General features: G+C 42.3%; 2 protein-coding genes across 5 annotated transcripts; one reads left to right on the top strand and one right to left on the bottom strand.

The window, feature by feature from the left end:
* The first annotated feature begins 306501 nt into the window (after positions 1–306501).
* Positions 306502–942948, top strand: LOC137377319 (serine/threonine-protein kinase BRSK2). Of its 4 annotated transcripts, none has more exons than XM_068046888.1 (19): positions 306502–306568; positions 511339–511424; positions 573451–573591; positions 738098–738214; positions 755035–755068; positions 776686–776754; positions 796071–796217; positions 822511–822542; positions 824407–824571; positions 833284–833381; positions 835249–835399; positions 836103–836168; positions 837607–837667; positions 838104–838713; positions 849213–849261; positions 866168–866291; positions 882342–882522; positions 887623–887712; positions 941636–942948. In XM_068046888.1, the coding sequence occupies exons 1-19, from the start codon at positions 306563–306565 to the stop codon at positions 941656–941658; spliced, it is 2250 nt and encodes a 749-aa protein (XP_067902989.1). In that variant the 5' UTR covers positions 306502–306562; the 3' UTR covers positions 941659–942948. The 4 variants fall into 4 exon arrangements, with proteins under 4 accessions (XP_067902989.1, XP_067902988.1, XP_067902991.1 ...); XM_068046887.1 differs by lacking the exon at positions 306502–306568 and adding an exon at positions 468577–468642; XM_068046890.1 differs by lacking the exon at positions 306502–306568 and adding an exon at positions 468577–468642 and having other exon boundaries at positions 838506–838713.
* Positions 942949–997624: 54676 nt separating this feature from the next.
* On the bottom strand, positions 997625–1076135 carry LOC137377106 (MOB kinase activator 2-like). Its single transcript, XM_068046419.1, is given in 7 exon segments — positions 997625–999150; positions 1006604–1006728; positions 1024978–1025071; positions 1026060–1026220; positions 1075107–1075152; positions 1075155–1075226; positions 1075526–1076135. Coding segments are annotated over 7 exon segments (786 nt in total). The 5' UTR covers positions 1075548–1076135; the 3' UTR covers positions 997625–998884.
* Between the last annotated feature and the right edge of the window lie 77298 nt (positions 1076136–1153433).

Here is a 1153433-nt window from a genome sequence, read left to right on the forward strand (position 1 = left end):
TGTACCATTTTATCAAAACTGGCAATAGATGTAACTTCATCAAAAAAAGAATTGATTTAGTTAATTGTGAATCTTTAAGTCTAGGTCAATTAAAGAATGTGAAGGTATTCAGGCAGTGCAGTAGGTGGAGTTACAAGTGCTGTCTTCCTCACTAGATTTACATTTTGCTGCATGTGTTTTGTGCAAGACATAACTTGAGGTGGAACAGAGTCTCACATCTTGTACTTTTGCTTTTGTGCCAATTTTCTCTCTCTCCTCATTTCCTTCCCCCCATGCTTTCTGATGGTATTCGCCCCTGCTAGGGCATGGTTGCATGGGCAACAGGCTGTTCCCAGGTGCTATCCTTCATATGTTGGCTTAGAAAGCAAGTGCTGGCTGAACATTTGAAGATGTGAAACCTGATGTCCTCACTCAATATTCATGTATCGTATCACTGCATAGAAACTAAGAGTGGGAACCATTGATTTTATTTTTTGCCTTTTGTAGTCTGGAGCCTTGAGGCCAGTTGTAGTTTTTTCTGATTCTGGTCATAATCTGTTGGTTCAGTGCCAAACAAGAATTGAACCGAAGACCTTCTGGTCTGGATACCTAACTTGCTTTGTGCTCCTATCAACCAGGCTATCAGTGCAGTCCACCAAATCTTTCAAAGCTTAATGCTAGTTTGTATATTTCAAATGGGATCAAATTTATTGAAATGGGATGTAAGGTTGACACAAATTCAAAGGAACCTGGATAGTAGATTAGATTAGAGATACAGCACTGAAACAGGCCCTTCGGCCCACCGAGTCTGTGCCGAACATCAACCACCCATTTATACCATTTATACTAATCCTACACTAATCCCATATTTCTACCAAACATCCCCACCTGTCCCTATATTTCCCTACCACCTACCTATACTAGTGACAATTTATAATGGCCAATTTACCTGTCAACCTGCAAGTCTTTTGGCTTGGTATGGGTGACTTTCCTTGACTTTCTTTAAAATCTTATATTCTCAGGTGTGGTGTGTTTGGTTACAGAATATTTGTAGGTTAGATTTAAGCCAAAACACTTTAAAATGTAAAAGTTAGAATTTCTCTGGCTTATCTCCACTATCTGATGTGTAAGAATCTTCACTATCTGATGTATAAGATATGAGCATGCTTCACCTGAAATTCATATCTTTTTTCCTTTCTCGCTTTGAAAGCCTGACAGTTCTGTCAAACGCATAATAGTGAGGGTAATTATTTTAATTGCATAGCTTCATAGTCTGATTTCCACATGTAAATTGTGCTGAGCTAATTTAAACTAAAATCGAGTAGTGCTATTTTTTGTGCCCCAGCCTATATATCTCTCTTTAGTATATAGTCTGGTTAAATGCACACAAAATAGCAATTTACTTATGTATTGATCAGAAGTATATGGTTAAAGATAGATGTGCACCGAAAGGATCAAGTCATGGCCAACAGTGAAAAACAATAAGTATCTCCAGTAGTGAATGGATAATTTGCTTGTGAAAATATTTTGACAATTCACTAGTGCCAGTTTTCCTGCTTCCCGAGACTGAATGTGTGGCAATGGTATTATATTCCATATCATAGCTTGCTAAACTTCCTCCTCAGCAGTTGCAAAGCAAGAAGGTCAAATGAAAGGCAACCATGGAACTTGAGTAGTTTTGATTGGAGACCAGCATTCCTAATATCTATGGCAAGAGTTGCACTACTTGAGCAAAAATTGCAAAGTTTTAATTTTACATTTTTACCTTTGCTTGGTCTCAGTGCATCACGGAGCATTTGTGCTGTATGCAGCTATGTAGATCACATCTAAGAGGTACACAACAATGATTCAGTGATTGTCCCTTCATTTTTAATTACATAACAAATAGGAGCAGGAGTAGGCCATCTGGCCCCTCGAGCCTGCTCTGCCATTCAATAAGATCATGGCTGATCTTCGACCTCCGCCTTAAGAGTCCAAAAATCTATTGATCTCTCAAATATACTCAATGATGGAGCATCCACAGTCCTCTGGAGTAGAGAATTCCAAAAATTTACAAGCCTCTGAGTGAAGACATTTCTCCTTCTCAGTCATGAATCACTGACCCCTTATCCTGCCCCTAGTTCTATACTCTACAGCCAAGGGAAACGGCCTCTCAGCATCTACTTTGTCAATCCCTCTCAAATCCTGTGTTTTAATGAGATCACTCTCATTCTTTTAAACTGCAGAGTGTGTAGGCCCATTCTATTCGATCTCCGTCCATAGGACAACCCTTTCCTCCCAGGAATCAAAGCAGTGAACATTTGTTGCACCCTCTCTAAGGCAAGTATATCCGCCTTTAGGTACGGCGACCAAATATGTGTATAGTACTCCAGGTGTGCTCTCACCAAAGCCCTATATAATTGCAGCAAGCCATACTTAATCTTATACTCCAACCTCTTTGTAATAAAAGCCAATATACCATTTGCCTTCCGAACTGCTTGTTGTACCTGCATGCTAACTTTCTGTGTGTCTTGTACAAGGACACCCAAATCCCTCTTGACCATCAACATTTAATAGTTTCTCACCATTTAAAAAAAAATTCTGATTTTCTATTCTTCCCACCAAAGTTAATAACTTCACATTTCCCCACATATACTCCGCCTGCCACCTCTGTCCTCCTCACAGCTTAATTTCCCATTTAACTTTGTATCATCAGCAAACTTGGATATATTAAACTCAGTATCTTCATCTAAATCATTAATATAGATTGTAAATAGTTGAGGCCCTAGCACTGATCTTTGTGGTGCCACCCGCACCCCCACCCCCCCAGTAACCGCCTCCAAGCTGAAAATTACCAGTTTATTTCTGCTCTGTTTTCTTTCCTATAACGAATCCTCTATCCATGCTAATACATTTCCCTCAACATCTTATCCTGTGCAGCAGTCTTCTTTGTGACATCTGATCGAATGCCTTTTGGAAAATCCAAATATACCTGATTCCCCTTTACCCTGCAAGTTACATCCTCATAAAGCTGTAATAGATTAGTCAAGCACGATTTCCCTTTCATAAAATCATGTTAACTCTGCCTAATCGTATTATTTTCTAAGTGTCCTGTTACCACATCATGAGTAATTGATTCCAGCGTTTTGCCAATGACTGTTAGACTAATTGACCTGTATTTCCCCATTTTCTCTCTCCCTCCTTTCCCAAAGATCATAGTTACCAATCCACTGAGACTGTTCGAGAAGCTAGGGAATTTTAGAAGATCACAGCCTGTGCACCACCGTCTTTGCAGCAACTTTTTTTAAGAACCCTAGGATGTAGACCATCAGGTCTAGGGGATTTGTTGGCTTTCAGTGTCATTAATTTCTCTGGAACTCTTTACTAATAATTACTTTTAAGTTCCCCACTCACATTAGACCCTTACTTTTCCACTATTTGTGTTTTATTTTGTCCTCTACAATGAAGACAGATGCAAAGTATTTGTTTAACATTTCCTTATTCCCCATTATAACTTCTCCTGTTTCAGCTTCTAAGGGACTCGCATTTACTTTCACTATTCCCTTCCTTCTTGTATACTTGCAGAAACTCTGACAATCTGTTTTTATATTTCTTGCCAGTTTACTCTCACTTTATTTTCTCCCCTTATCAGCTTTATGGTCATCCTTTGCTGGTTTCTAAAACTCTCCCGATCCTCAGGCTTACTACTACTCTTGGCAATATTATAAACTTTTTTTAAAATCTAATACTATACTTAACACCTTTAGTTAACCATAGATGGATCACTTTTCCAGTCGAGTTTTTACTTCTCAATGGAATGTATATGCATTGAGAATTGTCAAACATTTCTTATCTACTGTCGTGCCTTTTATCTACAGTCATATCTTTGAATCTAATTTCCAATCCACCTTAGCCAACTCACCCACTCATACCTATGTATTTGGCTTTATTTAGCTTTAATATTCTAGTTTCAGACTTTTGTATGTCAATCTTGAACTCTGAAATTCATTGTATTATGATCACTTTTGCCCAGAGGATTCCTTACTAGGAGATTACTAATTAATCTTGTCTCATTATGCAAGACTACATCCAAAATAGCCCTGCAGGTCAGGCTGCATCTGTGCAGAGAGAGAAACCGAGATAACGGCTGTAATTTTATGCTCCCCCCCCCCCCCCCCCTCACCACCCCCCCCCCACCCCCCAAAACAGGAGTGGGCTGCTGGTGGGGGGGTCGAAAAATTGAGTGGGAGGTGGGAGATGCTGTTCCTGATGCCTTCCTGCCTCCACTGCATATTTATGAGGGGTGGCAGCAAGAAACGGCTGTCTGTCCCAGGCCAATCAAGATCCTTAAGTGGCCAATTAACTGCCACTTCAGAGCTTCCTCCCGCCGCCAAGGGTGAGTGGGTGAGGCTGAAGTCCCTAGGAGGCTGCCAAGTAAAACCTGGTGGCCTCCTTGTAGGCAGTGCCCCACGGAGGGCCCCAACCCCCGAAGACCAACCGTCCCCACTGCATTTGGTCTCCCCAGTGTAGAGCTGCCTGCATTGTGAGCAGTGAATACAGTATACTAAATTGCTGTTTCATCTGGATGGAGTGTTTGGAGCCTTGGGCAGTGAGGAGAGAGGAGGTAAAAGGGCAGGTGTTGCATCTCCTGCACTTGCATGGAAAGGTGCTACGGGAAGTGGGGGGGGGGGAATGGAGGTGGTGGTGGTGGTTATTGGGGTTGACAGAGGAGTGGACCAGGATATCACAGAGGAAATGGTCCCTTTGTCCTTTGGAATGTTAAAAGGGGAGGGGAAGATGTGTTTTGGTGGTCTCATCATGCTGCAGGTGGTAGACATGGCGGAGGATGATCCAGTGGATATGGAGGCTGGTGGGGTGGAAGGTGAGGACAAAGAGAACCCCATCATAATTCTGGGAGGGAGGGGAAGGGGTGAGAGCGGAAATGCGGGAAATGGGACGGACAAGATTGAGGGCCTCGTCAACCATCGTGGGGGTGGGGTGGGGGGTGGTGGTGGCATCCTCAGTTGAAGAAAAAAGACCTATCGGAAGTGCTAGTATGGAAGGTTGAATTGTCAGAATAGATGTGACGGGTATAGAGAAACTGGGAGAATGGAATAGAGTCCTTACAGGAATCGGGGTGTGAGGAAATGTAGTCAAGGTAGCTGTGGGAATCAGTGGGCTTATAGTGAATATTCATTGATAGCCTATCCCGAGAAATGGAGACCGAGATTTCTAGTCAAGCAACGGAATTTTTGGAGATGAACCATGGAATTTGGAAGCACAGTTGAGTGTTTCCAGTTCAGGGTGAGAGCAGGAAATGGCGTCAATACATCCAACAATGTAATGGGAAAAAGAGGTGAGGGAAGGGGCCCGAATAAGACTGGAACAAGAAACGTTCCACAAATCCTGCAAAATGGCAGGCAGAATTAGGACCGATGAGGGTACCCAAAGCAGCATCTTTTATTTGGTAAGTGAGTGGCGTTAAAGGAGAAGTTGTTCAGTGTGATTGCAAGTTCAGCCAGGCGGAGGGGGTGGTGGTGGATGGCGACTGTTTCGGCCTCCGTTCAAGGAAGAAGAGGAAAGGTCTCAATCTGTCCTGATGGGGAATGGAGGTGTAGAAAGATTGGACATTCATGATGAAGATGAAGGGTCATCGACCCAAGATGTTAATTATCTTTCTCTTTCCACAGATGCTGCCAGATCTGCTGAGTATCTTGAGCATTTTCTGCTTTTATTTCACGTTTTCAGCATCCACAGTATTTCGCTTTTGATCTAAAATAGTCTCTTCCCTGGTTGATTTCATGACACGTATTGTTCTAGGAAACGGCCTCGAATGTATTCCATGAATTTGTCCTGCAAACTGCTTTTGTCGATTTTGATTTGTTCATTCTAAAGGAAGATTCACACTCGTTTTTCATCCCCCCCTCTCCCCACCAATGATTATTGCATTGCCTTTGTTACAAGCTCCTCATTTCATGATTAATAATCTGCCCAACCGTATAGCTACTCTTAGGGGCCTATAAAACTACTCCCATGATGTTTTCTGCCCCTTTTGTCTTCTCTCTTCCCATACTGATTCTACTTCCTGCTCTTCCAAGCCAAGACTCTTTGTCACTACTGTCTTTATGTCTTCATTGATTTATCAGGCACCCCCGGCAACGCTACCCCCCCGCCCCCCCCCCACCACCACCAAACCACCCTTTTCCTTTTGTTGGTCTTTTCGAAATGTCAAGATTAAGTTTCCAATCTTGATCACCATGCAAACATATCTGTGTAATGGCTATTAGATCAAACCCATTTATCTTTATTTGTGCCATTAATTTATCTGTCTGCCTGTCTTTTTATCTATTTTGAATTTATTTTCTCTTTGCTCCATCTACTTCAGTTTTTAGGTTAGCTGAGATCTCTTTGGGGAACTGTATCCTGATTGGTGCCACTATTTGCATGCGACCCACTCAAGCTGATGCTAAACCTGGGTAGGATTGATCAAACTGGTTCTATTCTTGGGTATTAGCTTCTATTACTGATTCTATATTTTCCATAATGCTAATTAAAATTCTATTAATGTTTGTATTGTGCTACTTCATAAATGAATTGAAGGGTTTTGAAGCTGAGTACAAGTGGTTTACACTGTTGATGAACCCAGTAATTTTGTTGCATCTTATAAAATAATCCAAACTGCTGCTAGTTATTTCTAATCCATACAGCCTACTTTGTATGTAGGTGTGCAAATTCAAAAGTATAATTTACTTGCAGAAAGTCATTACGGGCAGTGCCATCATTAATTAATAAAATTCTGGAATTGGAAGCTCGTCTCAGTAGTGGTGTTATGAAACTATCATCCACTGTCATTAAAAACCCATCTGGTTCACGAATGTCCTTTAGGGAAGGAAATTTGCTGTCCTTGCCTCGTCTGGCCTACATGAGACTCCAGACCCACAGCAATGTGGTTGACTCTTAGCTGCCCTCTGAAACAGCCTGGCAAGCCACTCAGTTGTCAAGGGCAATTAGGGATGGGCAACAAATGCTGGCCTTGCTAGCGACACCCGCATCCCATGAAAGAATAAAAAAGACAAGAATGACAATGGAACAGCTTTTAGAACAAGATGCTGATGGAATAATGTTATTTGAAAGTAAGAGGAGATGAAAGGAGATATGTATCTGCCCGTGTACCGCAGGGATCGGTGCTGGGACCCTTGCTGTTTGTAGCGTACATTAATGATTCAGACTTGAATATAGGAGGTATGATCAGTAAGTTTGTAGATGACACGAAAATTGGTGGTGTCGTAAATAGTGAAGAAGAAAGCCTTAGATTACAGGACGATATAGATGGACTGGTAAGATGGGTGGAGCTATGGCAAATGGAATTTAATCCTGAAGTGCGAGGTGATGCATTTTGGGAGGACTAACAAGGCAAGGGAATATACATTGGATGGTAGGACCCTAGGAAGTACAGAGGGACCTTGGTGTACTTGTCCATAGATCACTAAAGGCAGCAGCCCAGGTAGATAAGGTGGTTAGGAAGGCATATGGGATACTTGCCTTCATTAGCTGAGGCAGAGAATATAAGAGTAGGGAGGTTATGATGGAGCTGTATAAAACGCTAGTTAGACTACAGCTGGAGTACTGTGTATAGTTCTGGTCACCGCACTATAGGAAGGATGTGATTGCACTGGAGTGGGTGCAGAGGAGATTCACCAGGATGTTGCCTAGGCTGGAGCATTTTAGCTATGAAGAGAAACTGGATAGACTGGGGTTGTTTTCCTTAGAGCAGAGAAGACTGAGGGGGTGGACCTGATAGAGGTATACAAAATTCTGAGGGGCATTGATTGGGTAGATAGGAAGAAACTTTTTCCCTTAGCGGAGGTGTCAATAATCAGGGGACATAGATTTAAAGTAAGGGGCAGGAAGTTTAGAGGGGATTTTACGAAAAAAAATTTCACCCAGATGATTGTTGGAATCTGAAACACACTTCCTGAAGGGATGGTAGAAGCAGGAACCCTCACAACATTTAAGATGTATTTAGATGAGCACTTGAAACACCATAGCATACAAGGCTATGGGCCAAGTGCTGAAAAGTGGGATTAGAATAGATATGTGCTTGATGGCCGGCACGGACACAAAGGGCCAAAGGGCCTGTTTCTGTGCTGTGTAACTGAGACTCTATGTGTATTACAAGAAATTTGTTTGTCATACAGTAAAGCTAAATGCTTCAACTGGTCTTTTGTATGTTGAGGAGAATAAACTAACCTTAAGGAATTGGTCAGGAAAAAAATGTATTCTGGCTGTGCCATTGAAAACATTGAAATTGTGAGATAGTTTCCTTGGGCAAAAGGACTGTGACACGGTGGAGGACAGACCTCTGTTTTGTACAATTACGTAAGGTCACAGATAAAAATAATCATATATTTTAATTATCACAACTACTTGTGGTTAGCCTTGTGCTGAATCATCATAAACTGCACTGAATTACATAAGCCATTGTTTATGCATTATTTCTACGTTGGGTTACTGATTGTGGCTATAAACAGAAATGTTCAGAGAGGGGAATCAAGCATCATTGTTTTTAAAATGTTGATGAAAGGCAGTGGCAATTTTGTTTTTATTGTGATTTTTAGCCCACATTTTAAAATTGTCTTTTTCCCCCACCCTGGGTCACACTCAACTCAAAACTAGCACACTGGTGGCATTTGACTTATGCAGGTTCAAAACTCAGGCTGTCCTCTGCCTCAAACTTGCATCCTACTTGTTGGGATCTGGGCTCCATTTAGAAAGCAGCAAGTTGAAAAGTGAAAAGCTGGTTACATGAAAGAACTGAGAGATTATATTTTGCACTATTTCAAATGCAATTCTTTTCACATTTCTAAATAGTTATTTTGCTCACTGTATACTGTTTAAAAAAAAACTGGCCCTGTGCAAAAATTAATTAAACTGATTTAGGGATACATATTCTGATTGCAGATTTGGAGAGTCTAAAATTTGAGTCCTCCAAATCCAGGTTTAAAATCTGAAAGCTGCACTGGCAAAAATAATTCCTATTCAGCAGCTTAACCAGAACATTTTTGAAGCTCCATTTGATTGTTTGCAGCTCTCCTGAAGGACACTTGTAGCAGAAACGAACTCCACCCGAGACCAGGTGGATGTAAATGTATTTGCCCCAAGATTGCATGCCTGCTCCCACCAAGGACTGGATGGAAACTTGTTAATTTTAAAACATACCTGCCATAACATATGGGGAAAATTGCCAGGTAAAAGCCAATCATCCCTAAAATATTAAAAGGTCAATTTCTGTTTGTTAATGCATTTCAAGATGTGTGCGTTATCTGTTAACTGGTTATAATGTATGTTCCAGTTAATTAGCCACTTGACTGTACTTGGGTACACCCAGTGTTTGAATCACTTTGTGGAATATATCATTATCTTAAATATTTTTGACAATACATCAGAACTATCTGTTTTTAACATTTATTTGATGTTGGCGACGCTACCTTAGCCATCATTTGCTCTTACAGGAGGTAATAGATTTGCATTTGCCAGTCTGAAATGCTTAGTATAATAATGTAAACCTTGATCCTCTATGTGTCGTTGCTAAATTTAGATTGATGCACATATAAGCTACAGAAAACAGGCACATTTCTGACTGTTTTTGAAAAGTAGCTGGTGAAAGCCCCCTGATGACTTACTGGGTGCATGCAGTACTTAGTGTGACACTGTGTCTTGCAGACCAGACCTGTGCTGAGTTAGCTGATCTCAGCTGGCAGCAGCAGTAAGAATGCTGCAGTTGGTCTCTCAATTCCTGGAATAGACAGTTAAAAATCATCCTGGGTTGTTGCTCGGAGCTGTGTGCGCATATCTGGTAAGGACAAGATTATCCTGGGCTGCCACTTTGAAATTTTCTGTAGGAAATCGTTGTCTAGGCCCATGCATGGGCACTACATTTGTACTTAATGGAGAGCTACTCACATCTATGGAACTGTGAGTTAACATAAATTAGCACCTTCAAGAATGAGGGGAGAAAATTGAAAGGGGGAACATGAAAAGCAACCAGTAAACCCTTTACAGCCATGGTAATAGCAAATAAATTGAATTGGTCTATTAGAATTCAAGTTTAAAAAAAAATAATAACAGAAATTGCTGGAAATACTCCGGTCTGGCAGCATCTGTGGAGAGAGAAACAGAATTAACGTGACCTTTAACTCTGTTTCTCTCTCCACAGATGCTGCCAGACCTGCTGTGTATTTCCAGTACTTTGATTTATTTCAGATTTCCAGCATCTGCAGTACTTTGCTTTTCTTTTTTTTTAAAAGTCCCCCCCCCCAACCCCCAGTTAGCTATCTTTCCTGGATGCATTAGGAAATTTAAGGTCTGTATTATGTTTGGAAGCACACATGTAATTGTCCTGTTGGGTAGTTGCAGAAATAATTAGATTTAAATTTGAGGGGCGAAAGCAGTCCTGAGAGAGATCCATATGAAGCTACAGCAGTTTTGACCTTTTGGAATGGTGCAACCATGTGCAAATAACTAATGATCCTTAATGGCAGATTTGCTTCGTCATTGGAGCAAGGTACTTTCTGAATCCATGATATCTTTTCTAGCAGGAACATATTTCACTTCTTAATTCTTCAATCATAAAATTGTATAACTAGTCAAGGCAACGTGTTTGAATTGGAATTGTTCAAAGTATAAATCAGTAATATGGCCGTGAAAGTTGGCAGATGTGGTTCCAAGTGCAGCAGCTACTAAGTGAAAAAGTGCCACTTACATCTCTGCAATGACTTAAATGCAATACTGTTTGTTTTTCCTATACAAACTGATAGGGAGCCAAGTAGTGACATTCATTCTCGTAGAAACTAATTCCTTTTACCTTGTTTGTGGGAGTCCTTGAAGTGATGAAGTTTTATTTGGAGATTGGTACAGTCAATTGTTCTAATTTTAAGGAGCAATATTGGGGAATCTGCATAATTAGAGGGTTTTAGAAGCTTGAATTGATGCCCGTAGACAACATATAATTTTGACCTGTATTCCAATCACAGTGTTGCAGATTTATAATCCTAAGCGCTTAGTTCACAGTGCGACATGGTTGACTCTTAACTGCCCTCTGCAATTGTCCAGCAAGTCTGGTCAGTTGTCCTTAAGGTGGTGGCTCACCGCCCCTCCTTGAGAGCAATTAGGGTTGGAAAATATATGCTGGCCTTACCCGGAAACATGCATATCCTTTGAATGAATTTAAAAATAAAAAATTATCAAGAAAAATCCAACAGAAGCAACAGGCAAGTCTGGTAAATAAGATAAAACATTTTCATGTAAAAGCCTGTTTGTGTACCCTGACATTCACTTATACTGAGGAAAGTTGATTTTCTGTAAAGCCTTAATTACAGAAGAATATTTTGCTCTTTCCACTTACTTTGCTGTTTCGTTGACCAATATGTAGTATTTGATATGGTTGAAAAATATGTTGTGCCGTTGGGACTCGTGCAAATTGCACTTTTATATGTGAAGAGTGATGGGGAATATGAAATTCAGGTTATGAATTAGAATTTGACACCATAAATTCATTTTGTTAGAGATCACCTGTTACCAATAGCTCAAGAAGCTGCATAATGGATTTAAACTATGTCTTAGTTCCTACTCCCAAAACATGTTTCTGTAAAATGTTGTTGGTTTGGTTTTGAACTCGGTATCTTTGGTTAGAACAGTGGTTATCAAAGTGTGGTCTGCGGACCACGAGGGTCCTCCAGATGGTCTGCGGGGTGGTCCAAAATACAAGTCACTGATGCACAATGGCGCAGCCAAGGCCATATGAGAAAACATACCAGAACTCTCATCCCTACCACTCATGTGACATCATGCAACCAGACTGGCTCTTGCATGTGTGGCATGAGTCTCCATAAGCACGAGCAACAACAATATAGTTTCATAAGCAACATTTATGTTACTGTTGAAACATACAGCTGTGAGATCGGATTTTCAGCACTTGTGGGACTGAAAACAAAGAGGGAGGAATAGGTTGCATTTGGAGTACTATGTGATACTGAAGTTCTCCAGCTTAAAACCAGACATCACCTCATTTGGTATCTCATCAAAAGCAGTGCCATTCTTTCCATTAATTCTGATAAGTTTTTTTGCAGTGGCAAGCAAAAGGACCATTAGGAGGTCAGCGGGATCTTTTGCCCCGCCTAAGTGGTCCACTGACGAAAAGGTTTAAGAAACGGTAACTCTGCTTCTCTCTCCACAGATGCTGCCAGACCTGCTGAGTATTTCCAGCATTTCTTGTTTTTATTTCAGATTTCGAGCATCTGCAGTATTTTGCTTTTAATAAGGTTTAAGAACCATTGGGTTAGCACCCTAAAACTACAGGTCCAACAGCTGCATAAACTGTTATGATTGATGCTGCAGCATCCTTCATATATGTCTGTATAACCTTAAAATGATTTACTTGAGAGAATTGACAAGCTTTAACTATTAAAGACATAGCACATACAGTGCAGATTCATCAGGATGAGGATTTTAGTTTTCAGAAGATACTTGAGATACAAAGACTATTTCCACTGAAGCAGAGGAGGCAAACCGATTTCTTGAGAGTTTTTTGAAATTGAAGTTTTGATAGATTGAATAGAAAGGGATTATTTCCTCAACTAGGGCAGCCAATAACTTGGTCATCAATTTCAAAGGGTTATTGAGACCGAGGAGGGAAGTTAGGAGGATTGTTGGAACATGGAATGCTTTTACTCAGTGTAGGTAAGTCAGACACCATTGTATTTTTTTGGGGGGGGGGGGGGGGTGGGGGGTGGTGGTGAATTAGATAAATAGTTAAAGCAGAGATATGGGATTAATTTTGGATTGCTTTAGATTGGAGCTTTTACGGGAAAGATTGGATAAATGTCCCCCATCTTTGGCAACTTCTGTGGTTCTACCAAGACTGAGTGACAGGTGAAATTGATATTCAACAACAGCAAAAAATGGGCATGAGCATGTCAGCAACCTGTTTTACACCCTGCACCATTTCTTTTTATTCCATTGAAATCTGTAGTGTACTTGGGCATCTTCCCTTCTCTCCACTCCATCCCCCGCCCCAGCCAAAAAAAGATGCATTTGAACTCTTAACTAGAGTAACTAGAATTGGGTTGGTGCAACAGCAGAATTTTTCACCCACTATGTTTAAGCAAATTTAGTGTACAGTGTATCAGTGCATTCTTCTTGGTGGAACCTCTCCAATTTATTATTTGGGTCAATGGTTAACATTTTGTTGTAGATTTGCCTCTTTCTCTTTGTCAATTTCTTGCCAGTTGTACATTAAATTTATAAGATGCCTCTTGAGCACTAATGACTGATTTGAGTAATGATTTATTGACTTCGCTATACTGACCAGAATTAAAGCAGGCAGTGAAGGCTTTTTAATCCCTAGACAGTAGCCTGGCCTTCAGTAATCAATCTCAGAAAGACAGCTTTAGGTCTACAGCAATTAGCAAACCTATTGCATGGTGAATGACTGGGGAAGAAGCCAATTCTAAGGCGAAAGTGATATTTTTTGCCATTGAACCTTTGCAAACTAACATATCCTTACTTGGTAAAGCACTTTTTCACAGTGGTCTGATCTGCACAGTCACTTCCATCTGTACAGAGTCAGTTCCATCTGTTATGATCCTTTGTCCTTTTATGTTGTAAATTCTATTTCACCTATCTATCATTTAATGTATAATCTGTTTTACTAGAGTACAAATATATGAATATACTTCCATGCTTGATGCAAAAGATGTTGGGCTATATTTTCCTATGGGCTGCAGTTCAAGAAAATTATTTTACTAAATTGCAGTTAGTAGGGAAAAACCTTATACACAGAGCACAATATAGCCATTAGATTAGTCAGAACTTGAATGAGAATTTAGGAATAGTGACGTTTTGCTGCTAAAAGGGAACTGCTGTGTATTCCTGATGAAGGAAGGATACATTGCATTAAAATGAAGTATATTTATTGAATTGAGTATGAGAATTCCCCAAACTGTCTAACTATCGCCTCACTTCTCAAATTCATGTTAGGATTCTTTGTGAAATCCTGACTGGTTTATATTGCAAATAAACCACAAACTCAGCTCCATTTACAGTAAAACTGCAGTCCATCCAAATCAAGATCAGTTCGTACTCCAGTGCATAGCTGTTGCTTGAACCAGTGTTGTACTGCCAGTCAAATTTCTTGGAATTTTTCAGCAATTCCAGAGGTCATTCTCAGCCTGAGAATAGACATTGATATGATAATGCACATAAAGTCTTTGGATTGTGTGTCCTGCCGAAAGCAAGGATTGAATGTAAAAATGAATGAACTCCAGACCATAAGAATGCCAATACTCCCTGCAAACCATAAAACTGGGTTGAAATCCCAAAGTGTCACTTTTATCGCCTACTTTAACGCATGATGGTCAAACTGGCTATTTGCCTCTGGCATTTCTACTGCTATTTGTGCATCATGGTAAAGCAGAAACTATTTCATAGTGATGTGAAAAATGGCAGTGTAAATGCAGCCAGAATTCATTGAAGGATCATAAACACATGTATGCATGCTGAAGTAATACAATAATATTGTACAGCACAATCTTGTTATATAAAAGCAAAATACTGCAGCTGCTGGAAATCTGAAATAAAAACAATAAGTGCTGGAAATACTCAGCAGGTCTGGCGGCATCTGTGGAGAGAGAAGTAGACTTCACATTTCAGGTCAGTGACCCTTCATCAGAACTATAACAATCTTGTTTTAGTTCCATTTAAAAGTAAATATTACCAGACTGAATTTTCATGTCAGTGGTAATTTTTCATGCAGTATTTGCAATGCGTCATCTACCCTATAACAAATAAAATGATTTCCTCCCTCCTGCTGCAGTGGCTTTTCTTTCGCTTAATATTTTAAAACATCTGAATATTGTCAACAAAAGTTTCACAGATGGCTGTTCACTGGTCACAAAACCATTTTTTGGCATGAGAATGCCCATCACTGGCAGTAAAAACTACCACCGAGCCCCATATAAACACACAAAGAACACTTTGAACACATACACAGTACTTTCTGCATTTGGGAATTTCACACTGCTATTTTTAAATAAAACATATTTCATTGTGGTTGGCCTGCTTTGATACTTGAAGTAAGAAATGGTAATTCTTTGTCTTCAATTAAAAACTACAGCTTCAGAAAAAAATGGCTAATTTTTGAAAAATTTACATTATAGCATTCTTGCAAATAAATATAGATAGTAAAGTGCATATAATTAGCTAAGGGCTGTGAGAAGTTTGGGAGCTTTGGTTTACTGAGCTGAATTCATTGACACCTTAAACTAGATCGGATTTAGGATACATGGGATAGTTTTCCATGAATTGTCAATAGTCAATGGTTGTGCCAAGGCCACCAGTCATAAAGACACAGTGTTATACAGCAGCTGTGTAATGTGTTTTGCAATTTCCTGAGATTTCTATTCAATTAAAGGTTAGAAGAAGTAATTAATGTCACTGTGAACATGTGTAATTGGGTCACAATGGAGACAGCTGACTGCATTTTTTTTAAGCATGAATGAAAAGCAACACCAGTTTTTAAAAAAAATCATTGAAATGTATCCCTCTGTTCCAGATTGCAATAACGATGCTCAATGTTAAAGCAGTGCTAGAATATTGAAATAAAAATTTAAGTTTGGGAGAATTGAATTAAATTTGATTATATTGGGCTAGAAATAACCTATTGCAAAAACTGCAGATACCTAAAGGTTACTCAGTAGCTGTTGTATATAATATGGCAGAAATGATCTATATGTAGATGTTTAAAAAATCAAGTTTAACTGTGACTGCATAAGAGACAAAAGAGACCTGTAGATTGTAAGAGTGCTACAGCATCAAAATGCTTTTCCTTTCTAAAAGTGTTATGCACAGTTGACTTGGGAATCTGTGCAATAAATGTCACAAAGGATTTATTTCAAACTGAACCTCAAATTTAGTTACACCTGTGCTTATCTAATCTAGCACGAAGCCTTAAAGTGATTCTTCCAAAGACGACAATTTCCTGAAGCGCTCTAAGCCACAGGACATAGTTGATGTCTTGTTGATTTTCCAATTTTACAGCAGTTTTCAGTGCACTGTTAAGGGCTAAGGCAAAGAAAGAAGCTTCAGATTATGTGTTAGACCACAAGATTTAAAATGTCAAAAAAAAGTAAAGCTGGGGATAGTGGAATATATATAATTTCCACAAAATAGTTTTAAGATTCTCAGCCTTGAATCATTTGAACTTGATCCATAAGTTTTTAAAAAAATACACATTTTCAATGGAGTACAAGTTTGTATTTTTGGTACAAACAGCGGAGTTGTCATCAGCGAGACTTACTATTTTTTGATTTAGAATTGCCATGTGTTTGATGCATTTTGCGCTGAAAAATAACATTTCAATGAGTTACACTGCCTTTGAACCTATTCTTTCTATCCTTGTCTCCTTATCACCAACTTTGCTTTGCATCATCATCACTTTGTCTTTTAATCACTACTGCCCTCTACCCCATCACAGCAGTCGTCTTTTGTTATTTTCCTGCCTGCTTTTCCCCGGCTTTGTACTTGCTTAAAAGCTGTTCATCTTTAAAATCTTGCACTTTTAATGAAAGGTCATTGACCTCTTTTTCTATCGATGCTGCCTGACCTGTTGAGTGTTTTTAGTATTTTCTGTTTTCATTTGTATAGGATTCTGATTTGCCTTGTTTTCGATCATGGATTACTTGGCTTGCATGCTTCTGCTGTTCATAGCTCTGAGACATAGATGTTGAATTCATTTCTGTGTCTCTAACTTTCTAGCAAAGCAAAAACTTGCATATATGTATTGGCTTTTACAGCAATGAAGTACTTTGGAACTGTAGTCACTCTCTAAAGGTTGATAACCAATTAACTTTATATTTTCCAATGTCTACACAAATGTTTTGTCAGACAAAATTGTTACACTTATACAACGCTACAGGCCAAGTGCTGGAAAATGGGATTAGAATAGATAGGTGCTTGATGGCCATCACAGACACGATGAGCTGAAGGGCCTGTTTTACGAAGAACTCTATGACTTGACCATAACATCATCGAGGCATATTCCATTTGCCTGTCACTTTAATCAACATCAATTTTCCTTTTGACTCCTCAGTAATGTGCCCACAGTGGTGATTATTGGTTTTGTAAAGCTAGCAAAACTAACTGGTGTGAATATAGAGTAGATTCTTCTGCTTTATGCTTATGCTAACTTTTTTGATAACATTGCTGAATAGCGGAAATCTACCAGATTGTGCTACTTTCTCATAACTAACCTTATTACTTCTCTCTGTTATTCTATGCCCATTAGCCACTCTGTCCTTATCCTTTCCCAGCTAATTTTCCAACATAGTCTATAGCATGTATCTCAAACGTCTCAAGTCTGTAACTTATGTTCGCATAGAGTATCCAGTTTTCACATCTATATGATACTACTGACCACATATAACATTCGCTGCTGAATTCGCTGCCCTGCTATCCTCTTTCAACCTCACCCTTCATATAAACTTCCCTATCCATTTCCCTTACCATCCCCCACAACCTAGTTATCTGTTGGCTCCTATCTAATCGGTGATCATGCTACCTCCAACCAGTGCATCATCTCCTTTGCCACCCACATCTCCTAATCCTTCTGCAACCCATGGTTGTTTTCACCCATGTTTGTGGGGGTGGGGTTGTGGTGGTGGAGGGGGAGAGTCCCTTGCAGCTGCATTCTGAAATTCCTCATCTTTTTGTCTTCCTACTTGTCACCTCTGCAGTTGTCAACTTGCTTAACTGCCCCTTCAGCTCTATTTTCAAAGACTGTCTTAAGACCTTGTCATTCCCTAACTTTTCAAGTCTGAGGGGTGCAAATTTGAGAGTACTGGCCTACTTGAATATCGCCTGAACTGACTTGAGCATATTGAGCACTGCGTGCTTCACTCTCTAACAAAAATTCCCTACTACTACTAGATCCTCCTGGGTGGGGTGGGGTGGGGGGGGGGGAGCGGGGGAGGATAATGCCAGGTGTTTTTGTGACCTATGGCTAACCACTTCCTTAAGCCCTTCTTCCTCCTACCTCACCTCAAACACCCAATGCAAGTAACTCATAGATTTTTTCTTCAAGATTGAGTCCATCTGTGCAGCTTCCTCAGCTGTGTCTTGCCTTTCCTTTTCCCCTCTGCCTCTCCTTGTCCACTAACCACTCTAGCCATGAAACCCATCACTCTGCAGTTTATAACCCCACCTTTATTAAATGTAAGTTTAGGGGCTTGCTCTCTCCCTGTCTCATCTCAGCTTGTTCGTGACATCCAATTCCCCTTCCTGGTCCCTATCTTAACTAACATTGTCAATGTCCCTTTCAAGATAACTGATATTCCTTATAATGCCTCTCTTGCATTGCCCAGCTCCTTGGTTCAGTTCTTCTCTTCAAATGTAGCTAGAGGATTAAGCCAATGAAATCTCTTCCCATCTCTGTACTATTACCTCTGTCGTCTATAAAGGATCTACCTTTGCACCCTTCTCATGTCTTCAAGTTTTACCTCTGTGGTGTGATAGCCACAGATTCTAGGACGTAAACCTTCTATGATCCTATTAGAAGGATTAGAGGGGTGATGAAACATTTTTTCACCCAGACGGTGGTGGGGGGTCTGGAACTCGCTGCCTGAAAGCACAGTAGAGGCAGAAAACCTCTTCTCATTTAAAAGGTGCCTGGATGTGCACATCGAGTCCCATAGCCTGCAGGGCTGCAGACCAAATGCTGGAACGTGGGATTAGGCTGGATGGCTTTTTTTATTGGCCGGCAGAGACACGGTGGGCCAACTGATCCACCATGGAAGTGTCCACATAAAGAACAAATTAAAGGCCGAGCTTAACGCTGTGGAATGACGAGGGATTATTCACCAGGTTCAGCATCACACTGATTGGTGTAGGTCTATAACTATTGTAATTAAGAAAGATGGTACCATTAGAATATTCTTGGATCCCAGAAGGTTAAATCGAGCACTCAAAGGGTGTCCTCATAAGATTCCTACTTTAGTGGAGCTCAACCCAAGGTTTTCTAGAGCCAAGTTCTTCTCAAAGTTGGATGTGAAACATGGATCTTGGTCCATGCATCTTTCCGAGGAGTCACAGGAACTAACGACATTCAGCACACTATTTGGGAGGTAAAATAAAAGCAAAATACTGTGGATGCTGGAAATCTGAAGTAAAAACAGAAAATGCTGGAAATACTCAGCAGGTCTGGCAGCATCTGTTGTGAGAGAGCAGAGTTAATGTTTCAGGTCAGTGACCTTTCATCAGAACTGATGAAACAGAACACCATTTGGGAGATATTGCTTTCTGCAGTTAGCATTTAGTCTGTCAGCAAGTCAAGACCTGTTCCAACAGCATATGGATTGCATTACTGAGTGTCCCTGGCTGTGTTTGCATTGTGGATGACATGGCAGTTATGCCAAGTACCAGGGAAGAGCATGTCAAGAATCTTCACATTCTAATGGAGCAGGCTACAAGAGAAGTTCTTGTGTTTAATAGCAAAAATGAGCTACGAATGTGAGCCATCTTAGTTTCTTCGGTTCAATGTAATCTGACACTGGAATACGATCAGATCCCAGTAAAGTTGAGGATGCCTACTCAAGATAAGGAAGATTTACAGAATTTCCCTGAGGAAGCATCATCACTGCGTAAACTTCTCAAGAAAGATACGCCATTCTTGTGGCATGAAGATAATCATGCATTCAAATTCGTTAAAAGCCACTTTCTGTGGAAGCATGCTGAATACTACGACCCAAGGAAAGAAACTACACTCAAAGCTTCATAAAAGGGTCTCTGAGCATATCTGTCGTAGGAAGGTAAACCAATTGCGTTCGGTTCTAAAAGTTTGTCACCCACTCAGGCAAATTATTTGAACATCGAATGAGAAACACTGGCATTAGTGTTTGCTATCACCAGATTCCATACATACCTATTTGGCAAACACTTTTTATTGAGACAAGCCGCTAGCAATGATTTGGCAAAAACCACTCACCAGCACGCCACCTCGTCTCCAAAGGTTATTAATCAAGGTACAGGGGTATGATTGTGAATCTTATTTAAACCAAACTTCATGGTTACATCTAACACATTGGACAGGCTACTCATCCCCTAGAGGACAGAAGATATACTGTTAGCTGTCCAAGTGGATGAAGTGGATGTGGAGCTAGTGGACATGTACAACATTGATCTGAAGCGATTTGAACAGGACAAACACAAAGAGCCAATGAGAGACTTCCATAGATCCTGTCCTATTATGCCAGCTCATCATCACTGGATGGCCAGGTACAATGCAAGAGGTTCCCACAGACGTTAGAAACTTTTAGCCATATCATGACAAATTGGGGATATCACGTTGAGTCATTTTCAAGAGCAGTCAAGCGTTGATACCAAAAACACTTCAAGGCATCCTTACCCAATTACATCAAGGTCACATGGGCATTGAAAGATCAAGACATCTTGTGAGTTTATTGGCCAGGGATCAATAACGACAAAGCATGAGCAGTGAGGATGTGCGATGCATGTCAAGAGCATCAGCCAAGTCAACACAGAGAGCGACTCCATCCTCATGATGTTCCATCACATCCATGGTCAAGAATAGCTACTGTCAGAGCTAGTGACTTCTTACTTATTACCGACTACTTCTCCAAATTTCCTATCATTCGCCAACTGAGGGATACATCAAGTGCATCGGTAGCAAACTTGATGAGCGCAGTTTTCAGTCGTTTTGGTTCCCCGGAGGAGATATTATCAGATAATGGCCAACAGTACACCGGTAAGCCATTTTAAGACGTGCAAAGTGGGCTAGAAATTATGTTACGTCTTCTCCAAGCTATCCAAGGTTAAATGGGCCCATTAGAAAGGATGGTGCAGATGGTAAAGTCACTAATCTTGAAGTGTCAAGAGACCAATCAAGGCATTGAAATAGAAATGTTGCACCTATGAACAACACCACTAGACACAGGATTACCATTCCCAGCAGAGATCAAGTTCAGAAAGCAAATCAGGACAACTCTTCTGAGTCATCATCTGATCAAATCGTCATCAGTCCAAGATAGATTATTGGTAAGATGAGAATGAAAATCACATGACAAACATGGAGTTACCTCCTCTGCAGATCGAACAGAAAGTCAGAGTGATCCACCTGCAAGACAAGACATGGTTCCCTGCAGAAATGTCAAAGATCTGTGATGAGCCACGGTCATACGAGGTAACCACACTGAATGGAGAAATGTTGAGGAGAAACAGATGTCAGCTGAGAGTGTTATCCAACAGTATCATGCCTAACACTCCTCTAGCGTCAAGAACATGTTCACATTCAAGTGCTGAGAGTGGAGTGAAGGAAGATGACGCATACAACACTCAAGTTCAAGATAACTGCCAGTCTAAAGTTACAAGTCAGGAGAAAAGAATTGACAATTCCAGATCTCAGCAAAGTTTCATTGTTACCAGATCAGGTTGAATCAGCTGACCACCTGTACGTTTCAGAGCAATTTGAATAATTAATGTGAGAGTCCATACATGTCTAAATATTGTTCAAAATTATCCTATTTAATTATGCACATGGCTTATAACTTATGTAATCTTTCTATTTAAGAAAAGGGAGATGTTGTGACTGCTTTAATACTAGGTGGAATTTTACGCCCCCCCCCCCCCCCACAACCCCCCCTCCGTAACCTACCCACCCCAATGCTATTTTACCAGTGGTGGGGGAGGTAACAAATGGCCTGCCCATCCCCAGACCAGCTGAGGCCACCCAGTAAAACCTGGCAGCCCCCTTGCAGGTTGGGGGGCCCCTCCTGATCGGACACGCTGTGCCCCATGGAGGGACCACCATGCAGCTTGTGCCACTCCCGCAAAATCAACCACCCACCCCCATGCCCCCCTCCCCTGCCCTTGACTCCGTTCCCCCACTCCCCTCGCCAGGGCTCAGCTGATTGTCACTGGCAAGGCCCAAACCCAACTTAACTTCCTGAAGGGTGACGTCCATTGTCCTCTTCTGGCTGGGTGCAGTCCCAGCAGTGGCTACTGCTCCTGGTGGCACTGCTGGGACTGAAGAGCTGCTGGCCCTCTTGTCACCAGCTCTTGAAGGCGGGCCTTCCTGCCTCCGAGGGGCAGTCGGCCTGACCGAGGCTAATTAAGGGCCTGGGCCACGTAAAATTGCAACGTGGCTTCCAGGCCCGGCGGAGGCAGGCTCGCGCCTGACCTTTCAGCGGCTGGGTGGGGCCACCACTTCAACATAAAATTCCAGCCACTGATTAACATACTACTGTTATATAAATAGTTTAATGTACATCACAGGAAATTATACAAGTTAAAATGTGATACAGTATTTGGAGTGGTGTTAGTTAGCAGTTGGCACGTGTATGGAAGAACTCTCCTAGAATCCTGTAATTCTTTAATAAAGAACCTTTAGTTTGGCTTACCAATCATTGTCATAGTGTTTGGTACATTTGTATTAAGAGTCAAAAATATAACATCTGTGTCCACATGCAGCAAGACCTGAAAACATTCAAGTTTGGGCTGATAAGTGACCAGTAACATTCGCCTCACACAAGTGCTAGGCAATGACCTTCTCCAATATGGGAGAATCTAACTATCCCCCCTTGATATTTATCAGCATTTCCATTGTAGAATCCCACACCTTCAATGTTCTGGGGATTACCATTGACCAGAAACCTAACTGGACCAGCTGTATAAACACTGGCAAAACAGCAGGTCAGAGGCTGGGAATTCTGTGGCACGTAACTCACCACCTGACTCCCCAATGCCTGTCCACCATCTACAAGGCACAAGTCAGGAGTGTGATGGAATACTCTCCACTTGCCTGGATGAGTGCAGCTCCAACAACATTCGAAACTCAATGCCATCCAGGACAAAGTAATCTGCTTGGTCAAACCCCATGCACCACCTTAACCATGCACTCCCTCCACCACTGGCACACAACAGCAGTGTGTACCATATACAAGATGCACTGCAGTAACTCACCAATCCTTATTTGACGGCACCTTCCATACCCCTGACTTCTACCATTTAGAAAGACAAGGGCAGCAGGTGCATAGGAGCACCACTACCGGCAAGTTCCTCTCCCAAATCATACACCATCCTGACTTGGAAATATATCGCTGCTCCTTCACTGTCGCTGGGTCAAACTCCTGGAGCTCCCTCCCTAACAGCACTGTGGACGTACTTCCACTACGTGTACTGAAACAGTTCGAGAAGGCAGCTCACTGCAACCTTCTCAAGGGGAATTAGGTATGGACAAGAAATGCTGGCTTTGCCAGCGACTCACATCCAAGAATAAATTTTAAAAAAGCCTTTCCACTGTACAGCTCTTGCTAAATATGTAAATATGTGCTCTAAATCTCCGCCTTCCTTTCATCTCCTGTTCTGCCTCTGTCCACGTCATGCAGTGATCAATTTTCAGGGAGTGCAATTGCAAAGGCAAGCACTAACCTGCAATCCTTTTCTCGATGAAATGCAATCCTTAGAGCTGGGCGGCACAGTGGCGCAGTGGTTAGCACCGCAGCCTCACAGCTCCAGGGACCCGGGTTCGATTCTGGGTACTGCCTGTGCGGAGTTTGCAAGTTCTCCCTGTGTCTGCGTGGGTTTCCTCCGGGTGCTCCAGTTTCCTCCCACATGCCAAAGACTTGCAGGTTGATAGGTTAATTGGCCATTATAAATTGCCCCTAGTATAGGTAGGTGGTAGGGAAATATAAAGGGACAGGTGGGGATGTGATAGGAATATGGGATTAGTGTAGGATTAGTATAAATGGGTGGTTGATGGTCGGCACAGACTCGGTGGGCCGAAGGGCCTGTTTCAGTGCTGTATCTCTAAACTAAACTAAACTAAGCTGTATGTGTTTCCACTCAGTAACCCAGGTGAAGAACCAATGCTAAAGATCTCTCAAGTTTCAGTTTTGTGGTTAGAGACTCAACCTGCTTGCCTACTAAGTTAACCATACCAGGACATAATGCAAAATGTGTGACAGAACAGTCCTCACCCTTTGAGTTTCTTGTTGAATATATTAATTTGAAGCAGTGCCTGATGGTGCGATCTGCACAATCCACTGACTGTTTAGGCTTGAAGAAGAAATGGTTTCATTATCAAACTACATGTAAAGTGGTTGTTAACAATGTAAGTATAGAACTGATGAAATACCACTTAGCATAATTTTTGTTAAAGCCCTCCAGGTTGTTTCCTCGGACACAAATTAACCCTGATTCAACATTTTCCCCACTGCCACTTATTTCAGCATTCCTTGTGAATTCAAATTGCTATTGAATCTGGCATTTGAGTCGGTCTTTCCTGCGTAGGAACATAGGAGCAAGGGAGGCCATTCAGCCCAGTGAGCCTGTTGTGCCATTCTGGTCCCTTTGTACATTTACACTTTCTAATCTCTGCTTGTAATGGAGCCACATTTGTCTTAGCCAAACATTTCCTTTTGACATACCTGTAGAAGCTTTTACTGTCTGTTTTATGTTTTTTGCCAGTTTAGATTCATATTCCATTCTCCCTTACTTTATCAGTTTCTTGGTCCTCCTTTGCTGTATTCTAAAATCTTCCCAATCCTCAGGTTTACTACTATTTCTGGCAACCTTTGTAGGCCTTTTCTTTTAATCTTATGCAATCTTTAACTTCCTTTGTTAGTCACGATTCACTGACTTTAGGGGTTTTTGTGCCTTGAAGGAATGTATGGTTGCTGTAAACTATGTAATAATTCTTTGAAGACTATCCATTGTCTATGTACTGTCATACCTTTTCATGTATTTTCCCAATCCACCTCAGTCAATTTTCCCTCATACCTTCCTTTGTTCAAATTTAACACCCTGGCTTCAGATTCAACTACCTCACTTTCAAACAGAATGTAAAATTTTATCGAATAATGGTCACTCATCCCTAAAGGTTCTTTTACAACAAGATTATTAATGAGCCCTTTCTCATTACATAATACAAGATCTAAAATAGCCTGTTCTCCAGTCAGTTCCTCAACTGCTGTAGAAAACCATCCCTACCACACTCCAGAAACTCATCCTCCACAGCATTAGTGCTCATTAGGTTTACCCAGTCTATATGCAGATTGAGGTCACCCATGATTACTATACTACCCATGCTACATGCTTCTCTAATCTCCTGTTTAGTACCATGCCCCACACTACCACTACTGTTTGGCCTATAAACAACTCTACCAATGTTTGCTGCCCCTTGCTGTTTCTTAGCTCCACCCAAACAGATTCCACATTTTGTTCTTCCATCTGAGATCCTCTCTTACTAATGTACTGATCCCATCCCTTATTATCAGCGTAATACCACCTCCTTTTCCTTTTTTCCTGTCCTTCCTAAATGTTGAATATTTTTGAATATTCAGTTCCCAGGCCTGGTCACCCTGTAGCCACGCTTATGTAATGGCAAGTAGATTATACCTGCTTAACTCTATTTGTACCTTTTAAATCATCTACCTTGTTGTGCATGCTACGTGCATTCAGAGTGCCATTAACTTTGTCGTCTTGACATTATTCTGCGTTCTAAATCTAGTTGATACGTGCTTTTGTTTCGCCTGCCTTCTAATTTTTCTTGCTACTTTTCTACTTCCTGTTACCAGTTTTACAACTTACTTCTTCAGCTACCCCTCAGGTTCCCATCCCCCTGACAAGCTAGTTTAAACCCTCCCCAACAGCACTTGCAAATCTCCATGTGAGGATATTAGTCCTGTTCCTGTTAAGGTGTAGCCCATCCATCTTGTATAGATTCCACTTGCCCCAGAACCGGTCGCAGTGCCTCAGAAATCTGGCGCCCTCCCTTCTACACCAATTCTCCGGCCACATGTTCAATCGGTCAATCCTCCTGTTCCTGTGCTCACTAGCACGTGGCACTGGGAGTAATCCTGAGATTACTGCTTTTGAGGTCCTGCTTTTTAATTTCCTTCCTCACTCCCTAAAATCTGCTTTCAAGACCTCATCCCTCTTCCTACCTATGTCATTCGTACCAATGTGGGCCACAACCCATGGCTGTTTACCCTCCGACAGAAAGATGTCCTGCAGCTGCTCTGTGACATCCTTGACTCTAGCACCAGGGAGGCAACACACCATTCTGGAGTCGTGTGTACTGCTGCAGAAACATCTGTCTGATCCCCTATCGAGTCCCCTATCACTATTGCTCTTCCACTCTTCTTCCTCCCCTCCTGTGCAGCTGAGCCACCCATGGGTGCCACGGATTTTGCACTGGCTGCACTCCCCTGAGGAACCATCGCCCTCACCAGTATCCAAAATAGAAAACCTATTAGCTAGTAAGATAGACTCCTGCACTGCCTGCCTGCCTGATTCTCTTAGACTGCTTGGCGGACACCCCTTCCCTCTCTGCCCGCATGCTCCTAAGCTGCGGTGTGACCACCTCCCTAAACGTGCTATACACATAGTCCTCTGTCTCTTGGATGCACAACAATGACTCCAGCCGCCGCCGCTCGAGTTCAGAAACCCGGAGCCCAAGCTTTTGCAGCCAGTGACACTTCCTACAGATGTGTTCATCTGTGACTCATGGTGCGTCCGTGACTTCCCACATACTGCAGGATGTGCATTCTACTTGGCCGAGCTGACTTGCCATACTGTAACTTTAAAAACTATTTATTACAATTAGAATAAGTTGGATAACTTACCAGTTACTCACCAATCAGCTTCTTCCCTTGTACTGGAGGCTGAAAAAGGTAGTAAAAGAAAGAAAGGAGCACTAGGTGGTTATCTGTAGTCACTGCCTGCACTTGTTTTGTTGCACTAAGAATGCTATATGTCATGTGATCCTTGACCAAAATGGTGGTTGTGGTATAGGAGTTAAAAGAAGAGTTAATGGAGGTGGGTTGGGAGTCTTTTTGAGGTTTTTTGAAGCTGAGGGGAGACATAGCAAAGCTCAAATGTTTGAGAAGAGAATACTAGAGTACAGGGGTGTGAGGCTTAATCTCATCTATAAATCAGTAACTCTAAATATGGAAGTTATTCCTTCTAAGTTTAGGGTTTAATCATGTTCCCTGTAATTTTGGTCTGATTTTTACAACATAATTCTCATCTTATTGATTGCCTTGATTATTTAAAAAACCTGACATCCCGACTCTTTCCTGCCACCTTTTTCCATTCTTCATAATTCAGTAATCCAAAACCTGGAATCACCTTTGAGATAGACCATAAAACATCACTTTTGTGGCTTTGATTTGCAGGGATCTGTTTACATTTATTTTATTTGCCTTTCCAACTGCTGCCCTATACCCATATTGTGAAGGTTTATATTACTATTTCATTTATATTTCATTTTTAATTTCAATTATATTTACTGTTTGTTTTAGTATAGTAAACAATGCCTCATATTTCTTGATTTTAAATAGCATTAATTTCATTTGTTCAGTTGCTAAGTCTCTGTATTGTAGTTCTGCTTCAAACATTCTATGTTACTTGGTATCCTCTGCAATCTTAGATGTTCTACTTTTTTTAATGCCTTCATCAACATCATTTATAAATACTGTGAACAGCAGAGTGATCCCTGGGCGCTTTGGCCACAGCTGTCCAATTAGAACCACGACCATTGATCAGAGCCCTTTTATTTCCTATCATTTAGCCAATTTATTACCCAGTTTACAACTATTAATTTCATCCCCAAGAGCTTTCATTTCAACCATAGTCTTTTGTGAGACACCTTTTGAAATCGCTGTACAAGTCAAGATCCATAACATCAATTACTTCTGTTACTTCCTCAAAGATTTCAATGAATTTGTTTGACATGACCTACATAATTTCCTAAAGCTCTGAGGCCAGTCTGAAGTTGTTGAAGTCTCTCTCCCCTCCCTGGCCATTGTCTATTAATACGCTGTAAGATGCAAGGGAGAAATCCACTGGAGTGGCCTAGGAGCCTGACCTCGAGGCGCTCTATACCAGCAGCAAAATTGATATTTTTACTAAAGTGCCAATGGAACTTGTGGTATGTATATTATTTTCTTCTATAAAAAGGGTGAGTTCTCTGACCAAAAATTATTTCCTCCAAGTTTTCTTTCTCCAAGTTAAGAACAACTTTGTTCTCTACAGCCAGTTGTGTGAATGAATTAAAACACTGTTCTGGAGTGTTTTAGCCTATGTTGATAACATTCTGCCTTATTTTCTGAAGTAATAGGGATCTGATGCATACAGTAGTGCTGCAGTTTTGAGTGATTATTTTATTGCCTATTTCCTATTTCCTTCATGAGCTCAGATTCATTTCCTGCAACTCCAGCTTTTGGAAAAAGGCTAGTCTTTTGGCTTGGAAAAAAATTGCTACTTATAGATATATGGTGTAAAATTAGTAACTTCGCTACATTATGACAATAATCAAGCAAATATGCTGTTTAAAAGAAACTGAAGATCCAAGAAATAAGCAACAGGTCTCTCAATATTTGGATAGAAGAAAGATTGGTTAACATTACCAATCTCTAGTTTGGCTGTAAATATATATGAAAGGTTGCCAATACAAGTTACTTTGAAGTATTTTAGAGAGTCAGCTGCAAAGAAAATTGCTGGACATACAGCTTCTGGCAATTAGTATAAGGAGGGCTCTCTTTTAATTTCTAAGTAAATTACTCAAAAATAGTCTCATTCAGATTAATTATCAGGGTATAGTAGTGCAGTGGTTATATTGCTGACCTGATCATCCAGAGACCTATGTGAATAATCCAGTGATTTGGCGTGGCGTGGCAGTTTGAGAATGTGAGTTCAGTTCTTTTTTTAAAACAAAATTATCTGGAAATAAAAAGCTAGTATCTGTAAAAGCCACCATGGAGCTGTTAGGCTGGTGTAAAAATCCAACTAGTTCCCTAATGCTCTTTAGAGAAGGAAATCTGCAATCCTTTTCCAGTCCGGCCAAGATGTGACTCCAGCTGAACGCCAATGTAGTTCATTCTTAACTATCTTCTGAAGTGGTCTAGCAAGCCAGTCCATTGCATCAAATCACTAGATGAAGGCTCACCACCAGCTTTTGTGGGCAACTAGGGATGAGTAGTAAATGCCACCTTGCCAGCGACGCGCACATCCTAAGTATGACTCAAATGCATTGACAAGCTTATTTAGCAGAGGGGTTTCAAAACTCAGAACTCGGGTGAATATCTTTGTTTTTCCCAAAAACTGTTGACTGCATCTTCTGGTACAAATTACCTTAATCAATTGAGCAGCCCTTTCAACAAAGAAATGCAGCTCTAAATATGTGCAATTAGCCAACTATAATATATAGCTTTTAACTTGTCATCACAACTTAACTCTGTTTTCACTTTCTTTATTCTGCTGAATATGTACAGGTTCTGTTTTTTAGCCCAGCAAACATTGTGAGCATTTAAGAGCTAAGGTTTCTAGCCGACTGCCCTGTACTCATGTTCAACAAGAGATGATTCAGTTCGTCCACTCCCTTGTGCTTTCCCCATAGCCCAGTTAAGAGTTGCCTTTTCAAGTATTTATCTAATTCCCTTTTGATAGGTATTGATGAATTGGCTGCTGCCACCCTTTCAGGCAGAGAATTCCAGATCATCATCATTTACTGCGTAAAAGTTTTTCCCTATCTCTGGTTCTTTTCCAATTATTTTTTAAATCTGTTTTTTAAAAATTCGTTCCTGGGATGTGGGCGTCGCTGGCTGGGCCAGCATTTATTGCCTGTCCTTAATTGCCCTTGAGAAGGTAGTGATGAGCCACCTTCTTGAACCGCTGCAGTTCATGTGGAGTAGGTACAGCTACAGTGCTGTTAGGAAGGGAGTTCCAGGATTTTGACCCAGCTACAGTGAAGGAACGACGATTTAGTTCCAAATCAGGATGGTGGGGAACTTGCAGGTGGCAGTGTTCCCATTTATCTGCTGCCCCTTTCCTTCTAGGTGGTAGAGGTCACGTGTTTGGAAGGTGCTGTTGAAGAAGCCTTGGTGCGTTGCTGCACTGCATCTTGTAGATGGTACATATTGCTGCCACTTCTGATGAAGGGTCACTGACCTGAAACGTTAACTCTGCTTCTCTCTCCACAGTGCTGCCAGACCTGCTGAGTATTTTCGGCATTTCTTGTTTTGATTTCAGATTTCCAGCATCTGCAGTATTTTGCTTTTATCCCATTGACTCTGGTTTTGCTTGGGCTCCTCGATGCCATATTCGATCAAAGCCATCTTGATGTCAAGGGCAGTCACTCTTGCCTCACCTTTTGAGTTCAGCTCTTTAGTCCATGTTTGAACCAAGGTTATAATGAGGTCAGGAGCTGAGTGGCTCTGGCGGAACCCAAACTGAGTGTCACTGAGCAGGTTATTGCTAAGCAAGTGCTGCTTGATAGCACTGTTGACGACAGCTTCCATCACTTTACTGATGATTGTGAGTAGGCTGATTGGGTGGTAATTGGCCGGGTTGGACAGTTGCCAGTGTTGTAGCTGTACTGGAACAGCTTGGCTAGAGGTGCAGAAAGTTTTGGAGCACAGGTCTTCAGTACTATTGCTGGAATGTTGTCAGGGCCCATAGCCATTGCAGTATCCAGCGCCTTCAGTTGTTTCTTGATACCACGTAGAGTGAATCGAATTGGCTGAAGACTGGCATCTGTGATGCTGGGTACCTCAGGAGGAGACCGAGATGGATCATCAACTCGGCACATCCAGCTGAAGATAGCTGCAAATGCTTCTGCCTTATCTTTTGCAATGATGTGCTGGGCTCCTCCATCATTGAGGATGGGGATATTTGTGGAGCCACCTCCTCCAGTTAGTTGTGTAATTGTCCACCACCATTCACGACTGGATGTGGCAGGATTGCAGAACTTAGATCTGATCCGTTGGTTATGGGATTGCTTGGCTCTGTCTATCGCATGCTGCTTATGCTGTTTGGCACGCAAGTAGTCCTGTGTTGTAGCTTCACCAGGTTGACACCTCATTTTGAGGTATGCCTGGTGCTGCTCCTGGCATGCCCTCCTGCACTCTTCATTGAAACAGGGTTGGTCCCCTGGCTTGATGGTAATGGTAGAGTGGGCCAGGAGGTCACAGATTGCGGTTGAGTACAATTCTGCTGCTGCTGATGGCCCACAGCGCCTCATGGATGCCCAGTTTTGCATTGCTAGATCTGATTGAAATCTATTCCATTTAGCACGGTGATAGTGCCACACAACACGATGGACGGTATCCTCAATGTGAAGGCGGGACTTCATCTCCCCAAGGACTGTGTAGTGGTCACTCATACCAATACTGTTATGGACAGATGCGTCTGTGGTAGGTAGATTGGTGAGGACAAGGTCAAGTATGTTTTTCCCTTTTGTTGGTTCCCTCACCACCTGCTGCAGACCCAGTCTAGCAGCTAAGTCCTTTGAGACTCGGCCAGCTCAGTCAGTAGTGGTGCTACTGAGCCACTCTTGGTGATGGACATTGAAGTTCCCCACCCAGAGTATATTCTGCGCCCTTGCCACCCTCAGTGCTTCCTCCAAGTGCTGTTCAACATGGAGGAGTACTGATTCATCAGCTGAGGGAGGGTGGTAATCAGCAGGAGTTTTCCTTGCCCATGTTTGACCTGATGCCATGAGACTACTTGGGTTCTGGAGTCGATGTTGAGGACTCCCAGGGCAACTCCTTCCCGACTGTATACCACTGTGCCGCCACCTCGCTTGGTCTGTCTTGACGGTTGCGCAGGACATACCCGGGTATGGTGATGGTGGTGTCTGGGACATTGTAAGGTATGTTTTTGTGAGTATGACTATGTCCAGCTGTTGCTTGACTAATCTGTGGGACAGCTCTCCCAACTTTGGCACAAGCCCCCAGATGTTAGTAAGGAGGACTTTGCAGGGTTGACAGGGCTGGGTTTGCCGTTGTCGTTCCCGCTGCCTAGGTCGATGCCGGCTGGTCTGTCCGGTTTCATTTCTTATTGATGTCGTAGCAGTTAGATACAACTGAATGGCTTGCTAGGCCATTTCAGAGGGCATGTAAGAGTCAACCACATTGCTGTGGGTCTGGAGTCACATGTAGACCAGACCAGGTAAGGACAGCAGATTATAAAAGCAAAATACTGCAGATGCTGGAAATCTGAAATAAAAACAAAGTGCTGGAAATACTCAGCAGGTCTGGCAGCATCTGTGGAGAGAGAAGCAGAGTTAACGTTTCCGGTCAGTGACCTTTCATCAGAACTCTGGTTATGCAGACATTAGTGAACCAGATGGATTTTTACAACAATCGACAGTGAGTATGACTATTCCATGTCCTTCCATCCTTCCATGACGGTGCTTCTGATATGACCTCCTCCTTTTTCCTCAACCGAGGATTTCCCCCCACTGTGGTTGACAGGGCCCTCAACCGTGTCCGACCCATTCCCCGCACCTCTACCCTCACCCCTTCCCCTCCCTCCCAGAACCATGACAGGGTTCCCCTTGTCCTCACTTTTCATCCCACCAGCCTCCATATCCAAAGGATCATCCTCCGCCATTTTCGCCACCTCCAGCGTGATGCCACTACCAGTCGCATCTTCCCCTCCCTTCCCCTGTCAGCATTCCGAAGGGATCGTTCCCTCCGCGACACCCTTGTCCACTCCTCCATTACCCCCACCACCTCGTCCCCGTCCCAGGGCACCTTCCCTTGCAATCGCAGGAGGTGTAATACCTGCCCATTTACCTCCTCTCTCCTCACTATCCCAGGCCCCAAACACTCCTTTCAGGTGAAGCAGCGATTTACTTGTACTTCTTTCAATGTAGTATACTGTATTCGCTGCTCACAGTGTGGTCTCCTCTACATTGGGGAGACCAAGCGCAGACTGGGTGACTGCTTTGCGGAACATCTCCGCTCAGTCCGCAAGCAGGACCCTGAGCTTCCGGTTGCTTGCCATTTCAACACTCCCCCTTGCTCTCATGCTCACATCTCTGTCCTGGGATTGCTGCAGTGTTCCAGTGAACATCAACGCAAGCTCGAGGAACAGCATCTCATCTACCGATTAGGCACACTACAGCCTGCCGGACTGAACATTGAGTTCAATAATTTCAGAGCATGACAGCCCCCCACTTTACTTTCATTTTTAGTCATTTTTAGTTATTTTTTCTTCCTTTTTTTTACATTCCTTTTTACATTTTTTACAATCTTTTTTTGCATTTATTTCATTTCATCTTAGTTTGTTCAGTTTGCTTACCCACTGTTTTTTTCAGGTTGTTTTTCTTCAGGTTTGCACTTGCTGCTGTTCAATATTCAGTATATTCACACCTAATCTGTACTAATGCTTTGTCTTTCAACACACCATTAACATATTGTTTTCCTTTGCTCCATGACCTTTTGGTCAGCTATGTGGCCTGGTCCAATCTGCACCTTCTCCTTTGTTATCTCTTGCCCAACCCCCACCTCACTTGTTTATAATCTGTGACTTTTCTAATATTGGTCAGTTCCGAAGAAGGGTCGCTGACCCGAAACGTTAACTCTGCTTCTCTTTCCACAGATGCTGCCAGACCTGCTGAGTGATTCCAGCATTTCTTGTTTTTGTTTCAGATTTCCAGCATCCGCAGTATTTTGCTTTTATTTTAGTGAGTATGACTATGTCTGGCTATCATTAGACCAGCTTTTTAATTGCAGATTTTTATTCATTGGAATAAATTGGAATTCAAATTCCACTTTCTGTTGTGGTGGGATTCGGACCCATGTCCCCAATGCAATACCCTGGGTTTCTGGGTTACTGGTCCATTGACAATACCACTATGCCACTGCCTCCCTCTGTGTCCTCTGGTTACTGACCCATCTGCCACTCAAAACAGTTTCTCCTTATTTAGCCTATTTAAAACCCTTCAAGGTTTTGAACACCTTTGTCAAATCTCCCCTTAACCTTCTCTGCTTTGAGGAGAACAACGCCAGTTTCTCTAGTCCCTTCATGTAACTTAAGTCTTCCGTTCCTGGTGCTATTCCAATAAATATCCTCTGCACCTGCTCTAAGACCTTGATAGTCTTCCTAAAGTGTGGTGCCCAGAATAGGCCACACTATTCCAGCTGGGGGCATAAGCAGTGTTTTATAAAGGTTTGGCATATCTCCCTTGCTGAAAGAAATTATAAGACTTGAATGAAAATTAAAATAACATTTTCCACTCTTTGGAATCAAAATATTGCTTCTGTTTTCCTCAACCAAGGGCTAACTCAAGGCATCTTTGAATTCTGTGGTTGTTGTGGGTCGTGGGTTTGCAATTCCAGCAGAATCCAATGCACTTAAGTTCGCGCTGAATCTTTCTTTCAGTTTTGATAAGGATGCTTGATCTATTGTTCAGGGACCTGAGGAGTAGAGTAGCAACTTAGAAACATCAGAAATAAAGACACAAGAAATAAAAACACAAGGAATTGGAAGCAATGGAGGCATTGTTGAAAAAGGCTATGAGAATTGATGCATATTCCTGCATTGACTTTAAGAGGCTGAAAAGAGACTATTTATTCCCACTGGTACAGAGCCATGGATCACTGTGCATCTATACTTGCTCTTTTTTTCAAAGAATAATTAATAAATCGGTAAAATGCCAAGGAAAAATCAGCGTTCTGCCTGTGCTTGAACAGATGCAGATATTGCATAAATTTAACTTCACTCAAGTCCTTATTTGTATGAATTTATGATGCGCAATTTAAAAGCTGTCAGTAATCACCTGTACCCACAAGGCAGCACCATGTCAGCTGGCATTCCTGCTAGATCTTCAACTTAGTTCCGCAAAGATCAAACTAAGCAAATTTCCGACATTACATCAGTGATTTCACTTCAAAAGTACTTCATTGGCTGTGAAGCACTTTGAGATGTTCAGTGGTGGTGAAAAGTGTTATATAAATGCCAATCTTTTTCTTTACTCATATTGCAAGTTTGATACTGTTACATGAGCTTTCAGGACATGAGGATTCCCACCAGGATGACTTTTTATGTGGTGTTACCCTTTTTGAGAGGGTTATAAAAGACTTGCATTTAGATCATGCCTTTCACTACCTCAGGATGTCCCAAAGCATTCATTTGCAATGCATAATAACTCAGCCTTTGTTCAGTTTGTAGCACTCGTGCCTGAGTCAGAAGATTGTAGGTTCAAGTTCCTCTCCTGGACTTCTCCTGCACAGTGGTGCAGTGGTTAGCACCACAGCCTCACAGCTCCAGCGACCCGGGTTCAATTCTGGGTACTGCCTGTGTGGAGTTTGCAAGTTCTCCCTGTGTCTGCGTGGGTTTTCTCCGGGTGCTCCGGTTTCCTCCCACAAGCCAAAGGACTTGCAGGTTGGTAGGTAAATTGGCCATTATAAATTGACCCTAGTATAGGTAGGTGGTAGGGAAATATAGGGACAGGTGGGGATGTGGTAGGAACATGGGATTAGTGTAGGATTAATATAAATGGGTGGTTGATGGTCGGCACAGACTCGGTGGGCCGAAGGGCCTGTTTCAGTGCTGTATCTAAACTAAACTAATGAAGTACTTTTGAAGCGTAGTCACTGTTGTAATGTAGGAAATAGGTGGCTGCTAATTTGCACACAGCAAAATCCCACAAACAGCAATGTGATAATGACCAGATAATCTGTTTATCGTGATGTTAATTGAGAAATAAATATTGGCCAGGACACTGGGGATAACCCCCTGCTCTCCTTATAAATAGTACTGTGGGATCTTTTACTTCTACCTGAGAGGGCAGATGCAGTTTTACATCTCAGAACTCCTTCAGTACTGCAAGGGAGTGTCAGCCTCGAATGTTGTGCTGAAGTCCAGGAGAGGAACTTGAACCTACGATCTTCTGACTCAGGCACGAGTGCTACAAACTGAACAAAGGCTGAGTTATTATGCATTGCAAATGAATGTGATTTGAGGTAATATGAATCTCAGTTGTTATATCCAAAACTTTGTTGCTCCTGTCTTAACTCACACCAAGTCCTGTTCCCTGATCACACCTGTGTTCGCTGACCTACATTGGCTGCCAGTCAAGCACCAGTTTGATTTTAAAATCTTCAGCCTTGTTTTCAAATCCCTCTGTGGCCTTTCCCCTCCCTATCTCTGTAATAGCCGCCAGCCAAATAGTTCTCTGAGATATCTGCACTCCCCTAATTCTGGCCTCTTGAGCGTCCCCGACTTTAATAGTTTCATGTTGGCCGTGCCTTCAGCTGCCTAGGCCCCAAGCTCTGGAATACCCTCCCTACCACCTCTCTGCCTCTCTATGTTGCTTTCCTTCTTTTAAGACACTCCTTAAAACCCATCTCCTTTGACCAAGCTTTTCGTCATCTGACCTAATATCTCTGTGGCTCAGTGTCATATTTTGTTTCATACTGTTCCTGTGAAATGCCTTGGGCCATTTTATTGCATTAAAGGCACTAAACAAATGTAAGGTTGTGAGTGACAAATCCTTCCCAAAAATGGTGAGACTGATGAACTGTGATGCAAGTTTAAGAACTCGCCTGGTTGGGTGAGGGAATAGTTCACAACTTTTGGGATTTTTATTCATCCTTGGGTGTAGGCGCCACTGACAAGGTCAGCATTTATTGCCAGTCTCTAGCTACCCTGAGAAGATGGTCTTGTACCTTCTAACGCTGTGGTACAACTGAATGACTTGCTAGACTACTGCAGAGGGTAGTGCTTGAGAATCAATCACATTATTGCAGCACTGGAATCTCATACAGGCCAGACCAACTAACGGCAGCAGGTTTCTTTCCATAAAGGACATTATTGAACCAGTTGGGTTTTTAATGATCATTCAAAAGTTTCATGGTCACCTATTTTGTTACTGATATGTTTTAAACTGAGATTAAATTCTCAAACTGCTATTGTCTAATTTGAGCTCTGGTTCTTTGAATTCTTCTTTCTTTTGGGCCTCCTTATCTCGCGAGACAATGGATACGCGCCTGGAGGTGGTCAGTGGTTTGTGAAGCAGTGCCTGGAGTGGCTATAAAGGCCAATTCTAGAGTGACAGGCTCTTCCACAGGTGCTGCAGAGAAATTTGTTTGTCGGGGCTGTTGCACAGTTGGCTCTCCCCTTGCGCCTCTGTCTTTTTTCCTGCCAACTACTAAGTCTCTTCGACTCGCCACATTATTAGTCCAATAACATAATTGCTACACTATTGTACCCTTGATGGGAAGGGAGAACACAGACAAGGGCCCGTAGTGCAAATTTGTGTTTCTTAGAATTCCAATATACTCTTAGTAGAAATCATTTCTAGTTGCAGAATGTTCAGGCGCACTGTAGAAATGCTGAAGCTTCTGAGCCTGTATGTATGTTAATACTAGTTTGATAGAAATTACAACAAAAAACACGCCTTTCGACCCAACTGGGCTTTGCTGGTGCTTATGCTCCACATGAATCTCCTCCTACCCTATTTTATCTAATCCCATCAACATATCCTTCTATTCCTGTCTCCTTCATGTTCATCTAGCTTTGCTTTATGCTGTTCCACTTCATGTAGTAGCAAGTTCCACCTTCTGACCACTTTTGAGTAAAGAAATTTATCCTGAATTCCTTATTGGATTTATTAATGACTATCTTATATTTATGCCCTAATGTTGGACTCCCCAACAAGTGGAAACATCTTCTCTATGATACTCTGTCAAATCCTTCATAATTTTAAAGACTTCTATTAGGTTACCCATGAGCCTTCTCTTTTCTAGAGAAAAGAACCCCAACCTGTTCAGTCTTTCAGCGGTTGGTGATACAAGATGAGTGTTAGCATGAAGTATTCTAACCCATTCATTAACTCCAGCTTCTGCGATGACATCTCATCCAAACATTTCACACTGATGATCTATAAAGAGAATGGAAGAGAGCCTGTGGAGTTTCTCTCTGCAGCCCCTTCATATGATTATTATATAACTGGCACACACAGACCAACCAGAATAAAACAAATCACCCACTCAGTGTTGTGCATCACAGAACTAGCAACTGGCTAAGCCCTCGCTCAGTGGAATAACTGGGACTTTCGTATTGATATTGGTGCACTATTAGAAAATCACACTTTAATGATACTTGATAATCTTAAGACATCTCAAACAGCTCTCAGCAGTGACAAAGACTTTATCTTCCTAGCCCCATCCCACGAAACACAAAATTTTTACAATTATAGTAGGGAAAAGAGGTCAGGAGCAATGTGGGCCACTTAAAACTGATAACTGATATTGTCAGTGAAAGTAAGGGAATGGTGGATATGTTGAATAATTAATTTGCTTCAGTATTTACAGTAAAAGAGGTCAGCATGCCAAACATCCCAAGGGGACTAATACTGAATCAGGAACAGGGACTCACCAAAATTAATGTAAGCAAAATAACAGTAATGAAGAAAATAATTACACTAAAGAGTCAAATCTCCAGGCCCAGATGGTTTCCATTCCAGAGTTTTAAAAGAAGTAGGTGAGAACATTGTAGGTGCTCTAACTATAATTTTACAACGTTCTCTCAATTCAGGTACTGTCCCTTTTAGATTAGAAAATTGCACATGTCATTCTACTGTTTAAGAAAGATGAGACAGGAAAACCTGGGAATTATAGACTGGTTAGCATAACATCTGTTGGGAAATTACTGGAGTCTATAAATAAAGATAGAGTGGCTCAACACCTTCAAAATTTTCAGCTGATTGGAGAGGGCCAGCATGGATTTGTAAAGGATAGGTCATGCCTGACGAATGGGATTGAATTTTTTGAAGAGGTGACTGAGGTAGTGGACAGAGGAATGTCTATGCATGTTATTTATATGGACTTCCAGAAGGCATTTGATGAAGTTCCTCATAAGAGATGGTTGGCTAAAGTTGAAGCTCACGGAATTAAAGGCAAATTATTGACTTGGTTAGGAAATTGGCTGAATGACAGGAGACAGTGAGTAGGAATAATGGGTAGGTACTCTAATTGAAAGGATATGGCTGGTTGTGTCCTGCAATGCTCTGTGTTGGGGCTTCAACTATTTCCCATACTTATGAATGACTTAGAGAGGGTAGAAAGTCACATATCCAAGTTTGCCGATGACACAAAGATAGATGGCATTGTAAGCAGTGTCAATGGAAGCATAAAATTGCAAAGAGATTTATGATTATTTGGAAAAGCATGGTTTGATTAGAGACAGTCAGCATGGCTTTGTGAGGGGCAGGTCATGCCTCACAAGCCTTATTGAATTCTTTGAAGATGTGACAAAACACATTGATGAAGGAAGAGCAGTGGATGTGGTGTATATGGATTTTAGCAAGGCGTTTGATAAGGTTCCCCATGGTAGGCTCATTCAGAAAGTAAGGAGGCATGGGATTCAGGGAAAGTTGGCTGTCTGGATACAAAATTGGCTGGCCCATAGAAGTCAGAGGGTGGTAGTAGATGGAAAGTATTCAGCATGGAGCTCGGTGACCAGTGGTGTTCCACAAGGATCTGTTCTGGGACCTCTGCTCTTTGTGATTTTTATAAATGACTTGGATGAGGAAGTGGAAAGCTGGGTTAGCAAGTTTGCCAATGACACGAAGGTTGCTGGAGTTGTGGATAGTGTGGAAGGCTGTTGTAGGTTGCCACGGGACATTGACAGGATGCAGAGCTGGGCTGAGAAGTGGCAGATGGTGTTCAACCTGGAAAAGTGTGAAGTGATTCATTTTGGAAGGTCAAATTTGAATGCGGAATACAGGCTTAAAGACAGGATTCTTGGTAGTGTGGAGGAACAGAGGGATCTTGGGGTCCATGTCCATAGATCGCTCAAAGTTGCCACCCAAGTTGATAGGGTTGTTAAGAAAGCGTATGGTGTGTTGGCTTTCATTAACAGGGGGATTGAGTTTAAGAGTCGCGAGGTTATGCTGCAGCTCTATAAGGCCCTGGTTTGACCACACTTGGAATATTGTGTTCAGTTCTGGTCGCCTCAATATAGGAAGGATGTGGAAGCTTTAGAGAGGGTGCAGAGGAGATTTACCAGGATGCTGCCTGGATTGGAGGGCATGTCCTATGAAGAAAGATTGAGGGAGCTAGGGCTTTTCTCATTGGAGCGAAGAAGGATGAGAGGTGACTTGATAGAGGGGTACAAGATGATGAGAGGCATAGATAGAGTGGATAGCCAGAGACTTTTTCCCAGGGTGGAAAGGGCTATCACCAGGGGGCATAATTTTAAGGTGATTGGAGGAAGGTTTCGGGGAGATGTCAGAGGTAGGTTCTTTACACAGGGAGTGGTGGGTGCGTGGAATGCGCTGCCAGCGGTGGTAGTAGAAGCAGATACATTAGGGGCATTTAAGCGACTCTTAGATAGGTACATGGATGATAGTAGAATGAAGGGTAGGTAGTTAGTATGATCTTAGAGTAGGTTAAAGGTTCGGCACAACATCGTGGGCCGAAGGGCCTGTACTGTGCTCTACTGTTCTATGTTCTAGATATTGATAGACAAAGTGGGCAAATATGTGGCAAATGGATTTCAATGTAGGGAAATGCGAAGTCATCCATTTTGGACCTGAAAAGGATAGAACAGAGTACTTTCTGAATGGTGAAAAGCTAGAAACAGTTAGATAATTAAAATGTCATGAACAGGTATGGAAAATAATCAATAAGGCTAATAGAATTCTGATCTATATATCTAGAGGACTAGAATGCAAGTGGGTAGAAGTCATGCTACAGCTATATAAAGCCCTGGTTAGAGCACACCTGGAGTATAGAGTCATTATGGCACAGAAGGAGGCCATTCAGCCCATCGAGTCCATGCCAGCTCTCTGCAGAGCAATCCAATTAGTTACATTTCCGCACTCTATCCTTGTGGCCCTGCAAGTTTATTTCCCTCACATGCCCATCTAATTTTCCTTTGAAGTTATTGATCATCTCTGCTTCCACCACTCTCATAGGCAGCGAGTTCCAGGTCATTATCACTCACTGCATAAAAATATTCTTCTCTCATTCTCCCTGCATCTCTTGCCCAAAACCTTCAATCTGTGTCCCCTTGTCCTTGTACCATCAGTTAATTGGAACACTTTTTTCTCTCTCTACCTTATCTAAACCTGTCATAATCTTGTACACCTCTATCAAATCTTTCCTCAATCTCCTTTGCTTCTCCAACCATCCTTGTGGCTAAAATCTCTCATCCCTGGAACCATTCTAGCAAATCTCTTCATCCTCTCAATGGCCCTCATGTCCTCCTAAAGTGATGACTAGAACTTGATGCAATATTCTAATTGTGGCCTAACCAGAAGTTTATAAAAGTTCAGTATAATGTAACTGCTTTTGTATTCAATACCTTGATTTATGAAGCCCAAGATCCCAAATGCTTTGCTAATTACTCTCTTAATAAGTCCTGCCACCTTCACGGATTTATGCATATGAACTCCCAGGTCCCTCTGTCACTGCACTCTCTTCAGAACTGTGCCATTAATCCTATGTTGCCTCTCCCTATTCCTTGTGCTGAAATGCATCACTTGTATTAAACTACATCTGCCTCTTCTCTGCCCATTCTGCTAGCCTATGTCCTGTTGCAGTCTATTGGTATCATCCTCACTGTTTGCTGCACGTCTAAGTTTGGTGTCATAGGCATATTTTGAAATTTTACTCTATTCCAATATCCAAATCATTTTATATAAGTCAAAAAAAGCAGTGGTCCTAGCACTGACTCTTGGGAAACATCACTGTCTACCATTCTCCAGCCTGACAAGCTACCATTTACCACAACTTGCTGTTTTCTATCCTTAAATCAGTTTTTTTTTATCCAAGTGGACACTGGCGCTCCTGTTCCATGATCCTCAATTTTTTTAAACAGCCTTTTATGTGGTACTTTGTCAAACACTTTCTTGAAATCCATATAGACAACATCCATTACACTCTTCCTTCAACCTTCTTTGTTACTTCATCAAAATTCAGTTCTATTAGTCGAGCATGATCTGCCTTTCACAAATCTGTGCTGGCTATCCTTAATCAACTTGTTGATTTTTTTTTTCCTTTGATTATTGTTTCGAAAAACTTACTCACCATTGATATTAAACTGACCAGCCTATAGTTATTAGGAATGTCCTTACATCCTTTCTTGAATAAGGGTATCACATTTGCCACACTCCAATCGTCTGGCATCTCCTTCCCATCCATCCCCCCCCCCCCCCCCCCCACTCCCCTGCCCCCCACTCCTATCTAGGGAAGATTGGAAGATTACAGCAAACCCTTCCGCTATCTCCCCCCCCCCCCCCCCCCCCCCCCACTTCCTTTAGCAACCTGGGATGCAAGTCATCCGGACCAGGCAACTTATTCTAAGCAAAGCCAGCCTTTCCAGTATATCCTGCCTGTCAATTTTCACCCAATCCATTACCTCTGCTATCTCCACTTCTACTGATGTTTTATCACAATACAAAAGTACTCATTAAGTATTCTAGCCTTGCCTTGTGCTTCTAGGCATACATCACTCTTTTTGTCCCTAATAGGACCTACCCTGCCTCTTTATTGTCTGCTTACTATTTTCATACTGGTAGAAGATTTGTGGATTCCTTTTTATGTCAACTGCCATTCTATTCTCATATTCTCTCATTGCCAGTCTTATTTACCTCTTCACCTCCCCTCTTGCTTAAAGAATTCACCTGACATGCGTCATACACTTTTTTTTTTTGCTTTGTATTCTCTCTTTTTCTCTCTCTCTCTCCCTCGTCATCCAAGGAGCCCTGACTTTAGTTTCCCTACCTTTTGCCCTTGTTGGAATGTACCTAGCCTGTACCTGAAACTTTTACTCCTTAAAGATCACCCTTTGTTCCATTATAATTTTTCCTGTCAGTCTTTAGTCCCATTTTATCCTTGCTCGATCCCTTCTCATTGCATTGAAATTAGCCTTCTTCTAATTTAGAAGTTCTACTTTGGATTGTTCCTTGCTCTTCCCCATCACTAATCTAAAGTTTATGTTACATTGATCATTCTTACCCAAGTGTTCACCCACAGACCCTTTATCCACTTGGCCCACCTCATTCCCCAGCACCGTATCCAGCAATGTCTCCTTCCTAGTTGGACCTCACCCTCCATAGTCTTCAACAATAACACTATCCAAATTGATATTTGGGTAATAAAAGTCTGTTAACAGATTAAAAGTGACTAAAAATAAAAAATCAGGTGCTGACAAAAACAATTCTAATCCCTCGTGTGATCCAGTTTACGACGGAGGCAGGAGGAGTGCACTGTCTTTCTCTAGTTCCACTTGTCCATTGGTCACAACATATGTTTAAATGTTTATCCAGTTCCTGATATGGCCAATTATATACTCTTTTTATTTCAAATAAAATCGCCACTCTATAGATCTTGCACATCTGTGATTTCTCTGCAGATTTGCTCCTCTACTTCTCTCTCTCTATTTGGAAGCCTCAAGACAAACCCTAGAAATGTGATCATACCTTTCTTCTCAACTATAACCAAGTGGTTCTATCCTTGCCCTCTCGAGGACATAGAAACGTAGAAATATAGGAGCAGGAGTAGGCCCTTCGGGCCTGCTCCACTATTCAAGAAGATCATGGCTGATCGTCTAATTCAGTACCCTGTTCCCGCTTTCTCCCCATATCCCTTGGTCCCTTTGGCATTAAGAAATATATCCATCTCCTTCTTGAATATATTTAATGACTTGGCGTCCACTGCCTTCTGCGGTGGAGAATTCCACAGGTTCACCACCCTCTGAATGAAGAAATTTCTCCTCATCTTGGTTCTAAATAGCATACAGCGTATCCTGAGATTGTGACCCCTGGTTCTGGACTCCCCAGCCATTGGAAACATCCTCCCTGCAGCTAGCCTGTCTAGTCCTGTTAGAATTTTATAGGTTTCTATGAATTCCCTTCGCATTCTTCTAAACTCTCTAGTGAATATAGGCCTATTTGACCCAATCTCTCCCCATCCCAGGAATCAGCCTAGTAAATCTTCTTTTTACTCCCTCCATGGCAAGAACATCCTTCTTCAGATAAGGAGACCAAAACTGCACACAGTACTCCAGATGTAGTCTTACCAAGGCCCTGTATAACTGCAGTAAGACATCCTTGCTCCTGTACTCAAATCCTCTTGCAATGAAGGCCAACATACCATCGCCTTCCTAACTGCTTGCTGCACCTGAATGCGTGCTTTCAGTGACTGGTGTACAAGGACACCCAGGTCTCGTTGCACCTCCCCCTTTCCCAATCTATCATCATTCAGATAATCTGCCTTCTGTTTTCATAACCAAAGTGGATAACCTCTCTTTCCAAAGCTATAATGTCTTTCCTAATCAGTACTGCCATTGCACCTCCCTTTTCTCCTTCCCTATCTTCTCTGAACACTTTGTATCCTTGAATATTATGCGTCCAGTGCTCACCATTTTAAAACCAGGTTTCTGTTATTGCTACCACATTGTATTTGCACACAGCTATTTGTGCTTGTAGGTCACCAATCTTATTCACCACACTTTCTGCATTTACATACATGCATTCTAAACCTGTTTTTGTATTCCTCATAGTCCTTATTAGTCTGCTTGTATCTAATACGGTACTACTTCCTTCTTTAGTACAGTCCACACTCTCACTTTATGCGCCTTATTTCTCTTTTCTACTTCTACAAGCTGGTGCCCATCCCTTGCTAATTTAGTTTAAATACTCCCCAACCACACTAGTGAACCTCCCCTTGAGGACATTGGTCCCAGTCCTGTTGAGGTGCAAACAGTCCCTTTTTGACTAGGTGCCTCCTGCCCCAAAACTTGTCCCAATGTCCCAAGAATCTGAAGCCCTCCCTCTTGCACCATGCCTCAAGCTATACATTGATCCTTCTTATCTGCCTATTTCTACTCCCACTATTGTTGGCACTGGAAGTAATCCAGATATAGCTATCTTTGAGATCCTACTTTTTAGCTTCCTCCCTAACTCCTGAAAATCTGACCTAAGGACCTCAATACCTGCCCCCTCTCTATCATTGGTACCAAAATGTACAACAATTTCTGGTTCACTCCGTTCAGTCTGTAAAATGTTCCGCACCCTCTCCGTGATGTCCTTTACCCTGGCACCAGGGAAATAACACACCATGCGAGATTCCCAATGACAGAAATGTCTATCCCCATAACTATGGAATCACATAAAACAGCTGCATTTCTACTCCTTGATGTTCCCTCCTGTGCAGTCCCTTGCCCATTGGTGACGAGGTCTGGACTTCAATTATTCAAGGTGCCAGCACTCCTAGCAGTCTCCAGTGCTGCGTACCAGTGTGAGAATGGCACACACCCCAAAGACTCCTGCATTTCCTGTATCTTCTGGATGGCCACCCATCTACTATCCTGAACTCTTACTATCTGTGGGGTGGTTACCTCCTGGAACATACAATCCAAGAAACTGTCATCCTCCCTGATGCTCCGCAGTGACTCCAGCTGCTCCTCAAACAGGAAATTCTGAGCACGAGATCAAGCAGCTGGAGATACTTCCCACGCATGTGGTTCACCCAAGACACATTAAGTGTCCTGAAGTTCCCACATGGCCCTGGAATTGCGAGCGACAAGTCTCAGCTGCTCATCCAAAATCTTAAAAAAAAAACTCTTCCCTCTTTTAGAATCTAGTTAACCCCTTAATTAATTTTAATTAATGCCTCTAGACCTGCTCTGTGCTAATACTCTTAATAATTTACTTACTGTTAGACATAACTCGTTTGACAGAACGGAGCAGTTCTGAGCACCACACCTTAGGAAGGATAGATTAGTCTTTGTAGAAGTACAGCATAGATTTACCAGAATGGTACATAGACTCCAAAAAAAGGGTTAAATTACGAGTAGAGATTGCGCTATTTATGCTTGCATTCCTCCTTGAAATTTTGGAGGTTAAGGGGTGATTCAATCCAAATTTTCAAGATATTAATGGGAACAGATAGAGAGAAACTATTTCCATTGGTTGGAGAGTGTAGGACTTGGGGGCACAGTCCCCGAGTCTTTCAGGAGTGAAATTTGAGAACACCTTTACATGCAAAGGGTGATAGATGTTTGGAATTCTCTTCCACAAATGGCAGTTGATGCCAGATCAATTGTTAATTTTAAATCTGCGAATGATAAAAACATTTGTGAACCAAAGATATTAAGGGGTATGGGACAAAGGACAACTTTGCAATTTCCATTTACACCTCCGCTACATCCATCTTTTGGTTTCTTGATTTGTCCCATTACTTTCTCCTTTTGCCTTACACTTCTGTCATTTAATCACTCCTGCCTTCCACCCTATCACAGACCTTCTCTCCCCCACTTTCTTGGCCCCTGTACTTGCCTAAAACCCTTGCCGAAAACGTGCTGTATCTCGAATCTTTTCCAGTTCTGGTGATAGGTCATCGACCTGAAACGTTAGCTCTCTTTCTCTCTACACAGATGGTGAATGACCTCCTGATTATTTCCAGCATTTTCTCTTTCTATCCATTCTGTTCTAACACTTCGTGGTTTTAATTGTTTGTATCAAATTACCTTTTACCTTCCTGTGTTCGAACAAAAACAGCCTAGCTTTTTTCTGTCAGCTGGATACTTGACAATATTTGATTTCAAGCTGGCAAGCATCTGCACCTAGTTGGAAGGCCTCTGTTTGCCCTATATGTAGGGCCCTACCAAATTCACAGTTAAGTTTTACATATTTCACAGTCACAGTATTTTAAGAATCGTGAATTTTACAGCGTCACAAAAACTATGAAAATTATCTATTTAAAACAAAAAAAAAGCCCAGGGAGGTTTCTGGTTTTAAATGGCATTTATTGTACACTCAAAAACTATTGTAAAAAGCTGACAATAAGCATGTCACATTTTTTACTCACTGAAATTAGTGGTTGAATGTGAGCATGGAGACTCACATGCATTAATCTGAGACTACATTTCCTCACAATGTGTAGCAAAAGCCTTCAGTAGGTAGTTCTGTTGTAGTTTATTTGCACTTGGCAAGCAACTGCCATTTTACACATTAAGTTGAATGAATAGCCGCAGCTTTGTGTGGTCAAGTTTTTCCAATGGTATTTTGGCACTTGCAGAAGAATTCACAAGTTCCATTGTGACCAACTGACGATTTTCTGAGCTCTCTGTCGACTTCTTAAAGAGATGAAATTGTTGTTTTTTTTTGCGTGTTTGTTTTCCAGCAGTGTAGTGTCGGATGCTCCCTTTTTGCTGCAGTAGCTTTCAGACTCTAAGTGGTGCTGAACCGTTATCTGCCATGTGTGATCCAATGAAACACTGCAGCTTATGCAAATCAGTATTCCACCATCAGCATGCAGCATTTGGCTTCCAAATTTTTTCATTCGATGTGCTGCAGTAATGGTTGTGGCCATTTTGATTTGCTCGTTTTGGGATTCTTACTTGTCTGCTAATACTTGAGATTGCTTCTCTCAAAACTGCACCAGAAGCCCTCCCTCGTCTACCAATCAACGAGTTGAACCTTGTGTCAATCACTAAAACACACGAAGTTAGCAAAATAACCAATTTCACGGAGGACCTGAGATTTCATGGTCCATTATACATTTTTCACAGTCGTGAATTTGGTATGGCCCTACCTATATGATATGCATACCCTCTTTGTATACCTCTTTTGAACAACCAATAAAATTAAAGGGGACTAGTTATCCCTAATGAAGGGGCACCAGTGCCTTACGGTAACAAAAAAGAAATTATAAAGGAAACTTAACTAAATCAAACTAAACTATCATTCTCGGTAGTGATGATGCATTGCAAACCCACTGGTGCCCAAGGGTCGTGAAAAGCCTCCAGGGATGTCTGGGTGCGGACATAGCTGTGGTATCCCTCTTTGTACAGGGATACCTCCCATTTACCCAAGTTCAGAAAGCTTGAGTGCATTAAGGACCTTGCACTGCGAACTTATACTACTGAAGTTTAATCCGCTAAAAGCACAAAGCTTAGCAGAGCTGATCACTAGTTAGTTTTCTGATGCTTGAGCAGCTAGGACAGACCTAACCAGTAGAGGTTTGGTCTACATGGTTATGTGGAGCTGAGTGAGAAGAGTCTAGATCTAATCATTTAGCTTCCATTAACAGTAACTGCACCCTGGAGTGCCGCAAACCTGCTTGGACCAATATGGGATTATCAAGCCTGACCTAGCGGATTGATTGGCTCCAATCTCCCACCGCCAGGCATGTCGTCCTGGAGTCAGCCTTAATCCCAAGGAAACCATGCTTACCTCTCCCATATAGTCTTGAGGCTAAGACACTGAGCAAATTCCCTGCTGTTCTTTGAATAATGCCAAGCGACCTGTTATCACCTCAGAACAGACAAATGGGGTCTCAATTTAACATTCAACCTGAAAAGCCACATCTCCAATGTCTCCACATCTCAGTACCGAACAAGAATGTCAACATAGATTATGCACTCTTATCCTGCATTGGGGCTTGATTGCAGAAAGGTCTGACTTGGACGCGAGTGCTACCACTGAGGCTAGCTAATCTGGACTTCCGCACTATGCCATACTGTATTGTTAGTTCACTTAGGTTTCTGTGTGGCGTGTGTAAAAGGAAACCAATCTAGTGCCTGTAATTCAAACATACCAACACTCCACAATGCTTCCAAATTCTGAGGAAGTAGAAGCAAGCATTTAAAAAGTGATTGCAATCACGTTAAAAGAAAGTTCTGTTTGTATATGTTGGTGGACATGTATTGGTGGAGCCAAAAAAACAAATACAACTTCCGATAATATTCCAGGTCACATTGTACTATGTTGCCATGGTGAACTGCCTTATAGACACTCTACCATGCTTACACAAAGGGGAGAGTGCAGTGATGCAATAGTCGTTAATTGTACCTGACAGAATAAAAGAAAACTTTTGTACTATTTATGGAAATTGGATTGAGAAAGTTCACAATCTAGCAGGTATAATATCTTCTGCAGCAGGAGCTTGACAAGGCGTCCAACCCATCAGCTGTTGACAATGTTTTTGGAACTGCATCTATTTGAAGAGTTCCTAATATGCTCAGTAGCATCCTCCCTTTAAATTGTCAAGCTACTCCAAGCGTAGGTTTTGCAGCATTTCAAATGCTCCCAGTTGTAGCAGGAGTGATGTGAAAGAAAAGCTCATGTGTTGTTTTCATCCCTTGCATAACATTGCTGAGGTGGCCAACTATGCCATTTTTGAGATCAGCACAAAAATGGGCTTGAGTCGCACAAATAGCACAAAAAACTCTGGCTTTCCCGAGTGTTAGGGAGCATTGTATGCTTTTGGTGGAAAAGGTGATCGTATCAATTGGTTTCTTTTGTATTAATTCTGAGCCTATCGAACAGTCCATGCGTTATGAATGCGCTGAATTGCAGCTTTGTAGTAGCATAGATTTAATCTTTCTAGAAATTTCCAGATACTTCAGAATGGGGATTGCAGAGCTTTGTTATGCAGCAGTTTTGTAAGGAAGACATGATTTGACAAATTTTTCACAGATGTAATTTCACTGTAATGAGATTGTGGGTTGTTGCCTTTTGTTAATCCTTGGATTCTGGAGTATTCTTTTATGGCAGCATATATTGATTTTCTGGGAGATAAAGATCTAGGTGATGCCATTATTCTTGTCCGAACAGCTCATGGTTCTCTGATATTTTTAACTCTGTGCAGGCAGTCACTTATACTATAGTGCAATATGCAAGGGGTTTCAGCCTCCTTTCTAGTGACCAGGTAGCTCTGCTGTGTATTTTCTTTGTGTGAAATTAAATAGTAGCCCCAATTTTAACCCTTCGTGCCTGACAGGTAGATGGATGGGGATTTTTGTCGTCTCATTTGAGTACTTATTGCTAAGTTCCTGAATTGTTCCTGGCTGTTGCTGTTTTAACTAGGGAGTTTTATTGATTCAGGACAGGGAGCCTTATGAATATATTTAAATCATGGTCCAATGACATAATTAGGAGTCTGACACTCTTTTAATTTGAAATCGTGGTATTGCCGCCCAGTGTCTGACCTACAAGTAAAGCCTCTTGGGATTGGTGTCTCAGAAGTGCTGAAGCAGTATTTAAAAGGACACTGAGCTGCTTGTCCTGGATCATAAGATCACTTTGCTGCCTGATTTGCCAGGAGAATTTCCAGCTTCCAGATGCTTCTTTGTCACACTTAATTTTTGCCTCATCACCCTCGGTAAGCTGTTCGTGCTCATCTTGGGAGCTATTATTCCTCATTTGGATGGCGGACCACCTGAAGGAGCAGCGGCAACTGCCTCAGCACCAGTAGTAGTTGGGGTGGGGGAGGGTGTCCAAGCCAAAGGTCACTTTCTTGAATCTTATCTGAGTGGCAGTGTAGGGAGGAGGCTGTGCTTCTTCAAATGCCCTTTTCAGACCCCTGCAGCCCCTCCAACTGGACCTGCTGGATATTCCTTATCATTGTCTCCCAAAATCACCACCAATTAACTTCTTCACCACTGTCTTTTTCTAGTCTGTTATAGGGGTCATGAGCCACATCACAGTCTGCAATGTAGCCAGCATTAAGCAGGCCAGTGATGTCCTGTTCACCAAGGCCAAGCAGTACATCACCTCCCCCATTGACCTCAACAGTCAACATGAGAGAATTTGTCAACAGCATAGTCTGGCTTTCTCTGCAACCAGAGCATGGCCTTGGCACTTCTGCTGCTTTGGGGGAACAGTAGCTGTCTGCTTGCCCTCACTTCCTTCATTGGGACCTCTAGGATAGAATCGGCAAAGCGGGGGGCGGCCTTTCTACTCATCTGTGTTGCTGCAGTCCTTTCCACGCTGACCGGTTTCTAAGGCAATGAGACAGGAAGCCCATTAGTTAAATGCTCACTAGTTAAAATTGCCCAGGCCTCATACTGAGGTTATCATGCCGGCTTTCCGCCTGCCTATTTGGGTCCCGGGTTAAAGTTGGGGCTATTTTTCATCAGTTACCAATGTGCAGTGCTTCAAAAGCCGTATCATATAAGTATCGGTCTATTTTAATCAGTTTTTAATATGAAGACAGGAAAGTCCATTTCTAGTTGTACTCTTCCAACATAGACAAGCTGCCCTGTGTATATTTTTACCTTTACTCATTTCCACAATGACAAGCTACAGCAGGTCAACAATTCAAAGCTGAGGAGCTGAAAAAACATAACCCCTCACAACAGATATCCACAAGTTTTAAACACGTGCATCTATCTATGGTATGCTCACTGTATTTACACTGTGGCACACAATATACACAATGCAAGTCATATTGAATTCTGGCCCATTGATAATTTTGCTGACAACTATATACTTGCAATCTGGATTTTGCCCTCATTTGTTTTCCTTCCTTTTTCCCCCTTGTCTTATTTCACTCTCCCTCTCTTTGTCTTCCTCTGATTCCTCTGGGCTCTTACATACTGAATAGAAAGAAATGGAGTGATATTCCCTTGAATTTATCAAGGTATAACTTACTCTTTTTATGAATGCATCATTCTTCAGTGCAGTACAACAGGAACTAATCAGGGGATCTCATGATGCTCTGCTATCTCTTGATAAACTTTAATGGCTGTGACTTCCATGTTAGCACAAATGGTTGTGTGGTAAATTGGCAGTCGTTGCTGCACTCCATCTGGCTTGTATTTTGCTGAAGGTTTGCAGATTATAATGCACTGGAAGGTTTGGACTTGTGACAATAGCAGTAGCATTGCTTCCAGCTTGCTCCTTTCCCAGGCAGCTTGTGAGAGTAGTTGTAGCTGAACAAGGAGCTATATTTAAGCTATAAAAGAGTCGTAAGTGGCTCATAACACCAGTTGGTGACCCCTGACTGAGATCATCCTCTTTTTAATGTAAGGTACTCTACGAAGCATGCATTTTATCACCTGTGCCTTTGTCTGTGATATGATTTTAAAATTGGCTATTTAGAAGATACAGTTCATTACATAAAATTTTAAGTAATTTTGATCAACTTTATTCTTTTAAGTTTTGGAAAAATAAACTGCATTATAGTCGATCCATATGTCTGTCTTTGTTCTCTCAACACTTGGATTTGCAATACGATATCAGTTGAAGAACATAGTTAAGTTCCTCAAGATCAGCCCCTTCAAATCAGACCAACAAATTGTTGCAGCCTCCACTTACTTTATGGCTAGGTACTGCTTTGTCCTAAAATTCTCGTTTATACTGACTGGTCATCTCTTCCAGGGTTTACTTTTAACCATGCTTTTGGTTTCCTCTCCAAAGTTATCTTTGTAAGGCAGTTTGTATATTCCCATTTCTTCAAATCTAGAGAAAACTGACAAAGAGCTACATGGCCTCAGAATTTATATGTGAACTTGAGAACATAAGCTATCTTTCAGCCCCATTTCTTGCAACCATTTGCATTGTTGTAGATTTTTACCAATTTACAAAGTTTCTGAGAGAGATTTCTAAGATAAGTGTCAATGAATGGAAAAGTGTATATTTCTGTACCTAAAAGTTAACCAAATTCAGAAATGTGCAAATTAGCTACCAGGTGTTGGGCCAGTGTGACCATGACGCGGAACCATGAAAACTTTTCATTTCATTCTTCCCATTCACAGAAGTGAACTTTGTTGTCATGCAAAACATGGTGTTGATGTGTATTTTGGGGTGTTGGCTATTATTTGAGCACTTGTGTGTGTTTTAGCTGGAAAATTAGATGAATTGGTGGAATAATTGTTTAACAAATCCCTATTTGTGCTTGACTCTAATCTACATCCCAACATTCATTATACTTGCAAAATAACAACTTACTTCAATTTTAATCATTTCCAGTGTAATTATGTAAATATCTCTTGGAGAAAAAGATAGACCAAATACCCGCATTTTCGTATTAATTCTAAGCTCTTTATGCCCAAGGTGGTGTGCTGGAGACACAAAGTGGAGGGATGCAGATTTCTCTCCTTAGTTTGAGTTCTAGATTTTGACATTGTTATCATTGTAAAGCGCCAAGTTTGAAGGGATTTGCTGGCAGATCATTCGGAGTGGCATTAGTAAAATCCTGGGAGCAAGTTAGCCAACTGGGCCCTTGAAAGGTTGAAATGTAAAGTGAAAAAATACTCTCTGCATACAATACAGCATCATCTTTGAAGCAAAATGTGTTTATGCTTTTGAGAGTGGCATATGGCAGCAAATCCTGAACAACATTCTGTGGAACATAAAATATATGGAACATTAAAACTCAAGCTATGATCCAATCATTTATTGCAGAACTCTTTCAATTTAAATAAGTAGATGAAAGTGTAAATAAAAACTACAATAACTGTTTGCAGTTTGCTTGTCACAATGCCTCCATCCATCTGCCAGCATATAAATTGGTTGGTGAACAGAGATTTGTGAACTGGGATACTCATACACTAGAGTTTTCTTACTAATTATGTAAATTAAGTACTCAACTATTAATATTATAGTATGTGGAACATTTAAGAGTAAACTATTGTTAGAAATTAAGTAGTAGAAATGGATGGTCGATATTATACATGTCGATGTAATTTGAAATCTTTAATAACTTTTATAACAGTATCACATTTATAAATTCTGGTATACGACAATAAAGAATGAAAATATGACAATCTGAAGCTGCACTTCTTGAACCAAACAGACTTTTTCTTACAGCGTTCTTTATTAGTTCTGACCTCTCAGTCACCCTTAGTGAAGCATGCAGTAATTTATCAGATACCCTGTCGAGCTCTTTATATTACTGGAGCTGATTTTTTTATTGATTTTTTTGAAGCATTGCTTAGTTTTTCAGAACAATAAAATATTACAGTAATTAGTTTCTCAGCGCTGTGTGTATACCATGTCAGATGTGCATTATAGGCTAACTTTTCTAGATATTGCCTTTCTTATTGTGTGGCAAGCTAGTTAGGATTTTGTTCATGAGAAAGCTTAAGTTAAAAGAATGAAACTCTGACGTGCTGAAGATCTGAGGACTAATTGTGGATGTAATGGATACTGTAAGCAGTTCTGGTCACCTAAGAGCAAATTTATTAACAGGTACAGACACGAGCAATTACGGATTCTGGATATCAGCAATGTATGTTCTGAGAAAATGTGAATGGAGTTAATCTTGTTTACCAAGGAAAATGTGACTGTGGGTGATTCAGTAAAAGTTTTCAAGAATATGAAGCAAACTGACCAGGAAAATTATTTATGTTTAAGGGTTCAAATACTGGATTGACACATGCAAAAATTAGATTGGATGAAAATTCTACCTGGCTTCTCTTTCTTAAGAAAGTAAGGTGTACAGTAAATCACCAAGGAAGACCATTGAAGCAGACAGTGCAAGTAGATTCGAAGCCAATTAAATGTGTTTGTGCTGGGAGAAGGTATTGAGCGATAAATATTGTGAACAATTACTTCTCTACGTATTCACATGGGAAGATGTGAACAATATGCTCTGCCCCAAAAAAGAGCATCAAGAAAAAAATCAGTACTTCAATATGAATCTTAAACAAACTAAAAGGGCTTCATACAAATAAATCCCTCAGGAATGGATAGTATTTGAGAGATACTAGCAAGGAGATGAGAGAAGCATTGACGATCATTGAGGGAATTGTGGATATTGAGATGGTGTCAGTAGAATGGAAGCAGATTAATGTGGGAGCCACATTCATAAAGAGTTTCAAAGTAGACAAAGACCCATTAGTGTTACTTCAGTTTGATAGAGTGGTAGACAAGAAACATGGCATCATTTGAGAAAGCAATAGGTGCAACAATGGAGTGGTTAGGAATCTATGAATGAATTAAGATGGGCTGAATGGCCTTCCTCATACATATCTTGTGAAACAGTGATAATGGGTTTAGACTTGGAAAAAAGGGATGGATTGTTGGACCTACTGGTCTCTTCCTGTAATTTTAAATGACTTCAATGAAAGCCCAAAATAGTACATTTTTCATGGTGCTTGTGCATCGGTAAAGTTATCTGGTTCTTAAAATGAAGATCTCTCAACTCAAACAACAATATACTCGCAGCATGACTCATATTGTCCGTTTTGAAATTCCTGTTTAATATGCAGCACGATCTGAAAAGCTTGTCAGTGAATGAAAAACAGTGGGATCCAAATACAATTGACTGTAATGCTGCTTATTGGAGCTACAGTAAAGCATTGAGTCTATTTTAGAGAGAAGTATTTTCATGTGGTTTTTTTATTATTCATTCAGGGATGTGGGCGTTGCTGGCTAGGCCAGCATTTATTGCCCATCCATAATTGCCCTTGAGAAGGTGGGGGTGAGCTGCTTTCTTGAACTGCTGCAGTCCATTTGGGGTAGATATACCCACAGTGCTGTTAGGAAGGGAGTTCCAGGATTTTGACCCAGCGACAGTGAAGGAATGGCGATATAGTTCCAAGTCAGGATGGTGTGTGACTTGCAGGTGGTGGTGTTCCCTGCATTAGAGAGTCATAAATGATTATTACTGGAGGTCAGTCATATTATGGAATCATAGTTCATTTAAAAATGAAAATCTATTTTGTCTTGGAACCCATGGAATGTGATTGTATTCCAGACTTGAGCCTTTCAAATCCTATGTAGTGAAAACTGCATATATATTCTGGTTTAAAATATAAGCATCTCTAAAAGTTAAGGAAAGCCACAAGCTGATGCCATGCTTTTCAAACTCTGACTGCTCATGGTGTCACTTATTAAAACCAACATTCAGAATCTCAGAGTCTTTAATCTATATGTCTAAATGCTGTTGCAATATATTGCTCAACCTTTCATTTCATGTCTAAATTGAAGAGATAATATGAGCTGTATAGCTGAGATTCTTCTTAGACACCCTCAAGAGAAAAGTCTGTTGCGAGCACAGAAAGCAACATAAGACTTGCAGCAAGATTTAAATGTACCTTCAGCAATTTAAATATTTTATCCTTGATTTCAGTGAATTGAAGTACTTAGTTTTGTATTCCACAACTTTCATCTTCATGTTAAACCACATTAGCAGCAATGAAGGAAAATTCTGGCAAAATTGGTGTAATACCATTAATAGCAGAATATGCACAAAATACTCAGCAAGTCTGGCAGCATCTGTGGAAAGAGAAATTGAGTTAATGTTTCAGTTCGATGCCCTTTTGTCAGAACATGATGTAATGGAACGTTTCTTGTTGAGTGCTGCATATAATCAATCAAAATCACTATGTCGCACTTAATTCAATTGTAGTGTGGCCATACGAATTAGGAGCAGAAGTCTCGAGCCTGCTTTGCCATTCAACAAGATTGTGGCTGATCTATTTGTGTTTCGAATTCCACACTCCCATCTACCTCCAAATAACCTTTGATTCCCTTGCCTAACCAGAATCTATCTACCTCCGCTTAAAAATATTCAATGACCCCGCCTCCACCACCTTCTGAGGCAGAGAGTTCCAAAGTCGCACAATCTTCAGAGAAACGATTTCTCCTCCTCTCTGCCCTAAAAGAGTGACCCCTAATTTTAGAACAGTACCCCCCTAGTTCTGGACTCCCCCACAAGAGGAAACCTCCTTTCCACATCCACCTTGTTAAGACCATTCAGGATCTTATATACTTCAATCAAGTCTTCCCCCTCACTCTTCTAAACTCCAGTGAAAACAAGCCCAGTCTGTCCAACCTTTCCTCATAAGACAACCCGCTCATTCCAGGTATCAATGTAGTAAACCTCCTCTAAACCGCCTCCAACTCATTTACATCCTTCCTTAAATAAGGAGACCAAAACTGCACACAGTATTCGAGATGTGGTTCATCTATGCCCTGTATAACTGAAGCATAACATTCTTACTTTTATTTTCAATTTCTCTATTTTTGTGACTCATGCACTAGAACACATAGATCCCTCTGCACCCTGGAATTCTGCGGTCGTTATTTATTTATTTAGAGATACAGCACTGAAACAGGCCCTTCGGCCCACCGAGTCTGTGCTGACCATCAACCACCCATTTATACTAATCCTACATTAATCCCATATTCCTACCACATCCCCACCTTCCCTCAATTCTCCTACCACCTACCTACACTAGGGGCAATTTACAATGGCCAATTTACCTATCAACCTGCAAGTCTTTGGCTGTGGGAGGAAACCGGAGCACCCAGCGAAAACCCACGCGGTCACAGGGAGAACTTGCAAACTCCGCACAGGCAGTACCCAGAATCGAACCCAGGTCGCTGGAGCTGTGAGGCTGCGGTGCTAACCACTACGCCACTGTGCCGTTCTCCGTTTAAGTAATATTCTGCTTTTTTATTCTTCCTGCCAAAGTGAACAACTTCACATTTTCCCACATTATACTCCATCTGCCAGATTTTTGCCCACTCACTCAACCTATCTATATTGGTCTGCAACTTCCTATGTCCTCTTCACAACATTCTTTCTTGCCTATCTTGGTGTCATCTGCAAATTTAGCTGCCATGCCATTGCTCACCTCATCTAAGTCATTGATATAAATTGTAACAAGTTGGAGTGAGGCCCCAGCACAGACCCCTGCGGGACTCCACTCGTCACATCCTGCCACTCAGAAAAGGACCAATTTATGCATACTTTCTGTTTTCTGCCAGCCAGCCAGCCAATCTTCTATCCATGTTAATACATTACCCCTTACACCATGAGCTCCTACTTTGCGCAATAACCTTTTATATGGCACCAGGGCGGCACAGTGGCGCAGTTAGCACTGCAGCCTCACAGCTCCAGCGACCCGGGTTCAATTCTGGGTACTGCCTGTGTCTGCGTGGGTTTCCTCTGGGTGCTCCGGTTTCCTCCCACATGCCAAAGACTTGCTGGTTGATAGGTTAATTGGCCATTATAAATTGCCCCTAGTATAGGTAGGTGGTAGGGAAATATAGGGGACAGGTGGGGATGTGGTAGGAATATGGAATTAGTGTAGGATTAGTATAAATGGGTGGTTGATGGTCAGCGCAGACTCGGTGGGCCGAAGGGCCTGTTTCAGTGCTGTATCTCTATATACTATACCGTGTCAAATGTCTTCTGGAAATCCAAGTACAGTACGTCAACCAGCTCCCGTTTATCCACAGCGCATGTTACTCCTTCAAAGAACGTCAATAAATTGGTTAAACATGATTTCCCTTTCCCAAAACCATGCTGACTATTCCCGATTACCTTGAGTTATTCTAAGTGCCCAGCTATAACCTCCTTAATGATCGATTCTAACACCTTCCCGATGACAGATGTCAAGCTAACTGGCCTATAGTTACCTGTTTTATGTTCTATAGTTGTTGAGTCAGAAACTTTAGGGACTTTCAAAAGGCTTTTGGATAGGTATATGGATAAAGGAGAATGATGGGGTATAGATTAAATTGTCCTTGACAGAGGACAAAGGATCGGCACAACATTGTGGGCCGAAGGGCCTGTTCTGTGCTGTATGTTCTATGTTCTATGTTCTATGTTCTATGTTTTCTGCCTCCCACCCTTCTTGAATAGAGGGTTTATATTTGCTACTTTCCAGTCTGATGGAACCTTTCCAGAATATAGCGAATTTTGAAAAATTAACACCAATGCATCTACTAACTCATTAGCTACCTCTTTTTGGACCCTAGGATGAAGTCCATCAGAACCCGGGGACCTGTCAATCCGCAGCTCCATCAGTTTGATCAGTACTGCTTCCGTGGTGATTGTAATTTCACCAAGTTCTCTCTTCCTTCCACCTCCTGGTTTACAGCTATTACTAGAATGTTTTTTGTATCCTCTATAGTGAAGACAGAGGCAAAATATTTGTTCATTTCATCTGCCATTTCCTTCTTATCTACTATTAACTCCCCATTCTCACTCTCTAGAGGACCAACACTCATTTTACTTACTCTTTTCCTTTTTAAATATCTGTAGAAACTCTTGCTATCCATTTCTAGCTAGCTTCCTCTCATGCTCTAAATTCTTACTCCTGATTAACATTTTAGTCATTCTCTGCCATACTTTATATTCTGACCAATCATCTGACCTGCCACTCATCTTTCCGCAGTTAATAGCGCAATAAATAGTGTATCATGCTCATCTGATAATTAGTTATAATGCCTGTTCGTTTTCAAAGTAAGATTATTCCTTGATACCAGCTCAGATTCCAGGGATCATTGTGTGCTCCCAGGCAGAGGATTGCCTTCAGCAAAATGAAGTATTTCAAATTAATATATTTCTTTTGTACAGAATGCGTTGTGGGTGTTCAGGTTCACTCCTCGTTTACTATGTTATCTAAACAAGGCATTCTTCACACATCTGGAGTGTGCATATGTGAAAACATTCATGTTTTATAGGTTTTTGTATGTTCATAGACTACACACCATTCTCTGATGTTCATTATGTTGCAGTTCATCCTCTTTAGTAGTAAAGCAAGAAGTCATTTCTAAACTTTCACAAGTACAGTACTTTGAGACTTTAGAATTTTTTTTTTAAATTCTTATGACATGCACTTGTGTAGTACCAATTTAAAAGATGTGAAGACTGAAATTGTGATTGTAAAGATAAGTTTCGGGTGGAATGAGAGATAGCGAGGTTGATGGAGGGAGTTCAGAGAATTGGGCTAGGACAGCCAAAGGTGGAATAACAGCAACTTATATTTATATAGGTAGGCTCAACTATCACCAGTAACCTGTCTCTCGATGCAGAAATCAACAAGCGCATGGGAAAGGCGTCCGCTGCTATGTCCAGACTGGCCAAGAGAGTGTGGGAAAATGGCACACTGACACGGAACACAAAAGTCCGAGTGTATCAAGCCTGTGTCCTCATTACCTTGCTCTACAGCAGTGAGGGCCGGACAATGTATGTCAGCCAAGAGCGACGTCACAATTCATTCCATCTTCGCTGCCACTGAAGAATCCTTGGCATCAGGTGGCAGGACCGTATTGCCAACGCAGAAGTCCTCGCAGCAGCCAACATCCCCAGCATATACACCCTACTGAGCCAGCGGCGATTGAGATGGCTTGGACGTGTGCGCCGCATGGAAGATGGCAGGATCCCCAAGGACACATTGTACAGCGAGCTTGCTACTGACCCACCAGCCGTCCATGTCTCCACTTTAAAGACATCTGCAAACGCGACATGAAGTCCTGTGATATTGATCACAAGTCATGTGAGTCCATTGCCAGTGATCGTCAGTAATATAAAAGCAAAATACTGCGGATGCTGGAAATCTGAAACAAAAACAAGAAATGCTGGAATCACTCAGCAGGTCTGGCAGCATCTGTGGAAAGAGAAGCAGAGTTAATGTTTCGGGTCAGTGACCCTTCTTCGGAACATTGCCAGTGATCGTCAGAGCTGGCGGACAGCCATAAAGGCGGGGTTAAAGAGTGGCGAGTCGAAGAGTCTTAGCAGTTGGCAGGAAAAAAGACAGAAGCACAAGGGGAGAGCCGAAGTGTAACAGCCCCAACAACCAATTTTATCTGCTGCACCTGTGGAAGAATCTGTCAGTCTAGAATTGGCCTTTATAGCCACTCCAGGTGCTGCTTCACAAACCACTGACCTCCTCCAGGTGCTTACCCATTCTGTCTCGCGGCACAGTGGTTAGCACCGCAGCCTCACAGCTCCAGCGACCCGGGTTCAATTCTGGGTACTGCCTGTGTGGAGTTTGCAAGTTCTCCCTGTGTCTGCGTGGGTTTTCTCCGGGTGCTCCGGTTTCCTTCCACAAGCCAAAAGACTAGCAGGTTGGTAGGTAAATTGGCCATTATAAATTGCCCCTAGTATAGGTAGGTGGTAGGAAAATATAGGGACAGGTGGGGATGTGGTAGGAATATGGGATTAGTGTAGGATTAGTATAAATGGGTGGTTGATAGTCGGCACAGACTCGGTGGGCTGAGGGGCCTGTTTCAGTGCTGTATCTCTAAACTAAACTAAACTAAACAAGGAGGCCAAAGAAGAAGAAGAAGATATTTATATAGAGCCTCTGATAGAACTTCTCAAAGTGCTTCATTGGAGTATTAGAAAACAAAACATGACACTGAGCCACATGAGATATTAGGTCAGATGACCAAAAGTTTGATCAAAGATGTAGGTTCAAAAGAGTGTGTTAAAGGAGGAAAACGAGGTGGAGATGAGTAGAGAGGGAATTCCAAAGCTTGGGGCTGAGGCAACTAAAGGCACAGCCACCAATGGTGGAGTGATTAAAATTGGGGATGCTTAAGAGGCTAGAATTAGGTGAATGCAGATATCTCAGCGGGTTGTGGGGCTGGAGGGGATAACAGAGATAGGGCTGGGTGAAGACCTGGAGGGATATGAAAACAAGGATGAGAATTTTAAAATTCGGATGTTGCTTGACTGGGAGCCAATGGAGGTCAGCGAGCGCAGGGGTAAAGGGGACTTGCTGTGAGTTAAGACACACGCAGCAGAGTTTTGGATGACCAAGTTTGTGTAGGGTGAAATGTGGAAGACCAGCCAGGTTTGTAATGGAATAGTCAAGCCTAGATGTGTATCAAAGGCATGAATGAGGGTTTCAGCAGCAGATGAGCTGAGGTAGGAGAAAAGTCGGACAATGTTACAGAGGTGGAAATAGTGATGTTGCAAATATGAGGTTGGAAACTCACCTTTGGATGAAATGTGACACCAAGGTTGCGAACAGACTGGTTCAATCACACACTGTTACCAGGGAGAGGGATGGAGTCGCTAACCAGGAACAGAGTTTGGAGCATGACTGAAAACAATGGCTTTAGTCTTCCCAATATTTAATAGGAGGAAATTTCTGCTCATCCGGTATTGTATGTCGGATAAGCAGTCTGATAGTTTAGCAACAGTGGAGTAGTTGAGAGAGGTGGTGGTGAGGTACAGCTGGGTGTTATCAGTGTATATGTGAAAACTAACACTGTGCTTTCAGATGTTGTAGCTGAGGGGCAGCATATATATCAGAAATAGGAGAGGGCCAAGGATAGATCCTTGGGGGAAACTAGAGGCCACGGTGTGGGAACAAAACGAGAAGCTATTGCAAGTGATTCTCTAGCTACAATTAATTAGATAAGAATGGATTCAGGTGAGAGCAGTCCCACCCAACTAGATGACAATGGAGAGGTGTTGGAATTGTCAGCTGTGTCAAAGGTCACAGACAGGTAGAGAAGGACGAGGAGGGAACATTTACCTTTGTCACAGTCACATAAAATGTCATTTGTGACTTTGATGAGAGCTGTTTCAGTACTGTGGCAGGGGTGCAAACCTGATTGAAGGGATTCAAATATGGAGTACCAAGAACGATGGGAAAGGATTTCGGATGTGACAATATGTTCAAGGGCTTTGAAAATGAAAGGGAGTTTGGAGATGGGACGGTAATTTACAAGGACAGTGAGGTCAATGGGTTTTTTTGAGGAGAGGGATGATGATGGCAGATTTAAAGGAGAGTGGGACAACACCTGAAGAGAAAGAACTGTTAGCTGATGTTAACATGGGAAACAGGAGGGGAAGTTGGGTGTTCAGTTTAGTGGAAATAGGATCGAGGTAGCAGGAGATGGGTCTTATGGGCAAGATGAGTTCAGGGGGCATGAGGGGAGATAGGAGAGAAACTAGAGAAAGATGCAAGTTCAGGGCTAGGGTAGGGGGAGCATTAGAGGAAGTTTACTCATGTGGGCTAGTGGAAAAGAGAGATGCAGAAGAGGCAGCTGATCAAATCGTCTCGATTTTAGTGATGAAGTCCATGAGCTCCTTGCACTTATGTTGGAGGTGAGGGTAGAGGGGACAGGGGAGAGGAGTTTAAGAGGATGGTTTGCAGTTCCATAATGGAGGGAATTGGCATGCACAAAAATCAGTTAGAAGGTTGGAGGGCATGGGGTGGGACATGAGGCTGGAGGAGGTTGCAGAGACGAGGAAGGGCAAGGCTGTTGAACTTGTAGGTGAGCGTAAACATTTGTAATTTGGTGCAATTTGAGTCAACAGAGAGCAGAAAGGACTGGGCTGATGAGTGAATGAAACTGAGAATACTGGCCACAAAGTTTTAGCTGAATTGGAGTTTATGAAGGGTGGAGATTGGAATGGCAGCAAGGAGGGTATTGGAGAATTCAAGTCAAGTCTATAGGTAACAAGTGGGTTTTGCTGCAATGTAACGGTAATGGCAGATAATGTCACCATAGGTGATCTAGGCGATAGATAGGATGCTCAATACTGGATCATTCAGGATACTGAAATTGTGTATCATCTGTTTCAGTGTGCACGTGCAACAAAGTAGTGGGTTGAGTTGGTAGTAAGGCTCCAGAAGTTTGGTGAGGGCTGAATAAAATGCCTTCAACCTTTCAGTTTTCAATTGGAGGAAATTCTAGCTCATCCAGTCTTGATGTCAGATAATCAGAGTTGAGGGAGCTGGTAGAGAAGCCTGCTTGGGTGTTGTCCACATACATACAAACTCCAATCTCAAGCTTATGCATGATGTTGCTGAGAGACATGTAGATGAAGAAAGAGTGGAAGCCAATGAAGAAAACCATATCGGGAGACAAACACATTGCTGATAGGCACTTGCAGTGGAGCAGGTAGGAGAGAAACCACAGAAGGCCAGTCGCACTGACATGGCCCACTGAAGAGAGGTGTTGCAAGAGGTTAGAGCAATTGACAGTATCGAATGCTATCGAGATGTCAATGAGACATACTGCATCACCACCATTCAGGAATGTCTTTGCTGATCTTGACTACTGTAGTCTCTGTGCGATGACTAGCAACTAGATGGAAGGGATTCAAACATGGAGTTGTGGGACAAGTGAATATGGAACTGAGACACAATATATTTGAGTGCCTTTAGAAAGAAAAGGGAAGTTAGATACAGTCATGGGAGATGACAAAGCTCCAAAGCACACTTTTAAAAGATAGGGTTGATGGCAGTTCAGGAAGGGAAAAAGTAGTGCCTGCACAAAGTGGGTGATGTCAGTTAGCATTAGAGCAAGGAAAGGAACAGAGTGGTCAGGAATTGGTTGGGCAAGGGAATGAGAATGCAACAATGGTTCTTGTGGAAAAGATGAGCAGATGCAGTGAACTGGTAATGTGAGAAGCTAGTGTGAGAATGCAGGGGTACGGAAGCGACAATGGGTGAGACAGCTGTACAGAGTCTGAATCTGAGACAAAACAGTCCATAAACATCATGCATTTGGTGTTAGAGATGAGGGTAGAGGGGACAAGGGACAAGGGCTGTTTTTTGTCTTGGATTTGTCTTTGTGAAGTGGAATCTGGGAATGTCCTAACATTCCAGGATTTATCAAGAGGTAGGTGCAGCATTCCTTGTGATGGTTGTGAGATCTGCCAGTCAAAAAGAAAGCCAGACCTGTGACTGGTGTGCTTGAGTCTCTGACTTGAGGATGCATAGGTGAGAATTGTACCAGAGGAAAATAATACCTGCATTGTATCAAATGGAGATTAAAGAAGAGGAAAACATAGTCATTCTTGTCAATAGTCTTCAAAAATTTGCTCCTTCCCTCCCTGAAAATGTTTATGCCATGTTGAGGTACTGTTCCAGATTGCAGGCCCCCTCCAAACATTCATCCATGTGATATTCTTGATGGCCAGTATTGGTGACTTGTTCAATCACTGTTCAAATCACAGCTGAACCTGGCCCTGTTCCCCTATGTGCACTTCTAGGTTTGGCTGTCTCTGATTGCAGCTCTGAATGCTCCAAGTCAACCCCATCTTCCCCAGTACCAGATCTGAATGCTGTAGGTACTCCAAGTTTGGCCAGAACAATGCTTTGAAAAAATAATTACAGGAGAGCAATGGAGAATGTCATTGGAGAAGAAGGAACAAAGCCAGTGGAAATGGAGAGTTCAGAACCAAAGAAAACTGCAAAAGCATGTTAATTTGTCAGGTATTTTAAACCCCTTTTTTAGTTCATGAAAACAATATTTAAGATGAACGTGTAAAGCTAAAGGATTTCAGTTCAGTAAAGCCATTAAGCTTCATGATTGACTTGACCTATATTTCTAAATCCAAATATCTGCTAAGTCTCTACTATTTTGCCTGTTGGTTAATGCTCCTGTTTCCTACCTTAGGTGTTCTTGGAACTACTGCTGTTTCTCCCTATAAAGGGACCTGATTTATTGTTCATTTCTGGGGAAGGGTTTTATACCTGAAAACAGTCCTTTCTCTTTACAGATGCTGAGTGATTCATTGTGTCTATCCAGCATCTCGAGTTCTTATTTCAGAATAAATCCAGAGTTGGAGCCAGATTTACATCCAGAGAAAAGAGAAAATCATTGGAGTGGGTACAGTCTTGCACTGCAAGGCTTTCGGCACTAATAAGAATTAACTGCAGTGAAATCTGTAACCAAATTTAATAAGTTGCCAAGGGGTCCCTTGATCAATTGGACACGTTCTAAACCTATCTGCAGTTAATTTAAATATTTGAACTGCTGCCTGTGCTCTCTAAACATTTACATTTTAACTGCTGGGAGTGTAGTGCTGGGCACGTATAGAGTCACATACGCACTGAGCTGTGTCCTGGACAAGAGAAGTGGAGTTCAACTAGATACTGCTACCAATCTGAGACCAGTAGCTTCAGTAGAGATGAAGCCTTTGAGCACTTTATAAGAGAAGGAAGAGTATGGGATAGGAAATCAAGGGAGAGAACCTAAAGAAAATGAGGCTTTTGAACAAAGGGATTAAATTACAACAGAAAGTGATATTTGGGAAAATTCCAAATAGCAGGGATGTCCTCTCTGGTAGATCAGCCTACACTGGTGGAGAAGAGAAAGCAGACCATGAGAAGTAATATGGAGTTTGAAGAGAAGAGGTTGCAGAGTAGGATATATAAAGATGTTATACTTGTTCCTGATTTTACAGGACTTGTCCAGAAACATTAGAATGAGTTTGTAGCAAAAAATACGTTGAGTAAATTAAGATAAACACTTGAATTTAAGTCAAAAATCAATCCCTTTGAAAAGTACATGGTGGCTTAATTTAGACAGCATTGTTTTCCATTGCAGCTGAAAATATTTTTTATTTTCTGTATATGATCCTTTTGCATCTGAAAAGCGCTTGTATGATTACAGAAGTACTTAAGTTTGTTCAGAGGAGTCAGCTATGCTCTGCCATCCGACCGCAGCTAATTGATTTGCTTTTTCATGTGTATCTTCAACATGATACCTGTAATAAAATATGAAAAATGTTTCCTATTTGCGATCGATTATTTCAGATTTGAAATGATGCTTAATATAAAGTCATCTGATCATAAGTCTAATGTCTTTGATTTTAATAAGCTGAAACCTCACTGCCCATTTTGAATCATCAAACTGGAAAAATGTTTGCATGCAATGACAAATATTCAGAACAAATTCAATTAGGGAGATGTTAAGCAGGAGATGAAAGGTCAGGTATGAGTAATCAAATTGGTCTGATCTCATTTAACAGTGAAGGGCAAGTGATACTACTTTATTATTGGACTTGTCCTACTAAAGCTTTTTTTCTTCTGGCCCACTATTTTCATTTTTTGCTCATCTTACTCTTGTAACAGGATAGAGAGTAATTAATAAAAGAGCTGTAGGTACAATGCACTTTTACAAAATGTTGCATCTAACAAGGATTCTCCATATAATGCTCCAGCAGACCGATCGGTCAGACATTTTATTATGCTTGCTGATCATTTAACTTGCTTTGTAAGACAGATACTGAACTTCATTGAGCTTAGTCTTGCTGCTGGAAGAAAATGTTTATGTTGTGCTGAAAGAACTGCAGAAAAGTGGGAACTTGTTGCATATCTAATAGAATGGCCCTAGTGGTCTGAACATTCTGCACCATAATACTAAAGAAATAGTAGGAGTTACCCCCAAAAAGTGAAATCTGATGACCCATTCTGTTTTCAGAGGCTCCAAGCTTAGAGTTTCAGTTGGCCATCTCTCCAGTTTTTTTTTTAATTTTTAGATGCTTTACTATTAACTGCAGGTATACTCCTCCCCAATTAAGTCCCCCCACCCCCCTCATTTCATAGAACATGGCTACCGCTATTATGAAAAGTTTCTGTTTATGGAACATAAAATAGGACAGCAATGCAAATAAGGGCACATGCCAGAGAGATAGACAATGGGTCACTTGAGTATAAAGACCTTTTATTTCTAGTTCTCAGAAGAATGCACAGATCAGCAATAACCTCAGTGCCATTTAATAAGAATGTAGTCCCATTGTCCAAGATATGCCACAAACATTGTTGTGAAGGACCATATCCTCTGATTTACTGTGAGCAATGTCATGGGAATTCCATCAATGTAAATAATTGAAAGTAAGGGGTTTTGGGGAGCAAAGGACAAATAGAAGTTGCATTTCAGCACATTTTACAGTGATATATTTGTGATGTTATTTACCTGTGATGCTTTTATCTTCAGTATTAATAACATGTATTTTTTATCTGGTATTATTGAAGTGATATATACAAAATTCATTTTGTTAGTGAGGGGCACATTGCAGTCATGTTGAAGCTGCCTTGTGACTGCAGTAACCATCAAACTGTGTCCTAACTCCCTGCTGTGTCGTGAGCAAGGCCATGGGAGATCTTCTGGTATTTTCAAAACTGAAAACAAATTATTACATTTTGCAAACATCATATTTAGATGAAAACTTCAAACATTTATATGAAGGAGCAACAGACGATTTCTCCCATTACCTGCAGTAATGGCACCACAGCTGTTAGATATATTGCAGAGAAGGCCTTCTTAAATCATGTTTGTGAGGCTTAACCAAATGTCTTCCAGTTTCTCATGGGGGAAAATACTGAAGATTTTTACAGTAACTATGTAAGATAATTTAACTTTACAGAATAATACAGCATTTTGAAGTGATGCAGTGTAACTGGGGATTGCTGGATGCGCAGTGCACAACACTTGAGCTGAGTGCTTGACTAGAGTCAAATTTTATTACAACAGTACACTGCCCTCCCAGCAGGCCGTCCCCTTACACTTTTCATCTCCTGAGGAGCCAGCCTTGGTAAACTCAAGTAGGATTCGTAGAGTTGACCCTTGGGTATTGCTTTAACTTCTCCTGTCTGAATGACATAACGCATCAAAGGCAGGAAAGCTACTGATAGTTGGAATCTGCAAGTGAATATAAATAAGAATTAAACCCTGCATTAAAGTTAAATGATTTATGTAATATCAGATTGTTTTCGAAGCTGCTATGTAATCATAAAGTTGAGGTGATTTGTGACAGTGATGTCATCTGATCACCTCTAGTTTGGTTACTATTTTTGTAATCGCTGCTAGGTATTAGCAATTTATTTTTCTCCCCTTTAATCACATTTGCCATTAGAAACAACAAAGAACATGGAATTACAGATGTTATTTGTAACAGTAGGTTTTGATTTTGTAGTAGTACCAGAGAGATTCTGCATCCTCCTTCAGAGATTTATTTTATTATCTGGTCATATAAACATACATTTTTAATGAAAAAAAATTGGTTGATCTGTCACGCTGTAGGACACAATATGTTGCGTCCAGTTCTGATCACCATACTTTAGAAAGGATGTGAGGGTGCAGAGGTGATTTACCAGAATGGTTCCAGGGATGAGGGATTTTAGCTACAAAGTTAAGTTGAAGAAGCTGGGGTTGTTCCCCTTGGAGCAAAGGTTATTGAGGAGAGATTGAATAAAGATGTACAAGGTGTATTAGCTGTGGCTCAGTTTGTAGCACTCTTGCCTCTGAGTTACAAGGCTCCAAGTTCAAGCCCAACTTAAAGCACAAAAATCAAGGCTGATACTCCAGTGCAGTACTGATGGTGTGCTGCATTGTTGGAGTGGCTAGTTTTTACGGCTGGCATGGACACGACAGGCTGAATGGCCTCCTTCTGTGCCGTAATTTTTCTATGGTTCTAGGTGCTGCCTTGGGTGTGCTGCATTGTTGGAGGTGCCGCATTGTTGGAGGTGCCATCTTTCAGATGAGACATTAAACCAAGCCCCCATCTGCTTGCTCTGGTGGATATAAAGGAACCCATGGCACTGTTTCGAAGAAGAGCAAGGTAGCTGTGTCCTGGCCAATATTTAATTCTCACTCAACAACACAAAAACAGGTCATATCTTACAGACAATATCCCAGTCACTGCCAGCACTATCCCCGAGTATGTCCTGTCCCACCGGAAGGACAGACCCAGCAGAAGTGGCGGCACAGTGGTATAGAGTAGGGAGGGAGTTTTCCTGGGATTCCTCATCATCGACTCTGGACCCCATGAAGTCTTATGGCATCAGGTCAAACATGGGCAAGGAAACCTTCTGCTGATTACTACCTACCGCCTTCCCTCAGCTGATGAGTTAGTACTCCTCTTGGAGGAAGCACTGAGGGTGGCAAGGGCGCAGAATGTATTCTGGGTGGGGGACTTCAATGTCCATCACCAAGAGTGGCTCAGTAGCACCACTACTGACCGAGCAGGCCGAGTCCTAAAGGACATAGCTGCTAGGCTGCGTCTGCGGCAGGTGGTGAGGGAACCAACAAGAGGGAAAAACATACTTGACCTCGTCCTCACCAATCTGCCTGCCGCAGATGCATCTGTCCATGACAGTATTGGTAGGAGTCACCACCGCACACTCCTTGTGGAGATAAAGTCCCACCTTCACATTGAGAATACCGTCCATCGTGTTGTGTGGCACTATCACCGTGCTAAATGGGATAGATTTCGAACAGATCGAGCAATGCAAAACTGGGCATCCATGAGGCGCTGTGGGCCATCAGCAGCAGCAGAATTGTACTCAACCACAATCTGTGACCTCATGGCCTGGCATGTCCCCCACTCTACCATTACCATCAAGCCAGGAGACTAACCCTGGTTCAATGAAGAGTGCAGCAGGGCATGCCAGGAGCAGCACCAGGCATAGCTCAAAATGAGGTGTCAACCTGGGGAAGCTACAGCAGAGGACTATCTGCGTGCCAAACTATGTAAGCAGCATACGATAGACAGAGCTAAGTGATCCCATAACCAACGGATCCGATCTAAGCTCTGCAGTCCTGCCACGTCCAGCCGTGAATGGTGGTGGACAATTAAACAACTAACTTGAGGAGGTGTCTCCACAAATATCCCCATCCTCAATGATGGGGGAGCCCAGCACATCAGTGCAAAAGATAAGGCAGAAGCATTTGCAATAATCTTCAGCCAGAAGTGCCGAGTTGATGATCCATCTCGGCCTCCTCCTGAAGTCCCCAGCATCACAGATGCCAGACTTCAGCCCCTTCGATTCACTCTGCGTGATATCATGAAATGGCTGAAGGCAATGGATACTGCAAAGGCTATGGGCCCTGACAATATTCCGGAAATAGTACTGAAGTCCTGTGCTCCAGAACTTGCCGCGCCCGTGGCCAAGCTGTTCCAGTACAGCTACAACACTGGCATCTACCCAGCAATGTGGAACATTGCCCAGGCATGTCCTGTACACAAAAAGCAGGAGAAGACCAACCTGGACAATCACCACCCCATCAGTGTACTCACAATCATCAGTAAAGTGATGGAAGGTGTCATCAAGCAGCACTTGCTGAGCAATAACCTGCTCAGTGGCGCTCAGTTTGGGTTCCGCCAGGGCCACTCAACTCCTGACCTCATTGCAGACATGGCTCAAAAATGGACAAAAGAGCTGAACTCGAGGTGAGGTGAGACTGACTGTCCTTGACATCAAGGCAGCATTTGACCGAGTATGGCATCAAGGAGCCCTAGCAAAATTGAAGTCAATGGGAATCGGGGAAAACTCTCCACTGGTTGGAGTCATACTTAACGCAAAGGAAGATGGTTGTGGTTGTTGTAGGTCAGTCATCTGGGCTCCAGGACATCACTGCAGGAGTTCCTCAGGGTAGTGTCCTAGGCCCAACCATCTTCAGCTGCATCATCAATGACCTTCCCTCAATAATTAGGCCAGAAGTGGGGATGTTCGCTGATAGCACAATATTCAGCACCATTCGCGACTCCTCAGATACTGAAGCTGTCCGTGTAGAAGTGCAGCAAGACCTGGACAATATCCAGGCTTGGGCTGATAAGTGGCAAGTAACATTGGTTTCACACAAGTGCCAGGCAATGTCCATCTCCAACAAGAGAGAATCTAACCATCTCCCCTTGACATTCAATGGCATTACCATCGCTGAATCCCCAACTATCAACATCCTAGGGGCTACCATTGACCAGAAACTGAACTGGAGTAGCCATACAAATACCGTGGCTACAAGAGCAGGTCAGAGGCTAGGAATCCTGCAGCGAGTAACTCCTCTCCTGACTCCCCAAAGCCTGTCCACCATCTACAAGGCACAAGTCAGGAGTGTGATGGAATACTCTCCACTTGCCTGGATGGATGCAGCTCCAACAACACTCAAGAAGCTCGATACCATCCAGGACAAAGCAGCCCGCTTGATTGACACCCCATCTACAAACATTCACTCCCTCGACCACCGACGCACAGTGGTAGCAGTGTGTACCATCTACAAGATGCACTGCAGCAACGCACCAAGGCTGCTTCAACAGCACCTTCCAAACCTGCGACCTCTACCAACTCGAAGGACAAGGGCAGTCAATGCATGGGAACACCACCACCTGCAAGTTCCCCTCCAAGCCACGCACCATCCTGACTTGGAACTATATCGCCGTTCCTTCACTGTTGCTGGGTCAAAATCCTGGAACTCCCTTCCTAACAGCACTGTGTGTGTACCTACCTCACACGGACTGCAGCGGTTCAAGAAGTCAGCTCACCACCTCCTTCTCCAGGGCAATTAGGGGTGGGTAATAAATGCTGGCCTAGCCAGCGATGCCCACATCCCATGAATGAATAAAAAAAAAGTCATCTGGTCAATATCACATCGCTGTATGTGGAAGCTTGCTGTGCGCTAAATTGGCTGTTGCATTTTCTGGATTACAACAATGAAAACTGTTACAGTCAGGTGAGGAGGGGTCGAAGGGCTTCCATCTCCTTGTTTGACCACAACAGGTTCAAATCTTAAAGTGGATGTACTGGCCAATTTAGTAGGTGCTTGGTGGTTCTTGTGATCATAGCAAGGAAATAATCGGACAGGTTTTGTTGAGTTTAACAAAGAAAGAGGTTAACTCTATTGTACTTAAACCAAACTAAGTAAAATAATAAACTGCGCTCCAACTTTCTCACACACCCATTAGAGGTTCACACATACACAAATAGGTTACAGAGTGGGGAAGGGTCGAGTTAGAGTCCATAGGAAAAAAAAGGAGTATATAGTCTGTGGAGTTTGGTGATTCGGCTGGCTTCTAGCTGAATTTGATGGTCCTGAAGCTTCTGGTTTGAAGAGATAGATGACTGATTATGTGGTCTCTTGGAGACAGCGATGCATATGATTTCCTCCAAGGGGTTTCTGGTTGTAGCCGGAATATGCAGAGGTGGTCAGTCAGCAGGCAGGATTTGAAGCTTGCAAGCTGGAATGGAGAGAGAGAGGAGGGAGCCCCACTTGGGTGTGCACGTCAGAGTCAACATGCTTCTTAGCCTACTGCAGAGAATTAGAATTAGAACATTACAGCTCAGTACAGGCCCTTCGGCCCTCGATGTTGCGCCGACCTGTGAAACCATCTGACCTACACTATTCCATTTTCATCCATATGTCTATCCAATGACCACTTAAATGCCCTTAAAGTTGGCGAGTCTACTACGGCTGCAGGCAGGGCGTTCCACGCCCTTACTACTCTCTGAGTAAAGAAACTACCTCTCACATCTGTCCTATATCTATCACCCCTCAACTTGAAGCTATGTCCCCTCGTGTTTGCCATCACCATCCGAGGAAAAAGACGTTCACTATCCACCCTATCTAACCCTCTGATTATCTTATATGTCTCTATTAAGTCACCTCTCCTCCTCCTTCTCTCCAACGAAAACAACCTCAAGTCCCTCAGCCTTTCCTCGTAAGACCTTCCCTCCATACCAGGCAACATCCTAGTAAATCTCCTCTGCACCCTTTCCATAGCTTCCACATCCTTCCTATAATGCAGTGACCAGAACTGCACGCAATACTCCAGGTGCGGTCTCACCAGAGTTTTGTACAGCTGCAGCATGACCTCGTGGCTCTGAAACTCGATCCCCCTACTAATAAAAGCTAACACACCATATGCCTTCTTAACAGCCCTATTAACCTGGGTAGCAACCTTCAGGGATTTATGCACCTGGACACCAAGATCTCTCTGTTCATCTACACTACCAAGAATCTTCCCATTAGCCCAGTACTCTGCATTCCTGTTACTCCTTCCAAAGTGAATCACCTCACACTTTTCCGCATTAAACTCCATTTGCCATCTCTCAGCCCAGCTCTGCAGCCTATCTATGTCCCTATGTACCCTACAACATCCTTTGGCACTATCCACAACTCCACCGACCTTAGTGTCATCTGCAAATTTACTAACCCACCCTTCTACACCCTCTTCCAGGTCATTTATAAAAATAACAAACAGCAGTGGCCCCAAAACAGATCCTTGCGGTACACCACTAGTAACTAAACTCCAGGATGAACATTTGCCATCAACCACCACCCTCTGTCTTCTTTTAGCTAGCCAATTTCTGATCCAAAGCTCTAAATCACCTTCAACCCCATACTTCCGTATTTTCTGCAATAGCCTACCGTGGGGAACCTTATCAAACGCCTTACTGAAATCCATATACACCACAACCACTGCTTTACCCTCATCCACCTGTTTGGTCACCTTCTCGAAAAACTCTATGGTTTGTGAGGCACGACCTACCCATCACAAAACCGTGCTGACTATCTCTAATGAACTTATTCTTTTCAAGATGATTATAAATCCTGTCTCTTATAACCTTTTCCAACATTTTACCCACAACCGAAGTAAGGCTCACAGGTCTATAATTACCAGGGCTGTCTCTACTCCCCTTCTTGAACAAGGGGACAACATTTGCTATCCTCCAGTCTTCCGGCACTATTCCTGTCGACAATGACGACATAAAGATCAAGGACAAAGGCTCTGCAATCTCCTCCCCGGCTTCCCAGAGAATCCTAGGATAAATCCCATCTGGCCCAGGGGACTTATCTATTTTCACACTTTCCAAAATTGATAACACCTCCTCCTTGTGAACCTCAATCCCATCTAGCCTAGTAGCCTGAATCTCAGTATTCTCCTCAACAACATTTTCTTTCTCTACTGTAAATACTGACGCAAAGTATTCATTTAACACTTCCCCTATCTCCTCTGATTCCACACACAACTTCCCACTACTATCCTTGATTGGCCCTAATCTAACTCTAGTCATTCTTTTATTCCTGATATACCTATAGAAAGCCTTAGGGTTTTCCCTGATCCTATCCGCCAATGACTTCTCGTGTCCTCTCCTTGCTCTTCTTAGCTCCCCCTTTAGATCCTTCCTGGCTAGCTTGTAGCTCTCAAGCACCCTAACTGAGCCTTCACGTCTCATCCTAACATAAGCCTTCTTCTTCCTCTTGACAAGCGCTTCGACTTCTTTAGTAAACCACGGCTCCCTCGCTCGACAACTTCCTCCCTGCCTCACAGGTACATACTTATCAAGGACACACAGTAGCTGCTCCTTGAATAAGCTCCACATTTCGATTGTTCCCATCCCCTGCAGTTTCCTTCCCCATCCTACGCATCCTAAATCTTGCCTAATCGCATCATAATTTCCTTTCCCCCAGCTATAATTTTTGCCCTGCGGTATATACCTGTCCCTGCCCATCGCTAAGGTAAACCTAACCGAATTGTGATCACGATCACCAAAGTGCTCACCTACATCTAAATCTAACACCTGGCCGGGTTCATTTCCCAGTACCAAATCCAATGTGGCATTGCCCCTGGTTGGCCTGTCTACATACTGTGTCAGAAAACCCTCCTGCACACACTGGACAAAAACTGACCCATCTAAAGTACTCGAACTATGGTATTTCCAGTCGATATTTGGAAAGTTAAAGTCCCCCATAACAACTACCCTGTTACTCTCGCCCCTTTTGAGAATCATCTTCGCTATCCTTTCCTCTACATCTCTGGAACTATTCGGAGGTCTATAAAAGAATCCCAACAGGGTAACCTCACCTCTCCTGTTTCTAACCTCTGCCCATACTACCTCAGTAGACGAGTCCTCAAACGTCCTTTCTGTCGCTGTAATACTCTCCTTGATTAACAATGCCACACCCCCCCCCTCTTTTACCATCTTCTCTGTTCTTACTGAAACATCTAAATCCCGGAATCTGCAACATCCATTCCTGCCCCTGCTCTACCCATGTCTCCGAAATGGCCACTACATCGAGATCCCAGGTACCAACCCATGCTGCAAGCTCACCCACCTTATTCCGGATGCTCCTGGCGTTGAAGTAGACACACTTTAAACCAGGTTCTTGCTTGCCAGTGCCCTCTTGCGTCCTTGTAACCATATCCCTGACCTCACTACTCTCAACATCCTGTACACTGGCACTACAATTTAGGTTCCCATTCCCCTGCTGAATTAGTTTAAACCCCCCCGAAGAGCACTAGCAAATCTCCCCCCCGAAGAGCACTAGCAAATCTCCCCCCCAGGATATTGGTACCCCTCTGGTTCAGGTGAAGACCATCCTGTTTGTAGAGGTCCCACCTACCCCAGAAAGAGCCCCAATTATCCAGGAAACCAAAACCCTCCCTCCTGCACCATCCCTGCAGCCACGTGTTCAACAGCTTAAAACACACAGGTTGGTGGGGGTGCGGGGGGAGCTTGTCACATGACAGTCACTCAGTGATTCAAGCATGTGCATGTTTGTAAAACACCCAGTGTGTTTCTTCTGGCAACTAAAACAGCCCATGCCCGGGGATTACTTTCTCACAATCAGGTTCCCATTGTTTAATTAATAGTCTTGATGCCTTGCTAATGGGAACAGGCAGTCCCTTTAAATTTTCCAGGTCTTGGTTTTTGCTGGGGCGGGGCAAACCCTTTATCTCCAACCACACAGACCTTGCAATGTAGGATACTGTGTTGCAAATTAGGTGGCCATCTTAAGCTGCTCGCAAAGTCACTTTTTATCTGGTCCTTTTTAATTTCTTTTAAAAAAAAAGTATATATATAAATTCAGGTCTCCAGCTGGTGGATTAAAAGAAAATTATCATTCAACCTAACATGTTGGTGTGACACAACACTTTAAAAGTGCTTCATTGGCTGTAAAGTGCTTTGAAATGTCCGATGGTGGTGAAAGGCACTATATAAATGCAAATCTTTCTTTTTATGACCGGTTTAGATAAGGTAGACAAAAAACTGTACCCATTAGCTGATGGTACAAGGACTAGGTGACATAGATTTAAGGTTTGGGGCAACAGATTTAGGGGGGATGTGAGGAAGAATATTTTTATACAGCAAGTGGTAATAACCTAGAGCTCGCTGCCTAGGAGGGTGGTGGAAGTGGAAATAGTAAATGATTTCAAAAGGAAATTGGATGGGCACTTGAGGGAAATAAATTTGTAGTGCTACGGGGATAGAACGGGGGAATGGGACTGATTGGATTGCTCGACAGAGAGCCAGTATGGACATGATGGGCCAAATGGCCTCCTTCTGTACCATAATGACTCTGACAACCAGGACCAAATATGGCACAGTGGAGTTAGAGGCCAAGGGATAATTGGACCTGTGAGGCACTTGTAATTCATCTCTGCTTCAAAGACGTTCATTGTGCTCTTATATATGTTACAAATGATGATGTAAACAACTTATACAGAAAACTGCCTATGTAAATTTGTCATGCTGAAATGAAATTCTGCTGTAGGTATTTAGGAAAGAGTAACTCATTAAAGACTCACTACTTGATTTCTTTCCACCTCTCCCCCCAAAAAAGTGCCTATCACATGCAGTGCACCTCCTGGTGTAGCATAATTGGGAATTTAAAAGAGTGAAGAACTGAATCTGGATCCTGCCATTCTGTGATCTGGAGTACTGGTGCTCCATTGCACGAGCCCATCTTTCAAGTGATGAGTGGACAATTTCCTGCCTTGTGTGGGAATATTAATCAGTGTTTAGCAAACCTTGCATGTGCATTTTAATGAAAATTTTGGTGGCAAGAGATTGATGGGTGGGACAGCATATAAATTTGTTTGGCATTGCAGATTAATTTTTCTTTCCCTTTTATGTTTGTTTTTGACTGGGCTGGTTTTTTGACAGCAGTTAAAGTAAAAGAATGAACTTTTCATCTGTCTCCGTTCCTCCGTATAGTAAGTTTACTTGCAATTTTGAAAGAAGCAGGAACAATTTTATGAAATACCAACTTCCAGTCATTTCTTTGGTTAAAGTATTGGCGCGTAAGCAATTCAGATGCATTTGTTGATTTGAGTTGGAAATAATTACCTGTAAAGTTTTTCATTGGCAACGTATTGTCTGCTAATTCAAATTTTTTATTAAACTATTTATGTTTCATGTGTTACCTAGCCTATGCTGACTTATTTTTAAAAATATGCAAACTGTTGTAACTAGTTTGGGTACCTACTAATTCCAAGTACTGTAACTTGGATATGTTGGAAGCCATAACTTTGTTCCTTTTTTGTTTCTCCCCCTTATTTCCTAAAGGCATCAATTCAACCTGGAGTATAGTTGTGCACAGTGACTCCCTGCTTCATCACCCAAGTTGTTGCTCTGTGTGACCACTTGAATGATGAACATCAAAGGATGACAAGACATTGGGTGTCATAACAGCTTATGTATCCATAAAAAAGGATATTAATGTTGAGATTTTTGGTGAAAAGGGATTGAACAGTTACTGACAGCATGTGCAACTTGATTGACTTTACAGACTTGGAAAGGTAGTAAGTAAGTAAGTACAACCAAGGTGGGAGGAGTGCACTGTCTTTCCTTGTCACTTCTCCACAGGTCACAACATATATTTTTAAAAATGTTTACCCAGTTACCATATACTCTACTCTTTATCTCAGAATAAAATACACCAACCAGGTTTCTTTAATAAACAACAAAATTATCAGTTTAATATAAAACAAGACTTAACCAGTAACAAAGCAAAGCGTTAACACACAGATTGAAATATGAAAGTTCCCCCTTTTAAATTCCCCACACACAAACTGACACACACACTGAAACAAACTACAGAAATTCTCTCTGCAGAGGTCTGTTACAAAAAAAAAGACGAAAAAAGAATACTTTGGCCAAATATTTGCTAATTCTTAGAAAAAAATGAGAAGATATGGAAAGATGTCAGTTGCTCCTTTTTGGTCTGGCGTCCCAAATATGCATAGACAGCTGTCACTGGGATCTTTCTAGAGCAGTTATTTTCAGGTGACATTGAGGATCCGTTTGGCAGGCTTATCAGGAGAAATGGAGCATTAGTTTCTCTCTTTCTTACGCTTGTTTCTTAGAAAGTTTTCAAAGAGAAAGAAGAGGGTGAGCTGTTGGTGGCAACTCTCTTGGCTGGTTTTCTCTAACTGTCTTCAAAAACAGTTCACACCCCAACACACTGCCCAAAGTGAAACCAAAAACAATATCTCGAGAGTCAAGCCTCCTGACCCTTATAAATTTTGACCTGTCACTTCTCTGTAAACATCTCCCCCAGGTCACCAAGTTTCTGTTGTTAATTGCTTCAAGCACATGACTTCCAGAAAGGTTGTTTTTGAACAACATTTCAGTGTCATTCCAATAAACTGTCAACAACAAAGCAAACCCCAGCTTCTATGAAATCTTCAGCCTTCCAATGAATCCATCTTCATAATTTAAATATAAAGCCTCAAAACATATACATAACGAAAAATATAGAAGCATTTCTGTAACAATGATGAGTAAGCAAATAATGGCAAATAAAAACAACAAATACTCGAGGCATTCAACAGTCAGGCAGCATCTGTAGAGAGAGAAAGAGAGTTAATGCTTCAGATTGATGACCTTTCATCAGAGGCACATTCATTTGTAGGAATGATGACCTAAATACTGTATCTTCATGGTTGATGGGGAACTTACAAATTTTAGTATACATGTATTCTCATACAAAAAAATTCCTACTTATATTTTTATAGTCTTACTCCAGAGTTAGGGCCTACAGTGGCTTAATCTTTTAACTGCTCCAAGTACTTAGCATAACATTATTTCATGAGAATTATATATATTTCATGAGAATTGTATCTGATCACAAAATACTTTCCTAAACTCGCTATCAATAGGGAGTAGTTCAAAAGGGGTGATGCCAAGCATGGAAATATTATGTACCAACTTAGTCTCAACTTTCAGCAAATTATTGCTTTCATTGTAGCCACAGGGACATTGGAAAACAAATCTGAATGCTTCTTCAAAATTAGAGAACACAAAAGGCTACCTGATGAATAATAAAATAGAATTACAAAATTTTCCTTATCTTTTTCTATCTGTTCTTGGGATTTGGGTGAGACTGGCAAGGCAGCATTTATTGTTCATCCCAAGTTGGCTCCCAGGAACCATTAAGAGTCAGCCATGTAGTGTCGAACTGGAATTAGAAGTAAGCCAGACCATGCAGACTCCTTTCCTGATGAACTCTAGTGGACTGGTTAGGTTTTTGCAACAATAAGGCAGATTTCCTGGTCATTTTAATTGGTGTCAGCTCAGAAATTTATTGAAATGAATTCCACAACTTGCCAGGGTGGAATTTGAGCTCATGATCTTTGGATTACCTGTCCAGTACCATAACCACTAGCTACTATAGCCAGTATATTAATACATGACCAGTTTTACCCAAATCACTATGAACCTTGTGCAAAGACATTTACAAATTATCATCCTAAACAAGCACCGGTACTTAATATAATTAAAACAAGATGGTATCACCAGTGATTTACTGTGCACATTTATCTAATGTATCAAAGCTATAGAAAAACATTCCAGCTTTACACCACCAAATTGGCAGCAAACTTAATGATTACAACATTCAGACTGTCTTTGGTCTAATGTAATATGTTGAAAGCAAACTAATTTTGGCTTATTTGAGATCTAACAACTCGAAAGGTAGCCAATTAACCCCCGAGTCACAAGCGGCTTTGTAATGTAACAAATTGTTAATAAAGATTTCAATGTGTTGAACTCATCATTGGATTCAGACTCTTTGAAGTGGTGCTTGCTATTACAATCTTTATCAAGATTTTCCTTGATGTATAATGAGAGTTGGGACTTGAGAGTCAATGCAGAACCTATTGAATTATTGACAACAAAGGATGCCTACTTATTGAATCTCAAACATTTTAATTAAAGTTTGTTTTAACTCCTGCCAATTGGCATATAGGTTCAATGGTTTATGGAGTTTGTTACTGGGTTTTCTTATTGGGGAGCAGTGTTTCAGTGAATTTTACACGATCCTGATGGTTTTCTAGTTCTTTCCAACCTGACGGTGACCTCCTGGCTTCTGACTATGAAGCTATGAAATATCATTCAGATAACATACCAATATTTTCCTGCACTGTACTTCAATAATGTTTTTCTAAAGGAGAACTGTGCTAAGAAGATGCATCTGATGTTTGCTGTAAAAATTGGTAGAGGATGTGTGAATGCTGAAGACATTTAAATGGTAAGATCGAGAATGAGGTCTGTGTGCATATATAACAAGTTCCAGCTCTTAGTTTGAGTGGGAAATATTGACAAGATATTAGATGTGATGAGCCAGCTTTTAACTTTCAATAAAGTATTAAATTTAGTCCATTTAATAGTTCAACTCTTTAATGTAGAGACTGACTATCTTATTGAAAGATTAGTATTATGGATACAAACCCCATTATCATGACATGGTTATTTTTCAACCCATGCATAATCACAAGCATTTCTACCCACAAAGGAGTTTCATCTCCAGACTAGCAAGAGGTAGATATTCTTTTGCAGATACTGACCTCAAAATGTTGACTATCCATGTGAGTTGTAGTGGTTGGCACTCCCATTCTTTCATAGGACCTGTAAGTACATAGTTTCAAAACAATATTTTACAATATAAAGCTCAGCAGGCAGCAAACAAGCCCCCTCTGCCATGGAGAAGTTAGATGTGGATCCATGTCTGCAATTCCACAGAACTTCCAACTGGAAGGGGCACACTGAGCAGCAGTTGTATTTCTGTCCACTTGGTCATGGGATGTTGCAGAGTGCAAAGGAACTAACTGGGTGAAAAAAGGAATATGTATTCTTTAAATTTGGTATGTAAGTAAATTATAAAGCTTACTGAATTCATTTCTGCTGCTCATGCAGACTGAGACTTGATCCTCTCCGCATTCTATTGAACCATGTAAGTATTGCAGTAATAGACAGGGTTGAGTTAAAAGAACTTGCATAAATTATTGATCTGTTCTTGCCGCTTATTAGAAGAAAGGGCAGGCAGGGAACTGTTAGGCACTATATGTATCATACACAAGTCATTGAAACTGTGGGATTAAGTGGTTCAGTTTTCCTCAACAAAATGTCACTGTTAAATTTCTTCAATACAGTATCGTTACGACTGAGGTAGGAGGAGTAAACTGTCGTTTTTAGTCCCCCTTCTCCGCAGGTCACAATATATATTTTTTAAATGTTTACCCAGTTACCGATATAGTCAATCATATACTCTACTCTTTATCCCAGAATAAAATACTCCAACCAGGTTTCTTTAATAAACAACAAAATTATCAGTTTATTATCGAACAAGACTTATCCAGTAACGAAGCAAAGCATTAATGCACAGATTGAAATATGTAAGTTCCTCTTTTAAATCCCCCACAGACAAGCTCACACACTGAAAAGAATAAAAAAAATTCTCTCTGCAGAGCTCTGTTACAAAAAAAAATCCCCAAAAATACTTTGGCCAATTACTTGCTAATTCTTGAAGAGAAAAAAAGAGAGGGAAAGATGTCAGTTGTCCTTTTTGGTCTGGCATCCGAGTACATGCAGACGGGTTACTGGGATCTTTTCTGGAGCAGTTCTTTTCAGGCAGCGTCGAGAATTAATCTGGCAGGTTTTTTCCCAGCTTCTCAGGAGAAATGTGGCATTGAGGGTTTTGGTAATCACATTGAATATGCAGCGTTTATCAGCGACAGGAAGAGATGAGTGTTTTTTTCCTTGGCAGGCTGATCTTCAACTGTCTTCAAAATAGTTCATACCCCAACTGAACTAAAAACAATATCCAAACCCAAAACAGAAAGTCCACCTCCTGACCTGCATAAACCTTGACATGTGGCTTCTCAGAAAACATCTCCCCACAGTCCAAGGTTTCTGCTGTTTATTTATCTTAAGGCAAGTGATCTCCAATAAAGGTTGTTTTTAGCACTCCTTGATTCTTCCAGTAATTGTTTGCACAGTGCCCTTTCAGTGAGCCCAGTGAAAAAAACAAAGTCCAGCATTTCTTCAGACTTCCAAATGAATCCATTCCCACAATTTATATGAGTCCTTAAAACATATTTTTAATAAAATAGAAGCATTCTTATAACAGTATAAAGAACAGCAAATTGAGAAGGTTTAATCTGACTTATAGCAATCCTGCAAGAGAAAGAAAATCTACCTGCAGTTAATTTTAACCCTGCAGGATAAAAGTGTAGCAAAGACATCAACTGGCATGTTGAAGCTTGTTACAGTTTTATTCTGTCTGACCAGGCAGAATAATTGTTAATTGTTGTCATTGTTCTGTGGCAGTAACTATAAAACATGATTCGCTTTGAGATTGTGGAAACCCGCCCTTTATAAGTGAAATTTTTTGTGGTTTTTTTTGCTTTCAAAATGCCATTAATTATGAAGTACTGCAGGGAGGCATCTTCATTTGTTCCAACATGTAACTTGAGGGAAAGTAGAATTCTTGAATAATTCATTATCCAAGAGGTCTGACTCCAGCTGCTGGATGTCATTGTCCTTTACCACTTCAGAGCAACTGCTTTGGGACCTTCTGATATACAACAGCTCATGTGGGTTTGGGGCTAGGCATTGCTGGGGTATTAGATCAGTCATTGATCTGTCTTGCTTAGTGTATCCCAGAGCAGTTGAAAAGATGTTATTGATCACTTTTGTAAAAGAAAGACATTTGGAAGTTTTATCAGTGTTCATCTGTTCTGTTAGCAAGCAAGACCACAGAGATACAAAGCTGAAAAGTTAGCTTTGGTCATGGGTTCTTCCAGTGTTTTCTACTTTGAAAACGTTATTGGTTCCTTGATTGTAAATCAACACAGCAGAAACTGTAACAATTGTATATCTGTTTTTAGCCCAGATTTTCTGATGAATGCAGTATAAACCCAAATGGTTAGAAGCGAGTTTTAGACCGATGCTGATAGAAGTTTGCACCTAATTTCCTGACATTGGGTGATTTGCATAGCTAAAGGTATAAATTTGGATCGGTCCAGGCAATACACTAGTCATAACAGTGGAAAATTACAAAGGCCGGAATTTTACATTGGTCGGGAGGCCCTGTCCACCGGCTAAAAAGTCGGTGGGGGGGGAGCCCTTCTCTACCAGGCCTGGGAGCCACTTTATGATTTTACGTGGTCTAGGCGGGACTTCCACCCCTCTGAGACAGGAAGTCCCACCTCCAAAAGCTGCCGGCCAAATAGTGGGCCAGCAGCTCTCAGTCCCAGCAGTGCCACCGGGAGAGGTGGCCACTGCTGGGACTGTAACCAGGGAGTGGAGCACGAGGGACGCCAGTCCCGGAAAAAAGATAAGTTTGACCCCAGCGAGGCCCCACAATTGGTTGGGCCCCAGCAAGGCAAAGGGAATCAGTTGGTGGTGGGGTTATGGGGGGGAGGGGGATGTATTTCAGTGAGGACGGTTGGGCCGCAGGGGCCCTCCGTGTGCCCCCTCCAGTCCGCAAGGAGGTTGCTCGGTTTCGCTGGGCAGTCTCCTGGGGAGCCTGAGCCGCCCACCAGCCACCGGGAAAATACCAGTGGCAGCAGGAGGAGGCCCTTAAGTGGTAATTAATTGGCTACTTAAGGGCTTTAATTGGCCTGAGGCGGGCAGACCTTTTCTCGCCTCCGCCCCTCGTAAAACTGCAACAGGGGCGGGGAGGCGACGGGAACGGAACGCCCCACCGCACATTCAATTTTACAACCCTTGCCCCCCTCCAGCCCATGTAAATTTCTGGCTGTAGTAGTTGAATTTAAAGGATGGGGATAATTAACTGGTAAAAAAAATTCTGGAAGACCCTACCAAGGCTCAAAAGGCATCTCAAATTATCAACAGTCTTTGCCAAGGCTCAAAGAGGAGACGACTAAAACAAATTGACATGGAAACACGAAGGGGAAGGAAATCTGAAGTGCAGGTATGGGTTTTCAAGCAAGCAACAAGACAGCCCAGCAGCTGATTGTTTCTTTGATTGCTGAGCGGCACAGTGGTTAGCATCGCAGCCTCACAGCTCCAGCGACCCGGGTTCAGTTCTGGGTACTGCCTGTGCGGAGTTTGCAAGTTCTCCCTGTGTCTGTGTGGGTTTTGCCGGGTGCTCCGGTTTCCTCCCACAGCCAAAGACCTGCAGGTTGATAGGTAAATTGGCCATTGTAAATTGCCCCCAGTGTAGGTGGGTGGTAGGAGAATGGTGGGGATGTGGTAGAGAATATGGGGTTAATGTAGGATTAGTATAAATGGGTGGTTGTTGGTTGGCACAAGACTCGGTGGCCCGAAGGGCCTGTTTCAGTGCTGTATCTCTAAATAAATTTTTTTTAAAATTAAATAAATAAAGTAAAGTGGTTGCATGACATGGTTTGCCCACAACATCCCAATAAATCATTGTTGCAGTATGCCTGCAAGGCTGAAGCTGACTGGCACTGATGTTGACTGCAGATTGTCCAGCTGTACAGCTGGTTCTGCTGAGTTGAAACCTCTGTAGACAATTCCCCACTGTCATTCACAGATTGGTGTAACAATGCCGGCAGGTATGGTGGTTGATATCTTAGTGACTGTGGCTAATCAAGCTGTGCTAGCTGTTGATCTCCCTGGTATGACTTCTTTCATGCACAGCTGACACAGAGGGCTTTTGAAGAAGCATCGAGTTTTTGGGTTAGTCATGCCTTTGTATAGCTTATGGGTTCATCCAAACTACAACCTTGTGGTGTATTCCACTGGACCAGCCAGTATTACTCAAAGCTCTCTGGAAAATGGCTCAATCTGAAAAAAGATGTGCTCTTTGCTGAATCAGCGAACATTCAACATTTGGGGCTTGATTTTAACTTAGCCTAAGTGGATGGATTTTGAGTGAGTTCAAATCTCATCCTTGATCTCCATTTCTGATCTTCTGCCATTAACAACCAGTGTTCACCAGTATGTCTACTCCCCTTGCATCAATACTAAGATGAAACTGGAAAGGCACATCAAAAGAAAACTCCTGAAGGTTAGGAAAAGAAGGATTAGGCCAATTTTCTGTCATTTTTACAAAGGAAAAACCTCCCTCCAATGCAAATATTCGCAAAAACTGCCAAGGTCACCCACAGTCACCTGTTGTATGTAGGCCATTCATCACACCACAAATTGTATACCAATGATGGAACATGAGTTTTTAAAAACATTTTTATTCTTTCATGGGATGTTGGCATCGCTGGTTAGCCCAGCAGTTATTGCCCACCCCTAATTGCCCTTGAGAAGGTGGTGGTGAGTTGCTTGAATCGCTGCAGACCTTGGGGTTTAGGTACACCAACAGTGCTGTTAGGAAGGGAGTTCCAGGATTTTGACCCAGCAACAGTGAAGGAACAGCGATATAGTTCCAAGTCAGGATGGTGTGTGACTTGGAGGGGGACTTGCAGATGGTGGTGTTCCCATCCTGTCCTTCTAGGTAGTAGAGGTCTGGGGGTTTGGAAGGTGTTGTCGAAGGATCCTCGGTGCGTTGCTGCAGTGCATCTTGTAGATGGTACACACTGCTGCCTCTGTGCATGGTGGTGGAGGGAGTGAATGTTGAAGATGGTGGATGGGGTGCCAATCAAGCGGGCTGCTTTGTCTTGGATGGTGTAGAGCTTCTTGAGTGTTGTTGGAGCTGCATTCATCCAGGCAAGTGGAGAGTATTCCATGACACTCCTGACTTGTGCCTTGCAGATGGTGGACAGGCTTTTGAGAGTCAGGAGGTAAGTTACTCGCTGCAGAATTCCCAGCCTCTGACCTGCCCTTGCAGCCACAGTACTTATATGGCTGGTCCAGTTCAATTTTTGGTGAATGGTGACCCCCCCAGGATGTTGATAGTCGGGTATACGGCGATGGTAATGCCATTGAATGTCAAGGGGAGATGGTTGTTGAACCATCTTCTCTCTTGTTGAACATGGCCATTACCTGGTACTTGTGTGCCACGAATGTAACTTGCCACTTATCAGCCCAAACCTGAATGTTGTCCAGGTTTTGTTGCATATGGACATGGACTGTTTCAGTATCTGAGGAGTCGCAAATGGTGCTGAACATTGTGTAATCATTAGCGAACATCCCCACGTCTGATCTTCTAATGGAGCAAAGGTCATTGATGAAGCAGCTGAAGATGCTTGGGCCTGGGACAGTACCCTGAGGAACTCCTGCAGTGATATCCTGGGACTGAGATGATTGACCTCCAACAACCACAACATCTTCCTTTGTGCTAGAAATGACTCCATACCAGAGTTTTCCCTGATTCCCATTGACTCCAGTTTTGCAAGGGCTCCTTGATGCCATACTCGGTGAAATGCTGCCTTGATGTCAAGGGCAGTCATTCTCATCTCACCTCTTGAGTTCAGCTTTTTTGTCCATGTTTGGACCAAGGCTGGAATGAGGTCAAGAGCCAAGTGGCCCTGGCGGAACCCAAACTGAACGTCAGCGAGCAGGTTATTACTGCGTGAGTGCTACTTGATAGCACTGTTGTCGGCACCTTCCATCACTTTGCTGATAGAGTAGACTGATGGGGTGGTAATTGGCCGGATTGGATTTGACCTCCTTTTTGCATGCAGGACACACTTGGGCAATTTTCCACATTGTCGGGTAGATGCCAGTGTTGTAGCTATACTGGAACAACTTGGCTAGGGGGGTGGCAAGTTCTGGAGCACGGGCCTTCAGTACTATTGCAGAATGTTTTCAGGGCCCATAGCCTTTTCAGTATCCAGTGCCTTCAGCCGTTTCTTGAAATCACATGGAGTGAATTGAATTGGCTGAAGACTGGCATCTGTGATGCTGGGGACATCAGGAAGAGGATGAGATGGATCATCCCCTTGGCACGTCTGGCTGAAGATGGTTGCAAATGCTTCAGCCTTGTCTTTTGCGCTGATGTGCTGGGCTCCCCCATTATTGAGGATGGGAATATTTGTTGAACCTCCTTCTCTCTTTAGTTGTTTAATTGTCCACCACCATTCACGACTGGATGTTGCAGGACTGCACAACTTGGATCTGATCCATTGGTTGTGGGATTGCTTAGCTCTGTCTGTTGCATGCTGCTTCCCCTGTTTGACGTGCATGTTGTCCTGGGTTGTAGCCTCACCAGGTTGACGCTTCATCTTGAGGTACGCCTGGTGCTGCTCCTGGCATGCCCTCCTACACACTTCATTGCACCAGGGTGATCCCCTGGCTTGATGGTAATGGTAGAGTAGAGGATATGTCAGGCTATGAGAAAGATTGTGGTTGAATACAATTCTTCTGCTGCTGATGGTCCACAGTGCCTCATGGATGCCCAATTTTGAGTTGTTAGACCTGTTCAAAATCTATTCATCCCATTTCGCATGGTGGTAGTGCCAGACAAGACAATGGCGTGTTATCCTCAATGTGAAGATGGGACTTCGTCTCCACAAAGACTGTGTAGTGGTCACTCCATGTAGTATCATGGACAGATGCATCTGTAACAGGTAGATTGGCGAGGTTTTTCCCTCTTGTTGGCTCCCTCTCTGCTTGCTGCAGATCCAGTCTAGCAGCTATGTCCTTTAGGACTCAGCCAGCTCCATCAGTAGTGGTGCTGCTTAGCCACTCTTGATGGACATTGAAGTCCCCCACCCAGTGTACATTCTGTGCCCTTGCCACCTTCAGTGCTTCTTCCAAGTGGTGTTCAACATGGAGGAGTACTGATTCATCAGCTGAGGGAGAGCAGTAGGTGGTAATCGGCAGGAGGTTTCCATGCCTATGTTTGATCTGATGCCATGAGACCTCATGGGGAGCGGATGCAACGTTGAGGACTCCCAAGGCAATTCATTCCCGACTGTGTACCTCCATGCTGCCACCTCTGGTGGGTTTGTCTGTCGGTGGGACAGGATATACCCAGGGATGGTGGTGATGGTGTCTGGGACATGGTCTGTCAGGTGTAATTCGTGAATATGACTCTCAGGCTGTTGCATGACAAGCCCGTGGGGCAGATCTCCCAATGTAATGTATGTAATATATAACAGATCATAGCACAGCGTACAGGTCTATCTGGCAGCCATGACTTCTAAGAGTACAGTTAGAGATTCCAGTTTGTCTAACTCCAGTTCAGGCCATTGTTCTGGATTTATACTACAACTTTGTAAATTGGAGAAAAATGCACTTCTTTGCATTCGTACTACAATTGTAGTGTAAATGGAGCCTGAAGTTGCACACTGTAGGTCACTAGCCACAAAGTTGAGGAAGCTGCTCTTGTATTGTTGCAGAAACTAATTCAATAATGGTGTAGACCTTTAATACTTCGATATTGGCATCAAATGTGGATGGTACCGAAGAACAAATTAAAAACAAAAATCTAGCATTGACACTCAGTAATGTGTCTCTGACTCCTTTATTAATACTCGGTTATTTTCTTTTAATCCTCCTTTTACTGCTGTAGTCATTCTGTGCTTGTGGGGGAAGAGTATGCTTCAGCATAACAGTATTTCGTGCCCCTGCTGTTGAATTCCAAGGAATAATTTCAGAGTCTGGGTGAATTTGGTATATCTATCCAGCTTCATCAATGATGGTCAAGAGCATGTTGCTGTACAAGAGAGCTTCCGAAACCACTTTTGCTTTTATGGCTTGCAAAACATAACAACTAAAAGCATACAAATAATGTATGGAGCAAAATGTTTTGATTTGCATTGCAGCAGAAATTAGGCATTGGCGCTGCATTTTATGAATCATGTAAGTTTTGTTGCAGTGCGAGTATTCTTCTTGCGCTCACTGTTCTCCATTTTACCATTTAATACAGTGTAGTACAAGAAAATCAAATTCAAGTGTTACCATGGAATCCATTGATGCATGGAATTTTAATTGGTAAGATGCTTAAGATATTGCACCATTTTTCTTTGCCTAAAAGATTTGGCATACATATCTGTTCTAGACTTGTTTAAATGTTACTGTTGTTTCTCTTATGTCGGATTTTAATGTTTGTGATTGCATGTCTCCCATGCACTGTTATCACACCACTTTCAGTATGTTATATCTTTCAATTGGCATTGTAGAAAATACATCTAAACGAGTTTCTGTCTGTCCTTTTTTTAATTTGAAGAGGTTTGATGATTGTGTCTCATATCAGTTGCCTCCTCCTATTGGTAGCTTTTGCAATTTATTTTAATACACAAAATAATCTAAGGATGAGAATAGGCCTTTCGCCCATCAAAGCCTATCCACCAGGACACCATTCCTCCATTGGTAGTGTTTAATTGTGTTTTGAATGTGCCAACATTTTGCCAGTACTTTGCTTTGTAGAATGTTACAAGAATGTTATCACTTTTTGAGCAAATCCTTTCCCTGCTACTTGTTTTAACCTTATATTTTCTGTATTTTCATTTTTGCCTTATGGTCCTATTTTTATGCGTTAATTTGTAGCAAACTGTGTTTACTTTATCTATACTATTTAATATTTTATATCCTTCATTGCTGCTATGTTGCAAGACTGTCTAGCTTAAGCTTCTCTAATCTTTCCTCATAGCTCATCATCTTTATATTTGATCAATATAGTTGCTTTTTCAGTAGCCTTTCCAGTGTAACTACAACTGAAAATATTCCATGTATGGTCTGACCAGTGTATTATGAAGTCTTAGCCTAACTATAAACGTCTATCCCACTGTTCTATTTATCCAAGTATTCCATTGGCAATTTTAATTACTTCACCAACTATGTCTGAACATTGAAAGAGAGATGAATACCATCCCTCCCAGCTCCCTTTTTAAACCTCCCTGAGCTAGTTAAAATCGATTCATTGTATACTTCTGCCTCTCATTTCATTGATCTGCCTTTAATGCTTTTTCAGTGTTAAGTTGTATTTGCCATGCGTCTCTCTAATTGCACAACTAATTGAAATTCTTTAGCTATGTTTTTACTTCTCTCATTTTTAATCCAAGCTTTGACCAGCTGACAGTTGGTTTCAGTATCTAGGTCATGAATGTTGATTAGAAAGAATGGAGGTCCAAATATTAATTCCTAAAGCTCAACATCTCACCCAAGTCTGGTATACCTCTTTGAAGTATTTCTTGCTCATTATTTTTGTGATCCATTTTCATGTTCTACCCTGGTTTTATGTGGCTTTTAGTTTAATAGTCTTTGGTATAGAACTTGGTCAAAAACCTTTAGGCAGTTTGAATACACTATAGATTTTTTTCTGCCCACTGCAGATGTGTATAGAGATGATCCAGCCTTATAGCATAGGGAGTGCCGTTGTCTACTTCATGTGTAACACCATCTTCAAAGAAATCTAGCTGTTTCATCAGACACAAAATTTTCTTCTTGAACTTTATAGCTAAAACAGTAGAATTTTGATGGTCGTTCATTACATTAAAAAAAAATTCAAATATTTTGCAAATATTGTTTTTTCAACTGAAATTTTAAGTACTAACTATTAGTTGATCCACTGTGATGTGGATCATGACCAAGTGTAATCTGCAGGTGATGCAGGGTTGGAGGACAGACAAGAATTAGACTAAGGCATGCAGGTATAATTTAGTTGAAATTTTAAAGTCATATATGCTATCCATATTTTTATTTAAAAGTTGCATTTTTTATTACTATTTACAATTAATAGCAGAACAGGGCAGTTGAGGAATTTGGTAGGCTTGGTTGGAGTATAGGAGTTTGTCTGCAGTACAGACTGAAAAGGTGGAAGATGCAAAACTGAGGCACTATCATGTCAACACTGGTAGGAAGGTATAAAGTAAGAACTTGCATTTATATAGCATCTCTCAGGCTGTCCTAAAGTGTTTTACAGCCAGTGAAGTACTTTTAAAGTGTAGTCACTATTGTAATGGAGGGAATACGACACCGCACAGCCTCACAAACAACTAAGTGATAATGACCAGATAATCAGTTTTAGTGATATTGTTTCGGGGATAAATATTTGCGAGGACACTTGGGAGAACTTCTTTGCTTTTCTTTGAAATAGTGCATGGGATCTTTTATGCCCACTTGAGAAGACAGACGTCCTTCGTTTAACATCTTGTCTGAAAGGCAATGTAAATATAATGATTACAGTATGACGAGTCTGCATGAGCAGTTTACATTATAAATATGGACAAAGAGTGTTATAATGGCCAAAGTTGCAAGAAAGTGCACACCGCCATAAAGTTTTTAATATATAGTAGACTGATGCCAGCCAGCTTTGCTAACGATGCTGCTTTAACATCTCACACTGAAGAGTACCTGCAGAGTCTCATCGACAGGTTTGCGGCTGCCTGCAATGAATTTGGCCTAACCATCAGCCTCAAGAAAACGAACATCATGGGGCAGGATGTCAGAAATGCTCCATCCATCAATATTGGCGACCACGCTCTGGAAGTGGTTCAAGAGTTCACCTACCTAGGCTCAACTATCACCAGTAACCTGTCTCTAGATGCAGAAATCAACAAGCGCATGGGTAAGGCTTCCACTGCTATGTCCAGACTGGCCAAGAGAGTGTGGGAAAATGGCACACTGACACGGAACACAAAAGTCCGAGTGTATCAGGCCTGTGTCCTCAGTACCTTGCTTTATGGCAGCGAGGCCTGGACAACGTATGCCAGCCAAGAGCGACATCTCAATTCATTCCATCTTCGCTGCCTCCGGAGAATACTTGGCATCAGGTGGCAGGACCGTATCTCCAACACAGAAGTCCTCGAAGCGGCCAACATCCCCAGCTTGTACACACTACTGAGTCAGCGGCGCTTGAGATGGCTTGGCCATGTGAGCCGCATGGATGATGGCAGGATCCCCAAAGACACATTGTACAGCGAGCTCGCCACTGGTATCAGACTCACCAGCCGTCCATGTCTCCGCTTTAAAGACGTCTGCAAACGTGACATGAAATCCTGTGACATTGATCACAAGTCGTGGGAGTCAGTTGCCAGCATTCGCCAGAGCTGGCGGGCAGCCATAAAGACAGGGCTAAAATGTGGCGAGTCGAAGAGACTTAGTAGTTGGCAGGAAAAAAGACAGAGGCGCAAGGGGAGAGCCAACTGTGCAACAGCCCCGACAAACAAATTTCTCTGCAGCACCTGTGGAAGAGCCTGTCACTCTAGAATTGGCCTTTATAGCCACTCCAGGTGCTGCTCCACAAACCACTGACCACCTCTAGGCGCGTCTCTCGAGATAAGGAGGCCCAAAAGAAAAAGAAAGATGCCAGCCAATATTAATGAAGGACAGTAAATCAATTCAGAATGAGACCAGATGCCAAATTCTGCCTTGCCCATGATTCTTAGCATAGCAGATATATCTAAGGATCTGTTTTGCATAATTTGGTGCAATCTCAACCCAATGGCCATTAAATGTTTGTTTCACTTAAAAGGATAAATAATATGGTTAGTGTGGCAAATAGAAAATGACTCCAATAGCAATGGGTTGCCTTCAGTGACATTCAACCATTCAGCACTGCTATTTTCAGATGCTGTGATTAAATGTAGAACATTTGATAGGGAGTGATTTTCTTAATAGGATTATATTGTAAGGAATGGTGTCATATCAACTCAAGCAGCTTTGTATATATCTGTATAATATTTGTATATCTCTGGAAATTTCTTGGTTCATTAAAGATTATGCATGGTACATTGGAATTCTGTCCTATGTTTGACTTCAGTGCAACGAAGAACCAAGGCAGAAACAATTTATGCATAATCCTCAGTGCACAGAGAAACATTCATGGATAATGTACAACGGTGTCAGTGCGATTATGGTGTGATCTATTGGTTGCTTAGACATGATTCATGCTCGCAGTAAATCCAGAGTAGAAAACCAGTATTATAATGCAAACATATTGCTAGAATTAAAACAAAATACTGCAGATGCTGGAAATCTGAAATAAAAAGAAAAGGCTGAAAATATTCAGGTCAGGCAGCATCTGTGGGGAGAGAAACAGAGCTAACGTTTCAGGTTGATCACCTTTTCGTCAGAACTGGAAAAAATTAAAGCTGTCAAAGTTTTTTTTTTAAGCAAGTACAGAGACAGAGAAAGAAGGGAGCAGAGAGGAGGAAAGAACAAAAGGCGTCTGATATAGGGTGGAATGCCTCATTGATTAAATGCAAGAGGGATGATGGAGCAAGGTAAGAGGGGCTGGTAATGGGACAAATAAAGAAACTAAAGTGGATCTAGAGCAGCTTTAAATAGCAATTGCTGGAACTTCTGTCAATTTTTTTTTTGGGGATGTGGGCATTGCTGGCAAGGCTGGTGCTTGTTGGAACAACTTAGCTAAGGGTGCATCAGCAGTAGAAGCAAAGCCCAGGGGCCAGAAAAGCAACCCCGCGGGTTACAAATAGATGATCGTCATTATGGAATTCAGGAGAAAATATTTTACATAGAAAGTGGTTAGGATGGGGAATCTGCTCCCACAAGGACTGGTTAAGGTGGCGAGCATAGATGCATTTAAGGGGTAAGAAAGAAAGACTTACCTTTCATGATATCAAATGTCCAAAGTGCTTTCCAGCCAATGAAGTACTTTTGAAGTGTAGTCACTGTTGTAATGTAAGATGCTAGATCAACACATAATGGGGAAAGGAATAGGTTATGTTAATAGAGTTAGATGAAAAGAAGTGAGAGAAGGCTCATGTGGAGCTCAGACACCACAAGTTGAGTCAAACGACCTTTTTCTGTGCTATACATGCTGTGTTTCTATTAAACTAGTGGATGAGCTTAAATTTTTTTTCATACATTTAGGATAGGAGGAAGAAAATAATTTGACAAACTATGAAAACTTAGGCTGGAATTTTACACGCTCTGGAGGAGCAGGCTGGAGGTGGTGTGGCGGGGTGGGGGTACCGTTCCTGTTGCCTTCCTGCCCCTGCTGCAATTTTATCAGCAGCAAGTGAGGTGACAAATGGCCTGCCCCCCCCAGGCCAATTAAGGCCATAAAATGGTCAATTAATTGCCACTTAAGGGCCTTTCCCCGCTGCCGCTGGTATAACCAGTGGCGGGTGGGTGGTTCAGTAGCTCAGAAGGACGCCCAGTAAAATCTGTCTGCCCACCTTGCGGGTAGTCGGGGGGTGGGGGGGGGTGTCCCTCCTGATTGGGCACTTTGTCCCCGGTGAGGGCCCCACACACTTATCTGTATTCCAGGGTCTCGTCCATGTTGCTGGTCCTGGCTGGGTGCTGTCCCAGCAGTGGCCACTGCTCCCAATCGTGCTGCTGGGACTGAAGATCTGTCGGCCTGCTGATTGGCTGGCAGCTCTTGTAGGCGGGACCTCCTGCCACAGAGGTGCAGAAGTCCCGCCCAAAGCCAATTGAGGGCCTGGACCACATAAAATTATGGTGTGGTTTCCAGGCCTGGCGGAGCCAACGACTTTTTCTGCTGGTGGGCGGGGCCTATGGTCCAATGTAAAATACCAGTCTTCGAGACTAAAACCACAGGTTTGGATGATATGCACATGTGCATAATCAAGGAAACTAGGGAGGAGATAGCAGTCAGTGGACTGGTGGCCAGCTAATGTTCCTACATAAAAAAGACAACATAGGTTCCAAAATGCTAAGTCATACTCAGCTAACCTGATAGAATTCTTTGAAGAGGTAATGGAAAGAGAAGGAGACAGTAATGTAGTAGATGTCATTTCCTTGGATTATAAAAAGCCTTTGATTAAGATACCACATGGTAGGCTCATAACAATGGTTAGGGCTTGTGGAGTTGGGGGACAAACAGCTGAATGGATAACAAATTAGCTAAAAAGTAGAGTGTAGGGGTAAAGGGCAGGTATTAGGATCTGAGAAAGATAGAAAGTGTTTTGTAAGGATCAGAGCTGGGACCAGTTACTCACAATTTACATTAATTTGCATTTAGGAATAAATGACTCTTATCATAATTGCCAATGATACCAAATTAGGGGGGGAGTGGATATAGCTAATACTGAGGAAGAATTTCGAGGGATATGGGGATAGGGTGGGAAAGTGGAGTTAAGGTAGATGATCAGCCATGATCTTATTGAATGGTGGAGCAGGCTCAAGGGACCAAATAGCCTATGCCTGCTCCTATTTCTTATGTTCTTATTTAAAGCAACTTATTTCAAGAAGACATTAGAAAACTTGCAGACTGGGCAATTAAGTGACAAATGCACTTTAACATAAATAAATGTGAAGTGATGTACTTTGGTAGGAAAATAGAAACATCACCTACAAGACAGAAAATTAAAAAAAATGGGGCAGAAGAGCAAAGGAATCTGGAGATGTAGGTGAATAAATTAAAAGCAGCATTGCAGATCAAAAAAGCAATTAAAAATGCTAACCAAGCATTTCATATATTTCAAATATATATCAAATTTAAAAGTAGTGAAGTAGTGAAATTTAAAAGTAGGCAGCCATAAAGGCGGGGCTAAAGTGTGGCGAGTCGAAGAGACTTAGCAGTTGGCAGGAAAAAAGACAGAAGCGCAAGGGGAGAGCCCCGACAAACATATTTTTCTGCAGCACCTGTGGAAGAGCCTGTCACTCTAGAATTGGCCTTTATAGCCACTCCAGGCGCTGCTCCACACACCGCTAACCACCTCCAGACGCTTACCCATTGTCTCTTGAGATAAGGAAGCCAAAGAAGAAGAAGAAGTTATATTAAACTTGTATTGGAACCTGGTCAAGCCACACTTACAAACAATTATGCAGAGCTCTGGTCTCCTTACTGTAAAAAAAGGATGTAGAAGCATTGGAGATGGTGCAAAGATTATTTACAAGGATGGTATCAGAAGACGGAAGATTTGAGAGATTACAGATCTTGCCAATGATTGAGCAGTTTGATAATTTTCTCTTCAGAAGAGATTAAAGGAGATCTGATAAAGGTCTTTAAAATTATATATGGGTTGGACAGGATAGGTGCGGAGAGAATGGGCTGCATTTTATTCTGGCGACAGTCATCCTGGTGGCAGGCTGGAAGATGGGGCAAGACCCTGCCTCAGCCCTCCGTCAGACCCCCAAAGCCACTTGACAGTGGGCAGCCATTAACTGCCTGCCATCAGGAATGCCACCCCATTTAAGGGACGAGCTCCCACCTCCAGAGCTGCTTGCCAAGGTCGGCAGCTGTGCAGTACTGGTGATCACCCTGAATTGCCCCTAAAGGAGGGGCCCTCTCAATCCCGCTAGGAGGCTTTACCTGGCAGCATCTCCCCCATGGCAGTGGGTCCCTCTGCCTTCCACAAAATTGAAGTAGAGGCGGGAAGAGGCTGTCAAATGGCCATTAATTGGCCACTTCAAGGGCCTCAATAGGCCTGGGGTGGGAAGGCCGTCCTTGGCCTTTCCCGTCCTGGACAAAATGGCAAGGGCCCGGGTGACATCAGGAACGGCGCACCCTATCCCTGCCTCCAAGCCCGCCTCCATTCTGCCCAACATTTCCACTTGTTGGGGAATCCAAAACTAGTGGCCAAAATTACAAGATACTGCTAATAAATTCAATAGTCATTTGGTAGTACAGAATGTGAGTATTGCTGAAAACAGAGACATTTTGTTGAAGCTTTTCATCTTGCACTCATTCACGACAAATCGCAAGAATACCAATGTTAGGGGAAGCAACAAATTTATACTATATGAGAAGAGAGTGGTGATTGGCTGGCAAGTGGACTCTGATTGGTGGAGGTGTTGCCATGGAAAATGCACCAGTTCATGGTAATTCTCTCCCCCACCCCCCCCCCCCCAATTGCCACTGCTCCTGACTCTGACCACCTCTCCTGATCCCAATGACGACTCCCCAGTCTTTACTACTCCTAACACCTGAGCCTGCTCCGTTCCGACACCTGGATCCACTTATCCTAGAGCTGCTGCTTCATTTGCACTTTCCTGCCCGCTGCCTCTTGGCTCCATTATCACGAGGCTCAATAATAGGGGCGCCTCAGGCCTAACCATTCAGGTACAGAATATACACCCTGTGCCCTCCACACCTGTCCCCACAGGGCCAGAAATTGGCACACCTGAGGTCAGGTCTTTTACCAATTTAACTGGATTCAAACCCAATAGTCAATAGTTCTAACGCGCTGCGTCATCTAATGTCCTCTATAGTTCAGTTGTACTGTAACGCAGATTGCTGCCATCATGAAACTGTACCAATGTATTGAAATGGGGTATCCTTTCTGTCTTTTAATTGTATTGTTAAGAAGCTATGGAACATACTGGCAAGAGATTAGCAAACTCCATTATTGCAGGACTGGGTAAACAAAAAGATGTATAGTTACAATATGATGGTTCTTTCCAAGCTTATGGTAGCTTGCTTTTTTTGAACTATTCCTATTTGAAACATCAGATGAAGTAGTGCTTTAAATTTTGAAATAAAAGGCTCCTACTGATAGTTTTTACCAGACATAATTTTGGTTATATAAGTGAATTTTGAAATTGTGGGATGAGGACATTTTAATGGCTTTATTGATTACCTCTGCAGAGACTTGACTTTTTTGTATCCAGGACGATATGGTTTTATTGCACCTCTGTGTAATATTGCAGGGTTGCATTAATTTTGACTATAATGTCAGCTAGGATAATGGCTGGGCTGAGAGTGCCATATCTGTGTCAGCTTATGATGGTAATTGTATCATTAGTGCTTCTTGTGTTATTTCCATTTCTCATTTTTTTAAATGAAGCTACCTTGTGCTTTTTAAGTCAAATAAATGCTTTTTCCAGCATTTAAAGTCCAGAGTAGCTATGGGCCTGATTTTTGACTCTAAGTGAGTGGGTTTTGAATGGGTTAAAATTAGGCCCTATGTGTCTGGTCATTGGGGTATTGAAGTACCCCTTTATATTACAGAACTGCTTCAGTAAAAACTGTTTTGCAAAATCTGGCACTTCTGTTGTAGAAATTGTTCCATTTATAATGTAAGGGATTCCATAGAACGGCAAGCAACCGGTAAGAGGCAATATTTATACAATAACAAAGTTGCGTTTATATAGTGCTTTTAACCTAAACGAAAGTATTCCATGGTGCTTATTATAGTGGAGGTGTTGAGCGGTAATGATCTGCACTGGCTCTGCACTTTAAATGTAATTTGAAGTGGAGTAAGATTGACTGGAAAGACAGAGTCACACTGCTTTGTTTCCGAGTAGGTTCAAGCCTCTACAACCTATTCATACTTCAAGCTTGGTATTAGTGTAGTTTTGGGTTTGTAGCCAACATTCAACCTGTGGAGTGTGGACGACACCATAAAAGTCTTCAATTGTAACTTCATTTCTGGCTGGCAAAATTTAACGGGGCAGATCCATATTGGCAGCCCATTCAGAATGCAACATTGGACTGTAAGCATTGCTGTAGAAATTTGCTTTGCTTTTGTGTTGCTGTGGAACTTAGCCCACCTGTTGGCTGGGCACCATCTAACTTATTTTAAAACACAGCTGCCAAAGTTAGTGTTACCATCAGTGTAATGGTGTGGCTATTAAAAAGAGGAATGATGGACAATGTGTGTTTTTTTAAAAAGTTATATTTTTTTTACTGTGCTCTAATAGATGTTAACTTCATTTTTGTCCTTGGAAGGAGAAGGGTTGTGCATCATTTTCATCACAAGGTCATTACAGATATGAGTTGCAGTGATGCATTTCACCATGATTTTATGTCCTTGATTTTGTGCATTTGCAAACAAATGGAAAGAGGTTTATCAATTTTTTTTAACGAAAACAACAACCCTTTTAAATTGGAGCTTTGTATGTTTTTATTGTATTACAATCTAGGAGTCATAAGTATGCTTACACGTGGTAAATCTTAGTAAATGTACGTTAGTAAATTCTTGAAGTAAAACTAAAATATGTGCTTTTTTTTCTTGAATCTATGTTTAGAGTCAACAAGTTCCTATTATTGAGGATGACAGATGATTGTGCCTCTCCATGCAATGTTTAAATATTAACGCTGTGTACTCCGAGAAAGAATGGTCAGGATTGGGGGAAGACAGACATTGCTTTGTCTCAATAAGTAGCATTCTTGTCTGCTGAGTCAGAAGGTTGAGGGTTTAATTGATACTCTAGTGCAGTACAACAGAGCTGCTGTCCTTCACATAGGGTGTTACATCAGGGTCCTGTATGCCTTTTGCTGTTCAGGTGGACATTGAAGATCACATGGTGTGATTCGAGACGAGCAGGGAGTTTTCTTGGCCTAAATTCAAATAACATTACAGAAACAGAATTACTGGTCATTCATTCACTTGCTATTTGAAGGATCTTATTAGTTAGTTAGTGATTAGATTTGAAGGAATGAAGGAAAGGGAATTGCTTCCTAAAATGCATGCAGGACTCCTTCCTCAAGCAATTTGTTTACCTGCAATCAGAGAGGCATTGCTTGATCTAGTTATAAGTGATGAAATAGATCAGACAAATGAGTTAAGTATTTGGTGAATGTCTTGGGGTTAGAGACTATAACATGATAACATTTGCAGTTTGGATATAAAGATAAGTTAGGATGAAAGCAAGGGCATCAACTTGGAATAGGGCAAATTGAAGAAAGACGAGACAGCTGGCTGAGGTGAGGTGGAAAAACAATTGATAAGCAGGACTGTAAATCAACAATGCCTTTTTAGGGGAAAAAAACACTAACTAGATACCAATTTAAAAAAAAGAGACTACTTTAAGTTCCAAAATGCCATCAATAAATTGATCAGGAAGAATTTAAAATTGGAAGTGGGCATATGGGATCTATAGGTACGATGAAAAATGAAAGATTATAATTCTGTATTGAAGACTTTGTTTATTGTAACATTGCCTATAAGGGAACTCTTTCCAATCATACTATTTTTAATCTGTAGTAAGTAAATATTTCTGGAAGAAACTCATGCATTCTGTATTTTGTTGATCCGATAATCTCTAAGAAATGAATTGGTCTGACAAAATATTTACTTATATTGTTTGAGCCTTGCTGGATAGAACATTGATGTAGCTGAACATTGCTGCAATAACATAGAATGTACATTAGTCAAACGACAAGCACGTTGTAGTCCTCTAAGCATGTTCTTGACTATTTAGCCGATAAGATTATGTTTCATCATTTTAAAATAATCTGCATTTAAATGCCACCTTTAATGTAATTATGTCCCAAAATATTTTTCAAATATAAATGGACAAAGAAACAGATGCCAAAGCATAGTGGGGAGAGATTAGAAGGAATGGAGCAGAGAGCAATCGATAGTTCAAGGAGTATAGGGAGTAGTAGGGCTGTGGTAGATGAATGTTGGGGTGAAGGAAGCAACGAAGAAATCTACAATAGGGCAGAGCCAGAAGCCCAAAGCCTGTGGGCAGGTGGGCATATAAGACAAGAGGGTGTTGAGATGTATGGGGCAAGGTTGTGAAGGGGTTTGCAGTTGAAGGATGAGGAGTTCATGTCTAAAATACTGGGCACTGTATAGGTCAGAGGAGATAGGGTGATGGACAAGTTGGCATTTATGGACTATGGCAAGTCAGAAAGGAGGGCATTGTTAATAATTGAGTTGAGAGGTGCCAAAAGAATGGATAATGGTGTTCAAGGCAGAAGGCCTCAGCTGGAGTGGCGATAGGCAATGTTGCACAGTACAAATATTGGTCTTAGTGATGGATATGACATGGGTTTTAAAGATCAGTTCGTGGTCCATTAGCTGCCAAGGTTTATGTAGGCCTGATTTACTGTAGGTAAATGGCAAGGGATATGTCATCAGTAATGAAGGAGTGGATTTATTGGGGAGGGGGGAAGGTGGCGGGGGGGGTGGAATATTGGTTTTAGTTTTCAAGATGTTCAATTGGAGAATGTTAGACAGACTGTCTGTCTGTAACATGGTGATGACACAATGACAGCATGTTTGTTGTCATGCCGTCATGAAAGGTGGTAGAACTGGACGTCATTAGTATACATATGAAAGTGCAGGGTGATGGTGCGGGGCAGCATGTAGATGTGGAAGAAGTGGGTACTAGAGCTCACAATACAGCGGTGATAAAGCCATTTCTGGAGATTCGTTGTCTGCATTTGGATAAATCTGAGTGGAACTATGTGAGGGCAGAACTGAATGATGTGGAGAATGGAACAGTCCACCATAATGTACACTGCGGAGAGGATGGCTGGAATTTTACACCCCACCCCCAAAGAGCGGGTTGGTGGCGGGTAAAATGGAGTGGGAGGCTCGGGGGGCGGGTGGGGTCATTCATGACCGGCTCCCGTTTCTTCCGCCATTTAATGTGGGGTGGCGGTGGCGAAAACTGGCCCGCCCACCCCAGGCCAATCAAGGCCCTTAAGTGGCCAGTTAACGGCCACTAAAGGGCCTCCGCCCGCCGCCACAGGGATTTTACCCTTGGCCGGTCGGGTGGCCCAGTCTTGAGAAAAGCTGCCTGACAGCTGCAGGCAGCTTTCTGACGGCCTGGCGGGGTCCTCAAGATCAGGCACCCTGTGCCTGATGGTGGGCCGTGCCCGATACCCCAACCACCCCAACACGCCCCCTTTCCCCCGGTCGACCACTTTTGCCTCACTGGGGCCCGACCGATCATCCCGGCGAGGCCTCAAAAACTTAACTTTTCCCGGGCCATCCTTCCTCCTCTTCTTGAAGCTGGGTTGCATCCCAGCAGTGGCTACCGCTCCTGGTGGCGCTGCTGGGATTAAGAGCTGCTGGCCCAATGATTGGCCGGCAACTCCATTAGGCGGGACTTCCTGCCTCAATGAGGTGGAAGTGCCACCTCAGATCAATGAAAGGCCTGGGGACTGTAAAACGAGGTCCAGATCCTCAGGCCAGGTAGAGGCGGGTTCGCCACCTATTTTTCAGTCGGTGGACGGCTCCCGTCCATCGAGGGTAAAATTCATCCCGATAACTTTAATTTAGCCTACAAGTTAAATTAAGAGCTTTAATGAAAGTGCTTGGTCTTTTAAACTGTAGACTGACTCATCATGTGTTCAAGTACCTGTCCCTCAAAAATTTGCTCATTAGAGTTGAACATCTTTCTTCAGTTTGCAGGGGTTCTGCAAGAGACATGATTCAGTCCTGAAATGGTACTGATGATGGCTGTGGAGAGGTGTCCCACATACTGGGCTGAAACAGTTTTTGAGATAAATTGAGCAATATAGCCATCCAATGTAGCAGCCCTCCTATAGGAGTCCAGTACAACAATGGGGTACTTGAATCAAAGCATTTGAAAGATTCTGCTGCATTACTTCAAGCTGTAAATACCAAATGTTGATGCCGCTGATAGTTAATTATATTTGACTTGCAAACCAAAAGGGCAGAAACCAATGATGCTTATTTCTCATTTTTCCAGTTTTAAACTTGTTTGTGGTCAGCATATCTTTTTAATACTGTAAATTATTTTATAACATTTTTAATCCCTCCATTTATATTCCAATAACCCTTGGTAATCTATGGAAAGTTTACTGTATTGATTTCAGTTATTAAAGTTTCAGAACATCAATAATCCTCTTGATCTTCACTTCCTTTTTTCTTGAAAAGTACCTTCCCAACAATTTTTTTCAATTTAACTTACTGACTAAATGTAAATACTTTCAGAAGTTTTCAAGTGAATAACCTGTTGACCAGCAAATACATTTTATGTAGTACAGGTTTTGTCAGTTTGAATAAATGTGAAATTAAGCTTTGGCTAGTTTACTGTGGTATATTACAAGACAGAATTGTTACAGGGCAGGAGGAGGCCATTTGGCCCATCATGTGTGTACTGGTGTTCTGAATGAGCAATTCACCTAGTGCCATTCCCCCGCTTTCTCCCCGTAACCTTGCACATATTTCCTTTCCAGATAACCGTCTAATTCCCCTTTGAATGCCTTGATTGAACCTGCCTCCACCACACTCTCAGGAAGTGCATTCCAGTAGCAGATCCCACTGGAGCTGCACAAAAATGTAGAATTTTGCATTCCCATTGGCTAGTTGGCCATATTATTGCCTCAAACATAGTCTATTGCTATTTGAAAGCTATAAGTTGACCAGGTCACCTACCAGGTCAAATATTTTTCAATAATTATCTTAAAAATAGAAGAAAATATTGATAAATGCATTATATATTAGAGCAGAGAGGCACATGCTGATATGCACAATCATAGAATTATAGCACAGAAGGAGGCCATTGGCCCATCGCGCCTTGTTGGCTGTTTCGTAGAGATATCCAATTAATCTCACTTCCCTGCACATTCCCCATAGCCCTGTAAGTTTGTACCCATCAAGTGTTTATTCAATTCTGTTTGAAAGTTACTATTGAATCTGCTTCCACCACTTTCTGGCAGTGCATTCCAGATAACTAACTTTTTTTTTTCAAACATTTCCTCATGTCGCCTCTGGTTCTTTTGCCAATCACCTTAAATCTGTATCTGCTGGTTACCAACTCTTCTGCCACTGGAAACAGTTTCTCCTTATTTCCTCTATCAAAACCGTTCATGATTTTGAACACTGCTATCAAATCTCCTCTTAACCTTCTCTGCTCTAAGGAGAACAACGTTAGCTTCTCCAGTCTCTCCATATAACTGAAGTCCCTTACCCCATTCTTGTAAATCTCTTCTGGACCTTCTCCAAGGTCTCGACATCTTTGTGATGCCCAGAATTGAACACAATACACCAGCTGAGGCCTAACCAGTGTTTAATAAAGATTTAGCATAACTTACTTGTTTTGTGCTCTATTCCTCTTTTAATAAAGCCAAGGATCTCATATGCATTTTTTTTTAAACGGCCTTCTCAACTTGTCCTCCCATCTTCAAAGATTTATGTACAGCCACCTCCAGGTGTCTCTGTTTTTGCATCCCTTTTACAATTGTACCCATTGTATCATTGCCTCTTCCTATTCTATCTACCAAAATGTTTCACTTCACATTACTCTGCATTAAATTTCATCTGCCACATCTGCCTATTTCACCAATATATCCAGATCCTCCTGAAGATTCATAATATATTCCTCATTATTTAATACATTTGAATTTTGTGTCATCTGCAAACTTTGAAATTATACCCTGTTTACATATTTCCCCTGTCTGATCCCTTCTATTTCTGAACTAGTCGTTAGTGCTATTTGCCACTCCATGCACCTTGTTTTTACTCTCATGTTTTCATGCCCAACTGTGCCAAATTAGTTTAAACCCTCCCCCACAGTACCAACGAATGCATTGGTTCCTGCTCAGTTGAGGTGTATCCAGTCCACCTTGAACAGATCCCTCCTGCCCCAGAACTGGTCCCAATGCCCCAGGAATCTGAAGCCCTCCATCCTGCACAATTTTTCAGCCAAGTGTTAACCTGTTTTATCCTACTATTCTTGTACTTACAAGCATGTGGCACTGGAAGTAATTGAGAGAAAATTACCTTTTTGAGGTCCTGCTTTTTCAGCTTCCCCTCTCCCTCCTGAAAATTTGACTGCAGTACGTCAACATTTGTCCTTCCTATGTCATTGGTTCCTACATGGACCATGGCATCTGACTGTTCTCCTTCTTCACCCCCTCCCGCCAACCAAATGTTGTACACCCTCTCTGGGAGGTAACACCCCATGTGGAACTCATGTCCCCGATTTTAGGCCAATTGTGATGAAGGGGTGGAATATCAGGAGAGTTGGAAGTTGACAATAGGATGTGACAAAAAACATTGTTGATGCTTAACTCAGAGTGTGATAGGAGGTGTGGATCTCTTTCTGAAGCTACTGAAAGCAATGCTGTGACTTGGTAATTCTTGGGTTATCTGTTAGTCATAAAGAGACTGGTCCTGTTTGGTGGGGTGGGGGGGGGCGGGGTGCGGTTAAGTGGGAAAATAACTTACCAAAGTTTGTTTTAAGATCTCCCTTTCATGCCACTCTGACAGCTGGAAATAAATCTGTCTTTTCACATTTTGGATGTCTCTTGGTGTTTGTGCTTGATGTCAATTACAGTGTAATGTATCAGTGCTTTGCAACTAGTTTTTTTCTTTGTGTGCTATTGATGCTGATTGGTCTTTGATCAATTGATGTTCCCTAATAAAACTAGTGTAATTTTGCATGAGACATTGGGAAGAGGAACCCTTCTTAATAATGAAATTAACACCTCATCTAGTGCGCATAGCTGGAAGACATACTTGTAAAAATGTGATGGGAAATTTCCCAGGAATTGCAGTTAAAGATTTTTTTTTAATAATATCTGCTTACATAATTCTTTAGAGAAGTAAATTTCAAAAGATTGCAGAAGGAGGTGAAAGCAACATTCAGTAGATTTTTTTCCTCATTCTGTCAGGTATGGTTTATAATTTTGCCATGTGGTGTTAACAGTATTATTCTATAGTTATATTGTGTATGTGAAGGATAACCAATCTGGCTTTAGTGCATGATTCAGCAATTTTCACGTTGCAGTAGGGTGTTGTGTGTGGTTGTTGTATTTGTGTGTTGCTAGGGAATTCAACAACTGTATTATTTACGTATACTGTATACACTCTCCACAAGCCTCCTAAGCTAGTATCCTCTGTGCTGCTATCTCTTCTCCTCAAGCCTATACCATGTGACTGTTACATCATCACACTTAGTGGAAGAAGTTGCTCACTGTCTTCAGTATTAACACCTTACATCCTTATACTACATCTCCCCCCAAGTCTTCATCCAACATTTTCTCAAACATATGTACATTCATGACTTATCTACTACCCGCTCTCTTTTCCACCCCCCCCCCCCCCCCCCCAGCCCTAAAGTCTCTGTCTTCACAGATTTAGTCTAAGAGTTTTGACAACTCTCCCTGATCTGGTTGTAGTCTGTCTGGGATCGTAAGTAGTCGTTTTTGTAAGTCTGGATTGCTGACTTGGTTGAACTTTACTACAGAATGTGGCATTCTGTTCATTTTGGGTATGTTCCTCCTTCTCTGGGTCTTCCAAATGAATTATTCGCTGTTACTTTTGGGGATTAGAAATGATATTCCAATTTTTTTCGTATGTTTCCTTCAGTCATGTATCACTTATGATTGCTGATAGTGTCTGAGGTGTACAAAATTATGAGGAACCTAGATAGAGAAGACAGGAAGGACCTGTTTCCTCTAGCGGAGAGGTCAATTACCAGGGGGTACAGATTTAAGGTGATTGGTAGAAGGATTAGAGGGGACATGAGGAAAATCTTTTTCACCCAGAGGGTGGTGGGCGTCTGGAATTCACTGCCAGGAATGGTGGTGGAGGCAGAAACCCTCAATTCTTTTAAAAGGTACCTGGACATGTACCTGAAGTGCTGTAACCTGCAAGGCTATGGACCAGGTGCTAGAAGGTGGGATTAGATTGGGCGGCTAGTTTTTTCAGCCGGCGCCAACACGATGGGCTGAATGGCCTCCTTTTGTGCCATAATTGTTCTATGGTAGTATTTGTGTTTATAGATTACTGTACCTTCCCTTTCCAGGCCACGTATCCATACTCTTTGACTATTGTTTAATTTGAGTAAGCTTCTCGTTCTAAATCTTCTATTATAATTTTGGATTTGTTTCCTTCTATAGGAATTTTCCCTATCTCATACTTTCTCATAGACTTGAGCCTTCAATCCAGGAATCAATTTCCGAGGCAACACTGGAAACTGTGTTCTTAACTTCCTGCCCATCAGTAATTCTGCTGTTGATAATCCACACGTTAACCGTGTTGAATGATAAATTAGGAGTGAGTTTGGAAGATCTTCATTTTTCTTTAGTAGAGACTTGATGGTTCTCACACCTCTTTCTGCCTCACCATTGGACTGTGGATACCTTGGTGAGCTTGTGAGCTGCTGAAAACCCATCTTCACAGCAAACCAAGTAAAACATTCATTCGCGAACTGTGGTCCATTGTCTGATAATATTTCATCTGGAACCCCATGTGTCACAAAGATGTCTTGAAGAATCGTGTTAACTACTTCAGTGATCGTAGAATGTAATCTTCAGACTTCTATCCACCTTGAAAAGTAATCGAAGATGATTATATATGTCTTCCCACTCAACATGAATAAATCTATATGTAGTCATTGCCAAGATCTAGTTGAAAATTGGGTAGTTAACTGAGGTGCGTGCAGTTCTGGCCTCTGTATCGCGCATAGTTCTGGATCGTGGTCTCAATGGCCTTGCTCCCTGTGTGGATCAGGAAAAGGACTGTAGGGAGGATGAGCAAACTGACCACTGCACCGTGGTACAGGAGGCCATTCAAGTGGGGGGAGCAAAAAGAAAAGTGGGAGGGGATTTCATAATTAGGGGTACTGATAGCATCTTTTGTAAGCAGGACCAAGAGTCCTGCTTGGTATGTTACCTACCAGGGTGAGGGACATCTCTAACCGGCTTGAAAGGATATTGGAGATGGAGGGGGAAGATCCAGTTGTTGTGGTCCACGTTGGGACAAACAATATAGGCAAGACTAGGCAAGAGGACCTATTTGGGGATTATCCGGAACTAGGAACAAAATTAAAAAACATGTCCTCAAGGGTTATCTTTCTTTCTTTTCTTTTTCTTTTGGGCCTCCTTATCTCGAGAGACAATGGATACGCGCCTGGAGGTGGTCAGTGGTTTGTGAAGCAGCGCCTGGAGTGGCTATAAAGGCCAATTCTGGAGTGACAGGCTCTTCCACAGGTGCTGCAGAGAAATTTGTTTGTTGGGGCTGTTGCACAGTTGGCTCTCCCCTTGCGCCTCTGTCTTTTTTCCTTCCAACTACTAAGTCTCTTCGACTCGCCACAATTTAGCCCTGTCTTTATGGCTGCCCGCCAGCTCTGGCGAATGCTGGCAACTGACTCCCACGACTTGTGATCAATGTCACACGATTTCATGTCGCGTTTGCAGACGTCTTTATAACGGAGACATGGACGGCCGGTGGGTCTGATACCAGTGGCGAGCTCGCTGTACAATGTGTCTTTGGGGATCCTGCCATCTTCCATGCGGCTCACATGGCCAAGCCATCTCAAGCGCCGCTGACTCAGTAGTGTGTATAAGCTGGGGATGTTGGCCGCTTCAAGGACTTCTGTGTTGGAGATATAGTCCTGCCACCTGATGCCAAGTATTCTCCGAAGGCAGCGAAGATGGAATGAATTGAGACGTCGCTCTTGGCTGGCATACGTTGTCCAGGCCTCGCTGCCGTAGAGCAAGGTACTGAGGACACAGGCCTGATACACTCGGACTTTTGTGTTCTTTTTGCAAGGGTTATAATCTCTGGATTATTACCCGAACTACGTGCAAATTGGCAGAGGGATAAGAAAATTAGGGAAGTAAAGACGTGGCTAAAGGAGTGGTGTGGGAAAGAGGGGTTCCATTTCATGCGGCACTGGCATCAGTACTGGGACAGGAGGGAACTGTACCATTGGGACGGGCTCCACCTGAACCTATCTGGGACCAGTGTCCTAGTGGAAAGGATAAATAGGGTGGTCACAAGGACTTTAAACTAGTAAATGGGGGGGGGGGGGGAGGGGGAGGCCTCGGGGGAAGTCAATACAGTTTCAAAAACAAGTAACAGGACATAGAGTAAAGAAACAGTCAGGAACCCTACTTCAGGAATTGCAGGTAATGGCAAAACTGCAAGAATTATACTGGCTAAACCAGAAGAGAGAAATAATAAACAGGCGAATAAAGCATCAGTGCTCAGGGACAGGTTAGGGGGTATAGCCCAAATAAGAGTTCTATATACAAATGCACGGAGTGTAAGGAATAAACTAGATGACTGCAGGTGCAAATTCAAATGAAAGATTATGATGTGGTGGCCATTGTGGAGATGGGGCTGCAGGATGGTTGGGACTGGGAGCTAAATATAACGAGTTATAAAGTTTACAGGAGGGTCAGGGAAAATGGCAGAGGGGGTGGAGTAGCCTTACTGATTAGAAATAATATCATCTCATTGGTGAGGGAGGATATAATGAGGGGAAAGCATCCAGTGGAGACCTTATGGGTAGAACTGAGGAACAGAAAAGGATCTAAAACTGTAATAGGCATTGTGTATAGACCTCCTGGTAGCAGTTCTGAGGTGTTAGATTGTATAAATGCACAAATTAGGCAAGTGTGAAACAAAGGCAGAGTAATAATGGGGGATTTTAACTTGCGCATAGATTGGGAGAGGCAGACTAGCACCTGTCAGAAAGGTAGTGAATTTCTGGAATGTGTCCGGGATAGTTTCCTACAGCAATATGTCCTAGATGTAACAAGGGGACAGGCAATATTAGATTTAGTTATGAGTAATGAGCCAAATTTAATTAGTAGCCTAACTGTGCGTGAACATTTATCAAATAGTGATCACATGATCGAATTCAAGGTAGCGTTTGAAAGTGAAAAGCACGAATCAGCTACTAGAATTTTAGACTTGGGTAAGGCTGACTTTACCGGGATGAGACAGAGACTGTCCATGGTAAACTGGGTAGATCTGTTAATGGGTCAAACGTCTGAAGAACAGTGGAGAATATTTAAAGAAACATTTTACGAAATACAGAGCGAGTATATACCCCTGAGAAGAAAAAGCTCCACTTCGTAGAAAAAACAGCCATGGACAGCTAAAGAGATTAGGGATAGCATAAAACTGAAAGAAAGGGCTTCCAAAAATGCAAAACGCAGCACAGATCCAGCTGAATGGGATCGATACAAAGACCAGCAAGGGGCCACAAAGCAGCTTATAAGAGCTACTAAAAGAGATTATGAAAGGAAACTTGCAAGGGACATCAAAATCAATAAGAAGAAATGTTATAGTTACATAAAGGGAAAGCGGGTGTTCAAGAGCAATGTAGGCCCACTAAAAGCTGAAAATGGAGATATTATCATTGATAATGGGGAAATGGCAGACATGTTGAACAATTACTTTGCCTCAGTATTTACAGTTGAAAAGGAGGATAACTGGCCGGAAGTCCCCAAAAAATTAATAGCCGATAAGGGCCAGGGACTTAATACAATTAACGTAAGTAAAACATCAGTAACAAGGAAATTAATGGAACTAAAGAGTGAGAAATCCCCAGGACCTGACGGTTTCCATCCGAGGGTGTTAAAGGAAGTAGGGGAGCACATTGTAGATGCCCTAACTATAGTCTTTCAGAGTTCCCTAGATTCAGGAGTGGTCCCTCTGGATTGGAAAGTTGCACATGTCACTCCGCTTACAAGAAGGGTGAAAGGGGGAACCAAGGATATTACAGACCAGTTAGCCTGACATCTGTGGTGGGCAAGTTGCTGGAGTCTATAATCAAGGATAGGGTGACTGAACACCTAGAAAAATTTCAGTTAATCAGGGTCAGCCAGCATAGATTCATGATGGGAAGGTCATGCCTGACAAATCTCATTGAATGATTTGAAGAGGTGACTAAGGTCGTGGACAGGGGAATGTCTATGGACGTTATTTATATGGACTTCCAGAAGGCATTTGATAAAGTCCCACATAAGAGACTGTTAACTAAGGTAGAAGCCCATGGAGTTGAGGGCAAATTATTGACGTGGTTAGGAAGTTGGTTGAGTGGTAGGCGACAGGGAGTGGGGATAATAGGTAAGTACTCTGATTGGCAGGATGTGACTAGTGGTGTCCCACAGGGATCTGTGTTGGGGCCTCAATTATTCACATTATTCATTAATGAATTGGATGATAGCATAGTAAGTCATATATCCAAATTTGCTGATGATACAAAGTTAGGCAGCATTGTAGACAGTCTAGATGATAGCATAAAATTGCAAAGAGATATTGACAGACTAGGTGAATGGGCAAAGCTGTGGCAGATGGATTTCAATATGGGCAAGTGTGAGGTTATCCATTTTGGACCAAAAAAGGATAGAGCAGGGTACTTTCTAAATGGGAAGAGGTTGAGTACAGTGGATGTCCAAAGAGACTTGGGGGTTCAGGTGCATAGATCTTTAAAATGCCAAAAGCAAGTGCAGAAATTAATCAAAAAGGCTAATGGAATGCTAGCCTTTATATTTAGAGGATTAGAGTATAAAGACACAGAGGTTATGCTGCAGCTGTACAAAACCCTGGTTAGACCCCACATGGAATACTGTGAGCAGTTCTGGGCACCACACCTTAGGAAGAAGATATTGGCCTTGGAGGGAGTACAACATAGGTTTACAAGAATAATACCTGGACTACAGGGGTTAAGTTACAAGGAGAGATTACTCAAATTAGGCCTGTTTTCGCTAGAATTTAAAAGGTTAAGGGGTGATCTGATCGAAGTCTTCAAGGTATTGACAGGAAAAGACAGGCTAGATAAAGATAAACGATTTCCACTGGTTGGAGATTCTAAAACTAGGGGGCATAGTCTAAAAATTAGGGCCAGACCGTTCAAGAAAAGAATACCCTGCTGTTTGTAGGAGAGAGTTCCAAACCTCTACCACGCAAAGGGTGGTATAGGTTTGGAACTCTCTCCTACAAACAGCAGTTGAAGCTAGAACAGTTGTTAATTTTAAATCTGAGATAGACAGATTTTTGTTAAGCAAAGATATTAAGGGATATGGGCCAAAGGCAGGTATATGGAGTCAGGCTGCGGATCAGCCATGATCTCATTGAATGGCAGGACAGGCTCGAGGGGCTGAATGGCCTACTCCTGTTCCTATCTTCCGATGTTCCTATATTCCAGACCACCATACTGAAGATTGTGGCCTCACTCTGCACATGGTTATACCCAAATTACCTTGGTGTAGATAATCTAAGATATCGGATCTCATTGAATTAGAAATAACAATTCTGTGATTGTAAACTAATAAGTCATCGATTATGGTAAAGTATTTCCTATACTCATTGTTCTCCCTCCTGGACTTTTTTGTAGCCACCTTGTGTACAGTACTCTCTAATATGAATGCATTCTTCATCGCTTTTTTGTTCCTGTCATTTTTCACAACTTCTTTGTGCTTGCTGGTCAATTTTGTGCTTTATGTTGCGAATATGATTCTGTGACGCATACAAAATTCACATCTTCCTGTGTGGGATCGTCTACCATCACCCTTGACAGTGTATCGACTGATGATTGCAACTTCCCTTGGATGTACACTGTCTCATATGTATACCTCATCAATCTTAGACAAAATCTTTGTATGCGTGGAGGTATTTTTGCAATTTCCTTTTCGTCTAACAAGGATACCAAAGGTTTATGGTCTGTCTCAATGACAACATGTAATCCAGTGATGTAGTTTGAAAATTTTTCACATGCCCATGTGACAGCTAGAGCTTCTTTTTCTATAACTGCATAACGCGTCTCTGTTTCTGACAAAGCTCTTGATGTGTAGAATATTGGTCTACGGGAACTATCAGGTTGCTCCTGAAAAAGAACTGTTCCCAATCCAGCTAAGGAGGTATTTGCCGCTATCAGTGTAGGTAGTGTAGGGTTGTTGTGTGCCAAGATGTCCGGAGAAATAAACGTCTCTTTAATTTTCTGGAATGCTTGTTCTTGGTAGGAATTCTATCACCACACTTGCTGTTTTCTGAGGAGCTGCCTCAGTGGATTAGTTATCTGTGCTAAGTGAGGTAGAAACTTTGCTAATTGATTTACCATTCTCTGGAATCTCTGGAGCTGTTGAATAGTCGTAGGAGGAGGAAATTCTGTAATGGCCCTTGTCTTCTGTGGATCTGCCATTATCCCTTCACTGTTCATTATGTGTCCCAAGAAATGAATCGAAGCCTTGGAAAATTCGCACTTCTCGTTTAGAGTTAGTCCTGTATCTTGAAGTCTCTGTAGAACCTGTTGAACTCGTTGGTCATGTTCCTCTGTTGACTGTCCATGTATCAGGATGTCATCCATGTGACAAATAACTCTTTAGAGCCCTTCTAAGATGTTGGACATAGACCGTTGACAGATCTCTGGTGCAGATGTTATTCCAAATGGTAACATATTGAAACAAAACTGTCCAAAAGGTCTTATAAATGTGGTCAGTAATCTTGAGGTCTTATCTAGGGGTACCTGCCAAAACCTACAATTGGCATCGAGTTTTGTAAACATGGTGCTCTGGGAGAGTTTTGCTAAACTGTCATCAACTGTGGACATTGGGTGAATCTCACACGCTACTGCTTTGCTGAGCTGCATTAGATCCCCTCAAATATACAGAGTTCCATTTTGCTTTGGGGCAGGAACCATGGTCAAACACCACTCCATTGGTTGTGTTACCGGAGAGATAATGCCCATTCTTGTCATCTCTTCCAATTGTTCTTGGACTTTGGTCAACAATGGATGAAGTATCCTTCTTGGTGTGAAGATACACACTGGCCTGGCCCGTTCCTTCATTGTGATCCTGTACTCCATCTTGAGTCTTCAGATCCCTGTAAAAAGCTTTGGATATTCTGCTTGAAAGCAAGTTGTTTATCTTTGTTACTTTACTTTGTCTATTTTCTTAATCAACTGCGGTTCTAAACATGCATTGCTGCTCAGTAAGTAAAATTCTTGTTATGCAAGACATATAAGGTCATATAAATTGTCTCCCTCTATGCTGAAGAGTCGCTTGGAGTTTGCCTTTTACTCTCAGTTGTGTTCCACTTGGACCATGCAACTATATATCTGTCGGTTGTAGGCAATGTCTCATCACCTATGGTTCTTGGTCAGACAGTATTGTGACATTAGCCCCTTTGTCAAGTTTAAAATTCGTGAGGTGGCCATTCACGTAGATGTCCGTCGTCCAGAAACCTTGATCTGGGTTATTATTTTCTCCCAGGAAATCTCCTGGTTCTTTCTCGCCTGGATATTGATGTACTTGATTTACTGCTCTTTGCATGATGGTCTTCTACTTTGTACTGTTAAGCGAAGAAATATTGCTCTGGCACATTTTCCCATAATGTCCAGTTTTTGTTTACAGTTAAAACACTTGGCTTTACTTGCTGGGCACTGCTCCTGTCTGTGGGTCTTCCAGGCTCCACAACGTTGGCATGGTTTCCCTATGTCATGCACCTTCTCACCTGTACGTGTTTTCTTTTCGACAAAGTGTTTCTCTGACTTTGGCCTCACAACCTGTACCGGCATTGCACTTCTTCTCATCCACGGCTTGTCTTCAGCTCGTAGAATGGCCCTATTCTGTTTGCGAACTTCAGCCTGTCTTACAATCTGAATGGCCTTTTCCAGTGAAAGGTTTTCTGTGGAAGGCAAAAGGTCTGATAAGGATTCATCAGCTATGCCGATGACTGTCCGGTCTCTAATTAGTTCTGCCTTTAATTCGTCATATTTGCATCCTTCTGCCAATCTGTACAGATCATTAATATAGGAATCTACGGACTCACCAAGCTTCTGTGCCCCCTTATTAAATTTGGCATTTTCCAAGATTTTATTGCTGCCAAGATTGAAATATTTATCAAAGGCTTGAAGTATCTCTTCAAATTTCAAATAGTGGTAATGTCACTGAAATAGTAATCCAGATGCCCAAGCTAATACCCTGGGTGTGTGGGTTTAGATCCCACCACGGCAGCTGGTGGAATTTAAATTCAATTAATTAATTAATTCAATTAATTTAACAAATTCAATTAATTAATAGAAATCTGGAATTGAAAGCTATTCTTGGCAATTGTGCCATGAAACCATCATCTATTGTTGTAAAAACCCATTTGGTTCACTAATGTCCTTTTAGGGAAGGAAATCTGCCGTCCTTACCTGGTCTGGCCTACATGTGACTCCAGACCCACAGCAATGTGGTTGACTCTTATTTGCCTTCTGAAATGGCCCAGTAAGCCAATCAGTTTTCAAAGGCAATTAGGGATGGGCAACAAATGCTGGCCTTGCCAGCAATTTCCACATCCCATGAATTTTAAAAAAAATTATTGGAAACCGCATTGATCCCTTGTCAGGCAGTTATGTCGTCCGCAATCTCTCATACTGAATGTAAAAGGGTGTTCACTTGTTCCACTTCTGATTTGGTATGGAGTTGAGAAGCAATCCTGAACGTTAGGAATCTTTTCCTTCATAAGGTCCAATTTTGTACCTGATTGGGTCCTTCTTGATCGTGGAAGCTCTCAGACATTCCAAATTTTGAAGCCATATTGCTTTCTTTAACAGACTTTTTAGGGTGTTCCCCTTTCAGTTTTTTTTCAGGCTTGGTTGCTTTAATGGAGGTGTCCTTGCTGTTTTCAGGGGTTTCCCGCACTTTTCCAAGTTCCCGTGCATTTCAGGGGTTTCCCACTCTTCGCCTGCGTGTTCAGCCCGAGTGAAGGATTGGTTTCCCCCCTTTTCATTCACTTCAGAGCACGATGCTTTTAGGGAATTAGTTCAAGCTTTTCAAAGGGCTTTTAACCCGATCCAAGACCGTTGGACAGACTCACCCGACTGCTGGATTCTACTTGCAGACCCCCACGCTTCTGTGGTGCAGCCTGTATTTCTGTGCTCTGACTCACCACAGCTCTGGAGCTCTTCACAGCCTCTTCTGCAGGTAAGTAGTTTTCTTACTGTACCAGGCCAGCATTTATCTTTAAATTTCTGTGTTGTTCACCGTGGTTTTACTGCTTTTTTTTTTTATTTTTATTTTTTATTCAGAGATACAGCACTGAAACAGGCTCTTCAGCCCACCGAGTCTGTGCTGACCAACAACCACCCATTTTATACTAATCCTACATTAACCCCATATTCTCTACCACATCCCCACCATTCTCCTCCCACCACCTACACTAGGGGCAATTTACAATGGCCAATTTACCTATCAACCTGCAAGTCTTTGGCTGTGGGAGGAAACCGGAGCACCTGGCGGAAACCCACGCGGTCACAGGGAAAACTTGCAAACTCCACACAGGCAGTACCCAGAAATGAATCCGGGTCGCTGGAGCTGTGAGGCTGCGGTGCTAATCACGGTGCCGCCCCTGTTTTACTGCTGTTTCACTTTTATCATCATATTATGTGCTGTTGTCTTTGTAGCGTTGCTAGGGCATTCTGGAAAAAGTCTTAGACTCTTGGTAAAATCAACAAACAACTGTTAATGACATTTGCTCTATACACTCTCCTCAGGCCCCCTAAGCTAGCAGCCTCTGTGCTGCTATCTTTTCTCCTCAAGCCAATACCATGTGACTGTTACATCATCATTCTTACAGTGGGAGGGGTCACTATCACTGGCTTCAGGATTAACCCTTTACATCCTTATACTACAGGTACAAATCTGAAGCAGAAGGAATGTGTCTTCTGCCATAGTCAATGATAGCATTCAAATATGCAACTTGTTAAATTGTTTCAGTTATTCATTGGGGGCACAAATTTATTTTATTCTCAAAGGGACCTATTCCATGGAGCATTATGATGCCACTTGTAAACACAATTCTTGGAATAAAGGGCCTCATTAAGGATCAGTACCTATTCAACATCCAATCAGATTGTGTACTTTTAATAATCTACTAATAGTTGGTTTATTTTGGATGTTAGATAGCCAAACTCTGATATTTGAAACCTTCATTTTATTTCATTTCAAAATACTTTTGGAAAAAATAGGCACGTTATTTATTCCTCCAAATGAACTGGAGAGTTCATTAAAATTAGACCACAAATGACAGCTGCAGTTACTGGAGGTTTATTTTCATACACCTTACATTATTATCACAGTCATAGAGTTATAGAGTGATACAGCACAGAAACAGGCCCTTCGGCCCATCGTGTCCATGCCAGCCATCAAGCACCTATCTATTCTAATCCCATTTTGCAGCACTTGGCCCGTAACCTTGTATGCTATGGTGTTTCGAGTGCTCATCTAAATACTTCTGAAATGTTGTGAGGGTTCCCATCTCAACCCCCTTCAGGCAGTGTGTTCCAGATTCCAACCACCCTCTGGGTGAAAAAGTTTTTCCTCAAATCCCCTGTAAACCTCCTGCCCCTTACCTTAAATCTTTGGCCTCTGGTTATTGACCCCTCCGCTAAGGAAAAAAAGTTTCTTATCTACCCTATCTATGCCCCTCATATTTATGTATATCTCAATCAGGTCCCCACTCAGCCTTCTCTGCTCTAAGGAAAATAACCCTATCCAGTCTCTCTTCATAGCTGAAATGTTCCAGCCCAGGCAACATCCTGGTGAATCTCCTCTGCACCCTCTCCAGTGCAATCACATCCTTCCTATAGTGTGGCAACCAGAACTGTACGCAGTACTCCAGCTGTAGCCTAACTAGCATTTTGTACAGCTCCATCATGACCTCCCTGCTTTTATATTCTATGCCTCGGCTAATAAAGGCAAGTATCCCATATGCCTTCCTAACTACCTTATCTATCTGTTCTGCTGCCTTCAGTGATCTATGGACAAGTACACCAAGGTCCCTCTGACCTTCAGTACTTCCAAGGGTCCTACCATCCATTGTATATTCCCTTGCCTTGTTAGTCCTCCCAAAATGCATCATCTCACACTTCTCAGGATTAAATTCCATTTGCCACTGCTCTGCCCCTCTATATCATCCTGTAATCTAAGGCTTTCCTCCTCACTACTTACGAGACCACCAATTTTTGTGTCATCTGTGAACTTACTGATCATACTTCCTATATTCACGTTTAAATCATTAATGTACACTGCACACAGCAAGGGTCCCAGCACCGATCCCTCAATATATTGATTGGGCCTGAACTGCATAGGTTTTTGCTTCTACTTCAATGCAACACTTACACTCTGGTTATTTTTTTAGTGCCGATTTGTTCTCAGTACATTTTAATTCTGATTTGAAATGTTTCTGTGGAATTTCTAAAGTTGTTATTGAGCAGATTGTGGAATGCCAAACGAACAGACGAGAGTTGCCAAAAGTTTATATTTACCGTCTAGATGTCCTATTTGGGGAATGAGACATTTTACCATATCACATTCTAAAAATTACTAGTGGCAATGCTTACAGTTCATCAGTGGATATGTTCCGGGGCTGGGGAGGGTATGGGGGGAAGGTAGTGTTCTGGAGAAATATGGCCATGTAAGTTGATAAGGCATTCATACAGATTTCTTGGTTTTGTATCTAGATGCAGAGAATAGAAAAGCAATATTGTCATTGCACAAGATCTTATTTAAGTTGCACATGCTGTATAGTGTACAATTTCGAGTACACCATTAAGGAAAGAATGTGAAATCAATGGAAAAGGCACAGTGGAGATTCAGCAGACTATTACCAGTCATAATGGTTTAATAGTTACATTGACAGGCTTCAGAAATTAAAACAAATGCAAAATATTTTGGATGCTGGAAATTGGAAATAAAAACGAAAATGCTGGAAATACCTAGCAGGTCAGACAGCATCTTTGGAGAAAATTAGAGTTAGCAGAATGCTTAAGGTCTCTAAATTGAATAGTGACAGATTATTTCCATGAGTCAATGAGGGCAGTAACGAGGGCATAAATTATAACTAGTTACAAAAGGAATTAAAGGGGAAGTTATAATTTGTTTCAGTACAAAGGGTGGTTCAGTTCTGAAGTTGCCTGCATCAAGCCACTATTGAAGCAGAGTCCATAAATTCTTTTGAAAGGCAATTAAATTGTTGCTTAAAAGGAGACATATTAAATGGTATGGAAGCTTGCAGAAGAGTCAGGTTAGATAAGGCAGCTTGTGAAGAAAAATAATGGCACAGTCTGAATAGTCTCTCTCTGCTGTAACATTCTTTAATTTCAGTCTCTTCAGTTGACAGAGAAATTTTGGAGTCCACATGAACTTGAGGGTCATAGTCTCACATAGGCACAGCCTTCCAAAAGATAACACTCTCTCTATTCTAATGTGCCTGGTGTGTCAAAGTTACAGAGCATAACCTGGCACTATAGGCTCGCCCACACACAAGCCAATGCACGCATCACACATCAATTGTATAACCCTCAATATGAACATGTCAATTTAATTTTCTAAATAAAGTACCACTCTATCCTCTTTGCCTGTTGTAATTCCAAATTCTGGCAATTTCACAAGTACATTGCCAGAAATGCTCAAAAATGACAGTTCATGCATTCACCGTAGGAATCATCATCCTTATCTCAAAAAGCAGCTGTAACTAAATAACTTTCACGTAATATGGTCTCCATATTACAAAAAAGATAGAAAGGCACTGGAGAAGGTGCAAAAAAGATTTACAAACATGATACCAGAATTGAGAGGTTATAACTATCAGGATAGACTAAACAGGCTAAAAATGAGGAGTCTGAGGGCTGACTTAATAGAGGTCTTAAAAATTATGGAGTTTAATAAGGTAGCTGCAGAGAAGACTTCTGGGGAAGTCCAAAACTGGTTGTCATAAAGATTAAGATGGCCACTAGTAAATCCAATGAAGCATTCAGGAGAAACTTCTTTACCCAGAGTGGTTAGAATGTGGAACTTGCTGCCACATGGAGTAGTTTGGGGGTGGGGGTGATGGAGGGGGGGAAGCATAAATGCATTTAAGGGGAATCTAGGTAAATGCATAAGAGAAAGGAGTAGAAGCATTTGCTGTTATAAAGGGCATAGACCTAAAATGTTAACTCTGTTTCTCTCTCCACAGATGCTGCCTGACCTGCTGAGTATTTCCAGCACTTGCTGTTTTTATTTCCGATTTCCAGAATCTGCCATATTTTGCTTTTATTATCGAAGAATTTGCTGATGGGGCTGGCTGAATTAGGGTGGGAGGAGGTTCAGTGTGTAGCGTAAACAAGAGTACAGACCATTTGGGTGGAATGGTCTATTTCTGTGCTGTACATTCTATGTAAGACAATAGCTGGACATGCTCAAATTGGTCCATTTGAGAAAGGTTTTTACAAGCTATACCTTAGCTAATTTGTTGTATGCTGTTTCTTTGGGAACAAACACTAAGTAAATACAACAGTAACTCATCATGAAACATTTCTGCCTCAAGTTCATGCTCAAAAAGAAAGTCATGGCTGATCCAGTGGGTCTGGAAGCCTCCAATTTCCATTTCTAATTGATCCAAGTGGTAAATATTGATGACCTCCAACCTTGGTCGCATTTCACAAAGAAAACACTTTTATTAAGTTGACATGGGTTAACCCTTGATTGCGAGCCTAAAACATTTATTGACCTGTGTCTTTCTGGGTAGAAATTAGGAACAACAAAAGAAACCCTCTACACTTCAAAGTATTCTTTCCTTGTAGTTCAACTGGAAGGCAGTGAAACTAGTCTATTGGCAATTACTTAAAGATATGCAAGGAAGACTTGCATTTATATAGCACCTTTCAAGATATCTCAAAGCACTTTACAGCCAATGAAGCTCTTTTTGAAGTGTTGACTCTCTTTATTTTGTTCTCCTATTACTGTCCCAGCTGATAGCAGTTAACTCAGTACAGAGGAAGATCAAATCTGGGTTTTCTGGACGATGTGTAAGGTACTGCACCAGGCAGTGCATTACCATGGATGCCTTTTCTAAATTAAAGCATTAAGAAGACACTGGGTTGGCCCAGTGTCATTAAACAAAAACAAACAAAAAATGCACTACTGATAGAAGACTAAATAAAGGAAACTTATCAAATTAAATAATAATGCTATTGCTGTATCTACTATATGCTCCAGTCCCTGTGGTGCCCATGGGCTGTGGAAGACCTTAAAGTTACACTGCACATACTCCTTCTCTAGGATCACCTGTACCTTTGTACGCCCTTGGGTGTTTGGTGGTGGGGGGGAGAGACACCTTACAGTACTTGTGTCTGCTGAACTACTGCAGTTGGTTATTAGAATTAACTTAGTTTAAATAAGTTTTCATTTGCATTAACACAAACAGACAGAGTGGTAAGTTCAAATAGAACAGCTTTAGCAAAGCTTTCTTCTGCCATTAACCCTCAAGTATCTAGGGATTTGAGATCTTGCTTTGTTAGATCCATTAGTTGCCTTGGAGACCTGAGCTGGGCCTCGGGCAGCTCCACATCTGCTGTTAGAACAGTACCAACTGATTAAAATAAATGGCATTGATATATCTTCTCACTGCAGGGCTACCCAGAGACCTGTGCTGTGCCTTTGATTCACAGTAGCAAAGCCTAGTAGTTGATTGTAAACCACAGTTTCTTTTGTAGCTTAGGCAGAAGATTTGAAGCTGATATGTAGGAACGTCGGGGCTGATAATAGGGCCTGCATCTCACTGTCCCAGTAGAAACCCATCCCCTAGTCTCATGTCTTCATGCATCTGTTTCAGTCCCAGATTCCCAAGCTTGTCAAAAATTTATAATTGTCAGGGCAATAGTACACAGTAAGTGGGTTAGGAATGTTCCAGAAAGTTTATAATGTGTGCGCGTCTGTGTGTGTGCGCGTCTGTGTGTGTGCGCGTCTGTCTCTCTGTGTCTGTCTCTCTGTGTCTGTGCGCGTCTGTCTCTCTGTGTCTGTCTCTCTGTGTCTGTCTCTCTGTGTCTGTCTCTCTGTGTCTGTCTCTCTGTGTCTGTCACTCTCTGTCTGTCACTCTCTGTCTGTCACTCTCTGTCTGTCACTCTCTGTCTCACTCTCTGTCTGTGTCCATCTCGTACTCTCTCTGGTCGGAATTTTACGTTGGGCGGGAGGGCCTGCTCATAGCCCAAAAAGTCAGGGGTGAGTCCACCTCCATTGCGCCTGGGGTCCCACGCCAGGATTTTACGCTCTCCAGGCCCTTAATTGGCCTTGGGCGTGAGTTCTGCCCCTCTGAGCTAGGGAGTCACGCCTAATGGGGCTGTCGGCCAATGGGCCGGCAGCTCTCAGTCCCAGCAGCGCCACCGGGTGCAGTGGCCACTGCTGGGACTGCGTCCAGCCACAGCAGGATCGTGGATGCTGGCCTGGAAAAAAGTTAAGTCTCTGGGGCCTCACCGGGGACAAACAGCCAGGCCCCGGCGAGGCAAGGCACGGGGTGCCCGATCGAGAGGGCCCCCGCTAGCCCGCGAGGAGGCTGCAGATTTTACTTGGCAGCCTTCTGGAGGGCCTGAGCCACCTGCCCACAAGTGGCAAAACACCAGTGGCAGCAGGAGGAGGTTCTTAAGTGGCAGTTAATTGGCCACTTAAGGGCCTTGATTGGGCTTGGGTGGACAAGGCATTTCTTTTTTTCTATTCATTCATGGGATGTGGGCATTGCTGGCTAGACCAGCATTTATTGCCCATCCCTAATTGCCCTTGAGAAGGTGGTGGTGAGCTGCCTTCTTGAACGTCTGCAATCCATGTGAGGTAGGTACACCCACAGTGCTGTTAGGAAGGGAGTTCGAGGATTTTGACCCAGCAACAGTGAAGGAATGGCGATATAGTTCCAAGTCAGGATGGGGTGTGGCTTTGAGGGAACTTACAGGTGGTGACGTTCCCATGCATTTGCTGCCATTATCCTTCTAGTTGGTAGATGTTGTGGTTTGGAAGGTGCTGTCTAAGGAGCCTTGCTGCAGTGCACCTTGTAGATGGTACACACTGCTGCTACTGTGCGTCGGTGGTGGAGGGAGTGAATGTTTCTCGATGGGGTTCCTATCAAGCGGGCTGCTTTGTCCTGGATGGTGTCGAGCTTCTTGAGTGTTGTTGGAGCTGCACCCATCCAGGCAAGTGGAGAGTATTCCATCACACTCCTGACTTGTGCCTTGTAGATGGTGGACAGGCTTTGGGGAGTTAGGAGGTGAGTTACTCGCCGCAGGATTCCTAGCGTCTGACCTGCTCTTGTAGCCACGATATTTATATGGCTACTCCAGTTCAGTTTCTGGTCAATGGTAGCCCCTAGGATGTTGATAATGGGGGATACAGAGTTGGTAATGCCATTGAATGTCAAGGAGAGATGGTTAGATTCCCTCTTGTTGGAGATGGTCATTGCCTGGCACTTGTGTGGCGTGAATGTTACTGCCACTTATCAGCCCAAGCCTGGATATTGTCCAGGTCTTGCTGCATTTCTACACAGACTGCTTCAGTATCTGAGGAGTCGCGAATGGTGCTGAATATTGTGCAATCACCAGCGAGCATCCCCACTTCTGACCTTATGATTGATAGTAGGTCATTGATGAAGCAGCTGAAGATAGTTGGGCCGAGGATACTATCCTGAGGAACTCCTGCAGTGATGTCCTGGGGCTGAGATGATTGACCTCCAACAACCACAATCATCTTTCTTTGTGTTAGGTATGACTCAAACCAGCAGAGAGTTTTCCCCCTGATTCCCACTGACTTCAGTTTTTCCACGGCTCCTTGATGCCATACTCTGTCAAATGCTGCCTTGATGTCAAGGGCAGTCACTCTCACCTCACCTCTTGAGTTCAGTTCTTTTGTACATGTTTGAACCAAGGCTATAATGAGGTCAGGAGCTGAGTGGCCCTGCAGGTCCCAAACTGAACGTCACTGAGCAGGTTATTGCTAAGCCAGTGCTGCTTGATGGCACTGTTGATGACACTTTCCATCACTTTACTGATGATTGAGAGTCGACTGATGGGGCGGTAATTGGCCGGGTTGGTCTTGTCCTACTTTTTGTGTACAGGACATACTTGGGCAATTTTCCACATTGCCGGGTAGATGCCAGTGTTGTAGCTGTGCTGGAACAGCTTGGCTAGGGGCGAGGCAAGTTCTGGAGCACAGGTCTTCAGGACTATTGCCAGAATATTGTCAGGGCCCATAGCCTTTTCAGTATCCAGTGCTTTCAGTCGTTTCTTGAAATCACGCGGAGTGAATCGAATTGGCTGAAGTCTGGCATCTGTGATGCTGGGGACTTCAGAAGGAGGCCGAGATGGATCGTCAACTCGGCACTTCTGGCTGAAGATGGTTGCAAACGCTTCTGCCTTATCTTTCGCACTGATGTGCTGGGCTCCACCATCATTGAGGATGGGGATATTTGTGGAGCCACCTCCTCCAGTTCGTTGTTTAATTGTCCACCACGATTCACGACTGGATGTGGCAGGACTGCAGAGCTTAGATCTGATCCGTTGATTATGGGATCGCTTAGCTCTGTTTATCGCATGCTGCTTATGCAGTTTGGCATGCAAGTAGTCCTCTGTTGTAGCTTCACCAGGTTGAGACATCATTTTGAGGTATGCCTGGTGCTGCTCCTGGCATGCCCTCCTGCACTCTTCATTGAACCAGGGTTGGTCTCCTGGCTTGATAGTAATGGTAGAGTGGGTATATGCTGGGCCATGAGGTTATAGGTTGTGGTTGAATACAATTCTGCTGCTGCTGATGGCCCACAGCGCCTCATGGATGCCCTGTTTTGCATTGCTAGATCTGTTTGAAATCTATCCCATTTAGCACGGTCGTCATGCCACACATCACGATGGACGGTATCGTCAATGTGAAGGCGGGACTTCATCTCCACAAGGATTGTGCGGTGGTCACTCCTACCAAAACTGTCATGGATAGATGCAGCTGCGGCAGGCAGATTGGTGAGGATGAGGTCAAGTATGTTTTTCCCTCTTGTTGGGTCCCTCACCACCTGCCACAGACCCAGCCTAGCAGCTATGTCCTTTAGGACTCGGCCAGCCCTTGCCACCCTCAGTGCTTCCTCCAAGTGGTGCTCAACATGGAGTACTGACTCATCAGCTGAGGGAGGGCGGCAGGTAGTAATCAGCAGGAGGTTTCCTTGCCCATGTTTGACCTGATGCCATCTTGCTGCCGCCACCCCTCATAAAATTGTAGCGGGGGCGGGAAGGCTTTGGAAATGGTCCCCCCGCCTCCCACTCAATTTTACGACCCTACCCCCACCACAAAGTCCGCTGCTGTGGGATGGGAGGTGGGGGGGGGAAACCATAAAATTTTGCCTCGCTCGCTCTCTGTCTCTGTCGCTCGCTCGCTCTCTGTCTCTGTTGCTCGCTTGCTCTGTCTCTCCATCTGTCTCTCCATCTGTCTCTCCATCTGTCTCTCCATCTGTCTCTCCATCTGTCTCTCCATCTGTCTGTCTCTTTCTGCTCTGTGTATGTGAGTGTGTGTGTGTCTCTCTCTCTCTGTGTCTCTGTCATTGGTGGTATCACTACAAAGAGTGCTGAGAAATTTTCCAACCAACATTACCAGACCAGGCCAGGATCTTACAATATCGAGTTCATTTTAAAATTTGCTGATTTTTCTCTTTGCTGCATTGATTTAACTCGGGTCTGGTTTTGTCAGGTGCTTCTGGTGTTTTTTCTGTGGTTAGTTATTGAGGGAAAATGTGAAGAAGTAAATGAGTGACAGAGGGAAGGAGAGATCGGAAGCAACACGAAAGTGTTATGATGAGACGATGGGGAGAAATAGAACTAGATATTAGGGGATATCGTAAAAGGCACCTCAAACGGAGAGAGGTGATCTCCCCATATGTTCCTACCTTCAACTACAAGCCTTGAATTTTCAGGGCTGTTTTTGAGCAGTCAGCTTTTCTGAAGTGTTGGAATGTTGTGCACACTTGCAGCTTAAGTTATGATAAGCCCATATCCTAATGCACACTCCGTCTAACTCAGCCTCCACGTGAAAACCTCATAACATGAGAGACCCGAAATAACTGTTGGTGAGAGAATGGTTGAACACGTTGCTCGCTCATATGACATTCCTCTGGTTTCAGTTTTAATGGAGAGTTCCTGTTAGAATAATGGACATAGGGATATTATGCAAACCTGTTGATTTTTCACCTATTAACACAAACTGTAATTTCTGGCCTGTGTTGCTGTTTTGACACTGTGAAAAAATATTACCATGTTGAAAATAATCATTACAAACTGCAATCATTCAAAATACCTATAAGTGCAACAGTGCTTTGAAGAAGCTGGCATAGGGAGTTGATATTACTGAAAGATTACCTCCAGTCTATGGTTTGCAATTTATTATACTTATTAATGTCACCTTCCCTTTTTTGCTATGGATTTTGATTAATGCAGATGGTGGGTGTTAACAAAGCTGACCATAATAATGTAAACAAGCTGAAAACAGCTTTCAGGGGTACAGTATCCAACTGGGCATGACAGTCAATCCATAAACCAGCCAGTGTTTGCATTATTCATTGCAGGGATATTGCAATGGAATGCTAAATATGTTTTTCCACAGAATAACAGGAAGACTCGAGTCAAGTACATTCATACCAGGGAACATCTTCCAATTTCAAAAACGTGGCTCTGATATGTTTTAAAATAATGCTTCAATTAAGATGGTTGGGTATGCCCCAGAAAATCACCCTGAGGAAAGTTAAAATGCTTATAAAAGTTGCATTTTATATTTTTGGGGATAAATGCTAAATTACCACACCTTAACTGAGCCTTTTAGAAACCATCAGCTCTTCTTAAAAAGTTTCTGCCTTAGGTTTATATTTAACTGATAGTGGGGAGGAGGGAAGTAAAGTTCTGCCAACTTTCAGTCTTGCCCTCCAACCAATTTGATTGATCAAAAAGCTGACACTCAGCATATATATCAAAGCAAAATACATAAATTTGCTCTAATGCTTTGGACAGTGAAGGACTCGTCATATAGGAGATGACTGAGTGAGTGGGAAAGGGTGATTGAGTAGTTGTAGGTCAGGGGGTCAGGCAGTGATGCGTTTAGCCCCTCATTCAAGTTCAAACCACAGATGCAGGGTAATGAATGAGCACCTTCCTCTCCTCCTTGCGATCTCCAATACAAAATAGAACAAAAGGGAACCACTGTCAGATACTAGCCTATTTTAAAAGGATAGATGGACACTGGGGGATGTAACTTGGGAATGTTGTGGTGGCTGGTGATAAGGCAACTACACTAGGCATTTATTGCTTGAAGATTAGACACCATTTGAGAAACCTCAAGCCAATTGTCTGGCAGTTGATGCCAGTGGTTTTTGATTGTGTAGGAAATGAACACTGAATAAAACATTTCATCAAGGAAAAAAACATCTAGGAAATCCCCTATAAGCATTAAATTGGCAATTTTAGAAAGAAGACCTTTTTTTTTCCCTTTTCAGCCTTCCTTGAGCACTAAACCAAAATTTCTACATTGGTGGGGGTAAGTGGGGAAAAGCCTTTGATCTGGCAACACAGCCACAGAAAGGGAAAGGCACAAATTATAATCCAATGATTGAGATAAACTCCAGAGGTGTATTTCTCAAAATTTAGAGAATGGAGATGCTTGGTAGTACAAAGATGCTTTTGTTTGTAATTATTTGGATGAGCAATGCGAACTGCTTTCAACCTTTTGTAGCTGTGATAATTAATATAAAATGTTACATATTTGTTTGTGCTGTGACATTTATCTACTTTTGGTTCTTGGTCATTCGGTAATATTTACTAAGGGGTTAATATTTTGTACTCAAAAGTTTTGCAGTTGTGTACATTGTATTTTTGTTTGCCTGACCGCATCTAAAATGTTTTGAACAGTAAATAAATAATTAGGCTGACTCAAGTCGTTAGCCACTGACATATTCAGTGACCATGCAGCAACAGATTTTCAACAAAATATCTTTGCCCAGTTTATTCTTCAAATCTGGCTATGCACTGCACTTGCAAAACATTCATGTAAAAAGATCTTGTACACAGATTATCATACTGATTATCTGGAGAGTAATTAAGTTCATGGAAACTTAAATAGGTGTGAGTTTTTGTTGATTTTGTTGATGGTTGCTTCCATGTTCTCTGTCACATTCCTGAGTCTGCATTTCAAAATATAGCACAGTAGCATAGTGGTTATATTACTGGACTAGTAATCCAGAGGCCTGGACTAATACTCCAGAGACAAGAGTTCAAATCCCACCACAGCAGCTTGGGAATCTAAATGTAATTAATTCATTAAAAGCTGGAATTTTTAAAAAGCTGGTATCAGTAATGGTGACCATGAAACTACTGGATTTTCATAAAAAGCAATCTGGTTCATTAATGTTGTTCAGGGAAAGAAACCTGCCATCCTTAGTCAGTCTAGCCTATACGTGACTCCAAACCCTCAGTAATATGGTTGGCTCTTAACTGCCCTCTGAAATGGCTGAGTCATTCAGTTGTATTCAAGGAGGCAGCTCATTGCTACCTTCTCAAGGAAAATTAGCAATAACTGCTGGCTTTGCCAGTGATGCTCCCAATTCAGGAATAAATTTTACAAAAAAATCTAAATTTGACCAAAGAATGACCATGGCATTCATTGCCTCCGTTGTGCAGTTTGAAATGACTAACAAATATATAGTTTCAATTATAATAAACAGTTATTTTTGAACAAGATTTATTTGCCATTTTATTTTTTTTTCCAGATTTTTGGTTATATATCTCTTGCCTGCTCTTTTTTAGCCTAGCCTCTTCTCAGTTCTTTTCTGACATTTGCATTGTCTTTTCTCCTCTCTGTTCATCTCTCCTATTTTCAATGCCTCTTGTTTCCTTTGATAGGCTCTCTTCTGCTCTCTTGATTGCTGTACTTTGTCCTGAAACTAATTTCAGTTTCTCTCGCTTTCACCTTTATTTCATTCCTTTTTTTGAAATGCCTGTTCATCTTAATTGACTCATGTTTTTTTCTATAAGTGCTTACTTTCACTTTTAAAACCATCATGACAATGGCAATTTCCAAACTGCCACCAGTTTTCTTTCATGTACGGATCAGTTACTAACAATGATCATCTATCTGATATATGTCGGTAGTAATTTCACCTCCTTAAAAAGTTGTGGATTCAAGCCCCACTCCAGGACTTGAGGACAGAACCTAGACTGATACTTCAGTGCAGTACTGAGTACTGCAGCGTCAGAGCTGCTATTTTTTTTTTGACTGAGATGTTAAAACCGAGGTCTTGTCCACCTGTTACAGTGAATGCAAAAGATCCATTGTACTTTTTGAATAAGAGCTGCAAGTTCGATATAAGAGAGGGGGAGCAATATCTAGACAGTTTGCTCCAGATGTCGGTCACACCTTGTAGAGAGGGCACATTCAGAACGGGTTGATATGACCGATAGTGTGGCACTTTGCAGCAGGCAGATGTCCAAAGATGGGATGAGGAGGAGGGGAAGCATAATGTGGTAGTTGCAGGGGATTCAATAATTAGAGGGATGGATAGCATCCTTTGAAGCAGCAGGATCGAGAGTCCCACATGGTATGTCCCTTACCTGCTGCAGAATGAGGGACATCTCGAACCAACTTGAAAGAACATTGAAGGAGGAGGATAAAGTCATTGTGATCCATGTTGGGACCAACAACATAGGGAAGAGTAGGCAAGAGGTCCTGTCTGGAGAGTACCAGGAACTAAGAACATAAGAACTAGGAGCAGGAGTAGGCAATTCAGCCCCTCGAACCTGTTCCGCCATTCAATATGATCATGGCTGATCTCATCTTGGCCTCAACTCCACTTTCCTGCCCATAACCCTTCAACCCATTACTAATTAAAAGTCTGTCTTTCTCCTCTTTAAATTTACTCAATGTCCCGGCATCCTGGAATTCCACAGACTCACAACCCTTTGAGAGAAGTAATTTTTCCTCATCTCTGTTTTAAATCTGCTACCCCTTATCCTAAAACTATGACCTCTTGTTCTAGATTGCCCCACCAGAGGAAACATCCTCTCTACTTCTACTTTCTCAATCCCCTTAATCATCATATATACCTCAATTAGATCTCCTCTCATTCTTCTAAACTCTAGACAGTAAAGGCCTAAACTTCTCAATCTCTCTTCATTAGACAAACCCCGCATCTCTGGAATCAATCTAGTGAACCTCCTCTGAACTGCCTCCAATGCAACTACATCCCTCCTCATGTAAGGAGACCAAAACTGTACGCAATACTCCAGGTGCAGTCTCACTAATGCCTTGTACAGTTGCCGCAACACTTCTCTACTTTTATACACTATTCCTTTAACAATAAATGCCAAAATTCCATTGGCTTTCCTTATTATCTGCTGCACCTGCATACTAGTTTTCTGCGATTCATGAACGAGGACACCCAGATCCCTCTGCACCAAAGCACTCTGACGTTTTTCTCCATTTAGATAATTTGCCTTTCTAATCTTCCGACCAAAATGGATAACCTCACACTTATCCACGTTAAACTCCATCTGCCAAATTTTGGCACATTCACCTAACCTATCCATATCCATTTGTAAATTTCTTATTTCTTTATTGCAACTTACTGCCCCACCTATTTTAGTGTCATCTGCAAATTTGGCTTTAGTACCTTCTATCCCTGCGTCCAAGTCATTTATATAGATTGTAAATAGTTGGGGCCCGAGGACCGAACCCTTTGGCACCCCACTGGTTACATCTTGCCAATCAGAAAAGGACCCATTTATCCTGACTCTCTGTTTTCTGTTGGTTAGCCAATCCTCTGTCCAAGCTAATAAATTGCCCCTAACCCCATGTGATCTTAACTTGTGTATTAACCTTTTGTGCGGCACCTTATCAAATGCCTTCTGGAAGTCCAGATATACTACATCTACAGGATCCCCATTATCCACTTTACTTGTTACATCTTCGAAGAACTCTAGCAAATTAGCCAAACATGATTTACCCTTCATAAAACCATGCTGACTCTGATGGATTGCGTTTTGACTTTCTAAATGTCCTGTTATTACTTCCTTTGATAATGGATTCTAATAATTTCCCAACGACAGATGTTAAACTAACTGGTCTATAGTTTCCTACTGTCTGCCTCCCTCCCTTTTTGAATATTAGCATTTTTCCAATCCACTGGAACCTTCCCTCCATCCAGGGAATTTTAGAATATTATAACCAATGGATTCAGTAGAAGCTAAATTAAAGAACAAGACCTCAAATGGTGTAATCTCTGGATGATTACTCCAGTCACGTGCAGTTGGTGTAGGGATAAGCAGAATTGTGGCACAAACATGTGGCTGAAGGAGCAATGTTGGAAAGAGGCGTTCTATTTCATGGGTCACCTACACCAATACTGGGACAGAAAGAAACTGTACAATTGGGACGTGTTGCATCTGAATTGGGCTAAAACCCGTGTCTTGGCAGAAAGGGCAGTTGCAAGGACTTTAATGTATGGGGAGGAGGGTTTCGGTGGCAAAGGTAGTATAAATAATTCAAAAACGGACAAAAAGGAAGAGTCAGAAATTGTGCTTTAGGTACTGCAGGTAATGGGAAGAGTAAAAGATCTAAAGTAATTAAACCAGGAGAGAGAAGTGAGAGACATGTGAGCAAAACATTTCGAGCAGAAGCACAGGTTAGGTTGTGTGGCTCAAATAAGTGGTATATAAATGCATGATGTATAAGGAACAAATAGAATAAACTGCAGGCACAAATTCAACTTGGAGAGGATGACATGGCAGCTATTACTGAGACATGGGTGTAAGACAGTCAGGACTGGGCACTAAATGTATTATAAGCTGTGTAAATGGAAGCATAAAATCACAAAGCGATATTGACAGATTAAGTGAATGGGCAAAACTGTGGTAAATGTGAGGTCATCCACATTTGACCTAAAAAGAATGGAAAGGGTATTTTCTAAATGATGAAAAGTTAGAAATAGTTGAGATCCAAAAAGACTTTGGGTCCAGGTGCATAGATCATTAAAATGTCATGAACAGGTGTGGAAAATAATCAAACATGCTAATGGAATGCTAGATTTTATATTTAGAGGAAAAGAATACAAGGGGTAGAAGTCATGCTTCAGTATACAAAGCCCTGGATAGACCACACCTGGGAGTACTGTGAGCAGTTCTGGGCACCACACCTTAGGAAGGCTGTATTGGTCTTGGAGGGAGTACAGCCATGGACTCCAAGGGTTAAAATAGATGAGAGATTACACAAACCAGGTTTTATTCCCTGGAATTCAGAAGGTTAAGGGGTGATTTGATTGAATTTTTCAAGATATTAAGGGAATAGATGGGGTCGATAGAGAGAAACTATTTCCATGGGTTGGGGAGTCTAGGACTAGGGAGCATAGTCTAAAAGTTAGACTATTTCAACAAAGAAATTAGGAAAGGCTTCTAAACATGAAGGATGACAGAAATTTGGAGCTTCCTTCTGCAAAAAAGCTATGGGCCCTGACAACAAACCGGCTGCAGTACTGAAGACGGGCTTCAGAGTTAGCCGTGCTCCTAGCCAGCTGTTGCAGTACAGCTGCAACATTTGCATCTACTCCACAATGTGGAAAATTGCCCAGTTATGTCCTGTACACAAAAAGCAGAACAAATCCAATCTGGCTGATTACTACCCCATCAGTCTATTGTCAATCATCAGCAAAGGTGTCATCGACAGCGCTATCAAGCGCCACTTAAGCAGCAACAATCTTCTCACTGGTGCTCAGTTTGGGTACTCAGCTCCAGCCCTCGTTACAGCCTTTGGTCCAAACATGGACAAAAAGCTGAACTCAAGAGTTGAGGGGAGAGTGATTGCCCTTGATATCAAGGCAGCATTTGACCGAGAGTGGCGTTAAGGAGCCCTAGCCAAATTCAAGTCAGTCGGAATCGGGCAAAACTCTTCACTGGTTGAAGTCATACCTGGCACATCTAGTGGTTATTAGAGACCAATTATCTCGGCCCCAGGGCATTGCTGCAGGACTTCCTCAGGATAGTGCCTTAGGCTCAACCATTTTCAGCTGCTTCATCAATGACCTTCCCTCCATTATGAAGGTCAGAAGTGGGGATGTTCGCTGATGATTGCACAATGTTCAGCACCATTCACAACTCCTCAGGTACTGAAGCAGCCCATGTCCATATGCAGCAAGAACTGGCATGGGCTGATAGATGGCAAGTTACATTCATGCCACACAAGTGCCAGGCAATGACAATCTCCAATATGAGAGAATCTAACCATCTCCCCATGACATTCAACGGCATTATCATCACTGAATCCCCCACTGTCAACATCTTGGAGTTACCATTGACCAGAAAATGAACTGGATCAGCCACGTAAATACTGTGGTTACAAAAGCAGGTCAGAGGCTGGGAATTCTGCAGTGATTAACCCACCTCCTGGCACCCTAAAGCCTGTCCACCATCTACAAGGCACAAGTCAGGAGTGTGATGGAATACTCTCCACTTGCCTGGAAGAGTACAGCTCCAACAACACTGAGGAAGCTCGACACCATCCAGGACAAAGCAGCATCCATCACCTTAAACATTCACTCCCTCCCCCACCAACACACAGTGGCAGCAGTGTGTATCATATACAAGATGCACTGCAGCAACTCACCACGCCTCCTTAGCACCTTCTAAACCCACAACTTCTTCCCCCTAGAAGGGCAAAGGCAGCAGTCACATGGGAACACCACCATCTGCAAGTTTCCCTCCAAGCAATATACCATCTTGACTTGGAAATATATCAGCATTCTTTCACTGTTGCTGGGTCAAAATCCTGGAACTTGCTCCCTAACGGCACTGTGGGTGTACCCTCATCAGATGGACTGCAGCAGGTCAAGAAGGCAGCTCACCACTACCTTCTCGAGGGCAATTGGGGTTGGGTAACAAATGCTGGTCTGAGATTTAAAATTGACAAAAGGTAGATGGGATATGCGGCAAAGGAGGCTAGATGGAGTTAAGTGACAATCAGCCATGATCTCTTTGAATGACAGAACAGGCATGAGGGGTTAAATGGCCTACTCCTGTTCCAATGTTCCTAGCTACTGCTACTAAAAACTGGTTAACTGATAACAGCAGAGGCTGAATGACAACTCTGTCATCTTGTCCTGCTCCCTCAGATCCTGATCCCCATCACCGAACATCAAGATATCTTTTCCCAGACTGCCACTGACCTCATCTCCTCTGCAGATGTTTCCCCCCCCCCCACCACTTCACCCATGGCCTCAATTCATAGTCTGCCAACCCCAGACAGCCCAGTCTTTCCTTTTTCTCAGGATACACAAACAGGACCGTCCTGATAGACCCATTTTTTTCAGCTTGTTCTTGCCCCAGAGAATTGATTTCTCTTTTATTTTTCTCTCCCCTTGTCCAGTTTCTTCTTACATCTGGGACTCTTCTGATGGTCTCTGCAAGTTTCTAGTTTCCCGGCCCTAACCATTCCCTTTTCACCATGGACATCTAGTCCCTCTACTCCTTCATCCCCCACTAGAATGCCCAGAGGGCTCTCCACTTTTTCTTTGAATGGCGATCCAACCAGTCCCCATGCACCACCACCACTGTCTGCCTGGCTGAACTTGCTATATCGACCAATTTCTCCTTTGACGCCACTCATTTCCTCAGTGGCGCAGTGGTTAGCACCGCAGCCTCACAGCTCCAGCGACCCGGGTTCAATTCTGGGTACTGCCTGTGTGGAGTTTGCAAGTTCTCCCTGTGTCTGCGTGGGTTTTCTCCGGGTGCTCCAGTTTCCTCCCACAAGCCAAAAGACTTGCAGGTTGGTAGGTAAATTGGCCATTATAAATTGCCACTAGTATAGGTAGGTGGTAGGGAAATATAGGGACAGGTGGGGATGTGGTAGGAATATGGGATTAGTGTAGGATTAGTATAAATGGGTGGTTGATGGTCGGCACAGACTCGGTGGGCCGAAGGGCCTGTTTCAGTGCTGTATCTCTAAACACAAAAACAAAAGGTGTTTATATGGGAACCCATATGGGTCCGAGCTATGTCTACCTTTTCATGGGATAAATAGAACATTCTTTGATCCAGTCCTACACAGGTCTCCTCCCTCGGTACTCTTTCCGGACTATTGATTGTATTGGTGCCACTTCCAGCTCCCACCTCTAACTGGAAAATTTCGTCAACCTTGTGTCCAATTTCCACCCCTTCTTTGCCTTCACATGGTCCATCTTTGACTTCCCTTCCCTTCCTCAGCTCCTCTATCTCCATTTTTGGGGATAGGCTGTCAACAAAGTTCTATTATAAGTCCACTGACTCCCACAAGAACCTAAATTACACTTTTTGTCCACCTAATTTCCTGTAATCACTCTCTTACATTCTCCCAGTTTCTCCTTCTTCATTGCATCTGTTCTGACTATACCACTGTCCACACCAGTGCTTCAGATATATCTTCCTTTTTCCCCTCTACCATTGTTGACTCGACCCTCAACCTTGTCCATCCCATTTCCTGCATTTCTGATCTCCCACCTTTCCTTCCTCCCAAAGCCAGGATAGGGTTTCTGTTGTCCTCACCTTTCCACCAGCTTCCACATTGTCCTTCACTTCCAGTATCATGCCACCACAAAACACATTTTGCCCTCCCACTTCATTACCTTTTAACATTCCCAAGGGACCGTTCCCTCCTTGACACCCTAACCCACTCTTCCATCGCCACCAAAACCCACTCCCCTTCCCACAGCACCTTCCCATGGAAGCACAAGAGATGCGACAGCTGCCATTTCAGCTCCTCCCTTCTCACTACCCAGGCCCTCAAACACTCCTTCCAGGTGAAACAGTAATTTATTTATATAACTTCCAATTTAGTATACTGTATTCGCTGCTGACAATGCATTTGCCACTACATTGGGGAGGCCAAATACAAGTTGGGTGATTGCTTTGCTGAACACCACCATTCAGTCTGCAAGTGTGATCCTGAGCTTCCAGTTGCTTCAAATTTTAAATCTCCATCCCATTCCCACTCTGACCTTCCTGTCCTTGACCACCTACACAGTTCTAATGGGGCTCAATGGAAGCTCGGAACAACACCTCATCTTTCAACTAGGCATTTTAGAGGTTTGCAGATTCAACATTGAGTACAGCAATTTCAGATTGTAACCATTCTTTTTTTTTTTCTCCAGGCAGAAAGCGCTGATAATGATTCTGTTACCTCCTCTGGACCCATATTTTGTTTCTTTACTTGTCTCATTGCCATCTTATTTTGCCTTGCACCATCATCCCTTTTGCCATTTATTCTCTCCTGCCTTCCACCCTATAACAGACCTTTTTCCCTTCTGTTCTTCCCCCTCTCCCCTTTCCCTGCCTGTTGCTTAAACTCTGTTATAACTCTAACTTTTGCCAGTTCTGATGAAAAGTCAGTGACTTGAAATGTTAACTGTTTCTCTGTCACCGATACTGCTTGACTTGCTGACTGTTGCTAACATTTTCTGTTTTTATAACTGGTTGTTTCGCATTTGCTGGTTGTTGGATTTTTTTATTCAAAGTGGCTGCTACAACCTTTTATAACAATGACTGTATTTCAAAAGAAATTAATTGACTGCAAAGCACTCTGAGATTTCCAGCGGGTATGAAAGCAGGGCCAAACTTGCCATATGGAAATTGGGAGATTTCCTTGGTAATCCAATGAATGGTTCCTTAGTGAAGTCTTATTGACATACCCGCTCTTTTCCATCAGAATTCTGCACTCTTTGGGGAGCTAGTTCATCTCTGTATAAAATACATGATATAAGTGTAACTTTAATAAAACCACACCATGATGTTTGACACTTGATCATCCCACTGTTGACAGCAAATCATCCACATGCTATGGTCAACTGACAATAGAATTATAAGAAAGTATTGAAAGAAAATCCATTTTCTTGTGCTACATAACTCAATTATTGTTGAAGCCATAGGCTGGTTGAGTGACGCATGCTGAATCTGGAATATATTAAGCTTCAAAAGCTGAAAGCTTTGTTGCTTAAAACCAAAATGTGATTTTATTCAACAGAAAGGATTCCTTCAAATTGCTGTTAAATTTTGAAAATCTTCAATGATCTTTCCCAATCACTGGGTGGGATAACTGTTATTAGCAATGTTGCATATCATTTTTATGTGTCCCAAGTCTTTGCAGTTGGTACTGTGGTACGTGGTAGTTGCCTTTGTTGAGCTTCCCAGTAGTTCAGCTGGTTTTAAGACTATGATTGCTGAGCCCTGCAGACTAGGAAGGCCTGAGGTTAGATTATCAGTCTATCCACATTTGTTGATCTCAGCTGGAGAAAAAACAATTTGCTCGAGTGTCCCTGGTTTAGGAGAGGGAAAATTGGTCAAGATTCCCGTTCCTGGCCAATAATCCTGCTGGAAGTGCCTGTGTGTGAATGTTGGATGAGGACTGGATTGGATTTGGTTTTGATCCCATTGCAGTCAGATAATCTGCTGAAACCTGGGGTCTTAGCTAACATTTGGGCAGGATAGTTGAGAACAGCCAATGGAACCACACCCCAGCAAAGAGTTGATGCCTTGAGGGCAGAAAATAGAAACAAATTGGCGGAAAAAGAAGGGAAAAAAGAAAAGAAAAATCACTTCATTTGCTTTCTTTAATTTCTACCTCCCTCTAGTACAGTTCATTTCCCTGTAAAACATTGTAAGCATTGCTTCCAACCATTCACAACCATAACTGCATAAATGGCTACTAGGTGATGCACAAAGATAGGCTGGAGTGATTGACCTCAGGATTGTCTCTCTCTCGCCCTCTGTTTAGCTTCTGCTTGTTCGCACGTGTGGTGGTATTGCTGACGTTGTGAATTCGTTATGTTGGGAGTAGTGAGTGTAAACCCACTCCTACTCCTTTCTCTATGCATTACAGGGGATTGCAGCTCTAGCTCAAAGCATTACTAGTGCCAATCTGAAGGTAGCAATCTGAGTATTCTACTTTTTAAAAAAAAATTGCATTTAAACAAAGTTGACAGCAGACATATGATGCACTTTTAACATTTTAATTGCTTGAATGCTGAGTGTTCTTACCTTGTCAGATTTTCTATTGTCTACCAAATCGAAAAAAAAACCTTTGATTTCTGGTGCTAAGTTGTCAAGCCACAACAATGAAGCCTCATGCTTGTTCAAGTCCCACTCCAAGACTTTGAGCGCTGAGGGAGCGCTGCCTTTTGGATGAGATGTTAAACCAAGGTCCCATCTGTCCTCTCAGGTGGACACACTATTTCGATGAAGAGCAAGGGTGTTCTCTCCGGTGTCCGGGCTGATATTTATCTCTCAATCAACATCAAAAAAGAATTATCTGGTCATTATCACATTGTTGGTTGTGGGAGCTTGCTGTGTGCAAATTGGCTGCTGCATTTCCTAACATTACAATAGTGACGACACTTCAAAAGTGCTTCTTTGGCTGTAAAGCACTGTGGTCGAGAAAGGTACTGTATAAATGCAAGTATTACCTTCTTTCCTTTCGCTGTCCTGACTAAATTGGTTCTACAGTTGAATGGTAACTCCCTTGGCCCACGTTTTGAGATGGTAATGATGATGAAAGTGTCAGCATTCACTGTCATTACTCCAATGAAACTGACAGCAATTTAATGTGTACGCACATGCGCAGAATTACACGGAAATCCAGAAGTTGCTGTCAGTGATTCTGTGCTTCTCTAGAGGGTGTGCTGTTGAGGATCCTCCAGAGTGCAGTCCCTAAGCAATCAGTGAATTCATGGAAACTTCTACTTTTAGGCTGTTAATCTCACTGTAAAAAAAAATCATTTGTAGTTACATAGAAACAAGAAATGCTGGAATTACTCAGCAGGTCTGGTAGCATCTGTGGAGAGAGAAGCTGAGTTAACGTTTCAGGTCAGTGACCCTTCATCAGAACTGGCAAAGGTTAGAAATGTAATAGGTTTTAAGCAAATAAAGCAGGGGTGGGGGCAAGAGATAACAAAAGCGAAGGTGTTGATAGGACAGGGGTCACAGAGAATAACTGACCAGAAGGTCATGGAGCAAAGGTAAACGGTATGTTAATGGTGTGTTGAAAGACAAAACGTTAGTGCAGAGAGGGTGTTAATGCCCAGAAAAATGAACAGCCCTAGCCCAAAGCACAAACAGGAAAAAAACAGTGGGCAGGCACGTGGTAAGAAAAATGAATGATGAAACAAACTAAAATAAAATAAAAATAAAAACATTTTAAAAAGTAAAAAAGAAAAAAATGCAGGAAATAAAAAGGGGAGGCCCATCATGCTCTGAAATTATTGAACTCAATGTTCAGTCCTGCAGGCTGTAGCATGCCTAATCGGTAAATGAGATACTGTTCCTCAAGCTTGCATTGATGTTCACTGGAACACTGCAGCAAGCCCAGGACAGATATATGGGCATGAGAGCAGGGGCGTGTGTTGAAATAGCCAGCAACCAGAAGCTCGGGGTCATGCTTTCAGACTGAGCGGAGGTGTTCCGCAAAGCGGTCACCCAATCTGCGTTTGGTCTCCCCACTGTAGAGGAGACCACATTGTGAGCAGCAAATACAGAACACTAAATTGAAAGAAGTACAAGTAAATCACTGCTTCACCTGAAAGGAGTGTTTGGGGCCTTGGATAGTGAGGAGAGAGGAGGTAAAAGTACAGGTATTACACATCCTGCGATTACATGGGAAGCGGACGAGGTGTTGGGGGTGATGGAGGAGTGAAACAATCCCTGACATAGGAGAGGAGAAGAAGGTGCATTAGGTAGTGGCATCACACTGGATGTGGTGGAAATGGCGAAGGGTGATCCTTTGGATGTGGAGGCTGGTGAGGTGGAAAGTGAGGACAAGGGGAACCCTGATGTGGTTCTGAGAGGGAGGGGAAGGGGTGAGGGTAAAGGTGCGGGAAATGGGCCAGACACGGTTGAGGGCTCTGTCAACCACATTGGGGGGGCAGGGGGGGGGGAATCCTCAGTTGAGGAAAAAGGAAGACCTATCAGAAGCGCTGTCATGAAAGGTTGCATCATCGGAGCAGATGCTTCGGACACGCAGTTGCACCTCGTTGAATGAGTTGTAATTGGGTTCTTAATGGTGTACTGACGTCATAATTACTACTAAATACCCTCACTGGCCTTGGAAAGCTAATTTTATATTTATGGAATGTCAAATTTTTCTAATGATAAAAATTCCACATTATTAGAGTAACTTTTTAAAGTTAGTTTGTATTGATATTTTAGCTTCTTCTTAAATCCAAACATAATCATTTATTTCACTAATTGAAAATTTTAAATAACATTGCGGGATAAAGTACTTTTAACTTCCTGGTTTGCTGTCTGTGAGAATACTTTAATGTGATTGACTGCTTACCCTGCTTGCTGACATCACTGTTGCGGCACACCTGGAGATCTGCTTGACTTGGTGCCAGATTTAAGCTGCCACCAGTAAAGGGGAAATCCACACCGCAGAGGTTCCTAGATTTTTGTGGGCAGCATTCTTCAATTCAAGGTCAGCGGCTAGCACCATTGCTTTGCTGTTGACTGCAAAATCTAGCCCCTTATTTTTTTTATATACCTCATTTGCAATTTCATGTTCCTTTACCACTTCTAAAACCAAACTGTTCCTCACTGAACTCCTAATACAGTTTTGATTATTCTTCCACTTTGTGTCTCCTGAAACTGATGGTTTCTTGCTCTATGCATTCCGTGCCCTTTGTTTTCTTGTAGAGTGCTATGAATATACAGCTGGTAAGGTCTGGAGGATTCTTGAGCTATACATCATATCACAAAGTTAAAAGATTATACATTGTCCAAATCTTGCCCTTATCTAATGTCCAGTTAGTCCTGCAATCCACATTTATCACCTCACAAGCCCTCTCAGCCGTGTCAACCCACAATAATTAGTGCTAACGGATACATTTGTAAGTACAATGCAATGTAAACTGCAATCTGTCATAGCGCAAGAAAACCTGAAACAAAGCTGAATTCACAAAAACAGGATATTGAGCTCACTTTAATTTCAAATGCATTCCATGCTTCTTTTAAAAAAGGACTTGCATTTATATAGCACCTTTCATAATCTCAGGACATCCCAAAAGCTTTTTACAGCCAATGTTTACTTTTTAACTGTAGTCACTTTTGTAATGTAGGAAACTTGGCAATCAATTTGTGCACAGCAAGCTCCCACCAGCAGCATTGAAATAAATGACCAGATCATCTGTTTTGGGTGTTTGTTGAGGGATGAATGTTTGCTAGGACACTAGGAGAATTCCCCTGCTCTCCTTTTGAATAGTGATGTGAGATCTTATACCAAACAGAGTTTTGGATGACATTGAGTTTACAGAGGGTAGAACATGGGAAGTTGGCCAGGAGAGCATTGGAATAGGCACCTCTAAAGGTATCAAAGGCCTGGACAAGGGTTTCAGCAGCAGATAAGAAGTGTGGTCCGGTCCATGGCACCAAATGGGCAAGGGACTGCACAGGAGGGAACAGCAAAAATGCAATCATTATAGGAGATTCCATAGTTAGGGGTCAGACAGGCATTTCTGAGTCATGAATCCCACATGGTGTGTTGCCTTCCTGGTACTAGGGTAAAGGACATCATGGAGACGGTGCAGAATACTCTGCAGGGGGAAGGGAATGAGCCAGGAGTTGTAGTACAAGTTGGTACCAATGACATAGAGAGGGCAGGATTGTGGTCCTACAGTTAGATTTGCAGGATTCTGGAATGGTCCCAGCAGATTGTAAGTTAGCAAATGTAACACTGCTATTCAAGAAAGGAGGGAGAGAGAAAACGGGGAAGTATAGGCCTGTTAGCCTGACATCAGTCGTCAGGAAAGTGCTGGAATCTATTATGAAGGAAGTCTTAACAATACACTTAGAAAACCACAGTATGATTAGAACAAGTCAACATAGTTTTATAAAAGGGAAATCCTGTTTGACAAATTTATAAAGAGTATTTTTGAGGATGTAACAAGTAGGGTATAAAGGGGAACCCATAGATGTAGTACACTTGGATTTCCAAGAGGCATTTGATAAGGTGCCACGCAAAACGTTAATGCACAAGATAAGGACTCATGGAGTTGGGGGTGATATATTCGCACGGATAGATGATTGGTTAATGGACAGGAAGCAGAGAGTAAGGATAAATGGGGCATTTTCAAGTTGGCAGGCTGAGACTAGTGGAGTACTGCAAGGGTCAATGCTGGGGCCTCAGCTATTTAAAATCTATATGAATGACTTAGATGAAGAGACAGAGAGTCATATATCTAAGTTTACTGACAATACAAAGCTAGGTGGAAATGCAAGCTGTGAGGAGGACACGAGCTGCAAAGAGATATAGGCAGGTTAAGTGAGTGGGCAACAAGGCGGAAGATGGAGTATAATGTGGGGAAGTGTGAGGTTATTCACTTTGGTTGCAAGAATAGAAAATCAGTATATTTTTTAAATGGCATGAAACTTGTAAATGTTGATGTTCAGAAAGACTGGGGGGTGTACTCGTACAAGGAATACAACAAAGTTAACATGCAGGTACATCAAGCAATTAGGAAAGCAAATGGCATGTTGGACTGTATTGCAAGGGGATTGAAGTATAAGAACAAAGAAGTCTTAATACAATTAAATGGGGCTTTTGGTGATGCCACACCTGGAATACTGTGTACAATATTATTCTCCATATTTAAGAAAGGATATACTTGCCTTGGAGGCAGTACAGCGAAGGTTCACTAGATTGGTCCCTGGGATGAGACGTTTGTCCGATGATATACTGAATAAATAGGGTCTGTACTCCATGGAGTTAAGAAGAATGAGAGGTGATCTCATTGCAACATACAAGATTATGAAGGGGCTTATCAGGGTAGATACTGAGACATTGTTTCTCCTGGCTGGGGAATCTAGAACAAGGGGGCACAGTTTCAGGATAAGGGACTGATCATTTAGGACTGAGATGAGAAATTTTTTCAATCAAGTGGTTGTGAATCTTTGCAGTTCTCTACCCCAGAGAGTTGTGGATGCACCATCATTGACTATATTTAAGGCTGAGGTAGATAGATTTTTTGGTGTCTCAGGGATTCAAGGGATATGGGAAGTGGCAGGATAAGTAGAGTTGAAGCCCAAGATCAGCTACTCCTGCTCCTATTTCTTATATCCTTCGGGAGGAAGTTAAAAAGTGCGATCTCGAAGATAGTAATCTCTCGATTGCTGCCAGTGCCATGCACTAGAGAGAGGGGAAATAAAAAGATAGGGAGGATGAATGTATGGCTCGAGCCATGGTGCAGGAGAGAGAGCTTCGGGTTCTTAGGGCAGGAGGCACCTATTCAAAAGGGATGGGTTGCACCTCAACAAGACTGAGATCAATGTCCTTGTGGGGAGGTTCACTAGTGTGGTTAGGGAGAGTTTAAACTAAATTGACTGGGTTTAGGCACCAGCATATAGAAGTAGAAAAGAGGAATAAGGTGACTAATGTGAGAATATTGGACAGTACTAGAGAAGGAAGTAGCACCATATTAGATAGGAGCAGGCTAAGAAGGATTTTAAGAAAGCATTTGATGAAATACCACATAAAAGTCTTGTTAACAAAATTGAGTGTCATGGAATAGGAGGATCAGTGTCAGCTTGGATAAAAAATTGGTTTAAAGACAGAAAACAGCCAGTCATGGATTAATGGTTGTTTTTCAGACTGGAGGATGGTAGACAGTGGTGTTCCTCAAGGGTCAGTGCGAGGACCAGTACTTTTTTGAGATATAGAAATGACTTGGATATCAAAATACAGAGTAAAATTTCAAAATTTGCGGATGATAGACAGTGAGGATGATTCCAGTCGACTGCAACAGCACATAAATAGGCTAGCAGAATGGGAAGACAAGTGGCAGATGGCATTTAATACAAAGTGTGAGGTGGTGATGCATTTTGGTAGAAGGGGTAGGGAGAGGCAATATAGACTTAATGGCACAGTTCTAAAAAGTATGCAGGAATAGAGGGATCTTGGGTCCAGTTGCACAGATCCTTGAAGGTGGCAGGATAAATTGAACATAGTTCACAAAACGTATGGGATCTCGGGCTTCATAAATAGAGGTATTGGGTATAAAAGCAGGGTAGTTATGCTGAAGTTTTATAAAGCTCTGGTTAGCCCCAACTGGAGTATATCGTCCAGTTCTGGTCACCACACTATAGGAAGGTGTGAGGGTCCTTCAGAGAGTGCAGAGGAGATTTACCAGAATAGTTCCAGGGATGGGGGATTTTAGCTACAAGGTTAGGTTGGAGAAGCTGGGGTTATTCTCCATGGAGCAAAATAGATTGAGGGGAGATTTGATAGAGATGTCCAAGACGATGACAGGTTTAGATAAGGTAGGCAAGGAAAAACTGTTCCCATTAACTGATGTTACAAGGACTAGGTGACACAGATTGAAGGTTTTGGGCAAGAGATGCACAGGGGATGTGAGGAAGAGCTTTTTTATGCAGCAAGTGGTAATGATCTGGAACTCACTGCTTATGAGGGTGGTGGAAGTGGAGATGATTAATGATTTGAAAAGGAAATTGGATAGACACAAGGGAAATAAACTTGTAGGGCTAAGGGGACAGGGCGGGGGAACGGAACTGACCAGATTGCTGCACACAGTCTGCATGGACTCAATGGGCCGAATCTCCGCCTCCTGTGCCATAATATAGTAATAAGCTGAGGCAGAAGTGGAGTCAGGCGATGTAACAAAAGTCTTAAATGGTCTTAGTGATGGCGCAGCTATGTGATCAGAAGCTCATCTCGGCCAAATATGACACCTTGGTTCCAAGCAATCTGGTTCAGCCTCAGATAATTTCCAGGGAGAGGGGTGAAGTTCAATGCTCTGCTGTCCATGCCCTAACTCACAGCAGGTCCCATTCACCCAACTCCCCTGTGCTCACTGACCTACATTGGGCACTACATCAAGCAGTGTCTTTTAAAATTTTCATCCTTGTTTTCAAATCTTTTCAGGGCTTCGCCCCTCCCTCTCTATATAGTTTCTTCAGCTCTACAACCCTCCGATATCAGCACTCCTCCAATTCTGGCTTCTTGCTCATATCCCCAGTTTAATCGCTCCATCATTGGCAGCTGTGCCTTCAGCTGCCTGGACCCTAAGGTCTGGATTCCCTCCCTAATCCTTTCAGCCTCTCTACTGTGGGCACTTATTTTTATTCGTTCATGGGATGTGGGCGTCACTGGCTAGGACAGCATTTTTGCCCATCCCAAATTGCCCTTGAGAAGGTGGTGGTGAGCAGCCTTCTTGAACCGCTGCAGTCCATGTGGGGTAGGTACACCAACAGCGCTGTTAGGAAGGGAGTTCCAGGATTTTGACCCAGTGACAGTGGAGGAACAGTGATATAGTTCCAAATCAGGATGGTGTGTGACTTGGAGGGGAACTTGCAGGTGATGGTGTTCCCATGCATCTGCTGCCCTCGTCCTTGTAGCTGATAGAGGTCGCGGGTTTGGAAGGTGCTGTCTGAGGAGCCTTGGTGAGTTGCTGCAGTGCATCTTGTAGATGGTAACATAGAAATGTAGAAAATAGGAGCAGGAGTAGGCCATTCAGCCCTTCGAGCCTGCTCCGCCATTCATTATGATCATGGCTGATCATCCAACTCAATAACCTGTTCCCGCTTTCGCCCCATACCCTTTGATCCCTTTAGACCCAAGAGCTGTATCTAACTCCTTCGTGTAAACATAGTGTTTTGTCCTCAACTGCTTTCTGTGGTAGTGAATTCCACAGGCTCACCACTCTCTGGGTGAAGAAATTTCTCCTCATCTCAGTCCTGAAAGGCTTACCCCGTATCCTTAGTCTATGACCCCTGGTTCTGGACTCATCCAAAATTGGAAACATCCTTCCTGCATCTACCCTGTCAAGTCCTGTTAGAATTTTATAGGTTTCTATGACGTCCCCCCTCACTCTTCTGAACTCCAGCGAATATAATCCTAACCGACTCAATCTCACCTCATACGTCAGTCCCGCCATCCCAGGAATCAGTCTGGTAAACCTTCGCTGCACTCCCTCTATAGCAAGAACATCCTTTCTCAGATAAGGAGACCAAAACTGCACACAATATTCCAGGTGTGGCCTCACCAAGGCCCTGTATAATTGCAGCAAGACATTCCTGCTCCTGTACTCAAATCCTCTCGCTATAAAGGCCAAAATACCATGCTTACCTTCAGTAACAGGTGTACGTGAACACCCAGATCTCGCTGCAAATGCCCCTCTCAGTTTATAGCCATTCAGATAGTAATCTGCCGCCTTGTTTTTGCTACCAAAATGGATATTCTCACATTTATCCACATTATACTGCATCTGCCATGTATTTGCCCACTCACCAAATCACCCTGAAGCCTCTCTGCATCCTCCTCACAACTCGCCCTCCCACCCAGTTTTGTGTCATCTGCAAATTTGGAGATATTACATTTAGTTCCCTCATCTAAATCATGAATATATATTGTGAATAGCTGGGGTCCTCGCACCAATCCCTGTGGTACCCCACTAGTCACTGCCTGCCATTTCGAAAAAGATCCATTTATCCCTACTCTTTGTTTCCTATCTGCCAACCAATTTTCTATCCATCGCAGTACACAATTCCCAATCCCATGCACTTTAATATTACACGCTGATCTCTTATGTGGGTCTTTGCCGAAAGCCTTCTGAAAGTCCAAATGAACCACATCCACTGGCTCCCCCTCATCAACTCTACTAGTTACATCCTCGAAGAATTCTAGTAGATTTGCCAAGCATGATTTCCCTTTCATAAATCCATGCTGACTCTGCCTGATTCTACCACTGTTCTCCAAGTGCTCTGCTATAAAATCTTTGATAATGGACTCTAGAATTTTCCCCACTCCCGACATCAGGCTGACTGGTCTATAATTCCCTGCTTTCTCTCTACCTCCCTTTTTAAATAGTGGGTTACATTAGCTACCCTCCAATCTGTAGGAACTGTTCCAAAGTCTATAGAATCTTGGAAGTGGTTAGCACCGCAGCCTCACAGCTCCAGCGACCCGGGTTCAATTCTGCGTACTGCCTGTGCGGAGTTTGCAAGTTCTCCCTGTGACCGCGTGGGTTTCCGCCGGATGCTCCGGTTTCCTCCCACAGCCAAAGACTTGCAGGTTGATCGGTAAATTGGCCATTTTAAATTGCCCCTAGTGTAGGTAGGTGGTAGGAGAATGGTGGGGATGTGGTAGGGAATATGGGATTAATGTAGGATTAGTATAAATGGGTGGCTGTTGGTCGGCACAGACTCGGTGGGCCGAAGGGCCTGTTTCAATGCTGTATCTCTAAATAAATAAATAAAGATGACCACCAATGCATCCACTATTTCTAGGGCCATTTCCTTAAGTACTCTGGGATGCATACAATCAGGCCCTGGGGATTTATCGGCCTTCAATCCCATCAATTTCCCCAACACCATTTCTCTGCTAATACTAATTTCCTTCAGTTCTTCTCTCTCACTAAACCCTGTGTTCCCCAACATTTCTGGTATGATATTTGTGTCCTCCTTTGTGAAGACAGAACCAAAGTATGCATTTAGTTGGTCAGCCATTTCTTTGTTCCCCATAATAAATACCCCTGTTTCTGACTGTAAGAGACCTCTATTTGTCTTCACCAATCTTTTTCTGTTCATATATCTATCGAAGCTTATACAGTCAGTTTTTATGTTCCACGCAAGCTTGCTCTCGTACTCTGTTTTCCCCTTCTTAATCAATCCCTTGGGCCTCCTTTGCTGAATTCTAAACTGCTCCCAATCCTCAGGTCTGTTGTTTTTTCTGGCGAATTTATATGCATCTTCCTTGGATCTAATGCTATCTCTAATTTCCCTTGTAAGCCATGGTTTGGCTACCTTTCCCATTTTACTTTTGCGCCAGACAGGGATAAACAATTGTAGCAGTTCATCCATGCGCACCTTGAATGTTTGCCATTGCCTATCCATCGTCATCCCTTTAAGTAACATTTCCCAATCTGTCATGGCCAACTTGCGCCTCATACCTTCGTAGTTTCCTTTACTAAGATTCAGGACCCTCGTCTCAGAATCAACTATGTCACTCTCCATCTTGATGAAGAATTCTATCATCTTATGGTCGCTCATCCCCAAGGGGTCTCGCAACACTGGATTGTCAATTATTCCTATCTCATTACAATACCCAGTCTAGGATGGCCTGTTCTGTAGTTGGTTCCTCAACGTATTGGTCCAGAAAACCATCCCGTATACACTCCAAGAATTCCTCCTCTACAGTATTGTGACTAATTTGATTTGCCCCATCTATATGCTGATTAAAATTACCCATAATTACAGATGTTCCTTTATTGCATGCATCTCTAATTTCCTGTTTAGTACCATTCCCAACATCACCACTACAGTTTGGGGGTCTATATACAACCCCCATTAACATTTTTTGCCCCTTATTGTTTCTCAGCTCTACCCATACAGATTCCACATCGTCAGAGCTAGTATCTTTCCTCACTATTGCGTTAATTTCCTCTTTAACCAGCAATGCAACTCCACACCTTTTGCTGTTTATCTGTCCTTCCTAAATACTAAATACCCCTGGATGTTCATTTCCCATTCCTGGTCACCCTGCAGCCATGTCTCCATAATCCCGACTATATCATACCCATTTATATTTATTTGCGCGATTAATTCATCCACTTTATTGCGAATGCTCCGTGCGTTAAGGCACAAAGCCTTAAGGTTTGTCCCCTTCATGCTATTTTTCACTGTGGTCCTGTTTGATTCTGGCCCTTGATTTCTCTGCCTATCACTTTTCTTATTCCCCTTACTGTCTTTTGTTCTTGTCTTTGATCCCCTTCCTCTGACTCCTCGCAAAGGTTCCCATCCCCCTGCCATTTTAGTTTAAACCCTCCCCAACCACTCTAGCAAATACTCCGCCTAGGACATCAGTCCCGGTCCTGCCTAGGTGTAACCCGTCCAGTTTGTACTGGTCCCACCTCCCCCAGAACCGGTCCCAATGTCCCAGGAATCTAAAACCCACGCCTTCACACCATCTCTTCAGCCATGTACTCATCCAATATATCCTGCTATTTCTTCTCTGACTAGCACGTGGCACTGGTAGTAATCCTGAGATCACTACCTTTGAGGTCCTACTTTTTAACTTACTTCCTAACTCCCTATATTCTGCTTTTCGGACCTCATCCTTTTTTTTTTACCTACATCGTTTGTCCCAATGTGTACCACGACCACTGGCTGTTCACCCTCCCCCTTCAGAATGTCCTCTAACTGCTCTCAGACATCCTTGACCCTCGCACCAGGGAGGCAACATAGCATCCTGGAGTCTCATTTGCGGCCACAGAAATGCCTATCTATTACCCTTACAATTGAATCCCCTATAACTATTGCATTCCCACACTTTTTACTTCTCCCCTGTGCAGCAGAGCCAGCTATGGTGCAATGAATTGGGCTGTTGCTGCTTTCCCCTGAGAGGCCATTCCCCCCAACAGTATCCAAAGCAGTATATCTGTTTTGCAGGGAAATAGCCACAGGTGGTTGCTGAACTGCCTGCCTAGTCCTCTTGCTCTGCCTGGTGGTCACCCATTCCCCACCTGCCTATGGAGTCTGAGTCTGTGGTGTAATCACCTCTCGATACGGGCTATCCACGATACCCTCTGCCTCGTGGATGCTCCACAGTATCCCAGCTGCCGCTCCAGCTCTGAAACCCAGGCTTCCAGGAGCTGCAGCTGGAGACACGTCCTGCACACATGCTGGTCCTGGGCACGGGAAATGTTCCCGGCTTCCGACATGGAGCACGAGGAGCATACCACGGCTTTGAGCTCTCGTGTCATGATTTAACCCTTTAAAGTAAACCTTTTGGAAGATGCTTAAGATCAAATAATATCAATTACTGTTGACCTTCTTCCCTGGTCCTCGTTACTACAGAACTCCCTAAAAAACAGTACTTACTATATACGAAAAAAAACTGTAATCTTTTCTTACCTTTGATACTTACCCAGCTATTTAGAGCTATTCCCTCACAGCAGTGACTCACCAAGCAATCACCTTGCAGCTTTCCTGTGACGTCACTGTTGGCTTTTTTTTTTTCAAAACTCCGGCGCACTTGAAGAGATCCAACTGCTATCTGCTGCTGAAGGTAAGTGAAGGCCCCGGGCCTCGCGCTGGATTTATCTGCTCCCAGTTCTGGTTGTTTCCACATGGGTCCGACTGCTCTCTGCTCCTGAAGGTAAGTACACACTGCTGTGACTGTGCGATGATGGAGGGAATAAATGTTTGTGGATGGGCTGCCAATCAACTGGGCTGCTTTGTTCTGGATGGTGTCGAGATTCTTGAGTGTTGTTGGAGCTGCATCCATCCAGGCAAGTGGAGAGCATTCCATCACACTCCTGACTTGTATATGGTGGACAGACATTGGGGAGTCAGGAGGTGAGTTACTAGTCACGGGATTCCTAGCCTTTGACCTGCTCTTGTAGCCACGGCATTTATATAGCTACTCCAGTTCAGTTTCTGTTCAATGGTAACCCCCCAGGATGTTGATAGTGGAGGATTGAATGTCAAGGGGAGATGGTTAGATTCTCTCTTGTTTGAGATGGTCATTGCCTGGCATTTGTGTGGCACGAATGTTACTTGCCACCTATCAGCCCAAGCCTGGATATTGTCCAGGTCTTGCTGCATTTCTACACGGACTGCTTCAGTATCTGAGGAGTTGCGAATGGTGCTGAACATTGTGCAATCATCAGCGAACATCCCCACTTCTGACCTTTTGATTGAAGGAAGGTCATTGATGAAGCAGCTGAAGATAATTGGGCCTAGGACACTGCCCTGAGGAACTCCTGCAGTGATGTCCTGGTGCTGAGATGATTGACCTCCATCAGCTACAACCATCTTCCTTTGCTCTGGGTATGACTCCAACTCGTGGAGAGTTTCCCCCCTGATTCCCATTGACTCCAGTTTTTCTAGGGCTCCTTGATGTCATACTCAGTCAAATGCTGCCTTGATGTTAAGGGCAGTCACTCTCACCTCACCTCTTGTTCAGCTCTTTTGTCCATGTTTGAACCAAGGCTGTAGTGAGGTCAGGAGCTGTGTTGCCCTGGTGGAACCCAAACTGAGCATCAGTGAGCAGGTTATTGCTAAGCAAGTGCCGCTTGAAAGCACTGTTGGCGACACCTTCCATCACTTTACTGATGATTGGGAGGAGACTGATGGGGCGGTAATTGGCCGGGTTATACTTGTCCTGCTTTTTATGTAAAGGGCATACCTGGGCAATTGCCGGGTAGATTCCAGTGTTGTAGCTGTACTGGAACAGCTTGTCTCGGGGCTGTTTGATCCTTTTTAAGTACACTTCCATCAGCGTGCTGCACATTCTAGTTGGATAATTTTCAAAATGCCTGTCTTGTGACATAAAAAGAAACAAAATAAAAACCTGAGGGTTCTTATGATTTTGAAATACTTTATATTTTTATGTCCTCCTTTTGATGTCTTCATGTTTTTTGAATAAAGGTCATAAAATCAGTGACAGATTGTCTGATATGCATGATGGTAATTTGAAATGACCTGGTGGCAGAATTTGTAGGTGTGCACGTTGTTCGGCCAATCAGGAGTGTGTGCACGTCCTCCTCCTCCCCCGCACTGTGTATAAGTGTATAGGATTCGTGACTTGGTAAAGACACTGCAGCTGCATTATCAGGGGGAATGTTATCATGTCAGACAATGCAGTACCTTCATACATTTGGGAATACTTGAGCATCCTGTCAGCTTGACTGTAGAATCACAGTCAATTATTGGTTTCGCTTCTGTTCATTGTGATTACATTTTCAGAGGTCTTGATAATTTTTAATGTTTTTCTTCAGGAACTTTCTCCTTCTCTGTGACTTTTTCATGTTTCACCTTACTGTTTAAATACCAAAATGATTGTTTCAAGTTCTTTTACTAGTTTATCTAAGCATTCTGAAAAGAGGCCTTGTCTTTATGATGGCTTGTTTGGCATACCTTTCTCTGTTTGGGGAGGAAAAAGAGCCAGAGGACTACTTTTACACTGGGTGCTTTCTTGGTTGATACTGATGTCTATGACCTGGTTTTCTGAGACCAGCATCATGACTCACTGAAATTACACTAATGATCTTAATCTCAGCAACAGAATTGATGAAGGAAAAAGGTTACCCATGTTAGTCCCAGGAAGAGAAACAGGTCTTTTAGGGAAAAACATTGTCAGGCACAAATGCACCAGCCTTGAAGAAGAACACTATTTACTGTTCAGACTGAGCTGAATTAAAAGATAGAGTTTAGCTATTTTAGCTTTCAAAAATTCCTGATTTTGTGCCTTTTCAGGGTTGAAAGCTACCTGTCCCTACTAAAGTAAAAGATATGTGTAATCCTATTTGTATTCTTTTTGTCCCCAGCCTTATTCATACAGAGGACAAACATGTCTTACAGAATACATGCAATTCTTTTTCTTAAACCATATTTTTTTTTATTAGTTCGTGGGATGTGGGTATCACTGGCTGGGCTGACATTTAGTGTCCATCCTTAATTGCCCTTTAGAAGGTGGTGGTGAGCTGCCTTCTTGAACTGCTGCAGTCCATGTGGGGTATGCACACCCAAAGTGCTGTTAGGAAGGGAGTTCCAGGATTTTGACCCAGCAAGAGTGAAGGAATGGCGATATAGTTCCTAGTCAGAATGGTGTGTGACTTGGAGGGGAACTTGCAGGTGGTGGTGTTCCCATGCAAATACTGCCCTTGTCCTTCTAGGTGGTGGAGGTCATGGGTTTGGAAGGTGCTGTCTAAGGAGCCTTGGTGCATTGCTGCAGTGCATCTTGTAGATGGTACACACTGCTGCCACTGTGTTGGTGGTGCAGGGAGTGAATGTTTATGGACGGGGTGCAAATCAAGCGGGCTACTTTGTTCTGGATGGTGTTGAGCTTCTTGAGTGTTGTTGGAGCTGCACCCATCCAGGCAAGTGGAGAGTATTGCATCACACTCCTGACTTGTGCCTTGTTGATGGTGGACAGGCTTTGGGGAGTCAGGAGGTGAGTTACTCGCCGCAGGATTCCCAGCCCCTGACCTGCTCTTGTAGTCACGGTATTTATATGACTACTCCAGTTCAGTTTCTGGTCAATGGTAACGCCCAGGATGTTGATAGTGGGGGATTCATTGATCATAATGCCATTGAATGTCAAGATCAACTTCCTTCACATAGAATTGATAGACATTACAAAACAGAAACAGGTCATTCAGCCCAATCAGTCCATGTTGGGCTTTATCCTGAGCAGTAGTTCTAATCCCATGTGCCTACTCTATTACGACATCTCCTTTTTCCCTTCCCTTCAACCAATATCTAACATAGTCTTAAAAGTTGACATGGTTTCTGATTCAATTGCTACCTCAGGTTCACAAGCATCATAGTTAAAAAAAAAAGTTGCTCCTGCTGATTGTCCTAAAATCCTTACATTTTATCTTCATTTTTTTTCATGGGTTGTGGGTGTCGCTGGCAAGACCAGCATTTGTTGCCTTTGAGAAGGTATTGGTGAGCTGCCTTCTTAAACTGTTGTCTCTTCATTCACGACTCTACCGTTGCTGACACTCTTTCCACTGTGTCCCATTCAATCATAATTTTAAACACCTGTATCAGATCACCCCATAAATGCCACTGTTCTAACGAAAAGAATGCCAATTTTTCAAGTCCTTCTTTGAATCTATATTTTTTGATACCAGGCAACTTCCTAGTAAATCTGCACTGTTCCCTGCCGCAACATCCTTACTATATTGTGGAGCCCAAACCTGTGCATTCTTTTGCAGAATGCTTAGGGAATTTGGGAGTGAGTGGGTGAAGCTGTATGTCTCATCTCATAGTCTTGTAGTGTATGTTTATTCATATTTAAAGAATAAGATGGGGGAGGAAGAGGGCAGATTTTCATCCATCCATGACAATCTAGTCTGGAGGGGATATAAGTAGGTTGAAGTAAAGTATATCTTAATACTGCAGCAGATTATGCTTTACATTAGAGTTTAAATGTTTTTGAGTGGGGCACATTTTAGATGTGTTTTGTCTAATTACTGGAACAGCATTTACACACTCTGTTAAACTGTTTTGCAATTTAGTTGTGAGTGAAGAGAAAGTGAAATGATTTGGGTATTTCTGTCCTCTAGCTTTTCACTGATTTAAAATCATAATCACTATTAGTTTCTCATTTTGCATGTCTTTTTCAAAAGTGTTACAAGAAGCTCCTGTATTCTTACTGCTATTAGATCTTCTCTGGCATTGCTGACAGCCATTTGGAGGATACACTGTCTATTAAGGATAGGAACGTTATGGCACGTTACATAATGTGTTCTGCTGTTAAGGATGTACAATCTAATTATTTCTAATTTCTTTAAGCCCTTTCAAGGTTAATTGCTTTTGAAGACATTTATCATGATTTCAATAAGGTAACTTCTGCAGGTGGGATAATTTGTTCGCAGTTGAGAAATAATTGGCTTGCTTTCTCCCATTTTTGAAAAAAACTGTAACTCAAAAATCAGTGAGAAGGTTTCCTGTCGGGGCTGCTTGTATGTTGGGAAAATTGGCTTTATTTGTGTATCTTTTTTTTAAGAAGTGCGACAACTTTATATAGCCGACAGAATGTGACATCTGAAGTGTGATGGGCATGTCTTCAAACTTCAGGAGAGTTGAACAGATTGTTCATGGTGAACAGGCACAAAAGAAGACAGTATAGCATTCCAGCTATTATAGTCATTTCTATAATTTAACTTAATGACTCTAACATCACTTGCACAGAAGCTCAAATCAAGTAAACCACCAGAATCAGGCATTATTATAACCAAGAGTATCAAGTGAGCTGGAGTGAAATTCACAAAGTGCTGACAGGCAACTATGAGGTAATCGATGAAACATAGATACATAGAAATTAGGAGAAGGAGTAGGCCATACGGCCCTTCAAGCCTGCTCCACCATTCATTATGATCATGGCTGATCATCCAACTCAGTAACCTGTTCCCGCTATCCACCCATATCCTTTGATCCCTTTTGCCCCAAAAGCTATATCTAACTCCTTCTTGATAACATACAATGCTTTGGCTTCAACTGCTTTCTGTGGTAGCGAATTCCACAGGCTCACCACTCTCCGGGTGAAGAAATTTCTCTTCATCTCAGTCCTGAAAGGTTTACCCTGTATCCTTAGACTATGACCCCTGGTTCTGGACTCCCCCACCATTGGGAACATCCTTCCTGCATCTACCCTGTCAGGTCCTGTTAGAATTTTATAGGTTTCTGTGAGATCCCCCCTCACTCTTCTGAACTCCAGCGAATATAAGCGTAACCGACTCAATCTCTCCTCATACGTCAGTCCCGCCATCCCAGGAATCAGTCTGGTAAACCTTCGCTGCACTCCCTCTATAACAAGAAGATTCTTCCTCAGATAAGGAGACCAAAACTGCACACAATATTCCAGGTGTGGCCTCACCGAGGCCCTGTATAATTGCAGCAAGACATCCCTGCTCCTGTACTCGAATCCTCTCGCTATGAAGGCCAACATACCATTTGCCTTTTTTACCACCTGTTGGACCTGCATGCTTGCCTTCAGCGACTGGTGTTCGAAAACACCCAGGTCTCGCTGCATATTCCTCTGTCTCAGTTTATAGCCGTTCAGATAATCTACCTTCCTGTTTTTGCCACCAAAGTGGATAACCACACATTTATCCACATTATACTGCATCTGCCATGCATTTGCCCACTCACTCAACTTGTCAAATCACCCTGAAGCCTCTCTGCATCCTCCTCACAACTCGCCCTCCCACCCAGTTTTGTGTCATCTGCAAATTTGGAGATATTACATTTAGTTCCCTCATCTAAATCATGAATTTATATTGTGAATAGCTGGGGCCCTAACACTGATCCCTGCAATACCCCACGAGTCACCACCTGCCATTTGGAAAAAGACCCATTTATCCCTACTCTTTGTTTCCTATCTGCCAACCAATTTTCTATCCATCGCAATACACTACTCCCAATCCCATGCGCTTTAATCTTACACGCTGATCTCTTATGTGGGACTTTGTCGAAAGCCTTCTGAAAGTCCAAATAAACCACATCCACTGGCTCCCCATCATCAACTCTACTAGTTACATCCTCGAAGAATTCTAGTAGATTTGCCAAGCATGATTTCCCTTTCGTAAATCCATGCTGACTCTGTCCGATTCTACCACTGTTCTCCAAGTGCTCTGCTATAAAATCTTTGATAATGGATTCTAGAATTTTCCCCACTACCGACATCAGGCTGACTGGTCTATAATTCTCTGTTTTCTCTCTACCTCCCTTTTTAAATAGTGGGGTTACATTAGCTACCCTCCAATTCATCGGAACTGTTCCAGATTCTGTAGAATCTTGCAAGATGACCACCAATGCATCCACTATTTCTAGGGCCACTTCCTTAAATACTCTGGGATGTAGATTATCAGGCCCTGGGGATTTATCGGCCTTCAATCCCATCAATTTCCCCAACACCATTTCTCTACTAATACTGGTTTCCTTCAGTTCCTCCCTCTCACTAAACCCTGTGTTCCCCAACATTTCTGGTATGATATTTGTGTCCTCCTTTGTGAAGATAGAACCAAAGTATGCATTTAGTTAGTCAGCCATTTCTTTGTTCCCCCTAATAGATTCCCCTGTTTCTGACTGTAAGGGACCTACATTTGTCTTCACCAATCTTTTTCTCTTCACATACATATCGAAGCTTATACAGTCAGTTTTTATGTTCCACGCAAGCTTGCTCTCGTACTCTATTTTCCCCTTCTTAATCAATCCGTTGGTCCTCCTTTGCTGAATTCTAAACTGCTCCCAATCCTCAGGTCTGTTGTTTTTTCTGGCAAATTTGTATGCCTCTTCCTTGGATCTAATGCTATCTCTAATTTCCCTTGTAAGCCATGGTTTGGCTACCGTGCCCATTTTACTTTTGCGCCAGACAGGAATAAACAATTGTTGCAGTTCATCCATGCGCTCTTTGAATGTTTGCCATTGCCTATCCACCGTCATCCCTTTAAGTAACATTTCCCAATCCATCATAGCCAGCTCGTGCCTCATACCTTCGTAGTTTCCTTTATTCAGATTCAGGAGCCTAGTCTTAGAATCAACTACGTCACTCTACAACTCGATGAAGAATTCAATCATATTATGGTCGTTCATCCCCAAGGAGTCTCGCACAACTAAATTGACAATTATTCCTCTCTCATTACACAATACTTAGTCTAAGATGGCCAGTTCTCTCGTTGGTTCCTCAACGTATTGGTCCAGAAAACCATCCCGTATACACTCCATGAATTCCTCCTCTATGGTATTGTGACTAACTTGATTTGCCCAATCTATATGCAGATTAAACTCACCCATAATTACAGATGTTCTTTTATTGCATGCATCTCTAATTTCCTGTTTAATGCCATTCCCAACATCACCACTACAGTTTGGGGGTCTATATACAACCCCCATTAATGTTTTTTGCCCCTTTAGTGTTTCTCAGCTCTACCCATACAGATTCCACATCGTCAGAGTTAATATCCTTCCTCACTATTGCATTAATTTCCTCTTTAACCAGCAATGCAAATCCACCGCCTTTTGCTTTTTGTCTGTCCTTCCTAAATACTAAATACTGGATGTTCATTTCCCATTCCTGGTCACCCTGCAGCCATGTCTCCGTAATCCCGACTATATCATACTCGTTTACATCTATTTGTGCGATTAATTCATCCACTTTATTGCGAATGCTCCACGCTTTAATGCTTGTCTTTTTAACATTGTCCCCTTCCCGCTATTTTTCACTATGGCCCTGTTTGATTCTGGCCCTTGTTTTCTCTGCCTATCACTTTTCTTATTCCCCTTACTGTATTTTGTTCTTGTCTTTGATTCCCCCCCTCCTCTGACAACTCGCAAAGGTTCCCACCCCCCTGCCATTTTAGTTTAAACCCTCCCCAACCACTCTGGCAAATACTCCCCCTAGGACATCAGTCCCAGTCCTGTCCAGGTGTAACCCGTCCAGTTTGTGCTGGTCCCACCTCCCCCAGAACCGGTCCCAATATCCCAGGAATCTAAAACTTTTCCCTCCCCCACACCATCTATTCAGCCACATATTCACATATTCATCCGATATATCCTGCTATTTCTACTCTGACTAGCACATGGCACTGGTAGTAATCCTGAAATCACTACCTTTGAGGTCCTACTTTTTAACTTACTTCCTAACTCCCTATATTCTGTTTTTAGGACCTCATCCTTTTTTTTGTTACCTATTTCGTTTGTACCAATGTGTACCACGACCACTGGCTGTTCACCCTCCCCCTTCAGAATGTCGTCTAACCGCTCTGAGACATCCTTGACCCTCGCACCAGGGATGCAACATAGCATCCTGGAGTCTCATTTGCGGCCACAGAAACGCCTATCTATTCCCCTTACAATTGAATCCCCTATAACTATTGCATTCCCACACTTTTTACTCCTCCCTTGTGCAGCAGAGCCAACCATGGTGCAATGATTTGGGCTGTTGCTGCTTTCCTCTGAGAGGCCATTCCCTCCAACAGTATCCAAAGCAGTATATCTGTTTTGCAGGGGAATGGCCACAGGAGATTCCTGAACTGCCTGCCTAGTCCTCTTACTCTGCCTGGTGGTCACCCATTCCCTTCCTGCCTGTGGAGTCAGAGCCTGTGGTGTGACCACCTCTCTATGCGTGCTGTTCACGATACTATCCGCCTCGTGGATGCTCCACAGTTTCCCCATCCGCTGCTCCAGCTCTGAAACCAGGGCTTCCAGGAGCTGCAGCTGGAGATACTTCCTGCACACATGCTGGTCCCAGGCAGTGGAATTGTTCCCGGATTCCCACATAGAGCACGAGGAGCATAGCATGACTTTGAGTTCTCCTGCCATGACTTAACCCTTTAAATTAAACCTTTTGGAAGATGCTTAATATCAAATAATATCAATTACTGTTGGCCCTTCTTCCCTGGCCCTCGTTACTACAGAGCTCCCTAAAAAACACTACTTACTGTGTATGAAAATAAACTGTAGACCTTTTTTACCTCAGTTACTTACCCAGCTATTTAGAGCTATTCCCTAACAGCAGTTACTCACCAACCAATCCCCTTGTAGCTTTCCTGTGAGGTCACTGTTGATGTTTTTTTTCCAAAACACTCCGGCGCGCCTGGACTGTGTCTGTGTTCATCCTCTCCTCGTTCGGTGATTCTCCCCGCAGGTCCGCTCCACTCCGCTTGGCTCCTGGAAGGTAAGTAACCCAGGCCGCGATCCTCAGCCTCTATTTATCCTCTCCTCGGTTGGTGATTCTCCCCACAGGTCCGCTCCACTCTGCTCGGCTCCCAGAAGGTAAGTCAGGGGAATACAGGGGAGGCCTCTGTGACAGAAATGGAGTATTGCACGCAAATAAAAAATGGTGAACATACTTGTTAAGTGGTGTAGGACCAGCTACACTGAAGGCTCAAACAGACTTGCGACTGATGGACTTGACACTCAACCATGTCCAATCATTGCATAGCAACCATCAAGAAAATAAACAGAATGCTGAACAATTTTGCCAGATCAGTAGAGTATAAAGATTAAGCCATCATGCTGAAAATTGTTGGTGCTCTATTGAAGCTTATCTTTGAACCTGTGTTCATTTCTGATCATTAAAGTACAAAAAAAATCCAAGCCATAGAAACAGAGGACCATAAGACTGATCCATGTAACCAGAGGACTGACTTATGAAGAAAGATTAGAAAGACTCGGACTCTTTAGCTTTGAAAGGGAGCAGATGAGGGGGGATCTTGCAGAGATGCATAGGAGTGCAATTATGCTGCCCGTAGTGACCTGACAGCAATCACTCATGCTCTCTCGAATTTGCTGAGGTTGCAAGAATTCATTTGCATTGGCTGTTCCAAGCCCATTCTCACTTCCTTTTTTTTTCAACTTGAATGTGAAGCCCTGTCATATTTTGACATCATTGATGTTACTAGACTGCCCATTATAAGAAAGAAATGTTGGAACCCCTAGTTGCTGAAGAACACTTCTACAGTGCAGTCAGGGATTTGCATTTCAGCTTTGAAACCTCAAGCTGCTTCGAAGTGTGATTAGGAAATTTGAATTATCCAGTAATTTGAATTAAGAGGAGTAGACCATATTGATTTTAAATAAAAACAGAAAATGCTGGAAATACTCAGCAGGTCTGGCAGCATCTGTGGAGAGAGAAGCAGAGTTACCATTTCAGGTCAGTGACTTTTTTTGATGAAGGTGGGATTAGATTGGGTGGCTAGTTTTTGTTAGCCAGCACAGACATGATGGGCTGAATGGCCTCCTTCTTTGCCATAACTTTTCTGTGGTTCTAAGTGCTCGTCCCAGAGGAAACTCCATGTTTCAAAGGACAGATCTATAATTGTACTGCTGGGTGATTTTTGTAGTTTAAGTGGGCGGTTTTACAATTTCTTAAATCCACCATTAGAATTTTCTCAGAAGCCCTACGACAACCCTAAAATATCGTACCTTTCACTCTATGGTTGCCTTAGTTCCACATGGAGATTATTTTTCACCAGTATCGAGTGTTTTGCTTGAAAAGATGTGGGCACTATGTCTTTTATTGAATCTGTTCTCTGTTTTGTGTATATCTGAAAAATAAAAGTATTGTTACAAATCGTGCTTTACTGTGCACACAGTCACCAGCAGCCATTTTTGAGTTTGCAAGATCCCACAAACCGCAAACAAGATAAATAACCAGTGAATCATTTTTAGTAGTATTTTTTGAGGAATGAGTGTTGGTTATGATTTTGTTCCGATTACCTGGCTCATGGTTTGGATTAATGTTTTAGAGGTCATATTTAGTTTTCGGGAATTAAATGTGTTGCTATAAGAATTTCAACAGGTTGCAGACCACCCAAGATTTAAGGTTCAAATATCTCTCCATAAGTTCTTACAGAGACCGAGTTAGAGAGGTGTGAAGACCTTAAACAATGAGAACCTCTCTGAACTTCAGGGTTTAAAATATTCATGATTTCCCAGTACAAAGGTAAGATTTGGAGTTGGAAATCGCTTAAATTGCTATCTGGGACATTCCGCATGTACCACTATGCAATGGAGTTAGACATTGCCAGGGAGATGCCTTTTAGGTCAGGATTTTTTTGGGTGTGTTTGTGGACACAGTTAGCTTTTGGAAAGCTGCTGGCTTCAGATAGGCTGTTGGTCACAGAGAAAGTAGTTGGCTTTTAGAAGTCAGTTGGACTCTGGAACAAAGAGGCCATCAGAAACCAGGGGTATTTCTGTTTTGAGGCAGGCCTGTGCTCACGCTGTGATGTCCAGATTCAGGTGGTGACCTTATACCTCGGAAAAACGAAGGAATCAAAGTGAATTCCTAAGAGCTATGGTACACTTTGGATTAGTCCCAGGAGAATTGAACAAACCAGCAAGACCCTTTAATGTATAGGGGAACTCTTGGGTGGAAGGAACAATCAAACAGGAGTATTCTGTTGAGATTTAGAGTTTCAAGTATATGTTTTCATGTCCTGTTAAGATTTTAACTTGAAAGTATATGTTTCCAAATTGTAGTGTTATATTAGTCGTGTTTGGCTTTGTTTAACTCGTACAGTCAGGTGAAGTTTTTTGTTTAAAATGTGAAATCTTGTGTAATTCTTTCAATAATAACTGGGAATTTGACTTCCTCTTTTTAAAAGTTAATGGTTCCTAATGGGATCATAACAATATTGCAAGAACTTTGAATTATTCCATGTCTGAACTGGCAGACAAGGCTTTGTTTTTGCATCTCATCTGAAAGTCAGCACTTCCCAGCTATTGCGATGATAACTGGCCTGTTAAGCAGTCTTTACGATTGCACTCCTGCATATTTGCATTGTTATGCACTTGTACAATAGTGCTGTACACTTTTACTTTGATATTGTTTGACCATAATGTATCAATTATGGGTTCATTTCCTAATGCAAATACTCTTTTTTTTAAAAATCTCTTACAGTATTTTGAATATAAATGAACTGGATTACTTCTGTTAGTCAAGATATGGTATTAACTGATGAAGTGACTTGTGGACTGAATATCTGCTGCTCTAAGCAAGATTTTCATGTAAATTTCACTGGTCACTGCTCAAAAAAAATTATATTTATAGTACAGTGCTGTGTCCCAGGGATAAATATTATTTAGAGGAGGGAAAGCACAATTGAATAAACAGTAAATGTTGGTTTCTTGTGAAGCCTCAGTCAAGACTTTCCTAAGGACAATTGTGTTGATTTTTTTCTCCCTTCTGGCTGCTGAGCTGGTTAAAAGATGAGCTAAAAGTGCTTGCTGTACTCTGCTGTAAAATCTGGTTATGATGTGCAGTGAAATTAAAGTCTAAGAATTGAATCTGTCTTCCTAGCATCGTCAGACAAGCTTTCCTTAGTACCAGGATTAGAAAAGCAGAATAGATCTTCTGTAGTTTACGTCACCAACTGTAGTCACGAATTATGCTCAGCTCATGCTGCAGATTTCCGGAGAGCACATGCAGGTGAATGCAGTATGTTGGCTGGCTGTTGGGAATAAATTCTTGGCAAAGTATTTTGAGGAAGACAGTTGACAACCTTGTGTGATTTTAATTGATTACATGAACCCCAATAACTTGCTTGTATTTAGTTTTGACCTTATTTGTGATTTATATGGTTAAAATGTAACCTTTGCAAACATTAAAATTTGCCATACATTATGACTTTCTGGGTATGCTTTGGTGGAAACCATCCCTAGCTTCTAAACAAATTGGCAGAATTTAAACATTTTTTTCTTTTAAGTGGGTAGATATTACACACTAGTTCAGTTGTCAGTACTGTATTATACTATTAGGGGGCACTAACTGATGAAGTGGGTTGGACTTGAGCCTTTCATTTCTGAGAGTTCAGTTCATAATCAACCCAGAATGATGCAGCAAAGGTTTAATGTGTCTGCTGGCTAGAAAGATCCAAAAGTGAATGGGCTTGGGCAGTTCCTAGCGAGCATGAGCTCAAAGCAGAAAAAACTGTTCATAAAATTTGCATCGAATATGCAGTCTCACGTAGGATGGCTGGTGTGGAAAATGGTAAAAGGACAGACTGATGCAGTGGGTGGTGCTTGTTTGAAGTTAGTGAAGACATGTTGGGATTAGAGAGAATATTATTTAACATCTAGCCTCGTTTTTCTATCATGTCGGAGTGCTTTACAGGACAGTAGGATTGCTTGACACTAACACAGGGCACCCAAAATGAACCATAGAAAAGCTGCGGCCCAGAAAGAGGCCGTTCAGCCCATCTTGTCTGCGTTGGCTGAAAATACTAGCCACCCATTCTAATCCCACCTTCCAGCACATGGTCCATAGCCTTGCAGATTACAGCACTTCAGGTGCACATCCAGGTACCTTTTCAATGAGTTGAGGGTTTCTGCCTCCACCACTGATTCGGGCAGGAAATTCCAGACACCCACCACTTTCTGGGTGAAAATGTTTTTCCTCTTGACCCCTCAGTCACCTTAAATCTGTGCCACCTGGTAATTGACCTCCACACTAGGGGAAACAGGTCCTTCCTGTCTGCTCTATCTCTGCCCCTCATAATTTTGTACACCTCTATTAAGTCACCCCTCAGCCTCCTCTGTTCGAAGGAAACCAACCCTAACCTATCCAATCTTTCCTCATAGCTGCAATTTTCAAGCCCTGGCAACATTCTTGTAAATCTCCTCTGTACACTCTCCAGAGCAATTAGCTTCTTCCTGTAATGAGGTGAGCAGAACAGTACGCAACACTCCAACTGTGGCCTAATCAGCATTTTATACAGTTCCAGCATTGCATCCATGCTTTTGTATTCTATACCTCGGCCAATAAAGAAAGCATTCCATATGCCTTCTTCACCACTTTATCTACCTGTCCCGTCACCTTCAGGGAACTGTGGACATGCACTCCAAGGTCTCTCACTTGCTCTACCCCTCTCAATATCCTCCCGTTTATTGTGTATTCCCTTGATTTGTTTGCCCTCCCCAAATGCAATCCCTCACAATTGTCCGGATTGAATTCCATTTGCCATTTTTCCGCCCACTCAATCAAACCATTGATATCATTCTGGAGTCTACAGCTATCCTCTTTATTATCAACTCTGTTGCCAATTTTTGGATCATCTGCAAATTTCCCAATCATGTCTCCCACATTTCAGTCCAAATCATTAATATATACCACAAACAGCAAGGGACCCAACACTGAACCTTGTGGAATGCTACTGAAAACGACTTTCCATTTGCAAAAACATCCATCGACTATTAACCTTTGTTTCCTGTCATTGAGCCAATTTTGGATCCAACTTGCCACATTCCCCTGTATCCCATGGGCTTTTTCTTTTCTTACCAGTCTGCCATGTGGGACCTTGTCAAATGCCTTACTAAAATCCATGTAGACAACATCTACTGTACTACCCTCATCAATCCTCCTTGTTATTTCCTCAGAAAATTCAATTAAGTTGGTAAGACTTGACCTTCACTTAACAAACCCATGCTGACTATCCCTGACTAATCCGTGCCTTTTTAGGTGGCAGTTTATCCTATCTCAGAATTGATTTTAATAGTTTTCCCACCACCGACGTCAGACTGATTGGCCTATAATTATTTGGCCTATCCCTCGCACCCTTTTAAAATGTACAACGTTTGCAGACCTTTTATCCTCCGGTACCTTGCCTGTATCTAGTGAGGGTTTGAGAATGATCCTCAGAGTATCCTCTGTTTCCTCCCTGGCTTCCTTTAATAGCCTGGGATACAATTCTTCCGGCCCTGGTGATCTTTTCACTTTCAAGGATGTCAGACCCTCTAATACTTCCTCTCATGCTTATCGTATCTAAAATTTCACACTCCCCCTCTTTAACTACATCCTGTCTGCATTATGCCTCTCCTTTGTGAAGACAGAGACAAAGTACTCATTAAGAACCCTGCCCACATCTTCTGTATCCACACATAATTTACTTTGTGCACCTCTGATAGGCCCTACCCTCTCCTTAGTTATCCTCTTGCTTTTAATGTACTGATTTTTTGGGTTTTCCTTGATTTTATCAGCCAATATTTTTTCATGTCCTCTCTTTGCTTTCCTGACTTCCTTTTTTTACTTCACCCCTGCACTTTCTATACTCGTCTAGGCTTTCTAAAGTAATAACTTTTTTGTGACTGTCATAGCTTTCTTTTTATGCTTTATCTTATCCTGTATGCTTCTGGATAACCAGGGGGCTCTAGACTTGGCAGTACCATCCTTTTTTCTTCCTGTGCCCATCGAATCTCACTTTTGAATGCCTCCCACTGGTTTGCCACTGATTTTCCTTCAAGTAGCTGTATCCAATCCACTTTCGCCAGATCACCTCTCAGTTTCATAAAATTTGCCTTCCACCAATTTAGAACTTTTACTCCTGTTCTGTCTTTGTACTTTCCCATATTAATGCTAAATCTAACTGTATTCTGGTCACTATCTCCAAAATGGTCACCCACTGCGGCGGCACAGTGGCGCAGTGGTTAGCACCGCAGCCTCACAGCTCCAGCGACCTGGGTTCAATTCTGGGTACTGCCTGTGTGGAGTTTGCAAGTTCTCCCTGTGTCTGTGTGGGTTTCCTCCGGGTGCTCCGGTTTCCTCCCACATGCCAAAGACTTGCTGGTTGATAGGTTAATTGGCCATTATAAATTGCCCCTAATATAGGTAGGTAGGTGGTAGGGAAATATAGGGACAGGTGGGGATGTGGTAGGAATATGGAATTGGTGTAGGATTAGTATAAGTGGGTGGTTGATGGTCGGCACAGACTCGGTGGGCCAAAGGGCCTGTTTCAGTGCTGTATCTCTAAACTAAACTGCTACTTCATCTACTTGCCTAGCTTCATTCCCTAAGACAAAATCTAGAATTTTACCCCCTCTCGTTGGGCTTGTTACATGATGGTTAAAAAAGTTCTTTTGAATGCAGTTCAATAATTTTGTACCCTCTGTGCCCTTCACACTGTTTGTATCCCAATTGATATTAGGGTAGTTGAAATCCCTAACTATTACTGTCCTATTGTTTTTGCACTCAGAAATTTGCCTACATATTTGTTCTTCTATCTCCCTCTCGCTATTTGCGGGGTCTATAGTCAGAGTTTTAGAGTTATACAGTACAGAAACAGGCCCTTCGGCCCATCGTGTCTGTGCCGGCCATCCAGCACCCAACTATTCTAATCCCATATTCCTGCACTTAACCCGTAGCCTTGCATGCTATGGCGTTTCAAGTGCTCATCTAAATACTTCTTAAATGTTGTGAGGGTTCCTGCCTCCACTACCTCTTCAGATAGTGTGTTCCAGATTCCAACCACCCTCTGGGTGAAATTTTTTTTCCTCAAATCCCCCCCTAAACTTCCTGCCCCTTACCTTAAATCTATGCCCCCTGGTTGTTGACCCCTCCACTAAGGGAAAAAGTTTCTTCCTATCTAACTTATCAATGCCCCTCATAATCTTTTACACCTCAATCATGTCCCCCCTCAGCCTTCTCTGCTCCAAGGAAAACAACCCTAGCCTTTTCAGTCTCTCTTCATTGCTGAAATTCTCCAGCCCAGGCAACATCCTGGTGAATCTCCTCTGCACCCTCTCCAGTGCAATCACATCCTTCCTATTGTGTGGTGCCCAGAACTGTACACAGTACTCCAGCTGTGGCCTAACTAGTGTTTTATACAGCTCCATCATACCCTCCCTGCTCTTATATTCTATGCCTTGGCTAATAAAGGCAAGTATCCCATATGCCTTCCTAACCACCTTATCTACCTGTGCTGTTGCTTTCAGTGAAAGTGGAAAGGTTTGAGGAAATATCCAAAGAGTTTTTGATACAGGTCTTCGACCTCACTGTAGAGTCCTTGATTGTAGGTAGATCTTGCTTTTCATTGGGGCCCAGTATTCTTCTTAAACCTTTTTCGCTGTAGGAGACATTTCTCTCTGGGGTTCATGTGTCTTCAGTGGATTCAGTTCCGTGAGAAAGAGATGGGATCAGACAGGCAGACTGGAGGTCTTCTTCAGTCCAGGAACATTCAGCTTTCTGCTGGCTCTCAGTTCAAAACTGTACAATTCAGAAAACAAACCCAGACTGACAAACAGGTTAGTCATGTGACTAGCTGGTTTGACAACATCTGTTTGTGGATTGTATTGGAGCAGGGGATAGCTCCTTTGTTCCCAAACACTGTCTGTTAATATGCAAAAATGTCTTTCCAGCTAGGGGCTGGGAAACCCCTTGTCACAGGCCTTCTCTTCTTCCCAGCAACAATTTGAAATGTAATATCCATGTGGCGAAATTAATGTGCCTCATTCTTGGCAGGTGGGTCTTGCATGACAAGTAGTCTACGGTGACAAGATATTCAGTTCCTGCGAGAGTGAAGAGGCCTACTCCCAGCTTCATCCAAGGCCTGTCTGGGATGTCATGTTTCATCAACAGCTCTTTAGCTTGGATAGCTTGGTACTCGTTACACGCACTGGACTGGCTGATGTGGTCCTTGATTTCCTCAGACTCAACTCAATTCCTTGGTGGTTTGCATGGTTGTGCTTTAGCATCTCTCCTCTCAACTCCTTAGGGAAAATGACTCTATTTCCTTTGTACATGATGCCATCTTGGGCTGTCTATTCATCACTGTATAGCCAATATAGTCATGTGACCACAAGAGTGTCCTTGATGCTTTCAGACCATCCTTTCATCATTACTTCTCGAAACACTTGGGAGAGTTGTATCTTGTTGGGTAATTCGCTTGATTTGAGCAAGGCGCTTGTCAGTCAGATTCAATGAATTTGCTGGGCTGATGACTTCCAGAGCATGTCGAGCTGCAGCTTCATGTTGGATCTGGAAGATTTCACACTCTGTCCTCTACTTTTTTCATAGGGAGTGCTGTTCCCAGCAGCATGTCAGCAATGTACATTTGTTTCCCTTGTATGTCATGTCCAGATGATATCTCTGTAACCGGAGTAACATTATTTAGCGACGCTTTGGAGCAGATAGTAGCGGCTTGAGGAAAATGGTTTAGACTCCTAGTAGTGTGGCTGCCCCCTTTTATTTCAGAGCTCAACCCATATGGCCTCATTTGATGGTTCATTTAGCATATCATCCCTCCTCACAGCAGTAATTGATTCTTTAACCAATAATGCTGACCTCCTCCTTTTGTATCCCCCTCTCTATCCTGCTTGAAAACTCTACATCCAGTGATGTTGAGCTGCCATTTTTGCCTTTCTTTAAGCCAAGTTTCTGTTATAGCAATGATATCATGCTGCCATGTGTCTATCTGTGCCCTCTGCACATCAGCTTTATTTGCTATACTCCTTGCATTTAAATAAATACCTTTTAACACTGCCAAATTCCTGTGCTGCACACTTTTTAACCTTTGCTTCTTCTGTCTTTCAGAGTCACTTGCTAATTTTTTGCTTCCTGTTCCCTGCTCTGAATTTGTCCTATCTGAAACTTCTCTCAGGTTTCTGTGCCCCTGGCAATCTAGTTTAAACCATCCCCAACAGGACTAGCAAACCTTCCTGTAAGGATATTCGTCCCGGTCCTCTTCAGGTGTAGACCATCCGGCTTGTACAGGCCCACCTTCCCCACAACTGATCCCAATGCTCTAGAAATCTGACGCTGTCCCTCCTGCACCATCTCTCCAGCCACCCATGCATCTGGAATATTCTCCTATTTCCCTATCACTAGCACGTAGCCTTGGGAGTAATCTGGAGATTACTACCTTTGAGGTCTGCTTGCTAATCTCTTTCCTAACTTCCTAAACTCAGTCTGCAGGACCTCATCCCTTTTTCTACCTATATCGTCAGTACCAATATGGACTGTGACCTCTGACTGTGCACGCTCATCCTCCAGAATGCTCTGTAGCTGCTCAGTTGTATCCATGACCCTTGCATCAGGGAGGCAACGTACCATCCTGGAATCACGTCTGCGACCACAGAAATGCCTGTCTGTTGCCCTAACTATAGAATCCCCTACCACTATTGCTGTTGTGTCTTTTCTCCTTCCCTGCACAGCTGAGTCACCCATGGTGCTGGTCATGACTGTCACTGCACTCTCCAGAGGAACCCTCTCTCCCATCAGTACTCTGAACTGAATACCAGTTAGAAAGTGGGATGGTCTCTGGGGACGTCTGCACTAAATGTTTTGTCCTCCTTGTGTGTCTGGCAGCCACCCAATCCCTCTCTACCTGCCCTCTCTTAAGCTGTGGAGTGACCACCTCCTGAAACGTGCTATCTGTGTATCTCTTATCCTTGCGAATGCACCTCGATAACACTAGTTTCAAGAGTTTCAAAATTTGGCGCTCGAGGTTTTTGCATTTGTTGGCACTTTCTGCACATGTAGTTGTCCAAGACATGGGTAGGGTCCTGGAGGCCCCACATGGCACAGGATTTGCTTTCAACAGGTGTGAGCAGCCCTGCCATGCCTCAAATTATTTATTTACTGCACTAAAATTGGAAGTTAAATAAACACAAAATGGTTATAAATAGAACGAACAAACGAGTAACCACTTACCGATTACTGGTATCTACTTAGTAGATAGACTTAAATGTTAGAGAAAATATAAAAATCAGCTGAAAAAAGAAAATAAGAAAGTAAGAACATACCCACCGACTAGCTCCCTATGCTTTGCTGAGCTCCCTTACCCCAAGCGCTGTGTGTAGCTCCGAAGTCTCACCCAGCCAAGCACCTACCTACTTTCCTGTGATGTCACACCTCGATTTTTCTTTCCAGTCACATGCTGTGCTGTTGCAGATGTGGAGATGTTCTCTGCTGCTGTGTCTCTGCTGGTGGCTCCCGCATTCTTTTTAAATTCCTCTCTCCCGATGTGCTCTGCTGCTGTGTCTGTTCCAGGTGGTTCCCGCGCATTCTCCCCTTCAAGAGCGCACACATTCTTGAAACAATTTCTCACAGAAACCGAGTAGTGCAAGTACTCTGGAAGGTCATCAACTTGAAACGTAACTCTGTTTCTCCACAAATGTTGCCGGAGCTGCTGAGTATTTCAAGCATTTTCTGTTTTTAATCCATTTTTAGTCACTAGTTTCCTGCTTGAACTGATGCCCCACCCCGCTTCCAGTGCCTCACATGTTTTTCTAGCTGAGAAGTTGTGTCTATGCAGCCACTCAGTCTTGATTCATTCAAATGAAAATTAGATTGATTTCTTTAGGAGAATAATAGTTTGGGATACAGTTTGTAAGGACTTTTAAGATGTGACTCATGGTAAATGTAACATGCTTGGGAGGAAGATGAGACTTTTGACCTGCAGTTCCCAAAGCTTTCCACCAGTAGGGGTTTTCCTTGTTTTATTTCTGGGTCTGTTGTAGACTAATTGATCGAGATTGATTGCCTTGATTAGTCAACCTCCATTATTATTGCATCATGCGACTTAACAGGATGATATTTAGCAGTTCCTGTGTTCCAATACCTCCATGCATAGGAGGAATAAATTTGCTGATATCAAGAAGAAGGCAAAGGTATAAATGTGTAGCTGTTCTCCCTCATCTAAATCCTGTGGTGCATTTGGATTCCCAGAGGAATATTCCACTTCACTACTTTAGCGTGATTTAAGTGATGGAAGAATAATGAAGAAAAGTATGGGCAGAATAAAAATGCAGTAGAACATAATGTGAAACTCAAAACTCCAAACCCTTTTATTAGCAGCTAAATCTCCCTTCTAGGAAGCCTACAAGAGCAGTTCGGGTCCCAGGACTCCTTATATGAGCTGGGCCAGGCTGCAGATTTCTTAATGACTATAAACACAGCGCTGCTCTGTTAATCGCTGTCAAGAGATGTGCTCAGTGAGACAACCAAGTTTTTTTTTTCTTTCTCCTGTTTCATTTCCACCAGACACTCAGCCTAGCAGCCTGGTTTAAAATTATGACATTAATTTCAGCAGAGAACTTGAACTGTCTGTAAGTAATCATCTGACAGGCTGGAATGCCACTCACAACTAGGCCGCAAAGAATAGTTCAGTTGGGTCACAGTCTGTGATTTCGCTATTGACAATGGTGTTAGCTGAGGAACTCATCCTCTAGATTTTGAAAGATTAAAAATTCCTTTCCCTTTAAAGAGTAGATCACTAATTCTAAATACAGCCATGGTTGAACACAATGCTTTGCAACATAATGGGCAAGTGACAAAATGAGAGTTTGTAGAATCTGAAAATTGGACCTTGGTCAGGGAAATCATTTAGTCTTGCTTTCACTGAACTTTTTTTGAATAGGTAGATAATGAATTATCATCAGCTTACAGTTGGCCATATAATTATTCCTTCATAAAGGGAGAGATTGCTCTGCTAACTCTTGAGAAACTTTTCAAAATAATTGTGCACTTGCTATACAAGCAAGGATTTTTAATTTAGTGCCTGCACAGTGTTGCTTTTTAGTAGCATGGCACGGGCACAATAGGCTGAATGGACTCCTCTTGTGCTGAATGATCTAAGAATGACAAATTATATTTGTTAGTGTAATCCATCTGGATTCAGGTTCACTTCTTTAGTTCCAGGCATGGTGAGATCCTGATATTGTAGGCCACCTAAGGGAGGCTGTATACCAAGCAACAAGAGGAGAAATCAGAGGTCAGAACATCTTAGGCAACTCTTTCATGACTTCTCGTAGTTGATTAGGCAGTGCGAACACTGGTTTATGAAAGGGAAATCATGTTCGACAAATCTTAGAGATTTGTGAGGGTGAAACTAGCAGGGTAGATAAGGGGGAACCAATGGATGGCAATGGAGTTTCAGACAGCATTTGATAAGGTGCCACATTTGAGGCTTTTACAGAAGATTAGGGTTTATGGGATTGTGGTAATATATTATGGATTGGGGATTGGTTAACGGACAGAAAGCAGAATAGGAATTTTTGGGATAGTAGGGTGTAACTAGTGGAGTGCTGCAAGGGCCTCAGCTACTTACAATCAATATCAGTGACTTAGCTGAGGGGACCAAGTGTAATGTATCCAGGTTTGCTGACGATGCATGGTGTATGCAAAGAGGCTACAGAGAGATAATAGACCGTTTCAGTGATTTGGGATAAAGGGTGGCAAATGGAGCATAATGTGGGGAGTGTGAAATTATCCACTTTTCTAGAAAGAAAGGAAAAGCAGGATATTTTTAAAAGGTGAGACTAGTAAATGTTTATATGCAGAGGGTTTTGAGGGTCCTTGTACATGAATCACAGAAAATTAACATGAAGGCTCAATAAGGAATTACAAAGGCAAATTGTAAGTTTGTCTTTATTGCAAGGGGGTTAGAGTATAAGAGTAAGGAAGTCTTGTTGCAATTATATATAGGGCTTTGATCTGACCACACCTAGGGTACTATATACAGTTTTGGTCTCCTCGCCCAAGGAAGGATATACTTGCCTGGGGGTGGGTTGGGGGATGCAACGAAGGTTCAATAGATTGATTCTTGGGATGAGAGTACTGTCCTATGAGGAGGGATTGAGTAGAATGGGCCTACATTCTCTGGAGTATAGAAGAATAAGAGGCGATCTCATTGAAATGTATGAAATTCTGAGGGGGCTTGACAGGTTAGATGCTGAGAAGTTGTTTCCCCTGGCTGGAGAGTCTTGAACTAGGGGTCATAGTCTTAGGATAAGGGGATGGCCATTTAGGACTGAGATGAGGGGAAATTTCCTCACCGAGAGCTGTGAATCTCTAGATTTCTCTATCCAAGAGGACTGTAGATGCTCAGTTGATGAGTATATTCAATACTGAGATAGATAGATTGGTTGATTTATTTTTTGGGCACTAAGGGAATCAAGAGATTTGGGGATAAGGCAGGAAAGTGGAGTTGATGTAGAAGTTCAGCCATGATCTTATTGAATGGTGAAGCAAACTCGAGGGACCATATGGCCTCCTCCTGCTCCTGTTATTATAGAGAATTATTTTTCAGAGGACCATTTACACTTGTGGAATTGGAGAACAGTGTGCAGCAATGAATGATGCAAAGAAAGGGTTAATAAATTCCAGTCGGTGTTCAATATCCCATGTACTGATCCATACATGCTCTACATGGGTAGAGTTATGACCGCCAGCATTTTATAAATCAAAGCTGCACTTGTCAAATGCTTTATAGCACACCCAATTCATTTTTTATTGAAAGCAATGAAGAGCAATCAGGGTGGAAAAACTTGTATTGATTGGTCACATTGGGTCTCAAAAACCCAGAAGGCAAAAGCCCACATAGTTTTCAATAAGACAGAGATACAAAGATGGCCAACCTCTTGAAAGAATTAATCTTGCAGGAACTTGACCATAAATTGAAAAATAAAACATTCTTTTGAAGACTCTTATGTTAAGAATTCTTAAATAAATTTAGAAGTGTGAGTGTTTACAATAGCATTATGATTTTAGGAATGCAAACAATCACAGAAGGACCGTGGTTTACACAGTACATAAGTCAGTCCTGTTCCTTTGGTCTACAATTAGAACACAAATTCAGAAATTATCTAATCTCATTCCTTTCCCTCTATGCCATCATTTCTCTAGGGTTATGGTGCCAATACTGATGACTTTTCTCCAAAGTGGAGAAAGAACTTCATTAAAATTATAGGTTAATGCACAGATGCTGTACTCAACGGAAGCACAAGTTGGAGAATCAGTGCCTCTGAGTGTTTTAGCCTTGCCTCCAGTTCGTGTTCGCTTTATATGTTGCTCCCTGCTAAAACCATCAGATCAGTGAACTTACCCATGTATTCAGATTGTAGCAAAAATATTTATAAAACTATGCTTGAAAAAAACTATACTTTCCCCAAGTTCTGCCCTTTGTCTGTTGCATCTACCCTTCCCCACCATCAAAAGGGAATAGGTCCTTCCAATAAAATTTCTTGTAGATTAATAGTTACCTGGCAGTGATTATAACTTGCAGATCTCTTTGAGGGATTCAAATGTAAAATATATTGGATATCTAGAATTGCTTACAAGGCTGTCATCTCTCAGAGGTTCAGGCGATTTTGTCCTTGCTCTTATTTATCCGAATCATTTAATGAGATTAATGGCCTCATTAGTCCAGATATATATTTTCATAAGAGCGAGTCATAATTTATGGGGATGCTGTGACTCTTTTTTTTCTGCTTTTTTTCCTGACTGAGCTCCCCCATAGAATTCAGCCACCCATATGTAATGACTTCCACAATGACTTGCACCTTAATTGCCAAATCATTATGATGTAGATAAAGCAAGTTTATCAAGTTTTAGTGAACTGCTCATCACAGGAATTAGTGCAATCTTATTAAATGTAATCGAGTTAAGAGGGTCAGATGATAGCATCATGAATATCAGCTGTACCCAAGATTGCATTACTGGCACAAGTGGGTATGTGATCATTTTTGATGTACAAAATGATCATCTTCAGTTTTAAATTGGTTTTGTGGATAGAAGGCATTCTTGTTAGATGTGCAGCTTCACAATGCTATTTGAAGATTAAATAGTCCTTCGTCTCAAAGGGCAAAGGGTATCATCAGCTCAATCATGTTGAATCTGAAGGTGTACGATCATGTGACAGGAACTATAATAATGCTCGGTTATTTTAACAGTAAATCAGTAGAATGATCGCAATCTTGTGGAACAGAAAATCACTACCTTTCTCAAGGCTCCTAAATAGTCAGTCGTAGTTTCTCTATATTATCCAGATGCAACTATAGAAAATGCAATTTCTTCTCACCCTTACCTTTTCTGACATTCCTGTGTGTGTGTGCTGTAACAGTAGGCATTAAAGTCTGCTCGAGGATTTTGAAGGAAAAGCAAAGATTAGCAGTATGAACTAAATGGAGAGATGCTGAAAGGTGTGCATGAGCAGAGAGATCAAAGCATGCAAGTACATAATTCCTTGGAAGTGAGAATGCAGGCAGATAAAGCCATAAAGAGAACAATATTAGTTTTAGAGATAGAGCTATAGAGTTTAGGAGCAAAGTGGTGGTGAAGAATTTGTGCAATACAAAAGGTAGCCTACAGTGTGCAGTTTTGGACAAAAGGAATATTTAAGCCTTGGATTTACCAGGATGATGCCTTGGATCGGAAACTATAGTTTTGTGAATAAACTTACGATTCTGAGACTATTTCCACTGGAAAACAAAAGACTAAGAGGCCGTTTAACATATGTTTTCTTAAAATGGTACAGGAGTTTGCTAAAGTGAATAGGAAAGATTGTTCCTCAGGCTTGGCAGTTATTCAAGTAGAGTCATCGATTTCAAATTGTCACTGACTGAGAGGAGATTTAGAAGAATTATTTTGCATAGATTTGTTGGAGAATGGAAAGCTTTGCTATAGAGAATAGTTGAGGCAGAGACCATGGTATTTTTTAAGCAAAGTGCAGATAAACCCTTAAAGTAGGACAAGATACAAGCCTTCGTTAAGAAAGCAGGGTTCTGGGATTATTTTTGGATTATTCTAGCAAAGAGCCGACACATATGAAGGCCTAAGTGGCCTCTTGGTGATTAAACTGCCTGAGGTGAGCTTCTGCCCAGATATTCATGCCATCACTAAGAGCATCTATTTCCACCTCCATAACATTGCTCAACTTTGCTGCTGTCTCAGCTCATCTGCTCCTGAAACCCTCATTCATTCCTTTGTTACCTCTAGACTTGACTATTCCAATGCACTTCGGACTGGTCTCCGAGCAACTACCCTCCATAAACTTGAAGTCATCCAAAATTCTGCTGCCCATGTGTTGACTTGTACCAAGTTCCATTCACCTATGACACCTATGCTTGCTGACCTACAGTGGCTCCTGGTTAAGCAACGTCTTGATTTTAAAATTCCCATCCTTGTTTACAAATTCCTCCGTGGCCTTTCCCTTCCCTATCTCTGTAATCTACTCAAGACCCACAACCCTGAGATAGCTGCGCTCATCTAATTTTGGCCTCTTGAGCATCCCCTATTTTAATCGCTCCACCATTGGTGGCCACACCTTCAGTTGCCTAGGCCCCAATTCTGGAATTCCCTCCCTACACCACTCCTCCTCTCAATGCTGCTTTCCTCCTTAAGACACTTCTTAAAACCTGCCTCGTTGACCAAGATTTTGTAGCTCCATATCATATTTTGTTTTGCAATGCTATTGTGAAATGCCTTGGGACGTTTTGTTACCTTAAAGGCGTTGTATAAATATAAGTTGTTGTAAACTTCTAACAGAAAAGATTGAAGTTTGTCTCGATCGGTCAGTGGGTGATTGCTGAATGTGGCGTGCAGCAGAGGCCTAAAATCCTATGCCAGAATTTCACAACGAGGGAGTGGCCCACCCACCGGCTAAAAAATTGTTGGGTAGAGCTCACCTCCACTGGGCCTGGAAGCCACGTGGCAATTTTACGTGGCCCAAGCCCTTATTTGGCCTCAGTTGGGACTTCTGCTTTTCTGAGACAGGAGGTCCCACCTTCAAGAGCTGCCAGCCAGAGAGCTGGCAGCTCTTCAGCCCTAGCAGCGCCCTAGGAACAGTGGCCACTGCTGGAACTACACCCAGCATGAAGAGGAACGATGGACGTCGCCCTACAGGAAGGTAAGTGGAGTTCGGGCGTCGCTGGGGACAATTGGTTGGGCCCCAGTGAGCGGGGTGGGAGTTGGGGAGCAGTGCACGGGATAATTTTAGTGGAGGCAGCCCGTGCTGCTTGGGCGGCCCTCTGGGGAAGAGGGTGCCTGATCAGAAGGGCGCCCCCCAGCCAGCAAGGAGGCCGCTGGGTATTACTGGGCAGCCTCCTCATGTGCTGAAGTGCCTATCCGCCACTAGAAAGATACCAGCGGTGGAGGGAGGAGGCCTTTAAGTGGCAATTGATTGGCCTTAAGGGCCTCAATTGACCTGGGGTGGGCATGCCATTTGCCACCTTCTGCGCCACTGGTAAAATAGCAGCGTCGGCAGGTAGGCAATGGGGATGGCACCTCCCACTCAATTTCTTGCCACCCCCCCACCCCCACCTCTCAACCTGCTTCTGGGGGTGGTGGGAGGTGGAGAGGGAGGTTTAGTTCCACATTTGTGCTCAGTTAGCTGGTCTCGAGGAGGCAGCTAAAATTAATCTTAGCATTTCTAGACTAAAAGTGAGAAAAGGCAGCTTGGATTCCCATTCCTTTATTACTTTCCATTGCCCCTTGCTGGAAAGTGAGCACCAATGGCTATCAAACGAGAGCAGGATAGCTTTATTTGTGATTCATTCCTGCTAAAATTAGCTGCTGGTGAGGCAGATGTGTATAATGGCCACCTGTTCAGGTACTAAAAAGTGGCCAACATCAGTGGAAATATACATCTGAATGAGCCATCATTTTCAGGAGAAGTGGGGAGGAAATGGCAGGGTGAGTATGCCAGGAATGGGGAGGGGGAAAAGGAGATCAAAACTGTCGGAATGAAGTATTTCAGTAAAATTTTAACTGTTTAACATTTAGTGAGTGAGCTTATTTCCTCTTGCAGATCCTACACACACTGCATGCATCTGATTAATGTAAAGGTACTTGAGATTAAGGTATAGGTAGATATCTTGCAATGTGTGGAGAACAAGTTACAATCTGGATACATTTTTCAGAAAAGCTGATGGAATTGGAGAGATAAATACGAAGCTGCTGTCATGTTGGAAACAGCAGTCATTGCTGCTCAGAAGCAGCATTAAGAGGTTCTGTCAGTAATGGATGTTTTTTTCCATGTGATGATGGTGATGCAGTAATGAAGATATTCCTGCTGACAAAATGCTCAATAGAAAATATAGGAAATGAGAAAAATCACAACTCTGCTGTATCAATTTAAACATGGAAACCAGGCTGAACAGGGTTGGTTGGTGAAGTGATGGTGCTGAAAATTAGAGCTGGAATGTAGTTTGTGCCTTTTTCCTCATGGTAAGCAATATCTTTGTGGAATTGTACATCTCAGAAATCAACAACAACTTGCATTATTGTAGCACTCATTGCATAAATAATTTTCTCGCAATTGAACCTGGGACCTTCAGGATGGACCCTACAGCAATTACCTGCTGACTGAAGAAGACAGACTTAATAGCACAGCAGTAGAGAAAATGGGAAGGGATGCTGGGCGAGGGAGGGGTTGCACATTCAAAGCAAAATGTTTCAAGGAAATTTTTGGCAGGGAGGAAGGTGACGAGGTAAAATGATCTTGGGAGGAAATTTCAGAGGGTAGGTGCATCATGTCTAAAGAAATGGACACCCATGGAAAGGGAACAAGGAATTGGAAGTAAACTGGTGGTGGAGCAGCAGAAGAGGCATATGCGACATACAACTTCAGAACATCACAGTGTGAATTTAGCCTGCAGTTAAAGCGCATAAAAAAGATACTAACTGCACATTATGTAAGGATTGCTATGAGTTGGGGGGGTGGGGTGGGGGGGTGGGTAGCTGTCAGAATGTGATTGGCCACATTGTTGAGGTGTTGGGAAATCAACAGTCCAACTGCCCTTTCCTTATAATAGACATTTCCCTATTGTCCCGAGCTGTTGCAGTGGTGAGGTTTGGTTTAACTTCCAATTAAGGCAGTTCTATATCTCAGGTGAATTCAGAGGAACATCCTGAGCAGAGGTGAAGCACTTGACTCACTTGGTCTAAACTATCACTTTGCTGCACATGGTAGGGTCATTTACTGTGTGCCTGAAGTCTTAACTTGTTGTTGGTGTAATTTTTATAATGTTGAATTTCATTATTTAAAATTCCACCACAAGCTTTAGTGACGTGCATATGAATGAGTTAAATTTTGCTTGGAACTATATATAAAAGTAAATATAGTCACTGCTACATAATGTAATAGACAAGGTTTTCTGAAACCTCTATGTTGATTTTTGTTCTTGTACAGCAATATATAATGTCTGAACTACCACAGCTGTCCTAAACTTACTAGGAATCACAAATGATATCTACTCAGCTTTTTCAGCATTTAATTTTTGAATGTATTATCACTATTGAATTGTTGTGTTTTGACCATGTCTACGTAGATGCATAAAGTAAAAATTGTTCATAAATGAAAGCATAACATTCTCAAATATTAAATCACTGAATATATGTACATGAACTCAGATCTTTATAGATTTTCTCCTGTTAATTGCAAGACCATCTCTAAGAATATTTGATATTTATTTTGTGTGCTACTGTAACTGATAAGTGTGTTAGGTTTTGAGCTCTCATAAGGTTAACACTGCATAGCAGTGAAGATAAAGATATCTGTCACCTATGTTCAAAGAGTTAGTATCATTCAGCTGCGGTTCATTGTTCATGTTGTGATGGTACCATGCAAACAAGGGAATACTTCATTGACTCTCATGGTCCTTATGATATATGGATTGGGCAGCATACTACCCCTAAAATAATTGTGTAATGCCCTAGGGTCATATAATTCAATGGTCAGGCATTTTGAATGTAAGACCTGACCCTTTGTGCAGACCCCTGCTTGGGCCAAATATCCAGTCGTCATTGTTAAGGCCTACTCGGAGGATTTGCTTCAGTACAAATGCTGAAAATTGACTGAGATAAGTTAAGCAAGTAATGAGAATTTGAGATGTTCCCTGAAGGTTTCGCCTGCATAGTATCTCTTGATTGACTTCTTGTAACTAATTGAAGCAAGCTCTTATTGAATATTCAAACACTTGTGGAAACTGTTTGAATTTTTATATATATCAATAGATTTTGGCACAAGCAAAGTTATTGTTGAATAAACAAACTTCATAAACACTGATTATCTTTTTTTAAAAATAAAAATCTTTGTCTGGTATTCCACTATATCTTCTCACCATTTTGCCTTCTGTTATTGAAACAGGAAGACTTGTTTATGGATATTTCATTATCTAATGAAGCATTGTGTTATTTAGACATTGTAATCTGGGAATAAAACAAAAAGGCAAAATACTGCAGATACTGGAAATCTGAAATAAAAACAGAAAATGCTGGAAACACTCAGCAAGTCAGGCAGCATCTGTGGAGAAAGATACAGTTAACGTTTCAGGTCAATGATCTTTCTTCAGGTTTCTGACCTTTCTCCACAGATGCTGCCTGATGGGCTGACTGTGTTTGCAGCATTTATTATTAGGGTTTGGCATAGGATGCAAGGAGTCTTTCCTCAGCTTTGCATTGATTGGAATATAACTGCATCCTCTGCTAAGCCAATTTCTTAAACTTCTAAATTCAAGTATTAAGAGTCTTGGCATCCAGCCCCATCAAACATTTGCGCTTCCAGTGTTAGAAAACAAACAGGGCAAGACATTTTATAATATAAATTAATAGATATTTCAGAGGCTGGTAACCAGAACTCTGAGCATAAGTTTAAGTATGTATGCATGGATCCCTGCCCTTCTATAACTAGAGAGCAGGGTGATTGGGGCAATATAACTCTGCGCCTTCTATTGGCACCATTCTAAATACTGGTGCCTGAAGACTTTAAATGGATCATACACGCCTAAGAAAATAAAAATAAAGTCCAGATTGATGCATGCATACAGATGTTTTCAAAAAGATTCATTGATTTGATACACAATTTGTTTAAAAAATAATTTAATAGACACTTTTAAACCACATCAAAAACTGAAGAAATTACAAACTTAACTATTGTTAAACAAGGCTGTTGTGGAGTGGTTATTTTCTGGTGATTTTAAATTGAAAAGCACAATCTGCTGGTAGTGCTACTTGTGTTCTGCTTTTGTGAACAAGCAAGGAGGCATGACATTGACTTTTCTAAAAACACTGCAAAATACACCAGCTACAACAGGGGGAGTTAAATGGTTTTAATCCTTTTTGGATGTACCTGACCCATTCTGTACATCTATTTGATATAATTATCGAACTGATTTTTGTTAAATTTTTCCTAAAATGCGGATGATTACTTTTATTTAGATCCTTTTATTTTAACCCCTTTTTACTTAAGAAAGCACATTATTTCTGAAAGCTTCTTTGCCAAATTTTTTCCCCGGCAAATGCACAGTGCAATGATGTAAATCATGTCAAAGCCCATCAGTGCATCAATTATGTGCGACATAATTGGGATAGAAGTGCTAGCTGTTCCGGCTCCCCAGGCAAAGAAAGGTGAAGGTGGTGCCTCCCGAGAACTGCACCCAAAGTATGATGGCACATTAATCTGTCCAATTCACCAGCCAAGTGCATGATAAGTGAATATGTCACTCTGCAATTGACTAATAGACATAACACTTTGATCTATTTTTGTCTTTTGGTAATTAATGTAGAAAAGATGACTGGTGTACTGCAACATAATGCCTTCATATAATTATTAAAACAGTTAATCATACCAACAATTAAGCAATGCTAACAATCTCATGCTTGAAAATGGACATTCATATTTACCAATGGGTGGCTTATTTTAATACCACCTGCACTGTCTGCTTTCAGGTACATTTTGATCTTTACAAATATAGCATTTTAAAATAATCAGGATCTTTTTGTATTAAAACTTTTTTCTGTAAAGATTATTAAGATCTTAATAGACTCCCATGTCAGCAACAGTTCGGATAAACATTACCTTTAAAGGTAAACAGCTCAAGTTGCTTAGAGCCTTAAAGGTGTCCTTTTTATCACCTTGCTTGACAGCAACAATCAGCTTCTAAACCTAGGTTAATTGTGACACACTGAGATGCTTTGTCCTGTTTTTAGAAGGATCCCATTATAAATGAGCTTTCGAGGTTAGCTAATATCTCCAATAGAAATATCTTTAATAAATGACATTGAAACAGGCCTATTTTGACATTAATGAGGATAGATTATGTAGAAATTAATTAGAAATAGTTTGATGTCTTGAAATTCTATGAACAGATTATGGTGCAGTAAGGCAAGATCATAATTGAGCTCTCGTTTACTTGAGGTTTTAGGAAAGACTGATAAGCGGAAATGAGTATTGTTTTCTTTAGGGATGATTTTAATAATAGTTATTACCATTAACCTAATCAGTGTAGAATAAGACAGATAGCTCTGTAGCAATGTAGGCTGATCATTTGCATAGAGTTTGCAATAAGTAATCAAAACAGAATATAAAAAGCGTTCCTCCATGTATTTGATCTTTCAGGCTTAAAAAGTTTTCTGCTATTAGTGAATATCTTATTAGTGGTGTTTTTAAATTGAGTATTAATGAGAATGTATAAAGCAATCTTGGCTCCAACCTCTTTCAGTTTGGTTCCCCAGTTCCCTCCAATGCACACTTCTCCTTCCAGCCCCTTTCCCCCATGAAAATAAAAAGTGTAACATAAACTTCTGAAATTTTGCAACTTTGCTTTAAATAAATTGTACATAGGCCCACTGGATAAATGCACCTCCAAATGTACTGTACCATACAAACTAGAAGGTCCTGACTTTGATCTGCAGGTGATGATATTTATCTGGGCTGGTGAGAATAGCTTCATTGTCCAGGGGTTTGGGAGGGAAAATCATCCAGGATTTCTGCTGCTGATTGCTATTCAGTAACCTTTGCTAGAAAGTGCCCATGTGAGAATACTGGAATTAGGCATTGCTCTTAAGGATCAGACTTGACCATGATGCTTCCTCTGTTCAGCGTCCCCATGCCACCAGGCCAAACTGTTGTCTAAGTTCACAGATGAAGAATAGTAATTTGGGTGAGCTGGAGTAGAGTGACCATGGAATCACACCAAACAGGAGTCTTCGGAAGGTGGGGGTGCGGGTGGAGAAAATTGGGAGTAAGAAGTGTGCACAAAGAGCAATTGCCCTTTCTCTCTGCATGCACGTTTATATTGTTGTGCAAAAAATCATTAAAGATCTAGTAAACAGTTTATGACCGAATAGTGTGTTATCATGCTAGGCCCCCACCTGCTAAGAATGAAGCACATTAATTTTGTCATGAACATTGATTTTAAACTGTTACTGGAGTGAGGGGAGGACTTGTTGAACAGATCAGCCGTGGCTGGAAAAGACATTTGCATATTAACAGACAGTGTTTGGAAGGACAAAGCAGCCATTCCCTAACATTCAACCCACAATGGAATTCTGATCACCAAACGTTGAAGGTGGGGGAACTCGCATTCCAGGTTGACTGCTAAGATGGCTGAATACACAAATGGACATGGTCAAACCAGCACCAGCACCGGCACAGTGGCGCAGTGGTTAGCACCGCAGCCTCACAGCTCCAGGGACCTGGGTTCGATTCCGGGTACTGCCTGTGTGGAGTTTGCAAGTTCTCCCTGTGTCTGCGTGGGTTTTCTCCGGGTGCTCCGGTTTCCTCCCACAAGCCAAAAGACTTGCAGGTTGATAGGTAAATTGGCCATTATAAATTGTCACCAGTATAGGTAGGTGGTAGGGAAATATAGGGACAGGTGGGGATGTTTGTTGGGAATATGGGATTAGTGTAGGATTAGTATAAATGGGTGGTTGATGTTCGGCACAGACTCGGTGGGCCGAAGGGCCTGTTTCAGTGCTGTATCTCTAATACTAAAAAAAAAATACAGCTAGTCACATGACTAACTTGCTGGGCAATCTGAGTTTTTTGAATCTGTATAAACCGTTTGGGCAGAAAGCTCTTTGCTCCTGGACTGAGACGAACTCTCCTGGCTGGCTCGCCACAGCCTCTCCTGCCTGTTAGTCTGTTCCCATCTCTTTCTCACGGAACTCAAAAAGCCCACCGAAGACACATAAACCCCAAGAGAGAAAAGTCTCCTACAGTGAACAAGGTTAAAGAAGAATGCTGGGCCCCAATGGATCTAACTACAAGCGAGAACTCTGCAGTGAGCCCGAAGACCCATAATAAAAACTCTTCAGATATTGTCTCAAACTTTTCCACTTTATTTCTTCTCTTTTCTGCCCTATTGGCATGTGTATATCGCGTACGCATGCTAGCGTGGGCGTGTCATGTATCCGTAGGCGTTAACCGAATTGAAGTTTAATAAATTTCACATTTCTTCTTTAAACCTAAGAAAACCTGTGTATGTGCCGGTTTCTTTGCCTTATAATTGGAAAGCGGTGAACAAGGATTCACCAAGGGGGAGCTAAAAACAGTGTGTTTAAAAATTAAACGCTGTTACAGTAAGACCGGGTGAAGGCTGACAGGGAACCCTAGACCTCTTTCTCATCGTAACAGTGTGCATAATGAAATAGTCTGAGGAAGTTAGGGATTATATATATTGTATCTTAACATTTTAAAGTTTAAGCACTATATTGGAATGCTTTGCAAAACAATACAGGTTACCTAATAAGTGGTGAGAATGGTTAATAAAGGCATTCTTTTTGTAGATAGTACTTTATTGATTCCTAATCTATTTAAATCTATGCCAGTGAATGTGGCAGTTGAAGGCAACAGTTCTATTAAATTTAATTTTAAAAAGTGTCCATTGAATTGACCATAAATAATAAAAGGTTAATGACTAATTCTGACGTGGACAAAAATAAATTCCAATGCAGCTGGTTTCCACCATTCAGAATATGCACCTCGGAACTAAATGACTAAACTGGGGTTTTTTTCCAATAACGTATGAATTGAGGTTCTGCAAGCAGTTTTGACAGCACTGAGACATGAGTAGCAGCAGTGAGGCTCCAGTATTGCCCAGCAGAGTCTGTCGTGGATGCAGTTTTAGACTTGTCATACATGTTAAAGGGGATATTTAGACTATTCTTGCAGAGACTTTACATTACCAGCTAATGAGTTCAAGAAAGCTAATTTCTGCTTTCTTCAAATGTGAAATGCATTTTGAAATATTTGGTTCAGCCATTGAGAGCACACAGTTCCGAAGATACTTCTACCTTATGAATAATGCAATTAAATATAATGCATCTATGATAGTAATTTTTTCTTATGTAACTGAGCAAATTTGTAGGTTATCCAAAATTTTAGGGATACATCTGGATTTTTTGTAAGCTATGCTGAGGCTGTCGTGTCTCTCTTGAAAGCTGTGTATTTAAACTACAGATCTTAGTGTTTTCAATAAAACAATAACCTTTGGAAATTGGAAATGTATGGTTGCAAAACAATTTTCTGTATTCCCCAGGAAATTGTATGGAAGTACCTCCTGTCCTGCTCACAGTTTTAAAGAACCCAGGAATGATTCACGTGCAATGTGAACAGTGCTGATCGACAAAAACTAATTGAAATTCCTTTGTGACTTAAATTAGGTGTTAGGCTTTGAGAATTATTTGAATTTTTTTTTCCAGCCCCAAAAGTTATCAACTTCAACTTTTATTTAGATATGTATGTGTATCATTCAGTGAGCTGGGATGGTGTAGGATGTCAACTTCTCCATGACTGCCAACAGACCCCTGCCCCTTTCCCAATTTGTGTATGGTTGACAGGAGGTTTACTTCCACAAGGCTGGACTAATCCTGTCAATTCCTCCTCCCATCCCCAACAGAACAGAGCTCTCTGATCCTATGGAATACTTCATACACTGGCCTTGCCGACACTTGGCAAAGTTTTCTGAATGACAGCTGGTGAATACTAATCAAGGCTGGAATGTGATTTTCTCATTCTCTGGGCTGATAGTCCCACCACAAGAGATGTAAGACTACCTTTAATATTTTATGAACTTGCAGCATTTTGATATCTTGTATTTATAGTACAGGATATCAACTGGTTCTTAACTCTGTTCAGATGCCCAAGGTGGTCATTGCGCAAATAATTTATTTTGTCACTGAGGAGAGGTGTTATAACACTGTTGTCCAATGTTATGCAATCATTTGAAGCTATTGTCAGCTACAATAGCTGCGGTTTCAAAAGATTTTCGGTAGTCAATACACACAGCATTTGCAGTTGTCAATTCTGTAATCTTTTTTCGTGTCAGTGAATGAGAAATTGTGGACTTGAAGTAAGGGTGTACGACTTTGCGAAAACACTGACTTTAAGTCAAAAATAATTATGACAAAATGTTCAATGCTTGTACTTGGTTTACAATGAATTTCACTTCGATGTATGAGTGGGGAATAGGGACCTAATTCAAAGTCTTTCCTCAAATTGGGCACATTCCTCAATGATGGCAGAGCCCAACTCAGGAGTGCAAAAGACAAGGCTGAAGCAGTTGCAGTCACCTTCAACCAGAAGAACCCATCATGACGGAAGCTACTCTTCAGCCAAGTCGACTCACTTCACATGTTATCAAGAAACAGCTGAGCATACAGCAAAGGCTATGGATCCTGAAAACATCATGGCTGCAATGCTGAATACTTGTTCTCCAGAGTTAAGTATACCTCTAGCCAAGCTGCTCCAGTACAGCTACAGTACTGGCATCTACCCAACAGTATGGAAAATTCCCCAGGTATGTCCTGTCCACAAAAAGCATGACAAATCCAATTGGGCCAATAAATGCTCCATCAACCGACTCTCAATCATTAGCAAAGTGATGGAAGTGCTATCGAGCAACACACAAATGCTCTGTTTGGTTTTGCCAGGACCACTCGGCTGCATATCTCATTACAGATTTAGTCCAAACCTGGACAAAAAAGCTGAATTCCAGAGGTGTGAGGGAAGAATGATTTCCCTTGATATCAAGGCAGTATTTGAATGTGTGGCATCAAGGAGTCCTATTAAAATTAATGGGAAGTGGGGGGGGGGGGGGGGGATTTCTCCACTGGTTGAAGTTATACCTGGCACAAAAGAAGATGGTTGTGATTGTTGGAGGTCAATCATCTCAGCCCCAGGATATCACTGCAGGAGTTCCTCAGGGTAGTGACCGAGGCCCAACCATCTTCAGCTGCTTCATCAATAACCTTTCCTCCATTATAAGGTCAGAAGTGGGAATGTTCACTGATGATTGCACAATGTTTGTTTCCATTCACAACTCCTCAGATAATGAAGTGGTCCTTGCCCGCATGCAGCAAGACCTGGACAACATTCAGGCTTGGGCTGAGAAGTGGCAAGTAACATTTTTTGCCACACGAGAGCCCCGCAATAACTATCTCCAACAAGGGAGAGTCTAACCACCTCTATTTGACATTCAATAGCATTCCCAATGTTGCATGCCCACCCCCCCCCCCACCCCCACCACATGAACATCCGGGGATTCACCAATGACCAGAAACTTAACTGGACCAACCACACAAATACTGTGGCTACAAGAGCAGGTCAGGAGCTGGGTATTCTGTGACAAGTGACTCAGCTCCTGACTCCCCCAAACTTTCCCACCATCTACAAGGCATATGTCAGGAGTGTGATGGAATGTCCCTGGATGAGTGCAGTTTCAACAACTCTTAAGAAGTTTGTCACCATCCAGGACAAATTGATGCTTGATTGGCACCCAATCCACCACCTTCCATCACTGGCACACAGTGTCTGCAGTGTGTACCATCGACAAGATGCACTGCAGCAACTTGCCAAGACCTCTTTGACAGCATGTCCCAAACCCATGACCTCTTCTACCTAGAAGCCAAGGGCAACAGTGTGTGCGAACAACGCTACCTGTAAATTCCCCTCCAAGTCACACACCATCCTGACTTGGAAATATATCACCATTCCTTCATTATTACTGGGTCAAAATCCTGTCACTGCCTCCCTAAAAGCACTGTGGGGGTACTTTCATCCCTCGGACTGCAGTGGTTCAAGAAGGCGGCTCGCCACCACCTTCTGAAGGACATTTGGGGTTGGTATTAAAGGTAGCCTTGCCAGCTACACCCACATCCCATGAATGCAGAAAAAATCATGTCTCATGGTGAAGTTGCAAATGGCATTTCATGGAATATGGGTTTTGGAGTGAAATAGATCATGTAGTATAACACAGGTCACTTCTGTAGTGACATTCCCTACTATACACTATATATATTGTTATCATGGGAACTCCGGACTGAGATAGGGATCATTTAATGAGGAGGCTTTTTTTCTTGCCACATCTTTTGTTTTCCTCCTTATCCATCTCTCAAAAATATTGACTCCTTGCTATGATGATTCCACAGGTGCCTCAGGAACCTTGCCCACTCATTCATCATCTGTCAGCAAGCTTTTATTCTGTGGGTGGCACCATAGTTAAGTCTTATTCTGTCATCACCTGGCGTCTGCATATGCTACCATGAGTGTGAATGCAGCTTTATTTTCCCTCTTAATCATGGGTTACTAAACCTAATTATAGCACCCATAATATTAATCCTGATTAATTTATTAGACACACATCAGGGATCTGATCTGGGTTTTTCTCCTCTGTTTGACTCAGCCGCTCAATGACTAAACCCACAGAACTATCCAGGCAGCTACTGAGTTTTTTGTTGGAATCTTCTATTTCAGCGTGGATTGACTGAAGCTACAAGTAGAAGGACTCTTAAAACTATTAGAGTGGATCTCGTCAATGGTTTAGACCTCAATATGGTAGGCATCTTCAGAGGAGGAAATTTAAATTTTAGAAAGAAAGTTGGTGTCTGAAACCAAGAATGAAAGTTTTATTCAAGATAAAAGTTGGATTTTATTTTTTAAATTGCAGTAAGATGAATGCAAATTAGCTCATCTAGTTTCTTCCATTGAAACCTACAATCCCTCATCAGAATTTTTGACTTCACTATCTTACCCAGAGGACCATTCAGGTATATTAATGACTTTCTGTGAAGAAAGTGTCTCCTGACATCTGCCCTGAATTTGCCTTTTACCAACTTGTATCTATGACCCTTTTTCCTGCAGTGATGATTAAACTTGAAATTATGCACAAATTCGACTTTTAATAGCGTCAAAAAAACTTCTGATGTTGGAATCTCCTGATTTGAAGTTTTCTGATATCAGCAGGTATAGTATTTTAATTTAGAGTCATAGAGAGATACAGCGCTGAAACAGGCCCTTCGGCCCACCGAGTCTGTGCCGACCAACAACCACCCATTTATACTAATCCTACATTAATCCCAAATTCCCTACCACGTCCCCACCATTCTCCTACCACCTACCTACACTAGGGGCAATTTACAATGGCCAATTTACCTATCAACCTGCAAGTCTTTGGCTGTGGGAGGAAACCGGAGCACCCGGCGGAAACCCACGGGGTCACAGGGAGAACTTGCAAACTCCGCACAGGCAGTACATAGAACTGAACCTGGGTCGCTGGATCTGTGAGGCTGTGGTGCTGACCACTGTGCCGCCCATTTGTTCCAGCATCTATTGATTGACTCACAGTAGGTCTAATATATGCGAATCATACGTTGCTACCATTTCACTTATTTAGATTGCATTATACCCTTGTATTACAAGGTGGCTTCTAGGCTGACGCTCCCTACTGAAAATCTCTCCATTTTGCAGCTCTGTCCATAGCTAACCTTTACGCTTAGCCCACCTTCAGCAATCTCCTTTCCTGGACATCTTAAGACTCTTGCTCTGAATAGTGGGTATATTTTAATTCAATCTGCAAGTTTAAGATACAAACTAAAGCTACAATACAAAGCACATTGATCATCCCATGACCTCACGTTTTTACCTGGTTGCTCGTTCTAACTGCTGTTGTCCTCCTCATATTGGATTTCCAGTGTGTCTCTGCCATCAGGGCTGCAGTGGTCTGCTGGGCTGTGCTCGACCACTTGAATCTTTCAGTCTGTTCTAATTTAAGATAACCTGTTTCATGCTTACCTCCCACATGCTGCTGCGAGTCATTGGGCTTCTAGACTGCACTGAAGGGCACACTTGACTTTTCAGCTTTAAGCTGCTGCATTGGATCCTGGGCAGCAGTTTGTTTACTCCTGGGCCAAATCCTATTTGGAGTGAAAAAATCACTTGGTTTCCTTTCCTGATGGATAGCCAATGACTCCTGCTGGAAATATGCATGTTGGGTCAGCAGTGTTGTACCCCAAAGTTGAATTATTTGCCTACGTTACTGGCTGGTTTTATGTATGAAGAGTGGCCATGTGACTGAGGTACCAGAGCACTGCTGACAACTCAACTCATGTTGAAGCTTTTAGGAGAGGAAGAGAAACAGCAGTTTGTAAGTTAAGGAAATCTGTTCAATAATTTTAGGAGTAGCAGTGAACCATTCAGCCCCTCAAGCCATTTCTGCTATTCAGTTAGGTCATGGCTGAGCTGTACCTCAACTCCATTTACCCACCTTTTGCTCCATATCCCTTGATACCCTTTTAGGTTGTGAAATGTTGACCTATTTTTCAAAATAAAAAGCAGCTCATTTAGCCAGAAACTGGACTGTCATCTATTTGGTGGAGTTACTAATTGCCTTCTGAGCTCTCATCATAAGCTTACGTTATTCTCCGTTTGATAGGAGAGAAGCAAAGTCTTTTTGCTGTTTTATATCTATCAGATGGTTCTGCTCGGCTGAGCTTTAGCCTAAGCTTTACCGATGTGGAACAGATCTGTGGAAAGTAGCTTGGCAGGCAGCTTGACATTTCTGAATCCTCCGCATGATGGATGCACTCAAAACCGCTTCTTTAGAACTCTGTTCATCTCTAATTTTAGAGCTGCGGTCAATTTTAGAATATGTGCTTTGATCAATTCTAATCATTTACTGGGGTGCTTTTTTAAAGCATTCACCTTCATTAAAATCAGAGGGCTGACAGCTCAAACTGGTGATGCATGCACAATTTTTAAAAAAAGACAGAATTCAGCAACTGTATTTGTTTTAAGTTGTACTGAAACAAACAAGATGATCAAAAAACCCCAAAATAATGCACGTGATAGAAGCAGTATTTGACTGCTTATGTTCGGAATTAGTTAAAGGTAATTTGAAGCGGCAGCTTTTTTGACTATAATCTTTTCCAGTGAGTTTAACCAGTGAAACAGAGAGATCTTCTTTTTCCAGGCATGGTACTTGTTATCAAATGCAATCAGTGGTATTCCAAAGGGAGGAAGAAGCCCCTGTCTGACAATCTATTTTTGTGTAATGTTACGTAGTTATAAGTTCAGATTTTTCAATGTATCTTGAAATATTTTTAACAAACTTACAGTCTCTAAAATCAGGGGTATAATTTTCACCTTCACCTTATAACCTGCCTGATTTTCATTTTCATTTGCACCAGTGAAGGTGAAAATCACCTCTGTGCAATTATGTGTCGAGCAGGTTTTTCAGTTAAGGTTCATGTCATGGTCCTTTTCCTCCCGTTTTTCTGTGAGGGTTACTGGGGATGCCGGGAAGCAGAGACTCTAACATTTCATATCATTTAATGCCAGCTCTATTTGCCATCAACTGTCTGGAAGCAAGTGCAGCTAAATTTTGTTATAGATTTCAGTCTGCAGTTATAGTCTGCAGAAAAGCTTAAAAAGGTAACAGGAACTTGCAATGAGACAATGGGTCACCGAGCATTTTTGCAGTAATTTCACCAGTATGGACCACCTTTTAATTTTTAATACAGTTGTCTTCCTTTGCCTCTACATCTCTTCTGCACTCACTGATTCATACTGAGGAACAGTACCATGGGCATCTTTAGCTCACCATAATGCAAAGAACAAACCAGGCACGATGCTAGTTTAAATGTTTCAGTGCTACACCACGGGGCATTTATTCACTGAGTCACAGGGGAACACTCTTTTATTTTGGTTTTTTTTTAAACACTGTTCGAAGAATGTTAACCAACTCCTGTATCCTTTTGTCGCCTTTGGTTTCTATCTTTTTGATTTGAATATTTTATTTTTAAATACTGAGTGCTGTTCATATTGTTGGGAGATATGGCTTGAATTATAACAACAACTTGTATTTATATAGCACTCATAACATAATAAAACATCCCAAGCCACTCCCCAGGAAAATTAAAAAACAAAATATGACACCGAGCCACATAAGATATTAGGTCAGATGATGAAAAGTTTGGTTAAAGATTTAGGTTTTATGGAGTGTCTTAAAGGAGGAAGGAGAGGTTTAGGGAGGGAATTCCAGATTTTTGGGGCCTCAGCAGGTGCAGGCACGGCTGGCAACAATGGAGTGATTAAAATCGAGGATGCTCAAGAGGCCAGAATTAGAGTAGTGCAGATATCTGAGGGTTGTGGGGCTGGAGGACAGAGATAGGGAGAGGCAAGGCCATTGGGGGACTTGAAAACAAAGACGAGAATTTTAAAATCGAGGCATTGCTTAACTTGGAGCCAAATATACATCAGCAAGCAGGGGTGATGGGTAAATGGGACTTAGTGAGACTTAGCACACCGGCAGTAGAGTTTTGAATGACCTCAAGTTTATGGAGAGTAGAATGTGGGAGACCAGCCAGGAGAACGTTTGAATAGTCAAGTCTGGAGGTAACAAAGTCATGAATGAGGGTTTCAGCAGCAGATGAGCTGAGGCGGGTTGGAGTCGGGCAATGTTAGAGTTGGAACTAGGCGGTCTTCGTGATGGGGTAGATATATATGGTCAGAAGCTCATGTCTGGGTCAAATGACAGCAAGGCTGTGAACAGTCTCAGTTTTAGCCTCAGACAGTTGCCAGGGAGAGGGATGGAGTCAGTAGCTAGTGGCTGGACTTTGTGGTGGGGACTGAAGACCAGGGCTGGATTTTTTCGTTGGCCGGGAGGGCCGCCCACTCGCCGAAAAGTCGGAGGCAAGCCCGCCTTCACCAGGCCTGGGGAGCCAGGCCGGATGTTTCGCTCCCCAGGCCCTTAATTGGTCTTGGGCGGGACTTCCACCATCTTGAGGCAGGAAGTTCCATCTATTGGAGCTGCCAGCCAATCAGCGGGCCTGCGTTGTGCGTTGGGGGCAGTTGGGGTTTCGGGTTCTCCCCAGCTGGCAAGAAAGCAAACCAGGTGGGTTTCTTGAGGCTTTTGTTGTCCAGCCACTGAGGGTAAAATACCCACGGTGGTGGAAGGAGGCCCTTAAGTGCCAGTTATTTGGCCACTTAAGGGCCTCGATTGGCCTGGGGCAGGCGGGCCGTTTCTCGCCGCAGCCGCCCCGCATAAAATTGCAGCGGGGGCGGAAGGGGGTCGGGAATGGCCCCCCTGCCTCCCACTCAATTTTACTCATTCGTCCCCATTCCCGCCACGAGCCCACTCGTTTGGGGGCTGTAAAATTCCAGCCAAAGGCTTTGGTCTTCCCAATATATAGCTGGAACAAATTTCTGCTCATGTAGTACTGGATGTTGGACAAGCAGTGTGACAATTCAGAGACAGTGGAGGGGTCAAGAGAGGTGGTGGTGAGATAAAGCTGGGTATTGTCAGCGTACATGTGGAAACTGACACGTTTTTAATGATGTCACCAAGGGGCAACATGAGGATGTGAAACTGGAATGTGCCAAAGATAGGTTCTGGAGGACACCAGAGGTAACTATGCGGGAACAAGAAGAGAAGCTATTGCAGGTGATTCTTTGGTTATGGTTAGATGCATAAGGACAAAAGGTGAGTGCCGTCCGACTGGATGTCAGCGGATAGACGTTGGAGGAGGATGGTGTGGTGAATCAAGTCAAAGGCTGCAGATAAGGTTGAGGGAATAGGAGATGGGTCTCATGCACAAGATGAGCTCGGAGAGGACATGCGAGGAGGTAGGAGAGAAACTAGAGAAAGACGCAATGCACGGCTAGGGCAGGGAGGGAACCTTAAAGTTTGGCCCAGCAGGCTTAGGGGAAGAGGAGGAAGTGGCAGAGGTAGCTATTCAGGTGGTCTCTATCTTTGTGAGAAAGAAATCCATGAGCTCCTCCCACTTGTTAGCGTGAGGGCGGAGGAGACAGGGGAGAAGGGTGTAAGACAGTTTGCAGTAAAGAAGCCTGGGGTTATCTTTATATTCCAGCATGATCCTGATCAGTGAGTAGTTTGTGTAGATGGGAACAGAACCTGATGGTGCTTTACATGGTCCAGCCAGATCTGGCGATAAATGGCTAAACCAGGTCTGCGTCCCTTGGACTTAAGGGAGCGGAAATGAGGACCATACAAGGGAGGTAGGCTAGGATGAGTGAGAATAATGGTTTTAATGGGTACTAGAGCATCGAAGGTGGAAGTGAGGATGTGGTTGAGCAGATTGGTAGGTGCAAAAATGTCATGGTGAACAGATGACCAAAGGCTAGACAGTTGGGATTTTAAAAGTGCAGTTGCAATGAATTGGAAAAGTTTTTTTTTCTAGGGACAGTCACAGAAGGAATCAAATTTAGGAGGGGGGGGAAGGTGGATGTGGGTGAAGAGCGATACAAAGAAATGAGCATAGATGAGCTTACCTGAGACTGATCCAATGGGAATAGCAAGGCTCCTTGAAAGGGCAAGGTCAAGGGGGTGACCGTGTATAATGGTGAGTATACATGGAGGGAGAGATTAAGGGAGGATAGGAAGGCAGTGAACTTGAGAGAGCATGATGAGTTGAGATGCAGGTTGAAATCATCGAGGCTCAGAATTTGTTTGGTGCAGAGGCTGAGGGAAGAAAGGTCAGTGAGAAAACTGGCATAGTACTAGGGTGGGCAGTGCAGTGTGCAAATTTTAAATGAGAGCTGAGGGGGGTGGAACAAGGTGAGTTGCTCAAAGGAAGAGTACGTGCTAGAGGAGTAAGGGGACAGTTCAAGGTGAGGTTTGGTGATTTGAACTGTGCTGCCACTGCAACAGTCATTGAACATGATACAAGATTGAAGTACTTTGTATCTGCGTGATGATGCAACTGTTCTTAAATGGTCTGAGGTGGATGGAAACTTGCAAATCTTTTTTTCTGAATGGTTTGATGAAGATGGGCCAAATGGCCTTCCTCCAATTAAATATTGGAAAGACTGAAGCCATTGTCTTTGCTCCCTGCCACAAACTCCACTCCCTCACCACAAATTCCGTCCCTCTCCCACACTGTTCACAACCTTGGTGGTCAAATTTGATCCCGAGATAAGCTTTCAACCACATGTTGGCGCTGTCTCCAAGACAGCCTGTTTCCACCTCTGCAACACCACCTGTTTCCTGCCCTGCTTCAGCTCTTCTGTGGCTGAAACCCTCATGATTATTCTAACGCATTCTTGGCCGCCTGCCATATTCTACACCCCGTAAACTTGATGTCATCCAAAACCCTGCTGCCTCAATCCTAATTCTCACCAAATCCCGTTCACCCATCACCTCTGTGCTCGCTGGCCTACACTGGCTCCTGGTTAAGCAACACCTTGATTTTAACATTTTCCATCCCTCCATGGCCTGGTCCCTGTACAACTCTGTAATCTCCTCCTGCCCTACAAGAAATTTGTGCTCTTCTAATTCTGACCTGTTGAGCATTCCTGATTTTAATCGCTCCACCATTGGTGGCTGTGCCTTCAGATGCTTAAGTCCTAAACCCTGGAATTCCCTCCCTAAACTTTTCCACCTGTCTACCTTGCTTTCCTCCTCTAAGACACTCCTTAAAACCCACTTGTTTGACCAAGCTTTTGGTCATCTATCCTATTTTTTTTAAAATAATGCCTCTGAAGAAATTGGGACGTTTTATTAAGTTAAAAATGCTATATAAATACAAGTTGTCATTGTTTTGTCTTGTGACTGGTTTCATGCTAGACAAAAAGGCTAAAAGAAAGATGTACTTACATCTTTACATGTGCAGTAAAACTGGTTTAAAATACACTTAAGGGACTGAGTGATCTGAGTTTACAGTGCTCATTAATTCTGCTCTGCTAAAATGCAATTTCCTGCAATTCAGCCTAACCTTTTTCAAAAGTATTTTTATTAAGTTCAACTTTTGCCAATGCTTTGATTGGCTGAGGTCCAACTATTTACTGTACATCAGCGCCACCACACTGTGTGCCTAATTTAACTGATCTCGAGAGAGGATACAGCCTCCATAACTTGGGCAAATCAAATCTCTCGATCATCCCTAATGGATTGTTTCCACTTTCTGAAATACCTAACTGAGGGCGATATATCTGTGAGGAGATTTACAGTATTAAGATGTTGGGCCTGTGTGATTCAATCGCCAAACTGTAGCTTATGGATACAGCGCCTGATTGGATGTTGACTGTACAACTTAGAATTACTGGAATATAAACCAGATTATGGTCAATCTTACCCATTATATTGATATTTGACCACCATCACTCGTATCCAATCTGATCATTTATTATGTTTCCTGGTTGTGAAGCAAGGACAGCTTTGTGGCCTCGCTGAGTTTTAGCAAATATTCGTCATTCCATAACTTTTACCAACAGAGTTGAACTTCATCTAAAGATAACAGCAAATCCAGAAATGATAATGTCCAAATGGAGCAGACAGTCAATCTGAATGAACTATTTGAGTCTGTGCATCAAAAAAGATCATTCATTGATAAGTTAACAGGAAAATATATCTCAGCATATGCTTAAGGTCCATTCTCCAAATTATTTTTTTGTGGGCGTCGCTGGCCAGGCCAGCATTTATTGCCCATCCCTAATTGCCCTTGAGAAGGTGGTGGTGAGCTGCCTTCTTGAACCGCTGCAGTCCATTTCGGGTAGGTACACCAACAGTGCTGTTAGGAAGGGAGTTCTAGGATTTTGACCCAGCGACAGTGAAGGAACGGCGATATAGTTCCAAGTCAGGATGGTGTGTGATTTGGAAGGAAACTTGCAGGTGGTGATGTTCCCATGGATTTGCTGCCCTTGTCCTTCTAGTTGATAGAGGTCGCGGGTTTGGAAGGTGCTGTCTGAGGAGCCTTGGTGCGTTGCTGCAGTGCATCTTGTAGATGGTACACACTGCTGCCACTGTGCATCGGTGGTGGAGGGAATGAATGTTTGTAGATGGGGTGCCAATCAAGCGGGCTGCTTTGTCCTGGATGGTGTCGAGCTTCTTGAGTGTTGTTGGAGCTGTACTCATCCAGGCAAGTGGAGAATATTCCATCACACTCCTGACTTGTACCTTGTAGATGGTGGACAGGCTTTGGGGAGTCAGGAGGTGAGTTACTCGCCTTAGGATTCCTAGCCTCTGACCTGCTCTTGTAGCCACGGTATTTATATGGCTACTCCAGTTCAGTTTCTGGAGCTTAGTCTGTCCTATGGAACAATGGTACTTCCATCTTCCCAGATCACAATTTACCCCTCAGTCCAAAGGATGACATTGCCTACACCCTCCTCCCCCATTCCTAAATACAGAGCAGTGGTGCTTTAGAGAGGGAAAAGTAGTTCCACTGCTAGACCTGAACATAACTCCTCTTTCTTCCCACACTTTTGTCCTCTTTGATATAAAATATCTAAATGCCTAACTAAACTTCATTTGTCCTGAAATATTTCTCAATAAATGCAACCTCTGTCTGAAAATGACTGTAATTTAACACTTACCACTAAGATGGATTTAATTGTATTGTGCAGCTCATACATGGTATTTCAGCTGATGTGTTGCAACTGAAGCTCAAATGATGGAATTCATATTTTCAAGTAGAAGGGTTTTAGCTACCTACCCTGCTGTAATTACATCCACTACCCTTTCTCTCCCCTTTGCCCCCATTCCACCTTGAGAAAGAAAATAAATCAGAGGACCAGAGCCACAGAAAAGACAGGGAAAAAAACTGTGTAGTACAAGCTCAAACAATACTTACAAGTTCAATTCTGAAGGAGCCATATTGCCCAGCATTGGACTCCAGAAAATGTACTTAATGTAAAAGCAAACTACTGCAGATGCTGGAAATCTGAAACACCAAACAAGAAATGCTGGAAATAGGACCTGAAACGTTAACTCTGCTTCTCTCTCCACAGATGCTGCCAAACCTGCTGAGTATTTCCAGCATTTCGCATGTGTACTTAATGTACCTGTGTGCAAAAAATAGATGTTCAGCATGTGAGAAGAAATACACCAATTGGGCAGCTTGTTATTTTTGTTGGATGAGATGAGCTTGAACACAACATTTTCTCCCCTTTTCTTCCAGGGCTCCTCTGTTGAGAAGAATTTGAAGCTATTTGTGTTAGGCATATCAAACTGCTCCATTTCTACTGGCTCCTTATACCTGCTGAGAATACTAATCCATCAGTCTTTAAAGCAGCATTTCTGCAGATGAAACTTGTACAGAAGGATTGTAGCACAAGCCAGTTTCATGGTCCAGACACACTCTGTTCAGTTTCTCCTTTGGACTCACCAGCGCTCTTCAAACCAGTGGTACCGCAGTGCTGGCACAGATCCACAGTAGCCAGCACAGGACTTTTTCAGTACTGCACCAGCATTGAAATACTTCCTGCCTGCTGATTGAAAGCCATGTTCTTGGATTAACTCCATGTGGTAACTGTAAGCCATCTCTATACTTGTACAGTAGCAGACGTCTGAACAGCTTATTGAAAGCAAAAGGTTCAATTAAATATCCTCAGCAACCAAAAGTCAGAAAAATGTATGATGCCAAAAACTGAAGGTGCATTTGTAGCCAGAGGTGATGCCTTCTTCCCATATAAATTAAAATGTTCCTTTTTCTTTTAGCTTAAGCCATGGTCTGGTGAGATTGTTTGTTGTATCATCCTCCAAAGTACAGGAGATTATAAGGAACTAATGATGTGTGTAGTAAACTACATAGAGCAACAAGAGTTACTGTTGAACTCCTAGGCTTGCTATATTATCAGATGCTGTGTGTAAATTAGCATTAACAGAAAGATTTAAAGTATTTAATTGCACTGTAGATCAGCTCTGAAAATATTTTTAAAAGGTGATTCTTCTACTTGATAAACCAATGAAAAGTAATTCCAACTCCATTTCAGTTTTTGTATGTTGGAACTCAGTTGTGACTTACTGTGATGCAAGCATATTAACCCCAGCATTTGCCAATTTACCTATTCACATTTTCAGATTGATTCAAAGCCCTGTTTCCTGAAGCTCACGTCTACAGCTGTGGCTTTTGTACTTCAGGTCCTGGCACAGTGGAAATAGAGGCACAGGGAGACAGTAGGGACATCCACTTACTGCCACTATATTGGTTCCTGTCCAGCACGTTGTTATAGCTGCAAATCTTGGGTACAAGGTCTGCCATATCAATCTGATGATCAATACTTGGAATAAACTGTCTTGTGCTGAGTCATCTTGTGCTGGAGAACACTAATAAAAACAGAAAATGCTGGAATTACTCAGCAAGTCTGGCAGCATCTGTGGAGAAATAAGCAGTAAACATTTCAGGTCTATGGCCTTTCGTCAGAACTGAAAAATGTTAGAGAGGTAACAGGTTTTAAGCAAGAACAGAGGTAGGAAGGTGGGAGGGTGTAAATAAAATAGAATGGAAGACGGGAGAAATTAAATGATAAAAGGGATGATGATGCAAGGCAAAAAGAGCTGGTAATGAGACAAGTAAAGAAACAAAATCTAGCGGAGCTGTAAATGGGAACAGTAAAATCATAAAAGCAAAATACTGCTGATGCTGGAAATCTGAAATAAAAACAAGAAATGCTGGAAATACTCAGCAGGTCTGGCAGCATCTGTGGAGCGAGAAGCAGAGTTAATGTTTCAAGTCAGTGACTCTTCTTCAGAACAGTAAAATCATCTTCAACAGATGCTATTTGGAAAAAATGGGAGCAAAGGTAATGATCGGAAATTGTTGAACTCAGTGTTGAGGCTGGAAGGCTGTAACATGCCTAATCATTTGCACAGTGTAGGAGGCCAAGGTAAGAATAGGAGTAGAGCAGAGAAATAAAATGACAAGTGACCGGAAGCCTTCTCTGTCTCAGGCACATCTGTTCTGACAATGCCACCTTCCTCACCAGTGCTTCTGGTGTGTCCCCCATTTGTTCAACTGAGGGTTTCTCCCCCCCCCCCCCACCTCCCCCCCAACCCCCACAGTGATTGACAATGGCCTTGACCACGCCCATTTCATTTCCTGTACTTCTGCTCTCATGGCCACCTTCCCATAACTATGATGGGGTTCTCCTTGTTCTCATCTTCCGCCTACTCGCGTCTCCATCTCAGTTAGATCTGTTCTGAAAATGCAACCTTCCACACCAGTGCTTCTGATATGCCTTCCTTTTGTTCAACTTTAAAGCCGCACAGATTCAACATTGAGTTGAACAATTTCAGATCATAACCTCTGTGCCCATCTTTTTTCCAGACAGAAGCTGTTGGTGATAATCCTGCTGCACCTCCTCAAGACCCTTTTTGATTCCTTTACTTGTCCCGTTACCATCTCATTTGCCTTGCACTATTGTCCTGTGACATTGATCACAAGTCGTGGGAGTCAGTTGCCAGCATTCGCCAGAGCTGGCGGGCAGCCATAAAGGCGGGGCTAAAGTGTGGCGAGTCGAAGAGACTTAGCAGTTGGCAGGAAAAAAGACAAAAGCGCAAGGGGAGAGCCAACTGTGTAACAGCCCCGACAAACAAATTTTTCTGCAGCACCTGTGGAAGAGCCTGTCACTCTAGAATTGGCCTTAAGAGCCACTCCAGGCGCTGCTCCACACACCACTGACCACCTCCAGGCGCTTACCCATTGTCTCTCGAGATAAGGAGGCCAAAGAAGTATTATCCTTTTTGTCACTTAATCTCTCCTGCCCATTACAGACCTTCCCTCTACTTCTCCACACCCCCCCCCCCCCCTTTTCCTGTCTCTCTACTTGTTTAAAAGCTGTTGCATCTAACTTTTTCCAGTTCTGATGAAAGATCATCGACTTGAAACGTTAACTCTGTTCCTCTGTCCACAGATGTCCCCTGACCTGCTGAGCATTTCCAGCATTTTCTGTTTTTATTTGTTTTCCAGCATCTGCAGTATTTTGCTTTTATACTGGAGAACTGTGCTACTGATCATGTTATCTCATCAATATTCACAAGGTAACAGGTTTTATAGGAAGGGCATCCAGGCCAGCTCATCCATCCAAAAAAAAAACAGCTCTTCACCATCACAGCCTCCAGCTGTTTTTTTGAATAATCCTTGAGTTTTTTCTCCCTATAAATCTCCTTCAGTTGTTGATTTCCCCTTATGTGAAGAACAACTTCCTGACATCTGTCCCAAATGTGATTTTTGCTCATTTCCACCAGCATCTGATAATGTAGCAAGAATAGGAATTCAACAGAAACCCTTGTTGGTCGAAGTAGTTTGCTGGATACATCATGAGCCTCCTCATGATCTATGCTATGGCAAACAGTAGAATAAACACACAATTAGTCCATAGCTTCCTAAGCTATAAAGCATGAAAGATTTTTGTTTGCTTGGGAAGAATGCTCTGTCTATTCAATTGAATACTAAAGCCATAGATTATGGCTGCAGTGGCTTGAAGTCTTTCAAGCTGAATGCTAACTGGTCAAGATTTTATGGCCCCCACCCAAGTTGGGGAAGGAGGCGGTGGGGTGTGGGGGGGTAGGGGGTACAGAGTATCACGACAGGTGGTGAGGAGTGCAGCAGGGGGTGGAGGGCCCATCGCCTCCCGGTTGCCAAGTGATCTTCCTGGGGCAGGATAAGCCGATGATGGCATTCCTGCCCAGAGGTCAATTGAGGCCCTTAAGTGGCCTATTCTTCTTTGGCCTCCTTGTCTCGAGAGACAATGTGTAAGCGCCTAGAGGCGGTCAGTGGTTTGTGGAGCAGCGCTTGGAGTGGCTATAAAGGCCAATTCTAGAGTAACAGACTCTTCCACAGGCGCTGCAGATAAAATTGGTTGTCAGGGCTGTTACGCAGTTGACTCTCTCCTTGCGCTTCTGTCTTTTTTCTTGCCAACTGCTAAGTCTCTTCGACTCGCCACTCTGTAGCCCTGCCTTTATGTCCGCCAGCTCTGGCGATCACTGGCAACTGACTCCCACGACTTGTGGTCAATGTCACAGGACTTCATGTCGCGTTTGCAGACGTCTTTAAAGCGGAGACATGGACGGCCGGTGGGTCTGATACCAGTGACGAGCTTGCTGTACAATGCGTCCTTGGGGATCCTGCCATCTTCCATGCGGCTCACATGGCGAAGCCATCTCAAGCGCTGCTGGCTCAGTAGGGTGTATAAGCTGGGGATGTTGGCCACCTCAAGGACTTCTGCGTTGGAGACACGGTCCTGCCACCTGATGCTCAGGATTCTCCGGAGGCAGCGAAGAGGGAATGAGTTGAGACGTCGCTCTTGGCTGACATACGTTGTCCAGGCCTTGCTGCCATAGAGCAAGGTACTGAGGACACAGGCTTGAAACACTCGGACTTTTGTGTTCTGTGTCAGTGTGCCATATTCCCACACCCTCTTGGCCAGTCTGGACATAGCAGTGGGCGCCTTTCCCATGCGCTTGTTAATTTCTGCATCGATAGACAGGTTACTGGTGATAGTTGATTCTAGGTAGGTGAACTCTTGAACCACTTCCAGAACATGGTCACTGATGTTGATGGATGGAGCATTTCTGACGTCCTGTCCCCATGATGTTCGTTTTCTTGAGGCTGATGGTTCGGCCAAATTCATTGCAGGCAGCCGCAATCCTGTCGATGAGTCTCTGCAGACACTCTTCTGTGTGGGATGTTAATGCAACATCTTCAGCAAAGAGGAGTTCCCTGATGAAGACCTTCCATACTTTGGTCTTCGCTCTAAGATGGGCAAGGTTGAACAACCTGCCATCAGATCTTGTGTGGAGGAAAATTCCTTCTTAAGACTTGAACGCATGTGAAAGCAGCAGTGAGAAGATCTCAAACAGTGTAGGTGCGAGAACACAGCCCTGTTTCACGCCACTCAGGATAGGAAAGGGGTCTGATGAGGTACTGCTGTGCTGAATTGTGCCTTTCATATTGTCATGGAATGAGGTGATGATACTTAGTAACTTTGGTGGCCATCCGATCTTTGCTAGTAGTCTGAAGAGGCCACGTCTGCTGATGAGGTCAAAGGCTTTGATGAGATCTATGAAAGCAACGTAGAAGGGCATCTGTTGTTCGCAGCATTTCTCCTGTAGCTGAAGAAGGGAGAACAGCATGTCAATAGTGGTTCTCTATGCTCGAAAGCCGCACTGTGCCTCAGGGTAGACATGCTCAGCCAGCATCTGGAGTCCGTTTAAAACGACTCGAGCGAAGACTTTCCCCACCATGCTGAGCAGGGAGATTCCACGGTAGTTGTTGCAGTCACCGGGGTCACCCTTGTTCTTATAGAGGGTGATGATATTGGCTTCACGCATGTCCTGTGATACTGCTCACTGATCCTAGCACAGGCAAAGCAGTTCATGGAGTGCTGAGAGTATAGCAGGCTTGGCGCTCTTGATTATTTCAGAGATAATGCAGTCCTTCCCAGGGGCTTTTCCATTGGCTAGAGAATCAATGGCATCACTGAGTTCCGATTTTGTTGGCTGTTCGTCCTGCTCATCCATGACTGGCAGAGACTGGGCTGCATTGAAGTCGGTATCAGTGACAACATTCTCCCTGGAGTACAGTTCTAGGCAGTGCTTCACCCAGCGGTCCATTTGCTTGCGTTGGTCAGTGATCGTGTCCCCTGATTTAGACTTGAGGGGGGCAATCTTCTTGATGGTTGGCCCAAAAGCTCTCTTAATGCCATCATGCATTCCTCTGGTGTTTCCGGTGTCGGAGGCCAACTGAATACAACTGCATAGGTGTTGCCAGTAGTCATTTGCACAGCGCCTGGCTGTTCTTTGTGCAGCGCTTCTGGCTACTTTAAGTGCTACGGATGTTAACTTGCTGGGGGCTTTCTTGTAGTTCAACAGTGCAATGCACTTAGCAGCTGTGACAGGTTCCAGCTCTTCAAAGTGAGATTGAAACCAGTCTGCATTCTGCTTCTCACATTTGCCAAAGGTGGTCATTGCTGACTCATAGATGGCGTCTCTGATGTGGGCTCACTTCGTCTCTGCATCCCCTGCAGGCATGTTTAGAAGGGCTTTTTCAAGTGAATTTAGAAACTTATATAACAGCTGTGGATAAGAAATTCTGTCAGTGTTGATGCGCAGGTGGCCCTTCTGCTTGGAGTGATGTAGCTTCTTTGGTTTGAGTCTAACTTTGCTGCACACCAGGGAGTGGTCGGTGTCGCAGTCCGCACTGTGGAAACTGCGTGTGATTTGGACACTGTTTATCGAGGCTCGCCTTGTGACGATGAGGTCCAGCCGGTGCCAACGACGTGATCTTGGGTGCCTCCATGAAACCTGGTGACAGGGTTTAGTGTGAAAGAATGAGTTGGTGATGCAGAGGTTGTGATAGATACACAACTCCAGCAGTCTCTGTCCGTTCTCATTCATCCTTCCAATGCGATAGCGCCCAAGGCAGGAGGGTCATGAGTTATGGTAGGCCCCAACCCTGGCGTTAAAGTCCCCCAGCAGGAACAGATGTTCGGTATTAGGAATGCTACTAATGATATTATGGAGTTCCTTGTAGAACTGGTCTTTAACTTCAGGTGGGGAGCAGAGTGTTGGAGCATAGATGCTGAGTAGGTGTACTGGACCAGAGGTGGTGAGCAGTCGGATGGACAGTATGCGTTCCGAGCCATTTGAAGGTGGCTCTATCATGTTGAGCAAAGAGTTTCGGATGGCGAAGCCCACTCATGCTGTCTTTGTTCTTCAGGATCCCTATCCTGCCAATTAAGGGCCTTGTCCCACTGCTGCTGGGATCTTACCAGCGACAGTGGGGAAGGGGCATCTTCCATGTGGGAAGGACGCCTTGCAACGGAAGGCGCCTCCCTGCGGGCTTGGGAGGGGGCCCTCCTCCATGTGCAATTTCTTGCCTACGGAGGACCCCCACCAGGAACATCTTTACCCCCCTTCCCCTGGACCTCATGACCAAACCCCACCACCACACCCTCGCTGGGGCCCTCCAGAGTCGCCCCGGCGACCCTGCATCACCTACCTCTTGTCCAAAGTTCTAGCGCTGGGCCTGTGTCCGAGGCCTCTGCAGTACCGGCAGTGGCCCCCGCTCCCGGTAGCTCTGCTGATACTGCTGAGTGGTTGGCCCTCTGATTGGCCAGCAGCTCATGGAGGCAGGATCTCCATCTTTAAAGGGACTGGGATCCCAGCTCGTGAATCTTTAGTTGAAAAACACTGGAGGATCGCTCCGGGGGTTGGGGGGGTGGTGGGGCAGGGGCTGCGAAAATGCTCAGGCAGGGTTCTCCCTGCCTTTTTCGTCCACGCTGGGAGCCCCACCTCCACAACAAAATCTAGCCCACTGTGTGGGAGTAACCAACATTTAACTTTACCAACTTCCTATACAACAATATATAAATAAATGTAAGTTCTGTGACAAAACATCATCGACCTGAAACTTTCCCTCTGTTTCTCTCTCCACAGATGCTGCCTGACCTGCTGAGTATTCCCAGCACTTTCTGTTTTTATATAAACAAATGATTAAAATTGAGACCAAAGCATCTGACTGTTATTGTTGGTATGACCAGTGCATTGTATAGACTAAGCATGACTTTGTATGACTTGTACTGTTTTGGTGACATAGTTAAAAATTCAATTTAGTTTGTTTATTTCTGCTTGGCTGTGAGCAATAAGTGCACTCGTACGTCTGGGTCTCTTAACTTCAGCTTTAGCTATTCAGTTCCTGCAGCAGGCACAACATTCATTTTCCTTTGTAAGTACAGTACTTTGTATCTGTCAATATTACATTTAATCTGGCACTGTTTAGCAATTTACATGTTTTATCTAATTCATAAGTTCATGGCTACCTCCTCACATTCAACTGTCTTCTCTACTTGCACCCCCCCCCCCCCCCCACCCCCACCTCCAAATTGATGAATTTGCTTTGAACTTTTGAGTTCATTTTGTGTCTGTAAATTAGATGATGCTATTTTCCGAACACTGGTCCCTGATATATTCCAATCAACTGCCCGCTCCCCGGCCTGCTGATTGGCTGGCAGCTTCATCTCTGAGGCAGGAAGTCCCGCCTAAGACCAATTAAGGGCCTGGGGACCAGAAAATCCAGACTGGATCCCCAGGCCCGGCGGAGGCGGGATCGCCACTGACTTTTCAGTCAGTGGACGGCTCCTGTCCACCATGTGAAAAATTCCAGCCCTCATCCCAGTTCTAAATGATCGACCCCTTATCCTGAGACGGTGCCTCTGTGGTCTAGATTCTCCAGCCAGGGGAAATAACCTCTCAGTATCTATTCTGTCAAGCCCCTTCAGAATCTTGTATGTTTCAATGAGATCACCTCATTCTTCCAACTGCAGAGAGTATAGACCCAGTTTACTCAGCCTGTCATTGTTGGATAACCCTCTCATCCCAGGAACCTATCTTGTGAACCTTGGCTGTACTGCCTCCAAGGCAAGTATATCATTCCTTAGATATGGAGACCTAAATAGCATACACTACTCCAGGTGTGGTCTCACCAAACCTGTACAATTCTACTGTGTGCAAGGTCAGATAATTTAAAAATACAGGTTGTGAAAATATAGCGTGTAGAATCTGAGATAGGCTGGAGGGGAGTCGAAAACTCCAGTAAAATTGGAAGTTAGGCCCAAAATAGCCATGAATATCTGGTGGAGTGGGCTGGAAAAAAGTCAAGAGATGGGGCCAGAAAATACATGAGGGGGCTGGGTGTTGGGAAATACCTAGGGTGGAGGGAAGAGGATTGCAAAATAGCTTGAATAGAGGCAGGAAACTACCTGAAGGAGGGACAGAAACCTGTTGCAGCAGCAGGATATAAAACCTGTTGCTTTAAAGGATGAATAGCAGCAGTTGGAAGCAGGCATCCTGGGCAATGAAGATCGCTGAAGGGTTGATCGCAGAATATTTTCCTGCCTGAAGCTGCTGATAGGCAATTTGTAGAATCCTTTCTTAATTGCACAGCAGAAAAAAAATAGATTTCTAATTGCTTCTGTCAAGGCTGATGTTTCAGACAAAGTTTGCCTGTTTACCTCTTAAGGTAATTGGCAAAAGAAGCAATGGAGACATAAGGAAAAACTTTTTCACACAGCAAGTGGTTAGGATCTGGAATGCACTGCCAGAGAGAGTGGTGGAGGCAGGTTCAGTTGAGGCATTCAAAAGGGAATTAGGTGGTTATCTGAACAGGAAGAATGTGCAGGGTTATGGGGAAAAGGTGGGGAAAATTGCACTAAGTGAATTGCTCATTCTGTGATTCTCTGATATTAAAAGCTTGTGAACTTAACCACTTGCTGGTTTGACAAGTCATGCAGTTAACTTTTCCCTCTTTTCTGTGGGATTAACTTGACAGATGCAATTCTGGTGTAAATAGTGGAATTTCTGGGAGAGCACCATTTGCCCTTGTTATCCTGTCATGTGCCTAATGCAGGGCTTTGAAGGTTGGTACATCTTCTGCTAGCAGGTACTTGTACTGGAATTTAATGTGCATTTCAGAAGGTATGTCACTCTGGTTTATCCAACTTGCACCTTAAATTCGATCCCCTCTGCCGGTGCCACCCAATTTTGCCTCTTAAAAATCTTAGATTTTCCAGTCCTTTCTTTGTATTCCTTGGTGTATAAGTAGCTGTCTAGTGAGTGACCAACTTAATTTGATTACTCATGGTTGGAAAGACACTGGGCTGAGTATTTGCCACAGAGGCAGGAAATGGAAGCTAGGTTTGCTTTTGGGTCAGAAATCTACCTCTGGTGGGAAACAGATTAAAGTTGGGATTTTCACATGAATAAGCTCTTAATTGATTATGGAGATAGGTTTCCTATCCACTTTGAGACAGTGAGGGCAGGGACAGAGGTGACTAAGGTGAAGTGTGGAACTGATTCAGACTCCTCACGGCAGCCATCACTGAGGCTACTGGTTGTCCTAAGGGAGAAATCTGATTGTGGCAAAGCCTTCCACAGCAACAGAGGGAATTGAGATGTCACAGGAAAGCTGGAGGCCTGGCACCCAGGGCAGGGCTGCCCCTCACTTCATTGATGCCAACCTGGATCTAATGCTGGAAGCCGTGAGGGAAAGGAGGGAGGTCCTCTTCCCGAAGGGTGGCAGGAGGATGCCATGATGCAGCAAGGGCATCACCCTCCACCTCCTCTTGCTTCTCCCCTCTTATCTCCTGCTCCTCCCCTGATGAGCTGTCTCCTACCAGGGCCATCCTCAAGGTCCACGCATCTCTGGAGGGCAATGTTATGAAAAGCACAGCAGACCACCACAATGATCGAGACCCTTGCACAAGGGTATTGGAGGGCACCACCAGGGACCAGAATTGCATCTTCAGAAACTTGATGGCCTGCTCAATGGTTGTCCTAGTGAGCAGATGGCATTAGCTGTATAGCCTCTGTGCCTCTGTCTAGGGCCCTCTTAAGAGTGGTGAGTAGCCATGTCTTCATGGGATATCTTTTGTCCCCTAGGATCCATCCATGCGCTTTGGGGTTTGGAGTAAAGGTTTGAGGCAGCATTGAATGGCAGAGGATGAAGGAGTCATAGCAGCTGCTCGGGAAGTGAGTGTACGCATGGAGGAAGCTGTTGTTGTGGTCGCAGACCAGCTGAATGTTGAGGGAGTGGAGGCCCTTCCTCTTGATGAATCTTAAGTGGGCAGTCGCTGGGTGTCTTGATGGTCACATCAGTGCAATCGATGATGCCCTACACCTAGGGCAATCCAGTGATGGCAGCAATACCCAATGCTCTCTATGCCTGTGAGGCCGCATCTGTCATGAAATGAATGTACTGTCCAGCTCTGGCAAAGAGGGGTTCAGTGATCTGTGAGATGCAGTGGCGTGCAGCCACTTTCAAAATGCCACTAAGGTCTGCAGCTTGGAAGAAGCCAGGAGTGAAGAAGTTCAAGGCCACAGTAACTTTGATGGCTACTAGCAGGGCATGGTGACCAGTGCTGTGAGGTCTTCAGCAATGAGGGCACAGATGACTGTGGCCATAGTGTCCTGCGGCATTGGGTCTAGATCATCTCCAGGTTGATCCGTCTTTGGCAGTAGATTCTATGTTGAGGGTATGGCCTCTGTTGCCTTCCTGCCTCTCATTCCTCTCCCATGCTCTCTTGCTACTCGGGGCTCCGCTTTTCTAGTGGAGGGTGTTACCCCTCATTTCCACTGGGCCCAAAATTTGACAGTGGTGCCTCCATTACCAGCTGCAGCCTTCCTTATGGACAGGTGGCTGCCCTGTTGACCTTGGCAGCCTTGCCCCCTGCTCTTCCGCCCCTGCATTGCGGGGGGTGGGAGGGGAGTGATGACCCCATTCAATGCCAGAGCGCTGAGTGCCCACTCTCCCCGCCACCTACGCAGCGCCAAGGGATTCTCCTGACCAAATGTCAATTCTCCCTTTGCCGTGTTGATCCTCATGGGGCCAGGGTGATGCCATGGGGAGCCATGACTGGCTTGCCACTCTGTGCCTGCATCTCTTCAGATCTGCAACAGACACCTCCTGAAACCTGTATGCCAGCTTTAAAATTCCACCTTTCAAAGTTGACAAATCTTAATGAGTTTATAAACAACTTTAATTGGCCTCAATATGGAGAAGATTGGGATTCCTGCCCTGCCCGCCCTGGTGAACATTGCCAGGGCCAGGAATGTTGTCTCACAGCCGGCTCTGCTAGTCTCGGTGCCACCCCCCCCCCATGCCTCCAATCCCACCCTCGGTGGGGTGGGGCTGAAAATCCAGCCCACTGCGTCTGCCTAATGGGCATAATTTTTTTCTGCTGCTAAAACCACTTCAATAGAGCAGATAGGCCACGTCTGTCCAGATGAACTGCTGGATAAGTTTTAGTTGCAAGGTGAGACAGAGGTGTTAAAAACAGTTAATATTGTCCTCAAGCGGCTACCACTCTCGGGGCAGCTGAAACTGGCTGTTTGATCTGACACTTAGTTGGTTAAGATTTATTAACCTACTTTGTGACTTCTTCGTGTAGGAAAACGTAACAAAGCAAGTTCAAGGTCTCTGTGCCGAAAAACACTCGGGGGCGGGGTGGGGGGTGGGGTTGGTTGTGGAGGTGGGAGGGAATAGTTTCAGTATTTACCTGGACTGTAGCAAGCCCTTCCACCTTCCCTCCAACACCAAACATTAAAGAATTTGCTTGCTTGACGCAAGTAGGTGGTCAAGCTTAGTTGATTGGGATTTCTGACTCACTGGGGGGGGGGTGGCGGGGGAAACTGTCTCGCAAGAGTTGCTTTGTTTCATTGGTAGAAGCATTAGAAAAATTGTCAGGCAGATGGTAAGGAATCTGGGATACATTTCTGGCCACTAGCATTAGGGTCTTTTGTCTGCTGCTGATGCCTTCTATGCCTGTGAGACCAACGCACCAGTCTGTAGATGTCCTGGCACAAGCTCAAAAAGCAGCTTCTTGGGTATCCAAGAGCAATCTCAGAGGGAAATAAGGTGTGAGGACCAGCAATGGCCCCTCCCAAAGTCTCGGCCTGTGACAACTGAAAGTGTTAGCTCAACATTCCCCATGCGCAGCAAAGAAAAAAATCCACTCGATATAATCTATCAAACTGTCTTCCCTGTCCATTGGAGAGACCAAGAGAGTGCAGGAGGTTGGTACCGTTTCCTGCAGGCTTATCAGTAACACGAGTTTATCATTCACGTTGGGTACACTGCGCGATCAGAAACTTTAGGGATGATTTTAACCCTGGCTGTCTGACATCGACCAGGCTGTTAAAGTGGCCGCAGTGACTTGTCACTAACGATCCAGCTTCCTTCCTGTGACTTGCAATTTTTACCTGCTATTCTGAACAGGCAGGAGGGATCCTGTTGGAAGGCAGCAGTTAATCTGCAGATGAGCCTTAATAGTGTCACCAGGTCCTGACTACCTGCATGAGGGTGCTCTTGTGGCTTGCTTGCCAGGTCAACTTGGTAGCAAGAGGGGTTAGGGCCAAAAGAGGCCCAGAAAGGTGATTTAAGTTTAATTTTTTTCCCCTTCTGGTCCAGGATGTACAGAAGTGCTCCTACTGGGCCCCACAAGTAAACTTTCAGCCTTCCCTGCCTGGGGCACTCGCCTGTAGCCCTGAACTTGATACCCTACCCACCCTCCCCCAACCCCCAATCATTTACGTGGCTACCGGCAACAGTTCCTTTGGGTCTCTGGCAGTGGCCAGCTGCTGTCCAAAATTCCTCTCCCGTCCATCAGCCAGCTACTGCTTCTCAACAGAATTGGGCGGGAGATTGACAACAGCGGAGGATCAGGCATTAAATCTCCCAGGCCTCGTGTTCAGGAGGGCTTGTCCGTCTTCCATGGGCCCTGGCCACAGAACCCCTGTCATGGGGATTTACCTAAGGTCACATTTCAGTTCATGAGAAATGAGGGACGGCTCATAGAAACGGCCATTTGTGCTAAACATGAGAAACCTATCTTATTCCAGGCCAGACCACAATGGCTATGTCCTGCACTTTTTTTTGAAAGATTGCGAGTCACAATTCTCAAATGGCAATGACATTGAAATAGCCGAAAATGTTTGTAGAAAAAAGGGTGTATTCATTTGTTGTAAAATTATGGGAAAGCAGTTTGGGTGGCCAGCTTCCTGATTCTCCCTCTAGAGAGTGACCTAGTTGCACCTTGGCATCATTCTGAGGTGGCATGGATGAGTGCAGGTGTTCACTGAGCATTGTTGCAGAAACCTAAATCCTATCACTGTGGCACAGCCCGACACTGGAGCTCCAATGTGCTGAGCAGCTTCCATTTGGTGCAGAAGGGGAGGGTGGAATGATATGTTGCAGCCCAGGTAAATGTGAAAAGCTATCTCCTCCCCCCTCCACTGCCATCCCATGCAACCCAATGCTTAAAATTTTCATTTTTTTTTTAAAAGAAAGAAAATCTCAATTTCTTTCTTCATCTTTTCAACTGCCATTGCCTTATGCACACAATTTTATACTGAATAGCTGACCTGAAATAAGGGGTATTTTACATGTACAATGTATGCAGCATTTTTACCCAAATAGAGATCCAAATCATTTTGCCATATTTCAACCATTGTTTGCTACGTTGAAAAATGGGCACAAAGCGAGCAGCATGTTACATGTAAATGCAAATTTCATGCGGTGGTAATGCGGCCAATTCTCAAATACTGGTTCATCTCCACAAATCCACTCCCCTGTGATTTGCTCTGCCACCCTGGTGGTAATTTAGTAGCTTTATTCACACTACTACACAATTCACATTGTAATTTACAGAAGGTATACTTTAGCAAAGAAAAGAGCATTTCAAAGCGATGAGGACAGTGTTCAGAATTGTTTCGCTGCGGAACAAGCTATGAAAGATCTCTTGATGTTTCACTTGCTGTGACACAGATTGGAAATTAGATGAGTTCTATTGAAATTGCAATGTTAAAAACAGAGAAACAGACGACTTGCCAGTCCTAATAAATGGATCTGTAGAAATGGAGAAATAAAGAAACAGGACTTGGGTTTATATAATGCCTTCATCATTTCTTTTAGGACTGTCTCAAAACACATTGTATACAATGAATTACTTTGAAGTCCAGTGAATGCTGTGCTGGCAAACATAATGGAAAGGCAGTTCTTCCATAAACTATCTACAGCAGCAGTTTGTTAAATGACTCATTCTATTTTAACATTTTTGAAGACTGTAGGAAAACTTGTAATTGGTGGCTCCTTCAATTGCTTAATGTGTAAGGTGAGGTAGGTTTAATAGTCTATCAGAAAAGGTACTAAGCTATACATACTAAGGAAGCGTGAGCTTCCATCCTTACTTTGTGCTGAGCTTTATGACTTTGGTGGAGTATCAATATCAATGAAACAATTGCCTTTGGGGAAAAATCAGCCAGACTTCGTGTTCCGGATTTGCTAATTACCGAAAGTCACTGGAAGGCGTGTGTGTGAAAATTGTGAGAGCGAGATTGGGCCCAGTTGTGATACCACCCACTATTATGTGCAAATACTCAAGTCTGTTTCACATGGAGAATGGTGATGAAGGCTAACCTTCCAGTCTTCAGGAGAGTTTGAGTGAAAAGGGTGTTGGGAGAGGTGGAAATTAAAATATCACTATATTTGTTTTATTCAAATATAGTAAAAAGAAAAATAACAGGCCTTCCACTTCCTCTAGCTTTGGTGATAGAAAAGGGTTAGAAATTAGATATGGAGATATGCGGGAGTCCTATCTAAATGTTGGAGCCTCCAGGATGGCCTTTTGGTGGATTAACCTCTGACTGTCCTAAATAAGCCCATTAGCATTAGCTGGGGGAAAGGATTCAGAATGCCACGGGTTCCTGTGTCCTCTGAGGAACTCTGAATAAGTCTCATTACTGACTGCCGGCAGAAGTCTAATCCACCAGGCTTTCCAGATTGACATCATGGCCTACAGAGCTGAAGAGAAACTACTTAAAAAAAAAAATTCAATGTGGCCTTACTGCAAAGGGGACCCCTGGCAACCTTATAAAATTATTTTGGTGCCAGATTGTACCTCTCCACAAGAATGTTCAGGCTTAATTCATAAATTAGGAAATGGTTTTAAAATTCAATAATTTCTCATTCTATTTAGCATTAGGATTTCTCTGCAATTTCCAAGTAGCTGCAAAGACAATTTGATCCTCGGTGGATTAGTTGAGGGGAATGCTTTCCCGTGTTCTGTACACTACTGCTGTAAACTAGCAACGATCCTAAAGTAAAAGAAATCCAGATCTATTGAATTGAGGCCTAAAGAGACTTGAAGCTCAGCTTTCCCCTATTAGTCTGTACATCTTTGGGCCTGGTCTGATGTTGTATAATACATCATCTTAAGTAAAGAATTAGCTTCAAAATTTCTCTGTGTGTGCGATAGAGAATTAAAGCCTACAATTGTACAATGTTTATTTTGACAATATAATCCTTTCTAATCTATTTCAGGTGAAAAAGACTAGTTTTAGTTGCTTGCATTAGATTTTGTTTAATATTCATTCTGGCAAAATTATTTTTGATCCATGTTTTGGCACAATGCAGAGTTTGGGTCCTTTTCTCTTCTCTTCCTCTCCTCCTTCCTCCATTTGTTTATAGCGTAGTCCTAAGGAAGGAATAGAGGCACTACCAGTGTGAGTGCTGTTATTTGCTTCAGTTTAAATGGCAAACCTGCTATGGTGACTACAATCCACGTACTTAACATATATCGTGTGCGTGCGTGTGACTATTCAGTCACCTAAGGACCCACAAGCTTGAAGTGGAAGAAAGTCATCCTCGTTCCCAAGGGACTACTTAAGAGAGAGGGAATGTGTTTATATGTATATATGGCAATAAAAGCAATGTTAAAGGATTTGGATTAAGTCCTGTGCATCATAATTTAACTCTTAATCTTTTTTGGAATAACCTCCATACTTCTCTAGCTGTATCTTGCAGCCATATTCCTCCTGGTATTCGAACAGGACCCATACCCCAACACAAAACAAGATAGACCTGCATTTATATAGTACTTTTCATGACCTTTGACTTTATAGTCAAAGTACTTTTTTTGAGTGTGGTCACTGTTGTAATGCAGAGAATGTTAAGGAGCCACATGACATCATTTGCTATTTGTCTATTTCCCATTGTGGGGCAACAAATAAAATAGGTTAACTATTGTTGTGCACAATGCTGATCAAACATTAATACGAAAGATAACATTCAGCCAGTATAAGTAACACTGCAGGGAATTACAAGAAGTGTAATGGCTGTTGCAATGGCATAATGGTGGCAGCATCACCACCACTATAGAATGTAAGCCATGGATTTTTGAACCGTAGAATCATAATGGACGGAATAGAAATGAAGTCACGTGCTCAATGAAGCAAGTACAGAATTGAGGAGAGTGACCACAAGTAAGTGAGATGCACTAAAGGACTGATCTAACTATTCACCATGAGTCCACCTTAGTCCATTTTATGGTTTTCAGTATTTTGATTACTAATCAAAGTTTTCCACAGAGGCTTAACATACAGGAGGCAGAGGTAGGGCTGAGGGGTTTTTTTGCATTTGGACGTTACAGTAAAATGCATTTATGAAACTACCTTGTTGGGTTGGGGGTAGGTGAACAGACTGAAGTTATTGTAACAACTGTACCATGAATGGAATCCTGTTTCTCTTTCCTCTCCCATCCCTCCCCTGTCCATATTGTACAATGTTATTGGTCTTTGAAATAAAAAGAAACAAGAGTAAGGTAGTAATTACAATGGTGTGCTTTTGGTTTATAAACCACTTTACAAGAAGTGAAATCAGACTTTATCAAAGTCTTAGTTTGGGAAAAGTGCGGGGGTGGAGGAGCAGCTGCTGAGAGCAAGATCGTGTGTTGTCACCATTAATTTATGAATGAATAAAAATACAGATTGTTCATTTTGAGGCATGATGTCATCAGCCGCCTGTCACTTCTTGTGTTCTTTTCTTAGTTCTAGCACTGAGAGTCCAAGCTGTCAGAATGAATGATGTTGGCTTGTCGGGTTTGATGGAGTGACACAGTTAACCTCCTTGATGCTGCTGCAGGTGAAATGAGTTATGGGAGTGAGTCAGCTTAATCAGGCAGGCCCAGGGCTCACTGCAGCTGCAAGCCCTTGCTCACACCTTCTGCTGTGTACAAATAATGTTCATTTCTCTGCCTTGAGACTTGAGGCTACTTTGAACATAAAATGAAAACATCTCTGGGGAAGGTACATGGCTGAATCGCAGATGCGATCTACATGAGGATTTTATTCTTCTGTGTTAAGGGAGCACGCAGAGACTTGTACTTTTATACTGAGAATAGGGCTGAGGCCTTTGGACAGTTTAGCTTGGAAGTGACATATACCACCTGCTTATTATATGTGCAATACACTGATAACCTGTTAAGAATAATGAAGTTAATCAGCCAAGTGTCAAATATTGCTTGGAACCTGATTTTTGTGATTTCATATGCAATCTGGACATTTTATTGTCTGCTTAGAACATATTGGCCCAGATTTTGCGGCTATAATAATGGCGAGGCTATCGGTGCTATCTCTTAGGTTAAATCGAACAGCAACTTCTGACATTCATACATGCGCAGTTAAACGTGGAAATCCAGAGACTGCTGTCAAAGATACCCCACTCTTCCACAGGGTACACTGTTGCAGTCCTCACTGATAGACTTGACATTGAAATGAACCCAACAGCGTGCACCTGCCCACTGGTTCACCATGAAAAGTAGTTGAAAAGGTAAGGGCTGGTACATTTAGGAGTAAGTGAGTTGTTGAACAACATGATAAGTGATAATTAATGCTGAAAAACCTCTCTGGCCCTTAAAAAGTAACTTTACAAGTATGGAACCTCATTCCTTCAGAAGAAAATTAGTGTTTTAAAATTTTAAAAAAACTTTTTCTGTATAAAAGCAAAATTCTGCAGATGCTGGAAATCTGAAATAAAAATAGAAAGTGCTTGAAATACTCAGCAGGTCAGGCAGCATCTGTGGAGAGAGAGAGGCAGAGTTAATGTTTCAGGTCTGTGACCTTCTGATGAAAGATGTATAAATAAACCTATAACAGTAAAAGAAATGGATTGTCCGGAGTAAAACTGGTGAGTTGCAACCTGGATTTTGAGGCACCATGCCTTGCTGTTCCTTGAATGACCATGTTTATTTTTCATCTTGCTTTTGCAGTTTAGATTGTTTTGTATATTAATCACATTATATCAACAGTAATTGGTATCACCTTTGGAATACTGTAGTATTCCTATGACTCTTATTCCCACTATCTTAGTCATTAATGGTCTGCTGCTCATCAAGGTCTGTTGAATTGAGAGAAAATGTTCCGACAGTATCCTATTTATGTATAAGGTTAGATTTGATTTGTGTGATCAATTTCCTACAAAATTGTATTTCTGATGCCTGATTGCTGCTGAAAATAAAGAACCACAGTGCATTAAAAACAATTTGCACTGTGGCCTGGTAGGTTGTCCTGATGATCAACAGACTGCTCCTATTCCAAGTGTTCCAGTCAGATCACCACTATGACTGATGTTCAACTCATTGAGCTGGATTCTGTTGTCCTGCGGCCAGGAGTGGTGGCGGGTGCAGAAAATGGCAGCGGCCCCGCATGGGACCTGCGCCACCACAATTATGCGGTGGGTGGCCACTTAACATATTGACGGCAGTTGCACCACCCCCCCCCCCACCCCCCGCCAATCACGTGGCAATGACAGCATTGGCGATGCCATTCAATGGCGTGATCTGAAGCTGGAGCAAGTGCTGGCACCATTTTTAAAAGGCTGCCAACCTTGCAAATAGTTCAACATAATGTGGAGTTGACCCTCACCCCGCCCCCCACCCCCATATAAATCATGCAGAGTTGACCCCTTCCCCCCTTCCCCATCTCGGTGGCGCCAGCTTCTCCTGGACGGAAAGTGAAGGCCCGTGAGTGCCGCATGACGAGCTCAAGATTGGGAACTGAAGGTAAGATCGTGGTGAATTAAATTAAAATTTATGCAGAGGTATTTTAAATATTTAAAATAGGGTCCTGTCACAGAGTGGCGGAAGTGCTGCCAATGGGAAGATCGGGCTGGTGGAAGGAATATATAACACCAGCTAGCAGTACAGGATCAACTGGGGAAGAAAAAGATTCCATCTTGATTGTAACTGGACTTCACATATTCTGATGCCTTTTTGGTGGACTTTCTTGCACAGACTTCAAAATGGAATCTAATTATATTTGGACACAATTCTTGATTTTTGAATGTGTAGGGGTTGACAATTTTCAGTTGATCATTTGTAACACATTGAAGAGTCTATTTTCCTTCCCAACGCACAACAATCTAATATGCAGATTGGGGCAGCTTGCAATGGTTGTATGTATTTTATTAATGGTACTAGTAAATTAAATGAAAATATAATGGTAAAGCTTTAGGGGATATTAAGTAAATTTTACTTCAAACTGTTACCTCAAACATCACCATAGCTTTGAGGAAAAATCCCTGAAAGCTTTCAACATTTCTTTCATGCACAGTTTGTTTTGATTGCGATTATATAGCTTGCTGTCATTGCAGATAGTAAATGGATTAAAGGTCTAGGCCGGCAGCCTTACTCTTTAATCAAGCTGCCTTTCTTCAGTTCCTGTTTGCCCAATGTGGCTTAAGTAAAAGATTCAACTCTAGAGACAACCCGGAATGAATTGTATTGGTTTGTAAAATTGTTTGTGTAATACTGTACATCAAACAATAGTCATAAGATAGGAAAGTACAAAACATTCTTTACTCACAATGATATCAAAGGATGAATGATAGTCACATGATATTTTGTGCTCCATTATCTTTATTTTGAATATTATCTCTTATTCATAGGTCATTCTATGAACATTCCAGTCAGCAATTTTTGTGAATTATCAGCAAGTGAGAGGATATATAGCCAATTAAAATTTGGGTGACAACTTGATGAATATCATGCAGATGTACAGTAAGGTCAAGAATATTTTCAGATTAAGACTTTGCTAAATCATTTAAATGTGTTCCCTAGTTGCAATCCAGTACAGTTCTCTCTAGATAGCCATCACAGCTGTTTTAGTTTCGGCCATATTTAATTGTTGTTAGCTGAGGCAAGGTTTTGGGATGTCTCAAGTGAGCCAGCGCTTAGATCAAATTTTTAGGTCTACCAGTTGCTCAAGTGTTGGGTAAGTTCTGTTGGTTATGATATGTGATGCACAACAGAAGCAATGTAGAAATACTATATCGAGATTAACTGCAGATAATCTGGAAGTATTTTTGGCTCCGACTGTACATATTTTAAATTAAAATTTCTGGATGCTCCAGCTACAGCATGCTTAAAATTTGTGGTGACTAATTATTCTAGCAATTCAATTATTTTATCCTATGCTCATAGTCATAAAGGGCTGGATTTTGTGCTGGAGATGGGGCCTTCGGCACCGGGCCGAAAAGGTGGGGGGAGCCCCGCCTCTGCCTTTTTGTGCCCCCCGCACAACCCGGTCTTTTTGAATCAAAGTTTTAGGAGGTGGGATCCCAGTCACTTTAAAGACTTTAAAGGGATGGGGATCCTGCCTCTGAGAGTTGCTGGCCAATCAAAGGGCCGGCAGATCAGCAGTATTGGCAGAGGTAGGTGATGTGGGGTTGTCAGGGTCAGTCCGGAAGCACCCGGTGAGAGGGCATGGGGTGGGGGGGTGGTTGTGCAGTCCAGGCCAAGAGGGGTGGGGGGTAATGTTGTACCTGGTGGGGGTCCTCCGTGAGCCACAAATTGCCCACAAATGAAGGACTGAACTCCAAGCCCACAGGGAGGGTACTTAATTTTACAAGGTCCCGCCAGCACCCCCGCACCCCCGCACCCCCGCCCCGCCCAGCAGTGGCGGGAAGAGGTCCTTAATTGACTGTTACGCCAGTATGGTTTGTGGAATGATAATTTTCTTTAATCTACTGACTGGAGATCTGAATATATATTTTTTTTAAAAAGACATTTAAAAAGAAAAATTACAAGGATTACTTTGCTGGCAGCTTAGGATGGTCACCTAATTTGCAACACTATATCCTACATTGCAAAGGACTATGAGGAGGAAATCGAAGGCTGTATTTCCCAGCAAGAATCTAGGCCCAGGAAGTTCAAGGGAACTGCTTGTTCTTTTGCTTTTTAGCAAGCGAAAAATCCTGCTAACTGCTATGTTTCGAATCACTGAGTTACTGTCATGTGACAAGCCCCTCCCCATCTGTGGTTTTAAGCTTGTGTCTTTCTGCAGCAGAGAGAGGAGAAGCAACTGGACTCTGACATGTGCTGACCCAAGTGGGGGTAGGGTACCCCCCTCCCCCCTCCCCTCCGTCGTGTCTCTTCTCCATTCCAGCTTGGAAGCTTTCAAATCCTGCCTGTTGACTGACCACCTTTGCATAATCTGGCTACAATCAGAAACCCCCTCGGAGGAAATCATCTGCATCGCTGTCTCCAAGAGACCCATCAAACCAGTCATCTACCTCTTCAAACTAAAAGCTTCAGGATCACCGAATTCAGTTAGAAGCCAGCCGAATCACCAAATCCCACAGACCCGACTCTAACGCAACCAATCTACCTTTCCCCACTCTGTAACCTATTTGTGTGTGTGTAAGCCTTGAGTGTGTGTGTGAGAGTAAAAGTTGGTGCATATTTATTTATTTCATTAGTTCAGTTTAGGTACAATAAAGTTAACCTCTTTCTTTCTTAAACTCAAGAAAACCTGTCCGATTGGTTCTTGTTATCATTGCAAGTAAGTAATCAACCACTACTGAATTGGCCAGTACATCCACTTTAAGAAAGAATTAAACCTGTTGTGGTCAAACAAGGAGAGGGAAAAGAAGGAAGCCCTTTGACCCCTCCTCACTTGACCGTAACAGAAATCTGGGGGCTCATGTCTGGGATCAAACCCAAAGACAAATGGGAAATTGGAAGCTGGAAGCCAGATTGATCCCTAGCAATAACTTAAGAACTTCAATACAGGTTTTCTTGTGGTTTCCAGTGCTAGAGTACTAAAATGTGCACATTTAACGCCAGTACCTTCCTGGAACAGATCCCTACAGCCCTGCAAGTTTATTTTGTTCAAGTGCCCATCCAGTTTCCTTTTGAAATTATTGATTTGCTGTAGAACCCCGATGGTACAAGCCATCCCCACTGGAGCACATTCCCCATTCCTCCCCCGCCTCCCACAGGGGCAGAGCCGATTGTCCCTGGAAAGGTCCCAACACTTACCTCAATAATTCCAGGGCCTCCTCCATTGCTGCTGCTCTCACTGGGTGCAGTGCAGTAATGGTCACCGCCCCCAGAGGTGCTGCTGGGACTGAAGAGCTGCCAGCCTGCTGATTGGCTGGCAGCTCTTGTAGGCGGATCCTACGAACATATGAATTAGCAGCAGAAGTAGGCCATTCGGCCCCTCGAGCCTGCTCCACCATTCAATAAGATCATGGCTGATCTGTTTGTATCTCGAATTCCACACTCCCATCTACCCCGATAACCCTTGATTCCCTTGCCTATCAAGAATCTATTTACCTCCACCTTAAAAATATTCAATGGCCCCCCCCTCCCCCACCACCACCTTCTGAGATCGAGCATTCCAAAGTTGCACAACCATCCAAAAGAAAAAAATTCTCCTCATCTCTGTCCTAAAAGGGCGACCTCTAATTTTAAAACAGTGCCCCCTAGTTCTGGACTCGCCCACATCCACCTTGTCAAGACTGTTAGGATCTTATAAACTTCAGGTAAGTCTCCCCTCACTCTTATAAACTCCAGTGAAAATTATACCAGTCTGTCCAACCTTTCCTCATAAGACAACACACTCATTCCAGGTATCAATGTAGTAAACCTCTTCTGAATCGCCTCCAATGCATTTATATCCTTCCTTAAATAAAGAGACCAAAACTGCACACAGTAATCGAGATGTCTCACCAATGCCCTGTATAACTGAAGCATAGCATCCTTTTATTTTCAATTCCTCTCGTAATAAAGGATAGCATTCCATTAGCCTTCTTTATTACTTGCTGTACCTGCATTCTAACTTTTTGTGACTCCTGCACTAGAACACCTAGATCCCTCAGCACCTCCGAATTTTGCAGTTGTTCTCCGTTTAAGTAATACTCTGCTTTTTTTATTCGTCCTGCCAAAGTGAACAACTTCACATTTTCCCACATTTTACTCCATCTGCCAGATTTTTGCCCACTCACTCAACCTATCAATATCGGTCGGCAACCTCCTTATGTCCTCTTCACAACATACATTCTTAGCTATCTTTGTGTCATCTGCAAATTTAGCTACCATGCCATCCCTCCCCTCATCTAAGTCATTGATATAAATTGGAAGAAGTTGAAGCCCTAGCACAGACTCCTGTGCAACTCCACTCGTCGCATCCTGACAATCAGAAAAGGACCCATTTATGCACACTTTCTGTTTTCTGCCAGCCAGCCAATCTTCTATCCATGCTAATATATTACCCCCTAATGCAGCCCAGTCTCTGCCAGTCATGGATGAGCTGGACGAACAGCTAACAAAATCAGAACTCAGAGATGCCATTGATTCTCTAGCCAGTGGAAAAGCCCCTGGAAAGGACGGCATTACCCCTGAAATAATCAAGAGTGCCAAGCCTGCTATACTGTCAGCACTCCATGAACTGCTTTGCCTGTGCTGGGATGAGGGAGCAGTACCACAGAACATGCGTGATGCCAATATCATCACCCTCTATAAGAACAAGGGTGACCCCGGTGACTGCAACAACTTACCATGGAATCTCCCTGCTCAGCATAGTGGGGAAATGCTTCACTCGAGTCATTTTAAACAGACTCCAGAAGGTGTCTGAGCGTGTCTACCCTGAGGCACAGTGTGGCTTTCGTGCAGAGATCCACCATTGACATGCTGTTCCCCCTTCGCCATCTACAGGAGAAATGCCACGAACAGATGCCCCTCTACGTTGCTTTCATTGTTCTCACCAAAGCCTTTGACCTCGTCGGCAGACGTGGTCTCTTCAGACTACTAGCAAAGATCGGATGTCCACCAAAGCTACTAAGTATCATCACCTCATTCCATGACAATATGAAAGGCACAATTCAGCACCCCTTTCCTATCCTGAGTGGCGTGAAACAGGGCTGTGTTCTCGCACCTACACTGTTTGAGATCTTCTCACTGCTGCTTTCACATGCGTTCAAGTCTTAAGAAGGAATTTTCCTCCACACAAGATCTGATGGCAGGTTGTTCAACCTTGCCCATCTTAGAGCTAAGACCAAAGTACGGAAAGTCCTCATCAGGGAACTCCTCTTTGCTGACGATGCTGCATTAACATCCCACGCAGAAGAGTGTCAGCAGAGTCTCATCGACAGGACTGTGGCTGCCTGCAACGAATTTGGCCTAACCATCAGCCTGAAGAAAACGAACATCATGGGACAGGACGTCAGAAATGCTCCATCCATCAATATCGGCGACCACGCTCTGGAAGTGGTTCAAGAGTTTACCTACCTATCACCAGTAACCTGTCTCTTGATGCAGAAATCAACAAGCGCATGGGAAAGGCGACCAAGGCCAATTAAGGGCCTGGGCCACGCGAAATCACAGCGTGGCTTCCAGGCCTGGCAGAGGCAGGCTCAACCCGACCTTTTGGCCGGTGGTCGGGACCTCTGGCTTGACGTAAAATTCCGACCATTGACTCTTAACTGTGATGTGCTGCATAATCTTTTAAATATCTTGCTTTCTATCTTTCTGATGTTGAAAGGAACTGAAACTCCATATGCACTTGTCATTCCTTCGCCAATTTTTATTCTTGTGGTAAAATACCGAGAGGCAGACATGCCGTAACAGGTAGGTGCTTGGTGAGACAGAGCATTGAGTCCTCATATATATGAGTGACAGGATTATGAGAGCCAGAGGATTTTTTTTTTAAATTTCATTGTTAACATATTAACTGAATTTATTGAGGCCCATATAAAGGGAAAACAATTCCTCTGTTCATGCCAAAGTAAAACCTGTTTTTTAAGCATATTTGCAATTTTGTTTATAAGAACATCTATGGTCCTAGCTTGCGGAGATGGCGATGAATGAAGCCCGAAACCATTTTTCAAAGTGCATTGTCCTCTTTATGGATTTGTGCATTGCAAGCTGTAAATTGCTGTAACATTTCCGTAGTAAGCAAAGTGGTAACTGTTGCATTTCCACTACAATCGTCTACATATTGTTGAAGTGACTTCAGGAACTTTTGTGTGAAAATAACACTCTTTTGGAAGTCCAGAATGGGTATTGAAAGATCCACGATCCCTCGCCACTTTAAACGATGTCAAACAAGTGGTTTGTTTTGATATATGAGCTTCTATCTTGCGAGCCAGCTTATCTTGGCTCCACCAACTTTATGCATCTATAAGAAATGAGTCACTATACAAATAACAAAATGATGAACTGTAAGATATGATTTATATCAGCCAATTAGTATTCCATTAAATCTTGCATATTCTGTTTATATCCCATTAGTTAAAACCTCAGATGTAATTTTAAACTCATGTGACTTGATGCACTGTGGAGTGTTGTCTTTTAAACTCACATAGTCCACTCTTTAGCAATATACACCCCTTTGTGAAATCTGGATTAAAAAATCATGGCGATGGCATCATGATGTGTGCTATTGTCAGTTCTTATCATTCTTTAAGGTATCTGCAAGGGCAAGGAGAGGCATTGAAAAGGGGAGCACCGAAAGCACAATAGTATGGTGAAAGGTGGAAATCTGCCTTCCTGACTCCACCATTCCCATGATTGTTGAACTAATACATTCTGAAAACGGTTCTGCAAGTTGCAGAGTACAGCACTCCTGACTTGAGTTGCATAAAAAATCAATGAAATACAATTTAATGCACCTAGCCAGAGAGTTCCTCTCCAGCAGCTCTGAAAACACATCAGTGTGCATTAGTAAATAGGAATGCATGAATTTCAGTTGAAGTGCTTTTTAAAGTAAGAGGAAGCATGGAAAAGTAATTTCCCAATGTATGAGCAATCTTGTCTCTACACATTCTATTTGAATGCAGTAACTGTAACTATGCAGATGTAAAAGGGTAGCATTATTTTAATGATCGATGGATATACAGAACCTTAGTTAGGCCACACTTAGAATATTGCATGCAATTCTGGTCGCCACACTACCAGAAGGACGTGGAGGCTTTGGAGAGGGTACAGAGGAGGTTTACCAGGATGTTGCCTGGTCTGGAGGGCATTAGCTATGAGGAAAGGTTGGAAAAACTCGGATTGTTTTCACTGGAACGACGGAGGTGGAGGGGTGACATGATAGAGGTTTACAAAGTTATGAGCGGCATGGACAGAGTGGATAGTCAGAATCTTTTTCCCAGGGTGGAAGAGTCAGTTACTAGGGGACATAGGTTTAAGGTGCGAGGGGCAAAGTTTAGAGGGGATGTGCGAGGCAAATGTTTTACACAGAGGGTGGTGAGTGCCTGGAACTTGCTGCTAGGGGAGGTGCTGGAAGCAGATACGATAGCGACGTTTAAGAGACATCTTGACAAATACATGAAAAGGAAGGGAATAGAGGGATATGGGCCCTGGAAGTGCAGAAGGTGTTAGTTTAGGCAGGCATCAAGATTGGCGCAGGCTTGGAGGGCCGAATGGCCTGTTCCTGTGCTGTACTGTTCTTTGTTCTTTATATATTGAAAGTGTTGTTAATCTGACCTTCTGTATCCTTAGGAGTGCTAACACATGAAGAAAGATGTGAAAATAGTCGTTCTCTTGATGTGCCTTGAGTATTTTTAACAAAACTGAGTAAAATGGTGGAGTGGAGAGGAGGAAGAGCTGGTGATCTGAAAACCCATCCTCTTCACCCTCCAATCTATCTCATCTTATCTCTCCACAACTCCAAACTGTGGCTCAATGCTCTTCCACCTCCATGGCTGGAATTTTATGCCCCCTCCAGAAGCGGACTGTAGGCTGGGGGACGTAAAATCAAGTGGGAGGTGGGGGGGGGGGGGGGGGCGCTGTTCCCGTCACCTACCCGCCCCTGCTGCCATTTTACCAGTGGCGCAGGAGTTGGAAAACGGCCGGCCGGCCCGCCGCAGGCCAGTTGAGGCCCTTAAGTGGTCAATTAATTGCCATTTAAGGTCCTCCTCCTGCCGCCACTGGTCTATTACCAGTGGTGGCTGGGCACTTCGCCAGCTTAGGAGGCCACCAGATAATATCTGGCGACGTCCTTGCGGGCCCAGGAGAGGCCCTCATGATCAGGCACCCTGTGCTCCACAGAGGGCCTCCCAGTGGTACAAGGCTTGGGCGCTGGACCATCTCTCCCTGCCCTCTCAATCGAACATCCCCCCACATTCCGCCCCCCACCCCTGCCTCTGGCTGACTGCTCTTGGAGGCATGACATCTTGCTTCAGAGGGGCAGAAGTCCTGACTGAGACCAATTAAGCGCCTGGGCCATGCAAAATCGCTGTGTGGCTTCCAGGCTATGCGGTGGAGGTGGGCTCACCCCTGACTTTTCAGCCAGTGGGCAGGGCCACCACCTTAACGTAAAATTCCGGCCCATGTGTTAAAATCAGGACTTACTGCACTGTCCTTTGCTCTAGGCTATTTTCCAATACTTCTAAAACATTGAAGCACTTTACCTCCTGTGATCTTCTCATCATCCGACAGTCATTTAAAACCCTACTTTAGCATCATCATCTTGAGTGAACTTGTGTTCTCTCTTACTTTCAACTTGGGTGGCATACTGCACGATGAGCATTGGCCCTTCACTCAGGTTTCTCATTTTAATGGGGGGTCGGGGGGTTGAGCCTGATCAGATTTAGGACATTATCCAAACACTAGGTGAAAAGAATTCTACACGTTTGCTGTCTGTTGTTCCTGCCACAGGTAACTCCACATACAGGGCTGGATTTTGTGTTTCCCCATGAGGCGGGATCAGAGGCAGGGGGGCATGGATTATGGCCCGGGGCGGAGGGCCCGTCATCCAGCGATGTTCCCAGGGGCCGTTGCAGAGTGATACTGGCTCCGAGTCACATAACTGCATTCTGGTACTTTGGCTCATTAGCATACTAAGATCTTAACGGGACATCACTCTTAAAGGCAATCATATAACAGACTCCACCTGAACTGGAAATCCTTCGCCTTAATTGTTGGACTCCTGCGCAGAGGCCAATTGAGGTCCTTAAGTGGCCTATTAATGGCCAATTAAGGGCCTCTTCCCACTGCCGCTGGGATCTTACCAGCGACAGGGGAGGGGGCCTCCTCTGCCACGCGGGGAGGACACCTTGTAAAATGAGGTACCCTCCCTGCAGGCTAGGGGCGAGGGTTTCCTTCATCGTGGGCAATTTGTGGTCCATCAAGAACCCCCACCAGGAACCAATTCACCCACAAAGGACCCACTCCCCCTGTACTGCAAGACCACCCCCAGCCGCACCCCCCCTCCCCCCCTGCTGTGGCCTTCCAGACTGGTCCAACAACCCCGCCTTCCCTACCTTTGATCTGGGTTCCAGTTCTGGGCCTGGGTCAGAAGCCTCTGCAGTACCAGCGGTGGCCACCGCTCCCGTGGCGCTGCAGAAACTGCTGAGCCGCCAGCTCTCTGGTCGGCAAATCATGGAGGCGGGATCCCTGTGTTTAAAGGGACGGGGATCCCACCTCCTGAAACTTTGATTTTAAAAACACTGGATGATCGCTCCGGCGGTGGGGAGGGGGTTGCACAAAAAGACAGAGGCGGGGTTCCTCCCGCCTTTTCAGCCTGGTGCCAGGAGCACAAAATCCAGCCCACAGTGTTGTAAGATGATGCAGCTATGAAGCAGGATTGCAAGTTCCCCTATGAGGTCAGAAGGGATCTTTGTCTCACATTCTTTCTTGTTGACTGTTAAAGCTAGACTCTATAGAGACCTGGTTATAAAATCAACATGAAAAGTAGTCACAGGTGAAGTGAGTGGAGAGTCCAACAATTAAGGCCAAGTCTGGATTTCCAGTTCAGGTGGAGTCTGTTGTATGATTCCTTTTAAGAGGGATGTCCTTTTAAGATCTTAGTATGCTAATGAGCCATGTACCAGGATGCAGTCATGTGACTTGGAGCTCGAGTCACTCTGCAACTGTAACACCCAGAGTAAGGTTCTGTAAATAGTTTGCTCTGTAGTGTACATAATAGGTTAGCTGTAATAAACCTGTTCGAGATTTTCAACCAACTGGATTCCATGCATCTCATTTATGTTGCATCAGACAACATATAGAACTTATTACAGAGCCCTGCGTTCCAGCCCCAGTTCTACAACAGCAGTAATCAGTCAGGCTGCCTCTCGGGCACATAAGTAAAGACCAAGAGGACAAAATAGGATGATGGACAGGGAATACCTTAGGCTGATTTATTTTGAAATCATGAAAAAAAAGTTTGTTCTTTTATTAGACTGGATGTAGAGAAGAGCGCTTAACAGACAAGGGATGAACTTTTTTAAGAAACGTAAAGAGTGAGACCGATTACTTCGAAGCTATATTTAAAATTTAATTCCAAAATGAGTGATCCATTTTCATAAAATAACATTAAAAATCTTATTTAAAAAATGTTCAGTTAAAATAAATTTGGCAGGCCTGTTACAGTACATTTTAGTTATGTCTACCCTGAAGTTTATACAGTTAAAATAAAAGCTTCATATGCAGTGGTTACTAACCCAGAGCTTTTTAATATATAGTGCCCCCTGATAAATTGCATCGCAAAGCACACTGGTGTCATTAGTTTTGTAGTGGCATCATCAAATTCATTGCATTTAGTCGAAGATATTTTTAACATTTAAGTGAAAACAATTGAGAATCCCAATTTATTCAAATATCTGCTCATGCTTTTAGTGTGATGTCTTTCCAATGGACAATGGTTGACAATTAGCGTAAGCTGTCCCTTAAAAATTAGTGTAGCCTTACAGAGGTTATTAAGCCAACTGCCTGCCTGCCCTCTCATTCTTTAGTCTTCCTGACCCAGAATGTTTTTCCCTACTTTGTTTAAAAGGATTAAACTATTGCTGATGCATTATAAACCTTTCAGAATGGATAGAAGAAAACTTCACCTGGTTAGAAAGGCTACAGTTATAGTAAATCATTTACTGCAGTGTAATTATATTCAGATTTCCTTAATGTCAATCTTAAAAAAAAAGGTGCCCACTTTCCCAACCTTTTTGCTTGTTTAGGCCTGTTCAATTCATTTTTGCCTGAATTTTAGTTGGAGCCAAATGTGGAGCAGGGATAGGATGGGTGGGTGGTGGTAGGGAGGAAAAGTAAAGAATTGCATCTCCTGCCAGATGATCATAAAGCAGCATCGACAGCAACTGTGGAGAAGTCTGAAAGTGTCCTACTGTGCTGCATTATGATGTGCAGTGCCGAGTAGTGTTGCTGAAAAAAAAATAATTGCTAAGTATCAGAATAGTTTTTGAGTTATAAAAAAGGCTTTGAAAGGCTCCAAGACATTTGTGTTTTGCACAATGTTTCTGCAGATTCATAATGATATGAGATTTTGGATTAAGCTAGTTTTATATTTGCTAGTAACTGTGCACTTCAGTAATAAGACTGACAACAGCTCTATCCTTTTATTATCCCTCATCATCCAACCATGACTTCCCTTACCATTTTTTTAATAAAAGGAATCTTTTGAAACTTTAGTTTTCAGTGGAAGAATGTATATGTGAAATGTTTGTTTTGTGATGCCTGTTCTTCTAATTGGAGCCCACTCTATTTCACATTGCTTGAAACCAGCTGCTGAAATGATTTGTTTCAGGCCTATCCTTAGCCTCCTGGCTTCCTCTGCTATTCGGTGATATTAATGGAGCATGTCCCAGTTCTTAAGCTGGACCAATACAGCTTTTATAGCTGTTCTAATGTACTTAAATTGGTTTCTAGCAGCAAGACCTGTACAGCATTCAGGCTTGGGCTGATAAGTGGCAGGTAATATTTGCAACACACAACTGCCAGGCAATGACCACCTCCAACAAGAGAGAGTCTAACCACCTCCCTGTGATATTCAACAACATTTCCATCACTGAATCCCACATCATCAACAACCTGGGTGTCACCATTTACCAGAAATTTAACTGGACCAGCCATATAAATACAGAGGCTACAAGAGCAGGCCAGAGGCTATTTTGCAGCAAGTGGCTCGCATCTTGATTCCCCAAAGACTTTCCACCATCTACAAGGCATAAGTCAGGAGTGTGATGGAATGCTGTCCACTTGCCTGGATCAGTGTAGCTCCAAAAACACTCCAAATTCAACACCATCCAGGACAAAGCCGCATATGATCGGCACCCCATCAACCATCTTAAACATTCACTCCCTTCACCACCAGCGCACCAGTGTGTACCATTTACAAGATGCACTGCAGCAACTTGCTAAGGCTTCTTCAAAGCACCTCCCACACCTGTGACCTCTCATCGCCTAGAAGGACAAGGGCAGGAGCACATGGGAATACCACCAACTGCAGGTTCCCATCCAAGTCACACACCATCCTGACTTGGAACTATATTGCCATTCATTCACTGTGGCTGGGTCAAAATCTTGAAACGCCCTCCCGAACAGCACTGTGGGAGCCTATATCACTTGGACTGCAGCAGTTCAAGAAGGCAAAGCACCACCACCTTCTCAAGGGCTATAAATGCTGGCCTTTCCAGAAATGCCCGCTTCCCATGAGTAAATAAATAAAACAAACAGGTTTTTTGTAACTACAAGAAACCTCTGAGGTAAAAATTTCCATTAATAATTTAAAGATGTAAAAGTTTTTAAAGGATTACTTGAGAATAAATCTATTACAGGGGTTCCTTTAAGTGTAGCAATGGGCAAATTACCTAATTTTATTGCATTTTTGAAGATCCCTCTTTTCTCTCCTAAGGATGCTGGGACAAGAGCGTAACATGTGGCCAGCCATCTCCAATGTTGTTCTGTTAATCACCTGGTAGCAGTCAAACTAACGTCATAAGGAAAGTCAACTACTTCTGATCTAGTTGCACCCATCACTAAGTATATCCTTATAAAATTACAACTAAAATAGGGAACTTACCCAGTGGAGTTGGAAATTTTCACTGACATGAATCTGAATCTTATTACTGTGGTGTGCTGGAGTACAGATACACTGTTTTGTGCCACCACTCATATTCTCCCTTTGCCTTTAGTCGAGGATCTTAGGTGTAAATGTTAGAGTTTTCACTTGATGTACAAGAGAAAAAAAAAGACAGCCTATATGTATTGCCCATGGAGACCAATTGCTACTCAGTTGGAGCCAAATACAATGAGATAGTCTTTGTACAGCTCTTTCACTTGGAAGAATGTAGACATAATGTGTGCAGCTCTAAATAGGGAATAATTTAAGTTTAAGAAATTGAAAAACATTGAAAAAAGCATGCCAAGGCAAAAACTGGGTGTTTATAAGTAAGCTGAAATGATGTTTTCTTGTAACATGCATTGTATGATCAATCTCTGTGAAAAAGTGCAATTGTTACAAATAAAACGATGGCTTTGATCATTTCAAATTGTTTCTGCTCTGGTAGTTCTCCATTGTTTCTTTCAAGGCAGAACTTTTTAATTTTGGTTTATGGACATTTGGACCAATTGTATTTGCTGGGCTGTGAAACAGGTTCTGATGTGCTATTAAATAACTCCCCCTCCCCTTTCCCATCCCTTTCCCCAGTTTTAAGCATTTATTTCCAATCTGTACTATCAACAGGATCAGTGATCTGTAAATTGTCCTTGTACAAAGTGTGTAATGTAGCATAAAATAAGAAATTCTGGGTAAAATGTGGTTGAAATTTCATAATTTGCAGTGTTAAGACACTATTACAAAAATTGAACTAGATTGCTTTTAAAAATATATGTTTGTGCTTTCAGACGTGTAAGTGTCTAGGACCTGTAACCCAAACTCTATGAATACCTACCACATACTGAAAGGCAATTCAAAATGAATATTTTTGTTAGATATTTGTAGAGTTGCATTAGGCACTGATATTCGTAAAATGTTCCTGGCGAGTGTGGAGGGGTCTGTTATAACCAATCTCACCTAGCCTGTGACCTGAGCATACTTGATCCTTCAAGTCTCCCTGGGCCTGCATTCATGGCTTGCCCAGATGAGGCATGTTGGTTTAGCTAGGCTTCAGTGCTGTTCCCTTTTCTTAGTATTTCCTTCTCTTCCTTTGTGATCAGAAGGCATGGCTAGTCCAGATACTCTACAACAAGTGAAAAAGGCTCCATTAGAACTGAGCTATCTAGTAGAACTATTGATCCCTCAGTTTTATTTAGTCTTTTTCTTCCTGTGAGAGGTGCCCATTCCATAGTACAACATGATGCCGTATTCTGGAGAGTGGCCCTGAAGCAAGGCATTAGTTGTGATTGTGGCCTCTTAAGAATACTTAGACTATTCTGACATGATTTTTGGAAAATAAATTTCAATTACTTCAGTAATACGTGTTGTATGATTGCCTTTAAGAGTAATGGCCCTTTAAGATCTTAGTATGCTAATGAGCTGAGTACCAGGATGCAGTCATGTGACTACAAGCCATTCTCTAACTCTGCAACTGTAACACCCAGAGTAAGGTTCTGTAAATAGCTCTGTACTGTATAATAGTTTAGCTGTAATAAACCTGTTTTAAGATCTTCAACCAACTGGACTCCACGCATCTCATTTATGTTGCATCAGACAACATAAAAGAACTCATTACAATATGCAAGCTGTTTGATTTTTGAAGTATATGAGTGTGAAGCATACAAAATCAGATACATTTAAGTATTAATAAATAAATATAACATTAAAAAGAAAAAAGAGTACAGGGGCTCGGATGGTATGATACGACAGATGTTTACACCAGACTGTTACCAACTTGATTATGTACTAAAATCTTTTAAAGTGAACCACAATTGTTAATTGTTCCTAGCAGTTCTGCCATTTGTATTAGTTGTGTGGGATATAATCAATATATATATTGACATGTTGTATGGATTCTACCTGTTTAACTGAACTGGCTCCCACATCAGCTCACCTCAGTGACAAGGTACTAAACCAGTGCTGGAACTCAGAAAATGGGACTGATCAAAAATTTAAAAAGAGTAAAATACAAATGCTGGGAGTTGGCAATAAAAAGACAGAAAACAGTAGAAATACATAGCAGTCTGTCAGCATCTGTTAAGAAAAAAGACCGATTAATGTTTCAGCTATTTATTACCTCTATCAAAATCTTAGTCTGGTACATTTTGAGCTTCGGCCTGATCTGTACCTGCAGGATACAGTTCATTCCCACTGCTACTGTTGACATTTGAACTTGATGTACAGCAGCATTGGGCGGTAAGCAACAAGAAGCATGCCAGCTTTTCCATTCAGTAGAAGGTCAAATACCACTTGAGCCGGCAGTTGATGGGTTCGAAGGTCATCTCTACCGACAGACTGCACCTGCTCTGCCGGAAAGCCTCCTTCAACAGGGTCCAAATCTTGTGATTTTTGTTTCCAAAAAAAAAAGGTTTGTGGCTCAGTGTGATTTAAGTTCATCAATATTCTTTCATTGCTATAAACATTTCTTATACACCTGATTGCAATCCCTTATTTGCTTCTGCAAATAGCACACATTATTCACTTATTGAGCTCACAAGCAATCTTTGCCAACCCATCAATACACATTGTCATCTCAGTGGTGAGAGGATATATTGAATAGTTTTCTGTTGTTGGCTTGTGTCTTGTGGAGAACAGACTGAAATTAAACTAATTTCATACGTGAGCATGTTTCAGATGTTTTAAATCATCTCTCTCCTCTATCCTGGTATAAATTTAAATTTAAAAATATTTTGCAATAAACACAAATATTAATTGTCCTTCAGTTCATTCTTGCTGACTTTAACATTTTATGGCAGCTTTTATTCTCTTGCTTGCATCTTTATATGTCTTAATACCGCATTTATTCACTGATCTTTACGCATGTTCTTGTTTGGCTCCACTTTAGTGGAATTGTATTGTGATAATGCAGCCCCCACCCCCCGCTCATTCCTGGACAAAGTACAAGAAAAAAACTCACCATTTGATGTGAATCTTAACTTCTCTCCCATCTCTAGCCACCAACTGTTTTCAACAACAACAACATATGTTAAATAGCCCCTGTAACATAATAAAATGTCCCAAGGTGCTTCGCACGAGTATGATATAGCAAAATATGACACCGTGCCACAATTAGGGCAGATGCTTAGTAGCTTGGTCAAAGAGGTAGGTTTTGAAGAGCATCTTAAAGGAAGGTAGAGAGGTTTAGTGAGGGAGTTCCAGAGCTTAGGGCATAGGCAACTGGAGACACGGCCACCAATGGTAGAGCAATTGACATCGAGGATGCTCAAGGCCAGGATTAGAAGAGTGCAGATATCACAGAGGGCTGTGGGGCTAGAGGATGTCATAGAGATAAAGGGTGGGGGGTGGTGAGGTCTTGGAGGTATTGGAAAAAACAGATGAGAATTTTAAAATTGAGATGTTGCTTAACCGTGAGCTAATGAGCGTAGGGGTGATAAGTGAATAGGTGCAAGTTAGGATGTGGGCAGCAGCATTTTGGATGACATCTGGCATAACCTTTCACATGTCGGGCCAGACCAGGTAAGCATGGCTGATTTCCTTCCCTAAAGGACATAAGTGAACCAGTTGGGTTTTTACAACAATTGACAATGGTTGCCACCATTAGACTAGCTTTTTAAAAAAATACCAGATTTTATTAATTGAATTCAAATTGCACCATCTGCCGTGGTGGGATTCAAACCCATGTCTGCAGAGCATTAGCCTGGGCTCTGGATTACTAATCCAGTTACATTACCACTACACCACCGCCTCCCCATTGCCCTCTTGTTTCTTACTAAGCTCCAAATCTGTCATCTTACATGCTCTCTTCTCTGTGTATGCTACATATATTAACAATAGTTAATGTTCTAGCACAAACTTTCCCAGGATCTCAAAGCCATTAAACTCCTTTCATCATCTTTTTATCCTACAATTGACAGGATTCTAAGACCCTATTGGGGTTGGTCCACAGCTATGCATGTACTAGGAGGGAGTTTTCAGGGAAGCCCATTGACCTTTTTAAGAGTGTTCTATTCAATGATTGTCTGTGTTTGAAAGAATTGTGAGAAAGAACAACTGAATGATACTGTTCTTCCTCCTTATGAGAAATCTGGCATTTTGTTTCAGACTGTTCTTATTGTAGTGCAGTCATACCAAAGTAATGAATAAAATCACATTCAATGGGATGCAGAGTTTAACTGTCTATAGTAATAAAAGTAGAATCATATTTGTACAAAATATCACATGAAAATGAGGGGCCTACCGTATACTCTAGGACAATAACTGATGAGGAAATATAATCTGATTACATTGACTTAGTTTGTTGGTATTTGAATACATCATTTTGTTAGGATTTTGAACAGTGTCTTATATATTAGGATGCAAGAGTACTCAACAAGATTCTCACTAGCTAAAAAATCCTTTACTGAAATGCTATCATGAGGGAGATACAGAGTTTAATGTCTGTCATGTATAGTACCTGCTGAGCATATTGTTGATCACAATATGTTCAATGGTTACTAATGCAATGATTCCAAAAGTATTTATGTTCAGTCGTCTTATACTTAAAACATTTGTGGTGGGTCCAGAAAACCTTTTGTTGATAGAGCGCAGATACTCTACAGTAAATCACCAGCTGTCGCAACCTGTTTTCCCAGCAAAGCTTGTCACCAAAGTGATTGAAATCCACTTGCGGTCCGTTATATTGTACTTTTTTTTCTGATGAGGAAATAGGAAACACGCAGAGAAAGTTTGTCTTCAGGGAGATTCTATATGATGAGTCTTTTTCTTTTTCACTTGCAGTTTAGCTGTTGCACAGCTGGTAAGGTGTAATTTTATGTTCCACCTCATTAGATGTCCAGCCCAAACAGGCTCTGTGCAGCTGAGACACTCAGCATGGTGGCTGGACGATTGTAGTTTAGATTTGTATCATGTGATCGGTGGTCATGGACTTGCTGTGTCTGAGGGTGGGCTAGAATTATAGTGGTCTGCAGATTTCTGATTTAAGTAGATTTAAATGTATATTTATTTACTTGGCAGCTTTTGGGAAGTGGAAAATTTATATTCTGAAAAATATTGATATGGAAAAAATTGTTATGAAAGGAGCAACAAAACATTGAGATCAATGTTAGTGGCTCCTGTGCAATTTCTACCCCTTTGTTGCGATGGGGTTCCAAACAAGGTATTTGATGGGAGAGGAAGGGTCGATCACAGCTCAGCACCGTCCTGCATCCATACACATACTTTGCTGAAGAGTCATTGAACGTTGATTAGGAATAGCAGCACTGGCTGACTTTTTTCCTTTTCCCATCACTTGCTGCAGAACACCGAGACCAAGTGCATCACTCCCACTGTTCCTGGTTCAAAATCAGCCCATACCAGGCTTTTCTTCCAGGTCTGTTTGGCTTCATACCGTACCATACTATACCATACAGTGCATTTACCAATGGAGCTATTGAGAAACTCAGTTTATGGTGCTTTAGAAGGAGGTTTAAGTTTGGCTGAGCCAACACTGCACCTTTGAACCTTGTGTAGTTTGCACAAATGCTGTATTGTTAATTACAATGTTGTATAGTCTTATTGGTAAAATATTAAAGAAAAACAACCATCGACAGCTGAATACCAAATAGTAATGTGTTTCTTTTAAAATTCCAATAGTAATGAGTGCATATGTTTTTTTTTAATTTGGTCCATGGAATAATTTAAGATTTAAAAAATATAACAGACTGAGGGTTTTCTAAAACTGTTAAAACTCTAAGGCATGGGAATTTCATTTCCTGAGCTTGACAATCAGCTTGCCTATTCTTACTGCATAAATTAGACAGTGTGCCTCGAGAGGTTAATGTAATTCTGGACCTTGGATACACACTATGTTAGCAATTATTCAAACAATACTTTTTTTTTTAAACAATATGTTAAAATCCAAAAGAAATATGTGAAATGAGTTTTCCATTTCCCCGTCTCTTCGTATTTATCAGCAAACTAAAGGTGGTTATCTCTGGCATAATTGAGATGCCTCAGGGTTTGCTGGGGGAAGAGTGCAAATGTGTACAGCATAGAAGCGGCAGACACATAATAACACGTAACAATATGTGGCCAAAATGCCCACTGTAGGGGGGATATGAATGGTCTCAAAGATGGCAGATGGACACAGCAAATTGATTCTATATTTAGCAGAGTCATTAGAACTTGAGCAGGTAACTGGTGGGTGGTCAATGCAAAGTCTTTTTGTGCTGCTCATTTCATAGAATTTGTTTCCCTGTCATGCTTACATTGTTATGCATTTCTGTAGTTGCACCTGCTGAGCACAAAGCCTGATATAGCTTCTGTCATTGACTTCGACTATATAGGATCCTACTCTCCTGGCTATTCCCACTTTTCGTAAGATGCAGATTTCTTGTGCTGTAGTTGCATTCTGTGTTGCTGCAAAAATGACCACCATTTGCTTTGCAGGGTGGTTGGACAGCACATGCTTAAAACATCATTGCTTCCTGCTTGCAGTTGCACTTTAAAACCACAGATCTTGGAAGTGTCATGTGTCTTGTGGTTCGGTGCATGGACTATTACATCTATGTGATGACATTGTGTGTTGCAAGGTACTTCACTTCTGATTTTGTATCAGCAGCACTAACTTCAATCGATACTCTGCAGAATTTATCTCCTTCTGGCAGCCTTGCTGTCAGCATCACTTGTCACATGCTGAAAATTGACAGCTTATATGGCATTGCTAATATCAGTGTAGAGAGCACAAGATCATGCAGCCCAGTGCCAAATGCACAATGCATTTGGAGTATTAGATATTGTATACTTATAGTGTGTTAGTGACTTTGGGAAAAACGATCACAATAAGGCAGTTTACATTCTATCATAATACTTCAAATTTTAGAAAGCTCAATTAGCTTTCTTCTTCTCCATCACTGCTCCAGAGGAGATAGCCTCTGAATCTATGCTTAGTACTGCAGTTTTCCCATCCCTGCTATCAACCAAATGAATCTACACTGCCTGCTCTCTTTGGCTTTCATATTCTTTTGATTATGAAGTGTCTAAAACTGAATGCAGTACTCTAACTGTGGCCTGACAAATGTTTTGCACAAGCTTCTTATTCCTTCTTAACATTTTAGCTGTGTGGCCCTATTTATAAAACCCAAAATGCTGCTGATCTCTTTTTTTTCTGATTTTTTTTTGTGCACTCACACTTTCAGAGAATTACATATTTGAGCCCCGATCCCTCTGTTCCATTAATTATATACTCCCTTGCCTTGTTTTTCATCCAGAGTGCATTATCTCACACCTGTCCACATTAAATAGCATCTGCCAATTATTTGTTTTGCTAACCTGGTTATGTCTTTGTGAAGTCTTTGGTGCCTTCAGCAAACTTTGAGATTCTGCCCCATGTGTCTAACTCCAAGTCATCAATTTATACTGAGAAGAAAAATGGATTCAGAACTGACCTCTGGGGTACACCAGTTCAGTCCTAAGATCTGTGCAATATATGTTTACCCTAATTCATTGTTTTTCATCTATCAGTCTATTTTCTATCAATGTGGCGACATTTCCTCTTGTACCCTGTGCCTAAATGTTTCTAACAAGTCTTATCAAATGCCTTCTGCAAATCCACATACATGACATCTTCTACATTCCCTTCATTTATCCAGTTAGTCACTTTAAAAAAAAACACAATTTCACAAGTGACTTGCTTTTAACAAATTCATGTTGGCTGGTCTTGATTCATTGATGCTGTTTCACTTGGTAGGAGTGACTGGGGCTTGGTATGGTGAGAAGGAAGGAAGTAAAAGGGCAGGTGATGCATCTCCTGCATTTGGATGGAAAGGTGCCGAAGGAAAGCAGGGAGGTGTTGGGGGTAACTGAGGAGTGAACCAGGGTGTCACAGAGGGAACGGTCCCTTTGGAATGCTGAAAGGGGAAGGTAGGGGAAGTTGTGTTTATTGGTGGCATCACGTTGCAGATGGCGGAAGATGATCCATTAAATACAGAGGCTGGTGGGGTGGAAAGTGAGGATCAGGGGAACTCTATCGTGGCTCTGGCAGGGAGAGGAAGAGGTGAGAGCAGAAGTGCGTGAGATAGATCGGACACGGTCGAGGGCTCTGTCAAGAGTGAGCGGTGTGTATGTTCTTGAAAGAAAAAATGTTAAGTTGAATGCTCAGTGCTTTTTCAATAAACGGCCAAGAACAAAGTGGATTCTGAGACCTGAACTTCCTCGTCAGTGTCTTGCTTAGGTATAATTCACTAATTCATTGCTGTTAGGAAAAATAAGGTGCAAAACCAAGCTTTGTGCCAGTTAATAATTATAATGGGCTTGTGTATCAAACACAGGTTAGTGATATCTGGGGATTGCTTCATCTTGTGCGTGGAATTAATGTTCCTCTTTACAACTCTATTTTTGTCTTTTTTTTACTTCTCCCAATCCAGGCACCATTCTCTGACAAAGGGGGCAGACTCCCAAGCCGCTATCCATGACATTCCATCACTGGCCACTTGGTGCTAGAGTGGTAGCTCGTCTGAAATTCCTCTTTTTTTCCCTAAAGAAAGCTCCTCATCTCTGCTGAGCCACCCTCCCAATTGGGAACCCGCTGTAGGCATGAATTCAGGTCCCAGCATTTAGAGAAGTTTCCATGACATTAGCAATCATTACAGCTAGGATCAGTAACTGCTTAAGTTGTTTCATCACTTGTCTAGAAGCTTTGTGTTTTGCTTTAGGAAGTACGCCTGGTGATGCTTAAAGACGGCACAAATCCTGTGCGATAGTCTGTTGCTTTCACTATTGATAGAGTTTGTTATATTTTCAGCTATTTACAAAAGCAGCTGAAAGTTGTTAAAAAGGCATATGGAATCCTGGGCTTTATAAATAGAGGCACAGAGTACAAAAGCAAGGAAGTTGTGATAAACAGTTATAAAACACTGGTTCAGCCTCAATTGGAGTATTGTGCCCAATTCTGGGCACCGCACTTTAGGAAGGATGTGAAGGCTTTAGAGAGGGTGCAGAAAAGATTTACAAGAATGGTTCTGGGGTGAGGGACTTCAGTTTCGTGGATAGGTTGGAGCAGCTGGGGTTGTTTTTGTTAGAGGAGAGAAGGCTGAGAGGAAATTCGATAGAGGCGTTCAAAATCATTTGGGATCTCAACAGAGTAGATAGAGAGAAACTGTTTCCATTGGTGGAAGGGCCAAGAATCTGAGAAGGCCAATTTAAGGTGATTGCAAAAGAAGCAATGGCGACAGGAGGAAAAACCGTTTCATGCAACGAGCTCTCAGGATCTGGAATGCACTGTTCGAGAGTGCGATGGAGGCAGATTCAATCGTGGCTTTCAAAAGGGAATTGAATAAGCACCTAAAGGGAGAAAATTGCAGGGCTATGGGGAAAGGACGGGCGAGTGGGACTAGCTGAGCTGGTCTAGCAGAGAGCCGACACGGACACCCAGTCGAATGTCGTCCTTTTGTGCTGTAACGTGATAAAGCAGTTAGCTGGAAGCACAACTGTAACTGTTGCCAGTACTGTATAAAGGAATGGGTTATGTGATTACAGAGCTTGAAGTGCTGTCAATAACAGTTATCACCATCACTACATTGTAGTAGTAATTGAAAGCAATCAATACAATAGGATTTTAGAACCTCCCCCACCCCTGGTTAGGCATTATGGCAGTACTGAACTCTCTGCAACATGCAAGCTGCAGTATCATCAATGGGCCAAAACTTGCTGAAGCGGGGCATCTCACAGTGTGCATCATAAGTTAGACTTTTTTGTGCACTCTTCAACTCGAATATAACTTGCTGGCAGTGTGAGCTGATAAGAGCATGATGAGGGCACCAGGACATTTGGGAGCTTAGTGAACAATGGAACCAATAGTCTATGTCCTTAACCAATAACGATTAAGGATTGAGAAAGAAATAATGGAGGAGGGTGAATTAGAGTCAAATAAGGCAGAAAAAGAGGAACAGACTGGGAAAGAAAGATTGCATTGAGAGAGAACAAAAAGACAAATTGAAAAATGAGTGGGTGGGAGCGAGTAGGGATCATTCTGTTTGCTTTATCGTTGAATAAAATTAATTGAAAACCTTAACAGAATGCCACAGTTATTGTAAGATGCAGAAGTAAATGGAGAATTATATTTTCAAAATTGGAACCTCTAATATCTGGGTTTATGATTTGCATAATTCCAAGCATCACACATAAAAGCCAACCTTACATTTTCTTCAATTTTTCCCTGAAGCCATAGATCTAGTCAGGATTGCTGGTATCTTCACAGTCATGCTCAGTGCTGTGAGTCTACTGTTTGAGTGTAGAATCTGCATGTTAATTTACTAGGGTCTGGAGTGGAGAGCTGCATTAAAACAGTTTTCATGCCAGCTTGCTCAATTCCTAGCTCACAGGTAGGAATTTGAGTTTCCGTCTTAGCAGACATTGCACCGTGGTTAGTTTGTGGGATACAAGAAATTTGACCAGGGTAGCAGGAGGATGTCCTTGATTGCAATGTAATTCCTCTTTTGTAGTCAGCAGTGCTTATATATGCCCATTTTTATCTCTCAGGACTGCCAAAGAGGAATTATGTTCCACCTGCAGTGATAGGTTAAGGGAGCATTCATCTTAATATTGCACGGTGTGACATATGAAGCAAAATAATACGAGTAAAAGACGTCATTAAGGACCCTGACTGGGATGAGAATCCTCACATGATAAATTTGTTTATGTTCTGGAAAATAAGGGCAAACTATCTCGATTATACCACCATCAAATTGGTCCTATTAATGCTGCAGGCCCAATGTGTAATGCGAAAATATAAATTGAATCCCACTGCTGGTGCTTAGGGGAGGCAATGGCTTAGTGGTGTTGTCACTGGACTAATAACCCAAAGATGCAGGGTATTGCTCAGGGGACATGGGTTCTAATGCCACCTTGGCAGAAGGTGGAATTTGAATTCAATTAATAAAATCTGGAATTAAAAAGCTAGTCTAATGATGGCCATGAAACCATTGTTGATTGTTGTAAAACCCATCTGGTTCACTAATGTCCTTTAGGGAAGGAAATCTGCTGTCCTTACTTGGTCTGGCCTCCATGTGAGTCTAGATCCACAGTAATGTGGTTCACTCTTAAATGCCTGCTGAAGTGGCCTAAAAAGCCACTCAGTTAGATCTAACCGCTATGAAACTGGACAGACCACCCGACATCAATCTAGGCACCGGAAACAACAACGGCAAACCCAGCCCTTTCGACCCTGCACATTCCTCCTTACTGACATCTGGGGGCTTGTGCCAAAGTTGGGAGAGCTGTCCCACAGACATAGCCTGACTCATGGATTCATACCTTACAGACAAAGTCCCAGACACTGCCATCACCATCCTTGGGTATGCCATGCCCCACCGGCAGGACAGACCCAGCAGAGGAGGCGGCACAGTGGTATAGTCGGGAGGGAGTTGCCCTGGGAGTCTTCAACATCGACTCTGGACCCCATGAAGTCTCATGGCATCAGGCCAAACATGGTCAAAGAAACCTCCTGATGATTACCGCCTACTGCCCTCCGTCAGCTGATGAATCAGTACTCCTCCATGTTGAACAGCACTTGTAAGAAGCACTGCGGGTGGCAAGGGCACAGAATGTACTCTGGTTGGGGGATGTCAATGTCCATCACCAAGAGTGGCTCGGTAGCACCACCACTGACCGAGCTGGCCGAGTCCTAAAGGTCATAGCTGCTAGACTGGGGATGTGGCAGGTGATGAAGGAACCAACAAGAGGGAAAAGTATACTTGACTTCGTCCTCACCAATCTGCCTGCCGCATTTGCATCTGTCCATGACAGTATTGGTAGGAATGACCACCGCAAAGTTCTTGTGGAGACGAAGTCCCGTCTTCACATTGAGAATATCCTCCGTCATGTTGTGTGGGCACTACTACAGTGCTAAATGAGATTGATTTCGAACAGATCTAACATTGCAAAACTGGGCATCCATGAGGCGCTGTGTGCTATCAGCAGCAGCAGAATTGTACTCAACCACAATCTGTAACCTCATGGCCTGGCATATCCCCCACTCTACCATTACCAGCAAGCCAGGAAATCAGTCCTGGTTCAATGAAGAATGCAGGAAGGCATGCCAGGAGCAGCACCAGGCAAACCTCAAAATGAGGTGAAAATCTGGTGAAGCTACAACCCAGGACTGCTTGCATGCCAAACCGCGTAAGCAGCATGTGACACACAGAGCTAAGCGATCCCATAGTGAACGGATCAGATCTAAGCTCTGCAGTCCTGCCACATCCAGTCATGAATGGTGGTGGACAATTAAACAATTAACTGGAGGAGGTGGCTCCACAAATATCCCCATCCTCAATGATGGAGGAGCCAAGCATATCAGTGCGAAAGATAAGGCTGAAGCATTTGCGACAATCTTCAGCCAGAAGTGCCGAGTTGATGATCCATCTCGGCCTCCTCCTGAAGTCCTCAGCATCACAGATGCCAGTCTTCAGTGAATTCGATTCACTCACGTGATATCAGGAAATGACTGAAGGTACTGAATACTGCAAAGGCTACGGGACTGACAACATTCCGGCAATAGTACTGAAGACCTGTGGTCCAGAAATTGCCGTGCCCCTAGCCAAGCTGTGCCAGTACAGCTACAACACTGGCATCTGCCCGGCAATGTGGAAATTGTCCAGGTATGTCCTGTACACAAAAAGCAGGACAAGTCCAACCTGGCCAATTACAACCCCATCAGTCTACTCTCAATCGTCAGTAAAGTGATGGAAGGTGTCGTCGACAGTGCTATCAAGCGGAACTTACTTAGCAATAACCTGCTCACTGATATCCGAAGAAGGGTCACTGACCCGAAACGTTAACTCTGCTTCTCTTTCCACAGATGCTGCCAGACCTGCTGAGTGGTTCCAGCATTTCTTGTTTTTATATCTGTTCACTGATGCTCAATTTGGCTTCTGCCAGGGCCACTCAGCTCCTGACCTCATTACAGCCTTGGTTCAAACATGGACAAAAGAGCTGAACTCAAGAGGTGAGGTAAGAGTCACTGCCCTTGACATTAAGGCAGCATTTGACCAAGGATGGCATCAAGGAGCCCTAGCAAAACTGGAGTCATTGGGAATCAGGGGGAAAACTCTCGACTGGTTGGAGTCGTACCTAGTGCAAAGGAAGATGGTTGTGGTTGTTGGAGGTCAATCATCTCAACTCCAGGACATCACTGCAGGAGTTCCTCAGGGTAGTGTCCTAGGCCCAATCATCTTCAGCTGCTTCATCAATGACCTTCCTTCACTCATAAGGTCAGAGGTGGGGATGTTCGCTGATGATTGCACAATGTTCAGCACTATTCGTGCATCCTCAGATACTGAAGCAGTCCATGTAGAAATGCAGCAAGACCCGGATAATATCCAGGCTTGGGCTGATAAATGGCTAGTAACATTCATGGCACACAAGTGCCAGGAAATGACCACCTGAAACAAGAGAGAATCTAACCATCTCCTCTCAACATTCAAAGGCATTACGATTGCTGAATCACCCACTATCAACATCCTAGGGGCTATCATTGACCAGAAATTGAACTGGAGTAGCCATATAAATACTGTGGCTACAAGAGCAGGTCAGAGGCTCGGACTGCTGTGACGAGTAACTCATATCCTGACTCCCCAGTGCTAGTCCACTATCTACAAGGCACAAGTCAGGAGTGTAATGGAATACTCTCCACTTGCCTGGATGGGTGCAGCTCCAACAACACTCAAGAAGCTCAACACCGTGCAAGACAAAGCAGCCCGCCTGATTGGCACTCCATCAACAAACATTCACTCCCTCCACCACCGAAGCTCAGTGGCAGCAGTGTGTACCATCTACAAGATGCACTGCAGCAATGCACCAAGGCACCTTCGACAGCACCTTCCAAACTCGCAACCTGTACCACCTAGAAGGACAAGGGTAGCAGATGCATGGGAACACCACCAGCTGCAAGTTCCCCTCCAAGTCACACACCATCCTGACTTGGAACTATATCGCTGTTTCTTCACTGTCACTGGGTCAAAATCCTGGAACTCCCTTCCTAACAACACTATGGGTGTACCTATCTCACATGGACTGCAGCGGTTCAAGAAGGCAATTCACCACGATCTTCTCATGGACAATTACGAATGGGCAATAAATGCTGGCCTAGTCAGCGACACCCACATCCCACGAACAGATAAAAAAAAAATGTGGAACTTGCATTCTAGTGCTGGGAGTAAAACACAATGGCATTTTGTAATGACCCTAAAAAGCCATCATGTATTCAGCATCAGCACCACAAAACTAATAACAATGGGGCCCATGCTATCAGGTAGGTTCTTCCTTTGTTGTATATGTATACCTTGGATTTCCATTAGCCTCAGGTATCCAGGAATCTAGACACTTTAGCCTACTCCAGATTGTTGGGCATTGCCAAAAAAAAGCCATGCTATAAATTATAATTTTTTTTGTGTATTAATAGAAATTATAATCTTTTATTGATTCCCAGTGTTATGTGAGCCATTTGTAAGTCTATTGGAATATTGCATAGAATTTAAAGCCAGAAACAGGCTATTTGGCCCAAACACCATGTCAGTGTTTATGCTGCACATAATCTCCTCCCACTCTGATATAACATTCAATTCCTTTTCTCTTGCATGTACTTATCTGGTTTCTCAAAATCATTTATACTATTTACCTTAATCACTCCATGCTGTATCGAGGCCCACATTCTCAATACTCTCTGAATAAAGAAGGTTCTCCTGAATTCCTTATTGGATTTATTAGTGACTATTGTACATTTATGGCCTTCTTCTTCTTATTCGGCCTCCTTGTCTCGGGAGACAATGGGTAAGCGCCTGGAGGTGGTCAATGGTTTGTGGAGCAGTGCCTGGAGTGGCTATAAAGGCCAATACTAGAGTGACAGACTCTTCCACAGGTGCTGCAGATAAAATTGGTTGTCAGGGCTGTTTCGCAGTTGGCTCTCCCCTTGCGCTTCTGTCTTTTTTCCTGCCAACTGTTAAGTCTCTTCAACTCGCCACACTTTAGCCCCGCCTTTATGGCTGCCCACCAGCTCTGGCGATCGCTGGCAACTGACTCCCACGACTTGTGATCAATGTCACAGGACTTCATGTCGCGTTTGCAGATATCTTTAAAGCGGAGACATGGACGGCCAGTGGGTCTGATACCAGTGGCGAGCTTGCTGTACAATGTGTCCTTGGGGATCCTGCCATCTTCCATGCGGCTCACATGGCCAAGCCATCTCAAGTGCCGCTGACTCAGGAGTGTGTATAAGCTGGGGATGTTGGCTGCCTCGAGGACTTCTGTGTTGGAGATACGGTCCTGCCACCTGATGCCAAGGATTCTCCGGTGGCAGCGAAGATGGAATGAACTGAGATGTCGCTCTTGGCTAACATATGTTGACCAGGCCTCGCTGCCATAGAGCAAGGTACTAAGGGCACAGGCTTGATACACGCGGATTTTTGTCTTCCGTGTCCGTGCGCCATTTTCCCACACTCTCTTGGCCAGTCTGGACATAGCAGTGGAAGCCTTTCCGATGCGCTTGTTAATTTCTGCATCGAGAGACAGATTTACTGGTGATAGTTGAGCCTAGGTAGGTGAACTCTTGAACCACTTCCAGAGCGTGGTCGCCGATATTGATGGATGGAGCATTTCTGACGTCCTGTCCCATGTCGTTTTCTTGAGGCTGATGGTTAGGCCAAATTCGTTGCAGGCAGCCGCAAACCTGTCAATGAGATTCTGCAGACACTCTTCAGTGTGAGATGTTAATGCAGCATCGTCAGCAAAGAGGAGTTCCCTGATGAGGACTTTCCCTACTTTGGTCTTTGCTCTTAGACGGGCAAGGTTGAACAACCTGCCCCCCGATCTTGCGTGGAGGAAAATTTCTTCTTCTGAAGACTTGAACGCATGTGAGAGCAGCAGGGAGAAGAAAATCCCAAACAGTGTAGGTGCGAGAACACAGCCCTGTTTCACGCCACTCAGGATAGGAAAAGGGTCTGATGAGGCGTCGCTATGCTGAATTGTGCCTTTCATATTGTCATGGAATGAGGTGATGATACTTAGTAGCTTTGGTGGACATCCGATCTTTTCTATTTATGGCCTATACTTTTGGAATCCTCTACAAGTGGAAACATCTTCTCGACGTTTACCCGATCAAACCCCTCAGAATTTTCATGTCGTCTTTCAGGCCGCTTCTCAGTCTTTGGTTTTCCAGAGAAAAGAGCCCCAGGCTGTTCAATCTTTCCTGATTGTTGTACCCTTACAGTTCTAGTATCGTCCTTACAAATAATTTTTGTACTTTTTCCAGTGCTTCTTTACCCTTTTTGTAATAGTTTGTATAGAACAGATAAAACCAGACAGATTGTCCCCAGGAAGGTAGCTCCACTGCTGAAAGGGGACTGATGAGGCGTAGCATATGCGTGTTATTAGACTCCTTGCTAACACTGTTTGACTAATGTCGAGAGAGTGTCAGGTAATTGGACTGCGTGCAAGGCGAGCACGAAATAGGGAGAGACTGATTTCAGACAGCCTGGATATTCATACTGGAGTATGACAGGAAAAATACAAGCATATAACCCATCAGAAGGATGGAGTTTCTGGTCTATTAAGTCCCTGGAGTTCAAGCCTGGCTACCCGACTGGACCCGACTCCATGTGTCGGGGTCGGGTCCATATTCCAAGTCCAGAATTCGAGGTTGGGCTGGACAGTGCTGCCTCCGGGAACTCACGGGATCAGACTCACCTATGATTCCCCACATCTCCATCTGCAGGAATAGCCTGCTGCTGGAAAGGATGAACAGGATCACAAGTATTACCATTTGGACAAGGTAGAGCACGATAATATGTTTAATATCGTTAAATTTATTGTGATATCCGTGTCGGGTCGGGCGCGAGAAAAAATGAAAGGACTCGGCCCGGTCGGGTTCGGGTTGGCTGTGGTCAGGTCGGGTTTCAATTTTATAACCGAGCAGGCCTTTACCTGGAGTGTCCACCACAGCACATTGTTTACAGTCACTACCAGATTACCCTGCTTCAGATGTCGCAGGTTTTTTTAAACAAAAAGGGAGAAAAAAGGGCAATCATTCGTCTTATTCCAGCACCAGTATATCGGGCAGCAAATCTAACAATAAATGTATTGGGGCTCAGCAGAAATTGACAAACTAGATTAAAGCAGTGTCCCTCTTTAAATGAAATTTGATTTTAAAAGCCTGTTGCTTTTGTCATTCACATTAAATAAGATTTCTGGCAAAATCACCCTCCAATGGTGAGACCATGTCAAGTATACTGGAGCTAGTGTAATAGTGCAACAGAGTCTTCCCAACAACATGTTAACTTTGTAGACCTCAGGCTATTTAAGCTGGGAAGGGATAATGTTCTACACGGGTATGAGTGAGATGATTTTCTTTCCTCAGGCTAAAGGCTAGGGTTATTAGTTCAGCACGATGTGACTCCTTACCAGGCGGCCAACTGAGAAGACTGCTTTAATCTAAGTACAGACAGAGCTGCCAACATCACAGAAATTTTAGTAGCGAGATTGATGATCAGAAACAGTGAGACAGGTTGCAAACACCATTTAAACCTATTTGAACCTCTGTTTACTTGAAGGGTTGAGATGCTTCAGAAGAGAGTCTGAAGCCAAGTGAGAGGCGGCTCAGCCTGCTAAGTCTGCAGGTTGAGCTGCACCAATGTTTTGCAACAGCAATATCAGGCTTTGTGCTGTTGCTGCATTAGGGTGCCACATGATTTCCAGCAAAGAGGAAATAAGGAAGGAATTTTGAACCCCAGAGAACATCTGGGTTGGGAGGGGGTGAGGTTAGAAATTATTGATTTTTAGAGCAAGGGTGCACCTCTGTTCTGACATGCCAACTTTTACAGAGATATATTTGGAATGCTAGCAATAAACTTACTTGCTAGAGTCGGGGTTTTTCTAATTCAATGCCCAGTGTATTTATTGCCTCAATTAACATCCTTAGGAGATGTCAGTAGGGTAGTTTTAAATCGTTTTTAACTTAGCTTCAAATTTTACTTCAGCAGGATGTGTTTCCCAGGGCTCAGGAAACTGACCAGGTAAACGAAGCCGAGTTTGAGCTGCAGTTCAGGTGGCTATTTAAACTCATCATTGTCCCATCTGAATAAAACCCTCAGATATTGCAGCGGGTAGTAAGAGGTGGAATGAGGCCTGTCAGGGACAAGAGGGTAATATATGCTTAGAGGTGCAGGGCAAGGCTAATATACTTAATGAGTATACTTCACTAAGGAAGAGGAATCTTACAAAATATTGGTAGAAGTGAAGAGAGTGGATGCAATGGATAGAGTGCAAATCGAGAGGGTGGAGGTACTAATTATGGCTGGCTATGCTTAGAGTAGATAAGTCACCTGGTCTGGATTGCTAGCATCCCAGGTTGTTAAAGGATGGAAATAGCGGAAGGGCTTTCCATAATCTTCCAATTGTCCCTAGATTTGGGGGAGGTGCCAGAGGCAAATGTAATGCACGTATTCAAGAAAGGTTGTAAAGACAGTCCTAGCAACCACAGGCCAGTTAGTTTAACATCAGTGGTCGGTAAGGCTTTATAAATAATAATAAGGGAAAAATATCAGTAGACACTTGGAGAGGTTTGATTTAATTGAAGATAGCCAGCACGGATTTGTAAAAGGCTTGACTAATCTAATTGAATTTTTTGATGAAGTAACAGAGAAGGTTGATGAAGGGATGCGGTGGATGTTGTTTATATGGATTTTAAGAATGCGTCCGATGAGGTGCCACATAAATGGCTGGTTTACAAAATTGAGGCATATAGAATAGGAGGGTCAGTGGATAAAAGATTGGCTTAACGATAGAAAAAGTCGTAGTAAATAGTTTTTCAGACTGGAGGATGGCAGACAGTGGTGTTCCCCAAGGGTCAGTGCTGCAACCACTGTTTTTTATTGTATATAAATGATTTGGATCTTGGAATACAGAGTAGAATCTCGAAATTTGCTGATGACACCAAACTTCGAGGTGCGGCAAACAGTGAGGATGATGTGAACCGCCTGCAACAGGACATAGATAGGCCGGAAGGATGGGCGGTAGATGGAATTTAATACTGACAACTATGAGGTGATGAATTTTGGCAGAAGGAAAAGGGAAAGGCAATATACACTTAATGGTGCAGTTCTAAAGAATGTGCAGGAGCAGAGGAACCTGGGGGTGCATGTGCATCGATCTTTGAAGGTGGCAGGATATCTTGAGAGAGTCATTAGTAAAGGGTATGGAATCTTGGGCTTCATAAATAGAGACATTGAGACAAAAGTAGGGAAGTTTCCATTTCTGGTCACCATACTATAGGAAGGATGTGAGGGTCCTTGAGAGGGTGCAGAGGAGATTTGCCAGAATGATTCCAGGAACGAGGATTTTAATTACAAGGATAGGTTGGAAAAGCTGGGTTTGTTCTCCTTCGTACAAAGTAGGTTGAGGGGAGATGTGATAGAGGTGTACAAGATTATAGCAGCTATAGATAAGTTAGACAAGGAAAAGCTGTTCCCATTAACGTATGGTACAAGGATTAGGGGCTACAGACTGAAGTTTTTGAGCAAAAGTTGCAGGGGGAACATGAATTTTTTTTATCCAGCGGGTGGTAATGACCTGGAACTCGCTGCCCACAAGGGTGGTGGAGCGGAGACAATCAATGACTTCAGAGGGAAATTGGATGGCCACTTGAAGCAAATAGACTTGCAGGGCTACGGGGATCGAGCGGGGGAGTGAGACTGACTGGATAGCTCCATGGAGAACAGGCTTAGACTCAATGGGCTAAATGAGCTCCTTCTGTGCTGTCAGTGACTCTATCATGGAGACAATGCGTGGCACATCTGTCCGTATCTGGCCAAGCTGCTGATGCACCTCTAGCATTTTCTGAAGTTCAGCATCTGTGTCCAGCTGAACAGAGCTTGAGATGTTAGTGCCCCCTAACAAACACAGTCCATGGCTGTCACCGCCACTGCTGTCTGCCCATGCTTACTTGTGAGGTGTGAAACACCAGGTGAAAATCTAACTTACTGGATTAAGTGGACCCATCCAAGTGTGTGTATCTTTGCTAGTTTTTTAATTATTTGTTTCAAGGGATGTGGGTGTTGCTGGCCAGGCCAACATTTATTGCCCATCCCTAATTGCCCTTGAGAAGGTGGTGGTGAGCTGCCTTCTTCAACCGCTGCAGTTCATGTGGGGTAGGTACACCCACAGTGCTGTTAGGAAGGGAGTTCCAGGATTTTGACCCAGTGACAATTAAGGAAAGGCGATATAGTTCAAGTCAGGATGGTGTGTGGCTTGGAGGGGAACTTGCACTTGGTGGTGTTCCCATGCATCCGCTACCCTTGTCTTTCTAGATGGTAGAAGTTGTGGATTTGGAAGGTGCTGCTTGAGTAGCCTTGGTGTATTGCTGCAGTGCATCTTGTAGATGGTACACACTGCTGCCACTGTGCGTCGGTGGTGGAGGGAGTGAATGTTTGTTGAAGGGGTGCCAATCAAGTGGGCTGCTTTGTCCTGGATGGTGTTAGTTTCTTGAGTGTTGTTGGAGCTGCACCCATCCAGGCAAGTGGAGAGTATTCCATCACACTCCTGACTTGTGCCTTGTAGATGGTGGACAAGCATTGGGGAGTCAGGAGGTGAGTTACTCGCTGCAGGATTTCTAGCCTCTGACCTGCTCTTGTAGCCACGGTATTTATATGGCTACTGCAGTTCAGTTTCTGGTCAATGGTAACCCCCAGCATGTTGATAGTGGGGGATTCAGCGATCGTAATGCCATTGAATGTCAAGGGGAGATGGTTAGATTCTCTCTTGTTGGACATGGTCATTGTCCGGCACTTGTGTGGTGCAAATGTTACTTGCCACTTATCAGCTCAAGCCTGGATATTGTCCAGGTCTTGCTGCATCTCTACACAGACTGCTTCAGTATCTGAGGATTCACGAATGGTGCTGAACATTGTGCAATCATCAGCAAACATCCCCACTTCTGACCTTATGATTGAAGGAAGGTCATTGATGAAGCAGCTGAAGATGGTTGGGCCTAGGACACTACCATGAGGAATTCCTGCAGTGTTGTCCTGGAGCTGAGATGATTGACCTCCAACAACCACAACCATCTTCCTTTGCACTATGTACGATTTCAATCACCAGAGAGTTTTCCCCCTGATTCCCATTGACTTCAGTTTTGCTAGAGCTCCTTGATGCCATACTCGGTCAAATGCTGCCTTGATGTCAAGGGCAGTCACTCGCACCTCACCCCTTGAGTTCAGCTCTTCTGTCCAAGTTTGAACCAAGGCTGTAATGAGGTCAGGAGCTGAGTGATCCTGGCGGAACCCAAATTGAGCGTCACTGAGTAGGTTATTGCTAAGCAAGTGCCGCTTGATAGCACTGTCGACGACACCTTCCTTCACTTTACTGATGATCGAGAGTATACTGATGGGGTTAATTGGCCAGGTTGGACTTGTCCTGCTTTTTGTGTACTGGACATTCCTGGGCAATTTTCCACATTGCCGGGTATATGCCAGTGTTGTAGCTGTACTGGAACAGTTTGGCTATGGGCACGGTAAGTTCTGGAGCACAGGTCTTCAGTACTATTGCCGGAATGTTGTCAGGGTCCGTAGCCTTTGCGGTTTCCAGTGCCTTCAGTTGTTTCTTCATATCATACGGAGTGAATTGAATTGGCTGAAGATTGGCATCTGTGATGCTGGGGACCTCAGGAGGAGGTAGAGTTGGTTCATCCACTCGGCTCTTCTGGCTGAAGATTGTTGCAAATGCTTCAGCCTTATCTTTTGCACTGATGTGCTGGGCTCCCCCATCATTGAGGGTGGGGCTATTTGTAGAGCCACCTCCTCCTGTTAGTTGTTTAATTGTCCACCACCATTCACAACTGAATGTGGCAGGACTGCAGAGCTTAGATCTGATCCATTGGTTGTTGGATCGCTTAGCTCTGTCTATTGCATGCTGTTTGCGCTGTTTGGCATGCAAGTAGTCCTGGGTTGTCGCTTCATCAGGTAGGCACCTCATTTTGAGGTATGCCTGGTGCTGCTCCTGGCATGCTCTCCTGCACTCTTTATTGAACTAGGGTTGGTCCACTGGCTTGATGGTAATGGTAGAGAGGGGGATATGCCAGGTCATGGCGAAGTTACAATCTTGACAGTCACCATACTCAGTGCTTTTAACTTATTACCATACTCAGTCTGCTCACAGTGCATGAGGTTACAGATTGTGGTTGAGTACAATTCTGCTGCTGATCCCAGTTTTGCATTGCTAGATCTGTTTGAAATCTATCCCATTTAGCACGGTGGTAGTGCCACACAACATGATGGAGGGTATCCTCAATGTGAAGACGGGACTTCATCTTCACAAGAACTGAGTGCTGGTCACTCCTACCAATACTGTCATGGACAGATGCATCTGCGGCAGGCAGATTGGTGAGGATGAGGTCAAGTAGGTATTTCCCTCTTGGTTCCCTCACCACCTGCCGCAGACCCAGTCTAGCAGCTATGGCGTTTAAGACTCAGCCGGCTCGGTCAGTGGTGGTGCTACTGAGCCACTCTTAGTGATGGACATTGAAATCCTCCACCCAGAGTACATTCTGCGCCCCTGTCACACTTCGTGCTTCCTCCAAGTGCTGTTCAACAAGGAGGAATACTGATTCATCAGCTGAGGGGGTGCCGTAGGTGATAATCAGCAGGAGGTTTCCTTGTCCCTTCTTTGACCTGATGCCATGAGACTTCATGGGGTCCGGAGTCAATGTTGAGGACTCCCAGGACAACTCTCTCCTGACTGTATACCACTGTGTCACCACCTCTGCTGGGTCTGTCCTGCCGGTGGGACAGGACATACCCAGGGATGGTGATGGTTGTATCTGGGACATTGTCTGTAAGGTATAATTTGGTGAGTATGACTGTGTCAGGCTGTTGCTTGTCTAGTCTGTGGGACAGCTCTCCCAACTTTGGTACAAGCCTCTAGATGTTAGTAAGGAGGGCTTTGCAGAGTCAGCAGGGCTTGGTTTGCTGTTGTCGATGCCGGGTTGTCTGTCTAATTTAATTCCTTATTGACTTTTTAGCGGTTAGGTGCAACTGAGTGGCTTGCTTGGCCATTTCAGAGGGCATTTTAAGAATCAACCACACACATGGAGGCCAGACCAGGTAAGGACAGCAGATTTCTTCCCTAAAGGACATTAGTGAACCAGATGGGTTTTTGCGACAATTGACAATGGTTTCATGGCCATTATTAGATTAGCTTTTTAATTCCAGATTTTTTTATTAATTGAATGCAAATTCCACCTTCTGCCATGGTGAGATTCGAACCCATGTCCCCAGGGGAATACCCTGGGTCTCTGGGTTACTAGTCCAGTGACAATACCACTATGCCACCGTCTCCCCCTAGTGCGTAGCACTTCATCCTATGATGGTGCACCCTCAAAATGAATGAGGTCCCGTTAGGAATCTGCCTCATGGATGTCCAGTGACACTTATTGTACACGTGAAGGCCCTGGAAGACAGAAGAAAAGGGTTTGACTTACTCATGGCGAAGTTACAATCTTGACAGTCATCATACTCAGTGCTTTTAACTTATTACCATACTCAGTCTGCTCATAGTGCAGTCAATGATGAAATGAAGTCAGCATTTGAGAAATATTTTTAATTCTGTCACTATCTATATGTGAGCTCCCAATATCTGAAACCCTGATTCAGAGGAACACAGATTTGCCACATATCTGTGCAACTGTGAGCTGGACTACTTGGTGGTGACCCTCTCCCTTGAATTTTGTGCTCTCTTGTCCTACAAGGGGCATAAAAACAGACCTGTGGGTGAAGCTGATGTATTCAACTGATGGATGCAGTGCATTAGGGGAGAGTGACTGTGACATGCATAAATATTGTGATGAGTGTCAAGGTGGATGGATAAAGGGAGAGATGATAAAGTGCATGGAAAGTGAAGACTGGGTGCTGCTGAAAGTTGAGTGGGTGTAAGGGGTGATGTGATGGGGAACACTTAAGACAGAATGAAAAGGATGGGGCAGCTTGGAGCACAGGATATAGCTGAATCACCAAATGTATTCACTTTTCCTGACCTGGTTAGATCATTAAACCACTTCCAGCATTGCAACTAAGCCTTGGGCAGAACACTCCTGCAACTGTCCTCCTCAGCTACCTCCAACCACACCTTCTTGGTGAGAGCCATGGGTTTCTTCCTGTCATTGCTGGGGACAAGTATGTCCCTCCTGTTCCTAACTGCACCCAGCATTAATTCCAGTGGTGTGCTATTAAATCTGAATGCTGCCTTATTCCATGTCCCCCATCCATACTGAAGACCTCCAATTTTCATTTTTTGTGCTGCCTTTTAAATCCAGCTGAAATCGCCTCATGCAGGTGTGCATCATGTCTGCTGTGCCTTTTGGAGATGTGAAACCTTGAAGTCAAAATTAATTGGTACAATTGATTTGAGATCTCATCGACCCACTTAGTTGAATTCTGGGTTTCCCCTGTGCAATCCTATCACCCAACCGCGGCGCAGAAACCCCTTCAGATTAATATCGCGACCAGACTGACTGAATTAAACTGTGGTTTGCTGAGCGGTAGTCTAGATTTAAAGAGGAATGGACCATTGACAAAATGTCTCAGTAGGTATTTTTTCATAAGACTGTGAACCACATAAATTGGTCTATTTGTGAGCTGAAACAAACTGGCTTATGTTTCATAAGTTTAAATGTCAAAATGCAAAGACATTCCAGAGTTCTGGGAAAGAGGAAATTTTGTGGTTTTGTCCATTTTCCAATCTGCTTTTTAAAGTTTGCTATTTTCCTGTCTTTGGGATTTGAGGTTTACTGGCATTTGAGACAGAAACCAAGTGTAAGTAGATTCATTTTTCTTTCCTCTGCACTGAAATAACTTGCATTTGTATAACACCTTTCACAACATCAGGATATCCAAAAGTGCTTTCAGCCAATTAGGTATGCTTGAAGTGTAGTCACTATGACACGGAACACAAAAGTCCGCGTGTATCAAGCCTGTGTCCTCAGTACCTTGCTCTACGGCAGCGAGGCCTGGACAGCGTATGTCAGCCAAGAGCAACGTCTCAATTCATTCCATCTTTGCTGCCACCGGAGAATCCTTGGCATCAGGTGGCAGGACCATATCTCCAACGCAGAAGGCCTCGAGGCGGCCAACATCCCCAGCATATACACCCTACTGAGACAGCGGCGCTTGAGATGGCTTGGCCATGTGAGCCGCATGGAAGGATCCCCAAGGACACATTGTTCAGCGAGCTCGCCACTGGTATCAGACCCACCGGCCATCCATGTCTCCGCTTTAAAGACGTCTGCAAACGTGACATGAAGTCCTGTGACATTGATCACAAGTCGTGGGAGTCAGTTGCCAGTGATCGCCAGAGCTGGCGGGCAGCCATAAAGGCGGGGCTAAAGTGTGGCGAGTCGAAGAGACTTAGCAGTTGGCAGGAAAAAAGGCAGAACCGCAAGGGGAGAGCCAACTGCGTAACAGCCCTGACAACCAATTTTATCTGCAGCACCTGTGGAAGAGTCTGTCACTCTAGTATTGGCCTTTATAGCCACTCCAGGCACTGCTCCACAAATCACTGACCACCTGCAGCCGCTTACCCATTGTCTCCCGAGACAAGGAGGCCAAAGGAGAAGAAGAAGTCACTATGGTAATGTAGAAAGCTGGATTTTAAAGACTCAATTTACAAAAGTGTATTTTATATTCATGAAGTTTGTTATATTTGTGTATAATTTCATTCAACTGTTTCTGGCTCTTGAAGAGCCTTTGAACATTATGGCTCAGCTTTGAAACCTCCTAATCCTCAAAGATATTCAGTCAGTCGAATGAATGATCAAGCAGATCAGACTGTTCAGATGCTGATCATTTGAAGTAATGCGTCAACAGACATTGAATTTTTGCTTTGTTGCAAGGAAATTCTTTAGGTCCTATATTGGGACTTGTGGTCGTTGAGAGACTTCACCATACTGTGACCAAAGCAAGATCTAAAGCTAAGTTATAGCACACACTATGTTTTTTTGATGGCCGTAAGTTATATTTTAATGACGCAGCACAAGGAACCTATTCTGAACACCATAAAAACCCACAAGTTGCCTAAAAAAAGCTGTTGAAAAGGCTCTAAAGGCGATGACTATGGGAATCTTATTGTTAGTTTTAACATGTTGCTTTAAATCAATACAGCACAGAAAATAATCCAAAGAAAAGACAATACATTCACTGAGTCATGAAAAGTGCTCACAATTCAGGAATTGTCCCTTTAGATTGGAAAATTGCAAATGTAACTCCATTATTTAAGAAAGTTGAAGGAGAGAACCAATACATTATAGACCTGCTAGTCTAATATCCTTTGTGAGGAATTTATTGGAATCTATAATTCAGGACAGAGTGGCTGAGCACTTACAGTAATTTGAGCTGATTAGAAAGAGGCAGCATGGATTTGTAAATGGGAGGCCGTGTCTAATGAATCTAATTGAATTTTTTCAGGAAGTAACTATAATAGTGGACAGGGGAATGTTTAAGGATGTAGTTAATCCAGAAGGCATTAGATAAGGTTCTATATAAGTGACTGTTAGCTAAAATTAAATCTCATGGAATTGAAGGCAGATGATTCACCTAATTACGAGATTGGTTAGACAGTAGAAGACAAGAGACAATAGGTATGTACTTGAATGGAAGGAAATGACTCGTGGTACCCCACAAGGATCTGTGTTAGGGCCTCAACTATTCTCCACATTAATGACTTGGATAACACACATTATATCCAAGTTTGCCAATAATGCAAAGATTGGTGATTGATCGATTAAGTGAGTGGGCAAAACTGCGACAGATGGATTTCAGTGCAGGTAAGTTTGAAGCTATCCATTTCGGACCAAAAAAGGATTGATCCAAGTATTATTTAAAAGGTGTAAAACTAGAAACAGTGGAGGTCTCAAGGGATTTAGACGTCCATGCGCACACATCATGAAAATATAATAGACAGGTGCAAAAAATAATTAAAAAGGCAAATGGAATGTTAACCTTTATTATTAAAGGGTTAGAATATGAAGGGGAAAAAGTTCTGCTGCGGCTATACAAAGCCTTCATTAGGCCACATCTGGAGTATTGTGTACAATTGTGGGCACCTCACTTTAGAAAGGATTCATTGCCCTTGGAAGGAGGGCAGTGTAGATGCTACCAGTGCTCCAACATGGTGAGATTACATAAACTAAGTTTATATTCCCTGGAATATAGAAGGTTAAGGGGTAAATTGATAGTTTTTTTTCGGATTTTGAAAAGAATTGATAGGGTAGATAGAGAGAAACCTTTTCTGCTGGTGGGGGAGTCTAGGTTAAGGGCACATTACCTTAAAATCAGAGCCAGACCAACCAGGATAGAAGTTAGGAAACACTTCTTCACGCAAACAATGTTAGAAGTGTAGAAATCTTTCCTGCAAAAAAAGCAGTAGATGGTGGCTCAGTTAACAATTTCAAATCTGAGATTGTTAGATTTTTGCTTGACAAGGGTATAAAAGGATATGGAGCAAAGACAGGTGGATAAAGTTGAGATGCAGATCACCCATGATCTTGTTTAATGGTGGAACAGGCTTGAGTTGAATGGCCTACTCCTGTTCCCATGTTCAAGGTAAGTTATGGACTAAAAGCATTGCAGTTGTTACAAAAGTTGAATAGTAATTAGTACATGGGATTAGGTACTAATGGCAATCATTTCACCAAGACATTTGTCAGGTATCAGAGGCCTAGTAGAAGTAAACAATACTAAGTTGCAACCCATAGTTGATGGTTTAAAAGAATTAGTTGCCTTTACTCTGAGATTGAAGGCAGCATCGGCTTGAGTTTCCATAATCAATTTCCATCTGATCAATAGTATCCAACCATGTTATTTTCTAATGAGTGTGAAATAACATTCCATAAATACAGTTGCTTGAAGATACATAGAAATCGCAGCTGCAATATTAAACTTCCTACTGTTGCTGAAAGGTCCAGCATATTAACTGCTCTTAAAAAGATTTCAAAGTAGGATTTCCCCTCTACAAGCTTGTATTCTTTAAACCAGAGACTGCAACCAACAAATATTACATTAATCAGCCATATTGCCAGTGATTAACCAGGAAGATCATGCATGCTTAAGGATTTCAGTGAAAATATGAAAAGCATACTTTGGATTAATAGGGCCATTTAACAAGCAGATACTGTATGCAAGCTAGATGTTGAAGATTCAACTTCCAGTAATTTGCAAAGATTAACACAATCATTGAAGAAGCAAGAAACACAAGTGATTTTAAAGAGCTCTGTTTTCACGGGCAAGTGTTTTGTAGACCTTTTCCTGCATTAGGGAGAAGGAGCTGCAGGTTATTTTTATGATGACATAATATGCAAGTGAAATGTTGATGCCTTTCAGTACAACTTACATCATTGTGCAAGGCCGTTGTAAAGAATTGAAAAAAATGTTTCTTTCATGGTGAAAGTACATGTGTATTTAAAAAAGAGAAATTAACCCCCACACCCCATTCCCACGCCTCGCTGACCACCGAAGAGGGAAAATGACGCTAATTTGTTACACAATGTGAGCTAGAATAGAATTTGAGTGTTTTGAGGAGAGTAAACTAGAACTGGAATTACCATCAACAATTCTACCAATACTTAGTACCGGTGAGAAGCTACAACCAGTAATGCAAATAGAATTGGTTAGTTTGGTACCTCAGAATGTATTTATGTATTATGTGATGTATGACTACATGCGAATATATGGGTATCTACATTGGGTTCTTAAGGGAATTATTCTAAATTCACTTTTACTGGCGAGATTTTACAAGGCCAGGCCAGTGAGAATCGCACAATTCACTGCATTGTCTGTGATGCGTAAAAAGAATTTGATGCATTGCAAGCGCAACAATGTCTTCAATGGAGAATTGCTTTTACTTGTACCAATCCGATGGCTAGCAGCCGTCAAGTGACTTCAGGGTATTTTGAAATGGGCACCTGTAAACAGCCTTGAATGCACAACAAACAGATGTTTACTAAAGGGACATTTCTTGGAGAATAAACTACTAGATACTCAGATCTGCAGTTTTCTATAATGTGCAAAAGCAAAAAAGTGCAAGTTAACAGCTCATTGTCATTTTGCCATGCATTTAACATGTAAATGTCTTAAGTTTGCACTCAAGATGAATGAACATAGGTGTAGTGCTTTGCTGTAATGGGCATTGTGAGGTTAGACTGCTGGCACCCTATTTTATCATAGAGGTAACAGATGTAATACAGCAATTGAGAACTAGAGTTCCAGACCCAGGAAAATTCTCCCGCATGTAATGGGCTTCTCCTTTGACAGAAGTGACAGCAGTGTATGTTAAGACTCTATCAAGTTTTTTCAGAAAACATAGCTTTACTTTCGTACATCTAAACCCAGGAAAATCACCCCTTTTGTTTCAGTTGCACTGCCACATTCAATTCACAGTGCTGAGATGGGAAGTGACTCAAAAAATGGGACCTCATTGAGGTATATAACATAGTAAATAATAAAGCTGAAGTAGACCTACTAAGCTGGGGTGTCAGCTCCATTTTGAAAGGAATCAAAAGTAATTTTAGGATTTAGTGATATTAAGGTTTTTTAATATTGTACTGGGAGCAGAAATATTTATCATATTCAATTTTTAAAAAAAAACAAAGTTATAATGGGAGATTTAGGTAACTAAAAAAAAACTGAGCTGTAATGGACCAAAAGATGTTTTTTCTCTCATTTTTCACTTTTGTTCTGTTTTTCATAGTCATTTGTCTTCTGTCTGAAAAATAGTATTCTATCCTTCAGATGCTAGTTAGGTCTTTTTGCTGAAGTATAGTTGGAATGTTTCTTTAAGGTAAAATGAATATATCCTGGTCATGTAAGTGAAGGGAAAATAATATCTTGCTATCATAGTGCTCGAATGCATTTTATGTACATTTATATAATTTGTTCAGGTTGCTCACTGTGCCACAGGAGGGTACATTTTGCATTTTGGTCTATTTATAGTGAGGGAGAAGATTAATTTGCATCACTGCAATTGTTGCTTTGATTCCTTTTGTTGTGAATTTATTGAGCTGCAGGGAGTTTATTGGAACAACCCACTACAGCCCTCAGTGGCGGAATGGGCGTATAGTATCTCCTCACAAGAAAACTGGACTGGGGTATACCGTTATGTTCACTTGGCCTTGTTTTGTAATGTGTCTCCTTATGCTGCTGTGCTGTGTGGTTGTAAATTGCTGAATTTTGGTATACTCGAATCAATATGTTACTGTTAACATTTAAAATAATGGAAACATCAATACTTGTATGTTTGAATATAAATAAAACATAAGGTACTTCATAGAAGAAAAACAGTATTAATTGTTTGGTGTCACTGCACTGAAGATGTACATACAAGGTCATAAACATATATATATATATAGTTCCCCCTTCTCCATTTGTGCAGTCACCTAGTTTTGGTTCTCCCTGTTGTATTACCTGCTAGTAATGGGTTAAATGTGTGCTATGGCCTCAGTTGTAGTTGTTAACCAGATACAGGTTGCTTCTTGGATCGGGGATTTTTGATTGGAGCTAGGAATCCATTTTGTTGCTGACATATTTCTTTCAGAAATATGTTCCAATTTTGCACACACGTTCCCCTAAGTCTAAACACCAATTGGTGCATGACATTTGAAGAAAGGAGAAAGGTATGGCTCACAGAGTGAATCTTCTCATTAGATATTTTAATTGAATTACTTCTGTTGTCTGACATTTATGAATGGACCACAGATTGTGCCAGGGGGTGGTTTGTGCATGTGGCTTAAATCCATGCACAGTCCCTTGATTTAGAGCAAAGAGTTCTCTGGTTAATTGAAACAAAGGCACCATTTTTGTCTGTAAATGTTTTGTAAACCTTTTCCATTACTTCCCAGTAGTTGTGTTTCAACTCACCATGTCATATGCATTTGATAGCATCAATCGGACAAAAATTACGCATGACTGTTTCGGCTCTCCTGTAACACCCCTACCCAAAAGAGGATTGCCAAGCATATTTCAGGAAGGTGATGTCCCCTTAAAAGCAAAACCCTTGAGTTTTTCCATTTTTAACACAGCCATCAAATCAGATAAGATGAAGATTAAAAAAATAAAGGCATTTTATAAACCTTCTGCAAAGACTAGTCACCCTGCTGTTAATTGATGTTTTCAAAGGACTTACTGCTCCAATACCCCTCCGACTGTTCACTTTTTTCTTTGCAGGTTTTTAATTGACATGGATAACAACCATATCTCACCTATTTAGATTGTATTTCTGAACCACTAGATGAATATAAATAGAGTTTGAATTATAGAGAATTCCAATTTCAGGACCAGTTAAAGCAAATAATATGCATTATTTTTCTTATGCATATTACCACAGCATCAGAGAATAGGCTGTTATTTATGGTGACATCATTAGCTTTATTATCGTACAAACTGTGATCGATCGAGGCAAAGACAGTGTATTATATTTATTTATTACTATTTTTTTGGGTTATTAAGTGAATGGATAAAACAGCACCAGACGCTGAGACTTATTCATTTTAGATCCAAAGATATGACTGTAGATCCACTCTGGGATGGATCAAAGCTTTGCAGAAGGTTGCCTCAGTAATATTCCAGAATGCCATCCTGCAAACAATCCCTTTCATCTTGTTGCAGGGCACCACTTTTGTATAGGCTCAATTTCAAGGCTAGATTTTGTGCCAAGGGAGTGCTCTAAATGCTCATGATGAATATGTTAGAGCTTTTAGGAAAGAAACAACATTTAAAGAGCTGGGTCCAGTAACTCCAATAGTACAGCTGGTGATGTCAAATCAAAGGGTCACAATTCCAATTCTTGTCACTCAAACTGGTGTAGTCACCTTGGCTAAATATTCAAACTGTGTTTAAAAAGTAGATGAAAATCAACAACTCTTCTAGTGCTAGATTGAGTGCTGTGGAACACTACTTAATTACTTCATGGGTGTGTGAGGGGAGGCAGTGGTTAAAGGCGAAAACTAGCAAGACCAATACTGCTGAGCGAAGGTGCGCTTTCCGTCACTTAACTATAGAAGCAGCATTCACAAAGCTTGCAGTCTCTACATCATCCAACCTCCACTACAAGCATGCTATAAAATCTCTTCAGTTTGTCTTTCCATTTTTCACCTGATGAACTTGATCCTGGTATCTCAAAAAATCATCTAGTTCACAATACGTTTTGCCAATCTGCTACAAAGATGGCATACAGAGTAATTTGGATGTTAATGTAAAATCTAGATTCTAGTTCGCAGTAATGGTTTAAAATTGCTCACACTTTTGTAGAGAATATGAAGGTGTCACTTATACAGCTGAATGGATAGTAAATCTGACCAAAAACTGTGCTGTCATATCACTGGTTTTAAATAGTGGAGAAGCGAATAAGGGGGCCAGTTATTTAGGACTGAGATAAGAAATCTCTTCATTCAAGGGATTGTGAATCTTTGGTACTCTGTGTCCCAGAGAGCTGTGGATGTTCAGTTGTGTGCACATTCAAAACATATTAGAACACAAGGAGTCTCAAGGACGATGTTTATTGCAAGTGCAATATTGGAAATGGTGAACTAAAGTTTGTGGTGAATTGCTATAATGGTAGTCAACATTATTCTGTATCATTTAATTCTAATTAGGGTACAATGGCATCTCTCCCCAGTTTGACAATGGTATATCAAATATCCATACTCACTTTTCAGCACATCTTGGCACAAATGCTTCGAGCGATATCTGGTGGTAAGTTTTGGTTTTCAGTTATCAATGTAAAATCAGGAGGCTATTTTTAGATTTTCTGTAGCTTTTCATTACTTAAATGCCACAGCAACTTGTATTTATATAGCATCTTTAACGTAGTAAAATGTCCCAAGGCACTTCACAGGAGCTTTATAAAAACAACATTTGACACCTAGCCTCATAAGGAGGTATTAGGCCAGATGACCAAAAACTTTGTCAAAGAATATCTTTAATTGTTGCTCTCAAAGTGTTCAATGAAATTAAGAGCTGAAAATTGGATCAGTTTTACTTTTTTCAATTAAAAGACTGATTAGAAGAGATGATTAGGACAAACTAATTTTTTAATAATAGAAGTGACTCTGGACTCTGTTTCAGTTTGTTAAGCTGTCTGTATCACCATTTTATTTTCCTTCCATTACTGTTCTGGAGGTAGTGCTTTGTGCTGGAGTGCAATTCAGCAGTGGCTGTAGCCTGCTGGTACCTCACCCAAATGCATACATGCAAGCTTAGGTAGCAAGTGTAGGCAGACTATTGATTAGTGTTGAACCCAATTGTGTGCTTCTTCCTGTCCATGCATATGCTGTTTCTAACAGAGGCCCTGGATATTGATCACACCGGGCTGATTTTTCTTTCAACTGTCGAGCATGGGAACATAAATAGTAATTATAGCGCTTTAGCTGAGAGCCCATTTCACATCAGTGTTCTATGAAGGAAAAAAATTCTCTTTATCTTTAGTTTTGCTTATATCTTAATATATGCTCCTTTCTTCTAGCTCTGCACTCCCAATACAAATCAACTATCTATTGCATCTTTTTTGTAATTTGTTCTTGGGATGTGGGGGTCGCTGGCAAGGCCTGCATTTATTGCCCATCCTAATTACCCTTGAGAAGGTGGTGGTGAGCTGCTGCCTTGAACCGCTGTACACCCACAGTGCTGTTAGGAAGGGAGTTCCAGGATTTTGACTCAGCGACAGTGCAGGAACAACGATGTACTTCCAAGTCAGGATGGTGTGCGACTTGGAGGGGAACTTACAGGTGGTGGTGTTCCCATGCATCTGCTGCCCTTGCCCCTCTAGGTGGTAGAGGTTGTGGGTTTGGAAGGTGCTGTCCAAGGAGCCTTGGTGAGTTCCTGCAGTGCATCTTGTAGATGGTACATGCTGCCTTGTGTGCCAGTGGTGGAGGAAGTAAATGTTTAAGGTTGTGAAAAGGGTGCCAATCAAGCGTGCTGCTTTGTCTTGGATAATGTCGCACTTGAGTGTTGTAGGGCTGCCCTCATCCAGGCAAGTGGAGAGTATCCCATCACACGCCTGACTTGTGCCTTGTAGATGGTGGTAAGTCTCTGGGGAGTCAGGAGGTGCAGAATTCCCAGCCTCTGACCTGGTGTAGCAATAGTATTTATTATCCATAAAGTTTTCGGTCAATGGTAACCCCCCAGGATGTTGACGGTGGGGTATTCAGTGATGGTCATTCTGTTTAAATTCAAGGGGTAATGGTTAGATTCTCTCTTGTTGGAGATGGTCATGCCTTGCATGTGTGGCGTGAGTGTCACTTGCCACTTATCAGCCCAAGCCTGAATGTTGTCCAGGTTTTGCTGCATGCGGGCACAGACTGCTTCAGTGTCTGAGGAGTCGCGAATGGTACTGAACACTAGGCAATCATCAGCAACATCCCCTCTTCTGACCTTATGATGGAGGGGAGGTCATTGATGAAGCAGCTGAAGATGGTTGGGCCTAGGACACTACCCTGAGGAACTCCTGCAGCGATGTACTGGGACTGAGACGATTGGCCTTCAGCAACTACAACCGTCTTCCTTTGCGCTAGGTATAACTCCAACCAGTGGAGAGTTTCACCCTGATTCTCATTGACTTCAGTTTTGCTAGGGCTCCTTGATCCCACACTCGGCCAAATGCTGCCTTGATGTCAAGGACAATCACTCTTGCCTCACCTCTGGAATTCAGCTCTTGTCCATGTTTGGACCAAGGCTGTAATGAGGTTTGGAGCTGAATGGTCCTGGCAGAATCCAAACTGAGCATTGGTGAGCAGGTTGTTGCTGAGTATGTGCCGCTTGATAGCACCTTCAATGGCAGCTTCCATCACTTTGATGTTGATTGAGAGCAGATTGATGTGGCGGTAATTGGCTGGATTGGATTTGTCTTGCTTTTTGTTGACAGGACACAACTGGGCAATTTCCCATATTGTTGGGTAGATGCCAGTGTTGTATTGGAAGTATTTTAAAGACATGAATCATGTCACCTTTCAATCAACTGGGACTCTAGTTTTAAAAGAAGGTAACTGAGAAGGGAACGTATAGAGAAGATGCTAAATGCCATATGAAGGGTAAATTTGGAACACCACCTCCTTGTAAGCTATGACAATGGGCCAATGATCCATAGTGCCTATTGGGTCTACCTACAGGCAAATAGGTTCCTCAGCAACGGGTAAGTTAGTGCATCAGTCATTGTTAGTTGAAAGAAAATACATTTTCCTGTAATCACATGGCAAAGTGCAACCCTCCCAGCAAATGTGTACTGACCCAATGTGCCAGTGTATTCTGCTGTAAATACTAGACAGCAAAACTGGAAGTAACTTTACTAATACTTGCTCAGGTTTTTTATCTTTAAATAAAACAGAATTCAAAGTCCATACACCTAGATTATCACCACAAATTATTTTAATTATTTTTAGTAAAGTCAGTTACTTTCCATGCTTTTTTAATTGTGCAGTGAAACAATTCCTTAAGTGGCACTGCGGAAAGACGTACTGAGGAATCAGCTTTTTGGCTTTAGTGCATGTAGAAGTGCGTATTTTATTCTGGATTTTACTCCATCCATCAGAGCTTTCCTAGCACAAGGTGAAAATAAAATCAGCTCACATTTTTCTTCATTGTCTGTGTAAAGCATTCCCACCCAGCCATCCCTTTCCAGCAGCACATTCAAGTGGGCAGGATTGGAGCTTATGTGCTTTTTCTGGAGTATTTCATCAAAATTTCTCCCTTGAGTTCAAAAGTAATTATACAGCTTTCAGATTATGGATATTCTAGTCCTTGAGTTGACTCTATGGAAGTTTTCAGAGTTGACACCAATATCCTTAGACATTGAGCCCATAACATAGGCTGACCCGATGGTAAATTCAAATGTTATAAATTTTTGTTTCTCCTTCTCTATCGACTTTTTAAAAGAAAAATGTCTAAATTGTCAATACTGGTGACATTGGCTTGAAGAAATTAATGAGCCTATTGGTGTGAAGTTACATTGATAGAAATAAAGTCATTAACTATTTGGTTGTAGCATATGAACTGGTTATGTTCATTCAGTTCTCACGTTGAGTTTACTAGCTCCTTTGTTTATACCATTTATGCCATCAGCAATTATGCTTTGGATAGCATTGATAGACATGAAATAATTTAGAAAATTGTTAAAATAATCTCAACCTTAATGTTATTGTATTTTAAGGCCTGCTAGTTTGAATCTCCAATTATAGCAGGGATAATCCGTTGGGGGAACAGAGAACAGCTTCACGTGAATTACTGAATACTGGTGTCCATCCTGCTCTTAATGGAATAGGGGAGAGAGAGATGAACAGCTACATTTTCTGCAGCTGATGTAAAATAAAATTAAGGATATCACCTCCGCGATGTATTTTAAAGGAGTACATTTTAATGTGAACACATCAGTATTTCATTAATTGATTCCATCTGTATGTCTGACATTCTCAACTGATATTGTTATGTTTTACAGTGTTTGATATTAGCCCTGTCTTTTGATTAGGCAATGCTGAACCACCTTAATTATTCAAAATCCTTCCATCTGTCATTTTCTGACCAGATGATTGGCTTTTACATTTATGAGAATGGAATTGAAAGTGCGTGTGATTTTTTTTATTAGCTCACTACTTCAGGGCTTGAATTTAAGCACGGTCTAAAGACTAATTGCTCTCAGCTCTGAAATGATGAGATACTTCCTCTTAAAACCACACATCTGAAAGACTATATTTACCTTCCACTTAAATTGTCCCGTAAAACTCGTTCAAAGCCTTATTCACTTCCTGCAGTAATTTTCAAAGGTGCTTTGCTCCCTGCCCATACCAACTAACTGTATGCAGATCTATAGTCAGTGGTTTGCTTGTTAATCTAATGGACTTTTTCTGAAAAATCCTATGTGAACACGTTGGAGCTCTAAGATGGCCACCCTTAAGTGATATATAGAATTATGCTGCTGGCTGAGGTACAGGCAGAATTAATGGACAAGATACACTTATCGATAGAGCTGATAAATCTGAAATGTGAATAAGAATTTGCAATACAAGCCACTAAAAATAATTATATCACAAATGCAGTTAGTTTAGTACTGCTCCAAACACTAACATCTAGTTCCCATTTATTTTGAAGTACTACTTTAGAAGTAGTACTGACTTCAACTTTACTAGGTTATTTAAATAAATGATGCATGGTTTTGAGGAAAACCTTTCAAAGCATTCACCTCATTAACGGGTAAAGTTCCAACATCTAACTTGAGTTTTACTGAGCTAATTATTTTAAAATTAAAGCAATGCCTTTGAAGCTTTCTGTAAAATGCATAATTAAAGTATATTGTGTTCTGTCACATGATTAAACAACTAATTGAAAATCATATTGTTTCTGCATAACAAAAATTAGTTATGCATTTTTGTACCACTGAAACATGTTAAGCTCAGTGTTCTGTGAGAGACTAGGAGCGCTGTGGGAGCAAAGGGATTTTTGGTGCCCATGTCACAAATCACTCAAAGCTAGGTACAAAAAATAATCAAAAAGGCTAATGGAATGTTGGCCTTTATCTCAAGGGGATTGGAATACAGAAGTGAGCAAGTGGTGCTTCAATTGTATATACAGCCTTGGTCAAACTCCATCTAGAGCACTGCCCTCAGTTTTGGGCAATGCATCTTAGAAATGATTTAGGGTAGATTAGATCTGATATCATCAACTTCTAACTATTAATCTAGAAAGATGGTACTCCCCTCAGACAAAAACCTCTGAATTCAAAAGAATATATAGAATAATATGCAGAATAATATTGCTGAAACAATCTCAGTGGCAGTCAGCACCAGGTTTGCTTCAGATTACGGTCTATAGGAACAACCAAAGCAAAGAATAATACAACTCTGAGGGACACTGGGAGGCCTCCAAACTATAACTCAAGAAAATATTTCTAAATGAGTCCAAGTATCCTTGAGCCTCAACTGTGTTAACTGAGTTTGACCTCCACAACTATGACTCCAGTGGTTGTTCCTCCCTCTGAGGTCTCCGCATACTCAATTTCAGGAAAGGAATTAAAGGAAATTGAGGCAGAACAGGCTCACGTCCTGGAGCAAATGCCAGAGGATCACAGAGCCACTGGATAATCGGTTCAATTCCCTAAATAAGATCACCAATAGTATTGACAAAAGCCATGTTGTCACTTGGAGGGTGAGGGGTAATATTTCATTTTGAATCCATAGACATTCCGGATGATAGTCTGAAATACACTCAGTGGTAAATAACTTTCAATTTCCACAAGATATTCATAGGCTTATAATACAATGTGTAGTGTACAAGGGTGTTTTACTTCAGTGAGTCTTGTTTCATGTGATATGAAACTCCGTTCAATGGGAGCTCATACTGGAGCCATTTCATGCTTACATGATACATTTGGATTGTTAGCAGCCATCCATTGATGTCCAGTATTAATTACTTAATTCACATGTTCGAACCAGAGAGGTTTAAGAACAGAAGAAGACTATTTGCGTCAGTGCTAGCACTTTGTTAGAGGAGTTGCAAACTAATTTGACTGGTAGGCCTCTCTGTTCCTGACAGTCTGCAGCATCCTTCCACAGCATTGATATTCCTCGGCGTTATTTGTCCATAATGCTGCACCTCATAATTCTCCATATTAAATTACACTTGTCGCCTATCAGCTCATTTCATTAAGCTGTCTCTGTCCTCCTGAAGACTTTTACAATCCTTTCTGTGTACTATGCCTGCTATTTTGTGTCACTAACAGCAGCAATTTGTATTTCTAGAGCATCCTTAACAGGGGTGTTAGAAAGCAAAATTTGACACCAAGTCACATAGAGATGTTAGGTCAAAGAGAGGGGTTTTAAGGAGCGTCTTAAAGATGGAAAGGGAGGCAGAGGGGTTTGAGGATGGAATTCCAGAGCTTAGGGCCTTGGCAGTTGAAGGCATGGTCACCAATGGGGGAGCGGTTAAAATTGGGGATGCTCAAGAGGCCAAAATTAGAGGAGTGCAGATATCTCGGAGAGATGTGGTGCTGGAGGGGATTACAGAGATAGGAGGAGCGAGGCCCTGGAGGGATTTGAGAATATTAAAATCAAGTTATTGCTTAACCAGGAGCCAATGTAGGTCAGCGAGTAAGGAATGAGTTGGGCTTTGTGTGAGTTCAGACATGGGCAACAACATTTTGGATGAGCTCAAGTTTACAGAGGGAAAAAAGTGGGAGGCCAGCTAGGAGTGTGTTCGAATAGTCAAGTCTAGGGGTAACAAAGGCATGGATGAGGGTATCCCAGCAGATGAACTGAGGCAGAAATTAAGTCAGGCAGTGTTGTGGAGGTGGAAATAGGCGATCAGAGTGATGGTGTGGATATGTGATTGGAAGCAACAGTTTTAGAATTCAGCAAAGGAGGACCAAGAAACTGATAAAGAAAGAGAAAATAGAATATGAAAATAAAGTAGCGATATAGAAAGCCTTCAGGAAAGCATTCCCACTTGGACAAAATGTTATAGTCTGGAGTTCCGCCAGGTTGTGCTGGTTATGCAGTTCATCACAAATCGGCAAAAAATCAGGAAACTCGGGCATAAGTTGTGTCCAGCACAAATTGAACTACTGTGATCTTTTGAGCTGGTTTAAAAAATCATCTTGCACAAAGCCAGTCCTGCCATAAAACTGACCTCAACCCCCCAGAATGAATTAACCACCATGACTAATTGTGCCCATTTGTGGATATTCAAGGGGCCTTCTAAATTTAAAGTGGAAAGCACCCGCACCTTTTTCAAAGCTTTTAAATATTTAATTTAGTGAGAGACTCACTATTATACACCAACGAAACTAGTAAATGGTTCTGTATCATGTTGTGAAGTCATTTTCAGTTATTTAAGATTGGGCTTCTTGCAAGTGCTGGAATAGACTCTCTGATTAAAAATACTTTTTGTGATGACTGATTATCAACTGGATTAAGAAAAGTGCACCAGATTACCACACTTAACTTTTTTTTTGCATTAAAAATATTCCCCGATATATTTATGTTCTGAAATGCTGCCCGATTGCACTGAATCATAGAAGATTTTACATTTGGCTGGATACCAATGAAACATAGAAACATAGAAAATAGGAGCAGGAATAGGCCATTCGGCCCTTCGAGCCTGCTCCGCCATTCATTATGATCATGGCTGATCATCCAACTCAGTAACCTGTTCCCATTTTCGCCCCATACCTTTTGATCCCTTTAGACCCAAGAGCTATATCTAACTCCTTCTTGAAAACATACAATGTTTTGGCCTCAACTGCTTTTTGTGGTAGCAAATTCCACAGGTTCACCACTCTCTGGGTGAAGAAATTTCTACTCATCTCAGTCCTGAAAGATTTACCCCATATCCTTCGACTATGACCCCTGGTTTTGGACTCCCCCATCACCGGGAACATCCTTCCTGCATCTACCCTGTCAAGTCCTGTTAGAATTTTATGGGATTCTATGAGATCCTCCCGCACTCTTCTGAATTCCAGCGAATAAAATCCTAACCAACTCAATCTCTCCTCATACGTCAGTTCCGCCATCCCAAGAATCAGTCTGGTAAACCTTCGCTGCACTCCCTCTATAGCAAGAACATCCTTCCTCAGATAAGGAGACCAAAACTGTACAGGTGTGGCCTCACCAAGGCCCTGTATAATTGCAGCAAGACATCCCTGCTCCTGTACTCGAATCCTCTCGCTATGAAGGCTAAAAAACCATTTGCCTTTTATACAGCCTTTTGGACCTGCATGCTTGCCTTCAGCGACTGGTGTACGAGAACACCCAGGTCTCGTTGCATGTTCCCCCCTCTCTGTTTATAGCCGTTCAGATAATAATCTGCCTTCCTGTTTTTGCTACCAAAGTGGATAACCTCACAGCTATCCACATTATACAGCATCTGCCATGCATTAGCCCACTCACTCAATTTGTCCAAATCACCCCGAAGCTTCTCTGCATCCTTCCCACAACTCACCCTACCACCCAGTTTTGTATCATCTGCAAATTTGGAAATATTACATTTAGTTCCCTTATCTAAATTATTAATGTATATTGTGAATAGCTGGGTACCCCACTAGTCACTGCCTGCCATTCGGAAAAAGTTCCATTTATCCCTACTCTTTGTTTCCCGTCCGCCAACCAATTTTCTATCCATCGCAATACACTACCCCCAATCCCAGGCGCTTTAATTTTACATGCTAATCTCTTATGTGACACTTTGTCAAAAGCATTCTGAAAGTCCAAATAAACCACATCCACTGGCTCCCCCTCATCAACTCTCCTAGTTACATCCTCGAAAAATTCTAGTAGATTTGTCAAGCATGATTTCCCTTTCATAAATCCATGCTGACTCTGCCCGATTGTACCACTGTTCTCAGTGCTCTGCTATAAAATCTTTGATAATGGACTCTAGAATTTTCCCCACTACTGACGTCAGGCTGACTGGTCTATAATTCCCTGCTTTCTCTCTACCTCCCTTTTTAAATAGTGGGATTACATTAGCTACCCTCCAATCTGTAGGAACTGTTCCATAGTCTATAGATTCTTGGAAGATGACCACCAATGCATCCACTATTTCTAGGGTCACTTCCTTAAGTACTCTGGGATGCATACCATCAGGCCCTGGGGATTTATTGGCCTTCAATCCCATCAATTTCCCCAACACCATTTCTCTGCTAATACTGATTTCCTTCAGTTCCTCCCTCTCACTAAACCCTTTGTTCCCGAACATTTCTGGTATGATATTTGTGTCCTCCTTAGTGAAGGCAGAACCAAAGTATGCATTTAGTTAGTCAGTCATTTCTTTATTCCCCATAATAAATTCCCCTGTTTCTGACTGTAAGAGACTTACATTTGTCTTCACCAATCTTTTTCTCTACAAATACCTATAGAAACTTTTACAGTCAGTTTTTATGTTCCCCGCAAGCTTGCTCTCGTATTCTATTTTCCCTTTTTTATTCAATCCCTTGGTCCTCCTTTGCTGAATTCTAAACTGCTCCCAATCCTCAGATATGTTGTTTATCGTGGCAAATTTATATGCCTCTTCCTTGGATCTAATGTTATTTCTAATTTCCCTTGTAAGCCATGGTTTGGCAACCTTTCCTGTTTTACTTTTGTACCAGACAGGGATAACCAATTGTTGCTGTTTATCCATGCGCTCTTTAAATGTTTGCCATTGCCTATCCACCGTCATCCCTTTAAGTAACGTTTCCCAATCCATCATGGCCAACCGCGCCTCATACCTTCTTAGTTTCCTTTACTAAGATTCAGGACCCTAGTGTCAGAATCAACTAAGTCACTCTCCAGCTTGATGAAGAATTCTATCATATTATGGTCGCTCGTCCCCAAGGGGTCTCACAGCACTAGATTGTCAATTATTCCTCTCTGATTACACAATACTCAGTCCAGGATGGCCTGTTCTCTAGTTGGTTTCTCAATGTATTGGTCCAGAAAACCATCCCATATACAATCCATGAATTCCTCCTCTTCTGTATTGTGACTAATTTGATTTGCCCAATCTATATGCAGATTAAAGTCACCCATAATTACAGATGTTCCTTTATTACATGCGTCTCTAATTACCTGTTTAATGCCATTCCCAACATCATCACTACAGTTTGGGGGTCTGTATACAACCCCCACTAATGTTTTTTGCCCCTTTGTGTTTCTCAGCTCTACCCATACAGATTCCATATCGTCCGAGCTCATATCCTTCCTCACTATTGCGCTAATTTCCTCTTTAACTAGCAATGCAACTCCACCGCCTTTTGCTTTTTGTCTGTCCTTCCTAAATACTGAATACCCCTGGATGTTCATTTCCCATCCCTGGTCACCTTGCAGCCATGTCTCCGTAATCCCGACTATATCATACCCATTTACATCTATTTGCATGATTAATTCCTCCACTTTATTGTGAATGCTCCACGCTTTAAGGCACAAAGCCTTAAAGCTTGTCTTTTTAAGCATTACTTGCTCCCTTCCGACTATTTTTCACCGTGGCCCTGTTTGATTCTGGCCCTTGATTTCTCTGCCTATCACTTTTCTTATTCCCCTTACTGTCTTGTGTTCTTGTCTTTGATCCCCCCTCCTCTGACTCCTCGCAAAGCTTCCCATCCCCCTGCCATTTTAGTTTAAACCCTCCCCAACCACTCTGGCAAATACTCCCCCTAGGACATCAGTCCCGGTCCTGCCCAGGTGTAACCCGTCTGGTTTGTACTGGTCCCACCTTGCCCAGAACCGGTCCCAATCTCCCAGGAATCTAAAACCCTCCCCCTCACACCATCTCTTCAGCCACATATATCCTGCTATTTCTACTCTGACTAGCACGTGGCACTGGTTGTAATGCTGAGATAACTACCTTTGAGGTCCTACTTTTCAACTTACTTCCTAACTCCCTATATTCTGCTTTTAGGACCTCATCCTTTTTTTTTTTTACCTATGTCGTTTGTACCAATGTGTACCACGACCACTGGCTGTTCACCCTCCCCCTTCAGAATGTCCTGTAACCGCTCTGAGACATCCTTGACCCTAGCACCAGGGAGGCAACATATCATCCTGGAGTCTCTTTTGCGGCCACAGAAACGCCTATCTATTCCCCTCACAATTGAATCCCCTATAACTATTGCATTCCCACACTTTTTACTCCTCCCCTGTGCAGCAGAGCTAACCGTGGTGCAATGAATTGGGCTGTTGCTGCTTTCCTCTGAGAGGCCATTCCCCCCAACAATATCCAAAGCAGTATATCTGTTTTGCAGGGGAATAGCCACAGGAGATTCCTGAACTGCTTGCCTAGTCCTCTTGCTCTGGCTGGTGGTCCGCCATTTCCCTCCTGCCTGTGGAGTCTGAGCTTGCGGTGTGACCACCTCTCTATATGTACTATCCACGATACTCTCCGCCTCGCGGATGCTCCACTGTGTCCCCAGCTGCCGCTGCAGCTCTGAAACCCGGGCTTCCAGGAGCTGCAGCTGAAGACACTTACTGCACACATGCTCGTCCCGGGCACTGGAAATGTTCCCGGCTTCCGACATGGAGCACACCACGGCTTTGAGTTCTCCTGCCATGACTTAACCCTTAAAATTAAATCAAACCTTTTGGAAGATCTTAATGTCCAATAATATCAGTTGATGAGTTTGAATGGAAACTTCAGCAACAAATGAAATTCCAAAAACGAGTGCATTTTTCACTCAGTTTGCTGAGTGCTGCCCAACAAGGAAATTTTACGCCATTATCTTTACCCTAGCCTATCTTAGGATAGTTCACACGTGGAAAGCTGCACTGTTGTCCTGCCAATCGATTTGCCACCCTTGCTGTCGGAACTGGAATGCCGTTGTCACTGTCAATGCTTGGAGAGCTGTGAATTGTGATGTCGCTTGAGCAGAGTAATTTAGGAAATCTCAGCAGTTCTTCATTTCATGGGTTTTTGCCCGGGCTTTTGCCCCCTAAGACAAACCAGTGACGAAGCAGCGGATGGTTGAGTGCATCTTGCATTGCTATATCTTGAAGGGAACATGCTTGGTTGTCAGGTTAAGGTTCATTCCATCCATACCATGACTGCCGACTGAAGATCTGTCAATCAAGCTGCAAATGGAAAACTATACAAGGCTGTCCTACATAGCAATTCTTATACATTTTACTAAACATTGCTATTTCTATTTAACTGTAGCTTGTAAAAGACCTCTTTAGAAGCAGGCTTTCAGAGACCTACCCTCTTCTAAATTTTGAACTACTTTGGAATGCTGCTAATGTTTAGAATGAAATGAAAGATACACACCTTGTGGGATTATTGTAATTCTTTGAATGATACATATCCGCCACACACTGATCCTAACACTAGAATCTGCAAAGACACTGCAAATGTATAATGGCAAGTAGTTTCTGGTAAAAATGACTTATTACAGTGGGACAGATCTCGGGGCTTTATATGATATAGGATTTGAGGGGGCCATGTGTGTCATGTCCTATCTGCAATATCCTGACAGGATGGTCATGTCATGCTTAACATGTCAGTGCATGTCTTCTCCAGAGTTTGTACTGAAATGGTGTGTGAAAGATGTCCATCCATTGTAGGATGGTGAAGATCTTACCAGGTAGCTTTTTTTTGTCTGTTTCTTGCAAATAAAATAACGTAGCTATAATATCACTCGATGCTTTGTTAGTGATGCCTTGAAAGTGATGCAGTTCAATCCAAAACTAGGGTCTTGAATCTAAACACAGGAAACTACGAAGTTATGAGTGGTAAATTGGGAAACTACATTAAAAGGTATGATAGTAGACAGGCAATGGCTAGCATTTCAAGAATGAATTAACAGTTTACAACAAATTTTACATTCCTTTGAGGCACAAAGACCCTGCAGGAAAGGTGATCCAATCATGGTTAACAAGAAAAGTTAGATTGTACTAGATCAAAGGAAGAGACTTATAAAGTTGCCAAAAAAGTAGTAAGCCTGAGCATTGGGAGTATTTTAGAATTCAGCAAAGGAGGACCAAGAAACTGATAAAGAAAACAGAATATAAAAGTAAACTAGCAAGAAATATAAAAACGATCTGATGAAACTTCTATAGGTATGTAATATGACACATGTGGGCCTATTACAGGCAAAGACAGGAGAATTCATAGTGAAGAATAAGGAAATGGCAGAGAATATTAAACTAAACAAATACTTTGGGGGTAATTTTATGCTGGCGGCGGGGTTCTCAATGTTAGGGGAAACTGATGCCGAGATCCCCGCGTCACCTTTTCTCCAGAAGGCCCGTCGAATTTAGTGCCAATTAGGCACTTAACTGGACAGCAGCGGGCCTTCCATAGGATTTAGGACCCCGATGTCAGAAGTCCTGGCCTATCAGAGCTGCCGGCCAATCAGAGGTGGAATCTCACCGTGGAGGCGGTGGCTGCTCCTGTAGTTGCAGCGACCAGACACCTAGGAGTGGAGCTGCAACCAGGCTTAAGGTAGGTTACAGCGGGAGGAGTATCATGAGGGGTGGAGTGGGGAGGGGGGGTGGGTAGCAAGGGCAGGGGATGGCCCTCAGCAGCCCTCAGCCCTCAGAACATTGTTCAGACAGTAAGTGCCTTTGAACGAGGGAAACCCCCATCCCGGAGCCAGGAAGTAGCCTGCATGATTTTCTGTGCTGTGCTTTCCCATGCAGCGAGAGGGCCGCCTGCTGCATGGGCAATTGCGGCTGTGGTGGGAAGAGGCCCTTAATTAGGGGTTAATTACCCAGTTAAGGGCCTCAATTGGCGGCGGGGCAGGAAGGCCGTTCACAGGCCTTTCTGCCCTGGACTAAATTTTGGTGGAGACGGGATGACCACCATCCCACCAGATTTTATGCTTTCCCTATCTCCAAACCTGCCCCGGGGAGACCATAAAATTGCTCCCTGTGGCCGGAATTTTATGCGACTCCAATGAGCCAGATGGGGGTAGGGGGAGAGGTGGGGGTGGTGTAAAATGAAGCAGGAGGCTCTGAGAGGCTTTCCCGATGCGCTCCCGCCTCTGCCCCCCCTTTATGTAGGGCAGGGGAGCGCAAGAAATGGCCTGCCCATCCCAGAACAGTCAAAGCCCTTAAGGACCTTCGCACGCCTCCACACGGATTTTACGCGTGGCAAGCGGGTGTCCTGGAGCTGGGAAAAGCAGGTGACTTCTGATCATCTCGGGGGTGGGGTGGGGGGGGGTGAAGCATGCTTACCGAGCACAGGGTGCCCGATGGAGGGCTTCCTCCGCTGCCCCAACAGCCCCAAGACCCAACACGCTCCCCCTTCCCCCCCAACCGACCAGCCTTGCCTCGCCAGGGCACGACCGATTACCCCCAGCGAGGCAGCCAAAACTTACCTGGACTCCTGGCTCCATGTCTTCCTCTGTGGTTGGCTGGGCTGCAGTCCCAGCAATGGCCACCGCTCCCAGTGGCGCTGCTGGGACTAAGAACTGCCAGCCCGCTGATTGGCCGGCAACTCAATGAGGCAGGACCTCCTCCCTCAAGTGGGTGGAAGACCCGCCTTGGAACATTTAAAGGCATGGGGACCCATAAAATGCGGGTCAGATCCCCAGGCGAGGCGGAAGTGGGTTCAGCACCGACTTTTCAGTCGGTGGCCGGCTCCCGTCCGCCCAACGTGAATTCCCGGCCTTTGTGCCTGTCTGTGTTCACGGAAGAGGGTACAAAAAACCTTCCAGGAATACTAGCGAACCAAGGGACTAGCGAGAACAAGAATCTGAAAGAAATTAGTATTGGTAAAGAAGTAGTCCTGGAGAAATTAATGGGATTGAAAGTTGATAAATCCCCTGGACCTGATGATCTACATCCCAGAGGGTTGAAAGAGGTGGCTGTAGAGATAATGGATGCACTGGTGATCATCCAAAATTTTATAGATTCTGGAACGGTTCCTGCAGATTGGAGGGTAGCAAATATAACCTGACTATTTAAGAAAGGAAGGAAAGAGAAAAAGGGAACTACAAACCTGTTAGCCTGACATCTGTAGTAGGGAAAATGCTAGAATCTATTATATAGGATGTGATAATTCGACACTTTAGAAAATAATGGTAGGATTGGGCAGAGTCAACATAGATTTATGAAAGGGAAATTATGTTTGCAAACCTTTTGGAGTTTTTTTTGAGGATCAACTGATCTAATTCACCAACTATTGTAAGGTGTAAGCTTAGCTCAAAGTGCAGGATAATTACAACATTTTAAAAGTATTTCTTTTAACTTTTTCAAAAACTTGTGCTGTATTTGTCCATGGAAGTGTGACTGTTGCGAGAGCAGTTCTTTCAGCTTTGTAACAAAACTGTGATCAGTGAAACAGAATTCTGTGGATCTTTGATGGACCTTTTAAATATATGCATACCATAGTCAGGAAATTGATCTGTACCTTACAATTTTAGCAAGTTGAATCTGTAAAGCTTGAAGTGTGAGTTATTACTATCAACGTGAATCCAATTAATATGATGCTTATAAATAAATCAGATGTGAATGTGGCGTTTTCAAAGAAAATAGGATTGTACTTTATTAATATTTTGAAACCATTGAACACCATATGTTCTTTATCTCAACACATTAAGGATATTTCTGTATTGGAATAAACACTAACAACGATTACTAATTTCCAGTGTTAGTCATTAACTATAATTGATAATGCTTTGAATGTTTTATCAAAGCAATTTGTCCCTGTACAGGAATTTCATTGACTAATCATTTGTAGCCTGCAGCATATGAAAGTGTAATCCTATCCAGCATTAAAATATTAAATGGCAATTGTTTTAAAAATGCAATTTAATAGTTTGCATACACAAATTAAAATAATTGCCTTTAAATAATTAAGACTTCAGAATACTTAATCCTGTGAAAACATTTACTTTGAAATTTCTTCTTCAGATTTTAAAACAGTACAGTTTGTTTCAACACTCAAACATGTTGAAAGATGTATACTGACACAGAGTGATGTTTCAACGTTTGTCAATCAAGGATGGCATTGTTTCTTGGGGAATTGTTCCTTGGGGATTTTCAGCAGATTGGTAAAGAAGTAGAATGTAATGTTGTGACTGGTTATGATTAGACAATGCATTTATTAACTTTAAGGTAAAAGATATACCCAGCATTTTCCCACTGAATAAAATGAATGAATGCAGGGAGAGTGAGTTTGAACTGCAGCAGGTACGAAGTCTTCTATTGTGGAAACTCCCCCTGGTGGTTACTGGCAGACATTGAAGAGAGTACTCAGGACATCCAGTCCAAGAGATTGAAAAAGCCATCCTGCCCACTTTGCTGCTATGATGGATGTGCAAGTTGTTCACTGAACCAAAAGTTGGAAAAGAACTCTAGAAATTACTGTTCTTGTTTCAAAGGAAAAGTTTAAAATAATCTGCTCCAAGTTTCTGACTTTATAAAGAACTCACCTGTCATTTTAGAAAAAATACACCCTAGCGCTTCAACTCCCTGCCCCCTCCCTGTCATAAATAAACAAATACAAAATACATGAAGTATGATTTTGATCTAATCGAATTAACCACCAGATCTGGATCAGGTAAGCTGTTTTTGGCCGCGCCTTGCGTGTGTGCGTGAATGATATAATTCACATTTATTGTCTGTAATCACAGAGCACTTATCTGTTGTAGTTACACAAAAAATTTATTTTGCTCCAAAACAAGAAAAACATATTTGTGACCGTTCCTTTAAATCATTATCGGTATGTGATAGCGATTTTTTTTCATTGGTGTATGGTAATTAGTGCATTAAAATGCACCGTGGCATGGTTTAGGGTGCTTATTATTCACTATCGTAGCCTAAGAGCACAACCTTATTCTGTCAAGGTCACATCAGTATAGACGTGATCTTTGTAGATGGGTACAACTGAATGATTCAGTTCTGCTCTGTGGAAACTGTGATTGGTTTGTGACATTACTCAGCAATATATGGCCAGAAGGTCATTTAGTTCTGAAATCGCCAATATGTCAGTAAAGTATTTGAGGGTGGAGTGGTGTTGGTCACACTACATCACAACTATTCAATAAGAAGAAGAACGTACTAGCTGTTCTTCAGAAAATCACTCACCCAATAGATTGCCCATCGGCCTCAATTGAAATGGTGACTGCTGGTTTGGTCCATGAAAATTGAAATACTGGTGAATAATCTACACTGGTCAGCTATGTCGTTTTATTGCTAAAATACCTGTTTGTTGCAAAACAGTATTTTTTAAATGGCAATGAAATCTCTGATTGATGCACACTTTAATATAATAAAATAATAGGTTGAGCATCTTTGTATGACATGGTGGGTAGTCCTATACAAATGAATGCCCCAGCACATGTCCTTGCATGTGAATATTGAGGTCAAAATTCAAAATAGTTTCAATTGCTCCTGAGGATGCAGTGGGCTTTTGGGTTTTGCCATGTGGAGATCCTCACAAAGCCAACATCTGTAGCTTGTGGAAATTTGTTAGATTCTGCTTTTTCATGTTTCCTCCTTTTAGAAGATGCTTTAGGCACAAAAACCAGAAAAATAAAATTAATTCTCAAAATGCAACAAAACACGCTTATTCTCAAAAGCTACAAAAGAGCAAAAAATGAATAAGGGACCCCTCTGATAACATGTCTTGTGTATATGTCCCACAATGCAGTTTGAATATCAGCTTGCTAAATGTTTCCTTGATAAAGTCCTTGCCTCTTGGACATGTGCAGTAGAATGGTTTTTGTTGGGCGCATAATGACTTGGTTAGAGGTATTATACCATTCAGACATTGAACAAATTATGTCCATTTTACTTGATGCACATGATGGGCTCTTGAATAAATGCCTGGACATCCACATGCATGCAGTCAATGGTGCCTTGTATCCTGGGGAATGCCACATCTCACACAAAAATTATTAGGATCTCCTGCAGGCTTATGCTCATTTAAATGCATTCATCAGTTTGTAAAAATAGATTGTGTGATCTGTGTAATGCAGTGATAAATGCAAAACTTGCTGATCTTTGCAAACTCTCTTTCCCTTGCCTGGAACAAGCTTGTGGCAAAAAGTTAAGTGCCATTGTCATATTTGCTGCTACCAGTAGCATGGTGCCAATATGACTCCAAGCTGAACTTCCAACCCCATATTCTCTCCATTACAAGTTTTGGAACAGTTGTACTTTACTACAGTCAGAAAATGCACAGCCAGGCAGGAGAGCATTGGAATCGTCAAGTCGGGAGGGCACAAAAGGATGGATGAGTGTTTCAGAGGCAATTGGAAATAGGCAGCCTTTATGATGGAGAAGATATAGGTTTGGAAATGCGGCTCAGGGTTGACTAGGACATCAAGGTTGATAACAATTTGTGTCCTCCTAATATAGTGACCAAGGAGCGGGTTGGAATTTTTTTTTAATTCATTCATGGGATGTGGGCATCGCTGGCCAGGCCAGCATTTATTGCCCATCCCTAATTTCCCTTGAGAAGGTGGTGGTGAGCTGCCTTCTTGAACCGCTTCAGTCCATGTGGGGTAGGTACACCCACAGTGCTGTTAGGAAGGGAGTTCAAGGATTTTGACCCAGCGACAGTGAAGGAACGGCGATATAGTTCCAAGTCCGGATGGTGTGTGACTTGGAGGGGAACTTGCAGGTGGTGATGTTCCCATGTATTTGCTGCCCTTGTCCTTCTAGTTGGTAGAGGTCGTGGGTTTAGAAGGTGCTGTCTGAGGAGCCTTGGTGCATTGCTGCAGTGCATCTTGTAGATGGTACGCACTGCTGCCACTGTGCGTTGGTGGTGGAGGGAGTGAATGTTTGTAGATGGGGTGCCAATCAAGCGGGCTGCTTTGTCCTGGATGGTGTCGAGTTTCTTGAGTGTTGTTGGAGCTGCACCCATCCAGGCAAGTGGAGAGCATTCCATCACACTCCTGACTTGTGCCTTGTAGATGGTGGACAGGATTTTGGGAGTCAGGAGGTGAGTTACTCGCCTCAGGATTCCTAGCCTCTGACCTGCTCTTGTAGCCACGGTATTTATATGGCTACTCCAGTTCAGTTTCTGGTCAATGGTAGCCCCTAGGATATTGATAGTGGGGGATTCAGCGATGGTGATGTCGTTGAATGTCAAGGGGATATGGTTAGATTCTCTCTTGTTGGAGGTGGTCATTGCCTGGCACTTGTGTGGCGCGAATGTTACTTGCCACCTATCAGCCCAAGCCTGGATATTGTCCAGGACTTGCTGCATTTCTACACGGACTGCTTCAGTATCTGAGGAGTCACGAATGGTGCTGAACATTGTGCAATCATCAGCGAACATCCCCACTTCTGACCTTATGATTGAAGGAAGGTCATTGATGAAGCAGCTGAAGATGGTTGGGCCTAGGACACTACACTGAGGTACTCCTGCAGTGATGTCCTGGAGCTCAGATGATTGACCTCCAACAACCACAACCATCTTCCTTTGCGCTAGGTATGACTCCAGCCAGCAGAGGGTTTTACCCCTGATTCCCATTGGCCTCAGTTTTGCTAGGGCTCCTTGATGCCATAAGTGATATGCATGCAGAGTTTGCTGGAGTTTCCTGGAGTAGCGAGAGGCCCAATTGGCTAAACTAGTTTATATGCCAAATACATGCAAGTCCGCATCCCTTGGACTTGGAAAAAGCGAACATTGCATTGAAACTTAAAGCACAGAAACTGGCCATTTGGACCGACTGGTCGGTGCTGGTGTACATGATACACATGAGACTCCTCCAGCTGACTTTATCTCACCCCATCAACATAACCTAATATCATGTCATGCTGCCAAAAAAAATGAGTGCCTGGACAGGAAAACACCAGCAAGGGAAATGTTGATTATTGTGATGGCATTTATCCAAAACCACCAACTTCAAAAGCCGACACATAAAAACTGTTGTGGCATTGATGCCCACAAGAAGATAGTAATGGGTTTTCATTATCCAAGTTCATGCTAAATTGGTCTAAGCAAGGGCCCAGAGGGCTGACTATTCCCCTTGGAGCTATAAACCAGCATGAGTGAACACCTGCAGCACATGGCATGGGGAGCTAAAATAAACTGGCGCAGTTTTTGTGCTGCAGGTTCATGGCCATTAGGAATTAGATTGAAACTGCTGTCAAAAGCATTACATCTCACAAAGGAGCCAGAGAGAGAGAGAGTCACCCTGACCGTCTGGGCCAATTTGAACTCAGAGCTAGGCCTGTCCCAGCACTGCTTCTCACCATGAATATTTTATGGCATTATGTCATTGTATTGGAAGGTGATATATCACATGGCCATTCCAAACCTATAAGACACCCAATTTAATGCAGAAGATCCCAACATCTGCTACACCTGTTGTGGAAGGGGACAAAACGCAATCTCTACACAGCTTGAGTTTCCATGAAGATAAACTGGGCTGGACTGGGCTATGTCATATCACTGGGCTGTACTTATAGATTTCACTCACATTTAATTGTAAACCAGAGAATAACCTCACTCACTTTGAGAACTAGGGAAACAGCAAAAAGAAAATCCTCTGTTTTGCAACAATTATCTTTAGAAACTTGGAAATATTTTTATAGTTTTACGAAAGGACAGAGGCACGTATTTCATTGATAAAGTTGTCTTTCAATACATAAAATGTTAAATTCTCTTGTGTTTAACAATCTCTTTATTATTTTTATTAAAATTTTATTTTAATATCAAATTTCATTTCTTTTTTACAGTGAGATGATTAGAAGCTTACAGGATGATTTCACAACAAATATTGTAAATAAATTAGAAAAATGTTTTTTTGTAAGATTACCAAAGTTCTGCAGTAAATCTTGCCCTGATTAAAAGAGGTCTTGTATGGAAGGGTAGCCCATCATGGTAAGCGTGGGGGAGGGCCTACTTTACATTCAAAAGTCGCAGCCTGAAGATGTCATTGATGCCACAATGTCATTGTAACATGAAAAATTCAGGAGTCTTGCAAGGGGCCAAACCCAACAGCAAAACCTGGTGGGAGTTTGTGGCGTGGTCAAAAGAGGCCAGGGTATTTAAATGTAACTATTGTTAGGATTCATTGTGGGCTAGGAGGAGCAGGAGCCCACATGTTAACCCCCTCCCTACCCAGCACTAAGTTCCCTTGTCGTCCTTGAGCTCCCATCCCAATTTCTGTTCCCGCCCACCAGCCCTGATGTCATTCCTGCCAATTTCAGCCGAGAGATAGCGTTGCAGCATTTGAATGAGGCGCAGGAGTTAAAATGGCCTGGTCCTCAAGGTGCAGTCTTCACAGAGGTTTCTCTCCCACCCTGAAAGTGACTCGAGTTTACTAAAGTGCTTCGAGAAGATTACACACATGCTATTGTAAAAAGAAACAAAAAAAGTTTGTTTTCACATCTACTGTACCTGGCATTTTATCATCCAATTGTTTCGAATTGGTCGTATCTGCCAAGGTCAAGAGACACTCTTCGTTCAGAAACACATTTTATAAATGCCTTTTATGAACAGGATGTGCTTTATATTTTAGCTTTTGACTCAGAAGGACCAGTTTCCTTGTGGTTCCTGCACTTGGTAAGATTGAATAATTAATGCTCTGGTTTCTCATGCCTTGTCTGCTTTGAATTTCTGCTATTGCTAGAAAAACACCATGGAGCACCTTGTTGCTGTGAACAACTGGAATGACATGTACTTTAGTCACAATTGAGATGTTAGATAATTTTAATTGTGGTTGGATAGCACTGAAATTATGCGAAGAGCATGAAGTACATCTTAGCCATTCAGAACCCATGAACATGGTCAGCTGACTGAGTTATTTATGAGAGCTTTATCATTGATTTGTCATTTATGTACTGTATAAAATGTCAAAGCTTGAAAGAGCTCCTGGTGTGTTGCCCATAAACCCATTTTAAACATCACACCCTGATGGTCGAGGTGCTATGGTGGGTAAGCGCACACCCATTCTCCCTGTCAGACCCAGATGTGAACTTCGCACAGAACAATCTCATGGAGACCCTCACTGGCACAGGAGATCCAGTTAAAAGAAGAGTTCGGACAGTAAACCAGCATAAATATCAATTTCCAGCTTTTCAAGTAGGTGGCTTTTCAAACCATGCATCACCCTGCCAATGTTTACAAGAAAAAATAACTTTTTAAAATAGAACTACAATTCGAAGTTGCCATCCATTCAAATCAGTTGGATGGCAGGGCTGGAAATTGTCAGACCAGGCAAATTGGCCATTTATTTTAAATGGATGAACAAAATAGCAGACAGATGGAAGTTATATAAACATACGTAGTAATTGTTTGCTATTATAATCATTTATAACAGCGAGTATTTGAAATGCACTGCAGGCTAATCAGCTAAAAGGAAATGACAGGTTCAAGCTTGGATGTGACACTTTATCAGAACTCAGTTTTGAGGTTTTATTTGAATGAGATTATTCATCCTTGTGCCTCTTAATATTGCTTCAAAATAAATGTGCCTTGTTTAAATAAGTAGTATAGCCTCAATTCGGGTATTGTCCACCTGCCTTGGACAGAATCACAGAATTGTTACAGCGCAGAAGGAGGCCATTCGGCCCATCATGTTCGCATTGGCTCTTCGAAAGAGCAATTCACTTAGTGCCATTACCCCGACTTCTGCCCGTAACCCTGCACATTCTTCCTTTTTATATAACAGTCTGATTCTATTTTCAATGCTTCTTCTGTGGTCTGGTGGACAGCTGCAGAGGCAATAGTGAGCCAGTTTTGTCTTGTCAATGTAGAATACAATGCCATTTGTGGTTACATTTGGTGTTCATTGTTAAAAGATTCCATTTCATAAATCACCATAATGCATCAGGAGTTCTGGATCATGTAGAGTTATATTGAAGTCCCTACAACTATTTTTCATTTCATATTTGTAACACTTCCAGGAGAATTTTATTTTTAAAAGGCCGAGTTACATATGGCTCCAAAACACTCGAAAAAGCATTAGGTAAATGTCAAACGTTGTAATTTTACTGAGGTGTGGGTTGGGGGGACATGCCTGGGTATAACTTCAAGGATCTACCCAACATTACATCCCTCCTTCAACAATTTCTATGTCCACCACTGGTGTAAAAGGTATGTTTGCTTATTTTAGGTTTCTTGCTCCTGGCATAAAATGATGTAAAATTGTGATAAACACATGTATCAATATAATTCTTTGCTTGCATGTATCATGAGGCCTATATGTTTTTGAGTTATCAACCTTTTGGGGTTATGCCAGCTTTTCTGAAGCTATTGGTCAGCAGTTTGTTAGATTTCTAGGTTGGTATTTTTGAACCAATTTCTAGAGCATGTAGGTTGAGAGCATAAAACTGTTTCTAATTTAGTACTAAAATAGTCAACCTTACTAGACATCTCAAGGATAGGAAGTGCGGGAAAGGCACGTGGCAAGCTGGTGCAGTAAGAGGTGAAGGTCCATTGTTGGAATTTAGTACAGCGTGCTTTACTGTACATCTATGTTGTACCTGACCTTTGCAGTGTTTCTTGCAAATGCTGGTGCTTGTAATGGGAAAAAAGCTCCCCAGAAATAATATTCATTGCCTTGATGATCTGAAATAAACATCGAGAATCTCACTATGGTATCTGACAAATTACATTCTGAGGGCTTACCTGGTTGGACTACATCACCTTTAACAATGGAGGAACTGTCAGTAAACTCATATCTCTTCCCATCAGAGAGAAATGAAAATGACTCATTTAAAACTATTGGTTTCGATTACTGTATGACCTTGTGGTATTATTTACTTATCAAGTTTCCCATCTCCTTTTGCTGGTTGACGAAACAGTACACTTAGAAAACGTAACTCCATAATGAAAAGAGCATTAAATTGCCCATGCAACTGCTGCTAACTTCTACAATGTGCAGAAATATGTTCTCCCAAACCACATGTTCCATACTAGCTGGACATACACATCTGAGTTGACTAATTTATTCAGTGAAAATTACCTGGTCTATGACTTTATCATTTTTCAGTTGTCGAGTCACATGATACAATGATATTGCAGTTGTTGACTAATTGCAGCAATCAATCTCGATCAGTTAGTCTACAACAAAGCCAATGACGCAAAGAAAACTCCAGTGGTGGAATGGTTTGGGAACCATAGTCTAAAGTTATCTGTTTCTTCCAAGCATACTACACGTACCACATGTCATGTCTCAAATTACTGTATATCATAATTTTTCAATATATACAAAATATGTCTCTTCCCTGTGTGTAAAGTAGGCTTCCTAAAATGTGAGCCAAGGAAGTGAAACGTCAGGAAATAACCCAGATGAGAATTTACTGAAAAAACTCCCTATCAATAATTTCTATGGATTTGCAATTTAAACTTCTCTGGAAAAAATGGAAATATCGATTTTTTTTCAGGCCTGATTCATATTGCATGATGTGATTCCATAATTATTTACTATATTTTATCAATGAAAACATTTTTAGAGGGTTTGATGTGTCGATATGAATGGAAACCAGTTGTTGAAACAAAAACAGTCTAATTGAAATGTGTGTAACAGCTGTTGTCCCCTGATAATGGTGTCGAGCAGAACAAGGGATTTACTCTGTTGTCCATGCTTATTAGTATTGATTTGTGACAGATCCTCTGTGGAACCTGAAATCAGCCTCGTCCTGTTGGCACTCTACAGACTTAGCTGTTTGACATTGGGGATCATGTCATAATTTATACACTTGTAACTGTTCAACAGTAATGGGTTAAATGGATTCTCTACGTAAATGGGATACAGTGAGAAACAGTGTAGTATTGCTTCTAGTCAGGTGACTTAAGTAGATTCTGAGTGCTATAATCCACATTTTGAGGCAGGTTATAAACAATTCCCTTGATGTTTTTACGTAGCATTTTATTCTTTAAATGCATCTTCTAGAGCATGGCAGTTTTGACGTGTTATCATGAATATGTTCATTAAATACCAAATGTTCCAGGTGTAACCGCTAGTTAACAGGAGAAAACTGTGGAATTGAAAGAATGGAAATTGTGGCAAGTGAAAGGTTATTGAGATGACAATCTATTTCTTGTTGTAGATTGCATGTTTTTGGCTTAAAAAGAATGCTAATTCAGTAGGCAAAGGGTTAAACAGTACTAAAAGATCAAAATGATTTCCTTGAACATTCCTGAATTAGGCTGACATTTACTTTATGCACATGCAAACTTTGTAGATATTTATTTTCAACTTGTGTTGACTAATAACCCCATTCTCCTTACCTCGCAATAGGGTTACTATTGTCGATGTTTTATTAAATTTATATTCCTTTAATAAAAAGATCCAGTGTTTGTTCAGTATGTACTGTAAGATTTGTAGAACAAAATATCTCCCTCATCTCTGAACCTCAGGAAACCATAGAACCAGAGAACAATTATGGCACTGAAGTAGGCCATTCAGCCCATTGTGTCCGTGCTGGCCAAAACATTGCAGTTTAATTGTATTTTGGCTCTCTAAAGGAGAGAGAGAGCTTAATTTACTATTTATTTATTAGAAGGCAGGTCACTTGTTCTGAATTTCGGATAATTCCTGTTGTACCTGCTGGTAATCACTTGATGGAGTCAGAGAATTTGACTGTCCTGTGCGTGTGGTGCACTTTGAAGAACCTGAAGGGTTCTGGTAAAAAGTACATCAATGAGCAAAATTGGCAAGATGTAGACGATTGCATTTCTGCTCCAAATTATCTGTGCACTGATACTCCCAAGTATTAGCCTCTGCACAACATCAGCCTTTTCAAATGTCAGAACTAATTTACCCTATTCTATCAGCAGTTTCGCTTGGAATAGGTTTCATCAGTTTGGATTGGTAACTCTTTATAGTGTCCATCAGTCCAACAATGCATGGTCGCTTCGCATTTTGACAGAACATTACCTCTGACTTTTATTGTCCTAGTGCTTCAATTGGTAGAGTTTCCAATAAACTCAAAAGAAACTTCTATCCACATTGGGATTCAGTGTGCAAGATGAATACTTTAACCAAGATCTACTATGCACATCATGCTAGTTATGGAATTAATTTTATTCAGGTAATGGTTCTTTCTTAAAACATTTTATTATCAGCAATTACTTCTGATTCGTATGCAGTTATTACACATGAGTTCTTGATTGGAGAATGAGGGAAAATTTGAAATACGTGCAGTCAGTTTCTTAATAAATTGATGTCATGGAAATGTGTTATTGTTCAGCATATAATGAGGTTGTATTCTAATATTCTCATGATTTTTCAGTGGGAGTGTGAAATTGATTCACATCTGTGATTGAATGATACACAGATTTGTTGTTGTGGTCCATTAGGCCCATTATATTTTATTTATTGTACTTGCTGGGAAAGTGGAAGCCTTTAATACTGTTATATTCTGTGGTGGATAACCTGTGTTTAAAACAAAATGAAATAAAGGGATAAAGAATGGCTCTAGCTATGTGAATTTGTTAACAACTCCTTGTACTTATATAGGGCTTTTAAAATAGTATAACATCCCAAAACGCTTCACAGGTGGATTATAAAACAACATTTGACACCAAGCCAAGATGACAGAGAGGTAGGTCTTAAGGAGCATCTCAAATCCCTCCATGGCCTAACCATTCCCTCTCTCTATAAGTTCCTCCAACCACACAGCTCGCTGAGATCTCTGTGCCCCTCTAATTCTGGTCTCTTGAGCATCCCTGATTTCAGTCACTCCACCACTGGTGGCCATACCTTCAGCAGCTGTGGCCCTAAGCTCTGGAATTCCCTCCCTAAACCTCTCCTCCACATCTCTACCTCAGTTTTGTCCTTAAAGATGCTCGTGGGTCACTGATATTTCTTGATGACCTGTTTTACTCATTCTTTGTTTACTATTCTCATTAGACTTTGGAGGACTAAGGATGCAAGTCTGACATTTATTTTTCAGGAAGGCATCTTGCAGCTATGCTTTGGGCACTAATTATTTTCAGCAGTAAATTCTTGTGGGAAGTAGAAATAATTTTAAATTCTAGTCAATGCTTTTGTACTTTGCATAATCTATATAGTAGCTTCTTCAAGAGAATGAATCTTCTGTTGCAGGTCCCATAACTCTATCTACTGTATTACCCCTCAGGCTTCACACTTGGAACTAGATGAAATGTTTTTCGTTGAACTGAACCACAAGAATTTAACAGATATTAGCAGGCTTCCTAATTTAATGAGCTGTGCATCATCATCATAAGTGCAATATATTACCAAAACAAAACTAAATAAGATGAACAGTATTGGTTCATCCATTTGTGGAGTTGCTCTTTGCTGAAGCTTTACTGATGAATTTTGGTTTGAGACCAGACCTACTGGCCATCTTTGTGGTGTTAGGGATTGTTATGAAAAAGGAATGGTATTATTCTAATTAGTTACATTGTCCTACATCAGATGATGGTTTTCCCAGGGTTCAGCAGGCAGATCAATTTGGGTTTTAAATTCAGAGGGTCCAGAAGATTAAGTGCAAGAGGAGAAAGAGCCTCTACACAACTGCTAGAGTGTGGGTATGTATCTTCAATTACACCAGTTCGAGCACAAATCTATTCTCTTTCCCACCAGAGAAGGATAAATACCAACTGAAATATAGTTACATGTATTAAATGACCACAGTTAAAATAATCCTGTGTAGCAGTTTATTTCTGTAATAGCCTCAGTCTTTATCGAATTGGTGAGAATATATTGGAAGGTATTTGTAAGGTGGTTTTATAGATTCCCCACTGTGGGTTCTAATGCAGCTTAATGAATCCTGAGTTATCAGTTCAAATGTTCTGATATGATCATGCATTTGCTTTTCATCTCTATCCATGCTGTGATAGCCCCTGTTATCCCAGTGTCGGAGGGACTGACTTCTGTTTGTTGCAGTTTTTTACTTATGTATTCACTTTCAGTGCAGAGCAGATCAACAAGGGGAAAAAAAATCTGTGCAGCATGAATCCAGTTATCAATAAGCACCAGATTAAAGGCAGCCCTTCAGGAATAATGAAGATGGAACAGTTGCTTAAAAATGCACCTAGCAATGCTCACAGTGCACTAGTCTACTGATTGCTTTAACGCTGATACCTAAAATTAATTATTATTTTTTTCATATGATTAGGATTGATAATATAGGGAGAAAAACACTTCTACAAAATAGCTACCAATCAGCACATTTAGATAAAAAAAGGGATTAAACCTGTTGTATGGTGGTTCATGTGTATAGATCTTTGAAGGTGGCAGGACATATTGAGAGAGTAGTTAGAAAAGCATATGGGATCTTGGGCTTCATAAATAGAGGTATTGAGTATAAAAGCAGGAAAGATAAACTGAACCTTTATAAAGCTCTGGTTAGGCCACAACTAGAATATTGCATCCAGTTCTGGTCACCACACTTTGGGAAGGATGTGCGGATCCTTGAGAGGGTGCAGAGGAGATTTACCAGAATAGTTCCAGTTCCAGGGATGAGGGATTTTAGCTACAAGTTTAAGTTGGAGAAGCCGGTGTTGTTCTCCTTGGTGCAAAGGAGATTGAGGGGAGATTTAATAGACACGTACAAGGTTATGGCAGGTTTAGATAAGTGAGACAAATAAAATATTCCCATTAGCTAATGGTACAAGGACTAGGGGATACAGATTGTAGGTTTTGGGCAAGAAATGCAGGGGGGATGTGAGGAAGCGCTTTTTTATGCAGCAAGTAGTAATGGCCTGGAACTCGCTGCCTACAAGGGTGTTGGAAACGGAGATGATGAATGATTTCAAAAGGAAATTGGATGGGCACTTGAAGAAAATAAATTTGCCAGGCTACGGGGATAGAGTGGGGGAATGAGACAGATTAGATTGCTCTAAAGAGAGCTGGCATGGACTCGTTGGGCCAAATGACTTCCATCTGTCCTGTAATGACTCTCTATGACTTTGACATTTCAGATTCTTTTATTTAGTATTTAGAGATACAGCACTGAAACAGGCCCTTCGGCCCACCGAGTCTGTGCCGACCAACAATCACCCATTTATACTAACCCGACAGTAATCCCATATTCCCGATACTAGGGGCAATTTACAACGGCCAATTTACCTATCACCTGCAAGTCTTTGGATGTGGGAGGAAACCGGAGCACCCGGCGAAAACCCACACAGACACAGGGAGAACTTGCAAACTCCACACAGGCAGTACCCAGAATTGAACCTGGGTCCCTGGAGCTGTGAGGCTGCGGTGCTAACCACTGCGCCACTGTTATTTTCCTGTTATGGTCAAGTATATTGTAAATCTGCATGAAGCTAGAAAAAAAGGAAAGGTCTTGCATTTGTTTAGTGCCTTTCACGATCTGAGGGTGTCCCAGTACAGTCAATGAAGTACTTCTGAAATGTAGTCCCTGTTGTAATGTAGGAAACACGGCTGTTCTTTCTGGGGTTTTTCTTGCCTCTTCCAGCATATTACATGGCTGCAGGTGTAAGGGAGGAAGAGGGGTGTTGGGAGTGGGAAACGGCTAGTCATAATGCTGTAGCCATTGTGCGTGTGGAACAAGCTTGATGGACCAACTGGTTTTCTGCCCATAATTTTTGAATGTTCCTAACTTGGTATAAGCTATGGATTATACTGAAGCAGTGGTAAATTAAATGATGGACCGAACTGTGAATAATGTGAGACTGACTAGTATGCTTTGAAATTGAGAGGCTGAAGACAAAACAGAAAGAGGGCCAGAGATGCCTACATTTTCGAACTTGATAACTAAGGGTCTTTGAGCTGCTATGTCGAAGGCCTTAGATAAATCATAAAGGGAGGCAATAATGATCCTTTTATCAAGAGAATCAGAGCAACGATAAAGGACTCGCTATAGGAAAGAAGAAACACTTGAAACATTGAAAAAGAGGACTGAATTCCTTTTAAAATTGAAGAGTATTAGAGTTAAATTTTGGGGACAAATAAGATGATAGATAGATAGAGAACAAATGCAATAATATAACAGTTGGATCCAGAAAAAATGTGCTTAGATTTGTAAATAGAAGCATTCCATCCTTGCCACCTGGGGCTCAGCTTTGTGACAGAGATAAGGGTGAAAGGTCCAAATGCGGAAGGCATAACAGCTAAACCTGTGCTTTTAGCTTTAGTACTGAGATGCCATCTGGTTGAACTGCAGAACTAATTTAGATTTTCACCCCTTGTTTTCGCTAGTTATCTTTTCTCCCTCTTGTCAGGGTTCTGTAGGCTACACCCCATTCATTGGCCAAGGAATGGTAGCCTGACTTCAGTCATGTTCAGTGTTGTATTTTAGATTGGCTAACTCAGGCCAGACCAAAGCAGGGACCACCTTCTCAATAGCTTGATATTGCATGATGCAAACAGGAAAAGAAAGGTGAGAAAGGACTATCAGGTCCATCCTTGCTTGGTTGAGTTATTAGTTGGTGAAACCTTGTGCAGCACTCTTCTGAAATGTTAGTAATGCTCACTAACTTTTCCAGGAGAAATTTTTCCTGCCTCTCAAACATCCTTCAGTAGACCACGATCAACAAACTTAAACTATGTGCCTGAGGAACAGAGAACTGTAGAGGAACAGAAAAAAACACATACATCTGGATTGTTTAATTTTATGTGATGCTGGAACTCGCTGCCTATGAGGATGGTGGAAGCAGGAACAATCAATGATTTCAAAAGGAAATTGGATGAGCATTTGAGGGAAATCAACTTGCAGGACTACGGGGAATAGAGCAGGGGGAATGGGACTGATTGGATTGCTCTATAAAAAACTGACATGGACTCGATGGGCCAAATGGCCTCCTTCTGTGCTGTTATGACTCTAATTTTTTTTCTTGCTTTTATGAAGGAATTTCTAATCAGCTGTCCAGTTATAATCCAGAGTTTAAATTTAGTGTCCCAATTAATGATTTTTGAATGGGATGGAGCTGTTTATTTCAGACGTAAAATTCACTGGAGCAGGCTTTTTTTGTATTGGAGTCTGATGTGTGATAATCAAATCAGATGCCAAGTGGCAGCTGTGAAAGCTTGAATACATTTACATTTGGCACTGATCAGCTGCAGATTTTTGGCGGTATGGACTGTTACTATATGATTACAATAATCACACACCAAGGGGTAGTTCAGAGGCTCCAATCCAGTTATCTTCAGTTCTAACTAGAAACAAAGTTTTGCAGTAAGATTTTTGTATGTACACAAGAGTATGAGATATCTCCATATTAAAAAAAAACAAGCAAACAATAGTAGATTAAGCATTACATTTACATTAAGCAAGTGCTGTACACCAACCCATTCAGAATATAGCTGGTCAGTGATACTGAATTCACATCCAAACCGAGACACAATTGTCAATGATATAAGCCTGAGTTTCCCTTTTGAGATAAATATAGCATGTAATTTTTTTTTAAACTGGTGAGTAAAACCTGTACTTTCAGTAAGTAAATCCTATTCTTCCGGTGAGTAAAACCTATTCTTCCACTGGCTTTAGTTCATCTTGTATTTTCTGTAACCTATAGACTCCTCATCCTGTACATTCTACTCCCTCAGTGTTTGCTGTTTCTTATAGATGGGGGCTGAGCAACTGACATAGTCCATGTCATTCAGGTTCAATGTGCTTCCCGTGAACTTAGCTGTTGTAACTGAAGGAGGTTCCAAGGAGACAGTTGGTTATGAAAGAAAGAGTTAAGGCAGACACAACTTGCTGCAATGCTTTCTGGCTTGCTCTGCACCACTTTGGTAATGAGTAATGATTCTCTTTTATACTGAAAAGGTGCCTGTCTCTAAGGCTTTATATTAGAACCCGTTTTACGTAGACAGTAAATGCAATATTGACTCTTTTCTTTTCAAAACACAGAATGGTGAATTATTGTGCTTAGGACTTAACTTTTTGTTAAGTACGATTCTTTGTGAGAAAGCATAGAGATATTTTGGGCAGCCACATTTATCATTTGCATTTTTATGGGGAAAATATTAGCCTTTATGTTTAATATCATTTTCATGTCTAAAATCTGGAAAAGATTGTACTACATTGATTTTTACTTTGCTTTCTATTAATTGAGTTTGTAATACATTTAACAATAATTATCTCTTGCATTGTTACAATAGTTCATTACCATTAATAAAAAAACAGATTTATATCTCTTAACTTTAACAAATTCTAATTTGAGATTTGGATATTTAACTATGTATTTTGTTAATGATTCCTATTTTCAACTAATCTAATTTGGTAAATGCAACAGAGCATAACCTGAACCTTCTAGCATTAGATGTATTTTAGCCTGTGCAATGGAATTTTTAAGCAGCCTTGTGTAGTTGTGATGATGCACATGGGACTGATGCCTATTGATTGGAAGCCATTTATGTCAAGTCTGCTGCTCTTAAAAAAAAAATCAATTCTTACCACCAAATGCCGATTTGCAATTCTAAAAGCAGCAACCCTAAATATTAGTACTGGCACTTCTATAATGCACCTGCTGTTTCCAGTGAGTCCATGGTGCAGTTTACTTCAGCTATGCACAGCAGAGAGCACATTGGTTTAATGTCTTGCCCAAGAGACAGTGCCTGCCTAGTGCTGTCTTATCCTTTGTATTTCATAACCACTCTTGTACATTCTGTATCCCATAGGTTCCTCATCCTGTTCACTCCCTCATGCCATGTGATGCATTTTTATGGGGAAAATATTAGCCTTATGCCTATAAAATAGCAGTTGACCAGCACATGTACTTCGCAGTTATAACCACCATTGTCATAAAGTATCCTTCTCACCGATCAATATCAAAATTATTGGAAATAATCTCTGTTTTAAAGCTTATTCCACAACTTCATTCAATGCTTTTGATAAAGGGCATCAAGCAAAGTAGGAAAGCTGACAGAGGCCATGTATTTTACTGTCACAAGTTTCTATATCAGAGAACACCTGCAGCTACACTGATGCAAGTTGAACATCTGTATTTACTGACACAAACAAGCTGAATTTTCTTTCTCTCCATCATTTTTAATTTCAGTTTGTGACTAAAACTAAGGAGAATGGGTTGGTCTTTGTTAATGCAATACTGAAATTTGACATTTCTGGTTATCTAATCATCCTGTCCTCTATTTCTTAAGCTTTTTGCTGGCGTTGACATCTATTTCAGAAATGCTCGCCCACATTGGTGGAAATAACTATTAAGTGAGAAATTAGATAACTGGAAATGGGAGGGCATGAATTATCATGTTTTGGGAATTAGAATTAATAATGGCAAATAGAGATATTGTAAGGCAAAGTTTCAGCTCCCTTTTGGAGGGTGCGAGAGACACAGCAAGATTGGAAAAGATGACCAAATATCTATAATTCTGTTGTCTTTTGTTTCTGTACAACATCAGAAATGTTGTTATTGAAAATGTCAAAATACTGAGATATATAAACCTACAAAATGGGGACAACAGAGGGATTCATGTGGAGCATCATGTTTGGTGATCACGAAGGGTAAAATGGAAGTAGCTTACTAGTGATAGATTCCAAGGGCACCTGTAGCAAAGGGAAATGTTGCATTTTTTGGTTGTTTACAGGGATATTTTAATATGGCGACCAAAGAAAGGGAACCACAAGGTACCACAGACATTGAGAAGACTGTGAATTTATATTTTACAGCATTTTATTTGTAACTTGATGCTATATATTTATGGAGAGTAAAGATTGATGGCGAGCTTATGGTTTTTGTGTTCTGTAACCAGAATCTGCTCAAAAGTTGTCCACGAAGAACTCTTCTTGTTTTCCCGTCCCCAGGTAAAAATCTGGTCTTGGCTTCATGGCTCTGCATACTGATTGTGTACTCCCCAATGCAGCCTGACTCCTGACCCTCTTCTCCTCATGCAGCATCAGGTTGGAAGTTTGCAGAGTTTGGTAAGAAGACCGGGACTTCAGCCTTCCTCCTTTTGATGCACATGATTTTGAATCAGCAAAACAATAAGAAAACTTTGTCAGCTCAAGTTTGCTTAAAAGCTTAGTATCTCAGTAAGAGAAGTTAGCAGACGGAATTTTATCGTTTAAAAACGGGACTCCTCCGAGGCGCCCGAGATGTAAATGGCGGGCAATTACATCGGGTTGGGTCCCCGACGTCATGACGCACAAATTCCATTTTCTGCTGGTCGGACAGCGGGCGAGATCGAGGTGCCGATTGCCGTCCACTGCGAGTCAATTAAAGAGCAATTGAGGTTGTTAAAAAAAATAATTGACAGCCATTTTACGTTGGCTGTATTATGTTGGGAACCCGGCAGGTTTAAAAGAGCAGCAGGCAGTGTATCTGTGAGGGAGTTGGAGGTACTGTTATGTTGGTTCTTTGTTCATTGTTATTTTTTTGTATGACTTTAAAGTTTGTGGTAGTTTCTGCTTGTTCAGCAGGGTTCATCTGAATGTTACTCACTCTTGGTGGGGCCCCAGCACTATTGATTTCTTGGGTGAAAGGGAGGGGGTTGCATGTGCCTGTCCTTACAGCAGGCTTGTAATACCTGAAGTAATTGCATCTGTGGGACACGGCAGCAATGGGAATTGTGCACTCAGGAGGCGGCTCATCTAATGAGGATGACTGTGCCCCAAGGAGGGACAGGAGGACAACTGGCCAGGGAAACCCGCAACCTGCTGGCGCAGTGCAGCCTCATAATGGGGGAGAAGGTAGCAGATTGGCCCGGGTAAAGTCACTTGTCAGGAGACGAGCCTACCCAGCAGGCAGGCTCTACTGCCTGCGCTTCAGCTTCCTGCAACTGTCAGAAAGCCAGTGCTGAAGAAGAGCGCCTTTCACGTGAGACTGTCACATCTCTGTGTGAGATGCTGGCGGCAGAGGTTGCTTCAAACTGCGTGGGTGGCCATCCAATGCTGATCGCACTGAAGCTAACAGCACTAAATTTCTATGCATCAGGCTCGTTCAAGGCTTCATCGGCTGACGTGTGGAATCTCCCAAGCATCAGCGCATCACTGCATAATGGTTGTGACTGATGTCATTTTCAGGCGCGCCAATCAATTCATCAAGTTCAAGACGGGCACCGCCAGTCAGGCCGAGAGTGTGGTCCGGGGCTTAATAGAATGTTCTCGTGGTCAGGGGTTCCACTCAATGAATGTTCAGCTCATCTGTGACCATCGTAAGGGAATCATGCAGGTGTGTGCACGTTACCCTGGGAGCAGCCACAATGCTTTCATTCAACGGAACTCCCAGGTGCCAGCACTATTCAGCCCTCCTGAATGCCTGCAAGGCTGGGTACTTGGCGACAGGGATTATCCACTGCAGGCATGGCTGATGACACGGTGAGGAACCCAAGGAATGAGGCAGAGGAACGTTACAATGAGAGCCATGCGACCATCAGAGTGACCATAGAACAGACTATAGGTCTTCTCAAAATGAGATTTAGGTGTCTCGATCGCTCAGGTGGAGCCTTCCAGTACTCGCCAGCAAGGGTTTCTAGAATTATTGTCATCTGCTGTGCCTTATATAACCTGGCGATGGAGAAGGGAGAGGCCCTGGAGGATGATCAAGGTCAGTGCGAAGCATCCTCAGACGAGGATGGTGATATGGATGAGGAAGAGGGGCTGCAGCCACCTGAACGGCTGGGAGGGGTAGCTGGAGGTCTGGGGGAGTTAAGTGCAAGAGAGACCCGGGAGGCTCTAATACTCAGACTTTCTCCTGAACAGAATCTCATCAACCGGAAAGTGACATGGCAGTCTGAGATGAGGCATTAGCAGGAGCTGGAAGCACAGAGGCACTCGCCTTCAGGGGGAAATCTCAGCTGATACGGCCCACCTTTCCATCAAACACCACACAGCCCTAATGTGTCACCTCTCAAATAATCCTTCTCATGCAGATCAAAGATAACGCCTAAAACATTAGCAATGGCGTGTGACATGTGAAAATGCCAAGTGAAAAATTTAATGACATTTCGTGCATTTATACGTCAAATAAATATTTACAAGTTGCACCAGTGACCCCAGAGACCTGTTACTATGATTTTTTGAAACGTTTGCGAGTGCGCATGCATATGGACAACCCCTCGCTGCCAGCCACACCAGAGGCAGGTGGCTGATCAGGCTGCCATATTGCTCTGAATGACTTTGGCAGGCGTCCTGTGCCTGCCTGAGGCCATGTGAGCCGCGGCATCTCAAGGTGATCCTGAGGAGTCTCAGGAACACCCTCTGACACCCTGGGAGTATGCGGTGCTGATGTCACTGGCAGAGGGGACAAGGAGCTGCAGGATGCATCAGGAGCGCCCTGAAAAGAGCTCCCATATGATATTCTGCTACTGCCCCTGTGCCCTCCCGAGGCTCAATTGGTCCTCTCTGCTGACCTCAGAATGATGAGTAGCCTCAAACTGTCACCTGAGCATCAGAGTCAGATCTGTAATGCTCTGGTCCATGGAGGCCACAATCCTTGTGAGGTTATACATGGCCTCTAGGATCAGGCCCTCCACTGCAGCCACCAGTCTGTCAATGACGGAAGCCAGATGGACAGATGATAAGGACTGTGTGGTACTCAAGCCCTGGATGGACATCTCCGAAATCTGAGTCATAGCATGCAAAGTTTCTGGTAACTCCGCCAGATCTCCACGCACCACACGCTGCACTTGCAGCGTCTCCCGCCGAATTGATGTCATCAGAGGCTCGTCGTGAGCTTGTGGCTCTGCACTGGCCTGGTCTCCCACAATCCTTCGATTGTCAGAGGCATCGGCCGGTACTGCCTCTGGCAGCTGGTCTGGCAGTTGTGTGGTGCTGACAACAGGTTGTGACCATGATTCCGAGGAGAGACACATCCCAATCGAGGTGAATGTCTCTGAGCTGGCGCTTGGTGCAGGGTGAGGATGTGATGCTGCACCCTCTGAGGTCCCTTCCTCATCCTCAGAGGTGGACGAATGAGCCCTGGAGATGCTTCCGGGCCGCTGTTGTTTCACTTGCAGGGAAAATCAGAATGATCAGTTGTAATCAGCACTCCTGACTGGAGGACATGTTACAGACTGCAGTGTGGGCATTTCTGTGTGATATTACGTTTGAGAGCACCCTTCAGTGCCTGAGACAATCACCGCACCACATCCCCCCCAACCGCCCCCACCCCACCCCTCGACCACACACTGGGGAGTTCACTATCCTGGCCAGGTGTGCCAGCTTTGCCATCAGCGATAGTGCGTCCTCCGTCCTCCCCTGCCAGCATTAATGCATCCTCCTCCAGTCTGCTCACATATGCCAGTTTGGCCACGCCACCACCGGTGCAGGACCTCTCACGAACATTATGTGCCCTCTTCTCATGTGTTGACACAAAGCAATTAGTTAAGAAATATTACTGGAAAGATCACCCACTCATCTCTTGGGCTGAGTGCTGCATCTCAAACCAATGCCAGTGAAGTGCATGAATGGAACACATCTGGACCACTGTGTGTCACAGATGTGCCCATTATACGGCCCAAGGCATGGTTGCAGCCAATCACTGACCATGGATGGCTTCGACCTTGCAGCATCAGCACCCATTGACTCTCCCGTGTCTCATAAAAGTTGTGATGACTGCGGAATGCCCCTTACCCTGGCAGAGTGCAGAAGGTCATTGACCCGCTTGCGGCACTGGAGCCATGTCCTCCTAACTACTGCGCAGCTGCTGACCTCCGCTGCTACCTCCAGACACGCCTTCTTGCTGACCTGGGGAGGATGGGAAGAGGATCTCCTACCTTGCCTCAGCCGCCTGGAGGAGGACATGTAAGGAGTCCTCTGAGAAGCGGGGGATCATGAGGCTACTTCTCCCTTCCATTGCTGCAAGCAGGTTCTGGTGGGGTTCTATTTTATTTTCAATTCTTGGATATGAGGGCACTTTAAGTCCTCCTCCAGTCCTTTCACCCTCAGTCTCTTGTTTTTCCTTTGCATCTGTTGCTCCTCCCGACGTCCTCCTTGCTGCAGGTAAGCCTCTCTGAGCCACCGAGGTTGCGGAAAGCCCTTTTAAATGGCTTTCAGCAACCTCTTCCGGCTCTCGCCCCACCCCCACCGACGCTCAGCCTCCCGCCTACTCATGCCCTTTTCATTCAGAAATACGCCGTGGGGCCGCTAATTGGCTTCCTCGCATGCAATAGTGGCGGCAGCAAGGGGCAGAGAAGGAGCGAGTCCTTCACCCACTTCCGCCTCCCCGAACTTGGAGCCGCCGACTACGGTTAAATTCCATTTGGCATCTCTGTTACATGCTTCTTTGCAAACTGTATTGACAGAATGTCATTTTCTACGCCATTAGATTGATGACACACCACCAGCAAGAGGGACTTACCACTGGCAGAGGAAAATGTCAGTGATGGCAAACTTAACTGACGGATAAACACGGACTGACTCGTAAACATATAGCCATTACCTATTTGAAAATTCAGGCCTCCCATGATTTGTGTGTGCATGAGAGAAATATTATTTGTATAGTAGCGTAAAAGTAATTTAATTTTCAAAGGAAAAGGGTTCACATTTTGCTTCTCTGGTTGTACAGCAACAAGGTAGAATTGGTGGCATCTTGATCTGAAGATCATAGAATCATACAGCATCGAAGGAGGACATTCAACCCATTGTGCCTGCACCAGAGAGATGTAACAGAACATTTGGCCCTCTGGATTAAGTAAAAGAAGCACGTAACTAGCTGTACATTCGAAAACAGTCTTGTTTTATTTCCTTGCACTAATAAGTTAACTGAGTTTAGCTGCAGCAGCAGTAGCAGCTCTGGAAAGGAAACATGAGCCAGATCTCTCATTCCTCATTATTGTCTAGTAACCCCTGTTGGCATGAGTGCATGTATGGATGTTGGATGAAGACCAGATAAGGCTTGGTTCTAATACCCCCTTCCATTTCTCCTGTTACCCAGAGTGAAATAGCCTGCCAAACATTCATTACCTATGCTCTCAAGGAAAAGAAACTTGGCCAAGGTACCAGAAAGCAGCAGGTGTCTGTGAACCATGTCCCAGCAAGGAGAAAATTGGAGCTCTGGGATAAAAGATACAGCACTTTCTATTTTGGTAGCAAGTCCAATCAAACTCAGCTGAAGGATGGCTCGTCAGATGTTCACAGTACAGTGGAGCTGAATTACTGTCACACCACCCTAGGGTTTTGCAACATCAAAGGTTTTTTTATCCATTTCTTCAGAATAAAAACTTTCATTTCATCAGTGGGAAAACACTTGTACAGATTACTTATGATCGATCAGTAGGAAGTGTACCTACTCGATATTATGACGTGAAATTAAGTTTCTTTTTTTCCTCTTCCTTATGGTACTGTGAAAATCAATCTGGAAGCAAATTAATTACTCACTTGTATTTGTGTTTGTGGAGGAGGTTATTTTGCTCAGTTTGAAGTCGAGCGTTGGTTATTAAAGAACTTAAATAACCAAGAGATTGGAGCACATCTGGTAATCTTAAACAATGGATAATTAAAATAAAATATTGGTTCTGGTCACGATGCAGTGGTTAGACTGTCAGTCAAATCGTATGATTAAAAGGGGTATCTGGATGATGAGAGCTCTGCTTTGTGCATCACCAATTAAGTTAATTTCAGATTAATTGCAGATAATGAATGCTGATATTACTCAAGTAATTACAGGCTGATTTTCTTTTCTGGCTGGATGCTTATTTCAATGTAGATTTAGCAGATCAGTTAAAGTTTTTGGTGTTGGCAATTGATGACTAATTTAAAGCAAACTGTTATTTCTGAGTACTGAAAGCTTTGGTGGCATTCTGATGAGACCAGTGGATAGCCTGAGCATGGCCCCATTGTACTGTACATCCGACAGGAGCCTGTGCACAGCACTGTGTGTCTGGTGATGAAGGTTCAGTCATCTGGAGTATTGTGTGCAATTTTGGTCTCCTTATCTGAGGAAGGATGTTCTTGCTATGGAGGGAGTGCAGTGAAGGTTCAACAGACTGATTCCTGGGATGGCAGGACTGATGTATGAAGAGAGATTGAGTCGATTAGGCTTGTATTTGCTAGAGTTTAGAAGAATGAGAGGGGATCTCATAGAAACCTACAAGGTTCTGACAGGACTGGACAAACTAGATGCAGGAAGGATGTTCCCAATGGTGGGTGAGCCCAGGACCAGGGGTCATTAGTCTATGGATAGATGAGGAGGGATTTCTTCACCCAAAGAGTGGTAAACCTGTGGAATTCTCTACCACAGAAAGCAGTTGAGGCCAAATAATTAAATATATTCAAGAAAGAGTTGGATTTGGTTCTTAGGGCTAAAGGGAACAAGGGATACAGGGAGAAAGTGGGAACTGAGTTTGGATGATCAGCCATGATCGTATTGAATGGCCAAATGGCCTACTCCTGCTCATATTTTTTTCCATGTTTCTATGTTTGTAGCCGATTCCTGGGCTAAGGGCATTGTTCCATGAGGAGAGATTGAGTAAAGTAGACCTGTATTCCCTAGAGTATAGAAGAATGAAAGGTGGTCTCTTTGAATCATAAAATTCCTAAGGGACTTACTTGACAGTGTAGATGCTGGGAGGATGTTTCCCCTGACTTTGGAGTCTCAAACTAAGGGATACAGTCTCAGAATAAGGGATCGGCCATTTGGAACTGAGATGAGGAGAAATGTCTTCATTCAGAGGTTGTTAATCTTTGGAATTCTCTAATCCAGAGGACTGTGGTTATTCAGTCCTCGAGTATAATCGAGACAGAGGCCAATAGATTTTTGATACTAATGGATATGGCAATAGAGCAGGAAGGTGGAGTTCAGGTAGATCAGCCATGATCTTATTAAATGGTGGAGCAAATTGAAGGGCTAAATGGCCTACTCTTGCTCCTATTTCTTATGTTCTCGTGTAGTATAAATCTGTCAGAAGCGTAGCAACTGATTTCTGGCAGAAGGCTTGGCTGTCTCTGTTGTAATTGTGGCAGAACTCTAGTCTCTGTACTGTATGGCAGGCAGCAGTGAGGCCTTCTGGTCTTGTCTGCGCAATGGGATCTTGGATTTGCTGTGCTATAACAAGGATAAAGGCACAATCTCCCTGTACAAATTTCTGGCAGGAACCAGGGCTGCTTGTACTATAAGCTGTAGAGCAGAAGGCCTCACTCTGTGATAATCTAACAGGAAATTTATGCCTCTTTCTCCTGTTAGTATAGCTTTGTTTTTTTTCAACAATTAATTTCTTGGAAAAAAAAATGCCTTTTCTTAACCATAATTTTTTCTTGATTTTCACCTGAATTTTCCAACTTCTTATTGATGTATTATTCTCTGATTAAAATCCATTTTTTCTATTGATTGAAACTGAAAATATTTCCAGTTTTCCAAAAAAAACTTTATTTTGCGATCCTAAATAATTCTGCTTTCTGATTCTGAAACACCACCACCTCAGCCAGCCCTCATCTTTATGCTTAGGAAACAGGAGACTACATAGGGATTGTAGGAAATAGGAGCAGGCGTAGGCCATTTGGCCCATCGAGCCTACTCTGCCATTCAAACAGATCATGGCTGATCATCTACCTCTACGCCATTTCCCCCCCACTACCCCCATATTCCTTGAGGTCATTAGTATCCAGAAATCTATCAATTTCTGTCTTGAACATGCTCAATGATTGAGCTTCCACAGCCCTCTGGTGTAGAGGATTCCACAGATTCACCACTCTCTGAGTAAATAAATTCCTCATCATCTCAGTCTTAAATGGCCTGCTCCTTATTCTGAGACTGAATAGATAGAGCATTACAAATACCTCTGTAAAACAGGCAAAGTCTGGCAGAAGAGCAATGATCAAGGAACTTGTCTGCAAAGTTAGTTTACATGTTGACAGCAAAACAGACTGAATTGGCCAATATCTTTCTTTCTTGCAACAAGATGTTAAACTGTAGGCCGAGGATGAAGCTCACAACAAACAGCAAGGCCTTCCTCCAGCACAGCACCAGGCAGAATGCAGTGTTACAGATCTTGTAAAAGAATCTGTGTTCTGTGCTTAGCTGGACCACACTTGTACCTAGCTGAAGGGCCCACTGGCAACTTTGTGCCTTAGTGGTGCCCTGCTACGAAAACATTTCCAAATACTTAGAAGCTAACCCAAAAATACCTGTTTGAACATTACATTCAAGCATTGATTGCAAAGATGCACATTGAAGGTAACATTGGCCTAAATCTTGTTGGAAAAGTAACGGTGTGTTCAGAACACCCACTCTTATTAATGCGCAAATCAGTCAGCAAGTTCAGGAGAATAGTGAGTTGCGAATTGGCAGAACTTGCAAGTTGATTTGTGCTGTTCCACTGTTTGCTTTGCACAAGTGGCAGCTCATGCTCAAGCTTTCCGTTATTTTTAAGAACTTTCCAGATTTGCACATTAAGCTTGAAATAAACTCACTGCAGAAAGTTAGAGCTGGTACTTAACAGCGTAACTTTTAACAAAGTGATAATTGTCAATGCAATGATAATGAATCAACTTCTCCGGCCCAGAAAGGGAACTGTTTCATCTGTTGAGTCTCGTTCCTGCTGCTGTCAATTCTTCTTAAAGATTTGATACATTTTAAAATTAAAATAAAATTATTCAATTTCATTTCTATTTTCCTCGTATTTCAATCTTTCCCTCTCATTTCTCTTTCTGTGCCTGATTTGACACTCGTTCACCCTCTTTTGTAATTCGTCTGTCTCTTATTCAGTTTTAAACTTTCATTTGTTAAAGAGATACATTGTTTGTCCTGTCATTCCAAAGATCTCAGATGTCCCATTACCCTGACCACGCAGTTATCAGCTCGCACTCCCAGGGCAAAAATCTTTTGAGCTGATGAGTGCAGGAAAAAGTCTAACTAATGGTGCACACTGTGAGATACCTTGCTCTAGTAAGATTTAGCCCAATGTATCAAGTGTTCATTGAAACTTGAGATTCTTTATTTTTATGATTCTATTTTCTTTCTGATTTTTATGGCAAAAAAGCAGCCCCTGCCTGGTGAAAACCTCTCCTGTCATCTATTCTAAGTGAACAATTGTAGTGTTCACTTTAGCTGCAGCAGGTCTGAACTTGCAGCAAGTAATTTTTGGCGTGGATTCAGCTGTTATGTGGTAATGCAAGCATGAGAAATAAAGCTCACTGCTAGTCTAGCTCTTTTTTTCAGTCCCATGCCCACTGCACCTATTCCACTACAAGCTCAGCAAGTTCATTTGGAGGACTGAAGAATGTTGCAACCCTTTCAGATTGTGTTAGCTTGGTGTTTAGGCATACACCTTAAATGCAGAATGCTCCAACAGTTGGTCCATACGTCTGGATGAGCCTCTACAATACATGTTCTGAAAGCGGTAAAAGCGCTCGCATACATTGAGTAATCTGCAATTCAAAGAATCAAAATCAGAGATGTTCAAACAGCTTGTGAGAAGTGTGAAACAAAGCAAGTTCTCAGGACTAGATAGAGTTAATGATTGAAAACCCTTATCCTGGCAACAGTGCATAAACAGATGGAAAATTTCCTCAACCAGCAGATTTCTTCACCGTTCTCCGCCCCCTTGTACTCGAGCTTTTTGCTCAGTTGCGTTCCAAGATGGGAAATATACTTTGGATTTATGCAAGAAATATGCTAAAATTCATGCCAGTTTCTGCATCAAATCTTGCTGAAGGAACTTGCGTGAAAATTTCATGTGGAGCTCATTTGCCCATGCCGGAATGTGAGAACCGGAGAAAAACGAGCACAAAAGCAGTAATACCAATTGTTGCCGTAAGCTATTTTTAAAATGGAGTATTCCCCTCAGAAAATAACTACTGACTGTATTGCTATTTAATGGAGGTATTTTTGTCGCATCAGGAAGCTTCACAGCAGCCATCCTGCCTCATTCAGTGGTCTGACAAGAACCATCAAACTTGCGAAATGAGGACAAAGCAGTGTGAATCTCAGTTAAATCTGGGTTTAAATTCACAGTTGTCCACTTTGGATCCCTGATACTTTGACCACCAGGCCTACTGGAAAGGAAAATGTTTCTTGTTTCACCTTTTGTTCCTACATGTGACTAAAAACCCAGCAGCATCATTGCTACAGCCAGTAACTAAAAAGTTAATTTGCACACTTTCACCCTGATGTCAGTTTGGGCAGCATTTAACACCAGCGTCGCATAGTCATTGTTATCATTAATAAAGTATGAATTATTAAAAATTTTCTTCTGAGGTTAACATTCCTACAGAGATTTGATTTTACTTTTGGGCGATGCTGTGTTGTTGTGCTTGTGACTTCCCCCTGTCAGGCCCTTCTGCCTCGGCGCCTCACTCTCACAGCCTCTTGCTTCTGCTGCTTTTCTTCCTGTTCCATTATTTTGAAGATCGAGGGTGTGTCCATGGAAAGGCCATTTAGTCCTTCTGAATGTCTGATGGAGTGTCTGAAAAATGTTGGCTGTACTGATGCTGACAATGCCTTGGTTGTACGTAATGCAGGTCTCAGTAAGAAACAAAATAGAGAAGAAACTTGCAATCAAAATCCATAAATCTCAATTTCACCAATATAAGGTGACTTCAGGCCGAACTGTGCTGAAACTTTGGGGCATAAATCTACCCCAGCGTATTATTTGTGTGAATTCAGAAAATTCAGGTGAGATAGCCTTTTGCACGGTGGCAGAGCTAAATGTATGGCAGATAGTTTGACCAGACATATCTCGGAAGCAGTGCAAAGTTTCAGGGAAATTCCTGTGTGGCAATGTTTCAGAGTAAAACGGGCATAATATGTGACAATTAAGAAAGTGGCTGTAGTTACGCTGAAATGTTCCAGGGAATTGCAGGCTACAGTTTCGAAATCTAACACTTTGAGGATAATCAAACTGAAAAGACCCAAGATGTTGCCATGTTTGGGTGTTTGATGTAACAGATTGGAGGCCATTGTTGTCTGCAGCGTAAATCTGAAAGTTTTTCATGCTGATACTCCTACTCAAATGCCATGCAATTATTTAAATTCTCCTAAAGCAAAACTTTGTTATGCTGACTACCAACTCCACTAGTGAGGGTTCTGTGCATTCACAATTCCTGAAAGAATGAGAAAATCCTGAGGTGAGCTGCCAGTATGTGAATACCAATCTTCCAATGCTACCAGTTCTCCAATGAATATCTGACAATTGAATGAGAGATAAAGAATAAGAATAAGCTCAAAAGGGGAGAACATATTCAAATCAAATTTAGAGGAGGAAGATACTATTGCCCGATAACTTGCTTGAAATAATTAAGTTCTTTCAAAGATAAAACTCTGTGATTAGATCTCAATGGAACTGCTGAAATGACTACTGTGTACATTATTCTGAAAACCAATTTCATTCTATTTCAGCAGCAATTCTCTGTTCTGTAATCTGTATACAAGAAAGGATTTTTTTTCACTGATTTAGGGATGTCAACATTTTAATCTTTGCTAGCATCTTCTCCCAATATAACACAAATATCTGTGAACTCTGATCCCTGTGGCAAATGCAGTAGCTCTGAGATGTTTATGCATTTGGATGCTTTTCAAGACATTTTTTAATAAGCTAGTTAGTAATCTCATAATTATGAATATCTATTGCTGCTGGACTTTAAAGATGCTGATATTGAAAAGGTTCTTAAATGGTTCTTAATTAGTTCTTCTATGTTTTTCTTACAATAGGATTGGTGAAGCTTGGAGTCCACTGTGTAACATGTCAAAAGGTCGCAATAAAGATTGTCAACAGGGAGAAGCTCAGTGAGTCGGTGCTAATGAAGGTAATGGCCTAATGGGAGGGTTCAATAAACTTCTCCACTTTAAGGCTACCTCTTAACAAAATGAATTTTGTTCATTATATTTCACAATTAATGGTAATAACCCATATGGTACCTGCGTATTAATCCATAATTATTGCAGAGACACCATGGAATCAAATACTGCATTAATCTTGTTGGAAAATGATGCACTATAAACTTGTGCCCGATGGGTACAGTGCAATAAACTGAATTTAATTATGTTGTGTTTTTGAGTTTTGCTGATGCTAAATTTTGTATCCAGTTCCTCAAGTTTACTATTAGTGCACAACTTTCCATTGCCTATATAAACAGTATATTGGGAAATTTACACATAGCAAAATATTTGCAGAAGGGAGCTTGGGGACAGATTCACATTGTTTAGCTTGCACACCTAACGTATGCAGGCTGGTAGAATTATTGACAGGAAGTAAGTATGCAACGGGGTTCTTTTAATGACAAATAGACTGACACAAAATTTGTGAATTTAAAACCCAGGTGAAAACAATCCACTTTTACAGTAGATAGTTGTGGGGTAACTCTAAGGAGCTAATTAAATCGAGGGAGTTCAGGTAACACCGTCTATGACGTAAACAGTTTTGACTGTCAGTTGAACTCTAGATATTGAAAATCTGTTTTAAATCTTTAAATGCATCTTCCCCCAGTGTTGTACATGATATTAAGACATTATCAGTGTTCGCTATTGTTCTATTCTAACTGTGCCACATGACCAATGAACTCTATCCTGTATGGTGCTGTTGTTGTATGGCGTACTGACCTCTGCCTTGCTCAGTGCCAACTCTCAGACACTTCTTCCTACTTTCCCCGCACCATGACCCCACCACCGAACATTAAGCGACTGTCCACAGGACTGACATTGACCTCATCTCCTCTGGTGATCTTCCCTCCACAGCTTCCAAACTCATAGTCCCGCAATCCCGGACAGCCCGCTTCTGCCTCCTTCCCAAAATCCACAAACAGGACATGTCCCGCCAGACCCATTGTTTCAGCCTGTTCCTGCCCCACTGAACTTATTTCTTCCCATCTTGACTCTATCTTTACTCCCCTGGTCCAGTCTCTTCCCACTTACATCCGTGACTCTTCTGATGCCCGACATCATTTTGACAATTTCCAGTTTCCTGGACCCAACCACCACCTCTTCACTATGGACGTCCAATTTCTCTGCACCGCCATCCCCCACCAGGACGGTTTGAGAGCTCTTCCTTGAACACAGACCCAACCAGTCCCCATCCATCACCACCCTCCTCCGCTTGGTTGAACTTGTTCTCACATTGAACAACTTTTCCTTCAACTCCACTCACTTCCTTCAAGTAAAAGGTGTTGCTATGGGTACCCGCATGGGTCCTAGTTATGCCTGTCTTTTTGTGGGATATGATGAACATTCCTTGTTCCCTTCCCCAACTGTTTTTCCGGTACATTGATGACTGTATCAGTGCCGTTTCCTGCTCCCGCCCCAAACTGGAAAACTTTATCAACTTTGCTTCTAATTTCCACCCTTCTCTCACCTTTACATGGTCCATCTCTGACACTTCCCTTCCCTTCCTCAACTTCTCTGTCTCCATCTCTGGGGATAGGCTGTCTACTAATATCCATTATAAGCCCACGACTCCCAGAGCTACCTCGACTACACTTGCTCACACCCTGCCTCCTGTAAGGACTCCATTCCATTCTCCCAGTTTCTCTGTTTGTGACGCATCTGCTCTGATGATGCAACCTTCCACGACAGTGCTTCTGATATGTCTTCCTTTTTCCTCAACCGAGGATTCTCCCCCACTGTGGTTGACAGGACCTTCAACCGTGTCCGGCCCATTTCCCGCACCTCTACCCTCACCCCTTCCCCTCCTTCCCAGAACTACATCAGGGTTCCCCTTGTCTTCACTTTCCACCCCACCAGACTCCACATCCAAAGGATCATCCTCTGCCATTTCCGCCATGTCCAGCGTGATGCCACGACCAAATGCATCTTCCCCTCCCTTCCCCTGTCAGCATTCCGAAGGGATCGTTCCCTCTGCGACACCCTGGTCCACTCCTCCATTACCCCCAACACCTCGTCCCCTTCCCATGCAACCGCAGGAGGTGTAATACCTGCCCATTCACCTCCGCTGTCCTCACTATCCAAGGCCCCAAACACTCCTTTCAGGTGAAGCAGTGATTTACTTGTACTTCTTTCAATTTAGTATACTGTATTCACTGCTCACAATGTGGTCTCCTCTACATTGGGGAGACCAAACGCAGATTGGGTGACCACTTTGCAGAACATCTTCACTCAGTCTGAAAGCATGACCCTGAGGTTCCGGTTGCTGGCCTTTTCAACACCTCCCTCCCCCCCCCCCCCCTCCCCTGTTCTCATAGCTACATATCTGTCCTGGGATTGCTGCAGTGTTCCATTGAACATCAACGCAAGCTTGAGGAACAACACCTCATTTACCGAATAGGTACGCTACAGCCTGCCAGACTGAACATAGAGTTCAGTAATTTCAGAGCACAATGGGCCCCCCTTTTTATTTTCAGCTATTTTTCTTCTTTATTTATTTTATTTCATTTTGTTTCATCATTTTTTCCCATGTGCCTACCCACTGCTTCCTTTTGTCATGTTTGTGCTTTTGGCCAAGTTGCCCTATTTTTCTGTCAATTAACACCCTCTCTGCACTGTCTTTCAGCATACCGTTTGCCTTTGCTCCATGACCTTCTGGTCAGTTATTCTCTGTGACCTTGTCCTATCAACACCTTCTCTTTGGTTATCTCTTGCCCCACCCCCACTTTATAGCTTAAAACCTATTACATTTCTAGCCTCTGCCAGTTCTGATGAAGGGTCATTGACCTGAAACGTTAACTCTGCTTCTTTCTCCACAGATGCTGCCAGACCTGCTGAGTATTTCCAGCACTACTTGTTTTTATTTCAGATTTCCAGCATCTGCAGTATTTTGCCTTTAATTTATTATAACTCTGTATCCACTGTTCTTTAATGACTTTCTCTCATCATGTTTCACAGCTGGAACAAAACGAAAGTGGCGGAGACTTTAGAAGTAATTCTGCAGTAATTGTAAATAATAACTTAGCAGTAAAGTGACTACTTGAAGTTCAAATGAACTTTATTCAGACTAAAGTAGGAAGCAGTAAAAAGAATGATCTAATTTATAACCATTTTTGACCTGAATAATAAGCCTTATCATGTGACTAATGCTGCAATATAATCCCTTACATTCATTGAGACAGAGAAATTTTCAGCACAGAAGGAGGCCACTTAGCCTGTCACACCTGTGCTGGTGCTAGCTCTTCAACTGGAGCTATCTACTCTAATCCCATTTTCTGTCTCTTTCCCCAAGGGGCACTTCAAAGCTTTATGTTCTGATAGCATACATTCATGGCCCTGTTGACAATACAATCACAAGCACAAGCATTTTTGGTCAGCTAATTACCAGTTTTCTACCAATTTTACACAGTTAAAGGTCTATGTCCTTGTGACAGCACTAGAGTAACAGTAATTTAACTTTAAAGTGACCACATCAAAGTTGAAATAACTTTTACAATCACTAGTAACAAATATAGGGCTGATTTTATTGTGTAGTTGTGTGGTTTGAAAGTGCTATGAAGGAACATACTGCTTTATATTCTGAGTAAAGACTAGTATTTTTCAATAAATGTTTATTGAAAGCTAAATTTCTTCACATTGAGCTGTGTTCTATTTCGCTATCCTCCTCTTGAACTCTCAATTAAATAAATTGTTCATATGCTAATGCACAGAAAAGGCCCAAGCACAGCCTCTGATGTGACATCCTTCTCTGGAGCATACTTCATGACAAGATATTGAATATGGAATTTATCCCACAAGTTATTAGGAACTCCATAACTCAAGTGCCTGAAGTGAATGATGGGAGACATATTCTGAATCTAATTATCTGCTCTTAGATATTTAGTTTGTACCACAGACATCTTTTTGGGTTATTATAAATACAAAAGGTGCTATAATATTTTGTGCCTTTGTGGGCTTTTAACTTAGTCTGCGTGCATATAGTATTGGTAGATTTTATCTTGCCATTATATTTCACAACCTCTTTCAGGTCCAGTATGGAACAAAATATTTGGAAAATCACCAAAATGTGAACTATTGTGCATTTTATTTTAAAAATCAGCTGATTGAGACAAATCTTTTGTGCGGGTTGAGGTCAAAAGAGCATTCCTGTGCAAAATATATGAAGATACTTTCATAGCCTCACCCCTCCCTATCTCTGTCACCTCCCTCAGCCCTGAAAACCCTTTGAACTCTCAATTCCTCAGACTCTCTACGTTTCCCTGTACTCCTTTCACCCAACTATTGTCAGATGTACATGTACCTGTTGAGGCCTTACAGCCAAGAATCCTGTCCTAAAACCCTCCACCTCACCACTGCTTTCTCCTTCTTTTAAAAACCCACCTCTTTGACCACTCCTAATTTCTCCTACTTCAACTCAGTATCAATTTTTGAGAATGCATATGTGAAGCACATTGGTTATTTTTTTAACATTAAGGGTGCTGTCGTTTTATATTCTTATTTTGGACATTAGGGGTTGGAATTTGCTGAAAACATTGGCAGCCCACCCGCACATCATGGAGTCTCCTCGATATTGAATACGGCAGCTCATTTAAATAGCCGGAGAAGACCGCCCACCCCGATGACATGGAGGGGGTGGACAGTCCATCCCCAGCCATGGTGTCAGGCGCTGATGCCATTTTTAAAGAGCTTCGAGCCCTATTGTTAAATTTAAACATTTAAAGAATTGATTAAAAAAACTTAAATAAATGTATCTTGCCCCCTCCCACCCCCCGCAATAACCATAGAATTAATTACTTGCCCTCTTCCCACCCACCCCCCTTGTGCACCTGACCTTTCCCCCCACCCCAAAGTGCATAAACATTACACTATAACCCTTCCCACCATCCCCTACACCAATGAGTTTGAGCCCGCTCCCCCACCTTCCGCACAGAAAAACTTACCTGCTCCCCCCTCTCCACCAGTGTTCCTCCTTGGTTCCCCGGATGGGGATCTGAAGGCGCAGGTAAGTTTTTCAATGCAGAAGAGCACATTATTTGACAGTCATTTCTTTGTTTAGTTTATTCGGGAGTCTGTAAAATTCAGCCCTAGAAATTTCAGTTACTGTGGAAAAAATGGTAGTCAAAAATTTTTCATTGATTCAAGACCTTCTCCTTTCACTGGTTAGTTCTGCTGACTGATCATTTAATAAATCCTAAGTAGTTTCTCTTCAGTTTTCTAGCTACTTTCAGCATTTTTGATTCAGAGATTCTGTTGCCCCACATTCCTTAAATCCAGCATCCCTGCTCCAGTGTTGCCAAATTTTCAGGACCACGACTCCAATTCTGTCAAACCACTGGGCTATCCAGTGTTACTAAAGCCGTGATTGCCTTCTGTGCTGACACACTCCATGATCCTTCTTTTCCAGTACTGCTAAATATCAGGCAGCCTACTTCCAACCTGTTTTATCTTGCATATCATTTCTTATAGCATCCAGAAGTTAGAGAAAGAAATTTCAATTAGCCCAAATCTCGTAAAAATTTAACATATTTCTATTTGGAGCTTCGACTATCAGAAATCAGATCCAGTCCACACACCCGAATAAACTATACAAAGAGACGACTGTTAAATAATGTACTCTACCTATTATGATTGGAAGTTCTGCACCATAAATCCTTAAAGTTTCAAAGCACAAGTTTATACTCTTTATCATATGGCACGATTGTCATCTTCAAACAAAAATGTGGCACTATAATGATTGGAAAATTAATTCAAAATAAAATCATAGCTCATATAGGTGTGGTAGAACAAGAACAGAGGCATCTCAGTGAATTATAAGCCAGTCGTCCAATTTGGGGCTCAGTGAAGACCATAATCTGCTGGTGTTATGGCCTCGTAGGTATTTATATTATTCAAACCCCTCAATTACATTGTTATCTTATAGCTCACTTTCAGGGATCCAATGTGCTCCTTTTGTTTTGCTCTCCAATTTTAGTTCCTTGCAGTGAATTAGGATATGTCTTGCTTTAATTAGGATTTTCTTTTTGGGGTTTGTATGTAATTTTTCAAGAGATTAACATAATTATCACCAACAGAGAAAAGATAATCTGTATCTGGGCTTGTCTCCAACTCTGTACAATCAATGAATATCGCCAAGCATGTTGCTGGACTTGTTGGGCTGTCCTTAGTTTTACTGGCATGTTCTCTTAGTACAGTCCCCAGCAGAAATTTTCTTACAGTTGATTTTGGATAGGACAGGAAACTATCGGGTTTTCTGATAGTGTTAATAGTTCACATCTATCAAGCTGAATATATACTTTTAAAAATCTAGTGAAGCAATTGAACAAATGTGCATTGATACCACAAGTTTAACATCCTTTCAAAGTAAATCTGAAGTCAGGCCCCAGCCTGACTTTGTGGTAAGATGGAGTGAGGTAGTCGTCTCATGTTGCTTTGGTTTGACACCACATGGAGTGTAAAATCCACTGTGGTGCAAACCAGGTTTACAAACTGCTTAGGGGAGCCACTGGACGCCTAAGCACTCTGTAAATGCACCAAACTAAATTAAACATTCACAGAGTGGCGATTCTCCCATTTCTGCTTTCTAAGCATTTCTTTTGTCTGTTGGAAAAGAGCTATGCCTGTGAAGGAGATGGGAACAGTTCTCTTCTGGGCTGGACTATTACAGTTCTAGCTGGGTAGAAGCCAGACAATGTAAATGTTGTGATTCCTGCCTGAAATCTGAAATGCAGTATAAACTTGTCCTGACAAAAACAGGTGATTAGAGTTGCCCTGTGCTGCAAGGATGAAAAGCGTGAAGGTGCTGAATTACTAACCCTAGTTAAAATTGCACAACAATTGAATCTATCCAGCTTAATGATTATACCTCAACCAGAGTTACTACCATTTCAGTTAATGTTGAAAAGGGGCAATAAGCAGAAAGTGCCACTCAATAAAAGATCAACTGGATTCACTGTAATAAGAATTTTAATGCAGCGTGCCCCAGTTTTATTGTTTGATAATGTCAGACGTTTTACTTCACAGTTGATTCACTTTGGTATTTGATGCATATGCACAATTAAAGTGGAACGTGCAACAGACATGTAGATTAAGAAAAATTAAATAAAGATGTCTGTATAGCTCGTCCTCTTTTGCTAGAAGGATATTACTGTAAACTGACCGTGTGAACCAGTAAATAGTAATTTAATAATCTCATTTTGATAACTTCCCTTCCCAAGTGCAATATGTGTCTAATTCCACTCAAACTTTCATTGGTTTAATGCGACAGCCATGTGATTAGTTTTTCATGTCATGACTATTTAAAGTGATTGTGATGTTTCCAATATGCAGCTGGGTATGACTTGTGAGAAGGGAGTTTTGATGCTTATGCCTCTGCCCAACAAACTCACTGTTTGAAATACAGCATTCTGAATGAGCCTGCCCAGAGTTGGATTCCCTTTTCAAACACTCCATTGTATGTTGAGGTATTAACCAATCAGAAACACAGCCAGGCCTGTGTGAGAATGTCCGTACCAGACACTCCAACAACCAACTGGTTGTTAACTGGTCAATCCCCTCATTAGTCACTTGTCAGCAACAGTGAATGATTCTTCATTTCTTGGTTATCTGTTATCCTGTGTAATGTTTGAGGCAGGGTAGTATCTATGTGTAGCATCCTGTAAAATTCGATAAGGCATGGTATATTTTTGGGCAGTGTATTCAAAAGAGAAACATGTAAATTTTATGCTGAGTACTTAGAACAGCCAAGTTAGTTACAGTTCCAAATCTCTCATATTGCCATAGTCAGCAGCAAAATGAAACGTCAACATTAGACTGTAGCACTGCATATTTGGATGGCAATTTGTATTGGGAAATTTATTGTGTTCAGCAGAAAATGTGAATTTTACTCTGAATATAGCGCCTGAGGAAACATTAGAATATACACATCTATCCAGACAATATCCAGGCTTGGGCTGATAAGTGGCAAGTAACATTCGCGCCACACATGTGCCAGGCGATGACCATCTCCAACAAGAGAGAATCTAACCATCGCCCCTTGACATTCAACGGCATTACCATCGCTGAATCCCCCACTATCAACAGCCTAGGGGCTACCATTGACCAGAAACTGAACTGGAGTAGCCATATACATACCGTGGCTACAAGAGCAGGTCAGAGGCTAGGAATCCTGAGGCAAGTAACTTACCTCCTGACTCCCCAAAGCCTGTCCACCATCTACAAGGCACAAGTCAGGAGTGTGATGGAATACTCTCCACTTGCCTGGATGGGTGCAGCTCCAACAACACTCAAGAAGCTCGACACCATCCAGGAAAAAGCAGCCCTCTTGATTGGCACCCCATCTACAAACATTCACTCCCTCCACCACCGACACACAGTGGCAGCAGTGTGTACCATCTACAAGATGCACTGCAGCAATGCACCAAGGCTCCTTATACAGCACCTTCCAAACCCGCGACCTCTACCAACTAGAAGGACAAGGGCAGCACATACATGTGAACACCACCACCTGCAAGTTCCCCTGCAAGTCACACACCATTCTGACTTGGAACTATATCGCCGTTCCTTCACTGTTGCTGGGTCAAAATCCTAGAACTCCCTTCCTAACAGCACTGTGGGTGTACCTACCCCACATGGACTGCAGCGGTTCAAGAACGTAGCTCACCACCACCTTCTCGAGGGCAATTAGGGATGAGCAATAAATGCTGGCCTGGCCAGCGACGCCCACATCCCATGAATGAATTTTTTAAAAATCCCTTCCTTTTGAAGCTTGGAATAGGCATGAACTTGGCTCAACATTTACTTGTTTCTATAAGCACTAGACCTTGAATGCACAATCGAGAAGGAGCATTGCACAATGATCACACTTAAAAGTGCAGTAGAGAAGTAGAATCTGACTGTGAAAGAAGCCACAGATTTAAGGTGACTGGCAAAAGAGCCAGAGGCGACATGAGAAAAGACATTTTAAACAATGAATGGTTTGGAATTGGAATACATTGCCTAATAGGGTAGTGGAACAGATTCAGTCGTAGCTTTAAAAAGGGAAAGGGATAAATACTTGAACGAGAAAAAATTGCAGGGATGTGGGATTAACTGGATTGCTCTTCAAAAGAGCGGGAGCATGACTTAATGGGCGAATGACTTCCTTCTGTGCTGTACTATTCTATGATTCCATGAAAGACTTAAAGGATTGTTGGAGAGTAAGAATTGCAAAGTATAATAGACTTCAAAGCAATTCACCGATATAAAGTCCATTCCAAATGTTGATCACACTGTGGAAATAAAACGTACTGATGCCAATCCTACAGCTACCAGTTTGAGCCGTGCCCCTTGTGCTATAGAATTTAGCAGGGCTGTCACTGCGACAGCAGAAGATCTCTGCTGCTGCACTTAGGAGAAGAATAGTCCTAATTATGATAACTTATAGTAGGCCTTCTCCGTCAATCAGGAGACATCAGGGCCATTGCCACTTTTAGTCTACCATCATGTTCTATCAACCTCAGTACAGCAGGACGGGGTGTGTGAGGAAATAGGAAAATGGGTTGGAATTCAAGTCCTTGCCTCCCTACCTGTGCAAACATTCAGCAGGTGGGAAAAAGATGGCCAGCCACGGCCCCAGCAGAGGAGAAAATGCAAAGTCGTGGTGTGGATGCAGCAGTAGGCCCCATTTTCCTGCCTGTTCTGGAGCTATCCCACCTGATTTTGGCAGCGGGGAGGATAGTGGGAAAAATACCAAGACTGCTAGGTATTCAAATTCTTCCTTGGCTATTTCAACACCATTCATGAAATATGAGTATTGCCCATTTTTCCTTCCTATGCGCAATACCATACACTTGTCTACATTAAACTTCAGCTGTTATTGTTCAGTCCAATCATATATCTTGTTGGTGTTAATTCTCTAAGGTATCTGTTGATCTTCCACCAAAGTTCCACTAGGAGAAGTCCTGTAGAAATTCTATCACATTTCACTTGTCTTCCACTAAAATATTGCCAAACGCTCTACCTCAATCAATTTGTTTGATTCTAACCGCAGTACATAAATAGGTTTAATATGTTTTTGATGCTGTTAAACGCGACAGTTACTTACATGATAGAAACTAACTTGACCAACCATATAAATACTGTCTACAGGAGCAGGTCAGAGGCTGGGAATTCTGCAGCGAGTAACTCAGCTCCTGACTCCCCAAAGCCTGTCCACTATCTACATTGCACAAGTCAGGAATATTTGCCTGGATGAGCGCAGCTCCAACAACACTCAAGAAGCTTGACACCATCCAAGGCAATGCAGCCCGCTTGATTGCCACCCCATCCACCACCTTCAACATTCACTGTCTCCACCACTGACGCACGGTGGCAGCAGTGTGTACCATATACAAGATGCACTGCAGCAACTCACCAAGGCTCCTTCGACAGCACGTCCCAAACCTGCGACCTCTACTGCTAGAAGAACAAGGGTAACAGATGCATAGGAACACCACCACCTGCAAGTTCCCCTCCAAGTCACACACCATCCTAACATGAAACTATATTGCTTTTCCTTCACTTGTTGGGTCAAAATCCTTGAACTCCCTCCCTAACAGCACTGTGAGTGTACCTACACCAGATGAACTACCGCAGTTCAAGAAGGAGACTCACCACCGCCTTCTCAAGCGCAATTAGAAATGTGAGGTGATGCATTTGGCAGAAGGGATAGGGAGAGGCAATATGGACTTACTGGCACAGTTCTAAAGAGTGTGCGGGGACAGAGGTTCTGGGGGTTCATGTGCATAGATCTTTGAAAGTGGCAGGACATATTGAGAGAGTAATTAGCAAAGCATATGGGATCTTGGACTTCATGAGTAGATGTATTGAGTATAAAAGCAAGGAAGTTATGCGGAACCTTTATAAAGCTCTGGTTCGGCCACAACCAGTTTTGATCACCACACGTTGGGAAGGATGTGAGGGTTCGTGGGAAGGTACAGAGGAGATTTCCCGGAATGGTTTCAGGGTGGGGAGACGGTGGTAGTGCCACTGAACTAGTAATCCAGAGGCCCAGGCTAATGTCCTGGGGCACAGGTTCAATTCCCACCAAGGCTGCTGGTGCAATTTAAATTCAATTAATAAATAAAAATCTGGAATTGAAAGCTTGTCTTAGTAATGGTGCCATGAAACTATAATCGATTGTTGTAAAAACCCATCTGGCTCACTAAGGTCCTTGAGGGAAGGAAATCTGCCATGCCTACCTGGTCTGGCCTATGTGTGACTCCAGACCCACAGCTATGTGGTTGACTCGTAACTGCTGACTGAAATGACCTAGCAAACCATTCAGTTGTCAAGGGCAATTAGGGCCAGCATTCGTTGCCCATCCCTATCAGCAGCGATGCCCATTTTCTATAAAAGAATAAAAAAAGGGGATTTTAGCAAGAAGTTTAGATTTGAGAAGCTGGGGTTGTTCTCCTTGGAGCAAAGGAGATTGAAGGGAGATTAGGACAGGTTTAGAAAAGGTAGGCAAGAAAAGCTGTTCCCATTAGCTGATAGTACAAGGACTAGGGGACATAGATTTAAGGATTTGGGCAAAAGATGCAGGGGGCAATGTGAGGAAGAATCTTTGTAAGAAACGAGTGGTAGTGACCTGGAACACTCTGCTTTTCAGGGTGGCAGAAGGGAGACTATCAATGCTTTGAGAAAATTGGATGGGCACTTGAGGGAAATAAATTTGCATGACTTTGGGGATAGAATGGAGAAATGGGACTGATTGGATTGCTCTATAGGGAGCTGGCATGAACTTGATGGGATGAATGACCTCCTTCTGTGCTGTAATGACTCTTTAAAAAGAAAAATTAGGGATGGGCAACCTCACATCCCAAGAGCAAATAAGAGAATAAAAAAGTTCTGTGATCTATTCACAAGGATGCTACAACTTCCGTTTTCCAGATCACTTGTTAACACCAGGTCCAGATGAGCACTGCCTCTCACGGCTTCCTTACTCAGAGTCATGAAGTAGTCATGCATTACATTTACCAATTCCTGTTTTAAATGACTTGGGTTTACCAGTTTATATTTGATTGACTGAAGTCTTACATTAAAATAACTGCTCTTCTCACACAGCCTTCATGTCTCTTCATAGAACAAAATGCTCTCTTTCTTGAGCTGACTTTGTGGTCTGCAGTATAAGCCAATGGTAAACTTTTCACATTAGAGATTTAATCCAGAGTATTTTTTTTCTGCAGCTTATCCTTTCCATCAACTTTCTTTACCTCCTGGTTGTCCCTGAGATATACTGCGGTCGTACCTCCATTTCTGTCCTTTCTTTCCTTTCTGAACACTCAGTATTTCAGGATGTTAAATTCATATCAATCATCTAGATTAAGCCACTTTTCTGGTCATTCACCCTAGTTCTCGTCAGTATAATATTTTGCCTCAGCAGTGCAGTGTTCTATACCTTGGGGAAAATTTACCTTTTACACTGTTGACCATTAAGCCACAGATTGATTTAGTGCTGCAAGCCACAGAGGACTGTGTCCCGTCCCACTCAAGGAAAATAGAATGTAAGAGTACCTCTGATGAGAAAAAGGAGATGCATGTAATTAAAGTTGTGAAAAATTCCAATTTTGACCAGTGTCATGTGAGACATGCTGTCTTCAGTGCAATAATTCCTATGGGTGTCCTTCTAAAAGAAATACTGTTAACAGAACACCCTGGGATGTTTTGTAGCAGGAGATTGTGTGTATAAGCTGAATGGTTTTGTCATTCCTGTGGTTTTTATTAATCTCAGTGTTGGTTACACAGTAGTTTAATTATTATAGTTTTACTCCCAAACTAATCAGATGGCAGAAGTCTGCTTTCTGTGAAACATTGTGGAAAATGGTTTGTCAATATCATGCCAGATGGTGTCAACTTGATAGCAATAGAAAGACATTTCTCTTTCAAGATTACTAAATTGCTTTGGAGGCTGGACAGTGAGTTGCTCACAACATTACAAAGTAGAGTATTGTTGTATATTGAAAGGAGATATGACACAACAATTGTTAATCTGGAAGTTATGTACCTGTGTGTAATTTAAAATGAATACTGCCTTAAAGTCTATTGTATGTAGGTGTACAGTGTATGTAATAACAACTCGCACCCTTCTTAAAATTAATCACTTGGTTTTGTATTAAGACTCCATCTATTCTGAAAGCTCATCTCTGGTCTGTCCCCAACGTGGCTGCTGTACCTACTCCATGTTTAGATTTAAGTTCAAGAAATCCAGGACAAGAAATAGTCTCGCATATGTTCTGTCACTGGCGTAGGAGGTAGTTTAAATGTTTAAATATGAGGAAGACAGAAGCCATTGTCTTTGGTCCCTGTCACAAACTCCATTCCCTTACTACTAACTCTATTCCTCTCCCTGAGTGAGGTTAAACCCGACTGTTCACACCCTTGCTGTTATATTTGACCCCGAGATGAACTTCCTATCATATTAGCACGGTCACTAAGACTACCTATTTTCAACTCAGTAACATCGCCCGACTCCACCCTTACCTCAGATCATCTGCTGCTGCAATCCTTATCCATGCCTTTGTTACTTCTAGATTTTTCCAGTGCAGTCCTGGCTGGCCTCCCTAGTTCTACCCTCTGCAAACTTGAGGGCATTCAAAACACCGATGCCTGTATCCTAATACACACCAAGTCCACAAACCTACAGTCCCACCACCACCCCACCTCCCCAGACCATCCCCCCCCCCACCCCCCTCCAATGCTTACTGGCCTACACTGGCTCCCAGTTAAGCAAAGTCTCATTTAAAAAAAAATTCCCCCCTATGACCTCCTCCTCATTTGGGCTGGATTTTATCACCCCCCCGAAATAGGGTCGGAGGCGGGGTGGGGGGGGCGGTGTGGTGGTGGTGGGCACATAGAATTGTGATGGGGGGCACAGGGCCCTTCGCAAAGTGATGTTGTCAGGGGCATGATTGGCCGACGTTGGCCTTTTCACCCAGAGGCCAATTGAGGCCCTGAGATGGCCAATTAACATTAATAAGGGCCTCTTTTCTCCCCAACGCTGGGGTTTAACCAGCGGCGGGGGGTGGCCACTGCCACGTGGGGAGGTTGCCCGGTAATATGAGGTGCCCTCCCTGCTGGCATGCGGGGAGCTGTCCCTCCTCCATGGGCAAACTATAGTCCACAGAGGACCACGGCTGAGAAAAACTCCAATTCCTTGGACTCTTCCTTCCCCTGCACTTAATGCCCATCCTCCCATTCCCTCCCCTCAGCAGCGCATTCCAGACTAGCTCCAGTGACCCTGCATCACCTACTTCTGGTCTGGGCCTCCCGTGCTGGGCCTGGGTCCAAGGCCTCTGTCGTACTGGCAGTAGCCACTGCTCCCGGTGGCGCTGCCAATATTGCTAAGCTGCTGGCCCTGTGATTGGCCGACAGCTCTTGCAGGTGGCATCCCTATCTTTAAAGGGACGGAGATCCCAGTGCCAGGCACAAGTGCTGGAACAACGTGAGATCTTGCCGTGAGGGCTCGGAAAGGCCCAGGCGGGCCCCCCACCCCCTGCCTTTTTGGCCCAGCGCCGGGAACCCCGTCAACGCCACAGAATCCAGCCCTATTTCTACGATCTCCTCCAGCCTTACAATGCTCCAAGATACCGGCACTGCACCAGTTCTGGCATCTTGAGCATTCCCAATTTTAATTTCTCCGCCATTGGCGGCCATGCCTTCAACTGCCAAGACACGAAACTCTGGAATTAAATCTCTCTGTCTCTCTTATTCCTTTAAGATTCTCCTTAAAACCTACTTCTTTGTCTAAGCTTTTGGTCACCTGGCTTTATGTCTCCTTATACGCTTGCTGTCAAATATTGTTTGATAAAGCTGGTGAAGAACCTTGGGCCATTTTATTATGTTAAAGGTTCTATATAAATGCAAGTTGTTGAAGGCTAAGATGAGATTTGATAGAGGGATTTAAAACCCTGCAGAGTTTAGGTGAGTAAATAAAGAGAAACTATTTCCAAGGACTGAAGGATTGAAACCAGGAGGCATAGATTTAAGGCAATTGGCAAAAGGAGCAGAGGCAACGAGAGGCAAAACTGTTTTTTTATAAGTGAAATAAAAACAGGAAGTGCTGGAAGTACTCAGTAGGTCTGGGAGCATCTGTGGAGAGAGGAGCAGAGTTGATGTTTCAGGTCTGTGACCTTTCATCAGAACGGACCTTTCAGGTCACAGACCTGAAACGTAAACTCTGCTCCTCTCTCCATAGATGCTGCCAGATCTGCTGAGTATTTCCAGCACTTCCTGTTTTTATTTCAGATTTCCAGCATCTGCAGTATTTTGCTTTTATATAATAAGTGGTTAGGTTTGGAATGCACTGCCTGATAGCGGGATGGAAGCAGATCAAAAGAAAATTGGATAAATACTTCCAGAAGAAAAAATTGCAGGGATTTGGGGAAAATACCAGCAAATGGGACTAACCAGATTGCTCTTCAAAAGAGCCAGTGCAAACTCAATAAGCCAAATGGCCTCCTCTGTGCTGTACTATTCTATGATTCACAGTACCCTTTTGACAAGTGGTAATTGATAAGTGATAATGACTGCCAATCAACTTCTCTTGCCCAGGAAGTGAACAATTATATATGTGGAGTCTCATTCCTTCAGGTTGTGAATTGTTTTACGAGCTTTTAAAAATATCAGATTTTTAATTTTACGTTTCCTTTCTGTCTCTTTTTCTATGAATATTAATCCACTCTTTCTTTCCGCACCTCATTCAACTTTGAATTCACTCACAGTAATTCACCCTCATTCTCAGACCTGCCTCTGTTTATTTCCCAATCCTTAAATCTCATTGGTTAAGGAGATACACTGTTGATGCTCTCATTCACCAAGGTTCCTGATGCTGTGCTGTGCTCTCCGTGCCATTATCAACTCGAACTTGCAGCAACTTAATCAAAACTTTTTAAAACCTAAACATGGATGAACAAGTCTAACTAACGGAGCACGCTATGAGATGGCCCACCCCAGCAGAATAACCCCATTATCCTCATACAGATGAATTATGATTTCTAAAAAGATTAGTGAACCGACACTTCACTTTCTTAACTCAGTTGCACCTCAAAACAGTTACAGCCAAGAGCTCTCTTTAGGTCCCTTGGGGTTGTGAGTCCGGTGGCCTGATACTCAAACTCTTCAGTCATTGTTGTATTGAACTTTGCTTGGTCTTAGCTGGGCTGCTGGAAGTAGTGTATTTTATAATAGTGAATCGGGTCGTAGTAGCAGAGGAGGATTGGAGTCACCAGGAAAACAAATTGGTGGTATGCAGAACAGTATTGAGCATGAGATTTTGCAGAAATCCTTAGCTCAAATACTCCGAACTCCATCAAAGCTCAGTTGAAGCTCAGGAAAGATAGGGTAAAATACTTTTACATTTTCAAAACATTATTGAATTTTAGAACATTCTTATTGGAGCATGGTTGCTGCAGGGTTTTTTTTCTCCCAAGTGATTTTTTTGCATTACTCAAGAGCACTCAAGTGATGTAGTGTATTATGAAAATATGGTTGTAAACCTTAGAGACACAATTGTTTTTGTGATGCGGTAGCAGTTTGAGAAGAGCCCTGCTATTCATTTCTTTCAATGGTTTTGAAGAAATTTTGTATTAGTGTTTTTGTATTAGTTGGTGATTTTTTCCAGCACCATCTCCTGTCATGCATCATATTCCACTGTCTGCTAGTCTGAGCCCCATTAGGGAAGCAGCCTGCATCTTAACACGCTTCAGTAATCTTTCTTTGGTGCTGTGCTTCTTGCTGTAGTTAGTTACCTGTGTCAATATCCACAGGCATGTATAAAATAACTGATGAAGAGATAGCTAGACCTAGCACTTCTGGTCATTAGCTCATTATGAATAGCTGGGCATTCAGGCGGTGACAGTGTGTCACATATGATACCTGACCTGCAGAATATAACTGATCATGCCTATCTGTAACCACCAAGACATTAAGACAAATGATTACCTCTCTGGATAAGGTCACAAAGCAGTGCAGAGGTTTTTGGTACCATGGGCAGATAAACCATGCTATTGTAGCTGGCTGCCATAAAATATGAAGAATAGCTTTGGTCTTGATGTGGAGATGTCAATTACTGTCACACGATGCTGCAACCTCTGAACTGATTTTTTTTTTGACAAACACTGAAACCTTCCATATAATGACTATGTGGTTCACTTTGGAGAACAAAAAGAAATCAGAAGACCTTGCACCTCTTGAGTTTGAAGGCTTTGGATGGATGAAAATAGATCAGGCCAAAGGCTGTTATTTTTAGTTTTAAACAGTGCAATTATAAGGAAATAATAAGCCTTGCATTGATATGGGACCTTATCATGCAAAATTATCGCAAAGCCCTTCGTACTATGAATTACCTCTTTAGTGAAGTGTCTTTTATGTAAGCAAAGAATTAACATTTTCTGAAAGAAGCTAGTGTAATACAATTCATCTCTGCCTCCTGGCAGCATCTACTACACCCATAGGGTGCTGCCACATAATGGAAGTGTTCCCACTATCTGTGTCACACACTTGTACTCCAAATGAGTGTGCAGTTTTTCTCTTTTCCTCTTTTCAAACTTGGTACATATAAGTTGAAGTGTAAATCTTTCAAAAATATGGTCAGGAGTGGGCAGTCAGTGCTGAATGAATTTCTATTTAGCCCTGGGACCTCTGGGTCACTTGTATCCTAACCACCATATAGGCAAATTTTTAAATTTGGCATGGTAAAATAAATAATTCAGTACAATGTTATGGCCTGCAGATCTGTTTGCTAATGAAGAACACCAGGCCCTTGATTTTCTTTGGTTTTGGGCTGTTGGAAGGTGAGGTGAGTTGGCACTGCAGAAATTAGATCTGGACTATTTTAATTCCAGGTCCTCATTAACATGATGCAGATCAAATTCCCACCTGCAGTGGGTGGGAAGTGGTTGCTGGTCTCCAGAAAATTGGGCAGCCCATGGCTGACTACTGGCACTCAGGTAAATATGGGAAAAGGGATTGCAGGAGGGAACGGGAATGAGGGGAGGGTGAAGTCTGGGATATAGGAGGCCTTTTCTTGTGGAGCCTGGGAGACAAATAGTCCTCTGAACCCTGCAAAGAGAAGATTTTAAAAAATGTATACCTGTTTGGACCTTTTCCTCTTTCTGGCAGGCCCCGACTTTGTGTTAAAATTGCAATCGGGGCCCCCGATATCATGTGTTCTACAAAGCATAACCATGATATAACCTCTCTCTCCAAGCAATGACTTAGATTAAAATGTTCACCTCTGGCTGTGAATAGCGGTGATGATTGACACATATCAAATAGAATCTGCTAAATAAAGCAGTTAGATCTGTCCAATGTTAGGGAGATTGCTCAGGTTCTTTGATGTGAAATGAGTGTTCCTACATTGTGAATCAGATAATTAAATTTTGAAAATATGATTTGTGGAGATGTGGACATGTTTTTGCCTACAATTTGTCAATTTTTTCTCTTTAGTCCTTCCCTTGCTCATGATCTAAGTGTCTGTCCACGTTTAAGCTATTTTTCCCCAGCTGGGTGAACCACAAACACGAGTGGCTTCCCGTGCTGATGATATCCATGTTTAAATGTGTCTAAGTAAGATGGGTAGCTATCAGCCGAAGGTATGCTTTAATTTCGAGTCCAGTTGCCAACTAATTAAAGTAATGAGGTTTTAAAGTCATTAAAGGGGGTATGGTGTCGACAACAAAGCACTCAGCAAAGTTTTCTTTATTCGAAAAGGGAGAGGAGCAGTATGCCATTTTTTGCTGCATTGATATCAAATACAATGGAGTTTTGCCCTGATTTTTGGATTTTAAAAAGTTATTAAATGCATTTACAGCAATTTCAGTTTAACCATTGTGCTGAACTTATGAAGAATACCAGGATATAGACATATCTACAGTAAGATTGCATTTAAGTACTTCAATTAAACCCATATACGTAGTTTACTTTCAAAAACAACCTGAGTCTATTCTTGTTATACTTAAGGCAGACTTGAAAACAAATCTGTGGCACAATATATGTATGCTGCAATCTTTTTATATGAATATGGAAATAAAGGGATTCGCAACTTGGCTAATGAGGAGGGAAAGTGGCAGTGGTATCATATTGTAGCAATGTATCAAACACTAGCAACAGTATTCTAACCAAACACACTCAACAGCCTTCATGTTATGCTAGAAAAATCAGGCGATGCTGGTGGAGCAGTTGGCTTTTTATCCTACCTGCACACGCTTACACCTATCTTCATTTTTTTAAGACTCGCTTTAATTTGGCAGCAATATACAGTGGCGGTTGTGCCATTCGAGAGGGGGAAATTGTACAAAGATTTTGTATTTTGATAAAACCTGGAGAATGGAGCAGTCCTGGCCTCACTGATGCACTGTGTCCACTTGTCTCCCCAATGGTGCAATGAGTAAGTATATCAGTGACTGCATGTAAGCATGCCGGATGTGTGTTACTCTACCGTATTGTGCTGCTGAATAGCATGCTGCTTCTACAATGTGCTTCATGTTATATATTGGCGTCTGTGCCAATGTTGACAGTCTTCATGATTATGGAAGCTTCCCTCGCCTCTGTGGCTTCCTTCATGTAGTATAAACATAAAGAAAGTACTTCTACAAGGACCTTCTTGGGACATAAAGTACTATTTTGAGAAATCAGTGATGGGTATGTAATGAGAAAAAAAAATTGTCGTTTTTAAGTGCAAATATCTTGGAAAATGTTGATGGTTTGTTGCTGTGAAACTAGATTTTCCCTTTCTTAGTTCCCTATAAAGACCAAATAAACAAAAATAGTGCTTATCACAAAATATTTTGTTTTTTAATGTGCAAACATTCCTTTATGACTGCAATGAACTGGTAAGGCTGGAATTATTTCATACTGTAAGTCTATGGTTTCCACAGTGAATTAAATGCAGTTTTAATTGTTAATAAATGATGACTTAAATACCAGTTAAGATGATTATTTTTTGGGTAGATCTAATTAAGTTAAGCCAAACATTCCATATGAAGTACCATGTGCACAGCAGTCCACAGTTAAGGTGATAGGTTGGTTGACACATGTCAGCAGTTTCATGCTAACCTGGAACTCTTTAGTTGCTTTAGTGTTTACTGAAACCTAATAGACAACTGTATTCTGATGCCTTATTGTGCACCATGCCCAGTTGCATCCCAGAGGGCACAGATGCACTGTTAATGGGCCTTCCAGATTTATTCAGTGCCATCAAGTGGAAGAGCAGCAGGTTTTACTTGAAATAATCTACGTTATGGCTATAGTGGATGTTAGCAGTCAACCTTCTTCCTCAAGATATCTTACAGTGGATTGCTCTCTCAAAAAATATGGGACATGATGTACCCAATGTGCTGTATCTTACCCCATGAAACTTGAGTATTCCTTCTCCATGTGTGGGTAATTGGTTCTGTTTTGCACCAACTCCTTCCAACCTGGCAATGTAGAATAACATTAATGTCTGCCTAGGAGAGAGAGCAGCCAAACTCAATTCCACATCAGCTCATGAATAAAGGCAGTTAGACAGGATAGGTAACATATTCACAGCCATTTTTCTTTCCACTGGTTTGTGATTTCAACCCTCATGCCCTGTTATTATCTTATGTATTGATATATATTCTCATACTGATGAGACGTATACAGTGGAACTGATGGAGGTCTTTTTTATTTTCAAATTGTCCAAAATTCCAAAGGACTAATTCTAATATTTGTCATATGCCATCTCTGGCACTTGAGATTTGTTTTATCTCCTAGACGTTCTTTCATTCTTAGCTTGTGAGGACCACAGGAAAGAAGTTATCATGTGTGAATATCTGTTATTACCTAAACACAGTATTGCAGGTTTTTTAAGTCAATATATTAACTTGAACGCTGAAGTGGATGGAATAGGACGCTCAGCCCATCTGAATTTGGGGTCATTTTAATCTCCCCTGCCCCCAATGATAGGCAGGACAGGGTCAGTGGGGGGAGGTTAGCATCGCAGCCTCACAGCTCCAGCGACCCGGGTTCAATTCTGGGTACTGCCTGTGTGGAGTTTGCAAGTTCTCCCTGTGTCTGCATAGGTTTCCTCCGGGTGCTCCGGTTTCCTCCCACAGCCAAAAGACTTGCAGGTTGATAGGTAAATTGGCCATTATAAATTGCCCCTAGTATAGGTAGGTGGTAGGGGAATATAGGGACAGGTGAGGATGTGGTAGGAATATGGGATTAGTGTAGGATTAGTATAAATGGGTGGTTAATGGTCGGCACAGACTCGGTGGGCCGAAGGGCCTGTTTCAGTGCTGTATCTCTAAATCTAAAAAAAATCAAAACCCATCGCTAATTCAGCTACTTTCAGCTTGGAGGCATCCAAATAACTCACTTTGGAGAGGATGATCTGTGATTATAATATTTAAATGAGGCTCCGTTCTTCAGATTTTGTCAGCCATTTATATTTAATGTTGGACAGCTGAGTTTTCACAGGCTCAAGAAACTAAAGGGAGGTAGGAGCAGCCAGCTGCAGCAGGTAACTGCTTTTTGAAGCACTGCTTGTGATCCAGGAGGAGCAGGCCTGACCCTCAAGCGAAGCTGCTGCTACCATCTGCCCCCCACCCAACTATATTCAGACCCCACCACACACCACACCCCCCACTGCACCCTAATCTTTCCCACCGCCCCTCCTCGTTGCAGTGCTCCAAGCAACCTCCTTCCTGCCCCCAAGCACCATGATCTTTACCTCTCTCATTTTTCAGCATTTTCTCTCTTAATTTCAGATTTCTAGCATCTGCTGCATTTTGCTTTTGACTTTGTTAACCAGAGCTGTTAGGCAGGGAGTTCCAAGATTCTGATCCAGCGATATGGAAGGAACAGTGATATATTTCCAAGTCAGGATGGTGTGTGACCTAGAGGGGAACTTGCAGGTGCTGATGTTCCTAGGCATCTGCTGCGTTTGTCTTTTTAGTTGGAAGAGGTTTCTGGTTTGGAAGGTGCTGTCAAAGGAGGTGTGGTTAGCTGTTACAGTGCATCTTCTTTTGGTCAATTAAATTATAAAAGCTGCTGATCAGAGGTATGAAAACATAAAATGAGAAAGATCTGTCAGTTCATTGCTCAGACCATGTACAATCTGTTCTATCATAATACGATAGGAGGTGGGGGTGGGGGCGAGAAAAAGCTTTAAATCTGAATTGAAAATAGAGAATGTTGGAAATGTACAGAGCATTGGTCACAGATAAAGAAGTTAACATTTAGACAGTCATTTCATAAATGGAGTATAACTACAGCATTTAGTCATCTGAAACTGTGAAATTGCCTCAAACAGTTGGATCGCAGGCTACTTTTTGTTAATTGTCCCATCTGTTCAGACCATAATTTAAGCATTGTGTCCGGTTGAGATGGTCATAAGCCAAGCTTGCTATGTTTTCACTCTCGTACCTGTAGTATAACAATGGCCTACATTAGAAGATGAGATTTGTATTTGGTGTTCTAAAACCTGTTAGCACACATAAGCATTTAAAAACCATGGTATCACACAGTGTAATTTAGGATCCTTTTTATCTCAACCACCATTTTGAATGTCCTTTCTACATCATAAATGTGTGTGTGAATTTTAGTAAATAGAAAGGTTTCAATTTAATATTAACATTAGTTTTACAGAGAATATGAATGCTATTTTTGATGACATGTAATTATTATTTTTTATATATAAATATGAGAGATTATATCTCTGTGTATGTAATATTGTATTGGACATAATATTGTATCTTTCTGATATTATACTTGTATTTGATACCACACTTGTGAGAGGCAGGGGAACATAGTTTGTTCCATGAGTTAGGAAGATCTTTGGCACTCACAAATGACCAGCAGAGAAATAATAACCTCCTATTAGATTGAGCCTTCAATGATTTAAAAAAAAAAAAATCCCAAGGTGCTTTACAAATGGAAACTAGGTGGGGAAATGACCATGAAGGGAGAGATTGGATCCGGTGACTAAAGTTGAGTTAAATGGAAAATTTTTAGGGTTTTAAAGGAAAGAAAAATGGAAAGGGTGAGGAGTTTAGGGAGAGAATTGTAGAGATTAGCGTCTAGATGGCTGAAGGCATCCCCCAGCCATGAGGTGGAGGAAAGCGAGGGTCAGAGTCCGAGAACTAAAGAGTGTGGGTGAGATATAAGACTAAAGGAGGTTGCACAAATATGGTGGAGTGAAACTGTGGAGGGACTTGAGGACAAAGACTTTAAATTAAAAACATGGGGGGATAGGGAATCAACATATATCACGAGAACAGCAGTGATGAGCCAATGTACCTTAGTATGTGACCATGATGTGAAGGTTTTATGTATCAATAGCATTGCCACTTAAGCTCATCTAATGCTAGCATTTAGACTGACATTTTGTAAATGGAGTATAACTAGAGATTTTAGTCACCTGAAACTGTGAAATTGTCTCAAACAGTTGGATTACAACAACTTCTTTTTGTTGATTTTTCTCATCTGTTCAGACCAAACTTTAAGCACTGTGTTCAGTTGAGATGGCAGTGAGTAGATGGTCATAAGCTGTGCTTGGCTGAGCTGGATGTATTTCATTCTCATACCTTTAGTATATCAATGGCCTAAACTAGAGAGGAAAGGTTTTCTGAATGAGTTTATAACTAAGAGTAATATTAATGACTGGAATTAAATTAAATTGAATTAAATGTATTATCCTGCAAGAATAATGCAAGCTTGGTACTGTTTTGTAAATGGCTCAAAGTGTACTTGATTTTAATGTCCTCATCTTTGTTTTTAGTTCCCTCCAAGGACTCTCCCCTCCCTTCTCTGTAACCACTTCCAGCCCTACAATCCTTTGAGATATCTATGCTTTCCCAACTCTGGTTTCTTGCTCATCCCCAATTTTAATCTCTCCACCATTGGTGACTGTGCCTTCAGCTGCTTAGGCCCTAAGCTCTGGAATTCCCTCCCTAAGCCTCTCCGCCTCTGTACCTCCATTTCTTCTTTTAAGACGCTCCTTAAAACCTACTTTGACCAAGCTTTTGGTCATCTGCCCTAATATCTCCATATGTGGCTCAATGTCACATTTTGTTTGATAATGCTTCTGTGAAGTGACTGGGACATTTTACAATGTTCAAGGTGCTAAATAAATGCAAGCTTTTGCTGTTAGACTGAAGGAACAGGTCGCATTACTGCATCTGGAGCAGAGTTCTGTCCTTGAAAATATGTTTTGAGCATAAAATAAACAAACTGTGCATAAAGAAGACCCTATTTTGTACCCTTCATTGAAGTGGGAGCAGAGGAGGCTCACAGCAGTACTTCTACTGAAAACCATGACAACCCTAATCATTTTGTGAAAGATATTCCACCTAGGACAAGATTTGTTACTCCTGGCGGTTTGTTCTCACTGATTGCTGGTTAAGTCCTGGGCTGTGGGCCTGCATGAGAATGGGATTTTCTTTTTCACTGCTTGAGAAGTTGCACTTAAACATGGGTTTTCAGATCTTGAACAAACTACTTGAACACAGGAGAGAAGCATTTGGTTCAAACCTCCTCTACTGTATAAAAGACTGTTCAGGTTCAGGAGCTCCAAATTGCACAAATCAAAGAAATTGAATGAGAAGAATTACGACACAAATATAGTTAAACTAGAGAGTTTATTTTTAAGAATCTTCTAAACATTGCCATGACAATAACCCTGGAGAACTCAGAAAATGAATGAGTAAAGAGGCTGAATCATAACTTACAGCAGGAACCTGCCATTTTCCTTTGTCAAATTCAACTATAAATTTTATATATTTAGAATTTTTCGCAAGTATTTACTTTTGGAATATGTTTGTCAGGTGTTTATGGTAGCCACTGTCCAAGGACCAGAAACAACTTAAAGGTTTTCAGCTCCATTATGTTGTGTGTATGAATGATCTTGACAGGGAGCAATAGTCTGCACAAAATAAGCAACTATGGGCTGGATTTTACCTTAGGTGGACGGGAATTCGCCAGCAACGTAAAAGTTGGTGGCGAACCCGCTTCTGCCTAACCCCAGGATCTGTCCTGAATTTTACGGGTCCCCAGGCTTTAATTGTCCTGCTTGAGGGAGAAAGTCCTGCCTCAGTGAGCTGCCGGCCAATCAGCGGGCCAGCAGCTCTTGCTCCCAGCAGCGCCACCGGGAGGGGAAGTTCCTGGCCTCCACACTGGAGAGATTTTCTAATCATAATTATTTCCACTGTAAATATCAAACTGGAGAAAATATTTAATACACACTACACATGGCAATGGGGCGGCGCAGTGGTTAGCACCGCAGCCTCACAGCTCCAGCGACCCGGGTTCAATTCTGGGTACTGCCTGTGTGGAGTTTGCAAGTTCTCCCTGTGTCTGCGTGGGTTTCCTCCGGGTGCTCCGGTTTCCTCCCATATGCCAAAGACTTGCAGGTTGATAGGTTAATTGGCCATTATAAATTGCCCCTAGTATAGGTAGATGGTAGGGAAATATAGGGACAGGTGGGGATGTTGTAGGAATATGGAATTAGTGTAGGATTAGTATAAATGGGTGGTTGATGGTCGGCACAGACGCGGTGGGCCGAAGGGCCTGTTTCAGTGCTGTATCTCTAAACTAAACTAAACTAAACACAAGTGGTAATTCTGAAAGTTAATTCTGGAAAAACTTATTGAACGTCATAAAGAGATACAGCACCAAAACAGGCCCTTCGGCCCACACCGACCATCAACCACCCATTTATACTAATGCTACATTAATCCCATTTTCCCTCTCACATCCCCACCTTCCCTCAATTCTACCACCTACCTACACCAGGGGCAATTTTTTTTACAATGGCCAATTTACCTGTCAACCCGCAAGTCTTTGGCATGTGGGAGGAAACCCACACGGTCACAGGGAGAACTTGCAAACTCCACACAGGCAGCACCCAGAACCAAACCCGGGTCGCTGGAGCTGCGAGGCTACGGTGCTAACCACTGCGCCACAATGTGTTGTTACTTTTGTCTTTCCAATTTTGCTGCTTAGCCTTGACTCAATGTGCCAGTGTTCATTGCAAGTGTGGGATGGTGTGGATGCATTTTATTAACCAGGAGCAGATTGCCTGTGAATGCTGATCTCTTCAGATTTTCTGGTTTAGAAATCAGAAGTGATCAGGGCTTTTACCACCACACAAACCAGGAATTGCATTTTTCTCTTGAACTTGCTTGAGATCTGCTAAATAGGTGGGGTTGAGATATTGAACTTTTATTGACAAGTTCTCAGTCCTCCCACGCACCTACTTGAAAATTCCCCCCACAACCTTTGCTTCATATTATCCATGTATTCTATTAGTCTGCCAGAAGTGAATATTACAAGTGCCCAAGAATGATTTCTTTGAGTGCTCAAAGCACTAAGAGCTCATAGCTTTAATAATTTATGATATATATAAAGGCACCCAGATAATATATCCAACTGCTCAGTGTCACCCACACTTGACAACATTACAGAAGAGATTTATGAGGATGTTTCCTGAACTGGAGAATTTGTTATAAGGAATGAGGGATAGGCTAGGTATATTTTCTTTGGAACAGAGGAGGCTGAGAGGAAACCTAATTGAAGTGTATAAAATTATGAGGGGTCTAGATAGAGTAGATTGGAAGGCTCTGTTCCCCTTGGTTGAGGGGTCCAGAACCAAGGGGCATAGAGTTAGGGTAATAGGTAGGAGGTTTAGTGGGAATTTGAGGGGAATTTTCTTTTATCCAGTGGGTGGTGGGGATCTGGAACCCAATGCCTGAAAGGGTGGTAGAGGCAGAAACCCTCATAACATTTAAAAAGTACTTGTATATGCACTTGAGGTGCTGTAACCTACAAGGCTGTGGACCAAGAGCTGATAGTGGGATTAGGCTGGATGATTACTTGTCAGCCGGCTTGGACACAATGCGCCGAATGGCCTCCTTCTGTGCTGTAAATTTCTATGATTACATTTCCTTCTTGATTCCTACTTACACTATCTCCATTTCAAATGTCCACACCACATGCCATCTCAGCCTGCTATTCCACTCATCTCTTATACCTACAGCACCACCATTCATTGCAAAGGCCCTTCAGCTACTGGAGCAAATGTGAGTTCACAATGCAACCACTGTCCGGTTAGAGAATGTATCATGCACCAGGAATTGGATGTGAATAGTGTGTTAATATCTAATTTTTAACAGCCCAACTGACAGCTTATGACATCCACTATGACCCATAAAACATGACTGTGACCATTATCCTCAGTTTATACAGAAATGATCTGAAATATTTTAGAAAGTAGAGATGTTCCCAGTACCAAGACTGTGTAGGTTTAAGTTCTGTACTGCCCTTTGTTTCTTTCATAGCTTCTTATTTAACCCAGCCCACCTGTATTTCACAAGTCAACATACTGATGAGCTTATTCTCAGTGGTGTGTGATATGATAGACAGGATTGTCTGTGCTTGGTAATTTTGTTTTATTATAGATGAATCCCGACTAATGCTGTGTTCAAACCATTGCTGATACGGCTTCGAAGAATGACTTCTCCATCCTCCTGTCACAACATTCTGAATATGTAGTAGGTCTTGGACAGATGCTGATGTGCTTAGGGGATCCCTTCATATCTGTTTCACCTACATCTGGCAGGCATGAATTCTACATCAATCCACATAAATGCCAAATTTAGAGCAGCGTGGCTTTGTTGCTGTGTGGTAAATTTAATTTGAAAATGTGAGAACAGATGCATGTAATGAAATACAGTGACATGATGGACTGTTTCAACCCTCTACAAATGCACTCCAGACGGTGATCTATTTGTCTTCTGTATTGGCGTAAAATTAAAGAATAAGTTTTTTTTTCCTGAGGAAATGTCACAAACTAAATAGAAAAGAGTGAACTATGTTGTCAGTGCTCAGTTTCCCAGTTATAAAACCCATCCCTGAAGAGACTAAATGTTGTTGTGTTATCGTTTCACTCCATAAATTTTAATTGAGGGTATGTTTTTTCTTAAGTAGTGGTATAATCATTACAGGAAACTAATTAATAGAAGATGGCAGTACATGCTTTCTGTATTTTCAGTGTATTTGTCTCATTTTGTGTAATACTTTGGACAGTATGCAGTAACAAATGACCAAGAAGCCCCTTAGTGAAATATGGATAACACTCAAAATAGTTGCAATGTGTGCAGACACCTCTGGCCCATTGATGCCCACTAACCAAAACATTGATTATTAGTGGGTACCCATTGCTTTATGCTCCATATAAGAAACAATTGGTATTTTAAATTAATTAAATTATATAATAAGTGCAGGGATTCTTTTGTTTCTATAATATGATCGTAGTGTATGGCACAGAAAGGAAAGCAGAGCTTAGGATCTGAAACTCAGGGCTGTGTATAGTTTCTGGTTTGGATGGATAAAGGCTCTGAGCCAAAAATAAAAAAAAAAGTGTATTTTTAAGAACCTTGGCCAGTATGGGATTGGCATTAACATGGTGTGCCGTGTGTGTAGGGCATAGGCTGAATCCCCACTCAGTTCTCAATAGTTCCACTGTGAAGGGTGAAGCAGAGCGGAACATTGGGAATTGTCAGTGAACAGTCCACTCCTGACATAATGATTGAGGAGAGTCATTAATGAACATCTTAAGACAATTGGGCTGAGAACACTTCCATCACTTTACTGATGTTTGGGTGGAGGCTGTTTGGTAGTGATGGACTTGGTTAGATTGGTCTTTTTTGTAACTTCTTGTGCATAATACTGATCACCATGAAACGAAGTCTCTGAGCTGTTTTACTGATCAGTTATAATTCTTAAAAATTGGTTTGGACACTAAAGATGGAAGTTGCTTAACTGATAAATATTATTTTTGCCCATTGATTATGATTGTCATTTTATTACTGTGCTGAAAACTCTTCTGATGAAGGAGGACCAAAGCTAGCTTTCATTCAAATAATGAAACATAGGTGTAAAATGCTGTTGACTGTACAGAAACTAAAGCTTACAATGCAAGAAGGGATGGTAGTTAATGCCAAATATAGGCATTTAATGGTTAAGACATGACTGCAGAATTCCATTTGATTTGCAAGATGGATAAATTGAAACAGCACTTTACAATTACAATGCTGTTAATTTTCTTTGTGTCTATTGAACTGAACCAGTGATAGAAATAATAGTGCTAATCTTTTGTGTCTCTGAATGCTGTATTAAATTGCAACCATTATAGCTTTGTTCAGCACCAGCTTTGCAGCGACTCTACTAAGCACCTTTTGTTTCACACCTTACGGAACATATATCAAATTCTATTACAACAACAAAAACAACTTGTATTTATATAGCACCTTTGAAGTAGTAACATAGAAAATAGGAGCAGGAGTAGGCCATTCGGCCCTTCAAGCCTGCTCCGCCATTCATTATGATCATGGCTGATCATCCAACTCAGTAATCTGTTCCCGCTTTTGCCCCATACCCTTTGATCCCTTTAGACCCAAGAGCTATATCTAACTCCTTCTTGAAAACATACAATGTTTTGGCCTCAACTGCTTTCTGTGGTAGCGAATTCCACAGGCTCACCACTCTCTGGGTGAAGAAATTTCTCCTTATCTCAGCCCTGAAAGGTTTACCCCGTATCCTTAGATTATGACCCCTGGTTCTGGACTCCCCCACCATCGGGAATATCCTTCCTGCATTATTCCTGTTAGAATTTTATAGGTCTCTATGAGATTCCCCCCTCACTGGAAATGCTTCACTGGAGCATTATAAAACAAAATTTGACACTGAGCCACATAAGTAAATTTTAGGTCAGATGATCTAAAGTTTGATTGAAGAGGTAGGTTTTAAGAAGTGTTTTAAAGGAGGAAAGCAAGGTAGAGAGACGGAGAAGTGTAGGGCAGGGAATTCCAGAGCTTAGGGCCTGGGTAACTGAAGGTATGATCACCAATGATGGAGCAGTTAAAATCAGGGACGAGCAAGAGGGCCAGAGTTAGAGGAGTGTATATAACTGAGGATGGTAGGGCTGGAGAAGTAGACAGATAGGGAGTGGTGAAGCCATGGAGGGAATTGAAAACAAGAATTAGAATTTTGAAATAGATGCCCAGCTTAAAGGGGAGCCATTAGAGGTCAGCGAACACAAGGGTGATGGGTGAATGGGACTTGGTGTGAGCTAGTACATGGGCAGCAGAGTTTTGGATGACCTCAAACTTAGGGTAGAACAGGGGTGGGGTGGCTGGTCAGGAATAGTCGAGTCTAGAGGTAACAAAGGTATAGATGATGGTTTCAGCACCTGATGAGCTGAGGCAGGGTCAGAGATGGGTGATGTTATGGAGGTGGAATTAGGCAGTCTTAGAGATGACTCGAATATGTGGTTGGAAGCTCATCTGGGGCTCAAATATGAAACCAAGGTGGCAGAGCCTGGTTCAGCCACACAGTTGCCAGGGAGAGGGATGGAGTCAGTGGCTACAGAACAAAGTTTGTCGTGGGGACCAAAGATTTATTTATTTTATTTTTTATTTATTTAGAGATACAGCACTGAAACAGGCCCTTCGGCCCACCGAGTCTGTGCCGACCAAGAACCACCCATTTATACTAACCCATATTCCCATAGTAATCCCATATTCCCTACCACCTACCTACACTAGGGGCAATTTACAATGGCCAATTTACCTATGTGGGAGGAAACCGGAGCACCCGGCGAAAACCCACGCAGACACAGGGAGAACTTGCAAATTCCACACAGGCAGTACCCAGAATTGAACCCGGGTCCCTGGAGCTGTGAGGCTGCAGTGCTAACCACTGAGCCACTGTGCTGCCCTAATGGCTTTGGTCTTTCCAGTGTTTAATTGGGGGAAATTTTTGCTCACCTAGTACTGAATTCCTGGAATTCCTGACAATTTAGAACCAATTGTCTTTTTAAAAAAAATATATTGTTTGTATATACACTATACAGAGTAATAAACATAAATTACTCTATTACCAGGAAATGTGTTTAACAGATATTACCTTTTTTTTAGTCTGCTCTGTTTCTAACTACAGTCATGATGCCTGTGAATTAAATTTGATTTTTGGTTCTCTCCCTTCCAACTCTCCTGAAGGCATCAACTTGCTGCTGGGATACAATTCCATGGATGCCCACCACTATCTTCCCTATTCCTGGTTCTTCATGTGTGAGCCTAGACTGTAAATGGCAGCAGGCTTTGCAGTCATGCAGAGGGGTGGGGAGGGACACCAAAGATGAAACCTATCCTTTCCTGCCCACCTGGACCTATGACAACAATCAGGAGGTGGAACTGTGGCTCATTTTCTTTCCTCCTCTTGGGATATTGAGGCCTATTGCAGCACCTCGACTGCCAGCTTGGGTGATTGGCAAAGATAGCATAGACTGGGGTCTTGAATTACCATCACGTTCAACACTGGGTTAACACCTGGGACATTCAGTAAGGAATACAATCTAAATTACCTTGATCTGAATCAAGGTAAATTGACTATTTGCCATAACCAGAATAATCCAGTCCTTTCTATTTTGAAAATGCTGCTCTTTTTTTTTTAGACGTTTCAGCTTCATCAGCTTTTGTCATCAAGCTCACGAAGGAAATTATCTTTTAAATATACACTAAGCTTTTTAAACTGATTTTTGAAATATTCGTGAAAAATGTACATTGCAGTAGGAATAGAAGTTGTACTTTGTACATAGTATTTTTTAGGGAGAAAGTACTACAAAATTTTTCACTGACAATTTCATGTTTCTATTAATTTCAAAGGATTTTTACAGTAGATAAGGAACATTCCTGTTTAAAACTTGAAACTAAATATATATAGTCATAAAGTTTAACATTTTTGGGAATAGTCAAGATGTTCCCTAATACCATTTCCTTTTACCGTGGAGCTTGAAAACCAATGAAAAGATCATCTACAAAATACTTAGCTATTTAACACCTTCCAACAGAATCTGAACAAATCTATGTTTTGCTGACCTGCCCAAACTGGGCCTCTCCTGGGTGATCGTGCAGCTGTCTGTTCTTGTTTCTTTGACGGATTCCTTTCTGTCCCTGGTGGTCCACACTTCTGTTCCTGGGGAGAGGCAGCTTCGTGGAACCTCTTTAATCAGCAACATTTTGAAAGTTCTGCAGTTAATTAGGTTCCAGAATGAGGCATTTCTCAGTGAATAAAGGTACAGCTCTACAAAGAAGCCTGTGCGGGAAGGGTATCCTGTGAGGTCTGGGATGGATGAAGACAAAGTGAAAAAGAACAAAAGAAAGAAGTGAGGAATTTGAATCCAAACAGACTACCAGGGCTTGGATTCATTTTTTTAAACTTTGAGCTGTTGAGCTGCTCTGGGCTTCCTTTCTGCTTTTTCATTTGTAATTCCTCTTTTTCTAATTTCATTGCATTTTGTCTTTGCCCCTCATTCCTGTTAGCTACATTTTCTTGTTTTCCCTTCCTATTTCTTTCTGATGTTTTTCACTGTTGTTTTTGTTTAATTCCTTTATGTTTTTTTGCTGTCTTTACACTCGCTTTTCTCACTGGCTTTAATTGCCATGGATTTTATAATCTAGCGGATTTCAAGCATTCCTGTTGTGGGAGGTGGGGTTGGCGGACATATCTGCTGAAAACGCAAACTGTTATTGAGTAATATCTTACGTGAGATAAGAAGTCACAATTTTGTTGTGTTTGAAGAGTTCTGGGGACGCTGGGAAAAGTTCTTTTCAAAAATAGTGTGCAAAGGAAAACCACAGGAAGCTGCTTCCCACCTATCTAGGCTCCTTTCTCTGGCTGCACTTTCCACACTGCTTCTCTTTTTTGTGTGCCTGGCAGTCTCTGCTTATTTGTGGACGAGCAGTACCCGGTTCCCCAAAGCCTGCACTTACCACCAGTGTCATTACTAGAATTTTCAAAGATTTTTTTTTCACATCAATAATAGTGTGAATTTGATGCAAAAGACTTATTAAGCAGTTGAGTGGGAGTGATATGGATGTGTTGCCTCCAGTGAGACCATCTATTGTGGATCGTTTAGTACTGTGCAGTAAAACAGTTGGAGTTCAGGCAGTGCCCCACAAACCAATGCAAACCATCAAGTCACAACGTTCACGACATGCAGGGAAACTAATTTATCTACTTTTTAGTGAGAATTTCCTGCCACATCTCCCTCCCATTTGGGTTGAGAAACTTGTATTGCTAGATTTAAATGTTTGCAGCCTGCTGATAGCCACCCAGAATATTTTATTAACCAATCTCACAGCTAAGTCTGGAGCTGCGTTTGAGTGGCATAACCCTTTAAGGCCACCAGTCAAATATTCCCTAGGAAAAGTGATCTAAGTAGGTAAATTCAAGTAGTTATGCCTGTTGTACACTCTTGAAGTCAATTGTATCTGTTTGTAAATCTCTAGCTCCAGGGCAGAAGAACCGAGCATCTTGGAGGTCAATCTTTGAAATTCAATCTGAGGTAAATAATATAGGAAAGTTTAATCAGGATAGAGAAAGGTATAATGGAAGTCTAGTGGCAGGTAAACCATGAGAAAAAAGTGTTACGTGACAGGAATACTAGATGTTTAATATTAATGAATACATGTCTTATGATGTCTGTGGTAAGTTACAGGTGTGGATGCATGGGGTAAGATATCCAAAGACTTTTGGGAGCAACTCAGTTGGCCCTGCTTTGGCTCCTTGCTATTGGTAGCTGTTGTCGATTGCCACTTTTTGACTGGGCATTTTTCTTTTAATTTTTTTGGTTACTTCCACTGTCCTAAGATTGGTTTCCCAGGGATTTCTGTTCTTAATAATTCTTGACTGGGATGGGTAAAGCTTACAAATAGCAAATTCTGGCATGCTTTGTGAATGGCCACTTTTACTGTCAATCATAAAAACATTCTTGTACATGGGATAAGTCCTAGAAGCTGTCACCTGATAGTTTGCGTTTACTTGACAGTAATGGATTGTGATGTTGAGGTAGAGACTGCCAGTGACAGAATTTGGAAAGAAGTTTGTAAAAGATTCCTAGATGCAGTAAAGCAAGTGCTTTCGATTGGTACCTCGAAAAAGTGTTTCCTTTCTCACCAGAGATCAGTAGATAAATATCACAGCTACATCACTAAACCTCTACCTGTAATATGGTGGCACACCCACCAAGAGCAATAACACTCAGAATTACTGCAAAGGCTTCTGTGTCCTGTTCTCTAAATGATATGATTACATGTAGAAAACTATAGCGATTGATGCTGATTGGTTTCTCCAAAGTGCATATTCTAAAACCATGATGTACTGTGAATTGTAGGAATAAGTTTGGGAGCAACATTCTCAACTCCTTATAGAAGTATAGGACTCCAACATATGAAACATGTAAAAAGCAATTCTACAAAACATATTTAATAATTTCTTGTACATTCTGTAATTTATTTGACTGCTTTATTACATTATGAACATTTTTTTCTTGCAGGTGCTTAGCATAGTGGACAACTCGATGACAGTTGGTAAGGTATCCAAAGACTTTTGGGAGCAACTCAGTTGGCCCAGCTTTGGCTCCTTGCTATTGGTAGCTGTTGTCGATTGCCACTTTTTGAGTGAGCATTTTTCTTTTAATTTTTTTGGTTACTTTCACTGTCCTAAGATTGGTTTCCCAGGGATTTCTGTTCTTAATAATTCTCAACTGGAATGGGTAAAGTTTACAAATAGCAAATTCTGGCATGCTTTGTGAATGGCCACTTTTACTGTCAATCATAAAAACATTCTTGTACATGGGATAAGTCCTAGAAGCTGTCACCTGATAGTTTGAGTTTACTTAACAGTAATAGGTCTGGGACCGAACATGAACTCGAGATTCCGGCTTCTCACTCACATAGATACAGGCCTCCAATGGAAAGCAGTGAGAGGCTGTGTTCCCTCTAAACTGTGCAGGTGCGTGGCCGAGCAGCTATCTTGAATGTGCACAGTGCAACAAACAGGCCACACACAACAAAGAATTAGAGGGAACTTCAGTTATAGGCATTTGTAAGATGGAAAATGATACTGCTTGATTATTTTCTTGTAAATTTCATTACTTTTTTAATATCTGTATCTTTACAAAACTTGTTTGCAATGTTAAGCGCCCAGCTTAGTGGAGAATCAAAGATGGCTGTTGAAAGGATTATCAAAATATGTTTTAATTGATGTTTGCAATCTCTGTTATTGTAAGTTTCTGAAATTCATTAGTTATTTTCATTGCTAAATGCAGTCTTGCACATTCCCTACCTACTTGCGTTTATTTCTTTTTTGCTGTGAGCCATTTGGGTGATTGTGCATGAAATTTGCAGTGATTTTACATTTAAGTGGTAATTTTCTGACTTAATACTCTGGTGGAGAGCTTCCTCCACCAAGAATGCATGTGGGAAATTTAGGTGTATTCTAGGCATGTTTTGTCAACAATTTGAATAAATAGGGAAGAAAAAGAACATGCATTTATAGAATTATGCAACACCCATCGTACCTTTTGAAAGCTCATTGAAAACGTTTTTCAATTAGTCTCACTCATCCACTCTTTCCCAATAGCCCTGCATTTTTTCCGTTTTCAAGTATTTATCCAATTCCCTTTGAAAGTGAATACTGAATCTGGTTCTACCACCCATTTAGGTAGTGCATTCCAGATCGTCATAACTTGCTGTGTAAAATTAAAATTCTCATCTGCCTGCACCCCACTCCCCCAGTTCCTTTGTCAATTGCCTTAAACATAGTGCTTTATTACATTCTCAGTACATTAGAAAGCACGTCACAGCTAATAAAGTACTTTTGAAATGCAGTTGCTGCTGTTATATAGGCAACAGTGGTAAATTAATGGTTGGAAGATATTGCTCACTGCCTGTTCAATCTTCTAAAATGTGATCCTGGCAAATGAGGCTCCCTGCCCAGACTGCCAAGTCAGAAAATTACCCAGTTAGTGTTAGTGTGGTTTAGTTGGTAACATTCTCACCATTGAGTCAGAAAGTTACGGGTTTAAGCCTCATTCTCACCTTCAGCATGTAATCTAGGCTGACACTTCAGTAAAACACTAGGGAAATGTTGCATTGCTGAAGGTGGCATTTTTCAGATGAGACATTAAACCGAGGCTCCATTCTTCCTCTTCCTCTAGCACAGTTCTAAGAAGAGTCAGGAGATTCTAAGTGTCCTGGCCAATAGTCCTCCCTCAACTAAAAACCCAAAATAATTAATTGCCTTTTGTGGGACCCAGTTGTGTGCAAATTTGCAAGCTGTGTTTGCCTAAGTAACAGCAGTGATTACACTTCAAACAAGAAATGTATTGGCTGTGAAGCACTGTGAGAGAGAGGTCTTGTGTACTACATAAATATGAGTGTGTTTTCTTACCTCGTGAAGACATTGGCTTCTTGGCATTGTATGATTCCATCCTCAGTACTTTGCTAGGTGGCCAGCATTAATGCGAGAATTACAAATTTTGCATCTCTGGGGGCATCACAGCCATGACATGTGCTTGCTGATTGTTGGCACTTGCATCATGCATACTTCCAGCAACAATTGCAAGATAGCAATCGGTATGAAATGACCAGTTTTTTCCTTCCCTTAATGATGAGGGAACTGAGGCCAATTGTATTTTTGCGCTCGGTCAGATGAGCTGTCTCAGCACAGACTGGGGATGGGGATCACATTCAAAGTCTGGGTGGCTCACTCACCTGCTGAACTCACTGAGCCATTAGTGACCTTCACAACATATAAAATGAGTGATGAACTTCATGCAGAAAGTTCTTCCCTTCCTTCTCCCACACTCTCTTTCTTCCCCCCCCCCCCCCCCCCTCCACCATCGCCCCAAAACAAACCGTTTTTCTGTCTCTGTTTTCAATTCTATTGCTGGGGACACTGAGCAAATTTCCAGTAAAATGTCATTGTCCTTCAATTTTAAAATGCGTAGAGAAATTCATGTGTATAGCATGTGCATTTATACCTATTTTTATATCTTAAGAGTTTGTGGAACGGTGGGAATCAAATACGCAGGGGAAAAGATAGTCACTAAAGGAGGAAGGTTTTGTATTGTATTGAATGTTCCCGTTCAGCTTTTTTTCACTCCCCACTCAGTTCTACATTCCTTGCCAAGATCATTCCCATACCATTTCCAATTTCTGACAAAGTTGAATGGAGGAAGTTTTACAAGAGAGAGTCACAGTTCAATGACTACTATTAGTCGTGTGGTAGGATTCCCTAAGGCCCTTGTGCCTGCTGATTTTAAAGCCATTGCACATGTAGCCACAAATATAGTAATGTGCATACAATATTCATTACAGCATTATACAGTGTAATGTGGATCTGGAACTAAATATAGGAACTGCAGAAGGGAGTTAGAGGAGCTTGTTAGTCGGAGCTCAGAGCATTCTGCGTCTTGGGTTCCTGTCAATTTTGAGGCCTAAAGCACAGAAGCAACATAATAAAAAGGTACGAGAAATGAATAAAAAGCAATCATTTGGGCAAGTTCAGTGTTCTTGCAGGAGTTGGTGTTACATTGGATTAGGAAGATCATTATTACAAAATGTAGTTGAATTTTTTTGACTTCAATAAAACATAAATAATTAATTCTTGTTTGAAAATCAAAAATCTTTGTGTGTTGATGTAGTGCTTTAAAAACAATGTGCCATGTCCCACCTCTTGCACAGTTCATTCTCTGATATTGTTGTCTTTTGTGGAATGTTTGGAGTATAAGCAACAATTTCTACTGGAGTAAATGGTAAGGAACATTGGCAAGGAGCAGTGGACAGCAGTCACCGGGTTTAATCTAGGGAAGAATATGGTAAAAATATTCATGTACATCCTTGATTGAACTCTACTATGTGCCATGTACAATATTGTACAGTAAAAACTAGTGTATGGATAGAACTGGTGTAAAGCGTGTTCTCCGTTTTCTCCACAGGTTCAACCAGTGTAAAAGGATTAATTGTACCTATGTATAAATCATATTCTCGGACAGACAGACCGCAGAAACTCATGTAAAAGAGTGATCGTCTAATCAGTTTAAAAATGCATAATTTTTGGAGAAATTTGGTTTGTAAGCTAAACCCTTATTAACTTCATGTTTCCATTATAGTTGAAAAATTGGGAATGGGAGTCTGTATTTCAAATGTGCCCTCCCATTGACCAAGGCTCATCATTTGATTGTGCAGTAGGAAATTTCCCTTGTATCTTTATAATGCTTCACTCAAATAACTTTCCCCATCTTTTTAAAGCTATGTTTTATAATTTTTGTCAAAATGCAAATTATTTGTGTGATCCCGCCCTGTTTAATAATCTATGTAACTTTTTTCTGTTGTAATACTTGTGCAACATACAGTAACATTTTGCATAGTTTCCTTGCCCTGAAACAAATAAGTAACTTGTTCTGATTAAAGGTAATTGACCTGAAACGTTAACTCTGTTTACTTCTCCACAGATGCTGCCAGACCTGCTGAGTATTTCCAGCATTTTCTGATTGTGTTTCAGATTTCCAGCATCTGCAGTATTTTGCTTTTGTGTTGAAGTAACTTGGTAAATTGTATTACCATTATTGGATTTTTCAGGATTTAAATGTATTTGGTCCGTCTTCAATTATCAAAATACCAAGGTATGAACATACAAAATCGATGGACAGGGAAAAAGTTTGCCCCACTGGCTGGAAAATCATGACTAAACACTCCCTCCTCTGCACCGACCACCCCCCTGCTCCCCCTCAACGTCCCAGCCATGTAATCTCCTGGAAGAAGCAAAAAAAAAAGAAAAAAACCCTGGGACAATAAGGGACAAAAATATTCTGGAAAATACTTCTCATGCCTTGGAATTGAAACCAGTCCAGATCACATGGACCAAGTGTTATATATAAAGACACTTACCATTTATATGGTGCGATCTCTGTCCTAGTCAAGAATTGGTGCAACTCCATCTGGAAGGTGTATGGAGAGTCATCATCCACCACACCAGCTAGTAACCATTCCAGGAAAAGAACAACCACCTAACATTCGGTCTGTTCCTACTCTTACATAGTTTAAATGAGCAGGAGCAGGGTACAAGCAATGTATTAAAGTGGAATAATCTGTTAATAGCACGCTATCCAGCCCTTTATCTCCATTACTTCTAAGTCTATATTGCTCTAAAGTAAATATAGTCAAAAGAACCAGAACCAATGTCCTTTTGGGGCACTTTGCTAGGGCTGTTGGGGAGGGTTTAAACTATCTTAGTGGGGGATGAGAACCAGAATGTACCAATAGAAAGAAGAAGCAAGGTGCACAAAGGATTGTGAGAGAGAGATAGCACTAGAGTAAGAAATAGTAAGATGTTAGGTGGGATCAGAGTAAGAGGGAATGCAATAAGGCCTAAATTAGCTTCATTGTATACATATGTAAATGCACCAAGTGTGGTAAATAAGGTTGGTGAGCTGCAGATAACCACATGGGATTATGATGCCACGGCAATAAAAGAGACCTGGCTCAAAAAAGGGTACTAAATATTGCTGGATACAAGGTGTTCAAAAAATATAGGAAAGGAAAAAAGGAGGAGGGGTAGCTGTATTGATTAAGGAGAATATTGCAATGCTGGCGAGAGAGGATGCCATGGAGGGTCATGAGCAGAAACATTTGGTTAGAGTGAAGAAACAATAGAGGTACCATTACACTACTGGGCATATTCCATAGGCCACCAATTGGTGAGAAAGATATCGAGGAGTAAATTTGAAGGGAAATCAGAGGTGCAAAAAACTGTAGAGTAGTTATAATGGGGGACTTCAATTATCCAAATATATACTGGGATAGTAATAGTGTAAAGGGCGGGGGGGGTGGGTGTGGGGCGGTGGGGAAGAGTTTCTGAAGTGCATTCAGGAACATTTTCTTGATCAATATGTTTCTGGCACTAAGAGGAAGAAGGCAATGCTGGATCTGATTCGGGGAAATGAGGTGGGCCAAGTAGATCAAGAGTCAGTAGCGGAACATTTAGGTGAGCATAGTATCATAAGGTTTAGATTAGCTATGGAAAAGGACAAGAACCAATCTGGAGTAAAAAATACTTAATTGAAAATGGACTTGCCCCAGTAAATTGGAAGCAAAGATTGACAGACAAAACAGTAATGGAACAATGGGTTGCCTTTAAAGAGGAGATGGTTTCGGTACAGTCAAGGTACATTCCCACAATGGGGAAAGGTAAGACAAACAAAGCCAGAGCTTCTGATGAAAGGTCACAGACCTAACACGTTACCTCTGCTTCTCCCTCCACTGATGCTGCTAGACCTGCTGAGATTTCCAGCACTTTTTGTTTTTATTAAAGCCAGAGTTTCCTGGATGATGAAAGGGAGTAAGATAAAGCAGAAAAGGGTGTATATGACAAATGTTAGGTTGATAATATGAGTGTGAATGAGGCTGAATACAGAAAGATCAGAGGGGAAGTGAAAAAAGAAATGAGAGGCAAGGAGAGAGTATGATAAGAGACTGGCAGCTAAGGTAAAAGTCCTCTATAGGCGTATCCATAGTAAAATGGTAGTAAGAGAAGGGGTTGGGCCGATTAGGGACCAAAAAGGGGATCTATACGGAGGGAATGAATGAAGTATGAAATGAGTACTTTGCAACTGTCATTACCAAAGAAGAAGATGCTGCTGAAGTCATAGTGAAAGAGGAGGTAGTTGAGACATTGGATAGGCTAAAAATTGATTTAAAAAAAAGGAATGTTACACCAGTGTGTTTTGTTTTATCCACTGACTGGAGATCAGAATTTATATTTTTTAAAATACATTTTTAAAAAGACAAGCTGCCAGCAAAGCCATCCTTTCAACTTAAGATGATCACCTAGTTTACTACACTGTATCCTACATTACAAAGGACTGTGAGGAGGGAGATAAAGTGTCTGTGCATTTCCTCAGCAAGAACCAAGTCCCAGGAAGTTTAAGGGAACTATTTTTTCCCTTTTAGCAAGAAGGAAAAATACTGCTAAATGCTACATTTGAATCACTGCATGACTGTCATGTGGTAAGCCCCTCCCCATCTGTGGTTTTAAGCTGATGTTTTCTCTGCAGCAGAGGAGAAACAACTGGACTCTGACATGAGCAGACCCCAAGTGTGGGGGGTGGGGGGGGGAGACCTCTCTCCCCCTCTCCCCCTCTCTCTCCCCCTCTCTCTCCCCCTCTCTCTCCCCCTCTCTCTCCCCCTCTCTCTCCCCCTCTCTCCCCCCCTCTCTCCCCCCCTCTCTCCCCCCCCCTCTCTCCCCCCCCTCTCTCCCCCCCCCTCTCCCCCCCCCCTCCCCCCCCTCTCTCCCCCCTCTCTCTCCCCCCTCTCTCTCTCCCTCTCTACCTCCCCCCTCTCCCTCCCCCCCTCTCTCCCTCCCTCTCTCTCCCCCTCTCTCTTTCTCTCTCTCTCTCCATTCCAGCTTGAAAGCTTTCAAATCCTGCCTGTTGACTGACCACCTTTGCATACTTCGGCTACAATTAGAAACTCCGTTTGCGGAAATCATCCACATTGCTATGTCCAAGAGACTCACCGAACCAGTCATCTACCTCTTCAAACTAGGACTAAGGACTATTGAATTCAGCCATAAGCCAGCCGAATCACCAAACTCCACAGACTGTATACCTTTTTTACGGACTCTAACACAACCAATCTACCTTTCCCCACTCTAACCTATTTGTGTGTGGGTGAGAGTGAAAGTTGGTGCATTGTTTATTAGTGTATTAGTTCAGTTTAGGTACGAAAAGGTTAACCCCTTTCTTTGTTAACTCAAGAAAACCTGTCCAATTGGTTCTTATGATCCTAGCAAGTAAGTAATCAAACACATACTGAATTGGCCAGTACATCCACTTTAAGAAAGAATTAAACCTTTTGTGCTCTAACAAGGAGAGGGAAACCCTTCAACCCCTCCTCGCTTAACCAAAACAGGAGGTATTAGAAAGGTTGGCTGTTCTTAAAGTTGCTAAGTCACCAGGACCGGATAGGATGCGTCTGAGGGTACTGAAGGATTTAAGGGATGAAATTGGGGAGGCACTGGCTATAATTTTCCAATCCTCCTTAGATACAGGTGTGATGCCAGAGGATTGGATAATTGCAAACATTGCACCTTTGTTCAAAAAAAGTTGGAAGAATAAACCTAGCAACTACAGTATACCCTCCATGATGGAAAAGCTTTTAGAAATATTAATCTGGGACAAAATTAACAGCCACTTGGACAAATGTGGATTAATTAAGGAAAGCCAGCACAGATTTGTTAAAGGCAAATTGTGTTTAACAATTTGATTGAGTTTTTTGATGAGCTAACACAGAGGGTTGATAAGGGTGATGCAGTTGATGTGGTGTATATGGAATTCCAAAAGGCATTTGATAAAGTGCCACACAATAGGCTTGCTAGCAAAGGTGAAGCTCATGGAATAACTGGGACAGTGGCAGCATGGATACAAAGTTGTGCTGAGTGACAAAAAACAGAGAGTAGTGATGATTGGTTTGTTTTTCAGACTGGAGGAAAGTATACAGTGGGGTTCCCCAGGAATTGGTACTAGGACTACTGCTTTTCTTGATGTATATAAATGACCTAGTGTACAGGGCACAATTTCAAAATTTGAGGGTGTGCAAAACTTTAAAGTATTGTGAACTGTGAAGAGGATAGTGATAAATGTCAAGATTATATAACAGGCTGGTGGAATGGGTGGACATGTAGCCAATGAGATTTAATACAGAAAAGTGTGAATTGATATATTTTGGTAGGATGAATAAGGAGAGGCAATATAAAACAAAGACAGTTCTAAAGTGGGTGCACAAATTGTTGAAGGTGGCAGGGCAGGTTGAGAAAGTGGTTAATAAGGCTTATGGGATCCTGAGTTTTATAAATAGAGGCATAGAGTACAAAAGCAAGGAAGTTATGATAAACCTTTTTAAAACACTTGTTTGTTCTCAACTGGAATATGGGGCTGGATTTTACCCTAGGCGGACGGGAATTCGCCACTGACTTTTGCGTCGGTGGCGAAACCGCTTCCGCCTAGCCCGGGGAGCCATCCTGTATTTTACAGATCCCCGGGTTTTAATTGTCCCGAGGCGGGACTTCCACCGGTCAGCGGGCCGGCAGCTCTTAGTCCCAGCAGCACCACCGGGAGCAGTGGCTACTGCTGGGACTGCAGCCCAGCCAATGCCATGGACCCTAGAGAGTGGGTAAAGTTGGGCATGCCTCACCAGGGGGATCGGTCGTGTCCTGGTGAGGCTAGCGTGGTCATTTGGGGGGAGGGGTTGGGTTGGGAGGTAGGGGCGGTCCTCAATGGGGCACCCTGTGCCCGACTGCCATGCCCCCCCACTGGGGCACGGACAGGCCGGCAGCTTTCACTGGGCGACCTTTCATACCCCCAACATGCCTGCTTTCCATGGGTAAAATACCCGTGGAGGCGGGCAAGGGCCCTTAAGGGGCCATTAAGTGGCCCCTTAAGGGCCATGATTGGCCTTGGGCGGGTGGGCTGTGTCCTCCCCACGCCCAACCGCCGTAAAGTTCACCGGAGGTGGGAGTGGGGCGGGTAGGCCTCCTGGAGTCTCCCGCTCAATTTTACGTCGCCCCCACGCCATCATCTGGCCTGCTGGGGCGGTGTAAAATTCAGCCCATGGTGTTCAATTCTGGGCACCACACTTTAGGAAGAATGCGAAGGCTTTAGAGAGGATGCAGAAATGACTTACAGGAATGGTTCCAAGTAAAGGCCGGCTCGGGTCTGCAAATGAGACCCAACCCAAGCCCGACAGAGCCCCATCCGACCCCGAACCTGACCCGGCCTGAGTCCTTCCATTTTTTCCCGCACCTGACCCGACCCAACCATCAGTTAACTTACCTTCCATTTTTCACTTTGTTTCTTACCTGCACAAGCTTAAAATAATTGTAACAAAACCACCTTTAAAGTCCAAAAAGTAAATTAACATTAGAGTCGCTTATCTGAGGTTGTGAGAAAGCATGTCCGATCCGGCCCGACCCGAGCTGAGCCCGAATGCCGGAGCCGGAAGTGCGACCCAACCCGCACTCGACACGTCATCAGGTCCCGTCGGGTAGCAGGCCTTTAGTTCCAAGGATGAGGGACTTCAGTTACGTGGATAGATTGGAGAAGCTGGGGCTATTTTCCATCGAGAAAAGAAGGTTGAGAGGAGATTTGATAAAGGTATTCAAAATCATGAGGGGTATAGACAGAGTAGATAGAGAGAAGCTGTTCCTTTTGATGGAAGGATTGAGAACCAGAAGACACTGATAGAAGGTGAATGGCAAAAGAACCAATGGCGACATGAGGAGAAACTTCTTTTAAGCAGCGAGTGGTTAGAATGTGGAATGCACTAGCTGAGAGTTTGGTGGAGGCAGATTCAATCGTGGCTTTCAAAATGGAATTGGATTTACAGGGCTACAGGGAAAGGACAGGAGAGTGGAACGAGCTGATTTTCCCTTGCAAAGAGCCGGCAGGGACATGATGGGACAAATGGCCTCCTTCTGTGCTGTAACCATTCTATGATTCTATATGATTCTCAGACCAAGGTCCTTGAGCCTTTCCGAGCAGCTGAGGTTCTTAAAGCTGGAAATCATTCTTGTAGCTCTCCCCGGACCTGTTACAAACCATTACATCACCCATCATGGAGGGGGCGCAAGAACCAAAACTGAGCACTGTACACTAGATGCAGTCTGATCAGCAACCTGTTTAGTGATAAATGGTCTCCTTTGTTTTACACTGAGTTGTTCCATTAATACAACCCAATACCTTGTTAGCTTTAGCTGCAATTTCTCTACATTGGTCATGAAACTTTAGCGATCTGATCAAAATAACACCTAAATCAATTTCCCTCTAAACCTCTTTCATAACATGGCTTCCAGAAAAATAGGTTGTGCTGTACAAATTTGATAGCCTAGTGGCTTCCTCAATAAACTCTAACAGATGAGGGGAATACTGTCTACTGTACTTTCAGAAATCCTTTGATAAGATAACTCATGCTAGGTTATTTCACAAGATAGAATCTTGTGGTATCAGTTGGAAGATGTGACCCTGGATTCGGAATTAGCTCCAATTCCGCAGCCAAAAAAAAACTGATGTGGTTCAGCATAGAAGCACATTACTAGTGATGTCCCCCAGTCAGCTGTCCTAGGCATGCTACTCTTCATAGCCTTTATTAATAACCTGGAGAGTGGTGTTGGGAGTATGGTTATAATTTTGCAGGTGACGCCAAAACCTGTGCAAAGGTTTAGACAGTCGGGGAATGCAATCAAATGCAAAAAGATTTAGATATGCTAGAGAAATGGGCAACATAATGGCAATGGCATTGAATTTAGATAAGTGTTGCATCATGCATGTTGGTAGGACCAACACAGAAAACACATCATTTATAACAAAAATGCAGCTTAGGGTCATATAGTATTCCAAGGTTGTGCACAGTCTGGTTCAGCCTTCAGACAGTGAACAGGGAGGGGGACAGACTTGGTGACTAGGGAACGGAGTTTGTGGCATTTGACTCTGCTGGTTTTTACACTATTATGAAGTCATCAATGTCAAAAATCCAAATACATTAAACTGCCTGTCCAGCATATATTTCTCCTCAGCAGAAAATGGCAGGAAATTCTCTAGTGCTTATGCTACATCAGCCTCCAGAGAAAAGGTTTTACTGAGTTTCTCCCTCAAGCAAAACTGTAGAAAATATCTCTTGCCTTACATCCTTTGTTTCTACATTGTTGACTGGTTGCCTTCCCCAGCCTGATTATTCTATGGTCCCACGAGTTCAGGAGCTATTATTCTCCATAAACAATGTGATTATCTTTAAGCTCAACTTAATCTGCATAACTCTTCAATCCCATTCATAACCAGATATTCATCCAGCTCTTCTTTTAAGAATAAAAGCAAAATACTGCAGATGCTGGAAATCTGAAATAATAACAAGAAATGCTGGAACCACTCAGCAGGTCTGGCAGCATCTGTGGAAAGAGAAGCCGAGTTAACGTTTCGGGTCAGTGACCCTTCTTCGGCACTAGCAAATATTAGAAATGTCAAAGGTTATAAGCAAGTGAGCCGGGGGTGGGGCAAGAGATAACAAAGGAGAAAGTGTAGATTGGACAAGACCACGTAGCTGACCAAGAGATCATGGAGCAAAGGCAAACAATATGTTAATGGTGTGTTGAAAGACAAAGCATTAGTACAGATTGGGTGTTAACAAACTGAAGATTGAACAGCAGCAAGAACAAACATGAAAAAAACAGTGGGGAGGCAAACTGAACAAACTACAATGAAATGAAATAAACAAAAGAAAAAAAATTGTAAAAAAAGAAAAAATAACTAAAAATAAAAGTTAAATGGGGGGCCCGTCATGCTCTGAAATTATTGAACTCAATGTTCAGTCCGGAAGGCTGTTGTGTGCCTAATCGGAAAATGAGATTGCAGGGGAAGGTGCCATGGGACGGGTATGAGGTGGTGGGGGTAATGGAGGAGCGGACCAGGGTGTCGCGGAGGGAACGATCCCTTCGGAATGCTGACAGGTGAGGGGAGGGGATGATGTGTTTGGCAGTGACATCACACTCGAGGTGGCGGAAATGGTGGAGGATTATCCTTTGGATATGGAGGCTGATGGGGTGGAAATTGAGGACAAGGGGACCCCTGTCACAATTCTGGGAGGGAGGGGAAGGGGTGAGGGTAGAGGCGCGGGAAATGGGCCGGACACGGTTGAGGGCCCTGTCAATAACAGTGGAGGGGAATCCTTGGTTGAGGATAAAGGAGGTCATATCATGGAAGGTGGCATCATCAGAGCAGATGCGTCGGAGATGGAGAAACTGGGAGAATGGAATGGAGTCCTTACAGGAGGTAGGGTGTGAAGAAGTGTAGTCCAGGTAGCTGTGGGAGTCGGTGGGCTTATAATGGATATTAGTAGACAACCTATCCCCAGAAATGGAGACAGAGAAGTCGAGGAAGGGACGGGAAGTGTCAGAGATGGACCATGTAAAGTTGAAAGAAGGTGGCCTTACGTCAGTGGTAGGGAAATTATTAGAGAGGATTCTTCGGGACAGGATTTACTCCCATTTGGAAACAAACAAACTTATTAGCGAGAGGCAGCATGGTTTTGTGAAGGGGAGGTCGTGTCTCACTAATTTGATTGAGTTTTTTGAGGAAGTGACAAAGATGATTGATGAAGGAAGGGCAGTGGATGTTATCCATATGGACTTCGGTAAAGCCTTTGACAAGGTCCCTCATGGCAGACTGGTACAAAAGGTGAAGTCACACAGGATCAGAGGTGAGCTGGCAAGATGGATACAGAACTGGCTCAGTCATAGAAGACAGAGGGTAGCAGTGGAAGGGTGCATTTCTGAATGGAGGAATGTGACTAGTGGTGTTCCGCAGGATCTGTGCAGGGACCTTTGCTGTTTGTAGTATATATAAATGATTTGGAGGAAAATGTAGCTGGTCTAATTAGTAAGTTTGCGGACGACACAAAGGTTGGTGGAGTTGCGGATAGTGATGAGGATTGTCAGAGGATACAGCAGGATATAGATCGGTTGGAGGCTTGGGCGGAGAAATGGCAGATGGAGTTTAATCCAGACAAATGTGAGGGAATGCATTTTGGAAGGTCTAATGCAGGTGGGAAGTATACAGTAAATGGCAGAACGCTTAGGAGTATTGACAGGCAGAGAGATCTGGGCGTACAGGTCCACAGGTCACAAAGTGGCAACGCAGGTGGATAAGGTAGTCAAGAAGGCATACAGCATGCTTGCCTTCATCAGTCGGGGCATAGAGTATAAAAATTGGCAAGTCATGCTGCAGCTGTACAGAACTTTAGTCAGGCCACACTTAGAATATTGCGTGCAATTCTGGTCGCCACACTACCAGAAGGACGTGGAGGCTTTGGAGAGGGTACAGAAGAGGTTTACCAGGATGTTGACTGGTCTGGAGGGCATTAGCTATGAGGAGAGGTTGGATAAAATCGGATTGTTTTCACTGGAACGACGGAGATGGAGGGGCGACATGATAGAGGTTTACAAAGTTATGAGTGGCATGGACAGAGTGGATAGTCAGAAGCTTTTTCCCAGGGTGGAAGAGTCAGTTACTAGAGGACATAGGTTTAAGGTGAGAGGGGAAAAGTTTAGAGGGGATGTACGAGGCAAGTTTTTTACACAGAGGGTGGTGAGTGCCTGGAACTTGCTGCCAGGGGAGGTGGTGGAAGCAGGTACGATAGCGACGTTTAAGAGGCATTTTGACAAATACATGAATAGGATGGGAATAGAGGGATACGGTCCCCGGAAGTGCAGAAGGTTTTAGTTTAGGCAGGCATCAAGTTCGGCGCAGGCTTGGCCGGCCGAATGGCCTGTTCCTGTGCTGTATTGTTCTTTGTTCCCCTTGTCCTCCCTTTCCACCCCATCAGCCTCCATATCCAAAGGATCATCCTCCGCCATTTCCGCCACCTCCAGCGTGATGCCACTACCAAACACATCTTCCCCTCCCTTCCCTTGTCAGCATTCCGAAGGGATCGTTCCCTCCGTGACACCCTGGTCCACTCCTCCATTACCCCCACCACCTCATCCCCGTCCCATGGCACCTTCCCCTGCAATCGCAGGAGGTGTAATACCTGCCCATTTACCTCCTCTCTCCTCACTATCCCAGGCCCCAAATACTCCTTTCAGGTGAAGCAGCGATTTACTTGTACTTCTTTCAATGTAGTATACTGTATTCGCTGCTCACAATGTGGTCTCCTCTACATTGGGGAGACCAAACGCAGACTGGATGACCGCTTTGCGGAACACCTCCGCTCAGTCCGCAAGCAAGACCTTGAGCTTCCGGTTGCTTGCCAGTTCAACACTCCCCCCTGCTCTCATGCTCACATCTCTATCCTGGGCTTGCTGCAGTGTTCCAGTGAACATCAACGCAAGCTCGAGGAACAGCATTTCATTTTCCGATTAGGCACACTACAGCCTGCCGGACTGAACATTGAGTTCAATAATTTCAGAGCATGACAGGCCCCTCATTTTACTTTTATTTTTAGTTCGTTTTTCTTTTTTACATTTTTTACAATTTTTTTTCTTTTGTTTATTTAATTTCATTGTAGTTTGTTCAGTTTGCTTACCCACTTTTTTTCATGTTTGTACTTGCTGCTGTTCAATCTTCAGTTCGTTAACACCCAATCTGTACTAATGCTTTGTCTTTCAACACACTATTAACATATTGTTTGCCTTTGCTCCATGACCTCTTGGTCAGCTATGTGGCCTTGTCCAATCTACACCTTCTCCTTTGTTATCTCTTGCCCCACCCCCAGCTCACTTGCTTATAACCTTTGACATTTTTAATATTTGTCAGTTCCGAAAAAGGGTCACTGACCCGAAACGTTAACTCTGCTTCTCTTTCTACAGATGCTGCCAGACCTGCTGAGTGGTTCCAGCATTTCTTGTTTTTATTTCTTCTTTTAAGAAAGTTGTCAATCAACGCAAATGCTCAGGAACATTTTATTCTGAAGTACACAGGCAGTGTTACAGCATGATAAAGGTGTACCACATGCATAGAGGTGTGATGTCTATGTGCTAGGGCCTCTCTTTGTTTAAAGGTTAAATCCTGAAGTGGATGGAACTGGGTCAAATTCACATTCAGAATCGAAAGTTAAGAGAGCCAATTCAGGTTATTATAGCTTTTGGTTTGATTCAGGTTACGTTCCTTACATGTTAACTGCACCTCTACATTTTCAGAGTTGCTTTCAACGAGCAAATGCTCCTTGAACTCAAGTAGAGCAAGAACTTAAATGGCATTACTTTGAGCATTTTTAAAAATTTGGAAAGCAGAAATATGCTGGAAGATGTTAGCAGCGGGTTATTATCAATCGTTGCAGTTATCGTTAGAAACTGAGGTGTGCTTGATTATTAATTGAAGCCTGGTTCCTTGGGGAGTTGGGTGAAATTGGGTTAAGTAATCAATGTCTTAGCACTTGTCACACAAAAATAATGCAATTCGCACCCATAGAGAGAAGGCCAGCGTGAAGATCTTTTCACTTCTATTTTGATTAAAAATAGCAAGACTATTTACTTCATGAAGAAATACCATTGGACTCTGCAAGTAGCTTTTTATCCAATGTTATAAACTCTAAACCTGCAGTCAGTAAATTGTTCTCGGTTGTGCAATGACATGGCCTGTAAATAGGTTTGATACTGCAACTAAGAAATTTGCAGGAGGCGGTGTTTGTGAGGTTTTAAAGAAATGTTATGCATCTGGACAAGTGTACATTGGTGATGACGGAAGCTTCATCAGTGCATTGTTGGTTCTTAAGTTGAGCACTCCATAATCACAGTTCTATATATAATTTACACCTTTAGTGAATGATACACTCTCAGTAAGGTGTACCAAACTCCTAGCTTTGATAAGGCTCCACATGTTCACAAAAGTGAAAACCCATGCGATCCAAGGCTAAGTGGCAAATTGGATCCAAAACTGGTTCAGAGGCAGGAAACAAAGGGTAATGGTCAATGGGTGTTTTTGAGATTAGAAGGCTGTTTCCAGTGGGGTTCTGCAGGGCTCAGTACTAGGTCCCTTGTTTTTTGAGGTATATATCTTTGGACTTGAATATAGAGGTTATGATTAAGAAGTTTGCAGACAATGCAAAGATTGGTTGTGTGGTTGATAAAAAGAAAGCTGCAGACTGCAGAGAGATATCATTGGACTAGTTGTATAGGTGGAAGAGTGAAATGGAGTTCATTCCAGAGAAATGTGAGATAATGCATTGGGGGAAGGCTAACCAGGCAAGGGAATACAGAATACATGGCAGGATACTGAGAAGTGCAGAGGAGCAGAGGGATCTTTGGAGCTCATGTCCCTGAAGGTGGCTGGACAGGTAGATAAAGTGGTCAAGAATATGCAGGATACTTGCCTTTATTAGCCAAGGCATAGAATAGAAGAACTGGGAGGTTGTATAACTGTATAAAACACTGGTTAAGCCACAACTGGAGTACTGCGTGCAGTTCTGGTCACTGCACTGTAGGAAAGATGTGATTGCACTAAAGAGGGTAGAGTGGAGATTTGCAGGGATGTTGCTTGGACTGGATAATTTTAGTTATGAGGAAAGATTGGATAGGCTGGGGTTGTTTTCTTCTGAACAGAGGAGGCTGAGGGGAGACTTAATTGAAGTGTATAAAATTATGAGGGATCTAGATAGAGTGGATAGGAAGGCCCTGCTCCCCTTGGTTGAGGGGTCCATAACCAATGGGCATAGATTTAGAGTAAGAGGTAGGAGGTTTAAAGGGAATTTGAGGGGAACGTATTTTACCCAAAGGGTGGTGGGGATCTGGAAATCACTGCCTGAAAGGGTGATAGAGGCAGAAACCCTCATAACGTTTAAAAAGTACTTGGATAGGTACTCGAAGTGCTACAATGTTATGGACCAAGAGCTGGAAAGTGGGATTATGCTGGATGGGATGGGCCAAATGGCCTCTTTCCATGCTGTAAATTTCTATGATTCTTCGTTTACGTGCTGCGATGAAATCAATTGAGGAATATTGCAAATCAACAGGACGGACAGGAGCTTTTATTCTCAACAGCTTTTGGATGAATGCAGTATAGCACTGAAGGGTTAACCCTTGGCAAACAGGACTGCGCAAGTTAAAATTTATGCTCTTTGCGTTTCATGAATTTTGTACTATAAAGAAACCTACAGCAATTAATGACAAACTTTTAATTAAGAAAATTCATTGACCTTCAAAAAAAATTGTGTGCTGACTTTTCAAGCCATTAAGGACAGTTTTTCACAAAAACTCTCGGCATTCTCTATGCAAATGCCTTGTTAATGTATTCTAGGACTATTTAAAATGCTTCAAATTCCCAGGTTGTGATTTGTGTCCTTGATTTGGGAATTGCCCCTTACGCTATAGTCTTGCAGTATATTATTAGCATATCTTCAGTGCTTTTACACCCTGCGTAATTAAAACTAATTACTCTAGATACAGCTTAAATACAATCCATTCTTAAAAAAACAGATTGCGCAGTAAAAATGAATCCTTCATATATCTTTCTGCATTCACACAGTCAAATATTTAGCTTGAAGTTATTTAATTAAGTTGGAATCCAATTGCAATTGCATGCAAATATGTCATAGTCCCAGATGCTATACCTGCTCACTTCTTTTCATATGCAAAATTGCAAATTTACTGGTTAATGACTTGGATTAACATTTTAGAGTATCTATTTGAAGCCAATTGTTGAAAGTTAAAGGCCAGAAATAATTTTTAATGCTGCACTAGTAATACAGCACTATTGTTGGAGACAGCTCCACAATGTTAATGACAGACAAGCGCTTAGGACACAGAGTTTCAGTTTGAGGGATGATTTGTCTTTGCATCACTTGGGAAGAGAGGCTGGCGAGCGCTGTCATCTTTGGTGGTGATAGATCCACAGCCCACTTCTGTCTTTAGGCTGCAGAAGGGCTGAAAGTTGAACCCAATTATGCAGGTCAACAGTGCAGTTTTTACATTGCTGGCCTTCACAGACTTTCCTCCCCACATTCAGGAAGGTTCACAAGCAGAAACTAAGTCATAATGTAACCAACAATCAGTAAAGCATGCACAAATATTTGCCCTGCCTTAGTGATAACACGCCTCTGAGTTGGAAATCCCACTGAAGGACTTGAGCACATATTCTAGGCTGACACTTCGGTGTAATATTAAGGCAGTACAGAATTGGAGGTATGGATAAGATGTTAAACAGAGGCCTAATCTGCCCTCTTAGGTGGGGTGTGAAAGATCCCAAGGCATTACTCAATGAGGAGTGAGGACTTCGCCCAGTGCCGTGGCCAATATTTATCCCTCAGCTGAAATCATTAATACAAATCATCTGATTATCTCATTGCTGTTTGTAGGACTTTGCTGCGTGCAAACCAGGGGCCAAGGGCCAAATGTCCCTACATGTATCATGCAACTAGCTAGATTGTAGAAGGAGAACTAGATGGCTATTGGTCTCTTTTTCACCAAGCAATTCCTATGTTCCTATGTACATTTCAACTGTAAAGTAATTAATTGGCTGTGAAGGACATATTGGGATATCATGAGAGCATGAAAGTCTTGAATGCAAGTTATTTCTTTCTAGCCAAAACAATAGAACGTAAGTCAGAGGAGGTAATGATCAAGCTGTATAATGATCTGGTCAGACCACACCTTGAATACAGTTCTATGTTGCTAATCCAACACCATTAACTGGTGTCATAAGAGTTTGGTTTCTTTTTAAAAACTAAGAGTCTGTGTGCCTTTAAGACTGGAAAAAAAAGACTGCGAACAGTGACTGAATGTTGACATTTGGTATTTGGAGTGCAGGCTGCAAGGCAATTTGTATCCAAGCAATAGGAAGCTTTTACGACAGTCTTGTGATTTCTGTTTTTTTTTAAAAAGGCTTTCAGTTTCATTTTGGCAGTGAAAGAGACCAGGGGAGCTGTGAGCAGTTAAAAGAGTTACTGCTGGGAACTGGCCAGGAATACAGCCCAGAAAAAATTATTTCTCTTGAAAAATAATTCCTATATCAAGTAAAATTCAAATATCTTCATGAAATCAAAAGAACTTTGAAGGAGTTGCAAATCTAATGTATGGGAGCCTTGTTGCTGTTTATGCTTGAAGAGAGGAAGAGACACAAAGAAAAGAGGAATTACTACACTCTGTGGAGAAACACTGCTTTGGGGAAAGGAAGCTTGTGTTTCAGGTGTGTCAGGTTGCTGTTGCCTCCTGTCAAAAATCCCTACCTGAAGAGTGAGTTCTGTAGTTGCTGTGCTCTGTGGAGAAGCCTCCTTTGCTGTTGACTTTTGTGTTTTGGAGGTTCCTGAACTCTCAGGAAAGTCTCTACTGTTAAACTACGACTTCAGAATTTAAATAGACCTGTTGATACAACCTTTTGCTGACAGATCTGTGTGATGCCTGCTGCAGACAAACTACCTTGAATGCCTACTCACCACAGACTGTTCATTAATTTCACCTGGAGACTTCTAGTGGCATCTGACTATTTGACTCTGGGACACCTCACCAATCCGGAAATACTACCAGAAGTTACAATCCAGTTATCTTCTTATTCCTAAGAAACTGTTGTAAAGTCAATATATCAGTTTTCCCTGGTTAACCATTGGTAATTGAATGTATGTATGCATGAGGGTTAGGAAGATTAAGGAGTTATAAAATCTTTTCATACACAAATTCATCTCATTATTATTTAAAACTTGGTTCATTAATAAATAGTTAATTTTATTGCTGTTTAAAGAAACCTGATTTGGCATGCTTCATTCTGGAGATAAATAAAGTGTTTAACTTGGCTATTTTCTGGTAGGTGGGAATCTTTACTAATATGCTGTGACCTGTGGAGTAGTGGGACTTAATTAACAGTGCAATATTTCTGCTTTTGTCGTTACACTGGTTAAAATAGATTTCTTTGGCCTCCTTATCTCGAGAGACAATGGATAAGCTCCTGGGGGTGGTCAGTGGTTTGTGAAGCAGCGCCTGGAGTGGCTGTAAAGGCCAATTCTAGAGTGACGGGTAATGCTGGAAATACTAAGCAGGTCTGGCAGCATCAGTGGAGAGAGAAACTGAGTTAACGGCCAGAATTCTACGCCCCCTCCTGGAGCGGACTGGGAGGCGGGGAGGGTGTAAATTCAAGTGGGAGGCGGGAGCTTCTGTGCCCGTTGCCTACCTGCCCCTGCTGTTATTTTACCAGCACCAGGGAAGGTGGCAAATGCCCTGCCCATCCCAGGCCATTTGAGACCCCTAAGTGACCAATTAATTGCCACTTGAGGGTGTCCTCCCACTGCTGCTGCTATCTTACCAGCAGCAGACAGACACCGGCACCTGAGGAGTACACTCAGTAATACCTGGCAGCCTGCTTTCGGGCTGGAGGGAGCCCTTCTGCTCTGGTACCCTGCGTAACATGGAGGGTCCCTCCAGCAACAGGGATCGTCCCACCCCTCCCTTCCTACGGTCTGATCTCCACCCCTTCGTGGGGGTCCCCGGCGAGGCCTGAACTCCACTTACTTTTCTGAAGGGCGACATCCATCGTCATCTTGCTCTGTGCAGTCTCAGCAGTGGCCACCGCTCCCAGTGGCGCTGCTGTCCCTCTGATTGCCCAGCAGCTCTTGGAGGCGGGACTTGCTGCCTCAGTGGGATGGAAGTCCCGTCCAAGGCCAATTAAGGGTCTGGGCCACGCAAAATTGCTGTGTGGCTTCCAGGCCAGGTGGAGACGGGCTCACGCGACATTTTGGCCAGTGGGCGGGACCACTGCCTCAATGTAAAATTCCGGCCAACGTTTAAGGTCAATGACATCTCATCAGAAAGTTCTGAGGAAAGGTGATTGGCCTGAAACGTTAAATCTGTTTCTCTATCTACAGATGCTGTCAGCCCTACTGAGCATTTCCAGAAGTTTCAGTTTTTATTTCAGATTTCTACAGTATTTTGCTGTTACAATTAACTGGTTATTTACCTCATTGCTATTTGTGGGGCCTTGCTGTATGAAAAATTGGTTGCTGAGTTAGTCTACAGAATTCTTTCTTTTCTTTTTTCTTTTGTGCCTCCTTATCTCGAGAGACAATGGATACGCGCCTGGAGGTGGTCAGTGGTTTGTGAAGCAGCGCCTGGAGTGGCTATAAAGGCCAATTCTAGAGTGACAGGCTCTTCCACAGGTGCTGCAGAGAAATTTGTTTGTCGGGGCTGTTACACAGTTGGCTCTCCCCTTGCGCCTCTGTCTTTTTTCCTGTCAACTACTAAGTCTCTTCGACTCGCCACATTTTAGCCCTGTCTTTATGGCTGCCCGTCTACAGAATAACAGTGGCTAAACTTCAAAATAATCTGGCTGTCACCTGCTTAGAAGTGCCGTGGGGCTTTGAAAGGTGCTGTATGAATGCAGCATCTTTTATTTTTAGATGTTCCGGAAGTGCTCTAAACTAGGCTAATTCAAAGAAACAGCATAATTAACATGTTGCAGAAATGTTAACACCTGCTTTAAGATGACAGTTCAGTTGTATGCGGTCACAGTAGTTCCCCACAGTGGCGAATCCCTGCTTTGAATAGGCCTCTGGGAAGGCATCTCTTTGAAAGAGACAGAAATTTGAAGACCAACTAAACCAGCAGCAACTAAATTTGTAACAAATGGTACAATAATAAAATGAGTATGGGGGGGGGGGGGCGGGGGTGATGAGGAGAAAGAGACTGGGGGTGTAGGTACACAAATCTTTGAAGGTGACAGGACAAGTTGAGAAGGCTGTTAAAGCAAGCATATGGAATCCTTCGCTTTATGAATAGATGCATAGGGTACAAAAGCAAGAGGTTAAACTCATCATTTCTAAAACACTGGTTCGGCTTCAGTTGGAGTATTTTGTCCAATTCTGGGCACCATGCTTTAGGAAGGATGTCAATGCCTTTAGGAGAGAGCAGAAGAGATTTACTAGAATGGTACCAGAGTTGAGGGACTTTAGATATGTGGAGAGACTGGAGAAGCTGGGATTGCTCTCCATAGAGCAGAGAAAGTTAAGAGGAGATTTGATAGAGCTGTTCAAAATCATGGATGGTTTTGATCGAGTAAATAAAGAGGAACTGTGTCCAGTGGCAGATAGGTTGGGTAACCAGAGCACACAGATTTAAGGTGATTGTCAAAAGAACCAGAGACGACATGAAAATAAATTATGCCATGAGTTGTTGTGATCTGGAATGCACTGCCTGAAAGTATAATGGAAGCAGATTCAGTAGTGACTTTCAAATTAAATTGCGTAAATACTTGAAGGTAAAATAATTACATGGCTAAGGAGAAAGAGTAGGGGAGTGGCATTAATTAGATAGCTCTACCAAAGAGCTGGCAGACGCACAGTGGGCTGAATGGCGGCTTCCTGTGCTGTATCACTTTATGATTCACTCTTGCACATAACTGGCTGTGTTAAAGTGACATTGCCAGAGGACTGAGAGCTAGTTGTCTGCAGTGATGAAGTGTAAAGAGTCTGTAGTTATCAGCAATCTAATGGCACACTTGTATTAGCAGTTTTCTGCCTCCAAAAGAAGAAAGAACCTACATTTATGCAGCGCCTGGAATGTCCTCATGACAACCAGTGAAGATGATTGCAAATTTGCAAAGCAAACAAGCTAGTATTCCTAGAGCTGGTGACACTGCACCAACAAAGTGTCTGGTTTCTGTAAACATCTTCAAAGACAGTGAGTGCCCTCTTAGATGCCCACGATAAGTGCAGACATCCTATGCAATGGCCTGAGTGAAACATTCCCACTACCCTATGTACAGACCAGTGTATGGACTGAAGCTCCCAATCCATTTAGGAAGCTACTGGTCTCAGAGAAATGCTGGTTATTTGAAAATGTTCTTGTTGCTAATTCCCCTTTTCCTTTCCTGAAGGTTGACACCAGTGTTGGTGGCTGATGTTTCTATAAACACACCTGCTCCCTGTAATCTCACCCAAATGGCCACTTTTCATTGATTCAGCTTGTTACGACTGAGGTGGGAGGAGTGCACTGTTTAATCTAGTCCCACTTCTCCACAGATCACAACATATATTTTTAAATTTTACCACTTACTGAGAAATATACTCTATTTCTCCCCAGAATAGAACACACTAACCATGTTTCTTTAACGAACAACAAAATTATCAGTTTATTATAGAACAAATCTTAATTAGTAATGAAGTAAAGCATAAACACACAGATTAAAAATTTTAAAGTCCCCTTTTTACCTTAGTCCCTCACACTTATACACATACATATACCGGTTAACCAGAAAAATAAAAGGGATTTTTTTTAAATTCAGAGCTCTGTTACCGACAAAAAAAAAAACACTTGGGCTGATTACTTGCTCATTTTTGGAGAAAACAGCAGATGAGATATGTTATTTCAAAACTGGCATACAGTCTAGTCTCCGAGTACACGTAGACAGGTCACTGGCATTTTTTAGAACAGTTCTCTTCAGGCGGCATTGAGAACTAATTTAGCAGGCTTTCTTCAAAGACAGGAGATGAGATGAATTGACACTGTGGACTTCTCAGGGTCTTTTAGAGAGGTGCTGGAAAGCAAGCTCAGTTGTGGTCTTCTCACCTTCCTTCACTTCAGCAGCAGACTAACTTTATCCGCCGCTCACTCCAGAAGGTAAAAGATACTGACTGCTATAACCAAAAGCCTGCAAATTTTCTGCTCTCTCTTAGGTGTGCTCTGCTGCTGCTGGGCTTGTCCAATCAAAGAGTGCTACTGACTTACCAGCCCACATTTTTCCCTGTTACCAGGGTTTCTGTTCTATTTTTCCCCTTGAGTCATGTGACAACGAGTACATTGTTGCCAAAACAGTCCTTTCAGTGTCCCCTGATGGCGTCCATGAAAAAAAAACTGGTCCAACATTTATTCAGTTTGAATATGAATTCCTCAAAAACATTTTAACCAAAAAAACCATCATTTTTCTAACAAGCTGTGGGGAGCATCATAGGTAAGGTAAAAATTTCACTTTTGCCCATCATCTATGGTGTTTCCGAGATGGATAACTAACAGCAATCGGGAGTTGAAACGCTAGCTGATCCTCCTTTTACCCTCCCTACAACCCAAGTTTACTAAGGGCAGTTTTAATGTCATTATTGGTGCCCTGGCTGAGCTCAGAACTCTGAGTGGAGCCTGCAATTTAAGCTTGGCTCCTTCCTGGTCTGTGTGGCTCAGCAATTCACTGGAGACATTTGCTAAGCCTTTGGAGGACCCCAGTATTTTTTAAAACATTGCAGCCTGTGCCTGAGCAGTTCAAAGTGAATTTGGCTACTGTGGAAACCTCACCAGCATAAGAAGAGTCAACAAGGGAGTAGAGGAAAGGTGGTGGAAACTGGTATTAGACCACCACTACAGAAAGCAATTGTAAGTGGAACTTGCATCTTGGTTGACCAGTTTTGCTTGAAAATGCTGCAAATTAACTTCACTTACAATTTATTGCCAACAGAAAAAGCTCAGGAAGGTGCTTTTGAAGGTGCAGTTGTTTGATACAAAACTAAAGAAATGAAAATTTAAGAGAGACAAGAGGTAGGCAGTATAAAATGAGAGTATTACTCGAATTACAGTTGGCAAGTAACATTGGAGACTAGGCTTTATTTTCATCAAATCCATTTCAATGTGTATATCTGTTCAAGGGAGGAAATTTAAGAAGATTTTTAAAGAAATTATCTAATAGTATTTGTCAGTTAAAAATTATTGTCACGTGGCAATTTAAAAGATTTTGATGATTGTGCTGGAGGTGTGGTCAGGAACGGACTCAGGAATGAAGCTGTTAAATGCATCGCCAGTTTATACCTAAAAGCTGAGGAAGATTGCAATCTGCCTTATTTGTGGACAGGCACCTTGCAGAAACAGAATCTTCTCTGGGAGGGAACCATGGAGTTTGGCAGAGGACAACTGCTGCTTCATGCACTTTTCACCTCCAAACTTAACTAGTCTAATGCTCTTCTAGCTGACTTCCCATCTGCCACCCTCCATAAATGCAGCTTGTCCAAAACTCTGCTGCTCACATCCTATGTGTTCTGCTCATCTGTCACACCTGTCCTCACTAAATCCATACTGGTTTGTGGTCTACCTGACTCAAATTTAAAATTCTTATCCTTTTGTTTATATCCACCCATGGCCATGCTGCACACTATTTCTGTAATCTTCTCCAGAGCTACAATACCCCAACCCTCTGAAATTTTCATTTGTCTAACTTGGACAACTTTTGCATGCCTCCTCCCTTTGCTCCTTCATTGGCTGCCATGTCTTCATCTGTGTTGGCCCATACTCTGAAAATTCATCCCTACGCCCCTCTGTCTCTCCACCTCATTACCACCTTTAAGATATTCTTGAAAACCCAAATTTTTGACCAAGCTTTCGGTTACCCTTCCTAATATTGCTTTTTATTTTGGCTTGGCCTCCATTTTTCCTTCATGAATACATTTCCTGTGTAAATGTAAGTTGTTATACTGCTGTGTTTTCAGCCAGTGCTGTCTTTTCTCCAGCTGAGATAGCTTCCAGTTATTTATTTTTGGTTGGTCCCTGATGAGAGGGGCAGTTATTGACATGTTCATTACTGAAATCAATTTCCTGGTGAAGAGCGAACCTTGGAAAGTTGTATCTTCATGGAACCTGGGATCAATCTTGAAAAATAAGGATCTGCCCTACCAGCCGCCTTGTATACTTTAAATAGAAGCTACTTGACGCTTTTCATTTTCATCCATGGTTTAAATTCTATTATTTGATCTAACCAATATAACCTGGCCGCATAAACCTATTTGCAGAGCCACATTATGCTTCCTACACACACTGCATGCCGTTTCCCCTAAAATTCAGACTGCCATGAATCACACTGCATTATGTGTTATGCACATGTCTGCACATGTGTTACAATCAGTCAACTTTTGAAAGATGCCAGAGGCATCTTACCTACCTTTCCATTTATCAATTAACCCAAGAGGTCAATTCTCTCTGACTGGTACAAATGAGAGCATTTTGGCATTGGATGCTGCAGGACTGTATAGGTTCCCCATGTTGCACTGGAGGTGACTCATGACTGTTCCCAGATGACCACTTGGTGTTAGTCTCAGTAGGGGTGACATGGTTGAGAGCAGTTTTTGTTAAGAAGCCCTATACTTGAATTTTCTTTTCACAGTGGCAATCCTCACAGTATTAGTATGGTTAAAATCTCCAAGTGCACACTATGCGAGTAAACCAATCAGGAACAACACTTGGCATTTTCACCCTCTGCTACGTATGTCTACTAGGCTTAATACTTTAAGTAAGTGCCTCTCAGGCAGGTCCTATTTGTGCAGGCTCACATAATTGATCTCAGCAATAGTAAAGATGGTGCTGTGAAGATGGCACAATGAACCCAAGCAAACTCTCCTTCAGGGACTGATGGGACAGCAGGATGGTTTGTGTAAATTATATGGAGCGTTGCTGATAGAGGGCACAATTGCTCTCAGAAATGAGAAGTAGATATAGAGAAAACCAGATTAGGCCAAAGCTCCATTAGATTGAGAATTAAATGCTCAACACCCTTTCCCAGTGTCTCAGTTGTTTCCACAATAGAATGCAAAATCAGAAAGAGCAAGGAAGGTGCATCTATAAATAAATATTGTCAAATTTTGGAGCTCTATTCCCTAAGAGTCAAATTGAATTTGTGAACTTTGGCATTTAGCTCTGGACTCTGCTGATAAATACAGAATGTTTCTGCTTGTGACAATTCATTTTAAGTTGCAATTTTTTTGTTTTTCCCATTTTCTCATACACCACTGGTATCGAACACTCCCAGGTCAAATGCAACATGTGTTAGCTGCAATGTAAAGCTCCTTTTACACTGCTTCAATAACGGCATGTCACCCCAATGTCACTAGAATGCACCCCATTGTAACATTTCCCTTTTCCTTACATTCAGTTCTTAAAGCCTTTCCTAGTACCCTATATGGAAAAGCTAATCGAATCCAATCAGTCTGTGAAAAATGGGCAATCATGCTTCTGCCCTTCTTTTGCTGGCATGCAGTTTTATCTCTCTTGCATGTTTGCTCTGCGGTTAAAAAAAATACAGACTTTTTTTATTAGTAAAAGCATGCACTTGTGCTGTGTACATATACAATGCTCATGTCCTGCGTGCACATGAACAGTAACGAACTGCTCTGTTTTGCGCCATGTGCTTTCTAGGAGCAGAGCAAATCACTATAGAGGCAGGCAAACTGAGAATGGGAAGCTGAGAGTACTGCCTGCTTTCTTATCTCTCTTATTTATGGAGTTAACCTGCAGTATTAAGAAGCTTCTTGAACAAAGAAAAACATAGTCAAATGCTGAGCCCACATTATGCCACTGGCTCTTTGCATTTACCAGGTGGAGTGAGATTTCATACATTTAATGCAGAATGAGGGTCAGTTTTATGCTTTGGTCTCATGCCTACTAGTAAGTTGAGCTCTTCAAATGAAACTATAAAACAGGAGAATTTAGTTGAGTCAGCTCTATAAAATAAACTGATCATTGATGTATCTATTGCACTCTTAAGGAAATTATGAAACAAATGGGTGTGGCTGCATGCTAAATGTTCAGCTTGCTCTTTCAAACAAGGCTGTATAATCCATTTGTAGAGAACTCAAATATTTGATTTTGTGCAACAAGTATTGTGGTCTAGCTACCAAAGAATCATGGTTTGGTTAGACCCTTTGTGATTGCAGAAGACTGGGACAGTTCTGATAATTATATTTATTCAATTGATTGAGTTTTACAAGAAAGAATATTGGATAAAGAGAGTAATGGATGTTTGGGAGGGATTTATAAGACTGTAATTTAATTGTGGTGCTGATGACGTAGAAATGAAAGCTTGACTAGTTTATGAACATCACATGGCATTGCGATTGAATTGCAGCTGTCAGCTCCTCGCCTGATATCTCCCTATCCCATTTTTTTTAGGATTTGTTCAGTGTCTTTTCTTTCCCTGCCCCCTGCATCAAGGCACTGTTGCCCAACCAGGAGGAAGTCAGATGACTTGTTTTTAGGTCCCAGGTTCTGCCCTGTTGAACCAGTTGATAGGGTGTTCACAAGTGTACTCCAGAATTACTTACTCTTCAGTATTTTATCTAATCAAGTGACAAAGTGCCACGCTTCTGCCTGTTAATGATACAATCCACTGTGTTTTCTGGTACAAGTATGTGCATCAAACTTCATAAGTAATAAAAACAAGAAATGCTGGAACCACTCAGCAGGTCTGGCAGCATCTGTGAAAAGAGAAACAGAGTTAACGTTTCGGGTCAGTGACCCTTCTTCGGAACTGCACTTTCTCTTTTCACAGATGCTGCCAGACCTGCTGAGTGGTTCCAGCATTTCTTGTTTTTATTTCAGATTTCCAGCATCCACAGTATTTTGCTTTTATTTTAAACTTCATAAGTAGTCATGTTACATATTTTTGAATTTGCTGCTCAGCTCTGTATTCGTAAACTATCTTGGTCCACGAATAGTATGTGAGGATGGCCTGGTATTGTTCCACTTCCTTGGCTCCTCTATTGTGAAGGGTAACCCTTGTCTTACCACGGCATGATGTGCTTTTGAACCATACAGACCCTGCAGGTCCCAGGCTGATCGCTGATGAGTACTGAGTAATTTGATCTCAATGGGGTTGTGGTGGAATATTTTAGTCAGCTATGGCTCAGTCGGTAGCACTCTTGCCTGAGACATAAGGTTCCAGGTTCAGGTCCCATTCCAGGGCTTGAGCACAAAAATAAAGGCTGACACTCCAGTGCAATACTGAGGGAGTGCTGCATTGTCAGAATTGCTGTCTTTCGGATGAGACGTGAAACTGAGGTACTGTCTGCCTGCTCGGGTGGATGTAAAAGATCCCATGGCAGTATTTTGAAGAAGAGGAGAGTTATCCTTGGTGTCTTGTCCAATATTTATCCCTCAATCAACATTACAGAAACAGATTATCTGGTGATTATCACATTGCTGTTTGTGGGAGCTTGCTGTGCACAAATTGGCGCCTGCGTTTTCTACATTACAACAGTGAATATGCTTCAAAAGTGCTTCATTGCTGTAAAAAGTTTTGAGATATCAAATGGAAAAGTGCTATATAAATGCAAGTTTTTCTTTTTTCCCTGGGTGAGGGATGGGAAACATTAACCAAGGATTCTGCTGCCAATAGCAACTCAGTGACCTACTGAAGAATGCACGTTTTTAGGTATTGGGTAAGGACAGGATCTGGCTCAGTTGCAAGTGCCCCATTTTTGAACAACCTGTGGAAATTCCAGGTCTAGGCTCGCACAAGACAACTATCTAAAGGAATAAGGCTTCCTCCGATTTTGATGATTGTTACAAACTGCATGAATTTCACTTGCGTGATTTGGGATGTCCTCTAAAACCCTGAATGTCTCACTGCCTTGGAATATGCTTCTGGGTGAAAGCAAGAAAAGTTAGCTAAATAAAGCCTTCTAAATTTCTAAAAATGAAATATCACATTCGCTGTGCATAGCTATGGTTCTCAAGTCCTCATAGTATATTTTCCTTCTGTTAGGTTAACTGACATGTCAACACATTAAAAATTGCCCAAGCTTCTGTGAACTAAAGTGTGTGCTGTTTTAAAGGCCTTTGGAGACCTATGGAAATGTAAGAGTTATAGCAATTGCAGTATACCATAATGTGTGGAACAGAACAAGTGTGCTGGGGGCATAATAGGTATATAGTAATCGATATACTGACAGAAGGAGTGGTGAATAAATAAGGATATTTTTAGATATGACATTGTACTTATTTGGCTTTAAGAGCACTCTATTATAGTCAATGCAATTGCATAGTTCAAGTGAAATATGAAGCACAGGTTGTGACGTACAAAGTGTCCTTGTAGCTTCTTTATTATAGGACTAGAGAAAACTAGATTCAAAAGTGCTAAGTATTTATAGTTTTCAAAATATGCATATTTTACAGGCTATTATATCTGTAAGGAAGGACTGCTTGTAAGTTTCAACTTGTAATATCCAGTTCCTCAAATGTACAGAAACATGGAATATATCTTGATCTACAGTCATGCCTGCTTATTTGCAACTCACTTATAATTGCAAATCCCATTTTAATGCAGCCATTTCTATTGGCACTTTTTTTCCCCTCTTTGCTTCCAAATGTGGATAGTTTGTGTTGTGTATTTTTTTTTAAGAGATACAGCACTGAAACAGGCCCTTCGGCCCACCGAGTCTGTGCCGACCAACAACCACCCATTTGTACTAACCCTGCAGTAATCCCATATCACCTACCTACACTAGGGGCAATTTACAATGGCCAATTTACCTATCAGCCTGCAAGTCTTTGGCTGTGGGAGGAAACCGGAGCACCCGGCGAAAACCCACGCGGTCACAGGTAGAACTTGCAAACTCTGCACAGGCAGTACCCAGAATCGAACTTGGGCCCCTGGAACTGTGAGGCTGCAGTGCTAACCACTGCACTACTGTGCCGCCCCATTGTTGTAGTGTAGATCGAATGTTGTTTAAAGAAGTCTCGGGTTCGTTGTAGGGCTAAAGATATTATTTGCCCTCTTTTTTTTTATTCGTTTGTTGGATGTGGGCGTCGTTGGCTGGGCCAGCATTTGTTGCCCATTCCTAATTGCCCTTGAGAAGGTGGTGGTGAGCTGCTTTCTTGAACCGCTGCAATCCTTGGGGTTCAGGTACACCAACAGAGCTGTTAGGAAGAGAGTTCCGGGATTTTGACCCAGTGACAGTGAAGGTATGGCGATATAGTTCCAAGTCAGGATGGTGTGTGGCTTGGAGGGGAACTTGCAGGTGGTGGTGTTCTCATGCATCTGCTGCCCTTGTGCTTCCAGGTGGTAGAGGTCATGGGTTTGGAAGGTGCTGTCAAAGGAGCCTTGGTGCATTGCTGCAGTGCATCTTGTAGATGGTACATACTGCTGCCACAGTGCATCGGTGGTGAAGGGAGTGAATGATGAAGGTGGTGGATGGGGTGCCACTCAAGTGGGCTGCTTTGTTCTGGATGGTGTCGAACTTCTTGAGTGTTGTTGGAGCTGCATCCATCCAGGCAAGTGGAGAGTATTCCATCATACTCCTGACTTGTGCCTTGTAGATGGTGGACAGGCAGTGGGGCGTCAGGAAGTGAGTTACTCGCCTGAGAATTCCTGGCCTCTGACCTGCTCTTGTAGCCACAGAATTTATGTGGCTGGTCCAATTCAGTTTCTGGTCAAAGGTAACCCCCAGTATGTTGTTAGTGGCTGATTGATTCAGTGATGGGAATGCCATTGAACATCAAGGGGAGATGGGTAGAATGTTGTCGGGGCCCATAGCCTTTGCAGTATCCAGTGCCTTCAGTCGTTTCTTGATATCACGTGGAGTGAATCAAATTGGCTGAAGTCTGGCATCTGTGATGCTGGGGACCTTAGGAGGAGGCCGAGATGGATCAGCCACTCGACACTTTTGCCTGAAGCTGAATGCAAATGCTTCAGCCTTGTCTTTTGCACTGATGTGCTGGGCTCCATCATTGAAGATGGGGATATTTGTGAAACCTTCTCCTCCTGTTAGTTGTTTAATTGTCCACCACCATTCACGACTGGATGTGGCAGGACTACAGAGAGATCTGATCCGTTGGCTGTGGGATCGCCTAGCTCTGTCTCTCACGTGCTGCTTCCGCTGTTTGGCATGCAGGTAGTCCTGAAGTACTCTCCACGTGCCCAGCACACCTCATGCTGCTTCTAGCTTCTTCCCAGCCAAATACCCATGTGACTATTACATCATCATCACGACAATGAGAGGGGTTTACTCTCACTTTGTCAAACATTACCCTTTCAGGCCCTGATACATCTCCCCCCAAGTCTTTGTCCATCACAGATTCAGCCTATTGGGAAGCTTCGTTACTCTCCCTGCTCATGCTCTTATCGGGGCAGAAGATCGGTAATCTTGCTTGAAAGTCTTTTTGAACGACTTGGATGGCCTTGGCCAATGTTTTTAGTATCCTGTTGTCTCTGGGTTTCTTGATCATCTGGTTCATCCAAACAAATGATTGATTGTTGCTTCTGTGGAATAGGGATGATATTTCTCCTATTTGGTCATGTAGTACTCTCTGCTATGTATATTCAATATGATCTCTGATCATTTTCATCTTTTTGGATGACATCACCTTCCTTTCTAGGTCTCATATCCATACCTTCTCGCCTGCCTTCAGCTGAGGTAGGTTTCTGGTGCAAAATCTTTTACTGTAATTTTGAGCTTCTTGTTTCCTCAAAGGGTGTGGTATCATTATGGGTGTAAAGATACAGACCGGTCTGACATCTTTAAGCGTAATTCTGTACTCTGTCTTCAAACTTCCTAGACCCCAGAACAGTTTGGGATAGTCTGCTTGAAGGTGACTGTTTGACTTTGGCTGTTTGACTTCATCCACCTTTTTGAGTAGATGTAGGTCTTAGTATGCTTTTCTGCTTAACAAGGAAAATTCATGATTTTTCAAAATGTATAGGGTTTTGATATTCTGTCTTTCTTTATATTGGAGAGTTGCTTGTAGCTTACCCTTCACCTTCAGTTGGATCCCTCCTGGACCATGTAGCTGTGTGTCCGCTGTTTATAAGCAATGTCTCATCAAAGATGGCACTTGGTCTGACAGAATTGTGAAACCTCTAACTGTGTCCAATTTCCCTTCGGAAGTCTCCTGGTTTATCTTCCACTGGAAGTTGTTCCAACTCATTCACCGCTCTATGCGTGAAGGCTTTTTGTTTTGTACATTTGAGAGAAGAGGTCTTGCTCTGGCACATCTTTCTGAAGTGGCTTGTCTTTTTGCACTGATCATGTTTGTGAGCCTTTCTGGCTCCACAGCGCTGGCATTTTTCTGATCCAAGGCCTCTCCTCAGGCCACAGAATAGCTCTGTTTTGTCAACGGACTTCTGCCTGTCGCACCATCTGAATTACTTTCTCAAGTGTGTGGTCATCTTTGGACTGTAAGATGTCTGACAAGGACTCATCAGCTATTCCCACTATTATTTGGTCCCTGATCAACTCAGACTTCAGTTCTCTGTATTTGCAGCCCTCTGCCAATCTGTACAAATCATTAATGAAAGCATCTGAACTTTCATTAAATTTTGCTCTTTCCAGGATCATCATACTTCTCAAATTAAAATATTTGTCGAATGCTTGTAACACGTCATCAAATTTGTTTGAAGCTTCATTTATGCCTTTACGATCATATCATCAGCAATGGCACCCACAGAGTCGTCGTCTTCTTCTTTGGCCTCCTTGTCTCGAGAGACAATAAGTAAGCACCTAGAGGTGGTCAGTGATTTGTGAAGCAACGCCTGGAGTGGCAATAAAGGCCAATTCCAGATTAACAGACTCTTCCACAGGTGCTGCAGATAAAATTGGTTGTTGGGGCTGTTACACAGTTGGCTCTCCCCTTGCATTTCTGTCTTTTTTCCTGCCAACTGCTAAGTCTCTTCGACTCGCCACTCTTTAGCCCCGCCTTAATGGCTGTCCACCAGCTCTGGCGATCACTGGCAACTGACTCCTACGACTTGTGGTCAATGTCACAGGACTTCATGTCACGTTTGCAGACGTCTTTAAAGCGGAGACATGGACGGCCGGTGGGTCTGATACCAGTGACGAGCTCGCTGTACAATGCGTCCTTGGGGATCCTGCCATCTTCCATGCGGCTCACACGGCCAAGTCATCTCAAACGCCGCTGGCTCAGTAGGGTGTATATGCTGGGGATGTTGGCCGCCTCGAGGACTTCTACGTTGAAGATACGGTCCTGCCACCTGATGCCAAGGATTCTCTGGATGACGTCACTCTTGGCTGACATAGGTTGTCCAGGCCTCGCTGCCGTAGAGCAAGGTACTGAGGACACAGGCTTTGAAACACTCGGACTTTTGTGTTCTGTGTCAGTGCACCATTTTCCCACACTCTCTTGGCCAGTCTGGACTCAGCAATGGACGCCTTTCCCATGCGCTTGTTGATTTCTGCATCGAGAGACAACCTAGTTGAGCCTAGGTAGGTGAGCTCTTGAAACACTTCCAGAGTGTGGTTGCTGATATTGATGGATGGAGCATTTCTGACGTCCTGTCCCATGATGTTTGTTTTCTTTAGGCTGATGGTTAGGCCAAATTCGTTGCAGGCTGTCGATGAGACTCTGCAGACACTCTTCAGTGTGGGATGTTAATGCAGCATCGTCAGCAAAGAGAAGTTCCCTGATGACTTTGCGTACTTTGGTCTTCGCTCTAAGATGGGCAAGGTTGAACAACCTGCCACCAGATCTTGTGTGGATGAAAATTTCTTCTTCTGAAGACTTGAACGCATGTGAGAGCAGCAGTGAGAAGAAGGTCCCAAACCGTGTAAGTGCAAGAACACAGCCCTGTTTCACGCCACTCAGGATAGGAAAGGGGTCTGATGAGGCACCGCAATGATGAATTGTGCCTTTCATATTGTCATGGAATGAGGAGATGATACTTAGTAGCTTTGGTGGACATCCGATCTTTTCTGGTAGTCTGAAGAGACCACATCTGCTGACGAGGTCAAAGGCTTTGGTGAGATCAATGAAAGCAATGTAGAGGGGCATCTGTTGTTCGCGGCATTTCTCCTGTAGCTGGTGAAGGGAGAGAACGGCATGTCAATGGTGAATCTCTCTGCTCAAAAGCTGCGCTGTGCCTCAGGGTAGACATGCTCAGCCAGCTTCTGGAGTCTGTTTAAAACGCCTCGAGCAAAGACTTTCCCCACTATGCTGAGCAGGGAGATTCCACGGTAGTTGTTGCGGTCACCGCGGCACCCACAGAGTATAAAAGAGTATTAACTTGCTCAGCCTCTGATTTAATGTGTAGCTGAGAATCTATTGTAAATCTTTGAAATCTTTTTCTCCACTTTGACCAGTTTTGTATCTGATTGGGTTCTTCCCAATTCTGGAAGCGTTCAGGCATCATATGTTTCGAATCCAATCTTTGCTAGACTTTTTTTAGGGTGTTCCCCTTTCTTTAAGAATTTTTTTTAGGCTTGTTTGCTTTAATGGAAGTCTGCCCGTGCTTTTCAGGGATTTCCGGCTCTTTTCGGGAGTTCTCGTGCTTTTCAGGGATTTCCTGCTTGTCACCCTTGTGGACAGCCCGAGCAAAGGATTTGTTTTTATTTCTGTGTGCACAGTGTGCCATTAGAAAATTACTTCACCCTTTTCAAAGGGTTTCTTATCCGATCCCCGACTGTCAGTACCGTGACTCGGCCGATCACTGGATTCTTCTCACAGGCCACCACGCCTTTGTGGTGCAGCCTGTATTGTCTGTGCACTGACTCATCGACTATCCATGTCGTCCTTCGGCTATGGAACAGCTCTGGAGCACTTTACCGTTTCTTCTGTAGGTAAGCAGTTTTCTTCAGTCTTCTGGCTGTACCGGGCAGTATTTTTCTTTACTTTTTTTTGTTGTTTGTAGCTGCCACCATATTGTGTACTGTAGTGTAGATCGAGTGTTGTTTAAAGAAGTCTCAGGTTCGTTGTAGGGCTGAATATTAACTTGTTTATTATATACATCTAATTATTTACACTCACCACAAGCCTATCTAGCCAGCACACCTCATGCTGCTTCTAGGTTCTTCCCAGCCTAATTCTCATGTGACTGTTACATTCTCACTACAGTGGGAGGGGTTTACTCTCACTATCTCAAACATTAACCCTTTCAGGCCCTTCTACCATAGTTTGCTTTTTTGCTGTTTCATTATTGTAATTCTAACTTATATGCATGCAGAAATCCTGCTTTAACAATATCTTTTACCTGAGAACCTGAGGCTTTCACCTCACAATCCTGGTTTTGTTGGTTAAAATGTCTAATAACCAGTTTGACCTGGTTTCCATTCATTGCTCATGTCTGTTGGTGTTATTTGGGTGAGGGAGGAAATTAAATCGGAGATGGCTGAACAAAGAAAGTGCCGTGACTTGTCGTTGCCTAAGCAACTGAATGTTTTGAACATCATTACCACCCAAAAATCGGATGAAGAGCTCTATCCAAGTGTGATGTGACGATGCACACAGATGAAAATAAAGTAGGTGGAAAACAATATTTTTTTTTGTTCATTCATGGGATGTGGGCGTCACTGGCCAGGCCAGCATTTATTGCCCATCCCTAATTGCCCTTGAGAAGGTGATGGTGAGCTGCCTTCTTGAACCGCTGCATTTGGGGTATATTGTTATAAATCAGATGTTCTGTTGTTAATTATTTAAATTCAACTATAAAACACATTTCCAAAAGGTCTGATTTATACTGAGCTGTGCGAATGTGCATTGATGCATGGGACTGCACAAGAGCTAATCATTTCCAATCCTCCATCATTCACTCCACAAACAAAATGATACCGAGATCAAATCTCTGATGTATTGGAAAAAATTGCAGCTATAAGATTCAAGAATGATGAGGGATGTAAGATGGAATTGAAAAAGAACTCCTACATGAGATGTTGGGAAACGCAGCTCATTCAAAGGCTTGCAGTTTAGTTCCACTGCTCAACTGACATTCCAGCTCAGCTGCCCTTTAAGGGTGAGTTTTGTCACCTGTCAAATTATTTAATATGTGATGATTCCTCCATAGAGGAAAACCTTGTATTTTACTGTTGTGGGCGGGGTGAGGGGTGGGTGGGTGGGTGCCAGTGGAGTGATATCATCAGATCCATTTTTCCTATCGATCGACATGGAGCTGGATTGAAATGGCCACAGAGAGGTTTGCTGCTCAGGCAGTCTCACCTTTCTGCCTGGATAAGGACAGTGTGAAGGGAGACAGACTGCCGGTATGGATGTAACATGAAAAATGACAGGGTGGAAAAGCACGATGAAAGCAAAAGGAGAGCTGGTTCTCCATATGCAGAAGGCTGCATTTGCTGACAATGCCACCACTAGGTGGTGCAGTACTGGCACATGCACAAATGCAGCCTCTTCCACTGAAATGTTACTGTCTGTGACGTTTCAGGCAGCTGCCAGGATTAAAGATGGCGCTGCTCAATTTATGACAAAAAACAAATTCAACCCGCAAATCCTTTCGGTGGCTGCCATTGCTGCCTCCATCCCACCCTCAACAGTCCCCCGCTCCCTCCTGCCATTGCGCTTCCCTTTGCCGCTCCCTCCTACACCGTCTGCTCACCACTGGCTCCCCGCTGTCTTCCCTTAGCCAATCGCTCCGGCCTTGGCTCCCCCAAGCCTCCGGCCGCTTGCTCCCCGCTCTTTCCCCCCACCCCCCCACCCCGCCCCCCTCTCAGCCGCTTGCTCCAGACTGCCAGTGCACCTCCCTTCCCCTCAGCCAATTGTACCCCGCTCCTTACTTCCCCCCCCCCCCCCCACCCTGCTCTCCAGCCGCTCGCTCACTGCTTCTCTCCCCCCCCCCCCCTCCAGCCGCTAGCTCCAGGCTGTACCGCTTCCCTCCTCTCGGCCACTCGCTCCCATCTTCGATCGTTGTCTGCCGTGCCGCCCGAAGAAGCAATGCAGGCCGTGAGGGGTGGCGGGTAGACATAGGAGCGAGTGGCCGAGAGGAGGGAAGCGGCATGGCCTAGAGCTAGCAACTGTAATCGGGGGGCGGGGAGGAAGCAGGGGGCAGGCAGCCGGTGAGTGGGATGGGGGGAGGGCGAAGCGAGGAGCGGGGAACGATTGGCCCAGGGGAATGGGGGTGGGGGGAGCAGTGACGAGGTCTGGAGCGAGTGGCTGAGAGGGAGGGAAGCAGCCGTGGGGAGGAGGAAGGGAGAAAGCGTCGAGGGCAGAAGCGACTGGCTGAGGGGGGGGCTTGCAGCAAGTGGCCGAGGGGTAGTGCGGCCAGTGGGGCGGGAATGAGTAGCTGAGGTGGGGGAAGCGGGTGGGGGGGTGCGAGTGGCTGAGAGAAGGCAGCTGCATGCTGGTGATCGAGTGCGAGAAAGTGGCGATTGAAGCAGGGATGGTTGGAGGGAGTGGGGTACTGTTGGGTGAATGGAGACAGCTATTGAAGGGTGAGGACATAATTGCATGGTGACATCATGCGCACACATGCACGCATTCATATTGGCAGGCTGGCAAATGTTCACACACATTGATGACACCCGCAATCACTCTGTGCCTGCTTTGTGTTGTCAGGAGTCACTTTGTATGTGGAAATTACAGAATAGATACATTTCAATGAGAAAGAAAAATTCCAAGGGGGTCCCGCCATCTGTGGTTAACTAAAACAGTTAAAGATAGTATTAAACTTAAAGAAAAAGCATATAATTGGTCAGAAGATTGGACAGAATATTAAAAACAGCAAAGAATGACTAAAAGATTGATAAGGTAAAATCAGAGTACGAGAGAAAGCGAGCTAGAAATATAAAAACAGATAGTAAGAGTTTCTACAGATATTTAAAAAGGAAAAGAGTTAACAAAGTGAGCATTGGTCCTACAGAAAGTGAGTCTGGGGAATTAATAATGGATAATATGGAGATGGCAGATTAGCTGAACAGGTATTTTGCATTGGTCTTCACTATAGAGGATACAAGTAACATCCCACAGTATTAGCTGTAAGTCAGGAAATGGAAGGGAGGGAGGATCTCAAGAAAATTACAATCACCAGGGAAGTGGTACTGAACACATTGTTGGAGCTGCGGGTTGACAAGTCCCCGGGTCCTGATGGATTTCATCCTAGGGTGTTAAAAGAAGTGGCTAGTGAGACAGTTGATGCGTTAGTTTTAATTTTCCCAAACTTCCTAGATTCAGGGTAGGTTCTGCCTGACTGGAAAATAGTGAATGTAACTCCTTGATTCAAAAAGGGAGGGAAACAGAAAGCAGGAAACTACAGGCCAGTTAGCTTAACATCTGTCTTAGGGAAAATGTTAGAAGCTACTTTTAAAGACGTTATAGCAGGGCCCTTCGAAAAATTCAACGTAATCAGGCAGAGTCAACATGGTTTTGTGAAAGGGACCTCATGTTTGCTCAATTTATTGGAGTTCTTTGAGGGAGTTACATGTTCTATGGATAAAGGGGAACCGGTGGATGGTAGATTTCCAGAAGGCATTTGATAAGGTGCCACATGAAAGGTTATTGCAAAAAATAAAAGCTCATGGTGTAGGGGGTAACATACTGGCATGGATAGAAGATTGGCTAGCTAACAGGAAACAGAGAGTAGGCATAAATGGGTCATTTTCTGGTTGGCAAGGTGTGCCACAGGGATCAGTGCTGGGGCCTCAACTTTTTACAATTTATATAAATGACTTAGATAAAGGGACCAAAGGTATGGTTGCTAAATTTGCATATGAGACAAAGATAGGTAGGAAAGTAGGTTGTGAAGAGGACATGAGGCTACAAAGGGATATAGATAGGTTAAGTGAGTGTGCAAAAATCTGGCAGATGGAGCATAATGTGGGGAAAATGCAAAGTGTCCATTTTGGCAGGAAGAATAACAAAGAAGCATCTTATCTAAATGGTGAGAGATTATGGAGCTCTGAGATAGAGGGATCTGGGTGTTCTTGTGCATGAATCGCAAAAGGTTAGTATGCAGGTACAGCACGTAATTAGGAAAGCTAATAGAATGTTATCATTTATCGCGAGGGGAATTGAATACAAAAGTAGGGAGGTTATGCTTCTGCTATACAGGGCATTGGTGAGACCACATCTGGAGTACTGTGTACAGTATTGGTCTCCTTATTTAAGGAAGGATGTAAATACATTGGAAGCAGTTCAGAGAAGGTTTACTGGACTGATACCTGGAATGGGCGGGCTATGCTATAAGGAAAGATTGGACAGGCGAGGCTTGTATCCGCTGGGATTTAGAAGAGTAAGAGGTGACTACATTGAAACATATAAGATCCTGAAGGGTCTTGACAGGGTGGATATGGAAAGGATATTTCCCCTTGTGGGAGAACCTAGAACCAGGGGTCACTTTTTAAAAATAAATTTGAGACAGAGATGAGGAGAAATTTTTTGTCTGAGAATCATGAGTCTTTGGAACTCTCTTCCTCAAAAGGCGTTGGAAGCAGAGTCTTTGAATATGTTTAAGGCAGAGGTCGACAGATTCTTGATAAGCAAGGGGGTAAAAGGTTATCAGGGTAGGTGTAATGTGGAGTAATCAGTTCAGCCATGAACTTACTGAATGGTGGAGCAGGCTCAAGGGGTCAAATGGCCTACTCCTCCTAATTCGTATGTTCGTATTCAAATTAATTAAGTAAATAGATCTAATAGAAAACTACACATCAAAAGAAAAGAATACAAAATTAAACAGCATGACAGCTGACTTCTGGTATAAAGTTAAGCACTGTTCATTTACGTGTAAGTGTGTGCTACATGTATTGCTTTCCTGGATCTGCTTGAAGTGTCTTTATTCCATGCACACTGTCACTTTGTTTTGAGCTAATCCCTGTAGTTTGGGAGTCCAGTTCAGGTATGTGTGACAGTTGATAATCAGGCAAATCATATCCACTAGATTACAGGTTGTGTGTGCCTAGTTCCGATTTTGCACAGTCAAATTGAGTCACATGTAGTAATATGTTGGTGCAAATGAAAGGATTACATCACTCAGCCATATGATAATTAGAGCTAGGCTTCTCCTCTCCAGTGAACAGGAGGTTTGTATCAATTGCAGTGTTAACCATATGCTTAGAGTTAGAGCAAGCCAAATTTTAAAATCCATCAGTAGATGTTGTAAACAGGCTATTTGAAATAAATGTGTGTAATTCCATTTCCAGTAACAACTATATAAAGGAGATATTGCAGTTTGGGAGAAACAAAGTGTCGAAATAATGAACACAAATGAATATACTTCATGCATAAAATGAGGGTCCCCCATTATTTATAACAAAATTTATAATTGTTCTGATTACTGATACTCACAAGTCCTTGCTCTTGACTTTAACAATACACTTGATACATGACACTGCAACCTTCCACAGTTTTGTCACTTATACCTTTTACATCTTGCAGAAGTGAGTAAAAACTCCTGACCCCTGACCTTTCAGTCACCCTGCTGCACTACAAAAAATTCAGAAAAGTAAGAGGTTGGGAAGAAGCCCATATATATAGTATGTAAAAAAACATAGTTTTGAATTATCATCAGTTTTCAAAGTGTGCTGCATGAAATACATGTGCTGTGAAAATTGTCTTGACCTTCAACTCGTTGGCAGGAAGATGTCACTTAACTTAGTGCTTATGTTTGGAATTCACCTTGCTCCAACTTTTATACAGCTCAAAAATCTCTGATGCATACCACGTGAACCTTGGATTATGGAAAATTGTAATGATAAATTCTATTTTTGTTCATTTGTTCTTCCTGTTCCTTTCTGAAATTTGCTTGTGTAGCTGTTTACTGTCCACATGGCCCTAGAGGAGTATAGAAAGTGTAGGGGGGGTACTTAAAAAAGTAATTAGGAGAGTGAAGAGGGGACATGAAAAAATACTGGCGGGCAAGATAAAGGAAAATCCTAAGGTGCTTTATAAGTATATTAAGGACAAGAGGATAAGCAGGGAAAGAGTAGGGCCCATTAGGGACCAAAGTGGCAATGTGTGTGTGGAGCCGGAGGATATAGGTGAGGTTTTAAATGATTACTTTTCATCTGTGTTCACTATGGAGAAGGACGATGTAGGTGTAGAGATCAGGGAGGGGAATTGTGATATACTTGAACATATTAGTATTGAAATGGATGAGGTATTAGCTGTTTTAGCGGGCTTAAAAAGTGGATAAATCCCCAGACCCAGATGAGATGTATCCCAGGCTGTTATGTGAGGCAAGGGAGGAGATAGCAGGGGCTCTGACACAAATTTTCAAATCCTCTCTGGCTGCAGGAGACGGACCAGAGGACTGGAGGACAGCGAATGTGGTACCATTTTTCAAGAAGGGTAGCAAGGATAAACCAGGTGATTACAGGCTGGTGAGTCTAACATCAGTGGTTGGGAAACTATTGGAAAATATTCTGAGGGACAGGATTAATCTCCACTTGGAGAGGCAGGGATTAATCAGGGATAGTCAGCATAGCTTTGTCAGGGGGAGATCGTGTCTAACTAACTTGATTGAATTTTTCAAGGCGGTGACTAGATGTGTAGATGAGGGTAAGGCAGTTGATGGAGTCCACATGGACTTCTGTAAGGCTTTTCATAAGGTACCACATGGGAGATTGATTAAGAAGGTAAGATCCCATGGAATCCAGGGCAATTTGGCAAATTGGATCCAAAATTGGCTTAGTGGCAGGAGGCAGAGGGTGATGGTCGAGGGTTATTTCTGCGTATGGAAGCCTGTGACCAGTGGTGTATCGCAAGGATTGGTGCTGGGACCCTTGCTATTTGTAGTGTACATTAATGATTTAGATATGAATATAGGAGGTATGATCAGCAAGTTCGTGGATGACACAAAAATTGGTGGTGTCATAAATAGTGAGGAGGAAAGCCTTAGATTACAGGACGATATAGATGGGCTGGTAAAATGGGCGGAGCAGTGGCAAATGGAATTTAATCCTCTGAAGTGTGAGGTGATGTATTTTGGGAGGACTAACAAGGCAAGGGAATATACAATGGATAGTAGGATCCTAGGAAGTACAGAAGGTCAGAGGGACCTTGGTGTACTTGTCCATAGATCACTTTCGGCAGCAGCACAGGTAGATAAGGTGATTAGGAAGGTATATGGGATACTTGCCTTTATTAGCCGAGGCATAGAATATAAGAGCAGGGAGGTTATGATGGAGCTGTATAAAATGCTAGTTAGGCCACAGCATTGGAGAGGGTGCAGAGGAGATTCACCAGGATGTTGCCTGGGTTGGAGCGTTTCAGCTATGAAGGGAGACTGAAAAGGCTAGAGTTGCTTTCCTTAGAGCAGAGAAGGCTGAGGGGGGACATAATTGAGGTATACAAAATTATGAGGGGCATTGATAGGTTAGAAAGGAAGAAACTTTTTCCCTTAGCAGAGGGGTCAATAACCAGGGGGCATAGATTTAAGGTAAGGGGCAGGAGGTTTAGGGGGGATTTGAGGAAAAGATTTTTCACCCAGAGGGTGGTTGGAATCTGGAACACACTGCCTGAAGAGGTGGTAGAGGCAGGAACCATCACAACATTTAAGAAGTATTTAGATGAGCACTTGAAATGCCATAGCGTACAAGCTGGAAAATGGGATTAGAATAGATAGGTGCTTGATGGCTGGCACAGGCACGATCGGCCGAATGGCCTGTTTCTGTGCTGTATGTCTCTATGACATGGCTCAGGCTGCATTTTGATTTTTTTGGTATATTTCATTCCCGCTTGCCAGTATTTTTACAGTATTTTTAAATGGATCTCTCTGTTCATTTTCAAAAGTTAATAATGTAATTTACTGTCAACTCCTACCCTATGCTTTTTGTTGTTTGCGGGGTAAGGGGAAGAATTACACTTCCATTTAAATGTCATTTTATTGTTACCATCTGTCAGGAGCAAGTGCTTGTAACTCCTTGTAAATGGACAGTGCAGTCCAGATCTCCATAGAGGTCTGTTCGTACTCACTGCAAAATGTGATCCGTGTGCTTTACAATGAGCTTATTGCACTGTAGTTCATCTTGAATGTTTCTCTGAGGAAAACATCATCAAATTAAGTGAAACCCTGTTGTCGTCATATTCTAGTTATCATTGCTTTTATAGCTGGGAAACTTAAATGTGATAGTAAGAGCAATCTCCCCCATTAATCACCTACATAGTATGGGATAGTGTTCCTGTATTATGGCTAACTAGAGAGCAATATTTCTTGGTTATTTCCATTTTTTTCTTAAGATTTCACTTCTGTATATCTTTCCCTACATTACAATTGTGACTATACTTCAAAAATAACTCATTGGCTGTGAAGCGCTTTGAGACCGGAGTCCATGAAAGATGCTATATATAAATCCGCCGCCTTCTTCAACATTATAATTTTACAGCTTGACATTTATGATTGTATTTTGAAGGAACATGATTATCACTGCAGAGGTAGACCAGGAGCCAGTCTGCAGAGATGCAGTGGTTTAGGAATTAGCATCATCATCAACATCAACTTAAGTCTACTTTAAAATGCTCAATAGTGCAGGATCAACGTTGAGACCAGCAGCATGCTTTTGTTCATATGCGTATTGTCAACTCAATAGAGAATTTAGGCAGCTGGCGTTCCAGACAATTTTGGGTATATGCTCAGATGGTCATAAGATGAGAAAATCCAAACTTATAAACATAGAAATGTGTAGGACTGGAAGAGACCAAATGGTTGACAAAACAGACCCAGCCCACCATAGATCCATCGGTTTCATACCAAATAATGAATTTGTTTATCAGGACTAAACTTGGGGATTATGCACTTAAGACTGCATTGGGATTCAGAGTTAAACCTGGGAATGGAGGAAAAATTGGCTGAGAGTAGAATCAAGAGATACTTGTTGGAGGATTGATGTTAGGATGGGAGAAGTGCTGACTGGGATGTTCCAGAGATTGGTGTTGCAATTTTTCTTCTTCCTTTCTTGGTTGGTAGGAGTAGTTGAACCTGAGGAACTGGATGTACATATTCTATGAATGATGTACATACAATTCACTGGTGGTTGTACAGGAATATAGAACATGTCTGAATTTGTATGATAGGACTTGATTACATTTTTGTTTCTGAAATTAGTCTGAATGTTATTGTTCTATGGTCACAATTGCATAGAATTTCAGCTGTTTCTACTCTGTGGATAGTATCTGAGTTACTTACAAGAATCAAGTCTGGAGAGAAACAATTTCATGGGTCCCTCACAGATTAGCTCTTTCCCCACCAAAGGGGTAGCTTTAAGGCAGGCTTTCCCCCAACCTTCTGCATTTCCCAAGCTCCCATTCCCAATTCAACTTAGCTAGCTACAAGCCATGTGCCCTTGGAACTATCCATTATTGCCAATCTGACGCCAGCAAACTGCCTCTGGATCCCAGTTTGAAGCAGGCTGCTTGCCGGCTCCATTTAAATGTGGTAAGGTTAAAATAGGCTGGGCCTCCTGCTGTACCTTAGAGTCATAGTGTTATTCTTTTGTTCCTTTTTCTTTTGGGCCTCCTTATCTCGAGAGACAATGGATAAGCGCCTGGAGGTGGTCAGTGGTTTGTGAAGCAGCGCCTGGAGTGGCTATAAAGGCCAATTCTAGAGTGACAGGCTCTTCCACAGGTGCTGCAGAGAAATTTGTTTATCGGGGCTGTTGCACAGTTGGCTCTCCCATTGCGCCTCTGTCTTTTTTCCTGCCAACTACTAAGTCTCTTCGACTCGCCACATTTTAGCCCTGTCTTTATGGCTGCCCGCCAGCTCTGGCGAACGCTGGCAACTGACTCCCACGACTTGTGATCAATGTCACAGGATTTCATGTCGCGTTTGCAGACGTCTTTATAGCGGAGACATGGAATGCCGGTGGGTCTGATACCAGTGGCGAGCTCGCTGTACAGTGTATCTTTGGGGATCCTGCCATCTTCCATGCGGCTCACATGGCCAAGCCATCTCAAGCGCCGCTGACTCAGTAGTGTGTACAAGCTGGGGATGTTAGCCGCTTCGAGGACTTCTGTGTTGGAGATACGGTCCTGCCACCTGATGCCAAGTATTCTCCGGAGGCAGCGAAGATGGAATGAATTGAGACATCGCTCTTGGCTGGCATACATTGTCCAGGCCTCGCTGCCATAGAGCAAGGTACTGAGGACACAGGCCTGATACACTCGGACTTTTGTGTTCCGTGTCAGTGCGACATTTTCCATAGTGTAATATAACACAGAAACAGGCCCTTCGGCCATCGTGTCCATGCCGGCCATCAATCTCCTATCTATTCTAATCCCATTTTCCGGCACTTGGCCCCGTAGCCTTGTATGCTATGGCTTTTCAAGTGCTCATCTAAATACTTCTTAAATGTTGTGAGCGTTCCTGCCTCTACCACCCCTTCAGGCAGTGTGTTCCAGATTCCAACCACCCTCTGGGTGGAAAATCTTTTCCTCAAATCCCCCCTAAACCTTACCTTAAATCTATGCCCCCTGGTTATTGAAACCTCTGCTAAGGGAAAAAGTTACTTCCTACCTACCCTATCTATGTCACTCATAATTTTATATACGTCTATCAGGTCTCCCCTCAACCTTCTCTGCTATAAAGAAAACAACCCTAGCCTTTCCAGTTTCTCTTCATAGCTGAAATGCTCCAGCCCAGGCAACATCCTGGTGAATCTCCTCTGCACTCTCTCCAGTGCAATTGCATCCTTCCTATAGTGTGGCGACCAGAATTGTACACAGTACTCCAGCTGTGGCCTAACTAACGTTCTATACAGATCCATCATAACCTCCCTGCTCTTATATTCTATGCCTCGGCTAATAAAGGCAAGTATCCTATATGCCTTCCTAACCACCTTATCTACCTGTGCTGCTGCCTTCAGTGATTTATGGACAAGTACACCAAGGTGCCTCTGATCTTCTGTACTTCCTCGGGTCCTACCACCCATTGTATATTCCCTTGCCTGGTTAGTCCTCCCAAAATGCATCACCTCACACTTCTCAGGATTAAATTCCATTTGCCACTGCTCCGTCCATCTTACCAGCCTATCTATATCATCCTGTTATTGAAGGCTTTCATCCTCGCTGTTTATGACATCACCAATCTTTGTGTCATTTGCGAACCTTGTGGAGATATCTGGGACCTATCTGGTAGATAATGTTATCCCTTCTGAGTCAGAAGGCAGTTATGCACTACATTAATGAGCTCAAAGTCCTTCCCACTTGGGCATGTAGTTGATAGTGAAGAGGATAGCTGTAGACTCCAGAATGATACCAATGGTTGGGTTGAGTGGGTGGAAAAGTGGCAAATGGAATTCAATCTAAAGAAGTGTGACGTAATGCATTTGGGGAGGGCAAACAAAGCGAGGGAATACACAATAAACGGAGGATATTGAGAGGCGTAGAAGAAGTGAGAGACGTTGGAGTGCATGTCCCTGAAGGTGGCAGGACAGGTAGATAGAGTGGTGAAGAAGGCATATGGAATGCTTTCCTTTATTGGCCAAGATATAGAATTCAAAAGCAGGGATGTAATGCTGGAACTGTATAAAATGCTGGTTAGGCCACAGCTGAAATATTGCATATAGTTCTGGTCACCACATTACGGGAAGGAGACAATTGCTGTGGAGAGAGTACAGAGGAGATTTACAAGAATGTTGCCAGGGCTTGAAAATTGCAGCTGTGAGGAAAGATTGGATCGGCTAGGGTTGTTTTCCTTAGAAGAGAGGAGGCTGAGGGGTGACTTAATTGAGGTGTACGAAATTATGATGGGCCTAGATAGACAGGAAGGACCTGTTTCCCCTGGCAGAGAGGTCAGTTACCGGGGGCACAGATTTAAGATGATTGGTGGAAGGATTAGAGCGGAACATGAGAAAATTCACTGGAATTCACTGCCAGGAACGGTGGTAGAGTCAGAAACCCTCGACTCATTTAAAAGGTACCTGGACATGCACCTGAAGTGCTGTAACCTACAAGGCTATGGACCAGGTGCTGGAAGGTGGGCTTAGATTGGGCGGCTAGATTTTTCAGCCGGCACAGACACGATGGGCTGAATGGCCTCCTTCTGTGCCATAATTTTTCTATGGTTCTGTTCTTTATGTTGGGCTGTTTCAAGTCCTTCAACAGTACTACTATTTTTTTCTAATAGTGTTCCACAGTTCCTGTTCTTCCTATATAATCTTGTGTCCTTGTATGTTAAATTTATTTCATTTGTCCTAGGTTAGCCATATGTCTGGGATTCGTGATATTTTAATTACTAGTTGTCACTGGTACCTCTGGTATTTTCAAGTACTTCTAACATTCATTAATATACATCTAATTTTCGTCCTTGTCTCCTAAACGTCCATCTGTGTTCTGTGGGCAATATGGTATTCTTGTGACACTGCATTCTGAGCCTTGTTCCGATCGTTTTCATTATCTGATTAGTTCTTACGCACTTTTTGTACCCCACCTTGACTCCATTGTTGGGCAGTATTTTAAGTATATTCACTACCATTCTCTGTATAAAATGATTAAACCTAAACTACATGTTCAACTTCACTTTTCTGAGCTTCAGTTTTGCCTCCTTGTCCAGAGTTTGTGGCTGAATTAATTATTGGGTTACATTTAGTTTAGAATACTTCAGTAGTTTCTGCAATACTCAAGCTTGAACATCTTTCCCATTTGTGCCCCCTCTACCTTCATCATGGTGGGGCATGCAAAACAAAAGAAATCTATACTCCTAGTGGGTCAATTGAGAAGCTACATGGGCAATGCCTGTGAAGATGTCCAGAGTTTAGACTTTCTATTAGACTTTCTATGCAGGAATGGAAAGGGAAGGGAAATAAAGCTCATTATCACAAAAAAGACTGTTTACTGAGAGATTCCACTTCCTTCTGTCACCGCTCCAGCTGGGGACCAATAGGACGCCCCCAAGGAGTTCCAGCTCCAGAACTAGTTATTTTTCTGGAGAAGGATGGGATTAACATATATGGTGAGAAGCCTGAAGTGAAAGCAATCAAAAGTTACCAGCCTGCCTGGCCAAACAGCCTATTCCTGTTCCTGAATTACTTAGTTGGGTGCATGTTGTATGTTTTTTCTAAAATGAACTTTATTGTGCCCCCACTCCTCCAGACACCAGGAGTCTTGTAAAGGGTAGTTGTAAGTTGCGTCCTTTACAATGCACAAGGCCTCTATCATTTCTGGCAGTTTCTGAATTGCCTTTTAAAGGGCACAGTATGCACCTGCCCATTATGAGGCTAATGTTGTCTGGAGGAGGGTAACACAGCTAGGGGTAAGAATTCCCTCCCATACAGTGCATCTGTGCAGATGGTGAACTGAGTGAGTGGAGATGCTTCTATGCTGGTGCTTGTGCTCACCCACGCCATACAAATTAAGTGCCATTAGGTGCCAGGAATTTTGGAATCATTATTGTTATTTGAAAGCATTTAAACTATTGCCTTCGATAGCTTTTCCTTATTTCACATATTTATTACTCTTTGTGTAAAACAGTTCTTCTTAAATTTCTGATTCATAAATTTTGGTGTCAGCTGTGGTTCAGTTGCTCACACTCTTGTCTCTGAGTCAGAAGGTTCCAGGTTCAAGTCCCATTCCAGAACTTGAGCACAAAAAAAACACAGCTGACACTGCAGTTCAGTGTTAGAGATGCCGTCTTTCAGATGAAACATTAAAACAAGGCCCGGTCTGCCCTCTCTGGTGGACGTAAAAGATCCCATGGCACTATTTCGAAGAAGAGCAGGGAAGTTATCCTTGGTATCCTGGCCAGTTTTTGTCCCTCAATCAACAGCACAAAATCAAATTATCTGTTCATTATCACGTTTGTGGGAGCTTGTTGTGCGCCATTTCACTGCCACATTTCCTACACAAAGTGATTCCTGACAACGCAGCCGGCCACTGACGTCATCAGGCTGCGCCAAGGTGTGCACTTGCGCAAATGGGCTCCTGCTCTGTGCGCGTGCGTTGCGTTCCGACTTGCCAGGCCTGGTTAGCACATGCGCTGATGACATCATCGCGTGACGTGTGCATCTTCGGGCAATGTGCCTGGTCAGCTTCTGCGCATGCGCTTTACGCATACAGCAATGCAACGCTAACGTATTCACCCATGCATCAAGCTTTGCTCCCCCCTCGGTGCTCTCTCTGGCCGCTCCGCTCTGTCCGGCCTCTCCGCTCCCCCTCGCTGCTGTCTCTGGCCGCTCCGCCCCCCCGCTGCTCTCTCCGGCCGCTCTGCTCCCCCCCCCCTCGCTGCTCCGCTCTTTTGGCCGCTCCGCTCCCCCGCTCGCTGCTCTCTCCGGCTGCTCCGCTCTTTCGGCCACTCTGATCCCCCCCACATTCCCCCCTTTCACCAGCCCGCTCTGCTCGCTTTCTCCCTCCCGCCATTGTGTGCTGCCATGTGTTTAGGTCAGATTGCCTTTGTGTGATTATTTGAGCAGCGCCATCTTTGGTCCTGGCAGCTGCCTGAAGTCGCAGACTGTGACGTTTTAGTGGCACATGCTGCATTTGCGGATGTGCCACTGCAGCGCCACCTACTGATAGCGCTGTCAGCAAACGCAGCCTTTCCTATATTACAACAGAGACTTCACTTCAAAAAATACTTAATTGACTGTAAACTGCTTTGAGACATGCTGTGGTCATGAAAGGCACTATATAAATGCAACTCTCTCTTTCTTTCCTTCTTTAAACTAGGATCTGATGTAGGGTCACCCAAAAGTTGTTTTTCTCAGTCATACACTTGGCATATTTGTGCACTTTCTGTTTTTGCCTCAGGTATAAAAGTTCATTGTTTTTTTTATACAACTCAGTGCATAGTGACAGTACGGCCAGAAAGGGGATATACGTGATCAAAAAGTAATTTGCATAAAATCTACATACATGTTTTTTATATTCGAGGGTGTAAAACCAGCCAGGAAAGTATTTGTGTCATTCTGCAGAGGATTTGTGGATTGATCATGCTACACAAACAAGATTCCAATAATGGATAGGCAGAGTCAGGCCATCCACTGAGATTGGTTAAAGTATATCAGAAATGCATTTCTGTAACAAATTGCTTATGGGTTCTGGAGAAGTTAATCTATTCTACACTATATAACCTATGCATAGCTGAGTAGTATGGTCTCAGTAGAATGAGTTTCTATACAGGGGATGCTCAGTCTGTTGCATGCTCAGCTGTTACGTGGACCATGTGTGAAAGTGATTTTCAATATGTTGAATGGCACAGCTCCTCTGGCATTTCGCAGCACTGCACCTTTTTAGTAGCGCACATCATTACCAAGCTGATTTCAGAACAGATTCCCTCTGGAATGTTGAGAGAATTTGCTGATAGGCCTTGACATCAGAGATTAAAGAAAGGAAGGCAGTCATGGTGATGCGACAAATCTCCATGGCAGCAGTAGTAATAATTGTAGCCTGAAGCTAAAAGCACCAAATGCATACACTAACCACCCTCCATCTCCCAAAATGCTATTGCTGTCTCAGTGACTATTAGTTTGTTGGGCATTGCACATACAGCTTTCCAGAAAAAAAGCACCAGTGTTAACATATTTATCAACACAATTGTGAGCCCCAAAAGTCATATCCTTAGCAGCTAAAATGCAACCTTTTAAGCAGTACTTGTACCATAACATATTAAGCAGTATGCTGTGGTGTTTTCATTAACATGTAGCTTCCTGGCTGGCATTCTGTAAAACCATAATTCTGAATATCATGAGGAAAAAATCAAAACAAGCGCAGTGAACAGATTGCTGTTTTAATGGTTGTGGTATTTGGGGAAAAATTATGGATGCATTCATGTTACACAAAATACTTTCTTACACTGTTTATATTTGGGGGTGTTTCTACATCTGACTTGATTGGTTGGCTGCCTTTAATTGAAATGCAACATGCATATGTGACAGTCAGAGTTCTGTTGAAAGGTCACAGACCTGAAATGTTAACTCTGCTTCTCTCGCTACATATGCTGCCAGACCTGCTGAGTATTTCCAGCATCTGCAGTATTTTGCTTTTATTATTATGCAACATACATTTGTATCACTGTTTTCTTGTTCTAATTCAACTCATTGCTTTAAACACCATAGACGTGGTGGGCCGTAGGGCCTGTTTCTATGCTGTATGACTCTATGACCAAAGAACACACAAATGCATTCTAACAATGCAGGCATGAAAGAGTCTGCAAAGGGATATCGATAGGTTTTTTGAGTGGACAAAAATTTGGCACTTGGAATATAATGTGGGGAAAATGTGAGGTTATCCACTTTGATAGGAAGAATCGAAAAGCAAAATATTATTTAAATGAAGAGAGACAACAGAATGCTACGGGACAGAGGGACCTGGGTGTCCTCATACATGAAACACTAAAAGTTAGCACACAGGTACAGCAAGTAATTAGGAAGGCAAATGGAATGTTGGCCTTTATTGCAAGGAAGATGGAGTATAAAAGTAGGGAAGTCTTGCTACAACTGTACAGGGTTTTAGTGAGACTACACCTAGAGTACTGCGTACAGTTTTGGTCTCCTTACTTAAGGAGGGATATACTTGCACTGGAGGCAGTTCAGAGGAGGTTCACTTGGTTGATTCCTGCGCTGAAGGGATAGTCTTATGAGGAAAGGTTGGGCTTATCCTCATTGGAATTTAGAAGAATGAAAGGTGATCTTATTGAAACATATAAGATTCTGAGGGGCCTTGACAGGGTAGATGCTGAGAGGATATTTCCCCTTTTGAGGGAATATAGAACTAGGGGGCATTGTTTCAGAATAAAGGGATGCCCATTTAAGATGGAAATGAGGAGAAATTTTGTTTCTCAGAGGGTCGTTAATCTTTGTAATTCTTTGCCCCAGAGAGCAGTGGAGGCTGAGTCATTGAACATATTTAAGGCTGAGTTAGGCAGATTTTTGAACTATAGGGGAGTCATGGGTTATGGAGAACAGGTAGGAAAGTGGAGTTGACCAAGATCAAATCAGCCAAGATCTTATTGAATGGCGGAGTGGGCTTGAGGGGCCGTGTAGCCTGCTCCTCCTATTTCTTGTGTTCTTAGGTCTTTATTGAGATATCCTACCTCACAATTCCAGTATGTGTGCTTAGGTACATTATACTTCACAATTCTATTGTGAGTTCAGCATACAGAATCTCACTTACACTTCGAATACTAATTTAACCTTTGATCTTTGCATTCCATGCATACCACCAATGAATCATAGTGCATCAAAGATACTTACAAGTAACAGCAGAATAGCAACATGGAGCCAACAAAGTGCACTTAACCCTCTCAATCTCTTCTAATTGTTTTGTTACCTTAGTTAAGTTGCCCTCTTAACCCTTTAACATCATTTTATTGGCATAAACACAATTGACATATTCCAGTCCATCATTGACATGACTGACTGTGAGACATTCCATCACGCTCTTTTTCTGAGAAGATATCCTTGCCTCAGGTGTGCTTACGCAATGCATCCCTTCCTCAGCAGAAAGCTGTTTAAGTTCATTGTGTGCTGATCCCACAGATAGCCCAGGACATTAAGGGACTCATGTAGTGTGAATGCCTATTCCCACAACATTGACAACCCAACTTCACTCCTTTCCTCTCATCCCACAATGCAGATTCCTAAAGATTACAGGTTTTTTTCCCTATACTCCTGCAATGAAATAAAAAAACATTGAGGTACAGGCAGCCTTAAAAGAGCATGTAACAAGGCTAACTAATAGCCTTACCATAACATATATATTCCATATAAAAATAAAATATTGGCATTCACTTAACCTATTTTTAGCATTAAAAATAGATCTACAAATGACTCACTTCCTGATTTTAGCTATCGCTTTTGCACCACTTGCAAGGTTTGGGATGTTAGGAATGATAAGCTGTGACATCAGCGGCTTGCCTGATGCTCCAGCTGCCGAATTGAAGTTTTCACATTTATGAAGGGAATTGACCAAATCGTCTCCAACAAATTGTTCATTACGGCTTCGAACAGTTCAAGTACCAAGAGATGCAAGTTAGAAATGAGAAAATTAGGAATAGTAACCTACAATTCTGTAGTGCTCCTCATACAGAGGAGGACATCTCAAAGCACTTTACCTTCACAAGGAAGAATAGTGGCTGCCAAACAGGAAGGTGCAAGAGAAAATAGAGAAGGATGTGTGGGGTGGAGGTAGGGAGGTGGTGGGAGAGATCCAAGGCATAGTCAAAAGGAAAGGTTTTTGATGGGATTTCTGAAAGCAAGGAGGGAAGTCGCAAGGCTGGGAGTTAAATGACGAATGCACAGATTAGGATTTCAGTGGTGGAGAGTTAGGAGTGGACAGAGGCTATTTAGAACATTACAGCGCAGTACAGGCCCTTCGGCCCTCGATGTTGCGCCGACCTGTGAAACCATCTGACCTACACTATTCCATTTTCATCCATATGTCTATCCAATGACCACTTAAATGCCCTTAAAGTTGGCGAGTCTACTACTGCTGCAGGCAGGGCGTTCCACGCCCCTACTACTCTGAGTAAAGAAACTACCTCTGACATCTGTCCTATATCTATCACCCCTCAACTTAAAGCTATGTCCCCTCGTGTTTGCCATCACCATCCGAGGAAAAAGACTCTCACTATCCACCCTATCTAACCCTCTGATTATCTTATATGTAGCAGAGCTGGAAGAAAGATGTCTTCATGATTGGATGGATGGAGGGAAGTAGCTCAGTTTGGGGTCCAGTATTTTGCTGAGGTTTGGCACATGTTAACCCAAGGTTGTCACTGGAGAGATTGATGGAGTCAGGGCAGAGGAATACAAGTGAAGCTGACAGCCTTCGTTTTGGAAACATTAAGCTAGATGGTATTTTGGCTCTTCTGCCAGAGACAAAGTTGAAATGTGGAGCAAACAGCCTTTCGGATCAGTGGAAGAGGTAGAGAAATAGTGCTGGGTGTCATCAACAGTGCTTCCAGATTATGTTGTCAGCGGTAGCATATAAATGATAGAGAGGAGGGGAGCAATCATGAAGCAGTAGGATATTGTGCAGATTATCCTGCAAATTGAGGAGGATAAGCAGTTGAATGTAATCTAAGGGGGCAGAGTTTTTGCTTTGGGTGCAGTTGACTATCCAGGCGCAAAATGCATCAGAAATTGCGCCAGCTTTGAAAAGTGTATATTTTCTCTTGAGTTTCTGCTCAAACTCATTTACATATCGCCAACTGCTGTGAGCCAGCACAATCAGGTAACGTTTTAAAACATAATTTATTAAATTTAAAAAATTGCTTTAAAAGTATTCCCTGATATATTTTAGAGTGGCAATCTGGTAAAGCGTGATTAATATAGCTGAAAATGGATTCATCACAAAAAATAAGCATTTTTAATCCCAGTGTCAATCCACTAACTGTGAGTAACCTGATTTTAAATGATTACAAATAACTTTATAAATACAGAATCATTTACTAGCTATATTGGGGTACAGTAGCCAGTTTCTTAGTAAATTAAAAAGAATGACATTCAAAATCTTTTAAAACATACCTATTAGTGTCCTTCCACCCAAAAGAACCAGCTTAATTTTTAGAGCCTCTTCAAAGGCCTGCAAACAAGTGTAATTAGCGGAAGCTCACAATTGTGAGTCATTCATCCAGTGGGCTGGGCCAGAATCTAGCACAATTTTTTTTATACCAGCAGAAGGGATTGCAGTAACTCGATTTGCGCTGAATGTGGTTTGTCCTTAAAATTCTGCAATCATTGGTACGGGTTTGCTGATTTCAGGTGAATTGAAAAGTGTAGTAAACAACCTTTTGGAGCAATGGAAGAGGTACAGCAATAGAGCTGGGTGGCATCAACATATATGTACGTGCAGCGAAAAACAAGCACAAATGAGTGGAAACTCTACCCCAATGTCTTTATTGTGACTGTTAAGAACAGAACCTGGAGAAAGTAGTATGATGGAAGTGGATTATAAAGGAGGATGCAGTCATTTATGGTGCGAGAGATTAGGAAGATTAAGCATAATGAGAACAAACTATGATGCATATACAGTGGAAGTCAGGTGAACATTTTAATATAAGTACTTATGGGATGAGTTAAAAGAATATATATGCAATACACAGTATACATGGTCAATTGGTATATTGTGTCATTTTGGGTTTCAGAAGCAATTAGTTGTGTCTCTGGGGAGAGAATGAATTAAGAGATATGATGAGAATGTACACATGTAGGATTCGTCTCTTAAACAATGGTTATTTTGAGCCCAATAGCCTTTTTCTTGTAGTTTTCTTTATCAATGTTTCTTGATTGAGCATTTGTAAAATCTCCTATGCAGAATTTCAGTCATCGTAGCGCCTATATATTTTCAGGTCTTTTTTTTAATTCTTTCATGGGATGTGGGCATTGCTGGCAAGGACAGCATTATTGCCCATCCCTAATTGCCCTTGACAACTGAGTTGCTTGCTAGGTCATTTCAGAGGGCAGTTAAGAGTGAACCACATTGCTGTGGGTCTGGAGTCACGTGTAGTCCAGACCAAGTAAGGACTGTAGATTTCCTTCCCTAGAGGACATGAGTGAACCAGATGGGTTTTTACAACAATCACAAAGGCAGTGGTTATCACGGTGTACGATGCAAACCAAGCAATTGAGAAAATACTATATTTTTGTTTATGAAACGTTCTGTAGGCAGAAGGTGCCCATGATCAGTTAAATCTAAAATCTTGTAATTGTCTTATTGTTAGAAGAGCATTTTTTCATGAAACAAGTTTCACAGTTTGATTGTCTCTTCCCTCACGTTTTCAATATCTGGATCAATCTAATGTGGAAAAAGGTGCAGATGCCAATGCACTTTGCAGAAATAACTGAAAATTACAATTGATTCTCATGTTATCAGCAGTATGACATGATGACAATGCATTTTAATGGTATTAAATTGAGTGGGAGTGGTGCTCTGGCCTGTTCGTTGCTGGCTATAATTAGAATTTTGCATGGGCTCTTCCCATTCTACAGTTTGATGGCACAGAGCTGTAGCGTTAATCTGCTGGTGTGCTTGCAGTGCTCTGCATAGCAAAGGCCTTTCTGTTCAATTGAATACTTCAATCTTCTGGGGCATTTAGAAAACTACTCACTTGTCACTAAACGTGAACTCAATCAAATTGTGTAATGATTTCAGATGCATGTTTACTTGTATGATCTGTGAACAAAAGAGTGATAATAAAGGCAAAGAAAATCCTAACATCTCTCTGAAGTTGAATTTATTTCCCTGAAGTAAATTACATCTAATATAACAGTACCTTGTACAATATGTAGCTAGTTTATGATTGGACCAATGTTAATATAATCCAACAGCTTTTCTGAATCAAATATTTTTGAGGCCTCAATGGGGCAGCCTTCCCCTCCTTATTAAGCAAACTGTCTCAATAGTCCTTTTTTTTCTGTAAATATTTTAATGTTTAGAGTGTGAATTAGTGTCCAACTGATATAATTCCCTGGTGTATACCACACTTCATGAATTGGTTCCATTTTCAATATTTAACTTGACCTCCTGGGGCAGGGGAGAAACATTTGAAAACCATATATACCAATTATCCCAATTTATAATTGATTTTTCTCCCAATTATCATCTGACTGGCTGAAAGGTGAGTTACCGGCCTCTACCTCTATCAGCCTCTTCCTGTTTCTGACTTGAATAACCTGCATTTATCTACAGTTTGGGCCCCTTAAATTCCTAAGGGCAGTGGTTTTTACGAGAGGCTTTAGAGAATACTGGCACAGATGTTTCTAGGACTAATGATTCGTTACAAACAGAAGTAACAAGGGCGGCGCAGTGGTTAGCACCGCAGCCTCACAGCTCCAGCGACCCGGGTTCGATTCTGGGTACTGCCTGTGCGGAGTTTGCAAGTTCTCCCTGTGTCTGCGTGGGTTTCCTCCGGGTGCTCCGGTTTCCTCCCACAGCCAAAGACTTGCAGGTTGATAGGTAAATTGGCCATTATAAATTGCCCCTAGTACAATAGCCTAGTATAGGTAGGTGGTAGGGGAATTGAGGGAAGGTGGGGATGTGAGAGGGTAATGGAATTAGTATAAATGGGTGGTTGATGGTCAGCACAGACTTGGTGGGCCGAAGGGCCTGTTTCAGTGCTGTATCTCTAAATAAATAAATAAAACAAAGCTCAATTTATTTTAATGCAGGGATGCAACTGAGGTCTTTCAAATGCTGACAGACATTGATTGTACAGACAAAATGGGCTATTTAATATGAATGATAAAATGAACATGCCTCAAGTGATCCTGAAGATTAAAGATTCATCCCCCTAACAGAGTCAGCAGATGTCTGGAACCAACTCCCACAAAAAGTTAAACTGTCCAAAAAAAACCTATTTGGAAAAATAATGAGTCAGGAATAGGATTGCAAGGTATGTGAATATTCCATTAAACATGATGGTTCCGGTATTGCTATTTCCAAGGAAATGTTATCTGTGAAAAATAACCAGCAATGGATTGTGGAGAAATGCGAATAGATAGATGTTTTGGGATTTAGTTTAATTAACATTGGGCTCAAACAGGAATTTTGTGAAGCTTTATCTTGGCAGATTGATAGGTGCTTGATATGGTCTAAATAACCTTTCATCATCCATGTTCACTTCTGTTCTTAAATTAGGAGAGGAAGATTCATGAATTTGCCTTTATGACCTTAAGTGAGGGAGAAGGGAACACTGTCTTAACTATTATCTCCCCTTCCTACCTGTTACTACTAAGTAACATGGTCTCTGGTTGTAAACTAGTCTGCTGCCTGTACTGCTCTGACCAAAGGTGATCACATAGTTACATACATCTCCTGTGGGTAATACAAGAGGCAAATCAGGACAAAACATATATCTTTACAGCATTCCTTATGTTACAATTCATGGAATAATCTTTGAAGTAATCTTGCTGGGGCTCTGCCTCATAGTTTTTATCAGACTGAGCACATAACCTGTTACTACTGCTAAATGAGACTTGCCTTACCTTTCTTCAGTATTCATAGTTTCTCACTTTTCAAAGTGCCCTCTTTTTACTGCTGTTATGCATTTCTGAATATAGCACGCAGGAGGCACTATGCCTCCAACTTTGAGCATTTCAAAGGCATGCAAGGATGTATTTTCAGAAAATTACCTATCCAGTAGGGCACCCAGTATATAAAGACTCTTGAAGTTAACCCCAAAGGTGGTAATGGCAGACGTGTTTCAGATATTTGAAATGATTATCAAGTATAGCTAATCTAGTAACTTTGGAGATTTGAATATGCAGATAGTTGAGAATGACATCATCAACTTTCACTTGATCAGATCGGATCTCTTTAGGTAACTTCTGCTAAGTTGCTGTCAGTGCAGAGTTCAGATTTATTGGCCATGGGAGGAGGGAAGGAGAATGGAGAGTAGGGCAGGCTGAAGAACAAGCTATCACAAGCGACTGAAGCCTAACTTCTGTTTGATAATGGAGCTGAGCTGTGGCACAACAATGTATGAATAACAGGGAGATGCAAGAACAATTTAAAGATTTGAAGACAGGAACAAGTTATGCCACAATAAAGAATGCTGGGACGTGCCCCCCTTACACACCCCCAAACATGGTTGTGCCTATGGAACAGTGTTGATGAAACTTGTAAGGCAAGAAATACAGAACCCAAACAGCACTAAACTTCCCACTGTTGGAGGGAAAGGAAAAAATACTATTTATCACAAATTCTATGGAAGCATTTTTAAAAATCCAGCAATTGCAACCCTCTTCTGGTGATACATAAATAGGGCCTATATTGAAGATGTATTAGAAAAATACAAGGCAATCTGAAATGTATCTATGAATTGTATTACGAGAATACTTCTATTTTTTTCATAAAATATGTTTTAAGGACTTATAGTTAAATTATGGACATTGATTCATCTGGAATCTTGAAGAGATGCTGAACTTCATGTTTTTCTTTAAAAGAAGTTACCAGAAGGTTCCTGGATTTGGCTTGTAAACAAGTTTTATTGGAAGGCACCTGTCTGTGGATAATCACCCAGCTGGGTTGTTTTTGACTTGGGGTGATGTTTACAAAGAAGTGACAGGTCATGATTTATAGAGGTCAGGCGGCTTGACTTCTGGACTGTTTTTCATTTCAGTTTGAACTGTTACAACAGACAGTTAGTTTTTGCTGGCCAAAGAAGGCCCAGCTTTCTCTCTCTTGAAAAGAAATCTTGCATGCAATGTGTCCGTTTCCTAGTTCCAACTGTATTTGAAGAAACCCTGCATATCAAATCTGTGGAAACTGAAACCTTGTTGCCGCATTTCTGCTGTAAGATCTGTCTGAAGCCTCTGTAGCTGCATTTCTTGGAAAGCCTACCCAAACTGATCTTCAACATTGCCTGGAAAGAACTGTTCTAGAAAGATCCTATTGACAGCCGTCTATACGCATTTGGGATGCCCAAAACAAAACCAAGGACAAGTATTCCACCTAAGTGTTTTTTATTGTTTCCTTTATAGCAGTAATATCAACGAAAATCCCTTTTATTTTCCCCTGTAAACCTGTGTATGGATGGGTGTGTGTGAGGGGCTAGGATAAATAAGGGGCTTTAATATTTCAATCTGTGTTTACTTCATTGTTGGTTTAGACTTATTTTATAATCTGATAATTTTGTTGTTTATTAAAGAAACCTGGTTGGTGTGTTTTATTCTGAGATAAAAAGAGTATATGATTGACCGTATCGGTAAGTGGGAAAATTTAAATATATGTTATGACCTGTGGAGAAATGGGACTAGAATAAACAGATCGCTCCTCCCACCTCAGTCAGAACAGTTGTGGAAGCTCCAAGTCACTGACCACAAAGGTCAGATAATTTGGCAAAATAATCAGAAGTTAAAAATGGTAGGATATGAGTCTACAGAACAGTCTGAAGAAAACTGAGAGGAGATTAAGAATTTTGCAACTTTGAAAGAAGGTAGACCCCCTTGAAAAATATATTAATTGTGATGGTGAAGATAAACCTGTATTGCTACATCAAAATAGGTGCAGTACATTAGGCAAGATGAATGGAAATTAGTAAAATATGAATTTAGAATGGATATCAGGAACCTTTCTTTACCAGAAGAGTGATAAATGTTCAGAATCATCTATCAAACAAAATAAAAGGAGGAAACATATCAGAATTATTCAATATATAACCAGATGCATTGATTGTAGAGTTAATGTACTAGAGGGATATGCCAGTGATCTTTACTGATCCCTAATTTTTCTTGTGTTCTAAAAATGCACCAGGACACACCTTCCTCACTTGATTCATCAGATATCTCTTTAGGTGGAAGGTAAGAGAGGCTATTTACCCACATACTGCCTAATTCATGTGTGATGTACTTTCTTCTTCTCAAGTGCATTACATGCTGCACATTCCCATTGGGCATTTTACTTTGTTCTACTACTCGATATGGATTCATCTATTATTCTTTTCTGGGGTTTCAGATGATGGTCTCAGAGTTGAATCTTTATCAGTTTACAAATAAACATAAAAATAAAGCCTACCTACTCTTTCATTCTTTCTGCCATCAGTTTCTATGGGGCTGCAGCAAAAAAAATGGACGTTTTAATTCATGCATAACAACTTCACAACAAATTTGTTTGTTATGTCTTGCGATAAATGCACATAGAACATTTTAGTTGAGACAGGATGTTGAAACGATTGAAGATATTATGGCAAAATTGGAAATTCATCCTGTATCCAGAAAAAATTTCTGTGATAGCTTTTCATTTAAATTGTAATGAGGCCAAGGCACTGGGATTTTTAAAATGGAAGCCATGGCGACTCCTCTGTCAAGTTTATTTTTGTCATCTTAGCACGAGAGCCCATAGGTAGAGCAAATATAGGGCTCTGACTAGAAGCATTAGATGTCAATAATAAACAGCAACTGGTTCCAGTTTGTTACATTCTCAGAGAGATTTCTGTAATCTTTGTGTAGGTTGAGCCAAAAAGAGGCTGACTGGAGTTAGGTGCTAGCGTTAATAGACTGACCATTTCTGACTAGTAATTACTTGCTGACTGACCACTGTCAAGACAAATTTGGTCCAATTAATTTGTCAAAGTATGCAGTTTGTCACTATGAGAAATAAACAGCTGTTATCTGTAATAGTTGTCCTTTCAGGGGTGTTTGCTAGGAAAGTAATTGTTGTCTCAAAGTTAATGTCTGTGACATAGAATCATAGAGAGATACAGCACTGAAAGAGGCCCGTTGGCCCACCAAGTCTGTGCCGACCATCAACCACCCATTTATACTAATCCTACATTAATCCCATATTCCCTACCACATCCCCACCTTTCCTCAATTCTCCTACCACTACCTACACTAGGGGCAATTTACAATGCCAATTTACCTATCAACCTGCAAGTCTGCGGCTGTGGGAGGAAACCAGAGCACCCGACAGAAACCCACACGGTCATAGGGAGAACTTGCAAACTCCACACAGGCAGTACCCAGAACTGAACCCAGGTCGCTGGAGCTGTGAGGCTGCAGTGCTCGCCACTGTGCCACCCCAGTGTAAGATGAAAAGCTTCTTTTGGCAGAAGGCCTTGAATTTGCTGTTCATCTTCAGTTCAGTCAGGTCAACAATGTCTCCAGATCATGTGACAAGACAGATTTCGATGAGTGCCAAGCTATGCGCTTGTATAAAAACTCATTAAATAATTCCAATTAAATAACGTGTGAGGGAGGGTGTGGTGGGAGGGAAGGAAGATCTTCAATTATTTCAATGCCATGATGTATCAGTTTCAGGAAATGACCAGAGTATCCGAGACAGTTAGGCATTTCTATCATTGGCTGCCAATTTAGCTGCTTTCTACTTGATAGATTCTCTTGTTGCTTCGATGGATAAGTGTTCAACAAGGAGACTGGTTATTCATTGTCCAGGTTGGTGTAGTCTCATATGTGATGTGAAACCAAATCTTGATTTCCAGATCCAATTGCAAATATTATAAAAGCAAAATACTGCGGATGCTGTTCCGAAGAAGGGTCACTGACCCGAAACGTTAACTCTGCTTCTCTTTCTACAGATGCTGCCAGACCTGCTGAGTGAATCCAGCATTTCTTGTTTTTGTTGCAAATATTATATATGGGGCTGATATTTATGAGCCCACCGCAAATCGTAGTGGCATGCTCTGATCTCAGCGGTCCGCTGGTGCGGATCCACTGTCATTATCTCCCCACTATCGTGGGGGCTCATTTAAATGGAAGGGGTGGAGCACCGACCCTGATGACGTAGAGGGGGCGGCCACTCCGTTCCCACCAATGGCGTCTGGTGCCACCGTGCAGGCACTGCCGCCATTTTTAAAGAGTTTCAAGCCCTTAGAAAAGATTTGAATTTGTAAAGTTATATTACTGTGCATTTTAATTTTAAAAAATAAAAGCTAGAGACCCTTTCCCAACCCCCTCCCAATGTTTTTTTATTGGGCCTTTATGACGAAAATAAACATTATTCCCAACCTGGACTTTTCCCCCCTCCAAACTCGTAACATTTGCCCTTCAACCCCTTCCTACCACCCCCACAGCCAATATAAAGTGTTTTTCCCACTCGTCGCCCCCTCTTCCCCTCTGATAATTTCACTCCTCCCCTCTCCTGATCAGTGTCACGCCTCAGAACTCTGAACAGAGTTCCGAAGGCGCGAGAGTTCCGGCCAGTGGCCGTAGTATCGACGTGTGACAGCTGCTGGGGCCTGGTCAGTTGATTTGCATCTATTTAGCTTAATTTTAATATTGAAATGAAGGCCCTGCTGCCGAGCGGGAGGGTGGGGGGGTTGTGGGGGTGCACACCAAAGACTCGCCGCTGCCGGTAAAATGCAGCGGGGCCTTCTTGGGGTTGGGGGTTGTGGCGGGTCTCCGGATGAATTTTCCAGGGCCCACCTGCCACGACCCCCGATGCCGGAGGCCTCATAAAATTCAGCCCATGAAGTCACTGTTGGAGGAATGAGTGAAGACACTGGCTTTTCAGCATGCATGCTTGTCCTGTAGGGACCTGACTCTCTCCTCCTCAAATGTTGAGATTGCTTGATAACAGACTTCTCCATTTGGATCTGTCCATAGTTGTTGTTTTTTCCCCCCATGTGCTGGGGTCCAACTTACAGGCTCTGAGATTGGCTTTCAGAATGTCTTTGTATCGAAGTTTGGGATGTCCGATGGTGCGGGTTCCCGTGCTCAGCTGGCTGTAGAATACTACCTTTGGTATGCAGAAATTCTCCTTGCAAACCAGATATCCGACACAGTGAAACTGAGTTCTGATGAACATGTGGCATCTTTCAAACACTGCGGTGTTAAGCATTTTGTCCTGCCACTTGATGTTGCAGATAGAGCTTAAGTAGCGAAGGTGGAATGCACCTAGTTGCTTTGTGATGCAGGTAGGTTATCTATGCCTCTCAGCCATAGAGAAGTGATGTGAGAACCACTCCCTGGTAGACTTTGATCTTTGTTTTGAGAAAGACTCCATGCTCGTTCCAAAGCCTGTTGCTGAGCCTGCCAGATGCTGAGCTTGCTTTTGCCAAGCGATGGACGATTTCATCATCCAACGTAATGGCGTTGGAGAGGATACTTCCAAGAAAGCAGAACTGCTGAACTGAGTTGAGGGGTGCATTGTTGATTGTGACTAAGGAGTCTTGGCATTTGTGGTCAGAGGCAGGTTGGTACAAGATCTTCTGTCTTTTTCAGACTTATTGTAAGGCTGAAGCATTCTGAGGCTTGGGAAAAGTGGTCGACAAGCAGCTGGATGTCCTCCGGAGTAAGTGCTGTGAGAGCACAGTCATCGGCAAACTAGTTCATTTAGTCGCTGCTCTTTGGTCTTTATGTGAGCCTTGAGCGCTTGCAGATTGAAGAGGTTGCCGTCTGTCTTGAACTGAATGTGTACACCTATGTCGAGATGTTTGAGTCCATACAAGAGCAAGGCAGAAAAGTAGACGGCAAACAGAACCATTATGCAGCCTTTTTTAGTGCCATCGGTGACAGGAAAGGCATCTGATAAAGCACCACTCTGCGTGACACTGGCCATCACGCGGTCATGAAACATCATGCTGTGGTGAAATGAGCAGATAACCCTGATTATCTTTCAGGGCAGCCATATTTGTATAGCACCTTGCACAGGTCTTCATGATTTACTGTGTCAAAGGCCTTGGTCAGTTCAACAAACAGGTTCTGTTTGCAAGACTTTTCTGGAATTTTATGCGCCGCAAAGATCAGGTCAACCATTTCTCGTCCAACACGAAAGCCACACTGTGATTCTGGGTACACCGAGTCTGTAGGATGTGTGACAATCCTGTTGAGAAGACTTGAGTGCCATGATATCTTAGTTTCAGAAAATGACCAGGGTATTTCTATCATTGGCTGCCAATTTAGCTGATTTTTGTGTATATTTCTTGTAATAAACAAGTACAGCCTGAAATATATGGCCTGTTCAGTGTGGTGTTTTCCCATTAATCCATAAGGAACACAAAAGTCCGAGTGTATCAGGCCTGTGTCCTCAGTACCTTGCTCTACGGCAGCGAGGCCTGGACAACGTATGCCAGCCAAGAGCGACGTCTCAATTCATTCCATCTTCGCTGCCTTCGGAGAATACTTGGCATCAGGTGGCAGGACTATATCTCCAACACAGAAGTCCTTGAAGCGGCCAACATCCCCAGCTTATACACACTACTGAGTCAGCGGCGCTTGAGATGGCTTGGCCATGTGAGCCGCATGGAAGATGGCAGGATCCCCAAAGACACATTGTACAGCGAGCTCGCCACTGGTATCAGACCCACCGGCCGTCCATGTCTCCGTTATAAAGACGTCTGCAAACGCGACATGAAATCGTGTGACATTGATCACAAGTCGTGGGAGTCAGTTGCCAGCATTCGCCAGAGCTGGCGGGCAGCCATAAAGACAGGGCTAAATTGTGGCGAGTCGAAGAGACTTAGTAGTTGGCAGGAAAAAAGACAGAGGCGCAAGGGGAGAGCCAACTGTGCAACAGCCCCAACAAACAAATTTCTCTGCAGCACCTGTGGAAGAGCCTGTCACTCCAGAATTGGCCTTTATAGCCACTCCAGGCGCTGCTTCACAAACCACTGACCACCTCCAGGCGCGTATCCATTGTCTCTCGAGATAAGGAGGCCCAAAAGAAAACAAGTACAGCCTGAAATATATGGCCTGTTCAGTGTGGTGTTTTCCCATTAATCCATAAGACCAGGAATATTTGGACAACCTGTAATATTTCCAGTAGAATCCAATGTTAAATGTGCAGATTGTTTACCCTGAGGCAACACACCCGGTTCTTTATCTGCCCATTGTAAGAAGCTTTGGACTGCTTATGGATGTTGCCTTTTCCTTTGAAAATAAAGAAAGAGTATTAGGACATGACCCTAACCCTTTGGGGAGATTTAACAAAGTTGCTTTTAACTAGAGTTTGAAGCTAACAGGAATTGACACACCTGAACCCGCAAACTGCTGCTCCATAGTGCGCGATGGACAAGATCCCATATTTGGGATGTGCAGCGTCACAAAATGTATACTGGTCTATCTTCCCTGAATTATTCCTATGCTTCTTTATTTTAAAATGAATGTTTAAAATGAATTGCAGTGACTGACGTGTTCACTATTTAACCACATGTTAATTGTACAGGAGTCTAAATACTTCGGGAGGCACAAAACAGATTAAGCATAAAGTGTTAATTTTCCACTGTAATATCATTCTCAATATCCATCTAACTGTGGTGTACTTGTCAAGGTGGAGACATTTATCTGTCTTCTGAAGTCTTCTGCCTTAATTCAACAGTCATTTTGACATTATAACATCAAAACACCCAGGTCCAGGTCCATTAGAACCGTGTCTGAAGCACATTATAACCCAGTTTGGCAGCTTCCTCCATGGCCTGCAGCTTTAACATTTGCAATTTTAAAAAAGATATTGTAATATACTTTTTTATTTTATATATGTGGGCTTACATTTCTTGTTAACTACAAATATTATTTCGAGGCATTGTAGAGTAAGCAATGTGCATAAAATAAATAACTATTTCATAAGTAGAGGATATATTCATTGGATACTAACTGAAATAATACTCTACAATGATATGGTGTGGCATCTTTTGAGTTTCTTGTTAAACACAGGATCCCATATTGTTATTTCATTATTTTCTTTTCCAATATTAAAAAACTTGTTCTTGCTCTTGGTTGGCCTCTCAGTTGGAGACGCCATTTATGTGCTCTTTCCGAAATCTAAGGAGGCTGGGATCACTGAAGCATAACATCTCAACACCTAATATAGTATTCCTAATATGCCACTGCTGCTCACTATGTCCTCTGGAATATTTTTCAGCTTCTGACAGCTCCCTATAGTTGTTTATATGCCCAGCATGTGCTGCAGTTTTAGGGATTCCATATATAAATAGTTATTTTTGACAAAGGCAGCCTCTACATTCAGGAGATGGAAAATTGCTTAGATGTTGGGGAAGGAACGGGAGGTTATGAGTTTAACATGAAGAAACCTCCAGCAAGGCCAGATTAAAAAAAAAGACTCCAAACAAAAAGAGAGGGAATATTGTTTGAAATGCACAAGCCCGGGTTGAATCATGGAGATGCAGGACTGGAGAAATATTTGAGAGTTTTGCTCAATTTACTTTGGGGATCAGGGAGCATTTATGTGCCACTTTCCCTCAGTAGGTTAAACTGTTGAAGTAGAATCAAGTTGTATTCAGCAGGAATCTCCCTTTGGATCTTGCAGTTTCCTCATGCTGTGAGTATGGACAATACCAATAATTCCAGGTACTTTCCTTGCTTTTCCTCAGCAAAAAGTGAGAGAGAACGAGACGCAGCACTGGAGACAGATCCATCCCAACATTCATAGCAATAGTAAAGGCTGTCTGAAAGTAGCAAACCAGCAAAGTTATACACATGGTCAGATGGGAAAATATAATACACGAAGCTGAATTCTGTCATTTGTTTCATAAAACTTGTCTGATTACAGTCTAACACATAAGCCCCAATTTTAACCCTGCCCATCCAGCAAGAATGGTGCAAGTGTGGAGTTAAAATGGTGACGAGGTGCAACCTGCTGCATTCCCACCACTGGCATGGCACCCGCCATTTTAACTTCAGGGTTTTTGGGAGCACAAAGACTGCCAGCTGCAGGCGCATGAGGCTTCATTAATATGGAAATGTCAGGTTCCGATGTAATTCGGCTCCAACAAGATTTTAACTCTGTTTTGCAACTGTGATGCTCGGTCCCAATGCTGCTTGGGAAAGCTGGCGGCAGGCAGGATTTGGGGACACGAGACCCAGATAAGATTTTTTTTTAAGTTTCTCCTCTGGGCCCTACAAGGAATCCTTGAGCCCGCCCTCACCCCTCTCTTACCTTGCCAGGGACTGTTTCTGTGGCTCCCTGGCAGTTGTCTGCATTTGTGCGATTTACCATCCCTTTCTATTGGCCAGCACATCATTCCTGCCAAATTTGGGACAGATTCCAATTTCTGGCATTTAAGTGAGGCCTGGAAGTTAAATGGCCCATGCCTCACACTGCAATGGCACTTCCCTCCCACCCCAGACCCTGCATGTCACACTTTTGCTCCAGGTTTAAATCAGCAGTTAAATTCCCAATCAGGACATAAATGAAAGTTAGGCTGGAAAAGGCAGCCAGTGTGAGCATAGAGCTTCTTAGCAAGCTTATTTTGTTATCTTACATTTATGTTGCAAAGATGCTTTATGAGGCATTGGTACTTCTCCAACTCTATTTCTAACTGCACACAAATGAGCCAAACCTTTAACACCCTCTTGTCCATCCTATTGATCCTTTTCTTATACCTGTTTCTATTCAGATTATAATCAACTAAAAATTTTAGTTGACAAATGAATCAATACAAAAATAAAAAGCCTCAATAGTTTTGAGGAGTCATGCAAGAGATGTTGTGTATATCCCTCTCCCTGTCCCCGACCCAACCCGTGTTGAAACATTGAAGAAGAGTTATAATTCTGGAGAGGTTCGGAGTATGCTTTTGATGGAAGATTTCAGATATTTAAATTAGTGCATTTCCCTATTATGTTTATTGATTTCTTTCTGCTTGGAGCACAAGTGGGATCCCAATGCACAGAGAGCATCCACTTGCCTGATTCATTGATCCTGCTGGGGTTAGGTTTGGCTCCCATCCATTCTTATTTTTTATAGGTTCAATAAAAATATCTCTGTTACTCTCTCACTTTCCCTGTTTCTCAACCTTTTAGTATCTCTGTTGATATTCATCCTTTCTCAGTGTTATTCCCTTGTTGCAACCTGTTTTTCATCCTTCATCATTTATTACTCTAGCAATCTCTAGGCTGTTCCAACTGTGCTCTTGTCCTCCAGTGATCTCACCCAACTTTGTTCTTCATCAAAACCTGAGAAATGCACATACCATGTGAAGCTCCTTGGTCCCCAAATGGCTAATCAGTGCTCATGTGCCACATGGCAAGATTTGAATGGTTAAATCATAATGCTTATGCATGTGGTAAGTGTAGGTTTCACTGGTTGTACACACAAAATCAAGCTCCACTTTTGTTGACTTGATTACTTTGGTCAATGGACGTGCTGGATTTTTTCTTATTGGAATCTCTCTCCATCAACGCGGTGAAAATACTGGGGAATGGAATATTGTTATCAAACACCATTAAGTTGTAAAGCTTTCCTCTACTGTGTATCAGCCTCAACCTTGTATATAAAAAAACTACCGCAACTGTGTAACACTTTTCCCCTCATTTTCCACTCAAGCCATCCTTGCTTCTAAGTGACGGTGTTTCGTCAGAGTAATTCTGTGTTAAGATCCCAAATGCAGTTCACAGGGGACATGTTAGCCTGCAAACACAGAAACTTTGGTCTCTGAATTGAAAGGCTAATTCAATTCATTGCACTATACAGTTGTCAGATTTAACATTTTTAGTATCTCCAATCTTATTGGGCAAACAGATTAGTTTAGCGATACAGCATTGAAACAGGCCCTTCGGCCCACCGAGTCTGTGCCGACCATCAACCACCCATTTATACTAATCCTACACTAATCCCAGATTCCTATTACATCCCCACCTGTCCCTCTATTTCCCTACCACCTACCTATACTAGGGGCAATTTTATAATGGCCAATTAACCTATCAACCTGCAAGTCTTTGGCATGTGGGAGGAAACCGGAGCACCCGGAGGAAACCCACGCAGACACAGGGAGAACTTGCAAACTCCACACAGGCAGTACCCAGAATCGAACCCGGGTCCCTGGAGCTGTGAGGCTGCGGTGCTAACCACTGCGCCACTGTGCCGCCCATCTTAAGAACATAAGAACTAGGAGCAGGAGTAGGCAATTCAGCCCCTCTAGCCTGCTCCGTCATTCAGTACGATCATGGCTGATCTTGTCTCGGCCTCAACTGCACTTTCCTGCCCATTCTCCATAACCCTTCAACCCATTGCTAATTAAAATCTGTCTATCTCCTCCTTAAATTTACTCAATGCCCCGGCATCCACTGCACTCTGGGGTAGTGAATTCCACAGACTCGGGACCCTTTGAGAGAAGTAATTTCTCCTCATCTCTGTTTTAAACCTGCTACCCCTTATCCTACAACTATGACCTCATGCTCTGGATTGCCCCACAAGAGGAAGCATCCTCTCTACGTCTACTTTGTCAATCCCCTTAATCATCTTGTATACCTCAATTAGATCTCCTCTCATTCTTCTAAACTCTAGAGAGTAAAGGCCTAAACTGCTCAATTTCTCTTCATACGACAAACCCCTCATCTCTGGAATCAACTAGTGAACCTCCTCTGAACTGCCTCCAATGCAACTACATCCCTCCTCAAGTAAGGGGACCATGTCCAAACCGTTCCTCAGTACTAACTTTTCCTTCTGTAGTCTCTGTTCTTTCCTCTCTTTCATTCCTGGCCTGCCATTTTGTTTCCACTGGCACAATTATTATGGTAGAATTTTTTTAATGTCTATTTGATAACAGTGTAAGCAAAATGGTTAACTCCCAAAGAAAACAGAGAATTATTAATTGAGCAAGTGATTTTATGGATGGTGCAGCCCTATGTCACTCTTTACATACAATTTCTTGCAAACCACTACTCCCTGTCATGTAATCCTTTATATAAATATTAAAATAGATTGTGATTGTAGCATGTCAGACATTTTCTGGATTAGAAGACTTGTGTCATCTTTAAATCAATCGCGATTTTCCTGAGATGCAGAGAAGACTGAATAACTATTTCGACCACAGCTGAAAGTAAGTGCAAGAGGAGGTTTATTTTCAACTGTAAGTGACTCAAAAGACATTGAAAGTAACCACAAATGGAATATTAAGTAATTTTGTAACTTGTTTTAAAAAAAAAACTGGATAGTTTTAATGAATGCCACTGTCTTTATTATCAGTCCCACTGGTGTAAATTATTTTCTACTTGATTGCAGTTGGCAATCAGCCCATGTCATTGATAAGGTCGTGTTTGCTTAAGTTTAATAGAAAATTATGTGCAACTATAAATAGCACGGTGAAGGGTTGTGAAATGTACTGACATTTCAGTTTGGATTTCCAGTATTGCAGGATAAATAGTTGGGATCTACCTTATTTTGTTTACTTCTGTCTAAAAATATAAATATATATGTGAATGAAATTGCTGAATATTTTATGTAAAATATTTCTATAGTTTTAAAATTTCAATTTGATAGTTGTAGGAATAGAAACTAATAGCTTGATGTGTTTTTTTTCCAAATGTCTAATACTATGCAACATGAGAGAAAATGGTCTGGATCTTGATGAAAAATAATAATAGCAGCTTTACAAAGTATTTCGTTATTACTGTACAAAACAGACAGCAAGTTCAAGGGATTAAGAGATACACCATGAGTTGCAAATCTCCAGAGCTTTCTGGTTTGTATATGTCGCTCTGCTTGCTTGTTTTGCACAATTGGCAGCTCGCTCTCAACCTCCCCATTATTTTTAAGAACCTGCTGGATTTGCACATTAATTGCCCATTAAACTCACCACAGTCGAGTAATTAAAAGCAGAAGTTCTTTTTTTAATAGTGGATACTTTTTAATGCAATGGCAATTAACCCCTCTGGCCAAAAATTGAACCGTTTAAACTGTGGAGTCACATTCCTTCAGATGTTAAATTGTTTAGAGAGATGTTTAAAATGTCATTTTTTTAAAAAGACTTACTTTTCCTTGTCTTTTCTTTCTTTCTCCCTTAATCCAATCTTTCTTTCCCACTCCTTATTTCTCCTTCTACACCTGATTTGCCTCTGATTCACCTTCCTTCTCCATCATTCTCCTGGTTCTTTCTCAATCCTTAAATCTCATTGGTTAAGGAGAAATACTGTAGGTTCTGCTGTTCACTGAGGCCCCAGATGTCCTGTTGCCCTCGCTGCACTGTTATCAGTCCGCATTGCCAGTAAGTTCAGGCACAAAAATGTTTAGCTGAAGTGTGTTGAAAAAAAGTCTACCTAATAGGGCACACCACGAGATTTCTTTCTCCAGCTAGATCCAGCATAATACGTCAGTTATGACCCTACCAGAGGAAGGAAATACAGAAAGCCATCGTCCAAACTTTGAGACAGATGGTAGTGCCAGAGCTATCAATGTTGGGTAAATACTGGGTGTAAGATTGAGTTGCAGGTCAGTCATATACCCGGGGCATTAACTTGCACCAAAAGCATAAACATGTTTAAAAGTAGCAAATTATATCATTCTAATGCATGGTATGCCCACCCTGAAAGGGTGGTGGAAGCAGATCCAATAGTAATTTTAAAAAGGAAGTTGGATAAATACCTGAAGGGAAAGATTTACAGGACTATGGGGAAAGAGCAGGGAGTTGAACTAATTGGATAGCTTCATCAAAGAGCCGGCACAGGCATGACAAGCCAAATGGCCTCCTGTGCTATATGATTCCATGATTCATGTGGTTCACAGGAGTCGTATCATAATCAGTGCTTACTTTCTTGTTGCTCCTGATGTAACCGTTCCAAATCATTGCTTTTCTTCTGTTCACATCAACATATATACTGTCCCTCAGAATTTTACAACTGTATTCAGTATTTGTGGAGTTGTGTCCATAGTTGCTACAAAACTCATGCTTCCCGCAATGCCTGGCCCCTGTTCTGAGATTGCCTCAGAATACTGTGTAATTCTCTTCTGTACGAGGAAATATGAGAGCACATGGGTCCTGTACTGGATCCTGATTTGGCATCTGGGTAGCAGGTAAGATAATCATTGTTCACATTGAGCAATGAGCCTTGTGCTACAGGCCTATCAACATTAATTAAGTAACTAAAAATACACATTCTTAATCAATCGTAACATTGCAGTATATATTGGTACAAAGTAGAGGGTGCTACTTAAATATGCTAGTTTGCTTGAAGTGCATGTAGTCTCAAGAACCAAGTGTGTGGTTTATGATACAAAGCATATTTTAGTACAGCAAGAGAAATGTTGAATTTAATAAAGCTCTGTTTTAGCTGATCTAGCACAATAATCTGACATGTTCCTCCGATATTGCTTTCTAGAGCTTTTGGATTTAATGTCAGTGTAGATTTTTAATGTCAGTTAAAGGACTGAAAATATTCACATGCTAGTAACTAACCTCAACTGAGGGCCCTTGGTGCAAGATTAAATGTAAGAAATTTAGAACGGAGGGCAGGAGAAAGTTCTTCATGTAGAGTTGTTAGGCTGTGGAATTTACTTCCAGGGTTGGTGGGCAGGCAGAAACTATGTTGATATTCAAGATTAGACTGATAGGTGGATGAAGGAAAAAGGGTTGAAGGGCTATGAAAATAGGATGGGTAAACGTGATTAGAGCCATTTGCCTGCTGACACAGACTGGTTGGGTCAAATGGTCCATTTCCATACTATAACTTCAATCTAATTCTGTGCAAAGGGAACTGATGCAAGGTTTTGTCATTGCTATTTTATGTGCAAAACGTTAAGCAGCAGTAAAATGGTTGCCTTATGCTCTTGTAATTGCATACGTACCAGCTAACAGCATTGACAGAACTGAGTCTACATGTTCGTATTTGTTGACAAAAATCAGCACTTCTCCCACTGCCTGGCTCCTCTTCTGAGGTTGTCCAAAGGTGCCCCACAGATTTGCCTCAGACCTGGTCTGCATGAATGGTCATATGACTGTGATGAAATGGCACCAAAGGGCTGTACCTGGTTTAGACTTTATACTGCATAAACCGATCAGGCAAATTATGTTGGAGAGGGAAAAGACATGGCCAGAATTTTATGGCCCCCTTATTGGAGCGGACTGGTGGGGGGGTGGGGTGGTGGTGCTGTTCCGGATGCCTTCCAACCCCTGCTGCAATTTTATGCAGGGGCACAATAGCAAGAAATGGCCCACCTGCCCCAGGCCAATCAAGGCCTTTAAGTGGCCAATTAACTGCCACTTAAGCGCCTCCTCCTGCTGCCACCAGCATTTTATCAGCAGCGGCCTGGTGGCAAAGGCTTCCAGAACTCCGCCAAGTAAAACCTGGTGGCCCTGTTGCAGGCTGAGGGAGGCCATCCTGATCGGGCACTCTGTGCCCCATGGAGGGCTCCCACCCCACCGCCCAACCATCCCACAGCACACCACACCTCCTCACCAGTGAAGGGCCTGGGGAGCGAAACATCCCGGCCTAACTCCCCAGGCCCGTCAGAGGCAACTTTTTGGCTGGTGGGTGGGCCTCCCATCCAACGTACAATTTTGGCCCATGTAAAATGTATCAAGGGATGCTATGCAACAGAAATTGACGTTATGACCTCAGTGAGACTGTTGATGTGAAAATACCAAATATGAATCCTAGACCAATTTAAAAAATTGCGCAAGATTTCACGTTTTAAGACTTATTATAACAGCTAAACTAAAAGAAATCCCTAATTAACTGAATAGTATTTTGTAAGTGGCTGATACCCCAAATTACAAAGAAAGGTATTTTCTTTACTGATTAACTTCACACCACACTTTTATGTTACACAGTCCTTTTGATAAAATCCTTTGAGGTTAAAAGTCCTAAACTGCTCCCACTTGCAATAGGTTGGATTTCCCAGATCTTTTCAAAAATCATTGTTCTCTTCACTCACTTCTCTGAGCTCCTCCGACTTGGACGTCCGTAAATAAGGCATTTCCTCGTAATCCTGCTGGACTTCTACTTCTCCATAAGCTTCGACTCTCAAAACAGGTGTAAGTCTTGGCAGCCTTTCACTGTAACAGGCTTCTGAGAGCAGGTATCTCCTCTCTTTCTTGCGACCGCAACCACTGGTTTCTTTTCTTACAGCCTGCTGTGAGGCTATAACTGCCAAGTTCCCTTCTTCCAGCCTGCCTTGAGGTCACAACCATTGGTTTCTTCTCTTACAGTCAGTTTTCTTTCAGAAAGTCTGTTAAATTTATCTGGACTTAGAAGTCAATAGCTTATTTTATTGTTCCAAAAATGCCAAGTCCACAAGTCTGGTTTTACAAAGCCACTTGGACCTTTCCATTGTTCCCAGGTGCTAACAGCTGTCCGGTACATTTACATCTTCCGAATTACTGACTCCTTGTTTTATGACCTGAAAGGCTAGGAGGGCAAAACCCATTGTTCTTCTGGTGTTAGCCCTGCCACCTCTGTTTTCCAAAAGAAAGTCTTTGATCTGTGTTCTCTATAACCTTTCACAGAATGGTGATGAGGTCATCTGACCTTCCAGACTCCATCTTCAACTTTTAAAAATCACAATTTTTAAAAACCTAATCATGTTACAATGTTCAGCGTCATAATAATGTAAAATGTACTGCAGAGAATGATGTAAAATGTACAATCTGGAAGGTGATATATATGTGCCAACTATCAGCATGTGACTGCTGTTTTAGGCATAAGGAGAATTGTAACAATCTTAGTGATAACCTTGAAGTCTCTTCTGTGGCTGGTCAATGAGATTATGTTTAAGACACATATCCTTGGTATTCTGAGTGCAGCTGTGTTTCCAGGGGGAATCCTAGCAAGTTCAAAAACTACAGAGGAGTCTTGTTAGTATCGGTGACTCTTAAAGTAAATATTCCAGTTATCATGGCATGCATATTGGCTGCTTTGGAGACCTGGAGAGAAATCAAATATGAACAGGCTGCATTTTAATCTCCAAAGGAATGTTCAGGGCAGCTTGTGGCTTTATATCAGATTGTAAAGCATTGTAAGATTAATGGAAACCTAATTACATTGATTTCATTTGGGCATTTTTTGAAAACAATTGCAGCATTCCTTTTCATAGCTGATATTTTGATGTTGCCAGACTCACCTAGAGATGTATTATGCTGTACTCCTGTTTCAAGATCCTTTTAAGGATAGATCGGAGACCCACTGAATTATCTCATCTTCCAAAATACATCATATGGTACAGTCTGGTAGAGTTTGTTCTGGGCATCACCTATTGAAAATCATGGAAAAAGTCAGCTCATGGCAAGAAGGAGTGGCATTGACAATCAGTGTTAACAAACACATTTTAAATAGTGAACATGGGTTTACCGTATAACTCTTGAAACATACCTTGTACAATATCCCAAATAGATATGTGTGAATGCATGTCTGTTCCGATATTTACAGCCCCTTTTTGCCAGTAATACAAAGCTATTATACTCCACACAATCTGACATATGGTGGTTATTACTGTTAGTCAGGAGCATTTTTGGTATCTCAATTTCAAAAATTAGCTTGTACCAAACAACTGTTAATTCTGTTCAGTTGCTAACACATAATACTCTTTGGGAAAGGTTTTTCCTCCCTCCAAAGTTTATTGTAACAAGGCTATGAGAGATGCAGAGCAAGCAACCTTGAGCAAAACAAACCTGAAACCTGCAGTTTGCACCAACAGTTTGTTGTTTGTGTACTCAATCAGTCCACTGTAACACTAATTTTCAATGGATTAAGATAAAACACAGTCGTGTAATCCTCACTGCTTGCTGTGTACATTATGCTTTTTGAGTCATGGCTTTCATTGCAATAAATCCTTTACAAAAGCATTGGCTACAGAAGGCCTATTAAAATTCAGAATTCAGTAACTGCTTGAGGGAAGAAATACACCCATTTTGTTTCCTTTTTATCCTTTATTTGTTCCTGTAGCCAGGTTGCTCATCCATGTGTCAACACAAAAAAGTAGTAAAAGCTGACCAACAGCTTTAAAAAAGACGATGGTTCTAAAATAGTCTGCGATTTAGGCATATAGAATGCGAAAGGCAGGAAGTTAGATTGCCGTTAAGAAGGTGGTGTTGAACCACTGAAGTCCTTGTGGTGTAATACACCCACAGGAAGGGAGTTCCAGGCTTTTGACCCAGCGACAGTGAAGGAATGGTGATATAGTTCAAAGTCAGAATGGTGTGTGACTTGGAGGGGAACTTGCAGGTGGTGGTGTTCCCATGCATCTGCTGCCCTTCTCCTTCTAGGCGGTAGAGGTCATGTGTTTGGAAGGTGCTATCATCGACAATAATCCTAACTGGCAGCGCATTCTACATAGACGAGATAAAACTCACATCCTATCCCATCTGTCCTTGTTCTGGACCCTGTGGCATTCTGCAGCAGGCAGGGGATTACCTGGATTAACAGAAAGCTGATTTAAATATTTTAAATAAACAATCTTTATTTGCAAGTAGCTGCAGAAGGATAAGACTGAGTCAATATCATCAAAGCAAAACCCTAGAACTGAATTCTGATTAAGTATCACATCCAACATTAACCCATCCTTTCCTCTTTCGAATGCTGACAAAACCTGCTGTGCATTTCAAATATTTGCACGAGGTCAGAATTTATCTTGATAGTAGAGAAATGCTTGAAGTGTAAATGGGTTAAAATAGAGGAGAGGGGAATGTCAGACACCAGGGGTCGAGTTTCTGCTTTGGGGGCAATCGGCATTTCCAGCACAAATTGCAAACAAAATTTCACCCTTTTTGAAATGTGCTTTTTCGCCAGTTTTCCTCTCAAACTCATTTGCATATTGCTGAACGCAAAATTTGCCATGAAACAGCACAGGGCGGCACAGTGGCGCAGTGGTTAGCACCGCAGCCTCACAGCTCCAGTGACCCGGGTTCAATTCTGGGTACTGCCTGTGTGGAGTTTGCACGTTCTCCCTGTGTCTGTGTGGGTTTCCTCCGGGTGCTCCGGTTTCCTCCCACATGCCAAAAAGACTTGCAGGTTGATAGGTAAATTGGCCATTATAAATTGCCCCTAGTATAGGTAGGTGGTAGGGAAATATAGGGACAGGCGGGTATGTGGTAGGAATATGGGAATAGTGTAGGATTAGTATAAATGGGTGGTTGATGGTCGGCACAGACTTGGTGGGCCGAAGGGCCTGTTTCAGTGCTGTATCTCTAAACTAAACTAAACTAAACAATTGGGCAGTGTTTTAAAACATAAATTAAAAAACAATTTTTAAAAATTTCCTTGATAATGAGGAGTGGTAACTTGGTAAAGTTTGATTAATACAGCTGAAAATGGGTTTATCACAAAAAAATAAGCATTTTAAATCACAGTGCCAACTCACCATCTGTGACTAACCTGATTTTAAATGATTGAAAATGACGTTTTAAAAATATATAAAACTATTTTCTAGAGTTTCAGGTCAATGACTTTTCGTCAGAACTGGAAAAGCTTTGAGGTGTAACAGGTTTTAAGCAAGTACAAAGGCAGGGAAAGGGGAGAGGGGGAAAAAGAACAGAAGTCAGGTCTGTGATGAGGTGGAAGGCAGGAGAGGTTAAATGACAAAAGGGATGATGGTGCTAGGCAAAAGAGGATGGTAATTCGACAAGCAAAGGAACAGAAAATGACAGTTACTGGTAATGATTCTGCTTTTGCCATTTTCAACTGCCCTAGAGCCATCTTTTGTTTCTTTTCTGGTCTGATCTGCTGTGTATTTTCCGCATTTTCTGTTATTATTTCAGGTTTCTAGTATCCATTGTGTTTTGCTTTTATGAAATTATTTTCTAGTTAGATTGGGGTACAGTAGTCCGTTCCTCTTGTAAATGTAAAAAAGATTCAAAACCTTGGAAAACTTGCTGATTTGTATCCTTGCACCCAAATTTTAACTTTTGGAGCCTTCCTAAAGGCCCGCAGACGAAAGCACATAATGGAAAAGCTCAATGCAGATTAATGGCCTGCTTCTAATGTGATGTTTTTTAAAACAAGTGCAAAAGATTGGTGCTGAATATAATTTGTGCTTAAAATTCCATGATCTTTTAAGCAGTTTTGCTGATATCGGAATTGTGGTGTAAAACCAGCGCAATTGAAGTGAAAGTCTAGGCCTGAAAGTCTGTGCACTATTATTGCCCACAGTAATTGTTCATTGTTGTTGCTCTTTTCATCTTGTTAGAAAGGTTTTTTTTTACTGGAAATAAAGGTCATTTAAAAAGAAAAATACACTCATATCTCCTGGCTGTTTTCTGGTTCCCATATGTTGGAAATAAGCACGCTTTAAACTTGGAAAGGCTTGAGCTCTTTGTTTAATCATTCAGCCACCATGCTGTCTGGTATAGAACTATTCAAGGCTGGTGCCTTTTTACACATCACATGATGCTCGTGCAGCCATGAATGTGGCCCCCCGGAACACTTACACATAACAATTAGTTCCTAGCACTTTACAGATAGTATAACAATATATAACATCCCTCTTTCTTTAATAACATAATGCCCCTATATCAATATAACTGTCCCAGTCATTAACTTTTCTTTAAACTAAAGAAAATTATCAACTGTCTTTTGGAAATGATCTGAACCCTCTTTTATAGTATGTATTCCTTTCTAAAGGAATTATTCATGGTATCGCTTAGGTGATAAGATGTTGTACCTCCATCTTGTAGATTTGGCATTTATTGCTCTCATTGGGAGTTGGCACGCTGTACATGCAATATTGTGTCACCTGCTGGTGATAATGTTGTCTCACTGGATAGTGATATTTCTGGTGGTGTTGATGGTCTTTTCTGTTGTTCCAGCTCAGGTGTAGGTCGAATATGGATTCTGTTCCTTCTCATTTGTTTAAGGTTTCGGTCTCAATTATGTATGATGTTGGAGTTTCAGTTTCACCAACAACTTTTGTTCGGTACCAGGTTTTCATGATTGGATCCTATACACGTACAGTTTGTCCTTTTAACAGCTCGGGTAGGGATTTAGCATGCTTGTTGAAGTGTTGCTGTCCTCTTACCTGTGCTTCAGTGAGTTGTTGCCTTATTTCCTCATGGCCACTTGAAGGATGTATTTTGCTTGGCAGAGTGGTCTTATATTTTCTTCCATACAACAGCTCTGCAGGTGATTTCATGTCAGCCTTGAAAGGTATGGATCGGAGTGACAATAAAGCCAGGTTTGGGTCTTCCTTCGTCTCTTGACATTTCGCAAGATTCTTTTGACCGTCTGGACATGTCTTTCTATAAACCCGTGTCCCTGTGGGTGGTGTGGTGATGAGGTGATGGTGTTGAACCCATACTGGTCAGCGAATTCCTTAAATTCTCTGGATGTGAATTGGGTGCCATTGTCACATAATAATCTTTCAGGAATCCCTTGCTCAGTGAATAGAACTTGTACCACTGAAATGATTGTTGTGGCTCTCAAGTATTTCACCTTCCAGATAAAAGGGAACTTTGAGTAGTAGTCTGTGACTATGAGATACCATTCTTGATTACGTGTGAATAAATCGACTCCTACAGTATGCCATGGTCTGGGTGGTACTTCAGTAGCTATCATCTCTTTCTGTTGTGAGTTTCTATACTTCTGGCATACATTGCATGTGGACACCATAGTTTTGGTCTTGTACATGCCTATCCAATACACAACTGATCTGGCTCTGAGCTTACACTTCTCCATTCCCATGTGGCCTTCATGTATCTTTTGAAGAAGCTCTTCCTGCATAGTTTTGGGTATGATTATTCTGGATCTGGTCAGCAGAACACCATCTTCTAGTGAGATATCATCTCTGATAGACCAGTATTGCTGGTTGTGTGTGCTGTATCTTTTCAAATCATCCCTGGATCACTTGCTGAGATAGCATCTGTAACTTCTCGTCTTTGCTGGTCTCATCTCTAATTTGACTCTGTTTCAGTGCTATTACATTCACTAGGTGATGAATCTTTATACTTAGATCTTCTGCTTCATGTTTCTCTTATGGCAACAACTGAGATAGGGTTTCTGCCAGAACCATTTCTCTTCCTGGCTTGTATTTCAGAGTGAAATCGTAACTCTGGAGTCTCAAGAGTAACCTCCGCAGTCTTGCTAGTGCTTTACATAGATTTTTCTCGTCGATCTGCTCCAGTGGATGATGATCACTCTCCACTATGAACTTCCTCCCATAGAGATATGTGTGGAACTTCTCACATCCATACACGACTGCGAAAGCTCTCTTTCTATGTTGGCATATCTTCTGTCAGCTGATATTAGAGGTTTGGATGAAAATGCTATTGGCTTTCCCTCTTGTACCAGGGCTGCTCCCAGTCCTTTTGTGGAAGCATCTACTTGCAGAGTGACAGGTTTCTTTCTGTTGTAGTATGACAGACTTGTCTCCTTGCATACTACCTTTTTGGGTTAGTTGAAACTCCTGTTGTGTGACTCTGACCATTGGTCCTCTGCATCTTCTGCAGGTTTGCTATGTGTTCCAATATGTGTGGTATGAAGGAGCTCATACACTGGATCAAGCCAAGAAAACTTTTCAACTCTCTCTTATCGCTTGGGGCTTCCATCCCAGAGATGGCAGAGATTCTTTCAGGACTTGGCTTGACTCCATCAGGTGTGTACACCATTCCAAACAACTGGCATTCTGTCACTTTCACAATGCATTTGTCTGCATTTAGCTTGATCCCATTATTCCTGTTTCATTCCATGGCTTCATGTAGATGGTTGTCATGATCCCTTCCATCGACACTATATATCTGGATATCATCTGTTATGCTGACTGCTCCTATGCATCCCCTGCATGTCTCGTCGACTTTCTGTTGGAACACATCCTGGCTGGCATTAAGGCCAAAAGGTAGACGCAAGAATTTGTACCACCCAAACGCTGTGTTGAATGTTGTCAACAATTAAGATTTTGTGTCTAGCTTCACATTCCAGTAGCCATTTCTGGCATCAAGCTGGCTGAAAACTTTTGCCCCTGCCAATTCTGGCATGATCTCTTCCAATGTTGGAATATGGTAGTGATTCCTCTTTATTGCTTGATTACGATCTTTGGGATCTAGGCAAATTCTTAGCCATCCATTTGGCTTCTCTCTCGTCATGATGGAATTTACCCAATCTGTAAGCTCTGTGACTCTGGCGATCACCTTCTTTTCTTCCATTTCTTGGAGCTCTCTTTCAAGCTTTCTTTTTATTGGTACTTTACGTGTGGGATGAATCACTGGTTTCATCGCTGGGTCAATAGTGATGTGATACTCAAAATCTTCAAAGCATCCAACCATCTCATCAAAATGCTCTGGATACATTTGTACCTGATATCCTTTGCTTCTGATCGGAGGGCGCTTTTCAATGGGTGTCTCTTCAACCCTCAGCATTACCTCCTTCACCTCATGGTTTACTGAAATAATCTGCAGCTCTCCACAACTGCCCTACCCCAGGATAGCAGGACCATCTGTTTCAGTGACATAGAACATACAGTTTATTTATTTTCCTTTGTGTGTCCCTCTGATTTGGGTTGTTCATAGTTGTCGAATCTCAGTTCCCCCGTATGTTAGCATGCAGTTGTTCGGTTTCAGAGCACCTTTCCTTGGATAACCATTTTCTTCCAGATTTTCAGGAAAGATCCTCTGGATTAATCTGAGAGGCATGATGTTACTCTGTGCTCCAGTATCAATCTTCTCCTTCAGATTTATCATTGTGGGCTTATTTCTCACCCTCTGAATAGTTGTGCAAATTTCTTTTCTCTGGGAACTGTTGAATTCAGCCATTTCATGCACTTGTATGGTTCTTGTGTCTATGATATTCTCAAACTGTTCGTCATCTTCTGGGGTGTGGATGTTTTAGTTTCTTTCACTACTCATTTGCCCTGTTATTCTGGCTCTAGTAACTCGTCTACCACCTTCTTCCCTTGTTCTGTACATCTTTTCCCGGTGACTGGTCTTTCCACAAGCTCTGCAGATTGATCCATATGCAGGACGTTGCCTTCTTTCTGTGAATTCATGTGGTTGTCCACAGCTCCTACACGTCTCTGTTTGGTGTATATTCTTTCATTGTTGTTTCATTGCATCAACCCTGCTCCTTTCTCTTGGCTTAACTGAAGGCTAGCTGTTTGGTTAGTGAGTGTCTTCATCTGTCTTTTCGTGGCTTCATGTGCTGTGACAGTGTCTACAGCCTGCGATATTGTGAGCTTGTCCTTTTCAATTAGAGCTTTCTGTACTTCAGGATGTGCAGAACCCCAAATTAGCTGATCTGTCAGCCATTCATCTGTATCTTTAAATTTACATTTTCTGGCTGCATTTCTCAAACTTGTTACAAAATTGTCAGTAGACTCACCTAGTTCCTTTCTAAGGCCTTGAAAGTAATATTTGATTATTTGATTTTAGCTGGAGATGGGTGCTGAACCGTTCAAAAAATTTTGTCTGGGTTTCTGTTGTCCTCTCCACTTAACTTCCAGCTGTTAAATACATTTAATCCTTTATTTCCTATCCACAGAAGGATATAGCTAATCCTCTCCTCTTCACTAGTGCCTTTTAGGAAACTACTGAGTGGCAATCTGTACTTTTGTTTAAACTTCTCACATGCCTCTACAACATTAACAGCTTCCCAATTCATTATGGGCTGTAGCTGTGCATTCCTTGCTGTGCTGGCCAACATTTTGGGTTTCTTTTTTGCACGATTCACACAGGTTTTCTTTCTCTCTCTATGGCACTGATTTGGGTCATTTTTTTCCCCAATCTAATTCAGCATTAATTCATTTAAAATGGGTAGGTTTATTCACGAACACCTGCTTCCACCATATTGTGTCTCCTGGTTGTTTAATGGTTCCTATAAGAGAGAAATAATCACACTTTAAACTTAGAAAGGCTTGACCTCTTTGTTTAATCATTCAGCCACCATGCTCTCTGATATAGGACTGCTCAAGGCTGGTGTCATGTTAATGTCACATGCCTCTCTCGTGCAGCCATGAATGTGGTCCCCTGGAACACTTACACATAGCAACTAGTTCCTAGCTAATTGGCTCCTGGCACTTTTCGGGTAGTATAACAACACATAACCTACCCCAAAACTTGGTTTGCAGGAACAACCACAGAGAGTGAATGTTGGGCTCTTGGCTAAACCTGGCTGGCTGCCTCTCATCTGGGGTTTACAATCTGTGATGCGCTTACTGATTATTAATATCATGCCTCACATGTTGATTAGTCTGAAGTTAAAGATAGCATCAAACGGAAAGCAATATGTACAATTCTGCGAAGAGTAGTGGCAGGTCAGAAGATTGGACAGATTATTTTTTTTAAAAAGCAAAGAATGACTAAGAGAATAATGAGAGAGAAATTAGAGTACAAGAAAAATCTAGCTAGAAGTATAAAAAAGGATAGTAAGAGTTTCTACAGATATTTTAAAAAGGAAAAGATGATGGGTTCAGGATGGGTGTAATTGACACCTCTTAGCTTGGAATGTATCATTTTGTCCTTAACAGACAGTAAGACAGTTTGAATATACAGGGCCAGGTCATTTGATCTTCAGTGGCCATTTTGCAGCACATTGTCCACTTTGTTTTAAGGAAAAGTCAATTTTTCTAACTCTTTAGTTTGGGTTCTGTATTTTCAATCACTGCGCTTCACATGAGCATGACATCCTCAATACCTCTATTTATGGAACCTAAGCTGACACTGAACCTCCTATTCCATGAGCCTCGATTTTGTTAACCAGCCTTTTATTTGGTACTTTGTCAAACGCTTTCTTAAAATCCATTTAGATAATATCCTTTGCATTCCCTTCATCAACCTTCTCTGTTGCTTCATCAAAAAAGTCATTTGGATTAGTCAAGCATGATTTGTGTTTTACAAATCCATATTGGCTGTCCTTTATTATCTCAAATGTCTCCAAGTACCATTGTTTTTTTCCTTGATTTTTTTTTAAAACTTTACCCACCATTGATGTTAAACTGACTGGCCTGTAGTTAGTAGGAATGACCTTACATTACATCCTTTCTTGAACATGGGTATCACATTTGCCATTCTCCAATCCTCTGGCACCTCCCTCATAGCTAGGGAAGATTGGAAGATTATGGAAAGCCCTTCCGCTATCTCGACTCCACTTCCTTTAGCAACTTGGGATGCAAGCCACCCGGACCAGGTGACTTATCAAGTCTAAGCATAGCCAGCCTTTCCAATACATGTTGCCTATCAATTTTCACCCCATCCATTACCTTTACCATCTCCGCTTCTACTGATATTTTGTCAACATCCTCTTCCTTAATAAACACCGATACAAAGTACTCATTAATTATTCTAGCCTTGCCCTGCACCTCTAAGCATACATCACCCTCTTTGTCTCTAACTGGACTCACCCCGCGTCTTATTACCCGCTTGCTATTTATTTGTCGGTAGATAATTTTTGGGTTCCCTTTTACGCTAACTGCAATTCTATTCTCATATTCTCTCTTTGCCATTAGTTTCCTCTTCACTTTTTATTTTATTTTATTTTATTTTATTTAGAGATACAGCACTGAAACAGGCCCTTCGGCCCACCAAGTCTGTGCCAACCAACAACCACCCATTTATACTAATCCTACATTAACCCCATATTCTCTACCACATCCCCACCATTCTCCTACCACCTACCTACACTAGGGGCAATTTACAATAGCCAATTTACCTATCAACCTGCAAGTCTTTTGGAGGTGGGAGGAAACCGGAGCACCCGGCGGAAACCCACGCAGACACAGGGAGAACTTCCCCTCTCAACTTATTTTGTTTGGTCTGTTCTGTCTTGACGAATTCATGACATGTATCATATACTGTCCTTTTTTTTGCTTCAACATATTCTCTATCTCCTTCTTCATCCAAGGAGCTGGAGCCCTGGCTTTGGTTCCCCTACCTTTTGCCCTTGTTGGAATGTACCGAGCCTGTACCTGAAACATCTCCTCTTTAAAGATAACCCATTGTTCCGTTACCATTTTTCAGTTGATCTTTGGTTCTATTTTACCCTGGTTGGATCCCCGCTCATCCCATTGAAGTTGGCCTTCTTCCAATTTAGAAGTTCTACTTTAGATTGTTCTTTGTTCTTCTCCATTACTAATTTAAAATTTTAGATACAATAATCATTCTTACCTAAGTGTTCCCCCACAGATACTTGGTCCACATGGCCCATCTCAATTCCAAGCACCAGATCCAGTGATGCCTTCTTCTGAGCTTGACTGCAACATACTAGTCAAATAGGTTCTCCTGAACACATTTCAGAAATTCCTCCCCCTCCTTACCCTATAATGATTGCACATCTCTGTGATTTCCCTGCAGATTTGCTCCTCCTCCTCTCTCTCACTATTTGGAGGCCTACAGAATATCCCCAGTAGCATGATCATACCCTTTTTTTGCTTCTCAACTCTAGCCAAATGGATTCTGCCCTTTCCCCCTCAAGAGAAATAAATTAATGTTCATTCTGCTGTTCTTTGAATTCATATTGTTCCACAATTCAAACCTTGACCCTGGAGGCAGTATTGAAATTGATGAGTTTGTGAATGACTATTGCAGAATGAAATATGCTGTATGATCAATATTTGACCCTTTTGAATGCCATTCAGTTTCTAGGTATGAAACAAAAGGTCACACAAGATTTGAGACAAATGCATCAACTTGCTTTTGACATTTTCTTCTGCTGTGGGAAACACTGATGCTAACTTTAAATGTTGAACATTTGGTCCAATTAAGGATTCAATAGTGTGTGACAGTTCATCTCATCATATCTGTCACCTTCACAACAACATATCTGTGCTGTTTCATTGTGAGGAATTGATTCAACCTGTGTTAATGTTTAATTGTGTGACTGCTTTTGCCATTTCCATTTTGTCATGAGCTCTCTAACATAACTGAAATTACTTGTTCTGAATTCACATTACAATATTGTCTCTAGTTTAGACAAAAAGCTTGCTGGATTATCCCTGTCAATTATGTATTCCTGTGTAACGTAGTTTGCTGAAAGCTGAAATTTTCCCCTCCTGATGTCAGTAGAATCCTGTTTCTATAACGTGAATATATAATCCTGAGTACTGGTTGCATCCATGCAAAAGTTGCATCCCAAAATGTTTTGAGTTTATCCCAGGTTATCAAATAATTAAAAAACAAATAAAGATGTGACTTGCACTTCGAATTTTAACAATCATGATGGGGCTAATACCCTGTTAAAATTGTATAGTTTTGTAGTTTCTTCACTTCCAACCTCACTTTCACCATTATGACAGAGTTGCTAATTGTGTTTTTTTTGTTGTAGACAGTGTAAATATTGTATCTGCAAATTCTCCAGCAATCCTCTGCTCTTAAGCTAGTGCAACTATTAAACCACATTTTGTTTCTAAGGAATGTAGTGATTGCACCACATCTAAGTTAGGCCAGAGCTAGGTTATTTTTTGCAGTTTTGGTCACCACATTTTAGGAAGGATGTTATTGCAGTAGAGTGGGTTCAGAGGAGATTTATGAGGATGTTGCCAGGACTAGAAAACTTTAGCTATGAGGAAAGATTGGATAGACTGGCTTGTTTTCTTTGAGACACGGAGGCTGAGGGGAGATTTAACTGAGGTATATTAAAATTATGAGGGGCCTACATGTTAATTTGTTAATTGTGTATCTTCTTCTTCTTCTTTTGGGCCTCCTTATCTCGAGAGACAATGGATACGCGCCTGGAGGTGGTCAGTGGTTTGTGAAGCAGCGCCTGGAGTGGCTATAAAGGCCAATTCTGGAGTGACAGGCTCTTCCACAGGTGCTGCAGAGAAATTTGTTTGTTGGGGCTGTTGCACAGTTGGCTCTCCCCTTGCGCCTCTGTCTTTTTTCCTGCCAACTACTAAGTCTCTTCGACTCGCCACAATTTAGCCCTGTCTTTATGGCTGCCCGCCAGCTCTGGCGAATGCTGGCAACTGACTCCCACGACTTGTGATCAATGTCACACGATTTCATGTCACGTTTGCAGCAATTGTTTGATTATATGCAGGTGGAGGGTGTTAATTGGGGTCTTACTTGAGCACTTATAAGCAGACACTTACTGAGACTGGTGGAGGGTTTTGAGTGAGGAGCTACATGTTTGTAATCCTTTTACTCTGTGCAGTAAATGTGAAACTGAGTAAAGATAGGCTTCAGCATTATCCTTCCATAACAAGCTTTCTGGAGTTTAATACTACATTGAGTGGACAGGAAGGACCTATTACCCTTAGCAGAGAAGCCAATAACCAGGGGGATAGATTTAAAGCAATTGGTAGAAGGATTAGAGGGGAATTGAGAAATATTTCCTCTAGAGGGTGGTAGGAGTCTGGAACTCACTGCCTGAAAGGGTGGCAGAGGCAGAAACCTTCAAGGCATCTAAAACATATTTGGATTTGCACTTGAAGTGCAATAAACTATATGGTTACGGACCAAGAGATGAAAAGTGGGATTAGACTCTCTTTTGACCAACACAGACTTGATGGACCGAATGGCCTCCTTCTGTGCCGTAAATTTCTACGATTCTGTAGTTTTTGCTGCTTGTAGAAACTCAGTTAAACACTTGGCAAGCGTGCCATCTACTACTGTTGCTCATTGACGTAGGCTGCATTTTCATTGCAGTCTGAGGCTTATTTAGCCTTGCCGATGCTTCTTCAGCCATAAGGGTGAGAAGGCATTGTATGCAGATATCTCTATGGTTCATGTTGTTGCTGCTGTGCAAGAAGGTGAATTGCTGTCAGTGGACTGATTCTTCTTGTTTTGATATGCAGTCATTGGTTTTAAACCAAATGACAGGCGTACCCAGGTTCAAAGATTAGGTGAAACTTGGCTATGAGCTTTAGATCATCAGAAATGGCTAGCCATTGCTCTGTTACTAGAATGCTGGCTCAGCCTTATCAAGCTCCTTTTTAAATTCCGATAAAGGCAGTGGAGAACTTCCTCCTGTCTAGAAAGTTAAGTTGCAGTTCCAGGGCTGTCTATCACTCCAAACAATTGTTCAGGTCTAGGTCCCAGTAACTAGATGGAGTACTTCAATGAATGAGGAAAAATTGCACACACCTTGAGCTAGATTTTATTTCCCTGCCACCCGTAAACAATGGCGGCCCACATGTGCTGGGTGCGCACCGACACACTGCCGCAATCTTGAGTGCAGCGATTCATTTAAATATGCAGGACAGCTGCCACCACCAAACATGTGGTGAGGGCAGCATCGGCGACCCTGTGAAAGGCATCAGCTGTCTCTGCACATGCCCAGTGCTATTTTTAAAGGGCTGCCAGTCCTGCTTATAGAATGCAGAGCTGCCCCATTTTCACCCCTCCCAATACACTAAAAATAAATGTTTGGCCCATCTGCGTTACCCCCCCCCCCCCCACCCAATGCACTGAAATTGCAAGATCTGACCCCTTCTGCCCCCAACTGCACAAAGTGCAGAGTTGACCTCCACCCCCCCACCCCCCCCCCCCCCCCCATCCCTCCACTACACTAAAAATGCTCTGATCTCCTTTCCCCACCTCGGTGCTGCCAGCTTTCCCTGGACGGGAAAGTGAAGGCGCGAATGTCGCCCGTCGCACTGAAGATCCTGATCTGACAGTAAGATCACAGGGAATTGGATTTAAATGTATGCATAAAGTTACTTTCAATATTTAAAGTCGGTCCTGCTGCCAAGCAGCGGGGTTGCCACCACGGAGCCTCGCTGCCACCAGGAATATTGGGCCCGGCAATCCCGGTGTTGGGCTCCTTGGGGGCCACTGCTGCTGCAAGCGTCTTCCCCCCCCCCACCCCACCTGCCATGGAGCCCGACAATGGGAGCTCAACAAAATTCAGCCCCTTATTTCTAAGCTGCACCTCCAGTTGGATTTTCGAACACCGTTTATGGTATTTTCATAAAGCGTTCTCTCCTCTGCCCTGCTGGAGATGGTACTAGTAACATAGGATACCTGAGGGACACTGCAGTGTTAAGGATATTGCCTGATTCTTTCTGAACGACTACACTATATTGCAATGGTCTAACAAGGATTATCCACTGACGGCTCGATCCCTTCTGCAGTCTTTCAATTTAACTTGCGGTTCTGGTAGGAAAGGCACCTGTCAGTGACTGGCAGGCTCTGCTAATTATGCAGATCAGGCTCCACTGATGGCATGGGAGTTATTTTAACCAGTGGCCTGAGCAGGAAAGCAGTTGTGGATTTGCCACCAGGAAAGTTAGTGAAAGAAGGCTCGGGACCCAAAGGGACTCAGCGGGTACGCTTTTAAACTTTATTTAAACATTTCTTGTCGGGCCGCGAGGAGTAGGAGTGTTGCCCCATATTTTCTCTCCCACCCGCCAGCTTACCCTTCCTACCAGTGTCAAGCAGGAACTTCACCTTTCACAGCAGCAGTAATGTCAGCCATAGAGCTAAAATCCTCCAGGCCTCGTGCCGCCGAGGGCAGTACAGTTTGCTGCTGGTATTCGTACACTGCTGGCCCAAATCCTGCTCTGAATTAAAATCAGGCCTTTTGTTTTAGGCACTGAAGCATGACTATAAATCACCGTCTTTCTTTTTTACATTACTTGAGATAAGAACATAAGAAATAGGAGCTGGATTAGGCCATTTGGCCCCTCGGGACTGCTCCGCCATTCAGTAAGATCATGACTAATCTGATGGTGGCCTCAACTCCACTTTCCTACCTGCCTCTCATAACCCTTGACTCCCTTGTAGATCAAAATCTGTCTAACTCAGCCTTGAATATATTCAGTGATTCAGCCTCCACTGTTCTCTGGGGTAGAGAATTCCAAAGATTAACAACTGTCTCAGAGAAGAAATTCCTCCTCATCTCTGTCTTAAATGGGAGACCCCTAATTCTGAAGCTGTGCCCCAGTTCTTGATTTGTCCACAAGGGAAAACATTCAGCATCTACCCTGTCAAGTCCGCTCAGAATTGAATATGTTTCATTAAGATCACCTTTCATTCTTCTAAGCTCCAATGAGTATTGGCTCAACCTGCTCAACCTTTCCTCATAAGACAACTCCTTCATTCCAGGAATCAACTTTGTCTGAACTGCCTCCAATGTAAGTGTATCTCTCTTTAAGTAAGGAGACCAAAAATGTACTCAGTACTCTAGGTGTGGTCTCACCAATGCCCTGTAAACGTCCCTATTTTTATACTCCATCCCCCTTGCAATAAATGCCAACATTCCATTTTCCTTCCTAATTACTTGCTGTACCTGCATGCTAACTTTTTGTGATTCATGTACAAGGACACCCAGATCCCTCTGTACTGCAGAATTCTGGAGTCTCTCTCCATGTAAATAATCTGCTTTTCTATCCTTCCCACCAAAGTGAACAACCTCACATTTTCTCGCATTATACTCCATCTGCTAAATTTTTGCCGACTTATCCTATTTATGTCGCTTTGCAGACGCAACTTGCTTTCCTACCCAGCTTTATATTGTCAGCAAGTTTGGCTACAATACATGTGGTCCCTTCATCCCTTCATTTAGATTGTAAATAGTTGAGACCTCAGCACTGATCCCTGTGGCACGACCACTAGTTACAGTTTGCCAACCCGAAAATAAAGCCTGGCTCAGTTATAAAAATAAAACCTGACCCCCATTCGGCCTGACAACAGCCAACCCGAACCCGGTCCTGGCCCAATTCCTTTAATTTTTTTAAATGCCCAACCTGACACGAAAATAACAAACATATTAATGAAACAGATAAAAATCGTAGATTAGAACAAAAACAATACGAAACAAAGCAGTACAGTCCAGCCTGACCCGACCCTGAATGCTGGATGCAGAATACAGACTCGACTCTACCCGAATCCCACACATATAGTCGGGTTTATTCGGGTAGCCAGGCTTTACCTGAAAATGACCTATTTGATCCCAGCTCTGTTTTCTGTTAATTAACCAATCCCAACACCATGAACTCTTATCTTGTAGCCTTTTATGTAGCACCTAATTGAGTGCCTTTTGGAAATCTAACTATACTACATCTACTGGTTTTCCCTTTATCCACCCTGCTTGTTACATCCTCAAAGAACTCTAATAAATTTGTCAAACCAGATTTTCTTTTCACAAAACCATGTTGACTCTGCTTGAATTTATTATAATTTTCTAAATGTCCTGCTACTACTTCCTCAATAATGGATTCTAGCATTTTCCCAATGACAGATGTTAGGCTAACTGGCCTATAGTTTCCTGCTTTCTGTCACTCCCCCCTTTCTTGAATACATGTGTTACGTTTGTGGTTTACCAATGCATCTAAATCTTGCTGCCAAAGAGCTGCTAATGCCTTTATTTAGTATAAAAGCAAAATACTGCGGATGCTGGAAATCTGAAACAAAAACAAGAAATGCTGGATTCACTCAGCAGGTCTGGCAGCATCTGTGGAAAGAGAAGCAGAGTTAACGTTTCGGGTCAGTGACCCTTCTTCGGAACCGAAGAAGTTCCGAAGAAGGGTCACTGACCCGAAACGTTAACTCTGCTTCTCTTTCCACAGATGCTGCCAGACCTGCTGAGTGAATCCAGCATTTCTTGCCTTTATTTAGTATCTGTGTACGCTGTTTGCAAGAAACAAACCAATGTTTCAGTATACTTATTGTCCTTTCCCAATACATAAGCAGCACTGCCACAAGGTTAGGAAAACGATTTATATATGTTGACGTCCATCCATACTTGTAAAGGCTCATTGCCTGACTTTTGTATTGATAAAACTCCTACTTTAGCGTCTGAAAGCACTTTCTGGATAATCCTTGTATTACAGAGGGAAAAGGCGAAAATGGTTTTGTCCACTCCACAAACAGAAGATTAAATTCCAGCATTACACAATTTCAATCTAAAGATTTAGATTTTAGTGGATAGAGGATTAGCAGGAATGTTTGGGAAATGTCATGTATCGCAGTTTGTCACTTCTAAATGTTAAAAATAAGCTGTGCAGTTTTCTTGCAGAATTTCCAGAGTATAAATACCACAACAGAAGCTAGCAAGGAGGGAAAGAATTAGATAATAGAAACTCTGTGACTGTAGTATATACTCTGGGGTAGATACAGTGGTAGTATGCACCAGGGAAGTAGATGCACAACACACTGCAGAGGGATCATAGAATGGGAAAGCTAGCTCTGTGCCCATTTCTTGCTGAGCTGCAGTTCCACAGTCTGCTGCATTCTGTGTGCCAGAATATTTGAAACCATTTTGTGGCTTAGCCTAATTGAGGCCAGGTTTGGTGCAGATGAACTCTGTGAAAAGTTCTGCAAGATTTGTCTGCAGGTTTGCTCTTTTTGAAATGGCAGCAAAGTTCCAGGGGAAAATGTTGCAATGTTTACAATATTTTTAGTGCAATGTTTTTATTGCATTTCGCCCCCCCCCCCTCCATATTTGTGAAATTTGATTTATTTTTGAGGAGGGAAATTGGACACTTTTTTTTTTAATCCTTCAGATAAATTTGGTTTCTAAGTGCCTGAGGTACAGTATTTTATGTTTGAGGGATGCAAGACGAAAGGAAGAATGGCCAGGTGGTGAGTCAGCACCAGACCAAATCTGCAAACCTTGGCACACCCGACTGCCAATGACTCTGGACAACTGCTTCAGCCTGCTGTGTGTGGAGCCAGTTGTAGAACCTTGCAATCTGCAGCAAAGATACCTGAAGCCAGCATGTAACATAAATTGTGTTGCCAGTGTTTGGCAAGGCTGTCTTTGTCCTCAATTCTTCTCCCTTGGCCTAATATCAGCTAATGAGCTGCAGAACATATATCAAGTAGGCAACGCTGGACAGTGTGGTCATTTCCTTACAAACTGATCAGAATGACCACACTGTCCAATGAAATTGCACTGGTATATTTTCCAAAGTACAAGAGATTATTGATGGCTGACAAAAATGCCAACTTGAAATCCATTCAGTATGTCAGTAAGTTTGAATTATTGTGTTGCAGTTGTTTGATGTATGAAACTCTTGGAACTCGGGAATATGATGTAGATTTTAAGTTGCGGCTTGAAATTGTGCCCTGCAGAGGTTGACGAACAACACTGTGTGGCATGCACTCCTGGTTTGTAGTATTGTTGGGTAATTTTACCTTGCCAAATTCACTGAAGTATATTGTCTTGTTCCACATCTGTTCCCATGTCCTGCAAGTACCTTACACATTATTAACCATGGCTGATGTCTCCTGCAGGTCATGGTGCACTGTTGTCTATTGGGGAGGGTGTTTAGTTCTAAATAGCACAGTCCCTCACCCAGCTCATGCAGCAGCACATCAACTTTACTACCTATCAAATCGGGTCTGATGCACTTGTACATAGACTCTGTTTCCTGTTTCTCAGAAGTGAAGTAACTATTGTTATATTTCCAAAGAAGAACATTGCTTATGGTGACTCTTTTGGAACATAACCCTTTCTTTGTGGTTTAGATTTGGAGGGAGTTTTTGTGAAAATGAATTGCTTTCAAGGCTTTAGTGGTCTTTGAGGGATGGCTGAAGGGACCTATTGGGGATGTGCACCAGTATCCTGATTGAAAATGTGTTGCCATTGGTTAGATGCATTTTGCATTAAATGAAGTGAGATTCAACATGTACATGATGCCAGTTTATTTCACAGTTGCACGGAACTATAATGAAGGTCATGCTTGATAGCATATTATCCACCTATGTGTTTTCAAAGTCGCTAAATGGCATCGAAATCAATTCGTCAGCCTTCTCAAAAGAATTTTGGTTCACATTGTTTGTAGGAAAAAAATAATGGTGTAGTACGGGGCTATCCTTTTAAGTTCTTGGAAGCTGCAATGCCCTGCAGAATACATTTTTGATATGTAGGTAAGGGTGAATAAAAACAGAAAAAGCTGGAAACACTGAGCAGGTCAGGCAGCATCTGTGGAGAGAGAAACAGAGTTAACGTTTCAGGTCGATGACCTTTCATCAGAACTGGAAGATGTTAGAGATGAGCAGTTCTTAAGCAAGTTTAGAGCCTGGCGTAAACGTCCGAGAAATCTTTTGAATTTGTTACTGATATTTTCCCACTAGTCTTATCGATATTTTTGTAATGGTGCTATGTTTTAGACCATGATTTAGACATTTGTGTTATATTCCTTGGTTCTTTCTTGGGGGATTTGCCTCAATATTTGGTAAGAATCTGAGGGCCAAGATGAGAAATGAGCTGGGTGGCTACCGAAGTGCACATTCCAGAAGTCATTGTAGCTTTACAACCTTCCAAAAACTCATTCCTTGAACTCTGGCCCTTTGTGTCTCCCCCAATTCCTTTGCTCCACCATTGCTGGTCACGGCCTTAGCTCTAGAATTCCGTCCCTAAATCCTCTCCATCTCGCCTCCTTTAAAACTGTCCAAATTTTAGGTCACTAAATGTCTCCTTCATCAGCTTGGTGTAATCTTTTGGCAAATTATTCTCCTGTGAAGTGCCTTAGGATGTTTTACAATGCCAAAGGTACAATATAAAGGAAAGTTGTTTTTTGAAAAAAAAAATAGCTCGGAGGAGTTAATGGTTTGGGAGTACATGGAAACATACGAACATACATACGGATTAGGAGCAGGAGTAGGCCATTCAGCCTCTTGAGCCTGCTCGCCATTCAACAAGATCATGGCTGATCTGATTGTAACCTGAACTCCACATTCCCGCCTACCCCCGATAACCTTTCACCCACCCTCCCCCTTGCTTATGAAGAATCTATCTACCCCTGCCTTCAAAATATTGAAAGATTCTGCTTCCACCACCTTTTGAGGAAGAGAGTCCCAAAGTCTCACGACCCTCAGAGAAAAAATTTCTCCTCATCTCTGTCTTAAATGGCCGATGCCTTATTTTTAAATAGTGACCCCCGAGTTCTAGATTCTTCCACAAGGAGAAATATCCTTTCTACATCCACCCTGTCAAGACTCCTCAGGATCTTGTATGTTTCAATGAAGTTGCCTCTTATGCTCCTAAACTCCACCAGATACAAGCCTAACCTGTCCAACCTTTCCTCATAAGACAACCCGCCCATTCCAGGTATTCATCTAGTATCCACCAGTCATATCTAAGATTTGCATTCTCATTGTAATTATCTGTGGCTGCACCCTTGTGGCAAGTGACATGAATAAATAAAATGTTGTTTAAAAGCTAGTTCTTTGTCATTGAGTTTTGAAAAGGGGAAATAGTTTTTAGTCACTCTTTAAGATTGGCGCTTTTCAGCAGAACGCAGGAACAGCAGTCTGATTTACTTCTGCATGAATGATGTTTTGTTTAGGGACTGTACATTGTTCATCAAGTAAGATTTGCATTAAACCCCAATTTATACAACAGAAAAATTCATCATTTAAATTTATTAGAGGGATTATTTTTCATCAGTGTTACCAGAAAATATTAGTGTTATTATGATTGACTATACATCTCTCAAATGACCAACAAAGCCATCTGCTGCTGTACTGAAGACAGAAAAGAAATAAAACTTAAGCATTCCTAAGTGCAGTTTAAATTTTCATCAGTTTCCAAAGTTTTGCTTGCACAACTGCTTCCTTGAGTGAATCATTGCAAAATATTTGTGAAATTTTTGTTTGTCTGTATTGCCTTTTAGAAACTGGTAAGTGTTATGCCTTCTAATTCATATTTGGAACATTGTCATATAATAAAACAGACTATCCTGCATTTTTAAGATTTCAGAGATTGCAAGAATGTTGTTACTGGCAACCTTCATCATTGAAGAAAGAGTGAAGCACTTATTAAGAAGACCAGGTTGCTTTGTGCCTAAAACAGTATACGAGTCAAGAAATCATACCTTTATCAGATATTTTTTAAATTTTTTTTTTATTTAGAGATACAGCACTGAAACAGGCCCTTCGGCCCACCGAGTCTGTGCCGACCAACAATCACCCATTTATACTAACCCTACAGTAATCCCATATTCCCTACCACCTACCTACACTAGGGGCAATTTACAATGGGCAATTTACCTATCACCTGCAAGTCTTTGGTTGTGGGAGGAAACCTGAGCACCCAGCGAAAATCCAGCAATAACTGTTCTTTTAACTCTCAGTGCAGAACTAGAAATCATCAAAAACATGAGAATTTTTTTTTTTACTTCTTTGTATAAGGGCATTGCTGGCAAGGCCAGCATTTTATTGCCTGTCCTTAATTTCCTTTGAGAAGGTGGTGGTCCTTGAACCACTGCAGCCCATGTAGTGAAGGTATTCCCACAATGCTGTTAGGCAGAGAGTTCCAGAATGTTGACTCAGTGATGATGATAGAACTGCAATATATGTACAAGTTAGGATGGTGTGTGACTTGGAGGGGAACTTTGAAGTGATGCTGGTCTGATGCACCTGCTGCCCTTGTCCTTCTAGGTAGTGGAGGTTTGGGAGGTCCTGCCACAGAAGCATACATACCTTTATAGATGGGCTCCATGGTGCAAATATCAGTTGTAAGTTAGTAAGGTTTGCCCACCCCAAATTTATTAAGGAAATGTAAGAAAAATGTGTGTAACTTTTAGGGAAAGGTCTAACCATGACCTGATGGTTTTGCTTTAAAGCATGGCTTACTTATCTTTTATTGGAGTAGTATTTTTGCTTTTCACATTTATGTTGTCTTTCAAATGACTTGCATCCTGACGTGAATCTTCTTGCAGTTATTAAATAGCTTTGTCTAGAATCTCTGTTTAGGAAAAATATAAATTGGTTTTCAAGGCATTGCAGACTTAACATCTCTGCTTTTGTGCAGCTTGCATTTTTTTTAGGTAGTGTTATTAGATCACAGAAGTAAGGACAGATGAGGGCTGCCAATTGGTTCATCTAGCTCATTCTTCATAGGGACCCAAGAGTTTCTCTGTTCCAGTGCTTAACTGCCTCTTGAATGATTCCAGTGTTTTTGCCTCCACATTTGTTAAGAAGTATTACAAAAACAGAAACAAAGACAAAATGATTGAACTTTGCAAAGTTGCTGCTGCAGTTCAGAGCTCATGACTTATATAGCTTAGTTTATTCACTTTTCTCATTAACGACTGGCTGGGGAAAAAAATAACACTTTAATGATTGGGCTGGTGAAACATTACCAAGTATATTGTAATCACTTGACATTCTTTATCCATTGTCATTTTTTTCTGCGTTTAACGCTTTCATTTTATTATTTTCTTCCCCCCGCCCTCCTTTTTCCCTCTTCCTTTAGATTTCTTCAAGGCACACACTGTTCCATATTCAGAAGGTCATATTGACAACCTGTCTGTCCATATTATCAGCACTGCCTTCCTCATAACACTGAAAATAGCCTTCATTTCTGTCACAACATAATTGGAGCTCAGTATGCAGTGGTAGCCTATGCAAACTGTGTGCTAGACAGAAGGCTTCTTCCATGTATAACTCGAGCTTTAAATGTTGCTTTTGAGTTCTGCACTCTTCAGAATCTTTTGAGCTCATGATACATTTCGATGTGTTTTGTACAGTGGTGAAAAATCCCATTTTTAGCTCTCTGCTCACTAGTGCAATTGGTAAACCAAAATACAATTATTACAGTGCCCATTATAAAGCTAGTTGAAGTTTGCTGTGTCACTTGTTAAGCATTCTGTCTACTATAGGCACACAACCTTGGGGGAGTAATAAAGCAAAGAATTTTACAGCTAACAGTCCTTTAAATGGTCTATAAAGATTTTAACCAGTGTATTAAAGAGATATTTTCAGAACATTGACATGAAATATTAAAAGTTAAGATGATTTTGATTAACAACTGTGTTTTAGTAGCATTGCCACTGGCAGATTTAGTGGCAATGCAACTAGATGATTCAGTATCCTTTTTCTTAACCAACTGTATACTTTGTCCACCAATTCATTATCCCTATCATTAATACCATGGGCATGAATTGATTTGTTGTCTTGATGGCATAGGCATTGGCCAACAAAGTATCATTATCACTAAAATATTCAGTATTGTGGCTATTGGCCAGCTTAATATTCTTGCCAATAATACCATTGGCATAAGTTGATACAATATGATTGATTAATCCCATGGTATCAATGGCAATGAATTTTAATTAATACCATGGGCAACAGATGAACCAGTACTATTGTTGTTCAGATAATAGGCATTGACTGACCCAGTGGCCGGAATTTTTCGCTTGACGGTTCGGGGGACCTGGATTTTACGCTCCCCGGGCCCTTAATTAGTCTTGGGCGGGACTTCCACCTCATTGAGGCAGGAAGTCCCACCTAATGGAGCTTCCGGCCAATCAGCGGGCTGGCAGCTCTTGGTCCCAGCAGCGCCATCGGGAGTGATGGCCGGTGCTGGGACTACACCAGCCTCAGGAGGAAGATGACAGACGGCCCTGTAAAAATGTAATCTTTTAGGACCTTGCTTGGGACAATTGGTTGGTCCCCAGAGAGGCAAGTGGGGTTGATTATGAGGGCGGGGGTTGTGTTGTGCGTTGCGGGCGGGTAGGGCTTCAGGCGGCCCTTCATGAGGGACAGGGTGCCCGATCAGGAGGGCACCACCCCCCAGACCGCCAGAACACCACCTAGTTTCATCAGGCAGGCTTTCTGAGGTATCACCTGCCCGCCAACCAAGGGTTAAATACTCGTGGCGGCAGGCGGAGGCCCATGAGTGGCAGTTAATTGGCCACGTAAGAGCCTTGATTGGCCTGGGGTAGGCAAGCTGTTTCTCACTGCCGCCACCCCACGTAAATTGGCAGTAGAGGTGGGAGCAAGTCGGGAAGGGCCCGCCAGCCTCCCACTCCATTTTACGCCCCTCGCCCGCTCTTCTGGGGGGCATAAAATTCCGGCCTGTATCTTTGTTAGTGACTTGACTGATAACCAGTTATTACTATCATTGTTATTGACATTATGGACTCCACCCAAATCAATATCATTTCAATTAATACTGTGGGTATTGGTCAATTCAGTGTCATTGTCATTAATAGTGTGGACACTGGCTAAGTCATTGCCATTAATATAGTGGGAAATGGTTCACTAGCTATTATTGTGGTTACTACTATGAGCTGTTGTAAGTAATACAGTGTGGACATTTATCAACTCATTCTGTGTCAGTAATAGTATGAACATCATTCATTTCAGTGTCATTGTCATTAATACCATGAATTTGACAAGTCAATGCCATTTGCTGTCAAGAAGTTTTGCTAAATTTTATTTAGGGAAATTGGACTACATGGAGTACCGTAACTGTAACACCACAATTGAGGACTTTGCAGTGACTTTCCACAGGCTTGCCAATTGATTGCATATTCCCCTTGAAGGCTGTTTTAGGTTGTTTAGCTATGTTTGTTAATGAGTATATCACACTAATAGTGCTATCATGCATTTTAATAGGTACATCCACTACTGATGCTAGTGACAATAGAATCATAGAATGGTTACAACACAGAAGGAGGCCATTTGGCCTGTCCAGTCCGTGCTGGCTCTCTGCGAGAAATTCAGCTAGTCCCACTCCCCCATCCTTTCCCTGTAACCATGCAAATTGTATATCTTCATTTGCTGATCCAATCTGCTTTTGAAAGCCACAATTGAATCTGCCTCCACCACCCTCTCGGGCAGTGCATTCCAGATCCTAACTACTTGCTGCGTAAAAAAGTTTTCTCATGTTACCTTTTGGTTCTTTTGCCAATCACCTTAAATCTGTGTCATCTGGTTCTTGACCCCTCCACTAAAGGGAACAGTGTCTCTCTATCTAGTCTGTATAGATCCCACATGGTTCTGAATACCTCTATAAAATCTCCTTTCAACCTTCTCTTCTCTAAGCAGAACCACCCCAGCTTCTCCAGTCTGTCCTTGTAACTGAAGTCCCTCCTCCCTGGGACCATAATCTTGTAAATCTTTTCTGCACCCTCTCCAATGCCTTCACAGCCTTCCTAAAGTGCGGTGCCCAGAATTCGACACAATACTCCAGTTGGGGCCGAAGAAGTGTTTTGTAAAGGTTTATCATAACTTCCTTGCTTTTGTACCCTATCTCTATTTATAAAGCAAGGATCCCATATGCTTTTTTAACCACATTCTCAACCTGCCTTGCCACCTTCAATGATTTGTGCACATATACTCCAAGGTGTCTCTGTTCCTGCATCTGCTTTAGAATTGTATCCTTTTATTTTATATTGTTTCTCCTCATTCTTCCTACCAAAATGAATCATTTCACAATTCTCTGCATTAAATTTCATCTGCCACCTGTCGCCCATTCCACCAGGCTGTCCGTCCTCTTGAAATCCATCACTATCCTCCTCATAGCTTACCATACTTGTAAGATTTGTGGCATCTGCAAATTTTGAAATTGTGTCCTGTACATCCACGTCTAAGTCATTAATTATATATCAAGAAAAACAGTGGTCCTAGTACTAACCACTGGGGACCCCCACTGTAAGCTTTCCTCCGGTGTGAAAAGCAACCATTTAACATTACTTTCTGTTTCCTGTCACTCAGCCAACTTTGTATCTGTGCTGGCACCATCCCTTTTATTCCATGGGCCTTAACTTTGCTGACAAGCCTGTCATGCGGCACTTTATCAAAAACCTTTTTAGAAGTCCATATACACCACAACAACCGCATTACCCTCGTCAACCCTATCTGTTACCTCATCAGAAAAATGCCATCAAATTAGTTCAGCATGATTTGTCTTTAACAAATCTATGTTGGCTTTCCTTAATTAATTCACCATTGTCCAAGTGACTGTTAATTTTGTGCCAGATTATAGTTTCTACAAGCTTTCCTACCACTGAGGTTAAACTAACTGGCCTGTAGTTGCTGGGTTTATCCTTGCACCCTTTTTTGAACAAGGGTGTAATGTTTGCAATTCTCCAGTCCTCTGGCACCACCCCCCATATCTAAGGAGGATTGGAAGATTATGGCCAGTACCCCTGCAATTTCTGCCCTTACTTCCCTCAGCACCCTCAGACACGTCTCATCCGGTCCTGGTGACTTACCCATTTAAGTACAGCCAGCCTTTCTAACACTTTCTCTTTATTAATTTTTAGCCCATCCAGTGTCTCAATTGCCTTTCCTTCACTATGACCTTGGCAGCATCTTCTTGGTAAACACAGGTGAAAAGTATTCATTTAGTAGAAGTCATCAAGAGTATTATTTATGTTTTCTCAAACCATTTATAAATAAGAATCTTGGTAGCTGAATATTTAAGTCTTTGGCACCTCTGTGCACCATTAGTTTAGTAAAACAGCCAATATTGAAAATGGACACTGATGCATAGAGGTTAAGATTAAGGCAGCTAGTTGGAGAAGAGTGGAGGGAGCTTTGTTCTGCAAGAAACTATGCTGTATCTGACCTGAAAGCATTTGGCTAGTTCTGATAAGAGGTCACAGAACTGAAACATTCACTCTGTTTCTTTCTCCACAAATTCTGCCAGACCTGCTGAGTATTTGCAACATTTTCTGTCTTTATTTCTGAGTGCTAAAAGTTTAAAAATAAAATTCCATTCCTCTGAACTGACATCTTCCATGCCAAGCACTAAAAACACTACAAAATATAAATTTCATTTTATATTTCACATGCCAGTCATAGTGTGCATGTCCACTGGATATTGTTTACAAAAAGTGTCTACACATTTCTCGAAACACTACTCATCAGTAGCACTGGAAATTTATAAAAGTATACAGTAAGTGAATTGCAATGATCTGTGCTCCCGAGCAGTAAAATATAAAGGCTACATTATAATGGCGCTGAGTGATTAAATTCTCTTCTGCACTCCAGCGCTTTTCCTCTGTGCATTACAGGGAGCATTGACTAATAAATGTTTTCCCTGTTGGGAGTTCCAGTGCAAGTGACGTTAGCGTTTGTGAATGTGCTTCAGTTTCTTCTCGAATACAACCAGTGCCTTCATTAATCACTGTAACATGACTTGCTCCTCCACGGAAAGGGCACAGTATTGTTGGTGTGATTTGGCATTTTGCAACTCCTTTTTCATCTTTCCAAATGAGAATTAACAGATCTATTAATGCCCAGTAGATAGCAAATCCCAGCAGGCGTTTCTGTCATAAATAACATCCCAGGAATTCAATCCAGAACAAACGTCCATAATCCTGGCATTGAATTGTTCTGCCTTCAGTTAAGGTGCAGATGTGCAATCATTGTTGGAATAATTACCTTATCAATGTTTGAAAAGGTATTATTTATTGTTTTGATATTCTGAATATTATGTAACCCCATTTCCGTCGCACGAATCTATAATTAGGTTAGAACCCTGGTGATACCATACAAATTTTTGTTTGGAAAGCTATTTTCATTCTACAGCAGAGTCTGTAACACCTTGTGGTTGTGAGACTTGTGATTCTGTGAATGAAGTGCCTTGTGATATGGAAATAATTAAATAGCAGTTTTAACAGAAGTTAGTCATGAACTGTTGCAAAATAATACCATTTCAATCCAGCTTCCTACCTACTAGAACCGGATCCAGTGAGAAAAAGCTTATAAGGCAATGACTGGAGAAGATGCTGAACCTTATTATCTTTGTATCTTTGAGAATTTTAAAATCATTTTTGCTTGAGCTGGTAACTTTTAGAAATGTCAGAAAAAAAATTGTTGCCGTTTTAATACTTTTTATTTTTCATCCATTGAGGCAAAGTTTGGTACTTTGGTTTATATCAATTCCTCAAGCTGCATTGGAAAATCAAAATACTGCAGATGCTGGAAGTCTAAAATAAAGTCAGAAAATACTAGAAATACTCAGCAGGTCTGGCAGCATCTGTGGAGAGAAACGGAATTAAGGTTTTAGGTCAATGACCTTTCATCTGAACTGTTTATTTTTGTTGCTAAATGCAGTTCTGACAAAAGGTCATCAAGCTAAAACTTGAACTTTGTTTCCCTCTTCACAGATATGGCCTGAAGCTGCCTAGTTGAGCTGAAACATCTGGTTGCCTATAGTGCTGCCTTTATTTGTCTGTAGTGCAATGTCTGGCTGTTTGCAATGTGTGCAATTTATAACATGTTCTACTCCACAGTGTATTTTGTTGCTGAGTGCATTTTCCATGTTCCCATGTAATATGGAAACAGAGCCAATTAAAACTCAGAAAGTAAACTGTGTACAGTCCTTTACATTATAATGGAAACACTTTTTTTTTTCAGAATTAGCACCTTGGAGGAATTCATTTAAAAGTTTAAATGTGATGATATCTAAAGGTGTAATTTGCCGCTAGTACTGAAATCCATCATTCAATCTGAAGAGTTACTGATGGGCTGTCCTTGAAATGACAGTGTCAGGATATGTGTGGCGTTCTGTGCTTTTTTAAAAACCTGACTAATGAGTGAAATCTTCAGTGACTAGGTGGGTAATTTATTCTTCTGCCCTGTACATCATAGGAAAAGGGAAGATTGTGTTGCCACTTAATTGCTATTTAGCAGGAGGGAAACCCCTCAAGTGAATGTATTTCTACATGTTGGCCTTCATATAGCATCTGGAGAGGAAATGCAATATTCAGGACTCTGTTAACCATTTAAAAGCATTGTCACTATTATTTGCAGCAGTATATTTCAGCCTACCTTGGTCTTGTTCCAGGTCTTTTCTTGAGGTTGCTGCGCTCCTGACAAATAATTCCTCTCTCATACGGGAACAGTGCAGTATTGTGCATAAGTTTGCTTCTGGATCTTATGAAGCCACCATTAGTAAATGTCTCCCTGAAAATGTTGGGTCTTTGGACACATTGGATGTATAAAAGCTACACTAATATTGCAATATCAACACATTTATTGTACACTTGTAATCCAAAAATAATCTTTCAGTTGGTATGTGAACTCACAGTATAAAGAGATTTTAGCAGTTCCTATGAAGAACTCACTATTCTCTTTTGGGCTGAGATGTGAGATTTATGGTGTTCTGAGACCTGCCTAATTTAACAGTTCATTTTGTGCATTAGCTCAGCTGAGAGTAACTAGTTTGTCAATGGGAATGTTAGTATTGGTTCTATAGAAGTGTGCACTCAAGGTGCCATTGTTCCAGTGCAAATCTACAGAATTCCACAGAGGAAAGAACAGTGCAGTAGTATTTGAAATTGTGGTGATCATGATGATTCAGTGTTCCTGAGTCATGTGCTCTAAAAACGTTAATAGAAACTCAGTGGACTGCTATGACGTTCCCACAATACCAGCAAAGAAAACGTTTCAATATAGTCTAATGCTTTCACAGCCAATTTTTCCTTTTCCTCACTCCCCGTGCCACACACTATTCCCTGGCTGAAAAGACAAGCAAATGAGATGTTCCCAGCCAGTTACCGGTGCTACTGTGCAATCAGGAGTTGAATGAGAGTGCCCCAGATGACTCATTTGACAATTTTCCATTACTTCTTTTAATGTGGGCATTTAGCCTGTGCTTCGTGTCTCTTCCTAATGGCATAGTCGATAAGGGTAATTGTAGATGGGATTCTACACTGACTGCTTTATAAAAGCAGCACTGCGTCCCAACATTTTGCACCACCATGATGCCTAGCAAAGAATATTCTGTTATTTACTCCAAATGTTAAAGATTTGGAATAGTATTATATTACTTACTGTTTCTCAGTTTTTTTTATTCATTCATGGGATGTGGGCGTCACTGGGAAGGCAAGTTTGTATTGCCCATCCTAATTGCCTTTGAGAAGGGGGTGGTGAGCTGACTTCTTGATCACTGTAAGATAAGTATGCAATACTAGATAATTACTTGACCTCAGTAAATGTGTGCAAGTGACTCTGGCTGCTATAGCAGGCACCATTTGCATGTTACTTGTGGAATTGAGTTCTGTTCAGTATTGCATCCATTCAGGTTGACAGATAATGGGACAACAAAGCATTAACAATGTTCAGTTTTGGGAGATCATGATGTTGTTTACCATATCTGGAACAGGTTTGCCTCTGGGGAAGAAACTTTGCAAAGTACCGGAAAACTCCGATCGTGTTTTTGGGATCCTTAAGGGGGAGGGGGAGCACCCCCAAGTCGTGGTCCACATAGGCACCAACGACATAGGTAGGAAGAGAGATGGGGATTTAAGGCAGAAATTCAGGGAGCTAGGGTGGAAGCTTAGAGCGAGAACAACCAGAGTTGTTATCTCTGGGTTGTTGCCTGTGCCACGTGCTAGCGAAGAGAGGAATAGGGAGAGAGAGGAGTTGAACACGTGGCTGCAGGGATGGTGTAGGAGGGAGGGTTTTGGTTTCCTGGATAATTGGGGCTCTTTCTGGGGTAGGTGGGACCTCTACAAACAGGATGGTCTTCACCTGAACCAGAGGGGTACCAATATCCTGGGGGGGAGATTTGTTAGTGCTCTTCGGGGGGGTTTAAACTAAATCAGCAGGGGAATGGGAACCTAAATTGCAGTGCCAGTGTACAGGCTGTTGAGAGTAGTGAGGTAGGGGATAAGGTTACAGGGACGCAAGAGGGCACTGGCAAGCAAGAACTTGGTTTAAAGTGTGTCTACTTCAACGCCAGGAGCATCCGGAATAAGGTGGGTGAGCTTGCAGCATGGGTTGGTACCTGGGATCCTGATGTTGTGGCCATTTCGGAGACATGGGTAGAGCAGGGGCAGGAATGGATGTTGCAGGTTCCGGGATTTAGATGTTTCAGAAAGAACAGAGAAGAGGGTAAAAGAGGGGGGGGTGTGGCATTGTTAATCAAGGAAAGTATTACAGCGGCAGAAAGGACGTTTGAGGACTCGTCTACTGAGGTAGTATGGGCCGAGGTTAGAAACAGGAGAGGAGAGGTCACCCTGTTGGGAGTTTTCTATAGACCTCCGAATAGTTCCAGAGATGTAGAGGAAAGGATAGCGAAGATGATTCTCGACAGGAGCGAGAGTAACAGGGTAGTGGTTATGGGGGACTTTAACTTTCCAAATATTGACTGGAAATACTATAGTTCGAGTACTTTAGATGGGTCTGTTTTTGTCCAGTGTGTGCAGGAGGGTTTTCTGACACAGTATGTGGACAGGCCAACCAGGGGCGATGCCACATTGGATTTGGTACTGGGTAATGAACCCGGCCAGGTGTTCGATTTAGATGTAGGTGAGCACTTTGGCGATAGTGATCACAATTCGGTTAGGTTTACCTTAGCAATGGGCAGGGACAGGTATATACCGCAGGGCAAGAATTATAGCTGGGGGAAAGGAAATTATGACGCGATTAGGCAAGATTTAGGATGTGTAGGATGGGGAAGGAAACTGCAGGGGATGGGCACAAACGAAATGTGGAGCTTATTCAAGGAGCAGCTAATGCGTGTCCTTGATAAGTATGTACCTGTCAGGCAGGGAGGAAGTTGTCGAGCAAGGGAGCCGTGGTTTACTCAAGAAGTTGAAGCGCTTGTCAAGAGGAAGAGGGCGGCTTATGTTAGGATGAGACGTGAAGGCTCAGTTAGGGCGCTTGAGAGTTACAAGCTAGCCAGGAAGGATCTAAAGGGAGGGCTAAGAAGAGCAAGGAGAGGACACGAGAAGTCATTGGCGGATAGGATCAAAGAAAACCCTAAGGCTTTCTATAGGTATATCAGGAATAAACGAATGATAAGAGTTAGAACAGGGCCAATCAAGGATAGTAGTGGGAAGTTGTGTGCGGAATCAGAGGAGATAGGGGAAGCGTTAAATGAATATTTTTCGTCAGTATTTACAGTAGAGAAAGAAAACGTTGCCGAGGAGATTACTGAGATACAGCCTACTAGGCTAGATGGGATTGAGATTCACAAGGAGGAGTTGTTAGCAATTTTGGAAAGAGTGAAAATAGATAAGTCCCCTGGGCCAGATGGGATTTATCCTAGGATTCTCTGGGAAGCCAGGGAGGAGATTGCAGAGCCGTTGTTGTTGATCTTCAAGTCGTCATTGTCGACAGGAGTAGTGCCGGAGGACTGGAGGATAGCAAATGTTGTCCCCTTGTTCAAGAAGGGGAGTAGAGACAGCCCTGGTAATTATAGACCTGTGAGCCTTACTTCGGTTGTGGGTAAAATGTTGGAAAAGGTTATAAGAGACAGGATTTATAATCATCTTGAAAAGAATAAGTTCATTTGCGATAGTCAGCACGGTTTTGTGAAAGGTAGGTCGTGCCTCACAAACCTTATTGAGTTTTTCGAGAAGGTGACCAAACAGGTGGATGAGGGTAAAGCCGTGGATGTGGTGTATATGGATTTCAGTAAGGCGTTTGATAAGGTTCCCCACGGTAGGCTATTGCAGAAAATACGCAAGTATGGGGTTGAAGGTGATTTAGAGCTTTGGATCAGAAATTGGCTAGCTGAAAGAAGACAGAGGGTGGTGGTTGATGGCAAATGTTCATCCTGGAGTTTAGTTACTAGTGGTGTACCGCAAGGTTCTGTTTTGGGGCCACTGCTGTTTGTCATTTTTATAAACGACCTGGATGAGGGTGTAGAAGGGTGGGTTAGTAAATTTGCGGATGACACGAAGGTCGGTGGAGTTGTGGATAGTGTCGAAGGGTGTTGTAGGGTACAGAGGGACATAGATAGGCTGCAGAGCTGGGCTGAGAGATGGCAAATGGAGTTTAATGCGGAGAAGTGTGAGGTGATTCACTTTGGAAGGAGTAACAGCAATGCAGAGTACTGGGCTAATGGGAAGATTCTTGGTAGTGTAGATGAGCAGAGAGATCTTGGTATCCAGGTACATAAATCCCTGAAAGTTGCTACCCAGGTTAATAGGGCTGTTAAGAAGGCATATGGTGTGTTAGCCTTTATTAGTAGGGGGATCGAGTTTCAGAGCCACGGGGTCATGATGCAGCTGTACAAAACTCTGGTGAGGCCGCACCTGGAGTATTGCGTGCAGTTCTGGTCACCGCATTATAGGAAGGATGTCGAAGCTTTGGAAAGGGTGCAGAGGAGATTTACTAGGATGTTGCCTGGTATCGAAGGAAGGTCTTACGAGGAAAGGCTGAGGGACTTGGGGTTGTTTTCGTTAGAGAGAAGGAGGAGGAGAGGTGACTTAATAGAGACATACAAGATAATCAGAGGGTTAGATAGGGTGGATAGTGAGAGTCTTTTTCCTCGGATGAGGATGGCAAACACGAGGGGACATAGCTTTAAGTTGAGGGGTGAAAGATATAGGACAGATGTCAGAGGTAGTTTCTTTACGCAGAGAGTAGTAGGGGCGTGGAACGCCCTGCCTGCAACAGTAGTAGACTCGCCAACTTTAAGGGCATTTAAGTGGTCATTGGATAGACATATGGATGTAAATGGAATAGTGTAGGTCAGATGATCGGCGCAACATCGAGGGCCGAAGGGCCTGTACTGCGCTGTAATATTCTAAAAAAAAAAGAGCTGCATTTTGCTCATTAAATTGATCAGTATATGGAAAATATCTCACTGAGCAATTTCCCAGAGATTTTCAATGACCCACAAAAACATTAAAGGCAGTAATCTTTTATTAAGAAAGAACTTCCAGTTATGTTGCACCTTTGATGAATCTAGAACATCCCGAAGTACTTCATGTCTGAATTATTAATCTATTGTTGGAGCTGTCATTAGATGGTGACTGCAGGAGGTGTGTTAGTTGTCTTGTTCATTCTAAAACAAGAAGCAGACTTTTTCTCTAATCTGTTCAGAGCTGAACAGTGGAGGTTACTATCCTGCCACAATATTCATTCAAAATGGCCACAAAGGTGCTGAATTTCACAGAGGGACAAGAAGAAGAATACAACAAAAATTTGATGAATATAGTTATTTATCTATTCTTCAGTAACATAACATTTAACGTGGCAACTGTTTAAACACTTAACTCTACCATGTTTGCTCCACAGAATAGCGTGTCTGAACATTTCAATTTAACCCTTAACCAGTTGTCAGGCTAGGCCTCCACCTGCCAAACATGAGGCACATTAATTTTGTCATGAACATTGATTTTAGCGTGTTACTGGAGTGAAGAAAGGACTTGTTAAACAGATCAGCCGTGGCTGGAAAAGATATTTGCATAATTAACAGACAGTGTTTGGAAGGACAAAGCAGCCATTCCCTGACCCATTCAACCCACAATGGACTTTTGATCACCAGACATTGAAGGTGGGGGAGATCGCATTCCAGGTTGACTGCTAAGATGGCCAAATACACAAATGGACATGGTCAAACCAGCTAGTCATATGACTAATCCTGCTGATCAACCTGAGTTTTTTGAATTTGTACGAACAGTTTGGGCAGAAAGCAGAATGCTCCTGGACTGAGAAGATCTCTCTCCTGTCTGCTCCCATCTCTTTCTCACAAACCTCTGAATACACATGAAATCCAAGAGAGAAAAGTCTCCTACAGCGATCAAGGTTTAAGAAGAATACTGGGCCCCAACGAAAAGCAAGATCTACCTCCAATCAAGAACTGTACAGTGAGCTTGAAGAACCGTAACAACAACTCTTCAGATATTGCCTCAAACCTTTCCACTTTATTTTTCTTCTGCTCTTTCCTGTCTCTATTTCCATGTGTGTATTGCATGTGCATGCTAACGTGGGGCATGGCGTCTATCCATAGGCGTTAACCGAATTAGAATATAAGTTTAATAAATTTCAACTTTTCTTCTTTAAACCTAAGAAAGCCTGTTTGTGCTTGTTTCTTTGCCTTATAATTGGATTCACCAAGGGGCAGCTAAAAACACGGTGTGTTTAAAATTAAACGCTGTTACATTTAGACCAGGTGAAGGCTGAAAGGGACCCCTAGACCTCATTCTGACCTGGTCATAAGACAGTTTTCAAAAGCCCCAGGGAAGAATTGTTCAAACACACAATTTGTTTTGTATTTTCTGATAAATGTGAAGATCTGACAGCAGCAACTCATTGCAGAAATAGTTGATAACCCTCCATGATGGTGAAGGTGAGACTGTTGATGGCAATTTTACAGTCATATGGAGCAGGCTCGATGGGCTGAATGGCCTACTCCTCCTATGTTCCTATGTATGTACTATGAATGGTCAAGGTTTATATAAGAGGACCTTGACTGGCACTGCCGGGAGGAACACAACTTAGAAGACTGAGCAATACTTGGTGCAGAATATTCTTGATCATGATCTCAATGCAGATCAAGTGCAAGAAAAGCCTAGAATAGAAATTATGGTGTCACTTCATTACTGTCCTGAGGTCTGGAAACAGTTAAAGTTCAGAAAAATGTTAAATGCTGCTTGGAGGGTCTATATTTTGCTTCTCCATGCGTACATCTTCTTCTTTTTCTTCTTCTTTGGCCTCCTTGTCTCGAGAGACAATGGGTAAGTGCCTGGAGGTGGTCAGTGGTTTGTGAAGCAGCGCCTGGAGTGGCTATAAAGGCCAATTCTAGAGTGACAGACTCTTCCACAGGTGCTGTAGATAAAATCGGTTGTCGGGGTTGTTACACAGTTGGCTCTCCCCTTGCGCATCTGTCTTTTTTCCTGCCAACTACTAAGTCTCTTCGACTCACCACACTTTAGCCCCGCCTTTATGGCTGCCCGCCAGCTCTGGCGATCACTGGCAACTGACTCCTACGACTTGCGATCAATGTCACAGGACTTCATGTCGCGTTTGCAGACATCTTTAAAGCGGAGACACGGACGGCCGGTGGGTCTGATACCAGCGATGGGCTCGCTGTACAATGTGTCCTTGGGGATCCTGCCATCTTCCATGCGGCTCACATGGCCAAGCCATCTCAATCGCCGCTGGCTCAGTAGGGTGTATAAGCTGGGGATGTTGGCTGCCTCGAGGACTTCTGTGATGGAGATACGGTCCTGCCACCTGATGCAAAGGATTCTCCGGAGGCAGCGAAGATGGAATGAATTGAGACGTCGCTCTTGGCTGACATACGTTGTCCAGGCCTTGCTGCCGTAGAGCAAGGTACTGAGGACACAGGCTTGATACACTCAGACTTTTGTGTTCCGTGTCAGTGCGCCATTTTCCCACACTCTCTTGGCCAGTCTGGACATAGCAGTGGAAGCCTTTCCCATGCACTTGTTGATTTCTGCATCGAGAGACAGGTTACTGGTGATAGTTGAGCCTAGGTAGGTGAACCCTTGAACCACTTCCAGAGCGTGGTCGCCGATATTGATTGGTGGAGCATTTCTGACATCCTGTCCCATGATGTTCGTTTTCTTGAGGCTGATGGTTAGGCCAAATTCGTTGCAGGCAGCTGCAATCCTGTCATTGAGTCTCTGCAGACACTCAGTATGAGATGTTAATGCAGCATTGTCAGCAAAGAGGAGTTCCCTGATGAGGACTTTCCGTACTTTGGTCTTCGCTCTTAGATGGGCAAGGTTGAACAACCTGCCACCTGATCTTGTGTGGAGGAAAATTCCTTCTTCTGAAGACTTGAGCGCATGAGACAGCAGCAGGGAGAAGAAGATCCCAAACAGTGTAGGTGCGGGAACACAGTCCTGTTTCACGTCACTCAGGATAGGAAAGGGGTCTGATGAGGAACCGCTATGCTGAATTGTGCCATTCATATTGTCATAGAATGAGGTGATGATACTTAGTAGCTTTGGTGGACATCTGATCTTTTCTAGTAATCTGAAGAGACCACGTCTGCTGACGAGGTCAAAGGCTTTGGTGAGATCAATGAAAGCAACATAGAGGGGCATCTGTTGTTCACGGCATTTCTCCTGTAGCTGGCGAAGGGAGAACAGCATAAAGCAGACATTACTTGCTTGGATCAAAGTTGAGATATTGCACAATACTTTAGTAAGGGTTCTGCTGTAGTATATTGCGCTATTTGAGAGAATTCAGTTAAGAACCTGCACTTTCAGCTGAATTTGCCCAAGTAACCCAATATAGTAGCACAACAGTCTTAAAACAGTGACATTTGGAGTCAAAACTGCTAAGTGCGTATGGACAATTTTCTATCCTGTGGATTCATATATTTCTTAAAAAAGGGGATTATCTGGAGAATTTACTTGCCTTTGGGAGGTTTGAGCCTGCAAGAAAGATGTTCCTGAACAATAAAACTGCCTGCTCTGCACCTTCTAATGTGACAGTAAATAAGTTTGCTTTTCAGTCTTGCTCTTTTTGAAGGGTTTAATGTTTTTTCAAGTTGATCTTGTTGAGTCCTTATGGATGGTAATGGTTGTGACTTTTCATAATATTTTGGTAAGGTAATATTTTAACCCACCTTTCCTGTGAAATGGGGCAGGGCTCCTACACCTTGATAAGTTTACTTTCTGCTGCTCTTTAGGGAACAGTACAGTTCCACAGGTGGCAGTTGCTCTCTGGCACCATTTCCAACTAGTATTAGCCTCATTACGGAGTGTCAGCAGATAATTCGGCTGTGGGGAAATTGTAGTTGTGCCCTGACCTGGCTTCACTCCCATCCAGACAGGTGCCTTTTCGTTATTGGTGACTGGTTAGCTGTCAGAAGAGGGAAACCATGGCTGACTATTTCTTCCCTATACTTAAGGGCAGTGAGGCTAATTGTAGCACTACTACCACTGCCTTGCCTGAGATAAATTAACTTAGCACGGAGTTGGTATTAAACTTGGGAGTATCTCTTAGCTTGTTCATTATTACATCCAGCGTGGGATGTTATCCTTTCTCAAAGTTGAAATTGTTATTAATACGTACTGGATCGCCTGCAATAAGATGTAGGAAAAAACCATGGCTCATCTTTTTATTCAGCTCCTTATACCTGCTGCAAAGAATTCAAAATTTTCACTCTTTTCCAATTTTCTGCAATTTTCCAATCCGCTGAATGCTAAATGGAAATTGCAACTTTTCCATTTTAGCTGTATTTTTATTGCGGAAAGCTCTTTTTTAAAAACTTAATTGTATTCCTTTACTATTCCTCATCCTTCCACCAGTCACTTTCACCACACGTTAAATTTATGGGGCTAAAACTCCACAGGGGATAATTCCAGCACTTATTCAGGGATTGCAACTGCTGGTGCCTGCCAGCACTTACCTTGCCAAAAATTTGCAGGCTTGGATAGGGGAAGGGCATCTTGCCTACATTGGGGTGGTAATGTCCCACACCACTATTGGAAGCTCTGGCACCCCCAGCTATCCTGGCAGAGGAATGCCCAGAGCCAAGCCACTCCCACCCTCCCCACCCCAGCCTTCAGCCCACAAGAAACTCCATTTTGTGCCTCTCTGGCATCCTGAGCAAGAGGACTGATGTTAACTATATTCCCCACCATCGGGGCTCCAAGGTGTTTCCCTGGTCTGGAGCTTCCCCTTTCAGTGGAGCCTGCTTATGCCCTCCTGGAGGCTGGAAAACTTCATCTGATACAATGTACTGGCCTCCAGTTTTTTACTAAATTCCTTATGAACTGGGAAGTGGGAACTCCAGAATTCAAGCATCTCTGCCCCAACCTTATTCTCTCTGACATGACTGGCATTGTAAGGGGTGGGCTAAGGATTCACTCCGCACAAGTTTGAGTGAAGTTTCCCAAAGGAGGTCGGGTCTCAACTGTTACATGAAAGAATAGCCAAGGAAATTCAGCCCCTTATTTTAAACTTGTGTTGGTGTTCTTGAAGTCCAAAGTCGAGAACTTATTAAAGTTTAAAATGAGCAATATTCTGATTTTCTGACAAAAGGTCATCAACCTGAAATGTTAACTCTGTTTCTCTGAGTGTTTCCAGCATTTTCTGTTTTTATTGTATATGCAGCAGCATTCAGTAGCTCAGGCTGTGCTGACAAACTCCACTTTCAGACCTCTGCTCGAGTCCTTCATCCCAGTTGTCCAGTTGATGCAATATCAGAGACTGATTGTTAAGGCGATGTTTTCGATTTGTGTACTTAAGGTGATTGTAGTTTGTAGGTGATTGAAGTAGTAGTTGGCAGGAAAAAAGACAGAGGCGCAAGGGGAGAGCCAACTGTGCAACAGCCCCAACAAACAAATTTCTCTGCAGCACCTGTGGAAGAGCCTGTCACTCCAGAATTGGCCTTTATAGCCACTCCAGGCGCTGCTTCACAAACCACTGACCACCTCCAGGCGCGTATCCATTGTCTCTCGAGATAAGGAGGCCCAAAAGAAAGAAAAAGAAGAACTTAAGGTGATATGAAGCTTTACTGTAGTACAGGAACCTCCATAAATGTTAATATCGTATCATGGTAAGCACCATTCCTGTATGAACTTTGACATTGTGTGTCAGTGAGCCACATAATTGGAGAGGAATTACAGCCAAGCCTAAATCAGTCCTCATCAAATGACAACACATTTAGTAGGAATCCCAGTTTAGCGACTGGGAGCTGGAACCCTGGTGGATTTTTCCTTGCCGAATTCAAGGATGCTGAGGCTAGCTGCAGTGTCTTTATCACTGTACTGGTTCAGATGAGCTGAATCAATACACAACAGGCATCCAGCCAGGTGCTTTAATCCTCTGTACAGCTCAGCTACTCACTGCTCAAACTTGCCTGAGCCATTGGGAGAGCCAACAGTTTAAATTAGGTGTTAATCATTTATGTGAGTGAGAGAAAGAGACAGTAAGTGAATATAGATGTGATCAACTCAAGCCTAATGACCACCATTCGAACAACTTGTAATGAATTTAACTAGTCTAATTGAATCAAAAATAATCAGTGGAAGGGACTAGGAAGTGAAGGAAGCAAGAAGAGGATAAAGAAAGACAAACAGCAGAGAAGATAAAGTTTTTGGTAAGGAGAATCAGAGAGACTGAGAAGAAAAATGATGAGTAGGTAAACAGGAAGCAAAGAAAACTTAGATTTTCGACCTAAGGCTAAATTATATGAAAGATGCAGTAAATGTGGATGGAGATCTAAATCCTACCCCCAGGATGACAGGCTTTCAGAAGAAACAGGAGTTCACAGGGCAAGCAGCTAGAGTACTTCAAGGAAATATCATGTAACATTGTCCAGAAAAGGAATTCATCTTCTCGTAGAACCTATACAAGTATACATGACATACTGTAATATAGATTATTACTTCATGAAGCAATCTCACCTATTCTGGATGTTTCCTTCCATGAGGGAATCTAGAACTGGAGAGCATTGTTTCAAAATAAGCAGTCTCCCTTTTAGGATGGAGATGAGGAGGAATTTCTTCTCTGAAGGTCCTTAATCTTTGGAATTCTCTTCCCCTGAGAGCAGTGGAGGCTGGGTCATCGAATATATTCAAGGCTAAGTTAGACAGATTTTTGATCTACAAGGGAGTCTAGGGTTATGGGGGACAGGTAGGAAAGTGGAGTTAAGGCCACGATCAGCCATGATCTTATTAAATGGTGGAGCAGGCTCAAGGGGCCGAATGGCCTACTCCTGTTCCTATTTCACATGTTCGAGTCTCACACTCTGCAACAAAAGGTCATCTCAGGCTAATTACACTCCAGCTCACCCTAACTAATCAACCTCCCGACTTCAGACACTTCCCTACTTGGTTAAAGATTATACACCACAATTTAGTGTCCACGTAAAATCCACAAGTTTCATCCCTTCTTACCAGACAACTGCTGAAGAGACTATGGCCAGAAGGAAACCTTCCTAACACATATTCTGGTCATTCCCATGCATTCTGCCATTCTTGTCTCACATTTCAGATGATCAAGTTCAGTGCTTGTTTGATCTACACGCTGGAGGAGGCGAGCCCTGCAAATGAACAAGGTTAGCACAACTCTTGCTACTTAGTTGCAAGAAGATGTACCCCTGACGAACTGCAGGTGACCCCACAACAAGTATCGCTTAAATATATATTCTGGTCAGGGTGAGTGCTGTTTGGCCTCCAGCTGGAACTAGGAAATTCTAAACATGCCCAATCATGAAAGCCCAACCCAGCACAGAAACCCATCCACTGACCAGGAAGGACAACAACACCACCATTGAAAATGAGCACCTCCCTCGTCCCGAGAATTAATCCTTCTCAGAAACCAAGAGCAAGTTGCCTCAACCTCTTCATCTGCGTGGCTTCCCACACAGGCACAGTGATACCAGAAAACCAGGTTCGATCAAAGTACTCCTTCCACATGCAGTGTGCAATCAAAACCTTTTAGTGCCTTCATAAAATATACATGTGAATCTACACCTTTGAGAATTCCATTAAAAATATCCCTTTAAGAAGTAAAATATTGAAACATTTCATTGTCCTATACTTCTTGCATTAGCACTCCATTCTATATAAATTAAAATGCACAGAAAATATGCAGGGATTTTTTCTTTTAAAAAGTCACGTGATTTATAGGGAAAGTCTGATGAAGATATCGGAGCACTGAGTTTAAAATTATGGACAGAAATTTCCAAACAAATACTTCTGCCATAGGGATCCTAAAGGAGGTTCTGTATATCAATCCCTGCATTTCAAGCATGAAATCACTATATTAAATACAGAATATATTGTTCCTAGTAAGACCAGAATTCTGTTCATACATTTATACTTTAATATTGTTCTTAAACAGACCTACATTTAGCACAGTTATAGCTTACTTAAGTTGCTGTACGCAGTAATCCACAGAGGAGTACTTTTCGAGAAATTTGCTGTGCTCTAGCCTGTATGTGTACTCTGCTCCTGTACTGTTCACAGGTGTTGTATAGAGCCGATTCACACCTTGTTCCTTACATTGTTCTCGGGCATACTGTGGAATTTGTCTGATACCAGTCATTCCAATCCCACTGCCCATCAGATCCAAGTCATACTGCTGGCTCTTACTTGGGGACACTGAGGATAGACTGCACTTTTGCAACTCTCAGCATTTTGAATCACAGAATGTTTAGAGAAACGTTTACTCTTTCCCTCACTTGACCTTCAGAAGGTAATTATTCAAAGTTTGAAAAGGCAGCAAGAAAGGCTTGGCACTGCACAAGTGCAAGAAATAGGTACAAGAGTGGAAGCATTCATCAAAGTAATTTACTCATGCTAAAACTGAAAATATAAACGGTTCCTCTGATTCTATGAAATATAACAGCTTTTGGCGCTCACTGATCAAGGCCTTAATTTCTTCTGCTTCCAAACTGTCTTTTTTTTCTATTCCATTCCTTTCTTCTTCCTGATTGAAATTCTCGAAGCTTATCCTAGTTCACTTGGAACAGTCCATTTCTTTTGGCTGTCTCCCCTACTGGTCAGATGAGACAACATTACATTTTAGCAATGAAGCAAACTTTTTCTTGCCACAATATGTGGTGCAAATAAAGCTTAGCGCAATCATATGGAGCAATACGGCTTTATACCAATACTTCACATCACTTTTTGTATTCTGCCATGGTTGAGGGGGTAGCATAGTTGTCAGTAATCCACTTTTGTGCAAATGGGTGGCTTTCCACCTCCCATTCATACTGTTCAAGGTATGGGATGGGGTTGGGGGGAACTGCTATTCTACAACCTGCTTGTAAACTCCTTGGTATGCTGCTTAGGCATGGAACTGATCCAAATGGAGTCACCCTTTGCTTTCATTTGACATTTTGTGGAATTCTTTGATTCCAGTCACTCCAAGCAATGTTGGCTTTGGGTAAATGTGATCAAATTTCTGCTATCTCTCTATCAAACACTCACCCAGGGACTCCTAACTGGGACTCCTAATTGTGACATCAGGTTAATAGTTTTCAGTCTTTTGCAAAATCTTTTAAGGAAAGGAGCTTTTCTGAATGTAGTCCCTAGTTACTGGTTCATCTGTTTGTGGAACGCACTTTGTTTTGCCTTCAGTTGTTTGAGACCTATATTGGTCAGTGTCTTTGCATTGGTAGAACATAGTTACCAATTATCTGCTTTTGGAGGGGTCATCACAATATGTGATTCGCCTCTTGCGAGAAGCTCACCTAATGACCCTTCCACGCACTTGGCCCATGACTCTCCAACTCCAAGCTCAGGGCTCTAGCCATTACATGCAGGCACAACTTGTGACCCCACCTCCCTCTCCAGTGTGGTCAGAAGTCGTCTTGTGCCAGTGTTCCCTCTCCTTGCAGCTTAACTCCAAATTTCTATCCTGCTGCATTATTCGCCTGAATGCTTCCCATTCATTCGTGGTGAAGTACACTTGTTCCTTTGGGGTGTTAATTTCAGGGCAGTTGAGCAGCATTCAGCAGATATGGAACTGGGCTGATCCACAAGATCTCTGGGATGGTGAGAGGAGTTGACAACATGTTACACCTTGTTATCGATAAACATATAAAGTAAAGAACATGTTATAAAAAATAAAACCAACAGCAAGACGAGAGCAATGTATTTGTGGGCAAACTACATATGCCTAACGTTCTTGTCATATGATTCACTCCATGATAATTTGATAATCAGCAATGTTTACTGATCAGTCCATACATTCAAGCTGCAATACACACCGTTCAAATATCGATAGTAAAATTTCAGCCCATTTCAGAATGTCATAAGAGATGCCTTCACGTCGAAGCCCTTTTATTGTGTCTTCAGAAGCTTTCCAGCACCTGTTAGTGAATGCAATTCCATGTAAGAATTGTGGAATGCAATTCCAATACATTATTTAAAAAAAAATTAAATCCAAGGTAATAAATGTATTTGATTGCTTTGAAGAAGGACTTTATTCAGGTCCAGTTGTATATTCTTTCAGTTGTCAGGTTTTTGAGGATGTATAACTTTTACCGAAGTTTTTTTCCATATTTTTTGAAACTATTTGCCAGCTTCTCCAATTTCTGTAGGCTGGCATGTTCACTAACAGTTCCTTTCAGAGTCAGACCTGTAGATACCGCACTATCACAATGGATGGCGAAACTGTTATTTCTGGACTACACATTTTGTAAACTTCTAACAAATGTATACAAAAGAACTTTAAAAATAGTAATATAGCAGTTTACTTTCTTATAATTCACTCATTTTTTAGAATTAGGGCTTGTACTTTGGTTGCTTTTAAAAGGAAATGTTTTATTGAGGAAATGTATTCTCCACAAAGTAGCAAAACTGTGTTAGGTTTCCCACTGATTGTTAATCTTATTTGCCATTGTAAAGAATGAACAACGTTTATAATTGATGACTATAAATACAGTGCCCTACATATTTCACCATGGCGTTTTAATGATAGAAAGCAATTGTTTTATAGGTTACTGTGTTGAGCTTGACATTAACTTGACAAGTTAATTACTGGTATGGTGGATTTGTTAGGCTCAATAAATAGATTCTAAAGCTAAAGCACTTTGAAAACCTTGCCATTATTATCTGTTTGTCTGTGTGTATATGTATATAATAAATAAGAATGGACAATAGTGATTCCCCATTGTAATTTGATGAGGCATTACAATCAATTTTATTTAGCAAACAATAACTTGTGTAATAAGGGCAGAAAATGCTGGAAATATTCAGCAGGTCGAGCACGATCTGTGGAGCGAGAAACAGTTAACGTTTCAGGTCGGTGACCCTTCGTCAGCACTCACACGGACCTGAAACGTTAACTCTGTTTCTCTCTCCACAGATGCTGCCATACTTATTGAACATTTCCAGCATTTAGTGTTTTTATTTCAGCTTTCTGGTATCCGCTTTACTTTGCTCTTGTATTATTAATAAAAGTTATATCAGACAGGTGCACAATTTTTTAAATAGAATTCCTTTAAGCACCTCATTTGTGTTTTTAGGTGGGTTGTTGACTTGCTTTTGACCCACAAGGTACAAACTCTGGCTGCTTAATCAGGATAGAGAGTTTATTAAGTACAACAAGAATATACAAGCAATACTTAACCAACGGCAGTAGTTATACAGCAGGACATAGGGTGTCCTCGGTCTTTGCATTCCGAGCTACAGTGGCGCCATCTTCTTGAGTTTTTTTTCTCTCTCAAAACTATATTCATAAAAATCTGTTTTAAAAAAAACATTACAAACAGTTCAAAACAGCACCAAGTTGACATTCCAGAAAGTGCAAAGGAAATCACTTTTCTTCAACACAGGAATGAATTGTCTCACAACCCTTCCATTCCATTTTACATACAATGTACATTTTACAGCAAAACCATATTTGGTGTATACAGCCCGAGGGGTTTTCCATGGGTCCAGCCCCTCAGTTCACTATGGCGGGAGGATCTTACACAGTGGTCTTTCCCCATTGAGCCTTTGCGATGGCTGCCCCAACCTTTAGTGTGTCCCTCAGCACGTAGTCCTGGACCTTGGAATGTGCCAGTCTGCAACATTCGGTCGTGGACAATTCTTTGCACTGGAAGACCAGCAAGTTTTGGGCAGACCAAAGAGCGTCTTTCACTGAACTGTAGACCTCCAGCAGCAGTTGATGTTTATCTCTGTGTGTCCCGGGGAACAGCCCGTAGAGCACAGACTCCTGTGTTACAGAGCTGCTTGGGATGAACCACGACAAAAACCACTGCATCTCTTTCCACACCTGCTTTGCTTTGGCACATTCCAGAAGGAGGTGGGCAGCAGTCTCTTCCCTACCACAGCCATCTCAAGGGCAGCGTGTGGAGGGGGTGAGACTCAGGGCATGCAGGAAGGATCTGATGGGGAGGGCCCTCCTCACCACCAGCCAAGCCTCGGCTTGGTGCTTGTTTGAAAGCTCTGGTGATGAGGCATTCTGCCAAATGACTTTGGCAGTCTGCTCAGGGAACCATCCGACAGGATCCACCATCTCCTTTTCCCATAGAGCCTTGAGGACATTCTGTGCAGACCACTGCCTGATGGACTGGTCGTCAAAGGTGTTTTTCTGCACAACCTTTCCACGAAGGATAAGTGGTACAGCATGGTCCAACTGGTTAGAACATTTCGCGTCAATGTGGCCAGACCCATCCTTCACAACACCGGGGACAGATAGAACCTCAGCACGTAGTGATACTTGGTGTTTGCATACTGGGGCTCTACGCACAGCTTGATGCAGCCGCACACAAAGGTAGTCATCAGGATGAGGGCAATATTGGGTATGTTTTTTCTGCCTTTATCCAGTGGTTTGAACATCGTGTCCCTCCGGACCCAGTCCATTTTGCATCTCCAGATAAAGCGGAAAATGGCTCGGGTGACCGCCACGGCACGGGAGTGGGGTATGGGCCAGACCTCTGCCACATACAGCAACAACGTGAGCGCCTCGCACCTGATGACCAGGTTCTTACCCATAATGGAGAGAGATCGCTGCTCCCACATGCCCAGTTTATGATGCTACTCACTCCTTCCAGGTTTTGGCGCACGCCCCGGCCTTTCCGAACCATATCCCCAGCACCTTCAGGTAGTCTGACCCAACGATGAAGGGGACAAGAGATCGGTTGGCCAAGTTCCCAAAGAACATGGCCTCACTCTTGCCGTGGTTAACTTTGGCTCCCGAGGCCAGTTCAAACTGGTTACAGAAGCTCATCAGTCTGCGAACGGACAGCAGATCGGAGCAGAAGACGGCGACGTCGTCCATGTACAGGGAGGCTTTGACCTGAGTGCCTCCGCTGCCTGGGATTGTCACCCCTCTTATGCCCACATCCTTCTGAATGGACTCAGCAAAAGGTTTGATACAGCAAACAAACAAGACAGGAGAGAGAGGACAGCCCTGTCTGACTCCAGGTTGGATTGGGAAACTTTCTGATTCCCACCCATTGATTGAGACTGCGTTACTGATGTTTGTGTAGAGACCTTTGATCCAATTGTGGATTCCCTCCCCAAACGCCATTTTGGAAAGCACGTCCATCATGTATGTGTACGATATCCTGTCAAAAGCCTTCTCCTGGTCCAAGCTGATGAGGCAGGTGTCCACCCTCCTGTCCCATACAAAGGCGATCGTATCCCTGAGTAATGCAAGACTATCCGAGATCTTCCTGCCGGGTACAGTACAGGTCTGGTCAGGGTGAATCACCAATTCCAGAGCAGACTTGACCCGACTGGCGATGACTTTGGACAGAATCTTGTAGTCTACATTAAGCAGTGAGATGGTCCGCCAATTTCTGACTTCTGCCCTCTCCCCCTTCTGCTTGTAGATGAGGGTGATGATGCTTTACCTCATGGATTCTGACATGCTGTCGGCCAGAAGCATACTCTCGTACACTTCCAGCAGGTCCGGGCCGATCCAGTCCCACAGAGCCGAATACAACTCAACCGGTAAGCCATCGCTTCCGGGGGGTTTACTTGTCTCGAAGGACCTGACGGCCTTTGTCAGCGCATTCAGAGTTAGCGGTTTGTCCAGTCTCTTCCGCATGTTGTCATCTAAGACTTCCATGATAGATGAGAGGAAGGACTGGGAGGCTGTGCTGTCCGTGGGCTTCACGTCGTACAGCCCAGCATAAAAGGATTTGCTAATCCTTAGTGTGTCAGACTGCAAAGACGTTACTGAGCCATCCTCTTCCTTCAGGCTGCTGATCACAGAGCTCTCTCTGTGTACCTTTTGGAAGAAGTAACGTGAGCATACCTCATCCTGCTCAACGGAGCGGACTCTGGACTGCAAGATGATCTTGGAGGCCTCCGTGACAAAGAGCGAGGCCTGCTGGCTCTTCACCTCTTGGTGGTCCTCCTTGATCTCGACCCCCATCGACTGCAGCCGGAGCAGATTTAGCATTTTTTTTTGGAGACGGGACATTTCCCTCTGTCTCTCTCTTGCCCTCTGAACACGTTTGAGGATAAAGAACCTCTTGATTGCCTCCCGCCAGTGCACTGGAGACTCAAAGAGGAGTTTCACGGTTCTCCAATCTTTGTAATCCTTTTTGAGTTCCTCAGTGTTCTCTGGGGTTATCAGTGTAACATTCAGCTTCCATGTCCCCCTGCCAACCCGCTGGTCATCCTGTAAGTGACAGTGGGCCAGTAAAAAGCAGTGGTCAGAGAAGAACTCCAGCTTAACGTCAGTGGACCTGACTGTGAAAGCATGGGATACAAACAGGAGGTCAATCCTGGAATGGGCAGACCTGTCTGAACTTGACCAGGTGTATCCATGCTGCGGTCTGTCTGCAGGGCTGCTGAAGACATTGTGCAGTTTGGCATCTTTTACTGTTTCCATTAGGCATCTGGACGTATCGTCCAGTTTGCTGTCGTCACTGCCGGATCGTCCAGCTGCATCAATGATGCAGCTGAAGTCACCGCCAAGAATGACCGGCCTGGATGTCGCCAGCAGCAGTGGGAGCTGCTGGAGGACAGTCAGTCAATCGCTGCATTGAACCGGGGCGTACACGTTGATTAACCGGAGCGGAACATTGTTGTACATTACATCTGTTATGAGGAGGTGACTGCCCACCACCTCCTTAACTTCGGAGATGGTGAAGTTGCCGCCCCGCAGCAGAATACCCAGGCCAAAGGAATGGGAATCATTTCCCCTGGACCAGATCGATGGCCCATGTGACCACCATCGTGACCATTGCCTGTAGGTGCTGAGGTGGGAAATTCCACATGCTTGCAGGACAGCAGGTCAGCTTTGACCTTGCTGAGGTAGTCCAAGGTCGAAACACATTGCATAGTGGATTTAACGTTATGCATGTTAATCAAAGCAATCCTTATACCCATTTTAAAGTTGGGTGTTGCTTACCACACCAGGTGTCCTTGCTAGTCCCAGTCGTTGGATATGTTCCTGCATACCCATAGTGTACACAAGCTGTTTCACATTTGTTGGGCTCAGAAACCCTTCCTGGTTATTCATGGGGGTTTTGTTCCTCTGGGGTGACATCAGAGGGTGAGGGGGGAGCGGTTCTTATAGGCAGCAAGGCTTGAGCTGTCCTCTGCTGGTGGAGTCTTTCCCCTCGGTGCCTCTGCGAAGACATCACTGCTCCCAGTTTCCCGGAGCTGGAGTGTGCCAGATGCTTTGCTGCTCTCGGTCTCCCGGAGCTGGGGTGCACTGGGCATCTTGCTGGGTTCGGCACTTTGGGGTGGGGGCGCACAGGGCTCGTCCCTTTGAATTCTGCTGCTTCTTTTGTGGGTGCCGTCTTTCCGGCCCTTCCTCGTCCAATTAGGTCTCAGACAGTAGCCTCCTCTTGCCACTGATTTGGGTGGTGACCTGTTTCTTTTTTGGAGGCTTCTTCTTTGTGGTGTTCCTTTTTACCGCTTGCCACTGACCAGTTTGTCCATCTGCTGCTTCCTCCTCCATTGATTCTGTCTGTAGAGGAGGAGTTTCCAGGCATGGGGTAGGTGTTGGGTCGCTGGTTGCAGCTGCCTCCCTTTTCTTCTCCCTCTCAGATAGATTTACCTCGCTATGGGGAGGATTGCTTGTCTCCCTCCCAGCGCTAGTCACGTTCGCCATTCCTTCTCCTAGCCTTTACTTGGACCTTGCTGCCTCTGCATAACTGAGGCAGTGGGGCAGGTTTTTGTAGAGGTGGCCTGCCCCACTGCACAGGTTGCAGCACTTACTCTGTTTACAGTCTTTGGTCTGATGGCTTTCCTTCTTGCAGTTCTTGCAGATGACTGTGCTGCAGTTAGCTGCCACGTGACCAGATTTGTCACAGGTACGACAAACTCTGGGCTGCCCTGCATAGACCAAGAAGTCTTGACTTCCCCCGATAGCGAAGCTGGAGGGTGGTTGGATGATGGCTCAATTGGCATCGACCTTCAAGGTCACCTTGACCTGCTGCTTGCTGGTCCAAATCCTAAACGGGTCCTTGACATCAGTGCTGCTGCCGGCCACCTCGGCGTACCTGGGGAGGAAGGTGAGTACATCCATGACAGGAACGTGGGGGTTGTAGAGGTAGATTGTCACCACCCGGTCGCGTTGCGTTGACAGCATGAAGAGTGGCTCCACTGTGAGGATTGACAGCGGCGTCTGGTTTCCTCTATCCTTGAACACCTTCAGGAACTTGATGCATCCCGCCACATCCCAGAACATTATTTCGAAATATCCACCGCTGCGGAAGTTCTGCAGGCAGAAGATGTCCGCAGCTTGGAATCCACATCAATCAATAAGGATTTTCTTAATGAAGAAGGTACGGTCAACCGGTGCATCTCCTTCATTATCCTTCACCACCACACTCCCTGGCCTGAAGCTCTAGAATTGGTTACAGCCATTTTACTCAAAAACTTACCTGGAACAGGATTAAAGGCCACTGATCATGGTCTCTCCCCTGCCAGGTAAGAATGTGTTCTGTTGACTCTAGGTTGGTTTCTTGAATCGGTGCATGCCGTGTTGTCCCAGCACCTGTCATTTATGGCCCCCTCCGTGGGTTCCTTCCTTCCATATTAGGTTATAGTCCACCTTAACCCTTTGGTCAGGTTTATCCTCACCTTCTGTATATTGTCTCTTATTGATTAGTTTATAGTAATCAGATTCCAGCAGATATGACCCTATCCTCTGTGCATTGTCTCTAAAGACAGCTTGATGGCCCAGTCGTTGTCACACAATGGGTAATGTTTGCTGTCAATTCAAGTCTTGAACGATCTCTGAATATCATTATTTGTATTATCATCCTTCATGAGGCCTACCAAGTCTATCCCTTATTGTGTCTTCGTTTGAAATGCTGAATGGGCATCTGGTCTCATAGCAACGCTACTTCTGGTATGGTTGTGAAAATAAACACTGTCTTCCACCTTCTCCCCACGACAGTATACCAATATACATTTCACATTTAACATGATTCTAAACACAAAGTCCACCACTTAGTTCTCATCTAATACATATATATCTATAAATACACATATATATATATCTCTATCAAAGTATAACTATTCCAGAGCATAACCGCAACATCCTTTGAAATCATTCTAATTTAAAACGTAGCATCTTGTGAGTTTTATAAGACCATTAGTTATATAAATTCATCCAACAGATAAAACATGGAAGATGTTAACCCTTTACTTCCTACAATTGATAGTGTTTAGTTTTGCTCTTTCCCATAAATGAAAACACTCTCTCTGAGTCTCCTCTATCAAATACTTTCATAATTTTAAAGACCTCTATTAAGTCACCCCTCAGCCTTCTCTTTTCAGGAGAAAAGAGACCCAGCCTGTTCATCCTTTCCTGATAGATAACCTCACAGTTCTGGTATCATCCTTGTAAATTGCATATGGAAATTGGAAATTATAAATTATAATGTCTTTCTTTGGCCTCCTTATCTCAAGAGACAATGGGTAAGCGCCTGGAGGTGGTCAATGGTGTGTGGAGCAGCGCCTGGAGTGGCTATAAAGGCCAATTCTGAGTGACAGGCTCTTCCACAGGTGCTGCAGAAAAATTTGTTTGTCGGGGCTGTTACTCAGTTGGCTCTCCCCTTGCGCCTCTTTCTTTTTTCCTGCCAACTGCTAAGTCTCTTCGACTCGCCACACTTTAGCCCCGCCTTTATGGCTGCTTATAATGTACCAAGCGCTTATGCGGTAACTTGTCAGAATTGTTGTCAATCAGAAATGAAAGAGAATAGAGAAAGATATGAATAATGGTGTGATAGAGATTTGAGAATGTGCCTGACATGGTTGTGATGTGCCAGCATCAGTGTAACAATTAAAACAGACATAGCACCCATGATGAACGATGTACAAATTTGCCCTTGCAACACCCCACCCCTCATTATGCAAGCCACCAATTTGCACTGATACATTAATGTGTTTGGTTGGGTGAAACAGAGCAGACACAGGGTGCTCTGGTTTCCTATGAACCCAAGGTGCCACTGACTACTAGCCAATGTAACTCGATGGTACAAGTGAAGCGACATATTTAAACCCAGCTCTAGCACTGGTATTTTTAATTTGACTATTGGAGAAGACTAAGATAATGGAACTAAGGGCAGGGAAGAAAATTAGATTAAAATCTGTTTTTAAAGGAGAAAAAGGGCAGGTATTAAGGAGAGTTTCAAGGAGTGGTTGCAAGTATCTGACACGATTCTGCTCTGGGAACTTTCACTGTGTACATCAATGATTTGGATATAGGGCAGGAGGGAATCATATCAAAGGATCTACCTGATATCCGGGGTAGCGGCAGACCTGAAGGGAACAGGGCTGAAGAGCTATAAAAGAAAGAGTGGGGCTCGAGGCCCTTCTCCTACCTGATGTCCATTGACAGCGGTGGACTCTCTGACTGTTTCTGCGCGCGTTCTGTTCGGAGGAAGTGAAAAAAAGAATAGTGGCATCACTGAAATTCTATGTGCTGATTGGTCGGTGGGTGGCAGCTGTTATTGCTGAAATAGTTTGGTGTAAAAAAAAAGGTTCTTTTTAAATTAAAGCCCTTGGATAGCTACCTGTAAATTATTAGTATTTACTGGCGATACTAGTGCTGTTTGCACGGAGTGAAGCTGTAAATTGCGTGTGGGTATTTTCGCTGGCTGGGGGCGGTGGAAGGTGTTCTTTGGACTTTTTCTTTCACAGCCTCAAAGGTACAGAGGCTAATAGCTGGTAAGTTATTACACTAGCAAGTTTTCTTTGTAAAGTTAAGTAATGGCAGGGCAGCTTGGCCAAGCGGAATGTGCCTCCTGTGTAATGTGGGAAGTCATGGCCATGCCATGTGACCTTGGCAAACATGTCGGCAGAAAGTGTCTCTTGTTGCAGAAGCTTGAACTTCGGCTTTCAGAGCTCAAGCGGCGGCTGGAGCCACCGTGGTGCATCCACGAGGTGGAGGACTACGTGGATGGCATGTTTCAGGAGGTAGTCAAGCCGGTGCCTAGGCGAGCACAGTTGAGGGGGGGACTGGATGACTGCCAGATGGACAAAGAAGGTAATTCAGGAGTCCCCAGAGGACAGATGGGAAAGACGGTTCCTCTGGAGAATGCACTGAGAGTCATAACCAGAATATCATTGGTGACTCAGCTGTGCTGGGCTGGAGAAGAAAGGCAAGAGGGCAGGAGTGGTAGGGGATTCTATGGTTAGATGAATTGATAGGCGTTTCAGTGGCCGTAGATGTGATTCCAGGATAGTATGTTGCCTCCCTGGTGCAAGGGTCATGGATATCACCGAGCAGAATATTCTGGAGGGTGAGGGTGCACAGTCAGACGTCCTGGTCCACATTGGTACCAATGACAGAGGGAGAAAGAGGGACGAGGTTCTGCAAAATGAATTTATGGAGCGAGGTAGCAGATTAATAAGGACCTCAAAGGTTGTAATCTCTGGGTTTCATCCGGTGCCATGGGCAAGTGAGTATGTGAATAGGAGGTTCGAGCAGATGAATGCATGGCTGAAGAGATGGTGCAGGAGGGAGGGCTTTAGTTTCCTGGATCACTGGGTCTGTTTCTGGCGAAGGTGGGATCTGTATAAGTTGGACGGGTTGCACCTGAACCAGAATGGAACCAGCATCCTTGCTGGGAGATTTGCTAGTGCTGTTGGGGGGCTGGTTTAAACTAATTTGGTAGGGGGATGGGATACAGAGTGGAAGCACAGCAGGGGGTGATGTACGATCAAATATAGAAGAGAAGCTAAGTCAGTCTGGAGGGCAGAATAAATGTAGACCTGTTAAGGCTCAAGTAAATAATACAAGGCTGGATTATATCTATTTTGATGCAAGGAGTCATACTAGTAAGGCAGATGAATTGAGGGCATTGATTAACACATGGGATTATGATATTATTGCTATCACTGAGACATGGTTGAGGGAAGGGCAGGACTGGCAGCTCAATATTCCAGGGTATAGAATCTTCAGGCATAATAGGGGAGGGGGTAAAAGAGGAGGTGGCATTGCACTGTTGATCAAGGAGTCAATTACTGCAGTAAGGAGGGATGATATCTTAGAAGGTTCCTCTAATTAGGCCATATGGATAGAACTTAAAAACAAAAAGGGAGCAATCACTTGTATGGGAGTGTATTACAGGCCTCCAAACAGTCAAGGAGAGATAGAGGATCAGATATGTAGGCAAATCTCAGAGAGATGCAAAAATAATAGGGTAATCATTAGGGGATTTCAATTTCCCCTATATTAGAGGGGATAGTATTAGTGCAAAAAGCTTAAAGGGGGCGGAATTCTTCAAATGCATTCAGGAGAGCTTTTTGAGCCAGTACGTAGAGAGTCCTACAAGAGGTGGGGCAGTACTGGATTTAGTCCTAGGGAATGAAGCCGGACAAGTGGTAGAAGTGTCAGTGGGGGGAGCATTTCGGGGATAGTGGCCATAACTCCAGGATTTAAGGTTGTTATGGAAAAGGACATAGAGGGACCAGAAATAAAAGTACTGAATTGGGGGGAAGGCAGATTTCAATATGATAAAACAGGATCTGGCCAAAATGGACTGGGAGCAGCTTCTTATAGGTAAGTCTACATCAGACCAGTGGGAGTCATTCAGAAAGGAATTAGTGAGAGTTCAGGTCCAACATGTTGCCATAAAGGTGAAGAGTGGGACCAACAAGTTCAGGGAACCCTGGATGTCACGGGATATAGAGGATTGGATAAAGAAAAAAAAAGGAGGCTAATGGCAGATTCCGAGTGCTGAAAACAGTGGCAGCCCGAGAGGAGTATAGAACGTGTCGGGGAGTACTTAAAAAAGTAATTAGGAGAGCGAAGAGGGGGCATGGAAAATCACTGGCAGACAAGATACAGGAAAACCCCAAGGCGTTTTATAAGTATGTTAAGGGCAAGAGGATAACCAGGGAAAAAGTGGGGCCCATTAGGGATCAAAGAGGCAATCTGTGTGTGGAGCCGGAGGACACAGGTGAGATTTTGAATGATTACTTTTCATCTGTGTTCACTATGGAGAGGGATGATGTAGGTGTAATCAGGGAGGGGGATTGTGATATACGTGATCAAATTAGCATTGAAAAGGTATTAGCTGTATTAGCAGCCTTAAAAGTGGATAAATCCCCAGACCCAGATGAGATGTGCCCCAGGCTGCTATGTGAGGCAAGGGAGGAGATAGCAGGGGCTCTGACACAAATTTTCAGATCCTCTCTGGCCACAGGAGAGGTGCCAGAGGACTGGAGGACAGCGAAGGTGGTACCATTATTCAACAAGGTTAGCAGGGATAAACCAGATAATTATAGGCCTGTGAGTCTAATGTCAGTAGTAGGGAAATTAATGAAAAAAAATTCTGAGACAGAGGATTAATTTCCACTCGGAGAGGCAGGGATTAATCAGGGATAGTCAGCATGGCTTTGTCAGGGGGAGATCATGTCTAACAAATTTGATTGAATTTTTCGAGGAGGTGTGTAGATGAGGGTAAAGCAGTTGATGTAGTCTACATGGACTTCAGTCAGACTGTTGATAAGGTCCCGCATGGGAGATTGGTTAATAAGGTAAGAGCCCATGGGATCCAGGGTAATTTGGCAAATTGGATCCAAAATTGGCTTAGTGGCAGGAGGCAGAGGGTGATGGTTGAGGGTTGTTTTTGCAAATGGAGGCCAGTGACCAGTGGGATACTACAGGGATCGGGGGGCGCTGGGACCCTTACTGTTTGTAGTGTACATTAATGATTTAGACGTGAATATAGGAGGTATGAGCACTAAGTTCGCAGACAACACAAAAATTGGTGGTGTCGTGAATAGTGAGGAGGAAAGCCTTAGATTACAGGACGATATAATTGGGCTGGTTAGATGGGCGGAGCAGTGGCAGATGGAATTTAATCCTGAGAAGTGTGAGATGATACACTTTGGGAGGTCTAACAAGGTAAGAGAATATACAATGGATAGTAGGACCCTACTAAGTACAGAGGGTCAGAGGGACCTTGGTGTACTTGTCCATAGATTACTGAAGGCAGCAGCACAGGTAGATAAAGTGGTTAGGAAGGCATACGGGATACTCGCCATTATTAGCCGAGGCATAGAATATAAGAGCAGGGACATTATGTTAGAGCTGTATAAAATGCTGGTTAGGCCACAGCTAGAGTACTGGTACAGTTCTGGTCACCACACTATAGGAAGGATATGATTGCACTGGAGAGGGTGGAGGGGAGAGTCACTAGGATGTTGCCTAGTGGAGCATTTCAGCGATGAAGAGAGACTGGGTAGGCTGGGGTTGTTTTCCTTGGAGCGGAGAAGGCTGAGGGGGGACCTGACAGAGGTATACAAAATTATGAGGGCATTGATAGAATAAAAAGGAGGAAACTTTTTCCCTTAGCAGAGGGGTCAATAACCAGGGGGCATAGATTTAAGGTAAGGGGTAGGAGGTTTAGAGGGGAATTGAGGAAAATGTTTTTCACCCAGAGGGTGGTTGGTAGCTGGAACACACTGCCTGAAGGGGTTGTAGAGGCAGGAACCCTCACAACATTTAAGAAGTATTTAGATGAGTATTTGAAACGCCAGAGCATACAAGGCTACGGGCCAAGTGTGGGAAAATGGGATTAGATCGGACGGGTGCTTGTTGGTCAGTGTAGGCGTGTTGGGCCAAAAGGCCTCTTTCTGTGCTGTAAAATTCTATGACTGTAAAGTTTGCAGGTGATACTAATAAGAGGCATAATATTTCACTTTGAGAACTAAAGAAAGCTACAAGAGAATATTAATGAGTTGGAGGAATAGGAAAACAGTGACAAGTGGAATTCAGTGTCAGTAAGTGTAAGGTGGTAAATTTTGATTTAAATAAAAGTAATAATTATAATTTGAATAAGAAAATGTTCAGTGATGTGGAGAAGCAAAGGGATTTGGAGGTCCAGATTCACAAGCCATTCAAAAGTAGCACTTCAAGGGCAATGAGCCCTCTAGGGTGTGTGGGGACATGGCAGGGCTGCAAGCAACAACGTACCGTGCAGGGAACAAACAAGTCATGCATGATCAATGTTTCCTTTGAGATGCTCGCTTGTGTGACTGCGTGGCAATCTTAAAGGGACCACGCAGATCAACAGGAAATTAAATGGAACATTGCTCAAAGAGTAAGGTCATAACAAAAGCTAATTGATTACACATTTGTGGCAAGTGGTATAGAATATAAACATCAAGATGCATTGGTGAATCTATAAAATCTAATGATGACAGTTGGAGGATTGTGTGTAGTTTTAGGCTCTACAGTATAGAATATTTGTCGAGACAATGAAGAGACAGTAAAATATGCTGCCTGGTATGAGGAAATATGAAGAAAGACCTGGAAAAATCAGCGTTATTTTCATTAGAACAGAGGAGATTACGGATTGAGTTGATAGAGGTGTTTAAAATTACGAAGGAATGGGACAGAGTTGAATAAGTTCAGATTGTTTCCAGTGATAAAGGGCTTTACTACAAGAGGACCTAAACATAAGATTAAATGTCAGTAATTTTGGACAAACAGCAGGAGAAACATTTTTGCACAAAGGATTTTGAGGCTGTGGAATGCACTACCAAAGTAAGTTGATGGTTGATGGAATTGGGAAATAAAGGGATATGTGAATGGAGTGGGCACGTGAGATTCGGAAGAATGGTCATTTGGAAGATAAAAACCAACACAAATTGGTGTGTTGAATGGCCCATTTCCATGTTTTAATTTCTATGTGATTCTATATAACATGACATGGGCATAAATCACCAGCACAGCTCAATAGAATTTCCTAAGTTTAACAGAGCTAAAGGAGAAGGAAAGTATAATATGGCTGAGCATGCAAAAAAAGGTAGGTAGTAAATTGCTATTGGAGACTGATATAAGAGATTGTTCAGATTTCTTTTGAGATAGCATCAAGGAACTTAAGGGCTACATGCAATCAGTGGAGCTTTCTGTGTGTCTGACAGAGAATTAACTTGTTGCTGTGATAGTCAGTGATGAGGCAATCCAAGCTATTGAGATTTGTATTGAAACTTTCAGACTCCGTGTTGAAGGTTGGACCTCCAGGCAAATGGCTGAACTGAGCCTACTTTACTGATGTACTGCTCATAAAGCAAGCCAGCCAAATGAGTTATGCTCCAGAGTGGCATAGAAAAGAGAAGGGAAGACTTTGGAGAGTTGAATTAAGATGTTCATAGTTAAATTTAGATGATTTGTATAGCTCACTGCCTTTGGCAACAGCAATTTGCATAGTGTGAAGTTCATCATCTTTAATTCAGCTGAATTACTTTGGCTGGAATTTTCCACTCATTGATCATCAGGAAACAATAACAGCCAGATTGTTAACTTTTCTCTCCATCAACCATACATCCTTTTGCACAACATATACAATTTTCATTTTGTCTATGATTAATTAGTTGCGCAACTAAATGTATCTTGAGGACACCTCTATCTACAAGGTCCATTTCCTGGCATGGGTTTTGAGTTTTTTGGTAGAGTGTTGAAGGTTGTTTTGCTTGTAAACGTTAATTGGATAGCAAATGTCAGCTGCACCTTGGGAGCACACATGTTTTAAAATGTTAGTTGCCAGTAGCCTTATTTCATGTTCAATCTATGTACATAATGACACTCTTTTCATTGTCTTTGATCAGGAGACATACTGCTGTGTCCCACCATACATTTGATGGTGTAGTTCACTCCTGCACATCTGTGATGGGGCAGAGCTATTGAATGACTAACTTTGGTACAAAGGCGCTGGTGAATGAATACCCTGATGTGATGGCAGTCAGCTGCCGCCTGGTAATGCAAGTTGTTGTAGAACGCCCGCTGGGGCTCCAGCACATAGTGTGAACAGTGTAGTCTGTCCCCTGTGAATTGCATTACAGCTAAAAAGAAAATGAACAAAAAGCAGTGAAGGAGAAAGACATAAACTGCTCTCATTTCTTCCAGTCGATGATGAATTTGTGCCCAGCAGGGTTGGAGGTTTTATGGGTAGTTCCAGTAGAGCAGGGCATATAAGGCAATTTAAATATAGAAAGCAACATCACTGTGACATACTTTGTGTGTCCATGCATTTGTAATTGGAGTGTGAATTTCAAGTAGCTTGTAATGAGGATCAATTTTGTACAGTACTGTGAATTGGATCAGGTGGAAATATACTTGTATGAAAAAGAGAGAAAGATGGTAGCTATGGGAGGCACAAGTTGTGTGGTCGTTTGACTGAACAAAATCTCAGGCTATCAGTGATTGACCCCCCTCTATACAGAGAGTAAAAGATCAGGCCCTTCAACATGCTGACCTTGCCCTTTTAAATCAATAATCCAGACTGGGTTTTCATGCGTCAATGAATAATCCCAAACCAAGTTGTCCATCTGGATATTTCAGTGATTTAATCCAAAAAATGGTTTATAATGAACACTGCTTCAGGATTATGCTTAAAATGGGTGCTGCCAATAACTTCAGTTGTCTAAATTATCTCCCTTAAGTGCCAGTGATTACATGCTACAATCTATGGATAGATAGCTTAGTCCCTTTAGTGGCAGGTGATCCCCTCACCTCATCTTCAGGACATTGAATGAAACAGTGCATAAATTCAGCAATAGGTGTACATGCTCTGATACAAACTTCTTGATCTCATTACATTGGGCATCCCGCAGGCCAAGAATGAGGCAGCAATGCTGCAAACCGTGGAGAAGCTCACAATGTACCCCGCTTGTCCTGGTAAATACATACGTATGGAAAGTGTCAGGCTTGGGATAAAAAGCAGGACTTCAAAAGAAAAGTCAATCTAAAGTATGACCATGCAATGATTTTGTGGCAGAACTGGTAAAATGTAAAATACTTACTGTGCGAAGAGATCACTAGACAGCTGAATTTCATTTTTTTTCTCCACAGTTGAAAAGAATATTTTGAAAAGGAATATTATACTTTTAAAGTTATGCAGTGGATGATTCATATCCCTAACCTTGTTAAATTGTACAGTTTAGAAACGTGATAGTTACTCTACATAATTATACCATAGTGAAGTTTCTGATGTGTCAGCTCACACAAATGTAATGTGTGGTTCACATTATTCCACTCAGCAGAGTTTGCTTTGAAGTCTGCTGCAATCTCTGAGACACTTCAGCGAACAGCTACTTCTATTTCCTGATCAACTGAAGAAGCAGACATCATTCTACAGAATCCACACAGCAGGTCTGTTGTCGGCCTAAGCATCTCACACAGTGCGATTGCCACAGAAAAGAAGTACCCTGATCCCCATTCACACTGGGAGCTTACTTCAGAATGTTGATACATCTGTACAAGGCACAGACACCACAACCTTGGTTTAATGCCAAATATTTATGTCACAGTAGGATTGCAGCAGATTTTCTCATTATTTTTAATTGGCAATGCTGCCAATTTCCAAGAATGGAACTCTATTAAATGGTAGTTTAAACTGGGCTAGATTCATTCTCTATTCCCTCAATCCACAGCAAATGGTGAGATGTCGAAAATAAGTGATAACATCAGTGGGTACAAGTTTTATTGGGAAGATAATTTGCAGTGAATTTTTTGAATTTTATAACTATTGATTTTCAGTTTACTTTTGTGAAAAAAATGACTTTTAATACACGGAGCTGCGTTATAGTGCAAATGAATGGAGTTTCATTATATCATTATAGTGCAAGAATACGGCATAAAGTACAGACCTAAAAATGTTGAGATTAGAATAGCGTATTGGAGCTCTGACTGTTCGAGCATGACACTTGGGGAATTGAAGGAGATCTGGGGTTAATCTTCAACACTGCTAGGTTGTCAATCTCAGCAGTATGTATTAGAGAAAGTCCTGAGTGGATGGCAAGGTACATCCCTCCAGAGGAGACAAGAAAAATCAAAGGTGACCCAGGGCACGGTCAAACGCTTCCCAGCAGAATAGAATTAGCAGGGGCCTGCAAGCAGGTCCTTTTTAGCCTCATCTGATGTGTGTGGCATCAGAAAAAATAGAGGGACTTGCACCTAATCAACAAAAATAGTTCTATTTTCTGCAATTGTTAGAACTGGCATAAACCTGGTCGGCTCATGAAGTATCATCTAAAAGTGGATCCTTTGCAGTGTTAAATATAATATGCTATAAAATGATAATGAATAAGGGAAGATCAAATGAGGGCAAGCCAATGGTGCAAGATCACATCTGATCTTATGTCATAATGAGTCTTTAATCAGATCAATAGTGCTCAATATCACTAGCTGGCTATTGGAGAATGAGATAAGAAATGAAGGAGATATTAAAGCATTAATCCAATGCCTAGGATATTTATTTACTAACCGTGTGAATAGCTGGTGTGATCAGTGGCTGTGCTCTTGTGTTATAAGATCTAGTGCAGGTCATGTGATCCTTAATAGTTAAATAACAGCAGTGTTCTCCTACATGGTTCATTAATTCTTCCTTTCTTCCATTAATCTCATGCCAGAATGAATTGATTTTATAGAGTTCATCTAATGCTGAGTGTGCAAATATTTCTGCAAGTCCTCCTGCTGTGTCCTCCACTCGTATGTACAGGAGTCACTGGGAGACGAGAAACTGACCTTTTCCATTAAAGCAAAGAAATGTTTCTTTTTCTCCTCTCCCCCTTTCCTTTCCTTCTCATCTGTTCTAAATGTGTGATACATGCTGTGGTATGATTTCATAGAAAGTAAGAAAACTTAGGGCACAGAAGGAGGCCATTTGGCTCATCATATTTATGCTAGCCAAGAAAGAACAATGAATAATGTTCATTATTCTGTCATTTAACACCCTCTCTGCACTAGCATTTGTCTTTCACCACACCACTAACACCCTTTGCCTTTGCTCCATAACCTTCTTGTCAGTTATTCTCTGTGACCCTCTGTTCTATCAACACATTCCCTTTTGTTATCCTTTGCCCCACCCCGGCTTTATTTGCTTAAAACCTATTACATTTCTAACCTTTGCCAGTTCTAATGAAAGGTCACTGACCTGAAAGGTTAACTCTGCTTCTCTCTCCACTTATCAATAAGTGGGGAAAAATTATTTTTAGATTATATATATATATATATATAATGTTGTGACCTGTGGAGAATTGGGACTAGAATAAATATTGCACTGCTCCCACCATGGTCGTAACAGTACCAAGCCATTGTAAGTTGCTGCAATGTAAAAAAAAAGCTCTAATTTATCAAATCTGTTTTAATTCTAATTTATTCGATCTAATGATGTATTCCACAATCCTTAGCTAACTTTTCGCTTACTACAAATTTCATAAATGTCCATCACATGCACATGTGAATTATGTGGTGCATTTTATGCAAAAAGGAATCTTTATTGAAAAGGGAAACATTGGCAGGAATTTATGGACCCCCCCCCCCCCCCCAACCAGCGGGACCGTTCGCAACACCTTCCCGCCCCCACTGCAATTTTACGCGGCAGGGCGGCGGCGGAGACAAACGGCCTACTTGCCCAGGCCAGTCAAGGCCCTTAAGTGGCTAATTAGCTGCCACTGAAGGGCCTTCTCCTGCCGCCACTAGTATTTTACCTATGGCGGCCGGACAACAAAGGCACGAAGAACACCGCCATGTAAAATCTGGCAGCGTTCTTGCAGATTGGGTGGGGCCCTCCTGATGGGCACACTGTGCCCCACAGAGGGCTGCCCCCAAAGCCTCAACCATCCCCACCACACACGCTCTTCCCCCTACCCCCCCCCCCAATCCCCAAACCGACCCCCCTTGCCTCGCTGGGGCCAGCCAGTTGTCCCCAGTGAAGCCCCATAAACTGGCATTCGTTTCGGGACCATCCGTCCTCTTGCCTCTGTTGGCTGGGTGTAGTCCCAGAAATGGCCACCGCTTCCAGTGGCGCTGCTGGGACTAAGAGCTACTGGCCTGCTGATTGGCTAGCATCTCCATTAGGCGGGACTTCCTGCCTCAAGGAGGTGGAAGTTCCGCCCAAAGCCAATTAAGGGCCCGGGGAGCAAAAAATCCTGGCATGGCTCCCCAGGCCCCGCGGAGGTAGGCTAGCCCCCAACTTTTCGGCCGGTGGATGGGGCCTCAATGTTAAATTCCAGCCATTGACTGTGTTACATGTTTATCCTTCCTTCCTCTACCTTTGGGCTTTGACCTTCATGATGAAAAGATAAATCTTGAAACTGGTGGTCCTGTTTAATCTTTGGCTGATGGCATGACAAATCATTTTTGCCAACCAACAGAAGGTTTGCATTTATTCTCATACAGAAAATAAAAGAAGTAGCTACTGCCAAAACACCAATAGATAAATGGGCACCTCCAGGCTTATTATACAGACAGGAACCTTAATACACTGTGCCAGTTCTCCCATTTGGCAAGAAACATCTTTTTTAGCTATAGAAACCTTTCTTATCATTTGCTAACATTTCACATCTTCAGTTGAATCTTGCAGATGCTAATTAAGAAAGACTGTATAGATAAGGGAAGTTTATTAGTTGATAGACTGCCTCAATGATCCAACTAATGATCAGAACAGCCTTTGATCATACTGTTTCCAACCCATCTCCTACCAGAGCTAAAGCTTTTTCCCATTTCCCTTGGGATCAAAACTGCACAGGACAATTGCTTGAACCGGTCATCAATTCTGTACGCTGTAATTTTATTCTGATGCTGGATATCTATGCTCTAGCCGCTGTAGTATTACTGTTTAACCCTATCTCTATCCCCCTCTTTGTTCATGATCTATTTCTAAAGCATTTTTTTCAAAAGCCATGTTTTAATCGTGACTTATCAATATGAAAATTTATAGGCTAGTCCTTCCTGCACAATTTTGTAAATGTCATATACCAATATAGACTTGACTTTGGATAGCTTAGTTGAAGGAAGTAGAATGGGGTTAGTCACTGATGGTGTATGAAACACCCAAGGTTTCATCTGCTTATCCAAGTAGATGCAAAAGATCCCATGATACCAGTTTGGAAGAAAATTCTCTTGGTGATTTGGCCAGTAATTCTCCATCAGTTAATATTGCCATAAACAGATCAAGTAATTATACCTTTGCTGTTTCTGGGATCTTGCGCTCAAGATTGGCTGTCGCAATTGTCTTCATAGCAACAGGAGCTGTACTTCAAAAGTATCATTGGATGTAATGTCACTGTGAATGTCCTGAGGCACTATATAACTACAAGTTTGTTCTTTGCTTCTTGTTTCCTTCCTTTGCTATTCCATCCTTATTTCTTTCCTCTTTTTTCCTTTTTCTATCGTTTCCTGGAGTAACTAGTTGAATTGTGAGCTCTTGCAGCTTTGTTGTAAAACAGTGTGCTTTTGGTGCATGTCACCATTGCTGCTTATACGTAGAGGATATTTTTAATAGCTTCCCATTTTTTGTCATGAACCAATAGCCCTTCCAGGGTCTAAAGGCTGTTGAATGCTTTAGATGACTGATGTGCAGTACCCACACTGTTGATGACACTTCTTAAAGTAATAAAAATGACCACTGGAGTCTCGGGGTCCTTGTTTGAATGCTGCTCCCACGAGACCACTTTATATAATGTACAGTCTGCCATAAAATGTCCTCTGCTGCACTACAATGTGTCTTTTCTCCTTGAATTTTGACCTTTAAGAGTCATTGAGTCTAAATTTTGAATCTATGATACCCATTTCATTTACTTATATACAGCACATTAATTCTGTTTAATTACTTTTTATGTGCATCACTTCAGTATTCAAAGACTTAAAATTACTCATGTGGTAAATGTAGATCTATTACTGTTGTCAAGGAAATCCCCACATTTCAGCAATCTCCGCAGCTGTGTCAGTAATTCCTGCTGTTGTGCTGGGTTGGTGTCTGTGTTTTGATGATAATCCTGAATATCTCAGCTATAACTGCTAGTTGCTAATACTCTGCACAAAATACTGCTTTCTTTTGTGCTTTGCGCTGACTGGAGGAAGCAGACGTTAAACTGAGGTCCCGATTGCCCTCTCAGGTGGACATAAACTATCCCATGGCACTATTTTGAAGAAGAGCACAGGGGAGTTCTCCCCAGTGGTCTAGTCAATATTTATCCCTCGACTAACATCACTTTGATAAAAAAACAGATTATCTGGTCATTATCACATTGCTGTTTGTGGGACCTTGCTGTGTGTAAAATAGCTCCTGCATTTCCTCCATTAAAACAGTGATTACACTTCAAACTACTTCATTGGCTGTGATGTATTTTTGAATGTCCTGAGGTTGTGAAAGGTGAAATATCAATACAAGTCTTTCTTTTTCAGATTGTACTGCAATATTAGGTCTGCCAGCCAGATATTGTGGATCAGATTATACAATGTTTATGGAAGAAGCCAACACATAGAATCATAGAAAGTTTAAAGCACAGAAAGAGGCCAACTTGGCCCATCATGTCTGCACCGGCCAAAAAAACGATCCACCCATTCTAATCCCACCTTCCAGCATTTGGTCTGTAGCCCTGCAGATTATGGCACTTGAGGTGCATATCCAGACTCCTTTTGAATGAGTTGAGGGTTTCTGCCTCAACTACCCTTTCAGGCAGTGAATTCCAGACCCCTACCACCCTCTGGGTGAAAAAGTTTTTCCTCATCTCCCCTCGAATTTTCCTAGCAAACTCTTTAATTCTATGCCCCCTATCACAGACCTCTCTGCTAAGGTGAATAGATCCTTCACCTCCACTCTATCCAGGCCCCTCAAAATTTTGTACATTTCAATCAGATCTCCCTTCAGCCTTCTCTGTTCCAAGGAGAACAACCCCAGCCTATCCAATCTTTCCTCATAGCTGCATTTTTCCAGTCCTGGCAACATCCTAGTAAATCTCCTCTGTACCCTCTCTAGTGCAATTACATCCTTTCTGTAATGAGGTGCTGTGCTAATGACCTTTTTTCACACAGTTGTAAAAGACAACCATTGCAGTTTTCTGTGTGCATTGTCTTATAAAAATTGATTCTAATAACTGGATTCATCTAACTAAGCCAGTTTCCTGAATAAGAGAACATGTGACAATAAAATGAAATCTATGTTCTATGACCAGAACTGCACACAGTACTCAAGTTGTGGCCTAACCAATGAATTATACAGTTCCAGCATAACCTCCCTGCTCATATTTGTTTAAGCTTTCACATCGAACAACAATAGCTTGCAATAAAAACAAGAAATGCTGGAACCACTCAGCAGGTCTGGCAGCATCTGTGGAAAGAGAAGCAGAGTTAACGTTTCGGGTCAGTGACCCTTCTTCGGAACTAACTTGCATTTATGTAGTGCCTTTAACATAAAAAAAAAAGTTCCAAGGCACTTTACAGTGGTGTGATCATAAATAAATGGTGCTGAGTCAAAGAAGGAGTGCCGAAATAATTAGTCGAAAAAGTGGGCTTTATTAAAGGTATTAAGCAAGATGAGGCAGACTGAAAGACAGAGGAGCTTAGTCAAGGAATTGGAGAACGTGGTGACTGAAGACACAGCCACCAATGGTAGGACAAAGAGAGGGAGGGACGCACCTAGAGGCAGTGGACTGGAGAGTTTGGGACAGCATTGTAAGGCCGGAGTAGGTTACAGTGAGATGGAGGGATGGATCTTCTGCAACTGAAGGAATTGCAGCATGCAAGTTGGCACCTTCCGTGCTGGAGAAGTAAGGAGAGAAAATTGGGGGAGAGTGGGAAAGATAATTTCAGGGTTCAAGCAATATCAAAAACTGAGCACAAAGCTTGCACACCTTGCAAGTATCTGAATGCTGATTTCATTGCTCTCTTGAAACATTCCTGGGAATTTATTTTTCTAGAAACATAAAATATACTAAATGTATTTGAATTAGGTCACAGTGATGGATAGTGTACTGCAAAATCTGATTGGTGACCTAGATTGAACTGTGGAAGGAGCAAGAGACAGTAATATCCTGAATAGCTTGTGCTTTTTAATATCATTACTGGAGTGATGTGTTGCATTATTTGTTGAGGATTGTATAATCTTGTTTTGCACTTTGATGCTGAAGAGTTTTTATTTGTATATTATCCTGTAATCTAAGGCTTTCCTCCCCACTATTTACAATACCACCAATTTTCATGTCTTCTGCGAACTTACTGATCATACCTACTATATTCACATCTAAATCATTATTGTACACTACAAACAGTAAGGGTCCCAGCATCGATTCCTCGGTACCCCACTGATCACAGTCCTCCATTCGCAAAAACAACCCTCGACCATCACCCTCTGCCTCCTGCCACAAAGCCAATTTTGGATCCAATTTGCCAAATTACCCTGGATCCCATGGGCTTTTACCTTCTTAACCAATCTCCCATGTGGGACCTTATCAAAAGCGTTACTGAAGTCCATGTAGGCTACATCAACTGCTTTACCCTCATCTACACATCTAGTCATCTCCTCGAAAAATTCAGTCAAATTGGTTAGACACGATCTCCCCCTGACAAAGCCATGCTGACTATCCCTGATTAATTCCTGCCTCTCCAAGTGGAGATTAATCCTGTCTCTCAGAATTTTTTCCAAAAATTTCCCTACAACAATTAGATTCACCTGCCTATAATTACCTGGTTTATCCCTGCTACCCTTCTTGAATAATGGTACCACATTTGCCGTCCTCCAGTCCTCTGGTACTTCTCCTGTGGCCAGAGAGGATTTGAAAATTTGTGTCAGAGCCCCTGCTATCTCCTCCCTTGCCTCACATAGCAGCCTGGGGTACATTTCATCTGGCCCTGGGGATTTATCCACCTTTAAGCCCACTAATACAGCTAATACTTTCTACTTCTCAATGCTAATTTGATCAAGTATATCACAGTCTCCCTCCCTGATTACTACACCTACATCGTCCCTCTCCATAGTGAACACAGGTGAAAAGTAATCATTCAAAACCTTATCTGCGTCCTCCAGCTCCACACACATTGCATCTTTGATCCCTAATGGGCCCCACCTTTTCCCTGGTTATCCTCTTTCCTAACATACTTATAAAACGCCTTGGGATTTTCCTTTATCTTGTCTGCCAGTGATTTTTCATGTCCTCTCTTCGCTCTCCTAATTACTTTTTTAAGTACCCCACTACACTTTCTATACTTCTCTAGGGCCTCTGCTGTTTTCAGTGCTCTGAATCTGCCATAAGCCTCCTTTTTTTCTTTATCCAATCCTCTATATTCCTTGACATCCAGGGTTCCCTTGACTTGTTGGTCCTACCCTTCACCTTTATGGGAACGTGTTGGCCCTGAACTCTCGCTATTTTCTTTCTGAATGACTCCCACTGGTCTGATGTAGACTTTCCTATAAGAAGCTGCTCCCAGTCCACTTCGGCCAGATCCTGTTTTATCGTATTGAAATCTGCCTTCCCCCAATTCAGTACTTTAATTTCTGGTCCTTCGATGTCCTTTTCCATAACAACTTTAAATCTTAGAGGTCTGGTCACTATCCCCGAAATGCTCCCCCACTGCCACTTCTACCACTTGTCCGGCTTCATTTCCTAGGATTAAGTCCAGTACCGCTCCTCCTCTTGTAGGACTCTCTGCGTGCTGGCTCAAAAAGCTCTCCTGTATGCACTTGAAGAATCCCGCCCCCTTTATGTTTTTTGCGCTAATACTATCATCTCTAGTATAGGGGAAGTTGAAAACTTCTCCTATTATTACCCATTTAGCGCGTCTACCCTGAGGCACAGTGTGGCTTTCGTGCAGAGAGATCGACTATTGACATGCTGTTCTCCCTTCGTCAGATACAGGAGAAATGCCGTGAACAACAGATGCCCCTCTACATTGCTTTCATTGATCTCACCAAAGCCTTTGACCTCGTCAGCAGACGTGGTCTCTTCAGACTACTAGAAAAGATCGGATGTCCACCAAAGCTACTAAGTATCATCACCTCATTCCATGACAATATGAAAGGCACAATTCAACATGGTGGCTCCTCATCAGAGCCCTTTCCTATCCTGAGTGGTGTGAAACAGGGCTGTGTTCTCGCACCCACACTTTTTGGGATTTTCTTCTCCCTGCTGCTTTCACATGCGTTCAAATCCTCTGAAGAAGGAATTTTCCTCCACACAAGATCAGGGGGCAGGTTGTTCAACCTTGCCCGTCTAAGAGCGAAGTCCAAAGTACGGAAAGTCCTCATCAGAGAACTCCTCTTTGCTGACGATGCTGCTTTAACATCTCACACTGAAGAATGCCTGCAGAGTCTCATCGACAGGTTTGCGTCTGCCTGCAATGAATTCGGCCTAACCATCAGCCTCAAGAAAACGAACATCATGGGGCAGGATGTCAGAAATGCTCCATCCATCAATATTGGCGACCACGCTCTGGAAGTGGTTCAAGAGTTCACCTACCTAGGCTCAACTATCACCAGTAACCTGTCTCTAGATGCAGAAATCAACAAGCGCATGGGTAAGGCTTCCACTGCTATGTTCAGACTGGCCAAGAGAGTGTGGGAAAATGGCGCACTGACACGGAACACAAAAGTCCGAGTGTATCAGGCCTGTGTCCTCAGTACCTTGCTCTACGGCAGCGAGGCCTGGACAACGTATGCCAGCCAAGAGCGACGTCTCAATTCATTCCATCTTCGCTGCCTTCGGAGAATACTTGGCATCAGGTGGCAGGACTATATCTCCAACACAGAAGTCCTTGAAGCGGCCAACATCCCCAGCTTATACACACTACTGAGTCAGCGGCGCTTGAGATGGCTTGGCCATGTGAGCCGCATGGAAGATGGCAGGATCCCCAAAGACACATTGTACAGCGAGCTCGCCACTGGTATCAGACCTACCGGCCGTCCATGTCTCCGTTATAAAGACGTCTGCAAACGCGACATGAAATCGTGTGACATTGATCACAAGTCGTGGGAGTCAGTTGCCAGCATTCGCCAGAGCTGGCGGGCAGCCATAAAGACAGGGCTAAATTGTGGCGAGTCGAAGAGACTTAGTAGTTGGCAGGAAAAAAGACAGAGGCGCAAGGGGAGAGCCAACTGTGCAACAGCCCCAACAAACAAATTTCTCTGCAGCACCTGTGGAAGAGCCTGTCACTCCAGAATTGGCCTTTATAGCCACTCCAGGCGCTGCTTCACAAACCACTGACCACCTCCAGGCGCGTATCCATTGTCTCTCGAGATAAGGAGGCCCAAAAAAGACTATCATCTCTAGTATAGGGGAAGTTGAAAACTTCTCCTATTATTACCCATTTATTTTTGCACCTCTCTGAGATTTGCCTATAAACCTACTCCTCTATCTCTCCCCTGACTGTTTGGAGGCCTGTAGTACACTCCCAGCCAAGTGATTGCCCCCTTTTTGTTTTTAATTTCTATCCATATGGCCTCATTAGAGGAACCTGCTAAGATATCATCCCTCCTTACTGCAGTAATTGACTCCTTAATCAACAGTGCAATGCCACCTCCTCTTTTACCCCCTCACCTATCACGTCTGAAGATTCTATACCCTGGGATGTTAAGCTGCCAGTCCTACCCTTCTCTCAACAATGTCTTAGTGATAGCAATAATATCATAATCCCTTGTGTTAATCAACGCCCTCAATTCAGTGTGGTTTCATGGAGCCACTTGGGCTTTCCATTTTTCCCAGGTGTTAACAGCTGCTTGGTACATTTGCATCTTCAAAATCATTGACCCCGAGTTTTACAACCTGAAAGTCTATGAGGGTGAAACCCATTGTTGTTCGGGTATTATTCCTGCAGTCTCTTTTTTTTTTCCAAAAAGAAGTCTTGTCCTTCAGCAGAGTGGATGTGAGATCACCTGACCTTCTGGACTCCATCTCAAACTGTAAAGATCACAATTTTTAAAACAAATCATGTTACAAGGTCTAGTGTTCATAACAGTTTTTACTGATAAATAATATATCCTGTTTTAGAGGTTAACAACTGACTAGGTGCTATTATAAGATAATAAGAAAGTGGCAGTGAGTTACAGATTCAATTTGATTGCATATGATTGCTGACAGTTTGTGATACCATCAATTGTACAATGTATGGCTAGACTTTTGTTAGGACAGGCATGCGATGAGTGCCAATGGTTGAGAAGGTAAAACCCCCTCTATAGATCAAGGGTTTTAACTGGGGGTCCATGAGAAGGTTTCATGCAGTTCACCATAAATAACCTCCGGGATTTTGAAAAAAACGATATTAAAAAAAAAGAAAAATACACAGTTGTGTAAAGTTGGGATTGTGCTGAGAGGTCACTGGGTGCTGAGCGCAGATCCCTTGGCTCGAGCTCACCATTCTCCGCTCTCCTCTCACCAAGTCCCAATGTATATTTTGCCCTGCGCCACAGTTGCTTCATCCTCTCCTGGTGTAATTGGGGCAGTTGCTCTTCTACTTTCACCCTTTGTTCCCTGAATCCTCACTGCCATACGTCACCAGCAGCAACTCGAATCTATTCAGTTCAGTTGTCCCATGTCTATTGAAATCAGCCAGCGCCCTCTCTGTGCATGTGCACGTTGATTCCGTTCCAGGTTTTAACTCTCTTTGCCCTATTTTTTTTGATTGCGCAGTTGTGATTATCAATCAAATGAAGACGGGGGCAAGGATATAGGCGGTCGCTGCAAGGTGGAAAGAAGCTGCTGGGGGTCAAACAGTGAGGTCTCTATTTTTGTGGAGGAAGAGTGGAATATGTCAACATGAGGAAACTATTAGGATTGATACTACCAGAAAAACTGAAACAGTTTGCAAACTCATTTAAATATTCTGTACTAACAGTCCCCCGTTTTTCTCTCCTGCTGTCTTCAAAGTGTTGAGTCACATTGTAGTTTGGTTAAAAGGGTGCTGGCTGCCCTTTGGGGCCTAACCTCGTTCATTCTTCACCTGCAAGCTTGCAACAGTGGTTCCCACCTTGACCAATACCCTCCTTGATAGAGCAAGAATGCTATCATAGGCAGCCCTGATAGTTTATGCTTAAGCTTGGCCTGCTGCTAGGATTTCAACTTCCCAGAATTGTCCTGGAGTCGCCAGGAATAAAGCATTAATCTGGACGCTGCTGAGAGCAATTTAGGGGGAAAAAAATCATATGGGCCTGAAAAAAAATTGTTTTTCTTTCATTTTCATTGAACACTTTTTGCTTGTTAGTTATTAAAATATTGGAGAGGGAGAAAATGGCTGACTGACAATCAAGCAGAGAACCGGGATCAGCTGATGTGCTGGGAACAATTGGTAAGGGAGTTGGGGATTGCGGGGGAAAGAGGGAGACTGGGGTCAAATAATTGGGTCGGGCAGCATCTGTGGAGAGAAAAACAGAGTTAACGTTTCAGGTCTGTGACCTTTCATCAGAACAGACATGAAATGTTACCTCTGTTTTTCTCTCCACAGATGCTACCTGACCTGCTGAGTATTTCCAGCATTTTCTCTTTCTGTGTCAGATTTCCAGCAGCTGCAGTATTTTGCTTTTGCATCTGTAATTGGGGTTCATGTGGAGGGAAAGAGGGAGTGAAATGGGCGTGGGAACCAGTATTTTCTACAGTTCTGAGATAGCAGCAGTAACATGATGAGTAGGAATCGTGCTGAGGGAATTTTTATATGGGCAAAATAATTGTTTTGTGTTACAGGGTGTCCATGGAATTTCTATAACATGGGAGGAGGGGCCTCAGAAGCAAAAAGGTCGAGAAACCCCTGTTATAGATTGTAGCAACCAAGGGCCCGAAAGGATAACTGGATGTGACATTACAGTGTTGTGTGTATTCTGTCAACAGTAGATTACTGAGAAATTAAGTGCAATGCATATAGTAAAAACGTAAATGTTAAAGCAGCTAGAAGAAGGCAGATCTGAATTTGCTTGGTTTCCACTACCGGGATGTACAGTATTTCCATAGCAACATTTGTACTCATCTGATCGGCCCAAGCTTTACAGAAGTGAAAAGAATTTCATACAACCGTTCAATAAACTCAATAAATTCAGTTACGTGTGGGTCTCCAGTCTCTCAAGGTGTTGATGAAGATTGACTGACTCGCCTGGCTGATCAAATAGGCTTGTTAGGGTAGATCTGTCATTCAGGCAGTAACTTTTACCACTTGGCTAAGATAATGCTGGAAGCCAGTGCCCTAATGAGCCTATGTATTTTTATCTCTTTAACTCCAGCTGAACCCCTGTGTCACCTTTGACAATCACTAAACTTTGACTGTTTCAAATGTGTACTTAAACATTGCAGACTCGGTGTAGCCCTACAAGACTAAAGTTTGAATTTCATGTTGGAAAAACTGAAGCTATCTGTATGGATTTCTTAGCAGCTTGGTTTGGCAACTCTGAAGTTTGGAGATGACAAGACAGTGAATTGAACCAAAAAAAATTCTAAAGGTATGACACATTGTTACTCAGTGTTACGAAAGTGCATCCAGTTTTTAATTTTGTTTGAGGACTTGTGTTAAAACTGAAAAGGTTCCATGGATGTGGGTTTTTTTTACCAAGTTCACTGAAAGGACACTTGAGATGTTGTCTGAAAACGACCTTTGCTGGAAATTGTATGTTTTAAGCTCAATAAACAACAGAAACCTTGGTGACGTGGGGAGGATGTTTACAGAGAAGTCACATGTTAAGGCTTTTGGAGGTCAGGAAGTTGATTTTCTGTTTGGGGTTTGGATATTTTTTTCAGTTCAGTTGGGGTGTGAACTGTTTTGAAGACAGTTGGTGTTTTGCTTGCCAAGCTAAAAGAAATCACCCAGCTCACCTCTTTACCTCTTTGAAGAAATCCTGCAAAGATCCAGTGTGGTAGAGCTAAAATTCCTGATGCTGCATATCTCTTGAGAAGCTGGAAAAACGTACCAGATTAATTCTCAATGCTGTCTGAAAAGAACTACTTCAGAAAAGAACCCAGTGACTCGTCTTCATATACCCGGATGCCAGACCAGAAGGGACAACTGACTTCCTTCCATATATTCTCTTTTTTCGTAAAGAATTAGCAAGTATTTGGCCAAAGTATTCTCTTTTTTTGTCTTTTTTGTAACAGACCTCTGCAGAGAGAATTTCTTTATTTTACAGTGTGTGTATGTGGGGAATTTAAAAAGGGAACTTTCATATTTCAATCTGTATGTTAATGCTTTGCTTTGTTACTGGATGAGTCTTATTTGATAAACTGATAATTTTGTTGTTTATTAAAGAAACCTGGTTGTTGTATTTTATTCTGGAATACAGAGTAGAATATACGATTGACCGTATCAGTAACATTTTTAAAATATATGTTGTGACCTGCGGAGAAGTGGGACTAGAAAAGACAGTGCACTCCTCCCACCTTGGTCATAACATCAGTAATCAGGCTGTACTTATTGCATGAGGACAACTCCAGGTGACTGAATACATTGCATTGTTACGTTTATTGCTTTAGTAAAATATGTAAGTTATTTTGTGTTTCCTAAGCTAAGGGTCAACTGCTGCTCTTGGCTTGGTATCATCGCCTATTTGACCAAGTTGCAATTAGATTCAAAATCCTAGCAGGGCTGCCAATGCCAATCTACTTGAACATCTTGCTGGATGATTATCCTAGTAGTCGTCTTCATTTTTCTTCTGCAGGATTTGTAAAGTTCATGTAACATTCCTATTTAGCTCCTTAATAATTTGTTTATGTTGTGTTTGTTTAGCTCAAATATGCATTTATCATATTTGATGTTATGCGTTTAAAGGAGTTTCACTTGTCACCTGGCAGAAGAGCCAGAGGTAAGATGAGAATCTATTTGCATTGCCTGAAAGATTGGTGAATGCAAGTTCAGCAGTAACTTTCAAAAGGAAATTGGATACATACTTGAAGGGGAGAATGTTGAAGGGCCATAGGGAAAGAGCAGGGGAGTGGGACGAAGTAGATAGTTCTTTCAAAGAGCCAGCACAGGCACAATGGGCTGAATGGCATCCTTCTGTGCTGTAAGATTCTATGATTCTACTGAAGTGTTATGAAACAAACCTGGCCCCATTCTATTTGCTTAACCATTTCTCCTCATAACTTTGCAGTTAGTTATACAAAATTATATACCTGGCTGTTAGTGTTTCATGTTCCGTAATCCCAGATAATACTGAGCTTTTCCTTTTTCCTCAACTGAGGATTCCCCCCTACCGTGGTTGACGGGGCCCTCAAGCGTGTCCGATCTATTTCACGCACTTCTGTTCTTACCCCTTCCCCTCCCTCTCAGATCCACGATAGAGTTCCCCTTATCCTCACCTTCCACCCCTCCAACTTCCATATTCAATTTTATCATTTTGCGATTACTAACATGAGAGTTCCCTGCATGTTATCTGGACTGCTTACTGTTAGAAAATTGAGATATGGCCTGATTTGTGACTTCCCTGATATGCTGGCTCAAAGCAGTCATCCATTACATTTACCAATTCTGAATCTGAACCATTTCGGTATTGGCATTTGTATTTGAAGTCATTAAAATAAAACCTCCTTGTGCTTGCATAAATTTTTATTTTTTCATGAAGTAAACTGTCTTCCTATCCTGACCTGTAACATAACCCGAGTGTGAGCTTTGTGATTTTTCATATTAGAAGGTCTCTAACCAGTGCAGATCTCATAGAAATCTCTCCTCATCTCATAGAGGATGCAGCACTGAAACAGGCTCTTTGGCCCACCGAGTCTGTGCCGACCAACAACCACCCATTTATACTAATCCTACATTAATCCCATATTCCCTACCACATACCACCATTCTCCTACCACCTACCTACACTAGGGGCAATTTACAATGGCCAATTTACCTATCAACCTGCAAGTCTTTGGCTGTTGGAGGAAACCGGAGCACCTGGCGGAAACCCACGCGGTCACAGGGAGAACTTGCAAACTCCGCACAGGCAGTATCCAGAACTGAACCCGGGTCGCTGGAGCTGTGAGGCTGCGGTGCTAACTTTCATTGTGTAACTTTTCACTTCCCCTTCTTTAACTGCCAGGCGTCCTCAAGAAATGGGACCAAACTTTCTCCCTTCCTTTCTGTCTCTCCGAACGACTCTTATGTCTTATCTTCTTCATCATCCTTTGGGGTCAGCCATTTTTCTGGTCTTTCTGCTATATTGTATTTCTCTACTGTCACAACAACCTTTTATTTCCTATGCTTCTAGCATCCATATACATATGTCTTATTGTGGAGCTGCCTCCCTTTTTTTTATTCATTCAGGGATGTGGGCGTCGCTGGCTAGGCCAGCATTTATTGCCCATCCCTAATTGCCCTTGAGAAGGTGGTGGTGAGCTGCCTTCTTGAACCGCTGCAGTCCATTTGGGGTAAGTACACCCACAGTGCTGTTAGGAAAGGAGTTCCAGGATTTTGACCCAGCGACAGTGAAGGAACGGCGATATAGTTCCAAGTCAGGATGGTGTGTGACTTGGAGGGGAACTTGCAGGTGGTGGTGTTCCCATGCATTTGCTGCCCTTGTCCTTCTAGTTGGTAGAGGTCGCGGGTTTGGAAGGTGCTTTCTAAGGAGCCTTGGTGCATTGCTGCAGTGCATCTTGGAGATGGTACACACTGCTGCCACTGTGCGTCGGTGGTGGAGGGAGTGAATGTTTGTAGATGGGGTGCCAATCAAGCAGGCTGCTTTGTCCTGGATGGTGTCGAGCTTCTTGAGTGTTGTTGGAGCTGCATCCATCCAGGCAAGTGGAGAGTATTCCATCACACACCTGACTTGTGCCTTGTAGATGGTGGACAGGCTTTGGGGAGTCAGAAGGTGAGTTACTTGCCTCAGGATTCCCAGCCCCTGACCTGCTCTTGTAGCCATGGTATTTTTATGGCTATTCCAGTTCAGTTTCTGGTCAATGGTAGCCCCTAGGATGTTGATAGTGGGGGATTCAGCGATGGTAATGCCGTTGAATGTCAAGGGGAGATGGTTAGATTCTCTCTTGTTGGAGATGGTCATTGCCTGGCACTTGTGTGGCGCAAATGTTACTTGCCACTTATCAGCCCAAGCCTGGATATTGTCCAGGTCTTGCTGCATTTCTACACGGACTGCTTCAGTATCTGAAGAGTCACTAATGGTGCTGAACATTGTGCAATCATCAGCGAACATCCCCACTTCTGACCTTATGATTGAAGGTAGATCATTGATGAAGCAGCTGAAGATGGTTGGGCCCAGGACACTACCCTGAGGAACTCCTGCAGTGATGTCCTGGAGCTCAGATGATTGACCTCCAACAACCACAACCATCTTCCTTTGCGCTAGGTATGACTCCAGCCAGCGGAGGGTTTTCCCCTGATTCCCATTGACCTCAGTTTTGCTAGGGCTCCTTGATGCCATACTCGGTCAAATGCTGCCTTGATGTCAAGGGCAGTCACTCTCACCTCACCTCTTGAGTTCAGCTCTTTTGTCCATGTTTGAACCAAGGCTGTAATGAGGTCAGGAGTTGAGTGGCCCTGGCGGAACCCAAACTGAGCATCGCTGAGCAGGTTATTTCTAAGCAAGTGCCGCTTGATGGTACTGTTGATGACACCTTCCATATCTTTACTGATGATTGAGAGTAGGCTGATGGGGCGGTAATTGGCCGGGTTGGATTTGTCCTGCTTTTTGTGTACAGGACATACCTGGGCAATTTTCCACATTGCAGGGTAGATGCCAGTGTTGTAGCTGTACTGGAACAGCTTGGCTATCGGTGCAGCAAGTTCTGGAGCACAGGTCTTTAGTACTATTAGTTAGTTAGTTAGAGATACAGCACTGAAACAGGCCCTTCGGCCCACCGAGTCTGTGCCGACCATCAACCACCCATTTATACTCATCCTGCACTAATTCCATATTCCTACCACATCCCCACCTGTCCCTATATTTCCCTACCAGCTACCTATACTAGGGACAATTTATAATGGCCAATTTACCTATCAACCTGCAAGTCTTTGGCATGTGGGAGGAAACCGGAGCACCCGGAGGAAACCCATGCAGACACAGGGAGAACTTGCAAACTCCACACAGGCAGGACCCAGAATTGAACCCGGGTCGCTGGAACTGTGAGGCTGCGGTGCTAACCACTGCGCCACTGTGCCGCCGGAATATTGTCAGGGCCCATAGCTTTTGCAGTATCTAGTGCCTTCAGTTGTTTCTTGATATCACACGGAGTGAATCGAATTGGCTGAAGTCTGGCATCTGTGATGCTGGGGACTTCAGGAGGAGGCCGAGATGGATCATCAACTCGGCACTTCTGGCTGAAGATTGTTGCAAATGCTTCAGCCTTATCTTTCGCACTGATATGCTGGGCTCCCCCATAATTGAGGATGGGGATGTTTGTGGAGCCACCTCCTCCAGTTAGTTGTTTAATTGTCCACCACCATTCACGACTGGATGTGGCAGGACTGCAGAGCTTAGATCTGATCTGTTGGTTATGGGATTGCTTAGCTCTGTCGATCGCATGCTGCTTACACAGTTTGGCACGCAGATAGTCCTGTGTTGTAGCTTCACCAGGTTGACACCTCATTTTGAGGTATGCCTGGTGCTGCTCCTGGCATGCCCTCCTGCACTCTTCATTGAACCAGGGCCTCCAGTATTTGTGTCTGATCAGTTTCTTGTCATTGATTTCTAGCTCTTGTCTGCCCCGAGTTACTTTGTTTATATCTGCTGCTGCTGACATTCCTTGCAGTACTCATTGTACTAAATTTAAAGTGGAGCCCAACATTCCTGTATCTGTCCTCCTTATTCTACAAGTGTTCCCCATTACTTTTTTCTTATTTTCCCAGCCCTTAGGAGACAGGCTGAGAGGCGAGGTGGGGTGCGGGAGGTGATGTGGAACCATAAAATTGCAAGGGAAGGCGGGGGATGGAGTGCCCGTCGCCTTCCCGACACTATTTGATTTTGTTGGAGGAGGGAATGGTCAAAGACAACCTTCCTGCCCAGAGACCAATTGAGGCCCTTAAGTGCCCAATTAATGGCCATTTAAGAGCTTTTTCCCATTGCTGCTGGCATATTACCAGTGGTTAGTGGGACCTCTACCACATGGATGAGGTTGCCCAGTAAAACAAGGTGGCCTGCCTATGGGCTGGTGGAGGGGTGGGGGTTGGAGGGGGGGGGCGTGTGACTTCCTCTGTAGGCAATCTGTGGCCCATGGGGTGCCCCTGGCAGAAAAGGCTGCCCTTCCGTAAACAACCCGCCCACCTGCCGTCAACAACCACCTTCCCCATTTTTACCATACACCCCCTCCCCACCCCCACCGACCACCTCACCACCCCACCAAGACCTGCCGGACTGGCCCTGCAAGCCCACATCACTTCAGCTGAGGTCCGGGGCTCCTGTAGTACTGGCAGTGGCCACCGCTCCCAGTGGCCCTCTGATTGGCCAGGAGCTCATGGAGGTAGCACCTCCATCCTTAAAGGGATGGGGACCTGCATGGCAGGCAGTTAATTGGCTGCCTGCCATGGAATTTGGCCAGGGGTCCAAAACCATGCCGAGGCAGGTTTTCCCCCTGCCTTCTGGCCCATCACCAGGAGCCTGTGAAGGTAAAATGCAGCCCATTATTTTCACATTGGGCAACAACATCCACAGTTTTCTTGGTCAGCTTCCCTTTACCAAACATCAGAAGTATATCAGAGCACGATAGTTTACAGAGTCGATCTTTAGTTTTGAGGTGATCCTCTCATATATGCCATCGTGACCAGATAATCTGTCTGTGATGTTGGTTGAGGGACAAATAGTGGAAGTACTCCCCGCTCCCCTCAAATAGAATCTTTTAGATCAACATGAAAGGACTGATTGTATCATCTAAAAGGTGCCATCCGCAACAATGCAGCATTCCGTCACTACTGCACTAAAGCGTTGGCTTGGATTATATGCTGAAATTCTAACTGTCGGGCTTGAATCCACAGCCTTCTGCCTTAGAGACGAGTCCTACCACTAAGCCACAGTTGAGTGAGGCTCTTCCAGGATGAAGTCCTGCACCAAATTTAAATTTTAATTATTTTCCTTCAAGTGCTGACTGCTTTCAATGGAGTCTGCCATCCATTTTCAATTTGTTACTGGTTTCTTGTTCCTCAGACTCTGTGTGCCTTAATGCTGCTGGATTACAGTTCAAAGTTCATAGGAGCTCTTCAAGAAGTGACCATATCAATTTACTGGAAATTCCTTTTTTTCACAATGTGACTGATATCACTGCTTTGTGAAAACACCTGTTAACTCCCCTTGCATTGCTTTACAACTTTTCAAGGGTGGAGCCAGGGTGGGTGGGATCTCAATGGGCCTTCAAAAATTCTGCCTTACAAACCTCCTCGTAAATAGTACACAGGAAACAGCAAGAAATCATCACAGTGCATGTACAGCCACACTTCCTGAATAGCTGCTTAGCACTCCCTGATGAGGTAATAGCCCCAGCAGTCGCTAATCTTGCCTAGAAGATTGAAACTAAACCTGACTTACCTGAGTGTGATTAAAATGATCAACAGTTAACTGTCGCAGCTTCATTCTTTCCTTTGAAGTTCTCATTCAGTTTTCATTTATTACCTATGCATTATATTAGCAGGAAAAACAAACTTTATTTATCCAAGGTAATTGATTGCACATCTGTTAATTAGCAGATGAAAAAAGCTGTATTTATACAAGGTAATTGCACATCTGTTACAATGAAGATTACTATTTTCATTTTCATCAGTTTAGTGTAGAATGTATCTTTAAAATAGCAGCAAGAAAATCACATCAATTTTATAAATTGCTGTATTATAAATGGAGCTTGTACCTATTCAGCATCTTTCAGGTCTTCAGGATGTCCCAAAGCACTTTGCAGCTCATGAGTTACTGTTGTAGCATAAGCAATCACAGCAACAGGTTTGTCCACAATGATGTCCCACAAATGATTATCAAGAGATTAAAGCCTATTCTGTTTTTGGTGGTCTTGGTTGCCGAAAGCCTGTTAGTCAGGATAACTCTTTGTACTCCTTCAGATGGTACCATGGGATCTTTAACATTCACCTGAGCAGGCAGATGGACATTTCTGTAACTCATCTGAAAGATGGCAGCGCTGGTAATGCTGCATTCTCTCAGTACTACAAGGAAGTGACAGCCTACATTATGTGGTCATGTGGTGGAACGGAGCTTTACCTGCAATCTTGTGATGCAGTGGTGCTCTGTCACTGACACAAGCTGTTGCTGTCAGTGGTGAATAATGTGTTCCTATCAAAATTGCTTCCAGTTATCAGGAATTCATAGTATAACATGTATTATTCATTATTATCCTCCATTCACATTAGAATATATGCCAAGCCCTCAACAGAAGGGGCAAATGAATTATTGTGTCTAAGATATTTCCTACTGCTTATTTCTTCCTTGTCTATAAGAAGTGACAAATTACGGATAAAGGTAAAGCTGGAAAACAAAACTTAGGGTTACTCAACAGAACTATATTAGTACTTTAGTAGTTATGGAATAGAATGACGGAAAATCAAATCTCAAAATATTCAACTCAAGGTAGGCTAATTTCAGTGAGTTGAAAAGGGCTCTGGCCCAGGTGGATTGGAAAAGAAGATTAGCAGGTAAGACAGTAAATATGCAAAGGGAGGCCTTCAAATAGGCTGGAGTTCAGGTACAGACCAGACACATTCCCTCGAAAAGGAAAGGAAGGGTATCTAAAGCTAGCGCTTTTTGGATGACTCGAGATGTCGGGCTGAGATTTATACTTGGGCAAAGAGAACGGCGGCCCGCCCACATAGGCCACACGTCGCAGAGGTGCTGCAATCTTCCATGTGGGGGCTCATTTAAATAGCTAGGGCGGACTGTTCCCCTGATGACATAGAAGGGGTGCGCAGGTGCTGACGCCATTTTTAAAGGGCTTTGAGCCCTACCGTTCAATTTAAATATTTCAAGAGACATTGAAAAAAATTAAATACATTTATTTTGCCCCTCTCCTGCCCCCCCCCCGCCAAAAAACAATAGAATTAATAACTTGCCCTCTTATCCCCACCCTCAAAACACTTACCTTGTCCAACGGACCTTCCCCGCCCCTCCCCCAAAGTGCATAAACTTTAAACTATAACCCTTCCCACCATCTCCTACACCAATGAGATTAGCTTGACCGCACTCCCCTCCCCACCCCGCACTGAGAAACTTACCTCCTCCCCCCCTCCCCACCAGTGTTTTGCCTCGGTTCCATGGATGGGGATGCGAGGTGCGTGAATGCTGGTTAGCGGCACAAAGATTGCACCGGGACTGATGACTGGAGTGTAAGTGCAATTAATTCATTGATTTAAATTTATTTATATATTGAAATGGGGTTCCCGTTGCTGAATGGGGCGGGGGTCGCCGCCACCAGCAATACCGGGCTGGGCCCTCCCAGTGTCTGGCTGTATGGCGGCCCTCTCCCGGAGGCATTTTCTGGCCCACCTGCCACAACCCCCAATGTCGGGAGGTCTGTAAAACTCAGCCCATAGAGATTGAAATGAAACAGGAAAAGAAATGTTATGGTAAATGGCAAGTTCAGAATTCAGTAGAGAACCAAGCTGAATACAATAAGTGCAAGGGAGAACTGAAAAAGGAAATGAGGGGTAAAGTGTATGCATGAGTATATTTAGAATTTAGAACATTACAGTGCAGTACAGGCCCTTCGGCCCTCGATGTTGCACCGACCTGTGAAACCATCTGACCTACACTATTCCATTTTCATCAATATGTCTATCCAATGACCACTTAAATGCCCTTAAAGTTGGCGAGTCTACTACTGTTGCAGGCAGGGCGTTCCACGCCCCTACTACTCTCTGAGTAAAGAAACTACCTCTAACATCTGTCCTATATCTATCACCCCTCAGCTTAAAGCTATGTCCCCTCGTGTTTGCCATCACCATCCGAGGAAAAAGACTCTCACTATCCACCCTATCTAACCCTCTGATTATCTTATTTGTCTCTATTAAGTCACCTCTCCTCCTCCTTCTCACCAACGAAAACAACCTCAAGTCCCTCAGCCTTTCCTCGTAAGACCTTCCCTCCATACCAGGCAACATCCTAGTAAATCTCCTCTGCACCCTTTCCAAAGCTTCCACATCCTTCCTATAATGCGGTGACCAGAACTGCACGCAATACTCCAGGTGCGGTCTCACCAGAGTTTTGTACAGCTGCAGCATGACCTCGTGGCTCCGAAACTTGATCCCCCTACTAATAAAAGCTAACACACCATATGCCTTCTTAACAGCCCTATTAACCTGGGTAACAACTTTCAGGGATTTATGTACCTGGACACCAAGATCTCTCTGCTCATCTACACTACCAAGAATCTTCCCATTAGCCCAGTACTCTGCATTCCTGTTACTCCTTCCAAAGTGAATCACCTCACACTTTTCCGCATTAAACTCCATTTGCCATTTCTCAGCCCAGCTCTGCAGCCTATCTATGTCCCTCTGTACCCTACAACATCCTTCGGCACTATTCACAACTCCACCGACCTTCGCGTCATCTGCAAATTTACTAACCCACCCTTCTACGCCCTCTTCCAGGTCATTTATAAAAATGACAAACAGCAGTGGCCCCAAAACAGATCCTTGCGGTACACCACTAGTAACTAAACTCCAGGATGAACATTTTCATCAACCACCAACCTCTGTCTTCTTTCAGCTAGCCAATTTCTGATCCAACGCTCTAAATCAACTTCAACCCCATACTTCCGTATTTTCTGCAATAGCCTACCGTGGGGAACCTTATCAAACGCCTTACTGAAATCCATATACACCACATCCACTGCTTTACCCTCATCCACCTGTTTGGTCACCTTCTCGAAAAACTCAATAAGGTTTGTGAGGCACGACCTACCCTTCACAAAACCGTGCTGACTATCTCTAATGAACTTATTTTTTTCAAGATGATTATAAATCCTGTCTCTTATAACCTTTTCCAACATTTTACCCACAACCGAAGTAAGGCTCACAGGTCTATAATTACCAGGGCTGTCTCTATTCCCCTTCTTGAACAAGGGGACAACATTTGCTATCCTCCAGTCTTCCGGCACTATTCCTGTCGACAATGACGACATAAAGATCAAGGACAAAGGCTCTGCAATCTCCTCCCTGGCTTCCCAGAGAATCCTAGGATAAATCCCATCTGGCCCAGGGGACTTATCTATTTTCACACTTTCCAAAATTGCTAACACCTCCTCCTTGTGAACCTCAATCCCATCTAGCCGAGTAGTCTGAATCTCAGTATTCTCCTCGACAACATTTTCTTTCGCTACTGTAAATACTGACGAAAAATATTCATTTAACGCTTCCCCTATCTCCTCTGATTCCACACACAACTTCCCACTACTATCCTTGATTGGCCCTAATCTAACTCTAGTCATTCTTATATTCCTGATATACCTATAGAAAGGTATAGATTAGTGGGTAACATAAAAAACAACGCATAAGTATTGGAAACACATCTCTAGTAAAGGGGTAGTCAAAGGAAAGGTGGGGCCAATTTGGGACCAAAAATGATCTTATGGCGGCAGAGGGCATGGATGAGTTATTAAATCTGAACTTTGCATCTGTCCTCACAATTTCTATCCTTGCTGAGGGAAGCAAGGGTGTAAGTTGCAGAGGCTCTGGCCACAATCTTCCAATCCTCCTTGGATATGGGAGTGATGCCAGAGGTCTGGAGGATTGCAAATGATACATCCCTGTTCAAAAAGGGGAGAGGGATAAACCTGTCAACTACAGGCCAAACATCCTAATGTCAGTGGTGGAGAAACTTTGAGACCTGAACCCAGAACAAAATTAATTGACACTTGGAAAACTGTGGATTAATAAATGAAAGCCAGCATGGATTTGATGAAGGCAAATCAGGTTTGACTAACTTGCTTGAGTTCCTTGATGAAGTAACAGAAAGAGTAGATGAGGATAATGGGGTTGATGTTGCATGTAGGGACTTTCAAAAGGCATTTGATAAAGTACCAAGTAATAGACGTGTCAAAAAAACTGAAGCCCTTGGGATTAGAGGGGCAGCAGCTGCATGTGTATAAGTTTTGTTTAAGAACAGAAAGCAGAGAGGAGTGGTGACTGATTATTTTTCAGACTGGAGGGGTATATGCAGTGACGTTCCCCAGGGGTTAGTATTCGGACCATTGCTCCTTTTGATATACATTACTGACCGAGGCTTGGGTATACAGTGCATAATTATAACATTGACAAATGACACGAAAGCTGGAAAAGCGGTAAACAGTGAGGAGGCTAGTAACAGACTTCAGGACATAGACAAACTGGTGAAATAGGCAGACAAATGACATGAAATTTAACACAGAAGTGTGAATTGATTCATTTTGATAGGATTAATGAGGTGAGGCACTATAAATGTAATGCTATAATTTTAAAACGGGTGCAGGAACAGAGAAACAGTGAGGTGTTGTACGTACACAAGTCTTTGAAGCTGGCAGGGCAAGTTGACAAGGCTGTAGGAATATGGCATTCTTGGCTTTATAAATAGAGGCATTGGACTGAATTTAGTGGCGCCTACATGAGTCCCAACAACTGGCCAAAAAGGGGAATCCTGCCTTGGCCCTTCAGCGTCCCCCCGGTGCATTTCAATGGCACACGGGAAATTAACAGCCTGGCGTGTGTTCCCCGCCAGCAGCTAGTGCTATTGTACTGGAACCCCGGATCCCAGATAAGTGAGGCAGGGTCACTGGCACCAGTTGGGCAGGCCCCAGCTGGGGGAAAGGTGGTCTTTGATGGCGTGGTGGGGGGGGGGTGCGTTAGTGGAGGGGTGACCTTTGCCTCCGGGGCCATCTATGGCTCACAGAGGAGGCCCCCTCCCCCGCCAAGCCAGTAGGGAGGTTGCCTTGTTTTACTGGTTTAATTCTAGCAGCGGTGGGAAGAGGCCCTTCAGTGACTAGTGATTGGTCACTTAAGGGCCTCAGTTGGCCTCTGGGCAGGAAGGCCGTCTTTGGCCTTTCTCGCCTTCGACTTAATTTCAGCACAACAGGAAGGCAACGTGCCCATTGCCCACTGCCTTCCATTGTGATTCTATGGGCCCTCTCCTCACCCCGCCCCAACCTCTCAGATAGTCTCTCAGGGACCCATTAAATTCTGCCCACAGAGTGTAAAATTACTAAAGGATATAATCCTAAACCTTTCTAAATCACTGCTTAGGCCCAGTTGGAATATTGTGGTCACACTTTAGGATGGATGTTAAGGGCCTATAGAGGAATAGAGGAGATTTGCTAAAGTGGCACCATAGAGGAAAGACTTTAATTAGAGTCAAGAGAAACTTGGGTTGTTCTCCTTAGAATAGAGAAAGTGAAGATTTGATAGAGGTGTAAAAGATCTTGGGTTTTGATAGAGTAAGTAAGGAGTAAATATGGTTTCTCGGGGCAGAAGAGTCAGTAACCAGAGGTCACAGATTTAAAGTAATTGGCAAAAGAACCAAAGTCAGCTTGAGGAAAACATTTTTTACACAGCGCATTTTTATGATCTGGGATGCACCACCTGAAAGGGTGGTGGAAGCAAATTCACCAATAATTTTCAAAAAGGAATTGGATAAATTCTTGACAAGGAAAACTTTGCTGGACTTAGGGGAAAGAGCAGGTGAATGGACCTAATTGGATAGCTTTTTCACAGAGCTGGCAGAGGCCAAATGGTCTCCTTCTGTGCTGTACTATTCTACGATTCCAATCCCTGGTGTCATCACAACATGAACCAGCACATTTCAGATGTCCTTCTTTGATGAAAAGTCATCGACTTGAAATGTTAATTCTGTAACTTACTCCATAGATGCTGGCAGACTTGCTGACTATTTCTAGTGTCTTGTGTTTTTATTTCTGCAATTATACTGATACTTCTGCATTTCCACAAAGTGGTTTCCCTTTACAGTGATGGTAAAGCAGCTCTATAATTATGGAACCAGTTTAGAAATTTGATACCATTAGGTATTTGCATAGGAAATGTGAAACACACAGTCCTGGCCGCAGCATAACTTAAATGTGTAGGTGTAATGTTGTAAAGAAGGACATCTGAATGTGTGATAATACTAGGAACTAGAAGTACCACCCAACAAAATACAGTGGGTTGTTTCCCTTCACCTAGCAGTAGTATGTCCACTTTCCAGAGCCCAGACTCATCCCAGAATGTCAAAAAATTGAACACACCAGCATGACAATACAACTGTATTCTATGCAACCACGGCACACTCAAAGATAAACTCTCTTAGCACCATCTGCAGTGTAACTGTATGGTGTATGGATTTCCATTTTTTTTTAGTAATTGAAGAGAGATTATCCTAAAATAAAATTGATTACATGGATTCCTGTGTGTGTCATTTTGTTCTTAAAGCTACAGTCTACCTCCTTTTAAACTGTTGTACAGTTGGAATGATTCTGAAGGTGTACATCTTAATAAAAACAAATTACATCAACATGACTATTATCCGTGATGTAGTGTAGGGGGAGGAAAGAAGGAAGAGTTCTGCATATTTATCAGCTTTTGGAGTCATCAGTTTGTAGAGAGATCCTGATCCACCCCTGCAGCAATCAGCAGGATTTGCAGCTTTACTCACACCATTAGAATACGTGTAATCCTTTGCATGTCGCACAAGCTGTGAAGGAGGACGATGACAGAAACTGGACATCCCAATGAATAACACTTTTCCACTGTCAAATATTTATATTTGATTATTGTTACGTAAACACAAAAGATGTTAATGCTTTGAGTCAAATACGCCAATCTTTATAATAATTTAGAATACTTGTGTTTATAGAATATAAATTACCTTATGAGCCAGACTGAATTCCTTTAAAAATATTTTAACATTTAATGTGGACAGTAATTCAAGGGTAACTGCTAGTGTAATAAAGGCTATTTAAAAAATAAATAATTTAACATTAATAGAATATTGTATACTAATGTGAGCTTTAGGTCCAAAGTTGTACAGCTATTTGGTATAACCCATCATGAGGATTATTATAATAGCATTGTGACATTATTAAAAATGTCACAATTTAATACCATTTTAAAGGCACAGATATTAATTCTTCAAATGTAATATCCTTAGGTTTGTTGTTGCCCTGGGCTGTTCAGAACAGAGATAGGACTGGTATATTTTAAGTCCTGTTGGGTTCTTTTCTATTCCCCCCCCCCCCCACCAAAAGAAGAAAACACTAGAAAGCAACGATATTATTTGGAAAGAATAATTCATGAGTCATTTTTACATGTGACACGACCTTATAGATGGAGGCTTCAGTCATGACACCTTGCTACTACAGGAAGCTCTTGATTATACCTGTACAATGGAAGAAAGACATCAATGAAGCGATGTGTAATTAATAATGGATGTCTGCTCATACTTTGCTAAAGATAGACAGATTGATGGAAGATCTTGAAGGATGAGGCTGTCGTTTGAGTTCTTCAGTCAGCCCACTATTCTCACCTCCCTGGTGGAGCACAGGCAGTTTTCACTCGCTATTCAGAGATTCAACTACTCTTTGAACCAGAGGTTTGCTCTTCTGGACCTTTTGCAGCTTTTTGAAGTTGTTTCCTTGCTCAGGTCATCATGGTGTACTCTTTATTACCATCTGTATGTCGAAAGGAATAATAGATTGGCATCCTTCATGTGCTAGTCAAGATAATTTCCTGACAATTCAGCATTCGGTCAGTCAAAGTTATTTTTCAACACAATACTCGTATACAATTTACTCACCAGTATTGTTGACTGTTCTTATAGTTTACTCAGCAGAATTTAGTTTTCAGCTTTATGGTTTTGTTAATCTATCTAATATTCGTTCAGTCCATACAAATATAAATTCTGAATTTACTGTTTCTTTAATTAAATAGCCACTAATTTACTTTTCCTTTAAACAATCTGCATTATCAGAGTAAGAGTAATTTGCATTATTTCGTGTTTTTTCTGGAATGTACCGTAATTAGCCCCTCCCTATATCTAACCTTCTCCAGCTTTACAACCCTTCAAGAACCCAGCATTGCTCCAATTCTGACCTCTCATGAGCCCCCCCACTCCCTTTGCTCCACCTTTGTCAGCTGTGCCATCAGTTGTCTAAACCTTAAGCTCTGAAATTACCTATCTTAACCTCTCTGCCTCTGAACCTCCCTCTCTGCCTTTAAGGCCCTCTATAAAACCTGTCTCTTTGAATAACTTTTTAACCACCCATTCTAATATCTTCTTCTTTGGCTTAGGGTCGATTTTTGTCCAATGATACTCCTGTGAAGTGCTTTGGGACATCTTCTTACATTGAAGTCACTATATAAATGCAAATTGTTTTTATATGGGCTCTCGTAACCCTCTATTGCTCTCACATTCTCGAATGCCCTCTTTCCACCTGCATCAAAACAAATACGTTAATGTAGTCATTGAAATCAGGATGATGCTATCATTGTTGCCTTTGTGCTGTGAGGGCAGGATCTCTGGGTGTGGTTTAAATTTTCACTGATACCACAACTTGCATTTGATGGTATAGTACCAAGGCTGTTTGCTAATAAAATGTCTCTTTTTAATGACAGCAGGGGTTGTAATTTGCTAATGCACTGCCACTGGTTAATATTAGGACCGATATATGAGGCTCTAGTGTGTCACCTTTATTAGTAATCTGGTGAGTCAGTTCCAGTTCCAGATGGCCATTGTAAGATTGTTACAGTAAAATGTGCTAATGTTGACCATATCCAATACATATGAAGAAATAAAATCTAGCCCCTGATTCAAGAGGTAGTAACAAGGTTTGTAAGTGCTATAATGGGCCAAATCTTGCTGGAAAAATAATGGTGGTTTAACAACACACAGTTATTAATGTGTAAATTGGTCATCAAGTTCAGGGGGTTAAGAGCTATATGGTGTGTTGTGATTGCACAAATGGCATTTCATCCTTCGCCTCCCTGATTTTAAAATCTTGCTAGATTTGCTCATTAATTGCCCAATAAATTCGCCACAGAAAGTTAGGGCAAGTAATTAAAAGCAATATTTTAACAATGCAATAATTGTTAAGAGCATATGTACCATTTTAACAATGTGATCATTGTAAATGTCAGTCAACAAATCTGGCCCAGAAAGAGAACCATTTAAAATGTTTATTCTCATTCCTGCATGTAGTAAATTCTTCTGAGAGATTTTTTTTTAAATTGCAAATGTGAAATTTTAAAAATCCTTTCTTGTCTTTTCTCTTTTCTTTCTCAATACAATCTTTCCCTCTGTTTACTTCTCTTTTCAAAGCTGATTTGACTCTTAATTCACCCTACTTCTCAGTTATTCTGTTTTTCTCAATCTTTAAACCTCATTGATTAAGGAGATGCACTGTTGGTCCCATCATTCACTAAGAACTCAGATGCTAATTTCCCTCACTGTGCCATTATCTGCTCACACTTACAGCAAGTTATGTTGCAAAAGAATTTTGAGCTGAAAGGTGCAGGAAAACATCTAACTAAGGCATACACCATGAGATGTTCCAGAGATGGCAGCACGATTAGCTCATTGTAAGATTGGTTCCTTGAACATGGAGTGCTATTTGTACAATTGAGAAGCTTTTGTACAAGCTTATGTGCAAGGAACTGTTGTGATGTGCACTGTAAATGTGTAGCTCCTTTGATCGTTCCATAGTCAAATGGGAACTTTAAAGAAACCTCATCAAAGTATAAAAATTATACTTCGAACGGTTTCCTCTTGAAAAAAATTAAAAAGCTATTATTCAATTCATCGCTTTCTGATAGACTAAAGCTTGGATCTAAAAATATTACACAAGGCTTCTTTCCAGCACTGGATGTATACTTGTTATTTAATGAAGAGCTGCTTGTATTCAGAGACCTTTATCAAAAAAGCAGCACCTTTGTGGAACCCGACTTGCTCAGAAGGGATCTCGTTGTTTCCTTGGTATCATGTCAATTGTAAAGTTCCAAGACGACCTGTGACTTTCCCGAGTAAATGTCTCTAATGGTTGACAGAGGCATGTGTTTTATGACAGCTACTTGATGGATTTCTGCAATGATTCACCCTCAGACTTGGAATCAGCTTTAATACACTAGTGAGTCTTGACGTTGCTACCAAACTTGTGTCTTCCTCCAGACCCTCCATCTTGACATCTGACACTTTCCATGGTAAAATAAGCATGAGAATCATTAACTGGACAGGGTACAAAAATGGTATCCACACATTTAATACAGTTTACTGCCTCGAATGTTCTACAGTGCCATGTTTTTCATTGTAATATGTCACCTTTTGTTTTTCTTCGTTTGTGAAATCAGATCATTTGTAACAAGTCTCTCTCGAGATACATTCAGTTTTTACTGGATCACGACCATAATTGTAAGAAATGTATGGATCTAGCAAGCCACTTGGTTGCACTAAAATGCGATGAAAAATAATAATAAAATTGGACAGACCATCCGGCATGAACCTAAGTACCAGATTGAGAGATGACAGTGACATACCCAGCTCAGTCAACCCTGCAAAGTCCTCCTTATTCACACCTGAGGACCTGTGCCAAAATTGGGAGAGCTGTCCCACAGACAAGTTAAGCAACAGCCTGACATAGTCATATTTACTGAATCGTACCTTTTCAGCCAATGTCTCAGACTCTGCCGTCACCATCCCTCGGTATGTTCTGTCCGATGGGCAGGACTGACCCACCAGAGATGGCAGCACAGTTGGAGGGAATGGCCCTGGGAATCCTCAACATTGATTCCGCACCTCATAAAGTCCCGTGGCATCGGGTCACACATGGGCAAGGAAACCCCCCCCCCCTGCTGATTACTACCTACAGCCCTCTCTCAGGTGCTGAATCAGTACTCTTCCATGTTGAACACAACTTGGAAGAGGCACTGAAAGCAGCAAGGGCGCATAATGTACTCTGGGTGGAAGACTTCAATGTCCATCACCAAAAGTGGTTCAGTAGCACCACTACTGACCGAGCTGGCCAAGTCCTGAAGGACATATCTGCTCGACTAGGCCTGCGGCAGGTGGTGAAAGAACCAACAAGAGGGGAACTCTTACTTGATCTCATCCTCACCAATCTGCCTGCCGCGGTATTCATAGGAGTGACTGCCACACAGTCCTTGAGACCACCTGCACCCTCCATCGTGTTGTGTGGCACCACCGTTATGCTAAATGGGTTAGATTCAGATCAAATTATGCCACAGAGTGCAATGACCATCTCAAAGAAGAGAAAATGTAACCATTTCCTTTTGATGTTCAACAGCATTACCGTCATCAAATCCCCCCCCACCATCAACATCTTGGGGGTGGGGTGGGGGGGGGGTCACCATTGACCAGAAACTTAACTGGACCAGCCACATAAATATTGTGGCTACAACAGCAGGTCAGAGGCTGGGTTGTTGTCTCAGAGGGTTGTGAGTCTTTGGAACCCCCTTCCCAGACAGTGGTGGAGGCAGGATCATTGAATATTTTTTAGGCAGAGGTAGATAAATTCTTTACTAACAAGGGAGTCAAAGAGTATCGGGGGAAAGTGCAGTAGAGGCCACAATCAGATCAGCCAAGATAATATTAAATGGCGAAGCAGGCTCAAAGGAGCTGAGTGGCCTATTCCTCCTCCTAATTCATATGTTCATATGTTTTCTGTGGCGAGTAACTACCTAACTCCTCACCATTTGCAAAACATGTCAGGAGTGTGATGGAAGACTCTCCACTTGCCTGGATAAGTGCAGCTCCAACAACACTCGCAGCTTGACAGGGTCTAGGATGAAGCAATCCACTTGATTGGCACCATATCCAGCACGTTAAACCTTCACTAGCTCCACCATGGACATACTGTGGCTGCAGTGTGTACCATCTACAAGATGCACTGCAACAACTCGCTTCTTTGCCAACATCTGCCAAACTTGTGACCTCTACCCACCTACAAGTACCAGGGCTGCAGGCACATGGAAACACCACCACCTCCAATTTCCTCTCTAAGTCATACACTATCCTGACTCAAGTATATTGCAGTTCTTTCATCGTCATTGGTTTAAAATCCTGGAATTTCCTGCCTCACAGCACTGTGGGAGTATTTTCACCACACAGACTGCAACAGTTCAAAAAGGGTGGGCGCTCACAACCTTCGTGTGGGCAGTTCGGGATGGGCAATAAATGTTGACTTTACCTTTGGCGTCTATTTCTCCTAAATGATTTTTTAAAAAATCTGTGCAAAATAGGAGCTTGTCTGTGGATTTGAGACAATTACAAAGTTATTGCACACGAATGATGTAAATGTTTTTCACAATTTTACTTCTACCACAGGTTTTAAGATGCGCTTTTTATTTACTGTTAATGAGGACTATTATATACATGAAGGTACCTTAATACTCCTCAGAGACACGTTCTGCTAAATTGAAAATCTCCAAAGCAGGAATTTCCATAAAATGTGTCTGGATTATTAATTGACTAAACAACAATGCTCTAGAGAAGGTCGCACTACACAAGTACTGAAATGTAGTTGGAAATGATCAATAAAAATCAGCTGTACGTTATTTTTAGCAAATAAATAGTATAGTAAATACCAGGGCCGCAAAATTCAGCTCTGTAGTGCCCACAGTTTTGGTGCCATGGGTGCTGTTTTTTTTCCCAAATGGCATCCATGCTACAAGCATGCACTTCTGGCATGATGCGCACTGCACACCATTTTAGGCGTTGGAGCATGCGCCGGAGATATGCAGAGTAGGCAGATTGTAACACCAGTCAGTGTGTAATGCTGATTTAGCGATTGCCCTGGTATTTTCAACCTCGCCAATCCTGCTCATGCCCTCTCTTATGTCCAGCTGAACTTGCATTCGGCAGCTGGAAAGACAACCTCCTTCTACTGCCTGGACAACGGCCATAAGATAATGCAAGTGCTATCATAGTGTTGCCCACCACTTCCATGCTAGAGAGGTAGGGCTACAAGCTCTGCGCAAAGCCCTGTACCAGCTTGGTGCCGGACTCCTGCATGCTCCTTGACAGTGACCACAGGCTTTCTAGCAGACCTGCCAATACTGCCCAGCTTTTCATTGTCCAAGCCCATCAGCCTTTTTCTCTACGCCATCCCATTGGAGTCCTAATCTGAGACCCATGCAGCAGAACTCGTGTGTGACAATAGTCTCTGGGGAGCTGGCACCTATGGTACCCTTTTCTCGCTGTCCTGATTGCAGTCCAGTTGTGCCTGGTGACTCACCATGTGCAGATTCTGCCTGTATGCACTGTGTCAGTATTTGAGCTGGTGGCTGTGTGAGATTGACAGTCGGTGCTTCTTCATCATCAGCATCCTGCTCTTCTTGCACTTCACACTCATGCACCAGTGCTTGATCAGATGGGTATTTGAAAGGAGAAAGGCACAAGGGCCACAGCGGTAGTCAGGGAAGTGGGGGGGGAGTAAGAGGTGCATGTTTACACTATCTACAGCTTGTATATCAAAAAGCATTGTGAGATGAGGGGGAAGTGAGAATGTGGATTAGGTAGAAACAAACAGTCATCATCTTTGGTTTCAGCCTCACCGCTGGCCACGGCCTTGGTTGTCATTGCACCAATGGTATCAAGCACTGTTTCCTTCATCCTGTCTTCCACTGCTTAGGTGCTGCTGTCAGCAGTTATATGTCACCTTGTCCTGCAAGAGAGAGAAAAGAGTGTCAGTGAGTGAGGTGCAGTGTGCTTGTCATAGTTGAATAGCTGGCCGTGTATGCAAGCTGAGAAATGGGTGTGTGCAGAAATGTTGCAGCAGTGCTAAGTGTGTGAGGTGAAGCTATGAATTTTAGCTGAGTCAAGCTTGATGCAGAATGTTGGTAGGTGAATGAAGGAGCATTGTTGAATGGAGCATTGTGTGAGACTAGTGGTTCATTTATAAGGACATAGTATTTGAAGATTCATTCACTGACCTTGACCACTTGTGTGAGGTCATTAAACTTCTTCTTGCATTGCATCCAGGTCTTCTGGGCTAGACTGCATTGACAGCGATGGCTTTCTGATCTCATTGCCTTCTTGGTGTCTGTCTAGAGGGTGTCCTGGTCCCCTGTGGGAAGAGGACCTCTCTCCTCCTGTCCACCTCCTACTCCAAGGCCTCCAGTGCTGCGTAGGAGAATCTTGGAGCATGGCCCTGTTGTGCCATTATCAATTTTCTTGCTGCTAAAACACTCTTCCACAAACAGTTCCACCACCTCCTGCAGCCACAATGCACCTCCCCTTTAAGAGGTGCAAGCTGGCTTTAAGTAGTGCTGGCAAGCTTTAATTGATGCTAGCCTCGCATGCACTTGGGCTCCCTGCAGAGGCATGCAATCCCTCTGCAGTGCATTTAGCTTTGGGATACATGCTAACTTCAGTTAAATTAGCAAGTAGCATGAAGTTTGTGTGCATCACAACAGACACTCGTGGGTTAATCGGGCATCTCTGCGTCCGTTATCAGGCCCCATCCAGTTTTTTCCTTCAGCATTTCAGTAATTATATTCATAGTGCTTGAACTTTCACTTTGAGTAGTTGGCTGGACTATTTAAGAATGATGGGTGGGGAGATAATTATAAGTTCTAGTTGTAATTTTAATTTCAGGTTAATATTAGGTAAGAATATTTTTGTACATTTGTTTAGATCATAACAATACAGACATTACAATATGGGTACTGGAATACAGTTGGAACTCGAAATGCTCACATAATTTTTATGTACTAAAGATTCTTTGTTGCAGAGACTATTATAAGATCTGAATAAAGTCAGAGTATTAAACTGTTGTATTCTTGGTTTTGTTGCAATTCGCTGGATGATGATGTCAAGAGTACCTTTAACTCAATATTTCCAATAATGGCAAGAAAATTGCAATTGGTTTTGTGTATGCTCTGATTAAGTTACTTTTGATTAGGTGTACAGTTCTGAAACATTTCTACAGTGTAGTCAGTGGAATGGAATTGCTGCAGTTGTTTTTTTCTTTATAAAGTCCAGAAATGAATGCTGTACAATCATAATTTAGCATTAATTTACAGCACTGAACTTCATTGCTTTGAATATGAGTGTAAGTGTGACATTTCTTTCTTCTTGTCTTTTAGGTGGAACGGGAGATAGCTATCCTGAAGTTAATAGAACATCCACACGTTTTAAAGCTACACGACGTCTATGAAAATAAAAAATATTTGTAGGTATATGTTTGCTGTTTAACTGAAAGTATGTTGTACTGGTTCGTTTCTGATGATTTCTAATGAATTCGTTTATAATGAACATGCTTCTTTTCACCTTATTCACACCTTTCGATTTTTTGCTCTTATTTGAAAGCTTGTATTTTAAAGTGGGAGGTGGGTTGCTACACAACTGGATCTAAAGGTTTGAATTACTGATGTTTCAGTGTACTCACGTAAAACTCTTGTGGTCAATGGATGTATGCTCTATTCACATAGTCGATGATGTGTGTTTTGAAACTATGTGAAAAAGCTGACCTTTTGTAAACAGAATACTTCCAAACCCCTCTTAAGTTACCATGTGTAGCAAGACATATATTCTTACAATAATAGAACTGATACTATCTAACTTAGGTAACACCTTCATTTTTCAGCTGCTTTTATTTTTTGTCTTCCAATATCAATTATCATAATATGGACAATAATAGGTTGTTTTAATTTTTCATATTTTTTTCATCACTCATTTCTGTTAGACAATTATGTGAGCTGAAGTATAATGGGAATTATCTGACTGTTTAAATGGTACAATGAGGTGAGAACTGGATGGCACAACCGATTGTCTTACTATCCTGTCATACCCAGAGCCCAGCTTAAAATGCAGCCCAGGTAGATGAGGTGAAATGAGTTTAGATGGACTCCATTAGTTTTCTGGTGTAGGCCGATATAAAAAAAAACTGTTCATCGTTTACCACTAAAGTAGCAGTTTCACTCAGAGATTGAAAGGATGACTAGTTTTGGGGAATGGAAACTAATGATGCAGTCAAGGTACAGCATGGCTACCCGACCCGAACCCAACCAGACCTGACGACATGTGTCGGGTTCGGGTTGAGTCGGGTCTCTCTTCCGGGTCCGGCATTCGGGCTCGGGTCGAGTCAGGCAGGGTCGGACACAGTGCTACCTTTTGGTCAGGGAGGGAAAAGTTTCAAAATTTGAACAGCCAGTACATCAAGGTGGGAAATGTGCATCCGGACTCCACACTAGTTTGCAGTAAGCGATTCCACCTAAGGTAGAGCACAACCTCTTTAATATAATCAACTTCATTCTGGTAGTCGGGTCAGTTCGGGCGCGGGAAAAAATCCAAGGACTCGGGTCGGGCTCGGGTCGGATGTGGTACTGTCGGGCTTGGGTCAGGTTTCAATTGCAGACCCGAGCAGGCCTTTAACTTGAGGTACTCTTCTAAATTTCAGTTAAAGCGCGTTGATGGGTCAGAGGAAGTACTACAGTATGAACAATATGCTGAACTGACAGAGTGTAAAGATTATAAAGGGGTCCCGGACTTTGAGGAATCAAAATTCAGAAACATTTTTTTAAAAATCTGAATGAATATATGCTTGTTCTTACTGGTACATGGGTATCTTGTTTCAGTTTAACTACAAGTATAAAATGCCTTTTTAGAAGACATCTGTAGGCAACTATTTTATATGAAATTTTCCCATGCTAATATCAAGACTGGTGAATTAATTTACAGGGGACACTCTCCATGGTACTGAATCAGCCCTCATTCATGGTAACACAACGGGGAGCTTAAGGCAGAATCCATTTATTTTTGCAATGCTTCCAAAATGCAGTTGTGAACTTCCCACATCTAAGAGATAAGATTTAAAGGTGGCATGGGCCACTGCCATCACATCCCTGTTGGAATTTTACACTCTTCTTGGCCTGGCAATGTTTTTTAGCCCATTGTTTTATTAGTGTAGCCTTTGGCTTATGCCAGTTTAAAAAAAAAGCAGCTTTTATTTTTCTCCTCTAGAATGAGAGTTGAAACATTTAGTAAGGCCATTTTTAAAAGGTGTAATTCTGATATGTCACAGGAATGCAGCGTAAGGCTCCAGCATGTTAGACAAAGGAATCAGATGCCAGTTTGATCACTGCACAATGAGCTCCTGATCTCATTCATGCTGCTATGGGGAGATGCCAAATGGAAAAAATAGTCACCCTGCCCTACTTTTGCATATCTCATCCTGGCTGTTTTCCAAACAGTTTTGGCAGAGATTTATAGATCATGCATCATAAGCTGTGTTGTGTTACTGGCACAGGAAGAACCACATGGAGAAGAAGGAAGAATTATTCAAAAGAAAGGAAGCCATCTCTCTCATAACATAAGCACATTTATTTTGTAATCAGGTGGCGCAGTGGATTAGTGTGCTTTCTGTTCTACGTCAGTACTCGGGTTCAAATTCCGACGAGATTGATAGTTGATTCAAAGGGCCGTATTTCAAGAAAGTCAGGGCAGTTAAGCCCGGTTTCTAATGCATATGTGCCCCAGAACAGTAATGCACCCCATTTGGCATTTTATTAGAACTGTCACTTGAGAATGCCACAGGGCTAGCTGATGTAGAAAATAGAACTGTCACTCAGCAGCAGTGAGGTTGGTCTGCTGAAATTGAAATTGTTCTTGGATGGTGGTGTAAAATGGGGATATTGAATTGGTAGTCCATTTTACATCCTGCCTGATTTCTTTTCAGTTGAATTCAGCAGAAAATAAATTTGGGTGAGATATAAAGTGCACTGCCAATTCACTGTTACATGTTTTCCACCACCCTCCAAGGCAAATTTCACCCCCTTTGCCCGAGTAGAGTAGTGGGAGCTTTGCTCTCTGGAAGAAGTTTCTCCTTCCCTCTGTTTCATAACTACTGGTATCTTCTGTCTACCCTACCCTATCTTTCCCTAACTTCTTTAATAACTTCTATTATATCTCCCTGTAATATGTCTTGTTCTGATTAGAGATACAGCACTGAAACAGGCCCTTCGGCCCACCGAGTCTGTGCCGAACATCAACCACCCATTTATACTAATCCTACACTAATCCCATATTCCTACCAAACATCCCCACCTGTCCCTATATTTCCCTACCACCTACCTATACTAGTGACAATTTATAATGGCCAATTTACCTACCAACCTGCAAGTCTTTTTGGCTTGTGGGAGGAAACCGGAGCACCCGGAGAAAACCCACGCAGACACAGGGAGAACTTGCAAACTCTACACAGGCAGTACCCGGAATCGAACCCGGGTCCCTGGAGCTGTGAGGCTGCGGTGCTAACCACTGCGCCACTGTGCTGCCCTAACAGAAAAATACCCAACTTCTCAAGTCTATTTGTATTTCTCATACCAGACAGTGCTGTAAGGGCTTATCAAGCTCATCACTAATGCTTGGCTTTTATATTCTATACCTCTTGTAGATAAAACCTAGTATCACATTAGCTTTTTGTACAGTCATATCAACCTGAGATGCTTCTATTAATGTTCTGTGAACCTCTATCCCAAGTCCTGCTGCTCTTCCACAGCACCCAATCTACTTCCATTCAGATGTAATTACTATATTTTTTTACCAAAATGTATCACTTCGCGCTAACTGATATTGAATTCCATCAGCCATTTCTTAGCCTATTCACAAATCATTAATATACACAGTGAACAGAAGTGGTCCCAGTACCGAACATTGAGGGACACCAGTTCTAAGCACTCTGGAAAAACTGCCGTTAACTCCTACTCTGTTTTCTCTCTGCTACCTAAATTTTATCCAGTTTGCTATCTTCCCCTTAATTCCATATCTCTTAATCTTTTTCTGGTAATCGCAAATGTGGTATTTTGTCAAAGATTTGCTAAAGTCCAAGTGCACTACATACACTACATTTCCCTCATGTACCATACGTTAACCTCCTCAAAGAATTCTGCAAGATTTGTCAAGCACTATCTTCTGTTTTGAAATCTGTGCTGGCTACCTCTAACAATTTTCTCTTTATTTAGATATGTGGTAATTTCATCCTTGATTAGAGACTCTTAAGTTTTCCCTACTGTATATGTTAAGCTAACTGGCCTGTAATTATCGAAATTAGTTCTGCTTCCCTTTTTAAAAAATGGTGATACATTGGCCACTGTCCAGTTCTCCGGCACACATTTACACCGAATAGAGCCCTGAATTATAATCTCTAGGGCTCTGCAATTTCCTTTCTCAACTCCTTCATGTTCCGAGGATGAATATTGTGTTATATGCTGCCTGCAAATGGTTGCTGACACTGGGCGCTTGAGATTCAAGTGTTTCATACTCCAGCCTGGACGTCCCTTGCCTTGATGAACATAAAAATTAATTTTTAAAAAATTAGAAGAGGAGGTGATGGTGGGCGTAGACTTTCAGCTATTCTCAATGCCACAGCACACTTAAATGTTAAAATAGAAGCAATCATGTAAATTAATGTTTAAAACATTTAGGATTATGTGGTGAATCTAAATATATTGGTTTAGTTTCAGCACACCTTTTGCATCACACATGATATAGAACTTCATATTAACTTCAGTGCAATTTCTTATTTGAAAAATCTTTATAGGAGGATATAGGAAATACAGATTTTTTTTTTGTTTCCACAATGTAGCTTATTTATGTTCTTTGCACTCATTGTGCCTTTATTGATAATTGTATGGAAGACAGAGTACTGGTCTGTTACTAAATGATCAGTTCCTCAAACTCAGGGCTGCTTAGCATTCAAAATCTGCACATTTTGTTAGTGATGGATTATGTGCTTTCCCAAATGAATTGATGGTTTACCTGCCCTACATATGAACATTTGAGTTAGGAGCAGGAGTAGGCCACTTGGCCCCTCAAGCCTGCTCCGCCATTCAATAAGATAATGGCTGATCTGATATAACCTCGACTCCTCATTCCCACCTACCCCTGATAATCTTTCACCTTTTGCTTATCAAGAATCTATCTACCTCTGCCTTAAAAATATTTAAGGACTCTGTTTCCACTGCATTTTGAGGAAGAGAGTTCCAAAGACTCACGACCCTCTGAGAGAAAAAAATTCTCCTCATCTCTGTCTTAAATGGGTGACCCCTTATTTTTAAACAGTGACCCCTAGTTCTAGATTCTCTCACAAGGGGAAACATCTTTTCCACATCCACCCTGTCAAGAACCCTCAGGATCTTATATGTTTCAATCAAGTCATGTCTTACTTGATATAAGCCTAGCCCGTCCAACCTTTCTTGTATGCCACACCTAAGGGACAGGATGAAAATTGTGATGACTTACCATGTCCCTCCAACACTTAATAGGATGGTATTGGACTATCTACATAAATTGTATCTCACTTCATCTCCACCCCCAAAACCTAGCTGAAAATGCTGCAAATACATTGACAAAGGGGAGACAGTGGCATGGTAGGACTGTCACTGACCTAGTAATCCAGAGGCCTAGACTAATGTCCTGGGGACACAGGTTCAAATCCCATCATGGCAGCTGGTGGACTTTAAATTCAAGTCATTAATCAATTAATAAATAACCTGGAAAGCTAGTCTTGGTAATAGTACCATGAAACTACCTATCTGGTTCACTAATGTCCTTTAGGGAAGTTGTCAAGGGGCAATTAGGATTGGGCAACAAATGCTGGCCTTGCCAGCCACACTCACATCCCATGAATGAATGTTGGACAGCAGTTAGTCAAAGAAACTGATTGAGCATCACGATGATACCGTGAAAGTTTGCTAAATAAGTGACTGAAGAGACAACAGAAAGTATTATCTTAGGTCATGTGCAATTGGTGATATATGGATACATGTTAATGCCTCACTGTAGCATGGTGATGCCTAAAATTAGAATTTGTGTTTTTATGTCATCTGAATTTTCAGGAATTAGGCATCAGTTCAAGATGAGTGAACAAAACGATACAAAATTTTGAAAAAGAAATTTGAGTAATGAGAAGTGTCAACACGGTAATTCCATTGGGAATGAAAGGTAGATGAAAACAACCAACTAAGACATTATTGATACAGTTATATTTTAGTCATGGTTAAACTCATGGCATGGAACACTCTGCCCTTTCACATTGAAGCAGATTTTTTGGGAGGTGATGGGCCTTACACAAAGAAAAGGTAGAGATAAAGTGTAAAATGTTGCCATTCAACGTCTTTCCATTTACATTTATAGTTTAAAATTGGGTGTATAGAAATGATATGGATTCCACAGTATGTTTTGCTTTAAGGAACAGTTCCAGCATAGTTTTAATTGTGTGTTACGAACAGGTAGTTAATCTATTTTTCTCTCTGAAGAAATTTCCCTGTTTTCCCAACTACCTTTCTGTAAATAGATTAGTGATTGAATTTATTTCCCTCCCTTAAACCCTGATAATAGATAACCACAACAACACGGTTGTTAGAGTTAAATCAAAGAATTAGAGTTTATTTACACACTCTTCAACTTGGGAAGGGGTTTAACTTCACCACGCACACTTACAAAGATTCAGGGAAAGATTAAAGGCATAAAAAGGCAAGCACATTTACTAAATAGAACTATAAACTAACATGAATTTCAGTTAAAACTAGTGTCTGTTTAAATTATCAAGAAGAGTCCAAGAATTGGAGATCACCAATTAGAAATGCCAAATAGGGGAGGAGCTGTTGGAAATCTCTCGTCTCTTACAAATTTCTTCTTCTTTGCACACTGAAAGGTAAATGGAGATAGCTTGATTTGGCTGAAGTCACCTTTTTCTTAGATGGAGAGGAGACTAGCAGAAGGCAGGTTTTCTTGCTATTTTTGTGGACTGTGTCTTTAAACTTCTTTACTGTTTGCAGTCTGTGTCTTTAATTTTTTTGGCTTCTTGCAGACTATCTTAGAGAGATGTGCATCTTCAGGCAACTGGGCTAATCTGAAACAAAGGCAGCTGTGGATTGAAAACAGGCTGTACCTCAAACTGTTAAAGTTTCAAGTCCAGGCAGGTTGGATAGGGGTTTCCTGGGATCTAAAACTAGACCCTTTCAAGTTCCTGTCCCATGATCTCCTCCATTTTAACAAGTGGAACCCAGCGAAAACTTGGCATGTTGTATAAAATGGCAGTTGACATTAACACTCAAATGCACAAAACACAATTTACCATGGGTTCTCATTTATTTGTGACATGTGGCAGAGATGAAAAGTCATTTCTGGTGTTGGTGTCTGACTGACCAAAACAGCAGATGTTGGCGCACACCATTCAATTTATTTTGGATCAATTGGAAGAGGCCATATTGTGTCACTTCATAGAACATGATACATTCTATCTGTAATAAGAAATGCCAATCACAAGCATAATATATTTTTAAATCGATTGCTTAAAAATTTGGTATAAAAACAGAATTTTGTCCATCAAAAAAATGATGAAGTACAAAAGTCTCCAGGCAATGATCAGTTGAAAAAAATACACAAAAAGGCTTTCATCTGCTTTCAAAATTTCATTCAACCATGTGCAATTTCTGATGCAAGCAATTTTGTGCTGTTTGACAGATAACATCAATAGCACACAAAATACATGAACTTTATGATTTTCAAAGTATTTTGTATTTGTTGCAATTTTCATTACTTTGTCCATCACGAAATTGATTTAAGAAATACAGAGGTTTATTTTCACTGGGCATGAATTCTTCAAATCCATGGTAACATCGCCACTAAAATCTGAACAAAGTGATGTTATATAATAGTAAATACACTAAATAGCTGTAACTGTTCATTCTCTCAAAATTTAATAGCATAGAGGTATTCTTTAAAAAGGAGTTCAAATAATTCCTATAACTACTCAATCTCATGTGTGACCTGTAAATGATTAGGTAATATTCACACACATGAATAGACTTGCTTGATATGTTGCCTTCTTTAAATGAAAATCCAATTTTGAAAGTGCAATAAATTGGATGCCTAGCACACACATGCACTTCAGAGTCATTTATTTTAAATTTAAAACTACTCTGACTGCTAATGTAATTTGCTTTGTGGGGTGAAAAACTCATGTTCCAAAGAGCGGCTGACATATGGATCCATCATATCATTTTAGTTTTTACAATTGTTGATCATGTGGTACGTCCTTAAATCATGGGTTTAATATTCTACAGTGTACATCATGTTTCTTTCATTGCATTCTTCTTAATTAACTGTTCTGGTCTGTCGTAATGTTCATTTAATTTTCAAAGATTTTGCAGTAACTTTCTTATAACCCATGTACATTGAACAGATTATTTTGTCTTGTTAACACAGCATTCTAATGTACCTGAGCTAGCTATGGTTAAACCTTGAAGTCACTGCTTTGTGTTAAAGCAGTTGCCTCATAAAGAGTCTTTCATGCCAGAAACTCCATGCTAATGCTGGTAATGGTGACAAGCTGATGTTTTGCAATAAGATTGTGCAAATTAGGTTATGCAACCAAACTAGAAGACGGGCAGGTACTGCCAGGATAATGTACAGAATTCCTTGATATAATTTGACACCTAAGCTGACTACACTGAACTTCCCTTTCAAATTATCCCATCAGATGACTGAATTCTTGCTCAAGGGATGGTTAATATATACATAAGTAATGCACCAAAATCTTTAGAAACATGTTAACGAGTTAAATACTACAGAGTAAAATGTGATAAATGGCAATTATAATATGGAACCAATAAAATCAATCCAGTTCCTCAGATTTGAGCAATTTGTAGAAACTGGTTGGTTGTGCCAAGTACACTGTACACCCACATTTATTTTCAATCTGGATACTGTTTTGCTCCTCTGAGTTTATTATTAACAAAAATAATGACAGGCAGATGAACATTTAACATGAATTTGCATTATCTCAACATGGAGCTGTACACTTGGGGTTCATTCCAGCAATTCTCCATAAGAGTTTCAAGCTTCAGCGCAGAACAAAAGTAGACCTAGGCCTCTTCCAGTCCTTCTCAAATCCAAGCAAGTACCCAATTACCCCACTCCTCAGCTTCATGTCCATTAACTACGTTCCACGCATATGAATTTTTGTAACTAGCCTCAAGAGACACCTTATTGAATGCCTGCTCAAAATCCATATACAGTACATTTGCATTTGTCAGTAAATAATCATTTTCTTGAAAACATTAATTAAATTTGTCAAATGTGACTTGGCTTTAATAAATCTGTGTAATCTGCCCTTGATTATCCTACTCATCTCTAAACACTCACAAATGTAATCTTGAAATATGGGTTCGAAGAATTTGTCCACAATTAACACTAAATTGATCTGGACTTCTCTGTTTTATCCTTCGTTCACTTCTTGAACAAAACTGTTTACATTGGCTATCCTCTAGTTTCCTGGCACATTTCTTAATCTAAGGAGGATTGAAAAATTCTGAAAAAGCTCTGCTGTGTCCTCTCTGAATTTCTCAAATAGTAGGGTACCTATGCCATCAGGTCCCAGTCACTTATCCAAATTGAGTTCTGCCATTTTTTTTTTAATGAATTTCTTTTCCACAGTTATCTGTAACAATTGTTTCATATCCTCCACTACTTTAGCATTTATAAATACTGATCCACATATTAATTTATCTCCTCCATATATTCATCCTCCATAACTAGATTTGACTCCCTTTATACCTGAATAGTCCTACACTTTCTTCAAATCTTTTTGTATTTCTAATGTGCTTCTAAAAGCCCATAATATTTTATTTCATTCCCACATTGTCTTTTAACACAAACCAATCTTCCTTTTCATCTCATGACTATCTATCAAAGGGCACAAGATAACTGTTAAAATAATCTCACCAAGTGTGGAAATCTCATTCTGGTCTTGGATGGAATGGTGTTTTAAGGGAAAGTTCACAGTTACTGATGCTAAAAGAAGTGTTTGACACAAGAAAAACATTATATACAACGTTGCCACAGAAATAAGGACAGGATGCAATTGGGGTAAATGATGTTCCATCCTTCTTGCAATTAGTATTTACTTTAAAGAGGGAATGATCTATTTTCTACACTCTTGCCTCTCTTGATCTTTCTACAATAGGCACAGATTGGTGACTTGTGCCCAGGCCTCTGTCACTTTTTAAAATATTCATTCATGGGATGTGGGTATCGCTGGCAATGCCAGCATTTATTGTCCATCCGTAATTGCCCCCGGGAAGGTGGTGGTGAGCCACCCTTCTTGAACCGCTGCAGTCTGTCTGGTGAAGGTACTCCCACACTGCTGTTAGGTAAGGAGTTCCAAGATTTTGACCCAGTGATGATGAAGGAGCAGCGATTTATTTCCAAGTCAGGATAGTGTGTTACCTGGAGGGAAATTTGGTGGTGTTTCCATGAGCCTGCTGGTCTTGTCCTTCTAGGCTGTAGAGGTAACGGAATTGGGAGGTGCTGTCAAAGAAGCCTTGGCAAATTGCTGCAGTACATCTTGCATCCAGTATACGCTGCAACCATGTTGCACCAGTGGTGGAGGGAGCAAATGTTTAAGGTGGCGGATGGTGTGCCAGTAAAGTGGGCTGCTTTGTCCTGGATGCTGTCGAGTTTCTGGAGTAGTGTTGGAGCTGTATTCATCCAGGCAGTTGGGGAGTATTCTATCACACACTTCACTTGTGCCTTGTCGATGGTGGTGGAAAGACTTGGTGAGTCATCTGCTGCAAAATTCCCAGCCTCTGACCTGCTCTTTTATCCACAGTATTTATACGGCTGGTCCAATTAAGTTTCTGGTTAATGGTAACCCCTAGGATGTTGTTTGTGGGGCATTTGCCAATGGTAATGCCATTGAATTTCAAGGGGAGGTGGTTACACACTCTGTCTTTGGAGATGGTCTTTACCTGGGACTTGTGTGGCACGAATATTCCTTGCCACTTCTTAGCCTAATCTGAATATCTTGCTGCATGTGGTCATGGATTGCTTCATTATCTGAGAAGTTGTAAATGGAACTGAGCACTGCAATCATCAGTGAACGTCCCAAATTCTGAGCTTATGATGGAGGGAAGTTCATTGATCAAGCTGCTGAAGATGGTTGGGCCTAGGTTACTGCCCTCAGGAACTCCTGCATCAATGTGCTGTGATAATTAGCCTCCAACGACCACAGCCATCTTTCTTTTGAGTAGGCTAGACTCCAGCCAGTGGAGACTTTCCCCCATGATTCCCATTTTCATTTCAATTTTACCAGGGCTCCTTGATGCCACACTTAGTCAAATTCTGCCTTGATGTCACAAGCAGTCACTCTCAACTCACCTCTGGAATTCAGCTCTTTTGTCCATGTTTAGACCAAGGCTGTAATGAGATCTAGAGGCAAATGGTCCTGGCAGAACCCAAACTGAGCATCAATAGGCAAGTTATTGGTAGATAGCACAGTCGACAACATCTTCCATCACTTTTCTGATGAATCAGAGTAGACTGAAGGGGCAGTAATTGGCCAGATTAGATTTCTTCTACTTTTTGTGGACAGGATATACCTGCACAATTTTCCACATTGTCGGGTAGATGCCAGTGTTGTAATTGTTTTGGAACAGCTTGGCTCGAGGTACAGCTAGTTCTGGAGAACATCGCCAACGCTACAGCTGTTCAGTCATTTCTTGACATCATGTGGAGTGAATTGAATTGGCTGAACATTGGCTTCTGTGATGGTGGGCACCTCAGAAGGAGGCAGAAATGCATCAACCACCTGGCAGTTCTGGCTGAAAATGGTTGCAAATGCTTCAGACTTGTCTTTTGAACTCGTGTGCTGGGCTGTGCCATCATTTGTGCTATTTTTCCAGTGGATGCATGAAAGTGTGCCAAGCTGACTTGGCTACCAGTATTTTTCCTCATTCCCTAACTTCCTCTTTGGGAAAGCTTGAGTTCTTTGCTCAGACCAGCTTCCTGTCAGCAGAGCTAAAATTAGGAACCTAACACCTGGCAAATTGTGGGAATAAATTTTCATCCCACTAGTCAGTTGGAGCTCTTATATTTATAGAATCATAGAATGGTAACAGCACTGAATGAGGCCATTCAGCCCATCATGTCTGTGCCGACTCTCTGCAAGAGCAACTCAACTAGTCCCACTCCTCCGCCCTTTCCCTGTAGCTCTGCAAATTTACAAACACGTAGAATAATTTCCAAATAAAAACAGGTCAGCTTGGAGAAATAAATATCTTGAAACAGAATTGTGAAACAGCTTATGGTTCTTTCTAGAATTGCCAGTGCTGTTTATCAATATTTGCCAATATCTTAAACCGTAATATATGCAAACGACTTGATAATTATAGATTAAAACACAGAATGGAGTCTATTAATATTATCTCAACTAATCATTGTGTTTCTGTATTGAAACATACTCTGAAGTGCATAACTGCATATATAACCTATACAAATGTAAGGATTTCTTGTTTTCTCTGCCTTTTCCCCTTTTAACAGAGTGCTGTTGGGGTCAGCTGCAGTTTGTAATCAAACTATAAGCTGACAAACCAGTGATATTATATCACATGATATTACAGCAGTGAATTTATTGTATGACTTCAATTTCATAAGTAGGGCAACTGATGTGGTACATCCTGTAAACTTTTACACGTATCGCTATAAGACTCAATTTGTTGCCCAAAGCATTGCAGTTTTGTATTTAAATTCCCAGAGGCCATGAAAATATCTGAGTAATATATTATCACTTACTCAAATAATGAATATATATTACAAGTGACTATATAGCTTTCAGCACGACAGCAGAAAACATTTTCCTATATCACCAGCTTTTTGGTCGCGCTATTTAGAGGACACTCTGGTGCAGGTGGTCAGCCTATGGAGATCAGAGCACTAATGTGCTTTTTGGATTTCCAAGGGATTTTGAGCTTGGAGGTTGCTATTTTGATTTTGTTTTTCTTTTGCTTTACCCACCCTGACTCTGCACACAGCTGATCATGGGTGTCATTCTTGCATCTGTTTTGGATGAAGGAAGAGGAGCTGCAACAGCAAACACCTCAACAACCAGCTGGAATAGCCAGTAGAAGACAACAGGCAAGGGGGACTGCTCGTAGAAGATCTTACCGAACCCACAGGCTCTGTAGGCCATGAGTGTGTATTTGGATATCTGTGAGGAACAATGCATGAAAAGGCTGCACTTCTTCCAGTCAGGCTGTCACTAATCTCAGGAGCTTCCTGCAACAGGATTTGCTGCTTGCTGGGCCAGGTGGCCATCCTTAGCCAGTGGTTTTGAAAGTCATGAACACACTTAACTGTTTTTGCTTTAGGTTCCTTCCAAGCCGTTTCAGCAGACATCCTGGCATTTCCTAGTCTGCATTGCACAACTGCATTAAGCAGGTCATCAATGCCCTCTTTCTCAGGGACAACTATTTGTCAGGGACAACTAATGGTGAGGGAACGGTTGTGTTGACATCCTGAGAGGGGGCATCATGCGGCGCTCCAATGGGGCAGGGGCTCATCTCTCCCACTGATCAGCAGAGTTTAGGCGATGAGTTATGCCTTGACAGCCACTATCCATGTAGTCCATCAATCTCTTCAAGGTGGAACATGCATTGGAGCCCAGAGTCTGAATGGCTGCCATTTGAGCTTCCATCAAAGCTACAAAGGCTGGTAACGGGTTTCTGGTAGGGTGGGGGGGGGGGGGCGGTTCCTGGCTGCCCGCTCAATACGCTCCAAGGTAGACAGCAGAGTTGGGAGACAACCTTGCTCTTCAATGAGCTGTCTCCTGGACCGTCCCTGCCACCACTACCTGCTCCTGTTCATTCATGCTTGTTGCTTTATTAAGTGCAGACCCCTCTAACTCACTGACTAGCTCAGGCAGGATGTTAAATAGGCAGATATCCATTCACCAAAATCAGGACGCTGATGACAGTCTCTGATCCACAACTGTTCTATTTTCAATTCAGAGTTCAGCCCAAATATCAGTTCCCACTCTTCCCTTCTGCACTAACTCTCTGTCCAGACGTAACTCCCTGACTGGGGGAAAACCCAGCCCTTAAATGCAAACTGCAATGAGCATCACCTGGTCCCTATTAACACTGAATTAAGCCGTGTTTAATTAAAGGGACCAGCATTTTCAATATAGTCGCAGGATCCATGCTGGTGCTTGAGGGAGATGGGCACATGATTGTGCATCCTCGAAGATTCTCATCCCCAGAGTTGTTTTCTTCAGGGTCGTTCTTAAGATAAAAGGGACAAAAGTTAATATGGCACTGTGGGATGGACAGTCACAGGTTAAATGCAGGTTAAAGTTGCCAAGCTGTTTAAGTGTTCAATTTTTTGAAGTGCATGAAGGGGTACAAGTAATAGACAGACACCCTGGCTCATATAAGTTCTAGCTTCGCTATCTCCAATGTGCATCATTTTTGAAGGGCCACTGATTTCTAAAGCTTTCTGCTCCATTTGAGTGAGGGTCACGATGGTGGATGGTCCCTCCCAGGCTCATTCCTCACCCTGTATTATGCATTGTTATTATACCACTGAGCCAGTCATTTTTTTTTTGCATTGAATGACTTATTGTGGTAAATAATATGTCAATAAATAAAGGAATACAACTGTCTTAAGGAAATGCATTAAAAGCTTGTGTGGCTGCAAACCTAAATTCACAGTTCCATTTTTGTGAATTTCTTACTTGGGAGTTTGGAATTTGTAACAATTATAATTTTTTACCTCTCAGGATACTGGGCCATTACCAGTACAGCCATTGTGTGTTTCAGAACCTAGAGATCAATGACCCAATGATGTTCCTTAACCTTTTTTTTTGTATGCAGCATTGCTGCACTAAGCACTGACCACTACATGTCATACCTTGGTCTCAGTAGACTGTCAGTCAAGCAGTTACTACTAACATGTGCCAGGGTAGACTTAACCTTACTGTCTCCATTTTTACATGTGACTGTTTCTTTAAATGGATCAATAAAGTCGAAATTAAAAGTGAATATAATGTCTTGAATTGCAGTCTGTTTTTAAACTAGCATGAAAAAGTACAGTGAACAAATGATGGTAACCGATAAGAAAGTAGTACTTTTGGTGTTGTAATGGAATCAGCTGTGGAGTATTGTCAAGTCAGTCAGCATCTGTGAATAAGCATTGCAATAGAAACAGAATAAAGGGGAGCAAGAATGGCCGGGGGTAGGGAGGGTGGGAGGGGGTTGGTAGTTGGTAGAAAGAAGACGTGGATTTTCTGCAACCTGCTTAAAAGATAATCATAAGAAATTGTTAGATGGCAGAGATAATATTTACATCATACGAATATTATCCCAGTTACCTAGCAATCGCCTGTTTTTGTTTTAAGAAAGTTACAAATTAGTCCACCAATAATATATTGCCTCTGCATCCTTTTTCCCTTTCCCCACTACCTATTGATTCAGAATTTATTAAAAAGCTGCTTTATCTTTCATTGTACGGCTCTGAAGAAGGGCCAAGCCCACAGAAACTCCTCGACCTGCTGCATTTTCCCCAGCATTTTCTTTTTTCCTTCAGATTTCCAGCATTTGCAGTTTTGTTCTTTCAGGGAAAACTGTCAGTTGTGTTTATTGCACGTCTCTGATAGTGATGCTATAAACTGCTGTCAGCCAATCACAAAACCTTGTTGAACAGCTAATAACCATCTTTATTGCGCACGTGACTTCACATTTGAATTTGCTGCGACTATTCTAATAAAAAAAGATGAAGTCTGTTCTGAGAGATCATTAAAAAAAAATGTGAACTACTTTACAAATAAAATTTGTTTGTTGGGTCTTTGGAAATGTTTATTGGAGTTCGTGCTTGTCATTTTTTTAAGGCAAAGATTTTTGGCTCATTGCCCAATAAGGGTTTAAAAAATTCATGCATAACATCAGACTGGATATGACTCTTGCATAATTTATAAATTGCACCAAATACAGCATTTTAATATCTTTTATAGATTGTTTAATCAATACGAAAGTATCTAACAAATCAGCCTTATGAGAATTTCAATTTTTCCCTGGTAATGTAATGTACCTTAATTAACCTTTCAGCAGATGTATATAATTTGCTGCTTGAAGCTCAGCTCAATGTTAAGTTAGAACACAATGATGGAAGCAATGCACAATACACCGAGACATTTCCATTGATCCCATAAGTGAACAACATTGGTTTTCTACTTAAATTCAGTTTCCGTGCATACAGATAAAATACAGGAATAGATGGTTAAGGCTATTGGTTGCTATTGTGATGTCATCAAGAAGTCAGACCTTGGTGACATCCTAATTTATTTACATAATTGTTAACTGCATGAGGTGCTTAAATAATCTGATTTACATGAGAGTCTGTGAGTCAGAGCAAGGTTAGATTTCATCACTATCAAACCATTCACATCTATTCTCATTATTTTCCATGGAACTGCTGTCACTGTATTTTGTGCAATTTAGTGGCGATCTACATGCTTTTATACATGCATTGTGCCCTTTTAATTCACACTGTATATTAGAACAAGTGTCTATCTAGTAAACTAATTGGATAGCACCCTTCCTTTAAGAAATATTCCAGAATAATTCCCTACCAATGGTCTTCCCTGCTTTGAGTACTTGACCATAAAATACATAACTAGCTTTTGTTTTGAAAATATAGCTGGATTTCCAAAGATTGCTATAGTTTCTAAAACTTATGAATGGAAGAATGATTTTCTTTCACCTTGGACTGAATTTTAACTTGCAGACCTACTTGCAGTGGACGAAACCAGCAGCGTGGCAGGAACCCAGATGTTTCAGCAGCACGTTTGTCGGTGATTTTTTTAACCAAGCTACTGCATTTGTATCTGACTTCTGGGTTTTCTGACCAATTGGAGCGAGCAGGTGTGATGACAACCCGCATCGGTCTCCCTCAGCACCATTATTTAAAGGGACCTGTGAGGATCAGACTTGAATGATGTTAAAGATGTGTAGATAGAGCCAAAACCAGCAGAAGGGGAAGCTCAGCGTGGCAAGGCAGCACCACACTTAAGCAATGTGTTGATGCTGCAGGTTGTAAGGGCCCTTAAGGAGATTCTGTTCCCAATAGATAAGAGGAAGAATGCTGACGTCGAAAACAAGCAGGTGTGATTACAAGTGGCAGAGGAGGTCAGCAGCAGGAGTGCGCTGCCTCGCTCCTGGATACACTGCCACAACAGGATCAATGACCAAATCAAGGTAGGAAAGGTCAGTGGAATGGCACATTCAAGTACAAGCCCCCTCACTCAAAATATTCCACCTCACACTGATAGGTCTCTTCTTTCTCTCCTTGCAGGAGAAGAGAACACACAACACCAGGGAGAGGCAGAGAACCAGAGCTTGTCCTCCAATCATCTCAATCTTGACAACTGCAAAGGAGGAGGTGATGGAGATAAGCAGGTCTTTGCAGGACTGACCATTGGAGGTAGAGAGATGGGTGTCTCCCAGCTACCTGGTGACATTTAAATATCTCACAGCCACACCTCAGCAGCCAATGAAAGATGCTAACGCACACAATGATGATCTAGAACCCTTTCACCTTGTCACCTTCTATTTTATCTCACATCTGTCAAACATCCATCAGGAGGTGGCGCGAGAGGAAAACAAAGTCTCTTCAGAGGAGTTCACACACTCTGAGGAAGCACCATCACAGACTCAAGTGCACCATCCACCAGCTCAGATGCACACAGCTCAGTGGGGCCAACAAGTTCTCACATGGTGAATCACGCATCACAAGTGAGCAGGAGCAGGTGTTGGAGACAGCGACAGCAATGGAGAAAATCGCCAGAGAGCATAGGGCCCGCCAAGCTCTGCTCAGCTGGATGCAGATGCTGAGCCTTGGGGTTCGTTGACAAAGCAGACTATTCTGGATCGGCAGAAAATATGTGAGGTTCTGTCAGCCTTGCCAGAGGTACTGTTCAAAATTGGAGAGCAATTGGATGGGGTTGATGGAGTGGAATCCCTGTTGGTTGATGAAGACCCCAGTGTGATTTGGGGGGGGTGACTTGATTGCCACATGTGTGCTGTCAATGACTCCCTGGACCTGTAAGACACCAGCCAGAGCAGCAAATCTGAGCACCTGCTCATATGAAGTGTACATAAGTGCCAGCTCTGGAAAACATGGCATCAGTCACCTGTGAGATGCACTTGTGGGCAGCAGATTGGGAAATTCAACAGATCTCCCAGGGTTCTGCTGGTGATGAGCTAGAGGTGAAGAAATTAGGATTGTGGTGACTTTGTCAGACACTGGCAATACATGCCCACCTGATCCATTTCACAGTAGGCCTTCTTCTAGAAGGCTGCAGATGTCAGTGACCACCTAACTGGAAACTGTGAACCGCATGAGGCACTGATGCTTAGTCATGTCGAGTAAGCATCCTCTGCTGTATACCCTGTGTTGGGGGCATTGCCTCCTGTGAGCTAGAACTCTGTGCTCATCCCCTGTCTCCTGTGGACTGGCAGGTGGTTAAGGAGAAGGCTACTGCTGCTCCTTTTGTTCCTCGTCAGAGGTCCAAGGTAGAGCTGCATGAGCAGCTGCCATGTTGATCTGAAGGTTGACAGCTGGGAATTGCAGATCTAAGGTAAAAAAATTCCAAGGTAAAAGAATTGACCTGTAAACAATTGGAAATCATCTCCAACACAGTGAAAGTACACTCTCAGAACCAGTGCTGTGAGCAAAGGTCTTTTGCTTAGGCAAGGAGGCAGGTGTCAGATCTCACTATAGAAAACAATTTTTCCTGTCAATTACCCAGCCCATTCAAATCCGGCTGTCCTTTCACCTTATTTTCCCTGGCAAGTTCCAGGAAGGCCCGAAAACCTGCACAATTTAATTAAAAATTAAATAAGAAGCTAACGAGCAGTGTACATATCTAAATAGCAGACCTGCCTGTCCCATGGAGGTTTCCCACGTGCAGCAGATTGCACGCAGGTTAAAGGTGGATGTTGGCAGCTTTCTGTTGGCTTCTCAACACTCCAGCAGTTTCAAGTGTTTTAACATGCTGTCTGCTCAGAAACCCACTCTGGTTAAAATTCCTCCTTATGACTATGTGGAAGCAGCCTTTACTTTCAGTGTGCAGTGAACCGATGTTGGCACTGAGCGAGAGTGGCAGAATACGTCTTTGCTCCCTAGCCTTAGAAACATGGTGAAGATGGTCATTCTGATTGTTACGCCAGCCACCTTAAAGTAATCTCATAAAATATATATATTTTTAAATTTGTTCATGGGATGTGGGCATCACTGGCAAGACCAGCATTTATTGCCCATCCCTAATAGCCCCTTGGAAGTCATAACATACATACACTGAGGCAAATTTTAAATACCTGAGGCTACATTTATTGGAGGATCTTATTTTGGAGTAATCATTTAATTTTCCAATTCAGTACTTGGGCTGATGATTTTCTCTGATAAATGTTACTGATGGTAAATTGCTATCAATTATATTTGAAAAGACTTGCAGAACAAGACCTGTAAATTATATTTGAGGGGAACAGAATTTCAAATGATTTAGAGCGACAGTGGACGATGCAATTATTGTGATCTCGGGTAACAGCCAAGACTTGATAACTGCAGTACTGGATCAATTAAACAGCTAATGTCTGCTTATTGTGTACCAGTTATTTATTTAATTGAGTGCTTCACTAGATAGGATGAGGTACAAGACATCAGACCACCATTTACATTAACTCTATTCGATCTGCTTTGATCTTTTTCATTATACAAGTGCATGTCTATATATGTGAATCTCCCACCGATCATTTCATTGAGTTCTTTGCTGAATAACGCCAGCTGCCTCTGGTCATAGTAGCAACCATTCTGTGGTGGTTCTCTATGGTATCTCTTGTACAGCTGCTTTCATGAATGCTGTAGGCTGTTTCAGACACATCCATTGCAATGCTGTAAGCAAAAATGTAAGGTGGGTTAATACTTGGTGACTGCCCAAATTGCAATGGAAATAGTCACATTATGCTAATTGCACATCGTGCTTCAGCATATACTGCAGCCAACACCATTGTGTGTGTGTCTGCAACCGACGAAAGCGGCATGGACTCCAGTCTATAATTGCACACTGTCCTGTAGGTGATTAGCAATCAGAACTGAAGAAACTAATGTGATTCTGTGTCTTGCTGATTCAAATCCCAACACTGAGCTCCCTACTGTAAAGACAATTTCTGGATTACAGATGATTTGCATATTATTTGAGATGGAAAGAAATTGTTTCAGGAGGAGAGAGGCTCCATGAGATTTCTAGTGGGAGAGTATGTTAATATCAAGCACTTCCATTGCCAAATTATGGTAATATTACATCTGTTTTAGCACGTGCTCCGACAGTTATAAAGTTGAAGGTTTAGAATGGATAGTCCAATTAAACAAATGATTTATTCAAATCAACATAAACCTTTATGAGAGAATTAGGCAAATTTACTTGGTCAAATTTCATTGAAATGAAGGAAAATTCTTAATTCTCACATGGGTTAAATGCATTTAGACTAACAAAGGAACATTTAAGTTTGCCAAGCCGGTCACCCTCTTTCTCGCTTCATATCTTGCAGAGTGTGTATGCATATGTCATTTCATTCATCTCTGTCTGTCTTTCTGTGTGTCTCTCCCTCGCTCACACACACACATGCACATTTTATCTTGCATTGTTTCTATTTCTCTTTGTCTCTTTCTTTCTCAAGTTTTGTCTCATGCACTCATGTTTTGTCTCATGCTCTCTCTCGTGCTCTCTCATGCACTCGTGTGTTCTCTCTCATGCTTTGTCTTTCTATCTATGGTTTTTTAATCTCTCTCTCTATTTCTTTTTCTGCCTCTCTCTATTTCTCTTTCTGCCACTCTCTATATCTCTTTCTGTCTCTCTTGATCTCTATTTCTGCCTCTCCCTGTGCGGGGACTCCAGGCATGCTAAACAAGGGAAGAAGCAAGCTATAGACAGAGCTGAATGATCCCACAACCAACAGTTCAGATCAAAACACCAGAGACCTGCCACATCCAGTCGTGAATAGTGGTGGACAATTAAATAGAGGAGGAGGTGCCACAAATATCGCCATCTTTAATGATGGGGGAGCCGAGCACACCAGTGCAAATGACAAGGCTGAAGCATTTGCAACCAGCTTCAGCCGGAAGTGCCGAATGGATGATCCATCTAGGCATCCTCTTGAGGTCCCCAGCATCAGAGATGCCAGTCTTCAGCCAATCCAATTCATTCCATATGATATCAAGAAATAGCTGAAGGCACTGGATACAGCAAAGGCTATGGGCCCTGACAACATCCCGGCTGTCGTACTGAAAACTTGTGCTCCGGAATTAGTTATGCCCCTAGCCAAACTGTTCCAGTACAGCTACAACACTGGCATGTGGAAAATTGCCCAGGTATGTGATGTGCACAAAAAGCAGAACAAATCCAATCCAACTAATTACCGCCCCATCACTCTACTCTCGATCATCAGTAAAGTGATGGAAGCTGTCATTGACCATGCTATCAAACAGCACTTACTCAACAATAACCTGCTCACCAGTGCTCAATTTGGGTTCTGCCAGAACCACTCTGTCCCACTCATTACAGCTTTGGTTCAAAGATAAACAAAAAAGCTGAATTCCAGAGGTAAGGTGAGAGTGACTGCCCTTGACATCAAGGCAGCATTTGACTGAGTCCAGCAAAATTGAAGCCCTTGGGAATCGGGGGAAGCTCTCCACTGTTTGGAGTCACACCAATCACAAAGGAAGATGGTTGTGGTTGTTGGATGCCGATCATCTCAGCTCCAGGACATCACTGCAGGAGTTCCTCAGGGTAGTGTTCTAGGCCCAGCCATCTTCAGCTGCTTCATCAATGACCTTCCCTCCATCATAAGAGTCAGAAGTGGGGATGCTTGCTGATGATTGCACAGTGATCAATATCATTCACAACTCCTCAGATAGTGAAGCAGTCCGTGCCTGCAAGCAGCAAGCTCTGGATAGCATTTAGGCTTGGGCTGATACATGGCAAATTACATTGATGCCATACAAGTGGTAGGCAATAACCATCTTCAACAAGAGAGCATCCAACGGCGTTCCCATCACTGATTCCCCATCATCATCATCCTGGGGATTACCCTGAAAAGAAACTTAACTGGACCGGCCATAAGCAGGTCAGAGGCTGATAATTCTGCGGTGAGTAGCTCACCTCCTGACTTCCCAAAGCCTGTGCGCCATCTACAAGACACAAGTCAGCAGGCTAGTAGAATACTGTACACTTGCCTGGATGAATGCAGCTCCAACATAACTCAAGAAGCTCAACATCATCCAAGACAAAGCAGCCTGCTTGATCAGCACCCCATCGACAACCTTAAACATTCACTCCCTTCACCACCGATGCACAGTGGCAGCAGTGTGTGTACCATCTACAAGATGCACTGCAGCAACTCATCAAGGCTCCTTCAACAGCACTCTTTAAACACGTGACTTAAACCACCTAAAAGAATAAGGGCAGCAGACGCATGGGAACACCACCTGCAAGTTCCCCTCCAAGTCACACACCATCTTGAATTGGAACTATATCACCATTCCTTCACTGTCACTGGATCAAAAACCTGGAGCTCCCTTCCTACATCACTGTGGTTGTACCTACACCAGATGGACTGAAGCAGTTCATGAACGCGGCTTGCAACCACCTTCGCAAGGGTAATTGTGGCTGGGCAGTAAACGCTTGCCTTGCCAGCGATGCTCACATCCCAAGAACAAATTTTTTAAAAGCACCTTCTTTATTTCCCTCAATATCTGTGTATCTTGCTCTCTCTATTGCCCTACCTACCTTTCAAAAACTCTTAATCTCTTTTTCAACTTTCTCATTGAAAACCAGAAGACATGAGTTACTTATATATTTATTAAAATCAGTGATACCTTCTTCGATCCATGTGCAGAACGCAGTGAGACAGCTAAAGGACATATAAAGAACTCCTGCATTGACATTGTTCAGATCATGGTCTATGTTTTTCATCTTATAATTTGGTATAATTTTACAGAACAGAGAAAAATAATGATTTCTGTTATTTTCTTGCTTTCTGTCAAATTGTATTCCCCTGCAAGAGGGTAACCTGCTCCCAGGCTTCTGCCAATCCCATTCTGAAACCTGTTGCTAATGGTTGGTACGAGTGAACCAAAGGATGACTCTTCCTTCAGTTTTCTGGTATCAGAGAGATAATGGGCTGAATTTTCCCAGCTCTGTAGTGATGGGGTGGGGGGAAAAAAGCAGGGAGCCATCTCCCCACCGCATTCCCACCACCGGAGAACTTTCCCAGGGTGAACAGGGACCCACATTGGCTACCCGCACCACTGAGGCGGGCAAGCAATTTGCGCACTTAAGGCCTCAATTATAGGTGATTAAGCGAGGTCGCTGGCATTTTGCCCATGGCGAAGTGTTCCCCCCCGTTGCCTGCAGAGGCCACCAGCTCCATGGAGGCTGTCTCCCTGCGGCCGTTCACTGGACCATCAAAGCCAGAGGCTTCATGCCCCAACGAGGGGACTGTGGGCTTGAAAGTCAGCCTCCGAGGCCCCAACTCTGCTTGTTCCAGGTCCCGTTTACCGGGTGGTGGTGGCACCCCTCCACCGCCTTTGTTCGGCGGAGAGTTTCATCTGTTGACTTTTTTTTATTAAAATAAAACCACCCAGTTTGCATCTGGAGGGGTTTCCCCCTCTGATCCCCGAGGGGCCTGCCACCTCCCCCATACCCATTTATTAATTTAATTTTATCCCTCCGAGGGCGTCTCCATGTTGAGGCACCCTCGCGGTCTCCAAACTGCCTCAGCAGCGCCCAACTCTCCAGTTAGGGCTGCCCAAGCTCTAACGCTGCTGGCCCTCTGATTGCGCTGGCAGCATTGGGAGCCCGCCCATCATCTTTAATAGGATGGTGAGCATGGAGGCAGCCAATTAGGACGCTGCCTCAGGGCTATCACCATTTAGTTTCAGTGTCGGGGTCCCAAAGCCCATGGTAAAATCCTGCCCAATGTACCTGGCCTCTGCTGTGCAGATCCCTAGAATGACTGGCAGTGACACAGTAACATGTTTTGGTTACATGCCCTATTACTACATGAGACTGGGGGTTGATGTTTTGTATGTTGTCCCATCCACCAGAAAAAAATAAATGCTTGAAATTATCCCAAATTTTACCCATATCCTATTAAACCTGTTTCCATATCATTTATGTTTTTTTAATCATCCATTTCTTGCAATTATTTAATACACTAAGATGTAAATCAAATAATTGTTCTTTAGAAGCTCGTACCATTCCGAAGTGATTGATGACAACACAAACGTTATGTAAAGTTTTTTTTAATAACAGAAGCTATAAGTAGGGCTCTGCTCAGTTCAATAAAATCACTAGAGAAGTGGAGAAGGGGTTATCCTGCTGAAGGTGACAAGGAATCATGTTACGACTGGCAGTACCATAGTTTGAAACTGAATAAGATTATAAAACAACATTAAAATAAGAGCAAAATACTGTGGATGCTAGAACTCTGAAATGAGAACAGAAAACGCCAGAAATACTCAGCAGGTCTGGCAGCATCTGCCATTAGCATTCTCTGTGGACAAATGCTTTGTCTTTTACTACAACTATTTAGCACTCCATTTGCAATCTGTTCCATGACATCTCTTGTCATTTAGTCTCTCCTGCCCTCCATCCTAACACAGCCCTTCCTCTGGTTCTTCTTCCACGCTCCCCACTTTCACTTGCTCAAAGACTGTTACATTTGTAACTTTTGCCAGTTCTAATGAAAGGTCACAGACCAGAAGCGTTAATTCTGTTTCTGTCTCCACAGATGCTGCCAGACCTGCTGAGTATTTCCGGCATTTTCTGTTCTCATTTGTAAAATAGCGTTGCTGAGCTGCCATTTGGCCTCATCAGGGATAGAAGTGGTGCTGCTCATGACCTGATTTAATTTCCCATTTCAGCTGGTGGAAGTTGGTGCTATCCCCATCATTATAGATGATTGTTCTCTAATCACTTGAGTCTTTACTTTATGCTGAAGCCCCGTCTTTGTTGAATCAAGAGTATACAGTTCTGATGAAGTGTAACCTCTGAACTGTTTACTTGTCTATTCTCTGCATAGATGCTGATTGACCCACTGGCTGTTTTTGTTCCAGCTATATTGTGTTTTGTTAGTGGTATGGAAATAAATATTGTATTATGTTGTGGTTCCATTTAAAATCTTCTCTTTAGGTATTTGAAAATTTCAAATTCTTCAATTTGAATATATATGGAAATTCTGCTCAGGAGCAGACTTTCTGTTAGCATCATTGGTCTCTCTCGAGGATATGCTGACTCTAGATATACTTTCAGCTCTACGCCAAATCTTTATCTTTTCATACAAAGACGGCTGAGAGTCAGGACAGCTCAATTTTGTCAGTTTACCGATTGAGAACAAGCGTTTCATAAAGTCAGCATTTGAATTAAATCCCCAAGTGTGAAGTCAGAGGGCATTGAATTCTTTCTTGATGGTCAAAGCCCACACTGGATTAAAATGGTTACTGCTAGCTGTTTCTGTGAGCTACAGACAAGAAACATCATGGACTGACATACTGAAGGCACTAATGTGTGGTTGCTTTGTTCCTGCAGAACAAAGAGTGGGGGAAGAAAAGGGGGAGGGTTAATATGCTAATGTCTGTTGAGGGTACTGACATTCGTTTTATTCTGTCCAGCAATGTCCCTGGTAGCTTTTTGTTGTGCTAATTTCCACCAATCACGGATTATTAAAGTGGGTAGCATTATTTGATAGGGTTTCCCAAGAAAGCAGTAAATCCACTCATTGTTAGTATCCTGTGCATTAGGTTTGATTGACAGCACTATCTCAATTGAAACTTTGGGGCAGAAATTGGATGATTTGGTGATCGTATTTTTTGGGTAAAAATTTAAGATTGGGGAGACAAATTTTGGGTCTTGATCTCCCTTGCCCCATCTCTTTGGATGTATGCCAGCTGCCAAATTGGAAGCTAGTGACTCCCAAATGTGCATGGCGCCCATCTCAAACAGGCATTTGGTATGCTAAATGGGTCATCATGTGACTCGAGCCATTGTTCCAGGTTTTTATGGACTGAGGACTACTGGGGAACACCCACAAAAAAGTAAGGAAACCTATTTTATAGTTGAATATTTATGAAACCAGGAGGAGCAGAAGTGCTTCTCTGGGCTCGACAAAAATACTGCAGACCACTGCCGACCCTGGTTTGCACCTTTCAATCACACAACACCTTCCGTTTTGCTACCCCCCCAAAACTGACTAGGACCTTTTTTCTGTGGGCCAGCTGGGTGTGGAATTGGCTTCAGTTCCTAAAGCTTCCACCTACAATCTGCATTGGGATGTCCAATTGGCATCCACACCTTGTTAGTTTCCTGCAGAGGCCCAAGGGCCAGTTTTGATTGGGCTATGGGCCAATGTCTTCGGGTGGGTGCATGACTGTACTGTTTATTTTATCTGTAACAACCTTGGATCAGATTTGTTAGAAGCACAGTTCCTTTGAGTCAGCGGATTCCATAATAATGAATTGCCGCATAAAAATCATTGATAGTGTATTCAGAGACATTCTTGCATTGAGGGTCAACAGGCAACATGTCTGTTGTTTTTGACAATTCAAGATGATTAACATAGGTTTGTACTATAAATTAAAGGCCTGTTCAAGTCTCAAAAAAACTCCGACCCAAACCCGACGGAACGACATCGGATCCAAGCCCGACCTGGCCTGAGTCCCTCCATTTTCCCCCCAAGCCTGACCCGAGCACCACAATGTCCCCTTTACTTACCTTCCAACTCCCACTCTTCAGGAAGCTGCAGCATGAGCGTGATGATATCATAGAAACGCTCACACGCTCACTGCACAGACTCAGAGTTTCCCTGCTTGACGTCCCGGACTTGCAGCTCAGGTAAGTTTTTAACTTTTAACACTTACCTGCAATTCTTGCTGTGTGTGTCCGACCCTGACCTGGCCCGACTCGGACCCGGCCCGATCCAAGCCCAAAGGCCGGACCCAGAAGAGCGGCCCGACCCGAACCTGACACATGTCAGGTCCCATCAGGTTTTGGTTGGGTAGCAGGCCTTTGCTATAAATATCCTGTTTGTACTGAAACTGTTGTATTAGTGGATTTAGCTATATCTTACGAAAAAATCTTGTGTATCTGAGTGCTTCTATCAACAAGCTTCATTTCCCATTGTTAGAAGTTTTTGTCACACTTTTACATTAACACTTAACTTTGAAATTCCTCATGTAATTGATTATACTGCAGTTTCCCCTTGTAGATAGTTCTGTAATTTTGTATGATGAACAGATCAAATCACTAAAAATAGTTTTCCAAGAAAAATCCTGTCCACTATTTTCGTCGCTAACTGGAAATGTTAAGGGCAGATTCGGGCAGCCAGCTGGCAGAGTAGGCCAGCCGCCCCATTCCCTTGGGTGAGTGATCCAGAGCAGTGAAGGCTGAGCCCAACTGATATATCACTGGTGAGCTGCAAGCCCTGAACGGGTCTCCCATTGCAGCTGACGGACTCTGGAGCATTGCAATATCAGGCAGCCAGAAAGCCAATGCAGCCAGTAGGAAGATACATCCTGCTCCCCCTGGCCCCACAAAAACTATTTTAGCGCTTAGATTTTCAGACCTCTTCTATAGTGCTGCCAAATTTAACTGAGACGAGTGTCCATGGTGCAAACTTTGCCCAGAAGACCATTGAAATTGCATCAGGTTCCTGTATACATTATGAGATCCCAATTTGCATAGTTTTATAAGGTGATTCCAGCAGGCACCTCAGCCACCCAGGAAATAACCCCAGATAATTGACAGAGGTGGGAAGTCCAAGTTCACAACCTTCCTTTACCTCCACTACTGCCTGGTCTCCGCTAAGTGGAGAGAGTTAAAAACTTCCCCAATAATCTCGTAAATAGGTTTACAAACCAGTTTATTTTAAATTACATATTTCACAATTGCATGTTTAACTTTATCCTTTAAATTATTATATTTGTCTTTTTATAGCTTCGTTAGAGGTTTTACCTCAGCTGCTCTCTAAAGTCTGGGCTTCAGCTGGACATTTTTACCTTGAGTTGTCTCAAGCATGTTCAGTTTACAGTATTTTCCAGCATGCTATTTTAGCAGAAGCTTTAACCCATATAAAATAGGATGTTTAACTTGAGTTACAGTAGCAAACAGATGAATGCAAAATGAATGCACTCAAGGTTCATTTTAATATATTATCGACTGATAAACTCTTGTGATTGAAACTATAGTATTGTCTATGAAGTTAAACCTGGTAATATTTTAAGCCGTTGAGCAGCAGTATTTAATTTAGAAATAAAGTTGCGCTGTTACAAAACTTGTAAATGTATTTTACTCACTTCATCATGCACTATGTTCTGGCTGAAAGAGTAAGGTAACTCCAAAGCTCTGTAATAAAAGCAGAAAATGCTAGAAATATTCAGCAGGTTATGCAACATCTGTGGAGAGAGAAAGACAGTTAACACTTCCGGCTTCATTTTACATTTCCGCTGCCAAAATCGGTGGCAGACGTAAACAATGGCGGTCCACCCGCATAGACCGCATGTCGTGGAGCCACCGCGATATTCAGCCCGGCAGCTCATTTAAATGGCTGGGGCGGGCTGTCTGTCCCCGGCATTGGCGCCAGCAGCCTTTGCACAGGCGCTGACACCATTTATAAAAGGCTTCGAGCTCTTCATTTCAATTGAACTCTTCATTTCAGTTTGAACATTTAAAGCTACATTGAAATTAAAAAATGAAATAAATTGATCCTGCCCCTCTTTCCCCCCCACCCATTACCATGGAATTAATTACCTGCCCTCTTCCCCCCCAAAAACACTTACCTTGTGCACCTGACCTTCCCCCCCCCCCCACCCCGCACCACAATGTTCATAAACTTTAAACTTTACCCCTTCCCATCATCCCCTAGACCAATGAAATGAGTCTGATGCTGCTCCCCCACCTCACCCCGCACTGAAAAACCTACCTGCTCCCCCCTCCCCACCAGTGTTCAGCCTTGGATCCCCGAACGGGAATCCAAAGACACGGGAGTGTTGGCCACTGGCACCAATATCGCTCCGGTGGATGGCAGGCGCAGGTAGATAATCAATTTGTTTATTAACATAAATTTAAATATTTAAATGGAGCTCCCGTCGCCGAGCAGCAGGGGGTGCTGCCACGAGGCCTCGCCGCTGCCGGCAATATCGCGCCGGGCCTTCCTGGCATTGAGGTCTGTGGCGGGCCTTTGCCAGAGGCATTTTCTGGCCCCCCCGCCACAACCCCTAACGTCGGGGTGGGGGGGAAGGGGGCTGTAAAATTCAGCCCTTCAAGTCGATAACCTTTCATCGGAACTGGAAAAAGTTAGAGATGTAACCAGTTTTAAGAAAGGACAGAGGTGGGGGAGGGGTGAGATAAGAACAAAATGGAAGGTCTGTGTTAGGGTGGAAGGCAGGACAGATTTTAAAAAAAATGAAAGGGATAATGGGGCAAAGCAAAAGGAGATGGTAATGGAACAAGAAACAAAAGATGGGTCTCGAGGAGGTGTGAATGGGAATAGCAGAGCCTTCTGTAAACCCAGATAAATTCCTCTTACACTGTAAGGCACAAAGCATTAAAGTACTAAAATGTCATTCAGCTCTGCTGGCTCAACACAAGTGTAAAATAAAGCAAGTTTATTAAGAGACTGCAGTGAATAAAGAAATGAAATTGACTTGGAAATACACTTTCCTAATGAGGTTGTACAGTGGCTAAAGCACTTGAGTGCTAGACTCCTGACTAGGCAGTTAAGGGTTCATATTCCAAGAGTTTCTATCACTCAGATTTATTTGACATAATTAGATAATTTCTACTCTTCTTCACTTGGATTGCTGGATAAAGCACTATGTGGAAATATGACATTTTTGCAATGAAAAATAAATTAATGTTATCCATCTTGTTCCACTTAAATTTTAGTTCCCACTAGTCGACCATGGAGCATCATTAGTAGTAGCGTTTATGAGGCCAAGACCATGCAATTATTTGGGGTATCTTATCTGAGAGAAAAGGCAGGTGCTCAAGAATGATAATCAAGCCCATTAAGACTCAAGAAGTAGATCCATCGATAAAAATGGACAGAAGCCATACTGACACTGTAAAGGGTTTGCAATAAATGCATTCCAGAAGAAAATGGCTTTGTAATTCAGCAACGTGATATAGAAATTCCCCTAGTCCTTTCTTTCACATGATGTTGCAACATTAATAATAGATGACTTCAGAAATATTTTTTACCAGCTCTGTATGTTCAGCAGTGAAGCTACATAATTTAACATGTGTCGGACACTAGAGGTATAAATACTTTATAATGGATGGAAATAATAATGGTGCAAAATATTAGCATTGCATTATTTCTGAGGTTCATTTTTCATTAAGAATCAGAAAGATGAATTTGGCATTCTTTTATTACAGAACTTGAATATATGCTTCCAAATCTTCAAAGCACTTCCTGAATGCAGGACTAAATATATGACACTCAGTCAGTTTCAATGCATCTTAAGAAATACAATTGGTTCAGTGTTACAAGAATAATTAATGACACGAATTTTCTATTCAAAGTAAAGGTTTATTTCTTTAGTACTTTAAAATTTTAATGTAGGCAGTATGTGTTAATTTGTCTTGCTATTTCTGAAACTGAAATCCTGGTCTAAATTTTACTAAAACCAACTGGCTTGGAGCAGCAGTGGAAATGATGCCCTTTGTAGAATAATTAAGAGTTTAGAGAATTCGGATCAACAGGTTGAGCTTTAAGTGTTCACATTATTTGTGGGTTTTGATTCATTAACTTTCACTCTGTGTGGGTGTTCTTCCAAGAACTGCAAGAGGTCTGCAGCTTGGAGGAGGTATATAGATGTCGGCAGATTCTAAAATTAATGTCCAAGCCTATTCACTATCAGATCACATACACTGTTACTAAGTATTAAAGTGGCATTATATGCTCTTGGTATTTCTCTCAATTCCAATGAGCCATTGGATGGAATTCCAATTCTCTTTGAAATTCATTAGATTATAGGAATCCAGGACAAAGCAGCTCACTTGATTGACACCCTGTATACAAACATTCACTCCTTCCACCACCGACACACAGTGGCAGCAGTGTGTACCATCTACAAGCTGCACTGCAGCAACGCACCAAGGTTCCTTAGACAGCACCTTCCAACCCCGTGACCTCTACCACCTAGAAGGGGCGGCGCAGTGGCTAGCACCACAGCCTCACAGCTCCAGCGACCCGGGTTTGGTTCTGGGTACTACCTGTGCGGAGTTTGCAAGTTCTTCCTGTGACCACATGGGTTTCCACCGGGTGCTCCGGTTTCCTCCCATGGCCAAAGACTTGCAGGTTGATAGGTAAATTGGCCATTGTAAATTGCCCCAAGTGTAGATAGGTGGTAGGAGAATTGAGGGAAGGTGGGGATGTGGTAGGGAATGTGGGGTTAATGTAGGACTAGTATAAATGGGTGGTTGTTGGTCGGCACAGACTTGGTGGGCCGAAGCGCCTGTTTCAGTGCTGTATCTCTCTATGACTCTAAGGACAAGGGCAGCAAATGCATGGGAACACCACCACCTGCAAGTTCCCCTCCAAGCCACACACCATCCTGACTTGGAACTATATTGGCGTTCCTTCACTGTCGCTGGGTCAAAATCCTGGAACCCCCTTCCTAACAGCACTGTGGGTGTACCTACCCCAAATGGACTGCAACGGTTCAAGAAGGCAGCTCACCACTGCCTTCTCTAGGGCAATTAGGGATGGGCAATAAATGCTGGCCTAGTCAGCGATGCCCACATCCCATGAATGAATTTTTAAAAAAATCCCAAGTTCTCTCTGGGACACATTTCCTACAATGAAAAGTCTTTCATGGACTCTTAAACATTTTACTTCAGCAGGTGCACTTAGACATCCTAGAATTGAGAACTTTGATTTAACTGCATAAGCTTGAATATAGAGTAAAATGCTGGTTACGGATAGTTTATGTCTGTTATTTTGTGCTGTACTTTTCTCTATTTTAATGATAATGTTAAATGACAATTTTTGTAAAATTTGATCAAAATGGTAATCGTTATACATTTCTCATCAATAAGTAAGCACTTAAGAGATAACTGATGAAAAGTTATGAACTCCAGTTGTGGCTGTTTACAACAAAATGGAGAAAATGCCAATTTGCCTGCAAGGCACAATCTTCACAAAAAAAACCTCTGGATTTAGAAGGGATTAATGATCTTCAAGTAGCAAGATAAAAAGTAAAAAAGGAAAACTTACATTTACACTTTGTACAGCCACCGGACATCCCAAGGTGCTTCATAGCCAATGAAATACTTTTTGAAGTGTAGTCACTGTTGCAATATAGGAAACACAGCAGCCAATTTGCGCACAGCAAGCTCCCACAAGTAACAATGTAACCAGGTCTCATTGTAACAGGGCTGCAGACTGAGAGAGTTGAGATCTGTTTACTTTGGATGATTCACCAGGAACTTGGAGGAACATGCAATGTTGATCATTCATCTATAAACCAAACTTAGAATTTAGGTGCACTTCACTTTGAATTCAGGTGAAAAGAATATTACTAAAACCAGGACTTGCAGAATAAAGATGCATGTGATAATTGGTGCATGGAAGTAACAGGTAGAGTTTGTCTTGCTGCCTGAGAAACAGCATACTTTTAAACATGAAGAATACATTTGCTGAACTCCGTGTTGATTACAGTGGTTTACTGTGTGTTTTCCCTCTTCTGACCTTGAGCTTGCAGCTGCTGGCTCTAGAGTTTTTGGACCATCGCAAACATATTTTGATAGTTCTCTTTATCTATTCCTGAAGAATTTCAAGTAGTTGAATAATATCTCCTCTTCAGAGCAAATAATCCTCTTTAGTCTCTCCACCACAGCCCAGATATCTTAAGCTAGGTATCAGTTCAGTTTCTGCACTGTGTCCAATGCTTAGATACCCGTGGTATAGAATAGCAGCTAAAATTAATTGTTTTGCTTGTCCATATTTAAGTTGGATGCAGGTTATCATTCTTAATGCTTTTAAAACTTCCAACTACCCAACTGGGTTAAAGATCTGTCTTCAGTGCTCCCACTAAAGAACTCTTTTATATTCATTCTTGGGATATGCATCACTAACAAGGCCAGCATTTATTCCCATCCCTCGTTGCCCTTAAGAAGTTGGTAGCAGGTCTTCTTCTTGAACCGCTGCAATCCATGTGGTGAAGGTGTACCTGAGCTAAACCAAATTGCCTGTTTTCGGTAACCTAGCACCATGATTCTGTCCCAAATAGTGGTCACTAGAATTCTCATTGGTAAAATCCCCACGTCACCATTGTCACATGCCTTGCGGCATGGGGGTGGGTGAGTGTGACCAAAGTTTCCATGCAATTTTTCCTAAAATAGTGCCTCTAATCTAGCTGTGGGAATCACTGCCATTGTATAATTGCTGGTATGTGTAGCCCAGTGGTAACCCTGAAGAAAATATAGTATTAAGAAGGCATTGAAACTTTGCCTGGGCATTCATTTATATTGTTTGTTGCTCTTGAACTTCTCTGAAGACTTCTGCCATACTTAGCAAGTACATGAAGTTGTTGAATATTTTAAGGCAGCCACTAATAAGATTGACAAGGAAATATCTATGGATGTTGCCTATCTGGACTTCCAGAAGTATTTGATTAGGTTCCACAGACATGATTATTAGCAAAAATAGGTAGCTTTTTGACTTGGGTTAAAATTGGTTAGGAGGTAAGATGCACAGAGTGGGGATAAAGGGTATGTACACAGGTTGGTAGGATGTCTCAAGTGGTGTTCCCCAGGGATCTGTTCTGGACTTCAACTTTTCACCATAATTGTTAATGACTTGGATGAAGGAATATGGAGTTGAAAATTACACTAATTAGGAGTGACAGTAAGCAGTGCAGATGGGAGCTGCAAGCTGCAAAGAAACATAGACCGATTAAGTGAGTGGGAAAAACTACAGCAGATGGAAGTCAATGTCAGGTCATCCACTTTGAACCCAAGAATGTTTTCTAAATGGTGAGGGACATGGAGAAGCAAAGAGATTTGGGAGTCCAAGTACACAAATCATTTAAATCTGGTGGACAAATTCAAAAAGGCGAATGGAATGCTGGCCTTTATCTCAAAGAAGCTGGGATACAAAGGGGAGGAAGTTATGCTTCAGGTGTATAGAGCCTTGGTCAGACCCCTTCCGGAGTACTACATTCAGTTTTGAGCTCAGGAAGGATATATCAGCCTTAGAGGGCATGCAGTCCCGATTAATACTGGAACCTGGAGAGTTAAATTATGAAGATAGATTGCATAAACCTGGCTTGAGTGTAGAAGATTAAGTGGTGATTGAGATGTTTAAAATGTTGGAAGTAGATCTAGAGAAACTATTTCATCTGGTGGGGGGAATCAAGATGGAGGGGACAGGATCTTAAAATTTGAGTTAGGCCATGAAGGCAGGAAATCATGAAGCATGTCTTCACACAAAGGGTAGTAGAAGTCTGGAATTTTCTGGACCAAAAAGGCAGTAGATGCTGGGTCATTTGGAGCTTTCAAAACTGAAATTGATAGCTTTTTGTAAGATAAAGGGATATTGAACTAAGGGACTGAAGAGGGATAGTAACATTAAAGGGTACCTAATTTTTTGTTGAATTAAAATCTGAGATATAGAGATAATAAGAGTTAAGGAAAAACAGTTGAGTTAACCTACCTATAAAATAAAGTGATGCCAGCACAAGAGAAGGAACTGATTGGTGAGTAGCTGGTGAGTGTTTACTTAAGTCTTAAGTTTATTTACCTTAATTTAATAAATAGTCTAATAAAATAAAATGGCCATGTGAGCCGCATGGAAGATGGCAGGATCCCCAAAGACACATTATACAGCGAGCCCGCCGCTGGTATCAGACCCACCGGCCGTCCATATCTCCGCTTTAAAGACGTCTGCAAACGCGACATGAAGTCCTGTGACATTGATCACAAGTCGTGGGAGTCAGTTGCCAGTGTTCGCCAGAGCTGGCGGGCAGCCATAAAGACGGGGCTAAAGTGTGGCGAGTCGAAGAGACTTAGCAGTTGGCAGTAAAAAAGACAAAAGTGCAAGGGGAGAGCCAACTGTGTAACAGCCCTGACAAACAAATTTTTCTGCAGCACCTGTGGAAGAGCCTGTCACTCTAGAATTGGCCTTTATAGCCACTCCAGGCGCTGCTCCACACACCACTGACCACCTCCAGGCGCTTACCCATTGTCTTTCGAGATAAGGAGGCCAAAGAAGAGTCTAATAAATAGGACCATGGGAGGGCACTTCAGTCCTGTGGAATGTGCATCCTGTGCCACGTGGGAACTCTAGACACTTCTCATGTCCTGGAGAACCACATGGGCAGGAAGTGTCATTAGCTGAAGGAGCTCATGCTCTGGGTTTCGGAGCTTGATCAGCAGCTGGAGTCCCTGCAGTGCATCTGTGAGGCTGCGAGCTACGTGGATTGCGTGTTTCTGGAGGAAGTCACCCTGCAGCTTATGGCAGAGAGGTAACGGGTAACTGCCAGACAGTCAAGGAGGACCAGGCAGGTAGTGCAGGAGTCCCCTGCGTGCATCTCGCTATCCAGTTCTGAATACTGGTGAGAGTTACGGTTCCTCTGGGGTGTGTAGCCAGAGTCAAGTCTGCGGCACCAAGTGGTGGCTCAACTGTGCGGGGGGACACAATAGTGATAGGGGATTCTATAGTTAGGGATACAGACAAGCATTTCTGCAGCTGCAAACGTGATTCCAGGATGGTATATTGCCTCCCTGGTGCCAGCATCCAGGATATCACTGAGCGGCTAAAGAACATCCTGAGGGGGAGGGTGAACTGCCAAAGGTTGTGGTCCATATCTGTACCAACCACATTGGTAGAAAGAGGGGTGAGGTCCTGAGGCAGACTTTAGGGAGCTAGAAAAGAGACGAAGAAGCAGGACCTCAAAGATAGAAATCTCCAGATTACTACCAGTGCCATGCGCTAGTGAATATAGTGTTATGAGAGTCCATATATTTTTGTTACAACTTGGAATCTATATTTTTAAACTGAAGAGGCTGACCTTTGGGTGTTTTTTTTGAAAGGAAGTTCAACAAAAGTTTGACCAGTAAACAAGTTTTTACTGGAAAGCAGGTGATTTCAAGTAAACACTTAAGAGCCATTTTGTGTTGTGACAAGAGAGAATTTATGATCAGCATGAGAATTGCCTGGAAAAAATTTTTGGTTTCGCTTTGAACTGTTAAAAGATGCAAGTTTTTTGACTAAAAGGGGCAATTGGAATTTGATATGGACCTGCCAGGAGTTCAGAAGAAAACTGTTACCTCTCTTTAAAGAATCCCTGCTCTTGAAAAGCAAAAGCTTGCATGAAATTGTATTGTTGCCTCCTGTATTTTTGAATACACCCTGAATGTTTGCAGAAACCTTGCATCTTTAAAAGGACTTTGCATCGAATGTGTGTGAGAACTGAAACTCTGTTGCTGCACACCTGCTGTAAGACATGTGAAGCCTTCTGCAGTTGAATTTCTTTGAACACCTACCAAACAGACTGTTCATCAACTTTACCTGGAGAAATTCAGCCAACTATTCAACTTTGAGACACCTCGCCAAAACAAAGGACTTCCATATTCAGTATTTTTTTTTATTCTTTCTATTTCTTTGTAACAGCTATAAACAAAAAATGCTTTTTTCCCTGGTTAACCGGTTTTTGGATGTATGTGCATGTGCATGAGGGCTAGTATCAAATGCGGGGCTTTAATATCTCAATTTGTGTTGTCATGGAACTGTATCTTTTTTCTCCTCTGATTAACAGTGTGCCTTTAAGACTCTGTTTAAAAACAGTATTCCTTTAAATACTAAGAGGCACAGTGTGCCACAGCTGCACCTGCTGCTTAAGCAACAGCAGGAGGGTGGAGAGGTCACATGGTGTACTGTAATAATTTTAACTGTGTGTAAAAAAAAAATAGCTTAAATCAGTTTTGAGAGACATCAGCGAAGTGTGCTTGCCTTGAAAGAAGAGAATTCTGTTAGCAGAAATTCTACAATGAGCCACAGGCTGTGTTAATTGCCTAAGGAGAAAAAAATCCCTTTTGAAGAAAACATTCGTATTGCTGGACAGAGAAAAATTCCTTTTCTTTGCTTCCAATCTAAGGAGTCTTTGCTTCAAGATTAAATCTCTCTTGATTGATTGTGTTTTCTGGAATTCGCAGTAAAACTTCGACTGAAATCTACCAATTTTAAAATCCAAACGTAGACCTGTCGTTATACCCCATGTTGAAAGAGCTGTTTGACGCCTGCTGCAGCTGAAGTGCTTTGAATGCCTATCAAGAAAAGACTGTTACATCAAATCCGCAGGAGACTTTGAGTGGCATCTGATTTTTTTTTTTAACACTAGAATACCTTACCCATCAGGAATGTAACCCACAAAGACTTACAACCCAGTTATTTATTCATTCTCAAGAAAAAGCTCATTTTTAAAACATCATTTTAAAAAAACGGTTAACCATTGATTTTTGAATGTATGTGTGTGAATGGGGGAGTTAGGTTAAAATAAGAAGTTATAAGGTCTTGAGACATAGGTTTATCTTAATAGTATTTAAGATTTAGTTTTAGTTTAGTTTAGTTTAGAGATACAGCACTGAAACAGGCCCTTCAGCCCACCGAGTCTGTGCCGCCCATCAACCATCCATTTATACTAATCCTACACTAATCCCATATTCCTACCACATCCCCACCTATCCCTATATTTCCCTACCATCTACCTACACAAGGGGCAATTTATAATGGTCAATTTACCTACCAACCTGCAAGTCTTTTGGCTTGTGGGAGGAAACCGGAGCACCCGGAGAAAACCCACGCAGACACAGGGAGAACTTGCAAACTCCACACAGGCAGTACCCAGAATTGAACCCGGGTCGCTGGAGCTGTGAGGCTGCGGTGCTAACCACTGCGCCACTGTGCCGCCCTAAATAGTGAATTTGTTGTTGTCTAAAGATACCTGGTTTGGTCTGTTTTGTTCTGGGGGTCACTCGAGTGTTTAATTTGACTGCTTTCCGGTTGGGTGGGAAAATTTTAAATAATATGCTGCGACCTTTGGAGTAATGGGACTGAATTGACAGTGCATTGCTCCTGCCTCGGTCATAACAGCGTATATATTTACCTCATTATTGGTTAAGACTTGGTTTATAATAAATGGCTAATTTTGTTGTTTATTCAAGAAACTTGGTTGGTGTGCTTTATTCTGGGGACAAATTGAGTATCTAATTGACTGTTTCGGTAAGTGGGATAATTTATTGATATGTTGTGACCTGTGGCTTGGTGGGACTAAATTAGCAGTGCACTCCTCCTGCCTTGGTCGTAACAATAGCAATAGAAGGATAGTGCAGATGGATGGATAATGCAGATGGATATATGGCTGGAGAGATGTTGCAGGAGGGAGGGCTTTAGATTCCTGTAATATTAGGACTGGTTCTGAGGGACGTGGGACCTGTACAGACCAGACAGGTTCCACCTCAACAGGGCTGGAACTATTCTCCTCGTAGGGCAATTTGCTGAAGCTTGTGAGATGGTTTAAACTAACTTGACAGGGGGGTGGGAACCAGGATTCAGCATTAGAAAGGAGAAACAGGATGCACAAAGGATTGAGAGAGGCAGATAGCACTAGAATTAGAAGTAGTAAGATATCACATGGGGGCAGACTAAGAGAGAATACAGTAAGATCTAATTCAGCTTTACAGTGCATGTATGTAAATACACAAAGCGTGGTAAATAAGGTTGGTGAGCTGCAGGCACAAATAGGGACATGGGAATATGATGTTGTAGCACTAAAGGAGACCTGCCACAAAAATGTGCAGGGCTAAGTGCTAAATATTTCTGGGTACACGATGTTCAGAAATGATAAGGAAGGAAAGAAAAGAGGAGGGGTGGCAATATTGATTAAAGAGAATATTACAGTGCTGGAGAGAGAGGATGTCCGAAAAGGGTCAAGGACAGAATCTATTTGGTTAAAGTTAAGAAACGTTAGAGGTGCCATTACATTACTGGGTGTATTCTCTTGGCCACCAAACTGTGGAGAAATGGGCAAGGAAATTGCAGAGAAATGCAAGAACTATAGAGTACTGATCACGGGGGACTTCAATTATCCTAATATAGACTGGGATAGTATTGTAAAGAGCAGAGAGGGAGAAGAATTTCTGAAGTTTGTTCAAGAGTATGTTCTTGACCAGTACCTTTCCAACCCAACAAGGATAGAGGTATTACTGGCTCTAGTTTTGAGGAACTTAATTGGAAAAAAGCCAATTTCATTGGGTTTCAGTGGACCTATCCCAGGTAAATTGGAATGAAAGCTTGGCAGGCAAAACTGTAATGGAAACATGGGCTGTCTTTAAAGAGGAGATGGTTCAGGAACAGTTAAGCTGTATTCCCACAAGAGGAAAGGTAGGGAAAACAAAGCCAGAACTCCCTGGATGACAAAAGAGATAGAGAGCAAGATGAAGCAGGAAAAGAGTGTATTTGGCAGATGCCAAGTTGACAACACAAGTGAGAACCAGGCTGAAGTGGAAAAGGAAATAAGAGAGGCAAGGAGGGAGTATGAAAAGAGAATGTCAGCTAATATAAAACGGATCCAACAGTCCTCAATAGGCATATGCAAAGTAAAAAGTTAGTAAGCGAAGAGGTTGGGCCAATTAGGAACCAAAAAAGGGGATCTACGCATGGAGGCAAAGGGCACAGCTGAGGTGCTGAATGAGTACTTTGCATCTGTCTTTATCAAGGAAGAAGTTGCTGCCAGAATCATAGTGAATGAGGAAATAGTTTAGAGAATGGATGGGCTAACTATTGATAAAGCGGATTAGATAGGCTGGCTGTACTTAGAAGTCACCAGGACCAGTTGGGATGCATCTGAGGATGCTGAGGGAAGTAAGAATGGAAATTGCGGAGGTACTGGTCATAATCTTCCAATCCTCCTCCGGTGTGGGGGTGCTGGAGAATTGCAAATGTTACACCCTTGTTCAAAAAGGACATAAGGATAAATCCAGCAACTTTAGGCCAGTCAGTTTAACCTCAGTGGTGGGAACGCTTTTAGAAACAATAATATGGGACAAAATTAACAGTCACTTGGACAAGTGTGGATTAATTAAGGAAACTAGCATTGATTTGTTAAAGGCAAATTGTGTTTAACCAACGAGGCCTGGACAACGTATGCCAGCCAAGAGCGACGTCTCAATTCATTCCATCTTCGCTGCCTTCGGAGAATACTTGGCATCAGGTGGCAGGACTATATCTCCAACACAGAAGTCCTTGAAGCGGCCAACACCCCCAGCTTATACACACTACTGAGTCAGCGGCGCTTGAGATGGCTTGGCCATGTGAGCCGCATGGAAGATGGCAGGATCCCCAAAGACACATTGTACAGCGAGCTCGCCACTGGTATCAGACCCACCGGCCGTCCATGTCTCCGCTATAAAGACGTCTGCAAACGCGACATGAAATCGTGTGACATTGATCACAAGTCGTGGGAGTCAGTTGCCAGCATTCGCCAGAGCTGGCGGGCAGCCATAAAGACAGGGCTAAATTGTGGCGAGTCGAAGAGACTTAGTAGTTGGCAGGAAAAAAGACAGAGGCGCAAGGGGAGAGCCAACTGTGCAACAGCCCCAACAAACAAATTTCTCTGCAGCACCTGTGGAAGAGCCTGTCACTCCAGAATTGGCCTTTATAGCCACTCCAGGCGCTGCTTCACAAACCACTGACCACCTCCAGGCGCGTATCCATTGTCTCTCGAGATAAAGAGGCCCAAAAGAATATGGGACAAAATTAACAGTCACTTGGACAAGTGTGGATTAATTAAGGAAACTAGCATTGATTTGTTAAAGGCAAATTGTGTTTAACCAACTTGATTGAATTTTCTGATCAGGTAACAGAGAGGGTTGATGAGGAGAATGCGGTTGATATAGTTTATATGGACATCCAAAAAGCATATGATAAAGTGCCACATAACAGGCTTGTCAGCAAAGTTGAAGTCCATGAATAAAAAGGGCAGTAGCAGCATGGGTAGGAAACAGAAAGCAGTGGTGAACAGTTTTTATTTTATTTATTTATTTTTTATTTAGAGATACAGCACTGAAACAGGCCCTTCGGCCCACTGAGTCTGTGCTGACCAACAACCACGCATTTATGCTAACCCTACAGTAATCCCATATTCCCTACCACCTACCTATACTAGGGGCAATTTACAACGGCCTATTTACCTATCACCTGCAAGTCTTTGGCTGTGGGAGGAAACCGGAGCACCCGGCGAAAACCCATGCGGTCACAGGGATAACTTGCAAACTCCGCACAGGCAGTACCCAGAATCGAACCCGGGTCCCTGGAGCTGTGAGGCTGCGGTGCTAACCACTGCACCGCCCAGTTGTTTTTCAAATTGGAGGAAGATATACAATGGAGTTCCACAGGGGTCAGTATAAACACCACTGCTTTTCTTAATCTATATTAATGATCTAGACTTGAGTGTACAGGGTACAATTTCAAAATTTGCAGATGACATAAAACTTGGAAGTATTGTAAACTGTGAGGAGGATTGTGATAGATTTCACGAGGACATAGACAGGTTGGTGGACTGAGCGGACACATTGCAGATGAAATTTAATGCAAAGAAGTGTGAAATAATGCATTTTGGTAGGAAAAATGAGGAGGGGCAGTAAAGGCTACAATTCTAAAGTGGGTGCAGGAACAAAGAGATCTGGGGCTATATGTGCACAAATCATTGAGGGTGGCAGGGCAGGATGAGAATGTGGTTTAAAAGGCATATAGGATCCTGGTCTTTATAAATAGAGGCATAGGGTACAAAAGCAAGGAACGTATGATCAACCTTTATAAAACATTGGTTCTGCCAATTGGAGAATTGTGTGCAATTCTGGGCATCACACTTCAGGGAGGCTGAGAAGGCTTTGGAGAGGATGCAGAATAGATTTACAAGATTGGTTCCAGATATGTGGGACTTCAGTTATGTGGATAGATTGGAGAAGCTGAGGTTGTTTTCCTTAGAGAAGAGAATGTTGAGAGGGGATTTGATAGAGGTGCTCAAAATCATGAGGGATCTAGACAGAATAGATAAAGAGAAACTGTTCCCATTGGCATAAGGGCCGAGAACCAGAGGACACCGATTTAAGGTGATTGGCAAAAGTACCAAAGGTGACATGAGGAGAAGCTTTTTAATGCAGTGAGTGGTTAGGATCCGGAATGCACTGCCTGAGAGTGTGATGGAGGCATGTTCAGTTGTGGTTTACAAAAGGAAATTTGATAAGCACCTGAAGAGAGAAAATTTTCAGGGCTACAGCGAAAGGGCAGGGGTGTATGACTAGCTAAATTGCTCTTGCAGTGAGCTGGCATGGACTCAACAGGCCAAATGGCCTCCTTCTGTCCTGTCACCATTTTATGATTCTCTGATTCTAACTGAAGTTGACTTGCAGATCATTCATGATCTAATTGAATAGTGGAGCAAGCTTGGGAGCCGAATAGCGTACTCTTGATCCTACTCAAGAAATTTAATTTTTGGACTGGAGGAAATGGATTTCCCGATGAGAATTCCTTTTATTATGAAGAGAAGGAAGGTGAGGAAATTAAAGGGACTCATTGGGAAGAACTTACAATGAAATATCACACAAGCTATTTGTTTCCATCATGTCAATACCCACTTGACAGGATTTACAGACCTTGAAGGTCTTAGTTAGAATTCTGTGCCTGCCAGTGCCTCACAAGGTAGTGCTTTTGGAGTTACCCTAGCTGCTGTATGAAGAAGAGCACTATCATTTGTATCAGCGAAAGTGGCCGCCAGCTTGAATTTTTTGCTGCTAGATCTTTCTTGTGCAATAGCCTTGTGTTATCTTTGTCACAATAGCCAGGCAACTGCTCACCATTTTATAAAGAAGGTCATTGATCCTCCTTTGAAATGGGCCTCGCGGTTCGTAAGCTTTCAATGGAACTTGCAGAACAGAGATAGTGCATAGTCCAGTTCTACAGACTGGCAGAATTCCCACAGGTATAGGAAGTAATTGACAGAATATATGGTCTTGAAAGCCCCATATAACAACTCCTTCAGTTTCATTAATAGAAAAGGCTTTCATTCTATCAATGCGCAACTTAGTATGTGATGCCAATCACCTAATCCTCCATGTTAATACCCATTGTCCTGGAAGCTGGCATGATCCTTTCATCAGGCAACAAATCATCATGCCAGCACTGATGATTCAGAATCATAATTCACAGATGCTGCTAGACCTGCTGAGTATTTCTAGCACTTCTGTTTTTACTTCAGATTTCCAGCATCCACAGTATTTTGCTTTTATCTCCAATTTCCATGGAAACTTTCCCCAATGCCTGTACATGTTGTATAATCATTGGGCTGCTGGACCCTAGGCTGCAGCACCACTGAATTTTCCCCTGCCAGTTATAATAACCCAGTGAGCAGAAGGCTCACCATTATAAATGTACTTTACATAGCTCATGAAGCCCAGTTTGCAAAACTTTAGAGAGCAGCAGTGAGGTCACTTGGGGTGGGCTGTTGAACCTTCTTAGAGTCACAGCATAGATTTTACATTGTGTACAAGAACACATAAGGATATTTTTCCAATTAAAGCAAATTTGCCTTGTGTCCATCATTTGGCATCTCGGGCCTACACTCTGTAACTCCCCCCTTAAGCCCACTGTGCAATTTTACTTTTTATCTCTCCTTCAAAAGTCTTAACAAAACCCATCTGTTTGACCATGGTTTTGGTCACCACTTCCTAATGTTTTGTGATCTTTGAAAGCTGAATTGGGACAAAGGAAAATCAAAAGTGGACCATTGTAATCAGCAAAGTTGACAAACAAAATATGCTTCAAAGACAACAGTTCGCCTGACCAGTACAATGTCCTTCACACTCACATCTGGGGACTTGTGCTAAAATTGGGAGAGCTGTCCACAGACTCATCAAGTAACAGCCTGACACAGTCATACTTACTGAATGGTATCTTACAGCCAATGTCCCAGACTCCTCCATTCCATCCCTGGCTATGTCCTGTCCCACCAGCAGGATAGATCCACCAGCAGTGGCAGTATAATGGTATACCGTCGGTAGGCAATGGCCCTGGGAGTCCTCAACATTGGCTCCAGACCCCATGAAGTGTTACAGGATCAGGTCAAATACGGGCAAGGAAAATATGCTGATTACCACCTACCGCCCTCCCTCAGCTGATGAATCAGTACTCCTCCATGTTTAACACCACTTGGAAGAAGCACTGAGGGTTGCAAGGGCACAGAATGTACTCAAGATCAGGGTCTTTTAATGTCCATCACGAAGAGTGGCTCGGAAGCACCACTAATTCTGAGCTGCCTGAGTCCTGAGGACATATCTGCCAGACTGGGCCTGTGGCAGGTGGTGAGAGAACCAACAAGAGAGAAAAACCTACTTTACCTCATAGTTATCAAACTACCTGTCACCGATGTATCTGTTCATGACAGTATTGTAGAAGTGACAACCACACAGTACTTGTGGAGCCGTGTGTGGCACTACCACTGTGCTAAATGGGATAGACTCAACAGATCTAGCAGCTCAAAACTGGGCATCCTTGAGGTTCTGTGAGCCATCAGCAGAAGCCGAATTGTATTCCATCACAATCTGTAACCTCATGATCTGGGCATATCCCTCACTCTATCATTATCGTCGAGCCAGGAGACCAACCCTAGTTCAATGAACAGTAGGACAGCATGCCAGGAGCAGCAGAAGTCATACCTAAAAATGAGGTGCCAACCTGGTGAAGCTACAGCACAGGATTACATGCATGCCAAACAGCAGAAATAGCATGCTATAGGGAGCTAAGTGATCCCACAAGCAATGGATCAGGTCAAAACGCTGCAGTCCTGCTACATCCAGTCATGAATGGTGGTGGACAATTGAACAATGAAGCCAAGGAGGAGGCTCCAGAAACATCCTCAAAGAGGGGGAATGCAGCATCAGTGCAAAAGACAAGGTTGAATCATTTGCAACCATTCTAAGCCAGAAGTGCCGAGTGGCTGATCCATCTCAGCCTTCTCCTGAGGTCCCCACCATCATAGATGTCAGTCTATAGACAATTCGATTTACTTCACATGATATCAAGAAACAGCTGAAGGCACTGGATACCGAAAAGGCTATGGTCCTTGACAACATCCCAGCTGTAATACTGAAGACTTGTGCTCCAGAACTAGCCGCACCCTTGGCCAAGCTATTCCAGAGCAGCTACAATGCTGGTATCTATCTGACAATGTGAAAAATTGCCTAGGTATGCCCTGTCAACAAAAAGTAGGACAAGTCCAATCCAGTCCATTATTGCCCCATCAGTCTATTCTTGGTCATCAGCAAAGTGATGGAAGGTGTCATTGACAGTGCTATCAAGTGGCACTTACTGAGCAACAACCTGCTCACTGATGCTCAGTTTGGATTTCGCCAGGGTCACTTGGCTTCAACCCTCGTTACAGCCTTGGCCCAAATATGGACAAAAGAGTTGAATTCCAGAAGCAAGGTGACAGTATCTGCCTTTGATAGCAAGGCAGTTTTTGACCGAGTGTGCCATTAAGGAGCCCTAGAAAAGTTGAAGCCATTGGGAATTGGGAGAAAGCTCTCCACTGGTTGGAGTCAGACCTAGCACAAAGGAAAATGATTGTGGTTGTTGGAGGCCAATCATCTCAGCTGCAGGACATCACTACTGGAGTTCCTCAGGGTAGTGTCCAAGGCCCAGCCATCTTCAACTGCTTCATCAATGTCCTTCCCTCCATCATAAGGTCAGAAATGGGGATATTCACTGATGATTGTACAATGTTCAGCACCATTCACAAATCCTCAGATACTGAAGCAGTCCAGGCCTGCACGCATCAAACCCTGGACAAGATTCAAGCTTGGGATGATAAGCGGCAAGTAATATCGTGCCACACAAGTGCTGGGCAATGATTGCCTCCCCTTGACACTCAACAGCATTACCATCGCTGAAGCCCCCACCATCAACATCTGGGTGTTACCATTGACCAGAAACTTAATTGAATCAGCCATCTAAGTACTGTGGCTAGAAGAGCAGGTCAGAGGCTGAGACTTCTGTGGCGAGTAACTCCCCTCCTGACTCCCCAAAGCCTGTCCACCATCTACAAGGTACAAGTCAGCAGTCTGATAGAATACTCTCCACTTGCCTGGATGGGTACAGCTCCAACAACACTCAAAAAGCTTGACCCCATTTAAAACTAAGCAGCTCACTCGATCAGCACCCCATCCACCACCTTTAAACATTCACTCCCTCCACCACCGACACACAGTGACAGCAGTGTGTACCATCTACAAAATGCACTGCAGCAACTTGCCAAGCCACTTTCGACAGCACCTTCCAAACCCGTGACCTCTACCACTTAGAAGAACAAGGGCAGTAGATGCTTGGGAACACCACCAGTTGCAAGTTCCCCTCCAAATCACACACCATCCTAACTTGGAACTATATTGCCACTCCTTCACTGTCGCTGGGTCAAAATCCTGGAACTCCCTTCCTAACAGCACTGTGGGTGTACCTGCACCCCAAGGACTACAGTGCTTCAAGAAGGTAGCTCACCACCACCTTCTCAAGGGCAATTAGGGATGGGAAATAAATGCTGGCCTAGCCAGTCATGCTCACATCCCAAGAACAAATTTTTTAAAAAAAAAGCTAGCACTCCCCAAAAAATTAGCTGTGTCTCCTTCCTGCAGCTAGGCCAGAAAATGACTTGATTACTAACACTTTCTTAGGCAGAATGTCGCGACAGAAAGGACTCATCCATCCTTTGATGTGATATTAACACATGATACAAATAAAATGGTTTCAGCGAAACACAGATGGTCTATTTCCAGCAGGGGATAAATACATGGAAATGGCCACCGGCTGGTCAGCTGCTGGAATCTCAAAGAAATATTAAAAATAGAGTTCTATGATAAAGACACCATTTCGGGACAGTTAGTATATTTTTATTCTCTGCATTGTGGGGCCATTTACTGCATCTACTTTTCCTGAATCATTTTGTTAGGTATTATATAATAATTGTCTACATTATCTTCCTTGGTTGGATGCATATAAAGGTTCATTCCTGCTGTGAAAAGTACACCAGTTATAATTAACTATACAGCCAGCAGATTCCTGCAGGTGTTCCCCTTTTGGAGGACACTTGCTTTAAATGATGATGCCATTCACTGTTTGGTGGTACAACATTACTGTATTTCTGCTTTTTATTCCCTATCATACTCAGCGGAAACTGCTAACCAGGTGGCTGACTGGGAAGCGCAGATAAGTAGGATGTCTGAGTACAGGGTTTCACCTATGTGACCAGGATTTAGAAACAAGAGCAATAAGATGATCTCTCTATAATGGTTATAATGAAAGAGTTTGAAGAGTCTTAACTTAGTTCCAATGGATATATCTATGTGGAAAACTGTTTATAAATCAGCAATAATTGGATTTATAATTGTTGTCATAAGCACTACACAGATGTGCGAAATGGAAAATGCTGTCCTTGGGTAAAGGCAGAGATGAACTATACTCTGCATTTAGCCTGCGCTGTAGCCAAATTGGGAGTGCTCAGTGTTGACTATGGTGAAATGTAGAAGTGTTCGCAGCATAATGTTGCCACTTATTGTTTAGATGAGTAAAAAGGCCCCTAAAAATTATGATTAAAATGTTCTTGCACAAACAATTTGCTGCGTATTCAAATGTATAATCAGGGCTATAAGTGCATGTTTAACTCCCCTATGCATGCCTACAAGTAGAAATGTTACTGTCTGCATCAATTTATTAAGTGTTACGACCGAGGTGGAAGAGTGCAGTGTCTTTTCTAATCCCACTTCTCCGCAGGTCAGAACATATATTTTTTAAATGTTTACCGAGTTACTGATTTGGTCAATCATATACTCTACTCTTTATCCCAGAATGAAATACAACAACCAGGTTCCTTTAATAAACAACAGTATTATCAGTTTATTATCAAACAAGACTTATCCAGTAATGAAGCAAAGCATTAACACACAGATTGAAATATGAGAGTTCCTTTTTAAATTCCCCCCCCACACACACACACACACTGAAAAAAATACAGAAATCCTCTCTGCAGAGGTCTACTTCAAAAACAGACAAAAAAAGAAAGCACCAAGGCGGAATCGATGCCCCAATGCGACGAGAATATATTTTAAATTGTCGAACACTTATTTTCAATACATCAGCATCTTATATGTTGCAATTTAATGGGGACTTGGGATTAAGTGGGCAGTGGGCAGTACTCGCGTGCCTTCAGGTTCACGACTATTGAAGCCGGTGGCGCCGAGGCGAAGCTTCAGTGCCGCAACGGGGAAGCAACTACGACCAGCACTGCATAGGGGGAGAGGGAGTTGCAGAGGCCATTGTCGGACTGTAGTGCTGTGCGCTCTGCAAGGGGGGGCTGTCGGGGTCTCGGGCGCTGCAAAGGGTGGTGGTGGGGGGGTCGGTCTCGGATTCTGCAAGGGGGGGGGTCGGGGTCGCGGCGGCTTGACAAGAAGGGAAATCAGGGTTTCGGGGCTCTACAAGGGGAGTCAGGGTCTCGGGGGGGCTCTGCAAGGGTGGGGCTTGGGTTTGGGTGGCTGTATCTGGTGATCAGACTATTGGGTGAGATGTTTGTCAATAATGCTGGATGAGAGGATTGGCCATCAGCAAGGGTGGGCACTGAGGGGCATCTGGGATTCTGCCGGGAGAAGTAGCAAAATCTCAGTTGCCAGGGCATGGCAGTGCTGTGTTGGCCTACTGGTCACCTTGCATGGGTTTCATGTACCCTGCCTTTGATGCAGTGCCTCTGACAGAGAGAGGGCCAAGAGGCAGCTGCACTTGCCCGTGAAGCTCCATGATGAGAGCAGCAGCAGCCAGCATGCCATCAATGTTCAACTGGTCTGTGACCACCAAAAGTCATCACGATGCCTACACACTTAGACAGTCACAGGTGCCGCAGCAGTGCAACAATTGCCACGGCCCCACCTGAGCGACCATCGAGCAGGCCGTTAGGCTGCTGAAGATGAGATTCCGCTGCCTCGATCGATCCGGTGGAGCCCTGCAGAATGCACCAGCGAGGTTCTCGCGTATTGTTGTGGTCTTCTGTGGCCTGCAGAAGGGGGAGCCTTGAATGACGATGAGATGCCTGAGCAATACACCTGCGCTGACGTGGAGGAGGGGGATGTTGAAGCTCTTGCACTGGCCAGGCCGATTGAACGACATGCCAAGGAGGCAAGAGACAGCCTCACAATTACCCGATTCTAGCCACCCTGATGTCCACTCAGAGAAACCAAGAAAGACTCACTTCATTGCATGTAGTCTGTCACCTGCTTTCCATTTGTATTCCATGTCTAGCACCCAGCTGAGTTCCCGTGGGAGCTCATATTTAAATGAGGGTTGTGCTTACATTGGCATTCCACTAAGGGGGAAGGGTGAAGTCAGCAGCTCACATTTAAGGCACGATAGAAGAATCACTTTTATGCAATGAATGTTAATGGCTTGAGCAAAAGAACTTTATATGAAACATCACATGTCAGGTATCAAACAACCGTGAACCCCCAAGTGTGTCTATGTGATTTTCTTTATATGTTTGTGAGTGCTTCTATGATGTGTGAAAACTGCGCCAGCAGCTGGGCTGGAAACAGGCTGCTGATCAGGCTGCCCCTTGGCCTGGGATGACTTTGGCGGATGTCCTCGGGCTACCTGAGGTCTGGAAGGCTCCGGCTGCCTGAGGGTTTCCTGCACCGGTGCAGGACTCACCTCAGGCCTCCCGGCTTCTGGCGCTGGGCTCACTGGCAGAGGGGCTGAGGAGCCGCTGTCCATACTCAGACCATCCTGAAGGGAGCTGCTAGCTGTGGAGGTCAGCCTCTCCCCCTCCTTTTCAAGGCTGACTTGGACCTCCCTGCTGACCAGAGAAGGGCGAGGAGCTGGAGAACACTGGAGCTGGAGCACTTTGTCCTTCTCTCGCCTTGCCACGCTGCATCTAGCTCATGACCAAGGTGTGTGAAGGTCTGTCTGCATTTGAGGGATTTGGCTTTCCAAGGGGGAAATGCCTGAGACATGGCAGTAGTCATGGCATGGATGGACTCCTCCATCGTCCACTCATATCTGTTCATCGCCTTTGGCATCTCCGACAGATGTTGCCTAACCTCCCTCTGTAACTCCAGCATTTCCTGTGCTGTTGACACCAGAGGTTTGTCATCAGCCTGGGGCTCAGCATAGGCCTTGCCACTGACAGTCCTCCAACTGTCAGAGGCCTTAGCTGTCTCAGCCTCAGTCAGCTGCTCGGGTGCGTGTGAGGTGCTCTGACCAGCTTGTGACCCTGATGCTACAGCCAAGCGAAAATCCACCGAGGTGAAACTATCTGTGCTGGTGGTAAGTGCAGGAGAGTCATGGGATGGTGCATCCTCTGAGTGCTCCCCCTCCTCAGAGGTGGACGGCTGTCCCCCTTCTGGTTGAGTTTCCTGTAGATGCTGACCTGCATGTGAGAACACAAATGTGCGGGTTAGGCTGCGCAGATCTAGGCATGCCAACCATATATGTTGTGGGTGCCCAGAAGTCATCTGTATGTCAATGGCAGCCAATCTTCACTCTCACACAGACACTCCAGTCTCTCTATCGGATATGGTGTAGCCACCATATATCCCTGCCAATTCCAACGCCTCTGCTGCAAGGCCCAATGTCCGGAATGCCTCCACCTGTTCGGGCTGTGTCCTTCCTGTTGTGGGCCCACTTGTCCTGCAGGAAGAAAGAGGGAGATAATCATACAACACAACGAGATCAACATGACAGTTTTGTTAGTGTCAGCCTTTCATCTCCTACAGGGCTTTCATATATAGCTTATGCTGCTGTCTGCTCTCCAGGAAGTTAAGGTGAGCTGTGAAAGAAGGTGGCCTGTGGCCTGTGACCGAGATGCACCATACATCAGTCAGGATGTGGTGATGCCTAACGCCGTCTGCCATTGCTGTCGTAGTGCCACCCTCCCCATGCTCTACTTCCTCCTGCATAGCCACTTACAATCACTAAAAAAAAAAGGGAGAAATGTGGAGCACTCAACTTGGCAGAACTCAAGAGGTCGTTGACATTCTTGTGGTACTGGACCCAGTTCCAGGGGGTGATCCCAAGGCTACTAACCTCCTCAGCGATCTCCATCCAGGTTGCTTGGTCAGGTGGGAGGACCTCTTCTTGCCATCGCTGGGGAAGAGAATCTCCTGCATTTCCCTCGCAGCCTGGAGGAGAATCTGGAGAGGGGCATCACTAAACTATAGGGCCACCCTGTGTCTTAGCTCGGCCATCCTGTGGGGTCCGCCTCGGGGTTTTGAGGGTAGGGGTATGGTCCAGAGTCAGTGCACAACGGGTCATAGTTTTGAGCAGCTAGCAGCAAGTCAATTCAAGGAAGCAATGCTGGCAGGGCTTTAAATATGGTGCCAGCACCTGCTCTGGAGTCATCTGACGCCGTATTCGGTGTCTCGCCTCCTGCCCACGCGACGCGATTTGTGGGGGGAGCCCTGTGCCTCCCTTATGCAAAATGGTCGCCCACTGCGTGATCTCATTGGGGAAGCCGCCCATGTGACAAACAGGAATTGCGCCCATTTCTGGACCCACCGCTGGTCCCGGTGGCAGGCTCACTACATTCAGCCCATAGAGTTCAGCTGAGCAAATCTCCAACATGACTTCTGTTGCCACACTACCCACTATGTCACTGAGGTTATTTAATCTAATCACATTTTTCCTCGACATTAAACAGATCCAGGCCTGATTATTACTTAAGAGGGGGATCCACTGAGTCACTGAAACATTGCCTATGAATTTAGCAGTTTATGATTCAGACATAAATTTATTTCGTTCTTGTTATTGACACATCCTTTTGTCGAAAAAAGGTGGGTTCTCTGCATTGTGCGTCATCACTATCCAAGAGAGTTGGTGAACAATCTGCAAACAAGGGCTTGATTTTCAATCCGCGGTCGGGTACCCGACGCCTGGACAATTTCTGGATCCCAACCTTGTGTCTTGTTTGCGTTGCTCACATAACGCTATCTTCATATTTCGATGCCTTAATTGGGCCGGTGGTAAGCTCGGCCAGGAGACAGGAGCTGCCTGCTGGGCACGATCCTCAAAGGCAGTTGGCAGCCATGACGGTGCCTACCACTGCCTTGCAGAATAGAGGAGGCAGAACCTCGGAGGTCCAGCAACCTCTCAGTGCAGAGGAGTGGCCAAACGGCCAACTAAAAGGTATTGAACCCAATATGATAGAAACCCCCCCAAATTTTTTTCATCAGAGAAAACATTGCTTGATGGGTCCCCATATTGCACCTGACAGCTGTGCACAGACTGTTTGGGTTTGGTGATCTGCGATTTGAAAATTGCCTTCTGCCCCTCACCAGCCTGTTAACAAGCTCCTCAAGGAGCTTTGAAAATAGCAATGATTCACGGAGGTTATTTGCAAAGTGCGCCCGCTCCCGTTCTCACCCCAACGGGCAATTGAAAATCCCAGCCCAAGTGTCTACCAAACTAACTGTGACACTGGTAGGACAGAGGGATGCCAGAATGGTCCAGGATGACACTTCTGATTGTCCACTATCCTATTTACTAAGAACCTGCTTTCCAATAAGCATCTCGCCACAGTAGCAAAACTAGCAGGACCACAGGAGGAAATTGCACCTTGACATTCGGTGATCCAGTGTGTTGGGTCTAATTTATTTATTATTTATTTAGAGATACAGCACTGAAACAGGCCCTTTGGCCCACCGAGTCTGTGCCGACCAACAACCACCCATTTATACTAACCCTACAGTAATCCCATATTCCCTACCACCTACCTACGCTAGGGGCAATTTACAACAGCCAATTTACCTATCACCTGCAAGTCTTTGGCTTTGGGAGGAAACTGGAGCACCCGGCGAAAACCCACGTGGTCACGGAGAACTGGCAAACTCCGTACAGGCAGTACCCAGAATCGAACCCGGGTCCCTGGAGCTATGAGGCTGCGGTGCTAACCACTGCGCCACTGTGCCACCCACTGCATCTCTATTGAACTGTGCCACTGCGCCACAAAACCTGTTCTCTCTGAAGTTAGTAGATTGCTGAAGCTTTCTAAAAAGTGTACTTGTAAGTAGGAACTGAAATTTACAAACAGTTTGATTTTTTAAAAAAAACTTAAATGGTTTCATTGATTTACTGGCCGAAGTATCATTTGCTTAGATTTAAAAGTAGTAACTTATTTCTGAGAGACTATGGTGAACAAACAATATACTGAAATAGACCAAATTATTATGAGAGATCAGATTTATCTACAGTGACAAACATTGCCCAAGCTCTCAAAGACAAATGTTCAAACTAAAGTTTAAATGCAGAGTTCAGTCCCACTTATTGAATTAGGCTTAAGCTGAAGGATATCTGTGTCTTTGCAGTTGGTGGGCTACAAGAATCTCTCCAACTCATCTGTGTCCTTAGAAACCACTAAGGCCATTTCTCATTGTAGTTGTCTCAGTCTGTCTTATTTTTAAGAAACCTCACGAATGTTAGTCCTTTGAGAGCTCTCCAGTGCTTTATGTTGGCTGAGTCAGAAGCTTGCTCGTTCACAGTATGATCCTGAGTGTGGTATAATCTACTTGTACACCATGTTTAGGTTATTTGCCCATTTATCATTTCTTACTATGTAAAGCCTTCTATACAATTTACCATACATCAGTAAAGACTGTTTTTTTTCCCGATTGTTTCTGTATTTTGTTCATTTTTTAAATTTGTTTTTCTGGCTACTATTTCAAACTTCAATTTTTTTTCCCCAAAAATGTAAGTGTGTGTGCGGCAAGAGGGCCATCTGTCTTGCACTTTCTTCTTCTGAAAGATGCTGTCACACTAATGAAGGGAACGGTGAAGAATTATGAACAAAAAGTTAACTGTTGAACTGCACCATAAGAAAACTGACACAGTAGAGGTCAGGTGACTCCTCCTGTACTGTCAATAAACAGATCTGTTTGTTGAAGCCGAAACTAATTATCCACATCTGAATTAGCTTTGGGGAAAGCACATTGAAATGTAAAATGGCCCATTCCATGCAAATAACTACTATCTTCAGGAATGGAGCTAACAAAATCTGTTGTAGACAGACTGTCTCTGCAGCCGAGACTAAAATAATAGGTGTGAAATTGCACCTATTCATCAGAATATAACTATATTCAGACAGCATCATGGAACAATAGTTCCCAGGTTCTGGAACATTGTATGAATCACCCCAGGGGAGAGAGCCCTTAGTTACTTGACCAACACCCCAACCTGACAAGTTTCTACCTTAAAATGTATCTCTCTGTAGAGAGACAGGAGAGCAGAACAGCCAGAAAAAGGCTTTTCCAGCCAGAACAGCTGTGAGACAGTTTCGGCTAAGCAGGAACTGTGCTGACAAGAAATGCAAGGTGACTTTGGAACTCCTCTACCTGCGAAAGTGAGCCAGGATTTCCACCATCAATTTTGGATTAAGGCTTAACCACAAGGAGCTTGCAACATTTCATCCTTTTCAAGACAAAGAATTTTCTCCCAAAAAGCTTCTAAAGGTTTTCTTAAAACAACGAACTCTCTCTTACCACAATTGGACACTAACTACATGCTACTGCTCTACTCTCTATCTTTTCTTGTGTGCATGTGTTTATGAATGCGAGAGTGGGTGAGGTCATGAACATTTTTCAATTATTGTGCAAAATAAATATCTTTCTTTTTAATCTATGAGGAAACCTGTCATTTGTATATTTATTTAACCCCTAAAACACTCGGGACTAAAACACTTTTTAAAAAAACACTATCTGTGGTCAGTTGAGAGGTGAAAAGTGGAAGTCACCTACATCACCTCCCACTGTCTGTAACACTGACATATAGAATCTTGCAGCACAGAAAGAGGTCATTCCATCCATCAGCCCTATATCAGCTCGTTGAAAAATCTGTCCAATTTAGTCCCATGCTTTTTTCCCCATAAGCCTACAAATCAGTCTTTTTCAAGTATTTACAAGGAATTTATTATACAAAGACTAAATGATAGGAGTGGTGATTTTGTGAAAACTAAACTAGTAACATCAAATTATATGGATCCTCACTCGTTCAGGGAGGAGTGGGGCAAGCAAGCAGGAAGGGAGTGAAAAGTGAGTTGAATGGGTTGGATAGTGAGGAAGAGAATAAAAAGAAAACAACAGATTAAGAGAGAGGGGAGGGCTAGGAATAAGGAGAAGTAAGGAAGTCAGGAGTACGGTTAAAAGAGGGAATGGAAAGAAAGTAGGAATGAATTTTACAGAACATTTGAGAATTTTCTTTAATTTTTCAGTGAATTTTGGCAGCATTTACATTGCTTGGCATTGAGTAATATATGGACTGTGGCTTTACTCCTTTTGTCCCCTGTGTGAACTGATCAGTTGTCTGAAATACAGTGAGAGCTTAATGTTGTCAGTGTTGGCACACAATCGATCCAAAACAATGTTGGCAGAACAAAAAAAACCCATCATGTACAAACCCTCAAAATAACATCTACATGTGTGATATAAATTGTACAAGAACTCCGCCACAATCTGCTATTGTGTAAAAGGCAGGTTATCAAAGGATTAATTATATTTTGCTGTTGAATTAACAGTTATGAAACCAGCAAGGTATTCATGCCATAATGAGTGTTGTGGAGCTACAATCTCCACATAATTTGTTTCTTTCCCTTAGTTTCTAAATTATGCCCCATATAGGCTGCATAAATCAGAAAATATTACATTTTGTTTCAAAACTTTCAGAGCTCAGTTTCTGCAAGTTTTGTTCTCCTAATTGCTTGTTTGGTGTTGCAGGTTAAGTTATACTAACAATACTAACAATTTGTTTAGTGTTGTAACTTGATTTTTTTCCCCCTGATGAACAGGATTAAGTGTAAGGAGTAAATGAAACATTTTCTGCTCCTCTAGGTGGCTAGCATAGTACTTTTCAGTTTCTTTCAAACGGATTATATGTTAAAAAATGTTGGAAATGCCGTAATTTGCTCAGCTTCTAAGTTTAATAGAATTTAATTTAAAATAGTACTCAAACTCAACTTATTCTTGAGGAGAAGTCCATATACTGTATATTTCTTTAGCCAAAAACACTTTAGCACACCATGGCTTTCATTAGTTTTTCAGACTTATGTTTAGCTTGTAAAATGATTACATGGTCTCCTCAGAACTTTTCCTTCATAAAGTATTTTCAGAAATCAATCTGAACAGTCATTATTTTAAGTACATCAAAGATTTATAAAATTGAGCTGAAAAAGGGCAAAGAACTTTTTGCCATATAACATACTAAATTATTTTCATTAATTCTCTTTTTTTGTCCTATCCTGCAAGTTAGTTCCTCTATTGCCATGATATACCATCCAACAATGGCAGGTAGCCAACCCATTCCCCAGCTTCCTTTCATTCTATCCCTTTTATTCTGCTATTCACCAAATGCTAGGAGGTGTTTCAAGGAACTTGTATGCTGATGAAATATCACGGAGGTCAGGCAGACAGTACTTCCACCAGAAACAGCATTCTGTATCTTAAAGCACCTGACTTCCAGGGACCCACAGAGTAGCAATCTCATTTTTAGCATTGGGAATTGTGGCTTTCTGTTTTCCACTGGCCTTGATTGTCAACAGTGCCCCAGTTGATGCATAGAGCTTGCAAGTGTGTATTTTCGTGCTGATTCCAAGGATCTTTATTATGAAAATATAAAAGTGCCATTGAGTACAATGTTAGCTGACTCACACTTCCATTGTTTCTCTATTTGCTGCCTCAGCATGTCAGCCAGACCAAGGTCACTATGTGCAAAATACAAGTATGAACCAGCATGCGACCACTCTGTTACTCTGCACTATACCAAATTTTTATAAATTGGTGGCTAAAAATATACATTTTTAAAATGTATTTAAAATGTTCATGTTGGCAATGAATTATTATACATCCATAATTAGTTATTAATGCACTTTATTGTTACTATGATCACTTCAGCACTACATATAAAAAGCATAGTAGAAATATCTGCGGCACTGCCTTCTTGTTCTGTGGAAAATTCTGTTTGAATTTTAAATTTGTTTTATTTAAATTTCTTTAAGCTGCTTGGGCCTTGGAGAAAAGGAATTGTTTTAAAAAAAACTTTATTTATCAATATAAATCTGTTTATTTTTAGAACCTAGTTATCCCCTGTCCAGTATTAAAGCTTACAAATACTATTGGAAATATTAGTGGACAAAGACTAACACATTTGCATGACGCTCTTCTGCCTGCTGTTTTAAATAATCCTTTTAGTTGAAATAGGTTATGATAGTGGAAAGAGTAAAGTTATACAACATGTTAAATATTAGTCCATTAGTATCACCAACAGTAACTTCTATCCTTAATTTACAGTGTATCGTGAACTGTTATCACCAGTCTAAAAATCTGCAACAACTTGTATTTATATCATGCATTTAACATAATAAAATGTCCCAAGGTATTTCACAGGAGCATTATAAAATAAAATTTAACATTGATCCACAAAAGGAATTATTAGGGCAGATGAGCAAAAGCTTGGTCAAAGAAGTAGGAGATGGAGACGTTTAGGGAGGGAATACCATAGCATTGGGCCTTGGCAGCTGAAGGCATGGCCACTAATGGTGCACCAGTTAAAATTGGGGATGAAGAGGCCAGAATTAGAGGAGTGCTTGGAGAACTGTGAGGCTGGAGGATATTATGGAGCTAGGGAGGGTGAGGCCATGGAGGGATTTGGAAACAAGGTTGAGAATTTTAAAAATGAGACATTGCTTAACCAGGAGTCAATATAGATCAGTGAGCAGAGGGGAGATGGGTGAACCGGACATTGTGCAAGTTAGGACATAGGTAGCAGAGTTTTGAATGACCTCAAATTTACAGAGGGTAGAATGTAGATGTCCAGCCAGGAGTGCTTTGGAATAAGAAATCAGAGAAAAATTGTAGAAAATTTATGCCATTCAGCCTATCGTGTCTGTGCCAGTCGACAAAGAGCTACCCAGACTAATCCCAACTTCCTGCGCTAGGTCCATAGCACTGGAGGTCACGGCTCTTCAAGTAGACATCCAGGTACTTTTTAAACGTGGTGAAAGTTTCTGCCTGTGCCATCCTGTGAGGCAGTGAGTTCCAGGTGGTTGAAAGAATGTTTCTTCATCTTCCCTCTAATCCTTCTACCAATTACTTTAAATCTATGCCCCCTGATTTTTGACCCCTCTGCTAAGGTAAATAGTTCATCCCTATCTTCTCTATCTTATAATTTTATACACCTCAATTAAGTTACTCCTTGGCCTTCTCTGTTCCAAGGAAAACAACCCCAGCCTATTCAAAATTTCCTCATAGCTAAAATATTCCAGTCCTGTCAACATCCTCGTAAATCTCCTCTGCACCCTTTCCAGTGCAATCACATCTTTCCTGTAATGTGGTGACCAGAACTGTAGGCAGTACTCAAGCTGTGCTCTAACTAGTATTGTATACACTTCTAGCATAACCTCCCTGCTCTTATATTCTATGCCTTGGCTAATAAAACGAAACCTGCCATATGCCTTCTTCACATTTGTCCTGCTACCTTTAAGGATCTGTGGGCATACATTCCAAGGTCCCTCTGTTCCTCCACACTACTCAGTGTCCTCCCATTTATTGTGTATTTCCTTTGCCTTGTTGCACCTCCCAAAATGCATTACCTCACACTTCAGATTGAATTCCATTTTTCTGCCCAACTAACCAGACCATCTATATCTTCCTGCAATCTAAAGTTTTCCTCCTCACTGTCAACCACATGACCAATTTTTGTATCATCTGCAAATGTCTTTATCATGCCTCCTACATTTGAGTCTAAATCATTAATATAAACTAGAAAAGGCAAGGGACTGAGTACGGAGCCCTGTGGAATCGCTTGGTAACAGCCCATTATTTGCAAAAACACCTGTCAACCATTATCCTTTGCTTCCTGCCACTAAGCCAATTTTGGATCCAATTTGCCACTCTCCCTTGGATTCCAAGAGTTTTTACTTTTTTGACCAGCCTATCATGTGAGATCTTGTCAAAACCCTTGCTAAAATCCAGGTAGACCATATCCACCATACTGCCCTCCATCAGCCCTACTTATAACCTCTTCAAAAAATTCAGTCATTAGTCAGATATGACCTTCCTTTAACAAATCGATGCTGACTTTCTGATGCCTTTTTAAATTAAGATTTGTACCGTGCCTCAGAATTGCTTTAATTTAATTTGCCCACAACCACAGTTCAGCTAATTTGCCCATAACTACTTGGATTATCCCTACCTCCCTTTTTAAACAACAGTACAATGTTGGAAGTCTTCCAATCCTCTGGCACCACTCCTGTAGCTAGGGAGGATTGAAAAATATGATGGTCAGAGCCTCCTCAATTTCTTCCCTTGCTTAACAACCTGGGATATATTTCATCCGGCGCTGGCAATTTATCTATTTTCAAAGACATCGAACCCTTTAATACTTCCTCTCTTACAATGTTTATCCCATCCAATATTTCACACTCTTCATCCTGAACTGTGACATCATCATCGGTCCCACTTTTATGAAGGCAGCTGACAAGTAACCATTAAGAACCTTACCCACGTCATCCGCTTCCACACATAGGTTGCCTTATTGGTCCCTAATATGCTCTACATTTTCCTTAGTTATCCTTTTGCTCGTCATGCACTTATGAAACATCTTTGGATTTTCCTTGATTTGAATTACCAATATTTTTTAATGCCTCTGCAGTGTGAAGCTCTTGGTGTCTGACATAAGCATTTTTTTTTTACCTTGTCTTACCCTTTATGTGCCTTGTCATCCAGGGGACTCTCGATCTGGCTGTCCCACTCGTTCTCTTTTTGGGTATAGTCAAGTTCAGTGATGACTCCAACTTCACCATCCTCTTTCTGCCCCACAACTGATCTAAATCAATATTTGAAGCTCTGGTGGGGGGAAAAAAACAGACTTTTAAATAACCAGCATGAAATACAGAGATCATGGTCGCAAAAGAGGGACAAGCTTGGGCCTGTGGTCCTATATGTGAACTGGTTATAGACTTGGCCTTTTCTGGATTTTTTTTAAATTTCCAAAATATACTTTATGCATAAAAATCTGTAAAAAAAAAAATACATTACCAAACAGTTTCAAACAGCACCAAGTCAAAAAATACAAACAGTGCAAAGGTGGTCAGTTTCTTTCAATACAATCATGGGTTGCCTCACAACCCTTCTATTTCATTTGTCATGCCAAATACATTTTTACATTTTACAGCACACAAAATTTTCCCGATACGGTTCGAGGGGTTTCCCATAGATCCAGCCCCTCAGTTCAGCTTGGTGGGGGGACCTTACACAGTGGTCTTTCCCCATTGAGCCTTTGTTGCGGCTGCCTCAAGCTTTAGTGCGTCCCTCAGCACGTAGTCCTGGACCTTGGAATGTGCCAGTCTGCAACATTCGGTGGTGGACAACTCGTTGCGCTGGAAGACCAGCAAGTTTCGGGCAGGCCAAAGGGCATCTTTCACCAAATTGATAGTCCTCCAGCAGCAGTTGATGTTTGTCTCGGTGTGCGTCCCTGGGAACAGCCCATAGAGCACAGAATCCTGTGATACAAAGCTGCTTGGGATGAATCTCGACAAAAACCACTGCATCTCTTTCCACACCTGCTTTGCAAAGACACATTCCAAAAGGAGGTGGGCAACCGTCTCTTCCCCACCACAGTCACCACGGGGGCATTGTGTGGAGGGGGTGAGACTTCTGGCATGCAGGAAGGATCTGACGGGGAGGGCTCTTCTCACCACCAGCCAAGCTACATCTTGGTGCTTGTTTGAAAGTTCTGGTGATGAGGCATTCCGCCAAATGACTTTGACAGTCTGCTCGGGGAACCATCCGACAGGATCCATTGTCTTCTTTTCCCGTAGGGCCTTGAGGACATTCCGTGCAGACCACTGCCTGATGGATCGGTGGTCAAAGGTGTTTTCCCGCAGAAACTGCTCCACGAAGGATAGGTGGTACGGCACAGTCCAACTGGATGGAGCATTCCGCGGCAATGTGACCAGGCCCATGCTTCGCAACACCGGGGACAGATAGAACCTCAGCACATGGTGACACTTGGAGTTTGCATACTGGAGGTCTACACACAGCTTGATGCAGCCGCACACGAAGGTAGTCATCAGGATGAGGGCCACGTTGGGTACATTTTTCCCTCCCTTATCCGGAGGTTTGAACATCGTGTCCCTCCAGACCCGGTCCATTTTGGATCCCCAGATGAAGTGGAAAATGGCTCGGGTGACCGCCACAGCACAGAGTGAGGTATGGGCCAGACCTGTGCCACGTACAGCAACAACGTGAGCGCCTCCCACCTGATGACCGGGTTCTTACCCACAATGGAGAGAGATCGCAGCCCCCACATTCTCAGCTTGTGTTGTACGTTGGCTACTCGCTCCTCCCAGGTTTTAGTGCACGCCCCGGACCTTCCGAACCATACCCCAGCACCTTCAGGTAGTCTGACCTGACGGTGAAGGGCACAAAGTATCGGTCAGCCCAGTTCCCAAAGAACATGGCCTCGCTCTTGCCGTGGTTAACTTTGGCTCCCGCAGATGCTTATCAGTCTGCGCACAGACAGCGGATCCGAGCAGAAGACGGCGACGTCATCCATGTACAGGGAGGTTTTAAGCTGAGTGCCTCCACTGCCTGGGATTATCACTCCTCTTATGCTCGCATCCTTCCTAATAGACTCAGCAAAGGGTTCAATACAGCAAACAAATAAGACCGGGGAGAGAGGACAGCCCTGTCTGACTCCAGATTGGATCGGGAAACTTTCCGATTCCCACCCATTGATTGAGACTGCGCTACTGATGTTTGTGTAGAGCAGTTTGATCCAATTGCAGATTCCCTCCCCAAACCCCATTTTGGAAAGCACGTCCATCATGTAGGCGTGCGATATCCTGTCAAAGGCCTTCTCTTGGTCCAGGCTGATGAGGCAGATGTCCACCCTCCTGTCCCTGGATTATGTGGCATTTCCTATCATTTACTAGAGAAACTAAAATTGAGTGTGTTTGAGATAACAAAATATGTCTTAAAGAACTAGTGTCTTAGTCATGGTGGGAGGATAGACAACCACCTGATGCTTGTGCATCAGTTACAATATTTATAGCACTATAATGTGTTCTGCCATTATGACATACAGGTTGGCAAACCCAGGTAAAGAGTTGGTCAAAACATTTTCATAAATATACACAGCCCCTTGAATGTTCCTCCAATTTAAAATATTATATTTATATAACTTATCAGATCTTTTCTTATCATTTTTCCTATGTGTCTTTTGATTTTTCAGGTACTTGGTGCTAGAACATGTTTCTGGGGGAGAACTCTTTGATTATCTTGTGAAAAAAGGACGATTGACACCAAAAGAGGCCAGAAAGTTCTTCCGACAAATAATATCTGCGTTAGATTTCTGCCATAGTCATTCAATATGGTAAGCTTCAAGCATTGCTACCACAATTAATCTGAAAAACTGAATCTGCTTGTGTTTAAATGCAGTGTACAGAATTTTTTTTCAGACAACTGTTCAACAGTTGTTGAGAATGATCACATCAATCAGGAAAAGGCTCTGTGTACATGTAGACTCTTTACTATTGGGATGCTATTAAAATTTGATGAAAGTAATAATTTGAGAGAAATGTTTTGATACCATATGACTTTCATCTGAGTGCATTCGTTAACAACAGGAAGGAGATTTGTCTTGAGACTTGCATCAAAAATATGCTAATTTGTTAAAATCCCTCAGAGATGTTGAATTTGACTTTGGAAAGTTTCCTTATGGGTAAAGGAGTTTATTATAACATCCAAATCTGAAGTACATGATAGGCAGCTGTAAATTAGCATTTTGCTGGAAGCTATAGCCAACAGTTGGTAACACTGACCATGTAAAAGGTATTATTGAATTATTTTAATAGTTCTGATTTTAAAACTCTGAACAGTTGTTGATTTCATCAGCTAGCTGTAATGTACAACAATTCAAATCTAATTGGTCCATTTCAATCCGAGTCATTTCTGTCCCAACGCTAAGTAAAGCACAATGCATTTGTTCTTTTACAGGTAGGTGGCTTCACAATGCAAAAGTATTAGAGCATTAAATGCAGGTGATGACAGGTTACACTGAGCTCAAATCAGATTAGCCTGATCCAGAATAATTGGTATCTTGCAGTATGAGCAGGGTATTAAGTAACAATAGAGTACTGAATTACTATGGGCTTCTATTAACTGTGGCTAATATTTTTTTAAGCCATGGTTTGCAATTAAGAAGTTCAGAACCTTGTGAATGACCTTGACAAGGTGCAGAGGAGATTTACCAGAGTGATTCCAGGGATGGGGGATTTTAGTTACGAGGTTAGGTTGGAAAAACTGGGGTTGTTCTCCTTAGAACAAAGGAGATTGAGGGGAGATTTATAGAAATGTACAAGATTATAACAGGCTTAGATAAGTTAGACAAGGAAAAACTGTTCCCATTGACTAATGGTACAAGGACTAGGGGACAGAGATTGAAGGTTTTGGGCAAGAGATGCAGGGGGACTATAACAAATAACTTTTTTACGCAGTGGGTATTAATGACCTAGAACTAGAAGGGTGGTGGAAGTGGAGACAATCAATGATTTCAAGAGGAAATTAGATGGCCGTTTGAAGGAAATAAACTTGCAGGGCTACGGGGATCGAGCAGGGGAGTGGGACTGACTGGATAGCTCCGTGGAGAGCTGGCATGGACTCGATGGGGCAAATGGCCTCCTTCTGTGCCGTAAATGACTTTATGAACTGTGATTGTGCTTTTTAAACACCAACAAAAATTTGTTCAGTCATAAAAGTATTAAATAAATTGGGATAATGAAACAATGGTAATGCTGTGGGTTAAGGAGGGTTGCAGGTCATGATGCTGTTGTGATGAAAATGTTTGATTGAACGAACAATCCTGTGTATTTGGAGAATGATCATTACCCTGCAGTAATTTCAGGTTGGTATTCTAATTCAATGCATTTATCTGAAGCCTAAAATGAAATTGCAGCTCAAGACCACTCCAATATGGCTGTTGTTTATTATGTAGCAGAGTTTGTTTTGTCATTATATCATAGGTGGTGTGCCCAATGCTATTGATATGGAATAACAACCGCATTAAAAGGTTAATAATTGTGATGCAATCTTGCAAGTTTAATAGGTGATAATATGTAAGTAATTACCAGAACTGTTAGTATCTAGAATAGGTTGGTACAATTTGACTGATTATTGAAGCCAACAGACACAGCAAGTAAATGACAAATGTCACTTTAAGAATAAGTTATTAAAGGGTCCTATTATTGATAGGATAGTGGAAATCACAAACTCACTTTGCATTGAATTGGACCTTCATATTAGAGGATGCCCAAGTTGGTTTAAATTGTGATTTGAAAATATTCAGAATATTGATGGAGCACTCTGCTACAAGGGAGGCAAGGAATGTTAGACAGTGATAAAAAGAGCATACATCAGAGACTAGTTATTCCCATTACCAGAAGCAGAGTGAAGAATGTTAACCTCTTCAGCTCAGTCATTGTCACCTTAATGCCCATCAAAGGAACCTGAAAAAAAGAGCCTACATGTTATTGTTTGCCAATCCGTCAAGTAAATATCTCTCTTTCCCGTTTTTTATCTATATATCGAGTCTGGAAAAGACTGCAAAGTTTACTGGATATAAGTTTATTTGTAGACTGTTGGAGAGAATTCCATATAGAATAACGGTAAGCAGCAAGACTGAAATCGAGTCAGGGAATTGAAAATAACGTGTCATGAGAGCAAACTCCATCCCTTTGCAAACATCTGAGCCCTGTCAACTCACCACTTTGTAATTCTGTATCCTGTGGACTGCTTACTTTGATTGTGATTTTATTACTGTAGTCTGTTTCTGTGTGTTGCTTATATTGATGAAAGAGAGCGGCATGCACAATGTCCCTGACACGTAAAGCCAAATCAACCTAGCATATGTTATAGCCTTATTTTTTACATTTTGTAAAATACACCTCAGTCAAAATGGAAATATTGATAAAAAGAGACATCACAGTGAGATTTTAAAGTGAATTCAACATTTCATAGTAAGTTCTAAAATAAAATACATTGTAATTTGTGATCTAATTTATGCATCAAAGTTAATGTGAAACTGATTAAGATGCAAATGTATTCAAATATAGGCAACATAACATGAGGTTAATTAGGCAACAGGTTAAACAAGACAGTCTATCAACCATTAAGACAATGTCACTTTGGTATTTTTAACTAAATGAATAGCTGGAACCGTGTTAATGTTCTATTAATGTATTCTGTGGAAAAACTCTTTGAAGTTTATGTGACAATGATCAATGAGACTTCAACCTTGTTACAATATTATAAAGGAACTTACTAACCAAAGTGATCCTGCTCAGTAGATGAATGGTGTTGTACAATATTGTTATCCCTCCAGTATAGTTCACTATTGACACTGGCAATTCTTGTTTTATATATCATTTGACTACACTATTGTCAGCTATTGCATTAAAATTGAAGCTGAGCTTTCTAAGGTTATGATCCATTGGTTCTTTATGCAATTCATCAGCTCAAAGTTAAACTCCATTAAAGGAAGAAAAATAAAGGCTAGTTCAGTAGTGCTTGGCTTAATGCAGTATGTTTGTGGTAGGGAATGGATTGGCTTCCTGTGTGGATATGTAGTTCCCAACTTCAGCCAGATGTTATAGGGGAAGGTATCTTCTGTTCTCCCAGCAAGTGAAGGGAAGTGAAAAACAATCCATCGCTTATTCATGCATCTCTGCTTTGCCTATGTAATCTGGATCTCACTTTGTGTCAATTCATTGCATTTTGGCTACAGCTCTGAATCTGTCCATCTCCCTTTTAGATTAGATTAGAGATACAGCACTGAAACAGGCCCTTCGGCCCACCGAGTCTGTGCCGAACATCAACCACCCATTTATACTAATCCTACACTAATCCCATATTCCTACCAAACATCCCCACCTGTCCCTATATTTCCCTACCACCTACCTATACTAGTGACAATTTATAATGGCCAATTTACCTATCAACCTGCAAGTCTTTTGGCTTGTGGGAGGAAACCGGAGCACCCGGAGAAAACCCACGCAGACACAGGGAGAACTTGCAAACTCCACACAGGCAGTACCCGGAATCGAACCCGGGTCCCTGGAGCTGTGAGACTGCGGTGCTAACCACTGCGCCACCCTCTTTGACCCTTTTCTCCCATCCTCCCCTTTCCCTCACTTAGCTATGTCTCCGATCATCTCTCACCTTTGAAGAACTGTACACCCACTAATCCCTTCCCCAACCCATGACTACACTTCAGCCTTCCTTCTCACCTATTATCATCCCAGTCTTGAATCTTCTTTGAACAAGCCCACGGTTGCCTTCACACGGCATTATCCATTGGGCAAATGTGACACTCATTGCTGCCTTCTTAAGAGAAGTAACTCCAACTTGCTTCATCTTCCTCTTTTACTGGTTTTGCTCCCTAATACTCCCATTGGGGGCTAACTTCACCAATTACATTCTCATCCTGCTACAACCACCCCTTTGGACTCTGCTGTTGGTCTTAGGATCACCAATAGTCTTCTGCATTTCCCTCCAAAATGTCTGCTTCCTCGCAAACAAGACGCTTGCAATTCAGGATCGTGCTGTTGATAGTTGATGAGAGAGGAGTCATATGACAGATGTCAGCTTCGTAATACAAGGGAGAATCAGGCTGAGTATAAAAGATTCAGAAGGCGTGAAAAAGGAAATGAGGGCCAAAAAGAGAGTATGAGAATAGATTGACGGCTAACTTAGGGGAATCCACATGTCTTCAAAAGGAATATTAACAGGAAAAGGGTTGCCAGGAGAATGGTGGGGCCTACTAGGGACCACTAAGGCAATATGATCAGCTGTTTCCCCTTCTATATCCACCAAGCCAAACCTCCCCAATTCTCCCCATCCTCGCACCAAATCTTGTCTATGAAACATACATCTGGTTCCCTTAATCCCATTTCCACAAAATGATGGAACATGCATTTGCCCTTTGTTACCCTCCAACCACCACCTACCCCATACCCCACCCTCCCTTCCCTTCCCCACCAGTGTTAATTGATATTGTAAATGGTTCCTTCTCGGGCACTGTCCCTTCTCTTTCAAATCTGCAGTCAACACTCCCTCGTCGACCCCTCTGTCCTCATTACCTACTACCCCATCTCCAAGATCCCTTTTCTCTCCAAAGTCGTTGAAAGTGTTATCACCTCCAAATCTGTTTCTATCTATACATCTCCCCATTTGAGTTCTGATGAAAGGTCATGGACCTGAAATATTGGGCTGAATTTTATTAGTGTGTGCTTTGATGTCAACAGCCTTCAGGCGCAGATGTGCCGTTGCTAAGCCCCCGCGATATTTTGCGCAGGGGCTCATTTAAATGGAGGGGGCTGAACGGCCATCCCCAGTAGTAGCGTCCGGCGCCACCATTCTGGCCATTTTTAAAGGGCTGCAAGCCCTTAAGAACAAAGTGAATTTTTAAAGGTACATTTCTGTGCATCATCTTTAAAAAAAAGTTATTAAAAGCTGGAGGCCCTTTCCCAACCCCCCGCAATGGTTTTTTTATTGGTCTATATGTCGATAATTTATTTTATTCCCAACCTGAGCTTCCCCCCACAACCTCAGCACATTTGCCCTTCAACCCCTTCCCACCATCCCCACAACCAATAAAACGTGTTTTTACTGCTCCCCTCCCCCACCCTGATAATTTCACTCCTCCCCTCTCCCCACCAGTGTCTCGCCTTGAATCCTCAAATGCGGTTCGGAAGGCACGGGAATTACGGCCACTGGCCGTAATATTGCCGCGGGACGGCAGCCAGGTCCAGGTAAGTTAATTACCATTTTTTTGTGTAAGTTTGAGTAGGCAAATGAAGGTGGTGGGGAGGGTTCCGCACCAAGGCCTTACCGTTGCCAATAAAATGCGGCGCAGCCTTCTTAGCTTCGGGGATCACGGTGGACCTCTCCTAGAAGAATTTTACGGGCCCCCCCACCATGACACCTGTGCCGGAGGCCTCATAAAATTCAGCCCATTAACTCTGTTTTAGTCCACAGATGTTGCCTGACCTGCTGACTATTTCTCTGTGTTTTTATTTCAGATTTCTAGTATCTACGGTATTTTGCTTTTGTGTTCCCATTTGATTCCTTACATTCTGGTTTCTGCCCTTGCCACATCATTGAAATGGCCCAGACCAAAGTCACAAATGACATTTTCTGTGATGGACCATGCTGTATTTGCATTCATACCATCCTCCTCCAATGCCTGTCTATTATCTATCTCTAGTAGGATTGCACTCACTTGGTTTTACTGTTAGCTATCCAGTTGTAAGCAAAGCATCTCTATCAATACTTTCTCTTCACATTTCCACATTGTCACTCAAGGATTCATCCTTCACTAACTCCCCTTCCTCATCTGCATGTTGCCTCCTGGCAACTTCATTCACAGACATAGGGTCAGCCTCTAAATGCATGTTGATAACATCCAGCTCCACCTTTTCACAATTTCTCCCAGCCCCTTCACTGATTCGAGCCATTTCTACATCTTTCTCTCCTTTAGCCCCACTTATGCATTCACACACTTAGGCCCATGCTTTGGAATTCCTTTCCTAAACCCCTCCATCTCTTTCAACCCATCTCTTTCACCTAGCCTTTGATCACCACTCTTAATTTCTCCTCCTAATTCTGCTTCTGCATATCTCTCCACTTCTGTGAAGCATCTTGGGATGTTTTTGTGTATTGAACAGTCTGTAAATGCAGCATTTTGTAATTTGTAATCATTGTTGTTGAAATTGTGATTATTGTGTTCGTAAGCCACTCAAGAACACATTGTAGATAGTTGGGAACTGATACTTTCCTACAGTCTCCATCAGAAACTGGTGTGTGATGTGGGGAGACCTGAACAAAGGGTGATGGTGCAATAAGGAGAGAAGAAAGCACTGATATAAATGGAGTTTATCATCTCGACTTCATTACATTATCACTAGTTTTTATTTAGAGCTCTGGCAATGTTTTAGCAACATTAGAGATTAAAAAAACAAACCAAAATTGGAGATTGTTATACGTCTTGGTCCATAATGTAGGGCAAGAAAGAGATAACATATGTCATAGGCAATTCTAATTCAGGTATTAAATAGCATGAAAGGTATAACTTACCATGCCTCACTGATGCAAACTGAAATTTAATTTAATGGGAAACTGGATAATGGACAAAACCACAGCTTACTTCTTATTTCTAAGATCCAAAATCAAATGCAGCCTTCACTGAAATGGGGAAATCTATATCTGTCCCTTCTGACTGTTCAGGAGTCCTATTCAAGTTTTAATTAATACAATTATTGCAGGCCCTAGTAGTTACTGCACTATGGAATTAATAAACTGTAGATACTTTCCATTTGCGGATGCATTTATAAATATTTTATATTATTTCCAATAATAAAATGTTTCAAATTTAATGGAATAAATTACATACAGCTACTTTATCAGAAAGTTTTAATTGGATGTAAATCTAAAATTGCACTTGGCTGACTGATAAAGATGCTGAAGCCAATTTTAACAGTTAAAATAGCCAGAGCAACGTGGCCCCATCAATTGCGCTGCCTTCCGACGGGTTACAATTTTTACCTGCTGTTTTGAGCATACGAATTAGGAACAGGAGTAGGCCACTCGGCCCTTCGAGACTGCTCTGCCATTCAATAAGTTCATGGCTGAACTGATTACTCCACATTTCCACCTACCCCCAATAACCTTCCACCCCCTTGCTTATTAAGAATCTATCTACTCTGCCTTAACAATATTCAAAGACTACTTTCACCACCTTTTGAGGAAGAGAATTCCAAAGACTCACGACTGTCTGAGGGAAAAAATTTCTCCTCATCTCTGTCTTAAATGGGCAACCCCTTATTTTTAAACAGTGACCCCCTAGTTGTAGATTCTCCCACAAGGCGAAACATCCTTTCCACATCCACTCTGTCAAGACCCCTCAGGATCTTATATGTTTCAATCAAGTCGCCTTTTACTCTTCTAAATTCCAGCTGTTACAATCTTTCCTTGTAAGACAGCTCGCCCATTCCAGGTATTAGTCTAGTAAACCTTCTCTGGACTGCCTCCAATGCATTTACATCCTTCCTTAAATCCTTTAAGGAAATCTTTCCTTATCTTCCGATACTGTACACAGTACTCTAGATGTGGTCTCACCAATGCCCTGTATAGCTGAAGCATAACCTCCCTATTTTTGTATTCAATTCCCCTGACAATAAACGAGAACATTCTATTAGCTTTCCTAATTACGTGCTGTACCTGCATGCTAACCTTTTGTGATTCATGCACTAGGACACCCAGATCCTTCTGCATCTCAGAGCTCTACAATCTCTCACCATTTAGATCATATGTTTTTTTTTATTCTTCCTGCCAAAGTGGACAATTTCACACTTTCCCACACTATACTGCATTTGCCAGGTCTTTGCCCACTCAATTAATCTATCTATATCCCTTTGTAGCCCCGTTATCATGTAAAGGCCGGCTCGGGTCTGCAAATGAAACCCCACCTGAGCCCGACAGAACCACATCCAACCCGAGCCCGACCCAGCCCGTCCTTTAATTTTTTCCCGCACCCGACCCGGCCACCTACCTTCCGTTTTTCACTTTGTTACTTATCTGCACAAGCTTAAAAAAACTGTAATTAAACAATCTTTCTAGTCCAAAAAGTACATTAACATTGGAGCCACTTACCGGAGGTGGTGATAGAGTGTGTCCGACCCGGTCCAGCCCGACCCAAGCCCGAATGCCGGACCCGGAAGAGCGACCCGATCCAACCCAAACCCGACACATGTCGTCGGGACATGTTGGGGTCAGGTCGGGTATTCTCTTCACAAGTTACTTTCCTACCTATCTTTGTGTCATCACCAAATTTAGCAACCATACCTTCGATCCCTTCATCTAAGTCATTTATATAAATTGTAAAACATTGAGGCCCCAGCACAGATCCCTGTGGCACACCACTCATTACATCCTGCCAACCAGAAAATTACCCATTTATGCCTACTCTCTGTTTCCTGTTAGCTAGCCAATCTTCTATCCATGCCAAAATGTTACCCCCTATACCGTGAGCTTTTATATTCTGCAGTAACCTTTGATGTGGCACCTTATCAAATGCCTTCTGGAAATCTAAGTACAATACATCCACCAGTTCCCCTTAACCACAGCACATGTAATTCCCTCAAATAACTCCAATAAATTGATTAAACATAATTTCCCTTTCACAAAACCATGTTGACTCTGCCTGATTACCTTGATTTTTTTTAAATGCCCGGCTATAACGTCTTTAATAAGCTTCTAACAGTTTCCTTAGACAGATGTTAAGCTAACTGGCCTGTAGTTTCCTGCTTTCTGTCTCCCTCCCTTTTTGAATAAAGGAGTTACAGTCGCTATTTTGCAATCTAACGGAACCTTCCCCGAATTGAGGGAATTTTGGAAAATTAAAACTAATGCATCAACTATCTCACTAGCCACTTCTTTTAGCACCCTAGAATGAAGTCCATCAGGACCCGGATACTTGTTAGCTCGCAGCTCCAATATTTTGTTCAGTACCACTTCCCTGGTGATTGTAATTTTCTTGAGTTCCTCCCTCCCTTCCATTTCCTGACTTACAGCTAATGCTGGGATGTTACTTGCATCCTCAATAGTGAAGACCGATGCAAAATACCTGTTCAGTTAATCTGCCATCTCCTTATTATCCATTATTAATTCCCCAGACTCACTTTCTATAGGACCAATGCTCACTTTGTTAACTCTTTTCTTTATTAAATATCTATGGAAACTCTTACTATCTGTCTTTATATTTCTAGCTCGCTTACTCTCATACTCTAATTTTACCTTCCTTCTCAATTTTTAGTCATTCTTTGCTGTTTTTTATTTTTTGTCCTATCTTCTGACCTACCACCCATCTTTGCGCAATTATATGCCTTTTCTTTAAGTTTGATACTATCTTTAACTGTTTTTGTTCACTGTGGATGGCGGGTCCCACCCTTGGAATTTTTCTTTCTCATTGAAGTGTATCTATTCTGTGTATTCTGAAATATCCCCTTAAATGTCTGCCACTGCATCTCTATTGACCTATCCCTTAACCTCTGCTTTCATGCCCTTATCATTACCCTTATTTAAGTTTAAAATACTAGTCTTGGACCCACTTTTCTCTCCCTCAAACTGAATGTAAAATTCAATCATATTATGATCGCTGCTACCTATGGGTGCCTTAACTATGAGGTCATTAATTAATCCTGTCTCGTTGCACAATACCAGGTCTAGTATAGCCTGCTCTCGGGTTGGTTCCAGAATGTACTGTTGCAAGAAATTATCCTGAAAACATTCTATGTACTCCTCATCTAGGCTACCTGTGCCCATCTGATTTTTCCAGTCTATATGTAGGTTAAAATCCCCCATAATTATCACTGTACCTTTCTGAGAAGCTGCCATTATTTTTTCCTTTATACCCCGTCCTAAATGTGGTTAATGCTAGGTGGCCTGTACACCACTCCCACAAGTGACTTCTTGCCTTTATCATCTCTCATCTCTACCCAAACTGCTTCTACATCCTGGTTTCCTGAACTTAGGTCATCCTTCTCTATTGCGCTTATACCATCATTAATTAACAGAGCTACCCCTCTACCTTTTCCTAGCTTCCTGTCCTTCCTAAATGCCATGTACCCTTCAATATTCAGGTCCTAATCTATGTCATCTTGCAGCCATGCCTCTGTAATAGCTATCAGATGGTACTTATTTATTTCTATTTGCGCTCTCAGTTCATCTGTTTTGTTTCGAATGCTGTTGCATTCAGATACAGAGCCTTTAGTTTTGTCCTTTTATTATTTTTGTAACCTCTAGTCTTATCTGTTGATTAACTCTTAGATTTGTATGCTCTGTCCCTTCCTGTCACAGTCTGTTTATCATTTCTCATATTAATACCTTTCTCTACTGCCTTGTCCTTACTCCTTGATTTACTATATCTTTCCAAATTTGATCCCTTGCCCCCACTATTCAGTATAAAACCCTCTCCACTTCCCTAGTTATGCTGCTCACTAGAACACCAGCCCCAGCATGGTTCAGGTGTAGACTGTCCCAAAGCTACAGCCACCACTTTCCCCAGTACTGGTGCCAGTGCCCCACGAACCAGAGCCCACTTCTACTACACCAGTCTTTGAGCCATGCATTAATTTCTCTAATCTTATTTGCCCTATGCAATTTGCACAGGTAATTGGCTCAGGTAATAATCCAGAGATTATTACCTTTGAGGTTCTGCTTCTTAATTTGGCGCCTAGTTCCTCATACTGACTATGCTGAATCTCTTTCCTTGTCCTGCCTATGTCGTTGGTACCTACATGGACCACGACGACTGGATCCTCCCCCTCCCACTGTAAGTTCCTCTCCAGCCCTGATCAGTTGTCCTGAACCCTGACATCAGGCAGGCAACACAGCCATCTGGACTGTCACTCTTTGCTGCAGAGAACAATGTCAATCCCCCTAACTATACTGTCCCATAGTACGACTATATTCCTTTTTTCTCCCTCCACTTGAATGGCTTGCTGAAAGAGCAGTTGAGATGGACAGCTGTCAGAAGGCAGCACAGTCTTTCTTTAAATATGCAGATGGGGCTCTGCTGATGTCAACAGGGCCTGGCTGCAATTTTAACCCAAGGCTTCCCTGCCAGGCTAACCTGGCAGTAATAAGGGCCAGGGTCATAAGATACCTAGAAAGTGGGTGACATTTTTTGTTTGTTTCCTTGTAGGCCAGAAGGAGTAGAAGTGCTCCTCTAGGCCCCATTAGGAAACCTTGGACCTCCCTGTAGCGTTAGTGCGAAACAGTTTCATTTCTCATCAACCCTGGAGTTACAGTGCAAATGCGACATGACTCTAGAGTCAGGACCCCACTGGAATGCAGCACAGAGACTGGCTGAAGACCAGAGTCTTGCACCACTTCAGGGTCAGTTCAGGCCTCAATATCCAGTTTACAATGCACAAGTTCAAAATTGTTTCATATCAACAAGAGATTTTTGGTGTAAATGCACTTTAAAAGCATCATCTTTTCAAAAATATCTTAGTCAGTAAATGCAGTGTGCTGTGAGATTGAGATGTACAGGCCAGGAGAAAGCTTTTTGATCCCTGCTCAAAATGCAATACTAGTTGATCTCAGTGAAGTTGTTAGTTGGTGTACAAAAATTGACTTTGTACTCATAGACTGTGGAAGAAGAAAATCAGCCAGGGCTTCCATTCTTATGTTGTGACTCCAGATGAAAAAGTGTGAACGTGTGAGAGTTGTTATGGATAGGATAAGGGTCAGATGTGATGCCTTCCAGATTTGAATATCTGGTGACACTCATTTTCTGGACTCACATGAAGAGTGGTCTTTTTGGCAAAGTGCTGGAGGACCATCAGCACCTGTGAAACTGTATTACACGAAGGCCCTTTCATGAGAAGGGGATAAAAATGCTCAAAGCTGCAGTGTTCTTAATACTTTAAAAGAATAGAATCATAGAAGGTTTACGTCACAGAATGAGGCCATTTGGCCCACCGTGTCTGTGCCGGCCCAAAAACTTCACCCATTCTAAACCCACCTTCCAGCATTTGGTCCGCAGCCCTGCAGATTATGGGACTTTCCGGCAGTGAGTTCCAGACCCCCACCACCCACTGGGTGAAAAAGCTTTTCCTCATCTTCCCTCTAATCCTTCTACCAATCACTTTAAATCTATGCCCCCTAGTCACTGACGTCTCTGCTAAGGTAAATAGGCCCTTCACATCAACTGTATCCAGGCCCCTCACAATTTTGTACATCTCAATCAAATCTCCCCTCAGCCTTCTCCGTTCCAAGAAGAACAACCCCAGACTAACCAATCTTTCCTCATAGCTGAAATTTTCCAGTCCTGGCAACATTCTCGTAAATCTCCCCTGTACTCTTTCTCGTGCAATTACATCCTTTCTGTAATGAGGTGACCAGAACTGCACACAGTACTCAAGTTGTGGCTTAACCAATGATTTATACAGTTCCAGCATAACCTCCCTGCTCTTGTATTCTATACCTCGGCTAATAAAGAAAAGGATTCCATATATCTTCTTAACCATCTTAGCGACCTGTCTGTTACCTTCAGGGATCTGTGGACATTTACTCCAAGGTCCCTCACTTCCTCTACACCTCTCAATATTTTCCCATTAATTTTGTATTCCTTTGCCTTGTTTGACCTCCCCAAATGCATCACCTCACACTTCTCCAGGTTGAATTCCATTTGCCAGTTTTCTGCCCGTCTGACCAGACCATTATTATCTTCCTGCAGCCTACAGCAATCCTCCTCGCTATCCACCACACAGCCATTCTTTGTGTCGTCTGCAAACTTCTTGATCATGCCCCCCACATTTATGTCCAAATCACTAATCTATAGCACAAAAAATAAGATGGTTGTGGTTGTTGGAAGTCAATCATCTGATTGCCAGGAACACTGCAGGAGTTCCTCAGGGTAGTGTCCTAGGCTCAACCATCTTCAGCTGCTTCATCAATGACCTTCCTTCAATCATAAGGTCAGAAGTGGGGATGTTCGCTGATGATTGCACAATGTTCAGCACCATTAGTGACTCCTCAGATACTGAAGCAGTCCGTGTAGAAATACAGCAAGACTTTGGCAATATCCAGGCTTGGGCTGATAAGTGGCAAGTAACATTCGCACCACACAAGTGCCAGGCAATGACCATCTCCAACAAGAGAGAATCTAACCATCTCCCCTTGACATTCAACGGCATTACCATCACTGAATCCCCCACTATCAACATCCTGGGGGCTACCATTGACCAGAAACTGAACTGGAGTAACCAGATAAATACCATGGCTACAAGAGTAGGTCAGAGGCTAGGAATCCTGCAGCGAGTAACTCACCTTCTGACTCCCTGTCCACCATCTACAAGGCACAAGTCAGGAGTGTGATGGAATACTCTCCACTTGCCTGGATGGGTGCAGCTCCAACAACACTCAAGAACCTCGACACCATCCAGGACAAAGCAGCCCACTTGATTGGCACCCCATCCACAAACATTCACTCCCTCCACCACCGATGCATAGTGGCAGCAGTGTGTACCATCTACAAGATGCACTGCAGCAACGCACCAAGGCTTCTTAGACAGTACCTGTCAAACCCGCGACCTCTACCAACTAGAAGGACAAGGGCAGCAAATGCATGGGAACACCACCACCTGCAAGTTCCCCTCCAAGTCACACACCATTCTGACTTGGAGCTATATCACCATTCCTTCACTGTCGCTGGGTCAAAATCCTGGAACTCCCTTCCTAACAGCACTGTGGGTGTATCTACCTCCCATGGACTGCAGCAATTCAAGAAGGCAGCTCACCACCACCTTCTCAAGGGCAATTAGGGATGGGCAATAAATGCTGGCCTGGCCAGCAATGCTCACATCCCATGAATGAATGAATAAAAAAAAAACAGGGGACCCAGTACTGAGCCCTGCAGAACGCCACTGGAAACTGCCCTCCAGTCACAAAAACACCTGTCTACAATCACCCTTTATTTCCTGCCACTGAGCCAATTTTATATCCACCTTGCTGCATTTCCCTGGATCCCATGGGATATAATTTTTTTAACCAGTCTGGCATGTGGGACCTTGTCCAAAGCCTTGCTAAAATCCATGTAGACCACATCAACTGCACTACCCTCATCTATCTTCCTTGTTACTTCAAAAAATTCGATCAAGTTGGTCAGACAAAATCTTCCCTTAACAAATCCATCATGAGTATGCTTGATTAGTCTGTGCCTTTCTAACTGACAGTTTATCCTGTCTCTCAGAACTGATTCCAGTAATTTTCCCACTACTGAGGTTAGACTGACTGGCCTGTAATTATTCAGTCTATCCCTCGCTCCCTTTTTAAACAAAGGTACAACGTTAGCACTTCTCCAATCCTCCGGCACAACACCTGTGTCCAGCAAGGATTGAAAAATGATGGTCAAACCTTCCGCTATTTTCTCCCTCACTTCTTTTAACAGCCTGGGGTACATTTCATTTGGCCTGGGTGATTTATCAACTTTCAAGGATGCTAACCCCATTAATACATCCTCTCGCCCTATGTTGATCACATCATACTTCATACCCCTCTTCCTTAACTACAATATCTGTATCATCCCCCTCTTTTGTGAAGACAGATGCAAAGTATTCATTTAGAACAATACCAACATCTTCTGCCCCTACACATAGGTTACCTTTTTGGTCTCTTGTGGGCCCTATTCTTTCCTTAGTTATCCTCTTACTCTTAATGTATTGATAAAACATCTTTGTGTTCACCTTTATTTTGCTCGCCAATATAGTTTCATGCCCTCGCTTAGCTTTCCTAATTTTCTTTTTGATTTCATCCCCCCACTTTCTATTCTCCTCTCGGCTTTCTGTAGTGTTGAGTTCTGTGTGTCCGGCATAAGCTTTCCTTTTCTGCCTTATCTTGCCCTGTAAGCTCCTTGACATCCATGGGACTCTAGATTTGGCTTTCCCACTCTTTTTCTTTGTCGGAACATGTTTACTCTGAACCCCTTGAATCTCCCCTTTGAATGCCTGCTCCTGCACTGACACTGATTTACCGTCAAGGAGCTACTTCCAGTCCACTTTCACTAAATCACTCCTCAGCTTAGCAAAATTGGCCTTGCCCAAATTGAGAAATTTAACTCTTCTATCCTTGTCCTTTTCCATTATTATGTTAAAACTGACTGAATTATGATCACTACCACTGCTTCATTTCCTAAAGCTAAGTCTAAAACTGCACCCTGTCTTGTTGGACTTGCTGCACCTTAAGAATTCTGCTCCCTCAATTCCTTTCACACTAAAACTATCCCAGTTAATATTGGGGTAGTTAAATTCTCCTACTGTTACTGCCCCATTGTTCTTGCACTTCTCAGAGATTTGATTACATATCTGCTCTTCTATCTCCCTCTGACTGGGTGTCTATAGTACACTCCCAGCAGTGTGATTGCCCCTTTTTTGTTCCTTAGCTCAATCCATATGGCCTCATTTGATGAACCTTCCAACATATCATCCCTTCTTACAGCTGTAATAGTTTCTTTGAACAAAATTGCCACTCCCCCTCCTTTCTTATCCACCTCCCTATCACATCTGAAAACCTTGTAACCAGGAACGTTGAGCTGCCATTCCTGTCTCTTCTTAAGCCATGTTTCTGTAACAGCTATGATATCATACTGCCACGTGTCTATCTGTGCCCTCAGCTCATCTGCTTTATTTGCCATACTCCTTGTATTGAAATAGATACCCTTGAGCACTGCCAAACTTTTATTTTATTTTATGGGAAAGCAATATTCACGTCAGATAACTGTAATTTCAATAGTACACCTGAAACCGGTTATGAAACCTGAATGGAGACAGTAGAAGTTAGTTTTGAAGGTGGCTCATTTCATACACTTAAAACACTCCTTAAAGCTTTTCTAATGCTCTCAGTTGTTAATGGGAGCATGTAGCTGAGCTATATTGATCCAAGAGTCTCAGGTTCAGTTCTTGATCTCAGTTACGGTAGTGCTATAATTGTCCTCTCGATCCATGGATTAGATTAGGGAAAAATCAGCTGGGGATCCTGCTCTTGATTGTTAACTTGTGAATCCTGTTGGAAAGTGTATTTGTGAGAACATTGAGTAAGGGCAGAATGAGACTTAGCTGGGATTCCCACTAACGATTCAAAAGCCTGCTAAAATTCACTGTTGCACACAAAAAGAGGGGCATGGAAGCATATTCCAGCACATCAATGCCTTGAGGAGTCAAAAAAACAACAATTTCATGAACACTTTTCACAGGACAACTTTTTTCATTATTTTGACATCCCAGAATATACTCTGTGTTTAACTTAAAAATGTCACTTTCCATTAATGTAGTCTTCTTGAAGATCGTGAGCTGATCGGTAAATATTCCTTTAGCAAATGCCCTGGCAAAGTCCTAAAAACTGGAACTTAAACTAACCAGTTAAGACAGTTTATTTAATCACATAATCAGTTTCAGACAGTGATTATACAGGAATTCAGCTACCTTATTGTTGTGAAGTAGTCTGTTCTCATACACATTGGCAACTATGCCAAGAGAGTGCCCAGCAACAGGGGGATGATGGGAACTGACAGTTTCACACATACTGATGGTCCTCCAGCATGCTGCCCAAGTGACCATTCTTCATGTGAGTCAAAAAATGAGAGTCACCGGATAGTCAAATCTGGAAGGCATCACACCTGACTCTTATCCTATCACTAACAACTCCCACACCTTCGCACTTTTTCATCTGGAGTCACAACATAAGAATGGAGGCCCTGGCTGGTTTTCTTTTTCCACAGTCTAAGAGTACAAAGTCAATTTTAGTACACCAACTAACTACTTCACTGAGATCAGCTAGCACTGCACAGACCGGGGATCAAAAATCCTGAACTGTCCTTCAGGCAATGCCACATCTGTATGTCCGTTCCCTCGACTTAAGAAACTATAGATGCCTCTGTAAGCATTAATCACCAGAGTGGCCACATTGCATAGGTGGAGAGGATAATTGACTACATTCATTTGGCCTTATGTAGCCCTACACCCACTTACAAGGGGTACTTAGGGAATAGAAGAACAAAGAGAAAAACTGGGCAAACACACCTGCATCATACACTGTAATGTTCAATAAAGGTTTGATTGAATGAGCCTCTAATGAGTCCCAACAGTTCTATTGGTATGAGACACACATGAAGGCCATTGTCTAAAAAAAATTATGTAGCACTCATAGATTTGACTGTAGGGCTGGCTCTAATGGAGGGAAGGTTTCATTTGGCAAAGACATTAGGTTGCATTTTACCAGCCCTTTAGGGACAAGCTGGGAGATGGGAAGACTGGAAAAATGGTGAAAGATGGCATTGGGGGGGATGCCTGACATCTTCCTGCTGCCATATCACTTTGTCAGTGGCAGGAAAGCTGGCAGATCGGTCACTCACCAGGAGGCCAATTGAGTTGAGCCACTTAAGTGGCCAAGTAAGAGCCACTTCCCACCTCCAGGGGCATTTGTCCGTTTTGGGAGGTTCCGCTGCCGCGTGGTGAGACCAGCCAGTGAAGACTGGCAGCTTCCCAGCAGACTCTGGTGTGAGGGGTCCCCTTGAGGGGCACTCCATGACAATCCATGACAACATGCCTCCTGCCCTCAGCGACCCCAGCCACCCCCCAATCACCAGGGCCTGCCTGTCAGGCCTCGGCTACGCCCAAACTCACTTACTCCTCTTTGAGGGCATCTGGCCATTGAGGCACCCTCATCCTGCAACTGCAGCCTCAGCAATGGCCACCACAAAGCAGTGGTGCTGCTGAGCTGCCAGCCCTCTGAATAGGATGGCAGCCACTTGATTAACTAACACCGGAAGAAGGGGGTCCCGGGTCTCTCAGCCCGCCACTGCGCCATTGCTTCCCATTTTGTCCCTGACGGCAGGACTTCTGCCACCTCAGAAAAATCTGGCCATTGAGTATATATGTTTATAAGGATTGTGTTTTGAAAGAATAAGGCACTTAAGTAACGGTTAATCTATTAGACCTGTCTACTAATGCTTATTGATCATTACAAAGCCAATTCCTCTGTTTTGTGATAGATGTCATTTTTTCCAGTGCTCTGCCACTCTGCATTTCTTCTCCTTGATGCATGGTTAGGCCCCTTTGTAAAGATGTGCTTGACACAGGAGACTAGAATAATTTTGAACACCGCCTTTGGACATGTACTGTAGCACTCTTCCTAAGCACCCCAGCTTAGAATCACTAGTTGAGGATGCTAGAATTGTATTCCACTCAGACCCCAGTGTGGCAGCATGAGTTGCATTGTACCTTGGAGCTTGGGTTGCACAGCAATGTCACAAGTACATATTCATGATCTCATCAAGTGTTGTCCTGGTCCTTAAAGTAACACTATCATGATGTCAGCTGGAGGATGTAGGAGTCATCACAGCTATTGATGTAGTGGGCATTGGCTTGCATATTTCTATTTCGGTGGTCGCAGACCTGCTATAATTTCATGGACTGGTACTCTTCTTTATTTGAATGTAGTACCGTTTGGAATAGGGGAAAGCGAGGGAGTGCAGTCAATTATGCACTGCATTTATGGGAATCCTACCACATGTTGAAGTGGAAGGCTCAATCTTGTTGCTAGTTGCTTTCAAAAGGAAAATTTGATGAAATCAATGGCCCTGACAAAGAAATCGTAATTTCTAATTTCACGCTCCTGGTAGGGAGCCCCATCTATCAAGAGTACATATCAGAAATTCTAGCTTGTGCTGTACACAGTTTTCCTACCATCATTTTAAATGGTCAGTAAATTCTCCACTGTAATTCCTAATATTACACCACAGTGGGGAAGGCTCCCTACCAAGAACAAAATGGAAAATTACCCCATGATGTGTTAGTGACCTGAAGTGTGTGTTGAAGATTGGAAGATGTAGCCAGAACTTCCACAGTTGCTTTGAATGAGCCGGTTACATAAAATTCAGTGTAACCTTAGCCTTTATGGTCACTGACAGCCATTCCTGGCCTGGGACCAGTTGACAAATCCAGCTGCAAGTATGTGCATAGCTGTGTTTGGAAATTTTAGTCTGAACATGCAGGCATCGTTGAAAAGGTCTAGAGACAGGAGCCTGGCTGTATACACAAATGACAGCATAACCTCAGGTCCTAAGAGAGTGCCTAAGATGCAACAACACATGTCTGGCAAGGCTGCTCTGATTCTCCTAATTCTCCTCCAAAACATAAGTCAACATACCAGAAGTGCAATATGGTTTTTAAGAGGCTGGCAAACAGGTTCAAATAAGTTTCCTTAACATATTTCATCCAACAAGACCAAGATAGCAGGTTAAGAATGAGTTACTAGAATATAAACAGAAATCCTTTAACAACAAAGACTTAACAGCAGGTCTCCTTGCATGATTTTTTTTTTTATAAACATGTGGTTTATTGGGCATTATTAGGTACTGTATTATGGGGATTTCCCCCAGTGTCATTCGAATTGGGAGTAGAAATTAGTCTTGGGCAGTGGCATAAAACAGGCAATTTCAGATTGGCTGTCCATTATGCACAGCGCCTTATACTCTGTTCCATTGCAGTCAGTGGCACTGAAAATCAGGCACTGCATAAACCCCTATGCATGCTGTAACTAATTCGACTTCTCAGCTTCCAAATTGCCATCAGTTTTGGTATTTAACCATAAATAATATAAAATTGAAGTATTATCTAAAAATAAGAACTTAAAAGTAGGGATTGTATTATGTCTAAAATAAAAGCAAAATACTGCAGATGCTGGAAATCTGAAATAAAAATGGAAAGTGTTGGAAATACCCAGTAGGCCAGGCAGCATCTGTGGAGAGAGAAACAGAGTTAAGGTTTCAGGCATTCTGATGAAAGGCCAGATCAAGATGAACATTGCCTCCAATAGATGAAGAAGCAGTCATGCTCTACATCTACCAATTCTGACTCGAAACCCCTTCAGAGTGACACCAGTGTGCATCTAAATAAACAAACTACAAAATGCACCACTAAAATTAAGCAAGCACTGGAGGTTGGGTGAGCAGCCCAATATAGAATGCAATCTGGGGGTCAATTGTCATCCACTTGCCCCTTTGCAGTGGTGTACAGCGCACGTACGATTGGCCGTCTTCTATATTCTCCCAGTTCTGGGAGCTGAAATATTGGCACAAAATAGAAAGAGATTAGAATTGTAGCTGTCAAGAAGCTCACGAGTAACCTGAATTGCTATATTATTCAGTTGGATCGAACAGAAAATTCTAATGCTGTGGCCTCTATTAAGATATTTTTCATTCCAGGAGTTCCACAAACAAGTACCTATTATAATGTCAAAATATGGAAGTCACCAATAACACTGGTGCAAAATTACTTTAACAACTGAGAAATTTAATGCTCTGAGTTTTGATTTGATATTTGTAAGAATTTTTGGGATTGGCATGGCAATGTATGAGCTTGTTTGATGTGTGCAACCAGATAAATCCCAAACATGAACAAGTAGTATGAATCCAGAGCTTAAGAACTGCTTGGGGCTTGGGCCACAACACAAAAGGCAGCTTTTCTTTCTTTGAAAATATCAGAAAAAAGGAGAGTGCATTATGTGGGAGGCATAATTGCTTAGTATGCACCTCAGTTATTTCCACAAAACCTCAAGCTCAGGGCATGTTAATAACTTTGATGATGAATAAAATGCTGAAGAATAATTTCAGTTCCATCAGCCATTATTAACTTGTTAAGAAACACCCAGGCATTAATTGGTCAGTATTCCTTCACACCTGACAAAATCAACAAAAGCGAAAGGCTAATTATGACTACCCACAATTAATGCTTTCCCACCTATAAAGACATCAATAGCAACCTTAATTAATATTCACACGAGTGGTTTGTATCTTGATGCACTTCACTGGTGATTCAGGCTTCATTAGAAAGGTCACTGTTGCATGCTGCAAAATCAAAGCATGCACATCAACATCTAGTCATACACAGGGCACCGTACACATACCATATATACTCGTGTAAAAGTCGACCCATGACTTTAGGCCAAAAAATCTTGAATTTTTTCTATATCCCGGGTAAAAGTTGACCTTAACTTGCAGAGCGCAGACAGAACATTCTAATCATGCACTAGTATAAATACCCAAACATTCAGTTAGGACCCCCATATTTTCTCAATAAGATGCCAAGTAAGAACAACAAAGACCAGGTGGATTACATAAAGCAAAAAGTTTGCTCATCTACAACATGTTTAAATCGCACCTAGTAGATGATGTTGTCTCTGAGGTTCAATCACATTACTGATATTCATTGATTCCCAGCGGCCTTACCAGCATGGTCCAACCATTAGATGTCAGTATCTGACCTTCTGTCTCCATGGTGGCTATTATTTTATTAATAAAAATTTGAAAATATGACTTGTGTAAAAGTTGACCCCTCAAAAATTCGACTTTTACATGAGTATATACGGTAGTTACCCTGAGATCTGAAGATATTAATGGATGAGTTTGCTTCAACATTTTAAAATTAATTATATCCTCTCCAAGAACCTCAGACACAATGACCTTTATACTTTATATTGCAGCCTGAAATATCTCTTCCCTCATGTGTGGCTTAGGATCGAGTATGTGGGCTTTTTAATAGTCCAGTTCTTCATTTTTACAGCATGGCATATCCCTGGCAGCAATGACAAAGACAATGGCACAAGCAGGGATTTGCCATTTTTCAAATACAACAGTTTTATATTGTCTGAAATATTTTTCCTGGAAAGTATCAAACTCAATGCATATCAATTGAGAGATTTCGGCATTCAATGTACTGAAGGTGCCAAGCATGAATGTAATAAAGTGCTATTAATAAATATGCAAATTGAACTTAGTGAATTACAAGGTTTTGCCTTCAATTTGACAATAGAAGACATGGCAATAGCAGATTGAGTCTGGCACAATCCTAAAGCATGTACTATTTGGAACTTCCACTACAGCAGAATCTTTCTACTTTATCCAGAAAGTTCCTAAAATTGCGACTTGTTGAACAGAGATTGCTTGCAACCAGGAAAGTGCTACAAAACTGAACTAGACTTCAGATATTTGGGTGATTTTTTAAATTTATCCTTACACCACAATGAAGCACATTTTTTTATATTAATGTTGCTATATGCACACAAGTACTGTTGATCTCAAATTCTGATTGTGTTGAATTACATGATTGTTTTAGTTTAGTTATATAAGGAGAGAAATACAAAATAACTTGATGTTAAACCCATTGTAAAACACAGGATAGTAGGTCAATTTTTTTTAAAACTGGAAAAACATGTGGGTGTCTTCTAACATGACAAAGAAAAAGTTTCACTGAAAAATAGTACCATCTCTATTGGATAATTACACTCATACACATTATAAAATTCTGGTGTCTGAAATTCCTCTTGTTGATAATTTTGGCAAAAAATATTGTGAATACAAAACCAGAAGTCCTACTTTGTACTTGCATTGTATTATGTTTTTTTAAAATTATAATTAAAAATGGCAATTTGACATGCACAGTGGTTTAACCTGATTACCAAAATCCACCACCTTTAAAATAGGAATTCCAACAGAATGTGTGGAAATAGTCTATGGAAATTAATAAGTCCATGGTGTCAGGTGGTGATAATTCACACTTGTTAGAATAAAATAAACAATAACGTGTGCACATTATTATTTAATGGCTTGTGCTCTGCAAACTATTCCAATGGAATTTTAAAACTGACATGAAAAATGGGCACTGCATAACTAGTTGTAGGTATTGAGTAACGTGCGATCATGGTCATTCATTGCTTTCTGGGAAAGACCTTCGTAAGTCACTCCTGTCAGTCGGCATTACAAGGGGATATGTTGTACTCATAAGAAATAGCCGAATTGCATTCTCAACCAGCAACTCAACTAATTTTCATATCTATTTGCATTTGTGTTTCACAATTGATAGGACTATGGGGCTGGATTTTACTAGCCCCCCGACGTCGGGGTCATGGGGGGGGTGGGGGGGGGCAGGAAAATGGCTCCAGGAGAGGCCCACCATGGGCCTCAATGCTGGGAAGGCCCCTGCCAGCGGCAGCGAGGCCTCGTGGCAGCCTACCTAACGCCCAGCTGTGGCATTGCAATTTGAAAATGTTACTGTATTTAAACTAATTAAATAATTATCCGCTCCCGCTGTTGGTGCTGGTTCCATATTGGTGGCGGTGGCCGGCGCTCACACACCTTTGGATGTCCACTCACAGATCTGAGGCGGAACACTGGTTGGGTGGGGGGGTGGGGAAAGTGGGGTTAAACTTTCCTGTTTGGTCTAAGGGGTGGTGGGAAGGGGTAAAGTTCACAGTTTATTAACTTAGGTGGGGGGAAAGGTCAGCAGTGCAAGTTAAGTTTTTTTGAGCGGGAGAGAGCAAGTAATACATTTGATGGTAATTGGGGAGGGGAGTGGGAGAGGATGGGGATAACTTTATTTAATTTTTAACAATCATGTGTCTTTAAAAATTTAACTTACATTGAACGGCTGGAAGCCCTTTAAAAATGGCGCCGGGCACCGTTGCCCGGGACAGACCGCCCGTCCCCTCCCAAGTCATCGGTGAGTGGGGGGGGCTCCACCCCGGCCACGTAAATGAGCCGCCTTGTTTAATATTGCAGCAGCTCGGTGACAAAAGATCTGCGCCGGTGGACTGCCATCTTTGAAGCTGGCTGCCAAGATCAGTGGCGAGCTGGTGAGATTCAGCCCATAATCTAAATCAATGAACCAGTGTGGGTAATATATAGCACTTCCTTTGGCCAGGAAAAAAATCACATACAGCTATTGACAAGTAATTCCAGCAGAACACAGTGCTGACCTTTAAATCCATGTCAACTCTTATTCACATTATCAACACATCATGTATACAATTTTTACTTCCAGGTTTTAGACTAGCTTGGGATTGCTCTTCAAGATGCATGACAATTGTCCTATCCTGAATACAAAGCAAAAAGTAGTTATTGCAAGTGTCCAGCCAAATGACATTTTCTCAGCAAGATAAGAATGCATCAGATCCTTTTGTAAGAAACCCATCCTTTGCACAGCAAAATTTAAATGCACCTCGCCAAATGATAATGTATATCTGTCAAATCATAGGGCAAATATTGCGGAAAGATTCTGAACACCTTGTGTGTATACAGATGTTTTGAGCAACCCTGTTTATCAGAGTTAGTTTTAGGTTCCATATGAACAAGATAGTTGTTTGGGGATCTTCAGACATATTGGGACCAATAATGTCATGAGGCACCTATATTGCTCCTGTCTTTTGAATACCAGAACCTTGTGTTTTCGGATGAAGAGTGAACCGAAGGGCTGATCGATGCCTGAAGCAAGCGAGAAAATAAATGTGATTCTACGCACTTGGTAACTGCATGTGCAGTATGGACCATGCTCATTAAAAACCTGGGGTAGAAATTTGTGATGCATAACCGTGGTATTAGATTGCTTGCCTGATTTTACATAGAATTGCATAGAACATGCAGCACAGAAACAGGCCATTCGGGCCAGGTAGTCTGTGTCAACGTTCATATGCCACATGAGTCTCCTCCCATTCCATCTAGCTCATCTCATGCTTTCAGTATATCTTTCTATTCTCTTTTCGCTCATATACTTGTCTAGTTTCCTTTTGAAAGCATTTAAGCTATTTTCCTCAACCACTTCCTACAGTAGCGAGTCCCACATTCTAACCACTCTCTGAGTAAAGAAATTTCTCCTTAATTCCCTGTTGGATTTATTAGTAACTATCTTGGATTTATGACTCCTGGTTTTGGATTCTCCCACAAGTCTTTCCAGGTGAGGTTGATAAACAGTCTGTGATGTATAGGCATTCGAGGCAATTCGAAGGCTTCATATGGGTCTTCCATCAGGTGTGCAGCAACAAGTCTGCTTGGGTCTTACAGCAGCAGTATGGCAGTAGAAGATTTTTTCAGATTTCAGGATTTCTTAAAACACAGGAGGCAACAGGAACCACACTTGATGCAGGGATTCTTCACAGACAGAAGGCAATAGGAATCTGCCACCTTTGAAATACAGGGTTTCTTTTCAAGAGATGCAGAATTCCTTTACAGAGAGAGGTAATACTTTTTCTGGGTCTTCCTTTCTAATCTCCAGACAGATCAAACCCAAATTTCAAATGCCTGCTCTTTGCCCAACTTACTGTTTTTTTCAAGGGTCCAAAGTGAAAGCAAAACCTTCCTAAACAGGTCACATGTCCAGATATAAAGTCTCCCCTGTGATTCAAAGTGTAGCTCGAGGCGGTCAAACTCCTGGCTGGTTTCCTTGAAATTGACTGCGTTCCTGTCCTTGTGTACAAGTTCAGCTTCCTTTCAAAACATCAAAAAATGTCAACTATTTGTAGGTGTCTCAATGTCCACTGAAATCCTGTTTCAGATTTTTAAAACACACAGAATTCTAAGTTTTTAATACAAAAACAAAGCCTTGTAACAGTATCTGCACCAATGTGTTTGTCATTTAGGTTTTGTTTGACTGTTTCCTTTATGACTGAAAATATAACTCTTATTTAGAAACATTGGACAGGTTTCTATGCTCCCCAGCGTAACTCCAGCAGATATGGAAAGGAAATTCCCCCACCCCTCTTCCTCAATACTAACGTTTTTTCCCAGCAGAATTGACAGGAAATATAAAAATACTAATACGGACAGGCAGTTTCAAATTCAACACAAATAATAGAAATGAATTCTGTCATTTTGCTGGATTCTGGAACCTTGACATTCATGATTGCTGTGGTGGAGGTTAATTTTTGTACTTAACTGGAATGGACTACATTGTTGTTCTAATTTGAAATGTGTAGCTGGGAGAATTATTGAGTGATAGCCAACTATTCCTGCACAAAGAAAGAGAGACATTGAAAGGGCAGTCAGTTACCATGTACCACATTTAGGCAACCTGCAGCATCCAACATAAAAATAGAGATCTGGAATCAGATTGCTTATCTGCCTCTAGCTTGAACGATGGTGGTTTGCGGTAGGATGAAACTTTCTATTAGAACTAAGTTTGAATAAATATGCTATTGTTTTATGCCTTGATTTGTTGAACAGGCTTCTCATATTTCTATTTTGTAACACACTATTCCAGAGAATGACTGTGCACTTGAATATGTGTATGAACCAGAGAAGGCTTTGTGTTGCATTGTGTTTGAGCTATTGTAGCAAAAACTGTAAAATATTCCAGCTTCTTATTCTTTGTACTCAGTGAATTCATAGACTGTGTAATACCAGTTCTTTTCTGGCAGTGTGTTATTTCTCTGCAATGTCTATAGATTGTTTAAAACTTCTTTCTGCACCAAACATTTCTGTAATTTTCTGAAGAGAATGAAGAAGTGTCAGATAAATGTTTTCTAAACTGTGAAGAAAATGCCTTGTGATAAGAGTCCAAGGACACAGAGAAGCGTAGATTAAATCAGTGTTTCTAATTCAGTTCTGTGAGATAGCAAGCAGATCATTTCTCGGGCATCAAAATCTTCAGATATTTTTAGCATAATCATTTAAAATAATCTTTCTCCCTTTTGCCCGATCACATCAGTATGCAATCATGCAAGATAATCCTTTTCCATTCTGCTATCTGCTTATACAGATGAGGAGGTTATAATGGAGTCTTCTTTCTTTATGAAACAGTGAATAATAAATGGATTTGTAGTCAAATCAAATATTACATATCTAAACCCACAAAATTGCTTCTCTACCTTTATGCTGTCAGCAGGAAGTCACAAGCTGTCCTTTCCATATCTTCATCTGAAATGATTGCATCCTCAAAATTATTATTTTTTGAGAGCTCTTAGGATGAAGATCATATGGTTGAGGAGCTGAGAAAATGAGTTTGCTGCTCTAGTGTTGGAGAGTGAAGGTTGTTTGCTCACACGTGGGCAGGTTAATGGGAGATCTTAGAGGCCCAGCTGTGTGATACAGTGGTTATCAAACATCTGTGAGTTGTACTATAATTCATTTGCAAGTTATAAAAAAATCTGAAAATGTCTCCTATTTTGTACCTGTATTAGAGACTAGTTGTACAGCACTTTTTTTAAGAAGTACTGTGTCAGAGTTCATCAAATTGATCGTGATAAGGAGGTTTTAAAATTTGTGCCAGTGGGGAAAGCCACTCAATTTTCAAGACTATGAAGATGAAGAGCAGTGGAATTTCAGCAGTAACCACATCTTAATCTGTAACATGCTACCAGTAGCTTTTAGAAAGCAATACCTGCTCATTGTATAACAAGAGTGAATCAATAGAATGAGAGCCACACAGCACTTCCACTGGGATCGCAATACTACAGTTCTTCTCTTACAAGGTGCAAATAGTGTTTTATCATGGATAACCCCCAGTCTCAGTAGCCATATCAATAGCTGTGACTTACGTTGATCTATAATGTAATTAAAATGTACTGTGAAGTATGCAGTACTTATCTCAAAGTTGCTTCTGTCCTCTGGATACTTGGTCTTGCTAATTGTTTGCATGGTAACATCTTGTCATACACAGAAGGAGCCGTGATGAAATGAACAATGAGTTGGAGGGATTATGAAAATAAATGGTCAACTGTTAAACTAAACCACAAGAACAGGGACACTTGTACCACAGTCAAAATTGAGTAATAGTCATGTGACCCTACCTGTACTGGAAATCAATAAACCTGTCTGCAAAGATGAAACTCATTAACTGCATCTGAATAGTTCTGGAGAGAACACATTGAAATTGAAAGGAGCACCATTACATATTGATGACTCCTATCTGCATAAACAAACTAACAAACAGTTCTGGAGACAAGCTGACTCACAGCACAAAACAAAAGTAATAGGGGTGGAGTAGCACCATTATAACAGAATGGTCCCCATTCAGGCATCAACAGATAGCCATGGTTTCCATATCTTGGTCCATTGTGTGGTCACAGCAAGGGAGAGGGCCATGTCTCACCTAACAGAAAGTCGAAGGTGATGGAGCTTTACCTTAAAAGGTAGCCCACTGGAGAGAGAGGGGAGATCAAGAAAAAAAACAATGAAAGCCTGTCCAGTCAAAAGCTGAGAGATCAAACCAGCACAAACAACAAGCCCTCCTGCTAATTCTATACTTCAACTTGCTGCAGCAGAGAACTTCAAGTGACCACCGGCTCCAGTCTGAAGTTTTAACCACCATAAATCTTCAACACCTTAGCAAGTTCATGGCTGCAAACATCCAGGCCTGCACCTTTGAAGACTTCTCCTTCCAAGAAGATACAATAAGTTTTCTGTGAACTACGAACTCTTACCTCTCTTTGAACTTAAATTGCATCCTACCCTTTCTCTCTCTATCTATTCTTGTGTATGCATTTGTGGGTGAAGGTTGCGAAGTTCCGTCTTTTGCTATTTAAATAAATTTAATCTTTTTTTTAAAACCTATGAGAAAACCCATCATTTGCCTGTTTATTTGACCCTAAAACACTCAGGGACTAATGCACCATTTTAAAAACATGATTGCAGTCAGTTGGGAAGTGAGGAATGGAAGTTACCCACACTGCTTTCCGCTTGTCCGTAACAGTCTTGTTACTTGTTTTCTTTCCCCCTGACTTAACCCCCACAAAAAAAAACTTCAACATATTTCAATCACCTGATCAGTTCAGCTTTGAACCCGAGTTAAAATATTGGATAGATTTTGATTAGTTATGGAAGTACATTTAAAGAGCCCGAGTGTAAGATTAGTTTCAGCATTTTGAGGCAATTTCTCATTTTTTGCACTTGCCTTCTTTTTGCTAATTTTCGGTTTCCACCCAGTTGATATTTTTCTTCTGGTGATTTCTTAATCTGAAGCCGAATATGGGCTGAGAGCTTGTTCATACTATGCAAATTAAGCTGACATCACAAAGTCAGGCAGGATCTGCATGTCCTATTAGTGCCTTTTCGGAGGCTTGATTGAAAAAAACAAATCTATTAAGGTGTCACCTTAGCTGAGTTAGTAGCATTCTTACCTCAAAGTTGTGGGTTCAAGCTCCATTACCAGCTTGACCATATACGCTAGGCTAACACTTCAGTGCACTACTGAGGGAGTGCTGCATTATCGTAGGTGACATTTTATGTGGATGAGATATTAAACTGAGGCGCACATGCTGCTCAGGTGGACGAAAAAGGTCACAGGTTCTTTTAGCCTTACCCACCTGACAGAAATTGGGCAGCTCTACAATTTCTTGAAGCTTGGAACTTGCCAAGTTACTCTTAGTACCCACCTGACAGAAATTGGGCAGCTCTACAATTTCTTGAAGCTTGGAACTTGCCAAGTTACTCTTAGTGCTGGTAAGCTAGGCATGCAAACTGTCGTGAATTTAGCACGAGAGAGGCCATTTCTAAATAAAATTAAGCCTCACTCGTGATTTCCTGATAGAACTCTGAAATCTCAGTATTTTTCACAGGGAATCAAAATGACCAATGATAAAGAGGTGGCTGTGAATCACGCCAATTATTAATAAGGTGAGTGGCCCAAACACTGACCAATGAGAGAGGAGCAGAAAATTTTATCTCATCAATCATTGAGCATAGACCAATGGTGGGGGTTAGATTGCTGCTCCGTCGCTGTGAGGTCATTACCCTGCATGACAAAGCACTGCAGACGGAGCTATTGGTGACATCAGGGGCAGGAATGGTAGAGAGAGGGTGGAAGATGGAACAGGGCAGAACTTACAGTGGCTCTTCGGGGGTTTTTTTTGGTTCTGACGTTAAGGATTCTCCTTTTGTCATTGGCACTGGCCTTAACGAAGCTCCTGGCCTGAACTGTGATTCATCCCCTTTGAGCTCCTTGCCATGAATGTCCAGTCTCAATATCTCTCCATACTGGCTCCCCAGGCTCTGGCTTGGCGGTGGGTGAGGGTTCCTGTGGTTTGGGCAGCTCTATGTTGATGTCGGTGTTGGGACCCCCACTCCCATTCACCCCCCCCCCCCCCACCTTATCCCCCGCCTCATTGGGGATCTGCATCTGGGCTGTGACTCTGGCTTGGGCTCATGCCAGTGTTGTCTCATCTGGCTCCAACTCAGCCACCTCACCACTCCTCAGCTCAGGTGTAGCAGCCGGTGTTGTTTAATGCGGTGGCCATCCGAGCCAAGATCGAGTGCTTTGAGCACATCCATCCCAACATCTACGCGATTTATAATTTAATCCAGAGGATCGAGGACAGTGGGGTGCAAAGCTAGATCTGGCAGTAAAATAAAAGCAAAATACTGCAAATGCTGGAAATCTGAAATAAAAACAAGAAATGCTGGAAGTACTCACTCAGCAGTTCTGGCAGCATCTGTGGCGAGAGAAGCAGAGTTAACGTTTCAGGTCAGTGACCCTTCTTCAGATCTGGCAGTATGTCATTAACATCAAAGGTAGGAATGCAATTTTGCAAACATCAAGTCAATACCACACTGAAGGAGGAGGAGACAGGTGTGAAGGAGCGGGACAGGCGTGTAGGAGGGAGAGGTAGGGGTGAGCTGGGGCGTGGGCTGCGTGTGTGTGTGTGCGCGCGTGGCTGAGCGGATCAGATAAATGCAGCACACTTTGGTTCCAGCATGGTGGCAGTCGAGGAAGTTAAACTCCTACATGCTGAGGCCCTGGTTACGGCCTCCTGGGGCATGAAGCCTGTCATTGAATAACGCATGAGAATGTATTCCTAATAATATCCTGGCCTTTATATATAGCACCTCGTCACATCGAAACTTGTGGAACTATCTAGAAATAGGCCTTGGAGGTGTTGGGAGTAAAATTTCCCCCAGCCCACCCTCCCATGCTCTCTTTTTTCTATAGCTGGAACATTGCTTTGGTATCATGTTGCTTTAATGATGATGAATCCTCTGTTCCCCTGGCCACCAGCTGCCGTGAGGCCCAAGTACTGCATCCAGCGCCTTTTGCTGCAGGCTAATTGGCCTCTGAGAAAAGAATGTGGCATTGGACACCACCACCACCACCTGAGCCCCTGCAACTGCCTCAGGTGAGGCCATTATCATACCTGGATAACAATACAATTTGTGAAAAAGTTCTTGTAAAGCATTTTCAGCTGCAGTAATATGGTTTTTGTCCAGCACTTTGACCTGTTAGAGGTTAAATAAGCCTCGAATGAGGTTTATAAACCAACTGTCAACCTATAGTGGCTTATTTTTGAATAAAAATGGGAACTCATTTTTCTACCAAATCTCTTGGTTTGTCTCTTGTTTATGAGATGGTAGGTTTGGCATGTCTGTAGGCTCGTTGGTATACACTCAATAATTGCTGTAGGCTTTGGATGACAAGATCACAAACAGAGCAAACTCAAGACATCTCTGAATCATAGGAAAGAGAAAAAAAATTCCTCCTAGGTTTTCTTTTATTTAGATTATTTTTTCATTGAGTTAAGGCCCAATGATCAATTATCTGTAGCACTTTAATCTATTATTCAGATAAAGCAAGCCATGAATTAATCAGTGCACTGTGACCCAGATTTATGCTGCACTATACCCATTTGTACAGATTACCTTGGATAGTTATCTGAAACAGACCAAATCATTTTTCCTTTTTCAAAATGCAGTAGAAGGTAATGTTCCAAAACAAATATTGTAGAAATTTTGAGAAGAATAGGCTCCTTTACTTTTTTCTGTGTCTTTTATTCATGACAAAAGACTGTTTTACTGTTTCAGCAGGGATGCATGCTGAACAACAACAATATATATATAGCGCTTTCAACGTAATGAAATGTCCCAAGATGCTTCATAGGAGCATGTTAAAACAAAGTATGACATAAGCCACAAAAGGAGATATTAGGTGAGTTGAAAGCTTGGTCAAAGAGGTAGTTTTAAGGAGTGTCTTAAAGGAGAAAAGGGAGGTGCAGAGGTGTCGGAAGGGTATTCCAGAGCTTGGGGCCTAGACAACTGAAGGTGCGGCCACTGATGTTGAAGCAATTACAATCAGGGATGCTGAAGAGGCCATAATTAGAGGAATGTAGGTATTTTGGAAGGTTGTGGAGCTGGAGGAGATTACAGAGATAGGGAGGGGCGAGGCCATAAGGGATTTGGAAACAAAGCTGAGAATTTTAAAATCAAGATTATTGTGTGATTGCCTTCTTCACCAATAAGGTACCAAAAAATCTTGAGTTGAAAGGTGGTCAAGGTTCTTTATTGTTAAGTAACAGAGCTCTATAAGACACATGTGACTAGATGACGAGCACAACTCCAACTGAGCTATCATGTGTCGGTTGATGTCACTTCCTGTGATGATATGTGAAGTACTCAGACTGTTAAAGTGAAATCACAACATCCCCTTTCCTAAAATGGAAATATACAAACGATAAACTATGTATATTGTTCTGAAAGGGGTGATAGGGGAATGGGAGTTGTATGAGTTAAGGCATGGGCAGCAGAGTTTTAGATGACCTCAAGTTTATGGAGAGTAGACTGTGGGAGATCATCCAGAAGTGTGTTGGAATAGTCAAGTCTAGAGATAAGGAAGGCATGATTGAGGGTTTCAGCTGCAGATGAGCTGAGACTGGGCGATGTTACGAAGGAGGAAATAGGTGGTTTTAGAGATGGCACGAACATAAGGTCAGAAGCTTATCTCGGGGTCAAATGTGACACCAAGGTTGCAAGCAGACTGGTTTATTCTCAGGCTGTTGCCAGGGAGAGGGATGGAGTGGGTAGCTAGGGAACAATATTAGAAATTATAATTAATCTGAATTTCCTGTAACAGAAATTTGTTACTTAACTAATTTGCTCTGTGGAGGAAGCAACAAAAACTTCTAAAGCTGGTCCAAGTGGCTCTATCACATAGTCATATGGACTCATTCAGAATGTGACAATGGAGGGCAAACTGAAGTCCACACATTTCTGTGATGGCCTAGCTGAAGACTCTTAAACGGTGCTCACATAGAAATCTGTTATGTTCCCAATGTGTGTAAAGTTACATTGCCAGGATTTGCACACATGTACCAGCAATGCCATTGGTTTCACCACTGGTGGAAATTAATATTTATTTAAAAATCTATATAAAAAATAAAGACATGCTGTAGTAGTTGCTCTCACACTCCTGGAAGTTGGCTCAGATTGTCCTTTGTAGAGAGGTTTGGAGCAGGCCCCTTGTCCTCTGTATATAAAGATTTGCATCAGTAGGAGATATTGACTGCAATTCACATTTCTCTGGTGATAGAGCAGTTCTGTGGTAAGTGACTCTAAGGTGTCAGATTTCCCACAGAGCATAATAATGATGTTTTTCCTGCAAATGTGACATGTAATTAGGTTTGGTCTGCTTCCAATAAGAGCCACCCACCTCAGCAACTATCTAGTGGTTGTATTTGTGGGAAGAATTGGCATAGATATGCCCAGGATAGAAAGCTACAACTACCTGATATAAGATGATCAGCATGGCATATATTGGCATTCATGAATCCTGGGGCAGCCTGAAATATAAATTTCTGTCAGCTACTCTTCCTGTTACAATAGGTGTGGTAAATCCTAATTTGGGAGTCGAAACATGACCTCAACAAAAGATTAAATGGTAAAAAATGGCAAATTAGAAGATCAGCAGTTGGCTCCAACACTCCAGAGTTAACAGGGAGTCTCCAATTACACTTCCTAATGATGCTATTAGTTACTGTGTCTATCAAAATAAGAATAGCTTCTTGTGAATTTAATTCTAAAACACTACTTTCTGTAGTAGACACCTGTCAGATGGTTATATTTGATGAGATCCATACTGCCTATAATGGAATTATTTACAATTAAACACTGAAGGTACAGGAAAATCAATTGTGTAATTCAAAATTGATCTTTTTAATAAAATCCTGTCAGTGGTCATTTTAAGTCACTTTTTATAAATAGAATGCAAGCTTTTTCAAATTTTTGCTTTATGATTGCAACAGTTGGAATGAAGTTAGAGATTGCAGATATATAAATATCTCTCCCATTGGCAAGATTATCTAGTGAGCCATTGAGTTGCATAAAACGGGAAAGTTCTTTGTCTGTGTAGATTTGACTGATTTCACTCATGACTGCTACTTGACTAGTCCTCAATGCCCCTGGGTTAGGAAAGAGGACGATTACCCATGGTTCTTACTCCTAGCTACTATTCGTGCTGGGATTCTGTGTGTGCCCGTGCATTCATTTTGCATTTGTATGCATGAATGATAGGAGAATTTCCGCTGAAGTCAAATCGCCTGCTCACAGCGACTGTCGTGCGGTACCCCAGCAAGGCGTTGACGCCATTATGGGTGAAGGAAACAGTGGATAAAATTGAGAGGGGAAAATGTGCAAATATGGTGAACATGTTCGCTTCCTGGAAGCAAAGTGTGTGTGCTATCAGATGGAAGAATGACAGAAAAGTTAAATAGCACATCTTTAGGCATCTATGTGGAATTCACCAAATGCAGTACGAGCAATATTTAATCAACATTCTTAAAGCATTATATCATCAGATTATTAACTGGAATTGAAGCGCTTAGCAAGATATGAGAAAGAGTTAGCAGTTATATCTACATTGTATGACCATATGAACATACGAGTTAGAACCAGGAGTAGGCCACTTGGCCCCTCGAGCCTGCTTTGCCATTCAACATGATCATGGCTGATCTGATTGTGACCTCAACTCGACATTCCCGCCTCCCCCCGCTAACCTTTCACCCCTTGTTTATCATGAATCTATCTACCTCTGCCTTAAAAATATTTAAAGACTCTGCCTCCACCACCTTATGAGGAAGAGAGTTCCAAAGACTCACGACCTTCTGAGAGAAAATATTTCTCCTCATCTCTGTCTTAAATGGGCAACCCCTTATTTTTAAACAGTGACCCCTAGTTCTAGATTCTCCCACAAGAGGAACTATCCTTTCCACATTCACCCTGTCAAGACCCCTCAGGATCTTATATGTTTCAGTCAAGTCACCTCTTACTCTTCTAAACACCAGCAGATACAAGCCTAGCCTGTCCAACCTTTCCTCAAAGACAACCCGCCCATTCCAGGTATTAATCTGGTAAACCTTCTCTGAACTGCTTCCAATGCATTTACATCCTTCCTTAAATAAGGAGACCAATACTGTAAACAGCACTGCAGATGTGGTCGCACCAATGCCCTTTTTAACTGAAGCATAACTTCCTCACTTTCGTATTCAATTCCCCTTGCAATAAACAATACCATTCTATTAGCTTTGCTAATTACTTGCTGCCTACTAACCTTTTGCGATTCATGCATTAGGACACACAGATCCCTCTGCAGCTCAGAGCTTTGCAATCTCTCACCATTTAGATAATATGCTTCTTTTTTATTTTTCCTGCCAAAATGGACAATTTCACATTTTCCCACATAATACTCCATTTGCCAGATCTTTGTCCACTCACTTAACCTATCTATCTCCCTTTGCAGCCTCCTTATGTCCTCTTCACAACTTATTTTCCTGCCTATCTTTGTGTCATCAGCAAATTTAGCAACCATACCTTTGGTCCCTTCATCCAAGTCATTTATATAAATTGTAAAAAGTTGAGGTCCTAGCACTGATCCCTGTGGCACACCACTTGTTACATCTTGCCAACCAGAAAATGACCCATTTATGCCTACTTTCCATTTCCTGTTAGCTAGCCAATCTTCTGTCCATGCCAATATGTTACCCCCTACACCATGAATGTTTATTTTCTGCAATAACCTTTGATGTGGCACCTTTCAAAATGCCTTCTGGAAATCTAAGTGCTGTACATCCACCAGTTCCCCTTTATCCACAGCACAGGTTACTTCTTCGAAGAACTCCATTAAATTGGTTAAACATGATTTCCCTTTCACAAAACCATGTTGACTCTGCCTGATTACCTTGAACTTTTCTAAGTGGCCTGCTATAACGTCTTTAATAATCGCTTCCAACATTTCCCTCTGACAGATGTTAAGCTAACTGATCTGTAGTTTCCTGCTTTCTGTCTCCCTCCCTTTTTGAATAAAGGAGTTACATTCACTGTTTTCCAATCTAATGGAACCTTCACTGAATTTATGGAATTTTGGAAAATTAAAACCAAAGCATCAACTATCTCGCTAGCACTTCTTTTAAGACCCTGGGATGAAGTTGATCAGGACCCAGGGACTTGTCAGCCAGCTGCTCCAACAATTTGCTCAGTACCACTTCCCTGATTTGCAGCCATTTCTGGGATGTTACTTGTATTGTCTATAATGAAGACCGATGCAAAATACCTGTTCAATTCATCTTCTATCTCCTTATTTTTCCTTATTAATTCCCTAGACTCACTTCCTATGGGACCAGTGCTCACTTTGTTAACTTTTCTTTTTTAAATATCTATAGAAACTCTTACTATCTGTTTTTATATTTCTAGCTAGCTTTCTCTCGTACTCTAATTTTTCCCTCCTTATCAATCTATTAGTCATTCTTTGTTGGTTTTTTTTATATTCTGTCCAATCTTCTGACCTGCCACCCATCTTTGCATAATTATATGCTTTTTCTTTAAGTTTGACACTATCTTTAACTTTTTTATTTAACCACGGATGGTGGGTCCTCCCCTTGGAATTTTTCTTTCTTGTTGGAATGTATCTATTCTATGTATGCTAAAATATTCCCTTAAATGTCTGCCACTTATCATGTGGATAAGTTGTCATTTTGCACTAGTGCTGGAATTTTACAAACTGCCTGACAGCTTGGTACGACCTGTGCTCAAAATTACAAGTGAGTTCACCCTGGGGGTCAGCAATATGCAGCAACAATTTTAGCTTTCTATTCCGCATCTCTCCTCATCTTTTTCCATGTTGGTGGTAGTGTGGAGAAAGCAATATAAAGTAACTGTGACAAGGAAAGATACCATCACCCTTGTATCATATTTAAAGGGCAATCATCCCTGTACCTCATGCGGGACACACACAAATACACTTGAGCTTTTTCTGGGTGTCATAATTTACTTCACTTAGTGATAATTTTCTGATACAGATCAGGTGCATAGATAAACTGCCTTTACAATGATCCAAGAAAGGGTCTTAACCCCAACCACAGAGACGCATCACCTACTGCATGTGAAATTTACACATTTTAACACACATTTCGACATAGGTAGTTAATAACGTTTAAGAAACGGGAGAACTATGATTTTGAAGTGAAAGTAGGTAACCAACGTGGCCAATTTCAGAACCTCCCGCAGTGCTAAATTTAGATTTCCAAAAGCATTCACAACATGATGGAAGAAATAAACAGATTTTAATATTCTATTCATTTACTTGATCCATTGCCCATGCTGGTTGCCTGCAGTCGCCCACTCAAATCCTGTTCTCAAAATGCTTTGTTAGAACCTTTTTGTAGTTGCTAGGCAGCAAATTAGCAATTGACAGTAACATAAGAACAGTGTGGCTTTTTAATTTTATATTCATACTGTAAATATATTAGTCGTGAGTATATTAAAAATGTGTGAATATTGTGAAGTGTTGAGTTCCGACAGGCTGGTGACAGAGCAATTTCTCAAATACCAAGTAAAAGAACAACATAAAAAACCTTCTCAAAAGGATAGTGAAGGATGTATTAGTATTTAGATTTTTGACCCATTTAGTAGTATCCAATATTGTATATATCTTTTTATAGTTTTGATCTGAATATACAGACCCTGGCATCGAACAGCCTTATGATGATGAAGGGACTTGAAACATCTGGGCACTGGCATAGAAACACATTGCTTTTCAAGGAAGCTGAAATGGGATATTGGGGTGAAGGAACATGCTTTCCACATTAGCTGAAATAAATCATTTCTTTAAAAAGCTCTTAATCCTAAAGTTCACTCTGTTGCAATGTTTTATTTTGATATGTTCGATTTTTTAAAAATCCTTATTCCCTCCCAGTCACCTCTTTAAGTTCTTTTATAGGCCACACATGATTCCCTGCTCCAGAAAGCAATCAATGGTTGGGAACTGTGAGATGTGAAAGAGGTCTGATCGTCTTTCCTTCGATATAAGGAGGCATGTGGCCACATCTTGCTACTCCCCCGTGTAGTTTGACGTACTCCAGTTTTAAAATACATTCAATAACCTTCAGGCTTCGGTTTTCAAATCATTGCAATGTGCCTGCTGGTGCTGTAGATTTCAAGAACCAAAGCTCAGGAAACGTTCCCAGCATGTGAACTAAAAAGAAAAGAACTTCAAATGGTGGATATTTGGCATCAAAATAGCAAATGCTGGAAGTACGTAGTAGGCCTATAAGTATCTGCGAAGAGAAGAAGAGCATTTAACATTTTGGAGGCAGGATCTTGATCAGACTATCTGAATTAGTTACATTCCTGACAAAGGATCAAACATTAAGCCACATTATTTCTTTACAAATGCTGACTGATCACGTCTGTATTTTTAGAATTCTCTGCTTTGAATCCTATATTGTGTCTGAAGACAACAACCATATCTATCTATAAGAAGTTGGTTTGACACATTTTTCATTGGCTGTATTTGTTGTGCAGAATCTGTGAAGTCGGCATGCCCACTCCAGAACCCAAAGTTATAATTGAACTTCACAACCTTGCACACTGATTTTAGACAATATTGATGAGACTGGTGGGACCCCCTTAGTCGCCTATATCTCTGTCTATGCAATTCAAAAGTAATTAATTGCATTGAGATCTTTAAGATCTTTAAATATGAAAGAAAACCAAATCAACTATTTTCCAGCTTTGGAGAGAGAGAGAATAGCACAGTGCCTACAGTCCAGATTTAGAGAGAGGAAACCATAGCAAGGATAGGGCAGCTTTCGAGAGTGGAAAGCACAGCAACGATAGTCCAGCTTTAGAGAGAAAACCACAGAAACTAAAGGCCAGCTTTAGAGAGGAAACCACAGCAACTACAGACCAGCTTTAGAGTGGAAATCACAGCAACTATAGACCAGCTTTGGAGAGGAAATCACAGCAACTATAGACCACCTTTAGAGAGAGAGAGTAAATCACAGCAACTACAGACCAGCTTTAGAGTGGAAATCACAGCAACTATAGACCAGCTTTAGAGTGGAAATCACAGCAACTATAGACCACCTTTAGAGAGAGAGAGTAAATCACAGCAACTATAGAGCAGCTTTAGAGAGAGAGAGTAAACCATAGCAACTATAGACCACCTTTAGAGAGAGAGAGTAAACCACAGCAACTATAGACCAGCTTTAGAGAGAGAGAGTAAACCATAGCAACTATAGACCACCTTTAGAGTGGAAACCACAGCAACTATAGACCACCTTTAGAGAGAGAGTAAACCACAGCAACTATAGACCAGCTTTAGAGAGAGAGAGAGGAAAGCACAGCAACAATAGACGAGCTTTAGGGAGAGAGAGTAAACCACAGCAACTACAGACCAGCTTTAGAGAGAGAGAGGAAAGCACAGCAAGAATAGACCAACTTTAAAGAGGAAACCACTGCAACTATAGACCAGCTTTAGGGAGAGAGAGTAAACCACAGCAACTATAGAACAAAGAACAAAGAAAATTACAGCACAGGAACAGGCCCTTCGGCCCTCCAAGCCTGCGCCGATCCAGATCCTCTATCTAAACATGTCGCCTATTTTCTAAGGGTCTGTATCTCTTTGCTTCCTGCCCATTCATGTATCTGTCTAGATACATCTTAAAAGACGCTATCGTGCCCGCGTCTACCACCTCCGCTGGCAACGCGTTCCAGGCACCCACCACCCTCTGCGTAAAGAGCTTTCCACGCATATCCCCCCTAAACTTTTCCCCTCTCACTTTGAACTCGTGACCCCTAGTAATTGAATCCCCCACTCTGGGAAAAAGCTTCTTGCTATCCACCCTGTCTATATATCTCATGATTTTGTACACCTCAATCAGGTCCCCCCTCAACCTCCGTCTTTCTAATGAAAATAATCCTAATCTACTCAACCTCTCTTCATAGCTAGCGCCCTCCATACCAGGCAACATCCTGGTGAACCTCCTGTGCACCCTCTCCAAAGCATCTACATCCTTTTGATAATGTGGCGACCAGAACTGCACGCAGTATTCCAAATGTGGCCGAACCAAAGTCCTATACAACTGTAACATGACCTGCCAACCCTTGTACTCAATACCCCGTCCGATGAAGGAAAGCATGCCGTATGCCTTCTTAACCACTCTATTGACCTGCGTTGCCACCTTCAGGGAACAATGGACCTGAACACCCAAATCTCTCTGTACATCAATTTTCCCCAGGACTTTTCCATTTACTGTATAGTTCACTCTTGAATTGGATCTTCCAAAATGCATCACCTCGCATTTACCCTGATTGAACTCCATCTGCCATTTCTCTGCCCAACTCTCCAATCTATCTATATTCTGCTTTATTCTCTGACAGTCCCCTTCACTATCTGCTACTCCACCAATCTTAGTGTCGTCTGCAAACTTGCTAATCAGACCACCTATACTTTCCTCCAAATCATTAATGTATATCACAAACAACAGTGGTCCCAGCACGGAAAGCACAGCAACAATAGACCAACTTTAGAGAGAGAGAGGAAAGCGCAGCAACTATAGACCAGCTTTAGAGAGTAAACCACAGCAACTATAGACAAGCTTTAGGGAGAGAGAGTAAACCACAGCAACTATAGACCAGCTTTAGAGAGAGAGAGGAAAGCACAGCAACAACAGACCAGCTTTAGAGAGAGAGAGGAAAGCACAGCAACAATAGACCAGCTTTAGAGTGGAAACCACAGCAACTATAGACCAGCTTTAGAGAGAGAGAGTAAACCACAGCAACTATAGACCAGCTTTAGAGTGGAAACCACAGCAACTATAGACCAGCTTTAGAGTGGAAACCACAGCAACTATAGACCAACTTTAAAGAGTAAACCAGAGCAACTATAGACCAGCTTTAGAGTGGAAACCACAGCAACTATAGACCAGCTTTAGAGTGGAAACCACAGCAACTATAGACGAGCTTTAGAGTGGAAACCACAGCAACTATAGACCAGCTTTAGAGTGGAAACCACAGCAACTATAGACCAGCTTTAGAGTGGAAACCACAGCAACTATAGACCAGCTTTAGAGTGGAAACCACAGCAACTATAGACCAGCTTTAGAGTGGAAACCACAGCAACTATGGACCAGTTTTAGAGTGGAAACCACAGCAACTATAGACCAACTTTAAAGAGGAAACCAGAGCAACTATAGACCAGCTTCAGAGAGAGAGAGTGAACCAGAGCAACTATAGACCAGCTTTAGAGTGGAAACCACAGCAACTGTAGACCAGCTTTAGAGTGGAAACCACAGCAACTAGAGACCAGCTTTAGAGTGGAAACCACAGCAACTATAGACCAGCTTTAGAGTGGAAACCACAGCAACTATGGACCAGTTTTAGAGTGGAAACCACAGCAACTATAGACCAGCTTTAGAGTGGAAACCACAGCAACTATCGACCAGCTTTAGAGTGGAAACCACAGCAACTATAGACCAGCTTTAGAGTGGAAACCACAGCAACTATAGACCAGCTTTAGAGTGGAAACCACAGCAACTATGGACCAGTTTTAGAGTGGAAACCACAGCAACTATGGACCAGCTTTAGAGTGGAAACCACAGCAACTATAGACCAGCTTTAGAGTGGAAACCACAGCAACTATAGACCAGCTTTAGAGTGGAAACCACAGCAACTATAGACCAGCTTTAGAGTGGAAACCACAGCAACTATAGACCAACTTTAAAGAGGAAACCAGAGCAACTATAGACCAGCTTCAGAGAGAGAGAGTGAACCAGAGCAACTATAGACCAGCTTTAGAGTGGAAACCACAGCAACTAGAGACCAGCTTTAGAGTGGAAACCACAGCAACTATAGACCAGCTTTAGAGTGGAAACCACAGCAACTATAGACCAGCTTTAGAGTGGAAACCACAGCAACTATAGACCAGCTTTAGAGTGGAAACCACAGCAACTATAGACCAACTTTAAAGAGGAAACCACAGCAACTATAGACCAGCTTTAGAGTGGAAACCACAGCAACTGTAGACCAGCTTTAGAGTGGAAACCACAGCAACTAGAGACCAGCTTTAGAGTGGAAACCACAGCAACTATAGACCAGCTTTAGAGTGGAAACCACAGCAACTATGGACCAGTTTTAGAGTGGAAACCACAGCAACTATAGACCAGCTTTAGAGTGGAAACCACAGCAACTATAGACCAGCTTTAGAGTGGAAACCACAGCAACTATAGACCAGCTTTAGAGTGGAAACCACAGCAACTATAGACGAGCTTTAGAGTGGAAACCACAGCAACTATAGACCAGCTTTAGAGTGGAAACCACAGCAACTATAGACCAGTTTTAGAGTGGAAACCACAGCAACTATCAACCAGCTTTAGAGTGGAAACCACAGCAACTATAGACCAGTTTTAGAGTGGAAACCACAGCAACTATAGACCAGCTTTAGAAGAGAGAGGAAACCACAGCAACTACAGACCAGCTTTAAAGAGAGAGAGGAAAGCACAGCAACTATAGACCAACTTTAAAGAGGAAACCACAGCAATTGTAGACCAGCTTTAGAGAGAGAGAGGAAAGCACAGCAACTATAGACCAACTTTAAAGAGGAAACCACAGCAATTGTAGACCAGCTTTAGAGAGAGAGAGGAAATCACAGCAACTATAGACCAATTTTAAAGAGGAAACCACAGCAATTGTAGACCAGCTTTAGAGAGAGAGAGGAAATCACAGCAACTATAGACCAATTTTAAAGAGGAAACCACAGCAATTGTAGACCAGCTTTAGAGAGAGAGAGGAAATCACAGCAACTATAGACCAATTTTAAAGAGGAAACCACAGCAATTGTAGACCAGCTTTAGAGAGAGAGTAAACCACAGCAACTATAGACCAGCTTTAGAGTGGAAACCACAGCAACTATAGACCAGCTTTAGAGAGAGAGAGGAAATCACAGCAACTATAGACCAATTTTAAAGAGGAAACCACAGCAATTGTAGATCAGCTTTAAAGAGGAAGCCACGGCAACTATAGACCAGCTTTAGAGAGAGAGAGGAAAGCACAGCAACAATAGACCAACTTTAAAGAGGAATCCACAGCAACTTACCTTCTGGGAACAGAAAGGAGTGGACCTGTGGGGAGAATGCCGAGAGTGGAGCCGATTAAATTGAGCCCGAGGATCGCGGCCCAGTTATTTACCTTCTTGAAGCGGAGCGGGCCTGTGGGGAGAACGCTGAGAGCGGAGCCGATAAATACCGCCCGGGGTGCTTAAAAAAGTAATTAGGAGAGCGAAGAGGGGACGTGAAAAAACACTGGCGGGCAAGATAAAGGAAATCCTAAGGTGTTTTATAAGTATATTAAGGGCAAGAGGATAACCAGGGAAAGAGTAGGGCCCATTAGGGACCAAAGTCGCAATCTGTGTGTGGAGCTGGAAGACATAGGTGAGGTTTTAAATGATTACTTTTCATCTGTGTTCACTATGGAGAAGGATGATGTAGGTGTAGAGATCAGGGAGGGGGATTGTGATATACTTGAACATAGTAGCATTGAAAGAGAGGAAGTATTAGCTGTTTTAGTGGGCTTAAAAGTGGATAAATCCCCAGGCCCAGATGAGATGTATCCCAGGCTGTTATGTGAGGCAAGGGAGGAGATAGCAGGGGCTCTGACACAAATTTTCAAATCCTCTCTGGCCACAGGAGAGGTACCAGAGGATTGGAGGACAGTGAATGTGGTACCATTATTCAAGAAGGGTAGCAGGGATAAACCAGATAATTACAGGCCAGTGAGTCTAACATCAGTGGTAGGGGAAATATTGGAAAAAATTCTGAGGGACAGGATTAATCTCCACTTGGAGAGGCAGGGATTAATCAGGGATAGTCAACATAGCTTTGTCAGGGGGAGATCGTGTCTAACTAACCTGATTGAATTTTTCAAGGCGGTGACTAGATGCATAGGTGAGGGTAAAGCAGTTGATGTAGTCTGCATGGACTTCACTAAGGCTTTTGATAAGGTCCTGCATGGGAGATTAGTTATGAAGGTAAGAGCCCATGGGATCCAGGGCAATTTGGCAAATTGGATCCAAAATTGACTTAGTGGCAGGAGGCAGAGGGTGATGGTCGAGGGTTGTTTTTGCGAGTGGAAGCCTGTGACCAGTGGTGTACCACAGGGATCGGTGCTGGGACCCTTGCTGTTTGTAGTGTATGTTAACGATTTAGACGTGAATATAGGAGGTACGATCAGTAAGTTCGCAGATGACACGAAAATTGGTGGTGTCGTAAATAGTGAGGAGGAAAGCCTTAGATTACAGGACGATATAGATAGGCTGGTAAGATGGGCGGAGCAGTGGCAAATGGAATTTAATCCTGAGAAGTGTGAGGTAATACATTTTGCGAGAACTAACGAGGCAAAGGAATATACAATGGATGGTAGGACCCTAGGAAGTACAGAGGGTCAGAGGGACCTTGGTGTACTTGTCCATAGATCACTGAAGGCAGCAGCACAGGTAGATAAGGTGGTTAGGAAGGCATATGGGATACTTGCCTTTATTAGCCGAGGCATAGAATATAAGAGCAGGGAGGTTATGATGGAGCTGTATAAAAGGCTAGTTAGGCCACAGCTGGAGTAGTGTACAGTTCTGGTCACCACACTATAGGAAGATGTGATTGCACTGGAGAGGGTGCAGAGGAGATTCACCAGGATGTTGACTAGGCTGGAGCATTTCAGCTATGAAGAGAGATTGAAAAGGTTAGGGTTGTTTTCGTTAGAACAGAGAAGGCTGAGGGGGGACATGATTGAGGTATACAAAATTATGAGGGGGTTAGATAGGAAGAAACTTTTTCACTTAGCGGAGGGGTCAATAACCAGGGGGCAGGAGGTTTAGAGGGGATTTGAGGAATAATTATTTCACTCAGAGGGTGGTTGGAATCTGGAACGCACTGCCTGAAAAGGTGGTAGAGGCAGAAACCCTCACAACATTTAAGAAGTATTTTGATGAGCAGTTGAAACGCCATAGCATACAAGGCTACGGGCCAAATGCTGGAAAATGGGATTAGAACAGTTAGGTGCTTGATGGCCGGCACAGACACGATATGCCGAAGGGCCTGTTTCTGTGCTGTATAACTCTATGATAACTATAGACCAGCTTTAGAGAGAGAGGAAACCACAGCAACTATAGAGCAGGTTTAGAGGGGAAACCACAGCATCTATTCTCCATTTTTAGAGAGAGAGGAGAAACCACAGGAACTTTAGTCCAGCTTTAGAGAGAGAGAGGAGCCACAGCAACTGTAGTCCAGCTTTCGAGGGAGTAAACCACAAACAGCTTTAGAGAGAGAGGATCTATCATTTCAGAGAGAAAGAGAATTTCACAAACTCTAGTCCAGTTGTAGAACTACCACTCAAAACTACATGCTAGTTTTAGAGAGTGTGACAATTTTGCGGTCTATATTCCAGCTTTATAACCTCCTCATATAGTATGCACTAGTTTTAGAGAGGGAGAGAATTTCACTAAGTATAATCTAGCTTTGGGGAGAGAACCACAGTGACAATTGTCCAACTTTAGAAGGAGAGAACTGTCCAGCTTTATTGAAACAAACAACTGACAAATCCTACTTTAGTTCTCGAGAGAATGAGAACGACCTCACTAACCTGAGTTGGCAGTGGTGGATGAATCCTAGCTGTAATTTCCCTGCCTTTTTCTCTTATTCCTTATGCTATCCCTCGTCACATTGTTCTGACTGTCAGGTGTGGCAATCTTTCCCCTGTTTTCTTTCAATGGATAGTGAGAGGAGCAAGGAACAAGCAAAGAGGCATGCATGTGCCAGGATCCATAGCAGTTATGCAAGTCCTCTATTAAAACTATAAGGCTTACTTTTTTAATAGACTTCTGCTACCATAATAAATGCAGCAATTGTTTCACCTTCAGAGTGATACCTGACTTCCTCTCACCTTCCATTCTGCATTATCTCCTATCTGCATGCAACTGAAGTACAGTCTTCAGGAGGGAGGTCTTGCAGAACTCAGAAGAGTTGATTGACTTGTTCACATAAGTCCAGCTTTAGGGATAGAGAGCTTAAATGAATCTCACCTTCCAGGGCACAACAAATTTTGTTCTGCACATTGTAAGAACGTTTCACTTCCATGTTCAAGAGGAGGGCAACAATAGGAGCAGTGTTTTAACTGGAGAATACTTAGTTAAACTAACCAAGCAAAAATGTTTTCAAAAGATACATTTGATAAGAAAATGTTCAGATTTAATTTAATTTCTAGTGATTAAACTGAACACAGAGCTGACATCAGCTACAATACCCTTCAGCTAATTTCTCCCTTAGTGTGTGATGCTGATTAACATCAGTTCCAATTCTGAAAACCAACTGAGAGGTAGCTGATCTGGAGTTAGTCAAATTAAAATTCTCTGACTTCAAGCTGCTGAAACTTCTTCTGTTTCATTAATCTGTGCTCAGGGACAGCAGACCAGCAGAGAAAAATGCCTTTAAGGAGAACCAGATGAGTACACAAGGGAGAAAATAGCAGGATATGCCAGTAGGGTGGGAGAAGACCTGTGTGGAACGTAAAGACAGCATAGGCCGATTGGTCAGTTTCTTTCTGTGCTGTAAATTCTATGTAATTTTGCACCTACATCTGAGTTTTTGAAATGTTTACAAATTTTTATTGACCTTTTCCAAATGTTGTCATCAACAGCTGACTCTCATGAAACATATGATTTTTTAGATACTTTTGGAGGCAGTTGACATATTTTAGAGAATGCAGTTAAGCTTTGACGATCTGCCAGCATTGTGTTATTGCCAGATCAGTCAGTTTCATTCTTCTCTCTTGTTGCTTTTGGTAGTTGTGGATTGTCTGAGTTCAGTGAAATATCGCTTTAATAAAGCAGTTTTCTGCACCTCCAGTGCTGCTGTTTTCACCTGGGACCAAGTCCATGAATTTTCTGATTTCTTTAAGGGTTTACATTTGTTAGTCTTATATGCTAATGTAATGGAAGGGAAGATGGCCAGGATTGCAGCTCACTCTGTACAAGTTTTAGCTACTGTATCAAGACTGCTGCTGTGATAGATTGAGATTTTATATCTCACCCAAGGACAATAATAAAACAAACTGCCCTACCACCTGTCCACATTCATGCTTATCTCTGAGGATACCATTTCTGTCTCGTGCACACAGAGTAATTTCTTTCACATGTCTTTACTGCTGCTTCGGTACAACTAAAAGGTAAAGTTTCACAATGATTATACTATTAAGATTTGGAACATTTCAATGAATATTTCCATTTAGATATGACATCAGCAGGTGTTCTTCCAGCCTTCATCACAAAACTACATTTTATTATGCCTTTACTTTGTGCTTGAAACAATTTAGAATGATCAAAACATATGCCAATAGTTTCCAGTGCACCTGGGCCATTATGTGACTAGTTGTGTGAGTTTTGCCTCAATTAACAGTCATTATTTGAAGGTGTGCTTGGCATAACTCAGCAAAGGCTGATAAGGGCTTGAAAGGCACCTTGTAGCGGGGACTGAAGACAATGGCTTTGGTCTTCCCAATATTTGATTGGGAGGAAATTTCTGTTCATCCAGTACTTCGGACAAGCAGAGGAGTCATCAAGAGAGGTGATGGTGAGGTAGAGCTAGGTGTCATCAGCGTACAGGTGAAAACTAGCACTGTGTTTTTAAATGAGGTCAACGAGGGGCAGCATGTAAATGAGAAAGAGGAGATGGCCAAGGGTAAGAAAGACTTCACAATTAGCCATTCAATAGATCTAAATATTCAAACCATTGCTGTTCTGACCTATCATTTGTTCCCTTGGTTATGCCATTGATTGGTGAAATGATACTTTAATTTCCAGTATTGCACCACAAAATGTCATATTCCTCTAATGGATGGTTCTTTATCAAATATGTACAGTGGTCCATTCTGATCTGTGATACCTGCAGATATTATTTATCAGTTTCAGTCATTGTGATTATGCTAAACTCTAAGGCGCCAAAATCAAAACAAATTTCCCACTGCCTTTTTTTCTAATTATTTATAAATATTTATATTTTTCTTTTCATTTACACTTTTTCGCACTCGAACTTGATTGGCTTACTTACTACAAGCCTCTACTAGAATTCATGTTTACTCCGTTTTCAACATTACTGAGGCCATATCATTAATCACTCTTTGCTGGTCCAGCTAATGAAAACAGCTGAGCTATAAGCACTCTGAGAGCATCCGACTGTTAAAAAAAAAACTGTTTTTACAAATAAATTAAGCTCTGATAAAAATGAAGCATTTTTTTTGCCAATGATATATTATTATTTGATTCATTCTGGCTGATTATAGCAAGCATTAAAAGCAAGGGTTAAAATTGATTAATGTCATCTATTTCTGCTTTACAATCTGGTATGCCAAAGGCACTGATTTGCATGGTTGTTTAGAGTTTGCTAACTATTTTCCTTGGATGATATCTCATCTCACAGATTGGTCAAAATGTTTGGAACAGATCAATGGAGTTCCCAGGAAGAAGGCAAGCCATTCCATTCAATTATAAAACTCCTTTAAATGGCTGACCTTATTCTTATCCATCTGATCATAGCCAGAATATCACTTGCAATGGCTTCTCTTCCTGCTCCTATACTGTTATCTCTGGTGTTCTCCAAGGATCTACCCTTGGCCATCTCCTCTTTCTCATTTACATGCTGCTTCTTGGTGACCTCATTTAAAAACACATTGCTAGTTTTCACCTGTACGTTGATGACGCCTAGCTCTACCTCACCATCACCTCTCTCGATGATTCCTCTGCTTGTCTGTAGTACTGGATGAACAGAAATTTCCTCCCAATCAAGCCATTGTCTTCAGTCCACACTACAAACTCTGTTCTCTAACTACCAATTCCATTCCTCGCCCTGGTAACAGTCTGAGACTGAACCAGACTGTTCACAACCTTGGTGTTATATTTGACCCCAAGATGAGCTTCTGACCACATATCTGAACCATCATTAAAACTGCCTATTTCCACCTCCATAACATCACCTAACACTGCCCTTGCCTCAGCTCATCTACTTCTGAACCCCTCATCTATGCCCTTGTTACCTCTAGACGTGACTATTCCAATGCACTCTTGGCTGGCCTCCCACATTCCATCCTCTGTAAACTTAAGGTCATCCAAACTCTGCTGCCTGTGCCCTTACCCGCACCAAGTCCCATTCACCCATCACCCCTGTGCTCATTGACCTAAATTGGCTCCCAGTAAAGCAACACCATGATTTTTAACATTTTCATGCCTGTTTTCAAATCCCTCTGTGGCCTTGCCCCTCCCTATCCCTGTAATCTCTCCGGCCTCACAACCTTCCAAGATATCTGTGTTCCTTTTAATTCTTGCCTCTTGAGCATCTCTAATTTTAACTGCTGGTGGCCGTGCCTTCAGCTGCCTAAGCCCTAATCACTGGAATTCCCTCCCGAAACCTCTTTGCCTCTCTACTTCTTTTTCTTTCTTTAAAATGCTCCGAAAACCAACCAGTTTGACCAAGCATTTGGCCATCTGTCTTAATGTCGCCTTTTGTGTTCTAGTGTGAAATTTTGTTCCTGTGAAGTGCCTTGGGATGTTTTATTATGTTAAAGGTGCTATATAAACACAAGTTGTTTTTGTTGAAGTATTAATGTTGGTCGAGCGAATTCCCCTTCCCTTCTTTGGATAGTGCTATAAGATCTTATACATCCATCTAGGCCACACAAGATCTTGATTTAATACCTCATTTGTGAAATGGCAACTCTGACAGTGTAGCATTACCTTAGTGCTTTATTAAAGATTCAGCATTGGTTATGGGCTCAAGTGTCTGGAGTGAGGCTTGAACCCATAACCTCTATACTCAAGAGGTTGGAATATTATTTGTTACTTTGGTGTGTGATATAGTGTAAGACTCACAGGACTACAAGTTATAACTTAACTAGAACATACATATATATATACAAATAGTTACTGTATGAGCACATCTAAACGCATCTCACTCTGTCGGGCTACACCCACAATTCCCCGGTCATATGATGTGACATCACTTCCTCCAGTGACCTTCACTTACAGCTTTTTAAGATGGTCCGCTCTTAAGTTCGTCCCAGAACATCCCCCTTTTTTCCAAAAATAAAAACAGGTACAATATACAATGATGTTGAGATTCGGACTTAACTGTACATGATCAAAACAAAACTTTATTCACAAGTTTAACACTCTCTGAAACATAAAGGAGGTTTGCTCATTTGTCCCGATCATGTTATCATAAACCTCTTCCCAGTGCTGAGCTCATCTTGATGACTTGTGTGAGACTTTGGTGACTCAGAACTCTGGTTAGCATGTTCTTCCTCTGTGCTCATAGCCTCTGTATGTTCATCTGCAGACTTGGTCTTCGAACGTGTCTGCGATGCCACAATGTTGTCGTATGTAGTGTTGTCGTACAGTCCTTTGAGTTGACCTCAGTTCCATCTGAGAATCGCACTATTGGGTGTCTGGACCTCATACGATCTGGGCTGGTCACATATCCTTGCAACATCTGAAGTGTACCAAGTTCGAGACGCATTATTGAGGACTCTGACCTTCTGTCCTACTTACAATCGAGCTAATACTGGTCCTCCTTACCTGTCATATGATGCCTTCATCTTCCCTTGTTTGGAATGCTTAGAAAAATTATGAGTGTCAACATCGCCAATCACCAGCAATCCCTCTGACCTCCGGGTACTTGCTGCAATGAACTGAAGCCCGAGCAGAGACTCCCGGTCATATCACCTCTTTGTGTCAAGACTCTCAGCCTTTGTGTTGTTCTTTATAAGGACTGACCCGAAGCATTCGACCTGGATATTTTCTGCCATCCTCTGTGCGTTACTGACTTCATTTATTGTGACAATTTGTAGAGCTTGGCATATTGGAAGTCCGAGGACAGCTGGTCCAGTTATTTCTACAATATAAAACATTTGCAGTAACCATTTGAAGCTCCCATAGCTGCACTACAAGGTTATTGTTCCAAAGCACTTGATTGGAGAATCATTGTAGGCAGGCAGCCTGGCTGCGGTGGGTTGCACCATAGATTCTCATTTCTTTAAGTACATATCCTTCAGTATACGGATGTGCAGAATATTTACTCTTGCTCCAGTGTCGATTTTTACTCTGAGCTTATGCTTGCCACTCTTCGACAGACAGAAAGGGCTGAAGTTTACCAGCCTTCCGATGTCAGGGGTTGTTGAGGGGGGTGTAGGCCGGAAAATTCTTCCGGAAGAGGTTGCCTTGACCCCCAGCGCTGAGAAGCTCCCGCTGCATTTTATCGGCGGTGGCGAGGCCTCGGCGTGGCACCCCCCACCCCCACTGCACAATGGCAGAGTCTTCATTTGCCTAATAAAATTAATTCAAATACCTGTTAATTAACTTACCTGGACTAGGTGGCTATCCCATGCCAATATTCCGGCCGGTGGCCGGAAGTCCCATGCCTTTGGATCCCCGTTTAAGGATTCAAGGCGAGACACTGGTGGGAGGGGGGAGGAGTTTAATTTTCAGGTCGTTGGGGGAGCGGAGAAGACGTATTCCGTTGGCTGAGGAGATGGTGGGAAGGGGTTGAAGGGCAAAGATCAGAAAGTTTGGGGAGTGAAAGGTCAGGCCTGGCAAAAACATTTTTTCGGCGGGGGAGAGGGAAATAAATGTATTGCTTTATGATTGGGGGGGTGGGGGGAAAGAGGGGCTTTGATATGCACTTTATTATTTTTATTTAAAGATAATGTTCCCTTTAAACATTAAAAATCATCTGTCGGGACTTGAAGCCCTTTAAATATGTGCCAGATGCCATTGCCAGGGACAAAGCGGCTGCCCCCTCTACGTCATTGGGGGCATCCATTCCGTCCTCTCCACCTAAATGAGCCCCCATGCGAAATATTGCGGGGGCTCAGCATTGTCTGCTCCGCACGAGCAGACTGCCAACTTCAAAGCATGCCACCGCGATTAGTGACGCGCTCATAAAATTCAGCCCATAATCTCGATCATGGTGAATGCCTCAGATTGCATGATAGCATTTACATGTTGATGCGAATTAATTATGTAAATTGCTTGCTCACTGTTCACACGAATGCATTCTTCATCTGTGTCCTCCTGGCAATCTGTCTCTCTGCTGACCTGGTGTAGCTGCTTGGGCTTTTGTTATGTGTTGGCATACCTTTTGTTGCATTTGTCATCCAGTCTTGCAGACGATCTATTTACATGTGATCTGCCACCACTCCTCTGTGCAATATCTGTGTTCGGCCTTCTGTGCCACAAGCTTTACACTAGTCCTGGTACGCTGAATAACTGTGAATTGGGTGAGTCAGGCCACATTTGCCACAAGGCTTAGCATACTTCTGAGCCTTGGTTACCATACCAATTGTCATAGCTGTCCCCAACACTTGTAACTGTTGCTGCCCAGCCATGATGACATCAAATTGCATTCCATCATTGAGTAGTGCATCTATAGGAGGCCTTTCTTCTTTTCTAGCAGGTCTTTTTGAAAGGCCTCTAGTGGGGTAGACACAATTACTAGCTCTATAACCTGTTTCAACAATTCAGTATCTGCAAAGTCGCAATATTGAGCTTAGTCTCAGCATCTTGCAACAAACTGATTAATGTGCTAATCCTGCCTTTGCTCATGGGTCATAAACTCAAGCCTATGGACTCGGAAATTTACCTTCATCATGAGTTGCTGCTCCAGGAATGTCCGTAGCTTGCTAGAGTCCTTTTGATTCTCAGCTGACAATCCTGAAATATTAGAGTCATAGAGTTATACAGCACAGAAACAGGCCCTTCGGCCCACCCTGTCCGTGCCGGCCATCAAGCCTATCTATTCTAATCCCATTTTCCAACACTTGGCCCATAGCCTTGTATGCTGTGGCATTTCTACTGCTCATCTAAATACTTCTTAAATGTTGTGAGGGTTCCTGCCTCTACCACCCCTTCAGGCATTGTGTTCCAGATTCCAACCACCCTCTGGGTGAAATAATTTTTCCTCAAATCCCCTCTAAACCTCCTGCACCTTACCTTAAATCTATGTTCCCTGGATAATGACCCCTCCACTAAGGGAATATTGATCTGCTGCAGGCCCTCATTGCGAAGTACAATCTTGATTTTTATAGCTTATTTCTCTGGTATTCTCACTTCTTGATCCAGGAAGCATAGTTCCATTCGCTGTCGAAACAATTTAAATTCAGATGCTATGTCTGACACCTTCCAATCTATAACTGGATATCTGAAAGCTTTTTTCTTAATGATCCTGCTTTTTTAAAATAAATGTAGGGCTTTTTACTGGTTTTCTTTTTCACAGGCACATTTTTTTTTCTAATTTAGACATTTATTTTCTGCAGGCTTGCCCCTTTAATAGTGAGACTACTTTTTTTTTTAAACAGAGAGAACAGTTCTTTTCTCTGCAGCCAGCTGCACCTTGCAGTACCGGCAGCTGCCACAACCAGGCTTTCTCACTGTACTGTTGACCTCCAGTGGCGGTTTTGAGTTCTTCCCTCTCTTTTCAGCTTAGGCCCCACCAACAAAGCAAAAAAAGGGAAAAATAAAACAGTAAAGGCATTAGCTACTGCTTTTCAAATTTTTCAACCCACTGCCAGATTAGTTGAAAGCTTCGATCTCCTGGAAAATTGCCTGCTATACTCACAGCGTTTCAACATCTCCTGGGGTCTTGTCTGTGGTCCTAGCTTGCTGTACTGTGGTGGGGTCTCCTGCCAGCTGCTGTCCAAGATCTTCAGCCACTCCAGAAAGGCAGTCGGCTGTTCCTTGTTCTCTCTTAGTGTATTCGTCAGAAAAAATAAATCCCAAACATTGCCACCATATAATATTACTTGCTCCTTTCGTGTGTAATCTATTGTAAGACTCACAGAACCATAAATAATATCCAAAGAAAACGTGGGTTTTTATTATACTTTAAACTAGAAAATATACACATACAGTTATTGCACGAGCACATCTAAACACCTCTCACTCTGTCAGGCTACACCCACAACTCCCTGGTCATGTGACATCACTTCCTCTGGTGATTGTCACTTGCAGCTTCTTAAGTTGGCCCGCATTTAAGGTCATCCCTCAACAGAGGTAAGAGTGCTACCACTGAACCAATCTTGACACATTTGAGGCTGACATTGTCAGAAAATCCATTATTGTTACATATGTAACTGGTTTTTCCTTTTACCTTTTTTTAATTGTCTTCCCCAGCTCTCTGTTATAGCCTTGTCAGGATGACTATAGAAAAAGAAACCTATCTCCTTAGAAAAGAAACTATCTACTTGAGTGATGAACTAAAATCCATCGTCTCCAGTTAACTGAATAGAAGTGTCTAATATGAAGGCTGAATCAATATATAGCTTGCCTATAAAAACTGCAACCATGCATGGATAAATTAGTGGCTTGTCAATTCTGAAAGGTTAAATTTTATTACGAACCATTGTTTAGTTCTCCTTCACTTGTTCTGTTTTATTAAAATCTACACTCTACTGCCTGCAGGAAGCATGTCAGAAGTAGCCTTATTAAACCTGTTTGACCGCTTCAGTTTATGCTGGGTCAAACTTCATACAACAACAAATCTTCATTAATTGGTCAATAAAATAACTGACAAATATTTTTGCCACTCTTGACGGATCCCAGTTTATAAGTAGAAGATAAATGATGAGGATCCATGGATATGATTTATGTCCCAAGAATGGCTTGACCTGATAGCTACTGAATGCCAACAGGAGAGTGAGCTATGGTCAACACCACGATTAGGATATAAAATAAAGCAAGTTGTGGGGATGCATAGATTACAGACGTGTTCCATTTATGATATCTATATAAATTTAGAGTTGTCTTACACATCTATGAAATTTGTTGCAAAAAGCAAGTGTGGAATTGAACATTTTGCCTTGAAATTGGGTTCTTTGAGTATTCGCATATGAATGCTTGGTACATCTGATAAAATTCCTCTCGTATTTTAATGGAGGCATTAACATTCCTGATAAAATAGTAGACTGAGGAATTTCATATAAATATTAAATATTTGCCAATATTTCAAGAGCCTAATTTCCAGCTACATGGATGAGATTGTAAATTTGTGGAAATATATTATCCTGAAATTTATGTTATTGCACTTACCAAACACTGACTGTTGTAGGTAATAAATGAGATCATAACTCTCTGCCTCAGGTTGTTTAAATTAATCTTAAATCTAATTTGATGTTTGTGCTTTTTTTTTTAAGGTGGTTCTGTGCTTTGAACTTAAGAGTTTAAAAGATAGGAAGGAAGTAGGGGCTGCAAGGTGCTATATGCTATGGGAGCAAATCTTGAACATTTGCATGAGTCATCTGATTACTGGCTTGTGTTACTATCTTTAACACCCTCTTCCTGATACAATGGCCAAAATTTTCTTGCAACAGTGAGATCGGCAACATTACACCACAAGTTTTGCGGTTCAGTCCGCCAATCTCGCCCTTGATAACTTAGTCCGTATTTTCCTGAATTTCTAATTAGAGTGTGCCACAGCAAGTAGAGTGGCAAATCAGAAGCAGTGCAGCCCCTGACCCCATTGTACTTTCTGTCACTGCATAAACAATTCCTGATAACCCTCATTTAAAACTGTCTTGCCCATGCTTGGTTTTATCTGCCATGGATTAAACATTTGTACACCTATTGACACCTAATTGTTGAATTGTAACTTTTGGGCAGTTATTTATTTATTGAGATATCTCTAGGCTAAACAATCCTGTGAAGTAGCAGATTAGGAACAATAAATCACAGCAATATTTGATAACCTGTCTTTCAACAAGTCCCAATCTGCAAACACAACAGCATCCCGGTCGACAACCCCATTAGCACATGATTTAAATGCAATCAGAGAATGCACTCAAAGTCAATTAATCAAATTGCTGTCGGTCTTTAATGCTATCAGTTTTAAATCTAAGTGGCATTGGCATGAAAACTGGCGCCAATCATGGAAAATCAGAATCACCATTGATTGTAATAGGTGGGGCGGAGCTATGATAATTACCTCCTAATTGTTGTCAGCAAGTGTAATGGCAGCGCAGTGCAAAAGTCATAGAAAAATATGGCTTGGTGTAAAGAATGGAGTGATTCACTTACTCCATCATTTCACCTATGTCTCAAAACAAAGAAATGTTCTGCACATCATTGTAAAAGACTCTGAAATTGCTGGTTGGTCAATACATTTTATCTAATTCTCGCCGAGGAGGATATTCCCATCTGTGAAATAGTAAAATAAACTTCCTGTGACCTTGATTTGAATTGTATGATGCACTGCATTTTGTAACTTTTTTCAGCTATTATCTTTTATGCTTCAAAGTTGCTTCTTCCTACAGATATTTTTATGTTTGCTACATAATCATTTATTCTTTCTAATGTTTTTCAAGCAGTCTCACATCACAGATATATCAGACGATGCTGATAAACTATGCAGCTTTCTTGACATTACATGAACCCTTTGATATCATATGGCTTGAATAAACTGACTGACATTTTCCTGTAACATGTTCTGAAATAAAACTTGCAATCACTACAGTCTGACTTAATGGTATAAGTTTACTTCAATTTGAGTTTTCTTATTAAATCACAGGAGCCTGCCATCAATTCACTACAAAACCTCTTTCTTAGGGGCCAATTCTATTTTAAATGATAAGCTACTTTCTTTGAACATATTGTAGAGAAAACATAGGTGGTAAGAGTTTTTTTCAAGGCAGCAATGTATTAAGAAGGGCAGAAGACTTTATTAAAATGCCACGGCTCCACGTTTGGGGGTATAGCAGATTATTTGGGTTTCTAATGTCTGGCTTTTGTGATACATTCCAGCAAATGAGCTTTCCTCCTATTAATGGATATCGAGATCAAGTGATGTAAGTGTGCTCGGAGCTATATCACGGATCTGATCTAATGGAAACACAGAAAAGTTGCTCAGATATATTGGTTAGGCTCATCCACCTTGCTATAGAGGTGAACTGGCACACCCAATGGGGAGTGAAGCTTGCGTGAAGCAAATTGAAGTAGACAAAGATGGGCAGAGCGAAGGGCAGGACAGTGGGATTAGTTTCTCATTCTAGCAAAGAGGGAGCATAGGCATTATTCTGTGCTGTAAACCCCTGTAACTCGTTAATTCTGCTCTATATGGGGCAAGATATCCTCTGTGCTATGCCTACTAAAATTCAAAATGATTCTTTATCACCATTTTTCCAATATTTTTACACACAACACAGAGAAAATCTTTCCTTCTGATATGTACTAACTTGATCAGTTAACTGTCTGTCAATGGATTGTCCCATCCTCTGTTCTTCTGAGTTCTAAGTTTTAACCTGCTTTCCATGTAATAACCAGTCCAATCTACCATCTATATGTATTAAACTAAGGTAATTTAGTTTCTCTGACACTTAAAGGAGCTGAGTAGTGCAGTGGATTAAACATGGGCTTTTATCTCTTCCCTGGGTTTAAATCGATCCCAGGCTGATGGAATGGATGTCTCCTCTGTCTGTTGCTTGTAAGGAACCTATGTGAAATGAGTTTGGGTAGTCTGAGTTCACTTCTTAGGGGCCAGAAAGACCAGAATATGGCTGGTGTGAGATATGGAAGAATGCACATTGATGCAGTAGGGTTGCTTGTCTGACATTGAGACAGAGAAACTTTGCTGGAACAGAGTAGTGGGGTTTTATACTGTATCTCATTGTGCGATACCTGAGCTGGCAGAACTTGGATGTTCACATTGGGTTCCTGAAATAGAATTCCACGACCTAGAACTAACATTCCTCACCATGATGCTCTAAAAAATTTAGGGAAAAAAGTATATTTTTATTCTGCTATAAAAAGTTTAAGCAATGGTAAATTCCTCAATTATAAATAATGTGAATTTATACTGTCTAAAATAAGCTCTTAGTAAAGGCTCCTTGTGATTATGATCTTTTTTGACTATTTGGCAAGTAAATATGACCATTTAGGGTGTCTCTATTTTGTGCTGTGTTCAGTTGTTCTATCTTGCTAATCCATTGCTCCCTTGAGCTACCTGTACTTTGGTAATTTACTGTTCAGTTTGGTGCATAAATTTACAGTAATTGCTGCTAAAAAGTAAATTGTGGGATTTCGAAAAACTGAGAGTGTTGTGCCAGTCATTCTTTGTTGCTTCTTCCCAGCTAAAAGTCCAGAAGTTCCAAAGCTTCTCTGTGCCATTTCTAATTGCAGGTCTCCAATCACTCATCATGTCACAGTAATTACCAGCATTCTGCTGGGTCCATTTAGGCTGCTGTTATCTCTAATAGTTTAACATGCTTAGATTATCCAGGGCTGCAGCACTAGTTTTGGACTGCCAACCAGGAGGTTGGTGGTGGGGGCGAGGGATGTTCCTATTTCAGTTTCTTAGACTTTTTGTAGCAGCTGAGTTTTGTTCTGTAGCTGGGGCTGCTTGGGGGATGCAGGTAATGTAGTGTTCCTTTCCTGCACCACTTAACATCCCTTTTGTTGGATTTATTCTTCATTTCCTTTGTATTTAGGACAATTTAGGAAGGCAAAAGTGTATCTAGCTACCTCTGGTGTGAGTGGACCATTGTATAACCTGGCCCTAAATATAATTGAGTACCATAGTTTCTACTTTATTTACCATTAGTCATTTAAAAACATGGATGATCATAGCTGAATCATACTTTTCTCTTTATCAGAAAGAGATAGTATCGACAGCAGAGAAGATTAGGAAGACAGGAAAATTATAATCGCAAAAAGGGATGATCTGTAGAATCAAAGGTGTTTTTTCCCTAAAAGGTTACTTTAAATCTTTACAACTCTTTGTAAATCTAGACAATATGTATAAGTCATGGGCAGGTAAAGACTGTAAGGAACACAAAATGTGATTGTGACTCTTGAGTTTATAATCTGAGATATTTAGTTCACTTGGCCATGGCAGAAAAGAAGCTGGAGCATATTCTATTTACACCGCAGTGTAACTGTTGTTTAGTCCCTTGAAAGCACTCACAATGCTAGGACACATTTCTATTGCAGACTTGATTGATGCCACTTTGAGCATCATCTATTGGAAGGTAGTGGCCATGGTAGAGGCAGAGAAAGGGTTCATTAGAAAACTGCTGGAGGCTAAGAGTGCTGATAATTTTGAAGCTGTGTTGTCTGGCAAGGCTTTATTAGGTATATTACTGTCACCAAGCTGTCAAATTCTTTTACCCGAGCTACCTGTCCTCCAAAGTAATGAAACTGCTGTACCACGGTATTTGTTGTTGTGTCAGTCACTTAACCCTTCACAAAGCCTTGTGCTGCCTGATAACCAAAGTGATGAATAATAAACTTTAGTAGAGGTGCAAGCAAACAGTTTTATCTTCTTTTGGGGAAGGGAAGAATGATTACTCATTCAAATATGTTTGTTCAACTTCTTTTATTTGTTCTTGGGATGTATTGCTAGCAAGGCCAGCATTTTTTACCTATCCCTTGAGAAGGTGGTGGTGAGCTGCCTTGAACCACTGCAGTCCGTGTACAAAAAATATTGAGTGAACATATAACACGGACAAGTTACCATATGCTGGATTCTATTTGTTTTCAATGTCATTGGGACAAGTGGTAAAATTACTTGAAACCAGATTGGCTTAAGCCAAACATATTGTATAGCATGGATTGTGAGATTGTGGCTGCAATGCACCATACTGGGAGAGTTGTTCTTGAGGCTTTGGCCTGCTTGCAGCTAAAAAAAAACTGACATTGCACATAATGCGAGGTCAACTTACTTGACTAGTATATTTGTGATTCTGCTGCATAGAGTAAGAGGTAGTGAGAGAACCACATTAGCCAAGCTGAAATGACGGGTGTAATATGCCATCATTTTACTTTTTGCATACCATGGACAGCTAAGTCCTTGTTGAAAAAATTTGCCACTCCTGACAAAGTTGCAGGGAGCATTGACGTGAAGGCTAACCTTCTAACAAAAGGAGAAACACTCAGGAATAAAACTTCAATTTTTTTTTAATTGGGCCTCTCTCCATTCTAAACGGACACTGAATGACTAAAGTGCTACTCAGGCACTCAAGTCAAATTATGCAGTGGCTTCCTAACTCAAATAACTTCAGGATCTTATTGAAGCATCTGCACATTTTATGCACAGGGTTCCAGCACAACAACTGCATTGAGGCACTAGATGAATGGAGTATGCCTCAGGTCTCCATGCCCAATAATGCAAGGGGCCTACCATTATATTATTCGCCCCTACACATATTGACTAAGGAACAAAATAGGACTTAGGAACTAATTGCCTCCGTTGGATTTTTCATAGAATTTTTTACATCAGTATTAACTGAAAGTTAACTTGAATCTGTTTTTATGTGATATGAGCTCTCCAGATAGGAATCAGGGTATTTTTTCCTTCTATAGGCCAGGAATACTAAGGGCAATTGGGCAATTGTATCATTCCTACTACCTCCAGTTTAGCTAATGTGGCTGAGATTAGCTAATTTAGCACAAACTGGGGATTGAACACGGGCTATAGAGCTTAATTTCACTCTGGGCAGTTTTTTTTACCAACATAGCTAGTGGAAAAACACAGAGCTGTTCTTCGACAAATTATTAGTACGACATGGATGGTAATTGTTTAGCAACTGCAACATTCATAATACACAAATGCATTGTCATTCTGCAGCATATAGACTAGAAATGACAATAGAACAACATTCAAAAACCTGCAAACATTGCATCCCAAAACATGTCTGACAGCCTCTGAGTGCATCCACAGTACCAAGTCAACTCAAATTTAACCCAAAAAAATCATAAACTTTACTTTATTGGAGAAACCACTAAAAGAAAGCAATGGTTTAGAAAAATAAACCATTTACATTACATAATTAACTTTGCCACTTTTGGAATATACAGCCTTCATCATTCAGTGGTTTCATGACATGCATCTTCTACCAAATTTACTACGAAATACCAATTAAAAGATCTTGATTTGATAAATATTTTTTCTATGAAAGGTGACATAAGCAGCTGACATGAAGCCAAGATAAGAATATCATGGAGCCAAAAACTAATTCATTTGCAGAGCAGAATGGAGTTTGGCACAGATGAATGAATATTCAAAACCACATTGAATATCACATTTTACTTTTATAGCAGATCTTAACCGAAACAACCAGGAGGAATGAATGTAAATTGCGCTGCCTACAATCTGCAATTCTTTACTGCTCATAGACTTGGCATTTTTAAAGCTACAATTAAAAACACTAAAAATTTGATCTCCTCTAATTGACTCATTGGGTGCAAGTGCTGCCTGGTGAGTTGTTGAATTTTGCAAGCCAAGAAGATTCCAGGTTTGATCCCCTGTTTATTGTGAGTTAGCTTACCTTAGCTTGGATAACAGCAGAATGTACAATTGGCTTGTACCATGCTAGAGAAGGGAAGAAACAGAATTCTGTCACCTATTACACTTCCTGACTCCCTGTTAAAAAACGTACGTTGGAACACTGGAGCTGACAAGAGCTGGTTCCGACGTGATGCATTCCACAGTCGAATGGCAGGAAGTGGTTCACTGTTTAGGTTTCAAACAAATGGCTCTTTGGATGAGGTATGGGTTGGCTGTCAATGCCCAAAAAACTGTTTGCCAACAAGAACTAATATTTGCAGGAGAGGATGAGATTAAAAAGAGGGGATAAATTGGGGGAAAAGCCATTAAGCAACATCAAAGTGGGATGTGTTCCAAAACATCATCTGAGACAATGGTTAAGCCAGAGCTATGGGTGATTTTTTTCCCACAGGCAGTGGGCTGGATTTTGTATTCCTACCACTGAATGCAGAGGTCACCCCTTACCCCACCCCCCCCCCCCATCACCCACCCATCAGAGTGCAGAGTTCACCCCTACCCCACCATCCATCAGAGTTAAGAGTTCACCCCTACCCCACCATCCATCAGAGTTAAGAGTTCACCCCTACCCCACCATCCATCAGAGTTAAGAGTTCACCCCTACCCCACCATCCATCAGAGTTAAGAGTTCACCCCTACCCCACCATCCATCAGAGTGCAGAGTTCACCCCTACCCCACCATCCATCAGAGTGCAGAGTTCACCCCTACCCCACCATCCATCAGAGTTAAGAGTTCACCCCTACCCCACCATCCATCAGAGTTAAGAGTTCACCCCTACCCCACCATCCATCAGAGTGCAGAGTTCACCCCTACCCCACCATCCATCAGAGTGCAGAGTTCACCCCTACCCCACCATCCATCAGAGTTAAGAGTTCACCCCTACCCCACCATCCATCAGAGTGCAGAGTTCACCCCTTACCCTCCCCACCCACCCATCAGAGTACAGAATTCACCCCTGACCCCCAGACCCATCAGAGTGCAGAGTTCACCCTTACCCCACCATCTGAGTGCAGAGTTCACCCTTCCCCCCCCCCACCCATCAGAGTGCAGATTTCACCCCTTCTTCCCCCCCCCCACCCCCTACCCAGTAGAGCGCAGAGTTCACTCTTTCTTCCCCACCCAGCAGACTGCAGAGTTCACCCCTTCCCCACCTCAGTGGCGCAGGCTTTCCCTGGACAGAAAAGTGAAGGCGCATGAGTGCCGCTTGTCACGCTGAGGATTGGGAATTGAAGGTAAGATCACTGTAGTTTATATTTTTATTCATGCAAATATGTTATTTAAATAAGTTAAGTCAGGTCCCATCGCAGAGCAGTGGATGGGCCACCATGGAACTTCCCTGCCACCGGGAATATTGGGCCCAACAATCACAGCGTTGGGTTCCGTGGCACTCCAATTTTCCAGCCCCTCCCCCCCATCCACCACAGAACCTAATGTCAGGCTTGTGCATCTAATCATGGCTAGACTCGAGGGAGTGTGCCAAGAGGAGGCCAGGCATTTCCTCACAGTAAATGGACTGTGCATCTCAACTACTGGGCCAAGAATGGATTCAGCCAGGTAGATTTAATCCTCTGAATTTCCAATCTCAGACATTCTGCTGTGGAGTGACTTAGAGCACAGTCCATGGGGGAAATAAAATCTGAGTTGGAAATTTTTCTTTCTACCGTTTCTGTACTGGATGGTGACTGTGAGCCTGATATAAACTTACTTGCCAGAATCCAACTGTCCTGTAACTGTTCCAATATGACAAACATGCAGGTACTTTAAACAATGCATTGCTTAATTCCTTTTAGTTTATCAAAAGTTTACATCCATTATCATCAAATAGATAATAAAAACAGAAAATGCTGGAAATACTCAACAGGTCAGGCAATGGTGACAGGTCTAGATCGCCATGATATAGTGCTGCGGTGCAAATATCTATGGCTTCCTTAAGTGGTGCATTGGTGAATAGGCTCGCAATGTGAAATGAGCACATGGACATGGCATTGCTATCAATATGCAAGTCCTGTATGGTCTTTGCAAATGTGAAGGAATCCTTCACTATGTATGTGGAGAACTTGCTCAAAACTGGTTGTAACAATTTGCCCAACAATTTGGCCAATTCATGTTATGCAGAACCGGTCATAGATAAGATAGGGCATAGAGGGACATCACTTTTGTGTGTCTTGGGCAGCCCATACATACGTGGACGCAGCGAGCCATGAGGACGAACCCTGTCATATATATCACCCAGCAGCTCATTGCTCTTACACAAGTCCAGCAAGTATTTTTTTTAACTTACTTTCGAGCAAAGCTGTCCGGTTATGTTGAGCAGTAGTTCCAATAGATACGAATTTGGACCTGTCATTAAGAATGGCGTGCATAAAGTTGTTGCTTTCCCTTAGATTGGTATTCTTGCGGATTGTCCTGATGACTGCAAGACGAAAAGCTTCGACAACATGTCTCTATTTTCAGCAATACGCAAATAGATATTTGATAATTGACACCCCATTTTTCCAAATATACTGCTTAGTGATTACAAATTTGAATAGTGGGTCAAGTGTCATAACAAAGCATTGATGAATGCAAAAGGATCATATTCAGTAAATATTTCCCAATCACAGAGTCATACCAATTGATGTTCTTTATGAAGCAATTCCAATGTCTTGATCAAAGAGCAGCAATCCTTTCAGTGTCAGCCAGCAGAATGGGAGTAGGGGTATAATTAACTTATTTTCCCATTTACACAAAATAATATGTGTTGGTTGACCTGAGTTCTCATTCTCTGGAGATCGTTCATTTACTAATTAATGATCATAGTTAAAGTTTTTTCTGTCAAAATTACTCCAAAAGTAAACACCATTAAATGGTGTTATACCTATGTAATTGAACAGAACTTGAAAATATGATTTAACATCCTAGAACCAAAAAGATAGTTTGATAGAAATAATGCAAGGAGTTGCATGATGTTTAAGGTTTCAGTATGTAGTATAACCAGGTTTTTGCATAGATTCTGTCATGTGGCCATGTGAGCCGCATGGAAGATGGCAGGATCCCCAAAGACACATTGTACAGCGAGCTCGCCACTGGTATCAGACCCACCGGCCGTCCATATCTCCGCTTTAAAGACGTCTGCAAACGCGACATGAAATCCTGTGACATTGATCACAAGTCGTGGGAGTCAGTTGCCAGCGTTCGCCAGAGCTGGCGGGCAGCCATAAAGACGGGGCTAAAGTGTGGCGAGTCGAAGAGACTTAGTAGTTGGCAGGAAAAAAGACAGAGGCGCAAGGGGAGAGCCAACTGCGTAACAGCCCCGACAAACAAATTTCTCTGCAGCACCTGTGGAAGAGCCTGTCACTCTAGAATTGGCCTTTATAGCCACTCCAGGCGCTGCTTCACAAACCACTGACCACCTCCAGGCGCTTATCCATTGTCTCTCGAGATAAGGAGGCCAAAGAAGAAGATGTAGTATAACCAGGTCTTTGCATAGATTCTGTCATTCAGCTCTCCAAGATCATTAACTTTTTAGAGTTATGATTATGTTTTTGACAAAATTGCTTAGGTTTTTATTTAGCAGGAATAACTAAACTGATACATCAGCTCAGATGGACTAAGATATATGTTCATGCAAACATTTGGCAGATGGATTTCTGATAATTGTGGTGCTGGGACAAGGATCCTCATAAAGGAAACTTAGCCATAGGAAGGGACATTTAGAGAAAGTGTCATCATACATGATATTTGCCCAGCTCTTGGGCCTGTAAGCAGCTGGGTTAAGGAGTGCCGCTGTTACATTTCACTAGGGATCATGAAGGATAACTGTGCAGTTGGAGCAGAAATGGTGTTTTCACTTAGTTGAAAGACAAATTCAGCAACTGATGATCTGTTTAATGATTGTCGGCTCCAGCTATACCTGAAGTGCTGCAAATTTGTTGATTGTGTTACAACCAAGCCGGAAGGAGTGCACTGTCAATTCAGTCCCACTTCTCCACAGGTCACAATATATTCTTTGACTGTTTCCACAAGTGGGAAAACTTTAATCATATAGACTATTTTTCCCCAGAATAGAACGCACTAACCAGGTTTTTTTACTGAACAAAATTAACAGGTTATTATAAAACAAGTTTTAACTAGTAATAAGGTAAAACGTAAACACGTAGATCAATTTTTTTAAAGTTCTAACATTAAGTTTTTTTAAAGTCCCCTTTTCTACCATGACCAATTTTTAAAGTCCCTTTTTACCTTAGTCCCTTCACACACACACACACACACACACACACACACACACACACACACACACACACACACACACACACACACACACACACACACACACACACACACACACGTTAACCGCACCAACTGGCACACAGTCCAACCTCCAAGCACACGTAGACAGAATCTTTAGAACCTTCCAGAATTAGCTGTCTTCAGGCTGCGTTGTAAAGTAATTTAGCAAGCCTTCTTGAAATACAGGAAACAAGACAAATTCACAGTGAACTTCACAGAGTCTTTTAGGGAATTGCAAGAAAACGAGCTGGGTTGTAGTCTTCTTTCTTGGAATTCTCCTCTTCTGTCCTTTTTTTGACTCTTCAGCAGCACTTGACTTTTTAAAAACATTCAGCAAGAATCTGGTCTCTTCCTCCAGAAGGCAAAACTCACACATTGACTGACTGACAACCAGAAAGCTTGACAGTTTTCTGCTCACCCAGATGTTCTCTGTTACTACTGGACTTATCCAATCAAAGGCGTGCTTGTCAATTTTCTGCCCCTGTTGCCAGGACTTCTGCTCTAAGCGTAGCCCGAGCCATGAGACAAACACTAACACTGTTGCCAATCCAGCTCCCTCAGTCCTCTTGATTAAAAAACATTTATTTACCTTAACTATAAATTCCTTTTTAAAAAGTTACTTTTAACAAAACAGTCACTTTCATAACAATTGCCAAATGGGTCACCTGCAGAAGGTGTGACAGGTGCAGTGATCACCTGGATCCACTCTGAGTATACTTCTCTGCACTCTTAGGAACAGGACTAGGCTATTTAGCCCCTTGAGCTTGTTCTGCCTTTCAGAAAGATCATGGCTGATCTGTATCTCAACTCCTTTTATCTGTATTGGTTTCATATTGCCTAACACCCTTACCTAACAAACATCTGTCAATCTCAGTGTTGAATTTTTCAATTGATCTGGCCTCAACAGCTTTTTTGAGGGGGAGCGCTCCAGGTTTCCACTACCTTTTGTGTGAAGAAGTGTTTCCTGACGTCAGCATTGAACTGCCGAGCTCTAATTTTAGGATTATGCCCCCTTGTCCTGGACTCCCCCACCAGAGGAATTAGTTTTGCTTTATCTACCACCCACAAGTGCACTGCACAGGGAGTCTCAGGTTTTAATCTCTTAGTTGGAAATGCAGAATGACAGGAGTCTGGAGAAGTGGGCAGGGTGTAATGCACGAAGGGAAGCGGACTAAATACAAGGTGAGCATCATTGTCTGTAATTCTATTTATATTGCTATTGGTACATACTGTGCCTGATCTGTTATGCCACTCTAAAACCTCTACTAACATTTGATTAAATTTTATTTTAGTACATTTGGCTGATGGAGAATGTCATCTTACTGTGCAAGGGAAAGGAGAGACTTTAAAAGGATTTTTTTTTCAAGTTTCAACTGGTGAATTCTAAGACAGCATGTGTCTTATACTCTGCTGGTATCAGTAAGTAAGCTATGCTGTCCTTTTAAAATGAAGCAGCTCACTTGTGGAAACAGTTCAGAAAATACATCCACAGCAAATGTAATGCAGCGAATTCTTAGTCTCTTCAATTGGTTTTATATCAGGATTGGTTGTTGTTGATGCAACACAGTCAGAAATACTGATAATGAAAATGTAGAAATGCATTAAACATAAATGTACTGCCAAAAGTAGGTTCAATAATTCATGTCATAGGATGTATATTTTGACATGGTTTTTGACATCCACATTATGATTATTTTCATGCATGATGGTTAAAACTGTTCTAAAGGATGCAGCAGAAACCTCTTTTGGGATCATGTCTGCACTGAGCAAAACTTTCTCTTTATCCCATCATTCCTGTCAAGCCGATCCCATTGGGAGTTAGACACCACATGCCTGACAGTCCTTTACTTGTCTAACAACTCAGATCTTTAACCTGTCTCTAACTGGAGGTTTACATTACGTGAAGAGGGTCGAAAGCTAACTGACATCTAAAGGTGGGAATGGATTTAAACAACAAACAGTACTCACTCCCTGAGCATATAAGATGCTAACGGATGAAGCAGAAGGCCAAGGCATTTGTGAAGCTCGTGTAAGTCCCTTTGTGCCTAAAAAATGTTAATCAATCATATTTTTTAATGTTTTGTTGTCCATTTTATATTGCAACAAATAACTAAAATTATTTTAAATTCTTCCTGGAATATTATGCTTTTGTAACCACACATACCAGCCTAAACATCTAGTGAAAGTTGATGAACAACTTCAAAATAAGACTGAAAAAGCCGACAGCTCAAAATGGCTCTGAGGACAAACCTCTGACCTGTGAAAATAAGCAGTTGCATGTAATTAAGTGGTAGGTATACTCAACATTCCTTCACTTTATGGGAGGAAAGAAATATGAATAAATTTAAGAGAGGAAATATTGGGGACAGAAAATTAGTGGTGCATTTTAGGACAGTTCTGGGGACTTGCTCCCTGGAAAATTCTGCATTTTCATTAAACTTAACTTGAATGCATAATTTTAATCGCTTTTGTATTTCAGAATTGATCTTCATTTTTTAGATTAGTTATCCAAGTAATGTTTGATTTCCAACAGGTCAAGCAGACCATCACATGAGTCGCTGTTCTAAATCAAATCTCATGTCCCAACTTGCAGAGGCATTTTACCTCCTCTTGACCCACTTTAAAGAGACACTCTATCCCATCCAACTCATGACCCTTTTACAGAGCTAGTTTCTCTTCACTGTCAACACTCTGTTCAACCTTGCACTCGTTCTCAGCCCAGTGCAAGCTGACAATTGTCCCCTCAATTAAACCTAGTATTCTCCTGGCTCCGCCTCCAACACAGTTTAAGCTGGTATTCTTCTTCCACTCTCCCATTTGAGGGAACACTCTTCTTCAGTTCGAACTGAAACTCTTTGGTTTTTCCTCCCGCCTACTCACTTCAAGCTGACACAGTTGTCCCGCAAAGGTTTATTCTGAAAGTTTTCCCATCCTGTTCAAGCTGGCACTATTCCCCCTTCGCCCCCCTCCCCAAACTCTCATTAATGTTTACACTCTTCTTCCTTCTCCACCCCAAAGTGTATCTCTCAGTGAGTTTCGCTGTTCCTGTCCCAGTCCTTTCCCTTTCCCTTCATTTCCACTTCCCTGTTGCTTTTCATTTCTCCCCTGTCTCCCATTTTGAAATCCATTTACCCCTCCCCTCACCACCACCATAACCTGATTTCTGCTGCTTGAAGTGATGCTGGTCAGCAAGTACAATAGGCGGGTACTTTTGTGTTCCTGAGAATTCCCGCCTACAGCATGCAAGGTCAGAACCCCTTCCAATAAAGATGAGAACAGTGCTGAGGGCAAAGCTGGCACTTGTCATACAGGGCTCCAAGACAGAGATTAAGTTTGGGGCACCTATGCATCAGACGACAATGATGCTAAATGTTAGCTACTAAATCTGATGTCTCAGCTCATCTATTGCTGAAACCCTCATTCATGCATTCATTACCTCTAGATTTGTCAATTCCAATGCACTCCTGGCTGGTCTCCCACATTCTACTCTGTAAACTTGTGGTCATCTAAAACTCTGCTGCCTATGTCTTAACTTGCACCAGGTCCCTTTCACCTATCACCCCTGTGATCACTGACCTACATTGGCTCCCATTCAAGCAATGCCTTGATTGTAAAATTCTTATCCTTGTTTTCAAATCCCTCCATGGCCTTGCCCCTCCCTATCTCTGTAATCTCCTCCAACCCCACAACCCTCCGAGATATCCGTACTCCTCTAATTCTGGGCTCTTGCACATTTCCGATTTTAATTGCTCCACCATTAGTAGCCACGCCTTCAGTTGCCTAGGCCCTAACCTCTGAAATACCATCCCTACTTCTCTCTGCCTTTCCACCTTGCTTTCCTCCTTTAAGTACTTGAAATATATATATATATATATATATATAAAGGAGGTGGGCTGCTTATTAAATAAAATACGACGACAAACCAGGAGAAAAATTAATTGACCTTTCTATTGCGCTCGTTGCTATATTGTATGGCAGCATGTCTCATGAACCATAGGTGTCCTATTCGCTGGCTCTGTTAGGGGTCTCTGACTGGCTCAGGAGCCCCAGGAATTACAAAGTCATAACACTGCCTTTGCTGGAGAGTAGAGGAGCCTGGTATGTGCTAATGTCATCAAAAGCTGGCACATGGACCAGGGCCCCAAAACACTGATGTCTATATTAAGCACTGCTGGTTGGCATGTATGAGTATGAAAACTATTAACTATGTCTGCGATGAAGTACAAACATATGGATTTAGGAGCAGGAATAGGCCACTCGGCCCCTCAAGTCTGCTTCGCCATTCAATAAGATCATGGCCAATCTGATTGTAACCTCAACTCCACATTCCTGCCTTACCCTGATAACCTTTCACCCCCTTGCACATCAAGAATCTATCTACCTCTGCCTTAAGAATATTCAAAGACTCTGCTTTCACTGCTTTTTGAGGAAGAGTTCCAAAGACGCACGATCCTCTGAGAGAAAAAAGTTCTCCTTATCTCTGTCTTAAATGGGCGACCCCTTATTTTTAAACAGTGACCCCTAGTTGTAGATTCTCCCACAACGGGAAACATCCTTTCCACATCCACCCTGTCAGGATCTTATATGTTTCAGTCGAGTCGCCTCTTACTCTTCTAAACTTGAGTGGATAGAAGCCTAGCCTGTCCAACCTTTCCTCAAAGGACAAGCTGCCCATTCCAGGTAGTAGTCTAAAAAACCTTATTTGAACTGCTTCTAATGCATTTACATCCTTCCTTAAATAAGGAGACCAATACTATACACACTACTCCAGATGTGGTTACACCAATGCCCTGTATAACTGAAGCATAATTTCCCTACTTTTGTATTTAATTCCCCTCACAATAAACGATAACATTCTGTTAGCTTTGCTAATTACTTGCTGTACCTGCATACTAACCTTTGGTGATTCATGCACGAGTACACCCAGATCCCTCTGCTTCTCAGAGCTCTGCAATCTCTCACCATTTAGATAATATGCTTTTTTATTCTTCCTGCCAAAATGGACAATTTCACATTTCCCCACATTATACTCCATTTGCCAGATCTTTGTCCACTCACTTAACCTATCTATATCCCTTTGGATCCTCCTTTTTCCCTCTTCACAATTTATCTTCCTACCTATCTTTGTGTCATCAGAAAATTTAGCAACCATACCTTCGGTCCCTTCATCCAATTCATTTATATAAATTGTAAAAAGCTGAGGCCCCGGCACTGATTCCTGTGTCACACCACATGTTACATCTTGGCAACCAGAAAATGACCCATTTATGCCTGCTCTGTTTCCTGTTAGCTAGCTAATCTTCTGTCCATGCCAATATATTACTCCCTACACCATGACCTTTTATTTTCTGCAATAACCTTAGATGTGGCACCTTATCTATGCCTTCTGGAAATCTAAATATGGTACATCCACTGGTTCCTCTTTACCCACAGCAAATGTTACTTCTTCAAAGAACTCCAATAAATTGGTTAAACATGATTTCCCTTTCACAAAACCATGTTGACTCTGCCTGATTACCTTGAACTTTTCTAAGTGGCTTTAACATCTTTAATAATCACTTCTAACATTTTCCCTATGACAGATGTTAAGCTAACTGGCCTGTAGTTTCCTGCTTTCTGTCTCCCTCCCTTTTTGAATAAAGGAGTTACATTCACTATTTTCCAATCTAATGGAACCTTCCTCGAATGGAGGGAATTTTGGAAAATTAAAACCAAAGCATCAACTATCTCACTAGCACTTCTTTTAACATCCTAGGATGAAGTCCATCAGGACCCGGGGACTTGTCAGCCCGCAGCTCCAACAATTTGCTCAGTACCACTTCCTGGTGATTGTAATTCTCTTGAATTCCTCCCTCCCTTCCTTTTCCTGATTTATAGCTATTTCTGGGATGTTACTTGTATCCTCTTTGGTGAAGACCGATGCAAAATACCTGTTCAATTCATCTGCCATCTCCTTATTTTCCATTATTAATTCCTCAGACTCGCTTTCTATAGGACCAATGCTCACTTTGTTAACTTTTCTTTTTTAAATATCTGTAGAAATTCACACTATCTGTCTTTATATTTTTAGCTAGCTTTTCCTGTGCTTTAATTTTTCCCTCCTTATTAATCTTTTAGTCATTCCTTGCTGTTTTTTATATTCTCTCCAATCTTCTGACCTGCCACCCATCTTTGTGCAATTATATGCTTTTTCTTTAATTTTGATGCTATCTTTAACTTTTTTAGTTAGCCACAGATGGTGCATCCTTCCCTTGGAATTTTTATTTCTTATTGGAATGTATCAATCTCTATTGACGTATCCCTTAACCTACTTTGCCAGTTCATTTTATCTAGCTCTGCTTTCATGCCCTATAATTGCCCTTAAGTTTTGAATACTAGTCTTAGACCCACTCTTCTCTCTCTCAAACTGAATGTAAAATTCAATCATATTATGATCGCTGCTGCCTCATGGCGCCTGAACTATGAGGTCATTGATTAATCCTATCTCATTGCACTATACCAGGTCTAGTATAGCCTGCTTTTCAACTAGCCCCTGAACCTGCGGTTCAAGAAACTATTCCGAAAACATTCTATGAACTCGTCATCTAGGCTACCTTTGCCCATCTGAGTTTTCCAGTCTATATGTATTTAATAGTAGATAAGATGTGTTATTGACTGAAAATGGAACTGAAGTGGGAATTGTGCTGTGACATGAAGGTGAATACTTTTGAATAAATTGATAGTTTATTCAAGGATGAATGGTAGATGGAGGGAAACCCAAAGAACAGTTGATGTGTGGCCTGAGGAGACTTAGAGAGGGAATGCCTATATAATTATTCAAATTGGTATAGTCTATTGCCTATAAATATTCCTTGGGCAGATTTCACTGTTAACTGTGTCCACACTTACAGGACATCTGATGGTGTCTGCTCCTAACATGTTTTTAATAGAATTTTCCAATGAATATGATGGACACATTTAAGGGGAGATTTGTTGCTTACATGAGCAATAAGGGGAATAGTGGAATAAGGGAGTGGAGTGGCAAGAGGTAATTTGGGTGGGCGGAGGCTCGCATTGAGTATTAATACCAGCATAGATTGGGCTGACTGGCCTGTTTGTGCTGCGGATAAGATGTATGTAATTCTACAATTTTACAGTCTGGCCACTGTGTGGCTTTGTGAACCAAATCAGAACTATTTCTTGTAGCTTAGATGCTTTTCTGTTTTTATGCACATGAAAGTTTTTAAACTGTAATTTTTGTCCATGTATATTTGTATTTGATATCTTTATTTTATTTCTGATTATTTTAAAATATTAAAAAAAAAACTTTTGCTTGTATGATCCACCTGATTTACAGTCCACCTGGCTCCCTACCCTTAACCACCCGTATTTCTTCCTCCCGCAGCTGAGGGCTACCCAAAAATGCTGGCAGTGGGCCTTGTGCTGGGGTGCTCTCAGTTCAAAGGATCTAAGATGGCCTGGTACGGACAAACAGGGCACAAAAAGGCGTGTGGCCTTTATTCTTTTTGCAGTGACCCATTAGATCTTTGAGCCTGGGGCCTTCAGCTGGATTAATGACCAGCTGTTGGCTTCTAAACCCTGCAGATGTTCCTGCACTTGTTTCCCAGTACAAGGCCCTGCCAGTTAATAGTAATAGTGCCAGGGGTATGACTGGACCACGCTACTGACCTAACCCACCAATCTGAGCACTCTTAAGACCTGAGCAGGCAAACGTTGGATGCAATCATCCTCTCGCTCAGAATAGAAAAGCAGAATCTTTTTTAAAAGGTGTGAAACTTGTAAGTGTTGATGTTCAAAGAGACTTGGGTGTGCTTATACAAGGAACACAGAAAGTTAACATGCAGGTACAGCAAGCAATTAAGAAGGCAAATGGCATGTTGGCCTTTATTGTAAGGGGTTGAAGTACAGGAATAAAGAAGACTTGCTACAGTTGTACAGGGTTTTGTTGAAACCACATTTGGAGTACTGTGTGCAGTTTTGGTCTCCATATCTAAGAAAGGATGTACTTGCATTGGAGGCAGTACAGTGAATGTTCACTAAATTGGTCCCTGGGATGAGGGGTTTGTCCTATGATGAGAAGCTAAGTAAATTGGGCCGATGTTCTCTGGAGTTTAGAAGAATGAGAGGTGATGTCGTTGAAACATACAAGATTCTGAAGGGGCTGGATAAGGTAGACATAGAGATTATTTCTGCTGGTAGGGGAATCTAAAACATGAGAGCACAGTCTCAGGATAAGGAACCAATCATTTAGGACTGAGATGAGAAAAAATTACTTCACGTGAAGGGTTGTGCAACTTTGGAATTCTTTACCCCACAGGGTTGTGGATGCTCCATCGTTGAATATATTTAAGGCTGGGATTGACAGATTTTTGGTCTCTCAGGGAATCAAGGGATATGGCGAGCGGGCGGGAAAGTGGAGTTGAAACCTAAGATCAGCCATGATCGTATTGAATAGCAGAGCAGGCTCGATGGGTCATATCGTCTACTCCTGCTCCTATTTCTTGTGTTCTTGTGTTCACCCAGATAAGGCAAGAAATAAATATCAGGCCCATTGTATCCAGTAATCAGTAAGTGAGCCATGGGAAAACAGAAATGTGCAAAATTTCAAAATGGAAACCCTGATGTAGATGCAGATGAGTTTATTTGAAAGTTTAAGATGTAAAGAATTTGAGGGAATAACACAGGAACACTGAGCTGTACAATATTTTGCAGCACCTGAAGAAATTCCATTCCTAAAGATCTTTACTGATTGCATAGTGAGTAAGCTGGGTGGTCCACTTTGTTTTATTTGTTCATGGGAAGTGGGCATTGCTGGTATGACCAGCATTTATTACCCATCCCTAATTGCCCTTGGGAAGGTGGTGGTGAGCTGCTTTCTTGAGCTGCTGCAGTCCAGCTGATGTTGGTACACCCACAGTGCTGTTAGGGAGTGAGTTCCAGGGCTTTGATCCAGTGACAGTGAAGGAACAGTAATATAGTTCCAAATCAGGATGATGTGTGACTTAGATTGGAACTTGCAGGTATGGTGTTCCCAAGTGTCTGCTGCTGTGTTCTTCTAGGTGGTAGAGGCCGCTGGTTTGGAAGGTGCTTCCGAAGAGACCTTGCTGAGTTGCTGCAGTGCTTCTTGTAGATGGTACACACAGCTGCCACTGTACAATGGTGGTGAAGGAAGTGAATATTGAAGGTGATGGATGGGGCGCCAATCAAGTGGGCTGCTTTTTCCTGAATGGTGACGAGCAACTTAAGTATTGGAGCTGCACTCATCCAGGCAGGTGGTGTCTTGTATCTTGTGGATGGTGCACAGGCTTTGGGGAGTCAGGAGGTGAGTTACCCACAGCAGAATTCTCAGCCTCTGACCTGCTCTTGTAGCCACAGTGGCTGATCCAGTTAAGTTTCTGGTCAATGGTGACCCTCAGGATGTTAATGGTGGGGGATTCAGTGATGGTAATGCCGTTGAATGTCAAGGGGAGATGGTTAGAGTCTCTCTTCTTGGAGATGGTCATTGCCCAGCACTTCTATGGCGCAGATGTTACTTGCCACTTATCAGTCCAAGCCTGAATGTTTTCCAGGTCTTGCTGCATTCGGACGCAAACTGCTTTAGTATCTGAGGAGTTGCGAATGGTACTGAACACTATGCAATCATCAGTGAACGTCTGAATTTATGTTGAAGGAAAGAACATTGATGAAGCAGTTGAAGATGGTTGGGCCTAGGACATTACTCTGAAGAACTCCTGCAGCGATGTACTGGGGTTGAGATGATTGGCCTCAAACAACCATCTTCCTTTGTGCTAGGCATGACGGAAACCAGTGGAGAGTTTTTCCCTTGATTCCCATTGACATCAGTTTTGCTGGGGCTCATGATTTCATACTGTCAAATGCTGCATTGATGGCAAAGGCAGTCATTCACACCTCACCTTTGAAATTCAGCTCTTTTGTCCATGTTTGAACCAAGGCTGTAATGAGGTCTGGAGCCTAGTGGCACTTAAACTGAATAGGAATGAGCAGGTTATTGCTGAGTAAGCGCTGCTTGATAGCACTGTCGAGGATAGCTTCCAACACTTTACTTATGATTGAGAGTAGACCGATGGGGCGGTAATTGGCCGGATTGGATTCATCCATTTTATAGACAGGACGTACCTTGGCAATTTTCCAAATTGTAGGGTAGATGCCAGTGTTGTAGTTGTACTGGAACAGCTTGGCTTGTGGCGCGGCTAGTTCTGGAGCACAAGTCTTCAGTACTACAACCAGGATGTTGTCAGTTCCCATAGCTTTTGCAGTATCCAGTACCTTCAGCCATTTCTTGACATCATGTGAAGTGAATCAAATTGGCTAAAGACTGGCATCTGTGATGCTGGGGACTTCAGGAGGAGGCCGAGATGGATCATCCATTTGGCACTTAGGCTGAAGATTGTTATGGAGATTGTTCATGGAGACTCGTCCCCCTGTCAGTTTAATTGTCCACCACCATTCGTGACTGGATATGGCAGGACTGCAGAGCTTTGATCTGATTTGTTGGTTGTGGGATCGCTCAGCTCTGACTGTTGAATGGTGTATTTGCTGTCTAGCATGCATTTAGACCTGTGCTGTAGCTTCACCAGGTTGGCACCTCATTTTATGTATGCCTGATGCTGCTCCTGGCGTGCTCTTCTACACTTCTCATTGAACCATGTTTGACCCCTTGGTTTATTGGTAATGGTAGAGTGAGGGATATGCCAGGTCATGAGATTATAAATTGTGGTTGAATACAATTCTGCTGTTGCTGATGGTCCACAGCGTCTCATGGATGCCCAATTTTGAGCTGCTAGATCTGTTCTGAATCCATCCCATTTAGCACGGATAGTAGTGCCACAAAACATGATGGACAATGTCCTCATTGTGAAGATGGGACTTTGTCTCAACAAGGACTGTGTGGTGGTCACTCCTATCAATACTGTCATGGACAAATGCATCTGCGACAGGTCGATTGGTAAGATCGAGGTCAAGTAGGTTTTTCCCTCTTGTTGATTCTCTCACCACCTGCTGTGGGCCCAATCTAGCAGATATATCCTTCAGGATTCAGCCTGCTCAGTAGTGATGCTATCAAGTCACTCTTGGTGATGGACATTGAAGTCCCCATCCAGAGTACATTTTGTGCCCTTGCCACCCTTCTTCCAGTGGTGTTCAACATGGAGAAGCACCTATTCATCAACTGAGGGAGGGCAGGAGGTGGTATTCAGCAGGAGGTTTCCTTGCCCATGTTTGACCTGACCTGATGTCATGAGACTTCATGAGGTCCAGAGTCAATATAGAGGACTCCCAGGGCCGTTCCCTCCTGACTGTGTACAACTGTGCCGCTACCTCTGGTGGGTCTGTCCTGCAGGTGGGACAGGACATACTCAGGCATGGTGATGAAGGTTTTTGGGACAATGGCTGTAAGGTATGATTTGGCAAGTATGACTATATCAAGCAGTTGTTTGTCTAGCCTGAGGGACAGCTCTCCAAATCTTGGCACAAGTCCCCAGATATTAGTGAGGAGGATTGGTTGACTGGGCAGGGTGTGCCTAGGTTGATGCTGGGTGTTCCACATGGTTTTATTCCTTTTTGACTTTTCTGTAGCAGTTTGATACAACTGAGTGGCTTGCTGGGCCATGTCAGAGGATAGTTAAGAGTTACATTGCTGTGGGTCTGGAGTCACGTAAAACCCGACCACATAAGGACGGCAGATTTCCTTCCCTGAAGGACATTAGTGAACCAGATGGGTTTTTATGACAATCTGGTAGTTTTATGATCATCATTACTGATACTAACTTTTTATTCCAGATTTTTATGAAATAATTGAATTTAAATTCCCCCACCTGCTGTGGTTGGATTTGAACTCCTGTTTCCAGAGAGTTAGTTTGGGCATCTGTATTACTAATGCAGTGACATAACTACTATGCTACCATTCCCGCCGAAATTTCTAGAATTTACGGACATTTTCTTGCACCTTTGAGTAGAATTCGATAGAGTTGAGGTGCTTCAAAGGGGAAATTTCCAATTTATTATTCACTTACTGACCTTATTCCATTGCAGCCTTATTCAGAATAAGCTCCAACATTTGTTTCAGTTCATCAAATCATTAAGATCCTCAAGTTAGACATAGTGACATCTGCAACCAAAAACCCCAGGTAGTTTGCTGCTTTCATGATGTCTTGCTCCTCTCTACAAAAATAATAGGTGCAAATGACTTTTTCTACATCCTTGCAGAAGTAATATACTTTCCCATTAAACACATAAATAAATATTTAAAGCCTATGCTAATTAATGAGAGAATACATGTGCACTCTTGGTGATCTTGATAAAGGAGAAATGCACATCTGTTGCCCATCTAAGATAAATTGGCATTTTTCTTAAAATCTCCCCCTCTATTTTCCAGGGGTCTACTTTTATTTGTATATGTTTCAACCAGTAAAAATTGTTATGGTGCATAATTAAGTCTTTTTATCTGTGCACAAATCCAGCAGATATTTAGCATGGACCAGGTGGAGATTAGATTTAAGAGGACAGGGGGTTGAGGGGGGGAGAATTGTAAAGCCATATTGATGTCCCTTGACTGATGTTCTGATGAAGGGTCATTGACCTGAAATGTTAACTCTGTTTCTCCCTCCACAGATATATTCAGCCCTGCTGGGTATTTCCAGCATTTTCTGTTTTTATTTATTGTTGTGTGCATTGTGTTTTTTTCCATTTTCAGAGAAGGCTTATGGTATCATGAAAGCAGTGAACTAACTGGAGGTTTTCTCTTGTATTGCAGCAGGTGCATTGAACAAAGGACACTATCATTTAAGGACACTGATATTGCCTTTACTGTGCTCTGGTTAATTTTGTAACTAGCTAACAAACCAATTTATCGCCAATGGAGAAAATATGCAATGCAATGCTATTTGTTACCACCTTATAGAATTAAGATGTGCAGCTGGTGTGCCCTGCAGAATTGCCCCATACGAGTTAGCAATTGGTCCTTAGAAGAAAGGGCACTCCCTTCATTTTGTACTTATGGTACTAGTGTGCCAGCAGTGGCTCAGTGGGTGGCACTCTTGCCTCTGAGTCACAAGGATGTGGGTTCAAGGCCCACTCTAGGACTTCAGTACAAAAGTCAAGGCTGACACTCCAGTGCAGGACTGTTGGAGGTGCTGCTCACTCAGGTGGATGAAAAAGATTCTATAGCACTATTTTTAAGAAGAGCAGGAGAGTTATCCCTGGTGTCCTGGACAATATTTATCCCTCAGTCAGCATTACAAAAAACATATCATCTGGTCATTATCACATTGGAGTTTGTGGGAGCTTGCTGTGCACAAATTGGTTGCCACGTTTCATACATTACAACAGTGACTATACTTCAAAAGTGCTTCATTTGCTGCAAAGCTCTTTGGGATATCCAATGGTCGTGAAAAGTACTATATAAATTCAAGTCTGTCTTTGGTGCCAAGTTGAGAACTACTTAAAAAAAAAACTTCCTGTCAAGCAACTTAGTAGTGTTCTAAAACCTGTAGATAGTAAAATTTGTTAAATTTAATGATATAGTTTTTGGGTCAGTTGGGTCAATGCCATATGTCTGCTTTATGCCTGATAAAATTGAAACACCTTGGCTTTCCAGTCAATGACTCAGTAGACGTCCTTATTTCACCATATGTGCAACATTCTTCTGTTTCTCTCATAAGACAGATGACTCAACTTATTTTTAGTTCAAAAAGGATTGTGTTAAAATAGATCATCTGGGACTATGTTTCTGCCATTTTAGATCCCTTCTTCCAATCCTCTGACTCTTTGATTTCTTTCACCACCTACGAAACCTAGTCTGGCAGATATGTCCTACAGCAAATGTATCTGACTAATTTGGGAATTTATTTGGCAGGGGTTATGCATCTAATTTCCAGTAGTTGGTTGTAAATAGTTGTATGTGTCTTTCTCCCCTTGCTGCTTGAGATTTCTCTTACCACTGCCACGGTAGCCATTCTTTTTTAGAATTTTGATTTAGGTCTTCCTAATAAAAATCCCACATTAATTGGAATACTGATCCCATGGCAGCAAACACTTGATAGTTGCTCTCTTGACACTTTGCTTGCACTGCACATCATGCACAATATCAAGCATTTCTTCAGATATGTTGACTTTTGACAGATAAGTTCCCTACCTCAACAATGTGCAGGGGTATCAGTTTGGCCTGCAGTCATAGATATCTAGTGGTGAGAACATTGTCAAGATGGTGAAATTTAATGTGGTGCTTCCTGTCAATTTCAACAGCTTTTCTGGGCCCAGGAGAGATATAAAAATGTAATCTCATTTTGCCCTTACTTTTTTTGAAGCCACCAAAAATTGTGCCAGTGTGACCTAATCTCCAAATCATTGTTTTGCACAGCCAAGTTTTGAACTTTACTTTGAAACACAAGCATTGTTAGATTTCAAGTCATTGTCTTCTTTACATTCCTTAATCTGATTCCTCACTGCTCAATTTCCTTCGGAGAGTGCAAAATTTTTGAATTAAGATTTAAGTATTGCCCCTAATTATTTTTAGATTTCATTCAAATCTAACTGAATTTCTACTGATTTATCTAGTGATGTTTATATTTAGTAGTTACACATCTTTGATGTATGTCTGATTCATTGGCCTGGATTTTGCAGTTAACAGTGAAGGAATGGCACTCGCCGCTCATCATGCTGACTGCTGATCACTGACTTTTCGCAGGCTTTTGAGCGTCAGTTTGTGGTTACTAGCGATCCTTTTCAGTGCCGTGTCCGCTACAGGACATCTGTGGCATGTGTGAGCAAGGTAAACAACAGTGTGGCTCTTCAACCAATCAGATTGAAGAATCCTCACTGCGATGCGCAGAGTCTAAATCAGGAAGTACAAATTAGAAAATTTAATTCATTGTAAAATCACATACAGAAAGGAAAAGAGATGGGATTGAGAGAAAACATTAGCAAAAGTTTTTTTTTTAATTTCCAACATTTCAAAGGAATGTGATTCCACAATTGTAGAATAAAATTTTCAGTGCCAGAGAGGTTATTTCACAGTAATTAAGGCTTAGCAAGCCGTTAAAAATTCACTTGCACCTGAAAGCACCAGCCCTAACTTTTTCAGTCATGTTTATTTGGTAACTGGTGGGTAAGTACCGTAACCTCATGTCTTGGCATGGATTTCAATGCTGAATTTATCAGCAAAGTATTCCTTTAGGATGGCCTCTGGAGGAACAGGGCAAATCGAATGGCAACTGATTTCCGCGTGTGCAGAATCTGGAAATTGCTGTCCAGTTTACTCAATAATAGTGATTACTTATAGTCTCACAGTTATTCTTACCACAAAATCCAGGCTAATAGTTTAAGATTTTTTTTTCATAAATTTACATAGGATTATATAGAATTACAGCAGAAAAGCAGGTTATTTGGCCCAACTAGTCCATACTGGCATTAATGCTTCACTCAAACCTCCTCCCATTCTTTTTCACCTAACTCTATCAGTGTTATCCTTTATTCGCTCTTTGTCACATGTTTATTTAAGTTCCCCTTAAATGCATCTATACTATTTGCCTCAACTACTCCCTGTGGTAGGACGTTCCACATTCTCAACACTCTCTGAATTCCCTATTTGATTTCTAGGTAACTATCTTATAATGATGGTCTCTAGTTTTGCTCTTTCCCACAAGTGGAAACATCTCTCTGAGTCTACTCTATCAACACCTTTCATAATTTTAAAGACCTTTGTTTGGTCACCACCAGTTCTGGTATCTTCCTCTAAAAAGAATTTCTACATGCAAACTTTCCTCTTAACACCAAGGGAATTTACTTTTTTTTTTACAGTAGATGCTGATTAGATTCCACTTAATTGAACTGAATGCATTCCATTCTGTTTCTGTTTTCATGTTTTTGTGAACTATTTCTATTTTTCCCTGTAATTTTTTTCTTTAATTCTTTGTTGCTCATGTGGAAATGATGTGCCGCTTGCCATAAATAAAGGATGCTTTCCTATCCCAGTGGAAGAGATGCATAATACAAGCATTTCCAGAGGGACTCTATTAACAGAATGCAATGCAAATACTGCCAAAATGGAGCAAAAAACAGTTTGTTGGATTGCTGTTTTAATATGAAATGACAGGCCAGACCTAATACGTTTATATGATTCCTCTGCAATTGATGGCATTACAATTGTTGGAAGTTGATCTGAAATACAAATTTCATGCGGCAATCTTTGCCATTAAATTGATGGATTTACTTTGTGTTTACAAGAAGCAGGCATGAGTCATAATCAGCGAATGACTAACAGTAGTGTGAACTGCACAGATCACATTCATGCATACATTATAAAGAATCTGAAAGCACACAACTGTGATTGATTGGGAAAAAAGATTTGTGAAAGATGGGCAATTCTTTGGCGTGTCTAAAAATAAAATGGTTACTGCTCGATTTGTGACTGCTGAACAACACAGTCTGTAGAAAACACAAAAAAATTGAAGTACCTTAAGTCATCATCTTCAAAAAGCCTAATGAGAACTTAAATAAAAAAAAGAGTATTTTCAAACACAGCAGAAAATTCCTTTAGTATCTAACGGAGATACGTTTGTTAAAATGTCTGGAGAATTTTCATTTTGGATTCTGCATATGAAGAGGGTTTTGAATTCCTATATGTCAGATATAGAATAATGTATAAATATCTTTTTGCTGTATCAGCTAAAGAGATGTGATTCTGCAGCCTGTAACAAGACTTTTTGATTAGAAGAAGCAAGCAAAAATGTCATTTACATTTTTTTTGTGAAGAACTCTGAAGTTTATTGATCTATCTAAAGCATTCTCTTGCTGTTCCCGATATAATAACCCCACATAGCAGCATGGGACCAATGTGTTGCAGAATTCACAATAGCTTAGGATTGACTTTGGATGTGTCATTGTGAATGACAAATTTAAATCATTCTTCTTAGAAGGCCTGGCAATTTGTAAGTATCTTCTATAGGCACATAAATAGTAAAAGGAGGAGTGAGACCTATTAGGAATCAAAAAGGGGATTTACATATGGAGGCAGAGAACATGGCTGAGGTACTAAATGAATACTTTGCATCTGTCTTTACCCAGGAAGAAGTTGCTGCCAAAGTCATCATGAAAGAGGAGGTAGTTGAGATACTGGATGGGCTAAAAATGGATAAGAGGAGGTATTAGAAAGGCTGGATGTACTTAAAGTCACGAGGACTGAATGAGATGCATCCAAGGTTCCTGAGAGAAGTGAGGGTAGAAATTACAGAAGCATGAGCCATAATCTTCCAATCCTCCTTAGATACAGGAGTGGTACCAGAGTACTGGAGAATTGCACATGTTACACACTTGTTCAAAAAAAGAGTGTAACGATAAGCCCAGCAATTACAGGCCAGTCAGTTTTACCTCAGTTGTGGGAAAGCTTTTCAAAACGATAATCTGGGACAAAATTTACAGTCATTTGGACAAATGTGGATTAATTAAGGAAAGCCAGTATAGGTTTTGTAAAGGCAAATCATGTTTAACTAACTTGTTGGAGGTTTTTGATGAGTTAACAGAGAGGTTTAATGAGGATAGTACAGTTGATGTGGTGTACCACATAATAGGATTGTCAGCATAGCTAAATCCCATGGAATAAAAGGGACAGTGGCAGCATGGATATGAAGTTGACTGAGTTACAGGAAACAGAGAGGAGTGGAAACGGTTGTTTTTTGGACTGGCGGAAAGTATACAGTGGGGTTCCTCAGGGGTCTGTATTAGGACCACTGCTTTTCTTGCTCTATATTAATGACCTACATCTGGATGTGCAGGGCACAATTTGGAAATTTGCAGATGACACAAAACTTGGAAGTATTGTGAACTGTGAGGAGGATAGTGTTAGACTTCAAGAGGACACAGACAGACTGGCAGAATGGGAGGACATGTGGCAGATGAAATTTAATGGAGAGCAGTGTGAGGTGATCCATTTTTGTAGAAAGAATGAAAAGAGGCAATATAGAATAAAGGGTACAATTCTAAATGGGTGCTGGAGTCGAGGAACCTGGGGTCTATGTGCACAAATTGTTAAAGGTGGCCAGGCTGGTTGTGAAAGTGGTTAATAAAGCAGACAGGATCCTGGGCTTTATAAATAGAGGCATAGAGTACGAAAACAAGGAAGTTATGAACAGCCTGTAATATAACAATGGCTCGGCCTCAACTGGAATATTGTGCTCAAATCTGGACACCACACTTTGGGAGGGATCTGAAGGCATTAGAGAGGGTGCAGAAAAGATTTACAAGAATGATTCCAGGGATGAGGGGCTTCAATTACATGGATAGATTGGAGAAGCTGGGGCTGTTTTCCTACGAGGAGAAGGTTGAGAGGAGGTTTGATAGAGGTGTTGAAAATCTTGAGGGGTCTGGACAGAGTAGATAGGGAGAAACTGTTTCCATTTGTGGAAGGTTCGAGAATCAGGGGACACCAAGGTGAATGGCAAAAGGATCAAAGGCGACATTGGGAAAAACTTTTTAACGCAGCATGTGTTTAGGATCTGGAATGCACTGCTTGAGAATGTGGTGGAGGCAGATTCAATCGTGGCGCAGTGGTTAGCACCGCAGCCTCACAGCTCCAGCGACCCGGGTTCAATTCTGGGTCCTGCCTGTGTGGAGTTTGCAAGTTCTCCCTGTGTCTGCGTGGGTTTCCTCCGGGTGCTTCGGTTTCCTCCCACATGCCAAAGACTTGCTGGTTGATAGCTTAATTGGCCATTATAAATTGCCCCTAGTGTAGGTAGGTGGTAGGGAAATATAGGGACAGGTGGGGATGTGGTAGAAATATGGAATTAGTATAATATGGGTGGTTGATGGTCGGCACAGACTCGGTGGGCCGTAGGGCCTGTTTCAGTGCTGTATCTCTAAAAAAAAATAAGGTATTGAATAATTATCGGAAGAGAATAAAATTGCAGGGCTACGGGGAAAGGATGGGGGAGTGGGACTAGCTGAGTTGTTCTTGCAGAGGGCTAGTACAGACATGCACAGCCAAGTGGCCTCCTTCTGTGCTGTAACCATTCTATGATACAGAAAATTGTTATAATATTTTTATCTCATTGCTAGGATTCTGTGACCGACAGATTTTAGCATTAAACGGGGAAACAGTTCGTTCAGAATTTTAGTCTAATTTGGAAATAGGGTTTTTCTCCAGTTTGTATTGCTTGTATTACTTTCAGCATGATGCTTGCTTAATTCACAGTGTGTCTCATGCAGTTTGTGCTTAACTCTGTTAATGAAGGAGAAAAAGACACCCACTTTTTCTACCAATGTAGAGAGACAAGATTTTGGGAAATAATTTTTTTTTGACAGAAAATATATAATTGGTAAGTGCAAGATCGCTTCAAGACTGAGTTGTACAAATTTTGGTTAAAATAACTATGTGACTTATAAACATGAACTCAGGAGTATGGGAAATCCCAGAATCCCACAATGACTTGTGCATATGCTCAACAGAGTGCAAAACCAGACTGACCAGGGAGGTATCAAGTTCTTTTCCTGATCCCTGCTGAGTTGAGTGTTCACAGGTATGAAGGCAGTAAGGGCACAGCAATTGGCTCAGGCTAGGAAGGTGAAAACAGTCATTGTTCATGCACCTGACTGTACTTTTAAAAATTTGTTCTGAGGTCTAGGCAGCAATGGTAAGACTGCATTTATTCTCCATCCCTGAGAATGTGGTGGTGGGTCGTCTTATTGTACTGCTGCCGTCTTGATGATGTTAGGTAGTGATCCTGAATAAGGACAAGATTAGATTCAACTGCGATGTTTCATCACCAATATTGTTTCCGCACTCCCCACCCCGATGAATGAATATCTTTATTCTTACTGTGCAGTTGAAGAAAAATTATCTGTGGCAATGGAACCATATTCTAGCATGAGCCTTCAGAAGAGGGGAGCATTTTTAGGGAAAGAAAAAATCCCAGTAAAACCTTTGATCCTGGTCTGCTACTCACTCGTTCATACATTGTCTAGCTTAGAGGCTAATGATCCAGCACAGTATGGCTTGACAAGGGACTTAGCTGAGCCCCAGTGAGGGGCACAAAATAATGATTGATGGCGAACACTTACAGATATGGGAGGCAATTGCCTGACAGCTCTTTTGACTGGGGAATAGTTTGTGGCACAGGGGGCAGATAATGAGGAAAGAAGGGAAAAGAGATTGTGAATCAGGGCTGAATTATCAACAATTGAGAATTTGCATCCGAGACTTGGAGGTTTAGAAAATGAGATGCTGTGACTAAATGGGATTTGTTAGCTTCACATGTTTTGGCAGTGATTATGATCATGGAAAATATTATTCTGACTATGTCATCGGGAAAATTTATCCCAATTAAATCATTAAAGACCATTCTATGCTGGAGCTTCTCATAAATAAAAGAACGTTTATTCATGGTCAGGAACTTTCTTTAATATGTTAGTGACTAAATTCCTGTTTATATCTTAGCTATAAGTTTATGTATGAATTACATTTACAGATACATTAAATAAAGCTATGGAAAAAATGCAGAGTAAGGATTCTCAATCAGCTAAGAGAAAAAACTCCTGTCTCTGTATATCAGCTTAAAGGAACGTTATTGCCCCATTAAGAAGGATTGATTGTTGTATTGATATAGCCTCATCACATGTTTCAGAATGTTCCATGTACTATGAATTATGTGAAGTGTATGGGTGAACACAGCAGCCATTTTGTGCACAGCAAGTTTCCATAAATAGTAATGAGATGAATGATCAATTAATCTATTTTTGGTAGTGTTAGTTGAGAGAAGAACATAGACCTGGACACCGGGAGAATTTTCTGCTTTTTGAATAGTCCCATTGGTTCTTTAATGTTCTCCTAAACAGGCAGATACAACAGTGGCTCTGACAATATAGCATTCCCTCGGTATTGCACTCCTTTAGTAATGTTTCGGTTAGGCTCAATCCCTGTCAGCAGTTGCCCAGCAGTCTGCCCTGAGAACTCTTAAAATACTTCTGGTTAGGTTGTCAGAACACATTTCATGCTACTGCATGCTTTTACAATGTGACCTGCTGTTTGTTTCTATTTTTAATTTGCAAGATATGTAACTAAAATGTTTAAATGGCAAGATAATCAATGATATAACAGTCCCATTGTTCACTAGGGTGATAAAATGATGGATATGGCAGTTTCCAGACAATAACAAACCTTTGAAAGGACACTATCTTCATGTAAAAATTACTTGTTAAATTGTTATTTTACATTTAAATATTCAACAATCTAAGTCAACAATTTAACGCCTTAAACAGAAGAACATCACAAGATGTTTCACAGAGGTATAATCAAAACCAATGAATGCTAAGCCAAAGAGGAAAATATTAAGAGAGGTTACCAAAAGCTTGGTCAAAGGGATGACTTTTAATGAGAGTCTTAAAGGAGGAAAGGGATGATCAGTTTAGGGAGGGAATTCCAGAGCATGGTGCCTAGGCCGTTTAAGACAGGTAAAGAAAGGGGGTTGCACATGATGCCAGAGTTAAAGGAGTGGAGAGTTCAGGGGGAGTTGTAGGGCTAGAGGAAGTTACATAAATAGGAAGGTGTTAGGTCATGAAGAGATTAAAACACAAGGATGAGAACTTTAAATTTAGGGGTTTGGGGGACTGGGAGCCAACATTGGTCAACGAGGACTGGAGTGATAGTTGAGCAGGACTTGGTTGTGGGATGGGATACAGGCTGCAGAATGTTGGATTAGCTGAAGTTTATGGAGGGGAGAGGATGAGACATTGACCAGGACAGCAATGAAATAGTCGAGTCTGGATGTAACAGATGCATAGGTGAGGCTTGCAGTAGTAAATGGAGTGAGGAAAGGTTGAAGGCAGATGATGTTATGAAGGTGCAACTAGGCACTCTTTGTGACCAGGATGATATTTAGTCAGTTGTGCCTCTTGTCACAGTGACTTGCAAACATAATTACAACACAAGTAGCGCGTGGCTATTCTAGTTCTTTATCCAGAAAAGGGTTTGCCCGATGTCTTTCCCAACACAACAGTGCACTTTTAATTGAAGCTGGTATGCAGCTATGTAATCCAGTTTCAGTTGTTCTGCTACAGAAAAATGGAATAGGACATACCATAACATTCATAAATGTAACATGGAATATCAGTGGTTTCTGTTTCAACACATCTGTGTCATAATTGTGCACAAAAAAAAAAATCAAAATTCTCACTTCTCTTTAGTTAATTACAGGACCTCCAGTGCACAAGTCAGGCTTGATGTTTTTTTGCCTACTGATGTTGCTGGCATCTAGATATTCCCTCTTTCCATGTAGGTAGCTGGGCACTGAGTCTGACAGGTGCCCGAGCTAGGCTACTCCATGAACTGATTCACATTGTAATTGCTGCTGTAAACAAGCAATCGGAAGACTGTTATCTTGATGTACACCCAGGAATTCCTGCCCCACTGTGCATGCCATGAATGTGATTACTGTGCTGGTTTGATTCCAAAGTATTTATCCTAAAGTTCAGGTGTCTTGGGCATATTATCCTTGAGGGGGGAGTTAAAAATAGACTGAATGCCAAACTGTTTTAGGCATGTTCCTAGACTGGTATATTTGTTTATTTCCTATTGGGCACCTCCTGTGCTTTATTAAGTAAAGATTCTTGCGCTATGGTCTGGGTGTTTGTTATGAGCATACGTCCTTGCCAGGTACTGAATCTATGATGAAGTGAGCTAGGCAGACCTCAGTCTCTGGAGTATTACTCTTAATGTGATCTGTGTTCAGGGCAAAAGCGTGAAAACATGGAGAGCAGAAGTAATTACCACCGACTCGCAAAGTAAACCGGCATTCATGCATTGACTGGTGTTCTCTGAAACAGAACTAGAAATACTGGGTTTGTTTTATTCCTCTATTGTATAGGGGTAAAATCAAGCAAAAGTAGAACTGGAAAATAGCACAGCCCAAGTCAGTATTATAAGATCTTTCTGTCTGGGTTCACATTTTACAGCCTTTGATGGAAACGTCATGATATGTCTCTGCATAATCATGTGAAATGTTGTAACACAACTTAATGTAACTCAGTATACACATCATTTAAAGATGGAGGGTATTATTGGGGCTGAGCTTACAGTGGCATTACTGTTTTGGTTTTGTTTTCCTCTTCATGACCACTGCTTGGCAAAAGAGTTCTAAAAATCAAAGGTGGTTGTCTGACTGAAAAGTTGGAATACTTCAAAAACAAATTGCATAAATGTAAAATATTAATCAAAAACAGCACCAGAGCAATGAGACCCTTGGGTATTAGTTGTCCCCAAATATAGAAACAGCACCAGCACTATCCTTTCACAGGAGAAAACTTCCAGTGAAAGCCTAAGGCCACTCATTAGAAAAAGCTGCTTGAACAATTGGAGAAATGAGGCGTACTGTGGATTAGCATGCGACACAAGTATATTATTAGCTCATTTTTATTGTCAGTACAATCTTTTCAGTTGGACAATATGCACAGCAGCAGAACTGACAGGAAGCATATGATTACCAGAAGAACACCGCCTGTTAAACTTTATTTAAAAAAACACATTGATAATGGATAATGGCAGTTAATGCGCTGGGCATAGCAATGTTCAATGCTGTTGCTTTTTGATAATTGTATTTTGAGAAACGGTTCTGAATAAACATTGATTGGAGAGCATCTGAGCAATGTCTTCAGTGTTTTATGTTGGCCCCTGTATAGGAGCAATTTTTCCCATGATCTGCATAACGAGAGGCAGTGGCGTAGTGTTAATGTCACTAGACTAGTAATCCGGAGCCTAGGCTCATAATCTGGGAATATGGGTTTGAATCCCACCATTGCAGATGGTGAAATTTGAATTCAATTAACAAAAAAATCTGGCATCTAGAGTGGAAAAAAAACCTAACCATGTCAATTGTTATAAAAACCCATCTGGTTCACAAATGTCCTTTAGGGAAGGAAATCTGCTGTCCTTACCTGGTCTGGCATACATCTGACTACAGACCCACAGCAATGTGGTTGCCTCTTAAAATGCCCTCTGAAATGGCCTAGCAAGCCACTCAGATCAAGGGCAATTAGGGATGGGCAATAAATGCTGGCCTGGCCAGCGATGCCCATATCCTACAAAAAAAGGATTTAAAAAATAATGAGACTAGAAATCTTGTACAGTAATGATTAAATAGCAGGATATTCCTGATTTATAAGATGTGAATATACTTTAGACAAGAACAGATATTGAGAGTTAAGTGAGCTTTACTATGGTCTTGTTATTGCCATCAATCACTTTGAGAAAAGCTAACAGTACTGGTTATAAATATATGGCTGGGGAGATCACAGGGAAATATGTGTTTGCAAAGTTCTGCACATTAATAAAGCAGAGAGCATGCCTTTCTGCATATCTCACTTGTACTTCAATACCAGTATAGTGTGTCACAACATCACATGTTTGTATAATAAATTGTATTCTATATGGGATTATTACTTTAGGTAGTGATGCTTTCCTAGATTAACCCTTGAGTGCTGAAAGACATTTTCTAACTTTCAAAACCTTTACCTTGTTTCTTCCCACAATACTGATAGTGTGAAAATTTCTGAAAATAAGTGTTACAGAGAAGAGCTTGAGAGGGGGCTAGAGTAGCAGTTTCTGAAAGGCTTACTGACCGCATAAGAAAGTCTAAGACTGAACTGCTCTGGGCCAATGACATGTTACTTGCACAAAATTAACACTCCATTGCTTAAGTTTTGTTGATTGACATTGTAGGAAGTAAATAAATGTGGATCATTACTCTGCATAATGCAGCATGAGAATCTGATTTGTAATTGGATGGGATCATATGGATTATTACTACCAGGTCACCAAAGTGCTGCACTCTGTGCAAGTTTGAAGTAAAAACAGAAAAGACTGGAAATGCACAACAGGTCTGTCGGCATCTAAAAAGAGAAAAGGCAGGTTGTTTCAGATACGGGGGCTCTTGGTCAAATGTCAGATGAAGAGTCTATACCCAAAACATTAACCCATCTTTTCTGTTTTCAGATGCTAATTTGCTTTGTTTTTTGTACATTTTCTATATTTCATTTTTACAACATTGTAACTTTATTTTTTATATCCGCTCTGCAGAAATTGTATCCTAGATCCACTTCACCTTGATCCCTTTTTTCATCTTGCTGCTTCACATTTCTTAGAGTAGTTGCTCATTCTCACTAATGGAAGGGAAGGAGAGTGTGAGCTGTGGCTTTTCTCTGGAACTGGCATCAATACAGACACTAGATGAACCATTAAGAATTGGCACCCGTCGTGTATTCCAAATACCACTGGTTACAACGTCATCGGCAATAAATGGGCAGCACAATAGAGCAGTTAGTTGAAGCACCAAGTGAACTGCCCCACAAAATGGCAGGATGTGACTTTGCGCCAACACATTCCCCATGTGCTCAGTAACCTGTGTCAGCTGCCTTGCCGAGAAATGATGCTAATGCACCTTCCAATTCTGCAGAAAGAACGAGGCAGGGAGAGCACCCCATGCGACTAAGTCTTATTTGCATATGTATTTCTTGTTACTTTAGTTATGACTGAGGTGGGAGGAGTGCACTGTCTTTTCTAGTTCCATTTCTCCACAGGTCACAACATATATTTAAATGTTTACCCTGCTACTGATGCAGTCAATCAGATACTCTGTGCATTATCCCAGAACAACATACACCAACCAGATTTCTTTAATAAACAACAAAATTATCAGTTTATTATAAAAGAAGACTTAACCAGTAACGAAGCACAGCATTAACACACAGATTGAAGTATGAAAGTTCCCTTTTACCTTCGCCCCTCACACACACAAACACACACTTACACCGGTTAGCTCTGTTACAAAAAAAGACAAAGAAAAAACCTTGACCAAATACTTGGTAATTCTTGAAGAAAAAAAGAGAAGATATTGAAAGATGTCAGTTGTCCCTTTTTGGTTTGGTGTCCCAAATATGCGTAGACGGCTGTCACTTGGACCTTTATAGAACAGTTCTTTGACATTGAAGATCAGTTTGGCAGGCTTTCCAGGAGAAATGTGGCAACAGGGGTTTCTGGCAGGCGTTTTAAGAGGAATACAGATTCAATTTCTCTATTTCTTACACTCGCTTCTAAGAGCTTCTCAGAGAGATAGAAAAGCTCGCAGGCTTTTCAGAGAGATGGAAAAGGCTGAGCTGGGGTCTTGTTCTTGGCAGATTGATTTTTAAACTCCTTTCAAAACACTCTACACCCCAACTCACTGTCCAAAGTGAAACCAAAAGCAATATCTCAAGAGTCAAGCCTCCTGACATGTAACTGTAAAAATCTTCCCCCGGTCAAAAAAGCCCCCACTGGATATTTATCTGAAGACAGGTAACTTCCAGTAAGGTTGTTTACAAACCAGACCTCTCGGTGTCCTTTAAATGACCCTGGTGGAAAAAAAATCCATGGAAACAATTTCAGTTTTCCCAAATAAAACAATGTCCACAAGTCTAAAATTTATGAGTCCTCAAAAAAAAACTTAACAGAAAATATAGAAGTACCATCATAATGCTAGCTTATGCTATGTGAATTTATTAGGCCCAAATGTTTGGAACGGATTTCTTTAACAGTGTTGTTAATGCTTTTATTGCTTTAATACTGATTAACATACTACTGAATATGTAAATAGTCTAATATATTATCACAGGAAGGGATGCAAGTTAACATGTGATACAGTAGTTGGAGCAGTGTTCGTCAACAGGTTGCACATGTATTGAAGAGCTCTCCTAGAATCCTGTTATTCTTCAATAAAGAACCCTTTGTTTAGTTTACCAATCATTGCCATAGTATTTGGTACATTTGTATTAAGATCCAATAACACAAGAAGTGTGGGGGATGAAATTGTTTTTTTCTGCAAATAAAAAGCAGTCTACACAGAATTGGGTTCTGTGTAAAAGGGCTGCCAATTCACTATTGCTCATTTTGTGCTTTCTCAGAAGGCCATTTAGCCCCCACTGTCTTTAGCATTGTTGCCTTATTGGTAAATATTATATTAGCACATCAAAATAATTTAAACAACAATTTGAATTTGCATAGTCCCTTTAACATTGAAAAACATTCCATGACATTCACAGTTGCGTGATAAGAAAAAAAATGGATGTTAAGTGAACAAAGGAAATATTAGGAAGGGTGGCTTAAAGTTTGGTCGAAGAAGTGGATTTTAAGGAGATATTCTTAAAGCTAGGGAGGGAGGTGGAATAAAGCCTGGCTACCCGACCTGAACCTGACTACATGTGTCGTGGTCAGGTCGAAATTGCGAGTCCTGCATTCGGGGTCAGATCGGGCTGGACACTGCTTCCAGGAAGTCACGGGATCAGCTTACCCATGGTTTCTCACAACTCCAACTGCAGAAATAGCCTTCTGCCCGAACTGATGAAGGATATTCATGTCGGGTCGGATCGGGCGCGGAGAAAAATTAAAGGTCTCTGGCTCGGGTCGTTCGGGTTGGCTGTGGTTGGGTCAGGCCCGGGTCAGGTTTTAATTATATACCCAAGCCAGGCTTTAAGATGGAGGGGAAAAATTAATTGGATTGAAAGTTGATAAATCCTCTGGACCAGATGAGCTACATCATTGTTGAAGGAGGTGGCGAAAGAGATAGTGGATGCATTGGTGGTTATCTTACAAAATTCTATAGATTCTGGAAGGATTCCTGCAGACTGAGAAGTAGAAAATGCAACCCCACGATTTAAGAAAGGAGCGAGAGAGAAAATGGAGACCTACAGACCTGTTAGTTTGATGTCAGTAGTAGGGAAATATGTTAGAATCTATTATAAATGATGTGATAACTGGACATTTGGAAAATAATGATATGATTGGGCAGAGTTAATGTGGATTTGTGAAAGGCAAATCCTGTTTGACAAACCTGTTGGAGTTTTTTGAGGATGTTACTTGTAGCATAGTTAAAGGAGAACCAGTGGGTGTGGTGTTCTTGGATTTTCAGAAGGCTTTTGATAAGGTCCCACACAGAAGGTTAGTAAACAAAATTAGAGCACATGGGATTGGTGGTAATATACTGGAATGGATTGGGGATTGGTTAACAGACAAAAAGCAGAATGTAGGAATAAATGGGTCATTCTCAGGATGCCAGGCTGTTACTAGTGGGTACCGCAAGGATCAGTGATTGGTCCACAGCTGTTTACAATCTATATAAATGATTTGGATATGGGCACCAATTTTAATATTTCCAAATTTGCAGATGACACAAAACTGGGAGGGAATGTAAGATGTGAGGAAGATGCAAGGAGGCTTCAAGGGGATTTGGACAGGTTAAGTGAATGGGCAAGAACATGGTAAATGAAATATAAGGTGAATAAGTGTGAATTGATCCACTTGTTAGAAAAAACAGAAAGGCAGAATATTTGTTAAATGGTGAGAGGCTGGGAAGTGTTGATATCCAAAGGGACCTGGGTTCCCTTGTTCATGAGGATCTAGAAGCTAGTATGCAGATGCAGCAAGCAATTAAGAAGGCAAATGTTATGTTGGCCTTCATTGCAAGGAGATTTGAGTACAGGAGTAAAGATGTATTGCTGCATTTGTATAAAGCCTTGGTGAGACTGCACCTGGAGTATTGTGTACAGTTTTGGTCTCCTTATCTAAGGAAGGATATACTTGCCATAGAGGGAGTGCAATGGAGGTTCACCAGACTAATCCCTGGGATGGCAGAATTATCTTATGAGAAGAAATTGAGGAAACTGGGCCTGTATTCTCGAGAGTTTCGAAGAATGAGAGGTGATCTCATTGAAACTTACACATTTCTTACAGGGTGTGACAGGATAGATGTGGAGAGGATGCTTCCCCTGGCTGGTGAGTCTAGAACAAGGGAACAGTCTCAGAATAAGGGGCAGGCCATTTAAGACTGAGATGAGGAGGAATTTCTTTACTCAGAGGGTGGTCAATCAGTGGAATTCTCTACCCAGAGAGCTGTGGAAGCTCAATCATTGAGCATGTTCAAGACAGAAATAGATAAATTTCTGAATACTAATGACATCAAGGGATATGGGGATAGTGGGGGAAAATGGCATAGAGATAGACCATCAGCCAGGATCTGTTTGAATGGTGGAGCAGGCTCGCTGGGCTGAATGGCCTACTCCTGCTTCTATTTCTTATGATCCTATGATTCAGGGAGGGATTTGCAGAGAGTGCAGCCGCGACTGCTGAAGACATAGTCATCACTTCTGGGGCGAATGGAGGAATGGATGCACAGGAGGCGACAGTTGAAGGAGTGGAGAGTTAAGTGGAGGATGGTTAGTGAGACTTAAAACATTTCTTGTCGTGAACGCCTGTTGTGTAGTCATCTTCATTTCACCCCACCATTTGATGCCTTTCGGCACCTAGGTCCCCCTCACTGGGATTTCCTTTCTAAACCCACCTGTCTCTCCACATCTCTCTCCTTTTGAGACCCTCCTTAAAACTCACCTCTTTCACCAAGGAGTTCACCCTTCCCCTTCTTTCACTTAACATCTGTTTTTTCCACAATCCTCTGTGAGGTGCCTGAGGATGCTTTCCTATGTTAATGTTGCTAAATAAATGCAAGTTGTCTACAGAATGATATTAACCAGGCATTCTAACAGCCTATGGCTGCAGTGCCTGGCTTGACTCAATTCTAATTGATACATCAAACTTGGTGAGACTATCTCAGGTGATATCTTTAGATAAAGATGTTTGGTATCATTGATCTAACAGCAATAACACCATCGTTTATAACTATATTTTGTAAACAAGGTCTTCGACAGTTAGTAATGCTGGCCCCGAATCTGCAGTCAGCAATGAACAAACAACGCCTACAGCTGCCCGCAGACATTTTGTGAGCTTTTGTGCGGCAGCTTAGAGTCATTGGGAGTCCGAAATAGCATGCCGCCCTCCAGAGGATATCTGGGACCTGTGTGAACAGGGCAAGCAGCACCTTATCTATCAACCAATCAGATTGACTTTGCATGTTTCAGTAAAATTTTTCAATGTAAATCATGTACAGAAAGCAAAATAGACATAGGAAAAGAAAGATGGGATTAAAGGAGAGAGATAAAAGACACAAAAAGTAATCAAAACATTTTTTATTTTAAATTTTAATTTTTAAAAATCTCCATCAATAATTAAAATCTGAAGGAATGAGACTCCACTTTCATAAAAAGTAAATTTTCAGTGCCAGGGAGGTTGTTTTGAAGTAATTAAGACTTATGCCATTAAAAATTCATTTACGCTTGAATGGACAAACCCTAATGTTTTCTGACGTATTTATTGGGTATCTAGCGGCTAAGTGCCACAACTTCATGCCCTTCATGTGGTTCAATGCCGAATCACTGCGATGTACTTTTATTCATTCCGGGGATGTGGGCATTGCTGGAAAGGCCAGCATTCATTGCCAATCCATATTTGCCCTTGAGAAGGTGGTGGTGAGCCACTGTCTTGAACCACTGCAGACCATGTGGTGTAGGTACACCCGCACCAGTGCTTTTAGCGAGGGTGTTTCAGGATTTTGACCCAGCGACAATGAAGAAACGGCAATATATTTCCAGATCAGGATGGTGTATGACTTGGAGGGGAACTTGCAGCTGGTGATATTCCTATACAATTGCTACCCTTGTTCTTCTAGGTGGCTAGTGGACACAGGTTTGGAAGGTTTTTTTAAATATTCATTCAGTGATGTGGGCGTCGCTGGCTAGGCCAGCATTTATTGCCCATCCCAGCATTTATTGCCCATCCCTAATTGCCCTTGAGAAGGTGGTGGTGGGCTGCCTTCTTGAACCGCTGCAGTCCATTTGGGGTAGGTATACCCACAATGCTGTTAGGAAGGGAGTTCCAGGATTTTGACCCAGCGACAATGAAGGAACGGCGATATAGTTCCAAGTCAGGATGGTGTGTGACTTGGAGGGGAACTTGCAGGTGGCGGTGTTCCCATGCATTTGCTGCCCTTGTCCTTCTAGTTGGTAGAGGTCATGGGTTTGGAAGGTGCTGTCGAAGGAGCCTTGGTGCATTGCTGCAGTGCATCTTGTAGATGGTACACACTGCTGCCACTGTGCGTCAGTGGTGGAGGGAGTGAATGTTTGTAGATGGGGTGCCAATCAAGCGGGCCGCTTTGTCCTGGATGGTGTCAAGCTTCTTGAGTGTTGTTGGAGCTGCACCCATCCAGGCAAGTGGAGAGTATTCCATCACACTCCTGACTTGTGCCTAGTAGATGGTGGACGGGCTTTGGGGAGTCAGGAGGTGAGTTACTCGCCTCAGGATTCCTAGCCTCTGACCTGCTCTTATAGTCACGGTATTTATATGGCTACTCCAGTTCAATTTCTGGTCAATGGTAGCCCCTAGGATGTTGATAGTGGGGGATTCAGCGATGGTAATGCCGTTGAATGTCATGGGGAGATGGTTAGATTCTCTCTTGTTGGTGATGGTCATTGCCTGGCACTTGTGTGGCACGAATGTTACTTGCCACTTATCAGCCCAAGCTTGGATATTGTTCAGGTCTTGCTGCATTTCTTCTCGGACTGCTTCAGTATCTGAGGAGTCACGAATGGTGCTGAACATTGTGCAATCATCAGCGAACATCCCCACTTCTGACCTTATGATTGATGGTAGGTCATTGATGAAGCAGCTGAAGATGGTTGGGCCTAGGACACTACCCTGAGGAACTCCTGCAGTGATGTCCTGCAGCTCAGATGATTGACCTCCAACAACCACAACCTCTTCCTTTGCGCTAGGTATGACTCCAGCCAGCAGAGGGTTTTCCCCCTGCTTCCCATTGACCTCAGTTTTGCTAGGGCTCCATGATGCCATACTCGATCAAATGCTGCCTTGATGTCAAGGGCAGTCACTCTCACCTCACCTCTTGAGTTCATCTCTTTTGTCCATGTTTGAACCAAGGCTGTAATGAGGTCAGGAGCTGAGTGGCCCTGGCAGAACCCAAACTGAGCGTCACTGAGCAGGTTATTGCTAAGCAAGTGCCGCTTGATGGCACTGTTGATGACACCTTCTATCACTTTACTAATGATTGAGAGTAGGCTGATAGGGTAGTAATTGGCCGGGTTGGACTTGTTCTGCTTTTTGAGTACTGGACATACCTGGGCAATTTTCCACATTGCAGGGTAGATGCCAGTGTTGTAGCTGTACTGGAACAGCTTGGCTAGAGGCGCGCAAGTTCTGGAGCACAGGTATTTAGTACTATTGCTGGAATATTGTCAGGGCCCATAACTTTTGCAGTATCCAGTGCCTTCAGTCGTTTCTTAATATCATGTGGAGCGAATCGAATTGGCTGAAGTCTGGCATCTGTGATGCTGGGGACTTCAGGAGGAGGCCGAGATGGATCATCAACTCGGCACTTCTGGCTGAAGATTGTTGCAAATGCTTCAGCCTTATCTTTCGCACTGATGTGCTGGGCTCCCCCATCATTGAGGATGGGGATATTTGTGGAGCCACCTCCTCCAGCTAGTTGTTTAATTGTCCACCACCATTCACGACTGGATGTGGCAGGACTGCAGAGCTTAGATCTGATCCGTTGGTTATGGGATCGCTTAGCTCTGTCTATCGCATGCTGCTTACGCAGTTTGGCATGCAAACAGTCCTGTGTTGTAGCTTCACCAGATTGACACCTCATTTTGAGGTATGCCTGGTGCTGCTCCTGGCATGCCCTCCTGCACTCTTCATTGAACCAGGGTTGGTCTCCTGGCTTGATGGTAATGGTAGAGTGGGGGATATGCCAGGCCATTGTGGTTGAGTACAATTCTGCTGCTGCTGATGGCCCACAGCGCCTCATGGATGCCCAGTTTTGCATTGCTAGATCTGTTCGAAATCTATCCCATTTAGCACGGTGGTAGTGCCACACAACACGATGGACGGTATCCTCAATGTGAAGGCGGGACTTCATCTCCACAAGGACTGTGCGGTGGTCACTTCTACCAATACAGAAGCATCTGCGGCAGGCAGATTGGTGAGGACGAGGTCAAGTATGTTTTTCCCTCTTGTTGGTTCCCTCACCACCTTCCGCAGACCCAGTCTAGCAGCTATGTCCTTTAGGACTCGGCCAGCTCGGTCAGTAGTGGTGCTACCAAGCCACCCAGAGTACATTTTGTGCCCTTGCCACCCTCAGTGCTTCCTCCAAGTGGTGTTCAACATGGAGGAGTACCGAGTCATCAGCTGAGGGAGGGCGGTAGGTGGTAATCAGTAGGAGGTTACCTTGCCCATGTTTGACCTGATGCCATGAGACTTCATGGGGTCCAGAGTCTATGTTGAGGACTCCCAGGGCTCCCTCCCTTTTGTATACTGGGTCTGTCCTGCCGGTGGGACAGGACATACCCGGGGATGATGATGATGATGGCAGTATCTGGGATATTGTCTGTAAGATATGATTCCGTGAGTATGACCATGTCAGGCTGTTGCTTGACTAGTCTGTAGGACAGCTCTCCCAACTTTGGCACAAGCCCCCAGATGTTAGTAAGGAGGACTTTGCAGGGTCGACAGGGCTGGGTATGCCATTGTCGTTTCCGGTGCCTCGGTCGATGCCGGGTGGTCCGTCCAGTTTCATTCCTTTTTATTGACTTCGTAGCGGTTAGGTACAACTGAGTGGCTTGCTTGGCCATTTCAGAGGGTCTGGAGTCACATGTAGGCCAGACTAGGTAAGGACAGCAGATTTCCTTCCCTAAAAGGGCATTAGTGAACCAGATGTGGTTTTACAACAATCGACAATGGTTTCATGGCCATCATTAGACTAGCTTTTAATTCCGTATTTATTAATTAAATTCAACTTCCACCTTCTGCTGTGGTGGGATTCGAACCCATGTCCCCAGAGAAATACCCTGGGTCTCTGGGTTACTAGTCCAGTGATAATACCACTACGTCACTGCCTACCCTGCTGCTGTCAAAGGAGCCTTGGTGAGTTGCTACAGTGCATCTTGTAGACACTGCAGCCATGGAGCACTAGTGGTGGATTGAGTGAATGTTTAAGGTGGTGGATGGGGTGCCAATCAAGTGAGCTGTTTTGTTCTCAATGGTGTCAAGCTTCTTGAGTGGGAGCTGCACTCATCCAGGGAAATGGAGAGTATTTCGATAAACTCTTAATATACATACTTGGGCAATTTTCCACATTGTCGGGTAGATGCCAGTGTTGTAGCTGTATTAAAACAGCTTGTTCTGGAGCCTAAGTCTTCAGTACTACAGCCGGGATGTCGTCAGGGTCCGTAGCCTTTGCTGTGTCCAGTGCACTCAGTTGTTTCTTGATATCTCGTGGAGTGAATTCAGTTGGCTTTAGAATGGCATATATGATGTGGGGGTCCTCAGGAGGAGGCTGAAATGGATCATCCAGTTGGCAGTTCTGGCTGAAGATGGTTGCCGGTACCAATGTAGCAGAGCTTGTGGAGGAGCAGAGCAACTTGTGGATTTCCGCATTTAACTGTGCAAGTGCAGACAGTGGAAGGTGTTGTCTGATTTACTGCTTAATAATGTTGAGTGCTGATAACGCAGCATTATTCCTATCTCAAAATCCAGGCCTAGACTTGAATGACATCTGTTGCAATTAATGTTGCTTGAAAAAATGCTAGTTTCCTAATTCATAGCTTCATCTCTCTTTCTGCAAAGATTTTTGTACAAAGAAGAGTGGATGATAAGTGTTACTATTCCAGAGGAGCTTGGTGTAATGAGACCTCTCAAGTGTGAGTTCTAGGCATACATGATGAGGAGTGAGCAAGGTCAATTGGATGGAGACAAAATTAAGTTCATTTACATTGTGATATTCCATTAAATGTAAAGTAATTATCTTAGTTTTAATTTTGGCGCTGTGCATTTTTGGAATATTAATGTGATATGTCATCCGTAGCCTTTTCAATGAAACCATTTGCCCCAGGCAATGATTGGGAACTGTGGGTCTGCACAATGTAGCTAATGCAATATGCTTCCATTCTATAGAAGCCATATGAAACCCACCAATGTAGATTTATGCTTTGTTATAATTATTTTACTTAACATGGATTAAAGTATTGAAAACAATCAGATCAAGGTAGAAGCAGTAATTTGCTTTGAATGTGAATAATTTGAAGTTTCCTTTACTGGAGTTTCTCTTAAGACTGAGAGGGTATTTTCCTATTTTTATTAATCCCCTCCCACTTTTCTCCTTGCTGCTCTTTCCATGCCATATCTCACTTGCTGCCAGATCCCCACCAACACCTCTGTGTCCCAGGCCCCCTTATAGAAGGGCAGTGATGATAGCCAAACCTTGCAGTTTTTCTCTCTCTCCTTCCCTGTGGTTGGTGGAGGAAGAATGGAGTGTGGTAGTGGCTACATACTTGCCACCTCTCCACAGAGTGGAGCAATTTTGGAATTCAGCTTGTAAGGAATGATGGGGGTCATTGATGGGTTGGTGTGGAGCTAGTCAAAGGGTCCATGGTCTGCTAGTCTGTGATGACACATCTTGATGCTTCAATGATTGTACAACTGTGGCACTGATATATGGGATCAAATTTAGCATATGGCAGCCCTCTCTACTGGTTCAGAAGATGATAGGACATTTTTATGACTGTATTTAAACTCTAATGCCTTCCAGTTAGGAATGAAAATGGAACAGAATTGAAATCCAACCTTTCCTGGACTTCAGAATTCCAACTAAATTGAACCAAGCATGAGAATTTTTCAGTTACTTTTCCTTCTGTGTATAATTGGATATGAATTTGCAAACATCCAACTATGCTCTCGCAATCTTGAAAAGCATTCTACATATTAAAAATATGCAATTGAAAAATGTAATCACAAATCATAGTTGCAAAACTACCTGTGATCTGGAAAATCCCCATACTTACAGAACGATACTTTGTTTTGGACTTCAGGTGCTGATGTGTCTTGGGAACTGGTGACAACACTTTAGTTTAAGGGGGTGGGGGAGGAGTTGATCTTAATGAAACTCAACTTCAGCACATGGGCTAGTTGAGACATCCCTATTGCAATGCAGTTGAGGGAATATAGAATATTAGGGCAGTTCAGAGCTTCAAGTGCATTTACACCTAATTACATCTCATTAAGTAGATGAATAATTAACAGATCAACATTTACAATGATTAGAATGAGTGGGACAGATTAGAAATCTAGACCTTTAACAGAAAATTAGCCATCTTGTTAAACACTTAATGGAAGCCAATTTCCCTAGACATGGGCAACGTTTTAAAACACAATACACTTGTGCAATTTCAGGTTCAAGCTGAAAAGTAACTTATTGTGTTTAACTTTCTATTGTATGGAAACATGACCATTTTGGTGGGTCCTCATTGGCAGCCTGACCGCCTGCACTCCAGCTTTGTCATTGTTCCCACTGACTTTGGGTTGGACTCGAGAGTTAGGCATTCAAATGAAGTCTGGGAGTTAAAATCTCCCAAGTCTCGTGCTCCACGAGGAAGGATGGGTCACATCTCCTTTCACACCCACATTCCTGATTTCTGTCCCGAGTTAAAATTGGCTCCATAGTAATTTCATTTTTAAAGATTCCAAAATTTTCCCTCTCAAAAATAGATGTTAAACTAACTGGGCTGTAATTACCTGGGCAACTCTGTCGTTCTCTCACACATCAACTCTCAATGGAGCCCTGAAATATAATTTCTCAGCTATCTACTCTTTCCCCGTTTTCCTTTGCATCCTTGGATGAATTCCATGATGACTGTCATTTTCTCCTCCTTTAGCTTAACTAACTGGTCCAATAGTTTCACATTATTTATGATGATAGCGGTCATTTTTAACCAATTCAAGAGTTACCTCTTGCCCAATATCTTTGTCTTTTGGAAACCGTGAAGCAAAGCACTTATTAAGTCTTCCCATAAATTTCTGCTTATCCTGTACTAACTCACTATCCTCTCCTTTCAGGAGCCCTGTCTCACATTTAACAATTCTCTTGTAACTGATATAGTTGTCGAACACTTTACTGTTCTTTTTATATTTTGCCTGATATGTCCTCTTCACTTTCCTTATCCATTTTTTTAAACTTCTTTCCTTATTTTCTTGCATCCTCTCTTAATTTTATCATACCTATAGGCCCCATCTGCCTGCTTCTTTGATGTTAGTTTGTTTCTAAATTCTTTATTTTGAAGAAGTGGCTAAAGTACTGGACGACGGAATGTCTGTGGATGTTATTTGTATGGACTTCTGGAAGGCATTTGATAAAGTCCCTCATAAGAGACTGTTAGCCAGAGTTGAAACTCATGGAATTGAAGGTAAGTTATTGACCTAGTTAGGAAATTGGCTGAGCAGCAGGAGTCAGAAAGTAGGGAGAATGGGCAGTTACTCTCATTGGCAGGATGTGATTAGTGATGTCCTGCAAGGATCTACGTTGAGGTCTCAACTATTCATCATATTTATTAAGAACTTAAGATGATGGATTGAAAGCCACATATCCAAATTTGCAAAGATAGGCAGCATTTTAAGCAGCGTAGTTGGATGCATAAAGTTAGAAAGAGATATTGATAGGTTATGTGAATATACAAAACTGTGGCAAATGGATTTCAGTATAGCCAAATATGAGGTCATCCACTTTGGGTCTAAAAAGGATAGGACAGAGCATTTCGAAATGTTGCAAAGCTAGAAGAAGTAGAGATGAAAAGAGACTTGGTGGTGCAGGTACAGAGATCATTAAAGGACTAGAATACAAGGTGCTACAAATCATGCATCAGCTATACAAAGCCTTGGTTAGATGTGGAGTACTGTGAGCAGTTCTGGGCACCACACCTTAGGAAGAATATATCAACCTTGGAGGGAGTGCAGTGTAGATTTATCAGAATGATACCTGGACTCTTGGACTTAAATTACAAAGAGAGATTGCACAAACTTGTGTTGTATTTCTTTGAATTTAGAAGGTTAAGGGGTGATCTGATTATAGTTTTCAAGATATTGATGGGAATAGATGGGGTAGATAGGGAGTAATTATTTCCGCTAGTTGGGTAGTCTAGAACTCGAGGGCATAGTCTAAAAATTAGAGCCAGATATTTCAGGAGTGAAGTTAGGAAACCTTTTTACATGCAAGGGGTGGTAGATGTTTGGAAAACTGTTCTGTAAATTATGCTAGATCATTTGTTAATTCAAAAACTGAGTTTGATAGATTTTTGTTAATCACGGGTATTGAGGGATATGGGGCAAAGGTGAGTATATGGAGTTAAGTTTCAGGTCAGCCATGACCTCATTGAATGTCAGAACATGCTCAAAGGGCTAAATGGCCTATTCCTGTTTCTATTTCTCCATGGCATTCTGAAACTTAAAGCATATTTTTTTAAATGATATTTGTTTGACACCTTAACAATCCCCTATTTTTGAGAAAAATTCCATTGTGAATCAACAATTCTGTCTGCCATTTTCTTTACCACCTCATCTCAGCTAGCTGATTCTCTTTTCTGAAGTCTGCCCTCTTCCAACCTGGTCCTTTTTTGTTTTTGTACTAACTTCTTCCCTTTCTGTTTAGACTTTGAACTTGATCATGTGTTTATCCACATTTATCTCATCGGTCTGATCTAGTTTGTTACTCATAACTAGGCTCAGCAATGCCTCTTCCCTCGTAGGCATATGAACATCCTGCTTGTAGATGGAGCCTGTCACACATTCTAGGAAATTCATTCTCTTTTCTCTGTATACCTCTTCCCTGTCCCGATCACTGAAGGAGTAATTTATTTATTTTATTTAGAGATACAGCACTGAAACAGGCCCTTCGGCCCACCGAGTCTGTGCCGACCATCAACCACCCATTTATACTAATCCTACATTAATCCCATATTCCTACCAACATCCCCACCTTCCCCTACCACCTACCTATACTAGGGGCAATTTATAATGGCCAATTTACCTATCAACCTGCAAGTCTTTGGCTGTGGGAGGAAACCAGAGCACCCGACGAAAACCCGCACGGTCACAGGGAGAACTTGCAAACTCCGCACAAGCAGTACCCAGAATCGAACCCGGATCCCTGGAGCTGTAAGGCTGCGGTGCTAACCACTGCGCCACTGTGCTGCCCATAATTGAAAGCCCCTAGAACAATACTTTTCTCATTCATATTCATCTTTCTAATCTGTTTGCAGATTTTCTCTTCCATTCTCTGCTTGAACCTTTTTTGTGCATAGGTACGGTAGTATAGTGGTTATATTACTGGACTAGTAATCCAGAGGCCTGGACTAATAATCCACAGAGGTGAATTCAAATCCCAACATGGCAGCTGGTGAATTCAAATTCAGTCAATCAAGCTAGTAGCAGTAATGGTGACCATGAAACTATCGGATAGTCATAAAAACCCATCGGGTTCACGAATGTCCTTTAGGGAAGGAAGCCTGCCATCCTCACCTATTTGTGACTCCAGAACCACAGCAATGTGGTTGACTCTTAACTGCCCTTTGAAATGGCCTAGCAAGCCACTCAGTTGTATCATAAAACTGCTACAAAAAACTATAATCCACATGGACTTCAGCGGTTTATGAAAATGGCTCACCATCACTTTCTCCAGGGCAATTAGGGATGGGTAATAAATGCTGGCCTTGCCAGTGGCACCCACATACCATGAATAAGGGAAAAGTCAGTCCCCTCTGCAGTGTGTATTCCCTCTTTCACCAACATTGCCACTCCTTTCTTACCCATTTTGTCCTACCTAAAAATGCCAGCACCCAATATGTTTATTTTCCTATCCAGTTTCCAAACAAGGCGGAAATTTTATGGGGACTGCAAGGGTGGGTTTCATGGCGGGCGGGGTGACTTAATTGGGCGGGAGTTGATATTTTGATTTCCCAACGGCGGATTCAAATTTAGAGATCAAGTCAGTAGCGTGTTTGTGGCAGGTTGGGCCTCACGTTGTCCTGTGGCAGGTTCCAACTTTTAATACATTTGCATACCATGAATACTCATTACCTTATCATTAATTGAAATTAAGTCCTACCTGCCAGATTCAGTCAGCAGCGCACAGTAATCTTGTGGCACCTGGTTCACATTTGTTTAAAGGTGGCGTGCACCAGTCAGCTTTGTGCAGTTGTGCCTGAAGTTAGTGGTTTTCTTCCTTGAACTCTTCGGCACCAGGCAGGCCAGCATTGGAATAGATGTTTGTCTCCAGGCTTGGGACCAGCAAGGGCAAATTGTGTTGGGATGGGGTGTTTGAGAAGATCGGGTTCGGTGCATAGACATGCTGAGGAGAAAAGCCTGAGCAGGCAGATGGTGGGGGTCAGGTGCCTAGAGCTGTGGAGGAGGGAAGGGCCTCGCAGTCTGGGTGTGGAATCAGTGGTGGGTGGGAGGGGTTGGAGCATATAATGAAGGAGCGGTGCGTGATGGGCCTAAAGGGAGGTGTCAGTACTGTCTACAGTGGGGTTCTGTGGGCTGAACTCAGGGTGCTGGCTGGCGGAGGGAACAGTCACAGGGGACAGTGTGATTAGATAGGGGACAGGTCCAGAATCATGTTTGGGTATTGGAAGGCCCCATAGGATGGGACAAGGGATTGGACAACTACATTCAGGTTGATGGCTGGAGGATCTAGGGTGAGAGTGGGCACTTCGATGTGAATGGGCGTAGGCACGGGGGGAGAGGTGGCATGTAGATGTTGATAATTGCGTGGTCCAGTGTAATGGGGGAGGTTCAAGGCTCACAGAGGGATGGTGCAAAGTAATGTTGAATGGGTCAAGGATGATTGGGGCAAGCTGGAAGGTGGCAGGAGGAGGGTGGAGGATGGAGGATCTTATCTCAAATTGTAGGTGCACCATTTTGCAAAATGTGACGCTAAATCACGTGGGCATGCCAGGAATGCAGATCGAAGTGGGAGATGGCCAGTTGTAAGATCAGGGTTTGCTTTAATTTAATTGTAAGACTTAAGTCAATTACAATTACAGTCTAAGTTGGGAGAGCTGATCTAAAAGGGAATTAAAGCGCAGACTAGCTACAAAACCACACGGGTGTGAGGATACTTTCACAAGCTTCGCAGACTTTATTAAGTTTTCCACAATAAGCACAAAATTGTGATACTTAGAAAAGGGCAGTGGTCAGCAGTTGCATTCACGATAGAACACCGGTCATCAGCTTTCGGTTAACTGGGCACCTTGTCTCTTGATTGAAGTTTGTCTTCTGTCTTGGTGGTGGTGAAACTGCTAGAAAGATTAATTCTGGACAAAATTAATTGGCACCTGGACAAATTCGAGTTAATTAAGGAAAGCTAGCATGGATTTCTCAAGGAAAAGTCACGTTTGTCTAACTTGCTGGAGTTTTTGAAGAGGTAACAGAGGGTTAATGGGGGCAAAGCAGCTGATGTTGTATACGTGGACTTCCAAAAGGCATTTGATAAAGTGCCACGCAACAGACTTGTGAGCAAAGTTATAGCCCATAGAATTACCTGGGCAGTAGCAATGTGGAAACGGAATTGGCTGAGTGACAAGAAACAATATGTAGTGGTTAATGGCTGTTTTTCGGACTGGAGGAAGGTTGGCAGTGGAGTTCTCCAGGGATCAGTGTTGGGCCCCTTGTTTTTCCTGATATATATTAATGACCTAGACCTTGGTGTATACGACACAATTTCAAAGTTTACAGGTGATACGAAACTTGGAAGCATTGTGAACTGTGAGGAGAATAGTATAGAATTTCAAAAGGACATAGACAAGTTGGTGGAATGGGTGGACAGGTGGCAGATGAAGTTCAAAGTGGAGAAATGTGAAGTGATACATTTTGATAGGAAGAACATGGAGAGATAATATAAAATAAAGGGTACAATTCTAAAGGGGGTGCAGGAGCAGAGGGATCTGGGTGTTTATGTATGTAAGTTATTGAAGGTGGCAGGACAGGTTGAGAGCGCAGTTAGTAAAGCATATAGTATCCTGAGCTTTATTAATAAAGGCATAAAGTACAAGACAAAGGAAAGTATGTTGAAATTGTATAAGACACTAGTCCGGCCTCAGCTGGAGTATTGCGTCCAGTTGTGGGTGCCACACTTTAAGAAGGATGTGAAAGCATTCGAGAGGGTGCAGAAAAGATTCATGAGAATGATTTCAGGGATGAGGAACTTCAGTTTTGAAGATAGATTGGAGAATTTGGGACTGTTTTCCGTGGAGAAGAGAAGACTGAGAGGTGATTTGATAGAGGTATTCAAAATCATGAGGGGTATGACCAGTGTAGATAGAGCGAAACTGTTCCCACTTGTGAAAGAATCGAGAACGAGAGGGCACAGGTTTAAAGTATTTGGGATAAGAAGCAAAAGCAACATGAGGAAAAACTTTTTCATGCAATGAGTGGTTAAGATCTGGAATGCACTGCCTGAGAGTGTGGTGGAGGCAGGTTCAATTGAAGCAGTTATATGAAAAGGAAGAATGTGCAGGGTTACGGGGAGAAGGCAGGGCAGTGGCACCCCATTGAAATGCTCATTTGGAGAGCTGGTGCAGACACGATGGGGTGAATGGCCTAACTCTGTGATTCTGTAAAAATCCTGGCATGGCTCCCCAGGCCCAGCGGAGGTGGGTTCACCTCTGACTTTTCAGCCGGCGGGCGGGGCCTCCCGCCCAACATTAAATTCCAGCCTCAGTTTGTCATCCAGTTGATATGATGTAGAAATCAGAAATTCAAATACATGAGGAGGAACCATTAGAATAATAGTTTCCATTTTATATGCAAGTTTAACCTTCATAATTCACATGTGACTTGACAGTCTGTCGAGCTTCACAAGTTGAATAAGCTGTTTATTGCACCATTTCATTGATAATAGTATTTTAATGATCCAGAGTTCTTCACAGCATGGATTCTGCAGCTTAGCTGCTTTTCTTAGAATCCTACTGTAACTGGAGAGACTTCCACAGGTTTTTAAAACCCAAGTTTGGTGTCATCTATATAATAAAAGCAAAATACTGCGGATGCTGGAAATCTGAAACAAAAACAAGAAATGCTGGATTCACTCCGAAGAAAGGTCACTGACCCGAAACGTTAACTCTGCTTCTCTTTCCACAGATGCTGCCAGACCTGCTGAGTGAATCCAGCATTTCTTGTTTTGGTGTCATCTATGATAGTCTGATTTATTTCGTTATCTTCACTACTCTTTTGAACCTTAATGGTGTCCTGCATTATGGGCATTAACCCTTTATCTAGATATCTCAATAATAATTTTAAAACAACACAGGTAAATTGCAAGAACCTAGATCAGTTTATAATGAAACTCATTTTTAGGAAAGATGAAGCAGACATTTTATCTGCTGAGGTTAAAACTTTGTCAGTTCTTTGCAAATGAAGTATATATGTAATATTTACAGTTGCAGTTACTATTCACAACAGTGACTTTAGAAGATGTGCAGTACCAATAACCCTGGAAAGCTCTGATGAGACATTCCTATTGGTGAAACGCTTATTGACAGAGATGTTGCTGCTTGTCTTTAAATAGAATTTGGGTTACTAGAGGGTTAAGTGGATTTCATACCAACCATATTTTTACTGAATGGTCCATAAAACCAAAGATAGAATGGCTGAATTTTACTAGCTAACAAGGAGATATAAAAATGCAAATTTGCCAATTTAATTTAAAACTGAGCCACTTTATAAGCCTCAAGATACAGCATTATCTTTCATTCTTCCTAGCAAAAGATTATATGGAGACCAGTGGTAAGTTGGAGTACAATAGGAAGGTGTATACAATAGGAAGGAGTATACAATTTTGAGTTGGGCTTGGGCCAGCCTGCCCATAACTGGCTCAGCTATAATAAAACATATAGCCTGAAAACCAACTGAGGAGGACCCCTACACATTCTTAACTTAGATATTTGTTATATTTAGAACTTACGCCATTTAAAAAAAACTAATTATTATTAAAGACGCTAACATCTTCAGCTGCTTCATCAATGACCTTCCCTCCATCATAAGGTTAGAAGTCGGGATGTTCGCTGATGACTGTACGATGTTCAGGTCCATTCGCAACTCCACAGATACTGAAGCAGTCCGTGTCCATAGGCAGCAAGACCTGACAATGTTCAGGCTTGAGCTGATAAGTGGCAAGTAACATTCACAGCAGGTCAGAGTAAAGGCCTGCTACCCGACCCGTACCTTACGGGACCCAACGACGTGTCCGGTTCGGGTTGGGTCGGGTTGCACTTCCGGGTCTGGCATTCGAGCTCAGGTCAAGTCAGACACGCTCTATCACAGGTAAGTGGCTCCTCTATTAATGTAATTTTTTGACTAGGAAGGTTTTTTTACAGTTATTTTAAGCTTGTGCAGATCAGCAACAAAGTGAAAAATGGAAGGTAAGTTAACTGATGGTCGGGTCGGGCACGGGAAAAATGGAAGGACTCATGCCGGGTCAGGCTCGGGTCAGATGTGCTTCTGTCAGGCTCAGGTCGGGGGGTTTTTTGTAGACCCCAGCAGGCCTTTAGTTCAGAGGGTGGGACTGACTGCATAGCTCCTTGGAAAGCAGCATGAACTCTGGGCAAATGGCCTCCTCTGTGTTGTTAATGAATCTATGACTCTAAGAGCAGGTCAGAAACTGGGAATTCTGCAGCAAGTATCCCACCTCCTGACTCCCCAAAGCCTGCCCACCATCTACAAGGCACAAATCAGGAGTGTGATGGAATTCTCTCCACTTGCTTGGATGAGTGCAGCTCCAACAACACTCAAGAAGCTCGACACCATCCAGGACAAAGCAGCCCGCTTGATCGGCATCCCATCCAACAGCTTAAACATTCACTCCCTGCATCACCAATGCACAGTGGCAGCAGTGTGTACCATCTACAAGATGCAATGCAGACTCACAAAGGCTCCTTCGACAGCACCTTCCAAACCCCTGACCTCTTCCACCTAGAAGGGCAAGGACAGCAGATGCATTAGAAAACCACAATCTGTCAGTTCCCCTCCAAGTCACACACTATCCTGACTTGGAAATATATCGCCGTTCCTTCCCTGTCGCTGGATCAAAATCCTGGAACTCACTCCCTAACAGCACTGTGGTTGTACTTGCACCAGATGGACTGCAGCAGTTTAAGAAGGCAGCTCACCACCACCTTCTCAAGAGCAATTAGGGATGGGCAACAAATGCTGGCCTTGCCAGTGCCGCCCACAACCCATGAAATAATTTTTTTTAAAAGCCTGGACTTTTACTGTGATGGTAGGTTTTTATCCCAGACGCTTATACATACCACAAACTATAGCTCATCCCATATTTCTTTCAATAAAAAAATTCCATTAGTTGAATATAAAAATTGTAGTCTAGTTGTGCATATTTGTACAATAGTTTTATATACTTTGGAGCTCAGGGATCCATTGGAGTAGTTGGACCAAGGTGCACACGGGCTATCCAACCTTTTCTGGATATGGTTGATGTAATTCTGTCATTTGCATAGTGTTTGAATGTGCCTGTTGCTCATATTTGGGGGACACATTCTACATCCCTGTCACTTTCAGTAGGAAATCCCCAAAATTGTGGCATCGTGTTGAGAGCTGTGGAATGGCTCATGGCAAGGCTTGCCTCACATTTCGCTGGAGTTACACCAATACCCAGGTGTATCTTTAATGGAGAATTTTGGCTATACTGTTTGAAATTCTGGAAGCTGCTGTAAACTTTCAAATTGCTCATTGCCTTGCAGGTCTGGCGTTACCTATGATTTCCAGTATTGTGTTCAGCCTGACAGTTTCTTGGTGATGAGGTCTGTGTTTTGTGTATCTAGGACTCTGCTCTGGAATATATTTATGATCTATTTGTCATTTCCTTCTTTTACTCCAATGCATTTCTAGTACCTTGCACTTCTAAACAGTTTAGCATTGTATAGTTTGCTGTTAAAGCTTTAGAACATAAGTACAGGAGTAGGCCTTTAGCACCCCCCCAAGCCTGTTCCACCATTCAGTGAGGTTGTAGCTGCTCTGTGACCTAACTCCATAACCCACCTTTGCCCCATATCCCTTGATACCTTTGGCTAACAAGAATCTATCAATATCAGATTTTAAGTTTTAACAAATGATCTAGCATCAATTGCCATTTGTGGAAGAGAGTTCCAGACTTATAACACCCTTTGCATGAAGAAATTTCCTAATTTCACTCCTCAATGGTTTGACTTTAATTTTTAGACTATAACCCCTTAGTCCTAGACTCCTGAACTAGCAGATATAGTTTCCCCCAATCTATCCTATCTGTCCCCCTCCTATCTTGAAATCTTCAATCAGATCATTCTTAAACTTCTAAATTCTAGGAAGTAGAACCCTAGTTTGTTTCATCTCTCCTTGTTGATTAACACTTGGAGTCCAGGTACCATTCTAGTAAATCTACACCGCACTCCCTCCAAGCCCAGTATATTCATCCTAAGGTGTGGTTCCCAGAACTGCTCACAGACTTCCAGGTGTGGTTCCAGAGAGCAGCGGGGCACAGGGAGCTAGTCAGCGAGTATCTAGTGGGCACTGTTAATCTATCAATTGTGTATCAATGATTGGATTATATGTAGGTGAAGGGTGTTTATTGGGGTCTTAGTTGAGCATGTATAAGCAGACACTCACTGAGACTAGTGGAGGGTATTGAGTGAGGAGCTACATGTCTGTAATCCTTTTATTCTGCACAATAAATGCGAAACTGAGTAAATATAGACTCCAGCATTATCCTTCCATAGCAAGCTTTCTGGAGTTTAACAGGCACCATGGTTGGCTCAGCAGGGAGGGAGGAGAAAAGACAGGACAGCAATAGTGGGAGGGGATTCTATAGTTAGGGGAACAGACAGGCGTATCTGTGGTCGCAGACGTCATTGCAGGATGGTAGGTTGCCTCCCTGGTGCAAGTGTCATGGATATCACCAAGCGGCTACAGAACATTCTGGAGGGCGAGGATGTACAGCCAGAGGTTATGGTCCACATTGGTACCAACAACACAGGTAGAAAAAGGTATGAGGTCCTGCAGGCTGAGTTTAGGGAGTTAGGAAAGAGATTAGCAACAGGACCACAAAGGTAATAATCTCCAGATTGCTCCCAAGGCCACGTGCTAGTGATATAGAAACAGGAGAATACACCAATGAATGCATGACTGGAGAGATGGTGCAGGAGGGAGAGCTTCGGATTTCTGAGATATTGGGACTGGTTCTGGGGAAGGTGGGACCAGGGATAGGCACCGCCAAGTTGCACCATGGGCATTTGACAAAATTATTGACTCAGCTTCGGACATGGGGGCAATTAATCTGTATATAAAGTGCATAGCCAACCTAATGCCATCAAAACATATTTCTCCCGATAAATACAGTAGCTAAGCATACAAATATCAATGAATAGCAACACAACAGTATTAGCTAGCTAGCGAGCAAAATAGTATGCAATGCCAATGCAAATTAATTTTGTTGACAGTATAGAGCTAGCACGTGGCCTTGGGAGTAATCTGGAAATTACTACCTTTGTGGTCCTGTTGCTAATCTCTTTCCTAACTCCCTAAACTCAGCCTGCAGGGCCTCACACCTGTTTCTATGGGGTGGTAAATAGACCTTATCAGATGACCTCTGTGTATTCACACTGTGTCAGGAGTGAAAATTCATCCAATAAACCATGAAACTCAAAGAGAATTTTGTTACTGTGGTCTGATGAAGGCTCACTGACCTGAAACTCTGCTTCTCTCTCCACAGATGCTGCCAGAACTGCTGAGTATTTCCAGCATTTCTTGTTTTTACTTCACATTTCCAGCATCTGCAGTATTTTGCTTTCATTATTGTTGTTGTGGTCATTGAGGTGAGGCAATAGAAAAATCAGCAATAGGAAGACAGACCATTTCTCACACTGCTGTTGTCACAACGTGATGTGCAACTTCTCCACCTGCTTGTAATGTGTATCTGAAGATAGGGCAGCCAACAAAGGGTGGTGATCTCCAAATCAGGAGAATTTTATTGGGTGAAGCAGATAGTACTTCAGAAGAGTCATGTAAAACAGAAAAGCAGAGTGGGACAGGGAGATTAACAGTAAGTAGCCAAGACTAGTTTATTCATCTTGACAGGCTGTGAAACCAGATCTTGGATTCTTAAAATACAGAAACAACAGAATCTCTCATGGACAGAATGTTATTTTCTCACCAAAGCTAGTGACAAAATTAGATAAACACAATTACAAATAAAGAGCGCCCTTCAATTCCTACAATTCCCTTAAATTCACTTGCGTCTATATCTCAATCTATTACTGTTAATTCCGATTCAGCTCAGACAAGATAATTTATTAACAAAAAGCTTTTCTGCAAAAGGTTGAGCGGTTGTTACTGCATGTATTATTCAGTTACAAAATGTTTTGTCACTACCTGTAAGATTGTACTCCAGACTAACCAGTTTATGTCCAAGCCAAATCTACCACCTGTTAGCAAAGGTACACTTTTAACTTAATGTAATTATATGATACAGACAACTGAATAGTAAATAATGCACATTGCAGTTACTGATCTTTGACATACTTAGCTGCTACATAGCTGCTAGGTTATTATAAAGCACAAGGTTAAAGGCTTGAGATAGGGGTGTCCAACCTTTTCGCATGGGGCCAAATTACAATTTTTGTCTTACATAGGGGGCCGGTGAGAGAATTGCAGAAAGATAAATGCATTAAAAATGTATCTTACGATTAATCAAATGTGCATTTTTTTGTCAAGCTTTCAATGAGAAGACTAAATTATTGTCTTACCTTCTCTTCATATGTTGGACACTGACTTCCTGAGATACCTGGCATTTTATTTGCTCGCACAAGTCTGCACACTTCTTGTAGCTATGTGGAGTATTCTTGATAGATGTCCACTGTCAGGAGTGATCTTGATCGTGCTCTCTCCGTCCTCTCTCTCTCTGTCTGTGACTCTCTCTCTCCCTCCTTCACTGTGTTTCCCCCCACCCCCCCCATTGTGTCACCTCACCTTTCCAACTCCCCTCTCTCTCTCCCTCTCTGCCACTCTCTCTGCCCCTCTCTCTGCCCCTCTCTCTCTTCCCACTCTCTCCCTGTCCCCCACTCTCTCCCTGTCCCCCACTCTCTCCCTGTCCCCCACTCTCTCCCTGTCCCCCACTCTCTCCCTGTCCCCCACTCTCTCCCTGTTCCCCACTCTCTCCCTGTCCCCCTCTCTCTCCCTGCCCCTCTTACTCACTGTCCCCACCTTTCTCCCTCCCTGACCCCTCTCTGTTCCTCCCTGACCCCTCTCTGTTCCTCCCTGACCCCTCTCTGTTCCTCCCTGACCCCTCTCTGTTCCTCCCTGACCCCTCTCTGTTCCTTCCTGACCACTGTCTGTCCTTCCCTGACCCCTCACTCTCCCTCCATGACCCCCTCTCACCCTCCCTATCCCCTCTCTCTCTCCCTGAATCCCTCTCCCTCCCTCCCTACCCACCCTCTCTCCCTCCCCTGCCCCCATCTCTTTCCCTGCCACCCTCGCCCCCCGCCCACCCTCTGTCTCCCTCCCCCGCCCCCCTCTGTCTCCCTCCCCAGCCCCCAACTCCCCCCTCCCTGCCCCCTCTCTCTCTCCCTGCCCCCTCTCTCTCTCCCTGCCCCCTCTCTCTCTCCCTGCACCATCTCTCTCTTCCTGCCCCTCTCTCTTTCTCTCTCTCCCTGTCCCCCCTCTTTCTCTCCCTCCCTGCCCCCCTCTCTTTCTCCCTGACCCCCCCTCTCTCCCTGACCCCCCTTTCTCTCCTTGACCCCTCTCCCTGTCCCCCCTTTCTCTCCCTGTCCCCTCTCTCTCTCCCTGTCCCCTCTCTCTCTCCCTGTCCCCTCTCTCTCTCCCTGTCCCCTCTCTCTCTCCCTGTCCTCCTCTCTCTCTCCCTGTCCTCCTCTCTCTCTCCCTGTCCTCCTCTCTCTCTCCCTGTCCTCCTCTCTCTCTCCCTGCCCCCCTCTCTCTCCCTGCCCCCCCTCTCTCTCCCTGCCCCCCCTCTCTCTCCCTGCCCCCTCTCTCTCTCCCTGCCCCCTCTCTCTCTCCCTGCCCCCTCTCTCTCTCCCTGCCCCCTCTCTCTCTCCCTGCCCCCTCTCTCTCTCCCTGCCCCCACTCTCTCTCCCTGCCCCCACTCTCTCTCCCTGCCCCCACTCTCTCTCCCTGCCCCCACTCTCTCTCCCTGCCCCCACTCTCTCTCCCTGCCCCCACTCTCTCTCCCTGCCCCCTCTCTCTCTCTCCCTGCCCCCTCTCTCTCTCTCCCTGCCCCCTCTCTCTCTCTCCCTGCCCCCTCTCTCTCTCTCCCTGCCCCATCTCTCTCTCCCTGCCCCATCTCTCTCTTCCTGCCCCTCTCTCTTTCTCTCTCCCTGTCCCCCCTCTTTCTCTCCCTCCCTGCCCCCTCTCTTTCTCCCTGCCCCCTCTCTTTCTCCCTGCCCCCTCTCTTTCTCCCTGCCCCCTCTCTTTCTCCCTGCCCCCTCTCTTTCTCCCTGTCCCCCCTTTCTCTCCCTGTCCCCCCCTTTCTCTCCCTGTCCCCCCCTTTCTCTCCCTGTCCCCCTTTCTCTCCCTGTCCCCCTTTCTCCCCCTGTCCCCCTTTCTCCCCCTGTCCCCCCTTTCTCCCCCTGTCCCCCCTTTCTCCCCCTGTCCCCCCTTTCTCCCCCTGTCCCCCCTTTCTCCCCCTGTCCCCCCTTTCTCCCCCTGTCCCCCCTTTCTCCCCCTGTCCCCCCTTTCTCCCCTGTCCCCCTTTCTCTCCCTGTCCCCCTTTCTCTCCCTGTCCCCCTTTCTCTCCCCGTCCCCCCTTTCTCTCCCCGTCCCCCCTTTCTCTCCCCGTCCCCCCTTTCTCTCCCCGTCCCCCCTTTCTCTCCCCGTCCCCCCTTTCTCTCCCCGTCCCCCCTTTCTCTCCCCGTCCCCCCTTTCTCTCCCCGTCCCCCCTTTCTCTCCCCGTCCCCCCTTTCTCTCCCCGTCCCCCCTTTCTCTCCCCGTCCCCCCTTTCTCTCCCCGTCCCCCCTTTCTCGCCCCGTCCCCCCCTTTCTCGCCCCGTCCCCCCTTTCTCTCCCCGTCCCCCCTTTCTCTCCCCGTCCCCCCTTTCTCTCCCCGTCCCCCCTTTCTCTCCCCGTCCCCCCTTTCTCTCCCCGTCCCCCCTTTATCTCCCCGTCCCCCCTTTCTCTCCCCGTCCCCCCTTTCTCTCCCCGTCCCCCCTTTCTCTCCCCGTCCCCCCTTTCTCTCCCCGTCCCCCTTTCTCTCCCCGTCCCCCCTTTCTCTCCCCGTCCCCCCTTTCTCCCCCCGTTCCCCCCTTTCTCGCCCCGTCCCCCCTTTCTCGCCCCGTCCCCCCCTTTCTCGCCCTGTCCCCCCTTTCTCGCCCCGTCCCCCCTTTCTCGCCCCGTCCCCCCTTTCTCGCCCCGTCCCCCCTTTCTCGCCCCGTCCCCCCTTTCTCGCCCCGTCCCCCTTTCTCGCCCCGTCCCCCCTTTCTCGCCCCGTCCCCCCTTTCTCGCCCCGTCCCCCCTTTCTCCCCCCGTCCCCCCTTTCTCCCCCCGTCCCCCCTTTCTCCCCCCGTCCCCCCTTTCTCCCCCCGTCCCCCCTTTCTCCCCCCGTCCCCCCTTTCTCCCCCCGTCCCCCCTTTCTCGCTCCGTCCCCCCTTTCTCGCTCCGTCCCCCCTTTCTCGCTCCGTCCCCCCTTTCTCCCCCCGTCCCCCTCCTCTCTCTCCCCGTCCCCCTCCTCTCTCTCCCCGTCCCCCTCCTCTCTCTCCCCGTCCCCCTCCTCTCTCTCCCCGTCCCCCTCCTCTCTCTCCCCGTCCCCCTCCTCTCTCTCCCCGTCCCCCTCCTCTCTCTCCCCGTCCCCCTCTCTCTCTCCCCGTCCCCTCTCTCTCTCCCTGTCCTCCTCTCTCTCTCCCTGTCCCCCCTCTCTCTCTCCCTGTCCCCCCTCTCTCTCTCCCTGTCCCCCCTCTCTCTCTCCCTGTCCCCCCTCTCTCTCTCCCTGTCCCTCCTCTCTCTCTCCCTGTCCCTCCTCTCTCTCTTCCTGTCCCCTCTCTCTCTCCCTGTCCTCCTCTCTCTCTCTCTTTCTCTTTCTGTCTCTCTCTGTCCCTCTCTCTCTGTCCCTCTCTTCCTCTCCCTCTACTTCCTCTACTCCCTCTGTTCCTCTACTCCCTCTGTCCCTTCTTTTCAGGCTCCCTTTTTGTCGACCTTACTTTCTACTCTGTCACCTTTTGCTGCTCTTTGTATCTTTCCCATTTGCCAGGATCTGTGCTAATTTCTGCATTTTTGTATGCTTTTTCTTTCAGTTTTATGTTGTCTGTTACCTGTTTAGTTGTCCACGCCTGTCTTTTTTGCCAGGTAGAAATCTTTCCCTTTAGGGGTATAAACTGGTTCTGTATCACATTAAATTATTTTTTGAACACCTCTCACTGATCTTCTGTCATTTTACCCTTTAAGATTTTCCTATTTTTGTTCACGCTATCTAAGTTCCTCTCAAATCAGAACTGTAGTTGATGGCTCATCCTTTGACTCTATTTTTATTAATTCAGGGATTCCCTGGGGCTTTCTTCTCTTTCCTGCTTCATTCCTTCAGTCAGCTTATCATTCAACTCGTGGCGCAGTAGTTAGCACCGCAGCCTCACAGCTCCAGCGACCCGGGTTCAATTCTGGGGACTGCCTGTGTGGAGTTTGCAAGTTCTCCCTGTGTTGCGTGGGTTTTCGCCGGGTACTCCGGTTTCCTCCCACATGCCAAAAGACTTGCAGGTTGATAAGTTAATTGGCCATTATAAATTGCCCCTAGATTAGGTAGGTGGTAGGGAAATATAGAGACAGGTGGGATGGGGTAGGAATATGGAATTAGTGTAGGATTAGTATAAATGGGTGGTTGATGGTCGGCACAGACTCGGTGGCCGAAGGGCCTGTTTCATTGCTGTATCTCTTAAAAAAAAACTCAATCCACTCTTTAGCTAATGATGTCACTGTACATTCGTCAACTTGCCTCAGCTCACACATCCTCAGTACACAGAATAACTTTTCTCACTGGACTGAATCACTACTTTTGGATCTCCTCCATGTCCAACAAAGGGTAACGAACATGTGTTTATCTAAAGTTCCTTTCCCTCTCTAGAGCCCAGCCACCTGCCTGTTGCTTTTGATGGCTCCATCTGTAGTTCATCATTTATTGAAGTTCTTGAATTTCTCACTTCCTTATTGCTAAAATTGTCTCCGAGAAACTTGTTTGATTCTCTGCAGCACTTAACCTTTCATAAAGCCCCTAGTCTATTCAGGATATGAGTACTATTCCCAAAACTCTTTTGCATCCTTGGACAGATATTATGAAATTGCTTGATGTCTGATAACAATCCTCTCATCACTGGACAACAAACTCTCTTTATTCACTGAAAATTATCTTGTCACTCTGTTTTATCGATAATACTGTAACTCTAAGTTTTCCTGCCTCTATACTTCATCCTGAAGAATGCTTCTTCTCACTGTGACCTCACTATGTTGAAATCAAAACCGATCAACTCTACAACTCCAACTCATGTTGCAAGGCCTCCTTATGGAACTCCTCACCTCCTTCAGTCTTCCCTTCCATCTACAGTCTACAGCTTTGAAGACCCAAACTTGGCTTCATTTAATTATGACTCTTTGATTCACCTCACATCTTCTACACCTTGACGGTGTCTCCTGAACTACGTCTCGGCTTTGACCCTATATCTGGGTTCTCAATTACTTAAAAAACTGCATGCTTGGAGTGCCACCTAGTGGTAAACTTTGGTAGCTGTCAGCTGGAGCTGTCCTGCACAGAACCAATGATTGATGATTATATTCATTTTTTCAACATTTGAAAATGGACATTAACGAGAACATTTGAAGAGATTATGTGGTTTTTTAAAAAAATGAAAAAATCAGATTGCTATTTTTCCTATTTCATATCTTCTCTTCAGTTTTCCCCTTCTTTTCAAAAAGATTGTTTCTGGGTTCTGGTTCCACGGGCCGTACTCTGGTACTTTGTTGAAATACCCATCCTTTGTGCATGAGTGTCAGCATGTGTGGTGGTGTAACAAAGCCAAGCCTGGCTCTGTTCAAACCTGATGTCCACACTAGACAATCTGCAATAGAATCCATTGGAGAGTGAGCAGGAGCCAAATTTATCACCCTATCTGGTTTTATCTCCCTAACTCAAGCCCGGATGGAGACAATTGTACCACCCTTCACTGGCTGAAATTTGCTACTGCGTACAGACTAGGGGTATAATATTGGCCTGCAGTCTATAAGCCTTACTATCACACTGGCCTTTAATCTCAAAGCCAGTAGCACTTTCTTTCTCAGATTTGTGTCATTTGGAAGGATGATACAAGATTGAAGTGGTGATTTTTCTAAAAAGTAGAAAAAGTTAAAAGTTTAACCAGCAGCCTCATAGTCAAGTTCAACAATAGAACCCATCAAGCCACCACTTTAATGAACGGGGAGTTCAGGCTGGACAGGGAAATTTTGAATTCCGACTGCTATCAAGTGCCCTCCCCCCCCCCCCCCATAGAAAATAGAGGATTTGCATAAGTAAGGACATGCTCAGGCTTAGCTGTGGTGTCCCTCTGGGTTCCAGTACTCTGCCAATACTCACTGTTGAGGTTTGTCTATGAATAGTGGTCACTCGAGTGAGGCAGCGGAGGCCCCAGTCTTCATGGAGCAATGCCCCAACAAACAAATCAACGCCTTGAGAGGACTGGGGAAGAAAAGCGATTAAAAAAAAATTCAAGTTCTGATGACGGAGAAACTATTGTGATGTGATATGAAGAAACAGCATCCTATCGACAGTGATTCACTGCTCTATGGAAAAAATGATTTTTAATGAGTCCACAGGATCACCTCTAGCTATATACACAAGAGCATAAGAAATAAGAGCAGGAGTCGGCCATTTGGCCCTTCGAGCCTGCTCTGCCATTCAACAAGATCATAGCTGATCTACCTCAACTCCACCTTCGTGGACTATCTAATATTATGGTGATTGTTTAACATTGCCAGGGGAGTGTACAAAGATCAATGTAAGGAGGTTGTCAACAGCTGGGAAGTCAAATATTTATGTAGCTGGCTGTGTGATGCAATATGCTAACAAGCTGTTTGTTCACATCTGCGGTCAAGATTTGAAACTTGATTAAAAGGGATGGAAATGAAAGGGTCACATCTGAATACATTTGGCTTGTTTCAACCCAATTCATGTCTGCATACCCCAAACACTGCCCACAGTGCAATATATTTTGGCACAAAACTGCCACTCTTGCACAGCCTCAAGGATGGCTGCAAAGTAAAATTCACATAGAGGTGACCTTCCGAGCCTAGAGGTAAAGTATGCTGTTGAGGCAGGATAACGGGAGCTTTATCTTCCATCAAGCCTCTGCTGTATCCAGTTGATGCCAGTACTGAAAACCTCACTTAACCAGCCCTGTTACGAATGATTGGTCCAGCTTTGGTCCTCTGTATTTTTGACTGAAAAATTACTTTAATGAAAATCACCACTTAATTATTCCCTCCCACCAAAAAAAAGTCAAAACCATTTCAGACTATTGTTTACAAGAGATGTTTTCTCTCCAAAGCTCACACCACAACATCTGGTCCACAGGGAAAAAACATTTGTGCTTGTACTCAGTTGTTTAACAAAATCTATTTTCTTTTATGGATTTTGGCTCCAGTCCTAGTTAGTTTGGGGTGTGGGTAGCACAGATTTAAAAAGTAATTAAGCATGTGTTTGATTCAACAAACACTACATATTAGTATCTCAACAACAAATGAATCTAAATTCTGATTTTTGCAGAAATTTTCATGTGCACTATTGATCTCGAGAGAACAATTTATGGAATCATTCATCTTTTGTGCATAATTATTTTAATGACAGGTTTAACTCCTGCACCTAATTTGCAGCTTATGGGCTATGTTGCTAGGCATTCCACCACGACTCGCATTCACATCCAGCCCAGAGTAGTTAACTAATTTTTATAAAACCTGCTAACAGTCAGGTACGAAACAAGTTCTCGGAATCTTGTTCTTTGTTTTTCTTTCTGTTTCCATCTTGGCTGAGCAGGTGGGCAGATGATCTGCTGGCAAATGCAAGGGATGTTGGCATGGCAGATTTTCTTGAAATGGGATTCTTGATTCATCTATTTTCCATTGTTCATGTCAAGTCTCTAGACAGCAGTGTGCACACTCTTTAAATCACATGCCAGTCCTACAGTTATTGGTAGGGCAAGTCCCCTTGTTCCTCTATTATTCTGCCAATACTGTTGTTGAACTGTCAGCTAGGATATGCATCAGCATAACTTGAAGGAGGGGGGAAAGGGTGGTAACTTGCCCTACCCTGTGTCAAGGCATCTAATCATCCCAGTGGCATGGGTGAAAGCAACGAAACGCTTTATGGTTCAGCTGCAATACAAGAAATGTTGTAATTGCTGAAGTAGCTTAGAGAAGACCCACTTTTTTTCCTTTTTTCGTGATAGCAAACAGAAGAGATGAGGTATCTCCTGGGTGTAATTCTGTTGATTTTGTAGCCTTTCTGTTACATACTCCATAGGACTATGTGCGTTATTAAAGATTAACCAGCAGGGCATTTTTCTCTGTATGTGCGATATTAGGGATCAAATAGTACTATGCAGCATTTTTAATTGTGAGTTATTAAGGTTGAAAACATAGATTGCATAAAGAAACATTCCATTGTATGTTTATATTTTATATATATATATATATATATAATTTTTATATATATAATACATATATACTGTGTTGTGTTGATAATATAGGAAAATATGTCAGTCTCCCTTCTAGAATTTTCCATCATTATCCTGAAAAGTGGAGGGGCTTACAAGAAACAAGTCCTGGTATTGTCTGGGAATGGAAGGATCCTCACCCTATATTCAGGAGCAAAATGAGGAAATGCACAGCAGGTATATCAATATTTTCTTTAATTCATTCATGGGATGCAGGTGTCGCTGTCTAAGCCAGCATTTATTGCCCTTGTGAAGGTGGTGCTGAGCTGCCTTCTTGAACTGCTGTGGTCCATGTGGTGTAGGTACACCCACAGTGCTGTTAGGAAGGGAGTTCCAGGATTTTGACCCAATGACAGAGAAAGGCAGGTTTTGGATTCTAACCCTTCACCAAAGTTCAAATGGAATTCTCAGGATGGGTCTCGATCTGAGCTATTAGGTAATATTTTTCTTTCTTGTATCTGGTAACCTGTTGTGCACTTCCAGCATTTTCTTTCTCTGTTTTGCCACCTCTTTTGTTTGAAAAAGGTCTTTGTTTTAAACTTCACAAATAAAAATTAATTCAGAAAAGGTGTCTCAGTGCTTCATTTGTAAACTCAGCATGTAGCTGACATAAGCAGGTCTGATATTTAATCCCTGATGCATACTGAGTTAGCTGACTCCTGCCAGGATGCCAGTAGAGACCTATAACTGCCCCTGGCTCCCTGGGTTCAGCAAAGGAAAAATCAACTTCCAGGTTCTTTCTGTTGATTGCTATTGAGTAATCCCTGCTGGAAGTAGATGTTGGATGAGTACAGGATCAGGCTCGACTGTGAAGTGCACCTTCTCATTGTAAATAGTTGGATAGCCTGCCAACGCTTAAGTAGCTCATCCAAGGAGAATGATCATTTGGACAAAATACCAAATGGCAAGCAGCAGATGGGAAGCTACTGCAACAGGAGCTAACACCTTCCAGATAGGAGGAGAAGAGAAAAGAGAAACAAAAAGTCATAAGTTGTTGAAATTTGAGTTCACAATGAATATGAATGTCACAATAAAGCTTTGCCACAAATGCAATGGACCAGTGAAGTTGTTTATCAGAAATACAGCTTCACAGTATGTGGCAGGGAGTTAGCAACTACAATGAAAAGCCTCATTGTAAAATCAGGGATGGTTGATAACATGATTTATCACAATTTAAAATATAAGTTATTGCGAATGAAATTAGAAGTGAAAAGTGATTGAAGAGCTAGAAAAATATTCTTACTGCAAGTCTTTTTGCCAAAAGAATAATGGACAACGAGAAGCTGGTATCACATGATTGTTCTGAGGCATTCAAGTGTACCTTGCTAAAGGTGATTTTCAAACAGGGTGCAAATGGGATGTTGGTTTAATCATGCTCTCTGTCTGAAAAAATAATTTTAAAGCTCTTGAGGTTAAAAAAGAGGGGAAAAAGAAGGATTTGGGTTACAAAGATGGATAGCTGAGCATAAAACTTTATGAAGCAAATCAGACAGGATGTTGACGGCAATGTGAAGGATGGTGTATAGAACAAAAGGATGTACGAACATCACAATGTGCTGCAAAGATCTGATCTATATTAATGGCCAGCCTTTGGATAGTGTGGAATTTCCCCCACCACCACCCCCCACCCCCCCCCCCCCTCCCCCCTTGTTGTATTTAGCATGATTTGGTTACTTTCTGTTTTCTGCTGGCTTTGAGGTCTACAAAGGCTTTAGGAATATATTGACTGTGCTGTATCCAAACAACGCAGAATTTCTGTGGCTTGCAGTGTGTCACTTTACAGGAGAAAGACCAACTTCACTTAGGCTAAAGTGAAAACTTGTTGACAGCCACAAGCACCTCTAAGAGGAGACATACTGTGCAGTATGAGAGGAAGTGAGAACTGTACACTTAGAAATGTGTATGAAAATAATTAAGTCAGCACATTTTGAGGTCAGCAATATCAAACTATGGTTGCATTATATAAGGTTAGATATAGGCTATTGCATCACACTGTACTTCCACAAATGCTTTTGTGAATGTTAAAAAGATTTTATATTATCCTATATTACTCTGATTGATCTGAGCTGAATAGCCCTTTTCACATTTCTTGTTTTCTTATGTTTTAGTTTTCCATGTCTGATATAATGTGACCTTTTTTTGTGTTGTTGACTACTGTTCTCCCATAGGAGCAGGGAGGACACATTGTTGCACCTCGATATCATTCCTCCTGGAAGTTGTATGGAGTTGCTCAGGATGAGATCTGGGAATAGGATACATGCCTTTTCAGCCATCAGCAATGCAATGCCTGAGGAGCAGGGAATATTAGATGTAACATACCCATCCTAAATAACATTATTTCTACCTTCCTATTCACTTTTGAGAAGGTACATCCCTATTTAATACGTTTAGTTTGCCAGGACCTGTTTGTCGAGATGAAGGTACTGGCAAAGGAGATCCTGATGAACTGAGATTGCTTGTGGAGTTTTATCTCGGGACTCATTGCAGCGATTAGAATAATTTTTTCACTGTTATATTCAAGAAGGCTTCTCTTACATTCCAAATTGCAAAGTGCTGCATCTGAGGAGAATTACTGAGCTAGCAACTGAAGGCCATGCAATGGGAATCCCAGCTTCCATGATCTCTCTGCTGGAGGAAGAGGAGCAGCAGGAGTATGTAAGGGAAGCCTGATTCATCAGGCTGCACCAGAATAGAGCAGGACCATACCGACACTCCCCTTCTAGCAGGATGTATAACTCCAGATGCACTTTCTGAGACCTTTCCCAGAAGCTCTGTTTCAGAAGGCTTAACTCCAATCATGAAGCTTTGGAGGAGCTCATTGCTGCAGCCAGATCTGCCTCTAAGGCCAACAGCACTCTCAGCTCTGGCTGTGACAGAGAAAGTCATAGAGTCATAGAGTTATACAGCACAGAAACAGGCCTGTCGGCCCATCGTGACTGTGCCGGCCATCAAGCACCTAACTATTCTAATCCCATTTTTCAGCACTTGGCCCATAGCCTTGTATGCTATGGCACTTCAAGTGCTCATCTAAATACTTCTTAAATGTTGTGAGGGTTCCTGCCTCTACCACCCCTTCAGGCAGTGTGTTCCAGATTCCAACCACCCTCTGGGTGAAATTTTTTTGCCTCAAATCTCCTCTAAACCTCCTGTCCCTTACCTTAAATCTATGCCTCCTGGTTATTGATCCCTCCGCTAAGGGAAAAAGTTTCTCCCTATCTAACCTATCAATGCCCCTCATAATTTTGTATACCTCTATCAGGTCCCCCCCCTCAGCCTTCTCTGCTCGAAGGAAAACAACCCCAGCCTATCCAGTCTCTCTTCATAGCTGAAATGCTCCAGCCCAGGCAGCATTCTGGCGAATCTTCTCTGCACCCTCTCCAGTGCAATCACATCCTTCCTATTGTGTGGTGCCCAGAACTGTACACAGTACTCCAGCTGTGGCCTAACTAGCATTTTATGCAGCTCCATCATAACCTCCCAGCTCTTATACTGTATGCCTCAGCTAATAAAGGCAAGTATCCCAAATGCCTTCCTAACCACCTTATCTACCTGTGTTGCTGCCTTCAGTGATCTATGGACAAGTACACCAAGATCCCTCTGACCCTTTGTACTTCCTAGGGTCCTACCATCCATTGTATATTCCCTTGCCTTGTTAGTTCTCCCTAAATGCATCACCTCACACTTCTCAGGATTAAATTTCATTTGCCACTGCTCCGCCCATCTTACCAGCCCATCTATATCGTCCTGTAATCTAAGGCCTTCCTCCTCACTATTTACAACACCACCAATTTTCGTGTCATCTACGAACTTACTAATCATACCTCCTATAGTCACATCTAAATCATTAATGTACACTACAAATAGCAAGGGTCCTAGAACCGATCCCTGCGGTACACCACCGGTCACAGGCTTCCACTCGCAAAAACAACCCTCGACCATCACCCTCTGTCTCCTGCCACGAAGCCAGTTTTGGATCCAATTTTACAGTATTTACAGTAGAAAAAGAAAACGTTGCCGAGGAGATTACTGAGATACAGCCTACTAGGCTAGATGGGATTGAGATTCACAAGGAGGAGTTGTTAGCAATTTTGGAAAGAGTGAAAATAGATAAGTCCCCTGGGCCAGATGGGATTTATCCTAGGATTCTCTGGGAAGCCAGGGAGGAGATTGCAGAGCCGTTGTTGTTGATCTTTATGTCGTCATTGTCGACAGGAGTAGTGCCGGAGGACTGGAGGATAGCAAATGTTGTCCCCTTGTTCAAGAAGGGGAGTAGAGACAGCCCTGGTAATTGTAGACCTGTGAGCCTTACTTCGGTTGTGGGTAAAATGTTGGAAAAGGTTATAAGAGACAGGATTTATAATCAGCTTGAAAAGAATAAGTTCATTTGCGATAGTCAGCACGGTTTTGTGAAAGGTACGTCGTGCCTCACAAACCTTATTGAGTTTTTCGAGAAGGTGACCAAACAGGTGGATGAGGGTAAAGCCGTGGATGTGGTGTATATGGATTTCAGTAAGGCATTTGATAAGGTTCCCCACGGTAGGCTATTGCAGAAAATACGGAAGTATGGGGTTGAAGGTGATTTAGAGCTTTGGATCAGAAATTGGCTAGCTGAAAGAAGACAGAGGGTGGTGGTTGATGGCAAATGTTCATCCTGGAGTTTAGTTACTAGTGGTGTACCGCAAGGTTCTGTTTTGGGGCCACTGCTGTTTGTCATTTTTATAAACGACCTGGATGAGGGTGTAGCAGGGTGGGTTAGTAAATTTGCGGATGACACGAAGGTCGGTGGAGTTGTGGATAGTGTCGAAGGGTGTTGTAGGATACAGAGAGACATAGATAGGCTGCAGAGCTGGGCTGAGAGATGGCAAATGGAGTTTAATGCGGAGAAGTGTGAGGTGATTCACTTTGGAAGGAGTAACAGCAATGCAGAGTACTGGGCTAATGGGAAGATTCTTGGTAGTGTAGATGAGCAGAGAGATCTTGGTATCCAGGTACATAAATCCCTGAAAGTTGCTACCCAGGTTAATAGGGCTGTTAAGAAGGCATATGGTGTGTTAGCTTTTATTAGTAGGGGGATCGAGTTTCGGAGCCACGAGGTCATGATGCAGCTGTACAAAACTCTGGTGAGGCCGCACCTTGAGTATTGCGTGCAGTTCTGGTCACCGCATTATAGGAAGGATGTGGAAGCTTTGGAAAGGGTGCAGAGGAGATTTACTAGGATGTTGCCTGGTATGGAAGGAAGGTCTTACGAGGAAAGGCTGAGGGACTTGGGGTTGTTTTCGTTAGAGAGAAGGAGGAGGAGAGGTGACTTAATAGAGACATACAAGATAATCAGAGGGTTAGATAGGGTGGATAGTGAGAGTCTTTTTCCTCGGATGAGGATGGCAAACACGAGGGGACATAGCTTTAAGTTGAGGGGTGAAAGATATAGGACAGATGTCAGAGGTAGTTTCTTTACGCAGAGAGTAGTAGGGGCGTGGAACGCCCTGCCTGCAACAGTAGTCGACTCGCCAACTTTAAGGGCATTTAAGTGGTCATTGGATAGACATATGGATGTAAATGGAATAGTGTAGGTCAGATGATCGGCGCAACATCGAGGGCCGAAGGGCCTGTACTGCGCTGTAATATTCTAATTCTAATTCTAATTTGCCAAATTGCCTTGGATCCCATGGGCTCTTACCTTCTTAACCAATCTCCCATGTGGGACCTTATCAAAAGCCTTAGTGAAGTCCATGTAGACTACATCAACTGCTTTACCCTCATCTACACATCTAGTCACCGCCTCAGAAAATTCAATCAAGTTAGTTAGACATGATCTCCCCCTGACAAAGCCATGTTGACTATCCCTGATTAATCCCTGCCTCTCCAAGTGAAGATTAATCCTGTCCCTCAGAATTTTTTCCAATAGTTTCCCTACTACTGATGTTAGACTCACCGGCCTGTAATTACCTGGTTTAGCCCTGCTACCTTTCTTGAATAATGGTACCACATTCACTGTCCTCCAATCCCCTGGTACCTCTCCTGTGGCCAGAGAGGAATTGAAATTCTGTGTCAGAGCCCCTGCTATCTCCTCCCTTGCCTCACATAACAGCCTGGGATACATCTCATCTGGGCCTGGGGACTTAACCACTTTTAAGCCCGCTAAAGCCGCTAATACTTCCTCCCTTTCAATGCTAATATGTTCACGTATATCACAACCCCCTCCCTGATCTCTGCACTTACATTGTCCTTCTCCATAGTGAACACAGATGAAAAGTAATCACTTAAAACCTCCTCCGGCTCCACACACACATTGCCACTTTGGTCCCTAATGGGCCCTACTCTTTCCCTGGTTATCCTCGCCCTTAATATACTTATAAAACGCCTTAGAATTTTCCTTTATCTTTCCCGCCAGTGTTTTTTCATGTCCCCTCTTTGCTCTCCTAATTACTTTTTTAAGTACCCCCCCGCCACCCCCACACTTTCCATACTCCTCTAGGGCCTCCGCTGTTTTCAGCACTCAGAATCTGCCATAAGCCTCCTTTTTTTATCTTGTCCAATCTTCTGTATCCCTTGATATCCAGGGTTCTCTGGACTTATTGGTCTTTACCCTTCACCTTAATGGGAACATGTTGGCTCTGAACTCTCGCTATTTCCTCTTTGACTCCCACTGGTCTGATGTAGACTTTCCTACAAGTAGCTGCTCCCAGTCCACTTTGGCCAGATCCTGTTTTATCGTATTGAAATCAGCCTTCCCCCACTTCAGTACCTTTATTTCTGGCCCACCTTTGTCCTTTTCCATAACTACCTTAAATCTTAGAGTTATGGTCACTATCCCCAAACTGCTCCCCACTGAAATTTCTACCACTTGTCCGGCTTCATTCCCTAGGATTAGGTCCAGTGCTGCCCCTTGTCTTGTAGGACTTTCTACGTGCTGGCTCAAAAAGCTGTCCTGTATGCATTTCAAGAATTCCGCCCCTTTAAGCCTTTTGAACTAAGACTATCCCAGTTGATATTGGGGAAGTTGAAACCCTCTACTATCATTACCCTATTATTTTTACACCTCTCTGAGATTTGCCTACATATCTGCTCCTCTATCTCTCCCTGACTGTTTGGAGGCCTGTAGTACACTCCCAGCCAAGTGATTGGCCCCTTTTTGTTTTTAAGTTCTACCCATATGGCCTCATTTGAGGAACCTTCTAAGATAGCATCTCTCCTTACTGCAGTAATTGACTCCTTGATCAACAGTGCAATGCCACCTCTTCTTTTACCACCTCCCCTGTCAAGTCTGAAGATTCTATATCCTGGGATATTAAGCTGCCAGTCCTGCCCTTCCCTCAACCATGTCTCTGTGATAGCAATAATATTATATTCCCATGTGCTAATCAACGCCCTCAATTCATCTGCCTTACTGGTAAAACTCCTTGCGTTAAAAGCCCACAGCACTCTCAGCTCTGGCTGTGACAGAGAAAGTGATCATTGATTTCAATGTTTATGTCACAGGCTAATTCAGAGGGTATAGAACTTTTGCCAGAGCAATCAATTTGCTGTACACTTGTCTTTAAGACAAATCACCAATGCCTTCTTTCTACGGCATCTCAATTTACACAATATGATAATGGTTCCAACAGAGAAGAGAAGACCATCAAGGTTTTCAGAATTGCTGGATTCTTCAGGATTTGTAGGGTCTATTGATTACACCCATGTGGATATGTATGTACAAATGGAAACCCCCACATTTATATGAAATGCAAAGGCTTCCATTCTCTAAATGTGGAATTCATTAGTGAATGCAAGTACAAAAACCATGATGCTTTTATATTTCATCACTTCAGCATTCTGTATTTAGGTCCCAGTCCTGGCTCAGTGATAAGCACTCTCTGTATCAGAGGGTAGTAGGTTTAAGCTCCACTCCAGAAACATGAGCACATAACTTAGCTTGACACACTCAAGGAGTGCTGCACTGTCAGAGGTACCCATTATTTGGATAAAACATGAAACCGAGACCCCTATCTGCCTTCGGGTGGACATAAAGCATCCCACAGCAGAGCAGGGAATTCTGTGGTATCTTGCCCAATATTTATCCTTCAAACAGCAGCTCTTTCTTTTAAAAAGAAAAGGATTATCTGGTAAAATAACTCATTGCTGTTTGTGAGATCTTATTGTGTGCAATTTGTCTCCATGTTTCCTTAAATTGCAACAGTGATTACAGTTCAAACGTATTTCATTGTCTGAGAAGCATTTTGGCACACCCTGAGCTCATGAAAGGTGTCATATAGAATCATAGAATGTTTAAGGCACAGAAAGAGGCCACATGGCAAGTTTTTCCTTTCCTATATTAACAAGCTACTTTGTGAGTCTGTCATGAAAAGAGTGGTAGCTAGTGGAGAGATTCAGGAATATATAGAAATATTAAATAAAAAGAGGCATATATTCTTAAGAATCCACTAAAGGCTGACTATCTGCTCATCTCCATCCCCATATTCTAAGCCAGAGTTGAAATCAATGATTGCCATTGATTCCTAGTCATGTGATGTTGAATATTTTCACTTTTTCCCTCAGTGAGCTGTAGAACCATAGAAACCATAGAAAAGTTATGGCACAGAAAGAGGCCAGTCAGCCCATTGTGTCTGCGCCGGCTGAAAAAACTAGCTGCCCAATCTAATCCCACCTTCCAGCACCTGGTCCGTAGCCTTACAACTGTCTTCTCCTGCAGGAGGAATGCATAGTGTTGCATGGTAGCTGTATCCTTAAATTCTACTTTCACAATCTGTCAGGATTCATGGAATATGTGGTAGTATTCATAGTTGGAAGGGACCAAATGCCTATGAGGAGGGTACAGTTTACAGGGTGCCATAGATTGAAAATCGCTCCAATTGTCTTGGAAGAAGAGAGCCTGCGAGAGAGCTAGGTTGTTGGCCATCATGGAATAGTGGATTGTCCCACTACGCCAGGTCAAGAAGGCAGTGGGAAGTACTATTAATAGTTCTATTTCTGAATGCTGTCCATTTTGAATTTAAAGTCAAGTATTTGCAGGAACATTTGCACTTGTGTGACAGCAGGACTCCAATGTAAGGTAAAATGAAGAGTGATTGCAGGATCCAGCACAGCCATAGGTCTCACAAGGAGCATATCTGAAGAAAATGCAAGCTATGATTTTCCTACCACTACACAAGTAAGATGACAGGGAGCAGAGACAACAGTTTGAAGGTGTAACGTAGGTCATTTCCTGGTAAAGCATCTGAACTGTGTGGCTATAATTGTCATTCTCATTGTATTGTTGGGTACTACCGTCATGCCACTGTGAGTGTGGTGGTGAATGAAAGAAATGGAGCATCAAATTAAGTTTTGAAAGACGACAGCATTAAAAACAACACAGAAGAATGAAGGAAGTTTGAGAATGAAAGCTGATGAGAAGGTGGAAGTGATGGATGAGTGTGAAATCCAAACGAAGGGGAGATGTGATAATGAGATGGGGAAATTCATTATTCGAGCTGAAAGCATTCTTTTAAGGCAATGGAAACAACTCTGGAGCAGGAGAAATGTAGGATGGCATTTGAAAAGGAGAGTGTCAGAGTACCCAGTTAGCACTTCTTTGTGGCAACAAGAGCTGGCTCCTGACAAAGGTACAGAAGCAGAGTCTTTAGGAACACAGTGGGTATCAGCTGGAAGGACAGTGAAACCAACACTGAGGTAATTTATGGCCTGCAGGCAGTAACGGAGTATATTACAGGAAGATATTTGCAATGGGCAGGGTATATGTGCTGTATGGCTGTTGTTCTGTACTCTTGGAATATAGTGGAATGGGTCCATGCTGAGAAAAGACCACATACAAACAATGGTGGGCAGATAAAGATACTGTGATCCATCCAGCCCACCCCACACAATTGTGATACCGAGATCAAAATATATATACACCTCACCCCACCCAATACTGTGTGATCTACAGGAAGAGGTAAAAAGCCAGATAAAACCGAGACCACTTTGAGGGAACAAATCTAGGAAATTCCCCTCTGACAAATCTAGACAATCAAAAATCTGTCAAGGAGATCACTGTGGCACTGAATTTCTTTTTGTAAGAGCTGATCTCTGCCCCAGATTAGAAGGCCAGAATTGATATGTGTGCTAAAAAATATGAATGGAATAGTGATGGACAGACAGCTATATGAGTTTACAGAAGGTAGAGTCTCTTGTCAAAGTTTTGCAGTGTCAATGGGAAGCCCAATTCTAATGAATAACAAATGTACTAACTGCCTGGTTACTTGTGACATCTCAACCCATCCTTAACTTTGTGTCAATACTCATTTATAACAAAATTCACACAGGTACCCTGATCCCTGACTACTCAGCTGGAATTTTACAAACCCCCCGAGAACAGGCTGGGGGTGGCCTAAAGTTGAGTGAGACAGCGGGGAGGGGTGGGTGGTGCTGTGCCTAGCTGCCTCTGCTGATATTTTACCAGCGGCGGAGGAGGGTGTGGGTGACCGTCCTGCCCTTGGGTTAATAGAGGCCGTATGTGGCTAACTAATGGCCACTTAAAGGCTGCTTCCCGCTGCCGCTGGTATTTTATTAGTGGGTTGCTAGGGGGGCGATGGGGGGTGGTGGATGTCATGCCACATGATGAGGCCACCAGGTATAGCCTGGCAGCCTGACTGTGGGCTCGGGGTGAGGTTGGTGGTCCCTGCTGTTCTGGCTCCCAGCAGCAAGGGCCACACTCACTTAAAGAATCAACTCTTTGATTGGCCAGCAGCTCTTGGAGGCAGGACATCCTGCTTCAGGGTTTGGGGGCGGTGGGGGGGATTGGCGTAAGCCGTGATCTCAGGCAACTAATTGCCTGACAACTGTAAAATCCAGTCATGGTTTCCAGGGCCGGCAGAGCGGGCACGCCCCCAACTTTCCACCCTGTGGGCGGGGCCACAGCATCTGCAATAAATCCCGGCCCTCATCTCGAATGTACACCAGATGCTATTTATAACTTCCACCAATAACAAAGAATAAAAGTTAAATATATACGGCCAGTATTCAGATTTCTCACTTCAGTGCAGTTTTGTGTGTCACTCAAAGGTCACATGTTTATTTATATCATATTGCATATCCACACTTCATGCATATTTATATATGCATTTTATGATTTGAAATTTTTCTTGTCTTTTGAGTTGCTACAACTCAGCTGTCTCAGAACAGCATCCTGGACTCTTGTCAGTTATACCAAAATTCAGCTCAGTGAAAAGTCTTTGTGTGGGACCTGTGGCATAATTCCTGAAGATTGTGAAATGCTCCTCTGATTGACAGCTGGAGATGCTGTTCAGTCTGCTAACGGCTTATCTTTGCAGTGATGTATTTTATTTGTCTTTGTTATAGATTTGTCTCTGGCACAGCTTGTGCTGCATAGGAAGTTGGTTTAATTGTTTCAAAGCCACTTGCAGCCACATTTCCCTTTGTAGATTGTCCTTTGTGTGTCACCTTGCATCTTGGCTGTGCTCTTGCCTCTGGGCCAACATTTCACCTTCTACATTTGTTTGATAAGCAAAGTATGCATTATAGTTACAAAGGGTTAGCTCAGATTTAATATTCACAAAACTGAAAAGTTACAACTGAACATGCTGGAAAAATACCAAGTAAAAATGGATAGATAAACTACCAATGGAAACTTATGAAAAGTTTACGAAAAAAACCTATCAATGAGCAGGCCTGCCAATAAAAAATGAAAGGAAATCAATGAATTTACTTCAATACATACACCATCTTCACAAAGTATTGGGGTAAAATTCAGTGAACATACCTGCACCTCACAGCTGGGGAGAATAAAATGGGTTGACTTTATTTGTTTTTGTCCTGAGACTTCATGTGGGATGAAGTGGAATAAGATGGCAGAAGAGGAATGAATTGGTATCCATGGTTACTGTTGTAGGGCGCAGGATAATGATGATGTATGGTGTATTGGTCCATTTTGGCACATGTGGATGTGACTGGTTATGCACTGTGCAGAAAGGGTACTTAAGTAATAGCCTTGTGCTTAAAGCCTGCCTTTAAGGGTTTTCAGCCAGGATTTTCTGGTCAGTTCAATTATTTTAATACCGACATCGAACCATTTATTTTAAACAGCTGAGCACCAACAGTAAAATAATGCAGATCAGAAAGGCATGGCTTTTCTTTCTATAACTTAATGGTTGTGCCTGATCCTCCTCCTTCCACCCACTTCGTGGGCATCTTTCTTTGGAAGGTGAAGTTGTGAAGTAAGCAACAGATTACAATGAACTTTGAGCAGGACTATAGTGTAATATCTGTTCGTCTCTCCAAGTATCATTGTTGCAGCATTCTGATGGAATGTTGCAGTGTCACTAAGCATATAATGGAGCAGAACACCTTTCTGTTCATGAAGATTGGGGGATTTGGCGGTGGAGCCTGGATGGCCACTTGCACACCATCAGTAATAGGCTGGGAAAGCCTTCAAGAAGGGGATAAATATAGCGCTGTCTCAGGCAGCTGGCTGCTTTGTATGGGAAAATGAATGAAAGAGCGCTGGCATGAAGACAGTGCATTGCTTGATTCAGCTTTTCACCCATGCTCTCGCTTGGAGGCATCTAGCACCATATAAGTTTAAGATGGTGGACACTTCAGTAGCCACAGGCATAACTGCTTCATCAAGAAAATGGCCGGAAGGACTGGCTCCTGGATAAGGCATACCTCTGTCTGCCTGTCCCTCTTGAAGTGTAAATGATGAAGGTACAACTTGGTTTGTTGTTGCAGTTGGTCAGGTAAGTATGCGGCAGCAAGACTGCCTCGGGTGTAAACATAACCCCTGCCATATCTGCTCCGATCCTTTTTTACCTCTTCCAAAATCTGCAAGTAGAGGGTTAGACCCAGCAGGATGCACATCCTCAGAATTATGTGTTGGCATCTTAAGATGCAGCTTTTGACAAACCAAAGATGGAACATAAGATGAAAAATAAGGAAAATAAAGATGAAAAAAATAAAGCAAATGCAAAAAGTAGATCTCAAGCCAAACCATCAAAAAAAAATTCAATGAAAACATATGAAAAAGTAGCAGAAAGACCCAGAAGTATTGCAACAAAACAAAGTTCAACAACTAAGAGTGGAACAGTGGCTCTGTGCTGTTTTCTAGGAGATTCCATTGTCTCCCAAACATGATTCCAGTGGGAGATCAGTGGAACCCAAAGGACCTGTTGGCCCCTTTGTGTCCAATTTTGTTTACATATTTGCTGAATTTAATCCTTGCATCTCCTGAACTGTAGATGGAATAAATATATCATTGGTGTAATGATATCATTATTTCTTAATAGTAACTGTTTTTCTTTACAGTCAGGAGTTTAATAAATATATGTATTGCTGTGATTTGGGGGTTAGTCTGTTTTGCTTATTGATAAAAGTAAAATGCTGCAGATGCTGGAAATCTGAAATAAAAACAAGAAATGCTGGAAATACTCAGCAGGTCTGGCAGCATCTGTGAGAGAGAGGCAGAGTTAACATTTCAGGTCAGTGGCCCTTCAACACAACTGGCAAATATTAGAAATGTAATAGGTTTTAAGCAAATAAAGTGGGGGTGGGCAAGAGATAATGAAAGAGAAGGTGTTGCTAGGATAAGGTCACAGAGAATAACTGACCAGAAGGTCAGGGAGCAAAGGCAAATGGTATGTTAATGGTGTGGTGAAAGACAAAGCGTTAGTGCAGAGAGGGTGTTAATTGACAGAAAAATGAACAGACCTGGCCCAAAGCACAGACATGAAAAAAAAACAGTGAGTAGGCACCGTAGAAACAAGCTAAACAGACTAAAATGAAATAAACAAATAAAAAATAATGAAAAATAAAAAGGGGGGCCCATCATGCTTTGAAATTATTGAACTCAATGCTCAGTGCGGCAGGATGTAGCGTGCCTAATTGGCAAATGAGATGCTGTTCCTCGAGCTTGCATTGATGTTCACCGGAACACTGCAGCAATCCCAGGACAGAAATGTGGGCATGCGAGCAAGTAGGGGGATGGGATGTTGAAATGGCCAGCAACCGGAAGCTCGGGGTCATGCTTTTGGACTGAGCGGAGGTGTTCCGCCAAGTGGTCACCCAATCTGCGTTTGGTCTCTCCAATGTAGAGGAGACCACATTGTGAGCAGCGAATATGGTATACTAAATTGAAAGAAGTACAAGTAAATCGCTGCTTCACCTGAAAGGAATGTTTGGGGCCTTGGATAGTGAGGAGAGAGGAGGTAAATGGGGAGATATTACACCTCCTGTGATTGCATGGGAAGGTGCCATGGGAAGGGGACGAGGTGTTGGGGGTAATGGAGGAGTGGACCAGGGTTTCACAGAGGGAACAATCCCTTCGTAATGCTGACAGGGGAGGGAGGGGAAGATTGGCATTTGGTAGTGGCATCACGCTGGCCATGGCGGAAATAGCTGAGGATGATCCTTTGGCTGTGGAAGCTGGTGGGGTGGAAAGTGAGGACAAGGGGAGCCCTGTCGCAGTTCTGGGAGGGAGAGGTGCGGGAAATGGGCCGGACACGGTTGAGGACCCTGTCAACCACAGTTGGGGGGGACTCCTTGGTTGAGGATAAAGGAAGACATATCAGAAATGCTGTCATGGAAGGTAGCATCATCAGAGCAGATGTATCAGAGTATGATAAACTGGGAGAATGGAATGGAGTCCTTACACGAGGCAGGGTGTGTATTCGAGGTAGCTGTGGGTGGGCTTATAATGAATATTAGTAGACAGCCTATCCCCAGTGATGGAGACAGAGAAGTCGAGGCAGGGAAGGGAAGTGTCAGGGATGGACCGTGTAAAGGTGAGAGAAAGGTGGAAATTAGAAACAAAGTTGATAAAGTTTTACAGTTTGGGTCCCGCACTGATACTGTCATCAATGTATTGGAAAAAGAGTTGGGGGAGGGGCCTGAGTAGGACTGGAACAAGGAATGTTTGTTGATAATCCTGGTAGATTTTTGCATTTCTTACATTTTTTGTGCATGTTTGATGAGAGAAGAGCAAAAGGACTCTTGTTGATGCTTTCTTCTCCTTGGAAGTTTCTGATTCTGTTTCTGGTGTGGTGTACAGTAATTTTTCAGATTTCTCTCCTTTCTATTTTCATGGCTGCCGATTTCTCCATGACCTATACAGACTGGGCTGAAGTGCGGGCAGGTTTATTTTTGCATTGTGTGGATGTATTATCAGTAGGTTGTGATGAAGCATTGACTGAAGGCATCTGGTCACATATTTATGGTGGAAGGCCATCTTTCATCTGTACCTTCAGGCTGTTATTTCTGTTGTGATAAGTGGAGCTTACTATTTCTGTAGCCATTAGAAGCACAAGTGAAGAACACACTGCAGCGAGCCATAAAAAGAGGCTGGCTGTTAGTGATATTATTAGACCTTATGTCAGTAGCAGAAGTTGTCGCAGGGTATTCATGTATATAAATACTTTAATATAAGAAAAGTTTTTATTTGAATTTTGTTAGATGCAAAAAAAAACAACTGCCATATCTGTGAGAGGTAGAAAAGGCTGTGGCTATATCCCATGTTGTACTATTCTCTGCTTGGAAGAAGCTTATCAGTTTCACAACATATTAAAGCTGCATGACCTTGCATGACTCCACATTTTTTTAATCAATACTACACACTGTAATATGTAGCTCCAACCTAATACACACAAATCCATTTTGTTTTGGAGATAGTAAGATGCAAATTTTGCTGAACTAAATTGGATGTGATTGTTTTCTCTGACATTTTTGGATTGTACATCAGGGGATTAGAACTAATTGTAAGACTTAGTGGGTAGATTCAATGTGTGGTGTGGCACAGACCAGGAAATTTTGTGTTTAATCTAGTATGCATGCTGAGTTCCTGATCTCAGTGCGAGCATTACAATTAGCTCCAGCATCCGTAGGCTGGCTGTCCTTTTCTTAATTGCTACCCAGTGATTATTGCAAGAAAATGTCTGGGGAGGTCAGATCAGGTTTAGATAGATTAACTGTGATGCCCTCCATAGTCAAAAAGCCTGCTGATATTCACTGTCTAAGCCATGTTGCTGTGAAGAATGGCAACTTGGCTGAGTTGACAGGAGAATAGATAATATCAGTCTAATCTCTAGGAAAGAAAGTGCCAGAAAGCAAAAGGGGTGGGCGGAGAAGAACTTTGAGCACACTACATGTTAGATAATGTGCTTCTGAGAAAAATCACTTGAAAGTAACTTGAGTTCATTTTTCTTCAGTATTGGAATGACAGCTTCAGGTGACAGCATAACTTTCTCAACAATTAATACTTTAGCAAAATTAATTGTGAGATGAAATATTAAATGTTATGAACCAGTCCTTTAATTATATACTGAGTCATTCCATGTACAAAATGCCGGCTTTATTTTCAGTTTATTTTGTGAAAATCCATATCCATTTGTCCATAGTTACTATAAATACAGTGGTTGGGCTCATTTAATATACCGGCAGATCTCCCATGGCATTGTTCTGGATAAATCAAAGGTTTATTAAAGCAAGAGTATTATACAAATTAGTATTAGCAAAAACATCAATTCTTCAACACTTGGGGTGGCGCTGAGATCCAGCAGTATTTTAAGGTAAGCTTCCAGAGTCTTTGGGTACTTGGAGCGAGATCCCAAGGTTTCAGCAACACTTGGAGAAGGAGATTCTAGGAACACTGAGACAGGTTCTTGCTGTCATCTTCACTTTTGTTCTTGTTTCATGAAGAATAACATGAGCAAAGAGCCACCACTGATGATTAGAGAAGTTGATAAAAAGAACAGAAACATATTCCATAAGTCTGACAAACGTATTAGAGTTCTTTGAAGAAATAATGAAATGTTTTTATGAAGGAAATGCAGTGGATAATGTGTATATGGCTTCTCAAAAGGCATCTGACAAAGTGTTGATAAAATTATGGTATTAAATGCAATGTGTCTGCATAGTTCTTGTCCAACGAGAAAGGTGGCACTGCTAGACCTGGTTCTTGTGAATGAGGTGGGCCAAGTGGATCAAGTATCAGTAGGAGAGCATTTAGGGGATAGTGATCATTGTATCATAAGGTTTAGGCTGAATATGAAAAAGGACAAAGAGCATTCCAGGGTAAGAATAATTAACTGGGAAAGGTCAACTTCAATGGGGTAAGAATGGAGCTGGGGCAAATAAATTGGAGTCAGAAGCTGGCAGGAAAATGGTAGACGAACAATGGGCAACCAAAGAAAAAAGAAATAGTTTGGTCACAGTCAAGGTGTGTTCCCTCGAAGGGAAAAAGTAGGGCAAACAAATCCAGAGCTCCCTGGATGACAAAAGAGGTAGAGATTAAGATAAAGAAGAAAAAGTGTGCTTATGACAGATACCAGGTAGAAAATACTATGGTGGTGCAGGGGACTGGAGAATTGCAAACGTTAAAGGGTGTAAAGATAAGCCCAGCAACTACAGTCCAGTCAGTTTAACTTCGGTGCTGGGAAAACTTCTAGAAAAAATAATGTGGGACAAAATCAGTAGCCACATGGACAAATGCGAGTTAATTAAGGAAAGTCAGCATGGATTTCTTATGAGAAAATTATGTTTAACTGACTTGCTGGAGTTTTTTGAGGAGGTAACAGAGAGGCTTAATGTGGGCAATGCTGTTGATGTGGTGTACATGGACTTCCAAAAGGCGTTTGATACAATGCCACACATCCGACTTGTGAGCAAACTTGTAGCTCATGGAATAAAAGGGACGGTAGCAACATGGATACGAAATTGGCTGAGTGACAGGAAACAAAGAGTAGTGGTTAATGGATGTTTTTTGGGCTGGAGGAAGGTTTGTAGTGGAGTTCCCCAGGGATCAGTTTTGGGACCCTTGCTTTTCCTGATATGTATTAATGACCTGGACCTTGGTGTACAGGGCAGAGTTTCAAAGTTTGCAGATGATACAAAACTTGGAACCACTGTGAACTGTGAGGAGGATAGTGTAGAACTTCAAAAAGACACAGACCAGTTGGTGGAATGGGCGGACAGATGGCAGATGAAGTTCAATGCAGAGAAATGTGAAATGATTCATTTTGGTAAGAAGAACATGGAGAGACAATATGGAATAAAGGGCACAATTCTAAAGGGGGTACAGGAGCAGTGGGACCTAGTGGTATATGTGCATAAGTCATTGAAGGTGGCAGGACAGGTTGAGAGATCGGTTAACAAAGCATACATTATCCTGGGCTTTATTAATAGGGGCTTAGAATACAAGAGCAAAGAGGTTATGTTGAACTTGTATAAGACACTAGTTCAGCCTCAGCTGGAGTATTGCATCCAGTTCTGGGCGCCGAACATTAGGAAAGACATGAGGGCATTGGAGAGAGTACAGAAAAGAGAATGGTTCCAGGGATGAGGAATTTCAGTTCTGAAGATAGATTGGAGAAGTTAGGAATCTTTTCCTTGGAGAAGAGAAGGCTGAGGCATGATTTGATGGAGGTATTCAAAATCAAGAGGGGTCTGGACAGAGTAGATAGAGCGAAATTGTTCCCACTCGTGAAAGGATCAAGAACAAGAGGGCACAGATTTAAGGTATTTGGTAAGAGAAGCAAAAGTGACACGAGGAAAATCATTTTCATGCAGCAAATGGTTAATATCTGGAATGTGCTGCCTGAGAACGTGGTGGAGGCAGATTCAATTGAAGCATTCAAAAGGTAATTAGACTGTTATATGAAAAGGAAGAATGTGCAGGGTTATGAGGAGAAGGCAGGGGAATGGAACTGAGGGAGTTGCTCTTTCAGAGAGCTGGTGCGGACACGATGGGCTGAATGGCTTCCTTCTGCACTGGAACGATTCTGTGATTCATAGAAAAGAAATTGGTTAAAGTAAAACAAATGCAATACTACTTAATAGAAACTTTTCAGACCAGAGGAATGTAAATAGTAGTGTTCCCTAGTGGTCAGTGTTATGATAATTCGTATTCGTAATATGTAGAAATAATATGGATTTGGACATTAGAGCCATGATATCAAAATTGCAAATTATATTGGAATATAGAGTATGCTTAACTCTGAAGAGGATTTGACTATAAGTGACTTGAATAACAACAACTTGCCTTTGTACAGTGCCTTTAATAAAACAAAAAGTCCCAAGATGTTCTTAGATAGATGTAAAATAAAAGATGCCGAGTCAAAAAAAGTGAGCTTAGGATGGCAGATGATCAAAAACTTGGTCAAAGAGATGGGTTTTAAGAAGGCTTTTAAAGGAGGGGAGTAAAGTGGAGAGGCCACAGATGGTTGAAGGGGTGTGCAGTTTAGGATGAAATTCCAATGATTCAGATCCAGGCAACTGAAGGCTGTGCTGTCAATGGCAGGGGGAAGGGAAAGCACATATTCAAGAGACAAGACTCAGTGGAATGGTGAATTCAGAGGGTGGGTTGGACATAGAGCTGAAGGAAACTTCATAGAGTGAATGGGGCTATTAAGTGTTTTGAAGATGAGAAAACGGATTTTAGATTAGAGGCATGGGGTGTAGGGATTCAGTGTAGGTTAGCGGTCTAAATTAGGTTTTGAGCACATTGGCATTTATAGAGGGTTATGAATGGGAAGTCAGAAAGGAAAGCATTGGAATCATCCAGTATGAAGGTGACCAAGGCGTGTATAAGAGTATCAGAGACAAATGGCACAAGTCAAGAGTGTGATGAAATACTTCCCACTTACCTGGATGGGTGCAGCTCCAACAACAATCAAGAAGATTGACACCATCCAGGACAAAGCAGCCCACTTGATTGGCACCCCATCCACAACTTTCAACATTCACTCCCTCCACCACCGACACACAGTGGCAGCAGTGTGTGCCATCTACAAGATGCACTGGCAGGAACTTAACAAGCCTGCTTCAACAGCACTCTTCAAATTAGCGACCCCTACCACCTAGAAGGACAAGAGCTGCAGATGCATGGGAACACCACCTGCAAGTTCCCCTCCAAGCCACGCACTATCCTGACTTAGAACTATATCGCTGTTCCTTCACTGTCACTGGGTCAAAATCCTGGAACTCCTTTCCGAACAGCTCTGTTGGTGTACCTACACCACATCGACTGCAGCGGTTCAAGAAGGCAGCTCACCACCACCTTTTCAAGGGCAATTAGGGATGGGCAATAAATGCTGGCTTAGCCAGCGACGCCCACATCCCGTGAAAGAAAAAAAAAATTAGGCTACAGTAGCGGTAGAGATGGGTGATTATAAAAGAGGTGGATTTCAGAAGGACATAAGTTAATAGATAATGTAGATAGATCTTGATTAAAACTTAGTGCAGAGAAATATGAGGTGATACTTTTTCTGCCAAAATGTGAGAGGAAATATATACTAAATGGTAAAATATTAGAAGTAGATAAGTAGAGAGACTTAGGGATTGAGATGCACAATATTTTTTAAATGGGACAAGTTGATAGATGAAACTGTAAAGAAAAGCATATAGCACACTAGGTTTAAAAAATAATGGCATACTAGAGTTTAAAAATAATGGCGTTGATTACAAAAGCAAAGAAACAATGCTAAAACTATGCAAATAACTGGTTAGAGAACAGTTAAAAGTATTGTCTAGTTTTAGGTGCTTTTAAGAAGTATGTCAAGGCCATGCAAAGGCTATCAAACAGATTTACTAAGATAATTCCAAGGATTAGATGTTGTAGGTATGTGAAGAGATGAGAGAAAATGGTGGCTCTTTTCACTGGAACAGAGAAGATTAAGAGGAAGTATGTTATTGGTATTCAAAGTTATGAGGGATTTGATAGGTAAATAGGGAAAATAATTTCCACTGCTTGGTGAATTGGTAATTAGTGGGCAAAAACTATAAGATTTAATTTTTTTAAAAAGCAAAAGACCAGATAGGACAATTTTCTTTACACAGAGTTTCCCTACCAGAAACAATCCTGAAAGCCAGATCCATAACAGCTTTTAAAGGAGAAGTGGGTATATGTTTGAAAGAGGAAAATGTCAGTAGAAAGCAAAGACAGAGAAATGGGGATAGGTTAACTCTTTTAGAGTTGCCTCCTCCTGTGCTGTAAACTCTCTAAACCAATTCAGGGTGGGAATTAGGTGAACAGAAGCCGAGGTGGGCTACAAACTGTCCTACCCAGAGCAGTGTGAGGCCCAGTCTGCATATCTAAAAAGGACCCTGCCAGTTTCTACTCAGCAGAGCAGGTTAAAATTGGAATCTGCATAAGAGAGCAGGAGCTCGTTATGTAGTTCCCGCAGGCTTTGTTAACTGCCCGTCCGCCCGCCTGGTTTCCGTTTGCATACAGTGTTAAAATCATCGCTCATATCTCTATAAATTTTAAGAACCCAGAAGCTACCAGCTGTCGTGTTAAAGGAATAATAATTATAACAAAAAAACGGTAGGAGTCCTGCACCAGCAGTGAATCGTATATAACATTTCCTGAAGGGACTGTGAAATGACCACATTAACCTCTACAACAGCAGCCAAACCTATTCCAGAATGAATACTTCTGCAGATTCAGGTTGCATTTTTTAATTTATTTTTAAATTATCAGTGTCCTGGTTTCAGCTAAAGGTCATGGTCATGCATCTTAGTAGTTGGTTTCTGGTGAGTTTGATTATTTTTGGAGGCTGTTTAAATTAAAAATACCGTGTTTGCCTGTTGCAAACCCACTGTGCTTCTGCAGTTTCCAGAGGCAGTGACAACTTAAATTAGGAGAAGGGGGAAGAGGTCAACACGGCACATGATGATATGAAAACAACCTCGATATTAAATCTTTCCCAGGTTTTCAATAATAAAAAAAGTTCAATGAAAAAATTGTCAAATAAGTAACTATGTATGAAGATAATATTTTTATAGTGCCTTTCCTGACCTCAGGACATCCCCAAATGCTTCTGTTCAATGAAGTACTTTTAGAGTGTAGGCAGTTGAAATCACAAGAAAATGCAACAGCCAATTTGCACACAGCAAGATTCCACAAACAGCAATGAAATTAATGACCAGATAAGCTGTTGGTTGAGATATAAATTCTGCTGTTCTTGGAATAGTGCCATGGGATGGTTAATGTCCATCTGGGGGGAAGGCACGGTATTGGTTTAACATCTCTGCCAAAAGACAACACCTCTGACAATGTAGCCTCCTTCAATACTACAGGGAAGTGCCAACCTAGCTTATAGGGGAGCCTCTAGAATGAGGTTTGACCCCACAGCCTTCTGACTCAAGAGGAGAGAGTGTTGCCATTGAGCCAAGCCTTGCATAATGTTCTTGGAAATGTTGCTCATGCTATAAATAAGCTAGATATTCCATTATTCACAATAGTCAACCTCTGCAACATTTAAATGTGGAAAAGTCATGAAGGTGGAGTTACAATTTGAGCTTCTACAATATTATTTTTCCCAATAATTGGACAGCATTTCACACTGCCCATTGAAGCTAAAGTGCGTTTCTTGTGAGAGTTTCCTTTGTAGAAATCATGTGGCCAGAATTCACAATTACAGAAAACTGCAAATTGAAATTTTATCTCCAGACATTTCAGTAGATTGAATACCTCACCAGACAGATTGCAACATTTACAGGCTCAAAAATACTATTACATTCATTAGTAAATTTTAAAACACACAGAAGTATAAATGTTAGGACTAGGCAAATTCTGCAGAATTCAAATTTACGGTACCTACGTACATTTTGGAAAGTCCAATAAAGTGTCAAATTGCTACAACAGTTTTTGTCCAACAGAAATAATGGGATTTTTTGCCGAGATCTACACTCAGGCGCACAGATTCACCTGATTGCAGCAAACATCAGAAAATAATGTAGATTGGAGTGTGTGTCTATAAAGCAGCCGAACTGATTCTTGCTCATTTAAATTAATGGAAGAATATGGTGCATGTTCCATCAGAGCCATGCTCTCCTATCAGCCTAATTTTTGATATTTGCTTTGTCCAGTGTTACGATTGAGGCGGGAGGAGTGCACTGCTTATTCTAGTTCCACATCTTCACAGGTCACAACGTATATTTAAATTTTCCCACTTGTCGATATAGTCAATCATATACTCTATTTCTCCCAGAATAAAACACACTAACCAGGTTTCTTTAATAAACAACAAAAATATCAGTTTATTATAAAACAAGTCTTAATCAGTAATGAAGTAAAGCATAAACACACAGATTGAAGTATTAAAGTTCCCTTTTTACCTTAGCCCCACACACATACACCAGAAAAAAAGGGATTTGCATTTTAGAGCTCTATTACCAAAAAACAGACAAAAACACTCTGGTTAAATACTTGCTAATTCTTGAAGAAAGAGAAGATATGGAAAGATGTCCTGTGTTTTGGTTTGGCGTCCCAAATGCGAATAGACTGCTGTCACCGGGATCTTCCTAGTACAGTTCTTTTCAGGAGATGTTGATGATCGGTTTAGGTAGGTTTTCCAGGAGAACTGCAGCAACAGAGGTTTCAGAGACAGGTCTTACAGGAGGATTGCAGCAACACTTTCAGTCTGCTTCTTGCACTTGCTATGCAGCTCCTCGAGAGATGGAAAACTGGCAGGCTTTTTCCAAACTGTTGGAACAGACTGAGTTGGGTTGGTTTGTTCTTCTTGGCAAGTTTTCTCCAACTGTCTTTTCAAACCATTGTCCATATACCAACTCCCTGTCCAAAGCGAAACCATAAACATGCTGCTTATGCTGTTTGGCACGCAAGTAGTCTTGGGTTTTAGCTTCACCAGGTTGGCACCTCATTTTTAGGTATGCTTGGTGCTGCTCCTGGCGTGCCCTCCTGCACTCTTCATTGAACCAGGGAAGATCCCCCAGCTTGATGGTAATGGTAGAGTGGGGAATATGCCGGGCCATGAGGTTACAGATTGTGGTTGAGTACAATTCTGCTGCTGCTGATGGCCCACAGTGTCACATGGATGCCCAGTTTCGCATTGCTAGTTCTGTTCGAAATCTATCCCATTTAGCACGGTATACATTAATATACATTATGCAAAAGTAAGTGGAAACCACATTCATATATGAAAACAAACATTTTAATTTTTTAAATAAATCTCCAGATACAGTACATCCTTTTTAACTACGATATATACAATGTTCTTCGTGACACACCATGCAATAGTCTGTTTTACATTGGTGTTTCGTTAAATCAACAATTGTAAACAGACAGGTGGGTATGCCATTCACCCTTTGACATCAACTGTCTGGACCCGAGTCTCTGGGATTCCCTCCGTAAACCCCTCCACCTCTCCCCCTGTAAGATCATCCTTAAAAGCTACCCTTATGGGCGGCGCAGTGGTTAGCACCACAGCCTCACAGCTCCAGCGACCCGGGTTCAATTCTGAGTACTGCTTGTGTGGAGTTTGCAAGTTCTCCCTGTGTCTGCGTGGGTTTCCTCCGGGTGCTCCGGTTTCCTCCCACATGCCAAAGACTTGCTGGTTGATAGGTTAATTGGCCATTATAAATTGCCCCTAGTATAGGTAGGTGGTAGGGAAATATAGGGACAGGTGGGGATGTGGTAGGAATATAGAATTAGTGTAGGATTAGTATAAATGGGTGGTTGATGGTCGGCACAGACTCGGTGGGCTGAAGGGCCTGTTTCAGTGCTGTATCTCTAAACTAAACTAAACTTTTAAACAAGCTTTTGGACACCCTTGCTAATATTTCTTTTGAGTCGGTATCAATTTTTGTTTGATTATACTTCTGTAAAGGCCCAGGTGTAATGTAGTGAAATGGTGACTTCACCTTTAAGAAACCGTACCTTTCAGAGACCAGGCCACTGATGACGTCATCAGAAATATATAAGGAGGTGACACCATTTTGAGAGACACACTCAGCACATGGTTTACAAAGAGCACACACAGACCAGTGAGGAAAAGACCTAGACCTGAGATCATGCAATGTAGATATGTAAGACAATAAATAGTGTTTGTGTTGAATCTGAATGTAAAGCCAATGGTTATCATTGAATGAAGACTTAAGAACACAGCACAATACCACAATTTCTGGAAACGAGGAGGAAAAAAGAAAAGACAAGGCACAGAAGGATCCAAGGACAGAAAGAAAACGCAGACAAATAAAAATCAAGAGAAAACCAAGACTGGATCAGAGAGAAAATCTGGGCTGGAACAGGAAAAGAAAGTTTTGTTCCAGCTTTAAGCAAAAGCGATCACCATGTGCGCGTAGCAATTGCCAGTCTTTCCAGTCTTTACAGAGACAGAGAGCAATCCAGGGACGCACTGGAGCAAATGGGTAGCAAGATTTGAACACCTAATGGTGGCACTTGATATCAATACACACCAAAGAAAATGTTACTCCTATACTATGCTGGACCAAAAGTCAATGATATCTTCGATACACTCACAGACACCAGAACCTCCCATGATTATGACACCATGAAGAATGCTCTAACAAGATATTTTCAACTGAGGGCAAATCTTCATTACGAAATTTATGTCTTCAGGCAAGCAAAAGAAGGTAAGTGCAAGACCCTTGACCGCTACATGACGAGACTCAGAAATCTGAGCCAGAATTGCAACTTCACAGACATGGACAAAGAAATGATCTGCCAGATCATTATGACCTGCCAATCACCAACACTAAGGAGGCAAGTTCTTAGAGAGAGTGAATCGTTAAACTTGCAAAGGTTACTTGATATGGCAGAATGCTGGAAGCCAGTGAAAGACAAGCCGAAGTCTTAGAAGAGAAAGGGGTAAATAACATAAGACGAGAAACCTCAGAAGCCTGTTCAAGATTGTCAACAGAATCCGTGAATGCTACAAAAGGAAGGTTTCAACAGTGAAACGCACCAAGCATAAGGGCACAGAAGAAACCCAGAGAAAGGTCTGAGGCACATCAAGGGAGACCAAGACAGAGATTACAATCACCTCACGTTACAGCATGCAGTCATTATGGTGGTGCATATCCTCACTGCAGAATTTGTCTTGAAAGAGGAAAGAAACATAAAGCCTGTGGAAAAATGGGACATCTCGCAAGAGTATGTCAATTGAAGCCTGCAAAGAACATTAATAGAGTTAATTGCCAGAAGGATGATTACATCTTCGCAGCACAAGAGAAGATCTTTGTTGCTCGCAACCACAAATACCAACGCCTGCCCATGTGTGATGTGTTCATAGGCAATTCGACAACCTCTGCAGTAATTGGCTCAAGAGCAACAGTCAACATAATGGATGCCCTGACATTCCATGAGTTAGAGAAAACAGAAACTGCAATTGAACAAGTCGATATCTAAAATCTTCTACGGATCAGATAACCCTCTACCATCCTAGGGATGATCCAAGTTACACTCAAATCCTCCCAGGGGTCCACATGTCAGACTGAGTTCCATGTTGTAGATTCAAGCAAGGGAAATCTGCTATGTTTCAAAACTATCCGCCAATTGAAGCTGATCACGATCAACATTGTCAGAGGACAGAACTACCTGATGAAATAAGACATCTTGAAGAAATATCCACCACCACAATTCATTCTACAAAACCCTACATGCACTCAATGGAAAGCTTAAGAGATAGAGACAAGAGTCAAAACCAAAGGATAAAGACACATGCAGACTGACGGATGCACACAAAAGGTAACAAGATAAAAAGAGACAAGAGAAAATGTCAAAAATTAGCTCACCATTTGACCCAGAGAAAAGGCAACATGATCATAGCGAAGAGAGTAAACTACATTTTAAGAAAAATGTAACCACCTTCAAAAGAGTCAATGCTAAAACAATTCCAGAAGGAAGGGATGAAGATGACATAAATGACCTCACGCCTGTGAAACTCAGGAAGCAGCTTAGCCAAATTAAGCACAGCTGAAATCGATACTGCAAGATCCACAGAGAAGATCATCGAGACCTCTTCAATTAACTGTCGATTCAAAGACTATGTCATGCATCGATGATGAATGGAGCCAGATGGGAAGAAAGTCTGGTATTGAGGGTGATGTGCCTGAAATCTCTCCCCTCCAATTTTCAAACTTTAGTCCAACTGAGTTTTGTGCAATATAACTTTACACGATTAACTAGCTAGAGAGCAATTGATAATCTTTAAAGAAAAGGTGGAAACTTTAAATTTAAATGAAGGGGTAATGTAATGTAGTGTAGTAGTGACTTCACCTTTAAGATACCGTACCTTTAAGAGACCAGGCCACTGGTGCAACTGATAATATCATCAAACATATATAAAGAGGAGACACCATTTTGGGAGACATACTCAGCACATGGCTTACAGAGAGCACACAACCACCAGTGAGGAAAAGACCTGGACCTGAGATCACGCAATGTAGATAAGTAAGATAATAAATAGTGTTTGTGTTTAATCTGAATGTAAAGCTTGCAGTGATCATTTAATGAAGACTTAATAACACAGCACAACACCACACCTGGCTATGTTGAAGACATTAAATGCAAGTTGTTATTATTGTTGTCAGATTCAAGAGACCAGCATCTACTAGTTGACTACTAACATTTAAACTACTAAACCATTTGTACTGCAGTGACAGAATGCTTCTTTTCATACGTAAATGCAGGTACAGCAAGTGATTAGGAAGGCAAATGGAATGTTGTCCTTCTTTGGAAGGAGAATGAAGTATAAAAGTAGGGAAGTCTTGCTTCAACTGCACAGTGTGTTGGTGAGACCACACTTAGAGTACTGTGTACAGTTTTGGTCACCTTATTTAAGGAGGGATGTACTTGCATTGGAGGCAGTTCAGAGAAGCTTCACTAGATCCTAGATTCCTGGGATGAAGGGGTTGTCTTATAAGGTTGAGTAAGTTGGGCCTATACTCATTGGAGTTTAGAAGGGTGAGAGGTGATCTTATTGAAGTAAATAAGATTCTGAGGGGGCTTGACAGGGTAGATGCTGAGAGGATGTTTTCCCGCGTGGGGGAATCTAGAACTCAGGGCGTAGTTTCAGAATAGGCGTTGCCCATTTGATATGGAGGAATTTCTTCTATGAGGGCTGTGAATCTTTGGAATTCTCTACCCTAGAGAGCAGTGGAGGCAGAGTCATTGAATATATTCAAGGCTGTTGAGTTGGACAGATTTTTGATCTACAAAAGAGACAAAGGGGGCAGGCAGGAAAGTGAAGTTGTGGCCAAGATCAGATCAGCCATGATCTTATTGAATGGCAGAGCAGAGTCAAGGGGCCAAACGGCCTTCTCCCGCTTGTATTTCTTATGTTCTTATGTAAATTATCATCTTCACTGGGTGATAATCTGGCGGAGCAGATCAGCTGCCTATTATGGGACTTGCCTGATTTTCATTCCATTGATTTCAGTTGGGCAGCTTCTACAATTGATGGATGATCTGCTCCACTGGATTACCACCCAGGCAATTAAAACAAAAATCTACTTACATGGGTGTACAATCCAGATTAATCAGCAGAAATGGGGGAGACTGAATATTTCAGTGGAGGCTGAAGTCCCACCGCCGGCGCTGAAAATGGGAGCTGGCCCCACGTCAGTGTTTGTTACCAGCTGCAGGTCGCTGTTGGGCTGCTGCCCAGTTCAGGATGGCGGCTCACCCCCAAGAGCTACCGGCCCAATCAGAGGGCCAGCAGCTCAGCAACGCCACTGCTAACAGTGGCCAGTGCTGCAGCTGCATCACCAGGAAGAGGGCCCCTCAATGGCAGGCCGCCCTTGAAGACATGTGAGTTGTTGTAGGGAAGCTGCAGCCAGGCAGGGGGTCATTGCTGGGGGCGGGTGGTTGCCCTCCATGGGCCAAAGAGGGCCCCCAATGGTGCTAAGAGGCCATCAGGGTTTACCTGATGGTCATTAAATGGCTCACTTGGATGTCCATGGGGTGGCCTCACCACCAATATGTCATGGTGGTGGGAAGGCATTGTGCTCCCCTCTTGATGCCTTCCTGTGCCATATTGCCAGCCGTCCAACCTGCCAGTCCATCTTCAATGGGCTGGGAAAATTCAGCCCAGGGAATCAGGCCATTAACATCGGACAGATCTAAACAAGTTTCTGAAGGGCCAATGGTATTTAGATTTCAGATGACAAACTTTGTTTTTATAATGGTTGAAAGGATAATTTTGAACTATGGAACCTGAGAGCTCAGCTCAGAGCCCTTTCTTAATTAACCCATGACAAGCGACTGATATTGAGTTTTTCATATATAAAAAGTGGAACCTTGCAAGTTCATAATTTGTGACAGACTATTTCCTTTGAAGACTTCACCCTCATTAAGTTTTCATTTCCATTTAAAAAGCAACTTATTTCCACTTACAGTATATTGAGATGAAATGAATGGTGGATTAAAAATTGCTACATTCGCATATCATTTAATGTCAATTATTTTTTACACAGTTACCTAATGGTTACTGAGGGAGTTTGATCAAGATTTTGATCCAATCTAAGGTTCAGATATTTCACAAGCCACTCATCAAATCCCAACATTAGACTGCCACCTTAAGCTCCCTGATTATTAAATGTACAATATATTATGTGCTCTTCTCCTGTGGCATTGCTTATCCTTTTCCATAACTACCATTTCCTGCCACCATGTTGTTAATTCTTTCCATTTTCCAGATTGTCTGGATTAACACATTGCTGTTTGTGGGACCTGGCTGTGTGCAAATTGACTGCCATGTTTCCTATGTTACTACAGTGACTGCACTTCGGAAGAACTTAATTGCCTAAAATGCACATTGGTGCATCTTGAGATAATGAAAGGTGTTAAATAATTGCATCTCTTTCTTTTTCTTTCCTCTCTATTGCCATCTCTCTATTGTTCTCTCTCTATGGCTTTCCTTGTCTTCCCTCTCAGCTTTCTCCTTTCTTTTGTCTGCTGTCTCTTCAAATTCCTTTGTTTCTGTCTGCATCACTCTCTCTGTACGTCTCTCACTGTTTTCCCCATACACTTTCTCACTTCCCAATTAAATGACTCTCACTCTGTACATTTCCCCTGCCTTCCCAACAAAACTTGCTCTGAAATTCAAGACTCTTAACAGTGCGATGTGGCTGTGCCAAGGAGGAGTAAACAGCCTGGGCCCACAATGTGCAGTGTGGGAACACGTGGATTGGGGCAAAGCAGGGAGCAATTTTGGAAAACAATATTATTATTTTTTATTATTTTCATTTTTTAAATGGAGGCTTGGTAACCCTCAGAGGGCAGGGAATCTTGGGGCACAGGTGAAGGAATTGGGTCAGCATATAGGAGCACTTGGTCTTGGGGCGGGGCCCTGGAAACACATTTTGTGTCAACCGAGCAACAGGTCTCAAAGGGCAGGCTGGACAACCAGCAGTGGGAACGCTGGGGCTGCAGACTAGAGAGGAGGAGAGAGGCAGCATCAGGTTGTGAGGGGTTGGAATAGCTATCGATATTGGAGGAGAAGGAACAGAAGAAGATGCAGGTTGGTGAGAGAACACAGCAGACTGAGGCCTGGGAGGAACTAGAGCAAACCTGACTCTAGGTCCACAAATGAGCCTGAGAATTTTAATAGTATATAAGATATATTTATCTCTTTTACTCATGGGGTATTCTATTTTTTTGTAGCTGCTACTAGCTATCAGTGCAATCCTTGCCCTTGATGTATTAATACCTTCTGATCTCAACAAAGCAGCATTAATCAGTTTGATTGCACACTGGATTATCGGATTTTTCATACTCTTGTACATTTTAGAGGATTTTATCAGTTATTCTGCTGTCTAAACACTCAGCACGCTCAGAGCCAAGAAGCTGTTTGATATCAATCACTAAAATAAAGTGATTTTAGGTTTCAAGTGCAACATCATTGAATACTAATAAATTATATGCACAATCTGGGATGTCAAAAGATTCAAATCGCATAAACATACATGGTATAAACTGGGATGAAATGTATCATTTTATTTAATCATTCTTGCTGTGATTTCAATAACTAGATTGATGTTTCAAAGGGAGAAAAGCTAAGTTTGGAATTATGAATATGAGAAAGGTTGGACAGGTTGGATCTGTATTCATTGGAGTTTAGAAGGATGAGAGGTGATCTTATTGAAACATATAATATCCTGAGGAGACTTGACAGGATGGATGTTGAAAGGATGTTTCCCCTTATGGGAGAGACTAAAATTAGAGGGCACAGTTTAAAGAAAGGGGTCTCTCATTTAAGATAGAAATGAGGAGAAATTCTTTTCTCTGAGGGTCCTGAGTCTGTGGAACTCTCTTCCCCAGAGAGCGGTGAAGGCAGGATCATGGAATGTTTTTAAGGCAGAGGTAGACAGATTCTTGACAAACAAGGGAGTCAAAGGGTATCCGGGGTAGGCAGGAAAGTGGAGTTGAGTCCACAAACAGTTCAGCCATGATCATATAGAATGGCAAAGCAGGCTCGTGGAGCAGAAAAGCCTACTCCTGCTCCTAGTACGTATGTTCCTATGTTCCTATGTTCCTAAGTTCGTATGAGAATATAAGAAATAGAAGCAAGAGTAGGCCATATGGCCCACCGAGCCTGCTCAGCCATTCAATAAGATAATGGTCAAACATCTACATCAATTTCACTTTCCCAGCCTATCCCCATATCACTTGGTTCCCTTAGTGCCCAAATATCTATCAATTTTGGTCTTGAATATACTCATCGACTGAACATCCACAGCTCTCTCGGGTAAAATATTCCAAAGGTTCACAACACCCTAAGAGAAGAAATTACTTCTCATCTCAGTCCTAAATAGCCGACCCCTTATCCTGAGACTATGTGCAGTTATTTTAAACTATGGGCTGGATTTTACATCGGGCGGACGGGAGCTGGCCACCAACGTTAAAGTTGGTGGTGAACCCACTTCCGTCTAGCCCGGGGATCCTACCCGCATTTTACGGGTCCCCAGGTTTTAATTGTTCCAAGGCGGCACTTCCACCTGCTTGAGGGAGGAAGTCCCGTCTCATTGAGCTGCCAGCCCATCATCGGGCCGGCAGCTCTTAGTCCCAGCAGCGCCACTGGGAGCAGTGGCAACTGCTGGGACTGCAGCCCAGCTGAGGACATGGAGCCAGGGGTGCAAATAAGTTTGGTTTGCCTCGCCGGGGATGATCGGTCATGCCCCGGCGAGGCAAGGGTGGCCGTTTGGGGGGAAGGGGGGGTGTCTTGGGTCCTAGGGATGGTTGGGGAACCGGGGTGGCCCTCAATCGGGCACCCTGTGCCCAATCATCAGGGCCCCCCCCCCACCTGGTGCACTGAGCGGCCGCCAAGTTTCATCAGGCGGCCTTTCACATCTCCAGGACACCTACTTGCCACGGGTAAAATCCCCTTGGAGGTGGGCGAAGGCCCTTAAGTGGCCGTTAAGTGGCCACTTAAGGGTCTTGATTGGCCTGGGGCAGGAATAGAGACTTCCACTAAGTACACAAAACAGATAAGTTTATAATAAAATTTTAACTAACATGAATGCATAGGTGCCTGCATGTCTATTTGTTTGTGTATCTGCTTTTTTCTTTGTGCCTAGATCTTAACAGTGTCTGCCTGTCTGTGTATCTGTACACATGCCTTTCTAACTATTTGCCCTTGTGTTATTATGTCATCCAGCCTCATCCACTAAATATTTTATTTCACTATTTGTCATTTGATATTCACCTTGTCTATTTCAAAATATTATTGATGACACATTAGTAATTCAATGGAATCTGGATGTACTCATCACCATTTCCAGTGATCAGTCACTTATAATGGTCAAAATCAGCTTCCAAAACTACAGCACATATAATACACTGTATCTGCTAGTGTTTATAATGATATTTTGGGTATAGTGATCAATCTCCCTATTTTCACAGCTCTACAGATTGGTAACCTGTTGGAATTAATATGTGAATGATCCTGACAATGCCTTATAACATACAATCAAAGAAATACTGGAAACATGCAGCAAGTCATAGAGTCAAAGAGTTTTACAGCAAAGAAACAGGCCCTTCGGCCCAACGTGTCTGTGCCAACCATCAAGCACCCATTATAACTAATCCCATTTTCCCGCACTTGGCCTGTAGCCTTATATGCTATGACATTTCAAGTGTTCATCTAAATATTTCTTAAATGTTGTGAGTGTTCCTGCCTCTACCACCCTTTCAGGCAGTATGTTCCAGATTCCAACCACCCTCTGGGTAAAAACATTTTTCCTCAACTCCCCTCTAAACCTCCTGCCCCTTATCTTAAATCTATGCCCCCTGGTTATTGGCCCTGCTGCTAAGGGAAAAGGTTTCTTCCTATCTATCCTATCAATCCCCTCATAATTTTGTATACCTCTAACAGGTCCCCCCTCAGCCTTCTGTGCTCCAAGGAAAACAACCCTAGCCTATCCAGTCTCTCTTCATAGCTGAAATGCTCCAGCTCAGGCAACATCCTGGTGAATCTCCTCTGCACCTTCTCCAGTATAATCATATCCTTCCTATAGTTGGTGACCAGAACTGTGCACAGTACTCCAGCTGTGGCCTAACCAGCATTTTATACAGCTCCATCATAACCTCCCTGCTCTTATATTCTATGCCTTGGCTAATAAATGCTAGTATCCTGTATGCCTTCCTAGCCACCTTATCTACCTGTGCTGCAAGTCTGTCAGCATCTGTAGAGAGAAAAGACAGGTTAATGTTTCAAGTGCATATCCTCAACCAGATTTCTCGCATTTGCAGATTTTCCTTTCATCATGCCATGGCTGCGTTATTAGACTGCGAATGAATGGCTGATGAGTTCTGCTGAGCATCCTGAGAGTGACTCAATGACTAGTGCACAGCAGTGCTCTACAGCACTTGCCAGCATCTAAATTGTTGAACAGAAATTGGTGTTTGTTCAGCTGCTCCGCCCATCCTGCCAATGTAAGAATCAGATTCGCCTCCCAACATAGGGATCAGATTTGCCTTCCCGATAGCCCATTAAAAATTTTGTTGCTTTGAGTAGGTGATTTTTATTTTTTCATCCATATATACTATACAGCAAGGTCCAGTCTGAGTCTGTTCCCTATCCCATTCCTAATTTGCCTGATGAGTTCAACTCCAAAGGTGAAGAAGATCAAACTGAATTTGACAATGGTGACATTGATGAAAGGATATGCATTACACACTGTGGATCAGAATACAGCATCGATGAAGATGGGCTCATAACCACTGTCATTGCAACAACTGACAATAGTATAATGACACATGATGATATTTATCATTTAATAAGTGGGAGAAAAACAAAATTAAATCTGAGCTGTAGGGCATGTTGGAAAACTCAGTTTTCTATTGTGCAGTGTGTGCCTGTTCTGAAAATCTTCATTTGGAGAGCTGTTACTGACCTGAAAAGCCATTGGATATGCTCCTTGCTTCTGAAAAGTTTAATCAAATTGCAGAAATAGTGGTTGCACTTCACTCAATCGAGTTGGCTTTAGAGGCTTTATGCCACAGAAATACCAACCTTCTTATAGTTGATGCTGACCATAAAGTTTATTATCACTCAGTTTGGATTCCTTCATATGGCTTTTGGCTTCAGGTATAAGAAACTGGATAAAGAGACAAGGGTCCAATAATTTAAATGCTTTGTTCCAGTAGCTGCACCGTCTAGAAGTTGCTTCTTCAAACACCAACGCAGATGATATTTTATTAATTGTTGCACCTGCTATAAGGAAAAAGTTGCTCATTGTCGGAACAGTTGGTGGAAAAGACTCCCTTGTGTGACTCTTGAGTGTGACTCTGAGATAATGCCAGCGGTTACTACAGCTGCAGCAGTGCCAACATCAACGGGTCCAAGAAAAATCAAACACTGCTGCTGAAGCTGTCGTTGGAGCTGGAAACACAGGCATCTGTTTCCCGGTCACCTGCCTCTGCTATGCCCAACACTAATAATCTTCAATAATAATAATAAATAAAAACAAGAAATGCTGGAACCACTCAGCAGGTCTGGCAGCATCTGTGGAAAGAGATGCAGAGTTAACGTTTCGGGTCAGTAACCCTTCATCGGAACTAATAATCTTCATTCTGTTTTGAGACAGGAGATGTGCAGAAAGCATGTGGACTCTACAGGGATTGCATAATTGTCTTGAGTCAGTAATAGCAATTTCTGTTTGGCTGAGCATGCATTTTAAAGAGCTGGAATAATTTCTACAAAACTCTGTTCTTGCCTTAGTGATGGCACCCTTGCTTTTTAGAAATAGCTATACTGTTGTAAAATAGATAGTTTAGATTTGTTGATGATTAGTTCTTCTGTAGTCTGTTACATTTGCAAGGAATTGTTGATTATTGGGTGTGTTACTGCCTATGTGGTATCATATTTGGTGATGCTATGTTTAAATTTGCGGATGGAGTTTACTGAATGTAGTGTCACTTAGTTATGCAGGTGGAGTGGAAGATGGATGGACATGCTGATCATTCTCATGCTCTCTCTCTTTCTCCATCTGAGATCAGTCACTTTGTCTTGATGTGCTGAATCTGAAATGTTGGCTGCTTATGGACCCCAGCTATTCACAATATATACTAATGATATAGATGAGGGAATTAAATGTAATATATCAAAGATTGTAGATGACACAAAGCTGGGTGGGAGTGTGAACTGTGAGGAGAATGCAGAGAAGCTCCAGTGTGATTTGGACAGGTTGAGTGAGTGGGCAAATACATAGCAGATGCAGTATAATGTGGATAAATGTGAGGTTATCCACTTTGGTGGCAAAAACAGAAAGGAAGATTATTATCTGAATGGCGATAGATTGGGAAAGGGGGAGGTGCAGCAAGACCTGGGTGTCCTTGTGCACCAGTCGCTGAAAGTAAGCATGCAGGTGCAGCAAGCAGTTAAGAAGGCACATGGTATTTTGGCCTTCATAGCGAGAGGATTCGAGTACAGGAGCAAGGATGGCTTGCTGCAATTATACACGGCCTTGGTGAGACCACATCTGGAATTATTGTGTGCAGTTTTGGTCTCCTTATCTGAGGAAGGATGTTCTTGCTATGGAGGGAGTGCAGCGAAGGTTCACCAGACTGATTCCTGGGATGGCAGGACTAACTAATGAAGAGAGATTGGGTCGATTAGGCTTGTATTTGCTAGAATTTAGAAGAATGAGAGGGGATCTGATAGAAACCTACAAAATTCTAACAGGACTGGGCAGACTAGATGCAGGAAGGATGTTCCTGATGGCGGGGGAGTCCAGGACCAGGGGTCACAGTCTAAGGATAAGGGGTAAGCCATTTAGGACTGAGATGAGGAGAGATTTCTTCACCCAGAGAGTGGTAAACCTGTGGAATTCTCTTACCACGGAAAGCAGTTGAGGCCAAATCATTAAATATATTCAAGAAAGTGTTAGATATAGTTCTTAGGGCTAATGGGATCAAGGGATACGGGGAGAAAGTGGGAGCAGGGTACTGAGTTGGATGATCAGCCATGATCGTATTGAATGGTGGAGCAGGCTCGAAGGGCCGAATGGCCTACTCCTGCTCCTAAGTTTCTATGTTTAAACAGAAGATAAGCTATGCAGAGCTGCCTAGAGAGGAATCATGACCTTTTTATGTTTTAAATGAAACACAATGGCTGGAATTTTACACCCCGCCCCCACCCCCAAAGAGTAGGGAAGTGGCTGGGGTGGGGGGGCGTAAAATGGAGTGGGGGGCCCAAGGCGCCCTTCCCGGCCTGCTCCCACCTCCGCCACCACTTTACAGCGGAGGCAGCAGCGGCGAAAAGCGACCCGCCTGCCCCAGGCCAATCAAGGCCTTTAAGTGGCCAGTTAATTACCACTTAATGGCCACTGCCCGCCACCATGGGGATTTTACCCATGGCCGGTTGGGCGGCCCAGGCCCAAGAGTAGCCGCCTGACAAAAGACGGGGTGCGGGGGGGCCTCATGTTCAGGCATCCTGTGCCCGATGGAGGGCTGCCCCCGCTGCCTCACCATCCTCAGCACCCAACACATCCCCCGTCCCCCTAATCGACCACCCTTGCCTCGCTGGGGCCCGACCAATCACCCCTGGCGAGGCAAAAATCTATCTTGGTTCTGGGGCTCCCTGACATCATCATCTGTGGCTGGGTTGCAGTCCCAGCAGTGGCCACGGCTCCCAGTGGCACTGCTGGGATTAAGAGCTGCCAGCCCTCTGATTGGCCTGCAGCTCCATTAGGCGGGACTTTCTGCCTCAATGAGATGGAAGTCCCACCTCAGACCAATTCAAGGCTTGGGGACTGCAAAATGCCAGGTGGGGGTGGGTTCACCACCGAAATTTCAATCGGTAGATGGCTCCCGTCCGCTGAGGGAAAAATTCCGGCCAATGTCGTTATGTCAAGTATGAAAATAAATACATTTGTTCCATCCTGAAGTCCATTATTCATTGTGCTAACTTTGCATCCTAGGTCCTGGGCACAGTTCTTTTTCCCATTATGGTTACTAGGAGTCTTAATCTCTAACCTGGGTTGTGCAAAATTGAATTCTCGAGGTGTCAGTAGACATCTGGGATTGCAAGCCCAATTGCATTCTCTTTTTGGGGCAACTGGTGTGGTCTTTTATTAATAAATGTAGAACTATTCCTATAGGACTACTTAAAATATTAATACAAGCATGAAGTTAATTTTATTTTGAATCGCAAAATGTTCCATTTGTTTTCCGCTTTTCTCACATTCTCTACCCTTCTCTCCATGGGCACCCTTCAGTACTTGACACTGATTTGCATTGGACCATTTGACTATGGGAGGGCGCCACAGCTAAACCTGCTTCTCTCATCCCCTGATGTCCACAAATATGGACTTTTGTCGTCTTATATTGTTTAAAACATTACTGTTTGTTCAATTTTTAACTTTGTAGCTGAAGTCATTTTGGCTCAACATTCTTCAGCTACTTCCCAGCAATGAATCTGTTTTAAATTTTCTGTAAGATACCCTATTCATCCACAGTAGTTTTCCATGGCAGTTTGTTGATTTGATCTTCTAGTATTGATGATCCTTGAAGTTGGGAAAACCCAGATGCAGCAGGAGCAACCACAGTCACAGTCTTTTCAAAAGACTGGAGAACGGCAGCATTTAAAATCATTATTGTACCAAATATCAAGAGCTCTTAAGGCTAGTATTTTAGAATTAGAGTTGCCGGGGTTATATTAAACCATTAAAACCATTGGCAGTTTACTACACACTAAAAGTACAGAATCCAATTTTATGTCCTGGGATTTCCTGGATTCTGAGTATGCATGAATTATGCCAAATTTTGCTTCAATTTCTGCACCAATCTTGCCAAGTGGGAACTTAACCTGTGGAGCTCATTTGGCTCCATACGGAATGTAAAACCCAATGTAAAATAGGTGTACATGTGGTGTGATCAATGGGGTAAGTAGTGTACAGTTACCTTCTGCCATTGTGCCTCACTGTCGGAGCCTCTTGTTTCTGCTGCCCTTCTTCCTCTTCCATTATTCTGCAGAACAGGTATATGTCCTTTGGGAAGGCTATTTCAGCTGCTTTAGTACTTCTGATCGTATATGGATTCTGAAAAGGTTGTGTGCACTGAGTCTCACTGAACTTTGATTAATCAGATTTTTATACTTCAAAGAACACAAAAAATATGAATAGCCAAATGCAAGAGTACAAGGCAATATTGAGAAATATACAGCACAGAAAGTCCATTGAAGTGTTAACTTCTGTCACAGTTCTTCTTGAGTAGATGTGTGGAGAAAGTTGCTTAAAATTAAACAACGTGTTGAACATTACTCACTTTCTCCTGTTCAATCTTGATGATTGAACATTTTCAATTGACATTTACCTAAGAGGATTTCTCAAGTAACCACAAATGAGTTTTTATCCCATTTTTTAATGAAGCCGGTCTCCAAACAAGCTTTGACAATATCAATCTTCATTTTACACAGTTAATAATGTTGAAATGCAATGTGAGAAAATTAATTTCAGTAAACATTAACAATGATTCAGTGTTACACAATATGGTATAAATACAGCATTACTAAATAGAATGCTGATATGCATGTTGACTTGCATTACCCTGAGTTGAAATGCAGACACACATATGTGGAACAACCAGGATATAGTACAGCAGGTCAGAGTCAGAACACTTGGGCAAGAGTGACCACAATATGATGGAGTTTGGAGTTAGGCTAATGATGCAAAAGAGAATGAGCACATCCGACTTTAGAATGGCAAATTATAAGGGATAAGTTAAAGAAGTTGCTTTGAGAGGAGAAAAACATGGAAGAAAGGTGGATCATGCTTAAAAATACTGTACACATAGTTCAGAGCAGATATATACCACTGGGGAAGAAGGATAACTGAGGGAAAGGCTGATGTAGCTGACAATGGGGGTAATGCAGGGAATAAAAGCAAAAGATCGATTTTTCCTAGAGTGTAAAGCAACCATGATGGTCCAAAGTGATTATAAATATAAGCGAAAAGAGGTCAATAAAATGGTCAGGAGAGCTAAAATAGCAAATCTGGTTAGGATGGAAGGGCATATTAATAGAAGTAGCAAGCATTTCTATAAATCTGTTTCCAACAAGCAAATGGAAAAGGAGAGGTTGAAACATATTAAAGGATAATAAATATACAAAGTGAATTATTTTTCCCTGTTTTTTTTTACTTTTATAGGTGTGTAGTGGCTTGGTCAGCATGTGAAGGAGAAAGATACATTAATGTTTTGAATACAGCCTTTTATGAGAATTTTTTGACAAAGGGTTTGACATACAAAGTTGCCCAATATACTGTTTCAGATGCTATCTGACCTGTTATATATTTCTAGCATTTTCCTTTTTCTACTTTTTTTGGAAAGTGTTTCCCTTGTTTCTTTTATTCATTCATGGGATGTGGGCATCGCTGGCTAAGACAGCATTTATTGCAAATCCCTAATTGCCCTTGAGAAGGTGGTGGTGAGCTGCCTTCTTGAACCGCTGCAGTCCATGTGAGGTAGGTATACCCACAGTGCTGTTAGGAAGGGAGTTCCAGGATTTTGACCCAGCAACAGTGAAGGAACGGTGATATAGTTCCAAGTCAGGATGGTATGTGGCTTGGAAGGGAACTTGCAGGTGGTGGTGTTCCCATGCAATTGCTGCCCTTGCCCTTCTAGTTGGTAGAGGTTGTAGGTTGTAAGATGCTATTAAAGGAGCCTTGGTGCGTTGCTACAGTGCATCTTGTAGATGGTACACACTGCTGCCACTGTGCATCGGTGGTGGAGGAGTGAATGTTTGTGGATGGGGTGCCAGTTAAGCGGGCTGCTTTATCCTGGATGGTATTGAGCGTTATGCACCCATCCAGGCAAGTGGAGAATATTCCATCATACTCCTGACTTGTGCCTTGTAGATGGTGGGCAGGCTTTGGGGAGTCAGGAGGTGAGTTACTTGCCACAGGATTCCTAGCCTCTGACCTGCTCTTGTAGCCACGGTATTTATATGGCTACTCCAGTTCAGTTTCTGGTCAATGGTAACCCCCAGGATGTTGATCGTGTGGGATTCAGCGATCTTAATGCCATTGAATGTCAAGGGGAGATGGTTAGATTCTCTCTCGTTTGACAGTCATTGCCTGGCACTTGTGTGGCACAAATGTTACTTGCCACTTATCAGCCCAAGCCTGGATATTGTCCAGGCCTTGCTGCATTTCTGCACGGACTGCTTCAGTGTCTGAGGAGTCGCAAATAGCGCTGAACATTGTGCAATCATCAGTGAACATCCCCACTTCTGACCTTATGATTGAAGGAAGGTCATTGATGAAGCAGCTGAAGATGGTTGGGCCTAGGACACTACCCTGAGGAACTTCTGCAGTGATGTCCTGGAGCTGAGATGATTAACCTCCAACAACCACAACCATCTTCCTTTGCACTAGGTATGACTCCAACCAGTGGAGTGCTTTCCCCCTGATTCCGGTTTTGCTAGGGCTCCTTGATGCCATACTCGGTCAAATGCTGCCTTAATGTCAAGGGCAGTCATTCTCACCTCACCTCTTGAGTTCAGCTCTTCTGTCCATGTTTGAACCAAGGCTGTAATTAGGTCAGGAGCTGAGTGGCCCTGGTGGAACCCAAATTGAGCATCACTGAGTAGGTTATTGCTAAGCAAGTGCTGTTTGATAGCACTGTGACGACACCTTCCATCACTTTACTGATGATTAGGCTGATGGGGCGGTAATTGGCTGTGTTGGATTTGTCCTGCTTTTTGTGTACAGGACATAACTGGGCACTTTTCCACATTGCCGGGTAGATGCCAGTGTTGTAGCTGTACTGGAACAACTTGGCTAGGTGCGCGGCAAGTTCTGGAGCACAGGTCTTCAGTACTATCGCCGGAATGTTGTCAGGGCCTTTGCAGTATCCAGTGCCTTCAGTCGCTTCTTGATCTCACGTGGAGTGAATCGAATTGTTAGAAGACTGGCATCTGTGATACTGGGGACTTCAGCATGGAGGCCGAGATGGATCATCCACTTGGCACTTCTGGCTGAAGATTGTTGCAGATGCTTCAGCCTTATCTTTTGCACTGATGTGCTGGGCTCCCCCCCTCATTGAGGATGGGGATATTTGTGGAGCCACAACCTCCTGTTAGTTGTTTAATTGTCCACCACCATTCATGATTGGATGTGGCAGGACTGCAGAGTTTAGATCTGATCTGTTGGTTGTGGGATCGCTTAGCTCTGTCTATTGAATGCTGCTTATGCTGTTTGGCACGCCTGTAGTCCTGGGTTGTAGCTTCACCAGGTTGACGCCTCATTTTGAGGTATGCCTGGTGCTGCTCCTGGCATGCCCTCCTGCACTCTTCATTGAACCAGGGTTGATCCCCTGGCTTGATGGTAATGGTAGATTAGGGGATCTGCCGGGCCGTGAGGTTACAGATTGTGGTTGAGTACAATTCTGCTGCTGCTGATGGCCACAGCGCCTCATGGATGCCCAATTTTGCATTGCTAGATCTGTTCAAAATCTATCCCATTTAGAACAGTGGAAGTGCCACGCAACACAATGGAGGATAATCCTCAATGTGAAGACAGGACTTGGTCTCCACAAGGACTGTGCGGTGGTCACTCCTACCAATACTGTCATGGACAGATGCATCTGTGACAGGCAGATTGGTGAGGACGAGGTCGAGTATATTTTTTCCTCTTTGTTCTGTTACCACCTGCTGCATACCCAGTCTAGCAGCTAAGTCAGTAGTGGTGCTGACGATCCACTCTTGATGATGGACATTGAGTCCCCCACCCAGAATACATTCTGCGCCCTTGCCACCCTCAGCGCTTCCTCCAAGCAGTGTGCTATTCCCATTTTAGATGCAAAAGCAGTTTAAAGTTTAGCTAACTAAACTCAGGATAGTTATTCATGCTAAAAGGTCATCGACCTGAAACATTAACTCTGCTTCTCTCTCCACAGATGCTGCCAGGCCTGCTGAGTATTTCCAGCATTTTCTGTTTTTGTTACAGTTATACAGTGATTGAAAGTAAAATACTTTGCAAAGGTCTAGACTGGAAGGCAAATGAAGTGCATCTTGGTTCTTTCCACTTAAATAGAGGTTGTAAAGATAAACCTTAATAATTGTCACCCTATCTTCTGTCTACAGCCACAGGGACTTGAAACCAGAAAATTTGTTGTTGGATGAAAAGAATAACATCAGAATAGCAGACTTCGGTATGGCTTCACTGCAGGTCGGCGACAGCTTGTTAGAAACCAGCTGCGGGTAAGTTCTCATTTTGCTGTTGTAATAAAGGAAACAAAATATGTTTTAATAATTGCCTGCTTGAGAAGTTTAATTTGTTCATATCTGATGCATTATTTATTCTAATGCAAATAGCAAGCATAAATGTGCAAGCAAAATCTTTGAAAATGACATTATTTATTTGGTGTGTGTTATAATTCAGAGCAAAAATGTATTATGATTTACTGAGGTAGAGTCAAACCTCAAAAAGTTTGTTTTCATGAACTCCTATTAATTTTGATTTAGATTTTGAAAATGCTCTTTTTTTTTAAAGCAGCATTTAACTATTATGAACAACACTCACTGTTGCTTTAATTCAAACAACAGTGATGGTAATAATTCACATACACTGTGTCAGACAAGTAACTCTTTATAGCATTGACAACAACAAATGGCAACTCAGCAAAATGTATGAGGCTATTATCATCCAATAACAACATTGGATTAAATAATTTTTCACTGTGGAATGCATCTTAATCCATCTCAATGAATAACCAGAGAGACTGTGGTACCCTCCCAAGTTCAAAACTACTGAAAACTGTGGAGTCCTTCAAGAAGAAATGTAAAAGCTTTTTTAAAAAATTCCTCCAATATTAATCACCTTGAAAGTTACAGTATATATTTTTTTAAATGGCCATAATGAAAACATGGTTTGTTATCGTCTTGTTTGAGTTTCTTGCTACCCTACACTTGGGTGTAGTGACAGCAGAATACATAGAGGATTCCCATCAGAAAGCAGCAGCTCCCATGCAAAAAAAATTCCAGAATGCCACAAGATGTGGTAACCAGCAGGTACTGGTGGGTTTTTAGACTTGCACTCAGAAATGGGAATTCCTGTTGTGGGTATCTTGAATTTGCACAGCACTAGTGTCAAAATTAGATGGGAAATATTAGATTTTTTAAATTATTATTACTATTGATTATGAAACTCTAAATATCATTTTTATTACTTAGTTGCTGTTTCTTCTCCTGATCAATGTTCTGTCCATATCTCCCAACGTTGCTGACTCTTGCTTGGGCTGTGGTAATACTGCTGCCAGCAGCTCTCAGGCACCTCATCCAAGTGACAATTCTTCATGTGTATGCCTAGATTGGAATGCGACAGCAGGCCATTCAATTGTGGGAGGCATTGCAGCCAAATACAATACTGTCCTTCACCCAGTGCCCACATGTGCATTTTCCAGCAGAGATCACTAGAGGGCAATTAAGAGCAGGAACTGTATGTGATATTTCCCATCCTAATGCAGGGCCCCTGATCCATTGTGTAGAACTATTATTGCTATCCCAACGGAGATAGGCTAACTCAGCGTCGCCTTCTGTTCTCTATGGCTTGTAGCTATGTCAGGCTGTGCCTTTGGTCACTGTGCCATTGTGGAATCATCTGTATTTTTAGACATGGTTGTGGATAGGTTATGAAACTACAACATTTTTTCTCAAAATTATAAGTTAACAGCTGTCTGAGCAGTAGGTTATTCAATGTAACTACATAGCTGAAAATTTGTCCAAGGATGAATTAAAGATGAGTTAATGAACACAAGTTTTTAATAATTCACTGTCACTATCTGAACAGGTTAAGAATCTGCTGTTCATCAGGATTACCTATTATTGTTTAGCTACTCATTCATACGGCTTTAGCTGAAATCCGTTAGCATGCATGCTTATTTAAGATAATTGCAGAAGAGTTTTTGAGAAAAGCAATCAAATCAAAAGCAAACCTATAAAAGGAGGAGAGCTGTGCTGTTATTTGCCACCTGCAGAAAGAGTTATCTCACAAACATCCAGTGTCATTGCATATACATGAACAGCCATCAACTCCAAATCATTTGAACAAAGACTCACTTTGGTTTCAAATGTGATCTTCTTTCACGTAACTTATTTCTAAAAATGGGAACCATACGTTTCAATGAATTTGAAAACTGTCAATGTTTGATCACAAATCTCACTCCTAATATTTCTATGATGTTGGTTTGCACACATGACTTAATAGATTCGTATATTTTAATTCTGTCTTTTTGAAGCAACCATGTGACTCCCCCCCTCCATACTTTCATTTTATTTTCACTGAATTTTGCAGTCAAAGTGAGGAATATTGCTGGTGAGGAATTAACACTATAGGCAGTTAGCACTCCTAAATCTGGTAAATCATAGATTAGTGGCATGGTAAATCTCCTAACGCTGTGCCCTAAAAACACGCCTTAAACCCAAGAACAATGCTACTATAGCAGAGTGACATTTACAGGATGAGCCATCCTGTGTGTCTCTTCAATGCAAATTAGTGTTAAATTGAACACAATTTTGTGCTGCACATTTACCCACTAGGAATTAATTTCATCTACAGCCAACAGATTGGAGGGAGGCTGTAGTCACATCATTCTGTGCTAATTTAAACTCAGCCACAGAGATGAAAAGCATTAAACTACAATGTTACTATAATGATTAAATTATTCATGAAGGGGAGGATTTTTCCATTGTGGCTTTCTTCAAGTTCATTGCATCAGTAAAATAAGCACAATTACCAAAAACTCAGAGTGTACAGTATTTCAGTCTTGCTCTTGTATGGCAAAGCCATTTGGTAAGCATGCTGTGATAATAAAGTTTTCTTTTAATTTTCCTCACAATTATCTCACTGTTTATGCAGTCTGGGTAATTTGAGAGTCTATCCCTTGAATGCTTTGAAAATGAATTAAAAATGATCTGTGACATAAAACTGCAACAATATATCCATCAAGACTACGTGCTGGGTACAAAACTAGAAGGTGCACAAGAAGTGCATCTAGAAATGATCAGTTGGTAGAGTTCAGTAGTGCTTTTGATCTCACTTGATGGCTGAAACTTTTACTTCCCTTTAACTGGAACACTAAGTTATCAATGACAAATGATGCGCATAGCATTTGTTCGATTTAAAAAAAAAAGAAATGTTATTTCTGTCTTGACAGCTAGTCTTCCTATCTGTGGAAAATATCATGAAGGTGAAGATACAGTCAAATGCCCAAGGAGATTGGCGTTATCAAATGGGCAGTAATTCAGAAGCTGCTGAGTGGTCACAAACCCTTTCTTTTTATTCCCTTTGATGCAACCTATAAGCAGGAAACAAAATTATCTGTGCAGAAATTAGGTTGCTACCCTCAAACTGAGGGTTGAGTTGGAAGATCTGTAATAGTGCTAGGCATGAATTGATTGCCACAGCCCCAGATACTCTGATGGCATGTATTTGGTATGAAGTTGTCAACTCGGAAAGTTACATTTCTTTCTCCATTTTACATTTGGCTTGATGTGCCTTGAAAGCCCACCTCCTGACGTCTCAGGTGTGTCTCTCCTGCTCTTAGAGAAAATGCAGCTGAGAGGCAGGGCTGCCCTAGCCTCCGTTGTGCAGTGAAAGTGGCCTCTTCATGCTACAGGGTCAGGAGTGGGGAAATTGCTGCTTTCGGTCTGATCCATTGTGGTCTCCTAAACAATGGGCAGCTAAATCCCTGATTGTCCAGTGAAGAAAAGACTTCAACTGAACACAGTTCAAGAGAATTAACTTGCAGAAAGTAAATGCACCAAAAATGGAGTGAAAAGTGCAAATGCTGGAATCTGAAATAAAAGCAGAAGTATCAACGTATATATGAAGTCTGTCAGTAACTGAAAAGAGAAAAGACAGGTCTTGAAGAAAAATGGGATTTTTAAAAGATCAGTTTAAGGGATATAGGCCCTGAACTTTGACACTGAAATAGCTTTTCTACTTTGTGATGCCTGAAAAATTGGGGCAAATCCTGCTGATGCCAGGTTTCCACCCCATAACCTTTGTGGCAGTATTTCTGATTGGGCTTGAGCACTCTTCAGTCCATGTGCCAGTATTGCCTGGAGTTTGTTTTAATATATGCAAATGAGGGGAAATATCAAAAGTGTGCTGAAATCACATGATTTGCATTTCCAATGCACCAAGCATATGTTAGAACAAAACAAATGAGAGGTTGCCAATGGCAGCATCAGCTGATCCTGACGGAAGTGTTTCTAGTTTGTAGCCTGGAGAAGTTTTAAACAGTAATTGCTTGTGTTTGAAGAGCTGTTTTTCTTTTTTGCTATGCACTTGTACAGAGCTTGCCTTGCGTCTGACAGCTTGAGCATTGAAAGATCACTGGAACGTTTTTGCTTCCACTCAAAATAAGAGATTCTGTGTCAGCACAATGGAATGGCCAAAGGACACTCCTTGTCTTCTATTTTCAGAGGTGGAGGTGCAGTACAGAATGGAGAAAAGGAGAGAGAGGCAGCATTTCAGGAGGATGCTCCCTGCAAAATATTACCCTCTCCAAAGAGTTTACAGGCGAACCAGATCGGAAGATCTCACAGAGCAGCTTTGCATGAGTGTATTCATGAAAGAGGCTGTAAGATGAGCTGTGCCAACTTTGTTCATAAAGACCTGTAGCCAAGATCATCTACCCAAATAGCTCTATCTGTAGTTGTGAAAGTTACCACCGGTCTTCAATGCCATCAGCTCTTTACCGGCAGCAACAGGGAACCTATAAAATACCACCCAGGATGTCATCTGGCCATGCACTTGTCAGGTTGCTGACAGCATTCTCAGGAAAGCTGGGGAGATCATTTAATTAGGCATGACAAAAATATGATAGAGCCATTAAATTTTATTATATCACAGGTTTCACAAAATTTAGAGTGCAATAGATGGCATGCACATAGCATTGCAAGCTCCTCCTGTAAGCCCTCTGAGAGATACTGTGCTTTGGTATTCCATCAGAACTTTCTAAATCGAAAGAGCTTCCATCTGCAGAATGCTCAAGTTGCTCCAAAGAATTCTGCATGTACTTGTCAAATTTGCTGAAAACTCATGATAGCTTTGCCCTTCGGACCTCTAGCCCCCCTGATCTCTTCAAAGAAGAAAGGCAAGTTAGCAGATAGCTTTTGGGTGATAAACCATACTATTTGCTACTCTGGATAACAAGCCCTCTGTGCATTGTAAGAAGGGAAGAAGCTAAGGAGCTATACAGTGAGACACCTGCATCTATTAGAGTTGACATAGATAAAATTATATAGGTCTTAAAGAGACACTGCTGTTGCCCAGATTGATCAGGAGGGACTCTAATATGCTTCTGAACATGTCTGTCACATCAGAGTAGCTTGATGTGCCCTGCCCAACTTTGCCTTCCAAAATTAGATTTCTGGGGAAGTAACTCCAACTGCATTTGAAGGCAGAGGACTGTAGAATGGATCATGCTCAGGATTGTCCCTTAAGGATTCCTCAGTGCCAGCTGCAAGAACACAACTAACCAATGAAATATCCTCCTCTGTTTAACTGCCATGCCAACCATTACACTTATATCTCCTGTCTTCAGGTCATGTTCAGTTCCTTCAATGTAGAAGGAGACCTTGAAACCTTGCAACATATCAGCCATGTTTGCCCTTACATCGTGCTTCCACTGGGTGTTCTTCTCTTAGATCAGTGAGGCACTTGAACCATCAACGGCAGCAAAATTGTATTTCACCACAATCTGTAACTTCTTGGCCCAGCATAACTCAGGCTCGACCATTACCATCAAGCCAGGGGATCAACCCTGATGCAATGAATTTTTTTTTTCGTTCATGAGTTTTGGGAGTTGCTGGCAAGGCCAGCATTTATTGTTCATCCCTAATTGCCCTCGAGAAGGTGGTGGTGAGCCGTCGTCTTGAACCACTGCAGTCCATGTGCTCTAGGTACACCCAGGGTCATATTTATAAGACCCAATGTGGGCAGGATTGGAGGTGGGCACGCTGACAATTTGCTGCTTTGTCGGCACAATTCTGACCTGGAGCCAGTTTGGGGGTGAGATGGCTAACCCACCTGCAAGCGGCGGGCAGCTAATTAGGCCAGCTAAGGGGCCTATTAAAACCCCTTTCCCGTGCCAGCTTGAATTTTCCTGTCGGCAGGTGGGCTCCACACTGCAAAAGAAACATGGGCAGTTAAACGAGGTGGCCTCCCAGTGGGATGGAGGGGAGGCCATGCTTCATCTGCGCGGCCCCACCCCCCACACCCGTCATGACCGTTGGGCCACAGCTGCAGCCGCTGGCCATCCAGTGGAGGGCTTGTCCCTCCATGATCACAGACAGGCAGTTGTGGCCTTTTTTAATTAAAATTTTATTACCTGGCGCTGCCATTTTGAGGTGCACTTGTGCTCTCTGTCTCTTTTTCAAGAAATCAAAAGATTCCACTTTGGCCAGTGAGGCAGCCGATGTATCACTGCTGGACGGCCTCATTTTGGCCAGTCCGCCATCCTTAATTGGATGCCGAGCATTCCCTCCGGACATTAATTTGCCAATCTTGCAAAGATCATTGTCGGGTGACTATTCCTGACACAGTGTAGGGTCGGAACCCACATTTGATCCCAAATGGAAAATCCCACCCCCAGAATCTAGAAGAGCATGCCAGGAGTAGAACCAGCATACCTGAAATTGACATGTCAACTTGGTGAAGCTACAGCACAGGACTTCATGCATGCTAACTGTGTAAGCAGTATGCTATAGGCAGAGCTAAGTGATCCCACAACCATCGGATCAGATCAAAGTTCTGGTCTTACCACACCCAGTTGTGAATGGTGGTGGATAATTAAATTATTGGAGGATGAGGCTCCATGATGGCGGAGTCTAGCACATGAGTGCAAAAGACAAGGCTCTAAAGCATTTGCAACCATCTTCAGCCAGAAGTGCTGAGTGGATGATCCATCTCGGCCTCCTCCTTAAATCTCCACCATTACAAAAGCCAGTCTTCAGCCAGTTTAATTCACTCCAAGAAATGGCTGAGCACACTACATAGAGAAAATGCTATGGACCCTGACAACATCCCAGCTGTAGTGCTGAAGACTTGCGCTCCAGAACTAGCCACGTTTCTAGCCAATCTGTTCCAGTATAGCTACAATACTGGCATCTACCCAACAAAGTGGAAAATTGCCCAGGTATGCATTGTCCATAAAAAGCAGGACAAATCCAGTCTGGCCTGTTACTGCCTCATAGGTGTACACTCAACTATCAGCAAAATGATAGAAGATATCATCAATAGTGTTATCAAGTAGCTCTCACTCACTAATAACCCTCTCATTGTTGCCCAGTTTGGGTTCTGTTGGGACCACTTGGCTCCATACCTCATTATGGCCTTGGTCCAAACATAGACTAAAGAGTTGAATTCAGAGGTGAGCTGGGAGTGACTGTCCTTGACATCAAGGCAGCATTTGACCAAGTGTGTCATCAAGAAACGCCAGTAAAATTGAAAAATCGGAGATTGTAGTTGTTGGAGGCTAGTTATATCAACTCCAGGATATCACCACAGGAGTTCCTCAGGGTAGTGTCCTGGGCCCAACCATCTTCAACTGCTTCATCAATGACCATCCCTCCATCATAATGTCAGAAGTGGGGATGTTCACAGATGATTGCACAATGTTCAGCACCATTTGCGACTCTTCAGATACTGAGGCACTCCATGCCTGCAAGCAGCAAGACCTGGACACGTTCAGGCTTGGACTGTTGAGTGACAAGTAACATTCATGTCACACAAGTGTCAGGCAACAACGATCTCCAACAAGAGAGAATCTAACCATCTCTCCTTGACATTCAATGGCATTACCATCCCTGAATCCCCCACTATCAACATCTTAGGGGTTACCATTGAGCAGAAACTTAACTGGAGCAGCCATATAAATACTGTGGCTACAAAAGCAGGTCAGAGGCTGGGAATTTTGTGGCGAGTAACTCACCTCTTGACTCCCAAAGCCCGTCCATCATTTACAAGCAAGGCACAAGTCAGGAGTGTGATGGAATACTCTCCACTTGCCTCGATGAGCGCAGCTCCAGCAACACTCAAGAAGCTCAGCACCATCCAGGACAAAACAGCCTGCTTGACTGGCACATTCGCTCCCTCCACCACTGGCGCACAGTGTATACCATCTACAAACTGCAGTGCACCAACTTGCCAAGGCACCTTTGATAGCTCCTCCCAAACCCGTGATGTCTACCGCCGAGAAGGACAAAGGCATCAGACGCATGGGAAAACCACCACATGCCACTTTCCCTCCAAGTCACACAGCTCCCTGATTAGGAAATATATCATCGTTCCTTCACTGCCGCTGGGTCAAAATCCTGGAACTCCCTCCACCTTCATCACACAAACTGGAGACGTTCAGAGTCAGTTCACCACCACCTTCTCAAGGGCAATTAAGAATGGGCAATAAATGCTAGCTTTGCCAGCAACACCCACATCCCATGAATGAATGAAGAAGAAGAAAGATGCAACTGAAGAGTCAATATTTAAAGAGAGTTTTGGCTGCTGTTCTGCTACAAAGGGGTCATGGGACTAAGGTGGCCCTCCTCACATGAACGGTTGGTCCTGAGAAAGACCTGCTGTGGGTTGCATCTCTGGAACTTCTGTCTGGGATTGCCTCTTGTGAGCAACTTGTGCGGAGCTCCGAGAGTATGGGCCCAATGTGTGCTACCGTTCTGAGAAGTTGCAGCTTCATGTAAGTTGATGCCAGCTGCCGCCATTCTACTGGGCCCAGGACACGTGTGTCCACTGATTAATGGGATGGCAGGTCTAATGATTGCCATCAGATTCTGAAAGCCAGTTGCAGGCTTCTGTCTAACCTGTCCCCTACTGTCTTCAGGACTGCAGTCTGTGATACTGTGGAGGAGCAGTCAACAGCTAGACCAAGCCATTTCTGAGCTAGGGGATTGTAATAGATTTCAGTAAATCTGCCATGGGCTTCATTGACAGCTGTAACAAGGATAATGTTTCCACGATGTTACCACAAACGAAGCCTGTACACTCGTGTCACTTCTCAGTTGTCATACATTTTTTTTTTAATTTTAGAGATACAGCACTGAAACAGGCCCTTCTGCCCACCGAGTCTGTGCCGACCAAGAACCGCCCATTTATACTAACCCTACAGTAATCCCATATTCCCTACCACCTACCTACACTAGGGGCAATTTATAATGGCCAATTCACCTATCACCTGCAAGTCTTTGGCGGTGGGAGGAAACCGGAGCACCCGGCGAAAACCCACGCGGTCACAGGGAGAACTTGCAAACTCCGCACAGGCAGTACCCAGAATTGAACCCGGGTCCCTGGAGCTGTGAGGCTGCGGTGCTCACCACTGCCGCCCCAAATCTGGAATAAAAAGTGAGTATAGGTAATGGTGACCATGGAACTACTGGATTGTCATAAAAACCTACATCTTGAGGGACTGTCCTTAGTGCCTGCTCATAGGTGTGATGTTCCTCAAATAGCCTTTTGTTTATTTCATATTTCCTCTCCTTCCAAAAATATATCTCATGTATCTCCATAATAAATTTTGTACCACAATGCATCAGCCCAATCTAACAATCTGTGACCTTCTAAAATAATACCCCAAACTTCTTCACTGTAAAACAAATACTCTGTATTTTTCATTTCTTTCTCAATTTTGTAATTGTGTCCCTACACTTGAGCACAGATAATTTAATTTGGTATTTTCTAGTTGCATGTACGTTAGTCCTAACAAAAGGGACATCACTATTTACAGCCCTCCATTCCAAAAAAAAGACATTAACAATTGCCTTCTATTCCCTGTCCTTGAGCCAACTTCCTCTCCGTATTGCCACTTTGTCTTTTATACTGTCTACCTTAATTTTATCAAAAGTCTCCTATGTAGCACCTTATCAAAGCTCTTTAAATATCCATATATCCAATATCCACTTAATTTTTTGTTGTCAATACATTCAATTATTTCTTCAAAGAACTCGAGTAGCGTTGCCCTGACTTGACTTGGTTTCTTTATAAATGTGTGTTGGATTTCCTTACTGAACCCATGGCCAGAATTTAAAACTCCCCTTGGAGCAGGCTGGGGAGGGTGGGGTGGGTAGCATAAAATAGGGTGGAAGGTGGAGCGGGGGGAGCTGTGCCCAACATCTACCCTCCCTGCTGCTATTTTACCAGCAGCAGGGGAGGTAGTCGGAAGCCCGCCTGCCTGCCCTGAGGCCAGTTGAGGCCCTTAAGTAGCTAATTAATGGCCACTTAAGGGTCTCTTCCTGCCGCCACTGGTATTTTTTCGAGCAGTGGACAGGCACTTCAGCACCTGAGAAGGCTGCTAGTAATACATGGCCTCCTTGTGGGCTGGGAATGGCACTCCTGATCGAGCACTGTGCAGCACAGGCTGCCCCCGCTAAAACAAGCACCCTGCCCTACACTCCGACCTCACCACCCCATTGGGGCCTAGCCGATTGTTTCCAACGAGGACCCACACACTTACCTCCTTTCCAGGGCCTCCTCCATTGTTGCTGGTCCTGGCTTGGTGCAGTCCCAAAAGTGACCACTGCTCCCGGTGACGCTGCTAGGACCGAAGAGCTGCCAGCCCTCTGATTGTGCGGCAGCTCTTGGAGGTGGGCTTCCTGCCTCAGAGGGACGGAAGCACCAACTGCAGCCAATTAAGGGCCTGTGTGGCTTGCAGGCCCGGCAGAGGCAGGCTCACCCCCAGCTTTCCAACCAGTGTGCAGGACCATGGCCTCCGTGTTAAATTCCGGCCCATGTCTTTCTAAGCGAGATTTAATGTTATCCCGTGTTTTGGCATCTACAACTTCACCAATTCACCATTGTTAGGCTGAATATAGATACCCAGCTTATTTTTTATTTCCTTCATAAATAGAAGTGTTACATTGGCCACTTTCTATACCCTCGGATGTTTGAAAGACTAATCAGAGCTTGTGCTGTTTCCTCTATGATTTCCCTCAGCATTCTAGAGCCCAGCACCTTATCCATTTTGAGTTACACCAACCTTTTCAGTATTATGTCCCTAACGATCATTAACCTACCTAATTTCCACTTCTATGTGTGTTCATTCCCTCATCACTCTTTTAAAAATCCAAGGTGCAATGCTCATTTTGTATCTCCACAAATCTTTCATCCTCCATGAGATTTCTTTTTACATCTCTTAATTGGCTGCATCCTATTTTTAACTATTTTACTTATGTGTCTATAAATCCTTTACTGTTTCCTTTTATGCTTCCTTTGAGTCCTACTTGATACTCTTCTTAGTCTTGAAAATCTTTCTTGCTTCCCTTTAATACATTCTATACTGCAGTTGATTTTCTTTTGTGCATTTAGTTCTGCAAGTCTAAGTTTAATTTTAGTATCTCCACTCTTCTGAGAAACTCCAACCTTCACTGTACCATTCATATGGGACTTTTTATAACTCTCTGGATGTAGACAACACTGAAAAGCTCCAGTTATTGCCTATCCTAAGATTCCCTAAGAAGGTGGTGTGTCTTTTCCTGAAAATTCTACAGTCCTGTATTAATGGTGCTCCTACAGTGGCAAATAAACATGGCCTCTACCCTAATCATCTCCTGTTTGAATGTTTTCCATCCTCTGTTCAGTGGTGTATGTACCAATTGTTTTTATATCTGGAATAATTTCCTTTTTAGCTAATTCACATTATTTCCCCCCATTCAAGTACCTTTTATCTCTGTTCCCTCCTTTTCATTATTTTGTAATCTAACCTAATTATGACATGTGCATCAACATCCTCCTATCTTTGTGTTACCTTAAATAAAACAGAAAAGCTGAAAATACAAATAAAATACAGGGAATGCACATCAGATCAGTCAGAATTCATAAAGAGAAAAGGCAGGTTATTGTTTTCAACTAGAAAGCCAGTTGGTAAAGGATAGAGCTGGAGCCAGTCTTTACACATTTTATATTTATTTACAGAGTTACACATTACAAGCATACACCTGCTAACCCAACAAACCACAGATTTTAGACTGTGTCTATTTATAGGAGGCTCAGGTTAATGCCCACCACCTGCATACAATTAAACACAATTCATATACGATAAGCAGTATGACATTTTTGGAGTATACCTTCAGATACTTAATGCTGGATACCTGTTTGTCAATTCATCACTCAGTGCCTCCTGGTCCAAAAGTTCTTTTTCCATTTCTAAGAACGGGAAGGGTGGAAGAATAAGTAGTCAGTAATCCTAATCAGTTTATCCTGTATATCATTCAGATTCATGTGTGCTGCTCTAAAATTGATCCTGCCCTCATGCCAAGCCCTTTATGGCCATATGCATTAAGAATATGGCCATTGCCTTGCATGCTGTAACTGATTTCTGATTCCGTGCACAAGGTTGCATTATTCCACAAGTTAATAACTAAATTGTGAAGTAATTATTCTTTAGATTCCACTGGCACCTTTGGTTCCTTCATGGCATAATCATTATCCTGAGCTTGCTGGGTTCCACATAAAATGGGTCTCCACATCAAAACCAATTACCCTCTTAATAATGACTTTTAAAAGCTTCGAACATTTCTCCATCCCACCCCCCCCCCCCCCCCACCCCCAACAATCTCCTTTTTTCAAAGAACAGATGGAGCTGCTTTATCCTCTTTTCATTACTTGATGATCTAAGACCTTTAGTCATCCCTATTCTTGCTTTTTAAATCATCAGAATGCCTCTGTCTTTGCATCATACAACCAAATGGCCGAGGCTTTCTGTGCCAGCATCGGGACCTCCGCCCCCCCAACAAAATCCAGCCCAGAGAATTTTGACCCCTTATGGCCTATGACTTAGTTCTATTGAGGATTGTAACCATACCCACAAAGCAATAAATTCACCTGTTATATATCTGCCCTCTTCTGCAAATCCCTCCAGGTTTTATTCTTCTGTTCTCTCCAAGCTTTTCCAGTTCTACATCCCAGCTTTCGCCCTCTGCTTTTTCAATTCTGGTCAGCACCCTCTGCTCTACCACCAGAACCTTCAGCTACCTCACCTCACCACCCCTAAGTTCTCCCTCAAATTTCACTTCCCACATCCCTTGCCATCTTTAAAACTCTCCATTAAAAAGATATTTTACCATGCCTTTATCTATCTCCATTGATTCCCCTCATCCTGCCGCTCAGATTTGACATCAGATTTAAAGTGCCCTTGGATGTTTTACTATGTTATCGGTGCTGTATTAATATGCATTGTAATTATGATGTCCACATCCCAGAAATCAAATCAACAGAGATAACCATTTGGAATTAGTTTTAAAGACACTTATAATCATAATCTGAATTTGCCAGTTTTCCACAGATCTAAACTTAAGCTTTGGAAAGCCAAACTAACCAAGTGATAAAACTCCACATTTCAACTTTGTAGCAGCCAAATTTCACTGAGGTCAAAGGCCAGTGATGACCCTTGAGTCCAATTGAAATGTTTGTTCCTCGTGTGCAGACGTGAAATGTTTGTAACAAGAAATGAAGGTAGCAGTGGAAACTGAACCAACAGCTCATCTATAGTTATATAATAATATAAAAGCAAAATACTGCAGATGCTGGAAATCTGAAATAAAAATAAGAAATGCTGGAAATACTCAGCAGGTCTGGCAGCATCTGTGGAGAGAGAAGCAGAGTTAACGTTTCAAGTCTGAAATGCTGCCAGACCTGCTGAGTATTTACTGCATTTCATGTTTTTAATATAGCTCATCTATAGTTGTAGGCAGAGAGATGTAAAAAATTGTTATTGTGATGACGTTCCTGAGATTCATTTTTGACTGATGGGATCTAGAAAGAGTTAGTCCAAATATAAAGGCAGTGAATGGGTGAAAAATTGGATTCTTGGATACAGTAGTTTTGAGACACTATAATATTCAAATACAGTTCTTCAGAGGATTAATAATTAAAGGAACAATTAAAAATATGATAAATGTCCAAATATTTCAATGTTATTTGAACATTTTTTTTCTGCCAGCTAAACTTCTGGGTCGAGTTAACTACATTAATTGCTCTACGAATGGAGCTATTAATCATAGTAAATGATTATTGGATGTAAAAATGAGTATTCTCATTACTCATTGATAATGAATATTCAAGTAATCAATTTTTGTGTACTAGAGCTGCAGGGGGAAGCTGTGCAACTGGAGTATTTTTCTGTTGGCTGCAGTTCTTTGCTGGTAATTGCACTAGGATGACTTATCAATCAGAACGTATGACAGGCCTTGGGTTGGCTGGTGTCCCAGCTGTTGTTTGACCCTGGAGGAATGGGGGCTTACTCTGCAATTGTTCCTGCTGGGATTTTCTAATATTTCTAATATTCTAAATTAGAAGTGGCAGTTGCATGGAGCTGAAGTGCTTCCCCATATGGGAGGATAAAATGTTGGAGAATGATCCTATCTAGGTTACTCGGGTAGCTTCCAGCACCTGGTTATAGAGCAATGTTGGCTAAGAAAAAGTGTCTCAAGCTTGCTTGCTGTAATTTACATAGTGTTGACAGTTATTAGTTGGGCTGTTAATTGGGACAACTTTTTATTCACTCATACAGAAATTTTTTTGTGCACATGAATTTTTGGACCCATCAACGTGAGGGACGTTAATGCTGGACAAGGGGATGTTTCAATTTCTAATGCCCGGTATTTGCATTTTGCAGTCACTGGTCAGTTATAGCACAATTTATATTCAGATTAAGCTCACGCTACTCTGTTCCAAGAATATTCCTCAGTTTCAACCACCAAATAACTCTCCCTGTTATATCAGTGTACTGTTTTCCCATTTTCCATGTCATAAAGGAAGCATGGGTCAAAGATCGGGCTAAAACACTACATGCCCGATTCTCCTGTACCCTTCAAGCATGGCTCTTTACTGGAGCATGGGATCAAAAAATGTACCCTATAGTCTGCTCAGTCTGTAATATGTACATTTTCTACTGCCAATCACAGCAGCCTCAGAGATGTCTGTAGCCAGAATGCCTGATACTCCCAGCTGAGAAAAGCTAGCTAACTTGAATTGTATAATCTTATCACTCATCTAAGTCAGCATTAGTTTCCCAAGGATACATTATTTGCTGTTTATGCCAAGTATGTAATATTGTTGATCGGGATTTGTTGAATAAAATTTAGATATTATAGGGAATTGGGTGCCAATGATTCTGCTTCCTGTTTGGAGTAGCTGGGGTGTGGTTGGGGGGAGGGTGGGTGCAATCTGCTTTACCTGATGGCAATGGATCCTTGAACTACAATGGGCATATCTCAGGCTCACCCTGAAGAGGGAAGATGAGAAAGGCCCTTGTAGACAGTCACTAGTGCAGTAACTGGTGCATACCTTTTTGTTGGGGTTCAAGCCAGGACTTAGGCCTATGCCCCCACGAGAGCCACACATTGATCACTGAGCAGATCTCTATGCTGGGTGCATCCTATGGTCAAGGTTGCTCATGGAGTATAGGCCAAAAAAATTCCTTAAATTTTCTACAACTCTGCTGTACTCCTGGCCAACTTATGTTAGGAGTGTGCTGCTGGTCTTGTGGAAATTCGGGACTATGTCTGTGAAATATTTAAAACAAAATATTATCTTGTACCTCATCCGCAAAAGACTTGGTATCTTGTAGATTTTATGGTCCTGTTTGAATGTGCTACAAGTCCTATAGTTTCCCAAAAAGCATTCTCTCATAATTTGATTGTCACAGTGTTATAATTTAACGTAATACCTGGCATGGCAACTATTAGCTGTTTAATACCTGGCCATACAGTGACAATGAACATAAAAATGAATTAATTGTATTTTTAGGTCCTTACTGAAAGTCTATAAAGGCAAACTACACAGGACAACTTAAGTTTCAACTGTGCATTTTCTTCTAAAAGCCCCAAAATGCTGACATCAATTGGAAAAAACACTCTGATTTAGTAGCAGTTAATATGATGCCATATATGCATCTGGTTTAATGGATAGTTAACTTACTGATTTAAAGTAATGATGTACAGTTAAGTGCACTTTCAATTGTTGGAATCATAATGATTTCCAAATGCAATAATATGCTGTTAATGTACATTGGGAAGGTGATTTGCAATTAGCACTTAAGTGACCATCTGCCTGGACTCCAATTAACTTCAAGTGTCTATACTGAAAAATGCACACAAGTTATTTCTTTTGTACTTTGGGAGCACTTTACATCCATCACCACTATGGCAAAGCAAGGCGGGCAAGTCAGTCCATTAGTGAGCATTTTAAGTGCTATTCCTTTTGGACAATTATTTTAGCAAATGCACTGATACTGGGGCTTCTCGCTGTCTGCTACTTACTGCCTTCATTTTGGATATTTCCGGCTCCGGTGCATTTGCGAGATATCGTACATGACCAGATATTGTAATTGGGAAAAAAATACTATGATCCAATTGGCCCTATTTTTTTTTCTTGAAAAATGGTGGCAAGGTGCTTCCAAAATTGGAGTGTATTTAAAAATAGTATAGTACAGATCAATCAAATGCTACTCAATAGCAAACACATCTCTCTTTAAACCGTGTAGTAACATGGCAGAGTTCCACAAATGCAACCAGCATCTTGTCAAGGCAAAGTCCCCAGAGGGAGTGAGCAAGTACAAGTCAGAAAGTCATGTTGGCCAGATCTCCTAGCAGCTGGTTGCGGAATGCTGCTGCCAAAAGTCCTCTCCACTTTCTTACCCAATAAATCAAAGTTGAGAAGGGGTGGGGGAAGAACCTGAAAGGAAATTGCCTCAAAGCCAACACAAAGCACCACTGTAAGTTTGGAAGCGTCGCACTGCAGTTATTCTGCATGGTTTACATCAGTACAGCATTAAATTCTGCATTGTACAAGATGTGTAAATTCAGAATTAGTACTGTTAGGACATGCTGTTAGGATGTTTTTCTCGTCATCCAATTTCAAGTGCATTAATCTTCAAATGATCTTTGAATACATTTTGCAATATATATTACTTATCTGTCGCAAGTGCCCAACATCTAATGTAAAGTATTAAACAGCCTGTAGTTCTGCAGTGTGATGAACTAACTGTGTTGCTTTCTTTTTTTTTCAGCTCACCCCATTACGCCTGTCCTGAAGTCATCAGGGTAAGCATCTACCAAGGAGGAACTTAATAGCTGTTCCTTAATTTGAATGTAAACTACCAGAAGGAGGGTAATGGTTTATTCAGCCAAATATTGGAAAACTAATGTTTTCATATGTTATCATATAAATATTTTGTGTAATGAAGCATAAAAATAAGTTATGTTTTTTAAGGACTCAAAATAAAGGAAACAAACAAGGTTAAAAAATGGAGATTTATTACAATAATGAGTTTCTTTCATATACTATACACAATTTATTTTGTGTTTGGTTTTGTGCTAGAAATATTTTGGGCAATAGCAAGAAATGAGATCCAGCTAATTTGCCCCTGCTGCATCTTTTGAGGTTGTACTTCTCACGGTTTCTCCTGAGACTGCAACTCTTGCTTCTTCACTGCCTTCGACTACTTGTCTTCTAGCTGCTTCTCCTGCCTTCTCTGACTCACGTGAAAGTCATTCACAGTCCATTCACTAGAAAGGGCACTTACTCCTCTTGTGCTACTGCAGCTATGACCTCCTCCATTTTTATCCTGGTTCTTAAGAAAAGAAATGAAAAAAATATAGCCCTGTTACAGGTTAAATATGGAGTTCCATACTAATTGAGAAATCCTTGCTAGGTGGAATTTTAAAAAAATTCTTTGAACTGAAACTGTTTCTTACTAATGGTTGAGACAAGGGAGCATAAACTAACTGGCAAGAACGTGCCAATTGTTGCCCTTATAGAGATGCCATTGGCGACCGCCACAATTCCAGTGTCCATGCAGTAATGTAAATAAGGTGACACTAGTGTCTTTGATTATGGAGTACTACCTAGAGGGATATTTTCTCTTTGCATGATACCACTCACTGGAGCAAGCATAAAAGGGGCTGCAAACAGCCTAGCTGCCCCATATAGCCTTTTTTTTCTTGCTGAGCTGAATTCACCTGCACCTGCCAATCGTGCAGTTTCTGCAGTGGAGCAGGTCCAAAGCCAGAAAATTAAAAGTCACAATCGTGACTTCTCTGCAACTATGCACTTTCGCTTGTTTTGTTGTTGCCACTAGTACTCTGAAATTCTTGCTGCAAGGTAAATGAATGGGTTGGGGAGTAGCAGAATTCCTAATGCATTGTGGAAAGCACTTAAAGAAGAACTGCTTCAGAGAGGCGTTTATGATGGTGGTGATGGTGAGACAGTGACAGTGGTGCAGAATGGTTGCCAAGTACTTACAACTATTACATTATAAAGCAAAACACTGCAGATGTTAAAAAGGTTTAAAGGAAAATGCTGGAAACACTCAGCAGGTCAGGCAGCAACTGTGGAGAGAGAAAAACAACAGTTCACATTCCAGACCTTGCACCAGGTATGCAAAGATTAGCTGTGTAATTTGTGTGTGCATGTCTATAGGGTTATATAAATATAATATAGCAGGCAGCAGCTTCTACTGATTTGTGCTCAATTTCTTGTCATCTGTGCACGAGGTCACAAATGATCAAACAGCAGTCCAATCACTCAAATTTTGTGCAAATTACATTGTTTCTACCACACTTGCATTGCTGGTTGGGTAAATAATTGTTTTTCTACCTCTAGAAATGTATTTTATTGGAATGCAGGCTTATACAGCAATTACTTATACACATGCAACCCAAATGCAGTATTTGGTCCAGATTTTACTTTCTCATTCAGATATTTATTTTTAAAAATACCTTTTTTCACTAACAGAAAGATGTTAAAGGAGTATGAACCATTTATCCATAGACCAGCTGTCTTGAATGTGCTGTGTCAGGGGTGAATTCAAGGATCAAAAGCTGTAAGGAAGAGAAATTCAAAATCGTTCTGCCTGTTTTTGGATAAAAAATGTAACTTGAAGGAGCAAATTTTTAGGTAGCTATCTCTCACGCACACGATCTCCCCTGGAAATGCAGCAGCTGCCAAATTGGAAGCTGATGACTTCAAAGTATGCAAGATGCCCACCTTAAATAGGCATTGGATACCTTGAATATGCAAGCCAATGTCCTAATGTTCAGTTCTTCGGCCTAAACAGCAGTCCTTTAAGGAGCTATCGGAGATGCCTGCAGAAAGCTCAGCAAACATCTTAATAGATTAATTATTGTGGAGATGTGAGCAGTAGAAGTGCTTCTCCTGTCTCAATAAAAATACTGTCGGTCAGAGGAAGACATAGAGAGCAAGCACACTCCACAACAGAATTGATAATGACCGTGGGGAAAGCCATGACCCAGATAATTCTAGTTACAAAAAGAAGCATGATACTGGAAGTAGGATTAGGTCCATTGAACAAAAAATATATTATAAATATATGGGCACATGTACACTCTTCTGCATCCAAAAATGACATCAAAGAAATACAGGAAAAAGTTTGATTTGATTATACCTTCTGCATGCAATGAACAGCAATACACTTACAAATTAAAAACTGATAATTAGTGTATCACCATTGTTTATTTATAAATTGTAGTCATTTCCATTGCCTCAAAACAGATTTTTTAGCGTTTCTTCCCTTAAATGCAGACTGCCTGGCTTTATTCAGTGCTGCATAGTATATTGTAAAATGAAACCCAGTATTAGATTTACACTGGAATTTAAGACCAGTGACTTCTTTACAGAGTCCCAAAATACAGAAGAGCTATGCAGTCTGAAAAACCCATCCAACAGGGACTGCAAAAAAGGCTTACATTTATACAATGCTTGTCACATCCTCTAGATGTTCCAAAACATTTCAGCCAATTAAGTGCTGTTGAAGTGTAGTCATCTTTATTATGTAGGCCAACGTGGTGGCCAAGTTATACACAGCAAGGCCCCAGAAATGTCGAACAAAATAAATGGCCAGTGAATCTGGTGGTGTTGGTTGAGGGATAAGTATTAGCCAGGGCACCAAGAGAACTCTTCTGCTTTTCTTTGAATGGTACCACAAGATCTTTTATATCTACTTGAACAGGCAGACATGGCTTTAATTTAATTCTTTCTTGAAATCCAGCAGTACCTTCATACGGCATTAAAATGCCGGCCTAGATTACTTCTGTTTTAATTCAATCTTGGGATATGGGCATCACTGGAAAAGCCAACATTTATTGTCTATCCCTTGTTGCCCTTGGGAAGGTGGCAGTAGATTTTCCTATTCATTGCAGTCTTTGTGGTTAAGGTACTCCTACAATGTTGTTAATTAGGGAGCTCCAGGATTTTGACTAAGCAACAATGAACAAACAGTAGTATGTCCATGTCAAGACTTGGAAAGGAATTTGGAGGTGGTGCTGTTCACATGCACCTGCTGCCTTTGTTTTGCAAGGTGGTGGAGATTTTGGAGGCGCTACCAAAGAACCTTGATGGCATAACGTGGTACATCCTGTAGATGCAGCCAAAGTGCACCAGTGCCAAAGGGAGTGGATGTTTACGCTAGTGGATGAGGTACTGATCGAACAGATTGCTTTGTCCTGGATGGTGGCAAGCCTCTTGAGTATTGTTGCAGCTGCACCCATCCAGGCAAGTGCAGAATTTCCCATCACACTCCTCATTTGTGCCTTGTAGGTGGTGAAGAGGCTTTTAGGAGTTGGCAGGTGAGCCAGTTGGCTCAGAATATCCAACCTCTGAGTGTCCCAGTAGCCACAGCAATTATGTGGCTGATCCAGTTTAGTTCCTGATCAAGGGTTACCCCCTAGTTCATAATGCACTCAAGTCTGTAGTAGGGCTTGAATTCACAACCATTAAACTCAGAGGTGAAAGAACGGAGGCAAAAATGCCATCACTGAGCCAACCTGACAAGTCTAATGTCCCGAGGCTGTAATAAATGCTTTATAAATGCAATTTGCATCTACCTAGCTATCTGTCTTTGAACACTCAGATAATGCTGCCCTGTCAGAGATTTTGTCTCTGTCCTCTTGGATGGAAATAAAAGATTCCATTACACTATTCAAAATGTTTGGCAATTCTCTCAGTGTCCTAGTCAATATTTATCACTCAACCAACATTACCAAAAACACCGGGCCATTTGGCTGCCACATTTCAGGACATTGCAACATTGAGTACTTCAAAAGTACTTCATCGACAATCTAAAGGCTTTTACGCTTTATCATTGAATTTTGTAATGCAAGAGCAATTGTGCATACTTAGGCAACTTCTCAAAACATTAAGGTAGTCTTGTATATACTTAATACTTTGAGCAACTGAAAAATGCAGTTACTGCTGCCAAATTTTACTCGGTGTTATAAATGTTGGCTACTCCTCATCATCCTAATTACTACTGTGATTGTTGGGATTGAGTTTCTTGTTGCTTTAGGACAGAATTCAGGGGCTGGGCTTTTCTCTGCATTTGTGCCTAGATACACCCATAATCTGGGTGTAAACTGCAGCTGAAAAAATACTATGTTTTCAGCATAAGTGAGTTTTGTACTTAACTACAATATGCCCAAGTCTCCTCAATCTTTTCTGTCTGTCCAATCACCCCTCTGTCCAAAGGAATCTCCACCCACAGAACTAGTCATGCCTCCAATTCTCAAATGTAGGTATCCTCTAATTGCATTTGTTTGGGGGAAGGTGGGGGGGGGGGGGGGGGGGGAGGGGGGGGGGGGCAGGGGGTGACACTCTCAACATTGAGAGTGGATTTTCAGGTGCAGTAGGAAACGGACATTTTTCTGGTCCTTTAATTGCAATTTTTGCACATTTTTTAAAAGTTATCCTCACTGAGACCTGCTTTGTATATTTTGTTTCTTTTAATGAATTTTAAGGCATCAGTATAAGGCACATTAAAAATTGAAAAGCTCCCCAGTTGCAGGTTCTTAAACATACTGTGTCTGATGTGCATGAATGATTGATTGTTAAATGAGTTGAAACTTAAATTTTATGGCTCAAAGAAGCAATATACTGTGTGGGTTTGACGTTCCCTTGGGCCCAGATTATTTATGCTGATATATGCCCATTTTAAATTCAGACATACTGTAGTGAGATTGGGAAGATACTTGGGTGTAACCTGACATTGGCAAAATGGATGCAACATTGGGCTCATCTTTGGATCTAACTTCCAGGTTGTGTCCAAGGAGGAACAGCCAAGCCCAGATACTGTATGGATTTTATTACATGTATCTTATTGTAAATACTATTTAAAATCTGGCTGTTGGTTACATTTGATTAAGGAAAACATTACAGTGCTAGAAAGAGAGAATACCTTGAGGGATCAAAGACAGAATCGATTTGGTTGGAGTTAAACATTAAAGGAACTATTACACAAATTAATATATTTTATAGTTCACGAAATAGTGGGGAGGAGCAGATTTGCAAGGAAATTACTGAGAGGTCCAAGAACTTTAGAGTAGTGATAATGGGAGACTTTAATTATCCCAGCATTGAATGCAGCAGTGATTCTGATAAGGGCAGAGAAGGGGTGGAATTTCTGAAATGTGCTCAGGAAATTCTCATGATGTGTATGTTTCCTGCTGAACAAGAAAGGCGGCATTGCTGGATTTAATCCTGGGGAACGAAATGAGTCAAGTGAAGAATGTCATATTGGGGAAGCATCTCAGGAGTAGTGATCATAGTATCATAAGGTTTAGTTCAGTTATGGAGAAGGATAAGGAGCAATCTAGGATAAAAATACTTAACTGGAGGATGGCCAATTTCAGCAAATTGAGAAGGTATCTGGCCGAGGTAAATTGGAGTCAAAGGGCTGGATTTTGTTCCAGGTCCAACGTCGGGTTTCGTGGCGGGGGCTGGAGAATTGGAGCGGTAGCGGCCCGCCACTGAACCTGACACCGGGATTGCTGCACCCGATCACCGTGGCGGCTCCTCTGCCACTCCGCAATGGGACCCTAGTTTAAATATTTAAATTACATGTTTGCATTAATTAAAATCTAATCTGCAGCGATCTTACCTTCAGTTCTTGATCTTCAGCGCAACATGCGGCACTCACGCACCTTCACTTTCCTGTCCGGAGAAAGCTGGCACCACCGAGGTGGGGAAGGGGTCAACTTTGCCTTTTGTATAGGGAAGGTGGGGAAGGGGTGAACACTGCACTTTGTTGAACTGTCTGCAGGTTCAGCAGCCTTTTAAAATGGCGCCAGCACCTGCTTCCACATCAGTGAGGCCATGAACAGCGTCGCCAATGCTGCCCCCACCACATGATTGGGGGAGGCGGACACCATGAATATGTAAAGCGGCCACCCGCCACAGAATCGCAGCAGCGGAGTGGCGCAGCTTCCATGTGGGGCAGCCGCCATTTTCCATGCCCACTGCTGCTCCCGGCGGCGGGACTACAGAATCCAGACTGGCAGGCAGAAATGTAATGGGGCAATGGGCAACCTTTAAAGAGGAGAAGGTTTGGGTACAGTCTAGGTGCATTCCCACAAATAATAAAAGGGAGAATCAGACTGAAGATAAAAAGTACAGAGAGGAAGTAAGAAGAAAATAAAGAGGCACAAGGAGGTAGCATTGGAATAAATTAGCGACTAACATGGTACAAGGGAGGTCTTCTTTAGGCATATTAACAATAAACCAGTGTTCACCAAGGATGAGGACTTTGCCAAAGATGTGGTAAACAAGGAAGATGTGAATACTGGATGAAATAAAAATATAGGAGGTACTAGAAAGGCTGTAGTGCATAAGTCACCCCTTCAGAATGGGAAATATCCTAGGCTGCTAAGGGAAGGGTAGAAATTATTGAGGTACTGGACACAATCTTTCAATCCTCCTTAGATACATGGGTGGTGCTAGAAGACTGCAAAGGGTACACCCTTGTTCAATAAAAAGGAATTGGATAAATACTTAATAGAGAAAAATAAATTGCAGGGATATAAGGAAAGAACGGTGGGGAGGGGGACTAACTAGATTGCTCTTCAAAAGAGATGGTGCAAGCCTGGTGGATCGACTATCCTCCTGTGTTGTACTATTCTCTGATTCTATGATATAGCCACCTACTGTTGAGATATTGGTAATGTTTCTAGTTTATTCCAAGTTTATTCCAGTCTGTGTCCAAAAGGTCCAACTGTTTCAACATTCCCCAGATAAATGGAGAAAGGGTTATGTATCCTTTATTATCTTCTCCAACTAGTAGTTGAATCATTTCCTGCTGCAAAAAGTGTCAGAAATTGATACTATGGTTGAAACTGTTAGAAACATTTGATTGTAGATCAAAAAAAATGAACTAGATGTTCAAATCATCATGTACAAGGGTGGAAAAGGAGCATGTAAGAAAACTATCTCTGGCTGTTGCTTAATTGGGTTTGGGTCAATTCTGATATCATGAGTTCTGTTGGCATCTTTTAAAGTTTTAATTGTATTTCGTTTTCTTTACAAACTAAGAAATTAGAATTAGAACATCACAGCGCAGTACAGGCCCTTCGGCCCTCGATGTTGTGCCGACCTGTGAAACCATCTGACCTACACTATTCCATTTTCATCCATATGTCTATCCAATGACCACTTAAATGCCCTTAAAGTTGGCGAGTCTACCACTGTTGCAGGCAGGGCGTTCCACGCCCCTACTACGCGCTGAGTAAAGAAAGTACCTCTAACATCTGTCCTATATCTATCACCCCTCAACTTAAAGCTATGTCCCCTCGTGTTTGCCATCACCATCCGAGGAAAAAGACTCTCACTATCCACCCTTTCTAACCCTCTGATTATCTTATATGTCTCTATTAAGTCACCTCTCCTCCTCCTTCTCTCCAACGAAAACAACCTCAAGTCCCTCAGCCTTTCCTCGTAAGACCTTCCCTCCATACCAGGCAACATCCTAGCAAATCTCCTCCGTACCCTCTCCAAAGCCTCCACATCCTTCCTATAATGCGGCGACCAGAACTGCACGCAATGCTCCAGGTGCGGTCTCACCAGAGTTTTGTACAGCTGCAGCATGACCTCGTGGCTCCGAAACTCGATCCCCCTACTAATAAAAGCTAACACACCATATGCCTTCTTAACAGCCCTATTAACCTGGGTAGCAACTTTCAGGGATTTATGTACCTGGACACCAAGATCTCTCTGCTCATCTACACTACCAAGAATCTTCCCATTAGCCTAGTACTCTGCATTCCTGTTACTCCTTCCAAAGTGAATCACCTCACACTTTTCCGTATTAAACTCCATTTGCCATCTCTCAGCCCAGCTCTGCAGCCTATCTATGTCCCTCTGTACCCTACAAAATCCTTCGGCACTATTCACAACTCCACCGACCTTCGTGTCATCCGCAAATTTACTAACCCACCCTTCTACACCCTCTTCCAGGTCATTTATTAAAATGACAAACAGCAGTGGCCCCAAAACAGAACCTTGCGGTACACCACTAGTAACTAAACTCCAGGATGAACATTTGCCATCAACCACCACCCTCTGTCTTCTTTCAGCTAGCCAATTTCTGATCCAACGCTCTAAATCACCTTCAACCCCATACTTCCGTATTTTCTGCAATAGCCTACCGTGGGGAACCTTATCAAACGCATTACTGAAATCCATATTCACCACATCCACTGCTTTACCCTCATCCACCTGTTTGGTCACCTTCTCGAAAAACTCAATAAGGTTTGTGAAAATTGTTGCAGCTTAAAGCCTTGAAACTGCCTTGGTGTATAAATATGTTTCCAGAAAGGGGAAAATCATTATAGAAGATATTTTCAAAAGTCCTAAGTACTTATGCAAGTCAGAATTTTGAAAATATTGTGCATTGCAAAAATCTCTACAAATGGAATGAAGAGATTATAGAAAAGCCTACTTTGTGGCCAAATTAAGAAAGAAAATATTCATAGCAATTGGAAAAGTTACATTCTGTTAATGTTTACTCTTTAATGTTACAAAGTAGGACTGGGAAAATCCATGGAGCCATTCAATACTTGTTAAAGGCTGGAATTTTCTAAATTAACTTGCTACAGTATTGGTGATCTTTTTAATGCGGTTTGCTATTTAGTTTAGTTTAGTTTAGAGATACAGCACTGAAACAGGCCCTTCGGCCCACCGAGTCTGTGCCAACCATCAACCACCCATTTATACTAATCCTACACTAATTCTATATTCCTACCACATCCCCATATTTCCCTACCACCTACCTATACTAGGGGTAATTGCTAATGGCCAATTTACCTATCAACCTGCAAGTCTTTGGCATGTGGGAGGAAACCGGAGCACCCGGAGGAAACCCACGCAGACACAGGGAGAACTTGCAAACTCCACACAGGCAGTACCCAGAATTGAACCCGGGTCGCTGGACAGCGGTGCTAACCACTGCGCCACTGTGCCGCCCTATGTTTTGAATTTTTAAAGACAAGGTATTCAGTTTGGGTTCTTTGCCACTGGTCACTCCCATGAACAGACTTTGTGACCAGAATGAACAAACATGTGCTTTTACTTGCCCAATATTTAGGTAAATTTAGAAAAACCCAGGGTTCAAACAGAGAATCCTGCCACTATAACTCAGCTTACTCTAAATATATTGCGGACGCATATTGCCATGTGAATTTCTCTGAAAGGGCAGAGGGATCACCATGATGGGATGGCAAGAGAGCATTGGTCATGGGCATTTTCAAATTTTAAATTTAAATTATTTTTAATTTTCTTTCTATCTCTAAATCCCATTGCACTCGTTCGCTCTCTCTCTCTCTCTCTTGCTCTCTGTATTTCTCTGTCTAATTTCCAATCCAACTCTCCCTCCCTTTCAGTCCTTATCCTATTTATTTCTCATTGGTTAAAGAGATACACTGTTGGGACTGTCATTCACCAAGGCCTCAGATGTCCTGTTGGCCTCACTGTACCACTATCACCTCACACATTCAGCAACTTACAGGGCAAAACAAAATTGTGCTGCAGAGAGCAGAAGAATGTCCGACTATCCAAGCTGCCTGCGAGATATCCTGCTCAATAATTTCCAGCCTTAATATGTTACATTTTGCTACCTGATAAATTTTTAAGGTTTCTGTTACCCTTTCTATTCTAAATATTTTTCACTTCCATGTTCAGTTCTTGTAGATGCTTGCTAGATCCCTATATCCTCAACAGTGAATGCTCTGATTTTTAATTAACTTTCATTGGGTGCTTGGGATAATGAATAGAGGACTTTTTTTGGGGGGGATTACTTCAGCTTCTGGTTTTATCCCACACCTCCCCAGGGTCGTAATTTGTCTTCAGAAGGCAGCGGCATAAATTTTGTTTTGAGGCTTTAACTGCTAAGTAATTGTATTAAGCTGAATGGAACAAGCAAATTGTAGCTGTAACACAACATATACTTACACAGCATAGTTCCCTCAATGTAATAGAAAATAATAATAAGCTATGTATTCTAATTAATGTTTATACACAGTTCATTATTTTTTCTCTTGGTTTTTACTCACTCACTACACAAGTCTCGACTTTAGCTGACATTTTTTAGAAGTTCCAGGGTGATTTATTTTGAAAACTATTGATAGCATCTTGCCTTATTGAAAGCCCCAGATAGTCTTAATGGTTTGAAAAGGGCATCTTTTGAAACAGTAACTGGAGCCAAGCAGAATTTGAACAGCTATCTATTCATTATTTTTAAAGAAACTGACTATCAGACGTATAGCTGAATAAATCACATAGCATGTTTGTATTTCAATTGACTCAGTTGGCTTCTCACTGAAGTAACAGCTAGGCAACAACTGGTTAATTACTGCAATAAAGTATTGGTTTAAACTCGGACATGATTGCTATGTGTGAATCTGTTTGTAACCTGCAACTGCAACAGATTCAAAAAAAGCAATGCTAGGCTAAATCTTCGATGAAAAAGCTTCCTTTTTCACACTAACCAGCTTCCTAACTAAATAAATTCTATGGTTTGATCCCATTTTAAAGCTGCAGTACACAACTGAAGCATTCTTAGATGAATAGCCACTTTTGTGAGGGCTAAAAATGTTCTATGACTCCAGCCCATGGGCTAACAGCCATCATGAATAATTCTCATAATACTAGTTTCATTCAGTATATGGAAATAATGGAGCTCTGTTCCAACTAAAGCAGCACCCAAAAGAAGATGTTCTGATTACAGACTTATTAATGCTTTTGACATAACAGGAAGTGCAAGCTTATTTTTAAAATATCCACCAGCACTAACCATTGTTGCTCCTACATTGCCATGACTCAAAAAGGAGTATAACATGTGGACAAAAGTGCTCCACTTTTGTCAAAGCTTTAATGCAGCTGTTTTTGGATGGTGCTGTTAACTGTCACTTGATGTGTGCAACTTTGTTTGATAAGAAATGTCTGGAAACATGTAGATACATAAATGTAGATTATCTTCTTAATCATACTTACATCAAAGTGTATGACACCATATGAATGCTCAGTAATGCTCGTAATTAAGACTGTGAATCTTTTATATGCTTTCAGCACTCAGAGACAATCACACCTCATTATAACAATCTCTTGGGAATTTTCAACTAGTTGTTAACCTCAGGCAGAAGGAGATTTTTCCATATATATATCAAAGTAAAACTCTCCTCTGCGACTTGTTCCTAACTAAGTAAATTCTATGGTTTGATCCCATTTTTAAACTGCAGTACACAACTGAAGTATCCTTAGATGAATAGCCACTTTTTTGAGGGCTAAAAATATTCTATGATTCCAGCCCATAGGCTAAGAGCCATCATGAATAATTCTCATAATACTAGTTTCATTCAATATATGGAAATTATGGAGTTCTGTTCCAACTAAAGCAGCACCCAAAAGAAGATTTGCTGATTAAAGATCTTAGCATCAGAGAGACTGGGACATTCTGAGGGACATGTCACACTGTGTTTGTGATTCTCATATCCTATACTCTAGTTGCAATTTGAAGAACAGTATGTGACTACTTTGCATTACAAGGGACATATCTCACTCATGGATATGCAAGTACCAGGTTACAATTTTTTATATTTTTGAAATTTAACTGTTGAAATATTAAAACAGAAGCAGATCTGATCAATGGAACAGATCTTGCTTGACTATTGGCTACGTGGGTTAAATTTTGATTTTATTTTAGAAAAGGGTGGAAAAGTTGAGCTGAATTTTACAGCTACCCCCACCCCCCCACTCCCCAACGGCGGGGGTGGGGGTGGGGGGTGCCGGAAAATGCCTCCGGGAAAGGCCCACCAGAGGCCTCGACACCGGGAAGGTCCCAATGGGACCAAATTTTAAATATTTAAATTTAGTTAAATTAATGATTTAAATACTTACCCGCTCCTGCCGTCCGTTCCGGTGCCATATTGGTGGCGGCAGCTGGCACTCCCGCGCCTTTGGATCTCCGATGCGGGACACTGGTGGGGAGGGGGGAGCAGGTAAGCATTTCAGTGTGGGAGGGGTGTAGTGGGGTCATTCTAATCTGCTTGGTGGAAGGGTTTGGTGGAAAGGATTTGAAATTAAAAGTTAGTGAACTTTTGGGGTGGGGGGAAGGTCAGTTACACAAGGTAAGTATTTTTGGGGGGAGAGAGCAAGGAATGATTGTATGGTTATTGGGGGTGGGAGAGGGGCTTGAACGTGTATTTAATTCTTTAAAATAAATTTTAATGGGCTATCGCTTTAAAACTTTAAAATGTAATGATGGGGCTCGAAGCCCTTGAAAAATGGCGTCGGAGTCTGCGCAGTGCTGCCTGATGCCGTTGCCGGGGACAGATCACCCACCCCCTCCACGTCATTAGTGGGGGCTGTCCTTCCTAGCCATTTGAATGAGCCACCACATTTAATATTGTGGTGGCTCCGCGACGAGCAGTCCGCAAGTTGGCGGCAGCAATGTAAAATCCAGGCCATGTTGCAATCTTATAGTTAAACAAAAAATTTCCATGATACTGGTTTGTGATGAATATCTTCTGTCATTTCATAACTTTACTTAATGCCACGTCACCTTCAGTTGTAGTAAGTACACTTCAGTCAGTCTCAGTTTAATATTTTTATTAATTTCTGTTGACACCAATGGAAAAACCACAACACTACTCAGGGAGGAGTTCAGTATTCTACTTATCCAACCAACATACAATGCATCAGGTCCGTATTTTAGATGCTTTTTTTAATTGATTTTCAGAATATGGGCATCGCTGGCAAGACAGGCATTTATTGCCCAACCCCAAGTGCCCTGAGAAAGTGGTGATAACTGGGTTACTAAGCCTTTTCAGAGGGCAGTTAAAAGTTTGCCATGTTGGTGTGGGATGAAGTCACGAATAGGCCAGTCAGGCTAATGACATCAAATTTACTTATCTATATATAATTTTTATGACAATCCAACAGCTTCATGGTCACTTTGATACCAACTTTTTAATCTCAGATTTTTTTAAACGTTATTCAAATTCTCAAACTGCTATGATGGGATTTGAACTCTTAATCTCTATTAGTGCAGGCCACTAGATTACTTGTCCGGTAACAATGCCACAACACTACTAAGTTCACCATTCAGTATATGCCCCATTTGTAACTCTACTGTTCGTTACAGTTGTGACAGAAACCACACTGCCAAAAATGGGACATATTAATTTTGTCATATGGAACATTTTGAATTGTTAGTGGATTTGAAATAGCTTGTTTGAAGAGACCACAGCGGTGGCTGAAAACATGGCTGCACATTTGCATTCTAAAAGACAGTTGAATAAGAAAGACAATGGAACTGCTCCCTGATTCAATTAACCAGATGGATTTTGATCAAAAGACATTGAATGTGTAAAAGGCCAGCATTTCCACCCCACCACCCCACCGAACCCCACTGAGCGTGCCTGACAGGCTTTGGGGGAAAACCACAAACCTCGCCATTTGTTCCAAATAAGGAGCTAGTTACATGACTACCTGCTGGCCAATTTGGAGTTTTTTGAATTGTACCACACAGTTGGAGAACAGACTGCAACAGAACTTGAAGAAGAGAGCACATAGCTCTCTCGCTCTCCCTCTCTCTCATGCAAAGTTCCAGGGACCCACGGAAGTAACTCCAGCCTTGATAGAAGAGTCCTGCAGCCTTCTGGTACCAGCTAAATAAGTGAAAGTGTGCACTGGGCCCCAACGAGAACTGCAAGATTTAACTGCAATCAAAGGCTTTACATCGAATCCCAAAACGAGTAACTGAACTCCATATTACTTCAAACCTCTCCTCTTTAATTCTTTCTCCTCCTCTGTCTCTATTTGCGTGTGTGTTTATCGCGTATGCATGCTAGCGTGGTCGTGTCACATATTTTTAGTAGTTTAACTGAATTAGAGTTTTAAGGCTAATAAACTTGCACCTTTCTTGTTTAAATCTAAGAAAACCTGTCTGGTTGATTTCTTTGCCATTACAATTAGAGGGCAGTGAGCAAGGAGTCACTGAGGGGAAGCTTTAAAAAAAAAAGGTGTTTTAAAAACTTAAACCCTGTTATGGCCAAACCAGGAAAAGGCTGAGAGGGAACCCCTAGACCCCTTTCTCACCTTGTCATAGCACGGTGGATCAAGGTTCGTTATCCCATGAGGTTGCACTAATGTTTTTAATTAGAGACTGAATTTAGAATTAACTAGGGGAAAGGTGTGCTCATAATGAGGATTGTATTAACTTGAAAATGTTATGATGAGTCTTAACTCACATAGTGTGCACTAATCAACTATCATTTTAGGCATGATAGAAAGGATAATGTCTTGCGCTCATTAATCATGATCTAAAACCACAGAGCAATAATTTAATGCTACTGTGAATAATGTTGATGAGCTATAAAAATTCAAATAAAGTGCATGAACTATAGGAATATTTGGTATTTTTCTGAGTTTGTGGATAGAAACTCACCTGACCTTGAATTTCACAAAGATGTACTTTGGATCGAGCGGGGAAATGGGACTGATTGGATAGCTCCGTGGAGAGGCGACATGGACTCGATCGGCTAAATGGCCTCCTTCTGTGCTGTATATGACTATGACTCGATGAATGCTTCACAAGAATACTCTAATTGGGTAGATAGTAGGTTTAATAGTAAATAGTTGATTCACTGGACCTTACGCGCAATTAATGATCATACTGAGCACCTCAACCATATTCAATAAGACAAAGGAACAATAGAGATTTTTGTAGCGTGAAACCCACAGAATATAAAGAACTGTATGGATCAGTATGCTGAGAATTCAGAATTGTTCATAATTGTATTTTTTCCCTTGTCTTTAGATATTATAAAGAAAGAAAGTATAACAATTAAGGATAAATAATTCTCATCACATTGGCTATGGTATTTAAGTCAAAGCAGTGACCAAACCTTCAAGTCAGAATCTATAAGTTTGAGAAACCTATGTGAATTGAAAAGAATAGCCAAAATAATAGTGTAAACCAAGAAACAGGGAAGCAGCGATGCCTACCTCGGGTTTCAAAAGCCTACAGATCATTGAAGGAATGGAAAGCTGAGGGTGGTATTTATTGCCCATTCCTAGTTGCCCTGTCACTGGAGACTGGAGTCACATGTAGGCCAGACCAGGTAGGGACGGCAGGCTCCCTTTCCTGAATGACATTAATGAGTCAGTGGGTTTTTATGGCAAGCCAGTAGCTGTTGAGGCTGTTGTCCTGGTGCCAGCCAACAAATTACCAGATTTAATGAATTTGTTTCACAACTTGTCATGCTGGGATTGTGAGCTGATAATCACTGAGTTGCTAGTTCATTACCATAAACACTAGGCTACTATACCTATTTTAGATTGAATTAGAGTAAAGTGAACTACATTTTGCTGTATAATTTAAACATTTCGCTAAATGAGTCATATCAAAGTGAATTATTGGCAGTTCATCCATCTCTGTCCTCGTAAGTATTTCTGTTTAATGGATCAGCATGGCTTTAGAAGGTACATAGGAGACAGACACTGCCTTCAGTTGTAACACAGGACACGAATAGACCATTCAGTCCCTTGAGCCTGCACTACCATTCTATTATATCATGATTGATCTGTATCTCAGCTCCATTTATCCATCTTTTCACCATATCCCTTGATCTCTTCATAACTTCCCAATCCCAATCTTTGAAATTTTAATTGACTCAGCACCCACATCCTTTTGGGGAAGAGTGCCAGATTTCTAGTACCTTTTATGTGGAAAAAGTGCTTCCTGATTTTACTCCTAAAAGGCCCAGCTGTAACTTTTAAGATTATGCCGTCTTGTTCTGGATACACCCCACCCCACTCTCTGGCATTAGGATCGTGGTGGGGGGGGCCTGGAGAATTCTTCCGGGAGTGGTCTGCCACAACCCCCGAGGCCTTGGCCTGGCGGCAGGGCCTTCATTTCAATATGTTAATGAAGGTGAACGCAGGCAAATAAACTTACCTGGTCCTGACGGCCGTCCCACGTCGATATTCCAGCCACTAGTCGGAACTCCTACACTTTTGGTTGTCTGCACAGACATCCGAGGCATGACACTGGTGAGGAGGGGGTGCAGTGAAATTCTCAGGGCCGGAACGGGGGCGGGGTTGGGGTAGCTGTGGAAACTGATTCAATTGGCTGAGAAGATGGTGAGAAGGGGTTGAAGGGCAAAGAGTGCAAAGTTTGGGGTTGAAAGCTTGGGACCGGTTTTTCAGGGGTGAGAGGGAAATAAATATATTATTTCATCTCTGCGGGGGTGGAAGAGGGGCTTCGATGTGTAATGAACTGATTTTATTGAAATAAAAGGTGATGGTGACTTTTAAAATGCAAATTATTTGTCGGGGCTTGAAGCCCTTTAAAAATGGTGCCTACGCGGTGGCACCAGACCCCGTTCCAGGGGATGGAGCAGCCACCCCCCCGCCCACGTCATTGGGGTAGCCGCTCCGCCCCCTCCATTTAAATGTGTCCCCGCGTGAAATATCACAGGGGCTCAGCGATGGAGGATCTGCGCGAGCGGACCGCCAAGATCAGAGAGCTCTGCCACAATTTGCGGAACGCTCATAAAATTCAGCCCAGTGTCTCTATATCTACCCTATTGAATGTCAACCATTTTAAACACTTCAATTAGATCATCAGTCAACCTTCTAACCCTTCAAAGCTCAAATATCATTCTGGTGAATCTGCACCGTACACCTACCAAGGCCAATATATCTTTCCCAAAGTTGACTTCCTGAAGCTGAACATAGTGCTCCACTAGTTTTTAGTGATTTGTTTTTATGACACCGAAATCTCTTTACTCCTCCAAAGCTTCTAATCTAGGTGGGGAGATTATCCAGATTCAACCCAGGATGATAGTGATGAAATATAACAATACAGGATGCTTTTGAAGTTCTGTAATTGGAATACGAACATAACGTACGAGCATACAAATTAGTAGCAGGAGTAGACCACTCGGCCCTTCAGCCAGGTCCGCCATTCAACTAGATCATGGCTGATCTGATTGTAACATCAACTCCACATTCCTGCCTACCCCCGATAACCTTCCACCCCCTTGCTTATCAAGAATCTATCTACTCTGCCTTAAATATATTCAAAGACTGTGCTTCCACCACCTTTTGAGGAACAGAATTCCAAAGACTCCCGACCCTCAGAGAAAAAAATTCTCCTCATCTCTGCCTTTAATGGGCGACCTCTTATTTTTAAACAGTGACCTCTAGTTCTAGATTCTCCCACAAGAGGAAACATCCTTTCCACATCCACCCTGTCAAAATCCCTCAGAATCTTATATGTTTCAATCAAATTGCCTCTTGCTCTTCTAAACTCCACCGGATACAAGCCTAGCCTGTCCAACCTTTCCTCATAAGACAACCTGCCCATTCCAGGTATTAGTCTAGTAAACCTTCTCTGAACTGCTTCCAATGCATTTACATCCTTAAATAAGGAGACCAATACTGTACACAGTACTCCAGATGTGATCTCACCAATGCCCTGTATAACTAAAGCATAACCTCTTTTCTTTTGTATTCAATTCTCCTCGCAAAAACAGTAACATTCTACTAGCTTTCTTAATTACTTGTTGGACCTGCATACTAACCTTTTGCGATTCATGCACTAGGACACGCAGATCCCTCTGCATTGCAGAGCTCTGCAATCTTTCACCATTTAGATAATATGCTTTTTTATTCTTCCTACCAAGATGGACAATTTCACATTTTCCCACATTATACCCCATTTGTCAGATCTTTGCCCACTCACTTAACCTATCTGTAGCCCCTTGTAGCCTCCTTATATCCTCTTCACAACCTACTTTCCTATCTATCTTTGTGTCATCAGCAAATTTAGCAACCATACCTTTGGTCCCTTCATCCAAGTCATTTATATAAATTGTAAAATGTTGAGGCACCAGCACTGACCCCTGTGGCAGACCACTCATCACATCTTGCGAACCAGAAAATGACCCATTTATGCCTACTTTCTGTTTCCTATTAGTTAGCCAATCTTCTATCCATGCCAATATGTTACCTCCTACACTGCGAGCTTTTATTTTCTGCAATAACCTTTGATGTGGCACCTTATCAAATGCCTTCTGGAAATCTAAGTACAATACATCCACCAGTTCCCCTTTATCCACTGCACATGTTACTTCAAAGAACTCCAATAAATTGGTTAGACATGATTTCCCTTTCAAAAACCCATGTTGACTCTGCCTGATTACCTTGAATTTTTCTAAGTCCCCCGCTATAACGTCTTTAATAATAGTTTCTAACATTTTCCCTATGACAGATGTTCAGCTAACTGGCCTGTAGTTTCCTGCTTTCTGTCTCCCTCCCTTTTTGCATAAAGGAGTTACATTCAGTATTTTCCAATCTAATGGAATCTTCCCCGAATCTAGGGAATTTTAGAAAATTAAAACCAACGCATCAACTATCTCACTAGCCACTTCTTTTAAGACCCTAGGATGAAGTCCATCAGGACCCGGGGACTTATCAGCCCGCAGCTCCAGCAATTTTCTCAGTACCACTTCCTTGGTGATTGCAATTTTCTTGAGTTCCTCCCTTCCATTTCCTGATTTACAGCTATTTCTGGGATGTTACTTATATCCACTATTCTTCTTTGGCCTCCTTGTCTCGAGAGACAATGGGTAAGCGCCAAGAGGTGGTCAGTGGTTTGTGGAGCAGTGCCCGGAGTGGCTATAAAGGCCAATTCTAGAGTGACAGACTCTTCCACAGGCGCTGCAGATAAAATTGGTTGTCGGGGCTGTTAGACAGTTGGCTGTCTCCTTGCACTTCTGTCTTTTTTCCTGCCAACTGCTAAGTCTCTTCGACTTGCCACTCTTTAGCCCCGCTATACTAAAGTGAAGACTAATGCAAAATACCTGTTCAGTTCATCTGCCATCTCCTTACTTTCCATTATTAATTCCCCAGACTCGCTTTTTATAGGACCAACGCTCACTTTAAGACTTTTTTCTTTTTTAAATATCTGTAGAAACTCTTACTATCTGTTTTTAGATTTCTAGCTAGCTTTCTCTCGTTCTCTAATTTTTCTCTCCTTATTAATCTTTTAGTCGTTCATTGCTGTTTTTTTATATTCTGTCCAATCTTCTGACCTGCTACTCATCTTTGAGCAATTATATGCTTTTCTTTATGTTTGGTACTATCTTTAACTTTTTTAGTTAACCACAGATGGTGGGTCCTCCCCTTGTAATTTTGCTTGAGTAATAGAATGCATAATCTGAGTCTATTAAGAAAATATTCCAATTTGTCTTTCTCAGATCCAGAGTGGATGAAAGCATACTTCCACACATTGAACCCCAGTGAACGTGGTTTTGCTTACTCACCTCTGTTTTTTCATTCCTTTAAGGGATGTGGATGGTGCTGGCAAGGCCAGCACTTGTTGCCCGTTCCTAATTACTCTTAAGAAGGTGGTGGTGAGCTGCCTTCTTGAACTGCTGGAGTCCATCTGGTACAGGTACACCCACAGTGCTGTTAGGGAGTGAGTTCCAGGGTTTTGATTCAACGGCAGTTAAGGAACAGTGATATAGTTCCTAGTCAGGATGGTGTATGACTTGGATGAGAGCTTGCGTGGTGTTCCCATGTGTCTGCTGTCCGTGTCCCTCCAGGTGGTAGAGGTCGCTGGTTTGGAAGCTCCTGTCGAAGGAGGTGTGGTGAATTGCTGCAGTGTATCTAGTTGATGGTACATACTGCTGCCACTGTGCGTCGGTGGTGGAGAGAGTGAATGTTGAGGGTGATGGAAGGGGTGCCCATCAAGCGGGCTGCTTTGTCCTGGATGGTGTCGAGCTTCTTGAGTGTTGTTGGAGCTGCATCCGTTCAGGCAAGTGGGGACTATTCCATCACACTCCTGACTTGTGCCTTGTAGATAGTGGACAGGCTTTGGAGAGTCAGGAGGTGGGTTACTCGCTGCAGAATTTCCAGTCTCTGACCTGCTCTTGTAGCCACAGTATTTATGTGTCTGGTCCAGTTCAGTTTCTGGTCAATGGTAACCCCCAGGACATTGATAGTGGGGGATTTGGTGATGATAATGCCGTTTAATGTCATGGGGAGATGGTTAGATCCTCTCTTATTGGAGATTGTCATTTCCCAGCACTTGCGTGGCGCCAATGTTACTTGCCACTTATCAGCCCAAGCCTGAATGTTGTCCAGGTTTGCTGCATTTGGAGGCAGACTGGGTTTGCCATTGTTGTTTCTGGTGCCTAGGTCAATATGGGGTGTTCTGTCCGTTTTTATTAATTTTCAACTTTTGTGGAGCAGTTTTGTTCAATTGAATGTCTTGCTAGACCATTTCAGAGGGCTTTTAAGAGTTAACCACATTACTGTTGGCCTGGAGTCACATGTAGACCAGACCAGGTAAAGATGGCAGATTTCCTTCCCTAAAGGATATTAGTGAGCCAGATGGGTTTTTACGACAATTAATAGTAGTTTCATGGTCAACATTGCTGACTAGCTTGCAATTCCATATTTTCATTACTTAATTGAATTTAAATTCCACCAGCTGCTGTGGTGGGATTTGAACCCATGTCTCCAAAGTATTAGCCTGGGTCTCTGGATTACTAGTTCAGTGACATGACCACTATGCCACTGTCTCCCTTTGTAATTTCCTGCTCCCATCTACACAACTTACAATGCCTGCAAATTTAGTATCATCCGAAAACTTGGCTATTCAAACTCTTTATTCCTTCATTCATTAATCTATATGGTGAAAAGTTGAGGACCCAATACAGATCCCTGGGGAGCAGATTTGTCAAATCGCACCAGTTGGATCGGATTGAAGTAAATGCACCTGTCTGCTACCTTCCTCTTGTGTGCCATTTTCGAGTCCTCCAGTATCTGCACGTGGGGCAGAATATTTTTTGCTAACTTTTCATGGGTAAATGCACAAATTAAATGTATTTGATGCTGAGTGACTGGGTCTCTAGGCATCAATATTGTGGTCGAAATGATTTAACTTAATATAATAGTAAACTTAAGCTGCTTTTATATTACCCGAAATCAGCAGCTGACTCACATTGAGCGGGTGTCGTGCAGCTGCCTGCAAGCCAAATTAAAATTGCCAGGGTTCACTAAGATTCACTGCCAGGAAGACCCATTTTACCAGCCGCACTTGTGTGAATCATGCACAGTGAAAAATGCACCTGAACGGGCTTCCGAATGCAGCATTGTACTTAACCAAAGGACAATTACCAGTCCCCAGAACCTATCTTGCCACAGAAGGTAGGATGTCCAGCATTTTCCACAGCGAGACAGGTACATAAGAGATGACAGTACAGAAAATAAAAAAAATTGAAGATGTTGTTGCAATGCTGTTTTATTTCAATCAGTACACAATTCTGAACAGAAGTTTTCTAATTGAAAAATGTGTTCAATTTAGGGAGAAAAGTATGACGGTCGGAAAGCAGATGTCTGGAGCTGTGGTGTCATCCTTTTTGCACTGTTGGTGGTAAGTCATTTAAGTTTTTTTCCTTCAGTTTGGGAAATATTGAATGAGCTTTTGATGCACAGGAACCTATTATAAGAGGATTTAGTGTTTTGTATTTTTGGCTTAATGTAATTTCAATCTATTTGTTTCCACTTCTTTTAGAACTAACGATAATTTTATGCAGTACATTTGTTAAAGTTATTCTGTTGTGAAGATGTGCTGCTGTGCTGCAAAGCAGCAGTGAGTTCAGTACCCAGGAGGTTTTCATTTGACAGCATTATTACTTGTCTCCACATCAGACAATCTGCATGTCTACATATGTTGATGGATCTATTTGGCTTCCAGTAATCTTCAATACAGTGAGATCATGTTGTGCCTTTCAGGTGGACTACCTAAAGTATAATTACTTCAGGTGCTGCAACCTCTGTAAAACGTCCTGCCAGTATTTCTGAGGGAACCACTTGAATTGTAGCTTTGTCACTAAATCTATGAGTACCTGTGACAAGAACTACTGAGGTGTAGAATCACTTTTGTTTTCAGCTACAAGGATTTCATTGATGATGAGTGAAAGAAATTCAAATTCAGATCATGCGTCTGCAGCAATAGAAATGTCATTTCTAATTGCCTACATATTTGCGTTTAATTCAGTAAGAGCAATTTGTTATGTTTTAAATGTTCTGTAAAATGGATCCAAAATATTGTTGGTAGTGAGAATTCTTCGAGATCATGGAATAATTTATTGGTGTTATGACATTGTTAAGAAATATAATTTGTTTGGTGTACTGGATAGTGCATTGGGTTAGGTCGGGGTGTACTCATGAGATGACAGAGTCTAATTTCTCTGCTGACAGTTAAATGTCCTAAGTAATATCAGTTTTCTCTATCGCAATCCGGTAGTCACAGCACTGCATCACACAATTATCCATACTTTGATACTTTGGCTCTAGTGTGAGTAGTGGAATGTGCCGCTGGGGCAGGGTGTGCTTTTCTGATGTTTGTGCAAACAACGTGTGTTAACTCTGAGTACAGGATATTGTACCCATGGTACACTTGGCCTGGAAGTACTTGATGAGCACTGGGTATAAGAAATAGTTCCAGTACTGCCCCATCTTTGTTGGACATAAAATCCACAACAAATTCTTATTTAAATAAAATGCACAAGGGGCAATTTTAACCCTACACTCCTGGTGGAAGCCATGCAAGTGGAGAGTTAAATTTGGCCAGGTAATTTGCCGGCTGATGTCCTGTGCAGGTCATGCTGTCTTTCATGTACATTTCTCTTCTCACAATGCAGCAATGACACCCTGAAGCCAGAAGGATTAACCTTTAAATATGCATATTAGGGTCCAATGCATTTTTGCATCACCTAATTACAATTTTAATTGGTCTGAGTGAACAAGCTGTTGTAGCTTTCCCACCAGATGAAGACAGTGGGCATGAAGTGCTTCTCTGGGCTCCACAGGGAAAATTTAGTCTCCCCTGGGCTCCCCTCCTTCCATTTCATGTAACCGTCACAAAACCCTCTCCAGTTACTTTACTTGCCTTGTTGCTGGCAACTGTTCCTTTGGTGTCGGCCACTGCTGCCCACCCAGGTAAAATCACCCAGCCTTTAGATTACCAAGGTTGAGATGGCTTGCCGCTTGCTTCCTATCCGATTCCTGCTCCCGGTCTTTGTAATACTGTATTCAGGTCAGCAATTATGAGCTGTGCATTGGTTGCCCTGGCAGAGTACTTGCTCAGTTTCATAGGACTGGTATATAGAGTAATTGCTTGATTTCTGAAAGTGTATGCCATGTTGCTGTAGCAGTTAACCATAAACGTTAGGCTTAGTTAACAAGTTCCAGTGTTTTCACTGAACCAGGGAAGGTCCACAGCCAAAAATATGAAGTTACGAATGAAACATGCAGGCATCTGCACCCAAATTGTTTTAATGTTGCTATTGCAACTATCAAATGAAAATGTGGAAGATCAAAGTACAAAATAGCGAAGAGAGGAATTTCTTGAACATTTTTAGCATCGGCACAAACAAAAACAACTTATATTTGTACAGCACCTTTAGCATAATAAAACATCCCAAGGCACTTCATAGGAGCAGTTAAAAACAAAACATGACACCTAGCCACCTAAGGAGATTATGGCCGGAATTTAACGGTGGGCGGGAGGCCAGGACACCGGGAGTGGTGGCCACTGCTGGAACTACACCTAGTTTCAGCAGAAAGAGGAAGGACGGCTCCCGAAAGATGGTAGGTTTTTGGGGCCTCGCCAGGGACAATTGGCCGGGCCCCAGTGAGGCTAGGTGGGGTGGGGAAGGAGTGCTGTGTACTAGGGGCAGTTGGGGCTTCAGAGGCAGCCCTCCATGGGGCACAGAGTACCTGATCAGGAGGGCCGCCGCCCCCAGCCCGCAAGAAGGCCGCCAGGTTTTACTTGGTGTTTTTGGGGCCTTTGCTGTCCAGTCGCGGCAGATATAATGCCAGCAGAGGCTGGAGGAGGCCCTTAAGTGACAGTTAATTGGCCACTTAAGGACTTTGATCGGCTTGGGGTGGGCAGGCCATTTCTCGCTGCCGCCACACTGCGTAAAATTGCTGCCCCTGCCTCCCACTCAATTTTCCTGGGTATAAGAAATAGTTCCAGAACTGCCCCATCTTTGATGGACATAAAATTCACAACAAATTCTTATTTAAATAAAATGCACAAGGGGCAATTTTAACGCTACCCTCCTCGTGGAAGCCATGCAGGTGGACAGTTAAATATGGCCAGGTAACTTACAGGCTGATGTCCTGTGCGGGTCATGCTGTTTTTCGCACTTGCCTCCCAACCACCCCCCACCCCTGTAAAATTCCGGCCATTATGTCAGATGACCAAAAGCATGGTCAAAAAGGTAGTTTTTAAGAAGCGTCCTAAAGGAGGAAAGTGAGATAGAGAGGCGGAGAGGTGTAGGGAGGGAATTCCAGAGCTTAGGGCCTAGATAACTGAAGGCTCGGCCACCAATAGAGTCGGTAGCTAGGGAACTGAGTTTGGAGCAGGGACTGAAAGCCATGTCTTCAGTCTTCTCAATATTTAATTTGAAGAAATTTCTACTCATCCAGTACTGGATGTTAGATAAACAGTCTGATAATTTAGCAACAGTGGAGGAGTCGGGAGAAATGATGGTAAGGTAGAGCTGGGTGTCGTTAGCATACATGTGAAAACTAACACTGTTTTCAGATGATGTTGCCGAGGGGCAGCATGTATTTGAGAAATAAAAGAGGGCCAAGGATGGATCCTTCGGGGGGCACCAGAGGTAAGGGTGTGGGAGCCCGTCTAAGAATGAAGTCCAAAGTACGTAAAGTCCTCATCAGGGAACTGCTCTTTGCTGACGATGCTGCTTTAACATCTCACACTGAAGAGTGCCTGCAGAGTCTCATCGACAGGTTTGCGACTGCCTGCAATGAATTTGGCCTAAGCATCAGCCTCAAGAAAATGAACATCATGGGGCAGGACGTCAGAAATGCTCCATCCATCAATATTGGCGACCATGTTCTGGAAGTCGTTCAAGAGCTCACCTACCTAGGCTCAACTATCACCAGTAACGTGTCCCTAGATGCAGAAATCAACAAGCGCATGGGAAAAGCTTCCACTGCTATGTCCAGACTGGCCAAGAGAGTGTGGGAAAATGGCGCACTGACATGGAACACAAAAGTCCGAGTGTATCAGGCCTGTGTCCTCAGTACCTTGCTCTATGGCAGCGAGGCCTGGACAACGTATGTCAGCCAAGAGCGACGTCTCAATTCATTCCGTCTTCGCTGCCTCCGGAGAATACTTGGCATCAGGTGGCAGGACCGTATCTCCAACACAGAAGTCCTCGAGGCGGCCAACATCCCCAGCTTGTACACACTACTGAGTCAGCGGCGCTTGAGATGGCTTGGCCATGTGAGCCGCATGGAAGATGGCAGGATCCCCAAAGACACATTGTACAGCGAGCTCGCCACTGGTATCAGACCCACCGGCCGTCCATGACTCCGCTTTAAAAACGTCTGCAAACGCGACATGAAATCCTGTGACATTGATCACAAGTCGTGGGAGTCAGTTGCCAGCGTTCGCCAGAGCTGGCGGGCAGCCATAAAGATGGGGCTAAAATGTGGCGAGTCGAAGAGACTTAGTAGTTGGCAGGAAAAAAGACAGAGGCGCAAGGGGAGAGCCAACTGTGCAACAGCCCCGACAAACAAATTTCTCTGCAGCACCTGTGGAAGAGCCTGTCACTCTAGAATTGGCCTTTATAGCCACTCCAGGTGCTGCTTCACAAACCACTGACCACCTCCAGGCGCGTATCCATTGTCCCTCGAGATAAGGAGGCCAAAGAAGAAGAGAAGAAGAAGAGGGGCCAAGGATGGATCCTTCGGGGGACACCAGAGGTAAAGGTGTGGGAGCAGAAAGAGAAATCGTTGCAAGTGATAATCTGGCTATGATAATATAGATGTTCATGTTGAAAGACAGTCCCTCATGTCTTCTGCATTCCACAAACATTAAAAACTCTTGAAAAGTTTCAATGTTTTAAATACTTGATTCCTTTTTTGAATTCCCTATAATGTATATGTGTATATGTCAGTATAATCTGCTCTGTGGCATTGTCTAGTATTCTCCAGTCTTAGCACCATTTATACATTTGCCATGTATCAGTTCTTATTAATCATGATTAAATATCAAATAAATCAAGGTTGGTATCAAAATTTAGATTCTTTTGAGCAATCATGGGTTGAGAAGAAGTAAAGAATTTGAGAATCTTTTTCGGACCTGTTACATAGAAGAGAAAATTACTGTCCATATGGCCTATCCCAAAGTTGAAAAAATACCATGCACTGCCTCTCATGCCTCTCAATTCCTTCTCTGCCAGATAGTTATACAGTTCCCTCTTGATTTTGCCAATACTAGTAGACACTCCACTATCTGTTTCATATATTCACCACCCTTTGTAAAATGCAGTTAAATCTAAACTGTCTGTTCACCTTCCACCTTCTTTCCTTGAATCTGTGCTTCCATTTAGAGTTGATCATTGTGTCAATTATGACATTGGGGTTCAATTTACATATATTCCCTTGAATTTTGAATACTTGCTGCAAGAATATTTTAGATGCTTTAAACAAAAGCCTCTATTTATGAACTTGGAGGACCTCAAAATCCTAAAAATAGATTAATAATTTGTTTGAGTCTGAGTTTGTAATATTGGAAAGAAAGAAAGAGATATGTGAAGATCATTTTCAATTTCCTATTATTGCCATTGTTAAGACTGAACTGTAGAAAAATTGTGTTGATGTTTCCGTTCGGATTTGGAACCACGGTGAACCTAATTATATTAAACTTATTATGCACCACAAGAACATATGATTTGACATTTTAAAACAGCCATTTTTCTTTCATCATTATTTAATGTGGTCATGAACTCTGCTTCTGTGCTTTTGACATTAATTACACAGTGTTGTCTTTTGATCAGAAAGCTTTTATTTAGAGCCAGCATTAATCATGGCCTGGGGATGAATTCTGTTGCACACTGAAATATGTATTTAATGCTTGGTTTTAAACACTGAAGAGTTACCTTAAAAATGCCGAACTCTTTCAGATTATTTCTTAATGTAGCTATGGAGCTACATTCATTTTGAGGGATTAAACTAAATCTCAATGGAAAACATACAAGAATTGTTACGACCAAGATGGGAGTAATGCACTGTTAATTCAGTCCCACTACTCCACAGGTCACAGCATATTAGTAAAGTTTCCTACCTACCGGGAAAAAATATCCAAATTAATCACTTTATTTATCCCCAGAATAAAGCATGCAAATCAGGTTTCTTTAAACAACAACAAAATTAACTATTTATTAATAAACCAAGTTTTAAATGATAATGAGATGAATCCATGTGTATGAAAAGATTTTGTTACTTCTTAATCTTCCTAACCCTCATGCACACACATACATGCAATTACCAATGGTTAACCAGGGGAAATGGTTATATTGATTTTATTTTCACAGTTTCTTAGGGATAATAAAATAATTGGGTTGTTTCCGGATAGGCGAGGTGTCCCAGAGTTAAATAGTTAGATATTACTGAAGTCTCTAGGTGAAATTCATGAACAGTCTATGCTGGGTAGGCGTTCAAGGTAGTTCATCTGCAGTAGGCATCACACAGATCTTTCAGCAACAGGTTGTAGCAACAGGTCTTTTTAAATTTTAAAGTAGCAGTCTAACAGTAGAAACTTGCTTGAGAGTTCAGGAGCTTCCAAAACACAAAAGTCAACAAAGGAACCTTCTCCACAGAGCACAGCAATTACAGAACTCACTCTTCAGCAGGGATTCTTGACTGGAGGCAACAGCAACTTGCCATACCCAAAACACAGGCTGCCTTTCTCCAAAGCAGTGTTTCTCCACAGAGTGTAGCAATTCCACTTTTCTCTGGGTCTCTTCCTCTCTCTTCAGGCATAAACAGCAACAAGGTTCTAGCTCCCATACAGTAGATTTGCAACTCCTTCAAAGTTCTTTTGACTTCATGAAGAGATTAGAATTTTACTTGATACAGGAATTATTCTTCAAGCGAAAGAGTTTTCTGGGCTTTATCCCTGGCCAGTTTCCAGCAGTAACTCTCTTTGCTGCTCACAGCTCCCTTGGTCTCCTCTCATTGCCAAAATGAAACTTAAAGCCTTTTTCACAAACAATAAGAGTCACAAGACAATCGTAAAACCTTCAGGTTGCTTAGATACAAATTTCCCTGCAGCCTGGACTTCAAATATCATATGCCTCTGCAGTCACTGTTCACAGAAAATTAGCAACAGGTCTTGAAGGCACACAGACCTCTTAGTTTAAAAAAACTCTTATGACAGAATCAATTAATTGATTTCTTAATGATTATTTTCTTTAAATTGCAAGACATTAAGTAGGGACATTGCTTGACAGTGGATAATGTATAGCTTTTTTCTGTCGTTCATTTTTAGTACAGGCTTCTGTTTGTATTTTTATGAAAATATTTTGAACAATATTTTTTTTAAATGTTTGGAATTATTTTAGTTTTTGAAAGTATCCTTTTGTGGATTGTAAACTAACGGAATATTGCCCAATAATTCACTAGAAAGCTGATTGTAATTGAAGCATTTACAAGAGTCCAATAGCACAGGAATAAACAAAATTAACATACATAAAAAGAAACTTACAATGTGAATTTTCAAGGCAGCTCAGGGACAAGGCACCTATGAGAAGGTCTGATGGTCAACAAGTCAATTTCTAATTGTTGATGGGGTCATTTTTGATGTGTCCCAGTTGCAATAACTTGTAGTTGAAGTGGTACGAGATGAAAATTAGCATGACAGGGAACTCATCAGGCATTAGAACTGGACTGTCTACTTCTGCCATTATGCAGACAACCATATTTGGAGCCGCTGGCCGACTTACCTGATTATGACTTTAAGGACCTGACCTTAGTTGCAAAAACACCTGCAGTTAATCTCCACCACAGGAATGATTCAGCTGGTGACAGTTAAGGTCACCTCAACATTTTGCTGCCAGTCACACTACAGTGCTATCTTTTGAGAAGATTATATAGAGGGGAAACTCAATATTGGTGCGCTTGTATTTTGGGTGAAAAATGCAGGATAGGGGGGAAAATTTTGGAACACCAACACCTGTATTCAATCTCCTCGGAAGTGTGCTGACAACCAAACTGGAAACAGGTTCAAATGGGCTTGCAGAAGCATATTGGGACCCTAACCAGTTGTAGAAGCCCAGTCTGAAGTTTGTCTACAAATGGGTGGCCACACATACTGCTCCCAGTTGTTGCAGCTCTTGAGAGATCTAATCAGCAGTACTTAAAGGAACCACTGGAAGCCATTTAAAAAAATCCAAAAAGTGTTATAAAAGTTACATTTCTGTGGAGCACAGAATTGCTGAAGACTGCTCCCAGCTTGTCCGAACTTTTCATTATGACCATTCCTGGGAAATTCTGGTGATTAGCCTATCTGGAGAACAAAGAATGTAAAACTGGTCAGTCAATTATAATACTTTAAAAGAAACTATAGCAAAATTAATGTAGGCGCAATCAGACCACATGAACTAGGGGACATAGATTTAAGATTTTGGTTAAGAGATGCAAAGGGGATGTGAGGAAGAAACTTTTTATGCAGCGATTGGTAATGACCTGGAACTTGCTACCTACAAGGATGGTGGAAGTGGAGATGATCAATGATTTCAAAAGGAAATTTGATGGGCCCTCAAAGGAAATACATTTTCAGGGCTGTGGAGCGGGAGAATGGGACTGACTGGATTGCTTTACAGAGAGCCAGCATGGACTCGATAGGCTGAATGACCTCCTTCTGTGCAGTAATAACTCAATGCCCAAAAAGACATGGGCTTGCGATTTTTATTCCAATTTTGGTGGATGCCCAATTTACTCTTGGCTTTGGAACTCATCAGTTGTGAGGTCAGTCCATTCTTTGGATGAGGAATTAGAACAAGTTAGTTAGAATAGGAGATGGTGCAACACTGCATTGAGGCCTGGTGGAGGAAGGAGGATGTGACACAGTGTGTTTGAAGTTTAAAAGGAACAAGGGAGTAAAGTTCAGAAGAATAATGACAATAATGATAAAATAGAGAAAGACAAGAAAGATTGTGATGGAGAGAGAAGTTGGAATCCTAATATATCCTGCACTTTAGCCACAGCCTAATTCACAATTCTTTGGAAAAACAAAAATAAGTGTGACTTTACAAAATGGTCCCTCTCCTGGTGTTCTGTATCTGGTTGTAGTATAAGGGTATCAAAGGGTTAATATTTGAGACAGTGTGAGGAATACCACCCACCATGATGATGTAAGAGATCACATGTGAGAGTCTGGAGGGAGAAGCAGCATGGCTTCAGAGGAGTCATACAGACTTATGTAAAGCAGTGGCAGACTAAACAAACATACAATGTGGTGAACAGTGGTGGTTCTTACCATACAACATCCAGAAGAATTTGAAAAATACTTTGAAGAAAGCTGACCTGGAAAAAAGGCGTCAGTACTGCAGAACTCGAGAAGAGGCTGTGAAAAAGCTCCAGAGCTACTCCACGGGTGAAGGAGGCATGGAGAGTCAGGGAATCAGCTTGTAGAGGCATTCGAGCTGTACCACAAAGGTGTGGTGGTCGGTGAAAAAATACCGGTCCAGTGATCGCAGGCTTCAAGTCGGAGAACCAAGCAATGGTTGGGGATCTGTTGAGCAACGCGTTACAAGGGTAAAACTGTGTTCCTAGAGGCACTAGGCAGGCAACACTGGGAAAACCGAAAGTCCTTAGCAAGGGTGGATCCGAGGTCAGTGTGATTACACGTGGCGACTACGATGCAGAAAAAAAAGGCTGCAAATACGCAATACTCTATGTGAAGGGAGTAATAAGAGTATAGAAAAAAACGCTGCAAAACTGTGTTTAAAGAAAGAAATAAAGAAATACAGAGTGTAGTGGCGAGATTTCACAGAGAGAAACAGTGACCATAGCGGGAGTCAGCGCGAGGCTGTAAAGCGCAGGAAACTTCTGATACGGGAGAGAAAATTTTTGAAAGAAAGTAAACCAAATAGAAAGCTAAGGATCTTAAATTCACAATACCAGAGAGGTTTGGACACATGGAAGGACCAAATCAAACTCAAAATTGGTCACTCTGGCAAAAAAGATTTTTGAGATACAAAATTGCTTCCAAATTAGGCAGCCAGTCTGAAGCAGAGCAAGTTAACACATTGCTGCATTCCATTGGAGCAATAGCAGACAATGTTATTGCAAGACAAGGCATTAATGAGACATCAGACAAATTTGTTGAAGTTTGAAAAGCCTTTTTATAGCTATTTCAACCTGAGGAACAATAACATTCTGGAAAGGGCAAAATTTAACAGAAGGGTCCAGAAACCAGTTGAAACAGTTGATGCTTTATTAATGTCCTTTACAGACTAGCTGAATGATGCAAATATGGAGACCTAAAAGCAGAATTAATAAGACACTGCATTGTAGTAGATATTGCTGATGAATTCCTATCAGATTTATTGCAGTCTAAGGAAGATCTCACCCTAGAAAAAGCAATACAGCTGGTGAGATAAGCAGAGGTCTAGGAGAAGAACAGAGCAATCCTGAGAGGTGAAGAAAGACCCTGGTTCAATAAATCTCCAGCGACCATACAGTTCCTTAAGCTGTGCAGGGCTGTATAAAAGAAGCACCAGAAAAGAAGGTACATGGTGGGTGAGGGGGGGAGGTGGGGGAGGTCTATGATGCCATGAATCCCTGCCAGCACTGTAGCGCCAAAAAGATGCACAGGCACGAACAATGTCCTGCAAACAAAGCAGAATGCTTTCACTGTAAGAAAGAAGGTCATTTTGGGAAGATGCGCCAAAGTAAAATCTCTACTCCCACAGCTATGAAAGAAAGTCTCTAAGCATGGAGCTGTTAATGAAGTTGAACAATCTCCATCAGGAGAGACATCAGAAAACTTCCTTGGTGAGATCAATGACCCTAATCATGCATTCTGGTCTGCAGATATATATGTCAATGGACATATCACCAACTTTAAACTAGACACTGGAACAAGTGTAACAGTTTTATCAGACAATGAACCGTGTTTATCAACGCATTACCTACAACCAACAGAAACTCAGTTACATGGCCCAGGAGGGATTGAACTGAAAGTCAAGGGAAAACTATAGGCAACACTCCAGTACAAGGGAAAGCAGATATTGGAAACACTATGTTCTACAGAATTGGTAATTTTCTCTTTTAAGTAGAAGACCTTGTATTGATCTTCATCTTATAAGAAAAGTGGACGATGTTGAGCAACAAACGACAGCAGAGCATTGTCCAGCTCTACTGTTGACAACAGGATGTTAACTTTGAGATTGGGTCATGTTCTCAGTTCACTGCATCACAATGGCCGGCAAGCTCGAAAAAAGCTCCAATAAATTTGTCATGCTCAGATGCAAGATGAGGAATGCATCCGTATCCCTCAATATTGCATGCATGTTTGACCGCAGCAGTATCCCAGTGGGAAGAGAATGAAAATCTTCTTCGAACACAGAAGGCACTTTACTATTGTGGATGATTTGTTGGTATATGACGAGAGGCTGGTAATTCCAGATTCACTCTGGGTAGAGATCTTGAAGAAAGTACACCAAAGCCACATGGGTATAACAAATTGCATAGCACGGGCTCAGTCATCTGTGTGGCGGCCAGCAATATCAAGGGATATAGAAGAAATGATTTATAACTGCCAGGTCTGCACAGAGCACAGACAGGATCAGAGGGAATCCCTTATCTTGACCCAATTTCCAACTCGACCACGGGAACGTCTGAGGATTGATCCCTTCATGTTTAATGGAAATTCTTACCTGATTGTCATCGACTATTTTTCCAGGTGGAATGAAGTCAGACATTTGTACACAACGTCTACTGAGAGAGTCATTCGAGCTTTATCAGAGATCTTTGCAACACATGGTATACCTGACCAGATAGTTTCTGATAATGGACCACAATTTGCAAACAACTACTTTACACACTTTGCGGAAAACTGGATTTGTACATCTTACAAGTTTCCCTAGATATCCTCAATCAAATGATGTAGCTGAAAGAGGAGTCAGAACTATTAAAGCATTGTTAAAGAAAAATGAAGATTTTCAAAAAGCACTCCTAAACTACAGATCTACTCCATTGCAATGTGGATTAGCACCATCAGAACTGTTGATGGGAAGGAAGCTTTGACACAACTTCCCATCCTACCCAAAATATTACTTCCAGGGCTAGAAGTCCAGGATTATCAGAGATCAAGACAGAGAAAAGTCTTACCAAAAGCAATATGCTTATAATTGCAATAGGAAATATCGTGTCAGGAACCGCCCAAGCTGACGGAAGGAGAAAAGATAGGGGTAAGAGACCAAGGCAGAGAAGGAGTGATCATCCAGAGAGATGAGAATCAAGAGATTATATTTAGTAAATACTTCAGAAAGCACTATAAGGAGAAAGAGGAAAAATCTTATTTCTATTCATCAAAGACATCAACCAGTCCTATATTTGGATGAACCAGATGTTGAATCTGAAATTTAGAAAGCACCGGATACTACAAACCTCAAAGAAGACCATCCAAGTCAAGAAACAAGAATTCAGAGAAAGACTACTGATCTTCTGAGTCTGACAACAAGAAGATCAGGGAGAGTTGTGAAGCCTTCTGGCAGATTGAAACTGTGATGTCAGGGATTTGGGGGGGAGATGGGTTGTATGGAAAAATGTTTAAAAATGAATGTATAAATATATGCACGCATAAAGACTTGGGGTGGGGGGGGGAAGATGTATTATAAGGGTTTGAATGGGTTAATATTGAGACAGTGTGAGGAATACCTCCCACCATGATGATGTAAAAGATCACATGTGAGATATACTGGAGGGAGAAGCAGCACGGCTTCAAAGCAGTCATACAGACTTACATAAAGCTGTATGTAATTAAAATGTAATAAATGAGTTAATGTTAAAATTATTAGTCATCTTTCCTAGCCAGACTAACCAAATACATAAATGGTGGCAGACTAACCAAACGTACAACACTGGGATATACTCGTGCATCTCCAGATGTTCACTCAAGCAGAGCATTGGCAGAGTTATGGAAGCATGGAGTAGGTTGCCTGGAGAATATTAAATAAAAACAGAAAATGCTGGAAGCAGTCAGCAGGTCCGGCAGCATCTGTGGAGAGAGAAACAAAGTTTTCGTTTCAGGTCTGTTAACTCTGTTTCTGTCTCCACAGGTGCTGCCTAACCTGCTGAGTGTTTCTGCTTTGTCTGCTTTTATTTCAGATTTCAAGCATCTGTAGGATTTTGCTTTTGTTTTGATATTGGGGCCTGTGCCTGTGTACTTGGAAGCTGAACAATCCTTCATTCCAATGCTGATGTTGGAGAGTCCAGAGACTGGGATAAGCAAAAAAAATAATTTTTTCACTTGCCTGAACCATCAAGGTAACTTTGTTCTGAGAGGAGTCAGAGTTGAAAACAAATGAATCATCAGATACCCAGGAGACCAGCTTTCATACCTCATCTGCTAAATGTTGGAATTGTTGCCTGACCATTGAGAATAATTTGATCTTTCCTTCGATGAGCTTGCTTTAATATCAAAATAAAGACATACATATAGCAGAGGAACAGCATTTTGGTTCCCAGTTACCTGCTTCACACTGCCTCAGTCATGGTGGCAGCTAACAAAAGTTCCAAGCAACGTCAATTACCCATGCACCATCCATCAAAGAGTTTGTCAGAAGGTATTGGAGGGAACTAGAAGTATTCTAGCCACTTTTTTTCTTGTAAAGGAAGAGTTTATTTATTGCATAAGTATTGCACTAGTAGTTTCACGCTGTGTCTTGCTGCTTTTGTGTCCTGACCTTACTTTTAAATAAATTTGACATTTATTACTTATAGGCTGAACGTAATGTTCTGACAGTATGAATTGCCTTTGGAGCAGATAGGAGAACATGGTGGGCGTCATATGTAGTTCCTAGTGCATTTCACCATTGTTAATTGCTAGTCCCGTGGTACACTATTCCATTAATGGCTCCTATAAAGAATACATGCATTGGTTCATATGGAAACCACCTTTTGGCTGTGAACAATGGACAAATATTCCAGGAAAAGCCCAAATCATAACAATCTACATTAACCGTTCTTGGTTATCCTGTTTGTGCATTAATCTGTACCATTTTGTTAGTGATACATTATTCCTTACATGAAGAACACATTTTATGTTAATACCCTATTTACAGCAAGTAAATTAGAGAAATTACATTGTTTTGTGTTGATGTTGAGGTAACAGCAGGATTATTTTTAACTTATCAGTTGTTGAATGGCGATCAAGTTCAAGCCTACAATTATGAAACAGACTGAAACTCATACAATACTGCGGGAGATGTGAGGCCCAATTTTAACTCCTGGCGGGAGCATCTTGGAGCTGAGGCAGACAGCAAACCATCTTGCCCTCCATAGAGTGAGGTCAGGAAAATTTTAACTCCCAGGCATTATCTCCCACTTCAACCCAGTGGGAAGTGCTAGCTGGCTGGCAGGTGGGTAGGGGGTTTCAGACAGTAGGAGTCTGCCACTTGGGTCAGAAGGACATCATAGCCAGTGAGGGGGGGAGGGAAGCCTGAGGCAGGGAAGGCCTAAACTTTCCTTGTGGGAAATGGAGTTGCACTCCTGCTCTTCCTAGTTCACAAGAAAACCAAAAATGAACATATGAATTAGGAGCAGACGTAGGCCGTTCAGCCCCTCGAGCCTGCTCCGCCATTCAATAAGATCATGGCTGATCATAGTACTGCATACATGCATCTGTTGATAATGAATGCTTCAGGAAATTGAGTGCATGCTGGTTGTCCTCATGCCACAGAATGGTGTTTCCTTTCTGAGGAGTTCTCGTAGAATCGAAGACTTCTCAGAGAAATTTGAAATGTAAGGAGCTAAAAAATTGAAGAGATCGAGATATCTTTGCAAGTCTTCTTTGGCTTGTGGGCTTACCATGGATTGGATATCCTCTATCTTGCTGGGATCCAGTCTAATGCCTGTGTCTGAATAAATGGAGCCAAAGAAGTTAATCTGTCTCCTGTTTATGGCACATTTCTTACTGTTAAATACAAGGCCCAATTTCCTGGTTCATTCCATCAGGATCTGTAAATTCCTGTCATGTTCCTCTTTTGTGGTGCCCACAACTGCGATATCATCAGCAATACATATACATCCTGGGACATTCTCTGCAATGTGATCCATGCATTGATCAAATAAATCTTGGCTTACTGATAAGACAAATGTTAGGTGCAAGAAACACTATCGCCCAAACAAGAGACCTGAAAGTTGTCAACTCTTGCGAACTTTCAGAGAGATGGACCAGCCAGTACCTGTGCTTTGCATCTAGTTTTGAAAAGAACTTGCCTTTTAAAAATTTTGGATTCAGCTCCTCTAATGTGGGGATTTTGTGAGGACAGCGTTTCAATACCTTGTTTAGCACTCTTCGGTGTTCCGAAGAAGGGTCACTGACCCGAAACGTTAACTCTGCTTCTCTTTCCACTTGACACATATCTTGCCTGGCTGAGGTGATCTACAGTCGTAGTACCAAGTGCCCATATGCACTGCCTACTTGCAACAATCGCCTCAGACTTCCTGCCTTCTCTTAGGAGACTTTCAACATCGTACCCTTTTTCCTTGTCTAGTAGTTCTTTCTGAAAAGCTTCTATCGGGGTAGATGCAATCACCAACTCCATAATCAACTCTGATAATTCTACCTCTGAGAAGTCACAGAGTTTGCCTTCTCCCAGCACCTGCACTCAAATTGGTCAATGGTCTCTCTTGATTGTTGCCTGTATGTCATCAGCTCTAGGCGGTGAATTCTGAAATTAATTCTGATCTTGATTTGGTCCTCTAACATAGACCATAGTCTTGCTGGCTCCTTCTATTCCACTTCAGAACATCTCGAGGTGTTAATCCATTGCAGACCCTCACTACCAATTGCTATTTTTATCTTGATTGCTTGCTTTTCCAGCTCTGTGATGGTCAGGTTCAAGAAATACCACTACATGCGTTGTTTAAAAAGTTGAAATTCGTGAAGGAGCTTTCCAATTCATGGAACGATATTTAGTGGACATGGTTCCACATTCCCCCTGTCAAAATTGCAGCTGGAGCTTTCCCCTTTAAAGTGCAGCCTTTCTCTCCTTATTTTTCTTGGGCCTATCCCTGGAGTGGGAAAAAAAACTTAAGGTTCTACCGTGTCTGCAGCATCAAGCTTAGATCATGCCCAAAACCTGTTCCTGCAGCATGGGTTTTCATCCTGCGATCGGGGTGGCTCCGCCCATGAAGCTCTAACGGTGGAAAAACACCCGCCACATAATGCCGATGCCGATCCTCAGCCGCAACGAGAACCGATGTTGCTGGCTGTCTTCTAGCATGATTCCTCCTGATTTCTGCTGTTTCTTTCTGGTCACCATCAATCTGAACACTTTTCTTCGTGTACTCACTGTGTCTTGAGCACCAACTTCGTGGAAGGTTGTTGAACGTGCCCGTGCCAAATTGCCACCACCCCTGATGATGAGTTGTGCTTCTCTGTCCGTGTTGGTCTACAGTGGGAGAGATTGCTGGTCTTGATGTCTTGCTCGAGATAGCTGTATGAAATTAAGCTATCTTTCAAAGCCTCCTCTGTGCTGCTCCCATTGCTACCAGATCAGCCTAGTGGAGAAGCCATGGTGGGTTCGCTATGCAGGTCTTGGGTTAAAATTGGAGTCAGCCCTGGTTACACCATTGGAGTACAATCTTCCGGAGGATGTCCCACTCAACTGCTCAAAATTACAGGCTGGAATTTTACAGTCCCCACTGAGCGGGCTGGTGGCATTGTGGGGTGGGGGGTATAAAATTGCAGTGGAGGTGGGGATGCTGTTCCTGACCCCCTTCTCACCCCAAAGCAATTTGATGCAGGACAGCAAGAAATGGCTCGCCTGCGCAAGGCCAATCAAGGCCCTTAAATGGCCAATTAACTGTCAGTTAAGGGCCTCCTCCCGCCGCCGCAGGTATCGGCGGCCGGGCGGCAAAGGCCCCAAGAACCCCACCTGGTAAAACCAGGCGGCCGCCTTGTGGGCTGAGATTTGGGGGGGGTCCCTCCTGTTCGGGCACCCTGTGCCCCACGGAGGGCTGCCCCAGAAGTCCCCAATGCACAACACTACCCCCCCCTCCCCCAGTCAACTGACCCACCTTGCCTCACTAGGGCCCTGGCCGATTATCTTCGGCGAGGCCCTAAAAACATACCCGAGTTCCAGGGCCATCCTTCCTGTTGCCTCTGATGGCTGGGTGTAGTCCCAGCCGTGGTCACCGTTCCCGGCAGCTCCATTAGGCAGGATTTCTTGCCTCAAGGCGTTGGAAGTCCTGCTCAAGACCAATTAATGGCCTGGGGAGCAGAAAATCCCGGCCTGGTTCCCCATACCCGGGAGAGGCAGGCTCACCACCGACTTTTCGGCCTGCTCCTGCCCACCATAAAATTCTGGCCACAATCTACAGAAATGCAGCAGGATCGGAGAGGCTAAGCAGCTGAGGCCATTTTAACTGTCTATCTGCCCAATTTCTGGCAGGGTTAAAATGGGCCCTAAGGACTTTTGCTTTCACTTATTGGATTTAGTCTCCTAGTGCCAGTCTCATTACACTGAACAATGGGAATGATCACTTGCATTCAAACACTTACTCCCAGAAGATTAAACATACCAGAGTTCATTGCATTACCAATGCAGTGTTTTATTTTGTTCACTTTTCTTATTATCTCAGCTATTTACAGCAAAAGACCATTACACCAATGAAAGCAGCACACTGAGAATAATTACTACTTTAACTGTGCTGTTCTTCATGGGTGTTCTTTACAAAGCTCCAGAAAATTTGACTTTAATTGATGAGAGATATTTTCTGGATGCCAATTCAGGGCCAAATGGATTTTGTCATCTCTCACTCACATGTCATTTGTTGATGTAAATGATGTTGCTTTTCTTGCAGCTAGCAGGAGTCTCTTTGCAATGCGACTACCTGAAACCTATTTTTATTTGTGAGAAGTTAATTTTTTTCAAGGATATTTGTATCTTTATAAAGAACATCCAATAAAGGTTCATTAAGACTTTAAATGATATGTCCTGAATTGGATTACATCAACTGTTATCTCCCTTCATACATCGACTTTTCAATGTAGGAAGGGTGCATTTGTGCCTGTTTCATTGTTTGTTGTCCCTGTACCGCTGTCACCTGCACTCTGGAGAAGGGATGAGAGGGATTAAATTGGAGCAGTTGATCATTTTGTATATCCTGTGGTTATAATTTCTAATTCCTAGTGGATGCAAATGGGGGATAGTTTTATCTCTGGACAAGACTCACTTAAGAAAGCTCCTACTGACAGCATCAAATAAGGTTAGGAATTTAGTGATTGGGGTATTATGAATAGATAACACTTGTTTTGCTTACTAAAGCACAGGCATTCCTGACCGTGCAAACCCTCAAATGTGCATCCAAGTGTATACAAATCCAAATGGACTACTGTTACTATTAAATATTGTCCAGAGACTTGGGGATGAATTTTCCCAGCCCTTTGCTGGTGGACTGGGAGGCATGAGGGCTGACAATATGGTGGGGGAAGGCATTGGATGGGGTGCCAGATATTTTCCCGCTGCCAGGGCATATTGCCAGCGGCAGGAACCACAGTGGCACGGCCGGCCACCTGCTGGCAATTTGAGGCAATCAATTGCCCAATTAGGGGCCACCTCCTGCCCCCTCCAGCATTTTACCAGCATTGGGAGTGGCCTCTGTCACGTGGGGAGACTGCCAAGTAAACCCTGGTGGCCTCCCATCAGATTCCCGGGGGTGGGGGGGGGGGTGGGGTGGGGTGCTTCATGGCCCATGGAGCGGCCTTTCCCGTCCACCCCCACCACCTCCCTAGTGGCAATGGCTGTCACCTCATCCAAGGCGCTGCCGCCAGGGGTGGTGTGTGGGGGTTAGTGATAGGTGGGTGGTGGGAGGAGGTGCAGGCCACCGTTTTCAATTGGATGGTAGTCTCAGCAACCTCTTAACTGGCTGCCCCGGGGTCCAGCCACCCACCGGAGCAGGGTCAGCTCCCACTTTCGGTCCCGGTGGTGAACTTGAGCCTCTTCGGGAAAATCCAACCCTTGAAAACATAATCTAGGCTGGCACTTCAACATAGTACTGAGGGTGTGCTGCTTGGTCAGAAGTGTTGTCTTTCACATGAACTGTTAAACCAAGGCCCCTTCTGCCGTCTCAGGTAGACGTAAAAGAACCCATGGCACAATTCAAAGTCAAGCAGGGCAGTTTTCCCCAGTGTCCTACTTATCCCTCATCCTGCATCATTAAATGCAGGTCATTATCTTTTGCTCTTTTTGGGACCTGTTGTGTTGATGTCTGCATTTCCTACATTAAAATAACGATTACACTTTAAAGGTGCTTATTTGGTTGTATAGCGCCCTGGGATGTCCTGAGGTCATGAGAGGTGCTTTACAATAACTATTTGCATTTCTATAGAGCATAAAGGTAATACAAATAAACAGGTGATATTTGAGGAAATCAGAATTGGTCATTCGTTTGTGAATTTTCACCTCAACTAGAATTATTCTAGATTTCACCATCCCCCTCAAAAATAGAAAATAGTTTGCAAATCTTTATACTTATTTCAGTTAATGACCATTTGCTCTAAAGCAAATCCAGAAACGTTTTAAGAAGAGGAAACTGCATTCAATGTATTTCTAACATTATTCTCTTCAACTTCTTATCAGTTGGCTTGTTAAACAAGAACGTTAATACTGAGTTTTCCTGCTTTTGTAGGGAGCACTGCCATTTGATGATGATAATCTGAGACAGTTATTGGAAAAGGTAAAGCGTGGAGTGTTTCATATGCCGCACTTTATACCGCCGGACTGCCAAAACCTCTTAAAGGGAATGATCGAGGTGGATGCTGCAAAACGCTTAACAGTAAGTATTGGTTTTCTGTTTCTCCGCTTCTCTCTGGTTGTACCTTAATTTCTTGTTTGACCATGCAAATCATACATGGATGTTTCTTTTGAGGATATCAATAACAAAAACTACAGTATGCTCAAAGAACAATACAGTGCAGTGTTTCCAATAGTTTTAAAATTCAATAAAGATTCATAATGCTGTGTCAGTGATATACTTTCCACTTTATTGCATTCTTTCCCGCTGCACATTTTAACACAAACATTGACTGACTAAAACTCTCATTAAAAATGGACTAAGATGCCAATTGGGTTGTCACAATCAATTGATATCCTATTGAAGTATTAAGAGGAATCTCTAACCATCACAACAAGGTGAAGTGCGATCAATCACATGGCAAATGTACTGTAGTATATAAAGCATCTGTTCTTAGTTAGAAAATGTGGGTTATGGTGGATTGGAGAAGATGATTGCTTTTCAGAAAAGCCACTTCCCTGGTGGCATAGTGGGTAGCATAATGGCCCAGTATGCAGCTTAGCCATAAAGACCTACAGTGTCCAGGGTCTGCACTTTACTGAGTTAGCTGATCTCAGCCAGATGATGAAGAAGCGTGCATAATAATTTGATAACCCCACTAACCCACCGCTGGTTCAGTGCATTTAAGGCTAGGAGGAGGGGAAAATAATTAACTCCAGTTCCTGCTCCGAATCACATCAGAAAATTATGGTAGGTGAATGTCAAGTGATAACCGGATCAAGCTCAACTACAGTGTCCTCCAAAGCAAATAGCCTGCTAATTTTCAATGCCCAGATACATGAGAAAACTGGCATTTGGGTGAAGTAATGCAGGGTGTTAGCATCCATCTAGCCATACAGCAGCATGAGTCACTATCTTCAGAACAAAAGGGGTGAATATTTAAAGAAAAGGCTATACATTTTTAAATCTATCATACTTGGAATGCTGCTAAAAACATATTAAGGGGGAAAATAAGTGGGGCGAACCAGATTGTGCTTTCTGAAATAGCGGCGGATACTTTTAGAAGTGGCTATCGTAACATTGATTTCACATGGACATTTACATTGAATGATGAGATCATGGCCGGAATTTTGCGTTCAGACAGTGGCCCCACCCACCGCCTGAAAAGTCAGGGTGTGCCCACCTTCGCCGGGCCTGGAAGCCGCGCAGTGATTTTATGTGGCCCGGGCCCTTAATTGGCCTTGGTCGGGACTTCCGCCCCTCAGAGGGCCGGCAGCTCCTCAGTCCCAGCAGGATTGGGAGTGGTGGCCACTGCTGGGACTGCACCGAGTCAGAAGAGCAGCATGTACGTCGCCCTTCAGGAAGGTAAGTGGTGTTTGGACCTCGCCGGGGACAATCAGCTGGACTGTGGCGAGGGTTTATTTTAATATTCTTTCCCGGGGTGTGGGCTTCACTGGCTAGGCCAGCATTTATTGCCCATCTCTAATTGCCCTTGGGAAGGTAGTGGTGAGCTGCCTTCTTGAACTGCTGCAGTCCATGTGGGGTAGGTACACCCACAGTGCTGTTAGGAAGGGAGTTCCAGGATTTTGACCCAGAGACAGTGAAGGAACAGCGATGCAGTTCCAAGTCAGGATGTTGTGTGACTTGGAGGGGAACTTGCAGTTGGTGGTGTTCCCATGCATCTTCTGCCCTTGTCCTTCTAAGTGGCAGAGGTCGCGGAGTTTGGAAGGTGCTGTCGAAGGAGCCTTGGTGAGTTGCTGCAGTGCATCTTGTAGATTGTACACACTGCTGTCATTGTACATCGGTGGCGGAGCAAGTGACTATTTGAATGTTGTGGATGGGGTGCTAATCAAGTGGGCTGCTTTGTCCTGGATGGCGTCAATCTTCTTGAGTGTTGTTGGAGCTGCACCCATCCAGGCAAGTATTCCATCACACTCCTGACTTGTGCCTTGTAGATGGTGGACATGCTTTGGGGAGTCAGGAGGTGAATTATTCACTGCAGAATTCCCAGCCTCTGACCTGCTCTTGTAGCCACTGTATTTATATGGCTGGTCCAGTTCAGTTTCTGGTCAATGGTAGCCCCCAGGATGTTTAAAGTGTGGAATTCAGCGATGGTAATGCCATTGAATGTCAAGGGGAGATGATTAGATTCTCTCTTGTTGGAGATGGTCATTGCCTGGCACTTGTGTGGCCCAAATATAACTTGCTACTTATTAGCCCAAGCCTGAATGTTGTCCAGGTTGTTGCATATGGACATGGACTGCTTCAGTATCTGAGGAGTTGTGAATGGTGCTGAACATTGTGCAATTATCAGCGAACATCCTCACTTCTGACCTTATGGGGCGGGAAGGTCATTGATGAAGCAGCTGAAGTTGGTTGGGCCTTGGACACTACCCTGAGGAACTCCTGCAGTGATGTCCTGGGACTGAGATGATTGACCTCCAACAACCACAACCATCTTCCTTTGTGCTAGGTATGACTCCAACCAGTGGAGAATTTCCCCCGATTCCCATTGACTTCAGTTTTGCTAGGGCTCCTTGGTGCCACACCCGGTCAAATACTGCCTTGATGTCAAGGGCAGTCACTCTCACCTCACCTCTTGAGTTCAGCTCTTTTGTCCACGTTTGGACCAATGAAGTCAGGAGCTGAACCCAAACTGGGCATCAGTGAGCAGGTTATTGCTAAGTATGTGCCACTTAATAGCACTGTAGACAACACCTTCATCACTTTGCTGATAATTGAGAGTAGACTGATGGGGCGGTAATTGGCTGGATTTGATTTGTCCTGCTTTTTGTGGACAGGACATACCTGGGTAAATTTCCACATTGTCGGGAAGATGGCAGTGTTGTAGCTTTACTGGAACAGCTTGGCTAGGGTAATGGCTAGTTCTACAGCACAAGGCTTCAGTGCTATTGATGGAATGTTGTCAGGGTCCATAGCTTTGCAGTACCCAGTGCCTTCAGCCGTTTCTTGATATCATGTGGAGTGAATCGGATTGGCTGAAGACTGGCATCTGTGAAGCTAGGGTCTTCAGGAGGAGGCTGAGATGGATCATCCATTTGGCACTTCTGGTTGAAGATAGTTGCAAATGCTTCTGCCTTGTCTTTAGCACTTATATTCTGGGCTCCCCAATCATTGAGGATGGGGATATTTGCGAAGCCTCCTCCTCCTGTTAGTTGTTTATTTGTCCACCATCATTCACGACTGGATGTGGGAGGACTGCAGAGTTTAGATCCGATCCGTTGGTTGTGGAATCACTTAGCTCTGTCTATTGCATGCTGCTTCCGCTGTTTGGCATGCATGTAGTCCTGTGTTGTAGCTTCAGCAGATTGACACCTCATTTTTAGGTATGCCTAGTGCTGCTCCTGGCAAGCCCTCCTGCACTCTTCATTGGGTGAGGGTTGGAATGTCAGGCAGAGGGGTAATTTTATTGGGGGTGGCAGATGCTGCTTGAGGGGCCCTCCGTGAGGCACAGGTTGCCCGATCAGGAAGGTTCCCTCCACCCAGCCCACAAGGAGGCCGCCAGGTGGTGGTGCCCGGCTGCTGCTGGCAAAATACCAGCGGCGATGGGAAGAGGCCCTTAAATGGCAATTAATTGGCTGCTTAAGGACCTCAATTGGCCTGGGGCAGGCGGGCCATTTACCACTTCACCTGCATCTGATAAAATAGCAGCACAGACAGTTAGGTGACCAGAACGGCACTCCCCCGCCTCCCACTGGATTTTATGCCCACACCCTGCCCCCCACTCCTGGTGGGGCAGGGCATAACGTTTCCAGCCTATGAATGAATTACCCTTAACTGATTTGGCAGAGCAGATATCCTGACATGATGAACAACTGGTTTTCCAAAACTGCTTTTATATTTTGTGTAGTGGCAAACAAGAGCTTCTGGCTTCTGCTGTGCAGGTCTCATACAGCTGTCAGTGACCTCAGAATAAACTCGCTAAAATCACTCAGGCTTGCTGTTGGGAAAATTGTTCTTTTTTCTACTAGGTCTTGTGGCCTACCTTTGTGAATCTGGCAAGGCTTTGTAGAATTTTTTTTTAATTCATTCATGGGATGTGGGCGTCGCTGGCCAGGCCAGCATTTATTGCCCATCCCTAATTGCCCTTGAGAAGGTGGTGGTGAGCTGCCTTCTTGAACCGCAGCAGTCCATTTCGGGTAGGTATACCCACAGTGCTGTTAGGAAGGGAGTTCCAGGATTTTGACCCAGCGACAGTGAAGGAACGGCGATATAGTTCCATGTCAGTATGGTGTGTGACTTGGAGGGGAACTTGCAGGTAGTGGTGTTCCCATGCATTTGCTGCCCTTGTCCTTCTAGTTGGTAGAGGTCGCGGGTTTGAAAGGTGCTGTCTAAGGAGCCTTGGTGCATTGCTGCAGTGCATCTTGTAGATGATACACACTGCTGCCACTGTACGTCGGTGGTGGAGGGAGTGAATGTTTGTAGATGGGGTGCCAATCAAGCGGGCTGCTTTTGTCCTGGATGGTGTCGAGCTTCTTGAGTGTTGTTGGAGCTGCACCCATCCAGGCAAGTGGAGAGTATTCCATCATACTCCTGACTTGTGCCTTGTAGATGGTGGACAGGCTTTGGGGAGTCAGGAGGTGAGTTACTCGACTCATGATTCCTAGCCACCTGACTTGTGCTCTTGTAGCCATGGTATTTATTTGGCTACTCCAGTTTCTGGTCAATGGTAGCCCCTAGGATGTTGATAGTGGGGGATTCAGCAATGGTAATGCTGTTGAATGTCAAGGGGAGATGGTTAGATTCTCTCTTGTTGGAGATGGTCATTGCCTGGCACTTGTGTGGGGCGAATGTTACTTGCCGCTTATCAGCCCAAGCCTGGATATTGTCCAGGACTTGCTGCATTTCTACACGGGCTGCTGCAGTATCTGAGGAGTCACGAATGGTGCTGAACATTATGCAATCATCAGCAAACATCCCCACTTCTGACCTTATGATTGAAGGAAGGTCATTGATGAAGCAGCTGAAGATGGTTGGGCCCAGGACACTACCCTGAGGAACTCCTGCAGTGATGTCCTGAAGCTCAGATGATTGACCTCCAACAACCACAACCATCTTCCTTTGCGCTAGGTATGACTCCAACCTGCGGAGGGTTTTCCCCCTGCTTCCCATTGACCTCAGTTTTGCTAGGGCTCCTTGATGCCATACTCGGTCAAATGCTGCCTTGATGTCAAGGGCAGTCACTCTCACCTCACCTCTTGAGTTCAACTCTTTTGTCCATGTTTGAACCAAGGCTGTAATGAGGTCAGGAGCTGAGTGGCCCTGGCAGAACCCAAACTGAGCGTCACTGAGCAGGTTATTGCTAAGCAAGTGCCGCTTGATGGCACTGTTGATGACACCTTCCATCACTTTACTGATGATTGAGAGTAGGCTGATGGGGCGGTAACTGGCCGGGTTGGACTTGTCCTGCTTTTTGTGTACAGGACATACCTGGGCAATTTTCCACGTTGCAGGGTAGATGCCAGTGCTGTAGCTGTACTGGAACAGCTTGGCTATGAGCGCGGCACGTTCTGGAGCACAGGTCTTCAGTACTATTGCCGGAATATTGTCAGGGCCCATAGCTTTTGCAGTATCCAATGCCTTCAGTCGTTTCTTGATATCATGCGGAGTGAATCGAATTGGCTGAAGTCTGGCATCTGTGATGCTGGGGACTTCAGGAGGAGGCCGAGATGGATCATCAACTCGGCACTTCTGGTTGAAGATTGTTGCAAATGCTTCTGCCTTATCTTTCGCACTGATGTGCTGGGCTCCCCCATCATTGAGGATGGGGATATTTGTGGAGCCACCTCCTCCAATTAGTTGTTTAATTGTCCACCACCATTCACGGCTGGATGTGGCAGGACTGCAGAGCTTCGATCTGATCCGTTGGTTATGGGATCGCTTAGCTCTGTCTATCGCATGCTGCTTACGCAGTTTGGCACGCAGATAGTCCCGTGTTGTAGCTTCACCAGGTTGACACCTCATTCTGAGGTATGCCTGGTTCTGCTCCTGGCATGCCCTCCTGCACTCTTCGTTGAACCAGGGTTGGTCTCCTGGCTTGATGGTAACGGTAGAGTGGGGGCTATGCCGGGCCATGAGGTTACAGATTGTGGTTGAGTACAATTCTGCTGCTGCTGATGGCCTCATGGATGCCCAGTTTTGCATTGCTAGATCTGTTCGTTATCTATCCCATTTAGCACGGTGATAGTGCCACACAACGCGATGGATGGTATCCTCAATGCATAGTCATTTCACCACACATCCAGGTCATTAGGCTCGACCAGTTCTCCACACAAACACATGCCTGTTCTGTTTCCACACTCCTTTATCCCTGTTTTCTTCAACTGCCTATCAACTTTTTCTTAAATGTTGACATATTCTCCCCCTCGGTCACTAACTTTGATTGTGACTTCACTACCTCAAAATCCTCAATGTTAAAAAAAAATTCTTCTCCCTCAATTCTAAATGTTTTAGTTGTATTCTTGTCTGTATGTCCTCTTGTTCTAGTCCCCAATCATTGGAAACAGTTTATTTCTATTTACTGTAAAAGCCCTTCAGAATTCTAAACATTTCTATCAAATAGCCCATTAATCTTCTCTCTTCTCATAATAACAGCTCCAATTTTTTTAAGTTTATCCACGTATTTATATTTCCTCATACCAGGTCACATTCTAATGAATCTACACTGTACCCTCTGTATTTCCTCAATATCCTTTCTAGACAGTGCAGCCTAATACTACACACACACAGTACTGTTTAACTATAATGTTATTAACGTTTCATACAGATTCATCATTACATTTTGATTTTAACTTTTCTGAACATCTATATGCACCACATCCAGCATATTCCCCCATCGACCATTTCCACCATTTTCACAAAGACTTAATCCAGTTTGGCAAGCATGATCTTCCTTTCTGAAATCCATGTTGTCAGCTACTAATCATTTTCCTTTCATCTAGATATTTAGTAATTTCAGCTGTTAAAGATTGTAAAATTTTCCCTACCACAGATGTTAAGCTAATCAACCTGTAATTATCCAGATTAGCTATATTTCCATTTTTGAAAAAGTCTACTCTCCAGTCCTCCAACACATATCCACTCTCAACAGCACCCTAAAACAGGGATCCAGAATTTCCTGAAGACTTCTCCCAGCAGTGAAATTGTCATAGAACCTGGTTTATGTCGCAACAATCGCAGAAAATTGTGGAGTGAATTGTAATAGAACTTCCAAGCCTGTTTGTGAAGAAGACACTGAGACCAGGAAGCTTAGGCAGAGACTCTTTATTGCTTGCCACAGAGCTTACTTCTCCAGCCCTAACAACCCACAGCCAGTGCTGGCTGGCTCTTTATATATACACATTTGAATACAATTAACTAATTAACACTCAATACCTGTTCATCCTTGAACTACCAGATATTTATCATCCATTAACAGAACTTCAGACCCTAAAATGAGTCACTTACACTGTGCCATAATTCACTGGGACATTTGTGCCACTTCACTGTTATGCTGTTTAGTGCCAAAACGATGACATTCGTTATCTAAGCTCAACTCCATCTAAAATCCATGGCAATGGCGAGTTTCCTGAATCAACGCCATTTTAATCACTACTGCGACTCGGACTGCAACGAAATGTCGCTGGTGGGCCCTTGGTGACTTGGCTCCAAGATCAGGTTTTTTTACACATATATTAGAGTTGCCACGAACTTATTTGTTTAGCTCCCAAGGAGTCTGATCCCTAGCTGAGTGCTGCATTTTGCAGGTTTTAAATGATGCAACAACTTCACAGTTTATTACAAAATCAGATATAGAGTCATAGAGAGATACAGCACTGAAACAGGCCCTTTGGCCCACCGAGTCTGTGCTGACCATCAACCACCCATTTATACTAATCCTACATTAATCCCATATTCCTTACCACATCCCCACCTTCCCTCAATTCTCCTACCACCTAGCTACACTAGGGGCAATTTGCAATGGCCAATTTACCTATCAACCTGCAAGTCTTTAGCTGTGGTAGGAAACCGGAGTACCCGGCGGAAACCCACACGGTCACAGGGAGAACTTGCAAACTCCACACAGACAGTACCCAGAACCGAACCTGGGTTGCTAGAGCTGTGAGGCTGCAATGCTAACCATTGCACCACTTCAGAGAAGTGTTGAAAAATTAGAGTGTGATTAAATCATATAAACATTAGAAACACATGAAAAACATCACATCCAAGGTGTAATATAGGTACATTATATTTATCTCATCATGTTGGGCTGTGGGATGATTAGATCTATACTTTATTGTTAGATCTCGAAATAAAATTACCTTCAAGTATTAAGCTTATTTTCCAAGTGAGTGATACATAGACTCTCATCTGGGAGCTGACCTTTGCCAAGAGAAAGCCTCATAGCTCCCAGTCCTCTTTGCAACTCAAGATTTCTCCAAGAAATGGCTGTCCACGACAGCATCTTATCTATCAGTGTGATGTCCATCTCTTTTCCCAAGGTAAGGAGCTGAATGCTGGAGCGCAAGTACATGCAAATAAAACATAATGCCCTGCATCTTTGATTCCCTCTTGGCAAACCAGTTTTCTGGGAACAACTTCAAGGTGCTTCCTTGGGTCAACAGGACTCATTACTTTATAGACCAAGAAGAATTGTTCTTTCATTTTATTTATGGTAATATTTCTTGTCTCCCCTTGTTTATTTTCTGCTTATTCACTGCCTTCTTCTTCCAAGGGTTCCACCTCACAAATAACTATTCTCTTTGTGCTGATATTGTTAAACATATTACTATTCCTTTTAGTAGTTTCTGGGATTCTCTCCTCATACTCCATCTTTGCTCTGCTCATCTCTCTTTTAACCTCTTTCCTTATTTCCTCATATTCTCTGTTATTGTTATCACTCTGGACAGCCACTGAATGTTCCAGACCCACATCTTGGGAGCTGGCAGCACTAACATGCAACTACAATTAAAATAAAAGCAGCTCATGTTAACACTGTCTACTTCAATTACATGTTCATGACAATGACGGATTTACTTGCATATTAATAAACCGGACCGTGTTTGGCCCCCCTTATCTTCTCAGTGTTACGCTAAAGCCTTATCTATACGTGATTTTGTTTTTAGATTAGATTAGATTAGAGATACAGCACTGAAACAGGCCCTTCGGCCCACCGAGTCTGTGCCGACCAGCAACCACCCATTTATACTAATCCTACACTAATCCCATATTCCTACCAAACATCCCCATCTGTCCCTATATTTCCCTACCACTTACCTATACTGGTGACAATTTATAATGGCCAATTTACCTACCAACCTGCAAGTCTTTTGGCTTGTGGGAGGAAACCGGAGCACCCGGAGAAAACCCACGCAGACACAGGGAGAACTTGCAAACTCCACACAGGCAGTGCCCAGAATCGAACCCGGGTCCCTGGAGCTGTGAGGCTGCAGTGCTAACCACTGCGCCACTGTGCCGCCCAATTTTGATTCCGAATTCAAATTTTTATAAAGAATTATTTTTTATTTGAATGGGGTGATTATATTTGCATATACCTGTTTCCTCTCTCAATTTCCAGCTCATAATAAATTCGCAGAACGCTCTACATATATTCTTAAACAAGTATTGCCTTTTTAAATTACTTCATAAAGCTACTTATACCTGAGGTAGATAAGACAGTTTTGTGTGCATTTGCAACAGAAATTATTTTAAATTTAAAATTTAGTTGGAAGGTCTATAAATAAGATCGTCAAGAATCTAAAACAAAACAAGGCTATTCCCAAGGATAAAGATGAGATTTAAGGTGCAGTTTTGGGATACTGTGTTGCTTTTGACGCTCAATATTGCAGGTCTAAGATGGCCTAGTCGAAGATAATTTTCACTCTTCAACACTTTGTCATTTTTCAGGGTAATCTACAGAAGATCATTAATACAATGTAGTTAGAAAGATCATTGACTACTGCACTGTAACAAGAATATTATAAATCTAACTTAAAGCTAATGGAGTAGCCAAACCTAATTCTTATTTTTTGGTCTGTAATGGCACATGCTGCAGCACAATGCTTCAATTTTAGTTAAGGGGTATTCAAGACACGAAGTGTGAAAAGGTTTTAACTGCAAGTTGATTAGAAGCACTCTAATTGCTCTACTATCTTTTGCATTTAAGGTTATTTACTAGTAAAGTACTAGAGCTGCCCTTCTCCTTTCACAGCCTGCCTACATGTTAAAGTGGGAAACTCTGCAGAGTGATATGCATCACTATTTACAGATTTATTTTATCTCATTTACATTTTTATATTGCAAGCCATTTACTCAAGAATTTACAACTCTGCCTTATCATCCTTCTACTTAGCCGAGGATTGGATTAAGTGAAAATGACTGTCCAACGAATATGAACGGAACTCTGACATCTCTTAATGTACTCAGAACTATTCACTCAATTTTACAAATGTAATACCTACATATCAATGTATCACTCAACCCAACAAACAAATTTCTCTGCAGCACCTGTGGAAGAGCCTGTCACTCCAGAATTGGCCTTTATAGCCACTCCAGGCGCTGCTTCACAAACCACTGACCACCTCCAGGCGCGTATCCATTGTCTCTCGAGATAAGGAGGCCCAAAAGAAAGAAAAAAGAAAGAAACTCAACCCACCCATCAAACCATTAACGACTCAGTAAGCCCCTAGGAATTTGTTACCGATCGCACTTTCCCATCTTGGAATATTGGGAACTAGAGTTTGTACTCATGTTAACCTGTATGGGAATTGAAGGCATGTCCACTAAACTAACTAAATAAGCAGATGTCCAGAGCCAACGTTTATTGGGAAATAGATGCATACCTATTGAACCATATCAACAAAAATCTGAAACCTGGGCAATGGATGCATACTAGCTAAATCAGCTCTTCATTTGGTTAGCAAGTGTGAGTTATACTTTCCAGTATAAGTCTATTCTTGTACTTAATGAAATATTATTAATGTATCTGCATACCGTTACCAAATATATAATCAAACCAAAATAATACTTACCAATAAGAACACTTACTGAGAACCAATTGAAACTGGTTGTACTTCCACTGGGAGCCTGGTGGAAGGAAAAAGCAGATTGATGCCAAGGGAGCAGGCCAACCTACCAGCAGTGTTCTGATTCATTCCTTTCCCCCATCTCCAGGGATACAGCAGACGGCACTCTCACTAATGTCCTAATAGTGCCTCAGTTAGCGTACAGTGTGCAGTATTGGGCTGCATATGATTGGACATTTTGAGACTTTAGGGGGGGCACAAGCAGATGCTACTTGGTATGAGGAAATGCAAATATGAAGAAGGGTTTGAAAAATTGAGTTTTTTTCATTGCGACAATGCACCTGATAGACAATTTGATCAATTTTAAAATTATGGAAGGATAGGAGAGGGTAGATAGAGACCAACAATTTCCAGACGTGGGGGGTCTGAAATGTGGAGCCATGGGTCTGAGAGTAAATGTAGCAGTTATGGAAAAGAAAGCAAGAAAAACTTCTTTATAGAGAGTGGGTACTTTTCACCTAACCTGCCTGGCAGGAAACTGACCACTGAGGGAAAGTAAAATCAGGCGGAACGTAAAAGAGGCAGGCGATCAAATCCCAACCATTTCTTGCTGGGCATATTTGGCTAAAATTACACTTAAAGAATTGTCATGCTCTGGAATTCTCTTCCAGGGTTAGGAGTTGAGGCACAAACTACATTAAAGATTAGATTGGGTAGGTGGATGAAAGAAAATGGAATGAAGGGATACCAACTAGAGAACAGGCCATCCTAGACTGGATATTATGCAATGAGAGAGGAATAATTCACAATCTAGTGGTGCGAGACCCCTTGAGGACAAGCGACCATAATATGATAGAATTCATCATCATGATGGAGAGTGACGTAGCTGATTCTGAGACAAGGGTCCTGAATCTTAGTAAAGGAAACTACGAAGGTTTGAGGCGCGAGTTGGCCATGACAGATTGGGAAAATTTACTTAAAGGGATGACGGTGGATAGGCAATGGCAAGCATTTAAAGAGCGCATGGATGAACTGCAACAATTGTTTATCCCTGTCTTGCGCAAAAGTAAAACGGGAAAGGTAGCCAAACCATGGCTTACAAGGGAAATTAGAGATAGCATTAGATCCAAGGAAGAGGCATATAAATTTGCCACGAAAAACAACAGACCTGAGGATTGGGAGCAGTTTAGAATTCAGCAAAGGAGGCCCAAGGGATTGATTAAAAAGGGGAAAAAGAGTACGAGAGCAAGCTTGTGGGGAACATAAAAACTGACTGTAAAAGTTCCTATAGGTATGTGAAGAGAAAAAGATTGGTGAAGACAAATGTCGGTCCCTTACAGTCAGAAACAGGGGAATTTATTATGGGGAATAAAGAAATGGCTGACCAACTAAATGCATACTTTGGTTCTGTCTTCAGAACACAGGGCTGTGTGAGAGAGAGGAACTGAAAGAAATCAGTATTCGTAGAGAAATGGTGTTGGGGAAAATGATGGGATTGAAGGCCGATAAATTCCCAGGGCCTGATGGTATGCATCCCAGAGTACTTAAGGAAGTGGCCCGATAAATAGTGGATGCATTGGTGGTCATCTTCCAAGATTCTATAGACTCTGGAACAGTTCTTACAGATTGGAGGGTAGCTAATGTAACCCCACTATTTAAAAAGGAAGGTAGAGAGAAAGCAGGGAATTATAGACCAGTCAGCCTGACGTAGGTAGTGGGAAAAATTCTAGAGTCCATTATCAAAGATTTTATAGCTGAGCACTTAAAGAACAGTGGTAGAATCGGTCAGTCAGCATGGAATTACGAACGGGAAATCATGCTTGACAGATCTACTAGAATTCTTCGAGGATGTAACTAGTAGAGTTGTTGATGGGGAGCCAGTGGATGTGGTTTATTTGGACTTTCAGAAGGCTTTCGACAAAGCCTCACATAAGAGACCAGCATGTAAAATTAAAGCGCATGGGATTGGGGGTAGTGTATTGCGATGGATAGAAAATTGGTTGGCGGACAGGAAACAAAGAGTAGGGATAAATGGGTCTTTTTCCGAATGGCAGGCAGTGACTAGTGGGGTACTGCAGGGATCGGTGCTAGGACCCCAGCTATTCACAATATACATTAATGATTTAGATGAGGGAACTAAATGTAATCTCTCCAAATTTGCAGATGAGACAAAACTGGGTGGGAGGGTGAGTTGTGAGGAGAATGCAGAGAGGCTTCAGGGTGATTTGGACAAGTTGAGTGAGTGGGCTAGTGCATGGCAGATGCAGTATAATGTGGATAAATGTGAGGTTATCCACTTTGATGGCAAAAACAGGAAGGCAGATTATTATCTGAATGGCTATAAACTGAGAGAGGGGAATATGCAGCAAGACCTGGGTGTTCTCGTACACCAGTCGCTGAAGGTAAGCATGCAAGTCCAACAGGCGGTACAAAAGGCAAATGGTATGTTGGCCTTCATCGCGAGAGGATTCAAGTACAGGAGCAGGGATGTCTTGCTGCAATTATACAGGGCCTTGGTGAGGCCACACCTGGAATATTGTGTGCAGTTTTGGTCCCCTTATCTGAGGAAGGATGTTCTTGCTATAGAGGGAGTGCAGGGAAGGTTTACCAGACTGAATCCTGGGATGGTGGGACTGACGTATGAGGAGAGATTGAGTCGGTTAGGTTTACATTCGCTGGAGATCAGAAGAGTGAGGGGGGATCTCATAGAAACCTATAAAATTCTAACAGACTTGACAGGGTAGATGCAGGAAGGATGTTCCCGACGGTGAGCGAGTCCAGAACCAGGGGTCACAGTCTAAGGAAACGGGTTAAACCTTTCAGGACTGATGAGGAGAAATTGCTTCACCCAGAGAGTGGCGAGCCTGTGGAATTCGCTACCACAGAAAGCAGTTGAGGCCAAAACATTGTATGTTTTCAAGAAGGAGTTAGATATAGCTCTTGGGTCTAAAGGGATCAAAGGGTATGGGGCGAAAGCGGGAACAGGCTACTGAGTTGGATGATCAACCATGATCATAATGAATGGCAAAGCAGGCTCAAAGGGCCTAATGGCCTACTCCTCCTATTTTCTATGTTTCTGTGTTTCTAAAACAGTGTGCCTTTAAGGCTAATCACAGGGTGCCAGCTGCACCTATCCATAGGCCACAGCAGGAGAGGTCACATGGTGTTGTGTAACAATTTAACTGTGTAAAAACCAGCTGAAACCAGTTTTGAGAGACTCACCAGTGAAGCATGCTACTGGAGAATAGAGCTGTCTTTACCTCTCAGCAAGAATTCTACAAGGAGCTACAGACCAAGTTAATTGTCTAAGGAGGAAATAACCCTTTGAAAAGACCATTTGTATTGCTGAAGTAAGGTTTCGACTGAGAGACTGTCGGTTTCTAAATTCCTGTCGAGTGGCATTTGATTATTTTCACATTAGAATACCTCACCCATCAGGAACTTAACCCACAAAGACTTATTTTTTTTATTCTTAGGAAACAGCTAATTTTTCAAACATCCTTTTTTTAAAAAAAGAAACCAGTTAACCGTTAGTTTTTGAGTGTATGTGCGTGAATGGGGGAGTTAGGTTAAAATAAGAAGTTATAAGGCCTTTAGACACAGGTTTATCTTAATAGTGTTTAAGATTTAGTTTTAATAAATAGTTAATTTGTTGTCTAAAGATACCTGGTTTGGTCTGTTTTATTCTGGGGATTACTAGAGGGTTTAATTCGGATGTTTTCCAGTTGGGTAGGAAAACTTTAATAATATGCTGCGACCTGTGGATTGATGGGACTGAATTGACAGTGCAGTGCTCCCACCTCGGTCATAACACTGGTCAAAGTGCGCTTTGTGGTTGGCCTGCTTTGCTCAGGGTTTCCTTGAACGCAGAATTATAGTTGGCTCTATTCTCCTGGTCACTGGCTGTAGTAGTTTGTAGGCTTGGAGAGTCCACTTTTGCAGACTGTTTTCAAACTTGATGTTTTCAAGAGAGTAAGGGAAGCATGCAGCTTTCTGCTGTTGTGCACTGTGAGTTACTCCTTGTCTTCTCTGAGTGTAACAAAACTTCTGTTTTTTCAGAAATGGACAGACGGTCATATGATTCTCTCAAACCCCTTTGTTTTTAATGAGATACAAGATTCAGAATTGGCACCACAGGTTCCAGGATGCCAATATTTACACTTGGAGGGTTTTGTTCTTCAATGCGTCATGATGGCCTTGGCTGCCATGCTAATGAAGCAATCCTAGATAATTCAATTACATAAAGCAAGCCATTGTTCTGGGTCCAGGGCTCCTCATACTTCTGTCTACAGTTGGGCCTTTGAATGTGCAAAGGTGTTTCAGATACAAATTGCCATGGCCATCTTGGCTGCCAGTTTTTTTAAGTTGCTGTAGGATATTTTCCTTTAAAAGCCTAATGCAAGTTTCCAACCAATGAAATTAATATTTCTATTTGGCATATGGGGTTTTCATGACAAGAGAAATATGAGGTGGGAGGCAGCATGAGAAATTACGGTGGAAAGGACTTTGGGAATTGTCCCATGAAAAGTTACATGGAAACTGCTATACGTCCTCTCACTCTTAAAATGGAATTTGAAAGGCTCTTTTATGTTACGTTACTAAGTGATGTTAGTTATTAGAATTTTCCAGCGCTCTATGCGACAGTTAAGTACAAAGTGAAACATTCTCAAAGCTCCTGACTGTTTCTGAAAGTATAGGAATCTAAATACTTAACTGCCAAACATGTAATTATATTCATAGAATCAACAGCAGAGCTACAGAATATTCGGCCCCACTGGTCCATGTTGGTGTTTATTATCCACACAATGTTCTTCCCACTCGTAATTATCTTTTCTGACCCAGCCCCTCTATCTCTCCATTCCCTTCCCCCTCAAACTTCTCTCCATCAAACTTCCTGCAGTGTCTCAATGCTACCTACTTCAACTACTCCATGTGGCTGTGCGTTCCACGTCCTTCCCACTCTTTATATAAAGAAATTCCTCCTAAATTCTTAATTTGATTAGTCAGTGGCTATCTTTATTAATACGGGACACCCCTTCCCACTTTCTGTCAGCTTGAGAAACTTCCCTTAACTACTTTGTTTCATGTTTTATAGCCATCTCTAAATCCATTTTACTTCCTCGCCCGACTCCACATGCCCCAAGCTTAGTCATGAGTCTCCTTACGTTGCATCGCCCTTGTCTATTCTTCCTGTTACTTCATTCAAAGAATTGAATAAGGTTGGATGTCCTGGTCTTTGCAGCACTGAAGAAATCTAAGTTTAAACTTCTCCATGATATAATTGGCAATCATCCAGCATCTATTAATGTGAATGAAATATCATTCTGCCACCTTTTCTTTGCGTATCCATTAACTGACAGGATGATTGCTATTTCAGGTTTAGTTCACACTGAATACACCCAATTTGTTTTTCAAAAAGGCCGTCACTTTGTTAGATGCCTATATAAATACCTCAATTACAGTGGCATTGCTATCGCTGCTGACTAGACTTGCCTGTATTTGCATACCTGCTTCCTACCCTTTGTTGTTGCTATAGTTGAAAGCTGTTTGTATTGTATTACATCACTCTGTCATGCCTGAGCAAGGACATTGCATTAGTTTAACTGAGCTCATTATTGCATTAGCTCTGAATATTGAGTCTTGTGGGCTTGTACAGAACAAAAAAATATTTTTTATAGAGTTTGAAATGTATATATGCCATTGGAGTACACTTTTAGGAATAGGAAATGGTTAGTTGAGCATTGGGATTAGTTATATTCGACATGCTTTGTAAAATTCAGCTCTAGCGATATCTGTTTTAACTGGAAAAGTTCTACCACTAATTATTTTAAGAGAATGAAACACAATTCTAATCCATATTATGTACCAATTAAATCTGATAGTTCCAGTTAAATTAAAGCAAATATATAACCGATTCAGAAGCACTGATTCGGACATGAGCATACAGGATGATTATTAGATAATCAAAGCCACGAAAAAGGTGGAGATTAACAACAGTCAGCAATTTGGAAGGATCAGAAGATGTAAGTAGATGCTCCAGTCATTAATATCTGGTTTCAAGATTTCGACCAGATATTTGATAAATCTGTGAAGACGGTCTCTGGACAAAGTTCTCTGTACAAAATGTTAAGTTTGGAAACTCCTGATATTTCAAGTCAAACTAGCTTCTATAGCGAGTCACTTTTATGAGGTTGTTGACACTGGGGAGATTCCAGATTGTTTAAAAAGTAGAGATCATTTGAATGGCAAGATCTTTGCAAAAGACCTTTATGGGTCAGTGAAAGTTTTGCGTTGTTGGTAAAATAGATAAGTTGAGTTTCTTTAAAATCAAATTATAGATCTAGACCTGTAAAAAAAATTCTTCTTGGCATTAAGTGGCCCAGTTAATAGCTGTTGCATGTCTCTCTGTTTAGAAATACAACTGATTGAGTGGAATGGCTCTTTCTTTTATGTATCATATATCAGTTTAAGTAAAGGGAGTAATTTTTAAGTAAGATAGGCCATTTTGATATCACTCATAATGGGAAATATAATATCCCCTTTGCCGGAGAAGCCAGAGACTGCTGCTCCATCATTTTTTCTAAGTGGTGTATATCATGACATACATCAATAATTGCACTTATGATTAATGCAACTTACAATTCTTAACAGAATGCATATTACTTGAACACTTGCTAAGCACTAAGGCATGCCCACCTTACTGATACATTGATATCACTCCAACCTATGGACTAGGCGTGCATAATTTGATTTGGGCTATTATCCTCAAAAGATCAATCCTAATTTTAAGACCTTCCCTTCTAAGGAAATAATGATTCATTCCTGGTGTCTCTCCTGCACCTCCATCTACTTGGGCTGACGATAGTGATTCACTGATGTTACAACCAGGTGAGGAGGGGGTCTCAGGCTTCCCTTTCGCCCCTTCTCTGGTTTGACCACAACAAGGTTTATCCTTTTTTTTACACAGTGATTGAACTTACCATCTCAGTAAGCACTTGCTCCTGTGCCTCTAATACAATTGCCAAAGAGCCAATTAGACAGATTTTCTGAAGTTTAAACAAGAAAGATGTAAATTTAGTATCCTTAACACTCTAAAATTACACTACGCATTTACGCACTCATTCATACAAGAGACACACACACACAAACAGAATACAGAGGGAAAACAGAGTTGGTTGGTTGGAGTAGAGTCTGGAATAAATGGAATTTAAATAAAGTTCATCAGTCCCAGAGTCCTTCGTTGAAATTGTAGTTCTGAAGTCCTCGCTGGGCCACATACACGGCTCAAGCTTGCTTCTCAGGCTTTGAAAGGGAGAAGAGGGGGTGCGATCCTTGTTCCCCTAGTTGTTGGTTGTGGTGGTCTGTAGACTTGGCTTTACCCGTTGTAGCCAGGTCTTCGCTGGATTTTTACTGGAAAGAGAGAGAGAAAGAGAGCTGCTCCCTTGATGGCTTACAATTACTGGTCTGCTTTCTGAGTCACAAAAACTCACAGTCCCCCAGAGTTGCACAAACAGTCACATGACATTACCACCTCTTTGTGTTTTAATGAAGTCCTTCTGGAATTTTCTCTGAGATTCAAGGCTCTCTCCTCAGGCTGTCAAGACACACTTGGTCGGGGTTGGCTATTTCAAAGTCAATGGGTGTCAATGGCTGCTGATCACCGTGTTATGAAAGCCATTTCAGGTGATTGAATGAGCGAGCGCCCTGTCATGCAGGCCCCCACCTGCCAAGAATGAGGCAAATATTATTTCGCCACATGAACATTAAAACTTTAAATTGTTGTGGAGAAGATAAGAAGGCCTATTACAAAGGATTGCCAAGCACCTGACTGGAAAATCATTTGCATAGTAACAGACAATACTTGGAACGGACAAAGAGGCCACTGCCTGCTCCAATTTAATCCACAATGGACTTTTGATTACCAGACGTTGAAGGTGGAGAGGCTAGTATTCCAGGTTAACTGTTAAGATGGCCAAGTGCACAAACAGACGTGGTCAGACCAGTTTAGTCACATGACTAACTGACTTGGAGTTTTTTTAATTTGAACTTGCTGCAGAGAATTTGAATTCAGAAAGCTGTTTGCTCCTGGACTGAGAACATCTCTCTCCTGTCTGCTCCCATCTCTTTCTCATGGAACTGAAGACCATTAAAGGCACATGAACCTCAAGAGAGAAAAGTCTCCTGCAGTGAACAAGGTTTAAGAAGAATACTGGGCCCCAACGAAAATCAAGATTATCTACAATCAAGGACGACAGCGAGCTCGAAGCACAGTAAAAACCCCTCTTCAGAGATTGCCTCAACCTTTCTCACTTAATTTTTTCTTCTGCTCTTTTCTGTCTCCATTTGCATGTGCATATCGCAGATGCATGCTAGCGTGGGGTACAGCGTGTATCCGTAAGCATTAACTGAATTAGAGTTTAAGTTTAATAAAATTTCGCTTTTCTTCTTTAAATCTAAGAAAGCCTGTTTATGCTCATTTCTTTGTCTTATAATTGGAAAGTGGTGAACAAGGATTCACCAAGGGGGAGCTCAAAACACAGTGTTTGCTTGAATCTAACCCTGTGTTAGACCCCTAGAAATCTTTCTCAGCTGATCATAACAACCCCATTGTTCTGGCTAGGTTGTCTCAGTCATGTTGTCTCCAATCTGTGCTGTTACTGTTTCATAGTTAAATCACAGTGGCCATCTTGACTGCCAGCTTTTCTTTTTTTTAAAGTTATTTGTAACAATTTCCAGTTAAAGTCTCAGGCACGGTTCTAATCAATAAAATTAATATTTTACCATTTGGTATGTGGGGTTTTCATGACACTGACCTGTTGAACTCAAGATCTTTATGATAAAATGGACCAGATATAAGATCAAAGAAAAAGCAATGCAAATTCTGCAATGGTGCAGAGATCTGATGCTCTAATATATTGTGCCATGTAAGGGGTACAAGATGGATTTGTACCCACAATTCTACATAAAGTGAGTGTCTGATCTCAGTCAAGCTAACATCTGCAGAGAAAGGGGAAAGATCAGAGGTGTCACGCCAACTTGCTTTGTTGAATGATAATTTTCTTTAATCCACTGGCTGGATATCTGAATTTATATTTTTTGAAGAAAGTTAGGAGAGAACAAATGAAGGATGACTTTGCTGGCAGCTTAGGAGAGCCATCTTATTTACAACACTGTATTCTACATTGCAAGGCCTGTGAGGAGGGGACAAAGGGCTAGATTTTACAGCCCCGCCCCCCCCCACCCCCTCCCGATGTTGGGGGTCATGGTGCAGGGTTGCGGAAAATGCCTCCGGCAGAGGCCTGCTATAGGCCTTGATGCCGTGAAGGCCCAACCCAGTATTGCCGGTGTTGGTGAGGCCTCGTGGCCGCCCCCTCTCTGTTCAGCGATGGGACCAAAATTTAAGTATGTAATTTTAGTAAAATAAAGGAATTAATTACTTATCCGCTCCCAACGCCTGTTCCGGTGCCAAATTGGTGCCGGTGGCCGGCACTCCTGCGCCTTCCAATTTCCGTCCAGTGATCTAAGGCAGAACACTGGTGGGGAGGGGAGAGCAGGTAAGTTTCTCAGTGCAGGAGGGGGGAAATGGGTTAAAACTATTTTCATTGGTGTAGGGCGTAGTGGGAAGGGGTAAAGTTTACAGTTGATGAACTTTGCGGAGGGGGAAGGTCAGGAGCACAAGATACGTGTTTTGGAGGGAGAGGACAGGTTATCATTTGCATGGGTTTTGGGAGAGGGTTGGAGAGGGTCAGATTAAACTTATTTCATTTTTTAAAAGCACTGTATCTTTAAACATTTAAATTGTAATGGAGCCCTTTAAAAATGGCATCAGCGCCTGCGCAGTGGCGCCTAACACCGTTGACAGGGACAGACAGCCCACCCCCTCCATGTCATGGGGGCGGGGGGTGCAGTCCGCCCCGTTCATTTAAATTAACCACCACATTTAATATTGCGGAGGCGCCGCGAAGTGCAGCCCTTGCTTGTGGGCCGCCATTGTTTACAGCCGCTGCCGTGATCATAAATTTCAGCCCGAAATGTCTGCTCATTCCCCAGCAAGAACCAAGACCCAACAAATTTAAGGGAACTACTTGTTCTTTTTCCTTTAGCCAGAAGAAATACTGCCAACTGCTATGTTTGAATCACTGAATGTCTGTCATCTGACAAGCTCTTCTCCATCTGTGGTTTTTTAAGCTTGTGTTTCTCTACAGCAGGAAGGGGAAGCTTCTGGACTCTGACATGTGCAGACCCAATTGGGGGTCTCTCTCTCTCTTTCTTTCCATTCCAGCTTGAAAGCTTCAAATCCTACCTGCTGACTGACCACCTTTGCATACTCCAGCTACAATCAGAAAACCCGTTGGAGGAAATCATCTGCATCACTGTCTTGAAGAGACTCACTGAACCAGCCATCTACCGCTTCAAACTAAAAGCCTCAGGATCACCGAATTCAGCTAGCTTCTAGCTGAATTCGGTGATCCTGAGGCTTTTAGTTTGAAGCGGTAGATGGCTGGTTCAGTGAGTCTCTTCAAGACAGTGATGCGGATGATTTCCTCCAACGGGGTTTCTGATTGTAGCTGGAGTATGCAAAGTTGGTCAGCTAGAAGCTAGCTGAATCACCAAACCCCACAGATTGTATACCTTTATTTTCTATGGACTCTAACTCAACCAATCTAGCTTTCCCCACTCTGTAACCTATTTGTGTGTGTATAAACCTCTAGTGTGTGTAATGTTGGCATGTAGTTTATTATTTTCATTAGTTTGGTTTCGCTACAATAAAGTTAACCTCATTCTTTATTAAACTCAAGAAAACTTGTCCAATTGGTTCTTGTTATGATCATAGCAAGTAGGTAATCAAACACCTACTGAATTGGCCAGTACATCCACTTTAAGAAAGAATTAAAGCTGTTGTGATCAAGCAAGGAGAGGGAAAAGAGGGAAGCCCTTCGACCCCCTCCTCACTTGACCGTAACAAGGGACAAATCAAACTAGATGGTATTGAAAAGAAAGAAAGACTTGCATTTATATACCGGGATCTTGTGAGACTCCCTGAGGCGGGATCGGAGGCAGGGGCACAGAGTATTGCGACAGGTGGCGGTGGGGCGGAGGGCCTGTCACCCGTCGATTGCCCAGTGAGCTTCCCAGGAGCGGGATAGGCCGACGACAGCCTTCCTTCCCAGAGGCCAATTGAAGCCCTTAAAGTGGCCTATCAATGGCCTATTAAGGGCCTCGCCCTGGGATCTTACAATTGGCGGGTGTCCATCCTTCGTAGGCAACTTGTAGCCCATGGAGGACCCCCACCGGGAACAACTTCACCCCCGGGACCCCCTCCCTCGGGGCTACACAACCAACCCCTTCCACTCCCCTCGCTAGGGCCTTCTAAACTGGCCCCGGCAACCCCGCCTCACCTACCTCAGTTCTAGAGCTCCATCGCTGGGCCTGGCTCTGAGGCCTCTGCAGTACTGGCAGTGGCCACCGCTCCTGGTGGCATTGCTGATACTGCTGAGCTGCCAACCCTTTGATTGGCTAGCAGCTCTTGGAACCGGGATCCCCATCCCTTTAGAGTCTTTAAAGGGTTCGGGATCCCGCCTCCTAAAACTTTGAATCAAAAAGACTGGAGGACTGCTGTGGGGAGGACATGAAAAGGCAGAGGCGGGGTTTCCCTCCATTTTTACGGCCTGGCGCTGGGAGCCCTACCTCCAGCACTATATCCAGCCCATATAGTGCCTTTCATGACCACCAGATGTCTCAAAGCACTTTACAGCCAGTGAAGTACTTTTGTCGTGTAGTCACTGTTGTAATGTAGGAAATGCAGCAGCAAATTTGTGTATGGCAAGCTCCTACAAATAGCAATTTGATAATGACCAGATAATCTGATTTTGTGATGTGGATTGAGGATAAATATTGGACAGGGCACAGGGAAAACGCTCCTGCTCCTCTTCAAAATACAACCATGGGATCTTTTATATCCACCTGAGAGGGCAAATGGGGCCTCAGTTTAAACCTCACCTCATCTGAAAGACAGCATCTCCATCAGAGCAGCACTCCCTCAGTATTGCACTGGAGTGCCAGCATTGATTTTGGTGCCCAGGTTCTGGAGTGGGACTTGAACCCAGAGCCTTCTGTCTCAGAGCTGAAAGTGCAACCAACTGAGCCATGGTTGACAAGACTGTGTCTTGTTGTGGCTACGTCATAGATTGTTGACAGAAGTTAGGAAGCAAGTTGAATGCCTATTCACCATGAACTGGTAAGTGGAATATAGAGGAGGACTGATAAAAGGGAAACAAATGTTTATAAAAAGTAATGGAGCACCATTTTTGAACAACATGAGAGATGGCATATCATTCATTAATCAATAATGTTAACTTCCTAAATAAACAAAAGGTGAGGTCTATGAGCAAAATGTATATTAATTGTCAGTTAACATGCTTTGTCATTGGGCACTGAGGCACTGCATTCACTTTCTGCATGAATGTGCTTTAATCATCAGTTAATGCACAGTTTCTTGTTCATTAATAATAAACTCATGGTTCCAACATTTCTTTGAAAGACTTGGTATCCAGAGTATCGTTAAGATTATTGGAGAAGTAATGTTACCTTCTCTTCTATTTTTCATATATTATCATTTGTCTGGAAATGACCTGGAAAACAAATATTGCATGGTGCTGACAATTGTGAAGAGGCTTATCACTCAGTATCACCTAATAATTGTGCTCTAATGAATTTAAATTTATTTTTAATGCTAAATATGTACCTGCAATCTCCCCTGTGTTTACAAAAGTACTAAAATTACAAAATTGAAGTAATTTTCTCAGATGGTTCTGCTCTTGTGGGTTTGACTGTTTGATTGTTTCATGTTAATTTCATTATTCCTTGGCTTTCAAAAATGCTATAATTTTGCCCCTTTATTCCTACATCAATAAAGCTTAGCATAGATTCCTTCACAAATTCGTTCATTGCCCCATATTTTAAAAAACTGTCCTGACTCTCTCTGCCAGTTAAATTTAGTAATGTAGCTATGACTGTAATTGAATCACCATTGGGAATTTTGAACCTTTCATATGTTCTGATTGGAAAAAACAGGTTTAGAGGGATTATGTCCTCAACTGCAAGGCACTGAGGGTTAGATTTTTTTGACCAGCCTCATTTGAATTTCTTTGATGGTTCCTAGTAGTATTACTGCTGCCAAAGGTGATTTTGCCTGGGGGGAGGTGGAGGGGGAGGGGTGGTGGTGGTGGATAAGGCAGGTCAATACATTTAGTTTTTTTCTTAATTTACCTGTCTGCATTGCACTAAATATGACGGTCCATTCATACAGTCCAATCATTTTTCAAACTTCATTTGCTGATTTTGTAGCACAGGATGCTAGTAGCACAGTGGCAATTCTGTAACCCCAAGTTGCTAAGGGGTTGATTGTGGGAAAGTCATCAATGATGTGTTCCCGGCATCTGAATAAATCCACCCAGATGTGGGCTGGTGTATTCAACATCCATTGCAGGTTTTGTTGGAAAATTCCATAACTAGTGGAGGATGCTAGGGAGCTGGTAGAACCACACCATGGCACGTTTCCTGCTTCTGCCCACTCCACTGCCACTCAAAATTGGACGCTGACAGGGTGGAAAATTGAAGCCAGAGTCTTATTTGAACTGTTCTGTGATTGGTTACTGAGACAGCTTGGAATAATTCCAGTAAAGTCTGGCATGATGGTTTAAAAAGGCTGGTTTTGGTTTCCACTTAGTTGATTACAATTCTTCATTGCTGATACCTTGGCTGATTTGTGCTAATACCTAATTAACATACATGATTCTGTCGAGGAAACACAGACACAATGGGGTTGAGTTTTGGCTTTGGGTGCAATTGGCAATCTGGATGGAAATTGTGCTCAAAATTGCACAGGCTTTCTGAAGTGAAATTATGGTTCAAGTTTCCTCTCAACCTCATTTGCATAAACATGTTTGTAAAATCTTTCATGAACCAGCACAATCAGGCGGCGTTTTAGAATGTAATAATGTTTTCCCTTGTTTTAAAGAATATTGCTTGATGTATTTTAAAGTGATCACCTATTTTTATTAATAGAGCTGAAAATCGATTTATCATAAAAAATAGTCCACTATCTGTGTGCAACCTGATTTTAAATAACTGAAAATGACTGGAAAAAGATGTACAGAACCTTTTACTAGTTTCATTAGTGTACAGAGGTCAGTTATGTCATGAATACTTATTAAAAAAAACTTTTCACAGTTTTTATCTAATGCTCTTGTGCCTAAAATAAAAGTTAATGTGTAAAGCCTCCTCAAAGGGCCACCAATAGGAGCCATTGGTGGAAACCTCCCCATGCTCATTAATTCAATTAGGGCCACGGCCAACTTTGTGAACAAGGCTGACATCCAGCACCATGTTTTTTAAACCAGTGTAAAAGATTATGTGAACTCGATTTGTGCTGGACATAACAGTGTGGGCTGACAAAATTAAGAGGCAACGTAAGCAGCTGCTGGTTATAAGTAAAGTCTTTCTATAAAAAGGTGTCAACTGTTGATTCTTAACTGTGAAGAACACAACCTTATGTTTGGTTGGCTGTTTGGAGTTGTGTTCCTCTTGAAACTATAGTTCAGCCAAAGTGAGACCCAGTAAATGTGTTTGTGGTTATTTAATTGTTTACCCTGTATTTATACTGTGTCACAACAAGCAAACAGTATAAGTGATGTCAAAACTGAAAAATGTACACTGATCCTTCTATATTCAGGCATTAATACCTTTGATGTTACCGGTTAGTATAAACTGCTTGTTCCAATGATTTGTCCTGTCCAAAAAAAGCATAGTCTACAATGCCTATTTAAATAAACTAGCCATTTTTGTGTTGATTTTTGTTGACAGGGAGATTTAAATATTTTTTTAAATTCATGTCGGAGCTGTTTATATCTAAAACATTCCTGTATAAATATGCAAATACAGCAATTACATTATTGAAAGGGTTGAGTGTCGTTCTTATTTGAAGTGAAGGAAGAACATTTGTGGTGCCTCTAGCCATGGAACAAGTGTACGAGCTGTACTAAACATACAAAAAATATAGAACAAGTCCAACAACAGAGAATGCTGTCTATTAAATGAATTTATAATAAGTATCCTGTCATGCCTTTCACGTCTGCCAAAAACCTAATGAAACTGTAGAGGTCAGACTCCTTGTTATTGAAGAATAGTTTGATATAAAAACATAATACAATGTTGTGATAAAATTTTCTATTAAAATATTTATATGTAATATGATTCTTCATACAGCTTGTCATTAAGTAATATATTACTCAATTTATTTTCCTTAACAGCTAGACCAGATCCAAAAACATTCTTGGTATATGTAAGTACAACTATTAGTTTGGCTATATTTATTAGCATCTTTATTTGCTCCTATCTCTCTTCTCCCCTTCTGGCAAATTCAAGCTGCTTGACTTTCCCAATCTCTCACAAATCATGTGTGACACAGCTAGCATATTGAATCCTAATGGAATAATATAGCTTGGCAGACTTTGAACTTAAAACATGGGTTTCCATTCTTTTTGATTTTCATTTATTCGTGAACATTTTTGATGCATAACAATTTTGCTCTAAAAATTATTAAACTAAGAAAACACAGCTTTCCTCATGATTTAGTAAATTAAAGATCAAAGCCTAATGTTGAATTGAGCCATAACAGGCTAGCAGGACCCCAGTATATATTCCTAATCTGTGCTTCATTGGCCAATCTCAGTGGGGGCAGCACATTGGGTGCTATAATTGACCTCAGTGCTTTTAAGCCCCCAGAAGAAAACTCCGTTAGATTTTTTGCTTTCAGTCAGTCCTGCTGGAAAATATACTTGTGGGCAAGTGAGGACTGGGCTGGGCTTCGATATAGTGTCCATTACAGTTGAATAGTTTGCTGACACTCATTACCTAGGCTGATGCGGAATGGTGAGGGATCAGAGGGTGGCTGGCTCCTTTACCCAAGCATGAGTTAGATTCCTTCAGGAGAAGAGGGAGAAAAAAGCAAACAAAATATTTTTGTCAAAATGTGACGTGTGGTTGTTGTGGCTTAATATTCTGTGAAGTGACTGATTTTTTTCTGTATTTTCTTTTTCAAGTGTGTAAGTATTATTTCACTCATCTTTAGTTTCCTCTACCTATACAATCGGCTGCTTACTGATTGAGAAGATGGCCAAGAGCTAACCTGCTTGTGCTGTTATCGATGCCTGTGCGTGTGTAACTGGCCATTATGACATTTATGAAAGTGGTGCAAGGTGGCTTGAGCCAATTCTTCTGTCTTTATCTTGCCCCTGCTATTCCAAGCTAACATTGGAATCTCAGCACTTGGGAAATCATTGCTGGGAATGCATATTCCATTTGGGACAGCTACTGATACAACACAAATCACATTTCAGCAATTCTAAATCATGAGTATGGGTGAACCACATTATAAACGATTTTGATGCTGTTCTGTGAAATACTCAGTAAGAGATTTGTATCTGCTTGTGGGCGACCGTTTGTTGCCATTAGTTACCCCAGCACAAGTGGTATCTAGCACCGTCCTATATAATGGTAAAGACTAATTATTCAACTTCACCATTCCTCTCACTTCTGAATACGCGATGGATGGCTTACTACATTTAGTTTATTTCATTATTGTGAAATTTTAAGTTGAATATCAACCTATATCACTTATTTTTAACTGGAGAATATTTTCCTTTCAAATCAAACAAAAATATCATTTTATATAAACTAAAGTCTCTCAGCCACGTTCAGTCAGGAAAATTAAGGAAAGATAATTTTGTTCAGAACTAACTCAGTGAGTCAGAACATTCTGTTCACCTCTGGGTTTAATTTGACCATAGACAGACTGGTTGAATTCTCCTCTGTGGTTATAATGGCCTAATTGAAATTGGTTTTGGTATTTCTGCTGTGCACACCACAGCACAATTATTTGACCTCATTCAGAGGTCAAACTGGTGCTGTTTTACTGCAATTAAGATACATTGTTGGATAGAACAAAAGAGAGTTTTATCTGGCAAATAAAAATTTAATTCCCAGTAGGGACCTTTACCATCTCAGTGAGCACATTGTTTTACCTCAAAGAAATCAATGATAAGAAAGCATCAAAGTGAAGAAAATGCTTCAATTATTCAATCATTGCTTTAAAAAATGCAGTTTATTTTATGGAGCTGGAATTTTGGGTTTTTATGTTCTTGCAGCGGGGGTAAGAATGAACCCGAACCAGAGCAGCCTGTTCCAAGAAAGGTGCAGATCCGCTCGCTTCCATCACTGGAGGACATAGATCCAGACGTCCTGGACAGCATGCACTCATTAGGTTGTTTTAGAGATAAGAACAAGCTCATGCAAGATTTGGTTTCAGAAGAGTAAGTTTTGTTAATGATATTCATATAATGTGCTAAGTTTCCATTTGTAACAATTATAGCCATTGTCTGTCATTAATTGCGTGATTCTTCCAAATATTACAACATTCATTTGTTTATTCAGCCAGAACTGTACCAGTTACAGACTTGTACAGGCAGCTGTTGAATGGAAGAAGATTTAGATGTGTAACTTGTCTGTTGTTATGCTCCGAAGGGAATCAAAGCGCTTGATCTATTTGCGAAAAGCCCCTAAATCCAGTGCAACCTGTTCCTTGTGAACGTTTTGGGAGCTCCTAGTTTAATAAACCTAACAAGACGATAGTGCTAAATTAAAGGGGTATTTATAAGGGAACACAGACAAGACAAACTTCGAGAATAACTTCAGCCTAATAAATTAACAAGTAACTATTTTTGTTGAGGATGCATTAGTTTAGTTTAGTTTAGTTTAGAGATACAGCACTGAAATTGGTGGCACAGAATGTCAGTGCACTATGCCTTGGAGTACAGAAACATGAATTTCTAGACTTGGGTTTCAGTTGCTATCTTGGACATTCTCAGCCTTATGAACAGAGAAGCACACATAAAAATAAAAGTGTTCTGCTCTTTAGGGGAAGCTGACTGGTGAAGTATAGAAATATGCTTCTAATATTCTTCATTAAATATGTGAAGGTTTTCATTTTATGCCAACTGAATTCAATATGATCTAGGTCTATTCTGGAAAGTGAAGAACCCAACAAGTAGTGCTCAAGACATCCCACATTTATCACCTCAAGCGTGGGACAATTACCAGCCAGAATAGGGACCTACAGTGCTCTCTGTTGTCCCTGTTTAATGGCGCATTATTTCACTGTTTAAAATTTCACAGTGTGTGTGGGGGGCACTGCATTTTAAATAAATCCATTTCTGTTTTATCACTTAACATGAAATTTTTATTTTCATGCTAAGTAAGGCAATTTGAAGAAAGAATAATAAAGTGATTTTAGCAATGGGTGCACGATCACCAAGTGTATTCATCAGCACTCATCTTGATCATTGGTGGAATATGTGTACAGAGTGCCAAATAGCTTTCTCAGAGCATAATTGAATGCTACAGTTCAGTTGAATAAAGAGGTTTGGAGAAAATCAGAGTAATGTTTCACACATAGAAGCAAAAAAATGCTCAGCAGGCCAGGGAGCATCTGTGGAGAGAGAAACAATAGTTAATATTCCAGGTTGCTGATCATTCATCAACATTAGAAGAATTTAAAGATTTTTAACAGTTTATAAGCAAGTACAGGACCAGGGAAAAGCAGGGGATGGGGTTGGGAGAAGTGGGGATGAAGGTAAGAACAAAAGGGGAAGGTCTGTGATAGGGTGAAGGGCAGGAGCAATTAATGACATAAAAGATGATGGTGCAAGAAAAAGAGAGTGGTAACGGGATAATAAAGAAACAAAAAATGGATCTAGAGGAGCTGTAAATTGCAAAAGCAGCACCATTAATAGCACCTGCTGTCTGAGAAAAGAGAGCAATGGTAATGGTCTGAAGTTCTTGAACTCAATGTTGAGGCTGGAAGGCTGTAAAGCTAATCGAAAGACGAGGTGTTGTTGCTCGAGCTTGCATGAGCTTCTTTAGAACAGTGTAGGAGAGCAAAGACAGACAGAGATCAAAGTGGGAGTGGATGGAGAAGTAACGTTGCAAGGGACCAGAAGCTCAGTGTCATGCTTGCAGACTGAATGGAAGTGTTCAGCAAAGTAAACACTCAATCTGTTTTTGCTGTCCTTAGTGAAGAGGACATTGCATTGTGAGCAGGGAATACAGTATAGTAAGATGAAAGAAGTACAAGTAAATCAAAGGATTCTTTGGCGCCCTGAACAATGGAAGGGAGGAGGTGAAAGGGCAGGTATGACATCTCCTTCGCTTGCAAGGGATGTTATTGTGGGAAGGAGTCGTAGGTATTGGGGTGATGGAAGAGTGGACCAGATTATTGGTTTAAACTGTTTGAGCTCATTTACCTCGGATGTTAACATGAAGATAGCTTTACAGTGGTAGAAGCAGAATCCATAGTAGCTTTTAAAAGTTGTGATTAAATATTTGAAAAAGAAACATTTAAAAAGGCATAGGAATGGGTCAAAATAGCTCTATTGGAGGGTCACATGGTCTAAATGGCTGATTTGCCTCCTCAGGTCATTCTTTGAAAGCTATTATGATGACCCTACAAAGCAATAATATTCCAATTTTGAGCACCACAAAACCAAACATAAACAGGAGGGAAATGTAAGACACAGTGGCGCAGTGGTTAGCACCGCAGCCTCACAGCTTCAGGGACCCGGGTTCGATTCTGGGTACTGCCTGTGCGGAGTTTGCAAGTTCTCCCTGTGTCTGCATGGGTTACCTCCGGGTGCACCTGTTTCCTCCCACAAGCCAAAGACTTGCAGGTTGGTGGGTTTAATTGGCCATTATAAATTGCCTCTAGTATAGGTAGGTGGTAGGGAAATATATAGGGACAGGTGGGGATGTGATAGGAATATGGGATTAGTGTAGGATTAGTATAAATGGGTGGTTGATGGTCGGCACAGACTCGGTGGGCCGAAGGGCCTGTTTCAGTGCTGTATCTCTAAACTAAAACTAAACACTTAAACAGGGGGTCTCACTTCCCTCGAAGGTCCATACCCCATACGATGTATTAATGACATGAAGCAAACTCTGGATACAATTTCCACTTTATGTGGAAAATCTTTAACAACCCTCCAAGCAGTTGTATATACTTACAACACCAGTTGCTTAGTGAGACCCATGTATAGTAGCTCGTTTCCGGGATGGTCAGTTCGCTGAATGAATTCTTCCGCACGACTTCCTGTGACTGACCAAGTCACACTTCCCTGGCTGCAGCAACAAAGTCCTTGTGGGCTGTGGCTTTACATCCCTTTCTGACTCTGGTCCCTCGACATATAAGGTCTCAGATTGGGTCATCTGATTGGGTTTCAGTACTTATCAATCCCATCATGGCTATGCAAGACCGCCTGCATATGCTCATATCCTGCTTTCAGCAGGGGAGGTCTTAGGTGCATGCCAGCAATGGATGTGATATTTGCAGCTTGATAAGGCAGGAAGGAAACCATTCACACATATTCTGAGAGGCCATTTTCTACGAGAGTTGTTGGAGACAGAGTGTCTGATGTTGTAATAGTCTGGGCCACCATTTTAATGACATGTCCTGATATGTCTGTGTGTGTATGTGTGTCTTTGTTCAGTTAAAACTCTATTTATTTTTAAAAAGTCCAATATGAGTCCCAGCGATGGTGTCGTCGGTCAGAATTCTTCTCCCTTCATCCCGATGTCCTCCGCGCTCCATGTTCTTACCACCCAGTGAGCTCCACACGCTGGTCCACACCACAACTGGATACATTTTACTTAGAAATGCAAAAGATATTAAAAATGCCTTACAGCATAACAGAAATACAAGAGCTATCCAAATGGCTTACAGAAACCATGTTATAATCTCCCTCCCTCATCTTCAACACTGATGTTGCTTTTATATTGATTCAGCACTGTGCTAGTTGTGCCGGTTCCCAGTGTGTGAGTCAAATGCAGCCTTCAGCAACACCAGAGTCAACTTGCTGGACTCCTTAATGCCCAGTGGGTAGCCAATTAACCAAGAAATTCACCAAACATTTCAGTTACAAGATCTGACAGGGTCTTTATGTCCCAGTCTCCGCAATGAGATTCAGAAATTTTGCTGTCAGTTTTAAATACCCCACCTAGTGGAAATAAGCTGTGGGAGGGGGCAGTTAAAATAGAGCAGGAGACTTACCCATTGCTTTCCCAAATTTGGCAGGGACCACTTCAGAGATGCAGATCAGGTTCCGATGACATAATTGGGGCCTGACTGCTATTTTAACCTGAGGCCTGAGCACAGGAGCAGTGGTGACCTCCCTGCCAGGCAATACCTGCCAAATAGAGATCCAGCAAAGTACGTTTTCCAAAATTTCTTTCAGATTCCTTGTGAACAAGTGGGAGCGTGAGTGCTTCTCTGGTGGCCACAAGGATTGGCATGTTAATAAGGGTAGGCGGTGGCGCAGTGGTATTGTCACTGGACTAGTAACCCAGAGACCCGGGGTATTGCTCTGGGGACATGGGTTCAAATCCCACCACAGCAGAAGGTGGAATTTGAATTCAATTAATAAATCTGGAATTAAAAGCTAGTCTAATGATGGCCATGAAACCATTGTCGATTGTTGTAAAAACCCATCTGGTTCACTAATGTCCTTTAGGGAAGGAAATCTGCTGTCCTTACCTGGTCTGACCTACATGTGGCTCCAGACCCACAGCAATGTGGTTAACTCTTACATGCCCTCTGAAATGGCCTAGCAAGCCACTCAGTTGTATCTAACCGCTACGAAGTCAATAGAAGGAATGAAACTGGACGGACCACCCGGCATCGACCTAGGCACCGGAAACGACAACGGCAAACCCAGCCCTGTTGACCCTGCAAAGTCCTCCTTATTAACATCTGGCGGCTTGTGCCAAAGTTGGGAGAGCTGTCCGACAGACTAGTCAAGCAACAGCCTGACATAGTCATACTTACGGAATCATACCTGACAGACAATGTCCCAGACACTGCAATCACTATGTCCTGTCCCACCAGCAGGACAGACCCACCAGAGGTGGCGGGACAGTGGTCTACAGTAGGGAGGGAGTTGCCCTGGGAGTTCTCAACATCGACTCTGGACCCCATGAAGTCTCATGGAATCAGGTCAAACATGGGCAAGGTAACCTCCTACTGATTACCACCTACCGCCCTCCCTCAGCTGATGAATCAGTACTCCTCCATGTTGAACACCACTTGGAGGAAGCACTGAGGGTGGCAAGGGCACAAAATGTACTCTGGGTGGGGGACTTCAATGTCCATCACCAAGAGTGGCTTGGTAGCACCACTACTGACCGAGCTGGCCGAGTATTAAAGGACAATGCTGCTATACTGGGTCTGCGGCAGGTGGTGGGGGAACCAACACGAGGGAAAAACATACTTGACCTTGTCCTCACCAATCTGCCTGCTGCAGATGCTTCTGTCTATGACAGTCTTGGTAGGGGTGACCACAGTCCTTGTGGAGACGAAGTCCCGTCTTCATATTGAGGATACCGTCCATCGTGTTGTGTGGCACTATCACCGTGCTAAATGGGATAGATTTCGAACAGATCTAGCAATGCAAAACTGGGCATCCATGAGGCGCTGTGTGCCATCAGCAACAGCAGAATTGTACTCAACCACAATCTGTAACCTCATGGCCCGGCATATCCCCCACTCTACCATTACCATCCAGCCAGGAGACCAACCCTGGTTCAATGAAGAGTGCAGGTGTGCATGCCAGGAGCAGCACCAGGCATACCTCAAAATGAGGTGTTAACCTGGTGAAGCTACTACCCAGGACTACTTGCATGCCAAACTGCATAAGCAGCATGCAATAGACAGAGCTATGCGATCCCATAACCAATGGATCAGATCTAAGCTGTGCAGTCCTGCCACATCCAATTGTGAATGGTTGTGGACAATTAAACAACTAACTGGAGGAGGTGGCTCCACAAACATCCCCATCCTCAATGATGGGGAAGCCCAGTACATCATTGCAAAAGATAAGGCAGAAGCATTTGCAACAATCTTCAGCCAGAAGCGCCGAGTTGATGATCCATTTCGGCCTCCTCCTGAAGTCCCCAGCATCACAGATGCCAGACTTCAGCCAATTCGATTTACTCCACGTGATATCAAGAAACGACTGAAGGCACTGAATACTGCAAAAGCTATGGGTCCTGACAATATTTCGGCAATAGTACTGAAGACGTGTGCTCCAGAACTTGCACGCCCCTAGCCAAGCTGTTCCAGTATAGCTACAACACTGGCATCTACCCAGCAATGTTGAAAATTGCCCAGGTATGTCCTGTACACAAAAAGCAGGACAAGTCCAACCCGGCCAATTACTGCCCCATCAACCTACTGTCAATCATCAGTAAAGTGATGGAAGGTGTCATCAACAGTGCCATCAAGCGGCACTTGCTTAGCAATAACCTGCTCAGTGATGCTCAGTTTGGGTTCCGCCAGGACCACTCAGCTCCTGACCTCATTACAGCCTTGGTTCAAACATGGACAAAAGAGCTGAACTCAAGAGGTGAGGTGAGAGTGACTGCCCTTGACATCAAGGCAGCATTTGACCGCGTATGGCATCAAGGAGCCCTAGCAAACCTGGAGTCAATGGGAATCGAGGGAAAACTCTCTGCTGGTTGGAGTCATAGCTAGCGCAAAGGAAGATGGCTGTGGTTATTGGAGGTCAAACATCTGAGCTCCAGGACATAGTTGCAGGAGTTCCTCAGGGTAGTGTCCTGGGCCCAACCAACTTCAGCTGCTTCATCAATGACCTTCCTTCAATCATAAGGTCAGAAGTGGGGATGTTTGCTGATGATTGCACAATGTTCAGCACCATTCGCGACTCCTCAAATACTGAAGCAGTCCGTGTAGAAATGCGGAGACCTGGACAATATCCAGGCTTGGGCAGAAAAGTGGCAAGTAACATTTGCGCCACACAAGTGCCAGGCAATGACCATCTCCAACAAGAGAGAATCTAACCATCGCCCCTTGACATTCAATGGCATTACCATCGCTGAATCCCCCATTATCAACATCCTGGGGGTTACCATTGACCAGAAACTGAACTAGAGTAGCCATATAAATACCATGGCTACAAGAGCAGATCAGAGACTAGGGATCCTATGGCGAGTAACTCACCTCCTGACTCCCCAAAGCCTGTCCACCATCTACAAGGCACAAGTCAGGAGTGTGATGGAATACTCTCCACTTACCTGGATGGATGCAGCTCCAACAACACTCAAGCAGCTCGACACCATCCAGAACAAAGCAGCCCACTTGATTGGCACACCATGCACAAACATTCAGTCCCTCCACCACCGACGCACAGTGGCAGCAGTATGTACCAGCTACAAGATGCACTGCAGCAACGCACCAAGGCTTCTTAGACAGCACCTTCCAAACCCACGACCTCTACCACCTTGAAGGACAAGGGCAGCAGATGCATAGGAACATCACCACCTGCAAGTTCCCCTCCAAGTCACGCACCATCCTGACTTGGAACTATATCGCCGTTCCTTCACTGTCGCTGGGTCAAAATCCTGGAACTCCCTTCCTAACAACACTGTGGGTGTACCTACCTCACATGGACTGCAGCAGTTCAAGAAAGCAGCTCATCACCACCTTCTCAAGGGCAGTTAGGGATGGGCAATAAATGCTGGCAAAGCCAGTGACGCCCACATCCCATGAATGAATTAAAACTGGCCAAGCCACGTTGCTACTGTTCCCAGATGGACTGGCTGCTTACTTTGTCACATGCCAGCTCAGAAGTTAAAATCAAACCTAATGGCTTGGTCCATTTCAGTGATTTCACTCCTCCACCTTTGGATATGTGCAATGATGCCATATATGGTAGTTATGTGCTAATTTAGGTGCTAATTTGAAAAGGGACCATACATTATAATATGTTGTATAACTTGCATTTTCATGGCTTTAAGCAACTCAAATATGAGAACATGTTTTGGATTTATACTGGGAAGACTGGGGCCCTGATTTTAACTCTGGGCGGGTGGGTAGCAAGATGAGTTTGAAACATGCTCACTGCCTCAGAAAACTGGCTCATGGAATTTTAACCCCTGGTCATTATTAGAAGCTCAGAGGTGGGCATCTTGGTCAATTCGCTGGTAAGGTGGGAAACACACCCACTTTGTCAGTGGCCTTCAAGGGGATTTGAACAGGCTAAGTAAATGGAAGATTGAATATAATGTGGAAAAATGTGAGGTTATCCACTTTGGTAGGAGGAATAGATGTGCAGAGTATTTCTTAAATGGTAAGAGATTAGCAAGTGTAGATGTACAAAGGGACCTGGGTGCCCTCATCAATAAGTAATTGAAAGCTAACATGCAGGTGCAGCAAGCAGTTAGGGAAGCTAATGGTATGTTAGCCTTTATTGCAAGAGGATTCGAGTGCAGGAGTGGCGGTCTTGCTTCAATTGTATAGAACCTTGGTTGGACTGCACCTGGAGTACTGTGTGCAGTTTTGGTCCCCTTACCGTAGGAAGGATATTATTGCCATCGAGGGAGTGTAGCGAAGGTTCACCAGACTTGTTCCCAGGATGGCGGGACTGTTCTATGAAGAAAGATTGGGGAAATTGGGCTTGTATTCTCTAGAGTTTCGAAGAATGAGAGGTGATCTCATTGAAACCAACAATATACTTAAAGGGATAGACAGGGTAGATGCAGGTGAGATGTTTCCCCTGGTTGGGGAATCTAGAACCAGGGGACACAATTTCAAAATAAGGAGGAAGCCACTTAGGACCGAAATGAGGAAAAATTTCTTTACTCAGAGGGTTGTGAACCTTTGGAATTCTCTACCCCAGAGGGCTGTGGAAGCTCAGTCACTGAGTATGTTTAAAGTAGAGATTGACAGATTTCTAAATACCAATGACATAAAGGGATAGTGTGGGAAAAAGGCATTGAAATGGATCTTCAGCCATGATCATATTGAATGGCGGAGTAGGCTCGATGGGCTGAATGGCCTACTCCTGCTCCTATGTTCCTGTAATATTAGTAGAATTGTATACAGGTATACTGTATTATAATATGCAGTTATGATATCAAATGACTGAAGCACACTGATCTGACTCTTTCCTGATTTGCAGAGAAAACCAAGAAAAAATGATCTATTTTCTTCTTCTTGATCGGAAAGAGCGGTATCCAAGCCATGAAGATGAAGACTTGCCCCCTCAAAATGATATAGGTGAGCACGTCCGGTATCTCTGAGTTTTACAAATATAATCAGCTGGAGTGCTGCATTAAATTATTGATACTTCCCTTTATACAAACCATGCAATGATCCCAGCTTTTGAGTTCCAAAGTATACAGACAATTCCCATTCATTGCTAAAGTATAGCATTTGAGATCCAGGAATTAAATATCTGTTACTCCTGCTTCAATGCTTGGATAGAAGAGTGGTGCTGATCCATATAGACCTAGGAGCTCTCCTGTTCAATCCCAGGTTTATGCTGAAAAGCTTAATCTCATTTTTAAGCATGGTAAAACAATGAGAATTTACCTTCTTTTCCTTTAGATAGGGAGAGTAAAATTCATGCGGGTTTCCTACTGATTACCATCTAGTAGACTTTCCTGAAATCTGTGTGTGTTTGTATGTGTGGTCGTTGAAGTGAGGACAGGATTGGACTTGGCTGTGATGCCCTCACAGTTGAAAAGCTTGATAACGCTCACTGTATAGTCTCATCCCTGCCCTGATCACTCCAAAATAACACCCCACTGGAAGTGGTAAGCAGATTCTGCTACCTTGGGTCCATGGTGATGGACAATCTGTCCCTTGATGCAGAGCTTGATACATGCATAGGGAAAGCAGCTACCACCTTTGGCTGACTCGCGAAACATGCATGGGATAACACCAAGCTGACCCTTAGGACCAAGCTGATGGTTTATAAGGCCTGTGTTCTCTGCACCTTGTTGTATGGCTGTGAAACATGGGTGACTTACAGCTACCAGGAAAAGAAGCTTAATAATTTTCATCGTCGTTGTCTGCAGCTTATGAGCTTATTATGGGTATTATCCTGGCAGGACAAAATCACAAATGTGGCAGTCCTTTCAAGTGCAGAGCTCCCAAGTGTTTTAGGCACTAATCAAACAGAGATGGATTCAGTGGATCGGACACATTTGCAGGATGGAAGATGGTCGCATATCCAAGGACCTTCTGGATGGTGAGGTAGCCGGGGCCAGATAACCAGTGGGATGTCCAAAACTCCGCTTCAAAGATGCTTGAAAGCATGACATGAAGGCCCTAAATGTCGACTATCACACCTGGGAATCAATACCTGGCGAAAGAAGGAAATGGCAACACATCCTGGTGTGCACTGCCATGATGGTCAGTTGCTATAGCAGCTTGGCAACAGGCGCCAACATCAAAAAAAAAACTCACAGCATCACATGGTAGATTCACATGCAGCACTTGTGGCAAAACCTGCCTCTAAAGGATTGGCCTTCACAGCCATCAGCAAAGGTGCACCAAGAGAAGACATCCCACCTAGATGGATTGTTTGATTGTCCATCATCTTTTGTAAATGGAAGGATGCCAACCAACTATAAGCTCATAGTTACCTGTTTCATGAGGCTTCAGAAGGCTTTTAATGCCCATAGAGTTGATGCTTTCAGTAAAGGTTGAGGACATTAAAATACATATCCCTAGATTTTTTAGATTCTCCACACAGAAACTGTAATCAATCCATTGGTGAATTCTACGTGGAAACACCAACATTTTCTAGAAATCAAATCAGTTCCATAGAAAACAACTTGCAGTTGAAGGTTGTTTGGATTTCTGTGTTTAACTACGCATGTACGGATGCCGGAAGTTGCTATCAAATTTAACCTTAAATAACAGAGAGTGCTGATGGTCTTGCTGTCATTATTACAGCAAAATCTGGGCCATGGGTGGAAAAAGTTTAATGCATCAATGCTATTCACTGTTCAAAATATTAGTCAGTCCAAAAAACTTTGCTGTTGTGAATGTTTAGAAAGGTAGTCTGACATGCACAAAATAAGTATAATTATGATGTTTTTAACGGGCTATTTTTAATTGTTACGGATGTTGAAAGATCCACCTAGAAAAAGAGTAGACTCACCTATGTTAAATCGACATGGCAAGCGGCGACCTGAAAGGAAATCGATGGAGGTACTGAGCGTGACTGATGGAGGCTCTCCAGTTCCAGCTCGACGAGCCATTGAAATGGCACAACACGGCCAGAGGTACAGCGTTGTATTGTGGTATCAAATCATGAAATGCTATCTCACAAAATAACAGAGGGAATGAACCTAGGCTTTCTTTATGTTTATATCATTAATGATGTGGTGACTATTCTGTGAACTCCACCAAGAATGAAGAGTTTCTGAGATGAATTACAGAACACAGACCTAGTGCTGCCCTTGCACCCACCTATAGGCTTATACACTGAGACGCTGTGTATGAGCATGTGACAAATCCAAATACTGGTTATACAGCACAGGGAGTTTTGGGCTTGAGTATGCCTGAATATGATCAGACTGACCATTACATGGCAAAGAATCAGGGGAGGACACACAATTTTGAATCACAATAGAGTTGGATGTTCATGCTGCACTTTCAAATCCTAATTTTTTATTTGCAAAATATACATATTTTAATCTGTTTACAATCTTAATCTTAACTCAGTGTTAACCTTATTTTTATTTTATACCTGATATAGTGGGCGCAGCTGCCAACAGTTACAATTGTCTCATTAACCTGAATGGGCTGAGGACGTATACTGATATGCTCAAGATATTTGCTTCTATAGCTCTCAGTTTTTTAAAAAAAAGCTTTCTTTTTTGAACTATATATTTATATATATCAAGTTTTAAAATAGCCCCTGTTTAAATTCTTTACCAATGTAATTATGTTTTTTTTTGTTTTGTTTTACTGTCCCTACTGTAGTAAAAGTATGTTCAGTAAAAGCTTGGATATCACAGATGCCAATCCCAGAATCAACAAAGAAGAAAGGTAGTAAAAGTGTTTCACATGATTTCTCCCTCACTGTGGGTAGCTGCATTAGATGCCCTTAAGTGCACATGGTTGTTGGAATAGCTAAGATATCTTCTCTTCTTCCTCTGTCCCCACTCCCTGGAGGTTTCCGTCCCGTATCTGAATGGCAAGAGTTTCTTCTGTTGCACACATGTCTACGGCCTTGATTAACCTCTGGCTTGGGTAGCTTTCACCTTCCCCACCTTTTTTCTTCCCCAATTTAGTTTATTTTTATTTTTTGAAAGCCTGAGCATTTCTAATGCACAATGTTGAGAAGTAATTATCGATTGTTTTGATGCCCTGATCTATGCTGTTTTCCTCCCCTAAAGTCTATGCATGGCATTCTGGTGGTTTATTTAAAGGTGTTCCCTCAGATAATGACAGGTGTTAAAATGCTTGGTATATCTGCATGTATAAGTTTCCTAATGTTCTTTCTTCCTCCTCGTGGGATGGTGCTGGTTGTAATTAATCTTTATTTTACACTGATTAAATTATTCAGAAGCAATATTGAGCAAATTTGTATGTTAATTTTACAATAGAGTGGAGTTTTTTTAAAATTTGGTATTTATACTAGGAGGTGCTGTTTTGCAGTGTACAAAATAGAATTGTTGCTTGACAGTTTTAATATGTATAGTTGAGAAGTGAGACTTTGATATATTTTAATCTTTTTTTCTAAATGTGCTAGAACTTCATAGTGCTCTCACATTACACAATATGTCATTTGCCTTAAATATTTGTAGAATGTGAAGCACATGATGGTACAAGAATAATGTGTAGAGAAGATAATTTAAGCTAATGTGACAAGCTCCCCAGATGGTTCATTGGGTAAGTGCACTGCTTGAGTGATACAGAACACAAAGGTCCAACATTTGATTATCAGTCACTGTTCAGTAAGCTGATCTGAGTTGGGGAATTGGTATGGGTGCTATGATTAAGCTTAATACCACTGACTAGAGATGGGGAAATCAGCTAGGGTCTTCCCTGCTGATTACTGTTTCTGCTGGGAAGGTCTGCATGTGTGGACATCAAGTGAAGACGTGGTGGGTTTCAGTTTTGGAACACCCACCTCCCCTTCCCTCACACACCTACACGCAGTCACGCAGTTAAGTAGCCTCCCAAGATTGATTGTCTAGGATAATTGGGCTAGGGTCTAGAGGGCCTGGGGAACTCAACTTGAACAAGAAACAGCTGTTTCAGGAGTGAAGGAGAGCAAGTCGGAGGGAATTCTAATTTGTTAAATGCCTTGTTCTGTCTCTTAAAAACAGTACGACATTGAGATGAATGGCAATCTAGAGGAGAGGAGACATAGGATCAAGTGTATCTTATTTAAGAGGGTGATGAATTCTGAACATTGCCTCTTTAAAAAAATAAGCCATTAAAATACTGAGTTGATTCTGGTGTACTTTCTTCTGTGCAGATCCAGGTCAATAAGTGGAGCATCTTCTGGCCTCTCCACCAGTCCTCTAAGCAGTCCAAGGGTAAGTGACATTGACCAAATCCCCCACATTAGACTTCCAATTGTCATGCATTTCATTAATTAATGCTTTTTGTGTCTTGATAATTTTACCTCTAAAAGTAACAACTGCAAGAATTGGTTGAGCCCTTTAACTATGAGTTACAGTTATTGACACTTTGGCTATGTGTTTGCCTTTTGGTTCATCAAACGCATTAATTACAATGTGCTGCTTCTCTTCCTATTAATTTGCTGGCATATATCTTATGATTTTGAATGCCTGTGCATTTGATATTTAGTATTTTATGCTCACTTTTTTTGTTATGACATGTTGCCTACCGCCTAACAGCACGTATTTTTGTTTTCTGCACTCCCATCTTCCTGATTTGTGTCTGTGTTCCATGCTTTGTCTCGTCTGTTTTTTCTCCTTTGACTGTCCGTGCATGACGTCTGTCGCGTAGCCTATCAGAAAGTTTTTTGTTCCTCCCCAGAGTCCTGAGCTAATCCTCTTTCCCAAAACACATGCTTCCGTAGTTCCTCATAGTAATAGAAACACAGCAAAGCCCAGTAATGTGCTTCAACCAAAGATTGGGTTTCAACCCAATCCAAAGACACAGACGCTTCCTGCTAAAAGTAAGCTTGGAGATAAACCTTTGCAAACCACTAAATCTAACCCTCTTCCTGGTGTAACATCAGAAGCACCTTCTCCACAGAAACCTTGTGTTCAAAATGTTCAGAGTCACCAACCTACAGTCACATCACCAACCCAATTGTTTGTCCCTTCAGTCCAGATTACCCCCCTTTCTCTTGTCAGATTGATCCCTGGTACTGATCCAAGCACCAAATCTATCCCCATAATACAGGTGACCCCTCACCCTTCCCCAAGGGGAAGTCCCCTCCCCACCCCAAAGGGTACACCAGTACATACTCCCAAGGAGAGTCCGGCGAGTACTCCGAATCCAACACCGCCATCCAGCCCCAGTATTGGAGGGATGCCTTGGAGGACGCGGCTGAATTCGATCAAAAACAGTTTCCTTGGATCACCCCGGTTTCACCGCAGGAAATTACAAGGTAAGTTCTTTTCAATACTTGACTTTTATGTTAGTTCAATGAAATACTATTCTATTTCATTCATTTTCTATTTTCTGGCATAAATAACTTGGATTGTTTTTAACAGACCTACTGTGAGATACTTGGATTTTGAATCAGTACGGTAGATGAGAATTCATGTCCTATCAAGTTTCAGATACCTTAAGATTTGTGGATGCTGAAAAACTAAGGCTTTTTATTGAAGGGAACATGGTTTTATCCTTCACTTATGTTAGCTCCCACCCTTGCTGCCTAAACTGTCAAGATTATACACACGAATTAGGTTGTCAGGATTCAGTCTCTCCCACCAACAAAGTATAAAATATTGTTTTTAAATGTCACTCACAGTATCACTCTCACACTCACTGTGGGTGACCACTGAATAAGGTTTTTACTTTTAAAACACGCCACCAGATATCATAAGGTTGGCAGACCTCTGGTGGTAGAGCTCAAATGGAGTTTTGCAGACATGGAGGTCATTGCTCTGGTGGAATATACCCATGTAAACAAACATTTTTGCCTCTCACCATGGGCAACTTTAAATTTTATCAATCTGAATTAGAACCAATGGGGAATATTTATGAAATAATCAGCAGTGGACAAATTTATTCCATATTCAACTACGTTCAACATGCAGCTTTTGCAGTGCAGTGAACTAAATCAAAGGCCTATAGTAATGCTGGATACCAGGGCTGCGATTTTAATCCAACCTGCCCAGCGGAAACCACTATGCTTTTCTGACTAGGCTCGAGAGTTGGGATCTGTCATAAAGGTGCAGAGGCCCAAACAGGAAAGAGTCCTTTGTGGGACCAGAAGGAGCAGGCGTGCTGCTCTGAGCTCGGCAAGGAAACTTGACTTCTCCAGAGCCCAGCAGCTGCATTCCACCCACTTCCCATCCGTTCTGTTCCCAGTGCAAAGTGGGTTGGCAGCAGGCCTGGAGTTCAAAATAGCCTGGGCCCGATTTCTGCTGCAGCAGGTGAGTCTTCTCGCCTCCTCAGCCACCCATCTCCACCAACCCCCCATCCCTCCCCCCCAAAAAAATACCCAGACAGAGTTGAAATCGGGCCCCTGGTCAACCGATAGAGAATCTTTTTATTTGAAGATATATCAACACACTGCACTCTGTTCCAATCTATTAAACTTCAAACAGTTTTTAAAAATTACAACATTTGGGAAACATATTTGACAGCAACTTAAATGGTTTTGCTATGATCTATTTTAGTTTCTCTCTGGGGTGGAAACCTTGAATTTGTAACAGTGTCTCAGTGTGTTATTTTACTGTGTCCCAACATACATTTGTAAGATTTGATTTATTGTTCTTCATTAAGTTTATCAATGTATAATGACCTTCCCTCCAGGGCCCTATTACAAAATTAGTGTTTTGCTAAGTTTGCTTTTCATAGACCTACCAGAGCAGAGCTTGTGTTTTTAATAGCTGTTTCTGTGTAGACATAATGAAGACATCACCTTGACAATGCAACCACAATTTCAGTCTACATCAGATAACATTGCTTTCAGCCGACATAATTACAATCACACTCCCTTAACTCCCACACTGTAGTATTTTTGTATTGCTGGAGTGAATTGCAAATTAGATGACTCATTTTTACTTATAACCTCAAATTGTGATATAACCATGTTTTTTTATTGCTTTCCTAATAAAATATGTTGGTATCAGCAATGGTTGCAGGAAAAACAGGTTTTTCATTGTGGTGCAGAAATGCTACTGTACTCTCAAAAGCAAAAAGTCCATCACTTACAGTGGAACTTTACAATAACATACAGTAAATTCAACTGTTGCTCTCTGCAGGTGGCAATGGTTCGATGTACCCAATGAAAAAGTCTCCATTGTAACGTATCCTGCACATACTTTCATTGACCAACAATGGGGCTGCAAAAGAGCACCAGAGAAAATATTTAGGTCATCACTGTATTTTTGTATATGCTTACATGCCCTTTATTACCATTGGGAAATTAAATGACCAAACATTCATCATCACCACAACTTACCTGATACATTAATAAATTTGAACATAGAACATTACAGCACAGTACAGGCCCTTCGGCCCACGATGTTGTGCCGAACCTTTAATCTACTCTAAGATCAAACTACCTACATGCCCTTCATTCTACTATCATCCATGGAGCTATCCAAGAGTTGCTTAAATGTCCCTAATGTATCTGCTTCTACTACCACCGCTGGCAGTGCATTCCACGCACCCACCACTCTCCGTGTAAAGAACCTACCTCTGACATCGCCCCGAAATCTTCCTCCAATCACCTTAAACTTATGCCCCCTGGTGATAGCCCTTTCCGCCCTGGGAAAAAGTCTCTGGCTATCCACTCTATCTATGCCTCTCATCATCTTGTACCTTCTATCAAGTCACCTCTCATCCTTCTTCGTTCCAATGAGAAAAGCCCTAGCACCCTTAACCCTTCTTCGTAAGACATGCCCTCCAGTCCAGTCATCATCCTGGTAAATCTCCTCTGCACCCTCTCTAAAGCTTCCACATCCTTCCTATAATGAGGCGACCAGAACTGAACACAATATTCCAAGTGTGGTCGAACCAGGGCCTTATAGAGCTGCATAACCTCACGGCTCTTAAACTCAATACCCCTGTTAATGAAAGCCAACACACCATACGCCTTCTTAACAACCCTATCAACTTGGGTGGCAACTTTGAGCGATCTATGGACATGGACCCCAAGATCCCTCTGTTCCTCCACACTACCAAGAATCCTGTCTTTAAGCCTGTATTCTGCATTCAAATTTGACCTTCCAAAATGAATCACTTCACACTTTTCCAGGTTGAACTCCATCTGCCACTTCTCAGCCCAGCTCTGCATCTTGTCAATGTCCCGTTGCAACCTACAACAGCCTTCCACACTATCCACAACTCCAGCAACCTTCGTGTCATCGGCAAACTTGCTAACCCAGCCTTCCACTTCCTCATCCAAGTCATTTATAAAAATCACAAAGAGCAGAGGTCCCAGAACAGATCCCTGCGGAACACCACTGGTCACCGAGCTCCAGGCTGAATACTTTCCATCTACTACCACCCTCTGTCTTCTATGGGCCAGCCAATTCTGTATCCAGACAGCCAACTTTCCCTGTATCCCATGCCTCCTTACTTTCTGAATGAGCCTACCATGGGGAACCTTATCAAACGCCTTGCTAAAATCCATATACACCACATCCACTGCTCTTCCTTCATCAATGTGTTTTGTCACATCTTCAAAGAATTCAATAAGGCTTGTGAGGCATGACCTGCCCCTCACAAAGCCATGCTGACTGTCTCTAATCAAACCATGCTTTTCCAAATAATCATAAATCCTGTCTCTCAGAATCCTCTCCAATAATTTGCCCACTACCGACGTAAGACTGACTGGTCTATAATTCCCAGGGTTATCCCTATTCCCTTTCTTGAACAAGGGAACAACATTTGCCACCCTCCAATCATCTGGTACTACTCCAGTGGACAGTGAGGACGCAAAGATCATCGCCAAAGGCGCGGCAATCTCTTCCCTCGTTTCCCTTAATATCCTTGGGTATATCCCGTCTAGCCCCGGGGACTTATCTGTCCTCATGTCTTTCAAAATTTCCAGCACATCCTCCCTCTTAACATCAACCTGTTCGAGCATATCAGCCTGTTTCACGCTGTCCTCACAAACGACCAGGTCCCTCTCACTACTGAATACTGAAGCAAAGTATTCATTTAGGACCTCCCCTACCTCCTCCGACTCCAGGCACAAGTTCCCTCCACTATCCCTGATCGGCCCTACCCTCACTCTGGCCATCCTCTTATTCCTCACATAAGTGTAGAACGCCTTGGGATTTTCCTTAATCCGACCCGCCAAGTCTTTTTCATGTCCCCTTCTAGCTCTCCTAAGTCCATTCTTCGGTTCCTTCCTGGCTACCTTGTAACCCTCTAGAGCCCTGTCTGATCCTTGCTTCCTCAACCTTAAGTAAGCTTCCTTCTTCCTCTTGACTAGCTGTTCCACATCTCTTGTCATCCAAGGTTCCTTCACCCTACCATCCCTTCCTTGCCTCATCGGGACAAACCTATCCAGCAGTCGCAGCAAGTGCTCCCTAAACAACCTCCACATTTCTGTCGTGCATTTCCCTGAGAACATCTGTTCCCAATTTAAGTTCCCCAGTTCCTGCCTAATAGCATTGTAATTCCCCCTCCCCCAATTAAATATTTTCCCATCCCATCTGCTGCTGTCCCTCTCCATGACTATAGTAAAGGTCAGGGAGTTGTGATCATTATCACCGAAATGTTCTCCCACCGAGAGATCTGCCACCTGGCCTGGTTCGTTGTCAAGCATCAAATCCAACATAGCCTCCCCTCTAGTCGGCCTATCTACATATTGAGTCAGGAAACCTTCCTGGACACACCTGACAAAAACTGCTCCATCCAAACTATTTGCACTAAGGAGGTTCCAATCAATATTCGGGAAGTTGAAGTTACCCATGACAACAACCCTGTTACTTCTGCACCTTTCCAAAATCTGCCTCCCAATCTGTTCCTCCGTGTCTCTGTTGCTATTGGGGGGTCTATAGAAAACTCCCAATAAAGTGACTGCTCCTTTCCTGTTTCTGACTTCCACCCATAATGACTCAGTAGACAAACCCTCCTCGACGACCTCCCTTTCTGCAGCTGTGATACTATCCCTGATTAGCAATGCCACTCCCCCACCTCTTTTACCTCCCTCCCTATTCCTTTTGAAACATCTAAACCCCGGAACATCCAACATCCATTCCTGCCCCTGTGATATCCAAGTTTCCGTAATGGCCACAACATCGTAGCTCCAAGTACTGATCCATGCTTTAAGTTCATCACCCTTATTCCTGACTCTTCTTGCGTTAAAATGGACACACTTCAACCCATCATACTGGCTGCAACTTTGCCCTGTCAACTGTCTAACCTTCCTCGCAGACTCTCTGCACTCTGTATCTGCCTGTTCAACAGCTACCCCATCCACTGTTCTGCAGCTCCGGTTCCCATCCCCCTGCCAAACTAGTTTAAACCCTCCCGAAGAGCTCTAGCAAACCTCCCGCCCAGGATATTGGTGCCCCTCCAGTTCAGATGCAACCCGTCCTTCTTGTACTGGTCCCACCTTCCCCAGAAGGTATCCCAATGATCCACATAACTGAAGCCCTCCCTCCTACACCAGCTCTGTAGCCACGTGTTCAGCTGCACTCGCTCTCTGTTTCTAGCCTCACTAGCACGTGGCACCGGTATCAATCCTGAGATTACTACTCTGCTCGTCCTGCCTTTTAGCTTCCAACCTAACTCCCTATATTCGCTTTTCAGGTCCTCATCCCTTTTCCTAGCTATGTCATTGGTACCGATGTGTACCACAGCTTCTGGCTGCTCCCCCTCCCCCTTAAGAATCCTGTAGACTTGATCCGAGACATCCCTGACCCTGGCAAAAAAATCCCGAAATGAAGTAAAACATTTTAATTTGCCCTTTTGAGGAACTCCAGTGTTCCCTGAATAAGCCAATAAATATTGTGACAATGAAATGCCCCATTTTTAAAGTGTAGTTGGAAAATGGCTTGGCCATGTGAGCCGCATGGAAGATGGCAGGATCCCCAAAGACACATTGTACAGCGAGCTCGCCACTGGTATCAGACCCACCGGCCGTCCATGTCTCCGTTATAAAGACGTCTGCAAACGCGACATGAAATCGTGTGACATTGATCACAAGTCGTGGGAGTCAGTTGCCAGCATTCGCCAGAGCTGGCGGGCAGCCATAAAGACAGGGCTAAATTGTGGCGAGTCGAAGAGACTTAGTAGTTGGCAGGAAAAAAGACAGAGGCGCAAGGGGAGAGCCAACTGTGCAACAGCCCCAACAAACAAATTTCTCTGCAGCACCTGTGGAAGAGCCTGTCACTCCAGAATTGGCCTTTATAGCCACTCCAGGCGCTGCTTCACAAACCACTGACCACCTCCAGGCGCGTATCCATTGTCTCTCGAGATAAGGAGGCCCAAAAGAAGTTGGAAAAATGCTTTGGAGCTTCTACCCCTCACCTCCCACTTCTGGTAGAAATGCCCCCCTTTTTGGCTTATCATGATGGTGGCATAAGGAGCCTATATTCTGGATTGCTGCTACTCGCACCCCAATTCATGACAAATGCTGAATCTTCATGACAGATGCTGATACTACGATCCATCTTTCAGAGTCTGCATTTGCTTGATTTAGTTGGATGGACATTTTCAGGTAATAACTTTCACTGCATCTATCGAGGACAGGGGTAGCCATCACCTGAAGTCCAAATGGATCCAAAATGAGCAAATTAGTCAAATCCATTGTGTTCAGATTCACACATATTAAAACTTTATCCTTTCAGGCACAAAAGTCGAGAAAATACATATTCTTTTGGGCCTCCCTATCTCGAGAGACAATGGATACGCGCCTGGAGGTGGTCAGTGGTTTGTGAAGCAGCGCCTGGAGTGGCTATAAAGGCCAATTCTGGAGTGACAGGCTCTTCCACAGGTGCTGCAGAGAAATTTGTTTGTTGGGGCTGTTGCACAGTTGGCTCTCCCCTTGCGCCTCTGTCTTTTTTCCTGCCAACTACTAAGTCTCTTCGACTCGCCACAATTTAGCCCTGTCTTTATGGCTGCCCGCCAGCTCTGGCGAATGCTGGCAACTGACTCCCACGACTTGTGATCAATGTCACACGATTTCATGTCGCGTTTGCAGACGTCTTTATAACGGAGACATGGACGGCCGGTGGGTCTGATACCAGTGGCGAGCTCGCTGTACAATGTGTCTTTGGGGATCCTGCCATCTTCCATGCGGCTCACATGGCCAAGCCATCTCAAGCGCCGCTGACTCAGTAGTGTGTATAAGCTGGGGATGTTGGCCGCTTTAAGGACTTCTGTGTTGGAGATATAGTCCTGCCACCTGATGCCAAGTATTCTCCGAAGGCAGCGAAGATGGAATGAATTGAGACGTCGCTCTTGGCTGGCATACGTTGTCCAGGCCTCGCTGCCGTAGAGCAAGGTACTGGGGACACAGGCCTGATACACTCGGACTTTTGTGCTCCGTGTCAGTGCGCCATTTTCCCACACTCTCTTGGCCAGTCTGAACATAGCAGTGGAAGCCTTACCCATGCGCTTGTTGATTTCTGCATCTAGAGACAGGTTACTGGTGATAGTTGAGCCTAGGTAGGTGAACTCTTGAACCACTTCCAGAGCGTGGTCGCCAATATTGATGGATGGAGCATTTCTGACATCCTGCCCCATGATGTTCGTTTTCTTGAGGCTGATGGTTAGGCCAAATTCATTGCAGGCAGACGCAAACCTGTCGATGAGACTCTGCAGGCATTCTTCAGTGTGAGATGTTAAAGCAGCATCGTCAGCAAAGAGGAGTTCTCTGATGAGGACTTTCCGTACTTTGGACTTCGCTCTTAGACGGGCAAGGTTGAACAACCTGCCCCCTGATCTTGTGTGGAGGAAAATTCCTTCTTCAGAGGATTTGAACGCATGTGAAAGCAGCAGGGAGAAGAAAATCCCAAAAAGTGTGGGTGCGAGAACACAGCCCTGTTTCACACCACTCAGGATAGGAAAGGGCTCTGATGAGGAGCCACCATGTTGAATTGTGCCTTTCATATTGTCATGGAATGAGGTGATGATACTTAGTAGCTTTGGTGGACATCCGATCTTTTCTAGTAGTCTGAAGAGACCACGTCTGCTGACGAGGTCAAAGGCTTTGGTGAGATCAATGAAAGCAATGTAGAGGGGCATCTGTTGTTCACGGCATTTCTCCTGTATCTGACGAAGGGAGAACAGCATGTCAATAGTCGATCTCTCTGCACGAAAGCCACACTGTGCCTCAGGGTAGACGCGCTCGGCCAGCTTCTGGAGCCTGTTCAGAGCGACTCGAGCAAAGACTTTCCCCACTATGCTGAGCAGGGAGATTCCACGGTAGTTGTTGCAGTCACCGCGGTCACCTTTGTTTTTATAGAGGGTGATGATGTTGGCATCGCGCATGTCCTGGGGTACTGCTCCCTCGTCCCAGCACAGGCATAGCAGTTCATGTAGTGCTGAGAGTATAGCAGGCTTGGCACTCTTGATTATTTCAGGGGTAATGCTGTCCTTCCCAGGGGCTTTTCCGCTGGCTAGGGAATCAATGGCATCACTGAGTTCCGATTTGGTTGGCTGTATGTCCAGCTCATCCATGACTGGTAGAGGCTGGGCTGCATTGAGGGCAGTCTCAGTGACAGCATTCTCCCTGGAGTACAGTTCTAGGTAGTGCTCAACCCAGCGGTCCATCTGTTTGCGTTGGTCAGTGATTATGTCCCCCGATTTAGATTTGAGGGGGGTGATCTTCTTGATGGTTGGCCCAAGAGCTCTCTTCATGCCATCATACATTCCTCTGATGTTTCCGGTGTCTGAGGCCAGCTGAATATGACTGCATAGGTGTTGCCAGTAGTCGTTTGCGCAACGCCTAGCTGTTCTTTGTGCAGTACTTCTGGCTGCTTTAAGTGCTGCGGATGTTAAATCGCTGGGGGCTTTCTTGTAGTTCAAAAGTGCAATGCGCTTAGCGGCTATGACAGGTTCCAGCTCTTCATTATGAGATTGAAACCAGTCTGCATTTCTCTTCGCACTTTTGCCGTAGGTGGTCAAAGCTGACTCATAGATGGCGTCTCTGATGTGGGCCCACTTGGTCTCAGCATCCCCTGTGGGAGTGTTTTGAAGGGCTGTTACAAGTGAATTTAGAAATTTTTGTAACAGCTGTGGGTGAGAAATTCTGCTCGTGTTGATGCGCGGGTGGCCCTTCTGCTTGGAATGATGCAACTTCTTTGGTCTGAGTCTAACCTTGCTGCACACCAGGGAGTGGTCGGTGTCGCAGTCCGCACTGTGGAAGCTGCGTGTGATTTGAACACTGTTTAAGGCGGCTCGCCTTGTGACAATGAGGTCTAGCTGGTGCCAACGACGTGATCTTGGGTGCCTCCATGAAACCTGGTGACAGGGTTTAGTGTGAAAGAACGAGTTGGTGATGCAGAGGTTATGATAGGTACACAACTCAAGCAGTCTCTGCCCGTTCTCATTCATCCTTCCAACGCCATAGCGCCCAAGGCAGGAGGGCCATGAGTCATGGTCAGCCCCAACCCTGGCATTAAAGTCCCCCAGCAGGAATAGGTGTTCGGTGTTGGGGATGCTGCTAATGATGTTATGGAGTTGTTCATAGAACTGGTCTTTAGCTTCAGGTGCGGAACAGAGTGTTGGAGCATAGATGCTGAGTAGGTGTACTGGACCAGAGGTGGTGAGCAGTCGGATGGACAGTATGCGTTCCGAGCCATTTGAGGGAGGCTCTATCATGCTGAGCAAGGAGTTTCTGATGGCGAAGCCCACTCCATGCTGTCTTGGTTCTTCAGGATCCCTGCCCTGCCAGAAGAAGGTGTAGTCTTGCTCTGCTAGAGAGCCACTCGCGGGGAGGCGAGTCTCCTGAAGTGCTGCAATGTCCACATTGAATCTACTGAGCTCGTTGTTAATGATGGCGGTCTTCCGAGAATCGTTGATTTGTGTAAGGTCTTCCGACAGGCCAGGACACATAGTTCTGACGTTCCAGCTTGCAAAGCGAAGGGCTGGTACCTTCTTTCCTTTTTTCATGTTGTTTGGTGCGGTGTATCAGTCCACCTTTCGGGCAATGACCCTGAGCTCCAAGCACCCATTGAAGCAGGCAGACTGTGGCGGGACAGAACCTTATTGACCGGGGGCTGCCCGGTTTGAGGCGGGCGGTAGCTGTCCAGTGAGGTGCAATGACCTCTCCCACCGACAAAGGCAACCCGTGGCGCCCAGTTTCTACGCCAATTTATCTGGACTTATAACCCGTAACTGCTGCCTTCCGTGTTGTTTTAGTCGCTGTGAGGCAACTATGGAGTGACCTCTCCATGGCGCATGCCTGGGCAAATTTATGGAGGTTGAGAGTTGCCCAGTCGTCAAAACCCCCCTCTCGGCCTTTCTGGTGGGGTCCAAAGGAGTGCAGGACACGACGTTTGGCACCAGTATGGCTGCAGGAACTGCCGGAAACATGCCAAAGGTGACACATGACCGCCTACGGGGTTCCGCTCCGGATTTTCTGTTAGGGTTTACTCCCTTAGCCTTGGTCTCTCCCGAGACGCCCACAAGGCAGTGGGGTTGTTGGGGCCCCTACACAGGTGTAGGATGGTGCCGGTGGGAGGAGGGGATGCAAGGGGGAGGGGTAGAGGGAGGGGGTGGGGGGGGGGTGCATATATCTTGGTAAAATTAACTTTGGTTATTCTCCTTACATTTCTCTGTATCTGATTGTTGACATATCAAGAACAAAACATATCAATAGCAAGAATCAGAGCATCTGAGTTATTAAACTGCTCATGAAATGTAATAATTTTTGTAATGCTTTCATGTCAAGTTCTAAAAGCCTCTAAGATGCCAGTGGTTCCATGTTTGATTTAATTAATATGTTTTTCTTTTCTTTTCATGCAGTACCTACGCCAGAGGAGATGTCAAGCCTAACTCCAGAGTCTTCCCCAGAGTAAGTAACCGCCTGTTGCTCACAAGTGCAAACATGTGGCCAGGGTATGGTGTTTCACTGCTTATACATGGCAACTATTTCCAACATGTGTTTGTCCAGTTTTGGGTGAGATAGAGTCCATTATTGAGTATACTGGACATCAGTGCAACTCGGGATCCAGGACTCATTTGCAACCTGCCTTCCCTTCATTAGCAATTTTTGTGTTTTAAGTGCTGTAATATTTTCTGTCAGTTGCTTTTGTGAGAAAGCTAAGCTTTTGAGTCCCAAATCCATCACAGTTGGCTGAAGAGATTCAAGCTGGCAGGCTTCCGCTCCCAGCATTTACTGCAATGTATGCAATGTTTCATGATTGACAACTAGGTTGGCTATTGATAGACAATGCTTTGATTTTCGGATGGTAAGGCAGAAAGCATTTTTCCTTGAAAGGCTGGGCCTCCATAGTCTGCCTCTCTTTCCAGAATAAGCAAACAACTCCACTAGCATTGTATTGTTTGTCAGCCATGGCTCAGTTGGTAGTACTCTCACCTCTGAGACAGAAAGTTGTGGGTTCAAGTCCCACTTGAGAGGCTTGAGCACAAAAATCTAGGTTGACACTCCATAGGAGTATTCCGAGAGTGCTGCACAGTCTGAAGTACTCTCTTTCAGATGAGACATAAAACCAGGTCTCTGTCTGTTCTTTCAGGTGGGCATAAAAGATTCCATGGCACTATTTTTATGGGGAGTTATCCTGATCTTCTGGCCAATATTTATCTCTCAAACAACATCAGGAAAAACAGATTAGCTGGTCAGATTGCTGCTTGTGGGATCTTGCTGTGTGCAAACTGGCTGCATGTTTCCTACCTTACAACAATGCCCACACCTCAAAAGTACTTCATTGGCTATAAACGCTTTGGGACAGCCTGAGGTCATGAAAGGCTCTATATAAATGCAAGTCTTTCCTTTTTCTCATGTGACTACCAGGAGGATAGCCGGACCTCAGTCTTTTCTTGTCTCGCAATTCCTCTGTTCCTAGAGACCTGCCCTGCAGCTAATGCAACCCTCTTCAAAGACCAATGGCTGTTGTGGGAATGATTTCCAAGACATTGGCAAGAAAAAGATGAGTTTAAAGCTTATCAGTTGAAAAAATAAGCCTGTTACAAATTAGGGGTTAGATTAGCATTTCTGCCAATCTGCCCTACTTTAGATCATTTAATTCTGTTTTATTATCCAAACAAACACTGCACCATGCCACTATGTATCCAGAACAAGGATTTTGTTACGTGATATTTTGGCCTCCCACTACCAGGCTAATCCCTACTTTTATACTTACAATATTAAATGTGTTTTGGTAGAAATTGTAAATTCCTTCCCCCCCACCCCACCCCCAACTTTCCCTCTACTCTCTCCAGAAGATGCTGAGAAAGAATTCCTCACTTAAATAGTCACTCTTCATATAGGAGTTTAAAAAATGAGTTTTGTCAGGCAATTCAATATTGAGACTTAACAAACTGACTATTTTGCTGGATTAATGCCGTAAACATACACCTTTTCACCCAGACCGTGGTCCCGCATCTAAAATAAATGCTAACTTAACACAGCATTATTAAGAGAGCAACATTTCCAAATAAACAAAAATCATTTATTTTCTTTCACTTTCTTGCAAAGCTGTTACTATATAACTCATTAATACATATTTCAAAGGTGTTTGCATAATGTGTCATTCCCTGCAAACGTTCCATCAGCTGCAAACTGCTGACAACAGCATGCAGTGAGATAGTTTGGACAGAATCATTGCATCCTGTTTAGTTCAGAAATCCATATTTCATGCGCTTCACAGGTAATTTCTAATTGCCATGCCTAATGGTGCTTTCGTCTGTGCTAAATATTTATCAGTTTGCAATCAAAATAATGCTTTTGTGATGAGCTGTGCTGTGTTGGAGTTATAAACCTGCCAGATTCACTAAAGCCAAAACCTATACTTCCCGACTGCCATAGAATCATGGAATCATAGCATGATCGAGCACAGAAAGAGGCCACTAGGCCCATCATGCCACTGCCAACTCTTTGAAAAAGCTATCCAATTAGTCCTACTCCCCTGTTCTTTTCCATAGCCTTTTTCCACATCAAGTATGAATTTAGTTCCCTTTTGAAAGTTATTGAATCTGCTTCCACCATCCTTTCAGGCAGTGGATCATCATAACTTGCTGCATAATGTTTTTTCCTCATGTTGCCTCTGGTTCTTTTGTGAATTAACTTAAATCTGTGTCCTCTGGTCACTGACCTGTCAGCCACTGGAAACAGTTTCTGCTTATTTGTTCTATCAAAACCCTTCAAGATTTTAAACACCTCTATCAAATCTTCCTTTAGCCTTCTGATGAGTTCTGATGAAAGGTCACTGACCTGAAACGTTAACTCTGCTTCTCTCTCCACAGATGCTGCCAGACCTGCTGAGTATTTCCAGCATTTCTTGTTTTTACTTCCTTTAGCCTTCTCTGCTCTAGGAAAACAATCCCAGTTTCTTTAGTCTCTCCACATAACTGAAGTCTTTCATCCCTGGTACCATTTCAGTAAATCTACTCTGTACCCTCTCTTAAGACCTTGACACACTTTCTAAAGTGTGATGTCCAGAATTGAACACAGTACTCCAGCTGAGGCCTAACCTTTGTTTTGTAAAGGTTTAGTGTAACTTCCTTGCTTTATTATGCTAGGCCACTATTTATAAAGCCATGGATCCTGTATGCCTTTTCAACAGCCTTCTCAACTTGTCTTGCCGCCTTCAAAGATATGTGTGTGTACATCCCCAAGAAACTCTGTTCCTACATCTCTTTAAAATTGTACCATTGCCTTTCCTCATTCTTCCAACCAAAATGAATCACTTCACACTTCTCTACATTAAATTTAATGTGCACCGTGTCTGCCTATTTCACCACCAACAAGTACTAGCATTTATATAGAGCCTTAATTGTAATATAACATCCCAAGGTGTTTCACAGGAGTGTTATCAAACAAAATTCACCAGTCTGTCTATGTCCTCGGGAAGTCTGTTATTATCCTCCTGTTGACTTTATTTGCAGGTTTCGTATCATCTACAAGCTTTGAAATTATGTCTGTGTACCTAAGTCCTAATATATATCAAAAAAGAGCAGCTGTCCCAACACAAAAACAAAAAATGGATAAAAAGCAAAATAGTGCAAATTTTGAAAATCTGAAGCACTCAGCAGGTCAGGCAGTGTCTGTGGAGAGAACAGACAAGTTAATGTTTCAGGAGCTATTCTGATGAAGGGTCCACACCTCAAATGCTGAAATGCCTATTCTCTCGACAGATGTGCGTGGCCTGGCGATTATTTTCCAGTTTTGTTTAAAAAAATCAGGCCTGCTAAAGTTTCTCGTGCCACCAACCATGTGAGATCATGCATCAGGAGCTAGTGGCGGATGTTTAGCATAAAAGCAGGAAAAGAAGTGCAGGCTAGAACCCTTCTGTAACCCAATAATTGCAGAGGAAAGATGATCATGCTCTATGATCTCAATTATAGGATCATAGGAAATAGGAGTAGGCCATTTGGCCCGTCAAGCCTGCTCTGCCATTCAAACAGATCATGGCTGATCATCTACCTCTTCCCCATTTTTCCATATTATCACCATATCCCTTGATGTTATTAGTATCCAGAAACCTATTGATTTCTGTCTTGAACATGCTCAATGATTGAGCTCCTACAGCCCTCTGGGGTAGAGAATTCCACAGATTCACCACCTTTTGAGTAAAGAAATTCCTTCTTATCTCAGTCTTAAATGATCTGCCCCTTATTCTGAGGCTGTGTCCCCTGGTTCTAGACTCACCAGCCAGAGGAACCATCCTCTCCACTGTCACACCCTGGAAGAATTTCTGTAAGTTTCAATGAGATCACCTCTCATTCTTCGAAACTCTGGAGAATACAGGCCCAGTTCCCTCAATCTCTCCCCATAAAACAATCCCGCCATCTCAGGGATTAGTCTGGTGAACCTTCGTTGCACTCCCTCTATGGCAAGTATATCCTTCCTTAGATAAGGAGACCAAAACTGTACACACTACTCCAGGTACAGTCTCACCAAGGCGCTATACAATTGCAGCAAGACTTCTTTACTCCTGTACTCAAATTCCCTTGCAATGAAGGCCAACATACCATTTGCCTTCCTAATTGCTTGCTGCACCCCCATACTAGCTTTTAGTGACTCATGAACGAGGACACCCAGGTCCCTTTGGACATCAACACTTCCCAACCTCTCACCATTTAAGAAATACTCTGCCTTTCTGTTTTTTCTACCAAAGTGGATCACTTCATGCTTATTTACATTATATTCCATCTGCCAGGTTCTTGCCCGTTCAATTAGCCTGTCTAAATCCCATTGAAGCCTCCTTGCATCCTCCTCACAACTTACATTCCCACCTAGTTTTGTATCATCAGTAAATTTGGAAATATTACATTTGCTCCCCACATCCAAATCCTTTATATAGATTGTGAACAGCGGTGGCCCAAGCACTGATCCTTGCAGTACCCCACTAGTAACAGCTTGCCATCCTGAAAATTACCCATTTATTCCTATCTCTGCTTTCTGTCTGTTAACCAGTTCTCAATCCATAGCAGTGTATTATCCCCAATCCCATGTGCTCTAATTTTGTTTTGTGGGACTTTTTCAAAAGCCTTCTGAAAATCCAAATACACCACATCCACTGGTTCTCCTTTATCTATGCTACAGGTAATATCCTCAAGAAACTTCAATAGGTTTGTCAAACATGATTTCCCTTTCATAAATACATGTTGACGCTGCCCAATCATATTATTTTCCAAGTGTCCAGTTATCTCCTCGTTTATAGTAGATTCTAACAAATTCCCTACTACTGATGTCAAACTAACAGGTCTGTCGTTCTCCGTTTTCTTTCTCCATCCCTTCTTAAATAGTGGGGTTACATTTGCTACTTTTCAGTCTGAAGCAACCCTTCCAGAATCTATACAATTTTGAAAGATAACCCCAATGCATCCACTATCTCTATAGCCACCTCCTTCAATATTCTGGGTTGTAGCTCATCTGGTCCAGGGGATTTATCAACTTTCAATCCAATTAATTTTTTGACTGCTATCTCTTTATTGATACTAATTTCTTTCAGTTCCTCATTTTTACAAGTCCCTTGGTTCCCTAGTATTCTGGGAGATTTTCTGTGTGTTCCTCCATGAATACAGACTCAAAGTAATTGTTTAGTCTCTCCATCATTTCCTCATTCTCCACCACAAACTCTCCTGTCTCCGCCTGCAATGGGCCCACATTCGTCCTTGCTAATCTTTTCCTTTTCACATACCTAAAGAAGCTTTTACAGTCCACCTTTATGTTTCTAGCTAGCTTGCATTCATAATCTCTTTTCCCTTTCTTTATCAGCTTCTTGGACTTTGTTGGACTCTAAATTGCTCCAAATTCTCAGGCTTACCAGTTTTTCTGACCACCTTCTAAACCACTTCCTTTGTTAGCCACGGTTGATTCACCTTTTCTGAAGGGGTTTTGTGTCTTAGAGGAATGTATATTTGTTGTAAACCATGTAATACTTCTTTAAATACTAGCCATTGCCTGTCTACCATCAAATCTGCTAATGCACTTTCACAATCCACCATAACCAACTTGCCCCTCATACCTTCATATTTTCTTTTGTTCAGATTTAAGACCATAGTTTCAGAATGAACTATATCTCTTTTAAACTTAATGTAGAATTCTATCATATTGTGGTCACTATTTCCTAGTGGCTCCTTTACAGCAAGATTATTAATTAGCCTTTTCTCATTACATAATGCTAAATCTAAAATAGCCCGAACCTAGTTGGTTCTTCAACATACTGCTCCAGAAACCCATCTCGTACACACCCCAGGAATTCATCCTCCACAGCATTAGTGCTAATTAGGTTTACCCAATCTATATGTAAATTGAAGTCACCCATTATTACTTTACTGCCCATGCTACATGCAGCTCTAATTTCCGGATTTATACCGTGCCCAACATTCCCACTACAGTTTGGTGAGTTGTAACAACTCCCACCAATGTCTGCTGCCCCTTCTTAGCTCCACCCAAACTGATTTTACATCGTGCTCCTTCGATCCAAGATCCTTTCTCACTAATGTACTGATCTCGACCCTTATTCATAGCGCTACCCCACCTCCTTTTTCCCTCCACCTATCCTTCCTAAATACAAATATCCTTGAATAATCCCTTCCCAGTCGTGGTCATCCTGTAACCATGTCTCCGTAGTGGCAACATATCATACACATTTACCCTTATTTATGCCTTCAAATCATCTACCTTGTTGCGAATGTTGCATGCATTCAGATAGAGTGCCCTTGGCTTTGTCTGAACATTATTCCTCATTCCGATCCTATTTTATGTTTGCCTTTGTCTTGTCTGCCTTCTAATTTCGCTTACTATTTTTCTACTTCCTGTTACCAGTTTTGCTTCTCTCCAATCTGAGCTCCCTCTTATGTTCCCAACCCTCCCCAACAGCACTAGCAAACCTCCTGCAAGGATGTTAGTCTCCGTCCTGCTAAGATGCAACCCATCCATTTTGTATAGGTCCCACCCAGTCCAGAACAGTCCCACTGCCTCAGAAATATGATGCCCTCCCTCCTGCACTAATTCTCCAGCCACATGTTCAATTGCTCAATCCTCCTATTTCTATGCTCACTAGCACTTGGCACTGGGAGTATTCCTGAGATTACTGCTTTTGAGGTCCTGCTTTTTAATTTCTTGCCTAACTCCCTAAACTCAGCTTTCAGGACCTCATCCCTCTTCTTACCTATGTCATTGGTGCCAATGTGGACCATGACCTCTGACTGTTCACCCTCCCCCAGAAGAATGTCCTGCAGCCGCTCTGAGACATCCTTGACCCTGGGACCAGGGGTGCAACACACCATCCTGGTATAACGTCGCGGCTGCAGAAACACCTGTCTGTTCCTCTAACTAACAAATCCCCTATCACTATTGCACTTCCACTCATCTTCCTCCCCTCCTGTGCAGCTGAGCCAGCCGTAGTGCCATGGGCTTGCTTTTTACTGCACTCCTCTGAGGAACCATCGCCCTCACCAGTGTCCAAAATGGAAAACTGGTTGGCAAGCAAGATTGACTCAGGACTCCTGCACTATGTGCCTGGTTCTCTAGATTGCCTGGCAGTCACCCATTCCCTCTCTGCTTGCACACTCTTAACCTGCAGTGTGACCACCTCCCTAACAGTCCAAGTAGTTCTGTGTCTCACGGATGCACCACAGTGACTCTAGCCGCCAGTCAAGTTCCAAAACACGGAGCTCAAGCTTCTGCAGCTGGTGACACTCTGCAGATGCATTTGTCAAGGACTTACTGTGCGTCCACGAGTTCCCACATATCACAGGAGGCACATTCCACTCGGCCAAGCTGCCCTGCCATACCTTATCTTTACAAACTAATTATTTGAGAATTGCTGAAAAAAGAGCCAGATTTTCGTCTTGCACTCATCAGGAGTGGAATGTGCCTCCTGTGATATGTGGGAACTCGTGGACGCACAGTAAGTCCTTGACAAATGCATCTGCAGAGTGTCACCAGCTGCAGAAGCTTGAGCTCCGTGTTTTGGAACTTGACTGGCGGCTAGAGTCACTGTGGTGCATCCGTGAGACACGCAAGAATAACCAATGTAAGGGAAAACCACAACTTATACTGCATGAGAAGAGAGTGCTAATTTGTTGGCAAGTGAACTCTGATTGGTAGAGGCATTGCCATAGAGAATGCACCAGTTTACTGTTTCTGACAGTTAACTGCCAAGCTATGTTTGAAATTTAAACCAGACAGCCTGACTTTCATTGGTCAAGGCATTGCCCTGAGGAATGAACCAGCGAATGGCTGTCACTTATTTTGTTTAGCTGAAACAGGCGCAATGTTAGTACATGTTCTTGCAGTCTGCAAAGAACAGGGCCGTGTGTATTAATATATGTAGCTTCCAATACGCGCAAATGCACCACACTGTGAGCCCGACTGACAATCTTAAATTCGTTGTCAGCATATTTCTTAGCACACTGCGGATTATTTAGCAAATGTTGTCCAATCGCGGAATCACATCTAATGTTGGACACTGTGTTTTGAGTTTTTCAAGCATGGACTGGTTAGGGGTATGGCCTGTACCTTGCCCGTTGCAAACAGCAGAAAGGACATGTTTGATACGATCCACAAGTCTTTGGGACATACAGCCTATATACCTAGCATCACACTGGCAGTGAAATTCAAATATCACATTACTCATTTGTGTGACAGGCAGAACATCTTTTTGGCTTGACGGCAGCATCCTGTTAGTGGCGAACACCACACGTGTTGCTACAGTACAGTAGCAGTGTGAAACAGCTAGCTTTACTTGTTGCTCAGATTTTTTGGGATACATTACCCTTCACTTGCCAACCAATCAGCACTCTCTTATGCAGTATAAGTTGTTGTTTTCCCCTACATTGGTTATTCTTGTATATTATCCTGATGAGTGCGAGGCGAAAAGCTTCGGCAACATGTCTCTATTTTCAGCAATTGTCAAGTTTTGTACTACTAAACAACTATAAACTAATTATTATTGATGTAATAAGTAGAGTAACTTACCAGTTACTCACCAATCAGCTTCTTCCCCTCTATACACCATAGGAACATAATAACATAAGAAATAGGAGCAGGATTTGGCCATTCAGCCCCTCGAGCCAGATTCCACCATTCAATAAGATCATGGCTGATTTGATAGTGGCCTTAACTCCAATTTCCTGCCTGCCTCCCCCATCACCCTTAACTCCCTTGTAGATCAAAAATTGTCTAACTCAGCCTTGAATATATTCAGTGACCCAGTCGTCACTGCTCTCTGGGGAAGAGAATTCCAAAGATTAACGACCCTCTGAGAAAAGAAATTTCTCCTCATCCCTATCTTAAAAGGGAGTCCCCTTATTTTGAAACTGTGCCCCCTAGTTCTAGATTCCCCCACGAGGGGAACCATTCTCTTAGCATCTACCCTGTCAAGCCCCCTCAGAATCTTATATGTTTCAATAAGATCACCTCTCACTCTTCTAAACTCCAGTGAGTATTGGCCAAACCTGCTCAAACTTCCCTCATAATACAACCCCTTCATTCCAGGAATCAGCCTAGTGAACCTTCTTTGAACTAACTCCATTGCAAGTATGGCCCTCCTTAAATAAGGAGACCAAATCTGTACACAGTACTCTAGGTGCAGTCTCACCAATGCCCTGTACAGTTGTAGCAAGACATTCCTACATTTATATAATAAAAGCAAAATACTGCGGATGCTGGAAATCTGAAACAAAAACAAGAAATGCTGGAATCACTCAGCAGGTCTGGCAGCATCTGTGGAAAGAGAAGCAGAGTTAACGTTTCGGGTCAGCGACCCTTCTTCGGAACTGACAAATATTAGAAAAGTCACAGATTATAAACAAGTGAGGTGGGGGTTGGGCAAGAGATAACAAAGGAGAAGGTGCAGATTGGACCAGGCCACATAGCTGACCAAAAGGTCACGGAGCAAAGGCAAACAATATGTTAATGGTGTGTTGAAAGACAAAGCATTAGTACAGATTAGGTGTGAATATACTGAATATTGAACAGCAGCAAGTGCAAACCTGAAGAAAAACAACCTGAAAAAAACAGTGGGTAAGCAAACTGAACAAACTAAGATGAAATGAAATAAATGCAAAAAAAGATTGTAAAAAATGTAAAAAGGAATGTAAAAAAAAGGAAGAAAAAATAACTAAAAATGACTAAAAATGAAAGTAAAGTGGGGGGCTGTCATGCTCTGAAATTATTGAACTCAATGTTCAGTCCGGCAGGCTGTAGTGTGCCTAATCGGTAGATGAGATGCTGTTCCTCGAGCTTGCGTTGATGTTCACTGGAACACTGCAGCAATCCCAGGACAGAGATGTGAGCATGAGAGCAGGGGGGAGTGTTGAAATGGCAAGCAACCGGAAGCTCAGGGTCCTGCTTGCAGACTGAGCGGAGATGTTCCGCAAAGCGGTCACCCAGTCTGCGCTTGGTCTCCCCAATGTAGAGGAGACCACACTGTGAGCAGCGAATACAGTATACTACATTGAAAGAAGTACAAGTAAATCGCTGCTTCACCTGAAAGGAGTGTTTGGGGCCTGGGATAGTGAGGAGAGAGGAGGTAAATGGGCAGGTATTACACCTCCTGCGATTGCAAGGGAAGGTGCCCTGGGACGGGGACGAGGTGGTGGGGGTAATGGAGGAGTGGACCAGGGTGTCGCGGAGGGAACGATCCCTTCGGAATGCTGACAGGGGAAGGGAGGGGAAGATGCGACTGGTAGTGGCATCACGCTGGAGGTGGCGAAAATGGCGGAGGATGATCCTTTGGATATGGAGGCTGGTGGGATGAAAAGTGAGGACAAGGGGAACCCTGTCACGGTTCTGGGAGGGAGGGGAAGGGGTGAGGGTAGAGGTGCGGGGAATGGGTCGGACACGGTTGAGGGCCCTGTCAACCACAGTGGGGGGAAATCCTCGGTTGAGGAAAAAGGTCATATCAGAAGCACCGTCATGGAAGGTAGCATCATCAGAGCAGATGCGTCGGAGACGGAGAAACTGGGAGAATGGAATGGAGTCCTTACAGGAGGTAGGGTGTGAAGAAGTGTAGTCGAGGTAGCTGTGGGAGTCAGTGGGCTTATAATGGATATTGGTAGACAACCTATCCCCAGAGATGGAGACAGAGAAGTCGAGGAAGGGAAGGGAAGTGTCAGAGATGGACCATGTAAAGGTGAGAGAAGGGTGGAAATTGGAAGCAAAGTTGATAAAGTTTTCTAGTTCGGGGCGGGAGCAGGAAACGGCACCGATACAGTCATCAATGTACCGGAAAAAGAGTTGGGGGAGGGGGCCTGAGTTCCTACATTTATGCTCCATTCCCCTTGTAATAAATATCAATATTCCATTTGCCTTCCTAATTACTTGCTGTACCTGCATGCTGACTTTTTGTGATTCATCTACAAGGATACCCAGATCCCTGTGTACCACAGCATTCTGCAGTCTCTCGCCATGTAAATAATAATCTGCTTTTCTATCCTTCCTGCCAAAATGAACAACTTCAAATTTTCCCACATTATATTTCATCTGCCAAATATCTATCCACTCACTTAACCTACCCATAACTCTTGGCAGATACTTTGTGTCCTCCTCACAACTTGCTTTCCTACCTATCTTTGTATCATCCGAAAATTTGGCTACAATACAGTCGTTCCCTTCATGCAAGTTATTAATATAGATCGTAAATAGTTCAGGTCCCAGCACTGATCCCTGTGGCATTCCATTTGTTATAGTTTGCCAACTCGAAAATGCCCCATTTATGCCGAATCTCTGTTTCCTGTTAGTTAGCCAATCCAGGAGTAGGCCATTCAGCATCTCAAGCCTGTTCCAGTATCCAGCGAGATCATGGCTGATATGTATCTTAACTCCATTCACCTGCCTTCGCCCCATATCCTTTTATACCCTCGTCTTGCAAAAATCTATCAATCTCAGGTTTAGAATTATTAATTGAGCTAGCATCTACTGCTTTTTGTGGGGGAGAGTTCCACACTTCTATCATCCTTTGCATGAAGATATGTTTCCTAACTTCTCTGCTAAATGGCCTGGCACTGATTTTATGTCTATGTTCCCTTTGCCCTCGACTCCCCCACCAGCAACCACCTGACTATTGCATTTTAGTGAGCTGTGTAGATGGACCGCTAAATCTCTTCGGACCTCCACTGTTGCTAGTTTTTCACCAAGAGCTGACTTTATATGTGTGTAAGATTTTTGATAAGATAGGGGTGTTTTATGCCTCCTTCTAAGGTGGGAACAGACTTGGCAGCACACAGCTTGTTGTGAATCGACTTTATTGAGATAAAGGTAAAGACAAGTTTGTTAAGTTCTCAGATAAACTTAGTAACAAACTCAGACAGTGATTAACAGTCTAACACAGATGCTACCCATATTAGTTGCTGGACGGTGAAGCGCACGACTAGTCTCTTTGCAGCTTTTTGGGTCCACAAGCTTCTCAGGCTCTCTCTCTCTTGCAGTTTCTCTTGTTCTCCATTGTGGCAAGAGCAGGATCGCAAGTCAACTTATTCTGGCAGCCTTCCAGTTAACCCTCCCCTCATACCGATCAGTCTTGTATTAAAGGATATTTTCCTTAACCAACCAACAATCATTTTGTGATGATTGCCAGCCTTTTCATTTGCACAATTAATACATCGAAAAAGTATTTGTGTTAACCACCTTATCTCAGTGCTTGTACTTTCCTGAGTTGCCTTATCTCACTACGAGACAAAACTATGCAGCATTGTCTGTTCTCATGGTCTAACATTTTTGCTGAAAATAAGCACTTTAAAACTTGACATAATCTCCCAGAATCCCTCTGTCTTGACATCTTGTCTGTACTGTGCCCTATTTCCTAAGTTTTTCACTTTACTACAAAGAAGGATTCTAATAAAGCTAAATGTTAGTTTATAATAACAAGTCATTTGTTAGTTTGTAATAGCTAACAATTAGTATGCTGTTTAGTGACTTTTAGCAACCTAATAATCTTACATGTGTGATAATTTACTTTTTTTGCTGCTTGGGGTGTCAAATTTCACACTGTGCTCCTGCAACAAGTCTATAGAAAAATAGTAAAACAAATTTAAAATGTTCAGGCCATTAACTGGCATTGCCCATTGGGTTAAAGTTCAATTCAACTTTGCAACCATTTGCTGTTGGACTGGGATGTTGGTGCATACTAATTGAACCTATTTCTATTTTAAAACCCTAGCTTACCGTAAGACACCTTTAACCCTATTATCCCAGAGTTAGGAATTAATTAAATTCGGGAAACAAATACATCTTTAACTCTTTCAGGTCTGCTGTAGCTTTTCTTCAGCGTCAATGTTGATGTAAGGCTAAGGTCAATTCTTTCTCTCTATGTCAATTCCTATTCACTTTATAACAGAAAGAGGAAGGGATAGAGACCCCCTTGCCTGTATCTAATGAAAACAGAAATTGCTGGAAAACGCTCAGCAGGTCAGCCTGCATCTGGGGAGAGAGAAACAGAGTTTTTAACCTTTCAGGTCAATGACCTTTTATCAGAACTGAAACGGTAACTGTCTGATGCTGCCTGACCTGAGCGCTTTCCAGCATTTTCTGTTTTTATTTCGTATTTCCAGCATCTGCAATATTTTGCTTTTGCCTGTATCTTTCTCAACTTTCATTTTCATCAGTTTTTTAAAAACATACTTTTGGATAGAGCTTCATCTTATGTGGAAAGGCGGAGGAAAAGGGTGAAAGATAGTATCTTTACACGCTCATATCAAGTCCACTGTTGGCTGGTTGTCAGGTAGCAGTGACAATGCTCATGGAAGTTTCTATAGCCTTCTGGCTGGAGGAAGAAGGGAGAGAGAGTACTATGTTTTGGGCGTTTACACTTGGTATTTTCTTAGGTTCAGCTTCACTAATCACTCCCAGAAGCAGACCTCACACCCCGCTAAGATCCAGAGTGTACATTAATTTATTGAAAATCTAGGTAAATAATAGCAAGAACCCAGGGGCACAAAAGGGAACCCTTGCAATGTAAACCAGCAACTAGAATGTATCATGTGTCACCATATGCTTCTCCATTCTTCAACAAGTGAACTAATTATACATCCTATTGCAGCAAGTGATTAGGATTTGGAATGCACTGCCTGATAGGGTGATGGATACAGACTCAGTAGTAGTCTTCAAAAGGAAACTGGGATAAGTATTTGAAGGGGAAAATTTTTAGGGAAATGGGGGAAGAATGGAGGAGTATGACTAACTAGATTGCTGTTTGAAAGAGCTAGCACAGATTTGATGGGCCGAGCGGCCTTCTGTGCTGAACTATTCTATGATTCTATCAGATCAAAGGTCAGGCTATAAACCAACAAGTAAAATAAATAAAACAGATAAATGAAAGGTATACATTCTAAAAATAGGGAGTTGTACACTACACCATTTTTGAAATGTTAGAAACGCCACTCATTTTCTCTCTATGAATAGACTTTAAAACATAAACTCACTTCTTGCATTATGGAACATGTCACAGTTTCAAAACTGGGCTACCTTCTCTTTTGGGTGGCACAGTCTTGAACACAGAACTTAGTCTGTGCAGAGATCACAAAGCTGGAAGCCCCTTTTGTGCTTGATCCTATTTCACAATTTTTAAATGTTACTTTTATGTGCTAATAAAAAATAAAATCCAAACCTTCCATCAAGCCATGTTTGCTAATAGCCAGTAGTTGTTCAGGAGAGACTACAGAGAGCAGAGGCTTGAGAGAGAAGCTTTATGAGTTATTCAAGATCCTTAAGTGTATTGAACAAGTTGAAAACAGGTTACTATAGCCTAGAAACAACAATGAGAGGACATGGGGTGAAGCTCAGAAGAGGGATGATAAATGGATGGATCAGACAGAACTACATCATACAGAGGGAAGTGAATGGAATGGACTGCAAAGGGGGGGTGATTAAGATAGATTGCATTAGTAACTTTAACAGGGAGTTGGACTGACTTTTGGGGAGAAAAACGATTGAGGGGTGTAGGCAATGAACTCTGTGTATGTTGTTTTGAACTCTAGACTGAAACGGTTCATTGTTATATTCTTATGTTCCTACATTTCAATAATTTGTCTCTCAATATTTAGCTCACTGTATTACCCTGGGATAACAGCTGAATAGAAACGTGCATTCAAAGTTGTCAACATTGGTCAATTCCTAAATGTTAGATTCTCAGTTGCGGCTCATGTACAGGCCCATTGCTTCAAACAAAAATGATAAACGTAGTTAGAAGAGGCAAGTTATTATGGATCATCAAAAATTGCTTGAGTTGGCCTATTGACTTTAATGTATTCTCCTCCTCCTTTTCTTTTTCTTTGGTTTTTCTCTCTTTTTCTGCACTTCTTTTGTCTTCATTTGCCTGTCTGGCTGTGTAAGTTTTACTGTCCAGCAAGAATAAAAAGACAGCTTTTGAGGCAAGGCTATTTCCAACAATCAAAGCAGTATTAAAACTATAAGCCGTGCAGTTTTACTAAGGAGAATTTTCAACTACTATACATGCTTCAATAACCCTGCCCCCAAAGCAGGAGGAATTGCAGGATTTACTGACATGGTGCAGATACATTGGAGATTGTGATCTTTGGGCAATTAAGCAGGAAATCACATGCCCTTAATTTTCTTAAATTTTAATATCTGCGTTAAGTTTCTCAATTACTATTTAATGTCAGTTTATTTTTATATGATAGAATTATATTCAACCATTTGAAAATTGTAAATTTGCCAATAAAGATTGCCTTTCCTTGAACATGCTGAATCCGGATTAATAAACCGACATTCTGACTTGTTCTTCTATTTAATGAAGCTTTAAATTGGCTTTTTAAGAAACCAACACTGATTTTTTTAAGATGGCATTTTCTTACGTACCCATTACCAACAACACATGGTGAATCCTGCAGCTTCACATTCTACAGGTTGGGAACTGGAACAATGAAAGGCCAAAGGTACAAACCTGTTCTGGCTGACGGGGTGCCTCTTTTACAATGGAATGGTCTTCCACAGAAGAGTGTCCGCAGATACTCATCGACAGGATTGTGGCTGCCTGCAACGAATTTGGCCTAACCATCAGCCTCAAGAAAATGAACATCATGGGACAGGATGTCAGAAATGCTCCATCCATCAATATTGGCGACCACGCTCTGGAAGTGGTTTAAGAGTTCACCTACCTAGGCTCAACTATCACCAGTAACCTGTCTTTCGATGCAGAAATCAACAAGCGCATGGGAAAGGCGTCTGCTGCTATGTCCAGACTGGCCAAGAGAGTGTGGGAAAATGGCGCACTGACATGGAACACAAAAGTCCGAGTGTATCAAGCCTGTGTCCTCGGTACCTTGCTCTACCGCAGCAAGGCCTGGACAACATATGTCAGCCAAGAGCGATGTCTCAATTCATTCCATCTTCGCAGCCTCCAGAGAATCCTTAGCATCAGGTGGCAGGACCGTATCTCCAACACAGAAGTCCTCTAGGCGGCCAACATCCCTAGCATATACACCCTACTGAGCCAGCGGCGCTTGAGATGGCTTGGCCATGTGAGCCGCATGGAAGATGGCAGGATCCCTAAGGATACGTTGTACAGAGAGCTCGTCACTGATATCAGACCCACTGGCTGTCCATGTCTCAGCTTTAAAGACGTCTGCAAACGTGACATGAAGTCCTGTGACATTGATCACAAGTCGTGGGAGTCAGTTGCCAGTGATTGCCAGAGCTGGTGGACAGCCATAAAGGTGGGGCTGAAAAGTGGCGAGTCGAAGAGACTTAGCAGTTGGCAGGAAAAAAGACAGAGAGAGCCAACTGTGTAACAGCCCCGACAACCAATTTTATCTGCAGCGCCTGTGAAAGAGTCTGTCACTCTAGAATTGGCCTTTATAGCCACTCCAGGCACTGCTTCACAAACCACTGACCACCTCTAGGCGCTTACCCATCATCTCTTGAGACAAGGAGGTCAAAGAAGGGTCTTCCACAAATATATATGTGGAGAGCAGAGAATGGAATATCATCAGGACCGAACACAATAGTATATTTATGTGCAGTTTTGATGAGTCATGAATCTAGAAATATAATAGAACTATTAAAGTAGTAATGAGGGAGCTGGAGTGACATCTAATTTATAAGTTCACTCTTCACATTGACGTAACAGTAAAAGCTGGCAGCTCTGCCTATTCTGGTCCAATGGCCTTCAACTTCAGTCATTTGATCACTGGAGATATGTTATTAAAACTTCAGAAAACTATATAGCATTGGAAGGTCTGGTGGCAAGGTAAGTAAAGGTGGCATATAGAAGAGAAGGCAAATGTTTCAGATATGTGTAGTTTAATACTTGTTTCTTATTATTTAGACTTGCCAAAAAGTCATGGTTTGGTAACTTCATCAACTTGGACAAAGAGGAGCAGATATTTGTGGTCATCAAGGACAAGCCATTAAGTTCCATTAAAGCGGACATTGTCCACGCCTTCCTCTCAGTGAGTATCAATTTTTGCTGAACGTACAACTGAAATTTTCAGAAAAAATTCTCATCGTTGCTGCCTCTAATTGAAATGAGATGTTATCTTAATGACGTTATCATCTTTTTAAATTCAGTAATTGTTTAGTTTTCTAAGGAATACAATATGGTTGAAATCTGGGAAAAAGATATCTAAACACAAAATGTTCAGCTACTTTTCCTGGAAGATATGGAAAATTAATTTCCTATGCAAAATTTCAATCTTAAAACTCCAATATAACCTAAAGAGGATATTTATTGAGAAACTATTTACTGCTTGACCCATAAGCATAATGCTGTTTTATTGGTGCTTCATTGTGAGTACAAAGTGAGCTCATGCCTGTGGCTCCCCATGGTAAGTGGGTTAGTGATCATATGTGTATCGTTAAGAAGAGTCGCAGAGCAGACATCTAGGGTGGAATTTTGTGCTGTTGGTAGCAGTCTTGACGTCAGGATAAACCAACGGCGAGATCCCCATGTTGGCCCTTGTACAGAAGGCCCGTCGAATTTAGTGCCAATCATAGGAACATAGGAACTTGAGCAGGAGTAGGCCATTTAGCCCATCGAGCCTGCCCCGCAATTCAATATAATCATGGCCGATCATCCACTTCAATATTTTTTCCCACACTATCCTCATTTTCCCTTATGTCATTTGTACTTAGAAATCTGTCAATCTCTTCTTTAAACATACTCAATGACTGAGCTTCCACAGCCCTCTGGGGTAGAGAGTTCCAAAGATTCACAACCCTCTGAGTAAAGAAATTTCTCCTGATCTGTGTCCTAAGTGGCTTCCCCCTTATTTTGAAATTATGTCCCTGGTTCTAGACTCCCCAACCAGGGGACAATCAGGCACTTAACTGGACAGCGGTGGGCCTCCCAGAGGATTTAGGACCCCGCCACTGAAAGTCCCGGCCTTGCAGAGCTGCTGGCCAATCAGAGGCCGGCAGCTGCAGCGTCACTGTGGAGGCGGTGGCTGCACACTGAGGAACCAGGCTTAAGGTCGGTCAGGGCAGTGGGGGTCGCAGGGGAAGAGGGGGAGGGGCGTGTTAGCAGCAAGGGCAGGGGTTTGGCCCTCAGGGGGTCCCCCCCCCAACTCCCTGGTGCTGGGACCCTCATTCAGGCACTCTACCTATGAACAAGGGAACCCCCCTACCCACAGCCGGGAAGCAGCCTGCATGGTTTTTAGTGCCGTGCTTCCTGTGCGGTGACTGGGCTGCCCGCCGCGCGGATAATTGTGGCTGTGGTGGGAACAGGCCCTTAATTAAGGGTTGATTACCCAGTTAAGGGCCTCAGTTGGCGGCGGACTAAATTCCAGTGGAGGTGGGATGGTGGCAGGGTCACCACCCCCCAGCCACCATATTACCTGATTTCTTTGCTGTCCCCCGTCTCCAAACCCGTCGTGGAGGAGAGCATAAAATTCCACCCCTGGTATCTCCTCACAGAGAAGGAAAGCTCAATGGAGAGTCACAAAAGAGATGGGCTGTTAAATCCACATCCCAGAAACTGAATCAAGCAAGTTTCCTGTTAACCCTCAAAGCTGGGAAGACCTAACAATCAGTGGGAGAAAATAGCATTGTGTAAAAACAGAGCAGAACAGAATCTTTTTTTTTCTGTTTTTTTCAGTGAAGTTTATTACTTTGGCTTCCATTAAGAATAAACTTCAAATGACAAATATTTTTTGAAATTTGTATCTATGCTATTCAGTAATTTTTGATAAAGTTTGTTTGCACACCAAGTTTATGTATGGTAGTATTGTGAGGCATAGGGCCATGCCATAATAACAGTAGCTTACATTTTAACCCTCCCGAAAACCCCACCCGCACCCTCCCCACCCCTTATGAGAGATCAGGGCGGGTGAGCAGTTAATGTTGGGGAAATCCACTTTCACCACATCTGACCGACTGCAATTTTCACAGAGCAACTGATTCCATTCGGAGGTGCACCACCTGGCTTCCAATACGTGCCTAACAAATATATTTAAACCGGGGTCTGATTATGTACCTAAGACCCCGAGGCAATTTTAAGTGGGCAAGACGGAAGTCATGCTCAGTGGCCAACTACTCAGTAATGCCCCACAGGATTGGCCTCAGAAACTGACTGACATAACTTGCAGGAAAATTTAAAAGGTCACTCACTTCCAGTAACATAGATTAATAGAATCTCTTTTTATTAATCCATTGTCAAGGCATTTCTATACTTGGGGGTTGCTTCATTTTCATTTGTTTGTCTTACTCATCCTTGAGTAAGCAACTTCAGCTTCTCATGGATGCCATTTTTGCTTCTCATAGCAAAGAGGGAGGATAATATATCTGACTTTCTCGGGAAATTATTAATGACTCTCAAGGACTGGGACCCATTAAAGTTAATGTAATCAAGAAAACAGTATGAGAAAAAAAATAATAGCACTAAAGACAGACAAATCATAGGAATATATTGTCATACAGGCCCCCACCTGCCAAGCATGAGGCATATTAATTTCGCCACATGGACATTAAATTTCAAACTGTTATTGAAGTGAAGAAAGGACTTGCTTTAAAAAATTGCCAGATCATGGCTGGAAAGGCATTTACATATTAACAGACAATGTTTGGAAGGACAAAGTAGCCATTCCCTGACGCATTCAACCCACAATGGACCCTTGGCTGGAAATACATTTGCATATCAACAGATAGTGCTTGGACAAAGGACCCACACTGGACTTTTAATCACCAGACATTGAAGATGGGGGAGCTCGCATTCCAGGTTGACTGCTAAGATGGCTGAATATACAAATGGACATGGTCAAGCCAGATAGTCATATGACTAACCTGCTGGGCAACCTGAGTTTTTTGAATTTGTATAAACAGTTTGGGCAGAAAGCAGAATGCTCCTGGACTGAGAAGATCTCTCCTGGCTGACTTGGCACAGCCTCTCCTGTCTGCTTGCTCCCATCTCTTTCTCACAAGCCTCTGAATCCATGGAAGCCACATGAACCCCAAGAGAAAAAAGTCTCCTACAGCGAACAAGGTTTAAGAAGAATACTGGGTCCCAATGAAAAGCAAGATCTACCTACAGTCAAGGACTCTACAGTGAGCTCAAAGACCCATATCAAACATTCTTCAGATATTGCCTCAAACTTTTCCACTTTATTTCTTTTCTTTTCTGTTTCTATTTGCATGTGTATATCGCATATGCATGCTAGCATGGGCGTATCATGTATCCGTAGACCTCAACCGAATTAGAGTTTAAGTTCAATAAATTTCAACTTTTCTTCTTTAAACCTAAGAAAGCCTGTTTGTGCTGGTTTATTTGCCTTATAATTGGAAAGCGGTGAACAAGGATTCACCAAGGGGGAGCTTTAAACACGGGGTGTTTAAAATTAAACCATGTTACAGTAAGACCAGGAGAAGGCTGAAAGGGAATCCTAGACCTCTTTCTCACCTGGTTGTTACAATAGGAACAGGAGTAAGCCATTTAGCCCTTTGTGCCTGTTCTGCCATTCAGTGAGATCATGACTGATCTGCAACCTAACTCCGTAAACCCGCCTTTGCCCCAGGACCTGATGGTTTCCACCCCAGGGTTTTAACGGAAGTAAGTTACAAAATTGGAGATGCATTAGCCATAATCGTCAGCACTCTCAATTCAGGAATTGTCCTTTGAGATTGGAAAACTGCAAATCTAGCCCTGTTATTTACCAAAGGTGAGAGAGAATAAAACAGGAAATTGTACATCTGTTAGTCTAACATCTGTTGTGGGGAAGTAATTGGAATCTATAATTAAGAACAGAGTGATGGAGCAGTTAGAGAAATGTGAGTTCATTAGCGAGAGCCAAAATGGCTTTTTAAAGGGTTAGTCATGTCTAACGAGCCTAATTGAATTCTTTGATTAGATGACTGAAGTAGTAGACAGGGGAATGGCTATAGATGTAGTTCAAATGGATTTCCAGAAGGTATTCGATAAGGTTCCATAAAAGAGACTGTTAGCTAAAATTAAAGCTCATGGAATTGAAGGCAAATTAGTGACCTTGTTAGGTGATTGATTAGGTGGTAAATGATAAGGGAGTAGGGATAATGAGTATGTACTTGAATTGTAAGGAAGCAACTAATGGTATCCCACAAGAGTCTGTGCTGGGGCCTTAACTATTCATTATATTTACGAATAATGTAAGTAACATAATAGAGAGCCATATATCCAAGTTTGCCATGACACAAATATTGGTGATATAGTAAGTAGTGTGGATGGGATCCATTTACACAGATCACTAAAATGTAGTAGTCAGGTTGAAAAAAAAAATAATGGAATGTAAGTCCTTAGAACTAGAGCCCTAAAATATAAAAGGGAGAAAGTTTTGCTGCAGCTGTAAAAAGCCATGGTTAAACCACACCTGCAGTCCTGTGTGTAGTTTTGGGCATCACACCTTGGAATAGGTGCAGCACAGATTCACCAGAATTTTACCAGGGCTCCAAGGGTTAGATTATAGGGAGAGATTACACAAACTATGCTTGTGTTCACTGGAATATGGAAGGTTAAAGGGAGATTTGATTGAAGATTTTTAAAGGAATTGATAGGATAGATAGAAACTTTTGCTGCTTGTGGGGGAGTCCAGGACAAAGGGGGCATAACCTGAAAATCAGAGCCAAGCCAATCAGGAGAGAAGTTAGGAAACTCTTCTTTCACACAAAGCATGGTAGAAGTGTGGAACTGTCTCCCACCAAAAAAGCAGTAGATGCCAGCTCAATTAATAATAAACCTGAGATCTATAGATTTTTGCTAGCCAAGGCAAGCAGATGGAGTTAAGATATAAATCAGCCATGGAACAGGTTTGAGAGTAGAATGACCTACTCCTGTTCCTATGTTCTTTATTCTGAATGGATGAACAGTTAAGAGGAAGCACAGCAGCAGCAGCCTCAGCAACCAGGACGAGCAGTAGCTCAGCCAGTTAGATCACAGCAAGTGAGGGAAAATTCTTGTAATAAGCCCAGGGCCAATAGAACGTGAGTAACTTTCATGATCATATCAGAGGAGCAGCGTGTCAGGAGGGCGCACTTCAACGGGACTTACAGATCTGTGCAACATCCTGGAACAGGACCTGGTGCCTGCTGGACCAGGGGACCATACTTTGTTAGTGACTGTGAAAGCCACCACCGCTCTAAACCTTTCTGCCTCAGGGTCTTTCCAGACTGCTACAGTCTATATTAAGCAAACTATATTAAGCAAATCACCAAGGACCACTTAACCAGAACCAATCAGTGCATTACCTTTTCAGTGGACTCGAACAGACCAAATAAGAGAGCTTTGGGATTTACAACAGTAGCTGGCTTGCCTTGTATATAGGGAGCTATTGACTGCATGCAAGAACCTATCAAGGATGAGCCAGCAGATTTTCTTAACAGAGGGCCATCATTCCAACTGGTGTGTGATCACTGTGAAGGATCATGCAAGTCTGTGCCAGTTCCACTGGTAGATGCAACAATGCCTTTATCCCTCCACTATTCAACTGCTGCAGGAATGTCAAAGGACAGCTCCAAAGGTGCAAGGGACACACCCTGCAGACCTGTGTGGTAGCCTTCCACAACCTGACTACACCTGAATAGCACAGGTGCATTAATGACCATGGGACCACCAGGGGGAGCATCTTGAACATGCCATTGGCATCTTAAAGCTAAGGTTCTGGTGTCATAGTTATTCTGTGGGCTCCTGGCAATATGCTTCAGACAAAGTGGGCCATATCAGCAGTTTGCCGTATTCTGCATAACATGGCTGTGTAACAAGGATTGCTGTTGACACTGCCACTCAGATGGGGGGAGTGGGGGGTGGGTGCAGAGGCTTAAAACTTTCATTGGTCTATGGGAAGGCAGATAACAGAAAGTGAGTAATTCCTTGAAAGTCCCTATCCACTTGCTCCTGCAATCTGATCAAGGTGGGTGTCTGCCTTTCCAAGGCAGATGCTTTCTATTCAAAGTAGTGGTCTGAGCCCAGAGTTTGCAGGGCAGCCATTCGAACTTCCACCAAAGCTGAAAAGCATGCAAATATCACTCCTGTTGTAAGGGCCCAGCTGCAACATCTTTGGAGTTGGGCACACTTTCCAAAGTAGACTGCAGAGGGCTGATGCTTAGCGAGGTGACATCACTCAGACTGGAAGCATATTGTTCAATACTTCCAGCTATGCCAGTGAAACATCTTGACAGGACTTCCAATACTTTGTACAATTGCTTGTGGGAATCAAATAATTTTGTCTCACAATTAGACACCTGAAGTCTTCATCTCATGACCTCCTCAGCAGAGCTGGGAAAGGACTTCACTTTCTGGTACCGAATCTTTTAGGCTGCTCCTGCCACCACTACAGTGCAGCTCTGTGGACTAGTACTAGGTGCATCATCATGTGCAGACCTCTCAACTCACTCTCTAACCCAGCCACCGTGCCGAACTCTGTGGTGGTGCTTAAGAACAATGGAGCATGTGATGTCAGAGGACTCTCCTCCTCTGAGGTATCTTCTTTTGGGAAGCTCTGGCTGTTGAGAAGGATCTAGGGAAATGAGAAGAGATAGAATGGTATGGGGAGGCTGCACAATTGCTGAAGCCATGCATCACAATGTAATTAATTTGCTGTCGTCAAGGTAGCATTTTTCTATCGCTTAATGAAGGGGTAGAAGTAATTGTCAAGAGATCCTGTTCAGTGAAGCCCCCACCATCAAAGTGGTCAACACACACTGTACTACCAGAGCACAAATTTCTGTGGCTTCTTGCTGCTCCAGCTTGCTGAGGATCATGAGGTTGGGTAGTCCTCTTGTAATTAGTGTGCACTATTTTGTTCTGCAGAAAGAAAGAGTTAGCAAGTGGCTACTGAAAGGAAACTGCAGATGTGTGAGGTTTGTACATTCTGCAGAGCAGAAGTAAAATTCCATCGGGATGAGGAGGTGTTGAATGAGAACTAAGGGTGGTGAGTGTGAAGTGAGGAAGGAGGTCAGAGAGAAGTTGGTGATTGTCCAAAAGCTAGCATGTGCAAGAAGAATGGTGCTCATGGCTGGTGTGAAGGAAGCAAGGAAGAGATGAGCATGTGTTTGTAATGAGAATGAGAGGTGGAGCAGTGTGGCCTTGAGAAGGAAGCAGTGGAGGCAAGGGAATTGTTGACAGTAGTCAGGGAGGAAGGTGAATGACAACTGCCATGTGTTGTAGAGAGAGAGGGATAAATCCACCTTTGCTACTCTCATTAGATCAGTGAAGCACTTTCTGCACTCTATCCAATTCCTTGGGAGTGATACGCTTGGAATTGACGGCTTCTGCAATATCTCTTCATGCCTGATGGGATAGCGCATTTGACAACCCACTGCAGGGAACAGGAGTCCCTTTAACCCTTCACCTCTTCCACATTCACATCCAGGGAAGCTTCTGAGCACCTGTGAACCTGCCTGTGATTCACTTCATTGAAGATTTGTCTTTTAGCATCTCAGAAATAGCAGGTATGGTAGCTTTGTAGTTATGTTACAGGACTAGTAATCTAGACCCCTGGATTCACGATCCGGAGACGTGAATTTGAATTCCACCACAGCAGCAATGGACTTTAAATTTAGTTAATTAAATAAATCTGGCCCTATTGGCATAAAAGTCCACCTGGTTCATGAAAGTACTTTCAGGAAGGAAATCTGCTGTCCTTACCCGGTCTGACCTATATGTGACACCAGATCCACAGCAATGTCATTGATTCTTAACTGCCCTCTGAAACGTCCTAGCAAGCCACTCAGTTGTATCAACTTGCTAAGCAAAACCATAATAAGAATAAAACCAGACAGAACACCTGGCATCAACCTAGGCACTGGACACAACAAAGGTACACCCAGCCCAGTCAACCCTGCAAAGTCCTCCTCACTAACATCGGGGCCAAAATTGGGAGAGCTGGCCACAGACTAGTCAAGCAGCAGCCGAACATAGTCATAATCACAGAATCATACCTTACAGTCAATATCCCGGACTCCTCCATTACCATCCCTGGGTATGTCCTGTCCCACCTGCAGGACAGACCCACCAGAGGTGACAACACCATTGTATACAGTCAGGAGGGAGTGGCCCTGGGAGTCCTCAACATTGGCATCAGACCCCATGAAGTCTCATGGCATCAGGTCAAGCATGGGCAAGGAAACCTCCTGCTGATTACCACCTACCGCCCTCCTTCAGCTGATGGATCAGTGCTTCTCCATGTTGAACATCACTTGGAAGAAGAACTGATGGCAGAAAGGGCACAGAAGGGGGGACTTCAATATCCATCACCAAGAGTGGCTTGGTAGCACTGACCAAGCTGTCCGAGTCCTGAAGGACATATCAGCCAGACTGGGCCGGTGGCAAGTGGTGAGAGAACCAACACAAGGGAAAGACCTACTTGACCTCGTCCTCACTAATCTACCTGTCGTAGATGCATCCATGACAGTATTGGTACAAGTGACCATCACATCTTCATCCTGAGCAGACTCTCCATCGTGTTGTGTGGCACTACCACTGTGCTAAATGAGATAGATTCAGAACAGATCTAGCAGCTCAAAGCTGGACATCCATGAGGCGCTGTGGACCATCAGCAGCAGCAGAATTGTATTCAACCATAATTTGTAACACTCTCTGTCACTGGGTCAGAATCCTGGAACTTCCTACCCAACACCACTGTGAGAGTACCCACACCACACAGACTGCAGCGGTTGAAGAAGGCGACCCATCACCATCTTCTCAAGCAACTAGGGATGGGCAGTAAATGCTGGCCATGCCAGCGATGCCTGCATCTCATAAATGAATTTCTAAAAAGAAAGAATGCAGAAGGGATGCAACATCCCTTTAAGACATGCATCCCCACTTTAACTAGGCCTCTGCCAGTTCAGGGGGAAAGTCATCAATGAGATTGTAATCTCCAGGTCCAGGAAGTAAATTTCTGAATATAAATTGTTGGTAGGGAATCCCCTCAACTGCCAGCACATATCAGAAAATCATGGGCTACCTCTGCTTAGGATTTTACATAAAATCAATGTATAGAAAATCATGGGGGATGTGACTGTTTCTCCAAGCTGCATTAGAAGTGGACAACCATCAACACATACCAGGAAATTAATCCACTGCTTCCCAGTGTCAGTATAAAGAATACAATGGCCAGTTGTGAACCAAATATGGGGATAGAGGCTGACCAGGTTCATTTCATGTAGGGTCCTTGTAGCCAGTGGACTTTCATACAATTAGTTTGGACTGAATTTGAATCCAGGTCCTAGGTGTGACTGAACACTATCACCATTGTAGCACAACCCAAACCTTTTTGTGACTTTCTGTTTATCTCTCTTACTGCTGCAAACAAAAACATAGATGTGATCACCATGTGATAAGTTGTCACTCAGAAGTGTGATACTTCATTTCATCAGATTGAAATTACTGGAGGAACTGTTGCAGCAGCTGCACCCAGACCACTGTTAAAGCTTTTCTGACATTTATCTTAAAATAAACCTCAAGTAGGGACCGTTTTTCTAAAAAAAAAACGATCGCCCATATTTTCTGCATCTGAAGTAAAAGTGGAAAATGCTGAAAATGTACAACTGAGTCACTATCTTAAGGGAGAAAGGTAAGTTAATGTTTTGACTGGGGCACCAGTGCATCTGTATTTAGTTAGCTCAGATCAAGATTCCCACTCAAAATGTTGAGCTGCCTTTCTTGTTCAGATGCTGGACAAGTTGGTATGTTTTCATCATTTTCTGTTCTTTGATTAAATCTGAAAGTGGTTGTACTGAGAAAGTTCAATGAACATTCCTGAGGGTGCTCCTTCATGGCAGCAATGTGATCATAACGTCAGACTGAAATCACAGTCTGGGATGTTAAAAATTCAAAATTACTTTTAAAAAGCAACAGACTGGGAAGACTGATGTAAATTCACCTGACAGCTGGCTGAAATTTATCATTTAGCTTCTGTTAATCTTTCACCTCAGGGTTTTTCATCTTATACTAGTTTGATCAGAATGGGCACACAAAAATGGAAATGATCTGCATAATTCAACTGAATATTCTAATATCATCTGCAACATTTAATGTCTCAATATGAAATAAACCTGTTTCCAATGATTATATATCCATCAGGCAAATTATGAATGAGTTGGATAGTCAATTTACAAACTTAATTCGAAATATTTATACCAAAGCAAAATACTGCAGATGCTGGAAATCTGAAATAAAAACAGAAAGTGCTGGAAATACTCAGCAGGTCTGGCAGCATCTGTGGAGAGAGAAACGAAGTTAACGTTTCAGGTCTGTGACCAGTTCATCAGAACTGGCAAAAGTTAGAAATGTAATAGATTTTAAGTAGGTCAAATGGGGGAAGAGTGGAAAGCTTGTGATCCTTAACACCTGAAAGGAAGAGAAAAAGTATTTTGTTAAGGCGTCCGATGAGATAAAGGATGAAATGAAACCGCAGAGCAGGACAACTTTGAGATAGTGAGTCGGTGCTCCCCCATTTTAAACCTATTACATTTTTAACTTCTTCCAGTCCTGATGAAGGGTCACAGATCTGAAAATTTAACTCTGCTTCTCTCTCCACAGGTGCTGCCAGACCTGCTGGAATACTTATGCTTTGAAAGCTAACACTTTGTGCAATCTAATGTATTTCAAAAAGTCTGCTCTGTTAAAATGACCTGTCATTTTACAGGTTAAGTCCTGTGATCTTTCTTTATCTCAAGATTGAAACAACAAGTATACATCAATATCTGACACAGCCCATTTTACTTTCAGTCTACAGCTCCTACTGCAGCCAACAATATATAATGCTCCAGTTAGCTCCCATCACTAAAGAACCTGGGCTTGACAATGCAGAGAGAAATGAAGGAGGGCGAACTGAAAACTAGTCTGATGGAAAGGGATATTGGAATGAGTGATGAGAATCTCATGGCTCTGGAGGTCACTGTGTTTTCAGAAAACTGTGAAAACTGAGTGCATTATGCAGTTGACCTCACTTAAATGAGCACTCAATAGAAACTGAAAATCCCAAGTTATTCTACAGTCTACACTTAACATACGCCTCCTTCTGCTAATTTGTTGGTATTATTTACATAGATGGGCAGGGGTGTGAAGTATTTGTACTAGCTTTGCTATGGTGACAGAGAAGGGCTATTTAAAATTTGAAAACATAGAAGGTCAGGGCAATTGATTGCTCTGGTTTTGATGTGATTTCTAAAATGTAAATTTTTCCCTGAATCTTCATCCAGCAGCACAGAGGCTGCCAGCCACACTACACTGTGGCAGACATTGGAGACTTAGCACAGCCAATCTCCACTCGCACTCCAGGCAGACTCCGCGGCACAAAAGCCTTCACCAAAACGATGTAAATGACACTAGGGCCCATAAAATTGGCTAGGATCAGGGGTGTATCTTTTATGATGTGGAGGAGCTGCCACTCTGAAGATGAATCCCAATTCCTTAAGTAGATAAAACTGGTCCTTGACGGTTGTGTGAAATGAGCATTAGCGAGTCGGCAGCCCCTGTCCACGTTCTTTTCCAGTAAAGTCGATGGAAAAGTAAATCAGGCACAATGTAAAATGGGCTGCCAACTTGCTATTGCTTGTTTTGCACTACTACCAGAAACTAATTTCACCGCCATTGTGTCAGAGTCCATTTTATCACCTCCTGGAGGATTTACTTTCACAAGCTACATACAGCAGCTGTACGAAGCTGGTTAGATTTCAAAAAGAGAATCTTTGGATACAACGTAAGGAATTCAAATAATGGTGCACCAGAGCATTTTTGTTTATTAGTTTCTCACTTTAAAATTTTTGACAAGTGTATAAAATATTGTGCCAAACACCTTATTCATTGAACAGGAATTGTATATACATGACATTGAGCAAGTCGTCACTGAAATGTGCTGCACGGTTTAAAATATTATTACTTTTCAACACAATATAAACTAAAACACCAAGGTGCCAAAGGGTAAGAGTAAAGCATTTAATCGGATGTCCACTCTTTCTGCTTATGATCTCATACAGAGGAAAGAGTTTGAAGCTTCCCATCACATTTATTAGTGGCTGCCTCATGTGGCATTTCGCAATGTCAGCAGATCAGAGTTTAGTTCAAAGTTTAGCAAGAGCCAGAATACAGGGCAGCAAATAATGTTTTCTCCATATTTTATTTTAAAAATAATGCTACTAGTGGTTAGTGTAAGAATAAGAAGTATATATCATGAGAATGGAATCAGGCATTAATCTGTTAAGACACCATCTGATCTATAATCATATGAATGCATCTGGGCAAAGTTAAATACAACAGAGGAGTTCCAAGTAAGCACTTCAATCTAATAGGGTTAGACTCTTAGATTCTGCCCTTTGAGATAAAGTTACTCAGCATTTAGCAGTGCATGGGTTAACCAAATACAGCCAGCATGGATGTGTTTAAAAGGTCTATAAGAATAGAAAATGCTGGAAATGCTCAACAGGTCTGGCAGCATCTGTGGAGAGAGAAACAGAGTTAACATTTCAGATCGATGACCTTTCATCTGGAGATCTTCCCTCCACAGCTTCTAAACTCATAGTCCTCAAACCCGACCAACCCACTTCTACATCCTTTCCAAGATCCACAAACAGAACTGCCCTGGTAGACCTATCATTTCAGCCTGTTCCTACCCCACTGATTTGATTTCCTCCTATCTCAGCTCTTTTTGTTCTCCCCTCGTACGGTCTCTTCCCACCTACATCCATGACTATTCCAATGCCCTCTGTAAATTTAACAGTTTCCAATTTCCTGGCCTTAACGGTCTCATCTTCACCATGGACATCCAATCTCTCGTCCTCACCTTCCATCCCACCAGCCTCCATATTCAACAGATCACCGTCTGCCATTTCCGCCACTTCCAGCGTATTGCAACCACCAAACCCACCTTCCCTTCTCCCCTTTCAGCATTCTGAAGGGATTGTTTCCTCCGCGATACCTTGGTTCACACCTCAGTCATCCCCAGCAACCCCTTCTCACAGCACCTTTCCATACGAGCGCAGAAGATGCAACGCCTGCCCTTCTACCATCTCCTTTTTCACTGTTCTAGATCCCCTACAAACTCTGTCCAGGTGAAGCAGCGATTTACTTGTACTTCTTTCAGTTTAATATACTATATTCACTGCTCACGATGTGGTCTCCTCTACGTTGGGTTCACTGCTTTATGGAACACTTCTATTCAGTCCACAAGCATGACCCTGAGCTTCCAGTCACCTGTCATTTTAATTCTCTACCTTGCTCCCACTGTGACCTTTCTGTCCTTCACCTCGTGCAGTGTTCCAGTGAAGCTCAAAGCAAACTCGAGGAACAGCACCTCATCTTTCAACCTGTCACTTTTTAACAGCCTTCTGGACTCAACATTGAGTTCAACAATTTTGCCTCCATTTGTTTCATTTTTCTTTGCTGGTTTAGGTTTTTCTCTCTTGTTTCCCTTTCTGTTTCCCTCTGTTTCTTTGCCATGGACAGCAGCTTTTCATGATTCTGCCATTCACACCTCCTCTAGGCACATCATTTGTTTCTTTACTTGTCCCATCACCAGTCCCTTTGATCTTGCACTGTGAACCCTTTTGCCATTTAATCTCTTAAAAAAAAGGTTTAGATGAAAGGTCATCGACCTGAAACATTGGGCTGGATTTTACGTCAGGCGGACGGGAGCTGCCCACCGACATAAAAGTCAATGGCGAACCCGCTTCCACCTAGCCTGGGGATCCGTCCCGCATTTTACGGATCCACGGACTTTAATTGTTCCAAGGTGGGACTTCCACCTGCTTGAGGGAGAAAGTTCCGCCTCATTGAGCTGCCAGCCAATCATTGGGCCGGCAGCTCTTAGTTTTAGCAGCGCCACCGAGAGTAGTGGCCACTACTGGGACAGCAGCCCAGCCAAGTTTGAGTTGCCTTGCCGGGGGTAATCGGTCGGTCCCCGGCGAGGTAAGGGTGGTCGTTTGGGGTCTTGGGTCCTGGGGGTGGTTGGGGAAGCGGGGGCAGCCCTCAATCGGGCACCCTGCCTGATTGTCAGGCCCCCCCTCCCCCCCGCCACCGGTGCGCTGAGAGGCCACCAAGTTTTACTGGGTTAACTCTGTTTCTCTGTCCACAGATGCTGCCTGAGCTGCTGACTATTTCCAGAATTTTCTGTTTTTATTTTCAGATTTCTAGCATCCACAGTATTTTCTTTTGTTTAAATTGCCAATTGTGTTTGACAAACTTAAAAATCTAGAGTTTGTTTGAAGAAATTACCACCTTTTTAAAAAAATGGAATGCATTAGGTATGGTGTCTATAATCCTTCAGAAGGCTTGTTAAAAGAAATGTAGAACTATGGGGCTGAATTTTTATAGCTTGCTGCTGTTATTGGTGGCAAGCTTTAAAAAGTGCATAGCGTACGCGCAAGATGTGCACCGCGGAGCTGCCGCGATATTTTGCGCGGAAGTTCATTAACATGTAGGGGCCGGACCGCCCGCCCCTGATGACATAGAGAGGGTGGGCGCTCTGTTCCTGGCACAGACTCTGGCGCCGCTGTGCAGGCGCCAGTGCCATTTTTAAAGGGCTTCAGGCCCTTCCTTTTCATTTAGTGTTTAAAGTTTACAGGTTTGCCGAAAAATTAAAATAAAATTTTATTCACACTTCCAATCCCCTATCCAGCCCCCCCAAAGAATAATCAGTTCATTATTTGTCCTCTTCCCCACCCCCGCCCCCCACCCCCAAAAAAGTAAATTTTCGATCACGACCTTCCCCCCCCCCCCCCGAACTTTCTTTACTTTAACCCCTTTCCACCATCCCCTCGACCAATCGTGCTTGTTTTTGCTCCCCCCTCCCTCCGAATACTTCACTCCTCCCCCCGAATACTTCACTCCTCCCCCCCTCTCCACCAGTGTTCTGCTTCGGATCTCCGAATGGAGATCCGAAGATGCCGGAGTTCCGGCAACCAGCCGGAATATTGGCGTGGGATGGCCTTCGCGACGAGGTAAGTAATTATTCATTTATTATCATTGATTTAAATATGTAAATTGTTTATTTCACTGAGCGATGTGGGGGCTGCCCCGAGGCCTTGTCAGCGCTGATAAAATAGGGCAGGGCCTTCCCAGCATTGAGTCCCGGGGGGGCCTCTCATAGAGTCATAGTCAGAGAGAGATACAGCACTGAAACAGGCCCTTCGGCCCACTAAGTCTGTGCTGACCATCAACCACCCATTTATACTAATTTTACATTAATCCCATATTTCCTACCACATCTCCACCTTCCCTCAATTCTCCTACCACCTATCTACACTAGGGTAATTTACCTGTGAACCTGCAAGTCTTTGGCTGTGGGAGAAAACCGGAGCACCCGACAGAAACCCACGCGGTCACAGGAAGAACTTGCAAACTCCGCACAGGCAGTACCCAGAACTGAACCCAGGTTGCTGGAGCTGTGAGGCTGCAGTGCTAACCACTGCGCCACCCCTTCTCCTGGAAGGATTTTCCGGGCCTCCCCCACCATGACCTCTAATGTCAGGGGGGTGGCTGGTATAATTCAGCCAATGAAGTGGTTTGATAGAGTGACCAAGAATTAGAGAGTTAGTGACGAGTGGGTCATTGTTTTAAAATGATCATTGCGAATAAGGAGAACGGTCAGAAGAATTGTTTTGCACAAATGTGTTGCTCGAGAATGTAATGCTTTTCCACAGGGAGTGTTTGAGTCACAGACTATTGCATCTTTTAAGGGAGAATTGGATAAGTATTTGAAATATAGAAAGATACAGGCTGTGGAAAAAAAGCAGGGCAATGGGCTTAGTTTTGTATACCTGTGGCAAAGAGCTAGCATGGACGGGATGGGCAGAATAGTCTCCATTTGTGTAAACTTCTATGGTTCTATGAAAATAGCAGAACAACTAGTGTAAAACTCTGTTACCATTCTGTTGGCATAGTAAGGTGATTTGTTTATTTAAAACATTTTAAAAAGGAAATGGACTGTGTCTTTGTCTGAAATGCCTGACTCTTCATTGCATACACTTATGTTGCTTAAAGAAATGCAACCTTATTTCCCTATCATTAATGAGTGGTGTATTCTTTTCCTGAATTGCAGATCCCTAGCCTAAGTCACAGTGTTATGTCTCAGACAAGTTTCCGAGCAGAGTACAAGTCCACTGGGGGCCCAGCTGTGTTCCAGAAGCCAGTTAAATTCCAGGTGGACATCACTTACACAGAAGGCAATGAGGCACGGAAGGAGAATGGGATTTATTCAGTCACCTTCACACTGCTGTCAGGTAACAGCAGCAATAAGGGCAATGGGGGCAGCTGTAACCTTATTAATGGCAGAAAGGGAAGTGGGAAGGACCTCTTGCACGCACACTGATTATCACTGCAACCTAGGCATAATATTTCATTTCTGTGTAACATTGTATTCTGCATCTCTTTAGGTCATCAGTGATTTATTATATTATTGCAGTTGCAGGAGCAGATGGGGATATGCATATTAAATTCAAGCGAGATCAGAAAGAACATTTGGGTAGCAGGCAATAGCACTGAAAGAATTCCATAGCTTAAACTTTAGAGCTGCATTCTATTGCACACTAAAAATTATATTTTCATTCTTCACTTGAAGCAGAGTTTTCTAATCATTTCATCCCACAAATCTAATTATAAACAAATGAATTGGTGGGAGGGAGAAGGAATAGTCACCTTAAGTGTATTCTCTCAGTATTACAAGTGAGCCTTTTGCAGCTTTTATGGGTGCTGGTGTGTGCATTCTGTCATGTCTCTTAAATTGCTCATGTTATGGTGTGTCTTGTGACAATCTGAATCAAATTGTGCTTGATTTGAAATGCCTGTACATTTTAGATCATTTAGCAATAGTAGCTGAAAATGAAATTAGTTATTTTTGCCCAAATTTGGAGAGAAAATATTTCTTTTTAGTCGATTACAATAAAAAGGCATTTTCCAATAGACCAGAGTCATAGAGAGATACAGCACTGAAACAGGCCCTTCAGCCCAATGAGTCTGCGCCAACCATCAACCACCCATTTATACTAATCTTACATTAATCCCATTTTTTCCCTCTCACATCCCCACCTTCCCTCAATTCTCCTACCTACACGAGGGGCAATTTTCTTTTTTTTTTACAATGGCCAATTTACCTATCAACCCACAAGTCTTTGGCATGTGGGAGGAAACTGGAGCACCCGGAGGAAACCCACGCAATCACAGGGAGGACTTGCAAACTCCGCACAGGCAGTAACCAGAACCAAACCCGGGTCGCTGGAGCTGTGAAGCTGCAGTGCAAGCCACTGCGCCGCTCCTAAGTCTATGATTCTATGACTCTCAGAGCTTATTGACAATTAAGACATTTAGAAACAGTTTGGAACCGTGACTTGTTGAAAAGATAGGGGCATTATAATTGTCATTGACAGGTTAATTGTCAACCTTATTAGGCCATGGAAATTAGTTTTCATTTTCCATAACTGGTTTACGTTTCAGAAAATGTATAGAAGTGCTATTCACAGAAGTTTTTGTTGAAGATTTCCTTTGTAAATCTGCTGTTGTCTAAAGACATTAATGTTATAAATGTAAATACTATTACTTTGAAGTTAGTTAAAGCTATGCCTGTTCTGTTGTGTCCTCTAGAGCTGTAACTGAGTGTATAAAGATGTACAAATTCTCTAATGAGGTGCTACTTGCCCTTGTTTTTGAGGTTGTTGGACACCATGATGAGTGACTTGGCTGAATCTTACTCGGGTTATTCCAGGGAAAATGTAACAAAATGTCACCAGCCAAACTTTCTACATTATATTCGCATGTAATGAGTAAGCAAAAGAGAATTAACTGGATCAACGCACAAATTAGTCTCAAAATCACCACAGATCATGAGAAAAGGCAGAGAGATGAGACATGAGCCTGTTGAAACAAGCAAAAGACAATCGATCATAAAACTGACATATAACCTCTGCAGATAAAGACAGAGTAGGGTGTGTAGCTTTGATAAAGTTAAGCTGAGTATCCATTAGGGAGATGTGCCACACTTCCAGTGAGGAAAACATACCTTATACACAGATTATATTCACAATGACTTTTTCCACTAGTAGGAAACTATACACCACATTGTGGTATTTATATAATTTGTGAGGAATTAATGGCATTCAACTTTCCACTAACTGCCATATACATGTCTGTAAAGGTTAGTGAGTTGCAAATGTGTACTGATCTGCACCAGAAGCCTTTCCCATTATTCTCTCCTCACATGACTGTTGACAGCAGTATCCTGTAGAACTTCAGAAGTTGGGAAATGCTTCCTCAAAACTAAAGCTTCTGAATGGAAGGCATCCAAATTAAATATTAAAGTGTGATACTTGTGAAAAGGTTGCAGAAAAAATGTAAAACTTGATGCAAAGGAATTAATGAACAGAGGCAGAGGACAAGAAAAGCAGGTCAAAGTCAAAATGGTTGTAATCCAACAGCTTTCCTTGGGCTTTGATAGCAGACTGGATGAATTTTACATCGCTATAAGCATCAGTCTATTACAGACTTGTGAAATCGGAATCTGTTACTGGTTGATTGGATTTATTTTGAAAAGGGGCACCCCCAATTGTGTTGAAAAACAGAAATTTTATAAATAAATTGGGGCCAGTTGCAGTGATGTGTTAAATAGTAGTGATGCAGGTTCTCCATTATTTTTTGATTGAGGATGGTTTTAAACAGTGTTGCATATAATCTAGAACCATTCTAAAACATCCATATTCTGAAAATGATGGTACATGTTTGATACCCCTGTATTGGTCTCACTTTGGACGTAGCAACCTCTGGCATGTCAGCCACAAGCTGCCAACAATATCTGCTCAATAAAGCATAGTCCCCATTTGACTTGCTTTTTGCATAAATACAAATCCCCCTTCTGTGCTCATGAGCTTAAAGTCGTGCTAGTATGACATACTTTAAAATAAAAAGTTGCATTTTAAGCACTGTTTACAACAGAAAACTTACTTGACTGCATTCAATGTGACAATAGTTTAAGCTACACCAGAGACGATAGCTTGCTTTGATTGGCGAAGGCAGGGTAGTGAATTGTGAAATCAAATTTACTGCACAATAGAGGACTCCGGAGAGAACAACCATTAGTATCTGACAGCCCTTCATTAAAGTGGCACCAACTTCACTCTTGGGGAGGAGGAAACAGCTATGTTTCTTAGCAGCAACAACACATACAAATGATAATTTTTGTGCTAAATGACTCATCATACAATTTGTGTCATAGCATCTTATTTTTAGGCTAATGCAGAGAAAGATTTTACCAAATACTTTATAGTTACTTCATTAATCAGTACCCCAGAAGTATAACACCCCGGTGCACAAATAATCTGTACAAGTGAGGTGATGGGACACCTGCTGAAGTTTTATAATTTCGTACACATTGGTATCACTTCAAAACTTAGCTTCTGCAGCAAAGAGGAGTATTTTAACTAGTGGGCTTCATTTAATGCTACTGGCTGACTTCCCACAGGTGATGAGTGAGAATTGTTGCAAGTTCATGCAGCCCAGAGATTGCCCACTGGGAGCAGGTAAACATGCAGAATTCACTGCTATGCTGTCCCACAGGGGTTCCCACAATCATTAACTAACCTTTGTAGGCTTCTTCTGGATCCCTGATCCACCTCCCCACTTGGTTGGCTTGGTGGGAAACACATTGTCACTTTCCATGCAGGACACTCCTCAGCAACAGGGCAACCCCCCCCCCCCCCCACCCCCCGCCCCCCAGCAGTTCCAGAGCAGGGAAGTGATCAGGGTAATTTTTAACTGCCTAACCAGTCCAGTTTCCACTGGGAACATAGGGTTAAAATCACACCCAAAAGATCTATTGAAAACTATTAGAGGCCATAGTCAGAGCTAACAATCAGAAGCAAGGTGCTTCCCCTGAAGAAGGCAGGAAGGAAAAGTTCAAGAACATTTCTACTACCACCTACTAACAGATTCAATGCAGGAGAGGGTAGGAATTGTGTCAGTCGTCCCACACCCCTCTATCGCAGTAGATTAATGTATGGCAAGTGTGGGGGAATGGGGAAGGTTTTGTGTTAACGCTACAAAATAAGGAAGAACTTGCTTCAGTGAAATTCAGTTATATTTATCTCAAAGGAATATGTTTTACCGTCAATGATTGTAATGTGTAGCTATTATGGACTCAGATTTCTAATGACATGGTTTCCTCCTGTTAAATCATCGTTCCGCCTCCAATTCCATTATTCTCTTTTTAGTCTGGAGGGTGGGATAGTGTGTACCACTAACCTCTTCATAGCTCTGTCTCTGTGGCACAATGATTGGCCAAAAGGATGTGCTGAATTGGCTCTGATACTATCACTTTCTGTGCCCAGGCAGAATGATCAGTTACTGTGAAGTGCTTTGCCTGGAGGGCCAGCAAGAGAGCAGCAAAGGCACACCTATTGATTAAATTGGGTTTTAAGTGACAGTCAAGATTAAACTCAAGCTATTCAGCTGCTAAGACTTATTTTGTGTTATGTGGGGGACCTCTCCAAAGAGCAACCAAGCCCTAACCATATCACATCAATCAGTGCTTTGTTTCTAATTGTCTTCAGGATCCGACTGAGATTCTTATTCATTTTAGAAAATTTGTATTTATAGTATTTGTTAAAGACTCAGAGCTGTGGGTCACATAAGCCAGAAGATCCTAGGTTTGACTCTCTCTCTACTGAATTAATTGATTTCAATCAGGCAGCATTACAGCTGCTATGATTGGCCTCAGCATCCCTAGTGAAGGAAGGAGAAGGTCAACCATGGGGGTCCAGGTCTCTGTTGCAGTCCTGTGGCCCTCCTAGAAAGTGTGCATGTGTGTATGTATGGTGAGCACAGAATTGGGCTTGACTGTGATGCCCCCCCCCCCCCAACCATACTCAAGTAACCTGCTGACACACTCTCTCTAGTTTCACATGAAAAATGGGAACTTGGGCAAGGTGCTGCAAGGGAGCCCAGCTCTGTGGGGGAAAAAAACTCAGCGGAAACTAAAGTATTAAGGAGAGGACGAGTGCATAAATTAGTCCAAAAAACAAGATTTGCTGCGTCACTTATTATATTAGAAGTGTAAACAACTTTCTCTGGAGAGATTGAAAAGCCGTACCAATGATTACATCTAATCACAGACTCATTTGCATGACTGGGTCATAGAAATCTTAATGAAATAAAGATGAAATTAATGTAGCCAATAATTATGGTAACTGTGAGATTCAGAAAGTGGTCAGGCTAAAAATCACATAAATTATGCCCTATACATGATACTCTGTGTCTATGTGGATGAGCATGTTGTCCTTATACTGAGAATACAGAGTTCATTCCTTTTACCTTTAATTCTCTGCTCCAAATAATAGGTCCAAGTCGTCGGTTCAAAAGAGTGGTGGAAACAATTCAGGTCCAGTTGTTAAGCACACATGACCAGCCTTCCGTACAACAGTTGTCTGGTAAATATTAAGTTTTCTCTCAAAATGAATAATGTGCTAAATAGATGCCATCTTATATGCTTACAATAACAATCCCAGGGTGATTTCAATATTTACCTAATGGTATACCTTATGTCAAGCCATTCCATGTAATCTAGAAATCTCCCAGTTTTAATGATCAGTTACCCACCCTGTTAAATCTGTTTGTAATCTCCTTGTAATATCTATAAAATAAAGCATTTGGCTTTCATCAGTTTTTGTTTCAGAACTTTTCATGATTAGAAAATTTTATATTCTATTAGTTGATTCCCCATAACTGAATTTGATTTCATCAGTGTTACACTTCGATCAGTTCACTCAAAACTCCATTTAGAAGCTGTGAGTTGCAAAGTTGCACCTAGTGAGAGGAAAAACTTTTTCTATAAAGTTGGGTCATAAGACACGCAAGTTTTGTAAACTTCAAATAAATCAAAAGCAAAAAAAAATCGAATTTGCTCCTAGATTTTCATCTAATACCTATTTTATTAAAGCATGAGGTAAATTATCCAAAGGTTTGAAAGATTGTATTCTGGAGTGAGTTTCCATGGCACAAATTGTAAAATTTCTGTGAGAAACGTGAAAGTAGGTACAGTCCACTGAATGGGAGAATGAGGAGGAATTTCAGGATTTCCACAAACTAGTGACCTTCTGGCCCATTTAAACTGCCCACAGCAAAGCTTTTATTATGTGGTCACCTCCAACACTGAACCAATTAGGTTAACAGAAATAGATGGTTGTTGTGCTGACATACTGAAATAATGCATTCTATATCCAAATGCACTGATGTTTTTAAATGCTTATGCTGGGGTTTCAGAGTGGCCACTTAAAGGGACAACTGAGACCTTTTGTAAACATGGTATATGCAATGATATCATTTTGAACACATTCCTTATTTTTGGATAATAAATTGCAGATGAAGTAGGATGTGGATAAATTTGTAATGCAACAAACATCCAGTGGAAATCATTGCCGTTTTATGTTTTGTGTTGTTTTTGGCTGCTCTGCAAGGCTAAAGTTGTGCATAAAGCTCTCCAAACAGCAAATCTGAAAGCTCCTGTTAATCCAGGAGCAAATCCTATTTCCCTCTGCGAGAATCTTGGTGCTTGCACAAGCTGCCAAGGTGACACCAGTAGCTGTGTCCAAGTACCTGACGCTTACTTAAACTTTGATGGTTCAAAGCAGTCATTCAATTCAGGTGATTAGAAAAAAAGCTCTTTTTGTACTGGCAGATGTTTTTAGACCTCTTTCTGTTTTTGTTCTGTGGAAATCTGTAAAGATTTATTTCCTAATTGCAAATTCTGCTTTAAACACAGATAAATAATCTGAAAGTAAAATTGGATTACTGACAATGTTATATTGCTTTTTGCCATCTACTTTTGTAAAATGTATTTGAGATTTACAAAATTGTTACATGTAGTGTTGAACACTGCTTCTAAATGGAAATTACAGTCAAACCTTAGCTCATTTGAATGTATCGGCCTCATGCTACACAAGCATGATTTCCCTCTGAAATCCTGGGTAACATTAACAGTATTTAATCAGAATATTCTCATGCCTCTACTGTCGTTGTTTTCCATCCTTGTCTAATGGCGACCCTATAGCCTCATGATGTCTGTGCGCAATCAATCCATTCCACATCTTTCAGCTTCTCTCAAACTATTTTTCACTTCTCCTTATTCTCTCCATTTTGGCATTCACTAGATTGTGTAATCTCATCATCCCTGCAACTACCATCCTTAGGAAGAAGGAGTTATTTCAATCTGAGAAGATCTGCCATTCAACAGATACAGTTCAAATGGGGCCATCTCCATAAAGAAATATATTGGGACCTTTTTTTAAAAAAAAACACATTTTAGTAGTGACCTAGTGTGACTTATTTGTCTACATCTTCATGTCTTAGATTATTGGTTTATGCAGTAAAGAAATATGTACCTTTCTCCTCCTGTAATCCAGCAACTTCTCACTGTATGCAGCTGCTGACTGGCAGACTTTCAAAATGTGGTAAGAATCCCCCCAACCCTGCCAATCACTCTTACCTCATGGAGAGCACTGTGTTATGTATTTTTAAGTTTTTGGATTGCTTTTTGATTCACTTTGAATCCATGCTTCTGACCACACTTTAGTTCCTTCTGTTGCTGGTGCTGCATGTTGCAATATGTTCCAATTAGCCCAACCGTATGCAGCAGTTGCTGGGTGACCTTGCCTGCCAGATAGGCTTGTGGTGCGTTGAGATGCCTTACTGCTTTTTTCTTTTGGCAGTGAATGGCAATACCGCAGCTTTAATAGTCTTTTGAAGATGAGCCTCAAGTACTTGATTATTCCTGCCTTTCTTGTCAAGCAGCTGCTCACTGATCTAATATTCAGCAATTGCTGTTGCTTTGCTTATATTCCAATGCACATAATGCTAAATGGATAGGAAAACACATCTAACATCCCCCACTGAATTGTGCATGATGCCACAAAGACTAAAATGCATTTTATTTGTACACTTCCTCTTAAAGTTTATCCGACCACATCTTCCCTCTTTATATCATATATATATATTTATATTTTTAAAAACATTGCTTTTAAAAATGACTTACAGAAATTTTGCTGTTTTATATTGTATTCATAAATCTGGTCTCCTTGTGTAAATGCCTTTGAAAGTATCGAAATTGTGGTTTGAGGACTGCAGTAATACTGATGTTCAGTGCAGTGAACCATTGGAGTTGCCCCAATGAATTGTATTCATTTTTTCGTGTTGTCTGTATGTGAGCTCCCCTAATGGCACAGTTCTGAAATGCATAGCTCAGTCTTTTACTCAGGCATACAAATCAGAAAGGGCTAGGCTCAATTGCTGTTACAGCTGTTCTCTGCTTGGACAGTAATGTGATGCTAAAATTTCCCTCAATGTCACCAAATTAAGGAAAAATCAACCAAAGTACCCATTCCTAATCACTGTCCAGTGGTGCCAAATAGACATTGTTGAGCATAGATGACAATTGAGATTAGGATTAGACACCTTCCACTGTTGAATTGTCTGCCAACGCTCACTGTTTAGGTTCACGTGCATATGATGGAAGCTTGAGCAAGATACCAGAGGACTAGTGGAACCATACTTCAGTAGGAAGTCAGTGCATTCAGGAAAGGAGGGGAGAACAGTGAGGATATGGGTTCCTCCACTGTAAAAATTAAATGGGCAAATGCATTTTAAACTCGCACAGGCTTTTTTTTTTAGCAGTCATTGGAAATTTATACCTGAGGGGAGAAAATTTGATAACTCAGTTCAATTTAAAAGTATTCTTTTAGAATTGGGTTCCTACCCAGGAATAGTTAACAAACACAGCGAAGTGTAAGAGATAGAGGGGATATCTTGCAGACACATCCTGCCCAGCAGTGAGGTATGCTAACCATCTCCCATAGGTGAGAGGACCAGATAACTCAAGTGACATAATCATGCTCAAATTATACAGTGACCCTCAACTGTGTATTTCTACACAGTCTCACTGCTGTTCATGATTTTGCAGTACCGAAACAGTCCATTTGGCCCAACAGGGCTATACCAGAGTGTGTTTACGCTCCGCACAAACCTCCTCCCACCCTTCTTCATCTCTGCCTATCAACATATTTAATATGATCTGTAATATTTGTAATACATTTTTGCAATGACATTTTAAAATTAATGGGCTGGATTTTACCAAGCCCACGACGCTGGGCTTCATGGTGGGGGTGGGGAGGGGGCCATAAAATGGTTCCAGCAGTGGTCCACAATGGAGGCCGACACTGAGAGGACCCAACCCGATCCTCCCAGTAGTGACAGCCCCCCGCTGCTGGGCGACGGCACCAGCATTTCAATATTTAAATGAATTACATGAATAAATTTAAATAAACTTATCTGAAATCTTCAAGGGATCGCGGCTGTCAGCACTCCCATGTCTTCAATTCCCCATCCAGGGAAAGCCAGCATGATGCTGTTGGAGAGGGGGGAGGTGTTAAGATTTTCAGTGTGGGGGATGGAGACGGGGTCAAATAAACATAATGGCTGTAGGTGATGGTGGGAAGGGGTGAACTTAAGCTCTGTGCAGTCTGTGGGGTGGGGGGGGAGGTCATATTTAAAAGCTAATTGTTTTGGGGGGGAGAGCAAATAGTTAATGTAATTGTTGTTGCAGCGTGGGAAAGGAGTGTTCGAAATTTATATCATAAATTTTGGAAGGTATTGCTTTAAAAATTCAAATTGACCAGCAGGGCTGGCTGCCCTTTAAAAATGGCGCCAGTGCCTCCGCACAGGCAGTTGACGCCATTGTCAGGGACAGACAGCCCACCCCTTCACGTGATTGGGGGAGGGAAGAGTGGCGGGTTGCCCCGGCTATTTAAATGAGCCGCTGCACAGGAGATTGCGGCAGCTCTTTGGCGTGCGGCCCACACAGCAGGCTGTCATTTTTGGAGCTCGCTGCCGAGATCGGCGGCGGGCTCTTAAATTCCAGCCCAATATTTTTAGGACAAATTATAATGTAGCTCCCAGCCAAACGTGCATGGTTCTAAAACAGTGAACACTGTGGGACTACCATTACATACAGATATGTTGGAGGATTCCCTATTTTATTTGTTAATATTTTTACACAGTGGCATTGTAGAAAGATTGTTGCTGTCCTCAAAAGATTTTAACAATTTGTCAGAGAGGCTTATGCCTGAATAGATGTGGTAACATTTCACAATGTTATTATGAGTCATAATCATAGATTTATAAAGTTATACAGCACAGAAACAGGCCCTTTGGCCCATCTTGAGATTAAACACTGATGGTATTTCAGTATGGACTAGCTTCTGGCAGATAACGTTTTTAAAGAAAGACTTCTGACCCTCTCAACAGCAGATGTCTATATTTAGGTTTCAAATCACAAGCTTTTTAAATGCCATAAACTTCCACTGTATTATTTCTCATACGCAAGTGGAATTGCATTCATGTGACATTTTTATCAAAATCTCCTTTAAATTCCCTATAATTGTAAAAAAAAATTGTCAAAAAATTCATATATCTGTTGTAACAAGCAAAAGGCAGATGTACATTCTTGCCTCACAGTAATCTTAAATTGGTGCTTCAATTAGAGATTTAGCATTGAAACCTGTATATGGACCCCACAGAAGGTTTCAATCCACTTTCACAACTTAAACAGTAGGGACTTTAATCTGGACGTTACACCCAAAATTAAGCTCTTTGGTGCACCAATTTTTCCAATATCTAATTACACCCAAATTTCCTACCAATTTATTTAGTATACACCTAAACACAAAATAGGACATAAGGAGAATTTAATCGGGACCCAAGGAAAGTGCGAACTCTCATCATATGTTCCTTAAGTATGAAAATTAAACTTTCAAGCCATCTATCATTCATGCACATTAGGTACAGTATGTTTCAAGAACCTGTGATCGTGAAAACTTTTCAATTTTTAATGTGTCTTATACTGATGCCATAAAAATGCATAAAAAGAAATGGAAAGTACAGTGCTGGTAAGGATCAATAAATCCAAATTGTTCAAAAATTATAATAAACACCAGCAAAATTACATTAAAAGCAAAATGCTGCAAATGCTGGAAATCTGAAGCAAAAACAGAAAATACTGGAAATACTCAGAGGGTCTGGCAGCATCTGTGGAGAGAGTTAACATTTCAGATCTGTGACCTTTCATCAGAACTCAAAATTACATTGTTTCACACAGTGCCTAAAATTATGGGTAGGATCTTACACCCTTTATGATCAGCATAATTACAGGAAATTTGCACGTATGGCTAATTAACCTGAAGACCGAGCCATTACAATGGGCTGAGATCCGTTCAGGGGCACCAGCTTTCCCACCAGCTATTTTCTATACAGCCCAAATACACATGCTTCTGGGTGCAAATACACAGAAGATTCCACCCTTTGTGTTTACAACTCCTGAAGCAGAAGGCTATTGTTTGAATCTACAAACCCAGCACTGTCCATCATTCCACTGTATTTGATTCATTCCAATGCGATTTTAAGTTCTTATCCTGGGAGAGTTTTGTCACTGCAGTTGTGCAAAAATGAAGTGCTTGAGTTGCACCTTCTACTAGTTGCTCAGTGTAGTATTGACAGTAATTGTGGAAGAACCATCTAGACCAGGCAATCCTTCCAATTACAGACTATTCCTTTCAAACAGTTGTCAGTGAAGAGTCTACCTGAAAGGAAGGGTTTTTTTGTTTACAAAGCTTTAAATCAAGCACTTGTTTGATGGTCTTAGAGCAGCACATTCTGGAACCAACCAGAGAGCAGGTTATATTAGACTTGGTATTGCATAATGTGACAGGATTAATTAATAACTTCAGAGTAAAGGCATCTCTAGGTAGCAGCAACCGCAATATGATTGAATTTTACATCCAGTTTGAAAGAGAGGACTCGAAGACTAGTATTTTAAACTTAAATAAGAGCAACTATGTGGGCATGAAAGCTGAGCTAGCTGAAGTGAACTGGTTTACTAGGCTAGGAAATAGATCAATAGCGAAGCAGTGGCAGACATTTAAGGGGATATTTTGAAATACTCAGGATAAGTATATTCCTTCTAAAAAGAAAAATTCTAAGGGGAGGACCCACCATCCGTGGTTAACTAAAGAAATTAAAGAAAGCATCAAACTTAAGGAAAAAGCATATATTTGCGCAAAGCTGAGTGGCAGGTCAGATGATTGGTCATAATATAAAGAATGCCAGAGAATGACTAAAAGGTTAATCAGGAGAAAGAAATTGCAATATGAGAGGAAGCTAGATAGAAATGTAAAAATGGATAGCAAGAGTTTCTACAGGTATTTAAAAAGGAAAAGAGTAAGTAAAGTGAGTGTTGGTCCTCTGGAGAGTGAGAATGGGGAGTTAATAGTAGATAATAAGGAAATGTCAAATAAAATGAACAAATACTTTGCTTCTGTCTTCACTATAGAGGATACAAAAAAAATTCCAGTAACAGCTGCAAAACAGGAGGTGGAAGGAAGAGAGGAACTTGGTGAAATTGCAATCACCAGGAAAGCGGTACTGACCAAACTGATGGAGCTGTGGGCTGACAAGTCCCCGGGTTCTGATGGACTTCATCCTAGGATCTTAAAAGAGGTGGCTAATGAGTTAGTAGATGCGTTGCTGTTCACTTTTCAAAATTTGCTAGATTTTGGAAAGGTTCTATCAGACTGGAAAGTAGCAAATATAACCCCTCTATTCAAGAATTGGGATGGGGTGGAGGAGAGAGACAGAAAACAGGTAACTATAGGCCAGTTAACTTGACATCTATAGTGGGGAAGGTGTTTGAATCAATCATTAAGGAGGTTATAGCTGGGCACTTAGGACAACTCAAGGTAATCGGGAATAGTCAGCATGGTTTTGTGAAAGGGAAATCATGTTTGCCCAATTTATTGGAGTTCTTTGAAAGAGTAACATGCGCTGTGGTAAAGGGGAGCACGTTGACATAGTGTACTTGGATTTCCAGAAGACATTTGACAAGGTGCCTCAGAAAAGGTTATTGCACAAAGTAGGAGCTCATGGTGTAGGGGGTAAGATATTAGCATGGATAGAAGAATGGCTGGCTGGCAGAAAACAGAGTATGCATAAATGGGTCCTTTTCTGATTGGCAGGATGTGACAATTGGAGTCCTGCAGGGGTCTGTGCTGGGGCCTCAACTTTTTACAATATTATCAATGACTTAGATGAGGGGAGTGATGGCATGGTAGCTAAGTTTGCAGATGACACAAAGATAGGTAGGAAAGTATGTTGCGAAGAGGACATAAGGAGGTTACCGACCGATGATAGATAGGTTGAGTGAGTGGGCAAAAATCTGGCAGATGGAGTATAATGTGGGAAAATGTGAAGTTGTTCACTTTGGCAGGAAGAATAAAAAAGCAGAGTATTACTTAAACGGAGAACGTCTGCAGCATTCTGAGGTGCAGAGGGATCTGGGTGTGCGAGTGCATGAGTCACAAAAAGTTAGTCTGCAGGTACGGCAAGTAATATCGGCACAGTGGTGCAGTGGTTAGCACTGCGGCCTCACAGCTCCAGGGACCTGGGTTCAATTCTGGGTACTGCCTGTGCAGAGTTTGCAAGTTCTCCCTGTGACTGCGTGGGTTTTCTCTGGGTGCTCCGGTTTCCTCCCACAGCCAAAGACTTGCAGGTGATAGGTAAATTGGCCATTGTAAATTGCCCCTAGTGGTGTTAGGGAATATGGGATTACTGTAGGGTTAGTATAAATGGGTGGTTGTTGGTCGGCACAGACTCGGTGGGCCGAAGGGCCTGTTTCAGTGCTGTATCTCTAAATAAATAATAAATAAAGATGGCTAATGGAATGCTTATCCTTTATTACGAGAGGAATTGAAAATAAAAGTAAGGATGTTATGATTCAGTTGTACAGGGCATTGGTGAGATCGCATCTCAAATACTGTGTGTAGTTTTGGTCTCCTTATTGAAGGAAGGATGTAAATGCTTTGGAGGCGGTTCAGAGGAGGTTTACTGGATTGATACCTGGAATAAGCGGGTTGTCTTTTGAGGAAAGGTTGTACAGACTGAGCTTGTTTTCACTGGAGTTAGAAGAGTGAAGGGAGACTTGATTGAAGTATATAAGATCCCGAACGGTCTTGACAAGGTGGATGTGAAGAGGATGTTTCCTCTTGTGGGTGAGTCCAGAACTAGGGGGCACTGTTTTAAAATTATGGGTCACCCTTTTAGGTCAGAGATGAGAAATGTTTTCTCTGGGAGTTGTGCGACTTTGGAACTCTCTGCCTCAGAAGGTGGTGGAGGCGGGGTCATTGAATATATTTAAGGCGGAGGGAGATAGATTCTTGTTGGGCAAGGGAATCAAAGATTATTGTGGGGGGGTGGTGGGGTAGATGGGAGTGTGAAATTTGAGACAGAAACAGATCTGCCATGATCTTATTGAATGGCGGAGCAGGCACGAGGGTCCGAATGGCCTACTTCTGCTCCTAATTCGTGTTCATATGTTTGTATGTTGAATCTCAGGAAAGAGTGAGTAAACAGAGAATGTCCCTGTAAAGAATTTGCCATTTTTAACCAGATGCTTAGCAAAATAAACCTGGAACTTCTCCATATGTTGAGTTTCCAGTTACAGCTGAGCTGTGCAGGAGCAGGAGAGGTACTAAACAAATGTAAGACATTTCTGCATAGGGAGGTTACGTATCTGTTGTCCTTGCTGTACTAGGATTTGTGCCTTGGATTTACCCCATAGTGTTGTGATTTAATATGAGAATTCTTGCATAGAACAATTAAACTGCGCCCTGATTTGCCTGCTGTGCGTTGACACTGCAGTGGTGCAACACAAGCTAGCAGAGCCCATAGGCTATCATGATGTTGCAGTAGTATACGTTTGAACGTCCATCAATAGGCCAATAGATTCACCTATATAGTAGGTTTGTGCAGCTGAGCCAAGCAAAACAGACTGCATGCAATAGATTGCGCTAAGTGTTCCGGAACATGGAATGCTTTACACATGTGTATTCAGAAACATACATATGATGTACAAAACATGGAAAATGAAGCCTCAAGAGTTCCCTTCGAAGGCTAGGACTCAACCAGTCACATCTACCTTTGTAAAATTATACAATTAAAACCGAAAGTAAAATATTAAATCTTCATTGAACGGACCCCCAGTGGCCCAGTGGTGTGGTGCTGAGTCATACAGACCAGGAAGATTCAATATTTATTTTTTTATCCTGATTTGTGCTAAGCTGTTTGTTCTCAGCCTGTGCTACAATTGCCATTAGCATTCCTAGACTAGAGAGAAGAAAATAATCAAGATTAATTTTCTTGACTGATATTCAATGACTCCTTTTGGGAAATGCATGAGTGTAGATGCCAGGCGAGTGCAGGATCAGGCTCAGCTGTGATGCTTCTAGTGATGGAATAGTCTGTCAGCAGTCACTGTCTCGATTTACACACACAGAATGGGCACATAAGCAGAATGCCAGCAGGCAGCTGGTATCAGTTGAACTTCAGGGGAGGAAATGTAAGGGGTGAAAATTGGGGGCAAATGAAAAACACAGTGAAAGTAGTTGGGCTACACCAAACCCATAGTATCTGTTACAATGCTAATCCTGCAGCAGGAAATGTACAATTTAACAGCTACATTCAGCACATCATCCAACAAGACCTGAACCTGCCCTGAAAATTCCCCATTACAGCAATACCACTTTGTTAACTGAAAACAGGAACATTGAAAGTAAAGGCGCTAGCAGGTCACTTGTGTAAAGAGAAAGACCTGTTAATGTTTTGAAATCAACCCTTTGTCAGGATACTTTTTTACCACTGCTCACTGACCTATTGTGTATTTTTAGGATTTTCTATTTTTATTTAATTTTTCAGCATTTGCAGTTTCATTTATTTCCACTTTGAGACTTAACTGCTCTGAAGCTAGAAGATTTAACTGTGTCCCTTCACAATCTACAGGCGATCTCAATATTTGATCGATAAGCCATTCTAGTTAGTTTATAGGAACTACTTTACTTTGTGTGCCTATTATACGTGGAGGAATGTTAATATATTAGGGGAATGGCCTTTCACTTATGAGACCTGAGTGCAAATTCAGCCAATATTTATAGAATGAAAATCTCCTCATCTAATGTATAATGGGTTTGAGCCATCTCAATTCAATTCTTATGAAAAGGTTCTGTACTATAAAATTGTCCCTAAACTGCCGGAAAGCACTAGGATGGCCAGAATAGGAAGTGAAAAATAATCATAGTGGATTGAGGTTAAGGCTTAGGCCTAATGTAATGGTAGAGCAGAAGGGATTTTACTCCATGGTTATGCTGTAGTACATTTGGTGCTCATAATGGTTACCCAAATGGAAAAATGTTCCACTCCCCAGCACCAAGGTATCTTGCTTTGATGAGCTGAAAATTAAAAAAAAAAGGCAAAATCTTTTTAAAAAATTGATTAATACTTTACAAATTTCTTATAATCTTTTGATTAACAAATTGATTATGATACACTGCTGTAAAAATTGGTTCCACTTCCTTGTCCCAAACTTGAGCAACTTGAGCCATCATCCTAATGCATTATACACGTGTAACAATGGGACTCACAACAAAGCCCAGCAACTTTATGAAGACTAACACATGATGGGAAATATAATTGTAGAAGCACATGGAGATTGAAGAAAAAGATAGGGTAACAGTGCCCTGAGATACACTTACTGTGTTTATCTTTAGGGTAAGCCATTAAAGATCTAGAAGCATAGAATTCCAACCTGCAATTGCATCTGCTTCCCCTTGCGCCAGCATCCCGATTCAGTTAGTATAACGTCTTGTAAATTATATATGCGCAGGATTTAATAGTTTTCCATAAATAGAACCTACACCATGAATAAGATTCAAAGGCAATTTGAATCACAAGGTAAAGAAATTGTTAAGTATTTCAGTAAATCTTGATTGTATTACAAGGTTTAAATTTGCTGCACCTTAGTGTTAAATACTGATAAAGACGCAAATGAAGAGCATTGTATCTACCATTGACAGGGGTTTATAATAAATTGGAGGATTTCTTATTTGGTTCATTATCCATAATTTATGTGTTCACACATAGCTCCACATGTTATCAGTTCTGTGCAGCATTATCTATTTGCTTAGGGTTTACATAGCCTACACCAGTTGTACAGATTTCATGTAATTGGGAAAGTTCCATGAAATTATCTAAATGAAAAACTGTAAAATTGAAGGAAATGTGCTACTAAAATGACTGACTTTATCATTAGGTCTTCATTAAGTGCACATTTGTGGCAACATGTCTACCCAAGTCCGTCACAAATGTGAGTCTGTGCATGTGTCCGTGATTATTCAATGCCACTGGGACTTCCCTTTTGTTCCTAGGCAGCAACATTTCTATAAGAGTCTGCCACAGAGTATAAGGAGGCTCACCTTCACTTTCAAAATCTTCATATACTCCCTCCAGCAAGGCCATAAAATAAACAAAATTTTGCACATAAATCAGAACTCTTCTTTCAAAAGCCTGCCATCTGCAGACAACCTTTGTTTAACTGAGCAACAAGAAACCAATTCATGCAAGTTATTCATCAAAGGCCTGCCTGCACAGAACCTGTAAAATTTTCTTTTTGGACAGTACAAAGAAATTTGGAATTTGACCAAAAATCCTGGGAAAACTATACAGCTTTAGTAATACCCACAAGTGTTTATTGTAGTTCTTCGCCTGTGTTGGTATTTAAAATGAAGGTGATAATCATTTAGCAGCCAATCTCTCTGCACACAGCTACATGCATCAGAAATGAAATAAGTGAAGATTTTATCCTTTCCTCCCTGCACTGTGTATGTATGTATGTATCCACTCACACCTGCCTAGTCATTAAAGAGAAATGTATCATCATAATAATCATTATAAATTTTGTGCATCTGGTAGCAGGACTGGAACATGATACATATTCTATCCCCTCCCCATGTTTAGCTAAAAATTGATGAGCCTCAGCTGAAATATTGTTAGGTGGCATAGAGTTGCTCACACTGGCAATCTATCTCACTGCACTAAAGGTGAGATCAGTACCTGGGCATGATGCGGAGAAAGCTCTAGAGCAATATTAATTTTCAGTTATTAAAGGAAAATTAGTTTAGTGTTTTATGATTTATGAGATTTCTATATTTTTTCTGCATAATATTGGAATGTTTAGTGAACTTATTTGGCTGTTTACTTTTAAACACTGTCACTGTGACCACTTTCTATACAGAGATGCTCCCTTTAGATTAGAAAATGCCTCAGGTAAGTGGTGTGTGGGTTTGATGATAAGCAAGGCTTAGAGTAGGTTTGGAGGCTTCTTTTACTCTCAACTTTTGACAAGGTGCTCACTTTCACCTTCATTATTAATGTATTATCCAAGGCAGTAACAGGAAATTGTAATTCTCAGCAAGTTCAGACCAGCAAAACAGATTTATAGGATTCTATGGATTTTCTATGGAGTGGAAAGAAGCTGCCCGAGTAGTTCAGCTAAAGAAACAATGATTGAGTGACTGGAAAATCCAGCAGTGACTGCAGTTTAAAATCCCTCCTGTTCCAGCCTAAGCTGATTTATAATAAGGTCACTAAAGGGACTGTATTATGGGCAATGATGGCTGGCATATAGGAAATTCATCTTCTGCTTTATGTAAGCTGCAGAATAAACCAGGTCCATCTGGGAGAATGTCACAGGTTGACTTTTGCTGATTTTATATTTTAGTTTCTGACCAAAGAATTTTAAGATTACAACAGTAAATGATTGGCCACATAGTCAGCTCCCATTTTTGCCAGCAGCATATAACTGGTAACGAAAATGTTGTAATGTCCAATTCTAACCTCTTGTACATCCACAATTTTCATCACTCCACCATTGGTGGCTGTGCCATTAGCTGCCTTGGCTCTAAACTCTGGAATTCCCTCCTTAAACCTGTCTGTCTCTCTACCTCTTTCTCCTCCTTTAAGACACTCCTTAAAACCTACCTCATCTTTTGATCTGAACTAATATTTACTTATGTGGCTTTGTGCCAGGTTTTGTTTGGTAAAATGTCTTGGGGCATTTTACTATGTTATAGGTGCTATAGAAATGCAAGTTTATTTTTCATTATTTTATTTTTAACTAATCTTCTGCTTTACTAAAGGTTCTAACCGTTGCTGGCTTCAGATTTTATGGGTGCCAGTCTCCCTCGAGTAGTTCCGTTAAATGATTATTCTTTGTGAGCAAGCTTAGTCATTGAAGTATGAATTGTCTGTAAATACATCCAACCTGATCAGAAGTTTGGGTAGTGATACTTAACATTGGATATGTGCCCATTGTTGCACCTGCTCCATTTTCTGTCGACATATCCAGCAGGCACAACACATCTATTTCTGGGTGGTTCTTGGGAAATGAAGCAAAAATGCCATTATACATCTATTCTCATATAATTTCCAACTCACCCGTTTTGTTTCATTTTCTCACCTGTTTAAAATGAGCATTCAGGGTTGTTAGGCACCCTGAGCAAGTGAAACAGAACTCAATGAGCCCAGCATCAACTTGAATCACACCAGTTTAAAGGTTACTTCTAAGCTGTTTTTGGAGACCTTTTGTTCGCTATTACTACCTACTTTGAGATCGATCTTTCTGCCATTTGCTGTAGGACTACCCATTTTTGTTCACACTGTTTCAGACAATGGGCTTCTCTTTGGAAAGTGCTGATATCTTTGAATTTGGGAAGCAAAGGACCAATGATGGAATGCCAATGGTCAGACAGCACCTGCTGAGGCTTCCTGAGTTATACCACATGCTGCAGTTGGCATGAATGCCATTCTCCACTACAGGCACCACATTGCCTGTAGTGCCTTCATTTTAAAGTAGTCCATCATGCCTGTTGCCTTTGATGCAGAAAGGCAAGTCTCAGTTGCTCCTGGGAGATCAAGGCTACGCTCTGCAGCCTTAGCAAATAACACCTGCAAGGTGTTTATAGTGCTAAGTTTATATCGCAGGATATAAACTTAGCACTCATACAGGTTCATTCAGTCACCACAGTCAATTGTTGAAGCCATTCTTCAGGTGCCTGTATTAATCTGAGGATATCTGAATATAATTCTCCAAGGGTTCATACATTGTAGTTATGTGCTGAATGCTGCACAACTATCTCTTACAAAGAGGCCTCATCGGGGACCTCGAATGGAGGAGGGTCCCTATTGTTAGCTGCAAGAGATCTTTATGCAGATGTCATACAAGAACTTTCTCTTTACTTCCATATTGACATACATTTATTAATGTCTGTATATCCATGTTCTTCCTATATTTTCTAATGTCTATATCTTATCCTTTCCCTCCACAAATAAGCCATTATATACAGAACCTTATCTGTGCACAACTCGGTGAGCTTCCATTTATCCCACCTGATGAACACAACTTCCAAGTCTCTGCAACAATAGTGCCTGAATGCACAACTTTGGTATCACTATAATTGTAATTAGAATTGCCTGAGTTCCTGGAGCTGCTTAGCTTAGTGCTTCCCCTAGGTGCCAGTGTATGAAGTATGCGCTGTTTAACCTTAGCCCTATCCTTGTATTTTTGTGAAACTACCTTAGCGGCAAGAATGCAAGAGGTGGCTGCCCAGGATGTCCTGGACCTGAGGTGGCTTTATTTTCACAGCAGTGAAGTCTCTCATTCAGGCTGCATCTCTTCTGTTGCTGCATTGGAAACTTGCTCTACCTCTTTTAAGTCACAATCATGTGCATTGGAGGGGCTGGCATGCGGGTACATGCCATCCAAGCAACAGCACCATGAGTCTTACCCATTTATGCAGTTCCACTGAAACAGGGTTTCACATGGCCTCTGACCGTCAAAGTGCAGGCTTATTGGTCACATTGAAATCAGTAAGGCCCAGTGTGATAGTTATGTGCAACCCAACCCTAAATCTTTAAAAGGTATACGAGGCAATCCTTTCCAATCTAGCACCTTGGGCCCCTGTGATAATAGTCTGAGTATCCATGGAAGATCAGACTGCCTTTGGGTTTTCTATCAAGGGGCTCTCCGCTGCAGATGTCTCTGAAGCTGGCACACACTTCATGGTGGAATGCAAAGTTTTGAAATAGCCTTTAAAAGTCCTCTGACCACACTGCTAGTGATTCCTCCATCAGAACCACTGTCTGCAATACACAGTCTGGCATTGCACCTGATGCCTGCACCAAAACTTGGTACTGTAAAAACAGCATTTCTTTTAAAAGCAGGACATGCAAGATTTAGATCTCCAGAATGTTCAGCCAAGGGACGAGACAACCTGATGCTCCAGTCAGCAACATCTTCCTTCTCATGTGTTCTTTCTCACATGTGTCCATTATTTCATGCAGTACACGCTTTTGTGGTACTAGGGATTAATGTCTATGAGCCTTTGATTGGGAGAGATAGCGTAATAATGTCTGGTGTAAACTACTGGCAGAGCCAGATGTACTAGGGGCTGTTTATTTTTCCTCAAGTACTTCTAGAGGAGGAAAAGAGAGAAGAGAAATTACAGTGGTTTCCTGATTCACAGCATTTACATCTTACTTTCAGGAGAGTAACATGAAGGTTTCATGATCTGGTTTGCTAACATTGTTTAGGAACTTCCTCAGAGATGTGCCTGCTCCAACACTATAAGTTCAGCAGAAGTGTGGAAGAAATCTTGTTTTTTGCACATAAAGGGATTTCCACCAGACTTCTAACAAAGAGCAGCTCCAAGGAAATTTTCGACCATTTGCAGGGTACAGTAATGGAAGAAAGGGCACAGCATGTCATATACCCTTTTACCTCTCTATCTTGTCTATTCTATATTACTGACCAGTCCATTATTTGAAGTGTTTCTTCCTCGTCAGAGGTGGAAGATTAGAAGTTTGGTGAAATACCACTTGTCACAGCTCTTTCTCTCAAAGTGTTCTGGATTGGCATGTCCTTGAAGAAGATTTCAAAAAGTGAGAAGTGCTTTGTGCTGCCATGACATGTCGCAAAACCCTGATGTCAGCAAATAGCTCATAATGGGTATCATGACAGATTTATTCACCAAGCAATTACATTCCATGCAAGGTGAATACATGAGAGGATGAAAAAAAATTAGAAGGGCTAAAACGAAGTATTAAAAAAGCAGATAATATAAAAGGTAATATTAAGGCCTATTCTAAGCATATAAAAAGAACAGTTAACAAAAGGGTAAGACCACTCAGATGAAGGGGGAAATTTAGTTGTGGGAAAAGTTATGGTGAAGATATTACTTAAATATTCTGTTTGTTTTTACAAACAATGGTGGAAGTGAGAACAGAGAGGTGCTAGAAAAGGTTACAGAACAGTTGTTAGCAATACCAATAGAAAAATAATTAGTTCTGGGAAAAAATTAACAGCTTCTAAGTCACTGGGCCCTGATGCCATGCACACGAAGAGATACATAAATTGTGCTTGGTCTGTTTTGAAGTAGTGACTGATTGTCTGTCTAAATGGAATGCAGTGTATGTAGCATGTATGGATTTTAAGAATGTATCCAATAAGATGTCCCACAGGAGGCTTGTACCAAAATTCGGATATGTGATATAAAAGGAAATATCACAGTATTGGTGGAAAGTTGGTTGACAGAAACACAGTGTTAGTTAATGGATGTTACATGGACTTTTAATTGGGCTGCATGATCTAACATCTGGTACCCTTTAACTTCTCTCCCCTAAATAGCACTACCTCACACCTGCCAGTAATTTCATTTGCACCTGTTTCCTTGCAAATGTAGCACTTAGGCACTGTATCGTGTGTGGGCATTGCCTCCAATGGTCAATTTGAGTGCTGTGTTTCACTCAGTCTCATATGCTTACTAGTGCAACTTTACATGCTGAAAGGATTAAACATGGGCTAAGAAGCAATGCCCTTTGGATTCTGGGGCATTGAATATCAAGACGCTCCTTATTTGTGTGTTTTTGTGGCTGAATCGGTGGAAGATCTGGCTGCTCTGTGCTATATTTTTCACCTTTTCATGCTACTTTTGGTATAGATAGAATGCATAGTATAATACAAGAAAGAACTGTCAGTTAATCCATGAGTCACAGGATTAAAGCTGTTTGCCATTATCTGGGCCAGGCTTGTGTATATTTCTTTTTGGACCTATCAAGCAGTCGTTGTAAATGGTTCCCCTTCTTCAGGTACTGTTCCCAACCTCTCTGCAGCCTTTGACAGTCAATCACACCATCCTCCTGAAATGTCACCTACACTGTCTCGTTCAGTGGGACTATCCTTGCATGGTTTCAACTTTACCAAGTGTAGCCATAGTATCTCAATCAGTAGCTTGTCTTCTCACCCCCTCATTGTTACCGCCAGAGTCGCCCAAGAATTTATTCTTGGCAATCTCTTCATCATCTACACAACTTCCGCATCTATGCTGACAGCACCTACCACCACTTCTCCACCACCTAACGTGACCCCTCATTGCCTCTGTGTTCCCAGATTGCTTCTCTGACATCATGGGCTGGGCTTTCGGCCCCCACTGGGGCTGGGATCAGGAGCAGGTGGGGCTGAAAATAAGCCCCGGCAGCCAGTGTGCCAGTTCCCCAGCTTCATCCCACCTTTGGGCCCTCTTTGCAGAAGTGGGATCGAGGCAGGTGGGCTACCCACCCACACGCACGCAGCTAGCTGATTAGGTTTGTTAAGGGCCTAATTGGAACCAAATAAAAATTTACGCACTGGTGGGGGCCAGTTTAGATGCCTGGAGGTGGGCATGGAGGTAGGCGGGAGGGCAGGGGGCAGGGGTGGTGGTGGGGAGTGCTCCAGGCAGTTGTAGAGACACTCCCTGCCTGCCTGCCTGGGTGTAACAGCAGCCCTGTGAAAAGATTCTTTTTCCCTCCCCTGTCCTCCCCTTCCTCTCTCCCCTCTCCCCCCAACCTCTTCCCACCCCCCCCCCCACGCCCTCTTCCCCCCTCCCGCCCCTCCATTGTAGTAGCCTGGCTGCTGAATCTGTCTTTTATTTATTTAAAAAAGTTGGAGAAAGCGTGCCTCCAACCTGCGCTCCTCAAGCTGAAAGGCCTCTGATTGACCCTCCATCTTTGAAAGCCCTCCTACCGCCCTTAATTGGAAGGAGAACCCCCATGAAAATCCCAATGAGTGGGTTCGGGACCTGAAAACAGTCCCAACTTCTGATTGCTGTCCGCAAAGAGAAAACCCAGCCCCATGTCTTGGATAAACTGGAATTTTCTCCAGCTAAACATTGATAAGACTGACCCATCATCTTTGACTCCTGCCACAAACACCAAACCCATGCCAGCGATTCCATCCCCCTAGTAGGTCACTGTCTCAAGTTGAGCCAGATTGTTAAATAATCTTGTCCAATTTGACCTGAGCTGTTTCTGATCTCAGAGCTACTCTCTCACTAAGATCACCTACATTCACCTGCAGAACTTCGCCAAACTCCACCCATATCCTGCTTTTGTTAATTTTTTTAATTATTCTTTCATGAGATGTGGGTGTCGCTGGCAAGACCAGCATTTGTTGCCCATCCCTCATTGCCCTTGACAACAGAGTGGCTTGCTAGGTCATTTCAGAGGTCAGTTAAGAGTCAACCATGTTGCTGTGAGTCGGGGGTCACATGTAGGCCAGAGCAGGTAAGGACGGCCGATTTCCTTCCCTAAAGGACATTAGTGAACCAGATGGATTTTTACGGCAATTGATGATAGCTTCGTGGCACCATAAACAAGACTCACTTTCAATTCTAGATTTTTTAAATTAATTAATTGAATTCAAATTCCATCAGCTGCCCTGGTGGGATTTGAACCTGTGTCCCTAGGGTATTAGTCTGAGCCTCTGGATTGCTAGTTCAGTGACATTACCACTCTGCCACCGTCTCCCGTCCAGACTTGATTTTTGCAATGCTCTCCTGGCCAGCCTTGCATCCTCCAACCTTAATAAACTGTAGCCCTTCTATAACTCTACTGCCCACATTCTCTCCTGTTCTCCATTGTCCTCTCGAGCCCACTGGTCGCCCAGTGCCTCAAATTTAACATTCTTATTCATATTTAAATCATGATTTCATGTCCTCACCCTACTTATCTCTGTAACCTCCTCCAAGCCCCCATCACCACCACCTCCCCCCCCCCCCCCCCCCCCCCACCTCCATACCCCCCTCCTCCACTCCCTTCCTTGTTCATCTTAGCTGCAATGTTGAGCTTTATTCTGTGGTCTCACATATAACCATTCAGGTTGTGATCCTGACACCTCATTGCTAATATTGCTGAGAGACAGCAGTTGTTCAAAGGATCAAGACAGGATCATTTATCATTACCTGCCAAAATCATAGTTTCACACCCATGAGACCGATTATATTGACTCATCAACTAAAGGACATTGCTATTCGCATCTGTCTGTCACTTTCTTTTCCTACATCACCTTTTTGGCTCCGTTAGCTACCAAAACAAATAAAATTTGATTTCAAAGCACCTTCCTCTCCAGCTATAATTCTCGGTCTACCAATAGCCCAACTACATCCTACCTTTGAGCTTTAACTATTGATGTTTAAGCCAACATGAAAGGCCACGTCGCACACCTTCACTTTATGAATCACTCCTTGTGAGTGCTGCCAGCCAATTGAGTTGCATCAACAACAAAAGGCAACAAATCAAGCACAGTCTGAAAGCTGTTTGAGATTATGTGAAATTAATTCTGGTAGTTTGAACCCAGATCTCAGCAGCTGTCAGCAAGCAGTTTAAAACTGGTCATAATTTAGTATTAATTAACAGGTATCCAATGCTTTCATTCAGAAAGAGTACACTGATGGATGATGTATGAAAGGAAGAATCATGTGTTTATTGGAGCTTTTTTCTTTCACCTTTCTTACTGTTAGTTTCCATTTGTTGTTCATGATTTAAAGAGTACGGTAAGGAAAATTGGGGGGAATCCCTGCAAAGTAAAGTTGTAAATTTCAACTATTATCTACTATCCCCAGCTTGGAATTGCTCAATGCTGCTATTTGATAACATGGGGCAAGATCATGATAAGGATGCAACTGATAAATAAGTTACATTTAATCACTTCACTGTTTCTAGGAGAAAGGTATGATGTTTTGAAAAGTTCATTGTATTTTAATAATATATTCACTTAAGAGAACCAACTATTGTCATTTATTGAATTTATCGCAGTAACTTTAATGAAATGTTTCACTTTAGACACTTGGCATATTTTTTGACTATATTTGTAACTTGTGTTGTTAGTTTTAGTGGGAGCTCCTTGAGTTTTCTTTCTGTTTATCAAGTGCTTTAAAAAAACACCAATTTTTCACCCCACCTCTTGTAGTACAGTCATACATGCACTGGTTATCTGCCAGTATTTTACCCAAGTGGCCATTATTGATGTATAAGAGTGGCGCAGTGGTTAGCACCGCAGCTTCACAGCTCCAGCGACCCGGGTTCAATTCCGGGTACTGCCTGTGTGGAGTTTGCAAGTTCTCCCTGTGTCTGCGTGAGTTTCCTCCGGGTGCTCCGGTTTCCTCCCACATGCCAAAGACTTGCAGGTTGATAGGTAAATTGGCCATTATAAATTACCCCTAGGATAGGTAGGTGGTAGGGAAATATAGGAACTGGTGGGGATGTGGTAGGAATATGGAATTAGTATAGGATTAGTATAAATGGGTGGTTGATGGTCGGCACAGACTCAGTGGGCCGAAGGGCCTGTTTCAGTGCTGTATCTCTTTAAAAAAAAGAGCAAACAGCAAGTTATTTGCCCAAGAAAGTATTGAACTGAACCTGATCATATTATCACTTAATGCACAATTCCAGCAGCTGGCACCTCACCGCATTCAGGAACATGAATCCTGGACGACTTACGCATCTTCCCCCTCCCCCACCAAAGCTTCCAAAACCAAATGTACTGACCCTACTGCTGATCAACTAGTTCTGCACAGACCAGGAACTGAAGCTCGGCTCTTCAAAGTCTATACAGCTCAGCTATTCAGTCCCCTATCAAGAACTTTGTGTAGTTTCAGGAGTTGCTATGTTGAAATGGCACAAAACTACAACATCATTAATTCAATTTAACTGAAATTCTACAACTGGATGTTCCAGTTACGGTCGTATCATACAAATTAGATGAGTGTTCTTCATGCTGCTTTTGTTATGGACTTCGAATCAAATCTAACATTTTAAGTAACCTTAAACACTGCAACTTCACTTTTTTAACTTTCCAGAACAAAACATTTTTAATTAATGTGAAAAAGAAATCTAAAATGTGTTGTATTTAATTACTGCAAATACCATCAGTCAACCAAGTAGATGTGACAGTGACCACTGACTGTTATTGCACTGAAGCCTGCAGTTCAAGCCATGCTCTCATAGCTGAATGACAGTTAAAGGCAAATAAATACAAATTGAGAGAATGCAACAGCAAGAATACATTCAGTACACTCTCATACATGCAGAATTGGTTTTATATCTAGAGACCCAGAATTAAAAAAAGGTTGAACTTGATAAATTCCTCTGTTTGGTCATAGTTAGAGTAAGTGCCCCTTTACATGAAGGATAAAAAAGCAATGGAAAATGTGCAGGACAGATTCACTAGGATGTTACCAAAGATGAGCAGTTACAGTTATGATGAAAGATTTGAGAAATTAAGGATTTTTCTTTTTAACTGGAGCCATGAAAAGTTCTGGAGTGATCAGATAGAGGTCTTCAAGCATTTTGGTGAGGTAAATACTGATAGATTGTTTTCACTGGTCAGCAAGATGGAACAAGATTTTAAGATAATCAGAATAGGAGGAAAGAGATAATTTGTTTAAGCAGAGGATGCTTAGAATTATTTGTTACAAACCATTTGCTGAAACAGTCTATTAAATGGGAATTGGATAGTTTCTTATAAAACAGTCATGTTAAAGGTTGTGGGGAGTGAGTGGGAGAGACTAGCAGGGTTCAAGTGCAGAAATACACAACATCTTGCTTTTTTGATGCACCTTTCATATACCTTTCATGTAAGAAAACTTCTCAAGATACTTCAAAGAAGGATACTCAGACAAAAATGGACACAAACCCAAAGGAAGAAATAATAGGAGGGTGACTGAAAGCTTGGTCAAAGAGGTAGATTTTAAGCAGGGTCCTAAAGGACGAGAGAGGGAGAGTCAGAGAGGTTTAGGGGCAGAATTCCAGAGCTAGGGGTCTGAGATCTGAGTTCAAAAGGAATATAGGGAGAGCTTAAGGGAGGACAGACAGTCAGAATCATGAAGGTTAAGTGGCAGCAGCATCAGGGTGGCCTGACCGGAAGCCTAAGAGGCACATGGGAGTCAATGAAACAGAAAATCGTCACCCAATAACAGAAAAGTATCGAGATGAAATACATCTTGGGCGGTCAAGCAAAATGGAAGGTAGCAAATTGGCAATCCATTTTACACTCCACCCAATTTTCTGCTTCATTGACTGTAATAGCAACGAAAATGGTGGAGCGTGTAAAACGGGTTACCAATTTGTTACCACCTGTTTTGCGTTACTGCCCAAGACAGATTTGACCCCTGTAATTTTCTATTAACTGGGTTATTAATCTGGTGTATATATAAAATAATTCTTCATAGTAATAACTTTAAATATTACACTGTATTGTATTCACATAACTCAGTAATTAAAATAGAAATTCAGGTTAGGACCGCTATAACAAGTATTTTTGTACTTAAAGGCATTTTCAACTAGTCACATAGTTTTTAAATATAGGCAACAGTGAGCTTGTTGTATTGGAGCCATTCCCTTTGAGCTGAACCTTGAGGACATGTTTGAAGGGAAAAAGATCAAAGTCAAATGTTTTATTCTAGGTTATGAAAAACCCTTTCAGTTAAATCTAGTGCTAAATTGTACTTGGGGCAAATCTTGCGAGATTCTATCCTGGCACAGAGCCTTGTTCAATGAGAATAAAGATTGGAGAATTTGGCATAATGTCAGCTTACCTGATCACAGCACCCCCAATTTTCTGGTGATTTATTTTATTGAATTATATCAAGTAATTAGTCAATAATAGTTGTCACAATGAAAGCAGTGTTTCTCTCTGCATGAGATGTGATGCACCATCTGGCAGCCTGGTCAAGAGCTGACACAATTCTGCAAATGGAAGACAGTGAGAGTAGCAGTCTTCTGGCTGTATTCCTGAAACCACGGAGCTAGGCCAAGCAGTTCCCTCTTTTTATAGTTGCATATAGTGTCACCACTGTTCCTGGCTAGAATGGAGATGATTGGGTAATTCCCCTGTCAATCATGCTTGGAGATCATATTGCTGTAAGTGACTGGAATTGATTTTATACACACAATTTGTGTGTAACTATCCTTCACTCACTGTATTTTGCTGTGGAAATCACCCCGTTTTTATCAGGAGAAGTTGCTGTAGTTTTGATCATGAGTTCTGATTGCTGTATTTTGTAGAAACTCTTTCTAAATATGTTCCATCGACTGTTTGCTGTAGTTCACTGTTTAAATAGACTGTACTGAGTATATAGACTTTGTTTGAGGCCTGCTGTAAGGCCTGCCCTGCGTCCAACTCATTGGCTGACAGTGATTCAATAGACATGCTGCATTTTAATATTGTTACATAAATTATTGTGGAGACATTCAGGCAGGACCTGAACTACTCTCACGAGGCTTGATAGAGTGCATCCATATACATTCGGTTTGTGTTCGACAAGAAATAACTCCCAACATATTATCATATGTTGTCATTATTTCTTTTACTTCTTTAGTCAAGCCCAATTCTCCCAACAATTCAGCTTTAAGTGTACTTTAGTTTTGCAATCCATTCATGGCTTGATATTTGGACTATGTTCACTGCAGGTAATTTCTACAAATAAACACAACTTTTAGACAAGTAAGCCCAGCCAATATTAGTGTCTTGGAATCATCAAGGTGCCTTGGTTAACAAAAGTCAAATTTGTTATTCCGTATTATCGCTGATTTAAATGTTATTGTTGAATGGTGTAAAAACAGAACACTGGGGATCCAAAGCATGTTACATAGAATTTACAGCACAGAAACAGGCTACACAGCCCAACAGATCAATGCCACGACTTCCCCTATTCCTAAGTTCTGACTGGTGACGTTTGTTACTGCTCACCATGGGCCACTTGTATAAATAATGGTGCACCATTGTTTCCAGCAGAGCTGGAGTCAACAGAACAGGGTATAAGCAAATAAAAACAGAAAATGCTGGAAATATTCCGTAGATCTGGCAGCAACTGTAGAGAGAGAAACAAAGTTAACATTTCAGGTCGATGGCCTTTCATCTGAACCATGGGGCTGTGCCAAGCCATTCCCTTTGTTTATAGGTTGCATTAACTAACACCACTATTCCCAGCTAGAATGGCGATGATTGAGTAATTCCCTCGTAAATCATGCCTGGAGACCCCACAGTTGTCGGTGACTGACATTGATTTTATACACAGAATTTGTACATAACTATCCTCCATTCACTGCAATTTGCTGGAGAAATCAACCGTTCGGATGAAATACAATTGACCTGAAACGTTACCTCTGTTTCTCTCTCCACAGGTGCTGCCTGACCTGCTGAGTATTTCCAGCATTTTCTCTTTTATTTCAGATTTCCAGCATCCACAGTATTTTGCTTTTATGTTAGGGTACAGACATATATGTACAAGCATATAATGCTTATCAGTAGACTAAATGAATAAATCATAATTTCCTTTGTGTAAGTATATGGGAGAAAGTCAATGCAGTTATAGTGAATAAGATATAATTCTCTGGGATGTTAAGCAGGAATTGGCATTACATTCAGTGCTTCATCATTAGATTTCATGCTGATATAACAAATAATTTTTATGATTTAAAAATGGTACACTATTGATATACTAATTTGCATCATATTGAATAGCTATGATAATGTTAATTTCCTTTCTATGCAATGTGTGTAGAGTGGTAAGAGAGAAATATTACCATCAAAACAGATAAACTTGTCTGTTTGCATTTTCATTGCCTTTGCATGTATTTGAACAAATGTCATCTCATATTAACATGAATTGGACTACGCTTCATAAGTCTAGATGGCTGCAAAATGTAATGAATTAGATTAGCATAGCATCTGAAAATGAGTTGTCCAGCATCTACAGTTGTTTCACATTAAATCCCGAGTACTGGGGCTGCTTGAGAGGAATTTCTGTTCAATGTATGTTTTTAGCTAGCACAGTCACATTGAATGTTCATTAATACTAGTGGCTCTCATGCAGTGTTCACAGTGAACTGCAGGATATGGAGTAATTTTGGTTGATATATATAGAAATGATGAGAGATTAGAAGTGGCAAGCAGAGCTGGATCCACCATTGTAAGGTAGAATGGTCCACAGCCACTCTGTCTGAGCTTCTCCAGTGCCCTTCCAAGCTAAAGAAAACTGGCTTCTTATATCAGCACCTGCTGCTAAAGGAGCCATTTCTCCACAAACCCTCTAGACTCGATTACCTTTGCCTGCGAAAGGTTTGGGCCTTTTGCTGGGGAGTTTCAGTAGAATTCACATCAGGGGCTGGACTTTCAAAGGGTTGTGGGATAAGGACCCACTGTGGGTGCAATTTCAAAATCGCAGTCCCAGAAGCCGTCTCGGGATACCAACACCTCCGGGACAATTTGTAATTTTCAAAGGACTGGGGGTTGGTGGGTGGGGTGTGAACAGGAAACCTGCTCAATACCAACTAAAGGTCCTTTAAGCTCCTTAAGGAGCTCGTTAAGGGGCCTGTGGTACGGAATGGCATTTTTAACCTTACTTTTGATTAACCTGAACAGTCTGATACATATTAGTGTACAGCTGTCAGGTTTGCCCAAGGGCCAAATAATGTTTATGAATCTTTGTCATAAAACTTTTTTTAATGGATTTTTTTACGCCGGTGAAGGTATTGGACCTTCATTCTTCCTGCATGGCCCCTTTTCTCGTCACCGATGCTGCTGGCCCTGTAAGAAGCTGCCTGTTCTCTTCGGTAAGGCAGTGGCATCCCCAACATGGCTGCTGCCTGTCCTTGTTGGCACCAGGCAGGCAGCTCCCGCCTCCTGGAGATGCTCAGCGTCACTAATTGGGCACCGAGCTCACCTCATGCCCAATTAGGGCATTTACATTTAAAAATGTCACAAGAGTGATGCAGCTGAGGTGCGGGGTCAGGGCCCGGAATTCATCCGGGCATCAGGTTCCCAACCCCGATTTGAAATTCCGGCCCCAAGTCCCAGCAAGGAGAGTTCTGCTGTGGCCTTATCAGGGTCCATTGGGTGGAATTCCAGACATAACCTGGGGATTCCTACAGGCACTCCTCCTGGGGGTGGGCGGAAGATGACAAGCAAAAGGAAATGAGGTCAATTGCCAGCAAAGCCAGATACTGCCTCACATTCTAGCTATCGCAGGCAATTTGCCTTTTTTCTGCCCTAAGCCTGTACATAAACTTCGAGCCCACTCGAAGAAAGTGGTTCAGATATTGAGCCAGCACCAGTTCTTCAACTAGAGCTAGCTATACTAATCCTTTTTTGAAACCCTTTCCCTATATCCTTTTATATTTTTCAAATACCTATCCAATTCCCTTTTAAATAGTTCTAGTCCATAACTCAATAAGCACAGTGGTAAATAATTACATGTTCTTATAATTGAGTGAAAAATTTCTTCTAAATTTCCCTTTTGTTCTGTTGATCTTCCATGTTCTTTGTTGCTATTCTGGCAAAACAGGAATTCACTGTTCACCATCTCAAAACCTATTCCAAATTTTGAAGCTACCCTCTTAACTTTCCCTGCTTCTGTGAAAAATCCCCAGTTTCTGGGGGATTCTTGATTGTGTCATTAATATTTTAATTAAGGGTAAAAGTAGGAGTCGTGGAAACGAATGCAATGTAAAGCATTTAATTGAATGTTTGGCCCAGATTCATTTCCCAGCCAATTCGAAATGACAATTGGAACAAGGAAAACACCAATAGGAAATTACAAAATAAAAATGTTTGTATTTCCAGCATATTCTGATTTCATTTCAAATTTCCAGCATTTGCAGCATTTTGATTTTGTAACAGGGATTATGTGCTGGCTTCTGTCGTCAGGTGCTGGCTGTAAATCCACTTTCAGCAAATGGTTATGCCATATTTTTATTTTTTTTTTCGGCCTGATTGCATCCTTCCCGAACTGGGAGGACTGCAATATGGTATTAAAATTGTCTTGGCGTTAAAATTGTAATGTCACTTCACGCCTTAGTGTTTCCCCTTTGCTTCACTCTCCAATTCTGAGGAGAAATAAATCATCAGAAGAATCATATAACTTGTCTCTCTAATAATTTGTATAGTATTCGAGTGTATCAGGCCTGTGTCCTCAGTACCTTGCTCTATGGCAGCGAGGCCTGGACAACGTATGCCAGCCAAGAGCGACGTCTCAATTCATTCCATCTTCGCTGCCTTCGGAGAATACTTGGCATCAGGTGTCAGGACTATATCTCCAACACAGAAGTCCTTGAAGCGGCCAACATCCCCAGCTTATACACACTACTGAGTCAGCGGCGCTTGAGATGGCTTGGCCATGTGAGCCGCATGGAAGATGGCAGGATCCCCAAAGACACATTGTACAGCGAGCTCGCCACTGGTATCAGACCCACCGGCCGTCCATGTCTCCGTTATAAAGACGTCTGCAAACGCGACATGAAATCGTGTGACATTGATCACAAGTCGTGGGAGTCAGTTGCCAGCATTCGCCAGAGCTGGCGGGCAGCCATAAAGACAGGGCTAAATTGTGGCGAGTCGAAGAGACTTAGTAGTTGGCAGGAAAAAAGACAGAGGCGCAAGGGGAGAGCCAACTGTGCAACAGCCCCAACAAACAAATTTCTCTGCAGCACCTGTGGAAGAGCCTGTCACTCCAGAATTGGCCTTTATAGCCACTCCAGGCGCTGCTTCACAAACCACTGACCACCTCCAGGCGCGTATCCATTGTCTCTCGAGATAAGGAGGCCCAAAAGAAAAAAGAAAAGAAAAAAAAGAATTCATTATCTATATATTGATGAGGAGTGAATTCTGTGTATCTGTGTGTTTGTATGATGATGCGGGCAGAAATTGCTTATTCCAAGAACAGATCACAAGACTCATGATGCTGCTGAAATGCTGTAGATTACCTCCTTTATATTTGAGTGTACGCTCACTGCAAAAAATGCCTCGCTCCCTTGTTCAATTTTTAAATCAAAATTTTGGCCCAACACCACTCCTCCAGCAACCACCACCCACCCCGCCCCCCCCAAACCCCCATCCCGCCCCCACATTATCAGGATTCCAAAATTAATTGAGTCATTCATTTCAAGGAACAAAGGAATAGGAGTAAGCTATTTCCCAGCAAGCCTGTTCTGCCACTTCATTCATTTATCGAAGAGCGAACAAAAGCTAAAGTCAGAGCTTGTTATTAATTACAGCCCAGCTAGTTTTAAGGGTCTTAGCATAAATTCAGCTCTTTCCTGGGTGTTGGCCATGGCTCAGCAGCAAGCACTCTCCCTTCTGAGTCACAAGGTTGTGGGTTCAAGACTCTCTTCAGAGACTTGAGGACATAATCCAAGTTGGCACTTTACTGCTGTACAGAGGGTATGTTTGTTGCCCTGTCAAGGGTGTGGTCTATCAGGTGAAATCTTAAACTGAAGCGCATCTGCCCACTCAGGTAGACATAAAAGATCCTATGGCACTATTTCAAAGAATAGCAGTGCAGTATTCTCTGGTTTCCTGACCAATATTTATCAGTTAACTAACACAACTAAAAACAGATTATCTGGTGATTAAAACATTGCTGTTTGTGGGTCCTTGCTGTGCACAAATTGGTTGTTACCTTTCCAACATTACAACACTGTAAAGCCTTTTGGGACTGCCTCAGGTTTTGAAAGGCACTGTATAAATGCAAGTCTTCTTTTATTTTTTCTCTCTGCTGATGTCGAGAGTTTAAATTTGAGCCATCCAACATAAACAAATGTTACTGCACTGTTGTGTGCCTGACCATGCTAAAAAAAAACAAGTATTGCATTTAACCAGTGAAATCAATATTGATTTAATAAGACTAACTCTAAAGTCACCACTGTTGCAACAGATTTGATAACAGAATAACTAAATCATAAAGCATGGAAGCAATAAAAGCTAGAATAGAATCAGTTCCACCGAGGAAAAATATTGGGGAGGGAGGAACTGCGTAAATGGGCATGAACAGTGCAGAACAAAAATAATGTTGAAAGAACTCCTACCACTCCGGTTTTGTGGATAATTGTCAAGGAAATAAAAACAATTGTAGAAAATTGTCACAAATTTGCATTACTATGACCACTGTCTTAGCTACAGTTAGCTTGACCTGCTGTGGCAGCATCGGCTTAGGGACCAACCAGGTCTTGTTACCAGCTCACCACTTGCCATAATGCAATATTTCAAATGACAACTGATGAAACACAGCACGTGTTTAAGCCAGTGTTTTTCAGTGCCACCTTCTTATTACAAATTTACATTCCTAACTGATGTAATGGCAAGCCACTCCTGGAATCTGTGCTATCACATAATTTTTACATGGCTGATTTGTAAACACATAAAAGGATGTCTTGTGTAGTACGGCTACCAGCACAGGAGGCCACTGGTGTGACTTTCTGCACCACTGACTGCAAGACAGCATGCTGGGTGTTTAGATCATGCTCATTAACATCAGCAAAGGAACTTATTTAAATGCATGTTCATCTCATTTGTAACTCCGTACTGTATTGATGGATCAAAGATGACACCAAAATAGAGGAATTAGAATTTGTTGAAGGAATATTAATATTCTGTGATGAGCAGCACAATTATTTGATAGAACAAAGAACAAAGAACAGTACAGCACAGGAACAGGCCATTCAGCCCTCCAAGCCTGCGCCGATCTTGATGCCAGCCTAAACTAAAACCTTCTGCACTTCCGGGGACCGTATCCCTCTATTCCCATCCTATTCATGTATTTGTCAAGATGCCTCTTAAACGTCGCTATCGTACCTGCTTCCACCACCTCCCCCGGCAGCAAGTTCCAGGCACTCACCACCCTCTGTGTAAAGAAGTTGCCTCGCACATCCCCTCTAAACTTTTCCCCTCTCACCTTAAACCTATGTCCCCTAGTCACTGACTCTTCCACCCTGGGAAAAAGCTTCTGACTATCCACTCTGTCCATGCCGCTCATAACTTTGTAAACCTCTATCATGTCACCCCTCCACCTCCGTCGTTCCAGTGATAACAATCCGAGTTTATCCAACCTCTCCTCATAGCTAATGCCCTCCAGACCAGGCAACATCCTGGTAAACCTCTTCTGTACCCTCTCCAAAGCCTCCACGTCCTTCTGGTAGTGTGACGAACACAATTGCATGCAATATTCTAAGTGTGACCTAACTAAAGCTCTGTACAGCTGCAGCATGACTTGCCTATTTTTATGCACTATGCCCCGACCGATGAAGGCAAGCATGCCGTATGCCTTCTTGACTACCTTATCCACCTGCGTTGCCACTTTCAGTGACCTGTGGACCTCTACGCCCAGATCTCTCTGCCTGTCAATACTCCTAAGGGTTCTGCCATTTACTGTATACTTACCACCTGCATTAGACCTTCCAAAATGCATTACCTCACATTTGTCCGGATTAAACTCCATCTGCCATTTCTCCGCCCAAGTCTCCAACCGATCTATATCCTGCTGTATCCTCTGACAATCCTCATCACTATCCGCAACTCCACCAACCTTTGTGTCGTCCACAAACTTACTAATCAGACCGCTACATTTTCCTCCAAATCATTTATATATATTTCAAAGAGCAAAGGTCCCAGCATAGATCCCTGCGGAACACCACTAGTCACATCCCTCCATTCAGAAAAGCACCCTTCCACTGCTACCCTCTGTCTTCTATGACTGAGCCAGTTCTGTATCCATCTTGCCAGCTCACCTCTGATCCCGTGTGACCTCACCTTTTGTACCAGTCTGCCATGAGGGACCTTGTCAAAGGCTTTACTGAAGTCCATATAGATAACATCCACTGCCCTTCCTTCATCAATCATTGTTACTTCCTCAAAAAACGCAATCAAATTATTGAGACACGACCTCCCCTTCACAAAACCATCCTGCCTCTCGCTAATAAGTTTGTTTGTTTCCAAATGGGAGTAAATCCTGTCCCGAAGAATCCTCTCTAATAATTTCCCGACCACTGACGTAAGGCTCACCGGCCTATAATTTCCTGGATTATCCTTGCTACCCTTCTTAAACAAAGGAACAACATTGGCTATTCTCCAGTCCTCTGGGACCTCACCTGTAGCCAATGAGGATGCAAAGATTTCTGTCAAGGCCCCAGCAATTTCTTCCCTTGCCTCCCTCAGTATTCTGGGTAGATCCCATCAGGCCCTGGGGACTTATCTACCTTAATGTGCATTTGTTTTAATGCAAGAAGTGTAGTAGGTAAGGCAGATGAACTTAGGGCTTGGATTAGTACCAGGGAGTATGATGTTATTGCTATTACTGAGACTTGGTTGAGGGAAGGGCATGATTGGCAACTAAATATCCCAGGATATCGATGCTTCAGGCGGGATAGAGAGGGAGGTAAAAGGGGTGGAGGAGTTGCATTACTGGTCAAAGAGGATATCACAGCTGTCCTGAAGGTGGGCACTATGGAGGACTCGAGCAGTGAGGCAATATGGGCAGAACTCAGAAATAGGAAGGGTGCAGTAACAATGTTGGGGCTGTACTACAGGCCTCCCAACAGCGAGCGTGAGATAGAGGTACAACTATGTAAACAGATTATGGAAAGATGTAGGAGCAACAGGGTGGTGGTGATAGGAGATTTTAATTTTCCCAACATTGACTGGGAATCACTTAGTGTTAGAGGTCTAAAGGGTAGCAGGGATAATCCAGGTAATTATAGACCGGTGAGCCTGACGTCAGTGGTAGGGAAGCTGCTGGAGAAGTTACTGAGGGATAGGATCTATTCCCATCTGGAAGAAAATGGGCTTATCAGTGATAGGCAACATGGTTTTTGTGCAGGGAAGGTCATGTCTTACCAACTTAATAGAATTCTTTGAGGAAGTGACAAAGTTGATTGATGAGGGAAGGGCTGTAGATGTCGTATACATGGACTTCAGTAAGGCGTTTGATAAGGTTCCCCATGGTAGGCTGATGGAGAAAGTGAAGGCGCATGGGGTCCAAGGTGTACTAGCTAGATGGATAAAGAACTGGCTGGGCAACAGGAGACAGAGAGTAGCAGTGGAAGGGAGTTTCTCAAAATGGAGACGTGTTCCACAGGGATCCGTGCTGGGACCACTGTTGTTTGTGATATACATAAATGATTTGGAAGAAAGTATAGGTGGTCTGATTAGCAAGTTTGCAGACGACACTAAGATTGGTGGAGTAGCAGATAGTGAAGGGGACTGTCAGAGAATACAGCAGAATATAGATAGACTGGAAAGTTGGGCAGAGAAATGGCAGATGGAGTTCAATCAGGGCAAATGCGAGGTGATGCATTTTGGAAGATCCAATTCAAGAGTGAAGTATACAGTTTATGGAAAAGTCCTGGGGAAAATTGATGTACAGAGAGATTTGGGTGTTCAGGTCCATTGTAACCTGAAGGTGGCAACGCAGGTCAATAGAGTGGTCAAGAAGGCATACGGCATGCTTTCCTTCATCGGACGGGGTATTGAGTACAAGAGCTGGCAGGTCATGTTACAGTTGTATAGGACTTTGGTTTGGCCACATTTGGAATACTGCGTGCAGTTCTGGTCGCCACATTACCAAAAGGATGTGGATGCTTTGGAGAGGGTGCAGAGGAGGTTCACCAGGATGTTGCCTGGTATGGAGGGCACTAGCTATGAAGAGAGGTTGAGTAGATTAGGATTATTTTCATTAGAAAGATGTAGGTTGAGGGGGGACCTGATTGAGGTGTACAAAATCATGAGATATATAGACAGGTTGGATAGCAAGAAGCTTTTTCCCAGAGTGGGGGATTCAATTACAAGGGGTCACGAGTTCAAAGTGAAAGGGGAAAAGTTTAGGGGGGATATGCGTGGAAAGTTCTTTACGCAGAGGGTGGTGGGTGCCTGGAACGCGTTGCCTGCGGAGGTGGTAGACGCGGGCACGATAGCGTCTTTTAAGATGTATCTAGACGGATACATGAATGGGCAGGAAGTAAAGAGATACAGACCCTTAGAAAATAGGCGTCATGTTTAGATAGAGGATCTGGATCGGCGCAGGCTTGGAGGGCCGAAGGGCCTGTTCCTGTGCTGTAATTTTCTTTGTTCTTCTTTGTTCTTTGTTCTTAATGCTTTGCAAGACACCCAACACCTCCTCCTTTTTGATAATGAGATGACTATCTACATTCCCTTCCCTAGGCTCATAATCCACCAAGTCCTTCTCTTTGGTGAATACTGATGCAAAGTACTCATTTAGTACCTCGCCCATTTCCTCTGCCTCCACACATAGATTCCCTTCTCTGTCCTTGAGTGGGCCAACCCTTTCCCTAGTTACCCTCTTGCTCTTTATATACGTATAAAAAGCCTTGGGATTTTCCTTAATCCTGTTTGCCAATGACTTCTCATAACCCCTTTTAGCTTTCCTGACTCCTTGCTTAAGTTCCTTCCTACTGTCTTTATATTCCTCAAGGGATTCGTCTGTTCCTAGCCTTCCAGCCCTTACGAATGCTTCCTTTTTCTTTTTGACTAGGCTCACAATATCCCGTGTTATCCAAGCTTCCCGAAACTCGCCAAACTTGTCTTTCTTCCTCACAGGAACATGCCGGTCCTGGATTCTAATCAACTGACGTTTGAAAGACTCCCACATGTCAGATGTTGATTTACCCTCAAACAGCCGCCCCCAATCTAAATTCTTCAGTTCCTGCCTAATATTGTTATAATTAGCCTTCCCCCAATTTAGCACCTTCACCCGAGGACTACTCTTATCCTTATCCACAAGTACCTTAAAACTTATGGAATTATGGTCACTGTATGAGTTTCATAATGCTGTACCTTCTCTTCAGATCATACAGGTTTTTTAGCGTTTGACTAAATAAATGTGTTTTACAGTCTCTGCTGGGCCTCAAGACTGAGAGAGATTTTTGTTAGGCAAAGAAGGGTATCGAGGGATATGTAGCAAAGGCAGGAAAATGGAGTTCAGATGCTGATCAGCCATGATCAAACTGAATGGCAGAGCAGGCCCGAGGGGCTGGAAGACCTACTTCTATTCCATATATGCCTATGATATTCATCCTAATGTCCGAAGATGCTCTGATTGTTAGGAGGAGAAGTGCTTTTAACACGGTAGGTGCACTCATACTGCAACTTCAGTGTCACTGTGAAGCTGAAAGTTCCAGGTTACTTTTGGAATCAGCTTCTAAACCTACCCTGGGACCCCACAATATGAAGTTCTCTGGAGCGGGCAGTCTAATAATTCTTCGGTTAGACACGACATGGGGTGTAATTCAATGCAGTGTCAAACCAAGTTTAAACAGTTGGTCCTCGCCAACACTTTTTAAACTGACTCAGAATTGATTTAGATGCTCCTGCCCTGTCTTTAAAAATGTTAACATTTAACAGGCAGAAGGGGAACTCTGTATCTGTCTGTATAAAAGAAAAGAAAGACTTGCATTTAAATAGCACCTTTCACGACCATCAGACGTCCCAAACGCTTTACAGTGAATGAAGTACTTTTGAAGTGTAGGAAACACAGCAGCCAGTTTGCAAAGAGCAAGCTCCCACAAACAGCAAGGTGATAAGTACCATATAATCTGTTTTTGTGATGTTGATTGAGGGATAAATATTGTCCAGGACACCAGGGATAACTCCCCTGCTCTCCTTCAAAATAGTGTCCTGGAATGTTTTACATCTGCCTGAGAGGGCAGACAGGGGTCAGTTTAATGTCCTATCTGGAAGACAGGATATCTGACAGGTCTATACTCCCTCAATACTGCACTGAAGCATCAGCAATGACTTATAGGTTCAAGTCCTGGAGTCAGACTTGAACCCGCAATCATCTGACTCAGATGTGAGAGTGTTACTAACTGAGCCATAGCTGACACCAAACACTATCTCGGTGGAACCAGTATTGCATGCATTGAATGTACAGCCAGTATTAATGCATCTTACTGTTAAACCTGGCTGTGTCTGAAAGGGCTTGCTTCATGTTGTGACATAAAGAAGGACCAGGCAATACAGAAGTACTAACTGGACTGAGTAGGTCTAAAATATAAATACAGCAGCATCATGCCATTAACTATTATTTTGAGGAGATTCTTGTAATTTTAAAACTACAGATTCCCATATTACCCTTTTTAAGAAAAATATGTCTCAAAATCATGTTTAAAAAATAAATTAAAACAAGGTAAATGTGTTGGAGTGTGCTGGCTGGGAGATGCAGACTGGTTGCCAATGCTTGAGAGAGTCTAGAGTTTGCCATGCTGCCAAGGATGTCCTGCAATCATTTGCTTTGAGGTCTATGTTTAATGAGAGTTACAGGGCTATTTTTGATCCTGGAACTTGTCTGGATGTCTCAATGCACACACCTCCCTTCTGCATAGTTACACAGAACATTAATTGATATTTGTGAAAATGTTTATAATGAGCTGAGAACCCCCTCTGTTCCCTTCATGTGCCAGAGACTGCATTCCCACAGAGATGAGTGTGTTTATTGAAGGCTAGAAAATACTTGTTAAAAACATCCTTAATATAGTTAGAGATAAACTGAGCTACAGGCAATCAACTGTGAATGCAGTAGAACAAAACTGTGAGGCTTAACTGTGAGGCTTTACAGCAATAAAATGCTGGTATTTAGTTTACAGAGTCTTCTATTTACTCCTGTTTGGTTCTGTATTATGCATTTATAATAATTTCAAGAAAATATATCACTTTAATACTTCCATTTTTTCTTATTTTTCTTCAAAAGCTTGAAATTACATTGTGACTATTGGTATATAACCATTCAATGTATCCGTGGGAAATTCTTTCACTTTAACCTATTTAAAATAAATACCAATAGTCATATAGTGACTTCAAGTCTTTACAGCCACACACATCTTCTGGGTAAAGGACATGCAGATAATCTGCTCCAGGGCCTCAGCCAGTGGCAGTGTTAGGTTGGCATCTAGAATGTGCACAAGATTGGTTGTGTGTGACTCACCTGGATTTCACCTGCAGTCCAATTAAATATTGAGAAGACTGAAGCCAGTGTTTACGGTCCCCGTTCCAAACTCCATTCCTTAGCTACCGACTCCATCCCTGTCCCTGGCAGCAGCCAGTCTGTTCGCAACCTTGGTGTTACATTTGACCCTGAGCTGAGCTCCCTACCTCATATTTGTGCCATCACTAAGACTGTCTATTTTCACCTCCATAACACCGCCTGACTTCGTCCCTGTCTCAGCTCATGTGCTGCTGAAACCCTCATTCATGCCTTTATTACCTTTAAACTTGACTATTCCAACACACTCCTGGATGATCTCCTACATTCTACCCTTTGTAAACTTGAGGTCATCCAAATCTCTGCTGGCCATGTCTTAACTCGTACTAAGTCATGTTCCCCTATCACCCCTGTGCTCGCTGACCTACATTGACCCCTGGCCAAGCAGCAGCTTGATTTTAAAATTCTCATCCTTGTTTTCAAATTCCTCCATGGCCTGGCTCCTTGCATTTCTCCATCTTAGAAAGTTTGTTGTTTAGATGATTGATTAAATTTAGAAGCTGGTAATATCAGTTTTCAGGTCATTTCCTCAAAGGTAAAACTTTAGGGTTCAGTTATGCTGCCACTTTGCCACCAGGTTTCGAATTTACAGCAATGCAAAAGTGACAGTATATTGCTGGATCAACTCCCAACCTGATTGTGGAGGTGAGCAGTAAGAGAATCTTCTTCTTTGGCCTCCTTATCTCGAGAGACAATGGGTAAGCGCCTGGAGGTGGTCAGTGGTGTGTGGAGCAGCGCCTGGAGTGGCTATAACGGCCAATTCTAGAGTGACAGGCTCTTCCACAGGTGCTGCAGAAAAATTTGTTTGTCGGGGCTGTTACACAGTTGGCTCTCCCCTTGCCCCTCTGTCTTTTTTCCTGCCAACTGTTAAGTCTCTTCGACTCGCCACGCTTTAGCCCTGCCTTTATGGCTGCCCGCCAGCTCTGGCGAACGCTGGCAACTGACTCCCATGACTTGTGATCAATGTCGCAGGACTTCATGTCGCGTTTGCAGACGTCTTTAAAGCGGAGACATGGACGGCCGGTGGGTCTGATACCAGTGGCGAGCTCGCTGTACAATGTGTCTTTGGGGATCCTGCCATCTTCCATGCGGCTCACATGACCAAGCCATCTCAAGCGCCGCTGACTCAGTAGTGTGTATAAGCTGGGGATGTTGGCCGCCTCGAGGACTTCTGTGTTGGAGATACGGTCCTGCCACCTGATGCCAAGTATTCTGCGGAGGCAGCGAAGATGGAATGAATTGAGACGTCGCTCTTGACTGACATACGTTGTCCAGGCCTCGCTGCCATAGAGCAAGGTACTGAGGACACAGGCCTGATATACTCGGACTTTTGTGTTCCGTGTCAGTGCGCCATTTTCCCACACTCTCTTGGCCAGTCTGGACATAGCAGTGGAAGCCTTTCCCATGCACTTGTTGATTTCTGCATCTAGAGACAGGTTACTGGTGATAGTTGAGCCTAGGTAGGATGAACTCTTGAACCACTTCCAGAGTGTGGTCGCCAGTATTGATGGATGGAGCATTTCTGACGTCCTGCCCCATGATGTTCGTTTTCTTGAGGCTGATGGTTAGGCCAAATTCATTGCAGGCAGCTGCAAACCTGTCGATGAAACTCTGCAGGCACTCTTTAGTGTGAGATGTTAATTCAGCATCGTCAGCAAAGAGGAGTTCCCTGATGAGGACTTTCCGTACTTTGGACTTCGCTCTTAGACGGGCAAGGTTGAACAACCTGCCCCCTGATCTTGTGTGGAGGAAAATTCCTTCTTCAGAGGACTTGAACGCATGTGAAAGCAGCAGAGAGAAGAAAATCCCAAAAAGTGTGGGTGCAAGAACACAGCCCTGTTTCACGCCACTCAGGATAGGAAAATGGTCTGATGAGGAGCCACCATGTTGAATTGTGCCTTTCATATTGTCATGGAATGAGGTGATGATACTTAGTAGCTTTGGTGGACATCCAATCTTTTCTAGTAATCTGAAGAGACCACGTCTGCTGATGAGGTCAAAGGCTTTGGTGAGATCAATGAAAGCAATGTAGAGGAGCATCTGTTGTTCACGGCATTTCTCCTGTATCTGACGAAGGGAGAACAGCATGTCAACGGTCGATCTCTCTGCACGAAAGCCACACTGTGCCTCAGGGTAGACACGCTCGGCCAGCTTCTGGAGCCTGTTTAAAGCGACTCGAGCAAAGACTTTCCCCACTATGCTGAGCAGGGAGATTCCACGGTAGTTGTTGCAGTCACCGCGGTCACCTTTGTTTTTATAGAGGGTGATGATATTGGCATCGCGCATGTCCTGAGGTACTGCTCCCTCGTCCCAGCACAGGCATAGCAGTTCATGTAGTGCTGAGAGTATAGCAGGCTTGGCACTCTTGATTATTTCAGGGGTAATGCTGTCCTTCCCAGGGGCTTTTCCGCTGGCTAGAGAATCAATGGCATCACTGAGTTCCGATTTTGTTGGCTGTATGTCCAGCTCATCCATGACTGGTAGAGGCTGGGCTGCATTGAGGGCGGTCTCAGTGACAACATTCTCCCTGGAGTACAGTTCCAGGTAGTGCTGAACCCAGCGGTCCATTTGTTTGCGTTTGTCAGTGATTGTGTCCCCTGATTTAGATTTGAGGGGGGCGATCTTCTTGATGGTTGGCCCAAGAGCTCTCTTAATGCCATCATACATTCCTCTGATGTTTCCGGTGTCTGAGGCCAGCTGAATATGACTGCATAGGTGTTGCCAGTAGTCGTTTCGCTTCGGCAGCACATATACTAAAATTGGAACGATACAGAGAAGTAAGAGAATACTGGCAGCATAACTCAAGTGGGATATCAAGCCAGATTTACAAAATACTCAGGGTATTCTTTGCACATTTAACAAGAGATTATTCAACATATTTTGAGGAATAGATGCTCCCACCTGCCTGAACTCTTGAAACATTTAAAGTTTGCCCGTCAGTTGGGAAACTCTGTACGTGCCCGTAAGCATATATGTGACGAGCTCTCTCTTGAATCCGAGAGCCTAAATCTGAGCCACGTTATATAAACAAGATGTTACTGCACTGCTGAAAATAATGTTTCTTTCCAAAAGAAAAATGGGCAAATTGGGCTCAAACATTTGAGAATATTATGGAAAGAGCCCCAGTTTATCTGTCAGACTAATGTTGCTTATGTCATTGTGTCATAGAATGATAGAATCTTACAGCACCATTGTGCCTGTGCATTGGTATGTTGGCCTTCATAGCAAGAGTATTCAAGTACAGGAGCAGGGATATCTTGTTGTAATTATACAGGGCCTTGGTGAGGCCACACCTGGAATATTGTGTGCGGTTTTGGTCTCCTTATCTGAGGAAGGATGTTCTTGCTATGGAGGGAGTGCAGCGAAGGTTTACCAGACTGATTCCTGGGATGGCGGGACTAACGTATGAGGAGAGATTGAGTCGGTTGGGATTATATTCGCTGGAGTTCAGAAGAGTGAGGGGGGATCTCATAGAAACCTATAAAATTCTAACAGGACTTGACAGGGTAGATGCAGGAAGGATGTTCCCGAATGTGGGGGAGTCCAGAACCAGGGGTCATAGTCCAAGGATACGGGGTAAATCTTTCAGGACTGAGATGAGGAGAAATTTCTTCACCCAGAGAGTAGTGAGCCTGTGGAATTCGTTACCACAGAAAGCAGTTGAGGCCAAAACATTGTATGTTTTTAAAAAGGAGTTAGATATAGCTCTTGGGTCTAAAGGGATCAAAGGGCAAAAGCGGGTACAGGCTACTGAGTTGGATGATCAGCCATGATCATAATGAATGGCGGAGCAGGCTCGAAGGACCAAATGGCCTCTTCCTGCTCTTATTTTCTATGTTTCTATGTTCCAGAGAGCTATCCAATTAACCCCATTTCTGTGCTTTTCTGCATATCCCTGCGGTTCTCTCCCTTTTAAGCATTTATTCAATTCCCTTGTTACCACCAGGTGAGAAAGGGGTCTAGGGGTTCCCTCTCAGCCTTTGCCTGGTTTAACAGTTACAGGGTTTAATTTTTATAAAACGCTGAGTTTTTAGCTCCTCCTCAGTAAATCCTTGTTCACTGCTCTCCAATTGTAAGGCACAGAAATCAACCAGACAGGTTTTCTTAGATTTGAACAAGAAAGGTGGAAGTTTATTAACCTTAAAACTCTAATTCCGTTAAAAGGACTATGAATACGTGACAATGCTAACATGCATATACAATAAACACATGCAGACAGTGACAGAAAAGTAGAAAGAATAAAGGGGAAACGTTTGAGGCAATAGCTGAGATTTATTTATGGTTCTTTGAGTTTGATGTAGAGTTTTTGATTGCCAGTAAGTCTTGCTGTTTCGTTGGGGCCCAGTGCACGCTTTAAAACCTGTTTCAATGTAGGAGTCTTTTCTGTCTTGAGGTTTGAGTGACTTCAGTGGATCTGGAGATTCGTGAGAGAGAGAGAGAGCTTGCCAGGAGAGAGGCTGTCTTCTTCCAATTTCAGTTGCAATCTGACCCAAAACTGTCCTGTGAGCAGTTCAAAACCAAACCTGGGCCAGCAGGTTAGTCATGTGACTAGTTGTCTTTTTAACAAACTCTTGCATTTGTGGATTCTCCATCTTAGTAGACACCCTGGAATTCTGGCTTTCTTACATATTCAATGTCTGGTGATCAAAGTCCATTTGGGTTAATTGGATCAGGGAGCAGTTCTTTTGTCTCCAGGCACTGTCTCTTCGTATGCAAATGTCTTCCAGCCACGGCTGATCTCTTTAAACAAGTCATCTCTTCACTCCAGCAACAGTGTAAAATCAATGTTCATATGATGAAATTAATATACCTAATTCGTGGCAGGTGGGGTCTTCATGATACCCTTTTGAAAGTGACTATTGAATCTGCCTCCACCGCCTTTTCAGGCAATGTTCTAAAAAAAAAATCGCCTCAGCTCTGCACTAACAGTACTTGGACATCAAGAAAGAAAAGTGGTTACCACTGGGCGGATACTGCCAACTGTCCATCAGTCCTTACAGTATTCAGGGTGCAGAAGATAATCTGATTACAGACGAAAGTGGGACACCCAGAGCTCAAAGCAAAAGCTGAATATGGATCCATAATCAGTTTTTCCTGATACTCTGGTCTTGTCAGCTGTTGAAGAGTTTCCCACAGATTTATTAGGATTATAAATATTGCATTTAACCATGATGTCGATGTTGATTTGATAGTACTGATGTCTGACAGCAGTTGTTTTAAGCCCCACTCATTCCAATTTAACTCTAAAGATACCACTGTTGCAACAGATTTGATAACAGATTGATTAAATCAGAAGGAATGGAACCAATAAAGGTTAGAGGAGAATATCTTCAATACTGAGTCTAAGGAGGCAAAGAAGTAATGCTTCAAAATTGTAGCTTACACAACGAAGATTGATATTGCCTCTAATACCTAGAGAAGCCATCAGTCAGTGCACTGCTGAGACATGGGATTTCCATGGCAACCCCTCAGCTTTCCACTCCATCAGTAAATGCTGGGATATAGCAATCCTTGAACAACATAATAACCACAGGACAGACTTTTTTTTTGCTTTTCTACATTCAAAAGGGCATTTTTTATGGATTTCATTCCACTAATAGACCAAAGCAGTCAGTAGGTTTCCAGTATACGTGATCTGTAAAGGCCTGTGGAACAAGCCAGAGGAACACTGACTCTTCAACATTCAAATTCTTGAAACCTTTCAAAAACATTATCTTCAGTACACATTCCAAAACAAATTGCCTTCTGGACCTGCAAGTTCCCCTCCAAGCCATATACCATCCTGACTTGGAACTTATCGCTGTTCCTTCACTGTCGCTGGGTCAGTATCCTGGCACTCCCTTCCTAATAGCACTGTAGGAATACTTTCATCCCTAAGACTGTAGCGGTTCAAGAAGGCAACTCACCACCACCTACTCAAGGGCAATTAGGGATGGGCAATAAATGCTGGCCTAGCCGTCAATGCCCAAATCCGTGAAAAAATAAAAAAAAACAGGCAAAACTCCAGAAATTTTGATTTAACTTGTAGGTAAATCAGGTTTAATCTAGTATCTCCAATGCAGAATATTTCAATATTTCTTGAATCGTTCACAACTGATAATCCGTTGTGACATGTCCTTCTTTACTGATTGCTATTTATGACAGGCATCATATTGCACTGTCTTATTGAAAGTTTAATTGAAATGCCAAGAAATCCATCTTTATTTGAAAACCCTAAGGGTGAAACACTAGGCTGGTTCTAAGTGTCTTGTATCTAATTAAATGTCACATTCTATATATAAAAAATAATCCACCTGACCTTAGACCTGATTTTATTTTTTGATATATTGTTTTTATACCACTGGTACTCTTTCTTGCATATAATTTCCATAATTATTTTTCACATTTTTGTTCCTGGGTTCCGATTGCTGCATGATGGTGTCAGCCTTGGTTCAATGATAGCACTCTCAACTCTGAATCAAAGGCTTGACCACATAATCGAGGCTGTCGCTTCAGTGTAGTAGTATGCGAGTGCTGTCTTTTGGATGAGATGTTAAATCGGAACCCCTCTGCCACCTCAAGTGGATGTAAAAGATCTCATGGCATTATTGGAAGATGACCTGTGAGTTCTGTCCAGTGTCCTTGCCAATAGTTATCCCTTAACCAACATCACTAAAATAGATTGTTTGGCCATGTGTCTCATTGCTGTTTGTGGGACTTTACAGTACATAAATTGACTGCCATTTTCCTTACCTTATGATAGTTATTACATTTTAAGAGTACCTGATCGGCTGTGAAGCACTTTGGGATGTCCTCGGTTCTGAAGGGCACTATATAAATGTAAACTTTTTTTTCTTAAACTCCTATTGCGATTTGGAGTACTGTATTTTCTTCTTCATTGAGAGTACTTTATATACTTACCTTACCTCTACTTTGAGGAAGGAAAGAACTAGCATTCCTACTGCAACATACTTTTCCCTGACTAATAAGGAGACTGTAATCCTCCTAGTGGAAGGAGACCATGCAGAGAAAACAGCTCTGTTGGAAAACAAAAGAAAACTTAACATATGATAGAGAGGTTTCTAATAGGTTTTCACGAACCCACGTGCGACAAAAATAAGAAATTAAAATGTAACCAATAACTATAGTGATAGCTGGGTTCATTAGAGAGCTTTTTGTTCATTTCTAATCGGACAGTCAGAAAAGTAAAAAAGCTATTTGCCACAATAGATTCAAAATGAAATCAAATTTTTCAATATCGCTCCCCCCATCATTTCCTTCTCTTTCCCTCTCTTCCCCATTCCCACAAAGACATTGACTTTCTCCTGATACCTCACCCAGTTAAGCTGCTCTCCATTTATAATTCTGAGACTTCCTTCCTCTGTTTCAATTCTTTGGGAGGCAGTATATTTATCCACTGAATGATTAGAGGACTTTTGAAAGGCATTTAAATGTGATCACATTTTAAGATGACCTGAGGTGTTTTGGTTCAGTGAAAGTAACGGGTTTTCTTTGAATATCAATGTGCTTTCTCCAGGAAATGCAAGGGTTACATAAACTTGTTGAACAGAGAAAAGAGTTTTTTTTTTCTCCCGGCACAGTTGTAACTTTAATTAAAAAAATACCCCTTGCAGGATTGTAAATATAAAGTTACAAAAAGTCCTTTCAGTGTGTTTCTTTTTAAAATCTATCAACTTGTTGGTAAGGATTTTAATGAAGGAATTATTCAGAGCACAGTTCATTCCTCTGGCAGATAGCTGAGGACAGATGCTGCCCTCCTTTGATGTTTTCTGTCAGTGTTAGAGGAGATGATCAGGTCCTCTGGGTTTCACCAAAGTACAAGCTTTCTGTCAGACCACATCTGTTTCATGGCTTCAAATACAGGTGTAAATGTATCTCTGTATTAAGCGCTTCCAAACGAAAAGGGCTGATCAATGTAATCCCTTCAGGAAGGCTAGTAATGATAACCATGCAGTAGAATTGTGCCTACTTGATGGAACATTTAACAGACAATTATTGTTAAGTAATTTGAGTTGTCACTACTCATCTGAAAGACAATGGTAAATAACAACTTGCAAAAAGCAACTGAAGTTGAAGACAAACACCAAAGGCTTTTAGCTGAAGATAGCAACTGTTAAGAGTGTGCACTATATACCTCTCCATTTGCAATGTAGTTTGAAATAGATTTTGGATTGGAACTTAGCTGTAGTGTACTTCCCCATAGAACCAATACATTGGCGTGATATGTTGGAACATTCCAAATGAAATAACAAGGATTGAGAGGCATAGCTAATATTACAGTGGTTTTAAGTGATTTCTTCAGGATGTGGAAGGACTAACTCACGGTGTTTCCTTGCGCAAACCTATCTGCAAGGATTTGACCTTCCCATCTTCTTCTGCAAATAAAGGGCTTCATATTGATAAGCTTCAATGATGGTGTGAGGGAGAGTTACTGAGCTACTGTGATGAAGATCCCACAGTGAATGCCATTGTTGTCAGTGCACTCAATTCTTTGCAGGATAAAATTAGTGTATTTAGATTAGAATATTTCAACACTAAACAAATGGATGTACAGGTGCGTAGTTAATATTAATAGTACTTAAATTAATAGTGATTAGCTTTTTCTCTGTTAGTATGACCCATTGAAATTATTTGAGACAGAGCAGCCAAGGCAGCCTGTTACTGATGACAGTTCTCCACAGCAGCCCAATTAAGAATTAATGAAACTTATGAGATGGCTTAGAATAGCAGGCTCAGCTTTTCACATTGTAATGAGGGTGATCCTGGACCTGACCAAAATTCAATATAAAGAAGGCCACCTCATCTGTGATCCATAAATATAGACCAGCTGTGTGTCTTTGTGATTTCTTGGAAAGCTGTACCTTTAAACAAACAGAAGCAGCATTTCATTCCAACGTTAGTTGTTCTTACACTGTGTTAAAGCGCATGCTAGTGGTGGCAGCTCTTGACACATGCGTCTTTCAGTCAGCTGCAGCCCATAGGCAAATATGCCAGAATTTACTAACATTATTTTTTAATATATCAAATGAAATGATGGCATCAAAAAAGCTGTTTTTGTGTAGTGCTGTACTGCATTTAAAAAAATTATTTATTATAAAGATAAATTATACTACATGAGTAATTACTTTTATTGAAATATATAATGCTGTTTGATGGAAAGAATTCATTAATTTTGGCTGTACTCTGATTTATTTTAATGGTATTTTAGGGTAGAATTAATTCAGGGTTGATCTGATTTGAAATAGGTGCTAATATTACAGTGGTTTTAAGTGGTGCACAGTGTTGTTATGAAGGTCTTGTATCTCAATGAGCATGTGACCACTATGTCCATTTCCTATGCTTGGTTCATTTGTATCATTAGCTAGCATATCCCTCGTGTATTAACGGAAGCTCAGCCACACCAATTGGCTCGGCTCCCAGCTGCTGTCATTTTGCCTGGAACATAAAGGCATGAATGTGCTCAAGAAGTGTAGCTGGATGCCGGAGTACCAAATCTCTGTTGGGAGAGTGGGATCTCACTGGAGGACAGCTGCATGTCACAATGTCAAGACAGGTTTAATCAGATTGTCAACAAAGCTAACTAATAACTGTAGCTTGGCAATGTGAGGACAGAGGCAGCATGTCCATCGTCTTTTTCAGTATTTCAAAACCTGTAGGCACAGGTTTTCCCAGAAGGCCCAGAGGGTAAAACAAGCGATCAGAAAAACAAAATCTCTGTTTGAAAAGTGTTCTTACTTAGTCATGAGTGAATGGAAGGTCACAGACCCCACGCACGGTCAACTACGGTCCAAAGCAGGGTTATGTTTGTTGTACGTAAAGGATTGAGGAACCCTTATCTGAATAGTTGCATGTGAGCATGCTCTGCCAGCAATACCAGGAATTCCATTATTGGCAGAGGTGCGGAGCAGGTTACCAGACAAGTCAGCACATGTTGAAGAAGATAAGTTGACAGTATAGGAACCATATTTAAGGTAGATAATTAATATTTTGGATTTGGAGCACTGGGCTCCGAGTAACTCAGTGAATGTGAGACTGAACAATGTTTCAGGCTGAATCTATATACCAGCTGATCTTGTCCAGGGACATAGCATTGGTCCCGGGTGAGAACAGACTCAGCTTCAGTCATGATGGACAGTGACACTCACTGTCTAAGTATATGGGTAAAGAAAATCAGAACATCAGAAAAGGAATGAAAAAAGGAACATCTGATTTAAAGAAAGACTTGCATTTATGCAGTGCCTTTCATGACCTTAGGACATCCCAAAGCGTTTTATAGCCTATGAAGTATTTTTAATAAAAAGTGTAGTCGTTGCTGTAATGTAGAAACACAGCAGCCAATTTGCACACAGCAAGCTCCCACAACAGTAATGTGAAAATCTGTTTTAGTCATGTTGGTTGAGAGATAAATATAGGCCAGGGCACTGGTTATAACTTCCCTGCTCTTTTACATTCACCTGCGAGGGTAGATGACGCTTCGGTATAAGTCCCATTTGAAAGACAGCACATCCAACAGTGCAGCACTCTCTCAGTACTGCACTGGAGTGTCAACCTGGGTTATGAGCTCTCGAGCAGGATTTGAAACCTCAATCTTCTGACTCAAAGGCATGACTGCTACCAACTGAGCAAAAGTTGCAATTGAGAAAGCCACAATTTGGTTCTGATTGGTTTTGTGAGTGAATTATACTATTTTGGGTGAGGATAACCACCTGCCACATGGTATCATTATTTCATTTCATATTTCAAAATGACCGTGTCCCAGATTCTAATATTGATCGTAAATATTTAGATCTTGGCTCATATTAATGTACACAAACTTATAGTCATTGGACCAGACTTTGTGGTCAGCGGTAAGCGGATGCCAGCAGCTATTCATTACACTGACACTTGCCCACAGACTTTCTGTGGGGTTTTGCATTGGAACTTGCTACAATTAGGAAGCCATTTTGATGCAGCGCCCTTTTATATGTGTGAGCAGGGCAAGCAACTGCATACCTCCTTACCCAATCAGATTGAAGAAATCTTATTGAGGTATGCAACCTCTGAACCAGGAAGTGGCATTTAGAGTCGTTAATTTGATGTCGAGTAATATACAGAAAGCAAAATAAAGAGAGGGAAAGAACAATGGAAGTAAAAGAGAGATAGAAAAGAGGCAGAAAGAAAAAAAAACGTAATTTTTTAAAAAATCTCCAGCAACAATTACAATCTGAAGGAATGAGACTCCACACTTGTCCATGTTTATTTTCAGTGCCAAACAGGTTGTTTGGCAGTAATTAAGACTTAGCACACTATTTAAAATTCACTTAACATTATAGGGCAAGCCCTAAATTTTACTGATGTGTTTAGTGGGTAACTATTGTATAAGTACAGAAACTTCATGCTGTTGCATGTATTTGAACACTGAGCCTCTTGGCAAGATATTGGTATTGTGCAGCTTGCAGAGGAGTTGGGCAACTCGGACAGCAACTTCCTAATTTCCAGGTTTAACTGTGCTTGTGCAGTCACTGGACATTGCTGTCTGATTTGCACTTTAATCGTGGCTAGCGCTAATAGCCTCATTTTTTTTTTGTAACCACAACATACGAATTAGGAGCAGGAATAGGCTGCTCGGCCCCTCGAGCCTGCTCCACCATTCAATAAGATCAATTAAATAAAAACAAGCTGGACATGTATGGTTGTTAGTTAATGTGGTTGTCAATGGGACACTGATTTTGAAGAGACCTGAAAGGAGGTCTATTGCCCATTGCATCTGCATATTTGATTTGCATGTTCACAATGTGGCATTTGTATTTTTGGTTTGCTACAGATTCTGCCCTGTCCCAACTGTAAGTTACAGATATGCCTGATATCCTGATATATTTGAATGGAAGTTATCTGTAACTTTTGGCTGCTTTGCTTGGTAAAGGGTTAACTGAGGCACTACATTGGTGGGGGGGGGGGGAGGAACAGAAGATGCTGACATTCCTGTTTGGCTCCTGAGATCGGTCCACAGAAATAGCTACTGAGAAGCTTGCAGAATGTTCATCTAATTAGCAAGTAACATTGAAATTTACTGTGGAATTGGCATGAAATTATTTGTTACAAATAGACCCATGTGAAGTGGCTTAAGCTTCCCAGCTGTGGAATCAGGAGCTTGAGTCTGATGAGCTGGTAGTGGAAGGATTGCCTTCTGACTTTAAATGGTATTGTAATTGGCAAACAGAATTTAGATTGAAGTACTTCACAAAGACATCTCAGGGAGACAGTGCAGAGTGGCATGGATACTTTTCTTTTTCGTGTAAATAATGACTGAGTGGAATCAGAGTTCAAAAGAGTGATTGATGAGGTTCTGCTGCTGATGGGGGTCATTCATTGGAGAATTGGGGCTTCAATGCTATAGTTCTTTCACCAGCCTGCCCCAGGTCTACTGCCGATCACCAGCCGCACTCGGAGTAAAACATTACAATTTTGGCACTATAGTGCGGTATTCTTTAGCTTTGGGACTGGACTACAAACAGTCCTTTCAGTTCATTTCTTTGTTCCTCTGATTGTGGCTTTTTTAGCCATATATGGAGAAAGCTTTAAACCAATGAGCTAGGACATTGATAACATATGTATCACATAATAATCTTAAACAAGTCCTGACTTTATTTGGAACAAAACTGTTCACTGGTGCAGAATAGTGTTGTTTTCATGAAAAACTATCACATAGGTTAAAAGAAAGTTAATACTTTACTGTCATTCAAAACACAGGAACATTTTGCTTTCTAAATTTTGCCTGGGAATTATCATTAGTGATATTGTTTTTGATTCCTTAACAAGCTCATGTCAAATTCCTCTATCCGCTAATTTGTCAGAGGCTTAGGCCATTTATTCCAAATGGATTAATACCCCTGTTGAAACAGTAGAGAGAGGATTTTGAGCAATCTTCTTAATCATTTGTACTGTAACATCACTCAGAGTCATTTCTAATATTTTTATTTTCTTGGTTTATATGAGATTTTAAGTAGAAATTTTTTTAGATTGTATCGTGTGCTAACAGACCAATTTTCATTGTAAACCTTGAAGGACTGTGATTAGTAAATTGCTGACTTACTGCGAGTACCAGCCCTATAAAGCAAAACTACCCCTGTATAAAAATAATTTCAATAAATTAATCAACTATATTTATTTTAACAAGGCAGGACAAGTGCATTGTTAATTCAGTCCCACTTCTCTACAGGTCACAGCAAATCAATAAATTTTCCCACTTACCAAAACAGCCAATTAGATACTCTATTTGTCCCCAGAATAAAGCATACCAAACAGGTTTCTTTAATAAACAACAAAATTATCCATTTATTATAAAACAGTCATAACCAATAATGAAGTAAATATATACATGGATTGAAATATTAAAACCCTGTGTTTAAATATATATCCTAGCCCTTTTGCGCACGCACATATATGCAAAAACCGGTTAACCAGGAAAAAAGGGATTTTTGTTTACAGCTGTTTCAAAGGAATAAAAAAAAGACTGCAATGATCTGGAAGGAAGTTCTTTGGTTTGGCAAGGTGTCCCAAAGTCAAATAGTTGCATGTCACTCGAAGTCTTTCCAGGCCAGGTGATGAACAGTCTGGTGTTGGGTTGGCTTTCAAAGAAATTCAACTGCAGAAGGCTTCACATAGGTCTTCCATCAGGGGTATAGCAACAGGTGTCAGTTCTCACATTCGATGCAAAATTCAGGGTTTCTTCAAAAATGCAGGAGGCAACAGTACCACTTCATTCAAGCTTTTGTTTTTCAAGAGCAAGGATTCTTTGCAGAGAGGTAAGACTTTTCTAGTTCTTTGTCTGATCTCCTGGCAGGTCCAAATCAAATTCCAATTGCCTGCTTTTGTCCAAACCCACAGGCTTTTAAAGTTCACAAATGAAACTAAAATTTTCCAGATACAAGTCGTATGCTAAGTCATCAATTCTCTCTTGTCACACAAAGGATAGCTCTTAGGTCAAATGCCCTGCTGGTTTCCTTGAAATTACCTGGTTTCCAGTATTTGTTTACTGGTCAAAACTAGGAACCTCTTGTTGATCTTGTTTCTTTTTTTAAAAGCATCCATAAAGTTCAGCCATCTCCAGATGTTTCAATGTCCATGAAATATTTTTTTAGTTTAAAAAAAAATTCCCCCAAGTTTTAGCAAAAATTATGGACTCTGTGACACTTGTCACTAAGATTGTTAAGCACTTTGCTGTTAATGTCATTAGAATTTTAATATATCTGCAGTTGCTTTTAAATGTTTTTTAGTGATCTACTGTCCTGGCAGTTTACTCCATTTTAAGCCACTCTTCCACATATCTTCCTTGATTCTGGAAGGTGAGATGCTCAGGGGTTTGGATTGGTCTATGACCTTCTCCATTCTGCTCACTTATGAGGCAACTGGGACTGGAATTCAAGATTATAATAGCATTTACCTGTTAGCTGTTGTAATGTTTTGTGTGTTTCTCTGTATTAGCGGCTTGTTAAGAACTGATGGAACTTACTGAGTAAGGAAAGTTTCTTTCCAAAGTGATAGGTAGCTGGGTCTTGGAACACCCAACCTCTGGGCTGGGAGATGAGTGAGGGATGAATTGTTTAATTACTTGGCAGCATTTTAGAGAACATGATCTCAACCAGAAACGCGAAGTTTGAACAAGAGTCTTTTGAATTAAAACGGCAATGTATGACACAGATTGCACTATTTGAAATCATCAGTCTCTGACATAAACCATATACTTAAAGAAACTTAGGTCAGAAAATAAACTTAGGCCGGAATTTTATGCCCCCCCCCCCCAAAAAAGTGCAGGATGGTGGCCGGGGGTGGGGGGCATAAACTGGAGTGGGAGGCTCAGGGGGCCCTTTCCGACCCGCTCCCGCCTCCGCTGCCATTTTACGCGGCGGTGGCAGGAAATAGCCCACCCTCCCCAGGCCAATTAATGGCCACTTAAGGGCCTTTGCCCGCCTCCACGGGGATTTTACCCTTGGCTGGTCAGGTGGCCCAAGCCTGAGAAAAGCCTCCTGACAAAAGCAGGTGTCTCTCTGAGGGCCTGGGGGTGGTGTGCCCTCCTGATCAGGCATCCTGTGCCCGACGGAGGGCTGCCCCCGATGCCCCAACCACCTCCAACGTCCAGAACGTTCCTCGCCCCCCCCCCCCCCAGTCGACCCCCCTTGCCTCGCCGGGGCCTGACCCATCAGCCCCGGCAAGGCACCAAAAACCTAACTTTTCCCGGTGCCGCCCTTCCTCTTCTCGCGATGCTGGGTTGCAGTCCCAGCAGTGGCCACCACTCCTAGCGGCGCTGCTGGGACTAGGAGCTGCCGGCCCGCTGATTGGCTGGCAGCTCCATTAGGTGGGTTTCCTGCCTCAATGAGGTGGAAGTCCCGCCTCAGACCTATTAAGGGCCTTGGGACCGTAAAATCCGGACTGGCTCCCCAGGCCAGGCGGAGGCGGGATTGCCATCGACTTTTCGGTCAGTGAACGGCTCCCGGCTGACGAGGGTAAAATTATGCCCTTTTTAAAAAACTGGCATTTAAGTAATTTAAAAATGCAATTTGAACAAAGGTTACTTTTCTGCCTGTTTTCTTCCCTCCCCTCCTCTCCTGAACACGGTTTATTTTTACAAGCAGCAGCAGACCTCCGGTATTTTGCCCAAGTGGTCTTTCTTGATGTGAGAGTCTGGGCAGTGAGTGTGCGCTGGATGCTTGATCATGGTTGTCACAATCGAATTCAATCCTATCCTCACTCAATGTTGACACACACATACTTTCCAGCAGTGGATCAGGAGCAGAACCCTCAGTGTTCTTTGCCAAATATAAGGGGCCAGCAGACCTTAGTTAACTTGTCACAGTACAGGGATCAAACCTGGGACTCATGATTCATTTCCACATTGGTACTTAGCAACTGAGCCATCAAGGAGTGAAATTAAATTAGACCGAAGATGATGGCAGCTTTGAAAAATACTCTGGGTGTGCAGATTAAATTTATAAAATAATTTGTCAGCTTTATTAAGTTTGCATGCAGCCTGAAAGGTGCCCTACCTTAAAAGCTATTACAGACATTTAACGTGCAGTTTAACCTTGGTAATGCAGAATATAAATTAGAATGGTTTCCTCTTTTAAGTAATGGGGAGGTACTATAGTGAGTAATTAGTTTATGAAACCATTTTCAGCCAGGAAGCCTCAAAAGTATTACTGTCACTGAAGTGCGGGGTAGGGACAGTAAGCACTAAATGACTCCAATTCTTACGTGATGAATGACACCAGTCGGGGCTGCATGAACTCTTTTGAATCCAGTCACGTTCAGTAATGTAATCTCCAGATACTGTAATTTGCTACAGTACCAGACTGTTGGTCTACTGTTGGGAAAGTCCCTGTTCTAGGGAAGGGTTAAATGTCCTGTTATTTTCCCCCACTCACACTCTCCGAAACAGGTTAGAAAATTACAATTTAAATAGAAAGATGTAAGAGAGTCAAGAGTTTCTGTATTGAAATGTATGTTACATCAGTAATGGTAACCATGTCCACAGAAGGAACTAAACGTTTCTCGGCAACACTCTTCTTTCCAGTGAGACACAGTCTCCCCCTTCCAGCATCTTCAGTGCTCTCTTCCATTCTTTCTGTCAACTAACCATTCAAGTAGAAAAACTGAGACTCCAAAGCCACTTTGAAAAAAAATCTTGCAAGAAATATTTGACTTTGTCGTTACCAAACAAACCAACCAGCCAACTAACCAAAAAAGTTGTGATTTCAAAGGCTCAGTGGGGACATGATTCTTCTTTCAGGCATTTGTGGCTATGGATCTCATTTCACTTCTCTCGTGACCCATTGTTCATCTGTTTGTTTGTTCTTTCTTTCTTTCTGTTTGTGTACCCAGGCAGCCCATTGAGTAACTTCTTTGACGTAATTAAACAACTTTTTTCAGACGAGAAGAACAATGGGCAAGTAGCTCATCCACCAGCTACGCCAACCAAACATGGCACAAAACAGCAAGCAGAATGATTCTGATGCTATTGACTATGGTTCTAGAGGAGACTCTAAATTTCCATCTGAGAAAGAGAAGGCAAAGATGGTGCCAAGTATTGGGACACAGGACCAACCTTAAATCCATTTAGAATTAGTCCCATATTCTGAAAGGATGTAAATAACAGACTGCTTCAGTACAATGTCCATAGACAGATTTTGTATGGCGGAATGATTGTATATAACTGAGGATTAGCACGTGCAACCCCCTCTACAACATTTGTTTCCCTGTTTTTGCTGCTCTCGTTTTATGATGACCTGATTTATTTCCACTCTACTGCCAGGAATTGTCCAGAAAACTTGTTAAATCCCATCTGGTGAACCCAATGGCTGCGGACATTTGTCGAAGGAAAGGCAGCTGATATCTTGGTGCATGTGGGAACCTGGCGCCCTTTTGACGCTTAACACTTGACCAATCTGGAGCTGCTGCATCCCAGGAAAAGGAACGGAAATCCTGGGAGAGACTGACACCCTTCAGCAGCAGATTGTCCACCAGAGAGGGGATGTGGGGGGTGAATTGAACAGCACCACACAGCAACATAAGCTCTGGCAGCAACAGTGGACTTTTCTTTGTTGAAGCAGGACTTTGGTGAGACTGCTGCTGATGGGTAAGAGATCAAGGGGTCAGACAACACCGCAGCAATGAACTAAAGCACGTACAAGTGTAACAAACATGCCACCTTGTACCACCCCTACTTTCTGTATAGATTCTGTTTGTCTAGTTGTGACACCTTGTTTAGCTGTAGAACAAAACAGATTCAAACACTGTGTTGCCGGTTATAAGTTTGTCAGTATTATTTATTTTCAGGGTAATATATATGTGTATATACATATATTTTATTCATTTCACAAGGGCACCATGTTCGATTGAACCGTGTTGCTGGTTTACTATCATGGGGGTTTGACCACCCAATGCTGTAAAAGGCTACATTTATTGTGGACATTTTATTTTTTTTTCCCTTTTCTGATCTTATTTATTGAACCCCAGTAATTTATCAGCAGAACATCTAGATGTATGAATGTTGTCTTTCATTGTGAATGACTTATAGAGGCAACACTTACTGTATTAAAGGAAAAAAAATATTTTGTCCGATTTATCAGAGCTCTGTGAACAATATTAACTTATTCTGTCCCGATTCAAGGAACTTGTAGTATATGTTTAAAAACAAACAAACAGTACTTTAAGAATGTAGAATAGCAGTAGTGTCTGAAATGATTACCTTATATTGCTATTTGTTAGTTTCATATCAGTGTGCGTGTTCCACAGGTAAAATTATTGGACCAGTTCTTGTATATAAGTAAATCAACAATGGACTTTGAACCAGTGGAGGTTACTGTTATTGAATTTATCTTGTATAACTGTGTGCATGTCAGACATGGTTTTTTCTTTGCATGATGTTGCTGTAATTGTTCCCATAATGCGCTGTCCTCTTTCTTGCTCTCCTATGTGCACAAACTAATGCTTCCTTACACAGTACCTCTGCAAAATGGCTGGACTACAACATGGACGGTACAAGCAGGAAGGGGAAGAAATAAAGCAATACTTATATTGATGTCCTTCCTATTTTGTACTTTGGAAAAAAAAATACTTATTTAACAGACCAACTATCAAATGTACCCACTCCCCCCCAACCCCTCCCCCTTGTAATATAACTGTGAGCAACTTCAGTGCAGGATCAATAAATTCATTCAATTCCAATCATTTTGTGTTCTGGTATTTTGCTGACAGCCACTAGATGGCAGAATTACTTTATCGTATTGTGTATTCATCCAGGCAAAATAAATGTAGAGTTTCAGTATATCAAAACTGAAGAATGTTTACAGTGTCCAGAACTACAGTCTTAAACAGGTAGCACAAACACAATAATTCTGATCATTTGTAATTTTAGCAGGAAGACAAATTGCTACTGGGACTAAACATGGACTGAAGGTGAAATTACATTTTTTAAAATCCTAAACCTCAGCAGCACCAAGTCTAAAGTGCGGGGTTGTCCCTGGTAGAGATCTGGGACTGGTTACATATTATAAATAAACGGGTTTAATACTGCCTTGTAACTGTTTCTGGCAGATAATTTTGCACAACACAATGCTAGTTGAAAATGAGACTTATTTAATTAATTCATCTATCTGATTTATGGTTTGTCCAACAATTTACTCCTATCTTTAGGTTCCAAAGAGACAAGTTTTTTTCCCGTTCAGGTAGTTATACCGCACAATGAAGACTGCTTTCAGCTTTGCAGCCACACAAGTTATGCAACTCAAGGGCAAAGCTGGCCGAATTAAACATGGGCATGTGGTGTGAGTTCAGCTCCGGGAGGTATTGCTTCAGCCTTATGGCCTCCACAGTGTAACTGTAACTAGTGAGAAGCAACAGTGAAGAGGTTTCCTGGCAGGCCTATATGTTTTCACCTTTGATGGATTCTCCTTGCTCTGTGAAGAGAGAAAATGGGACATGATGACTAAAAACACACATTTATCGACTTTAGGGGTTGTATTGCTATCACGTGTATCCATGTGTATTTGTCCACAATCACTGAATATCTACACCATGAAGTTCACCCGTCTTAATACAGCAACTATTATTTCCTTAGATGTTGTAAGTATTTTCATCTGATGTGATCCATCCTGTGGTAAAGTCCAAATTTTGCCTTTAAGCAAGTGGTGATGGACATAGGGTGATGTGGCTCATGGTAATTCATTCCTGCAGTACAGGGTACATGCCACATTAGCATGTACACTTTAATTTCATAACTCTTCCATTTTCACTTCTACCTTACTTGCTAACATTTCTCTCTATCAGTTCCCTAAACTGTTCCTGTGCAGCAATTTCCATGTCATCCCTTTGTGTTCTTTAAAACTCATACAACATTTCCAGTTGTCCCATCAAGTCCTCTAAACTACAGCCAAAACATTGACTCTTAATTTGATAAGTTGTCACACTAGTTGTCTCCTTTGCATATTTGGGATTTGTTCTTCCTCCACCAAAAATGTGCTGATGTTTCTCGAGTATGGTGATTCTTCCAACCGATGGGCTGGAAATGGAACTTTGTTTACATTCCTTTCTCTCATTCTCAGTAAGTTTTGCACCTCTCAATGAAGAGCTTTTTAACAGTTATGAAATGTTAAAGGATCATTAGAATGGCCATATTCTGATCGGTTACTCAATTTTCCTTCGTATGATGATAAAATCTCATTTCCAGGAATTGTGCAGCAGAAGAGCATAGACCCATAAAGGCCATCAGTGGGGAACAGAAACAATCCAGAGAGACCAAGGTTAGTGTGGCATCTCCTGAAAAGTCCTTCAGCCAAAGGGAAGATGGGGTGGGAGTGGGGGTGATGTATGTTGCTAACCGCGAAATGTCCTTCAAAGAATGAAGGAGAGGAGTTGTTTGGTCATAAAAACAGGCATTGGATTGGTGAGTGAATGCAGATGCCAATGCATTGGTCTAAAAGTATGCCCAGGCAACCACTGTAGCAGTCTATTGGGGTGACATTGAATGAGAAAACCTGGACCAGTGCAATAAAGCTGTTAATTGCTGTCTGTGAACTGGGGCATCACAGCTAAACTATCTGACCATAAATCTCCATCGCGTTCCAGGTAGGAATGTAGAAGACTTTCTTGCACAATGAGGAGGGTCTACCAATTCTTCGAGAGAGACAGAAGGCAACTATAGGGCTGAAGGGTGGAACTGGGAGCCTAACAGGATAGAAATATAAAGAAGCCGGATTCTAATGTCATGGAAATAAGCTTTTTTTAGATAAACTTTTATTCTCCGCTATTGCTCACGGTCTTTCTAATGGAGCTGATGCAGATGCTAGCTTTCATAGAGTAAACATGCTTGGTTTGAGCTAACTTTGAATGATCCCTTTTTTAATCATAGCAAATTAGAGATTATTGACAGGTACTGAAGGTAAATGTTGACCCTTTTAGAATATTGTGATAATAACTTTTGATAGTGTAAAATTGGTGATTGGCCGCGCATTGTACACATCTCCTGATTTTCATTTCTATTGATTTCAGTAACAGGTGGCTGAGCATTTTACATCATCACCCAAAGGCAAAATTACCCCCCACTCTGTCGAGTTTTGGCTACTTTACCTTAGGAAGAATACAAGGCTATGAGGAGAGTGTAGAAGAGTTGATCCTAGGGACGAAAAGCTTTGGTTATGGGGAGAGATTAGTGAAACATTCGAAAGAAAAAGATTAACAGGAGATCTAATCAAAATATTCAAAATTATGAGGGGTTTTAATAAAGTAAATGAGGAAAAACTATTTCTACTGGTCAGTAAGTCAGTGACTAGTGGGCATAAATTTGTCTGTAGAACAGGCACGTAATTGGCAAATGAATTTCAATGTAGCTAAGTATGAGGTGGTACATTTTGGCAAGAAGAACATGGAGACCACATACTCTTTGGAAAATAAGAGTCAAATGGGGTAGAGGAACAGAGGGATTTGAGGAAGCAGATACACAAATCACTAAAAGTAGTGATGCAGATTAATAAGGCCATCAAAAAGCAAATAAAGGACTAGGGTTCATTATAAGAGGGGTAGAATTGAGAAGCAGGGAAGTTATGTTAAACATGTATAGAGCCTTGGTTAAAACACACTTGGTGTACTGTGCACAGTTCTGGTCTCCATATTACAAAAAAGATGTAGAGGCAAAAAAAATGGGCACGGTGGCATAGTACAGCTTTAAAAAAGAAAGTAGCTGAAAAAGGGAAAAAAAAGAAGGCTGTAGGGAAACGTCAGGGGAATGGGACTATGTGGATACTTCTTTGAGAGTTAGCACAGGCACAATGGGCTGAATGGTCTTCTGGTCTAAAAATTAAATGATTTTATGAATTAAAACATTCTGTCCCAAAATCGACCAACTAGGATTTGCCCAAATATGTGTTGGTGATATTTTGTAATTATTTTGTTGGTAATTTAGGCAATATTAAATGACAAAGTGAGTGAATATGCACATTGCAGTAATTTGTACAACATGCAAGCAAAGTGTTCATAATTGCCACTAGCTCATATGTACACATTGGTGCATTTCCTTTGATATTGTTCTCTGTTAGTTGCAGGATGTTGATATTTCAGCTATATTTGTTGTGTTTATGTTGTTTTCTCTCTCTGTCTTTGTTGTAGTCCCCCTGTCCCCAAGTTCTCTGTGACATTGTGTGCACTGCATTACTTTTGCAATTGTGCTTTTTGTGAACACATTGTGGCTGTGACGTGGTATTGCCAGATCTGTGATGTTGGCATTAGGTTATCCCCTGGAGATTCTGTGTGTTCTGTATGATTTTTATAATTGAGCTTGTGTGAGTCTGGTGCCTGGTGAGTTGGTATCCCATCCTGAAATGTAATTGCTACTGTGTAATTTGATGATTCTGGAGGCCGATTCACTGGTATAGTTTTACATATTGTCTGATAGAATCTGATGCTGGAATTCTGAGCATATGGTAATTGTGCAATAATCCTGAAATTATTCTTGAGTTTAAAGAAAGTGACCGTTGTGGCATTATAACTACAGCAGCCCAATGCAAGTTGGGTACCTTCCTACTGACCCCAAACGCCAGCAGTGTCAGCACTGGAGAGCATTGTCAAACGCAATCTCAGAATAACTGAACAGTGCCAGGGATAGTGACTCTAAGAAAGAGTGGGAGGTTGGATGGGGTGTAGTGTCTCTAGGTTTCCCAAAAGGGTAAAATACCTGTTGGGTGAGGGGTTGAGATATGGAAGAGGGGATGTTGAGATAATTTTTGGGGATGTGTTGATATGGTTGATTATTTGGAAAGCCAAATGTTATTTTCATTTTCCTTTTTTACGGTTAAAAATTTGTTATATTGAAAGGGAACAAAAAATGTATAATTAACTGGAATACACTACTTTTATGTACCAGTTTTTTTTGATCTTATGTTCAGTTTAACAGTTGCTGGAGAGTGTTACGACCGAGGCGGGAGCAACGCACTGTCATAGACACACAGAGTCATAGAGTTATACAGCACAGAAACAGGCTCTTCGGCCCATTGTGTCTGTGCCGGCCATCAAGAACCTAACTATTCTAATCCCATTTTCCAGCATTTGGCCCGTAGCCTTGTATGCTATGGCGTTTCAAGTGCTCATCTAAATACTTCTTAAATGTTGTGAGGGTTTTTACCTCTACCACCTCTTCAGGCAGTGCGTTCCAGATTCCAACCACCCTCTGAGTGAATTTTTCTTTCCTCAAATACTCTCTAAACCTCCTGCCCCTTACCTTAAATCTATGCCGCCTGGTTATTGACCCCTCCACTAAGGGAAAAAGCTTCTTCCTATCTAGCCTATCAATGCCCCTCATAATTTTGTATACCTCAATCATGTCCTCTCTCAGCCTTCTCTGCTCTTAGGAAAACAACCCTAGCCTTTTCAGTCTCTCTTCATAGCTGAAATGCTCCAGCCCAGGCAATATCCCGGTGAATCTCCTCTGCACCCTCTCCAGTGCAATCACATCCTTCCTATAGTGCGGTGACCAGAACTGTACACAGTACTCCAGCTGTGACCTAACTAGCGTTTTATACAGCTCCATCATAACCTCCGTGCTCTTATATTCTATGCCTTGGCTAATAAAGGCAAGTATCCCAAATGCCTTCCTAACCACCTTATCTACTTGTGCTGCTGCCTTCAATGATCTATGGACAAGTACACCAAAGTTCCTCTGACCCTCTGTACTTCCTAGGGTCCTACCATCCACTGAATATTCCTTTGCCTTGTTAGTCTTCCCAAAATGCATCACCTCGCACTTCTCAGGATTATATTACATTTGCTACTGCTCCGCCCATCTTACCAGCCCATCTATATCGTCCTGTAATCTGAGGCTTTCTCCTCACTATTTACGACACCACCAATTTTCGTGTCATCTGCGAATTTACTGATCATACCTTCTATATTCACGTCTAAATCATTAACATACACTACAAACAGCAAGGGTCCCAGCACAGATCCCTACCACTGGTCACAGGCTTCCACTTGCAAAAACAGCCCTCGACCATCACCCTCTGCCTCCTGCCACAAATCCAATTTTGGATCCTATTTGCCAAATTGCCCTGTATCCCATGGGCTCTTACCTTCTTAACCAATCTCCCATGCGGGACATTATCAAAAGTCTTACTGAAGTCCATGTAGACTACATCAACTGCTTTACCCTCATCTACACATCTAGTCACCTCCTCGAAAAATTTAATCAAGTTTGTTAGACACGATCTCCCCCTGACAAAGCCATGCTGATTAATCCTTGCCTCTTCAAGTGGAGATTAATCCTGTCCCTCAGAATTTTTTCCAATAGTTTCCCTACCACTGATGTTAGACTCACTGGCCTGTAATTACCTGGTTTATCCCTGCTACCCTTCTTGAATAATGGTACCACATTTGCAGTCCTCCAGTCATCTGGTACCTCTCCTGTGGCCAGGGAGGATTTGAAAATTTGTGTCAGAGCCCCTGCTATCTCCTCCCTTGTCTCACGTAACAGCCTGGGATACGTCTCATCTAAGCCTGGGGATTTAGCCACTTTGAAGCCCACTAAAACAGCTAATACTTCCTCCCTTTCAATACTAATTTGTTCAAGTATATCACAGTTCCCCTCCCTGATCTCTGTACCTACACCGTCCTTCTCCATAGTGAACACAGTTGAAAAGTAATCATTTAAAACCTCACCTATGTCCTCCGGCTCCACACACAGACTGCCACACTGGTCCCTAATGGGCCCTACTCTTTCCCTGGTTATCCTCTTCCTCTTAATATACTTATAAAACGCCTTGGGATTTTCCTTTATCTTGCCCGCCAGTCCCCTCTTCGCTCTCCTAATAACTTTTTAAATTACCCCCCTACACTTTCTAAACTCCTCTGGGGCCTCCACTGTCTTCAGCACTTTGAATCTGCCATAAGCCTCCTTTTTTTTCCTTCTCCAATTTTCTATATCCGAGGTTCCCTGGACATGTTGGTCCTACCCTTCACCTTTACGGGAACATGTTGGCCCTGAACTCTCACTATTTCCTTTTTGAATGACTTCCACTGATTTGATGTAGACTTTCCTACAAGTAGCTGCTCCCAGTCCACTTTGGCCAGATCCTGTTTTATCATATTGAAATCGGCCTTCCCCCAATTCAGTACTTTTATTTCCAGTCCGTCTTTGTTCTTTTCCATAACTACCTTAAATCTTACATAGTTATGGTCACTATCCCTGAAATGCTCCCGCACTGACACTTCTACCACTTGTGCAACTTCATTCCCCAGGATTAGGTCCAGTACCGCCCCTTCTCTTGTAGGACTTTCTACATGCTGGCTCAAAAGGCTCTCCTGTAAGTACTTTAAGAGTTCCGCCCCCTTTAAGCCTTTTGCACTAATATCCCAGCTGATATTGGGGAAGTTGAAATCCCCTAATATTATTAATTGTCAATTCAGTCCCGTCACTCCACAGGTTGCAGCATATTATTAAAGTTTTCCCACCCAACCAGAAAACAATCAAATTAAACACTCGAGTAACCCCCAGAATAAAACAGACCAAACCAGGTATCTTCAGGCAACAACAAATTAACTATTTATTGAAACTAAATCTTAAGCACTACTAAGATAAAACTATGTCTAAAGACCTTACAACTTCTTATTTTAACCTAACGCCCCCATTCACACACATACACTCAAAAAAAGGTAGTTTTTTAAAATTTGCTGTTTGTTAAAAATATATAAATAAATAAGTCTTTGTGGGTTATGTTCCCGATGGATGAGGTATTCTAATGTGAAAATAATCAAAGGCTACTCGAAGTCTCCATGTGGATTTGACAAAATTATCTGTTCTTAATAGGCATTCAAAACACTTCGGCTGCAGCAGGCATCAAAAACCGGCGAATTCCAGAAAATACAATTCGTAAAGAGAGATTCAACATTGAAACAAATACTGAAATAAAAACAAGAAATGCTGGAATTACTCAGCAGGTCTGGCATTTCTTGTATCTATTTCAGATTTCCAGCATCTGCAGTATTTTGCTTTTATTGAAGCAAATATTTCCTGGCTTGGAAGTAAAGAAAAGGAGTTCAGCAATACAAACGGTCTCTTAAAAGAAGGTTTTTTTTCTTCAGGCAATTAATTTGGCCTGTGGCTCCTTGTAGAATTTCTGCTGAGAGAGAATGGACAGCTCTTTTCTCTTCCGTACGCTTCGCTGGAAAGTCTGGTTCAGACTGGATTTTGCCTGTTTACACACAGTCAAATTGAAACATTATACCATGTGACCTCTCCTGCTGTTGCCTAGGTAACAAAATGCAGCTGTGGCACACTGTCCCCAGAAATCTAAAGCTTCTCTCCCTGTCTTAAAGGCACACTGTTTTAATCCGAGGAGAAAAATATTACAAGTCCATGACAAGAGCCTCTCCCAACAGCCTCCTGACCCGCCCTACTCCCCAGAATGCATTGGCAATTTTATGCCCTTTCTATTTGCGTTTCCTCCTGTGGGCTTTCTGGTCTGATTTTCTTTGCTCCAATACAAGTGAAGGAATGTTGGGTGGTCCTACACCTTAAGTCACAAAGGAATTTCGCATGTCAAAGGCTTATACTCAAGACTATTCTTAAATTGTCATATTTTTGGGACTCTGCCAATTGTTTTGAAGATGTTGGTCAGCATTTGCTGGTTTTCTAGCTTGGCATAAATGAACACTAGACTTGGATTCTGGTCAGTGGTCATGGACAGGAGGGTGTGCCTGCGAGTTAGGTAGGTAAGGGGATGCGAAGGTGGGAGTGGAGGAGCTGCAGCCTTTGCAATTGAGCAGCAAGTTAGAGGTTCTTGCAGCTTGTATGGACAAGAGCAAGGGCTGTAGTGTGGATGAGCAGACTGGCCATGGCACCATGGTACAGGAAGCCATTCAAGTGGGGGGGGGAGCTAAAAGGAAAGTAGTGGTAGTAGGGGATAGTATAGTGAGGGCGATTGACACTGTTCTCTGCAGCAAAGAGCAAGAGTCCAGAAGGCTGTGTTGCCTGTCTGGTGCCAGGGTTTGGGACATCTGCTCAGGGCTGAAGGGGAACTTACAGTGGGAGAGGGAGGATCCAGTCGTCGTGGTCCATGTAGGTACCAATGACATAGGCAAGATGAGGAAAGAGGTTCTACATAGTCAGTATGAGGATCTAGGCACCAAATTAAGAAGCAGAACCTCAAAGGTAATAACCTCTGGATTATTACCTGAGCCATGTGCAAATTGGAGTAGGGCAAATAAAATTAGAGAAATGAATGCGTGGCTCAAAGACTAGTGTGGTAGAAGTGAAATAAAAACAAGAAATGCTGGAAATACTCAGCAGGTCTGGCAGCATCTGTGGAGAGAGAAGCAGAGTTAACATTTTAGGTCAGTGACCCTTCATCAGAACTGAAGAAGGGTCACTGACCTGAAACATTAACTCTGCTTCTCTCTCCACAGATGCTGCCAGACCTGCTGAGTATTTCCAGCGTTTCTTGTTTTTATTTCAGATTTCCAGCATCTGCAGTATTTTGCTTTTATTATTGTGCTAGAAGTGGGTTCTGGTTCATGGGGCACTGACAACAATATTGGGGGAAAGTGGGGGCTGTATGTTGGGATGGTCTACACCTGAACTGTGCTGGGACCAGTGTTCTCGCGAGCCACATAACTAGGGAAATAGAGTTTTAAACTAAATAGTGGAGGCAAGGGATCAAATTTCGGAAGATATGGTAAATCAAAGAGTAGAGACAAGGCAAGAGAGAAGGGTATTAATATGGGAAAAGATAAACAGACCATGACAGGAAAGGACAGAGAGTACAAATCTAACAGTAACTCAGCAGACAAGGCTAGAGGTTACAAAAATAATAAAAGGACAGAACTAAAGGCTCTGTATCTCAATGCATGTAGCATTCAAAACAAAACAGATGAACTGATAGCACAAATAGAAATAAATAACTACGATCTGATAGCCATTACAGAGACATGGCTGCAGGATGACATAGATTGGGACCTGAATATTGAAGGGTACATGACATTTAGAAAGGACTGGAAGCTGGGAGAAAAGCAGAGGGGTCGCTCTGTTAATTAATGATGGTATTAGCGCAATAAAGAGGGATGACCTAAGTTCAGGAAACCAGGAAATAGAAGTGGTTTGGGTCGAGATGAGAAATGATAAAGACAGGAAGTCACTTGTGGGAGTGGTGTACAGGCCCCCTAACAGTAACCACATGATAGGACGGGGTATAAAGGAAGAAATAATGGGAGCTTGTCAGAAAGGTGTGACGATAATCATGGGGGATTTTAATCTACATATAGACTGGAAAAATCAAATGGGCAAAGGTAGCTTAGATGAGTTCATAGAATGTTTTCGGGATAGTTTCTTAGAACAGCACGTTCTGGATCCAACCAGAAAGCAGGCTATACTAGACCTGATATTGTGCAATGACATAGGATTAATAGTCATTTGGTCATACAAAACTTGAGTATTGCTGAAAACAGAGACATTTTGTCGAAGCTTTTCATCTTGCACTCATCAGGACAATTTGAAAGAATACCAATGTAAGGGAAAGCAACACATTTATAGTGCATGAGAAGAGAGTGCTGATTGGTTGGCAAGTGGAGTCTGATTGGTAGAGGCGTTGCCATGGAGAATGTACCAGTTTATAGTGACAGACAGTTAACTGTCAAGCTTTGACTGAACCAGCGAATGGGTGTCACTTATTTTGTTTAGCTGAAACAGGCGCAATGCGTGCCCATGTTCTTTCTGTCTGCAAAGAACAGGGCTCTGTGTATTAATATATATAGCTTCCAGTACAGGCAAATGTGCCACACTGCGAGCCCTACTGACAATCTTAAATTGGTTGTCAGCATAATTCTTAGCACACTGAGGATTATTTAGCAAATGTTGTCCAATTGCGGAATCACATTTAATGTTGGACACTGTGTTTTGAGTTTTGCAAGCATGGTCTGGTTGGGTACAGCCTGTACCTTGCCCGTTGCAAACAGCAGAAGGGACATGTTGTTTGATACGATCCGCCAGTCTTTGGGACATACAGCCTATATACCTAGCATCACACAAGCATTGAAACCCATGTATCACATTATTTATTTGTGTGATAGCCAGAACACCTTTTTGACTTGATGGCAGCATCCTGTTAGTGGCGAACACCACACGTGTTGCTACTGCATAGTAGCAGTGTGAAACAGCTAACTTTAGCTGTTGCTCGAATTTTTGGGATACATTACCCTTCCAGGGTAGTTTGAGGTAGACTGGGCACTTTTCAGGGCCGAAAATGATGGCCTTAGGCTCATTCATAAGTTTGCATGATATACAGTGAGAAATGTCTTTTCAGCAATACTCGAGATAGGATTAATTAATGATCTCATAGTGAAGGCACCTCTAGGCAGCAGCGATCAGTGAGAGAAGAATGGGGCTGAGACTAGTATTTTAAACTTAAATAAGGGCAATTATGAGGGCATGAAAACAGAGCTAGCTAAAGTGAACTGGCAAATTAGGTTAAGGGATAGGTCAATAGAGATGCAGTGGCAGACACTGAAGGGGATATTTCAGAATACACAGAATAGATACATTCCAAGGAGAAAGAAAAATTCCAAGGGAGGGACACACCATTCATGGTTAACTAAAAATGTTAAAGATAGTATTAAACTTAAAGAAAAAGCATATAATTGTGCAAAGATGGGTGGCAGGTCAGAAGATTGGACAGAATATAAAAAACAGCAAAGAATGACTAAAAGATTAATAAAGAGGAAAAAATTAGAGCACGAGAGAAAGCAAGCCAGAAATATAAAAACAGATATTAAGAGTTTTGATAGATATTTAAAACAGAAAAGAGTTAACAGAGTGTTGGTCCTATAGAAAGTGAGTCTGGGGAATTAATAATGGAAAATAAGGAGATGGCAGATGAATTGAACAGGTATTTTGCATTGGTCTTCACCATAGAGGATGCAATTAACATCCCAGAAATGGCTGTAAATCAGGAAATGGAAGGGAAGGAGGGACTCAAGAAAATTACAATCACCGGGGAAGTGGTACTGAGTAAATTGTTGGAGCTGCGGGCTGACAAGTCCCTGGGTCCTGATGGATTTCATCCCAGGGTCTTAAAAGAAGTGCTAGTGAGATAGTTGATGCATTGGTTTTAATTTTACAAAATTCCTTGGATTCAAGGATTAGATTGGAAAATACTGAATGTAACTCTAAAATAAAAGCAAAATACTGCGGATGCTGGAAATCTGAAATAAAAACAAGAAATGCTGGAACCACTCAGCAGGTCTGGCAGCATCTGTGGAAAGAGAAGCAGAGTTAACGTTTCGGGTCAGTGACCCTTCTTCGGAACTAACAAATATAAGAAATGTCAAAGGTTATAAGCAAGTGAGGCGGGGGTGGGGCAAGAGATAACAAAGGAGAAGGTGTAGATTGGACAAGGCCACATAGCTGACCAAAAGATCATGGAGCAAAGGCAAACACTATGTTAATGGTGTGTTAAAAGTCAAAGCATTAGTACAGATAGGGTGTTAATGGACTGAAGATTGAACAGCAGCAAGTACAAACATGAAAAAAAACAGTGGGTAAGCAAACTGAACAAACTAAGATGAAATAAAATAAACACCAAAAAAAGATTGTAAAAAAGAAAAAAAAAGAAAAGAATAACTAAAAATAAAATTAAAATGGGGGGCCCGTCATGCTCTGAAATGATTGAACTCAATGTTCAGTCCGGCAGGCTGTAGTGTGCCTAATCGGTAAATGAGATGCTGTTCCTCGAGCTTGCTTTGATGTTCACTGGAACACTGCAGCAATCCCAGGACAGAGATGTGAGCAGGGGGGAGTGTTGAAATGGCAGTGTTAAAATGAATGTAACTCCTTTATTCAAAAAAGGAGGGAGACAGAAAGCAGGAAATTACAGGCCAGTTAGCTTAACATCTGTGATAGGGAAAATGTTAGAAGCTATTATTAAAGATGGTTTAGCAGGGCACTTAAAAAACATTCAAGGTAATCAGGCAGAGTCAACATGGTTTTGTGAAAGGGAAATCATGTTTAACCAATTTATTGGAGTTCTTTGAAGAAGTAACGTGCTGTGGATAAAGGGGGAAACAGTGGATGTACTGTACTTAGATTTCCAGAAGGCATTTGAAAAGGTGCCACGTTAAAGTTTATTGCAGAAAATAAAAGATCATGGTGTAGAGGGTAACACATTGCCATGGATTGAAGATTGGTCAGCTAACAAGAAACAGAAAGTAGGCATAAATGGGTCATTTTCTGGTTGGCAAGATGTAACGAGTGGTGTGCCGCAGGATCAGTGCTGGGGCCTCAACTTTTTACAATTTACATAAATGACTTGGATGAAGGGACCGAAGGTATGGTTGCTAAGTTTGCTGATGAGACAAAGATAGGTAGGAAAGTAAGTTGTGAAGAGGACATAAGGAGCTTACAAGGGAATATAGGTGGGTTGAGTGAGTGGGCAAAGATCTGGCAGACGTAGTATAATGTGGGAAAATGTGAAATTGTCCATTTTGGTAGGAAGAATAAAAAAGAAGCATATTATCAAAATGGTGAGAGATTGCAGAGCTCTGAGATGCAGATGGATCTGGGTGTCCTAGTGCATGAATCGCACAAGGTTAGTCTGCAGGTACAACAAGTAATTAGGAAAGCTAATAGAATGTCATCATTTATTGTGAGGGGAATTGAATACAAAAGTAGGGAGGTTATGCTTCAGCTATACAGGGCATTTGTGAGACCACATCTGGAGTACTGTGTACAGTAGTGGTCTCCTTATTTAAGGAAGGATATAATTGCATTGGAAGCAGTTTAGATAAGGTTTACTAGACTAATACCTGAAATGGGCATGTTGTCTTATGAGGAAAGATTGGACAGGCTAGGCTTGTATCCGCTGGAATGTAGAAGAATAAGGGGCGACTTGATTGAAACATACAAGATCCTGAGGGGTCTTGACAGGGTGGATGTGGAAAGAATGTTTCCCCTTGAGGAGAATCTAGAACTAGGGATCACTATTTAAAAATAAGGGTTTGCCCATTTAAGACAGAGATGAGGAGAAATTTTTCTGTCAGAGATTGTGAGTCTTTGGAACTCTCTTCCTCAAAAGGCTGTGGAAGCAGTGTCTTCGAATATTTTTAAGGCAGAGGTAAATAGATTCTTGATAAGCAAGGGGGTGAAAGGTTATTAGGGGTAGGCGGGAATGTGGAGTTGAGGTTACAATCAAATCAGCTATGATCTTATTGAATGGCGGAGCAGGCTAGAGTGGGCCAAGTGGCCTACTCCTGCTCCTAATTTGTATGTTCATATGATTCATAACCTAAACATCTTGACCTTTACCCAATTAACAAGTTCCTGGTTGCTGCAAGAAAAATGAGGTGACCATGAGCATGTGTTTTACCAAGTGTAGCTGCTGCCGGGTTTATTGGCATAAAGATCACATGACTGACAGTTTTGGTTCTGTGCTACTGATGTGAAAAAAATGTTGAGGAACAACTTCTGTGGGCAGAGGAGGTTGGGTGATGTAGCTGGGATTATGTAATATGATGAATGCTCGTAATCACTCAAATTTGGAAGAACATAAATATATTCAGTGGAAGTTGCCTCCACATTTATGATATGATTAGAACTAGTAATTTCTTATTGCCATCAATGCAGTAAAAGCTTCAACCATGCGGAGAGCAACTACCTTGCACTTTTTATCTTAATTTGGTTTTAGAAATACTTTTTCAATTTATTCATGTGTAATACGGTCATTCATTCCTTTTCACATATTTCTACTAATTTAATTATTTCTAACACTTTTGCTGTACACCAAGGTACCAGATGAGGTTCCTGATTATCTGTTAAACCCTCAGTGATGTTGTTAAGCCTGTGGCCAGCGCAATTAAATTGGGAAACAAAATAGCAAGAATAGCTGCTGGTAAAATAGAAAATGAAATTAATTTTTATATCATTGACGTCCCCCCTTCCCCCATCCATGTTATGAATTTTTAATTTCCCTTATTGAATACTTTTCTTGCATGTCTAGCTACAGAAGAAAGTAGGCAGCCTTTTCAATAACACAGCTGTTGCAGTGGGAATGGATTCATTACTGCCCTTTCAAACTAAACTTGGCAAATTCCTGAATGAAATGGACATTTTCAGTTACAGTCAACATGTTGCTCATTAGTTAGGATTTTGAGGATTTATGGATTATTGTGGTCTTCTGGCACTTTGGCTTTGGGAGCTAGAGAGGAATTTCCCTGCATGCTAAACTGCAAAAACTACAGGTTAAAGCTCACAGGTTTGCAAGCTTCTTCAGCCAAACAATGACTAGGGGGCATAGATTTAAAGTGATTGGTAGAAGGATTAGAGGGGAGTTGAGGAAAATGTTTTTTCACCCACAGAGTGGTAGGGATCTGGAACTCATGCCTGAAAGGGTAGTAGAGGCAGAAACCCTCAACTCATTTAAAAGGTATCTGGATATGCACCTGAAGTCCTGTAACCCCCAGGGATATGGACCAAGTGCTGGAAAGTGGGATTAGGCTGGGCGGTTCATTTCTCTGTTGCCACAGACACAATGGGTAGAGTGGCCACCTTCTGTGCGGTAAGTTTTTCTACATTTTCTAAATATCTGAAGAGAAGGAATGTGCAGGGATGTAGCGAGAGGACAGGGGAGTGGCTGTACATGAATTGCTGCTTAGGAGGGCTATCGCAGACACAATGGGTCGAATGGCCTTCTGTGCTGTTATGATTCTATAGGATCTTGCTCATCCTCCTCTTAAGGTCCCCACCATTCCTGCTTACAGGAATATCATGATGACAGCTTAAAAGTGCAATCACTAGCCTGGTATGGCAATATGGCACTGTCATCACAATCTCCCATGGCAGGAGCAGAGTGCCTCCCCATGGGTTCTATAACTTTCTCCGTGTAGGATATGCAGTGTTTCAGGATTTTAATCCCTCATCCAGTGGCCTGCTTTTCATGGACTACTTTCTTCTGCAACAAGATTGAATAAATTAGGTGACGTTTGGCAGTTGAGTGTGTGGTAAATGTCATGGAAGTGAGAGATGTGGTGGTATTGTTAAAGTGGAGAAAGGGATTTTAGGATTGCGTGTGCATGCGAACAGATATATACTGTGAGATCCCACAATAGTGCCACATCTCCCCACCCCACCCCCCTTAAACAGAGTGCTTGTGAAGGGGGTTAGCTGTACAGCTGTTTCTTATAGAGAGTGAAGAGTATTCTGGTGCCTTTCCTGCCCTGGTCAGGCCATCAAACTTTTGCAGCACTGGTCCTGGGGATGAGAGTTGGCTCTTGGTACCAGTGTCACCTTAATGTAGCACAAGTGACCTTTTCAGTAGGTTTCCTGCCACAGACACCTTGCATTCTGGTCTCTCCTCTCTCCCTCTATTACAGTGCCTTCCATCACCTGCCTTATCTATCCCATACACTTGTTCAGAGTGTGGAATGTAGACTGTGAAGATGAGAATATTTGCACCAAGTTAGTAATGAAGCATGAGAGAGCCAAAAGAACAAGGAGTGGATTAGGATTCAGCTATTTCCTAATGGAGTTCTGGAGACGCCTTTCCTTGCTGAGGAGGAAATGGACTATGATCTCATTGATCCTGCTATTGAAAAGAAGGATGTTAAATGAACATTACAACTGTGCAGGTCTTGGGTTATTCTTTCAGGATGTGTAGAATCAAACAGATGTCTCAATTTGCTTCATGACTTCATATGGAACAAAATCAGGAAAGCATTTTGCTCATACAGGGATCATTGCAATATGTGGCAGTTATATTCCAGTCTGTGACCATATCTCCCTCTTGCAATACACAATAGCGACCCAGGACAGGGGGGGTGCCTCCTTCACACTGGAAGTACAGACTGTAGCCCTGCCTGGATAAGGAAGTGCTGGGGGCAGCTTTGACAGAGCTCTCCGTTCTGGATTACATCTTACACTCTCAGGACATTTACAGTTTAGTGGGAACCATTAGACCAACCATCTCACTGATCAATGACCACCCAAAATCTCTGCCCAGTATGGTGCAGCTGAAGTCAGCTAACATGAAGCTGTTGGCTCTCAAGATAGAACCATGTGCTAGACCATTGACCTAGTCCCTTGAAGGTCTATTCAAAGTGCAGGTGGGTGGGGAGAGGGGGAACCCACTGTCCAGGCAGCCCGAGGGGGTGAAGTCTACAGTGTGTCTGTCTTGAGACTTTGCTGTTCTGCGATGAGGATCACCTCGGTTCCTAGAGCCTCTCGCAACACTTGCTCTTAGGTGGCATCTGGACCAGCGTTAGGATAGGTATTAGAGAAAATTGTAGGGAGCCAGGGGAAATGATGAGAAGTAGTAGCTTGGACTAATTAGTGTAAAATAAGAATTATGTTGCATTTTTACTTAGCTTTGTTGCTCAAAGGTGTTACATTTCCTATTGGTAGGGTTGGGAAATGGGCAATTATAGGCTTTGGTGGCTCCTTCCATATTTCCTACTGCTTTACTTTACCTAATTCAGTCTTTTTCTACCATCAGCTTGTACACCACTTGTAGTCCCCCTATCACTATGTCCATGTTCCTATTGTCATAGAGTATTACAGCACAGAAACAGGCCCTTCGGCCCAACGCGCCTAAGCCAACCATCAAGCACCCATCCGAACTAATCCCATTTCCCCGCACTTGGCCCGTAGCCTTGTATGTTATGGCATTTCAAGTGCTCATCTAAATACTTCTTGAGTGTTGTGAGGGTTCCTGCCTCTACCACCCTTTCAAGCAGTGTGTTCCAGATTTCAACCACCCTCTGGGTGAAAAAGTTCTTCCTCAACTCCCCTCTAAACCTCCTGCCCATTACCTTAAATCTATGCCCACTAGTTATTGACCCCTCCGCTAAGAGAAAAGGTTTCTTCCTATCTATCCTATCAATGCCCCTCATAGTTTCGTATACTTCAATCAGGTCCCTCCTCAGCCTTCTCTGCTCTAAGGAAAACAACCCTAGCCTATCCAGTCTGTCTTCATAACTGAAATGCTCCAGTCCAGGCAACATCCTGGTGAATCTCCTCTGCATCCTCTCCACTGCAATCACATCCTTCCTATAGTATGGCAACCAGAACTGTACACAGTACTCCAGCTGTGGCCTAACTAGCGTTTTATACAGCTCCATCATAACCTCCCAGCTCTTATACTGTATGCCTCAGCCAATAAAGACAAGTATCCCCTATGCCTTCCTAACCACCTTATCTACCTGTGCTGCTGCCTTCAGTGATCTATGGACAAGCACCCCAAGGTCCCTCTGACCCTTTGTACTCCCTAGGGTCCTACCAACCATTGTATATTCCATTGCCTTGTTAGACCTCCCAAAGTGCATCACCTCGCACTTCGCAGGATTGAAACCATGACTTTTTATTTCTTTGTTGTATGTATGAAGTATCCTTCATACATGTTATTGTCTTGTCACTTCTCATGATATTAATCTCTCTTGCCTTTCCACTGAGCAGCTAAATCCTCCTCTCACTATCAACCATGATTCCCCTCACCCTCTATTTCTGCTTCACCCCTTTACCCTTCTTCCATTATTTGGTCCCACCAAATCCTATTCCCTTTCACTAACCCCATCTCATAACTATTCCCTGATCTCCCCTCCTCATGATGTATCCTTACCTCTGTCCATTAAGTGATCTACATCACATTTCCTATTCCCTCGCTAACTTGGCATTTCCCCTGTGATTTATTTCCTCCATCATTACATGCCCCCTCAGCTGCTATTTTTAAAAATTCATTTGTCGGATGTGGGCGTTGCTGAGAAGGCCATCTCTAATTACCCTTGAGAAAGTGCTGGTAATCACACCCTCTTTAAGCCTGCACCCCATGAGCCATCCTGTGAAGCTATTAAGTGGGAGGAGCAGGGATGGGAAGCAGGATTTATTTTGGCAGTGGGAGCAAGAGCCATGAGGGCTGGGAGCTTGAACAGGCTGGAAACAAGAGCTACCAGTTGCAGGGCTGGGCCAATTGGGAGACGATGGCTGGAATTTTATTTTCAGGTGGTGGCCCCACCTACTGGCTGAAGAGTCGGAGGCGAGCTCGCCTCTGCCGGGCCTGGAAGCCACGCATCAACTTTGTGTGTTCCAGGCCCTTAATTGGCCATGGTTGGAACTTCCGCCTCTCTGAGACAGAAAGTCCCACCTCCAAGGATTGGCCAGCAGCTCTTCAGTCCCAGCAGCGCCATTGGGAATGGTGGCCACTGCTGGGACTGTATTCAGCCGGGACAGCAAGATGGAGCAGGCCCCGGAATCAAGGTAAGTGAATGGAGCCTCACCAGGGACAATCGGCTGGGCCCCGGTGAGGCGGGGGTTGCCAATTGAAGGGGGAGAGGGGGAGGTGATCCAGCAGGGGTAACTTGTGCCGCTGGGAGGGGCCCTCTCTGGGGCACAGGGTGCCCCATCAGAAGTGCTGCCCACCACCCCGAGCCCACAAGAAGGCCGCCTGGTATTACTGGGCAGCCTCCTAAGCTGGCCAAGTGGCCAGCTGCCGCTGGTAGGATACCAGCAGCAGGAGGAGGCCCTTAAGAGACAATTAATTGGCCACTTAAGGGCCTCAATTGGCCTGGGGTGGGCAGGCCACTTTCCACCTCCCCTGTTGCTGGTAAAATGGCAGTAGGAGTGGGTAGGCGACGGAAACGGCATCCACCACCTCCTACTTGATCTTACCCCCCACCCCCCCACCCCGCCGTCTCCAGCCCGCTCCCAGTCAATGCCTGAGGCAGGTAGAAAGAGTGCGATTGGACTGTGTGGGATATAACCACAAAAGTAGCAATGTATTTTTTTAAAGCCTTAAGATAGGGAGGATAAGCTTATGGAACACAGGACATGGAGTTAAATTTGCAAGCATTACAATTCCCTAGAAGCAGTCAGTAATGATAATCGGTGGGCAGGGCTGGAGGTGCAAAATTTAAAGGAGCTCATAGGGACATAGGGGAGCAGGGAATTGGACTTGTATTGCAGAGGAGGTACAGCAAGTACCAGCCAGTGGGATCTGAGGCCCAAAATTCAAAACAACTATGGGGGTGGGAAGGGAGTGGTGGAGACTTAGGGGAGGCAGGAAGTGGAGTAGTGGGGGCTTAGAGGGGAGGAAAGGGGTGTAGTGGGGGCTTAGAAGGGTGGGAGGTGGAGTAATGGGGGCTTAGAGGAGCGGGAAAGAGTGTAATGGGGCTTAGGAGGATGGGGAGGGAGTGGTGAGGGCTGAGGTCCCAAGCTGAAATAGTTTCTCAAAGAGGAAGGTCCCAACAAGACATGGATTGGACTGAAGATATAGAGAGGAGAATTGGAATAGCACAATCTACAATAACATTTCAAAATACCAACAAAAAAAACGGAAAATAGGAAGAATTTTTTCAACTTTACTCTATGCAGGCAGAGGTGCTCAAGTGTTAAGTAAACTCTGTTGGGCTCTGTGAAGATGTATTTGTGATGTGAAGACTCTGCAGTTCCATCTGGTGGTAGGTTGGACCTGATATGTAACAAGAACCCCTGACACCTCATTTCCCATTTTACAATGTGAAAACTGATTAAAGTGTCATCTACAGGTATGACAGGGAATGGTGACAGCTAACTGTTGGCACTCTAACACTGGAAAACCCCATAGCAGATGTTTATCTCTCTCTTAAAAAGCAGTACGCAGCATGTACTGGTTTTAATTTATAGATTGTCTGTTGTATTATCTATCCACTGAAGGATTTAGCATTCATTTTAAAACTAATCCATGTTTTCCCTTTTCTCCTTTGTAGTCCTTGTTAAGACTCTTTCTTGATCTGTGGCCAAAGCTAACAACAGTCATACCAAGGTCACATGGACGATTTCAGGATAATCCTGATTATATTGTGGTTTATTTGTAAAAAGAGGTGTCCATATCGTAAATAGTGTTTAGCCTTATACTCTACATAAGGATTTTTTGTTATCTTTTTGAATTACATATTTTTTGTTCATTTGCATTCTCTTTGTATGGGTACTCAAAATTTAATTAACTACTAGAGATGGAATATTAGTACAGTATTTGAACTGATTACATTGAAATTAGTAAGTTATTTGCATGGCATTTAGAATATAGAGCAAAAGAGTATGACAGCAAGGCTTGGATGAAAATGTCACATAAACAAATTGAGCCTAATGTCTTCTGTTGGAGAAACCGCAGATGAGAGGAGTAAAGCTGCTGCCTGAAGTGGTTCATACAGAAATGATAGACTCATCTCAGAGGCAACATGGCTTTATTGTCGGAGAGTTGGAAGAGCAGCTTGTAAATGCTGGATATGAATGCTGGAAAGGCAAATTTAAATATAGTATTTCGAAGAGAAATGGTTAAACACTGGTTTGAGAATCAGATTTGTATACTATCGTTGTTATCCTGCACTGTGAATTATTGAAGAATGGGCTGAATCATTTAAGTGGCATTTTCTAATTCCTAAATTCATCAAGTTATTATGAAATTTCAGATAATTAGCCTGTATTTTTAATTCAACAATACCTAACATTTCCTTAATTTAATTGGCAAATATATTGTTCCCTACGTTTTTTTCTTGCTACTTTTCATTTTATTGCCTTGCCCTTCACAGAACCATCAATGCTACTGGTTAACTGACCCACCAGCAAAAGTACAGACAAGCTAACTAAGCAGACTATGTATTAGACAAGACTAGTAGAGTCCAATGTTCTAGTGCTTGGCAACCTGGTCACTTTGGTGTTTCCTTAGTTTTTGTAAATTATAAACCATTTCATTTGGTTCCTTTCATCTCACACTATCCCTGCACCAGGCAATAGATGATGAATTAACATCTTCCAATGGAACTCTATAAACAACCACTATAGCATGTGCACCAGTTCACTTGGTCTCAATCCAGTGACCCTATAATAGAAAGTGCCCATATAGATGCAGGTCAGATTGGAGTCAGCTACAATTCCCATCCCACCTCTACTGACGTAGTTAAATAGCTTCTTGATATTTAAGACCCAATTTGTAATACTATAACAACAATGCACTTTTATACAATGCCTTTAATGTCCCACAGTAATCAGACAAAACTGACACCTTGCCAAAGAAGGAGATAACAAGGTGGGTGCCTAACAGCCTGTCAACATTATAGATGAAATACGGTACCTGCATTTTACTAAGTTATCTCTCCTCCTCATTTTAATTGGCAACCTGCATATGAATTATGGGTGCAATAGGTTTGGCTGGGAACAGGAAATCTGGCAAAAGTGGTAGTACTTAAAGGGCTGCTGTTCACCAGGAAAGGAAAGGGGAGTTTATGTTGTAGTGAGAATATGTGGTTGCTGGAGAAGAACTGTGACCAACAGTCTGACCAAAGGTGTATGCATCCAGGAATGTGGGGAAAGTTTTCCCTTTTATTGAGGCATTCTTGGAAGTCCAGCTGAAGGAGGTACAGCAAAGTAGGTCAGTTGTTTGGAGAGGAAGGCTGATTGGTTGGAGGTAACTAAGATTGTGAATGGAGTCTTCCAGGTCCATTGAAACTAACAACAGATGAAGAAGTTTGGTGGTATTAGAAGTACCAAAGTAAGTGTCCGCTTTAAACATGCTTTTTTAAATGTTTTCATGGGTTGTGAGCATTGCTGGCAAAGTCAGCATTTTTTTGCCCATCTCTAATTGCCCTTGAGATGGCAGTGGTGAGTTTCCTTCTTAAACCACTGCAGTCCATATGGTGTGGGTACACCCACAATGCTGTGAAGAAGGGAGTTCCAGGCTATTGACCCAGTGATAGTGAATGAACGGCGATATAGTTCCAAGTCAGGATGGTGTGTGACTTGGAGGGGAACTTGCAGATGGTGGTGTTCCCACGTGTCTGCTGCCCTTGTCTTTCTAGGTGGTAGAGGTCGTAGGTTTTGAAGGGGCTGTTGAAGGAGGCTTGGCGAGTTGCTGTAGTGTATCTTGTATATGATACATACTGCTGCCACTGTGCGTCGTTGATGGAGGGAGTGAATGTTTAAGGTGATGGATGGGGTGCCGATCTAATGGGCTGCTTTGTCCTGGATGGTGTTGAGCTTCTTGAGTGTTGTTGGAGCTGCACCCATCCAGGAAAGTGTAGAGTATTCCATGATACTCCTAACTTGTGCCTTGTAGATGGTGGACAGGTTCTGGGGAGTCAGGAGGTGAGTTATGTGGCGCAGAATTTCCAGCCTCTTGACCTTTTTTTAGTATTTATATGACTGGTCCAGTTAAACTTCCAAGCCCTAAGTAACCCCCAAGATGTTGATGGGGGGGCCTCAGCAATGGTAATGCCATTGAATGTCAAGGGGACTGTTGTATTATCTGTTCCAAGATTAATACAAATGAAGTTGAAGGGCAGGCATAGAGGTTGAATACAAAGCTTTAAGGGAGACTTGTTGTTGCTTCAGCTTACACATGCTAACTGACTGTGCAAGAGAACTGAATAACGCGATATTGTATCACTTCCTGTGATGACATACATATTAGCATAATATATATTTAAGTGATTATATTTAACATACTAACAAACATACTATCAGAACAAGGAGATGGTTAGATTCTCCCTTTTTGGAGATGGTCATTGCCTGGCACTTGTGGCGTGAATGTTACTTGTCACATATCGGCCCAAGCCTGAATGTTGTCCAAGTCATGCTGCATCTGGACACAGGCTGCTTCAGTATCTGAGGAGTTGTGAATGGTGCTGAACATTGCGCAATCATCAGCGAACATCCCCACTTCTGACCTTATGATGGTGGAAAGATCATTGATGAAGGCAGTTGGGGCTCGGACACTACCCTGGGGAACGAATACAGTGATGTCCTGGGACTGAGATGTTTGGCCTCCAACAATGCTATTTCACCATTGGGTATATTGTAAGAACATAAGAAATTGGAGCAGGAGTAGGCCATTTGATTCTTTGAACCTGCTCCGCCATTCAATAAGATCATAGCAGATCTTTTACCTCAACTCCACCTTCTCACACTATCCCAATATCTCTTAATTCCTAGTACCCCAAAATTTATCAATCTCTGTCTTGAATATATTCAATGTCTGAACATCTACAGCTCTCTCGAGTAGAAAATTCAAAAGATTCACAACCTTTTGAGTGCTGAAATGTCTCCTCATCTGAGTTGTAAATGGCCAATCTCTTATTTTGAGACTGTGACCCCTTAATTCTAGGTTCCCCAGCCAGGGGAAACACCCTCCTAGCATCTACCCTAGGATGGAGGGATTGTCCTATGAGGAAAGATTAAATAGACTGGGCCTTTATTCTCTGGAGATTAAAAGAATGAGAGTTGATCTCATTCAAACATACAAAATTCTTACAGGACTCGACAGGGTAGATGCAGGAAGGATGTTTCCCCTGACTGGGGAGTCTAGGACCAGGGGATACAGTCTCAAAATAAGGGGCAGGCCATTTAGGACTGTGATGTGGGGGAATTTCTCCACTCAGAGGGTGGTGAATCTTTGGAATTCTCTGCCCCAGAGGGCTATGGAGGCTCAGTCATTGAGTATGTTTAAGACTGAGGTCTAGATTTCTACATATTAAAAACATCAAGGGTTACAGGGATAGTGCAGGAAAATGGTGTTGAAGTAGAAGATCAGCCTTGATCTGATTGAATGGCAGAGTGGACTCGAAGAGCTGAATGGCCTACTCCAACTCCTATTTCTTATGTTCTTATGTTACCCTGTTAAACCCCTTAGAATTTTATATGTTTCAATTCAATCACCTCAAATTTTTCTAAATTCTAGGGAATATAGGCCTAGTCTACTCAAGCTCTCCTCATAGGACAATCCCCTCATCCCAGGATTCAGTTTAGTGAACCTTTGTTGTGCTTCCTCGAAGGCAAATATATCTTTTCTTAGGTAAGGAGACCAAAACTGTACACAGTATAGTAGGTGTGATCTCAATTGTATTAAAACTTTTTTATTCTTATATTCCGAATTTAGAAGAATTCAAGGTTTTCTAATTGAAAGATATAAAATTCTAAGGGGTTTAACAGAACATACAAAGATAATCGGCAACCTTTTCAACACATTCTTTCATTGCAGAAAAGGACACTCTTCTAGTAGGGCATACAAATAGCTTTCACTGTGACACACAAATGTTGAATGTGTGCTGCAAACCAGCACAAACCAGAATGGATATGCATACTGTATTACAAACATACAAACTAAGAGCAGAAGTAGAATGTACTCACTGAACGAGGGATGTGAATAGGCAACAGGAATTGTTACCTTTATACTTCTGCAATTTCTAACATCAGGATGTCTTGTGTGCACTTCCAGGAGAAACCAGTTCACAAGAACTACGAGCAGAAGCATACTGATAGGACCTCCCAATGTGAGAGAGCTGTCTTCATTTGAGGAGGTAGCCCTGGATTCCCTATAAGGTTTGGGGAGGGAGAGGTTGGAGCCAAGCTACCACTGCCCTGTGAGTAACCTCTTTGTTCTCAATGTTACCCCTACTTACGCTGTCACTCAGTAGCACAGAGGCATACACTGAAGAACAATAGTTCAGAACACAATGTAGTAGCAGCTTAGTTTTCTGAGAAAGCATTTTGTCCAAAGCTCTTATAACACATCTTCCTTTTCTTTTCCTATAGGATCCTCACACAATAAGGCAACAGAAACTGGTGGTGGCTAAGAACCGGCTCATCACACATACTCAAACATTCCACCTGGAACATGAACTGTTGCAGATCCTAGCACAGCCATGAGATTGGAATTTCAGTTCCAGTGTGTTTGAAGAGCAACAAATGGAGATGGCAACTGAGGAACAGCAGCTGCTGCCCAGAATCAGAATCTCTGCTACAGAGGAACAATGAAGGTTAGTGGAATGGGCAGACTGGGGAAGATGCAAGTTAATGTAGATAAATGTGAACTAATATATTTAACAAGTAATGGAAAGGCACTAAAGAGTGTGGATGAACAGAAAACCTCAGGAATTCAAATACATAATTCCTTGTTTTGTTTTTAAAAGAAAGCCAAATTGCATTTTGTATTTGATAAAGACGGGCATAGAAAACAACAGTAAAGAAGTAATGATGAATCTACAAAAAATAAATGCTTAGGCAATAGTACTATTACTGTGTGAAGATGTGTCCTTCCTCCGCCAAACCCCCATTATAGAAAGGACATGAAATCTATAGAGAGCATAAAGTATAGGTTCACTGGGATGATCCCAGAGATGGAAAATTACAATTATGAGGAAAGACTTGTGCCACTGGGACTATTTCATAGGAGAAGTTTTAATAGAACTTTGGAATTATAAAGATTTTGATAGATTAACTGGGAAAGACTATTACCTGATTGGGGAATCAGTAACCAGGGGGCTCATTAATTTAAAAATATGCAAAAGTTTTGCATGATTATTTTGGAGACTTTTGCTGAGCTATATAGGCACCCAGTCTGAATGGTCTATAGAATTTTTGCTATTTATTTTCAAAAATATACTTTGTTCATAAAATTTGTTAAAATACATTACATAACAATTCAAATTGGACATTAGAATAAAGTGCAACACAGATACGTTTCTTTCAATACAGTACATGAGATGCCTCACTATCCTTGCCATTTCAGGTTATATTTACAATGTGCATTATATGTTAAAACATTCTCTGCTGCTTACAACCCAATGGGTTAGTCATAGGGTCATAGAAGTATACAGCACAGAAACAGGCCCTTTGGGCCATCGTGTCAGTGCCGGCCATCAAGCACCTATCTATTCTAATCTCATTTTCCAGCACTTGGCCCGTAGCCTAGTACGCTATGGCATTTCAAGTGCTCATCTAAATACTTCTTAAATGTCCGTGAGGGTTCCTGCATCTACCACCCCTTCAGGCAGTGTGCTCCAGATTGCATCCACCCTCTGAGTGAAAACATTTTTCCTCCAATCCCCTCTAAACCTCCTGCCCCTTACCTTAAATCTATGCCCCCTGGTTATTATTTTTTTGCACAGTTTCCAGCTCCTCGGTTCATGATGGCGGCACAGTGGCGCAGTGGTTAGCACCGCAGCCTCACAGCTCCAGCGACCCGGGTTCAATTCTGGGTACTGCCTGTGTGGAGTTTGCAAGTTCTCCCTGTGTCTGCGTGGGTTTTCGCCGGGTGCTCCGGTTTCCTCCCACCACCAAAAGACTTGCAGGTTAATAGGTAAATTGGCCATTATAAATTGCCCCTAGTATAGGTAGGTGGTAGGGGAATAGAGGGACAGGTGGGGATGTGTTAGGAATATGGGATTAGTGTAGGATTAGTATAAATGGGTGGTTGATGGTCGGCACAGACTCGGTGGCTCGAAGGGCCTGTTTCAGTGCTGTATCGCTAAATAAAAAAAATAAAAAAATAAATGGCAGGAGGGCCTTACACAGTGGTCTTTCCCCATTGAGCCTTTGTAGCAGCTGCCCCAAGCTTTAGTGCGTCCCTCAGCACGCAGTCTTGGACCTTGGAATGTGCCAGTCCGCAACACTCAGTCATGGAACAGCTCTTTTGCACTGAAAGACCAGAAAATTTTGTGCAGACCAAAGTGCATTTTCCACCAAGTTGATGGTCCTATAGCAGGAGTTGATGTTTATCTTGGTATGCGTCCCTGGGAGCAGCCTGTAGAGCACTGAGTTCTGCATTATGGAGCTGCTCGGGATGAACCTTGACAAAAACCACTGCATCTCTTTCCAGACCTGCTTTGCAAAGGCACAGTTCAGAAGGAGCTGATGCAGTTGAAGTCATGGCCTAGAATGACCAGCCTGGACGTGGCCAGCAGCAGTGGGAGCTGCTGGAGAACGGTCAGCCACTCGCTGTATTGAACTGGGGTGTACATGTTGATTAACCGGAGCACTGCGTTTTTGTACATTACGTTTGCTACAAAGAGGCGGCCGCCCACCACCTCCTTAACTTCAGAGCTGGTGAAGTTGCCTCTGTGCGTGCAGCAGAATACCCAGGCCAGAGGAATGGGAATTATTTTCCCCTGACCAGATCGATGGCCCGTGGAACCACCATTGTGACCATTGCCTGTAGGTGCTGAGGTGCAGTATTCCACACTCCTGCAGAAACAGCAGGTTGGCTTTGACCTTGGCAAGCTACCCCAAGGTTGAAACACATCACATAGTGGGCTTAACGCCACACACGTTAATGGAGGCAATCTTTAGCCCCATTAAAACTGTATGTTGCTTACCGTTCCAGGTGTCTGTGCTAGTCCCAGCCCTTGAATATATTCTTAGATACCCACAGTGTTCACAAACTGTTGCACTGTTGTTGGACTGAGAAAACCATCCTGGTCACCCACAGGAGGGTTGTTCCATTGAGGTGACATTGGAAGTTGCTCTTGCAAGCAGCGAGATTTGGACTGTCCTCCATTGATGCTGTCTTTCCCCTCTGTTCCTCATCGAGGACATTGCTGCTCCCCGCTTCCCGGAGCTGGGCTGCGCCGGGCGTCTCTCTGCACCTGGCGCTTTGGGGTTAGGGTGCACTGGGCCCTTCGCCGCTGCCAGTATTTCGGAGCTGGAGGTCTTCTCCTCCAGCTCCTTTGCATTCTGTCGCTTCTTTTGCAGGTGTTGTTTTTCCTGCCTTTCCTCATCCGATGAGGAGCAGCCACTGTAGTCTGTCTCAGACTGAGCTTCTTTGTGGGTTTCCTCTTAACCACTTGCCGTTCACCCAGTGTCCCTCTGCCATTCCTCTTCCATTGGTTCTTTCTGCTGAGGAGGGGGCTCAGGGCACAGGGTTGGTGTTTGGCATGCAGCACCCTTTTCCTTGTCCTTCTTTGTTAGATGCTGCTCGGTGGGGGGGGGGGGTGCTTGGTGGGGGAGAAGGGGTGCTGGTCTCCTTCGCAGCAGCAGCCACATTCGCTGTTCCCTCCTCGTGCCCCTCCTTGGTTCTCGACGTCTGTGCATAACTGAGGCAGCATTTTGGGCAGGACTTGTCAAGGTGGCCTGACCCACCACACAGATTGCAGCACTTAATCTGCTTGCAGTCCTTTGTCTGGTGGCCTTCCTGCTTGCAGTTCTTGCTTCTCCCCTGACAGGTATCTATCAGAATCTTTGCTATTGGTGTGCTCAACACTAATTCTGGTTAAATCATGTGCTTTCATTGCATTAATGTTATACTGCTGTTTGGGATTCCTCAGTAAGGTCATTATAGCCTTGTTCTTCCAGCAACCATCTGTCCAGTCTATCTGAACCCCAGTCCAAGTTCAGCAGACTGACCATTGGTTAGTATTACGCTCATTTTATATGATCAAAGTATATCCAGGGTACAGCTCATCCATGGACTTTGGAATTTAGCATGAGGTTTAATGAATAAAATAATGAAGATTGACACTAGCCATCAGAGCATCCTCCTTTTGCTTGTTTTTTTTGGCTACAAAATAAAGCTCACCATGAATGGGATGCAATCGGCATGCCCAATTTCACGATCTGTGCTTATCTCTAACAAATCTCCACTGGCAGCATAGTGCTTTGCAAAATCAGAGCTCACAGCTAAAAAAATTATCCATTTGTGTGAGATAATGAAAGACTACTGGGGCCTATGATACAGATCCCAGCATGAATAAGTGTTTGAAAGAGAGAAAAAACACAGGGAGGGGGAGTGAGGTTTGGGGGTGGGGGAGGCAGGTCAGGGGGAAAGACTTCACCCTTAATTAATCCTGTTTTTTGTTTTGTTAAAGACAGCATTTCTGCAGCAGATTGAAGGAAAGGCAGCTGTGTGAACTTTATTACATTATCATTTCCTCTCAGGAAATGTCAATCGCACAAAACCTTTCAGCATAAATGCACAGCCAGACTGGCAGGGTCTCACCCTGAACTTCAGACTTTTCATAATTATCCAAGAGCTTGTGTTAAAAAAAAAATCAGCGCACAAAATATTGTTCTGTGATAGATGTTGCCAGACTGAAATAAAATTCCTCTTCTGTTGGAGAACAGCAGCTTGTGTGCTTGGCTCCATAATGGTCCAAAAATTAAATCATGAGGAACGATAGCCTTGAAATATGCAGTGTCTGAAAATGTAACTTTGTTACGTAATTTTCCTGACTGAGATTAATTACTATTTTTAACTTTAGTGCAAACGAGTCTTAAAGTGAAGATTCCAAATGTCCCAGATCTGAGCATAGATTTGTAATTCTTCTGAACCTGTCAATGACTGCACAAATAGAGCTTCTATTTCCCAAGCTTAAGGGATTCTGGCAGGTTTATGAAAACATAGGAACATAGGACTTAGGAGCAGGAGTAGGCCATTTGGGCCTTCATGGCTGCTCCGCCATTCGATAAGATCATGGCTGATTTGGTTGTGGTCTCAACTCCACTTTCCTGTCTGCCCCCCATTACCCTTGACTCCCTTGTCCATCAAAAATCTAACTCAGCCTTGAATAAATTTAATTACCCAGCCTCCACTGCTTTCTGGGGAAGAGAATTCCACAGATTAATGACTTCTGAGAGAAAAAAATTCTCATCTCCATCTTAAAAGGGAGACCTCTTATTCTTAAACTGTGTCCCCTACTTCTAGTCTCCTCCACAAGAGGAAACATCCACTCTATCAAGTCCCCTCAGGATTTTATATTTCAATCAGATCACCTGTCATTCTTCTAAACTCTATAGATATAGGCCCAACCTGTTCAACCTTTCTTCATAAGGTAAGCCCTTCATCCCCTTCTCTGAACTGCTTCTAATGCAATTATATCCTTTTTCAAATAAGGAGACCAAAACTGTATACAGTACTCCAGATGTGGTCTCACCAAGGCCCTGTATAGTTGCAGTAAAACTTCTCTACTTTTATACTCGATTCCCTTTGCAATAAATGCCAACATTCCATTTACCTTCCTAATCACTTGCTGTACCTACATACTAACTTTTTGTGATTCATGTACCAAGACACCCAGAGCCCTTTGTACCATCGAGTTCTGCAATCTCTCTCCATTTAAATAGTATACTGCTTTTATATTCTTCCTGCCAAAGTCACATTTTCCCACATTATAATCCATCTTCCAAATTTTTGCTCACTCACGTAACTGATCTCTTTGTAATCTCTTTGTAGACTCTTTACCTTCTTTTGACAACTTACTTTCTTTCCTATCTTGGTATCATCAGCAAATTTAGCAACCATACATTTGGTCCCTTCAACCAAATCATTGATATAGATTGTAATTAGTTGAGGCCCCAGCACAGCTCCCTGTGGCACTCCACTTGTTACAGTTTGCCAACCTGAAAAATACTCATGTATCCCTACTCTCTGCTTCCTGTTAGCTAGCCAATCCTTTATCCATGCGAATATGTTACCCCCTACACCATCTGCTCTTATCTTGCGTAGTAACCTTTGATGTAAAGATGTGTTCCAGATATTTTTAACTCACTGCTGCAGCTGTTTATGATACAGTGTGGAATTTTATCCAGATGGTAATACCTTCAGATACCCAGCAAGGGGCGCTCCCAACCTACACTTGAGCATGAATCAGCAGTCACACGAGGTGATAGGACAGGTTATCGGCCCCATTTGAATTTATGTGTGTATAGAATATTAATTATAAGTTTGCTTCAGTTGAGAAATGTGAAAAAGATGCAGTTAACAAATCCCCAGGTGACAAAGTACCAAATTTTGGATTTGCAACCATTCTGCTCCAGTTTATAAAAGATTACTGGTTAAATCAAGTGTATCTGAAATCAATGTGAGTTGATCCCACTGTTGCTGAAAATTGGGTTTTGTGGCACTCCAGAATTAAGGGGAAACTTATATGAGTCTGTGATGCTGTCCCTGTAGTGACTATTGTGAGCATCACAGCAGCAATATAGCACCTTTAATGTAGAAAAAGTACTTAACATGGAATTATTGAGTGGTTACAGCACAGAAGGAGACCATAAATGTAAGATGGTCACCGATAAATCCAATGAGGAATTCAGGAGAAACTTATTTACACGGAGAGTGATTAGAATGTAGAGCTCACTACCACAGGAAGTAGTTGAGGCAAATTACATAGGGGAAGCTAGATAAGCACATGATGGAGAAAAGTATGTTTTGACGGTGCAAGATGAAGTGGAGTGGGAGAAAAGTTGTGTGGAGCATAACCACCGGCATCTACCTGTTAGGCTGAATGGCCTGTTTCTGTGCTGTAAATACTTTGTAATTTGTAATAGCATGTATTACTGATGTTGCAGACTCCTGCAGGTGGCAGGGCATGGAGCTGATGGCAATGACCATCGAGGTGACTGCATGTTCCATTTTGACTGTGGGGTGTCAGAATACCTCCCTCAATTGCATTGCAGATTCCACCAGACTATCCAGTAAGTTATGGAACCTTCTTGACAGGCAGTCTAATGAATTCAGCAGTTGCTGGTGTATAGAAATCATTAGTTTTTTTATAAAGTGCCTGGAAATCAGGGATGCTTCCAGTGTCCCTGACGACCATGTGTGCAGGAAGTGTATCCACCTGCAGCTACTGGCTACCCGCATTACAGAGTTAGAGCTGCAGGTGGATTCACTGTGGAGCATCCGCGATGCTGAGGACGTCGTGGATAGCACGTTTAGTGAGGTGGTCACACCGCAGGTAATGCCTGTACAGGCAGAAAAGGGATGGGTGACCATCAGACGGAATAGTAGGCGCAGGCAGCTAGTGCAGGAGTTCCCTGTGGCCATCCCCCTCTCAAACAGATATACCGACCGCTTTGGATGCTGTTGGGGGGGATGACCCCCCAGAGGAAAGCAGCAACAGCCAGGTCCTTGGCACCACGAAGGGCTCTGCTGCACAGCAGGGGAGGAAAAGGGGTGGAAGAGCTATAGTGATAGGGGTGCAGATAGGCATTTCTGTGGCTGCAAACAAGACTCCAGGATGGTATGTTGCCTCCCTGGTGCTAAGGTCAAGGATGTCTCGGAGCGGCTGCAGGACATTCTGAAAAGGGAGGGTGAGCAGCCAGAGGTCATGGTCCATATTGGTACTAATGACATAGGCAGGAAAAGAGATGAGGTCCTGCAAAGTGAATATAGGGAGTTAGGCAGAAGGTTAAAAATTAGGACCTCTAGGGTTGTAATCTCAGGATTACTCCCTGTGCCACGTGCTAGTGAGGGTAGTGAGGGAGGATAAGGCAAATGAATGTGTGGCTGAACAGCTGGTGTGGGCGGGAGGGCTTCAGCTACTTGGATCATTGGGATCTCTTCTGGTGCAGAGGCGACCTGTACAAGAGGCACGGGTTGCATCTAAACTGGAAGGGGAACAATATCCTTGCGGGGAGGTTTGCTACTACTACTCAGGAGGATTTAAACTAGTCTTGCAGTGGGGTGGGACCCAAAGTAGTAGTCTCTCCGATGAGATAGTTGAGGCAAATGTAGAGGTTAAAGCAAGCAAGTCCAGTAGGTAGGCCGGGCAGGGGCAGGACAGTGAGCGTGGAAGGTCTGGTAGGCTAAACAGTATTTACTTTAATGCAAGAAGCCTTACAGGTAAGGCAGATGAACTCAGAGCATGGATCGGTACATGGGATTGTGATATTATAGCTATTACGGAAACATGGTTGAGGGATTGGCAGGACTGGCAGCTCAATGTTCCAGGGTACCGATGTTTCCGGCGTGACAGAGGTGGAGGTAAGAGAGGAGGGGGAGGTGCACTATTGATTAGGGAGGACATCACGGCAGTACTTAGAGAGGATATCCCGAGGGGAATGTCTAGCGAGGTCGTATGGGTAGAACTTAGAAATAAGAAAGGGGTGATCACTTTGATGGGATTATACTATAGGCCCCCCAATAGTCAGAGGGCATTGGAGGAGCATATATGTGGGGAAATCACAGATAGGTGTAGGAATTATGGGGTTGCAATAGTAGGTGATTTTAACTTCCCTAATATTGACTGGGACTGCCTTAGTGCTAAGGGATCAGATGGGGAAGAATTTGTTAAGTGTGTCCGGGATAGTTTTCTGAAGCAGTATGTGGATGGCCCTACATTCACGGAGAAGACTCGGAGGGCGGAGTTCCGGACCGGTAAGTATAAAAAACTTACCTCTGGTAAAAAAAAACTGAAAAGTGACATCACAGGAAAGCTGTGACTTGATTGGCTGGTAGGGAATTTGTACTGAATTTGAAAATAAAACATTGGTAAAAATTGATTAAAACCCTTAATTAACTAATTAATAAGTAGAGTAACTAAACCAGAGGGAGGAGATTACTGTATTTAGTTAGCATTTAATATTAATAGTAGGAATCTAGCACTAGGGACCATATAGTTAATTATCACAATTTAGTAAGGATTTAATAAGTATTTATTTTATATTAATTAACTAATTAGTGCTAGAAATGTCAGTTAGAGGGGTGAAGTGCTTCACCTGTGAGATGTGGGAGGTCCGTGACGCTTCCAGCGTTCCAGACGACTACATCTGCAGGAAGTGTACCCAGTTGCAGCTCCTCACAGACTGCATGGATCGGTTAGAGCGGCAACTGGATGCACTTAGGAGCATGCAGGTGGCGGAAAGCGTCATAGACAGGAGTTTTAGAGAAGTGGTTACACCCAAGGTGCAGGCAGATAGATGGGTGACCGCTAGAAGGGGCAGGCAGTCAGTGCAGGAATCCCCTGTGGCTATCCCCCTCTCTAACAAGTATACTGTTTTGGATACTGTTGGGGGGGATGGCCTATCAGGGGAAAACAGCAGCAGCCAGAGCAGTGGCACCACGGCTGGCACTGTTGTTCAGCAGGGAGGGACAAAGCGCAGAAGAGCAATAGTTATAGGGGACTCTATAGTCAGGGGCACAGATAGGCGCTTCTGTGGACGTGAAAGAGACTCCAGGATGGTATGTTGCCTCCCTGGTGCCAGGGTCAAGGATGTCTCTGAACGGACAGGGGGCATTCTGAAGGGGGAGGGTGAACAGCCAGAGGTTGTGGTACACATCGGTTCCAACGACATAGGCAGGAAGAGTGATGAGGTCCTGCAGGGGGAGTTTAGGGAGTTAGGTAGAAAGTTAAAAAACAGGACCTCTAGGGTTGTAATCTCGGGATTACTCCCTGTGCCACGTGCCAGTGAGGCTAGAAATAGGAAGATAGTGCAACTAAACACGTGGCTGAGCAGCTGGTGTAGAAGGGAGGGTTTCAGATATCTGGACCATTGGGATCTCTTCAGGGACAGATGGGACCTGTACAAGAAGGACGGGTTGCATCTAAACTGGAGGGGCACAAATATCCTGGCTGCAAGGTTTGCTAGCGTCACTCGGGAGGGTTTAAACTAGTGTGGCAGGGGGGTGGGAACCAGAGCAGTAGGACAGCAAGTGAAATAAATGAAGGGGAACTAGTAAATAAGGCCAGTAAGACTAAGAGGAAGAGCAGGCAGGGAGATGTTGCGGAGAACAGCGGGACTGGTGGTCTGAAGTGCATTTGTTTCAATGCAAGAAGTATAACAGGTAAGGCAGATGAACTTAGAGCTTGGATTAGTACTTGGAACTATGATGTTGTAGCTATTACAGAGACTTGGTTGAGGGAAGGGCAGGATTGGCAGCTAAATGTTCCAGGATTTAGAAGCTTCAAACGGGATAGAGGGGGATGTAAAAGGGGTGGGGGAGTTGCATTACTGGTTAAGGAGAATATCACAGCTGTACTGTGGGAGGACACCTCGGAGGGGTCATGCAGCGAGGCAATATGGGTGGAGCTCAGGAATAGGAAGGGTGCAGTCACGATGTTGGGTGTTTACTACAGGCCTCCCAACAGCCAGCGGGAGGTAGAGGAGCAGATATGTAGACAGATTTTGGAAAGATGTAAAGGTAACAGGGTTGTAGTGGTGGGTGATTTTAACTTCCCCTATATTGACTGGGACTCACTTAGTGCTAGGGGCTTGGATGGGGCAGCATTTGTAAGGAGCATCCAGGTGGGCTTCTTGAAACAACACGTAGATAGTCCAACTAGGGATGGGGCTGTACTGGACCTGGTATTGGGGAATGAGCCCGGCCAGGTGGTCGAAGTTTCAGTAGGGGAGCATTTCGGGAACAGTGACCATAATTCCATAAGTTTTAAGGTACTTGTGGATAAGGATAAGAGTAGTCCTCGGGTGAAGGTGCTAAATTGGGGGAAGGCTAATTTTAACAATATTAGGCAGGAACTGAAGAATATAGATTGGGGGTGGCTGTTTGAGGGTAAATCAACATCTGACGTGTGGGAGTCTTTAAAACGTCAGTTGATTAGAATCCAGGACCAGCATGTTCCTGTGAGGAAGAAGGATAAGTTTGGCAAGTTTCGGGAACCTTGGATAATGCGGGATATTGTGAGCCTCGTCAAAAAGAAAAAAGAAGCATTCGTAAGGGCTGGAAGTCTAGGAACAGACGAATCCCTTGAGGAATATAAAGACAGTAGGAAGGAACTTAAGCAAGGAGTCAGGAGGGTTAAAAGGGGTTATGAGAAGTCATTGGCAAACAGGATTAAGGAAAATCCCAAGGCTTTTTATACGTATATAAAGAGCAAGAGGGTAACCAGGGAAAGGGTTGGCCCACTCAAGGACAGAGAAGGGAATCTATGTGTGGAGCCAGAGGAAATGGGTGAGGTACTAAATGAGTACTTAGCATCAGTATTCACCAAAGAGAAGGACTTGGTGGATGATGAGCCTAAGGAAGGGAATGTAGATAGTCTCAGTCATCTCATTATCAAAAAGGAGGAGGTGTTGGGTGTCTTGCAAAGCATTAAGGTAGATAAGTCCCCAGAATACTGAGGGGAGCAGGGGAAGAAATTGCTGGGGCCTTGACAGAAATCTTTGCATCCTCATTGGCTACAGGTGAGGTCCCAGAGGACTGGAGAATAGCCAATGTTGTTCCTTTGTTTAAGAAGGATAATCCAGGAAATTATAGGCCAGTGAGCCTTACGTCAGTGGTGGGGAAATTATTAGAGAGGATTCTTCGGGACAGGATTTACTCCCATTTGGAAACAAATGGACGTATTAGCGAGAGGCAGCATGGTTTTGTGAAGGGGAGGTCGTGTCTCACTCATTTGATTGAGTTTTTTGAGGAAGTAACAAAGATGATTGATGAAGGAAGGGCAGTGGATGTTATCTATATGGACTTCAGTAAAGCCTTTGACAAGGTCCCTCATGGCAGACTGAGACAAAAGGTGAAGTCACATGGGATCAGAGGGGAGCTGGCAAGATGGATACAGAACTGGCTTGGTCATAGAAGACAGAGGGTAGCAGTGGAAGGGTGCTTTTCTGAATGGAGGGATGTGACTAGTGGTGTTCCGCAGGGATCAGTGCTGGGACCTTTGCTGTTTGTCGTATATATAAATGATTTGGGGGAAAATGTAGCTGGTCTGATTAGTAAGTTTGCGGACAACACAAAGGTTGGTGGAGTTGCGCATAATGGTGAGGATTGTCAGAGGATACAGCAGGATATAGATCGGTTGGAGACTTGGGCAGAGAAATGGCAGATGGAGTTTAATTCAGACAAATGTGAGGTAATGCATTTTGGAAGGTCGAATGCAGGTGGGAAGTATACAGTAAATGGCAGAACCCTTAGGAGTATTGACAGGCAGAGAGATCTGGGTGTACAGGTCCACTGGTTACTGAAAGTGGCAACGCAGGTGGATAAGGTAGTCAAGAAGGCATACGGCATGCTTGCCTTCATCGGTCGGGGCATAGAGTATAAAAATAGGCAAATCATGCTGCAGCTGTACAGAGCTTTAGTTAGGCCACACTTAGAATATTGCGTGCAATTCTGGTTGCCACACTACCAGAAGGACGTGGAGGCTTTGGAGAGGGTACAGAAGAGGTTTACCAGGATGTTGCCTGGTCTGGAGGGCATTAGCTATGAGGAGAGGTTGGATAAACTCGGATTGTTTTCACTGGAACGACGGAGGTGGAGGGGCGACATGATCGAGGTTTACAAAGTTATAAGCGGCATCGACAGAGTGGATAGTCAGAAGCTTTTTCCCAGGGTGGAAGAGTCAGTTACTAGGGGACATAGGTTTAAGGTGAGAGGGGCAAAGTTTAGAGGGGATGTGCGAGGCAAGTTCTTTACACAGAGGGTGGTGAGTGCCTGGAACATGTTGCCGGGGGAGGTGGTGGAAGCATGTACCATAGAGACGTTTAAGAGGCATCTTGACAAATACATGAATAGGAAGGGAATAGAGGGATACGGACCCCGGAAGTGCAGAAGGTTTTAGTTTAGGCAGGCATCAAGATCAGCGCAGGTTTGGAGGGCCGAATGGCCTGTTCCTGTGCTGTATTGTTCTTTGTTCTTTGTACTAGAGAAGCAGCTACACTCGACCTCCTCTTAGGAAATTAGGCTGGGCAGGTAGTTGATGTGTCAGTGGGGGAGCACTTTGGGACCAGTGACCATAACTCTATTAGCTTCAAGATAGCTATGGAAAAGGATAGGACTGGTCCAGGGTGAAGTCCTAAATTGGGTGAAGGCTAATTTCGATGGCATCAGACAGAAACTCTCAAAAAATGAATGGGAGAGGCTGTTTACAGGTAAAGGGACGTCTGGCAAGTGGGAGGCTTTTAAAAGTGAGATAGGAAGAGTTCAGGGCCGGCATGTTCCTGTTAGATGGAAGGGCAAGGCTGGCAAGTTTAGGGAACCTTAGTTGACGAGGGATATTGAGGGTCTGGTCAGGACAAAGAAGGAGGCATATGTCAGGTATAGGCAGCTGGGATCAAGCGAGTCCCTCGAGGAGTATAGTGGATGTAGGAGTACACTTAAGAAGGAAATTAGGAGGGCGAAAAGGGGCCATGAGATTTCCCTGGCAGATAAGATAAAGGAGAATCCTAAAAGATTCCAAAAGTATATTAAGAGTAAAAGGGTAGCTAGGGAGAGAGTAGGTCCCCTTAAGGATCAGTGTGGTAATCTATATGTGGAGCCACGGGAAATGGGTGAGGTGTTAAATGAATACTTCTCATCTGTATTTACCATGGAGAAGGTCATGGAAGCTAGTGAGTTCAAGCAAGGGAACAGCGATATCCTGGAGCATATCAACATTACAAAGGAGGAGGTGTTGGAGGTTTTGAAGCGCATTAAGGTGGATAAATCCCCAGGCCTGACCAGGTGTATCCTAGGATGCTATGGGAAGCAAGGGAGGAGATTGCTGGGGCCCTGGCAGAGATTTTTGTCTCATCGTTAGCCACGGGTGAGGTGCCGGAAGTCTGGAGGATAGTTAATGTTGTGTCTTTATTTAAGAAGGGCAGCAGGGATAAGCCAGGGAACTACAGACCTGTGAGCCTTACATCAGTGGTGGGAAAGTTATTGGAAGGGATTCTGAGAGATAGGATTTATATGCATTTGAAAAGGCACGGTCTGATTAGGGATAATCAGCATGGCTTTGTGCGTGGGAAATCATGTCTCACGAATTTGATAGCGTTTTTTGAGGAGGTGACCAAGAGGATTGACGAGGGCAGGGCGATGGACGTTGTCCACATGGACTTTAGCAAAGCCTTTGACAAGGTCCCGCATGGTAGGCTGGTCCAGAAGGTTCGAACACATGGGATCCAGGGTGAGCTAGCAAATCAGATACAAAATTGGCTTGGTGATAGGAGGCAGAGGGTGGTAGTGGAGGGTTGTTTTTCAGATTGGAGGCCGGTGACCAGTGGTGTGCCGCATGGATCGGTGCTGGGCCCCTCTGTTTGTCATATATATTAATGACTTGGATGTGAATGTAGGGGGCATGATTAGTAAGTTTGCAGATGACACCAAAATTGGTGGTATCGTGGACAGTGAAGAAGATTGTCTAAGGTTACAACAGGATATAGATAAACTGGGAAAGTGGGCAAGGGATTGGCAAATGGAATTTAACGCAGACAAGTGCGAAGTGATGCATTTTGGGAAGTTAAACCAGGGCTGGACATATACAGTGAATGGCAGGGCCCTGGGGAGTGTTGTTGAGCTGAGAGACCTTCGGGTGCAATTTCATAGTTCCCTGAAAGTGGCAACATAGGTAGACAGGGTGGTGAAGAAGGCATATGGCATGCTTGCCTTCATCGGCCGAGGCATTGAGTACAAGAGTTGGGACATCATGTTACAGTTGTACATAACGTTGGTTAGGCTGCATTTGGAGTACTGTGTGCAGTTCTGGTCGCCGCACTACAGGAAAGATGTGGTTAAGCTAGAGAGGGTGCAGAAAAGATTCACAAGGATGTTGCCTGATTTGGAGGGCTTGAGTTATAAAGAGAGATTGGATAGGCTGGGTCTGTTTTCCCTGGAGCGAAGGAGGCTGAGAGGGGACATGATAGAGGTATATACAATTATGAGAGGCATAGATAGGGTAGATAGCCAGAGTATGTTTCCCATGGTAGGGGTGACTAAAACTAGAGGGCATAGATTTAAGGTGAGAGGGAGGAGGTTTAAAGGGGATCAAAGGGGTAAATTTTTCACACAAGGAATAGTGGGTATCTGGAATGAGCTGCCAGAGGAGGTGGTGGAGGCAGGAACAGTAGCAACATTTAAGAGGCATCTGGACAGGTACTTGAATGAGCAAGGCATAGAGGGATATGGAATTAATGCAGGCAGGTGGGATTAGTATAGATAAGCATTACAGTCGGCATGGACGCGGTGGGCCAAAGGGCCTGTTTCTATGCTGTACGACTCTATGACCCTGAAGTTTGCATTTCTGTCCTCTTCAGCAGAGTTAGGGTGTGAGCTTCTCTCTGGTTATCCCTTCCTTTGGCTTCCCTTGGCACTTTCTATCTACTCCTGCTTACTTATGCTTGGTGAATCTCCCAGTGCAGTCCCCGTAAACTTACTAAGTCGCACAGAGTGGCAATTGGCAAGGTAAGAGCGAGTGACAGTGCACTGTCATCAGGGTTTTCATCATCAATCCGTCTGGCACAGGTGACTGAGTCTTTTGAGTGACTAGAAAAAGGGAGATGGACGAGGGTTAGGATGTAGTTGTGAGGGTAGACATTATCTGATCAGTGGTAGCATAAAGCAACATCAAGTTGTCATGTTCACAATGTTAGTAAATGTGTGACTAAAATAATTAAGTAGAAAGCGAAGGGAAGATGGAAACTAACCCTGCCGTTCCAGACCTCCAGCCTTGCCATCTCAGATACCTACTGCTGTCTGTTTTTCTATGACATCAATAGTGGCTTTGTCCACGTGATGGGGACTTCTCTTGTGCTGGTTCTGTTCCTCCTGTGGTGTGCTAGCTTGTCTTGTAAGACGGTTGAATTTGATTTCTATGTGCCCTGAGCAAGGGTTTTCCATGTATGAGCCACAGGATGAAGTAGTTGTGAAGTTGCAGTGTATTAGGATTTGAGTGAAACAGGAAGAGGTGCAATGAAGTTTTCTGCACTTATTTGGCAAGTGGGAATGGGGGGGGGGTATTGGTGTGGTGGGAATAATTGATCATATTATGTCATGAGGTACTGTGGAGCTGTGCAGAAAGTTGTAATAGCTGTGTAGGGGAGTCTTATCTTGGCACTGCTGGTGAGATTATTGAATTTATTTCTGCACTGCAGCCAGATCCTGGAGATTATACTGATTGTAATCATATATTGTGCCACCTCTCACCATACCCATTCACCAATTTGCTTGGTACCTTCAAGCCATCCAGGGGAGAGGACCTCCTTTCTATTCTGAACTTGCTCCACCAGCTTCTGCACAGCTGAATCTGGAAATCTTAAGGCCCCACTGGAGCTCTTCGTCCCTTTGGCAACAAAAACTGCATCTCCCCTTTAAACGGGCGGAGGCCCAATTTCTTACATCCTAATCAGCGAGCTGCCTAAGGGGAGCATATTTTGTGCTGGTGTCTCACGTTGACCACATATTTGTGGAGCGATCCAGAAACTTAGATGGGTTTCCTGCTGATGCCTTTGGCTGGTTGTTTCTCTCACTCAGCCTAGCTCCTGCAGGTTTCCCACTGAGAAAGCAAAACCAACACTGTGATTTCTAATCCTTCTGCTTTCCCACCAGCTTTTTACTCTTACGCAGACTACTCACTGGTTATGACATGGATCTAACTCTGTGCTCTAAAAGATTGGATCCCTCTTATCGTATGGTACTCAGTGGTAGACTACAGAGCAAAAAGTCCTTGGGTGCATGACAGTACCCAATTGTGATCCAACTGTTTGCCTCATGCTTTTTAGTTAGAGATACAGCACTGAAACAGGCCCTTCGGCCCACCGAGTCTGTGCTGACCATCAACCACCCATTTATACTTCTTTCTTTTGGGCCTCCTTATCTCGAGAGACAATGGATACGCGCCTGGAGGTGGTCAGTGGTTTGTGAAGCAGCGCCTGGAGTGGCTATAAAGGCCAATTCTGGAGTGACAGGCTCTTCCACAGGTGCTGCAGAGAAATTTGTTTGTTGGGGCTGTTGCACAGTTGGCTCTCCCCTTGCGCCTCTGTCTTTTTTCCTGCCAACTACTAAGTCTCTTCGACTCGCCACAATTTAGCCCTGTCTTTATGGCTGCCCGCCAGCTCTGGCGAATGCTGGCAACTGACTCCCACGACTTGTGATCAATGTCACACGATTTCATGTCGCGTTTGCAGACGTCTTTATAACGGAGACATGGACGGCCGGTGGGTCTGATACCAGTGGCGAGCTCGCTGTACAATGTGTCTTTGGGGATCCTGCCATCTTCCATGCGGCTCACATGGCCAAGCCATCTCAAGCGCCGCTGACTCAGTAGTGTGTATAAGCTGGGGGTGTTGGCCGCTTCAAGGACTTCTGTGTTGGAGATATAGTCCTGCCACCTGATGCCAAGTATTCTCCGAAGGCAGCGAAGATGGAATGAATTGAGACGTCGCTCTTGGCTGGCATACGTTGTCTAGGCCTCGCTGCCGTAGAGCAAGGTACTGAGGACACAGGCCTGATACACTCGGACTTTTGTGTTCCGTGTCAGTGCGCCATTTTCCCACACTCTCTTGGCCAGTCTGGACATAGCAGTGGAAGCCTTACCCATGCGCTTGTTGATTTCTGCATCTAGAGACAGGTTACTGGTGATAGTTGAGCCTAGGTAGGTGAACTCTTGAACCACTTCCAGAGCGTGGTCGCCAATATTGATGGATGGAGCATTTCTGACATCCTGTCCCATGATGTTCGTTTTCTTGAGGCTGATGGTTAGGCCAAATTCATTGCAGGCAGACGCAAACCTGTCGATGAGACTCTGCAGGCATTCTTCAGTGTGAGATGTTAAAGCAGCATCGTCAGCAAAGAGGAGTTCTCTGATGAGGACTTTCCGTACTTTGGACTTCGCTCTTAGACGGGCAAGGTTGAACAACCTGCCCCCTGATCTTGTGTGGAGGAAAATTCCTTCTTCAGAGGATTTGAACGCATGTGAAAGCAGCAGGGAGAAGAAAATCCCAAAAAGTGTGGGTGCGAGAACACAGCCCTGTTTCACACCACTCAGGATAGGAAAGGGCTCTGATGAGGAGCCACCATGTTGAATTGTGCCTTTCATATTGTCATGGAATGAGGTGATGATACTTAGTAGCTTTGGTGGACATCCGATCTTTTCTAGTAGTCTGAAGAGACCACGTCTGCTGACGAGGTCAAAGGCTTTGGTGAGATCAATGAAAGCAATGTAGAGGGGCATCTGTTGTTCACGGCATTTCTCCTGTATCTGACGAAGGGAGAACAGCATGTCAATAGTCGATCTCTCTGCACGAAAGCCACACTGTGCCTCAGGGTAGACGCGCTCGGCCAGCTTCTGGAGCCTGTTCAGAGCGACTCGAGCAAAGACTTTCCCCACTATGCTGAGCAGGGAGATTCCACGGTAGTTGTTGCAGTCACCGCGGTCACCTTTGTTTTTATAGAGGGTGTTGATCACCCTCTATAAAAACAAAGGTGACCGCGGTGACTGCAACAACTACCGTGGAATCTCCCATTTATACTAATCCTACATTAATCCCATATTCCTACCACATCTTTCCTCAATTCCCCTACCACCTACCTATACTAGGGGCAATTTATAATGGCCAATTTACCTTTCAACCTGCAAGTCTTTGGCTGTGGGAGGAAACCGGAGCACCCGGCGAAAACCCACGCGGTCACAGGGAGAACTTACAAACTCCGCACAGGCAGAACCCAGAATTGAACCCGGGTCGCTGAAGCTGTGAGGCTGCAGTGCTAACCACTGTGCCACCCTAAAGGAAGGAGCAAAGTCGCGAATGCACTTGGCCATACGGCTGAACTATCCTCCACTTCATACCTTGCCATGTGAGGCCTCTGCTCAGCAGCAGCCAGCTCTGTCGCCATTCTCTCCCTTCAGCCCTTCCATACCTGACTGACATGGCTCATCCTTGACTACTGCTAAATCTGTGAAACCCTCTGCAATGTATGTCTCTGGCCAATTGCCTGTTTCAATAAGTCATGATAAAGATTATTTTTGTAAGGTTTGTTGCTGAGAATAACTAGATTGCTGCTTTTGTAGTTGGGTTCTTACATATGAATCAGCTGTGTCATTCTCTTCTGCTGTACTAGTTCTTAACCATTTTCATTGGTTCCCTTGGTGTTGTAATTTCAGCAGATTACTGGATCGATTTGGGTTAAGTATGGTGAAATATTCAAGCAAACGTATTTGACACCTGTAACTAACTTTGATTGAGATCAATGGCAACCGTCAATGGTCATTTTTCCAGTCATTTTCATTATATTGGTACTTTTCTTCAGGTCAGACACCAGCTGCCAGATATCACTTCACAGGGTAGATAGAGAGAAACCAGTTCTGCTGGTTAAGGAGTGTAGGACAAAGGTGCATAGTCTAAAATTAACAGGCAGACCTTTCAGGAAACACTTCTACACACAAAGGGTGGTAGAAGTTTGGAACTCTCTTCCGTAAGTAGAAATTGATGCTAGATCAGTTGTTAATTTTATATCTCTGAGATTGATAGGTTTTTGTTAATCTAAGGTGTAAAGGGATGTGGGGCAAAGGCAGTTATATGGGGTTAGGTTGCAGATCAGCCATGATCTCATTGAATGGCAGAACAGGCTCGAGGGGCTAACTGGCCTACTCCTGTTCCTATGTACTTTTGCAGACACTTGAACTTGTATTCAGTCAAAGAGATGGCTTCCCAATATGATTGGCCCTCTAGTTATTAATGGATGGCCCCTTCACACTACATAGCAGTTCTTCTCACACTTACACTGTCAACTATGATCTGCAGATCGTTGTCTGTAAATCAGTTCTGTTGTCTTGGTCCCGTGTTTTATTCCCATTGAGAAGATCAGCCAGGGTCTTCATCACTATCCAGTGGTTCTGTTGGAAGTGTCCATGTGGATGATGAAGGGGGAACAAGTCCTGGCCCTTCTGCGGTGCCCCTGCCTTTGAACAGCCTTCTGTCACTCATTATCAAGGTTTACGTATGACCACTTGGGTGATGTGCCAGAAAGTGACTGACTCCCAGTAGGATTTTAGGACAGGATTGATGAGAAAGTAAAACAAAATTTAAAAAAAAGGTTTGCATTATCAAAATTGTAAATAATTGCTGGTCAGCTATCACAAAGGACTTTTGTGGATTTACAAAAAAAGAAAAATCATCCCTTTGAGTTTTCATCAGAGGAAATGTCCTCTCAGTTTGTGCCTAGAACTGTGTCTACAAAGCCATTTCTCCCTCTTACTTAGTCAGTGCATATTATGCAGGAGCATTTTGAGTATTCATTTCTTGTCTAAGCAAAACAATCATTCATTCAGAAGAGACTCCAGTGGGTTTATTTTATCCATCAATTAGACTAGATTCACAAGTAGGTGAAATTCCACTTTGCAGTTTAGCTTTCTTTGTTAGACTTATTGATGAGGAATCTCAGCCTCCAGTGGCATAGCAATTGTGTATCAAATAATTACACTTACCTCCTGATTCATTTTTGTTTTGATGATTTCAAAAAGAGGAGCTTGTCTATTAAACCTGATAGTTTTAAAAGGAGGGCAGGAAACAGAGTGCTGGGAACCTTCAGTGTAGCCTCATGTCTGTAATGGGTCAACTTAATCAGTTTAAGCCTCAATAACTGTAGAATGTAATATAGGTTTAAACTTGCTCGGAGTTTCCTCAGTTTCTCATGAAACTATACTTATTGCAAACCACGTGTGAATGATCTGTGGCTATTAATAGTTCCCTGGCACTTAACAGCACATTCCACAAACTTGGGAAGTCATTTCCTATCCTCAGGCTCTGAGTTTCTTTTGTAAACAGAGTAATTGGAAATAACTTGTGAGCCTTTATATGCTATGAAATATGGAAATGTGTCATGTGAATTGAAGCATTTGAAATGTATTCACTTTTTCCCTCTCCTCTCTCCTGAAGGCACTGATTCATGTCAGGGTATGATTTCCTTGAGAAGTGACAGTTGGTTGTGTGAGTCCATTTCCTGGGCTAAATCCAGAAGGTTTTGGTATTTTGAGACAAGATGCTTTCAGGCAGTTTCTGTAATCTTTTGGGGAGGGTGTTTGTAGTTATGAACACATGGTGGGACAAGGGACATAAAGAAACAGCCAACAGTGACATTAGCCTCACTACTCATTATTTTCTCACACATCACTGCTCGAGTCATGATTTCTGTTTACATCCTTTATACTTGTTTTCATAAGTTCCAGCATTAATTGTAGCAGCTAGAGCTATGCTTCTTCCTGAAGCTTCCAGCAGATCAACAGGAAGAAATACAGACTGAAGCCCAGTGGGAGAGAAAGAAAATTCTAAGTGTGCCCTATCAAAGTTCTGCATCTCACATTTGTACAGCACCGTGCAGATATGTAGAATGGCAATTTAAGAATGCCAGCAGCAACTTTTCTACCTGTTATCTAGACGGAGAATGAGAAAGTAAAAATGACAGTAATATACATTAGCTATTTGAGCATAAATTTTGCAGACAGGGTGGTGACTCAGAATATTTCTTGTGAACATTGAGAAAATATATTTTTCCCCTTTAAGAACAGAAGCTCATGAATTTCTCAATGTCAAATCCTTTGCAAAGTAGAGAGAGGAAAGGAGTTTGAGTGGATGAAGGCAAGACACAGGAACCATTATTTGTCATCTTTTCTGTCAGTTTTAAGTGGTTTAGAACTGCTGCAAATTCTGCCTGAAAGGACAAGCAATGAATTTTTCAGTCTTTGATCATTTCCATAATTATTCATAACAACAGGTGCAAACTCTTATGGGTTGAGGAAAGACCTGAATGGTGATTGAAAAAATAAGTTCAGATTTAAAGGCACATCAATTCTGAAATTCTTTGGAGAATGTCAAAAGGCATCTCAACCCATTAGCAGCCTTTGATAAAGCTGAAGGGGCAGGTGATTAAGAAGCAATCCAAAATGAAGGGTCTGCAGACAGGTGACAGAGCATCACCCAAACCCTATTTGAAGGTTACTAAAATGGTGGTGTTGCTCATGAGCACGGTTCCCCTAATAGTCAATATCCCAAAGTCAGCATTGTAGCATTCCTGCAAAGAAGTGAAGACAAGTTTCATGCCTGTTATTTTAGGGCCTTTAAAATGGCCTCTAATCATAAGGTCTGCCTCTGCCAACACAGGTTGATAGCTTTCCCTCGTGATGGGGTAGTACCTGAGCACAAAATGGAGCCAGAGAATTTCATCTCACATCCCCACCTTGCTGAATTTCAAACGAAGCTCCTACCTGTGTGTGCACACAACCAAAATTAAGCAGAAAGTAGGCAATTACTGCTTTATTTTGCTGTCCAGCTGACTTCCTATCTGACACGGAACACAAAAGTTCGAGTGTATCAGGCCTGTGTCCTCAGTACCTTGCTCTATGGCAGCAAGGCCTGGACAACATGTCAGCCAAGAGCAACGTCTCAATTCATTCCATCTTCTCTGCCTCTGGAGAATCCTTGGCATCAGGTGGCAGGACCGTATCTCCAACACAGAAGTCCTCAAGGCGGCCAACATCCCCAGCTTATACACACTACTGAGTCAGCGGTGCTTGAGATGGCTTGGCCATGTGAGCCGCATGGAAGATGGCAGGATCCCCAAAGACACATTGTACAGCGAGCTCGCCACTGGTATCAGACCCACCGGCCATCCATGTCTCCGCTTTAAAGACGTCTGCAAACGCGACATGAAATCCTGTGACATTGATCACAAGTCGTGGGAGTCAGTTGCCAGCGTCCGCCAGAGCTGGCGGGCAGCCATAAAGGCGGAGCTAAAGTGTGGCGAGTCGAAGAGACTTAGTAGTTGGCAGGAAAAAAGACAGAGGCACAAGGGGAGAGCCAACTGTGTAACAGCCCCGACAAACAAATTTCTCTGCAGCACCTGTGGAAGAGCCTGTCACTCTAGAATTGGCCTTTATAGCCACTCCAGGCGCTTATCCATTGTCTCTCGAGATAAGGAGGCCAAAGAAGAAGAAGATAACATTTTAAAGAACTACTTATATTGTTGGGTGAATTTTTACTGGATGACCATGCTATTGGAACACCTTTTCACTTGAGTGAGTTTACTGCTATACCAAATTATAGCAACCTTAATGTTGTGGCCTTATTCCCATTGGAACTGGCAAAGATAGAGCTTGTAACAGTGGGCTCAATGTAGACAATTATACTAGCAAGGAAAGGACAGAGTTTTGCCCCATTAGATTCTGTACTTTATTCTTGTATCCTTATTCTATCACTATAAATTTTCTCTCTTTTTGAGGCTGTGTATAATACATTAGTTTTCACCTTGATTCTTGGAATGGGGGCATTGCTGACAATGTTTACATTTATTGGTCATTCCTAGCTGTCCTTGAGACAATAGTGGTGGTGGGCTGCTTTCTTGAACTACTGCAGTCTGTGTGCCATTAGGTAGAGGATTCCAGGATTTTGATCCAGCGATAATGGGGATATGTCCCCAACTCAGGATGGTATGAGACTTGACAGGAACTTGGAGGTGATGGTGTTCCCATGCATCTGCTGCCCTCATCTTTCTAGATGTGGAGGTTGATTGTTTGGGAGGTGGTGTCCGAGAAGCTTCAGCCAGTTGCTGCAGTCCATCCTATAGCTAGTACACACTGCAGCCACAGTACACTGTTGGTGGAGGAATGAGATGTTTAATCCAAGCAGACTGCTTTATCCTAAATAATGTTTAGCTTCTTGAGGGTTGTTGTTCTTCCCCTTCAATCATGTCCTTTGGAGAAGGAAATCTGCTATCCTTACCTAGTCTGGCCTAGATGTGACTCTGGACCCACAGCAATGTGGTTGACTCTTAAATGCCTTCTGAAATGGCCTAGCAAGCCACTCAGTTGTATCTAACCACTACGAAGTCAATGAAACAGAATGAAACCAGACCGACCAACCGGCATCGACCTAGGCACCAGAAACGACAACAGCAAACCCAGCCCAGTTGACCCTGCAAAGTCCACCTTACTAACATCTGGGGGCTTGTGCCAAAGTTGGGAGAGCTTCCCCACAGACTAGTCAAGCAACAGCCTGACAGAGTCATACTCACAGAATCATACCTTACAATGTCGCAGACACTGCCATCCTCGGGTATTTCCTATCCCACTGGCAGGATAGACCCAGCAGAGGTGGCGGCACAGTGGTATACAGTCGGGAGGGAGTTGCCCTGGGAGTCCTCAACATCGACTCCAGACCCCATGAAGTCTCATGGCATCAGGTCAAACATGGGCAAGGAAAACTCCTGCTGATTACCACCCTCCCTCAGCTGATGAATCAGTACTCCTCCATGTTGAACACCACTTGGAGGGAGCACTGAGGGTAGCAAGGGCACAGAATGTGCTCTGGGTGGGGGACTTCAATGTCCATCACCATGAGTGGCTCGGTAGTACCACTACTGACCGAGCTGGCCGAGTCCTAAAGGACATAGCTGCCAGACTGGGTATGTGGCAGGTGGTGAGGGAACCAACAAGAGGGAAAAACATACTTGACCTCGTCCTCACCAATCTGCCTGCTACAGAGGCATCTGTCCATGACGGTATTGGTAGGAGTGAACACCGCAAAATCCTTGTGGAGACGATGTCCCACCTTCACATTGAGGATACCCTCCATCGTGTTGTGTGGCACTACCATCGTGCTAAATGGGATAGATTTCAAACAGTCTAGCAATGCAAAACTGGGCATCCATGAGGCGCTGTGGGCCATCAACAGCAGCAGAATTTTATTCAACCACAATCTGTAACCTCATCGCCTGGCATATTCCCCACTCTACAGTTACCATCAAGCCAGGAGACCAACCCTGGTTCAATGAAGAGTGCAGGAGGGCATGCCAGGAGCATCACCAGGCATACTTCAAAATGAGGCATCAATCTGGTGAAGCTACAACACAGGACTACTTGCATGCCAAGCTGCCTAAGCAGCATGCGATAGACAGAGCTAAGTGATCCCATAACCAACGGATCAGATGTAAGCTCTGCAGTCCTGCCACATCCAGCTGTGAATAGTGGTGGATAGTTAACAACTGACTGGAGGAGGTGCTCCTCAAATATCCCCATCCTCAATGATAGGGGAACCCCAGCACATCAGTGCAAAAGATAAGGCTGAAGCATTTGCAACAATCTTCAGCCAGAAGGGCTGAGTGGATGATCCAGCTCCAGTATCACAAATGCCAGACTTCAGTCAATTCGATTCACTCCGCATGATATCAAGAAACAACCGAAGGCACTGGATACTGCAAAGGCTATGGGCCCTGACAATACTCAAGCAATAGTACTGAAGACCTGTTCTCCAGAACTTGCTGCGTCCCTAGCCAAGATGTTGCAGTACAGCTACAACACTGGCATCTACCTGACAATGTGGAAAATTGCCCAGGTATGTCTTGTACACAAAAAAGCAGGACAAGTTCCAACCCAGCCAATTACCTCCCCATCTGTCTACTCTCAATCATCGGTAAAATGATGGAGTGTCATCAACAGTGCTATCAAGTGGCACTTGCTTAGCGATAACCTGCTCAGTGACGCTCAGTTTGGGTTCCGCCAGGGCCACTTAGCTCCTGACCTCATTATAGCCTTGGTGCAAACATGGTCAAAAGAACTGCACTCAAGAGGTGAGGTGAGAGTGATTGCCCTTGACATTAAGGCAGCATTCGACAGAGTATGGCATGAAGGATATTCGATCTTTCCAAACTGTCTCTGGTGAAGGGTTTGTTGAGCTAGCACAAGAGCTTATCAATGTGGGTGCTGCATACGGTCGAATATCAGCATCAAGTGTGTTACCAAATCTAAATAGTTTCAAGGTGTCGTGATGTGGCTGAAAAAAAGAGAAAACAACTAATGTCTCAGATTACTGACATACTAAAGGATGTGAATGTTGGAATGACAACTGACATGCGGACAGTCGACTACCGTAAAATCCATTATATATTGATAACTTGTCATTACATCACTGTAGATTTTAACGTTCCCACTGGAGGGTGCCAAAACATCAGGCATGAGATTTTAAAGCTGCTCGTGAATACATTTGGATTCGACCCAGCAAATTTAAATAAATTAGTCTTGGTGACAGATCAAGGCGCTAACACATAGTGCTTGCTCTTAGACCATATCGACATCTGGATTGTCAGTTCTTTCTTTTGGGCCTCCTTATCTCGAGAGACAATGGATACGCGCCTGGAGTGGCTATAAAGGCCAATTCTGGAGTGACAGGCTCTTCCACAGGTGCTGCAGAGAAATTTGTTTGTTGGGGCTGTTGCACAGTTGGCTCTCCCCTTGCGCCTCTCTTTTTTCCTGCCAACTACAAAGTCTCTTCGACTCGCCACAATTTAGCCCTGTCTTTATGGCTGCCCGCCAGCTCTGGCGAATGCTGGCAACTGACTCCCACGACTTGTGATCAATGTCACACGATTTCATGTCGCGTTTGCAGACGTCTTTATAACGGAGACATGGACGGCCGGTGGGTCTGATACCAGTGGCGAGCTCGCTGTACAATGTGTCTTTGGGGATCCTGCCATCTTCCATGCGGCTCACATGGCCAAGCCATCTCAAGCGCCGCTGACTCAGTAGTGTGTATAAGCTGGGGGTGTTGGCCGCTTCAAGGACTTCTGTGTTGGAGATATAGTCCTGCCACCTGATGCCAAGTATTCTCCGAAGGCAGCGAAGATGGAATGAATTGAGACGTCGCTCTTGGCTGGCATACGTTGTCCAGGCCTCGCTGCCATAGAGCAAGGTACTGAGGACACAGGCCTGATACACTCGGACTTTTGTGTTCCGTGTCAGTGCGCCATTTTCCCACACTCTCTTGGCCAGTCTGAACATAGCAGTGGAAGCCTTACCCATGCGCTTGTTGATTTCTGCATCTAGAGACAGGTTACTGGTGATAGTTGAGCCTAGGTAGGTGAACTCTTGAACCACTTCCAGAGCGTGGTCGCCAATATTGATGGATGGAGCATTTCTGACATCCTGCCCCATGATGTTCGTTTTCTTGAGGCTGATGGTTAGGCCAAATTCATTGCAGGCAGACGCAAACCTGTCGATGAGACTCTGCAGGCATTCTTCAGTGTGAGATGTTAAAGCAGCATCGTCAGCAAAGAGGAGTTCTCTGATGAGGACTTTCCGTACTTTGGACTTCGCTCTTAGACGGGCAAGGTTGAACAACCTGCCCCCTGATCTTGTGTAGAGGAAAATTCCTTCTTCAGAGGATTTGAACGCATGTGAAAGCAGCAGGGAGAAGAAAATCCCAAAAAGTGTGGGTGCGAGAACACAGCCCTGTTTCACACCACTCAGGATAGGAAAGGGCTCTGGATTGTCAGTACCACATCTATAACACGGTCCTTCGGCATTCACTTGATCCAAAGGAATTAGCTCCGGATGTTGTAGAAATTATACGTCATGTCAACACCTTGGTGAACAGTCTGGTCTTGCTGCACAGTTGTCTAAAACTTTAAATCCACTGGGAGAAATGAGGCACAGTACTGCGTATCTGACACTGAATTCAATTCAGGATATTTATCATGAGCTGCACGAGAAACTGGAACAGCGTGGGGAAAACTGCAGGCTGGAAAAGATCGCCCTCGGTGTCTTGCAGTTTTTCGTTGATTTCCTCCGATCATTTGGTGAAGCTCAGAGGGAACTCGAGGGAGACCAGTATCCTACATTGAACCTGGTGGAAGGAACAGTGTTGCATACCGAGGCTAGCTAGTATACTGGAAGCATTCTGGTGAGCAGTAACAGCAGAGAGAGGAACTTCAGCGTAGCTGGAAGGACAATCGACCAGCGGAGGACTGCCCTTAAGCCTTCCACTGTTGACTTTTTTTTTTGCTATGTCTGTAACTGAAACTGCTAAATCAAATGTTCACCTAACTGCCTATTGGGTGCTTCATTGGAGTAGGTTATTTCTCTTTTTAATCTATGGTTTGACATGATTTGTTTTTGTTTTATCTGGTTATTATCACAGTGCTGTTTGTGGGAGTTTGCTGGGGGCAATGGCTGCTGCGTTTCCTTCTTTATAACAGTGACTACAATTCACAAAGACTCATTGGGTGGAAAGTGGTTTGGGACATCCTGAGGTTGTGAAAGGTGCTAGAGAAAATATGGATAATCTCATGAGAGAACTGCTTAAAAAATTATGAGGGAGTCAAGACGTTGTTTGAAAGTCTCATAAAAGAGAAATACTGTGTGTATTTGAAAGTTATCTACAAAAACTTAGTTCAAGGAGTGGGAAGAAAGATGTTCAATAAATACATAACTGTATTTGATCGCATTTAATACTTCAAATCAGGGCTTGTAGGATGCTTTATCTCTTCTAAGACTGAACTGTAAACTCATAGAGGAACAAGACAGTCCAGTGTGTAAAAGCAATTAACAAGCAGCACTTGCTGATTTTTTTTATCTGGCAGTGCTACAAAAACTTACAAAGATCGCAAAGGATAGATGGACACTCTGAAAGCTCAATTTTCTTTGACACAACAATTAATTCTGTGATTTAACATGGAAAGTGACATTGTATTCAGCCAATACCAAAAAAGTGTAAATGGCAACAGCCCCCCACCCTGCCCTCACCCATCATAATGTTGGCTCAGAGATTAATTACAGAGGAAGGCATAATGGTATGCAAATGTTAGTACTGGCAAGGAAAAATGCCCCTCAAACTCTTAAAAACCTTTACTTCCCAAGACTGCTTTCTTCCCCACTTCTACACAAATACTCAATCTATGAAGGGTATTTAAAAACGCAACATTATGTTTTGTTAGAAGCTCCATAAGAACTAGGAGCAGGAGTAGGCAATTCAGCCCCTCGAGTCTGCTCTACCATTCAATACGATCATGGCTGATCTCATCTCGGCCTCAACTCCACTTTCCTGCCCGTTCTCCATAACCCTTCAACCCATTACTAATTAAAAATCTGTCTATCTTCTCCTTAAATTTACCCAATGTCCCGACATCCAACGCACTCTGCGGTAGTGAATCCCACAGACTCTCAACCCTTTGAGAGAAGTAATTTCTCCTCATCTCTGTTTTAAATCTGCTACCCCTTATCCTAAAACTATGATCTCTCATTCTAGATTGCCCCACAAGAGGAAACATCCTCTCTACGTCTACTTTGTCAATCCCCTTAATCATCTTATATATCTCAATTAGATCTCCTCACATTCTTCTAAACTCTAGACAGTAAAGGCCTAAGCTGCTCAATCTCTCTTCATAAGACAAACCCCTCATCTCCTCAAGTAAGGGGACCAAAACTATATGCAATACTCCAGGTGCAGTCTCACTAATGCCTTGTACAGTTGCAGCAACACTTCCTTACTTTTATAGTCTATTCCTTTAGCAATAAATGTCAAAATTCCATTTGCCTTCTTTATTACCTGCTGCACCTGCATAATAGTTTTCTGTGATTCATGCACAAGGGCACCCAGATCCCTCTGCACCGAAGCACTCTGAAAGTTTCTCTCCATTTAGATAATTTGCCTTTCTATTCTTCCGACCAACATGGATAACCTCACACTTATCCACGTTATACTCCATCTGCTAAATTTTGGCCCATTCACCTAACCTATCCATATCCATTTCTTAATTGCAACTTACTATCCCACCTATTTTGGTGTCATCTGCAAATTTGGCTATAGTACTTTCCATCCCTGCATTCAAGTCATTAATATAGATTGTAAATAGTTGGGGTCCGAGGACCGAACCCTGTGGCACCCCACTAGTTACATTTTGCCAACCAGAAAAAGCAAAATGAGAAATTTCTCTAAAGATCCACTTCAATACTGGAGATAAACAAAGGATTCTAAGATTTATATTTTAGTTTATCTTTGCACAAGCACAATCTCATCCAAGCTGAAGATAGCTCAACTGGTTTAAATAAATACCAACATAACACAGACTATTATTGATTATTACAGTGAAAATTGAAACAGTATAATCTTGAACTCTGCCTGCACAGAATCAATTCATTACTCTTACATTATAGCACATGGAGGCTACAGTCCAACACTACCACCATCATCATAAACTTCAGCAGTCTAAGGCCTAAAATGTGGTGAACACAGACATTCATTTCAGAAACGAATGCATCTTACAGCAGACAATCTCCATTGTTTTTAATTATTTTTATTTGTAATTTTATATTGATGAAGCCAAAAACAAAATAAATTTGCTTGAGAACACCTGGAAACCAAGGTTGACTACAACTAACAAGGTTCAAGTGCAACATGTTCCAACACAAGAGAAACTTATACAGCAAAAAAAAAATACACTTCTAAATAAAATGATAATTAAAATGAAATATTGTGCACTATCCCTCAGTTTAAAACCAAAAATAAGGCAACTGAGATTGTAAATCTGTGTATTGATCTCCAATCCCCCTCTTTTTATTCCTAACAAACTTGAGGGATAGCTACTTGGCTAAACTTAGAAGATGCATTATAACAGAAAATGAAAATAACCATAAATCAATAATGAACTGATGGAAAAACTAAGGTTGGTATTTGCATTCACATATAGCACACCAACCTCAACTTTAAACAGTATTTACAAAGAAATGTGTGTACACTCAAGTGGCTAACTTCGAAGGATCAGACTGACTTTCCCCTTTCTGCCCATTCAGGAAAATTTCTCAGATAGCTGAGCAAGGGTGAGAAGCAAGAAGAGCTCACCATTAAAATGTGCCAGAGCATAAGCCTTCATGTGGTACTGAACCAGGCCTGACTGCAATGCCCACCTCGCATGCTATTTGCTCCCCAGCAGCTCTGACTTTTGATTATTTCTCTAAATTGAGGCTAATCTGCAAGGTTAAATGAGTACAGAATTGCTTAATGAGGGAAAAATAATTTTCATCCCATAGGTTTGAATGCAAGCCAAAATATTGTTATAAGCTGCAAGTTCTTTTTCAAAATACAACTATGGACCTTGCACATAGAATGTGCTAAGAAAAATTATTCCTGTTGTGTGTAACTGGTCCAAGCTGATAATCGTGAGAGGTACTTGATTAGTTGCAAGAGCAACATGATAGCTCCAGTATTCCAAGATTATAACCATATAAATTCCAACCTCTATATTCCTGGGTTAAAACCAAGGCTCATCCATTCCATTCCTACTCAGTAGGGGAGAAGCAGTAAACAGAGCATGTTTGCCAGCATGCCACTTCAAAGTTAGTCATTTTTTAATAACATATCATAATATATTAAAAATGGCAGTACCACCATTCTAGAAATCATCTTCCCATGTCAAACGTGGTTCTTTCCTAAAAGTAAACAGTGCATTTAGAGTGTGAAATGAAATTCCACACTTGATCCTGCACATTTCAGTTAAGTCCCACAGTCTTCATGATCAAATGTCTTTCCTCTGCATGTGGCTCATCTTTCCTTGACATGGTTCTGTGCTGCTGCATTGCTGTAGAGGATTTCAGTCAGGTCATCCATGACAAGCGTTTCCTTGGGATCAACCAAATTGAATTCCCTTATAAATAACATGAAATGCATATACAGTGCGTTTAAATGTCCGTGCAGGTCCAATGCAACAGTCTCCTTAAAATGAGCCCAGTAGATGTGAGTCAGTACATGGAACAGATACCTGCAGATCTTTTTAACTAAAGACTCAAAGGAGTTTGGAAATTCTTTGCCTGCAATGAGAAAGAGGAACACATTTAGAACCCAATCATAATTAGCCTTTTTGGTTAAGTAATTAGGCATAAGAACGTAAGAAATAGGAGCAGGAGTAAACCATACAACCTCTTGAGCTCCACCATTCAGTACAATCATGGCTGATCTTCTGCCTCAAGTCCACTATCCCGTCGGGTCCCCATATCCTGATTCCCCGGGAGACTAAAGATCTCTCAGCCTTGAATATACTGAATGATTGAGTATTCACAACACTCTGGTAGAGAATTCCAAAGATCACAATGCTCTGAGCGAAGAAATTTCTCATCTCAGGTTAAGGGGTCCATCATTTGGCTATGCCCCCATATTCTAGATTCCCCAGCTGGGGAAAAAAATCCTCTCAGTGTCTACCCTGTCAAGCTCCTTCAGAATTTTGTATGTTTCAATGAGATCACTCTCATTCTTCTGAACTCCAGAGAGTATAGGCCCAATTTACTCAGCCGCTTGTAATAGGACAACCCTCTCATCCCAGGAACCAATCTAATGAACATTCGCTGTACTGCTACCAAGGCAAGTATATCCTTCCTTTGATGTGGAGACCAGAACTGCGCAGAGGACTCCAGGCATGGTCTCACCAAAGCCCCACACAACTGTAGCAAGACTTCCTTATTCTTGTATTCCAAATCCTTGCAAAAAGGCCAACATGCCATTTGCCTTCCTAATTGCTTGCTGTACCTGCATGTTAACTTTGTGCTCCTTATACAAATATACCCAAATCTCTCTGACCATTTAAAAGTTTCACACATTTTAAAAATTATGCTTTTCTATTCTTAATACAAATGGAATGACCTCATACTACCACATTATACTCCATCTGTCACCTTATTGCCCATCACTTAACCTGTCTATATCTCTTTGCAGCATCTTTGTATCCCCCTAAGTTTACTTTCCCCCCCAGCTTTGTATTGTCAGCAAACTTGGATACATTACTCTCAATCTCTTCATCTAAGTCATTAATATAGATTGTAAATAGCTGAGGCAGCGCTGATTCTTACGGCACTCCACTAATTACAGCCTGCCAGCTTGGAAATGCCCCGTTTATCCCTACTTTCTGCTTCCTGTTCATTAATCAATCCTCCATTCATGCCAGTATATTACCCCCAACTCCATGAGTCCTTATCATGCATATTAACCTTTTAGGTGGCACCTTATCCAATGCCTTTTAGAAATCCAAGTAAGCTACATCTACTGCTCACCTTTATCCTACTAGTTACAACCTCAAAAACTCTAATAAATTTGTCAAACACGATTTCCCTTTTGTAAAACCATGTTGTCGCTATCTGATCATAGGATAATTATCTAAGTGCATCGTTAAGACTTCCTTAATAATAGATTCCAGCATTTTCCCCACAACTGGCTAACTGGCCTGTAGTTCCCGGTTTTCTCTCTTACCTCCTTTCTTGAATAGCAGTGTTATAGTCGTTAACTTCCAATTTGCTGGGACCATTCTAGAATCTAGGGAATTTTGGAAAATCATAACCAGTTCATTATCTATATCTGCAGCTACCTCTTTTAGAACCCTAGGATGTAGGCCATCAGGTCCTCGAAGCACAAAGGAAAAAAAAAGGCAGAATCAATCCAGAGACACCACTGAAAATGGGAACAAAGAAATATGAAGAGCATGTAGTTAATTATTAGGTTTCCTTGTTGGTTCAATGTGGTAACTGAAGCCATTTAGAAAGATCCTAGGTTTGATTTCTGGCCTGCACTAAGTTAGCCAATCTTATCAGTATGTCAGTGCAGGTGCTAAATCTGTCCTCAATGTTGCAGGGGTGGAGAAAATCTACCACAGTTCCTGTGGCTCCAGTGGATAGATGGTGACGTTTGACAGGTGATGCACAACTATACATGCCTAAGCAAGCCAGTGTGCTACTACTCAATGGGCCTTTCATGTGTGAGCAGTGTGTTTTATTTTCATGTCCATGTCTCTCTTATAAGAAAGCAAGGTCAAAAAGAACAAGAGATCCAGCAAACAGATGGGAGGAGAGAAATCCACTAATCACTTTAGCAAAGCCAGCTCCTTTCTTGGAATGTGTTCTTCCTAATATGCACATTAAGCAAATAACTTATTTAGGGATCCTACGAATTGCATTCCATCACTTTCAGACACAGGAAATGCAATTACACCTTTGTTGGATGCTGTGACAAACATTACAGCTGCTCAGAGGTCAGCTCCCAACAGATCGCAACTAAAATTAGGAAAGTTTGACCCCAAGTATTAACCTACAGCACAGCCTAAAAGGTCAGCTTATCTTTTGTCAATTAGATTTAAGCACAAGATGCATCTGGCACACAATCTGACTTCCTACATAAAGTTAATATTTGGAAAAACTTGCATTTATGTAGCACCTTTCAGGTAGAGTAATATTCTAAAGCAGCTCACAGAGGAGTGATCAAAAAAAGGACGCTGTGCCAGAGGAGGAGAGCTTGGCCAGAGGGGAGTTTTAAGGACATTCCTTAAGTGAGAACGGAGTGGAGAGGTAGAGGGGTTTAGGGAGTGGTGGCTAGGCAGCTGAATACATGGCTACCAATGATGGCACAAAGGAAGGGGGAAATGTACAAGAGCCAACATGCATTCGCAAACCAAGAGTCAAACCTGGGCTGCCTGGGTGAAAACCAGGAAGCCTAACTGCTAGACAATCAATCAAGTAAATTGCATCATGCAAGGAATCAAATATCGAGACTGACATCTTGCATCAAACAAAATAGTATGCCACTAAATGGGATATTTATTTTCCCTTTACAATATAGCTATATTTTACAACTCAAGCTGTGCACACAATGTCAAACACATGTAGCTTACTACCTTTGAAGAACAATGACTAAGTAGTTTAGCACACGTGATTTAAACATTCATGTGGTCCAAAATCTAATTGGAAATTTGTGGTTTCCAGAAATTGTACAAACTGCGATATGCAGTCCACATCTGTTGATTCAAATTAACTGCCACTGGAGGGAGCCACACACTGGTGTACAATATCACCACCTTTTCTGGATCTGTACCACCTGCAAGAATTTTCAGCGTGCACTACAGAAAGAAAGTGACCCATTGCAGCATCCCAACCTCCTTTTGTAAATTATGGCTGCATTCTATAAACAAAACTCCTGAGACGTTGACAAAACATTCCTAGATTTTAGATAATAATTTCTTGACTTTTAATTGGAAAGTACTGAATAAGTCCAAACAAACTTAATTTTGGTCTGACTAGTATCTGCTGGTTTTCTCTCATCTATAATCTAAAACTCAAAGAGGAAATTAATATCTTAGAAGTAATGTCACTTGTGAAAGTAACTGACAAAATACAATAGTGCAACATTTCAAAATATTACAGGAACTTTATGAAACAATGCAATTCTAAAGCCTATTCTAGAATACATCTTATAACTCCATTAATTATATTTGCCAGGAAGCATCTCTGAGTACATTTCACAACACCAGTAACAATTATAAGTGGCTGTTTATATCATGACTTACTGTACATTTGAGTCACTGAAAATCATAAGCTTCTTCAAATATTTTGAGGCTGTGGTTCTAAATTACGTAACGACCTTGGTAATCGTATCATGCGAGTCATATCCTGGCACACTATAGTCAGATATTTTGACTTATTTAAAAACAAAATTAGTAATGTGCAATTAGATGTGTTTAGTAACTTACTACCTGCAAAAATATGATACAACAGAAACTTAAGAATAAGGTGCAGCTATGACAATAATAGAATTATGGTTTTGCATCTTGCCACAAGGAAACAAAGTTTCTACAACAAAAATGTTATATAAAAGCAAAGGTCCTTGAAGCCCACTCCTTGCTCGTCTGGTTTCTGTCCTGCCCACATCTGAGACAACTCACTGACATTCCATGACTACAACTGTGGCGTGCTATCCACCCGCCACCACCCCTTTGCCGTTTCAATAAAATCAACCAGCCAACCCTTCCCCACAGTACTGCCTCTTCCTGGCTCCATTACAACTTGTACCAAAGTAGCTAGCATCTCTTTGAATGGGCGTTTCCTCTCATTCCTCCATTCATCTCTGTTGTATCAAAGCTCTATTCCTTGGCTCCTTCCCATCCCTCATATATGCATACTACTGCTCAGCTACATCTTTTTCACACACATAGTTAGCTTTCATATGTATGATGATTACAGCCAACTCTATCTGTCCCTAACATCCTCAATTTCACAGTCACTATTGTGCTATTAACTGCCTATTAAATTCTGGATCAGCAAAAGCTGTTCCCAGATCCACAAATGGGAAAACCAAAGTCATCCCATTCAACTGCTACTTTCAACTGTTTGCTCAGACTGAACCCATACAAACTTGATTTACTATTTTAAGCCCAATTCCATTCCCAATCATTGGCAGACTGTACACTACTGCAGGTCCTTCATTATGCAAGTTTTCTCACGTCAAGGTTTGATTCTCTAACACTTTCCTTCCCAGCCTCTCAAATTCCATATTATACAACATGATTCTCCAGTCCTTAACTTACACCTCACGAAGACTTGATCATCTTATCACTGCTGTCCTCACCAATCTCTACTGGCTCCTTCTCACGGACTTTAAAATTCTCATTCAAATCCCTTTATGGCTTTGCTCCATCCTACTTCTGCAGCCATATTACCCAGCTCAAACTTTTCACTTATGGTATCAACACCACTCCTGACTCCACCCAATCGAAACCCAGAAGCAATGAAAAAAATATGGAAAGGGCAAAAGCACCATTAACCATGTCACAATTATAATGCCTATTAGACGATCTGTAGGGCAGCTCTGATCTCAGCAAGGCCTGGTTATCAGGATGTGACTAATCAAAAAACAGACCTCCCTGTAACAGTGACAACTGCCAAATTACAAAAAACTACAAATCCCAGGACTGATATGTACCTCTGATGGCGATGTGTTACGAGTACCTGGGAGTCCTCCAGTGTGGGACTGACAGAGTGCAACATGATGCAAGAATGGCAAGAGTACTGGGGACACTGGGCGGCACAGTGGCGCAGTGGTTAGCACCACAGCCTCACAGCTCCGGCGACCCGGGTTCAATTCTGGGTACTGCCTGTGTGGAGTTTGCAAGTTCTCCCTGTGTCTGCGTGGGTTTCCTCCCACATGCCAAAGACTTGCAGATTGATAGGTAAATTGGCCGTTATAAAATTGCCCCTAGTATAGGTAGGTGGTAGGGAAATATAGGGACAGGTGGGGATGAGGTAGGAATATAGAATTAGTGTAGGATTAGTATAAATGGGTGGTTGATGGTCAGCAGAGACTCGGTGGGCCGAAGGGCCTGTTCCAGTGCTGTATGTCTAAACTAAACTGAAAACAGTAAACAGCCTCCAGACTGCCTGCCTCTATGGGTGGTTTCATGTCAACAGGATAAATAGTGTGCTAGACACAGGCACATGGAAAGCAAAGCAAAACGGAGGGTGGGACGAGAATTCAAATTTTACAATCAAAAGTTCCCTACACCCGATTCATATGGCAATAACCAATAGTATGAGACAGATGTCTTAACATTTTTTTGCTACATCATAATACTAGCATCACAAAATGAATAGGCATTGTAGGTAGGCTTGGCATATACACAGACCAGCAATCTTGTGACTGTTAAGTGATAGCACCATGTCAGAATTCTTTGTGCATTGCAGCAATTTGGTGCTCTTTTAATAACACCCCCATAATTCTATGTGCCAATTTCCACTTAATTTAGTGGCAGTAATCTGATACAAAAATTGTACGCAGGAAATTTAATACTCGGCATTAAACTATTGTCATTTTTACTCTGGAAAGTTGTCATGGGAATCCCAAGTGTCAAAAGTTATTGGAGTAACCTTGCATTCAGTTCTTAAACAGGAACCGATAAAGCATTGTGCAACTAATCAATGTCTTTCCTTTCACAATTTACCAAGGGATTTTAAGTGAAGCAGTTTCAAAACTGGCTTTCAACTGTAATTTGCAGTTTTTCTACTGACAGCTTGGGTCATGCTGGATCTTTTAGATTGCACTTTAAGTACCAGCATTTGGTGATGTTGATATAGCCTGGTACATGAGGATATTAAACAGCCTCAATCTAAATATATAGTTGATTTTATATGTGGGTAGTGAAATGAAATGGGTAAAATTAAGGGAGTTACCAAATAGCACAAGCAAACAAAGGTCATGGATCAAAAGTCCTATAAAGAATCAGTCTTTCCACTTTTAAGACTTCTGTCTGGCATTTACTGGACCATACTTAAAATAGAGAAGGATTTGGGAAGTGGAGGGACAGCATTAAAGAGGGGGAAGAGTCTTTGGACAACTCTGTTCTAAATCTAAAGAGCAATCCAAAGTACACAAAGTGCATCAAATAATTAAATAAAAAAATCTTTAGTATTGCTGAAAATAGAGACATGTTATCGAAGCTTTTTGTCTTGCACACATCAGGACCATCCACAAGAATACCAATGTAATGGAAAACAACTTTATACTGTATGAGAAGAGAGTGCTGATTGGTTGGCAAGTGACATCTGATTGGTAGAGGTGTTGCCATGGAGAATGCACCAGTTTACGATGACTGCCAATGTGATGCTAGGTATATAGGCCGTATGTCCCAAAGACTGGCGGATCTTATCAAACAACATGTCCCTTCCACCGTTTGCAACAGGCAAGGTGCAAGCAGTAGCCAACCAGCCCATGCTTGCAAAACTCAAAACAGCATTCAACATTAGATGTGATTTCGCGATTGGACATTTGCTAAATAATCCTCAGTGTGTTAAGAATTACACTGACAACCAATTTAAGATTGTCAGTAGGGCTCGCAGTGTGGTGCATTTGCCCGTACTAGAAGCTATTTATATTACTACACAGGGCCCTGTTCTTTGCAGACAGAAAGAACATGTACTAACATTGCGCCTGTTTCAGCGAAACAAAATAAGTGACAGCCATTCTATGGTTCATTCCTCAGGGCAATGCCTTGACCAATTAGGGTCAAACTGCCAGGTTTAAATTTCAAACAAAGTTTGGTAGTTAACTGCCAGGCATTCTCCATGGCAACGCCGCTACCAATCAGAGTTCACATGCCAACCAATCAGCACTCTCTTCTCAAACAGCTTAACATAGCTGTTTTCCCTTACATTGGTATTCTTGCGGATAGTCCTGATGAGTGCAAGACGAAAAGCTTCGACAACTAGTCTCTATTTTCAGCAAGTTCTATACTACCAAACGACTACTTGTAAAAATCTTTAGTTGACCTGAATAATCCACAAAAGTGTGACTGCTCTAACTGTACTGTGCTGTTCAAAGCAATATTCATTACAGGCTGACCATTGCCTGAATCGCAAAATAGCCATCTTACTCGGCAACGAAAATAGTTCTTTCGACATGGGCATCTGGTCAAGAAATTGCACAAATTCAAATGGAAAAACATACATAAAAACCTACCATATTTTGTTGGAAAAATATCTTCATCTGTCACAAACTTCTGTACAGAAGTCATTACAAAGTCCACATACTGTGGGGCTGTGCACTTGATTTTCTTTCCCCTTTCATCATACCAGTAATATTGCCTGATGACAAAAAAAAAAGACATAGTTCAACTTGCTACAACAGTTACATCTCTCAAAGTGAGAAACAGAGCAATTTCCAAGTCATGAACTTCACCCAATAGCAAAATATTCTCTCCAGTTTCACTCCCTTAACTGTCAATATCACTCCAATTCAGCAGAGATGAAAATGCATTTTTTTAAAACTAAGAGGAATAAGTTTGATAATTTACACAATGCACGTTGAAGACTTTAAACATGTTTAATATAGTCTGGTCAGCAATCAAATATCTTCCGTTTTTTGTCTTAGTTTGTAGCATTCTGACCCAGGAGTTAAAACAACTGTGGGTTCAAGCCCCATGGCAGGACTTCAGTATATTATCTAAGCTGTCACTTCGGTGCAGCACTGAATTGTTAGAAGTATGAGACATTACATTGAGCATGGCTCCCTGTTCAGGTGGATATAAAAAAAATCCTGTGATACTATTGAAAGAGCAGGGAATTGCATGCTCAGGTCAACAGAGACACCTCTACCAACACCAATATCAAATTAACTGGCCATTCATATCTTCATTGTTGGCGAGTTACGCTGTGTGGAAATTGACTGCTGCATTTGCATACATAAGCTATTTAAGAATTAATTCAATGGTCAAGTGGTTTGGGGCATCCCAGGGACATGATGAGATACTTAATCAACTGCAAGATAACCTCACTTTGATTTCTGTGAATAAAGCATGGGAAAAATGTAGATTATACAGTTCCATCATTTAAAAACTATGTGGAAGCTATTCGCTGCATCTAAGTACACTAAGCCACTTAAAATATTTTATATTTTTGGCAACAATTTCTCAGATTTGATTGAAAAACAACACCTGGGAAAATTATTCAGCATGATTTGTAATGGTTAGCTCTACAAATAGAAATTGTACTATATGTAGAAGCGTTTTTCAATTACAGTGCTTACTTCTGTCAAAACTATTTTTGATTTTGAACAAGATTTACAGCGTTCATTTATTATTCATGATGCAAAGTAAAATGACTGCCACAATGAAATAAGGCATGTACAATTCAGCAGTTCAGTCCAGCAACAAGTTTGAGGCTGCTAATCAATCAATGGGTTCTCAACCACATTGCTTTCCTTAGGTCAAGTTAGTGTCTAACTCACTGTAAATTTGCTTTATCGCATATATACTACACACCAATTGTAAAAACATCTATTTTCCTTATTAGGGAGTAGTTGTGCACTCAGCATAGCTTGGAGATCAAAAGTAAATGACTATGACTAGTGTGATTAGGTGAAAAGGCAACTTATGACCGTACATGGCTTAATAGATTTAAGTTCAGTTTAAAAGTCCTATCAATATGCTGTACAGTTCAAATCCTTCACGTAAAAGACAACTTAACATTTAAAAGCTTCACGTCAGACACTTTTCTGTTCATGTGCCTTCGGAGCAGCACCACAGCACTCCTGCCGCCAAAGGCATACTACAATATAATGGAGATGAACCCTCCATGGAATAGGAGGGTCAGTGTCCATTTGAAAAAAAATTGGCTTAAGGACAGAAAACAGTGAGTCGTGGTAAATGGTTGTTTTTCAGACTGGAGGATCATAGACAGTGGTGTTCCCCAAGGCGCAGTGCTGGGACCACTGCTTATTTTGCTATATACGAATGACTTGGCATACAGAGTAGAACTTCAAAATTTGCCGACAATACCAAACTTGGAGGAGTGGCAAACAATGATGATTGATACAAAATGCCGCCAATAGGACAAAAATAGGCCAGTAGAATGGGCAGACAAGTGGCAGGTAGAATTTAATTTGGAGAAGTGTGAAGTGATGCATTTTGGCAGAAGGGATAGGGTGAGACAATACAGACTTTATGGTTCAGTTCTGGAGAGTGTGCAGGAACAGAGGGACCTGGGGGTGCATTGAGCTTTGAAGGTGACAGGACATATTCAAAGAGTAGTTAGCAAAGTATATGGGATCTTGGGCTTCATAAATAGAGGCATTGTGTACAGAAAAAAAGTTATGCTGAACATTTATAAAGCGCTGGTTAGGCCCCAACTAGAGTACTGCGTTCAGTTCTCGTCACAACACTTTAGGAACTAGGTGAGGGTCCTTGAAAGAGTGCAGAGGAGAGTTACCAGAATGGTTCCAGGAATGGGGGATTTTAGTTACAAGGTTAGGTTGGATAAGCTGGGGTTGTTCTCTCTGAAGCAAATATGATTGAGGGGAGATTTGATAGAGGTGTACAATATAATGACAGGCTTAGATAAGTTAGACAAGGAAAAACTGTTCCCATTAACTGAGGGTACAAGAACTAGGGGAGACAGATTTAAGGATCTGGACAACAGATATAGGGGGAATATGAGGAAGAACTTTTTTTACGCAGCAAGTGGCAATGACCTGGAACTCACTGCCCATGAGGGTGCTGGAAGCAGAGACAATCGATGATTTCAAAAGGAAATTGGATGAGCACTTGAAGGAAATAAATTTGCAGGGCTACAGGGATCGAGTGGGGGAATGGGACTGACTGGATTGCTCCATGGAAAGCTGGCATGGACTTCAGCTGAACGGCCTCCTTCTAGGCTGTAAATGACTATGACTCAAAGACCTGGCCTTTTCCCTCAGTTCAAACAGCAGCCTAAGCTGCTGAAAGCACACATCTCACTCCTACTGATCCCCCAAAGGCAGCAGCTTGGTAGACTTGAGAGTGGCAGAATAGAATTCAGCTGTGGACCTCTGTTTATATTGCCACTCAATGCAAAAACACCTTTAAAAAGATATTTGGATCCTGTAGTGGTAAATAGCAGAGGGAAAACCCAAACAGGGACAACTCAAACATTAAGTCATTATTTGAACTTACTGCTGGTAAACAGGGTGGAGTGAAAATGTCAGATCGACACTATTACACAAGATACTACTTGCAGTTGACTGACTTAGTTAACATTACATATGTTCAGAAAGTGCTTCCATTTTTTTTTTGTGGAGGACTCTGGTTTTAAAACTGAAAAGATTCCATAGATTTTTTTTTTACAAAATGCACTGAAAGGACACGGAGAAGTTGTTTGAAAACAATCTTTGCTGGAAATCATGTGCTTTAAGCTCAATAAACAGAAACCTTGGTGACCTGGGGAAGATGTTTACAGAAAAGCCACATGTCAAGATTTATGGAGATCAGGAGGCTGACTTTCTGTTTGGGGCTTCTGGGTATTGTTTTCAGTTCAGCTGGGGTGTGAATGGTTTTGAAGATCAACCTGCCAAGGAAAAAAACATCCATCTCATCTCTTTCCCTACCTCGTTGAAAGAAACCCTGCACATTTAGTATGACAACCAAAACGCCAGGTGCCACATTTCTCCTGGAAAGCCTCCCAGATTAATTCTTGACATCTCTAGAACAAATTGCTTCTGAAAAGATCCCAGTGACTCATCTCTGTATACCCAGACGCCAGACCAGAAGGGACAACTAACTTACTTCCATATCTTCTCTTTTTGCTTCAAGAATTAGTAAGTATTTGGCCAGAGTATTTTTTTTGGTCTTTGTTTTGTAACAGACCTCTGCAGAGGGAATTTTTGTATTTTTTTCAGTGTGCGCGCGTGTGGAATTTAAAAAGGGAACTCACATATTTCAATCTGTGTGTTAATGCTTTGCTGCGTTACTGGATAAGTCATGTTTGATAATAAACTGATAATTTTGTTGTTTATTAAAGAAATCTGGCTGGTGTATTTTATTCTAGGATAAAGAGTATATGATTGATCAAATCAGTAACTGGTGTCATGGTCCTGTAGTTTTTTTTTCAGAATATGCGGTTTGCCTTCAAGGCTTGCAAGGGATCAGTATTGCTTTAAGAGCCGGCAAGCCTTAGGAGCGATAAGAAGGTGCATTTTCGTTGCCTTAGAAACAGCCATTTGGAGACTGCAATTCAAAGGGTGCATTCTTGATACCATGGAAACAGCCACTGGGAGTGAGCCTGATGTAATACATTTGTTATAATTCAGTTTGAATTGGCAGTTGGTAAGACAGTTTGAACACAGACAGCTGTGGTGTCAGCACTGAAAAAGAGCTCTCGACCATTTAAACTGAAGGAAATAGGATTTTTGTCTGTTTAATTATTATCTCTCGAAATTCGAAAAGGTCAATCCAAGACAGGGATCTCTGGTAATTTAAATTGAAGAAAGGGAAGTTAGACTGTGACTATCTTTTATTCCTCAAAAACTCTAAAGTCAGATTGACTCTGTTGAAAGTGTTTGCAAGTCGTTAATTGTTGAAATTCACTGGACTTCAAACAACATTCTGCGAGGACTTCGAATATCATTGGACTGTAAATTTGCAAGGACTCTTAATTTTTCTATTTTTAAATGTTCATAGCGTTTAAGAATTTAGTTCTTTTAATTAAAGAGTTAATTTGTTGATTTAAAGACACCTGGTTTGGTTAGCTTCATTCGGGGGTCAATAGATGGTACAATTTAGTGGGTCTTTCTTTAATTTGGAAAGTTTTTAAACTGTGGAACGACGGGGTTGAATTAACAGTGCGTTGGTCCCACCACGATCAGAATCGTATATTTTGATTGGGGGCTCTGACAGTAGTGGTCGGTTGTAACACTGGGTAAACATTTTAAAAATATATGTTGTAACCTGCGGAGAAGTGGGACTAGAAAAGAATGTGCACTCTTCCCACCTTGGTCGTAACACATACATGAACATTAATAGGGTTTGAAGCACAGAGCATCTGTAAATATGAGTACAAAGTGTCACAAGAGGAAAAAGGTGATGTATAATTTAAAGGCATTTATTGCATAGCAATAAACTGATGGACTTAGCATAAGGCCAGTCTGCTAAGGAATTTGGTTTCAGTAAATTTCATGTGATCACACAAAACCTGAACACTAAGACACCTGTCAGGATAAAACAAACAGTCTATGCAATTACAGCATGAAGTAAACAAGTACTTTGTAAATCAGACCAGCAACAGAAGTTAGATGTCAGCTTCATCATCTTTGGGTGCTTGTAAACAACCGGTGACAGGTATTGTGCACCCCAAGTACACAGTATTGTAGGCAATGCATTTATTGTTGTGCTGACAATTCTGTAGACTAAGAAATAACCTATCCACTTCAGTAAAAATGTTTGCACAGCAGCAACGCAATTAAAAAAAACTCTCATACCTTGTTCCAAACAAGGTTAGGGCAGTATCGATAGTGTCAGCCATAGTGTTTTAAGGTTTCATACAGAATTTAGTTTTGCATGCAAATTGCGCGAAGATAGCTAGGGGCAAAGAAAATTAACTATTAACAGGAGTAAGTTTAACTACCAAATTAAGCTGTAAGCCATATTAGTGAAATTTCTCCCCCCCCCCACCCCCCACCCCCCTTTTTGTAGATCTCTTGGGGATGCATAGTATTTACAAGGTTTGTGCCAGTCACTCCAAGTTCCTGCAGTCTATCACAATCTATCACCTACTGCAGTAGTTTTTCACCTCCGCAAAACATTGGGACCCTTCTGTCATGCTTGACAGGTCAGTCTTTATTTGAAAATTCCAGCAGAGTTCCCAACTTCAATTAATTTGCAGCCAACCCAGAAAAGTTTGCATCAACTTCAATACTTGAATGCATCATTAGGTAAATGGCCTCTTACTAGACCACAGTTCCCCTGACTAACCTCCATGTGTAAACTCTCAAATATGGCACCAAATTTGAGAAAGTGGTAAACTGTAATCTCAAAACTACATACCAGCATTATACACGGGTATTATACTTAAATTGTGTTTGATGAAAACTCAGTGAAAATTTCTGAGTAGCTGAACTCAAACTTGCTGCATTCTCCTTTTAAGACTGTAAACATGACCAAAATTCTGCTATATTGTTCAGAGAAAAAAAACCTGAGATTCTCAAATAAATGTGGTTAAATTCAGTTTGAAGGAAGGGATTAAATATGGTTTTGTCCTGGGGAGCAAGGGAGAGAGAAACAAGACACCTTTCAAAGGTTAAATACAGTTGCTTACATGTTCACTGCAGTAAATAATTACACTAAAAAACAGTAATATTTACAGAGCTAGTAAGTGAATTCTATAGTAAAATAGAATCGCAATCAAAACTCAACTACAAATATCTAGAATATTAAATTTCACATAGGAAAAATATTTGTGTACTAATTACCTTTGTCCAGTCAATTCTCTAGTCAATCTTCACCCACAGTAGTATATCTTTCTCAAGTGCTGGCTTGCAACCATTAGCAGGAAAATATTTAGCCCTAGGCAAACAGCAGGTTCAAACCAGAACTCATACCTATTCAAATCAAAACTCGGTTGCTGTGCATAATGAAGAGACACAAAGACAGAGAGAGAGAAAGTTGAGAATACTGAGGCTAGCCTACGTGCCTTTGCCTTTAATGCCAATCTCCTCCTTGCTCCTATCTCAGCAGAGTCAAGAAGCTTGTCACCTGATTAAATCAAAATCCCGCTCATCTGTTTCAGTAACAAAACTGCTTTCTTCCATCTCTGCAATAGAGTTGCCTCTACTTTCATTGATTCCGTTCTACTACTGGACCCAGTCCACATCATCTTCCACTCTATCAAGTTTCCTCATCTTGCCATCTCCCTCACGTTTCCCAAAATCACCATAAAAATCCTTCTTTCAGCTGTGCTTTCTCTTCCTCACCCTAGCTTCTTCACTTCTCTCAGCTTTACTCAGATTCCATGTCCATTGTATTCGTTTATTCCTTATTGTAAAAAACATGCCAGGTATCTTCAGTAGGTAAGGTGTATCAAATAAATGGAAGTTGTTGCAGGTCTTGGTAAATTTCAGGCTTTAGGTCCAAAGCATACATCATTTTAAGGTTCTTTTGTATGCGTGAGAAAGTGACATCTGCAATCTGACAATTTTTAATTTGTTCAAATTGCAGCTTAGGGACTCAGGATTTAACAATTCAACAAAGTTTCATATGAAAACTGTTATAATTTCAACACTACAACAATGCCCATTCTGGAGTATTACTACAAGATACAATTCAATTTGAACACACAGTAAGATTTCTAACTATCCGATTTAATTATATTGAATAGGTTGCAAGTAGAAACATCAGTGACTGTAATGATAAACAGTTACTTTACACTGAGATACTACTGTCGATAGCTAGAAGATGAAAAGATTCAGGAAGCATATTCAGTGTTCAGCCTAATTTTGAAATCAATAACTCCTGAATTGTAACATAACTTGGAACTTTTGAAGTAGGTAGATGTGAAAAAGCCTTGAATAGCTATTTCTCTCTCACAAATATGACTTCAGTGTTTACAAAGCATAAGCAATTTAGAACTTTATGGGGAAATGAAGCCCATTTTAAGCAAACAATTGGCCTTCATCTGGTTCACATCCCCAGCCCAATTATCTTGAAAATATTGAAGGAAGGAAATAAGGAAATCTAATTTTTTTCTCTAACAGGAATGAGTTGACAATTGAAAAACAAATCTTTAACCTGTATAGTTTTAGTTATGAAAGCAATTTTGTAAATTTTATAACTTCCACAATACTGAACTCTGGTCCTTTTCAAATTGTGCCTGTGAAGAACTATTATGATAGGCACCACTTTATGAATGAAAAGGCATAGGCTAAAGGGAAGAAGCTTGGAATTTCTGGGTAGCAACACAATAAGATTGCAATACTCTACAAGACCTAAAAAGGAGGCTTTGAATGCAGTTGTAGAGAACAAGCACTTAGAAAAACATATTTTAACCATAGAAGGGCCATAGGAAACACACAGCTGCCTTGTGAAAGCCAATACAAAAATGCCCCTTATTTGGCAAAGACTCGAGAGAAACCTCTAAATAGCTGGAGAGGACAAAAAACAATAAAGTAGGGGTATTTTAGAACAGAGTTACAATTCATTAGAGCATGGTGATGTAATCACCATTAGTCTGCCAAATATTAATTATATCATATTGTTTTCTCCAGCACTGCACTATTGTGTTGCTTGTAAATGTTCAATGAGGTTACGACGTAGCCTTCAGACATCAGAATCGAGTTTGTGTTATTTTTTAAATTTACAGGTCAACCTTTTATGGCAATAAAGTGTCATCCATAGCTCTGTGGTAGCAATCAGGTGGTCATGGATTCAAGCCCTAAACACTGCTCAAGTCTTGAGATTTTAAATCAGAAAAATATGAACACTGAAGACATATTTGTGTAATAGAAGCTCAAGACTTGAACACAACACATTCTGACACTTCAGCGCAATACTGAGGGAGTGCTGCACTGTCAGTGGTGCTGTCTTTTGGATGAGATGTTGAACAGAGACAATGTCTGGCCTCTCCGGAGGATGTAAAAGATTGTACCACACCATTTCAAAAAGTGTGGTGGGGGTGGGTGGGGCAGGGGTGTCTCCATGTCCTGACTAACATTTATCCCATAACCAACATCATGAAGGCTGAGTATCTGGTCATTTGTCTTGATGCTGTTTGTGGGACCTTGCTGTGTACAAACTGGTTGCCACATTTGTCTACAGTGCAACATATTGGTATGAATTGATCAGCACTTTACATACTAAAATCTGCATGAAAGCTGCAAACCAGGGCCACTTTGCTCCTGGAATTTAGACAACTGGTTAAAAAGTGAAATCTGATGGGAGTACCAACATTGAAGTTCATTTGTGTGTCTGCAAATATATAAATGTTTCAATTATAAAACTCCTTTCTCAAGTTACTGTTCAGAAAATTGATATATGCAACATTTAAAAAGAACTTACATAAGATTATCACTATTGTGAACTTCCTTCTAAACAATGCGTGATACCTCGAAAATTACGAACTGTCAGTAAAGAGTTAATGGGGATCCCAAATGGCATAAATGTGTACTGAATCCTTGCTGACATTAAAAAGTGCCCATGGCATCATAAGCTCATACACTTCTTTCAACAACATAACTGTATCAACTAAATCTAAGCTCTTGTTTGGAAAAAAAGCAAAGATTGCTTGCAGTTTAGTTTAGCCTGAGTGGCCAGCTAGGATGGTTTCAGTATTCATGATGTTCAATTGTGCGGTCAGACATTAGAAATAATTGAGACAGTATTGATCATTGGAAACAAATGCCATGATCTTAGCGAATGGCGGAGCAGGCTCAAGAGGCTTACTCCTGCTCCTAATTCATATGTTCGTCTCCAGTCAAAGCACCAATGCTCCTCATGCCATTAAGGGACTGTCAGGATAAAAATCACAGATAGCATTGTGGAATGGCAGAAATATCATGATTACTTTGCTTCAGTATTTACCAGGGAGACGGAACAAATGGGCATGACATTGGAAGATGAGATTAGAAATTATATCACCACATTTAAAATAAATGGAGGAGAAATAGTAAATAAACCAAACACAAACAGGATAAAACCACTGATCTGGATGGATTGCACCTGTGCATTTCTAAAAAAGAGACAGCAGAGGTACTATTACATATATTTAACAATTCAATAGAAAAAAAGGACGGGCAGATAACTCATGTTATATCTATATTAAGAACATGCCCACGGAACTGTCGCCCATTCAGCTTAACATTGGTGATAGGAAATATAATGGAATCCTACAAAGGAGAAAATAAGCACCTATAAGTCAATGTGGATTTCAAAAGGGGAAAGTCTTGTTGGCCAGCCTCACTGAATTTTTTGCAGAGATTAGACACAGGTAATGCAGTAGATGGAATATGTCTGGATTTCCAAAAGTTCTCCAATATGATACCACATAATAGACTAATGAATAAGGTCAGACCATGTGCAGTCAGAAGACAAGTAGCAGAATAGATAAAAGCAAAATACTGCGGATGCTGGAAATCTGAAATAAAAACAAGAAATGCTGGAAATACTCAGCAGGTCTGGCAGCATCTGTGGAGAGAGAAGCAGAGTTAACGTTTCAGGTCAGTGACCCTTCTTCAGAACTGGCAAATATTAGAAATGTGAAAGGTTATAAGCAAGTAAAGCGGGGGTGGGTCAAGAGATAACAAAGGAGAAGGTGTAGATAGGACATGGCCACAGAATAACTGACCAGAAGGTCATGGAGCAAAGGCAAATACTATGTTAATGGTGTGTTGAAAGACAAAGCATTAGTACAGATAGGGTGTTAACGGACTGAAAATTGAACAGTCGCAAGTACAAACATGAAAAAAAAATGCGGGTAAGCAAACTGAACAAACTAAGATGAAATAAAATAAACATACATACAAAAAAGAAAAAATAGAAAAAAATAACTAAAAATGAGAGAAAAATGGGGGGCCTGTCATGCTCTGAAATTATTGAACTCAATGTTCAGTCTGGCAGGCAGTAGTGTGCCTAATCGGTAAATGAGATGCTGTTCCTCGATCTTGCGTTGATGTTCACTGGAACTCTGCAGCAACCCCAGAACAGAGATGTGAGCATGACAGCAGCGGGGAAGTGTTGAAATGGCAAGCAACCGGAAGCTCGGGGTCATGCTTTCGGACTAAGTGGAGGTATTCCACAAAGCGGTCACCCAGTCTGCGTTTGGTCTCCCCAATGCAGAGAAGACCACATTGCGAAGAGCGAATACAGTATACTACATTGAAAACAGTACAAGTAAATCGCTGTTTCACCGGAAAGGAGTGTTTAGGGCCTGGGATAGCGAGGAGAAAGGAGGTAAATGGGCAGGTATTACACCTCTTGCGATTGCAGGGGAAGGTGCCATGGGAAAGGGACGAGGTGGTGGGGATAATGGAGAAGTGGACCAGGGTGTCGCGGAGGGAACGATCCCTTCGGAATGCTGACAGGGGAAGGGAGGGGAAGATGCATTTGGTAGTGGCATCACGCTGGAAATGGCTGAGGATGATACTTTGGATATGGAGGCTGATGGGGTGGAAAGTGAGGACAAGGGGAACCCTGTCGCAGTTATGGGAGGGAGCGGAAGGGGTGAGGGTGGAGGTGCGGGAAATGGGCCAGACACGGTTGAGGGCCCTATCAACCACAGTGGGGAAGGGGAATCCTCGGTTGAGGAAAAAGGAAGACATATCAGAAGCGCTGTCATGGAAGGTAGCATCATCAGAGCAGATGCGTCGGACACGGAGAAACTGGGAGAACGGAATGGAGTCTTTACAGGAGGCAGGGTGTGAAGGTAGTCGAGGTAGCTGTGGGAGACGGCGGGCTAACAATGGATATTAGTAGACATCCTATCCCCAGAGATGGAGATAGAGAAGTCGAGGAAGGGAAGGGAAGTGTTGGAGATGAACCATATAAAGGTGAGAGAAGGGTGGAAATTCGAAGCAAAGTTGATAAAATTTTCCAGTTCGGGGCGGGAGCAGGAAATGGCACTGATGCAGTCATTAATGTACTGGAAAAAAGAGAGTTGGGGGAGGGGTGCCTGGAACAAGGAACTTTCGACATATCCCACAAAAAGACAGGCATAACTAGGACCCATGCGGTTACCCATAGCAACACCTTTTACTTGAAGGAAGTGAGTGGAGTTGAAGGAGACATTATTTTTAGTTATTTTTTCTTTATATATATATTTTTTGTGTTTATTTTATTTTGTTTCATCTTAGTTTGTTCAGTTTGCTTACCAACTTTTTTTTCATGCTTGTACTTGCGGCTGTTCAATTTTCAGTCTGTACTAATGCTTTGTCTTTCAACACACCATTAACATATTGTTTGCCTTTGCTCCATGACCTTCTGGCCAGCTATTCTGTGACCTTGTCCTATCTACACCTTCTCCTTTGTTATCTCTTGCCTCACCCCCGCTTTACTTGCTTATAACCTTTCACATTTCTAATATTTGCCAGTTCTGAAGAAGGGTCACTGACCTGAAACGTTAACTCTGCTTTCCTCTCCACAGATGCCACCAGACCTCCTGAGTATTTCCAGCATTTCTTGTTTTTATTATAGCAGAATAGATAGTTGGCTGGCCGAAAGAAAGCAACGAGTAGGGGTAAACGGTAGCTGTTCAGAGTGGCAGGAGGTCAGAAGGATCATTGCTGCGACCACTGTTGTCCACAATTTGTATTAATAATTTAGACTTTGGAATCAAAAACATTTCTAAATTTGTGGATGATACCAAATTGGGAGGGGATAGTCAACACAGAGGAGGAGTGCAATAAATTGCAGACATTGATAAACTTGCAGAATGGGAATATAATTAGCAAATAAATTTCAACAGATAAAAGAAAAATAAGGAGGTCACATATTACTTAGAAGAAAAGAATCTAAATGCAATAGAGATGCAAAAGAATGAGAGTATAATTAGACAAATCATTAAAAGTTGTGACATAGGTCAATAAGGTCTTATAAGCAAACCAAGCATTAGGGTTTATTTCTACAGGGATAGAACTGAAAAGTAGAGAAGGTATGCTAAACTTGTATTGAACCTTGCTTAGACCAGACTTGGAATATGGTAGACAATTCTGTTTGCCATACTATACAAAGGATATAGAGGCACTAGAGAAGGTGTGAAAAAGATTTACAAGGATTTTTAGTGTGTGTGTTTCCACATGTGAGAAAGAGAAAAACTAGAGGCATCAATATAACATAGTCACTAAGAAATCAATAGGGAATTCAGAAGAAATTTCTTTACTGAGTGTGGCGACAATATGGAACTCACTACCACAGAGGGGTTGAGGTGAATAGTATGAATGCTTTTAAAGGGAAAGTTAGATAAGCATATAGGGCCAGGGGGGTGGGGGGTGAAGACGAAAGGAGGAGTGAGCGTTAAATGAGGAAGGATGGGAAGAGGATTGAGTGGAGCATAAATGCCAGCATGGACTGGTTGGGCCAAATGGCCTGTTCGGGCCAAATGGCCTGTTCCTGTGGTGTGAATTCTATGCAATTCGATGAAAGCAGCAATTGGAACCTCGCTACTTAAGAAAGGAGGGTAAGAGAAAACAGAATTATAGGCCAATTAGCCTGATAACATTAGCGTCGTGGCAGCAGTACACTTAGAAAATCATAATATAATTTGGCAGAGTCAATATAGATTTATGAAAAGAAGTGTTTCACAAATTTGAGGTTTTTTTTGAAAGGTTGTACCTAGCAGAGCAGCTAAGGGGGGCAAACTAGTGGAGATAGTGCATTTGGAATTGGGGGTAATATTTTAGCATGGATTAAGGTTTGGTTAATGGACAGAAAACAAAGTAGGAATAAATGGGACATTTCTGAGTTGGCACTTGGTAACTAGTGGGTTATCACAAGGATCAGTGCTGGGGCTTCAGCTATTTACAATCTACATCAATGACTTAAGTGAGGGGACCGAGTGTAACATATCCAAGTTTGCCGACAATACAAAGCTAGGTTGAAATGTAAGCTGTGAGGTAGATGCAAAGGGAGAAAGACAGGTTAAGTGAGTGGGCAAGAACTTGGCAGATGGAATATAATGTAGAGAAATATAAAGTTATCTACTTTGGGAAGAAACACAGAAGAGCAGAATTTTATTTTAGACAAGGTGACACACTGGCAAATGTTGGTAATCAGAGGAACCCGGGCATCCTTGTACACAAATCACAAAATTAACATGCAGGTACAGCAAGCAATTACAAAGGCAAATGGTATGTTGGCCTTTATTGCAAGAGGATTTGAGTACAGGAGTCAAGATGTTTTGCTGCATTTGTAGAGAGCCTTGGTGAGAACGCACATGGCCTATTGTGCACAGTTTTGGTCTCCTTACCTAAGGAAGGATATACTTGTCATAAAGGGAGGGCAATGAAGATACATTAGATTGATTCCTGTGATGAGAGGATTATCCTATGAGGAGAGATTGAATAGCCTAGGTCTAGATTCCCTGGAGTTCAGAAGAATGAGAGGTGATCTTATTGAAACATAAAATTCTTAGAGGGCTTGACAGGGATGGTGTTGGGAGGATGTTTGCCCTGTCTGGGAAGTCTAGAACTAGGGGTTACATTCTCAGAATAAGGGATTGGCCATTTAGGACGGAGATGAGAAATTTCTTAATTTGAAGGGTTGTGGATCTTTGGAATTCATTACCCTAGAGGGCTATGGATATTCATTGAGTATAATGGAGACAGAGACTGACAGACTTTTGGATTCTAAAGGAATGAAGGGATATGGGGAAAGAGTGGGAAAGTGAGTTAGATAGATCAGCCATAATCTTATTGACTGGGGGAGCATGGCTTACTCCTGCTTGTATTTTTTAATGTAATGCTAATACACCGAGTTATGCTAAGTGTTTTTGCCAGTTTAATGGTTTGAAAATTGTCTAAAAGGATTTCTAATACTTAGATTCAGTATGCAAGCAATCCCAGGTGAACAATACCAATTTTCAGAAACAGAGGTCACAACAATGTCAGAATTAAGTGAAGGTTTTATTCTGTAGACAGATGTTTACCTTAATCTCTAACATGTTGCAAGAGCTCCCCTGAAGGAGAACAAATCTGAGAACGTAAATGTGTCCCTCTTCATGGATAGGCCAGGTAAACGATAGTTATATTTGCAAAGAATTGGTCATCTGCCCGCCTTGTCAGATAAAATGGAATGGGGAGAGGGTAAAGGAAGAGAACAGCAGCAAAGGGAGAGAATAAAGGAAAGAATCTAAAGGCTTTGCAATTTTAAGTAGATTGGAATGTTTCTCTGACAGATCCTGCTACTTTCGTCATTTCAGTATGTAGTCACCAACAGCAAGTAGCTGAATTTGTTTAGCAAAACTCCAGAAATCAAATCAACGTAGGCTTGTAACTTGTTTATATTCAATTGCAAGTTTTAACACGACATTCAATAGCACAGAAGCTTCCACAGGTTGCAAATTACAAACAAGGTTAAACTTTGGACAGGTTATCTAATTTAGAAAAGACTGCACTCAATTTTTCACATTTTTCACGTTAGTGCCACAAATTCTGCTGACAAGCAGTTATTTGGTTTCTCCGCCAGGTTTGACTAACTTGCTCACATCATTGTTCTCCCAATGAGTGCAGATCAATCAAGTTTATACGGAAGCCAAATGGAAAATTATGCAAGGCATATATATATAAATGTCAGCAGCATCAATTTATCAGCAGCTCTTTATAGGAAAATAATGAATCATGAAAACCAAAGCCTGCAGACATGAGGGCTTCAATGAGCTCTGGAACAAAATCAAGACTGGAAAACTTTGGTTCAATTAGAATCTCTGCAAATGATCAAACATGGAACCTTGAGAACTTCAGCATCAGGGCAGTGAACTCCAGTCAGGGCCCCTCATTGACCATTACTTCATCTCAAATAATGTTTCATTAATTTTTTAGCCAAGCCACTAGAAGCAGCAGCTTACAAACTGCTCCATCTTATCAAAAAAAACCCTACTTTTTCACCCATTCTTCAGTTCATGAGAGTTTTATTTAGAAAGCTCAACAGCAGCAAATACACAAGAAAAACTTATTTGCAGCGACCAATATCACAAATGATGACCATTTTGATTATACAGTTGGAAATAAAGTGTACTAGATGCGGTGATGCCATTAGTGTAACAATTACTGGGTCCAACCTACATCTAGACAAAGGTAAAACACATAACTCTCAGAAATTCAGCACTTACTTACAGTTTTTAACACTATGAAAATCAGACATGCGAAACGTGCTGGAACAGTGCAGAATTTCTATTCTTCAGCTTGATTTTACAATGACCCAAATTTCAACTATCAGTAGCTAAAGCTGAGCAGGTGCAAAAGTGAGGCCATGAATTTGCCACCATGCTCATGTTTTTCCTTCCTGGCTGGCCAAAATCTCTCTGCAGATAAGAAGTATTTTACTAATTAGTGTCCAGCTGGTACAGAACAGCACTGGTGGCAAATCAAGTGCTTTGGGTCTTCAGTTGAAAGGTTGTTGTATAGAAATGAAAGTCAAAATCTGATTTAAGGCAGTCATATTAGGAAGCTCAAGTAAACAATTTACATCCATATACTAACTTTAACATGGAAAATTTCCAGGGGCCTTAACAGATGTGGAAGAGAAATGGATACCATGCCAAAGAAGCAGAGATGAGGAGGGGTGACCAAATATTTAGACAAAGCTGTGGGTTTTAGGGAGAGAGGTGAAGAGGCTTAGGGATGACCACAGGTAATGAGAGAAGAAATTCAAGTGTGGTGCCTAGACAGCTGAAGGGACACCTGCAAAATAGTGAGGTTAAAGGAAGGGGTGGGTGTGGGGGGCAAGGACCAGAAGGTAGAATTATAGGAATGGATAATGTAGTGAAGTGTATGGCTTGAGGAAGTTGACGAGCTATTGGGGTGGGGTGGATGGGTGGGTGGGCAAGGCCACAAGAGATTAGAAACAAGGAAAACTTTAAATTTGAGGTATTGGGAGACTGACAATTGTTAAATGCACCATAATTCATAGAGGATGTTATTTGTGATTTTGATTAGGTCTGTTTTAGTGCTGTGGCAGAGAAAGAATCTGATTACAGAGATTCAAGCATGGATTTGGGGCGGGGGGGAAAATATATTTACGATGCAACAATATGTTCGAGGACCTCGGAGTTGGTGTAGTAGTTTGCAAGGGCAGAAGGATTGACGGTTTGTTTCATAATGTGTGTAATGACTGTGGTTTTGAAAGGAATGGGACAGTACATTAAGAAACGGGACTATTTACAATGTTCATTAATATGGGGCAAGAGGAAAAATTGGGTGGTCAGAAATTTAGTAGCAATAGGGTCAAGGAATCGCAGATTGGTTTCATGGACAAGATGAGCTCAGAGAGGGTATGATGGGCAATAGGGGAGAATTTAGAGAAATATGTAGGCTCAGAGCTAGAGCAGGGATGATAATGTATACAATGCTCAAGAAAATTTAATTTAAATTTACAGCTAGATAATGAGAGTATGGAATGAAATTCCTGGAACTGAACAGATTTAAGAAAGAATCAGTCCATTTCTCCTCATACCAGGTGTTAGGCAAGAGCTTGCCCAATAACCCCAGACTATGATTTTTTATTCTTGTTTTACAAAAATCTATCAATCTGCACCTGCAGCTGTAATGCAACCTTAATGTGCTTCAAAGAAAAAAATCTTATTATGATCTATGCTGTTACAAGAAGATATTAAGTTATCACACTCATTCCAACATGATACACATCCTCCTGTGAGTTTTGATCCTGTTTTGAGAAAATTGAAGGGGGAAAACTGCTGCCATTACACGAAATGGAAAAGCAAGGCACCTGTTAACTAAATCATTGTTCAAGGTGAAAAATTCCAGAATACTGCACAAAGCAAAGCACTCTATAGCAGGACATCCTAGAATGTAACACTACCCAAGAAGAGGCATGTTTAAGGGCTCAAAGTAAAGCAGGTGCTATTACATTGATTCAATTAATATTTTGCAAATTTGTCACGGTCCGACAAACATCTGAACGAGCACAATTATATTGATGAACAAAAAAAGACTGTTACAAAACCAAATTAAACAACTGTTAATGGGTTTGGGGCTGAAAATAAGTGGAACTGATGCAATCACAAATAACTGTGACCACAAAGAAATAAAGGAAGTTGTACTGACAGCAGGAAGCACTGAGCTAGTTAATTGCTTTAAGCGATGCAGTTCATTTCCTTCAAAAGTCCCATCAAAGGCCACAAGTGTCTTCACACATAAGCACTCTTCCATGGTATGCGCTGTTGAGAAACAACTGTGGTTAAACCTTCACATGATCTCTCAATTACAAGAAACATATTACCTGGTTCAAGGTAATATTTTTTAAATTGCAAACTAATTTTGCCCTTGCGCGGCTGTTAAGTCAGAACATTTGGGTGCAACTCCACTTCTGTGAAATCAGGCATTGTTTTGCACTAACAGGATCATGCTCCAGTTAAGCTAATATAATGCCACAGTCTCATCCCAATATTGACTGCTACTGTTGTAAAGAAATTTTTAGAAAATATAAATGTGGACATAAATTACCAGGGACTGACATCAGTCATGTCATCGAATCTATTACTTGCAGAAATTAACATTCACAAAATGCAGGCTCTTACAGGTCCTTGTCCTCACATTCTGTTCCAAGTTATTCCAGTAGTTCGTACAGAATCATATTTAATTAAAGTAATGATTGAAGGATAACTGCAATCATTGAAATTACAGCTGAATAATAAAGTTTTGGCCAGTTCTAAGACAATGCTAGGATCTGCTATTTTTCTAGACATCACCATATGATTTTAAAATAGTCAAATATTATGAAATAAATAGTATTTCAGGAAATTAGAAGACAACACATATGATCTAATTGAATATTCATGCAGATGAGAGAAATTTTGGCGTATAAACCCTTGTACAAATATTTCAATGGGCGTTATAATCTGTCCTCTGTTCCACATTATACTTACGTATTGCACACAGTCATTGTTTGACATGTATCTCCAGTGCAGAACTCAGAGATGGTGCTGTACTGTAGGTTTATGTGGTTGAAGAATGTGGTTGCTAAGAAATCAGGTGGAAAAGAAAAATGTTACATGGTGGCATTTATGCTCGACAACACAAGACACAGAATTTATAAAAACTTGTACATCAACTGCTCAAATTGCATTATATCCTGCGCAACAAGGAGGTGATAGGATCAAGAGCCATGTTTTAAGCTCTCATCATTACCTACTAATTGATGTGAAGTAGTCAAATAGCCTCAGCGAACTGATGGCATTGCAAACAAATTAGAATTTGTACAAGATTATGTTTTCTCACTTTTAAAACCATTTAACTCAAGAACATAAACTACTAAATCCTGTTTTCACTAAAATTCTAGCTTTTAAATTCTGTACCAGGCCAGATATTTTAATGAACATTTAATCAGAAAGTGCAATTTAAGGAAGAGTTAAGAAAAAAATATAAAAACTAGCAGGGAAAATGGAAGGAGGAATAGAAGATGGTACTTTGGATAGATGGGTACTTCCCTGTATACGATGGCCTCCTGTACTGTGAAGTTGCGATAATTATGACATTATGGCTAGTACTATAATGTGCTCAAATGGGTTGACGGTGCTGGGCTTCCTCCAGTACCGCTTCTAATGCTGCATGTAAGCCTGTGAATAGTTAGTCATCAGACAGTGCAACCACCAGCAGCAGAGATAAGTATAGTCTTCAGGCACTTTCAGCAGGAATGAAAACACTGGTTGATTTTCTTCTCCCTAACTGCAGGATGCCAAAACCAACTGCAATGCACTACCACTGACCCAGTAGAGATGAGCTAATTTAGCAAACCAGGGATCAAAATCCATTAGGAGAGGCTCTGACTATATGGATCTAATCATATTCAGATTTTGTTGCTTTCTGAATATATAGAATGCACAGAAACAGGCCATTCAGCCCATGTTTATACACCACACAAACCTCCTCCCACCCTCTTCACTTATGTTAACAAGGGATAAGACTGTAAAATGTATTAGTGGTTGTATTTAACTGAATAGGAACTTACTATTGCTGGCTAGCCATTCATTCAGGTCAATTTCACGTGGCAAAGTTACCAGCTCCTTAAAGTTGAAATCTGTTATTCTGGCTTTCGTATATTCAGGCTCTAGATACAATTTTTTCTCCTCTGCTGCTGCTTTTTTACCATTTGGCTTAGTCTTTGACTTCCTAAAAGAAAACAAAGAGGAGGTTAGTTGAATGGGACTGGATTGGACAAGTTTCAATTCGACAATGTGTACCATTTTCTCTGTAGTCTCAAACATTCACATAATTATCACAAAGGAAATTCAACATGCTACATAGTGTTGTGCAAGACAATGAAATCTGAAGAAAAACAAAATGAGCATGAGAATGGGGAGCAATGCCAAAATACTATTCCATTCCCAGAATATACCAAATAACAATGACTATGTTAAGACCGGTTTTCCTTTCCCCACTTCCTGCTTTATCGTATGCAAATGGAAAAGTTGTCCTTCATGATAACCCTACTGAGCAGCAAAACAGAACCCAGTGCTTTTGTGACAGACCTTATTTGATCAGAAACAAATTGTACAGCTGGAGCAGTATATTATGTTGAACTCCAGCACTGCATCTGATCTTGAAATGTTTGGTGAGTAAAATTCCAGCATTTTCAACAATTTATATTATTCAGCCTTAGCCTATTACCCTGCACTGCACAGGTGCCCAGTTCACAAGAATAACACTAAAGCTATAATGTTCTATGACTAAGATAGAATGCATTCGTACAGTAGTTACTTCAAGCTCAAATTACTTCAGAGCAGTTGAATCACATAATTCCTCCACAATCTTGCAAAAGTCAAACTAGTGATGTACATTTTATAATGTGAATCACATCTTTCAATACCCAAGTCTTCCTCACACATCAGCTGCAAATACTTGATGATTCAGGTGCGGTTTTACCGAGATTATTTCATGATTTTCCATCCACTCCATATGTGCAGTACACAAGAAGTTTATCCTTTCATATGGAAAGTTTCCATCATTAATCTTCAAATACACCTGTCCACTACATTTATCAATGTGCAACCGAATGCCGTGTTAAGTGAAGATGGGAATTTATTTTGCGTTTAAGTAGAATACTGTAAATTTCAGTGGTAACAGTACTCTATTGAGACATCAAGAATGCTGCACATGCAGTCCTCAATGCAATTTAATCTGAATAACTATAAGAAATTGCCCAAGATGTCATGTGAAATGTTAGAGTGAATTAAGAAGAAATCATTTTAACCAAACCAATTGTATATTTTTTCTATTTATCTGCAATCAATTCAACTCATGCTGAAGGACATCACGTAGTATTGATCTTACTAAAACTGATCAACTTGTAAAGACACCAGGTGCAAATAGCTGGACAGAATCCATTATTAAGGAAGTAATAACAGGACATTTAGAAAGTAAAAATGCAATCCATCAGAGTCAGCATGGTTCTATGAAGGGTAAATCGTGTTTGACTAATTTGCTAGAGTTCTTCAAAGCTGTAACAAGCAAAGTGGATAATGGGGATCCTGTAGATGTAGTATATCTGGACTTCCAGAGGGCATTTGATAAGGTGCCGCACAAAAGGTAAGATCACACGGGGTTAGGGGCAATTTATTAGCTTGGGTAGAGGATGGGCTAACCAACAGAAAACAGAGTGTCAGGATAAATGGGTCCTTTTCTGGTTGACAAGATGCAACTAGTGGGGTGCCACAGGGTTCGGTCCTTGGGCCCCAACTATTTACAATATATATTAATACTTGGAAGCAGGGATAGAAGATACTATAGCCAGATTTGCAGATGACACTAAAATAGGTGGGATAGTAAGTTGCAATAAAGAAATAAGAAATTTACAAATGGATATGGATAGGTTAGGTGAATGGGCCAAAATTCGGCAGATGGAGTTTAACGCGGATAAGTGTGAGGTTATCCACTTTGGTCAGAAGAATAGAAAGGCAAATTATCTAAATGGAGAGAAACTTGAGAGTGCTTCGGTGCAGAGGGATCTGGGTGTCCTCGTGCATGAATCGCATAAAGCTAATATGCAGGTGCAGCAGGTAAGGAAGGAATATGAAATTTTGGCATTTATTGCTAAAGGAATAGAATATAAAAGTAGGGAAGTGTTGCTGCAACTATACAAGGCATGAGTGAGACCGCATCAGGAGTATTGCATACAGTTTTGGTCACCTTACTGGAGGAGGAATGTAGTTGCATTGGAGGCAGTTCAGAGGAGGTTCACTAGATTAACTTCAGGGATGAGCAGTTTGTCTTACGAAGAGAGATTGAGCAGTTTAGGCCTTTACTGTCTAGAGTTTAGAAGAATGAGAGGAGATCTAATTGAGATATATAAGATGATTAAGGGGATGTACAAAGTAGACGTAGAGAGGATGTTTCCTCTTGTGGGGCAATCTAGAATGAGAGGTCATAGTTTTAGGATAAGGGGTAGCAGATTTAAAATAGAGATGAGGAGAAATTACTTCTCTCAAAGGGTCATGAGTCTGTGGAATTCACTACCCCAGAGTGCGGTGGATGCCGGGACAGTGAGTAAATTTGAGGAGATAGATAGATTTTAAATTAGTAAAGGATTGAAGGGTTATGGAGAACGGGCAGGAAAGTGGAGTTGAGGCAGAGATGAGATCAGCCATAATCGTATTGAATGGCGGAGCAGGCTCGAGGGGCTGAATTGCCTACTCCTGCTCCTAGCTGTTATGACATTATGAGAAAACTGGCAGCACATGGATTAACTTTAAACTCACACTACTGAAATTCATTTTCCTATTTAAGTTACCAACTTGTACAGGCATCCCATTTCATTCAATTCCCTTGACAGCAAAGTGGTGAACCTGCTCCTAAGGCTCTTGCACTGCCGCTTGAGCTGACGACTTGGGGTCAATGTAACAGATAGTTACATCCATCTGCTCTGGCCTGATCCTCCCCAAAAACTAAATGAAGATCAGGAACCCATCATACCTAGAATCACAAATATCCAGCAATGCTGTGCACTTATATATTTAAGGAAACACTTTCTGGCTCGAGTGACTCAGGACCACACGTAATGCTTGTAGCTATTAACCTAAATGGATCCCTTAAAATTCTATCCTATTTGGAAGGAAATACAATTTATTAACTCAAATCAATTTTTTCCTCTAAAAAAATAAATAAATGATCTAGTGATATAAGTAGACAGTTTTAAATAAAACAAAACAGGAAGCCCTTTACACATATTAACAGACAATTCAAATTAAGCAACTTTGAAATGAGAAGTAATCTGCATTCTCCATATGGTAAAGGAGGACAGGGTAACTGCCTTTTGCCAACTATCCAAGATTTTCATTTATAAATCACCTCATGTTTCAGAAGCATTTCTAAGTGCTTCATTTTCATCAATTTTGAATCACGATTCTCCACATCAGTAAAGGAGATGAACAACTTCCTAATCAGTTTTGGGGGAGGAATGTTGGCCAGGATGCAGGGAGAATGTAAAAAAAGGAAGTGCTGAAAATACTCAGCAGGTCAGGCAGCATCTGTGGAGAAAGAAGCAGAGTTTCAGGTCTGTGACCTTTCATCAGAACTGGCAAAGATTAGAAAATAATTAAGTTTTAAGCAATGGGGGTGGGGGGGGAGGGGCGGTGTGGTGGGTAAGAGAAAAAAAGGGAAGGTGCGTGATTGGACAGAGGGTCGGAGAGATTAAATAACAAAGCTGTCATGGGACAAAGGCAAAAGAGTGTGTTAATGCTTGTGGTGAAAGACAAAGCATTAGTACAGAGACAGTGTTAATGGCAGAATAATGTGCAGCTCTGTCCACATGAAAAACAGGCACATGATTAAATTTTTTTTTAAAGATTTAAAAAATGGCCAATCATGCTCTGAAATTGTTGAACTCAAGGTCGGGTCCGCAAGGCTGTGGAATGCCTAATCGAGAAATCAGGTGCAGCTCATCGAATTTGTGAAATATTCACTGGAATACTGCAGCAGGCCAAGGACAGAAACGTGGGCATGAGCACGGTGGGGTGGGGTGGGGTAGGGGGGATTGTGTGCGTTGAAATGGCAAGCAACCAGAAGCTGAGGGTTATGCTTTCGGACTGAGTCTTCTGCAAAGCAGTCACCCAATTTGCGCTTGGTCTCCCCAGTGTAGAGGCGACCGCATTGTGAGTGGCAAATACAGTATACTAAATTGAAGGAAGTACAAGTAAATCCCTGCTTCACCTGGAAGGAGTGTTTGGAGTCTTGGATGGTGAGGAGAGAGGAGGTATAAGGGCAGTATTACACCTCCTGCGATTGCATGGGAAAGCGCCATGGTAAGGTGACAAGGTGTTGTGGGTGATGGAGGAGTGGACCAGGTTGCTGCGGAGGGAACAATCTCTACGGAATGCTGACAGGGGAGGGGAAGGGAAGATGCGTTGGGTGGTGGCATCATGTTGGAGGTGGCAGAAATGATGCTTTTGATGTGGAGGCTGGTGGGGTGAAAAGCAAAGACAAGGGGAACCCTGTCGCGGTTCTGGGAGAAAGGGGAAGGGGTGAGGGAAGAAATGTGGGAAATAGATCGGACACGGTTGAGGGCCCCGTCAACCACAGTGGGGGGGGATTCTCAGTTGAGGAAAAAGGAAGATACGTCAGAAGCATTGTTGGGAGAATATGCTGTTCATTGACTGCATCCTTCTGAACCATAAGAACAAACAGATGGGTCCTTGGTTTACATCTCACATGAAGGATGGCATCTTCAACAAAGCAGCATTCATTAGTACTACAACGTATCATCAGCCTAGTTTACATGCTCACATTCTGGATGGGAACTGAACCTACATCTCTGACTCAGAAGCAAGTTTGCTGGCACTTTATGAACCTATTTCAGTACCGTCCAATAAAGGTGCAGTGTGCAGGCTTGTCAGATGAGCACATAATGAGCATGCTTTTTCAAGGTAGATGTTTTAGTAGTGCTCACAGAATAGGAAAGAAAACTTTTTACAACAATCTTACAATTTCTGTAGAAAGAATGCACTCCCGGTAGTCCAATACTTCAGCAAATGCCTTATTTCTTGTCACAGGACTGGCCAGATAGGATTAGCAACAACTTTTCAGATTTCTATGAATCCTGAAAGGCATTGGGTGGGGATGGGGGTGCATGATCAGGTACAGAACAGACCATCTCTGACCTGAAAATCTGTGTTTGGGGTGGGGGGGGGGGGGGGTTGGGGTGGTGGAGGGAGGTGAAAGGAAGGAAAAGTACAGTAATGGATCCTCTTGATGGGGTCACTTACTGGTAAGTGAATGCCTGCATCCTGAAGTGGTTCCCAACCACAATAAAATGCTACACTAATTAACTTGGAACATTTATGTGCAGCTAATCTTCATTAGTTTACTTGTCATCGAGAGACATTTTGGACATCATCCAGTTGTTCATACCAGGCATCAGCATTTTTGGGAACAACATTTTTCTGGCAATGTACACTGTTTATCCTGTTCAGTTTATGTAAGGAAAAAAAACAGTAGTACTGCCAGATGCCTTTTTCACCCTATTCTCACAAAAATCTTTTCCTTAATAGGCAATCTCTGCTTAATATTTCCAAGGTCTGCCATGGATGATGCAAGATCAAATCTTGAGCTGATGCAGAGACATGGACATGCAGGAGAGACAGAAAGCAGTTATTTTAATATGCAGCTGTAACACCATCAAATTCTCATCTGGAAGGCCCTGGAGAGTTCACATATTTCTGAAGAACTAAAACTCCCATCATACTGGTCAACTGTTATAGGGCAATTTAAGTGGTGTTTGCTTCAAATTCCTGCTAAACAGCCCATCATGTCATATGGAAACATGATAGTTCATAGATCCACTTCAGCGAAGGTTTTTCATTTAGTCTCTATCACATGGAGCCACATATTTTCAGCTTTGATATATCTAACATACTTGCACCACATAGCTATTTTTAAAACAATGATAAAACTGCATACTTTAAAACAGACTGATCCAAACAATCCATGTTTGGCAGCTGGTTCAGAATACTCAAAGCAGTTTTGTGGGTCCTCATAAACTGCTTTGTAAATCATGACCAGCTGCATCTTATCCTATATAACCCTCAGTGGAGGTTAACAAAGGGTTTATCATAGCATTACAAGTTTAACAAAAAACTATTTCAGTTCAACATCAAATCTTCAAAATGCAACCAACCTATCACTGCAAACACAGCCCTCAAGAAACTGGGATGGGGCGGGGGGAAAAGAGATTAGATAATGATCAATTTCACTTTTCTAAATAAGCCCACCAACAATCCCTAGGAAAAGAAGTGCAGCTTTAAACATTCCACATACCATTCTCCCTCGGGCTGAAGAGGCAGGCTGCCAGGCACACTGCTTCCAGGCTAATGGCCTTGGTGTTCCACCTAACTTGTGTGCAAATGCAACTTTTGTGTCTGCAACCAAGATTTTGAAACTACATAATATCAGCACATTTGGTAGCACCAGCATGTATGCCATTCTTTGATCAGCTGTCTACTTTTGATGCGATTGGAATTCTTCATAGACAGCTGCAATTATTTCAGCCAGCAGCTACATTTTATTTACTCCCCCTTGGTGTCATGGAAGTTTCATGTAAACATCTATGACATTTGATCATACTTTACAGCACTTGGCCACCTGCTGAGTCCTACACTCATTTTCAAAGGCAGTGTTCCTACTTTGTTCTTGACACAAATGAAGCAGCCAATCTGTGTTTAAGAGATCCAAAACCCAAGAACAGCACTGCGATCTTTAGAATGCATTCTGCTGGCCATGATTAAACACCTTAGCGTATAGTAGGCTGCATTTTGATGGAGAACTTCCATTTATGTACAATTTACTCTTTAAAACTATTTGTTAATTTGACATTTTGTTCAATGTTAAATTTTCCACTTTGCCTAATTTATGTAATTGCTTTATGGGGTGAAAGGGGATGCACAAGGAGAACACAGGAGTCGAAGAATGCATTCACACTACAACTCTAGGGTTGGTGCAAGGCCAACAGTTTGGCACCAATATTACCGTTAACAGGAAAAAATGGTGTCTGAATCCAGTTACAAGGCCTGATATGACACTGGAACGAAATTTTTTTATTTTTTTTATTTTAGAGATACAGCACTGAAACAGGCCCTTCAGACCACCGAGTCTGTGCCGACCAAGAACCACCCATTTATACTAACCCTACAGTAATCCCCTATTCCATACCACCTACCTACACTAGGGGCAATTTACAATGGCCAATTTACCTATCACCTGCAAGTCTTTGGCAGTGAGAGGAAACTGGAGGACCCGGCGTAAACCCACGCGGTCACAGGGAGAACTTGCAAACTCCTCACAGGCAGTACCCAAAATTGAACCCGGGTCCCTGGAGCTGTGAGGCTGCGGTGCAGGAGTGTATCTCATTCAGCTTTGGAATCAGTCCAGGCCATGGTATCAAATTTACACGCCAAGCTTTGCAGCACCACAAAGCAGTTTTGGCATTGCACCAACATTAAACTGGTGTGAATGCACCTTAGTTTATTGCTGATTAATATTTTTGTGAATCAAATTTTTAAAAAGGTGTATGCCTACCCGAGCAACTTCATATATGGCAGGGTGTACAGAGAACATTCTGCTGCAACTTGCATTTTAACACCATGATAAATAAAAATTTGGAAAACTGCCTTGAAATTTATCTTGCTATGAATACAGCATCTGATGCAAAACAGTACCTGTGACTAAGGGTGCAGCTTGAAGTAGTACATTATATGAAACCTACCAATAAACATCAACATGGAAATATACCATGCCCCTTAAACCCAAAATTCAAATTACACTACAGAAAATATTACAGCATGGACAAATAAAAGTCCTTAAAATGTTGTATATGGTATAACAACCATTTTAATTTATTATATAAATAACCTAAAATATTTCATGAACGAGAGTATTTTACAAGTGCACAAAGGCTTATACATGCTGCTATGGTCTTGACTGCAAGTCAGTGGCTACACCATTTACATAAGATAACTGCTGACAATATATTTTATTGATCCATGAAATCAGACACAGCTAGTTACCACAATGGAAGTCAAAGCGCCAAGTTCTGTTTGGGTAATAAATCTTGTAATCAAACAAACCTCACTCATCAAATGAGAATAACCTGTAGTTCTGCTACAGGTGGGAAGACAGCTGCTGAGAATCATATCTCAACTGTGCCTATAACATTCTGGAAGCAAGGAAGGAAGAGGAAGGACATATCAGAATTAAAAAGTGAAATTAATTCAAAAGAGTTTGAAATCTGAAGTGTGGAAATGGTATTGAGAAAGATCCCAGGTATCATAACTCCATTAACCCCAGTGCTAGATGATACAGTGCCACACAACAGACTTGTGGGCAAACATGTAGCTCATGGAATAAAAGGGACGGTAACAACATGGATCCGAAACTGGCTGAGTGACAGGAAACAGAGTAGTGGCTAATGGATGTTTTTCGGGCTGAAGGAAGGTTTGTAGTGGAGTACCCTAGGAATCAGTGTTGGGATCCTTGCTTTTCATGACACATATTAATGACCTAGACCTTGGTGTACAGAGCACAATTTCAAAGTTTGCAGATGATACAAACTTGGAAGCATTGTGAACTGAGAAGAGGATAGTGTAGAATTTTAAAAAGGACATAGACAAATTGGTGGAATGACAGACAGGTGACAGATGAAGTTCAATTCAGAGAAATGTGAAATGATTCATTTTGGTAGGAAGAACATGGAGACAATATAGAATAAAGGGATCAATTCTAAATGGCGTGCAGGAGCAGAGGGACCCAAGTGTATATGTGCATAAGTCATTGAAGGTGGCAGGACAGGTTGAGAGAGCGGTTAACAAAGCGTACAGTATACTGGGCTTTATTAATAGGGGCATAGAATACAAGAGCAAGGAAGTTATGTTGAACTTGTATAAGACAGAAGTCCGGCCTCAGCTGGAATATTGCATTCAATTTTGGGTGCCACACTTGAGGTAAGACCTGAGGGCATTGGAGAGAATACAGAGAAGATTTACGAGAATGGTTCCAGGGATGAGGAGTCTCAGTTTGTAGACTGGAGAAGTTAGGATGGTTTTCCTTGGAGAAGAGAAGGCGCAGAGATGATCTGGTAGAGGTATTCAAAATCATGAGGGGTCTGGACAGAGCAGATAGAAACTGTTCCCACTCGTAAAAGGATAGAGAACGAGAGGGCACAGATTTAAAGTATTTGGTATGTTACGACCCGGTGAGAAAGAGGTCTAGGGTTCCCTTTCAGCCTTCACCTGGTCTTACTGTAACAGGGTTAAATTTTAAACACACAGCGTTTTTGGCTCCCCCTTGGTGAATCCTTGCTCACCGCTTTCCAATTATAAGGCAAAGAAACCAGCACAAACAGGTTTTCTTAGGTTGAAAGAAGACTGAAATTTGCTAAAAACTTAAACTCTAATTTGGTTAACACCTACAGATACACGACACGCCCACACTAGCATGCATACGCGATACACACATGCAGATAGGGGCAGAAAAGAGAAGAAAAATAAAGCGGAAAGGTTAAGGCAACATCTGAAGTGGGTTATTGTTACAGTCTTCGAGCTCAGTGTAGAGTCCTTGATTGTAGGTAGATCTTGCTTTTCGTTGGGGCCCTGTATTCTTAAACCATGTTCACTGTAGGAGACTTTTCTCTCTGGGGATGTGTGTCATCAGTGGATTTGAAGTTCTGTGAGAAAGAGATGGAGAGCCAGAGGCTGTGGCGAGCCAGCCGGGAGAGATCTTTTCAGTCCAAGAGCAAACAGACACTCTTGAGTTCCAACTGTTTGTACAATTCAGAAAAACCCAGGTTGCCAAGCAGGTTAGTCATGTGACTAACTGGACTGACCACGTCTTGGATTGCATCCTCTTAGCAGTCTCTGGAATGCTCCTCTTACACACAATACCTGGTGATCAAGGTCCACTGTGAGTTGAATGGGTCAGGGAATGGTCCTTTGTCCTTCCAATCACCATCTGTTAATATGCAAATGTATTTTCCAGTCACGGCTGATCTGTTTAACAAGTCCTTTCTTCACTCCAGTAACAGGTTAAAATAAATGTTCATGACAAAATTAATGTGCCTCATTCCTGGCAGGTGAGGGCCCAGCATGACAGGTAAGAGAAGCAAAAGTAACAGGAGGAAAAACTTTTTCACGCAGCGAGTGGTTAAGGACTGGAAAGCGCTGCCTGAGAACATGATGGAGTCAGGTTCAATTGAACTATTCAAAGGGGAATTAGACAGTCATATGAAAAGGAAGAATGTGTAGGGTTATGGGAAGAAGGCAGGGGAATGGAACTGAAGGAGTTGCTCTTTCAGAGATCCGGTGCGGACACAATGGGCCAAATGGCCTCCTTCTGCACTAACTATTCTGTGAATATCTAAAAATGTACAACGCAGGTCATCAAGTCGGAAAATAAGGTTACTTTTAAGTAGAACACCTCCTCAAATCTGCTTGTATGGATCCCCCCTCCATCCCTGGCTGACTGATGGAACCACAATGACTCTCGACATTAACATTCTTCCAAACCAAAATTTAAATAAAAATGATTACATTAAGTAATCCTGCCACCACTCAGAAATATTGACCCATGTCCAAATTAATGCTATACATGTTTGAAAAACTTCCATTTACAATAGCTGTATCTTTGCCCTATTAATATATTTATGAACTTAGCCAAGTTTCTCTGAGCAAATTTGGGAATACTATTTGGCTCACCCAAAGATTCAGTAGCAAAGAGTTCACACAGAATGTAAAGTACAGAAGCTTAACTCATGGAGAAGGACTGTGCGGTTTTGGTGAATATAATGTTGTAATTTACAGGTCATGTTGTCTGTATGCCCACTAAAAGGCACACAACACTTCAAATTGTTCCCAGGTACAGCCAGGATACTGAGGTAAATTCTTGCAGCGTGACCATTTTTCACACCCCGAGCATGCATGTTTGATAACCTTTGCCTCATGAACACCAAGCTCTGCACCTAATTTTCAATTTTTATAGATCCAAGATTGATACTTCGAGCAGCATAAATCAATTACTTAACTCTTGCCAAAGTGATATAAAACAAGCACTGAACTACTTTCAAACTGATCCAACCCAACATACTTTGATTGGCCTGTAGCCAGTTCTGCAGGAACACTGGATTACTTTAATTCTGAAGTAGTGAGATATAATAAACTATGCAGCAAAATAGATTCAACAAAATCAGCTGTAACCATTAATCATGATTTCAACTAGCCTAGAGCAAGCTCAACCTACTTTTAAGATTTCAACATGCAGGGTACATGCACAAGCTGAAAAAAGTGAACTTCAGTCTCTCAGATACTCTCCAGAATGTTAGCGATTGCAGTGTGCAGACTCTGTTGCCGTCAGCACTGGCTAGTCAGACATTAAGCCATATTACTGCAGGTATAGCCACAAAATTATGTAGTTACTGTTCAAGCTAGATTTAAATACTAAACCTTTGGTATTATGACTTAATGAACTGACAACTTACAATAAGACACTTCAGTGGGGAAATTAAACATTTACTCCACCATTTGACTATTTCCCTTCACTTGTTTGTACAACAATGGTTTTCCATAGGATCATCCAACAGAACGATTTATGAATCTAATCCATACTTGGTGCAAAGAAATATGCATAGCATACTTACATGCAGGTGTGAGATGCTTTCAACTTACTACAACAAACTCAAGAAAAATGTTTAGCTGAAGCGTAACATTCATTCATGTTTGCAAATTAGTTATGTGGAAAGCAGCAGTGCCTTTGAGAGCACATAAGGAATAAAAAAACAAGCAGTTTACAGAATATCTACTCACTTGCTTAAGTTAGCTATAATGACATTAGAGAAGAAATTACTCAAACTGTAGCAATCTTATACCATATTTTTCCCTCCGCCAGACCCTTAGCACGTTATATAAAGTAAGTGCTCCTCTACCTCAGGACTTTTCCCATAGCTTGTAGAACCATCTTGTAACTCAATCCTGTTTTCTGCTGTCCAAGCAATGACCTGTCTTCACTATGGTTTAAATAATCTCCCACCATGGCAGTTTCTCAGTTTTCAGACCTGCTTTGTCTCTTCACAGCTCAAACTAGTCAAACCACATTCACATTGACATCAGCATTGAGCTTCAAACAACCTTTGCTTTCAGCCAATCAGACAAGAGGTGCTTGGATCTGGCATGAAAGGACAAGCAATCCACTGATTTCATCAACAGCTAGGTCCATAAATCTAGGGAGCGTCTACAAAGAGAAGGAAAAACTTTAGGCGTATGATTGAAAACAGCTGCATTGAATTTAAAAGATACCAGAGGTAGTAATCAACTTTTGCATCAGTACCCTTCCCACATCTATATTGATCATTTTGTGATAAAACAAGGCACTTTCACAGCAAGATTGCTCACTCCCGTCCTCCAACCTGTTTACAGTCTGTTTTTCCTCCCCTTCCTACCTCCTTGTGCTAATGACAATCTGTAATCAAATGTACAAACATCGCGTGCGACAACTTTTGCTACAAATACACCTGCATGTAGAGAAGTTGTACTAATCAGTCTCTATTCAGTATCTTGTCTCTATTCAGTATCTTATCTCTCCATGGCGTGTTGGTAACTTGGCATGTAGAACAAAGCCACAATGCTAAGTTTAAAATGGATATCAAACTTACATAAGTTTACTTACACGAGTTCCGATGAAGGGTCACTGACCCGAAACGTTAACTCTGCTTCTCTTTTTACAGATGCTGCCAGACCTGCTGAGTGGTTCCAGCATTTCTTGATTTTATTTCAGATTTCCAGCATCCGCAGTATTTTGCTTTTATCAAACTTACATGGTGTACAAGGCACAATTTCAAAGTTGGCGGATGATACGAAACTTGGAAGTATTGAGAACTGTGAGGAACATAGTGTAGAACGGCAAAAGGACATAGACAAGTTGGTAGAATTGGCGGACAGGTGGCAGATGAAGTTCTATGTGGAGAAATCTGAAGTGATTCATTTTGGTAGGAAGAACAATATAAAATAAAGGGTACAATTCTAAAAGGGGTGCAGCAGCAAAGGGACCTGCGTGTATATGTGCACAAGTCATTGAAGGTGTTGAGAGCAGTTAATAAAACATACAGTATCCTCGGTTTTATTAATAGGGGCACAGCGTACAAGTGCAAGAAGGTTATGTTGAATTAGAAAAGACATTAGTTCAGCCTCAGCTGGAGTACTGCAGCCACTTCTGGGCATTGCACTTTAGGAAGGATGTGATGGTGTTAGAGAGGGTGCAGAAAAGATTCACTAGAATGATTCAAAGGTTTAAGAACCTCAGGTTTGAAGGTAGATTGGAGAAGTTAGGAGTGTTTTACTTGCAGAAGAGAAGGCAGAGAGGAGATCTGATAGAGGTATTCAAAATCATGAGGGGTCTGGACAGAGTAGAGAGAAACTGTTCCCACTCGTGAAAGGATAGAGAATGAGAGGGCACAGATTTAAAGTAATTGTTAAAAGAAGCAAAAGCAACACAAAGAAAAATTTTTTCACGCAGTACATGGTTCAGGTCTGGAATGTACTGCCTGAGAGTTTGGTGGAGGCAGGTTCAATTGAAGCATTCAAAAGGGAATTAGACTGTTATATGAAAAGGAAGAACGTGCAAGGTTACAGGAAGGTGGTGGGGGAGTGGCATGAAGTGAATTGCTCATTCGGACACCAAATGCAGACGAATGAGCCGAATAGCCTCCTCCTGCGCTGTAACAATGCAATTCTGTGATAAAGCCACAAAGTGAGTGTAACCTTACAACATTCAGCGAAGCAACAAATTAATTAATGAAACCACACCACAGTGTGGAATCATGGGCAGATGCTGCACACATGCAATGAAGAAAACTGTTTTACCTCAAAAGTCAAATATTTTCGATCACCTAAACTGAGTTAAATTAGGAATGGACAAAATCAATACGACAGCACCTAATACAGCGGTTTTATTTTGTTCAGAATAAAACCAATGAATCATGAAAGTTAGAGTGTAGATTTTCCTTCAGTACAAGCGCTTCCATCAACAGTCCCAAGCTCTGGACTTGTATGCAAGCCTGCCATGGACTGCTAACTGCCCTGAAGTTGGACCATTTGCAACCTGAACATGATAAACGATTCAAGTCTCTGTACTCTCCTTTTCAAAGGTCATTTTTTTTAAAAAAACAGAATGCACATAGAATATTTTGAATTGTAGAACATGTAGCAGATACAGAAAAAAACTTTAGGAATTGTTATACACAGTTTCACTGATAGAGGGCAACAATACAGTCAACTTCAAATCCATGTGAACTGGAGAGTTGATATTAAGAAACGTGCAACTACATTGTAAAGCAATGGAAGTGACCTAAACTATCTCTTGACTTGTTTTGGACTAAGATGGCAAATAGATTGAACAGAGATCAATGCCTTCTCTGAAAAAGGGCTTACTTGCAGTTTTTTCCAAATACGCGAATTCACAACACTGCATGTTTTCATTTCAATACACCTCCTTGTCAATTATACAGAAATGGAGTATAGAATTTCTCAGGGTATGTGATTTCACATCTACCTAGATTCTATTTTAAGTTCTCCAATAACTCAGACTTTCCCAGTTTTAACTGAAGCTGACAGATCGTGCAGGGTATACACAAGGCGTTCTGCTAATGCAAATCAGTTCAGGATCAAAAATAGCAAATAATGGTTTCCTTAAAGGCTAAGAGTTTCGGCGTTTCTAAATTACAAGTAATTTTCTCTTCTAAAGGAAATTGGTTTGGGTACTTGGAAAAAAAACTCTTGGGCAAGGGCAAAAAAAATCTCATATCTGTGCTCCTCTAATTCCAGTTGCTGAAGCCTCACCGATTTTAATCCCTCCACCATTGACAGCCATGCCGTCAGCTGCCTGGGCCCGAATCATCGAGCTCTAGAATTCTCTCCCTAAGCCCCTTTATCTCTACCTCCCTCTCACCTCCTTTACGATACTCCTTGAAACCTACTTCTATGACTAAACTGTTGGTCATTTGTCCTAATATCTCTTTGTGGAATGGTGTCAAATCTTGTTTGATAACGCTCCTTTGAAGCTCATGATGTTTTACTACTTTAAATGCATTATATAAATACTCCAAAGACACATTGTACAGCGAGCTCGCCACTGGTATCAGACCCATCGGCCGTCCATGTCTCCGCTTTAAAGATGTCTGCAAACGCGACATGAAATCCTGTGACATTGATCACAAGTCGTGGGAGTCAGTTGCCAGCGTTCGCCAGAGCTGGCGGGCAGCTATAAAGGCGGGGCTAAAGTGTGACGAGTCGAAGAGACTTAGCAGTTGGCAGGAAAAAAGACAGAGGCACAAGGGAAGAGCCAACTGTGTAAACAGCCCCGACAATCAAATTTTTCTGCAGCACCTGTGCAAGAGCCTGTCACTCTAGAATTGGCCTTTATAGCCACTCCAGGCGCTGCTCCACACACCACTGACCACCTCCAGGCGCTTACCCATTGTCTCTCGAGATAAGGAGGCCAAAGAAGATATAAATACAAATTGTTGTTGATGACTGAGCAAAGATATTCTCATTACCAGCTGTGAAAACAAATGGATGGGCAGGGACCACAGCCAGTTGCAAAAATCACAATCACATGTGCCTGCAAAATGGGATACGGCTACACTGGGCATGTAATTGCATCCCAAGCCAAGCCTGCCCACAACTGACAAATAATCATTTATTTTGTGTGTTCCCTCACGACCAACTCCATCCCTCTCCCTGACAACAGTGATACTAAACCAGTCTGTTCGTAACCTTGGTATCATATTGTCATAGATGAGCTTCCGACTACATATTTGAACCAGCACTAAGACTGCCCATGTCCACCTCCGCAACATCATTCGATTTCGCCCCTGCCTCAGCTGCTGAAACCCTCATTCATGATTTTGTTACATCTAGGTTTGACTATTCCAATGCACTCCTGGCTGGTCTCCAACATTCTACTCTCTGTAAACTTGAGGTCACCCAAAACTCTGCTGCCCATGTCTTAACTCACACGAAGTCCTGTTCACCTATCATCCCTGTGCTTGCTGACTTGCATTGGTGCCCTGTTAAGCAACATCTTGATTTTAAAATTCTCATCCTTGTTTTCAAATCCCTTCATGACCTCACCCCTTCCTATCTCTAATGCCCACCAGCCTCACATCCCTCCAAGATATCTGCACTCCTCGAATTCTGGCTTATTGCACGTCCACTATTTTAATTGCTCCACCATTGCCTTCAGCTGCCTAGACCCTCAGCTCTGGAATTCCCTCCCTAAACCCCTCTGTCGATCTCATTTTTCTCCTTTAAGACATTCCTTAAAACCTACCTCTATGACCAAGCTTTTGGTCATCTGATCATATTTTGTTTTATAATGTTCCTGTGCAGCACCTTCTATTACATTAAAGGCACTACATAAATCCAAGTTGCTTGTTTGTCCCCACTCCTGGAAGCTATTGCATTATGGATGGCATCTTTGATCCCAATAACGTCAAGGTGTGCACACACACATGGATGTTCCATCACTGAACAGCAGTCAAGAATAAGAATTCAGGCTTCTTTATCCACCAACCCACTGCCTTTCCTAGCCAAGAGTATTACACAAATTGTAGCTACTCCTGATGTTGAACCGCAGGAAGTTGAAACTAATTCACAACTAAAGATTGAAGAAACAGTCTAACAGCAGAGAGACTATCAAAGGGTTGATAAATATGAAGAAGTTGCCTTTTCTCTACCCAATACTGTCATCACATCCTAGGAACCCACCACAAAGATCTTTTTAGATCTCTCCTCTTCCTTATTAACATTTAGCCACTTCAGCAATACTGCCTTTAGGTATAGGGCCAGTTTTCATGCCATTACCTAACTCGACCTATCCACCATTTCTCCTAACATCCAAACTGCATCGAACATAAAATCCTGCATAAATAACTATTCTTTTACAGCTCAATAAATGGAAGATCAATGCCATTGTCTTTAGCTTCCACCACAAACTCTGCTTCTTTACTACTTACCTCACCCTCACACCATCTCTGCAATCATCTCCAACTCTATAACCCTTCCTGAATACCCCAGTTCTTACTCCTGGGACCTAAAAAAGTTTAGAACTGCACAGATTGATGGATGTTACCCTAAAATCCTCCAGGATTTTCTTGCAGCATTGCCCACTCATAATATTAATTCCACCTTTACAAAGTTTCACATGAACAATAATATTTTAGTTTTTAGAAAAATGCATAAGCATACTCAGTAATGATATTTACACATGGAAGTGAGACTGGACAAAAATGTTAGCACCATGGCATAATTGAATGCATCTTTCTCACAAACATATAGGACACATTGATTATTAGTCTGCAGTCTAACCTGGTCATTAACAAACAGTGCACCTGTACAGTGTACAGCCAGAACTAGATTTACTGGGAAACCATGCTGTGTTGTTGAGTCCAGTTACTGCACCCAAGTCTATCCTGGTGAGATCAGATAACTTAGCACAGACCAAGAATCAAGCTGGAGACCTTCAGAACACAGCATTTGGAGAAAGATCATATATTGCCAAATTCCCACTGACACTCCTGTCTCAGTGCACACACTCACAAAAACGGATGTGGAAAGGGTTCCAGAGGGTTGCCAATGTTTATGAAACCATTATCCAGGGTAAGTTGCATTTGGAGAAGGGCTGAAAATTAAGCATTTCATTCTTCTGCACTGTTGTTTAGCTGTGACATACAGTTCGCGAAGAAAACATTCCTAAAGTCCTCAAAATGGACACAGGAACATAGGATATAGGAAATAGGAGCAGGAGTAGGCCATTTGGCCCATCGAGCCTGCTCCACCATTCAAATAGATCATGGCTGATCATCTACCTCTACGCCATTTTTCCCCACCATCCCCATATCCCCTGATGTCATTAGTATCTCGAAAGCTATTGATTTCTGACTTGAACATACTCAATGATTGAGCTTCCACAGCCCTCTGGGGTACAGAATTCCACAGATTCACCATCTGCTGAGTGAAAAAATTCCTCCTGTCAGCCTTAAGTGGCCTGCCCCTTATCTGAGACTATGTCCCCTGGTTCTAGACTCACAAGCCAGAGGAAACATCCTATCCACATCCACCCTGTAAGAAGTTTTAAGTTTCAATGAGATCATTTCTCATTCTTTGAACCTCTAAAGAATACAGACCCAGTTTCTGCAACCTCTCCTCAAAAGCCAATCCCGCCATCTCAGGGATTAGTCTGGTGAACTTCGTTGCACTCGCTCTATGGCAAGTATATCCTTCCTTAGATGAGGAGACCAAAACTGTACACAATACCCCAGCAGTGGTCTCACCAAGGCTCTATACAATTACAGCAATACATCTTTACTCCTGTATTCAAATCTCCTTGCAACGAAGGCCAACATACCACTCGCCTTCCTATCTGCCTGCTGCACCTGCATACTAGATTTCAGTGACTCAAACAAGGGCGCCCAGGTCCCTTTGGACAACAACACTTCCCAACCTCTCACCATTTAAGAAATACTCTGCCTTTGTTTTTTCGACCAAAGTGGATCACTTCACACTTATTCACATTATATTCCACCTGCCATGTTCTTGCCCATTCACTTAGCCTGTCCAAATACCCTTGAAGCCTCCTTGCATCCAACAACTTACACTCCCTTCTAGTTGTTTTATCAGCAAATTTGGAAATATTACATTTGGTCCCTGTATCCAAATCATTTATATAGATTGTGAACAGCTGTGGCCCAAGCACTAATCCTTGCGGTATCCACTAGTAACAGCCTGCCATTCTGAGAATTACCCATTTATTCCTACTCAGTTTTCTGTCCGTTAACCAATTCTCAATCCATTGCAGTATATTACCCCCAATCCCATGTGCTCTAATTTAGTTTACTAACTTCCTGTGTGGAACCTTACCAAAAGCCTTCAGAAAATCCAAATACACCACATTTATCTATGCTACAAGTAACATCCTCAAAAAACTCCAACAGGTTTATCAAACATTATTTCCCTTTCATAAATCTCTGCTGACTCTGTCCAATCGTACAATTTTGCAAGTGTCCAGTTATCACATCCTTTCTAATAGATTCCAACATTTTCCCTACTACTGACGTCAAACTAACAGGTCTGTAGTTCTCCATTTCCTCTCTCGCTCTCTTCTTAAATGGTGAGGTTACATTTGTTATTTTCCAGTCTGCAGGAACCCTTCCAGAATATATAGAATTTTGAAAGATAACCACCACTATCTCTGTTGCCACCTCCTTCAATATTCTGGAATGTCACTCATCTGGTCCAGGGGATTTATCAACTTGCAACCGAATTAATTTTTCGAATACTACCCCATTATTGATACTAATTTCTTTCAGTTCCTCATTTTCACAAGTCCCTTGGTTCCCTAGTATCTCTGGGACATTTTCTGTATATTCTTCCATGAAGACAGACACAAAGTAATTGTTTAGGCTCTCCCCCATTTCCCCATTCTCCTGTCCCAACCCGCATTGGACCCATATTTACCCTTGCTAATCTTTTCCTTTTCATATACCTAAAGAAGCTTTTACAGTCTGCCTTTCGGTTTCTAGCTAGGTGCATTCATATTCTTTTCCTTTTCTTGATCAGTTTCTTGGTCCTCCTTTGCTGGATTCTAAATTGCTCCCAATCTTCACGTTTACCACTTTTTCTGGCGACCTTATAAATCACTTCCTTTGATCTAATACAATCTTTAACTTCTTTTGTTAGCCACGGTTGATTCACCTTTTCCGTTGGATTTTTGTGTCCGAGAGGAATGTATAATCGTTGTAAACCGTGTAATATCTTTCAATACTAGCCATTGCCTGTCTATCGTAAAATCTTTTAATGTATTTTCCCAATCTACCATAGCCAACTTGCCCCTCATACCTTCATAGTTTCCTTCAGATTTAAGACCTTCGCTTCAGAATGAACTATATCTCTTTCAAACATTAAAACTTAATGTAAAATTCCATCATATTGTGGGCACGATTTCCTAACGGCTCCTTTACAGCAAGGTTATTAATTAGGACCAAAACTGAATTTAGATTTCAATAATATGGTCAGTCACAAATCAGGTAACAAGAGCTACTAAAAGTGGAACCCAATAGGGTAACTGATTTACAGCAGCTGAAGTTAGTCAAATGCAGTTTTTATTACATGGAATTCCAGGATTTTTACCACTAGCTCAGGAGTCCTGCAATCAAAAGTTCACTGTATTTTTCCAATTAGGAAATTCTCTGTGCAATATACATTATGTGCAAGAGGGCATGTATTGTGGTACATCTAGGATTGCAGTACAACAGGATGGTTTCATTCAAGAGAACTCCTACCTTCTGCTTTGAGTCACAGTCAGTGCATTTTTTGTGAAGAACAGTGTGCGCATAGTACAGTCATGCCAGGACATTAATCAAGCTCACATCTGTCCAAACTACTCAGACAGGTTGAAACAGGAATAATTTTTTTTTAAATGCAGTTCTTACTGAACCACGCATGAACTGGCCTCTTTCAGCTTTTTCTCCCTCTGTGTAAACATAACTAGCAGAAACTTGCTCAAGGCAACACAGTAGTCTAAAGTTAAGGTAAACTGATACAAACCATACAAGAGTAAAAATGAAACAAACACCACAATACTCCAAGTGTGCTACTCTGTAGTTTTTGGAATTCAAGTATAATTTTTCAGAAAGCTGTGGGCAGTGCAGTAGCATGGTTGGCAAGTACATCACCCTCAAATTCCAGAACGACCTACAAACTCAATCTGCTTAACTGTCTGCATTCTTCTATTTTCAGCTTAGAACAAGATACCCCTTCAGCTGAAACAAGTGAGCATAGAATCAAAGAGTGATACAGCACAGAAGGAGGCCATTTGGCCCATCTGAATGAGCTGTCAAATTAGTCCCACTCCCGAGCTCTGTCCCCAGTATTTTTTCCCTTCCAGTATTTATCCAATTCCCTTCTGAAAGTTCCTATTTAATCTGTTTCCACCACCTTTTCAGGCAATGCATTCCAGATCATAACAATTTGCTGCATAAAAAATTCATGTTGCCTCCACTTCTTTTGCCTAGCATCTCAAATCTGTCTTTTCTGGTTACAGTCCTTTCTGCCACTGGAAATAGAATAAGGCGAAATGATCAAAAACATTCACAATTTTGAACACCTCTATCAAATCTCCTTGTAACCGTCTCTGCTCGAAGAACAACCCCAGCTTCTCCAGTCTCTCCACATAACTGAAGTTCCTCATCCCTTGTACCATTCTACACCCTCTCCAAAGCCTTTACATCCTTCCTAAACCTACAGTGTGGTGCCCAGAGTGGAACCCAAAACTCCAGCTGAGGCCCAGTGTTACATAAAAGCTTTAGCATAACTTCCTTGCTTTTGCACTGTATGGCTTTATTAATAAAGTGAAGGATGCCATATACTTCTTTTTAAGCAGCATTCTCAACTTGTCCTGCCACAAAAGGATTCTCTGTTCCTGAACCCCCTTTAAAATTGTACCATTTGGTTCATGTTGCCTCTCCCCATTCTTTCTACCAAAATTAATCATGACACATTGCATTAAATTTCATCAGTCATGTATCTGCCCATCAAATATCCTCCTGATATCTGTTAGTATGTTCATTATTTACTACATTGCCAAGTTTCATGTCATCTGCAAACTTTGAAATTATGCCCTGTACATCCAAGTCCAGGTCATCTATATTAAAAAGAGCAATGCTCCTAATACCAGGCTCTGGAGAATACCACTGTATACCTCCCTCTGGTCTGAAAACCAACTGTTCAACACTACTCGTTTTCTGCTCAACTAATTTTGCATCCATACTGGCACTATCCCTTTAATCCGAAGGGCTTTAATTCTGTCCATATAACCATTATCCACACTACCCTCATCCACCCTCTTCATTAAAGAAATCAAATCAAGTTAGTCAAACACTATTTGCCTTTAACAAATCCATGCTGACATATTTATTAGCCATAATAGAACATTGTTTCAACCATCACCGATGCTGAAAAGGCATCAGTGGCTTTCCAGCTAAAGGTATGTGGATCAGATGTATTCCCCTCCAGAGTGAGACACATTTGTGGCAAGAGGACTGCCACAAATTCTCATTTTCATTAAAAGCAGCACTCCTTGCCGCTCTAAAAAAAATTTGAAATCTGAAGCTTTAATTGTAAATCCATATCAGCACTGAAATGAGCTCTTTCTGTTGTGGAAGCATTGACTACACGACAACTTTGAAAATATTTTCTCTCCATCTCCACTTTGCAACCTTAGAGACTGCATGATTTAATACCAAAATAGCACAAAGTATATTTTCCCCAAAGGGACAACTATTTCTTTTACAAAACAAGAAACGTAGCACATTGGATCACCAAAGTATTCCATTGTGTGAAAGATTGCTGAGCAGATTCCGACTGGTCTTCAACTGTTGATGGCTTTGCAAGGTAAGGGACGAGGGTGTTGGTGGGGAAAATAAAAGTATTCATGGCAAGAGCTTCTATCCTCAGAATAATTTTTAAAATTGATATAATTAGTGTGGCAACAATTACACCATTAATGTTTTCAGAAAGGAAATTAAGTGTTGCCCTGCTACCTTCATTCAGAATTTTAGGATAACTCAGAGATTTGGACAGAAGCATCTTGGCTGCTGCACATTGCACTGCCAACCCAGGCTGTGGCACATTCTGAAGAAATAAGCATGTTACTTAAGGGGTTTCATCCCCCCAAAAAACTAGCACATGCCATACATTTTATTAAATTCACCAGCACAATGCAGGCAATCTGATATACATAATTAATTACTGCACAACTGACATATTCCATGTTCCGGTGGTGAAGTACAAAAACATTCTATGTACTAACAGGACAAGTTTTGCATTATCAAGCAGAAAGGATATATTCCTTTTTATACTTAGCATTTCTGCTACTTCAGTAAGATTTTTGCAATGTTTCCAATAGTTTAACAAACATCAATTACTGTGAGAAATTCACTGACTCCACAGAAAAGTCCTCTATCTGTGGCAATATGATTTCTCAAGTTGCTGGTATGTGAAAAGGCAACAATTTAAGTGAATGCATTGTGCAATATTTGCTAGCACAGAAACTTATTCAATGCAATAATTTCTCATCAGTGATATCCATCATAACAGATTAGAGACCTGCTTTATGTTATGAGAGACTCCATATTTAGTAACAGAGGAGAAAGAAATAAAAATGAAAGAGTAAAAAAAAAAGATTGCCATCAAAACACTTCCCTTTGTTCAGGAACATGCATGTGACAGAGGACATTTGGTGAGGAAAGGGATTAAGCTCAGTAGAGATGAATCACATGATGGAATCGGCTGCTATTCCCTGAAGAATGGCCCCATGAATATATATAAGGATAGGGGAACCAGCACTTATGCAATCATACCCTACCAAGCGTCAGTAGTAAAGGCCTGCTACCCGACATGTGTCGGGTTCAGGTCAGGTCGCTCGTCCGAGTTCGGCTGTCGGACTCTGGTCAGGCCAGGGCAGACACAAACAGTATTAATTGGACTTGAAAGATTGTTTAAAAAGAAACGGATTTGGAATCGGAAGGTAGGTAAAGTGACCATTCCGGTGGTCGGGTCAGATCGGGCTTGGGAAAAAATGGAAGGACTCAAGCCGGGTCGGGCTCGGGTCCGATGTGGTTCTGTCGGGCTCGGGTTGGGTTTTTTCCCGCCCTGACCTGAGCAGGCCTTTAGTCAGTAGTTCACAGAAGACCAGGACAAATTTTGCACAATTAAAAATCTGTCCCAGTGCTAAAACCACCTTACTGTGTTGTTTGGAATTAAGAAGTACACAGTCATTCCCTCAGGCTCAAACATTTGTTGCAACTTCGCCAACAAATATGGTAAGCACATGGACATGCAGGCTTGTTTGTCTTCAACTGATAGGATAAAAACAAAGATAAGGCTGAAGCATTTGCAACAATCTTCAGCCAGAAGTGCCAAGTTGATGATCCATCTCGGCCTCCTCCTGAAGTCCCCAGCATCACAGATGCCAGACTTCAGCCCCTTCGATTCACTCCACGTGATATCAAGAAATGACTGAAGGCACTGGATACTGTAAAAACTATGGGCCCTGACAATATTCTGGCAGTAGTACTGAAGACCTGTGCTCCGGAACTTGCCGTGCCCCTAGCCAAGCTGTTTTAGTACAGCTACAACACTGGCATCTACCCTGCAATGTGGAAAATTGCCCAGGTATGTCCTGTACACAAAAGGCAGGACAAGTCCAACCCGGCCAATTACCGCCCCATCAGCCTACTCTCAATCATCAGTAAAATGATGGAAGGTGTCATCAACAGTGCCATCAAGCGGCACTTGCTTAGCAATAACCTGCTCAGTGACGCTCAGTTTGGGTTCCGCCAGGGCCACTCAGCTCCTGACCTCATTACAGCCTTGGTTCAAACATGGACAAAAGAGCTGAACTCAAGAGGTGAGGTGAGAGTAACTGCCCTTGATATCAAGGCAGCATTTGACCGTGTATGGCATCAAGGAGCCCTCGCAAAACTGAGGTCAATGGGAATCAGGGGGAAAACCCTCCACTGGCTGGAGTCATACCTAGCACAAAGGAAGATGGTTGTGGAGGTCAATCATCTGAGCTCCAGGACATCACTGCAGGAGTTCCTCAGGATAGTGTCCTAGGCCCAACCATCTTCAGCTGCTTCGTCAATGACCTTCCTTCAATCATAAGGTCAGAAGTGGGGATGTTCGCTGATGATTGCACAATGTTCAGCACCATTCGTGACTCCTCAGATACTGAAGCAGTCTGTGTCGAAATGCAGCAAGACCTGGACAATATCCAGGCTTGGGCTGATAAGTGGCAAGTAACATTTGCGCCACACAAGTGCCGGGCAATGACCATCTCCAACAAGAGAGAATCTAACCATCTCCCCTTGACATTCAACGGCATTACGATCACTGAATCCCCCACTATCAACATCCTAGGGGCTACCATTGACCAGAAACTGAACTGGAGTAGCCATATAAATACCGTGGCTACAAGAGCAGGTCAGAGGCTAGAAATCCTGCAGCGAGTAACTCATCTCCTGACTCCCCAAAGCCTATCCACCATCAACAAGGCACATGTCAGGAGTGTGATGGAATACTCTCCACTTGTCTGGATGGGTGCAGCTCCAACAACACTCAAGAAGCTCGACACCATCCAGGACAAAGCAGCCCGCTTGATTGGCACCCCATCTACAAACATTCACCCTCCACCACCGACGCACAGTGGCAGCAGTGTGTACTATCTACAAGATGCACTGCAGCAATGCACCAAGGCTCCTTAGACAGCACCTTCCAAACCCGCAACCTCTACCAACTAGAAGGACAAGGGCAACAAATACATGGGAACACCACCACCTGCAAGTTCCCCTGCAAGTCACACACCATTCTGACCTGGAACTATATCGCCGTTCCTTCACTGTCACTGGGTGAAAATTCTGGAACTCCCTTCCTAACAGCACTGTGGGTGTACCTACCCCACATGGACTGCAGTGGTTCAAGAAGGCAGCTCACCACCACCTTCTCAAGGGCAATTTGGGATGGGCAATAAATGCTGGCCTGGCCAGCGATGCCCACATCCCAATAATGAATAAAAAAAAATTCTTCTAACGTGATTATTTGAGTGCAATGTTACCAATAGATTGGTTTGAGTTACTTTTTAAAATGTAGGCCTTTCATCTTGTGGCAGGGTTAAAACAAAAATTACCGGGTAACTCCATGCCAACATGGAAACAAGCAAAATTGAACAATAACTTTATCTGAAAATTCTCACACATCAGTGCCAAAACTTGGATGTCCAAGTGTAAAACAAAGTCAGCTCTGAACCATAAAGGATTCCATGAACTATTTTTATATAAGTACACCAGCTCCGTCTTAATATTTTGCTATTTTCTACCATACCAGAATGGACTACAAGATCTAAATGGAGTTTTAATAAATGGGATCATGAAGATCCTAAAACATAAATGCTGAATGTACTTATGCAATAATACTGGCCATGACGATCTTTTTCTTTACCACAGAGAAGGAATTAATTTAGAAATAGTTGGAGTTGCATCATTATTTTACAGTAAAACTAAAGCATTTCACATATTAGGTTTGGCTTTACCATTTTTCCCAAACCATCAATTCTTTCTAACCTTTGGTTTTATCATCTCATTTCACAACCCCACCTTCACAAGACATTAATTCACACTACAATATGATCCTATGGGTCTGACAGCCTCCAACAAGGCCACTCTTCACATATAAGCCCGCACTATGATTAGCAGCAGGTTATTTTACTATGGATGGCTACAGAGTTGAATATGATCCACCAATGTCCCGCATTCATAGATTGCGCTTGGGATTACAAGACAACCAAAAAAGTGGAATCTTGGTCAATTTCTTCACTTGCCAGCATAGAAATATTGAAGGACTTGACTTACCACTTCTCTCCAAATCACCAAAAGCACTTTACAATTCAGTATTAGTGTAGTTACTGTTAAATAGGCAAACGTGACAGCCACTTCACACAATCTTACACTTTCCTCCCAGTTTTTATCCTGTCTTTTCTCAAATGCTTATAGACCTGCTGCATATTTATTTGCTTATATTGCAATTCATGTAATAATCTGAAAAATTGGCAGTGTGTTAAACACCCTCTCCACGAAGGTTTAAAAACAATGTCATATATTTTCCTATCCCGAGTGGCGTGAAACAGGGCTGTGCTCTCACACCTACACTGTTTGGGATCTTCTTCTCCCTGCTGCTCTCACATGCGTGCAAATCTTCAGAAGAAGGAATTTTCACCCACACAAGGTCGTCCATGTCTCCGCTTTAAAGACGTCTGCAAATGCGACATGAAGTCCTGTAACATTGATCACAAGTCGTGGGAGTCAGTTGCCAGCGATCACCAGAGCTGGCGGGCAGCCATAAAGGCAGGGCTAAAGTGTGGCGCGTCGAAGAGACTTAGCAGTTGGCAGGAAAAAAGACAGAAGCACAAGGGGAGAGCCAACTGTGTAACAGCCCCGACAACCAATTTTTTCTGCAGCACCTGTGGAAGAGCCTGTCACTCCAGGCGCTGCTCCACAAACCACTGACCACCTCCAGGCACTTACCCATTGTCTCCCGAGACAAGGAGGCCAAAGAAGAAGATCTTTAGAATATTTAGGGTTACGTGACAGCGTACTGCAGCACAGTACACATGCCCCTTGAAATACCAAGCAATTAGCAAATAACTGCACACAGGGTAGAACTAAAAGGCATCACATAGCTGAAAGACTGGATGACCTCTCCCTTTCCAATTCCAAAGAGTGTGCAATGTGAGAGAACTAAATTACAGATGCGATAGAAAACCCCAATGGAAACTCAGCTTTCCACTTCTGGAAATCAGTTTCTTGTGTAACTTGCTTAGCATGTATTACTATTTAAACTGCATTTAACTGCAAATTATACTCGTGATCTAATCTGTTCAAGGCCTGCAGTGAATTGAGAATCAATATAGCCACTGCGGATGTAAAGATTTGAGGCAATGCTTTTCTCCCAGGTGCAGCCATGACGGGCTGACTCAGGACACAATCTCATTCTTCTGGAGATATCATAATTATAACAAACGCAGTGGATTTTTTCATATTTATTTATCCAACATACAGCTTTTAAAACAAAGACTTATCTGTAGTGCACATTATCATTCAAAGGGTGGGGAGAATGAAAACACATAAAATAATTGTCAGTTCCAAAGATGAATCTGATGAACTGGGAAGGGCTCTTGATTTCCTGGAATTAACTGAGATTATAATCAATGATGGCTACTGCTTTATGGCTCATTGCTGCTGGAAAACCTATTAGAATTTGAGATGATTATAATCTACTAAAATGGGTAGAATTACTTCTCGAAGGAAGGGAAACTGACTGCAGCCCTTTTCTGTCAGGCAGTTAGGTAAAACCCTAAATTGTGTCTGTATAAACTAAATGTCTATTTATAGTTCTCGCTGCACGTATTGCTTTCAGTGAATTCTGGTTAAACCTCGACTTCAAACACTACATAAACATTTGTAATCAGCTTCCTTGTTGCCAGTGCAAATTCCCAACTGTACTGAAAATATTGTGGGAACTTGTCACCTCTGGCTGCTTACCTTCTTCAGCAGCAGGATACCTCTTTATGTCTTTGGCAAGATTCTGGTCTTGTGATAAATGATATCTGCCAATTTGGAATGGCTAATGGTTTCTGTACCATCAACGATTGGTCCAACGCCTTCAGCCACAAGGGCATTAATTACCATGGCCTCTGGGAACAGAGTCTGAAAAATTACCTATAGGGCAATCTTTCCAGCCAAACTCAAAAAGTGAAGTTAGAGCTTGTGGAGCCACTAAGCAAGATCCTGTTAAGGTTAACTACAAAGGGAACGAGAACTGTTATGAAGATACAAAAGACAATCACAGAATATTTGGAGCAACCAGGGTAGATTATTGATATACTGAGTGGTCGGGAAAGCTGAAGCGCGATATTTATCCACAAGTTATTACACAAAAACATAATCCTAACTCAATTTCTACTGGTTGAAATCAATCAACCATGCGTTAACCAGTGGGCTTTGCGTGATTCAAGACAGCACTTCAAATGTATTGGTTGGAAGATGCAAGGGGCATCTGTCCCAATTGATGATTCCTAAATCAGTAACTGGAGATCCTGATGGGTACCAACCACTCTTGCCTTTGACGAAGTCCTTCCAGACTGTAGGAAAAAACTTGCATTTGTACAGCAACTTTAACATAGTAAAACGTCCCAAGGCACATCAAACAAAATCTGGCACTGAGCTACATAAGGAGATATGAGGACCATTAAACAAAAGTTTGGTCAAGAGGTAGATTTTAAGAAGCATCTTAAAAGAAGGAAAGAGGCGGAGAGGTTTAGGGAGGGAGTTCCAGAGCACAGGGCTTTGGCAGCTGAAATAAGAGCGGTCAATGGTGGAGTGATTAAAACTGGGGATGCTCGAGAGGCCAGAATTGGAGGAGCACTTACCTTGGAGGGTTATACGGCTGGAGGATATTGCAAAGATTATTGCCGGGGGGGAGGGGGGGGGCGCGCGGTAACACCTATTGAAAACAAGGATAAGAATTTTAAAATCAAGTTGTTGCTTAACCAGGAGTCAATGTCAGACAGCCAGCACAGGGGTAATGGCGATCAGGACTTGGTGCAAGTCGGGCAGCAAAACCTTGGATGACCTCAAGTTTACAGAGGGTAGAATGTGGGAGGCTGGTGACGTGTGCATTAGGGTAGTCAAGTTTTGAGATAACAAGGGCATTCATTGATGAGGGCTTCAGCAGCAGACAAGCTGGGGTAGGAGTGGAAATAGGTTCTTCGTGATGCAGATGTGTAGTTGGAAGCTCATCTGTGCTGGTTTAGCTGATTAAGCTACAATGGTAGCTTAATCACAACTTAGCCACAACTTCTGCTAACCTGTACCGAAGCGCTTTGGTTTTGGGTGAATAGACACACGAACTTCTGGTGAGAAGGTACATTTCATATCAGATGACCAAATTTGTCAGCTGTCATTCCGTGCACTTCTCAGCAACTTGGTTTTAGGACTAAGCATGGCGATGGGAACCGAAAGGCAACAGACAATCAATTCTCTTGCCCTCCAAGAAAAATTACAGTACAAGGGCAGGATGTAGAGGTTACATGGTAGCATAGTACAGAATTCTGGACATTTTGGTTTCGATTGCTCTATCTTAACATATTTATCTGGTAGCAGCTAGGACGTGGATCTGCTGCAAAGCCTATATCCTTGCCAGGCACAGCGACTACCAAGCCTACCTGGGATATTTTGGGCACTGTACAATGTGCGACACAATGTGTAGCATTACAATCACATACATAAAGGGCTGGATTTTGTGCTGGAGGCTGCCGGCGCCGTGCTCAAAATGTGGGGGGGAACCCCACTTCTGCCTTTTCGCACCCCTGGAGTGGTTCTCCAGTCTTTTTAAATTAAAGTTTCAGGAGGTGGGATCCCTGTACCTTAAAGACAGGGATCCTGCCTCCGTGAGCTGTCGGCCGGTCAGAGAGCAGAAAGCTCAGCAATAACAGCAGCGCCATGGGAGCCGTGGCCACTGTCAAAACTGCAAAGGCCTCGGAACCAGGCGCAGCGCTGGAACCCCAGACAAGAGCTAAGTGAAGTGGGGTCTTGTGAGGGGGGACTTGTTTTGCAGTCCAGAGGGAGAAGGGTCCCAGTGGGGGTCCTCCGTGGGCTGCAAATTGTCCATGAAGGGCCCCCCATGTTTTAAGGCAACCCCCCCCCCCCCCCCCCCACCGACCGTGGCGGAGGCACCCACCGCCAACTGGTAAGATCCCAGCGGCGATGGGAAGAGGCCCTTAATAGGCCACTTAAGGGTCTCAATTGGCCTCTGGATGGGAAGGCCATTGTGGCCTATCCCATTCCTGGGAAGATCGCCTCGCCAGGGGCTCTCCGTCCCTGCCCCGTCGCAATACTCCATGCCACCCTGCCTCCGATCCCACACAGGGCCACACAAAATCCAGCCCGAAGTCTGAAGTTCCTGAAAAGAAAAGCATTTGAAGCATAACTTCTTGAGCTATTAAAAATGTATTTATGCTGCTGGGGCGACACTATAGTGTCCCAGAACAAGATATTTAAATATGTGGTCTAATTCACTAAATGTGCATGCCACTTTTTGATAGGAAAGGGACAAAATCACTTGTCAAATCTGCTAAAAACCCGAAAAGTTATAAAGGCATAATATCATTTCTTGGAGATTTCATAAATTGGAACGGAATAATCTTTTCACCAAACTCACAGGATCAGTGTGTCTTCAATATAAGGAAAAATAAATACAACCACGGTTATTCTGCTTGTTTTGGCAAATTAACTTTGCGTGTCAGAAATCCTCAGAATATTTCAACATATGGCTCCTACATAATATGACAGGGCAGTTACAATGCATTTAACAGTAAAAACAGCAACTAATGAAAGCTACAAAAACTATGAGATTACTTTTAAAAGCTATAATTTGAAAGAGCTATTGTTGGCTGTAAAGTTGGCAGAAGGTAGAATTTTGCAGGAAATGAGTTCAGCTCTTGGAGTTTAACCTATCATAGACTAACAGTGGTCTCCATTGTGCAGCTTAACTTACCAATTTAGTGACTCAAGCCTTGCACCAATTGTTGCCTGCTTGAGTGAGTGCACTGTGCAGTCAGTTTGATTTCAACTCTGAAAACTAGGAGGGACCTTGTCCACATACACTAACCCAACACCCCGCTGCTCACAAAGACCCTCTGTTCTCAAGCTGCCAAGGTCTTATAAGCAACTGGATTCTACCTTAAAAACTTCAATGCTTTTCAGACTTTTGCACTTTTACATAACACTTCAAAAAATCATAGTTATAGAATAAACTTACAAAAGTGATCATCCAAATTTGATGGAGCAATGGTAGCCCTTCAAAAGATTTACAATTCAAAACTGTCAATTAAAATTTCAACAGTGAATTTGAAGGAGACTCCCAGATGAGGCAGTGAGGAGGGAACGCAGGAATGTTGGAAGGAACTACTAAGCCCAAACATGTTGAAGTTCAATTATCTGAGACAGCATCAACTTAGAGGTGTGTCAATACTTCCTAAAAGGTGAACAGCTAAATGTTTGTGATGGTGAAATAATAAATGTTGCTTACAGGAAAATATTAAGCTTTCCTGTTTGCCAATTCTCATTTCTAAGTGGTGGAATTTTAAACACAGATGAGATACATGCTTTGCTTCACAGCAATAACCCGTCTAGTTTTGTCACCATTTCAATAAAAAAATAAGACTTTCTGGCTGTGCATGTGATGCACATTTTCTTTTTGTTCATGCTTATGCAAATAGCAAGAATGCATTTGTGGCTCAGAATTTCAGGACAATTCTAATCGTGTTCAAATTATAGCCCACAAATAAAGGACCAGCGTTAGTATGTCCATTGGTTAAACTAGCTCTCATGGTCAGGGCTGTAACTACTCCAAACCAGTTCCTTCACACCCTCTTATCCTAGTCATTTTCTGGTAAAACCAACATATTTTAAAATGTTACTAATGTTTCCAAAAAAAGAGTTAACAGTTTAATTTTGGTAAAAACCACCAACAGCAAGACTGCTCATATATATTTTGAGATAGGCAATAAAATTGTATGCGGAAAACAAAAGCTATTGGCTATAACATTTCAGGAAAGTATGCTTACATTGTACATTGAAATCAAGTTACTCAAAAACACCTTCTGTTTACGAGCTGAGAACAGGAAGATGCAATAGAAAACGTTATCTAATTTTCATTGAGATTATCCTTTGATCATACAGGGTGAGATATTGTCAGAACATGCACTCTAAATACAATGAAAGGGCAGCGTAGGGCCAACATGATGTGACCAATTCCAGACATTACCTAAGTGGCCAGATTTTCCTGAAAAAAAAAACTTATCCAAGCAGTTGAGAAATCACATCAGTAAGCCTGAAGAACATAAGATAATTCTCAAAATATCAAGCTAACAGCTCCTTTGCACGCACATTGGAAAACGCTGGTGCCACTTGTTCCAAAACAGCATGAATACTTTTTGTGCTGCAATATACTGTGGGAACAAATCTTTGGGAAAGCGTTTCTCCAAATAATGCTAAGCATCAATGCAAGAATATTCGTAGAAACTATAAGTTAATGCCTTATAAACAAATTAACCATTGCAATACAAGAAGTCTGATCAATCACGTACTTTGGAAGTCAAGTTACGGAACAGCCAATTTGTACATAACATGGTTCCATGAGGCAAATGACTATATCATCTTTTTTGCAGTATTGTTGGTTGAACAATAATTGTTCATTGAACAATACATGTTGTCCAGGACAGAAGAACTTCCTTGCTCTTCTTTGATTGGTGCGATGGGATCTTTTACACAGGTTGACAGAACTTCAACTTAATATCTCATCTGAAAGACATCACTTCTAATAATGCAGCATTTCTCAGTGCTGCGCTGCAGTACAAGTCTAAGTTTATGTGCCTAAGTCTCAGGAATAGAGCTTAAACCCACAACCTTTCTGACTTTAGGCAAGCAATTTGTTGTACGAGTAAGAATTCAATTCTATTTCTGGCTTCATTCACAGTTCATGTCAACATCATACAAAAATTTATAAACATTCCCAACTATTCAAAATCTTAATGACAACTCTGCTACACTTTTTAGTGGTGACATTTATTGAAGCAAAAGTCCATTAAATTTTTCTTTCCTCCATCATAAGGTCAGAAGTGGGGATGTTCGATGATTGCACAGTGTTCAGTACTATTTGCAACTCCTCAGATATTGAAGCAGTCCATGCCCACATGCAGCAAGACGTGAACAACATTCAGGCTTGGACTGATAAGTGGCAAACAACATTCGGGTCACACAAGTGCCAGACAATGTCCATCTCCAACAAAAGAGAATGAATCTAACCATCTCCCCATGACATTCAACAGCACTACCATCACTGAATAACCCACTATCCTGGGAGTTGCCATTGACCAGAACATAACTGAACCAGCCATACAAATACTCTGGAAACAAGAGCAGGTCAGAGACTGGGTATTGTACAAGGAGTGATCCACCTCCTGACTCCTCAAAGCCTGTCCACCATCTACAAGGCACAAGTCAGGAGTGTGATAGAATATTCTCCACTTGCCTGGATGGGTGCAGCGCCAACAAGCAGGAAGCTCGACAGAATCCAAGACAAAGCAGCCTGCTTGATTGGCACCCCATCCACTACCTATACTGTTTATAAAAAGGACAAAGGCAGCAGGTGCAAGGGAACACCGCCTGAAAGGTGCCTTTCAAGTAGCACACCATCCCGACTTGGAAATACATTGTTGTTCATTTATCATCGCTGGGCCAAAATGTTGGAACTCTCTAACAGCACCGTGGGAGTACTTATACCACATGACTGTAGCAGTTCAAGAAGGTGACTCACTACCAGCTTCTTGAGGACAACTAGGGATGTTCAATAAATGGCATATTCTTTGAGCCATGAGGGATCTCAGTGAATGATTTCTGATGGCTTTTCCAACTACTTAAAAACTTTGAACGCGACACAAAAAATACCATCCTCCTGGACAAAGTTCAGAAAAATAAGATAATTCTCTTAGAAAATTAAGCCTGTGAGGTCGTGTAGTTTTAAGACATATTAAAAATATTCTGGAGGGTGCTCTGAGATGTATTTCATCAATGCTGTGCAAAACTCTGTAGGTGCTCATTTTCATTTTCTCTGCAACATAATCAGAAAATTCTTCGTCGCTCTACATTTAAATACACCATAATTAGTATCCGAACACAATAACTACAAATTAAATTTTAGATCCTTAACTGCCATTGTTAAATTATTCATATGCATTATGGAAGTCAGTCATTTTCAAATGGTTCTAGTGCTGCTATTTATCAGTAGACATCAATGGGAAGATATTAATAAGTCACAAATATAAGAAAAGGTAATGACCGCTGGATACCAAGATCTCCTCATGGACTCCTTGCTGTCCTTGCAACCCTGTGTGAAAACATATGGAGTAAGTGGCAGTAAAACTTACCCATTTGGCAGAAAATTCCAAATCCCAACTCCGCAGTCACATTATTTTGGGGGGAGCGGTTGGAGGAAGAAAGAATAGTGTGAAGGGGCAGTATTAAAGTAGTCCTGAACTGCTCGAAGACAGCTCACAGCAATTAACTTTGCAGCAGAACTAGCATGGGCCTCAAAGCAGTTTGTTCAACTCAACGACTAATGTCAGGAGAACCAGAATATAAATGTGCAACATTCTTGCACACTCTAGGCATCCCAAAAATTTAACTGAAGTAGTTACCAGATTTGGCCTTAGAAAATATATAATTGAAATCCTTTGAATGCTGAGGCATTAAAAATTAGCTGACCTAAAATGACCCTCCATATAGCAAGGAAATTCCGTAGAGAAGCTAATCTCTACAATATCTCACAATTTTCTACGTGTAAGGGATGTTCTTACCTTGTACATGGAATTGTTGAATAAAACACATTCACCAATCATTTCTACGCAACTGGTCATACATCTTCGGTTAGTTGTGCATGTCACTTACATTTTCTCTGCAGCTTAGAACCCCCTTGCCCTAGCCCTGAACTCGTATCTTTCTCTCTTATCTTCCCTTATGCCCTCTCTGCGATCATGTCCATGAGACCCACCTCCTGCTCCCTCGATCCCATTCGCACTAAACTGACCACCCAACTTCCCCTCCTGGGCCTCAAATTAGCCAATATTGTTAACTGTTCTCTCTCTTCAGGTGTTTCCCCTCTCTCCTTTAAACGTGGCATCATTACCGCTCTCCTCAAAAATCAACCCTTGACCTCATCATCCTCGCCCCATCTCCAATCTTCCTTTCCTCTCCAAAGTCCTTGAACGTGTTGTTTCTCCAAATCCGCCCCCATCTTTCCCGAAACTCCATGTTTGAATCCCTCCAATCAGGTTTCCGCTCCCGCCAGAGCTTTCGGAACAGCTCTTATAAAGTCACAAACAACAGTTTATTGACTGAGACAAAAGTAAACTTTCCCTCCTTGTCCTTGTTGACCTGTCTGCAACCTTTGACAAGGTTGACTACATAATCCTCCTCCAAGGCATCTCCACTGTCATCCAGATGGGTGGGACTGTTCTCACCAGGCTCCATTCTTATCCATCGAATCGTAACCAGAGAATCACTTGCAATGGCTTCCTTCCTGCTCCCGCACTGTGACCTCTGGTATCCCCCAAGAATCTATCCTTGCCTTCCTCCTATTTCTCATTTACATGCTGCCCCTCGGCAACATGGACAGGTTACACCTTAGCAGGACCAGGACTAATACCCTTACAGGGAGATTTGCTGATGCTGTTGGGGAGGGTTTAAACTAAAGTTTCAGGGGTCTGGGAACATAAGAGGGAGCTCAGATTGGAGGAAGCAAAACCAGTAATAGGAAGTAGAGAAGTTGTAAATGAAATTGGAAGACAGACGAGATGAAGGCAAGCTGATCAAATGAGGAATAATGTTAAGACAAAGTTAAGGGCACTCTATTTGAGTGCACGCAGCATTCGCAACATGGCACAAATAGAGGTAAATGGATTTCATTGCCATTACAGAGACGTGGTTACAGGGCGACCAGGACTGGGAAGTGAATATTTAGGGACATTCGCCATTTAGGAGGGATAGGCGGAGGGGAAAAGGAGGTGGGTTAACACTGTTAATAAGGGATGAGAACAGTACATTAGCGAGAGAGGATCTTAGATCAAATGAGCAAGATGTAGCAGCAGTTTGGGTGCAGCTAAGAAACAGCAAAGGGCAGCAAACAAAGATGAGAGTTATTTATAGGCCACCAAACTGTAGTAGTAATGTTGGGCGCAGTATAAATCAGGAAATTACAGCTGCATGTAGCATGGGCAATACAGTAATAATGGGTAACTTCAATTTACATATAGATTGGGTAAACCTAATGAGCACTAATGCTGTGGAGGATGAATTCCTGGAGTGTGTATGAGATAGGTTTCTGGAGCAGTATGCTGAAGAACCAACTAGGGAATAAAGCTATTTTAGATTTAGTATTATGCATGAGAAAGAGCTAATAAGAACCTTGCTATAAAAGAGCCATTAGGAAATAGTGACCACAATATGATGGAATTCTACAAGAAGTTTGAAAGAGATATGGTTCATTCTGAAACTATGGCCTTAAATATTAAAGGAAACTAGGAAGGCATGAGGGGCAGGTTGGCTATGGTAGATTGGGAAAATACATTAAAAGATTCAGCGGTAGATAGGCAATGGCTAGTACTTAAAGATGTATTACATGGTTTACAACAATTATACATACCGCTGACACAAAAACCCAACAGGAAAGGTGAATCACCGTGGCTAACAAAATAAGTTAAAGATTGTATTAGGTCAAAGGAAGTGGCTTATAAGGTCGCCAGAAAAACTGGCGAGCCCGACGATTGGGAGCAATTTAGAGTCCAAAGGGGGACCATGAAACTGATACAGAAAGGGGAGAAAGATTATGAATGCAAGCTAGCTCGAAACATAAAGGCAGACTGTAAAAGCTTCTCTAGGTATGTGAAAAGGAAGGACAAACCTGGGTCCATAGCAGGTGGAGACAGGAGAGTTTGTGTGGAGAATGGGAAAATGGGGGAAGAGACTAAACAAATACTTTTTTGTCTGTCTTCACACAGCAAGACACCGAAAGTCTCCCTGGGAACCAAGGTACTTGTAAAAATGAGAAACTGAAAGTAATTAATATCAATAAAGGAGTAGTACTCAAAAAATTAATTGGATTGAAAGATGATAAATCCTTTGGACCAGGTGAGACACATCCTAGAGTATTGAAGGAGGTGGCTATAGAAATAGTCGATGCATTGGTGGTTATCTTTCAAAATTCTATATATTCTGGAAGGGTTCCTGTAGATTGAAAAGTAGCAAATGTAACCCCACTATTTAAGAAGGGAGCGAGAAAGAAATTGGAGAACTACAGACTTGTTTGTTTCACATCAGTAGGAGGGAAAATGTTAGAATCTATAAAAAAGGATGAGATATCTGGACACTTGGAAAATAATATGATTGGGCAGAGTCATCATGGATTTGTAAAAGGGAAATCATGCTGGACAAACCTGTTGAAATTTTGAGGATGTTATTGTAGCATAATGAGAACCAGTGGCTGTGGTGTATTTGGATTTTCTGAAGACTTTTGATAAGGTTCCACACAGGAGCTTAAGGAACAAAATTGGAGCAGATGGGATTGGGGGTAACATACTGCTATGGATTGAGAATTGGTTAACAGACAGAAAGCAGAGAGTAGGAATAAATGGGTCATTCTCAGAATGCCAGGCTGTTACCCGTGGGGTACCGCAAGGGCCACTGGTGGGACCACAGCTGTTCCCGATCTATATAAATGATTCGGATACAGGGGCCAATTATAATATTCCCAAATTTGCTGATGACACAAAATTAGGAGGGAATGCAAGTTGTGAGGTTGCAAGCAGCCTTCAAGGGGACTTGGACAGGCTAAGTGAATAGACAAGAACATGGCAGATGGTATATAATGTGAATAAGCGTAATGTGAGTCACTTTGATAGAAAAAAACAGAAAGGCAGAGTATTTCTTAAATGGAGAGAGGTTAGAAAGTGTTGATGTCCAAAGGGACCTGGGTGCCCTTGTTCATGAGTCACTAAAAGCTAGTGTGCAGGTGCAACAAGCAATTAGGAAGGCAAATGGTATGTTGGCTTTCATTGCAAGGGGATTTGAATACAGGAGTAAAAATGTATTGCTGTAATTGCAAAGAGGCTTGGTGAGACTGCACCTCGAGTATTGTGTACAGTTTTGGTCTCCTTATCTGAGGAAGGATATACTTGCCATAGAGGGAGTGCAATGGAGGTTCACCAGACTAATCCCTGGGATGGCAGGATTGTCTTATCAGGAGAGATTGAAGAAACTGGGCCTGTATTCTCTAGAGTTTCAAAGAATAAGAAGTGATCTCATTGAGACTTACAAAAGTTCTTACAGGGTGTGACAAGGTGGATGTAGATCGGAGGTTTCCCCTGGCTGGTGAGTCCTGAACCAGGCGACATAGTCTCAGAATAAGGGGCAGGCCATTTAAGACTGACACGAGGAGGAATTTCTTTACTCAGCAGGTGGTGAATCTGTGGAATTCTCTACCCCAGTGGGCTGTGGAAGCTCAATCATTGAGCACGTTCAAGACAGAAATCAATAGATTGCTGGATACTCATGACATCAAGGGATATGGGGATAGTGGGGAAAAATGGCATAGAGGTAGATGATCAGCCATGATGTTTGAATGGTGGAACAGGCTCGATGGGCCAAATGGCCTACACATGCTCCTATTTCCTATGATCCTTTGAACATCATCCGAAAGCACAGGGTTAGTTTTTACATGTATGCTGACAACACCCAGCTGTATCTCACCACCACCTCTCTTGACTCCTCCACTGTTGCTATATTATCCGACATCCTGTACTGGATGAGCAGAAATTTCCCCCAATTAAATATTGGGAAGACTGAAGCTATCATTTTCCGTTCCCTCTCCAAACTTCATTCCCTAGCTACTGACTTCAGCCCTCTCTCTGGCAACAGATTAAGCCAGTCTGTTCGCAACCTTGGTGTCACACTTGACCCAGAGATGAGCTTCAGACCTCATAGTCGTGCCATCACGAAGAATGCTTATTTCCACCTCCATACCTTTGCCCAGCTCAGCTCATCTACTGTTGAAACCCCTATTCATGTCTTCGTTACCTCTGGACTTGACTATTCCAACACACTCCTGGCTGGTCTCCCACATTCTATCCTCTGTAAACTTGAAGTCATCCAAAACTTTGCTGCCCATGTCTTATCTCGCACTAAGCCCCGTTTCCCTATCATCCCTGTGCTTGCTGACCTACACTGGCTCTCGGTCAAGCAACATCTTAATTTTTAAATTCTCTTTGTTTTCAAATCCTTCCATGACCTCACCCATCTGTAATCTCCCCCAGCCCCACAACCCTCTAAGATATCTGCATTGCTTTAATTCTAACCTGTTGTGCATCCCCAATTTTAATCGCTCCACCATTGGTGGCTGTGCCTTCAATTGCGTAGGCCCCAAGCTCTGGATACCCTTCCAATGCTCCTGTGAAGCACCTAGGGGCATTTTATTACATTAAAGGCACTTTATAAAGTTGTTGTTTTTGTAGAATTGTTGCAACTGTTAACTTGTTTAAAATCAGTAAAAGACTTCAGCAACAAGCAACAAATGTGGAATGTTTCTGGGCAGAAAATAATTCACTAGATGAAACAAAAATAAACATTTGAACTACAATCGTGAATTTTGACCAGGGAAATATTTACTGTTACAGAAACCAAAGTCAATGCCAATACAATCTGCCTTCTGAGCTCTGAATTTCCTACACAAGTACACAATCACTTATCACAGTATGTTAGTTCCTGCACTAAATATGACAAAAGAATACCAAGTCCAAGGACAAAGAGGACTACATAAAATAAACGCATTAAGGTCTACATTTAAATGGATTTTGATTGCAAAACAAAAATTAGAGGAAAACACACGTTTGGATTAAAAGTGCTGAAGTGTAGCAAAGAGACACCATCATTTATCCGCACCCAGGTGCATTGGACAGGTTTTAAATTGAAATCTGACATGGGATGTCAATTCAATCTAGAAAATATAGGTTTCAGAATAATTTTAAATCAAACACATATGGAGACCGAGACCACAGTGTTAAAATGGTACATAAACATATATTTAACAAAAATACATTGTCCAATCATTAAGATTTCAATCAAAAATTCTGTTCACACATTCTGGAAGGCCCAAAATAGAGGTCGCCATGGACTGTGCCATGGAGCTATCCTTATTAGCCATATACATTACAGCAAACACTCAACCTTGGCAAGTTCCTGTACAGTATGGAATGAATGTGGGAAATGTTTACAAGGAAACAATCTAACCCAGTGATTTGGTATCATCACCAGTCACTTAGCTTCTCTCCAGGAGCTCAGAAGAATCATCTGAACTCCAAGGTTTACATCGCTTTCCTACCAATGGGCAGAATTCTCCCAACATTTATCACTGTCGTGCAGCAACATTCATGAAAACATGCACTTACTGTCCATACATCTACCATTCTAAATGACAAGTGCTGAACTAATATTGCTGCAGGTTTATCCAAAACTTTAGTTGATAAATGAAATCTTATGTCCATAAGATCCTTTTGTTGACAGCATGAAATATGTTTTAACATTTTATACCAACACATCAAGAACACAGAACCATCAAACTTTTTTTAAAAAAGTCAAACCAGGACAGAAATCTTCAATAGGAGCTAATGCAAGCTTTACTTTCATTGCTTAAGCTGGTAGAATGGGATATAGCCTTGTAATTTACTCTTCTGTAACCATTCTCATTTATGTAACATAGAAAATCATGGACTATTTATCCAGAGCAACAGCTTTTATGTCCATCACCCTGACCTTTGAGGTTCTCTCCTATCAAGTCCCTGCACGTATGTCCACAGGTTACTCCTCGTTCCCCACTCCATCAACTGGGTACTGTATTTCAGCGGGGATTTTCCTGTCCTTGAACTCTCCAAAAGTTCCTTTACCTTGTTCTGCTTTCAAATATTTCCTCTTTCACCCATTCCTTAATTTGTTTTCCCTTTTCTCTTCTACTTGTTGCCCATTTTCTTTATTCCTTTGACCCTTTACACAGCATTCCAATAGACTGTTCTCGACATGAGAAGTCCAACACTAATACAATACCCAACAGCAATGGGTAACAAATAGGTAAAAGGGAAAACTACTAACGTAATCCTGATCTCTCAGAAACTGCTCTTGAAAGAACTTTAATCTCCGCTGCAACTATGGGAGAGGAGAACATTTCACTGCTTTAATGGTTCAAAGAAAACTTGAAAAGCAGAAACAGGGTGAAACATTTCAAATAGACTAACTTTTTTTCAGCATGAATTTAAAATTCAGTTAATGTGACTGCCACAATTTTGGAAGTTTTATTTTAAATACCAAAAGTTAAGTGGAAGACTGCCACAGCTTTAAAATAATCACAAGGTTTCAATTTCTTCATACATAGCTTTAGCCTGTGAAGTTATTTTTGAATTGTTTCTGGTCATCTTCATTTTTAGATCTGACAAACTTGGTAATAGCTTCAGGTAATGTTTCATTCATAAAACTGTTCTGGCTTGAAGTGGCACCAGTCAATACAAGAGCATCATTCATCAGCAGATGAATGCAGATAATGCAGATACTATCCTACCTCTGCATTTCGAGATTCTTAGGCAGAAGGTTCTAATTTTATTCTACTCTTTAAGGGTTCATCCACTAAGGTAGAGTGCATGAAAAAATGCAAATGGAACAAATTTGGTGATTTAAAACCCCATACAATTTTAAGTGAAAATATGCTGTGAAAGCTGGATTTTATTGGAGTACAGCATTTTCAGATTGCACACGTATATGATTTCCAGTGTTGAAACACTGCATGGAGAGAAGTGAGAGCTGCTTCAACAGCCTTCTCTGGCAAATTATGGCATAAGTTTACATTACCTTTTTGTAAAACTAGCTTGCATTTTATACTCCTAAATTATTTGGTCTTCCTCAATGTTGGAACCCTTTGCAAGTGAAACATTCGCCTAAATCAATTCCATCAGTCCTCTTAATATAAACTTCAATAAGAGGACCTCAAAACCTGCACCTTTATGAACACAACAATAACCTTCCTATAATTAGGCATTCAGAACTGTACACAGTAGTACAGGTGGGGTTAAATTACCATTCTATACAAGAATTCAAAGTTACTATGTGCACCATTTACATTAGAGTTTGGTTATGTTGCAACATCAGATAAAGAATTTGCTTTCATCAACACTGTGTTTCCACTAGTAAATACTCAAAGTCTGATGAGCTGACCATGGTATGTCAAAAATAATCATTTGCAGCAATAGAACAATTTGTAGCAAAGTTATGCTTAGCTTATCCCAATATGGGTATCATTACTTCACCTGGTTCTGGTATTGGGCTTATTTCCTTGTATTGAAATTATAAGCAGCTGAACAGAAACTGCAAATAACTCATCAAAGCATAAAAGCGGAGCTTTGAGCCACACTGAGGAAGCATTTATTTTCCATCAATTCCTAGCATTTTGAAACATTCTATTCATTGTACACAAAATACAACAATTTCTTCAGAACTTTGAGGAAACCTAAAACAAGTTTAAATGGATTCCTTTAAAAAGAGACTGAAACAAGAAACAAAATGTGGAACAGAACCAAATGAATTTACAATACCGTAAAAAAGGAGGAAAGCAAGTTTCATGTTTTGACTGAACATGTCCTCAAGCTAAAACATGTTTGTTCCAAGAAATTACATTTTTGGGCACCCGAGTAAAATTCCACCTACTCTGTCGCAACAAATTGCCTAATCTCAACCTCAAGAGGGAAACACCTATACTACAAAACATATGGCATTTCTTTTTCTAACAGAAACCATCATAGCCTCTTATCTTAAACCTCTACATTAAAAAGCCAACCAGCAGACAGTTGCCCTGTCAATGGCTAAACTTACTCATATTTACAACCAAGACTCCGAGCGAATTACACTGGAGACTTACAAAAATAGTCTACAAATCTGCATCATTAAGCTCCTCCTGTTGTACAAGCCAAATCTGTGCTTTTGAATCATGACACTCATGCAGATGCTCAAAAGTTTGAGTTGGCCTACTACAAACCATGACAAACCATTAACTTAGGCCCTGGACACACCTTCATTGCTGAATCAAAGTCCTGGAATTCCCTAACTAACAGATTTGTGGGTGTACTTACACCACACTGACCGCAGCAGTTCAAGGTGGTGGCTCACCAGAACCTACCCAAAGGCAATTAGGGATGGGAAAGAAATGCTGGCCTTGCCAGCAATGCTTATAACGAATTTTTAAAAAGCAGGTAGTGATGAAAAATTACTCCTTATACACACAAAATAAGTCACCATTATTACTTGAAATGGATTATTTTTTTTAAAATGAAGTAATCTTCCAACTAGCATCCAAAGCTCAGCGTATACGCAAGAATCAGCTCTCATGCCTGAAGGGTGGTGGAAGCAGAGACAATTACTTCAAGAGTACGTTAGATGGCCACTTGAGGGAAACAGACTTGCAGGGCTACAAGGATCAAGCGGGTAAATGGGACTGACTAGATTGCTCCATGAAGAGCCAGCGTAGACTTGATGGGCCGAATGGCCGCCTTCTGTGCCATAAATGACTATATTACAAGTGTAATATAGGTAACCTGTGTAACCCTAGGTAACCCATGAAGAATGGCACCCAATGCTAAAAAGGAATGGCCAATTAAGATTGCTTTCCTGACACTGCAATAAAGAATAGTGAAAGTATTTGTTTTTACTAAAAGTTTTAAGCCAGTTTTGTGTAGCAAACTCTGATACCAAGGATGCCTACATAATTTCACTTAGGACCCTTACAGCTAGTAGAGATAAAAAGGACCTTTGTAGTTGGCAGAGTCAGAAGACTTTCATTCCAGACACACGAGACTTCCATCACAGATGTCAAAGATGAAAAGGACTGTATTCTAACTCGCTGTGCCATAAAGTCTCTTTCCTCCTCTCAGCCTAGTTACAGGAACATTCTGGTGCATAAAGATAACATTGTGTCTACTGAATTCACTATTCAGAAATTATGCAATAATATGGGGCAATATGCCTTAGTCCAAACCTCTCAGCACAGACAGTAAAAAATATCATGCATTTAAAAGATTCTGGTGAGCACAACAGGTAGAAGGGATGAAGAAATAGACAGGAGCATTTGCCTTCAAAACTAAAACAGTTTGTTTTTTTAAAAACACACACGCCTTCATACATTAATTTCTGATTAAACATGGCCTCTTTTGGGAAGCAGACAAAACACAACAACATCTTTAGACTGCATAGCTGAGCATACACAGCCCATGCTGGATCTTGTAAAACAGATGTAGACAGCCATACATTCCATACAACCACAAAGCTCCAGGGAAAGGCAGTTTTCTATAAGCACCTCCCTTCCTCCATGGCTGCAAGGAAATACATCAGCAACTTCTAAATATAAAGCACTCATAAAAAAATGTCACATATGGCAATCCATAGCTATAAATTACTTTTACCATTCACGCCTCATCTATATGTCTGTAATGAAGATACATTTTCCTGTTGGCTAATCTAGGAACTGAACAACATTCAAGCTTTCGCGCACAATTTCATAGTTAGAGGGAGGTCCATACTCTCTTTAAAAAAAAAGTATCATATTTGGAAGTGTGGGAATAAGTTCTATTTATGCCATACAATAAAGCAGAAATGCCCCTTAGAAAATAATCTTCTCAGAAACCCGGTCACTGCCCTCTCCTAGTATTTTTGTGAATTTTACTCACACCATTAGTGACAAAAGTGCTGTAGCTTTCTGCTTTTACACGAATGATTGCACCAAATTTTATTTTTATTTTTGATTAGCTTCATATTGCACTTTAACTGGAGTTTCAATACAAAGACAATAAAACAATACATCCAGTTCAAATCCGGTAAAAATTTATTTTGTCTAGTCAATTAGGTTTTTTTAAAATGATACTTAAGACACTTAGAAACAAGAGTTGACGTTTTAAGTTTCATAAAACATTGAATTTTTAAGTCCAAGTTGTGTTACAGCAGCAACAACTTGGATTCATACAGCATCTTTAACATACAAAAACATCCAAATGCACTTCAAAGGGGAAAAGGAACAGGCACTGAGTAGGAGGATTAGGGGTGCTGACCAAAAGCTTGGCCATGAAGATACTTTGAAAAGGATTTTCACGACGAGGAAGGAAATAAGAATGCCATCCATGAATTATCTGACAGGCTGTCTGATAGTATGGAGATAGATACGAGGTCAAGAGAAGTGCTACAGTTAGAACTGGATGCCTTTATCATTCATATGGAATTTGACCCTGTGACTGTGGATGGCGTCACAGTGAGCTGCATGTAAATAAAAAAAAAGGATGGGGCCAAGATGAATCCTACATTAGTATGAGGCAATTCTCATGGTGAAAAAAGAGCAACGAGGTGGAAGGAACTGTAAACTCCTCCATAGTCAGCACTGCTTTGTGGTAAACCAAAAGGAGCCTGTGTGAACCACAACGGAAGGTTACATTCATACAACTCAAACTGGTAACATTTTAGTTAGGTGAAATACTCCAGTCCTAAGGTGCTAGCTGCATGGTACCCCGAATCGAAACTGAAAATTCAGATCAAACATGAAGACAGACATAAACGGCAGGATGCTCCAGCTACTAGATTAACTAACCTAATGCAAACTTCTGGATTTTCAAATGTGAATACATTTGCTTCTCCAATCTTCTTCCCTTCTTCTCGTGAAGGTAGAAATCTATCCCCCAGCGGCCCAGCCTTCCAATTATTTGCCAGCCATTCTTACCTTGCAAGACTGCACAGCAATACCAACAAGCTGGTAAAATGTTGGTGATGACATACCTGTTCTCTACCACACACACACAATTTCCAACAAAAACCACTTGATAGAGATCACAAGTGGGATTCCTTACTAGTATTTCCTTCTCTCTCTGGTCCCATGAAACTAAAAGGAATTATAAATCTTCCCTCCACCTCTTTCCCCACTACTCTGGCCGAGAACTACAAACTAGCCCAGCACAGAAGCTTCCTGGTCTGTATTCCTTGGGTGAAGAATTTCAACACTGAACTGTCTCTTGAGGAGTCTGGACACAGTAGACAGGGAGAAACGGTTCCCATTGGTGGAAGGAGCAAGAATAAGGGGACACTGATTTAAGGTGAATGGCAAAAGGAAGAATGACAACAGGAGGTAAAGCTTTTAAGTAGCAAGTGGTTAGGATATGGAATGCAATGCCTGAAAGGGTGGTGTATGCAGATTCAATCTTTGCTTTCAAAGGGAATTTGATAATGATCTGAATAGAAAAGATTTGCAGGTCTATGGAGAAAAGGCAGGGAGTGGGAACCGCTGAGTGCTCTTGTAGAGAGCTGGCATGGACATAATGGGCCAAATGGCATCCTTCTGTGCTGTAACCATTCCATGATCCTTTCAGAGAACTCAAGAATGTAGGACTACAGTACTGTTTTTCAAATTTACTTTTTAGGCCTTTAGGGTTCAGATATTTACTGCTTTTGGAACTTGAACAGTTCTTGTATCAGAACAAGATTTTGCAAGTTCAGGACATTCATACTCTGCTGAAATACTATCAACTGAAATGATATGTTTCCCTTCATCACAACAATGATTAAACTTCTAATGTACTGCAGTGGCTATGAAGCACTTTGGGACATCCTGAGGTCTCAAAAGGTGCAATATAAATGCAATGTCATGCCTCATGTAGTGTAATGACATACAACATTTTGCAACACAATTTGAAAATTAAATACAGCTTACAGTTATGCTGACCAATGCCCATGCATTTTCACCATATACTGTTTGTTTTCATACTACAGTCCATCATTCAAGTTATATGTTCATCAAATGTTGCAAAGAAACTTAATATTCAATCAAGAATGGAGGTAAAGAGGAAAGAAGCAAACAGCCAAGGATGAACAATAAACCGTACAAAATCAAATTGTTCCTTTTAAAAAAAAAACTAAATACATTTTCATAGGGGTCCTGGGGAAAACCAAGTGTTCAAAGAGAGACTTCTGCGTGCTGCACTCCCCTAATTAGTTGGCTTCGTGCTACAGCTTCAATTGAGAACCGCTGGAGGCCAGGAACCTAAAAAGGGAGTCATTCTAGCCCTCGTCTTTAGCTGCAAGCAGTGACCAGCACTCCAGCTCCTTCATATTACAGAGAGCACTTGAAGCTAGGAGTGCCGTCAACAACACCCAAATACACACATATCACTTACATCTATCAATTATTTAATCAGGTGCCGAGAAGAATTATTACACTGAAGGAGTGCCAAAGCTGGCAGATGTATAATATTCCTCCCATCTACGTCCACTTAAATATTTAAAAAACTGCCTTCGGGAAACTGAGTAGCATTGGAGAATTAGATTTTCATGGATCTCAGGTGCTGTTGAGTCTACATTGGCATTGAGATAGACACCCTCATTTTTAGCCCTGGAACGAAGAGCTCTCAATTGGATAAAGCAATAGAGAGCCGTTCCAAGCAGCTGACTGGTCTCCTAATGGTGCTACCCTAAAACTTATGACAAAAGTGCTCTTAAAAGTGTCAATGCAACTCATTGATCTCTCTGCCAATATGCAAAGCAAAACACCGAGTAATACATACTGCAGCTTTAAATCAGCAACAGATTTACTTTAAGGAGGATGGGGGAAGACAGAAATGCAAGGGAATCTACAAGGTGTTAAAGAGATCGGGACAGGAATTAATTTGACTTTTCCAATTTCAAATATGGAATATATTACAGAATATACTCTCAAAAGTCTCAAAATGTAAACAGCAAAATGCATTACAACACATGCTGTACAATAAGTTGTAAAACATGGTAAGTTGTAATAAGTTGTAAAACCCCTCCGAAGAAGGGTCACTGACCCGAAACATTAACTCTGCTTCTCTTTCCACAGATGCTGCCAGACCTGCTGAGTGAATCCAGCATTTCTTGTTTTTGTTTCAGATTTCCAGCATCCGCAGTATTTTGCTTTTATTATTATGGTAGAACAGCTGTCTGTCAAGTATTTTTTCTGGATACTTATATCAACTTTTATTACCTTGTATATCACCTTTCTCAAAAGGGAGAAAAAAAAGTTAGCCAAGAATAAAAATTCCAGATATCAACATCAATCCTTTCTTCTGAATGATAATACTTAGATTGCCCTGCGACAGTCATACTTTTTTTTCTCTACTGCACCGACATATTTTATAGGTTATTCAGTGAAAAAATTGACTAGTTCTTAAGCTTAGCCTAAACAGAATTCTTTCTGTACAAGTAGAGTTAGCCCTGCATATGTACTAGATAGGTCAAATAAGACAGAGTTCTGTAAATACCCCTCATGATAGTTGAACTTCAAAGCAGAAAATTCTTATTTTACATCATTCTGAAACAATTAATCGAAGCTCCAGTAAGTGATTATTAAAAATGCAAAGTATCTACAGTTCAGTGCTGTGATGTAAACTAACTTGGCACGTGCTCAGTCGTATCTTCACTAAAAATGTCATAGTAGGTACTCAACACTCCTATCAATAGCAAAGCTTTGACTTTAAATAATCTCAATCAAAATTCGGTAGCGAAACAAAGCAACCTCATGCAATGATGATCTGAAGCCAGTAGCTTTTGAATAGCGTAATGTATGTGAAGGACGGTTACGAAAACGAAACTTATCATTACTCTAATACAGCCTGAGCACACAATGTCACAGAGATTTTAAAAAAATCAAAAACGGAGGCAATGGATGGCCCGATAAAAGTGAAAAATGAAAAACACACAAATCATAGCGTCATATAGTACCTAAACAAGACGCAGTCGAAGCAGAGCAGGATGTCCATCGAGCTGCAGCTGGTCTGTTTACCTCCGCTTGGTCTTCACATGCTGCTCCCAAGATCTGGACTAACTTCCTCCTCGACTGCTCTGCCCAGAGGATCGTACAACCCCCGGTGAATGCAGTGGGGAAGGAAAAGACAGAAACATTTCTCACAAATATACACAAAACGGTAAACTTTCTGAAACCGAGGAATCTGTAACCCAACTGTGAAGGGAATGGAGCGCAGAGTTCAAACACATATGTATGTGCGTGTTTACTCAGGCTTGCAGTGGATTCGAGGACGATCGGAACAAAATGCAAATCACGACAACGTTTTTCCCCTGCAGTTGTACCTCTTGTTTACTTTTAAAGGCACCAATACAGAGGTCAGAAATATTAACTATACCTGTGCAATGTGTACGATCCATTCCTCTTCAGCCTCATGTTCGCTGACAGGAGTCTTATGATGAAATCCAGACTGATTTTTAAATAATTTTTAAAAAAATCGTTGTTGACGTTATTTTGCAATCTTCTGCAACTGCTTATTAACGGAATGAAAGGGAGCAGGGCTCGACTACGTTAATTAAACACAAGTGGGAAACAATTACTGTAGACAAATAGCAGATCCAACCCAGAAAATGTCTCTCGGAGGTGACGGGCCAAGATTTCCTTTAAATATACACGAAAGCCACGTAAATAAAACAAATAAAACCTTCCAGTTTAATTGCATTGATAGCCTGCCAAGACCGTTCACTTGAATGATTATCTCTGCTTGGAATCAACTCCTCCTCACTGCCACTGGATCACTTGGCCATAAAGTAACACTGCAAACCGCTTCACTGCACTCCCAGGGAAAAATAGAAGCAAGATGGATCTTCAGCCTTCCCTTCTAGACTAACAGAACATTTTTCACCAGCGTTCCTATAAACCAATGATTCTTAATGGAAAAAGAACACTGAGAGCCGTTGCAACTATCCCAGCACAGAAACGTCTTTTTTTTTTGCTCTGGGCAGACTGCCTTGCATAAATCACAGATGCACAGTGTCTCTGATTAGACTGCTCAGTTTTCCTTCCTGTCCAATTAATATCTCCACAAGTAGAGCTGCCAACTTGATTCCTGATTGAAATTTTAAAAATCCCATTGAGTGTAAATTTCAACAGGGCAAGGGAAGCAATAAAAAGTTTTTCATTTTTAAAAAGCCGATAACTGCACATGTACATTTCAGGTTGCAAAAAGTCATGTAGAAACGAAACTTGCAACTTAATAAAATACGCAGTTTTATCTTAAACCAGGCAAAAACCTAAGGCCCCCTTATGAAATACAAAGGCCCAAGTCCCCAGGGCCTATAAATAATGACTGCTGTATATAGCCATCTCAAGTTTCATGCCTTTTTCTAACCAAGTCAAACTGTGTAGAATAAAAAAGACTGTAATAGTATTACACAGCCAGCAGTTCTTAAACATACAGCCTTGTATTATTAAATGCTTTAACTGTCCTACTAAAGCATTCATTAAATAATACTTCAAGCAGCTGGTAGCCATTAATTAGACTCATTTGAAATTTGTTATAGCAGTTCTTGTTGAGATCCACTGAAGCCATGTAATTTCTGATCTTTGTTTAAACAAAGTAATAAAACCAAATTCATGTAAACAGAAGAAAACATGTTCTTTAAAACGAACTTTAAAAATTAATTTGATAACTGGACTTGGTTTTCCAACACCACTTTTTTCTCTAAATTCTTAAGGTCTCTGCTTCTTTCTTTATCTCCACACACAAAAAAAAACTCCCAGAGAAAAGGGGAGGGAGAGAAAAATTATTCTCTGGCTTTATCTTTCCACAAACAGTGCCAGGTGGCATTGATCTAGAAGTTTGACTGGCTCGTCAATTTTTCCTCTATTCCTTAAAGGACACTTCATGTTCATCGGGTACCTTGATGCATCACAGATGTAAATTTTAACTAAATTCAAGGAAAGAGAGCTTTAAATATTGAGCTCGAATTCCTAGAAAGAAAAAATATGGAATACTTCCTGGGCTACTGTTAAGATAATGTATTCTTAATAATACATTCCAATTTTATTCAATGATATTTGTTGAACACATCTTTCAAATGAAAATATTTTTCACATTTCCATTCATTTCAACAAAACCAATTTTACAAGCAAAGCAGACCTAGAATAAATGTGTTTCCAAGTTACTTCAAATTTGTGTGTAAAAATATTAGGTACATCATATACCAAGTAAGCGGTAGCTTGGTAATGGTCTCTTTATTCTAAGACTCACCATAATGCATTTTGCTCTTCTGCTTCTGGCAAATAGCTACCACCAGGATGACAGTATTTACCTTAAACAGAAACAGAAAATGTTGGCAACATCCAGCTGGTCAGTCAGCTTCCGTGGAGAAAACAGACAAGTTAATATTTAAGGTGTGACCCCTTCATCAGAACTCTGGAACATTAACTTGTCGGTTCTCTCCACAGATACTGTCTAACCAGCACCTTCTGGTTTTGTCTCATATTTCCAGCATTTGCAATTTTTACATTTTGTTCACTGATTGATTTGATTACAACACACGAAAAGTGTAAAAAAAGATTGCTAGGAAAGGAGAATGTCTATTAAGAAGTTATTTGAGATCAGCACTCGGCTTGGCATTTAGGATGGAACTTAGCATTCGGCACTTTTTCAATCTGTTAGTTTCAAGCAATGAATGTGGGGTTATGAACAGTTGCAATTGTCGCAACATATGTGATGATAGCCATTTTGCATCTAAAAAAAATCCGTTTTCAAGAGGGAATCTCACCAACAGGTTGGTTCTAAAAAAAATCAAAACAGTTTCTGCTAGTCTTCGACTTCAATCTTTTTTTGCTCAAATAATTTTCTGTTTTTTTTTTACTTAAGTGGAACATGTGTTGGAGGCATTTTTGGGTGGTACCAGTTTGGAAAATCATAAGAGGTTAAAAATTGTGTCACATTTGAATGGGATAATTCCTCCCACCTCATGGTAACACCAGCCTGCTTATAATAAGATGGTTTTATGGAAGGGAAAGAAAATTCTGCACAAGATTGCTGACAGCTCCAACCTTTCTTGATTCACTTGGCGCAAGTACTGAATTGGGTTTAGGGCTGTAAGAAATTGAATTTTGTAGATGTACCCAAGTTGAATTTTTCAACCTTTATATTTCTGTACAGTTAAATTGTTTTTTTCTCAATATACAAAATGATTATACTGTATTAATTTGATAATAGCTGTGCATTCTCAAGCATTCCATGCCATTCCAATATCATTTTAACATTTGAGGGGGCCAGATACCATTCTAGGAACTTGACTAGGGTATAAGTTTAACTGCTGGAAGGGTAGGCATCCCGTGCAAGCTAATAACCTTCATTGATGGCTTTGTGACCTAAACCACGCTCCCCCCTGCCCCATCTTGCTCCAGCGCACAGGCTTAAAAAGGTCTCTTTATCTCTTACCCGAGATACAGAGTGAACTGTGCTCAGTTGCAGAAGTGAACTTAAGTTTGCAGAGTTAATAAACCTCGTCTTTATTATTTTTTATAACTGAGAAGCATAGGAAATTGATTGTGATCACTATGTAAACTCTACATTCATGTATTTTATATAAAATCAGGTTGTGTTGGACTGATGTTGAGATTCATCTCAATAGAATACTTTTCAATCTATCTTCTACAGTCAGGGTTCTCCGTTATGGCTCACAGATCACACCATCATTTAACTACATATACGTTGCTACAAAATGTACCCTAGAGAAGATGCAAGATCCACTTATAATAGTGAATAGTGTCACTGAATCTGACAGAATAGCACAAAAGCATTAAAATTGTGACAAGGACCAAATAATGGTGTTGTGGCCCCTCTGAGTTCAGGTATTGTGCACTGTCATTTTTGAGTAAGAATTATGACTATGATATCATCTTTAAGTTAAGAAGCTCAGAAACCAGGCCACAGGGTGATTTGTGATCTCTTCTGAAGACATTAATTCCTTGCTACACACTGATCTATGGGTACCAGATACCCTCTAGAACTTGATCACTATCCAGGAGCATTAATTCTAACTGATTCTTCACCTCCTAACCTGGCAGCATTGAGCCAATTGTGACATCCCTATTGCTGCCTCAGCTGAGATCAGCTGTTTCCCAAGACAAGGGGCCTTTTGAGTCTGTGTGGCTCACTGGATAAATCTGCTGAGCCACAGGGAACTGGATAGATCATTTAACCCTGTAAATCTTTCGCCTACCTTCACCCAGTGTCCGCATGTGTACATTTCCATCAGTTATTTTAAAAAGTAAATTACTTTTAAATCTGAAAGAAGACAGGGATTGTGCAAAATGTTGTCAAGAAACATTTTCTGTCCCAATTACTTTGCTTCTGTCCATTAAAAATATTTTCTCCCTAGCTCTGATGTTTTTCACTTTTTGTTTCTATTCCAATCTAAAAATACTGGTCTCTTTTAAACAAATATCCTACTGCATTTATGTGATTTGCTTTGCAACTAATTTTTTTTTTTGAAGAATACATTCCATTTAAAAAAGTTTAAGTCAGAACACATTAAAAGAATAGATTTGGTCATGTATTGTTTTTGGAAAAATCATCCGTGATTTTTTTTTTTAACCAACAGAATAAAGAATAAGTGTTCTAGCTATTAGACTCCGTCTCAATATCTGCTTCCAACTTGTACACGTTTCCCCTGAATAGAGGTTATGCTTAATGGTTTGCTAACAGTGTCCACAGTTCAGTGAAACAAGTTTTCCTTTGTATAAAGCTTGTTTGGATTAGTGACTAATTCCCATTTAGAGAGACATTAGCTGCTATCAATGCTTGGGAACCCTGCTAAATTAGAAAAGGTCTGAATGTGAAGCTGAAATAAGAATTTTGTATGCCAGATAGCTCCACCCAGTAGAAGCACAATATAAAAGAGCTGCTGCATAAAATTAGGATCATTACACACATCAAATCGACATATGGGTGTAATCCTCACAGGAAGTAAATGGTGAAACAATGTGTGCACAAACTACTCCCAATAGCATTTGCTGAGTACCATAAAAGTAAAAGCAAAGTTCCCACACATCGTTTGTGCAATGAAGGGTTCTTAAAATATTGCTATCAGGAATTTCCAGCTTGTAACACATTCTAAGCAAAGTAAATGGAATAAGAGGATAAAAAAGACAGATCGTATATGAGAAAGGGTGGCAGTTGTTTGTTTCACAATCTAGAATAGCTTGTTTTTGAAAAATTACAAAAATTTGAATCTTCACTGCCATTTGACATCTATAGGTTACATGTAGGAATTTTCTCACTTAAATTTTGTTATAAAATCTCCCCGCATCAGTTCTTATTCAAATGGACCTTACAGTTTCCTTCCATAACATACAAGTCTTATCTTTTGTTGTTGAGCTTCCACATTTGAATTTGGCATTCATGCACCATGGATAACTTATTATTGCAACCAATATAATGATCATATTTTATGAATACAATTTTGCAAAATGTGAAAATAAACTGCTATTTCTTCACATACTGCCATGGAGCAGTTTTGTCGGTATAGCGTTTGAGCAAGTTATTTATTTTGTTAAGGAAAGTTACTTAGCAACCAAATCTCAACAGCATGTTTTGATGAAAGCAGAAAAGACCTTCTTCATTTGCTATTTTACATAAGTCTCTCATGCAACAGGTGTCAAAATAGTCCACATACTGGAGAAACGAATTGCCCTGAACTTTTCCATAAGCCTCCCCTCCCTTCACCCCAGAAGCAACACAAGTTATTAAACAACGACATGTGACAATCACCTCATACTAAAGCTAAGTACTGCAAGACATTAATCAGGGCCACAGTCATCATCTGGACTAGTTTTGATCACCTACGGGATCAGAGAGCAATTTCCCAGATCTTTTTTCCTTAAATTGACAGGTGTCTTTTCACCTCATCCAGAAGAGGATGGCAGAGCTCTCAGGTGGAGGTGGAATCCATATATTTTGATGCACAAGTTGTGTGGGACAGGCTGGATCAGAGGGTCTTATCCTGACTGTCATTGTTTGTATGTTCATATGACATTTTTTTTCCCGGTAACAGCATTCTATGGAACCAAAATGGGGATGTTGAACAGATGAGGGATTATTTCTCCCAGATACTGAGTTTATGCACTGAAAAATAATCGACTATGATGAACTTTACATAGAACAGGATAGAAATATAATTTTCAAGTGTTTTAATACATGGAAATCTGGCACCACCTTGGGAAGAATTTCTCATACAGACTAGTAACTACGCTGATCTTGCATCCAATGAAATCAAAATGATTAGGTTACTGGGGTATCCATTCAAATTATTATGGCTTTTGCCCTTTAATATAAGCTTAGATTAAATCATTTACCAGGAAAGAAAAAACAAATTGTACACTTGTTGACTCTATAACGACTTGCAGATAATCAGACTGGAAACAACTTTCTTTAGTACACGAAACCCAAAGTAATATCATATCAACTTAAAAGAGCAGTCAAACAAGAGGAATAGATGAAACTGATCAGCATCACACTGAAAGTCAGTTGCATCCATCCTGCAGCTACTGGTCCAAAACCATTAGTTATAGCATCTATTTGAAACTGGTAGCATTTGATTTATAGTGTCTGACTGGCACAGCTTGAGGCAAGGAGAGAGTTCTGTGGCCAGAAAATTTTAAATGTTTGAGTGCATAGGTTGGAGTGTCCACACTTTTAGTGCATTAAAAAAATCTGCTTTAAGTTTATAAAGTGCCCTAAAGTCCATGAGCACTTTTTAAATCTGGTATTGCACTGCTCTATAGGTAGATCCTAAGTGAAGCGAGACAGCCGCCCAGAGGGATTATCTTCCCTCCCTTATGATATAATTTTTCTATTGTTATGATGTGGAAAAACTGCTTTATGCTGAAAATAATGATAGCACAACAGCAAAATAGCCTGATGATACTTTCTAATTAGAAAAGAGATGCATTAATATGTTGGCCTAAGATATACTATTGTCCTCTCAAATGTTACTCATGTTGTTTAAGTCCCTTCAGACTATCTCTCCTTCTCTCAGAACAGAGATTGTCTTGGCCAAGATATGAAAGGCATCCTTGTGCGGCTGTCACCGTGGTGTATTATTTCTCCTTGCCCTCCTCAACCTTTCCACAGTACTTGATATGTTTGTCCTTGCCATCCTCTGCCACTGCTCAACTCCATGGGACTGCCTTCATGTGGTTCCAGTTCTACATGTTGGAATACAGGCAGCACATCTGCTGCAATGGCTTCTCTTCCCACCAATGTTACCTCTCCAGTCCTCAAGGATCCATTCTTGACTTTTTCTTCGAACTGACATTTTGTCCCTTGGTGATAATATTCACAGGCATATTGTAATTTTCCACATATATGTTGATGACATCTAGTTTTACTTCCCAACTCTTCCCTTAACTACGCAATGGTCTACATGTTGTCAGACTGGCTGTCGCAGAGAATCAAAATTGTTCTTTCAACTGAACATTGGGAAGACTAAACTGAGCATCCGCAGTTTCTCTCAACACATTAATCCCCACTCTCTTACCACTGAACTCATGCCCCTTCCCAGCCATGAGTTCAGGCAAACCACATTTTTGAAGTTTTAGTGGCCTGTTCAACTCAGAACTGAGCTTCAAACCCCACATTCTTCCATCTGCTTACTTTCACCTCTGCAACACTACCAGCCTCCACCCCTACCTCAGCCCATCTGTCACTGAAGCCCTGATTCAGACATCACTTGTAGAATTGATTTTTCTCCTGTCCACATTGCTGAGCACCCCACCCTGTGCCTTCCATAAATTTCAACTGGTCCAAAACCCAGCCACCTGTATCCTGTCCTGTACCATATTCATCTGCCTCATTGTTTTATCTTTGCCTATGTATATTGATTCCTCATCTCTCAATGCATTAAATTTAAAATAGTCTTTCTATTCTTCAAATTTCTCCATGTTCTTGCCCCACTTTATATCTTTTTTATTTGTGTCACGGGATGTGGGCGTCAGTGGCAAGGGCAGCATTCATTCCCCATCCCGAAATGCCCTTGAGAAGGTGGTGGTGAACTGCCTTTTTGAACTGCTGCAGTCCATCCAGTGCAGGTATACCCACAGTGGTGTTAGGGTGGGCATTCCAGAATTTTGATCCAGCAACAGTGAAGGCCATATAGTTACAAGTCAGGATGGTGTGTTGCTTGGAGGAGAACTTGCAGATGGTGATGTTCCCATGTGCCTGCTGCCCTTGTCCTTCTAGGTGGTAGAGGCTGTAGGTTTGGAAGGTACTGTTGAAAGAGGCATGGTGAGTTGCTGCAGTGCATCTTGTAGATGGTATGCACTGCTGCCACTGTGTGTCGCTGGTGGAGGAAGTGAACGTTTAAGGTGGTGGATGGGGAGCCAATCAAGCAGGCAGTTTTGTCCTAGACAGTGTCAAGCTTCCCGAGTGTTGTTGGAGCTGCACCCATCTAGGCAAGTGGAGAGTATTCCATTACACTCCTGACTTGTGCCTTGTAGATGGAGGACAGGCTTTGGGGAGTCAGGAGATGGATTACTCAGAGCAGAATTCCCAGCCTCTGACCTGCTCTTGTAGCCATAGTATTTATGTTGCTGCTCCAGTTCAATTTCTGGTCAATGGTAACCCCCAGGATGTTGATAGTGGAGATTCAGCGATGGGAATGCCACTGAACGTCAAGGGGACATGGTTAGATTTTCTCTTATTGGAGATTGTCATTGCCTGGCACTTGTGTGGCGCAAATTTTGTTCAGGTCTTGCTGCATATGGACACGGACTGCTTTAGTTTTTGAGGAGTTGTGAATGGTTCTGAACATTGTACGGTGAACATCCCCACTTCTGACCTTATGATGGAGGGAAGGTTATTGATGAAGCAGCTGAAGATGGTTGGGCCGAAGACACTACCCTAAGGAACTCCTGCAGCAATGTCCTGGGGCTGAGATGATTGGCCTCTAACATCCACAACTATCTTTCTTTGTGCTAGGTATGACTCCAACCTGTGGAGAGTTGTCCCTGATTCCCAATGACATCTTTTTGGCTAGGGCTCCTTGATGCCACAGGCGTTCAATGCTGCCAAGAAATCTAGGGCAATTACTCTCACTTCACCTCGAGTTCAACTCTTTTGTCCATGTTTGGACCAAGGCTGTAATGAAGTAAGGAGCCGAGGAGCCCTGGCAAAACCCAAACTGAGCATCGGTGAGCAGGTTGTTGCTGTTTAAGTGGTGCTTGGCAGCACTGTCAATGACACCTTCCATCACTTTGATACTGATCGAGAGTAAATGATGGGTGGCAATTGGAGAGGTTGGGTTTGTCCTGCTTTTTGTGGACAGGCGTATCTGGGCAATTTTCCACAGTGCCAGGTAGATGCCAGTGTTGTCGCTGTACTGGAACAGTTTGGCTGGGTGGGGGGGCGCGCAGCTACTTCTGGAGCACATGTCTTCGGTACCACAGCCGGGATGTTGTCAGGACACAAAGCCTTTGCAGTATCCAGTGCCTTCAGCCATTTCTTGATATCATGTGGAGTGAATCAGATTGACTGAAGACTGGCATCTGTGATGCTGGGGACCTCAGGAGGTTGAAATGGATCATCCACTCGGCACTTCTGACTGAAGATGAACGCAAATGCTTCAGCCTTTTTTTTTTGCACTGACATGCTGGGCTCCTCCATCACTGAGGATGGGGATATTTGTGAAGCCTGCTCCTCCTGTTAGTTATTTAATTGTCCACCACCATTCACGATTGGATGTGGCAGGACTGCAGAGCTTTGATCTGATCCGTTGGTTGTGGGATTGCTTAACTCTGTCTATTGCTTACTGCTTCTGCAGTTTGGCATGGAAGCAGTCCTGTGTTGTAGCTTCACAGGTTGACACCTTATTTGTGGGTATGCCTGGCATGCTCTCCTGCTGGTGGGACAGGACATATCCAGGAATGGTGATTGTGGTGTCTTGAACTTTGAATGTAAGGTACATTACCATGAATATGACTATGTCATAATCTGTGGGACAGCTCTCCTAATTTTGGCACAAGCCCCCAGTTGTTAGCAAGGAGGACTTTGCAGGGTCGACAGGGTTGGGTTAGCCATTGTCATTTCTGGTGCCTATGTCGATGCTGGGTGTTCCATCCGGTTTTATTCCTTTTCAATTTTTATGTAGCAGTTTTGTACAACTGAATGAAATGGGATAGCATGCCAGAAGGCAGTTAAGCATCAACCTCCTGAGATCCCCAGCATCACAGATACCAGTCTTCAGCCAATCTAATTCACTCCACGTGATATCAAGAAACTGTTGAAGGCACTGGATACTAAAAGGCTATGGGCACCGACAACATTACGAGAATAGTACTGAAGACTTGTGCTCCAGAACTAGCCGCACCCCGAGCCAAGTTGTTCTAGTACAGCTACAACACTGGCATTTACCTGGCAATGTGGAAAATTGCCCATATCTCTTCATCTAACCACATATCTATGCTATTTGCCTCAAATACTCCTTCACCAAATTTACAACTGCTGCCTCACCATTTGATACTCTATCCCCTCATTTCTCTGCACATTGGTGGCAAGGCCTTCAGTCACCTTGGCGTCCACACACTGAAGTTGCCTCTCTAAACCCATTATCAACTACTTTCTCCATGTTTAACGACCTTCTGAAAAAATAGCTTCTCAACCAAGCTTTCCGTGATCCCTCCTAATTACTCCCCATCGGTCACGTGTCCATTCCTTTTATCTAACCCTCTCCTTCCCTCGGGGCTGCACCTTGACATGTGGGAGTATTACTCACAGTAGAGACACCCAAGCCAGACAGGCAGGAGCCAGATTAAAGGAAATTCGCCAGTCCTTTTGGTAGAGGGTTGTGGGTAAGGCTAACAATCTGTCCATGCAAAATGCCTTCCTTTGTGGAAACAATCCAGAAACAAGATAAGTTTGTTACAGAATTATAAATATTATCAACTGTAAAGGACCATGATCTGCTGGATATAAAGCAAGATGATGCTCTGATTGTGCCAAATATCTTGCTCTGGACAGACAACAGTGAAAGAAAGGGACTGCCTCATCTCCTCTATGAAAATGATGAATATTAATCCATTGTTGACCCACTAGAGTAGTGGACAATAGGGATATTTTCTCACACTGAGGCTATTACAGTTGCTTCCCAGTTGAAGCTTGAATTTTGGGGAAGTCTGGGAGTCAAGTTGAAGATCAAGTTTCTTTTCTAAGAGTTTAATATGTTCCAGCGTTATAGCTGCCAAAAAAAATACCTAGCTCACTCATGCTTGAAATAAGTCTCCTTGCAGTCGACTAACGAATGGAAACAAAAGCAGCAGTCATAGAATTATGCAGCACAGAAACAGGCCCTTCAGCCCATTGTGTCTGTGCCGGCCAACAAGCACCTATCTATTCTAATCCCATTTTCCAGCACTTGGCCCGTAGCCTTATATGCTATGGCGTTTCAAGTGCTCATCTAAATACTACTTAAATGTTGTGAGGTTTCCTGCCTCTACCACCCCTACAGGTAGTGTGTTCCAGATTCCAACCACCCTCTGGGTGAAAAACCTTTTCCTCAAATCCCTCTAAACCTCCTGCCCCTTACCTTAAATCTGTGCCCACTGGTTGTTGACCCCTCCACTAAGGGAAAAAGTTTCTTTCTATCTACCCTAAAAATGCCGCTCATAATTTTGTATACCTCAAATCAGCTCCCCCCTCAGCCTTCTCTGCTCTAAGGAAAACAACCCTAGCCTATCCAGTCTCTCTTCATAGCTGAAATGCTCCAGCCCAGGCAACATCCTGGTGAATCTGCTCTGCATCCTCTCCAGTACAATCACATCCTTCCTATAGTGTGGTGCCCAGAACTGTACACAGTACTCCAGCTGTGGCCTAACTAGCGTTTTATACAGCTCCATCATAACCTCCCTGCTCTAATATTCTATGCCTCGGCTAATAAAGGCAAGTATCCCATATGCCTTCCTAACCACCTTATCTACCTGTGCTGCTGCCTTCAGTGATCTATGGACAAGTACACCAAGGTCCCTCTGACCTCTGTACTTCCTAGAGTCCTACCATCCATTGTATAGTCCCTTGCCTGGTTAGTCCTCCCAAAATGCATCACCCCGCGCTTCTCAGGATTAAATTACATGTGCCACTGCTCTGCCCATCTTACCAGCCCATCTATATCGTCCTGTAATCTAAGACTTTCCTCCTCACTATTTACGACACCATCAATTTTCGTGTAATCTGCGAACTTACTGATCATACCTCCTATATTCAAGTCTAAATCATTAATGTACACTACAAACAGCAAAGGTCCCAGCACTGATCCATGCGGTACACCACTAGTCACAGGCTTCCACTCGCAAAAACAACCCTCGACCATCACCCTCTGCCTCCTGCCACTAAGCCAATTTTGGATCCAATTTGCCAAATTGCCCTGGATCCCACGAGCTCTTACCTTCTTAACCAATCACCCATGCGGGACCTTATCAAAAGCAGTATTCAAGACTACGGTTCAGTTGCTTCCTTTTCCCTAAGTGAAAGTTGATGTGAGAAATGATCAGAAGAGACTGGGATAGGACGGGGCAAAACTTAAAACAAAAAAAAAAGGTACAGAACACAACCATAGATGTAAAATAAGTTGCGAAATGCTGGTTCTACATTTCACTTCAGCACTTGACTGAATATTTGCTGAACAGGATTTTTTTTAAAAACTCACTTGAATTACAATTTGAGAGATTCATCAAATCATATACATTACTTGAAACACAGTAAATCATTTACAACCAGTAATTTGTGGCCCAGCCAAAACTGACTGGTCAGCCAAAATATACAAATAACGTATAGTGCTGGGATCCTGAAGGAGAAAAAGAGGGGTATAGATCTTTAAAGAACGGTGCACAGCTATGGTGAGTGGCAAGAGAAAATGTATTGACATTAGGATCAACTGTATTAAAGCCAATACATTTAAGGGCAGCTTGATAAGCAAGAGGGAAAAAGGAATAGAAAGATACGTTGATGGGTTAGATGAAAAAGCGTGGGAAGAAGCTCATGTGGAGCATAAACCTGCTGGGTTGAATGGCCAGTTTCTGTGCTGTAAATACTTTGTATCTTTGTTGTTGTAGTACTTCGCATGTTTATCAAAAACTAAAACAAAAAAATGGTAAGCCATAAACTCAAATTTCTGACATGTACAGACAAACCATAAATCTAAATTGTAGGTTCAGAAATTAAGCCAAGAATTTATTTAGCTAATCTGTGCCATGGAAACAAACTTCCATTGAGCTGAACTCCAATTTCCCCTGCCTTGTCATGTATCATGTGGATGTGAGTGTATCCAACCTTAATGTTTGGGAACTCAAAGAAACACGAACACAAGAAATAGGAGAACCATATGGGCCATCGAGCCTGCTCCGCCATTCAGTACAATCGTGGCTGATCTTGGGCTTCAATTCCACTTTCCTGCCCACTCCCCATATCCCTTGATTCCATACGAGACCAAAAATCTATCACAGCCTTAAATGTATTCTATGTTGGAGCATCCACAACCCTCTGGGGTAGAGAATTCCAAAGATTCACAACCCTTTCAGTGTAGTAATTTCTCCTCATCTCAGTCCTGAATGACTGGCCCCTTATCCTAAGACTGTGTCCCCGCATTCTAGATTTTCCGACCAGTCGAAACAATCTCTCAGCTTCTACCCTTTCAAGCCCTTTCAGAATATTGTAAGTCTCAATTAGATCGCCTCTTATTCTTCTAAACTCCAGAGAATATAAGCCCAATTTACTCAGCCTATCATAGGACAACCCCCTCATCCCAGGGACCAATTTAGTAAATCTTTGCTGCACCGCCTCCGGTGAGACCAAAACTGCACACAATATTCCAGGTGCGGTCTCACCAAAGCCCTGTACAATTTTAGTAAGACTTCTTTATTCTTGTACTCCAATCCCCTTGCAATAAAGGCTAACATGCCATTTGCCTTCCTAATAGCCTGCTGCACCTGCATGTTAACTTTGTGCATTCCTTGTCCGAGTACCCCCAAGTCTCTCTGAACATCAACACTTACCAGTTTCACACCTTTTAAAAAATATTCTGCTTTTCTATTTTTACGACCAATGTGAACAACTTCACACTTCCCTACATTATACTCCATTTGCCATCTTGTTGCCCACTCACTTAGCCTGTCTATATCAAGACATTTTCTAGTGAATGATTATGGCCCTGAAGATGGCACAATATTATGTACATATATGCCAACCTACAAAACTCAAAGAAGTTGACAAATAGCTTTGGAAGAGAGGACACCTACATTAACTTGTTACTCTGCATTTACATGCTTTCACCAGTGGAGGCATTGCAGCACCAAAATGAAGACAATGAATTTATCCCCCATGTTCCCTAACCCTGCCTCACCTGAAGCTGCATATGGTCTTGATTCTCTGTGGGCAAAACCATAGGGGATTGACTCATATATATTCCATATTAAAATAATTGAGTATTGCTGAAAATAAAGACTTTTGTTGAAGCTTTTCATCTTGCACTCATCAGGACAATTTGCAAGAGTACCAATGTAAGGGAAAACAACAAATTTGTAGTGTATGAGAAGAGAGTGCTGATTGGTTGGAAAGTAGAGTCTGATTGGTAGAGGCGATGTCATGGAGAATGCACCAGTTTACGGTGACTCTCAGTTAACTGCCAAACTTGGTTTGAAATTTAAACCAAGCAGCTTGACACTGATTGGTCAAGGCATTGCTCTGAGGAATGAACCAGTGAATGGCTGTTACTTATTCTATTTAGCTGAAACAGGTACAATGTGTGTACATGTTCTTTCTGTGTGCAAAGAACAGGGCCCTGTGTATTTATATGTAGCTTCCAGTATGCGCAAATGTGCCACATTGCGAGCCTGACTGACAACCTTAAATCTAATGTTGGACACTGAGTTTTGAGCTTTGCAAGCACGGACTGGTCAGGTACGGCCTGTAACTTGCCTGTTGCGAACAGCGAAGCACCATGTTGTTTGATATGATCCGCTAGTCTTTGGAACATAGGTTCCCTTTTTACCTTAGCCCCTCACACTCACACCTGCTAACCAGAAAAGTAAAGGAATTTTTTTTTGTTTTTAGAGCTCTATTACAGAAAAAAACACACACTTGGGCTGAATACTTGCTCATTCTTGAAGAAACAGCAGATGAGATATGTTGTGTTCCAAGACTAGCATACAGTCTGGCCTCCAAGTACACGTAGATGGGTCACTGGGACTTTTTAAGAACAGTTCTCTTCAAGCGGCATTGAGATGAATTTAGCAGGCTTTTCTTCAAAGACAGGAGACGAGATGAGTTGACACTCAGGGCCTTTTCAATAGGTGCTGGAATGCTGAGCTCGGCTGTGGTCTTCTTTCCTTCCTTGGGAATTCTCTTCTCTGCTTGGAATTTCTTTTCTCTGCTTGGAGGTTTTCTTCCTTTCTAAATAGTTCAACGCAAACTCAAAACAATTCAAAAGCAAAACTGACAACAGGTCAACCTTTTGACCTCCATCAATCTTGACCTGTCACTGCTTTGTAAACAACTTCTCCAGGTGTCCAAAGTTCTCTGTTGTTTATTGAGCTGGAAGTCAGGTGGTTTCCCAGAAAGGCTCGTTTTCCTCCAGACCTCTGAGTGTCCCTTTTAAAAACATTTTCAGGGACTGTTTTTCAAACTCAAGTGGCCTTTACATGACCCCCTTTGAAAACCCCAAAGTTTAACATTTCTTCAATCTTTCAAAAATGAATCCTCAAAAAATATATTTAACAAAACAGAGGCACGTTTGTAACACTTGGTTAAGTTGCTATTCTTTCCTCATCCCCAGAGTTCATGCTAGCATTCATGCTCACCATTTCTTTTCAGTTAATGCTAATACTATCCATCTTCCACCATGGCAATCTCAGCTTCTCCCCTCTCCTTCCTGCCCCCATCAAAGCACCACTCCCAGCTTTTGTTTCTTTCCTTCACCCCTTCATTACCATTAATTTATCTCTCCCTTTATTACTGCTGATTTCCCCTTTTCATTCCACACCCTACTTCACTGTGTCACTGCCATCCACTCTCCACTCCATTTCCTCCTCATCGTAAAATCTTCCCCTATTCTCCCACTGATGCGTATTCTACTCTTTCTTATTGCCATGCATTCTCCACTTATCCCCTTTGCATACACTCAACAGCTAAGGGCCTAGACTTGAAATGGCATTCCTGTTCTCACGCAAGTTCCTGTCTCAAGTAGACAGATGACAACTGGAGCCATTAATAGTGGAAGTGTGCAAACAGGAGAAATGGAGCCTGTTTGGTGAATTACCCATGGATTTAGGCGGAACTGGAGGGGGTTGCGGTAGTGGGAATGGGGGGGGGGGGGGGGGGAAGAAAGAGTAGAGAAGCAAGGCACAAGGAGTAAGCATAAATAGTGCAACAGGGACCCCAAACGATTACTGTTCATATAAAAATAGATGGTTAGCAAGTATATGGATAAAGAGAATCCAGAGATGTATTTTGGCAGGTTGTACAAATTGAAGCATAGGTCCATTTTTAAGTGTTAAAGCCAAAATATACAGGACTAAAAAGAGTTATTTAATTCATAAAAAATCCTCAAAACCATGTTATTGAATTATTTTTCACTTCTCTAAGAAAAATACACACATATATCTCTTCTTGCTGTGGTTACCAATGGGATAACACAAAGGTTTTTTTTAAAATCAGACATACATAGCACCAGAGCCACTTTAGTAGATCACAAGAAAGTTACAGCTGAGCAAAGCCAAATGACCCATCTAAGCTCACCCATTCGAAAGAACCTACTGATGTCGCAGGACAGACACCAACTATTTCTTAAATGATTTCAGGTTTCTTGTTTCCACTATTCTATCTAGAAGTCCATTCCACGTGTTGATCACTGCAAAGAACCTCTCAACAACTGTCCTAAATTTACCTTTCACTTGTTTGAACCAGTGTCCCATAAATGGGTAAACAGCATAGCATGTACTATTGTAATTGGCCTTTTTATCAGCGAGTTACTTGTACTTTCAATTCACTATTCTGTATTTGCTATGCAGGATGTTCCCTCTATAGTGGGGAGATCTAACGCAGATCGGGTGATCGATTTGCAGAACACCTCCATTTAGTCTGCTTGTCATTTTAATTCCCCGCCCCACTCCCACTAATTTCTCTGTCCTCAGCCATCCACACTGTGCCAATGAAGCTCAAAGGAAGCTCAAGGAACAGAATCTCATTTTCCGATTAGGCACTTTATATCCTTTCACAGTCACGGAGTTCAACAATTTCAGATTATCACTACTCCCAGTTTTTTTGGACAGCAGATGCTGACAATGATTCGGCTATTGCCATTTCACCTCCTTTGGACCCATCTTTTGTTTCTTTAATTGTTCCATTACCACCCTCTTTTGTTGTGCACCATCATACCTGTTGTCAATAAATCTCTCCTGCCTTTCACCCCATCACAATTTACGCTTTTGTTCTTTCCTCCCTCCCCCTTGCTTAAAACCTGTTACATCTCTAACTTGTTCCAGTTCTGATGAAAGGTCATTGGGCTAAAACATTAATTCTGTTTCTCTCTTTACAGATGCTGCCTGACCTGCTCCTGCTGAGTATTCCCAGCATTTTCTGTTCTTATTTCAGATTTTCAGCATCTGCAGTCTTTCTGTTTTTGACCTTTTCATCATGTTTACTATTTTAAATATCTCAATGTCGTTCTGTCTTAGTGGCCTCCTTTCCAGCTTTTTCTAGAATTTTTCAAAATCCCTATACAAAGGAACAATCTTGTGGAATTCTGCTCTCCAGGGCTTAAATGTCACTTCTGTATCTCAGTGACCAAATGCCAACATGTAATCTGAATACAGCACTGTACAGTTTGTGTGTTGTCCTTCAACTTGTTTTCACTATGTAGTTCAGTGTTGCACTTGGGGTGCTATTGCAGTTCCACAGTGACTCAACGTATTCAGCATCAAGTCTTCAAATAGCATCAGATATTTTTGAGTTTCATCCTAGTTAACTTGACAGTTTTCGTAAAGTATGTGGGAGCTAAATTCAGTGTCCCCCGAAAACAGGCATGGGGGTCGTGAAGAAGGATTAAACAAGGCCCTTTGCTTTAATGCAGGCATCATGTCAACTTTGAGTTGCCTGCTATACAATTCCAGCACTAACCATGCTGTTGACTAGCTGCACACCTCAGCAGGGGGCTCAAAACTGTGAGAGGCGAAAACCTCTTAAAGCTAGTGTACACAACTTAAAGCCAGCCTTTACCTCATAAGGAGAGGTGCATTGTGGCTGGAGCAGGTGGTGGAAGTCATTGTGTAACTCATTCCAACGTGGAAAAAACATGAAATAATGGCACAACATGGGAGAGCACAGGCTTCAAGATTTACTGACTCTGCAATGGAGGTCTTGGTCGAGGAAGAGAGATGTGCTCTATCCACTGGCGGCCAGGAAGTCCTCCAGACAAACTCTCAGAAGGCAGCAGAACTAGATAGTTGCGGGAGTCAAACCTCGAGTACCTGGATGCAGTGAAGCAAAAAGTTCAATTATCTCCCACAAGTGGTCAAGGTCAGAATGTGTCGTCAAATGCCATGCAACAAAGACCTGCATTCCTCTCTCAGGATGACAACAGGTGTTCTCCCACCACTGCCACTCTGCCAGTGCTTTTGTTGTTGCCCATTAGCTAACTTGCCCAAACTGCTGCCACCTATGCAGAGATGGTGTAGTCTGAAGCCGGGTCTTCCTGGCCCAGAGATGTTCAAGGTTGTGCTCCAAGGCAATCTGCAGTCTCCTCCTACAGCCTTTCACCAGTCATGCTACAGCCACTGGGACAGCACTGCGTTGCAGCAAGTTGGAGGGCAAGTAATAATATTTTTTGTCATTGGAAATTGGAAGAGGGTATTGAAACTTTTATTAAGTTTTCATTTTTAATTTACACTTCTTATAACGTTAAAAATTTTAAATGAAATAGAAGGGCTTGAAGCCCTTTAAAAATGTTACCGGCGCCTGCTCAGTGGGACAGAGCACCCACCCCGCTGCACGTCAGCATGGGGACGGGCACCCCGACCATTTAAATGAGCCACCACGCTAAATATCGCAGCAGCTCGACGTAGTAAATCTCACACATGCGCCCCGTCAATTTTGAAGCTTGCCGCAATGCAGCCCAAGGTGTGGGACTATTGGTGAATGGGTAATTCAGGTTGCATCTACTGGTATCGCAGTTGGATGAGTTGTCCACAGAGTGGCCAGAAATAGGTTGTCTAGGTTGCCTCCTCCCTTCCTCTTCTGGCTCCTCAGCTGCTTGCCGTATAGCTAATGACGAGGGCTATGCAGCATACAGTAGACCTTCACAAATCTTGACACTCACTCTACAGGGCTCCTCGGAGCAGTTCAGGCAGTAGTAGTGCTGTTTCAGCACACAAACGATCTGCTCTATCATATTTCGTGCAGCAGCACGGTGTTCATCATATATATGCTGCTCACATCTGCGTGGGTTGTACATCTAAGTCATGAGTCATGTCGTCAAATGATAGCCCTGGTCACCCAACAGCCACCCTCAAATTGGTCATGGCACTTCAATGCAGATGGCACAGTGAACGGCCGCAGAATGAAAGCATCATGACTGCTGCCAGGATACTGGGCACTGACCTACATGGTTTGTTGCATATGGTCACGTACCCGCTGGACAGTGAGGGAATAGAATCCCTTTTGCTTGCAGAACATCTCAGAGTTGAGATGCCGGCAAAGTGGTGCATGTGCAGCCAATGTCACTCTGCACCATAGGGAAGCTGCAATGCTCACGAATCTGCGTGCTTGCTCCATTTGTTGCTCTGTGGCAAGAGAGAATGAAATGTCGTCAGCTGTCTTTGATTAGACAGCATCAGTGCTTGGAGTAGCCCTCGTCACCTCTCCAAGGGGAATGCCGACTACCATATCACTGTCTGGATGCAACTGGTTTGTGCTGAAGCCTTGAAGTCAGGACCAAGTCATTCAGAAATTGCCACTCAATGCCTTGTAGACTACAATAAGTTGAAAGAACGCTAGAAGACACTTGTACAATCGTAGCAACAGCCAGTAGAAATCAACCTGCAACTAACCGGAAAGTGGTTGATGATACCTTTAAATAGCGCTGTTGGGGGGGGGGGGGGGGGGGGGGGGGGCTGGGGGAGAAGGGTCTTTCCTGCTGCAGCCATACATGATTGAGAGGGCATTACTAAAGTGTTGAACTCCAAAATAGCAGCGCTGGTGTCCAATCATCATTGCATGCTGATTGAAGTCATGATCTGCCTATTCTTCGTACTTCCAGTGAATGCTCACTGCGCGCATGCCAACACCCTCACCAACATGGGGTTCGGCATGACTTGCACCGGAAGTGCGAGGACTCGTACTGCAGATGCCATTTTGGACCAAAGGGCACTATGCATCTGAATTTTACAGTATATCTGTCCCAAGTGCAATACTTGGTACTTATCTGTATTGAATTTCTTCTGTCACTGGTTAGTCCATTTACATTCTCTATCTATCTTGTTGCCCAAGTCCCTGGCTGCCTTTCTACTTTCAACTTCCCTTCTCTCCCAGTTTTGTATTCTCTATGATAATTTTTCATTCATTTTCTGAATTCAAGTCACTAAGATAAGTTAGAAACAGTAGCAATCTCAGTACTAATCCTTAGGGCATTTTACTTAACACTGTTGCCACATCTCCCCACCCACTTACGCCACTATAAGTCGACAATGCTTCCTATGCTTCAGTGAACTTTTAAAAAATCCTTTCCCAAGTTTTACTTATAATTCCCATTGCTTTAAGCTTGAGAAAGTAGTGCTAACTGCGAAGCTGCCTAACTGAATGGAATTAACCTTTTAATCTTAAAACGACATCAAATTCTCACACTGAACATTCTATTTTACAAAACATTTGCTTACTGTACAGTTTGTCAGAGGACAAGATTATAGATTATGTTTCTCTTCTACTTTTTTCTATTCTCCAAACCTTATTACACCTCAATTTTCACCCACTCCATCAACAACAAGATCAACCTGAATCCAAAGGAGCATAAGCAATAAATGCATATCCAGAATCACCGTGATTTGTAAATTGCTTGTTGTGGCTCTCCATGCATTAACTGTAAAATATACCCACTAATGTTCACTTGACTGCCCACAGCTGATATTGCAAGAACAGGAAATCGTTATGGATCACTATTTTGCACTTTGCAAAATCTGTTATGAACAACTGCACAATTCGAACACTATGGGAGTGCCTGGAAGCCTAAATATGCATCATATTATCAATATAGTAATGGGTAGAATTTTTTTTTTTTTTTTTACAACTATTAACAGAAGCAGCCATAAAGTTCAGCATCTGAATTGGGAAGAACTGGACTAGCAAGCATTAACAAGAGCTTGCACTTAAGTTCAAAGTTGTCTACAAATTCAGTTTCCCATGTCTTCTGATTAGTTATATTTGGAAAGTCATTTGCAGCAGTTCAAACTAACCATGTAGTCTTAATTCACTGTGCTTTTATAATTTGAAACAATGCACTGAAATTGAACAACTTTATTTGTATTATATGATCCTAGTTAGTGTCCTACTTTTTCTTGAAGATTTTATGATACAAGGTTTAAAAATGCCAGCTAATGTAACACCAAATCTGGAGAAACAAACTTATCTTACATTTAGAGTTTTAAAATTGAGCTACAAGTATTACATGGCATCTGACAACAAACAACTTTGGTTTTGGATTGACCTGAAATTGATCGGGTTCATTCAATGGCATTATTCCCAGACCGCACTCTTAAGTATGAGCAGATAGTTACAATTATTTTGGAGGCTATTAGCCTATGGGCACACTCTTTGTTTTTGAAATGAAGGAAATTGAATAACTTCTGTTTAACACACTGCAGAATTAAATAATTTATAGCACTATAATCTTGTGATTTGACAAAATGTGTACAGTAAGCAAATGCTCTGAAAAATAGCAAGTTCTTCAGTGAGGGAACTTGCTGTCTGTCTTCTTAGGATTAATAGATTGTCACTTTGTACATTGAACTGTTTTAATGTTAAGGCTACCTCAGAACTTGGACTGAAAATGATTTGTGAGGAAAGGGAACCAGGAAGGAACAGAGACCTTAAGCATTTTATTATGTTCTCATGAAATCCCAAAACACTTCACTGCCAATGAATTATTTTTTGAAGCATTTTCTCTGTATGTAGGCAGACTTGGCTTTGATCAGTAACCAGAAAAATAATTTGACCCCTCACCAAATGGACTCCATTTATTAGAATAAACCACTGAAACTTCACGTTAATTTACAGCATATTTCAATAGTTTAATTAATATACAGCACTGTCCTATGTAATGAATTATTTTCAGATGTCTTCTATATCCCATGTCATAGAGTCGCCCAGCATAGAAACAGGCTTTTCGGCCCACCGCATCCATGCCGACCATAATGCTTATCTATACTAATCTCACCTGCCTGCATTAATTCCATATCCCTCTATGCCTTGCTCATTCATGTACCTGTCCAGATGCCTCTTAAATGTCGCTACTGTTCCTGCCTCAGGCAGCTTAGTCCAGATACCCACTATTCTTTGTGTGAAAAATTTATCCCTTTGATCCTCTTTAAACCTCCTCCCTCTCACCTTAAATATATGCCCTCTAGTTTTAGTCACCCCTACCATGGAAAACAAACTCTGGCTATCTACCCTATGTATGCCTCTCATAATTTTATACAACTCTATCATTTCTCCTCTCAGCCTCCTTCGCTCCAGGGAAAACAGACCCAGCCGATCCAATCTCTCTTTATAACTCAAGCCCTCCAAACCAGGCAACATCCTTGTGAATCTTTTCTGCACCCTCTCTAGCTTAACCACATCTTTCCTGTAGTGCGGCGACCAGAACTGCACACAGTACTCCAAATGCAGCCTAACCAATGTTATGTACAACTGTAACATGACGTCCCAACTCTTGTACTCAATGCCTCAGCCGATGAAGGCAAGCATGCCATACACCTTCTTCACCACTTTCAGGGAACTATGTACTTGTACCCCAAGGTCTCTCTGCTCAACAACACTCCCCAGGGCCCTGCCATTCACTGCATATGTCCTGCCCTGGTTTAACTTGCAAAAATGCATCACTTCGCACTTGTCTGCGTTAAATTCCATTTGCCACTCCCTTGCCCACTTTCCCAGTTAATCTATATCCTGTTGTAACCTTAGACAACCTTCTTCACTGTCCACAATTTTGGTGTCATCTGCAAACTTACTAATCATGCCCCTTACATTCACATCCAAGTCATTAATATATATGACAAACAACAGAAGGCCCAGCACCAATCCCTGCGGCACACCACTGGTCACCGGCCTCCAATCTGAAAAACAACCTCCACTACCACTCTCTGCCTCCCATTACCAAGCCAATTTTGTATCCAATTTGCTATCTCACCCTGAATCCCATGTGTTCAAACCTTCTGGACCAGCCTACCATGCGGGACCTTGTCAAAGGCCTTGCTAAAGTCCATGCAGACAACGTCCATCGGCCTGCCCTCATCAATCCTCTTGGTCACCTCCTCGAAAAACTCAATCAAATTCGTGTTGAGTTCCTGCTGTTGATAGAGGCTCCCAACAATTTGGGCACAAACCTACGCTCCCAATCTTAGTGCGGCACACAGGAATGCTAGATACCACAAGGCAAAATGTTACTGTGTAATCACCAATGTATTCATGGCAGATTTCCAACATTAAGCTATGTTATCTTTGTCGGTACTTAATGTAGCAGAACAGACAAAACTATTCCAGGTTATTACTCCACCTTCGAAAACAAATAAAGTATGCAGTCAAGAACAACTTTTACACTCCCACAGATAATAAAAGTTCCAACCCTCAGCCACCCACCTTTAAGCTGCCCATGCCATTTATAAATATCAGTCCTCTGCCAGACAAAACAATGTAACACAGACCTCCTGTCTTTTCAGCATCCCCATGTGTTACATCATTAATTCTTAAGTAGATGGCATTTTCCCAGTGAGCAAGCATTTGAGTGGCTTATTTATTTAACTCTGAATCTTTCCAGCAATTAACTCCTTAAATCCACTGGGAAAATGACAACATGCACAATGCCTTTTCTTTCAGGGACCAGTTACTGCTCTAATGTACAGTGGTCAGTTTACAGATCACACATTACTAAAATCAATAACGAAACTTCCGACCCAACAAACAGTACATGAGCCAGATGTGCGCAGCGGACACACAAGTCTTTCAAAGCCATACAAAAACCATTCTACTGTAAAATCTGATTATGACTTTCAGTTAAAGTGAATCCACAAAGTAAAAGGATACATGCAGCCGAGCGGCATTAATGTGAATCTCCCACACAATACCACATCGTTCGAGCCTATGATTCCTTACGTGATGAATTACTAACTTTAGCCTTGCAAACATGGGAGATAGCGAGCTGATGTCAGAACCTTCCTCAGAGGAAAGGTGCATAAAAGGAAAAACATGCACTATAATAGCATACAATCTCAGAATGTCTCAGCCAATGAAATACTTTGAAGTGTAGTCACCATCATAATATAGGCAAACATCTGTCAACTTGCGCACAACAAGGTCCCACAAACAGCAATGAATTAAATGACCATATAATTTGTTTCAGTGATGTTGTTTGAGGAATAAATGTTGGCCAGAACACAGGGAGAACTCCCCAGCTCATCTTCAACAGCATCTCACAGATCTATAATCTCCACCATCTAGATGTCCAAGGGCAGCAGGTGCATTGGAATACAGTCGCCTCCAAATTCCCCTTCAAGTCACTCACAATCAAGACTGGTGAAGGAATACTGCCATCGCCAAGTCAAAAGACTGGAGCTCCAACAGATTTGTAGGAGCACTTTCACTACACTGATTGCAATGGTTCAAGAAAATGGCTTACCAACACCTTCGCAGGACAAGGAGGAATGGGCAATAAATGCCACCCTTGCCAGCAATACCCACATCCCAAGAATTATTTTGTTTTTAATGGCATGGGATCTTTTACATCCACCTGTGATCATTTATATCATTGAAGAATGCCCGCAAGAAACAGCCTGAGGCGCTGCCTGCCCCAGGGGAATTGGAGTAAGTCTGCATTGTGCCATGCAAACAAATTTCTCCCCCACAGCATCAACCAGTCAGCTTGTGAATTTTAACCAAGCAACTATCAGGTAGTTTCCTGGTTCAAATGGAATATAAATGTCAAATTCATTCATACTGAAGACGACATTATTTGCAGGCAAAGATATCCATTTCAAGAGTCCAATACTGCAATGGTCCAGCTAAGAAGCATATATACTTGCTAACATTAATGAGATAACTGTTTGCTAGATTGGAGATGATGTTCAGTAGAATTTATACAGCATCAGTTTAAACAAAAGCTGATACCAAAATATTCTGAAGCACAGTCACAGCAAATAGTAATGCTAATTTTTGACATTTGTTTGCTCAGCTTTTCTCGTATGCAATAGTGCATTTACTGGCTCTAGACATCCTGTGCAGGAGGCAGCATTGCAGAGAGCCAGGCTCTTTGGGAGTTATTGGCAGTTCAGCAATAGTACCAGGCATTAAAATCAGTCAATTCAAATTTCCCATGCTTCGCGGATCTCCAGTGACAGAACAGCTCCTGGAGTGCTGGACATTAAAATTTACTGACAATTGCCAATGTGAGCTAGTTCAGTTTCCAGAGCTGCATGGATGGCAGCTTCTCTCAGCTGGGAAAATCTCAGATTGGAAGCTGCTGAATCAATCAATCAATAAATCTGGAATTTAAAGATAGTCTAATGATGGCCATGAAACTGTTGTTGATTGTTGTAAAAAACCCATCTGGTTCACTAATGTCCTTCAGGGAAGGAAATCTGCTGTCCTTACCTAGTCTGGCCTAGATGTGACTCCAGGCCCACAACAATGTGGTTGACTTTTATATGCCCTCTGAAATGGCCCAGCAAGCCACTCAGTTGTATCTAACCGTTACAAAGTCAATAAAAAAAAATGAAACCGGACGAACCACCCGGCATCGACCTCGGCACCGGAAACAACGACGCCAAACCCAGCCCTGTCGACCCTGCAAAGCTCTCCTTACTAACATCTGGGGGCTTGTACCAAAGTTGGGAGAGCTGTCCCACAGACGGGTCAAGCAACAGCCTGACATAGTCATACTCACAGAATCATACCTGACAGACAATGTCCCTAACACTACCATCAGCATCCCTTGGTATGTCCTGTCCCACCGGCACGACAGACCCAGCAGAGGTGGCGGCACAGTGGTATACAGTTGGCAGGGAGTTTCCCTTGGAGTCCTCAACATCGACTCCAGACCCCATGAAGTCTCATGGCATCAGGGGCAATGAAACCTCCTGCTGATTACCATCTACCACCCTCCCTCAGCTGATGAGTCAGTAGTCCTCCATGTTGAACACCACTTGGAGGAAGCACTGAGGGTGACAAGAGTGCACAATGTACTCTGGGTGGGGGACTTCAATGTCCATCACCAAGAGTGGCTCGGTAGCACCACTACTGACTGAGCTGGCCGAGTCCTAAGGGAAATAGCTGCTAGACTGGGTATGTGGCAGGTGGTGAGGGAACCAACAAGAGGGAAAAACATATTTGACCTCGTCCTCACCAATCTGCCTGCTGCATATGCATCTGTCCCTGACGGTATTGGTAGGAATGACCACCGCACAGTCCTTGTGGAGACAAAGTCCCGCCTTCACATTGAGGATACCGTCCATCGTGTTGTGTGGCATTATCACAGTGATAAATGGGATAGATTTTGAACAGATCTAGCAATGCAAAACTGGGCATCCATGAGGTGCTGTGGGCCATCAGCAGCAACCGCAATCTGTAACCTCATGGCCCGGCATGTCCCCCACTCTACCATTACCATCAAGCCAGGAGACCAACCTTGGTTCAATGAAGAGTGCAGGAGGGCAAGCCAGGAGCAGCACGAGGCATACCTCAAAATGAGGTGTCAACCTGGTGAAGCTACAACACAGGACTACTTGTGTGCCAACGTAGTATGCGATAGACAGAGCTAAGCAATCCCATAACCAATGGATCAGATCTAAGCTCTGCAGTCCTGCCACATCCAGCCGTGAATGGTGGTAGACAGTGAAACAACCAACTGGAGGAGGTGGCTCCACAAATATCCCCATCCTCAATGATGGGGGAGCCCAGCACATCAGTGCGAAAGATAAGGCTGAAGCATTTGCAACAATCTTCAGCCAGAAGTGCCAGTTGATGATCCATCCCGGCCTCCTCCTGAAGTCCCTGGCATCACGGATGCCAGACTTCAGCCAAATCGATTCATTCCGGATGATATCAAGAAATGACCGAAGGCACCGGATACTGCAAAGGCTATGGGCCCTGACAATATTCTGGCAAACTGTTCCAGTACAGCTACAACACTTGCATCTACCCGGCAACGTGGATACTTGCTCAGGTATGTCCTGTCCACAAAAGGCAGGACAAGTCTAACCCGGCCAATTACCGCCCCATCAGTCTACTCTCGATCATCAGTAAAGTGATGGAAGGTGTCAACAGTGCCATCAAACGGCACTTGCTTAGAAATAACCTGCTCTCTGACACTCAATTTGGGTTCTGCCAGGGCCACTCAGCTCCTGACCTCATTACAGCCTTGGTTCAAACATGGACAAAAGAACTGAACTCAAGAGGTGAAGTGAGAGTGACTGCCCTTGACATCAATGCAGCATTTGACAGAGTATGGCATCAAGGAGCCCTAGCAAAACTGAAGTCAATGGGAATCAGGGGGAAAACTCTCTGCTGGTTGGAGTCATATCTAGCATAAAGGAAGATGGTTGTGGTTGTTGGAGGTCAATCATCTGAGCTCCAGGACATCAGTGCAGGAGTTCCTCAGGATAGTGTCCTAGGCCCAACCATCTTCAGTTGCTTCATCAATGACCTTCCTTCAATCATAAGGTCAGAGGTGGGGATGTTCGCTGATGATTGCTCAATGTTCAGCACCATTCGCAACTCCTCAGATACTGAAGCAGTGCATGTAGAAATGCAGCAAGACCTGGACAATATCCAGGCTTGGGCTGATAAGTGGCAAGTAACATTCACACCACACAAGTGCCAGGCAATGACCATCTCCAACAAGAAAGAATCTAACCATCTCCCCTTGACATTCAATGGCATTACCATCGCTGAATCCCCCACTATCAACATCCTAGGGGCTACCAATGACCAGAAACTGAACTGGAGTAGCCACATAAATACCATGGCTACAAAAGCAGGTAAGAGGCTAGGAATCCTGCAGCGAGTAACTGACCTCCTGACTCCCCAAAGCCTGTCCACCATCTACAAGGCACAAGTCAGGAGTGTGATGGAATACTCTCCACTTGCCTGGATGGGTGCAGCTCCAACAACACTCAAGAAGTTCGACACCATCCAGGATAAAGCTTGATTGGCACCCCATCTACAAACATTCACTCCCTCCACCACCGACACACAGTAGCAGCAGCGTGTACTGCAGCAACGCACCAAGGGTCATTAGACAGCACCTTCCAAACCTACGACCTCCACCAACTAGAGGGACAAGGGTGGCAAATGTATGGGAACACCATCCCCTTCAAGTCACACACCGTCCTGACTTGGAACTATATCGCCGTTCTTTCACTGTCGCTGGGTCAAAATCCTGGAACTCCCTCCCTAACACTGTGGGTGTACCTTCCTCGCACGGTTCAAGGTGGCAGCTCACCACCACCTTCTCAAGAGCAATTAGGGATGGGCAATAAATGTTGGCCTGGCCAGCGACGCCCACATCCCATGAACGAATAAAAAAAAATTTGCAATTGGTAGTATCTTATTTATGCCAGTAAGGCAGCAAATCCAATTCTTGCAGCTCTGCTTCCAAGTAGCGAAAATTTATTGATCAAGCAAGCTGGATGCCTTCCTTTCTCAAAATATTGAAATAACCTCCGCTGAAGTTTGTGGATTATCCAGGAAGTCCCTGAGCACTTACATATATTGAAAACTGCATTGGAGTTAGGTAATGTTGACCCCAAACAGTATAAACTGCCCTCTTTCCCTCACCCCATCCTCCATCCTTGGGGGTCTTATACTACTGTGCTTCCAAGTTAGGCAGCGACCATATTAGAGTTATTTTTTCTTATTTATTTCCGCATCCCTAGTTGTCTTTAGATAATGGTGGTGGAACTTCTTGCACTGTTATTCCTTGTAACAGTCGGATATTTCAGAGGGCAGCTGAGAGTTAACCAGTGTCACAATCTGGTCAATACAAAAGCAAAATACTGTAGATGTTGGAAATTTGAAATAAAAACAGAAATTCATGGAAATACTCAGGTCAGGCAGCAACAGAGAAACAAAGTTATCATTTCAGGTCAAGGACCTTTTGTCAGAATGTTAATACCGTTTCTCTTCACAGATGCTACTTGACCTGCTGAGTACTTTCAGCATTTTCTGTTATTATACCTATACTGGCAGCTTTAATTCCCTCAAGGAGATAAGTGTACCTGTGTTTTTTTCCAATTCAACAGTTCATGGTCATTCTTACTGACACTAGCTTTTATTTCCATTTTTTTTAAAAACTGAAATCAACATCTCGAACTGCCAGGGTGGAATTTCGACTCCTGTTAACTGGAACGTCTGCAACACTACAAAAGGCAAGTCCCTGAGTGCAACATAACTCTCTAAGAAGTTCACATTATAAAATGCGATGGAACTGTAGATGCTAAATGCAGTGCGTTTCAGGTCCCTACCACCCTCCAGGTGAAAAAATGTTTCCTCATCTCCCCTCTAATCCTTCTACCAATTACTTGAAATCTATACCCCTTGTTTACATACAAGGGTCTCTGTATGGGACTGACAGCAAAACATGCAATGATTCTGAAACCTGCATGTTCTTCAACAGTCACTGTCCTGCTCGGCAATGTTTTGCACACACTGATATTTTTTATTTTGATACATTCAACCATATCTGCAAGGGACATGAAAACAAGATTCTAAGCAAATACGGGTTTTCCACTATATGAAGGCATTGCATCTGTTATTTTGGGCTTCTTAATTTCACATCAGTTTTGAGATACCTGTCAGTTGTTTCTTCACAGTCTGCACCTTACAGAATAGCTTCAAATGAATGCCCAATTGGCCTGTCCAAAAATTTAAAATACTACCTCTTAATGTAAATGCTTAAAACATTCCCAACTGTGATTTCCCACAACATACAATACACAATTATAAGTCACAGAATAAATTGAAAAATATCACTATAGTGGTGCACAGCTCTTTACAAAAAAAGTAATCTACAGTATTAGGTATCAAAGCTCCCTGCCTGGGAAAAAAAAGGCTAGGTTCAGTAAGACACATGACTTTGACCATCAGAATGATGTAAATAGAAAGCCTGCACCTATTTTTGTTCTCAGAGCAAACCTTCTTTGTTGCATTCACTTTCCAACAATTATGGTTTGAATAACTCTGATCTTTACAGTAGCAAAACCACACCACTACAGTAGGCAGCATGCAACTGAGCTGTGGCACTGATCCATTTGCTCCACTGCAATCAATTGGTCTATTTTGAACCAGGTTTTTGCAGGCAGATTTGCAAATTAAACAATTATGTAAGTCTAACTGCAATTAAACAAAATACGCATTATTCAAAACCCATTTCAACCCAAGGGAAGAATTGTATCATTCCTGTATATTTACATAATGATGTCTGCAAGAGCTATTCCATGAGTGATTAATACAGGAGAAGCACCAAAATTATACAACTAAATATGATCATTTGGCCCATTTCAACTGTGCTAGTGCTAGCCCAACTAGACCTAAGCTACGCAAATCCCATTTTGCAGTCCTTACCAATTATATTTTACTTTTCAAATACTAATGCAATTCCTTTCAAAATTATAACATAGCCTGTGTCCGAGATAGCCTGCATCATTAGCAATTTCTGAAATCATTCCTTTTTCCACAAATCAAACATTTATATAACTTACAACAAAACAATCCCATAGAGATCCCTGATTTATTTATTTATTTATACAGCACTGAAACAGGCCCTTCGGCCCACCGAGTCCATGCCGACCAACAACCACCCATTTTATACTAACCCTACAGTAATCCATATTATCTACCACCTACCTACACTAGGGGCAATTTTATAATGGCCAATTTACCTATCAACCTGCAAGTCTTTGGCTGTGGGAGGAAACCAGAGCACCCGGTGAAAACCCACGCGGTCACAGGGAGAACTTGCAAACTCCGCACAGGCAGTACCCACAATCGAACCCGGGTCCCTGGAGCTGTGAGGCTGTGGTGCTAACCACTGCGCCGCCCAAACACAGAAAGCCACTGCTGAGATTTGAACTGAGCATCACCTCTTTATTAGGCAAGCACTTTAACCAAATAAGCTACGATGCCCAAGCTCATTACATTCATCAGTACATTAATCTATCATTTCTGTCACTTCCCCCCCTAGTCAACGCTCAATCCAATGGACTACATTCCTTTTAATACTGCACCCCTAACTTTTGTAACCAGCTTCTTACGTGACACCTTCCAAAAAATCAATTTGCATTCTCTTTATCTATGTTACGATTGTTAAAGTATTTAAATAAGTGAAGCACAGCTTGCACATTACAAAGCTCACTGTACATTATTATTCTATGTTTTTCTAAGCATTCATTAATTTCATTATTACTATGGGATACAGAAGCTTCCGAACAATAACGTATAATTTCCTGGCTTATCCTTGTCCCCTTTGTCGAATGCAAGAATTACATAATAACATAAAACTTTTTGTACTACTTATACCTGAAAGCATCAGCAAGGTAATAAACAGACAATTTTTTTTGAAAAAAAACATGAAATCTCATCTCCTACACATCAATAAAAACCCTGATATCCCATGCAATAAAAACAGAATTTTACTTATTCGTCATAAACCTGCAGCTGTAATCATTGAATGCAGAAGGAACAATGGAAACTTTATGTTGGTGCGATTACAGATATATTATCGTAGAGCTTTTAAATCGTGCAACAATTCTGTACTGTGTTTATAAAATAACCGTATAAACATTCCAACATTAGAAAAGAGCACATATCTTTGTAAAATTGTACTTGACAAACATTTTTGTGTAGTGGAAGAAAAACCATAATGCTTGTGCACTGTTGTCATGGAAACAGCATGCACCTTTACATACTAGTGCCCTTCAACGACGTTCACATTCCTTCAACATGCAAATTAACAAAATATCATTTATCAGAAGAGTTTTTCTTGAAAATGGCAGTCCTTTAATTCAAGCAAAATACTGGGAAATGAGGCTAACTTTCTGGCAAGACAATAGTGTAAATTGCTGATTTCATCAATATGACCAACCTGAACGTGTATCGATAGAACATGGACAGCTAAAAACAATCTTTGTCTTACACAAAGCACTGAAATTTAGAAATTAATAACTTACTATTTGATCACAATGCAACTTGGCTAAGATCATAGAACAGATTGTTTCATGAAGAAATATTGTGTTAAAATTGCAAACTTAAAAGGAAAGGTGATATTTATCTTGGGAATATGTTGCAAAATATCAAAAGAATCATGGAGTGGACTTCTTGACTTTAAGCATATAAATAGATCATGAAGTGCTCATACGGTGTGCTCCACTGTCAATCAAAACTTTGTTCTTATTCGTTCATGGCATATGGGTGTCGCAGGCACGGGCAGCATTTATTGCTCATCCATAATTGCCCAAGAAGGTGCTTGTGAGCAGTCTTGAGCCGCAGCCCGTGTGGTATAGGTACACCCACAGTGCTGTTATAGTTAGGGAATTCTAGGATTTTGACTCAGTGATAATGAAGGAATGGTGATATATTTCTTCGTCAGGCTGCTGTATGACTTGGAGGGGAACTTGCAAGCGTTACTGTTTCCACGTATCTGCTGCCCTTGTCCTTCTAGTTGGTGGAGAGCACAGGTTTGGAAAGTGCTGTCGAAACAGCTTTGGTGAGTTCCTACAGTGCATCTTGTAGATAGTGCACACTGCAGCCACAGTATGCACAAGGTGGAGGGAGTGAAAGTTTGAGGTGTTGTATGAGGTGCCAATCAAGTCGGCTGCTTTGTCCTGAATGGTTTCGAGCTTCGAGTGTTGTTGGACCTGTACCTATCCAGGCAAGTGGAGAGTATTCCAACACACTCCTGACATGTGCGTTATAGATGGTGGAAAGGCTTTGAGGAGTCAGAAGGTGAGTTCCTCGCCACATAATTCCCAACCTCTGACCTGCTCTTGTAGCCACACTATTTATGCGGCTGGTAAATGATCATTCCCCCCCCAGGATGTTGTTGATGGGGGATTCAGAAATGGTAAACGTCAAGGGGAGGCGGTTAGACTCTCTCTTGTTGGAAATGGTCATTGCCTGGCACTTGTGTGGCTCCGATGTTACTTGCTACTTATCAACACAATCCTCAATATTGTCCAGGTCTTTCTGCATGTGGACATGGACAGCTTCATTATCTAACGAGCTGCAAATGGAACTGAACACTGCAATCATCAGCGAACATTCCCACCTCTAACCATGATGGAGGGAAGGTCATTGATGAAGCAGCTGAAGATGGTTGGGCCTAGAACACTAAACGCTGCTGTGCAGAACACCTGTAGCAATATACTGAGGTTGAGATGATTGGTCTGACAATGACAACCATCTTCCTTTGTGTTAGGTCTGACTCCAGCAGTGGAGAGTTTAAACTGTGCAGATAAGCAACTGTTCAATGTGACTTACTTCATTTGTTGACCAAAATAAATGAAAAGGCCTAAACTAAACTCCCTGCCGCTTCTTCAGTCAGTATTAAAACATCCATACCTGAAATTCCTACATGCAAAAGAAAAAAGCTCCAGTTTGAATTGCTTGCATTTGTATACACCGCATGATTTACAAAAGTTCCACATAAAAATGTCCTGGTTACAACTGAGTTTAATTATATTATTGAGCATGTTTACATTTAAAAAACAGGAAATTCTGAATCCCTAGCTGGTATACCAGAACTCTAACATCTCCATTTTTAATTCCTTTTGTGTAACTTTCTGGAACATAAAGCCTGGACTCTTGCCTTTTCTCTTCAGTGCCCATAGAGGAGAGAGTCTGCTTTTGCTGTATCCAGTTACATTACCCAATATGTCAGTGTTAATTAATCAAACCTGATAACATTGAGAAATGGAATTTGCCTATGCCTCTCAAGTATTACTGTACAATGCAATATGTTTGTGTTGGCTGTCCAAATGTCATGGGCGTGCCAGAATTCTACTTCAAATGAGCACGCACCGATGCATTCAAAAGCAACTAATACAAATATGCTGCGTATCGTGACTTTTCACAGATAATAGTTTCCTCAGAGTTGTAAACAATGAAAAGTACCAAATCAAAAGATGTCAGCAAGAGAAAAAACTGCAGATTTAGAAGTATTTTACCTGTACTGTGCCATTAAGGCATTCAGAAAAGTTTACTGTTTGCACAAAGCAATTCCACTTTGTATAGAATCTAAATTTTGCATTGTAAATTGGGTGTTATGACCAGAACAGACTCTTAAACAAAGTGGAATAAGAATCCCTCTTTGAGGAAGCTTTACTCCATTTCTGATGTTCTGATGAAAGGTCATAGACCTGAAACGTTAACTCTGCTTCTCTCTCTACAGATGCCGCCAGACCTCCTGAGTATTTCCAGCACTTGGTTTTTATTTTATTCCGTCTCATTCCATTATCAGGTTGGGTCCTGATCCCAGGTACAGGCTGCTCTATCAACTTCAGCTCATCCAAAACTCTACTGTCCATATCCTGTCCTTTACCAAGTCACACTTGCCTATCACCCTGACCTATAATGGCTTCCAATGCCTCATATTTAAAATTCTTATCCCCATGTTAAAATATATTTATGGTCTTGCCCCTCCCTACCTGAGTAACCTCCTCTAGCCCAACCATCACCAGCCTCACCCCCCTTCCAAACTCCCTTTTCCCTGACTCTGGTCTTTTCTTCATCCCCCTTCTTTCACCCAACCATTGGCAGCAGTGCTTTGAACTCCCTGGGATACATGTTATCAAATTCCCTCCCTAAACTCCTCTGCCTCTCCACCTCCCTATCCTCCATTCAAACCCTTATTAAACCCCATCTGTATGAACAAGCCTTAGGTCACCTCTTCAAATATTTTTGTGTTAGGCTCAACATCCTTTTTTTGACTATACCTCCATGTAGCACTTCAGGGCTTTATTCTGCACTAGAGGTGCTATATAATTGCAAATGGTTATTGTTGTAGCATTTATACTGTAACTAGTGTTGGTGCAAAGTGAAGTCCCTTTACAAGCTTACAGCCGTACTGCAAATACAGTCACTTTTGGTGGATTTTGTATAGGTTTAGTGCTTGAAAACATTTTCCAACCTTTGGGCAAACTATTGCGTTCATATTGGGACCTCTATTCACAGAAGTCACTACGTATCAAGATGAAACTTTTCAGGCACTGAAAAAAATTTGTATCGTGTTCTAATGTGTGATGTGTGTTCAATGGATCAATTGCTAAATGTAAAGTGGACCTAAGTCTAGAAAGGAACAAAGTTTCAGCTTCTGATTTCTAGCCAATGACACTTTTTTTTTTATTAGAGATACAGCACTGAAACAAGCCCATCGGCCCACCGGGTCTGTGCCGACCATCGACCACCCATTTATACTAATCCTACACTAATTCCATATTCCTACCACATCCCCACCTGTCCCTATATTTTCCCTACCACCTACCTATACTAGGGGCAATTGCTAATGGCCAATTTACCTATCAACCTGCAAGTCTTTGGCATGTGGGAGGAAATCGGAGCACCCGGAGAAAACCCTCGCAGACACAGGGAGAACTTTCAAACTCCACACAGGCAGTACCTGGAATTGAACCCGGGTCGCTAGAGCTGTGAGGCTGCGGTGCTAACCACTGCGCCACTGTGCCGCCCCAGAACACATTTCCAGAACGTGCTGGAAACCAAGTGTGTGAATTCTGAGCAAGGGCAGGATTGAACTCGGCTGCTATGTCCTCCATGTTTGAGACTCACTGTCCACACTCACTTCAAGATGGGCAACTTGGGGGAGGTAATGAGGACAATGAACACCTGTAGAACCACACCTCAGCAAAACTCTACAGCTTCAGAACAGAGGGAAGAGAAAGGGAGTAAATCACCCATAAAAAATGTTTAAAAAGAGAAAAATGTGTAAAATCTAGTTTACTTCAAAAATCCTAATTGGATATATAGGATGAATCTTCCTCCTCCAAATTAAATTATACCTCTCAAAAATGAAGCCCAGATGATGCTAAAGGAATGCAAATATGGAAGAGGAACAATGTTTGCAAATGCAGCGGGAATTCAATTCCTGTTAACTGAAATTTAGGAACCCAAAAATGAAAGGTATAAAAACAGAAGACTTGCAGAAACTGGAAAATGTCCTGCTCAGAACCAAGTCAGCTAAAAGGGGATTGTTTCATAACCTTCAATTCATCATTGCTTACCTTCTTAAACCTCTCACTATTCCTTCTTCCTTGAAACAGAGATAGCTGTGTACTTTCCTACCTCATCAATCAACAACTGAGTCAAATTAACAGACATTTGCAAATCCCAAAATGCAATCTTTTGCAGAGTTTTTTTTGACAATTGTCTGTAGTTTCCTCCTGTCTTGAAGATACTACTGCCTTCTTTGGCTACAGTTGTGTGGGCATTGTCTCTCTTCAGCTAACTTAGCCAAGTGGCTATTACTCATTTGCGTGAGAGCTGACAGCGAGTATTGACCATTGGTGCAATCACAGTCAAGTCAGATTACCCTCACCAGATACTCACACGCAGGCACCGAGTCAGTGGATAGATATCAAGATCACGAACTCTTGCACAATTTACCCCTCTCGAAACCAGTGATGCGGAGGTCAATGCAAGCATCCTGAATAATTAGTAATTCATTGGGATGTCCTCTGGATCTGAAAGGTGCAATATAAAGGCAATTTCATGCTTTCTTTTACTGCCAAGATTAGCTAATTCAGCACAAGCTAGGGATTGAATCTGGGACTTTCCAGGTCTGTGGGCTTTTTAAAAAAATTCTTAACCAAACAATTTGATATCTCTAAGCCATCATGGACAAATTACTTCCCCTTCCTCTAAACTTCAGCCCTTCCAGCTTGTCTGTTTGCCAGCAGCCATTGCAACATGTGTCACAAGATAACAAACTTCTGCCAAATTTCAATGGAATATTACAGAAATAATTATTTCAGTTCCCATGAAAAAGTGAAAACTGACAAAAATAGTTACTAGCAGTCATTGTTTATGTCATATATTGATTTAATAGCAACAAGTATCACTGTTTGTGGCTGTATATATCAATAAAGATACATGCTATTCCCAATCCCCTGCAACTGAATCATTGGCATACTTTATTTTTACTCAAACAATGAACATTTCCACAGAAAGAGCAATTACTGACTTTTTTTGCAAACTGGAACGTCTGCTCACTTAAATACCTTGTGGACAAAGTTCATGATCAGAAAGACCCAGATTACTACCCTGTCCAGAAAACTGCAAGTGGCAGTTTGTAACAACAACAAAATACAAGACAACATTAATAAAGTTGCAGAATGGGCATGTGAAATTTGTTGCCACTGAATCAATAAATGACAGATAAACAACAAAACTAGTAACTGTAATCTTGTCACATTTCACTTTTTTTTTAATGGGAACTGAAATATTTATTACTGTAATATTCCACTGAAATTCTGTAAAAGAATTTCAATATAGATAAGTGTGAGGTGGGTCATCTTGGTAGGAATAATAATGAAGCCACATACTCCTTGGGTAGTAAGAGTCTAAATGGTGATGAAGAGCAGAGAGACCTGGGGGTACAGATATACAAATCAATAAAAGTAACACTGCAGGTTAATACAGTCATTAAAAAGAAAGCAAAGTACTGGGTTCATTTTTAGGGGGGCAGAATTGAAAAGCAGAGAAGTAATGTTTATCTTGTATAGACAATCTGGTAGTTTCATAGCCACCACTACTGAACCTAGCCTTTTATTCCAGATTTTATTTAATTAATTTAATTTATATTTCCAGCTGTCACAGTAGAATTTGAATTCATATCTCTGGATCATTAGTCCAGTAACATAATCTCTGTGCTGTCATCCTCAATACCGAGGGAATACCTAAGAAGAGTGCTGCCGCACCCGGCTAAGCTGCCTGACAAAAGCTGTGCTCTTCAAAAAGGTACCAAGTGAAGATCATATTCTTTCAGATGATAAAAGCAAAATTTCCAATCAAAAAATCCTTCTGTATCTTTTGCATTGTATGCACTGCATTTAATTTCCAGCAATGACACCGCTTCACCTGCATTAGCTGCAGTGTTGTACTGTAAGTAAGGCAGGACTTCTGCCTTTGGCCCACACATGGAGAGCTGGCTTTCCCTGGCACATCCAGCAATACAAATACTGGTCACTACTGGCAAAGGCTGAAATCCTTTCTGGCCTCCATCTGATTTAGTGACTTGGTTTGTCTATACTGGCCAGTGATGTGCTTTTCCAATCACTCAGTCGACACACACTTTTCCCGGCTACTGGGAAACCAGCAAAAACTTGCAAATCTTGACTGTGAAATAACCACATAATATTTAAAACAGCCAATTTCAACACATGCAAACATGACTATCTGCATCAAAAGGGAAGATACACAGCAAGTGGACCCTGAGGGAATACCACAGAACTGATTCAATAAGCAATACTGCAATCCAATAATGGCAATAGTGGCTTGATCACGAGCAGCATTCCTAATGGCCTGGAAGCAACTATGGAGACTCTCAGCTAGGGAATTTTTATTTTCATTCATTATTGGAATGTGGGTGTTGCTGGCAAGGCCAGCATTTATTGCCTATCACTTGCCCTTAAGGTGGTGATGGGCCTTCTTGAACTGCTGTAGTCAATGTGGTGAAGGTATTCCTACAATGCTGTTAGGTAGAGAGGTCCAGAATTTTCATCCAGCAATGAAGGAAGATGCATATCCAAATCAGGATAGTATGAGACTTGGTGGGGAACTTCAATGGGATGGTGTTCCTATGCAATGGCGTCATTGTCTTTCTAGGTAGTGGAAATTGTGGGGTTGGGAGATGCTGTCAAACAAACGTCCTTGGCGACGCTGCAATACATCCTGTCAAAAGTACACACTGCAGCCAAGATGGTCGAGGGCATGGATGTATAAGCTAGTGGATGGGTACCAATCAAGTAGAATGCTTTGCCCTTGATAGTATTGAGCTTTGAATACTGTATTCAAAATACGGTGTATATTAAAATTATTATTGGAAGAGGAATAATACAAGTGATAAGATTTTTAAAAGGTTCTCCAAGGAGAGTTGCAAGATGGATTGTAGCTCACCGATTGTCTGAAGGTAACCCAAGAAGCTGAAAGAGATTTTTGTCATAATAAAATGGCTCAATAGCTTCAAGTACAGAATTACTTCCCCAACTAAGTTCTCCAAAGACATTTTAAAAACTATTTCATGGATGCTGGATTTTTTTTGCCTCTCCCAACATACTGTACTCTGTCAGAATACAGTTCCAGAAGGCCCAGCTGTTCCCTCCGACCTCAACTACGTAGCTTTCTTTCATGAATTAGCATGCTATTTCAAAGTGGAGGGCATTACAATTGAGCCCGCTCCTGTTCAAATGCATTTTCCACCAGGAGTCTCTGGATAGTAATCAAGAGCAGCAACCCCGATTGAATTTTCCCCGTCTAATTTAGGGCACTGAGATTAATTGTAGCTCCCCAACTGGAACATAATTGCAATTAGCTCATCAACGAGGGGATTACAACCTTTCTCATCTGTCTCAGAGTTGGTGAGCTGGAGTCTGAGCTACAGACATTGTGGGGGAACAGGGAGGGGGAGAGTAACCTGGACACTCTGTTTCACGAGGCAGTCACATCCCTTAAGTTAAGTAGAACTTCAGAGTTGGTCAACAGTCAGGGACGGGAAGGCGTGACTGCAAGTCAAGCAGATATGGGGATCCAGGCTGTAAGGATGGTGGAGCCTCGGCCCTTGACTTTGACCAACAGATACGAGGTACTTGCTACCTGCCTAGATGAGAAAGACTACAGGGTAGATGGGGAAACTGATCATAGCACCATGGTGCAGGCGGCCATTCGGGGGCGGGGAGAGGAGAAAAGAGTGAAAAGGAATGTGGTAGTGGCAGGGGATGGTATAGTCAGGGGACTAGATACTGTTCTGTGCAGCCACGTCTGGGAGTTCTAAAGTTTGTGTTGCCTGCCCAGCGCCAAGATTAAAGACATCGCCTGTGCCTGGTTAAGAACGGAGCAGGGGGTCGGGGAGGGTCTAGTTGTTGTAGTCCACATAAGAACCAGGAATCATGTTCTGCTGAGTGTTTGAGCAGTTAGGGTCCAAATTAAAAAGCAGCACCTTTAGAAGTAATAGTCTCTAGATCGTTATACGAGTCATGTGCAAATTGGTGTAGGGATAAACAAATTGGGTTAAATGCCTGGCTGAATGAGTGATGTGGGAGATAGGGGTTTTGCTTCATGGGCCACTGGCACCAATACTTGGGAAAGGGAGAGCTGTTCCATTAGGATGGGCTCCACTTAAACCAGGCTGGGACCAGTGTCCTGGCAAATCAAATAACTAGGACAGTATACAGGGTTTTAAACTAAGAATGCAGGGGTGGGAGGATTCAAGAAAGGGTAAATTCAAAAGCAGCAAGGCAAATGTTAAGGCTCTAGAACAGAGCAGCGCTTTGGGTAAAAATTAGCAGAGTTGGTCAGGAAGGGACAGTTAGAGAACAAAGGTAAGAGGGTATTAGTGACTAAGATGACAACAGGGAAAATTAGAAAAAAGTCAAAGCTATAAGCACTATAACTGAATGCGCAAAACATTGGCAACAAATTAGATGAATCAATACAGCAGATAAAATTAATAGAAGCAAAATACTAAAATTAATAGATTTGATCTAATGGCCATTAGAGATTTGATAAGTAAAACTAATAGATTTGGTTGCAAAGTGACCAAAGTTGGGAACGTACATATTCCAGGATATTTAACTTTTAGAAGAGATCAGCAAGATGGAAAAGGAGGGGTAGCCTGATAAAGGATGGGATCAAGACTGCAGTGAGGAAGGATTTTAGCTCAGAAAATCTAATGGTAGAATCAATTTAGAAGGAACTAAGAAACAGCAAGGAGCAGAAAACATTGGTGGGAATTGTTTATAGGTCCCCTGACAGTAGGTGTAGTCTAGGGCAGAGTATAAATCGGGAAATTTGAGGTGCCTGTAATAAGGGTAATATAGTACTCATGAGGAATTTTAATCTTCATATAGACTGGGAAAAACAAATTTGCAGTTGTAGTTTAAAGGGCGAGTTCATAGAATGTATACAAGAGAGTGTTTTCTAAATCAGCATGTCAAGGAACTTACTAGGGAACAGGCTATTTTGGATCTAGTATCATGGAACCCTTCCGATGAAGGGTCACTGACCCGAAACGTTAACTCTGCTTCTCTTTCCACAGATGCTGCCAGACCTGCTGAGTGATTCCAGCATTTCTTGTTTTTATTTCATGAGGATGCTGTTGGATATGAGGAAACAAAAATACAAAAGTAACACTTGAAAAAACAGTTTTTTCCTTGTTAAAATGCAGATTACAGGACAAGGTGATAGAAGTTTTTTTTTTTAATTATGAAAGAATGGGACAGCGTAGATTGAAGCAGACTGTTTCTGGCATTTGAAGGGTCATAAACTAGTGGCCATAGATACAGATTTGATGCAAGAGATTTAGAACAGAGGAGAAACTCCTTTACACAGAAATTATGAGGTAGTGGAACTCATTTCTAGGGTTAATGATTGAGGCAGAAACTATTTCTACATTCAGCATTAGATTGGATAGGTTGATGAAGGAGATCGGGGTGGGCAAAAGTGGTTAGACCCATTTTCATGTATGAAGGGTAAATGCCAACATGGTACGATTGGGCTGAATTACAAATTTCCATGTTGTACATCATGTGTATCTGTGAAGGGCAGCTGTATTGTCATTTTGCAGTGTATGGGCTGAATTTTAGGCCACCCCGGCGAGTCAGATGGTGGCGTAAAACTAAGCAGGAGGCCTTTCTGCCCGGTTCCAGCCTCCGGTCAACTTTACGGCGGTTGGGCGGGTAAACGGCCCGCCCGCCCAAGGCCCATCTTAACAGCCACTTAAGGGCCCTCGCCCGCCTCCACGGGTATTTTACCCGTGGCAAGTGGGCGTGATGGGGACGCGAAAGGCCGCCCAGCGATAGCTGCTGGACTTTCCGAGCACCGGGGTGGGGACCATGGCAGTCAGGCACAGGGTGCCCGATTGAGAGCCACCCCCGCCTCTCAACCCATCCCCGGGACACAAGATGCACCCTTCCCACCCCAAATGACCACCCTAGCCTCACCAGGGCACGACCGATCCCCCTGGTGAGGCATGCCCAATTTACCTTCCCTCCTGGCTCCATGTCATCGGCTGAGCTGCTGTCCCTGCAGTAGCCACCGCTCCCGGTGGCGCTGCTAAAACTAAGAGCTGCCAGCCTGCTGATTGGCTGGCAGCTTACTGAGGCAGGACTGCCTCCCTCAAGCGAGTGGAAGTCCCACCTCAGGTCAATTAAAGCCCGGAGACCCGTAAAATGCGGAACTGATCCCCGGTCTAGGCGGAAGCAGGTTTGCCACAGACTTTAATGTCAGTGGCGAATTCCCGTCCGCCTAAGGTAAAATCCAGCCCTATGTGTTTCTGTAGGATGTAAGTTTATTTCTGTAGGATACATGTTGGTATGATTGTATAAGTGTGTTTTCATACAGGTACAGCGAATGTGTGTGTTTGTGTTTAAGGAGTGTGCTTGTGTGTACGGTGAAAGTGTTTGTATACAGGGTGTATCTGTGCATAAGGTGAGAGTCAATTATGTGCAGGATGTGAGTCAATTATGTGTGCTGTGTGTGTGTGCGAGAGAGAGAGCATGTTTAATGTGTCCACATAGGGTGGATGCATGTGTATGATCAGCCATGGCTCAGTGGTAGCAGTCTTCCCACTAAATCAGAAGGTTGCAAGTTCAAGCCCACTCCAGAGACAATCATCTAATATAGGCTGACACTTCAGAGTGTTCTGGACAGAGTGCTACACTACTGAGGGCTCCATCTGCTATCTTACGTGGATGTTGAAGATCACATGGGACTATTCAAAGAAGAGCAGGGGAGTTCTCAGTGTCTTCAGAATGTGCATGTGAACTAATCTGGCTGGATCTTTAGCAAAGAGGAGTTATTTTACATTACAAATTTCCTTAAAAATTCACTTCTCTGCATCACAAACACCATTTCCCAGCTGAGGGGCCAGGGAAGTCGCATGCTCTCATGCGTCTGCCAATGCTGCTCTTAAGCTGCCTGCCAGGAAAAAGCACAAATGATACTCGGTAGGTTTAACCAGTGAGAGACAGCACCATACAGATAAATAAGATTCAGACTCAACAACCAGGACAAAGTCAGTAGTGCTGTTTATTGGGTGATATGAGTGCCATTAGGGATCCAAAATGGCAACGCAGCACACGTGCACACTTCTGACACACCATCCTCGTGCAGTTCATATCCACCGAAAGTATGCAAACCAGGCAGATCAGTGTCATTCATCAGTGTGCAATGCTGATGTGATGCCAGTGCTGTCTTTTTGGAGTTCAACACTCCAACTGACGCCCTCCTTAAAGCTCGCACAACTGAACACACGTTAAGCAGCAAGAAGGACTCCCAACCAGCAACGTTCCCTTGAAAATTTAGTTGCTGTACATGGCACATTTCGTTCTGGGTCCTGATGGACTTCATCCTAGGGTCTTAAAAAGTGGTTCGTGAGATAGTTGATGCGTTGGTTTTAATTTTCCAAAATTCTCTAGATTCGGGGAAGGTTCCATTAGATTAGAAAATAGCAAATGTAACTCCTTTATTCAAAAAGGGAGACAGAAAGCAGGAAACTACATGCCAGTTAGCTTAACATTTGTCTTAGGAAGAAGCTGTTATTAAAGACGTTATGGCAGAGCACTTAGAAAAATTCAACATAATCAGGCAGAGTCAACAAGGGATTTCATTCAGGTCGGGCTGACTCAAGTTGCATTTCTGCTACATCAGTTGCACTGACGCAAAATCAAATCAATGTCACCGGCACTACAGTTGTAATGTGAATGCAAATATTGAGGCAACTAAAAAGAAAAATCTTACATTACACTAACTGTAATTATATGGAAGTCTTTAAAATCCACAAAACACATTCATATCTTGCACCTCAGTTTGCCATGGACACTTAGTCTATTTACTAATATGAAAACTGCATATAAAGTCGGTGAATGTGCACATAAATATTTGGGTTTTTTGCTGGTATTGTAATGAAAATGCTGTATGGTACTTTGAAAAACAGCTTGAATGCTTCCATCTCAGACTACTGCCATTTTGAGCAGCACTTAGATCAAGTACAGAATCGTATGAAATTAGCCACTGATCACGTAGGAAAACTCTCAGTACTGGTAGCCTGGAAATTTTCAGCATCTAAAAATATCCAAACTCTTTAGTGTACTGTGGATTGCTTGCAAACATTTTCCAACAGCAATACTGTCAACATTGCAATTCAGACTGTCTCAAATTGCCATTGAAGGAGACAAATGAAACATCATGGTGGAAGGGGAAAGTCTAATTAAGTAAAAAGACAGATTGTGTTGATATAAATGCATTAGAATAAATTGGAATGTCCCTCATGATGGAATTTTCTATTTAAATCAGAATCCCACCAATTGCCATCAAGACACTTACAGTAAATCTTGCATCCATCACTTAATTGTCCTTCTATGCTAAGCAGCAGCTGGCATTGAAATAACAATTACAGGCAGAATGAGTTTGGTTAGTCCTCAAACACTGCATTGGCGGAAAGGCACTTCAGTATCTACCACTATGATGCAACTGTTTCTCCATTTATATTGGAGGTTTGAATATTGCCCACCAACAGCAATTTCAGCCAATGGAATTTGGTATCAAGATTTTTTCCTCCCCACCCATTTGACAGCAGTCTTCATTTTTGTGTCGTCACCCAACTCATGATTTTGCTATAATCTGAAATTGTTGTTTAATATACATCCCCAACACTGCCAAAACACAAATTTATCAGATCATTAATTAGAGAAAATCAGGCAGTCAAAAGTTTTTAAGTTTGAGAAATTTCACCCCAATAGTGTTTCCTTGCTGTCCTTGTAGGTACTGGCTCATAAAAAAAAATGTCACTTGTTCATATAGCATAGAACTAAGTTTAAAAAATACATTATGAAATTCTGATAGTTACTAAAATCTACATTCTATTTTTTCTTCTAATTTTTCAAATGGAGAAATTCCCACAGGGCATTTTACACAAAAATCCACAAGAGCCTAGGCCAGTCACAATCTTTGCTTGAGATCCCCAAATAAACAAACTAGAAGAACATAGGAACAGAAGGAGACCAATTAGCCCCTCGAGCCTGTACCACCATTCAATGAGATCATGGTTGGTGTGCAACCTATCTCCACGGGCCTTTGTCCCATATCTCTTAATACCTTTGGCAAACAAAAATCTAAATCACTCAGTTTTAAAATTAACAATTGATATAGCATCAAGTGCCATTCGTGGAAGAGAGTCCCAAACTTCGACTACTCTTTGTGTGAATAAGTCAGTGTTATACACCACAGAAACAGGCCCTTCAGCCCATAGGTGCTTGATGGCCGGCACAGACACCATCTATTCTAATCCCATTTTCCAGCACTTGGCCCGTAGCCTTGTTTGCTATGGCATTTCTAGTGCTCATCTAAATACTTCTTAAATGTTGTGAGGGTTCCTGCCTCTACCACCCCTTCAGGTAGTGTGTTCCAGATTCCAACCACCCTCTGGGTAAAAAAATATTTTCCTCAAATCCGCTCTAAACCTCCTGCCCTTTACCTTAAATCTATATCCCCTGGTTGTTGACCCCTCCACTAAGGGAAAAAGTTTCTTCCTATCTATCCTATCAATGCCCCTCATAATTTTGAATACCTCAATCAGCTCTCCCCTCAGCCTTCTCTGCTCTAAGGAAAACAACCCTAGCCTATCCAGTCTCTCTTCATAGCTGAAATGCTCCAGACCAGGCAACAATCCTGGTGAATCTCCTCCGCACCCTCCCCAGTGCAAACACATCCTTCCTATAGTGTGGCAACCCGAACTGTACACTAGCGTTTTATACAGCTCCATCATAACCTCCCTGCTCTTATATTCTATGCCTTGGCTAATAAAGGCAAGTATCCTATATGCCTTCCTAACCACCTTATCTACCTGTGCTGCTGCCTTCAGTGATCTATGGACAAGTACACCAAGGTCCCTCTGACCCTCTGTACTTCCGAGGGTCCTACCATTCATTGTATGTTCTCTTGCCTTGTTCGTCCTCCCAAAATGCATCACCTCACGCTTCTCAGGGTTAAATTCCATTTGCCACTACTCCGCCCTATCTTACCAGCCCATCTATATCATTCCATAATCTAAGGCTTTCCTCCTCACTATTTAAGACACCACCAATTTCAGTGTTATCTGCGAACTTACTGATCATACCTCCTATGGGCGGCACAGTGGCGCAGTGGTTAGCACCGCAGCCTCACAGCTCCAGGGACCCGGGTTCGATTCTGGGTACTGCCTGTGCGGAATTTGCAAGTTCTCACTGTGTCTGCGTGGGTTTTCGCTAGGTTTCCTCCCACAGCCAAAAGATTTGCAGGTTGATAGGTAAATTGGCCATTATAAATTGCCCCTAGTATAGGTAGGTGGTAGTGGGATGTGGTAGAAATATGGGATTACTGTAGGATTAGTATAAATGGGTGGTTGATGGTCGGCACAGACTCGGTGGGCCGAAGGGCCTGTTTCAGTGCTGTATCGCTAGATAATAAAAAAAAAATAATGTTCACATCTAAATCATTATTGTACACTACAAACAGCAAGGGTCCCAGCACCGATCCCTGTGGTACACCACTGGTCACAGGCTTCCACTCACAAAAACAACCCTCGACCATTGCCTCCTGCCACTAAGCCAATTTTGGATCCACTTTGCCAAATTGCCCTGGATCCCATGGGCTCTTACCTTCTGAAACAATCTCCCATGTGGGACCTTATCAAACGCCTTATTGAAGCCCATGTAGACTACATCAACTGCTTTACCCTCATCTACACATCTAGTCACCTCCTTGAAAAATTCAATCACGTTTGTTAAACACGATCTCCCCCTGACTAAGCCATGCTGACTATCCTTGATTAATCCCTGCCTCTAATTTCACTCCTGAAAGGTCTGCGTCTAATTTTTAGACTACCCAGTTTAAGAAATAGTTCCTCCCTATCTACTGTCCTTGGAGTAATCAGCTAAGTTCAATTCAAATGTAGTCTCCAGCTGCTGCCGGTCAAACTCAGGCCACAAAATACAAATTGATTCAAATTATGTGCTTATGACTATTATTCCATTCTGAAGTCTTCTTAATTAAAAATAAAGGCCCTCATGTGTACATCAGCCTTCACCAATCTAAATTTGCACTCTATGACTATGTAAACCCTACAATTACTGGTATGGAGAAGTGTGGAATGCAATTTTTTTTTAACGCACACATTATTTTTCTTGGTAGTTTTACTTTTTTTTTAACAGAGAACAAAGTACATTAAGTCAACAATTTCAACCATAATTTATAATTTGAGCAAGTAGGGCATCTGTCAACCGCGTGTAGAATACTACCAGAGGGCAAGTAGCATCGGTTTTAATTTTGGAAGTGGAACAATTCAGGGCAATTTCAACCACTTTGAAATATATTTCAACATCTACTTGAACATGGCATGGCAAAATAATTGTTCAAGATACAAAATGGCCATTTAAACAAATTATAAGGATAATTGCAGATTTCCCCTTTAGCTGACTGGCTGATTCCTGAAGGGATAACACAACAGCATTAATCATCTGACAGTATTAAAAGATGGACGACTACTATTTCAAATAGTTATACAGGAATATGAAATCAAAATTTAATTACTCAGTTTCATAACTGCTGCACTTGACACAAAGTTTAGCTTTTTAAAAAAATATACACAAAGACGATAATTGGAAAACATGACCTATATTTGGCAACTTTGAACAAAGCTTTAAAAATGTTTAGAGTAAAAACTATTTAAATTACCAAAAACACTAACTAGTGTGCACCAATGAAGCTATTAAGTTTTTCAGTGTTTTTTTTTTAAAAGGCAGTTTCAGTGATTTAAAAATCAGGTTACTCACAGGTAAAGGACTAGAAACATTAAAATGCTATTTTTTGTAATAAATCCATTTTCAGCTGTATTAATAGAACTACACCAGGTTACGATTCATAAATATACTGAGGAATATTTTTAATGCAAAGAAAAATAAACTTATGTTCTATTACACTGTCTGATTGAGCCGGTTCATGGAAGATTTTATGTTTATTCTGCAAATGCAATATAGCAGAAACCTGAACAGTAACCTAAACAATGCATTTTCCAGCATTATTTTCCAATTGCGCCCAACACAGAAGAAGCTCTACCCTGTATACCTGAATTTTTACCATGTCTCAAATTATTTCAATAATTTTTAAAATTGTCTGAATTATTTAAACCTTCCACTTCACTAGATTATGTTAGTACAGTTCCTGAAGGAAAGGATCAATTTCTTTTTGTCCTGCAATCTCCCCGACCCACTACCATTGTTACGAAACATATAGGTGACAACTGCTCACTGGGTCATGGTTAACTGCACTATATGTTACAGTTAGTGCATATCCCAGAGGAAAAAGATAATCGGGGAGGCCAGGAAGGAGTTTATACCATCTGATTTTATTTTTAAAGTAAATACTGTTTCTCTAAACTTACTAATGTTAATGGGATGTAACAACAGTGATACATTTGCGAATCAAACTCAATTAATTTAAAGGTCAGTAAATACAGATGGTCTATTCAAAACTTGTTTAATTTGTTATCTGTCTTAGAAAGTGAGGAAAAAATATTCCTAATTTAATACACGTTTATCTAATATAAAGTATTTGCACACCATCAGTACAGCAGAAAGCCTTCGCTGTCAAGTTGTCTGGATGTTGTCTACACGGACTTTAGTAAGGCATTTGACAAGGTCCTGCATGACAGACTGGTCAGAAAAATGAAATCCCATGGGATACAGGGCAATATGGCAGGTTGGATCCAAACTTGGCTCAGTAACAGAAAACAAAGGGTAGTAGTCGATGGATGTTTTTGCAAATGGTTTCCGGTGGCGTTCCACAGGGCTCAGTGTTCGGTCCCTTGCTGTTTGTGGTACATATTAATGATTTGGACTTAAATGTGGGAGGCATGATTGGGAAATTTGCTGATGAGACAAAAATTGGCCGTGTAGTTGATAGTGAAGAGGACAGCTGTAGACTCCAGAATGATATCAATGGTTTGAGCGGGCGGAAAAGTGGCAAATGGAATTCAATCTGGAGAAGTGTTAGGTAAAGCATTTGGGGAGGGCAAACAAAGCAAAGGAATACACAATAAACGGGAGGATATTGAGGGGGGCAGAAGAAGCGAAAGACCTTGGAGTGCATGTCCACAGGTCCCTGAAGGTGGCAGGGCAGGTAGATAGACTGGTGAAGAAGGCATATGGAATGCTTTGCAGGTAGAGAAGACAAAAGCAGGGATGTAATGCTGGAACTGTATAAAAAGCTGGTTAGGCCACAGCTGGAGTACTGCACACAGTTCTGGTCACATTACAGGAAGGACATAATTGCTCTGGAGAGAGTACAGAGGAGATTTACAAGAATGTTGCCAGGGCTTGAAAGTTGCAGCTATGAGGAAAGATTGGATAGGCTAGGGTTATTTTCCTTAGAGCAGAGAAGGCGGAGAGGTGACTTAATTGAAGTGCACAAAATTATCAGGGGCCTAGATAGAGTAGACAGGAAGGATCAGTTTCCTCTAGCGGAGAGGTCAATAACCGGGGGCACAGATTTAAGCTGGTTGGTAGAAGGATTAGAGGGGACATGAAGAAAAACTTTTTCAACTAGAGGGTGGTGGGTGTGTGGAATCCACTGCCAGGAACAATGGTGGAGGCAGAAACTCTCAACTCATTTAAAAGTTACCTGGACATGCTGTAACCTGCAAGGCTATGGACCAGGTGCTGGAGATAGGATTAGATTGGGCGGCGCAGCCAGCGCACATGCGATGGGCTGAATGACCTCCTTGTGTGTCATATTTTTTCTATGGTTCTAGTTGAGGAAGCAAACTACATCACCCAATTCTGACCATTCTAGCTTTTGAAGAAAATGCCAGGAGGCAGTCCAACCAACAGCCAGCTTTTAATTTAAAATAAAGCTGCAGATATTGTCAGTTAACCAAAAACATTCATGGCTTATTGATGTCCAAATTAACACCCTTGCCAATCTATGCTTTTACACTCATACAAGTTTATATTACTATTCACTGCTTGGGCTATGCAGCAACGGAACATAAATTTAGCTCATAACTCCCCATCAGACAAACCAGTCAAACACCAGTTGTGCCGGGGGGGCTGCGAGGTAAACACTTGCAGGGATTTTCATTTATTTTTCACAAACACTGAAAGTTTATATCAAACCTTAAGATCTTCATTCCTGCCAACACACTTCCTTTTCAATCTGGGTTAGGGAAATGAAAGAAACCATTCAGGTCAATGTCACTCATGTGTCAGTTGGGAAGAAGCATATTTTGGTAGACAGGACTAGTTTTGGTAATTTTTGCTTGCCTTTTTCCACATAATAGCCTGGGAGAAAATAGCCAACAAGGGGAAGACGAGTTGGAATATCAATAACAGCAAGGTCTTGAGAATGGCTCTGGCATGAAGTCCAATGTACAGTAGTTCCCAGTCTTCATCTGGCCATGAATGAAAATGTGACAAACTAGAAAGCAAAGTCTGCAGACTGTAAATCTTCATTTACTTGTGCAGCTGGTAGCAGTGAAGACAAAGGTGTTGGAATTCAGCTGATTTTCATAATCTTAACACAACTACACAATCACAACAGGTGTGTGCAGTGTACATCAGGAAATAAGTGAAATTTATAGTAATTGCAACTACTGAAAAGAACACTCGAAATATTAGCGCACTCTTCAAGCATTCTTTGCTCCAGCATGACTGTATAATATAAAGTGTACAATAGAAGTGCTAAAAAGGAATTACCACAAACAAAATAATTAATTATACTTTAGCCCCAAGTGGATTGAAGGTGGAGGAAGGGGAAAAAAAGTTGTCCATATTTGAAAAAATTGAACTTGGTTAACTCCAGTCAAGTCATTGACCATTTGGAATACGACACATTAACTGCATTTAAAAAAAAAATGTACTGTAACCTAACAGTATTTGTTTCACATACAAGGTAAGGACTATTTCTGTCTCTCTCTCTACCTTATTTATGCTTCATTCTTTGACAATGTCCGTCTTCTAAAGTGAAAACTGTTTAGATTTCACACGATGTGCTCTAGTTCCTAAAACCACCTTTGGCAGAAATTTATGGTCATTACATTGCATGTTCACATTCTTCCCATCCGCAAGGCTGTACATGCCTTAACACTGTCAACTGTAGTTGGCAAGGTCAGTACCCCATTGGAAATACTGCATTCAGTTTTCTGCACCACACCTCTGGACGCATATATTAGCTTTTGAGGAGATGCAGCGAAGATTGATCAGAATTATACTGGAGCTTCGAGAGTTAAATTATGAGGGCTGGTTGCATTAACTTGGTTTGTATTCCTTTGTGTCCAAGATTGAGATGTGATTTCATCGAGTTGTTTAAAATATTGAATGGATTTGATATGGTGGATATGGAGAAGGAGTCAGAATCTTAAAATTCGAGCTGGGCCATTCAAGAGCAAAATCAGGATGCACTTTTTCCACAGAAAAGGTAGTAAAAATCTGGATGTTTGTTTTTATTCTTTCATGGGATGTGGGCATCGCTGGCAAGGCCAGCATTTGCTGCCCAACCCTAATTGCCCCTGAGAAGGCAATGGTGAGCTGCCTTCTTGAACTGCTGCAGTCAGTCTGGTGCAGCTACACACACACTGCTGTTAGCGAGTTGAGTTCCAGTATTTTGATCCAGTGGCAGTGAAGGAAGCGATATATTTCCAAGTCAGGATGCTGTGCGACTTGGAGGCAACTTGCAGATGGTGGTGTTCCCATGCTTCTGCTGCCCTTGTCCTTCTCGGAAGAGATCAAGGGTTTGGAAGGCGCTGTCGAAGTGACATGAGAACGTACGAATTAGGAGCAGTAGACCACTTGGCCCCTTGAGCCTGCTCCGCCATTCAATAACTTCATGGCTGAACTGATTACTCCACATTACCACCTACCCCCAATAACCTTTCACCCCCTTGCTCATCAAGAATCTATCTACCTCTGCCTTAAAAATATTCAAAGGCTCTTCCACTGCCTTTTGAGGAAGAGAGTTCCAAAGACTCAACCCTCAGAAAAAATTTCTCCTGATCTTTGTCTTAAACGGGTGACCCCTTATTTTTAAACAGTGACCCATGGTTCTCGATTCTCCAAGGGGAAACATCCTTTCCACATTCACCCTGTCAAGACCCTTCAGGATCTTATACGTTTCAATCAAGTTGCCACTTACTCTTCTAAATTCCAGCGGATACGAGTCTAACCTATCCAATCTTTCCTCGTAAGATAGCCCGCCTATTCCAGATATCAGTCTAGTAAACCTTCTCTGAACTGCTTCCAATGAGTTTACATCCTTCCCTAAATAAGGAGACCAATACTGTACACAGTGCTCCAGATGTGGTCTCACCAATGCCCTGTGTAGCTGAAGCATAACCTCCCTACTTTTGTATTCAATTCCCCTCGCAATAAACGTTAACATTCTATTAGCTTTCCTAATTACATGCTGTACCTGCATACTAATCTTTGGCGATTCATGCACAAGGACACCCAGATCCCTCTGCATCTCAGAACTCCGCAATCTCTCACCATTTAGATAATATGCTTCTTTTTTATTCTTCTGGCCAAAATGGATAACTTTGCATTTTCCCACAATATACTGCATCTGGCAAATTAGGTTAAGGGATAGGTCAATGGAGATGCAGTTTACTTTAGGTAGCTCTTTCATGCCCTCATAATTGCCCTTAAGTTTAAAATATTGGTCTTGGACCCACTCTTCTCTCCCTCAAACGGAATGTAAAATTCAATCATATTATGATCGCTGATACCTAAGGGCGCCTTAACTATGGTGCCATTAATTAATCCTTTCGTTGCACAATACCAGGTCTCGTATAGCCTGCTCTCTGGTTGGCTCCAGAACGTACTGTTCCAAGAAACTATTCTATGTACTCCTAGGCTACCTCTGCCCATCTGATTTTTGCAGTCTATTTGTAGGTTAAAATCCCCCATGATTATCGCCATACCTTTCTGACAATCTGCCATTATTTCTTCCTTTATACCCTGTCCTACAGTATGATTAACATTTGGTAGCCTGCACACCACTCCCATGAGTGACTTCTTGCCTTTATGATTTCTCATCTCTACCAAACTGCTTCTACATCCTGGTTTCCTGAACTTAGGTCATCCCTCTCTATCGCGCTGATACCATCATTAATTAACACAGTCATCCCTCCACCTTTTCCTAGCTTCCTGTCCTTCCTAAATGCCATGTACCCTTCAATATTCAGGTCCCAATCCATTGCTGAATCGTGTATATGGCACATACTACTGCCACTATGTGTCAGTGGTGGAGGGAGTGAATGTTTAAGGTGATAGATGGGGTGATCAAGCAGGTTGCTTTGTCCTGGATGGCGTTGAGCTTCCTGAGTTTTGTTAGAGCTGCACTCATCCAGGCAAGTGGAGAGTATTCAATGACATTCTTGACTTGTGCCTTGTATCTACAAGGCAGGCTTTGGGGAGTCAGGAGGTGGGTTACTCACCACAGAATTCCCTGTCTCTGACCTTCTGTTGTAGCCACAACATTTATGTTGCTCCTTCAGTTCACTTTCTGGTCAACGGTAACCTCCAGGATGTTGATAGTGGGAGATTCAGTGATGGTAATGTCATTGAATGTCAAGGAGAGATGATTAGATTCTCTCTTGTTGGAGATAGTCATTGCCTGGCACTTGTGTGGTGATGATGTTACTTGTCACTTATCAGCCCAAGCCTGAACATTGTCCAGGTGATGTCTTGGACATTGGATGGAAGGTATGTTTCCTTGAGTTTGGCTACATCAGGCTGTTTCTGAACTAGTCTGTGTGACAGCTCTCCCAATTTTGGCTCAAGCCCCCAGATGTTAGTAAGGAGGACTTTGCAGGGTCGACCGGGCTGAGTTTGCAGTTTTCGTTTCCAGTGCCTAGGTCGATGCCAGGTGTGCCGTCCAGTTTTATTCCTTTTCAACTTTTTGTGTGTGGTTTTGTACAACTGAGTGGCTTGCTAGGCCATTTCAGAGGGCAGTTAAGAGTCAACCACATTGCTGTGGTTCTGGAGTCACATGTAGACCACACCAGGTAAGGACGGCAGATTTCCTTCCCTAAAGGACATTTGTGAACCAGATGGGTTTTTATGACAATTGATGGTAGCGTCAAGGTCAACACTGCTGAATAGCTTTCAATTCCAGATTGGCATTAAATTTAATTGAATTTATTAATTGAATTTAAGTTCCACCCGCTGCCATGGTGGGATTTGAACCCATGTCCCCAGAGTATTAGCCTGGCTCTCTCGACTACTAGTCAAGCGACATTACTATTACGCTACCATCTCCGCTCCCAAAAAGGCTGTAGGTAGGACAAATGGACTTCTCAAGATTGAGGGGGATTTTCATTAGGTAAGGGTATCAAGGGATATGAAGCAAAGATGTGTAAATGGAGTTGAGGTGCAGATCAGCCATGATCTAACTGAATGGCAAAACAGGATCCTGAGGCTGAACGGGCTACTCCTGCTCTGATGTTCCTATTACAGGACTCAAACCAGAGTTGGCAGCAGAGCATTCGGTCCATTGTTTCAGACTCAGCAAAAAGACTTCTATTCCTATCGCGCCTTTCACGGCCTCAGAATGTCCCAAAGCATTTTGCAGCCAATGAAGCACTTTTGAAGTGTAATCACTGTTGTAATGTAGGAATCACCACAATCGCACAATGAGTTGCTGACATTGTAACCCCAATTCTGCATCATTACTTTTGAGTGACCAGTATCACTGCATAAGCGATTAAGGCATTTTTCAGAGGCATTGGCCACAGTTCAAAGGCTCCACCTGGGAGATGCTCATCAGGTTTGATATCCAAATGATGTGGCTTATTTGGTAGATGTGTTCTCCGGGGATTAATTTTCCACCGTTTCAGACTGGAGCTAGAGGGCTGATGACGACGATGACATGTATTTATGGAGCTCCTTTAATGTAGTAAAAGGTTCACAGATGCATGAACAAAATTTGATACCCTACCACATAATCAGCCATTACAGAGGCACGGAGGAAGGTTTCGACAGCAGATGAGTTGAGGCAGGTAGAGTCGGGTGATGTTATGCAGGTGAAATAGGTGGTCTTCGTGATCGCACGGATATGTGATCAGAGGCTCGCCGAGGTCAAATATGACATCAATGTTTCAAATAGTCTTGTTCAGTCTCAGATGGTTGCAAAAAGGAGAGATCAAGTCATGGCTAAGGAACAAAGTTTGTGGAAGGGAGGAAGACCATGGCTCTGGTCTTCCCAATATTTAGTTGAAGCAAATTTCTGCTCATTCAGTACTGGATGTCGGACAAGCAGTCTGACAACTTAGAAACAGTACAGGGGTAAAGGGAGGTGGTGAGGAGTTAGAACTGGATTCGTCAGCCTAAGTGTGGAAACTTGATGCCTTGTTTTTGGATGATGTCACCGAAGTACAGCATGGAAATGTGAAATAGGAGGAAGCCAAGGATAGATCCTCCGGGGGCACCAGAGTTAACAATGCAGGAGCTGGAAGAGAAGGCATTGCATTGGGGGTGACAGTATGAAAGAAGCTGTGTTACAACTTACGTCTAGTCGAGGAAGGGTGGCACTGGAATGGGGGAAAGTAAAATTTAATGTCATCTACTGAACACAACTTCATAACGATTATATACGTTCAATCTGTTTGGCAACCATTTGCTTTTGCCGGTGAAGTGTCTTGTTTCAAACCAAGTACAAGTATTTACCTAGAATAAGATTTTATATATATATATATATATATCTCAATCAATCATTCAGTAGCTTTTATTTTATTAAAGTGAAGGCAAAACATTCATTAGAATGAATAACTAATTCCATTGTATTAAAAAGCCCATTTTCAAGTGATCTATTCAAGATAACAAAAAGGTCACCTGTTACACGAATGCCCCCCAAAAAGATTTGTTCTAAAAATATTGATGACATAACCCTTGGAAACTTGATACCACATCTCAAATAATACAGCACTTAAAAATGAATAAAAAAACCCAGAGAAACCTGAGCTCACAACAAGAAAATTAAGACAAAAAAATCACAAGCTTTCCTCAATTGTTTCTGTATTAAAATCACAGTATTTGATAGATTGATGTATTGCTTTGGTAGAGTGTTATAATTTACTAAGATAAGTTCTATTTCAATGCATTGACCAAAGTTACTGCACCTGACTGGGTTACAGTATGATAGGGTCTTGGGGGTTACAGTACACTATCGTTGTTGGTGTATAATACCTGGATTCTCCAGCATTTTTATTTACAGTCATGAAGGGCTTTTCATCAGGATCAGATTTTAAAAATATTATCCCTCAAAAAAAACTGCGAAGAAATTGTATTTTAGGCAAAATACTGCGAATGCTGGAAATCGGAAATAAAAACAGAAAATGCTGGAAATACTCAGCAGATTTGGCAGCATCTGTGAAGAGAGAAACAGACTTAATGTTTCAGGTCTGTGACCTCTCATCATAAGTTTTTATTTAAGTATTTGGCTCATGTTTGAAAACTGAACTCTAGTTTGTAATAGGTTCTTTGGGGAAAAAAGCGCTCAAAATGGAAGCAGTGTCTTTTTCAAAAAGTCAATGAAATTACTCCATAATTGGCAACACTTTAATTGACAAGTTGCTAACAGCTGAACCACCTCTTGGTACCCATTTGCCTAACTTACCCATCAGTTGAATTTGACTGAGTTAACTTGTCACCTTTTGGATTATTTTACAATTCAATTCATCAGTGCAGACTGTTGAGAATTACTGCAAAGGAAGCTGCTTTTCATCAGAGGGATCTTAGATCAAATGCTTTCAAACTGTTTGCTTTTAGTTACTTTGGTTTTTGTCTGCCCATGGAACAGAAGTGAAAATGCAACTCCACCGGTATACACCTATGTAAATCCTGTAAAGACCATTGGTTCTCGAAGAATTAATTATTTCTGAAAAACATTTGGTTTAGCCCAAGCTTTGAAAGTACACTTTTAAACATAGAAACAGGAGTAGGCCAATCAGCCCCTCGAGCCCATTCTGCCATTCAACTAGATCATGGCTAATCTATATTTTAATTCCCTTTCCACACTTGTGTTCTGTAATCCTCAATACCTTTACCTCACAAAAACATCTCAATCTCAGATTGAGATTCAGATTCGGGCGGCGCAATGGTTAGCACCGCAGCCTCACAGCTCCAGCGACCTGGGTTCGATTCTGGGTACTGCCGGTGCGGAGTTTGCAAGTTCTCCCTGTGACCGCATGGGTTTTCGCCGGGTGCTCCGGTTTCCTCCCACAGCCAAAGACTTGCAGGTTGATAGGTAAATTGGCCATTATAAATTGCCCCTAGTATAGGTAGGTGGTAGGGGAATTGAGAGAAGGTGGGGATGTGAGAGGGTAATGGCATTAATGTAGGATTAGTATAAATGGGTGGTTGATGGTCGGCACAGACTCGGTGGGCCGAACGGCCTGTTTCAGTGCTGTATCTCTAAATAAAATTAAAATAAAAATTTCAAATTGGCTGAGCCTCAGCAGCTTTCTGGGGAGTGTTCCAGATTTCCACTACCCTTTTGGTGAAGGTTCTGAACTCTTCCGCCAGAGGAAATAGTTTCTGTCTACCCTAATAAATCCTTTAATCCTCTTAAACAATCCTATATTGGATTACCCAATATCATTAATACTCAAGGGAATATATGTCTAGTCAATCAATCCTCATAACTTAACCCTTTTAGCTCTGATATCATTCTAGTGAATCAGCACTACACTGCATCCTGAATGACCAATATGTACTTCCTGATGTGCAGTGCCCAGAACTGAATACAGTACTCCAGATGGTGCTTAACCAGAAATTTATATAATTATAACATAACGTCTACCCCTTCATGTTCCTGCCCCCTTGAGATCAAGGCCAACATTCCATTTGCCTTTTTAATTAATCTTTTTCCTACCAACTTTGTGATTTCTCTACATTGACTCCTATATCTCTCTGCTTCTCCACTGTTCCTAGCTTCTCAAGAGAATACGCCCATCTGTCTTAGTGCCCACATTAAACTCCATCATCCCCAGTTTTGCCCATTCACTCAATTTATCAATGTCCCTTTGCAACTTTCAGAAGTTTTATCCCCACTGTTACTACTTGTTTCGGTAAATAAGTATCTGCAGATAAACCTATTTCATAGTTTAGTCAGTTTTCAAACTATCTGGCACAATTGATATTAATCATCTTCAAAAGTGGCACAAGACTTAGCGAAAGTCCTACATGAGCTCCTACAACGGCTAAGATTCAACTGATTGCAATCTGGGATAGCAGGTTTTAGGCAATGTGCAGAAGCTCATGATTTGATTCCATGAAGCATAGGATACCTATCCATTTTTGCACTGGGCACAACAAAAGTATCTGGAATGAGCTCAAATCAAGAGTTTTTTTTAACTATCACAAAGTCAATTTGCCATGTATAGAGGCAATTCAGATGCTTGTTTGGGAATGAACTTAATGATTCTGGTTCTGATGATATTCATAAAATGCTCAAATTTTGTTCTTTGGTTTCGATGAAATCATAAACCTTCTTCAGTTGAGAGACTGAATAAAAAGAGAAAGGCAGAAAGATGATACCCGGACTCTAAGGATTACATTTCAAGGAGAGATGACACAAACTTTGGGTTGTATTCCCTGGAATTTAGAAGATGAAGGGGTGATTTGACTGAAGTTTTCAAGATATTAAGGGGAATAGGGTAGATAGAAAGAAACTATTTCCACTGGTTGGGGAGCCTAGAACTAGAGGGCATAATCTAAACGTTAGAACCAGGCCTTTCAGGAGTGAAATTAGAAAACACTTGTACACACAAAAGCTGGTAGAAGTTTGGAACTCTTCTGTGAATCGTAGTTAATTTTAAAACTGAGATTGATAGATTTTTGTTAATCACAGGTATTAAGGGATATGGGGCAAAGGCAGGTATATGGAGTTAGGTCACATATCAACCATGATCTCGTTGACTGGTGGAACAGGCTCAAAGGGCTAAATGGCCTACTCCTGTTCCTAAGAGAAAGAAAGAAGGAAAGGAAGGAAGAAAGAATATTACAAAGAAAGAACTAGCCTATGATTATATGGATATTCAGCCTTGGGTAGGCAGGGAAAGGGGGAGGCAAGGCATTTTCTCTATCATACGGTCATCGTACTTCCTTTTATCTGCATGTGATACAGGCAGCAACTTGATTTTCTCACATGCCTGCACATGTTTTTCCTCTTCCAATGATACTCCCTTTTATAGGTACCTCACCCAAATTTTATGAAGTTAGACTGAATATCACTCAGCTTTTCATCATAAAAAGTATCCCAACCAAATCTGATCTCGTCCTTACCAGGCGCACATTTTCAGGATGGGTCAGTGGATTGTAAACAAGAGCATGATGTTTCTTGCTTCCCTAGCCCAAGGACAAGAGTGAAGTTGTAGCACCTGTCCAGCCACACCAGATTCACCACCCAACCCATTCCCTCCCCAACAAAGATCAGACAACACAGTATTGACCAGGATCAAACCTGGGACCTTCTTTGTCTATTTGGCTCAACACCAGTCTATTTCCTCACTTGAGCATCAGAAAAATATCACATAATTCTACCTGACTTGATGATTTAAGAATGCTATATACAAGCTGAAATTAGGATCTTACTTGTTAAAAAAAAATACAATACATTTTGCTTCAATTCCAGGACTAAAATAAGTAAATACTCAGTGGAATAAACACAGATTCAATTTACATTTAACTTGTTTGAAGGTGCAGCACAGTTTGCCTTTGGTCAAATTGCAACCTGAGCATCCCCTTTCTGGCAACTATCTACCATTTACTTTCAGCCAATGCAGAGACTGTTTTTGGAAAAACGATTACAATACTGTGCCAATTAAAATTTAGATGGCAATACTTTCCCATTTCTTTAATTTGGTTGCAATGGTTATGAAATTTTGACCGGTCTAATTTTGGAGAAATTTCTTGTCAAAGCACATATTTAAAGGTAGTTTCTTCACACTTCCCAAGTGGTTGAGCAAATTTATGCAGTGTATAACTGAGACACGCAGATCAGGGAGCTCTTCAGCTTTCACCTCTGCTGTTTGTTGAGTTGATTTCAGCCAATGTTGGGGACAGGGCACTACAGCTGGCATCAGTTCCCCAATGCTGTGCAGGCATGAAGGAGAGAGGGAAATAGGTCAGTTATCTCAACTGCAACTGTGCATTTCTGGACAGTGAGCGAGGACAGTATTGGGTGTGAAATATCCCATGGTCAAACAGCTGACCAATGCTCATTATCAAGTTTTTTTTTTATTTGTTCTTGGGATATGGGCTTCGCTGGCAAGGCCAGCATTTATTGCCCTTGAGAAGGTGGTGGTGAGTTACCTTCTTAAACTGTTGCAGTCCATCTGATACAGGTACACCCATACTGCTGTTAGTTACGAAGTTTTAGGATTTCGACCCTGTGACAGTGAAGGAATAGCGACATAAGTCAGGCTGGTGTGAGACTTGCAGGGGAACTTCCAGGTGGTTGTGTCCCCATGTGTCTGCTGCCCTTATCCTTCTAGGTGGTAGAGGTTGTGGGTTTGCAATTTGTTGTCAAAGGAGGCTTGGCGAGGTGCTGCACTGCATCTTGTAGATGGTACACACTGCTACCACTGTGTACCAGTAGTGGAGGGAGTGATTTTTTAAAGCATCAGAAGGGGTGACGATCAAACAGGCTGCTTTGTCTTGGATGGTGTTGAGCTTCTTCAGTGTTGGAGCTGCACTCATCCACGCAAGTGGCGAGTATTCCACCAAGCTCCTGACCCGTGTCTTGTAGATGGTGGACAGGCTTTGGGGAATCAGGAGGTTAGCTACTTGCTGCAGAATTCCCAGTCTCTGACCTGCTCTTGTAGCCACAGTATTTATATGACTGGCTCAGTTCAGTTTCAGGTCAATGGAAACCCCAAGATGTTGATGGTGGGGGATTCAGTGATGGTAATACCATTGAATGTCAAGGGGAGATGGTTAGATTCGCTCTTGTTGAATATGATCATTTCCTGGCACTCATGTGGCTCAAATGTTAGAACCATAGAAAAGTTATGGCACAGAGGAGGCCATTCAGCCGATCATGTCTGCGTCGGCTGAAAAAACTAGCTGCCAAATCTAATCCCATTTTCCAGAACCTGGTCCATGGTCTTGCAGGTCACGGCACTTCAGGTGCATGTTAATGAGTTGAGGGTTTCTGCCTCCACCACCGATCTCGGCAGTGAATTCCAGACACCCACCATCCTCTGGGTGAAAAGGTTTTTCCTCATGTCCCCTCTAATCCTTCTACAAATCACCTTAAGTCTGTTCCCCCTGGTAATTGACCTCTCTGCTCAGGGAAACAGGTCCTTCCTGTCTCCTCTATCTAGGCTCCTGATCATTTTGTACACCTCAAATAAGTCACCCCCCCCCCAGCCTCCTCTGTTCTAAGGAAAACGACCCTAGCCGATCCAATCTTTTCTCATAGCTGCAACTTTCAAACGCTGGCAACATTCTTGTAAATCTTCACTGTATTCTCTCCAGAACAATTATGTCCTTCCTGTAATGTGGTGACCAGAACTGTAGGCAATACACCAGCTGTGGCCTAACCAGCTTTTTATACAGTTCCAGTATTACATCTCTGCTTTTGTATTCTCTACCTCGGCATATAAATGAAAGCATTCCATATGCCTTCTTCACCACTTTATCTACCTGGCCTGCCACCTTTTTACTTGCTGCTTATCAGCCCAAGCCTGAATATTATCCAAATCTTGCTGCATCAGTAACTGAGAAGGCGTGAATGATATTGAACACTCTGCAATCAACAGTGAACATCCCAACCTCCCACCCTATGACAGACATGAAGCAGCTGAAGATGACTGGGCCGAGGACACTGCCCAGAGGAACTCTTGGAGCAATGCCCTGGGGCAGAGATCGTTGACCTCCAACAAGCACAACAACCTTCCTTTGGGCTAGGTATGACTCCAATCAGTGGTAGTGCCACCGTGGTAATAGTGTGTGTGAAGATGGGACTTTGTCGCCACAAGGTCTGCGCTGTAGTCACTGCTACCAATAAAGTCATGGACAGATGCATCCGCGACAGCTAGATTGATGAAGTCAAGTAGGTTTCTCCCTCTTGTTGGTTTTCTTACCACCTGCCGCAGGCCCAATTGGCAGATATGTCCTTAAGGACGCTGCCAGTAGTGAAGCTACCGAGCCACTCTTAGTGATGGATACTGAAGTACCCCACACAGAGTAATTACGTGCCCTCGCTATCTTCAGTGATTCTTCCAATTGGTGTTCAACATGGAGGAGTACTGAGTCATCAGTTGTGGGAAGACGGTAGGTGGCAATCAGCAGGCGATTTTCTTGTCCATATTTGACCAATACCATGAGACTTCATGGATCCAGAATCAATGTTGAGAACTCCCAGGGCCACTCCCTCCTAAGCTGTTGCAATGCCTCAGCTGCATGGAGAGCAAAGAGAGGAAAACAGTTCAGTTACCTCAGCTGCAGTGGGCGAGGACAGCATTGGGCATGAAATATTGCATGGTCAAAAAGGCGACCAATGCTCAATACCCAAGGTTCAGACAAAAAGAATAAATCAGTTGGGAGTGGTAAAGAGGGTGGCTGGTTTGTATGGAATCCCAAGGTAGCAATAAGTCAACTCCTGCATACAGCGGAGGCGGAAGAGGTGGGGGAGGGGATGGGGGGGGTGGAGGAGGGTAAGGGTAGGAGAACCAAATTTTGACAAAGAAAATGGCCCAGAAAAACAAAAAAAAATGTTTTATGAAGGTCACTATAGTATACTTTCCCACATTTACTACTATCCCCCATTCCATTATCATTCATAACTCCTCAGTTCCTGATGCAGCAAGATCTGGTAATATTCAGGCTTGGGCTGATAAGTAGCAAGTAAAAAGGTAAGTAAAGCGATGCAGAGGAATGAAAAGGTCCATCAGCTATAGGGGGAATCACTGGCATCCAACAGTGATGTCATCAAGCAGCCAAGAGAGCGAAATAAAGATTGGGCCAAACACATGGGATTAAAGTAGAAGTTGAAATAACATTCAAAAATTTAAAACCTACATAATTTATCGTGATGGAGAAATCTAATATTCCACAAATATAAAACTAAGTTTTTCAGGGCCAGAGATATTGTTCAGCAATAATTATGACTTAGTACGTCAATAAAACCAAGTTACACCTCATTCAACAAGGTGTAGCTTTTTCCAAGGCATTTTACAACAAGATTAATAGAGTAAAAATTGCAAGTTCACAACAAATCAATTGATTTTGAAGATCTGCATCTGCTGGGACTTCAACAGCACACCCTGTGCACATCGCAGGGAATCACTTACAGCAACTTCTAGATTTTCTTATTTAACTGCGAATGTGTGGATGCCAGAAGTTGCTGTCGGTTTCACAATTGTAATGGTGGTGAATGCCAACAGTTTCACTGTCACCACAACCAGAAAATCCAGGCTGCTGTAACTTGAACAAACCAAATTAGTGGCCACATGTATCCTTTTCCAAAACCTTAATTCCCAACTGGAAATCCACCTCTATCACAAACACGTGCTGCTACAGTATGAGTTGATCTCAACTTAATGGCCATTTCTTATACTATTGCTATATAATTGACACATTAGGAAGTGGTTCCTATTCTAGAATGTGCAGTTTAATGAATTTGAGGCCAGAGTCCCTCTGGCTACTTAACCTTCACAGAATTACTGCTGCAGAACTAATGCCTGGCTGTTAAGCTGCAAGAATGTTTTTAATGGGCAATTCAACATTCCCCAAAACATTTTAAGTTATCTTTGTCCTTCACGCATCAAACCAAAACCAAGTATGCCAAAGCTATCAAAGCACTATAAATCTACAGTCACTGTTCATCATTCATTTTAAAAACAAATATTTCCACAGATTTTTGTTTTGTTGCCTAAAGGGAAACATAGATCTTCACACTGGTAAGTAACTCCAAAATCCTACTTTAAGATAAGTTCAACTCCAATAAGATGCATCAAATATTTCTCCTGAAAAGAAAACATCCAATAAATGTTCAAAGATTCCACCTTTAGAATCTTCTGACCATTACTATTTTGTCTTTAATAGAATTAAAATTCTCCGGAGTCTAATGTTTTTCTACAAAATGTCAGAACATTTCAAATATAAAGTATCACCTTGGAGGAATAGTACTGTAAAGGATGTAGCCTGCCTCTTTGAACGATGATCTATTCCCAAGGACTTGATTTACATCTGTGAAGGGAGGGGTAAAACATATAAAGTTTAACTTGAAGTACCCCAGGGGGTAAATGACCATCTCTGCAGAGGATGACTTAGTTCCCTTACAATACTGTTCCTCCAAGCTAGTACCTTGAAACAGGTCACCAGCACTAATCTATATAAATACCCCATTTACAGGCAGACCATTTCCCAAAGTACACAATAAAGTTTGCATTGTGTGCTGTTGATAAAACGTTAGTGTATTAATAAGTAATCAATTTATTCACAGGCACGATAAAGTTGCAGCTTGAATAACTGGTTTATAAATAGATGATTGTTCGGTAGGATGTAATAAAAACATATTTTGACATGGTGTGCCATAAAATGCAATGGCTATTATTTTACATGATTAGATCCTTATTTTCTCCCTTCCATAGAAAATCTCTCCCAGTGTCCATTTTGGATGAAAAATAATGAAAGAACAGGCATCTCAAGAGACTCTGACCAAAATCAATCTGTAGCCAGCCTTCTAGCCAGGTGAGAATAGTGCTCAAAGTCCATGTCAGAATCTTTGCACTGCTTCATGTCAGATAGATAACTAACCTCCACAGAGTAAAGTGCAGAAAGCCAAGCTCAGCAACTCATCTTCAAAGGGAAGCCAAAGCTGGGATTGAAATCTGAATGTGAAACCAGCCTGTTACAGCAACCAACCACATTGCGTTGCCAAGCCATCCATCCGGTATTGTGTAAATGGATTTCAAACCTCAGGCAGTGTCCAGAATTCAACCTGTATTTTTTCCTATTCTGTACAATATTTCTCACCTCAAGTGACCTTATGCAAATTAAATCAGTAGAAATGAGCTGGTCATTTGAGATAGTGCAGTTGTAGCTACATGCAGCAGAATGCATAGCACCGCCCTCAGACAGCAACAAGTTCAAACAATATTTATCAACATAATGCTCAGAGAAAAACATATTGTAAAAGAAAATGAATTCAGTGCTAAAGTATAAAGTTATATTTGTCTCCATAAAGATATTGCTTAACGAAAAATTGGGTATCTGGGGGTAGGAGGAGTTTCTTTGTATCTAAAGTGGTGCAATTTTCACAGAGTACTCAACCTCTGTGCTGCTCCTGCAGCCGCAATGGTGACTTGGGCTGGGATTCTTCTCCTCGGCGGACGGGAGCTGTCCACCGACTGAAAAGGCAGTGGCGAACCCGCCTCTGCCTGGCCTGGGGATCTGATCCGCATTTTGCGGTTCCCCAGCCTTCAAATGGTCTGAGGCGTGACTTCCACCCGCTTGAGGCAGGAAGTCCTGCCTAATGGAGCTGCCAACCAATCAGCGGGCTAGCAGTTCTTAGTCCCAGCAGCGCCACCGGGAACGGTGGCCACTGCTGGGACTGCAACCCAGCCATCAGGAAGAAAATGTCGGGGAGTCTGGAGAACGATGGTAAGTTTTTGTGCCTTGCCACGGGTGATTGCCTCACCGGGGCCAGACCAAGGGTGGTCGACTGAGAGGACAGGGAGGCGGGGGGGGGGGGGGGCGTGTTGGGTGTTGGGGGCGGTTGGGGCAGCGGGGAGCGGCCGCTTGAGGGCCTTGATAGGCCTGGGGTGGGTGGGCTGTTGTTCGCCGCAGGACTGAGGAAAGTGGCATTGGAGGCGGGAGCGGGTCAGGAAGGGCTCTCCCGAGCCTCCCGCTCCATTTTGTGCCCCCACCCCCACCACCTTCCCGCTCTTTGGTTCGGGGGGGGGGGGGGGGTGGAGGGGGCGCATAAAATTTAAGCCTTTGTCTCTCAGGGAATCAAGGGATATGGCGAGCGGGTGGGCAAGTGAAGTTGAATCCCAAAATCAGCCATGATCGTACTGAATAGCAGAGCAGGCTCGATGGGCAATATGGTTCACTCCTGCTCCAAGTTTTGTGTTCTTGTGGCTTGTCCAGTTCAGTTTCTGAACAATGGTGATGTCTAGTGGGGCCCTTGGCAACAGTCATCCAATTATAAGTCAAGGTCAATTCAGAGATGGTCATTACCTGCTATTCATGTGAGACAAATGTTACCCACCATGTGCCATTGGAAACCTAGATGTTGTGCAGGTCCTGCTGTAGATTGGCATGAACTGCTTCATATTGGAGCTGTGAATGGAGTTGAGTGCAGCAGAATTAGCAGAGAGCAACCAAACTCCTCATCCATGACAGAAGAGAATCATTGATAATTCAGCTGAAGATAGTTAGGGTAAGGGCATTGCCCTGAAAATTCCCTGAGCTATGTAGTTATTGGGGTGGTGATGATTTGCGCTAAAATAATCTCAAGCCATCTTCCTGTACGTCAGGTATGACTCCAGCCCCTCAACAGTTTTCCCATTGACCTCAATTTGTTGGCGCTTCGTAGTGCCATACCCAGTCTCATGTTGCAATGCCAAGGACAGCTACTCTCTCCTGTCATCATGCTCATGTCCACTGCACAAGACACCCACTAATTTGGCAACCCCAGAGAGGTCACACAGATGGCTGTTAACAATGGAAATGCCAGACTTTATTTCTTCATTCATTTACAGGATGTAGGTGTCAGTGGCAAGGTCAGCCTTTGCTGACTATTCCTAAATGCTTTTGAGAAGGGGGTGATAGGCTCCCTTAGCGGTTTGCTAGGCCATTTCACAGGGTAGTTAAGTTAGTCACGCTGACGTGGGTCTGGAGTCACATGTAGGCCAGACTGGGTAAAGACAGCAGGTTTCCTTCTTTAAAGGACATTAGTGAATCAGCTGGGTTTTTACAACAATCCAGTAGTTTCATGGTCACCATTACTGATACTAGCTTTTTAATCCAGAGCTATTTAATAAATTCACAAACTGCCATGGTAGGATTTGAACTCGCAATAGGAGCCGGAGCAAACCATATGGCCCCTTGATACATTCGACATGATCATGACTGGTCTTTTTCCTCAACTCCACTTTCCTACCCGTTCTCCATATCCCTTAATTCCCTCAGATCAAAATTCGACTTATCTCAGCTTTGAATATACGCAACGATGCAGCATCAATCTCTGGAGAATTCCAAAGATTCACAATGCTTTGAGTGAAGAGGTTTCTCCTCATCTCAGTTGTAAACGATTAGCCCCTTATCCTGGGGCTGCTCTCCCTCAGCCAGGGGAAACAACTTCTCAATGTCTACCCCGTCAAGCTTCTTTAGAATCTTATATGTTTCAATGAGATCACCTTTCAGTCTTCTAAACTCCAGAGTATAGGCCCAATTTACTCAGCCTCTCATCATAGGACAACCTTGTCATCCCAGGAATCAATCTAGTGAGCTTTCACTGTAATGTCTCCAAGGCAAGTAAATCCTTCCTTAGATATGGAGACTGTGCACTGTACCCCAGGTGTGGTCTCACCAAAGCCCTATTGCAGCAATACTTCCTTGTTCTTGTACTCCAGTCCCCTTGCAATAAAGGCCAACATGCAATTTGCTTTCTTACTTGCTTGCAGTAGCTGCATGCTAACTTGTGTTCCTTGTACAAGTACACCTAGGTCTCTCTCGTGTTTCCAGATTAGTGGAGCCTTTGCTCCACAAACTTCTGGTCAGCTATTCTGTGACCTATCTACACCTTCTCCTTTGTTATCTCTTGCCCCACCCCCCCTTTACATGCTTATAACCTTTTACATTTCTAATATTTGCCAGTCTGAAGAAGGGTCACTGACCTGAAACATTAACTCTGCTTCTCTCTCCGCAGATGCTGCCAGACCTGCTGAGTATTTCCAGCATTTCTTGTTTTTATATTAGTAGCCCAGGCCTCTGAATTACTAGTCCAATAACATAACCACTATGGTACCATACCCATTGATGCCTTAGAGAGTGTTCTTCTGAAATTGCATTACTCTATTTAATTCATGCTATATCTGACTCCAGAATACTTGGAGTGAACATTAGAAGCCCAAAATTAAAAGCATTCCATTCCCCAGCATTAACAGCATTTGAATCAGAAGGTTGCAAGTTCATCAAATTGAGCACAGAATTTAGTCTGACATTCCAGAAATGTTGGGGAACACAGGGCTTAGTGAGAGAGAGGAACTGAAAGAAATCGGTATTAGTAGAGAAATGGTGTTGGGGAACTTGATGGGATTGAAGGCCGATAAATCCCCAGGGCCTGATGGTATGCATCCCAGATTACTTAAGGAAGTGGCCCTAGAAATAGTGGATGCATTGGTGGTCATCTTCCAAGATTCTACAGACTCTGGAACAGTTCCTACAGATTGGAGGGTAGCTAATGTAACTCCACTATTTAAAAAGGGAGGTAGAGAGAAAGCAGGGAATTATAGACCAGTCAGCCTGACGTCGGTAGTGGGGAAAATTCTAGAGTCCATTAGCAAAGATTTTATAGCACAGCACTTGGAGAACAGTGGTACAATCGGGCAGAGTCATCATGGATTTATGAAAGGGAAATCATGCTTCACAAATCTACTGGAATTCTTCGAGGATGTAACTAGTAGTGTCGATGAGGGGGAGCCAATGGATGTGGTTTATTTGGACTTTCAGAAGGCTTGCGACAAAGTCCCACGTAAGACATTAGCATGTAAAATTAAAGCGCATGGGATTGGGGGTAGTGTATTGCGATGGATAGAAAATTGGTTGGCAGACAGGAAACAAAGAGTAGGAATAAATGGGTCTTTTTCCGAATGGCAGGCAGTGACAAGTGGGGTACCACAGGGATTGGTGCTAGGACCCCAGCTACTCACGATATATATTAATGATTTAGAGGGAACTAAATGTAATATCTCCAAATTAGCAGATGACACAAAACTGGGTGGGAGGGCGAGTTGTGAGGAGGATGCTGAGAGGCTTCAGGGCGATTTGGACAAGTTGAGTGAGTGGGCTAATGCATGGCAGATGCACTATAATGTGGATAAATGTGAGGTTATCCACTTTGGTAGCAAAAACAGGAAGGCAGATTATCTTAACGGCTATAAACTGAGAGAGGGGAATATGCAGCGAGACCTGGGTGTTCTCGTACACCAGTCGCTGAAGGTAAGCATGCAGGTGCAACAGGCGGTAAAAAAGGCAAATGGTACGTTGGCCTTCATAGCAAGAGGATTCGAGTACAGGAGCAGGGATGTCTTGCTGCAATTATACAGGGCCTTGGTGAGGCCACACCTGGAATATTGTGTGCAGTTTTGGTCTCCTTATCTGAGGAAGGATGTTCTTGCTATAGAGGGAGTTTACCAGACTGATTCCTGGGATGGTGGGACAGACGTATGAGGAGAGATTGAGTCGGTTAGGATTATATTCGCTGGAGTTCAGAAGAGTGAGGGGGGATCTCATAGAAACCTATAAAATTCTAACAGGACTTGACAGGGTAGATGAGGGAAGGATGCTTCCGATGTTGGGAGGAGTCCAGAATCAGGGGTCATAGTCTAAGGATACGGGGTAAACCTTTCAGGACTGAGATGAGGAGAAATTTCTTCACACAGAGAGTGGTGAGTCTGTGGAATTCACTACCACAGAAAGCAGTTGAGGCCAAAACATTGTATGCTTTCAAGAAGGAATTAGATATAGCTCTTGGGTCTAAAGGGATCAAAGGGTATGGGGCGAAAGCGGGAACAGGCTACTGAGTTGGATGATCAGCCATGATCATAATGAATGGCGGAGCAGGCTCGAAGGGCCGAATGGCCTACTCCTGCTCCTACTTTTTATGTTTCTATGTTTCTATTCCAGTAGAATACTGAGAGAGTGTTGCATCACCAGAGATAATGGTCATTCATCCCATGGCTGAGAGATCTTGCTTTGTGCAGAATGACTGATGCATTTGTTACATCAGTCACTGCAGTTCAGCATTGAGATGTTTCTTAGTGATAGAAAGCATAATAGAAATGGATGTACTTTTTTTGAAACACTCTACATGTCATACAGCAAAGAGACAAATGTAAAATGGCTCATCCTAGAGCACAAAGGTGCTCTGCTACCATAATGCTTGCAATGCTGGGGGAGGCGGTGGCATAGTGGTATTGTCAAGGGACTTGTAACCCTGAGACCCAGGGTAATGCTCTGGGGACATGGGTGCAAATCCCACCAAAGCAGAAGGTGGAATTTGAATTCAATCAATAAATCTGGAATTAAAAAGCTAGTCTAATGATGGCCATGAAACCACTGTTGATTGTTGTAAAAAAAAACCTATCTGGTTCACTAATGTCCTTTAGGGAAGGAAATCTGCGGTCCTTACCTGGTCTGGCCTACATGTGAAAACAGACCCACAGCAATGTGGCTGACTCTTACACGCCCTCTGAAATGGCCTAGCAAGCCACTCAGTTGTATCTAACCGCTACAAAGTCAATAAAAAGGAAAGAAACCGGACAGACCACCCGGCATCGACCTAGGCACCGGAAACGACAACGGCAAACCCAGCCCTGTCGACCCTGCAAAGTCCTCCTTACGAACATCTGGGGGCTTGTGCCAAAGTTGGGAGAGCTGTCCCACAGACGAGTCAAGCAACAGCCTGGCATCGTCATACTAACGGAATCATACATGACAGACAATGCCCCAGACACTGCTATCACCATCCCCGGGTATGCCCTGTCCCACCGGCAGGACAGACCCACCAGAGGTGTGGCACAGTTGTATACAGTAGGGAGGGAGTTGCCCTGGAAGTCCTCAACATCGACTCTGGACCCCATGAAACCTCCTGATTACCACCTACCGCCCTCCCTCAGCTGATGAGTCAGTACTCCTCCATGTTGAACACCACTTGGAGGAAGCACTGAGGGTGGCGAGGGCACAAAATGTACTCTGGGTGGGGGACTTCAATGTCCATCACCAAAAGTGGCTCGGTAGCACCACTACTGACCAAGCTGGCTGAGTCCTAAAGGACATAGTTGCTAGACTGGGTCTGCGGCAGGTGGTGGGGAAACCAACACGAGGGAAAAACATACCTGACCTCATCTTCACCAATCTGCCTGCCGCAGATGCTTCTGTCCATGACAGCATTGGTAGGAGTGAACAGCACACAGTCCTTGTGCAGACAAAGTCCTGCCTTCACATTGAGGATACCATCCATTGAGTTGTGTGGCACTATCACCGTGATAAATGGGATAGATTTCGAACAGATCTAGCAATGCAAAACTGGGCATCCAGGAGGCGCTGTGGGCCATCAGCAGCAGCAGAACTGTACTCAACCACAATCTGTAACCTCATGGCCCGGCATATCCCCCACTCTACCATTACCATCAAGCCAGGAGACCAACCCTGGTTCAATGAAGAGTGCAGGAAGGCATGCCAGGAGCAGCACCAGGCATACCTCAAAATGAGGTGTCAACCTGGTGAAGCTACAACACAGGACTATCTGCGTGCCAAACAGCATAAGCAGCATGCTATAGACAGAGCTAAGCGATCCCATAACCAACGGATCAGATCGAAGCTCTGCAGTCCTGCCACATCCAGCCGTGAATGGTGGTGGACAATTAAACAACTAAATGGAGGAGGTGGCTCCACAAATATCCCCATTCTCAATGATGGGGGAGCCCAGCACATCATTACAAAAGATAAGGCTGAAGCATTTGCAACAATCTTCAGCCAGAAATGCCGAGTTGATGATCCATCTCGGCCTCCTCCTGAAGTCCCCAGTATCACAGATGCCAGACTTCAGCCAATCCGATTCACTCCGCGTGATATCAAGAAACGACTGAAGGCATTGGATACTGCAAAAGCTATAGGCCCTGACAATATTCCGGCAATAGTACTGAAGACCTGTGCTCCAGAACTTGCCGCACCCCTAGCCAAGCACCAGTATAGCTACAACACTGGCATCTACCCTGCAATGTGGAAAATTGCCCAGGTATGTCCTGTACACAAAAATGCAGGACAAGTCCAACCCGGCCAATTACCGCCCCATCAGCCTACTCTCAATCAGTAAAGTGATGGAAGGTGTCATCAACTGTGCCATCAAGCGGCACTTGCTTAGCAATAACCTGCTCACTGACGCTCAGTTTGGGTTCCGCCAGGGCCACTCAGCTCCTGACCTCATTACATGGACAAAAGAGCTGAACTCAAGAGGTGAGGTGAGAGTGACTGCCCTTGACATTAAGGCAGCATTTGACAGAGTATGGCATCACGGAGCCCTAGCAGAACTAAGGTCAATGAGAATCAGGGGGAAAACCCTCCGCTGGCTGGTAGCGCAAAGGAAGATGGCTGTGGTTGTTGGAGGTCAATCATCTGAGCTCCAGGACATCACTGCAGGAATTCCTCAGGGTAGTGTCCTAGGCCCAACCATCTTCAGTTGCTTCATCAATGACCTTCCTTCAATCATAAGTTCAGAAGTGGGGATGTTTGCTGATGATTGCACAATGTTCAGCACCATTCGTGACTCCTCAGATACTGAAGCAGTCAGTGTAGAAATGCAGCAAGACCTGGACAATATCCAGGCTTGGGCTGATAAGTGGCAAGTAACATTCGCGCCACACAAGTGCCAGGCAATGACCATCTCTAACGAGAGAATCTAACCATCTCCCCTTGACATTCAACAGCATTACCTTCACTGAATCCCCCACTATCAACATCCTAGGGGCTACCATTGACCAGAAACTGAACTAGAGTAGCCATATAAATACCGTGGCTACAAGAGCAGGCCAGAGGCTCGGAATCCTGCAGCGAGTAACTCACCTCCTGACTCCCCAAAGCCTGTCCACCATCTACAAGGCACAAGTCAGGAGTGTGATGGAATGCTCTCCACTTGCCTGGATGGGTGCAGCTCCAACAACACTCAAGAAGCTCGACACCATCCAGGACAAAGCAGCCCACTTGATTAGCACCCCATCTACAAACATTCACTCCCTCCACCACCGACGCACAGTGGCAGCAATGTGTACCATCTACAAGATGCACTGCAGCAATGCCCCAAGGCTCCTTAGATAGCACCTTCCAAACCCACGATCTCTACCAACTAGAAGGACAAGGGCAGCAAATACATGGGAACACCACCACCTGCAAGTTCCCCTCCAAGTCACACAGTATCCTGACTTGGAACTATATAGTCGTTCCTTCACTGTCGTTGGGTCAAAATCCTGGAACTCCCTCCCTAACAGCACTGTGGGTATACCTACCCCAAATGGACTACAGCAGTTCAAGAAGGCAGCTCACCACCACCTTCTCGAGGGCAATTAGGGATGGGCAATAAATGCTGGCCTGTCCAGTGACGCCTACGTCCCATGAATGAATTTTTTAAAAACTTAAATTAAAGCCCTGGAAAACGAGAATTTTGCATACCACAATGCATGTAGCATCAAATAGCTTTGAGCCAATGAGATTCTTGTTTGAATTATTTTCATTGTAGGAATGGCTTGGTTGATAAATGGTGGTTCACAAACCAGTACAAGCAAATTCAGTAAAAGGCAAAACTCTACATCGCAGTCAAATATCTTGTATCTATGCAAATTTACATATTTGCATGAAGAACACACCTTAGCTACAATAAAAATGTCATTTATATAGCACCTTTACTGTAGTAAAGCCTCCCAAGGTGCTTCACAGGAGTGTTATCAAACAAAATCCGACACCGAACCACATAAGAAAATATTAGGACAGGTAGCCAAAAGCTTGGTCAAAGAGGTCGATTTTACAGAGCAGCTTAAAAGGAAGAAAGAAAAGGAGGAAAGTAGAGAGGTTTGGGGGAGAATTCCAAAACTTAGGGCCCAGACAGCTGAAGGCACTGCTGACAACAGTGCAGCAATTATAATCAGGGATGCGCAAGAGGCCAGAATTGGAGAAGAGCAGAGATCGCAAGGCTGGAGAAGGTTACAGAGATAGAGGGGTGATGCCACGGTTAGATCTGAAAACAAGGATGAGAATTTTAAAACTGAGGTGTTGCTTAACCGGGAGCTAAAGTCGGTCAATGAGCACGGAGGTGATGGGCGAACAGAACTTGGTGCAAATTAAGATACAGGCAGCAGAGTTTTGGATGCTTTCAGGTTTGTGGAGAGTAGAAGATGGGAGGCCAGCCAGGAGAGCATTGGAATTGTCAACACTACATGGATGAAGGTTTCAGTAGATCAGCTGAGATAGGGGTAGAGTTGGACAATGTTCTGGAGATGGAAATAGATTACAGTGTTTGGAAAGGACAGCAAGGTTGCAAATGGTCTGATTCAGCCACAGACATTTGTTATGAGAGTGCTTTTTTTTTTAAAACAAAAAAAACGTTTTTAAGGATTCATATTTAAATTGTGAAAATGGATTAATTTGTAAGCCTGAAGAAATGCTGGACTTGGTTTTTTTCACTGGGGTCATTGAAAGGACACGACTGAGAAAACAATTACTGGAAGAATCATAGAGTGCTAAAAACAACCTTTACGGGAGATCACCTGCCTTAAGATAAACAAACAACAGGAACCTTGGACTAAGGGGAGATGTTTACAGAGAAGCCACATGTCAAGGTTTATGGAGGTCAGGTGGTTGACTTTCTGCTTGGGGTTTGGATATCGTTTTCTATTCAGTTGGGGTGTGAACGGTTTTCAAGACAGTTGAAGAGCAGCCTGCCAAGGAAAAAAAACATACAACTCATCTCTTTCCTCCTGTCGCTAAAATACCCTGTGTGTTCACTGTGTTAACTGAAACCCTTGATGCTACATTTCTCCTGAGAAGTTGGCAAAAACCTGCCAGATTAATTCTCGATGCCGCCTGAAAAGAACTGCACCAGAAAAGATCCCAGTGACCTGTCCATGTGTACTCGGATGCCAGACCAAAAGGGACAACTGGCATCTTTCCATGACTTCTTTCCTCTTCAAGAATTAGCAAGTATTTGGCCAAAATATTCTTTTTGCCTTTATTTTTGTAACAGAGCTCTGCAGAGAATTTCTTTATTCTTTTCAGTGTACATGTGAGCTTGTGTGGGGGATTTAAAAGAGGAACTTTCATATTTCAATGTGTGTTAATGCTTTGCTTCATTACTGGGTTAGTCTTGTTTTTATAATAAACTGATAAATTTATTGTTTATCAAAGAAACCTGGTTGGTGTATTTTATTCTGGGATATAAACAGTAGAGTATATGATTGACTGTATCGGTAACTGGGTAAATGTTTTAAAAATATATGTTGTGACCTGTGGAGAAGTGGGACCATAAAAGACAATGCACTCCTCCCACCTCGGTCGTAACACAGTGACCATGGAGGGGGATGGAGTCGGTGGCTTGGAATGGTGTTTGTGACAGGCACCAAAAACAATGGCTTTGGCTTCCCAAGATTTAGTTCAAATAAATTTCTGCTTATTCAGCAGTCTGACAAATCAGACAGCAAGCGGGTTGACAGAGGTGGTGATAATGTGGAGCTCAGTGTCGTCAGAAGACATGATGCGCTGAGGGACAGAATTTCGATAAGAAGGACAAGGAGACCAAGGATAAATCCTTGGAGGACTCCAGAGGTAATGGTACAGAAGCAGGAAGAGAACCATTATGAGTGATACTCTGGCTATAATTAGATAATTAAGAATGGAACCAGGCGAGGGCAGTCTCACCCTGCTGCACAACAGCGGAGAGCCTCTGGAGAAGGATGATGTGGTTAACTGTGTCAAAGGCTGTAGACAGATCAAGAATGTGGGAGGGCAGTTTACCATGGTCAAAATCACATGGGATGTTATTTGTGATTTGATAAGGGTCATTTCATTGCTGTGGGGAGGGTGGGAAACTGATTGGAGGGGTTCAAGCATGGAGTTTGTGGGAAAGATGGTCACAGATTTGGGAGGCGATTATACATTCAAGGATTTGGAATGGAAAGGAGATAGGGCGGTAGTTTGCAAGGATAGATGTGTCAAGGGTGGGTTTTTTTTTTAAAGAGGGGTGTTGATGACAGATTTGAAGGGGAGAGTTGGCAGTACCTGAGGAGAGGGAATTGTTAACAGTATCAGCTAATATACGGGCCAGGAAAGGAAGTGGAGTGGTAGCGGATTGGTGGGAATAGGTCAATGGAGCACAAGGTGGGTCTAATAGATTGTGAGAGCTCGGAGACAGCATTGGGATATCAGAGAATAACTAGAGACAGGTACGAGTTCAGGGCTAGGGCAGGGGGGGACTTTTGGGGAAGTTTGAGTTGATGGGCAAAGGGGAGGGAAACAGCAGAGGCAGCTGAACGGATAGCATCAATCTCAATGAAGAAGAAGCCCATGAGTTATTTGCGCATATGGTTGGAAGTGAGGGCTAGGAAGGCAGGGTAGAGGGGTTTCAGAAGACTGTAGTGTAGAAGAGAATCTTGGAACTTTGTATTCTGGATGATCTTGAAATAGTGAGCAGCTTTGGCTGAGGTAAACAGGACACAGTCGTGCTTTACGTGGTCCAGCCATTTCTGGCTATGAATAGCTAAACAAGTTGTCAGGCATTATTTTTATTATTCCAGTATATCTTTTTTGCACCTTCTCCAGTGCTTTATATACTTTTTAAAATATGGAGACCAGAAATGTGCACGGCACTCCAACTGTGGCCTAGCCAAGGTTCTATGCAAGCTGAACATAACTTCTCTGCTTCCAATTTCGTCCTTCCAGAAATGAACACCAATGCTTTGTTTGCTTTTTTTATGGCCTATTAACTGTGTTGCCACTTTTATTGATATGAACATACAAACTAAGAGCAGGAGTAGATCATTCGGCCCCTCGAACCCATTCCACCATTCTGTAAGATCATGGCTGATCTATTTGTGGTCTCAACTCCACTTTCCTGCCTACCCCCGAAACCCTTTGACTCCCTTGTTTGTCAATAATCTGTCTACCTCTGCCTTAAAAACATACAATGACCCTGCCTCTACCACTCTCTGGGGAAGAGAGTTCCACAGACTCATGACCCTCAGAAAAAAAAAATTCTCCTCATCTCTGTCTTAAATGGGAGTCCCCTTATTTTTAAACTGTGCTGCCTAGTTTTAGGCTCTCCCACAAGGGGAAACATCTTTTCAACATCTACCCTGTCAAGTCACCTCAGGATCTTATATGTTTCAATCAAATCATCTTTCATCCTTCTAAACTCCAATGAATACAGACCCAACCTTTCAGTCTGCAAGCATAATCGCAAGCTTTCAGTGGCCTGCCACTTTAATTCTCCACCTTGCTCTCATGCTGACTTCAGTGTTCCAGTGAAGCTCAATGCAAGTTTGAAGATCACCTCATCTTTGGATTAGGCACTTTACAGCCTTCCGGACTCAACACTTTCAACGATTTCAGACTGTAATCTCTCTGTTTCTGTTCCTTTGCATGTTTCAGTCATACTCTTGTTTTTGAATTCGGATGGCAGCTTTTTATTATTCTGCCATTCACACCTCCTCGAGACACATCTTTAGTTTCTTTACTTGTCCCATTACCATTCCCTTTCACTCTGGGCCATCAATTCTTTTGTCACTTAATGTCTCCTGCCTATGATAGATCTTCCCTTTTGTTCTCTCACTCTCCCCCATTTCACCTGCTTAAAACCCATTGCTTTTCTAACTTTTCTAGTTCTGATGAAAGGTTACTGATCTGAAGCGGTAACTCTTTCTCTCTCCACAGATGCTGCCTAACCTGCTGAGTATTTCTAGCATTTTCTGTTTTTATCGAAGATTTCCAGCAGCTTCAGTTTTAGCACT

Source organism: Heterodontus francisci, chromosome 14 (assembly GCF_036365525.1).
Source record: "Heterodontus francisci isolate sHetFra1 chromosome 14, sHetFra1.hap1, whole genome shotgun sequence".
NCBI classification, from domain to species: domain Eukaryota; kingdom Metazoa; phylum Chordata; class Chondrichthyes; order Heterodontiformes; family Heterodontidae; genus Heterodontus; species Heterodontus francisci.

What these genes read in the sequence shown, in the direction of transcription:
- LOC137377319 (XM_068046887.1), top strand. Translation starts at nt 468,619, where the DNA reads ATGACTGCCAGATGGACAAAGAAG. An exon ending in ATGGCACAACACGGCCAGAG is followed by an intron (nt 835,400 to 836,102) that starts GTACAGCGTTGT and finishes TCCCTACTGTAG; the next exon opens with TAAAAGTATGTTCAGTAAAA. An exon ending in TTGTCCACGCCTTCCTCTCA is followed by an intron (nt 866,292 to 882,341) that starts GTGAGTATCAAT and finishes CCTGAATTGCAG; the next exon opens with ATCCCTAGCCTAAGTCACAG.